Source organism: Lagenorhynchus albirostris, chromosome 11 (assembly GCF_949774975.1).
Source record: "Lagenorhynchus albirostris chromosome 11, mLagAlb1.1, whole genome shotgun sequence".
NCBI lineage: Eukaryota > Metazoa > Chordata > Mammalia > Artiodactyla > Delphinidae > Lagenorhynchus > Lagenorhynchus albirostris.
The window spans coordinates 49,611,972-50,765,404 of record NC_083105.1 but is presented as its reverse complement, the minus strand read 5'-3'; the positions used below and the strand labels follow the sequence as shown (position 1 = coordinate 50,765,404).

Below are 1,153,433 nucleotides of genomic sequence, written 5' to 3'. Positions count from 1 at the left end.
GGCAACTAAGCCCGTGTGTCACAACTTCTGAGCCTGCGCCCTAGAGCCCGCACACCAGAACTACTGAGCCTGCGAGCCACAGCTACTGAGCCCACAAGCCACAAATACTGAGTCCTCATATCACAACTACTGAAGCCCACGTGTCTAGACCCCATGCTCCGCAACAAGAGAAGCCACTGCAATGAGAAGCCCCGTGCACCTCAATGAAGAGTAGTCCCCGCTCGCCGCAACTAGAGAAAGCCCGCGCGCAGCAACAAAGATCCAACGCAGACAAAAATAACTAAAAAAAAAAAGTGTCTAAATCAGGAGCTTGGAGGGCTTTGCTATCTGTTCAATAGAACAGTCGTTGTGAAACCCATGCCTTTAAAAGGGATGTCCTCAGACACTCCACAGCAGGTAATAAAGGCAGAATCTCCAAGCGGGGAGGGGGAACAGCTGGACCTTGCAGGCCTGCCTCTTGCCCCCCAGGGTTCACTCTCCATCAGCAGCCTAGGAGAATCAGAGCTAGCCCTGCTGACAAAACCATGAGGCTTCCTGGCTGTGGTAGGAGTGGGGTGGGGAGGGGAACCCTGAGACATCCCAAGGAGAAGACTGAATTTGGAGGTGGAAACCAAGGCTGTGAAGTATAGCTTATCCTCCTGGGTTGAATTGGATTTGACTGTTTTTAAAAGGTTGAGAATGGGTTTCCTCAGAGCATTATATGGGAGATTAAGAGAATGAGGAGACCCTGGTTGTTTCAGCTTTAGAAAATGATCTCATGGAAGTTACTTAAATTCCCTCTGCCTTAGTTTCCCTGTGAGCAAATGAAAATAACAAGACCTGGGTCCTTCCAGTCACAAAGGGGCAGATGTTGAAAACAGAAAAGATTTTAGCTTCTATATGGGAGATGCATGTGTAAACTATTACTCATTTATTAAGGCACAGGCAAATATACAGCTAACCACACTCAAGATTAATATGCACAGTTGATATTATCCGTTTTTTCTTAGAAAAATGTAGTGGTCGACCATGCTTCTAATGACAAGAACCCTGGGGGGCAACTGGTTTCTAGGTATCTAAGCTAGCAGATGCCCCAAGGAAGATAAGAGATTTGCAGTTTGTTTGGTGTCCCCCAAAATTTCCAGACAGCAGTTTGTTTCGTTTCCCATTTTATGAATGGCAGTAGTATTGTGCTTCCATCTGCATTTTCTACCAAAGCCATTCATAAGAATAAAAGCAACACAAAAGAACAACAACAGAAAACGTTCTCGGCACAGTCTGGAGCCATTGGGTGCCAGGGGCTGGGAAAACATCCTGGCAGCCAGAACCCCAACCAGCATTGAAAGTCCTCAAGGGTCTGTTTGTTTGGTGGTCGGAAAAGTATGAAGTGCTGTGTGGAAGGGCAGCTGGTAGAAGTTCTGTGACACGAACTAGGCCGGGAGCCAGGGCTGGCAGGGTTTCAGACATTGTCTTGCCCCTCATTGAAGTGTCAGGACCTAATTCATGGAAAATTGGGTGAGCTGGCAGCCCTTTCAGAGGATTTCATTGAGACCCGCAGTGTGCAGGAGTCACGTGAATGTGGGCTCCTAGGCCAAAAAGGGAGGGGGACTTCTGAGCAGTAGGAACCAGTCAGCCTGCAAGAATGTGTGAGGATTTGAAATGGTTTGGGAGTAAACATGTGTACAGGTGTAATCAGCAGGAAAAAAGAGAGGGGAGAAGAGTGGTCTGTTCTTACAAATGACTCTTTTGAAATGAATACTCTCTTAGCACACACATTTGAATCCTAAGAGGCAAGGAGTCCTAATCATCCTTGGTTGGCTTCCACCTGGAGAAAACATCATCTCAAAACCTGGGCTTTTATGATGTCATCTCTACTGTGGTTTAAACTCAAACTTTTTTCTTTCAGTAAACAAAAGTATTTTGCCATTTCTTTTATTTTTATCTTGTTCATTTAAAAAAAAAAAAGCTCTGATGATTTTTATAAAACACGTTTACTATAGTGGCAATAAGACATCACACCATCACTGAAATTCTGAAAGAAAATGAATAGAAGCTCTACCCCTTCACAATATAGTGAATTTACCTTAACTTCTGTAGCAATTTTATTTCTTTCATTTGTACCACAGAAGCATGTCACTGCCCACATCAAAGTGGTTCAGTTGTATTTGCAAATCTCAGGGATGTGTAGATAGAATAAATAAGGCTTATATTCAGACATGAGAGTGAGTACTGGAAGTAATCCATTAAAAAACTTGGGCTTCAGATCCACCTTTTACAACACCAAAGAATAACTTAAATATTTTTCTAATACTCTAAATATTGGACAGTTAATTTAGGCTGAGTAGAAAAAAGTTTCCTCAGGTATTTTACTCAAAAGAAGGGAGTTGCACTACATCCAGAATTAAATACATATAGATGATAAAGATACACAGATATAGGTGTAAAAAAATATTCTGCAAATGATAACATCAAGAAAGTGAACAAACCCACAGAATGGAAAAAAATACTTGCAAATCATATTCTGATAAGGGATATGTATCCAGAACATATAAAGAACTCTTATAACTCAATAATGAAAAGCCAAATACATTTTGAAAAGATTTGAATAGACATTTCTCTAAAGAAGATATACCAATGGCCAGAAAGTACATGAAAAGATATTCAACATCACTAGCCATTAGAAATATTCAAATTGGAACCACAATGACATTCACCTTCACACCCAGTAGGATGTCTATCATTAAAAAGACAGACAATAACAAGTGTTGGCACATATGGGGAGAAATTGGAATCCTCATACATTGCTGGTGGGAATGTAAAATGGTGAGGCTGCTTTGAAAAACTGTCTGGCAGCTCCTCAAAAAGTTTAACGTACAGTTACCTTTGTGACCCAGAAATGCCACTCCTAGCTATGTACCTAAGGGAAATGAAAACATGTACACACTAAAACTTATACATGAAGTTTTCTTATACAGAAGGTTCATAACAGCATTATTCATGATAGCCAAAAGTTGGAAACAACCCAGACGTTCATGAACTGATGGATGGGTAAACAAAATGTAGCATATCCGTACAATGGAATATTATTTGGCCGTAAAAAGGAATGAATTACTGATGCATGCTATAACAGAATGATCCTAGAAAACATTATGCTAAGTGAAAGAAGCCCATATATTGTATGATTACAAAAGATACAAAAGACCATATATTTACATGACATGTCCAGAATAGGCAAATTTATAGAGAAAGAAAGTAGATTAGTGATTGGTTAGGGATGGGAGGTTGGCTAGGGAAGCAGGAAGGAATGGAGAGTGGGTGATAATGGATACAGGGTCTTTCACAAGAGGTGAAATTATTCTAAAATTAGATTGTGGTGATGTTTGTACTACCCTCTGAATATACTAAAATACTTTGATGTTTACACTTCATATGGGTGAATTTTATGGAATATAAATTATATCTCAGTAAAGCTGGTTTTTTTAAAAACCAAAATATTAATAAATTAGGCCCTTTCACTTCCTAAGTTTTGTGATATACAGGCTAAAACAAAGTGAACAGAAGAGCAAGTTTATTTTGATGTAATTGGTATGTATTGCAGAACCTTAGTTGGGAATTGTTTTAATGGAGATAACCTGCATTGTATTTCTTCAACATGTGAAGATAATGAATAAACACCCTTTAACCTGAAATAAACCATCTGAACCTTGAAATTTTTGTCTTTGCAGACAAGTGTCTATGTTTAAAACATGTATACTTGATTATTTTCATTATGTGTGTTTCCTTTTAAATTATAATGATTCTTTTCTTTCTTTCTTAGCCTCAACAAGTTGTTCAGAAGAAGCCTGCTCAGGTAAGAGATGGTCATTATGCTTTTTTTCCCCAGTTAATATAAATAGTGAAAAAAATATGACCCCAAATTAAATCTTTAATTAGTATCTTTCTAGTCTTGTGTCAGCATTGTAGTATTCTTGAAAATTGGTTGTATCCTTCAGACAAAGTCAAGAATACATAGACTGAGATTTTTAAAAATTCTAAAAGATCAAGGCCTGAAGTATACAGAACAAATAAAAATACTTAAAAAAATAAAACCTTTTAGTGCCTCATATAAAACAAATACTTAATCTTATCATGTGTTTTGCCAACTCTTAAACATCAAGTTTTGTCCTTTCCATCTCACTATCCATATTCCGTTGACCTGATACAGGACTTATTAGCCACAAAATATATCATGTTCCATGACTGGAAACATATCTGTTCATTGAATTATTCCATAACATTTGGTGATCCCAAAACACTCCCAAAGAAGACTGGGAAATTGGGAAATGGTTATACTAATTTTGCTATTGACGAACTCTCAGGTCTCACTTCAGTTAGGCTGAATCACAGTTTCTGACATCTTTGGCAACATCAAAATTAGGAACCAGCTTTACTTCTCTTGTTCCGTATGCCTGGAGTTCCTTGTCCCAACTATAATCTGTACATAGAAGCGTAAGAATCATGCTTATTGAGGAAGTATATCTTGAAGAATAAATTAACCATGATTGCTAAGTATGTGATCTTTATTAAAATGTGAAAATATCTTGCTGTTCTCCCTTTCTGGGTTGAAAGAGATGCCCGGGAGATCTAGGTGCGTCATGCAGAACCTGCCGAAGTTATTAAGCAGTGTCATGGGTTACCAAGTTCTTTGTAGATTTTTCATATAATTTATCCCTGGGATCGTTTCCTTAGTGGTCTCTAAAACTGTACCTTGCACCCTGTTCTCTTGGGACAATGTTGCCTTGCCTGGGAAAGACCATTCAGACAATCTCCTGTGTCTACTATTCTTTACAAATGCAGCTTGAAAGAGAAATGAAGCTTCTAAACAGATATAAAAGCACACAGGGGAAATGCATCTGAATAATTACACATGTGCTTTAAATAGAATAAAAACAGAGTTTCCATGAAAAAAAATCATCTCATAGCTGTTCCCTTTCCCAAAAGCCAAGAGTGTTGGGGGCACTAAAAATAAGTACACTGTGTTCAAGTGTTTCTATGCAATATTAAACAAAACAAAATATAAACCAAACTTGACATTTTTAAGTAGGAGATCCCAAATATATTTAGCCTCTCATGCTTCATCAGTAAGGAAATCAGTAAGGAATTTTTTTTAAAAAAGAGCAAATGAATTTATAAATCTGTGCATTGGGGTCAAAGGAGACTGCAGTGTTCGCTGTTGCATCATGGGCTGTGAACAGTAGATTAATAACCTTATGTGGTCTGTTAACAACTTTGATTCAGTCTCTGTTCTTGGGGTTTAGGGAAGATAAGGCGAACGAAAACTTAGTCACATGCATCTGAAAAATGTGTAGTCTGGTTCAGAGGTTCTTACCGTTGGCTGCATATGAGAATCACCTACAGATAATATAAATATAATTATATATATATACACACATATACATATATATATATATATATATACAGTTGTATATTATATGCCATATACAGTTGACCCTTGAACAACATGGGTTTGAACTGTGATGGTCAACTTATACGTGGATTTTTTCAATAAATACTACAGTACTACACAATCAATCCATAGTTGGTTGAATTGGTGAATGCAAAATCACAGTTACGGAGTAAAGGCCAACTGTGAGACTTGAGCGTCTGAAGAGTTTGGTATCTGAGGAAGGTCCTGGAACCAATGCCCCTCAGATACTGAAGGGCAGACAACTCTGTGTGTGTGTGTGTGTGTGTGTGTGTGTGTGTGTGTGTCTGTGCCCATGCGTGTGTATGGACCCTACCCAGTGATGATTTTGGTATCTGTGGTGGGTCCAGGAACCAATCCCCCACAGATGCTGAATTGACTGACAGCTCTGTGCGTGTGTGTGTGTGTGCATGTGTGTGTGTGTGTGTGTGTGTGTGTGTGTGTGTGTGTACATCCTGAACCCTACCCAGTGGTATGTGCTGGAACCAGCCCTTGTAAGGCAGCTGTGAGTATCTCTTCCAAATTTTATATTTACTGATGGCAAGTAGGTAACTTGAAATCCACTATGGTAGGAGTATTTACACCATGGAACTTGGAAAATACTACAAATCAGGACTTTTTTTTTTACTGGAGAGCAAGTTGTTGAACATTTACCTACACACCACTAGCCCCACCCTTCAGTGATTCTGATTATTTGGTCTGGAAACCCAAGCATTAGTATTTTTTTATGAACTCCTCAAGTGAGTGTAATGTAGAGCCAGGGATGAAGATACTCAGTGAACACACATGAGAAGACATTTGAACATTTGTTGAGCAAATGAGCACAGAATATCAATCTATATGACGCACAATGGGATACAGATGAATGAGTGGAATGCCATGTGTTGCTTAAAGGGATGATCCCCAGAAGAGTTTCAATTTTGTTGTTGTTGTTTAGCTACAGAAGAAAAAATAAAGACATAGATTAGGGAAAGAGGGGAAGATGTTACAGATGAGATGAATGGCATATTCAAAAGTAAAGAGCCAGAGACAGATAAATCATTGGTGGAGATTATGAATGTGGCTGAAACTGACTGCAAATTGGGCAGTAATATACCAAGAAATGATGTGACATCATAAATTTTTGTCCTAAGAGAATCAATCATATCAAAGAAACCACAGATGGATTGGGTTGGTTCTCGCTGATCAATCTGGCTGTGTTACAGACCTACAGACCCTGCTCCAGATTTGCCCTTGAAAGGAGAGTTCAGACTCAGAAAAAAGAACATGAGCTCATTGGGCTTCCTAATCTATATTGTCTAAGGACACAGTGATGAATTATATAAACATGGGGACTACACAGAAGTTCATGGAGGATAATGTAAATTTTACATCACATTCAAAAGAATCTCTTCCTTTTCCATCTGTTTCTTTCAAAATACCCTCCCAGATGGCTTTTCCATGTAGCAGTCTGGATTAACTCAGGCTCATATCCTTTCTTCATCAACACCACTTTGAAGGGTTACATTCAGGTCCTGTTTTGAGGTGGTGAAAATTTTAGCACGATTAAATATTTTACATCCCAAGAAAAGGACTCAGCAGTGTCTAAGCAGACCTAGGTTTTGCTTTCTGGCCCCATCAATGGGTGACTTAATCTCTCTGTTCCCTATGTATCCATCTATGAACTGGGATAAAAACAATGCATCTTACCTTACTCCCAAGAACATTTTGAAGAGACTTGTATACATTCCAGGGAGTATTATTACATTCTGACTTATTTTTGTATGCTAGGTTTTTTATTTCCAGAGATTTGTATTCTCAAAAACGTTAGAATTCTAATTAGTTCAAAACTACTATCTTTTTGACCTCAAGTGTTTTTCACTGCACGTTTTTAAAATAAGGATTTTTTTAACTTAGGGGTAATTTTACGGTGATCGCTACATCCTATCATTAGGACTAAAGCAGTTAGAATCACTTGGCTTGTATGTAATTCCATATGTGTGGAAGTACAAAGACTCTCTTCTGAAGTATCCTCATGCCATCAAATTCTGAAAGCTCAGAACTTCAAGGATGCCACTTCTCGAAACTGGGTTACAGAAAGTCACAGGTCATTCTAAGGAGACAAATTCAGGATTATGATAAATCTTATTCATGTGCATTTGTGTATATAAGTACATGCATCTTGTGAGGAATAAAAATTTAAGGAAAACCCTACCACAGGGGTTTGTGCTTGGGAAGTCCACCAGGTACCATCAGCTGCAAACCTTAATAATCTTAAAAATCTAAAGGGGAAAATCTCTAATATTTATGTTAACTGTTTTTTTTAAATTCCCAAACCAGTGAAAACAAAGCTTACTGGAGAACTCTACTATATTTTCATTTAAAGTGATAAAGTAAGAAATTAGCTAATTTCCTAGTTTTTTAGCAATTTGAAAGTTGATTTCTCAGCCACATGGATTACATTCTCAACTTGAGTAGGCAACAGTGGTAGGTTTTGTTTCTGCTACTGTTGTTTTTATAAGAGAAATCCCATAGTGTATCAGGTTATTATTATTGGTAGAGGGGGCTTTGTTTCTCAAGTTTTCATTTTGATAAGAAAAAAATCTCACTCCATCTCAGACTTCTGAAAAGATCTTGCTGGTTTATTAGATATCTTATTGTCTCTTGATTTCCCCCTTTTAAGGCTTTAAACTGAGATTAGAAGTGAGTCCTTATATATAATTCAGACATATTTTCTCACCTGAGCCCTACCCAAAGGGTAAAAACAGCTTTTAAAAATCCTAAGTTCTCCTTCCTTTCAACCCAATTTCCTCATTGTTGTACAGCCCTGGCAAGCTACACCTCTAGCAATTAAGACAGGTAGAAACCTGCTCCTTTTCAACTTCCCAGTGAGAGAACTGGAAAGTTTTCAGTTTCTAAAAGACTGGAAACAAAGCTTTCTGTTTCGAAATAGAGCTTTTACCTGGGAGTAACATCTTCTGTGGGTGGTGTGTATCGGAGCAAAGAAATTTCAGTAAGCCTTGGTTATCATGGGATTTTCCCCCCTTAAAAAAAAAAAAAAAAAAAAAAAGCTGAATGTTTTTACAGAGACTTCAAGGGCAGTTTTAAGGATGTTTATATTTCAGACAACCTAAACATTGTTTAGAGCAAAATGAGAGATTTCATTTTGGGACAAGCAGGTTGATGAATTGCAGTCAACATCTTGTTCTCAAAGAAGGCATTTTTCCTGGGGGCTTTCAGTCTAGACGTACAAGGGAGGAAGGAGGAAGAAGGGAGAGTTCTCACTCTCACACTCATCCTTTACGTGGTATCTTGGCCAGTACAGTCAATAGTTCATCATAAATCAGACTTGAAGAAAAGAGGCACTCTCTACTCACTCAGGGAGAATAGTGATTTATACCGCTTAAGTCATAAAGAGTACTGATTTAGTTATTTTCCAACTTACGCCCTTTCAAGCTGGTAAAACATTTTGTGGGCCAGTAAATGTTTGGTACCAACTGGCAAAACATGAAGAATTGTATCAAAGCCTGCCCTGAGTGGGACTGTTTTGTTGTATAGGAAATACTTTTTGATTTAACCTCTGACCTCTGACATTGCAAAGGTCAAGGGAGGAGGAGAGCCAAGTAGAAAGCAACATTTAACCCCTGTAATAAAGTAGCTCAAGGATCTAGCAGCACGGGGGGAGGGCAGAGGAAGCATATCAAAATGATTATTAACCGTAAACATATGAAGTCATTAGCTTAGTTGTAATAAAGGAATATTGGCAAGATGAAGTCAGCTGTTTCTTGGCAGGGAATGTCTTACAGAGATGACATAAACTTCTAACGGAAGTGAAAGGACATCACTCAATTTGGGGCAAGATATAAAACTCCAAAAGGCAAAATATAGTATTTCTGGACTTGACGGATTTCCTATAGGAGTTTTTTGTTGTTTTTTTTTTTAAGTGTGATTGTTTTTAACCGTGTGGTAAAGCCTGTGGATTAGGCTAAAAATAAAATGGTCATGTCTGCCTGCTTTTCTAGGCATGTTGCAGAATGCTTTTCCTGTGCATTTTGATGTGAATTGGATAAAAAAAACGATTATTTATTCAATATGTAAGCTTTCTTCTTATTATCCAAACTTGCTGACCAAAATTAATATGAATAAATAGTAACGGATTTTAACGGATTTAAAACATGGCCTTTCTAAGAAATTCCTTAATGTTTGAATAGAAATATGTTGCTTTATCCAAGAAACTTTCTGTACCTTCAGAGAATGTTTGCTGGACACTGAAATGTCTTATTGAAGAATTATTTGTTAGCTTAGTATTATTACTGATATTTTCATAATCTTATTCAAAAGTCCTATCTCAAGATAATGAAAAATGTTTGGTGCAATAATGATTAAAATCCAGAAATGTTCTGTTCCCTGGCAACAAATACAAGTTAGGAAAAATTTTTTACACATGGAAAACAAAGAGAAAAGGTTCTCCTAATCTGTGCCATTCATAAACATATCCAGAATATAACCACTAAGCAGCCTTTAATCTAGCCACTTTTATTTAAAACTACTCTGCATAAAAGGAGGGACATTCCTCAACAATTTGGGAAATGTTGAAATGAATTTCCTTCTTCTGAGTGCTTCCTTCATGCGAAAATCTTTAGCTATTTTTTAAACATGAGACTTCTCAGCACGAATTAGATCTGGCATGGAAAATTGATCAAGCTTGTGATCCTCAGAAATCATGACTTCCAGGATCCTGAGACTTGCAGTTAGTTTATACAGAAAACGAATTCCCTATTTGAAAACTGAGACTCCCTCCTGAAGATATTTTTAAATAGCCTTTCATCCAGGAAAGAAATTCGTAGTATCCCAGGGATAAATATTACCTCTGTTTACAATATTTTCAGTAATGGAACTCTGACCAGAGGCATGAATAAGACCAACAGGAGTGTATTTTACAAATCTAAGATGTCTTATTTTGTTTTATTGAGGAGGCATTGTTTAATAATAGGGTTTTTTTTTTTCCTTTCTTTCTCAACAATCTATCATTGAATCACAGGTAAAGAAAGAAACACAGAATGAGTAGCTATAATTAATCATCATAGCTCCACACCGTAGCCTTACAGGATTTTTACTCTTTTTTTCAAAGTTTTCCCATTTGGTTGTCACATTTTTTCTCACACCCTGCTGGGCAGCGAGATGAGTATTCTCATTACCGGTCTGACACAGTGAGAATAAGGCACAAGTTATACACCCATTAATGCCAGGGTTGGTGCCTGTGGTCAATGACATCTAGGATCAACCTTCTTTACTTCAAATATCCCCCAATAAGACCTTATACTGGCTTTATTACATTGATGGTAGCACATGCAAGGTAGATGCTTGTATATTTGCATACATTGGGTTGGCCAAAAAGTTTGTTCGGGTTTTTTCCGTTAACATCTTACAAAAAACCTGGGCGAACTTTTTGGCCAATCCAATACATAAAACTAAAATTAAAAAAAAAAACAAAAAAAAGATCAGGTACAAATACCGTAAATATCCCAACTTCTAAAGTCTCCTTTTGAAAAACATATTTCCCCCCTACCGTTTCTACCAGAATCCCTTGCACTTGCCTGCTCATAGGGTTTAAGTAGGTTCCAGTGGATATGTTTTTTAAAATGCAATATAAAGTTTTCCTAGTTGGAGGAAATAATCACTTTCCATTAAGTTAAACAGCCCCAGTCCATTTAAAATTAAAATATCTGACCCAGAAATAGAAAGAGTCCGCTTTGTGGTCTTGAGGGTCACTTAGCTGCAGATGGAACTTGAAAACTCGTTTCTGGTCACTGCTGCTGAGGAGAGCCCATAATTTCTGTTCCGGCGGGATTGGCTCGAGATAGTCACGACGAACATGAAACACTTGTGAGTGTGGCATTCCAAGTGCTTAAGGAACTGGACATACTAAGATGACAAAAAGAATGTCATTAAACCATAACTATGCTTTCTAAATTACCAGGTATTGGTAGGTTTACTGGCAAGACAGCTTAAATTACAGATGTATTTGTAGCCTGCAGCATTTTATGATAAGAGAGTTACAGAATTCTTTGCAACCAAGGGGAAAAAATAAGGATTTATTAAAGCTGGCGTGGACGTCTATGACTTTGCACTCCTTATACACACAAAGAGGGGCATCATGGTGACAGCACTCCTAAAGTTTGAGGGGAGAGTATTTCCACTTCTCGGTTCCATTTAAAATTCACTGGCCTCCTTTCCACTGCAGATCTGCTGTTTAGTCTGCATCTGAAAATTAAACCCAGAGCTTCAGCTGTCACATTAAACACTGAACCTTCCTCCAGCGCACACCCTCACCCGTGCCTGTGTGGTAACATCTATGGTTAAACGCCTAAGACATTGAAAAATTCCATCCAACATTAGGGGATCAGGGTGGCTATTGGGATGTCTTCTTCCTCCTTTTGAATAAGTTAGCAGAAGTGTACCCAGGGGTATACGCCACATGCATTGTACTGAACCAAATTAAAAGGATGGAGATAGGTGCAAACTATATATCTAGGTTTCAGTGGGGGTTTTCTTCCACAAGCGTAATGAAAGCAATGAAAGAGTTACACTTATTAAATTCCTTTTGGGGGGCAACAAAAGAAAGACTAAGGCAAAATGAGTGCAGTTTTTCCAGTAGTAGTAATAAAAATATAGTTCTCCAACTCTGCCCATTCTCTTTTCCTTCTCTTCAGTTTTCTGCCCAAAAAATCCATGTTTCACCCCAGTGTGGTACAGCCTCAGTGTTCTTTGTAAGGTAACTGAGTGGATGGCTGGGGGCTGTTCTGTGTTTAGAGGCCTTAGTGGCTGGTACTCATAAAAATGTCACTATGCACTTTCACTTTGAAAAGTCCTTTTATCCTACATTCGTGAAGCCCCATTCCAACGGTAAGCCTCCTTACCAGACTGGCTTCTTGGCCTTCCCATCTCACCAGCCAGCGCCTAATGAGATGTGGAGGATGCTTGGCTATGGTCTCTCCACCTCCTTAGTGCCTCAGAGCTGCTCTTGGGGGGCTACCCAAGGTCAAAGATCCTTTGGGCGTATGTTGCGAACATGAAGCAATTTAAATAAATATCTCAAGTTGCAAGCTATCACCTGCAGTAATGGCAGTGTCTTCTAAGTTAACTGCGGAGGATTGAATCTCAAGGGTCCCTACCAACTACTCTGCTATGAAAGTAAGATCCCTGGGGGACGTCAGAACCTGCCGCTTATTCCCTTCGTCACCGGGTCCTGTCCACTCTTTGCACCGCAGAAGGGCCCTGTGAAGTCTGGTCAGCCGTGACAGGGCAGCTGAAGGTGGATTTCCCGACTCCATCTTCATGCATCCGTGACCCACATGGCTCCTGGGAGGGAAAGCAAAAACTCTTCTCTCCCAGCCTTATCTCGCAATCTGCTGTCAAATCACCTGCCCCAGTTCAGTAAATGAATCGTGGAACCAAAACAAAACAACGAAGAGGGTTTTTCTTCTCTTAATTACATGCACACTTTTGTCACAGCAACCATACGTGTAGCAAAAGGCCAAGTCACTGGGAAGGTGAGAACTGGGTCTTGCAGAGGTGAGAGGTGCCACGTGCCCCGCCAACACCATCCACTTGGCAGCCATGCCGTCCTTTGGAGGATGGCCAGTCAGGGCTATGCCAGGAAGAGAGAGATCTCCAAGAACCAAACACTGAGAAAACCATCGTTCTGAGCGTGTGAGAGCTGCATGACCTCCAGAAGTTTGACGGAGTGAGGCTCCCACCCTCCGACATCCTAGTTATGTACCCAGTACTGACAGCTACTAGTAGAAGCATTTCAGTGTCAGTGGAAATAAAACAACTCTCCATGTTGTGTTAAGAACCGTTAAATAAAGGAAACAATATGAGGATGAGGGACCATCATTTTCAGCTGAGTTGTGTCTAAGGGATTTGAATAAACCACTTACATATCAGGAGTTTCAAGAGCTCAAATCAAGCAGAGTTTCTGGGAAGGTTTTGAAAAGCTGATCACATTCCATCTACTACAAGGTCTTTGTAAGTTCATGGCCTGAAAATTGGACTTCCTTCCGGATTTGGAAGTACTTTGGTTTCCAGATAGTCTAGAAAAATCGAGCAGTTAGAAATGGAATAATTACAGTTCCATCCAGGGGGGTTTCCAGCTTGACTGCGTTCTATTAATTTGTTAACCAGGAGAAGAAGGAATCACATATATCTGCCGGCGTGTAATCTGTGGTCTGTTTCAGGGTAGTTACCTAAGTCCACACCTCCTGTCATAATGAGAAGTGAGTCATTTGGGGACGGTGACGAGCGTATCTGCCGAACAGCTTAATGACTTTCTGGAATTTAAATATTAAGTGAAAAAACAAGGTCAGAGGGCAGCTGAACCTTGGCTTGTCTCTCTCACGTCCGTCCGTGGCTTTGATCCTGCTACATCCTCCTTTGTGGCCGGGACTCCATAGAGAATCTCAGGGTCATGGCCTGTTGCCTGTCAAGAGGTATAAACGTGCTGCTTAAATATGTGAAGCCTGCCGTTTGGGGGTTGGGAGCAGATGCGAGGTAGCTTCAAACGTTCCACGTTTCCCACATAACCCAAAGCAGACTAAACAAAACCGGTGTGAAATCTCATGACTTGATGCTGCGGTGGTTATATTTTTTAAGCTGTAATCCATTCATTTGTGTGTGTGTTTATTCCCAGGATTTACAGCTCCTTCAGTCTTGGGGGAAGAGAACGTTTGAAACCTTTTGCAAAGGGTTTGCAGTAAGCAGTGGCCTGTGGTTAAAGCCCAGGATAGAGAGAGAGAGAGAGAGAGAGAGAGAGAGAGAGAGAGAGAGAGAGAGAGAGAGAGAGAGAGAGTGAGTGTGTGTGTGTGTGTGTGTGTGTGTCCGCGTGTGCGCATTCATGTGAGCATGTGAGTACCCGTTCATGTGGGTTTTTTTCCCTCCCGTTTGCTGCTTTTACGCAAAGGCGCCACACATGGTAGCATTTAGGAGTTCCTTCACAGCTGAAGTGTTTCAAACACTAATGAATGGAAGTTTGGTCATATAATGCAGACAAGCTTTAAGGCATGCTTTACTGAATGGTGTACTGTAGTGACCTGGGAAAGGAAGAGAGGTATAAATTGTGTCAGTTAGCCACCCAGACAAAATGAAGCCATGTGGAAAATCAAATCTATTAAAGTATGAAGACTGTTATAAGCTGTTTTAAGCTGGCCATTCTTAAAGTTTGCTGCAGGAGTGAATGTTTACCTCTTCTCCCAGATCTTTTTCACATGCCGTCTTATGAGACAATGTACAGCATTTGATAAAAATCATCCTCTCACTAAGGACGCTTTTATCAGAAATGTTTATTGTCTCCGCTTTACCACCCATGTCCTGAAAGGTACTGCACGTTTGTTAAACAAGCAGAAGGAAGGAGAACTTTGCAGCTCAAGCCGGCTTGCAGAAATTCCAACAAATTCCAGAGCCATACGGAATCAGAAAAAGGAAAAGAGAAGGAGAAATTAGATTTATAGGAAGAGGAGGCCCTGCAAAAACATATATATTAGATTTTCTCTGCTTGGCCAAACTACCATTAAATGTTTGGTCAGTGTGGATTCAGTATTGAGATTGAGCAGTTAATGCCAAGCTTTGGTCATTGTCTTAAAATGCGCTTTAATAAATACAAGAAGAAGGAAATCCATTTGGAAAGGAAGTGAGTCGTCAGCTCTTGCAGCCCTTTCTCAGGCTCGAGTCTGCCCTCACGCTGCCTCTGGTACATGGCAGTGGCATCGTGGTTACACACAGCTGCCAACACCCGTCTGACTCTGCCCAAAGCCTGGCTCGACTTGCTCTGCGACTTCGGGTATACGACTTACTGTGCCTTGATTTTCTCACCTGTAAAATGGGAATAATAACAGCCAGTCCCTAAGAGCATCAGCTATGATGACCAGCGTCTGCAGGACGCATTTTCTTTGTCCATTAAGAACAGATCCCCTTCACTTGATTTGCTGGTTTTTAAAACTGATGACGGGGATGCTGTCGGGAAAAATTTATCCATTTCTTTTTCCCTCTGATTGGTGAGTAAGCTCACACGGGCCTGACATTCTCTGGACGGCAGACAATTGAATTTGCTGAGCAGCCGCCATGATGTCAAGCCTTAAGTCAACAGTGGCTAATGACTGCTCTGGGAAAAAACAACACCTTGATTCCTCAATTACTGTTTAAGAAGCCCTGGGAACGAGGGGGCTTGCCAATCATCCGCATCCTCTTTTGAAGCCAGCATAATGTGCTGTGGAAACAGGTCACCTCTGAACTGTTTGTCTGAACAGCCCACACAGTGTAATGGTTGTGCCCTTTGTGTGTTCCAGGAGGAGACTGAAGAGACATCCTCACAAGAGTCTGCGGAAGAGGATTAGGGGGCGCCAGCATTCAATTTCTACCTCAGCAGCAGTTGGATCTTTTGAAGGGAGAAGACACTGCAGTGACCACTTACTCTCTGTCGCCATGGTCTTTCCACTTTCATCTGGGGTTAGGGGGCGGGGCGGGGCGGGGGAGGGGCGGGGGTGGGGGGAGAAGTCACGTAACCTTAAAAAGGACTATATTAATCACCTTCTTTGTAATCCCTTCACGGTCCCAGGTTTAGTGAAAAACTGCTGTAAACACAGGGGACACAGTTTAACAATGCAACTTTTAATTACTGTTCTCTTTTTCCTTAACCTACTAATAGTTTGTGGATCTGATAAGCAGGAGTGGGTGGGTGAGAAGAACCTCTGAATCGGGTTTAGTCAATCACTGCACTGCATCCAAACCAGAAACGTGTCACCCGCGTGACGCTGGGCATTCCGAACGCTAGGAGAGGCGCGGTGGGAAACACTGACTGCCTCAGACACCACCCAACCCGCTCGCAGTAGTGAAGCTTCTGTTTAGAACACCAAAGATAGGACTAGATACTACTTCTCTCTTTTTCATATAACCTTGTAGACACTTACTTGATGATTTTTTTTTTAATTTTTACTTTTATTTCTAAATGAGACGAAATGCTGATGTATCCTTTCATCCAGCTTAACAAACCAGAAAAGGTGATGGTCACTTTTCAAAAAGGGAAGTAAGCAAACTCAGATTGCCAACTCCTTTATTTATGGATGCCACACATATCAGCAGGAGTAATAAATTTACTCACGGCCCTCATTTTTTTTTTCAGGAACCCTCATCCGGGTAGAATCTACTTCCTACAGAGCCAAACGCCATTTAGCAATAAATCACACTTGTCAGCCTCAAAGCATTTTAAGGAACCTAGACAAGTAAAATTATCCTCTTTGTAATTTAATGAAAAGGTACAACAGAATAATGCATGATGAGCTCACCTGGATTATGAGGTGAGAGGGGCGAAATCCAAATTTCTTTTGCTATAGTTGATACTACAATTTAAAGAACAACGGCAACAAAAAAGCAGGCTCTCTCTCTCTCTCTCTCCATTGTGTATCAGTTTCTGTGAAAGACCTAAATACCACTTACCTCAAATGAAGCTTATGTGTTACTTCAAGTAACACGTTTTGACATAGGATGGTTGGCTGAGGTGCTTTACTTTGATTTCAGCTCACCATCTCTTCACTCAAACTGCACTTTTAGCCAGAGATGCAATACAACCCCACTGCTCAATACTACCTCTGAATATTACAGTTAATTTACAGTTTAGTACTTACTACATGCTGCTATACACAAGCAATGCAAGAAAAAGAAAAGTAATGGGTAGGTGATGCTAATCGCCTACAGTTCTTTGTGTACACTTAATTACAGTTGAAGAAGCAGTCTCCTTACTGTGTTTCAGCATGGCTATGTATTTTTCTATGGGATTTTTTTTTAATTAAGATTTTACAAATACTTGTTTCAGCTTCTCTGCTAGATTCTCCACATTAACTTGAATATTTTTTAACCAAGTCGCTCCTAGGTTCTTAAGGATATTTTTCCTCCTTACACTACACGTCACACAAAATCTGACTGTAATGTTTAAATATCACCCTCCAAGTTTGTACCTCACATGAATTGTTTAAGGAAATGGACTCATTGACTTGCAAAGACCTACCTCCAGACTTCAAAAGGAATGAACTTGTTACTTGCAGCATTCATTTTTGTCAATGTTTGAAATAGTTCAGACTGCAGCTAACCCTCCTCAAAACTATTTTTGTAAAAGGCTTTTGATAGAAAGGAACATGTTTTTACATACTTTTTGCAAATAAATAAAATAAAGCCAACCTTCAAAGAAACTTGAAGCTTTGTAGGTGAGATGCAACAAGCTCAGCTTTTGCATGATGCAATCAAAAATATGTGTTTTGAAGATTAGTTGAATATGAGAAAATGCTTGACAGATATTTTCATGTATTTTACACAAATGTGATTTTTGTAATATGTCTCAACCAGATTTATTTTGAACGCTTCTTATGTAGAGTTTTTATTCCTTTCTCTCCTAGTGAGTGTGCTGACTTTTTAACATGGTATTATCAACTGGGCCAAGAGGTAGCTTCTCATGACGGCTTGGGTCAGTCTGGCTTTTAGTACTGATGCCAAATGAAACTCAAAACCATCTCTCTTCCAGCCGCTTCAGGGAGGTAGTTTCAAAGGCCACATACCTCTCTGAGACTGGCAGATTGCTCACTGTTGTGAATCACCAAAGGAGCTATGGAGAGAATTAAAACTCAACATTACTGTTAACTGTGCATTAAATAAGCAACTAAACAGTGGCTCATAAGAAGCCCCGTTCCGTATCTTGGGTTGGGCCTTTTGAAACCTCACTGGCCAGCTCAAAACTAAAGCAGTTGCTCGTGTTGGCCAAACTCGGAGCACCTGGCAGTTTCCATCTCTGATGAAATTACTCTCTTATTTCCTATACGTTGTACAATCAAAACACACTACTACCTCTTAAGCCCCAGTATACCTCATTTTTCATACTGAAAAAAGCTTGTGGCCGATGGAACAGTAAGAACATCATAAAATTTTTATATATATAGTTTATTTTTGTGGGAGATAAATTTTATAGGACTGTTCTTTGCTGTTGTTGGTCTCAGGCTAAGTAAGACTGGACATTTAACTTTTCTACCATTTCTGCAAGTTAGGTATGTGTGCAGGAGAAAAGTATCAAGACGTTGAACTGCAGTTGACTTTCTCCCTGTTTCTTTGAGCGTCTTCTAACTTTGTTCTTCATGTAGAGTTGCTGTCTATGATTGTACTTTGAATCGCTTGCTTGTTGAAAGTATTTCTCTAGTGGATTATCACTGTCTGTTCTGCACAATAAACATAACAGCCTCTGTGATCCCCATGTGTTTTGATTCCTACTCTTTGTCATGACTCCATTAAATGAGTAATAAAGTTTGGTCAAAACAGGTCAAGGAGAGAGACATTCACAAGTCGTTTTGTTGTGTGCACCCACACCTCTACACACACGAACATGAAGTTTTAAAGTACAGAAGGCCCTCTGCGGGTTCCGAATCCGTGGATTCGACCAACCACGGATTCCCTAGAGCCGACTGTACTGAGTCATTTCATATAAGGGACTTGAGCATCCTTGGGTTTTTGTATTGGCAGGGGCTCCTGGAACCAATGCCCCGTGGATTCTGAGCGAAGGCTGTATCATACTTCTTAAATCAACTGCCCTAAATTCACCTTTCGTAGCCTGACATTTAACGCTACAAAGATGACCTTAAAGAAATGTAAAGGAAGAATGGTCTACAGTTTAAAACTAGAGAATTTCCATTGAAGGCCTGCATCTACAAAGTTTGTAATGGGAGTAACTGATATGTCAGTTATCTTTGACTTAATATCTGTAGAGGTCCAACCGTTTGGTGAAAAGAATAAGAAATGAAAGTCACAAAGTGTCTACTGAATAGGAATCTTTTTACTCTGTAAAACCTATAAGCAGAGTCAGAATCATTCCACCAAGTTCAAGATCATCTTTATAACGCTGCTGGTGGTTAGGAGTAGATCCAGGATTTTTTAAAGCCAAATCCTCTGGGTTGTGCTGCCACCACTGTCACTAAAACTCTCTGTGTTTAGTTCTTAGGAAGCGCTTGTTCATTTTAAGAAATCTCCTGTCAGGAAATTTATTGTCAAATTTACTACTTCATTCCTTCATTTATTTATTTTCACAGCCTATATTTTGTGAGTGCCTACTTTATGCTTTAAGTCCCAGACCAAGAGGGCTTTCAAAATATTATCTCCTTGGAAAAAAAGTATGCAGGTGCAAAAATACAGGCAGCATGCAAAAAGAACCGAGTAAACTGTTGAGGCAACAAGTTCTAAGAATTTAGAGGAGGGAAATCTGTTTCCTGCTGGGGTGGATCATTAGTTCAGTCTAATAACAGACAGGCCAAATGTATTTAATGTAACCCATATTTAGTCTCTTCATTTTCATTAATATAGAAAAGCACATGAGAAGAAATTACTTCTTGAAAACAAAGAAACCAAGAGAGAATCTTTGGCTTGAAAAAGAAAGACTGAGAAAGGACATACTATGTCCAGAATAGGATAAGTAGATAAATGGGATAAAAGGACTTCCCGTATTTTAGAGTTAATGCTCATTAAATGATCTCTGAGTAAGCTTTTCTTTCCTTTTCTTCTTAGAAAAGTTAAAGTATTGCTTTCAAACAATAAGTAGTACACTTGTGAAAGTTATTAAGAAATCTCTTAAGTTTACACCTAAGTTCAAGGAGGGTGTCCAAATGCATTCAAATATCAGAGGAGCCTCTAATATGTACTGGATATCATTTGGGGCAATAAAGGTAAATGAGATTTCCTACCTACAGAGAGTCAAAACTTCTCCTGAGGGAGCTGAACTCAAGAGAGAGCTCTGTAAATAGAACCTTATTGAGTTACCCTGAAAGTGGCTCGACGCATCTTGAACTCTCTGCCAATATCAGAGGCAAATCGCAGATCCTCTCACACAAGGGCTGTAGCGCCGTCATCAGAGAAGGATCCTGGGGCTGCAGGGACACCGAGTCTCAGCCAGTGTAGCATTTCATAAGCGGGGGCCGGCGGTGGAGGGGAATGTTCTAACAGGGCTAGGGGTGCTCGACTCTGGTGAATTCATGGATGGTAAGTGGTTTAGGTGTCTGGGCAGCAATAAAAACAGTACTACAGAATGAATAACAATCTAGTCAGTGGGATGTGATGCAAGCTGAGATTAGAGACCAGTGAATGAAACTTCAGAAAAGGGAAACAAGAAGCCCAAGAGAGGGGACCAGGGCAGCATGGATGCACTTCTTATCAAGTTTTATTTACATAAGATTAATGTTTTATTGAACAAGTAATTCTTCAAGTTAGGCAAGGTCATCCTTGAGCAATTGCTCTTCAGCTCTAAGAAATCTGGCCTAAAAGAGGAAGAGAAGTTGAAAAGAATAAAAATTACTTGTGAAATAGGGAATGCAGATAGATAACGACCAGAGTCAGAAGGCAACAACAGAGGTCTACACCCACAGTCTGAGCTTAGCCATCTGTAAAACTTGGCCATCTGGTCTCTTCCTCAAGGAGGTGTGAAGTAGCTGCAGAACGACCCTCTGCCCCCCGCTTCCTCCTCTGCGTTCGGGACTCCATCCATGCTGAGACAGCCATGCCTCTGTCCTACTCTCATACCCAGTCCCGGTAGAGCCTATGGGAAAGGCCTCATGTCAGTGAGCAGCACCCCACTTTGTGTCCACTTTATAATACTTGGGTTCTTGTCTCCCGCCTCTGAGCCTGATTCACAACCTTAATACCCGCCTCTACCCTCATTCATCCAGGGGTCGTCCCTGCCTCACTCCTACCAGCCTTCCAGGACCCTAATCCTACTCCTGTACTTGATCCAACCCCTTGTGATCTGTCAGTCCCATCTCCCCTTCTCTCATCTGATTATTTTCTCACTTGCGATTCCACCTGTTTTGCGGCTGCCCTAATCCTAGATTAAGCAGACATTCTTGGAAACATGGAGTAACAACATTTGAAAATGCTTCACTGCCAGTACCTAGATGTGGAGGGCGGGTGGTGGAGGGAGGGCGGGGTACCTACCTAGGAAGAAACTTGCTGCAGGAGAAAAAATAGAAGATGCAGATCTAGCCCTAGTGGTCTGCTTCCTCTGAGAAGCCAGAGAGGCAGGAGGAAAGAGGAGTCCTGTAACTCCCGGCCACAACTTCTCCCTGAATATTTGAGATCCCAGGAGCTCTAGTGACCTCCCAAGCCATGTCACTGACTGGCGTTTGCTGGTTCTGCAGGCCATGTCAGCTATGTCACAGAGGAATCTAAGGAAGAGAGTTGCCATTTAAGTGGCATCACTCCAAAAGATGCAGGTCGTTCAACCCCCTTGCAAAGGTGGTGATGACCAGGGACACAGGACAAGACATCCCGTTGCCCCATATGGTGCAAAAGGTGTGGACTCTGGAACTAGACTGCCTGGGTTTGAATCCTGGCTCTCCCACTAACTCGCAAGTCACATAACTATTCTGGGATCGTTTTTTTTTTCATCTTTAAATAGAAATAATAACAGCATCTATCTACAATCGTTGTTGCGGGAGTTCCCTGGCAGTCCGGTGGTTAGGACTGCTGTGGCCCCGGGGTTCAATCCCTGGCCGGGGAACTGAGATCCTGCTACAAGGTGCATAGCGCGGCCAAAAAAAAAAAGGCGTTGTTGTGAGGATTAAAGAAATCAATATAGGTGAAATGCTGAAAAGCACTCAGCATATAGAAGGTGCTATACAGGGTTGGTTATTTCTGTTATCTGGACTCCGGCTGCAGGGTGGGCTTAAAGCTAGCATGTTTTCCTCTAGTTTCTACCATTATTTGATCTTTGCACACAGGGATATCCACAGACGTGGTCCAAAAGGTATCAAGGTTTTCAAACCCGAGTTTGGTTGTACATTCCATGCATGGAAATCATTAATATAGGTACAGACTCCTTTTTCCCACTGTGGTTTGCATTGTGTTTGATCTCAATGGATTTGGTTACTAAAAGGAATCACCCCTGAAAAATCAGCAAAATGCACATCACCTCCATTACAGCAATGGTCTTAGGGGTCCCTGATGCCCTGCAGCTTCATTTGCTTGTGGGGTCTCTTCCTTTCTGCCATTCAGTCCAGCCCTCAGCCCCGGCCGCTCCAGGCTCCTGACTTTGTTCTTGGTTCAATGTATCACAGTGTTGGAGGAGGGGGGTTTCTCGGGGGTCTTCCTCCTCCCAGATCCTAGCACCTAACTCCAGTTCTCCCTCCAAATTCCAGCCTCCAGCTCTAGCCCCCCGGCCTAACGAGGCTAAGCTAAATGCACTTCTATAGCCAGTCTTTGCCCCTCACCTTCTCATTAGCATTCTTCAGGCCACCTGATAGTTCTCTTCTGCCCAGTCCTCTTCCACTGAACTCTGCACCCCCTTTAGATTTCCCTTTGGTCACCTAAGGATACTAGTCTCCTTGGACCAGTCAGGAATAAGTGACTGCTTATTCCAGAAGAGAAAAAGAGAGGAAACAAGGAGATTCTCCTGTGTGCAATTTCCCCTGGTGACTGAACTGGTGGTGTGGAGAAGAGCCAGCCCCGTGTAAAACATGAAATGGGGGCTTCCCTGGTGGCGCAGTGGTTGAGAGTCCGCCTGCCGATGCAGGGGACGCGGGTTCGTGTCCCGGTCCAGGAAGATCCCACGTGCCGCGGAGCGGCTGGGCCCGTGGGCCATGGCCGCTGAGCCTGCGCGTCCGGAGCCTGCGCTCCGCAGCGGGAGAGGCCACAACAGTGAGAGGCCCGCGTACCGCAAACAAACAAACAAACAAGAAAAAAAAAGAAAGCATGAAATGGCTGATGGCCCAAAGTAAAATCCAAACGCACTTGCAGAAGGGAAAACAAACCCAGGAGAGGGGGAGAAACAGCAGCTGCTTTTTACAGTGGTCCAGCCAGTGGGGCCCACTGCATAACCAGAAAGTGAGGTGAGGTCAATGTGAGCAAGGGTCCCTAAAAACATGAATGGAAGAGTGATACCCTAAGAGTTGCCAAGCGGGCAGTGGACTTTGCCGGAAGGAGCAAGAAAGAGACCTTGTTTTAAGGCAAGATGTTGCTATTTCTGACCATGGTACAATTTGGCCTATCTTGACTGGAACAAATAATGACAATTCTTTTAGCATCTTCATTTTTCGCTTACAAAGCACTTTCACAAATTTCGTTTCTTTTCATCTTCATTTCGTCATCTTCATCTTCAGCACCATGCTGGGTGACATAGCAGGTATTATTATCATCATTATATTTACTTTAAAAATAGGTTAACTGAGGCTCGGAAAGCGTAAGTGACTGGCTTGGGAGACAGAGCTGGTAAATGGCGGAGCCACAAGTCCCTGACTCTGGTTCCACACTCTGTTCTCTAGACTATTGTACAACCGTAGGCTATCCTATGAGTCACTGCTCAGGATACACTTTCTTTCGGGTGCACATCCCTAACATATTTAATTCTAGCTTCCCAGGCTCAAATTCATTTTGGCAAAGCTGGTTTTCCAGAAGATCACCATCATTACGGCACACCCAGTCTTGGAGTCTTTGCCCCACATCAACTGGAATTCTTCCATGGCACTGCAGAGCATCTGAACCTGGCTATTCATCCCATTCATCAATCCAAGAATATAGTTCCAGAGTCTACATATATGAACTCTTACAGATTTCAGGGATTATCTAAACTGTAGCAAGCAAGACCGTTAAGACCCAGGACATTCTGCGGGGCTGCCAGAGTCTAAGGTCCCATTCCTTTATCTTTAGTCAGCAAATCTGTAGACTCAGAGAAGTTCCCTGTGGCCTTGTACTCTTAAATCAGGCACTTGGCAGGCTGATATATGGTCACTATTACAATGGGATCCATTTGGCCATAAAACAATTACATTCAGCCTAATCCCCAGCCAATTTAATACTGTCATGGAAAATAAAACCTGCTCTTCAACCAGCTAACGAAAATGTGAAACTTTCACAAACCCATGGGTATATTGCACTGCCTGTCCAACTATTGCTGAAGTCACCTTTCCAATACTAAGAAATTCAAAGACCTCTTTTTGTTTTGTTTTGTTTCAGATGTTTTTCTATTTTATTATTTTGTTCTAATAGATCTTTATTGGGTATAATTGCTTCACAGTACTGTTAGTTTCTGTTGCACAACAAAGCGAATCAGCATATGCATACACACGTCCCCATATCCGTTCCCTCTTGCGTCTCCCTCCCACCTTCCCTATCCCACCCCTCTAGGTCATCACACAGCACCGAGCTGATCTCCTTGTGCTATGCGGCTGCTTCCCACCAGCCAGCTATTTTACATTCAGTAGTGCATATATGGCAATGCTACTCTCACTTCGCCCCAGCTTCACCCTCACACCCCATGTCCTCAAGTCACCTCTTGACTGTGATTGCTTTCTCTCCAACTCTGTTGCCACTTCTACACTATCCCCTCTTTAAGCCCTGGCTGTGTAGTCTCACCCGCCCCCCTCAATTCTTTCTCCACCCTCAGCAAGTGGGATCTTTCTAAAAACACAAATCTGATCACAGGCCGAATGTCTGCAAATAAATTTCAAAGTCTTTCCAGTGGCCCGAAGTGAGTGGCATGGTCTGGCTCTTATTCCTCTTCCAGCCTGAGCAGTCACTGGCCTTCCCCACTGTTCCCCAACAACGTTGAACCCCTTTGCACAGGCTGCAGTACCCTCTGCCTGGAATTCCTTCTCTTCTCCTGGTCTCTCTTCCGCCCTAGCAAGCCTCCTCCAGTTCTTCAGTATTACTCTAGGGGACCTTCTCTGCCTTTCTCCCTGCCCACATCCTGCACACAGTCAGGTCCTCTGTATATTCTCTTGGAACGCTCTGGACTTCTCCCTGGTAGCAATTCCTGCAGTTGTCACAAAGCTTTGTGTAACATGCCCCCGGGGGATGATGAGGGAAGATCCGTCTTACCACCTCTGCCTCCCTAGCACCTGGCACAGCAGCTGGCCACAGAAGGCCTTCCCAAAATGCGTGCGCAAATGAATGAATCAACCGCACCGCATCTCCACGGGGTTATCTGCTCAGGGAGCAGAGCTGAGACCGAGCAGATAGCCCAGTGGAGACCGGCAGCCTCTCATAGGCCTTTTCCAAGGTCTCTCCTGTACTCTGGACCCCCGCTGACCTTCATTCAGACCTCACTTTTCCTCCCCTGTGCAGGATTCTGCACCCCAAACCTCTCCCCTTTGTCTCTCCATCACCCCCTCAACACATCCAATGTAATCTCTCCTTGACTCCATTACTGTCAGTTCAGCTTTCGGCCAGCATGTTCATTTTTAAAAAAAAACAACCGGTAGGCAAATGAACGAACAACAGATGCTACCCAGACAAACACGTAGCACGGTGTCTGAGATACAGTATGGACTTGAAGCTGATAGTGGTTGCTTTAAACGGCTTGGTCTCTATTTTACTTTCCTCTGCCACAGCACTCCGATTTTTATTTGCTTTTTAATTTTTTGGAGGAAGTTCCTCTCCCTCACTCTCAGCCTATGAGATTCCCCTGGTGGCAGGGGAGAGCATGTGACTTAAGCTAGGCCAGTTGATCTATTCTGACCCCCTGATAGGTTCAGGCACATGACCCAAGGCAAACCCGTGAGATTTCATGTCACCACTTTTCCGGGACTAACTAGGAGAATGAGCCTTTCTCACTCTGGTGGAATGAAAGCTGGTAGGATGCATGCCTGCAACTTCTGAGGGGAGGGTGGTGAAGAGGAAGGCGTGTTGCCACAGCAACGAGATGAGCTTGCCTGAGGATGAAGCCCACACAGACAGGAGGCAAGATTTGGAGACAGTCCAAGTGTGGAAGACATTATTTGAGCCTATCGTGCCCAGAGGCTAATAACGTTTCTTCTTTCCTTGAAGTATGTCAGATTTGGGTTTTTCTCACTTTCACCCGGAAGAATCCTGACTATGCCGTAAATTAAAGAGCGAAGAAATGAATGAACACAGTGAGAGTCAGCAGAAGTGACCTTCAGAAGGCCTTGATTCTAGTGGTTCTACCACCCTCAGAGTGTAAAACCTTGGACAAAATTCTGAATTTCAGTTTCCTTATCTACAGGCTTAGGAAGGTGGTTGGATCAGAGCTTTAATATTCCTTCTAGGTTTAAAATTCTAGGATTCTGTGATACCAAGATGCCCACAAAACCTAAACACAAAGGAATCAGTTCCAAGTGATGAGAATTTAGAATAAGGAAAGAGTAACGGATGGGGGGAACCCTTCCTGGCTCTCCCATAGCTCACGTGTACATGGCTTCCTATTATATTTCCAGGTTAGAGAAACAAGGAACTTCCTGGACTGATAACAGAAGCTACTGGAGTCTGAAACCAACAGATGGCAAAATAGCAACCTCATAGTCAGCAGTGGAGTTTCACAAAAGAGCTTGTCTATTTCACAACCACTGCAGTTATATGTGTATATATATATGTAACACATATACATACATGTATGTATGTATAAAATATATATATATTTATATATTTAACTTAATATAATTTAAGTTAAATAAATTTAACTTAATTTAATATTTATATTTTAATTTATATATTAATATATTTATATATATATACTTAACTTTAAATATGTGTGGGAGATATGTCCTTCCTCAAATTTAAGATAACAAAAAGTAATTCATAATTAAGCATAAATAATAATAATAACAATATACAATGGCAACTAGGGTCTAGTAAACAAAGTAGAGCTAGTGAAGAAAGTAACTGAAACATCACATATTATCACCCATAGATGAATGAGAGATAATGTGACTATTATTCTGGTAATAGATTTGGGACCAACACTGTTTCAACTTGTAACTAAATATGTCTCTGGAACACCATTCAGGTCAATGATACACTCTGTTTAACCAAAGTACTCTTCTTACAAAAGAAAAAACTGCCGAATGAAAAGAGACAATGGGCCAGAGTCTGATCTCACATAAATCAATGAAAAATTTCCCACAATTATTATTAATAGCATCCTGATGTATCCATTTTCCCTCAGAGTTACATAAACTGAAAATCTAGCATCACAGATAAAACACATAAGCCATCAAAGTAGAATAATTTTGTTCTTCTATTTTTCTCTTTGATTTGCTATTTCTTCGCCTGTCACATACTTGAACTAAAAAATGAAATCTTGCCCAATTTCCCAATAATCACAGAACGACCTTAAACAATCATCTTTCAACTAGCCTTAGATTAAAATTTTAAAATCACCTTTAAAGTTCTCTTTCAACTTTTTCCTGTCATTTGGAAGGGCATTCAGCGCATATTAGCTCTGGTCAAATGAAGAGCAGCAGTAGAAAAGGCATGAAGTAACTACGATGCTTCTCTCATGCCAGCTGAGGGGATGGAGGGATTGGTGGCGGAGGGGACTGTATTGGAAACTTTTTTGCTTCACATAATTCAGAAGCTGATCTCATGAGTGATAAGTTCAATTTTCAGTGTGGTCTTTGTTAACTATTATTCAAAGGCTCTGAAGAAATAGGAATATATAACAACTTTCCCTCACCTATTTTTCAAGCCATAAATAAGAGGCTAGGTTACAGCATGTGGCACAAACCATTTTGAAAGCATTTTACTTTCTTCTTTCATGGGGCTATAAAATTATATGGTGCATTCTCAACTTCGGAAATTGCTGGAGGAAAAGAGCTTAGGAAATATTTATTTCCTACAGAACACAGGAAGTATGCACAGCCTTCTCGTTATCTCTTTTTCCCTTAACTTCTGGATTTAGGCCAAGATTATTTAACTCATTAGCCTTTCACTCAGAAATTGTTAAGCACAGCTGTCCAGTTGTTTTGGTTGTTATTTTTCATACATACTCAGTATGTGAAACTAAAGTGGAACTGTACACAGTGACAGTGGCTTTCATTCATTCATTCATTCATTCATTCAAATGGTTACTGAGCACCTACTACATACCAGGGCACCACACCGTGTGCTGGAGGTAGCAAGGCGAAGAGTTCAGTCTCTGTGCCCAGGGATCATGAGGTCCAGCACAGGAGACTGAAAATAAATGGCAGCAACAAGTCAGTCTATGAAGTCAATGTCAGAGGGATACTCCGGGAGCTGCAGGATCCACATTCAGGTGGGGTCATTGTCGAGAAAGGCTTCTCCAGGGGCACATCTCAGCTGAAGCCTGAGAAATGAGGAGGAGTTTAGTCAAGCAAAAAGGAAAGGGAAGAAGGGGCTGCTCCCAACAGATCCAGAGCACAGTCTAAACCCCAGAAGCGTCCAAACGACAGAACTGTGCTAAAAGGATTTTTGTTAACAGCTATCAATGTTTCAATTTCACCTCTGCAATGATGGAAGAATGATTTGCCGCGGTGACGGCACCATGTGTTCCTGAACCAGTGATGGATGGCGTCACAGCAGAATATCCGGGCACAGACAGGAGGAAGCAGATCAGAGCTGAGGCCCAAAAATGACTCTGTCAGAAGCCATTTCATGTTGTGAAAATCCCATAAATTTCCTGAAACAAAGGTCAATTACACTTCAGATGAACCGATTGAAAGAGAAATGTGGAAAGAAGGGTGGTGGGAAAGCAAGCAGATGACACAGACAGATGTCTCCAAAAGAGCTTACGCACAATTTTTCCTTCAGTTTCTATAGTTCCTGTTGACAGGTGCTTTTGCAGTTCTATGAGGATTTCCTAATAAATAAAAACTTTAAAAAATATGGCATGATGCTTTGTTTCTTGCATTTTAAGGAGAGGAAGAGGCATATCAAATTCATATCTTTGTTATGAAGATTGAGAAGCAGAATTTATTCGATTGAGTTTAAGCTTACAAATATTTACATTTGGGGATTGAGCGAGTTTTTTTTTTCTATTTTTAAGTTAAATCCAGATGTTTTCAATCCATGTAAAATGACAACAGATATGTAATACATTCCTCAAGAATCCATATAAAGCTTAGCACAATGCCTAGCATGTAATAAGTGCTCAATAAATGTTAGCTATTATTATTGTTGATATATATTTACAGAAAATAAATACAAAATGTTTTCTAAGACATATACACTCTTAAAAAAAACAGTGCACGGCTTCCCTGGTAGCGCAGTGGTTGAGAGTCCGCCTGCCGATGCAGGGGACACAGGTTCGTGTCCCGGTCCGGGAAGATCCCACATGCTGCGGAGCGGCTGGGCCCGTGAGCCATGACCGCTGAGCCCGCGCGTCCAGAGCCTGTGCTCCGCAATGGGAGAGGCCACAACAGTGATAGGCCCGCGTATGGCAAAAAAAACCCAAAAAACAAAACAAACAAACAAAAAAGTACAGTCACATGGTGAAAAAAGCAAATAGTTTGCAATAACTTACGATGAAAATCAACAGCGACTTGCCCCCTCCCACTCCTACTCTCCCATCTTATTCCTCAGATGCAGTTAAGTGCCTTTGACTGTTTTAGTAATTGCTTCAGGGGGTTGTCTCATATTTCTAAATTATAGGCCTATATATCATTTTATTGAGAAACCAGTTTGAGGCGTTATCAACTGAATTCTTTCCACAGCAGATGAGGGTTTAGATCTCTTGAGTCATTCTATTATTCATTCAGTCAACAAATAATTATTGAACACCGACTGTACCAAGCACTGAGTAGGCGCTGAGGATGCCGCAGTGAATAAAACTGACCGAATGCCTTACCTGCAGGGAGCTTACATTCTAATGGGAAGAGAGACATTAAACAAACAAGTAAAATACATTGTATGCCAGGTGGTTATAAGTTGAAAAGAGAACAATTAAGTAAGGAGGGGCTAGGTGGAGGGACTACAGTTTTAATGGGCTAGTCTGGGAATGCTTCACTGAGAAGTTGATTATTTGACTCTAATCTTGGGAAATTTTCTTATGTTGTTCCTTTGATAATTTATTCACCTTTGTTTTCTCTATTCTATCTTTTGGATGCCCTGTTGATCAGATAGGGCTGGTTTAATCCTCTACACTGCTTGGATATTTTAAATATATATTTTTAAATTTCTCTCTGTTTTGTTTTCTGGGGATTTTCTTGATTTTATCTTTTCAACTCTTCATACCACAGGTATATGGAGGTCTTCTTTTTTTCTTTCTTTTTTTTTTTAAAGACACTTGAGGTCTCCTGGGAAGTCACCTCTGACTTCTAGGCTCAGGAGAGAAAGCAAATTGATGACATTTTATGCCCAGAGAAATGGATGGCAGTCCACTGACCCATGTAATCACCCGGATTTCAGCCCTAAGCCTAAATACCACCCACTACTCTACTTGGACTTCCAGAATCCTAAGTCTTTCTGGGATTCCTCTGGGCAAATCTGATTTCTCTTGTCTCTGTCTTCCTCTGTGTGCAGTGGAAGAGGCAGCTTCTTCTGCTCTGCAAAATTTGCTGAATCTGTATTCCAGAAATATGTGGAAATCTCTTATTTTTTAATGATTCCAATCACATTCTTTGTGTACTCATGGATTTATCGCTTTTACATGCCTTTACTATGATTCTGATGGAATCTAGGGAAGAAGAGAAAATTAATGTATTGTGTAACCTGCTGTCTATAACTGAATATCCATGTACAATTTTTAAAAGCATTTATTGATTGCTAATTTCCATCATATATGCATACACTTATGTACATTTTCCATATATTTATCCAAAATATATATTAATATATGTGTCTATATACACAAATGTATGTATATATCTGTATGTATTTGTGTGTGTGCGTGTGTGTGTGTTAATCTTTTTTCCATCATTCCACTCTTTTGGAGTTAAGATGTGTAAACTCAAGAAAGATCATCAATCTCAAAGACATAAAGTCCTATACATTATGTTTCAAGGTGAACAAGCATAGCATATTTTAGGGCCTGTAAGAATGGCTAGAGTGTAGGTTTGTTTTAGGAAGAGGGAAATGATCACACAAGACTCTGGAGAGAAATTTTTTAAAACAGAGCCAGATCCTGAAGGACCGTGTAAACAAAGTTAAGAAGTTTGAAGTTTATTCTATGATCTATAGGGAACCACTGAATGAGTTGAGCAGAGAATGATGTAATCAGATTTATACGTTAGAAAAATCACTGGCTACAGCAGAAAGAATTAAGTAGGGTGCAAAGTGGAGATGGGGATCTGCTCTCAGGTGATTGCAATGATGGAAGCAAGCAATAAAGGTGGTCTGAACAGAGGCAGCAGCAGCAGAGATGGAAAGAACTGAAGCAATTTGAGACATATTTGGGAAGTAGAGTTGATGACTCTCGGTGTTTGTTAGAAATAGGAGTGGAAATGGGAAGAGGAGTCCGGGAAAATTGCCAGTTCTGACCTAGGCAGTGGGTGCTGGTGCCATTCACTAAGATAGGAAGCTTAGACACACAGAGCAGCAGCTTAAGAAGAAGCCGATGGGGGAGAGAGAAGAGGCTAGGATCCAGAAGCCAGCCGTATCCCCCGAGGAAGCCCACAGTCATCCACATGCAGGGAGGTACCATCTCACCTGAATGCAGACTGAAGCACTGATTGATATATCCCGCCAGACACTCACCAGAGATGGTGATTTGGGGACCAAAGTGAGAACAGGACTGTTTATTACTTCAGAGTCCGCAGAAAAGACACCACAATTTCCAGAATTTATCCCCAGGGACAGAGGAAGTCTACTCCCACTGAAAAATTTTTAAATTGTGTTTTTGTGGCAGGCCATGCATCGTGGATTCAACATGCTAATTACAGCTACATGAAAGTGTACTCTCCAAATCGAAGATACACGTTCTATTCAAGCACACATACAACACTTATCCAAATCGATCCCATACCAGTCACAAAGACAGCACGAAATTTTTCAAAAATCTGATGTCATAGAATACATTTTAACCACATTATCACTAGGTTAGACAACAACAGCAATATAGAAAAGGAGGAATACCACATTTTGATTAAAAGCACCTCCAAACAATTCATGAGTTAAAAAGGAAATGATAACGGAAATTACGAAATATCTAGACCTGAACAACCATCAAAGTATTACATATCAGAACGTATGGGGAACAGTTAAAGTGGTTCTTAGGTATAAGTTTGTAGCCTCAAATACTTCTTTAAAAGAGAATTGAAATGAATAAGCATTCACTTCAAGAAAGTGCATTAACTCACTCAAAAAAATTTAGACACCAAAGTCTCATCTTTTTTAATACAAGACATTATTGGGTATATTTTACCATAATAAAAAACGGGGGGAAGGGGAACATTATTGGGTAAATAAACAAACACCTATTGGTCCAAGTAAAATTTATATCAGCCAAGTAATAAAAATGCTGATTTCATTCAATCTGCCTTATTTGCTTTTTTACATCTATATTGATCAAAAACTTCAATGGGTTAGTAGGCATTTGGCTTTTTCATATGTATTAGTATATATAATATCTATATGTACATGCAATATGATTCTCCATATGTATATATCATAGTCCAACTCGGACATTTTGCCTCTAAATAGAAAACAGCTCTGAGAGAAGTAAGATGAAGGAATAAATAAGGACACGGGCCCAGGGTCAGAGAGCACTGAATTCTGTCTCCACCTTAATCTTGCATCATCTGGGTGACTTTGGCACATCTACGTAACCTCCGAAAACTTCAATTTCCTTCTGTGTAGATTAGAGTTGCTGTGACACCGGTACCAGTCACAAATGATTGTTACAGGTTACTGAATACACAGTGCCGGTATCGTCAGGGCAGGGGGGTGGGGAGGCACTTGTGGGTGTTTTTGTTTGTTTGTTTGTTTACCATTCTAACAACTATTAAGTGACATTATGTTTTACTAAGAGACTGCTATAAACTGAAGGTTTGTATCCTGCAAAATTCATCTGTTGAAAATACTAACTCACAATGTGATGATATTTGGAGTTGGGGCCCTTGGGGGTGATTATGAAGGTGTAGCCCTCGTGAATGGACTAGTGCCGTTATAAAACAGACCTTAGATGGGAATGTAAATTGATACAGCCACTGTGGAGAACAGTATGGAGGTTCCTTAAAAAGCTACAAATAGAACTACCATATGACCCAGCAATCCCACTACTGGGCATATACCCTGAGAAAACCATAATTCAAAAAGAGTCATGTACCAAAATGTTCATTGCAGCTCTATTTACAATAGCCCAGAGATGGAAACAACCTAAGTGTCCATCATCGGATGAATGGATAAAGAAGATGTGGCACATATATACAATGGAATATTACTCAGCCATAAAAAGAGACGAAATTGAGCTATTTGTAATGAGATGGATAGACCTAGAGTCTGTCATACAGAGTGAAGTAAGTCAGAAAGAGAGAGACAAATACCGTATGCTAACACATATATATGGAATTTAAAAAAAAAATGTCATGAAAAACCTAGGAGTGAAACAGGAATAAAGACACAGACTTACTAGAGAATGGACTTGAGGCTATGGGGAGGGGGAAGGGTAAACGGTGACAAAGCGATAAAGAGGCATGGACATATATACACTACCAAAAGTAAGGTAGTTAGCTAGTGGGAAGCAGCCGCATAGCACAGGGAGATCAGCTCGGTGCTTTGTGACCGCCTGGAGGGGTGGGATAGGGAGGGTGGGAGGGAGGGAGACGCAAGTGGGAAGAGATATGGGAATATATGTATATATATAACTGATTCATTTTGTTGTGAAGCTGAAACTAACATACCATTGTAAAGCAATTATACTCCAATAAAGATGTTAAAAAAAATAAATAAATAAATAAAACAGACCTTAGAGAGACACTTCACCTCTTCCTGGAAGTTCATAGCAAGATGGCCGTTTATGAACCAGGAAGCGAGTTCTCGTCAGACACTACGAATCTGCCAGCACCTTGATCTTGGATTTCCCGACCTCCATAATTGTAAGAAATACATTCCTGTTGTTTACAAGCTACCCAGTCTATGGTATTATGTTATAGCAGCCCAAATGCGCTAAGACAGAGACATTCGTTATGATAACAGCCCAAGGACCCCTATTCTAGTTGACAAGGGAATAAATATAAACAAGTCCCTAATCAATGACTTCACTAGTTGTTTTTCTTTCTTATCCAACTGGGTGAATTGCTGAAATATAGGTATGGGTGCACAAATATACACAGACACACAAGCAAGTCTCGCCACTTTTGTCAAGCGCACCCTTTTGGACTATCACGGGAGACTTTCTTCTAGGACTTGAGGAGTAGCGTGTACCCTTTTACACTTTTCCAAAGAGGAATAAGCAAGACTTGTAAGGTTTGGTCGGCAGAATAATGACTCCCAAAGATGCCCATGTCCTAATCTACTGAACCTGTGAATTTGTGACAATACATTTCATGGCAAGGGGGATTTAATGCTGCAGATGGAAGTAAAGCGGCTGATCAGCAGGTCCTGAGATGAGGACGGTATCCTTGGTTATCCCAGTGAGCCCAATGGAATCGCAAGGCATCTTTAGAAATAAAAGAGGGAGAGAGGAGACTCAGAGTCAGAGGGACGCAGCAAGAGAAAAACTCCACCTGTCATTTGCTGGCTTTGAAGATGGAAGCAGGTCACATACCAAGGAATGTGGGCAGACTCTAGAAGCCAGAAAAAAGCCAGGGAACAGATTTTCCCCTAAGCCTTCAGAAGGAACGCAGCCTTGCCAATGCCTTAATTTTAGTGAGACCAATTTTGGACTTCTGACCTCCAGAAGCTGAAGAGAATAAATCTGTATTGTTTTAAGCCACTGAGTTTGAGATAATTTGTTACAGTGGTAGCAGGAAACTAATACATAAGAGTTCCTTACAAGGAAAGAAAGATGAGGTGGCCCCTCACTGGATACATTTCTGAAAGGACTTTCTTCCCATAAATCCACAAAATCAGACTATGTTTGTGATCCCTGCCTTGGTTACAGTTTCTCAGAATTCAGTCCTGGGACATCTCATCCCTCTGTGTTCTCCCTGACTCTGTAACTTCATCCACATTCATGGTTTTAGATGCCTTTTTTTTGTTTGTTTGTTTTTTTGCGATACGCGGGCCTCTCACTGTTGTGGCCTCTCCCGTTGCGGAGCACAGGCTCCGGACGCGCAGGCTCAGCGGCCATGGCTCACGGGCCCAGCCGCTCCGTGGCATGTGGGATCCTCCCGGACCGGGGCACGAACCCGTGTCCCCTGCATTGGCAGGTGGACTCTCAACCACTGCGCCACCAGGGAAGCCCCTAGATGCCATTTTTATATAGGGCTGATCCACAAGTTTGAATCTCTCACTCAGCCCTCCTTTCAGAGCTCCAGGCCAGAATATCTTCACTTGGGTATCTCACAGGGATCTCAAGCTACAGGGATCCAACACTGAACTTTTCATTTTCTACTCTCCACTCTCCATCCTCATACCCTCAGCCTGCCTTTCCCTAGACTTCCCCAATTGCTCATGATAGAAAGTAGTCAGAAAACATTTGACACCTTTTCTCAACCTCCGATTACCGAGTCTTGCCAAGTCTGTCCTCAAATATGTTTCTAATTCACTCAGTTCTTGCCACATTTTGTCACCACCCTAGTCCAAGCTATCATCGTCTTTTCCCTGAACTACTGTAACAGCCTCCTAACACCCCTGCTTCCCCCAATAGCCCTCCAGTTCATTCTCCACACTGCAGCCAGAGTGATTTTTTTTTTTTTTTGGCCCGCCTCGCGGCTTGTGGGATCTTAGTTCCCTGACCAGGGATCGAACCTGGGCCCTCAGCAGTGAAAGTGCAGAGTCCTAACCACTGGACCACCAGGGAACTCCCAGAGTGATCTTCCAAAATATGAATAAGATGATCCATGCCTCTGCTTAAGACCCTTTCAGGGCTTCCCGTTGCTTGTACAGGAATATCCAAACCTGCTCTTTTCTGGCTGGAATCATGGAGGGTGCAGAAGAGGAAAAAAAGAAGTTCCTGCTGTACCAGAAACCATTAAGAAAAAGCAAAGAAATTTCACAGAGCTGAAGATCAAGCTCCTGAGAAGTTATCCAAAAGATGCTTTGAAAGGCAAGGAGGAAGTTTATCAATGAAAAGGCTAAGCACTGTTACAAGGAGTACAGGCAGATGTACAGAAGCAATATTCGAATGGCTAGGAGGGCAAGAAAAGCTGGCCACTTCTGTGTGCCTGAGGAATCCAGATTGGCACTTGTCATCAGGATCAGAGGTAGCAATGGTGTGAGCTCAAAGGTCCGAAAGGTGCTGCAGCTTCTTCGCCTCCTCCAGGTCTTCAGTGACACCTTTGTGAAGCTCAACGAGGCTTCAGTCAACATGCTGAAGATTGTGGAACCATGTATTGCATTGGGGGTACCCAAACCTGAAGTCAGAGAAGGAACTGATCTACAAGTTTGGCTACGGCAAAATCAACAAGAAGTGAATTGCCCTGACAGATAACACATGGATTGCTCCATCACTTAGTAAATGTGGCGTCATCTGCATGGAGGATCTGATTCATGAGATCTGTTCTGTTGGAAAACGTCTCAGAGAAGCAAACAACTTCCCGTGACCCTTCAAATTGTCTTCTCCACTAGGTGTAATGAAGAAAAAGGCCACCCATCTTCTAGAAGGTGGAGACGCTGACACCAGATCAATAGGCTTATTAGAAGGATGAACTAAGGCATCTACCTTGATTATTTCTGTAATCTGGTCAGTTAATAAACAGTGACTGCTTTCAAATTGAAAGAAAAAGACAATCCAAACCTTGAGCATGGCTTAAAAGGCCCCGCATGATCCTCATTCACCTCTCCAAACCTACCTCATGCCACTACCCCTGTGCAGCCGCTACCCCTGTGCAGCCGCACTGACCTGCTTTTAATTCCTCGAAGATTCCCACCCCCCTCCAACCTCAGGGCCTTCATACAAGCTATTCCTTCTGCCTGGAACACGTGTCTCCGAACTTTCCACATGACTCTTCAACCATCAGGTTTCATCAGAGAGATCTCCTCCAACTTAAAGCAGTTCTCATAACATCCTGTTATTTTCTTCCATAGCTCTTATCAAAATCATTAATTACACACACACTTAATTGTTTAATGCCTGTAACCCTTACTGGTCTGTACACTCCCCAGACCATGTCCGCTGTGTTCATCTCTGCATTGCTCACCCCAGGCACAGAGTCTGACACATAGTAAGTGCTCAGCAATGTTTGATAAAGGAATAAATTAATAAATGAATGATGAATTTGGATGGAGTAAGCAGAATTTTTAAAATCTTATGTCACCTTTTAGAAATTATTTCTTCCTCTGTCTCCCACCAGATTCTCTTTGCCACTTACTCTTCCCTTCCCTAGCCAGTGCCTATGCTCCAAAACCTTTCTGCAGTATCAAAATACATCTATCCTGCCACATTCCCACAGGGACTCTGCCCTCTTCTGGCCAATATGGGAACTGATTCCACTTTACTGGAGCTTAAGGATTTATTTTCCTTCTCGGATATTTTTATCTTAATCAGCAACTTCTGGAAAACCAAGAGCTTGGCCCAAAATAAAGTCTTCAAATCCATTTGTTTAGTAATGTGTATAAATAAAGTCCATTAACATATTCACGAGTGATGAATCCTAAATATAACCATGGCAGATGTCACTCGTTAACCCAGCACCTGTTTATTAACTATCTACTCTGGCTGTGAAACTTAGAACTTTTCAAGGAGCCCCAGACCCAACAGGGGAGAAAGATATTGTAACTAAGTTAATGAAACTGTCCCCTCTGTAGACCACTTCCCATCTCACTTGCCCCAGACCAGGACACTGGGGAGGAAGATGATCCCTGGGCTAAAAATTTAATCAGCTCCTATACACTATGGCACATGTAAGACCTTCTCATGCTCCCATCATGACTGAGAGAGTATCATTTCTAATAAAGGTTAGAGGTAGGATCAAGAAAAAGAACTGACACAACTCTGCAAGACTCCAGGAGGGTGCTTAGAAAATCGTTGCTTTCTAGACGACATTGCCTTTGAGAATTGTTAGTGCTTGTGTGTGTGTGATCCAACAGTTAATTGTGGGACCAGAGGAAATACTTGTTGGACAAAATGTCTGCCACTCCCCCTAGCAGGGAGACCTGAAAAGCAGTCTGGATTTGGGACACCCACGGCCGCCCTGGGCTACTCTGAGGTACTTGAAATTCCAGAGGCCACCTTGGATTGGCCTGCAGGCGCCACCCCTTCCCACCACTCTCCCTCATTCCACTCCCAGCCCTGGGCATTATTATAGGCTGAAAAACTCAGACTTCGGGAAATGCAATGCTAGGGAAGAGGGATGGACCCAGGAATAAAACCAAATCCTGTGTATAAGGGTAGGAGTTCCCAAAAGGTGGGTGGAGTTTCTCCCATGGGAGTTTAGAAACAAGAGGCATTTTTTTTAAGAAAGGCACATATATGAGGACAGAGGTGTAAGGCTGGGTATGGAACACTGATGAGAAAACACCCTGTGACTTGTTCAACTTCTTGGGTTGTTTTCTCTTAGACTATGGGAAATGCTGTATTTAGTGTATAACATTTAGGGTATTTATTTTTATATTATAGATTATTTATAATTATATTAGATTATTATTAGATTAGATTATTATTATTATATAACTGGTATGTTATATTAAGATAATAATATTAATATACTATATCATATTATTATTACAACCCTCCATGTGGTAATTCTTTTTAGATACACCAACCCTTCAATAAAATCTGATTTACCCAGAAATCATTGTATGAGAATGTTGAGGTAAATATAGGTATAATGCGGTGTAATTATATTTGTCAGAATCTTTTGGTGGCTGCAAATCAAATTGGCTTAAGTGAAAAGATGAATTCATTGGATCATTGAACTGAAAATCCAGGTGCTCAAACTAAATATTCAAGAATCTCTCTTTCCTTCTCTTAAGCGTAATTTCCTCTGTGTTGTCTTTATTTTCAAGTGGTTACTCCCATAGATGGGTGGAATGGCTACTAGTAGCTCCAATTTAGCAACTCCAACAAAATCAGAGCTTCTATTTCCAAAATGTTTCAGAAACTGTATTAGGCAGATACCTATTTGCTCCACTTGTCCAATCTCAAACCAATCACTGTGGACAGGAATGGCCAAACCTGGGTAAAATGTCCATCTCCAGAGCAAGGGGATTAAGTCAGGTCCTTGAACCACATAAACCAAATCTAAAATGACACATCCGGATGAAAGATACATAACATTTTAAAATAGATATGTTATATCAGGTACTGATAAGTCTTCTAAATAAAAATTTATATTTTTACTTAGTTTCAATATAAAAATATAGCAAAGTAAAAGAATAGAGGAGTGATCCAGCAATCCCACTCCTGGGCATATACCCAGACAAAACTATAATTCAAACAAATACATGCACCTAAATTCACAGCAGCACTATTCACAATAGCCAAGACATGGAAACAACCTAAATGTCCATTGACAGATGAATGGATAAAGAAGATGTGGTACATATATACAATGGAATACTACTCAGCCATAAAAAAGAATGAAATAATGCCACTTGCAGCAACATGGATGCAACTAGAGATTATCATACTAAGTGTAAGTCAGAAAGAGAAAGACAAATACCATAAGTGAACCTATCTACAAAACAGAAACATGGACATGGAGAACAGACTGGTGGTCGCCGAGGAGAAAGGGGTTGGGAGAGGGATGGAGTGGAAGGTTGGGTTAGCAGATGTAAGCTTTTATATATAGAATGGATAAACAACAAGATCCTACTGTATAGCACAGAGAACTATATTCAGTATGCTACGATAAACCATAATGGAAAAGGATATTAAAAAACATATACATGTATAACTGAATCATTTTGCTGTACAGCAGTAATTAACACCATATTGTAAATCAACTATACTTTAATTTAAAAAATTGCTAAAGAAAAAAAAGTAATAGAGGAGGACAAAGTTTGCTTTTTAGAAAGGGTCAGCAGGGAATGAGGTCAGGACTAGTGGTTGACTTTGGCATAGAGGGTTTCAGTTATGGGCAATGAGAGGGACAAAATCTCCGAGGGTGACATGTGCTGGGAATATCTGACAGTGGAAGGCCCCTGTGGCTGAAATACAGCAAGCAAAGAGTAAACGGCAGGCAATGAAGAAAGAGAGGGGGAGAGGGGGCAAATGAGGGACCGCCTTGTAGACCATGGCAAAGACCGTAACCTTTATTCTAAATGGAGCAGGAAGGCATTGAAGTAATTTGAGCTCAGGATCAACATGTTGCTACTTATGTTTTAAGAGGATGACTGCCTACTGTTATAGACTTTAGGAGGCATCAGGGGAGGGAAGAGTGGAACCAGATGACTGAGGAGGCACAGAGCACCAACAAAAGATGAAAGATAACAGTGGCTTTGGTTACGATAGTGGTGGTAGAAGCTGGATACATGGTCAAATTCAAGAATTATCTTTGAAGTCAATGCCAATAGGATTAGGAGATGGATTTGATAGAGGATGTGAAAGAAAGGGGTCCAGGATGATTTCAAGGATTCTTGCTGGAGGAAGCAAGGGCTCCATGGAGGTAACACTATGTAAAGAATACTGGCAGCATGTCACACCACCACACACACACATTTTATTGAAGAGCTCATGAACTCTATTACTTACGATCTGGCACTCAAGGCCTGCACGTGTCTGGTAATCCCAAACACTGCTCTCAAGACTAACATCCTTCAGGCCTGCAGGGAATCACCTCTTGCCTCATATCCTTGAACTATACGCATATGACTGTCCTGAAGGTATACAGGTTATGCTATTCCCAGTGCTGGAGGTGAAACACTGCTTTGAGCGAGAAGAGGATTGGAGCAGTGGAAGTTCTCAGGTAAGAGAGACAAACAGCCTTGTCATACCTTTCCTCTTACATAAATAGCATCATTTCCCAGCAGTACTGAGCATCAATTTTCTTGCTTCTCTTGATGCTCCAATTTGTGGCCTGGAAGATACCCACCAACTATCTCATTATTCAAAACTGTTGCATATGGTTTCTGAAAAAACAACTGGCAATATTTTAAACATTGTCATTACTCTTAAACTTACAGATATAGACCTAGATCTAACTAATGCATGAACTATGATACTGATTATTTACATTGGTAATTAGATGAACATTGAACTCTAGATTTGCAAATGGTTTTACTTTTATGAAAATACCTAGTAAGATTTAATTAACTTTTCCAAAACATTTAAATTTAAATATATGTAAATTAGGCACAGAGCCCTGCAGAGGTAAGCCTTGAACTTTAGCTCTGTGAAGGGATCAGCTGCATTTCTTTATCCCACGGTCAAACTGCCATGGGTATCCCAGCACCAGTCCACTGGTATGAACATTTTTTGGAGATGGACTAGTTTTAGTTTAATAATTTTGATTTAAAATTTTCATATGCATTAATTATCATATGTATTTTTGCCTTTAAATTTTGTAGACAATTTAAACTATTTAGAAGAAATAACTTTCGTGAAAAGACAGAAATAATTTTAACTTTTTGACTTTATATTTACTCTAATATGCACTCATGAATAGATCCAATTTTGTATCCACTGAATACACCCACATTTTATTGTTTAATCCTTTAGAGCCTAACTGCCAATATGACACAAATTAAATGAAAACTTTTATTACAACATGATAAATGACTTTGCTAAAGGCAAGAAAAATCTGTTTTATGGAATAACTATATAAAAATATACACAATAATATGTACTGATAATAACGTGTGAATTATGCATATCTTTTATTTATTTATTTTTATAAGCAAGTTCTTATTAGTTATCCATTTTATACATATTAGTTATATATGTCAATCCCAATCTCCCAGTTCATCCCATCACCACCACCACCACCACCACCGCTTTCCCCCCTTGGTGTCCATACATTTGTTCTCTACATCTGTGTCTCTATTTCTGCCTTGCAAACCAGTTCATCTGTACCATTTTTCTAGATTCCACATATATGTGTTAATATATGACATTTGTTTTTCTCTTTCTGACTAACTTCACTCTGTATGACAGTCTCTAGGCCCAGCCACATCTCTACAAATGACCCAATTTCTTTCCTTTTTATGGCTGAGTAATATTCCATTGTATATATGTACCACACCTTCTTTATCCATTCATCTGTCGATGGGCATTTAGGTTGCTTCCATGCCCTGGCTATTGTAAATAGCATTACAATGAACATTGGGGTACATGTGTCTCTTTGAATTACGGTTTTCTGTGGGTATATGCCCAATAATGGGATTGATGGGTCATATGGTAATTCTATTTTTAGTATTTCAAGGAACATCCATACTGTTCTCCATAGTGGCTGTATCAATTTACATTCCCACCAACAGTGCAAGAGGGTTCCCTTTTCTCCACACCCTCTCCAGCATTTGTTGTTTGTAGATTTTCTGATGATGTCCATTCTAACTGGTGTGAGGTGATACCTCATTGTAGTTTTGATTTGTATTTCTCTAATAATTAGTGATGTTGAGCAGCTTTTCATGTGCATCTTGGCCATCTGTATGCCTTCTTTGGAGAAATGTCTATTTAGGTCTTCTGCCCATTTTTTGACTGGGTTATTTGTCTTTTTAATATTGAGCTGCATGAGCTGTTTATATATTTTGGAGATTAATCCTTTGTCCGTTGATTCGTTTGCAAATATTTTCTCCCATTCTGAGGGTTGTCTTTTCGTCTTATTTATAGTTTCCTTTTCTGTGCAAAAGCTTTTAAGTTTCATTAGGTCTCATTTGTTTATTTTTGTTTTTATTTCCATTACCCTAGGAGGTGGGTCAAAAAGGATCTTGCTGTGATTTACATCAAAGAGTGTTCTTCCTATATTTTCCTCTAGAATTTTATAGTGTCTGGTCTTACATTTAGGTCTTTAATCCATTTTGAGTTTATTTTTGTGTATGGTGTGAGGGAGTGTTCCAATTTCATTCTTTTACATGTAGCTGACCAGTTTTCCCAGCACCACTTATTGAAGAGACTGTCTTTTCTCCATTGTGTACCCTTGCTTCCTTTGTCATAGATTAGTTGACCACAGGTGCAACGGTTTATCTCTGCATTTTCTATCCTGTTCCATTGATCTATATTTCTGTTTTTGTGCCAGTACCATATTGTCTTGATTACTGTAGCTTTGTAGTATACTCTGAAGGCAGGGAGTCTGATTCCTCCAGCTCCGTTTTTTTCCCTCAAGACTGCTTTTGTTATTCGGGGTCTTTTGTGTCGTCATACAAATTTTAAGATTTTTTGTTCTAGCTCTGTAAAAAATGCCATTGGTAATTTGATAGGGATTGCAATGAATCTGTAGATTGCTTTGGGTAGTATCATCATTTTCACAATATTGATTCTTCCAATCCAAGAACATGGCATATCTCTCCATCTGTTTATGTCATCTTTGATTTCTTTCATCAGTGTCTTATAGTTTTATGAGTACAGGTCTTTTACCTCCTTAGGTAGGTTTATTCCTAGGTATTTTATTCTTTCTGATGCAATGGTGAATGGGATTGTTTCCTTAATTTTTCTTTCTGATCTTTTGTTGTTAGAATATAGGAATACAAGAGATTTCTGTGCATTAATTTTGTATCCTGCAACTTTACCAAATTCATTGATTAGTTCTAGTAGTTTTCTGGTGGCTTCTTTAGGAATCTCTATGTATAGTATAATGCCATCTGAAAACAGTGACAGTTTTACTTCTTCTTTTCCAACTTGTATTCCTTTTATTTCTTTTTCTTCTCTGATTGCCATGGCTAGTACTTCCAAAACTATGTTGAATAATAGTGGCAAGAGTGGACATCCTTGTCTTGTTCCTGATCTTAGAGGAGATGCTTTCAGTTTTTCACCACTGAGAATGATGTTTGCTGTGGGTTTGTCGTACATGGGCTTTATTATGTTGAGGTAGGTTCCTCAACATAATATGCCCACTTTCTGGAGAGTTTTTATCATAAATGGGTGCTGAATTTTGTCAAAAGCTTTTTCTGCATCTACTGAGATGATCATATAGTTTTTATTCTTCAATTTGTTAATATGGTGTATCACACTGATTGATTTGCAAATATTGAAGAATCCTTGCATCCTTGTGATAAATCCCACTTGATCATGGTGTATGATCCTTTTAATGTGTTGTTGGATTCTGTTTGCTACTATTTTTTTGAGGGGTTTTGCATCTATATTCATCAGTGATATTGGTCTGTGATTTTCTTTTTTTGTAGTATCTTTGTCTGGTTTTGGTGTCAGGGTGATGGTGGCTTCATAGAATGAATGTGGGAGTGTTCCTTCCTCTGCAATTTTTTGGAAGAGTTTGAGAGAGATGTGTGTTAGCTCTTCTCTAGATGTTTGATAGAATTCACCTGTGAAGCCATATGGTCCTGGATTTTGTTTGTTGGAAGATTTTTAACCACAGTTTCAACTGCATTACTTGTGATTGGTCTGTTCATATTTTCTATTTCTTCCTGGTTCAGTCTTGGAAGGTTATACCTTTCTAAGTATTTGTCCATTTCTTCCAGATTGTCCATTTTATTGGCATAGAGTTTCTTGTAATAGTCTCTTAAGATGCTTTGCATTTTTGTGATGTCCATTGTAACTTCTCCTTTTTCATTTCTAATTTTATTGATTTGAGTCCTCTCCATCTTTTTCTTGATGAGTCTTTAGGTTTATTAATTTTGTTTATCTTCTCCAAGAACCAGCTTTTAGTTTTATTGACCATTGCTATTGTGTTCTTTGTTTCTATCTCATTTATTTCTGCTCTGATTTTAAGATATCTTTCCTTCTACTAACTTTGGGTTTTGTTTGCTCTTCTTTCTCTAGTTCCCTCAGGTATAAGGTTAGATTGTTTATTTGAGATTTTTTTCTTGTTTCTTGAGGTAGGATTGTATTGTTTTTGCTGCATCCCATGGGTTTTGGATCACCGTGTTTTTGTTGTCATTTGTCTCTAGGTTTGCTTTTATTTCCTCTTTGATTTCTTCAGTGATCTCTTGGTTGTTAAGTAGTGTATTGTTTAGCCTCCATGTGTTTGTGCTTTATACGTTTTTTTCCCTGTAATTTATTTCTAATCTCATAGCATTGTGGTTGGAAAAGATGCTTGATATGATTTCAATTTTCTTAAATTTACCAAGGTTTGATTTGTGACCCAAGATATGATCTATCCTGGAGAATGTTCCATGTGTACGTGAGAAGAAAGTGTAATCTGCTGTTTTTGGATGGAATGTCCTATAAATATCAATTAAATCTATCTCGTCTATGGTGTCATTTAAAGCTTGTGTTTCCTTATTAATTTTCTGTCTGGATGATCTGTCAATTGGTGTAAGTGAGGTGTTAAAAATCCCCCACTATTATTGTATTACTGTCGATTTCATCTTTTATAGCTGTTAGCATTTGCCTTATGTATTGTGGTGCTCCTATGTTGGGTGCATATATATTTATAATTGTTATATCTTCTTCTTGGATTTATCCCTTGATCATTATGTAGTGTCCTTCCTTGTCTCTTGTAACATTCTTTATTTTAAAGTCTATTTTATCTGATATGAGTATTGCTACTCCAGCTTTCTTTTGATTTCCATTTGCATGGAATATCTTTTTCCATTCCCTCACTCTCAGTCTGTATGTGTCTCTAGGTCTGAAGTGGGTCTCTTGTAAACAGCATATATACAGGTCTTGGTTTTTTTTTTTTTTTTTTTCGGTACGCGGGCCTCTCACTGCTGGGGCCCCTCCCGTTGCGGAGCACAAGCTCCGGACACACAGGCTCAGTGGCCATGGCTCACGGGCCCAGCAGCTCCGCGGCATGTGGGATCTTCCCGGACCAGGGCACGAACCCGCGTCCCCTGCATCGGCAGGCGGACTCTCAACCACTGCGCCACTAGGGAAGCCCCTAGGTCTTGTTTCTGTATCCATTCAGTGAGCCTGTGTCTTTTGGTTGGATCATTTAATCCATTCACATTTAAGGTAATTATCAATATGTATGTTTCTATTACCATTTTCTTAATTATTTTGGGTTTGCTTATGTAGGTACATTTCTTCTCTTGTGTTTCCCACTTAGAGAAGTTCCCTTAGCATTTGTTGTAGAGCTGGTTTGGTGGTGCTGAATTCTCTTAGCTTTTGCTTGTCTGTAAAGCTTTTGATTTCTCTGTCGAATCTGAAAGAGATCCTTTCCAGGTAGAGTAATCTTGGTTGTAGGTTCTTCCCTTTCATCACTTTAAATATATTGTGCCACTCTCTTCTGGTTTGTAGAGTTTATGCTGAGAAATCAGCTGTTAACCATATGGGAGTTCCCTTGTATGTCATTTTTCCCTTGTTGTTTTTAATAATTTTTCTTTGCTTTTAATTTTGTCAATTTCATTATTATTTGTCTCAGCGTGTTTCTCCTTGGGTTTCTCCTGCCTGGGACTCTCTGCACTTCCTGGACTTGGGTGGCTATTTCCTTTCCCATCTTAGGGAAGTTTTTGACTATAATCTCTTCAAATATTTTCTAGGGTCCTTTCTCTCTCTCTTCTCCTTCTGGGACTCCTATAATGTGAATGTTGGTGTATTTAATGTTGTCCCAGAAGTCTCTTAGGCTGTCTTCATTTCTTTTCATTCTTTTTTCTTTATTCTGTTGTGCGGCAGTGAATTCCACCATTCTGTCTTTCAGGTCACTTATCTATTCTTCTGTCTCAGTTATTCTGCTATTGATTCCTTCTAGTGTATTTTTCATTTCAGTTATTGTATTATTCATCTCTGTTTGTTTGTTCTTTAATTCTTCTAGGTGCTTGTTCTTTAATTCTTCTAGGTCTTTGTTAAACATTTCTTGCATCTTCTCGATCTTTGCATCCATTCTTTTTTTTTTTCTTTTAACATCTTTATTGAAGTATAATTGCTTTACAATGGTGTGTTAGTTTCTGCCTTATAACAAAGTGAATCGGCTATACATATACATATATCTCCATATCTCCTCCCTCTTGCGTCTCCCTCCAGGTGGTCGCACCTCTAGGTGGTCACAAATTACTGAGCTGATCTCCCTGTGCTATGTGGCTGCTTCCCACTAGCTATCTATTTTACATTTGGTAGTATATATATGTCCATGCCAGTCTCTCACTGCATCCCAGCTTATCCTTCCCACTCCCCGTGTCCTCAAGTACATTCTTTGTCTGCATCTTTATTCCTATCCTGCCCCTAGGTTCTTCAGAACCTTTTTTTTTTTTTTTTAGATTCCATATATATGTGTTAGCATATGGTATTTGTTTTTCTCTTTCTGACTTACTTCACTCTGTATGACAGACTCTAGGTCCATCCTTTGCCTCCATTCTTTTTCCGAGGTCCTGGATCATCTTCACTATCATTATTCTGAATTCTTTTTCTGGAAAGTTATCTATCTGCAGTTCATTTAGTTGTTTTCCTGGGGTTTTATCTTGTTCCTTCATCTGGTACATTTTCTTCTGCCTTTTCATTTTGTCTAACTTTCTGTGAATGTGGTTTTTGTTCCACAGGCTGCAGGATTGTAGCTCTTCTTGCTTCTGCTGTCTGCCCTCTGGTGGATGAGGCTTTCTAAGAGGCTTGTGCAAGCTTCCTGATGGGAGGGACTGGTGGTGGGTAGAGCTGGGTGTTGCTCTGGTGGGCTGAGCTCAGTAAAACTTTAATCTGCTTGTCTGCTGATAGGTGGGGCTGAGTTCCCTCCCTGTTGGTTCTTTGGCCTGAGGAGACCCAGCACTGGAACCTACAGGCTCTTTGGTGGGGCTAATGGTGGACTCCAGGAGGGCTCATGCCAAGGAGTACTTCCCAGAACTTCTGCTGACAGTGTCCTTGTCCCCATGGTGAGCCACAGCCACCCCCCACCTCTGCAGAAGACCCTCCAACACTAGCAGGTAGTGTTGGTCTGGTTCAGTCTTCTATGGGGTCACTGCTCCTTCCCCCGGGTCCTGGTGCACACACTACTTAGTGTGTGCCCTCCAAGAGTGGAGTCTCTCTTTCCCCCAGTCCTGTCAAAGTCCTGCGATCAAATCCTGCTAGCCTTCAAAGTCTGATTCTCTGGGAATTCCTCCTCCCGTTGCTGGACCCCCATGTTTGGAAGCCTGACGTGGGGCTCAGAACATTCACTCCAGTGGGTGGACTTCTGTGGTATAATTGTTCTCCAATTTGTGAATCACCCACCCTGCGGTTATGAGATTTGATTTCATTGTGATTTTGTCCCTTGTACCATGTCATTGCAGCTTCTCCTTTGTCTTTGGATGTGGGGTATCTTTTTTGGTGAGTTCCAGTGTCCTCCTGTCAATGACTGTTCAGCAGTTAGTTGTGATTCCGGTGCTCTCACAGGAGAAAGTGAGCTCATGTCCTTCTACTCCGCCATCTTGAACCAATCTTTCTGCATATCTTTTTTTACTACTCATCTAAATATTTCCAGCCTATAAATTAAATGGTGCTTAGTAATGATGGTTAAATTAAATTCAGCCATCTTCAATATTTTGCCAAATTTCAGTCTTATAAAACTAATGTCTCATATTTTTTATTCTGTTACTTTATACCTTTGACAAGAGAAGAAGATAGAACATATTTTATTCAACCATTGATTGGTTTGATTTATAACTTAAACATTTGGACATGTGGTATGTGGATGTCCATTTGTGCTCTTGCCTGAGCCCTACAAATGATAGGGGCAGCCTCGTTCAAAATATCAAGAGAGTACCAAGAAGAGTGTGATTAACTCTGGAAGGTCAAGGAAGGTTCCACTGAGGAGCTGGTGTTTGACTGGATCATCAAGGATGGTTAGAAGCTCAACAGGCAGAGGAAGGAAGGGCATTCAGAGAGTAGGAACAGCACGTGCAAAGCTGAGTGATCATGCACTGTGAAATGCAGTATGTGTGACACATTTGGGCATAAAGTTGTGTGGAGATAAGAGAACGGTTGGGCATGGAGCTAGAGATAAGACTTGGAGAAAGACATCTAGAGCAGATATACGTCATCTACTGCTTTTATTCATTCAGAAATATCTGTTTTGAGTACTTGCCACTTGCCAGGCACTAGGCTAGACGCTGGAGGTACAACCACAAACCAGGCAGCAATTTTGCTCTCTAGGAGTTTATGTGGAGAGTGTAGTGGAGAAAGATGTTGTGTCACAGTCACTGTACATGCCTTAGGAAGTACCTGGAGGAAGGGATCCTGGGACAAACATCTTTGCAGTTCTAACCAGCCCAGCATCTTAAACCAAGAAAGTACTCCAAAAATTCAATTGCTGAATTAAAGTGAAAAAATTACTACTGGCATATTTGAATTTATCCTTAAGGCTATATGGCAGGAAGCACAATTGTGAACTATTCCCGAAGGTCTCAAGTCTGAGGAATGCAGGGAATCCATTAGCTCAGTGTTAGAAATGCTTTGAGGGAGTTGAAGCCTTGCAAACAATAAACTATTAATGAAAATTAAAATAATAACAAATTATTATTACCACAAGGGGGGAAAGCAGGCGGTGGGATGAACCAGGAGATTGGGATGGACATATATACACTAATATGTATAAAATAGATAACTAATAAGAACCCGCTGTATAGCACAGGGAACTCCACTTCACTTCGCTGTACAGTAAAAATTAACATTGTAAAAATACTATACCCCAATTTAAAAAATATTGTGAATATACAACCCAAGGGTGTTTAATTCCTATTTGAAAAAATATTATTACCAATAATAACAGCTGCCATTTATCAGTCATTTAATATGTGCTGATCACTATGTTAAGTGCTCTTCATGAATGGTCTCTACAATCTCTTGCTTCTCACACCAACTCTTTGACATAGATGGAGATACTGAAGGACAGCAACATGAATTAACCAGCCCTGATACAGCTAATAAGCAATAGATCAGAAGTTCAAATCCAGGTCTGCCTGGATCTAGAGAGACCTGGAAGGTGTCCTTTACACACACACACACACACACACACACACACACACACACACACGGAACAGACAGAGCTTTTAAAATAGTCCAAAGAACTGTGATCACCCTCAAAATGCACCGCCTTGTGATTTTTTTTCTCTCCTGGCAATTCTACAAGATTTGGACAGTGGCCACATCTATATAATAAACAGATGGAATCTGGACTCTTTCCATCTGGCCCATCTCTAAAACATGCTCATCTCAATGGATTGGTGCTGGGGTTTCTGTGGTGGTTTAAGGGAATCTCCGGCCAACAAGGAAACACAGTTACTCAACTGACAGAGCTAAGAGATAAGGGTTTCCTTTTGTAGAGTTCTTAAGTACTGTTACTGTGAGTCTACTTGCCCCACCAAGAAATCAGTTGAGAGACACACTTTTCTTTTCAAATTAGAAGCATTTGCTTCTATTAGAAATGTTTAAAAGAATGGAAATATTCAGAGAAGGGAAAGAATTACTTCTCAGGATACAAAAGCTTGACGAAGAAATTTCCCTACAGATGAATCTTAGTCACTAAGAGCCAGAAGATGATGGGAGAGTTTGCTGAAGAAAGTTGAAGCAGCCAGGCTGCCACGTATGGCTGTACAGGTTGCTCACCGCGGAAAGGTACCAAGCTGAAGTGGCAAGTAAGACTAAAATCTAGCAAGCACTCTGCTTGCCAAATCATGAACACTGGTACAGGCCTGTGTCTGCTCAGGAGGGGAACTTTACTTGAATCTGTATATATTCACCAACTGTACGAGTGAAAGCCCTGCCCTAGGCTCCCTCCACTTTAAGGGTGATAGTGGTGACACTGGGTGTTCATCTCCACTCTTCCGATCTCTCCCGCATTCTGGAGCGTTTGAGAGGCAGGTGGGTATCCCAGCGTTCCAAAGCACAGGTAGAAGTTGGTGCCAGATTGAGTCACAGCCTCTAGCCAGAGAAAAAGACCTGGCAAAGGATATTGCCTTTGAGCATCATCTTCATTTTTCTGAAATCCTGCCTTTGTTTCCAAGAAGCCTGCTAACACTAAGGAACCATTCTTGCTGGAGATGTCTGGTGCCACCTCCCTGCATCACACTCCAGCGAGGGTGCCACGATGATAAGGTCCTCAGGCCAAGATGCAGACCAATTCCCTCCCCCAGGGTCTCCTTCGGTGCTCACTTGTAGGGTATGTGTTACTATCAACACTATTTTTCGTACCACCAACATACTGCTCTTTTCCTCTTTGGGGAGACTAGAAACAAACAAGCAAAACCCAGCTCTTCTGCAACCACAGCACTCACTTCTATGCTTGTATCCAGCTTTTTCTCTGGCAGGTGAAGGTAGGAGGGAACATTCATACTTTCCATTTTTGAAAAGGCCTCCAAGAGCTTTCTGTCTTGGTCCAGACATGTTTCCCTGTGTGTATGTTTACCATGTTTTTACTCATAAGTTAGAAAGCTAGGACAGATGTGTTCTATGAACCTCAGCTTCTGAATGAGACTGAATGTTCGTCCGTCTACTCACTCCACGTTTCTGAGGGGTTGACACCCAATATCCAGGAGCCAACAAGTGGAAACTTGAGTCAATCGCCTGTGTTACAAACTGCATTTTTCTCTCAGCCACAACCTCGGGTGCCTCACGGTGGCTAGTTTAGTTCACTTTCCCACTAAGGCTTGTCCCTGGAAGGCCACAACTGCAGAGTTTCCCACTATAAAGAAGTCTGACTAATTGGTAAACTCAAAACCAACGATAAAGAGGACAGCAATTTTTTAATAAGTCAGTGTCTGCTGATTGGATCTGTACTCAGAGAGCCATGTGGCTTTCTAAGTTGTAAAATTTTCTAACCCAAATCAGAGAGAATTGTGTTAAACTATGTGCTTTGCGGGGAGAGGGGGGAGAAGGTGGATTCAAATAAAAAGCAGGTAGCAAATATAATTTATTTTAAGAAATCTGGACTCAGTTGATACCCCCTACCCCCAATCTTTGAGAGTTCCGGAATTACCTAACACAGGGCCTAGCGCATCATACTTAGTCAAAAGGTTTTTGCCTCGCTCCTATTTTCTCTCTCTCCCTTCATTCTCCCAATCTGTTTCCAGTATTCTCTCGGCTAAAAAATACTTTATTTTTGAGTTCTGATAAAACAGGGTGGCAGGGACTTAAGCCATAGGTTGTTTTTCCCTAAGAAAATGTTTAATAAATGTTTAATAGGTCCAAGACATTGTCCAGAAATCAAAGGAGATACAAAGATAGAGGAACCTTGAATGTGCCCTCAGGGAGTTTCAGCCAAGAGGGAGACCTTGGATGGGTGTTAATCATTGAACAAACATTTTTTAAGTGCTTACTATATGCCAAGCATGTTCTCAACATTGGGGAAACCACAGGGAACAAAGTAAAGACGTGGCTATCATGCTCGTATTCTGGAGAAGAGATTGATGAGAAAGAAATAACTCTTTAATGTGTCTGCTATTATAGTACCAAATAGTGAGTACTGTTCCCCAAATATTGCTGGTTGTCTGCCTGCTGTGCACATGGTGACAGCACGCTTCCCTTCCTCTTTTGGATTTAGGTATAGTCGTATGACTTGTTAGTGCCGGTGACACAGGAGCAGAAATTACTTGTGTCACTTGCCGGCAGAAGCTTCAGGAGCCTGGGCACAGACTACTACATTCCCTTACCACTGCTGTGGTCGTTGTGGAAGCAACATGTTACATGAAGCCTCATCACTCTGAGACCCTGAGGGATTACCACAAGTGGAGCCCCCTGCTGGTCTGAAGTGGACATGTTGCACGAATCAGACATTTTTGTTGTGTTTAGCCACTAATGTTTGGTGATGATCATTACCACAGAATAATCAGAACTTTTCAGGAAAAAGGGAATGGCTAAGTATTCTGTGGAAAAATCAAGCACAATTAAGGGTATTTTTTAAGTGATATGGGCGGAAGCTGTTTCTATTTCAAATAGAGTATAGTTACAGGGGTCCTCTCTGATCAGTTGATATTTGGTCAGACACCTGAAAGAAATCAGAGTGCCAGCCATGAGGATATTTGGGTGAAGAGCATTACAGGCAGATGGAACAGGTAAGTGCAAAGGTCCTGAGACAGGAGCATGCTTGGAGTATCTGATGTGACCAGTGTGGCCAAAGCACAATGAGCAAGGGTAGGAAGTGAATTTGGAAAGGTTAGTGGAGGTTGCAGGTAAGGAGGGCTTTGTGGTCCACATGAACTATATGTAAAGGTCAAGTGCAAAGGAAAGTTAGAGGCATGGGAGATGACAGCAGATGGATGAATGGCACTTGAGCTGGTCATCTTTGACCCTTATCTCTACCTCACCTCTTATATCTGAACTCATGATCAAGTCTTAATTATATATTGGATCTGTTCCCCATGCCCTGCCCCAATCCCACTGCCACTACTTTTGTTCTAGCCTTCTTAGCCTTGACATGAACCACTGCAGTAGCTTTCTAAATGGCCAAGTCCTTTCACTCCTGTAGCCAAAATGAATATTCTATGCTTCAGACTCCAGAAATTTATCCTTCAAAAACTCAAAAGTGATGAAGTCACACAGCCTGGTTATAACCCAGCAGAGGCAACTCCTTAGCATGGAATTTGAGGCCCTCCATCATTATGCCAGCCCACAGGTCCTCCTTTCCAGTCTTGACTCTCACACTTGCCCTCTCTTCCTCCCCTCCAGAATGACCTCACTCCTTATGGCTCCCCACACGCCATGTTGTTTCATACCTGGGTATCTTCACACAGCCATTCTCTTGCCTTTCCCACATTTATCTGCCAGCATCACGTTAAACCCTCTTAATTGTGACCTCCTCTGCAAAACCTTCCACAACACTGCCCCCAAAATGGACCCAGTCAGGTTCTTCTCTCTTTTACCTTAGCATTTGGGAGGTTATATGCACGATTGCAGCTGGGATGAAGTGTAGGTTTATCTGTTTACGTGACTATCTCGTCTTCTGGTGTGGTTCCTTCTTTGAGGATGAGACCTTGTGATTCCCTTCTCTGATCAGGGCTGGGCTGCTCTCTCCGCACCATGGGGTCTCCCTCCTGGGATTTTTCCAGGCCTTGCATTCTATACCTGTTCTGGGCCCAGTTGCTCACTGTGCTTCCAACTCCTGGGTTTTATTCTTTGTGATCAGCTTTGGGCTTAATAGTTTATTGCAATCCCTGTTTCCAGCCCCAGACTTTGCTTTGAATACCAAAACTTACAATCGTAGGCCTGTTTGGATCAGTCCTGGTACCTGGACAACCACTAAAGCCAGGGTCCTGTCCCCTAGTTCAGCTAGCATGTGGGCATTGCTTACCTCTGTACACAACAGCTGTTCCACGCAGGATGGCAGAATGAGCTGACCTCCCCTTGCCGAAGGGGATACTCCTTCCTTCTTCTTCACCGTGTACCCTCACCCCCGCCAACCTCTACCTCAGTAGGAGCAAAGTTTCAAAACGTTTGTAAGGTGAGTGGCAGCAGCTTCGCTCAGTAGTTTGGGTGGCCCCGCTGGAGCCCACCAGGCTTATTTAACCCACTCCCCCTCTCCCACTCCCTCCCTACCTCCTTTCTCCCTCGAGTTGCTGGAAATGCTTCTGGAGCCATCACTTAGCAATAGAATTAGTAGAATTTGTCCAAGCCTGTCTGAAATAATGGTACAAAAACCACAAGAATGAAGTTGTGTGCTTTTTTAATTTAGTATTTGGCAATTCTTCTCAAACATGCATCCTGATATGGGTGAGGGGCCAGAATGAGCTGTACTCCTTGTCAGACTTTGTTATGTTAGCGTGAATCTCCTCCTGGGGCCATTTTGCCTCAAAGAGTGTGTTTTGAATCTTTTCAGTCTTGGAAAACCCCACAGGAGCTGTGAGTAAGGATGGCGGCGTGCAAGGGCCTGGGTGTGGGCTGGGATGGCTCTTGCCTGCCAGCTCCAGAGTTTCTGGGAAAGCATAATTGTGGCAGGAAGAATTTCTAGGCAATACTGATTTCAGGGAATAAAGGTGGAAGTGAGGAGAAAATAAAGCTCGGAAATGAGAATGAAGGATCAAGAGACCCTCCTTTTCAATGACCCGATTAAGGCCATTACTTACCATTTGAGGCAAAGAAGATCCAGCATAGGGATTTTGAGCTGTGCTGTCCATGGTGGCTTCATACCTAGATGGTAGAAGGAGTTCTCAGGTCCCTAGTTGGAAGGAAGGGCACCTAAAGAGATCAGAGATGACACATTTAGGTCTAGATCTCACAAAAGCAAGGGAAGGCCTGACCGTGTCTGTGCAGGCCTCTTCTATTAGATGCCTTATGGTGCCCTAAAAAAATCAACAAGGAGCCTTCAAATGGTAGATGACCAAGCACTTGACACCTTCTCTACTTTCTTATTTTGGCATGGATTAATGGTTCATGATATTGTTTGACAGTGCTTTATTAAAACCAGAACTAACTTCCATTGAATTTTTGCCATGGGTGAGGTTTATTCAGAGACCACTGGGAAGATTCAGTTGGAAAGGTGTACAAGCTTGTTTTCACGTAGAATTGTGTTACTCTCAATGTTCGAAATAAGATCCTCACCCCACCGTAAGGTGATTTCCAGGTCACCCCAGTGAGCAATGGAGAGACAGGAGACACCAAGGAGACAGTCCCTCTGAGAACTGGTCAGAAGGCTAGGCCTGTTTTCTCAACACACTGAGATCACGTGGAAGTTTTTAAGTTCCCAGAGAAGGAAGATAAGCTCAAAAGGTGCCCAAATGGAAATTAGAGCAATTACCAGAGTAGCTGTAATACAGCTGCTACCTCAACTGTGAGGTAAAGGGAAAATACTAAATACCAAACTTTAATTTACATTCATTTAATATAAGAAATATAGTCAATTAATAAGTTATATTTTAATATATCATTATTAATACATTGTCTTAATAATTACACTAAATCATTATTTTATATTAATATGCTATATTAACATAATTGTTGTATTAAGTATGCATTAATTTAATTATTATTAATATTCAATTTAGTAGATGTATGTTTAATCTAGTATACATTAAAGGTACTGGATCAGATATCACCAAACCTTCAAAGACCATATAACAACAGTTCTAACAACTAAAAAAAGGGAGATGATCCCCAGTTCCTTTTATGAAACTAGCAAACTTTTGATATTAAAACTCCACATAGACAGTACAGCTTGAGAAAAATTATATGCTAAGCATAGCTATGAACATAATTGCACAAACATTTGGTAAAACTTAACATTTGTTCATTAATTTTTTACAAAGGAAAGTAAGGAAGAGGAAGAGAGAGGGAAGGAAGAGAAAAAGAAAAAAGAGAGGGAAGGGAGGGAAGGAAAAAGCAAGCAAGAAAGAAACATTATAAATTTGGAGTAAAAAGAAATGTTCTTAACCTGATATAGCTACCTGCCAACAATCTAAAGCAAACATCATTCTAAATGTGAAACATTAGAGGCATGACTTTTTAAAAATTGAGATACAATTGACATATAACATTATATTAGTTTCAGGTGTACAACATCACAGGAGCATTACCTTTAAAGTCAGGGACAGAGGAAGGATGCTCACTATCACTGCTTCTATTCAGGACAGAAATCCATAACAGGAAAAAAAGAGAGAGAGAGAGAAAGAACTGGAAAAGTGAAACAGGGTGGTCAATAGTAGCCAATGATATGGTATTGACATATAAAATTGAAGATAATCCATAACTGGTTTAATAAAATTAATGAGAGTTCATCAAAGTTGCTGGAAAGAGAAACAATATATAAAAATAGTAGCTTCATTATACCTAATAAACAACTATTTAGAAAATGTAACTAAAGATCCCATTCACAGTGGCAGCAAAAATATATAAGGCAGATGATGAATTTAACCAAAGATGTGCAATTCTTAGTGGAAAATATTCAAATGTATTTAAGGACATAAAACCAATAAATGGAAATGTATAGAATTTGTTTGTTTTTATAAATTTATTTATCTATTTTTGGCTGCTTTGGGTCTTTGTTGTCACGCACAGGCTCTCTTTAGTTGCAGTGAGCGGGGGCTACTCTTCGTTGTGGTGCGCGGGCTTCTCATTTTGGTGGCTTCTCTTGTTGAGAAGCATGGGCTCCAAGCACACAGGCTTCAGTAGTTGTGGCACACAGGCTCAGTAGTTGTGGCCCGCAGGCTCTAGAGCGCAGGCTTCGTGCTCTGTGGCACGTGGGATCTTCCCAGACCAGGGCTCGAAACCGTGTCGCCTGCGTTGGGAGGTGGGTTCTTAACCACTGCACCACCAGGGAAGTCCCTGGAATGTTAACAGATGGAAAGACTCCATGCTGTAAGAATGTTAATTTTTTCCCAAATTAATCCATAAATGTATCGCCCTTCTAATCCCACTCTTAACAGGGTTTTTGACTAAATCTGACAAGCTAATCCTAAAATACATATGGAAGAATAAAGGACCAAGAGTAATCAAGAAAATTTTGAAAAATAAAAATAAGGAGGGGGACATCTTGCCCTCAAGATTTATTATAAAGCTTTGGTCCTTAGAACAGTGTGATATTAGGACAAATAGATGGACTAATGCAACAGGATAGAAAACCCCAAAACAGACATTCACATATTTCCCAATATGTACTTCTGGTATATGTACTTCTGGTGTCAGGGGGCCCCTGAAAGTGGCATAATAAATAGCGGGGAAAGAATGGGCTATCTAATAAATGAGGCTGAGAAAACTGACTACCCTTATGTTTAACAAATGAATTCCACATATAAAAATGAATTCCAGGTTTATTCAAAGTCTAACTATGAAATTCAAAACTTTAAAATTATGAGAAGACAATGTGGAGAGTATCAATATATATAGGAATGTCTCTATAACCTTGTAATGCTAGGGAATTTCTTAAATAAAACACAAAATTTACCTCATGAAAGCAACTGAAATTTTCCATATGGCAAAGCTCATCTAAAAATGCAAAGACACACTATTGGAGGAAGATGTTGACGATACAATCAAGAAAATATTATTATACAGAATGTACATGTTTAAAAATCTATAAATTAATCAGGAAAAGACCATCAAATAGAAACCTGGAGGACTTCCCTGGTGGCACAGTGGTTATGAATCCACCTACCAACACAGGGGGCACGGGTTCGATCCCTGGTCCGGGAAGATCCCACGTGCCACAGAGCAATTAAGCCCATGCGCCACAACTACTGAGCCTGCGCTCTAGAGCCTGCGAGCCACAACTACTGAGACCGCGTGCCACAGCTACTGAAGCCTGTGCGTCTAGAGCCCGCACTCCGAAACAAGAGAAGCCACCACAACGAGAACCCTGCGAACCGCAACGAAGAGTAGCCCCCGCTCGCCGCAACTAGAGAAAGCCCATGTGCAGCAACAAAGACCCAACATAGCCAAAAATTAATTAATTAAGAAAAAAAAAGAAAGAAAGAAAGCTGGGTAAATGATCTGAACAAGCAGTTCACAACAAAAGGAAACCAAATGGCAAATAATCACACAGAAAGATTTTCAACTTCCCTGGTAATTACGAAAATGAACATTAAACGAAAGTGGAATAGCACATTATGCTAAGTAATTTGGCAAAAATTAAGAAGTCTCCTGGTAATTACGAAAATGAACATTAAACGAAAGTGGAATAGCACATTATGCTAAGTAATTTGGCAAAAATTAAGAAGTCTGACAACACATGTTATATAAGCTCTGATCAGGCATGAGTTATAATGCTGTTGCTGTGAGTTCAGTGTTAGTGAATCAACAATATACATTAAATAAGATGTCTTTAAACAGAAACATATAAGACAGGTTATGCGTTGATCGGCAGAAATTTAACCCTATATTTCTCCTAGTACTAATGGTCTGATATTCACTAACTCAGTGTTCCCTGGAACTTTATGGAGCCTAACTACCGTGAACAATGAAAATTGACTCTGTGTGTGTGTGTGTGTGTGTGTGTGTGTGTGTGTGTGTGTATATATATATGTATATATATATATATATAAAATATATTTATTAAATATATATATTTTTTGGCCGTGACGCTGGGCTCACGGGATCTTAGTTCCCGACCAGGGATTGAACCCCAGGCCCCAGCAGTGAAAGCACCAAGTCCTAACCACTGGATCGCCAGGGAATCCCCAACTGTATATTTTAAATCTAAGTTATGGGTATGTGAACATATTTTTAAAAATAGTTTCTTAATGGGCTTCCCTGGTGGCGCAGTGGTTGACAGTCCGCCTGTCGATTCAGAGGACGCGGGTTCGTGCCCCGGTCTGGGAAGATCCCACATGCCACGGAGCGGCTGGGCCCGTGAGCCATGGCCGCTGAGCCTGCGCGTCCGGAGCCTGTGCTCCGCAACGGGAGAGGCCACAACAGTGAGAGGCCCGCGTACCGCAAACAAAAAAAAAGTTTCTTAAAAGCACATGACTTTTTGTGTGTGTAAGAAATAGTTCACAATTGTAAAGCATTAAAAAAAATAAAAGGCCAGTGGGGCTGATGCTTAGTGAATGACAGGGAGGAGGCAGGCAGGAGCTTGGTCACGAAGGAGCCATAGGCAAATGTAATCTGTCTGAAGTTCATTGAGAACTAGAATAAGTAACTAATACTAGCAAAAGATTTTGCAAGGTTATTTGTTCTTTTCTTCTCCATCCTCTCTTTATCGTGCTTCCTGCAACTTTCCCACCCAGCTCTCAAGAGGCCCAAATAGCTGGAATATCATCTTCAATAGGACTTCACACGGATATCTTATTTTAATGAGGATTCTGACTCCATTTTTTGCCTTAACTGCTGACAGCTTGTAAGCCTCACCTCTCTCTTTCCCTTTTCCCCACATCTGGGCAAACTGATAAAATCTGGGTGTTCCCTCTTTTGGCACTGGTGGGAGTTAAAACCACACAAATCTCCACTCATGCACAGGAACCCTCAGCCTGGACCCACCCTTAAACACCATTAAAACCCCAAGTTCATCTCCTTTCCTTGCTCTCTCAAGCCATTTTCAGACCCACTTGGGGTTTCTGCCCTGCCTTCCCCAGAAAATCCTCAGTTAGGTGAATAATAAACCTTTTCATACCCTCTTGGTGTGTCTCTATATTGGAACCAAATTGTGGATGGGGGTCCATCTTATTTTTCAGAATGGCTATAGCACTTTCAATTTAGAAAAATTATTCCAGGATTAAGAAGGAATTAATATGATTGAGGGCCTTGGAGAAATAAATACATTGAAAGACTACTAAGACTAAGCATAAATTTTAGAATAACTAAAGTATAATTGATGTGCAAACAGAAAGACTCATTTGTTTTTTGGTCCTATATTAAATGCATTGCACTTTAACCTGAGCAGTGTCTTATTCTTATGTTATGGCTGAAGATAAATAGGAGGTTATTTCTTGTTCAGTGCTATTACTTTTCTTATTCATTGCAGAGTCCCACAGCTGTGGATGGAAAGACAAACACCAGTCCCTGAAGAGCTCTGTTAACTTCCCTTGCACCTCTTTGGCCCTCCATCCTCTACAGCTGTGGCTCACCTCAATCAGAGAGGAATATAGGACCCTCCTCTCTAATGGGAGAGGCTTAAATTGCCATTTCTGCCATACGACCCTGGCTTTTGCTATCACATAAGAGGTGCTCAGCTAAAGGCCTGTCACTCTACATTTCAGCAAGAAAACACTTCCCTATCTTCCCTCAAAAATGGAAAGTGCAGTTGTAATAAAGGGCCTGTCATTAGAAAAAGCCATTAGCTAAATATATTATAAGAATATATTTGTGGGCTAACAATAGCTACATATTCTGAGCATCTACCAAATCCAAAATCATCTCCTCTATCTTCCTCAGGTGGCATTCTCCATGCCCCTTTCCTGGGCTTCAGTAACAAAATAATGAATGTCAAGGAATATGATTTTAACACGGGAGGGAGATAAATATCAATATTTACAAAATATTATCCCCTTTGTACTTTCCAAAGTTCAGGATAGATATGTCTGACTGCAAAGCTTGTCCTCTTTACACCTTATCACTCTACCAGGCACAATTAGTCAACCACTTAACAGCTATTTCTTACATTTTTATTTGCTAGTAATAGAATCCTGATTTTGCACAGCTACCAGGTGGCTATCTGCTTCAGAGGAATTTGTTACCCTCCCAGACCAGAGGTGAATCTTGATGTTACATCAAACATGGTAGTTCCATTCCTATTTAGCAACTGGGCATGTGATCCAATCCTGCTAAATAAGACATGTAGGAAGTCTTAATGGGAAGCTTCTTGGGATATTTTTCTTTCTCTGAGCAAGTAATAATACAAAAAGGCCATTAATTTTATTTATATTTTTATGTGCTTTTCTCTTCTTTGGTAACTTCAGTAACCATCTTAGAACATTGGAGGAAGTTACCATAAAAGGACACAACAATATCCTGAGAATAACAGAGTAGAAAAGAGAAGGAACCTAGAACCCTAATAAAATTGTTGATGTGATTTAACCTTTTACCTCTATTTTTCTCTTCAAATGAGATGATAAATAACTTTTGGTTTCAATATTTGAAGTTGGATTTTCTGTTACTTGAGGTTCTAGATGAACTAACTGATATTTGGTCTATAAAATAAGATTTACCTATAGATGGTTTGAACACCTAGAAATGAATTTTCTTATGTCAATAAATAGGTTTCTGGCTTCACTATGGGATGTAGAAAATAGGAAAGAACATCACCCCACACTCACAACCAGAAAAAAAAGGTAGATAACTTACAAAATTACAACTTTTCTTGAATCTATCACAGAGATGTGGTCACAGGTCAGAAAATTAACTTAAGAAGGACAGATGCCTCCAAGGAGAGCACTTGCTGAGCTGCAGCAAATACCAAATGCTATACAAGCTAGTAAGAAAAATTTGGCTAAAATATTTAACAAACCCTTAAAGGGCAAGTGTAAGAGTATAGGGTATAGAGTTTAGAACTACTGAGAGTCACAGATGTAGAGGAATTCACACCCATTTACAGGCTCTTCTCCACAGACTTTACTGAGTGTGAATAAGAAAACTGGAGACAGGATGGGAGTCTGGAGAAGCATCCCTTGTGGTGCAGACCTGGGGAAAGGAAGAGCAGGCACTGAGGTGAAGGCATGAAGATCTGCCCATTCCTTCTCTCCTATATTTCCTACAGAATAAAAGCCTTATCCCACTGGGTAAAAGACATTAAACCCTGCCACCATCAGAGTACAGATGAAGATATATTGCAGCTGGGGAGAGGAACAAAAATACCCTCTGAGAAAGATCAGGAATACTTCCAAAGCTCAGAACATTAGAGATACCTAACTGCTGGGTGAGCAGAAGGATCACTCTGAGGGCTCCACCTGTAAGACCCAGGGATGCAGTATCTATTTAAACTGGGACTGAAGCAGAACAATAGAAAACAACTCCATTCCACTCCCGAACACCAAGCTAGCAAACTCAAAAAACAAGTAATAGCAGTCTTTGAAAGTATGGGGAGAGAACTTTCTGAAGCATAGGCATAAGGGGAAGATCTAAATCTGAAAGTGAAGTAGACATTGAGAAAAACCTTCTAGCAAACCACTCCCCACCCTAAACACAAGGTAATGCTAGAAGTTGAAGCTTGTGGTACAATGAGGGCAACCATAGCAAGAAAATAACCCCAAACCCAGCCCTACCATCTAGGATGATAATCTCACACACTAGCAAAAATAGGAAGCATGCCCATTTTCAGGCATAAATACAGTTTACCTTAGTCTATACTGCTCTATATAAGATGTCCAGCTTTCAACCAAAAATTGCAAGACACACAAAGCAGCAAATAAAAATACTACACTATTTTAAGAGACAAAGCAATCAACAGAATCACATTCAAATAATAGAAAGATGTTGGAACTATCAGACAGAGACTTTAAGCTCCTTCAAGAAGATATAGTTAAACTGACTAGTCCCATATTTTTTAAAGAAATTGAATTTCTAATTAAAAACCTTCCATAAAAGAAACTTCCAGGTCCAGATGACTTCATGGCAAATTCTACCAAATGCTTAAGAAAGAAATAAGAACAGCTTTGTACAAACTCTTCCAGAATATAGAAGAGATGGGAAAAATTCCCAACTTGTTTAATGAGGCAGGCATTTTTCTGATATCAAAACCAAAGATGTTGTAAGAAAAGTGCAGACAAATATCCTTCTTGAACAAAGATGAAAAAAATCCTCAACAAAAACCGAAAACTAGGAATAACAAGAAACATCTACAATCTGACACAGGGCATCTATCAAAAACTTACAGCTTATATCATAACCAATGGTAAGAAACTGAATGTTTTCCCCATAAGACTGGAAACAAGGCAAGGATGTCCTCTTCTACCACTCCTTTTCAACATCATATTAGAAATTCTAGCCAATGCAATAAGGCAAAAAAGGAAAAAAGATGCGTATGGATTGGAAAGGAGGAGATAAACTGGTCTAAACCCATATAAATGGTCTGAAATTTTACCCTACTTGCAAATTAACAGGTTAGCCTGCCCCAGTTTATGGATGCTGGCAGAGGGCACAAGATTCCTGGGTCAGAGAAAAGGACTTTATTACTTACAACAATAGCACTCATCAAAATATCAGTATTTTCTTGTGCTAGTAACTCTAACCCCAGTTCCCACAGAGCAGCCTGAAGAGGGCCGGATGATATCTGCAAATGGTTAGGGAACCCAAATATTTTATACTGGTTGTCACTGATTTCCAGAAACTGAGGTTAAAGGGATAATTTGACTACAAGGAAGCACAGAAAATTTTCTGGTGTGATGAAACTGTTCTATGATTTTAATGTGGTTGTAGGTATATGACTCATAGGACATTATACTAAAAATGGTAAATTTTGTTGTATCTAAACTACACTAATTTTTTAATGAAAAAAAATTATGGAGAGGGATACAGACAAAAGTGTTATCTAAAAAAATATGGATCCCAGTTCCAGAAGTTGTTCAATTATTTCACCTTCATGGTCATCTCTTTCTACATTTGCTTCAGTTTTGATTCTCCATTCTGGGTTTCATAATTATTTGATTTTGTATGTGAAGATTGTTTTTGTGGTTATACCTATATAATTATATTTAAATATAACAACATAAATTTAATAAAAAATATTACTATACTACCTGGAATTCATGAGCATTTTTCTATCAATGACTTTATAAGCACCATTACAGCTGTCCACTCAGCTCCATGAAGAAGAAAGGAAAATGTAATCATGAGACACAAAAGTTAAATAACTTTCCTACCCTCATGCTAAATTGACCAGTTCAGATCAGTTCAACTGTAATTCAAAGGCCTTGAGTTTTGTGTGCTGCACTCCTATGGTTGGATTAACTGGGTCTGGCTACTGTTCAAGGTCAAAACTACACAACCCCAAACTGCCAGGCTGGGGGAGAAATCAGGAGTTGGAGTAAGATTACCAGGCCAGAGCTAGACATACGAAGATGAAAATCTGAGACAAGGCAGACACAGCCGAAAGGAAGCAAGGAAGGCCAAAAGCTTTGGGAGTCTGACCAGGCTTCAAGCCATAGGGGAACAAACCAGAGGTCAAAGGGGATTCCCAGAGAAAATTCAACCCTTTAGACTTTCTAGCCGAAAAATGATGGGGTTAGGGAGGCCAATTGCCAGGTGAGAGGAGAGAGCCTGAGGCTGAAAACCCAGTTTAACTCAGGGTATCTCATATACCCTTTCTGGTCCAGGTTCACAGATTAACTCTTGCATGCTTACTTCACCCACCTTGCCCCCCTGCAAGATCCAGAACTGATCAGTCAATTCAGCCGAACAGCTAATTTTGTGAAATAAGAATGCCAAGCCAGTTGGTTGAACCGATAATACCATCAATTGTTCAGGTGTTTTGGTGCCTTTTGGACAGAGCCTATACACCAGTAACATTGTTGGTATTTCAGCGTAGTCTTATGCTACAGGAGTCACAGACCCACATGCCAACTGAGGTCCACCAGTGAGATGAGCAGCCCAGTGACATGGTTAAAGAGTGGGGAAAATTATAAAAATTGAAACTGTCTCTATAAAATGCTCAGCCACTACTATTTCCACTTGATGCTGCTGGAGAAAATGCCAACGTAGTCAGATCTGATTTTTCAAGAGAAGCTGAAATCTGAATTTTTACATGAAATTAAGTGATTTTCCAAATAAAATTCCTCAACGGTACTGGTTCTGCCCAGGAAACATCATTTTGCAACTCCTGTAGAGCTTTAGGAGACTCCATTTTTAAAAAGCAGTAGCAGAAACGATCTTTAATTGTCTCTCACTTTCTATACTGAAGATACTTTGAGAAATGCAAAATGCCACATGGCAAAGATTTCGAACTTTGTTCGTTTGCTCGTTTTTTCTGAAGCTACAGCTGTTATCCCACATCTAAGAGTGTAGAGCTCAGCTGGTGGATCCCATAATTCATGGAGAAGCTACAATAAGGCTGGAGTAAGGATGGATTACAGGGAATAGGGTTCGTTCACCCTGACGGCTTCTAGCCTATCTCACCGGAGCACTACCGCACGCGGGGACTCGTTGGAAGACGCAGCTTTTGTCTTCTCTCTCGACGCGGCTGCAGTGAGAGAGCACATCTGTGAAGTGTTTGCCACCATGTCAAGAGTAACAGGACTCTTGAAGCCATTTCAAACGTCATGCCAATCCTTGTGCATAACATCTTTAAAAAGATTGTTGCTTTAGAGATCTTAATATTTTTTTTTAAAAAAATGAAATGCAATACTTTCAGCCACTTAAAAGTGGAGTTCTTTTTCACTAAGCAAAGTTGAACTTTTTTAACTTCTTTTTACCAAACAAGCTCTTTTTTTTTTTTTCTGCTAGGGAGCAAATAAGTTAGCATGGGGGTCCTAAGTGCTCTTAAAATCATTTTGCTATAGATCTGTGCACTGTTTATAACTCTTGAATAAAGCTAAAAGTAAAGAAAGCCTTTCTCTGAAGGTTTATGAGCATTTTTCCGTGAAGCAGAAGTCAAACAGATCAAAGAGATCTAACAAAATGCTTCAAACTTGGGATAGGGTGGGCTGAAGGCCTGTGAATAGAAACCAACCTCTCCAGATAGTTTGGAAGATATCTCTTGTTATTTCAAAATAAAAACAAAACTAAAACATGATAGTCTGAGTGTATCAAACTGACATTTTCTGAACACTTGTTAAAAGCATCAGTCTTTGATATTTAACCCACAGTATCAAAGACATTTTAAAAGTGGTTAGACAACTGTTTTACCAAGTGGCAAAAATGAACAAAATCAGGTGAATTTCCTAACTCTCTTTTCCTCATAGCCATTCTTCTCTGGGCTTCTCTGAGTCTTTCTACAAAAGGCATACTTTTCCAGGTTCATGAAGAATTACTGTACACTCTCGGGCCTCCCTGGTGGTGCTGTGGTTAAGAATCCGCCTGCCAATGCAGGGGACACGGGTTCAAGCCCTGGTCTGGGAAGATCCCACATGCTGCGGAGCAACTAAGCCCGTGCGCCACAACTACTGAGCCTGCGCTCTAGAGCCTGCGAGCCACAACTACTGAAGACCGTGCGCCTAGAGCCCGTGAGCCACAACAAGAGAAGCCACCACAATGAGAGGTCCGCGCACTGCAATGAAGGGCAGCCCCCGCTCCCTGCAACTAGAGAAAGCCTGCGCGCTGCAACAAGACTCAACGCAGCCAAAAATAAAATAAAAAATTTTTTTAAAAGCCCCTTTCGTTCCACTTAAAAAAAAAAAAAAGAATTAAGGTACAGTCTTGAATTGTCTCAAGCAGTAAAATGTATTCTGTATATTTTGAATGCTAATTAACTGAAGCTTTTGCTTTCGATACACTACCAATTTAAATGCATACTAGCCATTTACTTTAAAATAGAAAAATAAAACAAAAGAAATAAAATGAATGTATTTATTTGCTGGAAAGTCATGAATCTGTCCAGCCATGATTAAACCCTCAATAAATCTGCTTCTAATCATCCATTGGTATTTAAATATATAGTAACTACTCTATTAAATTTAATTCTCTCTATTTAATGACAGTTATTCTAAATTTAATGGCAGTTATTTGAAATATATACCCACAGATTATTAACAACATTTTAACAAGATTTTTAAACCGAGGAACGTGAGTGTGAATCCATCAAATGTCAATAAATCAATTACTGTTTAATGTAGAATGCCTGAATTGTTAAATCGAAGCATACCCGCCAAGTGAGGATGCTTTGAAAACATTTCAATGAAAAATAATTTGCCGGCGGGGGTGGGGAAATCCATCTGTGAACTGCTAGTACTATTTCAGCATAAAATTAAGACTATATAACTTTAAAATACATTTATTTTGTATGAAAATATGCATTTGGTGAAGCACATTAAATTTTCTTGATTGGGAGTTAATTTTAACCAGAGTACCATTTTAACGTTATAAGTCAAGTGGTTTTGATTTTTCTGTTGCCAATTAAATATGTGCTAAAAATATTACATACTATTTTATCCCGGGGATTCACAACCAGGTTTTTACAAAACATGCCTTTATATTGAGTATAAGAAAACGCTTTTTCAAGTTATGGTGCCCACCAAATCTCCATCCCTCAAACGAAACAAAGTCCTTAATCCAAATAAGTCTGTTTCTGCCTGCTGGCAGGGTGTGCTCCCTATCAGAAGGACTCCGGCTGCCATACCTTCCTGATGAGTATGAATGACCCATGCCATTCTTGCATGGCCCTGCCTTTCCAGCCATCCTCTTCCACATCACTGGGGCACTTATTGGGATCAGAAACATAGACTGGCAAGTTTGTGTGACGTAAGAATTCCAGCCTATAAAGCACATCAGTAGACACTTTGTAGCATGTGCCGTTTGTTAGGGTTTCCATTAAAAGTATTAGGTTTCCATACTTTACAACCACAAAAGAGTAAATAATTTCAAAGGACTGCTTGATAGGAGATTTCTGTTTTAAATGGAACTTGGAAATATCTGGGAAATCACTGGAATAAATGTACTTAATAGACCCAGTGCTGTGAAGTTCTTTTTAACTGTTTTCTTAGGCACATAAAAAGATATACCATTTCCTCCAACATTTTTTGAAATAGGTTTTGGTTTAGGGTTTTTCTCTGTAACATTTGACTTATAAATATTTCTTACAATGCTTCCATTGTTTTCTTTCTTTCTTCCTTTCTTTCTTTTTCTTTCTTCCTTTCTTTCTTCTAGTGCTGAGGCTGACTTCTTAACACCAAAAGATTATGCCCCCCTTCACTGCTCTAACCTACAGGATAAGTTAGAACTTTAAACCAGAAAGTAACATTACATACCACTCAGGAAAACCTGCTGGACCACTTGATAAGTTGGAAAACGTATAACAAATGCCCCTATTGAGATATCTCCTTTTTTAGAGGAAACAAATTCCATCCATGGGACTAAGCAAATATTTCATCAATCTGGGCTGTGTGGGAAGCCAATACACCATTCATTGCATGGAAGAGATTAGATCAGGTCAGTTTCAGAATAAAATCATTTTTTAAAATATTGCTCATATCAAACATTTTAAGAAAAGTTAAGTAGCCTATAAAATATTAATATGTTATAATCCAAGTGGAATCATCCAGTTTGGCTGTCTCTACAATCCTAGTCTCCAGAAATCACATGAACTTCTGCTGGATTTTGTCTGTGTAGACATGGCATTAGATAGAACACTTCCTTCTTTCAGGGTTTTTACTTAAAGGATGAAGTGAAACATTTCTGAGCCCCAGCAACACGAGCCATCAGCTGATGAATAGATAATGTCGAGAGTGAAAATCATTTGATTATCTAACTGTACAAATGAGGTCTCAAAAAGGTGGAGATCAACTTTTTTAAACCCAAAATGTAAACCTTCAATAACAACCTTGAGAACTAAGAAAAAGAGGGAGCATAACATTTTCAGGTGGGTTCCCTAGACTTGGTAAAGAGGGCTCCAGTCATTGAGAACAGCAACTTCTAGACTCGCATGCCAGGCTCTACACTGAATTCTTGGCCCATATTACATCTTTTAATTCTTATCACCCCTCCTCATCTTCATTTGACAGATGAGAAAATTGAGGCTCAGAGAGGTTGAGTAACTTGCCCAAGCTCACAGAGCTAGTTGTGTAGCTGGGATTTTAACCCAGGTCTGGCTGAGTCCAAAGCTTATTCCCTTTACTGCCGTGTCCAATGGCTCTCCTGCTTCTGAGCTAGGTAGGGCCAGAGGACAGAAGGCAGAGCCATATCTAGAGGAAAGCTTGATTCTTAGGAGGTAAGAATGCCCTGAAGTGAAGATGGAATTCACTCAATGGCTGTTCACAGGGTCAAGGCCTCCTGCTGCAGAGCAGGTCTGGTTGGCAGGGAAGAATAAATGGGTGATGGATGCGTGAACAGCCTCTTGAATCTGGGCACAAGACAATTTCTGCACTCAGTCACGTGGGAGATGAATCAAAGCTACCAGCCTCCCTCTGGTACTAAGCCTGGGTGGTGGAGAGCTGGTGGATCCATCTAGCCAGGGGAGGCCAGTAAAGAGGAATGAAGTCTGGGAATGACAACCCAAGGCAGTTTTAAGGTGACCAAGGCCTTGTTTTTCCCATCAAAGCCACGCAGCCTCACTGGATGAGGACATATTTGGGAGAGGCTGGGAAAGGGAACAGCAGAAGAGGAATCCGGAGCAATTAATCACCTTGCCTGCCGAGGTGGGGCAACTCAGAAACTAAAGGGAAAAACAGGGCTCGCTTCCACAAAGCACTCAATCTCCTGAAAGAAACAGCACAAATAGAGTCATATTTGCCAATGAAGGTTTCTAAATGTTTAAACTAGCCAGTAACGCCACCCAGATGGAGAAACTAATGCTGGCGGAAGTTCATGATTTGTACCGTAGTCACTCAGCAACTTGGAGATAGAGCAGATGTGAACCCCCAATCTCTTGACTCCCAGATCTGCACATAAACCATCAAAAATACAAACCTAGCCCTGAAATCTGCCCAGCCCTTTGTCTGCTGTGTGGTCCTCTGTCAACCACCAACATTGCACTACACAGAAGGGATTTCTTTCCCCTTACATAGTCTGTAAGTCTTGGTGAGCTGCATAACTGGGTCTTCATGTTTTTCTTTTATCCTTTCACTCATTTGACAAATATTTATTGAGTGCTTACTATGCATCAGGCAATGCTCTAGATGCAGGGATACAGTGGTGAACAAGACAAAGAGCTTGTTTTTCGGAGTGCAGATCTTATGAGGGGCAGGCAGACAGTGAATAACAAACAAGAAAATATCAGAGAGTGAAAGTACCATATAGAAAATAAAGCAGCATGATGGGATGGAAAGTGACAACAGTAAATACCTTAGATTGAGTAGTCAGGGAAGGCCTCCTAGGCAAGAAGACTTTTGAGCTGAGACATGAATGATACGAAAAAGCCAGCCATGTGAAGACTGGAGGAACGCAGATTTTTCAGCCAAAACTTGCTCCTATAGACTTCCCCAGTTTTGCTTTTCTTTAACCTGTTTGTTTCTTCTACCCAAGATAACTTATTAAAGTGCAAGTGAGGGCCTCCCTGGTGGCACAGTGGTTAAGAATCCACCTGCCAGTGCAGGGGACAAGGGTTCAAGCCCTGGTCCAGGAAGATCCCACATGCCACAGAGCAACTAAGCCCGTGCACCACAACTACTGAGCCTGCACTCTAGAGCCCATGAGCCACAACTACTGAAGCCCACGTGCCTAGAGCCCGTGCTCTGCAACAAGAAAAGCCACTGCAATGAGAAGCCCATGCACCGCAACGAAGAGTAGCCCCCGCTCACCACAACTAGAGAAAAGCCCACACACAGCAACAAAGACCCAAAGAAGCCAAAAATAAACAAATAAAAATAAATAAAATTTATTTTAAAAAATTGCCAGTGAGTGCAAGTGTCATCCTACTAAGAGTAAAGCAAAGTATTTTATTCTGAAGTTTAAAGTTTCATTAGTAAGATTTGACATTTTAACTATTATTATTAATTTTGATCAAAATGAAATTCCCTACACATTTCACAACAGACTAAGACACAGCAGAGACTTATATCAGAGAGGTTGATGCACAAAGGAATTGAGAGGTTGACAGAAGAGCTCAATGGAAGGACAAATGTCACATCCAGATTATTCTCAAATTCACCTGTACAGTAGATCCAACACGTGGTTCACCACTGTCACCGTCTCTCCACATTTTATGTGGCAGCCTTCTAACTGGACTCCCAGCTTCTCAGCAACCAAGGTGATCCTTTCAAAAGGAAAGTCTGATCACGTCTTTCTACTGCTCACCTCACTCTGACAACTGTCTGTGATTGTTATGGACTGAATTGTGTCCCACCCAAATTCATGTATTGAAGCCCTAACCCCCAATGTGACTGTAGTTGGTGATAGGTCCTTTAAGGAGATAATTAAGGTTAAATGACGTTACTAGTTCACGTACAAAAGACACTATACTTTCATCTTTAGGACTAAGAAAACTCAGTATCTTATGTGGTAAGATAGGAAGACATTACCACAAAATGTAGTAATAGCAGTTCACAATATGCAGTGGACAAGTTGTACAAGACATACAAAGTACATCTACCAAAACTTTGTTCTAAAACTTAACTTTTTAAGTGAAAATTTTTTGAAATTAAAATTTAGCTTATTTTTTTGTTTTTCTTTTTTTCCAGTTTTATTAAGTGAATTATTTTTTTTTTGAATTATTTTTTAATACAATAGAAAAGATTACTGAGTTTAACAACAACAAAGAAAAAAGATTGAGAAGGAGCCTGGGATAAAACAAAAACTCTATCTGCAAATAACCCTCCCTTAAAGGTTGGGACTGGGGAACATTTCTTTTGTTGACTTATTTTGTTTTTATTGTTGTTTTATGTAAGTGATTTTTTAATTGAGATATACATATAACATTGTATTAGTTTTAGGTGTGCAACATAATGATTTGACATATGTAAATATTGCAAAATGATCACCACAATAAGTTTACTTAACAGCCATCACCATACATAGTTATAAATTTGTGTGCATGTAATGAGAACTTTTAAGATCTACTTTCTTAGCAATCAAATATAAAATACAGTTTTGTTACCTGAAACTAACACAATACTATAAGTCAACTGTGCTTCAATTAAAAAAAAAAACTACTATGAGCAAAGAGAAAACAATTAAAATTCAGCTTAATGTAAATAATAATAATAATAAAATATAGTGTTGTTAACTATAGTCATCAAGCTGTACACCCTGGGACTTATTTATCTTATAACTGGAAGTTTGTACCCTTTGACAACCTTCGTCCATTTTGCCCACCCCCAATCCTCCACCTCTGACAACCACCAATCTGTTTTCTGTATCTATGAGTTCGGTTTGGTTTTTTTTTTTTTTTTAAGATTCCACATATAATTTTTTTTAAGACTACACACAGTATTCGTCTTTTTCTGTCTGACTTATTTCACTAAGTATAATGCCCTCAAGGACCATCCATATTGTCACAAATGTCAGGATATCTTTCCTTTTTGTGGCTTAGTAATATTCCATTCCACATTTTCTTTATCCATTCATCTACTGATGGATAGTTAGGTTGTTTCCCCTGTCTCATTTTTGTAAATAATGCTGCAATGAACATGGGAGTGCAGATATCTTTTCGAGTTAGTAATTTCTTTTCCTTCAAATAAATACCCAGAAGTTGAGTTGCTGGATCACATGGTAGTTCTATTTTGAATTTTTTGAGGAAAACCTCCATAGCAGTTTCCATAGTGGCTGCACTAATTTACATTCCCAACAGTGTACAAGTGTTTCCTTTTCTCCACATCCTTACCTACACTTGTTATCTCTTGCCTCTTTGATAATAACCATTCTAACAGGTGTGAAATATATCTTAAGTGGTTTTTCTTAGAGCAGAAAGTTTAACATTGGAGTCACCTTTGTTGCATACATCATAGTCAGTTTTCAGATAACCGCCTGTCTCTTGGTTTAGGGGTTTTTGTTCTCTCCACAACTATCTGCCAACCCTACCCACTGCCAACTTCTGAGTATATTCCTAAGCATCCCCACTGGAGAGCAATGCAACAAGTCAACCCAAGTCCAGGTTAGTAAAAAGTATAGGGGTTGGCAGTCAAAACTGCTGACCAGAAATGTCATGCTCTGATATTTCTCTGTGGATTCCCATGAGCCTGGGGCTGTAACCCACTGACCTGGATAATTGAGTCATATTGTTATACACATCTTTGCAGAGGGTAGAATGGTTTCTCAGTAAATCTAGTAGTATTACTGAATCCTCAGTACAACGAATATAACAATTTTATATTTTTTTACTTTGAGAAACTACAGGTTTAGATATTAATGTGTTTCCTGTTTTGTTCGTGGTTTAAGCAAAATCAATAAACTGATTTTATCAATATAATATTTGTTGGACTTTTTATTTGCCCCAGAAACATTTATTCAGTGGTGTGTTAGTATTAAAACATTAAAAAACCAAAATAAAAATATATAAACACTCATCCTTGAGACATTGGTTTCAAGTGATAGAAAAAGCCAACTTCCACACCTAAAAGCAGTGAAATGAAGAGAGGAAGTAACAGAAAAGTGAGTGTGGGCTGAGACCTCTTTAGGGCACCTATACATTTTATGCTAGGGAAGTGGTGGAAGTTAAAGAATGGGCCTGTCTTTTTTTTTTTTTTTTTTAATCTGAGAAAGTCTTTATTTATCCACTTTTTTTAAAAAAGATCTCTATTGGCATATAATTGCTTCACAGTACTGTTAGTTTCTGTTGCACAACAAAGCGAATCAGCCATATGCATACACATGTCCCCATATCCCCTCCCTCTTGAGCCTCCCTCCCACCCTCCCTATCCCACCCCTCTAGGTCATCACAAAGCACCAAGCTGCTCTCCCTGTGCTATGAGGCTGCTTCCCACCAGCCAACTATTTTACATTCGGCAGTGTATGTATGTCGCTGCTACACTCACTTCGCCCCAGCTTCCCCCTCCACCCATGTCCTCAAGTCCATTCTCTATGTCTACCTCTTTATTCCTGCCCTGCCACTAGGTTCATCAGTACCTTTTTTTTTTTTTTTAGATTCCATATATATGTGTTAGCATATGGTATTTGTTTTTCTCTTTCTGACTTACTTCACTCTGTATGACAGACTCTAGGTCCATCCACCTCACTACAAATAACTCAGTTTCATTCCTTTTTATGGCTGAGTAATATTCCATTGTATATATGTGCCACATCTTCTTTATCCATTCATCTGTTGATGGACATTTAGGTTGGTTCTATGTCCTGGCTATTGTAAAGAGTACTGCAATGAACATTGTGGTACATGTCTCTTTTTGAATGATGGTTTTCTCTGGGTATATTCCCAGTAGTGGGATTGCTGGGTCATATGGTAGTTCTATTTTTAGTTTTTTAAGGAACCTCCATACTGTTTTCCATAGTGGTTGTATCAATTTACATTCCCATCAACAGTGCAGGAGGGTTCCCTTTTCATCACACCCTTTCTAGCATTTGTTGTTTGCAGATTTTCTGATGATGCCCATTCTAACTAGTGTGAGGTGATACCTCATTGTAGTTTTGATTTGTATTTCTCTAATAATTAGTGATGTTGAGCATTTTTCTTGTGCCTCTTGGCCATCTGTATGTCTTCCTTGATGAAATGTCTATTTAGGTCTTCTGCCCATTTTTTTAACTGGATTGTTTGTTTTTTTGATATTGAGCTCCATGAGCTGTTTGTATATTTTGGAGATTAATCCTTTGTCTGTTGTTTCATTTGCAAATACTTTCTCCAATTCTGAGGGCTGCCTTTTGTCTTGTTTATGGTTTCCTTTGATGTGCAAAAGCTTTTAAGTCCCATTTGTTTATTTTTGTTTTTATTTCCATTACTCTGGGAGGTGGGTCAAAAAAGATCTTGCTGTGATTTATGTCAAAGGGTGTTTTTCCTATGTTTTCCTCTAAGAGTTTTATAGCGTCTGGTCTTACATTTAAGTCTTTAATCCATTTGGAGTTTATTTTTGTGTCTGGTGTTAGGTAGTATTCTAATTTCATTCTTTTACATGGAGCTGTCCAGTTTTCCCAGCACCACTTATTGAAGAGGCTGTCTTTTCTCCATTGTATGTTCTTGCTTCCTTTGTTGTAAATTAGGTGCCCATATGTGTGTGGGTTTATCTCTGGGCATTCTACCCTGTATCATTGAGCTATATTTCTGTTTTTGTGCTAGTACCATACTGTCTTGATTACTGTAGCTTTGTGGTATAGTTTGAAGTCTAGGAGCCTGATTGCTCCAACTCTGGTTTTCTTTCTCAAGATTGCTCTGACTATTCAGAGTCTTTTGTGTTTCCATATGAATTGTAAAGTTTTTTGTTCTAATTCTGTGAGAAATGCCATTGGTAGCTTGATAGGGATTGCATTGAATCTGTAGATTGCTTTGGGTAGTATAGTCATTTTCACGATATTGATTCTTTCAATCCAAGAACACGGTATATTTCTCCATCTGTTTATGTCATCTTTGATTTCTTTCATCAGTGTTTTATGGTTTTCTGAGTATACCTCTTTCACCTCCTTAAGCAGGTTTATTCCTAGGTATTTTATTCTTTTTGTTGCACTGGTGAATGGGATTGTTTCCTTAATTTCTCTTTCAGATTTTTCATCGTTAGTGTATAGCAATGCAAGGGATTTCTGTGCATTAACTTCGTGTCCTGCAACCTTTCCAAATTCGTTGATTAGTTCTAGTAGTTTTCTGGTGGAATCTTTAGGATTTAACATGTGTAGTATCATGTCGTTGGCAGTGACAGTTTTACTTCTTCTTTTCCAATTTGTATTCCTTTTATTTATTTTTCTTCTCTGATTGCTGTGGCTAGGACTCCCAAAACTATGTTGAATAACAGTGGTGAGAGTGGGCAACCTTGTCTTGTTCCTGATCTTAGTGGAAATGCTTTCGGTTTTTCACCATTGAGTATGATGCTTGCTGTGCGTTTGTCATATATGGCCTTTATTTTGTTGAGGTTTTATTTATTATGCCCACTTTCTGGAGAGTTTTTATCATAAATGGGTGTTGGATTTTGTCAAAAGCTTTTTTCTGCATCTACTGAGATGATCATATGGTTTTTATTCCTTAATTTGTTAATGTGGTGTATCACATTGACTGATTTGAGTATTTTGAAGAATCGTTGCATTCCTGGGATAAATACCACTTAATCATGGTGTATGACACTTTTTTTTTCCAACATCTTTATTGGAGTATAATTGCTCTACAATGGTGCATTAGCTTCTGCTGTATAACGAAGTGAATCAGTCAGTGGTGTATGATCCTTTTAATGTGCTGTTGGATTCTGTTTCCTAGTATTTTGTTCAGGATTTTTACATCTATGTTAATCAGTGATATTGGTCTATAATTTTCTTTTTTTCTGATATCTTTTCTGGGTTTTGGTATCAGGGTGATGGTGGCTTCGTACAATGAATTTGGGAGTGTTCCTCTCTCTGCAATTTTTTGTAAGAGTTTGAGAGGATAGGTGTTAGCTCTTCTCTAAATGTTTTATAGAATTCACCTGTGAAGCCATCTGGTCCTAGACTTTTGTTTTTTGGAAGATTTTAAATTACAGTTTCAATTTCATTACTTGTGATAGGTCTGTTTATATTTTCTAATTCTTCCTGTTCAGTCTTGGAAAATTGTACCTTTCCAAGAATTTGTCCATGTCTTCGTGGTTGTCCATTTTATTGGCATATAGTTTCTTGTAGTAATCTCTCATGATCCTTTGTATTTCTGCAGTGTCAGTTGTGAGTTCCCCTTTTTCATTTCTAATTTTATTGATTTGCATCCTCTCCCTTTTTTTCTTGATGAGTCTGACTAAAGGTTTATCAATTTTGTTTATCTTCTCAAAGAACCAGCTTTTAGTTTTATTTATCTTTGCTACTGTATTCTTCATTTCTATTTCACTTATTTCTGCTCTGATCTTTATGATTTCTTTCCTTCTACTGAGTTTGGGTTTTCTTTGTTCCTCTTTCTCTAGTTGTTTTAAGTGTAGGGTTAGATTGTTTATTTGAGATTTTTCTTGTTTCTTGAGGTGAGATTGAATTGATATAAACTTCCCTCTTAGAACTGCTTTTGCTGCATCCCAAAGGTTTTGGGTTGTTGTGTTTTCGTTATCATTTGTTTCTATGTATTTTTTAATTTCTTCTTTGATTTCTTCAGTGATCTCTTGGTTATTTTGTAGCGCACTGTTTATCCTCCATGTATTTCTGTTTTTTACCGTTTTTTTCCTGTAATTGATTTCCAATCTCATAGCATTGTAGTCAGAAGAGATGCTTGATATGACTTCAGTTTTCTTAAATTTTCTGAGGCTTGATTTGTGAGCCAAGATGTGATCTATCCTGGAGAATGTTCCGTGTGCACTTGAGAAGAAAGTGTATTCTGCCACTTTTGGGTGGAATGTTCTATAAATATCAATTAAATCTATCTGGTCTATTGTGTCATTTAAAGCTGTGTTCCCTTCTTTATTTTCTGTTCGGATGACCTGTCCATTGGTGTAAATGGGGTGTTAAAGTCCCCTACTATTATTGTGTTACTGTCAATTTCTCCTTTCATGGTTGTTAGCATTTGCCTTATGTATTGAGGTGCTCTTATGTTGGATGCATACACATTTATAATTGTTATATCTTCTTCTTGGATTGATCCTTTGATCATTATGGAATGTCCCTCCTTATCTCCTGTAACAGTCTTTATTTTAAAGTCTATTTTATCTGATACAAGTATTGCTACTCCAGCTTTCTTTTGCTTTCCATTTGCATTGAATATCTTTTTCCATCCCTTCACTTTCAGTCTGTATGTGTCCCTAGGTCTGAAGTGGGTCCCTTGTATACAGCATATATATGGGTCTTATTTTTGTATCCATTCAGCCAGTCTGTGTCTTTTGGTTGGGGCATTTAATTCATTTACATTTAAGGTTATTATTGATATGTATGTTCCTATTACCATTTTCTTAATTGTTTTGGGTTTGTTTTTTGTAGGTCTTTTTCTTCTCATGTTTCCCACCTAGAGACGTTTCTTTAGCATTTGTTGTAAAGCTGCTTTGGTGGTGCCGAATTCTCTTAGCTTTTGCTTGCCTGAAAAGCTTTTGACTTCTCCATTGAATGTGAATGAGATCCTTGCTGGGTAGAGTAATCTTGGTTGTAGGTTTTTCTCTTTCATCACTTTAAGTATATCCTGCCACTCCCTCTGGCCTGCAGAGTTTCCACTGAAGAATTAGCTGGATAGGAGAGCAAACATCCTCCTCTCCTCTCCTGCCTCTTGCCTGCCTCTCCTGATCTCCCCAGCCTCAGGGGCGCTGATCCTGTCTGGCCTCCACTTCTCCTCCCCTCTCAATCCCCCCACATCCTACTGGTTCACTTTGGGGTTCCTCCCATCTCCTTGGGCGTCAGAGTCCCACACCAGCGTACAGCAGGCACCCTAGTTGTGGGGAGACACTAACTCCGCAGTCTTCCCACACTGCCATCTGACTCCTCCTCCTGGCCTGTCTTTGAAGACCAGAAAACCATATGAATAGAGGGGGCACCTTTTATATCTGTCAGAGTTCATTTTGGAATTTTTTTACATTCTTCTGATAACAGTTTAGAAAGAGATCAAAATTGAAACTATTAAGTAAATAATTAATTAAGCCAGGAAGTTATTAAATATCACATCCAAATTATTAAAATTTAAAATACAGAATTTAAAAGGAAAAGAGATACCATATACAATGGGATTATATGAATCCCCAGACCCCTGTGTCTGCAAATATCTCTCCAAATATTCATGAATCTAAGTAACTTCCTAGCAGGACATCTCCCAAACAAAGTGTGACTGAAAACAGAAAGCTGAACTACATTAAAAAAAACAGGCTTGGGTATTTGCCTTGTCTGGAATTTATTAAGAATCAGAAATGCCACCAAAATGGAAATTGCACACGGGGGAAAAAATCCCACCATGCTTTTATCCAGATAGGTTGGAAGTGATGTAATAAAGGCACCATAATTTGCGTACATAAATGTGTGGGCAACTCGTTCAGGGAGTGACAGATGCAGAATTCTAGCGGAAAAAAAAAATAGTGGACATCAAAGAAATTTGACGAGCTGCCAACAACCATTAATCTCTTCATGACCCTTTTAATATAGAGATGCCAAATAGAGCTTGTCATTTTATTCAAGCCTCAAAGCAATACATTCTTATTTATGAAGTTATGAGCGAGTATAACATTAAACTTCATCTGATACATCCACAAAGTGTACAGCAACCTTGAGAAGATTTCATTCTTAAAAATGAGGACATTGATTAACAAACAGCCATACAACTCAAGGAAAATGGTTTAAGTCTGACCAGAGTCCTCAACTTGATGTGACTGTGATCTTCATTCATCTTTCCGTGGTCAGCAAATCACATCACAGAAACCACTGTATGTGATACATCACTAACAGTCAGCCCGATGACCAGGAGAGACTTCAAATAAATACAGCATTGAATTGTTTCAGATGCAGAGGCATGAGAAAAACCTTCAGAATTACGATAGAAGATGTTAAATATCACACTAAGAGAAAACATTTGTGTAGTTGTCCAGAAAACCTAGGAGGTGTTGGCTGCAGTTACCACAGAATTACAGCATTCCATGCGCGAACACTGTTAAGTGATAAACGTCTCCAATGATGTGGCTTTACCAGAAACCACTTAGCACTCTTCAAATTCAGAGCTTGATAGGTTTCCATGGAGGGCTTCCCTTAAAGACACTTCCTTCTTTGGACTTCTATAATTCTATGTCTTACACACCTCAGCAATAAAACATAACGTGTTACTTATTACTTCTTCCGAAATGAGTAACCAATATTTTCCACCTTGAAACATTGCTTCAACAAAGTCTAGATCAAATTATTTCTGCTTCTCTGGACATGAATGAAAGAGGCCTCTCAAATAATCATTTTAAATTCACTCAAGTAATGGTATAGCTATATTACTGTTCCTCCCACTGCAACCTTGATAAATATTTAGAAGGAGAAGTGTGTATGGGTGGGAGTGTGTGAGAGAGAAAACAGAGAGAGACAGAGAGACAGAGGCAGTAAATCATTAGATCAAGATTTTGCCCACTGGGGGAAGTTCTACTGAGTGCTTTGATCAAGTTCCCTAGATGTTGACTTATAAATGCTAATAAAATAAAATAACAAAAATGACTTTAAAGAGTTCACAAAGCAATGAAAATATACTACTCCCCAGCACCTGGCAGAGGGCCTTTCACAAAGTAAAGGTTCAATAAAAACTTTATGAAGTGATCGGTCACTGTTACTATAACCATCTTCATAATCTAGTGACCCCCTCATCCTTCAACTACTATCCTCTGATTATGGAAAAGTTTTTCATCATCTGGAAACTTCACAGGTTGAGGAGAGCAGGGTGTGTGTGATGATTTTATAAATTTTATAAATTTATTTTATAAATTTTATTTTTATAAATTTTATAAATTTATTTTATAAATTTTATTTTATAAATCATCAGTCTGCTCATAGCAACCAGCCCTGCTGGCCTTGAAAAATGAATTTCCCCATCTTCAGAATGGTCCCCAAACGATGTTACTTAGTACCTTGTAAGAAAGTTAGGAAGACAAATAATGTCCATTCTCACCTTGTGTTTCCATTTGGAGAATAGACCAGAGTCAGAGTATAGAATCTGAATCAAGCCTCCTAAAACACTCTAATATTGGGTCCATAGAGAACAGACGAGGTGACGGAACTCAAAGTCATACTTCTGGGTTTGACGATGCTGGAGTCTCAACCCATTCTCAGTGGTCACTTTGTAGGACTGTATTTCCCAGGAGGCAAGAGGAAAATGAAACTGGCAAAACCAGGGTCGCCTACCAATTACTCATGCCTAGTCCTTGCTCTCTTTCTCTTAGTTAGTGGCTATTTCTGACAGTTCCTAAAACTGAAGCAGCCAATGTCATCACTGTGGAAACATGGATCATAACTGACACTCAAAAAGCAACCAGATGGATGGACCTAGAGATTATCATACTAAGCGAAGTTAAGTCAGAAAGAGAGAGACAAATACCATATGATATCACTTATATGTGGAATCTAAAATACGACACAAATGAACATATCTACAAAACAGAAACAGACTCACAGACATAGAGAATAGACTTGTGGTTGCCAAGGGGTGGGGGGATGGAAGGATTGGGAGTTTGGGATTAGCAGATGCAAACTAGTATATATAGGTTGGATAAACAACAAGGTCCTACTGTACAGCACAGGGAACTATATTCAGTAGCCTGTGATAAACCAGAATGGAAAAGAATATGAAAAAGAATATATATACATACATATATGTATAACTGAGTTACTTTGTTGTACATCAGAAATTAACACAACATTGTAAATCAACTATACTTAAATAAAATTTAAAAATAAATAAATAAAAATATTCACCACACACACAAAAAAGCAACAAGCTGGGGGCTATATATTAGCAAGCACAAGGGACGGAAGACAGAGACCCAGAATAGGCCAAATGATGGCAGATCATGCCCTGGGGTCAAACATGGATCTAACCAAGGGACAGAGAGAATGATGATCTTCTCCTGGATGCATCCTCTCTCAGAACACAGAGCCCCTCAGATTTATGCATGTGTTTTGACAAAACTGGATGGTTCCTGCTGTCCAGGGCACTGGAAGGGTCCCCTATGGGAGGCAAACAACTTACATTGGGCAAATTGTAAGAGGTTTCAGCAGCCTGAGGTGTCCAAAGTGCAGAGTCAACAGTCACACTCCAAGCACACTTAGTGCACCTGGACCCACAAAGACCCCCATACAAGCTCTGACGTTCTGTCCCCACCTCTAATTCAGCCTTGGGAGAGCCAGCTCCTCTCACTGGCCACAACAAAGCCTGTTGATGTCACTTTGTTGTCTCTCTGTGGTTTTAGTTCCATGTTTAAATTACATATTTATGTGAACTCTGTTCATGCTCACCACCCAAAATTTACTTACTCAGTAATTTCTTAAGACCCGAGACTTAGAGACCATTGAATTCACATGGTTCAATTACTGAGTAATTCTTAAAATCTCATTACTAGAGTGCAACATTTATCTAAAATTAAATCTACAAAGGAAAAAAAAAAGATGTGATGGTAATAATCTACTATTGAAACAGAATCGTAGAGCTGAATGTCAAACAATAGGGTATTGTAAATGACACTCTCCCAAAAAAGGTTCTCTCTGATAGCCACAGTTAAGGAAAACATATGATAACAATAAATATGATTTCCACAATGCCACAGTCCTTTCACCACTTGGTCCATGTGGGGATGATAATCAATAGTTCTGCTCTGCATCTTTTGTTAAAAAAGAAATTCTTCCTCTCAAATAATAAATTTATAGCAAGAGAATGTCTTTGTGACTCAAGCTTCCATTTCTTTAACTTACTGCTTTTATAGACATAAATTCTATTAGCCTATGTGTGGAAAGTTCATTAGGGCAACTCAGGATCGGTGGGAATTGGTAAATGTCTTACAGTTTAAGAGGAAAACATACAATTCACTTTACAATCTTTTCAGCTCTCCACAATATTCCTAGCATTTCAACCCAATATGTGAATTAATACTACTTCAGTCAACACTGGATTAGGCAATGGTCCACATTAATTGATTATATTTGGGTAAAGAATGATCAATTGAAAAAAACAACATGGCATACATGAATGTGTATATCATGTCAGCTGTATATGCATTTCAGAATACCATGCCCTTATTTACATTTTAGAAACTGTTTCATTCTTAAAACAATTTCAGTGTTAAAACAGATTCATTCTTCCAGTGTCTGAGTACAAACAGGACCCATATGATACCAGAGATACTCCATGTATATAGTTTATTTTACTTAAGCAAACACTTCAGTGATTTTTATAAATCAACAGTGCTCAGGCAATTAAATATTTACTTTCAAAAGAAAAGAATACATAATTATACGAGCCCAAATTATTTGAAAAATACCAGAATTGATCTCCCTGTCTGTATTTCAAGAGTACGTTAATGGCTCTGAAGTTTAACAAACTAAACTATTATCCTTTTCCTTTCGTACTTCAGCATAGAAACCATCTAAACTGGTGCTACTTGATGAACAGTGCCCGCCCCTGAGCTGACTGTCACCATACGACAAGTTAAGCACAGAAACTGAGAGGAAGCATTTAGATACTTTTAGAGTAATTTCACAGGTAATTTTTTTGCCTGCTAAATCTAACATTGGAGGCTTGCATTGTGCATGATTTGAGGGGTTTTCTTAAATTTAATTTTTCTTGTAATTCATTTTTGTTATATTTTACAAAAATATCAGTCATGACTGATTGGAAATTCTCACACTGGACCTTTGTCACAGGTAGTTTGAGAAGCATCGTTTTAAACTACAAAGTGATCTGGATAGTCAGGTAACTGCCTTGTGAATTAAATGTACAGCTTTCACGTATATATATATATATTTAAAATATGTATGTACACAGGCCTTATCTATATGACAGAAAAATCAACTCAATAAATACAAAGCTCAAAACTCTGTGAACTCATTTCCTCAGTCTTTCCAGATGTGCCACAGCTGAGGAGATTGTTCAGAAATAGGATGGTTTGATTAGATGATGAAAACAAATGGACTTGTTATGCTTTGATTCTTTTCCTTCCCTTCTTTCCTTCCTTCCTTCCTTCCTTCCTCCCTTCCTCCCTCCCTCCCTTCTTTCTTTTCTATGTAGAGACAGTGTCATAATCTTCTCTCTCTTTAAAGAGTGAAACCAAGAGCCCGTGTTCACACACATCAATAAAGTACGTCAATAAAATTCACTGAGGTGGAAGAAGGAGGAAAAGACTGTAGGAAAATACGAAGAAACAAAACTATGGATGGGAAACATGGGTACATTAGGATCCAGAGGAGCGTCCACAACAAACAAAAGAAGCATTCCTCCATGAACCCCTTTTTTTCTGAATTAAGTCACCTTTTACTAACATGTTTTAATTGTCTAGAGAAGGAATTTTCGATTTGAATTTGGAAGAACTGTTCTTGGCCGTTCACCCATGAAAATCCAGAGATATTTCTTCTAAGTCATTAATAGAGATTCCTTTAGACTATTCTGCAAAGAAAATTGGTGAAGCCATTCCCTCTGCCGCTCCCGCCTCCCACCCCGCCCGCAGCTGAGCTGTTCAGACCACAGAACTTTCATTGGACCCAAGTCATTTCTCCTAGTTTCTGAAATACTGAAGGTTAAAACTAGGACGCCAAAAACAACCATACTTCCTCCCACCAGGCCGCTCCTTTATTTGTACTCAAAACGATGCAGATTTGCTCTGCCTCACCTGTGTCTAACGTCAGACACGTGCCCAAGAATCTCTGACAACTTTTGGGCTTCATGTCACAGTCAAGGAAGTGTACTGCCCAGGCTTGCAAGAAAACACAGAGAAATGAATCTAGGTCCCTTAAGCTTTCCAATTCGTTTTTCTTCTTTGCCTGTTCTGAAAACTGAATTCCCTGGGTTGGAGTTTCAAGCTACAATTTTGTCTTCTGCCCTTTCCTCTACTTCCCCTCCCCCACAGCGGGGTCCTTGGCTCCAAATCAAAACAGCTTTCAAGTGGCCAGGACCAAGTTCCAAAGCTCCTACGCTTCCTAGAGATTTTCCTTCTTTCCCAGATTTTCCTAAGCCCCAATCTTTGTAGGAGGGCATAACTCCAGGTGGGGCTCTGACTGTACGTATTGTGCCTGGGCCCCCATCCTGACTGCAGAAGTTTATTTGAAGTATGTTACTCTTTGCCTGCTTCTTAACTTGAGGCCTGATAGTCTTACAATGTCATTTTTTTTCCCCTACTGTAATTCAAGAGACAGCTGTCTTTGGAATAAATTCCAAATAGTTGGTCTGGAAATGAACTTCGCAGTGGGTCCCTCCTCCATTCTGGCTGACATTTCCCCATTAATTTCTTTTTATCTTTCATCCATTCATTGGCTGATGAGTCTATAAATACACCTCATCTGCTTTTACTTTGCTTTTTAAGAATAAACTGATACCAAACACACTGTCTTAATTACATCCACAAGCAAAAGCATAACAAGTTTAAATGTTGTCACAATATAGTTTAAAAACTTGACATTGTTAATTATGCCAGCTGTGATAAAACTGGCAAATGAAAATTCTAATTTGAATGTGTAAATGAGTAATTCATCTGAAAAGGTATTTTTAACATGAATAAATGAAAATATCCAAAAACCTACTAAGCAAAAGAAGAGAAGTGGACAGGAAACTGGTAAGTGGATTGGTAAGGAAGCAGGAAGACATGGCCTCCAGGTCTCCGGGTCACCACACTTCTGAAACTAGGCAAATCAGTCCTCCCAAGTTCAAATCATACCCGAGAAAACAAGGTCTCTGTTCCCTTAAGTGTCCACATTATGAGGTAGCTCCTCATTCCTGAGGATCTGAATCCTAGGGGCACATCAGAAGGCAGGCCCAGGACAGACCTGATTCATTCCCAGAAGATAGTAAGTTTTCAGATGCAGAGAAAACTAAACAAAAGGATAAGGTGAAAATCTTGGGAAGGTATTTCCAAAGGATCTGCCCTATTCCCAAGCCAGTGTCCCAAGCCATCTTCTTTGTGTGATTATATTTCTTTTCTATTCTTTCTTAAAGTGCCTTCTATAAATTCACCTATGAAGTCATTGTCTCTTCCTTTTCTCTCCACCAGATGCAGAAAGGGGAGATCTCACCACCAGTCCAGAAGAAAAACTACTAACCTTCGATATGGTTAAATAATTGCGGTTTATTGTATGACCTATTTTTCACTCAAGTCAAATACCTTTCAAGTTATTGAACTCATCAGGATTTACTTCTTTTTAAAATGTTCTGATATAAATAATGATCATAATAGCAAGTATCGCTCATTTGTTCTTGATAGAAAATATCGTTATGCTGGTATGGCTGACAATTTTCAGATAACAGTAGCCCACTGCAATAAATTAACATTCTGAATTTTCTAAAGAAATCTTTGTCTTCCTGATGTGTTCTCATATGATATACAGTCTTATTTGATAAAGAGCTTTGAAGAAATGAACATCCATTTTTGAATGGGAAATAAAAGTCAATGGAAATGTTCTCAGGTATGAAATTATTATAATGCTCCATATTTCACACCCCAAAAGCCACAAGAAAATAGCAGTTAATACACTTTGAGTCATAATACACTTGTGAGTCATAAAAGTTTTAAGCGAACCTAAAGAAGAAAAGACTTACAGCTGGCCAAACGGTCTTGACATTGATGGAGAAGTACAGGAATAGTGATGATCAGATGTTTTACTCTTTCTCTGAGGACAATTCAAAATGAATATGATGAAATGTAGAAGAATCAAGTTTGGCAACCTATAAGAAATTTCAGAGTAGCTGGAACCCATTCATCACTAGAAAAGTTTACTAAAGGAGATTGTGAAAGAATCTATTTTCTTCGAAAAGAATATTTCCCTTCCTTGAAAAAAAAAAGAAAACCGATGTCTCAGCTGGTAGTTCTCAAACTTCATTGCATTAGAATCACCTGGAAGGATTTGTAAACACACAGACTGTCGGCCCCACCCCCAGAGTTTCTGATTCAGTAGGTCTGGGGTGAAACCCAATCACTTATTTCTGCCAAGTTCCAAGGTGATGCCAATGATGCCGATCTGGGTGCTGCACCATGAGAACCGCTGGTCAGTGCTAACTCGGTGTCAGGCACTGTCACTTAACTCTCTCCCTCCCTGACTCTTTGCAACAACTCAGAAGTAGATGTAACTCTGAGAGAGAGACATACAGACAATTCTACAACGTTCATACGTTCAGCTCTCATATACCATGTGTGGATGGCTATAAACTGCCTACTATACAACCAAACCACCGTTTTGTACATCAGTTGATGAATAAACTTTTTGAGAGATCACCTGCTGGCTGCCTGAAGCTATGATTCAGTGTGGTCAGCAGTGCCGTCAGGCAGAGGCACTGTGAGGGGTTCACCAAAACCATTTTGCTTCCCTCTTGGAAAACAAAGACGAAAACAACATCTCTCACTCCTCTTGCATCTAGATGGGATCTTTTGACAATTTATGACAAATGGAATATGAGCAGATATTATATACCTACTTACAGGCCCTTAGAAAGATCCACGAGATTCTCCTCATTCTTTCTCTTTGCACACCAGCTGGCTGAATAGAACAGATTCAGCAGAGGCCTCCCAAGGAGGCCCTAATGGGTGACAGAGCCACCCAGGGAAGATGCCAGGAACCCTGAGTCCCATCTTGGAGAAGAACTGCTCAAGCAAGATCAGCTCCATTGGACTCTATGTGAGCAAAAAAATAAACCAAGCCACTGAGGTTTGGAAGTTCTTTGTAGCAACAGCTACCAGCTACCAACTACCCCAATAAGTAACTTCTGTGAATAGAGCAATCCAAACGAAGTTCAATATTTCTGCAGTTATTTGAATATTTTATTTCAATTTATCATTATTTTCTATTAAAAGGGTGAAAAATAGAAAAATAAAAGATACTAGTAAGTAATAGGAGTATCACAAACTTAATACCATCCAGAAGAGGACGAAAAGTTACTCAGCATGTTAAAAATGATAAATCTCTAACCGCACCAGATTCTCACTTAACCAGGCTTACTACTTGTTCAGCTGTGAAGAGAAACAAAATTAAAGAACACAGGTGAGATGCTAGAATTTAAATCATTAAAATACTGTGTCTAAAAAGCAAAACTTATATGGAAACAGGATCCCTCACCCGTTAAATCCATTGTTTCGCTGCCTTACAATCGAAAGTACAAAAGCACCTATTTCCTCATTTTTGAATATGAGAAAATTAAAAATCAGAGAGCGTGGACAACTCCCTCAACGTCATGTTAATAAATAATATGACTAAAATTCATTCCAATATTTGGAACAGCCTACAGCCTAGCTTGTTTTCATTATACCTCACTGCCTCTCATTTCTGTAAAAATTTGGATGTTTGCCTATCTTTGAAGAGAATACATAAAATGATCTTACAGCGCCTCCTTGGAGCACTTTGATTCTATGGTAAAGATATTCCCATAACTTCCTAGTCTTGCTAATGCAAGAACCCTGTGAACATGTCCCTTTGCTACCCAGGTGGATAAGTGTCCAGAGGCAGGGCTCTGGTTGGCTATGCCATGCTATCTGTACAAAATGACATTATTTCTATGAAGTGTTTATGCTCACTTAATGTGGAAAACAAAGTTACAACAACATCAATGAGTATCCTACGGTTTCATGCTCTACACTGTTGGCAAGAAACTTGGCCCCTGTCCCAGCATTCTGCCTCAACCACATCTCAGGAGGAAAGAATTCCTCCCATCACTCCACAGCAGCCCCTTCTGCTTAACTCAGACCCCTACAGATGGCTGGTGATGAAGACAAAAGGCTTCCTAAGACAGAACTGGCAAACAAAAAGCTTGGGGAAAAGAAAAAAAAAAGAGGAAAAAAAAAAAAAGGTTGGAGACACCCTCGCTCTTGAAAAGAAGAAAATTAATTATTTATTTATTAACATCATAATGGCTTAGAAGAATGTCATAAAAAGCATTCTTTGTCACCAGTGCCATATCAAAGCAAACGTGTATGAAACACCTTAACTGGAAAAACCATTTTTCATTGACCACCCAACAACTTTGATTCACATAGTATTTTGAGAGCCCACTTTTACAATAAGTCAGTTCCACACTGTTTTGGACCCAATAACATGTGTATGTAATGGTTAGACTTTTGCTTGTGAGTGGTACTGATGTAAAAATAAGCTTTAATAAAGTTATCGGCATCCATGTACCTTTGTACCCATAACCGCTTCTATACCTCTAGTTCTGCCAAGTTTCTTGTTTGAGGGGTGTTTCCTGTGAGGGTTCCCCTGCCCTCCCATGCATAACACTTCCCTATGACCTGCACAGGGACAGAAGCAGCCACTGGGAGAAATTATTAGTTAGGTGGCCCTCCAGAGTCACTCAGAAGTTGGGGCCATACATTGTTTAGGGCATCAGTGCCACAAGCAAGCCCAGTGGCCCACCCACTTCTCTGCAAGCCTCCTGGCCCTCCCTGTTCACATCTTTGAGCTAAGTCCAAAAGTGGAAAATGAAACATGATGATGGATGGGAGGAAAGGAGAGTTCTTGGGGTGAGTATTCATATCAACACAATGGGATTCTACAAGCAACAATCTTGCTGCTCAAATCACTCCTGAAGAGAAAGTTGGGCACACCAAGAAGTATGTTGGAGCTTTCAGCCACAGAGATCATGGACCCTATCAGGAAGTGTGTACCCAGCAGGAAGCAGTGCCGTGTAGATCAGTGTTTCTCAAACTTTACCGTACATACGAGTCACCTGGGATCATACTAAAATGCAGATTCTGACTCAGTGGGTCTTGAGTGAGACCCAAGATGCTACCTTTCTAACAGACATGAAGGTGATGATGCTTTGAGGAGCAAGTGAGGACACAAAATCCAATATCAGAACATATGAGCTGTGAAACCTTGGGCTTCAGCCTTCTTATCTGTGAAACAGAGATTATTGTGAGCATTAAACGACATGATATCATCTACTTGGCACATAATAAGGACTCAATGCGTTGATTACTATTAATATTTTATTTTTACTGCTCTGAGTGTTGGGACAACTTCCAAAAAATGACGCTCATTGTCAATTTGGTTTTTTAATGGTGAGACCAAGGTGTGCAGGATGAGGTGAAATGTGTATGTGTAGAGAGGCTGGGTGGGTGGGTAGAGGAGGTGGGCTAAAAAGAAAACCTGGGGTGGAATAAAATGAGAGATTCCCACCCATACCTCCATTCATGCTTAGATAGAAACCAGCCCAGTAACAAATGCACCTCTGTGCAATTACTTTAGGAGAGGTGTTTCCTGGAGAAGGTGAGGGACAAGCTTTGTGGTTTCTGTTTTTTAGTCCAAAAATAAAGGCACTGAAGTAAGACTGCAGCTACCAAAATGCCAGATTGCTTTAATCCTCGTATTTGTGCTTGTCACAGAACATTTCCACAATAAGGGCAGCATAGAATTATCAACTGAATGGAAGAAAGTAAACCAAATTATTTTGATGCATTCCCAGAGTACTGCACCAAACTTTTAGTCAAGTGCTTAACTCCTAAACTTTCCTCAGTTCTCTGAGATGCAGACAGTATGAGCTTATCTGTGAAAAAAATACATCTAAATGATCTCCACTTTAATAAGCATTTCTGAAGTGCTTCCTGTACCAGGCTGTGTGCTAATCACTTGGAATATAAAACAAGTAAGACATGGCTCTTTCCCACGAACAGTTCTAATCTAGTTGGGAAGACATATATATATATCAACAAAACATTATAATACATTTTAGTAAGTGTAACAGAGATACCCACCGAGTACTCTGAGAGTACACGTGAAGAATAGCTAACATACTAGTTGTATCCTGGTGGTCCAAAGGCTAAATATAGCCCATGAGTATAATATGGAGAGACAGGGCTTTTCAGTTTGGGTTGAGTTTGATTAGTTGACTACATTAAAATAAAGGAAGAGTTGTGCTCAATTTCCTCCCAACAAAAATGAGCCAAAGCTGAGTAACAGATGTTCCCTTTAGATGAGGCATACGTTCTTGAGTTTATCACTGTCCCCACTATTTCCTGTCATCATTCACAGGCTTCCCTCATTTACCTAAACAATCTGGCTCATCTAGGGTGTTGAGTTTGACCTAAGGAGAGTTGCTAAAGAAGTATAGGGTTTCTCCCCAGAAGGATGGATAGGTGTGAAAGAGATGAAAATGAGGAAAAAAACATGTTTTTTTATATCTACCCACATATTTATCATTTGGGTTGCTCTTTACCTCTTTCTATAGATCCAAATTCCCATCTGATATTATTTTCCTTCTGCTGAAAGGACTTATTTTGGCATTTCTTGGGCTTCCCTGGTGGCTCAGTGGTTAAGAATCTGCCTGCCAACGCAGGGGACATGGGTTCGAGCCCTGGTCCAGAAAGATCCCACATGCTGTGGAGCAACTAAGTCCGTGTGCCACTACTACTGAGCCTGCGCTCTAGAGCCCGTGAGCCACAACTATTGAGCCCACGTGCCACAACTGCTGAAGCCTGCGTGCCTAGAGCCCATGCTCTGTAACTAGAGAAGCCACTGCAATGAGAAGCCAGCGCACCGCAATGAAGAGTAACCCCTGCTCTCTGCAACTAGAGAAAGCCCACGCACAACAACGAGGACCCAATGCAGCCAAAAATGAATAAATAAAATAAATAAATTTATTTAAAAAAAAATACATTTCTTACAGTGAAAGTCTCTTACCTTTTATTGCCCTGAAAAGGTTTTTATTTTGCCTTTATTTTTAAAAGACATCTTCCATGGGTATAGAATTCTAGGTTGGGAATTTTTTCTTTCAGCACTTAAAAGATAACAGTCTATTGCCTTTAGGCCTGCATGGCTTATGATGAGAAGTCTGCTGTGATTATTATTTTTGTTCCTCTATAGCAGGTATCTTTTTTACCTGCTACTTGCTATTTAGATTTTCTTTTTGGCATTGTTTTCAGAAATTTAACTACGATGTGCCTGGGTGTGGCTTTCTTTATGTTCCTTCTGTTTTGAGTTTGTTGAGGTTCTTGGATCAGTGGGTTTATATTTTTCATAAAATTTGGATAATTTTTAGCCATTACTTCTTTTTTTTTTTTTTTTGCCATGCGCGGGCCTCTCACTGCTGTGGCCTCTCCCATTGCAGAGCACAGGCTCCGGACGCGCAGGCTCAGCGGCCACGGCTCACGGGCCCAGCAGCTCCGTGGCATGTGGGATCTTCCCAGACCGGGGCACGAACCCACGTCCCCTGCATCGGCAGGCGGACTCTCAACCACTGCGCCACCAGGGAAGCCCCTAGCCATTACTTCTTCAAATAGTCGTTCTGTTTCCCCAACACCACATTTCTAGGACTCCAATCACACATATATTGCATGGCTTGATATGGTCCCAGAGCTCACTGAGGCTCTGTTGTGTGTGTACTTGTTTTTGGTTCTGTTTTCGGTCTCTTTTTAAACTGTGCTTCTTTTTGGATAGTTTCTGTTACTATGTCTTCAGGTTTGGTGATCTTTTCTTCTGTATCATATAATATGCTGCTAATCCTAACCAGTCTTTTTAATTTCAAATATTTTCATCTCTACAGGTTACATTTGGGTCATTTTGATATCTTTCTCCTTTTATCATGTTATGTTTTCTTTTTTACATCCTTCAGCATAAGAATAAGCTTTGTACAGTATTCTCAAGGTCCTTATCTACTAATTCCTTTATCTTTGTGAATTTTATTTTGTTAGATGCTGGATTTTATTGTCTTCCTTTAAAGAATATTGGATTTTATAGCAGCTCAGTTTGATCCATGAGAGACTAGCTTTCAAGCTTTTTATGGTGGGCCCACAGCAGCTTTTATTCTAGGACTAATGTAACCCCACTTCTAAGGCTTGACACTTCTGAGAATTCCACCCAAGGCCCTGTGGATGTTGAAGTTTCTTCACATGAGCTAGGGAGACAGAAACTCTTCCCAATTCTGTGTGAGCTCCAGGTATGGTTCAGCTCAGTGCATTCTTTCCCTAGTCTTGGTAGTTTCTTCACATGCATGTGCAGATAATATTCAGCCAAACACTTTGAGTAAGCTTTGCAGCTCTCCAGAGTCGCCTTTGCATTTAGTGCCCTCCTTTCTGGCGGTATGACTTGCAAATTCTTGCCTCCTTGGTCTTCCCAGATTTTGATGTCTGCCTCCTCAACTCAGTGAGATCACTGGGCTCTGCTTTCGTTCCCCCACCCTGAGAAGTGGCTTGGAAACTTTCTCCAAGCCCTAAGCTCTGGCAATCATAGAGCTCACCTTATTTGCTTTCTCATTGACAAGAATAAAGTCTGGGTGTCCAATAGCTGACATTTTGTCTGATTCCTAAATGTTTACGGTGGTATGGCAATTGCTGTAGTAGCTAATCAACAGCAGAAGCAGGAGCTAGTGCAGTTGGTAGAAAATAAAGACAAGGAGAGCATTTCAGGCAAGAATGATCGCATAAGCCAAGGAAAACAGGTGAGAAACAACAAGTACACGTTTCAGGAAGTAACAATTTGGTGCTGATGCACCATAAAGCCAAATGCAGGAAGGGACTGTCGAAACGTGAAGCTGAAACTGGGGTCTAGGGCCAGAATGTGGGGCCTCAGAGATATGTGATTGAAAACTGTGGAACAGGAAGGAAAACCATGAACAAAGATTTAGGAGACCTGGGTTCAAGTTCTAGCGTATTATTAGCTGTGTAACCTGGAGCAATTTTTTGTGTTTTCGTTGTCTCATTTGTAAAATAAGAGGCCCTCTTAACCAGTTCTTAACCATTTTCACGGCAAAGTTTCTATAATTTAGCTTAGTGGAGGTGGAGGACACTTCAGGCTGAGCTCTTTAGAGAAAACAGGTTATTAACTAATTGTATTTATTGATAAACTACCACATGCCAAGATTCATGCTCAGAGTTTTAAACACATTATCTTTAACCCTTACGACAGCCCCATCTCACAGATGAGAAAAAAAAGAGGTTAATAGCCTGTCAAATGTTATATATCTAAAGATAGTGGAGACAGAATCTGAACCCAAGTCCGGGCGACTACATTTTTTTTTTTTTTTTTGCGGTACGTGGGCCTCTCACTGCTGTGGCCTCTCCCGTTGCGGAGCACAGGCTCCGGACGCGCAGGCTCAGCAGAAATGGCTCACGGGCCCAGCCGTTCCGCGGCATGTGGGATCTTCCCAGACCGGGGCACGGACCCGTGTCCCCTGCATCGGCTGGCAGACTCTCAACCACTGCGCCACCAGGGAAGCCCAAGTGACTACATTTTGCTTGGCCCAATGTCTTTAAAGCTCTTTGGGTGATTCTAATGTGCATCCAGGTCTAAAGCCACCTATTAGAAAGGTTAAAAGCAGGTCCGAGATATCCACCGTAATAACAAGTAACGCCTTCCATAATGTTTCTCCTCCCCTGTTACTGTTACACCAGTCCGGACACATTATACCTATACTACACCCCAACCCTATAAAGGGCTGGGAGGTGGGCAGATGAGTAAAGCTTTAATTTTCTGGAAGAGGATGCATTCAAGAGGTGACCTTTGCATGGACCTTCACAGTACAGTAATAGTTGTAGTATCTAGTCTTCTTGGTGATTTTTGAAACAGCACAGATTGACTGAAAGTATATTATTTATTAACGTTGGAGTAAACTGACCCCATATTTTATGCGATTTAATTTTTGGAGCATATTGATGGCATCAAGGCAAGATTTTTACTGGACTCACAGCAAACAGTTGAAACCTTCCTCGGGTTTAGGTACCACGCTGAGCACTCCACTTGTATTATCTTGGTTAATTCTCCCAACAATCTCATGAGGTAGGTACAGTGATTATTCCTGTTTCACAGGAAACTGAGGCCCATAGTTAAACAGTGGATCACTCAGAAATGAGGCCAAGTAGTCTGGCTCCAGAGCCACAGATCTTAGCCCTGCATCAGGTTACTCCTCTCCTCGCAAAGGTTACTGGTGGGAGGGAGATGTTCTTTATTTCTTTTTCAGCTGTAAATAGCGCGACTAGGACAATCGAAAGGGCTAAAAAATGTTGTCCTACTGTCCTTTTAAAAAAAAGACTAGAACAGAAAAGGAAACTCTTGATACCCTGAACCCAAACTCTTACATTCTTCTGGTCTCTTGTAGGTGAAACCTCATTTCTGATACACGGGTCGCTGCTCAAAAGCAATGCGTGCCTTTATCTTTGAGATCTGTGTGTGGTCTCAGTAACGTATGTGTGTTATGGGCCATGCCACAAATCTGGCTCTCCCTTCACTGGCAAGGATTTTACTACGCAGACCACGTTAACATAGAAAACCTGGAACAAAGAGGAACTTTGACTAGCAGCAGTGTGTTCATGGCTAAATGGGCGAATGATGTATCACCCATTGATAAGAAAAACAATTTTAAAACATTTTCTTTCAGTATGGGAATCACCAACATCTACCTCAGAGATGAGTGCCTAAAAGATCTAGGAAGGTAGGAAGCCAATGAGCACAAGTGTGTGTCCATAGGTAGGTCTTTAATATGAAGCAAAATGTTTTCTAGAAAGCAATTTTACCTGAGACAAGTCTTGATCACTCAGCAGGGAACAGGCGTCTCCGAGCTTACCCACTTTTCACCACGTAAAGTGACTTTTCATACGTCTAGAAGAAAAAACAGGGGAAGGAGCTGCATTCCGAGTACCCACCAATCATAGCTTTCCCCCCTCCCCGGCAAGATTGGCAGTGAAGATACTAAGCATAAGAAAAATGCATAGATGACGCTCTTGTTTAATTTAGGTATTAGTTTCAACTTCCCTCAAACAAACAAAACTCTTTGATCAAGCTTATTACAAAATAGGAAAATTCACGTAATCATTCCACACAGACACCAGCTCCATATGGAGGAGCTAACAAAACCATCAGAAAGGGAAGCCAGCGCCACCATAATGACAAATCAGATATTAGTCCAGGATATTAGCTGGTCAATCTTACATTTCTATCATTTTCTGTTTAAGAAGCCTCTGACCCAGTGTAAAGATGATTTCTTCCATCAAACCCTGAAAGTAGTGCCTGCCCTGTCCCAGGGCATATTCAGTGTCAGGAGTGTAGAAGGATTTCCCCAATGGGCAGGAGTGTGGACTCAGTGTTTCCAGATGTTGAATAGCACATGCTGTTCATTTGCTAATGAACAGACCCATCCAAGGACAGAGGGAAGCCCGCCCCCGAGAGAGAGCTGCTGAAATACTCTGACATGGTCTCCCCGTGGCCACTGGAGATAGCCTAGTTCCTTCTGAAGTGGAAATATAACACAGCCCCTGGGTACGTGCCAGAGAACATTTGCTTTATGCAGGGGGTGGGGGGGTGGCAGATGGGGAAATGGGGTTTAAACACCTCCAGAGACTGTGCTGTAGCTTCTTCTAGTGCTCTCTGTGCTCACTGGCAAAGGCCAAGTTCCTGGACTCCACTGACGCATCAATCCCTTCAGTAACTCAAACCTTTAAGTCCTGGTTTCCCACCCAACAAGTGGGAGGTCTTCTCTGGGTCTCTAACCTATGGAGTCTGAGGCAAAGCAGTGGCCACTTGCAGGAGAACGCTGTGATGCTGCAGGCCCCAGAGAAGATGTCCCCACGCTGCTAGGCAGCGCCCTACCTGCCTGCACCATTTTAACAGGGGGGACTTCCATGGCGCTGCTTCCCACCCACTACTGGACATCAGAAAAGCCTGCCAGCAGGACCAAATCAATTCAGATTTCCCGGGTTAAAACTTGCAAACCCCCTGAATACAGCCATGTGAGTACTTCGTTTTGGTCCTAAGTTTTTAAAAACTTAACATCATTATTAAAATTAAAAGCCTAATAACTGCTTTATTCCTCTAAACTGCTAGCTTGAGTTTTACAATTTACTCTGTTACAGATTCAGGCTCTTCAAATCCTACTTGAAATCTAACTATGACCTGCAGAGAGCCTAGGACCTTGCTGCCACCAGAGCACGGCTGGCAGCTGCAAGCATAAGAGGACACAATACATTCTCCTTTCCCTGTGCAGACAACATGCAGGGCTGTGAGGAAAGCAGTATGTGTCCAAGCCGATGATGAGAGCTTTCCTGTGTGTTTCATCCAAACTGAAGCCAAGTCCAAAGGGTTGTGTGAAGGAAATCACGTTAGACAGTCCCCTTTCAACATCTAAATGCCTGTGCCTTTAAAACACTGAATAGAGACAAAATTGAGACAGCACAAAAGTAAATATGTTGTGCTACTCTTATTTTTGGCTGTCAGTGGGAGCAATTGGAAATAATAAAAATAAAATAAATACAGTTGGTGGTGGTGAGAGTGGCTGAGGGTGGAGTGTGGAAGGAATTGTCTTTCTGATGCTTCACTATTGCTAAACAGCTAGAAACTGCTCCAGAGCATTGCTTCTGCCTTTCCTGGCTACGTCCTCTCTTCTTCTATAGGCAATAGAGTGAGATGGTTAAGGGAAAAGCCACTTCAGGCTTCAGAGAGACCTGAGTTCTAGGCGCTGTTCTGCTATCACAGCTGTTCATAGTTGTGCTTAAAACCTTGGGCAGTAATAAAAATAAGGCTATTCCCTGGTGGTCCAGTGGTTAGGACTCCGCCGTTTTCACTGCTGGGGCCCAGGTTTGATTCCTGGTTTCGGAACTAAGATCCTGCAAACTGCATGGCGTGGCCGAAAAAAAAAAAGTAACGTTTACATAGTACCTACTATGTGCTGGGTACTCTTCTCAATGTTTTGTGTCTATTAATTTAGTTAATCATCATAATGGTAGTAAGTACTATTTTCACACTACTTTATAGATGAGACAGTAATTAAGTCACTTGCCCAATGTCAGGCAGCTCAGAAGTAGGGGACCACAAGCTCTTAACACCTGCACTGTCTCACCTATCTAAGCCCCTGTTTTCTCTTCTTAAAAAATGTAGACCATAAACTTCACAGATATATTGTGTTAGTCAAATGAGATACTGTATGCTCACCACAGGCCTGGAGTATAATAAGCAATCAAAAATGCCAGCTATTATTTTTTGCTTTTCTTTCCTCCTCCTTTTAGCCCAGATCCAAAGAGGTGGGACCAGCAGGAAGGAGTTGAAGAAATCATGCCAGTTTCTAGAAAAGAAACTCCCTATCCAGGGAGTCCTGTGTCCATATACTATTGTGCTACATCAACCAGTACTCACAGGCATAATAACGAGGTCACTGGGTACCACGAAGATGTGAGGCATTACACAAAACCCGTCATTCTACAAAACCTGCTTGCTTCCAAGCCTGCCCAGTCTCTGCCTAGCAGGTTTAAGATTACTAACAATATATCCATTGCAAACCCTTTTAGTCAAGAGGGTCTGCTGCTTTGTCTTTAAGGCTTTGTCTCTGCAAGAATACAAGACTCTTTTGTTTCAGCTGCAAGGGTGTTTGGGTAGCAGCCAGAGTCTGTAACATTTGGGGTCCTTAAGCCTTTATGTATCTGTTGTTTGGCCATCACAACTGACTGCATTGACTTGGTTGGAATTACAACTCAATTTACACCCTATATTTCCCCCTTATTCTGCATCATAAAGGTCTCAAGATTTAACAGCATTTCTTTGCCTTTCTGGCCTCCTCTAAAGACTTTATTTGATTTCTACATAATGGGGTTCTCGGCAGCCAGTAATAAGTCTTCAGCTGGACACTGTAACCAGGCTGTTTTCCTTGGCAAGAAGCTCTAGCAGCCTCCTCTTCTGTCCTGCAGGCGAAGAGAGACAGCTCCATTTCTAGAGCAAGGCAAAAGCTAGCTCAACAGGTGAAAGAAAGCCGACTTCTATCAAAGCGGGAAGGGCAGTTCCTCCAAGAGAAAACTCTACCCCTGTAGGAACTTGATTCCTTAGGAAGCGATAAGGCCAAAATAACCGCTTGTAATCCAGGGCACCGAGTGCAGTTCCTGATGCTCACTTGTCACATGATTTAAGGCAAGCCTGTTTGTTTCTGTGGGACTCAGTTTTCACATCTGTAGAATAATATTCTCTGGCATCCTTACCACAGAGCTTAAAGCATTTCACCATATGTTACCTCTTTACTTCTCACACTGCCGTAGTCAGGCACCAGATACTTTGAGTTAGGACCTAAAAGGAAACAGAGGAGCAAAGAAATGTGGGGACCTGCCCACACTGCAATGTAGCTGGGATAGGAATTCACATTGTTTGTCTTGATGCTAAGTGTTATTGTTTCTAGAAATGTCTTTGCCACAAAATGGAATCCTTAACATAGAAATAAATCACCTTGCTTACATATCACTTGAGTTGAGTATTTAAACGAACTTAGGAGATTTGAAAACCCAATCTAATAGAAAACAATACTGCTCAGCCATGAAAAAGAAATAGGTCCAACAGAGTTTCACATTATAGAAATATTTCAATACTCAGAGTCTACCACCTTGAAACACTGACCACTTAGTCTTCACACTTATCTTGTGAAATACATTATTAGTCATTATCAGTTCCATTTTACAGCTGGAGGAACTAAGGAAGAGTAATCAAATGGCTTCTCTGGGGCCTCAGAGGAAGTCAGTCCTACAAGGGAGAAATTCTTGTATTTGCTCTCTCTCTCTTCCTCAGGCAGATAGAGAAAACAGGTTGTCTGGAGAAGTCCTCACAGCTGAATTCATTCCTGCAACTAGAGGCACATTCACATCACACCAGCTTTTGGGTTACAGTAGCAGCTATAGGATTTCACAAATACAGAATAAAAACAAGCCTAAGTTCCATACTGGGAAAATACCCTTTAAGTTTTTTTCTTTAATTGGAGTCACTGGGCTGCCAGGAATTTGGGGGGGACTCTCAATCATTCACTGACTAAGACACGTATTCTCTTATTCATGAATTAACTATATATTTGTTAATTCAATTAAAAGCTGATAACTTCTTATACGTTTCTTAACCAAAAATAGTGCCAGGCTTCCCACTGGGTTTCAAAAGGTGGGGTATTTGTGTGTGGTGGTGAAGAGTGTGTGTGTGTGTGTGTGTGTGTGTAATGTCAACTAGGCATTTACTGAGCATTAACTACACATCAAGCAGAGTGCCTACTTGTTGGAAAAGAGAAATAAAAATACTCTCTAAGGAATTTAAAATTTAGGCAAGGAAACAAAACACAATAAACTAGGCTCTGGTAAAACCTGGAGTTTAAAGATATGTTATTTTTAATTTTGCTGAACCCCATATTTCTTTAACTTTTTGAATCCTGAGAAAACTTTTTTTTTCAAGAAGCACCTAATAATGCCACTCTAAGTCATTCCTTTACATTTGAAAATTAATTTTTTAATCTCCCAATCAATGTTCAGGTTTAGAATTTCCTACAGGGTTATTCACTGTACTTGAGCTCTCTTATAAAGCCATTATATAACTAAAATGCAAGTAAAAATGGCTTCATTTACATTTATATTCCATTATTTTAGATTACATTGGGGCCTTCTATCTGCCAGGTGCTATGCTGTGGGTTGAACGTAAAGGAATCCAACACGAGCCAGACTTGAGAGTACAGTGGGAGAGAGGTGAGTAAACCACTGATCATAGCACAGTGAGGTATCTGGTTGACAATATACAATATACGACCAGTGCCTGTAGATCAGCCACACTACCACGTGGGGTGCATGTGGGTGTGCCCGGGGGAGGGGAGGCTTTATGGAGGAAGTGATGTTTGAGCGGCTCTGAAAGAACAGAAGGTCCCCAATGGAGGATGAGGACTTTTCCAGGCAAAAGGCGAAGCAAGCTCAAAGACGAAATGGCATGATTTGGGAGTCTCCCGGGGGTCTACCGATCAAGAGAAAACTTCCTGAAAAAGGTTGAGAAGTGGGGCAGTGTTTGTAGGGGGCTTTGCACGGAGAGCTGAGTCAGACACCAGACCGCTTCAGCTCATGACATCTGCTGCCAGCATCTTCTCCCCCCGGCCCCCAGCCTGCAGTCTCCCAGACACCCCTAACTGCTCTCCCGTCTCCCCTTCTTTTTCTGTCAAATAATGGTAGCGTCTGCTCCTAAATTCTCAAGCATGTGATAGAAGACCTGAAAAACACCAGTGGGAAGACCAGATAAACAGCAATAAGTCGCGTCCTCGTTTTTGTCAGTCTCACAAAAAAAGCTTCTTCAAACAACCATTTGTAGTCTAAATTCCAGAGCCTGGTTGCTTAATATGTGTATTAGCTGTGCTTTCAATAACTCTTTCTCTGTTGTTTACCATTTGGCTATTTTCACTGTTTGTTGACTTTTATGCCCACAATTGGTTGTGTGATTCCACTCTTTCAGCTACTGTTATTTCTCCCCCCCACCCCGTTAGTGAATTTATAAGATCCTATCAGCGTAGCTTCAAAATGTATTATTCAAAAACCAATAAAACTACAGGGAGAAATTGACAAACACCCAATTATAGTAGGAGATATTAACACATTTCTTTTGGACTAATAAAATAATCAATGGGTTAATACAAGTAAAAAGGCTATGACAAGTAACAAGCCTAACCTAAAACTCTAAACTTCATACAGAGAATGTTCAGTATTTTGACCCCAAAGGATGCCTCAACAAATTCTGGAACAATAATATTATACAAATAATTTTCATGGACCACAATGCAATAAAATAAGAAATCAATCCATCCAAAAAAAGTAGCCAAACCTTCTATTACCCCTCCTCATAGTAGTAAAGATTTATTTTATAAACACTAACATAGCACTTATTATATGCCGTCAGCTACTGTTACATCTTAGACCGATAAAAGTTCAAATTGAGGAGTGCAATAAAATTGGAGAATAATTTGTGGACTTTCTGTTTTTGGTTTATTTCACAGAAAATCAAGATACTTGTGTTATTTTATGAAAAAATTATGAAACTGTCAAAATGTTCTTTTTGGTGAAAAACGTTTTTCGCTAGTCTCCAAAATTGTTGTACGACTATAATTCTGCTGAATTTCTTGAGCACTAGGAAAAGTCCGTATAGCAAGTGTAGGGGTTTGACGTTATTAGCAAGGGAGTGCACTGTATAAAGATAATTATGTTGTGACTAAAGACCTGTCTTAGGCTAAAGTCCTTGAACAGAGAACAGTTATAAGTATATTTGTTTGAAGTTTTGTGGTGAACTAATCATTGGAAACTTATGTAGCTATGCCTTGATTGATAGCTGTCTTACAAAAATATTTTTAAAAGGCTAATCATTTGCTAGATAATGCAAAGTACATTTTAAAAATTCCATATTGGTTAAGGTTATATATATTCACTCAGCAAATGTTTACTGAGTTATTTCATTTGTATAGATACTATCAGCTACAAATCCTTGACATGTCACTTTTTTTAAGAGTAATGATTATAATTACTCAAGGAGAACTTACAGTGACTACCGTGGGCAAAGACAAAATCGTAAAATTATATTACTACGTACTGAGCAATTACAAGTGCCAGGCACTATACTAAATGTTCAATGGAAATATTACCAAATTTAATCCTCTTGGTAACCCCTTGGGGTAAGTTTATTATCCCCTTTTTAATAGGTGAGAAATCTGAGTCTGAGGGATCAAGAAGATTTGTCAAAGTTTATTAGAGCTAACAACACACAGAGCCAAGTTTTGAACGCAGGAATGTCTAATTCCAAAGACTTGTCTCTTAACCACTATCTCCCCATTGTCTTAGGTAATAAACATGCTAATTGGAGAGCTACTTATAGCAGATACTCATCCCTGGTTGGTAACGTGGTTATATATCACCTTACAGTTTACAAAATGTTTTTACATATGTTAGAATTTGTCATCTCTAACAACAATCCTTGAGGTAGGTGTTATTAATTCCTCTTTTTTAGAGCTGAGTACATTGAGGCTCAAAGAAATTAAGGGACTTTCCTAAAGTCATCCAACCAGCAAAAGGCAGAATGAAGACTGGAAAGCAGGCCTTCTTCTGGTTTCAAATCCTCTGCTATAATTGCTCTGCCATAATAGGCAGAAAGAGAAGTGATGGAAAGTTTGCTCTACACAAACATATATGCACATACACTCAACAAATAAGGAGATATTACTATATCTCTTTATGCTGCTAAAATGATCATTTGAATTAAAACACGTCAATTTTAATTTTTTTACAAAAACTTAGTAGCAATTGTAACTGTTAACAAGATTAATAATAAAGTCCAAAAGGATCAAATATTTATCAGTTCTCATGAAACGTTGAGACTTTACTGATTATAAGATGTACTTTTCTTAGTCTACTTAATAACCTTTCGAAGACTGGAGATTTCTTTAAATTATAGATAATGATTTTAAATCTTTTTCATTGTAGGCAAAAAACAACATCAACAAAAAAGGAGTAACTCATTATCTACCTGTTTTAATCTGAAAAAGGGGAAATTTTTCTAAAATGAATTGTTAATGAAAACTCTGAACAGATAATGAACCAGGAGACCTTTGGATCTTGTTAGCTCTTGAAGTTGAAATTTTTACATTTAAAATGGAGAGGAAAGAGTAAAAATTTAGCCCTCTGAAGGATGCTTAGAGGATAATATCATTCAAAAAGTCGGTGCCAACAACAATTTATACACAGCATGAAGAGCAACAAATTCCACTTCTGTGGTTTGTATCTGGAAAGGAAAACAAGTCAAAAGGAAAAATTCCAAAGAAGGTTCAAATTTATTCTCCAACCTCAGAGCCTAGTTCAGGTTTGCCTGTGTGGTTTTATTGCTTAGTTCACACACACAAATTAGCACTAGAGATCCTAAAAGCCAGCTTAAAAAAAAAAAAAAGAAAGAAAGAAGGAAAGAAAGAGAGAAAGAAAGGAAGAAAGAAAGAAAATCTTTTGCTCCTGGTGTTGATGAAAGAAAACACTCTTTCTCAAAAATGTGATTATTTGGTTCCTCACAAGTTCAAGATGTGTAAAAAGAGAGAGGGGAGTTTCTTTAAAAGAACTTCCTTCTACCACATTTTAAAATGTTGCTCTTTCGTCAATGATGGGCGATCAGGGGCTTCCAAAAGCAAAGAAACATAATGGTATCTTTCAAATTAGTCAATAGGGAACCTAGTGTCAAATTATGTATATAACTAGAATACCTTGGGGCTGCTTTCTGTAGCTATCCCTTTATAGGGAAAAAAATAATACAATAATTTACATTTTAAATCATTGGAATTTAACAGTGACCTTTACTACAGTAAACTCGCATTGAAAAAAAAGTCTTACTACAACATTCCCTCAAGAATAACTTTTTATAATTATAGCCAGATAAAATATGATTTGCCTGTAAGATGAAAGCTACTACTATGCTCTACCATCTGCATTATATATTACTGTGAGCTTATATTGATGTTATATTGAAATAAGTATTAGAATAAGACCAACTGTCTAACCAAAGAAAACATTCACAAATCTAACAGTTTAAAAAAGGATATGAAAAATGTAAGTTACAAAATGTGTATTTTGCTAAAGTCATATAATACACTGATCAGGGAAGAGTGTGCAAATTGCCTAGAAGTCCGGGAGTTCACCATGTGCCTCAGTATTTGAACTTTATCAAATACCTTTCAACACTTCAGAGGTCACTGCCAATCAAACTCGTTTTTAAAAATACTGATTGGCTCTTTTTCTCTCCGTCAACCTAGTAAAGTTATTTTTTTGTTTGTTTGTTTGTTTTGTAATTTTTCACTTGGTGACATCCACAGTGTAGCCTGGGTTTGAGATAAGAAAATTTTAGAATTCATTTGTTTACTCCTTAAAAGAGTTATTTCCCATTATTTTACCTTAGCCTCTTTTTACATTTTGTAGATGAAAATATTCTTCTTTATTTAACATTGTCAAAAGATAGAACTTCTGTTATACATGAGGATTTCAAAACTCCCTCCTAAATTAAAAAGTATGATTTACATCCCTAAGAATGTACTTTCTAAATGTTTTTTAAAAACTAAAAAGCTCAAAAATATCCCAAGATGCACCAATATGCCCACTTTAAATATTTTGAATAAATCTAATTTTTACATGATTAAAATACCAAACTAAGTCCCTTTGGCTGAACCTCATATGACCACCTACTCTGGGTAGATGTAATGAAGTTGAGGTATTGGGGTACGACATCTGGCGAGGACTTGTGAATTACAATTTTCTTTTACAACTGAAAACCATATCCTGGTCAGGTCTCAGTGGGGTTTAATGCTGTCAGAGCATACAAGGTTTGTTTTGATCTGTTATGGAGTAACACACATAGCTTTCAGTTCACACTAATAACATCCCCGTGTCTGGTATACACCAATCCAGAGGCTACTAATTAAAGGTTGGAATTAACCAAACACAGTTTCAGTACAAAACATGTGAAACTTATTAAAACTTAAAAGTAACTGCTGATTCTCAATACAGACAGAACTAAAGAATGTGGGAGTCTTGTGAGGTTACTTCAGCAAAAATTTTAAAGCACATTCAAGATGCTTTGAGTCTGCCTAGTCAGTACACAATGTGTTAACATAATAGAAAAATATGCTAAACATTTAAGATTATTGAAACCAAGACATGAAAAGGATTCAACAAGGAAACAGACCATTTCCCTCACCGGGGTGAACTCCTACTCTGAGTCTTTGGTCTAACAAACAATTCTATATGCAGTTGTTGGAAATAATTACCTTACCATTTTCTCACTAGAGAACTGTTTGTTGATTTGGAAATGAAAGGGGGAGTGGGAACGAGAGGAAGATGGCAGAGAGGAGACAAGTTTCAGCAGCTAAGTTACAAGACTACAGCTTTATTTTTTTATTTTTTTTGTGGTACGCGGGCCTCTCTGTTGTGGCCTCTCCCGTTGCAGAGCACAGGCTCCGGACGCACAGGCTCAGCGGCCACGGCTCACGGGCCTAGCCGCTTCGCGGCATGTGGGATCCTCCCAGACCGGGGCACGAACCCACGTCCCCTGCATCGGCAGGCAGACTCTCAACCACTGCGCCACCAGGGAAGCCCCAGCTTTATTTTTTTAACTCAGTATAAGACTACAGCTTTATTTTTCTTAAACTATATGTAATAGACATAAAGAAAAGTGCATATTTCATGAGTGTACAGTTTGCTGAATTTTCACAAACTGGATTTATCCATGTAGCAAGTACTCGGATCAAGAAACAGAACATTCTCAGCAGCCTTACAGATTTTTTTAAACTTAGCAATGTATCTTCACCCACAATGGGCACTTAGATCTTTCTCTATATCATGATTTGAAAGAATAGTGAATCCCTGGAGCTGGAAAGCAATAGGGAATGACAACAGCCAGAGCTGAATTCTCTCTGCTTGTGGTTTTAACAGGGCTTCTGGGTCCCACCATGGTAGGTGTGACACCAACTGCTCAAGCTGGATCCAAGGTAAGTATGGAAGAGGGGGGGAAGACACTTCAATTAAAGCTCTTTCCCTGTGAGGTGCCCTCAAAACTGAGATTTAGAAAAGTTGTGAAAGCACTGTGATTTGGGGGCTGAGGTCCCAGATTCTGAAAGCAGAGATACCATCTCCTCAATTTACTAGAAGGAAGACCCAGTCCAAGCTATTTAATCTCTCTGAGCCTCAGGGGCCCCATCAATAAAATAAAGATGTGCCTATGTCACTGAATTATTGAGAGGATCAAATGAGATCCCTTACAGTTGCATGTGGAAAGTGCTGAATGCAAAGAAGTAATCAAAGGATGGCATTTATTATTATCGTTATTACAATGCCTGAAAAACTGATTAATCCATTGGAGAAGAAACCTCCTGATTTTCTCCTCTGTTGAACATCAGTTCACTCTCAGCATGTGGATTTTGTTATCTCTTAGCCTGTTGGAACCAAATTCAAGACTAAAGAGTGAATGACCCCTACTGGTAGAAGAACCAGTGTATTCCATTCCATCGCTTCCCATCTGGACTTGCCTAAATCTTTAAACAAATACCTCCTAATATTTACCCTACACCGGGGTTTCAAACTCTGGTATGCATAAACGTCACCTGGATTTCTGGGGCGCCATACCTAAATATTCTCTTTCAGTAGATCTGGGGTGAGGCCCAGGAATCTGCATGTTAATCAGTGCCCAGGTGATTCTGACATAGGTGGTCTTTGGGCCAACCTTTCAGAAACACAGACCCTCTGAGTCTCAGGATCTCAGAGATTATAAAGAGCATCTGTTGAAGCAGAGGGAACATTCACTGATTCTATTTTCTATGCTGAGTAGACAGTATCCACAGTTGACACCTTCTAAACATTAAAGGAATTTTCCAAGGAATAAAAAAAAAAATCTCCAAGTGTGTGTGTTTCCGGCCTTCATTTCAGATAGATCATTTGCATATCATTAAATTCTAAGTGAAATGGGATGCTAATGAAATTTGTTGAGTCAAATCAATGCAACTTTAAAATTCATGGAAGCAAAAATAAGATTCCTGCTAATGTATAAACGTAACATTTTTCTCATTATGGTTTTTTATTCCTTGAACATATTTCTTGGCATCTGACATTCTCTGTTTTATGGCACTTTCAATTCCTCTTCTTTTTTCTAAAAATAAGCCTACCGGTGCCACAGCCAAGACATTTTTGTAAAAAATTTCATTTGTACATATACACTTAGAGACGTGTGTGTGTGTGTGTGTACATATACATATATATGTGTGTGTATATATATATATATTCATTGAGATAAGCATAATGCTTTATTAAATGAATAATTCTTCCTGGCCTTCACGTTTTCCTCCTTTTCCACTGTCATCGTCTTCATCATCACCTCATCCAGTGCATATTAAGTCATATCCACATTCACTTAAAAGATATATCCCTTAACTAAGTTCAATTATCGTTCTTTCATGAAAACAATTCGATATTCTTTAAGTGACATTGCAGTCCAGATTATAAATTTGGTTTTCTTTAGTTGCACTCAATACGCATTTATATAGGCCCTACCATGTGCCCAATTCTATTAGGCGGGGCTGGTTATTTTCACAAGGCGATAGGGGAATGAAAATCACCTTGTGGTGGAGGATGAGTTGGAATAAGGTGAAGGTACCACTTCTCTCCACCAAAGAAGCCCTGGAGTCCTGGTCCGGGAAGATCCCACATGCCGCGGAGCGGCTGGGCCCGTGAGCCATGGCCGCTGAGCCTGCGCGTCCGGAGCCTGTGCTCCGCAGCGGGAGAGGCCACAACAGTGAAAGGCCCGCATACCCCCCCAAAAAAATAAATAAATAAAAGGGAAAGAAGCCCTGGAGCAAATCTGAGCTACAGACAGACAGGTCATTCGACCTCCAATACATTTGAATTCACTTTTATGGATCAGATCATATTTGTTTCCCTTCCCAGGCACCCCACACACAAATTTCTGCCCAGAGAGCACAGTGGTTGGAAACTCTCCCCTTACACCGTTCTAGTCTACACAACCCTGGCCCAGGTTGTCTAACATTGTTAAATTTGCCTGCCTTACTGAGCCAATCCATTTCTAAGAAAGCACCTGCTGATGTGAGAAAAAAAGATTAGGGGCTAGAGGAATATATACCAACATCAGTGCTTGTCTTCAGGAGAAGTAGGGATCATTAAGAGTGATTTTTTTTTTTAATGTTCTCCAAATTTTCCATAATTAAGGTGTTACTTTCACAATTGGAAAAAGTAATTTAGAAAAAGAATAAGGAAAGTGTATCTTAAGCTGAGCTGCCCAGCCATTAGAAAATAGGGTGTAGAGCCATTGTTATTGGTTCTACTATCAGATATTGTCATTCGTATTTTAAATTCAAGTGCATATTCAGTTCAAAATATAGTCGCTTTGAAAAAGGACCCTCAACAGAACACACAATTGGTTTTTTCTTGGATGTCAAGATTTCAGGCATGAGTGAGATCGAAGATGGTTCTATTTTCTTCTTTATTCCCCTCAAGTTTTCTAAAATAAGCATGAACAACTTTTGTAATTAGAAACATACCAATAAATGTTATTTGGAAAGAAGATTTTAGACTTGCTGAAGCCCATAGATATTTGGGCTTGCCCAAATTTATTTCTACACTGCAGGAATTTGCTTAACTGCTTCCAGTGTGGTGGACAATTTCTTAAAATAACATTCAATGAATTCATTTGCTTTAATGATTTTATAATTAGATATCTTGTAAATATTCTTAATTTTTCAGTCTATCTGGTGTGCGTATGAATTAAATCCAGGAAACTGCACAATTAACAAAATTCAGTCTCCTTTTGATATGGCCTTTTAAATAAGCAAGCATCAGATTTACAATGTGAGACTTGTGAAAATGTCTCATTACCTGGGATTATCATAATCCTGGAAATGACAGATTTTAAGATTTGTAGATTCATTTTAAGACCACAGAGAAGGCTGAAAGAAGGAGCCTATATTTATTGTGACCAGGTGTTCCTGGCCCACTATCTTTAATAGCCGAGACCACATTGCTCTATCCCCAGAGCTCTGTTCAGGAAGGCATAAAAGATATGAACGTTTAAGAGGGCCTGGTAAACTCTTCACCCTAACTTTTCAAAGTGTATCTCGTTCTTGGGGTAGAACTTAGCAGCTTCCAACTAAAGGTGAGAAGTGCTGAGATTTCTGAAAACAGATGTTGCAGTCAGTAAACTCAGTTTATGTCTAAACCATCATCCTACTGGACCAAACAGGAGTATAAGAAATGGAATTCATTCAAACAAACAAATGTGAGAAGACAAACAGACATGAAAAGACATGAAAAGACAATTAGAATTGGCTAATTCTAGCCTCAGCCTGAGTGGACTCATCATATAAATCATTTTTATTCTTATGTTTCCTCTTAGAAGCAATATTTAATATTGAAAACAAAACGTAAGACATCTAATACTTTAAAATAATACCAATCAGAGAAAGGAGAAAGATGCACACATCTGTCTGGTTTCGTTTACAAGGTCCATATTTGAAAGCCAAAAAAGAGATTTTATGTTTTAACTATAACTAAGGATGATTTTCTTCAATGGAACCACCACTGAAAAGAAAGGTTTCTTATTATTTTATCCCGGAACAACTTGTTTTTCATGAAGATTGAATTGATCTCCAAAGGTTATTACTTTAAGCAGCAAAGCAATCAATGTCCTCTAGTGAAGGGCAAGTGGGCAGACTGCTCTCCAACACCGAGACCCAAAGGCCACTGGTTGCCTTGCAAGGATCTCCAATAACTACAGTCCTTTGAGCTATGCAGGTCCTCTCTGTGGTTCACTTTGCACAGACTAGGACCTGAATGGCAGTGGAACATAGCAGTTAAGGGCTCTGGAGCCAGACTGCTTGGGTTCAGATCCCAGCTCCCCTGTCCACTCTCTCGTAACCTTGGGTGGCTTACTTATTTTAGTTCTTTCTGCCTCTGATTCCTTGTCTGTAGATAAGGATAATAATACTGCTACTCTATCACAAAGCTGTTGTAAGGTGTCAATAAAGTTATTCCATTAAAGTTCTTAGAGCAATGCCTAGAACATAATAAATTAGAAGTATTAACTGTATTCACAAATACAGTCAGTGTGAAAATATAAATAAAAGAGAAGTCAAGAAGGAAGAAAGAAGAATTGCCAAACAGTATTGTGAACACTGTTTTTGAAAAATTAGAAATTATATGCAGATGCTTTAATGGTTCTGAGTTATGCAGTTGGGGAGTTTTCTCTTACATCTGGGTGAAAGTCTCTAGGAAATATGAGGGGAGACTTCTATACTATCACCCAAACTTTGCCACAAACAAAAATGAACCTCCCACAAGGCTGAGATTACGTTTTTAATGAAACAGCAGTCACCTGTGAGACATTTTCACCTATAAAAGTAATGGCCAAAACTTGTTCTCAATTTCACTTAGAACCCACTATGTTAAGAAGTGAATCTCTTGGGGAGCAAACATCAATTGCACGCCTGTAGAAAAAGTATTTTTTAATCGCACGCAGTCAGTGGAAAATGGTACAGAAGAATGAGGAGGTTATCTAATGAACGGGAAGCACAATGACGAATCCAATTCAACAGATTTCTCAAAGGCCTTTCCAACAGCTCTTACAGCAGCCAAATGAAGGGGAAGGTAACAGTGGATTATTACCTTTCACTCAACGCTTCTCCCTCTGCCAAGAATTTTTTAAATGTCACAGGAATATAATTCACATGCTTCACAGATTGTGAATAATTTTCGCTAAACCTTCCACCACGTATGTGTCCAGCAGCACCCAAGCTCCACATAATCTGAGCGCAACAGCAAATGGCCAACATCTGCCCTGCCACTCAAATGCCCTGGGGTATAGAGAGGAGGACTTCAGGTGGCTCTTGCCCACAGAATAAGAAAAACCAATTCTTCTGGGGATGAGGCACGCTGAACATAACGGCAGCTCCTGCCAAAATATTGGAAAAGCTGGGAGCCATCACGCAGAGTGAGCGCAATGAGAAACTCCCACTGGTGCTCATTTTATGAACTTGGCAGGTTGTAGATAAGGAAAGGCACTCTTGAGCATCACAGTGCCAATCACTCACAAGCCATGAACTCAAGAGGGCGAGGACCACCTCTTTTTTTTTTTTTTTTTTTTTTTTGCGGTACGCGGGCCTCTCACTGCTGTGGCCTCTCCCGTTGCGGCACACAGGCTCCGGACGCGCAGGCTCAGCGGCCATGGCTCACGGGCTCAGCCACTCCGCGGCATGTGGGACCTTCCTGGACCGGGGCGCGAACCCGTGTCCCCTGCATCAGCAGGCGGACTCTCAACCACTGCGCCACCAGGGAAGCCCGACCACCTCTTTTTAATCTTTGGATGGCCAGAGTTTGACATGGCTCCTGACACATCGAAAGAAAGGTAATCGCTAACATGGCTGAAGGCTTACTGTATGCCAAGCACTGTGCTAAAAGCTTCACTCCAAGTATTACTCCATTTAATCCTTAGAACCCTATTTTACATTTAAGGAAACTGAGGCACACAGAGGTTAATTGTTTTACCCAGTGTCACCCATTAGCAATTGTGACTTATGTTATGAATACTCAACATGTATTTAAATGAATAAGTGAAGTGAATGCATTTCAAGGTAGGCATCTAGTTTCCTAACATGCAAATTCACTAAGTATGCATGTATTATTCGAACTGAAGGGAAAGGACACCGAAAAAAAGGATGAGGAACTCTGAAAATTCCTAGGATTGCTTAACAGGATTGGGAAGACGCATTATCGCAAAAATACAGTGATCATTACACACTCTCCTCCTGGTTATCTTTTATTTTTAATTGAATGTCCCATGATTATACTTAAGTTGGCTTTTAACTGTTCTGCATAACCATGATCATTACTGCTGTTTCGTTTGGAGCTAACAGTTTATCGGTCTCCAATACACGGTAGCAATCACCTCCCGCTCCAGCAGCACCCATCTAGTGGTCATCCAAGCACTCACTGGTCCTTCACTCATCCTACAAATTTTCACAAAGCATCTGCGTCAGGCTCTGGGGATATGGTGGTGAACCAGACACAGTCCTGCGCTCAGGATCTTGCAGTCCAGCAGGGAATCCTAGCGATAAACAAGTAATTGCCCAAACAGTTAACAAATTACAATCAAGATGCATGCTCTCAAGGAGAGAGACGTCACATGTGAGGGGTGTCAAGGTGGTACTTGCCCAGCCTAGAGGAATCAAGGAAGACTTCACTGAGAGGATATTTAAGCTGAGACTTGAATAGAAAATACGGAAGATGAATGGAAATTTCCCCGGGGAAGGGGATTGGGGAGATAATAGGTGAAAAAGTTCCAAGCAGAGGGAACAGCACGTGACAGCATGCCTAAACGCCACGAGGCAGGAAAGAGCTGGATGCAGTGTGGGTATTTGTTTTCATTATTAAATAATTAACACGTCACGGCTTGGCAATAGAGTATCTTTCTAGAAACCACCATGTAAGCTGAGCACTAGAAAACGGGATACTGCAAGACAGACCAAGGAAAGTAGTCAAACAATCACACCATTGGCCATGCTGCTGGCAAGTCTTTGGAACTATTCGGTCTGGGAGCAACCTCTGCAGTGTTGGTGAGTCTACCAGGAAGATCCTGTTGCCTCTCTCAGGCCCTGCCTGCCTCATCTCCCACCACAGAGAATGAGAAGAGAGGGAGAGAGAGAGGGTCCTACAGAATAGCCTCTTCCAAAACATTCATCTGATGCTTATTCAGGTCTTCTAGCAAAACAAAACAGGGTGGCAGCTGGCCTCGCCGCATTCCCATTTTCTCCCTCCACACGCTTCCTTCCCTGAATGCCTCCACCCACCTTTCACTTAGACTTATACAACTGCCAAAGCAAACAGAGATGCCTTAGAAAGAAAGAAAGAAAAAAAAAAGAATAAGAATAAAAAGAGGAAAAAAGGAGAAAGGGGAAAATAAATCCCTTCAGGACTTTTTGCACTTTGGGATTCACACAGCAAAACTATCTGAATGCCAACCAGACTCCTGTAGCTTTTCAAAGCACACAACAACCCAGTCCCCCAGCTTAAGTGGCATGAAAAGCAGACCCACCAACTGATTGCATTCACGGTGTGTGGTCCAGAAAACCAATCCATTTGGAGGACAAAGCCCACACCTCTTCTTTGCAAGTTCATTCGGTTTCCTCACTTATTGTTTTCTCCAGGTAATGCCTGCAACCTAAGTAGGATCAGTAAAGTTAGTAGCCCTTGATAAAGTACAGGAAACATGGGTGGGAGGGAGAAGATGGAGGGAGATGCAGGCGGGAACAGGAGAGCCTCCTTTATCCTGGGACCCAAGGGAAAGTCTGATCAGTCTTCAGATGCCCGAGTCCTCTCAAGGTATGGGTAGCAGAGCATAGAGCTAAAAATGGCTAAATTTTTACATAAAAATTAATAGAAAGCTCAATCACAGGTTACTCAGCACTCTCCTAATTTTGAATCCGTAGAGACCTCTCTGACTAAAACACTCCCAATCTGGCATGGAAATGGGGTAAGTGCCACCCAGCACGCGTGGGCTTTCCAATAATCTCAATCCTTTTTCAAGAGGCTGGGTGGGGATTTCATCTTGCCTCCCTCCCTACACACAGTCACTCATCATTTATGACTGGCTTTTAAAGGGGACTTCTGAACAAACTATGCACTGTTTAAGCTTAGCCTTAGTTCTGTTTTGAGTTTTAAAGCAATCTCATTGTTCTAACCAAACAAAAAAAGTTTTGACTTGGGTGAAATAAATAAATGTTACCTGAAAGGAAAAAGAGATATAAGCTATAGATCGAATTTTCTCCAGAAGATGTTCTCTCTGTCCATAGTTCTTAAAGCAGGAAAAGGCAGAGCCTGCCAGGTAATGGTCTCATTTTCGTTTTGTCCTCCCCTTAGTTTCCACAGGAGATAGAGCCAAGCTGCTAGGTTGCCCAACTTCAGAGAGCACCGAGCTTTTGTCAACTGCAGTGTGGATGGTGCAATGCGGGAGAACTGTCCCAGAGGTCTACCAAGGTTAGGGGCTGCAGACCATCCCAGAACATTAGCTGGATGTGCGTCAGCTACATTTACCCAGCGCTTCTCCTAACCACTCTCCAAAATGATCCTTCTTTTTGTCACAAACGTCCCGCACGGGGGAGGAAAGAAGGGGACTAGGGGAAGCAGAGCCAAGTGAGAAACAGGTTTATTAGAAACACACATTTAGCCATCCTGCTGAGCCACGATGGCCCTGAAGAAGCCTTAAATCTGTTCCTTCTTTGCCTCTTCTTCAAATGAAGTATTTCCCACTGAGTGCCATTTCAGCCACCCTCCCTGTGAACATTCCACAAAGATTCATACGACTCTCAGAGCATGTAACCATAGTTCATTTCACAGTTGAGACCTTGAGTTTCTTGCATCACTTAGTTTCCTGTCTCCCCTAAGCTTCTGCTCTTCAAAGAGGGACATCTCTAGGCAGCACCACCACTTCTACTGATGAAGTTAAAGTGACCCTAGCGATACAGGGCAATTTGAACTTAACAAAGGATTCAAACTAAGTAGGATAAGGTAAGGTGCTTGGAAACTTAATGGCTTGGCTTTTGAATGCTCAGTTCTCAGGCTGTACTCCTGGGAGTATCAAACTTCCAGGACACTTAATATGCTAGTGAAGATCCACTGCCTCAGCAATGGGCTGTTTACTGTACAGGGAACCAGAGAAAAACAATTTTCCCTGGAAGCATTGGGGAATGCAAAGATACATTTAATACACGATATTTGATGGGGGTGGAGAAAGAACTTTTTTTTTCCCTAGGAGAACTTTCTTTGGCACCACAAAATTAAAGGATTTTCTAACCCTGTCTTCTTTTTGTCTTTCCCAGAGGAGGAAATTGTAAAGGCCGGCCCTTGAAAAATAATATAGTAAAATCTAACTTTATTCCCCTAATCTCTTAATAATGCTGCAGCTGGCCATGATCTATTTAGCATAACACAAAAATAATGTATTTGTACCAAGCAGATTTGAAATGCTTTAAAATAGTGAAAGCTATTTACTTGATTGATTAAGTTAAAGTGTTTACATAAAAGTGTCGTATTTTGACATCAGTCATACAACACCACATCTGGTACTTCTAATTAAACTGTGTGAAAAAAGACGACATTTTTTATTCAGTCACAACAACATGGCTAACGGAAAGTACAACCGTATTCGTCATGCCCAGGGCCTGGGATCTGCAGTGTGGCATGTGGCTGCGAAAATCCCCAGATTTGGATCTTGCAAAGCTTTCCTAGCCTCCAACACATGTTTTGCCTGAACAAAGACTAAGAAACTGGGTCCCAGCTCGGTTATTATTTTTTCCTCTTTTGATTTAAACTTCTCCAAGCGCCATCAGTGAACTAAAATGTAATGAGAATTAGAATAAAGTTATCTCAAGAAACTTGTGCTCAGAGCCCAGGTAAGGCACTTTGTTTTGTTAAGCTTTATTCCTTCAAATTAGGAAATAAGCTCAAGAAACTTGAATGGGGGTACAGGGCAATGCAGCCTTATTATTCATTCAGAGCAGGAGTTCATTTGTATCTTCGCTGAAGTGTGGAACTCATACCTACCTTAAAAATGGCCTGCTCCTTCCTGAAGCACTTGATTTAAACCACTGCTATTTTTTTTCCCTTCCAAAATTAAGATGAAATATTTTAAATATAACAAATAAAAGACAAAATGGCTTGGCTTGTTAAAGCATGCTTGCTTTACTTTTAATATACAAATAATACTTCAAAATCCTCCTTTTTATTTTTTTAAGTTAAATTATGTCCACCCCATGTGCAGATTCGATTTACTGACTAAGTACACAACCAAATCTAGCCTCCCTGGGAACCATCCATTTGCTTAAGAAGGTGGAGGAGACACTGCTGTATTTTCTTAAAGAGATTCCTGGCATTTTTTTCCTCCTTCGTTTCACCTTAAAGACTACCTTGAGAAATGTTGCCCAGCAGTAAAAGGAAAATGAGTTCAAGCTTCAAAATCAGGAAATTTGGATAGTAAAAATGTAAGTTATAAAGTCAATGTCGATGTTGATCGGAAAATAAATTGAGCTCTTTTAAATGGGTTAAGTGTCAGCCCTGAGAAGTAAAGACCATCCGACTTCCTATAGAATTATTCATCCTTGCTCAGGCAAATGTCGCCTCCAAAAGGCTCTTAAACTGCAAAAGGATACGTTGGGCCAAAATGGTAAAGTATTTGAACACACATATGGGGTATGCACTTATTTACCATGTACTATGTTCAATTTAAAGAAAATAAACGTGAAGGCAGGAACCATGAACAAATAGAAGGCACAGTTTCCTATAATTGCAAGGAGGCTTAGGTAATGCTCTATGTGGTGTTTGATTTAAAATGTTAAAATATTAACAGAAGTTTTCTATAGTGGAGTGTTCCTATCACAGTGAAATGACTCATAAGAATGCTAAATTCAAACCAGATGGGCACAAACATTAACTAAAAAAAAAAAAAAAAAAATCAGATTTTTTAGGGGTCAGCATGGGTCTTCATAAAAATGAAGACCTTGTCTGGGTTAGTGAAAAATGAACTTTCAGTGATAAAAAAGAAAACAAGAGAAAATATTAGTGACTTTGTTTTAATTATACAAGCCACTGTCAATTAGAAGAACTAACATTCACAAAACTTTACATTGCCATTTTAATTTGAAAAAGATGACTATGGTAATCCTGAGCCTTCAGATAAACAGGTACTTTAATGTCTCCTGTACAGCCGAAGTCAGGGACACATGAATTCAGCTGTGTACCATGCTAATATTGTACCAGAATCTCTTTGCTTCCCACCAAGAAGTCATCCTCATTGAAGATTAGTGTGGTATAGAAACCTCTAACCGTCCACCCACGGCATGATGCCAGCCTCTGCTCTTCTTTCAACAGACCACAGAGGAAAATTCTCATTGCTGGGTCAGACACCCCACCAAATCTCTTCTGCTCTCTTGTTGAAAAATATGTTCCCTTGCTCTTCTTCCTTTTTGTTTCTTTCCTCCAGAGCTTTTTACCATTTGCAGATTGTCTGCAACATGTGCTGTGTTTAACTGTGTACATTCCCTACGAGAAGAAAAATATGTGGGCTCAGAATTAATATTGTTTTTGACTTATAGGGAAATTCCAGTTGTGTTTAACTTGGACTGTGGGATCCAGGAACTTTACTGAGAGGAGAAACGAATGTATTTTGAGCAAAAATGTGTACGGGGAGTTCCCTACTGTTTTGTTGCTGGAATCTTGGACAACACAGGGAAAAATGACAAGCACATAATTTAGTCTGGCAGCCATACCACTCTGTGCTGGGAGCCTGTCAGTTCTCACTAGCTAAGTAAGGGCTGGGCTGCTTTGGTGCAAGGATGAGAGACCTCCCAGGAACAAGTAGGTACTTGAGGAAATGGTGTTTCTCATTCAGTAGGTGGCCTCTCCTCTGCAGGGCTGTGTGAAGCGATGTCCCGCGTGGTGTTCAGGGCACTGTGCTACACTGAGCTGTTTACCTTTCGGATGAAACCTAAAACCACAGACCTAACCATTTGTGGTCACCAGAGATCTTATGGCAGACTTTCTAAGAGCAGTTGTGTTAACTCCGGAATCCTGGCTCCAGTCCAACTAAAGTAATTACATTCTGCCTCCCTAAAATTCCCCCTGCAGTTTCAACTGAATATGATAGTCTCAACCCTCCACCTCACAGCGTTGCTGGGCACGGCGGTTAGCATTCCGTGGAGGCGCAGTCTGTAATTCCCTGTGGGAAGAAGTGATTCCCAGGTCCTCACCAAGGTGCAGTGATGCTTAATTAATTAGTGCTCATAAAAGCATGTGGAGAACCTCAATTTAAAAGTGCTCCTAGTATACAAAGGGGCAGGAGTGTCCACGTGTTCATTTGTCCGGAAGAGCGAGCGGTCAATGTGCTATTGGACAGCTTTAATGGAAGTACAAATTCAGGACAGCAGAGGGACAGTCCCACTGCCCTCCAACCTAAAAATATCATATCTGGGCCAGTGTATTCAACTCTGGAGATGCATGTAAGAGAAATACCTTATCTAAGAGCAGCATGTCTTCAGAGGCCACCAGAATGAGGAAGGATCTACAAATGATATTGTGACATGCCCAAAGGAATAGGGAATGTTTAACCAAAAAAGAAACGAAGGAAGGAAGGGGAGGAGGGAAAGAGAGAGGGAGGAAGGGTGGAAGGGAAGGAGGGAGGAAGGAAGAACTGACGTTTGAAGAGCAAACATACTTTGTCACCCCATAGAACAGAACCAGGACCAGTGGGTAGAAATCACAGAGAGGCAGAGAAAAGCCCTTCCTCCCAGCCCCAGCCTAGAATATCTTTTCCCACTATCTCTGGGCATCAATTCAGCTCTCACCCATTCACTAAGTTCAGGTCTATCACCAGACGAAATTCATTCCACCAAAAACTCATCTAACACCAAACTCACTCAGTACTTACAATCTGTAGCACTGATTTGGCCTTATCATAGGCTTTCAATGGAGATCTCATTAATTCTAAATATCTTTTTTCATCAATATGTCTCTAAGATTTATCAGAGCAGGACCATGCATTATATTTCTCCATATCTGCAGTAGTGGTAAGCAAAGTACATTCAACCAAGTTCTTCACAAAAGCTATTTATTCAGAGACTATGACATGTGTGCTGAGTATACAAAGATGAATAAGAGAAACCTACCATCAAGGGTGAACTCCCACTGTATGGCATGAATTATTTTTTAAATAAAGAAAGAAAAGAAGGAAAAAAAAATCACATTGGAAGGATCAGGAAAGATTCTCAGAAAGAGGTCTTTGAGGTGGCCCTTGACAAAAAGATGTGCTTTTAATAGGCCAAAGTGTCAGGGGGGACATTTTAACAGGGAAGGAACCTTAAAAGCAAAGGCCTAGAAATGGGAAAACATGGGTTAGTTTCTTGGAACTAAGTAAAGATGTTTCTTGAAATAGGATATAAGTGAGGGGAGAAGCAGGAGACAAAAGGAAAGGCTAGTTGGAAATATATTTTGGAAGACCCTAAGAAATTAATCAGCTCAGTAAATAACAACGTGCTATAGAGGAATTTATCTTTATTTTCAACTGGGGAAATATTAAGATGAGACTTATGCTTTAAGACGTTGACACGATAGGGCTGTGTTAGGTGGATTCCAGCGCTGAAGGCTGGAGTCTAGGTCAAGGTAATTACAAATCTAACCAGGGAATGGAGTATGGTGCTCAAGAGGTGGGGGAGGGGAGGATCAAAGGAAATGGAGAAAATTGATTTCACAGAACTTTAACAAGTTTGCTATGGGGATATGAAAGGAGATCTCTAGGTTGGAAATTAGATTTAAAAAGAAAAACAGAAATAAAGAAATCAGGAGAAGGACCCAGTTTCCATGGGAAAATGATTAATTTAGTTTTTCACATATTAAGTTCAAGAATTTGTGCTGAATCCAGTGAAGATTCCTAGCATGTAGTTGGAAATGCAATACTGGGCCCAAAGAAAAAGGGCACAGTGATTTTATATATATATATATATATATATATATATATATATATATATATATATAGCCTCTATCCACATAGGGGAGGTGCCAAGGCACAGAATATATAGAAAAGAAGAACCCTCAAAAAGGAGGGACGGCCAGCCAGGCCATCACTGAGGTCAGACATGAAAAAATGACATAAGACTTGATGATTAGAAGGTCACTGGTGACCTTCAAGAGTAGATTTCAGTAGCCAATTGAAGGCATAACATCTCAGGAGAAAGTAGAAATGGGAATTAATGTAAATATAGGGTTCTAGGAGATTTAGAAAAGCTGTCATAAAGCATATGATAAAAACAGAATCAACAAGAGATGGATTTTTAAAGTGCTGAGTAATAGTGAGTGATCTTTGGAAGCCACCCTAAAGATACTGTACACACCAAAAACAAAACACAAATGTAAAATACTGGCTAATGGTTTTTCTTAGTAGTGCACTGCATCCTGACAGTTCACTGAGAAGGCAATAATAAGGGTTGATCTGGGTGGGGATTTGGTTATGCGGGAACCAGGAAGTGTAGGTTGATAGAAGGGGCAACAGGAAATTGACTCTCAAGGATGGAATCTAATGAGGCTGGTGAGCTTGGCCACATGATCACGTTAAGCAGAAATAGGAAGGAGGAAGCAGAAGACACATTCGCAGACACCTGCCCAGCACCCTGGGAAGTGCTAGGGGTATAGAGATGGAGATGCATGTATCTCTGAGGGAGTGTTCAAAGTGGAAGGGCAGGAAACACTTGCACTGATGATGATGTACAGGAATGATGATCAAACTCAGACTCCACCACTTAACTAGCTATGTCATCCTAAGTAAGCAACTCATTTACTAGCTATATCATTCTAAGCAAGTAACTTAACCTCTACGCCTCGGTTTCCTAGTCTGTAAAGTGGGGGTGGCAACCCACCTCACAGGGTTGTTATGAGAATTAAATTAAATAATCCATGTGCTTGGCTCTAAGTAAGCACCGAATGAATGAATTTCACCAACTTGCCATGTTCTCTTTAACCTGCTCCAGTCTGCAGCTGTCTAATCTATCCCTTCCCTCCTGTCTACCAGCCTCACCCTCTGTGAAATCCACTCCCATCCCTAACAGGTTAATGGTGTGGTGCACCCAGGGGAGTAAGTTAAAGATTATGAGCCTCAGCCCTACCAAGTCTTGGTGAATTTTCCAGCCCTTTATCTCTGTCCCTCCAACCCACAGCGGAAGCTCAGATTAATAGCTAAGGGACTGTACCTAAGTTGGGATGGGGGAAGTAGATTCTCTCTTTAGTTGCTGGGCTTGGCTCCAAGATTTCTCTTTCCTCAGTGGAACACCTTAGCTATGAGTCATTGCTCAGAACCATTTCCTCAGGGAAGTTGGTAAGGAAAGAACATGAGTAGCAAGCCCCTTAGAGCTAGCTATTGCCTAAGAACAGAGGACGAAGAAGAGATCCATGCATGGGGGGGATCCCAGTCTCTTTGTGCTTCTCTTGGGCCCAGAGACTTTTCCTTTGCAAACAGTGCCATCTATACATCGGACGGGTAAGAATTTAGTTCTTTACTTCACTTTGAGGAGACCATGGTGTATTTTGCCTTAAAAATAAGTCCCCCATTTTACCAACTTCACAATCTTTCTATTCCACTTTCAACACCAAGGTTAAAAATGAAAAAAAAATACTTTTTTTTAATTGCATGAAATCAAGTTTTTCTCCTTTTTGGCATGAATCATGACTTGTTCCAATGATTCGGCAAATTACTATCTGTAAATTCTAGGAAGGTGTTTTTGCAGCTCTTCTTTTTCTTCTGGAGATCATAGATAGTCCAAAGATACAAAATGACTAAATGTTTTATCAAGAGACAAGAGGGTGGGTGACATAGAATAAGGGTCCTTCAAAGAGGGTTCAAGACCAGGAAGAAAAATAACCCGAAGTTGTAATCTGTCTTGTACCAGCACTTAAACAAGACCAGCAGTAAACTTCCTCTTGGAGAGCCACAGGCAGGCTGGAAAGTCCGCTTATGCCAACACCTTCACTTTACAGGTGAGAAGCATTAAAACTGAAAGAAATTTTCTTAAGCTCCATTAGAAAAAATAGATTTGTAGGGGGAGATTAGATACACCCTGTATAGTCCTAAGGGGTTAGTTCATTGAACCTATGTTTTGTTGATCTACTAACTACAAATACAAATACAAGAGGGATCAGTACATACTGGGTCCTTGAACATGCAAAAGTATTTAATGATAATGAAGGGAGAAGAGGTCAAGATTTATCCATTGCAAACTGTGTGGCATATCTCATTTCAGTCTCTTAGTATCCCTCTGAGAATGGCATGATCACCTTGTTGTAAAGATGGGAAAACCTATTTGCCTAACGTCACACAACTTGTAAAATGTGAAGTGAAATCTATCTGGCTTCCAAGCCCAATGTCTGTTTGTTTGCTTGTGTTACAACACACACATTTTTTTTTCGGTGTTGCTTTCCCATCAATCCTGGCTTTACATGTTAAAATCCCATTTATAATTCCATTTTAGGAATAGCTCACAGCTTGAACCATGTAAGGTCTTCATATGGCTTACCATCAAGTAGCCATTACTTTTAATTTTTCTCATCACTTCCCATCTCGGTACCAACTAATCATTCCCCAAAGTGATCTGCAAATCAGATCCAGGAATGAGGGAAAGGTGGACAAAGGGGAATCCATCCAATCCCACCTTCCACTACCAGATCAAGGCTCTACCTTCACCTATTTGGCCAAGGCAAAGATAATTTATCCTGCTCGAAAATGCAAGTGAAACTTTTCATTCAAAAAACAGCTAGTGTATCTTCTGGTATTCTTGAAAAAAGAAGTTCAACCCAGAAATCCTATAAGGTTTTCAGCCTCGTGGGAGGCTGTCTTTCTTTCACAAAGGCAATGACAAAGAATATTTTCTTCAAGGCGGCACAAATTATTTTTAATGAAAATAAATGTCACAATACCCTCTGTAATTAATACATTCATTCATTCTTTCAACAAATACTTCTTGAGTACCAATTATGGATTAGGCACTATCAGACTTGCAATTTAGCCTCAGAATTGAGATCCTAAATAAGCCAAGGTCTAGGAACACTTACCTCCCTAACTAGAAATGTGATCCTAGCATTAAGGTACATGTTTCCATCTAGTTAGGCAAATCGTTAGTTAGCCTTTTCATAAAAAAGAAAAAAAGGACAGATTTTATTATGGAAGCTATATGTGTTGATACTAGTTGTAAAGAAGAGCATAAAACTTCTAAACTTGATAATAAAGTTTCAAGCATTTCTTGCTTCCCACACAAATATATATCCAGCCAATATACAAACACGATCCTCCCACAGAGTTCTGGCATTTCAGAGAGAAGGAGGCATGAAGCAAGAAGTTCTCACCTCATGGTCTCTTTGTTTCCCAGCTAACATATGGTAATGGGATCCTTTCTGACTTATTTTATTGAAAGCCCAATCAACTACCTTCAAATGATATATATATTTTTTAAATATAAAATACAAAAAATATTTTCATAATGTGTCTAATTTGGTCCTCTAGAAAGAAAGTGGATTTCAATATCTGTGCTCTCACTTTCATTACTCCCTTGGGTATAAAGAACATCTTTCTTAGAAAAAGTCAGGGGTTTTTGACAGAGAAAATGAAACTCAGATTATTTAATTAATTCACCCAATCACACGTATGGTTTCTAAAAGGCAAAAGTAAAAATCAGACACTGTTCTTGGAACTGCTACAACTATTTTGGCACACAACAATTTCGCTTCCAGGACTTTATCCCATAGATATGCTCACACAAGTGTGCAAAGTACAAATACAAGGATGTTCATTGGTGTTAGAGGAAAACTAGAAATGAGAAACTAAGTGTCTTTCAACCAGGGGTTGGTTAAGTGAATTAGGATACAACTACAAAATGGAAAATCAAGAGTTGCTTTAAAAAGAATGATTTAGGGGGCTTCCCTGGTGGCGCAGTGGTTGAGAGTCCACCTGCCGATGCAGGGGACACAGGTTCGTGCCCCGGTCCGGGAAGATCCCACATGCCGCGGAGCGGCTGGGCCCGTGAGCCATGGCCGCTGAGCCTGCGCGTCCGGAGCCTGTGCTCCGCAACGGGAGAGGCCACAACATTGAGAGGCCCGCGTACCGCCAAAAAAAAAAAAAAAAAAAAAAGAATGATTTAGGTCAATGTGGGCTGTTATGGAATGACCATAATATACAAGATCTTTCCACTCCCAGTTTAGTGTTCAGTATACCATGTTGCCAATTTCAGTCAGGGTTTGAGCAGGACAGCAGAAGCCGCTCTATGTATTTTAAGCAGGAAGGGCTTTCACAGAGGGAAATAGAGGCTTACACAACTATTGGAAGGGCTGGGGAAAAATGGTCAGGGAGGCTATCACCGAAGATCTCAGTCTGCAGCACTATGTGGGTGGCTCTCCAGAGCTCTTCCAGAAGCCTTTCTGATGGTCTCAGCCTGCACTAAAGCAAATGAGTTTCCAAAAGCCACCTCCAACTGCATCAACCTCTGAGAGTACCAAAGCAGGCAATAAGCAGGCGCTCACCCAGTAGCAGCTGTGAACCATTCTTGTGTCATCTGCCCACGGGTTTGCCTGAAAATACCTCTGGAGAGAAATGACCTCTCCTTCTCAACTTCCTTCCAGACCTCACCCTTGGGTCTCACACTGGCAGACTCAAGTCTAGAACAAATGAAGAAGGAGATTCTGGGAAATGTGATGCAGAGGAGACCAGGGAGGGGACAGCAACAATATGGGTTTGACTACAGACAGTCCCTCACTCTGCCTTTTACAAGAGAAGGTGGCATAACAATCCTTTGACTGGTGGCCACAGGCATATGTAAAATAGAACTTTACAACAAAAAAATTAATTTATATCCAGTTTCTCTAAAATAATATCTTTAGAACATGCACCCAGTTTTCTCATGAAGGTAGATGTCGTATCTTATAGTCAGAACTGAGAAGTCCAGAAAAACTTCTGAGCTTCATAAAATTTCATATCCTTTTTTACAGTCCTTACAGTACATAGAAGAATCTACAGAAAAGTTTGATCTTTTCTTTTATGTGACAATAACATTAGTTAATATTCAAATCTGTCTAGTGTTCATTTGGGTAAAGTGCTTTATGAATGATGTTTTCCTGTGATTGTGTAGTCCCTGAGGTAAGTGGCACTAGCCTTATTTCACAGGTAGGGAAAATCGAGGGTAAGAAATTCCTCTAGATCACACTGGGGTTATTTTACAGAGCCTAGACCTGAACTCTGACACACTCTAAAACCCAGGTTTTAAACCACTCTTTGTGAGGGGAAACCACTAACCACTCTTTGTGAGGGGAAAAATGATGTGAATTCTAAACCACTCTTTGTGAGGGGAAAAATGATGTGAATCAAAAACTCTAAAAATTATGTTCTTTATGAAATACTAATTGGGGAGCTGGGGCAGAGGGAGAGAAATGACTTATACTTGAGGCAAATATTTAATAAATCTTGGGTTTAAGCTAAAATGTTGAATGCTTCTTAAAATCTTCTAAGATATTTGAGCTATTGTTATTCAGGAGTCTGTTTTGTCAGTGGTACCCAGTCACCGCATCCGAAAAAGAGAGAATTCATTCATAGTGCAGAAGAATTAAACTAATTTTTTTCCTTAGAGAAGAAGAAACTGAATTTCTCTAAATGTTTAAGCAATTATAAAACAATTATAAACGTGGGCTCTAAAATTTCAAAAACAATCACAAACATGGACATTGAAGTCACTCAATTAAATATGGTCATGCTGATAAGATTCAACTGTATAACAGAATGTTCCCTAGATGAGAAAAGGCTTTCACTTACTGTAGAGACTCGACTTACCTGTTGAAAAGGTGACTTTATCTCTTCCCCGAGGCAGTAAATTAAAAAAACCCAGTGAAATGAGCAAGAAGTGGGAGAAGAGAAGCCCTTGGAAAGAGGGAGGTAGAGGGCTTCCAAGCAGAGTATAACAGTGAGAATTATTAAGAAAAAATACATAGTGTTAACATCTTTTTGCCCATCACCATCCCAGAAACAGAAACCTGTACTGCATTTCTAAGCTAATCAACTGGCCTTATAATACTGACTCCCCAGCACTGCTACCCCCAGCCCTCACTCAGGTGGGGGAATAAGTAGTAGTCCCATAGATTATACACACTGAAGGTTAAAGTGGGTAAGCCCTTGAGGGCAAAGTGATGGAGTTGAGGTCATAGGGGAGTTTGAGTTTCTCTGAGACTGGGGAAGAGATGAAGGACAAAGTGGCAAAGGTAGCATCCTTTACACAGAGGAATGGCCATGAGATGCTGAGTCTGTGGTCAGGGGAGGATTCCTGGGAGAAGTATCTCTAAGCCTGGCCAGAGCATCATGGCCGAAGAGACAGAAGGCAGAGCCCAGTACAAGACAACTGCACTGGGCAGCAAACAGAGTGACAGTAAAGATGAAGTGCTCCCAGACTGCTGTCTGTCCCCACTTTTAGTTATTACTTAAAACCAGGGTTCCCACCTGATACTATAGCGTAAAGAAAGATGCTTCCTAAATGACTGAGGACAAATTTATGGCCAGACATGTTATGGGTTGAAGCAGAATAAACTTCATATAGAAAAGTAAAGTGGGCTTCTGGTTAAAGATAGCAATAGCCATCTAAGGTCCAAGATGGTGGCACAGGGAGAACCTGAACTCACCACCTCCCGTGGACACACCAAGTCTACAGCTACATATGGATCATTTCCCTCTGAAAAAGATCTGAAAACTAGGTGACCTGCTTCTCCACAACAAAGGATACAAGGACCACAATGATATGGGTAGACAAGGCAGAGACACAGTCTTGGCAAAAATTGCATTCCCAGCATGGCATGGCAACACTCATAGGGAGGAACCTCACCAGTCGGGTGCTTCCCCCCAAAGAGAGAGGAGTTGTCGCCCCATCAAGCACCCCAACCCCTGAGATCCGCATCAAAGAGACAAGCCCCAAAACGTGTGGCTTAGAGGGTCAATGGGGCTGATGTCCAGGGACCCAGAGTGATACAAGAAACTGAGATTCCCCTTCTACAGGGCTCATGTACAGTCTCTCTTGTCCCAAGATGCATTAAAAAAAACAGCAGTGTGAAAAGTGTCCATTACATGAAGGATAGTCATTTGCTAATCTAAAAGCATCTGCTGGAGGAGCAGGGGACAGGTGAAACTCCCCCTAGAGATGGAGCCACTGGTGGACAACATTACTGCGCTTTCCTCCTACCCTGCTAGCACAGGAGTGGCTGTGAAAAAGCTCTTTAGAGCTCTTATGTCCCATTACCATCAGTAATGGCTTTAAGAAAACTGACAGAAATAAGTTCATTGAATTTGAGTACTTGAAAGCATGGTTTCGTATCACCAAATCTGTACCAAAAACTGGTTAATTTGTAATCACCGCTACCTCATAGCTTCTGGTAGTTAACTGGAATATCTACTTATGGTAGATTAGAATATTTTTCAGATTCTCTCCCCACTCCACAAGTGATGTTGGGCTTGTACCCATGACTTGCTTTGGTCAGTAGAATGTGGGGTGAATGACAACGCAGCAGTTCGTAGCTTAGGCCTTATAAGGCATCACTCGTTTCCACTCACCCCTCTGGGAGCTTCTGACTTCTGCCATGGGAAGAACATGTCTCAGTTGACCGCTGTTCCTCCAAGTTGGGTCCTGGAATAAGACATGATGAGCAGACCTGAATTCCACCTGAACGCTAACCAACACATAGACCCATGCAAGAGTCACACGCTTACCATTGTAAACCACTGATGTACTGTGGCCGGTTATTACACGGCAAAAGTAACACTTGCAAATTTTTTTTAAAGGGTGCTTCCAAATTCTGTTTGAAAAAATTCCCTAAAATTCCATCCTGTTGAGAAGCTTTATACAGGAGAAGAAGAATCAGGCTTCATGCTTCCCTCTGCAGCAATACTCACATTACTCTTCATTTATATTTAGTTTTCATTTTACAGATATCTCAAGTAATTAATTCTTTCTGTTGCCTAGAGTAGAAAGTCCAGTCCACACCACTGACCTGTTCTGACTGAAGGCAGTGGCTGGCAAATGTGGAACCCCCAAATACGCTGGCAGCTCAAGGAGCAGTTCCCTCATAGGGTGTTGGGCCAAAGTCCCTGCTAAGTACCTGTGTCTATAAGGCATTTTATTTTAGAATGTAGTGGAAGTGAGTCTAGAAGAAACTTAGAAGGAATAACAATGAAAATATACAAGGGAAATCCAACAATATACCTTTCCTTTCTTTCTCTTTAAAATAATAATAACGATCCTTTACCATGTTTTTGCTGAAGGGAGACTAAGCTCTGTGTTCAGCAGACCTTGAAGATTAGCTCCTGCACATTGCCTTCCTCAGTCTTTGGGAAAAACAGCTTCTCCCCCATGACACAAAGTCCTGAACTAGCACCTACGACATAAATAATTAGGGAGAAACTTTAAACTGATGAGCTATACTTAGAATATAGTAGGCATTCGATATATATTTATTAATATGAACGATAGTATTTCTACATTCATTACTAACATACTTTCATTTAATCCTTGAGGTAGATATGACTGTCAGACTAAGGCTTGGAGAAGTGAAGCAACTTATTGAAAATCACACAGTCAGTATTTGTTGGAGCATCAACTCAAAACGAGATCTGATACCAAAGCTAGAACTACACAATGATAATTCTTTGTTGAATGAACTGAATAAACTCCCAGACTTTCCAACATCTCTAGCTCCCTTGTGAAGTGGAAGAATCAGACTTAGCTTGTTTTAGCCATTTAGAAGCAATTAGGTACGTTTTCTCTCTGCACTTTCTCTCCTCAAAAGTCTTGAACATTCCTGTGGACACTAAAGCAATATTGCTCTCATTATTAACTGTTTGCCTGGTCCCTTCTTGTGTGTTTCAGGCAATTCCTCAATAGTCTTCATATTACTTTTTATCGTCTGCCATTTGAAATATCTTGGAAGACTGAAAATAAAACTTCTTTTCCCACAGACTAGTTTCTGTTTCCATTTGGTAAACTCTAATACTTCTTTCTCCTCATATTTCGAATTCGACTGAAGATAACATGGCTTTGCTCTTTGCCTCTAACTATTTTAATCCTTGTGCATCAAGATCAATGAGCTGATGAAAATGTGCCCACCTCAGGGAAGGGTGATACAAAGACCCCTAAAGCCAACTACATTTGAATCTGCTTCCAAATGTCACATGCAAAAGTATTTTCCCCCAATATATCCTGGTGACACTTGAAAGCTCTGTCACTGCAAACATCAGGCCTTGGGCATGATGCCTTTGACTAGGATTTCTCTTCTCCTGCAGTTCCTGCCTGTCCTTCTCTCCCACTCAACTTCCTGAAGGCTTTCCCCAAACCAACTTGCAACCCAAATGATAGAAATTCCTGTAGAAACCCAACAGCAGCTCACCCTCTCTGGACATCCCCAGTACTCCTCCACCCCTTCTATCCAGGGTACCTCAAAGAATGATTATTTTATTTTCTGCAAGATATAACTCTGTGTCAAAGTTAGAAATTAAGTAAGCTCTGAATTAATGATTGAAGTCAATATTTGTGATTAAGAAGAAGTCAATGTCTGTCAGATACTGCATGCAAAAAAAAAAAAAAAAAAAGAGTGCCATTTAAGAAGGACAAAGAGGCATCCTTGAAGGCAAATCTTGCATCTTCAAATAGAACAAAATTACAGGCAAACAATATTCATCCCAGAAGCTAATCTTGTACCCCTGCTCATAAGTCCTAGTCACCACGTGTGTGCACCTTTCACCTTGAGTCTTGAATGTTCCCAGTTTCTCTTTTTACATGTGCCTCTGGAATTTTGGTGTCTCTCATAGATACCCTTCTGATAATTGACCCCAACTTTGCTTCTGTTCCAAATACAGTTTGGGCATTTGACTTTGGTCTTAGACCCTCTAGTCTGCCCTATAGTCTTTGTCCGTGTCCACCACGTTTTGTCTGACTGCTTACCCAGCAAGTAGAATATCCACGAAGAGATAGTCGAAGGTTTTGTTCAGACTTCCACCCAAGGCAACGGCTTGTTCAGTTAGGGGATAACGTCCCTTCCAAATGTTATACTTACAGCTGAATTCTAAGAATCATTTCCTACTCTGAAACCTTCAGGTTTGGGGGTAGAGCAGAGTCTGAGATGGAGGCGACATTCCTATTCTAAACCATATCCATCTATTTCTTTTTTAAATTTCTTTTTATTGTAGTTGATTTACAATATTGTGCCAATCTCTGCTGTACAGCAAAGTGACTCGGTTATACACACATAGACATTCTTTTATTTCTTAATCTTGATCAAGAGCTGTATGTGTTCATATCTTTATTATAGATGCATTCATTGGAATAAAAACGTTTATTTATGTTGTTCTTTTAAAAGACACACAATGTGTCCCACTGCATTTCTACGAACGAGTTTCTTTTATGGGGTATTAGAGCGTGAAAAATATTCTCCTGAGTTTTCCTGAGCAATGGTATGACACATAACCACTAAACCTCATACTAAGAAAAGGTTAGTTAAATAAGAAATCAAAAAACCTGCCTGCAAATAATACTGTAAAAGTTTACAGTCCATCCTAACCATCAAGGATACTTTCCAGAACTTCAGGGTTTGATAGTAAAATGTATACACACAGTACACACACATATGTATGTTTCTAATAACAAAGGACTAAAGTAAAATAAACCTGCTTGTCCAAATATGGTTGCGTTACAGTCAAAGTTTTGCTTAATATTTCGAGAAGAGCTTTGAGAAGATAAATATTCTCAGCCTTGGATCTGATATCAGATGCTCATGGTGCCATCTACCGGCCGTTTGACCGAGAGACCTGGATTTGGAAAGTTGTGTTTTCGGTACAAAGCAGCCTCCACGTTGCCAAACGTCCACAGCTCCACTGTGGGGGCCCGATTCTACTTAAAATACCCAGCTGTGCTGATTTCCTTTTTCACAAAAAAGACATCCAAATTGTTGAGTGTCACCAGAATGATCAGGCATCTCATTTTGAACAGCAATGCTTCTAATAAAACAAAGTTTAAGCTACATTCTGCACTAGAAGCATAGATGGTCATCTATCTGCTCTGTCTGAGCATCAATGTGAGGAAGGGGAGTAGTCCTGGCCAAATGTGTCTTCATGGAAACATCCTCTCAGGAGCACATAGTGTTCCCAGTAGAATGAAGCTGGCGATAAAGAGGGGAGGTGGTATGTGTAGGTGCTAAAATGATTATCCCTCTGTAAAGAGCAGTGGACAGATCTCGGTCCTCCCTTCAGAAGTCATGAGGTTACTACAGGCTGCAGGAGATGGCTCACCTTTGCCAGTGACTTTCTGAGCAAGTTCTCTCATAAGGTCCATTCCTGGAGAGCAGGTCCAATGTCATCTCCCCACTGAGTGTATGCTCTTTTCATGGCATCTTTCTACTTTTCAGAAGCTAAGCTTGTTCTCCTCTTTAATGCTTTCTGTGTCTCAGGTGCAGAAGGCCCTTGTGGATAATCCACACGTCACTAATGAGCCCATTTATCATCCTGCCCGGCCCCTTGTTGAGGTGCTCTGAGTTGGGAGCTCCTGGGGGCCTGGACGTTTTCGAATGTAAGCCCATGTCAGCCACAGCCGGCGGGCTTCAGAGCTGCCCCAGCTGTTGGTTAAGCCCAGGACTAAGCAGCCATGGTCCTTTCACACAAATCAGGAAGTGTCCCGTAGGTCTCTACATGGAGACCACCTGATCAGAGACTTCTGAAATCTCTTTTTTATTAAAGAATCTATGAAGAAAGTATTTTCCAAGAATTAAATTAAATTCCAAACCTGATGTATATTTTGAGGATAAAATCCAAAATTCTGAGAGGAGGGTAGGGTCCCTCTTGAACCAAATATCAACCTGACCCTTTCAAAAGCTATGGTTATCTGAGATCTCTAAAAATAAGATGGTGTGGAAAATTTGGTAGATATTAGGACTCAAAGACAATTTCTTCATCCCTTCACATCAAACATGGGTCTATCTGTATGTCCTTAAAAATACTGGTATGAGTTAACACAACAATATTGGAAGCATACTGATGATTTTAGCGATCGGCCCCTCCTGAGAAACAAGAATGGAAATTTGAATGGATCTAAGTGTTTACAAGAGCACACAGTATTAAGTCCCAGACCACAACAAGAATTTAAAACAACAGGTTCTACAAGCATGAGTGATTTTTAAAATAAAGGTTGTATCCAAACATTGTTTTATTTTCAAAGGCTGGTCTCACTTCAACTGGCGCAGAAAAGGGGCCTAGAAAAAAATGGTTGTTTTTTGAAAGAAAATCTAAAAACACTCTGCTAAAATCCAACTAACGCCTGTGTGTCAGAAGATAAATGGACGGTTCATTACTCGAAACAAAACAGTTGTTTTTCTACTTAAGATATCTGGGATATATATACAAGAAGCCTTTTAGAAAAGGATAAGTCTTCAATAATTTAACTAAAAATGGAGGGATACAAAATAGATTTGTGATGCACAGAGAAAGAATACAAGATAAAATAGCGACATCATTTACTGTGTTCATTTAGAGCCCAAATCCAGCTGATATAATTTGCGAATTTTCAATTTGATATACTCACAGAGGTATAAGTTTTGGTCTGGGTCTTTTGATGATCATTCTCTTGTTTCAAGTTTTCTAAATAAAACTACCAACTTGTAAGTGCTATTTTTACTACAAATAGGAACCTAGATTATTCTAGGAGGGCACCCAAAACATGGCACACCCAAGAAAAATAGCTTCTATTGAATAAGAACCACAATCATATTTGCAAGGGCAGTGAAGAGATTATCTTTCATCACAGAGAAACTGAGATAATATATTTTCAGCTCCCAAACTCCCAGCTATCCCAAATGTTCACGCCTCTTTTGTGAAAGAAATGTACCACACATTCTGATTTTCCTTTGATCAATCCTATTATTTTCCAAGGATCTACATGTATCTAAACAGTGCAGCAAAAGGAAAATATGATGTGTTGAATTCAATGAAAGAAAGAAAAAGAAAACGGTGAGGAAGAGAAGGAGAGAACATTCAGAGAAAAGAGAGATACAGAAAAGAGAGAGGGGAATGGAGCAGGTGAGAGAAGACAAGACAGTAAGGGGGCAGAGACAGGAAATCTAAGGAGGGAGGAAGGAAAGGTGGGGAGAGGAAGCAGGAGGGAATACAGCACAAGAAAGGTGAGAAAGGAAAAAGGAAAGAAAGCAAGAGAGAAAGGATAGAAAAAGAGGAAAAGGGAGGACAAAATTATGAGGCGGTGGGGGGAATGAAAGAGTCAACGAAGGGTAGTGGGCGATGGATCCCTGGAGAGGCTGAGGAACACAGATAATAACCTAGTTACTCAGCCGTTTAGAAACTCATCAGGTCCGAGATGGAAGGAATATTATAGAACATCTCATCCAACACTTCAGAGTACAGATTCCAAAATAGAGGGCTGGGGAGGTTAAATAACTAAGCGGAAGTCACATAGCTAGATATCACTGTTGGAGAAAAGTCACAGAAACAAAACAAATAGGTACTTGGCCGCAGCTTTTTGATCATGAAATAAACGCTTGGGCAGCCTCCCTGCGCTTCAGGCTGCTGTTGGGCTAGTCTGAGAAACGGGACCGAGCATCCAGCGGCAAGAGGCAGTCTGCGTGCAGAGAGGATGCAGAAGCAATCATGATCCAGCATCCTCTGAGGTCATTACTCGGCTCGAAGTGAATTCCTAGCGCAACCAACAGCTTCATAATCAAATAGAAGTATCAAAAACGAAAGAGCAGTAATAACAAAACTCTAATCCCGCTGGTATTTAGAGGAGGATAAGAGCTTGAACTCCAGGGTCAGACTGCCTCCGTGTGAATCCTCACTGAGCCGCTGTCCTGCGACCTTAGCTAAGCAGTTTCTTTAACTCAGATCCCTTGTCCAAAAATTGAGATAATAATAGTATTTGCCACCCAATATCGCTGTGAGGATTAATTGAAACAATCCGTGTAGCGTGTTGACTGACAGTATCTGGCACACCAAACCAAATGGTTTGGGACTCTTGTTGGACTATTTCAGCTTCAGCGCCACCCAGCTGTGTTTAAAGCCTGGAACTGACTCTCCTTCATTTTTGTAAAATACTTGATTATGAAACGCCTTTGGCATTTATTTTGAATGAATGAGGAGGGATAGTGCTAGGCTGGCATCAAGCCACTTTCAACCTCTCTCTGAGACGACCACTTGGCGAGGTTTTCCAAGCACTAGTTACCTGTTTTTTGAGACTTCAATGTCCGATGTTATCGGTCTTAGTTATGAAGGATAAACCTAATTTGGCATTTGACTTGATTGGCTGCAGACCTGCTGAATGCGATTTGTTTTGAAATGAAAATGGAAAATGGAAACGAAGGCAGAACTTATTAATTTACAAACATTAATGCTGATCTGTTGATTTTATGCTTAAAAATAGCCTTGTATCCATTTCAGCTGAGGTGCTGATCCCTCAGTGACTGCCTCCACATCTTTAATGTCACTTCTGAGTGCTCGTTTATTACAGGAAGTGAAGTAAATCAGTGGGGAGGCCGATTAGAATCCCTGTTAGAGGAAAGTGGATAAAAATGAGATTAGGGAATGTGAGTGCATCTCTAAACCACTGCACTTGACCAAACCAATTACATTTAAGTATGCCTTCTGCTCCAGCCCAAAGGAGCAAGCAGTGATTCAGGAAAAAAAGAGACTCGAACTCTGAGTGGTAAGCTATAGTCATTGGATTCACACACACACAATACACACACACACACACATACATACACACACACCACAACACACATACATACACAACACACACATACACAACACACACACAGATATGCAACACACACGCATACACAGACACACAACACACAGACAACACACACAACACACACACACAACACAACACACACATACACACACAACACAGACAACACACACATACATACACAACACACATACACAACACATACACACACAGACAACACACACATACATACACAACACACACAACACAACACACACAACTCACATACACAGCACAACACACAGACAACACACACATACATACACAACACACACAATACATAGCACACATACACAACACACAACATACACACAACAGACAACATACACAACACACACATACATACACACACATATACACAGACAACACACACATACATACACAACACACACATACACACAAGACAACACACACAGACACAACACAACACACAGCACACACACATACACAACACACAGACCACACACATACACAACACACACAATAAAACACACACAACATACACAACACACACAATAAAACACACACAACATACACAACACACACATACACAACACACACAACACATACACAACACACACAACACATACACAACACAGACAACACACACACATACACAACACACACAGATACACACACGTACACAACACACATACACAACACAACACACAGATAACACACATACATACACAGCACACATACAACACACACAACACACAGCACACAACACGCACAACACACACAACACACACATACACAACACACAGATACGCAACACACACAACACACATACACAACACACATACAACACATACACAACACACACAGAGCATGCATGATTTTCCTCAGGTGAAGTGGTATTTTCCCATTGTAACTTCTCCAGATGTTCTTAAACCTGCTTTCCGACAACAATACTTCCTATTTACGGTGCACATTCTAAGTCCTGGGCACTGGGCTGGGAGTTTTACGTATGTAATTTCATTTAATCTTCACAACAAATCTGTGACATGGATAGTGTTGCCCCTTTAAAGATGAGGAAATGAAAGCTCAGAGAATAATAATATTAATAATAATGCTTACTTTTAAAAATACTTACATGTGCTAGATGGTTTTACACACACTGCTCATCTAATCTTTCATGATTCTGTGAGATATGTTTTTGTCCCCATTTTAAAGATGAAGAGAATGTGGCTCATAATTATTTATAGTAGCTACCACCTATTATATACTAATTGCGTACCAGGCACTGCATCACATTTTTTTAATATACAACGCATTATGTTTTTAATTCTTACAACCTAGTAACATAAATCTTATCATCTCCACTTTATAAATGAGTAAATGAGGGCACAGCAAGGCAGACAACTTGCCCAATAGCATTCAACTAAGGCAAGATGAAGCCAGGATTTTAACCAATAATAGGTAATTTCAAAGCCTGAATACTTAACCTATGCCATGCACTATCCCTACTTCACTGTCTTTCTAATTTTGCATTTATTTTTTCCTTTATTTCTAGTTAATGTAATGTAAATGTTATCTGGAGAAACTTCAGATCTGGAAGACATGGATTCAAAACCAGTTTGAAGTGGCTCTCACTGTCCAAATCTGGGACAATTTGAGCCTCAAAATAAATAATGACAGTAATGGATTATGATCCATTTGGTAAGTAGGAATTCATGAGTCCGCACTGATATGAATGAATAAATGAAGAGAATAGAAAGCTTTTCCTTAAAGTAGAAAGCCAGCCAATAAATACAGAAGGAATGATGGATCTAGAAAACCACCACAGTGGCAATCACCATAGTAATAATTAACTCTTGCAAGAAACATCAATGGATGCCAAAACTAGTGGGTGGAAGTGGAGTGAGGAATATAGTCTCAAAGCATCTCCCCACAAAGTACTTATTAATACCAGGGGGAAAATAATTTTACAACAGAGAGACAAGGCAGACACTACAATCTTAATCAAGAAGTCAAAGTTGGGGCTTCCCTGGTGGCGCAGTGGTTGAGAATCTGCCTGTTAATGCAGGGGACACGGGTTCGAGCCCTGGTCTGGGAGGATCCCACATGCTGTGGAGCAACTAGGCCCGTGAGCCACAACTACTGAGCCTGTGCGTCTGGAGCCTGTGCTCCGCAACAAGAGAGGCCGCGATAGTGAGAGGCCCGCGCACCGCGATGAAGAGTGGCCCCCGCTTGCCACAACTAGAGAAAGCCCTCGCACAGAAACGAAGACCCAACACAGCAAAAATTAATTAATTAATAAACTCCTACCCCCAACATCTTCTAAAAAAAAAAAGTCAAAGTTAATACCACCACTCACAGGACAGACACCACATGCCAGATACAATAAAGGAAACACAGCATCCATGATATCATAGCCAAAAATGCATCCTGGGGTCTAATCATGAGAAAACATCAGAAAAACACAAATAGAGGGACAGTCTACAGAATGACAAGTGTATAATTTTCAAAAATGTCAATGTCATGAAAAGACTGAAGACATGTTCCAGAATAAAGAGACTGATGAAAACACAACTGAGTGCAACATGTGACCTTGGATTAGAGTCTTTAAGGTGCCACTGGAAAAACTGGCAAAATTTAAATGGGGTCTCTGGGTGAAGAATATATATTTCTTTTAACCTTTCTTGCAACTTTAAGTTTGAAGTCTGTCAAATAAAAAATATTAAAAAAAAAATTCAACCGGGGAGCTTCCGGGAAGATGGCAGAGGAGTAAGACGCTGAGATCACCTTCCTCCTCACAGATACACCAGAGATACATCTACACGTGGAACAACTCCTACAGAACACCTACTGAACGCTGGCAGAAGACCTCAGACCTCCCAAAAGGCAAGAAACCCCCACGTACCTGGGTAGGGCAAAAGAAAAAAGAATAAACAGAGACAAAAGGATAGGGACGGGACCGGCACCAGTGGGAGAGCGCTGTGAAGGAGGAAACGTTTCCACACACTAGCCCTCCGGCCCTTCGTGGCCGGAGACTGCGGGTGGCGGAGGGTGGAAGCTTCAGAGCCCCGGAGGAGAGCACAGCCACAGAGGTGCGGAGGGCAAAGCGGGGAGAGATTCGCGCACAGAGGATCAGGGTCGACCGGCACTCACCAGCCCGAGAGGCTTGTCTGCTCACCCGCCGGGGCGGGCGGGGCTGGGAGTTGAGGCTCGGGCTTCAGTCGGAGCGCCTGGAGAGGCCTGGGGTTGGCGGCGTGAACACAGCATGAGGGGGTTAGTGCACCACAGCTGGCCGGGAGGGAGTCCGGAGAAAGTCTGGACCTGCCGAAGAGGCAAGAGACTTTTTCTTCCCTCTTTGTTTCCTGGCGCGGGAGGAGAGGGGATTAACACTGCTGCTTAAAGGAGCTCCAGAGACGGAAGCAAGCCGCGGCTAAAAGCGCGGACCCCAGAGACAGGCATGAGACGCCTAAGGCTGCTGCTGCTGCCGCCACCAAGAAGCCTGTGTGCGAGCACAGGTCACTATCCACACCCGCCTTCCGGGGAGGCTCTGCAGCCCGCCACTGCCAGGGTCCCAGGATCCAGGGACAACTTCCCCGTGAGAACGCACGGCACGCCTCAGGCTGGTGCAACGTCACGCCGGCCTCTGCCGCCGGAGGCTCGCCCCGCACTCCGTGCCCCTCCCTGCCCGCGGCCTGAGTGAGACAGAGCCCCAACATCAGCGGCTCCTTTAACCCTGTCCTGTCTGAGCGAAGAACAGACGCCCTCAGGCGACCTACACGCAGAGGCGGGGCCAAATCCAAAGCTGAGCCCCTGGGAGCTGTGAGAACAGAGAAAGGGAAATATCTCCCAGCAGCCTCAGAAGCAGCGGATTAAAGCTCCACAATCAACTTGATGTACCCTGCATCTGTGGAATACCTGAATAGACAACGAACCATCCCAAACTGAGGAGGTGGACTTTGAGAGCGAGATTTATGATTTTTCCCCTTTTCCTCTTTTTGTGAGTGTGTATGTGTATGCTTCTGTGTGAGATTTTGTCTGTATAGCTTTGCTTCCACCATTTGTCCTAGGGTTCTATCCGTCCGTTTTTTTTTTTGTTTTTTAAATTTTTTTTCTTAATAATTATTTTTTTATTTTAATAACTTTATTAAATTTTATCTTACTTTATTTTATTTTACTTTATCTTCTTTCTTTCTTTTTTCCTTCTTTCCCTCCTTCCTTCCTTCCTCCCTTCCTCCCTCCTTTCTTTTTTTCTTTCTTTCTTCTTCTACTAATTCTTTCTTTCTACTTTTTCTCCCTTTTATTCTGAGCCATGTGGATGAAAGGCTCTTGGTGCTGCAGCCAGGAGTCAGTGCTGTGCCTCTGAGGTGGGAGCGCCAACTTCAGGACACTGGTCCACAAGAGACCTCCCAGGTCCACATAATATCAAATGGTGAAAATCTCCCAGAGATCTCCATCTCAACACCAGCACCCAGCTTCACCCAACGACCAGCAATCTACAGTGCTGGACATCCTATACCAAACAACTAGCAAGACAGGAACACAACCCCACCCATTAGCAGAGAGGCACCTAAAATCATAATAAGTCCACAGACACCCCAAAACACATCACCAAACGTGGAACTGCCCACCAGAAACACAAGATCCAGCCTCATCCACCAGAACACAGGCACTAGTCACCTCCACCAGGAAGCCTACACAACCCACCGAACCAACCTTAGCCACTGGGGACAGACACCAAAAACAACGGGAACTACAAACCTGCAGCCTGCAAAAAGAAGACCCCAAACACAGTAAGATAAGCAAAATGAGAACACAGAAAAACACACAGCAGATGAAGGAGCAAGGTAAAACTCCACCAGACCTAACAAATGAAGAGGAAATAGGCAGTCTACCTGAAAAAGAATTCAGAATAATGATAGTACAGATGATCCAAAATCTTGGAAATAGAAGAGACAAAATGCAAGAAACATTTAACAAGGACCTAGAAGAACTAAAGATGAAACAAACAACGATGAACAACACAATAAATGAAATTAAAAATACTCTAGATGGCAATAGCAGAATAACTGAGGCAGAAGAACGGATAAGTGACCTGGAAGATAAAAGAGGGGCAATAACTACTGCAGAGCAGAATAAAGAAAAAAGAATGAAAAGAACTGAGGACAGTCTCAGAGACCTCTGGGACAACATTAAATGTACCAACATTCGAATTATAGGGGTTCCAGAAGAAGAAGAGAAAAAGAAAGGGACTGAGAAAATATTTGAAGAGATTATAGTTAAAAACTTCCCTAATATGGGAAAGGAACTAGTTAATCAAGTCCAGGAAGCACAGAGAGTCCCATACAGGATAAATCCAAGGAGAAACACGCCAAGACACATATTAATCAAACTGTCAAAAATTAAATACAAAGAAAACATATTAAAAGCAGCAAGGGAAAAACAACAAATAACACACAAGGGAATCCCCATAAGGTTAACAGCTGATCTTTCAGCAGAAACTCTGCAAGCCAGAAGGAACTGGCAGGACATACTTAAAGTGATGAAGGAGAAAAACCTGCAACCAAAATTACTCTACCCAGCAAGGATCTCATTCAGATTTGATAGAGAAATTAAAATCTTTACAGACAAGCAAAAGCTGAGAGAGTTCAGCACCACCAAACCAGCTTTAAAACAAATGCTAAAGGAACTTCTCTAGGCAGGAAACACAAGAGAAGGAAAAGACCTACAATAATGAACCAAAAACAATTAAGAAAATGGGAATAGGAACATACATATCGATAATTACTTTAAATGTAAATGGACTAAATGCTCCCACCAAAAGACACAGATTAGCTGAATGGTTACAAAAACAAGACCTGTATATATGCTGCTTACAAGAGACCCACTTCAGACCTAGAGACACATACAGACTGAAAGTAAGGGGGTGGAAAAAGGTATTTCATGTAAATGGAAACCAAAAGAAAGCTGGAGTAGCAATTCTCATATCAGACAAAATAGACTTTAAAATAAAGAATATTAGAAGGGACAAAGAAGGACACTACATAATGAACAGGGATTGACCCAAGAAGAAGATATAACAATTGTAAATATTTATGCACCCAACATAGGAGCACTTCAATACATAAGACAAATACTAACAGCCATAAAAGGGGAAATCGACAGTAACACATTCATAGTAGGGGACTTTAACACCCCACTTTCACCAATGGACTGATCATCCAAAATGAAAATAAATAAGGAAACGTGAGCTTTAAATGATACATTAAACAAGATGGACTTAATTGATATTTATAGGACATTCCATCCATAAACAACAGAATACACATTTTTCTCAAGTGCTCATGGAACATTCTCCAGGATAGATCGTACCTTGGGTCACAAAAATCAAGCCTTGGTAAATTTTAAAAAATTGGTATTGTATCAAGTATCTTTTCCGACCACAACACTATGAGACTAGATATCAATTACAGGAAAAGATCTGTAAAAAATACAAACACATGGAGGCTAAACAATACACTACTTAATAACGAAGTGATCACTGAAGAAATCAAAGGGGAAATAAAAAAATACCTAGAAACAAATGACAATGGAGACACGACGACCCAAAATCTATGGGATGCAGCAAAAGCAGTTCTAAGAGGGAAGTTTATAGCAACACAATCCTACCTTAAGAAACAGGAAACATCTCCAATAAACAACCTAAACTTGCACCTAAAACAATGAGAGAAAGAAGAACAAAAAACCCCCAAAGTTACCAGAAAGAAAGAAATCATAAAGATCAGATCAGAAATAAATGAAAAAGAAATGAAGGAAATGAGAGCAAAGATCAATAAAACTAAAAGCTGGTTCTTTGAGAAGATAAACAAAATTGATAAACCATTAGCCATACTCATCAAGAAAAAAACAGAGAAGACTCAATAGAATTAGAAATGAAAAAGGAGAAGTAACAACTGACACTGCAGAAATACAAAAAATCATGAGAGATTACTACAAGCAACTCTATGCCAATAAAATGGACAACCTGGAAGAAACAGACAAATTCTTAGAAATGTACAACCTGCCAAGACTGAATCAGGAAGAAATAGAAAATATGAACAGACCAATCACAAGCACTGAAATTGAGACTGTGATTAAAAATCTTCCAACAAACAAAAGCCCAGGACCAGATGGCTTCACAGGCGAATTCTATCAAACATTTAGAGAAGAGCTAACACCTATCCTTCTCAAACTCATCCAAAATATAGCAGAGGGAGGAACACTCCCAAACTCATTCTACGAGGCCACCATCACCTTGATACCAAAACCAGACAAGGATGTCACAAAGAAAGAAAACTAGAGGCCAATATCACTGATGAACATAGATGCAAAAATCCTCAACAAAATACTAGCAAACAGAATCCAACAGCACATTAAAAGGATCATACACCATGATCAAGTGGGGTTTATCCCAGGAATGCAAGGATTCTTCAATATATGCAAATCAGTCAACGTGATACACCATATTTACAAATTGAAGGAGAAAAACCATATGATCATCTCAATAGATGCAGCCAAAGCTTTTGACAAAATTCAACACCCATTTATGATAAAAACTCTCCAGAAAGCAGGCATAGAGGGAACCTTCCTCAACATAATAAAGGCCATGTATGACAAACTTACAGCCAAAATCGTCCTCAATGGTGAAAAACTGAAACCATTTCCACTAAGATCAGGAACAAGGCAAGGTTGCCCACTCTCACCACTATTATTCAACATAGTTTTGGAAGTTTTAGCCACAGAAATCAGAGAAGTAAAGAAATAAAAGTAATTCAAATTGGAAAAGAAGAAGTATAGCTGTCACTGTTGGCAGATGACATGATACTATACATAGAGAATCCTAAGGATGCTACCAGGAAACTACTAGAGCTAATCAATGATTTTGGTAAAGTTGCAGGATACAAAATTAATGCACAGAAATCTCTGGCATTCCTATACACTAATGATGAAAAATCTGAAAGTGAAATTAAGAAAACACTCCTATTTACCATTGAAACAAAAAGAATAAAATATCTAGGAATAGACCTACCTAAAGAGACAAAAGACCTATATGCAGAAAATTATAATACACTGATGAAAGAAATTAAAGATGACACATATAGATGGAGAGATATACCATGTTCTTGGATTGGAAGAATAAACATTGTGAAAATGACTCCACTACCCAAAGCAATCTACAGATTCAATGCAATCCCTATCAAACTACCACTGGCATTTTTCACAGAACTAGAACAAAAAATTTCACAATTTGTATGGAAACACAAAAGACCCCAAATAGCCAAAGCAATCTTGAGAAAGAAAAATGGAGGTGGAGGAATCAGGCTCCCTGACTTCAGACTATACTACAAAGCTACAGTAATCAAGACAGTGTGATACTGGCACAGAAACAGAAATATAGATCAATGGAACAGGATAGAAAGCCCAGAGATAAACCCACGCACATATGGTCACCTTATCTTTGATAAAGGAGGCAAGAATATACAGTGGAGAAAAGACAGCCTCTTCAATAAGTGGTGCTGGGAAGACTGGACAGCTACATGTAAAAGAATGAAATTAGAACACTCCCTAACACCATACACAAAAATAAACTCAAAATGGATTAAAGACCTAAATGTAAGGCCAGACACCATCAAACTCTTAGAGGAAAACATAGGCAGAACACTCTATGACATAAATCACAGCAAGATCCTTTTTGACCCACCTCCTAGAGAAATGGAAATAAAACTAAACAAATGGGACCTAATGAAACTTCAAAGCTTTTGCACAGCAAAGGAAACCATAAACAAGACCAAAAGACAACCCTCAGAATGGGAGAAAGTATTTGCAAATGAAGCAACTGACAAAGGATTAATCTTCAAAATTTACAAGCAGCTCATGCAGCTCAATATCAAAAAAACAAACAACCCAATCCAAAAATGGGCAGAAGACCTAAATAGGCATTTCTCCAAAGAAGGTATACAGATTGCCAACAAACACATGAAAGGATGCTCAACATCACTAATCATTAGAGACATGCAAATCAAAACTACAATGAGGTATCACCTCATACCGGTCAGAATGGCCATCATCAAAAAATCTACAAACAATAAATGCTGGAGAGGGTGTGGAGAAAAGGGAACCCTCTTGCACTGTTGGTGGGAATGTAAATTGATACAGCCACTATAGAGAACAGTATGGAGGTTCCTTAAAAAACTAAAAATAGAACTACCCTGCGACCCAGCAATCCCACTACTGGGCATATACCCTGAGAAAACCATCATTCAAAAAGAGTCATGTACCAAAATGTTCATTGCAGCTCTATTTACAATAGCCAGGACATGAAAGCAACCAAAGTGTCCATCAACAGATGAATGGATAAAGAAGATGTGGCACATATATACAATGGAATATTACTCAGCCATAAAAAGGAAGGAAACTGAGTTATTTGTAGTGAGGTGGATGGACCTAGAGTCTGTCATACAGAGTTAAGTAAGTCAGGAAGAGAAAAGCAAATACCGTATGCTAACACATATATATGGAATCTAAAAAAAAAAAAAAAAAGTGGTCATGAAGAACCTAGGGGCAAGATGGTAATAAAAATGCAGACCTACTAGAGAATGGACTTGAGGATACGGGGAGGGGGAAGGGTAAGCTGGGACAAAGTAAGAGAGTGGCGTGGACATATATATACTACCAAACGTAAAATAGATCGCTAGTGGGAAGCAGCCGCATAGCTTAGGGGGATCAGCTCGGTGCTTTGTGACTACCTAGAGGGGTGGGATAGGGAGGGTGGTAGGTAGGGAGACGCAGGAGGGAAGAGATATGGGGACACATGTATATGTATAACTGATTCACTTTGTTATAAAGCAGAAACTAACACACCACTGTAAAGCAATTATACTCCAATAAAGATGTTAAAAAAAAAAAGAAACAGGTGTGTCTGGACATAGGGCAAAATTTGATTAATAGCACAAATGTGGAAATCAAAGTACCATACTGGAAATATTGGATAAATATTAATACTCAATAGATAACTTGGTTGATTTGTCATTTGAATAGAAAAACTAAGATAGAGGAAAAATGAAACTACGTAGACTATTTGAAAGTCTCATCATCACAGATATTTCACTGATATACTGGAAATCCCTAGACAGGACCTGACCTTAAATATAGATGGATATGGGAAAAATAACTGCTGTGTTATCTCTCTTTGAAACAAGCTCCCTGTAACTTCTGGGGAGCACACAAAGTTAACGAGAGATAAATTCCACCTTTTGGGGAACTCTTAAGCACTTTTAAAGTTGTAGTTCGGGCTTCCCTTGTGGCGCAGTGGTTGAGAGTCTGCCTGCCGATGCAGGGGACACGGGTTTGAGCCCTGGCCTGGGAGGATTCCACATGCCGCGGAGCAACTGGGCCCATGAGCCACAACTACTGAGCCTGCGCGCCTGGAGCCTGTGCTCCGCAACGAGAGGCCGCGATAGTGAGAGGCCCGCGCACCGCGATGAAGAGTGGCCCCTGCTCGCTGCAACTGGAGAAAGCCCTCGCACAGAAAGGAAGACCCAACACAGCCAAAAATAAATAATAAATAAATTAATTAAAAAAAAAATAAAGTTGTAGTTCATCTTAATAAAGTGTCAACACAGAAAGCCAACCAGTATTCACCTCAGCCCAGAAAGAATTCTTCCTATCCAAAGAGACTGAAGTTAGATTGGATTAGAAAGGAATTTCCCTCTTTATCTTCAGAAATTTTAGAATTCCTTCTTTTATTATTACTCCTTCTCTTTCTCTCCTGGAAGGCTGATCTGTTCCTACTTTTTTCTTACTGATGCGTCTCATCCTACTCCAAAGAAAGAGAGTTGAGGTTTAGACAGATCACAGACTACGTTTCATTGTTCAATTACTGTAAAAGGAGCATAAGGATCCTGTAAACACTGCTAACTTTTCTTAAACATCCTTAGTATCTTTCTTAGGTAACTTTTCATTCTAGTTCAGGTGGTGTCTGTGTATGTGTATGTGTGTGTGTGTGTGTGTGTACATGTGTGTAGGCACATGTTAGAAATGATAATATATTTTTAAAACACAAAATAACTTTCTTCAAAAATGTACCTACTATTAAGTGACTCTGGGAGGCCGTATGCTTATTCCAGTTTTTTTTTTTTTTAAGTCTTTATTGAATTTGTTACAATATTGCTTCTCTTTTATGTTTTGGTTTTTTGGCCGCAAGGTATGTGGGATCCTAGCTCCCCCACCAGAGATTGAACCCGCAGCCCGTCCATTGGAAGGCAAAGTTTTAACCACTGGACCACCAGGGAAGTCCCTGCTTATTCCAGTTTTGAGGCATTTGTTCATGAAGATATTTCTAAAGCCTGGCTACATTGACAGGAATATAGTCATTCGACAATATAATCTCTGTTGGGTTCATCAATCTCAGTTAAATAAATATTGAATACATCAGTTAAATAAATCAATTTAAGCTAAATAAAACTACGGCACAAACATACAATGGAAAGTATTCCCAACTCAGCCGCTGTTAAAAAGAATTATTTAGCTCACCTCCAGGACACATTAAGTGAAAAAAGACAGATGCAACACTGTGTGTAGTGTGCTACCATTTACATGAGGGGAAAGAAGAATATATATGTATATGTTTATAAAAGCACAAACTTTTTCTGAAAGGACACATAGGAAACCTTGCCTGTGGTGGGTAAAGGGAGTGTGGCCAGAGGAGGAGGAATGGAAGGACAGAAACCTATTGGTTCCTGTGTCTGAATTTATCATGCATATGTTTTACCCATTCAACAAAAAGGCAAAAAGAATCACAAAGAAGTCTCCCTCAGTCCCCTTTTTAGTAGTCATGTGGTAGAGTGCTCTACGGACACAAGGTTGAGCTTTGGGGTAAGCCAGGTTAAGATTTGAATACACATGCTAACTGAGAGACTTCCTGTGGGTCCCTTAACTTCCCTGAAGTTCTCTTCTCTGTGACATGGGGGAGATGATAACTACTTTAGCGTTGCCTCGGGATTAACGAAAACAAGGAATGGAAAAACGCAGCAGGCACTCAGAAAACCCTAAGCCCGAATTCCTCCCTGCATGTAGGAAGGGACTTGCTTTGGTTATATGACGTCCTTAATCATTTTTAAAGAGTTAATTGATTGCAGCCTGTTCTTTTCCATCTCTGCCACATCCAAAGGTTGTAAACAAGACTTTAAGGAGAAACGCCTCACTATGCCACAGGGAGCAAATCTTGGTGCCTCAAAATCAAGATCCCAGTTGAGGCATTACCATGAGGGAAAGGTGGATTTGAAGAAAAAAGAGGGAAAGGAACTTTTACTACTTGTCTTGGTACATGAAATTTCACCATTAAATTTATCTTTTATATCCCAGTGTCTAGTAAATCCCTAGCAGCCTTGGCATAGATGATTCTGAAACCTCATCTGCTAACACTTTGCAGGGAATTAGTTTAAGCAATTAAAATCTTTCCCTTACCCAAACACCACCATCCATAAAACAGAGGACTGGTGAAAGGGAAGGTCGAGCAGCCTCTGGTCCAGTTCAAGCTGCTAGTTGATACAATTTTAAAAGTCATTTTCTCCTTAAGACCTTTTACTGGGGGCTTCCCTGGTGGCGCAGTGGTTAAGAATCCGCCTGCCAATGCAGGGGACACAGGTTCAAGCCCTGGTCCGGGAAGATCTCACGTGCTGCGGAGCAACTAAGCCCGTGCGCCACAACTACTGAGCCTGCGCTCTAGAGCCTGTGAGCTACAACTACTGAAGCCCGCGCCTAGAGCCTGTGCTCTGCAACAAGATAAGCCACCGCAACGAGACGCCCGCGCCACCGCCGCGAAGAGTAGTCCCTGCTCCCTGCAACTAGAGAAAGCCGTGCACAGCACCGAAGAACCAAAGCAGCCAAAAAAATAAATAAATAAAATTAAAAATTAAAAAAGACCCTTTACTGCCATCTGCTGGACAACTGTAGGTATCAACTGTCCAGATTCTCCCACTGACTACAAGACAATGGCACCCCCTGGAATTGTGAGACACAAAGCCCACACAACTGTGAGCAACAGCTCAAAACAAGCTTCATAGTTTTGCCAAGGCACTACTCATGCAGCACAGGCACCATTGATAAGTGGCTGTCACCTTTAGGTGTGGGTTCGCATGAATTCTTCCCTGCAAAGACTTTTCTTGCTCATCCATGATACTGGACTGAATGTTGCTCCCTTTTTCCAGAACCTCTAGACTGGGAATATCTGCACGGCCCCTTCAGATCATTTTAAAGACCTTCAGGGGTCCATGACCTCCCCAGGTGAAAAAGCTTTTAAGGAGTGTGAATTCATCTTTCCATCATTGCTTGAGGCAGCACCATAAATTGTGACAGTCATCGAGAGCCAATGGAATACAGCATCGTATGCAAGCTCTGTGGATGCAAAACAGATCTGACTAGGTGCCATCAAAACAAGGAACTGGCCACTAGTAACTGCTGAGGTCTCGGGTGCTGGGGAGCAGGGCGAGGAGAGGAGGGGAAAGAAGTCCTGTGGGGCTCACGCAGCTGGCCAGCTCCGCATCGCAAAGACAGAAATGAGGTTTGGCTTCATTTCAGCCCACTGATTGCTTTACTTCAAATTACCCTAACTACTTAGCATGGTAAATTAAGTTGAAACCCCCAAAAGTTTGCAGAGGATGTCATCTAATCTGATTAAAAGGAATATTCCCGTCACAAGCAAGGGAGGAAATGGAAATTACTCTGAGTGCACTGCTATTAAATAATTTGCATAGACTTGCATATGCTATGCATCAGAAAAGCATATGCTATTTAGATTTAATGAAATAATTTTCCCTCTCTAAAGACTGCTGCAGCCTCTGTCCTTCCCTATCTGTCTTTTTCTTTTCTCATCTACCTCTTTTTGAATGTTAAAATTATTTCATGGGAAGAGTATATGGTTGTGCACAAATTACGTGAAATATGCTAATAATCTCCCTGCTGGCAGGGCTGGGAGGTACTAAAACTGCATTGCCAAACTTCCCCTGTGCCCTCCCCCGTGTCCCCCTCACATAATTAAAGGCTCCCTTAATAGCCTTTAAAAGGTTCAACTTGATTCATTTGGGGCTTCCATTGATGGAGGAGGGTGGTTAAAACCAATCCTTTGGCTCTACTTTCCAAGTGATGTTTTCCTAACAGTAAGGAAAGGAATTGCATCTAAATCAAAATGAAAATGAAAGGAAAAAATCACCAACAAGCTCATGTCATCCCCGTCTGTTGAGTCTATGATGCTGCCATTGTGGTTGCACATGTACAATAATCACCCTTGAAAGATTTTTGTGCTTGCTCTGCTTTTCAAGGTTCAAAACCCTTGATGAATGTTGGCTGCTGTTAAAGCATCACCCCCATTTTTATCAATGGAGACAAGGAAGCCCCGCTAGATGATCATGATGCCTTAGTGGCAGGGGGGTTGGATGGGAGATGAAATCTATCTATATTTATATTCTCTGTAGATATACACTAGTTTGGGGTAATATTTTAGCAGATCTCATGTTCAGTTGTAATGTAGCCAACAGAGGAATTCTAGTGAATTCCCCAACAAAATTACATTAGGATCAAATGTGATCGTTATAAACACTATCCAGATGTTGGGGATGGACTGGATATAACTCTTTAAGCCCCAAATTACAGTATAATAAATGCAAGCATGGGGATCTGCCAATACATCTGAACTTCATGTCGGAAACCAGGTCTGACCTTAATTTAACTCTATAAGGAACTAAGAGTTTCCCCACTTGTATAGTTAGGATGCATCCAAAGATCTCCAAGTGCTACACTGTCACGAGTTTTATCACTTACTTGAAGAATGACCATATTGAATTCTGGCATCAAGCCAATCCTAGTGCAAGCATTTTATTAACACATTTAGAAAGGAAACAGAGTTGCAAATAGAAATAACTATTGAGGTTATGAAACAAACCTGTGAAATGAAATACAATACAATATTAAGATCACATTTGTCCTTGGTAAATCTCAGGGAGTTAAGATGCTATAATAAGCACTAAAATATTTTACTATATAAACCAGGGATGCAAACTAGCACAGCTCACAGAGAAAGCAAGGAAAAACTTCATCCTCTGCCCCTGAAATTTTTTTTCTATACTCAGTGCTGATATAAATGGATAACTTTGTATTATAGCTCAAGATCAGTATTGAATGTATTCTAATTAGAATGTTTGTGGTTATGAGGGAAGATGAATATTTCAAATATTCTAGTGTCAATTTTTATTTAAAAAAGCAGGCACTCTGGAAAGCTAGACTCCATAGATGAATCAAGCTATGGAGTAAATAGTCAACTACAACATGCCTACTAGCTGCATGATATTGTGTTGATGTTGCTAAAAGAAACAGAAAGTAAAAGGAAACGATTTAAGGAGTGCCAAGTATGCATCAAGTTCTTTAAGAAATATAAGCTTTTTTATCTGGATACACCAAACCATAGAATGGTCTCTTCCCTGGAGAAACTTAATATACTGTGCCAAAGACATGAGATATGCAACCCTCCCAAATTCAGAAGTTAAATCCCAAACAAAATAATAGGTGTCACAAGCCAGCATAAGTACAGCTTTGAGGGGCTCTGGGTATCTCCTACCACCAACTTTCCAAACAACAACAACAAAAGCTATCTGTAGCAGTCAAAACGCATTGAAAAACACAAGAAATCAGCTACCAAAAAAAAAAAAAAACATGTGAAACCTACAGCATTATAATTGTTAACTAAGAGTATTTTTTAAAATCATACATTTGTTTGCAAAAAGAAATTAAATATCTATCACCATCACATTTACATGGTCTGGGACCTCTTCCTCTGCTCCTTCCCGACCTCCTTCCCCAATATTTTCATCACTCAGTATATGACTTTGAGGCAGACAAAGAGTACAAAGGAGTTTCAAGAAGGGAAGTTTGTCTGAGATTGAAGAACTTGGATGAGAAAGCACCGTGAGCTTCAAGATATTCTCAGCAGAACAACCTAAATGTCCATCAATAGATGAATGGATAAACAATATGTGGTATATCCATACAATAGAATATTATTCAGCCATTAAAATAAATGAAATCCTGACGCATGCCACAACCTTGAAAAGATTATGCTAAGTGAAAGAAGCCAGACACAGAAGGATGAACACTGTATAATTCCACTTGTATGAGGTATACTTAGAATAGGCAAATTCATAGAGACAGAAAGTCAAACAGTGGTTACTGGAGGCTGAGAGGAGGGTGGAATGGGGAGTTATTGTTTAACTGGGACAGAGTTTCTGTTTCAGATAATGGAAATTTTCTGGAAATGGATAATGGTGATGGTTGCACCACATTGTGGATGTACTTAATACCAATGAATTGTACACTTCAAAACAGATTAAATGGTAAATTTTATACTATGTATATTTTATCATAAGAAAAGATGTTCTCAGGGGAAAAGCCAGTGGAAGCCAGGGTGCCTGGCAGTGATAGGCCTGGAGTACATAAGGAAAAGATGAGTGAGTGTAGGTAGAGCAGGCTTGCGGAAAGCTGATTTCCTCCCAGGGTCAGTCAGGTAACTGTGTAGAAAACGACAGGGTGTAGGGATTACTGTGAGAACTTAGAAGTGCCTGACCCACCTAAAGGCAATATTCAATTTTAAAAAAGGAGCTCTTCGCCACATCTGCTGCAAGAATGAAGACCATTCTCAACAATCAGAATGTCGACATTCCAAAAAATGTCCACGTTACTCCAAAGGGACACACGGTTATTGTGAAGGGCCCCAGAGGCACCCTGCAATGGGGCTTCAATCACATCAGTGTAGAACTCAGTCTCCTTGGAAAGAAAAAGAAGAGGCTCCAAGCTGACAAATGGTAGGGAAATAGAAAGGAACTGGCAACTGTTTACACTATCTGTAGTCATGTATAGAACATGATCAAGGGTGTTACAATGGGCTTCCATTACACATGAGGTCTGTGTATGCTCACTTCCCCATCAATGTTGTTATTCAGGAGAATGGTTCTCTTGTTGAAATCTGAAATTTTGGGGGTGAAAAATACATCTGCAGGGCTCAGATGAGGCCAGGCGTTGCTTGTTCAGTATCTCAAGCCCAGAAAGATGAGTTGATTCTTGAAGGAAATGATATTGAACTTGTGTCAAATTCAGCTGCTTGCTGCATCGCATGGGGAGATCAGCTCAGTGTTTTGTGACCACCTAGAGGGGTGGGGTAGGGAGGGTGGGAGGGAGATGCAAGTGGGAGGGGATATGGGGATATATGTATACATATAGCTGATTCACTTTGTTATACGGCAGAAACTAAAACAACATTGTAAAGCAATTATCCTCCAATAAAGATGTTTAAAAAAAAATTCAGCTGCTTTGATTTAGCAAGCCACAACAGTTAAAAACAAGGACATCAGAAAATTTTTGGATGGTATCTATGTTTCTGAAAAAGGAACAGTTCAGTAGGCTGATGAACAAGATCCGAGTGGTCTGGCTACAGAAACAGAAAGATACCAGATGATTCTTCAGACTCATTTGTGATATATTAAAAGATTCAATAAAAGCTCTTTTGATTTGGGACTTTTTCTTAAAAAAAAAAAGTAAACACTGCACAAAGCATCTTCAGGGCAAGGGTACCAATTTTTCACTCCTATTATCAGCCATCAATGTGATGTTAGAACTAAAACAAACACTTCTTATGGGTCTTCTACTTCTAAGCATATCTTACCAGAAACTGGAGATAGAACTTGGGGAGTGAAGGAGAGAAAAGAAGATGTGTAACAGCCAAACCACCACCACCATTTATAGTAAACTTACTGTGTCCTAGGTAGGCAGGAAGTGTTTTACATATATTTTCTTATTTAATCCTCACAACCACCTGTGAAGTAGGAACTACAATTAACCCCATGTTACAGATGCAGAAACAGAGGCATAGAGAGGTTAGGTCTCTGGCAGGTAGACAAATGGAAGAGCCAGCTGGCCATCTGATTCCAGTTTAGGGTCCCTGCCCTCAAGGCATAAGAAAAAGGGTAGACCAGTAATCCTCAAACTGGAAACCTTTTTCAAACATACAGGGCTAAGGAAGACATAATATTTAAAGCTGTCAGAGTAAACTAAGTTGACGAAGGTAAGCATATAACGAAAGGAGAGGAAGTCAGATACTCATGTGCATATTTGAGTGGAAAAGGAAGAGAATACAATGGAGACTGAGGATTTGTTAGAGATGGAGGAAAATACCAAGAGTGTGAGTGGCACCAAGTCAAAGGAAAAGAGGGTTTCAAAAATTTCAGTCATACCAAGGACTACACAGAAAGACACACCAAGAGTAGGCTTGTACCCCTAGGTGAGAGTGCAGTAACAAACCACCCCAAACCTTAGGCTTTAGAAAACAAAGTCTTGCTCAAGATACATGCCCATCACTGGGTGGCAGGGAATTCCTCTCCACACTGATGCTCTTCCTTCAGGACCTGGGCAGCAACCACCTGCAGCATTGCCCTTAGCACAGGAGAGAGAATGGGAGAGTAGCTGACTAAGGCCTAGCTCGTAAAAGATTTTGCATGCAAATGCATGTGTCACTTCCACTCCTATCTCATTGGCAGAAGTCAGTCATGTGGCCACATTCCAATGCAAGGGGTGGAAAGTAAAATTCTCCCACAAGCCTAAGAAGATCAGAAATATTTGGTGGATACCACACTACCCCAAGAGCAGTCTTAATACACCCCCTAACGTTGACAGTGTCCCACAGATTAAAAATATTTCTTACCTCTATTATCTCACAGGAGCCCCCAAAATCAAGGTCTGTTTTTTTATTTCCATTTTAAAGCCTGAGGAAACAGGCTTAAAGAAATTAAGTTACTTGCCCAAGGTCACATACTACTAAGTGGCAGGGCTGGGATTTGAACCCTAGTTTCCTGACACTTAGTCTAGTCTAGGGCAGTTTCCTTGATGCCTCCAGGCAGATGGGGGCAGATGCCAGATTGCGGTGGTTGAGAAATTAGCTGGAAGTGAAGAAATGGAAGAGCGTACACACTAAGAAGCTTTGATCTGATCTTGCAGCCATGGGAAGTTTCCTAGCTGGAGAGTGACATATTGAAAGGAATGTTTTAAAAGCTTAATTTACAGCCCCTCCAGTGTGCCCCAGACAGGCAGTCACATGCTCCAGGGAAGGATTATTAATTGTTTCAGCCTTTCAGGAAAGTGAGTTGGCAATATGGATCAGGAGTCTTTTTAAGAAAAGTTCATTCTCTTCTAAAACTCTTCTACAAGAATATATCAGATAAGGATTAGTAAGGCCATTAATATTACAGGGAAGTATTTTAATCACACACACAAAAATATTTTGTAAAAAATTTAAATGTCCAAACACAGGCAAACAAGAAAATGTAGTTTACCCACGAGACAGAATATGAGGGAATGTTTCAAAAGATTTTCAGTGGCATGGGGAAAATCCTCAAGATGTAAAGTTAAGAAAACAGAATATAAAACTGTACAGTGTTGAGACAGTTATGAAAATAGAGACACACATACATATTCTCTGGGTGGCTGGATTATGAATGATTGTATTTCATTTAGACTTTCCTAGGTTTTCTACAACATTACACGTATTACTTTTATGAGAAAAAATAATAAAATATAAAAAGAAATCGATAACTACACAGGGTGAATTAGAAGAGAGTAGAAACAAACAAACAAAAATCTAGCCTTTCATGGGGGCACAGGGCAAGAGGAGAAGTTTGTTACTGTGTTGTTTCATTTTAACTAAAAGATAGTACACTGCCTGTGAGGTAAAGAGGCACAGCCACCAATGGGAAAGGTTTGGTTATTAACCACAGCAGGAATAGAGCTGCAGAAAAGACTAATCACATACCATCATTTCATTTAGCAGCCCCTCTTTTTATAGAAAGGAAAAGAATAGCATTAATCTTGACATTAGTCAGAATGTTACATTTGTGTGGCCAGTTGTCACTGCCTTATGGTTTAGAAAAAGATTGGTCTGAGAGTAAAGAGACATGGGCTCTGAACTGGGTCATGAACTCCTAATATCTCGGCAAAGTTGGGACGTCAACAGTTTCCTCATCTGTTGAAAAGCACAGGGTTAAAACAGGTCACCTCTAAAACATTTTTCAGCCTTAAGTCTTATGATTATTTTAGTTCATATTAATTTCATGTTAATAAAACCAATCTGTAAGGGTATTTGTGTGAAACATCTTCAAATAGACCACCCACCAAATAAAACTACATTGAAATGCTTTTATGTGTCAGTATTCTAGGTGCCATATTAAATTAAGAGTCCTTTCTCCAGCATTTAACATTTCCAAAAATGGTTCATAGACTTAAAGGAAAAGTTGGCTGTGAGATTTTTGAAGAGCTTTACAATGGAATTATCTTTTTTTCCCCCCCAAAGACTAAAAAGAGCCCAGTAGGAGGTGGAAGGTGGGGAAGACATCTAAACACACAGACACACACACCACAAACGACCACCATTACCCACTTAGCTTTGATAGTCAGGACAGTAAGCTTGTCTTTTTTCTTTTGGATACCACTGCCTTTAAGTGAGAAATTTGGGGGAAATTTGCAAATATAAAATGCAACTCAATTTCACTAAGTAGGGAGACATAAAACAGATCCAACTCACCTGAATTTCCAGATAAGGAACAAAAAGCCTTCATTAATAAATACAGAAAATATTTTAAAGCAGGATTCAGCAAACTCTTTCTTAAAAGGCCAAAAAAAATTTTTTTTAAATATATAAAAAGGCCAGATAGTAAATATTTTGGGATTTTCAGGCCAGAGGAGGGTCTCATTCATAAGTATTCAACTCTGCCTCTGTTGCACAAAAGCAGTCATAGAAAACACATGAATGAGTGGGCCTGGCTACGTTCCAATAAAACTTTATTTGCAAAACCAGATGACCAGCCAATTGGCCTGCCCCTGTTGTAAAGCATATCTTCTATTTATGCATCTGGTTAGAAGATGAGGGTGAAAAGGAAGAGGAAGAAAAACATAGTAAGTGGAAAAACTGAGATGAGAGGGGAGAGAGAGAATGCAAGAAGGGTAGTGATTTGAGCCTAAGGAGGAAATTGAAGTAATATCCACACAGAAAAAGAGGCCAGTGCAGAAAATTTTTTTTTTAAAAGAGGAAAATGCAGGACTTCCCTGGTGGCGAAGTGGTTAAGAATCTGCCTGCCAATGCATGGGTCACAGGTTCCGTCCCTGGTCTGGGAAGATCCCACATGCCTCGGAGCAATTAAGCACGTGCGCCACAGCTACTGAGCCTGCACTCTAGAGCCTGCAAACCACAACTACTGAGCCCATGTGCCACAACTACTGAAGCCCGCGGGCCTAGAGCCTGTGTTCCGCAACAAGAGAAGCCCATGCGCTGCGACGAAGAGTAGCCCCTGTTCACCGCAACTAGAGGAAGCCCTTGAGCAGCAACAAAGACCCCACACAGACAAAAATAAATTAAAAAAAAAATTTTTAAATAATAAAAAAAATAATAGACAAAACAAAAGTATGGTATTTAGGGATTCATGCATAGGTGGTAAAACTATTAAGGACAACAAGAGGGACTTCCTTGGTGGTGCAGTGGTTAAGAATCCACCTGCCAATGCAGGGGACACAGGTTCGAGCCCTGGACCAGGAAGATCCCACATGCTGCGGAGCAACTAAGCCCATGCGCCACAACTACTGAGCCTGCGCTCCAGAACCCGTGCTCCACAACTAGAGAAGACACCGCAGTGAGAAGCCCGTGAACCGCAACGGAGAGTAGCTCCCGCTCACAGCAACTAGAGAAAGCCCGCGTGCAGCAATGAAGACCCAATGCAGCCAAAAAATAAATAAATAAAATAAGTAAAAGGTTAAAAAAAAAAAAAAAGAGGAAAATGCAGAGGAAGAGAGAAAGACAAACTGGTGAGGAAAAACAGCACAGAAGTGGGAAATCTATTTGAGCTATTGTCACTGGACCACAAAGAAAAATGCCAGGGGTCATTTATAAACAAAAGCACTTACAACTAAACTGGGTGGGAAGTAAATAATGTTTAACTCGCAGCTTTAAGTTTTTATTTAAAAAAATTTTTTTTTCTTTCAGTTATATGCAAGAAAAACAGACTGAAGGAAAGCAAAGAAGAGGGAGGTGCAAAAGAGTACCAAATGGGGACAGGACAGGGTGGTGACAGCCAGAAAAAAAAAAAAAGGAAAGGGTAAACTTACCCTGTCCTCTCAGTCTCTGCTCTCTGGAATTTAAAGCGCCAAGTTTGATCTGCAACCCTCTGGTCCTGCTGGAGTATTCCTGGAAAAAATATTTAGTAGGCACATGCCCAAGCAGCAATGTGGCAACTGCACCCTTCCCCCAGCCCTCTAAGCCATCCCAAGCCTAAGTGGTCACAGCCTACCAACCACTTGCCTTCCAGAAATTGCTCAATGTCAAGTTCCTCTCTGGCACTGTGAGCTCAGTGTGTACACTGGTCTTTAATGACAAGGGTGGAAAATCAACCCTGAGTCAATTTTCTCATCCACTGGTCACAACTTAGCATTTCATTTCAATTAAGAATTACACCAAAAGAACCTCCAGACCTAGGGGTCCTCTGGCACTTTAGTTCTAATGACTAAAGTATACTCTTTAGGTCTGACCTTTTAAACCTCAAAACCTGAGATGTGAGTGTGAGAAAAGAGAATAAAGGACTCATAACCATTGGGCAGAATTACATTTAAATCATCTCAAGTGGGGGTCTCCCACTCTCCGCCCCCTTTCATTTCTTTCTCTAGCGCTCTCTCTCTCTTCCAGAGACAATTCAACAGCCTCTTCTCAACCCATACCTGGCTTCAAATAACACTCACATTCAGGAAGTTCTTTACATTTAACTCAAATCCCTTCTTCTACAGTTAAAACCCATTTCGTCAGTGGAGATTCGGAACAGCCGATTCCCATTCTCTTTATGGCAACTCTTCTTAAAGATTCACAGGCTTATAAAGGACAACCATACCAATTTCACCCATGGCATACAGCTTCCTTAAGCATTTTCCATGAATATTTTACTATACAGTTATCAATAGCCCATTGCCTAGTCTGTGGAGAGCTTACGCACTGAGCAAATTTCTACAGCTGGAGAAAGACAATAGCCCCTATCCAATTACTCAAGGGACTGCCTGCGTTAGTAAATACCTATGCTTTTGCGAAGACAATATTAGTTTGAAGTTTGGGACAGAACAAAGACTAAACCTAGAGCAGAATGCTTATGTCTGAGTAGGAAAGCACGTAGGAATGACCAATCTTTGGCCAACTACCTACCACTCTGCTCAGAATATCACCCTTTTGTGTGAGCAAGATGAAGCTTTTTAGAATTTTGAAAAACAGCACCCAATGTGGGTCTCCACTGAAATTTGTAATCCTATCTCCCCGTGGCCCCATCGCATATCTCAAACTGTTTCTTCTCTAAAGCATTAAAAAAATAAATAAAACAAACAAACAAACAAAAAACCTGGAGCAATACAAAAGATCTTCAGTTGACTTTTAGGAGCAAACAACATACTTTCTTGAACATCTGTGATCTTCCCAAGCTATTTTTTTTCCCCATTATTGTCAAGAGAAAAGAAGTTTAGTGGAATGTTTCTCCACAGAGGCACAAGTCTATAATACTCCCCGTTGATTACATATAAAAGACACAAAATATTAGTTTATTAGAAGCAGCTTGAACCACTGCTGTACAAAGCAGTTCTCTGATGGAACAGATTTATGAAGTAACAGCTGAAAGGTATGTAGATCACAAGATACATGACAAATGTACTTTATTACACGGATCAGAAATACCATATGTACTAGCAGTTACTGTACAGTGATACACAACACCCAACTAAGACTATTTAAAGGCTTTGCTGATATTGAAAACTATAAAGACAATGTGAGAATGAGAAAGTGTTTCGTAAGACAGCATAATGCCAAGACAAGTCATCGCTTTAGGAAATTAAACACACTCTGCATATTATAAACTTAATGTATTATAAAACTATGCCGTTTTTAAATTAAAATGCAAAGGACTTCACCCCATTCATTGTTTAAAGCAGATGTTCATAACGTTTTTCCATACTTTAAAGTGGAACTTCGTGGAATGAATACCAGACTTAACGACATTAACAAATTTAAGATTTCAGATTTTGTTACTTCCACCAAAAAGATACTTAAGTCTGCAATCGTGGGGTGCCAAAAAACTATCTAAGGGCAAAGTAAGCACAACACATTTCAAAGTGACAACTTTCTGCAAGGCCCTTCTAAGCTGGAAAGTACTTCACCAGCTTTCTACTGAAATTCCAAGTACAATATTTGAGTCCATTCTGCCACATTCCAAACAAGTGGCTCGCCAGTCTTAGCTTGACAGGATAGTCCTCCGAAGCTGCTTGTTCCACCTCCCAACAAACATCTTAGTTAGAAGTTTCTTCCTGAGATTCAGTCAAAACCTGTCTCTGAAGCTTCCCATCAGAGACACTACTCTGGGAGATTCTATGCTCTGGGACAGCCTTGCCCACTACTTAATAATTGCACAGCTTTAGGCAACTTTACTTACCTCTTCAAAGCTGTTTCCTCCTCTGCAAATAGAGATAATAAGAGTACTGGCCCCACAGTATTGTTTTAGGGATTAAATGAAATAATACAGGTAAAGCATTTAACACAGTAAGCATTCTCTAAATGTTGGCTGTTATTACTAGTATTCTAGCAAATGAGTCCTATTTGACACCGCGTCCTATTCTTCTCCTATTCTAAAATAGGTGCGAAAGACTCTTGGCATTCAACTGGGTAAAGTTTAAGGGTTTTTGTAAGCAGGCACAAACCTCGCCCTGGCCCTCCTGCTGCCTGATGGGGTCCTGGGAACAACAGAGTGGCCTTCACCTGGCATGAGTATTTAACAGTTCCCTATTGCCCCTGAACATTTCCTTGTTAAACTGGAAATGCACGTGCCTGCTGCAATGGTGTTTTTACATTCCAGCAAATACAGGGGAAAAGCTTTGCATTTTTTGACTATAGCATAAATGTGAATCACTCTGCCAGGTGGCATCAGAAGTTAGTTGCTTAGCTAGTAAGCTCAGTCAACAGCCCACCATCTGCATCTCAACTGCAGTATTTATAAATTCGGGAATTCCCTGAGGTCTCTTTAGATTTCTCCTATTTATTCTATTTTGTGGCTAGCACTTCACTACTCCTGCACACCACTACCCTCACCATCAACACCAGTCCATTTCAGATATTTAAATCAAGTCATTTATAGCCAGTTACTTTTTTTTCTCCAGCTCCTAAAAATCATATCCCAGATATATTGATCCAAATTTTGAAAATATTCAGATTTCCTCATAAGCAAATATATTCTGCTGCATACTTATGCAGCATGTGAACTAGTAAGGGGGAAATGTATCTAAAACGTGACATTAGAAAAAAACATGTAGTCAAAACCACTTGATTCTACTTTAGAGTGTCAATGGCAGTTCACATTCCTTCTCTGATTAGTAGCTTGGGTACCACTGAATCTGGGCTATACCTTTAGGATGGGATCAGCCCATTCTAAGGGCATGCTACCAAAGGAACTCCAGTCTGGTTTAGGCCTAGAGATTTGAGAAGGGGTCAATAAATCATTTCTCTACTGAGAATCAGCTCTTCACCTGATCCTGAGCCCCCCGAACAGATTGAACCAAAAATAAGCATTCTACCCTAAAACTACCTTTTTTACTTAGCAAGAGTTTGCACACCCTTGAGAGGCAGAATGGCACTGCAAGAACATAGGCTCTGGAGCTTGACTGTCTGACTTTGAATCCCAGCTATATGGCCTGTGTGCCTCAGTTTCTCCTGGTGTATAGAGAGATAATATCAATACCAAACTCAAAGGATTGCTGGGAGGATTTAATGAGTTAATACTTCGATTGAAGAGTTTAGGATTAAATAATTTAGAACAAAGCCTGATATGCAAAGCAACCAATAAATGAAAGCAGTTTTGATTATCCTTAGATGATATTTTAATTTTAAATTTAATTTCTTAAAAAACAAAAATGTCACATTCAATCCCTAATGTGATTCAGCCCACTCAATATAATTCCAAAAAATGATTTGGTGCTTAGCTTGAGCTCCATCTGGTGGTTTTACAGAATTCTCTGGAAAACATCAGTCAAATAAAGAGATGACAAATTTTATGAAGTTAATCATTTAAGAGATTAAAGGACTATGCTATACTTTTCAATTTATAACCTCCAGGAAAAAAGCAACAAAGAAGTGATCGTACATTGCACTCATTCTGGAATGCTAGTCTAATTTCCTGCTAAAATTTGGAGATAGGAAGAATCCTGCTGGCCACACAATTCAGGAACTCAGTGACCGTAGAGGTCCCCATCACAAGCTATGCAAGACAATTTCTCTTTCACAGCCAACTTGCCAGAGTACATAGGACACTTGAGAACATGTTTCTCAAATACGTTTTTTGATAGTGATACTTTGATTTTGTTAACTTTTAAGTTAAATCCTAACTGTACAAACTTCATGACTAGACAACCTTAAGTGACCAGCCTAACATCACTGAAAGGCCCTGGATGAAAGCTCAAAGCTACTATCTACCGTTGGAGTCAAATTGGAGGTTATCAGCTTCAGAAAACATGATATCCCTGGTACTGGCTTCTGACCTCAAAAATCCAGAAAAAACATACGTAACAATGCTGCCAAATTTTAAATAAGCACTAAGTGTGTAACATCACTGATGTAGACAATTCCTATGATGGGAAAAAAAAGGAAACAGCTGGTATATTTAGGCTGATATTATCATGGCTTAATTAGATGTTAGCAAATTTTTATTTCATGAATAAACATTTATGTATTTGCCTTTTCCTCACAAACTCTGTTCAAAATTATACCAAAAGGCAAAAAAAGGCCATGAACTTTTTTGAACTTTCCAACTCACATCTTCTGCTAGCTTCCTTTTTAAAAATAATCCACTAACTTTTCGGTGAACTAACCACTGAATAGATTGACAAAAGCCTATTATATAAAATAATCCTAAGATTTTACTAGCATTAAATTTCAGCTTCAAATCTCCTAAAAGATTTGGGTCCTGTCCTATTTATCTCTATACTGTGTCCCAGTGTAGCTGTGTGCCCAGTACAAAATTTGTGACCTGATGCCTAAGTAACCTTATTCCACAAGGTCTCATTTTTTTTTTTTTAGGTAAGAAGTGCATTTATTTAGAGAGAAACACACCACAGAGTGTGGGCCATCTCAGAAGGTGAGAAAGGCCTAGGTCTCATTTTTAACTTGGTTTTCTCTGAAGCTAACAGCTTCTTCTGAGTACATAACCGTGAGGGCAGACACCTCGTCTTGTTCCCTGGGTCCCTAGCACCTGGAAAAGTCTGCTAGATCTCTATATGACTATATAGGCATACTTCGTTTTATTGCGCTTTGCACATACTGCATTTTTTTTTTTTTTACAAATTGAAGGTTTGTGGCAACATTCTGTCAAATAAGTCTATCAGCGCCATTTTTCCAACAGCATTATTTTTTAATTAAGGTATGTATATCGTTTTTTTTACATGCAATGCTATTGTAAAACAGACTACAGTATAGTGTAAATGTAATTTTTATATGCACTAGGAAACCAAAAACTCACGTGGTCCACTTTATTGCAGTGGTCTGGAACTCAATGTGCAGTATCTCCAAGATATGCCTGTATTAAGCTAATATTGTTTTTCAATCTTCAAGTATGTAGCATTTCCCAAACTTAATGACCATGTAATATATTTTTTTCACCACACATCCAGAAAAGCTAATTCTGAGAATCATACTCTGAGAATAATATAAAAACTGAAGCACATTAAACTAGTTCCCAGGATGTTCTAATCTCCTAAAAAGATGGAGCATAATAATTTTCACATGTCAATATTCCACCTAAAAATTTAAAATTTAAAAAAAATTTAACTGAAGAATCTGGTCTTCTCTATTACTAGGAAACCTTAAGGATATATGAAAGAACAGATCTTCACGATCTAGACAGAGTATCTTTTATTCTGAATTATACAAAATCACAACTCCAAACAAGTACTGCTTATAAAATCCACTGACATATTTTCACATGATATATAATTTACTTTAAATCTGAGTTAGCTCAAATTTGTCAGTATAATATTATGTTTCATCCTTCCTAAGACTCAATGATTACAACCACATTAATACTCGAGAGAATTCTGATGTCTGATAATCCCTGCATATTGGATAGCATTCAATTAAAATATCAGCGTAGCTTTCATTCATCAAAGAAAATATTTTATTCAAGTTACCAAGACAATTTTGAGGAGTTACAGTTGGGCTTGAATTGAAGAAAAAGGCCAAGTTAAAAAATGGAAACAAAGTTTCCATTTGGTGGAAGCTGAAATCAATGTATACATTCTAATCAAAGACCTGTTCCATGCGGCATTTTTCAAGTTTTTAAGGGTCTACCAAGCCAAACCCTTCGCTGCCTTGATGGCTTTTGCTTTGCTTTTTCCTTTCTTTTTCTCTCGCTTTGCTTTCAGCCTTTTTCTTTGCCTCTGGTTCATCCATACGGGGTACTGCCCATGCTGGTCTAGAAGAGTCTTTTTGTTTCTCTTAATATCAGTCTCCATTTTCATGTCATCTGAATTAAAAAATGGAAAAACTATTAATACTCATGAATGCAACCCCATGAAAAAGCAAATTAATGAAATGAGGACACTGAACTTAAAAGTGGCATGAAACTACAAAAGCAAAAAAAAAAAAATTCCTTTGTGCAATGATCTTTGACTAACACTCAAAAAACTCCTTACAACACATTCAGTAGAATCATACACATGATGCCATGTGTTCCCACAACCATGAAAGACATAAAAAGTATCTGCGAGGAAGTAGGGACATCATCTATTTAGTCACTAAGAAACTTTCTAAAGAATGTTGTTATGCAACCCAGTCAAAAAATGGGCAGAAGACCTAAAGAGACATTTCTCCAAAGAAGAAATACAGATGGCCAATAGGCACATGCAAAGATGCTCAACGTCGCTAATTATTAGAGAAATGCAAATCAAAACTACAATGAGGTATCACCTCACACCAGTCAGAATGGCCATCATTAAAAAGTCTACAAATAACAAATGCTGGAGAGGGTATAAAGAAAAGGGAACCCTCCTACACTGCTGCTGGGAATGTAAGTTGGTGCGGCCACTGTGGAAAACAGTATGGAGGTTCCTCAGAAAACTAAAAATAAAATTACCATTTGATCCAGCAATCCCACTCCTGGGCATATATCCAGACAAAACTATAACTCAAAAAGATACATGCACCACTATGTTTGCAGCAGCACTATTCACAATAGCCAAGACATGGAAACAACGTAAATGTCCATCGACAGATGAATGGATAAAGAAGATGTGGTACATATATAGAATACTACTCAGAATGAAATAATGCCATTTGTGGCAACACGGATGCAACTATAGATTATCATATTAAGTGAAGTACGTCAGAAAGAGAAAGACAAATACCATATGATATCACTTATATATGGAATCTAAAATATGACACAAATGAACCTATCTATGAAACAGAAACAGAATCAGGGACAAAGACTGGTGGTTGCCAATGAGGAGGGGAGTGGGAGAGGGTAGGAGTCAGTTTAGGATTAGCAGATGCAAACTGGTATATACAGAATGGATAAACAACAAGGTCCTACTGTATAGCACAGGGAACTTTATTCAGTATCCTGTGATAAACAACAATGGAAAAGAATATGAAAAAGAATGTATATATATGTATAACTGAGTCACTCTGCTGCACAGCAGTAATTAACACAACACTGTAATTCAACTACACTTCAATAAGAAATAAATTTTTTAAAAAAGAGAACATTGTTATGATTGTCCTTTGCAACAGTGAAAGTTAAATAGGAAACATTTAGGATATATGGGTTTGAATTACTGCATTAGGGGTAAGTTTATGGTTCTGAAAACACGCGAGTTATGAGAACACTCCTCGGATTAGGTGCTTTCTTGAGCTAAATAAAATTGTTGTGTCAATAAAAAGTGCACCCACGCTTCTAATGGACAGGCCTTAGAAGAAAATAAACTATTAGGAATGACTGGCCACTTCCAATGAAGAGTACTTGGAAGAGGAACAGCAGTAAGCAGCAAGCTTCACGACAGAACAGACCTGGAAATCCTGGGGCTGCCACACTTTTTTATCCAGGTCACACGCAGGTATCCAGCTCTTCTAACAGAAGACTTAGCAGGAAGCTCAGCACAGCCATGCTGTGGTCCATCTATCACCAACCTTATCTATTGTGAAGGACATGTCCATAATGTCCCTCTCTGGGAACTTACCAGGGTATACAGGTTTTCTGTGGACTCTGCTACCTGACATTATATTGTATTAGTTCATTTATCTGGTTTACTTTCTGTCTCCTCCAATGTGATGTAAATCCCACTAGGATGGAGGCCATTTCTGTTATTCACCATTGTTGCCTCAGTTCCTAGAACAGTGCCTGATATACATTAGCCCTTCAATAACTGGTCACTGAATGATTATTTTAGGTGCTGTTCTAGGTTCTGGGGATACTGTGGTCCAAATAAGCTCCTTGCTCTCATGGAGTTCTCAATGTTCTGTTGAGGGGAGAAGGACAAAGCAAACTTCAGCTTGTGGTTACAGCCTTTTTAAAGAGAAGTACTGGAACGAGATTAAGTAGGACCAGGCAGGCTGTGGTAAGCACATGGAAATATAATGAGGTGATTTAAGCATGGGAAAGACATAATTGATTTATATCCTAAAAGATCATACTGGGTGATATGTCAAAAATGAATCAGAAATGAGCAAAAGCTGAAGAGAGAGGTAAAATGGCTACTACTGTGGTTCGGGCAAGAGATAACTGTCATTAAAGTGAAAGCATGAAAGTAGGAGAAAAATGGATAGATTCCTAATGTATTTTGGAGATAGTCAAGATGATGTGCTAATGGTTTACAGGTGGGGGATAAAGGGAAGAGGGATTGAGGATAATGACTATTATACACATTATATACAGCTTCCAACTTTAGACTATATTAAAACAGACATAACTAGAATCTGTCAAAATCAAATACAGGGAAACTAATCTTTAGGATAATAATATAAGGGCAGAGGACTCTTAGAATGGAACCTAGATCTTGCAAAGGGTAAAATGAAGAAAGACCTCCTTCTATCCTGCCTAGTTCTTGACTCCTGTGTACCCTTCCAACGAGAGTGTGTCTAGGTTTGTCTACCCCTGTAGTACTGTCTATTTCTGAGACACTTAGGCTACTGTATAAGCACAAAAGGCTCACTCTGAATAATCCAAAACATACCTACTCACATGAGGTGGCTTTAAAATAGCTTAGCATAGAATCTCTAGTAGCACCTCCAAAGAATTATGTGGGCATGGCAGGACGTTTGTTGGGAAGCAAGTGTGAGAAAGAATGGAAGACAGTGAAAAAGGGAAAAAGTCACAAAAGGAAGTTGATATAACTTTTTTTTAAATGAAACACATAAACTCACCTGTTTCATCTTTCACCACACATTGCATTTTCTCTTGACAATGTTTGGGTTCTACCACAGTTGCTATCTCTTGAACGTCTTTCATTAAAACATCACCATCTACTTTAAGAATACTTTTAAGTCTGCTGAGCTCCTTTGGGGCATTCTTTTTTCTCTTTTCAGCACGCATCTTCCTTTTCCACTTACTCCGTAAACTTTTAGCCATATTTAGCTGGAAAGCTAAAAAATTACATTTTCAAAAGCAACTATTTACCATCAAACAAAAAAACAAATCCTTGGAAAACCAGGTCAAAAGGCATCTCTGCAGAACATGAACAACTGGAAAGTAAACTCTTCACTCTGTTCATGATTTATGATGGCATAATGTGCAAATTATGTGAGGATCAACGTGGCATATACAGCCACTAAATAACAATTAAGAACACCAAACCAAACTCCCCGTGGCCACTGGCACACTGAGTCAAGCCAATTCTGAAAGCTCCTGTAGTTTTCATACAAGATGCAGAAATTTAATTTCCCCCAAAATGCAGAGTGCCATCACCTTACATTTATGCAACAACTTAAAAATCACAAAATATTTTATCTTTTAACTGAATCCTGATTTCCCCCAAACCTACAGGCGACTCCACCCACCCCAATTTTCCTCATTATCCACCCCCTCAAATCAATCTAGCTATTTTACACTTGTCTATTTCTACTCTTGCTTTCCCTCAACCCCTCAGTCCCAGCCCATCCCCTAGAAGGTGGTCAACCTGAGCTTTTAAAAACTTAAAGAGCAAAAAAAAAAAAAAAAAAAAAAAAAAAAAAACTTAAAGAGCAGACACTGTCTTTCTTGGAATTAATGATTTTCCAACTCATATATTCAAGATCTACAAGGGTATTTGTGACCCAGCCCCTGCCTCCTTTAACTCTTATCTCATGCTCCACTCCATCCTCAAGCACCAATTACATCTGAAGAAAGTCCAATCAATGACAACCGAGGGAGAGTGTGGGGATGTGATGAGGGCTGGGAAGGGATTATAGGGATTACAAAAAGTTTAGAGGGAAGCTCGTGGGAATGACTTATAACATCATCTTGACTGTGCTGACAGATTTATGTTTGTGTGTGAGTATACATGGATATATCTTACACACTTTAAATATGTGCAGTTTGTTGTGTTAATTACACATCAATAGGCAGTTAATCACTAAGACATTATTTTGAAAAAAAAAAAGAAAAAGAAAAATGTCCAAATGACGTTGACTTCAGTATCTTTACATTTGCCGTCCCTTTGCCTGGGAATTGATCCTTCACTTCAGTACCTCAGAGACAGCTTTTCTGACTCCTGTAAGCTCACCTTTTATTCTCTACCACCTCATCCTTTTCTTTCCTGTTTAATACGTGTTACAATCTAAAATTCTTAAGTTTATTTTCTGTCATTCCCGGTGGCCCGTGGGCTCCACGAAGGCAAGGGATAAATAGGTCTTGTTCGCTACTGGATCCCCCAGTGCGTAGCACTGTGCACACAGTAAAGTTTAAGCAAACATTTGTTAAACGGACGACTGGTGGAGTAACATTTCTGGACGGCAGCAATCACAAACTCACTCTGTCCCGTGTGTACAACAACGCAAGCCCTGCGAGGGGCTGGGAGAGAAGGGTTGCGGTACACAGCCCTCAGCGGGGCTGAACCACTAAGGAGGACTCCACTTCCCACAGAGCACCGGGAAGCCCCACGACAACGGGAGACCCTCGTTCTAGCGGAGGCCTGCGTCTCTGGCCCGGGCTCAAGCTTGCCAGAGAGGGACGAGGCTTGAGATCTTTCCACGGGCAGCGGACTCGAGTCCCAAGTCCCACGCCCCACTGGAGCCGGTTGGTAAAAAGAACTCACCTGAGAAAACCCAGGAACTCACACACCGCACGCTGCTCACGCCGACCGGAAGCCCCCGCACTTCCGCCTTCCCGGCAACCCGCTCTACTGACCCCGCCCCCCGGGCGGCGGCTGCTCGCTGCTCGCCAAAACGCCCCGGACGGCCTCGAGAGGCGGGGTCCTCTGGAGTCCCGGGCTGACGCACTTGGTGCGAGTGCTGACCTGGGAGCTGGGCTCCTCCCAGATAGGTTCTGAAGTCGGATTAGGGAAATGCGGGGGAGAAGCCGGGTCGAGGGTCGTACACCAGCTAGGCCTGCGTCCCGAGCGTGAGCGGGGTAGCCCCGAGACTAACCCAAGGAGGGAGAACCGCCAGGTGACCCTGCCGTCAGGTAGTGAGCTCAGAGCCGACCTCTAGATTCACGTCAGACCTCCCCATTCGCACACATTCACCACGTCGCGTGTTCCTCTAGAAGCCGAATTAAGATCTTTATTTGCAGCCCTTAAATTTCCCCATCCCCGGTGGTGGTCTCACGGTTGTACACATATATCAAAACTTGTCAAATTGTATCCTTTAAGTATGTGCAATTCATTGTATATCCGTTATACCTCAAAGCTGTTACCCAAAACAAAAACCCCTTTCTCATCCGAAGACAAGTTCAAAGGGTAAAATGATCAAACTAATTCAGTTCAATCAGTGTTTACTGGCTAATCACTAATGTATACCAGACACAATACTTAGCCTAGGACACTCGGCTTCGGTGACGGTCACGCTGATCACAAACAACACCAGTTCTTTTTGTTATTATTTTACATATGCTCCTAATATCACTGCCTTTGGAACCGTACAGGTCTGTGGTATTTATGGTTCTAACACTTCCTTGTGAGTGATATGAGTACTATCTCAGAGCCTGGATTTCCTTATCTATAGAATGAAGCTAATACAACCTAATAATCCTAGGTAGGGGATATAAGAGCTCAACAAATGGCCGCTCACATCATTTTCACATAATAAATTCAAGATGCACGGGACTATTTGTAAGCAGTATTTTCTAGAGATTTACAACATACACCAAAAACCAGTAAATGAATTGTCTTTAATCATGGCCTAGTAAACTCCTGTCTGGTTACTAGTAAAAGTTCATTCTGAGACAATTTATGGGTCCCTTTTTTCTTTAAATTTGTGTCCTTGAAGAAACCATGCATCATGTGGAAATTAATAAACTCAGACTACAGCAAGTTGTTTTTGTTTTTTGTTTTTTTAAACAGAGGCTGGAAAAAGCTCATAACATGCAGTATATTTAAAAAAAAAACATGGTTGAAAAGCCTGCTTTCTTTAGACATTAAGAAGTTCCTATACAGCAAGTGAATTTCTATTTTAAAGTTAACTATATGTTAGATCTGGCCACTTTTCCCAAAAATACATGTTTACATTGCATTTTAAATCAGAGAAAGCTCACTTTCAGATAGTCCAAATTGACTGCATCTTGCTTAACATACCAGGCCAAGACTTTTGAATAGATACTTGCCACCGAAAAAGAGAAAAAAGTTTATCTATTATGAAAATGTCATAGTGTTAAATATAGGCCATAATTCTGCATTACTGATGTTTTAAAAGGCTGAATCCTAGATTGCATTATTGAGAAAAAAACCTTTTTGAACATGTTCCTCACCAGTTTATATAAAAGCAGTTCTAACAGAATAGTTAAATGGCCTTGCTATATTTAAATATCCTTAATTCATTCCCTCATTCACACACTTGAGTATGCATTCTGTGATAGGCACTATGCTGGGTATACAAAGATGATGGGAATTAAACTACTGTCTTTAACCCCTGATGGTAGGATAAAGCTTAAGGGTCAAACTGGACATTGCTTCAGCTCCATCACAGAGCTAGGAGGAGCCTGTGGGACAGGAGGCACAGTGGGTCGCACTGAATACCTGATAGGAAGCAGAATGGTTTCCCATCTCAAAGCCATGCTACACTACTGGCACCAGCTAATGGGGCCTCTACAGTCAGGTCTCGCCCATGGAATTCCTGATTTGAATAATCCCTTAGTAAGGACTAGGAAGATGAATGGGATTCAGATGGTGACTCCAAGCTGCCCAGGCACTAGGTGACAGGGACTTCAAAACAAAGCTTTAAAGATGAACAAACAACAAGAACTTCCCAGCTGCTCCAAAAAGGCCCACAACTGGCTGCTGACACCACTAATCCCCAGAAGTGGATCAAGTGGATAAAAGCCAGGTGTGAGGTCTGCAGAAAAGAAATGAAGGCAGGCAGACAGGGCCCACTGCACTTCTTTCCCCAAATTATATTCAATAAAAACAGTTCTCAGATACTGCTCTTCCCTGTTTTCCTCCTACCTCCCTGGCTGCACTTGGTACATTTTACAGTTACCTGTCACTCTGTCCAAGCCCTGCTAATTCCCCTTTTTTATTATTTGTGGAGTCTAGGTATTTTCACCTTTACTTGCTGTAAAAAATTGAGGTTGCATATGCCCTTGTGTTCAGCAATTCTGCTCCTAGGTATATTCCCTACCTATGCAAACTCTCATATCTATGCACACTGGGACACACACAGGGATGTACACATGGCAGTACTGATTGTGACAGTAAAAAAGGAGGAACCATATAAAATTCATTAACAGAAGAATGTATGAATAACTATGGTCGATTTACAAAACATAATAAATACACCAGTGGTTGTCAAACTTCTTGGTCTTGTGATCTCTTTACACTCTTAGAAATTACAACATTTGTCATATCAGGAAGATAAATTTTTAAAAGTTTACCTGTCATTAAAAAAATTAATTACATGTCTATACGATTTTTATTAAAGAAACTACATTTCGCAAACCAAACAATAATTTACTGGATGAAAAATGGTATTGTTTTATATTTTTTAAATGTCAAATCTCCATTTGCTTATTTATGGTCTCTAGTCACAATTCAGTACATTCTCCCTTTGGACCAACAATAACATTAATTAACAACAGCAGCTGACATTAATAAGCACTTAGTTTATATGATATATCCATCTCATTTAATCCTTATAACAGCCAATAAAGTAGGTGTTATTATTCCCATTATAAAGATAAGGTAAAAGACGTAAGTAAGGAAGAGTAAGTAACTTGCCAAAGGTCACATCACCAGTAAGTTGCCTAGTGAGGATTCCAATTTAAATTCTCTTACCTATGATGCTATGTTAAACTTGAGTATAGCATTATGCAACTGGGTATTCAAAAATTAATTGATAGTGATGGAGTCAATTTTACATCTGAAACTCACCAAAGGCTAAAGCTATATACTACTAATTTATTTCAGTTAAATAGTTTAATGCTTAGTGTTATGTGCTGAGTTGCATCCCCTGAAAATTCATATGATGAAGTCTGTCTCAGTCTATTCGGGCAGCCAAAACAAAACACTAGAGACTGGGTGGTTTATAAACAACAGAAATTTATTTCTCACAGTTCTAGAGGCTGGGAAGTTTAGCAGGCATATTCAGTGTCTAGTTTAAAGGCCCTCTTCCTGGTTCATAGACTGTGTCTTTTCGCCGTCACCTCATGTGGCAGAAAGAGTAAGGGATCTCTGTGGGGTCTCTTTTATAAGAGTACTAATCCCATTCATGAAAACTCCACCCTCATGACCTAATAAGCACATCCCAAAAGCCCTACCTCCTCATACCATCACAAGTGGGCATCAGGTTTCAACAAATTATTTCGGGGGACACAAACATTAGGAGCACTGCAAAGTCCTAACTCCTAGTACCTCAGAATGTGACTGTATTTGGAGACAGAATCTTTATAAAGAGGTAGTTAAAGTAAACTGAGGTCATTAGGATGGGCCCTAATCCAATATGACTGGTGTCCTTATAAGAAGAGGAAATTTGGACACAGACAAGTACAGAGAGAAGTCCACGGGAAGACGGAGATGACCATCTACCGGCCAAGAGAGAGGCCTCAGAAGAAACCAACCCTGCTGACAACCTTGACCTCAGACTTCTAACCTCCAAAACTGTAATAAAATAAATTTCTGTTTAAGCCACGCACTCTTTGGTGCTTTGGTACTTTGTTATGACACCCTAGCAAACTAATGCAGTCAAGAATTTGCCGAAGTTTCATTGGTCACTGGTATACTGCTATAAGTTTTAAATGAAACCTATACTTTAAAAAACTAATAATATTTTATGTCAAAATATCTGACTGTCAAGCAGAATTTTAATTTTTAATATATCATTTAATAATGAAATGTCATTAACATTTTAATATAATTTTAATACTGAATAATTCTCTGGAATTTATCTTTTATACTTTTTCCTTTCTAAATAAGATTAAAATCTCCTAGTAAAAGGAGATTTATACTTTATAATATAGTACATGGCATACAAATAAAATCTTAAAAGTATTTAATAGTTAGTTATATCTCAAACTTTATTACTTAATGAATCAGTTTCTATACACTGCTTTCAATCACTTTTTATTAACTGCTTCCAAAACCCGCAACAGGTGCAAGAATAGATTGATGATATCCAAGTAGAGGCTGATGGCAGCTAATACATACTCTTCAGGTGACAGCCTATGCATCAAGGAGTGTGTGTCATAGATGATGAATCCACAGAAAAGAAGGGCTCCTACAGCAGCCAAGACCAACTCCACTGTCTCACTGTAAAAAAATACCTATAGGCAAGAGATTAAAATAATAATTTTATATTTAAAAACAGCATTAAGAATACTTAAGTTACTTGCTCTTAAGTTATATATTCTACCTATGTATTTAATAATTCTGTACAACTTTGAATACAAATGTTAAAAGTAGAAAAAGGCAAGGCAGGTCCACTACTGTTGTATGAAAGGGTGAATGGATGAACCAATGGATATCCTCCTTTTATTAAATTACCCACCTGACTTTGAACAGTAGCATTCCAAATATAAATAATTTAAAATATATTTCTTATTCAGAATTACATGTGCCACTTGAAGGTTAGCAATTACAAGTGAGGGCCTCTTTCTATGTAATTTAACTCATTTTGTTCATTCATCTTCCTTTCCATCAATAATATTGGCATAAGACCTTGATTTTTTAAAATATCATTTTAAATTCATTCTACATACAAATGTTCCCAGATAATTATAACCAAGCGTCTGACCATAAGATGCTTCTTATAGCTTTTTGAGATTATTTATATTTCAAGTTACCATCCTAAAACAACTTACCTTCAAGATTCCTGACAAGCACAAAATCCACAAAGTAGCAAATAGTCTATAAAAACAAAATATTAGTAATTTAGAATATTGTTCCTAACCAAAAAACTTTGTAAACCCATTCAACATTTTCTGAAGAAATAAATCCATCCTGATATTTGCCTGATAAGTGAAATGTAAGAATTCTTTACTGTACAATGAATACTGTAGAACACCCAGAAATGGAAAGAACAGCTATCTATTCAACATTTGTTTTTATGGTGTACAAAACTAGTTAAGAGTATCATTTTTAAAGTTTTCAATTGGAACATAAATATTGACATAAGCTAAAAATCATTAGAAGTATTTTAATTCTTCTAGAAATTAAAAATCTATAAATGAACAGAGAAAATCTATAAATGAACAAATGAAACAAAATTGCATTTTTTAACCAAATAACAATAACAAATTTTTCTGTGAACATGCATATCCATTAGAGTGATTGGGATTAACAACAGTTTAGACACTGAAGAAGATTATTGAACTTGAAAACAGCAACAGACACTAACCAGAATGAATCAGAGAAAAAAAGCCTAGAAAAAAAAAATGAACAGAGCACCAGTGAACTGTGGGACAACATCAAGAAGGTTAGCAAATATGTAGTTGGAGTCTCAACAGAGAGGAGAAAGAAGGGGAACTTAAAAATGTTTGAAGAAATAATGGCCAAAAATGTTCCAAATTTGATTAAAACTTTACACTGACAGATCCAAGAAGCAGAAGAAATGTGAGAAAAACACACCAAGGAATATCATAATCAGATTACTGAAAATGTTAATCATATTACTGAAAATTACGAAGGAAATGTTAAAGGTAGCTAGGGGATAAAAGACATATTATGTAGAGACACAAAGATAAAAAAGCAGACTTCTTGTCAGAACTACCCAAGCCAGCATACAGTGGAGTGACATCTTTAGAGTACTGAAAGCAAGAAAAAGCCCAAACCTAGAATTCTGCACCAGCAAAAATTACTCTCAAAAACAAAAGTAAAATGAAGATTTTTCTGCAGACACACAAAAGCTGACACTAACAGACCAGCACTATAAGAAATGTTAAAAGGAAATCCCTCAGACAGAAAAATATTAGACGGAAATTTGGATCTACACAAAGAAATGGAGAACAACAGAAACAGTAAATATGTGGGTGAACATAAAAGGCTTTGTCTATATTTTAAATCTCTTAAAGAGTTAAAAATAAAAGAGCAAAAATAATAATAATGTATCATGAGGTTTATAACATATGTGGAACAAAGTTATGGCAACAATAGCACAAAGGTAGAAGAGAAGCAACCTAAGTATACTGCGCATGAAATGGTATATTCTTGAAGGCAGACTATGATAATTTAAAGATGTATACTGTAAAACCTAAAGCAACCTCTATTTAAAAGAACTACAGCTAATAACTAATAAAGGAGATGAATGGAATTAAATAATCCAAAAGAAAAAGAGGAGAAAAGAAACAAAGTAACAAAGAATAGATAGGACAAACAGAAAGAAAACAAGTGGCAACAGAGTAGGCTTAAGTCCAACCATATCAAAAATCACATTAAATATAAATGGTCTAAACAAGCCAATTAATAGCAGAGATGATCAGATTGGACAAAAAGTAAGATCCAACCATATGCTGCCTGCGAGAAAACGATTTTAACTCTAAAGACACAAATAAGCTATATATAAAAGGATGGAAAAAGATATACCATGCTAACACAATCAATAGAAAGCTGGGGTGGCTATGTTAACAAAGTAGATTTTAGGGCAAGAACATTACCAGAGATAACCCCTTCATGATGATAAGGGGATCATCAAGAGGACATACAATCCTGAATATTTATGCATATAAAAACAGAGCTTCAAATAACATGAAGCAAAACTTACAGAATTAATAGGAGAAACAAACCAAGCCATACTTGTAGTTGGAGATTTCAACACCACTTTTGCATTAACTGATAGAATAAGCAGGCAGAAAATTAGTAAGCCTGCAGAAGACTTGAATAATGCTATCAAGCAACTTGACCTAATTGACATTTATTAAACACTCATCTAACAACAGCAAAATATACATTCTCCTCTAGTACGCAAAGAACATTTACCAAGATATCATAAAATGAATCTCAATAAATGCCAAAAGACTGAAATCATATAAAATATGTTCTTTAGCAACAGAATTAAATCAGAAATTAAACATACACAGTATTATAATCCACTTTGGTGAATCAAGGGCATGGTGAGATTCCAGCTCTCAGTTTTCTTGCTGGAATGGCCACAGAATTTCTTGGATACATCTGGTATACTTAAGTTAGACTGATGTATCTTGCCACCTCACCATATAGATCCTTCAGGATTGAAAAGGACTCAGGACCTGCTTTTTCATACTTAAACCCTAGGGAAACTCCAAAGCTTCTGCACCAAGGAGTATGGGGAAGGTGGTATTAAGAACTGTGAAGCAACTGGAATCTTACCTACTTGTAAGCTAGTAAGTTAGTCTGGCAGAATTTCATGGATGTTAAGTAGAAGACATGCGACTCTTAGGTCTGAGATGAAGAGTGGTTTATAACAGCAATAGCAGTAGCTGAAGAACAGGCACGGGAGACAGGTGTTGTGGGAGTAAAGAAATGAAAGAAATAGAGGACAGAAGGTGAAGAAAGAAAATGAGACACTGATATTTAAGATTTCAGCAATGAAACAACCCCTAGTGATGACAATCACTATGATGTGACATCTACGATGTGGACACGGCAGGAAGATGAAAGCTGCCAAAGTAGATAGAGGTCCAGAGATATCAAGAAGCTAAGGTAATGGATGGGCCTAAAATGCAGTTTGATGCTAACATCTTTAAAGCATGAGGGAGGCTTGACCAAAAAGGGAATGAGTAACAGTAATGAGCAAGAGTATGAAGCATATAGCCAGACAGCATAAACCTTAAAGCAATGAATGTCCAGCATGCTGAGGAACAATGAAAGGAGCATTAGGGGACTGAAGCAGTTTTCAATACTAACCCCCCATCCCAAACAACATAGGGTGTGGGGGAATGAGCAGCTAGAGAACAGTGTTCTCAGGGAGGAATCGAGTTTCAGCTGAGATAAGGAAGAAGAAAGAATTTATTCTGAAGAGGCTAAAATATAAGGAAGATATATAAGGAGTTCTAGAGTCTATAGTAGAGTGGATGGGAGGAAGGGGTACATATGGAGATTGGGATGGGAAGAAGCAGAGAGAGAAACCACATATACATCATAAATCATACATAACATACAAATATATAAAAAACACCCCCCCAACATACATATAAGACAGGAAAGGAAGAAAAACATGTTGCCTCTCCCTAAATCAAACTCCATTCTAATAGAACTATAAGCATCCTGCACAATTGTCAGTGTTGGCTGACCAACTATATTTTACCCCCAAGAGACTTCTGGTAATCTGGATTACCAGAAAAAAAGGGGGAGGAAAGAAAGTTTTGTAAAACTAGACCACTTGTAAATTTTTAGTGTTGTAACTGGAAAAAGAACAGAAAATGTTTGAGTGATTATGTGCCAACAGAAGGCCATTGTGAACTTAGGAAAGAGTCTATGCATTCTTACCAAGGTGAGGGCGATACAGTACCATTATCCTAGTATAAAAAGGATCATTCCCTATATTAATTAGTTTGAAGAATGATACAGGTTTATTTAGATGGATCAAAAAGATTTTAAAGTTCATGCAGACTCCTGGATCACAATTACCTTGCTTTTGCCACAAAGATGTAGAGGTAACATTTGGTAACAGTTATGCTAAGACAAAGATCTAAGTAATTTAGGTAAATTTCATACCATTTATAAAGCATGCAAGCCTAGCCTCTCTAGAAGGCTTAAATTTTTTCGCATTCACTTCCCTTTCAATACGGGGGAAGCAAAAGACTCAAAGCCACTTTCCATCTCCTAGCATGCTCTGGGAGAGTACTCAAAGGGATGACCTCTCATTACCCTCCATTTTTAAAGTATCCAAAGCTAACAATATAGAACTTCTCTCAAAACTAGGTAATACTAAATATACTTATCTATCATAACCATGATATAGATAACTTACCCTGCTCCAAATTTGCTGAAATCTCTCTTAGATTGTAGAGTACATACAGTCAAGCCAAGAAATACTGCAGTAGTCAGTATAAAAGCTTGCAGAACAATATACACATCATAGAAAGTAACTGTAAAATTACAAAACACTGATTTAAAATACATACAAACATACTCAATATAAAAGTTTTTTTCTAGTGGGAAGCAGCCACATAGCACAGGGAGATCAGCTCGTGCTTCGTGACCACCCAGAGGGGTGGAATAGGGAAGGTGGGAGGGAGACAGAAGAGGGAGGAGATATGGGGATATATGTATATGTATAGCTGATTCACTCTGTTATAAAGCAGAAACTAACGCACCATTGTAAAGCAATTATACCCCAATAAAGATGTTAAAAAAAAAGTATTGGTTTCTTTGTACACTTGAAACTAATAAAATATTATAAATCAACTATACTTCAATTTTTTTAAAAAAGAAATGTTAGTGTATGGGAGGATGTAAAAAAAAAAGTTTTTTTTCCGTCATATAACAGAAATGCCTTATTTTGTCGTGTACTACTCCTAATAAAAACAATTATGGAAAGATTCCTTATTCAGTCTTCAATACTGGTACAGTAAAACCACACCCATAGTGCAATAAACAGGCTCCAAAATATACAACATAAGGGGTCATGTTATTATGAAGTTAAAGAAATGACTAGAGAGATATTACACAGCTAGTTGGTTTAGGAGTTTGGGGGATATGGTGAAATGATTCTCATCCATTTCTGTCCCCACTGCAGTTTATCACCATAGTTGACAGTGGTGACTGTCAACTCTGGCTTAAATATCAATAGGATATTCTATAACAACCTAACTGGGAAAAGAATTTAAAAAAGAATAGATACATGTATATGTATAATTGAATCACTTTGTTGTACACCTGAAACTAACACAACATTGTTAATCAACTATACTCCAATATAAAATAAAAAGTTAAAAAAATATATATATATCAGTAGGGATGGTTCTGGGTCCTGTGGCTGGCTGGGAATTCCTAGGCAAGAAAAATATTGGGGCTGTCTGGGGCTGTCTGCCGTTTACCAATACCACAGGGAACAGAAACCAACCACTAATTGCTTTATATCCAAATCTGCATTATCTTGGAGTACATTATTGGGGGTTTACTGAATATATAACGAATTCCCTTCTGAAGTTTTAGAATGACCATCTGGATTGACTATGGCTACTGTAATACAACTGCTTAACATTTTAACAGAATACTAAATTATAACCTCTTTAAAGGAAATTACATACTTTGAACCCAAAACCATTTAAGTAATTTTTAATTTGAGGGGGATTAATTATTCAGTTCTTTCTATTCCTAAATGCTAACTAATTGGACTTTCTCTACTTATGCCATTACAGGGTTAGGAAGATGAACAAAGAAAAGGTAAACCATGAAATCACTTTTGCTTCTCATTAGAAATTTCAGTGTAAGATTAGGTGGATTCCAATAACCCTGAAATAAATCTCTCTCCTACATCCCTTACAAATGGTGGGAGCCAGAGAAGACAGAGATGGACTTGATAATAACATTAATAGTAACATTAATAGATAATAACACTAATAATAAGTAAATATTAATAATACTTCCTTTCTATGCTGAGAAATTTCAACCCTATTTTTTTTAGTTGTTATTATTATTTATTTATATTCTGATTCTTTTATAAAAGGAAGAGATGAATTACCAAAAAAATAGATCCAATAAAACTGGCATAAAAAAGTTAAAAATAGTAATGACAAAATAGGAAGAGATAAATATATTAACAATAAGGATCAACAATTTACTGTTATTGAGAGTAATAGTCAATTCTGATCTTTTTAGTATGCCAGATTAATCATTCTGAGTTAATAAGAATTTTTATTGTTAATAAATCACAAAACTTTTTACTTGAGGCATTACATAGAGTACATCAAGTAACTATAACAGATACTTCCTTTTAAATATATATTTAACACAAAATACAAAACAGAAATGAACACTGTTTCTTGTAGTGCCATTTGATGAAATATGAGGATATAATAATAAAGTACAGTTCAATGCAGACAATTTGAGATACTGAGCTTATGTGATGAAAGTACATGGCTCCAAACATGTTATCAATTCTTCTAAGCTCCCTTTAAATAAGGGAAAAGATTAGCTATGGTTGTCTTATTTTCACAAATGGATAAACAAAATGAATACTGTTCTTATTCCTATTGTCTTCCTAATTCTTTTCCACTTCCTCTAAACTCAGTTAACTACATAAACATTTAATTTTTGCTTATATTTTAGGAATTCTTCATCCTATGCCATATTTTTTAATATGACATTTCATGATGGTAAGCTTTAGCCCCAAACACGTTTTTATCCAAAACATTTACCAACATTAAAAAGTTACTGTTACATATGGAAGCATAATTATGGCTTACCAACGAAGGCCACAGTCAGAGCTTCCAACAGTGTCTAAGAAAAAGAAATTGAAATTACATAGATGCATGTAAAATTTATACTATGTTATGTACATGTTCTAATTTCCAGGAGTTCAATGTGATTCCATATGCATGATCTCATTTTAGCTTCAGAGCAGCCTTGTGAAGTATATGGGACAGATAATAAGCCCACTATAATGAAAATGAGACCTCAATGTATTAAATGAGAATATTCAGAATTCCTTTTGTTTTTGGCTGTGCAGCACAACTTGCAGGATCTTAGTTCCCTGACCAGCGACTGAACCCAGGCCACAGCAGTGAAAGCGCCACATCCTAACGACTGGATCGCCAGGGAACTCCTGTGAGAATATTTAGATTCTAACTGTGATCCCATTACTCCTTGAACTCAACTAGATTTTTCATATCTGTAACAGGAAGATTCTAAAAGTAATATGGAAAATTCTATTTTTCTCACTCACTATAATGTAAATAAAAATGAAACTGCAAATCACATGCACATTTATAAAAACCTCACTACCTCACACAAATAAACACAGGAAGAATAAAATATTTAAGTAGTACTTTGGTGTGGCAGAGTCTTAAACTGTCTCTGAATATTCTTTTTTCTTTCTTCCTTAGTAACAGAATTTTTGCCTCAACACACAACTGTTCAGATTAATCATTACATTTTTCAGCCTCCCTTGCAGCTAGATCTGGTCACAAGACTATATTCTAGTCAACAGAATGTGAGCAGAGAGGCATACAACTTCAAAAAGCAAAAAGGCTTGCTCTCTCCTTTCTCTTTTCATTTTTTTAAATAAATGGATAGAATGTAGATATGGTGGTGAGCTATCTTATACCATGCAACACTTTAGAGATGTCTGAACCACAGCAGATGAATGGGCCCCTGAGAACTTCCCTAAACAGTCACTCAGATTTTTATATGAAAGAGAAGTAAACCATCTTGTTTAAGCCATTGTTATTTTGTCATTGTTTAAGCCATGTCAAAAGTAGCTAAACTCATATCCTAAATAAGAGTTAGGGATATTGAGCTTCATCCTCTAGCTTCTCTTTCCCCTTAATTACATATCTTTGTTTTATATGCTTACTCTAGTTAGATTTTATCTGATAGAAGATTATCATAAAGGTAAAGCCTTGAATTTTTTTTAAAAACTCATTAATTTTGTTCTGTTACTGTAACACATGTATACACATTCAATTAAATAAATAAATTTAAAACTCAGGAATAAATGTTAAAGGAACAGATATTGTCAAAGTACTCACAAATCCAAAAAGCAGGTACAGGTTAAGGGGATGCTTATGTCTGTTTAAAGTCAAGGCTAAAATCAAACCCAAAGATCCAAGGGCACACACCAAAATTAAGGCAGGACTGAAAGACAAAAAATTAAATCATTCTCAAGTTTAAAAATACTATAGTTTTATCCAATTTAATAAAATTTGTCTATGTATTTGTGAAAGTACAGGAAAAAAAAATCTGAAAGGATCTACACCAAACTGTCAAAAGAAATTATTTTTCCATGGGGAAAATTTGAGGACTGTGAGATGGGGAGGAGCAGGAAGACAAAGAATCTTCCCCACAGGGACTTCCCTGGTGGCGCAGTGGTTAAGAATCTGCCTTTCAATGCAGGGGACACAGGTTAGAGCCCTAGTCCGGAAAGATCCCACATGCCTCAGAGCAATAAGCCCATGTACCACAACTACTGAGCCTGCGCTCTAGAGCCTGTGAGCCACAACTACTGAGCCCACGTGCCACAATTACTGAATCCTGCAGGCTCCGCAAGAGAAGCCACTGCAATGAGAAGTCCACACACTGCAACAAAGAGTAGCCCCCATCTGTCGCAACTAGAGAAAGTCCGTGAGCAGGAACAAAGACCCAACGCAGCCAAAAATAAATAAATAAAAATAAATTAATTAAAAAAAAAAAGAAGAATCTTCCCCACAATGAATGGGAAAGACTTAGCCTTTTTACTTCATGAACTTCTAACATACTTGAATAATTTTTGCAATTAGCATACTGCTTTTTTAAACTAAAATACAATACATAAAAACTATTAAATAATAAACCAATTTTATACCTAACTACTTTTTTTGGGTATTTACTATATAGCTGTAATTTAAATTAAAGAACTTTACTCCAAATAGCAAACTAATAGTTCAAGATTCCCCTTTCGTAAAGCGAGAATAGAAATTATCTACTTCTAAGAAAATATTCATTCTCTACTTTTCCTTTCCTTTAATATAAAGAACGTACATTACTTTTAGCCGTGGAAATAATTATTTTGGAGGTCAGATCTTAAACAAATTAGGGATGAATCATACGGAACTCCTTTGAAAACTTTTCAGTGAAATTTTCCTAATTGTGAACCAACACTAAGGTAAGTTAAACGTTTTTTAAGTACCTTTACTTTTCAAGCACTGTCTTGGGCTTTGGGGACAGGGCATAAGTCTAATAAACACACAAAAAACTAAGACTTAGAAAAACTGCATACACAGTTAAAAATTCTTAACACTATTCCAGGAAATGAGGACTTAACCCTATGAAATTAAGCTAAAAAGTTTCGAGGTAAATACCATATCGTAGAACATTTTCCTTATCAAAACTTATTTACAAGAGCTAATAATGAACCTTTTTTACGTTCTAACCTTAAAAGTTAATAGAAAAAAAAAAACTAACTTTGCTCATATTATGCCCTTTCAGTGATATGCAATGGCTGAAAATGATTCAGAACCATGTCATTACCTTACCTTTCATGAACAAATGTCCGTATAGAATCAAAGTATAAAAAAAACGTGGATGTCACTGTAGTTAAGAGAACTTGCAGAGAAAGGATGCTGTAGACTTTTCTTAGAAAGCCTGAAAGAGAAAAAAGTTACACATGACTATTTTCTTAAGCATTTATCAAAGAACAGCAAGATCAAATTTCTTCTTAGAAACATTAACTTGTTATATGAATTCTTTTTAAAATCTTAATCCAAATAATGCAATCTGTAACTAAAACTAAAAACAAAAAAACGCCTCCCCAAAAAATCGAAAATTTTAAGTGATAACTATCCTCCAGGAAGCATGAGCTTAAAAAAAATTAAGTTAATGGGCCAGAATACAAATGTTTTCATCAAAATAAAAAGAAAACATTAAATGCATATTTGTAAAACATACAACAAAGCAAAAGATTAAAAACAGAACATTTTAAAGAACGAAGCTATGTTGAAACTGAAAAGCAGGAATAGAAAGCATATGGTTAGATATAAAATTAAAAAAGAAATCTTAATTTCCAAGCAATACAAATGTTTCCCCAAAATGAACTTCTCCATAAAAGGCAAACAATATTTAAACCTATTTTCACTCACCTATTTTTATTTCTCACTTCTAGTACCTTTACCTCTAGTTTCTATATAAGAAATTCTTACTTTCAAAATATTACCGACATCCATATATCAACTCCAAATATCAACTCCAAGGCCTAATGATCTAAAAATACTTACTAACGTCTTCTGAGCTACAGATGACATAAATGATACAGTGAACACCCAACTCACCACCAGCTTCAGAAATAAAACATTAACAACAGTTCTCACCTCTCCTTAACAAACTGCTAATCATCTTTCAAGATTCACCCTTTCTCGGGACTTCCCTAGTGGTCCACTGGTTAAGACTCGGCACTCCCACTGCAGGGGGCCTGTGTTCGATCCCTGGTCAGGGAACTAGATCTGGCATGCCACAATTAAGAGCCTGCATGCCGCAACTAAAAGATGCCGCAGGCCGCAACTAAGACCCGATGCAGCCAAACAAATAAAGAATGTTAAAAAAAAAAAAAATTCAGCCTTTCTCAGTTCCCCAGTCTGAATTAAATGTTCCTCATGTTCCCAAGGGACCCTAAATATACTTCTAGTCACTTTATTTTATAGTGATACGTCTAATTGTCTTTCACTATTAGACTGTAAAGACTAAAAAGCTCCCTAATAATAGGATAATAATATTAATTTTTATACTCCTAGCACCCAGCCAAGGAATTGGCACAGAATAAATACTCATTAAATTTTATATGCTTTTAAATAAACTTATATTGAATTAATGAAAAGTAAATCTTGCCAGTCAGGGAAAAGGTCTTATTCTGAAACAATAATGGAGCCACATAACTTCCAGAGAGCATTGTTCTTAGGCAAGAAAAACACTATTGAATGACTTTTACCCAACAAAAGATGTGATATTGTCTCTTGACTCTCATGACAAGGCGAATATGATAAATGTTCTCTTTGAAAAAAATTCCTACCAAAGACCTGGTTCCTCAAGGAATGATGAAGTGCTTTGACGGCGTGTCTGCCAAATATCGAATAATAAAATAAATATTTCATAAGAATAAGGGAATTTTCATAAATACTAAAGATTTAACTCTTAAAGACCCCGCAATTAAATCTTTTTTTTTTTTTTTTTTTTCCCAATACGCAGGCCTCTCACTGTTGCGGCCTCTCCCGTTGCGGAGCACAGGCTCCAGACGCGCAGGCTCAGCGGCCATGGCTCACAGGCCCAACCGCTCTGCGGCATGCGAGATCTTCCCGGACCAGGGCACGAACCTGTGTCCCCTGCATCAGCAGGCGGACTCTCAACCACTGCGCCACCAGGGAAGACCCCGCAATTAAATCTTAAATCTTAATCAGTGTTTCCTTCTGGCACCCTTTCCAAAACATAGTGAGTTTTTCCTCATGTCTTAAACAGGTTTTAATGAACGTATATCGTAACCAGTGACTCATAATCACAGTGAGAATCAGTCCTACTTTGGCCTAGGCAGAGGTAATCTTGAACAAAAAGGAGATAAATAGTGTTCATCTCCACAACCGATCTACAACTTACTTTCTTAAAAAGGCCCTGATGTCTGCAAGCTTTGGGAAGTCGTTTCTGCCTTTTTCAAAAAAGCAAAGAATCTGCCACAGACAATGTTATTTGGGCTATGTTTCCACAAATTTAATTCTAAACCAAAGGTCAAACCATTACTCCCCCAAGGGATTTTCTGGACTGTAAAAAGATCATATTCTTTACTTCTGATACCCTACAATGTACCTTATGTAACTCAAACCCATTGCACATAATATATATTCTCAGTTAAGCAGTGAAAGTCAATGTTAATCCTTAACATTTTATGGACCTGTTCTACAGTCAAAACAGTGTGTTTAATGTTTATTTGTATATGTGCGTGTGCACAAGTGCATATGTGATCAAAGACTGGAAGAATACAAGTGAAGGTGTTAATAATGGTTTTCTTTGGGCAGTATGACTGAGGGTGATTTCCATGTTCAGTTCTTTCCTAATCTGTTTTTTTAATATATCACCAATAAATATTTATTACTTTTGTAATAGAAAAACATTTTAAAGAAACCTATGCAGGGGGCTTCGCTGGTGGCACAGTGGTTAAGAATCCGCCTGCCAATGCAGGGGACACGGGTTCAAGCCCTGGTCCGGGAAGATCCCACATGCCGCGGAGCAACTAAGCCCGTGTGCCAAAACTAGTGAGCTCACGCTCTAGGGCCCGGGAGCCACAACCACTGAGCCTGCGCTCTAGGGCCCGCAAGCCACAACTACTGAATCCCGTGCACCAGAGCCCGTGCTCCGCAACAAGAGATGCCACCGCAACGAGAAGCCCGCGCACCGCAACGAAGAGTAGCCCCCACTCGCCGCAACTAGAGAAAGCCCACACGCAGCAACAAAGACCCAACGCAGCCAAAAATAAAATCAAAAAAAAAAAAGGAAACCTATGCTAAGCCAATAAATTCATCATAAAAATAATCCTTATGCAGATACTCTAAATCACAGCTTTTCTATACTCTTTAAAAATGAGAACTTAAATAAAATCTCACAAAAAGTAACACCTGATACCCATTTTGAATAACTAACATAAAAAGTGGCAAAAGATATACATATGCAGCTCACAGGGAAAAATAAAAGATCTGATATGAAAAGAAAACAAGCCAAACAACAATCTTTCAACTTCTTTTTTTTTTTTTTGAGTCCTAATTTCTCCCCTTCTACTTCTCCCCTTTCTACTCAAACTTAACAGGCTAAACCAGGAACTCTTCATTTCTACCCAATCTGTAACCAGCACCAACATCCCCCAAGCCAAAAATGTAGGAGTCATCTCTCATTCCCCTCCCTTTTCCCAATCCATCAACAACTACCATAGCTTCCACCTGCAAAGTCGACCACCTCTGGTCTCCTCTGCAGCCTCTCCAGTCAGTCTTATGATCTCTCACCTGGACTATAAAAGCAGCCTTCTAATTGGTCTCTGTGCTTTCACTGTTCCCACCTGTAGGCCCAACCCATTCTCCACAGCTGTCAGCAATCTTTTTGTAAAGTAATCCATATCACGTGACTCCCTGCTTAACTACTTTTAATGGCTTCCCTTAAATTTAGAATAAAACTTTGAAGATTTTATGGGGCCTACAGGCCCTACATGATATGGAACCTCTCTAAACTCATCTCATATACTACTCTTCCTCTTCCTCACCATGCATTACCCTCACTAGCCACCTTTCTGCTCCCCAAACATGCCAAATCCTTCCTGCTTCTGGGCCTTTGCCCTTGCTGTTTCCTCTGCCTGAAATGCCCTTATCATTCTTTACATGAAATGATGGTTTAACTTTTGACACTCCCTTCAAGTGACTCACTTCTAACAAAAAGAATAAGGCAGAAGTGGCAGTGTGTATTATTTCTAAGTCATAAAAGGCAACACCTGTCAACTATACCTCAATAAAAAAATTTTTTAAGGCAATATGGCTACCTACTTGCTCTTTCTTAGATCACCTGCTCTAGAGCAGTGTTTATCAACCTTTTTTTTTAATTGCCCATCTAAGAAGCCTTCTGAACGTTTTTATCCTAATAGCCCTCCAATAAAATTTTAATGCCACAGGGACTTCCCTGGCAGTCCAGTGGTGAGGACTCCACACTTTCACTGCTGAGGGCCCAGGTTCAATCCCTGGTCGGGGAACTAGGATCCCAAAAGCCACGTACCATGGCCAAATTAAAAAAAAAATTTTAATGCCACAAATATACTGTACATATGTTTATGTATTACAACTCTTTGGAAGGCTACAAACCATTGAAATACCTGAGATTTTTTGCTCTCCACCTCAGGAACCAATTTTCATCCTCTTGGAGGCTGTCCCCACTGAGAATGAACACTGTAGGAGAAGCCAGCTGCCAATGCTTTGAGAAACCTCAAGCAGCCCTCTGGAAAGATCCATGAGAAAGTGAGGTCTCCTGCCAACAGCCAGTGAGAAACTGAAGCCTTCTGCTAATAGTGATGTGAGTGTGCCTTCCTGCAAGCGTATCCTTCACCACCAGTCAGGACTTCAGATGACTGCAGCCTCAGCCAGCATCCTGACTACACCTATGACAAATCCTGAGCTAGAATCCCTCAGCTGCCTGGCTCTTAAAAACTGATAATAAACATTTACTCAAGCCAGTAAGTTTTGTGGTAATTTGTTACACAGCAATAAAGACTAATACAGATTTTGGTACCTGGAAGTGGGATGCTGCTGTACCAAAAACCTAAAATATGGAAGAGGCTTTGGAACCAGGTAGTGGGTAGAAGTGGGTAGGTCTTTGAGGTAAAAGCTCAAAGAGCCTTGAAGAAACTATAGAAGGATGATGCCTTTACAGAGGCTGTGGGTAAGGACGTAAAGAGAGGAGAATCTTATGGAAACTGGAGGAAACAGAATCCTTGTTAGGTACCGGCAAAAAATTTAGCAACACTGTCACCTGTGGGAACATGGAAAGTAGAAGATGTGCCTAATGAAGTGGTGATCAAAGTAAGGAGATTTCCAGACAGAGCATGCACTTGCTGCCTTCTTGCTGCTCATACTAAAATGCAAGAGATGACACAGCATGTGATGATAAAATCCTTTGTTAGAACGTCACAAAGGGACTTACCTGGCGGTCCAGTGGTTAAGACTCTGCACTTCCACTGCAGGGGGCATGAGTTCCAGCCCTGGTCAGGGAACTAAGATCCCGCACGCCGCGTGGTGCGGCCAAAAAGAAAACAAAACAAAACGAACCTCACAAATATCCAACATTGTACCTCAGAAAAAATCATTCAAACAATAGGGCTTCTGAGAGGCTTGAGGAAACAGTCACTCATCATCTCAGCCAAAACTCAAAGACATTTGGGTGTGGCTTTTATCTAATGGAGTGAACCTCAGTAAGAATCATAGGAGACCCACAAAGTTTTCTGAAGAATTTTATTGGCAAAAATACCACCAAATTATGCTTGTCTTACCTTTGGATGTTGGGTGTGTGGATACAGGTAATTAAAAAATTCTTTAGTTCCACAGAGTCTGAGAGGAAATGTACTCATACGAGCTATACTTAAGGAACCATAGGCAAGGAGCCTCATCCATACCTTTAGATAACATGATTCTGAACTTTGAGCTGATGTTATAATAGGATAAGACTTTTAGAGGGGCTTAGCTTGCATGTGGAAGAAAGAAAAATAATTTGTAGCCAGAGGGAAATAAGTATGCCTGTAAGTTCTTTGACACATCTTCAAAAGGTGGAGCCTAAATACCCTCCCCTTGAATGTGGACTGGACTTAGGAACTTGCTTCTAATAAATACAATAAGGAAGATGTGATGGTGTGTGGGACTGCCCTGACTAGGTCATAAAAGACACTGTAGCTTCCTCGATGGTCTCTCACGGATTGCTTGCTCATGAGGAAGCCAGCCACCATGCCCATGACACTCATGCAGCCTATGGAAATGTCATGTGGCAAAGAACTAAGGCCTCTGTCAACATCTGCATGAATGAGGTTTCCAGGAAGCGGATCCTCCAGACTAGTCAAGCCTTAGCTGATTGCAGTCCCAGCCCACACCTTGAGTGGACTCTCATGAGACACCCTGCGCCACAGCCACCTACCTAAACCTCTCCCAGATTCCTGACTCTCAAAAACTGTGTGAGGTAATAACTATGTGTTGTTTTAAGCGGCTAAAATTTGGGGTAATTTTTAATAAAGCAATAGATAACTAATACACCTGGCTAGCTCCTTCCAGTACAACACAACTGCCATCTCCTTTACGAGTTCTTTTCCTGGCCATTCCTGAACTAAAACTGCTGCTATTCTAGACCCTAGAGTCTACTCCATCACTGTTTCTTTTCTTCAGAGAACTTATCACTGTTAGTAGTCTATTTGTTTGCTTGACTCTTTAGGGTCTATCTCCCCTACTCCTCCACCCAAATAACAGCTCTAGAGAACTGAAATATTATCTGGTTACTGCTATATCCCTAATATTGGTAGGGAGCCCAAGAAAGTTGCGTAAACAAAGAAAAACGCTCACCTGCACTCACCTAGCTAAAGAAATGTAGATTAAAACAAGATAACAAGAGTCAGTAAACTACAGAGTCAGTAACACAACAAGAGTCAGTAAACTACAGCTAAGGGCGAAACCCAGCACATCACCTGACTTTGTAGGCGTTACTGGGCAGTCACACTGTCATGTGTGTGTCCTCTATGGCTGCTCTTGCACCACGATGGCAGAGCTGTGCCAGTGTCCTTAGAACCCACAAAGCTGAAAATATTTACCATTTGGCCCTTTGTAGAAAATGTTTGCCAACCCCTGATCTACCAGATTGCCAGATACTAAAAAGTTTGATGAGCTCAGTGTTGGTGAGGGTGCAATAATAGAAGTAATACAATGGAAAACTGTATTTTCCTGATATACAAATAATACAATGGAAAATTATTCAGCCTTAAAAAGGAAACTCTGACGCATGCTATAAAATGAACACACCCTGAAAATATGCTAATTGAAATATACTAGTCACAAAAAGACGAATACTGATGATTCCACTTATATGAAGTTATCTAGAGTGGTCAAATTCATAAAACAAAAAAGTAGAGTGGTGAGGCTTGGGAGAGGGGAAAGTGGCAAGTTGTTTGATGGGTACAGAGTTTCAGTTTTGCAAGATGAAAAAGTTCTGGTGATTAGTTGCATAACAATGTGAATATATTTAACACTACACACTGAACTGTACACTTAAAAATGGTTAAGATGATAAATTTTTAATGTACTATGTATTTTACCACAATTAAAAAAATTTTATTAAAAAAACTGAGTTCTATTGCCAAAATAGATCCAAAATTCACTTCCAGAAATACAGATCAAGATTCTTAGCGCATGAGCGCTTCATAAGTCCTCTCGCAGAACAAGTTCCAGCTGCCGGATAGGATGAAAATCTGCTGCAGCTTCTGTGATCAATTGGCTGAACTAGAGCGGACAATGAATTCCACTTACATGAAGTTGAGCATTTTAAAGTCAAAATAATTTCTACCCGCGGGATATTACATAATAACTTATAACTAACATGGCATTTTGATTGACCTAGGAAACTTCCATTTCCAGCAAATGCCTCAATAATCCTCTCATCTATGTTGAGTTTTAGGTCCTGCAGAGAGAAAACAGTAAACGAGATAGATATGGTCCCTGCCCTCACAGTTCTTATAATCCAGCAAAGAAGACAAGAACGTTGGAACCTGGAAACAAGTTCACACCCCCTAAACCAAAAACATCCAAGCAGATAACTCCATTCACGTATATGTCACGATGATAACATAATCAACTTATTTTAACCGAAAAAATAACCCTAGGTTTCTCTTAACTGAAAGATGCCAAATTCAGGCCTACTGAGGTTTTCAACTGTCCCCTTCCCCACCGAACACAGGGTTTAAGGCACGATGGGTTCCGGTTTCTGAGCGCACAGCTGGGGAACCACCTCCTCTCCCGCTGAGCCCCTGCGGAGGGAGAACGCTCTTCCTCCGAGCCGGCGGGGCTGGCAGGAGAAGGGAAGGCTGCCCTCTGAACCCCAGGACACCCGCGCTCTCCCCCGAGCCCGGCCGGTGAGGATGCTCGCCTCCGAGGCCGGCGGCGCGGCGGGACCGACTAGGCGCGGCCGAGACGGGCCCGGCGACGTACCCATTCGGATGTGCACGCTGGCGGAGGCCACGCAGCTGCCATAGTTGAAGTCGTCCTCGATGGAGGAGCAGGGGTAGCAGGGTTTAGGGTCCGCCATGTCAGAACGGCACACCCAAGTACCTTTCCGAAGGCAGACAACACCAGCACAACAGCCTCCAAGCCACTTCCGGAGGAGGCGGTCCAGCCCCAACTAGCCGAGCGGCTGCGGCCGAGCCAAGCCCCAACTAATCGATGATCTCGCCTCAAAACTTCAGTTAGGCTGAGGAAAAGGAGATGGCTTCAGATGAGGGTGGGAGAGAAAACGAGTTACATTCTCGGCGTCATCTGAAGTGAAGGTTTTCTCAGATTTTCCTCCACAAGCTTCTTCAATCTTCTGACCTGGTGAGTTGCTAAAAGTGATAAAAGCGAAGTCCCATTCATCCTTCCTTTCAACAAATACCCGTCTCATTCATATACTCTGTCAATAATCACATTAGAGAGACACTTTTAATTACATTATTTTTATTGAAGTATAGTTGATTTTATTTGCACTATTTTTAATAATAACAATCCCTAAAATTATTGAGCACTTTCTATAAACCAGGCTTTCTTAATGAGATAATGTTTAATCCTGGAAGACAAGTCAGAGCCAACCAGGAAAGCGTGGAGTGATGTAGGTAGGTTCTCAAGGGACCAACATCTGCAAGGCGGCGGGGAGCAGAGAGCAAAGCTCAGTATGAGTAGGGCACAGATGGCAAAGTATGAGGCTGAATAGATAAAGGCCAGATCACTGTCTGCCAAATGTAGAATACATTGTAGAGTCATGACCACAGCCAGGGAAGAAGGGATGTTGCTGTACTAATAAAAGAAATGATGGTGGCAAACACGATGGATCAGAGTGAATATTCATGGTATTACTGTCATTTCAGTACAAAGATGAGGTGTAGATATACACAGAGTAATATCATCCCAGGATCCCTTGGAATTTTTATGACGCATTTACTTTGATACACCCACATTTGCCATCCTCACTTTAACCATAACACTCAAAAGACTTAGCAAGTAAAACTCTGAATAGCTGTGGAACGGTCTATTCTGAAACCAAATCCTTAAACTTGATGTTATTGGAAGCTTTTGTCTAAAGAACTAAACTCAGGGCTTCCCCAGGGCTTCCCTGGTGGTGCAGTGGTTAAGAATCTGCCTGCCAATGCAGGGGACACAGGTTCGAGCCCTGCTCCGGGAAGATCCCACATGCCGTAGAGCAACTAAGCCCGTGCGCCACAACTACTGAGCCCGTGTGCCACAACTACTGAGCCCGCGTCCCACAACTACTGAAGCCCCCGTGCCTAGAGCCCGTGCTCCACAAGAGAAGCCACTGCAATGAGAAGCCCGCGCACCTCAGAGAAGAGTAGCCCCCACTCACCGCAACTAGAAGAAAGCCCACGCACAGCAATGCAGCCAAAAATAAATAAATTAAATAAAATAAAACAACGAAAAAAAAGAACTAACCTCATTTCCATAAAGACAAGCAAAAAAACTTACCTTTTATGATTTTACAGGCATTTCAAAAACACATTACTCATTTTAATATAAAGTCATAATAGGATTTATTATATAGAACTAACCAGAGTTGTTCTGGGAACCCACCATCTTTTTTTTTTTTAATGTCATACTCTTTTGCTTTTTTAAAAAAAATTTATATATTTTATTTTTTTTTTATTTTTGGCTGTGTTGGGTCTTTGTCGCTGTGCTCCGGCTTTTCTCTAGTTGCGGCGAGCGGGGGCTACTTTTCATTGCGGTGCACAGGCTTATTGCGGTGGCTTCTCCTGTTGCGGAGCATGGGTTCTAGGCACGCGGGCTTCAGTAGTTGTAGCTTGTGGGCTCCATAATTGTGGCTCACGGGCTCTAGAGCGCAGGCTCAGTAGTTGTGGCAGACAAGCTTAGCTGCTCTGCAGCATGTGGGTTCTTCCTGGACCAGGGCTCAAACCCGTGTCCCCTGAATTGGCAGGCGGATTCTTAACCACTGTGCCACCAGGAAAGTCCAAACCCATTGTCTTATTGACTAAAAGCACCATCAGCAAAGTTTGATCTCCTACCTCTTACCATTTACAAAAAGTAAATTTCAGATGGATTGTGGATATAAATGTGAAAGACAAAACAATAAAACTTTGAGAAGATGATATATAGGAAAATTTGATTTGGAGGAAAGAAAAGATTTCTGAAACCAGATACAAACTAGCAGTTAACCCCAAAGGAGAAGATTGACAAACTAAACTATATTAAAATGAGGAACTTCTAGTAATCAAAATACACTATAAGAGAGTAAAAGCAAGTCACAGAACAGAGGAAGATATTTGCTACCCATGTAATGTACACAATGCTTCTTTCCAGAATATAAAAACAATTGTTACAAATCAAGAAAAACAGAGACAGGCAGCCAACAGAAAAAAAGGCAAACAGGCATCACACACACACACACACACACACACACACACACACACACACACTAAATTACTAATAAACATATAAAAAGATGCTTACCCTCAAATGTTCAGAGAAATGCAAATCAGTGCCACAATGAGATATCTCTACACATTCACCAAATGACTAAAGTTAAGAGGTTGACAACACCAAGTGTTGAAAAGGTTGTGGATCAACTGGAACTGTTAAACTAGAACTGGCTTCATAGGCATGTAACCTGTACAATTGCATAGGGCCCTGCTTTCAGAAGGACCTTGCATTTGACTTAATGTTCAACTGTCGCCATTTTGCAATTCTTCATAATTTTTCCTTTGAACTTGTGTTTTATAAGTGAAAGCACAACGGAGCATGAGCAGAAGAGTTACACACAATATATAAGCGTGTATACTCTTCCATGCCAACCATTTGCATTTAGCATTCAGGCAGCCCCATTAGTGCAGAATTCTATTAGACCTGTAATGCGTAGGAGTTAGGCTAGATTGAAACCAGTACAAGATGAAATTCCCTGGCGGTCTAGTGGTTAGGACTCTGTGCTCTCACTGCCGATGTCTCGGTTCAATCCCTGGTAGGGGAACTAAGACCCCACAAGCCTCACGGCATGGCCAAAAAAAAAAAAGCAAAAGCAAAACAAAACAGTACAAGATAAATGTGTTACATCTGCAGCTTAGTAAAGAGAAAGGGAGGGAGGGTGCAGACAGCTGAAAGAGGCCAAGCTTTCCTTACCAACCAGAACTTACTTTGCAGAAAGAATGGTGTTCTAAGAAACATGAATGACCAAGGAATCCTATCATAACTTTTAAAATTTGTGTTACTTCCCAGCATTAGCCAACCACTTACACTATAAACGAAGATATAGAAGGAAAGAGAGATAGCACAACTATAGTTTGTTTTACCTTTAGTCCATCCTTATCCGGAAGCTGAAGGTAGAGAGTGTTGGTAGATTGTGCACATATCAGGAAATGAAATAAAAACATTTTGAGTTAATTTCATGCAGCTTTTCCATAGTTGAAGTAAGAATGAAATACATAAGCATGTACAAGCTATGAAATACAAATTATGTAATTTTGATGATTCCACACATGAGTTTGCATTTAAAACTGGCATTGCACAATATAAAGATCAATGGTAAAATCTGTGCTAATAACTTTAAATGATATTTTTTTCTTTACTTAAAATGACATTAAATAGCAAGTTAAAAAATCATGGCAGGCTTCCCTGGTGGCACAGTGGTTGAGAATCCACCTGCCAATGCAGGGGACACGGGTTCGATCCCTGGTCAGGGAAGATCCCACATGCCGCGGAGCAACTAAGCCCATGCGCCACAACTACTGAGCCCACGCGCCTAGAGGCCGTGCACCGCAGCAAGAGAAGCCACCGCAGTGAGAAGCCCGCATGCAGCAATGAAGACCCAACACAGCCAAAAATAAATAAATAAATTTATAAGAAAAAAAAAATCGTGGCAAGTCAAGAGACTGCAAAAGAGACAAAAAAGCTTTCTGTTTTAGTACATTTAATGGGACTTCTCCCTGCCTTTTAAACAAGGGGCCCTGCATGTTTATTTTGCACCGGGTTCCACACATCATGTAGCTGGCTCTGCTACTGCGACTGTATATGGAGAAAGCCCTTTGGAAAATTGTTTGCCAATATCCACCAAAGCTGAACATACACAACAAGGCCTATGACTCAGCAATTCCACTCCTACATGGAGTATACGCTCAACAGAAATGCATGCATATATTTGTAAAAGATGACCAAGAATACACATAGCAGCCTTATTCATAATAGCCAAAAACTAGAAACAACCCAACTGACCACTGTTGGTAAAATGGATTAAAAAATTGTGGTATATACTTGCATAGTTTCTACAATGAAAATGAACAAATTACTACTATATACAACATGAATGAACTTCACAAACCTTATGTTAAGCAAAAGAAACCAAATACAAAGAATATGCACTATGAGATTCTATGTAAAGTTAAAAAGCAAGCAAAAGGGGACTTCCCTGGTGGTGCAGTGGTTAAGAATCCACCTGTCAATGCAGGGGACACAGGTTCGAGCTCTGGTCCGGGAAGATCCCACATGCCATGGAGCAACTAGGCCTGTGCACCACAACTAGTGAGCCTGAGCTCTAGAGCCCACGAGCCACAACTGCTGAGCCCGCACGCCTAGAGCCTGTGCTCCGCAACAAGAGAAGCCACCACAGTGAGAAGCCCGCACGCAGCAACAAAGACCCAATGCAGCCAAACATTAATTAATTAATTTCTAAAAAGCAAGCAAAATTAACCTGTGGTCTTAGACATCAGGAAATTATCTTTGGGGAGTAAGAAGGGATAAGAACTGGGAGAAGGCACTTAGAAGGACTTCTGGGATGGCTGATTACGTATGTTTACTTGTGATAATGTAGCAAGCTGTTTATACTGAGGGTTTGTGTACTGTTTTGTGTATTGTACTAAAATTTTTAAAGTGTGTTTTTAAAAGTGACAAAAGTTATTTGCTCCCTCTCAGTTTAGATAAGAAAGTTACCTTATGACAATAAAGCACTTAATTGCAGATATGGAATCCAATAACTCAGTATCCTCTATTTTTTTTAAGCTTATATTTTCAAGAACAAGTTTATTTGTTGTCATTGCATTTTGTTTTGTTTTGTTTTTGTTTTTGTTTTTTTTTTGGCCACACGGCTTGTGGGATCTAGTTCCCCGACCAGGATTGAACACCAGCCTTCAGCAGTGAGAGCACAGAGCTCTAACCACTGTATCACCAGGGAATTCCCTCCTCTATTCCTTTAAAGCTGAAATTTCATACAGAGTGCTTTGTAAATAGTCACTAATCTAAACAAATTTCAGTGGTTTTAAAGACCTATCTGCATCTCTCCTCTTCCTGCATCTTTCCTCTTCTTTCTTACTGTCTCTTCTTCTTTCTCCCCTCCTTTTCATTTAATATGTTTGTTCTACCAACTACAGGCTAAAATCTCTTCTAGATTATTCCCAGACTATAATAATTCTATCCTATTCCTAGATTGACTTGAAAACCTTTTTTTTTTTTTTTGGCTTTTAGATAATAATCTGCGTTCAACATTGAAGGAAGTAGAGACTTAAGCTGCTACTATCTTAAAATTTTTTTTTATCTTTAGAGTTTTATCTACAACTCAAGTTTAGGGACCAGAGCAGTAGAGGTTTACAAATCTCATGAATTACCGAAAAAGAGCTAAATAAATTTGAGTCTGAATCCTAGCTCAATCACTCACTAACTTTCAAGCACCCAAGCTTATATCTCCAGGCCTGGATTTTTTCTACTGTAAACTAAGAATCAGAACACCTAAACTGTGGGTTTGCTGGAGTATTAACATATGTAACGTTGGAGACAACATGTGTAAAGCACTTAACTCTGTGATAGCAGGTGCTCTACTATCTCACCCTCACTGAATCTAAATAGGTAGGATTTGAGAGTTATTAAGGAATGGGGAGAATGTTAGAAGGAGGGAGGAAAAGCAGGCATTAAGCATGGCCAGAGGTAGAAATGAACACAACCACCATGAAACAGACTTTAGAGAAACTTGAACAGTAGGCCTTTATTATGTAATAGAGAGTCACTAAGGAAGTAATGTGATGAAATCTCTGTTTAATGTAGCTTAATTTGGAAATAAAATGGATTGGGAGAAAGCTAGGCTAGAGAGGCAACACAGTTTTGAGGTTAAGCCTCAATTTCCTTGTCTGTAAGATGCAGATGGCACAGATACCTACTTCAGGAGCCCTCATGTGAATACATATGTGTGGTATAATAAAAAATTATTTTGTTTTTGTTCTCGGTTCCTGGCACAGAGCTTCAAAAAACCTTGGAATTTCTGGAGTGATCAGAGTATCTTTTGTTATTCACAAAGAACCCCTTTCCTCCATATCTGAATTTATGCTAATTCATGAGGTGACTTAGGTGGGCCTTGAGATAGTTACAAGGAAGGGACTGGCCAAGCCAGAAAGACCAAGCTTGTGATTAGGGTTGGAACTTTCAGCCATACCCTCCTAGATCTTGAACTCAATCAAGTGGTCGATGATTTAATCAATCATGCTTGTGTAACAAAATCCTAGATAAAATCTCTGAAACAGTGAGGCTCTGGGAGCTTGTTGGTTGATGAAAGCATCCGTGTCCTGGGAGGATGGTACACCTGGAGGGGACAAGGAAGCTCAGGACCCTTCTAGACCTTGTTGTGCTGTTTACCTCTTCATCTTGCTATTCATTTGTGTCCTTCATAATAAAATGGTCATCATAAGGATAGTGTTTTCCTGAGTTCTGTGAGTTGTTCTAGTGAATTATCAAATTGGTGGGGGCTGGATTCCGGGAACTCTCAAATGTGTAGTCAAATAGGCAGAAATACAGGTAGATTTGGGATACCTAAGACTTGCAGCTGGCATCTGAAGTGGGGTTAGTCATGTGGGACTGAGCCCTTAACTTGAAGGACCTGTATTAACTCTGGGTAGTTAGCATCAGAAATGAAAGCCTTTGACCTTAACTTGTGGGGTCCATGCTAACTCCAGTAGTGAGTATTAGAATTAGATTCACCTGTAATACACTCAGTTGGTATCAGCATATTGTAGTTGGAACACAGTATGTAAAATACTGACACAGCGCCCAGTACAGTGGAAGTGCTCAGTAAATGATAGCTGTAATTATTATTGGCTAGAGGCAAAATCATCACTTTTTTCATTTGTTAGACATTTGTTGAGTAATTACCCTGTGCCAAGCAGTATGCAAGGTACCCAAAGATGACTAGGGCTGTCCCACTACACTCCAACCCTCAACAAGCCCACGGGGAAATAAAAACAACAACAAAAAGTGATGATGGAAATAAGTACTGAGTGTTATAGAACCAAAAAAGGAATGATTAACTTTGGGGAGGTTATAAATGGCCTCACAGAGTGTTTTAGTTTGCTAGGGCTGCTGTAACAAATTACCACAAACTGGGGTTTAAAACTATAGATGTTTCTTTTCTCACAGCTCTGGAGGCCACAAGTCAGAAATCCAGGTGTCAGCGGGGTCAGTTCCTTCTAGAAGCTCTTAGAATCTGTTCAATGTCTCTCCAGTGGCACTAGGCCTTCTACCTTCTGTGTCTCTATGTCTAAATCTCCCTCTTCTTATAAGGGCACCAGTCACTGGATTAAGGCTCACCCTCATCCAGTATGACCCCATCTTAATTGGATTGCATCTGCAAAGAATTTGTTTCCAATTATGGTCACATTTAGAGGTACCAAGGGTTAGGATTTAAGCACATATTTTGGTATTACACAAGTCAATTTACAACACAGAGGTGGTGACTTCTCAACTAGTCTCAGTGTTTAAGTATGGGTTCACCAGGCAAGACATACTCAAAAAACACAAACATTGGCCTCCCTGGTGGCGCAGTGGTTGAGAGTCTGCCTGCTGATTCAGGGGACACGGGTTCGTGCCCCGGTCTGGGAAGATCCCACATGCCGCGGAGCGGCTGGGCCCGTGAGCCATGGCCGCTGAGCCTGTGCGTCCGGAGCCTGTGCTTCGCAACGGGAGAGGCCACAACAGTGAGGGGCCCACACACCGCAAAACAACAACAACAAAAAAAAACACAAACATGAAATAACTAGTAAAGACAAATTGGAAAAGACTCAGACACTTATGAGAGACATTACAGAAGAAAAAATTTTGTGACTTATCGAATATAGCACCTAGCACAATGTCTGACACAGCAGTTGCTCAGAAATTCTTTTGAATATATCAATCAATTAATGAAAATTACTAAGAGTTCCCTTGCCATGTCACCGGAAACAAGGAGTTGATTTTTCAGAAAATGATCAGTTTGGGGCATGTTGATTTGAGATGAAAGCAAAAAACTTAAATGAAATAAATAAAGACTGGAGACAGGAGTGAGAAGGGAGTCTGCAGGGCAGGCTAGGGCTGAAGACACAAATATTAGTGTGCAGTTTGCGGGGCAGAAATTGAGACACAGATGTAGAGAACAAACATATGGACACCAAGGGGGGAAAGCAGCGGGGGTGGTGGTGTGATGAATTGGGAGATTGGAATTGACATATATACACTAATATGTATAAAATGGATAACTAATAAGAACCTGCTGTATAAAAAATAAAAAAAATTTTAAAAAAGACACATGCAAAATATATATATATATATGAGTGTAGTCTACATAGAGATAATAGATGAAAATGAGATTATATGAAATCTCCAACATCTGGAATAAAAAGATCCAAGAATTCAGCCTGTGGGTGCATAGTACAGGCCAGAGGAAGAGTCAGTTAGGAAAACAGAAGAAACAATCACAAATATAGGAAGAAAATACCAAGCATCATCATAGAGGAAAAAAAGGCAAAAATTCAAGAAAGATGATGTGATGAGAAACTAATGCTCAGAATAAGCCCTGAGGCCATTTGATCTGAAAAATTACTAGTATCTTTAGACCCAAATATGCTGGAAATTTTCATATACAGACTTGTTATTGCTTTCATTATCAAGACACCAGATTAAAATCTTAAAAAGTTAAGAACAATGAAATAAATTCAGTACAAGAACAAGAGGAACTATGACCACTATGAAAGGCTACATGATATAGATAACTAATTACCAAGTGTTGTTAGGATGTGTACTCTGAAACCTGATGATGTGGCATTGTTTCTTGAATTTACGTGCAGAGGGTTTCCTATGAACTGAAATCTGTGTCATTCCCCCCACCCCAATTCATATATTGAAGCCCTAACCCCCAGTATGGGTGAATTCAGAGAAAGGGCTTCTAAGGAGGCAATTAAGGTTAATGAGGTCACAGGGTGTGCTGGAGAACGGAAGGGACAAAACGTATCCACTGAACTAAGAATGCATTTTAAGACTGAAAAATGAGGCAGGGTGCTCCATACACTCGATGGATCAGTTTATTATAGGGTTACTCACAGGGGGTGATTAGTTGGACAACAATCTGGAAGCATTCAAAGCTGCACTCCACACAGCTGAGGGGCCATTGGGACAATTTTATAGGGTTATGGGGGTAGGTGCTTGGAAACAGGATGTGTACTCCTAGATTTATGAAGGGGTTACTAGTCTCGAGGGCACAGGGAATACGTCAGCAACATTTTTCATCGTTTGGGGACTAACAGAGCATAGAGGCTACCTGGACCTAATGATCACTAAACACTATCTAATAACTACAAAGCCCTTGATGACAGAAAAGAGATTCACTACACAGTACAGCCCTAGGTAGGGTCAGTGGAAGGACAGGAGGAACTGAACAGGCCCAAGATGGCCCAGTTATGCTAACAGCCATGCAAGGTGGGGCCCTGATCAGATAGGATTAGTGTCTTTCTAAGAAGAGACACCAGAGTGTTGCCTCCCTCCCTCTCTCTCTCTCCCTCTCCCTCTCTCTGTTTGTGTGCATGCAAGTTAGGCAAAAGTTATTCTAGAAATACATTCTGGGATGAAAAATACTGTGAAAATAATTTGAAAAGGAAATAGTGAAATGGGATGAACCATAAAAGTGCTGGAAAAAATTATTTTCTATAGTTGAAGGTTTTCTAATCATAGAGATAATACGTTAACTTTAGTAAGTTTAGAAAACACAAAGTAAGAAAATAAAATCCCCCAAATCCTTTCTATCAACCCTAAAAGGATAATTGTTAAAATTTTAGTATTTATTATGTTGTGAAATAATAGATTTTTAGAAAAATGTTTTGATACCTTAAATGGGAAAAGGCTGAGTTACAAGACAATGCAACCCTAATGTTCTTTAAAAGTACAGAGAGAGACCGAGAGAGGAAGAGAGGGAGAAAGAGAGAAGGAACTGGGGGAATAATTATTGCATGTTATTTTTGTGAGGTCATTTTGATGAAAGCCCAAGAAACCATTGAACTTTCACTTTTTAAAATTACCAAGTAATGCACACTACAAATGTTCTCACCCCATTATTGATCTTTACCCTATTCCTGAACCCCAGGGCACCTATGACCCTCTAGAATAAGGCTCAAGGATGAGATGAAACTCAAAGACGATATAGGTTAGTGATCTTTGTTTCAAAAATTATTTCTGAAACCAGAAAATTCCCTACGACCCACAAGCCTGTGTGTCCTTTGAACATTCATCCTTAGGGATACTGGGTAGATAGCTGCCACCAACATAGCTGACTCATACATATTAAGAGCTGTTACCTGCCTCACCTGCTTTCTCTCACCTGTTTCTAGATTTCTGAGACTTTGATGCCCATGCTTAGCTGGAGCTTCACCACTGATAATACCATGTATCTGTGCCATTGTCACTTTGGCCTTCAGGGTTTCCTCAGCATCTCCGTTTGTAATCTTGGCAGTTCATTACTCTCTTACCTCCAGCTGGGGTGGAAACACTTTCTTCTTCTAGTGTCCAAACCTTGAGGGGGAGGGGTGGCTCTAGAGAGCATTCCGTGGCAAAGGGCTAGGTCATAGTGTGAAGCAGTTTTGCGGTTTCACCACAGCCCTCTCTTCACTAGAAAGCATGTGTGCTGGCAGGGGGTCTGAGTCTTCATGGATTCTGGTGCAGTCTCATGCACGTCTAGTGCAGTCTCAGGCACGTCTCATGAACTTCACATTGCTTCCACCCACACTGCCAGAGTCATTCTCTACTAACATTCATTTTCTCTCAGGGACCCAGTTGTCTCTCTCTGCAATCCAGTTTCCATGCCTATCTCACATCCCACAGATATAGCTGCAAATGTACATTTGAACTCCAGTTTTGGACAGGGGTTAGTTTCCCTCCCATAGGTTTCAGGCCCTCAGCAAAATCAAGGAGTAATACCAAATGTCTGTTCAGTGAATCAGGATGCATTTAGCTGCAAATGACAAGATCCTTGGTTTAAAAACTGATTTAATAAGGGAATTTATGTCATATAATTATAAGTCCACAAGCAGGACATTCTCCAGGCATAAAACAAATGAGCAACTTAATGACCTTATCAAGCATCTGGTTCTTTCTCTCACTAGACCACCCTAAGACTTACTTCATTCTAATATGATCTCTGTGTGGTTGCAAAGTGGTTCCAGAGATGGCCAGAGCTCCCGCCTGTTCTTATTCAGATCAAGAAAGAGAGAAATCTGAATGAGATTTGGTTCCTGCGGCCATGAATTATTGCCAATTCCAGTCACATGCCAGCGTGAATCTGAGTACATGGACCATAGCAATTTTAAATATGGAGGTCAAGGTAGACCTTAGCCACATGGGAAGAGCATACCAGGCAAGGGAATAGCAAGTACAAAGGCTCTAATGAGGGATTCTGCCTGCTGTGTTCAAGGACCAGCAAGGAGTCAGTGTGGCTACGCAGAATGAACCAGGAATCATGATCAGAGGGTAACAGAGTGGAGGGGGAGTGGGAGAGAGAATGCAGCACATATGAAGAATCGGATTTTTCTTCTGACTGAAATTAGAAGCCATTCTTGGTTTCTGAACAGAGGAAAGGCCTAATCAGATTTGATTTAAAAAGATCAATCTGGCTGCAGTGTTGAGAAAAGCCTGTAGGAAGCAATAGTGAAAGCTACTTTTAGTTAAGGGACAACTACAGTGATCTGGACAAGACATAGTGATGACTCAAACCAGGATGGCGGCTGTGGAGGTGGAGAAAAGTGTCAGGTTCTAAATATATTCTGAATAGAGTCAGCGGGATTTGCTGGTGGATTGAACATGGTCTGTGAAGAAAAGGAGGAGCCAAGGATGACTCTATAGTTTTGGGTTCAAGCTACTGGAAGGATTCAGTAACCTAGATAAGGAAGAATGTCGAAGGGCAGGTTCAGGAGGCATGATCAAGCGTTCAGTTTTGGACATGAGTCTGAAGTTCAAGAGAGAGGTCTGGGCTAAACATGTGCACTTGGCAGTGCTGGGTAGATAGCTGGTATTTAAAGCCTCGAAACCACCTGAGATCACCAAGGGAGTAGGTGTCAATGGAGAGGACTATGGACTGAGCCCTGTGGCACTCTGACATTGAGTTAAGGGAGAAGTGGAGGAACAGCAAGGGAAGCTGAAGGGTGACCAATGAAGTCAGGGAAAATGTAAGAGAATGTGGAAGATAAATGAAGAAAGTGTACAAGAAGGAGGGGGTGATCAACCGCGTCAAAAACTACTAGTCGGTCAAGAAAGATGGGGACTGAAACTTGTCTATTATCTTCAGCAGTGATATGGACATAGGTGACCCTGAAGAGAGCAGTTTTAATGGAGTAAGGTGGGACAGATGGCCCTAGTTACAGTGGATTTAAGAGAAAATAAAAGGAGAAAAATTAGAGATGAAATAGTCAACTCTTTACTACAAAACGGAGCAAGGTAATGGGATGATTGTGGCATCAAAGGGAACAATGGGGGCTTCCCTGGTGGCGCAGTGGTTGAGAGTCCGCCTGCCGATGCAGGGGACACGGGTTCGTGCCCGGGTCCAGGAAGATCCCACGTGCTGCGGAGCGGCTGGGTCCGTGAGCCATGGCCACTGAGCCTGCGCATCCGGAGCCTGTGCTCCACGACAGGAGAGGGCACAACAGTGAGAGGCCCGTGTACCGCAAAAAAAAAAGGGGACAATGGTATCAAAAAAGTTTTTTGGTTTGTTTTAAGATGGAAGAAATAACTTCATATTTGTATGCTGATAGAACCGATCCAGTAAACAGTGAGAAATTGTTGATCTTGCAGAGCGTGCGAACAGCTGCCCTTAATGTCTTTGAGTAGGGGACAGGAGATGGGATCTAGTGCCCAAGTGAAGAGATTAGATTTAGGAGCCTAGATAATTGATCCATGGGAAAGGTGGTGGGAGGGGGAGTGCATCTTAGTACAAATGCAGGTAGGTACCGTCGATGTGGTAACGAGATCCTGTGGAAGTTTTCTCCTGGTGCATCAGTACTCTCAAGATCATCAGCTGAGCATGAGGATGGGGGAGAATGTGATGGGACTGAGGAGAAAAGAGACGCCATATACTAGTTGTCAAGGAGATCAGCAGAGTAAATGGACTAAAGGCACAAGTGTGACTGCCTGGCAGCATAAAGGACCCACTTGAGAGCCATGACTTTGATTTTAAACTGAGTCCAATTAACAGGGTTTTTATTCCCCCTCCCCCTTCCAGCTACATTCAGGTGTATGGGTGGAGCTCAAAATTGGAAAACTGGATTTCATCAGTATGGTAGACTTGCCAAGGGAGTTAACAAAGTGAGAGAGGAGGAAGAGAATGGACAGCATGTGCAAGGGAGGGATTATAATAATTGAGTGTGGACTTTATGGATAAAGAGAAAAGTAAGAACGTCAAGAGGTTGGGGCCAGAGAGGAGGTGGCAAGATTTTGGACTTGGTATCCAGACAGAGGTAGGGGTTGTTGGGGTCAGAGTACTAGAGGATAGGGGATGTACTATTAATGAATCTTGAGCAGATTAATGAAATAGAATTTACGGACGGGGGTGCAGTTATTGATAATGAGAAGTTCTAGGGGATGAGTAAGTGGCTGAAATAGTGGGGAGGAGAAAATCACTGGAGAAGACATATCGAGGAACTGAGAGTCCAGGGTATGAGAAAGATCATCATCTATTCTACATATATTCTAAATCACCAAGGATTAAGAAGAAATTAGCACTGGAAAGAATTACAGTAAGCAGGAGCTACATAGCCTAAAAATGAGGAGGAGAAATTGAGGTGGGGGAGAGCAGTGGATGATGGCAACAGTGAAGAGTAGTGAGTGATACAACCTGATGATATAAAGTTCAAAGGTCAAAGACAGTTTTAGGGAACAGGGAAGAAGCATGGTCTGATACTGCCAACATTGAAAATGCAAGAAATTTCACATAATCTATACATAGATTTCGCATAGTCTGGCTTTCACATAAAATTCTTCCTTCTCTGTAAATCAGAAGATCTGGCAAAGCAATCCGTGCTGACTGCTTCACTCAGCAACAGTGATTTCCTGGCTCCCTGGCGTATTTGAGTTTGGCTCCCCTGTTCCAGCAATTCAAGAGCTACTAGATTAGCTTCCGTTACTCAGCTTATTCAGGTAGTCCCTTTGAGGGGTATAGGGCTTCTAAAGCGTGTACAGATTGGCTGTAAAATTTTAGGCATTTGAACAAAGCCATGTGAACATTGAAAACAGGGATACAGAAACTCTTGCCCAAACGATGTTGGTTTTACCAATTTTCAAGTACATTTTGTGGAATATTTTACCTGGAAATTCAGGTAGCTACGAAATGACGGTGCATCATCACTGTTGATCTCTAGAGGGCGTCATTCCCCAAAAGTACAAATCGGAAAGGTTGCAAACAGGTGTTGATATTTTTCAGCGGAAAGCCATCGTCCACTCTTCAGTCCTTCAGGCTGGGATTTTTCTCACCACTTTCGAAGCATCCCCTCTTTTTTGGCAGTGGCATTCGTATCATGCCTGCGGTGGGATATTACAGCATAAACGGTAGAAGATTTCAAAACAATAGCCAATTTTACTTAAACTCCCTGTTGAAAGCAAGAGGAAGATTCTGTGAAGCACTTTGAGGAAGGAAAAAGTGGTCGAAAAATGCTTCATCAGGAAAGCCCATGGACAAGAGAAGGTAGTAAAACCAAATAGCAGTTTGGACAAAGGACAGCCTCTAGAAGAAAACGACCACACTCTTATTTCACTTCGTTCTCTCTTATGTTTTTCTGTTCTTGGTATCTAGGTTCATCTTTTTCCAATTATTATTTCAGACATACACATTTACCTGTTTAACTTCGGTAAAAGTTGGGAGGAAAATGTGCCAAACGTTTAGAGTGGCTGTCTTCAGCTGGGGAGGGGGGGGGCTATGAGTGATTATTTTCTTCTTTCAGGTTTTCTGGGTTTTCCAAGTGCTCCTCAAGAAACAGGACAAAACGAAATAACTTTGTAAAAAGAAGTCATGACAGGTCATCTCATATCCATCCAGGCCAGGTCGAGGGGGTGGCGGACTCTCCATCAGTTCTGAGCTTCTGGTCTTTCTCCACCTCTCACTCTTTGCTTGGTCTCATCACTCACGTCCCAAAGCCGGAGGAGCGAAAGGACTGTTTAAAACTGAAAGCCAACCTGCAGGGGGAAGCCGGGGCCGGGCGAGCCAGCGCCGGGCCGGGCCGGGCGAGCCCAGGGGCCTCTCCGGGGAGCGGCGCTGTGTGTCACGTGGGGCCCGCCCAGGCGCGGCCCGGACTCCGCGCGTGCGGCCGTCTTAGCAGCCGTCGTGGAAGCAGGATTTCCGCGGTTGTGCAACGGCATCGCGCTTCTGCGGAGAGCCTGGGCTCCGCGTTCCTCCCTGGCCCGGCCCCTCCTCTCCGGCAGCCCAGCCATGGCCTGGACCGTGGCGGCGGCGGGGAGCCGCGGGGCCCGCGGCGCGCTCTCGGCGCACACGCTCCTGTTCGACATGCCGCCCGCGCTGCTGGGCGAGTTCTGCGCTGTGCTGGACAGCTGCGACGGCGCGCTCGGCTGGCGCGGCCTCGGTGAGTGTGGCCCGGGCGGCGGGGGCCGTGAGGGGCGGCGGGGGCCGTGAGGGGCGGCGGGGGCCGTGAGGGGCGGCGGGGGCCGTGAGGGGCGGCGGGGTAGCGGCGCCCACGCTCCGTCCGACGTGCGGCCCGCAAGGTCCTCTGCGCGGCCTCCGGGGGTCCTTGCTGCGAACCCGCGCTTTCCTCTCTCGCACTGGCAGCGACTCCCCAGGCCCACCCCCGAGCTCCCCCTTCGTCACTGAAACTTCGGGTGAGATTTAAGTGACCGGAGCCTTGGGGAAACCAGCTCCCCCCGTGAAACCATCTAACGTTTCTCCACGATTCCTGCCTTGCTTGGTTCGGAATATTTTCAATAAGAAACGCCTGTGGGATGTCTTCCTGTCCTTTCAAAATGACCCCCAGAATATAATTTTCGTATGAAGACATGTTTATACCTTTAAAATATTTATCCTGTGGTGTTTTCAATGCACTCCCCTTAATTACACTTCAGGTGAAATGCTAAAGTAAAACATTATTTGTAATTAACGTGGCTCCCAGTTTGCTTAATTAAATACACCTTGCTTATTTACCCAATCTGGTGGAATGAAGTTTTAGGCTAGAGAGTGGCTTTTTAATTTAGTCTAGCAAGTTGGCTCCAAGACTTCATTTTCTGCAGGCTTTGGAAAGTTGAGCAACGGCCTGTTGGAAGTGTTGAGTGTGATCAGAAATAATTCAGGCAAAAATCTGTAAGTATGTGCGTTCATGGTTAGATTTGATACCCCATGATGTCGCAATTAATGTTAGTGGAAAATAAACACAAATATGTCAAAGCAGCTTAGCCTTAATTCTCTGAAATAGCTATTATTCTTACCCAAAATAGCAGAAGACCAAGGAGGAAGAAAGTTTAATTTGCTGTTGGTGAACAGTATGGTCACACTTTATGGAATGTGGCATTGGGTTTCTAGTTGTATAAAGATTGTTCATTATAGGCTCTGTAATTTTATATTGTAGCCCTTCAGTAAAAATCAGGAAACTGATTTCTGGAAAGCATGGACATTTCTAGTATGCATTTGAGACATATCCTTCCCACACTAGATCTTTTTGAAATGGTTGACGGCATGGCAGTTTTTGCACCCGTTGGTTTCCTAGAGGCACTGAATTTGTAAGTGAAAAATGTTTTTAGTCCAGTTCATGGTTAGTGAATGGACTGAGTAGATATCATAAATGCGTGAAGTAGGTTGTTGTAGACTGTGAAAATATAAGAACATATGTCTCATCTGAAACAGTGAGTACTCAGCCCCAGGTCACTGCTCCTTTTCAGGAAGTTCAGCTCAGTGTTGCTGAATCTTTTCTCTCCGACCCCCCTCTCTCCCTCCCTCCCTCCCCCCTCTTACTCAGCATTGAAATTCAGATATTCATTCATTACCTACGTTGTTTCATAAACCCTTCCAATGCCCCTGTCAGGCAGGCGCTGTTACCATCATCAGTGTTTGAACAGGTGAGAAAACTGTGGTGCACATTGGTTTAGTAACTGGCCCAAGTCAACAGCTGGGAAGTGCGAAGGGAGGACTTGAAGCACATTATACAGGAAGGATGAAGCATATGAGGACTCTTTGGACTATATTCTAAATTTTTCTGTATATTTAAATCTGTTCTGGGACTTCCCTGGTGGTGCAGTGGATAAGAATCCGCCTGCCAATGCGGGGAACACGGGTTCAAGCCCTGATCTGGGAAGATCCCACACGCCACGGAGCAACTAAGCCCGTGCGCCACAACTACTGAGCCTGCGCTCTAGAGCCCGAGAGCCACAACTACTGAGCCCACGGGCCACAACTACTGAAGCCCGCGCACCTAGAGCCCGTGCTCTGCAACAAGAGAAGCCACCGAAATGAGAAGCCCGTGTACCACAACAAAGAGTAGCCCCCTCTCGCCGCAACTAGAGAAAGCCTGCATGCAGCAATGAAGACCCAATGCAGCCAAAAAAATTAAAAATTAAATCTTAAAAAAAAAAACCTGTTCTAAACAATAAAGTCTATTTAAAATTAAAACAGAAAACACATAGACTCTGGAGTCTGTCTACATTTCCCTCTGTGACTTCCTCAGGGTGACAAGTACTGCTGTGTTCTTCAGCTGCATCTCACAGACTCCCTAGAGTACAGCCACTTCTGCCATGAAAGAACCATTCAGTGAACCATTTCAAACATGCAGCCCCATTTTCCTAGTAGTGGAAATAACTGAAGATCACCAAAATGAGAACAAGCAAAGGCTTGTCAGGAGTCAGCTCCCATGGCTTGCATTTGACTGAGATGCAAAGGCAAGCAGAGGATTGGAAAAGCTTTATAGCTGAAAAAGAAGCTTCAGGTATGCCCTGATTGGAGGCTGTTGGCATGGGGAAGATGTATGCAGGCCAACTAGGAGTGGGGAATTCTATTTAATTAAGAGTACATATTTGGCTTTCTCCAGTTGGCCCTAAATTGGAATTGGGGCAAAAATTAGGAAAGCTATCAGCTATTAATGAAGCCTTGGTTATTTGGGACCAATTGCTATAAGGGTTATTGTTTGGCTTTCTGGACTAGTTGCTACAGATAGTAGTTTGACTTCCCAGACTGGCTACTCTAGATAGAACATTGGCTTCCTGGGCTGGTTGATGCATGTTGTGGGTGAGAGTTCTGTTTGTATATCTATCTGGCCATTGTTCCTTTGTATATTTGTTCTCTTATAGGGGAAGAATCTAAACTGTTTACTCCTTCATACTCCAGCTATAATTCATTGTGTAGGGGGCTGTGTCCCTGCTGTCTGGACCAGAGACCTGGAAAGGACCAGCTGCTTCATGAATTGTTGGCTCAGCAGAAAGGGAAGGCTGGCTCCGTTCCAGGTGGTTGAGGGCAACTGCCTGTGGTTAAATAGGCTGAGTTTCTCCGTTGGCACAGTGAAAGGAAAAAGGGGGGAAAGAGGTGCTGGGAGGGAAAACTTGACCTTAGAGGGCAGAAGGGGGAATATTGGAGGACTGAATCAAGAAGACAGTTTCTTTTATGCTCAGAACAGCTGAAAGCCTGAGGGTACAGAGGGTCCAAAATTCGATATAGAAAGCAACTGTCATAGTAATGGGCAAGAGAAGAGAAAAGCAGTGGAAGAGATTAACCAAACTAAGTGTTGGTTCTCGAGCTTATCATGATTCTTGATGATGGTGAATAACAAGCTATGTTTGCAAAGGCAGTTCAGACAAAGGCAGATCATATGGTGGCCTATATGGTATAATCAGTGTATACAGGATAAGGTAGACAGGATGTTAACAAACAGGAATCACCTGTGCAGTCTTTAAAAGCTACAAATGCCCAGGCCCCACCCCTGGAGCTGTTGATTCAGTAGGTCTGGGTCAAGGGTCCAGCATCTTTCTGTTTTTTGCCAAGCCCCATGGTTGAATCTGATGCACAGCCTGGTTTGGGAGCCATTTGCTTAGGCCAAATTCTCTTCTTTAATAACATCTTATTGTAACAGTTACTTAACTGTAGTGACTGTACTTAATTCTATCTTTAAACACATTCTACCTATTAATCATTAAATCACTTATATTTTATTGTTATTGAAAATGGTGTAATCACAAGGTAATATATTCTCTGGTTGATGTTGATGATTTTATGGCTTTATAATGAAAGTAGGACCACTGTAGAAAATGCCATTATCTTATACTACCTCAAAGACATAACGTATATGCAGAGCCTCTGGTGACAACTGATTTCATTACATTACCTTAAACTAGTGTTTAAATCGTTTGGAGCAGCTCACACTGTAAAACCTCTCAACACTTCAATGAGATAGGAACCCTGCTTACAGATACTATGTAATAGGTTGTATTCAATTTTCTTCCTCTCAAAAAGGGAAAGAAAATTATCATAGAAATTATTATTAATCACTTTAAAACAAATTAGATGTAAAATCACATTAAATATGCATTTGAATATTTAGTAAAGATTTAAAACAATAATAATTACCACCATCTTTTGAGTGCACACTATTTGCTAGACACTCTGTGCTAAGCACTTTACATGGATTATCTCATTATTTATCACAAAAACTCTGAGACAGGTACTCTACCTATTTCCATTTTATAGATAGGAAAACTGACTCTCAGAGAATTTAGGTAACCTACCTCAAATCATAGTCTAGTATGTTGCAGACTAGGATTCTAACCAGATTGTCAGACTCCAGAGTCTATGTTGTTGTCTTTCTTTAATTTTAAATAGACTTTATTGCTTAGAACAGTTTTAAAGTGACAGAAAAATTTAGAAGATTGTACAAAGCGTCCTCATATATTCTGTCCTTCCCATATACTCTGTACCCAGTTTCCCATTATTAACATCTTACATTAGTATGGTACATTTGTTACAATATTGATACATTATTATTAAATACAGTTCATACTTTATTCAGATTTCCTTCATTTTTACCTCAAGTCCCTTTTGTCTTCCAGGATCCCATCTAGGATATCACATTTCACACATTTCATTTAGTTATCATGTATCCTTTGGCTGCCTTTGGCTGTGATAATTTCTCAGACTTTTCTAGTTTTTGATGACCTTTACAGTTTTGAGGGGTACTGGTCACTACTGATCAGTGCTGATCTACTGTTGTGTAGAATGTCCCTCAATTGAGATTTGTCTGATGTTTTTCTCATGACTAGACTGAGGTTGTGGATTTGGGGAAGGCAGACCACAAGAGGTAGAGTGCCATTTTCGTTACATCCTAGAAGGGGAACACACTGTTTACATGACTGATCACTGTTGACGTTAACCATGGCTGGAGTAGTGTCTGTCAGGTTTCCACACTGTAAAAGCGGTCTTTCTCTGCGCCCCCTCCCACCCCTTTCCATATTATGCTCTTTGGAGGGAAGTCACTATGTGTGGCCCACACTTAAGGAATAGAGAGTTATGCCTCCCCTCCCTGAAAGTGGAGTAGAACCCATGTTCTTCTGACCACCATGTCATTTTTCACATCTTACAATGTTCTATCTAGATCAAACTTCTACTCTTCAGTTACCACCCCTTTTTCTGTTCCGCTTTATGGTAAAATTCCTCAAAAGGGCTGTTTACTCTCCATTTTCTCCATTCTCCCTTGAACCTGCTCCAATCAGGCCTTCACCCCCCACTGCACTGCTCCATTGAAATTCCTCTTGTCCAGAGTCACCATGGCTAAATCCGACAGTCAGTTCTCAGTCTTCATCTTATTTGACACAGCTGATCACTCCTTTCTCCTGAAAGCTTTACTTCCCTTCTAGAACATTACACTCTTTATTCTATTCTGTTCTTACAGGTTCCTCGTTCTCTCTCTCATCTCTTAGAATGCCCCTGGGATTAGTCCATGGACCTCTTCTCTTCTGTTTATCTACTGTACCCACTAATCCTGTCATTGCCATCTGTGTGCTAATAACTCCCAGATTTCTTGCCAGGGTCTCTCTCTTGAACATCAGCACCATCTACCTAGTCCATCTATTGGCCTACTTGACAGACATCTCCAACTTAACAGTCCAGAAGTACTGCCCTCCCCCAGAGTTTTTCCCCATCTTAGTTAATGGCAACCCCATCCTTCATTTTTTCAGGCCAAAATTATTAGTCTTCTGTGACTTCTTGCTTTCTCTCACAAACCACATCCTGTGTCTCAGCAAATGCTGTTCACTCTGCCTTCAGGATCTATTTAACAATCTGACCACTTCTTATCACTGTCACCACAGCCATCCTTGTCCAAACCACCATCAGATTCCACCTGGTTAATTTCAGCAGTGTTCTAACTGGGGTCCTTGCTACTGCATCTGCCCACCTCAAGTTTCTTTTCAACACTGCAGCCAGTGAGCCTGTTTAACATATGAAGCACCTTATACCATTATCCTATTCAGAACCATCCAGTAGCTTCCCATCTCACAGTAAACACCAAAGCCCTACATTGCTTTTCTCACTTCTTTCTTCTTCTTTGTTCAACTCCAGATAAATTGGCTTCCGTGGACATTCAAGGAATGTTTTTCCTGTAGGTAACCTTGAGGCTTACTTCTTCACATCATTCCTGATTTTGATTAACTATTACACACCCTAACTATGCTTTTAAAATTGATACCTCTGTGCTCCCTTATGCTCTTTCACTGCTTTATTTTTCTCTGTGTCACTTATCATTCCTCATATACTTTATATATATACATACGTCTATATTTCTTTGTTTATTGTCCATCTAGAAATAAGCTTCATGAGGGCAAGGATTTTTGTTTGCTTGTTTTCTGCTTATTCCTCTAGGATCTAATATGGTACCTGGTACAGAGAAGGTATGCACTAAATATCTGTTGACTGAATGAATTAATGAATGAACAGATGTCTGTTAAACATTCTTTTTGGGCAGAATCTTAGACAAAGTTTATACTAGATACAATGTCATGGCCCCTGCGTGCAAGAATTTTCCAATTTAACATAGGCAACAGAACAATAGAGATGCTATAAAGTTTAACAAGGGAAGGAAGTATGGGAAAATAGTACTGATGACTCCCTGAGTGTGGAATTGTACAGCTTCTGAGTTCCAGACTGAAAGACTGGTGTTGAGGGTGGACTGTTCTTCACTTGTCTCCCAGAAGTCATTAAAGTTTGATCCTTCCCTGGGTCTGGGATTGAGAGAGCAGGACAGATGGAAAGATCCCTGAAAAATCATGCGCAGGCCTTCCTGTTTATCAAATAGGAGTCCTACTCATGTAGGGGGTAAAAAGTACACATAAGCTTAAGTATGGACAAATATTATTTCTTGTAAAATGTATGACCTAGTGGGTGTTAATGCTATGGTCTGTAAGAGGAGTTGAGCTAAATTATGCTTTTGAGTTTTGTTTTACTTTTTTAGGAATTAAAAATATCTTTTAAATCCTCAAGTTTTTTTTTTTTTTTTTTTTTAATTGCCTAATTTGTTTGTGTGCTTTGTGGGGGAAAAAAAAAAGCCATCTTTTCCTCTTCCCATTTTGTTATCTCAAAACAAACTTTGCAAGAGCGCAGACAGTTTCCTAGGGGTTTTGGCATGTGGTTATATGCAAATACAAAGATTCCAAATAGGGTATGTTGCGTTATTCTAAAAAACCCCTTCATAGACATATTTGCATGTGGAGAGTGATTTCTACAGCTGAATTCCCCAGCGTTAGCACTCCTAGATAGTCCTGCCCTCTCAAAACAGAGCCCTGAGAACCTTTGAGCATTGAATGATTATTAAGCTGTCACTATTTTCAGATCAATTTATTTCTGGACTTCTCAGGTCAACTTTTTTGGCTTATATTATGCCAAGATGTCTTTCACACAAAAAAATTGCCTTCCAAAAAATGATTTTAAACTGTGTTTAAGTACAGCATATTTTTCCTGATTTATCTTTTCATGTAGAAGGCTCTTCACTTTTACAACACAACAGTCATTGGGAAGTTCACTCTTTGTTTAGGACTATTAATAAATAAAGATCTACATTCCGGCAGGAACAAGTAAGGAAGGACTAGAGAAAACTTTGCACGTTGAAGAATATAACAGGAATTAAGGGTTTGCATTCCTGTCGCATCATATGGAAGCTATTGTTTTACAGAATTTGATCTAAATGAATTATACATTTTATGGATGCTAAGAATACTCTTTTAGTGGTGTTTCTATTCCCGATGCATCATCATTGGAGAAAAGCTATTAAGATTGTACGGTGAATCACCAGTTAGGGAAAGAGAAAACATCTCATTTCCAGTCCTGGAAGCAACCCATGCTTTCAGGATCCATTTTCACTGAGCTGGGTCAGTTTCAGCACTGTCAACTATGTACTCTTGGAAAACGCCTTTGTCTAATCTAGCTTTCCTTAGACTTAGTGCAAACTCAGAAACCTTTGCCCCGGGGGTCAGTGTTAGGGAACTGTAAAAACCTCAGCTCATTTGGCATCTGTTCATTCACCCTGCAGCTAAATCTTAGAGATGTGCTCAAGGGAATCATGGCCTGTTGCAATTTTTTTGTTTTTCAACATACGTAGTGGATTTATTTTTATTTTTTTTATTTGTTTATTTTTTACATCTTTATTGGAGTATAATTGCTTTACAATGGTGTGTTAGTTTCTGCTTTATAACAAAGTAAATCAGTTATACATATACATGTGTCCCCATATCTCTTCCCTCCTGCATCTCCCTACCTACCACCCTCCCTATCCCACCCCTCTAGGTGGTCACAAAGCACCGAGCTGATCTCCCTGTGCTATGCGGCTGCTTCCCACTAGCTATCTACCTTACTTTTGGTAGTGTATATATGTCCATGCCTCTCTCTCGCCTTGTCACAGCTTACCCTTCCCCCTCCCCATATCCTCAAGTCCATTCTCTAGTAGGTCTGTGTCTTTATTCCTGTCTTACCCCTAGGTTCTTCATGACATTTTTTTTTCTTAAATTCCATATATATGTGTTAGCATACGGTATTTGTCTTTCTCTTTCTGACTTACTTCACTCTGTAAGACAGACTCTAGGTCTATCCACCCCATTACAAATAGCTCAATTTCTTTCTTTTTATGGCTGAATAATATTCCATTGTATATATGTGCCACATCTTCTTTATCCATTCATCCGATGATGGACACTTAGGTTGTTTCCATCTCTGGGCTATTGTAAATAGAGCTGCAATGAACATTGTGGTACATGACTCTTTTTGAATTATGGTTCTCTCAGGGTATATGCCCAGGAGTGGGATTGCTGGGTCATATGGTAGTTCTATTTTTAGTTTTTTAAGGAACCTCCATACTGTTCTCCACAGTGGCTGTATCAATTTACATTCCCACCAGTGGTGCAAGAGGGTTCCCTTTTCTCCACACCCTCTCCAGCATTTATTGTTTCTAGATTTTTTGATGATGCCCATTCTGACCGGTGTGAGATGATATCTCATTGTAGTTTTGATTTGCATTTCTCTAATGATTAATGATGTTGAGCATTCTTTCATGTGTTTGTTGGCAGTCTGCATATTTTCTTTGGAGAAATGTCTATTTAGATCTTCTGCCCATTTTTGGATTGGGTTGTTTGTTTTTTTGTTATTGAGCTGCATGAGCTGCTTATACATTTTGGAGATTAATCCTTTGTCTGTTGCTTCATTTGCAAATACTTTCTCTCATTCTGAGGGTTGTCTTTTGGTCTTGTTTATGGTTTCCTTTGCTGTGCAAAAGCTTTGAAGTTTCATTAGGTCCCATTTGTTTAGTTTTATTTCCATTTCTCTAGGAGGTGGGTCAAAAAGGATCTTGCTGTGATTTATGTCATAGAGTGTTCTGCCTATGTTTTCCTCTAGGAGTTTGATAATTTCTGGCCTTACATTTAGGTCTTTAATCCATTTTGAGCTTATTTTTGTGTATGGTGTTAGGGAGTGATCTAATCTCATACTTTTACATGTACCTGTCCAGTTTTCCCAGCACCACTTATTGAAGAGGCTGTCCTTTCTCCACTGTACATTCCTGCCTCCTTTATCAAAGATAAGGTGACCATATGTGCGTGGGTTTATCTCTGGGCTTTCTATTCTGTTTCATTGAACTATCTTTCTGTTTTTGTGCCAGTACCATACTGTCTTGATTACTGTAGCTTTGTAGTATAGTCTGAAGTCAGGGAGCCCGATTCCTCCAGCTCCATTTTTCATTCTCAAGATTGCTTTGGCTATTCGGGGTCTTTTGTGTTTCCATACAAATTGTGAAATTTTTTGTTCTAGTTCTGTGAAAAATGCCAGTGGCAGTTTGATAGGGATTGCATTGAACCTGTAGATTGCTTTGGGTAGTATAGTCATTTTCACAATGTTGATTCTTTCAATCCAAGAACATGGTATATCTCTCCATGTATTTGCATCATCTTTAATTTCTTTCATCAGTGTCTTATAATTTTCTGCATACAGGTCTTTTGTCTCCTTAGGTAGGTTTATTCCTAGATATTTTATTCTTTTTGTTGCAGTGGTAAATGGGAGTGTTTTCTTGATTTCACTTTCAGATTTTTCATCATTAGTGTATAGGAATGCCAGAGATTTCTGTGCATTAATTTTGTATCCTGCTACTTTACCAAATTCATTGATTAGCTCTAGTAGTTTTCTGGTAGCATCTTTAGGATTCTCTATGTATAGTATCATGTCATCTGCAAACAGTGACAGCTTTACTTCTTCTTTTCCAATTTGGATTCCTTTTATTTCCTTTTCTTCTCTGATTGCTGTGGCTAAAACTTCCAAATTGTTGAATAAGAGCGGTGAGAGTGGGCAACCTTGTCTTGTTCCTGATCTTAGTGGAAATGCTTTCAGTTTTTCACCATTGAGGATGATGTTGGCTGTGGGTTTGTCATATATGGCCTTTATTATGTTGAGGAAAGTTCCCTCTATGCCTACATTCTGCAGGGTTTTTATCATAAATGGGTGTTGGATTTGTCGAAAGCTTTCTCTGCATTTATTGAGATGATCATATGGTTCTTCTCCTTCAATTTGTTAATATGGTGTATCACATTGATTGATTTGCATATATTGAAGAATCCTTGCATTCCTGGAATGAACCCCACTTGGTCATGGTGTATGATCCGTTTAATGTGCTGTTGGATTCTGTTTGCTAGTATTTTGTTGAGGCTGTTGCACTTTTAAAAAGGAAATTCAGAAATTAATAAAAAGAAAAATGGGGAATAGAATTATGTCGGAAAGCTGACATCCCCTGGAACTTGAAAGGTTAACTCCAGATTTCCTTAATAGTTATAAACTGTTCCTTTCCTACTATGAGAATTGTGAGCCATGAAATGTTTATACCTTTTTATGTGCAAATACTGTATATGACACTCCTGCTGCTATTGCCGCCAGATGGATCTTCCAAAAACTAAAGCTTCCATCTTTGCATCACCTCCTCAGAAATCTTAGATTGGCCCCGTTTACTTTCAGGGAAAAATTTTAAGTTACACTGACACTCAGGGCCTCTGTCTGTCATTCAGCAGATACATATGGAACGTCTGCTATGTGCTGAGCACATTCCTATGCAGGTAACACGGAGACTTCATGGAGCTTGTTCACCTTTTCTTTAAGTTGAACCCTCTGCTCTAAGCATAGTGGTCTCTTCTTTGACCCCTCATGCCCTTTTCTTCATTTCTGGAGCAACTCTCCATCTGACAGGCTCTTCCCTCTTCCTTCATCTGACTGAAACCTTGCCCCAGCCCCCTGCTGTTGCAGAGTCAGCTGATGTCCCACTACCTCATGCTCCTTCCCGGGCTGTGGTAGCCCACACGGACTTCTTCTTTCTTCACCCCTGTTAAATTACATGCATGTCTTATCTCACAGAGTCAAAGTGGAAAGAAAACTGTTTTAATAAGGGGAAAAAAAAGTCCTGCTGTGTGTTACATAAATTGTTAATTTATATGGTACATTATGCCTCTATAAATGTTAGCCAGTTGATTTACTAACAAAGTAGAAATCCAAATTTTCCCTTTGCTGAAATTTGATATTTAGCATTCCCTTATTGGGACGTTCATTTGGAGACTGGGAAGTGTTTTAAAGACTGGAGGTGTTTTAAAGTCAGTGCTTATGTAATCAGCAGGCCAGCAAAGGGCAACTAAATTTAGTGTCTGTTTTAGGAGGGACTGTTTGTCGAAGGACATTAACTGATGAGAAGCTTGAGATTGCTCAGTGAGGCTGTGACTTGTCTGGAGTTGTTCTATAGGTTGGTGATAGATCCGCCACTAAACCCCCGTGTTCCTGCATATATCCAGGGGGCCACGGTGATGTCTGGACTGGTGACTTTTCTCATTAGAAGTCAGCATAGTCTGTGGGGCTCAGAGTTCATTCTTTTGTCTTGTTTTCTAATCGTAACTCGAGTGATTTTTTTTTCTCCCCAGGGTAGTATACCCTATCCAGTTATTTCTTAAGAATTGGCCTCTCTTTAGAAATACTCATAGTTTTAAACTTGGCTCAGGCTCCAGAAACCACCCCTCTAGGAAGCCTTCCATGATGCCCCATCTTTAGTTAGGGACCCTTCTTCGTGCTCCACTCACACGTGCTATGTGCAGTTACTGCACTGTTGCACACGGTAGATGCTCAACAAACGTTTGAATTACACTGATATACAGTATTTCCTCCAAGAGCTTTTAGAAAGAGTTAAAGGGTTCATAAAAATGTGCCTCAACCAAATAGGCAGATGACATCATCCAAAAATACTTTAAAATAGAGTTAGCGTGTTGTGCCAGCTATATTTGCTTTGAAGGTTCCCTTCTGTTTTTTTTTCAGTGCTACTCTATCTAAAACATATTGGCATTTGGACAGTCCTTGCCTCTTCATGAGACATCATCTCTACAAAGAGATGTAAAAGGAAGGTATTCTTGCCAGAACTTAAAATATGGAAGAAGGGCAAAAACGTTCCAACTTAATGAATGATATCATATATTTTGTAGTAACTGTTTTCCCCCTACAGCCTAAGCAGGCATTCAGATTGAATGTTTCAACTTTATCTTCCCTTGTTTCACATGTACTTACCAGAGCAGCCACTTCCTTTCACTCTTTTCGGGTATAAGATGTGACTGAAATAACAAAATACTCTGACTTCCCTGGTGGCGCAGTGGTTAAGAATCCACCTGCCAATGCAGGGGACACGGGTTCAAGCCCTGGTCCAGGAAGATCCCACATGCCACGGAGCAACTAAGCCCGTGCGCCACGACTACTGAGCCTGCACTCTAGAGCCCACGAGCCACAACTACTGAGCCCGCGTGTCACAACCGCTGAAGCCTGTGCTCTAGAGCCTGTGCTCCCTAACAAGAGAAGCTACCGCAATAAGAATCCTGCGCACCGCAACGAAGAGTAGCCCCCGCTCGCTGCAGCTATAGAAAGCCCACGCACAGCAGTGAAGACCCAACACGGCCCAAAATAAATAAATAAATAAATAAATATTTTAAAAATAAAACATTCAAGATAAAAAACTTTGTATGTATTAGGTTAGACTAAGTTATACTGCAGTAAAAAACAAAACGAAAAAAAAACCCACCACTAAATCTCAGTGGTTAGCATAACAGAAACTTACTTTTGACTCATGGGAAGAGCACTGAGAGTCCAGGGCAGCTGATCTCCATGTGGTGGTCCAGCATCTTGGGGCACCTCCATCTTGACATGTGCTTCTACCATTGCTGTGACAGGGATGGGAGCCTGGTGAACTGCACCCTAGCTCTTCAGCGTTTCTGGCTGGAAGAGACACGTAGGTGTAACCAACCTAGAGCAAGAAAATATCATCCTCTCTGATGGGGTAGAGGACTAGAAATATTGGTGGGTACTAACAATGTCTACCAAGTCCAGTTTTTTGCTCCGAAATAGGGGCAATAATGGTATCATATTGTGATCCCTTTCAGCTTTTAGGATTTACTTACAGTCTCAGCAGGAACATAAAACTGAAGGAAATTGAATAGTCCAGCAAACCCTTGTAGGACTGAAAATATGGGGGCAAGGGCTGCCATATTAAACAGAAGACATTTGCCTTTCTGATATCTTTGTTCAAAGACTGTAACTGGTGTAGTAGTTCCTTAAGAAATTTTTAAAACCTGTGGAGTCTGAAACAGACTGAACAAAAGATAGTTCCCTAGGGCTTATTGCTCTTCTCAGAGCTGAGAACCTGTTTGTCTTATAAAAGGACATCAGCCTTTGGAGAACATCATTGTTGGCAAAGTGAGCCCTTCCATGAGGTTACCTTGATTCCTCTTGGAGGTCAGCTTCCATATTTGTGTGTGGTAGAGGGAGAGGGGCCGATTCCCACAACCAGTGACAGTGATGTGTTGCAGGTCCCCACAACCACTCTCAGGTGACAGTTGGATTTTATCTATAGATCTGTATCTGGCTGCCTGAAATTTTAAGACTCTGGAGGATAAAGGTATGAGGGGATGCTGCCATCACCATCACCAGCCCTAAAACACATTGCTAATTTCAGTACTCAGGATGGCTGGCCTAATCCGGGAGTACTGTCCCAGGGACAAGAAAGCTATTCTTTCCATCTGTCATCTGCTTGCTTTCTTCCTCCTTTGCCTTAAAATACACTTTAAAATTTGGGAGTTATGCAGAAAGGCCGTGTAATATCTTACCTGAAGAATCCTATTATCTCAGGGTGCCAAATCAACTATACTCCAATAAAAATTGTTTAAAAAGTCATATACTTCCAGTACAGCTTTAAGGTATTTAAAGGACCCTAAATAAGTCATATACACTGTTTTCGAGTAATTAAAATCCTGTTATCCCAGTAGAACATTTCCCTGACCCTACCCAGATAATAACTTTTAATTGCTCAAAAATGTTCAGCAAAGACAGTCTAGAACAAAAAAAAATTTTTTTAACATCCTTATTGTAGTATAATTGCTTTACAATGGTGTGTTAGTTTCTGCTTTATAACAAAGTGAATCAGTTATACATATACGTATGTCCCCATATCTCTTGCATCTCCCTCCTTCCCACCCTCCCTATCCCACCCCTCTAGGTGGTCACAAAGCACTGAGCTGATCTCCCTGTGCTATGCGGCTGCTTCCCACTAGCTATCTATTTTACGTAGAACAAAAATTTTAAACAGCGTTTCATATAAGCTTCAACAAATGAACCTAACTATATTATCAGTGAGTAACCACACTGAAGAGAATGAGAGAGAAAAGAACTAACCTAAGTAACCTTGGAAAACAGGCTCTTCCCAGAATATCCTTAGCCTGAGGACAAAGACAAGTGTGCACAAATGCTGTAATTTGATTAGTTAATGTGTTCCTCACAGGGCTACAGGTTAGCCATTCTGAAAGTACTTTATGTACGTAGTAGAACTGAACAAACAAGCAAATATATTGTGGATAATGAGAGCAAAGTTTCTCACTGTGTGAGAATGAAGTTATATAAGTGAGAAAGGTCTAAAATGTGCCACATGTTAAAAATCATGGTTTTTAACTTGTGTACAGACAGAAATACAGATGCATGGGTGAGAGCACATACATATATTTCCCACCTCTGTCTGCTTGAAAGACCTGGCAGCAGTGAGCACATCTAACATCTAAGTTCTTGCTTTTTAAACACCATTATCCAATAAAAGGAATCAGGACTCCTTGGAAAAGTAATTATATCAAGGGCTGGGGCAGGGGGAATACAAAATGAGCCTAGAGCATCTTGTAAAGCCAGAACAATAAGAAAGTGTTCCCAAAATGGTAGGGCTTGTCAAAAGAATGCAGGAGCAGCCTGAATGGACAAAGCTGGAGCAATTTTAGCAACAAAATAAATAATGATACTATTGGATTTTAACCTGTAGAGTAAAATAAATATCCATGAGTCCACACTGATATAAATAAATTAATTACCTAAATAAATGGGGAAGAAGAGATAATACTTTTTTACAGAAGAATTGGAGTTAACGAACATAGAAGGAAAAAGGGAAAATTGAAAAATACCATTAAGCAAACCCCACAGTAATAATTATGATAAACAAGAACCATAGATAGATGCAGATATTTTTAGGCAAAATCTGAGAAGAAGGTTGCTTCCATAGTCTCAGAGTATCTCCCCCAACATAGTTATTAGTTAAAAATAATTAATAATAATTTTATAGTGGAGAAACCTGCAGACATCACCTTAACCAAGGGATCAAGGTTAACATCACCAGTGATAAGACATGGACATCATGAACCTCTTGATATTATGCACCGAGAAGGATACAACAGCATTTCACTGTCCTTAAAGATAAGGAAAAACTGAGGAACATTAGATTAGTGGAGATTAAGGAGAAGGAACAAGTAATTGCAATGTGAGAAACTGGATAGGCTCTTAGAACAGAAAAAAGACATCAGTAGAAAAACAGGTGAAATTAGAATAAGGTCTTCAGTTTAGTAATCTCTGGGTCTGATCTTTGTACCATGGTTACGTAAGATGTTAACATTAGGGGAAGTTGGGTGAGAAATACATGCTAAAATTAGTTCAAAATAAAAATATAAATAAAATGCAACAGAACATATAAGGTACACACAAAGAAACAGGGATTCCAATAGAAGTAAACTATTCTTTGGTTCTTCCTATTACAATTTCCACAGCGGAGCGACTTTCAAGCAGCTGGCTGGATGTTCGTCACATTGAAAAATATGTAGACCAGGGTAAAAGTGGAACAAGAGAATTACTTTGGTCCTGGGCACAGAAAAACAAGACTATTGGTGACCTTTTACAGATTCTCCAGGAGATGGGGCATCATCGAGCTATCCATTTAATTGCAACTTATGGTAAGCATTGATTCTAACGATACGGCTCTTACTCAATTTTATATGAATTGTAACTTGTAAATATTGTATTTTATCTAAGACATTGACTGGTCATGCTGTGTGTCAGTGATTCCTTACCTGTGACTTTTATCTGAAGCGGGGTTTGCAGCTTCACACTTTTGTGTCTGACACTTTCTTTTCTTATTGCCTAACTTATACAACACATTCCCTTCTACCACTTTATAGTTTGGTTTTTAAAAAATATTTATTTACAAGCTACGCTTCTTAAAATGTTTCATTCTCACTTAGTTAAGAGAATCAGCTCTCTGTCCAAAACTCTGACTCTCTGAGTCATAAACATGACCAGAACCACAATATGAGTAAAATACAAATAATGCTATAATTTGTTTTACCGTGTGATTAGAAGTTAAAAATAATTGGGTTTCCCCCCCGTATTTTAGTGCAGATGATACCTCCAAAATAACCCTGGGATTTCTCTATTGTCTTCACTGCTGTTTTCATGCCATGGCTTTCTAACTTCTAACCTGTTTACTGTCCGTTTCACAGTGGCTTGATTCTTCCCTCTCTTTGTCTTCTCTTTCTGATGCTGTGTCATGCGTTACATTTATAGTAACCTGATAAATAAAGCTCATGAAGTTTTCTCTGTTCACTCTTTGTCAGTAAAATAATCTCCCAATGTCACCTGTTCTGTTTATTCCACTTTAGATTCATTGACTTCAACAAGAATGATCTTGAGTGATCTTGGGTCTTATGTTATAGATTCAGGGCTCTTAGGTTGGAAACTCCTTTAAATCAGCAGGCTTATTCTTTGGCTATTTCATCCAGGCATATTTTTAGTTCTGTGTATTTACACACATGCTCTTTGATAATATATTTTGTCCACTCAAGCCACTGCCTCATCACCTAAAGAAGCTTTGCACACACAAGAAGAAATCCCAAGAGGTTTGTACCAGAAAACTGTAGCTTCAGAATGACTTATTTTATAGGTTTTTCACATTAATAAGGTATTAGACAGTTCCCAATAGGCTTCCACCATGATATTATCTGTATAACTTGGCTAATCCCTTTTTTCTGTTGCACACTATTTCTTCACTTAGGTTTTTTTTTCTTAATGTTTATTTATTTATTTATTTTGGCCACTCCGGGTCTTAGTTGCAGCACGTGAGTTCTTCACGGCAGCATGTGGCTCTTTAGTTGTAGCATGTGGACTTCTTAGTTGCAGCATTCGGACTCTTAGTTGTGGCATGTGAACTCTTACTTGCGGCATGCGAGCTCATAGTTGCAGCATGTATGCAGGATCTAGTTCCCCAACCAGGGATCGAACCCCGGCCCCCTGCATTGGGAGTGCAGAGTCTTACCCACTAGACCACCAGGGAAGTCCCTTCACTTAGTTTTATACAGCAGAATGTTTCACTCTGAAGCTGACTGATCAGGTGAAATGCAGTGAGTCTCTGGGAGCTGTAAATGTAATGCCTTTTCATTATCTGAGCCTTTTCCAGCTACTGAAACCACCCACGTGACTTGTTGTTCACAGTATAAACTCACACCAATTTGATAGGGCACGGGTATATTTTATACTTCAGTGTTCTGGAATAGATTTCAGGGTGTCTTTTCACACTCTATGTTGTTTATTTATGCAGCAGGGAATTATATGGACAAAAATTCCACATCCTTGGTTGACTCCTAGTCTGTTGCACATGGGAAATTAATTTAATTTTTACAATGTGGGATTAGTTGATTTGTGGAAAGGCAATCAATTACTGCCCTAATACCAGGAGATAGATACATCTGAGATGAAAAGGAGGTTAGTGCTTTGTTCTGAATCCTTTGCTAAGGAAAATAGCATTATTTATTTGCAGTTTGTTGAATTAATGCTTTGAATTATGATCTTAAAAACATTAATTGTATAGCTCGTTGAAAGCAGCCACACGATGATTCATTGGAAACATTTAAATGTAACCTGCTGCACAGGTGTTTTCTATGAGAGCAGCTCACTGAAGTCAGGAGTTGGAGCTCCTAATTGAAATGCATAAAGATTTAGTCTTTCTTTGTTGCTACCATGAACAGAGTTATCACTTATCTAAATAATCTGTTTTTGCCTAGCTTTCCTTAAAATTGTTCCATTTGGTGGGATGGTTTCACCTTAATCACCTTAGCCAAGCCATTCTGAATCTCCCATTTTATATGACAGTGAAGTATTGTCTCTCTTTTTATGTGCAGCAAAAGGACAATGGCTTTTAGTGCCCTTGCAGCCCCCAAACTTCAAATTTTGTTCTACACAACAATACCTTATTCAGGATGTTTGCTATTTCTTGCCTAATTGCCCTCGCTGGAACCTCTAGTATAATGTTGAATAGAAGTGGCAAGACCAACACATTCTTTTCTTGTTCCTGATCTAAGGAGAAAACATTCAGTCTTTCACCATTATGTATGATGTTCACTGTAAGTTTTTCACAGATGCCCTTTACCAAATTAAGGCATTTTTTTTCTCTCCCTAGAGCTTCATCATGATAGATTATTGGATTTTATGAGTTTGTTCATTTTATTAATGTGGTATATATTCAGATATTAAGCTAACCTTGGATTCCTGGGATGAATCCCACTTGGTCATGGTACCTCATCTTTGTTATATGTTTCTGGATTTAGTATTTTGGTGAGGATTTTTGCATCTATATTCATAAGGGATATAGGTCTGTAGTTTTCTTGTGCTATTTTGTGTGGCATTGATATTAGGACAATATTGGCCTCAAAGAAAGATTTGGGAGTTGTTTCCTCCTCTTCTATTTTGGAAGAATGTGTGAAGAACTGGTCTTAAATCTTCTTTAAATGTTTGGTAAAATTTACCTGTGAAGCCACTTGGGCCTGGGCTTTTCTTTATGGGAAGTCTTAAAATATTAATTAAATCTCTTCCCTTGTTACAGACCCATTCAGGGTGTTTATTTCTTCTTGAATTAGTTTTGGTAGTTTGTGTCTTTCTAGGAATCTGTCCATGTCATTTATCTAGTTTTTTGACAAATAGTTGTTCACAGTATTCCCTTATAATTCTTTTTATTTCTGTAAGGTCAGTAGTTATGTCTTTTGTTCTTAATTTTAGTAATTTTGAGTCTTCTTTCTTTCTTGGTCAGTCTAACTAAAAGATTGTCAACTTTGTTTATATTTTCAAAGAACCAGCTTCAGTTTCATTGATATTTCTCTTCTGTTTTTCTATTCTGTTCTTCTATTTCATTTATTTCCACTCCAGTCTTAATTCTTCCTTCCTTCTGCTTCCTGTGGTTTAGTTGTTTCTTCTTTTTTAGTTCCTCAAGGCAAAAGTTTAGGCTATTTATTTGATATTTTTCTTCTTTTTAAAGGTGGACATTAACAGCAATAAATTTCTCTTTAAGCGCTGCTTTTGCTGCATGCCATACGTTTTGGCATGTTGTGTTTTTGTTTTCATCCATCACAAAGTATTTTCTAATTTCCCTTGTGATTTCTTCTTTGACTCATTGGTTATTTATGAGTTTGGTGTTTAATTTTCATGTATTTGTCAATTTCCAAAAAAAAATTTCCTTTTGTTATTGATTTCTACTTTTTTTTTTGCACTTTTAAAAAATGTATTTATTTTTATTTATTTTTGGCTGCATTGGGTCTTCATTGCTGCACACGGGCTTTCTGTAGTTGCAGTGAGTGGGGGCTACTCTTCATTGCGGTGCGCAGGCTTCTCACTGCAGTGGCTTCTCTTGTTGCAAAGCAGGGGCTCTAGGTGCGTGGGCTCAGTAGTTGTGGCACGTGGGCTCAATAGTTGTGGCTCACGGGCTCTAGAGCACAGGCTCAGTAGTTGTGGCACACGGGCTTAGTTGCTCCATGGCATGTGGGATCCTCCCAGACGAGGGCTTGAACCCGTGTCACCTGCATTGGCAGGCAGATTCTTAACCACTGTGCCACCAGGGAAGCCCTTGATTTCTACTTTAATTCCATGTAGTCAGAGAATATGCTTTGTATGATTTCATCCTTCCAAATTTATTGAGGCTCATTTTATTACCTAACATGTGATCTGTTCCAGAGAATGTTCAACGTACACTTGCAAAGTATGAGTATATTCTTCTGTTTTGGATGGAATGTTCTATAGATGTCTGTTTGGTCTAATTGATTTATAGTTTTGTTCAAGGAGGCTTATTATTAATTGATTGTATTTTGTTGCTAGTCTTCTAAGCAAAATAATCTAGGAAACATTAGAATACAATTTAAGAAAAACTAGAAGATGAAATAAAACTTCTGAAGTCTGAATCAAAATGTCAGAAGTAACAGCAAAATATTGCAGAGTTTTAATTTTTTGTAGGAAGCTACATAGACTTCCTTAGTTCAGACAGAAGTAATAGTCTTCAATTGGGCAGCATTTGTGGGCATTTGTGATTGATTGTGCACGTGCGCACACGCGCGCACACACACACACACACACACTCTCACACTCACTCACCCCTCTAATACCTTATGGCACAAGATGGGATAAAAAGTGAACTAACCGAGAGAGGTATAATCCCATAATCGTAAAAAATTTAAATACATATACCAAAAACTGATAACAACATTGCTTTTTTCCTGTCAGTTCTCTCCTTCATACTTCAATATTTTTAATGATGTCTAACAATAATTTAAGATAGGTGCTCATGGACTTCCCTAGCGGTCCAGTGGTTAAGACTCCGAGCTTCCACTGCAGGGGGCACGGGTTTGATCCCTGGTCAGGCAACTAAGATCCCACGTGCCGCGACTCACAGCCAAAAATTAAAAAAACAAAAATACAAACGAACAAACAAGAAAAAAAGATAGGTGCTCATGTTTTAAGTGAACAAAGGTATGTTTGTATATTTGATCATTAGAAAGCTCTTTCACATATGGAAATTTGAAACCATTCAATGGGAATGAAACTGAGCTTTAGAAATGAACCTTACTAGCAAGGTATTTATTTTCACAGTGTAAAAAAGAAAAAAAAGTTTGTTAAGAACATAACATTTTTTGTATCTATATTCCCTTATTTCTCTTTCAGGGGCAGCCTTGAATCCTTCAGAGCAGAGTCATCAGGGAAAAGGATTTCCGATCATGTTATCCAAGGTACAGTGTGTGCGCATGGGGAATGACCCTTGAACCCTGTTGCATATATAATTGAGTGTAAGGAATGAAGTTATCAGGCAGAAAAATGCTGTATTTGCAGGTACTTTTTAAATTCTGGAGAGCTTTAGCTCTCATTCTTGTTCATTTATTTGGGGATTCAGGAAATTGGAGATTTGTAAATGTTTGAAGAGTTAAGAGCTTTGTCCTCTCAGTGATCTGTCAGAGATGAGTCTTAGAACTTTTAAGAGTACTGTAAGTTACGCATTTGTCTTAACTCAGCTTTTAGTTTTCCTGTTCTAGTGTTTTGCATGTTACTGTTAGTTTTTATTAAAGCAAATTAGCGGTGATCATTTTTACAGCAATAGAAGTCATTTAAAATTGACTATAGGGCTTCCCTGGTGGTGCGGTGGTTGGGAGTCCGCCTGCCGATGCAGGGGACGCGGGTTTGTGGCCTGGTCCGGGAAGATCCCACATGCCGCGGAGCGGCTGGGCCTGTGAGCCATGGCCGCTGAGCCTGCGTGTCCGGAGCCTGTGCTCCACAGCGGGAGAGGCCACAACAGTGAGAGGCCCGTGTACCGCAAAAAAAAAAAAAAAAAATTGACTATAATTATGACTTTGATACTTGAGTTTTTACCGTTGGTATGGAATATATATAACAGTGAATACTACTGAATAAAATAGAATAACTTTGCATTCTACTAGCTTTCTTCTAAATTAGATTCCACCCCGTTGCACTGTACAGTCCCAGGGGGAGCTTTGGATTTCTGTTGGGGTTCTGTTCTTTCTAGACTTTATGAAATTGAATTATACTTTAATATGTATTTCTTCTCCTAGGAAACAGCTAGTGTCACAGCGGATAATGTTCTTATTCCTGAACATAATGAAAAAGGTAAGAAAAACAAAACAACTTTTCTTTAAATCATGTTTTCCTTTAAGTGAATTCATGAATTCTTTTAAGTGAAATTTAGAAAGATCCAATAAACATAATAACTATTCATTAATATGCAGATTCAGGATAAATTTTTCATAGATATCAAAATATTCTCAATTTTGACTGACACATAGTTCTGATAGGTGGTACATTATTGTTATATTAAAAATTCATTGGCCAGTAAAGAGCATAATTGTGGTCTCAGGAGAATTTCATGACATTTGCTATTTTTATGTGTCATAGGAAGACATTTAAAAATTATGTTGGGTTTTATACAGTTTTAGAAATTTTCATAGCACTTATAGAGAAATCTTTAGAGGTGGTTGTAGAGCAGTGCTGAAGGTCACTATGAAAATCAGTTATTTTCCACACCAACTTTCCTACTTTATCAGCAGGGCGAATAATTTACTTCTATCTGGGAATCATTCTGATAAACTTTAGTGGCTATTTAAGGCTGCCTAGCCTAATCTTTGCCACTAGATCCGATGCTTCTTTGGTTCAAAAGAGAATTAGAATAGTTAGATAAGGTTGTGGTCCTTTAATGTTTAGCAAAAAAGGTTTAAATCAAACAGACTAAGTGTGTAAATATAGCCAAAATTGGTCTCTGAAGCATTTAGCCAGGCTTTTCCCTTTGTATTTGATTACCTTTGAAATGTTTCCTCCCAATCTCTGCTTTACTCTGAGCAAGTTAGTTAGCCATTTAGAGGATTTGGCTTATGAAAAACGTTTCTCCCAGTCATGCTTAGAGAATATTATTTAGTCATATCAAAATTTCTACTTCTATAATTTTTTTTTTTTACTGGTTTTAGGTTCATAGTGGGTCAACAGCAATCTGTTGATTTAATGACAGGGAAACAGTCTTGGAAAAGTTTCCCCAACTAAGTTGTCTGGCTGATCTCTTTGGAAAGGTGATAGAATCACAGTGCTTTTGTTTGAATATCTAAAAAGCCATTGGCTCTGTGGGATGGTGGGAGCCAGGCCCAAGTAAATGTACAGAGAGCACATGGTGGGCTTCAGTTTTTGCTCCTGGGCCTTTCTCTGTTGACTTTTCACTGGGCCCTGATTTGTTTCTAGTAGGGAAGTCTTGGTTCTTTATAATGATGGTTGATTCTTAAAAAGAGAAAAAGTAACTTATCTTCTCCCTACTTTCCTTCCTAAGGAATATTGTTTAAATCCTCCATCAGCTTTCACAACGTCATAGAAGGAACCAGAAATTTCCACAAAGACTTTTTAATCGGAGAAGGGGAAATTTTTGAGGTATACAGAGTGGAAATCCAAAACCGAACATATGCCATTAAATTATTTAAACAGGTATGGAAAGAATTACTATCACAGGATATCCATTCCATTTACTGGCTCATATTTCACATTAAAATGTGTCATTTTTCATCAACATTGAAAGGAGGTATACTTGAAAATAAAATTTCATAAATGGAAATAAGATATATGACCTCTGGTGACTGGAGAAATGACTGAGAAATGAATGCCTGTCTTGCAGGAATGTGGAAGTTAAATCCTTCCCCTCCCCAGAGGTATGGCCTGAGAAAGACTTCTGAAAAGCGTAGTTAGGACCATTGGGACTTTGCTTAAGATGGTCGGATTGTGCTGGTCTGCTCCAGGTTTCCTGGCTTTCTAGGATGGGCAGCGCCCTCTCCATGCAGCTTCACGGGCTAAGCCACAGACTGATATTCGGTGCTACTTTATGAATCGTCTTCAATCGCAGTTCAGGAGCGGGGGAAAGCGGGGGCTTTGGTAGGAGCAGCACGGCAATGATCGGAGCAGGAGGTTAGAATACAGCTGAGTAGAGCCAGGGAAGCAGAAAGGCTATTGGGGTCCGACGCAGGAGTCAGGAGGAGGTAGGTCTGCACACGCATACCCAGAGAGCTGTTCTTCATTGTTGGTCCACAGCCAATAAACATTTACTAAACTTCTTTTACGGGCTGCGTGTTGGGTGGAGATGAATAAAGCATAGTTACATTCTCCAAGAGTTCCCAGCCTTATGGGGAAAACAGGTAAAGAACAGATTAAATTGCAGTGTGATAAGCACTTTAGCAGAGATTTGCCCCAAAGGTCATGGGAGCACATAGAAGATAGGCAGGGGAGGGGCTGGCACAGAGTAAGCACGCAGTAAACATTTCTTCAGTAAACAAATGGAAAAGTGGGTGAAAGGCAGTGACCTTTCAAGTGGATTTTGAAGGATAAGGAGAATTTACCAGGCAGCGAGGGAAGTACTTTCTAGATGGAAGAGATAGCAGGTGCCCAGGCCTAGAGGCACATGCATGAAAGCCTGTGTCTTACTCACAAAGACCAGTTCGTTTGGTGGAGTAGAGTTTAGTGTGAGAGGGTGGGAACGTAGTGGCATCAGGTGATACTGGAAAGATAGGTGAAGTCCATGGATGGTTTCTAAGTAGGAGAGTGAAAGGACGAGATTTGTGTTTTGAAGTATCACTTTGATTACCGGCCAGATGATGGACTGGAAGTTGGCAGGGGCACTGGAGGAAAGATGGCAGGAATTAGACTAGAGGTAGAAAGACCTGGCAGAGGGATATTTCAGATGTGTAAACTGAAGTGGATAGGGCTGAAACCTGTATTCTCCAGTTTAATATTAGAATCACCCAGGAAGCGTTTTCAAAACTGAGCTCTGCAGCATCTGGTTGGGTCAGAGTAGTGGTGGTGGTAGGCGTCCCCCGGTGGTTCAGATGTGTGACCTGTGTTGGTAACCACTCTAAGCCAGGGCAGAGGCAGTGGGGATGGCAAGGGAGGGTACTATGTCTGAAAGATGAGGTGAAATGGAGCAAATCTGGTGATCTGTTAGGGCTGGGGAAATAGGGGAGAAGGAGGGATCTGAGGTGGTTCCAGTTTTGCAGCTTAGATTACAGGGCCTCTTTAAAAAAATTATGAACCCAATTTGTCCATTTCCTCAAACTGCATTTGCCCCACTAATTCTGTATAGACATCTCAAGATTCCTGAGAAGATGAATGTCTAATGAAGAAATGAAACAATCTATTGTTATAACCATTCACCAAGAAGAATGTGGTTACTCTAGAGGTGTCCTAACTGAAGGCTGCTTCTTGGGGCCCGTGTGTCCCTGGCCCCATTTGTACATTCTCTTCTGGTTGAGCCCCAGGGCCACCTCCCCAAAGACTCCATGCGTCTACTTTCCTCTTCTCTCCGCAGCTGCCACCAACTCACACTCCCTCTTGGGAGTATTCTTTCCAGGGGTCTGGCTTCAGAATGGGATGTCTTTGCCCTTTTTGTCCCGAAGACAATGATCATTTCCTTGACTGCTTCCGACCCCTCCAGGATGGTTTTGGTGACCCTCCTCTGTACAGTCGCAGGAAAATACCACTGTCTCATAGTATTGATTTCTGCATCTGCCTCTCCCAGTGGACTGGATGGTTTTCTTTAAGGAGCTTTTATTTATCTTTGTATCCCAGTGCTGTATTACAGAGCCTGGCCTATAGTAGTTGCTCAATAAATGTTTGTTAGGTGAATTGAATGAAGCACATAGGCTGTTTTCATGAATTTAGTTGCTATTCAGTATTAGTAAAAAGGCAGGAGGTACCAAAGTTACCCAAGACCTAGAGATTGTACAAACTCCTACACACACATACATATCAGGAAAAATGAGATAATTTAATGAAGCCTTAGCCACAGAACATTTTTTACTAGAAATGTAGTTTTGTAACATTGAGACCTTAATTTCGGTAACCTTTCTTAGAGGGACTGAGGCTGGGAACTGTACTTAGGTGTGTTAGATTAGTGCATCCAGCTCACCTGGGGATCTTACAGTGCAGATTCTGATTCAGCACATTTGGGTAGGGACCTGAGACTCAGCATTTCCCACCAGCTCCCAGAGAAGCACAGAACAGACTTTGAGCAGCAAGAGTGCTAGGGTAGCATGAACACAAAAACTAACCCCTTCACTTTTTCAGATTAAGAAAACGAGGACCCCAGGGAGGTTTGGTGACAATAAGTCACAAATAATGAGTGTTAGAGGTGGGCCTGACACCCAGTCCACTCGCTCCCAGGGCAGTGGTTTTTTAAAATGTAAATTCTCATAATGTGGTCCTTGCAAATGATTTGTTAGACTAGTTTATTGTTTCTGACTTCTTGGGTTAACTTGGAAAATAGTTTCCAGGATTCCTGTTGGATTTCTCTCCCTTTGTTCCTGAGGACAGAGAGCTCTAAAAACTCTGCCATGGGACTTCCCTGGTGGTGCAGTGGTTAAGAATCCACCTGCCAATGCAGGGGACACGGGTTCGACCGCTGGTCCAGGAAGATCCCACACGCCGTGGAGCAGCTAAGCCCGTGCACTACAACTACTGAGCCTGCGCTCTAGAGCCCGTGCTCCGCAACAAGAGAAGCCACTGCAATGAGAAGCCCGCGCACCACAACGGAGAGTAGCCCCTGCTCGCAGCAACTAGAGAAAGCCCATGCACAGCAACGAAGACCCAGTGCAGCCAAAAAATAAATAAATATTAAGAAAGAAAACAAAAAAGAACTCTGCCCTGTCTAGCAATTTGCAGACGATAACTGGAGCACACTTACTTTAACCCTTTCATGGTAGAAGTTAGGAATTTGCGATTCAGAGACACGCAACGATGTCAGGTGTATGAAGCCATCGAGAACAGTGGAGGTGCTCCATACCATATTATTGAATTCATTAATTTATTATGAATAATTATGTCAGGCACTCTGCTAGCTTCTGAATCTTCTTTGAAGTAAGGAGTTATATGTTTCATTTTCCTAGTGGGCCCATTTTTTCAAAATTAGTACAAAGGTAAACTTGAACCAACAGCCAAATGACCCAAGTCATAAATGCCAAATTATTGAAATCAATTCTAATCAGAATACAACTATCACAACCAGGATTCTTTGAGATCAAGCGGGGAGTTTCTGTTATGGGATTTTCTTTGAATACATATTTTTGAATTCATATAAATGTGTACAAAATATGGTGAAAGGATTTGAATATAAAATAGAGCAGTATGATACATTTCATGAAAAACTTCTAATTCAAAAGCAGTGGTTCTCAATCTGTTTTGGGGTTAATGGATTTTTGAAAGTCTGATGCAAGCTAAGGATCCTCTCCCCAGAAAAATGTTCATATGCATTTATGCCATAAAGTATCTAATTTCAGGGAGACTATAGACCCTAGGTAAGAATCCCAGAAATAGAGAGATCCTTTCCTTATTTTTTTTCTTGTGTTTCTGTATGATATTTAGGGGAAAACAATGCAATGTAAGAAACAATGGAAGAGCTTTTTATCTGAGCTTGAAGTTTTACTGCTGTGAGTATATTGCTTTGGATTTCTCCACTTGTGCCTGGTTTTCATCTCTGTTCATCTTTGATTCTACAGCACAGAGCTTGGCATGGTTGGCATTTAATAAATGTGGGTTGGATGTTAGAACATCGGGTAAAATTTTGACATCTGCTTTAGTATATTCCTTGGAATACATTTTAAAATAGACCATTTACATAATTCACTTGAACATATTTTAACAAGCAACCGTCACAAGGAAATGGGTTAAATCATGTGTGACTAACATGACTGAATGTAAACTAATTCTTAGAACTTTAGAATTGTATATATTTTACCATTTCCCCCCTTTCTTAGAGACATTCCAGTCAAGAAACTGTTTCATCAATATAGACCTCTTCTGGAAGAGAGTTTTAGGCAAAGAAATCAAGTGCTTTCGATGTGCACATTATTTTCTGGGAATTCATTCATGAACTTGAAAATCCTTGGAGACAAACTAAAATGACTTCATTTTCATATATATTCATATCTGCAGCTGTGCAACCTGTCTCACTGAAGGCCCCTAACCCTATAGAGTTCAGTCATCACCCTTTACAAACAGAAAATGTTCTTTTCAGATGTTTTCTAAACCAATACATGAATTGGGGGGAGAGAGGTATTATCCTAAATCCTTCTCCGTTTATACCCAGGACCAGAAATCAAAATGTTAGAGGCTAAGTATAAACACTTAATATATCATTTAGTCAACAAAAAACTAAAACCAAAGTTGTAATAAGGTTTTTATATTTAAACTTTATTTCTTTGCTTATGAATAAATAATAAGTTCAGACACTTCAAAATGCCAAAAGGGCAAAATTCCAAAATTCCAAAAGGGCAAAATTCCAAAAAAGCCAAGAGATTTTCTTCCACTATTCTCATCCAGCCACCCAGCTGATTTTCCCAAAGGCAACAGCGTTGTCAGTTTCCTGTATATCTTTTCAGAGATATTTTATGTGCAAGCATATATGTATTTTGTTTTCTTACTTTCCTCTTCTCACACAAGAGGTAGCATGCATACGTTGTTCACTTTGCTTATTTTAGTATTCCACTGTGTGCCGTGCTGTAATGTAGTCAACCGTTTTCCTACTGATGGATGTTTAGATTTCTCCTAATCTTTCACTTAAAAAAAAATGCTACAACAAGAAACCTTTTATATATGTTATTTCAGACCTGTTAGAAAACTTATCTAAGTTTTAATATCGCTTAGAAAACTAAGAAAGCTTCACATAAATAAAATTATAGGGTCAAATGGTTGTATGTGTTACATGTTACCACATTGTCCTCCAGTAGAAGCTGTTCGAATTTACACTTATACCAGTCATATGTTAGAGTGCCTGGTTCCCCATATTCTTGATAACATAGTGTTTATTCTTTTAGTTTTTTCTGATGTGCTAAGTGGAAATGGTTTCTCAGTGTAGTTTAAATTTCTTTTTCTATGATGAATGAATCTTTTCATATATTGAGATGTATTTCCTTTTCCATGAAATATCTGTTAATGTTTTTTGCCCTTTTTTTTTATTAGGCTGTTGGGTTTTTTCTTAATGGTTTGTAAGAGCATTTTATATATTAGAGAAAATTAGCCCTATTTTTATGTTACAAGATACAAATAATTTTTTACCACATTTTCATTTGTCTTTGCTTATTCTAGTTTGGGCCATGTGGAAACAGTTTTCATGTAGTTGAATTTAATCTATACTTTCTCTTATGGAGTCTGGGTTTTATATTATAGTTTAAAAGGCCTTCCCCACTGAGAGGTTATAAAAGAATTATGCCATTTTTTCCAAGTACTTTTATATTTTCATTTTTTACATTTGTATATCTGATCCATTTGGATTTATTCTGCTGAGGCATTTATGTATTACTTTAGGGAGAATTAACAACTATGACATTGAATATTCCTGGTGTGCCATCATTATCATTTATATTGCTAATATTTCTTTAGTTTTAGGCCTTATACCAAGTACTTCACATGTATTAATTCTTTAATCCTCACAACAGTCCTGTGAGGTGAGTCCTACTACTATGCCCATTTTGCAGATGAGGAAACTGAGGCAGAGCGTACTTTTTTTTTTTTTTTTAACAAGATCCAGTTTATTTCCTGAATCATACTCAATCTCCCTCTTCTCAGACATTTGCTAGTAAATAGGTCAGAGGCAGGCTTCTCCTCTTAGAACATACTGTCTGGAGTGGGTTTAGGGGAGAAGTGCACAGGCAAACAGGCAATTTCAGTAAGTTAAATAATAAGACAAGCAAGTACAGAGCACTGAGGGAGGAGGAAATGCTAATTTGGGGAGGCGGGTGGGCGGCAGAGTAGGTGTCTTGGAAAAAGTAACGTCTAAGCTGAGACCTGAGGATGAGGTTTTTTTGTTTAATATTAAGGGAACTACTTAAGGGATTGTATTATGTGTTTATGTATGTATACTTACACACACCCACACATTGCCTTTCTTGAGGAAGAAGGAATAGAGGGACTCAGAAGGGAGGTATATATATATATATATATATATATATATATATACACACACACACACACAGACACACATGCACACACACACGTGTGTTTTATAGGTAAGTTTTGCTACTGAAGAAATGTGTAATAGGATTTTTTTTTTTTTTTTTTTTTTGCGGTACGTGGGCCTCTCACTGCTGTGGCCTCTCCCATTGCGGAGCACAGGCTCCAGACGCTCAGGCTCAGCGGCCATGGCTCACGGGCCCAGCCGCTCCACGGCATGTGGGATCCTCCCGGAACCCGTGTCCCCTGCATCGGCAGGCATACTCTCAACCACTGCACCACCAGGGAAGCCCTATAATAGGATTTTATATATAACACCATTTATGGAAAAACAGCTTTATTTATTTTAATATCACCAGGCATGCCTAAGACATAGAAGGTGTTCCATAAATAATTGTTGAATTGAGCTGAGTTCACAGTATGTGTGGTGAATTTCACATGTTTTATATTTCATAGCTGTTACTGGGTTCCATTGGTTTTCACAGTGATGACACATGCCCTCAAGAAATAGAGTTTTTTTTAAAAAGAACCTGAAAAATGTATACAATACTGACACAGAATTCTGGGATTTAAAAATCAGTGATGTGTTTTTCAACATCAAACTTTACTAGTCACATGGGTTTCAGGTAACACTACAAGCTTTCTGAAGGCACTGGATGTCTCTTAACTGTGTGACTGGGGCCTAGTACAGCACTTGACATGGTAGCATTCAGTAAATGGATGAATGAAAACAGTCTTCCGAACTCTTCTATTTTGGTGATTTTAGTTACACATGTATACCTGAAGCAATGAAATGGATAATTTCACTTGTATTATCTTTAATAAATAAGTTATATTGGGTTTCATGTTGATAAAAATAAGTTAATATCAAATATTGTTTTCTATTTGTTGTAAAGTTCCCCAAACCCCAAATCTTAAGAACTCTTTACTTTCTTAAGATGTCTGTCTTATATTTGGATATTGGCTAATATCTGTCAGAACGCTTTAGACCAATTTGGAAGGCAAATCTGTATCATGTGTCCATTGAAATTCCTTCTCTCTTGGCCAAATTTATATTCTGCTTTATACCTATTCCCCAACCCACCCTACCATCCCCCTAACAGTGTTATTCATTTCCTATTTGAATAAACAGTTTGATGGATTTAAAAAATCTTTTGTTTCAAGGTTCCAACATCCAAACATATTGGAGTTGGCTGCATATTTTACAGAGAGTGAGAAGTTTTGCCTGGTTTATCCGTATATGAGAAATGGATCACTTTTTGACAGATTACAGTGTGTAGTAAGTTATATCTATTACTCTGCCTGATACTCTGACCCTCTAAAGCCCTGAGGCAGCTGCTGAAATACTTGAGCTATTGTGTGTTGTGCAACCTGGTGGCCAGAAGAGTTGCTGGGTCCTTACTCCTCATTGATACCACGTCTCAAATGAGTTTACATCAACTACCCTTATTTCTCAGATAATTTTTATTTGCATAACTTTACGCAAAGTACGATTCAGTACAAAGGATAGACATAAAAGTGATAGACACCTTAAAGAGAAGGAACGAGGTTGAATAAATGCCATGGTTTCTCTTTTGTGATGTTTCTGAAAGATAAGTTTTAAAAACTGATTCCAAATTGGTTAAATTTCAATTAAGATGAGAATAAAAACGGACTATTTTCAGTTACCCACACTATTGTGCCACAATAATTTTAAAATCTTGTTTAATGAACTCTTAAACATCTTATTAGCCATACTTCAATTAAGATAACATTGAAATTATTGAGTATTTCCATTGCCTATAAAGGGGCCTAGAACCAGCGTTGGTAGTAGAGGAAAACCTATTTTGAATTAAAAATCGGTTATGGTAAACTACAGTGTTCATTTACCCCCTCTCGCCACCTCCTCATTAGCGTTTATTGGTTTTTAACTCAGAAAATACAACCAAACCAACTACTGTTGTCTTTTCAGGGTGACACAGCCCCACTCTCTTGGCACATTCGAATCAGTATATTAATAGGAACAACCAAAGCCGTTCAGTACTTGCACAACACGGAACCGTGCTCCGTCATCTGTGGCAGTATATCAAGGTAAATTATCCCAGAGCTGTAGGTTACAGCTGAAGCCCCCTTTCATCATCATGGATGAGTCGGACTTCACCCTATTTTCTGTCTATAGTTTCCCTGGTGTGTGTGTGTATGTGTTAAGAAATCTCATTGAAGTATTTAAAATCTTACCTTTTAATGAAAACATGTCTACCCACTTTTAAAGGCTGCACTTATATTGCCAATCGGAGAGTTTGTATTATCTTTGGGAATTATTAATGAACAGTGTAGGATAGACAGTTTTGTGTATTTTATTAATTATACCGCACAGCACACTGTGAAATGAACCTGTATTCATCTCACTTTTTTAAAAAAAGAAACTGAGGTCTCAGGAAAGGTTAAGTGGCTTATACAGGGACTCCTCACAAGATAACAGTAGTGATCGGCAATTTAAATTCTTCCTCCTTGAGTCTCCAGCCTCCTGCCATGCCACTGAGCCCGCTGCCTCCTAGCTGTAGGTACTCACCTGTGACAAGCTGAGCGGCAATCCCAGTGTTCATTTTTGAGACACGTGAGAAAATTAGAAGCGACATCTTCCGTCTTCTTTCTTCTTCAGCAGACGTAAAGAATCATTCAGACAGAGTATATCCTGTAGCAACCCCCCCCACCGCACCCCCACCCCGCTGTGCATTTTTCCTGTGTGCCCTTCATCATGAACCTGTCTCAAAGTAGGTAAATACACCTTTGCTGAATAGCAGAGGAGACTGAATTTAAAAGGCTCTGCCTCTTGTGAACCATCACCTAGTATCTTGGGAAAAGCTTTAAGTGCGCCTTCAAGTTGAACCCAAGAGGAACTGATTGCTTACTTTGTTTTTCTGGTGAAGTGAATTTCGTATAAAAGGACTCTAGATTTTGTTTCGTCCTGGGGGAGTGGTGGGGGTAGGGTGGAGGGGACACAACCCCTAGGCAATCTGCTCCTGTCGCAGTGTGGCAGTTCATCAACTGCCCGTGGAATCAGTGTAAAATTTGTGCGCCCTCATGGGGCCTGGGACAGAGATGGACAGTGAAAGTTTCAGCGGTCCGTGGAACCAACCCCTAGGTTCCACCTAGTGGAACCTCCCTCTTCCACTCAGCTCTCAGCCAGCTCAGCACTGTAGGTGCTTAAATATATGTTCTAACTGGGTAGATAGATAAATAAATACCTGGAATTTTGCTATACATATTCTTTCTTTGGTTTAAAGTGGCTTGAACTTTTTTTTTTTTTTTTTTTTGGTACGCGGGCCTCTCACTGTTGCGGCCTCTCCCATTGCGGAGCACAGGCTCCGGACGCGCATGCTCAGTGGCCATGGCTCATGGGCCCAGCCGCTCCGCGGCATGTGGGATCTTCCCGGACCGGGGCACGAACCCGTGTCCCCTGCATCGGCAGGCGGACTCTCAACCACTGCGCCACCAGGGAAGCCCTGAACTTATTTTTACTCCCATGAAGTAATCCATTAATTTTAAACATTTTCCTTTTGTGTGACTGATTCATTACCTCCTTTCCTGAAAGCAGAGCTTGATAGGAAAGAGGGATGAGAAGGGAGACAGTGTGGAGGTCCTCGTACTTGATGGGAGAGGGGGACAGGGAAGGCCACCGACCAGAGCAAAGGGAACATCAGGATCCCGGCTCTGCCTGAGTCACAAGGCTTTCCCACAGCTGACACTGGGCAGGGAGATTTGCATGTGCCCCTCCAGCACGGCTCTCCTGCTTTTAGGTCAGAGCACAGGCTGTGACCCTCATTTCTGCTTCCTCGTGATTGGCAAGTGTCTTCAGGCAAGTTCCCAGGAAGTAGGCTCAGAGGCAGAGATTTGCCTGCAGGGGAATTTTTTGAGAATGCTCTCCGGAATAACAAAAGTAAGGGAAGGAGGAGGAAGACAGAATCGGGCGGTTGGAGAAGCTGAGCTGGGATATGGAAGTAGAGGCCTCGGCAGATGCCACGGGGACTGCTGAAGTTGGGGTGGCCCTTAGAAACTATCCCCAGATGAGGCAAGGTGCTTGGGTTTTGGCATCCCTGCATCCAGCCATCCCTGAGTGGGGCTGTATTGGGGTGAGGCAGCTCCCTTCTCCCACTAGCAATTCCCAGGTTGGGGCTCAGCTGGGAGCCCTCAGCAGCCACGCCTCCCTGTTGGGGACCGAGTGCCTCCCTGGATCGGGAAGGAAGGATGGGGCCACACCACTGCAGCCGCCACAGTTAGGGAGGAAGTCGGCTGCATGGCGCGCTGCAAAATGTGACCAAATGATTTTCTTTTTCTTGTACTTTCCTCTCCACCTTCTTGCCATCCTGTCCTCTTAGTTCAGTATCCACAATTGTTTAAATCAGAGAGCTCTGGTTTAAGAAGCTGGCTTTAAAATGCGATTCTGAGCCAACTGCTTGACTCCTCTACGCCTCAGGTTTTTTCCTCTGCAAAGTGCTAATAAGAGAATAATAGCTTCTACCCCTTAGGGTTAAATGGCAGAAAGTCTATCTGCTGCTTGGCAAAGAGGATGCACTCACTAAATGGTGGCTCCTGTTACAATGGTCAAGAAGCGGTAGGAGTAGCAGAGGCGGAGGCTAAGAGATATTCTGGCCGGTCAGCCTTTTTACTTATCACCCTTTTACTTATTGTCTTGGTCCGTTTGGGCTGCTCTAACAGAAATACTGTAACTTGAGTGGCTTATACACAGTACACGTTTATTTCTCATAGTTCTGGAGGCTGGGAAATCCAAGATCATGGCCCTGGCCGACTGTGTGTCCCGTGAGAGCTCACAGATGGCCGTCTTTTCTCTGGTGGAAGGTGTGAGGGGTCTCTCTGGGGTCTCTTTTATGAGGGCACTAATCCCATTCATGAGGGGAGCCGTTATGACCTAATCACCTCCCAAAGGCCCCACCTCCTAATACCGTCACATTGAGGGTTAGGATTTCAACATAGGAATTTAGGGGGGACACAAATATTCAGTCCATAGCCCTTACCTCTGTCATCAATTTATTGCGTTTGAAAAGTGGACCTACAAACTAAGTTCTCTTTTAATAAAAATCTTTTCTGTGTTAGCACATGTTTATTGAACATTTTGCAAATCACATTCATTTTAGTTCACAAATATTTATGGGACATCTGCTGTGTGCAGAGCATTGTCTTAGACCACAGTGGGGGGAAGACATTGACGATCATAGTCTTGACCTGGAAGCTTCAACCTGGTGATCAGATCGATAGTGAAAACACAGAAAATATGTAGTGTGACACTATATATGCCTAGTGTGTGGTTGGTCTGAGAAGGCTAATTCTAATTAGGTAGTTCCAAGCCAAATCTTTGAGGAGATGGTCATTGTCAGTGGATTGGTTGAAAGAAGAGAAGAGAATATTCCTGGTGGAGGCATAATTTATTCAAGGGAACAGAGTAAAGAAATGCTGGGTGTATAATTAAATCAAGACAAGTTAGTTGAGGGACTTCCCTGGTGGTCCAGTGGCCAAGACTCCGCACTCCCAATGCAGGGGACCTGGGTTTGATCCCTGGTCAGGGAACTAGATCCCACGTGCCACAACTAAAGATCCCGCATGCCGCAACTAAGACCCGGCACAGCCAAATAAATAAATAAATAAACACTTAAAAAAAAAAAAAGACAAGTTGGTTGATTGGAGAGGAAAGGATGAAATTGGAGAATAATGAAAGATAAGACTGGAGAAAAATAAGGAAAATTGTGGGGAGAGGGTTGGATGGAGCTTTGAACACTTCCTAGGCTGAGGACCTGGGTTTGATAAGCTAAGCTCTTACAAGGGGCTCTGAGGCTTCTTCTCTCTGGGGTATAGGTGGGAACAGAAAGGTTCTGAAGTCTCTTAGGTGGTCTCACAATTTAAAAGGAGGCTATATCTTTCCAGCCAGTATCCCAGGTGTTTGTCTGGATGTGCTGAGCTATAAAATCAATTAAATAACACAGAGTGCTCAGCAGGTAATATTGATACGAGTAGCAAAAGAGATCTGATCAGAGAAAGGTAGAATTTCATGGAAGAGGCAGGATTGAGCTGGAAGTGAAGCTAGCAGTGTATTTTATTTTATTTTTTGTTGGTGAAGGGGCTGCTGCGGATTGTTGCCTTTCTGGGTTTTCCAGAGGGTTCAAGGGCTCAAACATAACCATCTATAGATTACACCCACCCAGTCATGTGTCAAGGTGTGGAATTCTGGGGCTCTGGGCATTGATTTGAGAATTGTGGTTTCACAAGGGTTCATCAGTGTGTCCCCGTCTGTTCCAGAGCAATTCAGCCCCCTCCACAGTCACTGCACTCTTGGCCTTTCTGCTGAGCCTGCCGGCAAAGGTGTTAATTAGTGCCAACTATAACAGTAGCCTTTCCCCCTTCCTTTGGTGATGTGCACACCTGTTCTCTAGAAACTGGAATGAGAACAGCTCATTTCATTCAGGGCACTGAACATCTGTCAGATGGTAATGACATTCAGTCCCCTGCAGTCTTGACCAAACGTGAATTGGCTGACCTAGATCACCCTCCTGAATCTCTTTTATTTTTATATTTTTAACATCTTTATTGGGTTATAATTGCTTTACAACGGTGTGTTAGTTTCTGCTTTATAACAAAGTGAATCAGTTATACATATACATATGTTCCCATATCTCTTCCCTCTTGCTGAATCTCTTTTAAATGAATCCTTTACTCCATTCTAAACTTGGGCCTCCCCGATTCTTGGTCCCACTGTGTACAGCCTTGTGCTTTCAGGGACGTCTGAAATCCCTACTATTCGGCCTTTGTCATATTAATTTTCTAATTCTTTGCGAGGAAAGGCAGCTTCTTGAAGAGATGTCATTTTATGGCACAGCCCTGATAATTGGCTCCAAAAAGGGCATCTCAGTATGTGTTAAAACAGTGACCTTTTCTGTGAGTAAGTCAGGGCCCTGTTTTTGTTGAAGTGAGAAATGGAAAACCTTTCTTTTCTTTTCTGCACTTGGGCCTCAGACTGATGAATCACCGAAGAGTTATCATGCATCATTTGACATTATTAAATATTGTTTTTAATAGTATGAAATAACATACAGTGTACGTAAAGTGACAGTGCAAAAAGCCAAATTGAAATAGTAAGCAGTACACAATTGTAGAACTACAACTTCAGGAATTAAAAAAAAAAGATTAAAAGTGGAGCATACCAAAATATCAATAAGGCTTTAATTAGATGGAGAGACTATGGCTTTTCATTTAATGGCTTATTTTTTACTTCTACTTGATATTAAATTCTTATTTAAGGATTATGTCTACTCTTATAATAAAAATAAAATTTATTAGAAAAATAATAACTCAGCATCAGACCTTTCTGTCTCAAACCAGGGAATCAGAAATTTCAAGAAGGAGTCTCTAGTTGCTGAATGATATCCCAAAGTTTCTTTTCATTCTCTGTAATTAATTCTGTCTGCAAAGAAGCTTGATAATCTCACACCTTCGTCGTTTTAAAAATAGTTTAAAAAATGAAGATTGTAAGGTCATCCTTCAGCAGCCTGGCGCCCAAAGTGTGAGCAGCACCTTCTGTCTGGGCAACACGAAATGCTGTCACGGGGGTGACGTGGAAAGAGCACAGGAAGTCTCGGTTCGAGTCCAGGCCCTGGCCCCCACTCTCAGGCCACAGTTTTCTCACTTGTACATCAGAGCCAAGTGGGATAATCTCGAGTTGGACCTCTTCTTGCTTTCAAATTCTGTGCCATTTCACCTGCTTGTTTTTGTACTGTGCTCTGTACTCACAAATCTAGGGGTTGTGGCTGGAGAATGACATGACATCACATTTTCTTAGATCTTGGCCAAGCTTTCCCCTGATCAGCTCCCGAGTGAGGATGAGCTCAGATATGTTTCAGGAGGCACCTCCAGACACCTGCTCACCCTAGAGCAGGTTAGGGAGAGTTCTGACTTGCCTGTTTTCCAGAAACACCCCTCCCCAGTCTTTTCCCTGTCCTTCCCCCTTTCCAGCACCCACCCCAGTGTTCTCATTGCTGCCCCTGTCTCTTGTCACTGCCTAAGGGTGTGGCCTTTGGGGTCTCAGTACAAACGCCAGCTTTACTACTTTCCAGCAGCGTGATCGTGGGTAAATTACTCAATTCCTTGAGGCTCAGTCTCCTTATATGGAACTAGAAGCACTGTACTTCTTCCCAGGGTTGTGAGGATGAAATAAGATTATCTCTGTGAAGCACAGGGTTTGGCAGTGAGTTTAGTTCCTCCCACCTAATGGAGACTCAGGTATCTCATCTGACCTGTCCTTGGACCCCTGCACAGCACATTGTTAGACCTCTCTTTGGGCGCAGCTCTAATGATTGGAACTTCCTCTGCGCTGCACCAAAATGTGACTCGTCCATTAGCCGTTATCTTGGCACCGGAATGATCTATATACAACTAAAGAGAAGAAGGGATGAAATTCATTTCCTTTCTGCCTTGTAATCAACAATTTCTTGATCTTTTACGAATAGCTGAATCAAAAGATGTTTCTTTCAGTTAACTATAGTAAATCGAGAGAACACTGAACAGGGAAGTAGGAGGGCTAGGCTTTAGTGTAAGCTATTTTGCATAGAATGAGTCATTTCAACCAGCTGGGCCTCATTTACCTCATCTGAAAACAAGTGGTTATACTTTTAGCAGCGCTGACAAATCTGTTTCGTCTCACATTCCATCTTTGATTGGTTGGTAATGACTTCCCGTGTGCCTTGTCGAAAGGGAATCTGGGGTGGGTGGCTCTGAACTCAGTTAGTGATGTCTGCCAAGAATGTGGGAGGATGTTTTGGCCACATTTGGGCCACATACCTGCCCTATGCCCAGTGGTCTAAGGCTGCTTACGGTTTCAAATTCTCTTAATTTACAAACTGATTATATGATCAGATGTTTACGTGGTATCTTCTATAGATTCAGCATTATGCTTCTGTAAACAGCAGAAGCTGGTCTCGGAGGGAGTGCCAAATCGAAGAGGGCAGGATGTACAGTAGGAACTTGGAGAAAGGAGGGCCGCTGGAGTTCAGAGCAGTCGAGTGGAATCTCCATGGAGGAGGTGAATCAAGCCGCATAGTGGATTTGGATGACAATAAGTGGGAGGGAGTACTTTGCAGGTAAGGGGAGCAGCATAAAGAAGGCCCCCAGACAGCAGTAAGCCCAGTCTATCCTGACTGCGCTGCTAAGCGTCAGTACCTTCAGCGTGGCTGATAGGCTGCAGACGTATTAGGGAACTCAGTGAAAGCCAGGGGACTGAGTTTACGCATCATTTGGTCTTATCAAGTTCGTTGGTGTGACAGAGGAGAAAGCTGAGACTTCCAGAGGTTAGTAACCTGCCTCAATCACATATCTGTAGATGGGTTGAGGAGGTGGGTTCCACGCTTGTGTGGGTCCAACAGTCATGCTCTTATTAGGTAATTAAGCCTTTCTAGCCGGGACCCCTGGGAGCATGTCGGCTTCATCAGCAGAGGCAGGGAAATGGGACAGGAGAGGAGAACATAATTAGTATGTGCAAATTTGGAAATGTTGACCTTGGACTCCTAGTGAAGACGGCAGCAGGCAGCCGACTTTGCGGGGGAGATTAGGCCTGGTGGTCTGCATTCGGAATCTTCGCCTTGTGCAAGCAGAGAGGGAGAGTAAATGGTCTTTGAAGGAAGACACTGTCAAGGACACAGCTGCAGAACACCAAGGATGAAGCCGAGACCACATTTCAAAGGTATTTTCAAGAAGTCTGCTGGTTTAGTTACCCCCAAAATGTCTTAGTAATTTGAACTCTGCAAAGAGAATGTTATAAAAACAAAATCCATTTCCAGATGGTGGAATTTGAGGAGGAAAAGGATTGAAAGAAAAGAATCCTAAAGAGGTGAAGTCTCTGTTCTTGGCGAAAGACCCTCACATTTTTATTGGGGAAAACGAAGAAGTTTTTGAATTACGGGATCACATAAAAGCATCTGAAGGCAGTAAACCTTCTTGTTATTTCCATCTTATTCCTTAGCGAGCTTAACTGTTTTCACATTTATGAATGATTTTAAATTGAAATGTATTTTACCCCCGGCATTTTTCATCCCAGACATTCATTCTTGTTAATGTTGCCAAAGTGAGGAGATAATCTTGGGGAACATTTCTAATGTTTCCTACAATATCATGTTCTCTTATGGTATGGCCGTGTGTCTCCTGCCAAGTGAAACAGTCTTTCATACAAGGGAGGTGGTCTAGGAAAGAAAGGAAGGAAGAAGCCATCTGCTTAAAAATGAATTTTTTAAAAACGGACATTGATCAAATATATATGGCCTAGTAAGTGCGTAGGGAATTTCCTTTGTGAGGGACTAGAAAGACTGAGTAGTTGGGAAGGAGGGTGGGCAGCCACACACGGGCTCCTTCATTGTGACTGTGTCACCCTTGCCCATGGGCCCGAGCTCCTCCTGCCTTTACCGCAAGACCTGATGTGAGTGGCGAGGCCACTGGGCTCCAGCTCAGCGTTCAGCAGGGACCGAAAATGCAGGGAATGCAAATGTTTGTTTGATTGATGGTTTAATTAACCAGTCTCCTCCCTGTCTGACGTCACCCCCCTCCCCCACCAAGAAAAACCTACTTTTGTTTTTCAGAGACATTTTAGATATAGCAATTCTTTTTCTTCAGATTTTTCCTATTTCCCCCCTGGTGCCTGCCTTCTTCTAAAATATCCAAATATGTTCATTTTTTCTAAGGAATGCCAAAACAAATATTACGTAAATTAAAATTGTCCCTATTAATTTTACTTACCACTATTGTCTCTAAACCCCAGTGTTCATTTATTTATATACAGGAATACATACATGCTTGCCACATACATACCAAACAATATGTATATTTTTCTCTCCATGGTCTTAAACTATCTGGGAATATTAGTTTAGTCAGGTTCTTCCAGAAGTTCTCTGGAACTATTTTGAAACACAACTGATGCGTGGAAACTGATTAACCCAAGGGTGTTCAGATCTCCAGTGTTATCCTGCAACCCTCTGTACCTCTGTTACATCAAATTGGTGTCCTTGAACTTCTAGAGACACCTAACCAAGTTCTGTAGGATTTTAAGGTAAGGTGGTGGGTATAGGCTGGACAGTGGCCAGACTACATCCTTGAAAGCATGTTTCGAGGCTCTCCCTGTGCATCAGGCACTCTGCTTATGTTTTCTCATTTAGGCCTTGTAACAATCCTGTGAGGTAAGCATCATCAGATCTTTTTACCTACAAGGAAGTTGAGGCTTAGGGAAGTTGCGCTAGTTTGGTCAGAGACGAAATTTCACATTTAAAGGAGGAAGACCCCTTATCGTCTGGGCCTAGGACTCACAAGACACCAATAAAGCAAGAACAAGCCATAATACTGTCTCTGAGTGCTGCCTAGGTCAATGGGAAAGAAAGGGAAAGCTGTATAATCCAAGAGGGGCATTAAGGGTTTCAGCTTCGCATCATTTGAGGCCAGATACACTGCATGCTGAAGTGGGAGAGGGTGTGTATGCCTTTTTCCAGTAATCTGCAGGTTGTCGGAGAAACTGGGTCTTCCCTCATCTGGTGAGGGATGTCTTAGTGTTGCAACAGCAGTGACACAGACAGCAAGCTGTCCCGTTGCCTCAGGCTGTCATGGAGAGCCAGTTGGGTGCTCTTTATCTCTGGGGCCAATTAAGTGAAGTCTAGACTTTTCCTGAGAGTTGCCAGGTATTCAGGGACTGGGCTACTGAGCACAGACAACTCCCCCTAAAATCAAAATATAGATACAGATTTTTAAAAACCAGTCATGCGCTTACATGTCAAACATATTTGCACTTAAATTCAGATCCTGCGTTACAGTCTAGGTGTATCATCTTGCTTTATATTTAAGGCCCAAGGGCTTCAGCTTTAAATTAGGAGACAACGTGAGCCGAAGGTACCCAAAAAGAGTTGTCCTAGAGACCCCTAGCAATAGAGAGATGAAGTAACATCCCCAGAATCAGAATACAAATTCACCACTTTGTGTGGGATTTTCCCCATCACCTTAATGTACCACTACTAGTCCTTCTTCTAGAAGAGTTATCTAGAGAGGTGGTGGTCTCTCTGCTACAGTAAGTAGCCTTGTGGGAGAGAAGAGAAGAAATAGGTGGTAGAAGCACTAAATTGAAGGCGTGGGCCATTGGATGTTTCTCATCTGTTTGTTGCATTCTGTTGTTACATGATTTTAGTTATTTTATGTTGTCTTCGTTTTGTTAGTCTGTTTTTACTCCTGTAGGGTGAATGCATTCAGTTGACCTGCAAGGTAGCTGAAGGCACCTTATGTTTGAACATTCTATTTGAGGTTGAAGGAGGGGAAAGAATTCAGGTACAATTGATTGTTGAAGGGCCTTTTGCAGTTCCCACTTTCCTAAAAGAGAACATCCTTCTTCTTCAGCTACCATTAATCTTTATTTAGAACAGAGTAAATCACTGGACTCAAAATTTATGTTGTACACTAAAGTCTGCTGGTAAACAATTTGTCTTTACACTTTCATTATTCAAAGTGTAAATGCAGTGCCCTGGAACAATTTCACATTCTTACTGATGGCTTCTCACTGACCCAAAGTCCTCTGTGTAACCCAAAGTCCTTTATTGTGTAACGCTGTGTAACGCTGTGGTTACTCAGCTCACCTCTGCCTCTTACAGAAGCATGAGTCACCAGTTGCTGAAAACTTCCCCAGTTTTTCTGAGGATCAAATAATGGATTAGATTATGAGTGGTGGTGTTTCTTTTTTTTTCCTTTTGTACTTAGAAAAGGCCTATTCTTCAGGGATTCCGTTTCACCAGTTCAGCTTTTTGCATTCTCTTTTAAGTTATGGTTTTATACCATTCTTAAGGCTAGGGTGAAGGAAGAAGAGGATGAGATGTTTGACCTTGAAGATCTGGCATTCAGATCTTTGCTGTCCTCCTCTTATGCTGAAATAAAGCGGGGTGGGGGGCAGTGGTAGGGCAGGGGGGCAGAAGAGAGCCAGGCTCTCAGGGGGGCAGAAGCTTGGGTCCTGGTAATGAGAGTTAATGAAACTCTCTGCCCACCTCACCTCCTGGCACACCTGGCAAACTCCTGCATTAAATACCCTGGGACTCTGAAATGATCAGGGCATCTCTGGAAGCCCCAGCCTTGATCTGAGCAAGTGAAGAGTACACCTATGGAAGAAGTCATTAAGAGCTAAATGTCTGTTCTTATCTAGAGCTGGGTTGAAGGTAGGATCTGGCTCTAATGTATTCCCCATATTCAGAGGTTCAGGATAGCTACCACTGTTCTCCAACTGAGAAAGTGGAAGACCAGGTAAGGAGTAACATAGATGGTGCTGTGTGAGACCCCATCTGGCCTCAGAAACTGCCAGGTTTGAAATATCTGGGGAGAAAAGACCAGGCAAGGAGAATAATGAGGACTGTGCTTACTGATACAAGTCTAGAGAGCCAGGCCTTCTCTGACCTTCTCCTTGTAGGTACAAGGATCACGCAACAGGTAAAGGCCCTCAGCTTATGGACAAGGTGGGCTCTTTGGACCTTGAAACTCTCCTGCCACCTTTAGAGGAGGGAGAGTGAAATAAAGTTTAGAGCACATCTTTCTCTATCCTTAAAGGGCCTTGGGGAGTCCCATCATTTTGTCTGTTGTCAACTCAGTCCTAGACAAATTCTGGACTAGAATTCTCAAGACATTAGCATCAAGTCCTCTAAATAGAACTAGGACTCAATACTCTGAGTCATAATAAGACCTGTAGTTTAGAACTAGGGTCTGCCTGTGGGCCTACTTGTATAGGGACAGCAAGAATTTCTTTCATAAGATCCAATATTTGTTCTAGACTAAGAATTTCTTCTTCTTATCCTATAGCTATTACCACTTTTACTACAAATATCCCATGTGGCATTTTGGATGGGCAGGCCTACTGTTGGAAGCTTTGGTTTCAGGGGACGAAAAGCAAGCTCTAGATAGCCCTAAGTAAAGTGGAAAAGTAGATGGCTTTCTCACGATCCACCCACTTCTTTTATCAATATCCATCTGCTGTCTTATGAGGGGTTGCTAATCTTCATCTCAGCTACCAGTATTGAGCATTACTGTATGCCAGTATTTATATGCCCCATATCAGTTCTGTGAGTTCTATTTTTTTCCTCATTTCACATGTGAGGAAAGATGACATTGAGGCTTACAGGGTGATGTAACCCACCGGCAGTCACAGAGCCAGGAAGAGGCAGAGCGGGGACTTGCTCCCAGGTGTGTGCCCTGTGAAAAGCTTATCATTTCCCACCCCTGCTAAGACCACCCTTCAAAGATAAAAGAATCTGCTGCTTATTCTCAGCTAAGATGTTAAGTGACTATTGAGGTGTTTATGTGCCAAGCAGCTAAAACTGACTCTGAGCACTTTGCCTCTGCAGATATTTCTATTTTAAAAAAGACTCAAAGACAAAAAATCCATAGAGGTGGAACAACGGAATAGTGTTTTTAGGAAGGCAGGGGCTACCGAAGATTCCTCAAATCACTGCAGAGCAGCAGCTCTAAGCTGGGCATTCCACAACACAGCCCTGTGCACATCAGACACTTAATTATAATCTGATTAAAACTCAGTTAATGTTCTCATTACATGCGTGTAAGAAGAACACAAGGAAAGCTGCTTTGGTTAACTTTAGTTTCTCCTGTTGACAAAGCATCAGCTTTAGCCACCAACTCCATATATGTGCCTGTAAATTTGAAACGCTTGCTGTTCCTAGGTCAGGATTTTGGTTTAGGTTTTATACAACACTTGGATTTATACTTTAAGGAAAATGAGAACATGTCCTTTAAAAAGTTCATGGAAAATAACATATGGCTTTACTTGGAATTGATCAGATATAATGGTGAGCTTGTCCTGTTTTCGAAATAACCTTTATGATGTTTTTGTCTTGTTTGCCCTTGATCACAATTTCAGTGCAAACATACTTCTGGATGATCAGTTTCAACCCAAACTAACTGATTTTGCCATGGCACACATCCGACCCCACCTAGAACCTCAGAGCTCTGTCCTAAGCATGACCAGCAGCAGCAGTAAGCATTTGTGGTACTTGCCAGAAGAGTATATCAGACAGGGCAAACTTTCTGTTAAAACAGACGTCTACAGCTTTGGAATTGTAAGTACCAACTACCAGTTAACAAAGTAGAAGGGTTTGTTGCCAAGAATACACTAAATTCCAAGAATTATTTTAAAGGCTTTAGCTTTTAGACCTATTGATTTTCTGTTCCTCATTGTCTTATACATTAATTTTGTATAATCAATCAAGTAATGAAATGTAAAGTCATTAATTAGAATGAACTGTATTCAGCATTGAGGTTAATAGTCATGACTAATTATGTGTATATATTTAATATTTGTAATATTTTAATAATATTTATAATAATTTAGTAATTATTACTATGTATATAATATTAATATTATGTAGTTGACTTTCTATATGTTCCTTGTAGGTAATAATGGAAGTTCTGACAGGTTGTAAAGTGGTGTTAGATGAGCCAAAGCATATCCAGCTGGTAAGAATTGTCTTCATCTCTGCCTATTTCTTGGTCACTTTTTGGATAGATTCTGAGTTCTCAGTGATGAGTTTGTCTCCTTTTCTTCCTAGAGGGATCTCCTTATAGAATTGCTGGAGAAGAGAGGCCTCGATTCATGTATCTCATTTCTAGATAAGAAAGTACATCCCTGTCCTCGGAATTTTTCCGCCAAGCTGTTCTCTTTGGCAGGCCAGTGTGCTGCAACACGGGCAAAATTAAGACCCTCGATGGATGAAGTACGTATACCCACGGTTTTATTAAAAACTGAGTCCATGGAACCATGGAAAATCTAAATTGGATAAATTGTGTATCTATGTGAATATCAATGAGACAAATGCAGCTCTCAACAGAGAATTCTCACCTAATAGATAGCTTTTCCAGCTCAGAAAGTCACATCGTTTGGTACTCAGAAAGAGGGTATTACTGGGTGGGACCAGGGCAACCACAAAAAATTTAATGAAAAGACATGTGACTAATTTGGAGAGAATATTTTATTCAACGTTCGTGAAGAGATCTGGTCCATTAAGAATGAAGCATACGGGCATTCCCTGGTGGTCCAGTGGTTAGGACTCAGCGCTTTCACTGCCAGGGCCTGAGTTCAAACCCTGGTTGGGGAACTAAGATTCCACGTGCTGCGTGGTGTGGCCAAATTTTTTAAAAAATGCATCATGTATTTCCCTTATTGATTTTTTAATTTACTCATCTGTCCATCAATTTAATCATCTAGACATTTATTTGTTTACAATAAACAAATATTTAGTACCTGCTTTGCACGTACCAGACTTTGGACTAGGTGCTGGTGATACAACAGTGATCAAGATACTGAATTGCTGCCCTTCAGCTCACAGTTCAAAGGGAGAGTCAGATCTATAAACATGAAGTTTCGGTACCAGAAGATAAGCATGATGATAGATGGGAGCGTAGAGTCAGAATACGTCCCAGCCTATGAAGTCAAGGAAGCTTCTTGATGGAGGTGATAGCTGAGCTATGATCTGAAGAACAGGTTGGATTTAGGTATTAAAGATGGAAGGAGAATCTACAAAGGCTCAGAGGTGCAGTGGAATCTGCAAAGGCTCAGAGGTGCAGTGGATTCCTTGGCACCAAGACTGCAGATTGTCTAGCACCATGGAAGTGGGATGGTGGAGAGCAAAAGCTGGACGTGTTTAAAATAATAGGAGGTTCCAGGTGATCGAGGGACGTGAATTCCATTCTAGGAATTTGGATTCCATCCTAAGTCTATTGTAGAGCCATGGAAGGGTTTTAAACAAGGAGTTGACATAATCAGAATATAAAGACCATTGGCCTGGGAGTCAGGAGAGCTGTGTTCTAGGCCTGACACCACAAGTAAGAGCTGTGTGGCCTGCAATCTTGGGCCCGGAAAGGAGCTTTGAGATATATAGTGGAGGGAACGTGAAATTGGGAGCCGGAAGACGTGGGGTCAGGCAACAGGTCTGCTCCTTACTGGCCAGCGATAGCGATTCCCTTTTCTGAGCCTCAGCCTTTTCATCTATAAAGTGAGGATATTAACGTTTGTGCAGGTTAAATGAGGTGATGTGTGTGAAAACACTTTGTAAATTATAAAGCTCTCTATAGGTATTTTTTAAATTACGTGTATGTGTAAATGTATGTTATTTTATATCAGGTTAATGGTTCTCAATTCAGCTGCATATCCAATTCAGCTGCATATCCAAATCAACTGCAAAGCTTGTAAAATACAGATCCCTGGGCCCCCATGTCCATATTTTTTGAATGACCATCTTTAGGTTGGGGCTAAGGGATCTGTTTTTTAAGAAAGCTTCCCTAGGTAGTCTGGCATTTGAGAACTATAGATTGGGTTCACCATCCCCTGACCCCTTCCAATCCTCCACATATTAAGGCTGAAGTAAAAAATGATAAGAGATTCATCCAAGGTCACAAAGTAGTTGGTGGCAAATCTAGGCATAAAGTCAGGTCTCTTGATAATCAATTTCTTTTCTACTTTGCTTCAAGTCACTTAATTTATTAACATGAAGGAGTTTAGCTAATCTTTAATTCCTTCGCATTTCAAATTCTATAGTTGAATTTATTTCATGAAAATAAGAAAATATTCCTTAATAGGTAGACAGAAAAAAAAGGTAAAAGGAGAGGTTATTCAGACTTCACCCAATGTGTGTTGGCTTCTTGGTTAATCAGGTCCTAACTGTTCTTGAAAGTACTCAAGCCAGCTTGTATTTTGCGGAAGATCCTCCCACATCCTTGAAGTCCTTCAGGAGTCCTTCTCCTCTGTTCTTCCATAATGTACCAAGTATTCCAGTGGAAGATGATGAAAACCAGAATAATCCATCGCTGCCTCATGATAAAGGTTGGAGAAAAGGGAGAACGACTCAGAAAACTCCCTTTGAATGCAGCCAGTCTGAGGTTACATTCCTGGGCTTTGACAGAAAGACAGGGAGTGGGAGGAATGAGGACACTAGCAATGTGCCCAGTTCTGCTTGTGAAGAAAGTTGGTCTCCAAAGCCTGCAGCTCCATCCCAGGATGTGAGGGCCTCTGGTGTGAATAGGGACCCTTCTGCGGAAGTTCCAGGGCATTCCTACAGGAGCATGCCAGTGGAGGCCAGCTGTTCCTCTGAATTTTCCTGGAATGAATGTGAACAGTGCAAAAAGGCATCAGTTTCACCAGAAGATAAAGAAGAAAGCAAGTATTGCTGAGGCACCTGAGTACAGGTCTCATCTTGGGAAGACATTGTCTTTATTGGTAGCGCCAAGAGGATGATTGATGGTGAATTTGGGTAATGCAGATCAATGATCGGAACAATTCTATTTCATTCCTTCCAACTTGTAGAACAGAGTGGCTTAAAGTTTTGTTTTAGCACGATCATTGCCTCATGATCAAACCTGGACTAAATTAGAACCATTCAGAATTACTTAAGATTGTAGACTGTGACTTCAGACAAACAAAAGAATCAAAACCTACCAAAATGGAAGTGGATTCCAGTGTCTTCTCCCTCAGCATCCACGTGACTCCTCAGAGCCTCCAGTCTGCCAGGTACATTCAGTTCAGTTGGATTCCATTGTTTTGGTTTAGCTTGCTTGCGAAGGTCGTCAGAAACGTCTAACTTGTAAATGTTAATAGATACCATACCTTTTTAAAGAATTGCCTTTTTGCTTATTTCAATCAACTCTTAGTATATTTCTGTTCATCCCTGTCAAGTCTGCCTATCTGAACATGAGCCATGACATGCCCAAGATCTGTATTTCTGTATTTAAACTCTTAAGATAGTTTATCTCCTATAATATTGACAATTATTACAATTTTTTTTACATAGAGACTATTATATCCTGAATAGAATGTATGAAATTTTAATCAAGCCATTTTTGTTCCAAGAAAATGGCTGGTCATAAAGGCCTAGGTCAGTTTTTTCTTTGATTCCAACTCTGTGCCTTTACTGCTGGTGTTTACTAGATCTCCCCCGTCTGAAATCCTACCCAATCTTTCAGGGCCCACCATAACTGCCATCCTCCAGGAAGCTTTCCTAATCTTTCCAGCCAATAGTAATCACTTTATCAGCACTTCCATAGCAATTTCTTTTTTTTTTCCATTTTTAAAGATTTTTAATTGAAGTACAGTTGATTTACAGTGTTGTGTTAGTTTCTGGTGTACAGCAAAATGATTCAGTTAGACGCATATATACATATTCTTTTTCATGTTCTTTTCCATTATGGTTTATTACAGAAAATTGAATATAGTTCCCTGTGCTATTCAGTAGGACCTTGTTGTTTATTTTATATATAGTAGTTCGTATCGGCTAATCCCAAACTCCTAATTGACCCCCTCTTTCCCCTTTGATAACAGTGTTTGTTTTCTGTGTCTGTGAATCTGTTTATGTTTTGTAAGTAAGTTCATTTGTATCATCTGTAGCAATGTCTCTGTATTTGTTTTATATTTGTCACTTTCTGAATTATATCCAAGTTGCCTGTGCTATCATATCTCTCTTCCTAGATGGTAAACTCCTGTATTAGTTTCCTACTGTCGCTGTAACAAATTATCACAAGCTTAGTGGCTTAAAACAACATAAAGTAATTATTTTACAGTTCTAGAGGTCAGAAGTCCTTGGCATTCCTTCTGAAGGCTCTAGGGGAGAAATCGTTCCCTTGCCTTTTCTAGCTTCTAGACACTGTATGCATTCTTTGGTTCATGGCTTCTTCCTCTATCCTCAAAGCCAGCAACATGACATCTTTAAATCTAGATCTCTCTCTGAACTCTTTTTCATCACCACTTCCTCTTTCTTTGGCCCTCCAAAGGATCCTTGTGATTGCATGGGGCCCACTCAGATAATACAGGAAAACCTCTGCATCTTAAGAGCCTTAATTTAATCACACCTGCAATGTCCCTTTTCTCCTCTAAAGTCATATATTCACAGGTTTCTGGAATTAGGACATGGACATCTGTGGGGCCATTACTCTGTCTGTCACATTCCCTGACTGTGTAGGGTCCATCTCTTCAGGGCCTAGCATGTTACCCTATACAGAGCAGGTGTTTCCTTATAAGTTAAATTGAGTTACATTATCTCTGTGAACCCACATAATCAAAAATTCAGCTATAATAAACATTCCGGAGTAAATGAACAAAGTGGGGATAATGACTGTCTTTATGATGATGGACAGAAGCACTCCACAAAAACCGTTTCCAGAGGATTTACAGAATTTCCCTCTCCAGGATGTTTATAATAAAAGGGCAGACCTCTAGTTTTCTCTGCATCAAAGGAATAGGCCTATGATTGTTTTTTGTAGGTTTTTTTTTTTTTTGATAAGTCAGTACGGTTGAGTTAATCATAGTCAGATTGGAGTCCAGATTCAAGAACAATTAATCAAAGAAGAAGTCGTCAGAAATCAGGGTCAGGTTAACAGACCAAGGTCAGAAACATGGAGCTACAATTCTGGGAAAAAGGATCTCATGGCAGGAAGTGAGGTTCAAAACACAATAAGCCTTAGCCTGATTGACAAGCCAAATAAAAGCCCCAGGCAAGCAGTTGGGAGAGGCCATCCCTGAGGGCTGGTCTGGGGGGACCTGGCTGCCCAGTGATGTCTTCCCCATCTGAGCATGAAGGATGCGTTCACGGTGCTCCCAAACTGCCCATATGCTAAGACTATCAGGGGAAAGGGTTGCCCTAGACTCATGTGATTTTTACCTCTTGTGACCTGTCCAGTTTGAAAACTCTTGATTATACACGTTAATCAAGGAATCAGTAAAAGTCTTCAACATTTGGCCTTATATATCGCCGACCATTCTGAGGCCGATTCAGCTTGTCTTATGTAGTCTGAAAGTATTTTGGCTGCATCGGGCAAATAAGCCTAGAATTGTGTGAAGTTGCCACTAATAATTCAAACGAGGTAATCAAGATAATCAAGAACTGACTCTGTGTTAAACTGCTCTTCACTTTGAATCCGAATCCCCCAGTACCTTCAAAGAGAGATAATTAAGGAAGCTCTGATTGACAGCAGGCCCACACCATTATTCATCACATGTGTAATCCGTTGGTATGATGTTGATTTGAACTTGCTTAGTTGACTTAAAGCAGTGTTTCTCAAAAAAAAAAAAGTGTTTCTCAAACTTTAACATGCAGCAAAATGACATGGAAGGCTTTTTAAAAACACAGATTGCTAGCTCCCAACCTATTACATGGGACTTTGCTTAGCACTGAGTAGAAGCTCTAGAAATACTATTAGTCAATGATCTTTTTAACTAGATCACCTTGCTAGGGTGTAACTATTTTAGACATCTTAAAGACCAAGTCAGATTAGCTGGCAATAACCTAATTAATGATACGGTAAGCAGATACCACTGTGGCTAGAAATTACCAGAATTTTCTATTGAGTGATGCAGTCCTTACTAGATTTGCCTTCTAGTGGGTGCGTTAATAAATGTTAACTGTTAGGAATTAAATCTTGCATCCTGCTACAGGCAATAAGAGGATACCTTTGTGGCTTCATGATGTAAAGACTAAGACACATGAAGAAACCAATAGTGAGCCCCCAAGTGTTTCCTCTGATCAGCAAACGTGAATTAGTAAAGAATTTCACTCGTCTTCATCCTTATAACGCACCATGGGCAATCCTCCAGGCAGATCCTATTTACTTGATAGGTTTTTGTGCCATTTTACAATCCCCAAAACATGAAGAAAGTATTTTGTTGTTTTTGAAATTAGGCATGGGATTTCTGACATAGTCAATTTTATTGGCTTCCGGAGAATTGTTATAACGATCTGTGACCCACTGCATAATTGTGAAGTTTCATAAGGTGGTACATCCTCTTGTGTAAAACAGCTTTTATGACCTGAGGTATGATGAGTCTAGGAAGTGAGGGTTATGTGAGTAGCATTTATGAAGAATCAAGGCACTGTGTTAGCTACTAGGGTACCAAGTAAGGAGCAAACATTTTAGAAAGGACGAAAAGGCATCTACCCAAGTTAACTGTTCAGTGACATCTGTTATTTGAACCATAAACTATTGGAACCGAAAGTAAGGGCTGAAAGGGTGAGGAAGAGGTCTTACCCTTTTTACTGTGCACTTTCGAGAGGGCGAGGAAGGTGTCTTGGAGAAGCTTCCTGGAAAGAGAGAAGGGGTTAAGAGAAATAGAAAAGAACACCCAAGAAGCACTCCAGGATGGATATGCAGGGAACCAGGGGTCCACAGCTCTACCAGACCTCTGCACAGCCCCATCTCTGGGCCTGGAAGGGTGGGGTGAGGACAAAGGGAACCGGGTCCAGAGCTGTGGGTGTTTTTTTCCATTTAACCTTTACAGCCACCGTGAAGGTATGAATCCCATTTTATAGATGAGGAAACTGACTCCGGGTGGGTATGTAACTTGCCTAAGGTCGTCCCAGATCTGGAGGAGCCAGGATTTGAACCCAGCTCTGTCAGACTTCTTTCTTGGTCTTTCTTGTACTCGACATGACACAAAGAAGCCACTGCAGATTCAAGCCCCTATGCAAAGGTCATTTGTGGATTCTAAAACTTTTCAGTAGGGACACAAGCCTCACCATGTTTCCTGCCTTTTTCATTATTCTGTTCCTCTGCTTCAGGCACCCACCTCTGCAGTCATTTGATACGAGTTCAGTGGATTCATTCATTCATTGAATAAATATTTACCGATGGCCTCCTTTGTGTCAGACACTGTTCTAAGAGCTGGGGATACAGTGAAGACCAAAACCAACAAAAATCCCTGCCTTCATGGAACTTACATTTGAGTGAAAAATGAGTGAGTGGATGAACAGGAAATACTGTGGGAGAGTTGTAATCTCAGTTCTATCACTAACCAGCAGATCTCCGTGGGACCAGCCAAACTGAGTCGTCTCAAAAAAGAGTATTCTCCAGACATAGACCCTGGCTTCTCTGCCAGCTCTTCTGTCAGGATTCAGAGAGGTTTTCTCCTTGTCCTGTGGTATAGCTCATGTCTCCACGCTAGCCTGTGGCTTCGCTGTTAGTGTCTATGGCATACTTTGTGGCAATCATGACAGCACTTCTTCCACTGACCTATGACTTCTTCAGGGCATTCATTGGGCTACTGATGCCATCTTCAGCAGGCTTCTGCTAAGAAATTTGAAGCATCTACACATGCCTCACTGCACCATCACCCCAAGCTGGAACTGCCTGTTGACTTCTCTCTCCTCCATAAAACTGAAACTTCCGTGAGGGCAGAGGCTATATCTTGCTCCTTTGGTATCCCTAACAGCTAGCACAGTACCTGGCACATACTACGGCCCAACGAATATTTGTAAAATGAATGAATTGAATAATCCTTCAAAACCTCTTCAGAATCGTTGGTATCTAGTGTCTCAACACGGTCATCTAGATTGCACCCAAAGTCTGTCTTTCTAATATCCAGACTGTCACCAATCATTTGCTTAAATGGTTCCATTTCACCATTCGTGGATGAAAGTTATGAATTTCAAATATTAATATCTGTGATATCTTGGAAAAGAGGAATTAGAAATTGTATATGTTGCTTATAAATTTGCTTCACGGTGAAAAACATTCCCAAACCGTGTCTACGCAATGATAAGCCAACATTTTGACAGGGAATAAACTGATGTTTGTTGTATTTTGCTTCCATCTTTCTGTCCCAAATTATTTATGTGTATTTGATGGTCCATTAGATTTTATTGCAGGTATTTCCTTGGGAGGCATTTTTATTCCAAAGATGCCTACCAAACCTGCATTACCCACCAAACTTTCACTTAAGAGCCTTCTTACTGATGTCACCTGCCTAATTGCAAAATTTTATGGTCATCTGTATAAGTAGCAAGAGAGTATTTCCAATGTTATTCAGTGGCTCCTTAGTTTTAAAACTTTCTTATAGACAAATGTTAGTTGGGATAGAGGGTAGGAAGGTAGGAAGAGTGTACTTGCAGGAGATTCAGACTCAGTTAATATTGGTGTATTTAGTGCTATGCTAGCTGCATTCACATATCATCTAAGCTATTGAGCTGGGTTCTGTTACTATAAGATCAAGGAAAATGAGGTTCCAAGAAGTTGACTCTCATTCTGAGTCACACTGATGGGGATGCAAACTGAAAATTCTTTATTTAAGCCCAGGAAATACCTGCTCTGAAAAGGAGTAAACTAAAAAATTAAAAGTATCCCCTATTTGAAAATGAAAACAGCTAATAAATATGTTTTTATTATTTTTAATTATTATTAATTTTGTCCTCACAGATGGGCAAAGATTAAAACAATTGACAGGAGTATGGGCAAATGGGTATTCTTATTCACTATCGGCAGGAGTGGAGATTAGTACAGCCTTTCTAGAAGGTAGTATGTCAAAATTTTAAATGGTGAGACACTTTTACACAGCAATTTGTTTAGGAATTTATCCTAATGAATAAAAGTTTCACAAGTGTGTAAACATGAGGGCAAAGATGTACTTTTTAGTGTTTGCATATTAAAATATTGGAAACAGCCTAAATATCCTTCCATAGAAGATGGGTTAAATAAATTACAGCACAAATATACAATTGAGTTGTATGCAACTAATTAAAAATTGTTTAGATCTGTGTTTATTGCTATAGAAAATTTGTCCCTGAAATATTACTGAATGAGAAAGCAGACTACTGAATAGTATGTTTAATATGGGCCCATTTATAACATTAGGTATTTTTAAATAATATGTGTTTCATAGAGAAATCTTCGCTAAAAAGTTAATGATGGTTTCTTTCTGGGCTGTGGCGTTTGGGTGCTCTTTACTTTCTTTAGACTTTCATGTATTTGAAGTTTTTATAATGAGTATGTATCACTTTTATTATCAGAAAACAATAAAGCTATTTTTATTTTGGAAAAAAATGTTCTCTAGATTTCTACATTTGCCTGACTCTTCGCTCAGCTGTGCCCTCGATAACAACTGGCAACTGGCAATAATGCTTTTATTCCAATGCCCTTTATTATTTCTGTCTTCCAACCTTAGTGACTGACGCTCCCACATAGATTTGTCTGGTATCCCCTGAGTAACAAGTTTTGAGAGGGCTTATAAAAGAAAAGTCCACGAGGCAAAAACCAGACAAGCTGAAATACAGAAGAATGGAGAAGAGATCACAGTACACAACTAAGAATATCTGTAATTAAATATTAGTTGATTTTGGTAAAATCTTTAAAAGTTACCCTTAAGATCTATACTTGCTTCAAGTACTTCAAGAAGCAACCTACAGTTAAATTAGGGCTTCCCTGGTGGCGCAGTGGTTGACAGTCCGCCTGCCGATGCAGGGGACACGGGTTCGTGCCCTGGTCCAGGAGGCCCACGTACTGCGAAAAAAAAAAAAAAAACCCCAAACAAAAAAAAAAAAACACAAAAAAAGAAGCAACCTACAGTTAAATTAAAGATCTTTCCAAAATGTTCATTGCAGCTCTATTTACAATAGCCCGGAGATGGAAACAACCTAAGTGTCCATCATCGGATGAATGGATAAAGAAGATGTGGCACATATATACAATGGAATATTACTCAGCCATAAAAAGAGACGAAATTGAACTATTTGTAATGAGGTGGATAGACCTAGAGTCTGTCATACAGAGTGAAGTAAGTCAGAAAGAGAGAGACAAATACCGTATGCTAACACATATATATGGAATTTAAAAAAAAATGTCATGAAAAACCTAGGGGTGAAACAGGAATAAAGACACAGACTTACTAGAGAATGGACTTGAGGTTATGGGGAGGGGGAAGGGTAAACGGTGACAAAGCGATAAAGAGGCATGGACATATATACACTACCAAACGTAAGGTAAATAGCTAGTGGGAAGCAGCCGCATAGCACAGGGAGATCAGCTCGGTGCTTTGTGACCGCCTGGAGGGGTGGGATAGGGAGGGTGGGAGGGAGGGAGACGCAAGCGGGAAGAGATATGGGAATATATGTATGTATATAACTGATTCATTTTGTTGTGAAGCTGAAGCTAACATACCATTGTAAAGCAATTATACTCCAATAAAGATGTTAAAAAAAAAAAAAAAGATCTTTGAGGAGATAAATTTTTCACCCTTAAGTATCCATACCCCAGACTTGTGCCCCACTAGCCTTTTCTAGCCTACACAAAAATTTTAACTTGCTGAATTTAGTAGACTCTGGTTATCATTATCAACTGAAAATAAAACTTGCAACAGTGCAGAGAAAGAATGGCTGACTACCGTGCTTTTCTCCAGCAGGTAGAGGTGGAGGCTATATAACAATGCTAACGGGATCCACAATAACACATGAATTATAAAGGGAAAAAGCAAAGTATACGCTAGGGTAAAATACCAATTCTGATGAGCTCTATCTGGGACTGTTGTGGACATAACGAAGTTATGGAGTGTGTAAATATAAAAACACCTCCTAGGCAAATCCAACTAAAAGATAAATGAATGTTGGCTTCTTAAGAGCATAACATAGCCACAAATTTTGTTCTTTTATACTAAATTAATGTGTTGGTGCTATTCTTGTGTTTCCTAGAAGGGAAATGCCAGGTAATCCCAATGGTACCATCATTACAAAGATTTCAACAAAAGAGAAGTTAAGGAATCCAATACATAAATACAGTGTAAAATGGAATCATTCTGAACAGCACGTTGGAGTGAGGTAGAAATAACTTCTGGTGGTCTTCCTAGTCCCATTATTCACTAATGATAATTTCATGTCCTTCTGAAAGTGTACAGGCAAATTATGGTGTACTTGCAGGACCATTAAACACTGGATCTTGTGATGTTTTTAAATGTTTGTAACAGGATTTTTAAATAAGGGCTGCAGTGACTTCAGCCAAGGGCAAATATTAATCAATGACCTTTTATTGTTTTTATTTTATATACCTGGAGGAAAGGGTGTGCTTACCTCCCAGTATGCGTACAAAGCCAAATATGCACGTTTACGTTAACTCGCTGCCTGCAGCTCTAAGGCCATTTGCTTTGTGATGGGAGGCAGAGCGATCTCTGACATTTTCATTATGCATCTGTCTGGCAGTTTGAAGCAGGAGAAATAATTCATGTGATTGCTAGTATCCTGTCTTGGCCATTAAAATGTATTTCCCTAATAAAAAAATTATCACCATATTTTATAAGGCATAGTCTGACATGTCTTCTTCTTTCTCCCCATCTCGTATCCTGGCATCATCGCTCCTGATTTCAATAGTCATGTGAGTGAACCAAGTAGCATTACTGCATCACAGTTAAAAGATCTCATTGATTACAGTGAAGCCACACTTAAACTTCCCTTCAGCCACTGTTCCCATGGCCACACTGGACCCTATGGCCACCTGAAGCTGCTGCACATCAGAAATCACAGTATGTTGTCCTTGACTTTATAAAGACCTCCCATTACCTGATCTCTCCTTTTTTTTTTTTTTTTAAAGAAGATGTTGGAGGTAGGAGTTTATTTATTTATTTATTTTTGCCGTGTTGGGTCTTCCTTTCTGTGCGAGGGCTTTCTCTAGTTGTGGCGAGCGGGGGCCACTCTTCATCGCGGTGCGCGGGCCTCTCACTGTCGCGGCCTCTCCCGTTGCGGAGCACAGGCTCCGGACGCGCAGGCCCAGCGGCCACGGCTCACAGGCCCAGCTGCTCTGCGGCATGTGGGATCCTCCCGGACTGGGGCACTAACCCGCGTCCCCTGCATCGGCAGGCGGACTCTCAACCACTGCGCCACCAGGGAAGCCCCTGATCTCTCCATTTTGTCCGGGCCTATCAGTGATCCTCTCCCATCTGCTCCATGTTTTTTCCTTTGCATAAGCTGGGCCATGCGTTCATCTGTATCAGTGATTGTGCTTATGGAGAAACAGAACCCCTACTAGGTGTTTCAAACAGATGAAATTTAATATTGGGAATCGGCTATCAAAGGGTTGGAAAGCCTAGAAGAGCGAAAAGAGGAAAATGTGAAGTTATCCAGAGATTAATAACTACAGGAAGCCATTCTCACTCTTATGGATGAAAGAGAAAAAAGGGAAAATGTATAACTAAGAGCCCACGACCCCTGTACTGCTGAGGCTGCTGCTAACTTGCTGCCGATGCTTCTGGAATAGTGTTGCCAAGGGGAAAAGCAGGAATGGACGGAACCACCACCTGTGCTGCTGCCACTGTCACTGCCAGGGGCCCAGTAAGAAGCAGGGAAAGAAAAACCTCTATTTCTTCCACATCCCGTTATGAGAAGTTAGCTGCCAAGGGCATCTAGGAAATACAGGGGGGTTTTTTGTTTTTCTTTTGGCTGCCTTGGGTCTTCGTTGCTGCGCGCGGGCTTTCTCTAGTTGCGGCGCGCGGGGGCTACTCCTCGTTGCGGTGCGCGGGCTTCTCATTGCGGTGGCTTCTCTTGTTGCAGAGCACAGGCCCTAGAGCGTGCAGGCTTCAGTAGTTGCAGCACGTGGGCTCAGTAGTTGTGGCTCATGGGCTCTAGAGCGCAGGTTCAGTGGTTGTGATGCATGGGCTTAGTTGCTCCACGGCATGGGGGATCTTCCCAGACCAGGGATCGAACCTGTGCCCCTTGAGTCGGCAGGAGGATTCTTAGCCACTGCGCCACCAGGGAAGTCCTGGAAATACAGTTTTGTGTGAACTATAGTGGAAAGCACAGACAGACAAGCATGGCGCTAAAAGCCAAAAGACAAATCCTACTCTTCAGCTGTTCAGCATTTATCCTCACCCTTGTACCCTTTATTTAACCTTGCAGTAACAATAATAGTATCATACAAATAACCCTAAAATAATTCAAGATGCTGTCACTCTCCCAAAAGAGGAGACACAAGGTCTCATCAGTCATCATTTCTGTCTCTAGGTGATCTTAATTTATCTTCCATCTGGATTTTCTAAGAATAAAGGTAATCATCACCAACATTTCTTGTACAGAAGAAATGAGAGGGAAAAATAAAAATTGGTTAATATACACAAATACAAAACAAAGGAAATATGCATGGCTGCTGTGGTCTTTGTTTCTATAATTTGTCATGAGGCTTTAATTTGTATTTACAATGTGCTTTTTTTTAGTCTCCTTCCATGTTCCCTTTGCCCTCAGCCAGCACCCTGGTTGTCTATGTTTCCTTCCCTGATGGCATGCACCGAACCTTCATTCCTGAAGGCTTATTCCTCAGTGACCCTGCCTTTATTAGTGTGTAACCACTGCACATTAACTTTTACCCCTGGATATGGAACTATTAGCAAAGCAGAATTCCCTGGATTCCCAACCTAGTCCTTCCTGCCCTCGCTGTGCTCGCCAATCTGGTCTCCCCTTGAAAACTGCAATCAATCCCCAGAGCCAGTATAATAACCTACTTCTTTCTTCTTGGTTCAGTGGCACAAAGAGCCCCGAAAGACAGTCCCTCAACTTCCAGTTCAGTGAAACCATGGTTGTGTCCACAGGGATCATTTCTCATTGAGATCCAGGACCTTTAAGTTAGCAGAGTTCTGAGTCTGGGACAAAGAGATGGGAAGCAAAAAAGAAAAAACATGTGAGCAGGTATTTTTATTTTTCACAGCATCCTGGTCATTGAAAACTGGGGAAAAATTTAAATCATCAATAACTCTCTTAAAATATATAGTCAAATCAAATGTAATACTTTCAATAGGGTAGGTAAAAAGAATATTAGTTATTCTGTCATTTAATTTGGGTATGTTACTGTTAATTTAGTCTAAGGTTGTGCTGGGTGGAGATACATGCATGCACATATGCATGCGTGTATGTGCTTGTCTGTGGTGTATGTGTGTGTGTGTCTCTCGAATTCATCACTTTATACGAGCTCTTACTGAGCTTGTGGCTCTACCAAGGTCTTGAGGTCTTTTTCACATAACCTGCTGATAGCACACCTCTCCTTCATCCTTTCCTTGTGTAATTGATTTTTATGAAATAAAACCCAGAGTATATTACATTTGCATTTTTATAACACTATCCAACCATTTTTAAATGACTTAATGTGCCTCGTGCTTCAGTGTCATCTTGTTTGTTTTGATTTATTGATCCCACCTTTTGAGCTTATCACGCTGCCTTTCAGCAGTCAGCTCCAGCCTCGCTAGCCTTCTTGCACGCCAAGCTCATCCCCATGCAGGACTTTCACACTCGCTGTTCCTCTGCCTGGAACTCTCTTCCCCAATAATTTCTCCCTCTGCTATTACTCTCTATCACCTTTTACACTGTATCCTTCAATTTATTTGTCAGTGCATGATATTATATATTTATTTGTTTATCATCAATCTTCTCTAGAATATAAAATCCATGAGGTCAAGGACTTTCACTTGTTCACCGATGGATCCCTGCCACACTTAGAAAATTTCCTGAAACATAACAGATGCTCCATAAACATTTTTTGAACACATGAACTAGCTAGTCTTTAAAGAAATTTTTAATTGAATTATGGTTGATTTACAATGTTGTGTTAGTTTCAGGTGTACAGCAAAGTGATTCGGTTATATATATATTTTTTCAGGTTCTTTTCCATTATAGTTTATTACAAGATATTGAATAGAGTTCCCTGTGCTATACAGTAGGACCTTGTTGTTTATCCTATATACAGTAGTCTATATCTGCTAATCCCATACCCCTAATTTATCCCTCTCCCCTTTCCCCTTTGGTAATCATAAGTTTGTTTTCTATGTCTGTGAGTCTGTTTTTGTTTTGTAAATAAATTCATTTGTATTATTTTTTAGATTCCACATATAAGTGATATCATAATATTTTCTTAAAATTTTTAATTTTATTATCCAACCTTTAAGTTCTGTTCAGACTTGTATCATTGGCCGGTTTGATGAGATTGCTTTCTCTATCCACAAAATTGTTGATAAAAAGTGCTCTACAGGATAAGGCCAGTTTCAGAACCATGTGGCACTCCACAGAGTACTTTCTTTGAGGTTAATGTCTTTCCAATAATTTTTAAAAATTAGGAATAAATTCAACGAACTCTGATTTCATCTCATTTTCCAAATACTTCTCTATCTTGAATGCAAGATATGATCCAAGTTCTTTAAGTAGTGCAAGAGGGACTTCACAAACTGGTCCCAAACAATTTTTCCGTCATTTATATCCCATCACTACCTGCTTCCTGCCTCCTGTCCATAGACTTTGTATCTTTCATTCTAGTCCCACTAAACTTGTTATGATTCCTGAAGCATACCACGTCCCTTCTCATCTCCATGCCTTAGCACATGCAGTTCCAGCTATCTGGAATACCCTCCTCTCCCATCCCCACCTTCAGCTAGGTCCATCCTTATACACTATCCACGACCTAGCATAAATATCACTTTCTCCATGAATCCTTCCCAAACTTCCCTGGGTGATTAATCACCCACTCCTCTGTTCTCCCTCAGTAATTTAGATGTTTGTCCACTGCTGCATTTTGCTTATTGTTTGTAATCTTTACCATATTATTTATGTCTCTTTTCAGTGTTAAGATGCTGACCTCCTCCAGGTATGAAGTTAGATACTGATGGATATCTACTGAATAAATGAAAAACATAATGAAATATTTAGTTCATTTCTTGTTACAGCTTTAAAAAAGCAGGTCGTGCCCAGTAGGACTGGCTTCCATCAAGGATGGCATTGACATTGGTGAGTTTTTGGGATCCATCTTAGCCTTGCCATCTCAGAGACCTGAATTCCTCAGTCTGTTTGGAATGGACTTACTCTCAGTGGCAGAGCTGCATTGATCAGGTTCATGGAGGTTTATAAAAATCAGCATACTAATTCTCTACTTTCTAATGAAAAAATATAGCTGTCCAGAGAACTGAAATCCTCAAGTCAACCTGTTAGTGCATTGTCCCCCTGGAGGCAAGTTATATTTGAAGCAGTATGATATGGCCCAGGGGAATTCGTTGATCTTAAGTATTCCTCAATGAAGGAAGCTTGAGACTGTCTCATGCCCTAGAGACGTAGTCTCTCCAAGGAAACTTGGTGCTTAACCAAGACTGCCACGCCTGGGCAGGGCCTGGGTGATCACCTTCAACATGTCTGCTAACTCTCCATTTCCTGTGCAGCTTTGGTCAACCAACATCTCTTGGCCCAGACAGGACTTAAAGAAATTTCACTAAATGTCTGGTGACAAAGTTATGTTTGTATCTGAGTTCCCATTCTTCCCATTTATATAATCGTGGACGCTCTCCTGGTTTGTTCCTGTTCATATTTACTGTGTATTGATTTAACTAACTTAACTCCAAGGACAACTATATTTCCACCTCATTGCCAACCCTGTTTGATGACAAGAAGACCGAAAAGGGTTGAGTGGCTAATCAAGGTCTTAGAACTTCTCAGTGGAAGAGGCAGAAATTCATCCCTGGTCTTGTTGCTCTAATCTGGTATGCTTTCTATTATTATTTTCATGTGGAAATGCCTAATAATTATTCAAGAAGGACTTTTTTACCTGATTAAACACATGTTTTTTCAAAAGGCTTAAAAACTTTGACACATTGTTGGCACATGTATGAATCTATCCTATGGAAATCATATCCTATGGAGGTACAAAAATTATAGCTAGAAGGATGTTCATTGCTACATGGTTTACAATAGTAAATAGCTGAAAAGAACCTAAATGTTCAACAACAGGAAATTTGTGAAATTATAACTATAGTTATTAACATAATGTTATAAAGAATGTTCGCCTTACATTGTTAAGTTGGAAAAGGCAGATTACTAAACACTATGTAAAATAGGATCCTACTTTTTGCAAAAAGAAAGTATATGGATACATAAATATAGAAAAAGAACTAGAAGAAAATAAAAATAAAGAAAGTGGTTAGGATTATAACGATGTTTTTCCTTTTTTGGCTTATTTGTTTTTTTAAAATTTTCTACAATGAACATGTATTCAATTTTAAAAATGATTGCCATTATTAGAATAGTTGAAAATTAATTTCATAATCTTATTTGATGGGATTTGAATAGAAAATAAAAACCGTATGCAACAGTATATCAGTATTTTCATTATGTAGCTTTCTGTGTAAGAAAGCTGCTTTTATCTTTCTACTTCACATGTTATTAATTTCCTGTAGTGATATTCCACTAGAGGAGCTCTTTAAACTTATTAATCGCCTGTATTTCTATCCACATAAATGCAGACAAGTCTTTTTTGTTGTTGTTCTCTGGGAGAGACTATTAAAAGATAGAGAGGGTAATGACCCCCAAGCAAATATTCAAGGGACGCAGCTAAATTTGTTAGAATACTACAGTGATGTGATACCAATTACGCTTCTGTTTCCAGTGTGGGAGGGTAAAGTGTATATGAAAGCTGCAGAATGCACTTCTTCATAGTCTGTCCCCCGCAAATGTTGCTCTATTGGAATGGAGACTGCAGGAGAACACCGGTAGACCAGCATGAAATATCCTTCCACTGGTCAGTCATACCATGTTTGTAGGTGAAGTGCAGCAGCAGTTGGATCAAGGAATGTTAATATTTCATTATAACTCAATTGAAATTTAATTCAGTTTCTGAATTCAGAGGATTTAAAACCAGCATAATTGAAAGTCATAAAATGTAAAGTCCTCTGATTGTGTTCTCTCATCCTCATACACTCGTCTTCCCTCCAGGGTTTCTTTGCTCACTGCCCACCTCCCTCCCAGACAGCTCTGCTCAGTCCGGTGGAATGGTCACTTGCTTGCACAGAAATGTCTCTTCATTCTCAACCTGCTCAAGATATTGTGTTAACAAAGACCATATCTTCCCATTATCTTAACAAAACCTGGCTCTCACCAAGAACACTGCTTTGCTTCCTTTACAATTCGGTCCTGGGAAGGGTGCTCGTTCTTCCATGAACCTGACACCTCTAGGGCTGGGAGGAGGAGGTCCAATCCTTCCAGCTGCACACCGCTGCTCCTATGCCATTCACCTCCCAGTCCAGGGAGGCTTCACGGTCATGTGTCCAGTGCAGTCACACGGGACCCCATGCACAGAATTGTCCCAGGCTTGGGGGTTAATGCTTTGCAGTGGTCATCTTGAAACTCTTAACAATTGTTATGGGCTGAATTGTTTTGTCCCCCCAAAATTCATATTTTGAAGTCCTAACCCTCAGTACCTCACAATGTGACTGTATTTGAAAATAGGGTCCTTTAAAGACCCTTTACTTAAGGTTAACTGAGGTCATTGGGATCGGCCCTAATCCAATATGACTGGGAAGAAAAGGAGATTCCTAATCTTATAAGATTCATTATAAGAAGAGGAGATAAGGACACAGACAGGAAAGACTACATAAAGACACAGGGAGAAAATGGCCACCTCCAAGCCAAGCAAAGAGGCCACAAGATAAACTAAACCTGCCATTATCTTGATCTCAAACTTCTAGCCTCCAGAAATATGATGATATAAATGTCTGCTGTTGAAGCCATTCAGTTGTAGTTCTTTGTTACAGCAGGCTTAGCAAACTAACATAACAGTTTCATGTTTTAATTTGTACTTTGTAACTGAAGTCTGATGGAACAATGGAGCCTGCACCAGGGGCCTGGAGCATTGGCTCCCATGGGGCTCCATCTTCCACTGCCTCCCCACCTTCCCTGGTCAGCTTCTTGCGTCTCACTCTCCCCTTCCCTGACCCCAGCACCCTGGGTCCCATCCAGCCTTCCCCTTTCCGCGCCCTCCCCAGGACAGTGATTGGGTCATGTCATCAGAACAAGCCTACTGGTGCTTGTTCCTGCTGTTGCCCTCCACCCCTGGTGAGGGACTGGATGCAGGCACAGGTAGGGTTTGAAGTTGGGGCAACACTGCCCTGTGCCATCTTCAGGGAGAGCATGGAAGCACCATCTCCTCTCCAGGCTGGCAGGGTCACAGTGTGTGTGCTTGAATCTCTTGCCCGACCAAATCCAGGCACCAGGCATGGGGTTGTCCTTCTGCTCTGGGGTGGCGTGGTGGGTTGAGGGAAGGGGAGACTGATTTCTTTGCCTTCAGCCAGGGTGCAGCATCTCAGGGAAGGTAGAACTGCTGAGCCGGTGGACCATGCCCTGAGTCATGGGCCAGAGCCGCCACTGGGCACCTGTGAGAGTCCGCACTCACTCTGCAGGGATTCCCCTTGTCCAAGGGACCAAGGCATGAAATAGTAAGTAAAAACACCATGACAGGTCAAGAGAGAGTGACTGCAGAAAAAAGAGAGTTTTTACTATTTCGGTACCTTTAACAGCACTATATTTGAACAAAGGCCCGCACATTTTCATTTTGTACTGGGCCCTACAAACTACATAGCTAGCCCTGCTGAGCCCCATGCAAAAAGGTCAGCACTTTCAGGGCTCATACAATCTGGCTTTTTCACCCTCTCTCCTCAATACTCTTGCTTCTATACATACAATTTGCTTCCTTGGCTAGCATCTTTTTCCACACTCCTAGCTATTACGGTGTGGTAATCCGTTACTAATGTGACGGACCCATCTACACCTAGCTCTCTACTTCACTGACCTTCAAATCCAGTCTAGGAGAGGAATTCGCTCCTGGAGCCCATCCTCCTGCTTTGCATTATGTAACTGCTCCACCTCTCAACCTCAGGGCCCAATTTAATCCATCAACTCTGGGGAAGGTCAACCAGCTGTGTGACATTGAACAAGTTAGCTGCTGCCTTTGAGACTCCGTGGCCTCACCTGTAAAATGAGGAGAGTAATTATTAACTTCACAGGTTTGCCGTAAGGTTAAATAAAATGATATACAAGCTGCGCTTAGCATGGCGCCTGGGACATAGGTGTTCTCGCGAAATGGCTAGCGTTTTCCCCACGGATCACATCTTCCTATCCCTCCGGCTCTCACCGGCGTACTCCCAGTGCCTCTCCAGTTCCCTGTGATGTGCATTCTCTGCGTCTGTACCAGGTGAGTCGAGGGGGAGTCCACTGCAGCACCCCGCAGACGCGGGCCTGCACACACGCGGCCCTGCCGGCCTCAGCTGGTCTCAGGTGGGCCGTCACCTCCAGACCCAACAGCCCTTGTTAGAAGGCTTCCCTCCAAGCCTCCTTTCCTTTCTCTCCTCTGACTCTGAGCCATCCTCCCCTGCTTCAGAGGGAAAAAACCGGCAGCGGGCTTGCCTCTGCCCCCCCTCTTCTGCTGGTGGACAGATCTGCCTATCCTGCACTCTTCTCTCCTTCCCTGTCTTTCTCCATCGGTCTTCTTGGCCTTTTCCGTCTATGCTCTAGACCTCCTTTCTCTCCTGTATTCGGTCATTTAGCCTTTGTACTTTACCGTCAACCTCTTATTTTCCATGTCTGCTTCTCCTCAACATAGATACATGATTATATATATATTTTCAATGTTTAGGGGGAAACCCCTTCTTTGATCACATCTTATCTAACTTCTTATTCTCAGCCAGACTCTTTTTTTTTTTTTTTTTTTTTTTTTGCGGTACGCGGGCCTCTCACTGTTGTGGCCTCTCCCGTTGTGGAGCACAGGCTCCGGACGCGCAGGCTCAGCGGCCATGGCTCACGGGCCCAGCCGCTCCATGGCATGTGGGATCTTCCCGGACCGGGGCACGAACCCGCGTCCCCCGCATCAGCAGGAGGACCCCCAACCACCGCGCCACCAGGGAAGCCCCTCAGCCAGACTCTTTGATAGAGCAGTTGGCACTGGCTCGCTCCCTTCCTTTACTTCCTGTTTGTTCCTCAGTTCCTTGAAGGAAGGCTTTGCCCTCCATGCCAGAAAGATTTGTCTTTCTGAGACAATCAGTGGCCTCCTAAGGGCCGATTCTGGTAATCAACATTCAGACTTCACCACCCCTGATTCCTCTGCAGCATCAGACATTGTTGAATTCTACTTCCTTCCGGAAGGGCTCGCTCTCTCGCTCTCCTGTCTCTGTCTCTCTCTCTCCCCTTCCAAGAAATGACTCTCTTTCGGTTATATTACTACCATTTTGATTCCTCCCTCTCTTCTTTCTTCTCCTGTTTCTCCCCCTCCCCCCTCCTTTCCCTCAGGTGTTGCCATTCTCTGAGATTCCACCTCCACCCCTCTTTTTTTCTCCCTCTCACAGCCTCTCTTGATGAATTCATTTAGTCTCCTGGCTTTAACCGCCCTCGATTTTCTGAGGAGCCCACAGTGCCGGGCTCCAGGCCCACTGGACCAGAGTAGCACAGTGGATTCAGCATTGATTAGCCACTCCGCGGCCAGCTGAACGGATTGGGAGCAAATCGGTTAACCCGTGTAAGTGTCAGCTTCCTCATTTGTACAATGAGACGAGTAATATATATATGTATCTTAAGGGCTTATTGTGAGGATTCAAATAATGCAGAAACAGCACCGTTCCTGGCACATATAAATGATCCCATAAATGGTGGTGATGCTGCCACTGCTGCTGCTGCTAATGGTGGTGCTGTTTACGGGTAGCTGCTCTTCAACCCTTGCTGGGTATTTGGAAGACTCACCCATGCTCCCTCCCATCGGTTAGTAGTATTAACTGCGGACACTCTTTTGACCCATTGGCACCTCTTTCTATCCAGAATCACAACATCTGGAGCTGCTGCATGTTCTCTGCTTCCTCTCACGTCTAACCCACTCTCCTGTCTAACCCACAAAGAGCGGGGGGATGCTCTATCTTGCCTTCCTGACTTAAATAATCTTCTATCTGACTCAATCTTTCTGAGGGCTGCAAACTTAAAGAAGCCCATTTTTGAACAGTCTCCCATACTATGTAAAGCCTAGTTAATACTGACATTCTCAGCATATTTTTGTGCAGTATTTGTTACAACTCTGTTTATAGCCTTCGAACAGAGTGTGGGAGACACTATCCAACAGGATAAAGGCCTGTCTCCACTTCTCCCCTCCTCTGTGCCTCTCCCCAGCCCCTTGCCAAATTAGCTATTTCCACTTTATCTGTACCACAGCTCTGATCAGTCTTTTCTATAAATGTTTGCCTCTCAGCCACACTGAACTTCACTTTCAGTCATGTTTTGTCCCCAGAGCCTAACATGATGCCTGGCACACAACAGACCTTTAGCATCTATACAGGGATTAAAGAGATCAATGAAAAATACTGGAGAAATGCTTCCTCAAAATTCCACTAGGGGTCACTTTCTGTACGTTTTAGGAAGAAATAGTGCAGGCACGTAGTAAATCAATTCTTTATGAAAAATTCAGCTTGTGTTTAAATTTTTAAAGTCATCTGTTGTTTATTTAATGGAAACTGAAATGCTGTCATGTCGTACAAGCCTTGAAGCACGGTACGATGGCCAGCTCTTTCTGGTTGTACGGATAATGTCAATACTCATGTTTGTGTAAAAAACAAAATTGAACATAGCGTTTAATTTTGCATTTTAAGAATTCAGATCACTGAATTTATATGAAAGTTTCTTCCATATTTTTAGGTTAATATCCTTGGATAAGGTTAATATTTAGTTAATTTCAAATATGTTTATTTATAGATTATCCCAAAGGCCTGTTCTTCTAAACCTTTATTTCTTTACCACACTTATTCTCATTTGACCTCAGTGGCAAAATTAATGGTATATTCCTACTGATTATCTTGATCTGCCTCATACCACAGAGATTTTTAATAAGGGGAGTGAAAGGGGGAGAAACTGACTTTACTAGCAATTAATAGCCACTTAAAAACAGTGCAAATACACTTACCATCGATATAATGCTTTACTATTTTGGTTACTCTCTCAAATATAAGACCGGCCTCCAGAAGAGCCGTGGTATCAAGATTCTGTTCTTAAGGGAAAATATTGTTCTTAGCAACACTGCAAATGTAGTAGCACAGCTATTGGTCAAACATTGAGTTTATACTGGCTGTCAACCTTCTAGGACACAGAAACATCAACAAATGATTAAATACAATGAGGTGAGCGCATTGACAACAAACGCTATGGGAACACGGGGTGGGGGGGGCGGAATTAGCTAAAGGACAGTTGCTTGATCAAAAGGGCTGCAAGGAGCATTTCCCATCAACTTGGGGAAAGTTCATGAAATGTCTCCATCCCATAACGGAAGTTTCCCTCTCTAATGACTGCAGGTGGATGTGGGTCATTTATCCACAGTATGTCAGGGAAAGCACATTAGGTAAATTTAGGTGTGTAAGCATATTTCATAGGGGTTTTGGTATCAGGAATGGTCACACCACTGTGGAAAACCCTCGACATTCACTGAGCTGGAGGAAGGTCTTGCTTCTTCAGCTTGGCTTTTTGCTCATCCCTGAGTTGATTCTGGGAAGAATTCTTGGAGTATCCTGGCCTGCATGAGCTCTTCTGACCAGCTCTACTCTGACTCCCCAGTGCGTGTATTTTCTCACATAATGGGAAGCTATTTCTGTGTCCTCTGCCTGGAACACCCTACCTGCCCACAATGGAATGAACCCTTCTTCTTCCTCCGGAATTTAACAGAATGGTCAACTTGAGGTTTTGGCTCAGTCTTTTCCTCAGAGAAAACCTTCCCTAACCTCTTAGATTAGGTCCAACTTCTGTTTTTTTTTTGTTGTTGTTGTTGTTTTGCGGTACGCGGGCCTCTCACTGTTGTGGTCTCTCCCGTTGCGGAGCACAGGCTCCGGACACGCAGGCTCAGCGGCCATGGCTCACGGGCCTAGCTGCTCCACGGCATGTGGGATCTTCCCGGACTGGGGCACGAACCCGTGTCCCCTGCATCGGCAGGCGAACTCTCAACCACTGCGCCACCAGGGAAGCCCCCAACTTCTGTTTTGAGTTGTCTCTTAGCTCTAAATGCTTCTCTTTTGCAGCCCTTATCATTATTGCAATTTTGCATTGCTTTTCTGGTGTTCAAAGATAAAGTGAGGCATATTAAAACTTTCAACAGTTTATTCAAGGAAAAATCGGTTGGAGTCAGGCAGTCATAAACCGGAAGTGGTTAGGAGCCCTCCACCCACAGGAGGTGGAGGAGAGATTTTTATAGAGAAAAGGTGGAAGCAAAGTAAGGAAATTATTGATTGGTTATAGCTTACAGCCTAGTTGGCTGTTTGTGACTGGTCGTCCTTATGTTTCACTTTTGTAATGTTGAGGCATTTCCAGCTTAGATTTTGGTTTTCTTATGCAGGCCGCCATGGCATCAGAGCCCTCTCAGTCTAATGGCCTCCTTGTTTAATTAAACACTGGTAATTATTTGATTAATTACTGACTCTCAGACTCAGCTGAAGCAGGAGAGCTCCAGGTATAACTTTGCTTACCGTTACCTAACAGTGTCTGGTGCAAAGTAAGCATTCAGTAAATATTTGTTGAATAAGCAAATGCACTTCATTTTAATTTGGCTGCACAGCCCCAGACTTTTATTTCTAAGACCCTATAAGCCTAGTATTGTTCTCTATAACTTCCTTTATAAAAGGTTGGAAAGGGCTTCCCTGGTGGCGCAGTGGTTAAGAATCCACCTGCCAGTGCAGAGAACTAGGGGTTCGAGCCCTGATCCGGGAAGATCCCACATGCCGCGGAGCAACTAAGCCCGTGTGCCACAACTACTGAGCCTGCGCTCTAGAGTCCACGAGCCACAACTACTGAGCCCCTGTGCCACAACTACTGAAGCCCTCGTACCACAACGAAGAGTAGCCCCCGCTCGCCGCAACTAGAGAAAGCCCGCGTGCCTGGGTGCCCAATGCAGCCAAAAATACATAAATTAAATAAATAAAAATAAATAAATAAAAGGCTGGAAGGAAATAAAGCAGATTTACTAAGCGAAGTAAGAAAATTTAGACTCAGATATCAGATGTTCCCTTCCTCCCACTGGCCTTCCAGGCCCGCCCCCTGGGCCTTGGCAGCCGCCATGTTGCTAGCTGTGCTCTCATTTACAATGCATCTCTTACCTCACTTCTCTCTTCCCCATTCTTTAAGACCCCAACCCTCTGTCCCCAGCCCCTTCCCAAAACACTTATCATCCAAAAAATTCCTCCAAGGACAATGCCCTTTTCCATTTGATTGACAACAGTTTTATCTACTTATGTTTAATATTTCTCATTCTTGCTAGTCTCTGCGTCTTGGCTTTGCATAGCCAAGAATTTCTCCAAAGCTGTTCTATCTCCCAGATGAACTCTGCTGCACTTTTCAAACAGTACATTTTTTCCTTCCTGCTCTCTATACGCTATTTTGATTAGAAAACAGAGCCTCCAAATCCTCAGTGACTTCAAAGTTGCGCAGCTTGTCAGTGATAGATCTTAGATGAGAATTTTTTTTTTTTTTGGAGACTTCTGACATTGAATCCAGTGTACTTTCTGTACAGATCTCTCTCGTCTTCTAGCCTGGGAGTTGAGGGTGTGGAATTGTTAGCGAGCTCAGCACAGTGCCTGGAACATAGTAAGATTACGCTCCATGACTCTGCTGAATGAACAAGCTTGATCCTCTGTCCCTCAACATTCTTTTAGACGCAAGCTGCCCGGCCTGTCCCTCTGGCGCCAGTGACCAACTGTGACCATTAGAGGGCAGCAGAGGTGTGAAAAGCACTGGGGAGGGGATAGTTGAAGTGTCGCAATGAAATCAAAGTCAGAAACATCAGACCCAGAAATGTTATGGAATACAAAGTGCAGGGTTTGTCAGATTTAGCAAATAAAAAGACATGACACTCTGGGAATACGTATATTTAAAAAATATTCATTGTTCATGTGAAATTCAAATTATCTGGGTGTCCTGTGTTTCACCTGGCCACGCTAACAAGTGCCGTTGCATGTGAACCAGATAGGTGCTCCAGAAGTGGCATTGGTCCTTAGAAGGGACCTGTTAGGAGGAATTGGATGGGGAAGTTGTTGGTGAGCTTACAGAAGTCGAATACAGGTGCTCATCATATAGGGGATTGGCTAATTCAAGGTCAGCCAATATTAAAAGTCTGCTCTGGAGGAGAAGACTCTGTAATGTTACCTGGATTGATCTGGGTGACAGGCCCTTCCTCTGTCCCTTCCTGCACTGTGATGGCATCAGATGGTAACAGTTGAAAGAGGATGTGCAACTTCTCCACCTGTGGCCACAGATGGATTGGGTAATGATTGTTTAACCCCACACACTGTGACTGTTGTGACTTGTATCCACCTTCCCTTCTTAATCTTGTGGTCTCTCACCTTGCGTAACAATCCAATTCTCTTATTTCAGAATCTGCCATTTTCCACATATTTTTTCCTATGACATTCCCTCTCCTCTAAGGCTCATTTTCTTTTTGGGGCCCTCCTGAAATTTCACTTCTTAAGTGTTCCTTTCTCTAATTAAGTGGAGACATCCATTCTCAATCCAATTGTTAAACATGAACAATGAATAATTTAAGACACATTCATTTCCATACACATTTATTGAGGGCTTACTATGTAGGAGAAAAAGCTTCACCATTAAGAAACTTGTAATCTAGTTAATGAATTATAACATTAGAAACCAAAGGGGAGATCCTCCCTCTGAGAAGTGATTGATACAGGTTGCCAGAGAACAACTGGTCCCTTTGTAAATCACTGTTCTCATATTCCTATGAATTTACTTTGGGAAGTAACTTCAGAGTAAGAGAATTCATGAACATGTTACAAGTGATCTGTGAAATTGGGAATTATCAGTAGGGTCTTCTTTAAGTTCCTTTGTTTCTCAGAGAGCAGTTGTTTGCTTCTTCTTTTGAGGTAGGTAGAACTGACAAAATCTAGACTGACTTATTATATTTAAAAATGTAAAAGTGATTGAAACACACCCCCGCACACATACACTTACTGCTGCATGGCTTCAGGAAGAACGGGTAGTGATAACCGGCTGGAGGCGGAGGCTTTTAAGAATCCTAGGATGTTAGTATTCGATACTTCAAAGAACTTTAGGGATCAATCACGTGGTCCAACCTTCTTACTTACAGATATGATACGCAAGGCCCAGAATTTAAAGGCTGGTATAAGATCGCACACTAAGCTTGTGCTAGGGCTGGGATGCGAGCCCAAGACTTCTAGGTGTGTCCAAGATTAGGTTCTGAAGGACTAGGTAACAATATAACGATGCTCTGTGTTGCGTGGCTCGTAACCACTTTTTTCCCGGGAAACTCTTGTAGGTGCTTGGCTTCTATGAGCACCTTCCCCCTGGGCTGTCTCCTCCCCCTTCTGATGCCCCTCCTCTGTCTGCTTTGCTAGTGCCTTCCTCTGCTCTCCTCTAAAGAGCAATGTTCCTGAGAGTTCACACCCGCACCCTCCCTCCCTGAACAGTCTATCAACTACCAATGTTTTGGTTACCTTACAAAGCACCTCTTTGATTCACAGATATTTATCTTTAGTTCTGATCGTTTTCCTAGGATCTATATTTTCAACTGTTATCTGCATATCTTTTCCCAGATGGTCTACAGATGCCTCAAACAGTCCAAAACTGAAACCTCGTCTTTTCCATCGTTCCCCCACAAACTGGGTTCTCTCCCTGTGTTCTATGTCTTAGATAGTGACGTCATCAGCCATCCCAGTCTCCAGGTCCCTATCCCCCACACTAATTGGTCACCAAGCCCTCTCACGTCATGTCCCCTCATGAGGAGGGATGTCCCCTCATCCCACTGTACTCACTGTGATGAGTACAGTGATGTCCCCATCTCTGTACTCATCACTTCCTCTGCATCCACACAGCCCCAGCCTTATTAGTCTAGGCCAGGAGTCACAGGTTCAAATGCCTACAGGAGATTAACAAGTGAGATAGGGCACATGCCAGTAATAAAGCACAGTGAGGGCTATGACCAGCTGGAGACAACAAGCTTCATTTAAAGGGGGCACAAAATACTTAGTTTAAGCAGATTCTTACCATCAGGGAATGTGGGCCTAGTATTGACAGATATTCTCAATTTAAGAGACGTCTACATTTTTAAAATGTGAAACATTCTGATTTTTTAATTGGAACAAATCATTTTTTTAAAACCCCAACTATTGGATGGAAAACAAGCACACCCTCTCCCCTGCCCCCATCCTTTATCCTTCCCGTAGCTCTGCATCCAGCAAAGTGCCTGACATACAACAGGTGATCAGCGATTACTTAAGTGAGTGAAAATGGACATTGAGGTCGTAGCAAGCAAGCTATCACTAAGTTGTTTGCAGTTTAAATTTTTTTAGTTGTAATTACTGAATTATTATGTGCCCATTTTATTGAATGAAACACTTTGAAAATACCTCAAGAAAAGATCAGTTGTTTTCCTGCTCTCTTCCATATGCTTTAGGAAACTGGTGTTAACAGCTTAGTGTGTATCCAGCTACGCTTTTCCCATGGTCTTAAAACAGTCATATAGATTTTTCCTCCTGTGTTTCAGAAATGTAATAACACTTTACACATTACTCTGCAACGTGTGTTGCTTTCGCTTAATTATGCAGCATCGTCATCCTTCAGCTTAGTAACTATATATCTAACTTCATTCTTTTTAATAGCTACCTAATGTTCTTTAATAGGATTTACCATAATTAAGTCAACCATTTTTCTATTGATGAGCAATCAGCTTGTTTCCAGCTGCTTTTTAGCCTATGAAAAATGGTGCAATAACTATCCTTATAAGTGGATACTTACACAGTGGTGCTTCTGTGCTTTCTCTTTCTGTGGGAGAGATTCCCTCAAATGGAATGGCTGTATGAAAGGATGTGGCTAAATATTTTAAAAGACACTCTGCAATTACTTTCAAAAAGTTCTAGCAATTCACATTCCCCCGAAAGGCCTTTGGCAGGGTGGACAGGGAAAGTCCCACTGAGAAGATGATATATGAGCAAAGTTCAAAGATGGTGAAGGAATTTGCCACACAGATCCCTGGGAAAGACAATTCCAGACAGAAGGAAGAGACAGTTCAAGGACCCTAAGGCAGAAGCACATGTGATATGTTCAAGGAACAAAAAATAGGCCAGTGTAGCTGAAGCAGAATGAGCAAAGGGGAGCCCAGGGGGGAGAGAATGTCAGCGAGATTGATGGGCAGAGAATGATACTGGCTTTTGCTTTCATCATGAGGGTGATGTGGAGCCATTGCAGGGTTTTAAGCAAAGGAGTGACACACCAAGGCCTGTTTTAAAAGGATCGCTATGGCTGCTATGTTGAGAAAAGGCTACAGGGAGCAAAATCGGAAGCAGGAGACCAGTTAGGAGGCATTAGCAATAAGTTCACACAGAAAGGAGGGCAGAAATGAGAGTAGCATGAAAACAGTGGAGATGGCAAGAAGTGCCGATTCTAGGTATATGTTGAAAATAGAGTCACTGGGATTTGCTGATGGATGGTGGATGGGATATTAGGAGATAGAGAGGAGTTGGGGATGAATCCAAAAAGTTTGGCTAGAACAATCAAAGGATGCAGTTGCCAACAACCGAGATGGGGAAGATCGAAGGTGGACCAAATTTAAGGAGGGAGAAAGATCAGGAATTCATATTTGGCCATGTTAAGTTGTAAATGCCTGTTAGAGACCTAAATGGAGGTGCTGAGATTTAAGAATGACAGCCTATAGATGACATTTAAAGACATGGGACTGAATGAAGGGAGTCTAGACAAAGAAGAGAAGACCAAAGACCAGGTCAGAGAGAATAAGGGAGACCAGCAAGGGAGACTACTCAGAAGCAGCAGCTACAAGAGAGGGAGACACCCAAGAGATTGCAGTGTCCCCAAAAGCAAGAAACAAAAATTTATCAAGGCAGGAGAGATCAAGTGCATCAAATACTGCTGGTAGGTCAGGGAGATACATGTCTACACACAGCTGATTCACTTTGTTATACAGCAGAAACAAACAACATTGTAAAGCAATTATACTCCAATAAAGATGTTAAAAAAAAAAAGGCAACTGAGAACTAACTGTGGTAGACTGAGTAATAAACACCACCACCCATGCCCCGCCAAAGATGTTCATATCCTCATCTCAGAACCTTGAACATGTTCCCTTACATGGCAAAAAAGACTTCGTCAAAGTGATTTTGTTAAGGACCTTGAAACGGGAAGGTTATTCTGGGTTGTCCAGGTGGGTTCAATGTAATCACAGGTGTCCTTATAAGAGGAGGCAAGAGGGTCAGAGGAAGAGAAGGGCATGTGACAATGGAGGCAGAGGTTGGAGTGATGTGGCAAGAGATGAATTATCCTCTAGAATCTCCAGAAGAAAATCAGTCCCGATGACCCATTTTGAACTTCAGACCTCCAGAACCGTGTGAGAATGAATTGTGTTGTTTTTAAGCCATTATATTTGTGGTGATTTGTTGCAGCAGCAGTAGGGAATGAATACCCTAACCACTGGATACAGCTATGTGGAGGTCACTGGTGACTTCGGACCAGAGGAATTTCAGGGGAATGATAGGGGGAAAAGGCTGAGTGAAGTGCATTAACAAAGCACAGGAGAACAGGGCTATCGTAAGCATATACAGGACCTTTGTGCAAATTAGGAAAAGAAGTCTGCCTCAGGCTGGCCAGCTGGAAATGGTGGTGCCCTGGGTAGATCAGTTTCAAATGTTGTTCCTTCCTCAAGGATGACAAAGTCCTGTGCCAGGCTTTCTGCTTGGCAGGCAAAGAATGGACTGGATTTCAGCTTCTACCCACCTTCTCTACCAAATGCCTCAGTGCAGAGCAGAGCCTGAACTAAAGCCCAGGTCAGCACTGGAAGAGAGGAGCAGGGGATACATAAATATAGACAAGCTTCAGGATAGCAAAGAAATGGAATGGTCTCTGGTGGGGCAAGTGAGAACAAAGAAAGGATTTTAAAGATGGCATATTTGTATGCTGATGGAAATACTTCGAGAGAGAGACAGAGAGAGAAATGAGTGATATAGGAGGGAGAAGAGAATTTCTGGAGTGATGTTCCTGAGGAGATGAGAGGGAATGAATTCCTCACTTCATGAGGACTGCAGTGGAGAAATTCATATTTAATAAAATCAGTAAGAAGGAACAGGAGTAAAATATTATAGTATGTTTGTACTATGAGAGCAATGGACACAAAAGGAAAGAAAGTGGAGGTCTGGAGGCTAAGCAGGAGAAAGGTGTAATATGTTATGTGAAAATGGTACAGAATAAGGTGTTGGTGTGACTCAGACTTGGTCAAGCAGGGCTCCTAACAAGGGCCCGAGGCATCTAAAAGGTCTCTCTCTTTGAGGGACATCCTCAATTTTTTAGAGCCTTTCTGGCACTTAGGAGCAGCTGAGATTGCATTGGCATCTATCTGGACGGGGCGCTCCAAGCTAGAACCGGGCCCCATGTGAGTTCAGTCCCAGTGTCTCCCTTTTGGGATGCTCTCCCATCTGCTGTCCAATGAGTGGGTTGACCAGCTGTCCCAAGTTACTGCATAATTCATGTCTGTGCAGTCATCCTGGGGTTCTGTGGCCAGGTCCTAATTCTGGGAGGGTGACCTGGCAATCTAATCATGCCCATTGGACAACAAAGTATTTTCTTTTTTAAAGGATTGTGTGGGATTGGGCTGCCAGAATGGCACTGACGTGCTGATTTAGGGTGGCTTCAATTGTTTACATAGATAGGAGTCCTATAAAAAATATTTGTGTAGGGGCACACACACCCTAGGGATGACCCTGCCATAGTAATGAAGGGGCAATCAAAGAGATATTTCAGAGAAAGAGGAAGAATAGATACAACTTAGGGATTAATTAGATGTACCGATATCTGAGTGTCTATCTTAGTGTCATCTTTTTAGGTGAATTTCCCCACTACAGAAATGCCTCAGACCTTGTGCTTACCCCCATCATTTGGCAATCATATGATTTAGGAAAGAAATAATAGATGGAGATTTTTGAAAAGCATTGTGAGAGATGTAAGGAAGTAGTTTTTCTCAAAATGTGAAGTCATGGTCAAATATTATGGGGAAGGTGTCAGCCAACAATAATGTCTCCAAAACAGAGCCAGCCAAGAAAGAGGTAAAGAAAAAAAAAAAAAAAAGAAAGAGGTAAAGAGCATTCATTTCTCCCACACGTACAATGAACCTCAGACCCCTGAGTATAGAGTTCTTATAACTTGATCCAGTAGCTATGTGAAAAATAAGTAACCTCCTTGCAATTTGAGTTATTTATCACTAATCTATGACATCAGGTTGTAGGTATCTTTATAGTAGTTTTAAATCTACTCTAAGATCTCAGAGAAGTATGTGTATGTTTTACAAATCTCAAACAAACAAGAGAGAGGCAACAAATCAAGAATGAGTTTTAATCTGCTGCAATATGAGTCTGCACACAACCCCAGAGAGTTCTGGGTGCATCCACAGAAGCTGAGAACGTGTAGCAGGAGAGAGCATGGGCACTGGAGCCAGAGTCCCTGGGTTCAAATCCTGGCTCGGCCATTTCCAACCTTAATCAAGTCATTTTACCTCTCAGTAGCAGTTTCCTCATAATTAAAATGGACATCTTATTATTATTGAAATATTTGAAAATTTTAATGTAAGATTTTAAATCTTAATTTAACTACAAAATAAAATGGGCATTTTAATGTTACCGCTTCATGGGGCTGTTGTGAAGAGTAAATGAATTAATTCACAAAAAGCACTTTGTGGTTGGCACCTCATAAACACTCAAAATTAGCCATTATTATTGTTTATCACCATCATAAATAATAATAAAGGATGAAGATAAAAGTACAGAAACATTCTGTTTTCTGAGTGTGGAACATTTTCTTTGCACTCTCCACATTGTCTGTTTTTTTTCCATCAAAAATGGAATTTTGGAGATTTTATATTAATGAAATCTGCCATTGGGTAAAATGAGGTGGTATTACAGCTTTATGACTTTTTTTTTTTTTTCTTGTTTTTTTTTTGCGGTACGTAGGCCTCTCACTGTTGTGGCCTCTCCCGTTGCGGAGCGCGGGCTCCGGACGCGCATGTTCAGTGGCCATGGCTCATGGGCCCAGCCGCTCCGAGGCATGTGGGACCAGGGCACGAACCTGCGTCCCCCTGCATCGGCAGGCGGACTCTCAACCACTGCGCCACCAGGGAAGCCCATGACTTGTTTTTAAAGCAGAGTGTTCAAATTCTTTTCTCTACTGCCATGCACCTACCTCCTTTATCCTTAGTGTAATTCTCTTTCTGCATTGTACTCCTTGTCTCTCTTTCAGACATTCCTTCACTTTTTTGCTCTTCTTTATATCTTACTTTTCTCCAGTGCTTCATAAGCTGGATGGGTTATTTTTTGTCCTTGGCCAGAAGTAGATGTCATATGCGGAATCTTCTCACAAAGAGAGGAAATTTTCCAGCCATTTAAAATAAACCCAGGGAAACATATCTGCTAATCTGAAGGCAGTTTGATTTCTCAAACAGAGTGGACCCTATGGAATGCTCAAATATATTTCTGTCCCATGAAGTCAGTCTTCTATTGCTGATTATGAATTGCATGGGCATAGCACTTTTTACTTGGTCCCTGATTTGCTGTCCTTCTGTTCTATAAGTCATCCCATAGCCAATGTGACACACTATCTTATCAATGTCAGTTTAATATTTCTGCCTCTGTTTCTATCGATCCATATCTGAAATAACTAACTTCCACTCTAGATATTCTCTCTCCCCTTACTCCTCATTCTCATCATCACTTGATATTTGTATTTACTTCCTTTTGACTATCTCCTCTCACTAGAATATACCGGGACTTGGTCTGTTTTGTTCACTGTTCTTCTCCAGCACCCAGAACAATAACTGTCCTGAAATCTATATTTACTGAATAAATGAGTTGTAATCTTTTTATGAATACTTCCCAAACTTGTTCTGTTTTTGATTTCTATTTTTTATTTCACTTATTGTATAAGATTAGATCAATAATTTTCATAAAATGCCTCACAAATAAAGACCAATATGACTGAGTAGGGATCTACCCCCAGCACGACCTCCCTGTGGTAACAGAGCTGAATGCTTTTGCTTTGGTGCTTACCTCACTCATGGTATGTTTCTTAGGAAAGGAGCTTCTAGAAAATATACTTAAGGAGGCAATAATTTTTTATCAATATATTCTCCTACAACTTAAAAACTCATATACTGAAACAGAAATAGAAGGGCATAGATTTAGCCCTACCAATATTTTAGCTTGAGCAAAAACTTATGTAATAAAGCAAACTAAATTGAATTGCAATTGAGGTGACTTGGGGCCATTTCTTTGTTTGTAACATTTAGAGACAAGGGCTTAACATCAAAGTCAGTTAATTTCATCAGCATTTCCACTGAAATGCCATATGGCAAAGAAGAGGGCTTGCATGCCTCATGGGGTCTTGAGGTACTAGCCAGTCTGTCTTCGCAAAGGTGAAATTACTGTTAAGTTTTATCTTTTACCTTAAAAATTCTTGCCAACTTTTCATTCTATATAATGCATCCTTATTTTTTAAAATATTAGAACAGGGTAGTAGATAACATTATGAGACAACTGGACACTTCAAAAAGCCTTTTATCTTGAGACTTTTTGTCCCTTTCTGGTGTATCACCACTTACCTACCAGGAGTCTAGAGTCCTGATTAGAGAATTATGGAACTAGATGTCAGCTCTTTGTGAGTAAGTCTTTTTGTTTCTTCTTTTCTTATTGAAGTATAGTTGATTTACAATGTTGTGTTAGCTTCAGGGATACAACAAAGTGATTCAGTCATATATATGTGTGTATATATATATATATTCTTTTTCAGATTCTTTTCCCCTATAGGTTATTATAAAATATTGAGTATAATTCGCCTTTTTGCTTCTTTAAATCCATTTTGGGACTGCAGAATACTATCACAGTGTTTTAGCTTTCAAAGGTCCTCTGAATCAGGCCCCCAGTGCAGTTTTCCAGCCCTGTGTCCCATTAATCCCAAATCTACATACCTTAATTAAATTATAGAAACTTTTGGCAAGGGCCACTATTATTTACTTATGTCTTTCAACTATACTCACTAAACACAAGCATCTGGTATGTGGTCAGTATTGTGTCAGGAAGGATAGGCTAGGTTCTGCTGACTTAAGAAACAAGTCCAATGCTTCCCTGGTGGCGCAGTGGTTAAGAATTCGCCTGCCAATGCAGGGGACACGGGTTCGAGCCCTGGTCCAGGAAGATCCCACATGCCACAGAGCAACTAAGACCGTTCGCCACAACTACTGAGCCTGTGCTCTAGAGCCTGCGAGCCACAACTACTGAAGCCCATGCGCCTAGAGCCCGTGCTCCGCAACAAGAGAAGCCACCTCAATGAGAAGCTCGCGCGCCGCAACGAAGAGTAGCTCCCACTCGCCGCAGCTAGAGAAAGCCCGCGCACAGCAACAAAGACCCAACACAGCCAAAAATAAATAAATCAATTTATTTTTAAAAAAGAAAGAAACAAGTCTACTGCCTTAGTGGATTAACACAAAAAGATTTCTCCTCATTTATTCAGACCCTACTGCGGGTCCGTGTCACTCTCCAGGGCAGTAGTCCATTAGGTGATGGCTCATCGTTGCACCTCACACTCCTACAATCACCAAGGCAAGGAGAGTTGAGCGCCCAAAATTAAATGCCTCCACCCTGAAATGATGCTTCGCTATGATTTTTATCGGCCAAAGCAGGTCAGATGGCCATGACTAACTCCAAATAGGTGGAGAAGTACAGCCCTACTGTGTGCCTAGAAAGAGAGGGGAACGAGATACCAGTAGACAGGGGTAATATGTGCCGCACACATGCAATCTCTTGACTGAACAAAATCTAACACATTTTTAATTAGGATTTCTGCCCTGTATGTAATTGTCAGTCTCTTTGGTAATCCTATTATTTAATTCATTTTTTAATTCTACTGTTCTCCTTTGGACCCCAGTTTAATAAACAAAACAGACAAAATGCTAATTTAAACATTCACCTGGATAAATTAATTCAGAGTGCTTTCCCATAACTGTGAAACCATCATTATCATGACTACATCTTAATTGCATGCTTTACCTAGTCATTAATTAAACAGGTCACTAAATCTTATTCCCTCCGTACTCTCCCAATAAAACGTTTAGGTTTTACCAATGATAGCTTCACAGTGTGTTAGCTGCCTTGATACCATCCAGGCACACTAAAACAAAGGTATTTCCAGTGTAACCAGAAAATACATTCTGTGTAATTTAGGGGAAAAAACTCTATGTGAGAAGCAATATGAATGAGATACTGAAATTCTTTGCTTCATGATTCGGGTTGATTGATTTATTTAACAAACATTGCCTGGATTTCAAGGGGATATTGAAATGAGAGCTTGGTTTGTGTGACATGAATAGCCACGTTTTCAGAAGGATATGGTTAAGCTTCTGTTTACGACCTTCACTGGCTTCTCCCTGTGGCCTCCCAAAGTACTGCAAGTTCTGGCTCTAGCCCGGCTCTCTGTCCAGCCTCATCTCCTACCCACTCCTTCTACTCTTGACTTCAGCTACTGGCCTCTGTCAATCCTGGAATCCCTCTTGCTCTTTCCTGCCTTTTTTCCCATGACATTGACTTTCTGGAACATCCAGGTCAGTTGTCTTGTAAAATATCCCATGTGCCAGGTCGAGTAGGCACATATTATGGCCTTTTGTTGAACAGCCCTAGAGCTAAGAATAGTTTTTACATTTTAAGAGGGTTTTAGAAGGAAAAAAAAAAAAAAGAAAAGGTGAAGGAAAAAGGGTGGGGGGAGAGGAATTATGTGATGGAGATCATTTGTGGCCTGAAAAGCCTAAAGTATTTACTTTCTGACCTTTATTCTAGATCTTTTTGTTTCCACATGGTATTAGTCACTTTGTACCTCAGTTCCTTGGATTTTGGGCAAATTGCAAAGTAGGTCTAGAACTGTGCTGTCCAATATTATAGTCACCAGCCACATGTGGCTATGGAGCACATGAAATGTGGCTCATTCAAACTGAGGTGTGCTATAAGGGTAAAATACACATCAGATTTCAAAGATTTAGGATAAAGAGTGTGAAATCTTTCATTAATGATTTTATATTGATTATCATGTTGAAATAATATTTTGGATATATTGGATTCAATAAAATGCATCATTAAAATTAATATCACCTGTTTCTTTTTTCCATGTGGCTACCAGAAACTTTTATATTGCGTATGTGCTTCACATTATATTTCCATTGGACAGTGCTTGTCTAGAACCTTGATTAAAATCAGGTTAAATATTTTTGGCAAGAATACTTCATAGCTGATCTTATGCAATCATAGTGTATCACAGCATGAGACACGCATCAGTTTGTCCCATTATTAACGGCACTAAGTTTGATAACTTGATTAAGAGGAGACTGACAAGTGTCTCCACTGTAAAGGTCCACTTTCCCCTTCACAATTTATCATTTCTTATAGCCATGGGACTATCAGCTTCCCAGTGACTTTTCACTTAGTGGTTTTAGTATCCTTTGGTGATCCTCGCTTGAATTAGTTATTATACTGGGGATTGCAAAATGGTGTTTTGTATTTTAGAATTTCTTCTTAAATTTCTTTTATTTTTTATTTATTTTTTACTTTTTCAAAACAAACAACTTTTTATTGACGTGTACTTGATTTACAATGTTGTGTTAGTTTTTGGTGTACAGCAAAGAGATTCAGTTATATACATATTCTTTTCCAAAGTCTTTTCCATTATAGGTTATTACAAGATATTGAATATAGTTCCCTGTGCCACACAGTAGGTCCTTGTTGTTTATCTATTTTATATATAGTAGTGTGTATATGTTAATCCCAAACTCTTAGTTTATTCCTTCCCCTCCCCTTTCCCCTTTGGTAACCATAAGTTTGTTTTCTATATCTGTGAGTCTATTTCTATTTTGTAAATAAGTTCATTTGTATCATTTTTTTAAGATTCCATATATAAGTGATATATGAAATTTGTCTTTCTCTATATGACTTATTTCACTTAGAATGATAATATCTAGGTCCATCCATGTTGCTGCAAATGACATTATTCCATTCTTTTTATTATATATTCTTTAATATTCCATTGTATATATGTGCCACATCTTCATTATCCATTCACCTGTCGATGGACATTTAGTTTGCTTCCATGTCTTGGCTATTGTAAGTAGTGCTGCTACGAACATTGGGGTGCATGTATCCTTTCAAATTAGAATTTTTGTGTTTTCCGAATATATGCCCAGGAGTGGGATTGCTGGATCATATGGTAACTCTATTTTTAGTTTTTTAAGGAACCTCTATACTACTCTCCATACTCTTATTTAATGTCAGTTAAATTCCTTAACTGACATTCTTTTCTTCTTTTCCTTAAAAAAATATTTTTAGTGAGTATCACAATGGACACATCAGTTTTCATATGCTCAGTGTGTTACAATCAAGTGCAGTCATTATTCTTTTTGTTACTCAAACGTCTCTAAATTTGGCTAGCGGGATGCCCTTCAAGCTGGCTCCTGAATCCTTTTTATCATAACCCTATTAGCTTTTGAGTGCTTCCTTGCCTTCTGGTACAGGAAATCCTAGGGCCACCTTGTACTTTCCTGTCCCAGAGGTGGAATCAGCCCTTCTTTTTTTTTTAAAGTTAATTAATTAATTAATTTTTGGCTGCGTTGGGTCTTAGTTGCTGGGCGCGGGCTTCCTCTAGTTGCGGCAAGCAGGGGCTACTCTTCGTTGTGGTGCGCGGGGTTCTCATTGTGGTGGCTTTTCTTGTTGTGGAGCACGGGCTCTAGGCACGCAGGCTTCAGTAGTTGTGGCACATGGGCTTCAGTAGTTGTGGCACTTGGGCTTCGGTAGTTGTGGCTCGTGGGCTCTAGGGCGCAGGCTCAGTAGTTGTGGTGCACAGGCTTCGTTGCTCCGTGGCATGTGGGAACTTCCCGGACCAGGGCTTGAACCCATGTCTCCTGCATTGGCAGGCGGATTCTTAACCACTACGCCACCAGGGAAGCCCCAGCCATTTCTTAAGAAGCCTCCATTTCTTTTAATAAGAAATGGTATTCCAAAACCAAGATGAAGGTGGTAGATGTGATCAGAGTTACTGGGGTGACGTTACTTTCAGGCCCTTTCAGTAGACAGAGCTAGGATATATATTTTAAGAAATCACAAGCTCATACTGATATTTCCAGCTCAGGTATAATGCTATAGGAGTTTTTCTTAACTTCTTTTATTCTATGATTGTATTTCTCTTCATGTACATTAAAAACCTTCCTTTGATAAAACACAAAGACATTTACTTGTTTGCTTTATCCTACGATACACATTGTATTCAAATTACAATATTACAACTAACATTAACCATAGTGTGTGGTAAATTTTTTTTTTTTTTTTTTTTTTTAGCGGTACGCGGGCCTCTCACTGCTGTGGCCTCTCCCGTTGCGGAACACAGGCTCCGGACGCGCAGGCTCAGCGGCCATGGCTCACGGGCCCAGCCGCTCCGCGGCATGTGGGATCCTCCCGGACCGGGGCACGAAACCGTGTCCCCTGCATCGGCAGACGGACTCTCAACCACTGCGCCACCAGGGAAGCCCAGTGTGTGGTAAATTTTAAGATTATTTTGTAGATCTTTTGTCCTCAGAATATAACCTACTAAGGGTATATAGTCAGAGTAACTTAAAATATTTATTCAAAGTATTCAGAAGTAACTTGAAGTAATTTTTTTGCCTGAGAGGTTATGTTATCCATTTGATAGATAGTATCCTTTGTTTCTGTTTGTGTTCAATTTTAGGTTTTGATTTTGTTTCTTTATTTTTGAATATGTGAAACATTTTTATGGCTCAGAAGTCAAAACCATTATAAAAAGTTACTCAGAGATCTTGTTCCCATCTTTTCCTCCATTATCCTGTTTCCACTCTATCTGTAGGTAACTATTTTCATAAAATTCTGGTTTATGTTCCCTGTGTTTGTTTGCTTGTTTTGTTTTTGCAGAAAGAAGCATATGCAAACACATAAAACTATTTTCATTGTTTTATGTCTTTTTTCTTATTTAACGTAATATCCTGGAAGTTCAAAAAGGTATTCCTCATTCTTTCTTTTATAAAATTGCTGAAGAATACTCCATGGTGTGGATGTACAATAGTTTATTCAATAGGTCTCTTACTGGTACACATTTCTACTGTTTCCAGTCCTTTGCTACTACAAAAGTTATACAGTGAATAACCTTATGCCTATGTTGTCTTACATTTGTGGAAATGTAGCTTCAAGAATCATATTTTTAGAAACATCCCAAGTGATTCTGATGCACAGCCAGGTTTGAGTATTGTTGCTTACTGTGTACTGTAAAGATGGTATCCAGGAACCTAGAATTGTTAACATTTTAAAAAATGAGGAATCAACGGGTAAAGAAGCAAAGTCCTCACCATCCTGAATCCTAACCTATACTACCTAGTAGAATGCAACTGAGTTATATAAACAGAAGCTTAACATCTGGAGTCTTGTGCCTAAATCATTCTGTTGGTAACAAGGTTATCTTACGTATAAACGCGTAAGTGGACCACATTTGGGCAGCAGAGCTTTCAGTTTGGATGCGTTGAGTCAGAGGGCGCCAAGGGGCATCCAGTCCTGGCATCTAATAGGCAGGTGTTTGCACAGGTTTGGAGATTAGATTGGGGTCATTAGCATGTAGGTGACAGAGTAGGTGAAAGATGATTGAGGGAAGGATTACAGAGTGAGGAGGTGCTTAGGATGGAACCCTGGGGAACACAAGTACTTAAGAGGCCAGTAGAAGAACCCGAAGAAACTATAAATGGCCAGAGAGGTTGGAGGAAAACCTAAGAAGACAAGTCACAAAAGCCTAGGAAGCAGAGTGTTACAAGAAGAAAATAGTTATCTGTGTCAAATACTGTTGAGAGGTGAGGCAAGACAAAGGCAGAAAGGTATCCACTGCATTTAGTAACAAAGAGACCAGTGGTGAGACATGTGTCAGATCAGATTCCATGTTGTGGTGGAAACAGCAGCCATCCTGAGTGTTAAGGAAGGCGTTCCACCTCATATAGACGATCCTTGGAAACACTGATGCAACAGAGGGTGTTTCTAAAAGCAACAACAGTCAACATTTGTACCCAAAGGAAAAAAAAATCAATTTTAGTAATTTCCCCCGTAAGTTTTTAAAAAAAGAACAAAAGAACTTTATTTTTTATTGAAGTATAGTTGATTTACAAAGTTGTGTTTGTTTCAGGTCTATGGTCCCATAAATTAAACAAACAAACAAAAAAACTTTGGTGGTGGTTGTTATTTATATTAGAATAAGATGCTTTTGGATTTAGCAAACAGTGTATGCTTAGTTATTTTGTTTATTATTGAGTAATTTCATAATAAATAGTATCAAAATAGTAATGTAGTAATATATTTTATGGTGTTCCTCAAGAAGTGCCATGACTTTCAAACACTGTCCCCATCAAGTATGGGAACCCTGGCTCCAGAATAACTTTTAAACCACTGTTCTCTTCTACTTGCTTTCCCTCACTCCTGTCTATACCCTGGGCCGTAACTAGACTTTTTTGCCCCACTGCGAGCAGGCAGCAGCCCAGCTTAAAGAAGTTTGGGAGGCCTGGGTGTACTCACAGAGGAAATGATAAAGAGGACTTTGAAAGTCATCTAATGTAGTGCTTTCCAAACCTGGCTGAGCATCAAAATCTACAACTTGGGACGTGGGTTGAAAAGAAGCCTGGGTCTCTGCCCTAGATCCCGATACAATGGGTATTGAATGGGGCCTAGAGGTCTGTACCTTGAGTAAAGTGCCTTTGATCATATAAATTCAACACCTGACGAAAACAGAGGCCCAAAGGAGTCACGACTAGGCGGCTCTCCCGATTGGAGATTCGCGGTTCTGCGCTTTGGGTGCTGGCCGAAGGGCATCTGGGTTTTCGTTTTGGAGGCATCGGGGAAGGGCTTGCTTTTCCAGGTTCTCTGGGGTCACTAGACTGCCGTTCCCTCGCGTTTCTCTCTATGCAGGAGTCACAGTGGGTTAGCTGCTCTGCAAGTGCCCGTATGCCGCTGCCCAATCAGCTGGTTTCCTCCGGGCACCTGGCGAAGCCTCAAGTCTGGCTGCGGGGCGGAGGCGGGAGAGATCACCCCGCCCCCGCATCCGCTCTGCCCCTTGCCCGACCCCGCTGAGCCTCGACCCTCCCCACCCAATCCCGGTCCTCCGCTGGGAGCTTGGGGCGGAGCTTCGCCGCCGCTCCGCCCCTCCGCGCAAGCTTTTAGCCTGGGGAGTGGGAGCGTTTGCGAAAGCTGATGGTGTTTTTTTTAGAAAATAAGTTTCAGATGTACAGCATTGGGCTTCCCTGGTGGCGCGGTGGTTGAGAGTCCGCCTGCCGATGCAGGGGACACGGGTTCGTGCCCCCATCCGGGAAGATCCCGCGTGCCGCGGAGCGGCTGGGCCCGTGAGCCATGGCCGCTGGGCCTGCGCGTCCGGACCCTGTGCTCCGCAACGGGAGAGGCCCGCGTACCGCAAAAAAAACCCCCACAAAAAAACAGATGTTCAGCATTATAGTTCAACATCTGTATATACTAGAGCGTGATCACCACTACAGTCTAGTTGCGATCCGTCACCATACAATTAACCCACTTCACGCATTTCGCCCAACCCCCTGGAAGCTGACGGTCCTACAGTCGCGGAGCTGATTGGCTGTTCTTGGGCGTTACGTAGCCCGGGTTTTCCGGAATTTGGGTTGAGCTGGGGAGAGTGGAGTATGGCTTCTCTGAGTCAGCCCTTGCGCGAGCTACAGGGACCTTTGCTCCCCTCCAAGGACCTGGTGGAGGAGGAAGATGATCATCTGAAGGAGGATGCGGAGGAGGAGGAAGACACGGTGTTTGTCGATGCCGAGGAGCTCTGCAGTGGGGGTGTAAAAGCGGGCAGCCTCCCTGGTCGGCTCCGTGGTGAGGAAGCAACTCGCCCCTGGGAATGGGTTTGGAGGATTAATGAACTGTTTCCCATTATGGCCTCGTCCCAAGTAAGGCGCCCCATCGCTGCTAATAGACTTCCTTTGGGATGGCCTAGCTGTTTCGTCCTGTTTAGGATAAAATAAAAACAGCAACAACCACAAGAATAGCAGAGACTTGAGCAAATACTATGTGTTAAGCTTGGGCTCCACGTGTATCTCATTTACTGATGACAACTTTTTCAGGTAGTTTCTTAGTCGAGGAAACAATGGGTCTCCAACCAGTATTCACACCCCGAATCAGGGCTTTTAACTATTTTCCTGTCTTTCCTGGAGGCGAGTATGTGGTTACTTTTCAGCTACTTAGACACACACGCACATAAGAAACACCCCAAGGCACTGTTGATTCATTAACCTTGTGTTAATAACCTTGTGATCTGTGTTTACCTTGTATAGTTTCCTGTCCTAAGAATTATACCTATTATGTGTACCTGGTGACTGATGTTTGAGAATGTTTGAATGTTCAGACCACTGCTGTACTGTAGAATGTTTCTGGTGATGGCATTGCTCTATATTTGCTCTGTCCAATACAACAGCTGTTACCCACTTGTGGCTATTGAGCACTTGAAATGCAGCTAGTGCACCTGAGTTGAATTTTAAATTTTAATTAATCTAAATTTAAATAGTCACAGGTGAGTGGCCAATACAGGTTTAGACAGAAACTTTTAAGTATTTGTGGAGGGTTTAGTCATTTATCCTGAAAGTGTTAGTGATTGGCTACCATCTTCCAAGCGAGGTGTTTGTTTTGTTGGGCTACCTTGGAGAGATTAGATGATGAGGTTGCTGTCTTAATGGAGCTTACCCTCTAATGAATTAAACAGACATTCTATAAATAATCACAGAAGTAACTATAATATCACTCAGTGCTTAGAAGGAATAGTAAGAAGTGCTCTGAGAGGTTATATTCATGAGATTCAGGGCTTTCCTGAGGAAGTGACAATTAAGCTGAGGTCTGTAGTAAATGGGGTAAACAGTAAGGAAGAAATTATTTAAGGCAAGTGGAACAGCTTTTGCAAAGGCCCTGGGTAGGAGGAACCATGACATTTTTTAGAAACTGCTTGAAGGTCAGTATTGACTGAGATCAGAGTAGCAGAGAGAGGACTGCTTTTAGAAGAGGAACAACAAACTTTTGCCATGTACCATGCCTCCCTCCTGGAATACAAAAACAGATGAAACAGTGTCATGTTCTAGAGAGCTTACAGTGTAGTAGAGGGAGACAGATAAACAGGTAAGTGGAATATAGACACTGTAATAGACATCTGTAGAGGGTACTGTCCAGGGATTAAAGAGAGTAGTGGATTTGACAAAACATTGGGAAGAGATTTTAAATTTATCCTAAATTACCTTTTTTTTTTTAAAGTTTCAATTTTTGATGAAAATACTCAGCAGCAATGTGAAGTGTTTGGACGTTTTCCGTTAATGGGTGCTTGGTGGCGAGTGAAGGTACAGGTGAAGCCGGTAGGATCAAGGAGCTTTCAAGTTCAAGGATTTCCTTCTTACTTTTTACAATCAGATATGGCAGCACCGAATCAGTTACACATCTGTTCGCTCTTTCTGAAAGACTGTAATGTCTCCAGTGAAAAGAGAAAAAATTTTTTAGCATGGGTAAATGCTGAATCAAGTTATAAAGACCTCAACTTTGAAAATCTTAGGGAAAAATTAAGAACTTACCAAAAGAACATTGGAAGGAATACTCAAAAACAATCTACACAGAAAACACAAGAAGAGTCACCACCAGATGACGAGATACTGCGTTCTCTGGAAAACACAAGTAAGTGATTTTATCATTGAGTTTTAGTGTAACTGAGATACTGGATGACTGGTGTGTTTAAAATATTACCAGTACAGTATTGATATCTTGGTATAGTATTCTTTTTTTAAATTGGTTTGATGAAATGTGTTTGTATTGCTTTTGGAGTATGTCATTGACATTGCAGGTTCCTCATCTGTAATGTGAAGAGATTGGGTGAGATGATCTTTAAACACCTTTTAGTTCCTTTCCTGCTCTAAAAGTGTGATTCTAGGTCTCTCTCTAATTTTGTGTCCTAGGATTACCTTGAGTCATTAAGAAGAAGTTCAGTTATCGATTATTCTGTTTCAGAAGGGAGAGAAGAAAGGCAAGAATATGAGCAATCCATTTTGGAAAGATTTCAGTTCAAAGTAGTTTAAAATAACTTCTAAATATGGTTTGTTATCTGGACATTCACATATATGGAATATTTCATTTCTTAATTTTATCAAATAAATTTGGCAGTACATCATTGAATGATTTCAATGATGAAAACATCATGATTACAGTAAGAAAAATGACTATAAAGATTAATATGTAAATGATTTTTAATGCTTAGCTTTAAATTTATATATTATTGAGTCAGAAATTTTATTCTGATTCTACTGCAAGCAGAAGGAAACAAAAGGCTAAGAAGTAGCTATCTAAGCATTTGAAGAACATAAATTTTGGTGTTAAACACAATGAAAACCATCTTGATACAAAAGCAAGTGTTATAATACAATCACTTTTCTTGCTGGTCACAGTAAATTTATTACTCTGTCTTTGATTTGGATTTCTTAAACTGGTTGTGCTAAATGAGAAAGTCCATCAAATCAGTTGTTCTATGAGCTCATTTGTATGTTTCTATTTGTTCTTTTCTGATATCCTGTAGTTCCGTTTATAACTGTGATGAGAGCTCTGCAGTTCCCCAAAATAATGGAATTCCTTCCAGTTCTTCTGCCCCGACACTTTAAACGGCTCATAAGCTCAGATTCTACACAGGTGTTGGAAGCGATAGAAGAGATTTTAGGTACACAGCCATGGAAACTCGGATTTCGTAAAGTAAGAAAGATATTTGCTTAGCATTTTGTAATCTTATACAAGGGAGGATGTCTCAAGCTTGACAGTTTTTTGTATCTCTTTCAAGGGAAAGAAATTTGTATGACTTCAGTGTTGATTTATTTTCCTTGCAGTGTTGCAACTAAATAGAAACTTCTTCCACCTGTAGCTCTTATGCAATAAATTTACAAAGGAAAACAAAATAAATGACATTCAAATTATCAATACTTCAGTTACATAATTTAATTTCATATGACATTTTTTGTAACTGAATTGCCGTAGCACCTTGAATATAGATCTCATCGAAGACAAGTTCTTGTGTGTTTGGCAAGTCCATTCTGCTATGCTACGCAGTTCCTCACTTTCCTATTTGAACTTTCGAAGACCTTCATTATTCATATGGTATATGATGATGCCACTTGATTCTTTTTCTTTGGCACAATAATGTTATTTACGATTTCTTTGGCACTTCTGTTTTTCTTATTAGAGACCAGGAGTAGTAAAGTGGCACCGCGAAGCTCCAGAGTTGTTGAAAACCAAATGTGGCACTTAAATCTTGGCAGTACTTGGTTATAGATGGTTTTCCAAATGAAAATGCAATTTAAAAATTCTGAGATAATTGGTGGGATCCCCAAGAATGTTTACAGATCCCACCCCCCTGCCCCCATTTGAGAAATACTGGAATAATGAATTTGTTCCCTCTATAAAATGACTGATTTCAATATGCTTGGAAAAATGAGATTCTGGAACGTTAGATTATTATATATGTTTATTCAGTAGGAAAGAGAAGCAGAGCAATGAGCCTTCTGGGACTCAAGTGGGACTCAAGTCCCCTTTTCAGCATGTAAACCACCACCCAGAATAAAGACTTTTACTGAGGTTTTGAATTCATTTGCTAGGGCTGCTGTAACAAACAGCATAGACTGGGTGTCTTAAACCACAGACATTTATTTTCTCACACTTCCGGAGGCTATAAATCCAAAGCCAAGGTGCCAGCAGGGTTGGTTTCTTCTGAGGCCTCTCTCCTTAGCTTATGGGTGGCTGTCTTCTTCCTGTGTCTTTACATGGTCTTCCCTCTGTGCTTGTCTGGGTCCGAAAATCTTATGACATCAGTCATATTGGATTAGGGCCCACCCCAGTAATCTCATGTTAACTTAATTACCTCCTTAAAGACCCTATCTCCAAATATGGTCACATTCTGGGGTACTGGGTGTTAGGATTTCAACATACGAATTTTGGGGGGGACACATTTCAGCCCATAAAATGTATGGAGGGCTCCAGGGGTGATGTCTCCATGGGAAAAAAAAAAATGGAGCTGGTAGACGACCTACTTAGTGGATCATGGTGAAGGAAGTTCTGTACCTTTTCAGTGGAGTTTGGGCAGAATTTTGATAGGCACATGGAAAACTAAACAAGCCAAGAAAATGAGGCAGTCAGTAACTTCACAATATACAGGAGAGTTCAACACAAAGTTAATGTAATCACAGCATATCATGTCACTCAGCCGTGAATCCTGTTCACACTGATTTAACAAAAATCAGTTTTCAAAATGTATACTATTAACTTTTCTCAAAGATGGGAGAAAGAGGGCTTCCCTGGTGGCGCAGTGGTTGAGAGTCCGCCTGCCGATGCAGGGGACACGGGTTCGTGCCCCAGTCCGGGAGGATCCCACATGCCGCGGAGCGGCTGGGCCCGTGAGCCATGGCCGCTGAGCCTGCGCGTCCGGAGCCTGTGCTCCGCAACGGGAGAGGCCACAACAGCGAGAGGCCCGCGTACCGCAAAAAAAAAAAAAAAAAAAAAAAAAAAGATGGGAGGAAGAGAAGCATGTGTGACAGTGACAGTACAAACGGAGCAAACTTGCATGAAGAAAGACTTTCCATAGTAAGGAGCTAACTAATTACCTAAATTTTTTTTAAAGAAATTAAGGAATAGTATAAACAATACATAGAAATGTGGACATAAATTCTGGAAGAAATAACTGAAAATGTTGAGGGTGTTGCCTTTAGAAGGCATGGAAAGGGTAAGTCAGAGGTTTCCAATTTTTTGTGAAAAGTCTCATAGTCTTATTTGACTCTTAAAACTGTATGTGTATTGCTTTGAAAAAACAATTTTAATTATGAAATTATAGAGATCTCTAATCACAGTACAGTTAATTAAAAAAAATTAGTGATGTATTAGGTACATAGTTTTTTTCCCCCAAATTTTGTTGAAACACGTGTCTTCTGGAACTTAAAAAATTATTATTAAACACCATAGTTTTCACTGTAATTCTCATAATAGTCATCTAATAGTCAATTATAAAAATATTTATAATTTTTATAAAGCAAACTTGAATTTACTTTTCTTAAAGATAACCTACAGACAGTTGAAGCTTCTGCAATGTGAGGCAAGTTGGACATCGTTCTGTCAGTGCAGGTCTCTTCTCCAGTTGATGACTGATTTGGAGAAGAATGCATTAGTAATATATTCTGAACTGAAGCGGATGTGTAGAGAGCAAGGGCACACGTGTGTTGAAGAAGCTGACTTAACTTCTGAATTGTCAGACCGCATGTCTTTTCATGATGCTTGGCAGTCTCTGAAGTTCTTGAAGGATATCGGTGTGGTGACGTATGAGAAGGGCTGTGTCTTTCTTTACGACCTTTACCAGGCTGAAAGAGGCATTGCCTCTTCAATCTGTGACCTGATGACAAGGTCGCCATGGCGATTACATGTTGATGTCAAAAAGGTGCTTGCGTCTATTCACACCACAAGACCTGAGAATTCAGAAAGTGATGATACGCTAAATAAAAGTGAACCTGACGAAACAAGATTAGAAGATCCTGTGGATATTTGGGACACGCAGGACAGCGGTGACCATATTTGGGATAATGGTGAAAGTGAAGTTAAGGCAGAAATACGTGAAGTCCAACTGGATCAGGATCAGGTGGCTGCTTTGGACATGATTTGCTCCAATGCTGTGACAGTCATAAGTGGGAAAGGTGGTAGTGGGAAGACCACAATTGTTAGCCAGCTTTTTAAGCATATAGAGCTGTTGGAAGAAAGAGAAGTGAAAAAAGCTTGTGAAGATTTTGAACAAGACCAGAATGTACCAGAAGAATGGATTACCTTCACCGAGCAAAGTCAGCCGAAGCCAGGCAAGGCTATAGAAGTTTTACTTACAGCACCTACAGGGAAAGCAGCTGGCTTACTGAGACAGAAAACTGGTTTCAGCGCTTATACACTATGTCAGGTAAAGCCTTTTACATTTTTTCTGTACATAAAACATTTGCCTTAAACACGGGCTTAATGTAATGAGTTTATTTTTCATTTCTTCCTGACAGAAATCAGTAGGCATTTATTTTATTTTATTTTTTTAACATCTTTATTGGGGTATAATTGCTTTACAATGGTGTGTTAGTTTCTGCTTTATAACAAAGTGAATCAGTTATACATATACATATGTTCCCATATCTCTTGCCTCTTGCGTCTCCCTCCCTCCCACCCTCCCCACCCCACCCCTCCAGGCGGTCACAAAGCACTGAGCTGATATCCCTGTGCTATGCTGCTGCTTCCCACTAGCTATCTACCTTACGTTTGGTAGTGAATATATGTCCATGCCTCTCTTGCTTTGTCACAGCTCACCCTTCCCACTCCCCATATCCTCAAGTCCGTTCTCCAGTAGGTCTGTGTCTTTATTCCTGTCTTACCCCTAGGTTCTTCATGACATTTTTTTCCTTAAATTCCATATATATGTGTTAGCATACAGTATTTGTCTTTCTCTTTCTGACTTACTTCACTCTGTATGACAGACTCTAGGTCTATCCACCTCATTACAAATAGCTCAATTTCGTTTCTTTTTATGGCTGAGTAATATTCCATTGTATATATGTGCCACATCTTCTTTATCCATTCATCCGATGATGGACACTTAGGTTGTTTCCATCTCCGGGCTATTGTAAATAGAGCTGCAATGAACATTTTGGTACATGACTCTTTTTGAATTATGGTTCTCTCAGGGTATATGCCCAGGAGTGGGATTGCTGGGTCATATGGTAGTTCTATTTGTAGTTTTTTAAGGAACCTCCATACTGTTCTCCATAGTGGCTGTACCAATTCACATTCCCACGAGCAGTGCAGGAGTGTACCCTTTTCTCCACACCCTCTCCAGCATTTATTGTTTCTAGATTTTTTGATGATGGCCATTCTGACTGGTGTGAGATGATATCTCATTGTAGTTTTGATTTGCATTTCTCTAATGATTAATGATGTTGAGCATTCTTTCATGTGTTTGTTGGCAGTCTGTATATCTTCTTTGGAGAAATGTCTATTTAGGTCTTCTGCCCATTTTTGGATAGGGTTGTTCTTTTTTTGTTATTGAGCTGCATGAGCTGCTTATAAATTTTGGAAATTAATCCTTTGTCAGTTGCTTCATTTGCAAATACTTTCTCCCATTCTGAGGGTTGTCTTTTGGTCTTGTTTATGGTTTCCTTTGCTGTGCAAAAGCTTTGAAGTTTCATTAGGTCCCATTTGTTTATTTTTGTTTTTATTTCCATTTCTCTAGGAGGCGGGTCAAAAAGGATCTTGCTGTGATTTATGTCATAGAGTGTTCTGCCTATATTTTCCTCTAAGAGTTTGATAGTTTCTGGCCTTACATTTAGGTCTTGAATCCATTTTGAGCTTATTTTTGTGTATGGTGTTAGGGAGTGATCTAATCTCATACTTTTACATGTACCTGTCCAGTTTTCCCAGCACCACTTATTGAAGAGGCTGTCCTTTTTCCATTGTACATTTCTGCCTCCTTTATCAAAGATAAGGTGACCATATGTGCGTGGGTTTATCTCTGGGCTTTCTATCCTGCTCCATTGATCTATCTTTCTGATTTTGTGCCAGTACCATACTGTCTTGATTATTGTAGCTTTGTAGTATAGTCTGAAGTCAGGGAGCCTGATTCCTCCAGCTCCGTTTTTTGTTCTCAAGATTGCTTTGGCTATTCGGGGTCTTTTGTGTTTCCCTACAAATTGTGAAATTTTTTGTTCTAGTTCTGTGAAAAATGCCAGTGGTAGTTTGATAGGGATTGCATTGAATCTGTAGATTTCTTTGGGTAGTAGAGTCATTTTCATAATGTTCATTCTTCCAATCCAAGAACATAGTGTATCTCTCCATCTATTTGTATCATCTTTAATTTCTTTCATCAGTGTCTTATAGTTTTCTGCATACAGGTCTTTTGTTTCCTTAGATAGGTTTATTCCTAGATATTTTATTCTTTTTGTTGCAGTGGTAAATGGGAGTGTTTTCTTGATTTCACTTTCAGATTTTTCATCATTAGTGTATAGGAATGCCAGAGATTTCTGTGCGTTAATTTTGTATCCTGCAACTTTACCAAATTAATTTATTAGCTCTAGTAGTTTTCTGGTAGCATCTTTAGGATTCTCTATGTATAGTATCATGTCATCTGCAAACAGTGACAGCTTTACTTCTTCTTTTCCAATTTGGATTCCTTTTATTTCCTTTTCTTCTCTGATTGCTGTGGCTAAAACTTCCCAAACTATGTTGAATAAGAGTGGTGAGAGTGGGCAACCTTGTCTTGTTCCTGATCTTAGTGGAAATGCTTTCAGTTTTTCACCATTGAGGATGATGTTGGCTGTGGGTTTGTCATATATGGCCTTTATTATGTTGAGGAAAGTTCCCTCTATGCCTACTTTCTGCAGGGTTTTTATCATAAATGGGTGTTGGATTTGTTGAAAGCTTTCTCTGCATCTATTGAGATGATCATATGGTTCTTCTCCTTCAATTTGTTAATATGGTTTATAACATTGATTGATTTGCGTATATTGAAGAATCCTTGCATTCCTGGAATGAACCCCACTTGATCATGGTGTATGATCCTTTTAATGTGCTGTTGGATTCTGTTTGCTAGTATTTTGTTGAGGATTTTTGCATCTATGTTCATCAGTGATATTGGCCTGTAGTTTTCTTTCTTTGCGACATCCTTGTCAGGTTTTGGTATCAAGGTGATGGTGGCCTCGTAGAATGAATTTGGGAGTGTTCCTCCCTCTGCTATATTTTGGAAGAGTTTGAGAAGGATAGGTGTTAGCTCTTCTCTAAATGTTTGATAGAATTCGCCTGTGAAGCCATCTGGTCCTGGGCTTCTGTTTGTTGGAAGATTTTTAATCACAGTTTCAATTTCAGTGTTTGTGATTGGTCTGTTCATATTTTCTATTTCTTCCTGATTCAGTCTTGGCAGGTTGTGCATTTCTAAGAACTTGTCCATTTCTTGCAGGTTGTCCATTTTATTGGCATAGAGTTGCTTGTAGTAATCTCTCATGATCTTTTGTATTTCTGCAGTGTCAGTTGTTACTTCTCCTTTTTCATTTCTAATTCTATTGATTTGAGTCTTCTCTGTTTTTTTCTTGATGAGTCTGGCTAATGGTTTATCTATTTTGTTTATCTTCTTAAAGAACCAGCTTTTAGTTTTATTGATCTTTGCTATCATTTCCTTCATTTCTTTTTCATTTATTTCTGATCTGATTTTTATGATTTCTTCCCTTCTGCTAACTTTGGGGTTTTTTTGTTCTTTCTCTAATTGCTTTAGGTGCAAGTTTAGGTTGTTTATTCTAGATGTTTCCTGTTTCTTAAGGTGGGCTTGTATTGCTATAAACTTCCCTCTTAGAACTGCTTTTGTTGCATCCCATAGGTTTTGAGTCATCGTGTCTCCATTGTCATTTGTTTCTAGGTATTTTTTGATTTCCTCTTAGATTTCTTCAGTGATCACTTCGTTATTCAGTAGTGTATTGTTTAGCCTCCATGTGTTTGTATTTTTTACAGATCTTTTCCTGTAATTGATATGTAGTCTCATGGCGTTGTGGTCGGAAAAGATACTTGATACAATTTCAGTTTTCTTAAATTTACCCAGGCTTGCTTTGTGACCCAAGATATGATCTATCCTGGAGAATGTTCCATGAGCACTTGAGAAAAATGTGTATTCTGTTGTTTTTGGATGTAGTGTCCTATAAATATCAATTAAGTCCATCTTGTTTAATGTATCATTTAAAGCTTGTGTTTCCTTATTTATTTTCATTTTGGATGATCTGTCCACTGGTGAAAGTGGGGTGTTAAAGTCCCCTACTATGAATGTGTTACTGTCGATTTCCCCTTTTATGGCTGTTAGTATTTGCCTTATGTATTGAGGTGCTCCTATGTTGGGTGCATAAATATTTACAATTGTTATATCTTCTTCTTGGATCGATCCCTTGATCATTATGTAGTGTCCCTCTTTGTCTCTTCTAATAGTCTTTATTTTAAAGTCTATTTTGTCTGATATGAGAATTGCTACTCCAGCTTTCTTTTGGTTTCCATTTGCATGGAATATCTTTTTCCATCCCCTTGCTTTCAGTCTGTATGTGTCTCTAGGTCTGAAGTGGGTCTCTTGTAGACAGCATATATATGGGTCTTGTTTATCCATTCAGCCAATCTGTGTCTTTTGGTGGGAGCATTTAGTCCATTTACATTTAAGGTAATTATTGATATGTATGTTCCTATTCCCATTTTCTAAATTGTTTTGGGTTTCTTATTGTAGGTCTTTTCCTTCTCTTGTGTTTCTTGTCTAGAGAAGTTCCTTTAGCATTTGTTTTAAAGCTGGTTTGGTGGTGCTGAACTCTCTCAGCTTTTGCTTGTCTGTAAAGGTTTTAATTTCTCCATCAAATCTGAATGAGATCCTTGCTGGGTAGAGTAATTTTGGTTGCAGGTTTTTCTCCTTCATCACTTTCAATGTGTCCTGCCACTCCCTTCTGGCTTGCAGAGTTTCTGCTGAGAGATCAGCTGTTAACCTTATGGGGATTCCCTTGTGTGTTATTTGTTGTTTTTCCCTTGACTGCTTTTAATATGCTTTCTTTGTATTTAATTTTTGACAGTTTGATTAATATGTGTCTTGGCGTGTTTCTCCTTGTATTTATCCTGTATAGGACTCTCTGTGCTTCCTGGACTTGATTAACTATTTCCTTTCCCATATTAGGGAAGTTTTCAACTATAATCTCTTCAAATATTTTCTCAGTCCCTTTCTTTTTCTCTTCTTCTTCTGGAACCCCTATAATTCGAATGTTGGTGCGTTAAATGTTGTCCTAGAGGTCTCTGAGACTGTCCTCAGTTCTTTTCATTCTCTTTTCTTTATTCTGGTCTGCAGCAGTTATTTCCACTATTTTATCTTCCAGGTCACTTATCCGTTCTTCTGCCTCAGTTATTCTGCTATTGATCCCATCTGGAGTATTTTTCATTTCATTTATTGTGTTGTTCATTATTGTTTGTTTCATCTTTAGTTCTTCTAGGTCCTTGTTAAATGTTTCTTGCATTTTGTCTATTCTATTTCCAAGATTTTGGATCATCTTTACTATCATTATTCTGAATTCTTTTTCAGGTAGACTGCCTGTTTCCTCTTCATTTGTTAGGTCTGGTGGGTTTTTATCTTGCTCCTTCATCTGCGGTGTGTTTTTTTGTCTTCTCATTTTGGTTATCTTACTGTGTTTGGGGTCTCGTTTTTGCAGGCTGCAGGTTTGTAGTTCCCGTTGTTTTTGGTGTCTGTCCCCAGTGGCTAAGGTTGGTTCAGTGGGTTGTGTAGGATTCCTGGTGGAGGGGACTAGTGCCTGTGTTTTGGTGGATGAGGCTGGATCTTGTCTTTCTGGTGGGCAGGTCCACGTCTGGTGGTGTGTTTTGGGGTGTCTGTGGACTTATTATGATTTTAGGCGCCTCTCTGCTAATGGGTGGGGTTGTGTTCCTGTTTTGCTAGTTGTTTGGCACAGGGTGTCCAGCACTGTAGCTTGCTGGTCGTTGAGTGAAGCTGGGTGCTGGTGTTGAGATGGAGATCTCTGGGAGATTTTCGCTGTTTGATATTATGTGGAGCTGGGAGGTCTCTTTTTGACCAGTGTCCTGAAGTTGGCTCTCCCACCTCAGAGGCACAGCACTGACTCCTGACTGCAGCACCAAGAGCCTTTCATCCACACGGCTCAGAATGAAAGGGAGAAAAGGCAGAGAGAAAGAATTAGTAGAAGTAGGAAGAAAGAAAGAAAGAAAGAAAGAAAGAAAGGAGGGAAGGAAGGAAGAAGGAAAGAAGGAAAGAAAGAAAGAAAGGGAGGGAGGGAGGGATGGTGGGAGGGAGGGAGGGACGGTGGGAGGAAGGAAGGAAGGAGGGAAGGAAGGAAAAAAGAAAGAAAAGATAAAGTAAAATAAAGTAAAATATAATATAGTTATTAAATTAAAAAATAATTATTAAGAAAAAAAAAAAAAACGGACGGATAGAACCCTAGGAGAAATGGTGGAAGCAAAGCTATACAGACAAAATCTCACACAGAAGCATGCACATACACACTCACAAAAAGAGGAAAAGGGGGAAAAATCATAAATCTTGCTCTCAAAGTCCACCTCCTCAATTTGGGATGACTCGTCTATTCAGGTATTCCACAGATGCAGGGTACATCAAGTTGATTGTGGAGCTTTAATCCGCTGCTTCTGAGGCTGCTGGGAGAGATTTCCCTTTCTCTCCTTTGTTCTCACAGCTCCCAGGGTTTCAGCTTTGGATTTGGCCCCCGCCTCTGCGTGTAGGTCGCCAGAGGGCGTCTGTTCTTCGCTCAGACTGGACGGGGTTAAAGGAGCCGCTGATTCGGGGGCTCTGGCTCACTCAGGCCGGGGGGGAGGGAGGGGCACGGAGTGCGGGGCGAGCCTACGGCGGCCGAGGCCGGCGTGACGTTGCACCAGCCTGAGGCGCGCCGTGCGTTCTCCCGGGGGGGTTGTCCCTGGATCCTGGGACCCTGGCAGCGGCGGGCTGCACAGGCTCCCCAGAAGGGGGGTGTGGATAGTGACCTGTGCTCGCACACAGGCTTCTTGGTGGCGGCAGCAGCAGCCTTAGCGTCTCCCGCCCGTCTCTGGGGTCCGCGCTTTTAACCGCGGCTCACGCCGTCTCTGGAGCTCCTTTAAGCAGCGCTCTTAATCCCCTCTCCTCGAGCACCAAGAAACAAAGAGGGAGCAAAAAGTCTCTTGCCTCTTTGGCAGCTCCAGACCTTTTACCGGACTCCCTCCCGGCCAGCCGTGGTGCACTAACCCCCTTCAGGCTATGTTCACGCTGCCAACCCCAGTCCTCTCCAGGCGCTCGACCGAAGCCCGAGTCTGAGCTCCCAACCCCTCCCGCCCCGGCGGGTGAGCAGACAAGCCTCTCGGGCTGGTGAGTGCTGGTCGGCCCTGATCCTCTGTGCGGGAATCTCTGCGCTTTGCCCTCTGCACCCCTGTTGCTGTGCTCTCCTCCGCGGCTCTGAAGCTTTCCCCCTGTGCCATCCGCAGTCTCCGGCCACGAAGGGGCTTCCTAGTGTCTGGAAACCTTTCCTCCTTCACAGCTCCCTCCCACTGGTGCCTGTCCCGTCCCTATCCTTTTGTCTCTGTTTTTTCGTTTTTTCTTTTGCCCTACCCAGGTACATGGTGGGGTTTCTTGCCTTTTGGGAGGTCTGAGGTCTTCTGCCAGCATTCAGTAGGTGTTCTGTAGGAGTTGTTCCACGTGTAGATGTATTTCTGGTGTATCTGTGGGGAGGAAGATGATCTCCGCATCTTACTCTTCCGCCATCTTCCCCTCGTCCCTGGACAAGTTCTTAGAAAGTACACTCCCCCAAGACTATATTGTTGGTGAGAACGTAAGTTGGTGCAGCCACTGTGGAAAAGAGTATGCTGGTTTCTCAAAAACCTAAAAATAGAACTTGGCTGAATACTGTCTCCATCCTTGCTGGTTGTTTCATATTCAACAAGTTATTTAACTTCTCTGTGCCCAAATTTCTTGCTAGTTCTGAAAGCTAGCAGTCCAAAACAGAGGTCACAGTGTGTCAAGGTGTCCTCGGGGCCGAGCTCCTTCCCGGAGGATGCCGACATTTCTTGGATCGTGGCTTCCTTCCTTCATTTCCAAAGCCAGGAGCTGCCACGCTCTCACACCTCCTCACTCTGACACTGACTCTTCCAGTAGGCATTTATTGAATGTCTTCTAGATCCTTGCCTTGTGGTAGCTAATCACTTAGATCAGTGCCACTCAAAACAGCCAGTGTATATAAACTGTTTGCAGTGAGTTAGGAGCTTGTACCAGAAAGTAGATCAGTGTACCGCTTCCTTCATTGAGAACGTCTTATTATGAAAAAAAAAAGTCAGGTAAACTAACGTGTATGCTTAATGCTGTAGTTAGTTTAGATTCTGGCAATGCCCTGTTTCTCAGTGGGACTGGTTTCAAACATGAGTCCACCTTTTGTAGAATGAAAGCTCCGTCGAAGTGAGGACTTGGATCATCTGGTTTAGTGCTTTATCTCCTTTGCCTACAACAGTGCCTGGCAAATAGTAGTTGCATAATAAAAATTTCAAATGAATTAAGATGCTTGAAAAAAATAGCTTTGGCTATAGTTAAGAGTCATGAAGTTTTAAACTTGTAAAGAGTTGGAGAGTTTCCTTTAGCCCTGATCTGCCATTTTATAGATCAAGGAAGTTAGTCGTTGGAAGATTTCTGAAGGAAATAATAATTGAATTGGAGTCTAATGGACAAGGAAGCTCAGGTAAGGAGAAGAACATTTTATTTAAGGGAAAGGCCTTCCCAGAGGCATTGAGGTGAATGATCAAGTGCATATAGAGGGTTTTGAGGGGACTGCGTTGATTGGAATGAAGTCTGTGTGTTGTAAGATAATGGAAATTACACTTGGTTTAGACCGGGAATTTGAACTTTAAAGTTTGTAAAGTATTTTGCCGTTTCATTAAATCCTTGACAAACGAGTGAAGTGGGTAAGTGATGTTATCTGCATTTTACAGGAGAGCCACTTAAAATTTGGGTGTGTTAAACAATTGGCCCCAAACCTTAGCTGAGTGCAGAGCTAGTGCTGGGATTCACATTTCTGACCTCCCACCTTGCTTCTCTTACCAAGGTGCCATGATCCCCTCATTTACTACAGACCTTATATACCTCACAAAGAAGCTTGGACTTGATTTACTGGGGAGCCATTTAGGTTCCTAAGCAAGAGAGTGAAATGAAGAAAGCAGTTCTAAGGAAGGCTACCGGAATCATAGACCCACGAGCCACCTCAGAAATTGCTTTTGCATTGCTTTTATTTGTCACATGAGTGGGCATGGTCCTAGAGCAGTTCAGTGTAGCTCATTGGTGGAAGAGTCTTCTGATCAGTTTATGATTTTTTCCATTACGCCTTCACTTCTGTTTAGTCTGAAGGATTGAATTAGAAAAGGAGAGGCCAGAGAGGGATCATTACTAAATTTCATCTTAAGTTCCAACTCTGATCAATTGGTAGTATCCTAATATCAGGTTGGGATGCTGGGAGGACATTTCTGAAGCCATGTTTAGGCTCAGGAAAGAGTGTAAGGGCACAGGAGAGGCATTGAGGTGGCACTTAGGCCACTTATTTATCATCCTTGGGCTAGGGATACCGGGTTTAGCAGAAAAAAATGCAAATAATTTTTTAGTGTAAGTGAGCATATATAGATATATGCATACAACATAGAAACATTTGTGGAATGGTATACAACAAAATATTTAACATTCTCTGGTTGTAATTTTACAAAAAAATGTTTCCCTCTTCTGTGTTTTTTTAAATAGTAAATATTATTACCCCTGTAATAAATAGTTTTCTTAGTTGTCTTGGTGGTGGTTTTTTCAATGTTGGGGAAGTAAGGGAGTTTAGAATACTAGGAGAAAAAGTAGTATTTTCATAGTTAGTTTGGGCAGGCACCCCCTAATTTCCAGAATGGAGTATTACAGTTGGGAGAAGAGAGGGGCTTAAGTGTTTGGGCCATCTCAGAAGGCCAAGAGAAGGTTTATTTGGGGGGTAGAAAACAATAGGGAGTTCTGTCTGGTCAAGAGTGATAAGAGGACAGTTGGGATTCTTGCAGTGGAATGGTGCTTTGTGAGAAGCTTGTTAAACACACCAAGTACTCCCTAGGAAGCAATGTTTTGAACTATTTCATCTGTCTTTTCTGGGATTCATCCTATAACTTTTGTGTTCTCTATTTCTTTAGTCTGTTTCCCTATGTTACTCTATGTACATCCTCCCTGTCCCTTCCCCATTTAAGAGTTTTGTTTTAAAAGAATATGTTGTTAAAAAAAATTTTTTTTTTTTTGGTAAATTTTATAACCCGAATTTAAAAATGCCATACTTCGCTTGTAGGTCAATTATAGCTTCTACTTATGGGAGACAAAAACAATGACCAAGGACATGCCATGGAAATTTTCTTCGGTTAGAGTTCTGGTTGTGGATGAAGGGAGTTTGGTATCTGTCGGAATCTTTAAATCAGTTTTAAATTTACTGTGTGAGCGCTCCCAACTTTCTAAGCTTATTATCCTTGGTAAGTTAAAATATTGTTGGTATCCTAATTGTTTGGTTCAAATTATTGTGGTTAGTACGTTCTTTATACCATTGCACTGTTTTAATATCCATATCCTACAGACGGGAAGCCATTTCTCAGACCCCACTCTGAAGCCACTCTGAGTTCAGTCTGACCAGTCTCTCTATCAGCTTGGGTGACTCTTTGTTTTGGCCAGGATATCAGCAAGCTAGGTTGTGAATGAAATAGAGTTGTGAGGAGTTACTGTAATTACCTAAATGGTGACTATTAAAATAGTAAAATTCTCACAGACTCAGAGTAAATCAGGATGTAGATCATTTGGAAGTAATAGAAAGTCTGAATTATAGACCACTTAAAAGTAATTTTATGATTTTAAGCTTGTGATTCACATTAGACCTCCTCAGCCTCACAAGTCCTTTCCAATTCCGGTGAGATTCAGTTTGATGCTATTAGGTAGTACCGATGTGTAGACCATGTTTTTTAATGGAGGAAAAAATAGAATTGCAATGAGAGAATCAATATATTTATAAATAACTGTTTTAGGTATTTGAGGATATTGTGTAAGCAGTTGATTTTATTAATAGCTTAAGCATGCTTTCAGTTTCCACCCAGAAAATAGTTTCTCTTTTCTCTAAGGTTTGCTTGTTTGTCTAAAGTAAAAAGATTTTTAATAGAGCAAAATATTATCATTACATTACTGGAATTTATTATCAAATGCACTGGGTTTGTTTATTTTGCATTTTGTACGTTAAGTTTATTTGAGGCCATAGATTTTTCCATGTTTAGTAAGACATTGAGCAAGATTGAATAAGTGACTAACTTCTAGATATCTAAGGCCTGTTTTTTTCTTTACCTGTTGGTGAAAATATATGCCCCAACAGTTTGCCTGTGTTTATAGATATGAAAAAAGTTCAATTCATGTTTTACCTTACTGTGTTATCACTATTTTTTCTATCTTATATTGTTTAATTGGAATGGGTTTTTTGTTTGTTTGTTTGTTTGTTTTTTTTGCGGTACGCGGGCCTCTCACTGTTGTGGCCTCTCCCGTTGCGGAGCACAGGCTCCAGACGCGCGGGCTCAGCGGCCATGGCTCACGGGCCCAGCCGCTCCGTGGCATGTGGGATCCTCCCGGACCGGGGCACGAACCTGTGTCCCCTGCATCGGCAGGCGGACTCTCAACCACTGCGCCACCAGGGAAGCCCAATTGGAATGGTTTTTGTTGCTATTGTTGTTGTTGAATATTTTTGAAGACTTAATGTTCTTAAGTAATTTTAAACGAAGATTTTTTTCTTTTTTCCTCAGAGTAAGTGTTTATGATTATAGCATATATCAGTAGGGAGAAATAAAAATAATTTCTAAATTTCCAGATCCCAGTTACATAAAACCTACTCTATGTATTTTTCCCCCTTTTAGGTGATATTAGACAGTTACCCAGTATTGAACCTGGTAACTTGCTGAAAGATCTTTTTGAGACTCTCAAGTCAAGAAATTGTGCTATTGAACTAAAGACAAACCACAGAGCAGAATCTGAACTAATTGTGGACAATGCTACAAGGTATAATATAACTAAAATTTTGCATTTTCTCTCTGTCGTATTAGAAATAAAGGTAAAAAAGAATATTAGCTTTTGAATTAGGGTGATTCAGTGCAGTATGTTCACTATGCTCTTTTAGCAAACCTTTTCTGTCCTTCAGGTATATGTATACCTTTTGTCCCACAGTTAGAAAAGCAAAGTATTTTTCATTATTGATCCAAGGTAAATTAGTGTTGAAATTTAAGTATAAATGTGTTTTCCTGATTTTAAAAGTATATATGTGAAGTAAAGTTGCATCAGGCTTAGAGACCAGAATAAACCCAAGGGGAACAAAGACTTGGAAATGAATTAATTAGAGTTCAAGGGTGACTTGGGGAAGACATTTCGTGTAATTTTTATAAGGGGAGCCCAAAGCAGAAAAAAAAAAAAAAGAAAGAAAAAGATAAAGAAAAAGGTATTTTACTCCTTGATGAATCCTGGTGGCACCTGTGGCATATTACTCTCCTTAAAGTAGGAAAGAATCCTTCTCTTTCCTTAATCTTTGCATAAGCCTTTAGAGTAATCCTCTGTAATAGATGTGATGGGACCACAGAATATTAAGGGACTTTTTATTCATTGGGCCAAAATTTATCTTTGTTTTTGACTCTCTTTTACAAGGTGCTGTTTTTGTTTCTTGGTTGGTTTTAGGTTTCATTTTCCCTTTATTGGCTGTAGTGCATGCTTTATTTCTGTATCAGCATGGAATTATTTTGGTTCTACCTTATCACTGTCCGTTATTTTGGGAATTATAGGGATCATGGGGCAGTCAGCTGAGTGGCAGAGGATTATAGTTGATTTGAATAAAAATTTAGCACAGGTCCTGAACTATTGCTAAGATCACGAATTTAGCCTGAAACTTCATTGCGTTAGGTCTTCTTTGTACAACATTCTGTGTGTGTCTGTCCTCCTGCCCTTGGACCTGCTGTGTATCCATCTGGGGCTTAGGACCAGGAACTAAATTTCTGACTATACTTGAGGACAAAAAATGACTCACTAGATAACGTAGAATTAAATTGGAAGGTAGATTTTGCTCAAAGAAGTGCTTTCTTTATGATGATTTGTTTTCTGTCAGAAGAGTTCTTATTTCTTTAATGATGGATGAAAAACTTATTAGCTTATGTGGAGGTCTTTGCAGTAGCTATTGGGTTCAGATATTCAGCAGGACAGGGTATTGTATTAGACTACAAGATGCAGTTTTTGTTGCTTAAACATTTTCTTGGTTGGATGTCAGCAGAAACTAGAATATTCAAAGCCTACTATCTCCCTGCCCCATCTACCCTGGAAAAGATAGTGGGTGTAGAGGCAGAATGGACAGGAATAGGGTAGATGATATAGGTTCGTACTGGGACGTTAAGAAAAATAATGCAGTTGAAAGTGTAACTATAACTCTTCTATAGCTCTTATCTATAACTCTTCTGCTCCTACCTAAAGTCCACCTGAGTTTTGGAATGTTGGTGAATGATGGGTCATTTTAAAGTCTAGAAATCTTGGAAGAATCTAAAGCACATTAGGTTTCTTAGAACTCAATTTTATCTGCAATTTAGGAATTCCTTTTAGTAACCCTTTCGATATCTTTTGGGCTGAGCTGTGTTCCTTTCATTATTCTTGGTCATTCTTGGTCATCATCACCAAGTGTTTAATGACAGAAGGATCCCAGTGATACCACGGAAAAGCTTCTAGAGATAGAAGTATGTTACATGTCCTGGGTCAGAAGCAAAATGGAAATCCATGGTGTTTCTCAGTACCCCAAATTAAATCTGGGTTAGTTCCAGCAGGGACAGCGTTCTTCCCTCTTTCTCCTTTCCTCCCTTCCAGCCCTGTTGGGAAGGATTGAAAGATGACACAGTAGGGTACTATTCCTTTGATAGCTAGGCTGCTGTTAGGTCTTTACAGGGTGTCAGTTTTCTTCAAAATAACCAAGGAGGGACTCTAGTATGACAAGGCCCCCGGCCTTTACTGTGCTTTCTGATATGACTTGCTAGTCTTGGGGAATACAAGAACAAAAGAATGTTGATGAGGGAACAGAAACAAAGAGAAGATGTGGATACTTGGTTCAGCTGGGAACATGAGACCATATACATGATATATACAGAAGAAAGGAGAAAAGAAAGAGTATGATGTAAATGTATGGAAAAGGCCCCAAAGAGTTCAAATTAATTTAAATAGAAAGGAATATGGAGCCCAGTGGGCCCAAATTTCCCTCCTAGCTACCCCGCTTTTTACCTCTGTGATCTTGGACGACCCCACTGTAGTTAACTAAGCCTCATGTTGCTCATCTGTGAAATGAGGATGATACCTACCTGGTACGGTTCTTTAGTGGTCTGGAGAAAAGCAGGTCAAGTTCTCAGAATGTTGCTTAGTAAATTCCATGACAATTTTTTCTAATGCTTTTAATGTGCTAGGGGTAGGGGACTGATGGATAAAAGTAACATTATGGTCTAGTTAAGTGTATTTTGAAACTCATTTACTATTTATAATGCATATATGGGTAGCCCTTTTACGCTATTTATGACCTATTCACAGTTATTAATTCTTTTAATGACATTATCTCTGCTTATATGTGAAGATACATTTTTGGATGCTAATGCTGTTAGTGTATTATTTTACCTTTATTTAAGAATCTCGAGACGCCAGTTTCCAACATTTGATGCAGAGCTGAATATCTCTGATGATCCAACATTCCCTGTCTCAATACAAGATAAATCATTTATTTTTGTTAGACTCCCAGAAGAAGATGCCAGTTCTCAGTTCTCAAAAAGTAATCATCACTCTTGTAAGTATAAACTTTTATGTTATATAGGGTTAAATATTTCAGTTTTGTAATATAGTTATTAAATGACTAGTTATAATTTTATTTGATGGTAAAGATAAATATTGCTAGCAAAACGTTAGGCACTGAAAATAAATAAACTAATTTATTAATCATCAAAAGCAGATGACTTTAGAATTTTGTAAAGAAGTAAGCTCTTGACACATGCATACTAAGGGCTTAGTAAATATTTGTTGAGTAAATAGGTGGATGTAGATGATTAGTTTAAAATAAAGCGAAGCCCTAAGTAATCCAGGTTCATTCAGGAGAAAGCATGTCTTAATGAATGAAGCTTTTCTTTTCCAGCAAATACTGTAAAGGTACAGTATTTGCTGGAAAAGTACAACATTTACTGGAAAAGTAAATACCACATTTGTTGTTTTGAGTACATCTGTGAAACAAAGTAATGGCTGTCAAACTCTTGCCAAGCTGAGTTCCTAACAGTTCTGCTTCTAGTAAAGTGGACAAGCATCACTTCTAATTGTGGGTGTTAGGATGACAGCGTGGCAGGGCTGAGGAAGTGCACGGGATAGGGAATCTTCTGCCTTATGTGTACGACCCATGTCACATCACTCTACTATTTGTAAAATGGGAGTCATAGTGACAGTGCGTGGGGGACAGTTGTGAAGGTTGAGGGCGTTCATAGGTTTTGAGGAACTATATGAATGTTAGTTTTTTGTGAATAATAGGTATTAAATTATCTGCTCCAAATGAATTTATTTAAATTGAATTTATTTATTTATTTAAACAATTTGATCTTTATATTATAAACTTAACTTAGCAAGCTTTTTTAAATTGTATAGTGGTTTACTCAGAATTGAATTAGTGAAAATTTAAATGATATTTATTGAGGATTTATTGTAGTTGCCACAGTTCTTCAAGGTATATCCTTCCTCCTTAGCAGCTTTCACTCTGCATGTGAAATTGACATTCAACTTTATCTGTAAGCCTGTCCTCCTTTGTGTGTCCCCATCTCAGTTCCTATGGGTTAGTGTTCATTCACATGTTACATTATTCTTTTTTTAAATGAGCTCATGTAATAATAGGATTCTATAAATGCCTTTTTGGCTTTTTTTTTTATTATTATAGAAATCGTTTATATTCCTTAACAAAAGTCAAGTGATACGGAAGTGTTTGAAGTAAAAATTATTTCCTTTAATCATCCCCTGTCCTCTTCCCCTGAATCAACCCCATAAAGGTCACGTCTATAGGAAGAGCTTGGAGTTTCTCTTTTTAAACCGTATTATATCCATACACAGACATATATTAGTTTTACATAATTTGGTTTATAAGCTGTGTATTGTTTTTTGACTTGTTTTTTTTTTTTTTTTTCCTGCGGTACGCGGGCCTCTCACTGTTGTGGCCTCTCCCGTTGCGGAGCACAGGCTCCGGACGTGCAGGCTCAGCGGCCGTGGCTCACGGACCCAGCCGCTCCGTGGCATGTGGGATCTTCCCGGACCGGGGCACGAACCCGCGTCGCCTGCATTGGCAGGCGGACTCTCAACCACTGCGCCACCAGGGAAGCCCTGACTTGTTTTTTATTACACATGTTGTGAGTAATTTATAGATAATGTTTATTCTCTCCATAGCTTACTTAGTTCATAGTAGGTATTAGTACAGATGAAGAAAATGAGACTAAGATGGTTAAGAAACTGGCTTTCTTTGCCACTCCATTTAGATCTACCTAAAATATGTTTAGTTTTATTTCTGGTACCCATTCTTTACATTAACGAGAATGTACTTAAAAAAAAAAGTTGTTTCAGAATGGTAGTGGAGCTTAGCTGGAGCTGTTTTCTATCTTAATTGCAAACTTCAGCTGGAAAATGAGGCTCTTCTTTAAGAGAACTGAATAAATTACTCCTTAGAGAGGCATATAGTATTTTTTCGTTAATAATTAAGTGTTATTCCTTAATACTTAAGTAATAAGTATTTCTTAATAAATTACTCAGTTATTCCCATTATTGAAAGGTACAAAGGCCTAAGACAGGCTTCGTAGCTGGGCTAGAATTCCAGAGATGTTAAAATATGAGAAGAAAATGCGTATCTTAGAAACAATGAAGTACAGCGTATGTATTGATCTGGGAGATGTAGAGAGAGTGAACAAAGCAAGGAGCAGCACAGCGTGATCCTGTACGTGTGAAAGAAACCAGTGTTTTGTGAGACCTTTGGCAAGCGGGGCTTGGCTGGCGGGGAGCTGAGTCTTGGACATTTTTTAATGATAATCCTTCCTTCATCTGAAAAATGAAGGGCTCAGCGAGCAACTGATTCAGTCTTCCTAGAGCAGGGATCAGGGCTTTTTCATTCCCTTGTGATTTATCTGCTACGAGGGACCCAAAAGCCTGGAATGTTTTTACCCCAATTTTTATTTCTTCTGCCTCTCCTGAGAAATGTTCCCCAATTTGTAACATTGCTGAGAGAGGTTAGAGGAAGCCTGCTTCTCAGTGCTCTGCAAAGGACAAGCTGTAAGTGGACATTATCACTGTCAACAATCTGAGCTCTAAAAGAGGGAGGCTGGTCACACTACCCCACTGGAAAATTTCTTTTACTTCCAAGAGCCTCAGTTTCAGGTTGTAACAAGGATGTAATCAGTGGTGCTAATTAAACTACTTAATAGCTGGTAGGGTCTGGTCACTCTTGGAATGGATGCCCTTCCTGTGTCAGGGTTAACCTTTTAGTTGCTGAATCATGGGGACATCTGGGGGCTCTGGAGGAAGGAAAGACATGGCTGGGGTGGGAGGGAGGGCACTGTGGTGTTTGGGGAGTAGCTATTTTCTAGTTAAAACAGAAATATCTCCATATGTTATGCTGGTATGTAAAAGCTAAATGTCGGCCCTGTATGTAATAATACATACATCATGTGAGTATTGTGAAGATTAAAGATGAAATCACATACGCAAAGCATATAGATTCTCAAATTATAACTCATGACCACTAGTACCACCAGAACTTAAGACAGAAAGAAGTTTTACATTAGTAGTTATGTTACATGTTTTGTCCTCTTGCTCATACTTTAAATTCAGCATTCACAAACCATCAGTAAATATGCAGTGGTGATATTACAAATTAGGAGCTGTCCTGGCTAGTGACTAAGGATACAGCGTCTGGAACCGTCACCTTCATTCTCTTTTCTCTTGCTCCTGGCTGATGAAACAAATGAGGTTGATGCTCCCATGGTGAACTTGTATCCCATTTGGTGAGATGTTTTCCTGGACCCCTTAGCAGGAATTCTGAAGTAGTTTCTCCATTGAAACAATGTTATAATTTAGTGCTTTGCTGTGTTAACTTTTTTCTCTTGAATTATCAGATTTATATTCTGCAGTTAGTACTTTACTCAAAGAAAAGGACCTAGAAGATGCAAAGACATCACAATTTATTGCATTTAGAAGGTAAAGCATTTACAAAATTTTGGTGTTTTTAATGAAGCTTTTAAATCTCATACTTTATGAATCTAGGTGCTGTTGGAATGGGAGACTGGTAGTCCATCACTGTGAATTCTCTCTCTTATTTTGAGGTATTTCTTGGGTACGTCCAGCAGAAGGCAGTTTCTAAAGAGGGCTCTTTCTTTTTATTGGCCACGCCTTGCAGCTTGTGGGATCTTAGTTCCCTGACTAGGGATTGAACCCAGGCCCTTGGCAGTGAGAATGCTGAGTCCTAACAACTGGACTGCCAGGGAATTCCCTAAAGAGGTGCTCTTTCTACCAAATATTATATTTGGTAACTCATAGGAAATCTGAGTGGAAGAAAGGGTTAAGATCAAAATTACAAAATACTTTTCCTGGAGAAAGTCCTAGAAACTTTTTTTTTTTAAAGATTTATTTATTTATTTATTTTTATTTTATTTTTGGCTGTGTCGGGTCTTAGTTGCGGCGTGCGGGCTCTTCGTTGTGGTGCGCGGTCTTCTCTCCAGTTGTGGCGTGTGGGTTTCCTCTCTCTAGTTGTGGTGCGCAGGCTCCGGAGCGCGTGGGCTCTGTAGTTTATGGTACGTGGGCTCTAGTTGAGGCAAGTGAGCTCAGTAGTTGTGGCACGTGGCCTTAGTTGCCCCGTGGCATGTGGGATCTTAGTTTCCCTACCAGGGTTTGAACCTATGTCCTCTGCATTGCAAGGCAGATTCTTTACCACTGGACCACCAGGGAAGTCCCAGTCCTGGAAACTTTTGATAAAATCCAGTATCTCATAATTGTTGGTAACAGAAATCCACACAAAAGAGGTTCCATTAAGGTGACCCTTGTATTTTTCTGTGTTCCAGGCAGGACTGTGACGTGATCAACACCTGCTGTTGCAAGCACTACACGGGCCGTCTAATCAAGTAAGGACAGTGCTTCCTGGATTCGCCATACTTTTGTTTGTTTTGACATTTATCACTGTAGCCGCATATTTTAAAATCTTTTTTCTCCTTTGTGAAGTCAAATGATATCTTCAATTAAATATAATATATATCCTTAGGAATTGACTATTTGGTAATCAGGGTAATAAGAAAAATAAAGAATAAAATTGTCCCTGTGGTTTCCTACCTCTAGCTTCTCCAAGATGAGTGTGGAGAATTCAGGGCAATTTTTCAAATTAGAATGTGTGTGGAATGTGTACAAGAACCTTAGCAATAGGGTGCCTACAGAGAGCACCTTAGGTGGACTTTTATCAGGGAAAAAGGAGCATAGAAAAGCCACTCTATTCACACGTAGGACAGACTAACTCACTTCTCTGGCATTTATCAATACCTACTTTTTATTAAGTGCAGAGAACCCAGAGACGTGTAAATTACAAGAGGAGCTCCCTGTTTATTGAGGAAAGACAAAAAAAACCATGATAGGTAGCCCAACAAAGGGTTGAAAAGCATAAGTTTGGGGCCATCCAGTCTGGGTGACAGTAACTGTGATCTTGGGCAGGTAATTTCACCTTTCTATGTATGTAAAAGAGGACACTTACCCAGAATTTCCCTCATAAAGTTGTAGTAAGGATGTAATGAAATAATATACCTAAAGCACTTACCACGGTAACTGGTATTATCACCAGCACTTATTTGATTTGCTGCTATTATTCTGATAATATAATTATTACAATAGCAATATGTGTAAGTGCTGTAAGACTTGAATTGGGGTAGTGATTAGAGAGATTGGAGAGGAGAGGATGAATTTAAAAGGTAGAGTCAATAAGATTTTTGGTAACTTTTGTAATATAAAGGCAAAGAGAGACATCAGCCTTTATGCCAAGATTTCTAACTTTGAAAAAATTCGACTGGGAAATGTCACTGAGTTTGAGGTGCTGCAGAAAGTGTAGATAGACCACAACTGAGGGAGCCTGATTTCTTGTTGACCTTTGGAGAACAAAAGTGACGTAAAGAGACTGTGGAAATAATTTTGAGAACTGGATCAGATCTGAGTAAGAGTCAATGCTTAAAGAAAATGAAATTGAGGTTTTCCCAACTCTGATGCTGTATTATTATTTTCTAACCCAGAAACCATCAGAATAGACTTGAATTTGGAGTTGGTGATAAAATTTGTTGTACCAGGAACGCGTATCTCTCAGACTTACTCCCTGAAAATACCTTCAACAGCCAACAAAATAATGAACTAAAGGCTGGTGGCGAAGACTTTAATGGTACTCCTCATGGTTTTACTAAAAATAAGCATGACTTTGAAAGTGGTATTCGACTCTGCAATGGAGAAGTATTTTTCATAACAGAGGTAAATGATAACAGAAAAATAGTACCTTTTTACCTATGAGGGATAGATTTAGTTTTCTTTTATTGCCCGAGGATTGATTCAGAATTTAATCATATCAGAGCTGGCATTCTTCTTCTATAATTTTTTGTTAAGGATTTTTGCATCTGTGTCCATGAGGGATCTTGGTTTGTAGTTTTCTAGTGATAATCTTGTCTGGTTTTGGTGTCTGACTAATGCTGGCCTCATAAAGTGAGTTGGGAAGTGTTCCTTTCTCTTACATGTTCTGGAAGACCTTGTGAAGAAACATTTTTAATAAGTTTGAAGTGCTTGAGTAACAAAAACAAGGGACAAGTGACACACTTATTATATTTTACAAAGCATCACTTGCTTGGTTGCTGTGTAAATGTAGGAACTATAGAAGTGGTCACCTTGAATTTGTCCTCATTGTATAAATACACTTTTAAACTTACAAGTTTATTCTTTAAAATCTGTGAGGAAAAGTAAACTCTTTGCAAAAAATACATGCAGACTTACATAGTCAGTGCAAGAAGTGAAATGTATAGTCTTCAAAATAAGAAAGACAACACAGACTGTTCTCCAAAGAGTCAAATTAAGGTTAAATTTCAAGGACCAAAAACTTCCATTTGTGGTTATTAAAATATTTGGGTGTGTCTGTATTCAGTTGATGCTCAGGCATAGATTTTAAGCTTTTTGAAATTCTTAACAATTATACATGCTATTTTATTTATAAGGTGCTTGCATTTTATGTTCAACCCCAAAACAGACCTTTACAGTGTACATATTTGAAAACATACAAAACAGTTATTTGTTTTGATGACAGGATAAAACTGATATAACTTTTGGAAAGAAAAGATTTTTGACCATTAATAATATGGCTGGCTTCGAAGTAACTGTGGATTTTGGGAAACTAATGCAATATTGTAACATAAAACATGCATGGGCAAGAACTATTCACACTTTTCAGGTAAGAATGGACTTTTATAAAGCAATTTAAATAGCTTGCCAAGATAGAGTATCTTGCATTATTTTCTTCCTAAGTTTTGTTGCTTTTATTATTTTTTTAATTAGGAAACAAAATACACAAAAGTACAGAAACTACTGTACAGACACTAATGTTTTGCACTCTCTGCTTCAGAGCTGTCTTTGTTTTCTGGATCTAAGACATAGTTAAAGCCTCATCCTGCAGGCCTTCCCGTGTCTCCCAGGAAAAGAGCGGTCAGGACCAGAATAACTGAATTTCCCTCTTGCTTCCGTCTCCAGTGTCACTTGGCATGGCACTCTTACTGATCTTGCCTTTATTTAAAATTTTGATATTTTGTTCATTGTGGATCTTTTTTGCTCTAAATTTTAACTTTTAAATTATTTTCTTAAACTGAAATATAGTTGACTTACAATGATTCAGGTGTACACAAAAGTGATTCAGTTATACGTGTAAATATATTTTCAGATTCTTTTCCATTATTGGTTATTACAAGATATTGAATATATCAGTAGTGCCCTGTGCGATATAGAAGGTCCTTGTTGTTTATTTTATATATAGTAGAGTGTATCTGTTAATTCAAAATCCCTAATTTATCCCTCCCCACCCCTTCCTTTCCCCCTTTGGTAACCATAAGTTTGTTTTCTATGTCTGTGAGACTGTTTCTGTTTTGTAAATAAGTTCATTTGTATCATTTTTTTTAGATTCCACATATAAGTGATATCATATACTTGTCTTTCTCTGACTCACTTCACTTAGTATGGTAATTTCTAGGTCCATCCATGTTGCTGCAAATGGCATTATTTCATTCCTTTTTCTTTTTTTTTTTTTGGCCGCATCGTGCAGCTTGTGGGATCTTAGTTACCTGACTAAGGATTGAACCCAGGCCCGACAGTGAAAGCATCGAGTCCTAACCACTGGACCGCCAGGGAATTCCCTATTTCATTCTTTTTTATGGCTGAGTAGTATTCCGTTTGTATGTGTGTGTGTGTGTGTGTGTGTGTGTGTATTTTATATATATATATATATATACACACACACACACATGCACATACATACCACGTCTTCTTTATCCATTCATCTGTTGATGCACACTTAGGTTGCTTCCATGTCTTGGCTATTGTAAGTAGTGCTGCTGTGAACATTGGGGTGCATGTATCTTTTCAAATTAGAGTTTTCTCTGGATAGATGCCCAGGAGTGGGATTGCTGGATCATATGGTAATTCTATTTTTAGTTTTAGGTTTTTTTTTTTATTTTTTATTTATTTATTTATTTTTTTGTGGTACGCGGGCCTCTCACTGTTGTGGCCTCTCCCGTTGCGGAGCACAGGCTCCGGACGCGCAGGCCGAGCGGCCATGGCTCACGGGCCTAGCCGCTCCGCGGCATGTGGGATCCTCCCAGACCGGGGCACGAACCCGCGTCCCCTGCATTGGCAGGCGGACCCTCAACCACTGCGCCACCAGGGAAGCCCTTTTTTTTTAATTTTTAAAAAATGCAAGTAACTTTATTTTTTGTCCATGCTGTGTGGCTTATGGGATCTCAGTTCCCTGACCAGGGATTGAACCCACACCCTCAGCAGTGAACGTGCAGGTCCTAACCACTGAACCGCCAGGGAATTCCCTATTTTTAGTTTTTTGAGGAACTTCCATACTGTTCTCTATAGTGGCTGCACCAATTTACATTCCCACCAACAGTGTAGGAGGGTTCCCTTTTCTCCACACCCTCTCCAGCATTTATTGTTTGTAGACTTTTTGATGATGGCCGTTCTGACTGGTGTGAGGTGATACCTCATTGTAGTTCTGATTTGCATTTCTCTAATAATTAGTAATGTTGAGCATCTTTTCATGCGCCTGTTGGCCATCTGTATGTCTTTGGAGAAATGTCTGTTTAGGTTTTCTGCTCATTTTTTGATTGGGTTGTTTGTTTTTTTGATATTGAGCTGTATGAGCTGTTTGTATATTTTGGAAATTAATCCCTTGTCAGTTGCATTGTTTGCAAATATTTTTTCCCAGTCCATAGGTTGTCTTTTCATTTTGTTTATGCTTTCCTTTGCTGTGCAAAAGCTTTTAAGTTTAATGAGGTCCCATTTGCTTATTTTTGCTTTTTTTTCCCATTGCTCTAGGAGATGGATCCCCAAAAATATTGCTGTGATTTATGTCAAAGAGTGTTCTGCCTATGTTTTCCTCCAGGAGTTTTAAAATATCTGGTCTTACATTTAGCTCTTTAATCTGTTTTGAGTTTATTTTTGTATATGGTGTTAGAGAATGTTCTAATTTCGTTCTTTTACATGTAGCTGTCCAGTTTTCCCAGCACCACTTATTGAAGAGACTGTCTTTTCTCCATTGTATATTCTTGCCTCTGTTGTCATAGATTAATTGACCATAAGTGCATGGGTTTATTTCTGGGCTTTCTATCCTATTGGATTGATCTGTGTCTTTTTTTGTGCCAGTACCATACTGTTTTGATGACTGTAGCTTTGTAGTATAGTCTGAAGTCAGGGAGCATGATTCCTTCAGCTCCATTCTTCTTTCTTAAACTTGTTTTGGCTATTTTGGGTTTTTGTGTTTCTATACGAATTTAAAAATTTTTTGTTCCAGTTCTGTGAAAAATGTCACAAATGTCAAATTACCAAATGCTGGTAATTTGATAGGGATTACATTGACTCTGTAGATTGCCTTGGGTAATATGGTCATTTTAACAATATTGATTCAATCCAAGAACATGGCATATTTTTCCATCTGTTTGTGTCGTCTTCAATTTCTCTCATCAGTGTGTTACAGTTTTTGGAGTACAGGTATTCTGCCTCCTTTTTAGTCCTAGGTATTTTATTCTTTCTGAAGTGGTTATAAATGGAATTGTTTCCTAATTTCTCTTTCTGATAGTTTACTGTTAGTGTATAGAAATGTAACAGATTTCCATATATTAATTTTGTGTCCTGCAGCTTTACTAAATTCATTGATGAGTTCTAGTAGCTTTCTGGTGGCATCTTTAGGATTTTCTATGTATACTATCATGTCATTTGCAAATAATAACAGTCTTACTTTTTCCTTTTCAATTTGGATTGCTTTTATTTGTTTTTCTTCTCTGATGCTGTGGCTAGGACTTCCAAAACTATGTTTAATAAAAGTGGCGAGGGTGGGTATCCTTGTCTTGTTCCTGATCTTAGAGGGAATGCTTTCAGCTTTTCACCGTTGAGTATGATGTTAGCTTTGGGTTTGTCATATATGGCCTTTATTATGTTGAGTTATGTTCCCTTTGTGCCCACTTTCTGGAGAGTTTTTTATTTTTTTTAATTTATTTATCTTGATTGCTGAGTTTCTTGGTATCCTCTTAAGTTTTGTACCCAAAGCAACTGGCTCATTTGCCCTCCCCTCATCCCAGGCCTTCCCACCCTCCTCAGAGGTGATTTCTGACTTGAATTTGTCTGTTCATATAGAAACAAGGTAACCAAGTTTTACATAAATGGTATTGTATTGATTATATATATTTTTACAACTTCTTTTTTATTTATTTAACCAACTTTATTGGGGTATAATTTACAAACACATTTTAATTACAAAGTGGGATGGGTTTTGATAAATGTATCCCCTTCCTCTACCCTTGTGAGGTAATTACTTTTGATTTGGGAATAATTTTAGATTTATGGAAGAGTTGGGAAGTTAGTACAGAGAGTTCCTGTGTACCCTTCACCCAGCCCTCCCTAATATTAGCATCTTATATAACTATGGTATATTTGTCAAAACTAAGAAACTACTATTGGTACAGTACTGTTAACTAAAAAATACACTTTATTTTGATTTCACCAGTTTGTCCATTAATGTCCTTTTTCTGTTCTAGAATCTTATTCTGGACACCACATTGCATTTGCTGCAACTTGCTTTTCAACTTTATTTTAATATTTTTTAATTCTCACAAGTTATTTGTGGCTCTGTTATTTATCTCATTGTTTTGAACTCCTCTCTCTGCCATTGTGTTGTTTTGGTGACAAGGCTGCATCCACTTTCTTTCTTTTTTAATATAAATTTATTTTATTTATTTATTTTTGGCTGCGTTGGGTCTTTGTTGCTGTGTGTGGGCTTTCTCTAGTTGCGATGAGCGGGGGCTACTCTTCATTGCAGTGTGTGGGCTTCTCATTGTGGTGGCTTCTCTTGTTGCGGAGCACAGGCTCTAGGAGTGCAGGCTTCAGTAGTTGTGGTTCACAGGCTCACTAGTTGTGGCGCATGGGCTTAGTTGCTCCGCGGCATGTGGGAACCTCCCAGACCAGGGCTTGAACCTGTGTCCCCTGCATTGGCAGGTGGATTCTTAACCACTGCACCACCAGGGAAGCCCCCACTTTCATTTTTATGTAGAAAATTTTATAGGTTAGACTATATCCTCTAATAGTAGATAAACATTAATTAGCATAGGGTTTTTTTTTCCAAAGTGGATGGTGTTTTATTTATTAACTTATCCCACCTCAGTTCCAGAAAGAATTTGAAATGGCTTACAAAAAGTGCCCACAGTTGAGCATGATTTTTTAAAATATAAAGAAATGCATGTCAGGGACTTCCCTGGTGGTGCAGTGGTTAAGAATCCGCCTGCTAATGCAGGGGACACTGGTTTGAGCCCTGGTCTGGGAAGATCCCACATGTCGCAGAGCAACTAAGCCCGTGCGCCACAGCTACTGAGCCTGTGCTCTAGGCGCCGCAAGCCACAACTACTGAGCCCACCTGGCACAACTACTGAAGACTGCACGCCTAGAGCCCATGCCCCGTAACAAGAGAAGCCACCACAATGAGAAGCCCGCGCACCACAATGAAAAGTAGCCCCCACTCACTGCAACTAGGGAAAGCCCTTGTGCAGCAATGAAGACCCAACGCAGCCAAAAATAAATAAATTTATTTAAAAAGAAATGCATGTCAAGTGGAAAATAAAGTTAAACATGATAAAAGGATTACTGCCAAGAGTGGATTGAATGCTGATGTGCATAGTGTCCTATTTGCGTGTTAATGTAGACTGCAGATTCAGCTTTTAAGTTCCCTTAAGGCCAAAGTTCCCAAAGCGAAGAGAGAAGCAGTCAGTTGACTCTGTCTACTAGGTTAAAGTAAATGAACAAACAAACAGTTGTTGAGAAGGGCAAATATTCCTAGCTGTGAGATCTGGGAGAAATTTCTCCCATGGATTTTTATGATGGGGACTCTGGAATTCTGGAAACTCATATTCTTCAATTTTGGGAAATTTTCTTAAATAATTTCATTATCTCATCCTCAGATTTCTCTGTTTTTTCTTTCTAGAACTTCTACTGTATGGATATTGGACTTCCAGAACTGGTTACCTGAATTTCTTATCAGCTCTCCTATTTTCCAACTCATTAATGTTTTGCTCTATTGATTTCTTCAGATTTATAATCCAGTTTTTCTGTTGCATTTCTAGACAAATAAGTAGTAAAGGGTTTTTATTACTACTAGGTGGAGATTGGAGTAGATATCTTGGAATGTTCTTTTCATTGAATCTGGCTCTTATTTCATGGTTGAAATAATGTCTCTTACCTCTGAGAACATTTGTGATTATTGTCTTCTATCAGTATAGTTTGTTCTTCAAGTTCAGTTGAGCTCAACAAAAATGTATTGAGTCAGACTCTCTTCTCTGTGCTTGGTAATAGGTCAGTCCATGAAATAGTCAATGATACTTGACATTATAAGGATTATATTTGGTAAGGAAGAGGATAGAGACAGATGTAATTGAAAAAAATAAGTAAACTATGTATTATGTGAGAAGGTGGTAAATGCTATGGAAAAGGGGTGGGGGTGAGGTGCAGTTGTAATTTTAAATAAGTGGTCAGGGTAGGCCTCACTGACAAGGTGGCATCTGAGCAAAGATTTAAAGGAGGTCATGAAGTTAAACCATGTGAATATCTGGGACAAGAGCATTCTAGGTAGAGAGAATAGCCAAGGCCAAAGTTCTAAGGTGGGAGAGGCTGTCCAGCAGGTTTGAGAAACAGGAACAGCAAGGAGGCCAGTGTGGGAGAGTGACAGGAGATGAGGTTAGAGGAGTGATGTGGGCCAGGTCACCTCCTGGGGCCTTCTAGGACTGTGTTATCCAATATGGTAGGCAAATCTGGTCCACCACCTCCTTTGGTAGATAAATTTTTATTGGAACCCAGTCCCACATTCATTTACATACTGGTTATGGCTTCCCTTGCACTACAAAGGAAGAACAGAGTGGTTGCCATAGAGACCATCCGGCCTACAAAGCTTAAAATACTGATGCTTTGACCCTTCACAGAAAAAGTTTTTTGACCCCCACTCTAAGGTCCATATAGACTTTCAGATTCTAGGTCCACAAACTCATGAAGGGCATTAATGGTTTGTGTCTATTCGTACCAGTTGTTGAGTTTTAGAACAAATTTACAGAAGTAAATAAATAAAACTTGCCTCCTTTAAGAAGTTGGACAGTTCTTAATGATTTGAGGAAGATTTAAGGACATGGGCAAATGATTAATAGCAGGTTGTGAGGTGAAGGTAGGTGCCCACATCCCACTTTCGGAGGACAGCTTTGGCTGACAGTCTAATTTTCATCCTCATTCACTCAATGAGACACCTGATAAAGAACAGTGAGCAAGACAGATGTGGTCCTGCCTTCACAGAGCTTACAGTCCAGTGAGGAGTACAGTTAAGAAGGCAGTTGGTGACAGTCCAGTCAAGTAAAAATACTGTGATAGAGGAAGTACAGGGCGCTGGAAAGTACATGGATCAGGCAGCTAATCCGGAAGCAGGCCAGATGGAGGCCAGGGACTGGGGAGCACAGGCAGGATCACAAGCAAGTTCTTTGTGCTTGAGGGAGCCTGGCTCATGGGAAGGAAGGGGGAAAGGAAGGAGGGGAAAGGCCAAGGCTGGCTCTTGAAGGGCTGTAGGAGCCATATTAAGGAGTTAGGACTTTTTTTTTTTTGAGAGCCTGGGAGCCATTAATGGGTTTTAAGCAGAATCTGATGTGACTAGATTTGCATTTGACAAATAGCACTGTGGCTGCTATCTGTGAGGACAGTGTATTGCAGTAAATGTGGGTACAGGGAGACTGATTATGAGGCTATTAGATTTTTCTCAGTGATATTTAATTGATGATTAAGAACTCAGTTAAGTTTAGGTAGACGTTTACCTGTTTACAAAAATACAGTGTAAAGTATGAAGTCCATGGGGGCATGGGGGGATGGTGCTGTATATCTAGCTAATGTGTTTAACATTTGTAGAATTAAGTATCATTTACATTCATTTCTGAGATTCGGCAGCATTGGAAGGAAGTATTTATCAAACTTTTATAATCTGAAGAGTTGGTTTAAAGTCTCTGCGTCCAGCAAGGTAGCAGTGCTTGTTATGTACCAGGTTTTGTTTTTAGTGCAGATGTGTATTTTCTACGTGCCTCATCTTGTTGTTTGTCTCCCCACAATTCCTCTTTCAGGCAGAGGAATGTGGGAGCGTTGGGAGAGAGAATGGCTCCAACCCCTTCTTAGTTTATATTGGCACTGAAAATACAGGGACTAAGAATAACCACAATTTGTTATTGTTTTCTTGAAATTGTTTTCTCACAGTTACATTGTGACATTGGGCATTTTTCTTGCCTATAGTATAGTTCTTGGTTTGTTACACCCAAGAAACAAAGGTTCGTCATTCTCTTTTGTCTTATCTTGATAAGAGTAATACATGGTTCAACATTGGAAAAATATGGAAAGTAGGAAAAGAAAATCATCCATAGGCCCTCTGTTTGGAAACAGACTGGTTAAATTTTCGGTAGGATTCCCTTCTTGCTTTGTGATCTACTTTGTTTTTGTTACATCTTTATGTGCACTTCGTATTTTTGATCAGAGTAATTTTATTTTGTGTTACATGGTTGTGATCTTTTTTTATATATATGTATCAAGTTTTTAAAATTTTGTTATATTTTAAAGCGTATCTGATGTTTGTAACATATATAGATACATGATATAGAAAAATAAATATATACATATATATGTATCTATTTCCTATTATTAGATATTTCAGGTGTCTGTTTTTTGTTATGTAAGTAACAGTGGAGTAAGACATCTATACATAAAGCCCATACAGCCGTTTCAAATTCTTTTATTAAGGGAGATTTAGCACTGCGTGCAGTTTAAAGTTTATTGCTGGGTTTCTACATGCCAGTTTTGGATCTGTGACACCCAAACTTAGCAGCGTAATGAGAAAATGGGAATTCCAGGATAATGAATAAAATGGAACCCATCCGATGCATTCATTTGAATACTCTGGCCAGGTAGAATGCTCTTGAGAGCACTTTGAGGACTTGTCTCCTTTCTGCCTTTGTAGACTCTCCAGAGACATGAACCCATTATGCAGTATTAAATCTCCTTCGTGCATTATTTCCCCTCAGGGGTCGGAGGAGAAGACAGTCGTGTATGTGGTTGGGAAGGCGGGCCGCCAGCACTGGCAGCACGTGTACACAGCGGTGACCCGGGGCCGCTGCAGAGTGTACGTCATTGCAGAAGAGTCTCAGCTTCGGAGCGCAATTATGAAAAACAGTGTTCCCAGAAAAACTCGTTTAAAACATTTTTTGCAAAACAAGCTCTCCGAGAGCTGTGCATCTCCAGCAGAGTTTGCATCCCCATCAAAGAGCTCTGAAGACAGCAGGAGACCCAGCACACGTCCATCAGCATCCCCACTCCCTACAGCCACAGATGACAGGGTGACAGATTACGTCCCCAGAAGGAGGGCCTCTGTGGCTGATGACACGCTGTTTGCCTTTGCTGAAGGATGGAAATTATCTTCACCTGATGAAGTGCATACGATTGAGGATCCATCACAATCGAGAGGGTCCAAGAGAACATGTTGCATGAATGCCACTGCAAGTCCAAACAAAATTCTTATGGTAGGACTGATGTTCAGGTTTTATTTAAATATTGCTGGCCTCAGTGTGCTTATAAATGACTGTGTATTTTTGTTAATGCCACATAGTGCTGCAGGACTTAAAAAACAAGTGTTCCCGTCACCTCTGTCCCATTTCCTCTCTATTTCTATATATCCTGGTGGATCTTAGCTTGATCTTGGCTGGATGTTTCTCCCTCTGCTTGAGGCTAGCACTCTGGACAGCGTCAGTGGACTGGTGGAGGCGGCATGCCAGGAGAAACTTCCTAGTCTTTCTGCATCTTCTTTCCTCATCTTCCTCATCACCTTCCCCTTCCTTTCGCAGGCCATGGTCCCATTTTTATCCCCACAGCTCCATTGAAGTGGCTGGTGCCAGTCATCTTCTTATCAACTTCAGAGGCCTTTTCTTAGGTCTCATTCTGGACTTTTCCCCCCTGACAGTTAACGTTTTTTTTTTTTTTTTTTTTTGCCGTACGCAGACCTCTCACTGTTGTGGCCTCTCCCGTTGCAGAGCACAGGCTCTGGACGCGCAGGCTCAGTGGCCATGGCTCACAGGCCCAGCCTCTCCACAGCATGAGGGATCTTCCCGGACCGGGGCACAAACCCGTGTCCCCTGCATCGGCGGGCGGACTCTCAACCACTGCACCACCAGGGAAGCCCCAGTTAACATTTTTAACTGCAGTTGCTGTTGCCACGTTTCCTTCCCTTGGTTTCAGTGTTCCCTTTCCCTCTGATACTTCCCCTCCATCTCTGGCTCGTCTCCCCTTCATGTCTTCCCTCCTTTTCTTCCCTTCCTCTGACTGGAGACATCTCCCCCAGGCTCAGGACTTCCTTCCCTTGAGAACTGATCCCATTCTCTCAGTTTTAGCTGTCACCTTTGCACTGGTGATCTGGTCAACAAATAGTTTTCAGCTGTCCATTGCATTCCAGGCACTGGGCATTCAGAAGTTCAGTGGCTTCAGTGGCTCCCTAGCTCCTACTGCATAAATTCCAGGCAATCTGGCTTGGCATTTGAGACCTTTCTCTGTTTGATTCCATCTTTCCCAGCATCATTTCATTTATTTCCCACTATTCCTTTTTTTTTTTTCTTCTTCTTTAGTCAATCTAGTCTTCATTCATTCACTACAACTGAACCAAACTTATTCTCATCTCTTCCTTTTGGTTTTTCTTGGATTCCTCCTTTTCTCTGCCTCCTCTCTTTCAGCATTTGAAAAAAAAACCCCAAAAAACATAGCTCCTCTGCTAGTCACTGATCTAAATGTTGGAGGGAGAGAAACAGACAGGTCCCTGGCTTCATGGCCATTACATTGTACCGGTGGGTCATAGGCAATCCATACCACAGAAAAGTTTTCAGGTCAAGAAAGATTCTATGAAGAAAATACAGGTAATGAGGTAGGGCATGGTCGGTAGGAATAGGGGGGCAGGAGGTGCTATTCTGCCATGGTGGTCTGGTAAGTCCTTGCTGAGGAGGTTACGTGTGAGCTGAGCACTAAATGATGCAAAGAAGCCAGCCGGTTGAGGCCCTGAGGAAGAGCATCCCAGGCAGAGGGTGCAGAACATGCAAAGCTGAGAAGGAATGACCTTATTGGAAGGGGAAGGGAGACCAGTGTGCCTAGCGAATGAGAAAGAGAGAAAATGTGATGATCTCAGAGAGATAGGCAGAACTACAGGAGGCAGCTGGGACTTTATCCTACTTGCCACAGGAATCCATTGGAGACCTTTAAGCAAAGGTGCGATATCATATGATGTGTGCTTGACAACCATCTCTCTGCTGTGGAGAGTGACCTGTGGAAAGGAAGGTGGGAAGCAAGAAGACCAGTCAGGGTTGTCCCAGGGAGAGCAGTGAAAGAGCAGCGAGGGTGATGAGAAGTGGTTGGATTCTTGATGCCTGTTGGAGATGGAGTCTGTTTGACTTGCTGATGGGATGTGAGGGGATAAAACAAACAGTGACCCAGGACGATTCCTGGATTTCTGCCTGAAGCAAGTTGGTGAATTGTAGTGCCGTTTCTTGAGATGGGAAAGATAATAGGAGAGCTGGGTTTGGGGAAGTGGAGAGTTCTCTTTCGGCATGTTATGTTTAAGTTATTAATTAGATGTATATGTGGACTTGCTGAGAAAGGCAGTGGTTGGTAGAGAAGTTTAGAGCCTCAGGGTAGGTTAGGGAGGGAAATGTCCATTTAGGAGTCATTAGCATATGGTGGTGGGTTAATTTCAGGAGATGCCACAGATAGAGGAGGAGGCCCTAAGACTGAGTTCTGGGGGTACTCCTAACTTTCAGAGGTCTGGCAGAGGAGGAACTGGCAAAGGTGACTGAAAAGAAGTATGAGTGAGAGAAAAGGAAGACTAGGGTGGTGGGAGGGGACAAAAGTCTATCTAGGGTGGACTGGTCAGAGACTAGGGGGTGAGAGAGTGGAGGAAGCAGTAGAGGCAGGGTTCTTGAAGGTTGCTATGAAAAGGAGCAGAGAGATAGGGCTGTATCTGGATGGAGGACTCATGGTCAAGGAAGGATTTATTGATTGATTTATTTTGGATGGGTACATTAAAGCATCCTAGGGTATTGATGGAATGGTCCAATGGAAAACAAGAAATTCATGATTCAGAGAGAGGGGATAATTGTAGGAATGGAGTCCTGAAGTGGGTGAGATGGGAAACTCCAGAGCATAAGTAGAGGAGTTTCCCTTAGATAGGATTGGGGACATTGTGGGGTGTGTGTGTGTGTGTGTGTGTGTGTGTGTATACACGCATATATGTATACACATGCATACAATGGAATATTACTCAGCCATAAAAAAGAAAGTGATAAAAGTGGACATAGCAGAAAAAAAAGTTTTCCCTTTTTTTCTTCTTCAAAATAGTGGGATCACTGCTGATTCTAAGTTTCATTCAGTACTCGAGATCAACTCTGCTGAGATGGAATTTCCATCTCAACAAAGCATCTTTTTTTTTTTTTTAATTAACTATGTTACCTCTTACAAAGACCCTGGGATTAAATAAAGCTTTTGACCTGGAGCAGAAAACAGAAGCAGTTCCAAGGAAAGAGTCTTTTTCTAAAAGTTTCTTGCTTTTTATTTCTTAGCACCAACATGGGGTGGGGGAATCATGGTTTATAGGATGGTACGAAGAGAAATTGGCAGCACTATTCATCATCGGTTTTGAGCTTGCCAAAGCTTTTAAGCTCCGGGGGAGGCTAATGTCCCTGAAGGTCTGGAGCGCAGAGTGACACTGGGGGGCTGCCCAGTGTGGGTTGTTCCCACTGCACGATGGCAGCAGTATAAGCAAAGTCCTCTAACTGAAGAGGATGAGTTTTCTCACAAGGTTTGCCACAAGTATGTGGCATTTACAGGAATCCCTAGAAATGAGGAAACTAGAATTCAAAGCTTCAGGACTTCTATAAATTAGGGACCTCTTTGCTCATAATTCTAGACTTTCAGATGCATTGAGATGTGTCATTTGTGAAAGATCAAATTCGATGACAAGGGCTGCCCACATATCCATCCTTCACATTTGTATTGCTACATAAGGGCTAAACCAGTATTGAGATTCTACAAATACCAATGACTAAAATACCTGAGCCCCTCCCTCCTAGAAGAAAGCTTTTGCTTTTCTGTCAATTAATAGCTTTGGGTTTGGAGAAAAGTCCTCAAAGAAAATGTTGACCTGATTATTTTTTTTCCTTTTGCCTAGTCTCCCACCATCAAAGAAAAAAAGGGATGGGTGACAAAAATGACCCTTAAAATAAAAACATATGTGTAAAATATTGCTAAAATTTATCATGTTTAAAGCAGGATTTCCAGAATTTTTTGAAAGAAAATGACATTTTTACTTAACAATAAAAAAAGCTAGGAAAGACATAATTACATAGTCCCTGAATAAAGAAAGTCCTTGTCTTACTCAGAGTTCCCTAGAGAAACAGAACCAACAGGGTGTGTCTCTATCTATCTATCTATCTAGGGTATTTAATTTAACCTATCTATCTGAATTTATTTTAAGGAGTTGGCTTATGCCATTGTGAAGGCTGGTATTAGTAGAGTCCAAAATCTGCAGGTGAGCTGGCAGATAGGAGACTCAGAGAAGAGTTGATGTTGCATTTCAAGTTCCGAAGGTAGTCTGCTGGCAGAATTCCTTCTTCCTGGGGGGAGGTCAGTCTTTTTTCTGTTAAGGCTTTCAGCTGATTGGATGAAGCCCACCTACATTATGGAGAGTAATCCACTTTACTCAGTTGGCTGATTTAAACATTGATCTCATCTAAAAAATACCTTCAAAGAAACGTCTAGAACAGTATTATTCAACCAAATATCGGGGTACTGTGGCTTAGCCAAGTTAACACATGAAATTAACCATCACCGTCCCCTAAATGGAACAGATTTAGCATGATGAATGATGAGTTGAATTTTGCTAATTTTTCTCTTTCCCTGTGGTGGTGAATCCTCTTCATGACTGTACTGGTCCATTGACTGGTGCTTGGGAATCACTAACAGTACCAAGAGTATACTTGAGGTGTACTTGCAGTGTATCGTCTTAACCACACCTACAGCCTGCGTCGTGGACGTGCAGGCTGGGCAGTCAGTCATACAGGGCTTCGTGCTTAGAAGGAACCCATGCTTGTTTTAATGTTCTCTGCTTGTCATCTTGAAATTCTTAATTTTTGAACAAGGGGCCCACATTTTAATTTTGCACTGCCAAATTATGTAGTGGACCCTGTCCGCACTTTTAGAAATTAAATGTATGTACTCAGTTAGCAAACAGTCACTTCTACATGCCAGTCCTGGAAGTGGGTAGTGGCGTTACCACAGTGAGCAAAAGCAGGATGACAGCTGATGGCTCTGGTCTGCTCCAGGCTTCCACGGGGTGGGAAAATGTATGATGTCTTCTGAGAAGCAGTCAGAGGGAATAGAATTACACAGGGTAGACTGACTATATTTTTATAAAATTAACTTTATTTTTATTGTTGTTCCAACAGGTGGAAGAATCATCTCCACAAGTGTCTTCTAAACTTCAGAATTTGAGACTAAGTAGTTTAACCCCCAGGCAACTTTTCAAACCTACAAATAATCAGGAAACTTAGTTTTATTTCAGATTGCTCAAAGTAATTGTCTATTTTTTTCCATTCAACACAAAATGAATATCATAGCTTCAAAGGATCAAGACAAAAGAGGATGTCTATTAACTGGAGTTTTATTTTAAGGCATTTGTGTTAGCAGATGTTTTAAGATCATTTCATCAAAGAAAACCTTAGTGATTTTGACATCTGTCATCAGGAGAACTGACAGCACTGGTCATATATGAGGGAAAAATATGTTATATATTTTTTTTAAAAAACCTCTGTATTTTTAAAAGTGTTTTATTTTTAGAATAATGCCTTATTAATTTCCATCATCGTTGTGGGTGATCTTTGCCATTGGGTTGAAGCAGTGGTAAAGATAAACTGTAATTATATCTCTTAAATTATTGACACGTATTCTAGGACATTGTGTCTTCTGCAAAGTGGTCATCTCGCAAGGCTGCTACTTGCTCCATCACTGCTGCCTGGGCCTACCTGGTACATTTTCCTGGAAATTCCTGCTGAGCTGGAAGCACATTGGGTTTTGTTTTTGTTTTCTTAATTTGAGATATAATTGACATAGGACATTGGGTAAGTTTAAGGTGTGCATCATGTTGATTCACTACTTCTGTATTGCAATATAATTACCACTGTAGCATTAGCTAATATGTCTATCATGTCACAGTTATCATTTCTTCTGAGAGTATATTGTTAGATATTCCACTTTGAAAAATTTTTTTTCCTCAGTGATTTGATTTTTTTTTTTTTTTTTTTTTGCGGTACGCGGGCCTCTCACTGCTGTGGCCTCTCCCGCCGCGGAGCACAGGCTGCGGACGCGCAGGCTCAGCGGCCATGGCCCACGGGCCCAGCCGCTCCGCGGCATGTGGGATCCTCCCAGACCGGGGCACGAACCCGTGTCCCCTGCATCGGCAGGCGGACTCCCAACCACTGCGCCACCAGGGAAGCCCAGTGATTTGATTTTTTTGAGTTTAATTTATTATTAAATGGTAAAAGAAAAAGTTAGGAAAAATTTACCTGTTATCCCAGTGTTTTAAAAATAGCCTTCCTGAGCTATAATTCACATACAGTTCACCCGTTTACATAGTTGAGTGGCTTTTAGTAAATTCACAGAATTGTGCAACCAACACCACAATTGATTTTAGGACATTTTTATCATCCCCCAAAGAAACCCTGTACCTCTTAGCTCTAATCCCTTTTCCGCTTCAGCCCTAGAACTGCTAATCTATTTTGTCTCTATTGACTTGCCTATTTCAGACATTTCATATAAATGGAATCATACAATATATGATCCCTTGTTACTGACTTCTTTGACTTAGAATAATGTTTTCAGACTTCATCCACATTGTAACATGTAATAGTGCTTCATCCCTCTCCCTTTTTCAAAGTTTAAAAAATTATGTACAAAGAACTAGCATTATTTCTTTTATTGGGTGTATGTCTTGGATAATCCATTCAAGGAGTGTCGTTTTATCCAGCTTGATGAAGCCTATATCTTTCGTGTACTGATGGAAAAACTGGCGGCATATATTGAGGTAATATTTCCAGATCAGACCATGCTGGTTTGAGCTGATGTGGCGAGATCAGGAACCTTGGCTGAATTTTTGCAGGTAGCTCTAGTAGAGTTGCTCATGACCCATCCTGCTTTCAGTAGTGCAGTGAGGCAGAAGGCCTTCATTTCTTTTTATTACGAAATATTCCATTGTATGGATATGGTATGTTGAATTTATCCATTCATTAGTTGATGGACATGTGGGTTGTTTCCTCTTTTTGGCTATCATAACTAATGTTGCTATGAACATCTGTGTACAAGTTTTTGTGTGGGTATATATTTTCATTTCTTCTAAGTATATACCTAGGAATGGAATTGCTGGTCGTATGGTAACTCTATATTTAACCTTTTGAGGAACTGCTAAACTGTTTTCCAAAGCAGCTGTACCATTTTATATTTACACCAGCAGTGTGTGAGGGTTCCAGTTTCTCCATTGTCTCTAGCATTTGTTATTATCTGACTTTTTAATTATAGCCATCTTAGTGGATATGAAGTGACATAATGGTTTTGATTTGCTTTTCCCTTATGACTAATGATGTTGATCACCTTTTCATGTGCTTAGTGGCCATTTGTGTGTCTTCAGAGAAATGTCTATTCAGATCCTTTGTCCACTTAAAAATTGGGTTATTTTCCTTTTTATTATTGAGTATGCGTTCTTAATATATTCTACTTACCAGTCTCATGAGAAACATTTACAAAATTTTTTAATTGTGATGATGTCCAGTGTGTGTATTTTTGTTGTTGTTATTGCTTGTGCTATTGGTGCTACATCTGATAATCCAATGCTGATCTAAAGTCATGAAGGCTTACTCCTATTTTTTCTTACAAGAGTTAAATAGTGCTAGGTGTTACATTTAGCTCGTGGATTCATTTTGAGTTAATTTTTTTATATGGTGGGGTAGGAGCCCAACTTTATTCTTTTGCATGTGGCTCTCCAGTTGTTCCAGTTCCATTTCTTGAAGTGACTATTTCTCCATTGAATTGTGTTGGCATCCTTGTCAAAAAATCAGTTGATTATAAATGTGAGGGTTTATTTCTGGATTCTCTATCTATTCCATTGATCCAAACATCTGTCCTTATGCCAGCATCATGAGTCTTCATTAGTTTTGCAGGTTTGAAATCAACAGATGTGGGGACTTACCTGGTGGTCCAGTGGTTAGGACTCCACGCTTCCACTGCAGTGGGTGCAGGTTCAATCCCTGGTCAGGGAACTAAGATAAGATTCCTGCATGCTGTGCGGCGCAGCCAAAAAAAAAAAGGAAATCAAGAAATGTGGGTCCTTCAATTTACTCCTCTCTTTCAAGATTTTTTGGCTCTTCTGGGTCCCTTGCTTTTTGTATGAATTTTGGGATCAGCTTGTCAATTTTATTGACAAAAAAGCCAACTGGGATTTTGATTGGGATTGTGTTGAATCTATGTATCTGGGGAGTATTGCCATCTTAACAATATTAAGTCTTCTGGTCTATAAACATGGGATGTCTTTCTATTTATGTCTTCTTTCATTTCTTTCAACAATGTTTTATAGCTTCAGAGTATAGTTTTGTGCTGTTATTTAATTGAAGTATAGCTGATTTACAATGTGTTAGATTCAGGTGTAAAGCAAAGTGATTGAGTTATCTATATTTATAGATACATAGTATATTCTTTTTTCTTTTTTTTGGTACGTGGGCCTCTCACTGTTGTGGCCTCTCCCGTTGCGGAGCACAGGCTCCGAATGCACAGGCTCAGCGGCCATGGCTCACGGGCCCAGCCACTCCGCAGCATGTGGGATCCTCCCGGACTGGGGCATGAACCTGTGTCCCCTGCACTGGCAGGCGGACTCTCAACCACTGCGCCACCATGGAAGCCCTTCAGATTCTTTTTTATTGCAGGTTATTAAAAGATATTGAATATAGTTCCCTGTGCTATACAATAGATCCTTGTTGCTTATCTGTTTTATGTATAGTAGTGTGTATGTGCTAATCTCAAACTCCTAATTTATCCATCCCCACCCCTTTCCCATTTGGTAACCGTAAGTTTGTTTTCTTTGTGAGTCTGTTTGTGTTTTGTAAATCAGTTCATTTCTATTATTTTTTAAGATTCCACATGTAAGTGATATCGTATAATATTTATTGTTGTCTGACCTCATTTAGTATGATAATCTCTAAGTCCATCCATGTTGCTGCAAATGGCATTATTTCATTCTTTTTTATGGCTGAATAATCTTCCATTATATGTATGTGTGTGTGTGTGTGTGTTTGTATACATATATGTGTATATATATATACATACCACATCTTCTTTATCCATTCGTCTATCCATGGACGTTTAGGTTGCTTCCATGTCTTGACTACTGTAAATAGTGCTGGTATGAACATAGGGATGTATGTATCTTTTTGAATTAGAGTTTTCTCTGGATATATGCCCAGGTGTGGAATTGTTCGACCATATGGTAACTCCATTTTTAGTTTTTTAACAAACTTCCATACTGTTCTCCATAGTGCCTTCACCAATTTACATTCCCGCCAACAGTGCAGGTGAGTTTCCTTTTCTCCACACCCTCTCCAGCATTTATTATTTGGAGACTTCTGGGTGATGCCATTCTGACCGGTGTGAAGTGATTACTTCATTGTAGTTTTGATTTGCATTTCTCTAATAATTAGCGATGTTGAACATCTTTTCATGTGCCCGTTGGCCATCTGTATGTCTTCTTCAGAGAAATATCTATTTAGGTTTTCTGCCCATTTTTTGATTGGGTTCTTTTTTTTTTTTCATATTGAGCTCTATAACCTGTCTGCATATTATGGAAATTAATACCATGTCAGTGACATCATTTGCAAATATTTTCTCCCATTCTATAGGTTGTCTTTTCATTTTGATGTGCAAAAGCTTTTAGTTTATTGAGGTCCCATTTGTATATTTTTGCTTTTGTTTCCACTACCCGAGGGGACAGATCCAAAAAAATTATTGCTGCTATTTATGTTAGACAGTGTTTTGCCTATGTTTTCCTCCAAGAGTTTTAAAATATGGTCTTACATTTAGGTCTTTAATCCATTTTGAGTTTATTTTTGTATATGGTGTTAGAGAATGTTCTAATTTCATTCTTTTACATGTAGCTGTCCAGTTTTCCCAGCACCACTTATTGAAGAGACTGTCTTTTCTCCACTGTATATTCTTGCCTCCTTCGTCGTAGATTGACTGTAAGTGTGTGGGTTTATTTCTGGGCATTGTATCCCGTTTCATTGATCTATGTGTTTGTTTTTGTGCCAGTACCATACTGTTTTGATGACTGTAGCTTTGTAGTATACTCTGAAGCCAGGGAGCATGATTCCTCCAACTTTGTTCTTCTTTTTCAAGCTTGTTTTGGCTGTTTTGGTCTTTTGTGTTTCTATACAAATTAAAATTTTTTTGTTCTAGTTCTGTAATTTGATAGAGATTGCATTAAATCTGTAGATTGCCTTTTGTAGTATGGCCATTTTAACAATATTGATACTTTCAATCCAAGAATGTGGTATATCTTTACATTTGTGTCATCTTCAGTTTCTTTTGTCAGTGTCTTATAGTTTTCAGAGTACAGGTCTTTTGCTTCCTTAGATAGGTTTATTCCTAGGTATTTTATTCTGTTTGATGTGATGGTAAATGGGAATGTTTCCTTAATATCTCTTTCTGGTAGTTCATTGTTAGTGTATAGAAATACAACAGATTTCTGTATGCTAATTTTGAATCCTGCAACTTTACTAAATTCATTGATGAGCTCTAGTAGTTTTCTACTGGCATCTTTAGGATTTACTCTCTATATTATCATGTCATCTGCAAACAGTGACAGTTCTACTTCTTCCTAATTTGGACTCCTTTGTTTTTCTTTTCTGATTGCTGTGGCTAGCACTTCCAAAACTATGTTGAATAAAAGTGGTGAGAGTGGGCATCCTTGTCTTGTTCCTAATCTTACAGGGGAAGTTTTCAGCTTTTCACTGTTGAATATGATGTTAGCTGTGGGTCTGTCATATGTTGCCTTTATTATGTTGAGGTAGGTTCCCTCTTTGCCCAGTTTCTGGAGTTTTTATCATAAATTGGTGTTGAACTTTGTCAAAAGCATTTTCTGCACCTATTGAGATGATCATATGCTTTTTATTCTTCAGTTTGTTAACATTGATTGATTTGCAGATATTGAAAAATCCTTGCACCCCTGGGATAAATCCCACTTGGTCATGGTGTATGATCCTTTTAAGGTATTGTTGGAGTCAGTTTGCTAGTATTTTGTTGAGGATTTCTGCATCTATGTTCATCAGTGATATTGGCCTGTAATTTCTTTTTTGTGATATCTTTGTCTGAGACCACTGTCTCAGGAAGTATTTGGAAGTGTTCCTTCCTCTGCAAATTTTTGGAATAGTTTGAGGATAGGTGTTAACTATTCTCTAAATGTTTGGTAGAATTCACGCATGAAACCGTCAGGTCCCAGACTTTTGTTGGGAGTTTTTAAATTACTGATTGAATTTCAGTACTGGTAATTGGTCTGTTCATATTTTCTATTTCTTCCTAGTTCAGTCTTGGGAGATTGTACCTTTCTAAGAATTTGTCCATTTCTTTTAGGTTGTCCATTTTATTTCCATATAGTTGCTCATAGCTGTCTTCGATGATCCTTTGCATCTCTGTGGTATCAGTTGTAACTTCTTTTTCATTTCTGGTTTTATTGATTTGGGCTCTCCATCTCTTTTTCTTGATGAGTCTGGCTAAAGGTTTATCAATTCTGTTTGTCTTTTCAAAGAACAAGCTTTTAGTTTCATTGATTTTTTTTTTGTCTCTATTTTATTCTGCTCTGATTTTTTATGCTTTCTTTCCTTCTACAAACTTTGGATTTTGTTTGTTCTTTCTCTGGTTGCTTTAAGCATAATGGTAGATTGTTTATTTGAGATTTTTCTTGTTTCCTGAGGTAAGCTTGTATCACTATAAACTTTCTTCCTAAAACTGCTTTTGCTGCATCCCATAGGTTTTGGATCATCAGGTTTTCATTTTCATTTTTCTCTAGGTATTTTTTTATTTTTCTTTTATTTCTTCAGTGATCCATTTGTTGTTAAGTAGCATATTGTTTAGCCTCCACGTGTTTGTTTTTTGCAGTTTTTTTCCTTATAGTTGATTTCTGGTCTCATAGTGTTGTGGTTGGAAAAGATGCTTGATATGATTTCAGTTTTATTAAATTTATCAAGGCTTGTTTTGTGGCCTAGCATATGATCTATTCTCGAGAATGTTCCATGTGCACTCGAAAAGAATGTGTATTTTGCTGCTTTTGAATGGAATGCTGTAAAAGTATGGGTTAAGTCCATTTGTTCTAATGTGTTATTTAAGGGCTGTGGTTCGTTATTGATTTTCTGTCTGGATGATCTGTCCATTGATGTAAGTGGAGTGTTAAAGTCCCCCACTATTATTGTGTTACTGTTGATTTCTCGTTTATGTCTGTTAATATTGCCTTATACATTGATGTGTTCCTATGTTGGGTGCATATATATTTATAATTGTTATATCCTCTTCTTGGATGGATCCCTTGATCACTATGTAGTGTCCTTCTTTGTCTCTTGTAACAGTCTTTATTTTAAAGTCTATTTTGTCTGATGTAAGTATTGCTACCCCAGTTTTCTTTTGATTTCCATTTTTGTGGAATACCTTCTTCCATCCCCCCACTTTGTCTGTATGTGTCTTTAGATTTAAAGTGAGTCTCTTGTAGGCAGCATATATACGGGTCTTGTTTTTGTATACATTCAGGCAGTCTGTGTCTTCTGGTTGGAGGATTTAGTCTGTTTACATTTAAGGTAAGTATTGCTATGTATGTTCTTGTTGCCTTTTGTTGTTTCGGATTTGTTTTTGTGGGTCTTTTTCTTCCCCTTTCTTCTTTTGTTCTCTTCTCTTGTGCTTTGATGACTACTTTTGGTGTTATTTTGGATTCTTTTTTCTTTTTTGTGTGTTTATCTATTATAGATTCTTGGTTTGTGGTTACCATGAAGTTTTTGTATAGCAGTCTGTATACATACCTGATTGTTTCAAGTTGCTGTTCTCTTAATTTCAAATGCATTTTAAATACCCTGCATTTGTACTCTCCTCCCCTCACTATTACTGTTTTGATATATTTTACATCTAATTGTTTTAGGTATCCTTTAACTGCTTATTGTGGATACAGGTGATATTACTACTTTTATCTTTCAACCTCCTTACTAGCTTTGTGTGTGGATGATTTCCTACCTTTACTGTATGTTTGCCTTTACTGGTGGACTTTTTCCTTCCATAATTCTTTTTTCTAGTTGTGGCCTTTTCTTTTTTGCCTAGAGAAGTTCCTTTAACATTTGTTGTGAAGCTGGTTTGGTGGTGCTGAATTCTTTTAGCTTTCACTTGTCTGTAAAGCTTGATTTCTCCATCAAATCTAAATGAGAGTCTTCCTGGGTAGAGTATTCTTGGTTGTCAGTTTTTCCCTTTCATCACTTTAAATATATTGTGTCACTCCCTTCTGGCCTGCAGAGTTTCCGCTGAAAAATCAGCTGATAGGCTTATGGGAGTTCCCTTGTATGTTATTTGTTGCTTTTCCCTTGCTGCTTTTAGGATTCTCTCTTGAATTTTTGTCCTTTTGATTATAGTGTGTCTTGGTGTGCTCCTCTTCGGGTTAATCCTCCATGGGACTCTGTGCTTCCTGAACTTGGGTGACTGTTTCCTTTCCTAGGTTAGGATGGTTTTCAGCTATTATCTCTTCAAATATTTCAAAAAGAAAGGCCCTTTCTCTCTTTTCTCCTTCTGGCAACCCTATAATGCAAATATTAATGTGCTTCATGTTTTCCCAGAGGCGTCTTAAACTGTCTTCATTTCTTTTCACTCTTTTTTCTGTTCAGCAGCAGTGATTTCTACTATGCTGTCTTCCAGTCACTGATCCACTCTTCTGTATCATGTAGTCTATTATTATTATTATTTTTTGATGTTGGGGGTAGGAGTTTATTAATTAATTTATTTACTTTTGCTGTGTTGGGTCCTCACTTCTGTGCGAGGGCCTTCTCTAGTGTGGCAAGTGGGGGCCGCTCTTCATCGCAGTGCGCAGGCCTCTCACTACCACGGCCTCTCTTGTTGTGGAGCACAGGCTCCAGACGTGCAGGCTCAGCAGCCGTGTCTCACGGGCCTAGTTGCTCCGCGGCATGTGGAATCCTCCCAGACCAGGGCTCGATCCCGTGTCCCCTGCATTAGCAGGCAGATTCTCAACCACTGCGCCACCAGGGAAGCCCCTCATGTAGTCTATTATTGATTCCTTCTAGTGTATTTTTCATTTCAGTTATTGTACTCTTCGTCTCAGTTTTGTTGTTCTTTATATTTTCTCATTCTTTGTTAAAAAAATTCTAACTTCTTGCTCTGCACATCCATTCTCCTCCTGAGTTCTTTGATCACCTTTATGATCATTACTCTGAACTGTTTCTTGGGTAGATTGCCTATTCACTTAACTCCGCTTCTGGAGTTTTATCTTGTTTCTTGGTCTGGAACATAGTCCTCTGCCATCTCATTTTGTCTATTGCTGTTTATATTTTTACGTACGTGGTAAGTTAGTTACGTTTCTCATCCTTGGAGAAGTGGCCCTCTGTAGGTGTCCTGTGCGTCCCAGCAGTGCACTCCACCCGTCACCCAAGCTGTATGCTCTAGAGGTGCCCCCTAAGAGGGCTGCATGGCTCTTTCTGTGTTGGCTGCCTATGTGGGCTGTCTTGTAGGCTTGGCTGGTGCCTAGCCTGGTGGTTTGCACAGCCCTGCCTTGCGTGGACGCTGCTGGCTGCTCTTTAGAGGGGCCTGGTCGTGAGGTGGCTGGTTGTGGAAACCTAATGGGCCCTGAGGCTAGTGCTGGCAGAATCAGGGTCCCAAAGACTCTGGGGCTGTTGCCCGCCCACTGAGAGGTGAAGCCGGACCCTGGGAGGAGTACCAGACTACTAGCAGTTAGAGGTGTTTCTTGGAGTTTGCCTGCAGGGCCCAGGGATCTCAGAGCTCATTTCAGATTGTTGGTGTTGTCAGGGGCCAGTCCTGACAGTCGGTCATGGGTCCAGAGTGTCTGGAAGGTTGTATTAGCCTGCTAGTGGGCAGGGCAGGGGGCCAACGAGTCCTAGGGTGGCGTCTGGCCTGTGTTGCAGGATCGTAGCTTTCTTCTTTCTGGAGTCTGCCCCCTGGTGGGTAAGGCTGGTCTAGAGGCTTGGGCTGGCTTCCTGGTGGGAGGGGCTGGTGCCTTCCCACTGGTGTGTGGAGCTGGATATTGGCCCTCAGGTGGGCAGGGCCATGTCTAGGGGCATGTCTAGAGGCGGCTGTGGGCTCAGGAAGCCCTTAGGCAGCCTCTCTGCTGGTGGGTGGGGATGTGTCCCCACCCAGTTAGTTGTTTGGCCTGTGGCATCCCAGCATTGGAGCCTTCAGGCTGTTGGATGGGGCCAGATCTTGGTGCTAATGAACCAGCATGTCAGCCACCTGGAATGTTCACACAATTGAATGCTCCTCAATGTCTGACACCAGTGTCTGTGTCCCCCTGGGTGAGCTGCTGCCATCCCTCTGCCTCTCCAGGACAGTCTACAAGACCAGCAGGCAGGTCTGGCCCAGGCTCCTATCAAATTACTGATTTTGCCCTGGGTCCTGGTGTGTGTGAGATTTTGTGTGTGCCCTTTGAAAAGTGAAGTCTCTGTTTCCCCCAGTCCTGTGGGGCTCCTGCAGTGAAGGCCTCTTGGCCTTCAAAGCCAAATGCTCTGAGGATTTGTCTTCCCAGTGCCAGACCCCCAGGCTGGGGAACCTGATGTGGGGCTCAGAGCTGTCACTCCTGTGGGAGATCCTCTACAGTATATTTATTCTCCAGTTTGTGGGTCACCCACGTGTGGGGTATGGGATTTGATTATACTTCAAGTCCTCCCCTCCTGTCTGTCTTGTTGTGGTACCTTCTTTATATCTTTAGTTGTAGAAGATCTTTTCTGGTAGGTTCCAGTCTTCTTCACAGATGGTTGTTCTGCAGCTAGCTGTTACTTTGGTGTGCTCATGAGAGGAGGTGAGCTCAGGGTCTTTTACTCTGCTGTCTTCCACACCTACTCTGTACTTTTATTGAATTTATTCCTAAGTATTTTATTGTTGATCCTATGAGAATATAATTTTTTTATTGGAGTACAGTTGCTTTACAATGTTGTGTTAGTTTCAGCTGTACAATGAAGTGAATCAGCTATATGTATACCTACATCCCCTCCCTCTTGGACCTCCCTCCCACCCCACCCCCATCCCACCCAACTAGGTCATCATAGAGCACCAAGCTGAGCTTCCTGTGCTTTATAGAATATAATTGTTTTATTTTTGGTTTGTTCATTGCTACAGTATAGAGATTCAATTGATTTTTGTATCTTGTAATCTTGCTAAACTCATATTAGTTTTAATAGTTTTTTTAGTGGATTCCTTAAGGTTTTTGTATACACAAGATTGTATCATCTGCAAGTAGAGTTTTACTTCTTCCTTTCCAATCTAGTTGCCTTTTATTTCACTTCCTTGTCATACTGTTAAATGGAAGTGGCAAGAATGGACACCCTGCCTTGTTCCTGTGAATTTACAAAGCCTGCTAGGCAATCTGCAAAAATGAAAACGTTGGGACTATAAGGTAATAGTTTTTTTCTTTTTTAAGATAGCATGATGAAAATTTATACATTTTAATAGTTTTTGAAAATGTATTTTATAGAATACATATAATGTTCTCAGGCTAGATGTGATCCTTAAGATCAAGCTTTGTCACCTAAAGTAAATGTACCATTAGTCTTGGAGGTGTTCCTGTTTTAGCATTTTCACATATATGTCACATCTCTTCTCATGAAAGTACCGGAATGTAGATATGACCTTCAGTATTATAGGTGGGGAAACTGACTCACAGTAATTAAATTTTATGCCACCACTGAGTGAGTACCAGAGCTGGACTTCAAGTCCAGATCAAATTTCAAAACCTAAGGTCTTCCATGTTGCTTTTCAAGTTTATGGCAAAATCTTCCCCCGTAGAAAATTATGTAACTATAGGTATTGTGTAGGGCTCAATCTAGAACACTAAAATATATTCAAAGCACCAAAAAAAAAAAAAAATAGTTTTTCTTTTGGCTTTTTAAAATCACTGTTTATTCCATTTGGTAGAGGGTTTTTTTTTCCATACAAATATTTGCAACAATTTTTAATTCCCCAAAACCATACATAGACGATAAATACCATGCTATTAAAGTATTAAATTTGTACAAAAATACTTTACAGTTTAATACTTGTTTGTTACAAATAAAAATACATATTTAAGTGACTCCCCTCATGATCTTTTTTTTTCCTTAACATGATTCTGCTTTATACTTTCTTGCCCTGGCAGTTCTGAACTATGATTGAAATAATATATTTCTTTGCACAAAAAAGAAAGGTGAACTTCTTCCTTAAACAAAGGACACAGTGTTCAAATGCTTTACCTAAGCAGTTGTTTGAATTATTGACCAAAATAAAAATGTTTGGAAAATAATTGTTTCAGTATGGAGATTCTACAATTAATATACAGATTTTTTTTTTATATTCACCAAATAACAGTTATTAGTGTAACTATTCAAAATATCTGAACAGATGAAAACAGTTGCTGACGAACATTAAAAGCAACTGTCACAATTTATTGCTTTGAGGGATGGTAATAATTGGCAATGCATTTTGTAAAAAATGTATTTACAATTTCAGTAAGTGGCATGGCTCAGAACAAAAGACAGTCCAGTGTCATTTTTAAGTACATGTGCTGTACACCCCTCAATATAATCAGTTTTCAAAACATGTCTGTCAAGCAGTATGAGTTTGATTTGCCTATCAGTCAAGATAAACTTCATTTTAATAGACTCTTCATTCTCAAATTCTTAGTCTTGAATTTTAAAAATAAGATAACTAATTCTCAGTGTTGCTAAACACCCTAATTCATTATCAGATTTTTCAGCTATTAACAATGTGTCCTTAAAAAAAAAAACAGGTCACAAGACATATCCTGTTTGATAATCTGTTGCATAGGGAATAGCATACATCTTAGTTAAAATCATTCCTAAACTTGGGCAAAACATTTACCACCACCTATTATGGTTGCCTACGTGCATCATTGCTGAAACGTTGTAAGATGATTTTATACCTGTACCCCTCCCATAGCAGCAGTCCCAGCAGTTCACCAAACTAGCTCTCCTAGTACAGCCAGCTTTATGAAAAGCCTTGTTGGGTAAATTCTTGCATGAATGACTTTGTGGTAAGAAACTGATTTCAAAGTGAATTAAGGAAATTATCATAGAGAACATTTTCAAACAGATATTTCTCTTTTTAAAAAGGAATAGGAAGATGGACCTGTAAAAAATTTCCTCTGATGTTAACTGTAGAGAGGGGTGGCCTACTTGTTTTTCTTTTTCGCTACCCTGGGTATTGGCAGGGGGTTGCCTGTCATATACCATAGTGATCACCAACAAAGAAACCTCTTCAACTTGAAAGGGTAAGTGAACATGAGCCATGAGATTTAAAAGACCCCTGTGCTTGCAGTTAATGCCACATGATTATCTGTGCTTCAAATGTCACAGAAATCTTAAAGGGATTTTTTTTTTTTTAGCACCATGTAGATATTGTCTTTTGTCCTGCTTTGTAGAAAGCATCGCTATAATGTATTAGTGGGCTCTCGTATCTCCAAATTACCACCGTGGCTCGACTGCTGGAAAAAAGCACTGTTCTGTTCACTCCATTCTCCTCCTGGTAGAGTCTGTTCTATGGACTTCTGTGAAGCCAGGGGGTTTCTACTAATAACCAGGTCCAGCTTATTACCAGATTCTGCTATGAGGGGCACAACAAGGCAGCAGTCAAAGTCTCTCGTTCGGACATGATTAACCTGAAAGGTCAAGAAGCGCCACTTTGAATTACTGTTATAGACATAAGATGATTCCCAAAACCCAGAGTAACATTTCAGACACAACAGGTTGATTGATTAAAGTCTTGAAAGTGCTTAAATGAGCACTCTGTACAGAGAGGTCTATCCTGGCCCTGACCACACTATAACATGGGTATTGGCTTACTTTATTTACTCTCTGCTACTAAATTGTAAGGCCCTTGAGAGCAGGGAACAGGGACACATCCCAATGTCCCTATGCTGAGCATATCGCCTTATTCATGGCAGGTGCTCCAAGTGCCAAATATTACCCGATTTACAGATGAGGAAAGTAAGGCACAGAGTGGTTAAGAGATTTGCCTGAGATCAGAACTTGGCAAGTGGTCCAGCGAGGATGTAATCTCAGGCAGTCTGGATGATTCCAAAGCTCGTGCTCTTGACCATGATACTGAACTACCTCTCTCGGTCATGAGCCCACCCCCTCCTCAGCTTACATATGCGTTCATCGTCTTTCATGTTTCCTTATTCTTTTTTTTTTTAACATCTTTATTGGAGTATAATTGCTTTACATCGTTGTGTTAGTTTCTGCTGTGTAACAAAGTGAATCAGCTATACGTATACTTATATCCCCATATCCCCTCCCTCTTGTGTCTCCCTCCCACCCTCCCTATCCCTCCCCTCTAGGTGGTAACAAAGCACCGAGCTGATCTCCCTGTGCTGTGTGGCTGCTTCCCACTAGCTATCTGTTTTACATTTGGTAGTGTATATATGTCCATGCCACTCTCACTTCATCCCAGCTTCCCCTTCCCCTTCCCTGTGTCCTTAAGTCCATTCTCTATGTCTGCATCTTATTCCTGTCTGCCCCTAGGTTCTTCAGAACCATTTGTTTTTTTTAGATTCCATATATATGTTAGCATACAGTATTTGTTTTTCTCTTTCTTCACTCTGTATGAGATTATGTTTCCTTATTCTTTTCCCCCTAAAAGTTTAAAGAATCCTCTACATGCTGCTTCCATTCCTTGACTTTTCACTCTCTCCCCAATCTTCTCCGTCTGGGACCTGACCCTTATATATTATATAAATGACCCCAACTGTCCAACACAGGAATGGTGTCTTGAGTTCTCATCCCCTTTGGCCTTTACCTGCTCATCCTTAAAACTCCTTCCTTGGCTCTTATGACACCACTTTGTTTTGACCTTTGTACCATTTTAACTGCTCACTTTCAGTCCTTTCCTGCCTTTACTTCTTCCTGTCCTTTAAATTTTGTTTTTCTTAGAATTCTATCTTTAGTTCTCTTCTCTTCCTTACTAGAAATCCACCATAGGCAACTTTATCCAAATCCATGCCTTCAGTAGCCCAGATCTTTACTTTTGGCTGTAACATCTCTCCTGAGCAACAAATGCAAGCTGCCGGCTGCCTCACAGACTGCTCTGCCAGGATGCACTGAAGGCATTGAAGACTCAGGTCTGGTACACGTGTCTTACCCTTACCTACCTGATCGTCTTTCCTGGGAGCCTCCCCTTCACCCTACACCAATCCACCTATGATATAATTGTATCGTCTTTCTAAATTATAAAATATGTCATTATTCTGCTTAGAAAATTAATATACCTCCAGAATACAGTCCAAGAGCTTTATCTTGGCTTTCAAGGCCCTTCACAAGGTGAGTCCAGTCTACTTTTATAGCCTCATCTTCCATAAAAGTAAGTATAGCTCTAATTTATAGATTAGGAAGACAGGTCAAATAACTTGTCCATAGTTATTTATTCAGCAAATACTAGAGTATCTATGGAAAATAAACGTGTTCCTTACTCTTAGGACAAGAGTAATTGTTATATTGCCATGGTAAAAAGATCACCAGAATTGGTTTTAAAACTATCTAATCAATCAGTGACAACTTGCTCAGTGAACACGTGTCTGAAAGCCAACCAGTCAGTGCAACCTCATGCTTTGAAAGGCAACTGTTTAGGGACAGACTCATTCACTTGAATGTACTTTCAAGACTGATGGCAACCCCCTCCTCTTCCTGCAAAATGCTCTTTCTAAAAACTACGTAAGATCAGGAATTTGCTTTGCTCAATGAAACTATACCTGACAACCATAGTACTCCTAGTACTTAATAGTAAACAAGGTTCAGCTTTTGGGTTTATATTGGGTTATATTGTGTGAGATACTGGTATCGATCACTGTATAATGGGAAATGGGAGAATAAGGTACTAGTCCTGTTCTCAAGAAGTTTGGAATCTGCTGGGGAATATATATAGGGAAACAGGCCGTTTCAGTAACTGGTAAATTCTACCAAAGGAAAAAGTGCCTATCCTCTATAGGAGGGGCCTCTAATCTCGTCTTGAGGCAAAGGAGGATGGGTGGACACTGATCAAATACGACTTCCAAATTAATTTCCAAATAAAATTCCATCTGAGGTCTTACCTGTAAGAGCCTATCGTAGGGCTTTAGGCCACCAAGATCTCCTGGCCCAGCTGGGCGAATATTTTTGACATATACTCCTTTCTCCAGCAAGCCATCTGCTACACTGAACCCAAAGTCCTCCATGTCAGAGCCCTTGTACAAGGTCACCTGGAAAATGAGAAAATGTGAAGGGGATATTTAGGTAGGTTGAGGACTTTTGCTTATGAAATTTCTTGATGAACCATCTTTTCAAACTAATTTCAATATAATAGATTTGTAATAGATTAGGCAGCTCCCCCCAATCTTGAAGCTTTTTCCATTCTCTAGGAACATCCTCGGAATTTGCCAAGTCCCACCCAGACCTGGAAAAGGAGGAGAAATGCTGGAGAGTTCTGGTCTCTCTCTTTTTTTTCTTACTTGCAGTCATCAGGTGTATATAGGTGAGAAGTTCCCAGGGGCAGGTTCACTTCTCCTGGGGCAACCCCTAGGTGTTGGGAGAAGCCAGGGTTAGCCCCTTGTAGCTGGATATCAGGATTAGGCCAAAGGCCTTTCCTTCCTGTTCACTGTGCCCGGTGCTGTGTTCAGTGCTCAGCATATCCTCTGCCTTTGAGCAAGAGCCAGGAAGTCCACCATTTTATTTTCTCTAGTATCCCAGTCAGTGCTTCAGTACTGTGGGCAAGAAATGTCTTAAAAGGGAGAGCAGCCAAGATGGCAGAGTAGAAAGGTCCTGAGCTCACCTCCTCTTACAAGCAAATCACACCTACCTGCAGAACAACCATAGATGAAAAAGACTGGAACCTACCAGGAAACATCTTCTACAACAAAAGGCAAAGAGGGAACCACAAGATGGAACCACCAGTAGACTCGTGATGTAATCAAATCCCATACATCCCGGGTGGGCGATCCACAAACTGGAGAATAATTATACTGCAGAGGTTCTCCTCCAGGAGTGAGAGTTCTGAGCCCCACAGTCAGGCTCCCCAGCCCAGGGCTCCTGCACCAGGGAAATGAGCCCCCACAGCATTGGCTTTGAAGGCCAGTGGAGCTTAAGTGCAGGAGCCCCATGGGACTGGGGGAAACAGAGACTTCGCTCTTAAAGGGCACACAAAATCTCACGCACACCAGGACCCAGGGCAAAAGAAGCAATTTGATAGGAGCCTGGGCCAGACCTGCCTGCTGGTCTTGGAAAGTCTCCTGGAGAGGTGGGAGGTGGCTGTGGCTCACCCTGGGGACACAGACACTGGTGGCAGACATATTGGGGAACATTCAGCCACATGAACACTACTGGTGGCTGACACACTGGATCATTAGCACCAAGACCTGGCTCCACCCTGCAGCCTGCAGGCTCCAGTGCTGCAAAGCCTCAGGCCCAACAACTAACTGGGCAGGGACACAGCCCCACCCATCAGCAGACAGGCTGTCTAACAGCCCACAGCCACCTCTGGACTCACACCAAGCCAGGGCCCTGCCCACCAGAGGGCCAAGACCCAGCTCCGCCCACCAGTGGGTAGGCTTGAGCCCTTCCCTCCAGGAAGCCTGCACTAGCCTCATGATCAGCCTCACCCACCAGGGGACAGACACCAGAAGCTACAATCCCACAATGCAGGCTGGACGCTACCCCAGGGCCAGCTGAGGCCTGGCCCGCCCTACTAGCAGGCCAATGCAAACTTCTGGACACCAGAGACCCCATACCCAGCTCTATTAGGAAACCACCACCCCCACCAACCAATGATCTGAAACGAGCTCTGGGATCCCTGGGCCACGCAAACAGACTCCAGGAACCATCTCTGCCTGCCAGTAGTCCAGCACTAACCCCAGGATCCGGCTTCACTTGCCAGTGGGTGGGCAACAGCCCCAGAGTCTTTGGGACCCTGGTTCTGCCCACCAGTAAGCCAGCACTACCCCTGAGACCTACTAGGGTTGCACAACCTTGTCACCTTGCGTGGTGACAAGGCCCCACTAAACAGTACCAGCAGCATCTGCACAAGGTAGGGTCTAGCAACCAACCAAGCCTACCAGACTGCCCACACACTCAGCCTACCACAAAGAAGGACCCATGCAGCCCTCTTAGGGGGAACCCCTAGAGCATATAGCTTGGGTGATGAAAGGGGAGTACACTGCTGGGATGCATAGGATACCTCCTACAAAGGGCCACTTCTCCGAGGTTGAGAAATGTAATTAAGCTACCACAGACATAAAAACACAAACAGTAACTTAGACAAAATAAAGTGGCAGAGGACTATGTTCCAGACCAAGGAACAAGATAAAACTCCAGAAGAACTAAATGAAATGGAGATAGGCGATCTACCCGAGAAAGAGTTCAGAGTAATAGTCATAAAGATGATCAAAGAACTCAGGAGAAGAATAGATGCACAGAGTGAGAAATTAAAAGTTTTAAACAAAGAATTAGAAAATATAAAGAATGACCAAACAGAGGTTAAGTATACAATAACTAAAATGAAAAATTCACTAGAAGGAATTAATAATAGACTAAATGATTCAGAAGAACAGATCAGTGAGCTGGAAGACAAGAGTAGTAGAAATCAGTGCTGCTGAATAGAAAAAAGATAAAGAATGAAAAGAAATGGGGACAGTTTAAGACACCTCTGGGACAATATCAAGCATATTAATATTTGCATTATAGGGGGTCCCAGAAGGAGAAGAGAGAAAGGGCCCAAGAAAATATTTGAAGAGATAATAGCTGAAAACTTCTCTAACCTGGCAAAGGAAACAGGTACCCAAGTCTATGAAGCACAGAGAGTCCCATACAGGATTAATCCAAAGAGGAACAATACCAAGATACACCGTAATCAAAATGACAAAAATTAAAGAGAATACTAAAAGCAGCAAGGGAAAAGCAACAAATAACATACAAGGGAACTCCCATAAGCCTATCAGCTGATTTTTCAGCAGAAACTGAAGGACAGAAGGGAGTGGCACAATATATTTAAAGTGATGAAAGGGAAAAAACCTACAACCAAGAATACTTAACGCATAAAGGCTCTCATTTAGATTTGATAGAGAAATAAAAAGCTTTACAGACAAGCAAAAGCTAAAACAATTCAGCACCACCAAACCAGCTTTAAAACAAATGTTAAAGGAACTTCTCTAGGCAGAAAAAATAAAGGGTCACAACTAGAAACAAAATTACAGGAGGAAAAAGCTCACCAGTAAAGGCAAACATACAGCAAAGGTAGGAAATCATCCACACACAAAGTCAGTAGAGAGGTTAAAAGACAAAAATAGTACTGTCACCTGTATGCACAATAAGCAGTTAAGGGATACATAAAACAATTTGATGTAAAATACAATATCGAAAACAGAAATCATGAGGGGAGGAGAATACAAATGCAGGGTATTTAAAATGCTTTTGAAATAAAGAGATCAGCAACATGAAACAATCAGGTATGTATACAGACTGTTATATAGAAACATGGTAACCACAAACCAAAAATCTATAATAGATATACACACAAAAAAGAAAAAGGAACCCAAAATAACACTAACAATAGTCATCAAATCATAAGAGAAAAGGAGGAGGGAAGACCTATGAAAACAAATCCGAAACAATTAACAAAATGGCAATAAGAACATACATAGTGATAATTAACTTAAATGTAAATGGACTAAATGCTCCAACCAGAAGAAGCAGACTGCCTGAAATGGATACAAAAAAACTAGACCTGTATATATGCTGCCTACAAGAGACTCGCTTTAGATCTAAAGACACATACAGACCGGAAGTGAGAGGATGGAAAAAGGCATTCCATGCAAACAAAAAATCAGAAGCAAGCTGGAGTAGCATACTTAGATAAAATAAACTTTAAAGACTGTTACAAGAGACAAGGACACTACATGATGATCAAGGAATAAATCCAAGAATAAGATATAACAATTGTAAATATATATGCATGCAACATAGGAGCACCTCAATATATAAGGGCAATATTAACAGACATAAAAGGAGAAATTGACAGTAACAATAATAGTAGGAGACTTTAACACCCCACTTTCATCAATGGACAGATCATCCAGACAGAAAATCAATAAGGAAACACAGGCCTTAAATAACACATTAGACCACATGGACTTAATTGATATATATACAGCATTCCATCCGAAAGCAGCAAAATACACATTCTTTTCAAGTGTGCATGGAATATTCTCCAGGACAGATCACATGCTAGGCCACAGAACGAGTCTCCATAAATTTAAGAAAGCTGAAATCACATCAAGCATCTTTTCCAACCACAATGCCATGAGACTAGAAATCACCTACAAGAAAAAAGAACTGCAAAAACTGCAAACACATGGAGGCTAAACAATATGCTACTAAACCAATGGATCACTGAAAGAGGAAATCAAAAAATACCTAGAGACAAATGAAAATGAAAACATGATGATCCAAAACCTATGGGATACAGCAAAAGCTTATAGTGATACAAGCTCAGGAAACAAGAAAAATCTCAAATAAACAACCTAACCTTACACCTAAAGCAATTACAAAAAGAAGAACAAACAAAACCTGTAGTAGAAGGAAAGAAAGCATAAAGAGCAGAACAGAAATAAATGAAAAAGACTAAAAAAAATAGAAAAGATCAATGAAACTAAAAGCTGGTTCTTTGAAAAAATAAAATTGATAAGCCTTTTGCCAGACTCATCAAGAAAGAAAGGGAGGGACTTCCCTCGTGGCACAGTGGTTAAGACTCCGCGCTCCCAACGCAGGGGGTCTGGGTTTGATCCCTGGTCTGGGAACTAGAGCCCACATACATGCCACAACTAAGAGTTTGCATGCCACAACCAAGAAGCAGGTGAGCCGCAACTAAGGAACCCACCTGCTGAAACTAAGGAGCCAGCGAGCCACAACTAAGGAGCCCTTGAGCTGCAACTAAGGAACCCACCTGCAGTAACTAGGGAGCCCACCTGCTGCAACTAGGGAGCCTGCCTGCTGCAACTAACACCCAACACAACCAAATAAATATAAAATAAAAAAATAAATATTAAAAAAATACACAGCACCAAAAATAAAAATAAAGAAAGGGAGAAGGCTCAAATCAAAACAAGAATGAAAAAGAAGTTACAACTGACACCAAAGAAATACAAAGGATATTAAGAGATTACAATGAGAAACTATACAGCAATAAAATGGACAACCTAGGAGCAATGGACAAATTCTTAGAAAGGTACAATCTCCCAAAACTGAACCAGGAAGAAATAGCAAATATGAACAGACCAATTACCAGTACTGAAATTGAATCAGTAATTTAAAAACTCCCAAAACAAACAAAAGTCCAAGACCAGATGGTTTCACTGGTGAATTCTACCAAACATTTAGAGAATAGTTAACACTTATCCTCCTGAAACTATTCCAAAAAATTGCAGAGGAAGGAACACTTCAAACACATTCCATGAGGCCACCATCACCCTGATATCAAAGATACCACACACAAAAAAAATTACAGGCCAATACCACTGATGAACATAGATGCAAAGATCCTCAACAAAATACTAGCAAACCAATTCCAAATAGTAGCAATGCCTTAAAAGGATCATACACCATGGTCAAGTGGAATTTATCCCAGGGGTGCAAGGATTTTTCAATATCTGCAAATCAATGTTAAAAAGTTGAAGAATAAAAAGCATATGATCATCTCAATAGGTACAGAAAACACTTTTGATAAAGTTCAACACCCATTTATGATAAAAACTCTCCAGAAATTGGGCATAGAGGGAACCTACCTCAACAAAATGAAGGCCATATATGACAAACCCACAGCTAATATCATATTCAATGGTGAAAAGCTGAAAGCATTCCCTCTAAGACTAGGAACAAGACAAGGATGCCCACTCTCACCACTTTTATTCAACATAGTTTTGGAAGTGCTAGCCACATCAATCAGAGAAGAAAAACAAAGGAGCCCAAATTAGAAAGGAAAAAGTAGAACTGTCACTGTTTGCAAATGACATGATAATATAGAGAGAAAATCCTAAAGATGCCAGTAGAAAACTACTAGAGCTCATCAATGAATTTGGTAAAGTTGCAGGATTCAAAATTAGCATACAGAAATCTGTTGTATTTCTATACACTAACAATGAACTATCAGAAAGATATTAAGGAAAAAATTCCATTTACTACTTCACCAAAAAGAATTAAATACGTAGGAATAAACCTACCTAAGGAGGCAAAAGACCTGTACTCTGAAAACTATAAGACACTCTTCAAAGAAATTGAAGATGACAGATATACCATGTATATCTGTATATACCATTTTCAAACAGATGAAAAGATATACCATGTTCTTGTATTGGAAGAATCAATATTATTAAAATGATCATACTACACAAGGCAATCTACAGATTCAATGCAATCCCTATCAAATTACCAATAGCATTTTTCACAGAACTAGAACAAAAAATGTTTAAATTTGTATGGAGGGAATTCCCTGGTGGTCCAGTGGTTAGGACTCAGTGCTTTCACTGCTGTAGCCTGGGTTCAATCCCTGATCGGGGAACTAAGGTCCCACAAGCTGCGCAGTGTGGCCAAAAAAAGAAAAAAAAGAAAAGAAAATTTGTATGGAAACACAAAAGACCCCGAATAGCCAAAACAAGCTTGAGAAAGAAGAATGGTATAATGGAATCACTCTGACTCCAGACTATTGTACAAAGCTACCGTATTGAAACAGTATGGTACCGGCACTAAGACAGGCACATAGATCAATGGAACAGAATAGAAAGACCAGAAATAAACCCACACAATTATGGTTAATTAATCTATGATAACAGGGAAGAATATACAATGGAGAAAAGACAGTCTCTTCAATAAGTGGTGCTGGGAAAAGAATGAAATTAGAACATTTTCTAACACCATATACAAAAATAAACTCAAAATGGATGAAAGGCCTACATGTAAGACTGGATACTATAAAACTTCTAGAGGAAAACATAGGCAGAACACTCTTTGAGATAAGTCACAGCAATATTCGTTTGGATGTGTCTCCTAGAGTAATAGAAACCAAAGCAATAATAAACAAATAGGACCTAATTAAACCTAAAAGCTTTTGCAAAGCAAGGGAAGCCATAAACAAAATGAAAAGACAACCTACGGAATGGGGGAAAATATTTGCAAGCGACACAACTGACAAGGGATTAATTTCCAAAATATTCAAACAGCTCATAGAGCTTGATATCAAAAAGACGAATAACCCAATCAAAAAACAGGCAGAAAACCTAAATAGACATTTCTCCAAAAACATACAGATGGTCTACAGGAACATGAAAAGATGCTCAATATTGCTAATTATTAGAGAAATGCAAATCAAAGCTACAATGAGGTATCACCTCACACTGGTCAGGATGGCCATCATCAAAAAGTCTACAAATAACAAATGCTGGAGAGGGTGTGGAGTAAAGGGAACACTTCTACACTGTTGGTGGGAATGTAAGTTGCTGCAGCCACTATGGAAAACAATATGGATATTCCTTAGAAAACTAAAAATAGATTTACCATATGATCCAGCAATCCCACGTCTGGGCATATATCCAGACAAACCTATAATTCGAAAAGACACTGGGTTGGCCAAAAAGTCTGGTTAATGAATACGTTGTTCAATAAAGTTCTTGGTGAAAATGAAAAATGTGTCTTTTATTTATTACTTAAAACCAAAAGAACTTTTTGGCCAACCCAATATGTGCACCCCAATGTTCACAGCAGCACTATTTACAATAGCTAAGACATGGGAACAACCTAAATGTCCATCAACAGATGAATGGATAAAGAAGATGCGGTATACATACAGTGGAATATTACTCAGCCATTAAAAAGAAGGAAAAATGCCAATTGCAGCAACATGGATGGACCTAGAGATTATCATACTAAGTGAAGTAAACCAGACAAAGATAAATACCATATGATATCACTTATATGTAGAATCTAAAAAACTGATACAAATGAACTTATTTACAAATAGAAATAGACTCATAGACATAGAAAACAAACTTATAGTTACAAAAGGGAAAGGCGGGGTGTGTGGGATAAATTGGAAATTTGGGATTATCAGATACACACTACTATAATATAAAATAGATCAACAACAAGGACCTACTGTATAGCACAGGGAACTATATTCAATATCTTGTAATAACCTATAATGGAAAAGAATCTGAAAATGTATATATATATATATAACTGAATCGCTTTGCTGTACACCTGAAACATTGTAAATGAACTATAGTTCAATTTTTTGAAAAGTCTTAAAAGACCTGAAAGTGCTCCTGTAAGGAACACCCTGAGTAGCTCCCTCAGTCCTTGTCCTGGGTTTGGTTTAGCAATTCCAGGCATTCCTGGAAATGCCAGGATTTGCAAATCCACCCTTCTCAGCTGTGGGCCTCAGCTTGTTCCCTCTGCATTAAGGCAGTACCACCAGCTAAAGTTTCCCCCAACCCCCAGTCCTCCTCTGACCACCTGCAAGAGTTAGTCTGAGGTTTACACATTCATCAAATGGGTACTGAGTCCCTCCACGTGCTAAGCCTGGTTCCGGGTGCTGGGAAACAGCAGTGAATGAGAGAGAAGAGGCTGCCTTCTAGAGGCAAACACATTAATGTGTAATGTTCACTGAAACCCACTGTCCTGGACACGCCAGACAACATACTCAGCACATCACACTCATTTAACATTTAATGTGACCGCTATTTTTAGTAAGGTTTGCTGCATGCCCTCCATAAAAACTGATGCACACATCAAGCAATAATTTGGGCTTAGTTTTTAACTCTAATTATTTAAAAATGTATGTTTTGGGACTTCCCTGGTGGTCCAGTGGCTAAGACTCTGTGCTCCCAAAGCAGGGGGACCGGGTTCGATCCCTGGTCAGGGAACTAGAGCCTACATGCTGCAACTAAGAGTTTGCATGCCACAACTAAAGATTCCGCATGCTGCAACTAAAGATTCCATGCCGCAACTAAAAAGATCTCACATGCTGCAACGAAGATACCGCGTGCCGCAACTAAGACCCAGCACAGCCAAATCAATGTTTTGAAAAAATGTATGTCTTATTTATTTTAACACACATAATACCTAAATACATTCTTGTAGAAGAGTCAAAAAATTCAGAGCTATACAGGGCAAAACGTGAAGATTAATACTCTTATAGCAGGTTTATACCAAGTTATTTTACTTCAGAGAAATATGGAATATTGAAGGAATACAAAAGTGGTCAATTGTGGATTTTCATCTCACTGGACAGACAGCTAAAATATCAAGCTGGCTGCGTCAATTCTAATCACCAGGCAGCCCTAGTGGTTACTGCCATATTAGGGGTTAGGAAATTCAATTCAAGTTAAATAACTCGCCCAAGATCACAAAAGTATTGAATGGTGGGGCCATCTCTGTCTGACTCCAGTCACTTAACCGTTATATTCTATTGCCGCTCAAGTGCCTTATTTCATAGATTCTAAGATGTACTTTTTTTTTTCATACTTTAAATTCTCTGAAATTAGGCTGTGTTTTATAGGCCTGATTTTATAGGTTTTCTTAGGACCTATAGGTTTTCTTAGGACCTATGAAATAGGGTATATCAACGTCTCACCCCTACCTGCCTCTTTCCAACAATACACTAGAAGGAAAGGGGCCAGAATATTGTTACATATTTAAGAGAAAAAAAGCTGTGCTTTGCCAATTACAGGTTGTCCTGATCAGAAGCATCAACATCACTCAGGAGTGTGTTAAAATGCAGAATCTCAGACCCTGCTCTGAATTGCCATCTGCCAATTTCTGTGCACAATGAAGTTTGCTCTGTGTGGTACTTCACACACCAGAGGGGCTATTACATGTTCTGAAAAGGAAGAGAGGGAACTAACAATGACACTCTTGGCAGGCTCATTCCATCACTGTGCATATATGAATGTGCGTATGTGTGGGTACACACGTGTGCACTGGACCCTATGATGTGCTAGGCACTGTTTGAAGGACTGAGTGAAATGAAAGATACAGCAATAAACACAGCACAGCCATCATGAGTATACAGTCCAGTGACCATATCTGACTTAATCCTCCTAACAATCCTGGAAGAGGGGCAAGAATCACAGTTTTCAATGAGGTAGTGTGTATGAAGTTTCAAAACCTGAAATGACCTGATCTCTGTGGAAGGATCATTTTGTGGCACTCATTTATACAAGCATAGAGTAGAAAGTCCTACTTTACTATAGAAGAGATGTGTGTGTTTTAGCAAACTCCAGCCCCCTGCATCTGACATGTACCTTGGCATGAATGAGAGCACCCTTTCCCCTCAAAGAAAAACTCATCAGGAGGAGAGGAGATGTCTTTGTTGGTAACCTGGGCTCAGATAAAAGGCTGAGGAGAGTATGTGGGAGATGTCCTGCCAAGCTCCTCGAGGAGGGCAAAGATCTTTGTTGTTTTCACTGATAATATCCCAAACTCCTCTAATGGTACCTGCCACACAGTAGGGCTTGTAGTTTGTCGAATAAATGAAACGACTGGTTCTGACATACCATGTGGTTGCGCTTGGAAGCTAGTCAGAACTGACCATCACGTGCTGTGTGAATGGAGTGGGATTTAGTTCTGAGGGTCAAGCCATGCCCCGCCTCCCGGCCCCAGGGCGGCCCATGCTGGAAATGAGCAAGGCAAAAAGCTGCAGGGTGGCTGGCGTGGATGGGGCCCGGAAGGACAAAGCTCCATAGTGACACCGTGTGGCCACGAGAAGTGAGAGCACCACTGACGTTAGAGCCAGGCCTGCCCTGCCTTGAGCTGAGGAAGCCCCATTCCTGCACGGAGAGTAGGGTGGGATGGAGGGTCCTCCAGCTCAAGATTCTGGACTTCTTGCTAATAAGGCTGTGGGACTTGATTGATTAGCTTAAAAAGCAACCCAGGGCTTCCCTGGTGGCGCAGTGGTTGAGAGTCCGCCTGCCGATGCATGGGACACGGGTTCGTGCCCCGGTCCGGGAGGATCCCGCAGGCCGCGGAGCAGCTAGGCCCATGTGCCATGGCCAATGAGCCTGTGCTCCGCAACGGGAGAGGCCACAGCAGTGAGAGGCCCGCGTGTAAGGCCAACTGGCCCGAGGCAGGGGAACACAATCAGATTCACAGGTTGCATCAGACCGAAATTCTCCGGACCACCCAGTTCCAGAAACTGACCTGGAGACATTCCAGACCACCCAGTTCCAGGAACTGACCTGGGGACTTTGCACCCGGCCCAGCCTTCCCGCCTTTCGAGGGGCGGGACTAACGGTCCCCCAGAATACCCGAAAAGACCACCAAATAAGGAATACCCTGCGCCCTCCCAGATTCACCACACCCCTTTCCCTTCTTCCCCTATAAAATCTTGCCCAACCCTCGCCCGGGCGCGACTTCTCTGGCCCCTTTCTCTCGGACCAGTGAACCTCGCCCGGGAGCACTCCCTAATAAAGCTCACTTGAAGCTTTCCTCTGTTTCGCGGTGCCGTTTGTTAAGATCCGACCTTACATTTGGTGCCGAAACCCGGGAGGGGTACCAAGCCCCGCGGGTTACCGCGCGGGCCGCTCCTCCCCTCCTCCAGGAGACAACCAGGGAACCTCTACTCATCCACCCGATCCGGCAGAAAACGGGGTAAGTCCCCCTCTCTTGTTCCCTCCGACCCCCAGAGTCCCTGCCCACCGGACTCCCTGTCCTTAATCGCAGCCGCGTCAGGGATTCCTCCGTCCTTTCTCCGGGCCTCGGCCAACTGTGGAGACGTCCCAATTGCCTGACCGCTCTCCGACCCGCCGGGCCTCGGGTGACTGTGGAGACGTCCCAATCGCCTGACCACCCTCCGACCTGCCGTGAATTGGAGACTGAGACCAGGGACGCCTCTCTCCCTCTCCATTCACTCAGGGACAGACTGGGGGTCATGGGAACCTCACCATCGAAACCAGATCCTAAGACGCCCCTGGGGTGTCTCCTAGCCAATTTTACAGCCCTTGGCTTCTCCCAAGATCTCCGTTGCCGACAGCTTATTTTCTATTCCACCGTGGCCTGGCCACAATATCCTCTAGACAATCAATCCAAATGGCCTCCTGAAGGGACTTTCGATTTTAACATCCTCTGTGATCTAGATAATTACTGCCGCAGGACGGGCAAATGGTCCGAGGTCCCCTATGTTCAGGCCTTCTGGTATTTACGCTCCCGCCCTTCCCTCTGCATCGATTGTTCCACTTCCCAGATCCTTCTTGCCAAACAGACATCTCCTACATTCAAGCCCCTAATATCCTTTGACGATGACCCCTCTCCACTAGCCGACCCACCCGAATCTCTCGCCTCTCCCCCCTCCAGAGCTCCTCTCCAACCTCCACCCTACCCTGAGGAGGTCCCTCCTCCTCCCGAACCCGTTCTGGCCCCTCCAACCGTCCCCCCGCCTCCCTCGACAGTTTCTCCTCCCACGCCCCTTGCTTCGCCAATTAGTGCACATACACGCTCTCACGACTCCCAAGATTCAAATCTCCTCTGCCCTCGGAGGGAGGTAGCAGGAGCACAAGGATTAGTTAGAGTGCATGTTCCCTTTTCTCTCCAAGATCTCTCTCAAATAGAAAAGCGATTAGGCTCCTTTTCTGCCGACTCTTCCCGCTACATCAAAGAATTTCGCTCTCTCTCTCAAGCTTACAATCTAACCTGGCACGATATCTTTGTGATCCTATCTTCTACTCTGACCCCTGACGAAAGGAAAAGAACTCAAACTGCTGCCCGAAACCATGCAGATCAGGTTCACCTTACCGACAACTCCATGCCTGTCGGAGCAACTGCCGTACCTGGCACCGATCCAGGCTGGACTTATCAGGATGGCCCAGATGGCCGTCGTAAACGCGACCTCATGATCCAATGCCTCCTGGCTGGCATGCAGGCTGCCGCTCATAAGGTAGTCAATTTTGAAAAACTAAAAGAGATAACCCAAGAACCTAACGAAAATCCAGCTATCTTTCTTAATCGCTTTACAGAGGCCTTAACTCTCTACACCCGGCTGGATCCTGACACCCCGGCAGGGGCTGCGGTCCTAGCCACCCATTTTATCACCCAATCAGCCCCAGACATCCGAAAGAAATTATAATGGGCAGAGGACGGCCCTCAAACCCCTATTCGAGATCTGGTAAAAATGGCCTTTAAAGTCTATAACGCCCGTGAGGACTTGGCAGAATCCAGCCGACAGGCTCGGAGGCACCAGAAGGTCGCCCTCCAAACCCAAGCTCTTGTAGCTGCCCTAAGGCCAGCCATCTCCCATGGATCACAGCATCCACGGGGTCTGCAAAAGGCAACCCTGCTGGGGGCCTGCTTCAAATGCGGAAAAGAAGGCCACTGGGCTTGCCAATGTCCCAATCCCCGACCTCCTTCTAAGCCCTGTCCCAGCTGCAGGCTAACGGGCCACTGGAAGAGTGACTGCCCTACGACTGGCCCTCCCTCAGCGTCTCCACGTGGGGGGCAGGCTGACCCAACGGCATTACCACTCGAACTGCTGGGATTGGCTGACGACTGACGGCGCCCGGACTCGAAGACCCCCATCACCCTCGCCGAGCCCAGCGTAACGCTACAGGTAGCAGGTAAGTCCATCTCATTTCTGGTGGACACAGGGGCTACCTATTCGGTCCTGCCTACTTATTCCGGGCCAGTTTCTCCTTCCCAGATCTCGGTCATGTGTATTGATGGCAAACCATCCTTCCCACTCCAGACCGGTCCACTCCCATGTCATATCGAAGGACCCCTCCAAATTTCCATCAAGGCCCCAATTTCCCATCTCTGAGACTCACTTTAGGGGCCTACAACCTATTATCACCAGACTCCTAAACCAGGGACTCCTTATCCCCAGACTCTCCCTGCAACACCCCCATCCTGCCTGTCTGCCAGGCCTCTGGGGATTATTGCCTGGTCCAGGACCTCCGAATAATCAATGAGGCCATAATTCCTCTCCACCCAGTAGTACCAAACCCATACACCTTGCTCTCCCATGTCCCCCCCATCCACAACCCACTTTACGGTTCTGGATCTCTAAGATGCCTTTTTCACTATCCCCCTACATCCCGACTCCTATTTCCTCTTCGCCTTTACCTGGACGGAGCCGGATACTCATACTTCCAGTCGGCTCACCGGGACAGTCCTCCCCAGGGCTTCCGCGACAGTCCTCGCCTCCTCGGTCAGGCGTTGGCACGGGACCTCACCTCCCGCTCCCTCACCCCCAGCACAGTCCTTCAGTATGCAGATGACCTCCGCCTTTGTAGCCCGTCTCTCAGCCTCTCAAGACAACACACTGCAGATCTCCTCAATTACCTTGGCGCTCGCGGTTATCGGGTCTCCCCAGCCAAGGCTCAGTTATCTGTATCTTCTGTAACCTACCTGGGGCTCCACCTTACCCCTACCACAAAAGGTCTAACAGCCGACCGCACCCGGATTATCCGTGAACTCCAGCCTCCGGAAACAGCGGAACAAATTCTCTCCTTTTTGGGCCTTATAGGATTTTTCTGACACTGGATCCCTAACTTTGCTCTCCTCGCTAAACCCTTATATCTAGCCGCTAAAGAAACCCCTCAAGGGCCCCTCACCTCTCCTTCCGCCATTCCACAGGCCTTTCTCACCCTCCGTAACGCTCTGATATCTTCTCCTCCCCTTTCTCTGCCCAACCCAAACCGACCTTTTCACCTTTTTGTGGATGAACGGGCCGGAAAAGCCACGGGACTCCTTGCCCAGCCTGTAGGGCCTTCCTACCGCCCCGTGGCTTACCTCTCCAAACAGCTAGATCCAGCCATTCGGGGATGGCAACCATGCCTTCGGGCCCTAGCAGCGCAGCCGAACTGACCAAACACTCAAACTGACTCTGGCCCACCCACTAACCGTGTTTTCCTCCCACCGGCTGGTCGACCTCCTAGGCCACAAGTCTCTCTCCCTCCTGGGCCCCTCCCGCATCCAGGAGTTCCACCTACTATTCATTGAAAACCCAGCTATTTCTCTTGATCTCTCCCCTCGCCTGAACCCGGCTTCCCTCCTGCCTATCTCTGGCACCGGGGGGTTTCCATCCCATTCCTGCCCTCATGTCATAGAAGCCTTCAGACCACCAAGAGAGGGACTCTGACACCCCTCTTTCAAATCCGGACCGCACTCTTCTTTGTGGACACTAGTTCGATACGCGGTCCTGACGGACGCCGACGGGCAGCCTACGCGGTGGTAACTATCTCAACTATTATCGAGGCTAACAGCCTCCCAGAAGGAACGACCTCCCAAAAGGCTGAACTAATCGCACTTACACGAGCCCTCAACCTTTCCAAAGACCAAAGGGTTAACATCTACACAGACTCTAAATATGCCTTTCTCATTGCACACAGCCACTCAGCACTACGGAGGGAACGCGGATGTCTGACCACTAAGGGATCCCTAGTGGTCAACGCTTCCCTCATTGCAAAACTCCTGGAGGCCCTCCAGCTTCCTAAAGAAGTAGCAGTTATCCATTGCAGGGGTCATCAACTCCCATCCAACCCGATAGCACGAGGTAACTCGAAGGCCGATTCCGTGGCCCGAGAGCTTACAAAAGGGGATCCTCCAGCTCCACTCCTATTTTTTACCAGTCCTACCCAACCCACATATACCCCACACGAGGAAGCTGCCTTACTATCAAAAGGGGGACACAAAGACAACAAAGGATGGATTTTTATAGACAACAAAATTGTCCTACCTCTGGCCCAAGCAGCCGGCCTCCTATCAGACATCCATAAATCCTTACACATTGGTCCAAAAGCAATGTTCCGTTTTTTGGACCCCCTCTTTCATCTGCCAGGACTTAGAGAGGCCATTTCAAAGACTCTCATGGCCTGCCAAACCTGCGCATCCGTCTCTCCACAAGGAGGCCTACGGCCCCGAATTCCTACACACCAGATGCGTGGACATCAGCCTGGTGAAGACTGGCAGATCAACTTTACCCATATGCCACGCTGCAAATGCTTCCGATATCTGCTCACTCTTGTTGACACCTTTTCAGGTTGGATCAAGGCCTATCCAACAACTCGAGAAACGGCAGACACAGTCGCCACCATCCTGCTTCAACACATCATCCCCTGATTTGGTCTGCCGGTCTCCATTCAGTTGGATAATGGACCCGCCTTTGTCTCTCAGGTGGTTCAACAGGTATCAGAGGCTCCCCAGATCACCTGGAAACTCCACATCCCCTACCACCCCAAATCATCCGGTAAGGTTGAACGCGCCAATGGGATCTTAAAAGACCACCTGACCAAACTGTCCCTTGAGGTCCGTGTCTCATGGTCCGACCTGCTTCCTCTAGCCCTTACCCGAATCCGAGCCTCACCTCGGACTCCTACTGGCCTCAGTCCATTTGAACTACTTTACGGCCGCCCTTTCCTCCTTCACGACCTACCAACCCAGAGTCCACCCCTAGCCTCCTACCTTCCCTACCTCTCCCTGCTTCGCCATCTTCTCCGCGAACACGCTGACCGTCATCTACCGAGAGTGACTGTCTCTGAAACTTCCTCTCTCCCTCTACAACCCGACAATAGCGTCTTCCTCAAAGAATTACACCCTCAATCTCTCAAGCCACGGTGGACAGGCCCCCATACGGTGATCCTCACCACTCCCACGGCAGCTTGGGACACCCCTCCTGGTACCATGTTTCCTGCCTTAAAATGGCCCCAACTCCAGAGACTTGGACGGCCCTACCGCTGGGTCCCACGAGACTACGGCTTGTCCATCACCCTGTCTCTCCTCCTGCTGCTCCTCCTGCTACCCAGGACTCACCAGATGTCCCTATGGTGCTTCCATGTCCACGGGACATGGCAAGCTAAAGGTTGGACCCACACCCGAGTCCTGGGCACGGGAGACTGCCAACCAGATGGGTGCCAGGCCTTGGTAACAGTCCAAATCCCCATCTCTAACACAGAAGGTGTTCCCTTGGGATGGCCCACCCCCGCTGTCTGCTTCACTTACGATCAGACCCGAGACTACTGTCAATGGTGGAATGAGACCTATGGGGGGTGCCCCTATCACTCATGTAACATCCATGTGGCAAAACTAGATACCAGGAGCTCACTCCGACAATCCCACCTGCTCACCACAAATGGCAAGGGTCAATTATTCATCAACATCAAAGATCCCTGGGAAACAAGATGGGTAAAAGGGGTACAAGGAAAAAATCTACCGATGGGCAACTGATGCCTACCCCGTGGGCTCTATCAGGGTCTTTCGCTCATATATCAGTTTGATTCCCAAAGTTATCCAACAGTTGAGCGAACAAGCCACTGCCATCCAGGAAACAGAACAAGCCCTAAGACACCAACTACCTCACCCCGAACACAAAGAGGATCCTTCTTCTTGGTTGACCCTCGTCCGTCAAGCAGTACAGATACTCAACCACACAGGAATAGGTAACATCTCCTACTGCTTTCTATGTGCCTCGCCTGGCCGGCCACCCTTGGCTGCTGTCCCGCTCGACCAGCCCTTCAATTCTACTTCCCACACCTCCCAAAACCCACCTTTTTCCCCGTTAAAAGACCCCATATTCCTTGATTCAAAAAAATCTCACCATCTGTTACGGCAGCCGCCCAAATCTAGCTGATACTGGGTTTCTTTGTAACTCATCCCTCACGGTAAGCACATCAATTGAAGCACCACCAGGCACGTTTTTGTGGTGCAATGGTTCCCTCACAAAAGAGATCAATTCTTCCTCCCCCTTCCCATGTATCCCCGTTACTCTCGTCCCACAACTCACACTGTATAGCCAAGCCGAATTTTCCTCGCTAATCATGCCGCCCTTTACCCGACGGAAAAGAGCTATCTTTCTTCCTCTGGTCGCAGGCATCTCTCTCGCCTCCTCCCTGGTCGCTGCAGGCCTCGGGGATGGTGGGGGTGGGGGAGCTCTAACACATAGTGTTTCAACATCCCGCGACTTAGAACATAAGCTCCAGCTAGCCATTGAAGCCTCCGCCGGCTCCATCTCCTCTCTCCAGCGCCAAATCACCTCCATAGCCCAAGTCGCTCTCCAGAATCGACGAGCCCTGGATCTCCTGACGGCCGACAAAGGAGGTACCTGCCTCTTCCTACAGGAGGAATGCTGCTATTACATCAATGAAACAGGACTCATCGAAGACAACGTAAAAGCCCTCCATCGCTTAAGAGAAGAACTCCAACGCAAACACCAACAGTCCGCCTCCCCAATTCCCGATTGGTGGCGGTCCACCCTCTATACCTGGCTAACACCAATCTTAGGCCCCTTAATTCTCATCTGTATCTTGTTCATGCTTGCTCCCTGTTTTCTTAGGTTCCTTCGCAGGCGCAAGGAGGAAGTCTCCCGGGTGGCCACAAACCAAATGCTCCTCGGTCCTTACACCTTGCTTCCTACAGGACACCCCACTGGTCTCCCCTAAGCCTCGGACCTCTGGTCGCCTGACTCCCCTTTCGACGCCCCCATTCAGCATGAAGTAGCCAGAGATCAGAACGCCGCCCCATTACACCAAAGATGTCGGGATGTAAGGCCAACCGGCCCGAGGCAGGGGAACACAATCAGATTCACAGGTTGCATCAGACCGAAATTCTCCGGACCACCCAGTTCCAGAAACCGACCTGGAGACATTCCGGACCACCCAGTTCCAGGAACTGACCTGGGGACTTTGCACACGGCCCAGCCTTCCCGCCTTTCGAGGGGCGGGACTAACGGTCCCCCAGGATACCCGAAAAGACCACCAAATAAGGAATACCCTGCGCCCTCCCAGATTCACCACACCCCTTTCCCTTCTTCCCCTATAAAATCTTGCCCAATCCCCGCCCGGGTGCGACTTCTCTGGCCCCTTTCTCTCGGACCAGTGAACCTCGCCCGGGAGCGCTCCCTAATAAAGCTCACTTGAAGCTTTCCTCTGTTTCGCGGTGCCGTTTGTTAAGATCCGACCTTACACCGCGTACCGCAAAAAAAAAAAAAAAAAAAAAACCAGATGCTACTGTCTCCACCTAGTTAGCGGAGCAGATCACACAGACGGGGAAATGAAAGCTCAGAGAGGGTTAGAAACTTGCCCAAGGTAAACAGACAGTAAGCAACAGAGAAGTGGTTCAAACCCAAGTGGTTCTGACTGCAAAGCATGAATCTTTGCATGGCTTACTACCTCTTTACCTAGCACGCGGTTGCTTAATAAATATTCATTGCAGAGAAGATATTTTAAGCCCTTCTAGAATTATGATTTTACCTTAGGCCATAGGACAGGAGTTTTATGTGAGGTGGGAATGTTACTGAGATATAATTGACATACAGCTCTGTAGAAGTTTAAGGTGTTATCACATAATGACTTGACATACATATACTGTGAAATGATTACCACAATAAGTTTGGTTAGGAGAAAGTTTTTTTTGGCTATGCAGCAAGGCATGTGGGGGTCTTAGTTCCCCTACCAGGGGAACCTGTGCCCCCTGCAGTGGAAGTGTGGAGTCCTAACCACTAGACCGCCAGGTAAATCCTGAGAAATCTATTTTTTAAGGAAAGATTTCAAACATATTCAAGAGCAGAGATGCTAGGACAATGAATCCTCATATACTCATCGCTCAGATCCAACAAGAGCTCACTTCATCCCCCCGTCTTTCATCTTCTTTGGGGGAGTATTTTAAAGCAAATGCCAGTCCTCATGTCATTTCACCCTTACATAACTCAGTATGAATCTCTTAAAAAATATAATCACTTTTTTATACAACCTCAGTGCCATTAATTCATTCACAAAATCAGCACTTATTCCTTGATATATTCTAATATCTAGTCAATAATAAAATTTCCCTGATTGTCTCAAAGTGATTTTTAGAGTTAGTTTGTTCCAGCAAGGCCCACGCATTGGTGTTAGGTCTCTTAAATGTCCTCTTACCTAGAGCATGCCCCCATCCTTTTTCCCTGTGCTACTGACTTACTGTTGAAACCATGTCATTCGCTCTGTAGCATGCCCTTCTGTGCCCCATTTTCCTTTAAAATGAAATTAGCTCTGGTTGCTTGAGTTGAGTCAGAATCAGCTTTGGGGGGAGGGGTAGATCACAGGTAGGACAATGTGATTCCTATAACAACACATCACTCAGCATCTAGTTGTCCCACTTTCGGTGGGTTCGGGTGATGACAGTTTAATTCTTCCATCATAAGGTTCCCCATTAAACTTCAATTTAATAGTTTCATCCATTGATGACCATTGTCTGAATCAATAATTTTATTAGGGGTTGCAAAATGATAATCTTTTTATGATCTCTTACTATCTTCTATATGAGCTAGAATTCTTTTGTAAAGAATTCTCATTTCTTCAATTAGTGCTGTTTGGTTACTCTGAAGTAGTTTGTACAAGAAAGGCAAAATGAATGTTAATTCTTTCATTTTTAAAATAGGGAATTAGTGCACTAAATATTTCCAATGGTGTCCCAATGAGGTTTTTTTTTTGAGGTGAGGGGTAAGGGAATGACCTTTTTAAAGTACATTATCAATATGAACCTATGGGTTTTTATATATATGATATGTTACGATCAATTGCATCATTCTTTTGGGTGCTCAAGTTTCCTCATCTTTGGCCAAGGGAAGTCCTTCATATTGACTTCATGTTGTCCTTTTGATACGACCCGTTTGCTGATAAGTTATTTACTTTCTGGCACAAGATATCATAGACTCACCATGAACTTCCTGCCTTGATTGGAGGAAACACTTCCGGTTTACATTCTAGTCCCTTTCTTCCCAAACTCATGTTCCTTTCTCAAAGGGAGGAAGGGGAGGAACAGGGAGAGATGGGTACAAAGGAGGAGGGAGTGGCAGTGACAAATAGCTAATACGGTTGGTGATAGTCTGCTATTCTTGGGACTCTATTTACTAGTGGATGAAATTACTCCAAGGTCCCTGCTTATATGCCTCTCTTTGGCTTTGTCTGTGGCATCTCCTGTCCTTATGCCCCCTTTCCATCTTTGTTCCCAGTCAGGTTCTCTCTATGTGACAAGCAGCACCAATGGGGCGGAAGGTGGTGCATTCTCGTTATCTCTGTTCCACGAGGTCTAGGTTTGGAGAGCAGTCCCATGGACCCTCTGCATATGGCTGGTCAGTAAGAGGACTGGCATCTGCTCTGCAAGCCAAGCAATACTCTTCAGTCACATCTGAGTCTGAGTCACAAAGCCTATGCTTGCAATAGACATTAGGAAGCCCAACTCTGTTTCAGCTCTGAGATATGTTTCTCAATACAGTGAACCTGAACCCTTGCATGTGGGGTACATTTGGTGTGGGCCTCAAGTAATAGTGAAGTTCTTCATTGCTCAACTGGCCTGTGCTGCTTGGGTGTTTGCTCCACAGGCCAGAACCCAGAAGGGGCAGAAGGATGAGTGTCACCAAATACTGCCAACACCAGGCAGTAGTAATCCGTTAACCACAACAGTAGAGAATGGATGTCAACCAGAGCAGGTTAGCAGATTAGCCCATTAACTGTAAAGTCACAGTTGTTGGCTAAGAGGCTTAGCTCTCCTGAGCCTTAGACTTGATGATATAGCTTTGTGGCAAACTCTTCAGGATGAGAGGCTAATAAAAGGTTTAAAGTTGAAAGTAATCTGTTTCTCTAGAAAGATTTCCTAAGGTTAGAGGAGAGTGAATTTTAATAGCCAGCCCTATGGTTCTCCTGGAAATAGCTTGGAAATAGCAAATAACACAATGAAATTTTAAAATGATACAGAGGTAAGATTCCAGGAATCAATAATTCACAAATATAGGACACATAGCTGGTCTCAAAAGCAGCAACAATAAATTGTGCCATGTAGCTGCTGCCCTCCTGTTTAGCTGGAGATGGGTAGTGGTTACTTCTGATTTATTTCCTATCCAAAAGTAATTCTAAGGATTCCAAAGTTTAAGTCTCAATTTTCCCCCGCAGATGAATCCCTTCACCAGGAACTTTCCTATATATGACTGCTTTTGACCTCCCAACAACTCTGTGCAGCAGAATCATGCCCTTCCTACGAACGAGGACACCGCCCCTTGAACTTGGTGAATGGACTTGTCCAGTTAGAATACATAAGCCTGGGGATTTCAGTATTAGAATATCTGACCTCATGTGCTGTGTTCCTTCCACCAAATCATGACTTTTTTTTCCCCTCGACATACAAATCTACTAGCTGGTCAGTTTTTATCCATTTCCAACTGCCCAACCAACTAAAGATGAATAATTTATCACATCTGCTGTAGTTCTTCCCATCGGAGCCCTCTGTGGCTTTCCCCAAGCATCCGGCCAAACTGCTCCCAGCTGCTGAGAGTTCTCTGTGTTCCACCCTAACCCAAGTAAATCAAGATTTTTCTTGCCAGGTCTCCATTCTGTGCTGACCAGAGGATGCCTCCGGGGAACGGACTGTGAACACAGCGATAGATTTTCTGTTCTAAAAGGGCCAAAGAGTCTCTTGGAAGGTAACTCTATGGGCGAGGATACCCTTCTACGAAACCCAGTTCAACTTTTAACCATTCATCACAGCGCAGGCTGCAATGGCCTCTAACCCTCCTGGGAACAGAAGCTTTAACAGGAGGTGTCGGGCTTCACGTGATTCAAGTTGAGCCTTGTTTTGTATTTCTAAGCAAGTCTATCTGCAGGTCTGAACAATGCCCTCGAGGCAAAGATCAGAAACCTAATGCCTGTGTTTTCAATTTTTTTTTTTTTTTTTTTTTGGTGGTACGAGGGCCTCTCGCTGCCCTGGCCTCTCCCGTTGTGGAGCACAGGCTCCCGGATGTGCAGGCTCAGCGGCCGTGGCTCAAGGGCCCAGCCGCTCTGCGGCATGTGGGATCCTCCCGGACCGGGGCACGAACCTGTGTCCCCTGCATCGGCAGGCGGACTCTCAACCACTGCGCCACCAGGGAAGCCCCTGTGTTTTCAGTTTTGACAGAAGTGAAAAGCCTCAGCAGCAGAGCCAACTCCCCCCACCTGGATTTTAATGGCAACCGTGTCTACTCTCTTGAGCACGTCAAGGCAAGTGGCAGCCATCCCCAGAAGCAGTTCCTAAGCCCTGGCTGCCTGTGTGGCTCAGCCCCTCGCCCGATGGCCTTATCAGAGATGGTTCTAGTACTTCCACAAATTACCGGGCACTTGGGTTTATTCTTGCAGACACCACTGGGGGGGCCCTGTTCCTTTAAACCTGACAATTCAAGTAATGTTGGTTTTGAGCACAATCCTATACTACCTGTGGGGCCGGAAGAAAAAACTAAAGTACGGCTTTTCCAGCTGCATTCTTCCAGCCCAGAGGAAGCCATCTTGGATTCTGCCACTCAAGTGTGGGTTCCAAGATGAACAGGGTCAGGAAAAGCAGCTGCTGCCTTCCTGTCCAGGAGTCTCGTTGGCAGAGGAGAGAACTGGACAGACAGCAGCGTCAGACGCTGCCTCTTGTTTTCTGGCAAGCATGTGGCCCCATGAGCTTGACAAACGGGGGCTCAACAATGGGAGAGTCAGAGCTTGGATGGTGGCCCTAAGTCTGTGCGTGTCAGGGCTGACTTGGCCCTCGGAGAACTAAGTCCCAACCAAGGAAGTTCACAGTTTTTAAGATCCATGGTGGATTGAGGGCTGCTTTCCCAATTCATGTCAGAGGACCTTTGCAGCTTTCATTTCACATCATACCAAAGAGGAAAGAACCAGATCATTCTCCAATCCTCCAGGAGATCAAGCCACGCCACGGGCAGCTGATGGACACCGTTAGCTCTGCCCCTGGCCCTTTCACCTTGCCCAACCAGCACCAAGTCAGCCAGCCTGGCAGAGACCGTTCCAGCACCTCAGCTCAGGACTGCCTGCCGGCCCCTCTCCACACCTGCCTCTGCTCTCCAGCCCCCAGGGCTGTTCTGGCCTGGCTCTCCTCCAGCTCCTGTCTCTTCCTGAGTCCCCCTGGCAACTTACTGACCTCCATAGCCCTCAGGCCCGTGTGGGCAAGATGTCCTGATCACAGTTCGAATATGTGTGTGTGTGTTGGGGGTAGGTGGGTTCCCTACATCACCAAGCAGTCCTGCAACACCAGCTGAGTGTCCTACAATTCAAGTCAGTTCTGACATTATCTCCCTGGTGATAGCGTCAGACTCCACAGGTTAAGGGCTCAGTCTTACAATATCACCTCACCTCCACCCCAGCATTTTAGACAATCGTCTTCAGACACGGGTTGTCACCCGTGCCTTTGACCAACCGGCTATGTCTCAGAGGTTCCAGCAGCCCTCTCCTTGGGTTTGACTAATTTGCCAAAGCAGCTCACAGAACTTACCATATCACCGGTTTATCATAAAATGGTACAACTCAGGAACAGCCAGCTGGAAGCGTTGCTCCGGGGCAAGGTATCTGGGAAGGGCGCAGAGCCTCCGTGCCCTCTGAGCGCACCACTCTCCCCGCATCCCCTCCAACCTGAAAGTTCCTGGAGACCCATCCTTCCGGGTATTTATAGAGGCTTCATTACACGGGCACTAAGTCATTGGCCTTTAGTGATTGATTTCACCTGCAAATCCCCTCCCCTCCCTGGAGGTTGGGGGTGGGACTGAAAGTTCCAACCCTCTAATCACAGGATCGGCTCCACCGGCAAGCAACCCCATCCTTAACTGCATCTAAAGGGAGCCTCATTAACATAACAAAAGATACCTTTCTCACTCTCAACACTTAAGAAATTCCAAGGGTTTTAGGAGCTCTGTGCCAGCAACTGGGACCAGATCAAATGTATACTTACTATAAACCACGGCATCACAGGTGGCCTCCTTGATTGAGGGGCCACCTGCACCTCTGGGTGAGAGGCATCCCCTTCACCCATCCTCTGGGAATTTGGGGGCAGGAACTTGTCATTCGGGAAGTATGACAAATTACAGCGGACCAAACTCCCACTGCACTGAGCACTAAGAAAGTTGATTTTATTTCCTCATTCCAGGTAATGCTGTGGTTTGACACTACAAAGATTCTCAAACAAGAAAGAGCTCTGTGCTCCATCTAAGGGGAAGAAAGAGGGCAGCCCTGGGCTAGACTGTTATCAATGTCATCCTCACCACAGCCCGGCCAGACACGCAACAGACACACAATAGAGCAGAACGATGGTGGAGGAAGAGGTCCAACAGGCTACTCTCCAAGGACCTGGACATTAGGGAAACAGAGTGACCCTCAGGGAGCCACCTCGTTTGTAAAGTGAATATCCCGTAGGTAACAATATTTTACAACCTATTCATAAACACATTTGATCACAACAGAGACAAGAAAAAACATCAGAAAAAGATGAATGATTCCCTAGGCCAGGGCTAGACTTAAGGGAAGCTATTAACATTTCTGGACAGAAGTGAGAGATCAAAAACTGAGATATCAGGCACACTAGACCACTGCCTAACAAGCCCGCCTAAGGGTCATCTGAGTCTAGGGGACTGCACTCTGTTTGACTTAGCATTTCTATGGCTGGCTCAGGGCTCAGACTCTGTAAAAGTGGATGGCAACTTACAGGGAAGAGATACGATGCAAATTGAGTTCTGTCCCTCAGAAAAGATAAGTTCAAAGGCCTTGCTTTTATTTCCCTGTAAGTCATTGAGCAGCTTTCATTTTAACTAGGAAATCTTATTTGGCATTCCTTTTTTTTCCCTCCATGGACTGAGATATATATATATATATGGTATAGTTTCTTTATCTTCCCTTTGAACAAGCTTTTTCATCCTGCTGTCATTCCTCATTAATGAGTTAAAAGACACTTTTCTTTTGCACGAGCCAATCATTTGTTTAAGAATTTTGTTTTTTACATTTTTGAAAAGTAAGTCTTAACAGAATCACAGACAAGGGAAGCTGATTGAAACAATCTATTTTGAGGACTGTCGGGGCTGGAGGTCATTACTCATATAAAACATACAACCTAAACTCCAACCCTTGTCCTATAATTCCACACTGATTGTCAGCTGCCCCTGGTTTTACAAGGAGAGAATATGCTTGTCAGACTGATGCAGTGACTAGTAACTAGACACACGTCCATTTCTCTCTGTAAAGGGATTCTCATTATGGTGTACACCTCCATCTCTGGAGGCTCTAAGGCAGCTGCCTGAATCGTGTTTAAGGCTGGGCTCCTGAGGAGATCTCATTTTCTGGGTTTCTGACACTGTAGGGCTGAGGGAAGACTGAATGGTGACTTCACCTGGGAAATGCTATTTGTGAAGTCTCCTCTCCTGTTAACAGGTGATCCCTCCTCTTTTCTGCTAAGTGAGTAAACTGAAGTTCAGAGAAATGACGTAGCCAATGACTGTCAGATTGTGACCAAACCTCTGTCTGCCTGACAATTTACTGGATCTTGAGTACCAACTGCAAATATTCGGTGAAGAAAGATGCCTGTGCCGGAATAAGATGTGTGTTTCCAGTTCATATTTCCTCTTAAGGCCGAGCCTGTTCCTGAACTGGGGAGAATATTGCAAAAGAAGTGGGCTTTAAACACCAAAAATGACACTCCTTCCAAGAAGTGAAACAACTTGATCATATCAAGAAGAACAAAGATCCAGTCTCAAAACACTCAAATATATTGAAATTGCAAAGTGAACTTGGCTGAGAGAAAAGTTGATGGTAGCAAAAGCAGCTACAAGAAATACGAGACTCAAATGTTCACGGGTCATGCCATCAGCAGCCAGAAATAAGAGATGATGCTGGAAAATAATTTTAAAAAACCTTTCTGTAAAAAAATAAATAAGAACAGCTGCATACAATTAAGGAATATAATTTTATTGAAAAACACAAATGACATGGACTTCCCTGGCAGTCCAGTGGTTAAGACTACATGCTTCCTCTACAGGGGCCGCAGATTCGATTCCTGGTCCAGGAACTAAGATCCTGCATGCCACGCGGTACAGCCAAAAATAAAACATCAAAAGGAAATGATTTTCTAAGAAGTCCAAATGCTCTGAATATGAAGAATTTTCTACTCTACTGAAAAAAAAGTTTTTTGCCTTAAAGTATGCAAAGAGAAGTGAGGCTAGAATTCATCTCAGAAATAGATTAAGTGGACACCAAAGAATATTTAAGCTTCAGAAGGAAAAGAGGGGTTATCAATGAACTGTAGCTAAGATCACAGGCTCCTTAACTGCAAAGAGAAAAAAAAATCTGTGATAAGCTATAGTACAAACCAGAATTCATTTTAAAGGTAAAACTTCAGAAGCTCCAGGGCCAAAGATGCAACCTCATTTCCCCTTTACTCAGCCACTGTGTGTCAGTGACTCTGATTTCACTGACACAAAACAATCACCTCCCGTTAGCAAAACCTAAGGGAGTGATTCTCAATCCTTAGGGAGCAAAAGAATCCATTAAGGGGTTGTTAAAATGTAGATTCTTGGCCCCCACTCCCAGAAAGTGCTGACCAGGTGAGTCTAGGTTGGGCTTAGGAACCCGCGTTGTAACAAGCAGTCACGTGATGATGGCAGAGCTCATCAGAGGTCCATATGCCAAACTATTCTCTAAGGCTATGGTGCCCAAGCTTTTGGTGGAGACCCATTAATAAGTCTTGAAATCAGCTTAATGGGACAGCATTTGAAAACAAACAAAGATGTTAAAATAAACAAACAAACAAATAAATAAAAGAAAACAAACAAAACAGAAAATGTTAGCATACAGTCAATTTTTGGATGCATTTAGATATATGAACGTGGGTGTACGTGTGTCCTGAATTGTGAGGCAAAATGTATTTTGGGCTGTGTCTTAGCCAAGAAAGTTTGAGAGGCAATGGCCTCTGGAGACACGAGTATCACTTCCCTGTGACTCCCTCACTGTCTACCTGCCATGCCCCCATCTAAGTACCGAACCGTCACTCCAGCGCCAACTTCTTCCTCCAACCACAAAGGCCCAAAAGGGAAGTGAGGCTGTGGTGCTTTGTTCTCAAGCATCAGGAAGGATAACTAGCTTTTCAGGTTCAGGAATGCACGGGGTCGACCTGATGGAAGACCTGCCAGGACACGGCAGAGCCTCAGACGCAATAGATAGTGTGAAATAAACAAAAACCATGTAGCCTGTCACCTGAGCTCTGCATTTTCAGAAGGTCTGAAGGAAGAAAAGGTATTGGTGAGGAGGACTGGGTGGAAAAGGAGGGGCAGATAATGGAGAGGAAGTTCCAACTCAAGAAACTGGAAGTTAAGGCCACGCTCTCTTCTTTCTGTATCAGGAGATGGAGTGGTTTTTGCTTTTTGTTTGTGTTCCCCAGGAAGGGGGGTGGATACCGGCCCATTCATTCCTATCCTCTTGAGGCAGCTTCTAGTGTTAGTAAGAGTTTGTAGGTACTGGCTTGGATACGGACAGATCCACAACTTGTCCTCATTGCCAGCTTTCACCAAGTGGCACACAGCCACGAGAAAGACGGCAACTAAATAACACCAAGTGTGTTCAGAATGGTGTGCTATTAACCCTACCCAGCCCTTCCACTCTGGTCTTTGCAGCCCCTTGGGAATTCCTCCACTAGGTCTATGCAGAAAAGTCCACCCAAGGGGCTCAGGGAACTGAAAACCAGCCTTCATTCCACTTGCCAAGCTGTGCAGTCTTAACTTGGGGTTATTTTTAACTTGAGGAAGTGATGTTTTTCTATTTCCCTGGTCCCCTCTCCACCCCCCCCAAAAGAGTATCTTTTCCTCACTTCTGTGAAGGTTTAGTACAGGCTAATAGCACCCCAAGGGGAAGATAACTCAATTGCATCAACAAGGCACTGTGCCTTTTCATGGTGTCAGGTAATCCTCCAGTGTTCAAGGGATGCCCATAATCGAGACACAAGCGCAATTACCAGTCTCTGCTCTGAGTAAAGTGACTCTTCTAATAACTATTTCTCCTCTCAAGCATTTCAAAATTGGAGAATGTGTTTAACAACAAACATGTGGACGGCCTATCAGGGTAATTGAATTCACTTAAAAAAGAAAAGATACCCGAGATGTGAGCATAAACCACCCCCAGAATTCCATATTGTCAGGCGGCAGGCTCCTCTGTTACATTTTCACTTAACAAGATCATTTTGGGTGTCTTACAATGCCCAGGACACCACCTACTTCTGAGCATCTTATTTTGTTTGGTATCAATCTGGAAGAAGAGTGAAGCCACATGGGAAATTCACTTACTGCTACCATTGAGGGGAAATGACTGAAGTGAAGGAAGAAAGAAGTAACCCATTTATTAGGTCAAGTGGGTCCAGCGGAGTCTGTGATCTGTGGCCTCTCAATTCACACCCCCCGACACAAATTTTCCAACCAGTCCATCCTCTGCCACTCATTGTGCTGTTAAATGCATGACGCCTTTTTTTTTTTAAAAAAAAAACAAGATCTATTTTCAGCACATTTTTTAAAACCTCAGCTATAACAACTTGCACAGCCAATTGACTGTCGTTATCTTTGCTAACTGCTTTCAGTACAGGAGGGATGGGGAGACAAGCCTTTTGTATTGCTGGGCTATCAGGAATCTCCCTTTGAGGAGACTGCTTCACTCCAGAAGGAAAAATGGCTCTATTTTATACTTGCTATTTCCCTATCCTGCAGCTGGAGGTAATAAATATCTGCTAAGAAGCACTGTTGTGGGAGGCTAAAAATAGAAAGAATATAGCACACAGTAGGCACTCACTGGTATCCTTTTCCTTTGGTGCTGAAGGAAGGTGGGTTACCCCGCATGCTCCCCTCTGCCTGGGCAGTAGACTTTTAGAGAAGAGGGGAAGGCAGGGTTCCTAAATAACCGAGGGAATCAGGAAGGGCCAGCCCTTTTCTTGGTACAGCAGAATTAGCAGTGACTATGCAGCTTCTGCAATTTAATCACCAATGGAGTCCTTACAGCCTCCTAATGGTGTCTGTCAATTAGCAGATTAGGATATGTGACAGGTGGTGAAGGCTGGTGTTTACCAGACAGACATCAATTCACAGTAACTGGATAAACTAACTTGTGATATGGGGCTAGAGCTGGGTCCCCACCCTAAAGTGTCAGAAACTTCTTTGCTTTTCTGTAAAGTCTGTAATGCCTCTTAATGCACAAGGCTCTCGTTGGCAGATCTGCACTCCCTCAGTATACTGCTATCTGTGACATCCTTTTGTACATGTTTTTTTTTTTTTTTTTTTCCGATACGTGGGCCTCTCACTGTTGTGGCCTCTCCCGTTGCGGAGCATAGGCTCCGGACTCGCAGGCTCAGCGGCCATGGCTCACGGGCCCAGCCGCTCCGCGGCATGTGGGATCTTCCCGGACCGGGGCACGAACCCGTGTCCCCTGCATCGGCAGGCGGACTCTCAACCACTGCGCCACCAGGGAAGCCCTTGTACATGTTTCTTTCTGTGCTTTGGAATGCCTTCCCACCCTCCACCTTCCTGCGGAGTCAACACCTGCATCTAGGAAGGCTTTATCTTCCTCTGTAGTGGGTTCAGGTTCCTCCCCAACCCTGCCCGCCAGCCCCCTACCTCGTGCCGTCCCTCAGGGCAGCCTAGTGTAGCGTCTATTGTACTTATCCCACCGTCTTCCCACTGTTTCCTGGACTGTCTCGCCATTAGACCATGTGCTCCCTGGGGATTTATAATACATTCTTTAAGTAAATGAATGCACAGTCTATGCATTGAATGAATGAACGAATGAATGAGTGATGAAAGAACGAACCCAGGATTGGAACACAGAATTCAGAACCCAACTTCCTATACAATCCTTTCTTTGACTATATCCGTTGTCAGCTGCAAAACGGCTACTTTTAATAGTTAGGGAGACTGAAGTCGTTAGAGGAAAAAGGGAGTAGTTGGCCTTTACCTCCTCTCAACCTTACATTTATATGCTCTTCTGGGTAAGACCGATAACTTATCTCTAGTTAACAGATTATTAACTACAGAGAGGGTCTTGGCTCTCAAGAAAAGTAGGGTGAGATTGTTACCAACTATACATCCTTATGTATTAGCAACAAAACAACAAAAAGCATCAGAGCTCTACAAAAGAAAACCAGAGAAAGCTCCCTCCCACTGCTTTCCTTGGCCTGGGCTCCACAGACGCTGTCACCTACACATGCCTTGTTCAAACTCTGCCAGCAACTCAGATTCAGCTGTTTGCAATCATAGGTTTTCTTCCATGAAGCAAAGTGAGGCAACTATCATAACAGAGATGGAATATAACCAGGGCTTACCCTGTCCTGACCCAAGACATCTAAATGACATCTCAAAGAGAACTTCATGTCCCCTGAATAATATAACTGTCTACTGAGAAGTCTGTAACTGATGATTAAGCCTTCCAGCGTCACCCCTGAAACCCCTTTTCAGTGAAGTGGGAGTGTACGACATTTAGAAAATCCTTCCCCCTTCCAATGAAGTTGGAATAACAGACCAACTCATTCAACCTCCACGTGACACTAGAACCTCAAACTTCGGTGAGAAGATTTTGGCCATAAATACATTTCTGATAAATTCACTGCTTGAAAGCCGGTGTTCCCCGTTTTATGAGATCACCTCTCAGAGCTCACGTTTTGAGAACAATCGGTCTCTGATGACCTGCCTTTAAGCTCTAGCTTCTCTCCTTGGTTGAGCCCACAGTAGAATGTCATGATCATGCTTGCCTCGGGGTGGCCACGCTGAACAGAATGTGACCCTAAGGGAAGGAAAGAGAGTTTCCTGACCTTGTGCAGCTCCACAGGAGTCGGGGACATGATCTCCTTCATTTCCTGCTTCATTTTTCTCAGGGTGACAGACTTCCTGCCCACGTCCGAGGGCAGAGTGTTGCTCCGAGTGGTCTGGCTATAGTGTGGCCGCGAACTGCTCCGTTCCTGGAAGCTGGCCTGTCGCCCCAGCTGACTGCGAGGTGTAGGGGCCTCGTGATTCAAACTCATCGTGCTCCCCGACATGATTGTTGCCTGTGGCATTGACAATTTTCAGAAACAATTAAGCCACGGACTAAGAAAAGCGTTTGGTTGCTCAACATGAAGCACATTTCTCCTTCTGCCCAGTCAAAATACGGTCTCTTCAGGGCATAACCAAAGGCTGGAGAATGGATGTACTAATTGCACCATGAAAGTCTGGGAATATGCTTCACACATGACATTTATAATGCACAACTCAAATCCAATTTAAGTACTTAAGCCATTGAGTTTATTTAATCAAATACCACCCCTGGCAGTTTGGAGGCAAACTGAAAAGCTCTAACATCTGCTCACTGCAAACTACATTTTAAGCATTAACTTTCCACTGAGTGGGATCTAAAGATGGGATTCACGAGGCAACCTTCAGTATATCTTACAGAAATGAACTAAGAACTCCTCAGTGGGGACCAGGCTGACCCCATTTGCAATGGTGCCTCTAGCCCCACCTGGAGGTAACAATGGGCTGAAATGAGGCTACTGATACAAAGGCGAGGGCTTCTACCGAACGCTGGCTGCCTAGCTCTGGCATATTGCCTTTCCTTTGGCCACGTGGCCGGCCGGAGAAGTTTGTAGATCAGCTAGGTCTCCACATCATTTGGCGAAGGTCAGTGTTTCTTAGAAATGACCTTTGTGTAAGGTCCTCAGAGAGGTTAAGGAATAATCATTTATCACGCTACCGTATTCAACCCTTTGCTCAAAAGTGATGACACCTGGGTTGGATTTTACCAGTGAATTGAGAAGTTTGTTCACTTTCAAATATGTTCCCTGCATAATACACAAGGAATGCTAAGATTAGATCTCAAAAATGACTCAAAAATGACTGAGTCTCAGAAGTGGAACAAAAAGAGCATTTGAAACCAATATCATGCTGGGAATGTTCATTTCTCATGGTTAGAGGATGCTAAAATTCTGAAAATATGCCTGTAGCCAGCTGTGTTCCTCCGTATGATGGTTATATAATGGTGTACCAGCATCAGTGAATCTGCATGAAATCATGGATACAGAAAACAAATTCCACGTGCCACGCTACTAGTGGTGTTAATACCGATGCTAAAAGTAACGGAAGTGTAATTTGTTGAGTCCTTTGAATGTATTCACGCATTTAAGCTTCACAACAACTTTATGAGGTAAGTGCTGTTATTCCTCCTAATTTACATGTGAGGAAACTGAGGCACAAAAAGGCTGACCTACCCAAGGTCCCATAGGTAGTAAATAAGCCAAGTGCACTATCTAAAATTACTGATCAGGAGGGAATACTGCCAAGTGAGTAGAGTTTTCACTTGTTATCTTGCTAAGGTTTATAATTCCAAGCTTCACCTGGTGTTCAGCTATACACATGCCACTCACAAGATCTTTGAATGACAGCCAAGTATTAGCACACAGGTAAGTATATCTACAACTCTGTTAAAAAAGAAACAAAACAAGTGAACTTATCAATATCCTGACTAGATCAGTTATCTTACTGATAATTTTTTTTTTTTTTTTTTTTTTTGGTACGCGGGCCTCTCACTGTTGTGGCCTCTCCCGTTGTGGAGCACAGGCTCCGGAAGCGCAGGCTCAGCACTCCGCGGCATGTGGGATCTTCCCGGACCGGGGCACGAACCTGCGTCCCCTGCATCGGCAGGCGGACTCTCAACCACTGTGCCACCAGGGAAGCCCCTTACTGATAATTTTTAAAAAAACAATTGTAAAAAAACCCTCATGGGTCATTGAGCATTTACAAATGCTAAGTACCACATTGTGAGTGCATGTAGCATACCATTAAATACTTATAATAACTCTATATGGTAAAGTATTATAATTATTATACCTCCTCATTTCACTTAAGGAAGGGGATGCCTGGATAAGTGAAGCAACTTGCCCAAGAGTCTGGGATTACTACTTCAGCCATGTCTCCAAAACTCTTATTCTTGACTATGAGGCTATATTGGTTCTCAGTCAAGTATGAGGTTGAAACATATAAAACTGACTTTTTTTAGTAAATGAAAAAAAACCCTTAACATTTATCCAGTGTGGATTATCCCTATAATGGTTTATTTCAGATAAATCCCCTTTAAATTGAAACCTTTCTATTACTCGCTTTGTTGGTAACATGGGACATCCTTTTATTTTATGGCATTTAACTCACACATATCATTTCCTTGGTTAATCTACTGTTACTGATAGCATCTGATGATTGTTTTCTTGCTGTGGTGACCATCCACCTATTGTTTTTACCTATTTAGACTAGCTATTTGCTTTGTGAACATTTATTTTTAATACTCATTTTTCATTAGACCAACAGGAAACACATTGGAAGTCAAATAATCACTACAGCCGGGAGACAACACTTCTGCTTTGATGAGCCTTAGCCACAACAGAAGTTACAATCTGATCTAGAAAGGGTTCTAATGGAAGCGATGACAGACTATCAAAAGGTCTTCAGGTCGAGTTTTCAAAGGATAGATTGTTTTGTTTAAAGTGAATGTAAATTGAATTAGTGATATTGCTGAAGGAATATTAAAATTAAAACACAAATACAAAAACTAAAATAAAAAGTAATTATTTAAAGTTTTCTAGGATTTGTTTCTGCTTCAAGAGTATGTATTGCCTGTTTTCATTTTGCACAATTCATAATTTATGTTATACTTTTTCAAAATTATTAGTGAGATAACTGGTATACATACAACTTAGGAGGAATATATTTAAGAGTTCTCTATCTGACATTCAGTTAAACCTTCTTCCTATCTTATACTAAGCAAAAGATAGTTAAGGCAGTATTCAATACTCAAAAAAGTGGCAAAAATAATTTCTATCAAACATTTATTGTGTCATGTTCTATGTTAAGTGCCGTATAAACATTAGTCATTATAATCCCCATATTTTAAAGCAGAAATACCTGATAAGGAAATTAAGTAACTTGTCCAAAGTCTTAGTTTGAATTTTTCTCTTTTGTTAAAACTATTTATTTTTCAGCGCTAAAGCTGAACCTAAATTATTGCTAGCAATGGGGAAAATGACTAGTATAATTTTCATTTTCATTTCAATTGTAATCATTTTTCATCTTAGCTAATCTTCTGCATTTGTTACAGTGATAGTATGCTTTAACTTTTAATGCTGGATATACATTTCTTATGCAGGAACCTAGCTCCAGTAATATCTTTTGCATAGTAGCTTTTGCAATCAAGGGAGCAGAGTTCATCCAAACTGATAAATGAATTCCCTTTGTGCTAAAAGTGTGAATGAGATTCTAATTTATGGATTTGTCAATCATTCTTCCTAGTTGAAAACTTTAATTTCTATTTGGCTTATTAATTCAACCCATTTTTTTTCCTGGATGTATAATTTCGAGGGCCACACCTGCCAGAAACAATGTTACAGAAAACCTATTGGCTCCTGCGAGATGACTTCTATGCTGACGTATGTTGTTTCCATTGGATAACTCAATGTCTGAGTGAAAACGCAACTTCATTGTACTACTTTTTACATCATCTTCATTTTACCTAATGTAGAAGCTATTAGAAGAATAGCTGCTTCTTCAAAAGAGAAGTATTTCAAAATGCAAAGTGAAAAAGGCATATGAGCCAAAACACGCTTTGAAAAGCAGGAATATGTTCAAAAATTGTGAACTGAGATCTTTACTCAGTTTGGGAGAATGCTGACCCTTCTCTATATGGGAAGTGGTAGAAGTTTAAATAAGCCACCTGATACTTAAGCACTCTACTTTTTTTGAAAGTCTCATAGAAGGGAACCAATTGCTAACATCTTAATTGATTTAAATTTTATAGGATTATCCATCTCCAGGTCCTTTAACTTGTGCTCTGAAGCTGCAATTCATGCCAGGTAATAATCATGATGTTTACAAATTCAAACTAGTATTTTTCTTTATAATTCTCTTTGCAGATTCACAGACATTAGAATCACAGAAAATATCCACACATGCATTTGAGAAGCAAAATAATATAAAGATGAGTCATCATTTTAGAATTGCAAGAGTTCCACCCCATTAGGCCATTCACATTCCTTATGGTGACTTGGGGACCTCATATGACATCAAAATAAAAATGCAACTTCTGCCACTTTATTTTTTACAGCTCCGAAAATTTAAAAGAACATAAAAGGAAACAGTCCAGGACTTCCCAGACCAAAGTGTGAATACCGTCAGCAAATTTATGGCTTTGATTAAAGAACTCCCCAGGAGTTCAGCTATTATACTCCGTCTCTCTGCAACTCCTTGAATTCACACTAAATTAACAAAGAATCAGGATTTGCAATTAACAGCAATGTAGTCTGTAATATGTTGGCTGGCTGCTTCTCAAACAGACTGGCTTTTTTCACCAGAGGCACTGTCATCTACGTTAAGGGCAAAATGAAGTAAAGTAAAATTTCCTCTTATGTTCCTCTTCACGATCAAATTAATGTCTCTACCAGGTACAAATGAAAACATGCCAAAGAAACCTTTCTAAAGCAAATAAGAGAATGAGAGATGCCACTGCTGGGAGACTCAGCTCGCCCCAAACGATCCAGTGGCAAACAGGTACAGTCAGGGTTAGCAGGGAGCAAATGGCAGAAGCCACAGGTCAGTAAGCTCGGCGGGGTGGGGGGGAGGGGTGGAAATGGGGAAAGAAATACTTTTAACTGCATTGGATAAAATCAAATCACTGTCCAGACGGCAAGGGGGCAGGGAAGGCAGCTTCACAAGCAAAAATATAAACATAAAGGGTAGCTACCAAGAGATTCATGTTTCTCAAAGACACACGCCTGTCAGCTTTCTCCTGTGGAAAGGGTTAAAGCTTTTAAATGAACTGGTGTGATCAATGCCAACTCAAAAGGACCAAGAAAACAATGAATGTAGAAACAATAAAAGTAGCAGGACCGAGGCTACCTCGAGTTCTCTGAGAATTCCTGATTGTCCACAGGTTTCCAAATCCTCTAGCGCTTGGGACCAGAAGTTCTCCTCTTGTTCAGCCTCTGCACTGTCCGGAGCCCCTGTAAAACTGTTGTGAAATACAGTCTGGGTTAAGAACTTGCTGGACATTTTTTTTTTTTTTGGTCTCCAGAATCTCTCTCTCCTTCATCTCACACACAAAATAGAGATTCGTTTTGGGTCTGGCTTTCTTCCCACTGTGGCCTCCAAGTCAAGCCAGCTCCAGTAAGAAGGATGCTTTAGGAAACTCAAAGTGTCTCAAAGACCAGAAGGACCATGGTCTTACTAATTGAATTTCAGAGTGTTCATGGCTGCGTCAACATGGCACCTGTGGCAATATCTGTCAGCTGCTCTGTCCACAGGGAAAGGGAAATCAAACTTTTAGAGAGAAAAATATGTTTTCCCCACTCATTACAAACATCAGTATAGAGCCGTTAAGTGCTATCGCTTTTTATGAATTTCCTTAAAATATTTTGGTAAGGGAGCAAACTGCTAAAACAGACCTCTCAGTTGAAAATAGGGAACCCTCGGTTAAAAAAAGTTTTTTTTTCTAATGTAAGTTAATGTGAAACTACCTTCTAAACAAAAGGAGAGGGAACTAGTCATAGAGTGAGGACACGGTTTACAGAAGTAGAATTTCCTCATGTGCTACTGCTGTTTACATTCAGGGAAACTTAGCTCTTGCCCTGTTGTGTGGTGGAGCCCTGCCTCCCACTGGGCAGGCCCAAGTCTTCGAATCTGGACATGGGGCCAGCATGGATGGCGACAGTGGCTTCACACAATGCTTCCAACGCTAGCAGTAGGTGCCACTGGAAGTAGAGAAGTTCACATCTGGCCCAAATGACCCGGAAGCAGTTGGGACAGGGCAGCAGTTGGTGAAAACCTTACCCACTGACTGTGGACTGGTCCCAGTCCTCGTTACTAAGCCCCACATCTGGGTAAGTCTGGCTTCGAGGCTTAGTGACTGGGGACAAACTGCCTCTCTGTTTGGGACTCCTCCAGTCATAGGTGTTGAAGTTGTAGCCTGAGGCCTGAAAGCCAGTGCCTGAAACAAAAACAAGGCATCATATTCTATTTTAGTAACTTGTCTTTTTCTGTAGCTTCCGTTAGTTTGTTCAAGGGGGCTGACTGTAACAGAATTTGGGATCAGGGAGGCCATCAAGACAATACTTCAATCTTACATTAAAGACACATTCACACCTATTATCCCAAATGAGTCTAGCAACAACCCTGAGGTAAGACCCTTAGACCCAAGCAGGAGGATCCACAGTGCTGGACCTGTGCTTTCTCTGGCTCCTGCCCTCCTCTGTCTGGGTGAGAAATCTGCTGGGGCCTGGGGGCGGTGGTGGTGGAGTATGCCCAGACCTGTATCTAACCCTTTCCAGCGCAAGATCCAGAAGGCGAGAACCCTGACTTTCCTGCCCAGACACCCTGCGTCCACTTCCAGGTGGAAGTCTGTCCTTCTGAGAGTGGAATTTGCCACCAGATGTGGATTCCCGGCCCAAGGAGTGGCCAAGGGGCGCTGGTTGCAGGGGTGTGGACTAACCGTGGCTAAACCGGCTGGCGCCCACCAATGTTAGGGATGAGCCCGAGGATTATTTCATCCACCAAGCAATGACATTGCTAGCGAGTAGGGGGATCAAATAACTACAACACCAGCAATAACGGCAAACACAAGGTGGGCATTTACTATGCAACCAGAACTTCATTAAGTGCTTTATTTATTTATTTTTGCGGTACGCGGGCCTCTCACTGCTGTGGCCTCTCCCGTTGCGGAGCACAGGCTCTGGGCGCGCAGGCTCAGCGGTCATGGCTCATGGGCCCAGCCGCTCCGCGGCACGTGAGATCTTCCCGGACCGGGGCACGAACCCGTGTCCCCTGCATCGGCAGGCGGACTCTCAACCACTGTGCCACCAGGGAAGCCCAAGTGCTTTATTTGTAAGACCTTATTTATTCTTCATAATTATCTTTGAAGGTAGATACTGTTCTTATTTGCATTCAAGGACCTAGGGGTACTTGCACACTTTCCTGGGGGTTCCAGTCCTAACTTTAGGAGAATAAGTTTTCAGATCCTCAAATTCCACAGGCAGGTCTTCCCCAAACCGGCCTCGCTGAGAAAGTTCCGGGAGGATCTGAGATCTGTCAAGCCTCCCTTCTTACTTCCCCATTCACAATTGTTTTCCTGCCCCTTTACAAATGAAAGACATACTTCTCATCCATATCAAACCTTTGAATGAGCTTGGCCCCCGATATAAAAACTCCTAGGCATCAAATCAAGGGATAATTCGGGAAAGCCTCATTCCTGAGGGCAGGTCTTGGAGTGGAGCCTTATTTCAATCAGGCACAGATCTAGCGCAAGGCTTTTACCCCCTCTCATCCATCTATCTCCCTGCATCTCAGCATCAGAATTCAGAAGGACAGCTGTCGGGGTGAGGAGGTGGGCACATTAGGATGTTTATTTGAGCTGCAAAACAAAGACTGACTTCCTTTCCGACAGGGAATTAAGTCTGATTGGCTTGATGGGTGACAGTGAGGAATGGCTTTGACGATGAGGTTGTATGATGGACAATTTTCCACACATTTGAGCTAAGTCTGGGGCTCTGTATTTTGACAAACATATATTGAAGCATATTTACCGCAAACTGGAAATGACAGTTTTTGCAAGTATTATAATTTGAGGAGAAAAATGTTAGGATGACAACTTTAAGTGTGTTGCGGGGTCTCAGTTTTTCAAAATTCTTCATGAGGTGCCTTCAGCTGGGAGAGCAGGGGCTGACTGGTAGGTCTGACTTTATGGTTCGTGCCGTAACCACCACACACGGCTTCATCTACTACTTCAGGCTGTGACCCGTTACGTGTGTGTTTACGTGTGTGTACAGGGTTGCAATATTACATGCATTTCTTACTATGCTTAAAACACATAATCTAGCAAACAGGCCTAGGGCTCCAATTTCACATACAATTCAATGACTCAACCACATAAGATGACTGTCTCCATGCCAACCCTTTGTTTGTCTTCCCCATTCACTTTCCCTCTACTCATTTGGTCCTATAACGCCATCCTCACTATCAGTTAGAGCCCAGAGAAAGCAGGATGGCCAAGGGTAACGTTCTCTGATCAAAAGGATTTAATCTCCAGAATGCAGGGGAAAGCACACAGCCGCATGATGGAAATACTCTACGAATCTCCTGTTTTAGGAAACCAAGGATAAGAAGTCCTTGGCACAGAGGAACTATTTACAGTTCAAAATCTCATTTTCTTTCTTGGGTAACTGCAGAGTGTGGCTAGACATTTGGGGAGAAGTCTTGTGTGATGAATGTGCAGTTTTCTGTCAGAAGTGTTGAATTAAGGGAACATGAGTCTCCTCTTGACGGTGGGGGGGAGGGGGCGGTGACTGGGCAACACTGCATTTCTCCTGGCTCCGTCTGACAGGCTATGCATCTTCTCCTTCTGAACCAAATAAACTAACCCCCAAATATTCACATGAAGTCTCTTAAAAAGAGTTAGGGGAAGCCCGCGCCTCACTTCCCTTACCCAGCTTTAAACTTGCTAAAAGCCAAATGCTAAATGGTTGTGTCCTCCGGGGGAGGATCCTTTTCTGACAGGCATTAACCCATAGGACCGTTCAGTTCCCAGGGGAAATTCCAACATGTTTTAAACTGAGCAGATCAACTTTCTGATTTTCCTTCCAACTGTTGTTAAGTAGTTCCTGGTGACTTGGGCAAGAGTGTAAGGATGGCCTTGAGCAGATATGAAGCATCAGTACTAGGAAAATGTCCCCTCGCTGCCGAAAGGCGTGTCTATCTATACCAAGGATGCCTTGTCTTAATAAGCGTTATTAAATGATTATTGCATTACAACAAAGCAGGGCACGAAAAGGGGATAAAATTCAAATATTTTTGCGTTAGGCATGAACTTAGAAGACCTGGGTCTGGTCCATGCTATGCTAGCACAGGGACTGAAGTAAGAGAAGACCTAGGTTCAAATCCCAGGTTTGCCACTTCCTTGCTCTGCAGTCTTGGCCAATTCACCTCCATGTAAAATAGGGATAATGACACATGCTTCACCAGGTTGATGTGAGAATTAAGGAGAATAATACACACAAACACTCATGAACATGCCTGGAACACAATGAGGTGTTAATGAAAGCCTCATTTAATGTTCATTACTTTTATTATTTACTAAGTCACTCAACTTGTCAAGATCTCAGTCTCCTTATTATAAAACAGGGAAAGTAGGAAATCAGCATTGCTAATTCAGGAGATGTTCCAGCACCTCTAAGACTTGTCAGGCACTGCTGGAGGAGCTGAAATGTAAAGATAATAAAACTACGTTCCTGTCCTCCCAAACTGCACAGTTTAGTATAGGTTTTGGAGAAAGAGAAGGAGAAACAGGCATAGATAGAAAATGAGAATTCTAATAGCATGTGAGAAGTGTTATCCTTTCAGTCTGTACACACTGAGAGAAAAGAATAGAGATCTGTCTGGGGGTCAGAATACAGGTCATGAAAGGTGTCAACGGAAAAGCAACATACAAGCTGGGACTTAGAGGATAAGCTGGCATTTACTAGTGGAAGTACCGCGGAAGCAGCGCAGGCCTAGCAAGAGGGGCTGGAAAGGTGCACTCGTGATAAGCGCCGCACCCTGGCCTCATGTTCCGTCAGTGGGTTCCTGCTTCACTCTCATGGAGGGAGCAGTAGTCCAGGGATTTTCTGGTCCCCCTTACCATCTGTACTTAATCCTCCCCAGAGGAAGAGCAGTGTTTTACCCAATGGTCCAGTTCTGGAAAAGAGCACTGGGAATGTACCCTTGGGCCCTTCTTGGCTCTCTCCAGACCCATTCTCTCCCACTGCTGCTGCACCACGAGGCAAGCAAACCTGGGTCCCACTCCTGGGGCTCACTGAACTCAAAGGAGGCAGGAGGCCAAGACTGCACAGTTAGCTGACCGTGGCAGACTACTAATTGCCTATCATAACATCCATTCTTATCTTCATCTTTTTACTAGAATACCAGTTTTGAGGGTGGACATATTACTGCTCAGGATAAGACTATATTTCCTAGCCTCCCTTGAAGTTGTGTTAATTTAATTATGTAGAAAGTTCTGGCCAATGACATGTAAACAAAACTTCCGGAAAGTCTCCTTACAACTCTCTTTCCTGCTGCCCGGAATGTAGATGAAATGGCTGGAGCCCCAATAAGTATCTTGGACGATGTGATAAACCCAAGGATGGAAGGCAAGTGCTAAGCATAATAGAGAAGAAACACTTAAGAGCATGGGTCCTTGATGACACTGTTGAATTATATACTAGTTCTGAAATGCCTGCTCCTTTTTGAGTTAAGTCACTGCAATATTAGGGTTTTTAGTTCTATTCAGCTAAGTCAAATCCAACTGATATGCTGGGTTTAGAGTTTTCTTTGTAGATCTGACTTTCCCCTTACTTAAGTGCCAACATCAGACCTGGGTTGGGGTAGGGAAATAACAATCCTGATCTGGGTGTACATTCAATCCAGATATTCTGACAACCCCCCGACTCTGTCAAAAAAAAAATTAAGATGTTGATATTTTAATCCATTGCTGACGCCAATTTCTATTTCCCAACAGACTTAGAATTGATAAAGGCAGGGACTGATTAACATCAAAACACCTAGCGCTATCAAGGTACCAAAGACCAAAGCTTGCTTAGAGAAGAGTGAGAAGCTCAGGATGAGGAGTAAAAGGTACTGTGGGGAAGTGTCGGGAGATGAGATCGATAAAGCAGTTGGGGACTGGGGCTTCCCTGGTGGCGCAGTGGTTGAGAGTCCACCTGCCGATGCAGGGGACACGGGTTCGTGCCCCAGTCCGGGAAGATCTCACGTGCTGAGGAGCGGCTGGGCGCGTGAGCCATGGTCGCTGAGCCTGCGCGTCCGGAGCCTGTGCTCCGCAACGGGAGAGGCCACAACAGTGAGAGGCCCGCGTACCGCAAAAAAAAAAAAAAAAAAAAGAAGTTGGGGACTGGATTACAAAGAACTCTGTGTTTTAAACTAAGGACCTTTGGCGTCATCCAACAGCAAGAGAGAACCATCAAAAGAGTTGTTTTTTTTTTTTTAAGGGAGTGGCATTGTTTGATTTAGGTTTTCTAAAGGTCATTGATAGTAACGTGGAATGGTAAGATGCTCAAAGTAAGATGAATGAGGAAGTAAATATTTCAGACCTGATGAAGGATTTGTAACAAAGGCAATGGCAATGAATGGAGAGACATGAGATGTGAAGCTAGTAGAAAGTAGGAGGATACCTGGGTCCTGATAATACAGTGGGGCTACCTGCCCCCTCAGGCTCTTCCCTGCAGCGGGAGAAAAATAAGCCTCTATCTTGTTTAAACACCATCCTCTGTATTTTCTTTTATACGTAGGTGAATCCAATCCCTAACTGATGCAGGTGGATGATGACAGCACAATTTAAAATAGGGAATATCTGAGGGAAATTAGGTTTGGGTAAAGGCAAGTTGGTTGCCACAGTTGAGAAGATGTTGCCAGGCCCTGAGGAATATCCCTTTACACTAGGAGTCAAACTTAAAAGCCATGGAAAGAATAAAATAAATGAGGCAGCCCAGGTGCCAGAAATATAATTAGACTTTGTTTTTACTGAGTGATGATGTAAATAAGCACATAAAATTAACAGGTATGATACTATAAACTAGATTTAGAATTCTAAATTGACTAAAACATTGAAAGATAGAAGTAATTAAAAAATGTATTTCCTAAGTAGTTACCTTTCTTGTTTAGAACTGGAAACCTTTTCATGTTTCTTTTTTTCTCCCTCCTTTCCCTTTCTCCCTTTCTCCCTCCCTCCCTCCCTTCTTTCTTTCTTTCACGTCTCAGTTTCAGTATCTGGTCTTATATTTTGTATAATAATGTGAGGGATGTTATGGATTGACTTGTGTCACCCCCCAACTCATAAGTTGATACCCTAACCCCCAATGTGACTCTATTTGGAAATAGGGCTTTTAAAGAGGTAATTAAAGTTAAATGAGGTCATAAGGGTGGGGCTATGGTCCCATCAGATGGGTGTCCTTATAAGAAGAGGAAATGTGGATACACACAAAACACCAGGGATGCGGGTACACAGAAGAAAGGCCATGTGAGGACACAGTGAGAAGGTGGCCACCTGCAGACCAAGGAGAGAGGGGCTTCAGAAGAAATGAAATCTGCCAACACCTGATCAAGGACTTCTAGCCTCCCAAACAGTGAGAAAATGAATTTCTGTTGTTGAAGCCACTAGTCTGTGGTATTTTGTTACAGCAGCCCAAGAAAACTAACACAAGATATAAAATTCAGCCTAGATTCCTTTCACTGAGAGTAATGTTTAACTTTTATTCAGTTGCATGATGAAAAAATAGGTCTTCACAAATGTAGTTACTTCTGAAAGTTGATGGACACTTGGTATAATAATTTTTACTTTTAGGGTAACTACACCTCAGATATTTGTAAAATTTGGATGCTCAATATTGTTTTTAGTACCACAATATGGTGCAGATAAATATCTTCCATGTGTAGCTCTTAATTCACATTCACTATTAATTTAGAAAAGTGATGCTGGTTCTTATTCATAAAGTTTAGAATCAGAGAACGGTTTTGAAAATCAATCTTCAACTCTACAATTTTGGGATTATAGCTCCTGCCGTTACTTTTATTTTTGAAAGCCAATTTTAGCACAGGAGAGCGAGCCAGATAATTTCCTGCCAAATTTATTTCCTAAAGCCCCAATTTTGCTAAAAATGAGAAAATCAAATCATACATTTGTGTAACTATTTGTAATTGTTGTTGCCAAGAAATATTCAATGCATTTAGAGGAGACTGTGGTTTCAAAATGGCAGAGCAAAGATAGATCTGCTTTCTCTTAGAAATCACCTCAAAACAAAGAACAGAATGTAGAGTCCATCTTCAGCAAAACTAGAATATTGAACCATAATACACAGGAAAGTTACCAAATCCCGTGAAAGACAAACGGGGTGTGGTGCTAAGACGCCAAGAGGAGACACCTCTGACCAGAGATGATGGAGAAGGCCCAGTCCTCCAAAGCAGGGGCCATGGCATAGGCAAAACAATAACGTTTTGTTTGGAACACTAGAATGGATTGCATTGACTGGTGGCAGGAAGCGCCCTAGAGCCAGTTTGGCACCAGGGAAAAGCCAGAGAGGTGGGCTGAGAGATACCTCCAGACATGCCACAGACTGCATGAAGCAGTCTCCCAGTGAGCCAGGCTGGCAGAGAGGAATTCTACATTGGTGGCAGCCTGCAGTTGCTGCCCTCTGCTGGCTGAGGAAGAATGCACTCATCACAGGTGCCGTGAACTGGGGGTAAATTTTGCGCCCTTCCAATTTAGGAAAAAGTCATCTCATTTAAACGTAAGCAGTAATTTAAAAGTAACTGGCATAAGACATATACCAAGTTAATATTTAAACAAAGGAGAGAAGGCACAGAGAAACAAAGCCATAACAGATGAAGGATACTCATGAGAAAAAGACTGCCATGGAGCAAATGATGAATATGACCAAATATATCACATCAAAATTTAAAAAATACACATCTCTATAAAACAAGAGATCAGAGCTATGAGAGCTCAAGGAAAACTGGGCAAGGCAAAATCAAAGAAGGAGACAAAACATGAGCTTGTAGAGATCAGAAAAGAAATGGAAGAGAAAAATAACCCTCCCCCAATGGAGAAAGTCCTGCTGAGTCTCCTGCTCTGTGCTACTCTTTGTACGTACTATGTTGTGTTACCTAACTACGTTCAAGGAAAGCTGGACTCTGTACATGTTGGTGTCTCTTTGATCAATCACCATCACCTTTTATGAAAACTATAAGGAAGAATGGAAATAAATGAATTATGCATTCAAGTCATAAACAGAACAAAATCTAAGAAGAACAAAGTTAATCAAATTAAAAGCAAAAATTTATTTTAAAAAATCAGAATGGAATTAAATAAATGCAAGAGTCGGTTCTTTATAAAAAAAAAAGGGCAAATACATTAAATATAGAACCATACTTGGGATATAATTATAGAAACCAAGAAAATCACAAGAATCAAATAAGCGATTATTATATGCAAATTATATGCAAATATATTTGAAAACCTGGATGAAATGGAGTTGTTTTCTTTTTTCTGAGAGAATACCCATGATCATAATGACCTCAAAAAGGATCCGAAGGAAATAAAATCTGTATTGAAGAGATGGCTTTACTCCTTTGTCACTGGATCATTATTCACGATAGCCAAGATATGGAAACAACCTAAGTGTCTGCCAATGGATGAATGTATAAAGTGTGGGATATATGTATACATACAAGGGAAATGCTTTAGCCATAAAAATGGAGGAAATCCTGTCATTTGCAACAACATGGATGAACCTGGAGGACATAATGCTAAAATAAGCCAGAGAGAAAAAGACAAATACTATGTGAGCTCACTTATCTGTGGAACCTAAAAATAAAGTCAGACTCATAGAAACAGAGAGTAGTATGTGATTGCCAGGGGCTGGGGAGCAGGAGGTGAGAGATGTGGGTCTAAGGGTGCAAACTTTCATTTATAAGATGAATAAGTTCTGGGGATGTAATGCACAGCCTGGTGATGATAGTTACCAGTACTGTATTGTATACATGATGCTAAGAAAGGAGACATTAAGCCTTCTCACCAAACACACACACACATAAATGGTAACTATGCGAGGTGAGAGATGTGGTAATCAACTTGGTGGTAATCATTTCACAATATATATGTATACCAAATCTTATTATATTGTATACTTTAACTACACATAATTTTGTCAGTTACACCTCAATAAAGTAGAAAAAATAAACGCAAAAGAGAGAACTATCTAAAGAATACACATGACAGGATCAGACTGCCTGACTTAAGAGTCAAGAGTTACAGACGTCACAAGAGCCTCACTGTCCACGAGTATGACAGTCCAGGTACCATCAATTTGTCAGTCTCCTCTTGTACTGATTGACCTTTGCAAACTCTAAGGAAAGCAATCATAGGGTTTTCTGAGAGTCTGAAGGAGGAATAAGAAAGACAAGGGGGCCAAAAGCATAAGCTCTTGATAAGGCAGAGAGGCATGAATAGTATAAGAGTCAAGAGAATGGGGAGTGGAAGAAGCTGGCCCAGAAGCAGACTAGAAAAGGTGTGCATCAAGAGAACTGAGCGTCATCCCCCTGTAAGACTTCTTGAAACACAGTCCTTCTTTCTCCACCAGCTTTGATTACTCCATCCTTTTTCCCTTTTCATTAACTAAGTAAAAATTCACTCTGTTGGCACTTGTTAATTGTCTGGCCCTTCAGCTGGGTAACCTCCTCCACAAGAATAAGGACGATACCTCTTTTGTCCAACATTGTATACCCATCATATATTGGCTTTTATTGTGCCAGTCATTACATATTTACTTAATGAATGAATGGGGCAAGCTTGACATTTTGGACTAGAAGCAGAGAACGATAAGGAACATGGCTGCAGAGACATGAATTCCTAGCCCAAGGAGGAAGATGTGCATGACGGAGGTACAACATCCTACTGGGAATGGAGCAACTATTATAGATTTAAAGGTAAAAGTCTTCTTGAGATATGGTAGAGAGAGTGTGCTGAGAGACTATGCTGACAAGGCGGAAAGATAATCTACATCTCACAACATGATACATCACAGGGGAAAAAAGGTACGGTTCTAGGCCTTCCTTTAAAAAGTCAACTTCATGGGGTTCCCTGGTGGCGCAGTGGGTAAGAATCCACCTGCCAATGCAGGGGACATGGGTTCGAGTGCTGGTCCAGGAAGATCCCACATGCCACCGAGCAACTAAGCCTGTGCGCCACAACTACTGAGCCTGCGCTCTAGAGCCCGCGAGCCACAACTACTGAAGCCCACACGCCTCTAGAGCCCGTGCTCTGCAACAAGAGAAGCCATCGCAATGAGAAGCCCGTGCACCGCAATGAAGAGTAGCCCCTGCTCGCTGCAACTACAGAAAGCCTGCATGCCGCAACGAAGACCCAACACAGCCAAAAATAAATAAATAAAATTAAATAAATTTATAAAAAAAAAAAGTCAACTTCACAAGCACTATCTGGAGAGAGCTGGTTTAACCCAATATCACAAGTAAAGGGGAAAAAGACAGACTTTGAGATCTTGGTAAACAATAAGATCACAATGAGTGACTGGGACGTGCCCACCAAAATTCTTTTTTTTTTCCCCACCAAAATTCTTATGGTGAGGTAGGCTGCACTGATGGGCTCTACAATTTCCAGTGATGAAGGTGGCAGGCTTGAGTTGCTCCGGGCTGCCATACTATAGTATGACTTTCCTTTCTGAGTGCTACACTTGTATAGAGTTAAACTTGAACGTATTCAGAGGAGAGGCCCCCAGGATGACAAAAACACTCAAAGGTAAGTTATGTGAGGAACAGTGAAAGGAACTGGGGCTACTTTGCTTAGAGAAGGAAAGACTCAAGAGAGGCATGAGAGCTGTCTTTGAGCAGCTGAAGGGTTGTCAAGTGTCGAGGAGGCTTTACTTCGGAATGACCTTGAGGGTAGAACTAGAATAGGCAGAAGCTACAGGCTGACAGATCTCAGCTCAGTACAAGGGAGAACTCTGAGCCGTCAGAACTAAGTACGGGGAGCGGGGAGAGCTGCCTTAGCAGTTAGGCAGCAACTTGTCACTCCGGGCGCTCTAGGCCGTGCAGCACGACGGCGGGCAGCCAGGCTGGACAGGACATCAAGGGCTGCACTGGACGCCGGACTAGCTGACTTCAAACTCTCTCCCAATACTGAAATCCTGTGATTTCAGCTTCGGTGTTCCTTATGGGAATCACTTGAGATGAGTTACGTAAAAGTGCTTTGTAAACTCTAGTTTTACAAATACAAGGTATTATTACCAATTTTTCATCACCTTGGAGGATGTCAATTCTATCCCAGTTGCCATTTTCTCTATATCTCTCTAATCTCTCTTCAAACTCATAACGATTTTAAATTTATAAATGCCAAATTTATCATACCCATAATTATGACTACTATTCCCTGTTTAGGATTTCAAATTTTCAAAATCCTTCATAAATAATAAATGTTTCTTCATCTTTTATAAACGAGGGATAGGCCTTATATTCAGTGTGCTAATCATGGGCCTGATCTTACTGCGTAAGAGGATAGAGTAGCTAAGTTCTCACATATCACTTAGGGGCAGAACTCATTATAATCAATAGCTCACCAAAATCTGTGTAACAAAAAAGTTCCCACATTAGTAAATAAACAAACACATGAAGAAATAAACCTCAGTCTACGCTCATAGAATTTGACTTGGGTCCTTTATCCAGAGTGTCGTCTGGGAGTTTCTCAGTTCCCTGGCAATGAAAATAGCTGTTATTTGGTGGCATAGCTAACTTGTCACAAGGTATTTAGACTTGAAAAAATTACTTGCCAGGTAAATTGAAAGTCCCAATCCTCTTTTGGGTGTTCAAAATATTTTCTCCACCTGTTTATTCATACAAAGGAATATTACTGAGCCATAAAAATAAACGACGTACTGATACATGCTGCAACATGGATGAACTTAAAAATATTACGCTAAGTGAAAGAAGCCAGTCACAAAAGGCCACATATTATACGATTCCACTTATATGAAATGTCCAGAATAGGCAAATCTATAGAGACAGAAAGTAGATTAGTGGCTACCTAGGGTTTGGGTGGAGAGGGTGGGTGTGTGCTAATGTGTATGGTGTTTCTTTTTGGGGTCACTAAATGTTCTATAATAGATTATGGTAATGGTTGTGCAACTCTGTACATATACTAAGAAAACACTGAATTGTGCATTTAAAACAGTGAACTTTATGTTATGTAAATTATATCTCAAAAAAGCTGTTAAAATATATAGTGTCTTGAATAAGAATAAACCAGTAAAATCGAATTTTCTTTAAAAATTAAATAAAATTTTCTTGTTTTTTTAAAAAACAAAACAACCAAAAGAAAACTAAAATATTTTCTCCACCAAACTCCAATACCATCTCTAACAAGTAATGACTTCATAACTTTGAAATATCATTTCTTTTCATTTTTGTCCATCCTTCCTGGGATTTAACAGGAAGTGACATAGGCAGAGGCAGGCTGAGAGAAAAAAACTAGAACCAGGAAGAGGGCAAACTGGATACAGACCCTCCTCAAAAGTGGTTACCTAAGTTATTACAAAGCAACCCTCCTGCCCGAACACATGTTCTCCAAACTGTTTATGTATTTTATTCTCTGACTTAAACCAACAGCAGAAAAGGGATTCGGAGGCTGGAATTTATACAGGATGTTAGAGAGAAGGTAAGGGCTCAGATAAGGAGAAATAGAGAGAATTTTTGACACACTTCATCTTAACGATACTAAGTATCGTTAAGAAGGAAACATATTTTTAAAAGAAACATTTAGTTTATACTCTGTCTTCAGTCTAATACTTTTTGTGTGTTTATATTGTGTTAGTGAGGTTTACCTTTTCATATAGGTTATACTTCGTCCCATGAAGATGATGTTTGTGAAGAAAGAACTACAATATACTTTAATATACTACGATTACAACTCTCTAATGATGCACATTGGGGGAAACCCCTACACGTTTCCATGAAAAGTCGGGAAGAGGCAGGAATAAATGGGGTCACAAATCTTTGGGCTCATCTCTTTGCACATCCCCTGTCCCTCATTCCATCTTTGTGGAAAGCTTGCTAAAAAAGTAAGACAATGGGGCTGGTCTTCAGTGACCCAATTTATTGTGTGGTTTGCCTCATATTAAACTGTGCTCGAAGGACAAGCTCTGGATCCAACACTTGGACGGCAGTAGGTCTAACGGGGCCCTGCTAGTGTTGGATAGATGTTCACAACTTATTAGCATTAAGGAGGAGGAGATGAAAGCCCACCATATTCAATGTGTTCACTATGGTTACACTGATGCAGACACAAGTCAAATAAAGATACTCTTTTCACGGAGCAGAAGGTGGATCTTTGAGAAACCTGAGTTTCACCAATGACAAATTTCCTGTACCCCACGGCTAGGACATACCTTGATTCCCGTAGCTGCCTTCTATTCCTGAACCATCCCACGAGTCCACGGCACTGTCCACGCTGGGCACAGTGGAGGGGTACGTATCGGTGAGTTTGCCTGGCTTCTGTGCTGGAGACGGGTCCTCCACATCTCCCAGGTCACTCAGGTGGCTGGCAATGGGGAACTTCTTGGGACTTGATGCTGACTGGGCTTTAAAGACAGAAAAGGAGCTTAAGTACTACAGAAAATTTAAATACAAAGATATGCCAACACTCCCTGGCTGTGTATTTCCCGAGAAACAAACACGTAGACATTTGCACATTCTTTAAGGGAAGGAAATGCACTGCAAATCCTTAATTGTGGCTTTCAACCCACTCACCATCTGTCTGCTTCTTAATTTTCAAGGTGACAGTCTCTCCTGCCATCTGTAACAAATGGATGGCTTCACTCAGAGGCTTCCCTTTCAAGCTGCTGCTATTGATGGCTAGGATTCGGTCTCCTATGTGGATCGCGCCAGTTCTGAAACACCAAATAATTATAGGAAAGGTAGAAATAATCCCTGAATGCTACTGAATAGAAATTCCCTGATATACTTTGTTTATTCGTAATAATAAAGACTTGAGGGCTTCCCTGGTGGCGCAGTGGTTGAGAGTCTGCCTGCCAATGCAGGGGACACGGGTTCGTGCCCTGGTCCAGGAAGATCCCACATGCCGCAGAGCGGCTGGGCCTATGAGCCATGGCCGCTGAGCCTGTGCTCCGCAACGGGAGAGGCCACAGCAGTGAGAGGCTCGCGTACTGCAAAAAAAAAAAGAGTTGGCAAGGGTCTCTAGAAGTCACTACTTGCCTTCTCCTGAGCAATGTTACAAGATAACTGCGTCTGTTGTGAATTACTTTTTAGTTTCAAATAAAATCAGAAAAAATGTTTTAATTACTATTTAAAATGGACTTGTGGGCTGTTTAAATTCCAGGAAAGCTGAGTCATTTGACAACCCTCTTAAAAATCCCAAGGAAACGAGCAAAGTGGGACAATCACTGTAGTGATGTTTAGCATGGAGCAGTCCTTTCTACAGACTTAGAAGTGTTGAACACAATCAGTCAGCATCCCAGCTTACCAGAAGCAAGGTTTAGACACGAGACCCTGGTGTGGCAGGCCCCCCGCCACCCCCCAGTGGTGATTCCAAGAACTGAAAAAGGCTGAACTCAGGAATCAGTTTTGTTTTTTTTTTTGCCGCACTGCGTGACTTGCAGGAGCTCAGTTCCCCGACCAGGGATCGAGCCTGTGTCCCCTGCAGTGGAAGCGTGGAGTCCTAGCTACTGGACCGCCAGGGAAGTCCCAGGAATCAATTTGAATCCAACTCTGTCACCTACCAGCTGTGTGACCTGGGTACCTTATTTTCACCTCTCTAGGTGTCAGTTTCCTCATCACTAGAATGGGGATAGTCATCTCACAGGGAAGCTCTGAGGGCTAAATAGGAAAACACATGTAAAAGGGCTTAACATCCTGCTTGAAATGTGGAAAAAGAAAATTAATGTATTGAGCAATAGATAAACCTTTGATCTTTTCCCTTCTCGTCCCATTCTCACCCGATTCTGAACCAGCAGACTGGAATTTACGATTCTGATGTGCACCATATCTATCTTTGTTTGAAAGCACAGGATGGGGGAGGAGCAGACTCACAGCAGTCAAACTCAGGAAAGGTTTAAACACTCAGATCTCTCCACCTGGGTTGAAGGATGTGGAGTGGGAATCCCATATGCTAGCCTCTAGGGTGCCGGCTCACTTGAAATATCCTGAGTGAAGGAAGCCCAGCTCACAGCCTGCTTCTGACTGAGTGGTCCGACCCCAGGTTGCTTTGGGGTCGGTGGGCAGCGGTGCTGGGCAGCAGCAAGTGGGGCCACGGAGGTGAAACTGGGTCACACAGATTATGAGGGGCTGCCTAACAAGTCTACCGATGCATCTACTCTCAAGGAATTTTTTTTCCTTTAAAAAAAAAAAAAGAGAGAGAGATCAATTCATTCTTCCATGAAGAGTCTCCAAGGAGTGCCCTGGAGGTCCAGTGGTTAGGACTCGGTGCTTTCACTAACGTGGCCTGGGTTCAATCCCTGGTCGGGGAACTAAGATCCCACAACTGTGTGACGGCACGGCCAAAAAAACCAACAGTCTCCAGTTTATGAAAGAGCCATGCTGTAAGCCATCGAACACTTGACCAGGAGGTTGCTGAATCAGATCAATAGTATCCTTTTCCTCATTGTCTAACAGAGAAACCTAGGACAGGGGGACACCTGAAGCATACCGTATCATAGGTGTCTCTGTTAATATCAGAATACGAAACTCCAACAGGGCAGCCTTTTTTGAGCTGCCTCGCTGCCCTCACCTGACAGATGAGGGTGTTGGATGAGCTGATTTCTAAGGTACCTTGCAGCTCCAAAATTCTGTGATGCTATATCTCTGTTTTGCAAACCAGTGTCTTCAAGTGTCAGCATGAACAGTGTGTGTGCACTCCTGAGCTAGGTTACTGGAGGACAGATCAGGTTATGGGGTTTGGAATATGTCCTACAACGTGTCTTGGAAAGAAATACAGTAAAATGGGGGTGGGGTGCATGCCAATGGAGACAAATTGCCGAAGCAACAAACGGGCATTCCAAATTTCAAGATGTTATTAAGTCACTGCACTGTTTCCTGAAATCTTTGAAGACGAAGCTTCTGTCACCCTCTCAGCCGCTAAGCCCGGTACCTGTCAGGTAACAGAGGCTCAGGAAATGTTTGCTGAATTGAATTGGACGAGCCTTTTAACCTCCTTGAACTTTTAGTCTCCTCTTCTCAAAATGGACACAATATAAATTTACCTCTAGTCAATTGTGGTCGGTTTACACATTTCTGGAGACTAATATCAATGCTAAGCCCAGGACACTTTTAACTGCCTATAACATGCCCCTCAAAATCAAGTCAGAGCTCTGCCTGAGAGTTTTCAAGCTCTAAAATCAATCCTTTGTGCAGAGTTGAAAAAGTCAACAGATAACCAAGCAGGAGAGGGGAGCATGTTTTTACGTGGCTGTGAGGAAGGAAACCCATTTCAGACAGGTGATTGTAGAAGTTGCTTCGAATGTTACCTTTCAGCTAACCCTCCTTTGGTGAGGCTTGAAATGATAATAGGATCAAAAGGCTCTTCAGTTCCTGAAATCGTGATGCCAAGGGGCCCCCCGTAGCGCTTCAGCTCCACGGTGTAAATAATTGCTCCGGAACTTTCTTGCTCATCTGCAATAAATGCCAACGAGTCGTAATTGGTTTCTTGGGAAGAAGCAGAGTAAAAAGACACATATATTCACACATAAAACAAGAAATTCAAAACATCATCATCAAAGCACTGTGTCTCAGAAAATAATTATTTTGGGAAGTAGCATTTCCTCAGTAGGATATACCATTCTAATACAGGGATGTAGTTGTTATCAGTGTCAGGGAAAGGGTTCTCTGCCTGCTGACTTATGTTTTAAATCTGTGAGCGAGCTTCCCAGCCGGCACTGCGGGCCCTTTAGACAATGTCCCTGCCTAGCACAGTGCTTGCCCAGCATTTTGTGAGTGTGCCACGAATATCCGTGGACTGAACACACCGCTGAGGAGGCGATATGGGTGGAGAGAGTCACGCAGTAAACAGAGACTGGGCTCCGCAATTCCTATTTTCAGGCTTTACAGGCAAGCTAACTCTCAATATAGAAAAGTTGATTTAACTCACGGTTGGAGCAAACTTTAACATATGCATGGTTAAGTGGGGCTTGGAAATCTGGATCCCTTACCTATTGTTCCTCTGTGTCTTAAAATGTGAATCTTATTCACAAAATCTGTGAATCTTATTCACAAATACACAGATAGTAAAACAGACGTTTGAATGATTATCTGTCCGCTGTTCTTGAGACTAGGAGCCACGTAAGTTACACTTCAGTAGCACATGCTAGGTTGCCACACTCTCGTGAGCTAAGTTTCACCATTTAATGTTCCTATGAAGGAAAACATTTGTGAGTGTGGTCTGCCTAAAGCATTGGCTTGAAAGATGTCATGGGACACCTTTCGCATGGCTGGGTATTTTGACTGCATCAAAGTTGCAAATATGCAGTCTCAGAATTCAAAGGTTTTTATTTGCTTATGACATGCTGAAAGTTCTTGAGCATTTCTTGCTTTATTCCTTGGGCCTGGGAGCTGTGAGTGGTTAAGGAGTTGTTCATTGCTGTACCTAAGGATACAATGAAATGGTCCAGTAGATACTTGAACAAAACAGTCAGTTTTTATAGTCAGGCTGTATCCCGGAGAAGCATTAATACAGTCACATTTCTGCAATGAGCAGCTGTTCATTTATGATATGAGACCCTAAACTAAGGAGGAATAGAAAAGCTTGAATTAACAATTCAATGATCTGTGTGTGCGGTGAAGAATTATAATGAATATAAAATGAAATGTCTATAGAGAAATGTAGGAAGCGATGTGTCCTTTCCTGTCAGCACTTACTTCACTTCTGGCCACAGATTGGGAGCTCTGGGACGTACCCATTGCCTCCACTCCCTCAGTGGAGGAAGAAGAAGCTCCGTACATAGAGAACAAAGACCATCTACCACACACTGGAATGTTTAAATCAACATCCTAGGGTATAAACGTCTTCAACATTAGACTCAAATTTATACTGGCAGCTGAGAATCCTCCACATCAAGGCTTCGATGGCTCTGTTTCACGGTTTACACACTTCTTCCAGGGTTCTACTTTAGTTGTGGTCAACAGGCTGGTGATGGGCTGCCAAGCAGCTGCTGAGAGAAGCGCCAGGATGCAGAGTAACCAAAAATGGAGGGACAGTCAAAAGTCTAACTTTTTCTACACTGTGATAGATCATCACCTGTCAGAACTGGCGTTGACATAAATGAATAGGGTATTACAGGACAGATGACAAGTATTTTGCAGTCTGTGCCACCAACTATATTCTGCATAAAATTCTAGGTGAGTCATTTGATTAGTAAACCTTGATATAGTTAAGCGTTAGTTACCGCTGGGCACTCTACTGGCCATTCAGCGTGGGTGTGTGCGCCAGTGGGAAGACCCTGCCCTTTTATTGCCCTAAGTGTGAGCACTGCCTTGTCAACGGGCACCAAGCATTCTGGATGTGGCCATCAGCTCTTTATGGGAGTTGTGGGAAATGGCAGTTCCCAAGTACATGGAACCCAGCTGCCCAGAACCCAGGAACCTGTGGGAAGCTTCAGCGGAAACTTTAGTCTAGATGAAAACAACCATTGGCCCATAGGAAGGTGAGCTGGGGGTGCAGTCCCATTCACCAGGAGAAGGGGGAGAAATTGGTTCCAGCTAGCTCATTCTTCAGGTAACCCAGAGTGAGTGCCCTGTGTTATTTCTGGACAGTTTTGCAACTTGCACCTAAGATGACAAAATAACGCCAGAATGGAGTAAACTGGTTTAGGATGGTTTCAGGCCACTTTATGTAGGAACATTTTAAATTAGGCAGCTGAGGCGTCCCAATAACAAAAGGCAATTGTTAGGGACTCAATGAGTTTAAATAGTGGTGAGATGCAAACCAAGAAAATGGCTGTATATTAATGAAGAAGTGATGCTATATTTAGATTATGACAAAAATGTAGTTGATTTCTGATTCCTTCAACAAATAAAGAACTTGGAAACAAAAATGAGAATGGGTAAATTTAAGAGACGTTACAACCAAAAGCAATGAATACTTCTTTTTGGATCCTAATTCAAACCAACTGTGTTTTAAAAACCTGTCTACCCATGTATATGAAAACCAGGGAGATGGGAACACTGAGTACATATTTGAGGAGATTAAGAATTATTGCTAATATTTTGGGGCTTCCCTGGTGGCACAGTTAAGAATCCGCCTGCCAATGCAGGGGACACGGATTTGAGCCCTGGTCCAGGAAGATCCCACATGCCGCAGAGCAACTAAGCCTGTGCGCCACAACTACTAAGCCTGTGCTCTAGAGCCCGAGAGCCACAACTACTGAAGCCCACGCACCTAGAGCCCATGCTCCGCAACAAGAGAAGCCACCGCAATGAGAAGCCTGTGCACTGCAGCGAGGAGTAGCCCCGGCTCGCCGCAACTAGAGAAAGCCCATGTGCGGCAACAAAGACCCAATGCAGCCAAAAATAAATAAATAAACAAATAAATAAATAAGTAAATAAATTTTAAAAAAGAATTATTGCTAATATTTAAAATTGTGATGATATTTAGTTATGTATTTTAGAAGTCTTTTATAAGAGTATTGTTTAGGGATACATTAATAATATTTGCAAGATGCAATGATATGATGTCTGGAATTTCTTCAGAATAATTCAGTGTGTGGGTGGGGTGCGGAAATTAGGGTGGGAGTAGATCTGAAGCAAGACTGATTCTAAGTTGCTAACTGTTGATGCTAGGTGATGTGGGCTGGTTCATTACACCATCTTTCTCTATTTTTAAATATATTTTCATAGTAATTTTTTAAAAAGAAAAAATATTAATTCCCTTAGAAAACCCTATGTGGATGCCTTGAGTAAAGACACATTTAATTAGTTTGGCTTCCGTACTCTCTTAGCTGATGATGGCTGCCTGTACACTGTCTTGTCCAGACCCCACGACCCATCTGCCCACCAGGCAGGGTTCCCAAAGCATCCTACTGCCATGTGCTCTTGAGGAGGCCCCATGTCAGCTCTGCCCAGTTGTTCACAGCAATGGTCTCTTCCTAAATGTTTTCCTACTTCGGATCCAGACTTTGTCCCTCTCTCCCACATCTATTTTCACCAGTCTTGCCAACATTGAATTCCATCTCTTTTCTTCCCAGAATATTCTGAAAGCATAAATCTGAACATGTCACTCTCTTCCTTGAAGCTTTCCGTCAGGTCCCAGATTTCTGAAGAATAAAGGGCAACCCCTTGGCATGAACAGGGCTGGAGCCTCTGTCTTCCACTATCCTTTCCCATCCCAATCCAATCTAATTCTCTCCTCACTGAACGACCTGTGGTCCATTTAAAGACACTTTGTTCACATCTTTAACCTTGCACATGTTACTCCCTGGAAGCAGACGTCTTTCCTCTGCCGGAGAATCTCTACTCTTCCTTTAAAACTTGGCTCAGATGTCTTATATCTCTGGAAGCCTTCCTGGCTCCTCAGCTGAGACTAGAGACCTTTCCTATGAGATCCTACAGCTCCTGTGTATTTTTCTAGTGTTTCTCAACTTCTTTAAAAAAAAATTATTGCCTCCTCTCCTCCCATCAAGGAGAAAAATTAAATTTAAATTCTCCCTAATGAGAGAAATTAAATACGAGGGAATAAGAGTCAGTCGGGTGGGTTGAGCTTTGGAGGGTCACAAACTATTGTAACGTAATATCTAAGATTCTTTGCTCCCTGAGAACCAAATTTTATTTTTTTTAATTGAAGTGGAGTTGATTTACAATGTTGTGTTAGTTTCAGGTGTACAGCCAAGTGATTCAGTTATGCATACATATGTATCTATTTTTTTCAGGTTCTTTTCCCTTATACCTGAGAACCAATTTTTGCCCCCATCTGGAATGCATGGTCTAGTTTATATGCTTTTCGCTCTATGTGTCTCCTTAACTAGAACAGGATCACCTTGAAAATTACGATTTTTTATATTCACATGCCCAGAGCCTAGAACTATGCCTGGCACCAAGGAGACTCCAGTAAATGCCTAAACAAATGAGCGAAAGGATAAATGCCTGTCAGCAGGCAGTCACTGGGTCCTAGCTTTGTGAGTCACCCCTCCGGCTACTCCAAGGTCTAGATTCCTTTTCCAAGGTGATGCAGACCCAATCAGCCTCATTCAAAGAGTGAGAATAAAGCCTGGGCTGCCTGAGTTAGCTGCAGGCTGCACTTCCAAATCCATCTGCCTTCTCGGGCGTCGGCCCAACTGGCAGCTGTAAGGCCCTGCAGCTTGGGAGGAAGGTGATAACTGTCATTTACGCTCAGACCATTTTGGAGGTGGAAGCACTCCAAGACGCTGTCTCCTTGAGGCTGGTCCAGCTTAGAAAGGAGCAACTGGAGTGTTGAACCAGAAAAGAAACTTTCTGAGAAGGAAGAATGCAGGGTCACCAGGAAGTTGCAAAGTGAGCCTAAACAGATCTTAATGATATTACAAACAGCTTCTATATCACAACAGAAGGTTTATCACTATTAGCAAAAGAGGTGAAAGGAGCCAGACAATTTGTTTGTTCTGCTCAGCTCTAGTTAAGGAAATTAATGGGATCACGGAACAGATGCAAAATTGCAGCATTACTCATCTGCAATGTTATTTTCAAGCTTTTTTTTTTTTTCCGGTATGTGGGCCTCTCACCGTCGTGGCCTCTCCCATTGCAGAGCACAGGCTCCAAACGTGCAGGCTCAGCAGCCATGGCTCATGGGCCCAGCCGCTCCGCGGCATGGGGGATCTTCCCGGACCGGGGCACGAACCCGTGTCCCCCGCATCGGCAGGCGGACTCTCAACTACTGCGCCACCAGCGAAGCCCGTTTTCAGGCTTCTTGAGTGCCGCCTATTTAACAAAACGAACGCTATCTGGCTTGAATCCATAACGGCAGCTGGATTTGGGAGGCTTGGATTTGGGAGAGGGTCTTTGGAATGCATAAATGTACAGGTCAATCAAAGTTCACTTCAACTAAAAGTGATGGAATTCATTTCACAGAGTATGGCTACATTTCTTGGAGGTGGACAGACCTGAGAAAATGAACCATTTAGAACAATACTCTCTACAACTGCCTTACTGTTGTGCCAATAAGGCCAACCTTACTGGCCTTACCAAAGTCATGTTCCAAGGAGCTGCTGAGTGTTTAAGAGTAGAATTTGAATTTCCTTATGTAAGTGATCATTTATAAGTCTCCAAATTAGGTTGCCTTGTGACAGTGTTTCTTCAAGTGTAGTTCTGGGATGAGAAATTTTAGCAGTATCTGAGAACTTGTTAGAAATACCAATTCTCAGCTCTATCCCAGACCCGTAGGAATCTGAAACTCTGGAGGAAGAGCCCAGTCACCAGTGTTTTAACAAGCCCTCTGGGTGACTGTGATGCTGACTTGAGTTTGAAAATCATTACTACTTTGAGACAAAGCAGAAAAAAGGGAAGAGTACTTTAAAAAAAAAAATCTATCAGAGTTTCTTCTTGCAGCCAGCCTCTTGCCAAAACAACCCCTATCACTGTTCTTCGCACAGCCAGGATCATTCCTGGTTGCTTCGATGGGGCACTTCTGCTACTTCAACCTAGATTTGAGGGGGAAAAAGCTGCTGCAAATTACTTAGCCGGCTTAACACTGATGAAGTGAAAAAAAAAAAAAAAAAGATGAAAGCCCAAATCTTTGAAGGGCAGATGATTTAACTGGTACTAATAAGGCTATATTTGCATAAGACTCTATTTGAAATTGTGAAAAGGTAATTTGCTTCCGATGGGACAAGTTGCCGCCTGGAAATGTTTCTCAACGCAGATCAGAGCCGGTGAAGGGAAAATACTGAATTTTTAGTCTCTACAAACATGCTACGTATTAGAAGTGAGGGGCTCTAAATCAAGAGAGAGGCCATTAGCGTCCGCATATTTGACTGGCACAAAGGCAGTGATACAAAGCGGACCCTTAGAAATTATTTGGGACAGATTTGGAAGCTTCCATGTATTTCTTCCCACAATTCCCCCAAATTCTCTCCTTTGCTTCAGGGTTCTTTCTCAGATCTCCAAACCCTCCCCTCTTCAGCTACGTTGGATCTAGATGCAGTCAAGATCTTATTTCAAGCAATAGATCTTACTTGCATCTCTGAGGGCCTGGGGATTAGGTAACAGCCATGGTTCTAGAGGCTTGGACCCAGACAAGCACCGACTGGCTGTACTCGATTTATGTTCCCGTGGTAACGAAAGATGACAGATGTACAAGCTCCTCTAGAGAGAATGGCCACTGAATATGGGGGGTGGGGGCTTCCCTACAATCCCAGGTGTTCCAAAAGATTTGGCCATAGTAAAATAAAGCTAAAATTAATTTTATTTTTTTTTTGCGGTACGCGGGCCTCTCACTGCTGTGGCCTCTCCTGTTGCAGAGCACAGGCTCTGGACGCGCAGGCTCAGCGGCCATGGCTCATGGGCCCAACCGCTCCGCGGCATGTGGGATCTTCCCGAACCGGGGCACGAACCCGTGTCCCCTGCATCGGCAAGCGGACTCTCAACCACTGCGCCACCAGGGAAGCCCTAAAATTAATTTTAAAAGCATCCTAATAATGGCTGTTGATAGTCTGCATTCACTGGGCCTTACTTGGTGCCATTCATTGTCGCTGAGCGCTAAAATATCAATATATTGCCTCCTTTGATCCTTAAAACTGCCGCGTTCAGGACGCATTCAATGGACATTGCGGATGAGGGCACTGGTGCCCAGAGAAGTTAATTTTCCGAAGTTTCCCAGCTTGTCAGTTGTGAAGTCAGCCTAGTGTTCTTAGTCATTTTATTTTACTGCTTCCCCCAGCCAGTGCTAGAAACAGAGTTAATGCAGACTCTCTTGAATGCCTCTTCATTACTTCAGTAAGTGACCGCAACCAGTGGTCACAGACCAAATACCCTGGCCTCGTTCCCCTGCTTTTTGTCTTTTAATGGCTCCTCATTGGCTTCTGGGGTAAAGTTCACATTTTTTAACATAGTTAGAAGGACCATAATGATCTGGCTTCAGTGTATCCATCTATTCACCCACTACTGAGTCCTTACACAAACTTTTTGCTTCAGCTATACCTGCTAGTAGGATGTGCTGCTCTCTCTGACTTCCTTTGGCTCATACTTTTCCTCTGGTTAATTTTAACACCTCCCAAATACTTTCAAGACCAAGGTTGTTAGAAGCATTTCCTTGAGCTCCCCAGTCTCAAATGGGTGCCTTCCCGTTCTCTTAACGTTTTGTGCACACACCTAGAACATTCATAATACTGTTGATTATTTTCTTCCGTTTCTCCTATAACATGGTGACTGATTTAAGGGCAGAGATGGTGTGTCCTTTTTAATCTAAGAACTGGCAGTCCCTAGTACCTTGCAGACACTAAATAAATGCTGATGGCGTGACTGAATGAAAAATAAAGACTTTAACAACGTTTGAGAATAGTTCTACCATCTCCTTTAAAGTACAAGGCAGAGCAATAAAATTATTGTAGCTGGAAGACAGGCTTACATTTTGAAGCAACATCTGTTAAACCCAATTCCAGTATTACTAGCTTAGGAAACCAAGTTATATCAAGTATGGTTATAAACTTTCTGTAACTGATCAGAGAACCAAGGATCGAGAGGAGCAGACACTTAAGAACTGGAAGCCTCCTGAAGTCTACTGGTACAGAAAGTCCAATATTAGTATAAGCAATATTTTAGGGAGTGAAGCATATATACCGAGTATTACCAGTCTAAAATACAGAGACAAAGGATGGCAACAATTTAAATCACCAGCTTAATTTCAGATTAAGCAAGGTATCAAACTTCCAAAATCAGTGACTGTTGTCATGAATAATGCTATTTTCCACTCATTTATATCTTGACCAAGGATCAGAACTAATGTGGGGAAAGGCATGTCAGGATGCAATAATAATAAAAATAGTTCCCAGTTACTGAATATTGATTGTGCCAGGAAATCTCTCTCTCAACAAGCTACAACAGCTCCCCAAGGTGGGTATTATTTTGTGCACATTACTGAAAATGGTACTGAATCTCAGGCAGGTTAAGTAACATGCCCAAACTGACACAGCTCAAATGTGGTAGAGCTGGATTTAAAAGTGTGTGCTCTGGGCTTCCCTGGTGGCGCAGCGGTTGAGAGTCCGCCTGCCGATGCAGGGGACACGGGTTCGTGCCCCGGTCCGGGAGGGTCCCACATGCCGCGGAGCGGCTGGGCCCGTGAGCCATGGCCGCTGGGCCTGCGCGTCCAGAGCCTGTGCTCCGCAGCGGGAGAGGCCACAGCAGTGAGAGGCCCGCGTACCATTAAAAAAAAAAAAAAAAAATTGTGTGCTCTTTATGTCTACATAGTTGGCCTTGAACTAGTCTATATCCAGGTTTTACATTTTGAATAATCCCTCCCCTTGCTTCGCTCTGAATAAAAAAGGATTCAGTTACTCAAATTACACTTATATTCTCATGGGGGAAGAGGATACAGAAACACTCAAATTCTTCCAAATTGATGATCAGATGATAATTTTCAAATAATGGTCTGTTATAAAAATGTGTCTAAGTGGGTGTATATTTTAATATGACAACTTGAGAAAATCTGGTTTGGGTAAGTATGTCTCTTGCACCTATATTTACAATCTTATTTTGGGGAGGTGCATGGTTTTCAATGGAAGGATTTAGGATTTTAAAAACTGGACCTCTTAAAATTAGAAAAAAGAACCCTAACAAGCATGATCATTACCATAGTATTAGGCATAGGGATTGTAGGGGGAAGGGTCTAAAGGGGAAAAATGAGCCAAAGGAAAGAAGCAACTGAAAGTAAGATCTGGCTCTCCAAGTGCTCAGCTGTTGTTTCTGAAACTCCCCCCAGTGTGTCTGCACAGCCTGGCTTTGGAACTGGGAACATCGCCAACCACAAGCACCATACATATTCATCTCTGGCTTGGCTTCTTCACTCTGCAAGGAAGATAGCTGAGATCTGCTTAGCTTGGCAAATCATGCAAAATGGGTTTCTCCACAGGGCTTTGCCTCTTTACTAGGACAGAACCCCGTCTGACGCTGGAGGCTTTATCCTTCTTTTAAAATAAATCCCCCCCCAAAAATGCATGCTTTTTAGGAGAGAAATGCAAGTGTTGGTGTGGAAAATCAGTTGCTTGGGAAATAACTAGTAGAAATCTATGCATATTTTTAAACGTTCATTATAAAGTATACTCGGATATAATCATCTTTACCAGCTGTACTGATGGATGTAACTACCAACTTGTTTTGACTTTGAATAGGAATCATAAACACAAGGCTTGACATGACCACGAACTCTGGATCTAGAGGATTAGATTCCAGGAGATACCAGGACATTGACAACTGCTCATTATTGGTTGGGATGAAACTATATTCAGTAGAAACTCTCTTAATCAATCTCCCTTTAACCAATTTACTGGATTAATTGTGACTCTCCATCCTCTTTGTAAAATATACTGACCAATGCCACTGAATGTTCCAGAATAATAGGTTTCCCTCTGCAGTACCCCGTGTACCTCTGTTCCTGCTACCAATTGAGTCAAAAGCTTAAAAGTTTAGAGTCAATTATGATTATTTCCAATCCTGTTTATGCCAGTTGTACTTGTTATTGTAACGACATAATTTAATGAATCTTACATAACCTATGAAATATGAGTATATTGGATCTATGAAAAAATCAAATGCTTTGGAAAGATTCAATAAGGGGGATTATTAGGCAAGAAATCAACAGTTAATTACACAGAGGAAAAACTTGAAAACATTGGGGAAATAAAAATCTAGATGGAGTAAGCATTCAGATTGCTTTAAATTATTTAAATTCTCACTGCATTAAAGCAAAACAACACACAAAAACCAAACCTGGAAATCATAAACTGTATATTATGGGTATGACTTAGGCAAACAAGTCAAAAGGCTTGTAACTACGATCAGCAGAAAGTGTTGGCTTCACCCATAAGATCGGTACATTTTTAAGTTAAATGTTTATGTTATAGATATATGTTACTTTCTATAAATCCCCACATTAGTTGACTCTTTCAATTCATGAACTTTTTTCAGTTAGCTTGGGTTCTTATCAAAATCAGATAAAAGGGCGTCTGCTGCGGGGCTACTCAGATTGCTGGGTCTTGGCCCACAGCAGCATCATGATGAAGTTTGTTAGAAATGACAGTCTCAGGCCCCACCTAGGGTGAGCGCTCAGGAATTGTGTTTTAACTGAGCTCTTCCGGTGATTCTGAGGCCTTCTCAAGTTTGAGAGGCACCGCTCTCCTGTATTCGCACATAACTGGAAGCACTAACAATGGATACAGCCCTTTTAGAAAGCAACATGGTACAAGACTCATCCGAAATCATAAAAATTCCCTTTTTATTTTGACTCAGTCACCCTACTTTTAGGAATATTTCCTAAGGAAATAATTCAAAAGAAAAAAAGTTGAATAAAGATATCCACGCATAAAAATATCGGTTATTGTGCCACCTACAGTAATAAAACAACTGGGAGCAATCTAAGTAAGAAGAAAAGAATGGTAAATACATTACGGGCAGTAAATTCAAATGATAGCTATTAAGGGTTTGTAAAATGGTAACATGTTTATAAAGCTAAGGAAAAAAGAGAACACGCACTGTGGTTATAATTACGTAACATAATATCAACTAGAAAATGACCAGTTCTATTGTATTAGGGTGGTATCAGGTGATGATTAAGTTTTCATCTTTAAAGTTATTTTAATGTAGCTATAATGTTTATATAATGAAAATATCTTAATTATACCATTTAAAAGCACCATTATTTAAAATTCATACTACACTCTCAACGCCCAATTTAAAGACCCTCTTAACTACAAAAAACACTGCTGCCATGTCACTAGCCAGCTGTTGTATGTAAAACACCAAGATCTAATATCTTTGGTGACAGACGGGCAGTTAGAGAAATCAGTCTTCACTAAGGAGGTTATCAATACCTGAATTATCTTCATCTTTGCGGATTTTCAGCTTCACCAAGTCTTCACACTGCTGAAGGATCTGAACTGCATCTTCCATGGAACAGTTGTCCAGCCTGATGTTATCTATGGCAAGTAATTTATCCCCAAGTTCCAGGGTTCCCGTTCTGATAGTAAAGGCATAGCAAATGCATGATTAATGATGAGCACTTAACCAGGCCATTTAAGAGGCACTTAGCACAAAGCAGCATTATGGTAGCCTTTAGAAGAAATAAGATTCTTCAACTTTTAAAACTGCATTTTATTGACAAATCCTCTTTCTCCAGTCTTAATTTGGATGGCTGCCGTGACATTAAATTGCAGAGTATTAAAAAATATTTTTCTTCTGCTTTCTTCAATTAGACCAGGACAACCATATAAGCGTCACTCAGGAATTCTAAGGTTTCCAGGAAGGGGGGTAATGGGCCCAGGTTTACACAGCCCGGGTGTCCTTATGCTTCTCCAGATTGTTGCACCACTTTTGGTCCTTGGCAGTCCAGATACTAGGAGAGGATACAGGGAGTGAGGCGAGTCAAGGTGGGATGGCCTTAGGGGAGGTCTGAGTCCTGGTGTCTCTGCTATTTCCACCTGCACTGGGGAACTCACTATGGCTGCAGTAGGGAGAAAAGGGGAATTGGATGCTATCTGAAAGGTGGCCATTGAGAGTCTAATACTGGTTACGGACTGCTTCAGGTCTTGAAAGTTTTTAAAGGTCCTTCACGAAATGAGAAAAACAATGAGAAGGTATATGTTTTTGCAGGTGCTTCTGTATGTATATGCACACATATCTGTAAGGAAGGTTATGTTTTGGTAAGAACCATCCTTTATGCATTATGTCTGTGACCAAGATTGCTAATTGCTTCCCAGAATCCATTCTCCCTTCCTTCTTCTGGGTCATCCCCTAAAGATACACACCCCAGACTCTTTCTGCACCACCCCACCTCCCTTCTATGGCTGGAAAATCACAATGACTGGAGAAGCTGGAGAGGACGGCAGAGCTGCTTCTCCAGCCCTGCGTTGCCTGTCTACCTCCCAACTGCTGTATGAGAGACAAACTTCTGTCTTGTTGGATCCACTCCGTTTATGTCTCCTTGTCACAGTATCTGAGCCTATACCTATATACCTAAGTTCATACAATGTCCTTCCTACTTTTTGAGTGTTAAAATATTTCTTTAATAAAATGACTGTGATAACAGATGCGATTTTTTAAGTCCTTAACTGGAAAATAAAAAGAAAGTTAACAGTCTTACATCAATATTCCTAATCACTTAAAAATATTTTTGATCTGTGAAATTGAACGTTTGAGGCTCCCTGATTTTTGTGGTCTATGAACCAAATAGGATACATAAACACTGTTTAAGGCTCAAGGACCTGGCTTGACTAGGGAGGACATCCTGGCATCTAGCAAAACTCTCCCCTAAGCTATTATCTCCATGTGGGGTGACTCTCATCATTGGGGCCACTTTCAGTTTTTTAGCGGGAAAAATGAAGGATGGAAGATGATCAGTGAAGGAGAGGCTATGTTGGACTCATGAATGACCCTAAAAAACATTTTCATGTGATTGTTGTCTGTACTGGGTGCAGAAATAAACTGACACCGGGGGAGAGCTCTACATAGTCATTGACATTAGGGATGTCAAAAATATAATCGATTAATCATGGTTGCCTGGAAAATATTGAGAATACCATGACCTATTAGCAAGGTTGTCTTGGGTGTGGAAGAGGTCATTTCTGCTGTAATTAAGAAATACCTTGGGATGAATCAGTAAATCCATCTTTCTTACCTGTGTGCCACACTGCCTTTCTTGATATCTGATATGACCAGGGGGTCTCCTGGTTTTCTACTGGATGGTGCTGTAATAATGAAGATAGAATAGTCACATCTTTATATCCACGATTCACCCACTACTGTACAGGTCTCACTGTATAGCAGCCATTAATGCAAGTACAGTTTGTATGCAAAGCAAAGAGAATCAGCAAATGAATTTAAAAATGCACATATTACCCCTTCTTGATATAAAAATGTTTGTGTTAAAGTACTCATAAACTTGAAAACTAAAGCAAAGTTATTTTAAATCTGCAATTGAAGAAAGCAATTGAAAAGCTGCCCATCTGGATTAAATCTATTTCAATCTGTGATTCTCAAGAGACGGAGGTGAAGAGTGAATAGTCCAACAGAAAAGTGTATTAAAAGCAATCAGGGGCTCCCCTTAGTGGTACTTACATGTGATCCCTTCTCCTACCCATTCTTTCACTCCTTACCAGTGAGGAGACACCACTCTTCATGGGATCCTGCCATATTACTCAAGTGTACTGGGTGGGAAAGTGGATGAGAATCACTAATGTAAGTTTTTTTTTTTCCCCAGAAGGATATCTTTTGCTAGATAGACTGCAAATATTAAAATTTTGCTCACAAATTCATACCTAGAATGCTCTGAAATATTCAGAAATCTGACTGATGCTATTTATTTATACTTACATATATATTCATATTTAAACAAGTACATGTAACTTTTATTGAGTTTATAGATAAATCTATTATCCTGCACAGTGGTCAGTTTTGGGCTTTATAAATTTTCTTAGGAATATTTCCCTTTGGTGGTAATGGAATAATAATAATGAAAAGCCATTAGGAATGAGTCTACTTAGACTTAATCCTCAAAATGAACTATAGTCCATATTTAAGTACAAAAATATCATCTTGACCTAGAAAGTTTACATTTAATTTAGGAGTTCAATAATTAAAATGAACATACCAACATTTATAAACAACAATTTGCCTCCAATAGGAGACGTTTTACCAACCTGAAGCCTGGAGTGATTTCTTTTTAAGGATCATTAAAAGGCGCCTAATGTAAGATTTTATTATAAACAGTCTGATCACCCCATAATAATCACAGAACCATATCATATCCCATAATCCCATTTGAATCCCAGGAAAATGTTTATGCACAAGAACAGATGGTTTAATATCGCAACACATCATTGAAAGAAAAAGCAAACACATATACCAATACCTTACCCACCGAGTTAGTCCACAGTAAATGTTAATGGGACTTCATCCAATCACTATTCTTAGCTTCTAGCAAAGAATGCAAAACATTCTGTTCACTACAATTAATTCATAATTTAAACCTCCACTCAGTGATTTGATATAATTCCACTACAGAAATATAAACATCCAGCGGTTTTACTCATATTACATTTCAGAACAGCAAATCGTTCTGGGCACAGGGCACAAAAACAAAAACTTTGTTATAATCAGCAAATACAACTTTCCTAGCATCTGCCAATAACTTTACACGATATTTTCCCAAGCTTTAGTAACCATCACAGAGCACTCAATGTTTCCCTTGGTTTTTTAAAAAATTCATTTTCCATTGAAATGGACTAAAACAAAACAGTATAGGCAACGAAATACATCAAACCCATCTCTGTCACCCTTCTAACAGAGGAAAATAACACTGTGACCTCTGGACAAACCCACACAGCTTTGCAGAGGGGTGTGAAACTTCTAAAGGTCTACAGACATGTATGGTGCCCATTTCATGTTTACTACATTCTTCTCTTTCTCCTTTAATCAAGTCCATACTTGAGGTTTGAAAGGTTCATCAGGGTGGATGCCCACTGGAGGGATGAAGTTGAGCCCAGAAGTTGAGCTCCTGACACTATCACTACCATGCTTACCAGGCACATTAAATGTGGTCATGCCTTTGGGGCTTTGAGGGCTCAGTCATGGTTTGCACACCCTGGCACCATGTTTTATTTTATTTTTCTTTTAAAAAAATTTTAATTGAAATATAGTTGAGTTACAATGTTATGTTAATTTCTGCTGTACAGCAAAGTGACTCAGTTATACATATATATATACATTCTTTCTTTATATTCTTTTCCATTATGGATTATCATAGGATATTGAATATAGTTCTCTGTGCTATACAGTAGGAACTTGGGGTTGTTTATCCATTCTATATACAATAGTTTACATCTGCTAACCCCAACTTCCCAATCCATCCCTCCCCCACTCCCCTTCCCCTTGACAACCACAAGTCTGTTCTCTATATCTGAGTCGTTTCTGTTTCATAAATAAGTGCATTTGTGTCATATTTTAGATTCCACACATAAGTGATATTATATGTTATTTGTCTTTCTCTTTCTGACTTACTTCATTTAGTATGATAATCTCCAGGTCCATCCATGTTGCTGCAAATGGCATTATTTCATTCTTTTTTATGGCCAAGTAGTATTTCATTGTATATATGTACCACATCTTCTTTATTCATTCATTTGTCGATGGACATTTAGATTGTTTCCATGTCTTAGCTATTGTGAATAGACCTAACACCATGGTTTTTTTAGCCTATATTATTTATTTATTTATTAACATATTTATTGGAGTATAATTGCTTTACAATAGTGTGTTAGTTTCTGCTTTATAACAAAGTGAATCAGCTATACATATACATATATCCCCATATCTCCTCCCTCTTGCGTTTCCCTCCTACCCTCCCTATCCCACCCCTCTAGGTGGTCACAAAGCACCGAGCTGATCTCCCTGTGCTATGCGCCTGCTTCCCACTAGCTATCTGTTTTACATTTGGTAGTGTGTATATGTCCATGCCACTCTCTCACTTTGTCCCAGTTTACCCTTCCCCCTCCCTGTGTCCTCAAGTCCATTCTCTACGTTCACGTCTTTATTCTCGTCCTGCCCCTAGGCTCTTGAGAACCTTTTTTTTTTTTTAGATTCCATATATATGTGTTGGCATACGGTATTTATTTTTCTCTTTCTGACTTACTTCACTCTGTATGACAGGCTCTAGGTCCATCCACCTCACTACAAATAACTCAATTTCGTTTCTTTTTATGGCTGAGTAATATTCCACTGTATATATGTGCCACATCTTTATCCATTCATTTGTCGATGGACACTTAGGTTAGCACCATGTTTTGATTCTTCTCTGAGGAAGGTACAAACCAAGCATGCTTTGCTTGACTTGTAGTGCTTTAAAAAATTAGTTGCCAACATTTAAAAAGTAGTAGATTTCATACAGATGTACAGCTTCTTTTAAAAAATTAGAGAGGCAATATGGTATAGTGATGAAGAGGCAGCCAGAATGCTTGGGTTCCAAATCCTGCCTCTTCCACATATAAGCCGTGTATGCCTGAGCACATAGTGTTCAGACACCTTAGTTTCTTGGTTTGTGAAACGGTGATAAAAAACAACAGTGCTGATCTCATACAGTTTTTGTTGTAAGGATTGAATTCTTCTATGTAAAGTGACTGGAGCAGTGCGCATACAATACAGTACATAAGTGTTTATTATGATGATTATCCAGCAACATTGGACTCACTTTCCCACTCTCTCCTTCAGATGGAGCCTTCCGTCTCTAATTTGCCACTGTCCTCATTGGAAGGATCTCACTTCCAGACTTGCCTCACCTCCGAGGGCTTTGTGACCCTTTGAGCGAGAATACATTAGCACTCGCTCAGTGCTTTGAATTTGCTTGGAGTTCTCCATTGAACAATTCTGTGAAATCCACTGAATTGAAGTTCACAGAGCCATCCATCGAACACATACTCATTGAACATCAACTATGAGCTAGGCACGTCTGCTCTGGGCACTGGCCATGAAATCCTGGAGAAAAGCTGGATAAAAAGGGGAGATGGGGGGACTTCCCTGGTGGTCCAGTGGCTAAGACTCCACACCCCCAGTGCAGGGGGCCCGGGTTCGATCCCTGGTCAGGGAAGTAGATCCCACATGCCGCAACTAAGAGTTTGCATGCCGCAACTGAAAAAAGAAAAAATCTCGCATGCTGCCTCTTTCTGTTACGAAAGATGAGAAGTCAGTTCTCTTCCACCTCTACATCACCACCATATTCAGACACAGTTCTTGTTCCCCCATTCTTCCAAAACAGTTTTGTCATTTTTTGTAAAATCAATATTTAGCATTTACTTTAGTATGACGGCAAACAGTATTAGAAGACAAGCCATGTTGCATGGCATGATTACCTGCCTTTTCTACAGGATATATTTTCTGTTGTCTTGATGTCTTTGTTGGCTTAATTTTCTTGTGTTTACCATGAATTCAACTCCTCAGACCTGTAATCTCTCAACATGTTATATCATATCAAGAATTCTATTAGAGGTTTCCAACCCATCTGGAACGTTTGCTTTCTAGGGTTACTACACAGACCTTGGGAATTTCCTTCCCACAGACCCTGGGAACCCAGAGTTTCTTTTCATTCCTGTTAACTTAATTAAAGAAGGAGGCCATCAGACTGAGGTGGCTCTAATGCTGTGGTAGCCCAAGGAAGCCAACCAAAATCTAAGCTTTTACAAGGTTATGAAATCAAAATACTAAGGACAACCAGTCACAAACAGACAACTAGGCTTTAAGTTACAGCGAGTTAAATAATTTCCTTTCTTTTCCTCTGCTCTTCCTATATCTGTCTCTCCCCAGACTCCTGTTGGGGGCGCATTCCTAACTACTTCTGGTTTGGTGCTGCCAGATGTGAATCCATTTTTTTGCTCAAATAAACTCTTAAAATGTTTACTATGCCTCAGTTTACCTTTTAACACTCTCTCTTGCATCCCTGGAGCCCTTGCATCCTGAATCCAATTCTCCCTCTTCCTGGCTTTACTCTCTTTTGGTGGTTGGTACACGTTCTCTGACAGCTTCCCAAGGAAGAGTGCATGCGAGGAGAGTATTCTGAATTCTTGCATAGTTGTCTTTTTTTTACTTCCACCTTTGCTAGATGGAGAATTCTAGGCTGGAAATTTCTTTTCCCTCAGAATTTTGAAGGCACTCTTCCATTGGTTTCTAGACTCCAGAACTGCTATTTGTTGAGAAGCCTGACGCCATTCTGATTACTTGGTTATTATTTATTATCTGATACACTGTGTGAAAACTGCCCACCCCCACTGGAAGCCTGTAGGATTGTCTTTTTCTCCCAGTTTTCAAATCTCATGATGACGTGCCTTGGTGTGGGTCTGTTTTCATCCACAGCTCATGGACCCATACATCTGGAAACTTATATCCATCAATTCTAGGAAATTTATGAAAATATATCCTTGATGCTTTTCTCTCCTCTTTGTTTTTGTAATGTCTATTATTTGGATATTGTGTTATTTGGACTCGTATAATTTTCCTATGTAGTCTAGATTCTTCATTTATTTATTTGTTGTTTTGTCCTAATTTCTAGAAATCTTCCTCAACGTTTTTTCCAGTATTTCTGTTGAACTCCTTCATTTCTGCCATATTCTTCCTTTTCAAGAGCTCTTTGTTCCCCACTGGAGGCTACTGTGTAATAGTATTCAGGGCCTCCCACCCAGGGATACAAATGATGTTAATGATCTTTTTTTTTTTCTTTTTAAAGTTTTCTTCTTCCTGCATGTGCTGTTTCTGTTTTTTTCTTTGTTTTTGGTGATAGTCTTGCATCTTAGATTCTTTCCTCCAAGTGCCTGTGTTTTTCTTAGCTGTCTGTTCACATCAAAGATGGCTCTCCAAAGTAGTAGCTGTTTGAAAGCTTGGTGCCCCTGAGTGGGGCTCCTGGATTACGGTCGTCACTGTATAGTTCAGGCCAGACTGCTTCTGTATAGTTCAGTGCCAGATGGCACTGATTCTTCCTCCAGCTCGGAGGGGATTAAGCCTGGATACCTGGCTTCTTTGAGCTTCTGTGAAAAGACCAGCAGCCTCCTCATTCAGTGTCTCACTGAATCTCTGCTTTCAGAGCTGGACTGGTACACTCAGCTGTGCCCTCCCAATCCAGAGACCCTCCCTTTCACGTTTTCCAGAGGATAAAACGAGGCTCTGCCAGGAAGGGGAGGGGTGCTTGGCGGTTCTGAGTTGGGGAAGGCATCTGAGGGACTCATTCATTCTTAACAGACTTTCAACCAATCCCCCTGTGTTCGTACTCTCCCATCACTTTTTTTTTTTTTTTGTGGTACGCCGGCCTCTCACTGTTGTGGCCTCTCCCGTTGCGGAGCACAGGCTCCGGACGCGCAGGCTCAGCGGCCATGGCTCACGGGCCCAGCCGCTCCGCGGCATGTGGGATCTTCCTGGACCAGGGCACGAACCCGTGTCCTCTGCATCGGCGGGCGGACTCTCAACCACTGTGCCACCAGGGAAGCCCTCTCCCATCACTCTTGCTTCCAGAAGTTCCTGATTCCACCTCTCTGACTTGCTGGGAGTTTAGGATGCACATCAGGCTGTCAGCTTTCCACTCTGCTTCTTTAAATTAACCTTTCTCCATCTTCTTTGCCACTTCCAAATTTGGTTGTTGTTATCTATTTTTCTTTTCCTCTTCTCCTTATGAGTTTCTGCCTCCTGAAAAATCTTATACTGTCATTTTAAAATGGGGGTTTGGGGTAGGAGCAGGGCTAAAGGCGTGTTTTCAAGCTAGCATCTTTTGACTCACGAAGCTTTAAAATCACTGGTCGTCTGTCACTGTCAGAAACTGGTTCTCACAGTGAATTTGGATTCTTTTCTTCTCAAACAGTTGTTGGAAGAGGTAGAAAATGACAGTCCCTATCTTTTGTTTAAAACACTTTTTCTGTATCTGAAGACGGGTGAAATCTTCTGCAGTGTGAAGCTAATTAAATGTGAATCATTCCAAGAACATTCTATAATGTCTAGCCGTTCACGGAACTTACTCTGCTAGTCAAGGTACTTTGCTCAAAGGGCCTGATAAACTGTCCAAACTACACTGGAGAAGCACACACACACACACACACACACACACACACACTCACGCAATCATTCAGTTTTACTTTCATTGTAACCATATAAATATGTGCGTGTGTGTATATATATATATATACACACACACACACACACACACACACACACACACATATATATATATACTACCTGGCAAGTAAAACTGGTTATTTGATTTGAAATGGACCAGTGAGCAGAGTTTTTATTGCAAAGTTGGCAAAAAACCATGAACACATTTCTCTTCTAAATACATTTAAGACTTAAGGCGAAAATGACAGATTTGTTGTTCTTGTTATAAAGAATGCTTTATGATTTTACAAAAAATAAAGCAGGCCTTTGTTCCTGAAGACAATTCAGTCACAACTAAAAAGGAAAGCCAATAAATTAACTGCACTCACAAAATGCTGTCTCTTGCTTTTCTAATATAGGATCTGGGAAGATTCATCAATCAGATGGTGACAGGGATGAGTGTTAACACGAACACAGCCAGTGTTAAGTCAGACAGAAAGGGTTTGAATCCCTGCATGGCCTTTTATTAGCTCTGGGTCTTTGGGCAGCTTATCCAGCTGTGTAAAATGGGCACAGATGTTATAGGGCCACTTTCAGGATTAAATGAGAAAACACATATAAACTGCTTAGTGCCATGCACGGTACAAAGTAGATAAAACTCCCTTGGAATAAAACCTCCAAAGAAAACTTCGATACCAAAAGATCTTTACTGACAACTACACATTGCAGAGACAAGCACAGTTCTCTGACTTGAAAGGCAGGTGAGCTGCATTGGAGGGTATGGGCTCTGGTTTCTGATTGGCTGAGGTGTCAGAGCTTCAGGATGCTGCTTCTTGTCCCAAACTGCATCCTTCTGCTAGGCTGTTCTACTTTATTTGCTATAATAAATTACTCTATATCATAGCAATAAAATCTATAAAAGTAATGCCTGATGCTAATGTGCTATGAATGTCTCATCAGGAACTTATGAAAATTAGTCTAAAACTGCTCACCACATCCAAAATCAGAGGGACTCATTTCTCAGTCAATTAGGTATGAAGAGTGAGCCTTAAGCCAAGTGTGAAGGCTCTGATGGTACACTTCCCGAGATGGAGCCTATTTCTCACTACTCAGAGCTTTCACAAGATGAAGATACAGAAAGAGGACTTTGTATAAAGACAGTGAGATCATTAGAGAAATGCAAATCAAAACTGCAATGAGATATCATCTCACACCGGTCAGAATGGCCATCATCAAAAAATCTACAAACAATAAATGCTGGAGGGGGTGTGGAGAAAAGGGAACCCTCTTGCACTGCTGGTGGGAATGTGAATTGGTACAGCCACTATGGAGAACAGTATGGAGGTTCCTTAAAAAACTACAAATAGAACTACCATATGACCCAGCAATCCCACTACTGGGCATATACCCTGAGAAAACCATAATTCTAAAAGAGTCATGTACCATAATGTTCATTGCAGCTCTATTTACAATAGCCCGGAGATGGAAACAACCTAAGTGTCCATCATCGGATGAATAGATAAAGAAGATGTGGCACATATATACAATGGAATACTACTCAGCCATAAAAAGAAACAAAATTGAGTTATTTGTAGTGAGGTGGATGGACCTAGAGTCTGTCATACAGAGTGAAGTAAGTCAGAAAGAGAAAGACAAATACCGTATGCTAACACATACATATGGAATCTAAGAAAAAAAAATGTCATGAAGAACCTAGGGGTAAGATGGGAATAAAGACACAGACCTACTAGAGAATGGACTTGAGGATATGGGGAGGGAGAAGGGTAAGCTGTGACAAAGTGAGAGAGTGGCATGGACATATATACACTACCAAACGTAAGGTAGATAGCTAGTGGGAAGCAGCCACATAGCACAGGGAGATCAGCTCGGTGCTTTGTGACCACTTAGAGGGGTGGGATAGGGAGGGTGGGAGGGAGGGAGACGCAAGAGGGAAGAGATATGGGAACATATGTATATGTATAACTGATTCACTTTGTTATAAAGCAGAAACTAACACACCATTGTAAAGCAATTATACTCCAATAAAGATGTACAAGAAAAAAAGATAGAAACATTCATAAACCCCTGTAGTGCCTCAGTTTCCCTAACAGTACCTGTGTGTGTATGAGTGAGAAGAGGGTCCTTTGATTTCCTACTTAGGTAGGATAATTACGATTGGCACTAAATTTTGTGGGGTAGAGCCTTGCTTAAAATATTTCATGAGGCTCTATGTGGAAAATAAATATCGATCATTATAATAATTAATATTCATTACGGTTCACAAGGTGTTCTGGGCACCTTACATACACTAACTCATCTAATTTTCTCAACAATGCTACAAAGAAGGTAATGAGCACGCCATTTTATAGACAAGGAAACTCAGTACAGAGAGCTCAAGAGAGTTGGGAAGTGGGGCAGCCTGGGCTCTGAGTCCTTGCTCTTCCTCATTTTCCAAGTTCATGCTTCTTCAGTTCATGCAATAGACTTTGCACAAGCATCTATATTCCTCATCGCCCTCAGAGGCTCATTTCCTGGAGGGCACACTGGTTAGAAGAACGTTGTTTACAGACTCCTCATTCACTCCTTCAACAAAGACAGGGATTAAACAAGCATCTTGTATGTGCCAGGAACTGTGCTAGACCTCAGGAATTTACTATTCTGTAACAATGAAAATGGACTCTGTTTTTTTTTTTTTCTTTAGCAAATTCTGCTTTCTCAACTGGCAACATATGAGTATTTTCCACGAGGAGACACAAACTCAGGATGGTGAGGATTAGTTGTGTAAATGGAGCTGGAGCTCTAGAAGGACTGACAGGCATGTTTGATGAGCTTACGTATCATTTCTCCATCCGGGTATGGCACAAAACTTTTAGCTTCCATGAAAAGCTTTAGTTTACAGCTGGCTAAAATTCAAGCAGTTTTGTGGGGTTTTGGGATAGTTTCCATGATTGGTATTAAAATCAGTTTTAGTACATATGTAACATCATCATAAAGCATAATTTTATATGATTCTTTATGTGAATAAAATATTTTGCAGTTGTGTATACATGGCCACACTTGAAACAAACTGAACATATAAATACTGACTTTGAAAAAGGAATCTATCACAGGATTAGTTTTTAAAGGGATACTCTCCTTTATAGTTAAATTACATTTTTATGTATATTAATCTTTAAGAATAAATCTATTGCAAGTTGCCATTTGATCCTGCAATCCCACTCCTGAGCATATATCTGGACAAAGCTATAATTCACAAAGATACATGCACCCCTAGGTTCATAGCAGCACTATTTACAATAACCAAGGTGTGGAAACAACCTAAATGTCCATGGACTGATGAATGGATAAAGAAGATATGGTGTATATATATATATATATATATATACACACACACACACACATACAATGGAATATTACTCAGCCATAAAAAAGAATGAAATAATGCCATTTGCAGCTATGTACATGGACAGACCTAGAGATGATCATACTAAGTGCAGTAAGTCAGAAAGAGAAAGACACATACCATATGATATCGCTTATATGTGGAATCTAAAATATGACACAAATGAACTTATCTATGAAACAGAAAGAGACTCACAGACATAGAGAACAGACTTGTGGTTGCCAAGGGGGAGGGGAATGGGGAAGGGAAGGATTGGGAGTTTGGGATTAGCAGATGCAAACTATTATCTATAGAATGGATAAACAAGTAGGTCCTACTGTATAGCACAGGCAACTATATTCAATATCCTGTGATAAACCATAATGGAAAATAAAATAAATAAAACTGCTTTTCAAATAAAAAAGAATAAATCTATTGCATTAAAAAAGACCATCCTCTTAAGTAAAATTTGAGAGTAAAATTACAGTGTGGCAAACTGTGTGGTAAGAGAAGCTTCCGAGGAATAGGGGTCTTCTGTAGATGCACCAGTAGTAAGCATTTCTAAGGACTCAAAACTTAGTATTGGGCCATGGCACTCAGAGTGTCTTTACTGAATGGAGGCAGGAGGAAGAAAGAATGGGGTGGAAGCAGGGTCTCTGCGTGCAGCCAGCAAGCAGGCTCTACACTGCGCAACTCCAAGAGGTACCCCGTTCACGGCCAATTCTGATGGAATAAATGAATGGAATGGAATAGACAGGATAAATGAGAGCAGGGTTAAAGTTACATGCGGGTTGCAGAAGCCACGTAGAGTCCCAAATACTTTTAGAATAGTAAGTTCTGATGAGCTCTCCCTTAATCTCAGCAAGCACAGCTGGTGACAGAACAGTGGCATACCATCTTTGCCTCGTAATGAACAAACCGAAAGGGGAAGCGACCCAGTTAAAGGCGTAAATGACTGTAGTAGCAACTAGAATAGGTCTGGAGTCTCCAAAGTCCCATTTCATCTTTCTACTTACTCTACAGAGGAACGTCAGATCCATCAGTCCTACTTTTCTCCCAGCACTGGGGGTTGGGGGAGATACAGGCTCTCATACATATGGCTTCTTGTTCTTTTTTTTTTTTGCAGTACGCAGGCCTCTCATTGCTGTGGCCTCTCCCGTTGCGGCGCACAGGCTCCGGACGCATTGGCTCAGCAGCCATGGCTCACGGGCCTAGCCGCTCCGTGGCATGTGGGATCCTCCTGGACCGGGGCACGAACCCGTGTCCCCTGCATCAGCAGGCGGACTCTCAACCACTGAGCCACCAGGGAAGCCCTGGCTTCTTGTTCTTAACATTTATTCCATATTGTAGTACCACTATTTTTGGTGTTACATTAGATATATGTGATTTATTGGTTATTAATAAAACTTCATCTTCGATGTTAAATGTATATTGTCAAAGTTGAATTGAACAGCTCCCATTTCATACACCCACTTGAGAACTCTTGGTTTTTGCCTTAGCCACTGATGTAAATGCTATCCGACAGAGTGTAGTGAGGCACCTTTACGTAGCCTCATCACTCTCTGGAAGGGACCACACCTTGGTCACAGATGTCGCTTCTAGGTCTCCTTTGGTCTTCATGCATTAATCATTTGCTTCATTTTCTTGAAGCATTTATGGATGAACTTAGTTTATGGATATTAAAAGCATAGAGACCTCAATTTCCATTCTACAAATTTCCACTGGGGCTCAAATTTTCAAAGCTGTTTTACCAAAGCAGTTATAAATCTAGAGCCTGAGGAAAAGAGGGAATTAAACACATTTATATGTCCTCCTTTTCTTTTTGGCTTGGTTACCCAGGCACCTTGTACCATGGAGGAATTCAGGAAGTTACTAAAGAAAAAGACATTATTTCATTCTTGCAAAATGAATTATAGATGCATAGTGGACAGATGGGAAGATAGTCTCAATAGATTATTGTGAAAACTTAATCTATAGTATGTTAAAATGTAGAGAACCTCTATTCCTTCATATGCCATCTAATTATTCATGGGGGGTGTGTGAGACGTATTTATTGAGTACTTACTCATTATTTGCCAGGGATTATACTAGGTATATAAATATGTTATTTTATTTAATACTCTGAATAACCTACAAAATGAGGATATTTTGCAGATACGCTTATTTCCATTTTATAGGTGAAGAAACCTGAGACTGAAGAGAGTTACAGTAACTTGCTCCATTCACACAGCTATTCAGTGCTGGAGGGTAACCGGCTCCACATTTTTGTACCATTAGGTAGAAACTTGGCAATGAAACTTAAAACATTTGCCATGCCTGTAAACCATTTGAGAATACACTTTTCTAATGTCTTCCTAAAACTCTGCATTTTAAAAGATATCACTTGTACTTACAACTTATGGTTATTCCAAGTTCCACACTGTGTTTCTTAGGGAGCTTTACATGAAATGTTCCACTACTCGGGATGACAGACTCTGTAATTTCAAAACAAAAAAGAATGTGTTTAGAGAAGACTAGGAAGATTGGAGCACCAATCAATGAAAATGCATCAGGAATACTTGTATCATCGTCATCATCTGTAGTTAAAGCTGTAGGAACTGACATCAAATCCTGATAAACTAAGCTCCTTGTGAAGAACAGACGTCCTACCCACAGGCCACAGCGCATAATTCACAGCAACAGTCGAGTTCCACGTTTTTAAAGTGTGATTCAGACAGCATCTCCATCAAATGTACCTAGGATGCAAGTTAAAAAGATAGATTCCCGAATCATCCCAGATCTGCGGAATCCGAATCTCTGAAGACAAGGCCTAGAAATCTGCATTTTAAACATATTCTCCAGGTGATTCTTAGGTATACTAAAGTTGAAGAACCAAAAGTAGTTATATTCTTTTCTCCCCCAGCCATATTGTTTGCAGAGTTTATTATTCAGCAGTGCTTTCTTTTTTTCATTCATAGCTGGGGGAGATCGATTTCGGAAAAGATTTCAGTTAGCTGTGACGGTTGTTGATTTGCAGGAGGAGAGGTGTGCCTGAATTTGTAAGGTAAACGTGGAAAAGTACACTTAAAGATGTAGAAGCAGCAGTGATAGTCAAAATATCTCACAACCAGAATGGTCCTGACCACAACCAACGAGACTGAGTGCCGAGCAGAGTTGGAACAAAGGGACCCAGGAGGTCCCACTGCACCAAGGATGACCCTCTAGTTTCTGGATCACGGGGACGTTTCAGGGAGGAGCACGAGGGCAGGGGTCACTGGAACAGAGCGAAGTTGGGCTCAAATGTTGGCCAACCAGTAGAGAAGTAAGCTAATGTAGGAACAGAGAGGGAAGCGGTGTGTACTGCTCGACTCTCAACCTTGGATAGATCTACTGTGATGTTACCAGGGCGTGACTAGTATCTGAGAAAGAAAGAATTGCTACATATTCTTAAATATATTCTTAAAATTCCTCTAACAGTCTGGGAGGCCTTCAATTGGAGACAAGGTTAAAATGGAAATATCCTCTTAAGAGATAACATCTATTCACACTAAGTAGCTAATGACTATAATCCTTTCTTGAAGGTTTTAGAAAGGGGTGGGAAGGGTTGGCAAGAAACAAAGGAAACATTAGCATAAGGGGAGGCTTGTGGGATGTCGGAATGAAACCACTTTTTCTGCTTCATTTTGCGCCAAGCTAGCTCCCAAACCGCCACAAAGAATTAACTACAGCTGCTGTGATGTGGGTAGAACTATTCGGTCCTCAGGCCCCTAGTCCAATTTGTTAATCACATTTTTAACATGTTTTGAGTCTCTGCAAAGCAGAGGTGAAAGGTGGGGTGGCCTCATGGAAGCAGAGTACTTCCTTCCTTCATCTGTCTTAACCTGCTCTTCCTGGCCTTTTCTACTTGCCCATGAAGAATTTAGGCAGTAAACCTTTTGTAAGACCAGAACCTGGGCTTCCCTGGTGGTGCAGTGGTTGAGAGTCCGCCTACTGATGCAGGGGACACGGGTTTGTGCCCCGGTCCGGGAAGATCCCACATGCTGCGGAGAGGCTGGGCCCGTGAGCCATGGCCGCTGAGCCTGCGCGTCCGGAGCCTGTGCTCCGCAACGGGAGAGGCCACAACAGTGAGAGGCCCGCGTACCGCAAAAAAAAAAAAAAAAAAAAAAAAAAAAAGTAATAATAATAATAAGACCAGAACCTGATCTTCCAACTCAGAGTAACTGCCATAGACAAACAGGAGCACACAGTAAAATTTTGATTTTCCTGGGCCCTCCAGGCTTCTAGAAAGTCATCTGTAAAGAAGGTTCCCCAAACTGCCCTGGTAAGTTTCAGCCGGGGCTGCTGGGTAAAGGCAAGTCTGCCCCCCTCTGGCTTCTTCCTTCTTCCCAGTTCTTTCCTCATTTCGCTGGGGCGTGAGGGAATCTGTCGCCTTCTCCCACTTCCTCCCTCTCTTCTTAATTCTCCTGTCCTGTCAGGTGTGGCCCCTTGAGTGTCACAGATGTTGTCCTCAACTAAGACTAATCTAAGATGTGCCAGGAAGTAACAACATATATTTATTTGTTTATTTATTCATGAAGAATTTGTATCCTTCCCATTTCCCAATCGGAACTTGAGATAGATAAAATTAGTTATTTCCCCCAGTAGATTTCAAAAAGACTGGCTAATTTTAATATATTGGGGCAGAAAAAGAGAAATGAGGTTAAGTAATAACCACCTCGGTATGCTTTACTTCCTTACTTCAGGTGCTCCAAGTATCACAAATATTTACTTCTAAAAGATCTCTCAAATCCTTCCTTTCATCTCTTCTCTGAATCTTTGTGAAGGCTAATTACTACCTGCTTCCCACCACCAAAAGAGAAAGTTTAGGAATTTGGAATTAGCATGCAGACTGGGGGCAGACAGGGTATTTGGAAGAGGCTAGTTTGGCCCATCCGCACCAATAGCCAGGCTGCAGAGAGAAGGCAGAAAGAAACAAGTGTACTTGAGGAGACAATGTGAGGTCTTGCAGAGAGCCAGTGGTTAGCCTTGACAGCCCCTGGGTCTAGCTCTTCCAGGGGCTGCCTATTCCCTGTCCTCAAAGGCTGTGAAACACCAGTGTGCTTCCAGGAAATGCCTCTCCTGTCTAAATTAGCTTGAGTGCATTTCTGTGGCTTGCAACTAAATAGCTTTGCTATTTAGAGAACTCATTTCATGTATGTTTGTTTTAGTGTTATCGGTTTTACGAAAACGTTCTCTGTGAAAGGGGAGGGGAGCATAATGTATGTATATGTGTATCCACATATGTATATGACACCTTGCCCAAGATGCTATACAAGTGAGTCTTTGATTCATAAGGGCCTGGAAAACACAGATCTAAAATAGTTACTATAGAAACATTTTGCTTTACATTTAAAAAAAATTATTTGTTATTTTTGGCTGTGTTGGGTCTTCTTTGCTGCGTGTGGGCTTTCTCTAGTTGCGGCGAGCCGGGCTACTCTTCGTTGCAGTGCGCGGGCTTCTCATTGCAGTGGCTTCTCTTGTTGCGGAGCACAGGCTCTAGGCGCGCAGGCTTCAGTAGTTGTGGCACACAAGCTCAGTAGTTGTGGCTCGCGGGCTCTAGAGCGCAGGCTCGGTAGTTGTGGCGCACGGGCTTAGTTGCTCTGCGGCACGTGGGATCTTCCCTGACCAGGGCTCGAACCCGTGTCCCCTGCATTGGCAGGCGGATTCTTAACCACTGTGCCACCAGGGAAGCCCTTGCTTTACATTTTTAATGTAGGGAATCTTGACCAAGATTAACATTGTTAATGACACTGAAGGAGACATTATCACTTCCTGGAAAACAGTAATAGATCACTTTTGACTACATAAGATTTGAAATATTTATAATGAATAAATATCAACATATGAATCTCTTTGATCAAGCTGTGGCTTCATTTTAATCTTAAATGTCAACATGATTTATTTTCTATCTGGTAATTTTCCCCCCCATACAATTACTTGGTTGTTAAAGCCAAGGCACGTTTAATTTGGGGTTTCTTAAGGAAATAATAATGAAGAGGAAAAAGATCCAATATTTGGAGAAACATCAGGTTTAGAGTAAGTAAACAGAACATTTATTTTCTTAGACTCCCCTGTGATTATTTTGTGCTTCCCTGGTTTTGCTTTATCTTTGTTAATACTGTAATTAAAAACACATTTGGGTAAACAAAGTCCTCTTTCTTTCCAACTGGTCTGCTTTTTCTGCCCAAAGCATTCATTGTTGGCACAGTAAGATAACCACCACATCACAATTCATCAACCTGGACACCCTTGTGAGATTTGAAAAAATTAAGGAATTATAACGGGGGCAAATGTTAATGTTTAACTCCCACTCACACAGAGAAAAACACTGGGGATTCTAGTAATGATGGCAAACAACATTTGATAGGATTTTTCACGGAGGCTTCTTGCCAGGAGAAAGCTGTATTTTTTCCAACAAAGTAACTTCAGCATTAAAGTAGAAACTTTAAGCATTCATGATATTGTACACTGGTATTTAAAAGACAGTATTGAAAAAGGCAGAATGTAAACTGTGCATATGTTATGATTATAGCTTTATAAAATTATATGTATGGTAAAGGACTTTGGTAAAGAAATATAAAAAAAATAAACTTTTGTTTATTAGAATGATGGGGTTATAAGTAACTTCAGCATAAGAAAAATCCCTTCAACATTACTACAATTTGTTTGGACAGTGGTACCCATGTAAAAAGAGATAGATTTAGGCAAAAGTGTACTCACTGTCAAGCTTTTTAACCACTGTCTGTGTCACTTAGAATGTTTATGAAATAGAGATAGGTAATCTCTAAGATCCAATAGTTTGAGAATCAGTGTCTGGGTATAATATATTTCTGAGGAAGAATTGGAAATGAATGGTAGTTCATATCCAGACAATTAGGAGTGATACACATAAAATAAAAATGCATGTATAGCACAAGTAAATACTTAGTAGACACTGCTATGGAGAAGGTCAATCGTGCTGGCCATTCCACTACCGGGATGTAGTGAGTAGATGCTCCTCGAGATCCTACAGTGCACAGGAGAGACACCTCCCCTCAACAAACAATGTCAGTAGGGCAGAAGCTCAGAAATCCTGCTGTTTCACACTGGGAACCCTAATATCGTCTTGAAGAGGGAGTGTAATACGATATGGAAAAGACAGGTGCAAGTCAACAGACCCGGGATCTACCGTTCACTTTGCTGTATGACCTTGAGTTTCCCCACCTGAACCTCAGTTTTCCCATTCATAAATAAATGAAGGTATTGGATTATAACAGTCCTCCCGCCACGAATGTTCTACAATTATAATAAGTACATTCTGGGGCCATAGGACAGCCTTCTTTGAAAGGTATAGTCTCAGTGCCATCTGACTGATCCTTACGAGGTCTTTTACTGGCTTCTGCTTGGCCACAGCTGATGGGAAAGGGAAAATGCTACACCTAAGCTGGGCCACTTAGGTGCTTTTTCTTGGGAATTAGAAGTTAAAAATGGCTGGTCCTGGCTGGGCATGTTAGCAAGGATGGGGCGATCATGTACAGTCAGAAGTCACAGAAAACTTGTACAGGGACAAAGGGAGCAGATGTGAAGAAACAAGCAGCACCAAGAGACGAGGAACCTCAGAGAAGCAATGGGTATGAAATCAATTCGTGGTGCAGACTGAACTTCCTGATCCTAGTCTCTCAGGAGTGCCCATTGTACTTCATTCATTCATTCATTCATTCACCAAGTATTGGCTGAGGGCCTCCTGTATTCCAAGCACTATTCTGGGTGCTGGGGTACATTCTTGAACAAAAGGCACAAAGTCCCTGACATCATAGATTTTCCTACTGGAGAAGACAAGACAAGGAACAAATAAATATACCCCATAACATCATGGCATAAGAAGGGAGAAGAAGAGCTATAAATCTGGGCAAGGGGACAGACAGTGATAGATGTCGTGGAAGGCTTCTTGGAGCAATCTGAGCAAAGATCTGAATGAAGTGAGCAAACCACCCAGACATGCTGGGGAAGAGCTGCCCAGGCAGAGGGAACAGCAACTGCAGAGAGACTTTGATGGGAGTGTGCATGGCAGGAGCAGCTAGTTCATACTCCCTCCTCATTCCAAGTCCCGCCCTCCTCATTCCAAGTCCCGCCCTCCTCCTGAGAGACTTCACCACGTAGATCCTCCGCCCATCACTCTGCATCCCCCACTTCCAGACCTCTGGTTGAATACTTGCCTCCACTCCGCTTCACTTCGGCAGCTCACTACCCTGAGCCTTACTTGACCTCTGAAATCTTAAACTCTAATATGCCACTTTGACCTCAGTCTCCTGGCTGTTAGCCTTCTCATTCCCTTCCTCTCACTCCCCCCATTTTCCTTCCTGAAGACTCCTAATTCCTGAAGTGCTCCCTTTCCTTTTGGTCTCTCATGCTGATCCTTTATTGATTTCCGTCCCTCTCTAAGCTAGATTCTTTCACGCACAGGCAGTATGCGTAGTGCTTAGAGTGTGGCCTTTGGAGCCGCACTGTCTGTGTTGAAATCCCAGACCTACCATTAATGGGAATCTCCGTTTTCTGGGGACATAATAATAGTAACTTTCTCCATTGCTGTTTTAAGGACTAAATGAGCTAATGTACAGGCAGGGCTTAGAAAAGTAACATGCCATAGAGTAAGCATTTGATAAATATCATGATAATTTTGATGCTATTATCATAATCATTCCTCTGCTCTTCCTGCAACGATTTGAACCTCTATGACTTACGTGCTCCTTCTTTGAAACTTCTCTGGAAATCTCAGTCTCTGGATCAATCTAATCATCTACTGTCTTTGCTTTTATTCTTCGGCAGTTGAGGTCTCCTGACAAAAAACTACTTGACCATGCGGTTTGATGTTGCTATAGACTTAGAGCTTCTGGACTCTGCTTGGTCTACCAGCCAGCTTGAAAATCCCTTTACATGAGTCTGGCTGGTTATCTCATTCATTTCCCCATTAGCTATTCTAAACCTTCACCATTCTTTTCAACTCCCCAAGGTGCTGACCCTTTCACCCTTGCTTGACAGTTCTTACATGATCTTCCTAAACACAGCTAAAAATGTAATTACATTCTCACATCTTTCTCTTCAAACTCCTAGGGAGAGGTCTTCTAGTTTCTGTCTTAGACGAGTTATCTACCTATGTTCTAGATAACTTCCCTTCTCATCCCTTTGGAAACCCGTATCTACCAATTATCTCTTTTCTCTTTCATTTATTTCGGGCCCCAAACATGCTCAAATCTCTCCAGTCTTAATCAAACAAAATAACACCTCTCTGAATGTGGAATCCCCTTCTATCTGTTGTCCCATCTCCTTTCATCTACAGCTAAATGTCTTGACACTGCCAAATGTCCTCTGGGGCAAAACTGACCTTGGTTGAGAACCACCGATTAGAAGATAGGGTAGTACAGGACTTCCCTGGCGGCGCAGTGGTTAAGAATCTGCCTGCCAATGCAGGGGACACGGGTTGGAGCCCTGATCCGGGAAGATCCCACATGTCTCGGAGCAACTAAGCCCATGAGCCACAACTACTGAGCCTGCGCTCTAGAGCCCATGAGCCACAACTACTGAGCCCGCCCGCCTAGAGCCCATGCTCCGCAACAAGAGAAGCCACCACGATGAGAAGCCCGCGCACAGCAAAGAAGAGTAGCCCCCGCTTGCCGCAACTAGAGAAAGCCTGTGCGCAGCAACAAAGACCCAACGCAGCCAAAAATAAATAAATAAAATAAATAAATTTTTTAAAAAAGAAGATAGGACAGTATAAAACAGAGCACCGAGTATGTAACTAAATGTTGCAGAAGTTCTCAAAAGAGGAGCCCATGGTGGCCTCCAGTCCTTTTCATCTACTCCCTGCATTTTTCCTGCCAAACTGTCTTCCAAGACCCCTTGGCAGACAGACAACAAGCACAGCTTGTCTGTACTTCTCCACACTTTCTTCCCTCACCCCTCAGCCCCCTGCAATCTGACTTCTGTCCGCCAGTTGCTTGAAACTTCTCTACAATGTCTTTCTTCCTAATTGCTGAACCCAGTGGACATTTCCTTTCCTGCCTTTCTTACTTGAATTCTCCACAGCACTTTTATGCTATTGATGGCGACTTTTGCCTTGAAACTCTTGCTTTGGCTTCCAAAGAGTTTTGGTTCTCCTCCCACTTCTCCTATAGCATCTTCATCGTCTCCTTTACTAGCGTCCTTTCCCTTTAAATCTTAGTATTCCTCAGGCAAAGTCCCCTCCTCAGTCCCCTTCTTAACACTACTCTTTCCCTAGTGGTGTCCTTTATTCCATGACTTTAACCATCACCACCATGTTGGTCACTCCTCAGTCCTGCTCTCCAGCAGAGACCCCAATTCCAGGCTCCAGGAGGTAGCCTGCAGTCTCCTGGGCACTTCCTTCTGCATTCCAGTGGCAACACACTTTCAGCAAGTCTATTCTTATCTTTCAGCAGTTCTTTCTTGTGTCTAACTGGATACAAAGTCCTTGAAGATGTCGATCCTTTCTATTCTTTCTTTCAATGATCTGAACATAGCGCAGCACCTAGCCCTTAGTAACTGGTACTTGGGAAGAGTCTTTTGAGTAAGGAATGGATGTACTTGTCCTTTGTTCCCTAGTATCGACAGTGGATTTGCCTACTCATGTTTAAAACAGAACTCTTTTTGTTATCCCCAAATTTCTACACTTCAGGTCTTCTTCTCAGTTAAAGACACTGCTATCTGCTCAACCACTCACCTTCATAACTCAGGAGATCATTATGATCTCCCCTTTCTCTCATCTTCCATATCCGACCCATAAGCAAGTTATGTTAGATCTGCTTCAAGCCGCATCCTAAACTTCACTCTCTGTCACCATCTCTAGCACTACCGCCTTGTCCAAGCCACCAATCTTCTGCTACAATCTTCTGTTTTTTTCTAAGTTCGCTACTGTCCCCCCTACACTTCATAAGGATCTCTCCAAAACATCCATCAGGTTATCTCACTCCCCTCCATAACAGGCTCCATGACTTCGTTACACTTATAAAATTGTACCAAGGCACTGCACTGGCCTGTTCCAACCTCTCCCACACCTCCAAATCCAAACCTGACTCCTATCCCCAGCTCCCTTCTATGCTCCAGCAAGAGCCCTTTTTGCTGTTCCTCAAATCCACCAAGCTTATTACACTGGCTGCTCCCTCTGCCTGGAATGCTCTCCTCCAAGATTCTGACATGGCTGGCTCCTTCTCAACCTTTAAATCTCTGTTGAAATGTCTCTTCCTTAGAGAGTTATCCTATGGAAAAAAAAAAACCCTACAGTCATTCTCTAACCCCCATTCGGCTTTATTTTCCTCAGAGCACTATTACTGCCTAAATTTATATTTCCTAATTTTTAAATTAACTTTCTGTACTGCTATAATATAAGCTTCATGAAGACAGGGATTTTTTTTTTTTCCCCTCTCCTGTCCACTGTTGCATCTCCACTGTATAGAATAGTAACTGGCCCACAGTAAACATTCAGCAAATATTTGTTGGGATAATGTGATCCCTATGTCCAAAGGCATATCTTGATTGATTGGTAAAGGTTATTGGGTCTGTGAGATAGTGTTTCATTAAGAGAACACAACTTTCTTAAATGGGAACTAGCACAGACCTCTAAAACCTGTACACCTATTAGCTACTGACAAGGACTCCTTCCATGGCCAAACTTAAGTCACACAAATGCACTTGCTGACTGACGCTGAGTTCAATCTCTTTCCTATTGCAAGTCTTGATCGCTACTGAAATAGTCTTGAATAAAGTCTCCCTTGTCCTTTTTAACAAGTGTCTGGTGCGATTTCTCTTTAACGCTAGAGACCAAATATTCACCTACTGGGCTTGAATAAATCCACCCAATGAATTCTCATTGTTCCCCACAGAACTTTCATATTTTTTTCTGCAGTGGGAAGAGTCAAAGAGAGGCATTTCTTGCCCCTGTGACTGAAGAATATGGTTTCTCTAGCATATAGGGGAAAAGTCAGGAAGAATAAAGGCTACATGATTTTTTAAATCACTTTTATAGCAGCTATTACTTATTCATTTTGTCACATTTATTTTCAATTGTTCTTGTGGTGACATTTTAATGAATAATACAAAAGCAATGCTCAGTGCAAAATGACACCTTGAACCTCCGAAAAAAGAACACGTTCGTTACATAAAAACAATTTGTTGTTCCTCCCCCGTCCCCTGCCACATAACCCACATGATTCACATGCAGTCCACTCCTGACTACGCAGCTGACTGGAGATTATATGATCATACCTGCAACATCGAACTCAATTTCCAGTGTGACCTTGCTTGTGATTGAAGAGTCTCGGAGGAGCTGGCTGGCTTCCTCGAAAGTGCTGTCTTCAGTTGGAATTCCATTAATGGCCAGCACTCTGTCTCCAATCTGTAGCACCCCACATCTGAATTTAGAACCACACGTTACAGGTCACAGATGGAGTAAATAATTATCCACTTGAAGTTGCCAAGATCCTGGCAAATAGCATTTGGTCTCATTTATTTAATGTTGTGGGCATCCTATTAGGTCAACTGCAATATCCCACATTCCTTTTTTTTTTAATAAAAGTGTAGTTGATTTACAATATTGTGTTAGTTTCCGGTGTACAGCAAAGTGATTCGGTTATATGCAATGTCCTACATTCTTGCATTTCTTGGCTACAAATGTGAGCAAGGGAATCTTGAAGTATCCCAGAAAAGTAATTAATAATTCAGCACCATGGTATTGTTATAACCTGATCTGAACCAATATATAGTAATGATGAATGTGCATTCCCCCATGGCACAGAAATTATTATGAAGTCTGGACTTCAGAGATTTTTTTAATGGATTTTTTCCCCCTTTTTAATTAATTTAGCCTCTAGTCGCCAATGGACAAAAATCTGCTAAAGGCACTCATGCTCGCTATTCTGTCTCAAACCTGGTCAAGAACGTAAAATTTTATTGTCAGAACAGAGTTCATCACATCTTGCATTTCCTGCGTTGAGCACTGTTCCATGATTTATTAGCTAGTCAAAGATAGCCAGCGAGAAATGCAGGGCAGACAACGATGCCGTGAAAGAAAATGTCTCACCTCTCTGCCGGGCTGTCAGCTTCAATATAGGAAATCAGAGGTGGAGAGGAGAGGGTCTCTGTGGCAAACACACTGCCCTGCAGTTGAATCCCAAATCCTGTGACAGGATCTGCTGTGAGCACAACCTCTGTGGTTTCTGTGTGAACAACCTGCCCAGCCAAGCCCACCGTACTGGAGGCTAATGACACTAGAGGAACAAACACACATACAAGAAATGACTTTAGATTGGAACAGGCACCAGGAGTGCCAGCATTTCTGAAACAGATCATGTCTCCGGAGCAAAAGCTCATTGGCAATGGTGGGATGTGAGGTTTTGGTCTTTTAGCATAAAAAGTTTCACCAGAGCTGAACAGGATAGACGAATCTCCCAATATTTGTCACATCTAAGTCACAGCATCAGTGTAGCCCCCTCCTCAGGCCCACCCCTAATAGCAAGGACAGTTGTGGGAGCTGTAGGAAGAGGATGGTCTTGGGGTCAGGGTACCTGAGGTCTAGTCCTGGCTCGACCACTAAGCAACCAGTGGGTGACCTTGGGGTAAGTCATCTATCTCCTTCCTATCTAGGAAAATAGGGGTTGGGCTTAACTGGTCTAATGTGTTCCCCCCGCCTCCCACTTTAGCCATTTGCACCTAAGGTTCCAGCTTTTACAAACAACTTGACCTTCACTTTTGAAGAAACGACTGATCCAAGTCTGGCTCCTGGGGTGATGAGGATGTTCTGGTCATCAGCCTTAACGTGGCGTTGGGTTGCCACAATGGAGTCCTTTAAACCCTACATTCCTCCTACCCGCAAATTTGGTCTCTTCAGCTCTTGTTCTTTCCCACTGGCTCGCCAGCCTGTTTTGTCATCTCTTATTTCATTCATTTCTCTGATATTCATCCAAGCCCCCAGGCACACAGCTGTCTAGTTCCCATTCCCGACCCAGGTGGTGAAGAAGCATCCTCCAGGAATGCCTTCCTCTCAGCGCTGCTCACTGGCACCCATGCCTCCTTTGCTCTCCATGAGCAAGCTCTCTGCCTGTAGGGTCCTGCGTTTGACTGCCACTTCCTCCAATAAAGGTCTCTGGCCTCCTTCCTCCAACTGAAACCTGATGACACCATACACCTCAGGACACTCTCCAACCACAAGCTATTTCCCCTCACGCTCCCTGCCTGGGGCAAGGAGAGAGAAGGGTTTAGAATACTCCTTGCTGCCCGTATGCAGTGCTGTTTATCTCAAATCACTCCTATTTCAAGTTCCATATTCTGTATTCATTTCTGCTTGGTCTCATCTTCAAACCCATAGTTTTCTGTTTTTGTGAAGTCCCTCCATTTCCTCACTGACTTCAGGACTTGGCTGTGAACCTACCTCCTCTAACCCTTCGTTGTCCTCGGCACCTTTGACATCATGGCCGTAATCTCCTAACATGCTGGCTTGACGGTTCTTCATCTCTCTCAATGCCAGTTACTAGCAGTTCCATCCTCCTCCAGTCCTCTGCCAGCAGAGCCCTATGCTGGACCCCATCTTCCTTCAAAGTGGATAGAGCTCCAGGATCTCAATATCTGAATCCTCCTTATTGATCACACGTCCTTATGAGCCATCTTCCCGAGTCCCTACGATCTGACTTTCTCCTCTTTATGACGTCTAGTCCCATTTTCTCTCACTTGTCTCCTAGTCTAATGGCTTTCAAACAATATTTTTAGCAACGGATATTTCCCCCCCTTCATATGAAAGCACGTAAGAGATGCCCTTGTATTCCAGATAAGAACACAGCTACTGCAGGTAGTGAGGTAGGAGCAGAACACTCCAGAAGCTTCTGCCTCCCTCACGTGAGAATCTGGTTTGCAAGCCATCATCTTTCCTCGTTGCCTTTTCTAACATCATTTTCCTCCACACTCCACCTGGACCTCCGGTGACTATTTCAATGATGCCTCTGCTAGTATTCTTACACCTCATGTGATTTTGTCTACTCTCATACACCGTACTCTTTGGTAATAGCCAGACACTCCACTGCTGTTACTGAGTTGCTGAAGTGTCCTACAGAAAGTCATGACGAATTCACATTATTCTCTATGGGGCCCTGGAATCTTCTGTGGTGTAATATTTTGTCACCTTATTTGATTCCTCATGGGATTTTTCACAAATATTTCTACTCTTTTAAGGGTCAAACTTTACTTCCTTTCCTACAAGACTGAAAAGATCCAGCCATTTGACAAGAATTCCTTAAACAACATGCTTGTCAACCTCAGCTTCTCAGTATCATCATTTGCTCTCCCCCTCCACCCCCATTTCAGGAGGATGTACAAGGCTAATTCTTCCTTTCATTATTTTTGATACTATCCCTCCCTTTCCACTCCCTCTGTGATTTTGTGCCACAAAAACTTCTCTCTTGACATTTTTCCTAACTTTCCTACTCACTCCCCTAGCTTTCTGACCTTTCTCTATAGATTTGTACTGATTCCCAAACTGCTTAAAATTGACTTGTCCCTTCACTCTTTACTGTAACTACTCTCGTGAGGATGACTTCCTGATTGCCAAAATCAATGGCCTCGTCCTCTCTAACCACTCTGCAGCAACTGGCTTTGGGAACTATCCCTTTCTTCCTGAAGTGCCTCTCTTACTTTTGATGAAGCTTTGTTCTTAGTTTCTTACTTTTCCAGCCCTTACCACTTCCTTTGCCTTCTGCACTCCAAACATAGAGCTGACCACGGTTCTGTCCTAAGTGTTTTCTACTCTCATTCTTTCCCCCATTCACTTCCAGCGCACCTGTAATATGACCTCTCATGTATCTTCTCGTGTCTCCCTCTCTAGACTCTCTCAAGCTCCAGTGATGCATTTCCTTGATGTCCCATCCACAAGGATGTCTCATTGACTCCTCAAACTCAACATCTTCAAATTGAGTTAATCATCTTCTCTTTCTCTTTGCCACCACTATTTCTATGAATGGGACCATCATGTTGATGGTCCTTCAGGCTTGAAATCTCAAAGTAAGCTTTGACTCACAACAACTCATTGTCTTAAATCCAATCAGTTGCTAAGTTCTCCCAGGATGATGACTAAAATATATCTTGTATAAATCCTCTTTTCCCTTCTTATCGCCAATGCGTTAATTCAGGCTCTCATTACTTTCAGTACATTCAATTCATATTCCAATTATTCTAATATACCTGTTTCTGGGTCCCCTCATGTCCAGTGCTTTCCGCATATTATTGCCAGATTAACTTTGTTTAAGATGAGGCCCCAACTTCTCTACTCTCCTAGAGTAGAGCCTCATCACTGCTAGTAGAGATTACTATATAGGCTTCCAACCAGTGTCCTTGCCCCTTATCTTTTGCTAACAGCTCCAAATTGCTCCCAAGGGGCTTTTCTACTATGCAAAGGTCACCCCCCAGTTTAGAATCTTTTAATGGCTCCCGATTTCCTAGAGAACAGAATCTCTAATTCTAGCAGACTACGCAGGATCCTTCATAAGTTCATTTTCTCCTGCCCATCCAGTCTCATGTTCCCTTATGCTCTGTTCCTGAGTCTTTCCTACAAGACTGAAAAGATCCAGTCATTTGAAAAGAATTCCTTAAACAACATTCTTCTCAACCTCAGCTTCTCAGTATCATCATTTGCTCTCCCCCTCCACCCCCATTTCACCTGCTGCAACTAAGGAACCCATGTGCTGCAACCAAGAAGCCCACCTGCTGCAACTAAGATCCAGTGCAACCAAATAAATAAATATCAAAAAAAAAAAACAAGGGAAGGGGGCTTCCCTGGTGGCGCAGTGGTTGAGAGTCCGCCTGCCGATGCAGGGGACGCGGGTTTGTGCTCCGGTCCGGGAAGATCCCACATGCCACGGAGCGGCTGGGCCCGTGAGCCATGGCCGCGGAGCCTGCGCATCTGGAGCCTGTGCTCCGCAACGGGAGAGGCCACAACAGTGAGGGGCCCGTGTATCGTAAAAAGAACAAAAAAACAAGGGAAGGGCTAAAGTGGCAGAGGGCACGGCACATACAGAGGTGCAGAGGCATGAGAGCAAGCCTGGAGAACATGACTCAGGAGCAACTAAGCCCGTGCGCCACAATTACTGAGACTGAGCTCTAAAGCCCGCGAGCCACAACTACTGAGCCCACGTGCCACAACTACTGAAGCCCGTGTGCCTAGAGCCCATGCTCCACAACAGAGAGAAGCCATCGCAATGAGAAGCCCACACACCGCAACGAAGAGTAGCCCCTGCTTGCTGCAACTAGAGAAAGCCTGTGTGCAGCAACAAAGACCCAACACAGCCAAAAAAAAAAAAAAACCCCAAAACCAAAAAACTTTAAAATGTGTAAACATCACCTGAGATAGCCAAATAGATTATCATTTATTTGTAGTCACTAATATCCTTAATCAAGACAGCAGTCTTACCTCACACAAACAAATGTTTGGCCATTAAAGCAGAAGTATGAACATGAATGCATCTGTTTTAATTGCTCTTCCCTGCTGAGGGCTGTTAGCCTGTTTTCTCTCAGTAAGCAGTGTTGCACAAGAAGGCATTTTATGTAAAAAATCTCATATAAAAATATCCACCACAAATCCTGAGGCATTAAATGGAAGACTCAACCTATGTATTATGTCAAAGTGGAACCATGTGAAAAACGCCTAAGTTTGAAAGCAGTGTTAACATCTCAGATATAGGCATCATAATAGCAAACACTAGTGCTTACTTCAATAGTGCTTACTATTTAATAAGTATTGTTCTAGCATATATATATTATATATAGAGAGTATATTTATAATTATAGTTCTTATTTCATTGGGTAATTGTGAAGATTATATGAGAATATATCATCGTTCATACATATATATGAACATATCATATATATATATATATGAATATATAGTCTAGAATGTATTTCTTGTCCTGCATGTTCCTTTCAGTGATGAGAATATATACATACATACACACACACACACACACACACACACACATATTTTCATATAATCTTCACAATTACCCAATAAGGTAAATACTATAATTAGCCCCACTTTGTAGCTAAGAAGGCCAAGGTACAGAGAGCTTAGAAAATCTGCTCAAGGTCCTAGAGCTAGAAATTAATGACACTGGGATGAGAACCCACACAACCTGGTTCCAGAGGCTATGCTCATAACCAGTTCACTCCGTTGCCTTCAACTCATTTCTTCCATGAGTAAATAATTTGCTCTCTCGAGTCAGCTAAGAAACATATGAGGCTCTAGGAGTTCCTTGTTCTCAGTCTTCCTTCTATTTACCTATACTAAAGATGACAAATCTTCTATTTGAAGGGATATGCACGTCAATATCATGAATACACCACAGTGGAGGTTTGCGATGGTTTTCCTTGTAAGGAAACCTCAGGTTCTTATAACATGAAGAGACCATGTCCCAGTATGGGTGATGGCTGGTCTCCTACACTGATGGTGGCATTGGTAGGCCTGGCCACAGACCCACCTCTGAAGACGAATCTCTGGCAAACCAGCTGAAGAGCCAATAGATCCAACCACCCTTCCTCACAAGAACATTTTCTCTTTAACACCAGTCTTGAAGTACGTGGGTTTGGTTTTGTTTAGGTAACTTAAGAGTGGTCCTTTCTTTATCCCCATGGTAAGCACAGGAAGAGATCCCATCTTCTTTGAGCTTCTTTACAGGAATCATAATCGTGGCCACCAAAAACAACAAGAAATACTCACACCTCTCTAGACTATGATTAGATCTGGTTGGAGAGATGGGTGTTCTCTTCCTTTAAAACTTATGTGATTATGATGAGAGATTATATTCTGCCCTCCCATCACCACAAAAGAAAAATTTAGGAGTGATGTGTTTCTTCCCTAAGGCATTCAACCACCCTTTTCTTGTTTACACGTACAACCAGCTATCCAGAAACAAGCAGCCAACCACATTTTCCTAGTCTTGCCTAATCTATAATGTGCTTGGCTGTCCCAGAAGGTCATATTTCTAAGAATCACGGTCGAAATTCCTGGACCTTAGGATGCTTCTTGTAAAGACGAGCATCCTTCAATCTTCCTGACGCTGGAGTGAGTAACAGATATATGTTAGGGCAGAGATTTTCAGTGGGGCACGTTCCTGGGGAAAGTATTAGAATCTTGGGGAGTGAAATACAGTTTGAAAAGGCACATTCAAGGGGAATGAGATATAGTTTGAAAACGGTGTTTAAACCTATCATTGCCTTTCTTGCAGGGGGAGGTTCATGAAATATAATTTAGTATGAAATTTATAATAATATTAAACAACTGCATGGAACTCTTATATTTATCAAAAGGGGGACCTAGTTTTCAAAGAATTGCTTTAGAGTGAATAAGAAACTAAGAACAAAGATTTCATGTCCAAAACCACCCAGAATATAAGGAAGGAGTCTTAAAGAAAAAAAATCACATCTTTGGTTATTTTATCAGATCAAAAGAGCAAGAAAAAGATCTCAAAAAAAAAAGTTGTAGGCAAAGGTAGAATGAACTAACAAATTCAGTCTGAAACCGTATTTGGTGCAATCATTACCTTGTCGATAAGAGAGATCATTTCAACGGTCTTTGGCGCACGGCTGCGAGCTGCTTAGCGTCTACCTGTGAAACACTCTTCCCGCAGGTTTCCTTATATCCAAGACTCCAACAGACCCACCCGTTTCCTCCAGGCCAAAAGTCACTGGCTAACATTTCACTTACGTGAGCTTTTGAAGTCTTTCTTTTTCAACCTCCTCCTCATCATGGTTCCACGTGGGCTAGTGGAGTAGAGGCTTCGAGGCAAAGTCCCCATGTTCAGGGAACTCAGGCTGTATGCACTCGTGGAGGTAGGAGAGAAGGATGAAGACAAAGCTGCTGTAAAAGAGTGAGGACTTGGCACAGAGCATTCTCAGGTGGGGTGTGAGCCTGCCACACCTGCCAACCAGCAACAATATAGAAAGACACACAAGAGGCACAGCAATGGCTAGTAGGTACCCCAACCAATAAGAGACCAGATCTCAGGAGCCATGGAGACAGCGCTTTAGAATCTGAGTTACAAGGGCCCGGAAGTGCCTGAGGAGCAGCGCTGATCTTCATAAGTATAATGCAACACGGAGAGGCTCTATGAATTTTGCTTTAGACAAAAAAGTAAACATTAAAACAAGTTTCTCCATAAACAACAACTCAATGCATCAAATACATAACCTCATTTTCATAGATATTTTCTGACATGAATTTCACAAGTGGTTCCATATACACAAATAAGGTCTGAGAATACTGTACTGTATATACTATTCTGCATTGGTATTTCCTGGCCACACATAAAGCATTCGGAACCTTTACGTCCTTTCCTAACAGCAAATGCTTTCTGATGGAAAAGAAGGACTTAAGAGGTGACAGAAATGATAAGTTGCTACTACATAAAGAAAAGCACACCACACCCATGAAACCAAAAATGGTATGAATCAGATGAGGAAGGGGTGAGGAGAATATAATTTAAGTAAAAGACCAGGAGGCGAAAGCCTGGAACATTACGAGGGCTGTTTGGAGGAGGTGCTTTCGTGAATGTCAGGGCTGGCGCTCTGCAATGGTCTGGGTGGTACGTATTATAATGATGGTAGGTGTGAAGACTGCAGTGGTCGCTGGCCCAGGAATCCCAGGGAGGTTGCCTGTCGCTCCTCTGAATTTTCACTGCCCATATGAAGTGATGATGAGAAATAAAAACAAAGAACCAAAAAAAAAAAAAAGAGGAAAAAGTAACTTGAATTGCACAAATAAAAAGTGTAACAAAAAAATGAAAGCTGCTTGCAAAAAAAAAAAATATTGACTTTGCCCTTTTCTTAGTGGTCAGCAAAACTGATGATTAACATCAGGGATGGTAACTTTTCATCTTCGCAAGAATAATGCATGTCTTTCCCCAGCCCGTTTTTTCTCCTTTTAAGATGACTATTGAATCCATTTCTAATCTCCCCCTGTGCTTCACAGCAGAGATTAAAAACATTTTCTTTTAACTTAAAAGTCAACCCCACAAAGATCTATGGCACAAGATTAGTGATTAAAGATTTGCAAATCTTGGCCAGTTAGTAGCACTTGTTTTCAGAAAAAGGAAAGAAGGAACAATAAATCACACTGGCTCCTGATTCAAGGGGTTTACTAGTCACACATCACAATTTACTGCTCTGACATTTAAATTACACTACTATTCATCACTTGAACTTGATTTTTCTCAACAATAAACCACTCTAATCATCTATCATTATCAGTATCTTATTTATACTCTAATCAGAAGATAAAAGTCTCAATATATTTTATAATTTTGGGGGTATTTTTAAAAGATGTACTTACATTTGAAAGAGATATTTAATTATTAAAGTATTTCAAATACTTTATATTTCCTTAAGATGCCATGAAATTTTAATAAAGTCAATTTCAAAATTCTGGTGTCCCCCTTTATTTTCAAAAAATTGTATATCATATTTCCATTCTAATTTCAATATTGTTTAGATTTGATTTTCTACCCAGTGTTCTGAAATACAAGCACTTTTATGTTACTATATTGACATGAAAATTTTCATTTAAGTATCTTAAAAAATGAAAAATAAAATATGAACTTTTATCTCCTACTGTTATGATTCTAAGGTTAGATGCCTTACATGTGAATGACTTTGCAGTATCTATTCATGTAGTGAGGTCAAACACTCTGTAAGTATTTAAAGGAGGGTTATTTACATAAGAGTTTAGATTATACCATCCGTGATATCAGCCTCACTGGCCACTTCACAGCCTTTCTGGAATGAGACAGTACATGGAACAAAAGCACTAGTGTGGACAGATCACCATGGGCTGAGGCCAAGCTGAGTGTCTGTTCCGGCTCCAGCCCATCTTCTGTGTATGACCCTGGCCAGTTACTCAACCTCTCTAGGCCTCAGTTTCCTCATATGTCAAGTGGAGATCATGAAAGCATCTATTGCACAGGCCAACTGTGAGAACTAGGTACCTAAGGTGCTTAGCACGATGCTCGTACTCAGAATAAAATCCAATGACCCTTTATTAATAGCATTGATTCTGTCTACTTTCTATCTACTTGCCAATGAATCATTTTTAAAGGAAATAGATGTATCTATCACTCAACAAATTTCACTCATGGGGCACTTAAGTTTAGAGAATATTTCAGGAATCTGCAGCACACTTTTCTGGCCACCATAATTTTGTAACCCTAAACCATCTGGCCCTTTCCTTCTATCCACTGCTGTTTCTAGTTTGGGTTCCATCTCCCTCTCCACTATTCTACTTTCAAGCCACCATCTCCTTCACCTAGATCACTTCCTCATCTTCAGACTTGGCTCCCTGGTTCATCTCTGTATCCACAATACGGAATGATCTTTCAAATATATAAGTTAGATCATGTGACTCCCATTTAAGGTACTTCAATGGGTTACAATTACAAACAGAATGAAAAGTGAGTCCTGGGCTTCCCTGGTGGCGCAGTGGTTGAGAGTCCGCCTGCCGATGCAGGGGACACGGGTTCGTGCCCCGGTCCGGGAAGATCCCACATGCCGTGGAGCGGCTGGGCCCGTGAGCCGTGGCCGCTGAGCCTGCGCATCCAGAGCCTGTGCTCCACAACGGAAGAGGCCACACAGTGAGAGGCCCGCGTACCGCAAAAAAAAAAAAAAAAAAAAAAAAAAAAAAAGTGAGTCCTACTTATCTCTCCAGCTTCATCCCCTAGCACTTTCCTCATCACTGCCTGTTTCAGCCATGTTGGTCTTTTGTCTTGTCTTAGAACAAGCCAGGCTGCTTCCTGCCTCAGGGCATTTGCACTTCCTATTCTTCCTACCTCTAATATTCTTCTCCCCCTTGTTTTCATGGCTGGCTTCTTACTATCATTCAGGTCTCAGCTCAGGTACCACCACCTCAGAGTTGTTCTGACCTCCTTGGAGGTAGTAGCTGCCCTCTCCCACCCATGCTATCCCACTGGTGCTTTATGTTCTTCATACCACTTATTACTGTCTGAAATGGCTTTATTTATTTAATATACTTTTAATGTTTCTCCCTCTATACTGGAATGTAAATTCCATTAGACTAGGAATCACTTTGCTTGTCTCGCTCACTAGAGGTATCATGGCAACTAGAACAGTGTCTGGTATATAATGACTGATGAATGAGTGAATGAATGAGTGAATGGATGCATGCATGAATGAACAGGAATATCGGCCAGAGGGTCCACGTCCACACTGTCCACACTGCAGCAGTAGTTTCCTTGGGATAAAGAGCACTGCCCAGGAAGTCCCTGACGGATTCTCTTTAACCATCCGCATTCTACTTTAGGGTGTACCAGAAGACTTTTTAGCAAGATGCAGTCATTGCTGGGTCTGGCTCATCTACCCACAGCCATTCTATTGAGCTCTGTAAAATACTGTCAAATGAGGTACAGTGAGTGAACTTCAGAATTCTACACTCACTTTTCGACCCAGTTCTTTATGGAGTGCTTTGAAAATTACTGGGCATTTTTGATTACTGTCAAGTCCAATTGATAACACAATAAGAAAGCTATTGAGCACCTACTGTATGCCTGGCACTGTGCCATTTGTGGCAGGCAGGTTAAATGTAGGTCATAACATTTACTTTGACTTTGAACTACTACTGGGGACTAAATATTCATACACATCAAATAATTGAGACAAAAATTATATTCGATAATGCAAAAAACTGCATGCCGTGGATAATGAATGCAAAAGGCGTTCAACAAACAACGTAGGCCAGAGAAGACAGCTATAGCCTATTTTGAACGTGCACTGTAAATCTCTTCTGTTTTATGGTGGTGTACTTAATACTCATATGTTAGGCAAGTATTTTAGTTTAAAAATTAGATGGTACTTTTTTTTTTTTTTTTTTTTTTTGGTGGTACGCGGGCCTCTCACCGTCGTGGCCTCTCCCGTTGCAGAGCACAGGCTCCAGACGCGCAGGCTCAGCGGCCATGGCTCACAGGCCCAGCCGCTCCGCGGCACGTGGGATCTTCCCGGACCGGGGCACGAACCCGTGTCCCCTGCATCGGCAGGCAGACTCTCAACCACTGCGCCACCAGGGAAGCCCTAGATGGTACATTTTTGGCATGCTCTTTCATTTTGCAAAAAACATTCATTTATATTCTCCCATTTAATGGTCCCCATAATAACAGTCGGCCTTCACTGAGTACTTGCTATATACCAGGCACTGTGCTAAGTGCTTTTACATGGATTATCTCAGGTAATACTCACGGTATACCTATGAGGTAGGTATTATTATAATACCCATTTTACAGATGAAGAAACTGAGGTATAGAAAAGTTGGGTAACTTGCTAAGTTCCCAAGTGGTGGAGCCAGAATTAAAGTGCTGAAAGTCTGACTCTGAGTTGCTGCCCTCAGCCACCGTACTCCACTGCCTCTTCCTATGTGTGTTCCTAAGTCCTTTGTTACAGATAAACAGCAAGGAAAATATAATGTTTTTCCTATCATTCCATGGTGACATCGCTGTTGAAATCTTGAGGTATCTGATATGGAAGGTACTTCTGTTTGTTCTCTTCTCTAACTGTACCCTCTTGTCCTGTCCAGGAGTCCAAGGGTGTAGGCAACAGCTACTCTGGTGGTTGCTCCTGGGGCTCAGAAATGGAAGTCCTCCTGGTACTGAATGTATAGAACCTCATGACTCTGCTCACATTTTCTTTTCCAAACTCTTTTACAAAGTTTCCTCCAGTCATGACTATGTCTCCCAAAGACCCTCAGTGGGAACAATTTCTGAGCTCTTTAAAAACTCATTCTTGTTGGCTTTTTGAATGTTGCTACTTCCCAGCAAAAGGCACAGTTAATCTATTCCTGGTTGATGTGCTCATTTCTATATTTCCCTGAATGCTATATTTTCCTGAATGCTTTGTTGCTAAGCAAAATCTGGGAAATGTTATATCTCCATCCACCTATGGGATGAGAGACATGCTGTTTAGGGATCAGAGATTTTGAAAACATAACCAGAATTTTCTTGTAGTAAAAGGGTAAAACTATGCAAAACAACATCACTACATACCAAAACAGAAGTTTGAGAATTATAAACACAATCACATTTTTGAGGATTAACGGGGATTTAATTATGTTTAAGAGCCAATATTTATTTCTTCTTGGAAATACAAGTCTGATTTTAATGTAAAATGTAGGGAGATGTCTGTATGTTAGATAAAGAAGATGGTGAACAATTTTCCACAAAAGTGGATGACAGGGTCAAAAACAGAAGCTAGAATTACTAAAATGACCAGCCCTTTACCCCCCTGCAAAATCACAAATGATGTCAGGTTTTCCACAGTGAAGAAAAGAAAAATTAATTTTTGGTCTCCATCCATTTTAGTATATAAATTCATCTTCTCGGACTGTCTTGGCAGGTAAAAATATTTAATATTTCATGAGTGGAAACGATTTGAACTATTTATGATTTGTATACAGGGCAAATAAAAGGTGGGAAAAACGAGGTTGCTGAAGACAATGACATTTTTATAGGGTCTGTTCACTTTCCTGATTCACTGATACCAGAATTTACCAAGTGAAATCTCATGCTGAAAAAGCACTGGGCAGTGTGCACTATTGTGCCCACTGTGCTCCAAATCCAGTGGCGACTTCAGATTAATTTAGAAGAAACCTAATGCTTTTAGAAATCTCCCTTCTCAGCCAGTGAGCGGGAAAGGCCCACATGGCCCCTTGACGGGAAGGGAACGTTCCCATGAACTGCACCCCCTTATCATTTCCATTCAAATGAGGCAGCATTTCATAAACTGCCTCGGCTGCCTCATGTCTCCAACTCCAATGTGTAAAATTAAAATCTGATAAAGGGAATGCTGTACTGGAGATTTTCATTAGCTCCAGGGCTGTCTAAGCTCCATTTAATTAAAAAAGGTTGTATCCAGCGGACTCATTCAGTATGAAAATTATCTGGTACCTCTTTTTTTTCTAAACTGTGGAAAAGTGCAGTGTGTTTTAGAAGGTTGGTGACATAGGATACAAATGACCTCCTCATACGCAAAATTGCGGTTCCAGAGAAAATTCTTCTCTTGCTAACTAAACATACAGAAATGTGTCCTTCGCCTTTAGGGACCCCTGATAGTATTAGTGAGGCTTCGAGGCATTGGTTTCAAAGAATAAAAATGGAGGGTGCTTGGTTTAAGGAAAAGGAGGGAGGAGGGTTGGAACAAAGACCTCACTGGAGAGTCTTTCTTCATCTGATTTTGGGCTCAAAGTCCTTTTTCTTGCACTGGGTTTTATTTAAAGATGCCTAGGTGGGATGGTATATAAATGCTCAGCGAACAGATCTGTGAGCTTCAAGACAGTGAAAATGCAGATTCCCTCAGTTGACACTTGTTACTGCATAACTGTAGTGAAATATTCTGATACTCCCAGGAGAAATATTTGGTCAGAAAGGTTGTTCTCCATCCTAAGAAAAAAACTACTCTGGCGAACAGACAAAATCTAGAGAAAGTCATCCCTCATGCAACTCTTCCCACCCACCTCCCCCAATATTTGAAGGGTCTGGCATGATACCCACTTTAGTTTTGAAAACTGGGAGTTTTACTATTTGCCTTCACTGTCCTTTAAGCAGAGTGGAAATTCAATATGAATAACAAGAAGTCAAATTATTTCCCTTCTCTCCACACTCAATTTGCACCAAAGGCTTTAAAAAAAAAAATCAAATAGTAAAAGCCTGAAAATTCTATTTCAAACAACGTTTCTTTCCTCAATTTGGGGGTTTCAAGTAAAATACCTGTGGCTTAGGAAAAGGGATTTGGAAGATGAAGAGTAAACAAAGATCACCTGTTGTTTTGAAAAGAAATGACAGAGGCAGAATTAAACTCAGCATCTCCCTGCTTTCTAACTGCTGGAGAAGCAATCATTGCAAGGGGAGGATAACAGATTTATCCGGATGGATCCTCTCACCATGGTCAGGTCCCTTCAGGGCCAGGCGGGTCTGATGATGGGGAAGAATCTCAAGCTTGACCTGGTCGGTGGCGTTGGCCAGGAACTGGGTTGCTTCTGCGAGCGTACAGTACTCCATGCTGGTCCCGTCGATGGACAGGATGTGATCGCCCACATGCAGAGCACCACATCTACAGAAGGGAGAAAGTCTCACTACAATGGCGTGCCGTCCTCCCTGGATTCCAACTTTCATGTCCTCATAGTCAAAACTTCACACAGTTTTCACTTACTTAAGAAAAAAAAGGAATCGTTTGGATGTTATAGGAAACACCGCCTCTCAGATGTTAAGTTCCTTGGATAAGAAGAGGAATGTAAAACCTTGTAGAATATAGAGAAAAACTCAAGGAGATGTTTTTCTTTTGTCCTTCATAAAAAATATATTATTTGGGGGGTGGTGATGCTGCAAGTTGAGGGGAAGTGAGCAGGAAGGAGGGAAGAACAGGAAAATGTTTCCCCTTGACTTTTTTCTTTGATTTTTCCTCATAGGTTTTTATATCTGTGAGCTGGTAAACATTCAGAATGTTAAGATGTGACTCACAGAATGGGAATAGGGTCATTTACAACTATTTTCTGTGTTAGTGGCAATAACTTGGGGAAAGATTCAGCCAGTGCTTGCTCAGAATTGTCTCACTCAAGCTCCCAGATCACCAGTGCTTGATTACTCTGTTTTATTTTGTTTTTCTGGAGTCAAACAATTATTAGTACAAAAGCTCTTGATGATGATGGAAATTATGCAGAAGTCAAAGAGTCGTCAGAGGAGGCCTTCGTGGGGAGTGGAGCGCGGGGGTAGCTGGGATGGGGAGGGGCTGGCTGCTACATCTTGCTGAACTCAAGAGACTGGCTACTGGATGAGTTGAGAACAGCAAACACAGCAGTCAGCATCCCGAGGTACCAGTCAAGTGGACAGCTGCTTAAACTGCTTACCTGCTGCGAAATGGGAAAGAAACAGGGAGAAAATGAAAGCATCCTGCACCGTTGAATGGGAGAGTACCCGTGGGTCAGTGGCCATTACTGTTAAAGGGCTGAATGTAGGTAACAGCACAGTGGAGCTGTAGACTGACCACTACAGGGGTGGCCACAGGTGCATCGGAGTCAGAGGTCCCCCAGGCAGGGCCAGGGCCTGGGCAGAAGAGGGCTGGAAACATGAAGGGAGATTGGGTGGTCAAGTATTGGGTTGGCCAAAAAGTCCGTTCAGGTTTTTTTGTAAGATCTTATGGAAAAACCCAGATGAACTTTTCGGCCAACCCAATAGATTTAAACATTTCCAAGGTGACCAGAGTCTACTTCTCAAGACAAAAGCATTTCAATCATCTAAAAAGAAAATTCCATGTGGAGGCACTTGGAGTGCTTCAGCTATGAGCTGGGGGTTTTCCTACCAGAAGCCGTAAAATAATTTTTTAGGTGGTAAGGTAGTCTTTTTTTCCCCTTCTTGTAAGTCTAAAATACTAATTAGGAAGAAGAGTCCAGGATAAAAATCTTGCGTTTTTACTGTCATGGGAATGAATGATGTTTTCGGGGACCCTTGAAAATGGTGAAACGCTAAGACTAACATACGATGACGGTAGAGGGCCTTTCTTTCAAGATTGTATCATTTTTAAAATGTTGTTTTATTTATTTCAGAAAAAAGGAATAAGATTGTATGGTGGCAGGATTAATTGTTCACATAATAAAGATCTGCTTAGCTACCCTAAACCAAAAACGGGCTATTACCCTAGGACACAGTAGGTAATGTGCTGAGTTGCTTGACTTTTTTTCCTATTTCTAAAGGCCACACCAAACATTTGGGTGAAGCAACATTACATGATGGGGTGGCTGAAAAGGTAGGTGAATTTTTAAGCGCTAGAACAGTAACTTGTTTTGTATATGAAGCTTGCATAAACTGGTAGAAGAGCTCTTTCTTTACTGTGTGTGTATATGTGTAGGTATTACATATGTGCACGTATATACACATATAAATATATCTCTACATATTTTAACACACATGCAGTTTCGAAGAGCAGACACTTTCTACGACACTCACCTGTCTGCGATACTTGCAGATTTGATTTTGTCTATGACAATGACCTGTTTGTTACAGCACATCGAGGTAGTCAGGGCCACACCAAGGCTGGCACCAGGAGTTTTGGCAACTTCAACCAGTAGTGGTCCGGATGCTGTCGCCACAGAATCTATGGAAGAACAAATTTCAGAAAATAAAACAAAACAGAATAAATAATCAAACAGACACATGAAAAAGGTGGAGAATGTTGAGTCTGATGTTGATCTGTTAACGTTATCACCGAAACTTAGATTTCCCTCCGTGTACTATCCCCACGTCCAGTGCGTGGTAACTTCTTAGGGCATCTTTTAGGACACCCGTTCTATCGAGCTTGTATTATGGTAATATGTGCACGGGTTTATCTCTTCAATTAACACTTAAGCTTCACGTCAGCTGGGATGATGTCTTGTGTACCTTTATGCCCTCTCCATCACTAGGCACAGTGCCTGGCACACACTGGGTGTCTTGAGAAAAGTTTAAAAAATTAATTAACTCAATAAACATCTTAGCATCTACTATGGATGGATGGCATTTAAAGCTTAGAAGAGGCAGAGGTCACACGGGAAAGAGGCCTGGACATGGATTTATAACACCTGTACTTATTTCTTCTTTTCTCAATATTTTGTGTAAAAGAAGATATCATGGTATCATAGACTAGTTACTAAAATTTTCTAAGTCTGCTTGCTTACCTAGAAAATGGTACCTTTTCCTCAGCATTTACTACAATGGAAATCAAGGTATAGTTAAAGCATTTTTTAATTTATAAAGTGCTATACGCATAGAATATTATTATTATTATTATTGATATATTATGACCTCAAGCCTTTGAGTCATCTCACTTTTCAACACTGTATATTTTTGGTAGTTATTTTTTTTAACATCTTTATTGTAGTATAATTGCTTTACAATGTTTTGTTAGTTTCTGCTGTATAACAAAGTGAATCAGCTATATGTATACATATCCCCATATCCTCTTCTTCTTGCGTCTCCCTTCCACCCTCCCTATCCCACCCCTCTAGGTGGTCACAAAGCACCGAGCTGACCTCCCTGTGCTATGCGGCTGCTTCCCACTAGCCATCTATTTTACATTTGGTAGTGTATATATGTCCATGCCACTCTCTCACTTCGTCCCAGTCTACCCTTCCCCCTTCCTGTGTCCTCAAGTCCATTCTCTACGTCTGCGTCTTTATTCCTGTCCTGCCCCTAGGTTCTTCAGAACCATTTTTTTTTTTTTAGATTTTAGATTCCATATATATGTTTTAGCATACGGTATTTGTTTTTCTCTTGCTGACTTACTTCACTCTGTATGACTGACTCTAGGTCCATGCACCTCACTACAAATAACTCAATTTCGTTTCTTTTTATGGCTGAGTAAATATTCCATTGTATATATGCGTCACATCTTCTGTATCCATTCATCTGTCGATGGACACTAAGGTTGCTTCTATGTCCTGGCTATTGTAAATAGAGCTGCAATGAACACTGTGGTGCATGACTCTTTTTGAATTACGGTTTCTCAGGGTACATGCCCAGTAGTGGGATTGCTGGGTCATATTGGCAGTTCTATTTGCAGTTTTTTAAGGAACCTCCATACTGTTCTCCATAGTGACTGTATCAATTTACACTCCCACCAACAGTGCAAGAGGGTTCCCTTCTCTCCCCACCCTCTCCAGCATTTATTGTCTGTAGATTTTTTTGATGATGGCCATTCTGACCGGTGTGAGGTGATACCTCATTGTAGTTTTGATTTGCATGTCTCTAATGATTAGTGATGTTGAGCAGCTTTTCATGTGCTTGTTGGCCATCTGTATATCTTCTTTGGAGAAATGTCAATTTAGGTCTTCTGCCCATTTTTGGATTGGGTTGTTTGTTTTTTTGATATTGAGCTGCATGAGCTACTTGTATATTTTGGAGATTAATCCTTTGTCCGTTGCTTCATTTGCAAATATTTTCTCCCACTCTGAGTGTTGTCTTTTCATCTTGTTTATGGGTTCCTTTTCTGTGCAAAAGCTTTGAAGCTTCATTAGGTCCCATTTGTTTACTTTTGTTTTTATTTCCATTTCTCTAGGAGGTGGGTCAAAAAGGATATTGCTGTGATTAATGTCATACAGTTTTCTGCCTATGTTTTCCTCTAAGAGTTTTATAGTATCTGGCCTTACATTTAGGTCTTTAATCCATTTTTAGTTTATTTTTGTGTATGGTGTTAGGGAGTGTTCCAATTTCATTCTTTCACATGTAGCTGTCCAGTTTTCCCAGCACCACTTATTGAAGAGGCTGCCTTTTCTCCATTGTATATTCTTGCATCCTTTATCAAAGATAAGGTGACCATATGTGCGTGGGTTTATCTCTGGGCTTTCTATTCTGTTCCATTGATCTATATTTCTGTTTCTGTGCCAGTACCATACTGTCTTGATTACTGTAGCTTTGTAGTATAGTCCCAAGTTAGGGAGCCTGATTCCTCCAGCTCCGTTTCTCTTTCTCAAGATTGTTTGGATATTCGGGCTCTTTTGTGTTTCCATACAAATTGTGCAATTTTTTGTTCTAGTTCTGTGAAAAATGCCATTGGTAGTTTGATAGGGATTGCACTGAATCTGTAGATTGCTTTGGGTAGTATAGGCATTTTCACAACGTTGATTCTTCCGATTCAAGAACATGGTATATCTCTCCATCTGTTTGTATCACCTTTAATTTCTTTCATCAGTGTCTTATAGTTTTCTGCATACAGGTCTTTTGTCTCCTTAGATAGGTTTATTCCTAGGTATTTTATTCTTTTTTTTGCAATGGTAAATGCGACTGTTTCCTTAATTTCTCTTTCAGATTTGTCATCATTAGTGTATAGGAATGCAAGAGATTTCTGTGCATTAATTTTATATCCTGCTACTTCACCAAATTCATCGATTAGCTCTAGTAGTTTTCTGGTAGCATCTTTAGGATTCTCTATGTATAGTATCACATCACCTGCAAAAGGTGACAGTTTTACTTCTTCTTCTACGATTTAGATTCCTTTTATTTATTTTTAGTCTCTGATTGCTGTGGCCAAAATTTCCAAAACTATGTTGAATAATAGCGGTGAGAGTGGGCAACCTTGTCTTGTTCCTGATCATAGTGAAAATGGTTTCAGTTTTTCACCATTGAGAACGATGTTGGCTGTAGGTTTGTCATATATGGCCTTTATTATTTTGAGGTAGGTTCCATCTATGCCTACTTTCTGGAGGCTTTTTATCATAAATGGATGTTGAATTTTGTCAAAAGCTTTTCTGCATGTACTGAGATGATCATATGGCTTTTCTCCTTCAATTTGTTAATACAGTGTATCACACTGATTGATTTGCGTATATTGAAGAATCATTACATTCCTGGGATAAACCCCACTTGATCATGGTGTGTGATCCTTTTAATGTGCTGTTGGATACTGTTTGCTAGTATTTTGTTGAGGATTTTTGCATCTATGTTCATCAGTGATATTGGCCTGTTGTTTTCTTTTTTTGTGTGACATCTTTCTCTGGTTTTGGTATCAGGGTGATGGTGGCCTTGTAGAATGAGTTTGGGAGTGTTCCTCCCTCTGCTATATTTTGGAAGATTTTGAGAAGGATAGGTGTTAGTTCTTTTCTAAATATTTAATAGAATTTGCCTGTGAAGCCATCTGGTGCTGGGCTTTAGTTTGTTGGAAGATTTTTAATCACAGTTTCAATTTCAGTGCTTGTGACTGGTCTGTTTATATTTTCTATTTCTTTCTGGTTCAGTCTCAGAAGGTTGTTCTTTTCTAAGAATTTGTCCATTTCTTCCAGGTTGTCCATTTTATGGGCATAGAGTTGCTTGTAGTAATCTCTCATGATCCTTTGTATTTCTGCAGTGTCAGTTGTTACTTCCCCTTATTCATTTCTAACTCTATTGATTTGAGTCTTTTCCCTTTTTTCTTGATGAGTCTGGCTAATGGTTTATAAGTTTTGTTTATATTCTCAAAGAACCAGCTTTTAGTTTTATTGAACTTTGCTATCATTTCCTTCATTTCTTTTACATTTATTTCTGATCTGAGCTTTACGATTTCTTTCCTTCTGCTAACTTCGGATTTTTTTTGTTCTTTCTCTAATTGCTTTAGGTATAAGGTTGGGTTGTTTATTTGAGATGTTTCTTGTTTCTTGAGGTAGGATTGTATTGCTATAAACTTCCCTCTTAGAACTGCTTTCGCTGCATCCCATTGGTTTTTGGTCGTTGTGTTTTCATTGTCATTTGTTTCTAGGTATTTTTTGATTTCTAGTCTTAAAACGCTGTGGTCAGAAAAGACACTTGATACGATTTCAATTTTATTAAATTCACCAAGGCTTGATTTGTGACCCAAGATATGGTCTCTCCTGGAAAATGTTCCATGAGCACTTGAGAAGAAAGTGTATTCTGTTGTTTTTGGATGGAATGTCCTATAAACATCAATTAAGTCCATGTTTAATGTGTCTTTTTAGGCTTGTGTTTCTTTGTTTTTTTTCATTTTGGATTATCTGTCCATTGGTGAAAATGTGGTGTTAAGGTCCCCTACTATTATTGTGTTACTGTCGATTTCCCCTTTTATGGATGTTAGCATTTGCCTTATGTATTGAGGTGATCCTGTGTTGGGTGCATAAATATTTACAATTGTTATATCTTGTTCTTGGACTGATCCCTTGATCATTATGTAGTGTCCTTCTTTGTCTCTTGTAATAGTCTGTATTTTAAAGTCATTTTTTCTGATAGGAGAATTGCTACTGCAGCTTTCTTTTGATTTCCATTTGCATGGAATATCTTTTTCCATCCCCTCACTTTCAGTCTGTATTTGTCTCTAGGTCTGAAGTGGGTTTCTTGTAGACAGCATATATATGGGTCTTGCTTTTGTATCCATGCAGCCAGTCTATGTCATTTGGTTGGAGCATTTAATCCATTTACATTGAAGGTAATTACTAATATGTATGTTCCTATTAGCATTTTCTTAATTGTTTTGGGTTTGTTATTGTAGGTTTTTTCCTTCTCTTGTGATTCCTGCCTAGAGAAGTTCCTTTAGCATTTGTTGTAAAGCTGGTTTGGTGGTGCTGAATTCTCTTAGCTTTTGCTTGTCTGTAAAGGTTTTAATTTCTCCATCAAATCTGAATGAGATCCTTGCTGGGTAGAGTAATCTTGGTTGTAGGTTTTTCCCTTTCATCACTTTAAATATGTCCTGCTTACAGTTTCTGCTGAAAGGTCAGTTGTTAACCTTATGAGGATTCCGTTGTATGTTATTTGTTGCTTTTCCCTTGCTGCTTTTACTATTTTTCCTTTGTATTTAATTTTTGATAGTTTGATTAATATGTGTCTTGGCCTGTTTCTCCTTGGATTTATGCTATATGGGACTCTCTCTGCTTCCCAAACTTGACTATTTCCTTTCCTTTATTAAGGAAGTTTTCAACTATAACCTCTTCAAATATTTTCTCAGTCCCTTTTTTTTTCTCTTCTTCTTCTGGGACCTCTATAATTTGAATGTTGGTGCATTTAATGTTGTCCCAGAGGTCTCTGAGACTGTCCTCAATTCTTTTCATTCTTTTTTCTTTATTCTGCTCTGCGGTAGTTATATCCACTATTTTATCTTCCAGGTCACTTATCTGTCCTTCTGCCTCAGTTATTCTGCTCTTGATTCCTTCTAAAGAATTTTTAATTTCATTTATTTTGTTGTTCATCATTCTTTGTTTGCTCTTTAGTTTTTCTAGGTCCTTGTTAAACGTTTCTTGTATTTTCTCCATTCTATTTCAAAGATTTTGGATTATCTCCACTATCATTACTCTGAATTCTTTTTCAGGTAGACTGCCTATTTCCACTTCATTTGTTCAGTCTGGTGGGTTTTTATCTTGCTCCTTCATCTGCTGTGTGTTTCTCTGTTTTCTCATTTTGCTTAACTTACTGTGTTTAGGGTGTCCTTTTCACAGGCTGCAGGTTCGTACTTCCTGTTGTTTTTGGTCTCTTCTCCCAGTGGCTAAGGTTGGTTCAGTGGGTTGTGTAGGCTTCCTGGTGGAGGGGATTGGCGTGTCCAGTGGTGTGTTTTGTGGTGTCTGTGAACTTAGTATGATTTTAGACAGCCTCTCTGCTAATGGGTGGTGTTGTGTTCCTGTCTTGCTAGTTGTCTGGCATGGGGCGCCCAGCACTGGAGCTTGCTGGTCGTTGAGTGGAACTGGGTCTTAGCATTGAGACGGAGATCTCTGGGAGAGCTCTCACCGATTGATATTACGAGAGGCCGTGAGGTCCCTGGTGGACCAATGTCCTGATCTCGGCTCTCCCACCTCAGAGGCTCAGGCCTGACACCCGGCTGGAGCATCAAGACCCTGTCAGCCACACAGCTCAGAAGAAAGGGAGAAATGAAAAAAAAAAAGAAAGAAAAAAATACATAAAAAATTATTAAAATAAAAAAATTAAAAAGTAATGCAAAAAAATAAAAAGGAAAAGAGTAACCAAACCAATAAACAAATCCATGAATGATAACAAGTGCTAAAAACTACACTAAAAAAAAAAGGTCAGATAGAGCCCTAGTACAAATGGTAAAAGCAAACCTGTACAGACAAAATCACAGAAAGAAGCATACACATACACACTCACAAAAAGAGAAAAAGGAGAAATAAAATATAAATAAAAAGGAAGAGAGCAACCAATCAAGAAACAAATCTACCAATGATAATAAGCTCTAAATACTAAACTAAGATAAACATAAAGCTAGATTCAAATTAGACGCAGAAAGCAAACCCCAAGTCTACAGTTGTTCCCAAAGACCACTGCCTCAGTTTTGGGATGATTCGTTGTCTATTCAGGTATTCCAGAGATGCAGGGTACATCAAGTTGATTGTGGAGATTTAATCTGACGCTCCTGAGGCTGCTGGGAGAGATGTCCCTTTCTCTTCTTTGTTCTCACAGCTCCCGGGGCTCAGCTTTGGATTTGGCCCCGTCTCTGCATGCAGGTTGCCTGAGGGCATCTGTTCCTGCCCAGACAAGACGGGGTTAAAGAGCAGCTGATTATGGGGCTCTGGCTCACTCAGGCCGGGGGGAGGGAGGGGTACGGATGCAGGGTGAGCCTGCGGCCGCAGAGGCCGGCGTGACATTGCACCAGCCTGAGGCGCACTGTGTGTTCTCCTGGGGAAGTTGTCCCTGGATCACCGGACCCTGGCAGTGGCGGGCTGCACAGGTTCCTGGGAGGGGGGTGTGGACAGTGACCTGTGCTCGCACACAGGCTTCTTGGTGGCGGCAGCAGCAGTCTTAGTGTCTCATGCCCGTCTCTGGGGTCCGCGCTGATAGCCGCGCCTCGTGCCTGTCTCTGGAGCTCGTTTAGGCGGTGCTCTGAATCTCCTCTCTTCAGGCACCTCGAAACAATGGTCTTTTGCCTCTTAGGCAAGTCCAGACTTTTTCCCAGACTCCCTCCCGGCTAGCTGTGGTGCACTTAGCCCCCTTCAGGCTGCATTTATGCAGCCAACCCCAGTCCTCTCCCTGGGGTCTGACCTCCAAAGCCCGAGCCTCATCTCCCAGCCCCGACCCGCCCTGGCGGGTGAGCAGACAAGCCTTTCGGGCTGGTGACTGCCAGTCGGCTCTGATCCTCTTTGTGGGAATCTCTCTGCTTTGCCCTCTGAACTCCTGTTGCTGCGCTCTCCTCCGTGGCTCTGAAGCTTCCCCCCCGGCCCAACCCCTGTTTCCACCAGTGAAGGGGCTTCCTAGTGTGTGGAAACTTTCACTCCTTCACAGCTGCCTCCCAGAGGTGCAGGTTCTGTCCCTATTCTTTTGTCTCTGTTTATTCTTTTTTCTTTTGCCCGACGCAGGTACATGGGGAGTTTCTTGCCTTTTGGGAGGTCTGAGGTCTTCTGCCAGCATTCAGTGGGTGTTCTGTAGGAGTTGTTCCACATGTAGATGTATTTCTGATGTATTTGTGGAGAGGAAGGTGATCTCCACGTCTTACTCCTCCACCATCGTGAAGGTCCTCTAGGTAGTATTTTTATGACTTTCTACTGCTCTGGTGTTTGAGACTTCATTAATACCACTTTGTCTTCCTGCAAGTACATCTTTATCACCAAGCCACCACTCACATATGGTGAACTAGGAAATCTGTATTCCTATCGCTGAAGCTCAGGCAATATGCACTGACTCCTGAAGCTAAAAGTCCCCTGGGAGAGAGCCATTTCAGTCCCAGATGAAGCAAGATTCTTCTTAAATAAGGTAAAGATGAGCACAGTCATGCCAACCGCATTCATATTCCAGGGCTAAGGATTATTGTATGCACTATGTTTCTTAAATGATTGGTAATATTTAGTCCTAAAAAAGGTTAAAAGGCCTGTACCTCTTCCTGTCAATTTCAGGGCAGGGTCCCATTAATAAAAGCTGGGAGGAGCCAAAGGTCTTAGTCCACTAAGAGGATTTTTTGATTCTCGGGTGTTATGGCTACAATTTTCCCATAAACCTAACTCCCTGGTCCTGCTCACCCTGCTGTGTTAACACCCTGATCTCAGGCCATTGACATCATCTGGCTTCTCTTCTTTCTCCCTCGTTTCCTGCTTCGTTTCTCTCCAGTGCTTCCCTTGGTCATGTGCTGCCCAGGGTCCTGCCTTATTCTTACCTTGGAGTTTATAGTGAGTGGTCCCAGGCCAACTGCAACAGTGGTTTGCACGTCATCTGTCTCACTGGGACCTCCTAGTAAAGAATTCTGGTCAGTCCTGTAGTCCCTGTGTGAGCTGTCTTTCCAGGCCCTGCGTAAGCTGTCCTTCCATCATGAGGGTAGCTGATTCTTTCCCCCTTTCAACTCTAACAGTCAAAGTTCTGCTAAGCCAAGTGCACATAATCTGATGCCTATAGCTCCATCCCCAGAAGTCTGTTGTCCTCCTCTTGCTGGTGTTTGCTCCCTTGCAATGTCTTTTCCTGTTCAGGTTGAACCTCATGTGAGCTCTGGCCTAGTGGAGCCTTTTCTCACATTATTTTTATAGAACTTTAGTACTAATTTTAGAAGGACTAATTTCCCAAATCATTTCTCATAGACTTGTTGGAGTTTTAACAGACAGGTTTGTGAGGTGACAATCACATGTATTCTTCCACATGGTTTTCTGTCTAAATTTATTGGGCTTAACAGATGAAAGTAATAAAGTTTTTTGTTTCTTATAACTTAACCTCTTACAAATGACAAAAATAGAGTTGTTCCTTGGCATCCCATCTTTCCTTCTTTCTTAGTAATAAGCTTTCTAAGTTTTAGCTGAGCGAATGGCTGCCCAGCTAAGGACAACATTTCCCAGCGTCCTCTGCAGTGAGGTGTAGCCATGTGACTAAGTTCCAGCCAATGGGGAGTGAGTAGAAGTGAGATGTGACACATTCTTAAAAAGAATGGCTGTGTGCTCCCCTACCTCATTTTCCCTTTTCTTGATGTTGCACTGTGGGCCCAGAACTGGTGAGCCATCTCCCACCACACAGACAAGGGCATGGCACTCCCAGATAGGGGATGCTTAGATTCCTGAAACTGTATCTCCAGAGACTGCTTGCTCTCCCAAGAAATAAACTTCTACCACATTTAAGCTAGTAGTGTAAGTTTGAGATTTGTTGCCACTTGAATCTGTACTGTGACAGGCCTTTTCACTTGAGTTTATGCCTCCAACATAACTTTCTTGAACTTTTATTCTAAGAAGCAGCTATTTATAGTTATTTGCAGATGTAAATTTTATAAAGCCACTATCAACCATCACCCAGTACACACACTAGGTTTTCATGTTTCTTAAAAGCATTACATCAGGATTAAAGATCAGAGTTTATAAAGAGGTTATCGGCATATGTGAAAGTTGTTTAAATATAAACTCTTATATTGCTATGCTTTTTTTTCCTGGCCTATATATTTGTCAAGGTATTAAAAATTATATCCTTTTTTAAAAAATTAATTAATTTATTTTTGGCTGTGTTGGGTCTTCGTTTCTGTGCGAGGGCTTTCTCCAGTTATAGCAAGCGGGGGCCACTCTTCATCGTGGTGAGCGGGCCTCTCACTATCGCGGCCTCTCCTGTTGCGGAGCACAGTCTCCAGACGCGCAGGCTCAGTAGTTGTGGCTCACGGGCCCAGCTGCTCCGCAGCATGTGGGATCTTCCCAGACCAGGGCTCGAACCCATGTCCCCCACACTGGCAGGCAGATTCTCAACCACTGTGCCACCAGGGAAGCCCTAAACATTATATTCTTAGGTTTGGTTCTAATGTTCCAGTTATAGTGAAGAATTAATATTAAATTTTTTCTTGTAGAAAGAAATGATAGGAACAGGAACACTAAGAAGCATAGAAAAAGGGTATCATATTTTCTGCCACCATTAATTTAGAGGGAGAGAGAGAGTATACTCATAGCTGCGCTGGTGCACCTCTGGAACGGAAAACTAGAGTAACAGTCTCTCTTTAAGCAGTACTTTCCCCATGAAAGCTTTGAAGGAACAACAAAACGCAACATTTACATTTGGGGGAGCCTAATGTGCAATTAATGAGTTTCTTTTAAAATTTAAAGTGGAAAGCTTCAGAACTCTGGAAAGCTTCAGAACTCTGAAAAGAGAAAGGTAAACTCATGGTTAAGAGAAGACACAGTGTGATTCTAAGCTGGGCTCAGATCTGGAGATCTGGAGGGTGGTCCTAGCTATGCCACCAACTTACCATGTGGCCCAGGCCATCATTTCCCCTGGACCTCATTTTCTTAATCTGTAAAATTAGGGGACTTCAATAAAAGAGCTCTAACTCTGATAATCTATGACGCTGCAAAGAGCTAGCAATGTCAGTAAGGAAGAGCCTAGTGGGAATTGGAAAATTAGAGAAGGTGAACAAACTTTATGAAAATACACAACAGCTGAATTTAAATTCCAGTATCCTACTAATGGGTAGAAGAGGGGAGCTGCTAGATATAAAAGTGATTCTAGACAATTACTGTTTATCAAAATGGGATGCAGGGTCTTCCCTGGTGGTGCAGTGGTTGAGAATCCACCTGCTAATGCAGGGGACACAGGTTCGAGCCCTGGTCCGGGAAGATGCCATATGCCGTGGAGCAACTAAGCCCGTGCACCACAACTATTGAGCCTGTGCTCTAGAGCCCGCGAGCCACAACGACTGAGCCCATGCACCACAACTACTGAAGCCTGTGTGCCTAGAGCCTGTGCCCCACAACAAAGAAGAAGCCACTGCAGTGAGAAGCCCGTGAACTGCAACGAAGAGTAGCCCCCGCTCGCTGCAACTAGAGAAAGCCTGAGCTCAGCAACGAAGACCCAACACAGCCAAAAATAAATAAATAAATTTATATATATATAAAAAGATGGGATGAAAACCCTCAGACCTTTAAATATTTTGATGTCAACACTAATATCCTTTAAAGGCTGAGTTTGAGGGATGGTCCCCCACCGTCGTACATTCATCCCATAACATGAAGCATTCACATTAAGAACTTTCTAGGGCACAACTTTAACTTTCTAACAAGACTGTGTCATAATGAGGTCCTAACTTATGCAGAAAAAAATGATGAGGAAAAGAAGACGCTTATCTCATGTAAAGCTGATCAGGGATTGTTGACAATAGCTTACAGCATATGAGCTCAGTCCTCTGTTCTCTCTCCTTAGCAGCCAAGAGTTTCACCTCACCATGTGCACTCTCAAATGCATGTGTCCAGCACACATCCTTCACTGCTGCCTTGCACAATTCCTGAATATCTCATAAGCCCATCAAACACAACATGCCCAAAGCGAATGGTGAGGCCACCCCACTCCACTGATTCTTCTCCATGTCTCCTCCTAGTGAATGGCTCACGTTTTATTCTGTCAGGCAACCCAGAAACCCAGGAGTCATCCCCAACTCCATCTTCTCCCTCACTTTCACAAATTCCTCTTGATTCTAATTTCTAAAGAGTTCTCAATTTCATTCAATTTCCAAATCCATCATCACCATTTTAGTCCAAGCTTCCATCAACTGATATATCCCTCATCTTCTCACGGCTCCCAACTTCCCCAATCCAGATCGAATTTTTTAAAAGTGCAGATCTCATGATGTTAACCCCACGCTTAAAACCTTTCAACAGCTCTTCCTGTAACAGGGTAAAATGTATTATTGGAGTCTTCAAGGACCTACATGATCTGGTTCCTGCTTACCTCACCAGTTTCCTTTACCACCATTCTGCCCTTGTTCTCTCTGCCCCAGCTTCCTATTCCTCTTTCAATTCTTCAAAAACACTGTGTGCCTTCCTGCCTCTGGCCCCTTATATATACTGTTCTGTCTACCTGGAATGTTCTAACTCTCCCCTGGTCCCTCCTTCACCGCTGCTCTCTGCTCAAATGTCACTTCTGCAGGGATTCCTGCCCTGCCCTGCAAACCACGTCAACCTGTCTGCTATACGCTTTAACAGAACCCTATGCTTTCCCTTCACAGCACTTCTAATAAACGTAATTCAACAATTAGTTGTTCAATTACCTCTTTAATTAATTGTTCTTTGATTAATAATGTAAGCTCCGGGGCTTCCCTGGTGGCGCAGTGGTTGAGAGTCTGCCTGCCGATGCAGGGGACATGGGTTCGTGCCCCGGTCCGGGAAGATCCCACATGCCGCAGAGCGGCTGGGCCTGTGAGCCATGGCCGCTGAGCCTGCGCGTCCGGAGCCTGTGCTCTGCAGCGGGAGAGGCCGCAACAGTGAGAGGCCCGCGTACCGCAAAAAAAAAAAAAAAACTAATAAACTCCATGCTGCAGGGACTGTGTACGTCCTGCTTATGACTGTGACTCTCCGTATTGTCTACACAGCATCTGTGTACACACTAGGTGCTCAGTGTTATTTGTTGATGGAATGAATGAAAACCTATTATTTTATTCAAGGTTATGCTAACAGTAGTGATGATGCAGACATTTAAGTCATATTGTTATGCTTAAGAGTTCCTAGTGTAGTTGAAATCATGGTAACCCCATGTTTAGATCCTTTGAATGGCTGTTCTTATAACAGGGTGCATATGCATACCCAGGTGATGTTGATGATGAGGGATATTTTTCCTTTGTCTAAATTCTAAGCCTGCATAAGGAATTCTATTCAATGCCTCATAATACCAGACTGAGAAGTGTTTGAGTTTATCTGATGGCAAAATCATTAGGGCACAATCCATTCCACGAAAGGTAACCCACCTTCCAGATGGAACTTGAACTCATTGGTCACTTCCCTTCTATAAGTGGGTATTCTAATAGCTGGAAATGGTGAAGTAAATCAGCTACTTCCAGGATTATGAGCTCTTGAAAAGACTGGCATCACTCAGAGACTGAACAAAGGTTCTGTACCCTAACAGCATGCAGAGATGTGAATGCCCTGGATGCCGGGGAAAGGACACTGTCTGGCCATTGGAGAATCTGCCAGACCAGATGGTCTGCAGAGGACTCTGAGCGAATCACGTTGACTGACAGCTGAACAGAAACATGGAGTAGCAGAAGCTTACTAAGTCAAGGTCCTAGCAAAAAACATTAGGATAATTTGAAGAGATTTTAATGAAGGAAGTACAGTAAGTCCCTTACATATGAACCTTCAAGTTGTGAACTTTCAAAGTTGCAAACATGCATTCACATGTCCAGTCACATACATTAGTTCATGTGTCTGGCGTACATTGTCACATGCGTGCATCCTCTACAAGTGGTTGTGCTTTTGTGTACTTTACTGTACAGTACTGTATAGAGTACAGTAGGACAGTATCTTTATTTCAGGCCCAGGATGTCTGGAAGCAAGCGTAAAAGCAGCGGTATACAGCTGATTGTGCTAGTTGGGTACCTAGGCTAACTTTGTTGGATTTATGAACAAATTGGACTAATGAACGCGTTCTTGGAATGGAATTCGCTCGTATGTAGGGGACTTACTTATTTAGAAATGTGTGGGCAGGTTATAGGGAAACCACAAGGGATAATGCAATACTCTGGGGTTAGAAGCAACAGGGCACCATACTCCACTAGGCCCAAAAAGGCAAAGGATAGAGCTGTTAGCGAAATCAGGATTCAGAAAGGACTGTATGGACAGGCCTAGCTGACAGGAGCTGGGACCTTTAGTCAAAGGATGCAGCCATCCCCAGTGAATCCACAGGGTGAAGCCAGGGAATAACACCGGACCTCACTGTCCTCCCTCCCTCTGATCTCTGGCCATGATTCCCTGTTAGCTAAACCCAACTGGAGCCAGAGGACATGGGAGCCCATAAGGCAGGCCACATAGGTCACAGTGCAGAGTAGCATGGAGAAGGGTCATGAGTAGTTCTGGAGGTAAGAAGGAGGATATCCTTACTTGTACATATCTCCACTCAACTTCTTTCCACAAAAGTCTGGAGGCTGCTTGCTTTAAACAAAATATGTAATATAAAGAAGCAATCAGGAAGAATAAAAAGACCTACGAATGCTTGCCTACAAGGGTTAACAGAGACGCTTTGACTGAATTGCAAAAATGACTCTAAATTATAGGTAAATCCACAGAGACAGCAAGTAGATTAGTAGTTGCCAGGGGTTGGGGGCAGAGGGGAAGAAAGAGTGACTGCTTCAGTTTTAGAACCAGGCAGAGGTGATGGTAGCACAACACTGTGAATGTACTAAATGCTACTGAATTTTATACTTTAAAGTGGTTAATTATATGTTATGTGAATTCTGTTACAATTAAAAAAATGATGATACTTCCTGGAAACTACACCGGTTACAGGAACATTGTCAATTATGCAGTTCTCACTGTTGGAGAAGAGGAAGTCTTCTCATCCCTACAGTGGAAATTTTCTTGTAGCAGGGAGTTCTAAGAGCTATCTCTCCCATGGAGTTTTGTATATAGATGGTGCAAACTGATATAATGGGTAATGGCCTCAGTGCATTTTCATAATGACTACTCCTTGATCAAAGTTGAGGCATAAGATTAAAAAGCAAATCAATGCTGGTGTCTCTAAATGTGACAAGCTAATGTGATGGTCAACTTGATCTAAAGACAGATCCCTGGGTAGACAGACTGGATGTCTCTCTGGGGATCTTCCTAGATAGCAATCTTTTCCCTTACTTAGGTTTCCAGCAGAAGCTGGATGTTAGATAATTCAATAAGGTCCTCTGTGAGGAGACCCTGCTCTGTTAGCATTTTATACATATGACTAAGACCAAATCCAAATGCTTTGGCCAGAAGGCTGGAGAAGCCTAACTAGATTCTTGCCAGGATAGAAGATCACCCATCTCACATTCCTGCACACTGGGCTTTCTAAGTCTGCAGGCTAAGTCATCATTCCTGCAACAACATGAATTTGTTTCTTATAAATTTATTTATTTATTTATGGCTGCGTTGGGTCTTTGTTGCTGCATGCGGGCTTTCTCTACCTGCGGCGAGCTTCTCATTGCGGTGGCACTACCACTGTTCATTGCGGTGTGCAGGCTTCTCAGTGCGGTGGCTTCTCTTGTTGCAGAGCATGGGCTCTAGGCACATGGGCTTCAGGAGTTGTGGCACTCAGGCTTCAGAAGTTGTGGCTCACAGGCTCTAGAGCACGGGCTCAGTAGTTGTGGCGCACGGGCTTAGTTCCCCCGTGGCGTGTGGGATCTTCCCAGACCAGGGCTCGAACCCGTGTCCCCTGCATTGGCAGGCAAATTCTTAGCCACTGCACCACCAGGGAAGTCCCAACGACATGAATTTTAAAATACATTTATTGAGTGCTAACCATATTCCAGGAACCTCAGAAGGTACTGGGGACTCAAAGATGAAAATGTATTATCCCTTCTTTCTCATAACCCCTTGGAATCCCTTGCCAAAGAAGCAGGGGGATGGGATAGAACTCTTGGATTCCACTATGGAAATTTATTCTGTTGAACCTCATGAAGTGTCTAGTTACTTTAAAAAAAAACACTGCAGGACACGTAATGTTTGCAATCCCCCCACCCCCTATGAAATCTTTAACACAGTAGTGTCAAAGTGCTTATAAAAATATTGGGTTATCTAATGGGACATGATTTCCAGCTTTCTAGGAAGATTACTCAAGTATGTCAAAAAGTATGTCAAATATGTCATCATCCACAGAAGGTGACTCAAGCTCCCTGTCCATAGGGCTGTCTAGGGAAAGGCAATTTTTTTTTTTTTTCCGCGGGCTTCTCACTGTTGTGGCCTCTCCCATTGCGGAGCACAGGCTCCGGACGCGCAGGCTCAGCGGCCATGGCTCACGGGCCCAGCCGCTTCGCGGCACGTGGGATCTTCCTGGACCGGGGCACGAACCCATGTCCCCTGCATCAGCAGGCAGACTCTCAACAACTGCGCCACCAGGGAAGCCCAGGGCAATTATTTTATTTTGTTTTGTTTTTTTGGCCGTGCCACTCAGCATGTGGGAATCTTAGTTCCTCGACCGGAGATCGAACCCGTGTCCCCTGCAGTGGAAGCGCGGAGTCTTAACCACTGGACCACCAGCGCAATTATTATTACCAAGTATCTATGGCACATGTCAAGGGAATGGCAGTGATGTGAGACCTATGGGGGTCAGAGGAGGCTGAGCATGGTGAGCTGGGATGCTCGGGATGAGCTTCTTAGATGAGAGAATTTAAACTGAATGCTTCTCAGCTGCCTTTATTTTAATGCGCTCTAGGAAAACAAACAATTTTAGCAAGTACTGCGTTCCAGCATTACCATGTGGCAGTTACTCTCCGCATCACAGAAGGGGATCTACAAATGCTCACGTTTAATTGATCATTAGACTTTTCTGGCAATTGGTTTCCATAATAAATGTTTCCACACAGCAACATCAGGAAGTTCATACTGCCTTGTGGTATTAAGCCTATTTCCCTAGCTGCCAACCAATTCCATCCACAGAGGGCCTTATGAAAAGCCGGAGTCCAAAAGCTCTGGCTTAATTCCAAAATGTCTAATAAGATGCGTAGGAAAAATAAAAGCAAGCAGACAGGGTGGATGAATGCGGAGCCCTTATTTAAGAAAGTGCAAGAGAATAAAATGGACCGTGTCAAAATGAGAAAAACAAACAGAAGAAAAATCAGGAAGAAATAATGCAGAGCCCACCCGCTGACAGAAGATTAGTTTATTCTGCTGAAGTGAAGTATGGCTGAGAGAAATGGATCATGCAGATATAAATTATTCATGGTTAAAGATGTCTCAGTCATTAAGATATTTACACTCTGACTGAAGTCCTTGCACGCTGTGTTGATTTATGGGCTACATAATTACATAAGATACGCTGATGACTGTTTGCATGGGAAACACTTTAGGTTTTTAATTTTGTTAATCAGTTTTCCCACTTTGAGCCCTGCATTTCAATCAGAGCAGGAGGCTTGATTAGAACCTCCCAAGGGAGGCAAAAGACTGTGCTTGGTCACAGCAGCTTTGCCTGCTCTACCTTCCTGCAGATAAAAAGTACCTTTGGGGGCTTTTCAACTTACCCATTAGTTAAAAGTATTTTTATCAGTGACATCCTATTCAAATAATGCTACTAATGATTTCAACCCTTTTCAGATGAGTTAAACTCTAATAAAATTTTTTTTAACTTAAAAAAATTGCTGACTTATTTTTGTCTATTGCAATACACTACTTGGAAAATATTCCCATACAACAAAAAATGTACCTTCCATATTCCAATGAGCTTTATCTGAAATCCTAAGTTTTTCTTGGGGAGTTAAAGGGGTCAAGTTGAACAGTTACTATATCAGAAGAAGAGTTCAAACAATGCAAGTGAAATTAAACAACACACCCCATGTTACCTTGAATTTAGCTAAAGCATGACTGGTGACTAACTTTCATTCTCTGCAGCAACCTCCACCTAGTAATTTTATTAATTTTGGAATATTTTGACATTGCCACCTCCATTTTACAGGACTGATTTTTCTTTTGTACCCTGAGTATTCGCTTAAGTGTCGTTAAAATTTTTACTGAAGTATAACAAACGTATGGCGCAATGCATAAATCCTAAGGTTGGAGCTTGATAGGTTTTCATAAACTGATCTGTGTAACCATACCCAGACCCAGAAATAGAACAATACCAGCATCAAAGAATTCCCACACCACATGCTCCTTTAAATCACTCCCCTGACACACAGGTAACCACCATCTTAACATCTAGCAGCCTAGCTTAGTACTGCCTACCTTTGTACTTTTAGAAAAGACTCTGCCTGTACTCTTCTGTCTCTGGCTTCTTTTGCTTAATATTACGTTTCTGAGACTCATGCGTATTGTTGGGGATCATTTTTAGATCATTCCTTCTCATTGCTAAACAATATTCCATTGTATAAATAAGCCATAATTTATTCATTTTACCATTTAGCTTTTTTTCTGGTTTGGAGCCAATACAAATATTGCTCCTAGGAACATTCTAGTATGTCTTTTGGTGAACACAGGTATGCATTCCTATGGGAGTCATAACTAGAAGTGGAATTGTTGGGCTGTAGGGTATGAATATGTTCAGTTTAAGGAGATCCTGTCAAAGAGTTTTTCCAAAGAGTTGTATAAATTTACCATCTCAGCAACAGGGAATGAGAGTTCCAGTTGCTCCACAAGTTTGTCAGCTCTTGCTGTGGTCAGTCTTTTCCATCATAACCATTTAGGTGGGTGTGTAGTAGTATTGCATTGTGGTTTCAATGTGCATTTCCCTGGCAACTAAGGTGTTGAGCATCTTTCATGGCTCATTGGCTACTTGGATATCTTTTTTTACAAAACTGTCTGTTCACATCTCCCTGCCCACAACTTTCTATTAGGCTATCTGGCTTATTGTTTTCTGGGAATTGAAAAAAAAAAAACATATTCTGATATGAGTCCTTTATTGGATATGTGGTGTGGAAATATATTTTCCCCCTCTATGGCTTACTATTTCAGACTGTTAAAGGTGTCTTTTGATAAAGACAAGTTCTTAATTATTCTTTTTTTTAATGGTTACACTTTGTGTTCTCTTTAAGAAATCTTTGTTTACCGTGAAGTCATGATGATGTTCTCCTATGCTTTTTCTGCAGGATTTACTATTTAATTTTCACATTTAGATCAGTAGTCCATCTGGAATTGATTTCTATGTATGGTGTGGGATAAGGAGGGTCACCATATATTTTCTCCACATGGAAATAGCTGACCCATCGCCATTTTTTGAAAAGATCATTTTTCCTCAGTGCATTGCAATGTCACTTGTGTCATAAATTAGATGACCATATATGTACAGTTCTGTTTCTAGACTCCCTTCTCTGTTCCACTGCTCAATCGGTCTGTGCTTCTTACGATGCTGTCTTAATTACTGTAGCTTGTTAATAGATCTGGGTACCTTGTAGTATAAGTTCTCTGGTTTTGTTATTATTCTTTAAGCCTGCCTTGGTTTTTCTTGGCCCTTTGTAGAGTGATGTTTTATTGTGTATTTACTTCAGGGGAAACTGGAACCCATTAACTAAATCAGTGAGGGAGTTGAGGCTCCTGACTAAGGGAATAACAACATATGAAATAATCATTAGGATTATTAATAATCCTAATTATTAATAATTATAATTAATCCTAATGATTAATAATTGTTAGGATCTACATGGTGGGTTTCAGTATTAAATTCGATAGACTGACAGTTTTTATAGATATTTAAATGTGTTTTTTAGAATGCTAATAAAAATCTTGCAATTAAAATTTCTAGGGCTCTAGTCTTGTCCCCCGTAGAAAAATGATAAAGAGCTTTTAAACTTTTAAAAGAGCGAGTGAGAAAAGTCAGGTCACACAATTCCTTACAGAGATTTCTGAGCTCAGGCAGAGTGACCTGGGCACACTCCGTAGATAAGGCTGTGTGTGTCCCTTACCGTACAAGCTCCGGAAGCTTGCGTTTCCATTGTCAGTACCAATGTAAGGACTTGACAAAAAGGGCATAATTCTGTCTACTAGCAGCAAGCTTTCAGGAAACTCACAAGGTTCATGTCCTACTTGCTGTAATAAGTGTAAATGAATCTGGCATTTAAGTGACCGATACCAATGAGAAAGTAGAACTATTAGCCACAAAGGGAGAAATGCTTTAGCCTGGTTATTAAAAAGATTTGGCATATACATGACTACTGCACAATCATCATATTCCATATCATTATTTTCCAGAAAGCCTGATTCCTCCTCCATCTAAAAATAGTCAGTGTCAGGTTTTTCTGAGTTGGATAAGTGATCCACACAGAAGATGGAATGAGTCTCCGTCAGCTTCTGCTGAGGCAGAGAAACTACTTAAGTAGGAGTAAGTGTCTGCCAGACAGAAAAAGAATTCTTACTACTTAGGGTTCTTAACATCCCCAACCTGGAAGGGAACGTTCAGTCAGGAAGAGTTAATGGCTTAATGGCAAGACACAGATTCTGGCATCTTGCGCTAGGTTTAGCTTTATGGTTACATTAAAAGAAAGTACCCTAGTTCTCTAGGAACAGATCTGAAATAAGACAAATGAATACCAACCACGCAGACATCCTAAAAGCCAATTTACTTATAAGGTGCCAAAAATATACTTAGAAATACTTAAAGCATCTATATTTCTGACTGACCTTGGGCTTTTACAGGGGGTAAATGCAATATTAAAAAAAAAGCAACATGGGGCAAATGTACAGGTCTAAAGACATGGTTAGATAAAAAAAAGAGAAACTATTTGACTACTATATTTTAAAACCACCAATCCCTTGTCAATGAAAAAGCAAAGAAAGCCTGACCAAGGCATCCACAGAACAAGGGCACTAAGAGGGCTCCCACTTGGGCCAATGTGACCAGTGGCTAGGAATACTAGGCACACTGTCCAGTGTCTTGAATTTTGTAGGTCCTCAATAATACTCATTTATGAATATGACAAATGAAATTTTAAATAGAAAAGTTTGACATATAGCTGGAAGGGATAGAAAATAAGTTGGGTGTCAGGATCTAAAAACGTTTAGATAGGTTGGAATGATGGGTGAATACTTAGAAATTATTTTTAACAGGATGCATGACGATGTGCCTTACATTTTTACTGTAAGTTACAGTTTACAAAGTGCTTTCACATATTTCATCTTGCTTTTTTTCTCACAACAACCCTCTGGGATGGGCCTGGGCATTTTAAACAGCCTCCAGGTGATTCCATCATGCAGTGAAGGTGCAGGGCTGTTGCTTTGGGCTGTAGGCTTGGTCGGCAGGAAGATGTCAGTTATTACAGGTGTTCAAATAGAGCTTGGTAAGAAAAGTTCTGAAGAAATTCCAGCATTAGATAGTGGTTCAAGCAAATGATGCTGAGATTCAATTACTGTGGTGTTATCAACTTTAAAGAACATTGTCTCCCAGGACCCTTACACGTCTTCAGAAACATGTTTTGAACATCATCTTTTCACCTGTTGGATTAGATAGGATCTTCTGTAGGCAACTGCTTCTTGACAAGGGCATTGGAAAGTGATAAACAGCACTTCACGCCACTGTAAGATATACTCCCACTAACAGAAATTGAAACAGCTCCTGAAATACTTCAAAATATGAAAGTAGAAAACTTCTCTAAACCAGTAGAAACAGCAGAAAGTAGAGCCAACTCTTTTCGGTGGGAAATTGAGGATTTAAGGGAGCCCAAGGACATTCTGGACACGTCTGTAGAATTAAAAAAGGTGACAGTTTTTGCCAAAGGGTAAGAGCTAACAGACTGTTCCATTTTAAACCCTTCATCATGGAACCCCGACTTTGATGATGGTGCTGTATCATTCATGGTATCTTTATTACATTAAGAAGTGAACATAGACCCTGCTTTGGGAGTACACCTGTGGCCTTTTCCTGGGCTATCTATTCCTCCCCTCACTTGGAAGACAAGCTAGATCCTAACACTTCTGTCTCACTATGGAAATCTGGGCTGCAGATGTAGTGCCCAGGAATCTGTGAAGATGTCTCTGAGTATACTTGAGATATTAAGAGAGAAAAGAAAAAAGAAGTAGGAGCGGAATCTAAACACTGGTACAAATGAACTTATTTACAAAACAGAAACAGAGTCACAGATGTAGAAAACAAACCTATGGTTACCAGGAGGGATGGAAGGGAGGGATAAATTGGGAGATTGGGATTGACATATATACACTACTATATGTAAGACACATAACTAATAAGGACCTACTGTATAGAACAGGGAACTCTACTCAATACTCTGTAATGACCTATATGGGAAATGAATATAAAAAAAAGTGGCTATATGTATAACTGATTCACTTTGCTGTACACCTGAAACTAACACTATATATATAATCAACTATATCCAAAAACAAAACAAAACAAAAAAATAAACACTATATGTCTCAAATGAAAAAAAAGAAGTAGGAGCATTCCTGGAAAATTATGCCACACTCCCTTAGTCTGAGTAACTTTTCCATAATTTGAATCAATAAAAACGCCTGAATGATTAAACACCAGTACATAATTAATTCATTGTCTCACTTTCTTCCTTCATACTGAGAACACTCTTAGGTACTTAATGTTAAATATTTGATGTTCTGCGATTTTTTAATGGGGTGTTCAATAATGAACTTTTATTCAATAACGAACCTAAACAATTATATTTTAAATAATAAGATTTCACTCTTATTTTTAAATAGTCCCTGCAAAACTTTTATTTTTGAAAGAATATAAACTGAAATTTACATTTCAATTTCAGAATCTTATGTTTAGAACAAAACAAAGCCATATTCCATTAGTTTTTCTGCTGCTTTCAAAACTTTCATCCATACTTAAAACATTTATTGCTTCATAGACTGGCTATAATTACACTCAATCTTCTGTGGGCACAATATCAGATCTGTGAGGTTGAGCCTAGGTTTAACATGATATTATCTGTGTTATTTGGTGCAATTACTGTAATGTCTTTGAGACATTACTTCATTTATGAAAAATAAGGATAATAATGTATTAACTATTGAGTTGCTATGACAGAGTTAATGAAATGTATAAAGTACCTTGTACAACTCTTGGCAGAAATGAACCACACCAATTGTTAGTTCTCTCCTTCTCTACTATTTCTTGGGTTAAACCCAGGACATGCTGACATTATCTATGGTGCTTAATTAATTTCCTAGTTGATGGTGAAAAAGTTACTGTCTTTACTTGGCCAGAGAAAGCTAGAGAAAGGACTATTAAATCAAAAAATTAAATTATAAGGGAACCCTCCTACACTGTTGGTGGGAATGTAAATTGGTACAGCCACTACGGAGAACAGTATGGAGGTTCCCTAAAAAACTAAAAATAGAACTACCATACAACCCAGCAATTCCACTACTGGGCATATACCCTGAGAAAACCATAATTCTAAAAGATACATGTACCCTAATGTTCATCGCAGCACTATTTACAGTAGCCAGGACATGGAAGCAACCTAAGTGTCCATCAACAGAGCAATAGATAAAGAAGATGTGGTACATATATGCAATATTACTCAGCCATAAAAAAGAACAAAATAATGCCATTTGCAGCAATATGGATGCACCTGAGATTATCATACTGAGTGAAGTCAGTCAGACACAGAAAGACAAATATCATATGATATTGCTTATATGTGGAATCTAAAAAAGGGTTCAAATGAACTTATTTACAAAACAGGAGTAGAGTCACGGATGTAGAAAACAAACTTATGGTTACCAGGGGTAAGGGGAGTAGGGATAAACTGGGAGATTGGGATTGACATATACACACCACTATATATAAAACAGATAACTAATAAGGACCTACTGTATAGCACAGGGAACTCTACTCAATACTCTGTAATGGCCTATATGAGAAAAGAATCTTAAAGGAAGAGTGAATATATGTAATATATGTATAACCGATTCACTTTGCTGTGAAGAAGAAACTAACACAACACTGTAAATCAACTATACTCCAATAAAAAATTTTAAAAATTAAATTATTATTTATATACCTCCAAAACTTGTAGTGTTTGCATCTACATAACATGCAGTGATGTTGTCATCAAGAGAACTTCTAACAGAGAAGGAGGGCAGGATTAGGGAGCCAGAGAGCTTTGAGTGTATCGCTAGTTAGATTTTCATGCGTTGTTCCACTTACTTAGTTTTAAGTGTTGTAAATGATTTCAATATTATTCTCTCTGCAATTTCAGATTAGCTACACTGCTATGGATTGAGTTTTATAATCTATAGCTAATGAATCCATATCTTGGACAAGTTCCTAAAAAAAAAATCTACACATGGAGGCTCTCAACTACAAATTATGAAAATTAAGCTAATTTTCATTTTTTCACAGGTGGGATGTTTAATATTCCTGCCAAATGATATCTTCAGCTTGACTGACCCCCCTCAAACCTGTTTTAGACACCCCATATGCCTTCCCCAGTGTGAGAATTCTGCTGGAAGGTCTGCCGAGCTTGTACTATAATTCTGTTTGGATAGTAAGGCTTCAGTGAAGCCGATTCCACTGGTGCATGTACCACTCAGCACAAAATTGTCTTTTAAGGAATTCAAAAGATGTGTTCAAGTTACGGAAATCATCTCTGAGAAGTAGGGAGTCCCAGAGTCGCCCACAGCAGGTCTCCACAACATGAGACATCTCAGATAATCTAAGTCTGGAACAAAACGTCAGAGGGTCCTAAGAAGCAGGCAACCAACAGTGATGAACCAAAGTATATAAGGCAAAAAGCCTGGTGGGACTTTACATGGGTGCAGCTGAAATATTACTTGAGTTCTTACGAATTAATGATAACTACTCCTTCCTACTCTCTGAGACAGAGTGTGTGACTTAGTAGTTTGTTTTTTGTTTTAACCTCTTGAGAGGCACAAAATTAAGCCAGAATGAAAGTCTCCAGTGGGCTAAAAATGTCAGGTCTCAGTACTCTGCTGGTGCAAATTTATGATGCTTACCTGAAACCACACCTGAGTGTCTAAGAGAATCTTACTTGTACCAGTGCCTACACGGCTGAGGCCTCTGTGGATGGCCTGGAACATGACGGGTTGGACAATACAATTGATTTACACTCCCAATTAGCAGCAACAGCTGTAACTAAAGAGAAACGGGGGTCCTCAAATGACCTACAGAACACCAAGGTTTCAAACAGCCATGATACCACAGCAGGGCACCTTTCAAAAGCCATATATTAGGGGTTTCTATCATGAAGACTCCTATTTGCTACTTGGTGAAAACAAGGGTCTTCTAAAATAGAAGGGCTGGACACAGGGTGATACAGGCCACTTTGTACTCGGATCCCAGTACTTCCCGATCTTCAAAGAACTGGAGAGAAATAATTTATTGCTTGTATACCAGTGCACCTTCTTTGGGGGAGTCTGGTCTGGTATATTCCCTAAAAGTCTGGATCTCCAGACGAATGTTTACTGTTAGACTCTGGAGCTATGGTGTTCTGGAATCACTGAAAATAACTAATGAAAATTTGGGCGAGAAATTAACTGTGGGTATGGGCCAATGATTCACAGAAAGCCCTTCCATGTAGCTCTGTGGGATTCAGGTACCCTGATGTTTTCACTGATAACCTAGAGGAAATGCTTCTTGAAGGGAAGGGAAAGGAAGGGAAGGGGGTGGTGAGGGGAGGGGAGAGGAGGGAGAAGAGAGGGGAGGAAAGAATGGATAAGATTAACAGAATAGCAATACAAATTGGTTACTTAAAGCTTTATTGCATCTTTTACTACTACTTTTGGACTCCTTCAGAGAAGAGTAAATATTTACTCTCAACTTAGTGAAATAAGTGGATGTGCTGGTTTTAAGCTGTCTGCATTTCATTCCATCAACAAATATTTAATGTGCACCTCTTCTGTGCTTCAGGCATACACTGTGCATACAGTGGTTAAAAAATATATAATGTCCCTGCCCCTGCCCTTATGGTGCTTATAGTTTAGTGAAGGAGACGGCAGATTAGCTCACCAACGAATTAGCATTTTAATGGTGATAATTACTGTGAAGGAAAAGTAAGAGTTCCCTGGGTAAATAAACCAGGGAGACCTAATTTAGACAGGGTGTCAGGGAAGTTTTCTCTGAGGCAGTGACATGAAAGGATATGTACAAAATAGCCGGGTAAAGAATGTGAGTTTGTTCACGTGCAGCGTGGGGAGGTGTTGGCAGAGGGAACTGAGCTTGCAAAGTCCCTGAGGATAGGAGCCTGGTATGTGGGAAGAGCTAAAAAAAAGAGTCTTGGGAATCAGAGAAGAGAGCTTCTGGGAAACCATGGAGAGTTGAGATTGGGGAGAGCATGCAGGGATTCAAAGGCACGGCATAGAGTTTAATTTTATCTGAAATTTAGTAGATGACGATTGAATGAGAGTGACACGATTCCATGCATGAGATGTAAAGGTTTCCCGGGCTTCTGTATGAGCATGGATTTGAATGAAGAGGGAGTAAAGAGTGGAGATGGGCACAAGCTGGGAGATGGCTGGGAGAGAGAGGGTGGTGTATGTGGGTGAGCGGCGAGGATAAGTGCGAGGAAAGTGAAGATGGAGACAAGGAGGGTGGCTGGAAGGAGGAGAGTTGGACCCTGTGGAAGAGCTAGGTATAAATGGAGTGGGGGAAAATGAAGGATGACCCAGACTGTTGATTTGAGAGCTGCTCAGATGGAGGCACTAATGCCTGAGATGGGGAAGATGGGAGGGGAACAGGCTAAGGGGAGAAGTCAAGTTCAGTTCTAAACATTTAGCTTTAAGAATTACCATATAAATGTTGCATTAAGACTGCTCTGATGGAACAGACTGTGGTTGCCAAGGAGGAGGAGGGGTAAGGATGGACTGGGAGTTTGGGATTAGCAGATGCAAACTATTATATATAGAAAGGATAAACAACAAGGTCCTACTGTACAGCACAGGGAACTGTATTCAATATCCTGTGATAATCCATAATGGAAAAGAATATGAAAAAAGAACGTGTGTGTGTGTGTGTGTGTGTGTGTGTGTGTGTGTGTGTGCACGCGTGTATAACTGAATCACTTTGCCGTACTGCAGAAATTAACACAACACTGTAAATCAACTATACTTCAATAAAATAAATTTAAAAAGAGACTGCTCTGATGGTTCATTTGCTTTAAGCAAAGGTTCTAGAATCAGACATAATAGTTTGAATTCTGACTCTCTTCTTTTCTACCTGGGCAAGTTCTTTTACTTCCTCTGATTCCTGAAATAGGGATACCTATGCCTATCTCTTATGGTAAGAATACAATGAGATAATGTTTATAAAATTGCCTTGCACATAATAGGTACTTAGTAAACTGCAGTTACTATTACTGTAATTTGCTAATAGCAGCATATTATGTTAGCGAGAAGGATGAATTTTGACTTTGACATTTATAAACTGTGTCATCCAGGCAAATAAGGAACCTTAAATTTCTAATTTTTTTTTTTTTGCAGTATGCGGGCCTCTCACTGTTGTGGTCTCTCCTGTTGCGGAGCACAGGCTCCGGATGCGCAGGCTTAGCGGCCATGGCTCACGGGCCTAGCCGCTCCACGGCATGTGGGACCTTCCCAGACCGGGGTACAAACCCGTGTCCCCTGCATCAGCAGGCGGACTCTCAACCACTGTGCCACCAGGGAAGCCCAAATTTCTAATTTTTAAAACAGCCTAATACCCTCCTTTCCTACATCACAAGGTATATACAAACAATAATTTCTACTCTAACATCTTTGATTTAGTCTTGATCGCATAGGTCCCACTGACAGGTCACGAGAAGCCTTGGAATGAAAGATTCTTTTCTCGTACCATAAGGAAGAGAAGATCAGGAATATTAACAGTCTGTGACTACAGGAGCTCTGTGAAAAAACAGCACTGTGAAGAGAAGAGTGAACTGGGGGAAAAGTCTTATTGAAGGTCAGTCTCATGTATGTTCACTGAGAAGGAACAAAAAGTTCCCTAAGATGTTCAAATGTTAACAACAAAGGTCTTATCTAATATTTCTGAACTGTAACCTTCAACATTAAACATTGAATGTGTGATGACCATGAAGCCTATAAAGCCATCTATGTTTTTCAAGAATGTATTTTGATGTGCTCAATTAAAACGTGAATGAATTCACTAGCTTTGTGTGAACTGACCTATCGTAGAAGTCTTGTGGATCCTTATACTCATCAGAAAGTGCCAGACTCCTGTGGTCAACACAATCCTTTCAGGTTTTCTCAAAAAAAAACAACACAAGAGGAAGCTTGGTTTCCTTAACAGGTAATAGAAGGATAAAATAGGATTGCAGTTGTGAAGTACACTATAAGCTAAAAGAGTTCTAAATACATGAGGAATTATGTTGAACATTATTAAATTTAGGGGAATGATAGTCTCAACATCAAATACTCTTCATTTACTTGTTCATTCATTTCTTCAATCAACCAAGAAATAAGTGTCTTCCATGTATAGGGCACTACAAAGGATACAGTATGGGTATGAAATAGTCCCTGTTTCCAAGGAGTTTATAACATCATAGAGGAGTGATAGTCACATACACAAATAACTAGACTACCACACTGATGGGGTAAAGACTATGAGGTGTATAAACAAGATATTATGGGAGTTATGGGGAGAGAGAGATTGCTGCTAGCTAGGTTTCCCAGGGCTCCTTGGTGTGAGCCCTCCCAGAGTCCACCATTAGCCGCACCAAAGAGCTGGGTAGACTCCAGTGCTGGGTCGCCTTAGGGCAAACAACCAACAGGGAGGGAACCCAGCCCCACCCATCATCAGACAAGCAGATTGAAGTTTTACTGAGCTCTGCCCATCAGAGCAATAGCCAGCTCTACCTACCACCAGTCCCTCCCATCAGGAAGCTTGCACAAGCCTCTTAGATAGCTTCATCCACCAGAGGGCAGACAGCAGAAGCAAGAAGAACAATTCTGCAGTCTGTGGAATGAAACCCACATTCACAGAAAGATAGACAAAATGAAAAGGCAGAGGGCTATGTACCAGAGGAAGGAACAAGATAAAACCCAGAAAAACAACTACATGAAGTGGAGACAGGCAACCTTCCAGAAAAAGAATTCAGAATAATGATAGTGAAGATGATCCAGGACCTTGGAAAAAGAATGGAGGCAAAGATTGAGAAGATGGAAGAAATGTTTAACAAAAACCTAGAAGAATTAAAGAACAAACAGAGATGAAAAATAAAATAACTGAAATGAAAAATACACTAGAAGGACTCAATAGCAGAATAACTGAGGCAGAAGAACAGATAAGTGACCTGGAAGACAGAATGGTGGAATTCACTGCCGCACAACAGAAAAAAGAAAAATGAATGAAAAGAAATGAAGACAGTCTAAGAGACTTCTGGGACAACATTAAACACACCAACATTCGCATTATAGGGGTCCCAGAAGGAGAAGAGAGAGAGAAAGGAGTCGAGAAAATATTTGAAGAGATAATAGTTGAAAACTTCCCTAACATGGGAAAGGAAATAAACACCCAAGTCCAGGAAGCACAGAGAGACCCAGGCAGGATAAACCCAAGGAGAAACATGCCGAGACACATAGTAATCAAATTGACAAAAATTAAAGACAAAGAAAAATTATTAAAAGCAACAAGGGAAAAATGACAAATAACATACAAGGGAACTCCCATAACGTTAAGAGCTTATATCTAAGCAGAAACTCTACAGGTTAGGAGGGAGTGGCACGATATATATGAAGTGATGAAAGGGAAGAATCTACAACCAAGATTACTCTAGCCAGCAAGGATCTCATTCAGATTCTATGGAGATATCAAAAGCTTCACAGACAAGCAAAAGCTAAAAGAATTCAGCACCACCAAACCAGCTCTATAACAAATGCTAAAGGAACTTCTCTAAGTGGGAAACACAAGAGAAGAAAAGGACCTACAAAAACAAACCCAAAACAATTAAGATAATGGTAATAGGAATATACACGTTGATAATTACCTTAAATGTGAATGGATTAAATGCTCCAACTAAAAGACACAGACTGGCTGAATGGATACAAAAACAAGACCCATATACATGTTGTCTACAAGAGACCCACTTCAGACCTAGGGACACATACAGACTGAAAGTGAGGGGATGGAAAAAAGATATTCCATGCAAATAGAAATCAAACAAAGCTGGAGTAGCAATACTTGTATCAGATGAAATATACTTTAAAATAAAGAATGTTACAGAGACAAGGAAGGACACTACATAATGGAAGGACACTACATAATGAAGAAGGGATCAATCCAAGAAGAAGATATAACAATTATAAATAAATATGCACCCAACAAAGGAGCACCTCAATACATAAGGCAAATGCTAACAGCTATAAAAGAGGAAATTGACAGTAACACAGTGATAGTGGGGGACTTTAACACCTCACTTACACCAAAAGACAGATCATCCAGACAAAAAATTTATAAGGAAACACAAGCTTTAAATGACACAAGAGACCAGATAGATCTAATTGATATTTATAGGACATTCCATACAAAACCAGCAGATTACACTTTCTTCTCAAGTGCACACGGAACATTCTCCAGGATAGATCATATCTTGGGTCACAGATCAAGCCTCGGTAAATATAAGAAAATTGAAATCATATCAATCATCTTTTCCGACCACAATACTATGAGATTAGAAATCCATTACAGGGAAAAAAGTGTAAAAAACACAAACACATGGAGGCTAAACAATACATTACTAAATAACCAAGAGATCACTGAAGAAATCAATGAGGAAATCAAATAATACCTAGAGACAAATGAAGGTGAAAACATGATGATCCAAAACCTATGGGATGCGGCAAAAGCAGTACTAAGAGGGAATTTTATAGCAATACAATCCTACCTCAAGAAACAAGAAAAATCTCAAATAAACAAGCTAATCTTACACCTAAAGCAATTAGAGAAAGAAGAACAAAACACCCCCAAAGTTAGCAGAGGGAAAGAAATCATAAAGATCAGATCAGAAATAAAGAAAAAGAAATGAAGGAAATGATAGCAAAGATCAATAAAACTAAAAGCTGGTCCTTTGAAAGATAAACAAAATTGAAAAACCATTAGCCAGACTCATTAAGAAAAAGAGGGAGAGGGCTCAAATCAATAAAATTAGAAATGAAAAAGGAGAAGTTACAATGGACACTGCAGAAATACAAAGCATCATAAGAGACTACTACAAGCAACTGTATGCCAATAAAATGGACCACATGGGTGAAATGGACAAATTTATAGAAAGGCATAAACTTCCAAGACTCAACCAGGAAGAAACAGAAAATATGAACAGACCAAACAAAAGTAATGAAATTGGAACGGTGATTAAAAATCTTCCAATAAACAAAAGCCCAGGACCAGATGGCTTCACAGGCGAATTCTATCAAACATTTAGAAAAGAGCTAACACCTATCCTTCTCAAACTCTTCCAAAATATAGCAGAGGGAGGAGTACTCCCAAACTCATTCTACGAAGCCACCATCATCCTGATACCAAAACCAGACAGAGATACTACAAAAAAAAGAAAATTACAGACCAATATCACTGATGCATATAGATGTAAAAATCCTCAACAAAACACCAGCAAACCAAATCCAACAACACAAAAAAAGGATCATACACCATGATCAAATGGGATTTATCCCAGGGATGCAAGGATTCTTTAATATACACAAATCAATCAATGTGATACAGCATATTAACAAATTGAAGAAAAAAACCATATGATCATTTCAACATTTGCAGAAAAAGCTTTTGACAAAATTCAACACCCATTTATGATAAAAACCCACCAGAAAGTAGGCATAGAGGGAACTTACCTCAACATAATAAAAGCCTTATGTGACAAACCCACAGCCAACATCGTTCTCAATGGTGAAAAACTGAAACCATTTCCACTAAGATCAGGAACAAGCCAAGGTTGCCCACTCTCACCACTGTTATTCAACATAGTTTTGGAAGTTTTAGCCACAGCAATCAGAGGAGGAAAAGAAATAAATGGAATCCAAATCAGAAAAGAAGTAAAGCTGTCACTGTTTGCAGATGACATGATACTATACATAGAGAATCCTAAAGATGCTATCAGAAAACTACTAGAGTTAGTCAATAAATTTGGTAAAGTAGCAGGATACATAATTAATGCACAGAAATCTCTTGCATTCCTTTACATTAACGATGAAAACTCTGAAAGTGAAATTCAGGAAACACTCCCATTTACCACTGCAACAAAAAGAATAAAATACCTAGGCATAAACCTACCTAAGGAGACAAAAGACCTGTATGCAGAAAACTATAAGGCACTGATGAAAGAAAGTAAAGATGATACAAACAGATGGAGAGATATACCATGTACTTGGATTGGAAGAATGAACATTATGAAAATGACTCTAGTACCCAAAGCAATCTACAGATTCAATGCAATCCCTATCAAACTACCAATGGCATTTTTCACAGAACTAGAACAAAAAATTGCACAATTTGTATGGAAACACAAAAGACCCTAAATAGCCAATGCAATCTTGAGAAAGAAAAACAGAGCTGGAAGAATCAGGCTCCCTGACTTCAGACTATACTACAAAGCTACAGTAATCAAGACAGTATGGTACTGGCACAAAAACAGAAATATAGATCAATGGAACAGGATAGAAAGCCCAGAGATAAACCCATGCACATATGGTCACCTTATCTTTGATAAAGGAGGCAAGAGTATACAATGGAGAAAAGACAGCCTCTTCAATAAGTGGTGCTGGGAAAACTGGACAGCTACATGTAAAAGAACGAAATTAGAACGCTCTCTAACACCATACACAAAAATCAACTCAAAATGGATTAAAGACCTAAATGTAAGGCCAGACACTAGAAAACTCTTAGAGGGAAACATAGGAAGAATACTCTTTGACATAATCACAGCAATATCCTTTTTGACCTACCTCTTAGGGTAATGGAAAAAAAACAAAAATAAACAAATGGGACCTAATGAAACTTAAAAGCTTTTGCACGGCAAAGGAACCCATAAACAAGACGAAAAGACAACCCTCAGTATGGGAGAAAATAATTGCAAATGAAGCAACTGACAAAGGATTAATCTCCAAAATATACAAGCAGCTCATGCAGCTCAATATCAAAAAAACAAACAACCCAATCCAAAAATGGGCAGAAGACCTAAATAGACATTTCTCCAAAGAAGACAGATTGCTAACAAACACATGAAAGGATGCTCAACATCACTAATCATTAGAGAAATGCAAATCAAAACTAAAATAAGGTATCACCTCACACCAGTCAGAATGGCCATCATCAAAAAATCTACAGACAATAAATGCTGGAGAGGGTGTGGAGAAAAGGGAACCCTCTTGCACTGCTGGTGGGAATGTAAATTGATACAGCCACTATGGAGAACAGTATGGAGGTTCCTAAAAAACTAAAAATAGAACTGCCATATGACCCAGCAATCCCACTACTGGGCATATACCCTGAGAAAATCATAATTCAAAGAGTCATGTACCACAATGTTCATTGCAGCTCTATTTACTATAGCCAGGACATGGAAGCAAGCTAAGTGTCCATCAACAGATGAATGGATAAAGAAGATGTGGCACATATATACAATGGAATATTTACTCAGCCATAAAAAGAAACGAAATTGAGTTATTTGTAGTGAGGTGGATGGACCTAGAATCTATCATACAGAGTGAAGTAGTCAGAAAGAGAAAAACAAATACCGTATGCTAACATATATATGGAATCTAAAAAAAAAAAAGTTTCTGAAGAACCTAGGGGCAGGACAGGAATAAAGACACAGACGTAGAGAATGGACTTGAGGATATGGGGAGGGCGAAGGGTAAGCTGGGACGAAGTGAGAGAGTGGCATGGACATATACACACTACCAAATGTAAAATAGATAGCTAGTGGGAAGCAGCCGCATAGCACAGGGAGATCAGCTCCGTGCTTTGTGTCCACCTAGAGGGGTGTGATAGGGAAGGTGGGAGGGAGACGCAAGAGGGAGGAGATATGGGGATATATGTGTATGTATAGCTGATTTACTTTGTTATAAAGCAGTAACTAACACACCATTGTAAAGCAATTATACTCCAATAAGGATGTTAAAAAGATAAAGGGTACAAACTTTCAGCTAGAAGATGAATAAAGTCTGAGGATCTAATGTAAAAATTGTGACTATAGTTGATAACACTGTATTGTATGATATGCTAAGAATGTAGCATCTTTACACCATGTATGTGTATATCAAATTATCACCATGCACACTTTAAATATCTTACAGATCTGTCAATTACACCTTAATAAAGCTGAAATAAAAACAAAACAAAAAATGACACTACAGTCATTCTTGTTTAATACGGCCAACAAGAAATCCGTAGTAACCAAAAGCCCTCCCCCGCTCTTCCTATGGAAGGAAAAGTCATAAAATAAATAATTATTAGAGAATTGTGTAAGTTTTAAAAATCTTGAGTAAATTATGTCAGCACAGATTTGGTACCATCTGTACCCCTTGACTCTGTAACACAGGCCTAAGGACTAATATTCAGAATGATGTCCTTGATAGCTGTATGGGCCTCTACCAAAGACCCAAGTATCTTTAATATATATTCTCAAAAACATTATTTAGAAATATTTTCAGCTAACATTTAAGCAAAATAAGTATTCTGATGAATTTTAGAAAATAAAGCCATCCAGAACACATCATTTTTCAAACATTCTTTCTACTGAGGACTCAATGTTGTCACGGAATAAAGCCTCAGCTGCTGCTTAATCCAGGGTAGTGGGAGACCTGAGGTTCATTTTAGGGAAGTGGAGCATGGAAACCGTGAACTTTAATTCCCTGGTAGTCAACAAAAGTTTAGTTTAGTTATGATAAACACTTTACATGTATTCACTCGCTTAATCTTTTCATCAACCCTTTGAAGAAGTACTGTTATCATCCTTATATTAGAGATGAGAAAGTTGAAGCTTGGAGAGGCTAAGTAACTTGTTCAAGGTCAACAGACAGCCAAGATTCAAAACCAAGTTTGTCTGACTTCAAAAGGCACTACATTTTACTAAAGTTATTGTTTTCAGAACTTTTGCCCCGAGATGTTCAAGCTTTCCTTATATTTTATGTTATTTGGCTTCTAACATCAGGGCTCTGAGACCCAATCATTTGGTAGTACATTTCGACAATAATGAAGTGGAGGGTTTTTTCCCTATAAACATTTAAAATAATTAGTTCATATTTATTGAGCACATATTATGGGCCAAACACCACATATGCATTAACTGTTTTTCTCCTCACAGCAACTTGTGAGTGTGGTAGTATAATTACCACAGTTTTACAAAGGAAAAATCTGGCCTCCAGGACTCCACACTCTGCCTTGGTTCTCTGTCTCCATCACTTGATGTTCCTTCTCAATTTATTTCAAAGGTTCCTCGTCACCTTTCTGATTTGTCACTACTGGAGAGACCCAGAGCTCCATCCTTGGGCCTTGCTTTTCTCTGTCCACGGTCACTTCCCTAAGGTGCCTCGTGGTTTTAAGGTCCATCTCAAAAATTTATACCTCCTGCCCTAACCTCTGCACCAAATTCCAGGCTTAATGACCCATCTGTATACTCCATACCTCCACTTGGATGATGGATAGACACCTCAAACATAACATATCCAAAACTGAACTCTTACTTTTCCCCCAGACCTATTCCTACCAGTCTTATCTCAATACATTTTCTTTAAAATTTTAACAAAGACTAAATTCAACTTTAGTTAATAAAATTGATAGTTTCAATAGCTTTCCCAGACTACTGAATTTGCTAAAATTTGTGATCTGAGATTTACTAGAAAATATATCTCATTCCAGTGATGAGATATCAATATCTCTGCACAGGCACACACGTGTTTCCTACAAAATAATTTGTGTACTTTTAATAGCATATAAAGAAACTCAATATTTATATTTATGATTATAGATACACACATACTTCCTAAGATATAATGTGACATAATTTTAATAGTATGTAAATAAATGAAGGTATTAAAAGTAAAATAATGCAACAGGGATGTCCAAGTGGCAAATGAAAAGGTGCTTCACATCATTATTCATCCTGGAAATATACATTCAATTTGCCATGGGATATCACTACATACCCATAAGAATAGATAACATGAAACAGACTGAGAATACCAAGTGCTGGTGAGGACGTGAAGTAAGGAAAATTCTCGTATGTGTGGCATCTATTACTTTCATCACCTGCTTTGGGAAAGTGCCATTCTTTGTCTTGTTCTGTTCAACACACATTCCTTCCTTCCCTGCCAAAGAGCAGAGGCTACACTATATCCCTGGACATAGTGATTACTGCAGTGGTCAGCATTTGCTCCAAGCTAAGTCACTCAGCATCTTTTAGGGGAGATTCAGTTTCATTTCTTTTTCTGGCATTATGAACTCACAACATAATATAGACCAGTGGCTGCCTGGAACCATCTGGTCATGACACAAGGAGAGTCTTTCCCAGGCAAAGAGACCTGAGAGACAGAACACCTGTGATATTACTGAACTGCTTCTGAAGTCAGGATATATCTTGACTCCCCACTTTTACAAGCTAATCAATTCCCTCTTTAAATTATTCTAAATTGGTTTCTGCCATTTGTACCTGATGGCAACTTCATATACCAATGATCTATTGCTCCTCATTTTCCTAATTTAAGATCTTAAGCTTTCTATTGCAATTTTTCACCTATTTAGCTTTATCTAGGAGTGACAGAAAGGTGTCTCAATGGAGGTCCATGAACTTTAAGTTTTCTACATTCTTTCATAATTTTATTTCCTTTGTACTTCTAAATATCTCCTGGCTTCCTTTAAAGATAAATAGCTTTTTACTCTAGAAGTTTAATTATTGAGGATTTTTATATCACAATGAGCTCGACAGGGTAAATAGCATTATTCTTATTTTATAGAAGTAAAAGATGATACGAAGAAATGAAATCATTGAGTCTAATATCTAGGGAGATTGGTAAAAGGAAAGGTTAGTTAATATTTTATGAACAATAATTCTAATTGAAAGTATCCTATATTCTGATTTTCTAAGGTACCATTTTTACTTCTTTCCACAAATTGTCATTCTCAATTATCTGACCTTATCTATACCTAATCCCATTTTAACCCTGTTTTAGAAAAACAGGATTGAAAAAAGCAAGGGCAAAACAGAGAAAGGATAATAATTACAGGGGAATACTGAAAACAATCCAAGTAAGACGATTAGAGTATAGAAGGGTATTAACAAGTGAGAAACCGAGAATAGAGTATAAAAAAAATAATTGGGGGGCTACCCTGGTGGCGCATTGGTTGAGAGTCCGCCTGCCGCTGCAGGGGACATGTGTTCGTGCCCTGGTCCGGGAAGATCCCACATGCCGCGGAGCGGCTGGACCCGTGAGCCATGGCCGCTGAGCCTGCGCATCCGGAGCCTGTGCTCCGCAACGGGAGAGGCCACAACAGTGAGAGGCCCACGTACCACACACACACACACACACACACACACACAAATAATAATAATTGGGAGGCTAGAAAGGGAAGGAGAAAGAAAGGAAGACAGAGCATGAGCAACACAGTGGGAGAGAAAAGGCTGAGAGCAAGCAACCAAGTGCAAGAGAGTTGAATGGAAGAGAAGAGAGAAAAAGGAATTTAAAAAGACATAAAAAACCCCAATCAAAGTTTGCTCATTTGCTGTATAAAGTTAGCAAAACTTAAATAATACAATAAATGTAGTATGCAGATAAATAATTTTCCAAAAATGCGTCTTTTTATGATAATAAGAGCTCTTATACTAAGACTTTAAATTCAAAAGTCCTATCCTGGAAAAGGGAACACTCTTGCACTGCTGGTGGGAATGTGAATTGGTACAGCCACTATGGAGAACAGTATGGAGGTTCCTTAAAAAACTACAAATAGAACTACCATATGACCCAGCAATCCCACTACTGGGCATATACCCTGAGAAAACCATAATTCAAAAAGAGTCATGTACCAAAATGTTCATTGCAGCTCTATTTACAATAGCCCGGAGATGGAAACAACCTAAGTGCCCATCTTCGGATGAATGGATAAAGAAGATGTGGCACATATATACAATGGAATATTACTCAGCCATAAAAAGAAACGAAATTGAGCTATTTGTAATGAGGTGGCTAGACCTAGAGTCTGTCATACAGAGTGAAGTAAGTCAGAAAGAGAAAGACAAATACCGTATGCTAACACATACATATGGAATTTAAGAAAAAAAAATGTCATGAAGAACCTAGGGGTAAGACAGAAATAAAGACACAGACCTACTAGAGAATGGACTTGAGGATATGGGGAGGGGGAAGGGTGAGCTGTGACAAAGCGAGAGAGAGGCATGGACATATATACACTACCAAATGTAAGGGAGATAGCTAGTGGGAAGCAGCCTCATAGCACAGGGAGATCAGATCGGTGCTTTGTGACTGCCTGGAGGGTTGGGATAGAGAGGGTGGGAGGGAGGGAGACGCAAGAGGGAAGAGATATGGGAACATGTGTATATGTATAACTGATTCACTTTGTTATAAAGCAGAAACTAACACACCATTGTAAAGCAATTATACCCCAATAAAGATGTTAAAAACACAAAACAAAACAAAACAAAAACAAAAGTCCTATCCTGAAATCTGGTGTGAAACTAGATACAATCAGACTAGCTAGCCCAGATGTCGAGTCCAGTATATTTAACAATTTAAGGTATGATTTAAAAAATCAGTAGGCATGTGATAGATTCTTTATTAAATCTATTAAATTATATTAGGTAACTTTAGAAAAAAATAATATTTATATCCGAAGAGAAATACTAGTTCCAGGGCTTCCCTGGTGGCGCAGTGGTTGAGAGTCCGCCTGCTGATGCAGAGGACGCAGGTTCGTTACTCGGTCCGGGAAGATCCCACATGCCGCAGAGCAGCTGGGCCCGGGAGCCATGACCGCTGAGCCTGTGCGTCCGGAGCCTGTGCTCCGCAATGGCGGAGGCCACAACGGTGAGAGGCCCGCGTACCGCAAAAAAAAAAAAAAAAAAAGATACTAGTTCCAAATTAAAAAAAAATACAAGGAACTTTGATACATCAGAAAGGACAAATAAACTACTAAGAAGACTTTTTACAAAAAACTGATAAGAACTAATATCCCTAAAATACAAATAGTTACACAAATCAATAGAAAAATTAATACAGGGCATAATAGGAGATGAAAATGGCTAGTGTTCATACAAAAAAGCATTTAGTTGCACTAGAAATTTTTTTAAAAAGTAAACTAAAATATAAATGCAATTTTTACTTAAATCAGAAAGATTAAAACCAATACTATTTAGTGTTGTATCTGGTGCTCTGTTGAGACAGGTACACTTAAAACATTGCTGGTGGTAATATATTATAAAGTAGGATAACCTTTCTGGAGGACAATTGGAATTATGTACCAAATATTTAAAAAAGAAATATGCCCTTCGACTTAATGAAGTCAGATACACAGACAAAGATTTGGGTTAAAAGGATATTCATTCCAGTTATCTATAATAGCAGTCTGTTGGGAAATGGTTATGTAAATACAGAATTTATTTTTGGGTGTGGTATAAAGTAGGAGATTAATTGAATTTTTCCCCATGTGGCTAACTAATTGACCCAGTATCATTTACTGACTAGCTCAACCATTCCCCACTGATGTAAGACTACACCTCTGCTTACATATCTGTAGTGGTCTGTGGCATTCAATTCTCTTCCACTGGGTTCTTTATTACCTCATGTAAATATTACATAGACTTAATGGCACAATTTTAGACTGAGTCTTGATATGGGATAGAACAAGTTTCTCTGCTTCCATATTGTTTCAAAAACATTTTGGCTGTTTTCCCCCTCCCACTTTTCTTACATTTTAGAAACAGCTTATTAAAGTCCTCCAAAGATCCTTCTGGGATTCTGAATAGAATTTATGGGTGCATTTGAAAGAAAGGATATATTTTAGATATCAAGACTTCCCACCCAAGTTCATGATGTAGGTCTTCATTTGTTTAAGTATTCTTTACGTATATGCATATCTGTATCTATATCAATATCTATATCTAATGGGAAGATACAACTTTTGTTGTATTTATTCCTTATAGGAACCTTATTATTTTATTGTTGTTATAAATGGTATATTAAAAATTAACTTCCTGGTTTTGGCTGGTATATAGAAATGTAACTGATCTTTGTATACTGATCTTATATCTAGCAACTTAGAGAAACTTTTAATGAGTTTCCTTCCTGATGGCACTTTCCCCTATATTAGGGGGATATCTGAGAACTCTGAGGTATGAAAATTGTCAGGCATGATTCAGAATGTGAATGTGAGTAGGGAAGAAGGAAGACAGGTGAGTCATCCTCTCCCCTCCTGACTCTGGTAATAATGAGATATGGAGGGCTCTGCTCTGAAATGGTGCCCATCCCCAGAGGGGGAGCCCTTCTCTCTCTGAGGTGGGCTGCTCAGAACTTACAAACTGTTGCTGTATTTAGTTTGGGAACTGATTCCTTCTCATCCTTCAGGTTTTTGCCTACCTGTCACCTCTTCACTGACTCCTGATTGGCATCTGTCAGCCCTCACCTGTGCCTGCCCTTACTCCCTATTACAGAATCCAGTTCATGCCTTTCATGGTAGGTAATGATCACTTTCTGAGTGTTTATTTGTTTGGTCATGTTCCTGTTTACTGTCTCTCCTCCTTGTCAATTGCAAACTTCATAAGAGCAGAGACCAGGTCTGTTTTGTTTATTTCTGTACTCTTGGTACCTGTCACTTAGCTTAAATATTAAAAAAATATATATTTGTAGACTGAATGAGTTAAATATGTCAAACACCTGTTTCAATTTTTAATGTGAATAATAAATTGGATCATCAGTTAAAATATATCTTACTTGTATAATTTTATTTTGTCTTCCTAACTGCCTTTTAAAATAGGCACTGCTGGTTTCCATGTGACAAATGAGGTAACTAAGGCACAGTGAAATAAGTAACAGGGTGCAAACTAATAGCTAGAAATCAGTAGAATTGAAAACAGAACACAAATCATCTAACTCAAAAGCCATACAAAACAATAAAAAGAGAAAGAAAAAAGGGAGAAAGAGAAGACAAGAGAAAGGAAGAATAGAGGGAGGAAAGTTCATTCATTCCTGACCTTTCCATCTTAAGGGCATATCATACCACTTATTCTGCTAAGAACTCCTTAACTCACACTTTAAGTCTTTTAGGAAGCCTCATACCTCTCAAAGACATTTCAGGCCAGTAGACAGATTAAGAATACGTTCAAGCAACACTGTTCTACGTGAATCATATAGAGCAGGAAATAAAAGGAGTTTACAGTTACAGAATAAGTGTTTTTTTCTTGGCTACATTTTACCAGGACAAAACTTGCTGGTAAAGTCAGGCACACAATCAAGTCTGATAATTGTAAGAAGTATTTACAACATGATTTAGGTTTCAGTTTCACGTTCCAGTTCATTCTATCATAATTTATCTGCCTTAGTCAACTATACACAAAACTTTGGCTCTCTCTTCACACTGAAAAGCCACGTGAGAATATCTTTCCAGTTGTACTACAGTTGAGAGGGTAGAAATAGAATTACTTTCTATTGGAATCATTATTTCAAGAAAGAATATTGTACTCAACTTTCATTTTAATCAATGATACTATTTGTCCCCTTTCCTTTCTTTGTCCCTAAGTCTGATGATAAAATGGTAATTTCCATTAATTCTGATCAGCTGGCTTCACTCTGTGACGTAAAAAGAAGGAAAGGAATCCCCTACTGTTTCCAGTCTCCATGTAGTAAAGGAAAAAGTACTAGCCCCTAAGTTAATAATACCACTTTTGTGACTTGGAGGGGGAAAACACTTTCCTGCCAAAGGGTAATCCACGCATGAGAGCTGATTGCTAGGTGAAACACACTGACAGAATGAGATGTTATCATAGATTCTATCAACACAAGAATTCAAAATCGCTGAGAAGTCCTTCTCACCTCTTTCTGAACTCAAACAGAATAATATGGTATTGATGAAATTCTGTCTGCTACAGGTGGACATAACAGTTCCTTCTTAATCCAAAGTGGTTTATCAGGGATGGACAGTGACATGATGTAGAGCTTAGTTAGAGATCCCAACCTCAGGATCCGACATACCCATGACCGAGACATCATATTCGATCAGCAGCGTCGCTTCTTGTCCACACTGTTTGAGAATACTCATGGCCTCAGCATGTGTGGTTCCAAGAAGCCGAATTCCATCCACACTGAGCAACCTATCACCAGGTTTGATTGTGCCCTCTCTGAAGGGAGAATAAAGAAATAGTCATTAATTTAGCACCACGGGGCTTAGCATTAACAGTCACTCAGCCAAAGAGGCTCTTTCACACACATTCTACCATCTATCCCATTTGCATTTCCTTTTAAGCATCAAGTGTGACATTAAGAGAGTAAAGAGGTAACCCTGACCAGAAAGTTGCTGCAATATGAAAATCAGTAATAAGAAAATAACTACACATTAGCAAATAACCAGGTCACCCACGATGAACTCTTGGGGTGTAAAAGTAATAAAGGCACATTTTCTCTTTTCTAGGGTTTTGCCAAAATGTCTAAAATTGATTTATTAGAGCCCAAGAAATAGCACTCACCTATTTTCCCAAAGCCAGGTGAGCAGAAAAGTCTGCTGGTTTCAATTTATCACCACTGAACCCAAGCTATAGGGAATGCTGGTGAAAAATTTCCCTAGTCTGTAAATTTTCCTACTGATTTATAAGGCCATTTGACGATCATTAAATTGATTCAGTCTCACATTCAATGGAAAAGGCAGGCAAATACTATTCACTCTTCTGTGGCCATAGACACTCAAGGCACTGGGAGAAGATGCCTCAGGACAGTCATGACACCACTAAAATGTAGCCAGAGAGGCTACCAGATTATAACCCTCCTGCCTCAGGGAGGGTCAATGAAGATAAGAAAATCAGATGCGGGGATTACAAGTTTAGGATTTGGAAAGAATAAAAATGCTGTCTTAAATATCTTTCACCCAGCAACTCTCTATGTATTTTGACTCTAAATTTTTATCTTAAATTCTTAGATTTCCTTTCGTCCTCCATTAATTTGGTAAGACGTTGCTCACAAACTAGTAGCCTGCTCCTGACATTTCTGTCAACTCAAACTCTAGAATGTTATTAAGAAATAGAAATATTCTCATTTGCTTCAGGAAGAATCATTCACAAGAAAAGGCAGGAGAAGGGAAAAAAACGGCAAAATTTCCTTGGAAATTTTGACTTTGTATTATCCTCTGCAAAGGCAAATACACTTTAGTGCAGAGGAGAACCCAGTGTCTCCATATTTTCTCATTTTATATTAAACATTGACTTAAAAAACAAACTGAGCTAACAGTATGAGCTTTGAAGGAAAACAAATCTGAATTTCTATCCTAGCTGGCAAGTCATTTAACGATACTGGGCCTCAGTTTTGTCACCTGGAAATCTGGATAAAAATACCTGATTTAGTGGGTGGTTGTGAAGATAAAATAAGATAATGTCTGCCAAGTACTGAGCACAGTTCCTGGCCCATGGTGGTCACTCATCAAGCAGTATTTATTATTATTATTACTATTTCGAGTGCTTAAGAAAGGTTTTTAAAAATCCATCCTAGGCTGAAACATAGTGCAGAGTCAGGGGTAATCAGTGCGTTTTTCCTCCTCTCCTTCAACTATATCTAGTGGCAGGCATCGTGTTCCCTACCATTATGGAGCAGACTTTTCCTGTGGGAAATTAGTACAAAGATAAGCATCTCTTGAGACATCTAAGTTGTGAGTTTACTTGGGACCCCCAAGGTTTATTGTAGGAAAGCTGAAGGAGCTTCTATCAGATATTCAAATTAGCCAGGAAGAGAATGCTCTAAACACTAACACTGACAATACTCCTTCCCTTTTACTAAAAGTCGCTTCTATTCTGACACACATAATCATCATCAAAGGGTGATAATCATGATAAGGACGTTGGCAATAGTAAGAGTCAGAGAACACTACCACCTGTCTTTTCAGGTTAGGATATTACCAATTGGAGAGGATGCATTTCAAGGACCTGCTGTTAAAGGGCCAGCTGCCTTTTTTTTTTTATAATTAATTTTTATTGGAGTAGAGTTGCTTTACAATGTTGTGTTAGTTTCTACTGTACAGCAAAGTGAATCAGCTATACATATACATATATCCCCTCTTTTTTGGATTTCCTTCCAGGATGAAAGGCCTCCTGCAAGGCACCATAAATCTCTAATCTTTGATAAAACAAAAAACCTTGAAAGGTACGCATTATCATCTACATTTTACAGTTGGAGGGAACTGAGCTTAGAACTGTTAAGTCATTTGCCAAAAACACAGGGTAGCAAGCATTGAATCTGGAGTCAAACTTTCTTCTGATTCTGCAGCCTGAACTCTTTTGTTTTCACATTCCAACATATTTACTTAAGACCTATCTGTTACTATGAAATTTCTAATTCATCAACTTCTATACCAAAGTCCCCAGCTTTATTGAATCTATTTGGATAGTGACACAGAAAGATGAAGTTTACCTGTCAGCAGGCCCTCCAGGACGAACACATGTTATTACAACCGGACGAGATTTATTTCTATCATCATGTGCTCCCCCTAGCAAAGAAAAGGAATACGGCTCAAAAAATGCTCTCATTGCTGCCATTAAAAAATTCACTTACAAAATGCCAGCTGAGAAACTGAAACAAATGTTATTGTTGTATATGGAGGAATACTTATAATGTTTCCTTCTGGTACATAACAGACTTAAAAACCTTATTCATTTTATACAGAATACATTGTTGAAGTCAACATTTCTCCTCCTCTCAATAAATATATGGCTGTAATCGGGGTGAGATATAAAATGTTTAACAACTACTGTGATAAGAGCATCAAATAATTATAAATACTAGCCCAATTAGAACAGCTGCTGGCTATAAACAAAGTGTAGGTGGGTATATTTGGTGTCAATCAACCTGGGCTGTTATACTGGTGAGTCAACAACGTGACATGAAGCAAAAACTAAAGGAAAAAAAAATCCAAATATTAAAAAAAAGAAAAATTCGAGTGGCTGAAGTGGCCTCCATTAAAAACGGGGTGTTCAAAATATTAGTGCATTCTAAAAGCACTACATTTTTAGTGCCCACCACATTTCTTTTTTAACATTTTTATTGGAGTATAATTGCTTTACAGTGGTGTGTTAGTTTCTGCTTTATAACAGTGTGAATCAGTTATACGTATATATATATCCCCGTATCTCTTCCCTCTTGCGTTTCCCTCCCACCCTCCCTATCCCACCCCTCTAGGTGGTCACAAAGCACTAAGCTGATCTCCCTGGGCTATGCGGCTGCTTCCTACTAGCTATCTTTTTTACATTTGGTAGTGTACATCTGTCCATATATACACTACCACTCTCTCACTTTGTCCCAGCTTACCCTTCCCCCTCCCCATATCCTCAAGTCCATTCTCTAGTAGGTCTGCGTCTTTACTCCCATCTTGCCCCAAGGTTCTTCATGACCGTTTTTTGTTTTTTAGATTCCATATATATGTGTTAGCATACGGTGTTTGTTTTTCTCTTTCTGACTTACTTCACTCTGTATGACAGACTCTAGGTCCATCCACCTCACTATAAATAACTCAATAATTAAATAATATAAATAATTCTTCTTTTTATGGCTGAGTAATATTCCATTGTGTATACGTGTCCATTCATCTGTCAATGGACACTTAGGTTGCTTCCATGTCCTGGCTATTGTAAGCAGAGCTGCAATGAACATTGTAGCATCCCCCACATTTGATGTGGGCTTTTTTCAAAAATTAATTAATTTATTTTTAGCTGTGTTGGGTCTTCATTGCTGTGTGCGGGCTTTTTCTAGTTGAGGTGAGCTGGGGCGACTCTTGGTTGTGGTGCACGGTCTTCTCATTGCAGTGGCTTCTCTTGTTGTGGAGCATGGGCTCTAGGCGTGCGGGCTTCAGTAGTTGTGGCATGTGGGCTCAGTAGTTGTGGCTCGCGGGCTCTGGAGCGCAGGCTCAGTAGTTGTGGCGCATGGGCTTAGTTGCTCCACGGCATGTGGGATCTTCTCAGGCTAGGGCTCGAACCCGTGTCCCCTGCATTGGCAGGTGGATTCTTAACTACTGTGCCACCAGGGAAATTCCTGATGTGTTTTGATGTTACATTTTACATCTTTTTATTTTGTATCGCTTAACAAATTTTTGTAGTTACAGCTAATTTTGCTACTTCTGTCTTTTAACCTTCATACTAACTTTATAAGTGGTTGATCCACTACCTTTACCATATATTTGACTTTACCAGTGAGATTTTTTTTCATATATTTTCTCATTTATATTTAGGGCCATTTCTTCTCAGCTTAAAGTTGTCCCTAAAGGGACATTTCTTGTAAGGCCAGTTTAGTGGTAATGAACTACTTTTGCTTTTCCTTGTCTGGAAAACTCTTTATCTCTCCTTCAATTCTGAAAGTTAACCTTGCCAGGTAGAGTATTCTTGGAAGTTTTTTCCTTTTAGCACCTTGAATATATCACGTCACTCCCTCTGGCCTGCAAATTTTCTGCTGAAAAATCAGTTGATAGTCTTACGGGAGTTCCCTTGTATATAACGAGTTGGCTTTCTCTTTCTGCTTTGAGTCTCTCTTTATCTTTAACTTTTGACGGTTTAATTATAATGTGTCTTGGTATGGATCTCTTTGGGCTCATCTTGTTTGGGATTCTCTGTGCTTCCCAAACCTGGATGTCTATTTCCTTCCACAGGTTAGAAATGTTTTCAGCCATTATTTCTTCAAATAACTTTTCTGCCCCTTTCTCTCTCTCTCTTCTCTTTCTGGGACCGTTATAAAGTGAATGCTAGTATGCTACATGTTGTCCCACAGTCCCTTAAGTTATTCTCATTTTTAAAAATTCTTTTTTCTTTTTGCCATTCTGTTTGGATGATTTCTACTACCTTGTCTTCCAGGTCACTGATCTGTTCTTTTGTTTCAACTGGTTTGCTATTGAATCCCACGAGTGTATTTTTCAGTTCAGTTATTGAATTCTTCAGCTTTATGACTTCTGTTTGGTTCTTTCTTATGTGTTCTTTCTCTTTGTTGAGGTCCTCACTGTGTTCTTCATTCTTCTCCTGAGCTGGGTGAGCATCTTTATGACCACTACTTTGAACTCTTTATCAGGTAAATTACTTATCTCCATTTCATTAGGTTTTTTTTTTTCCTGAAGTTTTATCTTGTTCCTTTATTTGGAACATTTTCTTCTGTTTCCTCATTTTGCTTGACTCTCTGTGTTTGTTTTGATGTATCATGCAAAACAGCCATCTCTCAGTCTTCAAAGATTGTCCCAGTCTCGATGTGGCCCTTTCATAATTTCTTGGGGAGTAGGAATTCAGCTGTTTCTGGGGTTCTTTTCAGAGTAAACTGTTTTATGTGTAGCTGTATGTTTGTTGTGTCTGTGGGAGGAACTGAGTTCAGGATTTTCCTACCAACCATCTTGAACCACCCTCTATCCACTTCCACTTTCTTAACTAGTGTTTGCGTGACCTGATTTCCTCATACATCACCATCCTGGCTGCCCATCTGGATGGTCTCTAGTTTGCCAGTATTTGATAAATATGAATGTTACCATCATACGACATATTTTGGTTGTTTTTCTAATTTTATATTTTATACAGCATGTTCTTATTAGTTATCTTTTTTTTTTTTTTTTTTTTGCGGTACACAGGCCTCTCACTGTGGTGGCCTCTCCCATTGCAGAGCACAGGCTCCGGACGCGCAGGCTCAGCGGCCATGGCTCATGGGCTTAGCCACTCCGTGGCACGTGGGATCTTCCTGGACTGGGGCATGAACCCGTGTCCCCCGCATCGGCAGGCAGACTCTCAACCACTGTGCCATCAGGGAAGCCCTAGTTATCTATTTTATACATATTAGTGTGTATATGTCAATCCCAATCTCCCAATTCACCCCACCACCCACCCCCCCGCTTTTCCCCTTTGGTGTCCATACGTTCGTTCTCTACATCTGTGTCTCTATTTCCGCCTTGCAAACCGGTTCCTCTGTACCATTTCTCTAGATTCCACATATATGCAGTAATATACAATATTTTTCTCTTTCTGACTTACTTCACTCAGTATGACAGTCTCTAGGTCCATCCACGTCCCTACAAATGACCCAATTTCGTTCCTTTTTATGGCTGAGTAATATTCCATTGTATATATGTACCACATCACCTTTATCTATTCATCTGTCGATGGGCATTTAGGTTGCTTCCATGACCTGGCTATTGTAAATAGTGCTGCAATGAACATTGGGGTGCATGTGTCTTTTTGAATTATTGTTTTCTCTGGGTATATGCCCAGTAATGGGATTGCTGTGTCATATGGTAGTTCTATCTTTAGTTTTTTAAGGAACCTCCATACTGTCCTCCATAGTGGCTGTATCAATTTACATTCCCACCAACAGTGCAAGAGACTTCCCTTTTCTCCACACCCTCTCCAGCATTTATTGTTTGTAGATTTTCTGACGATGCCCATTCTAACTAGTGTGAGGTGATACCTCATTGTAGTTTTGATTTGCATTTCTCTAATAATTGGTGATGTTGAGCAGCTTTTCATGTGCCTCTTGGCCATCTGCATGTCTTCTTTGGAGAAATGTCTATTTAGGTCTTCTGCCCATTTTTTGATTGGGTTGTTTTTTTTTAATATTGAGCTGCATGAGCTGTTTATATATTTTGGAGATTAATCCTTTCTCCGTTGATTCATTTGCAAATATTTTCTCCCATTGTGAGGGGTGTCTTTTCATCTTATTTATGGTTTCCTTTGCTGTGCATAAGCTTTTAAGTTTCATTAGGTCCCATTTGTTTATTTTTGGTTTTATTTCCATTATTCTAGGAGGTGGGTCAAACAATATCTTGCTGTGATTTATGTCAATAGGAGGTTCTTCCTATGTTTTCCTCTAAGAGTTTTATAGTGTTCAGTCTTACATTTAGGTCTTTAATTCATTTTGATTTTATATTTGTGTATGGTGTTAGGGAGTGTTCTAATTTCATTCCTTTACATGTAGCTGTCCAGTTTTCCCAGCATCACTTATTGAAGAGACTGTCTTTTCTCCATTGTATATCCTTGCCTCCTTTGTCATAGATTAGTTCACCATAGGTGTGTGGGTTTATCTCTGGACTTTGTATGCTGTTCCATTGATCTATATTTCTGTTTTTGTCCCAGTACCATATTGTCGTGATTACTGTAGCTTTGTAGTATAGTCTGAAGTCAGGGCATCTGATTCCTCCAGCTCCATTTTTTTCCCTCAAGATTGCTTTGGATATTTGGGGTCTTTTGTGTCTCCATACAAATTTTAAGATTTTTTGTTCTAGTTCTATAAAAAATGCCATTGGTAATTTGACAGAGATTGCATTGAATCTGTAGATTGCTTTGGGTACTATAGTTATTTTCACAATGTTGATTCTTCCAGTCTAAAAACATGGTATATCTCCCCATCTGTTTGTGTCATCTTTGATTTCTTTCATCAGCATCTTAGAGTTTTCTGAGTACAGGTCTTTTACCTCCTTAGGTAGATTTATTCCTAGGTATTTTATTCTTTTTGTTGCAATGGTGAATGAGATTTTTCCTTAATTTCTCTTTCTGATGTTTCATTGTTAGTATATAGGAATGCAAGAGATTTCTGTGCGTTAACTTTGTGTCCTGCAACTTTACCAAATTCATTGATTAGCTCTAGTAGCTTTCTGGTGTCATCTTTAGGATTATCTATGTATAGTATCATGTCATCTGAAAACAGTGACAGTTTTACTTCTTCTTTTCCAAATCTGTATTCCTTTTATTTCCTTTTCTTCTCTGAGTGCCATGGCTAGGACTTCCAAAACTATGTTGAATAATAGTGGTGAGAGTGGACATCCTTGTCTTGTTTCTGATCTTAGTGGTAATGGTTTCAGTTTTTCATCGAGAATGATGTTTGCTGTGGGTTTGTTGTATATGGTCTTTATTATGTTGAGGTAGGTTCCCTCTGTGCCCATTTTCTGGAGACTTTTTATAATAAATGGGTGTTGAATTTTGTCAAAAGCTTTTCCTGCATCTATTGAGATGATCATGTGGTTTTTATTCTTCAATTTGTTAATATGATATTTCACATTGATTGATTTGTGTATATTGAAGAATCCTTGCATCCCACCTGATCATGGTGTATGATCCTTTTAATGTGTTGTTGGATTCTGTTTGCTGGTATTTTGTTAAGGATTTTTGCATCTATATTCATCAGTGATATTGGTCTGATATTTTCTTTTTTTTTGTAGTATCTTTGTATGGTTTTGGAATCTGGGTAATGGTGGCATGGTAGAATGACTTTGGGAGTGTTTCTTCCTCTGCAATTTTTTGGAAGAGTTTGCAAACGATGGGTGTTAGCTCTTTTCTAAATGTTTGATAGAATTCACCTGTGAAGGCATCTGGTAGTGGACTTTTGTTTGTTGGAAGATTTTTTTAAAAAAATTTGTTCATTTAATTAAGTAATTAATTGATTTTTGGCTGCATTGGGTCTTTGTTGCTGTGTGCAGGCTTTCTCTAGTTGCAATGAGTGGGGGCTACTCTTCGTAGTGGTGCGCAGGCTTCTCATTGCGGTGGCATCTCTTGTTGCAGAGCACAGGCTCTAGGCACATGGGCTTCAGTAGTTGTGGCACGTGGGCTCAGTAGTTGTGGCTCGTGGGCTTCAGAATGCAGGCTCCGTAGTTGTGGCATATGGGTTTAGTTGCTCTGTGGCATGTGGGATCTTCCCAAACTAGGGCTCGAACCCCTGTCGCCTTCATTGGCAGGCTGACTCTTAATCACTGCACCACCAGGGAAGCAGTTGGAAGATTTTAAATTACACTTTCAATTTAATTACTTGTGATTGGTCTGTTCATATTTTCTATTTCTTCCTGGTTCAGTCTAGGAAGGTTATACCTTTCTAAGAATTTGTCCATTTCTTCCAGGTTGTCCATCTTATTGGCATAGAGTTGCTCGTAGTCTTCTCATGATGCTTTGTATTTCTGCAGTGTCCATTGTAACATCTCCTTTTTCATTTCTAATTTTATTGATTGGAGTCCTCTCCCTCTTTTTCTTGATGAGCCTGGCTAAAGGTTTATCAATTTTATTTATCTTCTCAAAGAACCAGCTTTTAGTTTTATTGATCTTTGCTTCTATTTCATTTATTTCTGCTCTGATCTTTATGATTTCTTTCCTTCTACTAACTTTAGGTTTTGTTTGTTCTTCTTTCTCTAGTTCCTTTAAATGTAAGGTTACATTGTTTATTTGAGATGTTTCTTGTTTCTTGAGGTAGGATTGTATTGCTACAAACTTCCCTCTTAGTACTGCTTTTGCTGCATACCACAGGTTTTGGATCATCGTGTTTTCATATTCAACTCTAGGTATTTTTAAATTTCCTCTTTGATTTCTTCAGTGATCTCTTGGTTATTCAGTAACATATTGTTTAGCCTCCATGTGTTTGTGATTTTTACGTGTTTTTCCCTGTAATTTATTTCTAATCTCATAGCGTTGTGGTCAGAAAAGATGCTTGGTACGATTTCAATTTTCTTAAATTTACCGAGGCTTGATTTGTGACCCAAGATGTGACCTATCCTGGAGAATGTTCTGTGTGCACTTGAGAAGAAAGTGTAATCTGCTGTTTTCAGATTGAATGTCCTATAAATATCAATTAGATCTATCTGATCTGTTGTGTCATTTAAAGCTTGTGTTTCCTTATAAATTTTCTGTCTGGATGATCTGTCTTTTGGTGTAAGTGAGGTGTTAAAGTCCCCCACTATCACTGTGTTACTGTCAATTTCCTCTTTTATAGCTGTTAGCATTTGCCTTATGTATTGAGGTGCTCCTTTGTTGGGTGCATATTTATTTATAATTGTTATATCTTCTTCCTGGATTGATCCCTTGATCATTATGTAGTGTCCTTCATTGTCCCTTGTAACATTCTTTATTTTAAAGTCTATTTCATCTGATATGAGTACTGATACTCCAGCTTTGTTTGATTTCAATTTGTATGAAATATCTTTTTCCATCCCCTCACTTTCAGTCTGTATGTGTCCCTAGGTCTGAAGTGGGTCTCTTGTAGACAACATGTATATGAGTCTTGTTTTTGTATCCATTCAGTGAGCCTGTGTCTTTTGGTTGGAGCATTTAATCCATTCACTTTTTTTTTTTTTTTTTTTTTTTTTTTGCGGTACACGGGCCCCTCACTGCTGTGGCCCCTTCCGTTGCGGAGCACAGGCTCCGGACGCGCAGGCCCAGTGGCCACGGCCCACGGGCCCAGCTGCTCCGCGGCACGCGGGATTCTCCCGGACCGGGGCACGAACCCGCATCCCCTGCATCGGCAGGCGGACTCTCAACCACTGCGCCACCAGGGAAGCCCAATCCATTCACTTTTAAGGTAATTATCGATATGTATGTTCCTAAAACCATTTTCCTAATTGTTTTGGGTTTGTTTTTGTAGGTCCTTTTCTTCTCTTGTGTTTCCCACTTAGAGAAGTTCCTTTAGCATTTGTTGTAGAGCTGGTTTGGTGGTGCTGAATTCTCTTAGCTTTTGCTTGTCTGTAAAGCATTTGATTTCTCCATAGAATCTGAATGAGATCCTTGCCGGCTAGAGTAATCTTGGTTGTAGCTTCTTCCCTTTCATCACTTTAAATGTATCGTGCCACTCCCTCCTAGCTTGTAGAGTTTCTGCTGAGAAATCAGCTGTTAACCTTATGGGAGTTCCCTTGTATGTTATTTGTCGTTTTTCTCTTGTTGATTTTAATAATTTTTGTTTGTCTTTAATTTTTGCCAATTTGATTACTATGTGTCTCGGCGTGTTTCTCCTTGGGTTTATCCTGTATGGGACTCTCTCTGCGCTTCCTGGACTTGAGTGGCTATATCCTTTCCCATGTTAGGGAAGTTTTCAACTATAATCTCTTCAAATATTTTCTCAGGTCCTTTCTCTCTCTCTTCTCCTTCTGGGACCCCTATAATGTGAATGTTGGTGCATTTAATGTTGTCCCAGAGGTCTCTTAGCCTGTCTTCACTTCTTTTCATTCTTTTTTTCTTTATTCTGTTGCATGGCAGTGAATTCCACCATTCTGTCTTCCAGGTCACTTATCCATTCTTCTGCATCAGTTATTCTGCTATTGATTCCTTCTAGTGTACTTTTCATTTCAGTTATTGTATTATTCATCTGTTTGTTTGTTCTTTAATTCTTCTAGGTTTTTGTTAAACATTTCTTGCATCTTCTTGATCTCTGTCTGCATTCTTTTTCCGAGGTCCTGGATCTCCTCACTATCATAGTTCTGAATTCTTTTTCTGGTAGGTTGCCTATCTCCACTTCATTTCATTGTTTTTCTGGGGTTTTATCTTGTTCCTTCATCTGGTACATAGCCCTCTGCCTTTTCATTTTGTCTATCTTTCTGTGAATGTGGTTTTCATTCCACAGGCTGCAGGATTGTAGTTCTTCTTGCTTCTGCTGTCTACCCTCTCACCATCATGTAACATTTAATGTTTGTCTGGTAGAACAGAGTGCCATTTCCCAAATTTGGCACTGGTAAAGAGGTCAGCTTAAAGAACCTAAGAGAAAATTTAAAAGGCATTCACTGTTCTTGATGAAAGCAAATGCTTCCTATATGTTCATTGCTATTACAAGAGATTTATTCAGTCTGGTTGGTAAAATCTCTATTTCAGTATTTTCTTTCAATCAATTTGATGGATTCTTTTAAAATTCTTCCTTAATTAAAAAAGAAAATTCAGAATTTTTTCAGAAAAAAATTTTTTTAATGAAAATCATGATGATAAGTTATAGCACATGTTTAACCATATTTATATAAATACCATTATGTAACTTCTTTTTTGCAAGGTGATCATAAAAAGATAGGTGTACTTTCCCCTGAGGGGTATTGATTTAGAAGAGGAAAGAGGCTGAAGACAGCAAGAACCCTTTCCACTATATTGATTTGGAGGTCCAAATACAAGTATGTAACAGTGAATACATGTTAAACTGTGAGACAGATAACTCTAAATTTATTGGTATGTGACATTTTGCCATTATTTGAAATAATGAGCCAAGTTTAGTTTGTGCTTCACTTACGTTCTAGATGTTTGGAGCTGTAAAGCATAATAAAGACCACTCAGAGACCAGTGGTATTTTCAATCCTGGTTGCCCATTAACATGACCCACCTGGCATGCTATTAGAAAAATATCAATGCCAGGGACACCATGCAGACCAAATCTGAATATTGGGGTCCATATGTTAAATGAGTACACATACCTACAATTTTATAGTTGAGAATGATTAGAGAAATTTCCTCATCCAAAGTGAAAAGCAAATTAGTGGCAGAGTGATTTTTCCTTTCTTTAAAAAAAATTTATCATCATTTTTTTCATCTATTTAAAAATTTTTTTTATTGGAGTACAGGTGATTTACAATGTTGTGTTAGTTTCTACTCTACAGCAAAGTATCTCCACTCCTTTTTAGATACTCTTTCCAAATAGGTCATTACAGAGTATTAATTAGAGCTCCCTGTGCTCTACAGTAGGTCCTTATTAGTTATCCATTTTATATATAGTAGTGTGTATACCCAATCTCTCAATTTATCCCTCCCTCCCTTCCCCCCCCCAGTAACTATAAGTTTGTTTTCTACATCCGTGACTCTCTTTCTGTTTTATAAATAAGTTCATTGAGTTTTCCTGTTAACCTAAACCATCTTCTGGCTTGATGGCAAAAGAATTAACAGAAATTTAACTCTCCATGATATAGGCCAGAACATCATTTTTCATTTTATGGGGGCAAGTTTCTATCATTTCGGCAGTGAAGGTGTTTGGATCTGTGACATATAGCATTAGAAACGTAATTCCATTCATCAGCTAAAAGCCTGGTTTTTTTAAAAAGATCCATCCTAATTGGGTAAGAAGAAATTCTCCAGCATTAAATGAATATGCTTCATCTGCAATATCTTCTCCTCCCTCTTCCCTGAATGTCCTGGTATTCCCCATTGATCTAAGTTAAGCTCAAAGCCCATCTATGCCATAATGTTTTACCTGCCATGATAGCATTTATCCACAGTACTTTCTCATTCTGCAACTCAGTTTGCGATTAACCAATAACTCTTAGGGGATGGGCAATGGCCACCTTTTGAGCAAGAAGACCCTCCAGATGGGCCTCAAATTGATTTGAAAATATAAGTTCTTTATTTATTCTCATTAAAAATTATGTAAGGGGCTTCCCTGGTGGCGCAGTGGTTGAGAGTCCGCCTGCCGATGCAGGGGACACGGGTTCGTGCCCCGGTCCGGGAAGATCCCACATGCCACGGAGCGGCTGGGCCCATGAGCCATGGCCACTGAGCCTGCGCGTCCGGAGCCTGTGCTCCATAATGGGAAAGGCCGCAACAGTGAGAGGCCCGCGTACCGCAAAAAAAAAAAAAAAAAAAATTATGTAAAATTTGACACATTTTTATGTTCAACTGACATACTAAGGGAGTTATTAAAACCTACAAAAATTTGGTACTCATAAACTAAAATTGGCTTATTATTACTAAGGTTTTAAAACCAGTATAATACCAAGAAGTCTGATGTCCACACAAACCTAGGCCTCATTCATTCATTCTTCCATTTATTAAGTGCCTACCATGTACTAGGTAGGAGTCTAGGCTCATATTAAAATATTCTTACTACGCATGCACACATGGCTATTTGAAATTCCTGCCAATTGTGGGAAGGACATTTGTTAGCATCATATCATCAGTTGTCTTGAGGTGGTTGTAGATTGCAATTGCTTCTATTCTTTTTAGTTCTTAAGTGATAAATTACTGTTGGTTTAGCTCTTTCATTAGCAATTTGATTTTTTATTGATTAACCATACAGCAGCTAGTGATGAATATCTGCACCAGCAGTATTTTTTACTGAAGCATTTCAATAATCAGGCTTGTAGGAATGCGAGTCAAGCGTGCCTCTCTTTCATATTTATATTTCAACACCAGATTTGTATATACCACCCTCCAAGCTAAAATTACTTGTACACTGACTTTTCATTATATTCATCTAGTTTTTTTGCACAGAAATTTGAAAATGGTTAAGGTAAATGATCTTGGGGTCTGTCGCTCCACCTAAATGTAGGACTTGGTTAGAAAAGTGTAATAACTACTGGTCTAAACCATTCCATGGGTTCCTAGTTGCCTGTTTTCTCTAATATTCATTTGGGCACTTTATCAACTTACATCTTAAATTCACTGGACTGTAATCTCCTGTAGATAGGGGTCCTGTCTCATGACTCCACAGTACTCTGCCTGATGCTGACATGTTGACATGTCCTTAATGAATATTTGATTGACTGATTTTCTTAATGATGCACACAGAATTGAACCTAATGCCCAAAGCTCAGTCATTAAGGCAAGTCTGTATAAGTGAACACATCTGTTTTATTCCTTGATGCATGTACATTTATTAAGATGCTTAGTTAATTTTAATTAATGTCTTAATAATTTTGATAGAATTTTGACTCTGGTGAAGTAGAAAATGTAATAGGTAAAAACAAATTTTAAAAATCAAGAAATGTTAAAAATTCCTGATGCTTACCTAGCTCCCTATTGAACCTCATTGTCATACTAGGAATTATGAGTTATTAATGTATGTGTAGTCTTTTTTTAATAAATTTATTTATTTATTTTTGGCAGTGTTGGGTCTTCGTTGCTATGCGTGGGCTTTCTCTAGTTGTGGCGAGTGGGGGCTACTCTTCGTTGCAGTGCACGGGCTTCTCATTGGGGTGGCTTCTCTTGTTGCAGAGCATGGGCTCTAGAGTGCGCGGGCTTCAGTAGTTGTGGCACACAGGCTCAGTAGTTGTGGCTCGCGGGCTTAGCTGCTCTGCGGCATGTGGGATCTTCCTGGACCAGGGCTCGAATCCATGTCCCCTGCATTGGCAGGTGGATTCTTAACCACTGCGCCACCAGGGAAGTCCCTTGTATGTGTAATCTTTAAGGGATGAAATTACTAATAAGAAAACTAAAATAATAAAAGCCAGAATTACAGCTCAGAATTAATGGTTTTATAGACAAGTTGGAGTCACCTGACATTTTTGTTATTCATATCATTCCAAAATAAGATGAACTGAGCTGATGCACGTCAGGTGGAAGCTACAGTAACGAGATGTATTTTAGGAGAAAACAATTTAAACAAAGTTACTTAATCCTAGTGCATTAAATCAAATCATCCACATTCGTCAACATTTTTGACTCAGTGATACAGAAAAGTATAAAAGGGAAGACAAAAGACACGTTGACAAGTGGCAAATCAGTAGGATGACTGTGAGTTCACAAGGTTTACAAATAATGGCTTCTTGTTCTGTATTAACAAACTGGAATAAATTAGCTACATCATTTGGATTCCAATTTGATTCCCAATTACTGCTTTATTTCTTGAAAGAAAAATGGGTGCAAATATTATAATGTGACTTTAGGCACTGAAAACATCAGTTTTTTTTAGGATGACTTTCTAGTTCACTCCCAGTATTTCAATGACAAATTCTCCAAGAATATCTGTTAGTTCTATTTTCTAACCGCCACCTACCTCGTATTACAAAACCAAAGGTATTGCCTTCTTTATGTAACGTGACCTCCACCGTTCGGAAAATAACACTCGATCCTTGAACGGCTGAATGCAGGAAAGAGAGAGGAAATGTAAGTCTTACATCATAATAACATCTCTGGATTTTTTGATAGGCATAAAATACTACAGATCCCCTGTCGCAAATAATTCTTGTTGAGTAATAAAACAGCAAAAGAGTCTGTTTTTAAAGAAAATGTTACAAAAAGTAATTGGAATGACATACAAATACCATAAAATAGTCATGTGCATAAATGACTTATATAGGTCCAGGTGGAATCAAAATCAGAGATACTTCCTTTCCTCCCGTGTAGCCAGTTTTTAGACAGAGCATAATATTCACATTGTTAAAATTCTATATAACGAGAGAGACAATCTTCATATGATAAATAGAATTGTTTTCCCTTTGTATAATGCAAAAATAATATGATTTTTATAAAACATATGAAATAATTATTGTCTTTATATTTATTTTTGCAGCTAGAACAAGAAGGAAAAGTAATACTCTCAGATTACCATTAACAGGTTAAGCTGATGCAAACTGATTTTCTGACATGATGCATAGCAATTAAACAAAGACAACAGCAACCTGAATGAAACTTGGAGAGAAAAAGAAATTCGAAGTACATTCAAAATATTATTACTGACTAATAAAATAAAGATCTACTTAATTTTACTTGATACTGTCATGCTTAGGTTGTGTTTGCCTCATTATTGATCTCATTTCACAAAATAAAATTCCATTGCCAAGTTGCTATCTCTAATTACATTATACACGAGGGGATAAGTTATATGAAGTTATATGAACAGTAACTAAACTACCCTTTAAGACTGTTTTTTCAAGAAACTAGTGAGTAATTCTGATTATACAGTATACTCTTGCTAGATTTAAAAACATATTTTATCATTATGGATACAAGGATATTTTTATTCATGGAGACAAGGGTTGGCAATCTATAGAATTTGATGGTCTTAGCTCCTTGTCTTGAATTTGTACAGTGATGTTCAATTGTCTAAGGCTGTGTTCATTATCAATGACACATTTTTTACGTTGTTACTAGATCCTGAAGGGCTTAATACATCAAGCTGTCAACGAGAAACATACAGACAGAATTTAAAGGTATCTTTGAAAAGAACGTTTCTTGCCATTGACAGAAATAGGAAGTAATTTTAATTAAGCATTAATTATAATTATTTTTTAATTATCAGAAATTCTGAATCCTCAAAGGAATGGACATGATTATGAAAAGTACACAGTTAAATTCACAAAACTGCACACAGCCAGCTGAGACATAAAGTACAATAAGAACTTGGATCTGCTAAAAAAACAACATAAACCTACAGCTGAACAAAATGTTTTGGTACGCTGCTGATTTAATTAAATATCATATTCTTGCTATCAGGGGAATTTCAGTTTATTCTAATCAGCTAGGAACAGTGCATACAAATAGCTGAAAGTGTTGAGGTACGGTATTAATTAAATGTAAAAAACTGAGTTCAAACCAAATGTTTTCTTATTTCCATGACCCAACAAGCCACTTGAAGAAACTGGTTAAGAACATGATCTTTCCGTTCTATTAAGGAAAAGATATGGAGAGAAATAATTAATGAGCATCTACTGTATGCAAGGAACTCTGCAAAGTGGTTTACAAATTTTATTTCATTTAATCATTAAATCAACTTTCAATTATATACAACCAAATTCTAATTCTGGGCCACCTGTCCTTGTTGGCTGAGTGTCTGTTCTGGGGATGCAAAGCACTGTAATTTCAATTTTGCTTGAACTAAATCTTGCTGACCATAAAATCTTACAAACAAATCTAAAGTCAATATAAAGACTTCGGGGATTATCTACAGCTTTAGATTATCCACACTCTTGCTGTTCATCATTTACAAAGATAAATGGGAATGTTGACTACATTTTAATATATTTAATGAAATAGATTTGGTCTTTATAATTTATATTTGCATGAATGGCTCTTGGTGACTAGGTTTTCATATTCAGCACCAGACATCCTGTTTGGCCACATGAATTTTACTCATTACTTCACATGTGTGTATGTGGACATAGAGATCCAATTAAGGGGCTTACCTAAAAAATCAAACTGGGCACATAGGAAGGCTAGAGAAACCAATCTTAGAATGCAAAAATACTCCTCCCTAGTATTTTAGTTGTACTGTTGTCCCTTGTTTCTATATGTGCATATGCATATACTTCTATAACATGAAGTGACATTCTCTATTTTATTATGGTGGATTTGGTTTTTCTAAATTATCAATATATACTATTTCCCATAGGAGAACAGGAGTTCTGCACTTTCCCACCTCATTACATTGGGTTTGCACAGCTGACTTGCTTTAGCCAATGGGGTGTTAAGACACGTGAGCAGAGTCTGGAAATGTGCTCCTGTGGTTGGGCTTGTCTTGTTTTCCCTCTGCCACTGTCACAGGAAGAGCTTCCCCTGGGTAGCTGATGCTTCTTCAGACTACATTCCAGAATGAACCATGGGGAGGAGACCTGGGACGCCCACCACGCCACACCTCCCCACCATATCATCATCATCATCATCATCATCACCATCATCATCTATCATCTGTCTATCTTTCTTAGAATTAGAAATGAGAAGTAATAAGGCTGTCACAGGGACATGCTTTAACACACTTATTTGAATTAAGGAAGCATTCCTTCCAATAAAAAGCTAGTCTGATTTAGCTGATGGTTTAACGGTGAGGACCGCCTTTGACAATAAGACTCTGTGGCAGATGTTTTCCATAAAACAAACGAGGTAAATCTGTAGCTCCAAGGTTTGAATGGAAATGGTATACAAAGATGTATAAAATAAACATCATGCTAAAAATTATATCCTATCCAACTACTGAAGTTTATCATAAAGAATTTTAGGTGTTAAAAATTGGATGAGAATTATGTAATATTTCAAAATTCTTTAGGGGTTATGCGACCCGAAAATTTGAAGGCACTCCTCTAGACCAACTTTGAACACACTAATACTCAAGATACAGCCTGGTAACATTCTCTCTAAATACGGTCTCAAAACACCACATAATTTTATAAAGTCAGAAAGAACTTTAGAGCTCATGAAGATCGACTATTTCATGTTCACTAAGAAACTGAATCTCAGAAAAGGTAAGTGGCTCGCCCAAGGTCAAAGTTCCATTTTTCTTCTATCAGATCTCTGTCTCTGTACCATTCTCTCTTTCTCTCTCTCTCTCTCTCTCTCTCTCTCTCTCTCTCTCACACACACACACACACACACACACACACACACACACACACACACACACCTTCCTCCAATTCTTTCTGGATTCTGGGATTGGCTGAGCCTCAGATTGCTGTGAGAGTTGCAGTCTCGGTCTCGGGTGGCCTACCTTTCATCAGGCAGCTCTCCTCCCGGGCCCTCACTGCTGCTGGCTCGCTCCTGTTCTGGCTGTCTAAACTCAGTGAAAGGGAGGCTTATTAATCCCTTCAACCTCCCTGAACTCACAGATCTTATCAATTTATCTAACATAATAGAAGGAGACAGAGATAATCCTTGGCGAATAGACCTCTTCTATCTGATTTCTACCACAGAATTCACACTTCTGTGTTTAAAAATATTTTCTCTTTTTCCATCAGCTTTACTGTGTGAGGGAGGAAAAGCTGGTATAATCACCAACCCCTGAATATTTCTGATGCCCACCCTCTCCTCTTTAACCCTACTAATGCTATAGTTATTCAGGATATTACCTCTCTTTTGGGAAATTATAACAGCCTTGGGGCTTATAGCCTCTGATCTGTTCTCCATTTGACCTCTTAAAATAAGTCTAAAAACCCTGATCTGATGATGCTGTTCCTTGGCCTTAAAACCTTTAAAGGCTCCTTATTGCCCACTCGACACCATCCACACTCTACCCACATGGCTTAGAAGGCCCTCCTTCTCTTGGTTTCTGTTTACCTCACTGGCCTCATCCCTCTCTAGGCCCGCTCTTTCCCTTTGTGTTCCAGCAACTCCAAACCGTTTGCAGTTCAACCTACGTACTGGACTATCTTCTTACCTCCTTGCCGTATCCTGTGCCTGGAATGTTCGTTTTCCTACTGGACCTACATAAACTCTTTCAAATCTACCCCGAAATGCCCAGCTCTGGATTATCTGGGTTTGCTGGATAATACTCAGCATATCTCCACTACTGGCCTCACCCTGAGAGCTATACTAAGAGTTCCTCTTAGGAAGAGGTTGTGTTTTGTGGATATTCATCTACCCACTAGAATACAAATGCTTAATCAAAGAGCATTAGCTCTAGATATTTGACTCCTCTTAACTCCTTAGCAGTGGTTTAAGACAGTGATTTCAAAGCAAACTGACTTTCAGTTCAAGAAAACACAGTACTTTCAGTGTAGTAGCAGTAGTAGTAGTAATAATGATAATGGTAACAGTGGCTAAGATGCACTATCGCTTAGTGAGTATGTGCTTATGATCTAAATACTTTACAGGATTATAGCCTTGAATTCTTACAAAAATTCTACATCCATTATAGTTGTTTTATAGCTGAGAAACCTACGGCTCAGAGAACTTAAATAAAATGCTCAAAGTCACAAAGCTAGAAAGGGACAAAACTGACATTTAACTAGTGACACAGCCAAAGCTCTCAACACTGTTTTACTGCCTGCTCTTAATGAAAATGAAAAACATTGTAGCAAGGTTTCAGAACACAGATACCAATGGATTTTGTTGTAAAATCACCATTAGATTTTCAGTGTTAGATTTTAGGTTAAGAATAAGAACTTATGATTGGTATGTACACTCACTCTCTAAGTGCTGTCATCTGGTCCCAAAGCTTCAAACACCATCTATAGTCCCATTCCTCTTAAATTTACATTTCTAGTCCAGATCTTTCTCCCGAACGCCAAACCGTATCTCCAGCTCTCGTCTTAACATTTTCTCTCAGCGTGGCAAATAGGCCCCTTAACTGTAGCATTTCAAACAACAAACTACTGATCTTCTCCTCGCAAGTCAGCTCTGCCTGCATTCTTACCCACCCCCGTTGACGGCAACTCCATCCTTCCAGTTACTCAGACTCAAAACCCGCTGTGGGCCTTCACTCCTCTCTTTCTGCACAACCCACATTAAATTCATCAGAGCCAAATCCTGTTGGCTCTATCTTCAAACTAGACGAGGGATATGAGGGCTCGTCACCATCTCCACCACCATCTTTTATCTGAATCACTGCAATAGTCCTCCAAACTTCTACCCTCGTCCCTGCAGTCTATTCTCCACACAGCAGCTAGAGGAGCCTTTGAAAACATACATCAGATCATGTCACTCCTCTGTCCCAAATCATACAATGCCTTCCTGCATCATTCAGAGCAGAACTTAAGGCCCCTCCAACGGCCTACACAGACGCTCCTATCCTTTACACTTCAGACCACCTCCCCCCACTTCTCTGCATGCTTGCTCTGCTCCAGCACACCGCCCTTCTTAATGTTTCTAGAACAATGCCAGATGTGTTCCTGCTTTTGATCTTAGCACCGGCTTTTCCTTCTTTCTGGACCTCTTTTCCCCCAGAAATCCATACAGCTAACTTCCTCACCTCCTTCAAGTCGCTGAGTAATGTCACTTTCTCCATGAAGCTGTCCCTAACCACTCTATTTAAATTGCAATCCCATCCCCAGCCCAGCACTCCCAACCCCGTTCCTTGCTTATTTTCTTTTTCCCACAGCATTCATGACCCATAACATTCGTACGACACACAGCTGACCCTTGAACAACATGTGTTTGACCTGCATGGGTCCATGTATATGTGGATTTTTTTCCATAGTAAACACCACAGTACTGCCCTATACCTGGTTGGTTGAATCTGCAGATATGGAAGAAGCTTGGTTTTGGAGGAACCACATATATGGAGGGCCAACTATAAGTTATGCATTGATTTTCAACTGCGCAGAGGGCTGGCACCCCTAACCACCTTGTTGTTTAAGCGTCAATTTTAATTAACTTATTTACTGTGGTTTTATTTTAATACCTGTCTTCGCCTGCTAGAATATAAATTCCACCGATGTACTTTGTGGGGACTGGAACATAGTAATGCCAATAAGTCATTGCTAAACAAATGAATTATTATCGGTTAGTAATAATCAGTCTGAGTTCTCAGTAGTACAGAAAAGCAAAGAGCTGACTTTGATGCCTACTAATTTGGGAAAGATATCTAACTTAAGTCTCTGTAAAATGAGAATAATAATGAAAATAATGCCTATCTTACAGTTTTGATTGATTTATGTATTTATTATTTAACAAAAACTTTTATAGTGTCGGGCACTGTCCTAAATGCTATACAAAACCTAACTCATTTAATCCTCATAACAGATCTGTGAGTAATACCATAGATTCCTAATATCATCCCCAGTTTTCAGATGTGCAAACTGAAACACAAGAAGCTTAAGTAACTTTCTCAAAGGCATGTAGCTAGTAAAGTTGGAGCTGGGATTTAACTGGTTATTATTATTAGTTATTTTGCGGTACGCAGGCCTCTCACTGCTGTGGCCTCTCCCGTTGCAGAGCACAGGCTCCGGACGCACAGGCTCAGCGGCCACGCCTCACGGGCCCAGCCGCTCCGCGGCACATGGGATCCTCCCGGACCGGGGCACGAACCCGTGTCCCCTGCATCGGCAGGCGGACTCTCAACCACTGCGCCACCAGGGAAGCCCTTAACTGGCTATTTGACATCAAAGTTCAGCTCTGCTATGCTTTCTTTGTGGTGAGGATTTAAGTGAACCAATAAAAGGGGCTCCTTATAATGCTGGACATTTAGTAAGCTCTCAAAATATGTTGGCTGCGCTTTTATTATGTCTATTATTATTACTTAACAATGTATTCTGATTCTATTTTCATGCTTCAGAAATGAACATAACTATACAAGAATCAATAGAAATCACGTTAAACATGCTTTTCCTAAACTTAGTCACTAAGTACAAAGCCTGGATGGAACCTAATGCACAGAATTTATAAATATGTGGACAGTTCATTAAAATAGCTTAAGTACAATTATGGTGTTCACAGATGGCCTTAATGAAATGAGTCCTAGATAATTTCATCATTATTTATGCTCTTTTACATTCTTCCTGAGTAGGCTATAGCAATTCAAATAAGTTTTAAATATGAAGAAACTATACTCTACCATTCCTGTAATAAGACAATGATGGCAAAAGAGAAAAAGATAGGAAACAATAGTTTTAGGCCCAAACGTGGTGCAGCTGTTCTGCCCCTGGCTTGTGATGACTTACAGACTGGCGGCAGCTCATACTCAACTTCAAGAACCACTCTTTCCCCGACATTCTTCAGCAAGCTGATGATCTCATCGTGGCGGAATTTGGCCAGGTTGATGCCATTCACTGCTTTGATATAGTCACCCACATCCAGCTGATCACTTCTGCAGAACAGAGAATGTCGCCTCAGTGGACCCCTCCTTTCCGCAGGCCAGTCTGACCACACTTCCCTCTTCCCCATCATGGATAAGCATGCAAGCCCAGGATGCCGACGCAGCTGGAGTCCCGGCTCCTAGGATGTGGCTGGTTCCTAAGAGCGGGTGAGCAGCGGAGGGTGGATGAGAGGGACTCAGTGGATCCCTCTTCTCACGCTGACTGCACACTTCGGAAGTCCTGTACTGGGTCTGCTGCTGTCTCCAATTTCTTCCTAACCCTCTACCTCTTTTACTTTTAAGGAGCACCGTAAAACAAAATAAAGAGAAAGTTATCTTTAGTTGCTCTGCCCATAAAGAGGTGGTGCTCTTGGGGCAGATTATCCAGATCCTGGACCCACTAGAATTTTCCCTTTCTTCTCATTCCCTCTCATTTTTGCTGCCTGCCTTTTGGACATTTCACCACTTTGGGTATCTTCACTGGGAGTGTGTCCAGGGCCAACCAGAGGGTGAGCTTATTTTGCTATTTACTGCTTATAGCAGGACTAATAAAAAAAAGTATTGGTGAAGAAGAAAGTGCAACGAAAGTACTGGCTTTCAGTAACATTCTCCTCTCTTCACCATCGTAATAGAACCTTGGCTACTCTGGGGCTTTTAGTCAAACTCTACTTTTAAACCAAGAGCAGGCAGCAAGAACTATGACAGGACTTAATTCAATAATATTTTCTCCCCAGAGAAAAATACCAAGTTCATTTGTTTTACATAAACCCAGCTCCAATCGTTCTTCCTTCGAAGCCTCCGTCATCCGTTCTAGCCAGCAGTACGTGTTGTCACTCTTACCTCAGGTTTACTGACTGACACTTATTTGGCAACTTAATTGCCTAATGCTCTGTGACAACCCTTAAGTTGTTGCTTTTTACTATTATGCAATGCGATTATTGCTCCCAAACTTTTCATGTTTTTTATACCTTATTTCCCCCAATAGATTATAAACCCTCCTAAGGCAGGGATCTTATCTTTACTTATTTTGGTTTACTACCTGTTAAATGGTAGTGGCTTAAAGAATAAATATTTGGTGATCGATAATACTCAACATAGCTGGCACAGCACTACATTTAATTATAGCATCAATACATGTGAAAACCACATTCTTACCCTCTCCCCTGCCAATCACACTTGCTCGAGGGGCTGCATATGCAGAAGCCCTGGAGACAGAGGAAGTCCTAGCATCATGGATTGGCCACGACTGTTAAAAGTTAAAGGAGGCTATGATGTGGAAAGAAATCTCTTAAAAATCATACAGGAAAAGAACATAAGAAAGAATTTATATATGTATCACTGAATCTGTGGTACAGCAGACGTTAACACAACATTGTAAATCAACTGTCCTTCAATCACAAAAAAAATAAAAATGCAAAAAAAAAAAAGAAAAAAAACCCGAAGGAAGGAGACTAAGGTGCTTGTGTTGACATCAGCCTGTTTTACAAACAATTCCCCAGATCATGGAGCAATCAACTGGATTGAGCTTATAAACTGTACCAACAGGTTGATCATGGAAAGTAATCACTATTTCAGGTGACACTTTATAAGTTAAGAACTCTAAAACTTAATTTGTGCTTATGTGGACACAAATATTGGTGTCCAGGATTTAAGGGACATTAACCTCACTTTGAATGAAACCTGGGCATTCCACCCCCTCTTTCTGAGGTAGATTTAGAATTTGTCTGCCAAGCACACCTACCGCTGGCCAGCACCCAAGACGTTCTGCTGTCAGCAAGACGCAGTGCAATCTGCAGTTCATCAGAACAAGGACAAAATGAGACCTCCTCACCCAAGCCTTCTGTCCTTTCGGAAACCACCTCTTTGTCTTAACGAAAGGAAAATCTCACAAGTAGAAAAGTTGAGAATATGCAGGAGAAGCAAAATTGGTACTTAGAAACCTGGAGTTGGGCCTCCCTCATTTTCTAGGCTTGTCCTATCCCTCTGTGGCAGCTTCCCCTTATCCACAGCATATGCGTCATCTGTTCCCCATTAGATGATCGGACCATCTCACTCCCACTGCAGCCTGTCTGCTGTTCAGTGGCAATCTGAGGACTAGATCCATACAGACACTTTAAAATTAAAATCTCAGGAGAGCCTGGCTGCTCCTGAGAAGACATGAGAGCTCCCTGGTGATTCCGACACAGGCCAGAAAAGCCATGCTTCTGAAACGTGCCCCCCTATGCTTCTGCCCCGCAGATAGCAGTGTCGTTTGCTTACTAGTGACCTTTTCTGATGGAGCTTTAACGTTTGAATTAATTACATCATGCATTCCTTTTTCTACGTTTCCACACAATGCAGTTACCTAGCAGCAATTCCTCCCTGCCGCAGATTAGATACTCTTGGCTTGCCGTCCTTGTCAATTCCACCCGAGACCGTCAGCCCGAGGGTAGTGCCTTCCTTCTTCATCAGTTCAACCACGGTGGAGCCCTTGAATTCCTCTGTTAAAAGAAAAGCATCTGGTTTAGTAAATGACAGTAGAAGCGCAAGGGGTTGTTTTTGTGGGGGGTGAAGTGACTCCTCTGCATAAACTCTTTGCACTTTTTCTTTTGTGGGAAAAGATCTGCGGTCTCTTTTCCATTGCAACTTGCAGAGTATCTCATAAAGATGAACATACAGGTAAAGTGGAGCAGATATTCCATTACAGGTTATTAAAATGGGTACCAGAGGGGTAGTTCGCTCTAGATTCACAATAGTCTGACATGGCTTATGTACAAGGATAATATTCGCCCTTTGTTTTCTGTCATTCTGAAGTGACTTTCTCTGGTGTCTCTCCTTGTAATTCCAAAGGGAACAATTGAGAGTCGTAAGCCAAGGGGCTAGAACGGAATTTTAAACAATGATACAAAAGCATATAGTGCAGACTCCAAGTTCCCGATACATTTTTGCTGAGGAAACCAGGTGACACAAGAGGAGAGCTTTCTACATGATCAAGAAAAATATTATTGACTTTTTTTTTTGTCTTTCAGAAAACAAAGTACAATAGCTTCATGTTATGACTTACGTCATTTCTTACAAAATGTGTCACAGTATGTTAAAGCAGGGTTGGTCCTCAGAATCCCCAGGGAACTTCTGTTAACCCCCCATTCTCTACTTTCGAAATTTTAAAATCTCACTGATCTTGTGGGGATAATGTCTACGCACCAAGAGAGAATTGATTTTAGGCACTACAGAAAGAAAACTTTAAGACTATCCTTGCTTTCAGAAATAAAAATGCGTCAGTATTTATCTATCCAGAGGCTAACTATGATAAACATTGTTTTACAATTCTCTGTTATGTTATCCCCCTCACTGCATACACTTTCTGGGTAGGGATGGGGAAACTGGACAGTTTTCCAACTCCTCTTGAATCAGGTTATGAATTTCAGGGGTTATGAACTTCTAGGACATCAGAGACACTCATTAAAATTCAAGAACAGACTTCCTTTTTCAAAGTCTAGGACATCAGAGACACTCATATTAAAACTGAAGAACAGACTTTCTTTTTCAAAGTCAAAAAACCGAAAAGATTACTTACACACTTCTGCCCTTTATTACACATGACAGAGTTAATTATAATCTCAAAATTTATGAATGCTTATCATAAAGGTTTTTAAATTGTGGCTGCTGGTCTACTATCCCATTTGTTGATAAAAAAATCAAATCATGTTAGGGAAAGAAATAATCTCTCATCTGATCTCGTGAGAACAGAGTACTTGGGGAAAGAAGGCAAGAGGGAAAGAAGGCAAGATTTCGATGTAATAATCAGTCTAGGCAGGACTTTCAAGATTGCCGGATCCTGTGACCTAAGCAGCCCTGCATACTTCCTTTCTCATGGCAGTTTCATGACACTGTATACATGAGTTGTTACTGCTCTTTAAAATAGAAGCCAAGGAAGAGTCAGTGAGTGTGAGTGATGTCAGCTTCATTTACTACATTTTGAATGAGAGACCAAATAAAGATAGACATTCAAGAAGCAAAATTCTTGTCAAGCCCATAAAAGCACAGGGCCCTTTACATGATTTACCAGGAGCATTTGTAACAAAAGTCCACCACAGTGTGCATTTTACCTAAGCTCTCTTAACACAGAACAGAACAACCCTCTATATATCCCATAAAGACATACATAGGCCCAACTGATGGTTGAAGAGGTCAATTTAACAAACAACCCCTATCAGTCCTCCTTGGCAGAAGGCTAGGCATAAATTATTTTAAAAATAATGTTAATAACTAAAGGAATGAAAATTTCATAATGGATGATGACTTTCCATATTACAGAGACATAATGTATACAACAATTTTACCCAACAAATTATTTGTATTTTCTTTAAATATGTAGATTGACCCTGTATGTTTAAGCACTTGATTATAGAGTTTTACTTAAGGAGTTGGGAGCATGGGTTTTTAAGGGCCTGTCTTAAAGGTCAATCAGAAATGCACAAAGAAGCAACTATCAAATAGTAGTAACAGACAAGTGAGAAATAAGTTTCAATTAGGACGAATTTCATTTGTACTCTGGTTTTCAGGAGTGTGCTTCCTGAAGAGAATGGGATACCAGGACATAAGTGCAGCCTTATGGGACGTGGACAATGCAGTTTCCTCCAGAAGGAAACAGGTCCTTCCCAGGTCCCTGGCTGAATCCTGAAAAGCTAGAAAGGCTAAATTCAATTAGTTTGATTTGATCTCTGTTAAAATACAAATCCATCTGGGCTACTTTTTAAACTGGTAATAGTCAATTACCCTCTTGTTTAAAAATATTTCAAATCTTTCCCCAAGAACTAGTTTAAAAACACAAAAGAAAGAAAATATTAATGTACCAGTTAACTGAGTAACTTGTGTATTCATTGATTCAAGCATTTATTGAGTGCTTACTATGAGTCAGACACTGAAACTCAAAGACGGAAAAAGTCAGAGATGCTTAAAGCCCAGTCACAGAGGCAAGTGAGTCAGAGCACCATGCCACAGTGTTGGTGGTGGGGAAGGCGGCCACAGAGGAGATGGTCCTGGCAACAATGTAAAATGAAAACTTGCTGTTCCAAATGCAACATCTATTTCACAATTTTATCTTCTGTCTAATCTGTCTGTACTTATCAATCAGGATTAGTGGAGAAGAACAGACCTATGGCAGAATCTAAATTAGGCAAAACTCAGGAGTAAAGATAGAATATTGTTGCAAGAAAATGTGCCGAATCACAAGAATGTTAACTGCCAATAAGCATCTCTAGTCCCTAAAGGACTGACTAAATCATTTATGGGCGTTTCCGAAGAAAGGAGAAAAGAAGCAGTTTGGAGAGGGAAGAACGTGTTTCTGGCGTTGGCTTTCTGCTAACCTGCGCTCTCCACTAGACTAATCACTCATTTTATGTCTTTTCTGGTGTTTAATGCTTGCATAATGATCTAATGGCAAGGAGAAATGAAGACAGATGCATTCATTTGCATAAGTTCGCTTGTATATCAAGGCTTACTGAAAAAAGCTCGCAGTTAAACAGTGGAACTTGGGAAAATCAATATATATTGACAGTTTCTTTCTTTGTGATTTAAATTACAAATATCCCTCCCCAAATTAAGAGGATTCTGTAGTAAAGACTGCAGTCTCTCCAAATTAGCAAGCAACACAGGGAACAGATGATACCCAACTGGCAAGGAATGAGACGGTTCTGGATTTGACGGTTTCCTTAATCATCATATTTAATTATCTTCGAAAAGAAATTGCAGGTTTACATCTGTACCAGCACACACTCAACCAACAAGAATCTCACCGATAGAATGAGATTTAGTTGTCTGCTGTTTTAATTTGGGCTTGAAATTCAATCCTCTTAATTACTGAACTCCAGAAAGTTTTAAGAAAAGTAACAATGATACCTGGCAAAAACAAGAGAAGTATGAAAAATTCTTGCAAACAAATAAGAAAATTCCATAACATAGATGGTTAAAAAATTAATATGAAGAAAACCATAGCCTTTTATAAACAAACAACAACTAGTTAGAAGTTAATCACAGAAGAAAAAAAAAACCATTTACAATAGCCAAAAACTAAAATCTCTAAGAAAAAAAATTAATGAAAAATATATAAGATCTCTATGAAGAAAACTTCTGAGGGATATAAAACCAGAACAAATGAAAGGGCATCCCATTCATTCATTCAATAAAAACTTAGCACTTACTATGTGCCAGGCACTGTTCTAGACTTCGGAGGTAGAACTCAACCAAACAGAGAAAATCCCTGTCATCTAGGAACTGATATTCCAGTGGGCTCATAGCCCAGTGTAAAAATATGACAATTCTCCCTAAATTAATCTATAAAGTTCACAATATCAGTAAAAAATGCCACTAGGATTTGGAGGGCACAGCTATATTTTCTATTATTGCAAAAATGGAACATGTATCCTTGCAAAGATTCTGCGAAAAATTATATTCCTAAAGTCTACCAGCTGACAGTTTAATGTTGCTATGAAAGAACAGGAAGAGACTGCCTAGGAAGCCTCCCTGAACGAGGTGATGAACTACGACTGGATGCTACACCACCCTGAGAGAGATAAAAAAATTAACCAGACACCCCGGAAGCAGGGGCCTAGAGTGGGGAGGCTGGCAAAGCCTCTGTGTCTGCCTCCCAAACATTGGTCAGAGTCCGGATCTATTTAGATGTACAAAAGCAAGAAAGAATGAAAAGAAAACACGTATCATAGGCATAGGGTATTCAGAACCCATATTAGAACACCTTAGTGCTTTGTAATACTAAGATTGTAATGTTTTGCATAGAATCAAGGTACAGCATAATAACCTTATTTTGTTCTGTGAAACTTTTGGTATCTAGAAGTTCCTGCCTCATTGATTATTTAAAAAGTATAATTAGGCTTAGAGCAGGAAAGGGGAGTTACCTATAATTTTTGGAAGGTCCCGAAAATTCAGGGGCTAAATGATCAGGGAATTACAAAGTGAACAATTGTAACAACAGCTGCTGAAAGCGGGGAGGCAGACAAAAAGTGATGATTACAACAAAGAGGGATAAGAGCTATGACTAGAGTAAAGAAAGGGCCACCATGGTGCAACCTGGGAGGATCCATCATCAGACTGGGCAAGTCGTGCTCTGGACAGTTCCTCAGAGTTATTCCTGAGCTAGGTCATAAAGAAGGCCTCAGCTCAGCAAATAGAGCGGGGAGGTATTAAAGGCAGAGGAACAAGAAATGGTAGATGATTACATAGGTTCTGGGGAGTGCAAGTCCATCAGTTCAATTTGCACTTTCTCAGTTCTGGCTGCATTTTAGAATCACCTGGGGAGCTTTGAAAATTTTCAATGTGTGAGCCCACCCCAGACCAAGTCGATCAGAATACCACCCCCAATCGATGGGCAATTTTTTTTTTTTTTTTTTTTTTTTGTGGTACGCGGGCTTCTCACTGTTGTGGCCTCTCCCGTTGCGGAGCACAGGCTCCAGACGCACAGGCTCAGCGGCCACGCCTCACAGGCCCAGCCGCTCCGCAGCACATGGGATCCTCCCGGACCGGGGCACGAACCCGTGTCCCCTGCATCGGCAGGTGGACTCCCAACCACTGCGCCACCAGGGAAGCCCGATGGGCAATTTTTTTTAATGCAACTTTTACTTGTGAGATAACTTAATTGAATATTAATTGTAAGATTCCCATGCAGTTGTAAGAGATAATACAGAGAGACCCCCTAGTTCCCTTTACCTTGTCTTTCCCCTATGGTAACCTTTTGCAGAACTGTAATACAATAGTACAGGTAGGATATTGACCTTGATGCAGTCAAGATACAGAACATTTCCATCACCACAAGGATCCCTCGTGTTATCCTTTATAAATCACCCACTACCCTCCTGCCCCAACCCCTTCTTTAAACTCCAGGCAACCCTTACCCCATTCTCTATGTTTATAACTTTGTCATTTTAAGAATGTTAAATAAATGCAATCACACAGTGTGAACGCTTTATGGTTGACTCTTTACACTCAGGATAATTTTCTGGTGATTTATCCAAGTTGTGTGGGGCAAGAATTCCTTTTCCTTGCTGAGTGGTATTCCATGGTATAGATATACAAAAGTTTGTGTCGCCATTTACCTGTTGAAGGACATTTTGGTTGTTTTCAGTTTGGGGCTACTACGAATAAAGTTGCGATAAACATTCATGAATAAGTTTTTGTGTGAACATAAGTATTCATTTATCAGGGATAAATGCCCAGAAGTACAAGTGCTAGGTCATACAGTAGTTGCATATTTAGTTTTCTAATAAACTGTCAAATTGTTTTCCAAGGTAGCGGTACCATTTTACATTCCCACCAGCGGGTGAACGATCCAGTTTCTCTGCATCCTTGCCAGTACTTGACTGTCATTGTTTTTATTTTAGCCATACTGATATGTGTGTTAGTGATATCTAATTATGGTTTTAATTCTTGGGTACTTTGAGCCATTTCTCTAATGGGAAATGTTTAACATTTTTTTGTGTGCACTTATTTGTCATTTTCAAACCCTCTTTGGTGAAATGTCTTTTCATGTCTTCTGCCCATTTTCTAATTAGATTGTTTGCTTTTTTACTGTTGAGTTTTGAGTTCCTCATATATTCTAGATACTAGTCCCCTGTTTGAATATGTGGTTTGCAAATATTTTCTCCAAGTCTGTAGATTTTCTTTTCATCCTCCTAACAAGGTCTTCTGCAGAGCAAACATTTAAGTCCAATTGATCGATCTCTTTTTTTTATGGATTACGCTGTTGTCAAGTCTAAGAACTCTTTGCTGAGACTTAGATCCTGGAAAATTTCTCCCATGTTTCTTCTACAGTTTCGAAAAGTTCTATAATATTATGGTTTACATTTAAGTCTTGTTATCCATTTTAAGTTCATTTTTTACATAAGATGTGAGACTTAGTCAAGTTTCACATAATTTTGCGGGGGGGGAAGAGGGGGATGGGTGTCTAACTGCTCCAGCACTATTTTTTGAATAGTCTGTCTTTTCTCCACTGAATTGCTTTTGCACCTTGTCAAAAATCAGTCTGTTTCTGGGTTCTCTATTCTGTTCTACTGATGTATCTGTCTCTTCACAGATACCATGCAGTCTTCATTACTATATCTATATAAGTCTTGAAATTGGGTAGGCCAATTACTCCTATTTCATTGTTTTTTTTTTTTAAATTGTTTCAGCTCTTTTGGTTCCTTTGCCTTTCCATATAAATATTAGAATAATCTTGTCTATATCTATAGAAACTTTTGTGGGTATTTTGATAGGATTTGGATTAAGGCTGTACGTCAATTTGGAAATAATAGACATCTTTACTATGTTGAGTCTTCCAATCCATAAACATAATATATCTCTTCAAATTATGTAGAAACTTCTTCGATTTCTTTCATCAGCATTTTGTAGTTTTCAGCATACAAGCCCTATACATGTTTTGCTGGTTTTACACCAAAGTATTTCATTTTGGGAAGAACAACTGCAAATGGTACTGTATTATTAATTTCGATGTACACGTGTCCATTGCTACTATACAGAGATACAATTGATTTCTGTATATTTGTCTCATATATTGTGGCCTCACTGAACTCACTTAACAGTTCTAGGAAGTTTTTTTTTTTGTAGATTCCTTAGGGTTTTCTATGTAGACAATCATGCCACCTGCAAGAAAGGACAGTTTTTATTTGTTTCCAATCTATATGCCTTTTATTTCCCTTTTTTGCCTAAAGCACAGGCTAGAACTTCCAGTACTATGTTGAATAAGAGTGGTGAGAATGGATATCCTTGCTTTCTTCCCTATCTTAGGGGAAAAGCATTCAGTGTTTCATCAGGTATTACGTTACCTGTAGGTTTTTTGTAGATTATCAATTTGAGGAAATTCCCCTCTATTCTTATTTTTCTGAGTTTTTATCATGAGTTTGAAATTTGCCTATGATGATGTGATTTTTCTTCTTTAGTCTGAAAATGTAGTGGATTACATTGATTGATCTAATATCGATCCAATCTTGCATTCCTAAAATAAACTCCACTTGCTTATGGTATATAATTCTTTTTATACATTGCTGAATTTTATTTGCAAATATTTTGTTAAGGAATTTTTTTGCATCTATATGCATGAGGGATATCATCTGTAGATTTCTTTTTTTCCTTCTTCGGTTTGGGTATCAGGGTAATAATACTAGCTTCATAAAATGAACTGAGAAACACATCCTTTCCTCTTCTATTTTCTGGAAGAGACTGTGTAGAGTTGGTGTTTATTCTTTTTAAAATATTTGTGTAATTTTCAATGAAGCCATCTGGGTCTGGACATTTCTTCTTTTTGGAGTTTTTAAATTACAAATTCATTTCCCTTAATAGTTACAGGGCTATTCAAATGATCTATTTCAGGTTCAGTGAGTTGTGGTAGTTTGTGCTCTTCAAGGAACTGGTCCATTTCAATCAGATGATAATCCTTGCAGGTGGGGAACTGGGCATTGTTTTTTTTTTTTTTTGCGGTACACAGGCCTCTCACTGTTGTGGCCTCTCCTGTTGCGGAGCACAGGCTCCGGACGCACAGGCTCAGCGGCCATGGCTCACGCACCCAGCCGCTCCGCAGCATGTGGGATCCTCCCGGACCGGGGCATGAACCCGTGTTCCCTGCATCGGGAGGCGGACTCCCAACCACTGCGCCACCAGGGAAGCCCGGCATTGGTATTTTTTAAACCTCTCCAGGTGATTCTTAAATGTAGTCAAGATTGAGAGACACTGATTTTGGGCTTAGTGCATGAGGAAAGATTGGTGGTGGAAATCAGGCTGGGAAGCAAACAAAGGAAGTGCTCAGCTTTGAGTTTTAGAAAAGTTTTAGCCTGTTATTAGCATAAAGCAGTAGATTTGGTAATGATGACATGAACTGTTGGGGAGGAAGGCATTAGATTTGGATCAAGGAGAACCATTAGAAGGTCACTGCAGTACTATAAGGTATTAATTAAGTTAGGCTAGGTTGTGTCAACAAATTCAAAAACGAACAATGGCTCAACCACAACAGAAGCTTATTCCACTCATATATTTACAAGCCTGCAGTGGGTGTTCCCAATCAGCAGTCTGCTCCCCTTCACACAGAGATTCAGGGATCTCTGCTCTTTTCCATTTTGTGACTCTGTCATCCCCCAGGGATCTGGTTCCCAAAGTGTGCACAAGGTGCCTCAAGGTTTCAAAGTGAACTCATGGGAGCAAGGTGGAGTATCTTAAAAATGTGAAGGAATTACAGCCATGTGTGATATCAGTTGGGCACCCCACCACCTACTAGCAGTTTTGTTCAACATTAGAACACACAACCCTGCTTTTGGTGATGGCTTATCTTTCCAAAGCTGGGTTTTTTGGTGGTTTCTATGACAAAAAGGAAGTTCTGTGTGAAAGTCAATGAGGAACAGGAAATGAGTTGGTCAGTATTTCATTTGATTTGAAGGTTTGAGAAACTGTGCAGTGCCTAACAAGCACACACATGCCATTACTAAGTATTTGTGATTCTTTAAATTTATACGTCTTATATTTCTTCAAATGGCTACGAAATGGTTAGGAGATAATATGTATTATGTTGTTTGGACCTAACTACTTAATAAGTGGAACTACTGACATTTCACTTGACTTAGAGGTGCTGTGAAAAAATTACTGAGACCTCAAGGGCTCTGTGAACCGAGAAAGTTTGAGAACTTCTGCCTTAGGACTTTATCTTGTCTGCATTTCCCTGGGGGAAGGGGAGAAAGCTCTCAAAAGCCACCACTGGCCTGCTTCTGTTCACATCCCCAGGGCAAGAACTTGTTCCATGTCCACACCTAACTGCAAGGGAGGCTAAGAATTGGAGTGTGGACAGATGCCAAGGCAATGAGGGAAGCGTAGACTTGGGGAGGCAGGTAGGCAACACACGAAAAACTGAAATCCATCGGTAGCTATGTGGATGGCATGAACTCCAGGTACACCGAGGAAGAACTTCCCTGAGTTAGAGACAAATTAGTGTGTGGGGAGTGAGGAACTAGGACAGACAAGAGGATCTCAAGATTTCCACCTTGTTTGACTAGGAATCTAGAAAACAGAGGAAGGGAATCCAGAAAAGAGAGGAAGTTTGTGTTGTTGAGACTGATTGGAGAGGGCAAAGTCATGTGATATAATGCCAGTTAGAGAGAAACCAAATGAGATTTAAGTACTAGGGAAAAACCTAGTCTTAGAATAGTTTTTGTCACACCCCAAAGGGTCTGTAAGACCCTCACCTTAGAGCCATATCACAAAAAGAAAAAGACGCATTTTAAAAGCAACCACCAGGACTTCCCTGGTGGCGCAGTGGTTAAGAATCTGCCTGCCAATTCAGGGAACACGGGTTCGATCCCTGGGCCAGGAAGATCCCACATGCTGTGGAGCAACTAAGCCCGTGCGCCACAACTACTGAGCCTGTGCTCTAGAGCTCACGCACCACAACTACTGAGCCTGTGTGCCACAAGTACTGAGGCCGTGTGCCACAACTACTGAAGCTTGCACCCTAGAGCCCGTGTGCTCTGCAACAAGAGAAGCCACCGCAATGAGAAGCCCACACACCGCAACGAAGAGTAGCCCCTGCTCGCCACAACTAGAGAAAGCCTGCACGCAGCAACGAAGAGCCAACGTGGCCAAAAAAAAAAAAAAAAAGCCATGTAACAGCAACCACCATTGGCACATTCAGCAAAATAGACCCTGGGAGCTCTTTACTTATTGAAGTTCCATTCACTAGATTTTTAAAAGTATATCATAAACAGTAAAATAGAAATACTATTGATAAAAATAGTATTTTTTATTGAATAAAAAATAAATAGTATATTTTATTAAATAAATATAATACCAAGAGTATTAAAAATACTATTCATATATTTATTGTATAAATACTTTATACAGTAAGTCACAGATTTTTAAATGCTAGTGACAGAGATAGTGTTCTGTTCCCTCCTGTATCTCCAGCGCCTAGAATGGCACCTGGCACTGTGGTAGGTGCTTCCTGGGAGCTACTGAACGAATGGGCATGTCAGTCCCAACACAGGGAATTATGAGCTGGAGATGAGCATCGGCTTGTGGCAAACAGAATTCTTGCTGGATGGTGCCAAAGCAAAATGATAAAGCAGCAGAATTTGAACAGAAGCAGACAGAGTTATTTCTCTAAGCTTCTTTGGTTGATTATTTTTTACCATTGCCTTCATAAGGGCGACTGAGGCTCATACCAGAATACTATAGCTATTCCTGTGTATTACTTTTGAAGAGAATATTATTGCTCACAATGCAGTCTTATCTGTATATTACTTTTAGTGGTGCCACCAGGATGTTTATCCCCCTCAGGAAATAAACAGATGCTTTTTCCAATACTCATTTCAAGTTCCTTCTAACATCCCCTGCTTCAGCAAAGCTGTCGGGCTCAAAGCTGGGTTTCTGTGATGAATGGCTGCATTTTCTGTCTCAGTTCTTGCCACCCAGACTAGCAGGGAAAGGTCTTCTGGCGCTTTCCACCTTTGTATAGCGACATGAAGGATGTACCATAGTTTTTCTCATCCCCTGGGAATCTGAACATAAGTTAGATTCGTGGCAGGGATGTACAGCACATAAATATTACCTCCCACAAATATTCATGTGAAACAAAATCATGATAGGTATTTATCTCCCACAGTGATGGGAGGGCTGGATTAATATCTGTAAGTTTCTCAGATCACCTCAAGAGAAAGAGGATACACAAATATGCGGTACCAGCCACAAAAATCTGACACTCCTGAAAGTACGCGACGTCTAGATCAGCATTTAAAAGAACAGATAAAGCAGAAATGTGGACTCTTGGTGCAATTGACTCAGATATAGTACGTCTTTTGAGTCATTTAGAAGAAATATCAGTGCTTTTAAATTATGGCAATACTAGGATTCTTTCAGTTTTCCACTGTTCCAAAATCAATAATTTAATTGTCCAAATTTTCTATTAAGCTTCCCAGTGTAACAACTTATAAGTTATTTAATTTTTTTTCAATCTTAATTTCCTTATCTGAAACAGGGATAATAAAAGTACCTACCCTTATGTGAAGAAAAGGGAACCCTCCTACACTGTTGGTGGGAATGTAAATTGGTGCAGCCGCTATGGAGAACACTATGGAGGTTCCTTAAAAAACTAAAAATAGAGTTACCATATGACCCAGCAATCCTACTCCTGGGCATATATTCATAAAAAGCTCTAATTCAAAAAGATATATGCATCCCAATGTTTACAGCAGCACTATTTACAAGAGCTTAGACATGGCAACAATCTAAATGTCCACTGGCAGATGAATGGATAAAGAAGATGTGTGTGTGTGTGTGTATATATATATATATATATATATATATATATACACACACACACACACACAATGGAATATTACTCAGCCCTAAAAAGAATGCAGTAATGACTCTTGCAGCAAAATGGATGAATCTAGAGATTATGATATTAAGTAAAGTAAGCCAAAGACAAATATCATATGATATCATTTATATGTGGAATCTAAAATAACAGTAGAAATGAACTTATTTACAAAACAGCAATAGAGTCACAGATGTAGAAAACAAACCTATGGTTACCAGGGGGGATGGGGGGGAGGGATAAATTAGGAGGATAGCATTAACATATACACACTACTATATATAAAATAGATAACCGACAAGGACCCACTGCATAGCACAGGGAACTATACTCAATATTTTGTAATAACCTATAAGAGAAAAGAATCTGAAAATGAATGTGTGTGTGTGTGTGTGTATATAAATATAAATATATATATACATAAAAAACTGAATCACTTTGCTGTACACCTGAAACTAACACATTGTAAATCAACTGTACTTCAATAAAAATACATATCTTCAAATAAAGTTGTATAATTTTTGCTATAAAATATTTACTGCTTCTCATACACCACTCTCTGCTCTTGCTTTTAGATCAAGCATAAGAATTTGTTTTTAGAATATAAGTCAAGGGTATGGTTCCTAGAGAACCATGTGGTGGCGTCTGGAATCACTGAGATATGTACATTCCTGTGCACACGCGTGCGTGTGGGCACACACACACCTGGCCCAGATAAGCACACACACCACACCACCACATTCATGATGAGGAGGCCCTGGAAACAACACAACATTGTAAATTAACTATACTTCAATTTTTAAAAATGGTTTCAAAAAAGTACCTACCTTTAGGGTGTTGTGAAGATTAAGTGATAAAATTCTCATAAGGGACTTACTATAGTACCTGCCACATAGTAAGTGTTCAATATATATGTTAGTCACGGTATTACGGTTGTCAGCATTATTATTATTTGGATATAGGAAAATTCTAGATATGTAGTTGCCAATCTTCTGCTGTATTTTGATTGTTATGAATAGAAGACAAAACAATTAGCAGCAGTATTCAACCACTTGTGGAATCACAGATTCCTTTGCGAATCTAAAGAAAGCCTCTTCCCAGAAAAATTTTGTCTACAGTTTCAGGGGAATTCATGGATACCCTGAACTCTATCCATGTACTCTACACAGAAATCCTGAAGATCTTAAGTCAGATCAGATTTGAGCAATGTGAAAATCAAAGTATATCCTCTGCTAGGCTGACATAAACTGTGCGCATGTCAGGTAGGGAGTCATGAAACAGCAAATAATGTCAAACCTATCAGTGACATGTTCCTACATAGTCATCTAAAAATCAAGATGAAACCATATTCAAGACATCAGAAACAGGAAGTGACTCACCTCGGTGAAACTCCCCTGATTCCTGAGCAGGACCGCCCAAGGGGTGGACATTTATATCTGAGAATCCGTAAGGACCAGCAAAAGGCACTGGCCAGGAGATCCAATGATTGCACTTGTCTTAAGAGCTCCAGGCAATTTTGCTTTGGGAAGGCTCCCAATCTGCAGCTTTTTACTTGCAGGTGGTTGTACTCACATTTTTAAAGTTGTTGACATGATTGAAACCTGGATTCTACAAGTGAAACTAAGCAACTAGCACAGCTAACTTTGAAATGACTCTGATCTTCAATGTTCTCCTAGAGAAGCTAACTGCATCCTTACAGCTACTTGTGGATCATTTTGGTCCAAAAACATTTTGTGAGCATCTGTTATTGTCAGACTCTGTGCTAGGGGCTAGCATTTCCAAGACCCATAATCACAGCCTCTACCTTTCTGCATTCTAAATGTCTAAGCGACAAATGTCTATACTTTCAATGAAATGTGGTTGGTGCACAGCATGGCCTGGGAGCCTGAAGAATAACAAACAGTTCAATCCGGGGTCCTGGGGAAGCCCCTGTAGGCTATGGATGTGTATTTGGAGGTTTAAATACTTTCTTTAGGGGAGAGTAGGAAATTTACTTGCAATATTACTATCATTTCCATCCAATAGTCGGAGAAATTCGAGGTATCAAGATTTGCTTAGCAAATTAATGAGATATTGCTGGGGGAGGCTCTTTTATTTTTGCATGACTTTTAGGATATCCTTTTGGCTAGTATCTTATATTAAATAACTATTTAGATATGAAAACGCAGAGCTCCCATGCTAGGGTTAGAGTGATCAGATGGTCTGGTCTGGGAGCTCAGCTGAACAAGGGATGAGAAATATGTCTTGTTCAGCTGGGTGAGTGAGAAGAAAAAAAACACTCTGTAAGCAAAGGAAAACCCTGAAATTCGAAAAGATTCATGCACCCGCATGTTCATAGCAGCACTATTACAGTAGCCAAGACATGGAAGTAACCTAAATGTCCATCGACAGATAAATGGATAAAGAAGATGTGGTATATATGTACAGTGGAATATTAGCTGTAAAAAGAATGAAATAATGCCATTTGCAGCAACATGGATGGACCTAGAGATTATCATTCTAAGTGAAGTAAGTCAGATAGAGAAAGACAAATACCACATGATATCACTTATACGTGGAACCTAAAATATGATACAAATCAACATATCTATGAAACAAAAACAGACCCACAGACATAGAGAACAGACTTGGTGGTGGCCAAGGGGGAGGGGGAGGTAAGGGAGGGAAGGAATGGGAGTTTGGGATTAGCAGATGCAAACTATTACACGTAGAATGGATAAACAACACGGTCCTACTGTATAGCACAGGGAACTAGATTCAATATCCTGTGACAAACCATAATGGAAAAGAATAAGAAAAAGAATATATATGTATAACTGAGTCACTTTGCTGTACAGCAGAAATTAACACAACGTTGTAAATCTACTATATGTCAACAAAATTTAAAAACAAAAATTCAAAAAAAAAAAGAAAAAGGAAAACCCTGAGACAGACAGACATTAGGTAGGGCTGCACTGGAAGCTAGTGAGAGTAAGTCATCAAGGAGTTAGGAGCTTAGCTAGTGCCCAAGACAGGGAGCTAAACACTGTTGAGGGACCGTTGTGTCTTCAAAGACAATTAAAAGAACAATGCTTGGGGGGAACATTCTTTCTGCCTGAAAAGGAAATGAAGGGAGGATAAACTTCAACAGGAAATCAGACTTCTTGAATAATCAGGACAAAATGGGACTTAGAGCTACACCTGCTTGGCCTCCTCCTTCCATGGAGACCAAAGTACCCATGAGTCTACCATGAGTGAGATAACTGGATTGAAGAGAAAAATTAAAAGGAAGAAATCCCTGACACCGTTTAAGATTATCCATCCTTTTAAGGCAGTTAATAACGCTCAAAATGGTTCACATCTGTCATCTAATTTAACCTTCAGCATAACCCTGCGAAGAGGATAACACTTCCATTTTATAAATCAGGAAACTTGAGACTTGAAAATTGGTTTGTGAGGCAGAAATCTGTATCTGTTTTAGGTGCATGGGATTGCCTTCTCATATAACTGAATGCTATAAATGTTCAGACCATCATAAAGTAATTGCTAAACAATGGATGCAAAAACATGTAGATGAAATACTACTGAGAAAGGAGCTGAAAAATAAGGCCAGCCTTAGGCCAACTCCAAGCCACCAGGGCAACAGCAAATCAGTAAATCCATCCCTGTCATTTTGTTACAGATGTCACAGGCATTTATTTGACTCTCTTGTTTTATGAGGCTTGATCCATTTCAAAGGAACAGATGGAAAACTGCAGTCACTGCAGATAACTAAGAGGCAAGGCATCAAGGGAGCCCTGTGGACTCTCCATGGAGAAGGCAAGCAGCCTGTTGCAGTGAGTTTCCGTTTTATTAGAGCCCTACTGAGACCCCGCTGGAATCCAGAACTGGAGGAGGCCGCCCACGTCAAGGACAGCTCCCCCATCCTACACCTACATCCTCCCTGTCAGCTTCCTCCACCCTGACAAGGAGGGTAGCCTTCTTTCCTGGTCCCTCTCCTGGTCCAGTTCTTTTTTCCTGCTCTACTTGAGAGACAACATATTCTTGTCTCAAGGGAAAGGCTCCCCCTTAGGGTGAGCAGCAAGGAAGTGAGCAGACCCACCAGAGTCATTATTATTTCCTTCGCTCAGTCCATACTTGTATTAGTACATCAACTGTCATATATAACACCACCTTATCCAACTATCTTGTAGCCTCAATCTGAGTATGAAATGTTTCAGTCCTTTCCATCCATCCATCTATCCCTCTCTTCATCTACCCCTCCTTCATCCATCCATCCATCCATCCATCCATCCATCCGTCCATCCTTCCGCTGGAAAAATCTAACGATCATTTGCTGAATGGTAGGCACCTTGCTACCTTGCAGTAAACAAGACAGACTTCATCGTTGCCCTCAGGAGTTTATATTCTAGTAGGAAATGCAGATCCCAAGCAATTAAAAAATAATAACAAACCTGATTAGTGATGATTAGTGAAATAAAGAGTGAGGGTTCTAGTCTGGGGCTAACTAGGGAACAACTGCTTGAAAAATATTTGCAGCTAGTTCCTTATGCCCTGGAAAGATCAGCCATATTGCCTTGGGCAAGTCACTAAACACTCTCTGGGTATTAATCTCTGAACTACAAAATGAGAGAATAGAACTAAATGGTTTAAAAAGTACCACATTTCATTGACTCCAAGACACCAGCACTTTTAAGGAACGCTATTGTTTTATTTACCACTAAGAAATGCTGCCAATTAAATTACAACATAATGCTTTCTTACCACTAAGTTTAAAATTGTTTTGTACTTACAAATGAACTCCAAGTGCATACATAAGAAGGAAGATGTAAGTTAAAGTCAGTTAAGGGACTTCTGTATCTTCTTCACATTCACTTTCTGAACCAGTGTCACTGATGTCTTTATTTGTCATATGACGTTGTCCTCTGGACCTCAAGGACACTGATGATGCCAATTTCTGAGAGAGGGCTATGTTCCTGTCTCTTGGTCTTTCTTCCAAGCTGCTGAGACCCCTTTTGGCAAGTTGTGATGCTTATGCTTCCTTGATCTTCCCCCAAAGTGTCAACAGAATGTTTTAGACAACAGTGCATGTTCCTGACTCAAATGGTCCTTAAATGATTTATTGCCTGAAACTTCAAGGGGTTGCATTTATCCAATCATATTACCAGGAATTACAACCAAGTTAAGAGCGTGCACAGGTGATAACGATGACATCACAACCACTGCAGGTTCAAGAACAACTGTAAGGTGCATCCTGGTTTCATGGTAGTTAAAATGGGGGGGGGGCGGTCTTCAAATAAATGAAATACAGTGTTTCTCCAAATTCCCCTTTCAACTGAAGTTCTTAGGTACCCAAGGAAGGAGGAGGCCACATGGACACAGTTCTAACTAAATCCCTTGTCCTAACTTCAGCTCCTCCTATCTGTTTTCTCTTCTGTTTCTCCATATAAGATTTTGTTTCCAAAGAAGTTTCTACTGGGAAAAAACAGGTGTGAACCCACTCTCAGCTCTGGCATTCTGTAAGTCTGTAATAATAATGCACAGCTAAAGCTACTGACTCAAGCTTCTAGGACCTTCACTGCCACAGGCTTCTTCTAAAGCCTTGGTAGAGGTCCTAGCAAGGTGTTCACATGGTCACATGGTTTTGTAAAATCTTAAAAAGACATTTTTGTATTTTTTTCCTTAAAAAGCTGCCTACCCTCAAATTGTATAAGCTTTGGGTACCACAAAAACCTATATTTTCCTTTGATCACACCATTTTACATCTCTATACCACTTGAAGAGGCGTCTAGCAGTGTCACATTTTCTCATTTGATTCTCACAGAAACCCAGCATCTTAAAGATGAAAACACAGAAGCTTTTCAAGGTTAGATGATTTGCCTAAGGACACCGTATCAGGCAACGCATTTTGCTAGAACTTAAAGCCAGGTGCTCTCAACTCTGAATTCAGTCTTCTTTTCACAACATCACTTTGGTTAACATGGGTTGCCTTGGCTTGGTAGGTTGCCAAAGTGACTCTCGCCAAAAAAAAAAAAGTTCCAAATTCTAACAAAAAATTCTAAGACTGTTTTTCTTTTTCTTCTTGAATATAAGTATGAAACACAAAACCACGTGTGGTTCAAGCAGATTGTGAAAGTCACTCTCACGCAACGGGTAAAAGAATATTTACTGATTTGTATTGAGTTAGTGACCTGCCACACCATCATTTGGAAAGCCACACCAGTCCCAGAAAATAACAACTTTGTGTTGAAGTTCATGAGAAATATGCTCAGCTGAATGTTGAAAGAAAAGTCTTACTCTTTCTTTTTGTTGTTTTGTCTAATCTTTGTTCCACTCAGTGATATACACACACAGGAACATTTTTTTCTCATATCTGAAATCTTGATATATATTTCTTGAAAAAATATTACTCCTGTCTTTTTTTCCTCCATTGCATATTTCTCTTTAACAGATTCATCATGTGGTCTGAATACAATATCCAACCATGTTATCAAGTATGAACAGGGCAGAGAACAGTTTCTTTTTAAAAGCACTCTGCCCTACCAATACCTTTAAAATCTATTAAAGAATATCTCACCAAGCCCAGGAGAGCATTACAGTAATTGCTTCTCTTAGCCAGGTGAGAAAGAACATATCTGTCAACACAGAAGTGCAGAAGCAATTAACACCTCAACTACTGGGAAATTGCTCTACTGGGAAATTGCTTAAATTAAAGAAATAACAGGGATGCATCATGGTTATTGTATTTCTAGTATTTAGTCACTCGCATGGCTGTAGAGTGCCTCAGTCATCCCCCTCCCCCCTCCCCAGCACAACAGGGCCAGGTGCTAGTGTGTGCATGACTCAGGGGGTATTGGGGTGTTGGCATGTGTGGTGCATGTGGTTGTTTGGTCACATTTCTCAGAGGCTGAATGCAGAAATAGGGCTGGTGTGTGCACTGATGCAATTCACATGCAAGGCTATGTATGTCTTAAATCAATAATTTCTCAGGCATAAAAAACAGCTTTCTGGATTCTGTGCTGCCACAATGGAGCTGCCTTGTTCGTCCTCTTCCGTGCCTGGGCTACTAAACAGAAAGTTTATGTTTACCAAGCCTTCAGTGCAAACAGCGGAGGCTGAGCTGGTGAGTGAATCAGAAGGGTAAAAAGCCTCATTAGTCACCAGCAAGATTTAGAGAGAGTCTAGAAGTCCAATCCATCATCTCGCCCTCTTCCCAGTAATGTTACATGACCTTTATTGAGTGCAGTCTAGGTACACAAACCTGATTAGGGTTTTGAGAGGCCCAGAAGCTGAAAAGAGGGCTTGCAGCTCTGCAAATCTTAGTCAAGGTAAAATGCATTTCTTTCCTTCCTCCCCACCCCACCCCTAAAGCTCGGCTGTTTTAAGAGGGACCAAAGTCACTCTCAGAATTCTCAGAGAAAATCATATAGGCTGCTCTAGTTCCCATTTACACAGGGGAAGTCAGGTAAAAATGAAAAAAATACCATGCAAAACACCTATCCTTCTGAAACCATTTCAAAAAATTACAGAGGAAGGAACACCTCCAAACTCATTCTATGAGGCCACCATCACCTTGATATCAAAACCAGACAGAGATAGCCCCCACAAAAGAAACTTACAGGTCAATCTCACTGATGAACAGAGATGCAAAAATCCTCAATGAAATACTCACAAACCGGATCCGACAATACACTAAAAGTATCATACACCACGATCAAGTGGGATGTAACCCAGGGAGGTAAGGATTCGCCAATAACCGCAAATCAATCAATGTGATATGCCACATTAACAAAGTGAAGAATAAAAACCATATGATCGTCTCAATCGATGCAGAAAAAGCTTCTGATAAAATTCAACCCCTATTTATGATAAGATACCACGCAAGAAGAATAGCAGCAACAAACGCATAAAGATGCTGCAGGAGACTTTGGAGGAGGGCAGTTTTTCACCTTGTCTGGTGGCTGAATTAAATCACAGATGATCTTAAAGGTCATCTGGTTCAAGACCTACCTCCATTTGATTTTATTTACAGTCACCATCCAGTCCTGTCTGAGTACCCCCAGTGTGAGAAACTAATCTTCTCAGAAAGCTACCTATGTCTTTTTCAGACAGTTTAAATGAACACTAACTACATATATTAGGTACCTTAAAGGTACTGGGCCTGAGTTAGTATGCTGTGGCAGACAGATGCTAAGGTGGTCATTCATGAGGCCTAACTTCTGACTATGAGGCCTTGTATTACCCCCTTTTTTTGAGTGTGGGTGTCACCTGTGACTTGTCTCTAACCAGGAGACTATGGCAAAGGTGATGGGATATATGCGATGACATGTAAGTGATTATGCACGTAAGACTGTAGCACCCGTCTTGCTGGAGCCTTTCCTGCCCTTGTGCGTTTTGGAAAAGCAGGCAACTGGGTTAGGGCTGAAGGCCTCTGGCTGACAGCCTGACTGACCTTTGTGAGACCCTAAAAAAGAGAACCAGAGAAGCAAGCTATGCCTCGATAACTGACCCATAGAGACTGTGAGATCATGAATGTGTGTTGGTTTTAAGCTGTGAAATTTGCAGTAGTATTGACACACAGCAATAGATAGCTAATACAGATGCTTTATAGGCACTAACTTATTACTCTCTCATTTCACACAACAGGAAAACCGATACATGAAGCATGAAACTTCAACAACCAGCCAAAGTTCACATAGCAGTAGGTGGCAGGACCAGAATTCAAATAAGGGGCAGGCTAACTCCAGAGTCTGTGTTCCCAGCCAGTAAGGTAGGTTGCCTTTCTGTACTTCTTAGAAAGTGCCACTTTTAAGTTGCTTCCAGATCTGATTTCGTATAACTTACCCTCATAGCATGGGTGAAAAATCCAAATGCATGTACGAATCTGATACATTAAATGAATGAAGCAGGCCGTGTGTGACCTGATCAGTAGGGTGCGGACATGAAACAGAGTGAAGAGCGATGGGGACCGCCTCACGGTATTTGCTGGCCAAGTGCATCTAGGCTGCCCTCAGTCAGCGGGATGATGTTGGCTGGTGACCTCTGACATACAAGTTCTTGTTATGCTTCTGAGATCATGGGGAACACATGGACCCCTTTTCCATATGACTGAAAATATTACATACCAGTAATCATTTTTGTTTCCAATCTTCTATTTTCTTCTACTTAAATGAATGGCGATACCCTCACGTTTTTGTTGTTCTCTCTTGCAGATGAGCTTCTTGACACATGGATAAATATTTACAAGTTTGTTGGCTCTGTGTAGTATCAGCTGGCAGGCATACCTCCTCCTCTTCTTCTCCATCTGCAGGGTTGGGTCTGGTATGTCCTCCAAGATGTGGTTATGCCAGGCGGCTCCAATCCACTAATATTCCTTGTTGTCATTATAGTGTTTTTAAAAAACCACCCAGGTATTACACAAATACACTTTAGTGGAAGATTCAAATGATATAGAAGTATATGGATCAAAGCCTGAGGGAGCCCTTCCACACTCTCCCTCTTCTCCTCCTCTCATCTCAGAGGAAACCACTGTCAACGTTTGTGCCCAACTTCCATTCTCTTTCCAGGCACTGAAACATTTAACCAAAATTGGGTTAAACCAAGCAATGCTAACTTGCTGTTTTCTTTTCTTTCCTTTCTTTTTTTAAAAAATAAATAAATTTATTTATTTTTGGCTGCGTTGGGTCTTCGTTGCTGCATGCGGGCTTTCTCTAGTTGCAGAGCGCAGGGGCTCTTCATTGCGGTGCGTGGGCTTCTCATTGCAGTGGCTTCTCCTGTTGCAGAGCATGGGCTCTAGGCACGCGGGCTTCAGTAGTTGTGGCTTGCAGGCTCTAGAGCGCAGGCTCAGTAGCTGTGGTACACGGGCTTAGCCGCTCCATGGCATGTGGGATCTTCCCGGACCAGGGCTCGAACCCGTGTCCCTGGCACTGGCAGGCGGACTCTCAACCACTGCACCACCAGGGAAGCTCCTAACTTGCTGCTTTCAACATGGCAATATGTCGTGGAGATCTTTTCATGATGTGCTCTATAGGTTTACCTCATACTTTTTAACAGTTTTATAATCTCTCTTAGAATGGCTGCACCCTAGTTTGTTTCACCATTCCTCAACTGATGGATACTTTAGGTTGTTTCCAATACTTCAATAATAAGCAAAGCTCCAATGAACATCTCTGTATATACCAATTTGTTGGCACACTTTATTCCCAGACCCGCCCACTTTCACAGTCAAACACACTTCGCCTGTCCGACTCCTGGACGACTAAAGGGATTCTCAGTCCCCACTTTTCAACAGTGAGGCACCAGAGTTGGGAGATGTCCCTTTCTACCCCTGGAGTCACCCTCCTTCAAAGTCAGTGATGCTCTCCCTCAGAGGCAGTGAGTGATGGTGACAGTGGTTGTTGGGGGCTACCTGCACTTTTTCAAAGCATTTCTTTACCAGATTGGGATGATTCTCAAAAATTACCACATCTTATAAGTAGGCAAGTATGGTTACATCTTTGTGCACAAGTGTGAGGATTACTGTAGAATACATTCTCACAAATGTTGGGAAAAGTGCATATATTTTTAAACACTCTGATTGATGCTACCAATGTGTCTTCCAAAAATTTTATATTCCTGCCAACAATATATGTTTCTATTTTCCTGTATCCTTGATAGCACTTGATATAATCAGCATTTTAAATATCTGTCATTTCATTTTTTTGCAAATTTCTATTATTTTCTTCCCTTTATTCCTTGTGCCTGGAGAGAAGAGGAGTCCTTGCCACCATAATGACTACCACCTTCATCTGGCCTCCTGGAAAGAATAGTTCTTGAATATGCTTTATTGAAATATGGACAACTTTTATCACGTGAGAACTATAGCTAACAGGAGATGATAAGGTCAACTAGAATAATTTTTCCACGTTCTCTAGGCCAGAAGAAGAAGAACCTGGGGAAGAAGTCTACCTCTGAGAGAAGCTGGTGTCAAGTTACTTTTAGCATGGTGAAATGCTGAGTTACTCTATTCCAATGGCGCATCTCCAGTAGCTTCCAAGGAGAATAACCTTAAACTAGAAAGGATAGAATTTAAGATTAAAGTAAGAGGAAACTTATGCCAAAGGTTAATAAGTAAAGTGATATTAAAATAATCCCTTAGTTGTTTAAAATATATTCGAGTTTCCAGAGTCAGGTAAATTACCTCCCAGAGAATTAAAAGAATATGCAGATGTAATAATGAAACAAACATAAAAATGAAAGATATGGCTAAAGTCTGGGAATAAGTGAGCAACTAAATTTCTACAATCAGGGGCTCTGGAAATCCTAGATCTCTGGGATTGATGCCATGTACTGGCAAAATTTTAGAAAGGATTATTAGACCACTGAAGAATAAGGCATGCAAACCAACGTTATACAGGTATACCCCATTTTGTTGTGGCTTGCTTTACGCTTTTTTACAAACTGAAGGTTTGTGGCAACCCTGCATCAAGTTTATCAACACCATTTTCCCAGTAGCTTTTGCTCACTTTGTGTCTCTGTGTCACATTTTGGTAATTCTCGAAATATTTCAAACTTTTTCATTATTATTATGTTTGTTGTGGTGATCTGTGATTAGTGATCTTTGATGTTACTATTGTCATTGTTTTGGGGCACCACGAACTGCACCCATATAAGATGGTGAACTTGACCGCTAAATGTTTCATGTGCTCTGCTTCACTGACTGGCCCTTCCCCCATCTTTCTCCCTCTGTTTGGGCTTCCCTATTTCCTAAACACACAATAATACTGAAATTAGGCCAATTAATAACCCTACAATGGCCTCCAAGTGTTCAAGTGAAAGGAGTCACACATCTCTCACTTTAAATCAAAAGCTAGACATGATTAAGCTTAGTGAGGAAGACATCAAAAGCTGAGATAGGCCGAACGTTAGACCTCTTGTGCCAAACAAGAATGCAAAGGAAAAGTTCTTGAAGGAAATTAAAGGTGCTACTCCAGTGGACACACGAATGTGGTCTTCATAGAAGATCAAATCAACCACAACATTTCCTTAAGCCAAAGCCTAATCCAGAGCAAGGCCATAACTCTCTTCAATTACATGAAGATGAGAGAGGTGAGGAAGCTGCAGAAGAAAAGTCTGAAGCTAGTAGACATTGGTTCATGAGGTTTAAGGAAAGAAGCCATTTCCATAACATAAAAGTTCAAGGTGAAGAAGCAAGTGCTGATGTAGAAGCTGCTGCAAGTTATCCAGAAGATCCAGCTAAGATAATTCATGAAGGTGGCTACACTAAACAACAGATTTTCAATGCAGATGAAACAGCCTTGTATTGGAAGAAGATGCCATCTAGGACTTTCATAGCTGGAGAGGAGAAGTCAATGCCTGGCTTCAGAGAGTCAAAGGACAGGCTGATTCTCTTGTCAGTCAGGAGCTAATGCAATTGGTAACTTTAAGTTGAAACCAATTCTCATTTGCTACTCCAAAAATCCTAGGGCCCTTAAGAATTAGGCTAAATCTACTCCACCTATGCTCTATAAATGGAACAACAAAGCCTGGATGACAGCACATTTGTTGACCACATGGTTACTGAATATTTTAAGCCCACTGTTGAGACCTACTGCTCAGAAAAAAATATTTCTTTTAAAATATGAGCACCTGGTCACCCAAGAGCTCTGATGGAGACCTACAATGAGATTAATGTTGTTTTCATGCCTGCTAACACAGCATCCATTCTGTAGCCCACGGATCAAGGGGTAATTTTGACTTTCAAGTCTTATTATTTAAGAAATACATTTTGTAAGGCTATAGCTGCCACAGAGAGTGATTTCTTTGATGCATCTGGGCAAAGTAACTTGAAAACCTTCTGGAAAGAATTCACCATTCTTAGATGCCATGAAGAACATTCCTGATTCATGGGAAGAAGTCAAAATATCAACATTATTAGGAGTTTGGAAGACGTTGATTCCAACCCTCCTGGATGACTTTGAGGGGTTCAAGACTTTAGTGGAGGAAGTGACTACAGATGTGGCAGAAATAGCAAGAAAAATACAATTAGAAGTGGAGACTGAAGATGTGACTGAGTTGTTATAATCTCTGATACAACTTTCATGGATGAGGAGTGGTTTCTTGCGGATGAGCAAAGGAAGTGGTTTCTTGAGATGGATCTTTTCCTGACGAAGACACTGTGAAGACTGTTGAAATGATAACAAAAGATTTAGAATATTACATAAACTTAGTTGATAAAGCAGTGGCGGGGTATGAGAGGATTGACTCCAATTTTGAAAGAAGTTCTACAGTGGGTAAAATGTTATCAAACATCATTTCACACTACAGAGAAATTGTTCATGAAGGGAAGAGCCAATCGATGCGGCAAACGTCATGGTTGTCTTATGTTAAGAAGGTGCCACAGCCACCCCACCCTTCAGCAGCCACCACCCTGATCAGTCAGCCGCCATCAGCACTGAGGCAAGACCCTCCACCAGCAAAAACATTACAACTCACTGAAGGTGTAGATGATGGTTAGCATTTTTAGCAATAAAGTATTTCTAAATTAAGATATGTACATTGGTTTTTTTAGACATAATGATATTGCACACTTAATAGACTACAGTATAGTGTAAACATAACTTTTATATACAATGGGAAACCAAAAAGTTTGTGTGACTTGCTTTATTGTGATATTCGCTTCATTGTGGTGGTCTGGAACTGAACCTGTAGTATCTCCAAGGGATACCTATATATAAAGACAATATAATGTAAATGCATATTTGAATATTTCAGTGGGATTTGAGAAAGATCTCTCATGATAACTTGTGGGCAGAACAGAGTACCATGAACTAAAAGCTGGTGGCTTTGAAGCTCACTGAGGATGATACCCAAAAGGCCGAAAGTCATTGTTGATGGGGGAGGATCAAGGTTTCTGGTGGTGGTGGTGGTGGTGGTGGTGGTGGTGGTGGTGGTGGTGGTGCCGCCGCAGAGCTCTGTCCTTGGTACTGACTGCTATGCTCAAGATTCTTTTATTTTCTTATCATTCTTTGTCTTTTTTTTTTTTTTTTTTTGTGGTACGCGGGCCTCTCACTGTTGTGGCCTCTCCCTGGAGCACAGGCTCCGGACGTGCAGGCTCAGCGGCCATGGCTCACGGGCCCAGCCGCTCTGCGGCATGTGGGATCTTCCCAGACTGGGGCACGAACCCGTGCCCCCTGCATCAGCAGGCGGACTCTCAACCACTGCGCCACCAGGGAAGCCCTCTTTTCTTATTATTTTTTAACATCTTTATTGGAGTATAATTGCTTTACAATGGTGTTAGTTTCTGCTGCATAACAAAGTGAATCAGCTATACGTATACATATATCTTCATACCCCCTCCCTCTTGTGTCTCGCTCCCACCCTCCCTATCCCACCCCCCTAGGTGGTCACAAAGCATGGTACACTCAAAATTCTTAACATTGTTAGATGCTTGTCAAATTTATGGCTAATTCACTGCTAAGACAGTGGCAAATATATGTGATGTGCAGGAATAGAGACTATTTCCACTATGTTGGAAAGATGAGCTGAATCATTTGAGAGCTGGGAACAAGAGCTGAAAGATGAGGGGCTTTGGATTAAACTAATCTAAACTCAAATATCAGCTTTGTTGCTGGATGAACTTGCACAAGTTACTTAAGCCTCAGTGAGCCTTAATTTCTTCCTCCATAAAATTGAGATCATTAAATACCTCTTTTGAATAAATAAGACTGGTACACAATTGATGCTCAACAATTGTTAGTACCCCTCCTCCTCTCCTCTTCTCAAATCTTCCTAGCGGAATATAACAGAAATACATGTGTAGAACAAAGGGTACAGTGTTGGCCAGCATTATACGAAGTGCTACTGTTCAAGGCAGGAAGCCTAGCTCTTGAGGGATATTCATGAGAATAAGGCCTATTGACTAAAAGTTCAGTGTAAACAAACATCATTATTTCATTCAAAAATACAATCTTAATCTGCACTAATTGAGTAGAACACCCAGATCAGGGAAGGTACTGGTTTTCTTATACTCTGCGCTCTTTAGCTGGAGGAAGGATTCGGTTTTGGCTGCCACATGCAAGAGAGCATTGACAAAATGGAGAAAGGCTACCAGGGTGTGAAAAACATGTCACAGAAGGCCAGGCTGAAGGAAGGAACATGCTTTATCTGGTTAAACAACAATGACGGCTCAGGGAGGAGCTGATAGGTGCATTAAAGTACTCGAAAGACTTCGGGGAAGTTCAGAAGAATTAGAAGAGCCAATGGGTAGAGGTATAAGGTGGGAATCCTCAGCCTGTTGGCATAAGGAATACTTCCTAACACACACAGATTTTAAAAAGCAGGGGTTACCTTGTAAGATAGTAAGTTTCCTGTCTCTAAAAATATTGAAGCAGAAGAGGTTAGATGTGAAGTTTCCTATACTGAAAGAGGAAAACAGAAGGAAAGATGTGTGTGTGTGTGTGTGTGTGTGTGTGTGTGCGCGCGCGCGTGCGGACAGTGTTTGGAAGAGAAAGACCAGTAAGTGTACTACAAGCCATGCTTCATCATTCCATCTCAGTGTCTCGTAAGGTTTGGTGCATAACAGTGATCAGATCCTAAAGCAGGTGATGAGAGAAGTCTTTAATACAACAACCATGGACCGCACCCAGTTATGAACCCTGCTGGGCAAAGCTTGGTGGGAGAACTTTAAATAAAGAAACATTTTCTTGACTATAAAGGGACTGTAACCTTAAATTAGAGGGAAGTCTAGAACCCAGGAAAACAATTGCAGAGCGACTTGAAACTGGATGAGCTAACCTGCCAGAAGGTTTAATAAAAACACATGATATTGTGGGTGTTCATAAAAAGAAATGCTTATGAAAGTCAGAAGCTGTAGGAGAGCTCCACGTGGAGATGGAATATGATATGTGGGGACGACATGGGGTATCAGCATCAGATGTGTAAATTCATTTCATCCCTTTTTGATCTGAAGAAGTCAGGTTTTTAAGAGGGAAGAGGCCTCTATTTAGTTAGGGATCTACAAGGCTGCAGGGTAATCCTTGGACGTTGCCCAAGGCAATCCACTCTCCCAGCCTTTGAAATGACACCTCCTCCTCACTCTACAACCCTTCCCCTCCTTCCTCTCTGTGATGACCTCACCTATTATTTCAAGAAGAAAACAGAGCAGTCAGAAGAGGACTCACGTATCTGCTTAGCGGGAAACCTACCATAATCTTCCTGCCTCTGTGCCTCTGGATTCATCTGCCCGACCTCCTGCTGACACCTCCACTGCATGCTGGATGCCCCCTCTGGAGCCTCTTCAAAGGTTTTGCTTTCGCTTTCATTTCCTTTCCCTCCTGCGTCAATTTCTCCCACTCCACTAGATCAACCACGCCAGCACACAAACACGCTGTATCCTCTCCTGTATTTAAAAAGGGAGTCTCCCCGAGACCACATGCCCCCTCCGGCTACTGTCCCATTTTTCTGCTCCTCTTGATAGAGCCTTTTGAAAAAACATTTTTTAAAAAATTAATTTATTTATTTTTGGCTGCGTTGGGTCTTCGCTGCTGCGCGCGGGGGCTACTCTTCGTTGCAGTGTGCGGGCCTCTCATTGCGGTGGTTTCTCTTGTTGCGGAGCACGGGCTCTAGGCACACGGGCTTCAGCAGTTATGGCTCACGGGTTCAGTAGTTGTGGCTCGCGGGCTCTGCAGTGTGGGCTTCAGTAGTTGTGGCGCATGGGTTTAGTTGCTCCGCAGCACGTGGGATCTTCCCGGACCGGGGCTTGAACCCGTGTCCCCTGCACTGGCAGGCAGATTCTTAGCCACTGCACCACCAGGGAAGTCCAAGTGTTTTGAAATTCTGAAAGAGTTGTGCACATTCTCTGACTCTGTTTACTTAGGTCCTATTCTCACCTCAGCCCACTCAAAGCAGGCTTTTGCTCCCAACACTTGACTGACACTTCTCTAGTTAGGGTCCACTACAAACTCTCTTCTTACACAATCCTTTAGCCAATTCTCAGTCCTCGTCTTATTCACCTTACCATCAATACTTGGTTCAGTTTTTCTCTCCCTCCTTGGTCCCATGTGGTTCTTAACTTGGATTCCAGGGCACCACATTCTCCTGCTTCTCCTCCTACTGCCTCCGTTTCTTCAAGTCTTTTGCTGAAACTTCCTTCATGGCTGACCTCGGAAGGCTGGAAGCCCCAGGCTCAGACCTTGGACCCCATCTCCATCTATCTGCACTACGAAGATGGTACCCCTCATCCCCAAGGGTGTAAATACAAACTGATTGCTCCAAAATTTATATCTCCACTGACCTTTCCTCTGAGTTCCCTACTTCCCCCTTCCACTGATCCATTTCTTCCCCAGGGTCTGTCTCAGTAAATGGCATCACTACTTACCCAGTTAAGAGCAAAACCCTTGGACTCATCCCAGACTCCTCTCTTCCTCTCACATTCCACATCTAATTTGACCATTTTTACTACCTCTACCTCCATCATCCTAGTCCAAGACACCATCATTTCTTGAGTGAAATAGTACAATGGCAACTGATCTCCCTGTCTCTGCTCCTGTTTCCTTAAAGTCTATTTTCCATATAGACGCTAGAGAGATTTAAAAAGAAATGCATCAGTACCTCAACTGTTCAATCCTTGCAATGGTTTCTTGTCACACCAAGAATAAAACTTAAGCTCTTACCTTGGCTACAAGTTCTACAGAACCTACCTTTGTCTCTCCCTCTCTCCAACCTCATCTGTTGCCACTCTCAGCATTGCTTCATCCTTTCTGGCCATGCTGGCCTTCTCTCAGTTTCTTTAACAAGCCAAGCTTGTTCTGACCTCAGGGCCTTTGTACTGGCTGTTATTTTTGGCCTAGAATCCTCTTTCCCCAGACCCTTATGGGTTCACCCCTCATTTTAGGCTCACTCAGTTGTTACTGCCTGACTGAGGCTATCCTTGACTTTCTTTTCAAACACAGAGTCCAGGGCTTTCTGCCCACCACTCTCTACACCTTATACTAGTTTATTTCACTTTACTGCACTTAGCACAGCCTGACCTTATGTTAGGCAGTCAGTGCTTGTTGAATGGCAGTCTCCCCACTAGCATGCCAACTCCAGGAGGACAGAGGCTTGTAGGATACTGCTAGCTTCTGGAACACTACTAGGCACATATAAAAAATGAGTGAGGATCATTTTAGTTATAATGGACTTCGGGAGCAAGTAAGGGATTGGCTGGAGGAAAAATAAAGGCCGTGTGGTGAAATATGCAAGGGTGAAATGCATGGAATCAATGTGTAAGCAGTTTACATTTACATGCAGAAGGCAGGACGGCACCAGGGGAGTAATCAAACTCCTAAAGAGAAAAAGACTTTCCAGGTGCTATAAAGTTTCCCCCCCACCCCGGTTCTGAAGCAGAAATCTTCCTAACATCAGTTTACCATCTAGCTCAGTAAGAGTCCTTAGAAATGTACAAGAATGTTTACTATTAAGAGAATTGAAAATGTATAGACTGAACACATGGCCCAGAGTCAGTCTTTACTCATTGAATCGGATATTGGGAGATCTATGTGAACTGATTTTAGAAATCTATTTGCCAGGTGAAATGCTCTGCCACAGAGCAAAGTGACTCATTTTACTCATTCAGTGTTACCTTAAAACTCTGTATTATTCTAATGTTTCAGAAGCGAAACACAAAGCAGAGAGTTATGGTGTTACCTGTTCAAGAACAAGTATTTAAAAGCCTGCTTCGGCAATTTCAGGTTTTTTCCTTGAAAATTACAAATGTATAGAATAGATGACAGCACAGCCTAAAGCAAACTAGCAGCCTGCTTCCTCAGTTTCTGCTAGCCCTCAGTTACTTAAATAATGGCATGACCCCTATGAGCGCAGCCTCTACTCACTGACCCACCTGTAATCAAGGGCACAGTCAGTGATGACTGAGATAGATTCTGCAACTTGGACAGACAGAGGCCACCCACACAGGCTCCTGCCCACCTTACATTTTCTTACATTACTTGAGAGCAGAGGCTCCATTGGCCACTAGGAGGCAGTCTTTACACCTCACTCTCATTAAGAATTCTCACCACCTTCTTTCACTCACTGCTCAGGACTCTGGTAGAAATTCATTGTTACCTAAATGCATTTCAGATAAAATTTTATTTTGTCCACTACTTTCTAGCCCTATGACCTTGGCATGTTACTTTAGCTCTCCGAACTTGTTCCCTCGACTGTTAGAGGGAAATGAACAAAACTTAGTTCCTGCAGGTGTTGTGGAAGAAACGCAACATTATTTATCAAAATGGTTAGGCCAATACTTGGAACACAGCATGAAATGAATGACAACTAGTATTTTTATAATTTATCTATGGCTTCCCTCACTCTCTCTTTCTAGATTAGGTTACTCTTGTGATCACTGCATTCTTGTTATTTCTTAGGCTTTGGGTTAATATTGTTCTCTCTCCTTGCTATCAGCATTTCTTTCCATTTTATAGCAAAAGCTCCAAATGCCTTCCACTCCCGTCCAAACGCCCTATTTCTGCACTATAAATCAACGACTACTCATCAATATACTGACAAACTGAAGTTCTCAAAGGCATTTCTTTGGAGAAGAATCTCACCCCAAGCCAGTGTTTCCCAAAGTATAGTGTATGTAAACATTGATGGATATATTTGAGGGAACACATAAAACTTAAAAAAAAATTTTTCAGTTATAATTTTTAAAAACTTATATTAGAAAAATATAATTAGCATATCAAATTCAAGATAATAAAGCTTAGGAGAAAGATAAGGAAAAAAGTGAATCAATTTAAATTTACTTAAAATCATATTAATTATAGTCAAGGTGGAACAAACATATATAACAAACATTATGAAGATGACACGACTGAAATTGGGGGGCTGTTCTATCATGTCAGCCCTAATAAGAAAGGAGTATTAATGAGCTCAACTGCTCTATTCTACATTAAACTGTGTAGGATGGTTCTTTTCTTTCCCTAGTGCCAATCAATCCATACAACTCTTTTATTTTTTATTTTTTTTACAGAGCAACTATTTTAAAAAAATTTTACTGGAGTATAGTTGATTTACAATGTTGTGTTAGTTTCAGGTGTATAGCATAGTGATTCAGTTATACCTATACATATATTCATTGTTTTTCAGATTCTTTTCCCATATAGGTTATTACAGAATATTGAGTAGAGTTCCCTGTGCTACACAGAAGGTCCTTGTTGGTTATCTATTTTATCCATACAGCTTGCACCCAGCCAAATTCTCTAAAGTCACTTAATTAAAACACCCTGAACTGAAGGTCTCCCTAACCTGGGGAGCGGGAGAATTCATTTATCTTCAGTGCCAAAGTAGCAGACAGAAAAGACTTTCTCCTGTGGCTCTTGTGCACATCTCCTTGAGCCTCCTTGTGAAATGTTTCCAGACACTGGGAAGCTGTGCTGGCCGTCGTCAGAGTCATTCTTATGACTTCGTGTACCCAGAGCACGACACTGACCAAATGCCACCACTCCTGTAACACAGCGGGGCTCAGGGAATATCCAAGCACAGAACTAATTCATTACAAATAATTTCCCCTAAACTGCATGCTGAAAGAACCATTGTTTAAAAATCATTTGCTGCCTATGTACCACTTCATTATATCTCACCCATGTCTACGAAGGCAGGAGAGAGGTTCAAACATAATAGACTGTCATTTGTCTGAATCGCTAATGAAAGCTGCAGCACCGAACACACAAATCAAGCTGCTCGTTTTGCCCAGCGCTATTTGAGAACTCAGGGTGTACCACAGAGCAAAGTGGATCAGCTCTCCGGGGGAAATCCTTCATGCATACCTGCCATAAGAAGTAATAAGTTCTGCTTTGCATCACTCTATTTACAGACTCCAGCTATTGTTGCATATTTTTTGTGGCCTTTTTTCTATAGCAGCACACGTTCTCGAATGAATCACTCTCATCCTGTCGATTTTATTGTTAAATTGTGCTCAGACTTTCTCTTTAGGTGTTAGAGGATCGCACAGACATTTTCTGTTCAAACAGGAACAAATGAGACTTGGGGGAGAGACCTCTGGCCTTTGAAATTCTCTACGTAACTGACAGAATTGTAAGACATTTAAAGTGTACAGTGTGACGATTTGATACACGTAGGCATTGTGCGGCACTGTGCTTTGTATGACATGACATACTTGCTTGAGTCAACTGAGTTTGGTTTCCCACCTGTGAGACTCGCCCATTTCTTGGAGCAGCTCGATGGTGAAACTAAACAGAGGAAGGAGAACCAGGCCCGAAAATCAGAGGAAATGCCCTTCATCCACCTGAAGAGTGTTAGAGCTATAAAATCCTATTGTAAATGTCACACTATATATCTACTATAATCATGAAAATTTAGACCAATGAAGTGTCAAATTGTGTGTTAACAAAGAGGAAAATGCTGAACAGGGAGGGCAGAACCTTCAAAATTCCTGTCCTTCCCCCTTAATTCAAGGTTGCCAGCTTCTCTGTGATACCAAGGGCACTGTATTATTTTCCACACTTTGACTTTTCAGTAGGTGCCAATGCTTCCTCGATGTATTCTAAACAGCGTGAGTGTATACATCTTGGGCTAATGGGCATTTCAGACTCTCAGCTCCATATCTGTACACCCTCTGCAAATACTCAAATGTGAGAAGCAAGAAAGACATATCATCTTCATTTCATTATGACCAAATTGATAAATGTCTTTTCTCATATTCTAGGAGGAAAAAAAATTCCCACACAAACTTCTGAGGGCTCATTTTGGCTACAGAGTTAAGATAATTTTCCTGGGGCACCAAAGTTTGGAAATGACAATGGGTGTGAACACTTGACATCTTCCTGCTTTTGTGAATTGCCCAGAATTCTTTGTCAAAACTAGCATAAACAAAGAAAGCTATCCTACCTGGAAAAAGTATGTGAATCAAATAAATAATACACTAACTCTAGGCCTTCAGGTCTAGTATAGTATCCTGTCTTTTCCGTTCATGAACATTAGACAGACATGATTAAATGCCTCATCTCTAAGTGGCTAAAGCCACAAATTATTGTAAAATATGCTAATCCAAGAATCATACAGATATCCTGTAATAATCTGGACAAACCCTCACGTGGTCAAACTCTGATTCACCAGTAATCTCTCAAATAAAGGAAAATCAGACCAACAGATTCTTTTTAATAATCATAGATGTGTAGTAGAATCTGTTAGTTCAAAATAGCTTTGTACTTGGAATTCATCAAAAATGAGCTCAAAAAATGAGCGGAAGTGAGACTGAAATATGCCTCCTTAATAGTTTTAAACAGAATGTTAAGTCTTTAAATTTAAACTTCAGTGTCATAGATAGTCATGTCATTTCTTTTTTACTAGCATGGTTATTAAAAATTTTACAAAACCTTATGAAAGACTAAAAAACCTTTTTTTTACACATTATGCCATAAGAGACACGATTAAAATGACGTTTCCAAATAACAAGAAAAATGCATTTCCCCTTTATCCAAATCAAATGCATTTGGCTCCTAAGAGATGTTTAATCCATTCCCTTTTTTGAGAAGAGACAGGAGTGGGCTGAAAGGATTTACAGTTAGAATTGTCATTTCATGAAGGACACATATTTGACTTGTGATTATAAAATAACTGCTATAGCAATCTTGAGTTTAGACAGTGGTAGTAGATTTTGATATGAATGAAAAGCAAATTATATTTTTGTTAACATTCAGGGTCACTTCTCTGGGTCAGAATTATTAAAAGTTACGCTTTGTTATGCCATGGAAATAGTGGAACCCATGTTAAGAAACCTTATTTATGTATATGTGTACAAATATTTATTCCAGGAAGCATCAGGTCTCTATAGAATTAGTTTCAAAGAACAGCTTACGCTTTCATAAAAACGTGTATAGAGAGCTTTAAAATGCCTTCCACTACCTTATACTCTTCCTCCCTTACACCTCCCCCCCCTTCCATCAGAGAAAGTGTTCACATGAACGATCAAATCCAATCACCATCATTGGATCGGTGGGGAGAGATGTGAGGAAAAGCCATAGCTCCTTTAAAATTCCAGCTTCTGGGTGTTTGCTTACTGCCCAGGAATTGGGGCACCAAAATCTGCCCTGAGAAGTGCCTTTGCACTGAGAAGATCCAGGGGCCAGTAGAGGAGCCATGCTTTCCTTTACGCCTTTTTCAGTTCCTTGGTGCCTTTTTTCTTTAGACACATCTTTCCTTGCTACCAGGGTGGTGATAATACTTTTGAGGGAAGTGAGGTTGGGAGGTAAGCACAGGAGAAAGAAAAACAGGCTGTAAACTTTGATTTTGCTCTTTTAGCTCCCCGGGGTCCACCTTCATTCCTCGGGAGGACGCTTTGGGATTTTTCAGCCGAAGCTCCAGCAAATAATAAAGAGTGTGCATTTTCCAGGTCTCTGCGCATTTCCCTCTCTCTCTTTCTGACTTCACAGGGATAAAGGTTGCCATGGTAGGTGACTGGTTAAGATTTCTGGATGCTGGATTTAGATCTCCCTTTGACTTAAGTATTTGGCCAAAGATCAGGGGAGAGTCCCTTTTTTTTTTGCCAGAACAAGAATTAATGGGGATTTTTAGGTAAGACAGTAAAGGTTCAGTACTCCAAGTGTCAGAACTCAGTCAGGACGCAGTTTCCAAGAAGTTCCCTAATTTACTGTTATTTCTTAAGATATAACAGTAAGTCCTCATCAGTTATTAATCGCTTTGGTTTCTTAGCCTTCCGGCTGGTGAACTCTTTTTTTCTCTTGGGCTGTTCTAAATAATTAAGAAGATTTTGAGGATGCCCAACCCTTCTGGCTGCTGCCTTCTAAGAGAGAACAAAAGGGTGTTTGTTCATGTTCAAACTCCAGGAAAATAACCCCTGAAGCCTACAGAAAAGGTTCCTGATTCCAGTGACTTAAAAACTGACCTGAGGAAGAACAAAAGGAAAAAGTCTATTACGAAGAATCACTGTATGTCACGAACTAAGGATTATAATTAACAACTTCTCTGTACCTAATATGTAATGTTAAAAACTACTTATTGACTTTAAGGAAAAGCCTGGCCCATAAACCCGTGTTATAATTTAGTATGTAACACTAGAAAACCCATGAAAGGAAAACATGAGGCTAGTCGGTGCTTTTCTTTAGTACCACATAAAGTGGTAAGGACAGTGGGAAGTCTCTTCAACGCTTCCCAGCAGAGTACTGAGCACCAGCTAATTAGAGAGGCCAAGAAGGAACTGATGGATAACTGGCATTCTCGAGCTTCAAACTGTGGGTACTTCCTTATTGCTGACAAGGAGAAAGCAGAGAACACAGCACAGAGCTGATTGCAGTAGTTTTTCTAAACGTGATCGGCACTAAGAATGATGTTTTATAGGATGGAATAGAAGAAATCTCAGCACTGGGTGATGCCATCTAATTACAAATTGCAAGTTACTTTAGAATCTTCAAAGCACACAAACAAGGATAGGTAACATTCACAATCTGCCTCTTTCTAAGCCAGGTACTTTCACTATGAGTCCAAGCCTTCAGAATAAGAATAAAAATAACCACATGTAGTTCTTATAAAAATAAATAATAATCACAAACAGGGCAGAAACTGGACTCATCTCGCTCTTTACGCAAATGGAAAATTCCCCTTTCACTGACAGATTTGCCAAACCATTCAATTTAACATTGGAAACACTGCTTTGTTCTCCTGGATTGTTAAACTACTGTACTCTAGAATCCTGTCACTAAGCTTTAGCTGTACTCAATTTACTTGTATATAATATAGAAAGACGTTAACTTTGATAAATTTCTAAATGTATTAATGCTTTTAATCCTTCTCTTAAGTATAGCTGCTACCATAAGAGGTTTTCCACAAATTACCGAGTTCAGATAAAGTTTGAATAATATTTTGAATCTCCTTCCTCCTTTAATTTTAGAATGTTTATGTCATTCTCAAATTCAAAGTTTCAAAACATGGAAGCTTGGTATAAAGACATTTTAAGATATTTCTGAAAAATCTTTTGTTGAAAAAAGTAGGTATCGTTTATTGTACTACAAGGAACCTAATCACAGCTTCCTAAGGAAACAAAAGTCCCAGAATTCTACAAGAGTTGTTCGATGGAAGTAAATCCAAGTTCAACGAGACAAGAAGAAAAGAGTAATTTGTTATTCAGCGTATATATGATCTGCCACAGCAATTCTGAACCACTTTGTTATGCCCGGTTTGTCTCAGTAAAGGGATAGATGCTGCTGTGAGAATCATACCCTGAAATCAGAGGTGAAAGTAAGTCAATGAGTGAGAGCTGATATAAATTCAAGTCATTTTACAAAGGATTTGCACACAAGATGAATTTTCACAAGTTTGCAACTTTTCCAGAGTCTAGCTTTCATGAACGTTGTTTGAACAAGTTGTGCAGAATGCAGTCTCCACCCTATGAAATAGCATTTTTTTTTTTTACCAAGTTGGAACTATTTAGGATCACCAAATAACAGGGTTCAAAAGGAAAACAGCTGAAAAATCCAGCAGTCTGGTCTAACCTGGGATGCTCTGTCTCCTCACAGCCAATGCTCCATCAGGCGGTTTTGTCTGGCTGGCGGATTTAGTGTAGGGACTCTCATCTGCAAAGGTACAATGAAGGGTTTGGTTAATTTCCATCCAGTTTCTAATGTAGTGAAGATTTTCCAATGGACTGCAATCCTTCTGCCAGAGAGAGGTGATAGGATACAACAGAAAGAGTCTGTAGACCTGGGTCCTAACCTTGGGTTGGCCATAGGACAAGGTCAAGTCATTTAAAATGCTCTGAACATCAGTTTCCTCTCCTATGAAAGAGGGATATACTTTTTCATCCACCTCTTAGGATTGTCAGGATCAAGCTATAATGCACATGAAGGCATAGAATGGTAAGAAGTTTGTAAATCCAGTACACAGATTATTCGCCTGTCACCTATATTCATTGATAAATAAGCATCAGTGACTATCAGTAATCAGAAGACAAAGAAGGAATAAAACGGCTCAATGGGCACTAAGAATAAACAGGTAGAAGAACAAAGGAAATGAAATGGTATATTTCAGAGAAGCAGATGACAGAGTATTAGTATTGCAGGGGAATAAAGACACAGAATTAGTGGGTTCCTTTTGGAAGCAGGAACTGGCATCCAGTGGAAAATAAAGGGACAGGGACATTCAGAGTTAGACCAGAGAAGCTAGGTTAAGAACAGGGAAGGAAGGATGGTTTGGGGAAAGAAGACATATATTGCAATGAGCTGATGTGCCCTCTTTTAGAAAGAGATGGAAATAACTTGCAGAACCAGAAAAAGAGCAACTGAAGAGACAGGAGGACTAAAGCCTAGTATACCTGTGACAGGCAAGAAGCTGAATGAGCAAAACACCAGGTGACAAAATCATACAAGTGATGGATCCATCAAATTCTAAGTAAAGTGATTTTTTTTTTTAATCTAGGAAAGGATTTAGTCTGTCTTGGAATATAGGAATAATGATCTAGGATGGCAAATATCTTCTTTCTAGTTTGCATGGGACATTTGTATAAAGTAAAAGAGATGTCTGAGTGACAACCTTAAACATTTTCAAGAATAGGATGTATCTGGCCTGAGCAGACATAATGTAAAATAATGACCTAGCAGATCTACTCAAGCTGGATGACCCAAAGGTTACTTCTGGCCACACTATCAGGTCAGTTTGTGGTTGTTGTTGTCATTGTCGTGATAGGAAATCATTAAAGGATTAAAAAGCATTATATTGTGCATGGCAAACTATTAAATATAACAAGGATTTAATTCAGCAACAAGACTTAGTCATCTGAGAACATAATTCTCCCAACTAAGTAGTCTGTGTTGCAAAACTGAGGAACTTCATTCCTCTTTAGGATGTTCTTCTGGTTGAAATGATTCACGATTTCTTCATAAAACTAACAAGGTCTTTGTAAGCAATGACAAAAACGAAAGAGTAACACTGCTGTAAGCTGCAATTAAAAAATGGCAGTCATGCTGTTTCATGTTTCTATTCCATTTGTCACACGATTCTTTAAATTCTTCCAACCATAAAGATAAACTACCAACTTTCAGATACCAATACACTTAACAGCGTCACTTTTGCTTAGGAAGCAGTATCCTAGATCTCTGACTCTTCTCTTTGCAAATGTGATTTTGAGTAGAATCACAAACCACAACACAAAATGCAAGCATTATACTACAAAAGTCTTCATTTTGCTATACCATGCCCACCTGAGTATTTGAACTCTTTTCTCACAGTGTTGATTTAATAACCAGGCAATATGCTTTATATAGCACCCATTAAAACAAACTTACCATATGTTAAAATCTGGATTCTTTATAAAACCAGTTTAAAAATGTATTTCCTTTTATTATCTAAAACTTTGAAACTGTATATTTATGAGTACAGAGCACTGAGCCAGGAGATACCAATCACGACAACCAGTTTCAGGGGACAGCATCTTGGAAGCCTAAGGGCTTTCCTCAGTTTTCAATTTGTCTAGAGTCCAGCCAATTAAAGTCTTGGGTTGAATTCAGTGTTGGATTTTCTTAAAGGGCAATAAGAGATTTGACCAGGAGACTCTGGGGTGTTTTGCATTTGATGCTCTATTTTAAGGAGGCATGTCTTTAGAAATTTACCCAGTTTGCATTACAGAAGCAGTCAACCCTGGTAAAACTATTTTCTCATTTATATTTGAAAACGTCCTTGACTTAGAGCTGAGAAGTCTAGTTATACACATCCTTAAAAGGTTGAAACTGAATTATAGATGGCCACCTGGCCAGCCTCTGCTTATCCACTCCCCAGCGCCCAGCCTCACTCCCAGTATCAAGAGTGTCCTTGCTGAACACAGGCAGAAGTAAACAATTACCTAGAAGTCAAAATTTGCATTGGTCAAAGGACCAGAGTGAAATAAGTTTGATATTATCTGAGAATAGCTTACCAAAGTTAAGGTGGAAGCAATAATTCTTAATGGAAGTGAGGCAGAATCTCGGCAACATTCATCATGAGTTAAGGAGAGCATAGCAACAGAGTAGCATGGCGCCTTTTAACATTTGCTTTTAAAGAAACTTTTTCCTAACAATATATCTTTAATTTAAACCTCCAGGAGGCATCGTAGGCCTTTTGTAAAAACCTACCCATCAGAGAATACGCATCAATTCTCTTGATGTGATTTACGCAAAGTCAATTCTTGATTCAAACTTTGAAGATAGAAACAGAGGGAAGACATTGAATGAATCAGTGGCTGATGGCTCCATAATAGGATATTCAAGGGCAAGAATGTCTGGGGAGCAGACAGTCACGGAGAGCTGTGGAGTCTTCCATGGTAGTTTTCTCTTAAGTCCTTTAATGGCCATTTGTAGATATATCACTAGAATCTCATGATTATAAGGGATGCTCTAGACCACTCTTTCATTTTAGAGTCAGGACTTGAGGCCCAGAGATGAAAATTTATAGAAGGACCTGCATCTAGAATGAGTCTAGACTGAATTTCTTTTATTCCTATTTCTGTGCTCTGTCCTCCTTATGTTATTTCCTTTTGGATAGACAACAAGATTTGATAGGTTATCAGGTATCACACATTTCGGCATCACACAGGCCACACTGGACACACCACTCCAGCAGACACCTGGCATCACGTAAGTCAATTACTTTGGAGAAGTCTACAAAAATGAGCAATCTTAGCCAGTTCCTTTTGTGTGTATAGATAAATCTCACTTCCCTCTCTTCCATATACTTATTTGCCTAAAATAAGTAAATTTAAATTGTACTGCAGAACCAAGTTATACCTTTAAGGTCACTTATTTGAAGACGAAAATTTTAAATAAATGCCAGTACACATGAAAAGATGCTCCACATCACTAATTATTAGAGAAATGCAAATCAGAAGTACGACGAGGTTACCACTTCACACCGGTCAGAATGGCCATCATTAAAAAGTCTACAGATAACAAATGGTGGAGAAGGTGTGGAGAGAAGGGACCCCTCCTACACTGTTGGTATAGCCACTATGGAGAACAGTATGGAGGTTCCTTAAAAAAAACTAAAAATAGAGCTACCATGTGATCCAGCAATCCCACTCCTGGGAATATATCTGGAGAAAACCATAATTTGAAAAGATACATGTATCCCAATGTTCAATGCAGCACTATTTACAATAGCCAGGATATGGAAGCAACCTAAACGTCCATCAATGGAGGAATGGATAAAGAAGATGTGGCACATATATACAATGGAATATTACTCAGCCATAAAAAAGAATGAAATAATGCCATTTGCAGCAACATGGATGGACCTAGAGATTGTCATACTGAGTGAAGTCAGAGAGGGAAAGACAAATATCATATGATATCACTTATATGTGGAATCTAAAATATGGCACAAATGAATCTATCTACAAAATAGAAACAGACTCACAGACATAGAGAACAGACTTGTGGTTGCCAGGGGGTGGGGGGAGGGAGAGGGATGGACTGGGAATTTTGGGGTTAGTAGATGCAAACTATTACATTTAGAATGGATAAACAAGGTCCTAATGTATAGCACCAGGAGCTATATCCAAATCTCCTGGGATAAACCATAATGGAAAAGAATATAAAATAAGAATGTATATATGTGTATAACTGAGTCACTTTGCTGTACAGCAGAAATTAGCACATTGTAAATCAACTATACTTCAATTAAAAAAATAAAATAAATGCCAATACAGTTCACTGTTCCTCAGTAAAGGCCTCAAAAGTTTCAGTGAATTATAAGATCTATGGTAATACTTCTTTGATTTATCAGGAAGACACTAAATAGACGTTCCAGTTCCATCTAATTATGTAAGTGAATTAAAAAATAGCTCAAATAACAAAGGAAGGAATCAATCTATAGATAATATCTCTAGAACAGTGCCTGATTCATAGTAAGCATTCATTAAATATTTGCTGATAGATGATTAGACTGCATTTAACTTTTCAAACTAGAGCATTTATTGTAAGTAAGCAAACTGAAGAAAGTCAAACATTAGTTACGAGCTATCCTGCCTCCTCCTTCTGATTTCATTTTCTAGGTTTACACCCTATTGCTTTTAAAGCCACATCACCACCTAACAGCTATTAAGTATTGCCCTATTGTATGTTCAAAATCTGTGACTCTTTATAAAAATAATATTAAAATATATTTCCTTTAATTTTCGTTCAGACTACAGAAAGGTTTATCGCACAACCTTTAACATAATGCCTTTAAACAAAAGAATTCTGATTTTCATACCAGATGCCCAACCTTGACTTTGATGGTGGATCATGTTAACAAGGGATCCTTATGGAAAGTCACTATAGGGGCAAAGGAGGCATTGAGCTAGTGAGTCACTGCTCACTGAAGTGAATGCTGCAAGTAATCATCAAGGGCACATCAGGGTATCAGAACTGTCAGCCTTTTCACATGACATCTTAGCAGCTAGATAATCACTGTCACATATGATGGCCGCCCACTGCCGTTGGTCGTAACAAGAAAGAGCACGGGTCCCCTTTACGGTGACATCCCATAAGGCTAGGGAAAATGCCCTCCATTAAATGGAGAATCAACACTGTGACAGAGACACAGAAAGGGCTTAGTCAAGCATGTACTTAAAACAGAAGTGGAACAATGGCAGAGACCCATCTATCCCTCTTATTTTCCCTAATTTGGCCACTCTCCTTATGTGCCAAACACAGGAGCGGCAAACACAGATCATTTGTTTTGATTACATGTTCCGAGTGAAGCTGGTATTTACAAACTTGGAAAGCAAATGGCAGGCACCTAAGAAGCAAGGTTTCATTCTGCATCACAACCAAAGCCCAGGCTGCAGTTGGGAGAAACCCATCTTGAGGAATGGACTCATGTCTCCTCATGTTCTCGTAACCTTGAATGGTTGCCTGGCATCAAATAGCATCCATGTGTAATCAGACGGGTCCTTGTCTCCATCTTCTACTTCTCCCATTCCCAGAGTCTGGGCTTCCCAGAGAAACCGGATATGACTATGGTTTCAAGAATCTCTAGCTGTTTTCAGGGCTTTATTTTTTATTTTATTTTATTATTTTTTTTGCAGTACGCGGGCCTCTCACTGCTGTGGCCTCTCCCGTTGCGGAGCACAGGCTCCGGATGCGCAGGCTCAGCGGCCATGGCTCACGGGACCAGCCGCTCCGCGGCATGTGGGATCTTCCCGGACCGGGGCACGAACCCGTGTGCCCTGCATCAGCAGGCGGACTCTCAACTACTGCGCCACCAGGGAAGCCCAGGGCTTTATTGAAAAAAAAAATTTAATTTCCTTTGGCTGTGACTAATCAGTCTATGCTAAACAATTCCTAGCAACTAATTATGCACAATTGAGGCGCCTGCTAATCCAGAAAATCCCTCAACTTCTTGATTAGGGAAATAAAGGCATTTTGTGCAATTCAACATTATGACCATTTCCTAGCAGCAGGGAGGGAGACAGCCAGCTCATGCCACAACGTTCATGCACATCATTACGAACGCAGAAGAAAACTGTTTCTCGTGAATGAACAAAATGAAATCCATTGTGAAGGAAATAATCGGTCCCTAGAATTCAATTACATTCCACAAATTTTAGTGCCTACTATGTGCAAACTAAGAAAGTGGATATAAGATAATAAGACTCATATATTGTATCCAATTTTATATTCACCATTAATGAATGGTGATGGAGGAATCCTTATTACATCATAGGTTGGAGACTGGAGCATGTGGTTCATTAGCTGAGGGGCAAAATGAGCATAGGCTTAGGGTACTGGTGGAGGTGGGACCCCGTAGGAGAAAGGTAGCTCCACTGTGATGAATTAATGCAGAATTTTGCAATCAGAAAAATCAAGAAACAGGCAATGTTAATTTTCAGCTAGCCTGGAAGTTTTGTGTGGTATGGGACCATAATCTTTCCAGTACTTGGGTCTTGTGAACATTTTATCCCAGCCCAGCAGGAACATACTACAGATTGAATGTTTCTCTCTCTCTCTCTCTTTTTTTGTTTTTGGAAGTTTGAGCAACATGGTCTTGGTAGAAAAGTAAGACAAAAATATTACAAGGAAGAAAAATTACAGCACAGTGCATCTAAAACAGAACAAAAAATAAGAAAAACTGACAATATATTTAAAAAACTAAATCTTTAAAAATTTTTTTAAAAAGACAAATAATTCATCACATTCAATTGGGTTATACTCCAGGCATACATTTTATTTTTAATAAATTTACAAAAGCCATAGTGAGAATTTATTTTTTTATTTTTATAAACTTTTTATTTTATATTAAAGTATAGTTAACAATGTTGTAATAGTTTCATGTGTACAGCAAAGTGATTCAGTTATACATATATCTATTCTTTTTCAAATTCTTGTTAACATTTGAAAATCAGTTGCTGCAATTTAGAAAATTCCCAGAACAAAGGAGATAAAGAGAACTATTATCACAGACAATTCAGAAAAAAGCATTTAATAAATTCAATATATACTAATGATATAAAACTCAGAAATTGGGACACAAAGGAGCATCTTGACTCTTGAAAACAGCTGACAAACCACAAACCACGGCCCTAAGACAATGCAACTCGTCCTTGTTAGAAAACAGGAGTACATATGCACAGAGCTACAGCTATTAATTTGCGTATTATCTCTTCCTGCTTGTTTGCTCCACTGTCAGTTTTGTAGTAGTGACAGAGATTGACAATGGAGCAAAAAAGCAGCCAGAGATAATATGTTTCTCTCGTTTTGACATTAGACCTCCAGTTCAGTTTGCTACCTTGCTGGTTTGATGGCATACTCTAAAATTTAAGCAAGATTTCCTGAAGGCTAGCTGTCACATGGTTTTGATCATAGATCTTAATTCTGTCTTTCTCTACTTATTAAGACAAGGTATATCTACAAGCACAAGGCCCAGCATAATTTAAAGAAATGCAAACTCAATGATATGGCCAAATATTCCTCTGCAATCCAAAACAGTTCTTAATTCCTGATTAAAATGACCCTGTTTCTCTAGGGCAAATGAAAAGTACACCCTTAATCTCTCCTAGAGTCACAGGCTTCTGGGTGCTACATAGACTTTAGCTCTATTGCTTTGGCATGACTTTTTGAGAATAAATTAATTTCATCTCCTTCCCTACTGGGGTAAAGTGGGCCACACAACTAGGTTTAAATCAGAAGGGAGCAAGAAAGATCTGAGCTTGAAGGCAGGAGGCAGAGGCAGTGAGCTGCTCCATTACAGTCCCTCTCCTATGAAGAGATGATTCCCCCTACTCCAAGCTATTTCTCTCCTCTTTGTTATTTGTTTTGCATCTGCATGGCATCATTGCCTATCCTTTACTCTGCAGGTTTCCTTACAGTTTTCTCATTCTGACACTGATGTGCTCTATATTCTTAAAGGGGACCAGGTCTTTTGATTCTGAACACTAAAAAACATCCAAACAGAGCAAAACTTCATTTTAAAAACGAATGTATGGTGGTTTCTTCACACTGACAGAATGTCCTCTAAAATTATATTAATCACAATCACATCACCATTTCAGGGATTAAATATTACAGCTGAAATGAATGCTAACTGAGGAAAACAGCTGAACAATCATAGACAGGAAGACACTGGAACTCACCAAAAAAGATATCCAAAGACAAAGGAGAAGCCACATGAGACGGCAGGAGGGGCGCAATCACAATAAAATCAAATCCCATAACCGCTGGGTGAGTGAACACAAAGTGGAGAACACTTATACCACAGAAGTCCACCCACTGGAGTGAAGGTTCTGAGCCCCACATCAGGCTTCCCAACCTGGGGGTCCTGCAAGGGGAGGAGGAACTCCTACAGAATCAGACTTCGAAGGCTAGTGAGATTTGATGGCAGGACTTCAACAGGACTGGGGAAACAGAGGCTCCACTCTTGAAGGGCACACAAAAGTAGTGTGTACGTTGGGACCCAGGGGAAGGACCAGTGACCCCATAGAAGACTGAACCAGGCCAAGCTGCTAGTGTTGGAGGGTCTCCTGCAGAGGCGGGGGGTGGCTGTGTCTCACCGTGAGGACAAGGACACTGGCAGCAGAAGTTCTGGGAAGTACTCCTTGGTATGAGCCCTCCCAGAGTCCCTCATTAGCCCCAACAAAGAGCCGGGGTAGGCTCCAGTGTTGGGTTGCCTCAGGCCAAACAACCAACACGGAGGGAACCCAGCCCCAGCCATCAGCAGACAAGCGGATTAAAGTTTTACTGAGCTCTGCCCACCAGAGCAACAGCCAGTTCTACCCACCACCAGTCTGTCCCATCAGGAAACTTGCACAAGCCTCTAAGGTAGCCTCATCTACCAGAGGGCAGACAGCAGAAGCAAGAAGAACTACAATCCAGCAGCCTGTGGAATGAAAACCACATTCACAGAAAGACAGACAAGATGAAAAGGCAGAGGGCTATGTACCAGATGAAGGAACAAGATAAAACCCCAGAAAAACAACTACATGAAGTGGAGATAGGCAACCTTCCAGAAAAAGAATTCAGAATAATGAGAGTGAAGATGATCCAGGACCTCGGAAAAAGAATGGACGCAAAGATTGAGAAGATGCAAGACCTAGAAGACCTAGAAGACCTAGAAGAGCTAACAAAGACCTAGAAGAATTAAAGAACAAACAAACAGAGATGAACAATACAAAAACTGAAATGAAAAATACACTAGAAGGAATCAATAGCAGAATAACTGAGGCAGAAGAATGAATAACTGACCTGGAAGACAGAATGGTGGAATTCACTGCTGCAGAACAGAATAAAGGAAAAAGAATGAAAAGCAATGAAGACAGCCTAAGAGACCTCTGGGACAACATTAATCGCACAAACATTTGCATTATAGGGGTTCCAGAAGGCGAAGAGAGAGAGAAAGGACCTGAGAAAATATTTGAAGGGATCACAGTGGAAAACTTCCCTAACATGGGAAAGGAAATAGTCACCCAAGTCCAGGAAGCACAGAGAGTCCCATACAGGATAAACCCAAGGAGAAACACGCTGAGACACGTAGCAGTCAAATTGGCAAAAATTAAAGACAAAGAAAAATTACTGAAAGCAGCAAGGGAAAAATAACAAATAAAATACAAGGGAACTCCCATAAGGTTAATAGCTGATTTCTCAGCAGAAACTCTACAAGCCAGAGGCATGACATACTTAAAGTGATGAAAGAGAAGAACCTACAACCAAGATTACTCTATGCAGCAAGGATCTCATTCACAATCGACGGAGAAATCAAAAGCTTCACAGACAAGCAAAAGCTAAGAGAATTCAGCACCACCAAACCAGCTCTACAACAAATGCTAAAGGAACTTCTCTAAGTGGGACACATAAGAGAAGAAAAGGAGGTACAAAAACAAACCCAAAACAATTAAGAAAATGGTAACAGGAACATACATATCAATAATTACCTTAAACGTGAATGAATTAAATGCTCCAACCAAAAGACACAGGTTTACTGAATGGATACAAAAGCAAGACCCATATATATGCTGTCTACAAGAGACCCATTTCAGACCTAGGGACACATACAGACTGAAAGTGAGGGGATGGAAAAAGATATTCCACGCAAATGGAAATCAAAAGAAAGCTGGAGTAACAATCCTCATATCAAATAAAATAGACTTAAAAATAAAGAATGTCACAAGAGACAAGGAAGGACACTATATAATGATCAAGGGATCAACCCAAGAAGAAGATATAACAATTACAAATAAATATGCACCCAACATCAGAGCACCTCAAAACATAAGGCAACTGCTAACAGCTATAAAAGAGGAAATCGACAGTAACACAATAATAGCGGGGGACTTTAACACCTCACTTACACCAATGGACAGATCATCCAAACAGAAAATTAATAAGGAATCACAAGCTTTAAATGACACAATAGAGCAGATAGATCTAATTGATATTTATAGGACATTCCATCCAAAAAGAGCAGATTACCCTTTCTTCTCAAGTGCACACGGAACATTCTCCAGGATAGATCAAATCTTGGATCACAAATGAAGCCTCGGTAAATTTAAGAAAATTGAAATCATATCAAGCATCTTTTCTGACCACAACTCTAGGAGATTAGAAATGAATTACAGGGAAAAAACCGTAAAAAAACACAAACATATGGAGGCTAAACAATATGTTACCAAATAATGAAGAGATCACTGAAGAAATCAAAGAAAACATCAAAAAATATGTAGAGACAAATGACCATGAAAAGATGACGATCCAAAACCTATGGGATGCAGCAATAGCAGTTCTAAGAGGGAAGTTTATAGCAATATAAGCCTACCTCAAGAAACAAGAAAAATCTGAAATAAACAATCTATCCTTACACCTAAAGGAGCTAGAGAAAGAAGAACAAAAAAAACTCCAGAGTTAGCAGAAAAAGAAATCATAAAGATCAGAGCAGAAATAAATGATATAGAAACAAAGAAAACAATAGCAAAGATCAATAAAACTAAAAGCTGGTTCTTTGAGAAGATAAACAAAATTGATAAACCGTTAGCCACACTCATCAAGAGGGAGAGGACTCAAATCAATAAAATTAGAAATGAAAAAGGAGAAGTCACAACAGACACTGCAGAAATACAAGCATCCTAAGAGACTACTGCATGCAACTCTATGCCAATAAAATGGACAACCTGGAAGAAACGGACAAATTCTTAGAAAGGTATAACCTTCCAAGACTGAACCAGCAAGAAATAGAAAATATGAACAGACAAATCACAAGTAATGAAATTGAAATTGTATTTAAAAATCTTCCAACAAACAAAAGTCCAGGACCAGATGGCTTCACAGGTGAATTCTATCAAACATTTAGAGAAGAGCTAACACCCATCCTTCTCGACTCTTCCAAAAAACTGCAGAGGAAGGAACACTCCCAAACTCATTCTATGAGGCCACCATCACCCTGAAACCAAAACCAGACAAAGATACTAAAAAGAAAGAAAATTACAGACTAATACCATTGATGAATATAGATGCAAAAATCCTCAACAAAATACTAGCAAACAGAATTCAACAGCACATTAAAAGGATCATACACCATGATCAAGTGAGATTTATCCCAGGGATGCAAAGATTCTTCAGTATATGCAAATCAATCAATGTGATACACCATATTAACAAATTGAAGAAAATCCATATGATCATCTCAATAGATACAGAAAAAGTTTCTGACAAAATTCAACACCGATTTATGATAAAAACTCTCCAGAAAGCAGACATAGAGGGAACCTACCTCAACATAATAAAGGCCATATATGACAAACCTACAGCAAACATCATTCTCAATGGTGAAAAACTGAAAGCATTTCCTCTAAGACCAGGAACAAGACAAGGATGTCCACTCTCACCACTATTATTCAACATAGTTTTGGAAGTCCTAGCCACGGCAGCCAGAGCAGAAAAAGAAATAAAAGGAATACATATTGGAAAAGAAGAAGTAAAACTGTCAGTGTTTGCAGGTGACATGATACTATATGTAGAGAATCCTAAAGATGCTACTAGAAAACTACTAGAGCTAATCAATGAATTTGGTAAAGTTGCAGGATACAAAATTAATGCACAGAAATCTCTTGCATTCCTATACACTAATGATGAAAAATCTGCAAGAGAAATTAAGGAAACACTCCCATTTACTACTGCAACAAAAAGAATAAAATACCTAGGAATAAATCTACCTAGGGAGACGAAAGACCTGTAGGCAGAAAACTATAAGACACTGATGAAAGAAATTAAAGATGATACAAACAGATGGAGAGATATACCATGTTCTTGGATTGGAAGAATCAATATTGTGAAAATGACTCTACTACCCAAAGCAATCTACAGATTCAATGCAATTCCTATCAAATTACCAATGGCATTTTTTACAGAACTAGAAAAAAAATGTTTAAATTTGTAGGTAGACACAAGAGACCCCGAAGAGCCAAAGCAGTCTTGAGGGAAAAAAACAGAACTGGAGGAATCTGACTCCCTGAGTTCAGACTATACTACAAAGCTACAGTAATCAAGACAATACGGTACTGGCACAAAAACAGAAATATAGATCAATGAAACAGGATAGAAAGACCAGAGATAAACGCATGCACCTATGGTCAACTAATCATGACAAAGGAGGGAAGGATATACAATAGAGGAAAGACAGTCTCTTCAATAAGTGGTGCTGGGAAAACTGGACAGCTACATGTAAATGAATGAAATTAGAACACTCCCTAACACCATACACAAAAATAAATTCAAAATGGATTAGAGATCTAAATGTAAGACCGGATACTATAAAACTCTTAGAGGAAAACATAGGAAGAACACTCTTTGACATAAATCACAGCAAGATCTTTTTTGATCCATCTCCTAGGGTAATGGAAATAAAACAAAAAGAAACAAATTGGACCTAATGAAACTTAAAAGCTTTTGCAAAGCAAAGGAAACCATAAACAAGATGAAAAGACTACCCTCAGAATGGAAGAAAGTATTTGCAAACAAATCAACGGACAAAGAAGTAATCTCCAAAATACATAAACAGCTCATGCAGCTCAATATTAAAAAAACAAACAACCCAATCCAAAAATGGGCAGAAGACCTAAATAGACATTTCTCCAAAGAAGACATACAGATGGCCAAGAAGCACATGAAAAGCTGCTCAACATCACTAAGTATTAGAGAAATGCAAATCAAAACTACAATGAGGTATCACCTCACACCAGTCAGAGTGGGCATTATCAGAATATCTACAAACAACAAATGCTGGAGAGGGTGTGGAGAAAAGGGAACCCTCTGCACTATTGGTGGGAATGTCAACTGATACAGCCACTATGGAAAACAGTATGGAGGTTCCTTAAACAACTAAAAATAGAATTACCATATGACCCAGCAATCCCACTACTGGGCATATACCCAGAGAAAACCATAATTCAAAAAGACACATGCACCCCAATGTTCACTGCAGCGCTATTTACAATAGCCAGGTCATGGAAGCAACCTAAATGCCCATCGACAGACGAATGCATAAAGAAGATGTGGCACATATATACAATGGAATATTACTCAGGTACAAAAAGGAATGAAATTGGGTCATTTGTAAAGACATGGATGAATGTAGAGACTGTCATACAGAGTGAAGTAAGTCAGAAAGAGAAAAAGAAATATCGTATATTAACGCATATATGTGGAACCTAGAAAAATGGTACAGATGAACTGGTTTGCAGGGCAGAAATTGAGACACAGATGTAGAGAGCAAACGTATAGACACCAAGGGGGGAAAACAGCAGGGGTGGTGGTGTTGGGATGAATTGGGAGATTGGGATTTACATATATACACTAATATGTATAAAATGGATAACTAATAAGAACCTGCTGTATAAAAAAATAAATAAAATAAAATTCAAAAAAAAAAAGAAAAGGAAAACAAAAAAGTAAAAAGAATGCCAACCATACAGATCATATTGCTGCAGGCCTGTCTTATAAGACCATCTTATAAAATAAAGAAGATATAGTATACACACACACACACACACACACACACACACACAATGGAAAACTACTCAGCCATAAAAATGAATGAAATAATGCCATTTTCAGCAACATGGATGGACCTAGAGATTATCATACTAAGTGAAGTAAGTCAGAGAAAGATAAATATCATATGATATGACTTATGTGGAATCTGAAAAAATAATACAAATGAACTTATTTACAAAACAGAAACAGACTCACAGACTTAGCAAACAAACTTATGGTTACCAAAAGGGAAAGGTAGGGGGGAGGAATAAATTAGCAGTTTGGGATTAACATATACACACTACTATATATACAATAGATAATCAACAAGGACCTACTGTATAGCACAGGGAACGCTACTCAGTACTCTGTAATAACCTATATGGGAAAGGAATCTGAAAAAGAATGGATATATGTATGTGTATAACTGAATCACTCTCCTGTACACCTGAAACTAACAACACTGTAAATCAACTACACTCCAATATAAAATAACAATTTAAAAAAATGTTTACAGATTAAAAAACCCCCAAACGTACAGTGGTTTATTCATAATGATAGAATGTCCTGTAAAATTACATTAATTGCAATCACATCACCATTTCAGGGATTAAATATTACAGCTAAAAAGAATGCCAACCATACAGCCCATATTGCTGCTGGCCTGTCCTGTAAGACCATCTTTCTCCCTCACTGCTCCATTATCTAACGCCTTGCTACTCAAAATGAGGTCCACAGATGAGCAGCACGGGCACCACCTAGGAGCTTGTCAGAAATGGCGAATCTCAGGCCCCACTCCAGACCTATGCAACAGAGCCTACATTTAACAAAATCTCCAGGTGATCTGCACACACATTGAAGAAAGACCTGCTCTAATTGATTTGGCCAACAGCAAAGGCAAAACTAGTGAGGATCCACCTGTCCTGATTGTCACCTGATTGTGTCAGTGGCAGCCCATAAAGAAGCTGGCAGAATGGCTTCAATACTATCCCCAGACCTCAAATACTAGAATTATCAACTTGCTTATGGAATGAATTCCTCAAATGGAAATGAAACTGTTGCAATGTATGGTTTTGAGTAAATTTCATCTTCTCTTGATCCACTTTAAACCCTTTAACAGTCCTAACATGGCTGATTTATGGGGGTACCTGGATACGTCTAAGGTCAGATTACCTACAGCACTTGATTGACTGTATTAATAATCTATTAGTCAACTTACACTTTAAAGTGGAGAGAGAAAATAGCATTGAGTTACTACCACCTAGCTAGTAAAGAACAACTGAAAATGAAAACTTATGTTCTACCTCGTAGAAGGGACATGGGGGAAGCATCCTCATGGTACTATCTCTTTTGTTTCAGACACAAAGTCGCTTCCTTGCATGTGCAAGGAAGGTCTCCAGCACAGAACTTGACCTATAATCTTCACGTGGGAATAAATAGGACCACTGTGGCCCCCAAGCATCTGGTCAACCTTGTGGACGTGGTCTGTGGTAACTGTACTGCTCCATGATGCCTGCAGGCCTTTTGGAAGAGTAATATCTCGAGCCAGGTTAATTTGTAAATCCTCTCTGAAATTAATGAGCATGAAATTGCACATCTTCTGCCTCTGGCATTCCTATTGCTTGTGTGTCTGAATCACAAATGATAACTCCGATGTTTCTTCCTAGTGTTGTTTCCAGCGAGGACAGATGAACAAGAGTCATAGTCATAGGCTCATCACCAAAAATTTCTAGAGGGATGGACTCTGTGCCATAAAACTCACTTTCATTACCATATCAGACCCCAATTAAAAACTTTAAAATCTTATTTTCAGTACAGCTTCTACATTTTCTATATGTAGGGAGGCCTATCTGCTGTAAACCTTTGGTTTGACCATCAGATTATGCCAGCTGGCATTCTCTGTACCTCAACACTGTGAAATATGCCTAGGTTCAATAAGTTCTAAGCATTAGAATAATAATCTGATAAAAAATATGAATTACTTCAGCATAGTGAGTATTGACTGTTTAAAACCACACCTGTTAATTCCTATTTTAAAAGTGTACCATTCTTCAGGAGAAAGTATTCATGTGGGCATAAACAGGTTATACCATATCTGAGTATTCTTGGACGGTCACATGAATCAATGATTTTATGTAACAGCAACTAGACCTGTATGGTAGGATCAATAGAAATAAATAAGACATTTGGAGAAATTAGGGTTCCCCCCAATTTTTTGACCAATGAATAATAGAAAATTAAGTTACTTGAATACATATTGATCACAATTTAGACTGAAGGAAATTTTGTGGAAAATAATTAAAACAGTACATAGATTTTCTTGAGATAACTAATGAAAAATGTTAAAAATATTTTCATTAAAAAGACTGAGAGTGAAAAAATAATAAATAAAATAAAATAAGATTGAGAGTGGTTGTTTTTTTTTTTAACATTCCAATAACAATGGTCACAGCTTCAAAACTTGATCATTTAAATGATCATATCTCTTGATTACTTAAATCACTTTTTTTTTTTGCTCCTTGTCTGGGAACTTTTTGGCATTTCTAATGTAAACCGTAGAGAGAAAGATGGAGCTTTCGGTAAAATCAGGGCTCTCCAAGAACTCTTCTTTTAATGATATTACTGCAAAGATTTCTACATTTAGAAAATTTCAGTATGGTAGTTTCTAGAATGGGGTCAAGATTGACGGGAAAATGAGAGGAAACAAAATGCAATCAGGATGACTTTATTTTAAGAGGTCTGAATCTTGTGCCAGGGTGTGAATCAATGCTGGGTGTCATTAGAAGAAAAGAACGATTCGCATTGAGCTGTGGAGAGGAGCGTTCTTGTCTAGGTTTGATTACCATGAAAATAGCCTTTAAACCCTCACCTGTTGCTCTGACAATCAGTGACATGATGAAATCTTATAACTAAGGTAACTTTCCAACCTGGTTCAGTGGCTCAATATTTTTTCTTTCTTTCTTTTTCCTGTTAACCAAGTGTCGTGTAAACGGAAACAAATGTCAACTGCTGAAAAATTACTTTATACAAATAAATGATCAGATAGTCCCTACTGCTGACAAATTCCTCATGAAATTGGAAAAATAAATATTGTCCAGACTCAATTTCCAAAATACAAGCTGAAAATCGGTCTCTGTATCTAGCACCCTGGCGTAATAGAAAAGGCAAAATGAATAGTGTACATTTATAATCTTGAGCAACATTTTGGAGCTAGGAGCACAGACTCTTCTCCCCAGGGTCATTGATCTGACTGCAGAACAAGGGCCATATATGTGTCCAAACCCACTCTGTGACCCCCAACTCCTTCCTTCATGGCTGAAGTGTGCAGTGCTCTTAGAAAATATACTCCAAAGAATGTTTCCACTATGCTGAGGAAAAGCAACGCTGAGAGTCTATTTTCATTACTAATCAAAACACTGAAACAAGAGATGAGACTTAGTGGTAATGGAGAAAATGGATTAAGCCAGAAGTTATCAGAACGCAAAGTAGATGGAAGGAAAAGTAAACCTCAGGTTGAAGCCCTGGGTTGTATGTAAGGGATATAAGTTACATGAAAAAAAAAAAAAGCACACTTGAGTCAACTAGAAGATTTTTTATGCCAGTAGTACTAATACTCCTATGCACAATGATAGCTAACAGTGAGCACTCACTGTGTGTCAGCCCGAGTCCAAATCCTCTATATGTATAATCTTTTTTCTTCTCAACAACTCAATAATATTTAAAATTGTAAAAAATGATAACTTCATTTTACAAAAGGAGTCCTGGTTTTCAGGAAGAATTGGCCATTGCTCATGCTAAATAGATTCCATGGTGAATTCTAAATGGTATTACTACTATATTGCTGCTGGGAGCAGTGTGGGTGTACATACGTGCCTGTGCTTAGTACTTCACATACATTATCAATACTTAGGAGGATGTAATTGCACAGGTTGCAGGTACAATAACACTTCTGAAAATTTGAGGATACAGAGGCTTATAGAGATGAAATAAGGTGCCTAAATGTTCTCAGGAAGCAAAGTGTAGAAATAAAGCTTTAACTTACATGCTCTTTACCACTATGATATACTACTTGCCCAAATTTGATTGACATCCTTTATTATAGTGTGTGTGTGTGTGTGTGTGTGTGTGTAAAGAAAGGCACATTTGCATATAGTAGTCACTACTGGATGTATTCTGGGTGACTATCTATCACTGATACAAAATAGGGACTTGAGGCTGCATTTGAAGATTCCCTGAAATTTCAGCTGAGAAAAGAACATATCGTTTCTCCAAGTTTTCACATCTCACTTCCTCATCATGAGTTCTTGGTTTATTTTCTAAGATTCAAGTTTTTTTTTTTCCAGCACATAAACAAATCACTTGGAAGAATGCCTTTTAGCCAAGACACTCCAAGCATTTTAGGAGATGAAAGTTGGCTGAATTTATCTCTCAACTCCTCCTCTATGCCCACCATTGTCCCCCAGAGAGCATTTATGAACTGGTTCCTACAAATGGTTTATCATCTTAAAATGAATAAATAGTGGGACGCTCTCTTTTCTCCTTTCGTATTCCAGACAACAAGTTCAGAGCCTGCTGCCTACAGTATGTCAAACTTTTCATTAGTGTTCACGCAGCTAGAGGGGTAAAATAAATCTTAGACCAGGTGACATGGAGCAATGCAACGAAGAAAATGGTGGAATGACTTGTGCAGTTAGCAAAGATCATTGAATCTGTCTTTCCTCTCCCTCTGGCTCTCCCAGCCACCCCTACAAATAGCCAGGCTCCAGTGTAGGGAGGCTGCAATCTCTGTTCTCAGACTCAGGAGAGGCTCTGTGCAGCAGGGTTACTGGGCAGACAGGGGCAGACTCTTTGCTGAACTTTAGAATTTCACAGAGAGCTTTTGGAAACCAGGTGGTGAGCACTCATCAGCCATTCTTTCCAATACTGTCATCTCTTTTGGCCTTGGCTCATTTCAGGACCTATCTCTTAACTCCTTTTAGTTTCGAAAATTCCCACATTTAAGCTCAATTTCTAAGTGTGAGCTGGTGTTGTTATATACTATTTTAGAACCAACACCTTTTTGCACCCAGGATTGGGTGTGAGAATCACGTTTGGATGCCTTGGGAATAACATATTTCATACATATGCCTTGAGTTGTCACATATTTTGCTTCATTAATTCATTGCTAGGTCAAGCAATAGCAGAATGACTGCTTATCAAACAGATGACATGTTTTTAATGCTTGATTAAAGCAGGATTTATCACGGCTGTCAGAAGGCTGGAAGTCTGTGATTTTCACTATTTAAAGCTGTACTTTGGAGACTCTCTGGTGTTACAGTGAGAGGCAGTGATTATACAGACAAAACCTTACCAGGGTCTCAGAACAGAGATAACTTTTGTATGGAAAACACAAACCCATTTTTTTTTTTTTTGCGGTACGCAGGCCTCTCCCGCTGCGAAGCACAGGCTCCGGACACACAGGATCAGCGGCCATGGCTCACGGGCCCAGCCGCCCCGCGGCACGTGGGATCCTCCCGGACCGGGGCACGAACCCGTGTCCCCCGCATCGGCAGGCGGACTCCCAACCACTGCGCCACCAGGGAAGCCCAACCCATTTTTAATACACTAGATTTTACTGTAATGCAATTTTCATAGTTCATACTGCACTGCCATTTATTAGCTGTGTGACCTTGGACGAGTCCCTTCTTCTCCCTGAGCTTCAGTTTCGTCACCTATAAAATGGAAATAGTACCTACCGCATAGAATTGCTGTGAGGATTGAATAAAATAGTGCAAATAAAGCACCAGGACTGGCTGAGTTCAAGAGGTGGTGGCTGCATCCCTTTATCTTGTGGGCGAGGAAGCTGAGTGACAGACCAGAGTTAACAGGGACCCACAGCAACAAACACATGTTCCCATGACAGCACTTACCGAACCGCCTTGTAAACATCAACCTGCTTATCTTTAAGGTATGAACGCCTTTGAGCAGGAATTTACTTCTACAGTCACAAATATTACTATCTCCATTTTTACAGGTGAGAAAACGGAATCTCGGGGAAGTTAAAAATCTAAGACTAAATAGCTAATAAGTGGCAGAGACATGATTCCAACCGAAGTCTGTCTGACAGCAAAGACCATTCTTTTCCCGATACGGACCCACTGCCTCAGTAAAGAGAGTCTGCAGGACAAACAACGCTTAGTGGAGAGGAAAGTCTTATTTGGCCATTGCAGACCAATCTGAGTGTTGCCCAAACCTGTCCTTCCACTTTCTATCATAATAAAGATGCAGACACTTGACACATCTTTTTTTTTCAAGGCCCATTATGGGCTACGATTTGCTGAATTTCTAGTTAGAGAAATTCATTGACATTAAATGGTCTATTATGACTCAATTTGTCAGTGGCAAAATAAAAATTAAAACCCAGGAACCTAGATTTAATAGTCCAAAGATTATCAAATTATCTTCATTTGCTTCTGAGACACATTATTCAGATGTACAATTTCCTCACGAATTACTTGCTTGTCTAACTCTCTTTGGGTTATGTCTACTTCATCAACTTCACTACTTTTCCCCATAAACCTTGCCTGAGCAAAGATTCAGCTTTTATAGTTGATTAGGACAAACAAGGAAAATGCAGTTTAACTCCACAAAATGTGAATGTTTAATTTTAAACTGATTTTGTAGCATTATATTCAGTAGGACTCTTGCAGTTTTCCAGTTAAGGAGTTACTGACATTTACGAACATCTAGAATAAAAGAAACCTTTCCTTCCATCACTGTTTGTCAGCTCCATTATTGAATTTTAGGTCTGCTTTGGGATACTTCAATCATGAAAGTAATCATGTAAAACTATATTGGGTTCTGTTAGCAATAATACCATAGAGAAGGTTCATTTATGAAAACTGAAACTTTCTCTGACTCTCTCTCTTCTGCCATGTAATTCACCTTAAGGTATTTTAAGGTGAAAATTTGAAAATTACATTGTCAAAGCTTTAGAAGGACACTCCTAATAAGCATTTAACACTGAGCCACAGTATATTTTGAAACACAGATATTTTATGAAATCCAATATTGACACGCAAATCACTCAGCATTTTTCAATATAAACATTGTTTAAATTTTCCAGATCAGTTTATCAATGCTGTATGAGAAAAACACAAAGATATATACACACATACACACATATGCACATACATACATCCATATATATTTCACAGATATATTCATCCATATATATGTATCTATTTATGAGCACTACTAGGAATAAGTACACATATGAACAAGAGATCTAAAAGGACCCCTCAGCCCCAAGTCATCCTCTCCTATTCTGCAGGGCAAAATATGATGAGGAAAAGTTGGAGACTACCATCTTTAACCCAGCCTTGTAGTAGAATAACAAGAAGCTTAGAGCTAATGGCAAGGCCCAAGACGGAAAAGCTTTCATAATATTCCAGAAACTTCAACTTTTAGAAAATATATGCAAACTTGTACCTCAATTTATATAATTCATAGACTTTGGAATTCTACACCTAGGATTGCCACATTCTAGCAAAAGACGTTTTCAGAGAAATTGTAATTTCTCTTGGAGACAGCCTATAAATATGTAATGACACAGCTTGTAGAAGCACAAAAGAGTTATGTGAGAAATGAGTTGATCTCAGTGGTCCAAAGTGAATAATTCAGGCACAGCAAAGCAGACATTGTAGAGGTGGGCATGGTGACCATTTGACATGCACTATCCACACATCCACTGCATAGAGAAGTAGCTTAGAAAGGTTATGCACGTGTGTGTAGATCTATTGAACAATTTGGGTTCTGACTTCAAGAGTAGCCTGCCTTCACATTTCTTCACCGTATATCAGCAGCCTTTATTGGCTTCGATTTCGCTTAAGACAAGCTTAACAAAACATTTGATATTTATTGCGATAGAAAGAGTAAACAACACATAATAGCTATTCTGGGTACCATAAAGCTCAGATCATTTGCTTCTTTGACAATTAGGGATGTACTGCAAGCATTTGTGCATTATCTGAAAAACACCCCACTTATGTAAACAGACTTAATAAAACTGATATATGTAAGCACTGCTGGTGCTACTCCTGTCAGCATCTTTCCTGTAGGAAACAATTTCAAAGGACACTTTTTTTTTTTTTTTTTGCGGTATGCGGGTTTCTCACTGTTGTGGCCTCTCCCATTGCGGAGCACAGGCTCCGGACGCGCAGGCTCAGCGGCCACGGCTCACGGGCCCAGCCGCCATGGCTCACGGGCCCAGCCGCTCCGCGGCATGTGGGATCCTCCCGGACCGGGGCACGAACCCGCGTTCCCCGTATCGGCAGGCGGACTCTCAACCACTGCGCCACCAGGGAAGCCCCAAAGGACACTTTTATAAATTCCAATTATTAGAGATTTTAGCTAAAAATCTATTAGGTCAAAAAATTCTTTGTTAAACCAAGTAGAAAGCTTTGCCGCCTCTGTTAAATACCTACAAACTTAATTGAAAAAAAAATTGACATTAAACTAGTTGGAGAAATACCAGAAAGTCTCGAGCAATTCGCATAATTAAACCATCTTCTTTTCCATTTCCTTCATGTTTTATCCTTCTGACCCCAGAATTTCCTTCTTGTATTGCATATTTTTGCATAATTGAGATGAAGCATGAAGCAAAGGCTGAACTCATCCTAGGAGCCCTCAGAATCATTTGAGGGCAAGCTCTTCTGTGAGTAACAAACTTCAGGATTGGATGCACATCCACTAAACGATCTCTTCTCATCTAGACTGTGAGTCACGTGGGCCTATTAGAAATTTTATAAATAGAAGGAGGCATGCATTGACCACATTTGTTTTTTCTGCCATCGGCAAAGATAAGCCAATTAGAAATAGGTGTTCAGAGAAGCAATTCTTTATTTTCTTCTAAAGGTTTTCTTCTTAAAGTTTACAGCAACAGAGCATGTGTGTACTGTCTTTATAGTACACACATGCAGTGTTTAATGTTTCTTGGCTAATATAACTGCAAACAATTCGAGCAGAGGAATGGGGGTTCTTTTGTAGAGAGTTAACTCAGTAATGTGGAAAGCACACAGGTTTTACGTTCATAAAATATTTGAAACTCGGTTTCTCCATTGACTTTGGACAAGTTATATAAGCTGTGATTTTCTTATCTCTTAAATGTGGATAACAATATCTATTTTTCAAACTTATGAGAATTGGGAGAATGCATGTAAACACCTTGGTATATAGCCCAGCATCAATTATACCAGCTTCTCATGCCACTTTGGCCTGGTATGATTTCATGGACCTCCTGGGCATTTGATACATGTTAATTGATCATATTTGGTAGAAATAAAAATCATGCAAATAGAGTATTTTTTAAAGCCTAGAATTTTTTTTCAAATGTTTTAATTTTTTGATGAGGGAAAGACAGAATCCAACAACAGGAAACAAAACCACTGCTCTTCACACATAATTGAATTGATTAGAGATGAGTTCTGAGAGGGCTAAAAATGGCTCCTTAAAAGCTTAGTTAAATAATCCAAAAAATACACAAGAAACCTATTAAGTATAAAACATATCTTTAAAATGTTATGGGGTAAATCCTCCCAGAGGCATAACTTAGTCCCCTAAACCAGACATATCAGGTGGGCAAATGCCAATTCTTTCATGGTACTAGGATATCATTTATTAAATTACCACTTTCATAGCACCCTGGTGGCCCTAGAACTAATGCTCCTTGTAAAGGTTTAAGTTAGAATGAGGGAGATGATTTGCTCACCTGATCCTTTATGCATAATTATCACTAACTGCACAAATCTGGTTTGTATTTGTTCCATTATGTACCTCCAATGACATCGTTTTGTATACAGACCAACTCTGGGACGCACACTCTGTCTACATGTAGGAAGTTTCCTACATGTTACAATTCAGTTCAAATTTTTATTAAATAAATGAGAAACAATCCAATAACAAGGCATCCACAGCTTTTAAATAATGAATATGCACTAGACTCCTTGCTTCACGTGATAAATAATGACAAAGGACAGAATGGAATCCTTATCCAGTTTGGCAACAGCTAAGAAAAAAAAAGAACTTTCAAATTTCTTTCCATGAAATTTTACTTTCAAAAGTGAAATACGGCAAAAAGCGAGTACTCTTGGGTATTATAAATCATTTATCTCCCAGCTAGAAACATCTGCTGGAAGGCTGCCCAGGGCACAATGATTTGTTCTTTTTCCTGAATCACTATTAGAGGGCAATTACTTTTCATTGGATTTAGGTTTATTCTGTGCAAGCATTAAAGAAAAATGCTTCTGCATCCTGGAGTTTAAAACTATAGAAACAGCACACATTTAAAGTTCAGTACAGGTAGCACTCATTTGTGGTCCGAAGGTTCTCTAGAAATCATGTCTTAAGACATATTAGCATTAATATTATTTTTAAAATATTCCCTGATCTCTTCATTCTTGGCATTTTGGCAGCATTACTGGAATCAATCTCTCTGTCCTCTTGGCTTTGGATATAGTAGTTGGTCTTGGCTTCCCCCATGCCTTGATGACCACACCTTCTCAGTCTCTATTGGTGCCTCCCTCTCTTTCACTCCTCCGTCTCTCAGACCTGGAAATACATATATGACCCTCCTTCACTTATCTACACCTCTCTCTCCTTCTCTCATCCACTTCTAAGATGCTAAAGACTCCCACATTTCTCTCTGCTGCCATGACCTCCCCCTGAGCTCCAGACTCACAACATACAACTGTCTATCTGGCATCCCTGCCTGAACATCAAAAAGGCATTTTAGGGCTTCCCTGGTGGCGCAGTGGTTGAGAATCTGCCTGCCAATGCAGGGGACACGGGTTCGAGCCCTGGTTTGGGAAGATCCCACATGCCGCGGAGCAACTAGGCCCGTGAGCCACAGTTACTGAGCCTGCGCGTCTGGAGCCTGTAAGCTCCGCAACAAGAGAGGCCGCGATAGTGAGAGGCCCACGCACCGCGATGAAGAGTGGCCCCTGCCTGCCGCAACTAGAGAAAGTCCTTGCACAGAAACGAAGACCCAACACAGCCATAAATAAATAAATAAATAATTTTTTAAAAAATGGCATTTTAATCTTAAGATGTCCAACACAGAATGATTGATTCCCCCCCATGCCAACCCCATGACATGCCCATCCAACCAGTTACTCAGGCTAGAAATCTCTGAGTTTTCTTGGATTCTTTCTTGCCCTTACATTCTACCTTGAATCCCTAAGCAAATTCTGCTGGTTCTTCCTTAGACTATTTCCCCAATTCATTTACTTCTCACCACCGACTGTGATACCAACCTGGTCTAAGCCACCATCACCTCTCTGCACTATGAAAACAGACCCTGAAATTTGCCTATCTACTGCCCACTTGACTGCCAGAATTATCATTTAACTCGCTCCCCCAGCAAAATCACATTATTCTTTGGCTTAAAGTTATCCAGAGGCTTCCCACTATACTGAGAGAACTATCCAGACACCGGACCACAATGTCAGGTGTAATCTGCCCTCTACCCAACTTCCTCACCTTGTCTTGTATATTTCTCCCTCCACTCTGGCCACATGGGCATTTCTCCTGCTCCTCGACCACGCTAAGGTCATTCTCGCCTTAGAGCTTTTACTTTTGCTATTCCCTCTACCCGGAACATTATTCCTCCAGGCCTTTGCACAACCAGCCTCTTCTTATTCTGATCTTGCTAAAATGCCATCTCTTTCTCCCTGAGCATCCTTTCCCAGGTCCTCTCTTCTCAAGTCACTCTCTATCCATTAACTTATTTTCACTTTCTTCCCAATACCTGTAACTACCTGAAATGTCTATTTATTTGCTTTTCTAATGTCTGTCTTCTCCACTAGAATATCAACTCCGAGAGAGGAGGGTCCTTGTATATATAGTCTATGTGTCTTGGCACATAGTGGATGCTCAATAAATATTTGCTGAATATATATTTTGAATGCATTCCTGACCATCATACATGTGTAATGTAGTATAGATATACCATATACTAGAGTCAAACCTAACAACTAAAATTCTTTATAATAATTTAAAATAATGGAATCATGCTCCTGGTCATAGAGTTCAAGGACTGGGAAGGGTCCTAGAAATTATAATGAACCCTCTTATTTTACAATGTCATGCGGCTTAGAGGGGGGCAGTGAGCCAAAAACAGCTCACAAAGTGAAAGAGAGGCAGAGTCAGGCCTGGCCAGGTCCCCACTACAGCATCAAATACAGCTGGTTGCCCGTTATTATACAACACACATAAGTGCTTTTATTAGACCTCATTGACTATACAAAGAAACCCAAATCCAGCACCAAAATGCAATTCATTATGCACAGCAAGTAAAAATATTATTTTGAGTCATAAATTTGATTTATCTTAAATGAATATGCTAGTGTTCATAATAAATGGCAACCTTTTAATTAACCGTATGCTTGCGTTAGAACTTAGAAAGCTTTTGAGGGACAACCGAATGGCACATGTCTCTTAAAAATATAACCAGGAAAGTTTTAACTGACTTTTATAGTTTCTCTCCAAAAATGTCCATAAACATCACTTCCAAAAACCTGTATAACTGCATTTCATTATCTGGGTGACTTAAGTTAAGAGACATAATGATGTATATAATATAGCCCTCTTGAGTGCCCAGGAATTTCCTGGACACTGAGAGAGGTCTGGGCCACTTTAAATATTTGAGACAATAGGCATTTTTTTAAATAAAGAAATATTTAGATGAAGTTAACAAAGTTATGAAATATTTCAAATATTTACATTATACATATTGACCCCTGAAAGAGTGCCTTATTATTATAGGATTTTTTTTTAAAGCTTATTCGTCATGCACTGGAGGCTCTATGATCTACTGCAGGGACAATATTTTAAAAATTTAAGAGGAACACCTACTCCTTGCAATGCTGTCCGTGAATCTCTAGGATGAACACATGAAAATAATGTAAAAATCCAAGATTGCAGTTCTTTATGATGGTAGAACCTGGGCCAAGTGATCATCCTAGGACAGACCTTGTGTATCTGATTTTCTTTCTGCCTTCACGCCAACTGCAAGCAAGTCATGTGGGGAGAGGATGGCAGGCGATGGGGGAGATCTTAGCCACTAAAAGGCAGCTGAAATCCAGTGTACAAAAAGTGAGGAGGGACAGACTCTTTCTGGTCTCAGAACTTGAAAACCAACCGACCAAATAAGTGAAAATAACTGATGTGACTCTTTTTATCTCTCTCAATCCACTGCCTCTCTGATACTCTGGGGGGAAAGTGAGTAGCTGTTTGGAATTAGCAGTTACTGTGGCCTAATCCTGAATGAGGACAACCTTCTCTGGCCATGGCCATATCCTGACTTGCACTTGCATTCCAGGCATAAATTGCAATTAAAGCAAAATATCTATTTATTAGGATGAATCCCAAAGGGCTTTATTGGTATTGCAGAAGTGTGTTCTGAAAGGTCTGTTGGGTCCTGAGAGGCAAGTTATAGGAGAAAGGAAACCAAATTCATTTCCTCAAGAGTTAGGGAGCAATTTGACAAGCTTTAGGTACAAATGTGTGTGCATGTGCGTGTGCGTGTGTGTGCGTGTGCGTGTGCGTGTGTGTGTGTGTGTGTCTGTCTGTCTGTCTGTCTGCCTGCCTGTCTTTCTGGAGAAGGTGAAGAGATGTATATAGCCTGAGGTCTGTTTCAACTTCAGAAAATCAGCGCTATGGTGAGGCTGGGGATAACTCAGTTCTATCTATCCGAAGAGACCCCACTTCAGGTCTGGCTCTTTCCCCCACATAGCCAAAGGAAAAAAAAAGATGCTGGTAAACTACTGTGTGGGTGGTCCTATTCATCTTTCTTTAGTGACATTACCATCTAATAAGCTTTAGTTCTTAATTGGTTTTACAAGAACGATGTTTAATTGAAGCTAATGATATCGGGGTACTTGAATCACCATGTGATTTAATTTAGCAATATGAATGCTTCATCACATTCTCTCTTTTTCTCAGTATTAATTAGAATCATTTCCCAAAGAATGTAAAAATCTCAGGGATGACCTAGATATTCCACTTTTCATCCCAAAGTGGGCATATTCCAAGAGTCTGACAGGATAAAGAAAGACAGGTTTTGGTTAGAAAACAGTTTCTAACATTTGCCCAAATCTGAGATATTTACACATACTTGATTTTAATACACTATAACCAAAACCCAGTAGAAAAATGGGCCTGTGATATTAACAAAAATTCACAGAAAAAGAAATACAAATGGCTCTTAAAAGAAAGAAAAGATGTTCAATCTTACTCATAAGAAATGCAAATTAAAGCCACACAAAATATCATTTTTTTTCACTTCTAAGATTAGCAAATTCTACAAGTTGGATAACATACATCTTGGCAAGGCTATGGGGAAACAGGTACTGTCACACATTGTAGGTGGGAATATGAACCAGTATAACCTTTAAAGAGGGCAATCTGGCAATATTTATCAACAATATAAATTCATACTATAATCTTTGACCCAGATTTCCATTACTGTGATTTATCTTACAAATATACTTACACATGTATAAAATAATACATGTAAAAGGATATTAATTACAGCAATTTCATAATAGCAAGATATTGGAAACAACTCAAATGTTCATAAGACTGGAAACAACTCACATGTTCACAAATGAGGGATTGGTTAAATAAATTAGAATGTACTCATACAATAGAGCATCATGCAGCTATAAACAAAGAATGATGAACCACTTTTTGTGCCAATATGGAACGATTTTCAAGATTTACTTTTTCAGTGAAAAAAGCAATATAGAAGAGTGTGCATAGAATGCTGTATTTTGTTTTTAAAAGGAAAGTTCTGAATATGAATTTATATTTGCTTATATTTGCATAAAGAGCATCTGGAGGAATTCTAAGAAATGAATAAATGTGATTTCCATTTTGTGTACATAGTGGTGGGAACTGGCTGGCTGGGGGATGTGGAAGAGAATTAATCGTTTTATTTTATACCTTTTTATATGTTCTGTGTTTTGAACCATCTGATTGTACCAGAATCTACCTCATTTGAATCTACCTCTTCAAAAAAGTAAAGTAAAAATAAATAAAGCATTATTGATTAGGAGGTCACAATTTCCGAAACCGTACTGATAGATACATATCTAAAACTGAACATACTTAAAATTTTTCTGACAGCTTTCTTTGCCAAGGAAGTCTAATAAGTATCAAAAGATAAACAGTGAAAGGCATTACATGAATGCATGTGCATAATGAAACATAAAGAGCCACTGATGCATGTAGTGAATGAAGTTTCTTGAGAATGAGCATTGATTAAATGTCATATTTGTAAAACAATTAGGATCTGAAGCTTATTAGATGGAGAATGCTGAAAAAAGACAAGCACCACTATCACCTACAGTAAAAGAGAAAAAAATGAAACATTCAGTAGCTATCACTATCACGTATCTTAGTAAGACAAATATAGTATCTGTTTATTTTATTTTTACAGGTTTCTAATATGAGGAAGTTACAAACCCTCTTACTCTATTATGCTTAAAAATGATGTTCAGGCAGAGGTGAACAAAGGGTATTTAAAACACTCAGATAAAAGTATAAACGGCATTTCCTCCAAATCTGTTGTTGTTGCAGTTATTTGAAGTCTTGCCTGGATAGTTAAGAAGGTATCCCGATGAAGACATAGACAAAATAAGATAAACTAAAATGTACACGTTAAAATCAAAGGAAACACTGTGATGAGAGAAATAGCTCAGGGGCCACAGGGCAAGAAGTACTACAATGTAAGAGTTATATTTCTCTTTTAAAAGGCAACCAAAAACTCACATAAGGTATTTTTAGATGGGCACCTAATGTTCACAGTCCCCAACTTTAAAATGACACACTGAGAACTGGGTACTAGATCATCAAGCCTAACGCGCAAGTGGAGTAGGAAAAAGTGGACGTAAGTAGCGGCAGCCATCAGGGATGGTTTTTCTTGGCCTCCCTGAATCAACAGAACACATTAGGGAATTTTTGCTTTCTCCCTGGTGGCATCTTTGACAAAAGTAGCAGCTCACAGTATTTGTACTCAAGGCCCACTTCGGAAAGAATGGAGCAGTAAGTTTCTAGTATTTGCCATGTATTGGGTAAAATAAAGAATAATAAATGAACACGGAAGGTGAAATCAGTGAAGACAATAAAATGGCCAAAACATTAAACTTTTCATTTTTATCTGCCTTGTACAAGAAACCAAAAGGAGAGAGAAAAAAACATTTGAGGATAGTTCTGTAGGAACAACTTTCTCAAAATGGTTACAAAAAGCATGACTGCATATTGTCCACCTAATTTTCTTCTCCAGCAAGAAAGCAAACATCCAAAGAGAATTCTACATGTACAGAGGATTAAAAAAGAATGAGATTTAAAAAATACTGGTTTACTCTTACATGGTTTTGATTATCAAAGAAGAGTTGAAAGTAATTCATTGTTTGGGGATGAAATTATTGCCTCTTACAAACCTCTAATAGAAAAAATTCTTATTTAGAATGTATTTACAATTTCAGTGCAATTTTAGGTTCATTTTTTCATTTGATGAGCTGATATTATCATCCCTGTAATACAGATAATATATAGACACCAAAACTCAGAGGCATTAAACTACCTGCTCAAGGTAGCACAGGTAGAAAATAATGGAGCAGAGATTCAAATCCTGTTCATGACTCCACAAATTCTGTGCCCTGTTCTCCATAGATCCTTAAGAATATGTGCAAGTAATCTTAAAAAAAAAAAATAAGGTATTCAGTTTTTCCTCTAGAGTAACCAGCCAGGGACTAAAGGTATTTTGACAGTCTGCGCCAATGGTGTGCTGAGAGAGTTCTCAAAAATCGGCTCAATGATAGTTACAGAGATGCACTGATACACTGCCACCATCCAGGACCCTCAAATTCCCTTCACCCAAAAGGCCAATATAATTTTGAGCCATGAATTGAACAAGAAATTGATTTTCCTTTGGTTCAAATTCCTGAGTAGGCGGCTCTGAAATCCTCGGAAAGCTCTGCTCTCACCTTCTGGACATCCCACTTCAACATCAGACAGATGTTAACAATTAGACATGTTCAAAGAACAGTACACAATTAAGGAGCCGGCAGGACTGATCCTATACGCCAGGTATATTGTGCCTTTCATGAGAGCAAGAACAAAAATTAGACCTTCACAAAGCTGCAGACCAGAGCTTTTAAAAAAATATTCATATTCAGGATTAAAAATAAAACTTTTTACTTGGTTTCTGATACCTCTTTACTTTAAATTTGATCTATGTATTTAAATAACTACCTAAAATAACCCTTAGGTCCTTTTCTCAATTTTAGCTGGTAGTACCTCAGTTTATTACCCTAAGGGATATTTGAATTCTTTTCTTTTCTTTTCTTTTTTTTTTTTTGCGGTACGCGGGCCTCTCACTGTTGTGGCCTCTCCCGTTGCGGAGCACAGGCTCCGGACGCGCAGGCTCAGCGGCCATGGCTCACGGGCCCAGCCGCTCCGCGGCATGTGGGATCTTCCTGAACTGGGGTACGAACCCGTGTCCCCTGCATCGGCAGGTGGACTCTCAATCACTGCGCCACCAGGGAAGCTCGAATTATTTTCTTTTAAAATTATTATTTATCAGTTAGTTGCCTTCAATAAAAGTAATCTTCAGCCACATTATTATTGTTACATAGCATGGTGTCTCTTTAAACACAGTTCCTTCCTTCTCTCCTTCCTTCCTTCCTTCCTCCCTTCTTTCTTCATTCATTCTTTCAATCATTTATTTAAATATTTATTCACTATTTTCAAGGTGCCAGGCACTATGCTAGATGATGGAAATACAACTTTTATTCTCAGTATCTTCCCATTTAAAATGGTTTGTCCAATACTGTGGAAATTAAACCATTCTATGATTTGAGATATTAAAAAAATCGTAAGAAAATAAATTATTTCAATTGGTTCCTCTTCTTCCATACTCATATTTGACCTCTCAAAGGGTTAGAATACGGTGGCATAGAGGTTGATGTCATTACTTTGGTTTAAATAATTAAACAAAACATCTCATTTCAGGAAGTACAAAAATATGTAACAAAATGATTTACAGCTTTAAGTCAAAGTATATAACAGGTACTATAGTTGTGAATTATCCTCTTAAGGAGAGAAAAAAATTATAAGTGAAGTAACATTTTAAGGCAAGATGGATGCATTAGAAATTTATCATTAGATAGACTGCAAAATGTCTCTTGCATCTGAATAATAAATATAATTTATTGCTTCTCTCTGAATGTATTAGAGAAATAAAGCCTATAAAATAATCATTTATACTAAGGACATACAGTAAAAGAATCAAAATTATTCTCTGCATTAAGCACTAGGCTGACGGTCAACAGCACATACATTCATTTTCATACCTCTTGCCCTTTTAAATATATCTCTAAGGAAAGACAGTGGTTATTATTTGGTTTTCTCCATGTGCAGTTTCTCATATTACACAGTAAATCTTTAAAAGTTATATGAAAAGTACATTTTTCTTTCCTGAATTCTCATTCATGGTGGAGAATGCTTGTGGGTATATTTCATTTAGCATGGACAACATTTCCAATTTAACTTGTTGCAGAGAATGTAACATTTGCAGTTAATTTCCAACATAACATTTAGAAACAGCTCAAAGTGAAAACCCATTATTGGTTTTTGCCATGTTTAAAAGCCACATGCAAATAAAAACCAAAGCAAGGCTATATTTTACTTTTAGATCATGTATTTCAGTTCCTTGTCCAGAAAAATAGGTTTGGTGTAGGTGGTAAGCTTGTAATGTTATTCTTTGTTGAAAACACATGGCAGAAAGGTCTCAGGGAAGAGAAGACACATGTTCACATCTGTCATGACCCTATAGTTATAAATCTGCCATTTGAAGACAGGCCTTCAAAGGGCCAGATGAGCGGCCATGTTCACGTATATTATACTAGCTTCATTTTTTGTTAACCAATATAGCTCAGATGTTGTCTTTTATATTTCTATAATCCGTTCATTACGGATAGCTTACATTATGTTTTGCCCAAACTGAACTGACTCCTTAATCTGGCTCATGCGTCAGACTTGCAAATGGACAGATTTTCACATATGTACTTTCCCATATGAACTGATGACCAGTAGGTCTTATAACATTCTTTTCTGAGTATTTATAATATTACAAATTACCTACACTAATTTTCAAAGAGACTCAATAAAGTGATAAAATATTTACAAACTTAGATTGAAATATAGTCATTTGTACTGTTATATAAGGAAAACCATCGTTGGTATTAGTGATTTTTTAATATAATTACTCTCTGACAATATGCATAAAATGAAGAAATTCAAAATGATGCAATTAATCTTAAAGTTTGAGCCCATGTAAGTAGTTTTTTAAATGTTAGAGTTTAATGAAAAATGTTACTGAGGTAGAATAATTTTGCAAACATAAATTTTAAATGGAGCTTCTAGAAAGGAATAACTTTAAGTTAACCTATCAAATTTGAGGAGTCAGGCATTATTTAGATAAGAATTCTGCCAAAAATATAAATAGCATAAAGAGTATACAGAGACATTTGCAAGTATCTTCCAAACAGGATTCAACAAATATCTGTCTCATGTCTACTAAGAATTTCAGATACCGAGAGTTCCTGAGTAGGAGGGAGGATGCACCATTAGGTAGGAACTGCTGAGACCCAAAGAAAGACATGGACCGTCCCACCTCTGGGGAGGACGGTCCCAGGCAGAGGCCAGAGCAAGAACATCAGTCTCAAACGCACATTAAAAGTATACTTATTTTCTGGGCTTCCCTGGTGGCGCAGTGGTTGAGAATCCGCCTGCTGATGCAGGAGACACGGGTTCGTGTCCCGGTCCGGGAAGATCCCACATGCCGCGGAGCGCCTGGGCCCGTGAGTCATGGCCGCTGAGCCTGCGCGTCCGTAGCTGTGCTCCGCAACGGGAGAGGCCACAACAGTGAGAGGCCCGCGTACCACACACACACACAAAAAAGGTATACTTATTTTTAAACCAAATGGTAAAAGAGTTAAACAGAAATTCAATTACAGATTAATATATCTATAAGTAAGGTGCATATATATTGTGTTCTGACAATATACATGCACACATATATATGTATACATATATATTTATACATATATATACACACATGTATATACTGAATGGATGTATATAAATAAATAGTATTTCTATAAAGAAAACTGAGGATATAGTTCTTAAATGTTTTGAATGTAAGCCAGCAGAAGCTAGGAGTAGCTGGATAACCCATATCCTGAAAACATTTGCTTATGGTTTGTCCTAATACATCTGCCTTGTCCTTACTTCTCTTGGCCTCTCTTTCTGCCAGTGTCTCATATTGTGTCCCTCCCTCCTGTGAGCTAGGGAAGGTGAAAAGGCCTTCGTGTCTCAATTCAAAACAGGTAGAGTCAGCACCACAACTCCACGTTCCACTGTGCTGAAATGAGCATGGAATCCTGATGAGAGAGAGGTCTGCTTCTTTCTACAGAGGTGACTCTGCAGGTGGTAAAAAGAAAGGGCACTGAGCGGGGACACCCAGGGACTTGGCACAGATGCTATTTTGCCAGAATTTGTGCTCTTATGCTCTCTGACCATCTCTGCTTGATCCAAGTAATTCATTTGCATGGACATTAAACTCCAAGTGTCACTGCACACTGTGCCTTCCCATTTTCTGACCACAGATCAGGCCCTTGCTCAATCTGCCACTGGTTGTTGAGCCATTATCCATCCTACAGACATGAGGACAGCTGTACTCTTTCCTTTGATGAAGAATACTTAGGTGTTCTTGTTCATCTCTCAAGGCAGGTCAACACCCACCTTAGGAAGACCATATTACTATTGTCTCTTCATCAGATGGTTTCTCCGTGGCAGAGATCAGTATCTAACCTTAGGATGTTATGTACTGAGCTAGGAAGGAAACTGCAACCTGAAATTCAACACAATGCCCAAAGTCTACCAAATCTCTATCTTGGACTACCAGGCTCCTAACTGGTTTTCCTGACTCTTCTTCAATCATTGGAGCTCTACATGTAAAACAAAATGAAACTACCAGACTACTTGTTTATTCACTCATTAATTCAATAACAATTCACAATATTTACTGAAAAGCTTCCAGGTGTCAAGCACATGTCTTACAAGTGTCAATGTCACGGTAGCAGGGCTCACAGTGTGGTCAGGAAGGGGTGAATCAGGTAGGTGACTGTAGTGAACAAGCGATGTTTTTGTCTAATTAGCAACCATTTCTCCCTTTATCAGCACCTCTTTATATAGATAGATAGATTTGGATATATAGAGATATAAATAGATATGTCTATATCTATCTATCTATCTATCTAATTAGCTGCTAATTCCAACATTTGAGTGTTTAGATCTCTTTGTGCTCCAAAGTTTTAAGGGCAATGATAGAAGCTCTGATAAACCACTACATGAGTGTCAAGTGGTAAGTAACCAACTCTGGAGCAGCTGGGGAAATGCACAGCCACCTGGCACCTGCCTCCTCTTCACTGTTCTTCAAATGTCACCTCTTCAGGGGAGACTTTCCTTCCTCCCAGAAGGATTACTTGCTACCCTCACTTTGTTCTTAAGAGATCATGAGCTCACAGACACCAGAGAACATGGCTTGGTCATATATATATCTCCTAGCGCACAGCACTGTGCCTGTTAGATCGGATACACAGTATGCCTTCAAGGAAAATTCCTGGAGTGCCTCTATGTTCCCAGCCCTATACTGAAGGCAGGGGGTTCAAACAGGAGCAGAATGCTGGCCCCGCCCTTGCGGAATTTGCCAGGGTAACTATCATGTTTGGAGAACCGCCTTCAGAAAGAAACCTAAGCTAACTTATTCTTTTTCTCATTTTCCCCTCCCCCGCCATGTCCTTTTCCCCCTCTCCCCCAGCATTCTGGTCTAGCTAACCTTCTATCAGAGCTTAACACAAGTATCTCCCTGTCACTTATCGGAAAGCTTTGCCAATTTAGGTCCAGGTTCCCTGTTACAGGTTCTCAAAATGCTTTGTATTTCTCTTTTATAGAAATCAGTGTTCTCAACGAGGGGTGATTTTGCTTCCCCTTCCCAAGGACATCTGACCACATCTGGAGACATTTTTGATTGTTACTACTGAGACAGGTGGCCTGTGGCATACAGTGAGTAAGGATAAGGATGCTACAGAAGAAGACAGCTCCCCACGACAAAGAACTATCTGGCCCAAATGTCAGTAGTGCTGAGGCTGAGAAACTGTTATACAAATCTTCACAGTTTAGAACTACTGATCTATTTTTGTCATTATCTGATTGATGTATTTTCCTCCACCGAATCGTAAGTTCCAAAAAAGCAGGGACTAAGTCTGTTTTGCACCATTATATTCCCAAAGACTTACAAGTAGTAGGCGCTCAACAATCATTTATTGAATGCTGTCTTTAAAGAAATGTTAACTCTCTCTGAAACAGACTACAATATTCAAGCAATTTCTCCTTTACTGTAAGTATGTATGCTAGCAAGACAAATGTAATTCTCTGTACTCAATTATCATTTTCTAGAAAAAAATAGTTGTCGGTTGCATGGTTGTGATTTAGTTTAATTGAAGAGGTTCCATTCCAAAATGAAAATATCCCATATGAAAATATTTGTTTTAATGTATTCGGAAATTCTTGGGAGGTTGACAAGACCTACGGAATGCATGGCCCCAGCTGCAGTAATAATCGCTCATGCTTGGCAGCACATACAGAACTGACAAGCCCCCATGACACAAAGAGCAGGAAACCTAACGTGATGACTGGCATGTCACGGAGTGTGCACAGTGATGTCATCAAAATATCCCTTAAGTAAATGCTATACGGCCTCCTATACTTCCCATCTGCTCCCTAAGAACCGGAAGCTTGCATTCTACTGAGCCGAGTCCTCAGTGCCTCTTCCAAAGCCTCTAATTACAATCTTGAGTCCTAATATTTGCTTTAGAGCTTTACCTCAAGTGAACATTCAAATGTGATTTTTATATAGAAGTCAGTTTCTGGAAGACCTACAATGTAAAGACATTGGGGAAAGGAGCCGGTTAATTATTAAAGCAAATCTAAAACAATGTACTAAAATACACTACTATATAAAAAGGAACTAGTTGCTTTACAATGGTGTGTTAGTTTCTGCTTTATAACAAGGTGAATCAGCTATACATATACATATATCCCCATATCTCCTCCCTCTTGCATCTCCCTCCCACCACCCCCCCCATCCCACCCCTCTAGGTGGTCACAAAGCACCGAGCTGATCTCCCTGTGCTATGCGGCTGCTTCCCTCTAGCTATCTATTTTACGTTTGGTAGTGTATATATGTCCATGCCACTCTTTGTCCCAGCTTACCCTTCCCCCTCCCCGTGTCCTCAAGTCCATTCTCTAGTAGGTCTGAATCTTTATTCCTGTCTTGCCCCTATGTTTTTCCTGACCATTTTTTTTCTTTTTTATAGATTCCATATATATGTGTTAGCATACGGTATTTGTTTTTCTCTTTCTGACTTACTTCACTCTGTATGATAGACTCTAGGTCCATCCACCTCACTACAAATAACTCAATTTCGTTTCTTTTTATGGCTGAGTAATATTCCATTGTATATATGTGCCACATCTCTATCCATTCATCTGTCAATGGACACTTAGGTTGTTTCAATGTCCTGGCTATTGTAAACAGAGCTGCAATGAACACTGTGGCACATGACGCTTTTTGAATTATGGTTTTCTCAGGGTATATGCCCTGTAGTGGGATGGCTGGGTCATATGGTAGTTCTATCTGTAGTTTTTTAAGGAACCTCCATACTGTTCTCCATAGAGGCTATATCAATTTACATTCCCACCAACAGTGCAAGAGAGTTCCCTTTTCTCCACACCCTCTCCAGCATTTATTGTTTGTAGATTTTTTGATGATGGCCATTCTGACTGGTGTGAGGTGATACCTCATTGTAGTTTTGATTTGCATTTCTCTAATGATTAATGATGTTGAGCATTCTTTCATGTGTTTTTTGGCAGTCTGTATATCTTCTTTGGAGAAGTGTCTATTTAGGTCTTCTGCCCATTTTTGGATTGGGTTATTTGTTTTTCTGATATTGAGCTGCATGAGCTGTTTGCATATTTTGGAGATTAATCCTTTGTCAGTTGCTTCATTTGCAAATATTTTCTCCCATTCTGAGGGTTGTCTTTTCATCTTGTTTATGGGTTCCTCTAGTGTGCAAAAACTTTTAAGTTTCATTAGGTCCCATTTGTTTATTTTTGTTTTTATTTCCATTTCTCTAGAAGGTAGGTCAAAAAGGATCTTGCTGTGATTTATGTCAAAGAGTGTTCTGCCTATGTTTTCCTCTAAGAGTTTTATAGTGTCTGGCTTTAGATTTAGGTCTTTAATCCATTTTGAGTTTAGTTTTGTATGGTGTTAGGGAGTGTTCTAATTTCATTCTTTTACATGTAGCTGTCCAGTTTTCCTAGCACCACTTATTGAAGAGACTGTCTTTTCTCCATTGTATATTCTTGCCTCCTTTATCAAAAATAAGGTGACCATAAGTGCATGGGTTTATGTCTGGGATTTCTATCCTGTTCCATTGATCTATATTTCTGTTTCTGTGGCAGCACCATACTGTCTTGATTACTGTAGCTTTGTAGTACAGTCTGAAGTCAGGGAGCCTGATTCCTCCAGCTCTGTTTTCTTTCTCAAGATTGCTTTGGCTATTCAGGGTATTTTGTGTTTCCATACAAATTGTGAAATTTTTTGTTCTAGTTCTGTGAAAAATGCCATTGGTAGTTTCATAGGGATTGCACTGAATCTGTAGATTGCTTTGGGTAGTTGAGTCATTTACATAATGCTGATTCTTCCAATCCAAGAACATGGTATATCTCTCCATCTATTTGTATCAACTTTAATTTCTTTCATCAGTGTCTTATAGTTTTCTGCATACAGGTCTTTTGTCTCCTTAGGTAGGTTTATGCCGAGGTATTTTATTCTTTTTTTTGCAATGTCAAATGGGAGTGTTTCCTTAATTTCACTTTCAGAGTTTTCATCGTTAATATATAGGAATGCAAGAGATTTCTGTGCATTAATTTTGTATCCTGCTACTTTACCAGATTCATTGATTAGCTCTAGTAGTTTTCTGGTAGCATCTTTAGGATTCTCTATGTATAGTATCATGTCATCTGCAAACAGTGACAGTTTTACTTCTTCTTTTCCAATTTGGATTCCTTTTATTTCTTTTTCTTCTCTGATTGCTGTGGACAAAACTTCCAAAACTATGTTGAATAATATTGGTGAGAGTGGGCAATCTTGTCTTGTTCATAATCTTAGTGAAATTGGTTTCAGTTTTTCACCATTGAGAACGATGTTGGCCGTGGGTTTGCCACACATGGCTTTTATTACGTTGAGGTAAGTTCCCTCTATGCCTACTTTCTGGAGGCTTTTTATCATAAATGGGTGTTGAATTTTGTCAAAATCTATTTCTGCATTTATTGAGATGCTCATATGGTTTTTATCCTTCAATTTGTTAATATGGTTTATCACATGGATTGATTTGCATATATTGAAGAATCCTTGCATTCCTGGGATAAATCCCACTTGATCATGGTGTATGATCCTTTTAATGTGCTGTTGGATTCTGTTTGCTAGTATTTTGTTGAGGATTTTTGCATCTATGTTCATAAGTAGTTTTCTTTCTTTGTGACATCTTTGTCTGGTTTTGGTAACAGGGTGATAATGGTGGTCTTGTAGAATGAGTTTGGGAGTGTTCCTCCCTCTACTATATTTTGGAAGAGTTTGAAAAGGATGGGTGTTAGCTCTTCTCTAAATGTTTGACAGAATTGGCCTGTGAAGCCATCTGGTCCTGGGCTTTTGTTTGTTGGAAGATTTTTAATCACAGTCTCAATTTCAGTGCTTGTGATTAGACTGTTTGTATTTTCTACTTCTTCCTGGTTCAGTCTCAGAAGGTTGTGCTTTTCTAAGAATTTGTCCATTTCTTCCAGGTTGTCCATTTTATTGGCATAGAGTTGCTTGCAGTAATCTCTCATGATCCTTTGTATTTCTGCAGTGTCAGTTGTTACTTCTCCTTTTTCATTTCTAATTCTATTGAGTCTTCACCCTTTTTTGCTTCATGAGTCTGGCTAATGGTTTATCTATTTTGTTTATCTTCTCAAAGAACAACCTTTTAGTTTTATTTATCTTTGCTATTGTTTTCATCATTTCTTTTCATTTATTTCTGATCTGATCTTTACGATTTCTTTCCTTCTGCTAACTTTGGGGGTTTTTTGGTTCTCCTTTCTCTAATTGCTTTAGGTGTAAGGTTAGGTTGTTTATTTGAAATGTTTCTTGTTTCTTGAGGTAGCATTGTATTACTATAAACTTCCCTCTTAGAACTGCTTTTGCTGCCTCCCATAGGTTTTGGGTCATTGTGTTTTCATTGTCATCTGTTTCTAGGTATTATTTGATTTCCTCTTTGATTTCTTCAGTGATCTCTTGGTTATTTAGTAGAGTATTGTTTTGCCTCCATGTGTTTGTATTTTTTACAGATTTTTTCCTGTAATTGGTATCTAGTCTCATAGTGCTGTGGTTGGAAAAGATACTTGATATGATTTCAATTTTCTTAAATATAGTGAGGCTTGATTTGTGACCCAAGATATGATCTATTCTGGAGAAAGTTCCATGAGCACTTGAGAAGAAAGTGTATTCTGTTGTTTTTGGATGGAATGTTCTATAAATATCAATTAAGTCCATCTTGTTTAATGTATCATGTGAAGACTGTGTTTCCTTATTTATTTTCATTTTGGATGATCTCTCCATTGGTGAAAGTGGGGTGTTAAAGTCCCCTACTATGATTGTGTTACTGTTGATTTCCCCTTTTATGGCTGTTAGCATTTGCCTTATGTATTGAGGTGCTCCTATGTTGGGTCCATAAATATTTACAATTGTTATATCTTCTTCTTGGATTGATCCCTCGATCACTATGTAGTGTACTTCTTTGTCTCATGTAATAGTCTTTATTTTAAAGCCTATTTTGTCTGATATGAGAATTACTACTCCAGCTTTCTTCTGATTTCAATTTGCATGGAATATCTTTTTCCAACCCCTCACTTTCAGTCTATATGTGTCCCCAGGTCTAAAGTGGGTCTGTTGTATGAGTCTTGTTTTTGTATCCATTCAGCCAGTCTATGTCTTTTGGTTGGAGCATTTAATCCATTTAAATTGAAGGTAATTATAGATATGTATGTTCCTATTACCATTTTCTTAATTGTTTTGGGTTTGTTATTGTAGGTCTTTTCCTTCTCTTGCGTTTCCTGCCTAGAGAAGTTCCTTTAGCATTTGTTGTAAAGCTGGTTTGGTGGTGGCTGAATTCTCTTAGCGTTTGCTTGTCTGTAAAGTTTTAGTTTCTCCGTCAAATCTTAATGCGATACTTGCTGGGTAGAGTACTGTTGGTTGTAGGTTTTTCCCTTTTATCAGTTTAAATATGTCCTGCCACTCCCTTGCAGCTTGCAGAATTTCTGCTGAAAGATCAGCTGTTAACCTTATGGGGATTCCCTTGTATGTTAATTGTCGTTTTTCCCTTGCTTCTTTTAATATTTTTTCTTTGTATTTAATTTTTGATAGTTTGATTAATATGTGTCTTGGCATGTTTCTCCTTGGATTTATCCTGTGTGGGACACTCTGCACTTCCTGGAGTTGACTGACTATTTCCTTTCTCATATTAGGGAAGTTTTCAACTATAATGTCTTCAAATATTTTCTCAGTCCCTTTATTTTTCTCTTCTTCTTCTGGGACCCCTATAATTCGAATGTTGGTACATTTGATGTTGTCCCAGAGGTCTCTGAGACTGTCCTCAATTCTTTTCATTCTTTTTTCTTTATTCTGCTCTGTGGTAGTTATTTACAGTATTTTATCTTTGAGGTCACTTATCCGTTCTCCTGCCTCAGTTATTCTGCTACTGACTCCTTCTAGAGAATTTTTAATTTCATTTATTGTGTTGCTCATCATTGTTTGTTCACTCTTTAGTTCTCCTAGGCCATTGTTAAATGTTTCTTTTATTTTCTCCATTCTATTTCCAAGATTTTGGATCAGCTTTACTGTCATGACTCTGAATTCTTTTTCAGATAGACTGCCTATTTCATCTTCATTTGTTTGTTCTGGTGGGTTTTTACCTTGCTCCTTCATCTGCTGTGTGTTTCTTTGTCTTCTCATTTTGCTTATCTTACTGTGTTTGGGGTCTCCTTTTTGCAGGCTGCAGATTCGTAGTTCCCGTTGTTTTTGGTGTCTGCCCCCCGTGGCTAAGGTTGGTTCAGTGGGTTGTGTAGGCTTCCTGGTGGAGGGGACTAGTGCCTGTGTTCTGGTGGATGAGGCTGGACCTTGTCTTTCTGGTGGGCAGGACTGCATCCAGTGGTGTGTTTTGTGGTGTCTGTGAACTTATTATAATTTTAAGCAGCCTCTCTGCTGATGGGTGGGGTTGTGTTCCTGTCTTGCTAGTTGTTTGGCATAGGGTGTCCAGCGCGGCAGCTTGCTGGTCGTTGAGTGGAGCAGGGTCTTAGCGTTGAGATGGTGATCTCTGGGAGAGCTTTCACCATTTGATATTACATGAAGCCGGGAGGTCTCTGGTGGACCAATGTTCTGAACTCCACTCTCCCACCTCAGAGGCATAGGCCTGACACCCAGCTGGAGCACCAAGACCCTGTCAGCCACATGGCCAGATATGTGGGGAGTGTCTTGCCTTTTGGGAAGTCTGAGACCTTCTGCCAGCATTCAGTAAGTGTTCTGTAGTAGTTGTTCCACATGTAGATGTATTTCTGATGTATTTGTGGGGAGGAAGTTGATCTCCACGTTTTACTCCACTGCCATCTTGAAGGTCTCCTGTACTATCAACTCTTTCCCATGTTTCTTCATCAAGGGCTCATTCAGGAGACTGGAGGCAGGGCAGGTGAACTGAGAGACAGCTTCCAAAGCAGGAGCTAGAGGTTGCCTTTACAGCGGGGTGCAGGACTGAGGTGGGGGGGACAGTGGGGGAGGGGAAGAGGAGCAGTGGTGCTGAGAGGGAACCCTTTAAATCACCTTGGGCCTGTGGAAAGCTGGGGGCAGAGCAGGAGCTAAGAGAATCCCTTCAGGTGTCTCTGACTCTTCGGAGTGACTCTGGGACCATTTTCAAATTCATTTTTGTTCCCCACAAAATATCTTGTACATTTTAGGTGCTTAATAAGTATTTGTTTATTGACTTTTGCTTACTGCTCAGATACAAGAGATATTACAGGTAGTATTCAAATAGAACATGAAAACGTATTAATGAGAAAAAGAAACAGTACCTGTAACCCAACCGTTTTATGACTACACCAGCAATACTAAAGACATATATAGTGTAGCACTGTTTTTTGTTGTTGTCTTCCTTCATTTAGTAAGCATTAGAAAGAGGCAAGATTTTTCTCTCTCTTTCCTATTACAATGCCATCTACTGCGGCCACCTGATTTCTACATAATACAAGAAAAGGGACAAATGATACTATCTTTGTCATTATTCTGGGAGACTGGTGACAAATCGTAGCATGGTGGTCCCACCTTGTGAACTGGTTGAATCAGAAATTTCCATCAAAGCAGAGGATTGTCACAGGTGAGTTTTTTAAGGTGATAGAAGTAGAGGAAAAGTGGAATGAGCAGGGATTAACACTGAATATGTGCCCAGGGCTGGTTAGTATTTTACATGTATTATTTTATTTCATTCTTGTATAACCTTATGAGGTAGGTATTCTTTTCTGGAGAAGTTCAACATAGAAAATGACATGTGAAGTACTGCACAGGGGTAGTAAGTAGACTGAGGTCCCAGTCTCCCGTCTCCTATGAGGCCCTCCAAGGTGGCACTCAACGCCTTGGCGATTTTACCCTGGTTCTCCTTCAAGCCGTCTGCCTTGCAGGTCTAGAAACTTGCTTTGTTGGCTCACCCAGCATGGCCCCATTTCTCAGAGGTAAGAAACGTGTTATCAAACTGAGGAGACTGATGTATATTGAGATAGATGTATAATGAGATAGTTGTCATGGGTACAAGAATATTTGCTGTAAGCAAAACTACATGGGAGGAAAGATATATTCTGAAGGTTGCTGGGTGAGAAGGGAATGAAAACGAAAGGAACTATATCTAAATGGATGGCAACGCTATTGAAGTAGGAACACTTGCAACAAGAAGAGCTTGCCAATACTCCTCTCTATACGTTAGGAATCATCTAGGTATTCGGGTTGGACCACTTGAAACCATTAGCTAAGATTTCCTCTCCTCCCTGGATGGTGCCAGTACTTACTTCTGTGATCCTCCTTTCTACTATGCTTCCAATGAGCACCAAATCCTGTTCTTATTTTCCTTGTATAGATATATATTTATACATCCTTATATATTAATACATTTGGTCAGGTTACAGAAAAGTCTTGCTTTTTAAGCAGTTATTCGGTCTCATGTTGAGGAAGTGGTTTTTAACCTTTATGGAGTCATAAACTCCTTTAAGAATGTTTTGAAAGATAAGGAGTTTCTCTCCAGAAAAAGCCATGTACACAAATACAAATATATATTATTTCCAGAACTCTAGAAACTCATACTTGGATCCAAGATTTAAAATCATTGCTTAAGATAAATGTGCGTATTCTTGCTCTGATCCATTACATATTGATAAAGGGTAATACTCAGAGTCCATGACACCTATGATCCTTATGAATTGGTATCAATTCCATTTCATAAATAAGAAAACAGAAGCTCAGGAAGGTTCAGTGACTTGCTCCAAGGCCAGCCAGTAAAGGACAGAATAAGAAATTTATCAGTGTCTACAGTAGGTATAAGACTACCTTCAATTTTAAAAATTACTCTTTATAAATGAAAATTTCATCTCCAGTTCAAAAAAAAAATCAAAAAGGAGTGAGTTGAGAAATAGGGAAATGGGTATAACTTTTGAGCCTTTAAAGATGGCCAAAACTTTCTTTTAATTAGTAAAGACATGGATTAATTTACCACTATCCCCATTTTACTGAAGGGTAGAAATTACCTGAGGTTACACAACTTGCTCAAGTTTTCTTAGCTACAAGTGATGGAACTAAATTTGAACAGGAAGCTGTGTTCCAGAGGCTTTGCTATTATCTACCCTATGTAACATCTGGCCACAGCCTCAGCAACCACTGGCTTCATCCATCTCTATTGGCAACATCTCAAAGTAAAGTTGCCAATGGCAGTCAAATAACATACTTTAAGCACACTTGAGGATTATTATCTTGAAGGAACTCTGAACCTTCAAGTTCAAGAGGGTCAGAGTCCAGGGTAACCTTCAGATGATGGGAAGCATGAGATGCATATGCTTTCCCTCAGTATTTCAAAAACATGTGAAATGGTTTATATTTTACTTCAAAAATGGTCCATCTCTGCATTTTCCTTTTGTGTTGTGTTATATTTCATTAGGCAACAAAGGTTTCTCTTTTTCCTCTCCTGGTAATAAGTAGTGATTAATCACAATCACCTGTTACACTTAATTTAGCATTCATTCCATGAAAAGATTTTCCACATGCTCCAAGGTGAAATCTACAATTTTTTTTTTTTTTTTTTTTTTTTTTTGCGGTACGCGGGCCTCTCATTGTTGCCGGCCTCTCCCGTTGCGGAACCCAGGCTCCGGACGCGCAGGCTCAGCGGCCATGGCTCACGGGCCCAGCCGCTCCGCGGCATGTGGGATCTTTCCGGACCGGGGCACAAACCCGTGTCCCCTGCATCGGCAGGTGGACTCTCAACCACTGCGCCACCAGGGAAGCCCTGAAATCTACATTTAATTACATTTAATGTAATGCAGTATGCATTACATTTTTTTTTCCCAATATGAAAACCATTTTCGAGCATTTAGACTGCTAAATAATCATTCCTTTTATGAGACTAGCTCTAAAGGTACATATAAATTTTGAAATCTATAGTATTACTTAGCAATTTTAGTGCTTTGCTTTTTGCAGCCAATCATGGAAGACATACTTTTATAGCTTTCTCTGCAGAGTCATCTTAATTATAGGGAAATTCCTTTATAAATGGCTATCCATTTACAGTGCTTCAGCTGGAATCTAACGTTGGTTTTATTGGAAATGATGAAAAATCAGTCTTCCCGGGACACAGACTTAAGAATTACGACTGGAAGTGAACCATGTTCTTTTAGCTTTATGAATATTTTAAATACCCTATTATTTCCTTCTAAACAGTTTATCCCAAGGAGGTTTAGTAAAGCAAAAACCTTTTAGATTCTAGAAAATTTTTCAAGGGGAAAGGAGTCATACCAGTTATGTGATTCAAACCACACATTTAACTAATAAATAAGATGAGTTTCACCCAACTCACAGAAATAGGGAGCAAGCCTGGATTAGAAGTCCTACCTATGGGCTGCCATTGTACCCTTCCAGCCTCACTCTGCTTTGAATGTTATACCCTTCTTCTTTTGTTTTGCAAATAGCTCACATGGCTGGGAGTGTGTTCTGGCCCTGATGACAGGAACTTCTTTGAGGCTCTCATCATAGCATTCCTGACAACCTGGCGCCATGTTGTATATTCACTTGGCTATTGTCTTTCTCCTAGAAAGAATGTAAGTTCCATGAGGACAAAGAATCTGTGGCCTCTAATGGTGTCTGGTATATAGTAGGATTCAATAAATACCTGATAAAGGAAGTTGTGAATATAGCCTTAAATTTCTCCCATAATTTATATTGTATTCCCTAAAATATCTGTTTGCTTTACCTAGAAATAAAAAAAAAATCTTAATATCCTCAAGGTACAATACTTCTTAAATAAGAAGTCATAGAAGCAAACAATGATAAATTGTGCTACACTAAAAGTAAGGGCTTCTATTCAACAAAAAACTACCACAAAGGGATTGTCAATACAAGTCTACAAACAAGGAGAAGAAAATTGCCACACATATAAGCAACAAAGAATTAGTACCCTAGAATACACAAATACTTCTCCAATTCAATAAGGAAAATAAATACAAGTTATGCATTAGAAAAATAAAATGCTGAAAGATACGAGCATACATTTTAAAGAAAAGAAAACACACATGGCTAATAATGGCCAATAATGACCAATAAAAATAAGATCAATATTCAACCTCTTTAGTAATCAGGGAAATGAAAATTAAAAACCTCAATAATATATACTCAAAAAAAACCCCTGAAAGCAGAGACTCAAACAATACGCCCATTTTTGTACATTTATTTGTATATCAATGTCCATAGCAGTGTTACTCACAACAGCCAAAAGGTGGCAGCAATCTGTGTCCATGGACAGATGAGTGGATAAACAAATTGTATTTTGATGACAAATGGAATACTAACAATGGAATATTATTTGGCCTTTAAAAAGAAGGAAATTTTGACACATGCTACAACATAGATGAACCCTGAAGATATTGTGCTAAGTGAAAATAGGTCAAGCACAAAAAGACAAATATTGTACGATTTTACTATGTGAGGTACATAGTCAAATCCAGAGAAACAGAAATAGAATGAAGACAGCCAGGGGTTGGCAGAAGTGGGGGATGGGAAATTATTGTTCAATGGGTATGAAGTTTCAGTTTGAGAAGATGAAAATAGTTCTGGAAATGAACTGCGGTAATGGTTGAACAACAATATGAATGTACTTAATGCTACTGAACTGTACCCTTAAAAATGATTAAAGTGGTAAACTTTATGTTATATATGTTTTACCACAAAAAAAGAAACCACAATGAGATATCAATTTATTACACTAGACTGACAAAAAAGATAAAAACCAAAACTTCTGACAATAGCAAGTGTTTATAATTGCTATAGACTAAAATGCATACCCCTATAAATTCAAATGTTGAAGCCCTGAGCCCCCCCAGCCCCCCATCATGTGACTGTATTGGAGACAGGCCTGTAAGGAGGAGATTAAAGTTAAATGAACTCATAAGTGTAGAGTCCTGATCCAAAAGAACTGGTGTCCTTATTAAAGAGGAAGAGACATCAGAAAGCTTGCTCTCTCTCTCCACCCTTAAGGATACAGTGAGAAGGCTGCAGTCTGCAAGTCAGAAAGAGAGGCCTCTCCAGAACCTGAACCCTGCTGGAACCTTGATCTTGGTCTTTCCAGTCTCCAGAACAGTGAGAAAATAAATTTCGGTTGTTTAAGCCAGCCGGCCTATGATATTTTGTTATGGCAGCCCAAGCAGACTAAGACAGTAATAATGGAGCAGTGGGAGCTCATATGCTACTGATAAGAGCAGACACAGGGACGGTCTGGCCAGGTCTAGGTGTACACTCATAACCCGGTGACTCCATTGCCTGGGGTGCACTCCAGAGAAATTCCAGCATGTGTGCAAGATAAGATAAAAACATGGAAGTTAACTGGGATAGCTTTTGTATTAGGAAAATCTGGAAATAACCAAAATGGACACTGAAAGGAGGATAGAAACTATACATAAAATAGGTGAATAATAATTATTATTAATAATAATAATTAATAATAACACAGGATAATATTACATCTAGGAAGACAAAGAACAATACATCCTTCAGGGGAGTATAGGGGCTTCACATGGCCACTAATATTCTATATTTTAAGCTGGGTGGTGGGCATGTGGGTGTCCTATTATTATTATTCTTTAAAACATAAATATCCTCTCTGCATACTCATACTTTACATATATAGACTATTTAATAACAATTAAATAAATGAAATTAATGACAATATGCAATACCCAAAGCATAGAGCTTAACTATCTTTCATCCATTTTGGTCCAAAATTTTTGTTAAAAATTTTTATGTCTCTCCCTTTGCTATGTTCTTATACTGTTTGGTTTTTTTTTTTTTCAATTTACAAAAAATGGTACAGAGCTTAAAAAAGTAATTTTACTCAATTTAAAGATCTCAACTTTTTATTTTCTCCATTAAAATACCGAGTCCCCTGGGAACCAATTTGTCATGAAGAAAGTGAAATCCTCCACTGATCTCAAATTGTTATACAATTTCCCAGCATGTCTACAATATGATAACGCAGGCGAGAAATGGAAGATCATAAATAAATACAGTATAAAACTGCAAGTTTCAGGGCATAACTGGGACAGATAAGTAAGCAAGCACAACTCTGATATAATAAATTACTTGAACTGGTTAAAAGAGTGGGCTACATACGTGACAATTTTACCAGAGGTGCTGCAAAATCCAAGTGCACTGTGAACAGTATAAAAATCGCCTGTATGCTGCTAACCAAGACTCCACGTCACATATGTAAAGCCCGAGGGCCATTCAGATACATGCCACAGGCCTACATACACAAACAACAAGAGTAACCTCTTCCCCTTGGTGTGAGAATGTCATTGCCCATGTAAAAACAGAGTTATTTTTGTTATGGCTGGAGCTGGGAGTGACGTTAAGATGTTAGAAAGTGAGAACCAAGAGTTAAAAAAACAACATCAAAATCACTAAGAAACGTCATATTTTACATTTTCTTCCACCAGGGTAAACAAATTATACTGGGTACACTGAAAACGTGACACATGACTATTTAGTTCACATTTATCATTTTAATCCTCAATACATCACCCTTGATAGGTATTACTTTTCCTATTTTATATATGGAGGGAGGGAGGGAAGGAGGGAGGAAGGGCTGTGGGAGGGAGAGAGAAGGAGAGAGAGAGACAGAGAGAGAGAGACAGAGACAGAGAGAGAAAGAGAGAGAGAGACAGAGAGGGAGAGAACCTTCCCAGAGAGTGCGCAATGGAATCCAAACCTAGTTCGTCTCACTCAAAGTTCAGTACTTTTGGCCATTATACTGTTTCCTTATGACTGCCTTAAAATATAATTTTTTTAAATGACAGCAGAAATAATTAACAAGTCAAGAGTTAATTAGCCAGGTTCTTAGCTTTTCCCTCAACTTTACGGCTTTTCCTATCTTCTGGGCTATTCCTGCTCATCAATTAGTTCTTTCTAAGATGAACCAAGGAAATAAAGTATGAAAACTGTCTATCAATTTAGGCCCTTCTTAAAGAGGATCACCCACATTTCTGTGCCATACCTGAGATGTGCTAGAGTGGGCTGAGGATAAGTGCATCTAGTAGATACAGTCACATTTTCCCCCTCCTTTTAGACGAATACAGCTTTATCTGACACATTCAGGGAGGAATCCTTTAGGGTTGTCTGTCAGTTTAGTTCGGTTCACTTAACTATGCCAGACTCTGTGGAAACAGTAATAACTGAGACAGTGTTGATGCCTCACAGAACTAACTCAGAAACAGACACATGAAGGCAGACATGGTAAGAAGATCTGCACAGGTGTTACCACCACTCAGGAGCACCAGCTGGTGGCGGCTGAGAAAACTGCGAAACATGTGAGGTGAGTCTTACATGTTAACATGTGAGGTGAGTCTTACATGCGAAACATGTGAGGTGACTCTTACATGTGAAACATCTGAGGTGAGTCTTACATGTTAACATGTGAGGTGAGTCTTACATGTGAAACATGTGAGGTGAGTCTTACATGTTAACATGTGAGGTGAGTCTTACATGTTAACATGTGAGGTGAGTCTTACATGTGAAACATGTGAGGTGAGTCTTACATGAGAAACATGTGAGGTGAGTCTTACAAGATGAGCCTAAATGAGTCCCACTGAGTGAACAGGTGGTGGGCGAAGGTCTCTGACAGGTTGGCCCAAAGAAATCATCAGTTGACTAAAAACAGAACTACCATACGACCCAGCAATCCCACTACTGGGCATATACCCTGAGAAAACCATAATTCAAAAAGAGTCATGTACCACAGTGTTCACTACAGCTCTATTTACAATAGCCAGGACATGGAAGCAACCTAAGTGTCTACGGACAGATGAATGGATAAAGAAGACGTGGCACATATATACAGTGGAATATTATTCAGCCATACAAAGGAACGAAACTGAGTTATTGGAGTGAGGTGGATGGACCTAGAGTCTGTCATACAGAGTGAAGTAAGTCGGAAAGAGAAAAACAAATACCATATGCTAACATATATATATGGAATCTAAAAAAAAAATGGTTCTGAAGAACTTAGGGACAGGACAGGAATAAAGATGCAGACGTAGAGAATGGACTTGAGGACACGGGGAGGGGGAAGGGTAAGCTGGGATGAAGTGAGAGAGTGGCATGGACATATATACACTACCAAATGTAAAATAGATAGCTAGTGGGAAGCAGCTGCATAGCACAGGGAGATCAGCTAGGAGCTTTTTGACCACCAAAAGGGGTGGGATAGGGAGGGTGGGAGGAAGACGCAAGAGGGAGGGGATCTGGGGATATATGTATACATATAGCTAATTCACTTAGTTATACAGCAAAAACGAACACACCATTGTAAAGCAATTATACTCCATAAAGATGTTTAAAAAAAAGACAAAAGTAACCAAAAAAAAAAAAAAAAGGAATCATCAGTTGAGAATTTCGTAAAGACCTGAAAGGATTCCCAAAGGTGTTAATGTCATGGGCCAACTCTCTCTCTTACTTCGGACATAACTTAGAAGGTTCGCAGTGTACCAGTCCCTGGCACTGTGCAGATCATGCTCAGGTTGATCTAATGAAGAGGAAATAAGTGGTACCACTCTCTATTCTGAATAAGAAAATCATAAATTAGATTAATGACAGCAACATAAAGATGCAGAAGGGGAGGGCAATAGTTTCTATAATGGCCATATTGTCAGTAGAATGGGTATAGCCTAAAATTGAAGAAAAAAGCTCATGGAGTCACAGTCACAGTCACGATATGACCATAGCAGCAATGCTTCATCCACCGCTTCATTCTTCAACCAGAGGTGACCGTGCACCCTCAGTGCCAGGTTACAAGGGGGGATATGACAATGGTAGACGAGACTTCGAGCTTAGAGGGCCTCATCAATCTAGTGGGGGAGACCAGGCAGCGAACAGGGTCTGACAAACAGCGTTCAACACCGCCCTGGGGACACTGCAGGTGCTAAGGGGAAACACAACAGGAGCAACTAAACTGGACTTTAGGGGGAGAGGGAGAAAAGTGACATCTAAACTGAGAGTAGAAAGAAGAGTTTACCACAAGAAGGGGAGGAGGAGGGCGAGGAGAGAACTCCAGTGAGAGGAAACAGCATGCGAAAGAAGAAGGGGAGGAGGAGGGCGAGGAGAGAACTCCAGTGAGAGGAAACAGCATGCGAAAGAAGAAGAGGAGGAGGAGGGCGAGGAGAGAACTCCAGTGAGAGGAAACAGCATGCGAAAGAAGAAGGGGAGGAGGAGGGCGAGGAGAGAACTCCAGTGAGAGGAAACAGCATGCGAAAGGCCCAGAGGCAAGACGTAGCGAGGCAGATCAGAATGGAGCGAGCAGCGCAGTGGGAGGGCAAGTGTGCGCGAGTGCGTGTGTGTGGTATGTGTGTAGTGTGTGTATGGCGTGTGGTGTGTATATGTAGGGTGGGGTGTGTGTGTGTATGGTGTGGTGGTGGTGTGTGTGGTGTGTATATGTTCAGTGGGGTGTGTGTGTATATGGTGTGATGGGGTGTGTGTGTGTGTATATGTTGTGTGGTATGTGTGTGTACATGCTGTGGTGGTGTGTATATGGTGTGGTGGTGTGTATGTGTATATGGTGTGGTGGTGGTGGTGGTGTGTGTGTGTGTGTGTGTGTGTGTATACGTTGTGTGGTATGCGTGTGTACACGGTGTGGTGGTGTGTATGTGTATATGGTGTGGTGGTGGTATGTGTGTGTGTGTGTGTGTTGTGTGGTATGTGTGTGTACATGGTGTGGTGGTGTGTATGTGTATATGGTGTGGTGGTGGTGGTGTGTGTGTGTGTGTGGTGTGTGTGTGTATACGTTGTGTGGTATGCGTGTGTACACGGTGTGGTGGTGTGTATGTGTATATGGTGTGGTGGTGGTGGTGTGTGTGTGTGTGTGTGTTGTGTGGTATGTGTGTGTACATAGTGTGGTGGTGTGTATGTGTATATGGTGTGGTGGTGGTGGTGGTGGTGGTGTGTGTGTGTGTGTGTGTGTGTGTGTGTGTGTGTGTGTGTGTGTGTATGGAGTGTGGTGGCATCAGAGATGAGAAACTGAAGCTAGATTGTTAAGCAGGAGACAGATCACAAAAGGCCTTGAGACCACATTAGGGGGTTGAGCCTTATTTCCAGGCCAGGGAGGAGCGGTTACAGCACCTGCAGCACACACATGACAGAAGCAGATCTGTGATTTAGAAGATCCCTCTAGATGCAGAGTGGAGAACAGCCTGGGGGGGACCAGGCAAGGCCCGGCGGGGCGGTTAGGAATCTAATCCAAGTAATCCAAAAACCAGCATTTGGAAATTGTGAAGGATGATTTTGAAGTCCACTTGGAAGAATGAATGAATGAGAACAGGCATGGCTCCTTCTAAGCCCTCCACCCTCTGTCCTAGTCAAGACACAATCCATTTTAAAACTACTGTAATTAAAATAGAGTGATAACAGTGTAGAAGTGGTATAGACAGATGAGTGGGACAAAAAGTCAAGAAATAAGCCCAAGTATTTATGGAAATTTAGGTTATGATAAAGGTGGCAAGTGGAACTGTTTTAAAAAATAATTAGGCTTTCACCATACCTAACAACAAAATAGATTCTAGGTAAAGTAAAGATTTAAATGTACAGAATAGAAAACAGGTAAAAACATTACTAGGCAATTCACAAAAGAAGAAAAGCAAATGCTAAAAAAACATAGATACCAATTTTTACCCAGCAGATTGGCAATGATTTAAAAAGTTCATAATATCCATGGGCAGAGAGATTACAGGGGAATAAGGATGCTTCTACTCCACTGGTGAGAATGTATAAAATTGGTATGTCCTTTCCGGAAGACAATTTAACAATATAAAACAAATCCTTGAAAATGTTATGCCATTTGACCAAGAAACTATTCTATTCCTAAGAATTTATCCTGAGGAAATAACTGAATATCCACCCAAACATATATGAACAATGGTGGCAATTGGGACATTTTGAATAGTAAAGATATTAATGATAACTAAAGTGTCATGAGACAGTGAAGTACTGTAGAGCCATTTAATGTAAAGATAAAGAATTATTTTAATGACATGAAAAGATATCCACAATACATTGGCAAGTGAATAAACAAGGTTGTGGTACAGTGTGGATTATTACAACTCTATTATATATTTGTATATAAAAGGTGAAATTTACATAGAACAATTAACAGCAGTCTTCTCTGGTGTTGCGATTATGGTTGGTTTTTGTTTTCTTCTTAGGTGTTCTATGAAATTTTCTTGCCAAAAGTATATATTACTTTTATAATCGTAAAAAAGTACAAACTCTATTTGCCTTTACAAAGAAGTGTCAAGAATAGCACTGGGGCTTCCCTGGTGGCGCAGTGGTTGAGAGTCCGCCTGCCAATTGCAGGGGACACGGGTTGGTGCCCCGGTCCGGGAAGATCCCACATGCCGCGGAGCGGCTGGGCCCGTGGGCCGTGGGCGCTGAGCCTGCGCGTCCGGAGCCTGTGCTCCGCAACGGGAGGGGCCACAACAGTGAGAGGCCCGCGTACCGCAAAAAAAAAAAAAAAAGAATAGCACTGATAGTGGAGTTAATAACTCAGAAGGAAAGAGCAAGTGCCTGCGTCACATTCCAAGCCACTGACAAGTGACAGCTAGAAAGTCTCTTCTCTCTGGATTCAAGGAGAAAAACTGACACAGAAAAACTTTCTACCACCGAACCTCAAAAGAATGAAAATCCCTGCCATGAAAACCAGCAGCATTACGGAACAAATTACAACATATTTTGCTCTTCAATTGCATAGATAATGCAGACACTCAAACCACACTTTCAGATGCAATCCCCATATCATGCCTGCCCATTTATCAAACTGTGTCAAATACCACAAACAGTGCAACTTAGCTTTGAGGAACATGCTTTTCTCTTGTGTGGGACTGTGTCATATGCGTACGAATCCTCATGTTTCTCTGTTTTTTCACTTAGGAAACAATAAGAAGTTGTTTCATGTACTCTAACTTTGCCTATCAAGCACTAATACGGTAAATGTCTTTTTCATAATAATCTAAGACCAAAACCAATAAATACCACGTTTTGTAAAGCAGTTTTCCAATATTCTTTTCTGCACACAACCTGTAGTCTCAAAAAGACCATGTTTAGTGGAGGAGCAGGCATTTTTAATATTATTATCATTATTATTATCCCTATTTCTATAGAAAAGAGAAGTTACGATTAGAGTTTATTTTCCCAAGGTTTCGCAGTCAATCAGCCACACCCAGTACTGCTTTCATGGTGGTATTTTTTTCAGCTTCTAATATGAATGATGCTTTTTCAATGAGTAATACTGGAGTTGACCAATTTTATTTTTCTGCCATCGACATAATATAATAATTTAATAATTATGGAGATGTCAAGTTTGGTCTCCTCATCTTATTGACAAAGAAAACTAAAGCACAGGGAGAGTAAGCGACTCTCCTCACATCTTAAGCGTCATTAGCGGGATGGGAACCAGACCTCAGTCCCCCTCCTCTATTACAAGTGCTCACTGTGCTAGAGAGAGAGCCTGAGCAACCCCCCAGCCATAGCAATTTACAGACTGTGCTCCCACACACTTAGTTCTCACAATCACTGTGTGAGGTATGATTATATGATGATGATGATGAACATTATTCTCATTTTATAAAGGGGTAACTGGAGAATTTAAGTGACTCGGTAACACTTTCAGTCACAAAGCCCAAGGCTTTATACCAGGACCAGAACTTTTTCACTCTGAAATCAAGACTGGGATGTGTTTTCTCTAACTCTCAATTCGAAGGAATCCACTGCTGAAAAAGTCTTGGAAACTTAAAATTAAATAGCAATCTGATAAAAAGATTCACGAACTGTTAAGACAATTATTTCCCAAGGAAAAAACTCTTTTATCTCATATATCTTTTCAAAGCAACGGTTTCCTACAGATAATTAAAAACTGAACTCAGAGAATAATGAAAGCTTACCCTTGTTTAGTTTAGCAAGAAATTCAAGAGGGCTCTGATCCAGGTTAACCTTTGTATCATTAATTTCAGGAAGCTCACAGCTTAAACGAAAATCGTCAGTGTAAGCTTCTAGGGCTTTGGAGGCAAAGGAATATGGCTTTTCTTTGTATTGGATGGAACCATCAATATTAAAGGAGATGCTGTTGAGGATTAAAGATGCTGGAACAGAAGGTTCAGAAGTGCTAAAGTGACGTTTCTTAACTGACTTTGCCATGGCTTTCTCAAAATGGGCTGCAAGGTCCATTCATTGTCCAAAAAACTCTAAACATGTAAAGGTACACATGATTTCAGTTAATATAGGTAACGGATGATAATACTCACAAAATCCTTACTAATCTTCATATCCTATGCATTTGCTTTTTTACAAATGAAATTACTTTTTATTCCCCTTTGTGTTTTATGTATTGCACTCTCAAGCAATGTTTGTTGACTGACAGTTTCACTGCTATGGCCACAACTGTAAACTGTGCTTTAGAAACATATTAGGGAACTAAGAATAGAAGCCTTGTCGGGTAAAGCAGAAAACTGAGGGGCTGCTTTCCTTTGTCTTTAGGTTTCCTCAATTGAATAAGTAGTTCTGGAATCTCGAGATATTTTTATTTGCTGCGTGAAGATAGGATAAGCCTTCAGAATCATGTCAGTTTTCATTCCCTACGCCTGCTCCCACCTCACTGATGGGGCAGGGAAAGCCCCACGTGAAGACAAGAAGACAGCAACAGGCGACCCCAGCACAACAGTGATGGCAAACTCTCCACACTAACTACTAAAAACAGGCAATACAGTGTCTTCCTTTTCAAAATGAGAATATGGTGACGCATGGAGATCAAGTAACTTGTCCAAAGCTATAGAGCAGGGAAACAACAGCCAAGGTTGAACCTCAGTGGTCGGATTCCAAGCTTGAACTTAACCACCGCACTAGCCCATCACCTCACATGTGCTGGAACGGCCCATGTAACTGGTGATTTCTTTAATGTCAGCCACATCTAACGGGCCAGCAAGGTCTACCAAGGTCGGGGGCCTAAATTCTGGGGTCTCTTATTTCTCTAAAATGCTTAGAGTATTTACTGTGTGCAATGGAAAATGCCAGTTATTGGATAATAATATATGTGCAAGTGTCAAAAAGAGAGTACTCACGTTTTTGGTCTTTGAAATCCAAGTGGATATGCTGAATTTTCAGAATGTTACGTTATGTGACATCATAATACCTGCAGTTTTCATCGGTGTAATGTTTTTTAGTTTCCTCTAATGTAATGGAGTTATACAGAAGCCTTTGACAACCAGAAGAAAACTATGGACCATCTTCCCACAAAAATGTATGTTAGCAGACACAAATGCAATGGGTTCTAAGATTCCTGAAGCTCATGCATGGCCCCCCGTGAACCCTAAATTAAGAGCTTTCATCTAAAGAAAGTGATAGGTGAGGGAAGAAAGGAAGGGAAAGAAGGATAGCTAGGAAAAGAATGATTAGAAGATCCTTACTAGGGATGGAACAAACACCTGGTATCACACATTCTTGGAGATATGACGATAATATATCTTTTGAATTTAAAGGTACAGCTCAGAAGGGACTTTCTTTGTAAACCACAGCCATGATCAACTTCCTCTTCTCCTCTGGATCTCCTCCTCAGTATGAATTAGTTACCATTACAGACAATGGGCTTTAGAATAAGGGAGATGTGTGTTAATCTCAGTTCTGCCCTTTACTAGCTGTATGCCTCCATCCCCTCCCTCAACGGTGATTTCCCCATTTTAAATTCTGCTTAATAATACTTAGCTCCTGGGGTGGCTGTGTTTGATCTTCTGCTGTTTTGCACTGGGACGGCCCTATCAGGGGTAACATGTTGAAATACTTTGAAAACAGCTGGAAAAAGCTGCTGCCCTTGACTTTCACCCATACCTCTCAACACACACCACAGCGCCTTCTAGCTACTCCAGCTCTAGCCCTCTTCACCCAGAAGCCCTCAGACCGTCCCATGATCCGGCAATGTAAGAGCTACTGCCTGGCTCTGCAGGACTCTGCTCCATGCTATGGTCGATGCCCAATCTATTTGGTTAGTGTCTGGACATACAGATTTTTTTTTTAATTTTATTTATTTATTTTTGGCTGCATCAGGTCTTCATTGCTACACGCGGTCTTTCTTTAGTTGCGGTGAGCGGGGTCCACTCTTCGTTGTGGTGCATGGGCTTCTCATTGCAATGGCTTCTCTTGTTGAGGAGCACGGGCTCTAGGTGCGCAGGCTTCAGTAGTTGTGGCTCACAGGCTCAGTAGTTGTGGCTCGCGGGCTCTAGAGCACAGGCTCAGTAGTTGCTCTGCGGCATGTGGGATCTTCCCGTACCAGGGCTCAAACCCATGTCCGCTGCATTAGCAGGAAGATTCTTAACCACTGAGCCACCAGGGAAGCCCTGGGCATACAGATTGTTAAATGTTTTGAATAGATCCCTGAGAAGCTGTGGTATGCAGCAAGTGTGCGTGTTTTTCCTTTCCTCATCCTTGGTGCTTTGCCTCATCATGGTTTGACCTATATGATGAGTATGTGTCTTTTTCCCTCTCTAAGTTCAAGCAAAATAAGGAATGGTATTTCTGGTCTTCCAGCCCATGGCAGCTGCCCGATAGATGTTTGTTGAATTGAATTGCAGCCAAAATGTCTCTTTCACTGTAGAGCATTCCTGGGTGATTACTGCAGTCGTTAAAATGCTCTGAAAGATGGAGCCCTTTGGGTTTATTAGTAGCTGCTGAGATGCAATAAAACAGGTGAATAGAATAATGTAAAGTCAAGGATTTAATGAGAGAAGGGCTGAATGCATGGAGAGCAAGAAGTTGATGAGAAAGTTGGTGAGATTATCTCCCATGTTGGTTATATTTTGGAGGTTCACTTATGGCAAATCTTTAGCACCAGACTGTCCAATGTGCATCCACAGTTCAAAGTCCAGTTTCAACTGGACATTTAAAGGCATTTTCTGTATCACCTAAGTGCATGAATAACACTGTAGAGGAAGCTTGATAACTAAATATTGCTAAAACAATATAGAGGAAAAAAATCAATGTGTAAAATATGTTGATGATCCTAATAAGTGAACACTATAAGTTTGAGTTTATTTTGTAAATTCCATTTTATCAAATACATGGCAACGTGCAAATTCATTCTCTTGGTTTCTCATCATTATAGACTCATGGGGGCTAAGAAGCAAAGAAAGGGATGATCACTCTTGCAGTTTAAAAAGCAAGAATACCATATGCAATAACTAAGAAAAGAAAAAAGAACCAATACATTTCCTAACCATAAATCAAATAAAATGCAGACTGTTTGGATATTTCCCCTGGCAATTTCATGTTTGAAGTTGGTCTGGCTTGATTCTCTTCGATAGTATTTAAAAAATGTATTCAATCTATAAAATCCATCTACCAGCAGGCACCAATACTTGAAGAACAGAGAAGATTATACAGGTAAGAGGAGTAGAGAGAGTCATCAGCTCTGTCTCCCTTATCACCTTAGGTTAAAGCAGACTCAGTCAAAGTAGCTGAGTCCCTCAAGCCTGGACAGAGAGAAAGGTCCAGAGATTTGCACAAAGTTCAGTTTCCCTCTCTCATTCAACTCAATTAAACACACAATTATTGACCACCGATGTGCAAGGAGCCACGCTTAGCACTGGATAGGGATACAGTGATGGGCTAGACATTATCTCCCTCACAAGGAGCTTGAAGTCCAGCAGGAAAGATAAAAGCAGCATATAAATGAGTATAATCCAAGGCAGGGCGTGCTAAACGTCATCGAGTGCCCCCAAGGGTGGCTGGAACACAGAGAAGAGAGAAATTACTTCTGTTTCATAGAATTGGGGAAAGTTTCATTTTCAGACAGAGTATTTAAAACCAGGACTTGCAGAAGAAGTAGGTTTCAGGCCCATGCAAATGAGGAAAATGGATATGCCAGGAAGAAGGAACGACATAATCAAAGACATTGAAATAGAAAATCTGCATACATAATTTAGACGGAGGAATATATCCGAATTTCTTGCATTGTCAGGTAGTGACAGAAAAGGCTGGAAATACTCTATTCCACACCGTATAGAGCAAAATTGTGACTTTTAGGGCTAAGTATTATATCTAGTTTAAAGAAAAGGAAAACTGAGCCTTAGAAAGCTTTTAGAGTGCTCTAAGGGAATACATGTAGTGAGTGATAGATGTGAGACTTAAAGCTTCAGAGCTCATATTCTTTCCATCACATCCCAGTGTCCTTTCCCTGCCTGTCTTTCCCCAACATCTGAATGAACACGCACAGACCTTCCTGGCCACTCCTTTCCTGCACCCCATGGTGTTCAGCTCCACATCCAAGTGAGAATACCCTGCTCCACCCACCCATGCAGCAACTAGAAATCTGTACCCCAGTTTAAGTCATTCATAGACTAATGCTTTTACAAGTCTGCTTGGGTCATGTGGCCAATGGGATACCTCACTGGCCAAGGTCCAAATATGTGTCTCAAGATGATGAGGGAGACAAGAAGCAACAGGACAGAAATATGCCTTAATCTCGCAGGTTTCCTCCAAGAAATTTAGTAATCAAAGCATATTTTACTAGAGAGATATTATCATATCCATTGTCAGTTTGCTTCAGAGGAAACTTTGAGCCCTCAAAGTTCAAGTGATGAACATGCTATGTTTTAGAATATGAATTTTAGTAAAAGACAGTCAGAGAGATGCAACTTAAGTTTTCTCAGTAGAAAGAAGCTAATGGAAATACTTCAAACGTTATCTCGGTTGCCAGGCACTGTGACAAGTAATACCTTCTTTGAAGGATAGTTTATACATACGGGTCACTATTATTACCTATTCAGAGTTTAGACCACAGACTGATTTTAATTATTAAGGAAGAATTCGACAAGAAACCAATGTTTGAAACACATAGGACATTACAGATCAAAGATACTCTGAGATTTGTCTGCTAGCAATTTGGTACATGGATGGTATGTAATGAACACCAACATATACTGGTGTGCCTCTTGGGACTTATAGTTTTGGGTAGATAATATTTTAGAGTAACAGATTACTGCAGTTTGTGTAACATTCTTTTACAAACCCAACTGGCAAGCCCCTATACACTTGAGGATTAAATGCCTTCCGCAAACTCCTCCTTCACGTTGATTCAACAAGTATTTAATGTAAATGTAGGAAGGTGGTACAGAGTGGAGGTCAGGAGTCAGGCTCTGGTACCACCCAGACCAATTTCAAATCTAGCTGCATGACTTTGGGCAAAATACTTAACTTCTCCGTCCCTAAACTTCCTCATCTCTAAAATATGGTAATAATACCCGATTCACAGCACTGTTATAGGGATTAAAGTGGATAATATGGGTAATGCTTAGAACGATACCTAATTCCATGGAAAGTGCTCGGGAAACATAGTTAGCAGTTATTTTTATTATTGCCTAGTATGTGTTAGTATATATTACCTACATGTGTTAGGTGCTCCTGCTACTGCTAGAACTTTCATTTCCCATCGGGATGCATATACTTTGTGGCTTTATCGGATTCCACTTTGCCCAGATAAGCAGTGGCGTAGCAACTCTGGAATATTAAGCACCAAAATAAGAAACCTAGAATTTCACTCAATGTATCCATTAATCTCCTTAAATTCACAATCCATAGATGTAAGGATTATCCTAAAGCAGGACGGGTACTTAACTCATTTCACATCCTACAATCTTCTGTAGAGCCCAGGAAAGTCAGAGGCTGGAGGAGAGGCATCAGCAAAATTTAAATTATTTCCTAAACCTTAAGCTTTAAGAGCTATTGTGTTCTGCTCTAGGGACTGTTTTCCTCCCTACGTCACTTAGCTCCCCCCCACCCCATTTTCAAATTCTCTTTATTTCCGAATCAGAATGCTCACAATTACTGTTCTTCTTAAAAAGCACGGATATGAGTGCTTCAGCAAAAATAGTTGCCAGTATACTTTAAAAGATGTTATTCCATGACTAATTGGGGGAAACAGGAAACAAGCACATTAGGATTACATCTGCCGGCCTGTGACCCTTCACTGGCACTCTGGCAACACATTAAGCAGAATCTCACAGTATTGGGTAATAAGCAAAAAAATTCCTTTGCTTGGTGGCAATCTCTATGGACATAATTTTAAGCAGGAGGGAGGGGAGCTTTTCCTCAGTCACTCTAAACTAAATAATACCATCCATCACTTCCGAATACATTGTTTTTATTAAAGAAAAAGTATTAGAATCAGGACAGAAGCACATGGGGCTGCCAGATCCATTTCCCACTATAATGTGCATCGTATTTTAAGAGTTTTCTTAGCAGAGGTGGCATCTGGGAATTATTGTGGGAAAAACTAAAATACTAGGAAGCAAAAGGGGTACTGGGTAGTATGTTCAAACTGAATGATAGAGAAGTACTCTGCTTTCTGGGAAAGGTGAAAAATTTTCTTAATGCAAAGTCAAATAATATGAAACAAATCTTTATTCTACTACTCCAATACGCAAGTCCTATAGTGGAAGCTATGGAGGAAATCAAGGAAATACAGTTCTTTGCCTTCATGGATATTCTAATATAGCGGGAGAGAGAAAACATGAGTTTGAAAGTTAATTGACGTTGGGCAGTTAGTGTTGAGTTGTCCATGAGTAGAGTTAACAAGTGGAGCCTTTGCATAGTGGATGCCGGGAAAGCATCTCACCTGGGAGCTGGTGTCCATGCCCATGTGCTCTCCACACATATGCTTTCCCTTCTGGGACCAAAGCTGATTTTACTCACCAGAAGTTTGGCTTTTCTTCTTAGAATGTGATGAAAGATTTCCACCCCAGAGATGCTTACTTGGGATTTTCTTTAGGGCCTATGTGTACCTTGCAAATAGTGGAAAGGAGCACATGAGGATTACGAAACAGGCTATAGAGTTTTCACCTCTAGTTTGCTTGATCTATAAAATACGAATGTCAGTTGTTTTACTTGAAAGATTCCAGAGGTAAATAAGGCTATCTTTAAAACATCCCACACTCATGTATTTTAATTTGGTTGTTCTGTGATAAATCCTATTGTGCTTACAATTCTATCATGCCAGAAAAGTTGTGGCTGACGGAGGCGCAATGGTAAGAGCTGAGTCTTTGGATTCCTTGACATTGATTTCTAGATCTCAGGCTCTCAGTTTCCACATACAATTTTCACAGGGTTTCTAAATTTAAAATGGCATAATAATTTAAAAAAATCTCTTTCCCATAAGTATGAATATATAATTGATCTAATTACTACCCTATTATAACTTTCCAAGCACCTGTTTGCCAAACACCAAATAGCTTAAACCAGACACTTTATGAACGTGAGGTACCCCTGTAAGCTGAACAGTGCACGTTCTCACAGAATATTTAGCCGTTTTATACTAGCCCACCTGTCTCCTGAAAGTATCACCTCGAATGAGTACTGATACCAATTTGGGAAATAAAATCAATGAATAATAACATCTCTGGATTAGCAATTCCTCCATTTATTAATCTAACGTAGTAGAACAGAAGCTTCATCCCAGTATTCCCTTTCTTCAGTTTCTTACACACAATTTAGCAGCTCAGCATTTATGTCACTGAGAGGATACAGAACTCAAGAAATTGTTGATCCACGCTAGACCTAAAGGAAGAAACTATTTGCTATAAGAACGTGGCAGATCTACCATAAACCCTATCCAAGAGAAGCATTCCTCTGGCTCATGCTGGACACATAGCAATGAAAATTTAAAGCAAAATTAAGGGGGCACAGCCACACTTAAAAACAAGGTAAGTTTCTCCGTGGACTGAATTTTGAGCTGAAATGTACACCACTGGGTAGAGACTGGAGTGGCCTACTGGCCTGAGGACTAGATACAGACTACAGTGATCTGATATACACAGGCTCAGAGAGAACAGGAACTAAAAGCCCTTCACTTGCACAAGTCAATGGATGCAGGATCACTACATGAAAGAGCAGCTGGGACGGCCAACCCTGTTAGCAAGCAGAGGCTGAAAATGCTGTGACCGCCGCCCAGGACTATAATCACTGCTTGATGGGGAAAGGGGGACAAAGCACCCAACCTAGTTCTAGATTTAAACTCTCAGACTTAGGAAGAGAATTCCTAGCAGTCATAAGAAGACCTACTTCTCAATGGTTGACCCCAGAAGGACAGAAGGAGATAACTACAAACATTTGTGGCAAGGAGAGGTGATCTTAAGGAAATGGAAAAAAAAAAAACCCCAAATAACAACAAAAACCCAACAAAAAAAACCAAACCAAAACTTCCACCTAAGATAAACTTGCAAAGAAAAGGCATAATAAAGTACCAAAGTGAACGTGATCAGTGCCCCAAATATAATAACAACAACAAATATAGGTCAAGTTCTACAGAAGAGGTAGAACGTGAACCAGACTTACAGGAATAAGTTCTGGAACAGTAGAAGAGGAAAGGGCATTTTGGAAAGGAGAAACAACATATGCAAAATCATGGAAGTTGAACATGGAATGGTGCTTGGTTTCTGGGAAGCACTGGAGGGTTGATGAGAAAAGAGGGACTGTGGGAGAGGGAGACATGCTTTATAAATTAAGATGGAGCCAAGCCATGGTGACGCCTAAGTTCCAGGAAGAGGAGCTGAATTTGCTTTGTGAACAATGGGAGCAGGATGACAATGTGATGAACAAAAAGTAACAGCAGGGCTTCCCTGGTGGCGCAGTGGTTGAGAGTCCGCCTGACGATGCAGGGGACACAGGTTCGTGCCCCGGTCTGGGAGGATCCCACATGTCGCGGAGCGGCTGGGCCCGTGAGCCATGGCCGCTGAGCCTGCGCGTCCGGAGCCTGTGCTCCACAACGGGAGAGGCCACAGCAGTGAGAGGCCCGCGTACCGCAAAAAAAAAAAAAAAAAAAGTAACAGCATTACACAGATGGAGAAGACGGGGAATGTGGAGGTCATCAGACATTTGGGGAGGTGACGAGAGTGTTAAATGATGTGTGTGATATAATGATACAATGAAAATGGAAAGAGATTTTGTTTTTAATTTTTATTTTATATTGGAGTATAGTTGATTAACAATGTTGTGTTAGTTTCAGGTGTATGCAAAGTGATTCAGTTTTTTTCAAAATGTTTTCCCATTTAGGTTATTACAGAATATTGAGCAGAGTTCCCTGTGCTATACAGTAGGTCCTTGCTGATTATCTATTTTAAATATAGCAGTGTGTATTATACATGTCAATCCCAAACTGCCAATCTCTCCCTACCCCCTTCCCTCCTGGTAACCATAGGTTCATTTGGAAAGATGTTTCATAGGTAGATTTTGTAAGTAACAGACTGCATTAGCCCCCAGGGATAAACAAGAGGGAAATTTTAAATATTTTAAGTCTGGGAGGCTGGTGCCACTAAAGCAATAGTGAAAATTAGAAAAGGCATTCTCTCAGGAATAAAAAAAAAAATCTAATTTAGTCACGTTGTGTTTTACATTCTTATTTTATTTTTATTACCTATTTAAAATATTCTAAGCAGGATGATGGGGAAAACATGGGATGCCTAAGTCCCCCATCATCAAGACTTAACAAATGTTTACATTTGTTAGATAATTTTTAAGAAACAAAGTGTTGCAAATACAACTACAGACCAACATCTCCATCACATTTCCCTCCCTCTTCCCCCAGAGGCAACCACTGTCCTTAAGTGGGTGTTGTTATCCTTCAGCTGTGGAGGTTTTTATACTTTTCCTACAGCTGAATGTTCCTATAATATATAGTATTGTTTTGTGTGCCTTAAAATCACATAAAATCATTCTGCATATTTCTTTGCAACTTAAACTTTTTTTCTCACTATTATGCTTTGAACATGTATTCATGCTGATACAAGTAGTCTTGGTTTTCTGATATATCACAGTCGAAGGAAAACAGATATACTGCAGGTCAAGTGAGAGGTTGGAAGCGTAGGTGTTGATTTGAAGCCTATAAAACTATAGGGAATAATTGAATGATGAGTACGGTTTTCCAGGCTAGGGGGGAGGCATCCACTAGACTCAGTTCTTTGGTGCAAAGACCCCATATTTCATTTATCTTTGAAAGCCCCATAGCACTAATCATGATGCAATACTCAGTACATGTTTGTTGAATGAATAAAGGAATGGACAGATGAATAAACAACTTCTGTTTTTGCTACAGAACATACAAATGCACAGCTTGGAAACTGGCAACCACGTGCAAAATCTGAGTTAGAAGTGAATTTCGTTTGCCAACACAGTATTTTTTAAACAGAAGCAACATTTTAAAATTGGGAGGTTTCCTATTACAAAACCAGATTCCTGGCTTTTATCACAAAAATCTAAATATCTGACAATACCAGGCTTGTACTTCTGCCTGGCAGCGATCAAGGTGAGGAGCTGCAGCCACCGTTAAACAGGCCGTATGTTCCCAAGGTGACACCACCACTGCCTTCCCATTGCCCCTGTGACACCAAGGCCAACTGTCAGTTAACATGGATTACTGCTGGAACTGTTGTTTGCAAATTTTTCATTGTATCCTAGCCTCCAAGAAAGGGAAAAATACAGATGGACGGAGAGGGCCCAGTGTTTCATGCAGATTGGAGAGAACATATTTCTTTGCAAACGTAAAGACTGTGCCCTTAGGTGTTTAACACGCCAACAGTGTGTCCAGGTCAGTCTGGGTCATGCAGGATGGCACTTATATATTTATTTATTTATTTATTATTTATTTACTTAGCTGTACGCGGGCCTCTCACTGTTACCCGTGTCCCCTGCATCGGCAGGCGGACTCGCAACCACTGTGCCACCAGGGAAGTCCTATTTATTTATTAAATAGCTATGAAACGCCTGGCTCTTGTCAGCATTTCAGTTTGCAACCCAGTTCTCTCCTCTCAGATTCTTTTAGGAATGCAATATTTACAAAAGACACGTTCTCTTCAGCTTTTTAGTGTTTAGTCTCATGGGGTTTTCAACCCAATAGAAAATCCTAATAATCTGGAAATCTTCCTATTCTCTCTTTTCTCTACTAGAATGACCCAGGAGCACCAATCATGACTCTGGCAGCACATACAATATTTCTAAAAGTTGAAACTATAGTTTGATTTTGATTTAAATAAGAAAATATGGGAGTTGTTCCTTTCAACTCTAGTCTAGCATTGCCAGTTGTAGGGAATTAATCAAAAGGTTAGATTTGCCTCGTCAAGTTGTCATTTTTAATGATGTGAGACAACTCTCTAATGACCATTTCTCCATCAAAGATGCATTACCAGCAAGGGTCCTGAGAGGAGAAACATGATGAACTGTCAGCATGTGGTGTGATCCCCCGGAGAAGTCCCTCTCAGACTTCAAGAGGACCCCACACAAAGTTGAACATTTCTGTCTTTGGGGGTTGCTTTGGTGCCTAATCCTCATAGCTGGACAGAAAACAGCATCAGGGAAGGTGGTGGGGACATGCAGGCTATGTCTTCAAGTGAGGTGTCTTTGTCGCTGAAAATCCAAGCTTTACTCCAACCTTCTGCTCAAATGAAGTAAAGTCCTTTTAGGTCCTTCCCATCAATAGAAGATTATTTTTATTGAGCTAATGATCTTTGATTAGAAGATAATTTTTCCCAGGCTTAAAAATAGAGGACATCTGACTCTAGTTAGAGAAGCAGATTCTAAAAGCTGCACCATCCCCACTCCTCTGTTTAGATGGGTTTGAGCTGGTTTATTTCCAGCTACAACAGGTTTCCTTTTCACTGCATTTAAAGATCCCCCAACCCCACATGTACCAAACTGCCATGACAATTAATAAAACCTTCTTAGCTGGATAAGAGAAAGACAATACACAAAGCATGATAGCCATACTGTCTTCCAGACAACAGGAGGGACTTTATCTTACGTGATTTTAAAGTTTACTCTTAAATACTTGAAAAAGTGGGCTTCCCTGGTGGCGCAGTGGTTGAGAGTCCGCCTGCCGATGCAGGGGACGCGGGTTCGTGCCCCGGTCCGGGAAGATCCCACATACCGCGGAGCGGCTGGGCCCATGAGGCGTGGCCGCTGAGCCTGCGCGTCCGGAGCCTGTGCTCCACAACGGGAGAGGCCCGCGTACCGGGGGGAAAAAAAAAAAGAATGGCATGTGAAATACTTGAAAAAGTTATTTGTTTGGGGGATTTAACTTAAATTTTGGTTCTTACAGAACCAAAGATATTTTAAATTTTGTAAGTGAATAGTTTACTGTCTTCTCTCACCCTTAGAAGGTAATTCCTTCCTCATAAACCCTTAGGAAGGCAAATTCTCAAGTTTAAAATGTACTTATTAGTGAAATTAATGGTACACGATGATTTCAATAGTTAACAAACAACAAACATGATGAAGAATGTTTATTCGATTGACATGTTAATGCCAGAAAAACCCCAGAGAGGTAGCGACAAAAGGAATCAATAAGGTAAGTCAGAAAGAGAAAAACAAATATCGTATATTAACGCATATATGTGGAACCTAGAAAAATGGTACAGATGAACCGGTTTGCAGGGCAGAAATAGAGACACAAATGTAGAGAACAAGCGTATGGACACCAAGGGGGGAAAGTGGAGGGGGTGGTGGTGGTGGGATGAATTGGGCGATTGGGACTGACATGTATACACTGATGTGTATAAAACTGATGACTAATAAGAACCTGCTGTATAAAAAAAAAGTTGTTAAACCACAGCTCATCCTAATTAAAAAAAAAAGGAATCAATAAGAACAATGCACAGGATTATTGCTACTATTAATTAGCAAATTACTTTGAGAACTTAATGCAGTCTATGCTGACCGTGGATCTAGATGAGGGCTGTCTTTGCAGCTAGGAACAGTCCTAATAAACATGAAGAAATGCCTAGAAAGTAAAGTATGGTACTAAATAAGCTTGAATCCTGGAATTCTTGTCATCTGTACCTTTTTAGAGATCTCAGGGGTGTGACTGCATATGGAGATGATAAGCAATCAACTTAAAATCCCTATTTGAAAAGTAGCTCCTCAACTCTTTGCTTTGCTTACTTTACTCAACTCTTACTCTGCTCTAACAGTATTGTCCTCTTGGTGAGCCTCACATGCCAAGCTCATTCCTACCTCAGGGCCTTTGCACTTGCTGTTCCCTCTGTGCAGAACATTCTTCCCCCAGATAATCACATGGCTCTCAGGTCTTGGCCCAGATATTATCTCATCAGAGGCCATCCCTGATGAGATGACATCCCCCATCTCACTTAGTGCCTTGCCCCTTACTCTCTACCCCTATGTCCTCCTTTCACTTCTGCATAACACTGAGAGTGTGCATTTATCCGTGTATTAGTTTATTGTCTGACTTTACCATTAAAAGTAGCCTCCATAGTTTAAGAGCAACACTTGTTTTGTGCACTGTGGTGTGAACACCCACCACTCACAGCTTTATCTGACATTTGGGTGCTCAATAAATATTTGTGAAGGAATGAATGAAGCTGTCACTGTACATTCCTTTTTGAAAACAACTTTATTTCCTTCAAAACAAAACATTTCAAAGCTACACTTCCACATGCATGTAATATAGTGTCACACAATCCTTGAGGATGTGACTATTAATGTACTACTTTTATTTTATAGGTTACTGAAAAAGGACACGTCTCAGTATAGATTCTAATTTAACATAAACTGTATATATACACTGAACTCAATCTAAGAGAACAATTCTTTTCCCTTTCAAATGGTTGTTCATTCTGACAGTGTATCTAGTATGTCCTCTAAAAATGGACATTTAAAAGATACATTTCTTGAAGGACCCAGTTGTACCATGTACCCACTAGAGGCTCAATAACTATTAACTCCTGGTGAATTGTTGCTATGTAATGTAAACTCTCTCCAGTGGAAGATAAAAAGAAGTTCTACCTGGATTTTAGACCATAAAAATGGTATCTCACAGTACAAACTCCACAAATATATCTCAAGTTAACACATAGGTTCTACACACAAAATAAACAAAGGATTGTTTTTCTATTAAAAGATTCTGTTTGCTGTACAAAGATAGCCATCGAAATAAATCAATGCTCATGCTTCTCTAGAGAGAAAACTAAACTATCTATTGTTTCCCATGATTCTCATGTTGGTGTCTACACTGCATACAATTCAACAGCCTCAGCCCAACTCTTCTCTGTTGGCCATCGTTGAGGATAAGGAATCAATAATGTGTCCTTATTAGAATTTTCTTCATATATCTTAAAACCTTAGTTAATGCTGTTAAAAAAATCTCCATAGAAAGCAAACTTATGGCTACCAAAATGGAAAGCAAGGGGGAGGGATACATTAGGAGTTTGGGATTAGCAGATACAAACTACTATATATAAAAGAGATAAACAACAAGGATAACAAGGACCTACTGTATAGCACAGGGAATTATATTCAGTATCCTGTAATAAACCGTAATGGAAAAGAATATGAAAAAAGTATACACACACACACGCACACACACACACACACACCTGAATCACTTTGCTGTACACCAGAAATTAATACAAAATTGTAAATCAACTATATGTCAATTAAAAACAAATTAAAAAAACCAATCTCTAGCACTCATACCCTAAAATAAAAGCTAAATAGTAAATAATGAAATCAATATCGTAACATACCACCCATTAAAATGATGTGCCTACACAGTCAAATGATTAGCAGCATCTTAATATTAGAAGAGCTATCAAATTGTTTCTATGTCACAGAACAACGTTTAATGTTATTTGAGGCTAGGAAGAAAAATGATTACACCCGAGAATTATCCTCTCATTGATATTTGAAGTCAAGGACCTATTCCTCAGCTAATGACCTAGTCTCAATTGACTATTAGTAATCCAGGGTCTATTATTAAAACTACGTATATTGTACAGTTATAACATTTCAAATGTTAATATTTCACGGGAACATAACACTACACCATATTTATATAAAATTTTACATAGCACTTTTACATACATTTCTCGTAAGTCATTTTCAGCCCACTATTTCATTTCACTAACACATTTCTGTTTTGGGGGGAGAGGTGTGAACAGAAAATAAGTCACTAATTTAATATCAATTTCATCTCATTTATTTATATATTTATAGTTATTGATTGCCTGATATGTTCTAGGCATTTTGCCTGGTGCTGGAGATACTGAGAGGAGTAAGATACGGGCTGTGCCCATTACAGTATTGACGGCTTAAGTATGGAAAAAATAAATGTATTTTTGCACAGCATCAAATAAATTTGTGTGTGCATGTTTGTATGTGTATATATGCGTATCCATGTATATATGTTATATGTATACAAATTATACATGTGTATTACATATATACAAATATATATTACAGATAACACATGCATATATCTTCTGATCTATGTAAGTCACTAGTTATACTCTGAAAACACATAAATACTGAAGTTGGAAGGGATGCTATAATTTTTAGGAAAATACAAGTTAAAATATGCAGATATATGGTGGCTTTCCTAGAAACACAGAAATATGCTCAGTGCCCAGCTGTGATGAAGGATCCATGACCTTATAGAAATTAAGAATATTTGGGGAAAAATGCCTTCTATAGAGTAATCTGAAAGCAGAATTATTTTTATGAATAGGGATCAATCTATGTAGCTGATTTGAACTTCCTATGCTAAAATGCTAAATAGCAGCCCACCAGAGAGTTCAAAGTTCTGTCCCTAGAGATCTGAGTCTTAAGGAGATTTTGCTCATCTAGAATTTCCAATGAAAAAGGTCAAGTGTTGGAGCGTTCAAACCACCAAAGTCCCTTGGAGTTAATCTCTCAAAGCAGAGACGACTTCTCTCTAAAACAAACAAACAAACAAACAAACTAGCTCTGAAAGCTAGGTCCTGTGAAAATAAAACCCTGGTTAGATTCTGGAAAAATAGGGGAGGTGGCAAAGAAACCAAAACAAACCATACCTACTACGATTTTTCAATTTGACTTGGGGACAGACAGTCCAGTCTAGGAAATTCATCAGAGTCTTCATTAAAATCTCAGATGGACTTCATTTGAATATCAGACACCATATAATATACATTTTACACTCTGGATTGTCTAGAATTTCACCAAAGTAATGAAAAAGATAACTGAAACATTTTCTTTTCCCCAAACTAATATTTTTGAGTCCTCATTTAGTTTTTTTTTAAATTAATTAATTAATTAATTAATTAATATTTGGCTGTGTTGGGTCTTCCTTTCTGTGTGAGGGCTTTCTCCAGTTGTGGCGAGCAGAGGGCCATTCTTCATCACGGTGCGCGGGCCTCTCACTGTCGCGGCCTCTCTTGTTGCGGAGCACAGGCTCCTGACACGCAGGCTCAGTAGTTGTGGCTCACGGGCCTAGTTGCCCCGTGGCATGTGGGATCTTCCCAGACCAGGGTTCGAACCCGTGTCCCCTGCATTGGCAGGCAGATTCTCAACCACTGTGCCACCAGGGAAGCCCCCTCATTTAGTTTTATTTTAAGCATCACTAAAAAGCACCCTCTCAAGGCTTTACAATGACCAATGTCCTATTTATACAATTACCAATCCACTTTTTTCCATCTCTGCCCTTAAGAGATTTTAAATAAAATGATTAATTCATCCTCAAATTAATCTTTAGCACTTAATATAACTATTTTAAGATTTCACCATATGTATCAGTTGAACAGTGAAATTTGGGGCATGTAAGGTTTAGGTAAAGCAAAATCTTTTCTTCCCCATCAGTAACACTGTAGCATTTCCCACTCCGGGTTCAGTGAGAGAATTAAGCCCTAATATTCTAAGGTGTCCATACCCCTGCACATGTAGAATGACAGTAATTGTGTATCATCCTAGTAAGGATTAAGAAAATAACCACTTAAAATATTTTCTGTCTTCTGCGTTTCAAATGAGGAGCTAGGCTGAGAAGATCCAGATTCACTCCATGCAAAATGTCCTTCTGGAGAGGTTTCCCTTCTAACCATGGCTGATCAATATCTACTCATCTTGATGGCCCCTTTGTTATTTGTCAGTTCACTGTCTGCTGAAGTCAGGAATCCTGCTTCCTCCCTCTCCCTCTTCTTTACCAGGTTCCCTGCCCATTTCCCCACTCTACCCTCCCACCGAAAGTCTGTACAATATGGAGGAAATCATGCATAAACTGTTTAACTTCAAAATCTTTTCAGTGCAGCATATTCCTTTGGGGGCAGGAGAAGGGTCCTAGTAAGTTTCTGTGAACAATTGTGGCTGACAAGAGTTGAGGGTCTTGTGCATTGTCATCTGAGTTATAATGTCCCCAGGAGGAAGAGTAGAAGCACATGTTTCTTTAGATGGCTGGGTGAATTATTTCATGATGCTTTTCCCACATTTTATAGTTTACAGGCCTGTCTCTTCCTAAAATTTGGTTAAAACAAACCAAAAAACAAACAAACCCAAACCTTTTTTATTAATTTTTTATTGAGGGAACATTGGTTTATAACAACCTATGTTTTATGTGCATAACATTATATTTCGACTTCTATATACACTACAGCACGCTTACTACCAAAAGTTAGTTTCCTCTCATCACCATACAGTTGACCCCCCTTTACCCATTTCACCCTCCCCCATTCCCCTCTGATAACTACAGCTGTGTTCTCTCTATCTACATGTTTGTTTTGGTTTGGTTTGGTTTGTTCATCTGTTTTTTTGTTGTTGTTGTTTGTTTTTTATATTCCACATAAGAGTGAAATAATATGGTATTTGTCTTTCTCCATCAGACTTACTTCACTTAGCATAATACCTTTAAGGTCCATTTCTGTTGCTGCAAATGGCAAGATTTTATTTTTTTATAACTGAGTAATATTCCATTGTGTATATATATTCCACATCTTCTTTATCCATTCATCCACTGATGGCCACTTAGGTTGTTACCGTATCTTGGCTATTATAAATAATGCTGTGGTGAACATAGGGATGCATATATCTTTTCGAATTAGTGTTTTCATATTCTTTGGATAAATACCCAGAAATGGGATACCTGGATCATATGGTAGTTCTATGCTTAATTTTTTGAGGAACTGCCATACTGTTTTCCATAGTGGCTGCACCAACTAACATTCTCACCAAGAGTGTATGAAGGATCCCTTTTCTCCACATCCTTGCCAATGCCTGTTATTTCTTTCTCCAAAAACCTCTTTTAAAAATTTCTATCACTTGCCTAAATGTTGAAAAAGATCTCAGAAAAATACCTTTTCCTCCAAGAATTATTACAGTTCTGTCCCATGTGCCTGTGTCTTTTCTATCAGGCCACTTACTGTAATGACTTTCTTGGCACATAATTCCTTCCTGGTGGGCTCTCCTTTCAAAGTAGGAAACCATCTTATATTTCATTCAAAGTGCAAAACTAGGGCTTCCCTGGTGGCGCAGTGGTTGGGAATCTGCCTGCCAATGCAGGGGACACGGGTTCGAGCTCTGGTCCGGGAAGATCCCACATGCCTCGGAGCAACTAAGCCCGTGCGCCACAGCTACTGAGCCTGCGAGCCACAACTACTGAAGCCCGCATGCCTAGAGCCCGTGCTCCACAACAAGAGAAGCCACTGCAATGAGAAGCCCGCGCACCGCAACAAAGAGTAGCCCCCACTCGCCACAACTAGAGAAAGCCCGCATGCAGCAACGAAGACCCAACGCAGCCAAAAATAAATAAATGGATAAATTTATTTAAAAAAAAAAAGAAACAAAGTGCAAAACTATGACTCATTTTCTTCATAAAAACAAAGAAAAATGGTAAGTCTGTGTTCCTCAATCTTCTACCTTGCATTAAGGAGTCACTCTTCCGTTGCTGATTACTGTTCTCCCCTTGCTTTACCACACTGAGACGAGGTAAGACTTTTTGTCGTGTTCATTGATCTTTTTTGCCTTTGATTCCATAAACAGAACTATCTGTGAGTCAAGCTGTACACTCTTGGATTAAAGTCCAAGCTATTAATGCTTTTTCAAAGGGTATACCATAATACCACCGTCAGAATCAGCACGGATAAGAACGCTTGTCTGACAGATCAAATTCTAGTTCTAAATGGTGTGGCATCTTCCTTCCTGTTAACCTTTATCAAGGTAACTTGATAACATCTGAGCTCCATTAGAATTATGCCCACAGATTCTATCATACTGAAAGCTGACCATATGCCATTGTTATCAGGATATACTGATTAATTCTGCTATAAAGAATTTGGCAGACATTCTCTAATATATAAATGAAAAATTGAAACTCCACCCCAAAGTTTACTCATTCAACTCTCTGGGTGGAGGGCATACTTTGTAGAGAATTCAGTTTACCAGGTTCCTTAGGAAGTAGCTGCAGTAAAAACTAGACAGTGTCTGGGGGTCATCTGCCTCTTTCATTGGGTGGCCAGTTTGTAACAGTGCCTTTTAAATGTTATGAATTGAATCATTTCTTTTGTGCTTCATGGCACAGATCTTAGAGGTTTCCTAGAATTGAGTTGAAATGATTTGACAGATTCAAAATGCAGACAGCTCTGCACTTTGGAGGAATGGGGGGTGGGTGTGTGCATCATCTAGCTGCAGACAACCCTGCAGTTTATTTCCGTGTAAAAATAGAGGAGTATGTCTAGGAAAGACTTTGTCAGGGTCCTAAGTTTCTGTTAACAGAACACAAACTTTGTTTTCTGTACTTTTGAACTCTGTATCCTATGGGTCTAATTTTATACATGATACCAGAGAATACTGGCACTTGAGGCAATTCTCAGAAAATTCATCCTCCAGTACTTGCCAAAAGTGTATCTGAAACAACTAATTTTGACAGCTCTCATCACTGGTGCTTGTATGCTTGCTGCCTTCCAACCTGTTCTAGGTAAACTCATGTCTCCCAAACTCTGGTATCTGCAGTATCAGTGTTACTTGAAGAAAGGTCCTGTCATTAAATCAACTGGGGGAGAAACTGGGTTAAACGCAAGTAATTAGCTTTACTTTCTATTGAACTTCTAAGGGTCTTTAATATGCTAGGATAGTTTTGAGTCTACGAAAGGGAGATTACAGTTTGCTGCATTTTCGAAGACAATTTAACCCATTTTTTGGTGAAGTAACTATTAACATCGAGCATAATTAGTTTTCTAAAGAACACAGGTTGGGAAACTCTCCAGAAATCAATATGTCCCGACTCTACTACCTGCATTTCCTAAAGAAATTACTTCCCTGCATTATGATATAATATGATGCTCTTGGCTTTTATAGTGAGTCAATAAGAGAGTTTTTCAAATAACTTTTCTATCTTTTTGCCATAACATAATTATAGCATCTATCACACCTTAGACAAACATTCATAGTGTACGTTCCTTCCAGAATTTGTTGCCAGGTACCGATTATCTCTCCAGGTTTTTAAATGGGTAATGAGACTTACAACCACAATAAGAGCTTCCCCTGCCCCCAACTGCTAGGGAGCTCAAACTCAAATATATGTACCTTAATCTTATAACAAATATATTCTGGGTTGCTGAGAATTTTTCTTTCTAAATAATGTTTTATGTCTTTCATATTATAATTGGGTATCTTGATGCTTAGGTTATATCATCATAACTGGTTTAATAAATTCCACCCTAATAAATGCAGTGAAGAATATCAAGTGTGAAGATTTAACTGAGATAAATTATACAGAATATCTAGTTCAGTATCTCAATAATGGTAAACATGAAATAAATGGCAGCTATGATTATTATTGTGAATATTACTTTTGTTTTGTCTTTCTTTTTAATGTTATGGTAGAGAAAAGATAAAAAGTAAAAATTTCCTTCCTCATTATTTCTCATTCTCATTCCCATTCCTCAATGGGAAACATTTTTTTTAATTGTTTCAGTTTCCAAACTTCTGAAACTACCAAAATAAATGTTACCATTTCTTCATTTATCATTTTAAAACAGTGTTTGTAAATGTTGTCTGTGAAAGAGGGAAATGTGCACCGTCCACTCCTCCCTCTTCCTCTCATATTGGTAGTTCTAGTAGATATATTTATGAAGTATAAATAGTGTACTCTTCAACTTCGGGATTTTTTAAATAAACTTTTTATCGTACACACAAAGTGCATGAAGTAAAAGTGAACAGCCACATGAGTTTTCACAAAGTAAACACACCCATGTAACCACAGCCCAGATGAAGATACAGACCTCTACCAGTGTCCGATCAATTTCCTTCCTGTCTCCACCATTATCTTGATTTCTAACCTCACAGTTTGATTTTGAGTGTTTTTCAACCTTTTAGTAAATGAATCGTATACTTTTTCATGTTTAGCCTCTTTCACTCAAAATTATGCTAGTGAGATTCATGAATTTTATTGAATGGAGCAGTAGTGTCTTCTTTTTAATTACATACAGTATGCCATTGAATACCATAATATATGTAGCCATTCTATTGTTAAAGGATATCTGGGTTGTTTCTAGCCTTATACTAATACTAATGCAACAGCCATTCTTGTGCAAGTCTTGAATCATATATTGATGCATTTTTGTTGGGTGTAAAACTAGGAGTGGACTTGCTGGCCTAGATAATATGTAGCAGTTACACTTCAGTAGACATCACCAGTTTTCCAAAAGTGATTGTACTAAATTTTACTTCCCTGAGAAGTGCATGAAATGTTCAGTTGCCTCATATCCACGTCAACATTTCACAGCGCCAGACTTTCTGTGGTCTTTTTGTTTCCTTAACATGTTAACTTCACATAATACCTTAAGATATATTCCACATAAATTGAGGAAATTAGCAGCCCTATATTTCCTTCCATTTCTCTCTTCTCCATAAACCTCCAAGCTTATTAGGTATATAATTATCTTTTCTTTTTTTGCGCTACGCGGGCCTCCCACCGCTGCGGCCCCTCCCGCCGCCGAGCACAGGCTCCGGTTGCGCAGGCCCGGCGGCCACGGCCCACGGGCCCAGCCTCCCGGACCGGGGCACGAACCCGCGCCCCCCGCATCGGCGGAAGGACCCCTAACCACTGCGCCACCAGGGAAGCCCCTATAATTATCTTTATATTACAAATCTTTATAGCATTTACATTCTCTTCCCTAATTGTAATTTAGTTTTGTGTTTGTACAGCTAGACTATAAAAATTAAAAATCCAATAAATGACAATTATAAAATTACGATTATATAAATATTCATTGCCAAATAAAATAATGTGATGGACTCCCTAAAGCAGGGGATGCAGGTTTTTTTGTTTTGGTTTCGGGGACATGGTGGGGGCGTTGTCTGGCGGTAGCCGTGGTGTTTCGTGTGGTGGCCGCCGGGGCCCCGCGTCACGGCCGGTAGCGCCGAGGCCCGCGGGCTGCAGGCGGCCGCGGGCTGAGAGCGTGTTGGTCGGTGTCAGGGCGTCGGCGAGCGTGGGGCGCTCCTCCCCCCCCCCACCTCGCCCGCCTCCCCCTCTCCAGGTACCTAGCACGTCCCGGCGCGGAGGTTTAAAGACCCATGGGGCGTCGCCCGTCTGCCTTGGGGTCTGGGAGCTCAGGCCCGCGGGGAGTCGGGAGTCCCCTCCCTTCTCCCCCCAGACTCCGCTTCCCCCCGCCCCCCACCACGGGGCCGAAGCGGCGCGCCGCGCGCCACTGGTCCTCCCCGCCGCCGACGTCGAGAGGGGGACTCCCCAGCGGTCATGGTGCGGGCCGGGGCCGTGTGCCGCGAGCGTGCGCGCCCCGCGTCCCTGGTGGGGCGGGGAGGAGAGAAGAACATCAGCATATTTTTTTATGAGGGTACAATTCAAGCCACAGTAGGCTCCAATCAGCAAAAGCATCAGTCACTGAAATTCAAAGAGCTAGGGTTGCAGTCCCCAGAGGTAGAAGCAACTTTTCTACCGCAACTCCTAGGAGAACCCCCCTGACACTATTGGGATGGGAAGTACATGCCTGTAATATACCAATTCCTACTAAACATGAGATGTAGAAGCAGCCAAACAAAGTACATTGAGTTGGTCCAAACTTCTCTCACCTACTGTGACCCCATGAACCCTAGCCTAACTGCGTTAGCTGTATTTGGACACCTCCTCTCCCATGGAAGCAAGAAGGTTGGCACTTTGGGTGCCGGAACCAATAGAGTTATAAAAGTTTAAAACCCTCTCTCCATGCCGTAGTTCAGAGTGTATATGGCCTTTGATCCTCCTTGGGACCAGAGAGACCACGAATCCTCCTTATCCTTCAAGCAGATGAAATTGGAATAGAAGGGGAGTGAGAGTCCAGTGGGTGAAGAGGGACAACACAGCTTCACATTGGTAAGCATGGCACATTTGTTTTCAGTTTCAGCTGTCAATCACTCAGGGTTCAACCAAATGAACTTTTCTTTTTTTTTTTTTACAGCAGGTTCTTATTAGACATCAATTTTATACACATCAGTGTATACATGTCAATCCCAATCGCCCAATTCATCCCAACACCACCCCCCACCACCCCCGCCGCTTTCCCCCCTTGGTGTCCATATGTTTGTTCTCTACATCTGTGTCTCAGTTTCTGCCCTGCAAACCAGTTCATCTGTACCATTTTTCTAGGTTCCACATATATGCGTTAGTATACGATATTTCTTTTTCTCTTTCTGACTTCTTCACTCTGTATGACGGTCTCTAGGTCCGTCCACGTCTCTACATATGACCCAATTTCGTTCCTTTTTATGGCTGAATAATACTCCATTGTACATATGTACCACATCTTCTTTATCCATTCATCTGTCGATGGGCATTTAGGCTGCTTCAATGATCTGGTTATTGTAAATAGTGCTGCAATGAACATTGGGGTGCATGTCTCTTTTTGAATTATGGTTTTCTCTGGGTATATGCCCAGTAGTGGGATTGCTGGGTCATATGGTAATTCCATTTTTAGTTGTTTAAGGAACCTCCATACTGTTCTCCATAGTGGCTGTATCAATTGACATTCCCACCAACAGTGCGAGAGGGTTCCCTTTTCTCCACACCTTCTCCAGCATTTATTGTTTGTAGATTTTCTGATGATGCCCATTCTAACTGGTGTGAGGTGATACCTCATTGTAGTTTTGATTTGCATTTCTCTAATACTTAGTGATGTTGAGTAGCTTTTCATGTGCTTCTTGGCCATCTGTATGTCTTCTTTGGAGAAGTGTCTATTTAGGTCTTCTTCCCATTTTTGGATTGGGCTCTTTGTGTTTTTGATATTGAGCTGCATGAGCCGTTTATATATCTTGGAGATTAATCCTTTGTCCGTTGATTCGTTTGCAAATATTTTCTCCCATTCTGAGGGTTGTCTTTTCGTCTTGTTTATAGTTGCCTTTGCTGTGCAAAAGCTTTTAAGTTTCATTAGGTACCATTTGTTTATTTTTGTTTTTATTTCCATTACTCTAGAGGTGGATAAAAAAGATCTTGCTGTGATTTATGTCAAAGAGTGCTCTTCCTATGCTTTCCTCTAAGAGTTTTATAGTGTCCGGTCTTACATTTAGGTCTCTAATCTATTTTGAGTTTATCTTTGTGTATGGTGTTAGGGAGTGTTCTAATTTCATTCATTTACATGTAGCTGTCCAGTTTTCCCAGCATCACTTATTGAAGAGACTGTCTTTTCTCCATTGTATATCCTTGCCTCCTTTGTCATACATTAGTTGACCATAGCTGTGTGGGTTTATCTCTGGGCTTTCTATCTTGTTCCATTGATCTATGTTTCTGTTTTTGTGCCAGTACCATACTGTCTTGATTACTGTAGCTTTGTAGTATAGTCTGAAGTCAGGGAGTCTGATTCCTCCAGCTCTGTTTTTTTCACTCAAGACTCTTTGGCTATTCGGGGTCTTTTGTGTCGCCATACAAATTTTAAGATATTTTGTTCTAGCTCCGTAAAAAGTGCCACTTGTAATTTCACAGGGATTGCATTGAATCAATAGATTGCTTTGGGTAGTATAGTCATTTTCACAGTATTGATTCTTCCAATCCAAGAACATGGTATATCTCTCCATCTGTTTGTATCATCTTTTACATATACCTATTTTTTCTTTGCTTAAGTATCTCAGCAGTTTTTTCTAAAAGTGCTCAGTGGCTTTTTTCTAAAAGTGCATGTTGGATATAAATCATCTGAATCATTGCATGCCTACATATATCTTTATTTTATGCTCACCCTTGATTGACAGTTCTAGTTTTAAAAGCACACCTCCTCAAAACGTTGAAAGCATTGAGAAAATCTTCTAGAATCTAGTGTTAATAAAAACTCTGATACCAAGTTGACTCTCATTCCTTTATAGGAAGTCTATATTTATTTCTCTTGAGAAACTCTTAGGATCTTCTCTTTTTCATAATGTCCTAGGATTTCAAGAGAATTTGTCTAGGTCTTTCTTCAGTCTTCTTGCTTAGGGCTCAGTGGGCCTTTTCAATCTGAAAACTTTCTTTTGTTCCAGGAACTTATATCAATCATATCCATTATAACTTCTTTTTCTCTCTGCTCTCCCAATGTCTTTTTTTTTTTGGCTGTACTGTGCAGCATGTGGGATCCTAGTTCCCCAACCAGGATCGAACCCATGCCCCCTGCAGTGGACGTGTGAAGTCTTAACCACTGGACTGCCTGGGAAGTCCCTGTAGTCGTATTTTTATATTCTAACAATTCTGCATATATTTTTCCCCCTTATCATTATAGCTGGTCTTGTTTTATGTATGTAATATTATACCTTCTTGAATGTTTCTGAGGTTAATAATTAGAATGTTTAAAAGTGTATCTTTTGTTCTTGAATCACCTCTCCTTTCCTCAAGTTAGTGGTTAGCCCTCAAATGTCAGTCATTATCAGTTTACACTTATTAATAGAAAACTAAGTTGCTAATAGAAGTAGCTAGTGCAAATTATATAGATATATTTCTTCAATCAACCTTTCCTCAGAATGACAGGATGTGAAAACTGGCAGGCTTTACCTGAAGGTCTCGGGCTGGGAACAGACAGTAAGGTAAACAGGCATGTTATACCTGCCTATTCCTCACTAACTTCATGCCAGAATGAAGAGGGTTTTACTCTGAGGGTCATCATCACTACATATCCAGGAACATCTTAAAAGTCTGGTTTTCTAGTTTTAGATTAGGGGACAATACTATAATGGAAGGTGATTAAAGGGGAGTGGGGTTGACTTTCCCAAGTGTTTCATCCTTCAAAAAAAAATCACATTATTTTCTACCCCCTTCTTCTTCCTGATCTCCCAAATTTTGTCCTGGACTGTAATGTCTGCTTTGGTTTATCTACTTTCCATCTTTCAGAAATTTCTGAAAATCTCTGGTCTCTTGATATCCATCCATTACTTCCATTTTTAGAACTGCCCTTTTGGCTTTCATGTTGACGTTTGGGATGTAGCTGAGGGAAAGTTTTTTGGTCAGTGTGATTTGAGCCCCTAATCCTTATACAGATTTTAGCATTCGGGAGGCATACATCTAAAACAAATAAATATCGTCAACATAAAAATATCATTAGGAATTAATACTCTTGGAAACTCTTTTGATTCTGAGACTTTATAACTGAAATTTCACAGTTTATGAACCAAACTTACCAACAAAGCATTTAGAAAACAAAGGCAATAAATGAACTTCACTTTGATCTATATGAGGTCCCCTAGCTTTATAGAATGGGAAAAATTCAATTCAATCAGAAACTCTGTGGGGTCCTAAATATTCCCCAGATGGAATTCAGTTGGGAATTTGGTCATGCAGAATTCAACAACAGTTTGTCCTTCAGCCTCCAGCCCCTAGGTGCTGTTCCTGGCCTCCTGCCAGAATCGTCCTCTAGACTGCCCAGAGCAGGCTTCCAGAGAAGGAGGGAAAGGAGGAGGATGTTGAACACCCCTCCTGTTAGGAGGGCAACTGGGAAATCAGCAGGTGTTAGAGGATGCTGGTGCTTACTTCCTCATGTGATGTGAAAACCTCAGAGAGTATTTTCAAAAATCAAGAGCTCTGGAGAAAAGGAAGGAGCTAACTGAAACATTCCAAATCCAAAATGAACACGTGAGATTGGTTAATCCAAGAGACCTTTAGAAATTAACACTATCCCTTCAACAGGGCATTTTCTTTGCGCCAAATACTGTGTATTTGCTGGGGATATAATGATAAGTAAAGCATGCATATTAATTTCAAGGAATTCATAGTCTGATGGTTGTATACAGATAAACGGACAATCACAATTCCACTTGGAAAGCACAAGGAAAGACATCTACACATGTTTTATGAATACGTAGAGCACAGGTACCTATTCAGTGGTATGTTGGTAAATGTTTAACAACTGGCTTTCTGGGGCTTATGGGGAAGCCTTGATTTATTGCGTGTGCCAACTTCCATGGTGTAAACACACAATAGCCAATTTCAAGCTATTAATGTGATGTCACTGACTGTGGAATTGGGGAGAAATGTACAGTAGCACACCATTATATAGTATTTCCACCATACTGATACACTAGACCTTAGGAGTACAGAGAATAAAATGTTGTAAAATAATAATTAGGCAATGATTGGGAAGTGATGAAGTTTGAGCATGTATTACCTTTGTTTTTAATATAATTTATTTAACCATAAGTTTATATAAAATGATGTTTAATAACATATATGTTTAACAACTGGCGCACAAAACTCTTGAAAATTTAACCACTGGCTCTTTCAAGCTAGTATAAGCTGGCTTCAGCATGCAACTACCCCTATCTGGGGGCTGGGGTGACAAATGAGGGTGGAATCCTTTACTGTAAGTAGGTCTACGTCAGAATTCATTAAACAATCACCTTCTGCTTAGTGGGGAGGGGAGGGGAGAAATTAGCTCCTGGGATAGTAAAGACAGAAAAACCACATGGAAATAAAACATTCCTTTCCATCCCTATCTGGACATTCCTTCTAGTTTATGCTGATGTGGACCACCCAGTGGGGGGAGGGGTGCACGTGATCAATGGTCCACTAAACAAAATGATCCAAAGGAAATCCTAAAGGAGCAGTGGTGCTAATAACTCGGCACGGAGCTGGGGGACCAAGGTTTGTTAAGGCTGTACTGGTATTCTGGGGAACGTGAGCGATTCTGGTTATCAAAATGTGTACGCTCAACTGTTACCACCCATATATCAGGCTGCTTTTGATCGCAAGTGACTGAAAAAAACCTGGCTGTAATTAGCTTAGGTGTTGGGGAAAATTATTGGCTAATATAACGGAAGAAGTCTAGGGCAGAGATCAGAGCTCACTTAAGGTAGTTCTTGACCAGAGGCTCAGGTGATGATACTGGGACCTGATGTCTCTTTCTTTTGGCTCCATTTCCATTTTCAGATGTTCTCTGCCTGCAAGGTCACAGGAAGTTGAATCTGCTCAATTTCTCCCTCCCAGCAGTTGAACAAAATCCCGGGCTTGTCTCTGGCGGAAACATGTCTGATTCCCAAGGACCAGTGTGATGTCCCCATGGGGCTCCCTAAATGGTTAGGTTGGTGGCTCCCAAATGCACCTGCAAAGCAGAATCACCTGGGAAATTTTAAAAAATTCCCAAGCATAGACCACAGCCCCAGTCAATTAAATCGTAGGCTCTGGGGTTGACACAGGTGATTTTTTAAGCTCCCAGGTGATTCCAATGCATAGACAAATTTAGAAACCCCTACATTAGGAGCTCATAAGAATATGAGTTATTAGAATCTCCTTCTAGTTCATTAAGAAAGTTGAGTTAGGTTAACTTTCTTAGTGTCTACCTCAAAAGCTTTCTTCCTGTGCTGTACCATCTCCATGACGAAGGCATTCCTCTTGCTGGCCCAGGCTGGTCTCCATCTGCATCTGGCTCTCACTCCCTCTCACCCTGCCTTGCTCTGGAATCATCTCTCCTCTGAGTTGCATCTTAAAGTTTCACCTCTCTACAAGCTCTTTCCTCTAAACCTAAAAAACTGCCTACATCTCTATCTCATAATATCCTTCCCTATTCCCTGTGATCCCACCCTCCACCCCTAGAAGTTACTCCCAGGCCATAGCCTCACCTTCAGTGTCCACCTTGGAAGAGAGGTGTGTACTCACGACCTTCAGGTGTGCGTGAAGCCCTTATAATCTGGTTGTGGACATCACTACTCTGCTGAAACTGTTCTCTCAAAGGTCAATGATGACCCACTTAAAAAGCTGAACGGCTGTTCATTTTTCACTCTCCTTCTCACTGAAGGCTGCTCTCTCTCTCTCCTGTATGAAATATTATCCTTGCTTCACTTTTTGGATATTATGGCATCCAAATGCTGCCTCCCTCACTGTTTGTCTTTCTGCCTTTGAGAACACATATGGGCTATGTATTCCAAACACATTTCTGCCACCTTTGTTAGCTTTAAAAAGCCTTTGAGAACACATGTGAGGTACATATCCCGAACACATTTCTCAGGAGATGTGTGTCAGGAGATTTTAAAGTGAAAATATACTGAGGCAAGGCAACAATTTAGAACACAAAGGATTCTTTTCCCTTATAGGTTATTATGAAATATTGAGTATAGTTCCCTGTGTTACACAGTAGGTCCTTGTTGGTTATCTATTTTATATATTATAGTGTGTATATGTTACTCCCAAACTCCTAATTTATCTCTCTCTCCCTTCCCTTTGGTAACCATAAGTTTATTTTCTATGTTTGTGGGCCTATTTCTGTTTTATATATAATTTCATTCGTATCATATGATCCTGCAATCCCACTCCTGGGCATATGTCTGGAGAAAACCATAATTCAAGAAGATATATACACCCCAATGTTCACTACAGCACTATTTACAATAGCCAAGACATGGAAGCAACCTAAACGTCCATCGACAGATGAATGAATAAAGAAGATGTGGTACCTATATACAATGGAATATTACTCAGCCATAAAAAAGAATGAAACAGTGCCATTTGCAGCAACATGGATGGACCTAGAGATTATCACACTGAGGTAAGCCAGACAGAGAAAGACAGGTATCATATGATATTGCTTATATGTGGAATCTAAAAGAAAATGATACAAAGCAATTCTTTAAAGATACTCAACACCATCATTTATTTGAGTGAAAATGTGGAAACAAACTAGGGTGATATGTTAAGTACGGTAATCCACATAATGGAATACTACAGAGTCAGTAACATCTTATGACAACAGTGTGCTAACACACACAAGTGGGTAGAATTTTAAGAAGAAAATGTAGGGCAAAGATATGTGTTCACATATAGTATAACTTCAACTCTTACTAAAAAGCACATAGAGGGCTTCTCAACCACTGGCACAGTGGTTGAGAATCCACCTGCCAATGCAGGGGACACGGGTTCAAGCCCTGGTCCAGGAAGATCCCACATGCCACGGAGCAACTAAGCCCGTGCGCCACAACTGCTGAGCCCGCGTGCTGTAGCTTCCAAAGCCCACGTGCCTAGAGCCCGTGTTCCGCAACAAGGGAAGCCACTGCAGTGAGAAGCCCGCGCACCGCAACGAAGAGTAGCCCCCGCTCACCACAACTAGAGAAAGCCCGCGCACAGCAACGAAGACCCAATGCAGCCAAAACTAAAAAAATAAAGTAAAAAAATTTTTTAAAAAAGAAAAAGAAGAAAAAAGCACATAGAATAGGATAAATTGCAAATCACCTTGCCCCCCACACCAGGTTCCAGGTTTCCATTATAACACCGGCAATGTATTTTTAGTGACATGACGTTAGATATTACCTTTTCTCCTAATTCATCTTTGCTTTGAAAACTGGGTAGAAAATTTACTCAGTACAAATTTTAATTACTGTGCTTTCTTCATATGTTCAGCTGTTTAATAATCTAGTTTGAATTATTAATAAGAATTAATAACAGCAGTTCTTACTATTGTAATAACAAATTAATACTTTTTCTCATTTTCTAATAGCCTGAGAAGGTTTGTCTGAATTTAGGTGGTTACCACTGACTTGAGAAATATGAGACCATTTTGTTTCAATTGCTTTTTTAATGGCAAGGTCAAAGTTTCTCTTTGCATTTGAAAGGTGAAGTAACATCCTTCAAGAAGCTAAGCGTGCATGGCTTTTCTTTGAGATACATGTGGTACTGAAACTTTAAAGTAATTACCAAACAAATTTTGCAACAATATATCTTCTTCTGTAGATGTAGAAGGCACAGATGATTAATTTTTAGGTGAACATATAATTCTCATGCATATGGGCAGAATAATGCCAAGAGACTGAATAAAAGAGAGCAAAAGGAGAAGGATCTAATCATTGACTGCTCCCTTATATTCCTAGAAATTTTCAGAATACATATTTTGCCTTCTCTCGAATTACCAAAAATATGTTTTCTGTCAGAATAAAGTAAATTGACTAAGGTAGAAATTCAAATCAATTGCAGTAGAAAATTAGAATGAAACAATTTTCTTATAGCTAACATGAGCATAAAGCCATATAAAAGCTTTTGCATATGATTTTTAATTTATAGATGAGGAAACTGAGGTTTAATGGGGAGGTTCAGTTCTTTTTTATGGCCACACAGGTAAAAACAGAAGAGCTGGGACAAGATCACACGTCATCTCACTTCTAAGTCAATTCTGTTGCCCCTATACCATGTAGAACACTGAGGGATTAGTGATGTATTACCTTGGTTGATTTCCCTTTAATATTCTGGGTGAGCAGGTATCAATATATAGTTCTCATCCCCTTTTCCTACTCTAGAAAAAGTGGGGCAAAAATGAAACATTGGGTCTCATTTTCCCAAAGTGAGAATGCCTATCCTGAATTGGAATTCCTTTTCTCAGTAACGAACCAGCTTTTCCTCTCTGAACAGCCACAAGCGTATCAGAGAGTCTGGACTCCTGTTCATAGGAGGTTGTATGAAGGATAGCCAGTTACTCCATCAGAAGGATGCGTGGCTTCTGGAAGGAGGAAAAGCATTTCCAGCATGCAATTCCCATCCAAGAAGATGGGGGAGAAATAAACCCGCAACTATGACAAGCCTAGCCAGTTTTACAAAAGGAAAGCTTCAGACCACTAGGAGTAATGTGGTCCAAGCTGCTGTTCCACGTAAACTCCCTCAGAGCACTGGACAAGGAACACAGCAAGAAATCCATCACCGTCCCCTCAGGTAGCAGCACTTGTGGGGAAACAGCAAGACTTGCCTGAGATCCAGTTGCAGAATTCTCCTATTCAAGTGGGGTCTCTCCATTTGTGAGACAAATATGCTCGTGTCCTAGCAACAGATGACACTTCAACAAAATAAGACAATCTTATTTTGTGCAACAACTTTTAAGGGCATGGAATTTTAAAAAGTTTATAGGCTGGAATGATGAATGAGTAAACTAGCTTCGAGGGGATGAAATTAAGAGGTAGAGGCAAAGGAGAAAGGATATGTTTTTAGGTGAGATGTGAAAAGGGATGGAAAGTTAATGAGGTAGAGAGATACAGTCAAGCTCTTCCAGATGGCAGGATCTGACAGAGGAGGACAGCGTGGGTTAGCAGGAGAAATGGGGATGGGGAAATGCAAGTAATGAGGTCCAGCAGGGAGAAAGATCATTCTTAACCCAGATGATAATCAATTCTGAATCATATCACGGAGTGGATGAGGACTCATCAGAGGAGAATGCCAGAGGATCTGGGAGACTAGACACAGACAGATGGCGAAGTGCAGAGGGACCTGAGCAGAAAATTCGAAGCCATCAAAAGCGGAGCAATCGCATTCAGAACAATGACACTGACCTCAATGGCTGATATAGAATTCCTTGGATTAAAAGAATATTGCAGAAGGGAAGACATAGGAAATATTTTTCCTCTTCCATCAAGACCAAAAAAAAAAAAATTAAATGTACTGTTGAAATTGATGGAGATTACACACAGAAGATGAATTTCTGAATAGAAAAAGTTTTAAACATTGGATGAGTGTCGAAGAGTTTAAAAAGACTCAGAGGTCACTTAAATAGTCCTTTGAAAGGTTATCAGACACATCGTGAGATTGTTCTTATGGAAGAGAATTAAGAATAAGATTGCTGGCTGCTTAAAATGGTTGAGTTGCAGTTCCATTAGGAGACAAGTCCTAGATTAATGTCTGACCTTCCCTTTCAAGCACGATGATTCCATGTTGGTGGGGGGGGGCGTGAAAGGAGCAGAGACCGAGAGGAAGTGCCTTTTAACCCTGCTCAGCGCCAGTGGATAAAGTGAGGCCCAGGAATGCCCAGGCAGCAGGAGAGGAGAGAGGATACCCAGGCTGGGAGGGGTAATCAGGAAGGAGAAAGAAAGAGTGCAGAGCAGGGGGCAGTGGGATGCCAGCCACAAGCTCAGATGCCCCACTGAGACTCAGGTCAACAGGGCTGCCTGTAGTAAGCTAATGGGAAAGGGACAGGGAACGTTCATTCTATTCTAGGCCATATGTGTGTCTGGGAAGAGAGAGGAAGACAAGGCAAGTAGAAAATAAAATGAGGGAATTCTGGTGGTGCAGTGGTTGAGAATCTGCCTGCCAATGCAGGGGACATGGGTTCGAGCCCTGGTCAGGGAAGATCCCGCAGAGCAACTAAGCCCATGCGCCACAACTACTGCGCCTGCGCTCTAGAGCCCGCGAGCCACAACTACTGAGCTTGTGCGCTGCAACTACTGAAGCCCGTGTACCTAGAGCCTGTGCTCTGCAACAAGAGAAGCCACCTCAACAAGAAGCCCACGCGTCGCAACAAAGAGTAGCCCCCAATCTCCTGCAACTAGAGAAAGCCTGTGTGAAGCAACTGAGACCCAATGCAACCAAAAATAAATAAAATTTTTTAAAAAAAAGGAAAATAAAATGACACTTAGGCCAGCTATGATAAATGATTTTGAAATCTACACTAAAGTGAAGGCAGAGATTTTTGGACATGAGTCCTGAGCCAGTAAAGAGAAGATGGGGAGATAAAATGAATGGAGACCAAAAACAAGAGGTGACCAGAGCCGCATGCTCCCTGTGGAGTGTCAGTAAATATTAGCTGGCTGATGTTGACTTTGGTAGACAGAGGAGAGCTTGAGAAAGAAGAATGCCATTACCAGTGGAGCATGGAAGTTCCGATCCCCCAACTAAAAACAGTGCCACCGGGCTTCCCTGGTGGCGCAGTGGCTGAGGGTCCGCCTGCCGATGCAGGGGACACGGGTTCGTGTCCCAGTCCGGAAGATCCCACGTGCCGCGAAGCGGCTGGGCCCGTGAGCCACGGCCGCTGAGCCTGTGCGTCCGGAGCCTGTGCTCCACAACGGGAGAGGCCACAACAGTGAGAGGCCCGCGTACCGAAAAAAAAGAAAAAAAAAACAAAAAACAGTGGCACCTGAGAAAGAAGTGGGGTCACACCGGTTATCACACAGAAGATGATTCTTTGCAGAGGACGCCAACCAATTTCAAGGAGAATAAAATGACACAAACATGACGTGAGAAAAAGAACCATGGCTGTAGAAGCTGTGAAAATATATTCCCTTCCCCAGGAACACATTCACTTCTCTTAAGGTCCTGTAACTCCTGGCAAAGAAAGCAGGCTCTCAGAGGTAAGCAGTTGTGAAGGTAGGTGCCAAGAAGCCTAGCTTGAATTGCTCAAGACAATTCCTTTGTTCGATGTGCCTGGAAAGCTGAGAAAATATTATTTTTGGATTTGGCTCCAACGCTAGGTAATCAGTAGACAGTCTCATTGTGGCGTTAGCACAGAGGCAGAAGACAGCATCTCTTCTCTAGATTTCATTATTAGATGTAAAAGAAGACTTTTGACAATTTTGGTCTCTTAGTGGCCCAAAGTTCCTATCTTAACTGTAGGACCAGGCCTTTTAAGAAAAGGTTATTTTCTTGTTCTTGATCTACCTTGGTAGGAGGTCCATAAGGCAAACAAATTGAAACAGTCACTGGAAGCCTTAAGAAGAAAACAGACTCAATTCCCAAGTCTGAAAAGTACTAAGGCCACGTAAAATACGTTCTGCCATAAACCTGCGGGTCAGGCTTCTATGCAGGGTGACCAAAGGATTTGTCTGTAAAGTGTATATTTTATAGATCTTTAAAAATCATTTCACAAATAAAGAACAATTTATTTGTTGTTAAAAATATATTGATTTTAAAATGCTTGATACCCTTACAAAGTGTCCCAGGCCAGGATTTCAGTACAAAAATGGCAGTGTCCGGCACACACAGTAGATGCTCAACAGATATTTGTTAAATGGACAATAGATGAATGAATGAAGAAACCTAAAACACAAGTAAACTACTAAGAATTGTGTGTGTGTGTGTGTGTGTGTGTGTGTGTGTGTGTGTGTAGAAAATAGTTTACCTTTAATTGCATCCTTTTCTCTTTAAGAGAATCAAAAAATATTATAATTGCCATATTGTTTTTTCTTGTGGGTGACGTCAACCACAAATAGCAAAGTAGTCTCAGAAACACAAAGCAAATCTTCCCTGCCCCTCCTAAGGTGGGCAAGGTTCTAGCCACAAGGGGTCCAATAAGGAACTTGAAGCATTTGCTAAAAACTCACAGAAACTTCAAAAGTCCTACCACTTTCAACTAGGCAAATCTAATGCCTTTTAATAGACAAGTTGCAGGGCACTGGGGTAGATATCTGGAGGAGGTGTATTAGGTGAAGCCTTCAATGGGTATAAAGAAATATGTGCCTTTGGGGGTTGAGAGTGAGGGTGTGGGAGCTGTGTGAGGAGGGGGACAAGGCAGGAAAGAAACTTCATCCAAGTGCGTATCTGCACATTACTCCTCACCCCCCAGAAAAAAAAAAACCCAAAGAAGGGTAATTTAAGATTGTCATTACATATAGTTCTTGGTTTCACTACTACAGCCTAAGAAAAAGAGCACAACAGGTAGGGGTGGGGTGCTGGAACTCAATGTATCCAGTCTGGAACAACAGGTAGCGTTGGTGGGACTTGAACTTTGTTTGACAGGACGGTAAGGAGATGACAAGGTAGGTGGAGCATTACTCAGACACATTCCTGGCCAACATCTGAACATCCAGTCAAATGCACAGAGGAACCGAATGATGGCAAATTGATTCCACATAGAGATTTTACCGCAGTCATCAATTGGCAGTCTTCAGCCAGATGCCAAAAAGAAAAGAGGCAGATATAAAGATTTGGGGGGAAAAAAGTGAAATAGCAATGACAAAGAAGGTATCAATACTTTCCTCATTTATCTAGATTTCTAAAACTATCTTAGTAAACATTTAAATCTCCTTTCACTAACGGACAGCAATGCTTCCGTAAGACACAGAAAACTGGACAAAGTTTAAAAATATTTGTAAAAACTAAAAATTGCTTAGGTTCACTCTCATCCTACTATGTAGGATTTGTAAAAGAATCTCTGATACACATGAATAGAAAATATCAATTGTTTTATGGTTATAATCTAATAAGAGCATCAACTTCTTAACATCAAGATGAGTAAATGCTAAAATCAGCTAAGAACTTTTTAGAATAAGAGACCTTCTAAGTCTTAGCCCAAACCATCACATAAAAGATAGTCTGTTAATAGTGATTCATGAACAGAAATGGTACATTTGTACCAAGTGCAGAGGATAAAGTCCAAACAGAATTTACTACCCCATGCTAACAGCCTAATTTAAAATGGATAGTCTTTCCTATATTTTCCCCAAAGTACCTTTTCAAAGGACTTGCTCTGCTATCCAAACAACTTGCAAATGCATTCGGTAAGTTTGGCTGTAGTATTTATTCTCTTTCCTGTTATTGACTCAAGATCTATTCCTCACTATTTGCTTTGTGCTCATTCTTCTGCCAAATAAAATATTAATTGCATTTTTAGCTGTACTGCTGGTGATAAAAGAACTCTGATACGTCAAGCTGAACTGATAGAAACAGCAGCCATTAACATATTTATAGGTTCAGAGCTTCTGGAGCATAATTACATCCATTAATTACTTGACAGGACTCATGTTACAGGCTGAAAGAGAAAGGCATTTGCAGCTACACACTTTTACTCAGAGTGAAGTTTTTTTAAATAATACATTCTCTCTAAAGAAGATTCTATCTAAAGGAAATAAGGCAAAAGAGCTCACACATCTATCCGCACCTAAGGTAAGAGTTTTAAAAACAATATTCACGGGGCTTCCCCGGTGGCGTACTGATTGAGAGTCCGCCTGCCGATGCAGGGGACACAGGTTCGTGCCCGGTCTGGGAAGATCCCACAAGCCGCGGAGGGGCTGGGCCCGTGAGCCGCGGCCGCTGAGCCTGCGCGTCCGGAGCCTGTGCTCCGCAATGGGAGAGGCCACAGCAGTGAGAGGCCCGCGTACCGCAAAAAAACAAACACATTCACTAACTTTGCAAAAGAATGCTCACGAAGTAAATGGGATGGCATACGGAGAGTGATTTCAAAGAAAAGCATATTTAAAATATTACGGAGAGATTTAATGAATATTTCAGAGTTCTAAGAGAGACAATCTCAAGCCAGGAATTCTTGAAGGGAGGATACAAAGCAATGGTTCTTTACTTTCAAATAAACTTCTTCAAACAGCACATAAGACCAAAGCATTTCAAATTACCTACATTTCTGAACATGCAATTCTAAAAAAACCCCCCAAAACTAACGCTGTCCTGGGAAAAAGCTCACGAGATGTCAGAAATTAACAGAATAAACAATGATTCTGTGCATTCGTCAGCTGTGCGGGTCCTGAAGCTGCCAGCTGCATTTAGCACGTGTGTCATGGAAAGGACAGCAACACACACATGAATTTTCTTGCCCAGTTAATCAGCATGCAAAATGACAGGTTCCCAGGATAACTTCAGCACCGGACGCAAACGCATTTTCTTTTCAGCAATGAATGAAGTTGCTAAGAAAAAACAGACATACACACACACACACACACACACACACAGACACACAGACACACACACACAAACCGGGTTCATGATTTCAGCATGAATACAATCAGGATGTAAGGACAGCAAGCAAAGCCCAGTCTACCAGCCCATATCTCTCTGTCTATCTACACCTATCTCAGAGTTCTTTGTTGCCTGACAATAAATTGTAAAGGCAGTCATATCTGAAAGTAAAAACCATTAAACTGTGTTTATAGGCTACTGCAACAGACTCGCGGAGTGAATGACAAGGAAATTACGGTACCTTTAGTAAGTCGCCGCAGAATTTGACAACGGCATTTAAAAGAGACAGCTATCATTCTTGCTCACTGCTTGCCGTGGCCAAGAGCACTCCGGGCTCTGCTCTGGTGGCTGCAGCAGCAGCACATGAATTCCTTGCGCACCTACCAGGAGAAAGGTGGTCCCAGCGGGGGGTGACAAAGCTTCATTCCTCTTCGCTGATGCAGAGGTCCGCTACTTGTCATCTGGCAAACCTGTGTCATTCACAACTCCTAGCACCCCTGCCCGCCACAGCCTCCTCCCGCTGCACAATCACAACGGCTTAGAAAGTGAGGCTGTTTCGATAGCAACAAAGCACCAAATTGTAGAAAGCAGGGACAACGCCGGGAGAGGAGCCATTCCATAAATCTAATACTGAACACTGAGCAATACCTACAGTTTTAGGCAAAGGGCTATGTTTTCCAGTCAGTTCAGCCCTCCACCCCCTTCCCTTTCCAGCTCAGCATCAGGTCAGTGTGCTTCAGGGCTTCTTATTTAACTGGAAATGCAAGTGAAATGCTTGCACTCTTCCTTTAGGGGGAAACGTATGTATCATATACTATGTTCTTTGAACAACAAAAAAGAAAGGCAGGGGCTTCCCTGGTGGCGCAGTGGTTGAGAGTCCGCCTGCCGAGGCAGGGGACACGGGTTCGTTCCCCGGTCCAGGAAGATCCCACGTGCCGCGGAGCGGCTGGGCCCGTGAGCCATGGCCGCTGAGCCTGCGCGTCCGGAGCCTGTGCTCCGCAACGGGAGAGGCCACAACAGTGAGAGGCCCGCATACCGCAAAAAAAACAAAAAAAGAAAGGTAAAGGAGGGAGGCAGTCTATCTCTGGGATGCAGTAGAGAATAGTATTTTTGCCTACAGAAGAGATGCAGCCCTATGACAGTCAGAAAGACAGCACTATGTGGCACTTTACAAATCTATGAGGGTCAAGCCAGTCTAGATGGAGAGAGGAAATGCAAGAAGGGCTCAGGGAAAGGGTGCAGGCAAGGCGATCATCAGGCAGACGGAGTCCCAGTCCCTTTAATCACCCTTTGCAAAAACGGACTTGGCTGGGAAGCAACACAGTCAAGACAGTTTCTAAAGATACCAGGAATAAAAAACAAACAAGGCCAAGTATTTCTATTTTTAAAGTACCTTATTATCCTATTTCCCAAACAACCCTCCCCCAAACCATTCTTCTCATTATGCAAATAAAACAGTCTTGCAACATAGATATTTGGGAGTATCTGCTTCAGTGGAGTGAAGAGCAAATGAACAAACTCTTCACAATCCATTCACGAAATTACAAGAAGGCGGAGCAAGTTCTTCATCCGCCAGCACCAGCCTACTCACTATACAGTCAATACAAACTAACATTTGGTATGGAATTTTAATTCAAGAACCTCGATGAACATGCCAAAAACTAAAGGAAAAAAAATCACAGTTGGCCAGGAACTCAGTGAATTAGTCAAAACAGAAAGATATATCACTGTCCAAACTATTTGATTAACATTTCTAGGACTATATAAATTATTCATACAGTCTTATTCTCTACTCTAAAGCTGTAAAAAAAAAAAAATCTTTCAAGCTGGTTTCTAAAATAACTCCCAATATTCCAAATTTAATGATAGAGCTTTTTCCTCTCCATTCATAATTGCCATAGTAAGTCCGTTTCAATCCACTGATGCTGAAATGTATATGCTTCCTACTTGGAGTCCAACAGAAAAATAATTTCTGGGGGAAAAATAGTTTAATATCGTAAGGATCTACGTTAAAGGTCTTTGAAAAGAATGAAATTCCCTTACCAAGGACGGTCTAGCTAGAGCTGTCAGCCATCACTCATCAATAGGAAAGTATATTAAATGGATTGTACGGCAGAATCAAATTTTTATAACTGTTTCAATTAGCATAAATCTTTTTGAATTTTAACCCATCTCATTTTCATTTCTATTAGGTCATCCCCTAGTAATATTTTAGCCTCCTTGATTTTTTCTTTTTTTTTTTTTGCTTTAAATGAGATGTACTTTACTGGTAGAGAATTGGGTTATGCGTGAAAATGAGATAAATATTTATAGTTAGCTCTTTAAAAGAGCTTTCCCTAGATTTGTCTTTCTGTAAATCCAGGCACTCAGAATACGCAGCTGTCAAATAGCATTAGTAAAGTCTTGCCAGTGGAATATCACCACTGTAGCCCATTTTTTAATGTCTATTCAAATAAAACTCAAGATCATACAGAAATCTCTTGCCTCCTGCTATTATGCCTGCTCAGATCTAATTTGCTTCTTCCTTAAGGCTAAAATAATCAAATATTTCCTCTTTTACTAGAACACTTTTTTTTTTTTAAGGCTCTGTCCTCTGGTCCTAGAAAGATCTTCAGAACTGCCCAAACATCCTGTTTTTCTGGAAGGAGAAATAACCCATCCTAGAGCCCTTTTTAAAGGTTCCCGGGGGCTCAAATTAGGGGATTTTTTTTTTTTTTCTCTTTGTATATCGTGGTTAATCCAGATAAGCCAGCTGAGCTCATGCTCAAAGCTCCAGGAATCTTACAGAACTGGAGCCATCCTGGAGTAACCCTTTTCCAGGAAATGAAGGAGTCTGCCATGTGTTCCCACCTTCTTCCACGTGTGGCCTCTCTAGTCCTCAGAGATTTCCCTGGGAGTCATTCCCAACTCAGCCTTCTTACTGTAAGCCCCTCCTTCTTCTGTCACCTAATCGGAGCCCAGCCTCAGATCTGAATTCGAATGCTGACAAAATGCCTTCCAGTAGCGTGAATTTTTTAATCTCAAAATTTACTGACATGCAGGACAAAGGTCCCAAGCAGCTACAGGCAACTTGTGGAACTGGACCACAGTCTCCTACCATAGCCACCACTGGGGCAGAGGAACCTCCATTTCTCAGCCACCAGACTAATGCAAGCGTGTGTCTTTGGAACCATCAACCACATTCTTTATGGCTGCTCAAACTTAACAATGTGCTCTTTGAGGTCAGCAGGTGAGGGCTATGGAGATAGAAAAGCAGGCAGAATTACACAAAATATATATATCTGATTAAGTTCCAAGGTGATCTGGAGAAGAGCTGGTTCATGAAGTTTACTCCTCTTTTTTTTTTTTTTTCCAAACTCAATATATGAAAATACGGGCTTACTGGATTTAGGGTTGGTTATTCCCTTTAAACGATAATTATTTCAGGGTTTTAAAAAATTATTAATTTTGCTAAGGATAATACAAGTATACTGTGTCTACGTGTGTGTATTCTGTGTGTGTGTGTGTATGTAAAATTTTTTAAACCATTATTACAAAGCACATCTATACACAGTGTCTCATTGGAGGGACTCTGTTATGGGTTTTTGTTCCAGATAAGGAAACTGTTTCTCAGAGAGAGCACTTTTCATCACAGTCATTCAGCTAGTAAGTGGTAAACAAAAGGAAAGAATCCAAGGTTTCTCACCCTGGCTGAATATTCTTTCTACTCTTTGCTTTTTCACTGTGTCTCTTTTTCATTGATAGAAAACGTGATCCCTATTACGGGGGAAAAAAGTCCAATTAACAAAGAACCTTTACGTGTAGTTACATTTTATAATAGGAGGCAAATCTAGAGTCAGTTACTTCTTCAACATCCCCTTCTTCCCAACCTGTGCCCATGCCCCTCTGAAGCACAGGTGATGTGCCCAGAACCACAGTGACTAGAAGGAACCAGAAACCGAAGGCAGTTAAGACAGGCACTTCCAGGCTCCAGACCACTAATTACATACCAAGTGTTTCCCACAGGAGTCCATTCTGACTAGATAGCTTGTCCGCTCTGACTAGTTGGCGTCTTTGTCATGCTTGTTTTTAAATATTCTGAATATCACTGCCAATGACAGTATGGTACTAATTCTAGGATGCGGGAGGGGAGTGAGGACAAAAAAAACCTTTCATACTGGCTCAAGGACTCCAGTATCTTCTCAAAACCATTCCACAGCACCATCAGTAGTAGGTGGGAATACACACGCACGCACGCACGCACGCACACACACACACACACACACATTCTTACTCTAATTTTTCTCATCTCTTTGATTCTCCTCCATTGTATACATTCTTCTATATAATATCTCCACTCCCAAAATAAACACTGCTGTTTGCAGATCCTCCTGATTCTTAGCAAGAGTCATCGTGAACCATAAATTTCCTGCCATCTACCTACACCTGGGGAATTCACTGAAAAACTAAAAAACATAAAAATGTGGTTAACTCCACACACACCGCACTATTTTATATCATTAGAAACAATTTGATTAAATTACTAAAATAATTTGTACCTTCTTCCTTGTTTCAACTGATTTTGTAATTCTGTTACAAAACACACTTGACAGACCCCATTTGATTGTTTATTTAAATATTACCTCTTTTCCTTCGAATGCAGTTGATTCAAAATGCTAAACACGTTTCAGTCATTATTTAAACACCACAGGACATCCTGAATTGGCGAGTATTGAGTATACTGATGTTTTTCCCTCACAGTTAATAACTTTAAGGCATTTCCTAAGTCTTGAGGGTGTTTTAGAACACAGCAGTGTTCATGGAGGTCTTAAAATGGGACCAGAACCCCCTTTTCGGTTTCTTATGGACACTCTCACTGACTCATCGTTAGCTTATTATAATCTGCTGCTTGTAGTTTCCTTTTCAAAGATGTTAAAAGCAGCCATGAGCCTCAAACAGGTTAGAACCCTTGTGGCCACTGTCTGCCACTTAATTTATGGAGTGTGTCAAAGTGAGGCCAAATATTCGGATCGGGCTGCAAACAGAGCGTGCCACTGCCCAACTGGAGCTGCGGGCAACTATGAGAAAGAGGAAGAACAAGACCTAATTTACTGACAGCAGTGTGAAGGGTGAGGGTGGAATTGCCCAAGACAGGATTTATTAGGCATTTTTAACAAATATTTCATGAGAAAACAGTTTTGCAGAAGTAATGATGCCCTTTAGGGAGTGTCATTAGGACATACTCTTGCAAATCTGGGGTGATTAAAAAAGCACTTAGTGGCTCTGAGCCTCTGCTGTGTTGTGATATAAAAGGGAGGGTATAACGCACACTCCGTGCTTCTGTCGTCCAGGCCCTAATGCCCTTCACAGTGCCAGGGGAGGAAGGCTGCTTCCACTTAACATGAGAAGGCCACGAAAGCTCCCACCAAGGTAAGGACCTTAGAAATTTGTCAGCTAAAAGCATCTGGTGGAGAAACATTAAAGCACGGAATATGTAGAAAATGAGAAATGCAGTACAAGAGGAAACCTGCCACAAATCATCCTCCTGAGCCCAGGTTAAATCCAACTATTTACTGAGGCATTAGGTAGAGAGAAGACGGTATAGTGGCCAAAAGCCCAGGTGTTAGAATCAAATTGCGTGGCTTTGAATCCTGCTTTTACCACTAAGTGGCTGTGTGACCTTGAGCAAGTTTCTTACCCTTCCTGTTCTTCATTTGTAAAATGGTGGACATCATTTCTAGGCTTGTTTTAATGATTAAGTGTGTTATTTGTATACAGTGGCTTGAACACAGAATAGCAAAAGGTTTTATTAGTCACTAGGTATTTGGTAGAGGATACAGTCTTACAACCTGGCAGTTGTTTACAGAGCCCAGATTCTCGAGATGGGCATTGGGACTCACAACTAAAATGATCCCTTTTCCATGAAGCCTTGCATGATTGCAATGGCACAAAGCCATCTCTTCGGATGCACATGTGCCTTCCTTTTCAGAGCATACGTCAGATTTATTTCTGGTACTTCTGGCAAGGTGACTCATGAGGACCCTGTCCTTTTCCAAATATGAAGAAACACACAACACAACTGGTTTTTCACTGAAGTCAGACGCAGCAAGAGCAACAAAGAAAAAGGCAAAGTAAAAGTAATGCTAAAATTAAAAAGAATCCTGTCTTTGGCTTGCTCTGTGAATAAAGAAAGTAGCAAATACAAACTCATCCTGATAGTAGATTGTGGTGTGACAAGCATAATTATCGCCTGTCAAGGATGGAATTTCAAAGTTTTTTAGCCATGTGTCACTAGACATAGAAACTTTTAGACAGACACATACTGTTACTTTAGAGATATATTATCTGTCTAAAAGTTTCTATATCTAGTGACACATGGCTAAAAAACTTTGCAATTCCATATTCAACAGGCCTTTGTACTATAACAATTAACCTCTAAACTGACCTTGTTGCTGTTTTAGCTGCTATTTTAATTTCTTCCTTTTATTGAAGTATAGCTGATATACAATTTTGAGTTTCAGGTGTACAGCAAAGTGATACAGTTATATATATATATATATATATATATATATCTTCAGATTATTTTCCATTATAGGTTATTATTATAAGATATTGAATATAGTTCCCTGTGTTATACAGTAAATCCTTTTTGCTTATTTATTTTACAGTAGTTTGTATGTTCATAGTAGCACTATTTACAGTAGCCAAGACATGGAAACAACCCAAGTGCCTTTCAACAGCTGACTGATTTAAGAATATGTGGTATAGGACTTCCCTGGAGGTGCAGTGGTTAAGAATCCACCTGCCAATGCAGGGGACACAGGTTCGATCCCTGGTCCAGGAAGATCCCACATGCCACAGAGCAACTAAGCCTGTGCGCCACAATTACTGAGCCCACGTGCCACGACTACTGAAGCCCGTGCACCTAGAGCCTGTGCTCCACAACAAGAGAAGCCACCACAGTGAGAAGCCCATGCACCGCAACAAAGAGTAGCCCCCACTCGCCACAACTAGAGAAAGCCCACTCCCAGCAATGGAGACCCAATGCAGCCAAAAATAAATAAATAATTTTTTAAAAAAAGGAATACACGGTATATATATACAACGGAATATTATTCAGCCATAAAAAAGAATGAAATTTTTGCAGCAACATGAATGAACCTGGAGAATATCATACTAAGTCAGAGAAAGACAAATATTATATGATATCCCTTACATGTGGAATCTAAAAAATTATACAAATGAATCCATATACAAAAGAAGAACAGGCTCACAGACATAGAAAATAAACTATGGTTACCAAAGGGGAAAGGGAAAGGATAAATTAGGAGTATGGAATTATTCTGACAGCTTTCATTTTGTGAATACAGGAGTAAAACCTTCCGTAGTGAGAATGTATACTTTGAAAACAAACTACAACAAAAGCCTCAATTCTAAGACACTTGACTCATTCAAATAAAACTGAACTGAATATTTTAAGGAATACTATAGATATATAAAAATCTAAATAATTTTAATAAAATGAGGGTAAAATAAGTCTGGATATAATTATCATATATGATACAGTGAAATGGACAAATGTTTCACACCTTCAAGTAATGTGTATTGTGGGTCATTAAAACACATACAATTAATTGGGTGACCAAGGCCACCACCCACTAGAATATTTTAATCAAAAAACAGGGAAATGATGGCGGAAAGTATGAAAAAACCCCCACAGGAAATAGGATGGCAGAACTGAGAGATGCCTTAAGGAGTCAGAAGGCTAAGGTTGAAGTTCTGGTGCAGTTACAGATTGGGCATTTCTGGGATAAAAGTTGCTGCGCACCTCCTTCATGCTGGCCACCGTGATGTGCCCTGTAAGTGCAAAGGTGAAAAATACACAATCTCCTTGCTGCAAACGTACATTCGCGGGGATAAATTCCAACTTAGGATACACAGTCCAGAATTCCAACCAAAAGACTATGGAACCACTTTATACAAATTGCCTTATAAACTGCTCAGGCCTATGCAGCATCAAGGTCCCCCTCCCCCTTTAAAGAAGGTTAACACCTTGATTTTCTTTTGAGGACCCTCTCTCAGACCATGTGATGCGAGTGCAGCACGCACTCCCTCCAACTGCCTTTCCAGGGCTGACCACACAAACAGGTCCAGAAACAGGCAGTCATACAAGCCAAGCTGATGAGATACAATCCCAGGATTTTTGCTAGAACTACAAAAAAGAAGATAACTCGCATTCCACCAAGAATGGTAAGGTTATATGCCCAGAGCTGCCATCTTATCACGAGTTCAGGAGAAGCTGCCTTTGAACTATGCCAAGACAGAGGAAACAGATGGAGAGTGACAGGTTCCTGGAGATGTTGTGGGAGCATCTGGATCCATCCCCTCCTAAAACCATAAGCCCTGGACTCTTTGGTTATATGTGTCAATAGTGTCTCCTTTTTGCTAAATCAGTTTGGCTTGGGTTACAGTCACTTGGGATCAAAAAGATCTTGACTAACTAAACATCTTTCTGAACTTCAGATTCTTGACCTGTAGCATAAGGGGGTTGTGTCTCTAAAATCCCTTACAGCTCTGCCATTCTATTACAATACTGCATTCACCTATCTTACAGTGTTGCTGTGGTGATCAAATGAGATAGTGCATAGGAAAGTATTTTGTCAAAGTGCTCTATAAAGAGCATGAGAGTTTCTGAAAATATTCAAATGTGTGTGTGCGTACGTGTTTGTGTGTGTGTGTCTGTGTGCGTGCATGCATGCACACATGTGTGTGTTGGAAAAAACATTAGGAGACTCCGGAATCTACCATCTGTAATACAGTTACATAAGGAGTACAGACTCAGAAAGCAAGGGGGAGAAAGGTCTCCTCTCATAGGAAATCCACACTTTATCGAATTCAAAGGTTTATACGAACTATATCCTGTCTTCCTAAGCTCATTACCACACCTCTCTCACTTAAAAAAAAAATGGTGCCCGTTATTTTTCACTTTTTTTTCCTTATAAAAATAACGTTAAAGGGCTCCTTGGGGATGTTTTGCAAACACTCTCAATCACTGACTCTGAGAAAAAAGTCAAGGTGTTTCTTTAAGAGGAACAGCCCTCTAATAATTCCTAAAGGGAAAAAAGGGACTCCATAAAGATGGAAGGAGCATAGAAATTAAGAAAAAGAGAAAAGAAGTCAGTATGGAGGGTCATTCTTTCTCTCATCAGGCATCTTAATATCCATTAGGACATGAATAAAAAATAATAGAATTAACATAAAATTAAAAAAATAAAAAGATCCAGTTCCGTGAGCCCCCTGCCATCCAGCAAAAGCGGGGGTCGGCTTTATGTTCTGGCTGCTCAATTGGGTGCATAGCTACTAGAGGGCAGCAAAGGATCAGAAATGGGCCTGCACGGCCTGTCTGGAACTGACCAGGTGACCACACTGAGGCCAGCAGCCTAGAGAAAACCTCAGCCCAGCTTCCCATCATAAGGCAGGGAGCATTAACCTGCAGGGGCCCCTCAAATTTCTCTATGGCTCGTGACGAAGCCTGTGTTGCCAGTAATGCAAGGACTTACCTGAGCATCCAGTGACAGGAGCATAGGTAGAGAGTCACAAAGAAACCAGGGGTGTAGGGAGAAGCCCTGGGGGAGGCAAAGTCAAGGAAAGGTGGGGAGGAGGTTGGGGCACCTGGGTTCTGGCTTAGAATTCAGGGAACCCATTATGTCAACTGTTGTCATCTTTTGCATCATCATTGCCATTACCATTGGCAACAGCAGCAAGGCCAGCACTTACATGGAGCTCCCTGTGTGCTGGGCACGGTCCAAGCCTCGACTTACATGTCCTCATTGAATCCTCACAAAAAGCCAATGCAGGGGGAACTATGATTACCCCATTTTGAAGTTGAGGGACTTCCAAATAGTTCCTCTATTTGCCCACTACACTTAGGAGCAATGCTGGTGAATTTGGTCCAATTTCCAGGGTACTGAAAGCTTTGGAGGACAGAGGCCGTCTTTTCATTTTGAGGATCTCAAGGCCCAGGACTTGAAGAACAGTAGATTCTTGATACTTTTTTCCTTGAAAGAAAGAATGAATGAATGAAGAGGGCATGAGAGGAAAGGACTGGGAGACCCAGAAAGTCCTATTTCAAAGTGTAGAGCCAATATACATTGGGATGTAAGAGGCCGAGGACTAAGCACAAAACAGCTGCAGCTCTCAGACTTGTGTGCCCAGAGAGCAGCTCTCATGGAGCACCTCAGTCCAGGAAGTGGGGTCTTGAGAGCAGATTTCATTTTCCTTGCTACCGCTGGACCTTTCTTTCTTTCTTAGGGCCTTTCCTGTACTAGAGAAGCTGAAACAACAGACATTTCAGGGAGCATCACACTAACCAGGAGCTGGGGGCAGGCACTGCAAGTATCTGGCATGAAGCACTCTGAATGGTCTGGGGCTTTCAGATGTCAGGTCACCTGAAGGGTCGGGATGCTTCTGCAGCATCTGGGGGGCCTTGGCTAAGACGGGTCTAGGAAGCAGGGCCAAGTCTAGGGCCCCGCTCCCCATTTCTCAGTCTTCTTTGCGCTCCCAAAGGCTTGCTATATCTCTGTCTCTCCTCCAAGGAGACTTCTTGGACGTATAATCCCAGTCTCTTGGGAGTTTTCTTGGAAAGTTTTAGAAACTTTCTAAACACCCTGGCTTCAGAATACACAGCAAAAGTACTTTAAGGGGCGGAAGATTCCAAATACACCCATCCACTCTGGCCAGAAAGAGCTCTTAAAATTATCCTAAGGGGGGCACCGCTGGGAAACTCTGAGGAAGTGGAAGTGGCTGATGCGTGGTGGCTAGAGGACCGGACGATGAGGGCCAAAAAGAGACTGCCGTGTGACTGACAGGGTCTTGGTGCTCTGGCCGCGTGTCAGGCCTCTGAGGTGGGAGAGCTGAGTTCAGGACATTGGTCCCAGATCCCCATAAAATCAAATGGCGAATGCTCTCCCAGAGATCTCCATCTCAACAACAGGACACAGAATCACTCAACGACCAGCAAGCTACAGTGCTGGACACCCTATGGCAAACGACTAGCAAGACAGGAACACAGGCCCACCCATGAGCAGAGAGGCTGCCTAAAATCATAATAAGGTCACAGACGACCCAAAACACACCACCGGACGCAGTCCAGCAGATGACGCCGGATCAGAAAGAAAAGATCCAGCCTCATCCACCAGAACACAGGCACCAGTCCCCTCCACCAGGAAGTCTACACAACCCACTGAACCAACATTAGCCACTGGGGGCAAACACCAAAAACAATGGGAAGTATGAACCTGCAGCCTGAGAAACAGAGACCTCAAACACAGGAAGCTAAGCAAAATGAGAAGACAGAAACACAGAGCAGATGAAGGAGCAAGGTAAAAACCCACCAGACCTAACAAATGAAGAGGAAATACGCAGTCTACCTGAAAAAGAATTCAGAGTATTGATAGTAAAGATGATCCAAAATCTGGGAAATAGAATGCAGAAAATACAAGAAACATTTAACAAGGACCTAGAAGAACTAAAGAGCAAACAAACAATGATGAATAACACAATAAATGAAATAAAAAATTCTCTAGAAGGAATCAAGAGCAGAATAACTGAGGCAGAAGAACAGATAAGTGACCTGGAAGATAAAATAGTGGAAATAACTACCACAGAGCAGAAAAAAGAATGAAAAGAATTGAGGACAGTCTCAGAGACCTCTGGGAAAACATTAAATACACCAACATTCGAATTATAGGGGTCCCAGAGGAAGAAGAGGAAAAAAAAGTGACTGAGAAAATATTTGAAGAGATTATAGTTGAAAACTTCCCTAATATGGGAAAGGAAATAGTCAATAAAGTCCAGGAAGCACAGAGAGTCCCACACAGAATAAATCCAAGGAGAAACACACCAAGAAACATATTAATCAAACTATCAAAAATTAAATACAAAGAAAAAATATTAAAAGCAGCAAGGAAAAACAACAAATAACATACAAGGGAATCCCCATAAGGGTAACAGCTGATCTTTCAGCAGAAACGCTGCAAGCCAGAAGGGAGTGGCAGGACATATTTAAAGTGATGAAAGGGAAAACTGCAACCAATATTACTCTACCCAGCAAGGATCTCATTCAGATTCGATGGAGAAATTAGAACCTTTAAAGACAAGCAAAAGCTAAGAGAATTCAGCACCACCAAACCAGCTTTACAACAAATGTTAACGGAACTTTAGCAAAAGACCTACAATTACAAACCCAAAACAGCTAAGAAAATGGTAAAAGGAACATACATATCGATAATTACCTTAAATGTAAATGGATTAAATGCTTCAACCAAAAGACATATATAATTTATATATACTTATGTATAAAACATGAGTGTGTGTGTGTGTGTGTGTGTGTGTGTGTATCTCCATCTCCAGGCAAATCTCTCAAGCCATTCCCCTTCTCCCTCTTGTTCCAAAAAAAGGCTAAGGTTTGTCAAAAACAAGTTAATCAACACCCATTATAAGAAGCATTAACCATCTGGAACACTTATCTGTTACAGACAATTCTCTTCGGGTCAAGAGAGTTCCCAATATAATTCTCAGCTGTAAACTGTGAATTACAAGTCAGTAAGAAGTTTTCAGATACAGAATGTAGTCTACGTGAAAAATATTAATTGAAGCAGGCGAGGGGCATAGCCTTAAATACATGCCAAAAACTGAAGAAGTTTAGTATTGAGCCTTTGTAAAATCGTTCATTCAATGACACACATTGTCCTGTGATAAGCATGTTCTAGATACCATTCGAGATATAAATGAGACAGAAGACAGGGGTATCTGCCTTGAAGAGCTTAAGCTCATGACCCAGATAAATGAATCATGAAATAGTTCTCAGCAGTATATGTGCTGTACTTATCCGAAGTGAAGAAAACATGACTGGGGTTCCAGGTCGTTTAGGCAGGCTTCATGGAAGAAGCAAGCTTTGGAAGAGAGCATGCAGTTTGGATTTGTGGTAAGAAAAAGAAAAAATCACTACATGCTGCATCAAAAATGCAATATACACAAAAATTAATTCAAAATGGATTAAAGGCTTGAATGTGATGCCTGAAACCATAAAATTCCTAGAAGAAAACATAGGCAGTAACCTCACTGACATCGGTTTTAGTGATCTTTTGTGATCTGAATCCCAGACAAGGGAAACAAAAGCAAAAATAAACAGATGTGACCACATCAGACTAAAAAGCTTCTATGCAGCAAAGGAAACCATTTTTCAAAATGAAAAAGACAACCTACTGAATGGGAGAAGATATTTGCAAATGACATATCCCAAAAGGGGTTAATTCCCAAAATATATAAAGAACTCATACAACTCAACAACAACAAAAACCCAATTAAAACATGAGCAGAGGATCTGAATAGACATTTTTCCAAAGAAGATATACTGATAGTCAAAAGGCACATGAAAGGATGTTCAACATCGCAATCATCAGGGAAATTCAAATCAAAACCACAATGAGATATCACCTCACACCTGTTAAAATGGCTATTATTGAAAAGACAAGGAATAAATGTTGCAGAGGATCTGGAGAAAAGATCTGTGCACTGTTGGTGGGAACATGTTGGAACATGGTGGAACATGTCCACTGTTGGTGGGAACATAAATTGGTCCTGCCACCATGGAAAAGAGTATGGTGATCCCTCAAAAAATTAAGAAGAGAATTACCATATGGCCCAGCTGTTCCACCTCTGAGTATTTATCTAAAAACACGAAAACACTAATTTGAAAAATTATGCACCCTGTACACCCCTATGCTCATTGCAGCATTATTTACAATAGCCAAGATATGAAAATAACCTTAGTGCCCATGGATGGATGAATGAATAAAGAGGATATGGTATATATACAAAACAGAATACTACTCAGCCATAAAAAAAGAATGAAATCCTGTCATTTGCAACAGCATGGATGGGCCTTGAGGGTACTATGCTAAGTGAAATAAGTCAGATGAAGAACAAGTACCATAGGATTTCACTCATATGAAGAACCTAAAAAAATAAAACAAAAACGATAACAAATGAACACACAAAATAAAACAAAACAAACCCATAGATACAGAGATCAGATTAGTGGCTACCAGAGGGAAAGGGGGCAGGGGGTGGGCAAAATGGGTGAAGGGAGTCAACTGTATGGTGAGGGATGGTAACTAGGCTTATGCTGGTCATCACTTTGGAGTGTATACAGATTTCAAATTAGAATTCTGTACACCTGAACCTTCTATAATTAAAAAAATGCAATATGGTGGAGCCGATGTATACAGATTTAACTTACATGATTTCAGCAACTTTGAGTTCCCGCTCTCTCTCTCTCCCCCTCCCTCCCTCTCTCTCATTCCATAGAGTTCTCAGTTCTTGCTCGATCCTCATCGGGTGAGCATTTTGCCACACTGAAGATGATTCTGTATTTGAACATAACCCAGCCCCTATATTTTGGCCAGCTATTCTATCTGCACAACCAAGAAATACAAGGATCGCTCATAGGTAGTTTTGACTTTATGAGATTTTTGCCTCACTTTCTAACTTTATTTTTTTTTTAATTTAAAAATTTTTTGCCTTATAAGGAAAATAATCTATTTTTACTTAGTGGGATTTGCCTATTTTCTTTCTTTTTTTTTAAATTAATTTTTATGGGAGTATAGCTGATTTACAATCTTGTGTTAGTTTTTGCTGTACAGCAAAGTGAATCAGGTATATGTATACATATAGCCACTCTTTTTTAGATTCTATTCCCATATAGGTCATTACAGAGTATTGAGTAGAGTTCCCTGTGCTATACAGGGGGTTCTTACTAGTTACCTATTGTATGTATAGTAGTGTGTATATGTCAATCCCAATCTCCCAATTTTATCTCTCCCCCCCCCCTTTCCCCCTTGGTAACCTTTTAGAACTACCTCCACATGCTCAACTGCAGGGCAATTGCTACTAAATTTGCACTTTCTAAACCAACTCTGATAATGTCATTCCTCACAGCAAGGGGTCTCTTTAAGCAACATGCTTTCCGTTGTTTGTATCTGTGGTCCTAGATGACAGACAAGGGCACAACCTAGTAGAAACATCAGGTTTGTGCAAATCCTGTGATTTATGTTTAGGCCCAATAGGAGAAAGCAACAAATGGACACACCAGATTTTTCTTTCATAAAAAAAGAAAACGTAGTCCAAATATTTAATCAAAAATAAAATAGGGGAAAGTTTACTCTCAAGTTCTTACAGAATTTAAAAGAATATATACACTTTTCAAAAGGTAGTTAGATCCATCAACTTCTGCCTTTCCCAACATACAGATCTCTGAATGGTTTTTAACGATCGGCTATATGATTAAGCCTGGAATTCTACTATGCCCCCAGAATGCCCTTGCTCACTCACTCTTCCATATTTTTGGTGGTGAGTTCCAGCGGTCAGCAAGAGTTCTCTTTACTGGCATCTTTTAAAACCCTCCTTTTGGCTTCATATCTCATGTTTTATTTCAGAACTGATGGTAAAACTAGTCCCCAGTACGAAAGGTCTTCTGCAGATCCTCCCCTGAACTTGAGGAGGGAATCACAGGAGCTTAACTGATGAAAAGAGAGTCATAAGGTGAGGAAATATTTCGCATAAGCATAAGCTAAAGGAAGTGCACCAACCCGTAAGACCCACTGCTTACCGGAAGCATCACAAACCAGTGAGCTGATGAAAATGCAAAGCTGTAAGGCAACAGTCAAATCTAAGGGGCATCTTCTGAGCAGGAAATTAGAGACCATTGATATAATTCATGGCATATCACCGCTCTGGAGTAAATTCACACCCTGTCCTTTGTCTCCCTCCCTCCCTCTGTTTTCCATTATCAGTCTCTCAGCAGGGTTTGGACAGAACTGGAAACAAGTGTGTGTCACAAATCAGCACATGCTCCCATGTCATAATCCCATCCTTGTACATCAGACACAGAGTCCACGTTGCTGCTGCACTTAAAGTCAATTCCCTGTCATTACAGCTGTAATTTCTCACCTATTTCGGGAGTTTATTTTGTGCAAACCTTTAGAAAGCCTCACTCATCTGAGGAGGTTCAGATGAAACAAGAATGTGAGTAGACAGCTAAGTGGGCGCTTTCTGCTCCGGCACCGCAGTCTCACTCTCATTCCACCCCTTCCACTGCTCAGATGATGTCAGCGGGGGCTAAACTTGTTGAGAGACAAAAGACAAGACCATCTCTCACCATTATTTGGAAATCTCATCTAGCAAAGGATTTACGATCTGCTCATTTCAGAGGAGATTAAAAACTCCAAAGATTGAATAAAACATGTCTGGTGATGCATGAAAATGAGATGAGTTTCAAAGAAGACCCAGGGCTGAGACAGTCAGAAATGCCATATGGCCATGCTAATGTGGACAGGGTTTTTCTGGGACCACGAGGCACCACAGCTGAGAGGTATTTGAAGAGTGGCCAGTGCCCAGAGCACCACAGAGGCAGTCAGAACAGCATAGTGGTTAAGAGTTGCAGGCTCTGGAACCAGTCTGCCTGGGTTTGAATAAGAGCTTGGGCTAGGGCCAGTTATTGAATAGCCCCCCCCATGCCTCAGTGCCCCTAGTTACTCACAGGATTGTTATAAGGGTTAAACGAGTTAAGGCTTGTACCTAGAAGTCCCTAGGACAGTGACATACAGTAAATGCTATATAAGTGTCTACAAAACCAGTAGTAGCCTAACTCGCAAGGTTTCAGAGATGGTAAAAGGAGTGACTGTGAATCAAGTCTTCAGGGTAGTGCCTGGTACATCATAGGTGCTGGAGTGTTAGCCACCGCTACTATGAATGTTGTTATTAGAATGATGACAGTAATTAGTAGAAGCACTAGTATTCCCTAACATGGTAACATCCCAAGAGAATCAGGTCTTCAGCTTATCAGTCAAAGGCTGATGTCTCAACTCAGGTTATCAAACTGGCAACTCAAGGGTCACACATGAACTATAGGTACATCCATTTTGCCTGAACCATGCTTACGAATGTTCTGACTGAGCTGTACACTTCAGAAATTTCTGAAGTTCAATGAAAATTATGGATTTGTGGCTTCTCTCGGAAAATCTAGAGGCCATCCCACATGGGGTCTGCATTCCGGGTGACTGTCACCAGGGGCTGAGCAGTGGCCGCCTCCTTAGGTATTTGGGGTGCACGTTATGCAGTTCACCCCAGTCCCCCCCAGGTTGCCTTCACTCACCGTGTTATCTGGCTGGCCCTTGTTTGCACTGGTGTCTGCTGCCTCTGCCACTCCCGAGTCTGTTCTAGGTCTCCTTGGGTGACATGCCCTCAGACAGAATGTGGGCCTTTACCCCATCTGAGAATCTAATGGAAGTTAGGGAAACTCTCCCCAATAAAATACTCATAAATTCACATGCTCACAGCATATGATAATTCCAGGGGGTTCATGGACCCCCTAAAGTCCATTCATGGGAAAACTCCCAGCTTTAAGGGTTTACTCATGGACAAGAAAATTCCATTAACCCTCACGCTTCCTTAGATGACTACTGTGTGTTGCAAGAGGAAAAAATGATTAAAATAAGGTAAGTTATGCAATGCATAGATGGGAGGGCTACGCTTAGGAAGACTAAATGCTTTGAATCGATGATAAATTCAGTGGTTGATTTGGTTTCAGTCAAATTTGACATCTTTAAAATAAAATCATCCTATGAGCTTGCTATCCCATTTCACCTCCTAAACACTTCTCAATTCCATCATCTTTTCTCGGTGTCTCGTCTCCTCACTGCCAGGGTCACTGCCAGTCCAAAGGGTACAGTGACAAGCATTATAAAAAGGCTCAAGACATTTGACTGCCATCTGCTGGGGGAAAAGCGCCATATTAACTATGTACATATATTCACCATGTCTAAGATGAGAACGGCACTCCCTAGACATGGAGTCCTGGAGTTCCGTACAGCTGCGTACAGAGTTCCGTACAGAGTTTCCAGCATGATCTGAGTTGTAAGCCTCCCTGACTTGGGCTGACTATTACTACAGAAGGCTGTTTGTTACCCAGGTGGGGCAGCAAAGAGCAGTGCTGATGAGCTGTGTTCTGAGGTTTTGCTCTTTTCTTCTTTCTCTCTCTCTTTTTTTTTGGCGGGGGGCAGAGCTGTGCAGCATGTGGGATCTTAGTTCCCCGACCAGGGATGGAACCCACACCCCCAGTATTGGAAGTGCAGAGTCTTAACCACTGGACTGCCAGGGAAGTCCTGTTCTGAGTTTTTAAAAAAACATTATTTCGAACTACTCTTGGACTTCCTGAAAAGATGCAAAAATAGAACAGAGAGTTTCCACAAATGAATCCCCTACCCAGACTCCCCCAAAGAGTTTCGGTCTTACAGCCATACAAATCAGGGCGTCAGTTATGACTCTGACAAGATTTGGGCAGATGGGCTTAGTGCCAGTGCAGAGTAAATGCCCAACATGTAAACTGTTTAGCACAGTGCTTGACATACAGAAACATTAATGGTTGATATTGGTGGTGATATTACCTGTTATTATTTCCGTGGTCTAATGTTCCCCCCCACCCACAGTTTTCTAGCATACTGTCATTCCAGTTTTCTAGGTGTAAAATCATAAGTAATCACTACTCATGAGATGCTTCCATATCCCAGGAGGTAGATGACGGTGACCAATTCCTGGATGACCACACTCGGCATCCCAGTGACCAGGAAACACCCAGAAGCTAAGGGCAGATCCAGCTCCAGGCTGAGGGTAAGACTAACAGGGACCTTCTCCTTTTCTATCTTATCTGAGAGCTGACACCTCTCCAGAGCATGTAGTCTTACTGGTTGTTACTGTCGTCATTGTTGTTTTAATTTCGTAAAAGAAATGGCAACTCTTTTAAAAATAAGACAGAGACACTTTTCAGTCCCACCTCTAAACCATCTGTACCTATCCAAGTCATAAGGACCACTGGGCTCCCAGTACAGTGAGGGGTGTTAGGTTCTCAACAGGAGGAATGAGCAGCATAGAAGACCTTGGTTTCTAGAAAAGGCTCTGACACCTGGGGGTGAAGGAGGGGGCAGGCACATGCAAAGAGGAGCCTTGCTCTTAGAAGGGAGGACACTCCTCAAGTCACTCCCAAACTGCTTTCACAGCAGGCAATCGAAGCTTTTCCTTTATAGCATCTGTTTACACAAATGCTGACCAGGCGGCCAACTCTTCCCCTCTGCTCTCAGCAACAGTATGCAGGACAAAGAACACCTGTTCTAGAAACGGACTGATTAACCGGAGGCTGGCATACACAGCACAGGCTTGGGGCCACATGTGGGGAGCAGATCCTGCCGCCTTGTCAGCGTTTGGATCCAACTCCTTCTCTTGGCTCTAGTCCACGTTCACCACTAATGGGATTGATCCATGGGCATAAATCTGAAAGATCTTGCCAGGCACGTGGGAGGTTATTCTATCCAAAACTGCTCCTGTGTGCTGTTACTAGTCTAAAAGCAAATGTTTCGAGGGCTGGGTAAGATACTGGGGGTACAAAATGCACCTGATGATCCTTGTCTTTAGGGAGTTTCTTAGGAGTTACTGAAAATGACAGAATGGAATGGAAATACTGTTTAATGAACATCTTTTCTGCAATGTAATTTACATTTGCAGGATCACTTTAAACAAGTAACAATAATTCGACAGGATACATGTTACATTGGTATTATCAACAGAGGGCTGCAGAAGCAAAAAGGAGGGAACAAGTTAGTGAGGTGAATGGATAAGTGAGGGAGTAAGACAACTGGGGGAAAGTTTCCCAGAGGAGGTGGAATTGGAGCTGGATCTTGAAGGATAAGTAGGAGTTCGTCCATGTAGGAGGCAGGTAGAAGAAGCAGTATGCAACCTGGAGCAGATGGGAACTAAGTTTGAAAGAAATTAAAGAACTAAGTGAAGGGGTGAAGACAAATCCAAATTACAATCCAGCTAATAAATATAGGGGAAGCTAATGATAAGCTGAGTTACTGTTATCTCAAAACCCCATTTTATTAACAGGGCAGCACACCACAATACCTCCCACTGTGGGGCTCCTTACAAATTTAGGTTACTTCCATGCCTCCAGAATGGTCCCTTGCCCCAGGGGGTATACAGAAATACAAGTCAATCCATTCAACTTTCTAAATACACAGAAGACTCTAACTCTGCATGCTCCTTGTCATTTTCAAAAATTTGTTTTCTGAGTAAAGCACAATACTAATCTAAACACTATTATGGGTGGGGCAACAGAAAAGAAATTCTACAAGTTCTTGATTCTCAATAGTCAAAGATCAGATGCCAAAAGAACATAAGTTAGAAAAAGGCAGAATATACATGAAAAAGAAATTTTAAAAAATGATTATAGAAATGTAGATCTAAGAGGGATGTTAGACAGCCTACCCTAAAAGAACATGGCAGATGCTAAAAAAAACTTGTCAAATGAATGATTAAATGAGTGATTATTCCACTTCAGTGGTTTACAGACTGTGCCTTTTGGAGGTGGCTTGGGTTCTGTAAACCCCAAAGTCATTGCTGTACAACAGTGAAGGTTTACACCGCGTTGTAGACATGTTTGACCTGGCGCCTGACGTACCACAGGTGCTTCATAAATATTTGATAGTGAATGAAGGAAGGAAGAAGCAAATTTAATGAACGCAAGGATGGAACTGTTTGAATGCTACCAATCAGGAAGTAAGAGAGCAAACTCTAAAGGGAAGATAAAGACTGCCTTTCATTCTCTACTCACCTACCTCAAACTTCACCTTTGCTGTATCTTACTTTCCTTGGATCAAGAGAAGCATAAACATGACCCTTTTCTCACTTCAGAGGGAGGTGGGAAGGGTGAATATGCTAATATGTGCAAAGCTTCTGGAGTTTGTCGAAGGGGGGCCACTACAGGTACTTATTTCATTATTGTAAAGCTTCTTGTGAAAATACAACTGTCACAGCCTTAAACAAACCATTTTTGATGATGTCTCAAATATCTTCAAGTAGAACAGGGAATGAGCTATGTGGCAATGGGGAAAACTGTCAACAAAACAAACCCACCTGGAAACAAAACAAAACAAAACAAACCCACCTGGTCCTCAGCCTTGGACTCACTCAGGGCTCCCTTTTGGGGCAATCACAAATTGAAGACCTTACTTTAGGTTGTGCGGTTGCACTATCAGCCTGTACTGAACTAAGTCGGCAGGGCGGGGTGGGGGATGAAAGGACTGCATCTTTCTCTGTCCACTGAGAGCCCTGATTTTGAACTAAATTCCAGGAGAGGAGGTGTAGAGAAGATGAAAAGCAATGGGTTGGAAGGTATTTTAAGTGGGTTATTCTCTTTGTAGCAAGTACTGACCCTTTTAAAACTACATGTCTCATGTCAACACTGCAGACAAACTGCTTTAATCAGCAAATGCAAATTAAGACCCCTTCAGTATAGGGAAGCGGAATGAGAATAATAGCTTATTGATCTTCTCATTATTGATCGGCACCAAACATCTAGATTCGTCTGGATCCTAGAACTAGAGAAAGATCTTCAATGTATAGCATTAAACAGAGAAAAGATCACAAGCAGTAGTTCCTACAATATTTAAAATAACCAGAGATTAGGAGCTTGAAAAAGAATGAAACACATCGATAATGGGACTTGTGCCATCAGATATGCAGGTTATGTCACATCTGTGTCAAAATTCTTCTGTTAATCATCATAGCGTCAATATGCACCTGGACTTGAATATGCACTGGAAGGAATCCACACATCAAAAATACAACCAGGAGGGAGAAAGGGTAATTAAGATCACAATTATTGCAAATGATTTAGAAGGGAAATTTTATTTGTCTACAACATCATGTTCTTTATATATGAGGCTGTCTGATGTTTTTAAAACATAAATATTTATTGAATAGTCAAGGTTGTACTTGTACCTGTGCCATATTTTCAATTGCGTATTGATGCTTTTCCATTGAGTAGCTCCTTGAGCTACCATGTTTAATTATACAACACACATTTTATTTTGTGAATAGTAAACATATACACAAGGTAAGAAAGCCAAACAATCTAATTGAGAATACAGTAAAAAAGTAGGTCCTTCCCCAGGTCCTTTCTCCAGAAGCAGCTACTGTTGAAAGCAGCTCTTTTGCCACTTTCCTGTTTGCCCATTTTTAGTCCCCTCTAACCTTGAAAGAACCTAATTATAGGAATGAGATCACGAGGCAATTTAAACTAACTCCTGATTTATGCTCTCCTGAATGCACACCATGCCTTGCCTAATCTATTCTCTTCTTAGATGAACAGAAGAATGAAGAATTAAGTAGTTAAAAAATAACTAGCTCTTTACCCCCAGCAGCCCCTTTAGCAATGCAGGCAAGATAACATATGAAGAGAGAGTCAGCCAGCCTGCACACAATGGAGAATGATGCAGAACCTATCCTCCTGCCCCGATGATTCACTGAGACTCTCCCTGCCTGCCCCATCACCTCCATTTTTTTTCCTTTAAAAAATGTCATGGCTGAGCAGAATCTTTGGAGTTGGTCTCAGGACACGAGTCCACCTTCTCCCCAGATTGCCGCCTTTCCTGATTAAAGCGACTTTCCTTTCTGCTGACACTTGCCTCTCAAATTATTGTCTTTTGAGTGGTGGCAGCCAAACCTGAGTTTGGTAACACTGTTACCAGTTTATGGAATACTTCTGGAAAGACATACAGGGCATGTATAAACATAAATAGATACATGTGCTTTAGGCTGCCCATAAGAAGGCTTCTCCAACTCCTGCCTTCACTGCTTTCTTCCTCCTCTGGATTCCTCCTATTATCCATAATGCAGTGCCCCAGAGTTTAGCACACAATTAACCTCAAATTGTTTCATAAGTTATTAACCTTGTCTCCTTGAGGGCAATGGCTGTTACACACATCAGTGTTAGACACACAGTAGGTGTTCAATAAATACCTGCTGATTAATTAAACCTTAAATTAACTTCATGCTAGCTTAAACGGTGTATCTCCTGTAAACCTTTAAGAGAACTCATTCACACAGCTGCTACATGGTTACTTTTGCAATAGCTACCGACTTAATTGGTAATCAATCTCTTTTTAGAACCCCATCTGTACAAGTACTTGAAAAAATTATTACTACGGATGCTGACATTATAGTGAATGCAGTCATTCAAAATCTAAATCTCAAGACATTCAAGTGTCACAGAGCTGGTCCTGCAACACAAATTCCAACTCCACTTTGAGAAGTCTGGGTCGTAAATGATGGGGAAAAGGGAGTACAGATTCCTCCAGCAGTACCCCAACAAGGGTATTATTTCTGCCATTTCTACCTATTTACACCAGGCTATATATACTCAGTCAGGCTACATTTTAAATGCTGGCTCTATTATATTCATGATATTCCATTAAAAGGAGACCACCAGGCTCATTTAGTTTACTCTTTATGAATCTCAGATCGTCTTCCAGGGAAAGACTAAATGCTTCTTTTCACTGTGATTCAATGTTTTCACCTAATAATGCTCTAGAATTACGCTTCCTCCCCTAATTTGGGATCTCTTAGGCTAAATTCACTTCTTTTGTTCTCTTGACAGTTTCGAATCCCAGTTTAAATACCTAGAGTTCTGCTTTCAGGGTAGTAATTTTTGATCCTATTTTTAATGACAGCAAAAGTTACATGAAGGGGTTTATGTATATGGCTTGCTCTTTGCATTTTACAAGCCCAAAGAAAATTACATTTCAGAGAAGGTACATATGCAATTACTAGGAAATGAGTTACAACAAAGTGGCCATAAGAGGCAGCGTAACAAAGACAAACTCAATTAAAAGTCACCGTAACATAGCAAAAAATAGACATAATACAATGCACATTAACAGCTTATTCAGAAGTTAAATTCTGAGTGGGCGGTAGAAAAAGGAAGTTTCTTTCAGTAGAAGCTAATGAATCATTCTATTTAACAAGAGGTGGACTAAGAAAGGGTGAGGGTCTCTTTTGTGATCAATAGGAAGTGGCAGTTAGAATCCAAGGAGGAAAACAACTCCCAGTAACCTTGTGAAAAATTATTTCAGACAAATCTTGTTAACTTCAGGGGGTTTTTTTGTTTGTTTTTTTTTTTGCGGTACGCGGGCCTCTCACTGCTGTGGCCTCTCCCGTTGCGGAGCACAGGCTCCGGACGCGCAGGCTCAGCGGCCATGGCTCACGGGCCCAGCTGCTCCGCGGTATGTGGGATCTTCCCGGACCGGGGCACAAACCCGTGTCCCCTGCATCGGCAGGCGGACTCTCAACCACTGCGCCACCAGGGAAGCCCTCAATCAGTTTTAAAGAAACATTATGAGATGAATGAAGTGTAAGTGAGCATAGGCATACACTTATACCCTCACTCTAGTTACATAAATATTTATTGTGCTGTAAACTGAGCTCGTGAGATGGAGGTCCTAACTGGAACCTCTAGGAAGTAGACAATTACATAGCAGTGTGGTGACTTCCAGGGGGAAGGAGGCAGAAGGACCTGAAGCTCAGGGGCAGGAGACCTAATAGACTGGAGCCAGTGGTGGGGACGGAGAGGGGACGAGGAAGGGAGAAAGAGAGTAACAGGCGAGGTTTCTGGACTTGAGCAAAGATATGGAACCTAAACAGAGGTTGGCCTTCCTGGAGTGTGAATGCAATTCATTTAGGCTTAAGCTGGCTGGCTGTGTGTGTGTGTGTGTGTGTAGTGGGGAGAGTGGAGCGGAGGTGAAAGAGGTGTAGTGGATTTCTAAAGCCTTCCCAAAGAATCTTAACTTGATCCTGAAAGTCATGAACTTCAGGAAGATTTTAAGCCAGAGCTGTAGCATGATCATATTTGTATTAAAAATACCATCAGGTGGAATGGCTTCCCTGGTGGCACAGTGGTTGAGAGTCCGCCTGCCAATGTAGGGGACGCGGGTTCGAGCCCTGGTCCGGGAAGATCCCACATGCCACAGAGCAACTAAGCCCGTGTGCCACAACTACTGAGCCTGTGCTCTAGAGCCTGCAAGCCACAACTACTGAGCCTGTGCTCTAGATCCTGCGAGCTACAACTACTGAGTCTGTGCGCCACAACTACTGAGGCTGTGCTCTAGAGCCTACGAGCCACAACTACTGAAGCCCACGCACCTAGAGCCAGTGCTCTGCAACAAGAGAAGCCACTGCAGTGAGAAGCCCGTGCACCACAACGAAGAGTGGCACCTGCTCGCCGCAACTAGAGAAAGCCCGTGCGCAGCAACGAAGACCCAACTCAATCAAAATTAAAAAAAAAAAAAAAAAAAAGACCATCAGGCGGCACCAGTGTGAAGGATGGCTGGGAGGAGGCAAAGGAAGCGGAGGCTGAGGCATTAATCCCTGTGGCAGGTGATGAGAACCTGAAGAACAGCAGGGCCCATGTGGGGTAGAAACGAAGTGGAGACTAAAGGAGTATCAGTGGTAGGGGATCAAAAGGACACTAATGGATGTGAGGAGAGAGGAAGAAAGAAGAGCCTGGGATGACACCCAGATTTCTGGCCCAAATGATCGTTGGAGGGTGGAGCCACTCATGGGATAGGAGATAAACCAGGAGAAGCATCTCAAACATCACTACACATATGTAAATGAAGAGCATCAACGTCAAAGAAAAGCCATGCACTGGGTGATATTCTGCCTATCAGATATTAAAAATGATTACAAATCTATGATAAAATCATGTTGGGGGAGAAGGGAAGGAGGAGTTATTGTTTAGTAAGCACAGAGTTACTGTTTGGGATGATGAAAAAGTTCTGCAAATGGATAGTAGTGATGGTTGCACAACACTGTGAATGCACTTAATGCCAATGAATGGTACACTTCAAATGAGTTAAATAGTTAAAAAAAAACCCCAAACCATGTGACAAAGGTAAGAGAAGTATGCAAGTGACAATGAAAGGAAATAGATCTAAAGCAGTACATAGAAGAAGGCAGTAGATGACAAATAATACATCAATAGCAAAGAAATAGAGGGTAAAACTGGCTCGCTCCTCCAAAACAGTCAATTTAGATCCATGCACAAATATCAAAATACACTACAGTTTCATAAGCATAATATGTAAACAAAGAACATAAACTATCCAGAGACACATTTCAGTTAATATTTGATCTATGGATAGGGAAGGATTTTCAAAGCATAAAAACAATGGAAGAAAAAAATCAACAAACTGTCATATTTTAAAAATATTAATATTAAAAGAAATAAAAGGTAAATCAGAATGGTAAAGAATTTGACACAATACATGAGGATCAATAAAAAGGCCACTAAGATCTAAACAGAAAAATGAACAAGAGATGTGAAGAAACAGTACGTTAAAGGACAAATACAAATATCCAGGTAAATTAATGAAAAGCTCTTCAGCATCACGAATAATCACAGAGCTGCCAAACAGAAATATGAGACATGTTTTTCACCTATGAACTTGAGTTCTCCAATGCTCTCAAGCACTCTGCAGAATATGTAAGCCTATGTGCCACAGATAGGAGGTCAACTGGGTACCACTTCTGCAGGGAGCTCCCTCATGACTTGTATCAAGAGCCTTAAAAATGTTCCCATCAACTGATTCACTTTGTTATAAAGCAGAAACTAACATACCATTGTAAAGCAATTATACTCCAATAAAAATGTTCCCATGCCCTGACGAAGTAACTGCATTGTCGGGATGTATCCCGAATAAACATTCAGAAATATAGCCAAGAGTTTTGCATATCATCACAGTTTCTTTTTTTCTACTTAAAAATAAAGGATTTATTGATTCCTTTGCCTGGAACATTTTGTCCCATAATTTCTCCAGATAATTTCTTCTTTTCCTTCAAGTTGCAGCCAGTCCACATTGCTATCCCTGCTATACATTGCGAGAGCATCCTGTGATCCCTCAAAGGCAGCTCATCATGTTGATATTGTCTTTCTCTGCCTAGAATTCTCATCTAAATGATAAGCTCCATGAAAGTCTCCTCTGTTATGTATCATTCACCTAATAGAGTCCTTAACAAAGTCCCTGTTGAATGACTGTATGAATGAATCAATGTATGATTGCTGAGAAACAGGACTGCAATCATTTTTACTTTTATTTTTTTCCTTAAGATTTAAAATAGCTCTTATGTGATTTTTCTATTCAGAATAACTACAAAAAAAGATATAAAAACCAGCATCCTTTTATACAGTTAGCCTACTGCACTAAAAGTTAATACTCTACAAATAAACTGTGAAATACTACACAGAATTTAAAACTAATAAAAACATTTGTTTCACATTTGTTTTAAATTCTTCAGCTTGCAAGCTGGTTCCCATATATGAAGCTGTTCATGCTCTGTCCACTCTGGAACCTTCACTCTGCCCCCAAATCCACATGTTCTTGGAAATGACGAACATTAGAGCCTTTGTGCCATAGTTTCTAAGCTGTAGCTGCTGCTCTGAGACTTTCCCAGATTTGCCGATCTCACGATTTATTACTTCTGCAAATTTACACACTTATTTCGACAAGTTAAAACATACCATGTAAAGAAGCAATGTGGAGAAAACTCACTTATACTCAGTCTCTAAAGTCTGATTAAAAAGACTAAACACAATCTTTCTTCTCTGAGTAGCAGCTTTCTGTGATTTTACTGCCGAGCCAATCACTGATTTCTTTTAAAAAGTGTGAAAACTTGTACTGGCCTATTTAGACGCATAGAAAATGTCTTTAATGACCCTCTTGGGCACTTCAAGTAATAGTTCTTTTAAAAAGAGGTTGGTTTTTTTGTGTGGGTTAAAGTCCTTCTTGTTTATTTCTCCTTTACAAAGTTGGAACACTGTGAATGTGCCCATAATTCAACCACTCGTAAAATTCCTTTCAGTGCCCTGTAATGAAAGCTATGTATTGAAAACCCATGCATTTTTTTAAAACATCTTTACTGGAGTATAACTGCTTTATAATGGTGTGTTAGTTTCTGCTTTATACTTCCCACTAGCTGTCTGTTTTACATTTGGTAGTGTATATACGTCAATGCTACTCTCTCACTTTGTCCCAGCTTACCCTTCCCCCTCCCCATGTCCTCAGGTCCATTCTCTACACATCCATCTTTATTCCTGTCCTGCCCATAGGTTCATCAGAAACATTTTTTCTTTTTTTAGATTCCATAGGTATGTGTTAGCATATGGTATTTGTTTTTCTCTTTCAGACGTACTTCACTCTGTATGACAGACTCTAGATCCATCCACCTCACTACAAATAGTTCAATTTCATTTCTTTTTATGGCTGAGTAATATTCCATATGTGCCACATCTTCTTTATCCATTCATCTGTCGATGGACACTTAGGTTGCTTCCATGTCCTGGGTATTGTAAATAGTGCTGCAATGAACATTGTGGTACATGACTCTTTTTGATTTATGGTCTTCTCAGGGTGTATGCCCAGCAGTGGGATTGTTGGGTCATATGGTAGTTCTATTTTTAGTTTTTTAAGGAACCTCCATACTGTTCTCCATAGTGGCTGCATCAATTTACATTCCCACCAGCAGTGCAAGAGTGTTCCCTTTTCTCCACACCCTCTCCAGCATTTATTGTTTGTAGATTTTTTGATGATGGCCATTCTGACTGGTGTGAGGTGATACCTCACTGCAGTTTTCCTTTGCATTTCTCTAATGATTAGTAATGTTGAGCATCCTTTCATGTGTTCGTTGGCAATCTTTATATCTTCTTTGGAGAAATGTCTACTTAAATCTTCTGCCCATTTTTTATAGGGTTGTTTGTTCTTTTAATATTGAGCTGCATGAGCTGCTTGTAAATTTTGGAGATTAATCCTTTGTCAGTTGCTTCATTTGCAAATATTTTCTCCCATTCTGAGGGTTGTCTTTTCGCTTTGTTTATGGTTTCCTTTTCTGTGCAAAAGCTTTTAAGTTTCATTAGGTCCCATTTGTTTATTTTTGTTTTTATTTCCATTTCTCTAGGAGGGGGGTTAAAAAGGATCTTGCTGTGATTTATATCAAAGAGTGTTCTTCCTATTGTTTTCTCTAAGAGTTTTATAGTGTCTGGCCTTACATTTAGGTCTTTAATCCATTTTGAGTTTATTTTTGTGTATGGTGTTAGGAAGTGTTCTAATTTCATTCTTTTACATGTAGCGGTCCAGTTTTCCCAGCACCACTTACTGAAGACGCTGTCTTTTCTCCACTGTATATTCTTGCCTCCTTTATCAAAGATAAGGTGACCATACGTGCATGGGTTTCTCTAGGCTTTCTATCCTGTTCCGTTGATCTATATTTCTGTTTTTGTGCCAGTACCATACTGTCTTGACTACTGTAGCTTTGTAGTATAGTCTGAAGTCAGGGAGTCTGATTTCTCCAGCTCGTTTTTCTTTCTCAAGATTGCTCTGGTTATTTGGGGTCTTTTGAGTTTCCATAAAAATTGTGAATTTTTTTTGTTCTAGGTCTGTGAAAAATGTCATTGGTAGTTTCATAGGGATTGCACTGAATCTGTAGATTGCTTTCGGTAGTATAGTCATTTTCACAATGCTGATTTTCCCAATCCAAGAATATGGTATATCACTCCATCTGTTTGTATCGTCTTTAATTTCTTTCATCACTGTCTTACAGTTTTCTGCATACAGGCCTTTTGTATCCTTAGGTAGGTTTATTCCTAAGTATTTTATTCTTTTTGTTGCAATGGTAAATGGGAGTGTTTCCTTAATTTCTCTTTCAGATTTTTCATCGTTAATATATAGGAATGCAAGAGATTTCTGTGCATTAATTTTGTATCCTGCTACTTTACCAAATTCATTGATTAGCTCTAGTAGTTTTCTGGTAGCATCTTTAGGATTCTCTATGTATAGTATCATGTCATCTGCAAACAGTGACAGTTTTACTTCTTTTCCAATTTGGATTCCTTTTATTTCTTTTTCTTCTCTGACTGCTGTAGCTAAAACTTCCAAAACTATGTTGAATAATAGTGGTGAGAGTGGGCCCCATGCATTTTTGCTAAAACAGTCTTCCATCAGTTTTAACATGTCCCACATCAATGTTATACTACAGTGTTTGTCTTTCTAAGTCTGGCTTATTCACTTAGCATAATGCCCTCCAGGTTCATCCGTGTTGTCACAAATGAGAGGATTTCCTTCTTCCTCACGGCTGAATAATATTCTATTGTGTATATGTGTATATATACATATATATATGTATATATACATATATATATATATAAAATATGTCTTCTGTATCCATTCATCCATTGATAGACATTTAGGTTGTTTCCACACCTTGGTGCTTGGGAATAGTAATGCTGCAATGAACATAGGAGTACAGGTATCTCTTTAAGACAATGTTTTTGTTTCCTTTAGATATGTACCCAGAAGTGGGATTGCTGGACTGTATGCTAGTTTTATTTTTAATTTCTCGAGAAAACTTCATTCCGTTTTCCATAGTGGCTGCACCAGCTTACATTCTCACCAACAGTGTCCAACACTGCATGATGTCACTTATACATGAAGTCTTAAAAAAAAAAAGTCAGGGCTTCCCTGGTGGCGCAGTGGTTGAGAGTCCGCCTGCCGATGCAGGGGACACGGGTTCGTGCCCCGGTCTGGGAGGATCCCACATTCCGCGGAGCGGCTGGGCCTGTGAGCCATGGGCGCTGAGCCTGCGCTTCTGAAGCCTGTGCTCCGCAACAGGAGAGGCCACAGCAGTGAGAGGCCCGCGTACCGCAAAAAAAAAAAAGAAAAGAAAAAGTAAAAAAAAAAAAGTCAAACTCATAGAACCAGGGAGTACAAAAGTGATTGCCAGGGACTGGAGTGGGGGAAACAGGGAGAGGTTGGTAAAGGGGTACAAACTTTCAGTTTTAAGATAAATAACGTCTGAGGATCTAATGTTTAATATGGTGACTGCAGTTGATAACACTGTATTGTATAATTGAAATTTGCTGAGAGGGTAGAATTTAAATGTTCTTACCCCTAAAAGGGGAGATATAAATATTCAAGGTGATAGACGTGTTAATTAACTTGATGGAGGGATCCCTTCACAATATACATGGATATCAAATCATCATGTCGTACAATTTAAATATCTTACTGTTTTATTTGTTGGTTACACTTCAATAAAACTGAAAAGAACAAAGAAACAGAGAGAAGCAATGGCTATTTGTATAACAGTCTCTAAGAAAGTTGCTAATAGTTTAAAAGGGCATATTTTCAGGATCCCCTGTTACTGCTTTTTGATTAAAGTGAACTGGTCCATAAAATCTCTGAAGCCCCCAGTAGCACTGGGGTGTGTCTTGGGACACAGAACACACACAGCACATGCACCCAGTGGGAGGAATGTAACAATGGCATCCAGAATGCTCTTTTACATGGTACTTGATAAACAGAATTAAAAATAGCTCCCCATAGAACTGAATGGGGCAAATTAACGGTAATTTAAAAAAAAACAAAAAGAAAGGAAAATCAGTCTAATATTTTATTTGTTTAAATCTTAGGTATCTATAATGAAAAGAGTATCTTTTAAGACTATTCATTCAAGGCAATGCTAAAGATTTACAGCACCATATTTATGTTTTGTTAGTTTACTTTTAAATTCTATCAGGAAGTTTTAATTTGTAATGCTTATTTTCTCAGTTCAGGCTCAGGTAGATGTTAATTCAGTGTTTCCAAGTGATGATCAAATAAATTATTTTAAAGATAGAGTGACATGTATACTCTGATGTGTATAATGGATGACTAATAAGAAAATAAATAAATAAAAAAAGAAAGAAAAATAAAAAGAGAGAGTAAAAAAGAAAATCAACCTCTCATAAGTAAGTCAGACAGAGAAAGACAAATATTATACGATATCACTTATATGGGGAATCTAAAAAAATGATACATAGAGAAATGGAAATAAAAACAAAAATAAACAAATGGGACCTAATGAAACTTAAAAGCTTTTGCACAGCAAAGGAAATCATAAACAAGACCAAAAGACAACCCTCAGAATGGGAGAAAATATTTGCAAATGAAGCAACTGACAAAGGATTAATCTCCAAAATTTACAAGCAGATCATGCAGCTCAATAACAAAAAAACAAACAACCCAATCCAAAAATGGGCAGAAGACCTAAATAGACATTTCTCCAAAGAAGATATACAGGCTGCCAACAAACACATGAAAGAATGCTCAACATCATTAATCATTAGAGAAATGCAAATCAAAACTACAATGAGATATCATCTCACACCGGTCAGAATGGCCATCATCAAAAAATCTACAAACAATAAATGCTGGAGAGGGTGTGGAGAAAAGGGAACACTCTTGCACTGCTGGTGGGAATGTGAATTGGTACAGCCACTATGGAGAACAGTATGGAGGTTCCTTAAAAAACTACAAATAGAACTACCATATGACCCAGCAATCCCACTACTGGGCATATACCCTGAGAAAACCATAATTCAAAAAGAGTCATGTACCAAAATGTTCACTGAAGCTCTATTTACAATAGCCAGGAGATGGAAACAAGCTAAGTGTCCATCATCGGATGAATGGATAAAGAAGATGTGGCACATATATACAATGGAATATTACTCAGCCATAAAAAGAAACGAAATTGTAATGAGGTGGATGGACCTAGAGTCTGCCATACAGAGTGAAGTAAGTCAGAAAGAGAAAGACAAATACCGTATGCTAACACATATATATGGAATTTAAGAAAAAAAAATGTCATGAAGAACCTAGGGGAAAGACAGGAATAAAGACACAGACCTACTAGATAATGGACTTGAAGATAAGGGGAGGGGGAAGGGTAAGCTGTGACAAAGTGAGAGAGTGGCATGGACATATATACACTACCAAATGTAAAATAGATAGCTAGTGGGAAGCAGCCGCATAGCACAGGGAGATCAGTTTGGTGCTTTGTGACCACCTAGAGGGGTGGGATAGGGAGGGTGGGAGGGAGGGAGACGCAAGAGGGAAGAGATATGGGAACATATGTATATGTATAACTGATTCACTTTGTTATAAAGCAGAAACTAACACACCATTGTAAAGCAATTACACTCCAAGAAAGATGTAAAGAAAAAAAAAAGTATGAGAAAGGATAAGCCAGGTACACAATAACCAGAAAAGGTTGATGTAGTTATATTAGTATCTGAAAAATTAAAAGCAAAAATAAAGATTTAATAAAAATAATGACAACAAAAAGGAAATTGAGAACAACATAAAAGTCAAAAAAGAAAAATGATACAAATGAAGTTATTTACAAAACAGAAACAGACTCACAGGCTTAGAAAACAAACTTATGGTTACCAAATGGGAAAGGTGGGGAGGGATACATTAGGAGTTTGGGATTAACAGATACACACATTTTTTTTTTAATTTTAGAATTTTATTTATTTTTTTATACAGCAGGTTCTTATTAGTTATCCATTTTATACATATTAGTGTATATATGTCAATCCCAATCCATATACACACTTAAAATAGATAATCAACAGGGACCTACTGGTATAGCACAGGGAACTCTACTCGATACTCTGTAATAACTTATATGGGAAAAAAACCTGAAAGAGAATAGGTATGTGTATAACTGAATCATTTTGCTGTACATCTGAAACTAACACAACATTGTGAATCAACTACACTCCAATATAAAATAAAAATTAAAAAATATAAAACCAACCCCTCAGTGATTCTCTCACTGAGTAAATTTCTCACTCTCCTTTTTCTTCTCAAAACTGAACAAACAAAAGCAACCACAATGAAAACAGTATGTCAGATAGAAGTATGTCTGGTGCGGTGCGCCCAACCACACTGAAGGATTAGGAGATGGAGACAGTGGGCACCGGAGCACACAGTTAATGGTGCTCCCTTTGTACAAGCCTCTGGAGTGGATAGATTTTTTTTTTTTTTTTGCGGTACGCAGGCCTCTCACTGTTGTGGCCTCTCCCGTTGCGGAGCACAGGCTCCGGACGCGCAGGCTCAGCGGCCATGGCTCACGGGCCTAGCCGCTCCGCGGCATGTGGGATCTTCCCAGACTGGGGCACGAACCCGTGTCCCCTGCATCGGCTGGCGGACTCTCAACCACTGTGCCATCAGGGAAGCCCGGGAGTGGATAGATTTTTGACATGGAATCAGGGATGTGTCCCTACACCTTCCTGATCACTAGATTTGCTGGTGAAACTGCTGTGTATACTCCCCCATCAATGCAGCAAAGTAAAACAAACTAACCCCGAAGAGGGCTGTGATATAATAAAAGAGGTACAAAGGAGAGTAGCAGAGGGGCAGCGAGAAGATGCCTCAGAATTGCTGGCTTTTCTCACTGATGCGGAAGCAGGCAGGCGCTCCTGGTTTAGCCTGGGGTCACCACACACGGTCTATGCAGGACCTGCGATTAGTTTTTAAGGGAAACTGACAGTAATATACTGTTTCATCTTAAGATTTTGTAACAGTTTTAAAAGTTCCTTTGATAACAATAAGCCAGAGGTACAAAGATACAATTTGATACCATTAGGGCTATAATATTATCACTTCTTTGAAATATTAAGAGAAATTAGTTTTTATACAGCTCTCAAATATAAACACGTTTTATATGTTCATTTAACATTCATACCTTTTTTATACTTTGTTTTAAAATAAAATTAAAACAGAATGTTAGGCAGAAGAACAAAAGAATATAGATAAATATGTTTATGGAAATAGAAAGACAAACTTTAGTCTGTCCACGATGAAAATACATGAAATTAGGTTATATTTATGCTTAGATTACATGTATATACTTAAAAATGTATGCGATTATACATTTTAAAAATCCACAAATTAAAATTTATACTTTTACTTTGAATGTCATAAACTACATTTAGCTGTAGTTGACTCCCTCTATTGGCTGAAAATGATATTTTTGGTGAAAATGCATTTTTTTTTGAAAATGCATTTTTTGCCAAGATTTTGACAGATGAAATATATAAATATAATTTGTAAAATCTGACAAATTAATACCATTACCTTGGAACATGATTTTTATAAGCAGAGGGAAGTTAATATAAAAGATAATATACCACCACGAATTAGAACACAAAGAAAAATAAGGAAAAAGCCCCTGGGGGTATTAAGTACACAAAGAAAAGGAAATATTCAAAACAAAGCATTTTGAAACAAATTTTAGAGTCTATCCAAGTATTTGTAATTATATTCAAGGACAAATAACTTGTTTTTTTTCTGCTTTGACTCCAGTATTTTTTTTTAACATCTTTATTGGAGTATAATTGCTTTACAATGTTGTGTTAGTTTCTGCTTTATAACAAAGTAAATCAGCTATACATATACATATACCCCCATATCTCCTCCCTCATGCGTCTCCCTCCCACCCTCCCTATCCCACCCCTCTAGGTGGTCACAAAGCACCGAGCTGATCTCCCTGTGCTATGCGGCTGCTTCCCACTAGCTATCTGTTTTACATTTGGTAGTGTATATATGTCCATGCCACTCTCTCACTTTGTCCTAGCTTACTCTCCCCCCCCCACCGTGTCCTCAAGTCCATTCTCTATGTCTGCAAAGGCCAAATAACTTTTTAAAAAATTGAAGTATAGTTGATTTACAATGTTGTGTTAGTTTCAGGTGTACAGCACAGTGATTCAGTTACACACATATATATACTTACGTACATACCTATATATACACATATACATATATTCTTTTTCAGATTCTTTTCCCTTATAGGTTATTAAAAAATATTGAGTATAATTCCCTGTGCTATACAGTAGGTCCTTGTTGGTTATCTATTTCATATATAGTAGTGCGTATATGTTTAATCCCATCCTCCTAATTTATCCCTCCCCGCCTTCCCCTTTGGTAACCATAAGTTTGTTTTCTATGTCTGTGGGTCTATTTCTGTTAAGGACAAACAAGTTTCTTAAATGAATGAAAAGTAAAACGCCTCAGGATCTGGTCAGATCTACAAGAAAAGAGGTTTCTGCTCACTTTGTTTTTTATCATAGTGAGTTGAAAATTTTTTAAAGTATATTTATAAAATTGTTGATGACTCAGAAGGAGGAGGGAACACTCGTATACTGTTGATGACAGACTCAGGACTCAAAGTGATCTTCAAGGGTGGCCTCATGGATTGACTGAAGTTAATCTCTTGTCTATGGTCCCCAAACCAAAAGCACCCAACGCTGAGAGTTGTTTTTAACCCTTTTGATGGCAGAATCTGACCTGAGCTAACCAGAGGCTATATAAATCTTTATTAGTACCACTAAATGTGAAGATCCACATTTTTCACTGCAGAAGTTTTAATATACTTGATTACAGGCAGCTGTTAGGATAATCCTGGGCAGAGGGCATATTTGGTAACATACGGGTAATACAGGGGCCACTGTGTTACCTTCTAAAGGCTGGTAGTTCAAAAAACATCTTCCTTATGGGTTTCTGATGAAGGATTGTGAATGTATAACAAAACTAAACTAAAAGGGGTAAATAAGAGTATGCACAAAGGACCAAAAATGCCACAGCACAAGTGCAGAAGAGAGACTTCGCATAACAAGGAGCATAACAATTTCCTTAATAAAAGGAGATCAGCCAGCTTATAGTGAGTTGCTATCTTTTAAAATGCCTGCTATTTGCCCAGCCCTTTGCTGCACATTTTATATAAATTATCTTATTTTACAATAACTGTGTAAAGTAAAAATTTTACTCTCATTTTATAGATAAGAAAACTGAGGCTCAGTGTGGTCAAATAATGGATGCAAAGATAACAGCTATTATGTGGCGGAACCAGGATCTGACCCCAATTCATCCTGACTTTTAAGGTTGCACCTTTATAACTACACTGCCATCAAAAAAAGGATAGAAGAGAGACTTAAATCTAGATCATGTTGAGAATATTTAAAGGGACTGATCATACTTAAGGAGTCGGGAGTTTATGTTCCACCTCTGCGAAGTGTTTTTAAAAGTAGAAGAGGGTAGAATTATGTCTTAAGAGAGAAGAGAAATAGTTCGATAAAATAAACAAAATATACTCTGCTCTTTGGAAGACCATAAACTAGCCCTGGGAACTCTTAGAATAATAAATAGTCTCTTAAGGAAATAAGTAGAGCTTCCCTAAGACACTTCCACCTGAGAGGTGCTCTACGGTTTTCCTTTTTGTTGGAAACAAGCAAGTCAGCCATGACGTTTTTTCCATCTTTTGTAAATCTATCTTATTCTTGAAGGAAGTTAATATTTATTTGTTAAAACATATGAACGTGGTAGATGAGTATTTCCAAGCCTGATCAATTTGTTCCCAAACCTTTACGTGAACTTTCGCACCTCTATAAACAAGATGCATAGAAACAAAAGCACTTACCCTGAGAATTTACTATTGCCATAACCCCTGAGTTAATGACCCCAAATACAAAGAAGAAATTCACCCCATTCCCCCGTCATACACTTTGCAAGTTCTTATGATTAAAGAGAATCTTAACATAAATAATGCATGCTCAATAACACAGTACACCAAACTGCATTTTAAATATTCATGCAATTCTCTTAAAAAATAAAACCACAAATTGCAATTCAAACTGAGGCTTCTGAAGAGGAAGCGATACAATATGTCAGTGAGTCTCAACAGCTCTGAAATGAATTTATAGAAGAATCTTCCAAAGGTTTCTGCCCTTCTGGATCACTTCAGCACAGTTTACATCAGTAGTACAGAGCACATGAGTTTCTGAAAACCCTAAATAATATGGTGTGTTTGGCACAGATATGGTAGATTTGTCTCCAAGATATCTGTTGTGACTTTATAGAGGATATCTTTTCCTTCATTCTTTAAACATAGTGATTTAATTTACTGGACCAGTATAGATATAGCTTTGGGTATTGCTTTAGAGCTCAGATGGATCTAAATCATCTGGATAACCTGCTTTGGAGCTTGTTTGCTCTGATTCCTGTTTTAAGAACAAGTATTTTCAAAATGTTTGGTTAAAAATGTATTTAGCAGGAAAATATGAATACAGGATCTTAATGAAGGGTATTCCTAAAAGCTTCCATTTACAAATGAAAAGCAAACTCCCTAAAAGTGGATTCAAAATTGATACATCTCAGTTGTTATTAGTAAATATATGTCCTTGAGAAACAGAATTTTATAAATGTTTACACAAAAAATCTAGAGATTTCTAAGAATTTGTGAGCATAATTAAATGATCAAGAAATTTTCCTGAGCATGGTAAATTTTATCTCACCATAGCTCAACAAAGGGTTTTGATATCAAGAAAATTAAATTTTGCCTAAGTCTTGAAATATATGAATAAAACAAAATTCACTGTGCTCTTAGATATTAAATGTCTAAAATATGATAGGTAAAACACATATTTGTATTCAATGTTGGAATTTTTCTTACATTAATTGAGTTCACACTGCTGCGAACCTTGGTAAATTTAAATGTCTTATAAACTGACTGTAAATCCAAGGGCATTACACAAGTAATGGATAAAATAAAAATCCACCTACCAAAAATGCCCTTTTGGAACACAGAATTGGCCTATTTGGGTCTGCCTCAATGGGTTATACATGAGAAAGTATGACTAATAACATTACTGCTTTATAGAATGAGTTTGAGAACACCCAAAAAAGTTATTTGCCAACCTATACAGAACATGGAGTCACAGATCCTAAATGGGTAGATCAAAACCGGACCATCAGTTGGTATGAACAGAAAGAATCCCAAGTGATTTAGGACTTGCATAATTAAAAAAAATAAATATTCATGTAAAACTATCACATCAGTGAAAAATCAACTGAATTGAGTTATCCAAGAACTGTAGTTTACTTTTTATCTTAGTGCCAGGTTAAAGTAACTATTTAAAAAATATATATGGGTGCTTTCAAACCTTGAAATTCAATACAATCCGATACATCCCTTACTTCACACGCAATGAAATGTACTGTGTCTAAGCAGTCTGATTTCTGACCATAATTTATGCTTTTGCATTTTAAGTTAACCTTGGTACTTACCAACTGGAAAATTATTTTATATTAATAACATCATCATGCAGCAAGTGGTACTTTTGGTCAAAGGAAATGGACATAATTTATGGCTAAAACCTACTAAAATCATTAAGATCCCATAGGAGTTGGGAAAATGGCAAAACCTTAATTCTCAGCATAAAACAAGTTCAGACGTTGACTATAGGGACACTGAATGAATGATTGATGTCAGACAGCATATTGAGCATATTGATATGACATAGGGATTCTGTTTCCTCTGGGATAGCTTTCCATTTTGAACTTGAATTTTGAGGAAAGTTAAGACGCCAGTGAATTTTATACAGCTCCATTATGTTTCCTGATTATTTCGGCGTGAACAGATAAAGCCAAACATAAGCAAAAGGAGAGTATCGTGATGGAGAAATGCAGTGAGTAATAACAACATGTTTTTTCAGACACTGAATTCAAATTTCAGCCCTTGCTATTACGTGAGCTGGGGTGAATCACTTAATTCCTAAGTCACAGTTTCATCATCTGAAAAATATTTGTCTTATAAGATTCGTAGATTAAATGAGATGATAGCGTATGGAAAGCCCTCAGCCCAGTGCTCGGCACTTACTCTGCAGTCCTAGCATGTATCACCAGGTAGGGCAGTGGAGTTTTGCTTCTTTGTCTTCACCTCTAGGTTGAGTGCTTGCTGAGGGTGGTCTTTTTCATCTCTATAGTCCTAGGACTTTATCAGCAGATTACTAAGTCCAAAAAATGGCTAATGGGTGCTGAATGAACACTGCACATTCAGGAAGTTGAAAGTACTTTCATAGACCACTTCTTTTCTTTTTATTTTAAGCCTTTGAGGCAGAAAAGACAGAAAATAAACCAGTAGCCTCTTTTTTCTTCCACTAAAATAACCTAATACCCATCCATCAAACATTTCCTTCCTTAAGTTTTGTCTTTATGATAGTCAACCCTCTTACTTTCTCCAAGTGGGATGGGCAGTGATACACTCATCTACTCACAGCCAAAACAGAAAACAGCTAAGAAACTGAGTCGGAATTATTTCTTAAGATGCAAATGTTTAGCAACCAGTCTTGTTCCTCAAAATACATTTGTTAATTACCTACTATGTGCCAGATAGTGTGCTAGGTACTGTGGATTCAGTGATAAGTAAAGCAATCCCACTCACGGAATTTAAAATTTAAGGATGCACTAAGGTAGACTGTAGTCTGCCTAAGAGTCACTTGGGGTACTTGTCAAAAACGTAGATTCTTGGGTTCCCTCTCAGAACAATGGAACCAGAAATTAGCAAGCTTGTCTCCTGGATCCCCACTCTCAGTGCCGTTGCCCACGCTGGAAGGCTCGTCCAAAATATCTTCCACTTTTATCACCCACCTACTCACCCTTCCCTTCATTGTTCTACTCCAATGCTCCTGCCTCTAGGAACCTTTCCTAATTATCCCTGTCCCCCAGAGAATTAATTATAGAGTTAACTTCTTCTTTCTCTGACCCTTTGCTTACCTTGGAGCCGTTCTATCAATCACAAGCTTACCATGCTGCTATGTAATTTATTACTCTACACATCTGCTTCCCTTACTGATTTGGGGCTCTGTCAACAAAAACTAAGCCCCATTCATCTCTGCTTCCTGGGACCTAGCACAGAGCCTGTATGCAGTGGATGGTCAGGAAACATTTACTGAATTATAAATGGAAAAACTGAAAAAGCTCCCTGACAGATAAACTTGGGAATGTCCTTAGTCAGAGATTGGCATGGGTAAAAACATTCATTGAAATTCATCCTACTGCCAGCTCAGGGACCCAGCACAGTCAAATTCCCCAAACTGCAAGATTGTTTCGACAAGACACAGAGTTTTATTATTATTTTAAAATTTCCTACAAGATGTCTTCAGTTGTAATTTCTAAGTTTAGGACTTAGTATTCTAAACCAATGTGAAAATATATCTTTGTTTCACTCTCTAAATCTACCCAACAGATCAGTTTGGTCTGATTTAAATCTAATGACTTTTTAGAAAAGAAAACTAGAATCCAACTCATAACTGAAGGATTTTGTATATTTAGGATGTGAAATATTTGAAGTAAACGTTTTCTATTCACACTATATTCATTGAAAATGATAATTTAACTCTCTGAAATACTATGAGCGCAAGAAGCTGTAAGAATTAAGGGAAATACATAAGCAGAGAAGATCAGTAAATAATATGAAGTGGCTTAATTATCAACTTGACTACCGTGTCCTCTAAATCTTTCATTTTCTATTCTGTTACTATAAAAGTTTGTGTCAGACTCTATCTAAAATAAATATATCACATAATCTTAATTTGTTTGTAATTGTACCTAATAACCTCTTCAAAGGAGATCAGCATAAAATGTTTACCCATTTTATAGTTATAGTAATTATTATTATTATTATTATTATTATTATTTTGCGGTACGCGGGCCTCTCACTGTTGTGGCCTCTCCCGTTACGGAGCACAGGCTCCGGACGCGCAGGCCCAGCGGCCGTGGCTCACGGGCCCAGCCGTTCCGCGGCATGTGGGATCTTCCCAGACCGGGGCACGAACCCGCATCCCCTGCATCGGCAGGCGGACTCTCAACCACTGCGCCAACAGGGAAGCCCCCAAATTATGGTAATTATTAAATAATCGCTGAATTTTTCATGCATGGTTTACAATGAACATTGCCTTATTCAGTATACTATGAGAAAACTGCGTGTCATTAAGTTTTATTTGGTGAACATTTATTTATATGACTTCTTCAAAAGTGACTTCTATATTCACTTGGTGAATGGTGCTCCCAATCTTCCAGGTGATCAAGCCAGAAAACAGGGAGTGAGCCTAGATTCTTCCCTCATCATCCACCCAATCCATCCATCCCACCAATCCACCTGTTAGTCACAGCAAGGTCCCACAGATCGTACTCCATAAATATCTCGTGTAACTCCCGACTCTTTCCTATGCCCACTTCTGTTGCTCCAGTGCAGGTCTTCCTGCCTGCTTGTTCTCCTCCCTCCTCAGCTGGGGCCAGTGATCTTTCCAATTTCCCAGCTAAAAAGCCTTCAATTATTTTCAGTTGCCAAGGGCATAAAAACCTGAACTCTTCAGCAAGGTACACAGGGTCTTTTATGATCTGTCTCCTGGGCCATATTTATACTTGGCTCTAGCCCCTCAGACAATGCTCGCTGCACTCCTCGTACTTTCTTGAACTTGTCATGTGGTCTTGCTCCTCCTTAGACAATGCACGTGATCCCTGTTCCTAGAACCTTCTTATTGGACCGACAAACTCTTATTTTATCCATTACATCTGAGCTTAAGCATAATTCCGCCACAGCAACCTTCTAATTGTAGTTTTTGTTTTTGTGTCTGTCTCCCTTCTAGATTAAACACCTCATGGTCGTGAGTATTTCTTTTCATCTTTGTTGCCCTCATGTCAAGAGGAGTGCCTGGCCAGTAAATGCGGGTTGAATAAATGAAGAGTTGTCTACTTCACCTATGCCTGATTGGTCATGCTCAGAGCTGCGCTAGAAACTACAAAAACATTAAAGCAAGTAATACGTGGGAATACAGGCAGAATTATAAAGAGCTTAATTCACCCCACCTCTAGTCATCTCTCTCCTCCTCGCCTGTCCTCACCGATTCTGCTGTGGGAGCTTTGATGAAGACACTGTAGATCTAGAAGCTTCAGAAGGGAAGAAACTGTGATAATCTGGAATAACTTAAGAGGGTTTTCCCACAGAGGAACACTCAATCAGGCCCCGTCAGTATCTGGGTACCCCTGTGACCAAAAGATACACTGCTCAGCTGGCATGAAGATCTCACTCACCCATCTAGAATTCCTCTCATTTATGATGCTTTCGAGATTGACTGATACTCATTTTGCGCTAAGGAAGATTTGCTATGGCTGCTTTATAAGGTTAGTTTCCTTACCTAAAAAATAATAACCTCCCTTTTTTCTCTGCTATAAAGTTCAAATGTGATGACGTGAAACTACTTTGAGGAGCATTAAAAGTATCAAACACATTTAATTTATTATTTTTATTCCCAGCTTATGTGAGTTCATTTACTTTGTACTTTGGGGGACTTCCCTGGCATTCCAGTGGTTAAGACTCTGCGCTTCCACTTCAGGGGTGTGGGTTTGATCCCTGGTCAGGGAATTAAGATCCCATATGATGTGCAGTGCAGCCAAAAAAAAACAGAAAAAAGAGAAAAACTAATTTGTATTTTTTTCCTTACTCTAGTTTAACTGATTTGAAGAAACAGGATTTTTGATCAGGAGGGAAGGGATTCAGATGTTTTGATTATTGGTTCCCTGACCTGGCTGCTCATTAGAGGCTCCTGGGGACATACAGATGCCCATGCCCATTTCTGATCTGGGAAGTCAGGGGCTATAAAGGGAGAAGCCCAGGAATCTGCAGGTTGCTAAAAGCTCCTGGTGTACTCCAATAACCAACTAGGTGGAAAAATCTATGTTTCAGGATCACATCCTTTGAGAAGGCGCTCCTCAAAGTGGACACATGTATTGATATTAAGAACACAGGTATTTGGACCCCAGACAGACAAATAAGCCCTGTGTGCTAAATGTGCCTCCCCGACTCTTCATGACTCTGCAATCCTGGGAGCTTGAGTGGTAGCGATGTGGGCGTGAGGGGCACTTAGGAGTGGAAGAAAAGTGACAGTCTCATAAACTCCACAGTCCCAGTTCTCAGGACAGGAAACTCAGGCTTGTCCTAAGTATTCTAATTCAGCTATTTCAGACTATTTTATAGTCTCCCTCCTTAACCCTTCTTACAACCAAACACACAGCCTAGACAAGAAACTGGTAAACTTCCTGAGAGCCCATTTACTATTTACATAGCTCTGTTTTTAAGACAGAATATGTTCCAAGTTCCAAAAACCTTAGTCACAGTGACCTTTATAGAAACACAACTTATACTTAGATCAGAAACAGTCTCTGTTACCCTACAAAGACAAGTCCAGCAAGTTACAGGACACACATACTTGTAATAGCCTGTTCTTACTAGACAACTTAGGATAGAAATTTATTTTTCTTGAATTTTGTAGACAGAGGGCAGCATGCACAGTCCAACTGTACAAGCAAAAGCCTGTGTGTCAACTTTACAGAAAATGCTCTAAGACGTCTTTCTGTAATGGTCCTTTTCAACCTCTGAATATTGTTTATTTATAGTGGACTGGTACTTTTGCTCACCGTTAAAAAAAAAAATCACTACATGGCCCAGGGAAGTGTTCATTTCCTTGGTTCAGAAAATGTATGCAAGTGATATCACCATGGCCTTGGAAAGGGAATACACACAGATGTGATGACAAGCATCATGCCAGAAAACCCAGTAGTTAAAAATGATAACTAATCTTGTCGTGCTCTGTCATTATGCAAATCCAAGAAATGTATTGCCAAAGTGATTTACGTCAGTGCAGTTGAAAGACAATTAAAAACTGTAATCTTCAGCAGATCATTTTAAAATTGACTCTCTATGGCTGCCTCTGCCTTATAATGGTGATGCATATTGAATAGTAATTGTGTTGGTCTTTTCTTTAATTATAAATGGTATTGCACTTAAATCCAAAGTACCCAATTGACAAAATTAAATTAGCGAACTTTAAAAGGTATTGATTTTAAAATCAAATAAGATGTTCTAGAAGAAGTCTATTTCCCATTTTTGTTTTGGTTAATAGATATTCTTGGACTAGACAATAACAAATCTGTGGTTCTCTTATGTAGGAGATGACAGGTCGGTGGTACCCTGTGTCCTGGGGAAGATGCGTTCCTGGAGATGGAATCACCGCCCGAATCAGTGCTAATGGGGTCATTGCAACACGGTTTCCATGGAGATCTGCCTCTGACAACACACTTGGGTAACTGCTCTTCAATTTTCTTCAAATCCCCTGACTAGTTTCCAGCTACCATTCACACAGTGGTCAGTCCTCCCAGGCTGCAATGATGCCCTTCAATAATGCCAGTGGATTGCCACCACCCCCAATGTCCTGCTGATTCTGCGTTACCATGAGCTACCAACACTGGAGAAATAAGATGAGGGAGGTTCTTCCATGATGGTTGCCAAAGTTTTTCCAACTTGCTGAGCCTCAGAGCCTACTCTAATTCCCTCATTTTACAGCTAGAAAACAAAGAGCCAGTGTGGTTAATATTCCGGGAAAAAGTTGCTTAACAATTTGGAAAAGAATCTTAAAATAACAGGAATTAAAATTCAAAATTCCCTTAAGCTCTTTTTCCAAAAGAGAGAATTTCAAGCTGTTTTCCTTGGAACACTGGGTATTTCCATGATTTTAAAAGTTTGAAAAACGGTAGGATAAGCAAAATGAAACAGATCTCCTTCCTGCAGAAATTCTCATTGATGTTCTTTGTGAACATATAGGAAGAGTGATGGTACATACAAATGTTTCTGAAATATTTTTTTCCTCTTTTCTCATAGAGCACTCTTGAGATCTAGAAATTTGCAGAATAATTTTGGTAGACACTATTATAGAGGCATGGAGTGACTATATGATTTATTGCCCTATTAGGAAAATTTTTGAGAGTGAAAGGAGATGCCATTAATATTTATGCTGGGAAAATAGTGTAAAGTGGGACTATCCTGAATGGGATGTCTGGTCCTAGAGGCATAAAACAAAACACAACAAAACATTCTGAGGGCTAAAGATAACAGAAAGGCAGTCATACTGTTTCCCATCTTGAAGGCTATAATTTATAGGAAAGACAAGTATTACTCTGTTTTGCTCCAGAAGACAATGATAATAATAACAACAATAATAATGGTAATAGTAATCATGACAACAGCAACAACAATAATAGGAGGAGGGGGAAATTAGATGGAAAAAGGTTTTTACACAATGTAAAAAGGAAATTTTTAGAAATCAGATCCGTCCAAAGAGGGAATAAATTCTGTTGGGAAGATATGCCTCCTGCTCCCCTCCCTAGAGGCGTTCAAACAGGGGCTGGACGTTGATGAGCGACGGACGCTATTTGAGTATGGAGTATATGACTTCTAAGAACCAACTAATGTTTTATAATCCTATGATTTCACTAATGGAATCTTACTGCAAAGTCCTGAGACATCACCACAATTCAATCTAAGTAAACATGATTGTTTCAAGAGAGGACTCAAAATGTCTTATAATCCAACTTTTTCCACTTAACCATTTGCCCAAAGGCATACAAAGAATACAGTACTGAACAAAAGAAACATCATCAAACTTGAGTAACTGAGTTTCACACAAGTTAAACCACACTGGACACTTTGCCATGAAGCCTTGGTCTTGAAGAAGCCACTGCATTTATGTAAAAATGAAGGCTCTGAAAATTCCCAGGGGCAGTGATGATAAAGAATTGGGAGGTGCAGACTTAGGTACAACTTACAGATGAACAAAATTGTGGAGCGGAAGGAAAGTTGCAGGTCATCCTAATTCAGTTTGCTTGTTTCCTCAAAAGGACACAAGCCTAGGGATATATAATGCATCTTACCCAATATCAAACAGTAAATTAGGAGCATAATTGAAATCATAATCTAGGTATGGATCTGAGTAAGACATGTACAGAAAGTTAAAATTATTTTACCTATCTTCACATAAGAAAACAGCATATATTAACAAATTAAGATGAATTTTCAGGCACTGCAAGGTGCTGAATTCTCTCATTTTATGAAAACAGGTAGTGATTTATATGGTTTCTGGAACAAATTTCTAATCCTTCTAGTCCCTAGAAAAAGGAATTCAAAATAAAGGTAATACAGAAGTAATTAATCATTTCAACTTTAATACTCTTTACTAGTGATAAATAGTAATATAGGATCAAAAGCTCCCATTTTACAGGTGGGAAGGTAAATGATAGGACTAAGGTCAAACTGCTAAAATGGGAAGAACCAGAATTCTAACCCCAGTCATGACACCTGAAGACAAGTACAGTAGTATTTCCATTCTGTCTGCCTGTTCCCGTAATTTTTGTGTTTGCCAATGCTGGCTTTGATATTTCATTGTTTTGAAGTACTTCCATCAAATCAATAAAGAAAAACAAAACAGAAAACCCTACATTTTTAAGACCCATTTGCCCTTAGGCCTTCATGGACCCTAAATCAAGTCACAGGAGCCACAGGTTCCTGGGCAGCATAGCTTTTGGAAAACAAATGAGCAAATGGAAGAACATAATCCACTGAATTTCTACACATGGGAATCCTCCATCAAATAAGAGGTTCTCGTTTTCTTTTTGGTTTGAGAATGCAAAGAAGAGTTTTTGCACACACACCCACTTCACCATGGAGTTTTGTGAGGCACTAGAAAGCCACACAATAGCAAGGGATCTATGGGCAAAACAACTGGAGATGCTTCATGCCGAGAAAAAGTAGGAGAAACAGAGAATTAGCAACTTTCTAGGACAGCTTCAGCACAAAGAATTAAGCACAGTTACCCATTTTAAGGGTCATTTTGCAAATACACACCTGATGAAGAAAACAGTGGTTCAGCAAAATGAGCATTTCTTTTTTTTTTTTTTTTTTTTTTGCGGTATGCGGGCCTCTCACTGTTGTGGCCTCTCCCGTTGCGGAGCACAGGCTCCGGATGCGCAGGCTCAGCGGCCATGGCTCACGGGACCAGCCGCTCCGCGGCATGTGGGATCCTCCCGGACCGGGGGCATGAACCCATGTCCCCTGCATCGGCAGGCGGACTCTCAACCACTGCGCCACCAGGGAAGCCCTGAGCATTTCTTTTATTAGGTCAGTGGGTTATAGATTAAGCTGTGATGTGGCAGGGAGAAGATGGGTTAGGACACAGAAACAAGATAAAGCAGGGAAATGGTGCTTTGTAGAAGTGATAGGGTAGGAGAGCATCAAGACCATATGTCATAACACCTTGACACTCCTCCAGTCCAAAATCAGAGTCTCAGAGTCGAATTAGTGCACAGTTACTTTTTTTAAAAAAATACATTTATTTATTTATTTACTTTTGGCTGCCTTGGGTCTTCGTTGCAGTGCGCGGGCTTCTCATTGCAGTGGCTTCTCTTTTTGCGGAGCATGGGCTCTGGGCGCATGGGCTTCAATAGTTGTGGTGTGTGGGCTTAGTAGTTGTGGCTCGCAGGCTCTAGAGTGCAGGCTCAGTAGTTGTGGTGCACAGGCTTAGTTACTCCGCGGCATGTGGGCTCTTCCTGGACCTGCGCTCGAACCCGTGTCCTGTGCATTGGCAGGCGGATTCTTAACCACTGTGCCACCAGGGAAGTCCCGTCGTGCACAGTTACTTTTAGGAGACTCTGGGAATTCACACTTGAGTAATGAGAGAAGATGCTTGTACAGAGCTCTGTTAGGTTGGAAACGAGCTTCTTTGGAAAGCTTGCTCTGCTTCTCCCACAGTGAGAAGTTTCTGGCGCATCTGAACAGCATGCTGGCAGTCCTCTCTTTACACATAACAGCACTTTTTAGCAAATTGCCCCATGATGGTTTCAAGAAAGAGGAGCAGACGGGGTGCCACTAATACCCATGGAACAGGCCACTAGGGTGACCTTTTCTCAGCCGGAGCCTCGGCAGAAGGCTCACAGGTGCTGAGCTGCACTGAGCGTTATGCTGTGTGTTTCGGGCAACTGAGGGAGAGAGGAATTCACTGCATCCCAGCTCCTAATTTCTTTCTTGTCCTACATCACGCTTGTCACTTAAGCACAGAACATTTCAGTGAAAAGTTAGCTGGCAGCCTTCAGCTGTTTACCTTAAAAACTGATCTCTTTATCACCCACTCAGGGGGCTTTGGTCACCTGATGTCCAAAATGGACTCCGGGGACAATCGTAACAACAGGTAGCTTCACTATCTGAGACTGGTGACCATGTGGTGTTCTGTACCCTAGAACTTCCCTTTAGAAGTTACTTCTTCTTTCAATGTCCATTTGTAATAGACAGATAAATAAAGCTACTGCCACCCTGGGTTTCCCACATCACCATTTACTGTGCCAAGAAAAATTCTGGGGAGTTCAGAGAACTTTGGCCTGCAGAAGTGGAAGGGACCTTGTCAAAGCAGAGTCCCGCCATGACCCTACGTCAGCCACTGGGAGGACAGCAGGCACGTCCAGGCCCCGACTGCAAGACGCTCTTCCCCATACTGCCCACCTCTTTCTCTCTACTTCGTCACCAAAATGGAAGCTCGCCAATTAAGGATTCCTTTTCAGAACAAGAGAATCTTTTAAAAGTACATTTAAAAAAATAGAAGTAATACATGAATATTATATAATGTAAAGGCAAAGAAACTAATAAAAATTTTTAAAAACATCTTCTGGAGCTAATCTTGGTATTAACTTTGCAGTTTTTTTCCGTTATACACATACATTTTTTTTTACTATACACACACACATAAAATATATATATATATATATTGCTTTTAAAAAATGAGTTTTTTCACTTAGTATATTATGAATATCTTTTAAAATCACTCAATTGTGTGTGTGTGCGCATATGTACGCATGTGAAAATTCACAGAATCAAGAAAGGTTAGATTTGGAAAAGATGTAAGAGATCATCTATTTCAAACGGTGACTACACAACATTAAAAATACGTTTTACATTGCAACTCAGTACACACATTCATATGTTATACACACACACACACACACCAGAAACAAAAGTTTTATGTAATAACATTTACCCTTACTAAGCACTCTAATCATTTCTATTTTACTTTTATAATAATAAAAATGTATTACTGACAACACCAAATGCTGATGAGGATGTGGAGCAACAGGAACTCTCATTCATTGCTGGTGGGAATGCAAAATATTACAGCCACTTTGGGAGTTAGTTTGACGTTTTCTTACAAAACTAAACTCTCCCCATATGTTCCAGCAATGTAGCTGAATCCAGCAATCCTTGGTATTTACCGAAAGGAGTTGAAAACTTACGTCCACACAAAAATCTGCACGCAGATGTTATAGCAGCTTTATTCATAATTGCCAAAACTTGGAAGCAACTAAGATGTCCTCTGTAGGTAAATGGATAAATAAACTGTGGTCCATTCAAAGAGTGGAATTTTTTTTTTTTTTTTTTGCGGTTCGCGGGCCTCTCACCGTTGTGGCCTCTCCCGTTGCGGAGCACAGGCTCCGGACGCGCAGGCTCAGCGGCCATGGCTCATGGGCCTAGCCTCTCCACGGCATGTGGGATCTTCCCGGACCTAGGTACGAACCCATGTCGCCTGCATTGGCAGGCGGACTCTCAACCACTGCGCCACCAGGGAAGCCCAGAGAGTGGAATATTAATCATCACTAAAAAGAAAGGAGCTATCAAGCCATAAAGAGACATGGAGGAAACTTAAATGCATATTACTAAGTGAAAGAAAACAGTCTGAAAGGCTACATACTGTATGATTCCAACTCTAACATCCTAAAAAAACTATGGAGATCGTTAAAAGACAGTAAAAACTTGTTAGGGGTTGTGTGCAGGGGGGCTGAAAAGGCAGAGCACAGAGGATTTTTAGGGCAGTGAAAGTACTCAGTAGGATATTCTAATGATGGGTACATGGAATCACACATTTGTCCAAACCCATAAAATGTGCACAACCAAGAGTGAACCTTAATGTAAACTATGGACTTTGATTATGATGTGTCAGTGTGGGTTCCTCAATTTTAACAAATGCACCACTCTAGTGGGGGAGGTTGACAATGGGGGAGGCTGTGCATGTGGTGGGAAGGGGAGTATATGAGAACTCTCTGTAACTTTTAATTTTGCCGTGAAAAGCCTTAAAAAATTCTAGCAGAGATCTTTTGCAGATTTATAACTCACTACTTGGTTGGGACTCACAGTTTGGAAAAAAAAAACCTTATCTAATTAAACCCCTTCTTCTAAGAAGAAAACTGAGGCTCAGAAATTAAGTGTTTTCCTAAGATCACACAGTGAATACACGGCACTGGCAAGGATCAGATCTTCTTGTTTCTGTCCCACGTCATCTCTGTATCTCCTGGACACTGTGAATCACTAACCACTGACAGACAGAGATGTATATGTGTGGGTGTTGTGTGTGTGTGTGTGTGTGTGTGTGTGTTGGAGGTGATGACGGGGGAGCACACAGCACCCTGAAATATATAGAAAAACGCTCAACATTTTCCATAAGAAAAATTATTATAATAGCTAACATGATTTATGAGTAAATTTTCTCACACAGCTTTATAATTTTCTAAGGCAACAGGTCCAGTAAGTTTCTACAGCTGACTAAAAATGAAGCTATCACAGATACAAGTCAGTGGTTAGGTTAACTGTAAACCACCATGCTGTAGAAAACGTCAAGATTATCACTCTGTGGGTTGGCAAAATATATTGACCTTACGAACTTCAGTCACTTTCTTTATTTGTAAAATGGAAATGACTGCCTTGCACACCTGAGAGAATGGAAGCCATAACTCCAACAACCTTCATTTCTTGTTTGCCTTGTTTGTAGCTCAGGCTGACTGAGCATCCAAGGTAACTGTGCTCCCTGTGGTAACCCCGTGACCCAGGCTGCTTCCATCTTGTGGTACCATCATCTCCACATGTGGCTTCCAGGTCAATACAGTAAGAGAAAAAGACAGCTAGAGGGTGGCATGCTGGCTCTTACCACTGGCCCAGCAGATCACAATAACACCTACTCACAGATCATTGTCTAGATCCAGTAAACAGTCCTACCCAACTACAAGGGAGCCAGAAAACATGGGGCCACAGAAGGACACACCCATAGCAGTAAAGGTCTCTCCTCTCCCAGCCAACGATACCAGAATTGTTAGAAACCAACTAACTACTCGGACCTACGTTATAATTTTTAGAAACCAACTAACTATATTGAGTGATATTATAATTGTTAGAAACCAACTAAGTATATTGAGCTGTATTTGTGCATATTCCTCAGCCTAACTAGTATAAAACTGTAGTACCCGACATATCATCATGATTAGTGTTTCTGTTTTTCAGACTGTGATCCGGGGGCATGAACAATAAATTTTTAAAAGCTTGAGCACCTATTTATAATTGGCCTGACCTCTAACAGCCAGTAAAGCAGGCTGTCATGGAGCTATAATATTTTATGTCCACAGAGGCCCCAAAGTATATTGCAATCATATATAGAAACTACACTCTGTTGAGCAAGGTATTTTTAGCACAGTTCTCAAAGCATCACTGAGCTGGAAGAATTTAAGGCAGTAAAGTTAGCCACTAGCTTCACTTTGTCCATTAAGTAAAATCAGCTGGATCCTAAAATGAAGCGACACCAGTTATCAGAAGCAAAAGCAAATTTCCTCAAGAGACCCAATGTGCCCTTCAGGATACTGGCTGATAATAGCCTTGGCCTTTAGAATTTGTTAAACATACACTATATGTAGTTTGGTTAGCTGACCAACCCATTTATATTTTAACCATTTATATTTTAATACTAAAAACTAAAATCTCTCTTTCTAAAGACAATAAAAATCAAGAATACTCTAAAATACAGCTCAAACCTCCCAAAGTACATTTATTCCTTTTTGGACTTTTCTCCATCTAGATCTTTTTTTTTTTTTTGTGGTACGCGGGCCTCTCATTGTTGTGGCCTCTCCCATTGTGGAGCACAGGCTCCGGACGCGCAGGCCCAGTGGCCATGGCTCACGGGCCCAGCCGCTCCGCGGCATGTGGGATCTTCCCGGACCGGGGCACGAACCCGCATCCCCTGCATTGGGAGGCGGACTCTCAACCACTGCGCCACCAGGGAAGCCCTCCATCTAGATCTTAAAGTCAGAATTAGATGATTCTGTGCTCATGTGTGGGGGGTGTGTGTGTGTGTGTGTGTGTATGTGAGTGTGCGCGCACACACACACACACACGTGCATATGGTGGGTATCAAGAGCAAGCGTACGTTCACTCACAGTGGTATGGTAGAATAAAGTATTGTTTCAAATTTTCAGTTTTCTGTAATAGGATTGTAGATCTGCGCCCTTCACCGTGTAACTGCAACGTACATCCGTGGAACAGGCGGGATAGACAGCCCTGCCTCACTGACTTTGTCCAGCTGAATCTGGCAGAAGTGATAGGATGACAGTTCAGAGGTGAGGCCTTAAGAGGCTCAGTCCTCTTGCTCTTCCCCCAGCAGCCAATGGACGAATATGACCCAGGTAGCTGCCAGTTGCAAAATGAGAGACACGTGGAGCAAATCTGACCGAATCTGCCTCAAAAGTAAAGCTTCCCCCCATCTCATAGACCCAGGAGGCAGAAAAATAAATGGAGATTAGATTGTTGTAAGCACTGAAACATCGGGGTTGTCTATCATGCTGTGTTGGTGGAGAAAAACCTAACTGGTACAAATGAGGAAAACACAGAGACACAATCTTTTTAAAGAACTTCCAAAACTCCTACAAATTCTCCACTCTTTAAACATAGAAGACTCTTGAAAGAAAGCAGAGAAAGAATAGAAATGCCAGGGAAATTAAGAATGGTTGTCTTGTGACGATCTATAAGGTAACATGTAGAAGCTGAAACAGACAAAATGGGTACAGATATATGCCTGTAAATTCTGAGGAACTGCTGATATACTCAAAGAAACCAGGGAAAATTCTGTATAAACAGAAGGGAAAGAAAAATTCTAATTTTTTAAACAGCACTGTTCTTGATGATACTAAATCTTGACCTAAGTTAAATCCACAAAGAGGTTGACTAATACTCACAGATGCTAGGAATTTGTAGGAGAGACTAGGCACTTGAAAGATTAAAACACCACAACAGACACATTGCCAAGACAAAAGATCCAACTTGAGGGCTGACTTGTTACAAAAATGAAATGGAGGAAGAGAATTCAGATTTTAATACAGTTCATATTCACAATTTATAAAAATTTCCTTATGTTACTTGTAGTTTTTAGGATGATGTTTGGTTATGAGTGACAGATAATCTAAATTAATGGTGGCTTGAACACAGCAGGATTTCTTCTGTCTTGTAAGAAACAGTTCAGAGGCAGTGAAGCAAGGCTGAAATCGTTCATCACAATGCCCCGGGCCCAGGGTCTTTCGATTTTGCCCCAGAATTCTCAGTGTGCAGATCCCCCTTTAAGCTCTAAGATGGCTTCCTACTCTCCAGCCATCACATCCGTATTCAGGAAGCAGAAGAGAGGAAGAGATAAAGAAGATAATACCCTTCCTTTGCAGGGCACTTCCGAGATGCGCCATGTTGCATTTTAGCTTATGTCAAACTAACCGGAGCTTAGATTCACAGGTAGCTTTAAAGAAATGCACCCAGGTTAAAAACAAACAACAACAGGGAGTTCTGCTAGTAATGAAGAAGGAAAGAATGGATTTAGGGGACCAGTAGCCTCTGCTACAGTTTTTATTGTGTCGAGCATACAACATACAGGCAAGAAACATGCAGTCCTTCAACATCCTGCCCTAAGTCACTAGGCAAACCGAGACCAGAAATTTACAGAAATGAATAAAACAACAGCATTTCATTTTGAGACCTAAACAAAACACTAACAACTCTAACTTACAGAATCCCGACATACATAGAACTCAAGTGACATCTGTCAACTTTCTTCCCTTCCTTCCTTCCTTCCACCCTCCCTCCCTTCTTTGGTGCTGATTAAAATCCAAAATCCAGTAATCTTTAACATTATCCAAAACATCTTACCAGTCAGATCAAAAAGGGTTGGTGGATTAACTGATTAAGAAAAAGCTTTCTTCATGAGGATTAAGTGTAAAACATGGTGACTATAGTTGATAACACTGAATTGTATAATTGAAATGTGCTGAGAGTAGAACTTACATGTTTTCACCACACACACACACAAAGATGATGATGGACTTATTAATTAACTGGAAGGGAAGAATCTTTTTACAATGTATAAGTACAGCAAATTTCCTTGATGTATACTTTAAATATCTTACAATTTTACATGTCAATTATACCTCAATTAAGGTGGAAAAAAAAAGGAAAGAAGGGTTTCTTCAGACAAAACATGTTCATGTTGATCACTAGCATTAATGGCCTAAATTTGATGAAAAAGAGGCACATATTATTACCTTTTGCCTTCTGATATTGCTTATCCGGAAGGTTTTTGGTTAACATTAAGATAAACCATATTGACGTTAATCTTTTTCTGCATATAAAATACTTATTTTGAATGTGCACAATTATTTATGCATAGTATATGGAGCTTTTTCCAATAAATAGTCTATGGCTTCTCTGTAGTAACAATATAAAGTGAGCATGTAGTGAATACTTGCTATGTGCCAGGTACCATGCTCTGTGCCTGACATTACTTACTTCACTTCATTCCTTTTTCAAAAATAAACCTAGGGCTTCCTTGGTGGCGCAGTGGTTGAGAATCTGCCTGCCAATGCAGGGGACATGGGTTCGAGCCCTGGTCTGGGAAGATCCCACATGCCGCAGAGCAACTAAGCCCGTGTGCTACAACTACTGAAGTCCGCGCGCCTAGAGCCCGTGCTCCGCAACAAGAGAAGCCACTGCAGTGAGAAGCCCGCACACCGCAACTAAGACACAACACAGCCAAAAATAAATCAATACATTTATAAAAAATAAATAAACCTAGAAGGAGAGACTACTGTATCTTCCAAATTACAGAATAGAAATTTGAAATAGGTAACTAGCTTATAGTCACAGGTTTACTCAATGATGAAGGTGAATCCAGGATACACATTTAAGTCTCTGATTATAAGACTCAAGCTTAACCACTGTTTTATTGCAGCACTTATCTTAAGGAAAATGGTACACAATTTAGAGATAACTAGATAATTGCATATATGCCTTTATTTTTATACTTCCTTTTTGTCTTATCATCTTATAGCTAAATGAATATTCAGAAAATTGTCTCTAATTCATCACAAAACCAGCTTCCAGGAGAGTAACTCATATATAGTAGCCACAGGTTAGTTGTGGAATGACTGAATTAAATGTGAAATTATTACACTTAACAGTAGTTCTGTTTTTCATCTGCTTTCCAATACATATATACCATACTAGTGGTTTTTGTTTTACGGTAATAACACTTAAAAATCACAAACATTTCCCAAGATCATATCCAATTTCACCACTCTGAATTTCTATTATAAAATATCATCTATCATTAATGGCTAGTAGCCGTTTTAGAATACCGCAAAGAATTTCATAAGTAGCTGTAATTGCAAATGTCTTAATATTTGAACTATGTGTACATAGTTTGCCGTAACATTTTAGGAGAAGAAAGGATGATTGGAACACGCATTGTTTACTGCTTATGATTATATTTACAATTCCTGTTATTAAAGATCAGCAGCAATCTCCCGATATTACAACATTTATAATCATTTGTCCTAAAAAAAAAGCTCATTACTTTCAAAAATACATGTAAATTACACATCATTTTGCCAAAAGTAGGTTATCTAAAGAAGACACAAATCGTTAACCTAAAATATGCTTGACCTTAACAATGAGGCTCAGACCCTAACTGGATGCTAGCCCAGGAATAAGATGCCAGAAGGATCATCAACAAAGAAGAGGCATATGCAGTATTTCCCGTGCCCATTTCCCATGCCCAGAGCACAGCACTGAGCTGATATGCACAGAAAGTGGCTTCTTATTTCAAATTTGCAAAAATCGTGTACATAACTTCTATTTCTCCATGTGTCTTTGGTTGCCTTACCTGTCATTGAAAATTTATGTCAAAATACAATATTCTGTACTCTTGGGAAGAAAAGGCATTACATAAGTGTGGAAAGCATGATTATTAATGTCAAAATTAAAGTCATTATATATATATTCTAATATAGATATTATTTTTTAAGATATCAGTTTTCTGTCTGTACTGTTGTGCTAATGCAATAAACCACACCAATTTGTTCTAGTAAAATAGAAAAATTGAAGTCGTTTTTATCCTTGGTTAAATAGCAAAAGGAGACTATAAGCCCACTCTTTTAGCTCTGGGGTCATAAAGAGCCCATGAGGTTTTCATTTTTTTTTTCCTCAGGGAGATCTCATTAGATATTTTCTCTGCTGGTGGATTTCATTATTTGAAGGAGAACCATTGGGTTGCCAATGAAGAAAAGAACAGATTCAGCTAAAAGCAAGACAGAATGAAACAATATAAAAAGAAAAGAGGTCTTTGTTATAATTGCCATTAAAAAAGATTAAAAGTGAGAAACATTTTTGGACTATCATTAAGTTAGTATTGTACTGCACTGGACTCAGAAGAGACTTTAAATTATTCTTGTCATAAAGATGATCTTAGCCATGTGGAGTTTCACATGTCTTAAATTCAGTTTCAGAGATCATGGGAATGAAGGTGCTTGCTGTAACTGCATAAAATTACTTATGCACTATTTTGGATAGAAAATTCTCTGTTAAGTAATACATTGTCCATTTAGACCTGTTTATGGTCATTTACAAAATATCTGCTTTATTTAATCACTGGAATTCCAAATAAATAGGGTGGGAACATGTTACCTAAAAATTCATCTGCATGAACAAACATCGATAGTGCATTATTTTGTGCCAGATACTATGGGAGACAAGAAAATAATCAGGCCATAATAGAGACATAAAAACACAAATGGACTATGGTGAGTTAACAATAGAGGCAGGACTTGTATTAATGCATGAAATGTGTTGACTTCTAAATTTTTAAACATCTGTGTACTGGACTTCAGTTTTATAAGAAACTTGCTTTAATTCAAAGGATTGCGAAATGTAATGTGGATGAGAATTAAACATTCTTTTTAACAGGTACTCAAAGTGTCATATCCAAATGGCCCACTATTAAATAATGTAAAACACGAAGGTAACATGAAAATTATACTTTAAAAATATTTGACTTGGGCTTCCCTGGTGGCGCAGTGGTTGGGGGTCCGCCTGCCAATGCGGGGGGCGCGGGTTCGTGCCCCGGTCCGGGAGGATCCCGCGTGCTGCAGAGCGGCTGGGCCCGTGAGCCATGGCCGCTGGGCCTGCGCGTCCGGAGCCTGTGCTCCACGGTAGGAGGGGCCGCGGCAGTGGGAGGCCCGCGTACCACCAAAAAAAAAAAAAATTGACGATTCTGAAGTCATTAAGGATTGTGTTGGGGCTAAATTTTACCATGATGAAGAGTAATTTTTCTATCAACAGAAAAGAATTATAGCTTTCTGATTATTTACATGCTGAATAAATAAGTATTTGCTGTGGAAAACAGCACAACATGAAGAGAGAGGAATCTGCTGTTTACATTTGTTTTCATACATTGCCAATTGTGGCAAAGACTGCTAACTGCCAAAGCAATATCAATTCTCTCCTACCTCCTTAATACAGAACACTGATTTTTTTGGAGAGATGGTAATACATTCGGCTGATAAACTATGTATTTTCCATGTGACTAAGTTCGGGCTAATAAGATAAGAGTGATAGTGTTTGGATGGGACTTCTGGTGAAAACTCCTTAAAAAAGAGGGCTGGCTTAGCTGGGATGTGACCCTTTCTCTTACTCTGAAACTTGGATGAGATGGATGAAGCTCTGGTAGCTGTTTTGGGGCCCCAGGCAAAAGTCACTTGGTAAAGATGTCCAAGCAGAAAAAATGGAAGTTGCCTGGATCCCACTGTGGGCTGTGGCATTTTCATATGCGAATTGCCAACGTCTAAAAAACTGTCAGCATGGGAGAATAAGAATCAATTAATTTTTTAAAGCCACTCTCTTTGGGTCTTTATAACTAGCAGCTGTACACAATTTCTAACTAACCTATCAGGTAAAATAGGAATAAAGTGGATACGACATCCCGGGGAAAGAAGAGAGCCCTCTTCAAATTGTAACCAAAATATCCTTTAGCGTTTTAACCTCATGGAGCAATATATAAACATTTTATTCTAGGGGAAATCAAAGGAGAAAGGGTAGCTCCTCTTGTGATACTGCAGAGTTTAGTGTGTTGAAAGCCATGGCACTGTCACCACAGGGCATCGTTCTGCACACAGATGCTTCTTGCTATTTGCAAGGTTTTCTATTCAAGCTGCAACTCGGAGAGGCACAAAGGAAACGTGTGGCCCACACAGCAAAACAGCAAGAATCAAAGTTGCTTGCTTTGTAAATCCTGAGATCTGAATGGTATATATGCTAGTCTCTCAGAGGTCTAGGATAATAAAATGCCTATTTTAATTACAGGATACTTAAACTGCTGTCATTAAGGTTATGTCAGCAATTACTTTTTTACAACCTTATTTTCCAGAGAATAATAAAAACATGTTTGGGACTGATACCTTGGCCTGAAACGTGGCCATCTCCATGCCTTTTCTTGCTTTTGACAAATTGGGAGAGAGACTGAGCTGTGTTTCCTTGAAACTGTGAAAGAGAAAATTCTAAAGGAACAGACCTCCAAATTACTCTGCTTTTGATTGTCTGAAATTCAGGTCCGTGAGCTGTCAGGGGTGTTCAGTGCTATCATGTTTCAGGATAACAACTGTGGTTGCTATGGTAACAAAGGCTCAAAATGATTAGTGTTTTGAAATTAAAATCACCTCTCTGAACTGTACTTTAAAGAGGGAAACCAGAGTCATGATATAGAAGTGTTAATTTTCTTGGTCCACAGGTCTATGATGGAATGATTTGTGAGGAACAAAATAAGCAAGAGATTTAAAGAAGGGATCAACTCAGATCAGTGTGAGAAGAAAATGACTTTACAAATGGAACTCTCCCTAGATGGGTAGGAATTAACACATAAGTTTTGTGAATGGTGAAAGAGAGTTATAAAAACGCAGCAAGGGGCTTCCCTGGTGGCGCAGTGGTTGGGAGTCCACCTGCCAATGCAGGGGATGCGGGTTCGTGCCCCGGTCCGGGAAGATCCCACATGCCGCGGAGCGGCTGGGCCCGTGAGCCATGGCCGCTGAGCCTGCGCGTCTGGAGCCTGTGCTCCGCAACGGGAGAGGCCACAACAGTGAGAGGCCCGCGTACCGCAAAAGAAAAAAAAACAAAAAACAACGCAGCAAAAAGGCAATATTAGGAGATCCTTTATTAGAAAGAAGCATCCCCAGAAGAACTGACGCTTAAAGAAGTGTGAAATCTCTTTATAAGATTGATAGTATGTTAAAGGCTGCATTTTATGTCAAGTTTCAATAATAATAATAAGCTTAAGTATAATATAATAACTAAAATGTATTGAGCATTAACTATGGACAGGTCTTTTGATAGCATTTTTACATTATGAACTCATTTAACACTCATGACAATCCTAGGAAGTAGGTACTTATTATTCCCATTTCACAGATATGGAAACTGGAGTGAGAAAATATGCAAATACTTGTCTTTGGAGCAACGATGGGCAAGAAGAGGTGGACCCACCTGGGTTCTTCCTGATTCTATTTAAGAGAACATGATTTCCCCAGGTTGTGCACAAATCTACTGAATAGTAAGCTTTCTTCTACCAGATTTCCATGGTTTTATGAAAGAAGGATAAGCAGGTTTTAAGATACTCTACAGATATTAAAAGCCATATGTTCGTAATGTTGAAATGATAATAAGAATTTTCTGAGGCATAGAAAAAGGACTGGGAAGGAAGAAGAATTCTGGACTAAAGATAAGTTAAAGGAACAAAGTCACTTGAAGGGACTGTGGAGTCAATAATAAAAGCTCTCAGTAGCCCAGCGGCAGTGGTGACAGGGGACCCTGGCGGGATAACAAGCCCGGAGTCCGAATATAAATTTCTGACTTGCACCATATTTCCTGGAGTCATTCTAAGACTCCTTTATGACAAAGGGGAAAATCTGATCAAACCTGGTAGGAAGATAAAAAGTTTAAGTGGCAGCAGGAGGGGAAGAAAACAAGTGAGGTGACAAGAGAGGAGAAAACCTGAGAACAAAAGTGGCAGGAAGAGGGAAAGTGAGGTGTCAGGGGAAAGAAACCATCAAGAAGGGGTTTGAGAAAATAGGCCACATAAGGAAAGCTCCAGGAAGACAGAGGCAATCGATCATAAGTGGCGGGACTTCCAGAGAGACAAATCTTTTCATAATCCCATTTCTTATCAATTTCAGCATGAATCCATCCCCCAGAGAATACGCTTCGGCATTAAACAGTAACTCCAGGCTCTCCCCTTCACTCCCCTCTTGCCAGCAAGCACACATGCCCCTTAGGATATGACACAGTTAAAGAAGAAGAGGACTCTTGAGACAGACCTGCGATGTGGCACCCAGGAAAAGGACAGAGAAGGTGAACTGTATTCTAAGTATCTGAACTGATATTTATCTGCTGCTAAAAATACCTGGAAAAAAAAGTTACATGGAAAATTTAAGGAGATACCAGGAAAGAGTTTTGCTAGGTAGATGAATTGGTGTCGTAAAGATTCATCAAAGTTGGCCGAGGTCCATTATGGCATTTTCTGGGAAAGAAGTCTTCAAATTGAATATATATCAGTGCTTGCTTTGGCTTTCCCTTGCTTCTCAAGTCTTTGGATGCTGCGGTGAAACACTTAATACGCTAACCTCCACAGAGCTTTGCAGACTGACTATTCATTAGGAATTTTCAGGTACAGCTGCAAAGCAGCAAGGAAGACTAAGGTCTGAAGAATTGGCCACAATCATGTGTACATCTCGGTGGGTTAAATTAAGCACAGAGCTAAACAAGGGTCAGTGTCCTTCCCTTTGGTACCAGAAGGTCCCTAAGTCATTACCCTAAGCTGTGCGAGATGCTTATCTGTCTAGGTTGCAGTCCACTGTGACTGACTGCCTCTTTCCTTTCTAGGTTCTTCAGATCGTCCCCTATTTCACCTCTAGTGATTCCCAGGATACTCTCTGTCTCTATTACACACTCTCACCTCATAAAATCACCTCATTACTCATTATCTCTCTAGCTTTTCCAGCATAACTTCTCTCTCTCTCTTCCTCTCCCTTCACCCTAGTACCCCTTTGAGATTATTTTTAAAAGCAAACAATATTGCCACATCTCTTTGCTCTGTCTTGGACCTATTTCTTTACTCTTTTGTCCCTCCTTTAATAAATATTTAATCATCACGCACCCTGTGCCAGGTGCCATGTTAGGCATTCTGGATACCACAGGGAACAAGGCAGACCAACTGTATATCCTCATAAAATCTAAATTTTAGATTTTAAATTCTAATTTTAAAAATTTAATTTTAAATTCCAGTTGAGAAGGCAGACACCAAACATGTGATTATTTGAGACATTTGTGATGATTTACTGCAAAGAAGACAGGCCAAGTGCAAAGAGAGCAGCTAACAACCAGCTCAAAGAAATCAAGGAACGTTTCACTTGGGAAGAAGGACAGGAGAAGGGAAGGGATGGGTGAGGGGAATCCACTTCTGGTGCCCAGGACCCCTTGGCTGGCGGGTCTCAAGGCAGCGAGAAGCACAGATGTTTGAAGACTGGAAAGAAATGCAGAGATGGACTGGAGGAGAGGGAGCAGAGCAGGAGAAGAGCTGGTGAGGCAGGCAGGGGATGGAGCACGAGAGCCTTGTAAGTTAAAGATTTGACATGCTTTATCCCAAGAGCAATGTGAAGCCATTGGAGGATTTTAAGCAGGAAGAAGAGGCACGGTCCATTGCATGTTTTGAGAGACAGCATTCTTGTGACATGGAGAACATGGATCAGGAGAAGCAAAAGGGGACACAAAGAGACTAAGCGAGCTAGGAGGCCACCAAGGCACTCCCGGGAAGAGACGATGCTGCCAGCAGTGAGAATGAACGGAAATGGGTGGGAGTAAGAAATCTGAATTACGGAGAATACAGGCAACTAATAAATGCCCTTGATGTTTCTACTATTGCAATAACATGAAGGTGTTAAACTCTTGTCTGTATGGGAGTTTACCTTCCCACGTTGCCTCTCACTCCTGCTAGACAGCCATCCTGCCCGCTTCCTCCTTTACATATTCAGTGTTCTGTCTTTTCTTTTGCTCAGAAGTTCCTCAAGCGTTTAATCCTTGACCAGGAGAGCCTTAGATATTTGTTCACAGATTGGCATGAGTAGTAAGTCAGTGTATTTTCCAGTGACTGCAAACACTGGGTCTACACTTTGCTTGGGTCACGATAAAGCTCTGGGCTAAAGGGATCATGATATTGAAGTCATCAAAGAAGTACACTGTCTACTGTAATACCTGCCAACAGGAAAACTAAGATTAGAAAGTAGATAATAATAATTGTTATTAACATCTACTGAGTACCTACCAATATGCCAGGTGTTCTAGGTTGATTGTCTAATTTAAACCTCACAGAACTCCTATAAAGCGGGTCCTGTAATTTACCTCCATTTTACAGATGCATAGACTGAGGCTTAGACAGGTAAAATAATTTGTACAAAGGCACACAGAGTGAATGGTGGAGCCATCAGTCTGACTCTGCGACTAACTTATCTGTCTGCTAAGGTACTACACATCTCACAAGAAGAGGTTCTCTCTTCTAAAGGAATCTTTGGCTCCAAGTCCCGTAGACCAGTTAAAGGTATTACTGGGATTTCCCACAGTCTTGGGGATACCCCTATTTGTCAAACTTGACTATTGGGATTATCATAACTTGATCACTTCTCTGTATTCTCTTCCTGGGGAGGGAGTCATTTAATAGTCCCCTATCCAATCCCCCCCCGCCCCGCTTTCTAGTTGGTAAACTCAGCCTCACGTCCAGTTCTGCAACTCAGGCAAGAAAGATTTAAGGGACAACATTGGATCAATTTTGCTCTTTAAGGGGAAAAAATCAACATCAAGCTAATCTTGTTACAAGTTCGTTGAGGCTCAGTCCTCTGAACTAGCTTCTATCTGTTATTGGGGTAGCCATCTTCTTCGCACATGAGTGTGAATAAACGGATTCCTTCCTGAGCCTCTTCCCCAGCAGCAAGCCCAGTATCCCTAGGACGGTGTTCCTGTCTCTTCCAGCTCTCCTCTGCAGTACTGAGTCCTGGCATTTTATCTAGGCTCTTCTAATAGATGACCCTGATGTGAATGAAAAGACTTCAAATTCTGCCAGTGTCCAGAAGCCTGGTGATTGGGCATGGTTTGGTGGAGAGAGGTCCTTGTTATAATGCCACGTTATGTTGGACCTTGAATGATGAATATAAGTCTGTTTGTTGCCATACCCTCTGATGTGTGTTCTGCCTGCCTTTCCTATCCCCACCTCCGCTCTACCGTGGGAAAGATCTTATCCCAGGTCATGTTCTTCTCAGTTCGCTCTAGCCTTCTAAGTTTAACTGGGTCATCCCCAGCCCTGTCAGTGCCTATGAGGCGTAAGTGATACAAATGACAGTAAGGTCAGTATCCATGTAAGGTCCTGACTTCAACACAGGGATGTTAGGACTGTAGTCATGCCAGCTTCTCTCCTAGAATCTGAACTGTGGCCAGCAATAATTTCTGGCTGCTGGCCCAAGGCATAGAAGAGTTTAAATTTGAGTTATAATGCCAGGAGTGCTTTTAACTCATTAAGGTTGTTGGAAAAAATCACTTCGCCTTCTGTTGATTCACCCCATTAGAAGAATACAGGGCCAAAATATGGGGAGGTAAATGAAGATGGTGTTTCCACAAAGTTAGAAGACCAGTTAAGATTTATTGAGCACTCGTGTGCCGGACACTGTAACTAAATACTTTGAACAGTTATCTCATTTAACTCTCACAACCCAATGAGTAGTTATTTTAATTATCTTGACATTATATTTGAGAAAAATTAGGCTTGGAGAGAGAACTTGTCTAAGATCACAGAACCAGGACATGAGTTACAAGCCAGCCAAAGCCCTCATTCTCAACCCTGGATGGAAAGGTCATACTTTCAGCATAGCCCCATGTACTGAAGACATGCCTATGGACACATATGTTTTTAAATGTATGCAAATTTAAATTTCAAAGTTAGAAATGTAATTAAAGAAAAAACATCCAATTTGACCAAGCCTTCTCGAATCTTTGAGAAAGGGGCATGGTGGTGAAGAATGATGCTCGGAAAAACAGCTCCCCACTCTTTAACAAACCATTCACAGCTCTCTTTTTCAAGAAAGATGCAACATCTCCTCCTACTAGTAGGAATAAGACAGAAGTATTCTAAATCAATCTATTCTTTGGGATTGACATATATACACTAATATGTATAAAACTGATAACTAATAAGAACCTGCTGGGGCTTCCATGGTGGTGCAGTGGTTAAGAATCTGCCTGCCAATGCAGAGGACGTGGGTTCGATCCCTGGTCCGGGAAGATTCAACATGCTACGGAGCAACTAAGCCCATGTGCCACAACTACTGACCCTGCGCTCTAGAAACTGCAAGCCACAACTACTGAAGCCCACATGCCACAACTACTGAAGCCTGCGTGCCTAGAGGCCGTGCTCATGAGAAGCCTGCACACCACAAAGAAGAGTAGCCCTTGCTCGCCACAACTAGAGAAAGCCCGCGTGCAGCAATAAAGACCCAACACAGCCAAAAATAAATAAATAAATCTATATAAAAAAAGAACCTGCTGTATAAAAATAAATAAATAAAATAAAATTTTTTAAAATGTATTCTCCTAGGTGCTTCTGTGTGGTGTATCTATCAATAATGAAAATCTGACAGGATTTTTTACTTAAGAAGAACTTAAATGTCCTTTATTTTAGAGAACTGTCTCCAGGGCCTGCCCATAAAAATAATTCTCCAATCATGCTGTTCATTCTCTTTACTCATATCTACCTATTTGAAAACTATAATTTCTAAACCAAATAAAACAACTACTTTTAAAAAAATGAACACATTCCCTGGGAAAATGTGAGGAGGAAGCAAAATTCATCACATAAGAAAGTGAAACTGTGGTTAAAATACCAGAGATACAACAGTCCTACTAACGTGGTATAGGGCCGGACCAGCCCTGTCCAATAGAGACATGATATGAGCCACATATGTAAATTTTCTGTAGTCATATTTAAAAATAATAAAACTAGTGAAGCTAATTTTAATAACGTTTTACTTAACTCAATGTATCAAAAGTTATCACTTAAACATGTAATCAATCTAAAACTTAAGAAGATAGCTCACATCTTATTAAAGATTATTAAAATATATATACATTTGATGCTAAGAATTGGAATCTGGTATGTATTTTTCACTTACAGCACATCTCCATTTGGACTAACCACATTTCAAGTATGCTGTAGTCACAAGCAGTGAGTAGCTACGGTATTGGACAGCACAGAGTTGCACTGCGGTAAATCTGAATATTCTTTGAGTTTCAGAGCATCATAGCTTCCCAGCTTCAGAAAATAGCTAGTTCCCTCCTCATCCATTTCTTTCCTGGAACTTTTCCCTTTCATTGTTCCCCATCACCTCTACCAATTCTTTACTCGACTCACACTAAACAATTTTCTGTCAATGGATCACAATACAAAAGTATAAAATTATATGCCATTGTACCTTTTCTTCCCTCTGTTTTACACAGTACCTAGGTTATTTCCCTACTCTTGTATTATTTAACTTTCATATATCTTCCCTTTGATGTGTAACGGCTGCCAGCTTTTCCAAGGTTTACTGTAAAAACTCCATAAAGCGTTTCCTCTATGAGAGGGCTGGTCTTACTTTCTGATGGTAACTATCCTGTTCCATTTGCATTTTTACGGGAAGCCTCCTCTATTCATTGTTTTCCCCCAAAAAAGTTGGGGTATTTGTTACAAGTGAAATGCTAATAAAATGGTTTCCTTAGGAAAAACTGAGAAGGGGGAGAAGAGAGGGACAGAGAACAGAATCCAAGTAAAATACAAATACCAGATGGAAATGTTTGCTTGAAATCATCAAGGAACTGGTATGAAGTTGCCTAAAGTGGATATGCTGCCCAGAAGGGTCTCCTGACAAAACCACCAAACCCTTCGGAAGTAGAATATATTATTACAGGAAGATAGTTAGAAAGTCAAGAAAAAAACAACCATAGCACTTCAAAGATCATCCTGAAGAAAGACGAACTGGAAATGAGGTGATAAACAGATTAACACTGATTAGATAAAGGGATCTGTGGCCATGTCTGGTGTATCACGCCATACACTTTTTACCCAGAAAAATACAAAAGCGTTGCACTGTAAAGTTGTTTCAAGTGAGAGACGGAACGGAAGGACAAATAATAACATTTGAGGGAATGGCTGCAGTTTCCCCAGATGATAATATAAGACGGCAAGCTGAGAGAAGAAAAGGGCAAATGAAACGTGATGAGGCAATAAAAGGCAAAGAGAGAATGTCAGTCCGATTTATTACCTGTATTTTGATAATTAAAAATAAGAGTTAATTCAAGGCGGTTAATGACTAGCAAAATGAGGAGGTAAAATCATCAACTTAAGAATTAAATGCATATTAAAAAAAGAGCAGGATATACCTCCCTGTGAACAGAACAGTTAATGTCTAGCTGTGAAGAACCTTTTCAACATACCACAGTGTCAGCAGCCTTTCCCGATCAGTGTGCAAATCAACAGGCCAATAAGAGGTGTTTATTTCTCAAGGCAAACAAACAGCCCCTGAAAACCCACTGCCAGTAGACATGAAAAAGAGAACGGGTCTGAAGCTAGAACGCAGAGATTGCATTTTATTCCCCCGATATTCACCCCAGAGCTTAGTGTAACGCCTGGCACAAAGCAGGTACTCATTAAATATTTGTTGAAAGTATTCTCAGGCAATGGCTATAGCTGTGGGTTACTGGGAGGTACATTTCTACCCCCAAATATGCTGGGGTAGAAGAAGTGTTGAATGCTACTGGGTTAGGGGAAACCTCTCCCAAAGTGGAAGGGTTAAGACTGAGTGGCAACAGGGGTCCTGCTATTATCTGAGGTGGTGCAGAGATCAAAAGGAACTTTATTATGAATCCCAATCAGAATACGGGTCATGAGGAAGAACCCTATGGGAAGCCAAGGTCTGACTGATTAGACTAGATCCCACGGATCAGGACCCAGGGACCTGGGAGAAGTGAATAAATACATCAGCTAGTACAGAACAGTGGCCATGCTCTCCATGGAGCAAGTTGAGTACATGATATACATAATGTATGTAGACTTTTTTGTAACCAGGCACTTGACCTTTACCAGGACATAAAAGGAGTCTGTCCTGGAGTGTCTAGGATGTTGTACAAGCCCACCAAAGTATGGGATAACAAAGAGGAGAAGGAAAGTTAACATTCTATAAAACCAGACAAAGTTCATGGTAGTAAGGTTAGTGTGCCAACAAATTAACCTACCTTCTATTCAAAACCATCAGTTCCCCATGGATTACCACAAGGGCCACACGTATGCAAAGACTGCAATCTCTGGAGGACCTTTTCTTCATTTGTATGTTTCTGTGTAAGGAGGCAAATTCTCATTACCAGTAGCGTCCTTACCTTCCAGTCACCAATACAGACACTCTAGCTGTGCGGACTTCCTTGCTGTTACTTATGGCAATAGTTATCTCTTTCTCACAATGTGCCTTCAGTGTTTTTCCATTGCTTCCTATGTAATAATTAAAATATTCATCTTCATTCCATGAGCGTGTTCCCTAGAGATCCACCTAGCTTTTATTTTTCCAGATGGTGGCAGTGAAAAGTTACTGAAGTAAGCAGCGTAGTCAATTAATACACAAATACATAAAAACATTAAAAATGAGAGAAATTAAACATTGCTTAACTCTAATCTTACTTCATGTCCCTCTTTCCCCTTCATTCTTCACACCAATGCATTTACCAGGATGGTCCTCTATTCCTGAAAAAAATGGTCCATTTCTATAAGAATAGCCTTCCCCTTCCCTCCTTCTCTAGTCACTCCATTCTTCGGGGACTGGTGCCCGGGAGGTCATAAAGCATGGTGCCCATCGCTCCTATAGAGAGTTTTTGCTGAGTTTCTGATTCCCCTTGCTCCTAGACTGCTCAGGAGGGTCCCTGCAGGATCCTCAGGAAAATGCCTTGTTTGTCTTCCTGGGCTTGGATCCTACTGTGTACCGTGACCGCCAAGACCTGTCTGAACGAGCATCCCCGACTGTGAAGCAATCTGCTCTGGACTGTTAAACTCACGGCAGACCTCGATACTGACCCTGCGTCCCGAGACCCTCCTGAGGCCTGGCTCCCCACCCTCTTCATCTCCTGTCTGCACTGCAGCCCAGCCCCTGGTGTCTCAGTCTGAGACATTCTGTATAGACAACCCTGTACCACCCAGGCTCTGATACAATCTAAAGGTGATTTTTCCTCATCCTTTGAGTAACTCATTCATCATAACTTAGTTCCATACACAGCAATCCTATCCAATTATGTTGCAAACAGTTCTATTAGCACTGTTAACAATGACTAAATTCATAGTACTGTATGGTTATGTTATCTATTATCAGCAGGAAATTAATGAATTGGACTCCCAGTTCTAACAAAGTCACTTTGGTCCTATAAAAGGCAAAAGTAGGAGGCATTGCATTGCAGGGGCCTCCTGAATGTCAGGGACAAAGCATTTCATGCAGCACCTGACAACTATAACTGAAAGCACTGCCCCATCACATGAGGTCTGTAGATGGTGAGTAACATCAAAAGCTTCTATTGTTCCCAGGTGGCAAAGCTGACAAGGTGCCTCTACAGGAAGTCTGACAATAACATATATAAACTAGTCAGTGAAAAGGACTGCGGTTTTACAGAATCAGTATTCAGGAACAGTCAGTAAAACCTAGCAGAAAATAAACAAATGATTTACAGATAATTTATATTATTGGTTTGGCCAAGATTGTAGACAAATCAAAGCTGATAAAAGGCAAGTCATGTGAGGTAAATGATAAATGGGGAATCAGACAGAGAAAATGATAAGAAAAAGAGGCTGATCAATAAATGTATTCTGCTTATCATACTAAGTAAGCCAGACAGAGAAAGACACATATCATATGATATTGCTTATATGGGGAATCTAAAAAAAATTATACAAGTGAACTTACATACAAACCAGAAATAAACCCATAGACATAGAAAACAAACTTACGGTTACCAAAGGGGAAAGGGGGTGGGAGGGATAAATTAGGAGTTTGGGATTAACATAAACACACTACTATATATAAAATAGATAACCAATAAGGACCTAATTGGAATTATACTCAATATTTTGTAATGATCTCTAACGTAAAAGAATCTGGAAAAGAATATATATATATAACTGAATCACTTTGTTGTACACCTGAAACTAACACAACATTGTAAATCAACTATACTTCAATAAAAAATCAATACATTAAAAGTAATAAATGTATTCATTCATTCAACATTTATTCTGTGCCCAGTAGGTCCTACAGAAATAAAAACGAATAAGATAGTGCTTTTGTTCTTGAGAACCTCACATTCCAGTGCTGAGACAAACACATAAATAAAACATTGTAATAGCTGGTAAGGGTTCTAGTAGAATTATGCAAATCCCTTTACAGAGCAGAGAGACACGTAATTAACTGCATGGAACAGGTAGCAGTAACCCTTGAACCCTATCTTAAAAAGAGAGAGGTACAGGGACATTTCGAAGTGTAAGGAAAGGTTGGAGACACCAAAGGAAGAAGGTCAAGATAATAAAGTGCCCTGAAAAGGACCATTTAGGAGCAGGACCCAGAGGCGCCCCAGAAGCCAGGAGAGGACAGATGTTCAGTGACCACAGTGTGGGCAGCAGAGTCAGAGGTGGCAAAGCTGGTGAGTGCTGGTGGCCTCCAGCACTCAGCCACACCCAAGCATGTGGTACTTTGTCTGCTGTAGGTTGTATGGAAAGCTTACAATTTAAGAAGAGTAAATTTATTCACTTGAAGTTAGTTCTCACACGGATGAGCTTAGAATAGTTCACAAAATGAACATCATATGAAGGGCCAGTCTAGCCATAAGAAAAGATAAATTCTGCACTAGCAGGATTTGCTGGCTGTCACATCAATTGAATTTTTAAAACAAAGAGAGAGAGAAAAAGGAAGGAAACATCAGAAATCTTGTTGCTTGAGAAAACAAAATAATGCTGCTGAGAGAACTTAGAAGAGAAATGAATGTCTGTAAGAGGAGCTCAAAAGAATTTAGAAATGAAAGAACATCCAAAAAGTCACTTATTTTCAAAACTTTTCTTGCACACCTTTTACAGCCTTGTGACTCAAAATGTGGCACTCAAGACCAGCAGCAGCAGCATTGACTGAAAACTTGTTAGAAATGCAGAATCTTGGGCTGTACCTGAGAGCTGCTGAATCAGAATCTGCGGTTATTACGATCCCTAAATGAATCACATGCACAATGAAGTTTGAAAAGAATTGTTTTCTAGAACTAGGGAAACTGTCCATGCTATAAAGGGACAGGGAAACTATTGCTAAGACACTAAATAGGGACATGCCCTTCTCCACCTCTGCTCCTCAGCGCCCCCTTGTTGATGTCTCAATTGAAATCCTGCAGATCTATCAGAGGTTTCCCTGGAAGCCTCGGAATACCTACATCACCCATATGTCTATGGCATTGAGACTGAGCTCAATTAGGTACTAATGGAAAAAGAACACGATTATCTCATTAAAGTAATGTATCATGCACTAAGGTGTAAAAGGCTGATTGGATTAACATTCTCAGCAAGCATTGACATTTTAAGGGTACGTGTTAATCCAAATGGATTTCTAATTCATAATCAATGGGAAAGAGTTCTTTTTGAGCTGAGAATCCTTCAGGTATGTATTGTTCCTACCTATCCCAGACCACCACTAGCAGAACAATAAATTTTTAGAATCCACTTATGGGTCAAATACTGTTATAATAAATTAAACCATATTCTTCTGAGTTATGGAAACAATGGTAATGACAGCTAAGCAGACTAGCTAAAATTAAATTACATATTATGATAAATAAGAGAGCATGGATAGATAGAACAGTAAATTGGGTTTAGGATTAGAAAAACTGAAAAAATATATTTAGGTAGAAGTGAAAGGAAGTGAACTGAGAAGGAAATTAACAAATTATATACTCTATCCAAACAAATAAAATTTAAGGTTATCTCTAGAAAAAATATAAGGGATAAAAAAGGTGAGTAAATAAAAGTTATGTCCAGGTTGTTTGGCTGTATAAATTATTTAAAAATCGAAACTAGAAAAAAGGGGGAGAGATATCAAACGGAGCCATTTCTAATTTGAATAATAACCATAGCATTACTGCCTACACAATCCAAGAGGCAGTTGTGTACATGAAAAGAATGTACTTCAGTAGATGCTTCCAAAATCAGGCAAGCTATATGTTCTTGACGGGGGTCCAAAATTTACATTATCTACAATAAATATGAAGCAAAAGAAGCATCTCTTTCTGTGCTTTCTCATTGGGTGACTAAACAGGTAGGTAAGGTTCAAGAGAAAAATAAAATCATTTCAAAAGGAATTTATTTTTGGACAATAGAGAACAGAATATTGCACGGGATCACAAACAAAATAAGAAAAGCTATACAGGTACAATTCTATCTCGAATTGAGCAAAAGCTTATACACGGCAAGAGCCAAGTTACTTAAACTTTCTGACACTTAATCTCTTAATTTGAAAAATGAGTTTAACGACACCTACCTTTTTTTAGGGTTGTCTCCAGGACACAGTGAAAACTGTAGATTGTCTCACTCAGAAATAGTCAATAAATGTTTGAGCTTTTGTTTAACTTCACAGAGAATGAAATATGAGTTACAATAATATTTTGAGTTTAATAAGCTGTAATTCATATTCAATAAAAGTTCAAAAATTATAAAGAGAGTAAGGGAAATTTATACATATTAATATTTACATGTAAGTATATATATGTATATATCTGCTTCTTGGCTATATATATTTTCTTTCTTCTTTTGACCTTGCATTCTTTTTTTTATTTTTTTAATTTTTTTTTACTTTTTTTTTACTTTTTAAATTTTTTTTATTTTTTTTACTTTTTAAAATTTTTTTTTAACCTTGCATTCTTATTCTACAACTTCTCCACTATGCTAAGCCATCATTATAAATTACTTGTACCAAGACTATAAGCAGTAGAGCCACACTGCCTGGATGCAAATCCTCACATCACCATTTTAAAATGTGGGATCCTAGAAGATATATTTAATTCTCTGTGCTCAGTTTCCTCATCTGTAAAATAAGGCTAACAGTAATCCCTATATCTTACGTTTCCCGTGGTATTTGTTCTTGGTTGCCTTGTAACTCTCCCTACTCAACTGGCAGCAGCACATTCCCTTTACCTCCCAGTTGTTGATGGCATGCACCCCAAAGTCCTATCAGCAACCAACCAAAAGTTCTGTCAAGAATACCATGTGCCTAGCTGCCTTAGGATCCACAGAGACTTAAGGTCCAGTTCCACCTCTGTTGTGTAGGAAATTTTAATTTCTTTGCCTCCCAATGTCCAGTGATGAGCCCTGAGCCCACAAATGGTCTGCTGTTTCTTGGCTATGTGGACTTTCCGTGTGTTTTCTCCTATCCAGATGTTCCTGGGTATTTTGATAGTCTATGCTCGTTTGTTTGCTACTACCATTTTAAAGTAATTTTTTAAATTATATGGACAAAACATACACTCTATAAAATTTACACTGTATAGAAGTGTATCCACCCCCAGAGGTGATCACTCTTGTAGACTTAGTATGTGTATAAACCCCAGACTTTTCACTGTGCATACATTATAGATAATAGGACGACAGATAGATAGATAGATAGATCATTACTGTAACCCTAACACCTAGAGCAGGGCTAACACTTAGTAGACAATTAATAAACATCTGTTGGATAAATTAATTACCATACCAACTGTATCAGAGACTGCTAGTTGCTCACCAGTATCCCTTCTTTCCATTCTCCCCTTCTTTTACAGAATCCCTGATTTTATCTCGGTATATCCATTATAATATTTTAATTATTGATACATGCTTGTCTCTCTCATTAGAATATGAGCTCCTCAAGAACAAAAACTATGTCTCCTTCCATCTCATTGTCATAATTCCTAACACAGTATCTGGCACCTACGAGGCACAGAGCAAATGTTGAATGAATGACACCATTTGGGGTCCACTTGTTTTTCCATATTGTTTAGTCAGCAGGCTTTATGAAAGAAACAAGCTCAGTTCTCAACAGTCCTAACCTTGTCATTCACCCGAGAATACTAGCCTTTTTCCAGCCATACATTAGGCAATGTATTAGGCTCGTCGATGAGAAAACTGATGGGGCTATTTCTGTTCTCTAATTGAACGTTCCATTTGCTCATTGTGTGCTGTGTTTTAGATGCCAACTTTGTAAAACTATAATCCTCTTTACTGACTAGTATATAGTAGAGGCAGACTTCCTGTGGAGGAAAATTTGGCAGTTTTGCCACCTGAGGTCAGTGGGGATGACTTCATCTCCCAGTCTCCCCTGCAGCAGAATCTATATGCGCATCTTCTAAATGCCCCTCCCCGCCTCCTTCGCACTTCCTGTTGGCTGAAATGGAGATATAGTGGTGGCTGAAATGGAGATATAGTGGTGGTGAGACATCTTGGATAAAGACAATGCCCTGGGGATGAGAGGGCAGCAGGGTAGAAGGAGCCTGGGTCCCTATTGCCATGGACTGTTTCTGCCCAGATGGGTACATGAGAGAGAAATAAATTGCTACCTTAGTTAATGTCTTAAAACTAATATAAAAGCAGATTATCTCATTGGGTTACCCCTCCATACTCCTCTCACTTCTCTGGCAGACAACCAAGTACCAGTTGAGGTATCCTTTACGGATTCCACCACTGCCACAGAGTCAGCTCCAACAAACCAGGGATAATGCATGGCAAGTTATATGCCCATTGTCTATACCACAGAGAATGCTCATGCCTTTTTCTTCCCTCCTAATGGGTAGAGATTATATCATCTTACTTTCTTTTGCCCAGTACCATCAGACAAGGTGAATCGCACCTGTCAAGGACCAGAAATGGGGAGAACTGCACAACACTACATGGCATGAGTTAAACAGGCTTTATAAGGAAAGTATTTGTAAGCCAAAGGTTCCTTGATGCTTTCATCATCCCACAGAGAAGCGTGCTGGGCGGGGTGCTGCTGTTGCCACAGCGGGAGTCTGAGTTCCGACGGAGGAATCTAGCTCCCCTGAGAGCCTCCACTTTCTAGGGCAAGCATGGGAATCAGCCTCGTCAGTGCTCACTGTTAGGCAGCTGCAGTGTAGGGTGCTAGCCGCTTACATGAATGGCCAGAGAAAGCCAAGCATCCAGATGCTACGGTGGACCTGTCTAGGGGAGGGAGTCGCAGGTCCTGTAGGAAGCTGAACTTGAGCTTGGTATAATCTCACCCATCAGGAAAAGGAAGCAGCCCTTCTTCCTCCGCCTTGTCCCAGCTGCCTGTTGTCCAGGCAACCCAGAATCAACAGGGTCAAGCCAGGGCTGCCACTCCCTGTACATCTCTAAGGACACAGTGTTGCTTTTGTGGTTTTTGTTTTCATAATTATTTTTAAAATAAATTATTTATTTATTATTTGGCTGCAATGGGTCTTTGTTGCTGCGCATGGCTTTCACTAGTTGAGGCAAGTGGGCGCCACTCTTCGTTGTGGTGCACAGGCTTCTCATTGCAGTGGCTTCTCTTTTTGCGGAGCACGGGCTCTAGGTATGCGGGCTTCAGTAGTTGTGGCTCACCGGCCCTAGAGCACAGGCTCAGTAGTTGTGGCGCATGGGCTTAGTTGCTCCGCAGCATGTGGGATCTTCCTGAACCAGGGCTCGAACCCGTGTCCCCTGCATTGGCAGGCAGATTCTTAACCACTGCACCACCAGGGAAGCCCCATAGAGTTGCTTTTCAATAACGACTCTGAATAAATCTGTTAGATCAGATCAGAGTGCCAAAAATACCTACAGAGTATTAAAGTAAGAGTAGTAAAGGGAACACAATTCCAAAATCACTCCTAAATGACACATATGAACAGCAATAGAATTTCACAGAATCAGCAGAAGACTTGTGAAATAGGGGTTAAGTCACCAAACCACGGATATCTAACATAAATTCTTTACATGCGATCATTAAAACAGCATAGGCAATGAACTGTAATGCATCTCCTAAAGTAATAGGAAGATTGACTTAAACTAATAAAGACTGAAATATTCTAAGGTTGCTGTAACTTCATTCTCTTTCATCTTCAGATATTTATTGTAGTAGTCTGCTTTACGGGGCATAGCACGGATTTTAAGAAAGGTTTTAGATTTTAAAAAATACTTTTTAAGTGAGAAATTCAGAAAGAATTATAGATGCAGCTTGTGGAATGCTTCAGAGGTCTCATTATGAGACTTTAAGGTGGGATGCTGGAGTGGCTGTCCTCATCAATATTCCATCATGAAACAATTTTACCTCTCTCACTTCTAACTGTAATGGAGAAGAAAAGAACAGAAAAATAAAAAAAGATTAAGAAAACTAAAGCACATAGAGGAGTCAGGGGAGCAGGGAGACTAGGAGAGATGTGCCTGCTGACAGATGCACAAACGTATGGACAGAAGAGAAATAAACAGCATAACTGGGAAACTATTCTCTCTTCCCATGTTTTGCATTTAGGTAGTTTGTAGCTACCTGAACCCCCAACCTAGTGCGTACACTTTGGAAATTAAAGGTAAAGAAATACTCGTGATTGCTTCTTCCAGAAGGGCAGGGTGGAGTCCACAGAAGAACTACTGATTGCTTGGTTTGGTATATTGCAATTCTAACCTGGCTCGAAAGTCACCTCCTCCCTGAGGCCCTCTCTCCCCACTGGGTGAGCGCCTCAAGGGCAGGACTTCGAGGACTTCTCCTTGGGATTCACGACTGGCCCTCAGGCAGACGCTCCCTGAAGGAGTATTGAATTAAATAAGAAGATAGATATAGTGTAGTGCCTTCATTAACTGCAGTGGGAAACAATTCACAGTTTGTTTAGTTAAAATGAATAGATTTAGATTTTGTACCAAATCTGCCTCACTCATAAACTTGGCGAATTTGCTTTTACGTTCCCCATGTAATCTGAACGTGCTAACGTGTGTCACCAGCATAAAGTCTCCATTAGGCTCCAATGGTGGGAAGTGAAATTTAAAGTGACTTCAATTACCCTGCTGCAATTTCATATAAAAGCAAAGCACAGAGCCATCACGAGGAACTGTCAGTAAGTAATATCACAAATGCAAGAGGCCGACGCGATAGGCATGGAGAGAGCATACACTGGACTGTCATTCTCACTGGCAGGCCCTCAATTTCTCAACAAGTCACTAATGAAAATGCTTCTTGTATAGAGAAAATATTCATCCATATTACAAACCATAACGAAGTTTGACATAACAATTTATTATGGTTAGAAGCTTTCATTTAAGCAACTGAGACTATGGTTCTAAGGGCCTTGGCATGGAATGAACAAAGTAAACTGGTTGGAGTGTTAAGTATTTTTATAAACACCTGCATAATCCTCCATCTGAGAGTCCCACTAATCTACTATTTTCAGGGAAACTGAATTCACATGTCTATTTTAAATGTTTTCTAGTTTGAAACAAAATATAGTAAATTAGACCAATGTTCTGATATAGGACTTAAAAAAATATGGTAGGGCTTCCCTGGTGGCGCAGTGGTTGAGAGTCCGCCTGCCGATGCAGGGGACACGGGTTTGTGCCCCGGTCCGGGAGGGTCCCACATGCCGCGGAGCGGCTGGGCCCGTGAGCCGTGGCTGCTGAGCCTGCGCGTCCGGAGCCTGTGCTCCGCAACGGGAGAGGCCACAACAGTGAGAGGCACGCGTACCGCAAAAAAAAAAAAAAAGAAAATATGGTAAAGATTTTCCAAGGACGGTATACAATTTGTTATTTCAAAATCTAAAATATCTAGAGAATAAGAATTGTTCTCATTATTCTGTCCCAACTCAAAGCCTTGGACCTATGGGCAAGTGACATGTTTCATCTCATGATTCAATACAGATGCCCCTTTGTTGCTAGTCCGTATGAACTGAATTATTTAGAAACAGTATCATGGGCCATTGACACTGCTTTCTTATACCTATTTAAATAAAAACCATTTCTGTGAAGCTGTTATTAAACTGTCAGCTAGTTAAACACTGACTGAGTACTTCTGTACCTCAGTGGCCTAGGGAAACTATAGGGAAATATATGGAGTATAAATGTGGCCCTTAACTGCAAGATTATAATCCTATGGAAAAAACAAAGCTTGAATTTTTAAAAATTGCATTATGAAAATATAATGCCTCCAATCACAAGTAATAAATATAAAGTCTACTTCAAAGAAATTCAGCCCAGCAAATCAGTCAACTAATACTTATAATACTAAAACAACAATGAAGAGCTATAATTCTAAGGCGAGTGGAAACTTTTTAGTAAGGTATTTATGAACTTTTATGATCTAGCCCTCAAACACCTTCCTAGTATTATTTCTCATTGATCCCCGTCTGACTACTAGGCTGTGCACGGAGAAAAAGTAGAAAACTTCCTCTTTCCCAAACTCAGATCACTGTGTGTTTCTCATGCACTTCTCTCCTGTTTATATCCCTATCCAAACTCACTTTTTTTTCATCTTTTATATTAAAAAATGATTTGTAAATGTTGATGTTAGTTTCAGGGGTACAGCAAAGTGATTCAGTTATATATACATATATGTATGTGTATGAATATATATATATGTATAATATATATATAAAACTTCTTCAGATTCTTTTCCATTATAGGTTATTACAAGATACTGAATATAGGTCTCTGTGCTATACAGTAGGTCCTTGCTGTATATCTCTTTTATATATATACGATAGTAGTGTGTATCTCAAACTTACTTTTAATCTAAAAAAACTCACTGCAGTAAGATTACTAGCATTTACTAATATCTGTGTTCCCTTCTATTTGGGCATGTGGCTAAAATACATTTTTCATCTCCCTTGCACTTTGATGTGACCATATGTCTGAGTCCCAGAAAACAGAATGTGAGTGGGAGTGATAAGGACCCCTTCCTGGTCTAGCCCATAAAAACTTCCATCTGCAGACCTCTGATTCTAAGGATCTGGAAGGAAGTAAAGCAACAACTGGAAAGGATCCAGGGTCCCAAAATCACTGTGTCAGGCAGAGACACCTTTCATCACCGCTTTGGATTGTTGGTCTATGACATGAGTGATAAATAAATCTCCTATCGTGTTAAGCCACTAATATGTGGGAGTTGATCTGTTATACAGCTAGCATTATTTACCACAACAAATACACCACAGATGAAATCATTCATAGATGAACGATTCCTCCTCTGCAAAGTCTTTTCCACCCCCTCAGGTGGAATTAATCACCTTCTTCCTTGTGTTCCCAGAGTATTTATGATGTATATTTATTATTTATTGTTGTCTAATTCATCAACTAGCTTGTGAGCGCCCTGAAGGTAGATCCTGTTTTATTCATCTGGGAATCTTGTAACACCTAGTTCATAGTGAGTACTCAATGAATGTTTATTGAAAGTTCTTGAACAATGGATGGTATCTGAGAGTTGTATTAACTTACTGAATGTTTATACCTGTATTTGACTTAGAACGCAAAAGAAAACACTTTCTTTTATAGTTAATGAGAAAATACTACTGTTGGATCCAACAATGTATTCAACTTGCACTTCAACTCCATGCTTAAACAGTAACATTTCTTTGGATAAACATGATATATCATTTACTCTTCTCCTTTATGATGCTTGGCAATTTGAACCACCAAATACAACTATCATAGATGTGTTTGTCTTACTCTGACTCTTAATAGGCACCTAAGGTTTAAGGGACAACCTGCTGGTAAATAATAATGATCTGTTGCAACTTTTAGAATAGTTTTACGTTTCTTTTTGACAAAGGAAGAACAGATCATTGGAAGGATACCTTTAGTATTCCTTCAAGAAAAATCTAGCCAGAAATGTTGGGTTCGCCAAAAAGTCCATTCGGGTTTTTCTGTAACATGGAAAAACCTGCATGAACTTTTTGGCCAAGCCAATAATTTTAGAGGGCCTGCAAAACGAATGTTAATGTAAAACTGAAAATAAGTAAAGGTTCAATTTATAGTCTATAAAATCGAAAGTTAAAACAAAACCCATCCATTTCTGAGTTCCTAAGTATTACGTGCCTGCCTCTCTCCCCAAGCTGCATTCCCATACTGCAGGATTTCTTGGAGCTATAAAACGGGATGAAGCAAATGCACATGCACGCTCACACATATGCACACAGACAATATGACTGGATTCAATCCCCTGTTTAATTAATGAAAGAGATGAAACGCTACATCTCAGTGCAGATTCTGTTGGCCCTCAGGATGCTGAGCAAGGGCAGACAGCCCACGCAGGGTAGGGTCTCAAAGGACCCAAGAGCACAATTCTTCCTAAACCGCTGCGCTTTACAACTCAGGTATATATCATTATTCCAGAAAAAGTAAGCCTAACACGAGGTTCTCTCGACTCTCAAACCAACATCAGCCTGAGGGCGGCCCCATCTGAGGGCGGAAGTGGAGGCCAGAAAGTAGTGAAGGGAGGAAAGCCCAGATGCTCCTCTAAGTAACTCTACACTCCAGCATTTTGGGAAGCCCATCTTCCAGAGTCTGTCTGCCTCATTTTAATATCATTTTATCTAGTTGGTTGTCATATGAGTTTGGTCTGAGGGTTATGATCAAAACTCCATTTCCCTACACACAAAACTATGCCACCATTTATCAAGAGGTAAATAAGCATGATTTCCACATTTTTTAACTGTGAATTTTTTTAAAAATATGTGAAGTACTTTCATATTTTCTAAAATGCCATTACATTTAATTTTTTTTTTCCTTAGGGAATACAGACTGATCTGTCTTCCCAAACATAGTGATGATTCTAGTAAAGCAAAAGAAAGTTGGGCCAAAAGAAAACACTGAGGGAACCTGTGATATTTACCCGGAAATTTTCCTATGAGAAAAAGTCCAGAGCAGGAATTGAGAACACAATTGCTACAGTGACGCTTGCTAATATTTAGAACATTAAAAAGGCCATGAAAAATCAAGACTTTCATATTTTTTTAGAAATATGAACTATCTTGAAACTGCTATCTCTCATTGCATTATGTGATAAATAAGTAACTAGGATAAGTAATTAGGACTCACTTTATTTCCAAAGGTAAAGAGGGCAAAGAACAAGAGGAACAACCACGTTCTGCATCCAGCCAAGTAATAATGATATATTGGCTTCTAATATGAGGCACACTGACTCACAGCAATGCTTTTGTCATTAAAAAAGAAAATCATAAAGAAAGAAAGGTAGAGCGCAGTAGCAATTATTTCATTAACACAAAAAGGGAGACCACGGCCATCTTCAGACTCCCTTGGCCATGCTTCCTCCTACCTGGGGAGCTCAGTTTACATCACCAGCATCACTTGTCCTGGGAGTGCTGAATGTTCCCTTAATATGGCTGACGCTGGGCAGCTGGGCCCATCAGTCACCCACTTGGAGCTTCTGGCTTCTCCTTCTACTTACTGATGTGGAAGCTGGCATCCCACACAACCACTGGAGAGGCCCAATGCAACCTGCACATGTGGGGAGTTAACTTCCCAAGGGGTAAACTGTGACCTATGGGAGATGGGAGGGAGGTGGGCGGGTAACTGTCTTCCCCCTTTCCTTTTTCAAAATTGTGGTAAAAAACACGACATAAAATTTACCATCGTCACCATATTCACAGGTGCAGTTCAGCAACGTCAAGTATAATCACACTGTCATGCAACAGATCTCTAGAACTTTTTCATCTAGCAAAACCAAAACTCTGCACCCACTGCACAACTCCCCATTTCCCCTCCCCCAGGCTCCTGGCAACCACCATTCTACTTTCTGTTTCTGAGTCTGACTGCTTTGGGTAGCTCACTTGTCTTTTTGTGACATCCTCCCCTGTTTCTTCTCCTCACTGGCCTGGATTTGTATATCCCAAATAAAGTCCTAGTACTTCAATCCCTGCCTCAGGTGAGTCTCTAGAAAATTCTGGCTAGAACACAGTGTTCTGATACCTGAGAGTTAACTCACTGAAGCAGTAAACCTGTCTCTTGGGGACAGATCCTTGACTTGGATATCAGAACTAGTCTAAAAAGTTATATCATACAATAACATTTCACTTCATAAGTACCCTTTTTTGTAAGCACCTGGTTTTTATATTAACTTTTTATTGTAGTTATTAAACCGGCCGTAAAAGCCCCAATAATGGTGGTAGTTGGGCTTTAGTGATGGCAGAGGTGGTAGTGGTATGGTGGTAGTAGAGATAGTTAACCATTACTGAGTTCCTTGGGCCAGGCATTATGCATCATCTCATTTAATCCCATCTGTGGTGAAGTAGGTCTCATCATCACCATAGGACAGAGGAAGAACTGAGGTTATCAAGGTGAACTGAGAACTCGTCTTGGGCCATGGAGCCAAGAAGTGGCAGAACTGGAGTTTGAAATGAAGCCTTTCTGCCCTCAGAGCCTGGCTTTTAACCATGTGTGTGAGAGATACTGCCTCGCTTTCAGTCAAATCAATGAGTCCTCCTTTGTGCCAACGCTTTACACGCATCTTTTCGTTGTTGTTAAATCCCCAAAACGATTCTTTGCAATGAAAAAGCCTCACAGATGCATTAAATTCTATCATTTTTCCCCAAACAAATCTAGGAAGAAAATAAACTTTTCTTGTATATTTTATTATAGGAATGAAACAGAAAATTTATGGAATCTGTGAAAAATAATACATACTTACAAAATGCAGTTAGTTTAGGAAAAAAAAAGTTAGAAGTATTTCTGGAAACAGGAATATTGTGAAATTAATTTGGGAGACAAATCCATACACAATGAAGATTACACACTATCAATATTTTGTACGTCCTTAATTTGATCTGGAACTTGTTTCAATGTTAGTGCCTCATCCTGTTAGTATTCTTTATTGCTCCCCCCCAGATAGCCTGGGGCATCTTTGTCTGTTCCCATGATTCTGGCCAGGATGCCAGACAGGTAGCACACTTCAATGAGAGCTCTGAGCTCTACAGAACCCCCCAAATTACCACCCTACTCAACTGAAAGCTTCTGGCTTTTCCTTTGGAGTCTAGCACACAGCAAGGCTCATTAAATATGTTTTTAATGGAAAGAGGAGCTTGAAGACATCAATCTCAAGGGTTTCTGGTGTTTATAAGCTGAGTTTTAAAGGACTCCTAGAGCTAAAAGAGCCAAACCTCAGCTGCCTCAAGTCTTTGTGTTTCATTAAACAACTGAACAAAAGAGACGCAACCCAGCACAGCAGCAGAGTCCAGATTCTGCAGCTATGCAGCCTGAGGGTGAGTCCCAGTTCTGCCACATACTAGCCATGATGTAACCTTGAGCAGGTTTTATTTCTTTAGCCTTTATTTCCCACTGCCTCAGTTTCCTCATCTATAATATAAGGGTAATTATATTGCCTACCCTAGAGGGTTATTAAGAAAAATAAATGAGTTAATATTTGTATAGCACTTAGCTCTGTGCCTACACGTAATAAAATAATATTAAAACTGGGTCTCCATGCTTTTTGCTCTTTCTGTGATAGTCACCTTCTGTTTTGAAAGCATGGTTCTACGAACTTGGACAAAACTTTCTGACCCTTTATATTTACTTAGTATGAGTTTTACTTAATGTTAAATGTGAAGGCATAATTGTCAACTAGGAGATTCTAGACTGCAGGCAATTCAGCTGGACTGGAGGAAGCTTCCTGCTTTACAGCTATGTTGAGAGTTTCATCTCCCCCTGGTCAGAGTAGGCTGACAGGAAAAGGGGCTGCGGGCTGGAAGCATGTCTCCTGTCTTCCGTTCCAGTCTCATTTTCCTATTACCTGTTGTTAATATCCTTCCTAGTTTGCCCTTATTTTTATTTCACAGTGTGCTCTGTACAACTTAAAATTTGTAGCTAAACATCTGCTTAAATCTTTCAGCAGACAGATGCAATATTTGGTTCAATTCAATTCCCCAAACACCACCAGCCGCATTCTGTGCTGGGCATTATGCTGTGGAATCCAAGAGAAATGAGGCCACGTTCTGAAAGAGACAGACATGGAACACACAACTGTAAGGTACTGTGTTAAGTGCCTCAACAGGAGATTAGACAATGTACAGTGGTTACGCAGATTGATTCTGCCCCGGGGACTGTCTTCATTAAAACATCTAACAAATTAGTAAACAATACTGGTCGATTTCATTTCATCATTCCTTGTATTTCATGTGTTTTGTATATGAGGCTGGGACCAGGGGCTATTGAGCTGAAGTACAGAGAATAGTAACTGATCATCATATTCTTGAATATTCTGTTTACAGAAGCCATGCCCACACTGTTTGTTCTGCTACTGCAAAATGCAAAGGAAAGTCATATGAGATACTTTTTAAAAAACTGTAGCTTTAAAATGGGATCATTAGGTTTCTACTACTAAACTAATCCTTGCTATCCTCAGAACAGGATCTGCTGCATTTGTTCCCCTTGGTGCTTCCATCATCAGATACAGAACTTGACCCTCGAACTACAAAGGCCACTGACTGCAACTTGGTGGTCTCTCCAAATCAGTCACCCTAGTGATCTCTTCTGTGCCAAGCTTCCCTCAAATTAGCTAGTTATTTGGAGGCTTGGACGGATGTTCCCTCTAGCCCACCCCTGTGCAAGCTACCTAGGTCTTTAGAAACAAGCTCCACCTCAGAAATGTGTTCTGACATAAAATCACAAACAACTGTTGGGCTGACCACAGTCAATGATAATTCCCCAGGACTCAGCTTGACAAGGAAAAAAGAATGAAGTGGAAGAAAACTAGATGCTTGCCAGCATGACTGTTAAATGTCAGCTACTTTGGAGTTTATCCCCACATGAGATATTTCTTTTGTGCTGCGAGGACGATCACTGAGAAAACATGACAACATAATAAAGCCACAGAAGACAACTCCATCATTACTGCTGCAGGAAATAAAACACAGATTAATGTCACCAAAGCCCATGTCAGGAGGGATAATGATGATGTATACAAATGAATCTTCTCATCCTGGACAAAGGGCTTAAGTACCACTTAAAACTGAGTAATAATTATATACAGATCACGCATGAGAGTCTGCTAAGCATGTATTATGTTCTCACATTTTCAAGGAGATTGTTTTATACTTTTCTCTGAAAATTCTCTAAAAGTCTTCCCACTTGTATCCAAGTGACACAAATGACAAAGTGGTGCAGCAAAGCACTAACATTGCCTAACAAGGCAAATGCACCTTGCCATGGACAGCTATGGGACATCACGCTTCCCCAACCTATTCGATGAGCAGCTGTGAACAAGAAAGGCAACAGTGATGTGGACCATGCAGAGAGGCCATTTGGCTGTCCAAATGAAAACTGCATAGAAACAATCATTTGGAAAATAGGTTCCATTTGTGTTTCTGGCCACAGAAATACTGGGCGGAGAGTGAAAACTAAATGGAAAAGAATCAGAGGCCAATAGCTCACCAATATAAGGAATGTAAGATTTAGTGTGAATATTAAAGATGAAAGGAGCTAGAATTCCTGATCTTGGCTTTAGGCTACAGCCATTTTACTATTAATTAGCAGTCTTAATGTGGCTTGGCTAGAGCATCTTCATACTCACATCAGCCTGCTGCAACCTCAAGGTACGCCTTAGGAAAACCAATAAATAACAAAATAACTTTGATAATAGTTATAACTTAAATTATACTGAGATCTTTGACCAAAATTTAATGTAAGCTAAACCTTTCAGGGATGTGTTTTATTTTATAACAAGAAGTTCACCTACAGCTCACAGCAAATGAATGGGTTATAATTACCGAAACCCCATCTAGTCATGGATATATTTTAGAAGGCTTATACACTTTTTAAAGCCTGTTATTCATAGTTCTTTGAAAGAATGAGGGGTGGAAAAAGGACAACGTGCTGTCTTTCTCCTTTCTTTATATTTTTCTTTGTTGGAATAAAATGTAATCAGACACAAAGAAAGTCACTTGAATTTGAGCAAAGCCTACCATCTCTTGCCTGTACAGAGTCACTACCATGTTCCCCTACCTATGAAAAGGAGGACAGCTTATGCAGACTGCAAAATATAACAACAGTATGACTGGTAGCAGCTAATACTTTACTGCTTCCTATGTCCCGAGCACTGTTCTAAGTGCTTTATGTGAATTAACTCATCTAATCCTTATAACACGTTATGAAGTAGACTGTATTAAGTAACATCCTTATTTGATAGAGAAGGAAACAAGTGCACGTATTCATATTTTTTCTCATGAAGAAGGTTACTTTCTTGAAACTTCAATAGAGTACATGATTAGAAAGGAGGTGGAGTTCCTTATCTCACTAAATACATACCCATCACTGACAGCACATTTGGTCTTACTCCCTGATGGGACAGGCCCTTGGTCACAGTCTATTCATCCTATCTGGTGACGATACTTCATAGACTCAAACGCTCTTAAAGTTGAAAAAGGTGCTGGAGTCATTTAGGGCAATGTTCAAGCCGCTGCAGAACCATCCATTTGGAATGCATTTCCCGCTATCCTCTGAGCACCTCCAGCCTATCTTGTGGATGAAGAGCTCCAGGGGTCAAGGTTCCGCTGTTGATTCACACCACCGACAGTCTTTGAAATGGCTTTTCTTCAGTCAGTCAAGAACTTCTTCCTTTGAAGTGCTACTCTATGCGAGTGAAATAGTATGGAGCAATGTCCTAGTTTGTTTTTTTAAATAGATCTTAGCTGAAGTCAAGGGCGTAATATTACAGAATTCCATGTGACGAAATGAAGGAGGCTGGTCGCCATGTGTGGGCTGGGAGATGTGATCCTCATTCCTGGTGGTCACACCCTCCTTGCTTCCTCTGGCTTCTCCACTGGTGAACGTGCTAAGACTCCTTCACATTGCCGTAGTGAAAACACACTAAGATTTATGCTGAGTAGGAAGCTCTTGATAAGTGAAGCCAAAGCAGTATTTTTTTTTTCCTTTAATAAATGGTGTGAAGACTCACTACTCCATGCTATTTGAGAGAAAGAACTGAACAGTGGGTTTGAGGAAAGAGGCAGGAGGAGAAGATGCGGGAGGCAGGAGGAAGTGGGCAGGGAGAATGTACAGGAGGAGGTGATGACTGCAGGCATAGGACCTGCTTAGGGAAAGGGTGTGAAGGCGTACTTATCTTCAGAACTTCCAGACCATTCATTTGTATACAAATGAATCTTCTCATCCTGGACAAAGGGCTTAAGTACCACTTAAAGTCTATCTTTAAGTGGGGCTATCCTTCTGGGGCTACCAGCCAGCTTTCTGAGCCTCATTATCCACTCTTCTCCAGGACTTACTCTCCTGTGGCTCTGGTTTTTTTTCCTTATACTCTGAAAACATGCTCAGAAAAAACACCTCAAGCTCATCCACACTAAGATGTAAATGACTGATGACAACGTTAAGTCTTAGCGCCATCAAAAGAGTGTTTTCAAAAGGAAGGAAAACCTTATATTAGAGAGCTGAAGTGCCAGGTCTTGAATTTAGTGTATCCGTCAGCAAGTGGCAGAGATACTGTGGAGGTCGGTGGTCCTTTCCAGGACTGGCTTCAATTCCTGGGGCTCCCCTTGGACTCTCTGTACATGGCATCGCTTTTCAGAAGGTGGCTGGCATTCTAGGCAGAGTTGTCACTTGTTTCTTTGAGCCTTTCCTAGCATACAGCACACACACCTCCATGAAAACATCTACCCTATCGTACTTGGAGTTCATGTGTCTGTCTCCACCCACTAGACTGTGAGCACCCTGCGGGCAGAGACTGTGTGTTGGTCAACTTTAGATTTTCAGCACTTCGTATCAGGTCTGCCTGATCACCCCTCCCTCCCACATGGCTGCCCTGCAAGGAATCAGACACACGAGAAACAGCTATACATGGGCAGTCTTACATTTAGGGAGCCTCTCCAGGTATCGACAAGACCTTGACTTAAAGATCAACAATCAAGGCCAAGACTGGTTAATCTTTTCATCAAAATATAAACTTGCTAACGGTATACTTGTGATTTTTATTTAACGGAGTTCCAACTTGTTCTTTCTAATTCAGTGTTCACACAAGCATATTCTCAACAAGTGAAGTTTTGAGTAATACCTACTGAAGAATCCACCCACCACTGAGCAAGCATTGACTATGAATGAGACAGAGAATGAATATGTGGATAAGGGAATCACTCTGGCTTCCCCATTCTACTGCAATTTGTTACCCATTGAAAATAGGTTGGGTTTGATCATAAGTTACAGGAGACTCAAAATTCTATGGTTCAAGGGTTTAGTTTCAAGGCATTTAAATAAAAACTGAAATGACTTCGAAGTGAACAAGACATCATTAAAGGAAGGTAAGCCTGATGATTGAGCAGTAGATCAGGTGACCTAACTGCTTTGATAATTACCAAAAAAAATGAGTAGAAGCATAAATACTAAAGACTGGAAGTCAACTTAGCATGCCTAGGCTTAGTTAACCGACCATGGAGAAATGCAGCATCTTTTTACTACTGGCCCCCAATTTGACAAAAATAAAATCAATTATTTTAAATGAAAATCATGCTTGAAATCCATACGTTTTTCTAATAAAAAAAACAAGGTTTTTATAATTAATCAGAGGTATAATACACTAATTGTGGCAAACACACTTCCCATATCAACAGGAATGCTGACTTGTTTTTAGTTGAATTACATTATGAAAAGCGCACATATAAAAGCAAAGCTAACAAGTCAGTTTCAAAATCCTCATGTTCCTCAAGGCGTGAAGAAACTCCAAATAAAACCATAGCCTAGAGGTCACTGGCTCAAAGGCAGGTCATAACACATCTTTGCCTCAGTTTCTTCATCCATGAAATCGGAAACACTTTGACAGAACGTGAAGTGACGTAGAATTTAGCAAGCAACTGCCTGACGTGCGCTTGCATCACACACTAAACCTTTTCTGTGCTTCCAGGTAATAGTCATTAAACAAAGCAGAGGATTAAAGAATGGTCCACAATTTTGGATTAATTTCTTTGATTTTGCTACCAATCTAATCATCTTCAAATCTCAGAAAAGTCTTTGTACAGCTTTTGAATATAAATGCTTTAATTTGATGTGCTTTTAAAATTCAGTGTAAGCTAGTCTTATTGTTACAAGGAGATACTTGCAAATTCCAGATTGCACTTACATCAAAAGTACTTCACATTAACAAGGCATCTCCAGACACATGCCAAATCAGAAGAAGCCAACCAGCTCTGGGGGATGAGCAGTGAGGAGGAGGGAAGAAATTCTCAGAAGATGCATCTAAGGACAAGGGACTTAGGAAAAAATAAACAAACAAAATGACTTTCATTATTCATATCATCTGCGCTTAGATGTTTAAAGAGTTATTTCAATGGAAAGGTCTGGGACAGGATTAAAGGCACTAGAGTTTTCTGATATATCTAATTAAGCAGTAGAAGCTGAAGGAGAATGCTATTCATCATCGTTTTTGCCTTCGGAGCAAGTGGGTCTCTATGTTAAAAAATAGCTTTAATCAGTATAACTGACCTTTGACGGGATTAATAGCCTACCAGGCATGATTTCTCACAGTAGGCTGAAAAATTGCAACTAACATGAGAGAAAATTACATAATCACTGAAGCAGAAGACAAGCAAATAATTTATACATGAGTCAATTGAGATGGAGCGGCCCTGCCAGGATGTCGGCTTGCCTCTCCTCAGCTTTATCCACCAGAGACATAACATGCATACGTGTTTTGGTGCCGTATGAGGTAATGTCTTATAACAAGATAGTAGCCTTGGGTTGCTCCCCTTTGGAACAATGCTGAGGTGCAATGACTCATTTGTGATGTGCCTTGTTAAAACAACCACAGACCGCGTAACAGGAAGAAGAGAGGGTTGAGAATCAACACAATTCCTGTCGAATGTCTGTAACCTGTAGGCTTATAAAACGCAGAATCAATTTGCTTCACCAATGCGTAATAACCTCTATGCCCTTGAAGAAGCACTTTGAGAAATGCTAGAGTCACAACTATACATCCAGTGACACTGATTAAATCCTGTTTGCTATATATGGTATTGAAGGTGGAGGCGGGGCAGCACATTAGTATTGCTTGCCTGGGCTTCGAGGATAAAGCCAGGTAAGGGTGTCTTCCCTCAGGGAATGCCATTTGCACACCACTGGCACTTTCTGAGGAACTTGACTGACATTAATATTTTATATAATCTCGGTTTAGCAGGCACCCGCTTCCCCAAATGACATGTTTTACCATCACCAATCACGGAAGTCTTTGTCTAAAAATGCACTCACATACGGCCACATGCAGCTGGGGAGGCTACAGATTTGGCTGGTTGGGACTTGCAACCTCGCCAATTGCTTCCATGGGAATAAAGATGCCAGCACAGGGGATGATACACCTGCGGGAACTGAGGAAGTCAGTGATGTGAGAGTTTACGTGGCCTGGTGGACTGGACAGCGGGCTAAGGTAGTGAAGGCGGGAGCACTGTGTGCTTATTTCAGTCTCGGCTCTGATTTTCCCAATGGCTTCAAGGAAGTTCTGTGCCTTCTCCATGCTCCGTGTAAGCGTGAATTGTGGAAAACAAACAAGTCAGCTAGACACTGTTTATATATAACAACGTTTATCCTTTTCTTGATGCAGTGGCATTTCATTATGGGTGACTAGGGACAAAGGCAATGCTTACATTAAAGAGTTTTCACATTACAGGGTGACAAAAAAAACCTCAGGTAATCAGAGCTATAGGACAGTGGTTCTCAAATTCTGCTGCATATTATAGAGTAGCCTGGGGACCTTTGGAAAAATCCCAATACCCAGCCTACATCCCAGACCAACTCAATCAGAATCTCTGGCAATGTGACATAGTTTCTAAACCTCCCCAGGTGACTCTGATGTGCAGCTGCATCTGAGAACCAATGGTACAGGATTCTACAATAGCGCTTTTCTCCCCTTCAGCCAGTGGCTCTCGCTCAGAATCCCCTGGAGTCGTTAAAACACAGATCGCTGGGCCCTACCCCCAGATTTTCTGGCTTAGGAGGTCTGAATTGCCATTCCTAACAAGCTCCCAGGTGATGCTGGGCTGTCTGGGGACCACACTTCGAGGATCACTGCCTCCATTAAATGGACCCAGTTGCATAAATGATTCTCGGGCTAGAAATGTTCTTTTACATCAGCCTTTCTGTAAGTGTGGTCCTCAGACCACTGTCATCAAATTTCCCTGGTGTGCCCGGTGAAATGCAGATTCTCAGGCCCCGCTCCAGGTGTCCTAGGTCAGAAGCACTCTGGATGAGGCCCCAGAAACTTCATTTTACTACCCCTCCCTTGTGACTGTGCTCAACAAAGTTTGAGAACCACTTCTCTACTCCCTCTTCCTGTATGAATATGAAATAGTTCTCCCCTAATAACCAAAATGACTCAAGAATAGAAAGGCCACTGGGTCCCAACCTAAAAGTGGGAAAGAGTGAATCCCCTGAAATTTGGTTTCTTCATTACATTATTCACAGGTAACATTTTCAGAACACAGTGTCTGAGAAATTGACTCCGTCATAAAGTCTCCAGCGTACTGAGCATCTCTTCATTATCTTTTTTAAAAAGATTTTATTTTATATTGGAGTATAGTTGATTAACAATGCTGTGTTAGTTTCAGGTGTACAGCAAAGTGATTCAGTAATACATATACACGTATCTATTCTTTTTCAACAGAAACAGATTCATTATCTTATTGCTGCAAACCTTCTGAATTTAAGAGGGAAGAAATCCTCCTTTCCAGCAAGTGCACCATAACAACCAATAACTTTTTTGTAGTATCTCCTTATGTCTTCCTGGCTGCATGCGTCACTTTCTCTGCATCCTCTCCTGAGCTCACAAAAAATAACAGAGTATTCGGAAAGGAGTTGTTTCCTTCCTAAGCCCACCATGCTGACACTCTCAGGTTTAATTAGTGAGGAATAAGAGGACTGGATAATAAAACAGTTTAACTGCTTATAATTTAAAACTACTCTGGTAACTTGGTTGAAGGCTGGGTGTTAGAGCCATTCAAATGAGACTCACCCCATCAACAGACGAATGGAAAAAGAAGATGTGGTACATACACACTGTGGAATACTACTCAGCCATAAAAAGAATGAAATAGTGCCATTTGCAGCAACATGAATTATTGCATGCAACCTACATTGCAGCAACCTAGAGATTATCATACTAAGTGAAGTAAGTCAGACACAGAAAGACAAATATCATACGATATCACTTATATGTGGAATCTAAAACAATGATACAAATGAACTTATTTACAAGACAGAAACAGACTCACAGACATAGAAAACAAACTTATGGTTACCAAAGGGGAAAGGTGGGGAGGGATAAATTAGGAGTTTGGGATTAACAGATACACACCACTATATATAAAATAAACAACAAGGTCGTACTGTATAGCACAGGGAACTATATTCAATATCTTATAATAACCTATAATGGGAAAGAATCTGAAAAAGAATATATATGTGTATAACTGAATCACTTTGCTGTACACCTAAAACTAACACAATGTTGTAAATCAACTATACGCCAATAAAAAAAATATGGGACTCACCAGCTGGTGACCTTGGGGGGAAATTAGTTAACCCCCTATGCCTCCATTTCCTCACCTGTACAATGGAGGTAATAATAATGCCTAATTCATGGGATTACTGACATGAACTAAAGCACATAGAGTACTTAGCACAACGCCTAACACATAAGTGTCCAAAAAATGTGAGCTTTGTTTTAATTATGACATAGCGGATGCTCAGCAAATGCTGAACAAAGGATAGAATAAATGAATAAACACATGACGAACCAAATAACAGGAAAGGCAGTCTCTTAGGTCAATCAAGCTTCAAATTCAGACTAAGTTATTGCTCAGGGGACCTAAAATTTAAGAGTGCCTGGATGGAGAGTTTGATTCAGGATGAAGTGCATTCACAGATGTCTATGACATTTATTTTTTATAACTAGGTCAGGCCCAAGTTTATTCTGTGAAAGTAACTTTTGCCAAGAAAAAGAAAAGAAGAGGGACTCAGGTCTTTTCATTCCATGGAGCAGAGAGTTAACCAGAACAGAATGGCAAAGAGCAGGGTGGGAAGTGACGTCCTGAGGCTGACCCACTGGTTCAGCCTGGGGGGAAACTGAGGCAGGGCACTTGGAAGAGGGCCATCAGATGGACTGAGGAATAAACATATGGGCAATGAAGCTCGAAAAGATGAGCTGGATGGATCAGGGGTCTGCTTTAACCTTACTGTGCATTATGGATTTTCTCCCCTTGATGTTGATAAATATAACACCTTATACTCCCTATCTCATGGTACCAGCATCCCTGATTTAACTTATCAGTCCATGCCACAGTACAAAACTCAGTAGCTGGCCTATGTGCTGTGGTTTATTATTCAGAGACGTGTCGAAGACTCAACACCACAGGCCATTTCATCTTTGAGAGTCCTAATCTCCCACTTGAATTCAGAAAATGCTCATTTAACGGAAATTCATTTTAATAATGATACTTTTATTTTCATTATGACATTTTTTCCAACCCGATACTCAAATCTAATATAGCAACACAACGCACCATTAAGTTTCAACTGTACTGAAATGTGTATATTGGGCCATAAGCATACAAGACCTTGCACACACACACACACACACACACACAACACACAAAGATGCATGCACTCCTATCCAAGCAAATAATTAAACCATAGAGTACATCATAAAATAAGGCCCACTCACTGTCTGTTGCTTTGTATTTATGGAGTAGATGTTAAGGCTGAATTAAATTAGGGGCTCATTTTGGTCTAAAGAGTTTTGGATACAATCTGCTTTCAGCCAATTCCAGGCCAGAGTCTCCACCAAAGAACAGGTGGATACTAAGACTCATTCAAATTTGCTTAGAGGGTTACACAACCGACCTGGCTTTTGGAGGGGCTCTTGTGAACAAAGGCTACCTTAAAGCTAGAGAGTCTCCTTCTAAATGATTTTGAAAAAAAGTAATTCCCTTAACCCTGAAGTAAATAAGAAAAGTTAGCTCGCTAGCTCTGGAAACAGACCTAGTCCTTAGGATTTGGGCCACCTACAGCCAAGCCTAGTACCTACTATGGAGGGTAAGTCCATGGAGGCACATTGCACGTGCCAAAACGGATGGAAGAGTCTTCAACTTATTCAAACAGGACCTACACATATGAATGACACCTAAAAATGCTTGAATGGCAAAGGAAAAATTATAATAAAAATGATAATAATAGTGGTGATAACCAAGTAGCCAAGACTTACTGAGAGCTTAATATATTCTAGGTACTGTGCAGATATTCTACAGGGTTATCTCACATTATGCCCCTACAGCCCCATGAGATGGGTACTGCATCATCATCTCCATTTTATAGTTTAGGGAACTGTGGCTTAGTAACATTGAGTGAGTTGCCTGAAGTCATATACAGAGCCAGAATGTAACCCTGGGCCTGGGATGTCCAGAGCTGGAACCCTCAACCCTACCCTAGTTTGCCTCAGTAAAGAGCGATTGAGCAGGGAACCCCTCAGTGGTTTTAGATCTTAGATGAGAAATTATACAACATGGAAGAATTGGCACATAATCCAGAAAGAATATTAGAGTGTGATCCTAAAGGACAGTATGGGGACCTAAGACCCCAAATAAGTTGGATTCTTTGGAATATTACTGAAAATGACGCAAAGGACATTTTATTGATGGGATTCAAGATTGAGAGCATAAATCCTGCAAGTGCCAAGCTTCAGCCACAGCTGAGCAGTCTGAAGGGCTAATGGGGTATGTCTTTAACAGAGGGATGAGAAACCACCAAGGGAATAATATATCCTAAGAGAGAAGCCTGCTGCCACACAAAGGCTTGGTCTAAAAGGATAATGGCGTCAGGTTAGAGGGACGCCTGATTCTGAGTCATTAGTGTGTGTTTCCCCCAGCCCTTAGGTTTGTACCAGAACTCTGGAGACTGGAGATAGAAAACCACTGCTTCTTTAAAGCCCCTTAGGCTTTGAAGAGCACAGAGCAGCCCACCCTAAGGTCCATGTTAGAAAGCATAGCACAAGTGGGAAGGAAAGAGCTTTTCTCATTTGGGTTGACCCTTGAAGCCCACTGGAGATTCGAACAGGGGTTGAACACAGGCGGACAGCCATGCCTGGGAGCATTAGCAGTGGGAGGAGACCCATAGAGCCACAAAAGAGGCTCCCCAACTCATGGCAGCTAGGAAAACAGAACTTTCTGGGCCAAGTAAACAAAAGACTTCCAAAACAAGTTGGAGAGCTGGTATGTGGAGGAGATTTAAGAGGAGAAGGAATTCCTGCAATTCTGTTAGTGGTGGTGGACACACAATGGAATCATGACAGGAGGCAGAGCCTAGAAATGACAATTTAATAGTTCCTGAGGCCCTTATGTATCCTCAGATTGGCAGTACCTTTGGAAGCTGAGGTTGGTTATATAAGCTCTGGTCTTGGAAAGAAGAAAGAAAGGGACCAACTCATTGTTGGCCATTGTTCTCGTTTTTGCTGGGCGGTGTTTTTGTTGCTATAATGTTAAGAAAATATCAAAATCAAAAATAAGTGCTGAGCTCCTTTCTTGCATTCATAATACATTCCAGTTTCCCACAGCTCTGCAGAGATGAACCACAGTAGTTCCTGAATCCAAGAACTACTGGGTCAGTGATCCAAGAATGACTGTGGTTAATCTGTGCAGTCACGGTAAACTTAAATGGTGCTAGAAGATGGGAGTAAAAAAAAATATATATATATATATATATGTGTGTGTGTGTGTGTGTGTGTTCAAAAAATAGAGAACAGTACATTTGAGAATACATTCAGTGATTTATTGTCATGTAGTAGAAAAAGGACAAAACTAAATGCTTAGAGTATGGTTCAGAGTCATCATTTATTGATAACCTTGTTGCCTCTATTTTGCCGTCCATAGACATGAAGATCATTAAGATCACTAGCTCCATCCTCACAGTTTGAGGGATGCTCAACTGAGCTATGTTTTCTTGTGAAAATGCTCTGAAAACTGAAGCTCTCGAAGCTGCCATGTCCCACATTTCTATCCACAGCTTTGTATGAAAGCACAGAAATAAAACTAACCCAATACGAAAGTGACACAACTGAGTTAAAGCTAATGTGTTGAATAATGATTAGAAGAAGATTAATAAAGCACTCCACTTGCGTGAACAAAACCAGATGAGATGGAATGTAACAAGGATATATTTTTCATTAATATGAAACATTTTAACTGCACAGGTACAAGAAAGCAGGCGGCGGTGCAGCTCTAACCTTAGTTCATTTGATGCAGGAAAAACCCTGGAGGTTTCATCTTACCACGAGCTGGATAGGAGTCACCAATAAGATCTGGATGCTGAAAGGAAATGCAGCCATAAGCTGCACTAATGGAGCCATCACTCCAGTAGAAGACAGTAGGACTGTTCCTTGTCTTCAACTGGAAATAAACTTGTAGCTAATGTAGCTTCCATGAATTACATGGGATTTAGATACAGTAGGGGTTAATGGGTTTTTAAGGGCTGGTCTAGAATCATAATAATCATGAACAACATTTTTCAGTAGGAAGGGAAAAAAAAGTGCTCGAAGTCCCAAACAGTCAATTTACAAACATACTGTGGAACAGAACTCATTCACAAAGCAGAGCGGGGTGGGAGAGTGCAAGTACTTGGGGCTGTGTCTCAGACACAGAGCCACGCCTCGCCGGTCTGAGCCTCTCATTTCGCAGGAGGTGCTTCTCTCTCTCAAAGATGATTTGAAAAGATGGAGGTAAATTCACATATTGATTTCCCAGCACTCTGAAGGCCAGAAGCAGCACACCCTCAGTCATGTTTTGAATGATGGAATGTGAAATTAAAGGCTGCATCTGTGCTCAGCCTGTAATTGCCAACCTAGTGGATGTTTTTAAGGAGTACAGAGAGGGAAGCATGAGAAATGAGAAGAAGAGGGAGAAGCAAGTTGAGTGCATTAGAGAGCCTGAAAAACACGAAAAATGTAACAAAAGGAGGGGAGGGCCATTTAAGAATTTCTATGCACAGATTAAAGTTCTCAGTGCCTGTTAAGTAAATCTCCACAATTAAAACACAGCAAGAGCGGTCATCAGTTGGCTTCTTTGACAATACAGACAGAAGTTTTAGAAGCATTCTACTGACAACATTTCAGGTATGTGAAGATGTTTTATAGTTAGGAGAAATTAATATCTAGGTTTAACTTTTTAAAATCAGCACTTTCTTCATATGTCCATTTTCAGTCTCATACCTGTTCCTAAGCTCTCAGGTTAACGTTAAAGTTTCTAATTAGTCCTAGGATGTAGTCTATTTACAAAAACAGATTACTAAATTAAAATGTTCAGTTCATCGGCAGACTATTTCTGTGGTCAATGGCTACAAACCAGCCCATACGAGACAGCAACTCTTCATTTGATGAATACATGCTAGGAACTGAAAATAGACATATTTAGTGATAATTATTTATAAATTTATATAATCATCTTTATTGGTACAAAATGAAAAACAGGAAAAAAAAATTTCTCTTATTTTTTCTCCAGCTCTGTTCTGTGGAAAACTGATATCCTGTGATATACTGACAGGTGTTACTAGGAAAAAAAATAATTTCCTGTGGTCAAATTAATTTGAGAAACACTGGGATAAAGAGTTGTCTTTACTGCTGGGCTTCTCGGAACCCTTCATATGCTTCTGTGCACGGAGGAGAGAGATTCGGTACAACACTTCCAAAATGGAACATTTGCTATTCTCTCCAGGGACCCAAGTGTACAGGGAAAGCCAGCCCAGGAAACACGGCTCATCTCCCTCGGCCCACACAATCCTCTGCCCAAATCCATTTTCAAATCACATTTTCAAGGTTCTCAAAACTAAGCGACAGTATAGCCATTAACTTCATGACCTCAGCAGCCAGATGCCCCAGGCTGCAGACCAGAAATTGCTGCTCAGCTTCAAGATGACAAACCAGACAGAAGCAGACAAAGCTACTGAAATCTGATTGAACTGTGTGAACTGTCACCTGCACAGGATCCAGTCCCACTCAGGTTTCTGTATATTTAAAGAAATGCTTACTTTGGGGATTAGAAAAACGCATTGACTATCTCCATCCTGAACACTACAGGTGGAATACATAATTGTTCTCAGCTAGCAGTTAGAAACATGTAATCCAATAAATCAGTGTTTCAGTGACAGCTGTTGCTGTCATTTTAATTGTCAAATTCACAACACAAGTATAAGATTATATAGCATAATTCAAACAGAATTACATCATTCACTCATTAATCAACAAAGATATGATAACTGTTCATTGTGCATTAAGCAAAGTTCTAGGCACAGAGGGGAGGGTACAAAAAATAAGAGGTTAGCCTGGCTCTTGAGAAGCTTATAATAAAAAAATGGAACACAAGGACATAAACAATTAAAATACAAGCAATAAACGCTATGAAGAGATGTAAAGTGCAAAGCAGTTGGGAGCCCTGAGAAAAGGAAGAGGAGCCGCATAGAAACCACATTATTATATGATTTAGAGTGGAGGAGGGATCACTCCAAAATCATACCCGTAAGGGAACACTTTTACTCACAGAATTGGCAAAAATAAAATTGTTGGTTAATGGCTACAGTGTTAATAGGAAAACAGCACTCTCCTACATTGTGGGTGAGAATATAAATTTGTACAACCTCTCTAGAGGGCAAATTGGCAATATCTAGGAAAATTAAAAATTAGCATTCCTCTGGGGCTTCCCTGGTGGCGCAGTGGTTGAGAGTCTGCCTGCTAATGCAGGGGACACGGGTTCGAGCCCTGGTCTAGGAAGATCCCACATGCCGCGGAGCAACCGGGCCCGTGAGCCACAACTGCTGAGCCTACGCGTCTGGAGCCTATGCTCCGCAATAGGAGAGGCCGCAGTAGTGAGAGGCCCGCGCACCGCGATGAAGAGTGGCCCCCGCTTGCCACAACTAGAGAAAGCCCTCGCACAGAAACGAACACGCAACACAGCAAAAAAAATTAATTAATAAACTCCTACCCCCAACATCTAAAAAAAAAACAAAAAAAAAATGGTTGAAAAAAATAAATGCTTTGGTACAGACATGGGAAAAAAAATTAGCATTCCTCAATGAGTTATTCTACTACTAGGAATTTATTCTACATGAAAGTTCACACGCATGAGCAAAAACATGTAGATTCAAGGATATATACTATGTCATTGTTTAGAATATCAAACAGGACAGAAACAACCTAAGTGTCCCTCTCAACAGGAGACTGGTACATGGTACCTCCAAACACTGGAATGTTTTGTGGCTGCCAGTGAGACCTGGCAGACCTCCTTACTCTCACAGCAAGAGTTCCAGGGGTTATAGGAGCCTCTCAAGTAGACAAGACCCACTGCCCTCTCCAATCACTTCACTCCACTCCACTGGCCATCTCACTGCTCCTCACTAAAAGGAACATACATCCCAATGTTCACTACAGCACTATTTACAACAGCCAAGGCATGGAAGCAACCTAAACGTCCATCGACACATGAACGGATAAAGAAGATGTGGTACATATATACAATGGAATACTACTCAGCCGTAAAAGAATGAAATAATGCCATTTGCAGCAGCATGGATGGACCTAGAGACTATCATACTAAGTGAAGTAAATCAGACAAAGACAAATATCACATGATACTGCTTGTATATGGAATCTTTAAAAAAAATGATACAAATGAACTTATTTACAAAACAGAAATAGACCCACAGACTTAGAGAACAAACTTATGGTTGTCAAAGGGGAAAGGGGGAGGATAAATTAGGAGTTTGGGATTGACATATACACTAAATATAAAATAGATAACCAATAGGGATCTACTATATAGCACAGGGAACTATATTCCATATCTTACAATAACCCATAATGGAAAAGAATCTGAAAAAGAATATATATATATACATATATATAACTGAATCACTCTGCTGTACACCTGAAACTAACACAACATTGTAAATCAACTACACTTCAATGAAAAAAATTAAAAATAAAAAACGTGCCAGGAACCCTCCCACTTTGGGCCTTTGCACTGCTCTCCCCTGCTGGGAACACCCTCCCCCCTAGATTTACCCACAGATAACCCCTCACCTCCTTCAAGACACTGAGCAAATCTCTCCTTCTTAATGAGGTCTCTCCCGAGCACCCCATTTGAAATGGAAATTCCTGACCCACTACAACTTTTCCTTTTCTTTTTTTTAATAGTATTTATTGCCTTCTAAAATACTAAAGAGTTTACTTAATTAGGTGTTTACTGTCTATCTCGTTCTTCTAAAATGTAACATCCAAAGGCGGAGGTGTTTATCAGTTTCGCTCACTGATAGAACCCAAGTGCCTAGCAAAGCATGCAGCACATAGCAGCTTGTCCATAAATATGTGTTGAATTTATTTGAATATGCACAGATACACACACACATGCATATCTGCATATACACATAAACACACACACCCATACTACTAAGGAATAACTTCCAAGTTATGGTGTTAAGTGAAAAAACAAAAAGCACTAAAATAGAAACGTGTGTATAGTATGCCTTTGTGTTAAAAAAACGAGGAAAAATATACTTGACGTATAGAATAACTTTGAAAACTACATGAAAAGTTGTGTTTGCCTTTGAGGAGAAAGATGGAGGAACTGAGGATTAACGGGGTAGAGAGTCTCATTTCGTACTGTACAACCTCTTATACATTATTACTTTCTCCCTCCCGCCCTTCCTCTCTCTGTACAATACAATATGGCAGCCACTAGCCACTCATAACTAATGAACACTTGAAATGTGGTTAGTCCTCTTTGAAACATACTGTGAGTGTAAAACACATACCAAATTTTGAAGAATCGTACAGAAAAATAGAACGTAACATAGCTCATTAACAATTTTTATACTGACTGCATGTTGAAATGACACTAATTTGGATATACCGGTTTAATAAAATATATCATTAAAGTTAATTTCACCTGTTCCGGCTTTTAAAAATATGGCTATACTAAAATATAAAATTGTATATGTGAGTTGCATTTGTGGATCATATTATATTTCTCTTGGACAGTGCTACTCTCTCTCCAAAAACATATAGGTAATATAGATAGATATCCATACATAAAAATACACATGTACCCACACACTAACGAGAATGGTAAAGAGACTTTTGGTAGGACCTGTCATAAAAACGAGTTTTGCTTTTACTTAACTTCCCTGAGCCTTAGTTTCCTTTATCAGTAAAATGGGGATACGATCATTTACCCTGCAGGATTACAGTGGAAATGAAAGGAGATAAATGTATGTAAAGTACTTGGTACACAAAGGTGTACCATAAAATGGTATAGTGCTGGGATTTCCTTCTCCAGAGGAGAAGTTCCTAAGGCGTGTATGAAGCCATGAGCCCCACCATCAAGCAGTAAGGGATAGCATGTTTCTGCATCGTTGTGCAGATTGTACTTCCTCGGGGAAAGGAAAATTAAAGACACAATAAAGATTTGCATCTGACACAGAAAAACAGAAGTAGGCAATGAATGAGGAATGAAGGGCTGAATTTTCAGTACAGGGTTGGTACCATATTTCTATATGCAAATAGTTTCATAGTATTCAGGAGGTGCCCAATCCTTCAACAGTGCAAACTGCAAGGATAGGAAAGGGAGATGAGACTTGATGGGCAGCCGAGGAGCATGTACCAACGCCATCCCAGACATGAGGGCGAGGTCTGAACTGGCCTCACCTCCGAGTGAGAGGTGATTTGGAAATGAGGGGAAGCACTCTGTGGAATGAGAGGTTTGGGGGAGAACACAACAGCTGACCGCATCACTGTGGAAGCCTGTCTCCCAAAAGAGGAATTCATAAAGGACCAGAGGGAGAAACCAGAACACCAGCTCAAGAGTGATGAAGTGCTGTACTTGAAGAAGATGCCTTTTTTAAAAAGTGATATCAGATTTCAGGTGCCCAAGGACAGTTTGTCTTTTCTATTCCAGGTCAATATGGCAGATTTTCAAATTAAGCTGGACTTCACTACCTGCCAAACCATAGGGCACTGAGGGGACTAGTAAGCACCTCTTGAAAGTAGCAATAAAAAGCTTGTTTAATGTAGTATAGCATTTACGTTAGTGGCTGGATTTATTTTAAAGGCTTTAGGACTGATTTTAGTTCTGTATTCAAAGAAACATTAGGAGGTCACTTAAATTTTTCAGTTATACTTTACTTCATTTTATGGAGGAAATTGTACAGTATTTGTTAATCTGTGGAAAGAAGAAAGGGCCCTCGGGCTTCCCTGGTGGCGCAGTGGTTGAGAGTCCGCCTGCCGATGCAGGGAACACGGGTTCGTGCCCCGGTTCGGGAAGATCACACATGCCACGGAGCGGCTGGGCCCATGAGCCATGGCCGCTGAGCTTGTGCGTCCAGGGCCTGTGCTCCGCAATGGGAGAGGCTACGGCAGTGAGAGTCCCACGTACAGCAGAAAAAAAAAAAGAAAGGTCCCTTAGGCATATTCCCCATGAATGCCACAGGTCTACTGCATCAGAGATGGGAAGGAGATTCAGTAAACGGAGGTCCTCAAGACAAAGCAGCTGAGAGATCATAATGATAGCTATCACAGAATCAGGGAACCTTGCAATGGGATGTTGCCGGAAAGTTTTAAATAGCACTGGCATGATCTGATTCACAGTTTTAAAAGATCACTTTGGGTGAATTATGGTAAAATGATGGTAGTAGTGGAAGCACAATTTTGGATTTTCCCAGATCCCCACATAAAAACAGAGTAACTAGATAGCCAACTCAAAACCCTAGGGACAACATTCAGACAAAACTAGGAGATGATGTATTGATTGTTCACAGACTCCAAATTCCAAGCTAGTGAGGACAAACTACCAAGAGGAACAACGTCAGCATCTGTGCAGGAGAAAGCAGAGAAGCAAAGAGGTCTCTGGTGGATGTGAGAACAGGAGGACCTCCAAACAGCCAACAGGTATTCACTAGAGAGTGTTGCAGACCAGTTCGATCATAGAGGCTGAAACTGCCCAATCCAAAAGCCAGTGAGGGCCAAGACATGGTCTGGCAGGCTACCCACCGTGAACTTTTGAATCTGATCCAGCCAGGGATCCCTTCAGGACAGGATTCCACACTGAGGAGAAACTACTGGGAGTGGAATCAAAACTGAGCAGGACACAAACAATAGTGGTGAAGGAAAGAGAAGATCCAGGGAAGTGGGGGGCATATTTTCCAAGGCTGTACCCCACAATAACTCCCATTCTACATGTTCTTATTACATGGTACCCTTGACACCCCCTCCCATCAAAGGATTAGGTCTACATCCCTTCCCCCTAAATCTGGGCAGAATCTTGTGACAAACTTAACCAATAGAGCGTGGCAAAAGCGACTGCAGGCGACTTTTGAGACGAGATCATAACAATGCCATGCACTTCTACCTTGCGCTCTGGGGATGCTCCCTCTTGGAACCCACCTGCCATAATGTGAGGAAGCCCAAACTAGGCCACCTGTAGGTAGTTTAGTTGACAGCTGAGCTGAGGTCCCCGCCAACAACAGGCTGGGGCCTCAGAAAGTGTCGAGTGGACAGGCCACCTCTCCTGTGCTCTATCTGAATCCCTGACCCACAGAATCCAAGAGCATGATGAAATGGTTATTTTCACTATTGAGTTTTAGGGTAGTAAGTTTCCTAGAAATTGTAACAGAGCATAGTTTTAATTAAAAATTTTAATCTCACAGCCAAACTTTAAGGCAGGTTTATTTTAGAAGTCTTCTTTATTTTTGGTAAATTATAAAATAAAGTCAATGCCAGTGGAAGCATTCCCCTTTCAAAAGAGTAGCTTAATGGATTGGTGCAGCATAATCAATTTTTCTTTGCTCTGGATGGCATCTCGTTAACAAATCCTTCAAAAACCATGCCAGGGACTTCTCTGGTGGTCCAGTGGTTAAGACTCCATGCTTCCACTGCAGGGGGCACGGGTTCAATCCCTGGACAGGGAACTAAGATCCCACATGCCATGTGGCATGGCCAAAAATAAAAAAAAATTAAAAAATAAACTTTAAAAAAGGACTTCCCTGGTGGCGCAGTGGTTGAGAGTCCGCCTGCCGATGCAGAGGACAGGGGTTCGTGCCCCGGTCCGGGAAGATCCCACATGCCGCAGAGCGGCTGGGCCCGTGAGCCATGGCCGCTGAGCCTGCGCGTCCGGAGCCTGTGCTCCACAACGCGAGAGGCCACAGCAGTGAGAGACCCGCGTACCGCAAAAAACAAAAACAAAACAACCATGCCAGGGAGAACCTGCTTCTTTTTCCAAAAGAAACTGCCAGACACATTAAGTTTCTTCCTTTTTTTTCTTTCTCTCTCTTTTAAAATGGTAGAAAAGGGGTCAAGCAGGATGACCACATGATTTATCATCTAAACTAGAACAATTTTTCAAAACATCTTTATTGAGATATAATTCACACACCAGAAAATTTGCCCACATAAAGTACAAGTCAATGTTTTTTAGAATTATAGTCACAGGGTTCTGCGACCATTACTAAAATCTAATTTTAGAACATTTTCATCCCCTCAATCTAAGACAATTTAAAAGTGAAGGGAGCACTAATAAAAATTATACAAGGACAATAGGTATAAACTTGGTATATCCAGGGTCTGTCCAGGGCAAATCAGAGTACACCATCACCCGAAGTAGAGGGTACTGGTATTAGGAAGAAATCTGTATAACCTAATTCAAAACAGTAGCTTGCTTTAAGAAACATGATTTTAAAGTAGATAAATAATTTAAAATGGAATTCTCATTCCCTACTGAGGCTGGGGGTGGCTGGGGGAGGAGAGTGTATAAATTGGCAGAACCATTTTCAAAAACTCTCTGGCAGCGTCTATTAAAGCTGCACATACGCACCTACACTATGAGCACAGAAACAACTACTTGCTCTGCGATTTCACTTACGTAAACTTCAAAAACACGCAAAAGCAATCTACAATAGCACAGATCAGGACAGTGGTTAACCTTGGACAGGAGTCAGTGACTGGAAGGGAGTGTGAGGGAGAGTTTGAGATGCTGAGAAGGTTCTGTTTCTTGATCTGGGTGCTAATTATATGAGTGTGTTCGCTTTGCGAAGATTCCGCAAGTTGTATGCTTATAATCCGTGCACTTTTCTATACGGTTGCAGACTTCAATAAAAAGCTGACTCAGAAATGGATAGGTTTGGGTTTGACAAAGGAATATTAAGAATATTCTTCTATAACTGAAACAGAAATTCCAAGCTCATGAACAGAGAGCCACCTTAAAGAGAGCAGTTACGAGCAGTTAGTGTTCACACACTAAAAACAAGGTGTTAATTTTCTCCTTAACACCTTTCCCTTGAACTAGTGGCACTGAAACTCCTAGGGAAACAGTGGTGGGAAAAAGCAAAAGGTCTTCCCCTCACATAAAGGAATGTTTAAGTAAAGACTGAAAATAATTAACTACCACTTAGAAAGAATGGAGGGTTTTTGTTTTAGAGTTTTTAGATGCTTCTGCTAACGGGGATAATATTTTAGGTTGGAAGCAATTTTCAAGGTCATTTGATCAATTTCTTTCACTTTACAGTTAAGGAAACTAAGGTCCAGGGAATTGATAGGGTTCGCCCCAAATTACACAGCTAGTCAGTGACAAAGCTGGGTTCATAACTCTTGACTCGTAAACCATTTTTCCCAGTAATAATGTTTGTTACTCTATGGCTTACCAGCAAACTGTGACAAGAGCATTCCTTTTGATCTAATTTAATCTCCACAACAGACAACAGTATCACAGTTATCCCCATTTTACAGAGGGTAAAACTGGAGATGCTCAGAAAAGTTCGTATACCTTAACAAGGTTAAAAATCAATAAAATAGAGGAGCCAGGATTTCACTTCGTTCTCATTCTAGCATCTGAGATTTAGCCAAGGGTCAATACTGCTTCTTTGAATGAATAGTACATCACCATATTTCTAAGCTGATGGGTAAATGAGTAAATAGATGTGTTGTTCCTTAATCATTGTGTCATGGAAAAAAACAAGGGAGTATGCAATTTATTTCTATGTTAAAATCTAGTTGCTCTCACTTATTCATATCTAAGGAAAATACATCCATTGGATCAAGGCTGTCTTCAGTAAGCAATCCCATTTTCCTCTCAGCAGCCATTTCTAAGTGAAGTGGCTCTGTACTTAGTGTTCTAGAAGTTATTCAACACCCAAATAGATGACCATGCAACATCACCTCTTTTAATGACACATCTTTACGTCCTTAGCAACGTTCTTGACAACATACAACAGGCAGCGTTAAAGATTCATGGCCAACACATCAATTTTACAGTTTTCTTCTTAAGTGTCCATGGATACTTAAGATAAGGTACTCCAAGTAGAGTCTAAGTAACTATCCATACCCTAAAGTGCTGAAAATACACCATTTTGAGTTCAATACAAATATAAGAAAAGTATAGCCAGATAAGACATATCTGATTTGTCAAAAAGATAGCTTGCTTTCCCATCTGAGTTCCCTCACGTTCTCTCCCAATAGCTAATCTGTAGTAGAACTAAGACATTTAAGAAGCACAGGCTCATTCATTATGCATTGTAAAATGTCCTTCCTTCCAATTCATTCATGTGGGAAGACTAGCAAGGCTAACAGGAGAACAAAAATTGTATTTTATTTCCATGTAACCGTCATCATTTTAAACTTAGGAAATACAAATAAAGATGGAGAGAACAAAAGGAAATATACATGAGAGAAGGTCCCTAATTTAAGCCAATGCTCCCTCTAATTGATTTGTTAAGATGTAAGCAGACAACTATGTAACATAAAAATACAATACGACTGAGTATAAATGATCGTTTCATTCTAACTATATCCCAAAGATGATAAATACATGGCGTACTTTCTCTCACTCCCATGGCAACTGAGCAGGGTTTGCTCTCTCACCTACCATGATCTCATAATCTTTCTTTCTCTGACCCCACAATCTTTTTCAATACTAACGTGCATCACTTATAGTACGTGTAAGGCACTGTACTAACTGCTTTACATGCACCATCCCCTTTAATAGCATCACAATATTCCTAGTGAGATAAGTACTACTACTATTCCCTTTTTAGAGGTGTGGCCACTGAGAGTCTGATGTTAAGTCACACAGGTGGAAGGGGCTGAGCTGGCATTCAAAGCCAAGTTCATTGTACTCCTATGTCCAGGGCCAGGCTGCTTATACTACTACAGCCAGCTCCCACCAACTGAGTGGAGTTAGCACATAATATATAAGCTAAATGTCATCTTGGTTGTCTGCGCATACCTTCCTTCACTGCACTGCTAACAGTGGTCACAGAAAAGATGCCATTTTGTTTTCTGAAAAAAGAATCTTTCCTCAAAGCTACACACTGGTTTTAGCCTTGTTTTTAAAGGTCACACAGAGCAAATTCTGGGGTTGCACATGGCAGCACTGCTGTACCTCCAACCTCCTCTCTGCTATTTTTCTGCGAAGTCTTCTCTCAAGTAAGGTGAACACCTTCTGTTCTTTCAGCCAGCCCATATATGCCGTTCCTGCATCTGGTCATTCTTCTCTGGCACTGCTTCAGTTTGCCCACATCTCCCCAAAGCTAACAGAATGTTTCTAGAGAGGTCTGACCAGCCCAAGTGCAGCAGGGCCATCCCTCCCTTCCACGTTCCGGCTCTCTTGATTCTTACACCCGAGGACTGATTTTTAAACCAATTTCACAGCTCTATAGGCTTATGCTATTTAATATTCTACTAAGTCAGCATAGGCCTCAAACACCAAAGATGAAGCTGGATACGAGAAAAGGAAAGTAGAAGAAAGTACTGGCCAAAGAAAGAAGGCTGCGGAGATGAAACTGTTTCCAGGAGAGTCTGAGGATTCCTCACATCAAGGTGTCCTCGTATGTAAATAGAATACGCTTAGAAGCAAAATTTAGTAAAAGCAATCCAGTCCAAACGCTCTCTCCTATGTTGCCTGAAATCTCAACACCTGAAGATGTATTGGGGTTAATAAGCAAAAAAACAAAAACAAAAGCAAAATAAACCATAAAACTCATCCATAATAACATGGGTTACCAGACAATCACACACCCTGTGAGTTTGCAAAAAAGAAAGTAATTTGGTTTAGCAAATGACAGTACGTTTTGGTGTTGAGATGATAACTTTTTGACTGGGATAAGTGTTAGGGAGAAGGTAAAGGAGACTGGGAATTGGGGGATGGGTGGTGGAGGGGTAGAGAAAACCAAAATCCACTCTGAGGGATGGATATGATGACCCTGTTTTGCAAAATAAAAATCAGTATTCATGGACGAACAGAGGACAGAGGATTGTTGAAGTGGCACAGGAACCAAACACCTGAGACACATGGAGGCCATAAGTACTTTGTTGGTTGAGCAGATCTGGAAGGAACGTCACCATGGGCACCAAGCGGCAACCACTGGGCAGCAGGAGGGCTGTGGACGGCGGTTTCAGGAAGCGGTTCACCTTCATGGCCATTTAATCCAGGGCCAGTTAAGCAGCTGCTTTCCTCTCTCCTGAACCCAAGTGCAGATGTGATTTATTTCTTATCACACAGAGACAGGACCACTGTTTTTCTCAGCATCCCCAGTGCCTTACCCAATGTCTAGTAATAGGCACTCAAGAATGAAGGTTGGGTCTTCCCTGGTGGCGCAGTGGTTGAGAGTCCGCCTGCCGATTCAGGGGACACGGGTTCGTGCCCCGGTCCGGAAAGATCCCACACGCCGCGGAGCGGCTAGGCCCGTGAGCCATGGCCGCTGAGCCTGCGCGTCCGGAGCCTGTGCTCCACAACGGGAGAGGCCACAACAGTGAGAGGCCCGCGTACCGCAAAAAAAAAAAAAAAAAAAGTGAAGGTTGCTGGACAGTCTCTCCATCAAATGTCCAGCCTGCAAGTGCTGCTGCTTGAAGTACTGTGGTGAGAGCCTTGGCTGGCTGGCCGTCCAGGACATTCTGACTCCCAGGGATCCTCACGGGACTAGAGGAGGAGCCCACAGGCATGCTTATGCCGGCTAGAGTCCCATTTAAATGGATCCACAGGGTTCCAAGATGTGACAAATGATCACTGGCTTTGCTATCAACCTCATACAGTTTACCTGAATCACAGTGGCAGTCTAATACTTCCACTTTCTTTCTAAAAAAGAGCACGGCTGATCCCTCAGGTCTCATCTTTCATATCTGTAAAAGTAGGAGGGGAAAAAAGCCCCAAACAAAACAACAACAAGCTGCTATAAAGCCATAGCTACAGCTTATTACGTTTAATTTTACACACCAGTGACCCTGGATACCTAGTATTCGATCCCCCAGTGGCCCCAGCTGACCCCAATTAATATCCGGGCGCACACACACCTGTGCTCTCTGTGAGTCAGCATATTAATAAGGCTTTGCACTCATGCTGAACTCCAGATAGATAAACTGGATTCAGTCCTAGGGATGAGCTCTGGTAATGATTAAAGGTTACACAAGAAAGTTTAGGAAACATTTTGCTTCCATAGGACACGCACTGCAAAACTACGGATTGCCGTCTGTCGTTAGCTTTAAACAATTATTTAGCATGAACTCTTTTGTTCAGGAGGGTAGTTCTTATTCCTGCCACCAAAGTAAGATTTGCCCTCCTTTCCTATGTTAGGTCCTCCACAAACATAGTAAATTGCATGAATGAGAACAAGCAGGGCCGTAACGAGGATGGAGGAACGCAAATACTGGTTTGCTTGCCCGTTAGCCAAAACACTTATTGTGAGAACAGCGCCTCAATCCTTCTTTCCCCCACTCTCGGTTCATATGGTTTGGATTTCTGCTCCTGTCACTTTCCCCCAGGTTCCAGGCCTGGTAGATAACCCAGAACTGGTCAGTTGGGGAATTCCATTCCCAATAACGACAGGGATGGGCCCGAAGCACAAGACAGGCCAACAGAATCCCTTCAGGACCATTTAAGAAAGCAGAGCGTTGGGAGAACGAAACAGAATCCTGCTGGTCCTAGAGTCAGGACAACCCCACGACTATTGTGTTAAATAAACAAATAAACTGATTTTGAGGGTGGAGGTCTAAAGCCAGTGTGAGCTGGGTTTCTTTAACTTTTTCCTTAAAACGTCTGAACAAGGTGAAGGTTAGTCTACTGGAATTTTACTTCTGATTTAGTCTATCTGAACAAGAGCATTTCATATGAATGGGCTACACAGCCTTAAGATGTCTCCAATGATTCTGCCTCTTAGCAGTCACAGTCTGGTGTAATCCCATCCTCTTCAGTGTGGGCTGAGCTGGTGACTATCCTCTAATGAACAGAAGGCAAGAGTGACGGGTTGTCAGTTCCAAGATTAAGTTACAGAGACTGTGGCTTTTGTCTGGCATGCCCTTTCATGCTCTCTCTCAGCTCACTTGCTCTAAGGGAAACCAGCTGCCATTTTTGAGCCACCTAATAGATGGCCCACTTGGGAAAAAACTAATGTCTCCAATCAAAAGCCAGCAGGGACCTGAGACGACAGCCCCGTGAATGAGCTTGGAAGGGGATCCTTACCCAGTCCAGCCTATGCCTTGACTGCAGCTTTATGAGACACAGTGCGCCCAAGGACCCAGCTGATGCACAAGATTTCCAACCCACCTGAACTATGATATAATAAATGTCTGTTGTTTTAAGCTGCTATATTTGGGGATAATCTGTCACGCAGCCATAGAGAACTAATAGAATGGAATTAACCCCAAATAGATTAACAATAAAGTACTCATCCTTTTCCTCTTTGTTATGTTTCCTGTGACAAGTCTCGATTTATAAAAAGTACTTCATTTAGAAGACTTTAAAAATGCAGTTTCAATGATTTCAAGTGCACAGCATAATTCTATTAGGTTGATAAAATATCGTATTTGAGCACTAAGATTCTTTAAGAGACTGACAATTGAAATTCCATTCTAGCGTACAGTAATCTGTTCAACAAATACACTTCATGCATCTGTTATGTTGCAGGCACAGGAGGATAAACAGGGCAGGGTAGGCTGTTTCAATAGATCTCTAAGTCCATTCAGGAAAGGAGAAAAGCCCAGAAGAATCAAGAGGAGTGCCACTACTCACTAACTGTGTGACACTGTACAGCCATTTAATTTTCCAGTATTTTCTTTTCCCTCATCTATAAAGTAGGGAATAACATAACAACAGCTAATTTATCGACTCATAAGATTGCTAGAAGGACCACAAAGTAAAATGTACGTAAAATTACTGTAAAATTCTGAAATAAAATAAAAGTATAATTACTGCAGTGCTTACTATCAAAACTACAATATTCAGGCTTTACTACAAAATAGACAAGAATGATTCATAATTAATTTTTTGTTTACTAGCATGCAAAATTTCTTTTCTATTAACTATTTAAACATGTCTTTAAATTTGAAATTTGCACTCGAAAGTTGCTTGGTCTTGATCATTCTTTCCAAAACCATGCAATGTGAATTACTTTTCCCTTGAATTTAAATTTCTCATACTTTCATTTATATTTATTCTCTGTGAGAAAACAGTTATTGTAATTGTTTTAAAAACTGAGTGAAAATCACAAAGAACATGAAAATTCTAGACATTTTGGTCAGTTAATGATTCTTATAAGCAAAAAAGTTCCATTCTATAAAAAAAGAGACAAAATTTTCTTTGATTTTAAATTTAAACAATATCTAGAGCTACCATTTAGAATCAATTACATGTTCTCATTACTTCTATTGCCTTTCTTCACTAAACCTCCTCTGATATACTCTGATTTATTAGATCAACATTTTGAGGTCACTGAAAAACACTTTTTCAAATTTTCAATATGCGCTTGCACTTCATTATTTTAGTCCAAATAGCCAGTCCGTTAATAAAAATGCATTGGTAAGAACAATTGACTCCATTTTAGGGAAAAGATATCAATAATAAACTGCTTTGAACTGAGGCAATCAATGGTTATTGAATTCTCGACTCCAAACTAATATTTCCAGCTACACAGGTCCTTGAGACTCAAGTTGGCCACTTTGCTTTTAATGAACAAGGTCAAAATCATGAATTGAAATACTACGACATTAACAGAATACATTACCTCAGAAAAATTTTAGCCTCGAGCCATCATAAACTACTACGTATCTTTCCAGTAGGCCTAAATATTAAGATATACATCAAAGTTGTAGACAAGTCCCTTGGAATCCACTATTCTTGTTGTCTACATTTTGGTGTGAAAAAAAAATTGAACATTTATTAAGCTCTAACTATGGGCTAGCCCAGGTGCAGAGGGAATACAAAGATAAAGTATGAAGTAGATGAAGTAGATAAAATATAATTGAAAAATGTAGAGAAGGTAGGGTGAGGAAAGATTTTGAGCTTCTTATTTTGGACGAATTTTTAGAGGACTGTGCCTTTAAAAGAAAGAAGGAAGGTGGAACAAACGTGTGGGGTGGGAGATAAGGTACAGGTTTCAGTTTAGGAAATGCTGAAATCTGAGGTGATGGAGTATCCAGATGACAGTTGGCAGTGTGATCTCATTCGTGCCATCTAAACTACAAAGAAGAGGGAGACAGAGATTGCCCAGGAAGAGTTTACAAGAGGGGGGAAAGCAAAAAAGCCAGGAAAAGGGGGAGCAGAAATAGGTGATGACCAACTGTCAAATGCTACAGAGATCAACAACATTAAGGAGTTTTAAAGGCTGCTAAATATACATTCAGGAGGTCACTCAGGATCTCTGCTGGATCACTTTCAGAGCAGTGGCAGGTGTGGAATGCAGAGGACCCTGAGGCATCCGTCAGTCTAATATTAACTGAGCACCTTCTGTGTGCTTTGGGGATGACAAAGTCCAAGCTATATATGTGGAACATTTTGTTGTTGTAAAAGATATTTGGGAGGTAGGGGGAGGTGGGGAAGCAGAGTCAAGAAAACTGAGAAGTAGTCTGTGTCTTTGGTTGAGAGTGTGTTTAGGGAGGGGAAGCGCAGATTGGGGCTTCAGAAGAGAGGTACAGGGCTTCCCTGGTGGCGCAGTGGTTGAGAGTCCTCCTGCCGATACAGGGGACACGGGTTCGTGCCCCGGTCTGGGAAGATGCCACATGCCGCAGAGCGGCTGGGCCCGTGAGCCATGGCCGCTGAGCCTGCGCGTCCGGAGCCTGTGCTCCCCAACGGGAGAGCGGGAGAGGCCACAACAGTGAGAGGCCCTAACTGCTTGCGGAAAGGGTAAGAGAGTGGCTAGAGATAAAGAAAGACTGATGACTAGTGTTGAAAGCCCAGCTAAGGTTGGAACTCATCAAGTTGTAATGCAGCCAACCTCCATGGCTGTACAGTCTTTTTCCTCCAACAATGTCAGTGACCTGAGAGCAGGAGTAAAGACCACAGATGGTTTGCTGTCACTAAGACCAAGCACTGTCAGGCACGTGAGGCTGTAGTCCAGGGGAGACAGATACTAAAGGGGAACTGGACCCCTAATGAAAGAATGAGAAGTCAGTGACATTCTGACAGGTGGAGGGGACAGGTAGGGACTGAAGGGCCTGGTGAGTTTAACATTCAGGTTTGATGGTGAGGGAGAGGTTGAAAAGGGGGATTTAATGAGATTTCTGAAGAGGATATAAAAATAGAGAGAAAACGTGATACTATTAAAAGTTACCCAGTGTCTTAACAATTCAAAATAACTGATCACCTTAAAAAATGATACACTTCCCTATAACTTTTCACTATATAACTTAAAATTTATACTTTGCTTTTAACATTACATAATTCTAAGTAATATCAGGTCATTTCTGAGGTTTGCTGCTATATTTCAAACTAAGAGATTCCTGTCAAGTTAATAAAGTATTTTAATTTCTGATGACTTGGGAAACTTGCAACTTAAAGGAAAAAAAAAATTAAGTAAAAAACAGAAAACTTCCAAGTGAAAAAAAAAGAATAAACAGCTAATTATTACAAAACCCCAAGGGTAATACTTTGATAAAGTCAAGCTCAGGGCTTCCCTGGTGGCGCAGTGGTTGGGGGTCCACCTGCCAATGCGGGGGGCGCGGGTTCGTGCCCCAGTCCGGGAGGATCCCACATGCTGTGGAGCGGCTGGGACCGTGAGCCATGGCCACTGGGCCTGAGTGTCTGGAGCCTGTGCTCCACAGCGGCGGAGGCCACAGCGGTGAGAGGCCCTCATACCAAAAAAAAAAAAGGCAAGCTCAAACTGGATGATATAAATGATGTAACCTGGCACTGAGAGTTCCTTGATCACCATTGTCAAGTATCAGAATATTACCCATTCCTAAAATTTATACCTTATAGTAAATAACTTCACTCTACTTGATTAATATTTCCCATCAGCAAACTTCACAGTTAAGTATTTTATCTGGGTGGGATATGATTCATGTGTGACTTAGTAATAGAGAAGATAAATAAAGAAAACTAGTTCCTATATCATTTTCTAACTCTCATAAATCCCAGGATTTATTTGGAACCCCTAAGAGAACTCTTTGTTTTTATGACAGATTTATACCCATATTCACATTTTTGTTCATACAGATACACTGGTTTTGGACAGTTTAACTTTTTTTTTTTTTTTTTTTGCGGTACGCGGGCCTCTCACTGTTGTGGTCTCTCCCATTGCGGAGCACAGGCTCCAGACGCGCAGGCTCAGCGGCCATGGCTCACGGGCCCAGCCGCTCCGAGACATGTGGGATCCTCCCAGACCGGGGCACAAACCCATGTCCCCTGCATCGGCAGGCGGACTCTCAACCACTGCGCCACCAGGGAAGCCCAGTTTAACTTTTAATAATCTGCATTTTAGGTAGCATAGACACAACATGCATTCATATTCAGATGACCAAACGTGTCCCAGTCCTCCTGCTGTCACTTCTATGTTTCTGTGGGATTATGAACAAGGTTTAGTCAAGGACCCCAGCCTAGATTGGATGTGTTTGCTCACTTTGGTGATTTTAAGTTTTCGTCTAATCCAAATATGCTGTGAATTATATACATCATTTCCTAATTTTAGATTCAGTGGGGAAGAATACACACACACACACACACACACACACACACACACCCCTCACAAAGTTACACCAGAATGTAATACGGCAAATTAACCTGTTCAAAGCACGACTGATTTCAAAATGATTGAATGAACAGGATTGAGGGGAAAATTTACCTTGTTATAAAAACAGTCACAACAGCAGTTGCTTTTGCTGTCTTTTTACCTTTGGAGACTTGGAATTATGTCCAAGATGACCCAGGAGTTCATCAACCTATCAAAAGGGTAGAGGTTCCTATCACAACAGCATCCTCAAACAGCACCACGGGGGAGGTAGGCACACAGCATAGCAGTTGGGAGATGGGATGCACTTGGCTCTGCTCTCAGCACACAGTAACTGCTTAATGAATATTCGCTAATAACATCCAACAGCTCAGATAATTAAGCTCATTTGGCCCTAGTTTTATGGAAAATAAGGATGATAATATCTGTCTCACAGATAATATCTTCTTCAATTTGTGAAAATGAATAACTCATGTAAGTGCTTAGCAGAGGCCCAGCATGCATTAACCCCAGAAGACCAAGCCTCAAGAAGTGTGTAACAAGTGTATGTTGAAAAAAAAGAAGGTAAGTCTATAAAATATTATAAAATACAAACATTTCTTTTCCCCTTATATTTTCTTCGCATTTAGATTCTCTTAAAAATTTGTTGTAAGAGCTGTGCTATCTTATGCTACGTGGAGTTATAGAGGGGCAGTATCAGAATTACAGATAGGGCAAATGCAAATTCTTCCCACCAAAGAGTATTATTTTCTAAACTTCCTAATCATTATGGATATATGAATAAGTTACTATAAAATAATACGATGGGTGTCTGTGGGTGGCTCATGGGAATTAGTCTCCAGATTTTTAAGCAAGAAACATCTACTGATGGCCCAGAATGTGGCAGGCAGCCGGGCACTGTCCTAGGTGCTGGAATATAAAGAGTGGTACTCACAGGAGAGACATATAGACATATACAAAGTGACAGACTAAGTAAGGCATCATTTGTATATACAGGTGCCCCCAGATCTAACCCTTGGGATTGGGGTGGGGTGGAGACTCACTTGAAGACAATCTTTGACTCAATGGGAAAGGTTTGGAGAAAGATAAGATTAAAAATACACCAAGCTAAGAGACTTAAATACTTAACGTCAGTCCTATTCTTAGCAGACTATGTGCCCCCGAGTTAAATATTTTCTCTCTTTAAGCCTTAAAAAACAATTACTGAGCAAATTCCTATGCTGTTAAGAATATTCATCATATGTAGCATCAGAGAGCTGGATTAGAAGATCCCAATAGTTTTTCTTTCCTCTAAGTTTCCTTTTATGCCTGATCATCTTCCAAATGGTTCTAAATACACCACTACACAAACAGTTTGAGGTTTTAAAGAATGAAAGAGGTGTCCGTCCCTGTAAGTCATGAAAACTTGGTATTGGTAGAAAAACTGAGCCATAAACAGTAGTTCTCAGGTGCCTGGAATTCCCCAACTCTACTCCAATACTGAAAGGCCACTGTAAATCCATAAAGTGGAAATTTATAACCAGCAGCTGAGCACCTGTATTTCTCACCATAAATTTTGACAGCTGCTCCCTTAAAAGTGATCATGATTCTAGGCAGGGTGAAACTCACTGAGCAAAGTAAGTTCATATTCATGTCTTTAAAATACTTGAAGAAATTAATTTTTTCCACACGTTAATGTTTTTTGCCCATCACAGTTTATAAAAACAATGTTGCAGGGAGACCTTCAAGATGGCGGAGAAGTAAGATGTGGAGATCACCTTCCTCCCCACTGGTACATCAAAAATACATCTACGTGTGCAACAACTCCTACAGAACACCTACTGAACGCTGGCAGAAGACCTCAGACCTCCCAAAAGGCAAGAAACTCCCCACATACCTGGGTAGGGCAAAAGAAAAACAGAGACAAAGAATAGGGACAGGACCTGCACCAGTGGGAGGGAGCCGTGAAGGAGAGGTTTCCACACACTAGGAAGCCCCTTCACGGGCGGAGACTGCGGGGGGTGGAGGGGGGAAGCTTTGGAGCCACGGAGGAGAGCGCAGCAACAGGGGTGTGGAGGGTAAAGCGGAGAGATTCCCGCAAGGAGGATCGGTACCGACCAGCACTCACCAGCCCGAGAGGCTTGTCTGCCCACCTGCCGGGGCGGGCGGGGCTGGGAGCTGAGGCTCCGGCTTCGGTCGGATCGCAGGTAGAGGACTGGGGTTGACGGCGTGAACACAGCCTTAAAGGGGCTAGTGCGCCACGGCTAGCTGGGACGGAATCCGGGAAAAAGTCTAGAGCTGCAGAAGAGGCAAGAGACTTTTTCTTCTCTCTTTGTTTCCTGGTGCGCAACAAGAGGGGATTCAGAGCACTGCCTAAATGAGCTCCAGAGACGGGCACCAGCTGTGGCTATCAGCGCGGACCCCAGAGACGGGCATGAGATGCTAAGGCTGCTGCTGCCGCCACCAAGAAGCCTGTGTGCGAGCACAGGTCACTATCCACACCCCCCTTCCGGGAAGCCTGTGCAGCCCGCCACTGCCAGGGTCCCGGGATCCAGGGACAACTTCCCCGGGAGAACGCACGGCGCGCCTCAGGCTGGTGCAACGTCACGCCGGCCTCTGCCGCCGCAGGCTCGCCCAGCACTCCGTGCCCCTCCCTACCCCCCGGCCTGAGTGAGCCAGAGCCCCCGAATCAGTGGGTCCTTTAACCCCGTCCTGTCTGAGCGAAGAACAGACGCCCTCAGGCGACCTACATGCAGAGGCGGGGCCAAATCCAAAGCTGAGCCCCGGGAGCTGTGAGAACAAAGAAGAGAAAGGGAAATCTCTCCCAGCAACCTCAGAAGCAGCGGATTAAACCTCCACATCAACTTGATGTACCCTGCATCTGTGGAATACCTGAATACACAACGAATCATCTCAAATTGAGAAGGTGGACTTTGGGAGCAACAGTAGACTTGGGGTTTGCTTTCTGCATCTAATTTGTTTCTGGTTTTATGTTTATCTTAGTTTAGTATTTAGAGCTTATTATCACCGGTAGATTTGTTTATTCATTTGGTTGTTCTCTTCCTTTTATATATATATTTTTTTTTCCTTTTTCTCTTTTTGTGAGTGTTTACATGTATGCTTATTTGTGTGATTTTGTCTGTATAGCTTTCCTTTTACCATTTGTCCTAGGGTTCTGTCTGTCCATTTTCTTTATTTTTTGGTACAGTTTTTAGCACTTGTTATCATTGGTGGATTTGCTTTTGGTTTGGTTGCTCTCTTCTTTCTTTTCTTTTTTTATTACTTTTTAAATTTTTAATAATTTTATTTATTTTTTATTTTATTAACATTGTTTATTTTACTATATTTTATTTTTCTTTCTTTTTTTTTCTTTCTCTCTTTTCTTCTGAGCCGTGTGGCTGACAGGGTCTTGATGCTCCAGCCAGGCGTCAGACCTGAGCCTCTGAGGTGGGACAGAGCCGAGTTCAGGACATCGTTCCACCACAGACCTCCCAGCTCCACGTAATATCAAACGGCGAAAGCTCTCTCAGCGATCTCCATCTCAATGCTAAGATAGAGCTCCACTCAACAACCATCAAGCTACAGTACTGAACACCCTATGCCAAACAGCTAGCAAGACAGGAACACAACTCAACCCATTAGCAGAGAGGCTGCCTAAAATCATAGTAAGTTCACAGACACCCCAGAACACACCACTGGATGCAGTCCTGCCCACCAGAAAGACCAGATCCAGCTTCATCCACCAGAACACAGGCACCAGTCCCCTCCACCAGGAAGCCTACACAACCCACTGAACCAACCTTAGCCACTGGGGACAGACACCAAAAACAACGGGAACTACGAACCGGCAGCCTGCAAAAAGCAGACCCCAAACACAGTAAGTTAAGCAAAATGAGAAGACAGAGAAATACACATCAGATAAAGCAGCAAGGTAAAAACCCACCAGACCAAACAAATGAGGAGGAAATAGGCAGTCTACCTGAAAAAGAATTCAGAGTAATGATAGTAGAGATGATCCCAAATCTTGGAAATAGAATGCAGAAAATACAAGAAACCTTTAACAAGGACCTAGACGAACTAAAGAGCAAACAGTGATGAACAACACAATAAATGAAATTAAAAATTCTCTAGAAGGAATCAATAGCAGAATAACTGAGGCAGAAGAACGCATAAGTGACCTGGAAGATAAAACAGTGGAAATAACCACTGCAGAGAAAAATAAGGAAAAAAGAATGAAAAGAATTGAGGGCAGTCTCAGAGACCTCAGGGACAACATTCAACGCACCAACATTCAAAGTTTAGGGGTCCCAGAAGAAGAAGAGAAAAAAAACGGACTGAGAAAATATTTGAAGAGATTATAGTTGAAAACTTCCCTAATAAGGGAAAGGAAATAGTCAATCAAGCCCAGGAAGTGCAGAGAGTCCCATACAGGATAAATCCAAGGAGAAATACACCGACACATATATTAATCAAACTATCAAAAATTAAATACAAAGAAAAAATATTAAAAGCAGCAAGGGAAATGCAACAATTAACATACAAGGGAACCCCATAAGGTTAACAGCTGATCTTTCAGCAGAAACTCTGCAAGCCAGAAGGGAGTGGCAGGACATATTTAAAGTGATGAAAGGGGAAAACCTAAAACCAAGATTACTCTACCCAGCAAGAATCTCATTCAGATTTGATGGAGAAATTAAAACCTTTACAGACAAGCAAAAGCTAAGAGAATTCAGCACCACCAAACCAGCTTTACAACAAATGCTAAAGGAACATCTCTAGGCAGGAAACAAAAGAGAAGGAAAAGACCTACAATAATAAACCCAAAACATTTAAGAAAATGGGAATAGGAACATACATATAGATCACTACCTTAAATGTAAATGGATTAAATGCTCCAACCAAAAGACATAGGTTGGCTGAATGGATACAAAAACAAGACCCGTATATATGCTGTTTATACAAGACACCCGCTTCAGACCTAGGGACACATACAGACTGAAAGTGAGGGGATGGTAAAAGATATTCCACACAAATGGAAATCAAAAGAAAATGGAGTAGCAATTCTCATATCAGACAAAATAGACTTTAAAATAAAGACTGTTACAAGAGACAAAGAAGGACACTACATAATGATCAAGGCATCAATACAAGAAGAAGATATAACAATTGTAAATATTTATGCACCCAGCATAGGAGCATCTCAATACATAAGGCAAATGCTAACGGCCATAAAAGGGGAAATCAACAGTAACACAGTCATACTAGGGGACTTTAACACCCCACTTTCACCAAGGGACAGATCATCCAGAATGAAAATAAATAAGGAAAAGCTTTAAATGATACATTAAACAAGATGGACTTAATTGATATTTATAGGACATTCCATCCAAAAACAACAGAATATACTTTCTTCTCGAGTGCTCATGGAACATTCTCCAGGACAGATCATATCCTGGGTCACAAATCAAGCCCTGGTAAATTTTTAAAAACTGAAATCGCACCAAGTGTATTTTGCGACCACAAGGCTATGAGACTAGATATCAATTACAGGAAAAAATCTGTAAAAAATCCAAACACATGGAGGCTAAACAATACACTACTAAATAACCAAGAGATCACTAAAGAAATCAGAGGAAATCAAAAAATACCTAGAAACAAATGACAATGAAACCACAATGACCCAAAACCTATGGGATGCAGCAACAGCAGTTCTAAGAGGGAAGTTTAGAGCAATACAATCCTACCTCAAGAAACAAGAAACAGCTCAAATAAGCAACCTAACCTTACACCTAAAGCAATTAGAGAAAGGAGAACCAAAAAACCCCAAGGTTAGCAGAAGGAAATAAATCATAAAGATCAGATCAGAAATAAATGAAAAAGAAATGAGAGCAAAGATCAATAAAACTAAAAGCTGGTTCTTTGAGAAGAGAAACAAAATTGATAAACCATTAGCCAGACTCATCAAGACAAAAAGGGAGAAGACTCAAATCAACAGAATTGGAAATGAATATGGAGAAGTAACAACTGACACTGCAGAAATACAAATAATCATGAGAGATTACTACAAGTAACTATATGCCAATAAAATGGACAACCTGGAAGAAATGGACAAATTCTTAGAAAAGCACAACCTTCTGAGACTGAACCAGGAAGAAATAGAAAATATAAACAGACCAATCGCAAGCACTGAAATTGAAACTGTGATTAAAAATGTTCCAACAAACGAAAGCCCAGGACCAGATAGCTTCACAGGCGAATTCTATCAAACATTTAGAGAAGAGCTAACACCTATCCTTCTCAAACTCCTCCAAAATATAGCAGAGGGAGGAACACTCCCAACCTCATTCTACGAGGCCACCATCACCCTGATACCAAAACCAGACAAAGATGTGACAAAGAAAGAAAGCAAGAGACCAATATCACTGATGAACATAGATGCAAAAATCCTCAACAAAATAGTAGCAAACAGAATCCAACAGCATATTAAAAGGATCATACACCATGATCAATTGGCGTTTATCCCAGGAATGCAAGGATTCTTCAATATATGCAAATCAATCAATGTGATACACCATATTAACATATTGAAGGAGAAAAACCATATGATCACCTCAATAGATGCAGAGAAAGCTTTTGACAAAATTAAACATCCATTTATGATAAAAACCCTCCAGGGCTTCCCTGCTGGTGCAGTGGTTGAGAGTCCGCCTGCCAATGCAGGGGACACGGGTTTGTGCCCTAGTCCGGGAGGATCCCACATGCCACGGGGCGGCTGGGCCCGTAAGCCATGGCTGCTGAGCCTGCGCGTCCGGAGCCTGTGCTCCGCAACGGGAGAGGGCACAGCACTGAGAGGCCCTCGTACTGCAAAAAAAAAAAAAAAAAAAAAAAAAAAAGTAGGCATAGAGGGAACTTACCTCAACATAATAAAGGCCATATATGACAAACCCACAGCCAACATCATTCTCAATGGTGAAAAACTGAAAACATTTCCACTAAGATCAGGAACAAGACAAGGTTGCCCACCCTTCCCACTATTATTCAACATAGTTTTGGAAGTTTTAGCCACAGCAATCAGAGAAGAAAAAGAAATAAGAGGAATCCAAATCGGTAAAGAAGAAGTAAAACTGTCACTGTTTGCAGATGACATGATACTATACAGTGAGAATCCTAAAGATGCTACCAGAAAACTACTAGAGCTAATCAATGAAGTTGGTAAAGTTGCAGGATACAAAATTAATGCACAGAAATCTCTTGCATTCCTATAGACTAGTGATGAAAAATCTGAAAGAGAAGTTAAGGAAACACTCCAAGTTACGATTGCCACAAAGAGTAAAATACCTAGGAATAAACCTACCTAAGGAGACATAAGACCTGTATGTAGAAAACTATAAGGAAATGATGAAAGAAATTAAAGATGATACAAACAGATGGAGAGATATACCATGTTCTTGGATTGGAAAGGGAGGGGGAGGGGTAAGCTGGAACAAAGTGAGAGAGTGGCACTGACATATATACACTACCAAATGTAAAATAGATACCTAGTGGGAAGCAGCCGCATAGCACAGGGAGATCAGCTCGGTGCTTTGTGTCCACCTAGAGGGGTGGGATAGGGAGGGTGGGAGGGAGACGCAAGAGGGAGGGGATATGGGGATATATGTCTACATATAGCTTATTCACTCTGTTATAAAACAGAAACTAACACAGCATTGTAAAGCAATTATACTCCTATAAAGATGTTAAAAAAAAAATGTTAGCCACAACTGTGACTGCAAAACTCTCCACTGTGCTATTTGTTAACCTACATTCAATTTTTAGAATCAGCAAGATGCCACTGTTGGCTTCACATTCTATGCTGGTTACTTGTGACATTTAACCAGTGCATATGACATGTGCCTAGTTTTATCTCAAAAATGGGGCTTCACAAATCAAATATTTTCCACACCTGCAAATTCATGATTCACATACCACCACCAGCAGAAGAGCATCATGAAAACGTAAGACCAGCTCTGCAGTGATCAGAAGCACCTCTTTTCACAAAGCGCTCATCACAGCATCGAAATCAGGCATAAGTTTTAAGTTTGCTGGTTTGACACATCTCCAGAAAAGCAATTCAGACAATCGCCAGAAAACAGCAAGATATTTTAAATCTTACACTGAATTTATTTCTAAATATAAAAAATACAAATAGTAACTGATCTGGAAAACAACAATATTCCGAGAAGCAATATAAAATTCCCTGGCTGTCTACTGCTAGTAAAATAATAAACAACAGAAATGTAAAGGGTCCAATTCTCCATAAAGCACAGAGACTGGCAATGCTATGGGCTGTAACCCAAAGACCGTGTACAACTCTGCTCACTCTCTGGAAAAAAATTCTTTGACGTATAATCTTTCCTATAAAATGCACAAGCCATTGAGTATCTATACCGCGGTGATTTTCAAAGACCAGGGAGAAGTGGGATATGTTTTTGAACAAGAAACTATAAAACAAGCATACATTTTAGTATCCTCTGATTACATGGCAAGTACACTTTTAGGTTAAGAAATGTGCTCAATGGATGTTTAGAATCAAGTGACACTAATCTAAAGGTAAAGCGAACTATTTTCTCATTCCTCCAAAACACTGCTGCCACTTTAGGCATCCCTTAACTGGGCAGAAGTCTTCTAACAGAAGACTCCTATACATGAAAGGCAACTGCAGCCCTACCTTTTCCAGCAAAATTAAGGTTTTCTCCACTACCTACCCCTCCTTTGGCCACAGCCATACTTTACCTGTTAGTGAAATATTGCAAAGGCCTTCAGGGTCAGGCGTAGCTTGAAATCTAGGGGAAAATGCGTTCGCAATTCCAAACAACTGATTTTACAAATGAAGGCTAAGGAAACAGCTCATTCAGAAGATGCCACTGCAAGCGCTCTATGAAAATGAATAAACACATTTCTAATACTGGAGGGTTTTATGCCCTGGCTCCTATGCAGATTATCACAAGGTGGCTCTGTCTCTTCTATCAGAGTCAGCCCAAACATCTAGTTCTCAAAGAGAGATCACCTTAGCTAAGACACGCACCCCCTTTACTACCTCTAAAACTCTAGCCTGTAAAACTGTGATTTTCTCCACTGTACCCAACACACTTGCTTTATTTTCTGTTCCCCTGTTAGATTTCTGGTTCCAGTAAAGCAAGGACCTTCTCTGTCTTCTGTACCACCCAATCACTGGCACCTAGAATGACGCCTGGCATGTGAAGAATCTCATCAAGTATTTGCTGAATGAATAAAAATGATGGGGTGCTTACCATAAATTGTCTTCCTATTCTTGGTAGGGTAGGAAAGTAAAGGAGAAAATTCAAGCATTACACTCTACCTTAAATATTACTTAATTTAAACAAATAAATTTAAAATGACTTAATTATGATAATCTGTTTAGCCATAATATTTTGGACTCGGTTCAGGCAGTTTCTAGAACAGAGATCTGCAAAGGTATATTAGTATATTAAGTAATACACTTCAAAGGTATATTAGTGTGTTAACTGAAGTCCAACTCAATTTCTACAAAACTATAGTCCTAAGTGCTGATATTTAGTTCAAATCTACTGACCCAAAGGGCTCAGTTCTATGGTTCAATGTTTCAGAAAAGCTTCTTGGCTCTAAGCTTATGTAATAGTTGATGAGATATCGGAGTGGAATTCTAACACTTCAAATAAAAAAGGCACATAATCAATTCTGCTATATATTCTAAAATACCACTGGGAGTGTTTCCCTCTGCCCTCATGGTGAATCATTCTGTATTCCATATTTGATTTGCTTGTTTTCTGAGTTGGGACTTAACAAACACTTCTTGATTGAGCTAATGCCTAGGACATTCCATAGTGGAAAATAAACTCTGATTGCTCATTTGGGAACTGCTAAAACAAAAACAAAAATCTTACAATATATTCATTTGAGTGCCTACCACTCTATCTTTTTAAAAATCAATTTAGTGATTTCTAAGTAAGTTTACAGAACTGTGCAACCATTATCACAGTCTAATTTTTAAAACATTTCTATCACCCCATCAGGAAACCTTGTGCCCGTCTGCATCAGTACATGGTCTTTTGAGTCTAGCTTTTTCATTTAGCATGTTTTGAGGTTCTTCCATGTTACAGCACATACTAGCCCCCCCTCTTTCTAAACTCATTTAGAAGTTGCTTTCTCTCCAGGACACCACAACCGAATGTACAACACTAATAAAAATCCAACTTTTGAATCCTAACACCTATTTTGAGTTGCATTGCCCTTTGCATAATCAACTTGCAATTAATCTTTTATATCAGCATTATAAGAAATTAATCAAATGGGCAATCCATTCAGTACTCATTACGAATTCCCTTATTAAGGTATCCACAGCATTGCTTCCTCTATCTGTTGACACTCTCTTACATCATTAGAATTGTATGTTTAATCCGTTTTCCTCATTTGGTCCCAAGAATAGTCAGCATAAGACAGAGTCAAAAGACCACTCTTTCTTACCAAGGTCATCTAGTCCCATGATTCATCCATCAAATGTACATACACATCTTCCAAATCTCTTGAATCCTACCCCCTTTCCACAATTCCAACTTCCATATTTCAAGCTGCCTCCTTACAGTTCTCCTTGGACATCTTCCTGGCAACACAGTGTGTCGAATATACTTTTTTCGGTTCATACCTATGTTTTCCCACAACTGCCGTATCTGCCCTTTTATTTATGTCTCTACCTCTAATCCCTTTTATACACTAATACCATACTAATCTCCCCAAAGTACAGCTCTTTGCTGGCTCTACCTCTCCTTGAAAACCTACAATAGTGCCCCAGTGCCTACACAATGCATGTAAGCTCCTTAGCCTGCCATTCATAACGATCCATTGTGCTTTACTTAATACCTTTATGAATAAGGCTTTCTTCTACTAACATTTACTAAGTGCTCACTATGTGTCAAGCTCTTAGTGCTGTATTATGTCATTCAATTCACCATAACCCACACTAAGAGATGGGTAGTTATTGACCCAATTTCATAGATGAGGAAACTGAGGCACAGACAGATTTACTTGCCAAGTTCACTTATCAATGATTCCAACTCAGGTAGTCTCACCCAGGTCCCACATCCTTAACCAGCAGGACACAGCCTGCCTGGACAAATAGGTATTGCCTTAGGGTTAAGAAAGGGTGTTGTTTTTGACCTCACAAATATCTACATAAGTCCCGTGTGTGAGTTGGGGGTTGTGCGCTCTCTCTCATGCACACACACATGCACATGCACACACGCACGCGCACATGCACACACACGCATGTCCTCTCGGGGGACTCACTGTCCTGTACTTGGTATTCTATAGCACCTAGTTTTAGGGCATATACTGATGAGAAAGAATTGTCTCGTGTGTATCCAAACCCTCTTTTATGCATCTATAGATACTGGCGGCAGAACTCCAGTGAGATGTCGACAGGGAAGTTGTGTGGCCCCCTCTCAAACAAGATTTAACTCTGAACAGAACGTGAGGGCAGAGAATGTTAAATGCACAGCAGTATGCTGCTAGGTGAAGTCATGTCTTCTGCTCAAATCTGTCTACTGGCCATCTCCCTCCTCCAGCTGCTTTGGCTGCGTGATGCCCTGAGAGACACAGCTCTAAATACTGTATCTAGACCTGTCAATGGATCCTCTCTGAGGTCTCTGGTCCTCTGCACTGGGATGGAGTACCCTCACTTTACAAAGAAGAAACTGAAGAAGCATAGAGATCCACATGATTCCTCTAAAGTCACAGAGTTCCTTAATCCCATTAAGAAAATTACTCTTTTGGAGGGTAGGAAGTTTAATTGAAAGAATCTAGTTTCTACCTCTGGCACTTATCTCTATCGATGAGACTACCAAACAGTAATATTTTCCAAATTTAAAAAACTACCCACACGATCAAACTAGAAACGAGCTGATCTGAGCTCCAGTTTTGGTTCTGGTCCTTTCTAGCTAGATGAAATTCAATGTGGGCAGCCCTAGAGACCCCAACGTCTGGACTGGTGACTACAAAGCTGTGAGAGGGGGACTTCCCCGGTGGCACAGAGGTTAAGACTCCGCACTCCCAATGCAGAGGGCCCGGGTTCGATCCTTGGTCAGGGAACTACATCCCACATGCTGCAGCTAAGAGTTTGCATGCCACAACTAAAAAGATCCCACATGCCACAACGAAGATCCCACAGTCTGCAACTAAGGAGCCCGCCTGCCGCAACTAAGACCCGGCATCAATCAATAAAATATTAAAAAAAAAAAAAAAAGCTAACCTTTAAAAAAAACAAAACTGTGAGAGGTCTCTTGATCTTTTATTCTCATCTCTTTTACATATTGACTTGATTCTCTCCTATTCCAGACTGTTTTTTTCCATGTGATAAAGGGCACTGAGTTGAATTTGCAAGCTCCCAGAGGAGCGCTCTCATTGACCCAGCTTGGTTTATGCGTCCATTGCCAGACCAATCACCATAGCTGAGGCAATGGTATAATTTAATTATGTCGGTTTTGATTAATCAATAATGACCAAATTGGAATAGAAACAGGAATATTTTAAATATGAGAATTGTTCCTCGCAGGGGGGAAAAAGATTTTCAAGGCAGACAAATAGATGTCCACTACATCATGCAAACACAAAGCACAGTATGTATTTCTCATGAAGTAAATGGGAGATTTGGTGACCTTTAAGAAATTTTAAAAAGAAAAATTACCAAATGGATGTAGGTACAATGCAGAGCTCTTCTGGGTTTGTGTAGTTAAAACAAAAATAGCATTGAAGGAATTACTCACCTCCACATACCATATGTTATGTCGGTAAAAGAATAATGTGAAGAGAGGGGAGGCGTGAAATCTTATTGCACATTAAATATAACAGAGTCTATGTTTATCTGGGTCAAGATAAAATTTTGAGCACATTACTGTATTTGTTGGAATATGCAAACAACTTAACATAAAATTTAGAGCTTGTTTAAAAGAGACTTAGGCTTATTCAATGACTTGCCTGGTCTGGAAATGAATGTGTTCATACTGGAAGGATATAAATAAAAGCTGGAGGTCCATATAGCACGGATGCTGAGAAAGAACTTCCTAGATGAAACAGCAGCGTTCCCTAACTGAACTCCAAGGATCCTCCTAATTCTAATATTCCTGATAGACTTATGCCACTTTAAGTCTCTTGAAGGGATATTCATTGGCAGAAGTGGCTGTATATGCAAACCACAGAGCAAATGGGAGGTGATACAAAAAATATTGTTGGCTGGTTTTTGAGTCAGTGACAATCACTGTTACTAGCATCATCTATAAATAAGACACCAAGTTAATTTCACCTTCAATATTATATTAGGAGTTAGTTTTTGTTCAAGAGTTTAGTTTAAGATAAGAAGAGCCACTGCTCAAAAGAATAAAGCCACCAACAAGGGAAATTAAAATTCTAATTCATTTGTAGATGGATCCGAGCCCTTAAATATCGGAAGAGTCATCGGAGAACTAAAAGATGAGTGTGGAATAAAGGATGGAGGACCAGACTCTATCAGGTCCGCCTTGAGGATCAGTGGGGGCTTGCATAAGCCACTTACCTTGTTTGTATCCTACTTTATTCATCTAAAAAAAGACTCAGATTGGACAAACGGATTCTAAGGTCCCTTTCAACTTTAATATTCCTTTACACTATTCCATGTGGGGAAAAAGTACAGTTTGAGATAATGAAGTTGATGACACAAAACACCCAGGCAAATGTAACATGGTAGCCAATCAATTTTCAACCAAACCATTATACTAGAGATGGAAAGCAATTCTTAGGAAAGAAAAATAAGCCGTGTAGTCATAAAACAAGCGAGTTTGCCCTATTTCTATATAACCGATGTTTCTCATTTGGGATTTTGTGAATCAAACTAAGTACAGCTAAGGTTTGAATCATTCTGTATCTCACATCCAAGACCTGCCACTTCGATGATCACTGTTTTTAACATAGAAATAAATGGCTTTTATGCTCGGAAACCTCAGATAGGTAAGGATGACCTATGAAATGTGCTGCCCTCTCTTCTTCCCTTCCTCCCCTCCTCTGCCTCACTCCCCCACCCTGTGATGGCTGTGTTCAGCTTTTGCACACAGAGGAGCAGGGACCAGCCATCTTTCCAAAGTGTAGGTGGAAGTTCTCACTCTATCCTTATGGCACGCTTATCAAGAGACAGAATCCAAATTTGATGTCAATTCCAGGAAGCAGAGAGGATGTGGTTACATGAATTTACAAACAAACAAACTTGTAAAGGAAACTAGTGAGAGGAAATTACTTGAACTAATTACCCACAACAATTCCTAAAAACTCTCAAACTGCAAACACCCACTACCAAAATTGTTTTTCCTCTGAGAACAGTGTAGGACACCTTTCAATGAAATAAAAGAAAGTGAGCAGCCTTCTTAAAATGCATTTTGAACATCTCAGGCAATTTAAAGCCTGAATTGGCTAACTAGGGACTTTAGATGCAGACATTGTTTAATAAAGTGACTTAGCTAACAATGATTGTATGCACACACATCACAATTGTTGCTCAATACCTATTAGAATAGGCAAAGAACAACAACAAAAGAACAAAAAAAAATTGTAAATACAAATGCCCTATTTTCAAAAGACCTAAACCATATTCCTGTTCCCCCCTTTCTCTGGTTTTCCTGAAAGGACCTCAGTGGGAAAGGTGAATGGGTCGCTGAGGACTGCCCTGAGTAGCTTCACCACACAGCTCACACCTGCCTAAGTGAGTCAGGATGAAAGCAGAAAAGAGTGGCTACCTTGGAGGAACTCCATGCCTAATTCAAAGCCATTACACATGTGCAAAAAGGCGCCAGGGCCATAGGTGAAAGTGGCTCACATACTTTCACATTAGTAAGATAAACTCCTTTTCAAGTCATTCAATAACCATACCCTGCCTGGACTCAGGCAGGTCAGGATTTCTATCATGGATACGAACAGAGCTAAGAGAATACTTATAAAATGCACATTATCTGTCTTAGAACTTGAATATTATCCTATGTGATTAAATAAAAATATACATTGAAAACAGGATCAGAGGGCTTCCCTGGTGGCGCAGTGGTTGAGAGTCCGCCTGCCGATGCAGGGGACACGGGTTCGTGCCCCGGTCTGGGAGGATCCCACATGCCGCGGAGCGGCTGGGCCCGTGAGCCATGGCCGCTGAGCCTGCGCGTCCGGAGCCTGTGCTCCACAACGGGAAAGGTCACAACAGTGAGAGGCCCGCGTACCGCCAAAAAAAAAAGGCATTTTTATAACCCAGTATTTAAGGAACAACAAATAAAAGCAACAAATACCATAAAACTGAATTTCAGTACCCTTTTTTTTTAGCTTTTTGTTGCAGTAAGGTTTATAAATCAGTTCTGTAATCAGTGCCAGGTTTTCTTAAGTAAAAATACCAAATGAATCATCCATGTGAGAATTTCAGAGTAAATGGTGATTTGGGGCAGATAACATTACATAAAAGATGAGGTATAGGACATAGCAACATGTTCAGAATTTCATAGGTTTATAAACATTCTCCAAAACTCCTGCATATTCAATGATAGATTACTAACTTAAAGGAACAGGAATCGTCCTACTAATGATTCCTGCCAGAAAAACCAATTCCCCATAACACAGGTGAATTTTTTAGTTTAAATCCCGGTTAAATTCCTTCAGCCAATACCTTTACCTGAATTGCTTTAGAAAGTAAAACAAAGTTTAAAATCGTAGAGTCTTAGAACCTGAAAAATCTGAAGAAACAAATATCCCTCCTATCACATTTTAGGAAACAAAACCCCAGAAAAGTGTGGTGATTTTCCCAAAACAATTGTTTAGTTTATTGAAACTCTAACTCTAGAATTATGAAAGGATAGATGAATGACGAAAGGAGATTTTAAAAAACCAAAGACAGTCATCCCATGCACAGTGACATTCATTAAGTCAACATAAAATCAGGGAATATTTAAAATCAGTCTATCACCATGATCACTACTCAAAGTCAGTTTTGATGGAGTTACAGAAAAATTATCCATTTTTAGGATAACTTCTCCTTCATACTATCAGACCCTACTGATATTTTCATTCAGGTTTTGGCATTTCATGAAATTATAAGCTGTGCTGTATTTCAGATGAAGGAAAAGATGGTAAAATTTGAAACCAGAACCCTTACAATAGAAGAGACGTTATCTAGGATAAAATTAAATATCAACAAACACTTGAGAATGTACTAAAGGAGGGGCAGACTTATTGGGAACCTTTCTGGGAAGGTCTTTCTCAGCTCAGTCGTTCATTTTTTATTTTTTATTTATTTTTCTTTTTTTCGGTACTTGGGCCTCTCACTGTTGTGGCCTCTCCCGTCTCAGAGCACAGGCTCCGGACGCACAGGCTCAGCAGCCATAGCTCACGGGCGCAGCCGCTCCGCGGCATGTGGGATCCTCCCAGACCAGGGCACGAACCCGTGTCCCCTGCATAGGCAGGCGGACTCCCAACCACTGCGCCACCAGGGAAGCCCAGTCGTTCATTATTATACGTATAACGTCCTTGTGGTAATCTGAACCATCAGATAAACTGACAAAACAGAGAGGTAAGTTTCTTTCAAGAAAGAAACACCACAGGGAGAAAAATAATAATGACACTTTTGGTTTATCAATAGCACCATTAACTAAGATGTGAACGTCATCAGTAAATTTCACCAAGGTTTAAGTCTCAATGTAAATAATTTTTCTAAGCCATCTAGGGAAATGCAGGGCATAAAACTTTCAAGTCATGCCAAAGACTAATTAGAATAGATACGTTGTAGATGTAATTAAATTCAACCATGTTCACTCTTTGAGGATTGGTCTTAAGGATGAGTCTCACCCTTACTATTTTTCAGCTATAAAATACAGCTATTTTACACCTGTAAATTATAAGGGGATGTCTCTCCTACCCCATTCAGACAGGACCTGAAACGGAAGCCAAAAGATGCACTGGGAGGTCATTATGTTGTATGACGTGGCTTCTTTAAAAGCCCTGGCAATTTGACATTTGATGAAATGTCAAATCCCAAGTGTCAGAGCCCATTGCGACACCTTCTGTTTATTATGTAGCAGTTTGAAGTTGGAGATTCGATATGCATCTAACTCCAAAAGTTATATGTTACATAACGGGTACTTTCTGATAAATCATCGGGGAAAACATGTCCATTCTGCATCTAAAGCAAATGACTTTTGATGTTCAGTATCTTATCCTTAGCATGATCTTGACAAATCAGATAAAACATGATTCTCTTTAAGTTACTGCATTTAATGTATGAAGACTACTGTCTTTGATATGTAATTCTCCTAACTCTAGTTTAGGGCCACTTCTTAGATATCTCCATACATATTTCTCCTTGTGGGCACATTTTGTAAACTTATAAAGTACTTTTGTTGTTTTTAAATTCTTACCAAAACTAGTAGGATGCAGGACTTTGAGATTGTTTGATTCTATCTGCACAAACACATCACAATACAAACCCAAGAAGGTGTGAATTTGACTCAGTATATATTGGTTGTAAGAAATATGTACAATGAACACCAAAGTAACTAAAAGTTCCTAAGCTCCTTTTTTCTTTTCAGTCTCCGAGTTTTCAGAATTATGCGTGCAAACTGACAGTATTTTTTGATGTGACACAAATCTTAATTAAATTCAATGGAAACTAAGTTCAGGAAACATAGATCGTCACTACAGTAGAACAGATTATTCATGTAAAAGCATGATTCATGTAAAAGCATGATGAAAGAGAAACATCTCTAAAACTCAGGAATTACTCTGTAAAAGCAACACAGCCATATTATTCAAGCAAATGTCAAAGAATTATAATCTTTCATTATTTTGTTATTGCCACCACGTGAATTTTCAACCCTCAACTTTCATCAATCCCAACAGAATTTCTGGCATTTAGAACTAATTCTCATGGATTCCAATACCACGGAAATGGAATCTAAATTATTTATCAGTCAACACTCACAAGTTGTAAATGGTACATATTCATGGTTAAACATCAAAAGACCAGGATATATTAGAACCGAAATATAAGTTTATAAAGATCCTTATTCAAGAAGATAAAAATAATTTTGTAAATGTAGAGCATGCATAACTGCCAGTATCCCCCACTTAGGACACCTCATATAAACTACGTAGCTGCTTCTCTCTGCACCCTTGGGTGTTTCTAGGCATTTTAAATCTATTAGGACAAGTCTAAACCTCACCAGGAACTTAAAGCAATGATAAGCACAAGAAAAATTCTAGTTCTCTGCTATTTAGAAGCTCATTTACAAATATCTTGATATAGATATATTCTTTTTTTCTTAAGGTATCACTGCTTCTAGTTGACAGCAAATAAGAGTTCCCTTAACTTAGTAATAAAATTATGAACATGCATCAGAGAAAAGCATTTGAACTTCCTTGTACAAACAACACCTCGGATTAATCATAGGTAACTGTCTAGAAGTCTGCATAAGGAACAGTAATTATCAGCATCTGCTTGAACAATTATTTCTTCCAAATAAACTACTCTCCTAATCAAAAAGAAAAAACAGTTATCTAAGAGCAACAATTAAAACCAAACGTGTTCTAACCACCTACTACATGGGCTTGCAAGACACTTTTTTGAGTGGCTCATTAAAATGCTAACATAATCAATTAATTGCACTGAAAATATTAACCATGTGTATAGATCCGGACAGTTTATACTGTCTAGATGCTATCTGATAGCTATTCTTGCAACAAATCAAGCAAAATGTAGCACTTCAGTACTTACAGACAGCTCCCAGAGAACACCATCTGGAAAACCTTTTGCATTTAAGATTAAAGCTCCACACAAGGTTTATTGTTAGCCCCAGCATGCGAGAAGGAGGGTGGAGGGTAGCGCTTACTTCGAAAATGCTCTGAGGCGTAATAACAGACATCCTCATAGCCCTCGTGGTAATCCTCTTCTGGTCGGTACTTTTTTCCCTTTCTTCTCCTAGATCTTCTTATCTGCTTGACAAAACCCAGGAAGCGGTCCATCTCTCGCTCACCGCACAGCCTGGCTCAGCCAGCACCAGAGTGTACCACCAGCCCAGCTGCCTGGGGAGCCAGCGGAGCATGAATGAAACCTTGGGCTGGGGGACGCGCTACCCTTCCATCTGCCTCCGTGCTACCACCAACGCAGAGATTTTAGCCAGGGGACAGGAAAAAATAACGATTAGGTTTACAAGATTTCTTACTTTGCTCAGTAAAATGTCAAGTGTGCAATTTAGAAAGAATTTTTTTTAAAAAGGAAGAGAGGAAGTAAAATGATACTGAAAGACTAAGAGAAAAAATCAACAGCAAAGCTTTGTACTTCAAATTGCTTTGAAACAAAACAAAAAAAAGTTCAACGACAGATTCCACTGAGAGGCGAGGAGTCCCAGCACTAGAATTCCACTATCCACTGTCTCCATCATCAGGGGCGGGGGATGAAGGAGAAGAGAGGGGCGGGGAAACTTGTTAGTCAATGGACTGAACCAAAGCTAGAGACCCAAGGGACGTTTTCTTACCTGCTAATCCCACCCCCTAGAGCCTAGCACCCTTTAGGGCAAAGCAAGTACTTGGGAAGGGTCTTGGCAAGGTATTGTTTGCAATGGGCAGATTGATTAATCCTTTGCTCACTCCTGCATATCATATTAATGAGCTGCAAAGTGGTTTCATCCATATGCACTGCCTCTTGCTGACAAAAGTGTGCAGTATGTGTTAATTGGAGCAGCAGGGAGAAGGCTCAGCAGCTGCTTTCAAATGACACATTTACCCACTGGGCATTAATGTATTCCAATTGCTGTTTGATCTAAATATTAAAATGCACTTCACAGAGAGGTTTCTCATAGGCTTAGTTATGGCATACCATAATCAGCAAATAAAGGAAACTGCACGGTTTGGGGGAAAGAAATATTAAAAAATCCAATTTCTGCTTACACTGAACTCAAATATCAATCTAGCTGAGTTGTTATACTTTTTTAAAAAATATGAAAACAAATGGGCTAAATAGTATATAAAATTTAGTTCTTGATGAAGATGTAAGGAGGGAGAGAAGTTTTGAAAAATGCTCACACCCAGTTCGTCCTTTGTCTCTATAATCACAACCTTTTTTTTTAAAGTATGACAATCAGAAACACTTCAGACTAGACGAAAGAGGTACACTAAAGTCTAGACGGGTCAGCGTTAATCATGGATAATCTTTTTCTCTCCAGTTTCTTTTTCAGATCTTCCAATGAATGCAAACTTTTAACACCAGGAAAAACTCGATTTGTTTACAATATAATGAATCAAACATGTTAGCATATTACCTACTAAACTAATAATATTCTGCAGAAGCTCCATATTCCCAGAAATGTAACTTTTAAAAAAGCTTCTTACTATATAAAGGTTGTTCAATATCTATGCAATATCAAGTTTGTAGGAACATCCCAGAGGGAAGTGATTGCACTTTGCCTTATCTGTTCTTAGATTCACAGGCAATCTGTCTCTCCTCTAGCTTCTGACAGTTCTCTATCTTCAGATATTAACTGCTAATGATGGAGTAGGGAGACATTTACTCGAAGAGGTAAAAGTTCATCAATCAAGAACATTTCATCTCTGAAATATGTAAAGTTAGATTTACAGTTATGCTCAATGATTACATGAATTTCCCTTTTCCTAGAGATTTCCCTTCTTTATGCCTTATGAGTGAGCCCATGAAGAGAAACACAAACTTAATGATGCTGACAAAAAGACACTGTAAAATGTTTTACGAACATCTTTAAACAAAAAAATCACTTGTCTGTAGGTTTTAAATCATTTATTATTCTCAAAAAATAAACTAGAACAGTTTAAAAACAGTGAACTAAATATGTGAAGATCTGGAGTCCGGATCTTGAATAAGTCACTAAATAAATGATAATAATAATACATAACCTTTTATTTCATTTAATCCTAACAACGACCTTTATAATGAGGTGATATCCCTATGGATGAGGAAAGAAGGTTCAAAGGTGTTTTACTGGTTTATCCAAGATCATGAAGGTAACACTGCCAAGTATTACCTAGTACCAGGTATTTTTTCATACAAATTCAGAGATTATCTCTTATTTGCATTCAGTGAATCAATTTTTTCTATGTACGTCGTTTGCTATTGAAATGGAGTTTGAAAATAGTAGCAGACTTTCATTTTCAACTGGGCTAAACACATATCCTGGGTCACATGATTAATCTGTCAACTACACTTGTCCCCCAGAAATTATGCAGGCAACAAATTTTACCCAACTATCCCTGACTTCTTATAACTCCTACATTTGTGGAGTCCACATTATTTAAGTTTTATAGTTATTAGTTCCCAGTTCAACCTGAAAGGGCTGACTGTACAGAACAGATGATGCTTTTTTTTTTTTTTTTTTTTTTTTGCAGTACGCGGGCCTCTCACTGCTGTGGCCTCTCCCGTTGCGGAGCACAGGCTCCGGACGCGCAGCCACAGCGGCCATGGTTCCCGGGCCCAGCCGCTCCGCGGCATGTGGGATCTTCCCGGACCGGGGCACAAACCGTGTCCCCTGCATCGGCAGGCGGACTCTGAACCACTGTGCCACTAGGGAAGCCCCAGATGATGCTTTAACAGAAGATCCTTTTCCCAGAGACCAACCTTAAAACATTTCATTACAGTTTACTGATTTTTAATTTTAGTGTTTCAAGAGGCTGAGAGTTTCCCAAGCGGTGATAAGCAACTATTTTTAAACAAGAAACAATGCAAAGTAAAAGTATCTACATATGAAACTGTTCTCATAAATACACAGAAATTATGCTTAGGCACCTTCCTGTTATTTTCCTAGTTTCGTAGGATTTTATTCAAAAGGTTAACATTTTGGTATGTCATTATAATGACATGATTATTACACAAGATGAGATTTGGTGGCGCTAGGGAAAAGTTTTGAGTTCAGCCATATATTTGGAGAGGTATGGGAGAGGAGGTGACAGCCCTAATGAAAAATCATAGATGCTTGGGAAGCAGGAATAGGGAATCGGGTATTTAGAGGAGTCTACCTGGGTCACAGAGAATGAAGAAAGGTGGCAGTGTATGATGCGAGGAGAAAGGAGCACTGTGTATGTGTCACAATCCAAAAGACAGAAGGCAAGACACTTGCTACCCTGCCTGAGGGGTGTGCATGAGGACAGGATTCTTTAACCCATCATCCTGGGCTCTTAATTCTGGGCCCAGAATTTTTCCCATGTTCTATCCTGAATACTCCATATTTAGCAACCTAAAATCTATAAGAACTGAGGCACTGCAATAATTAACTAATACACCACAAGAGTTGATAAATTAGTGGAGTGAAGTTCAAGTCCATTCAAGTTAAGTACACTACGGTTTCTGTAGAGTCACCCTTTCACCCCATAACGCAAACACTGGTTAAGTGGTGCTATTCCCCAGTGACTGTACCCTACAGTCTAAACAGATGGGATGGTTTAGAGGCTGCAAATGGCAGTTGACAGAACAAGTAACTCCCACAATTGTGTTTCGTTTGGCTCACATTAGAGTTTTTTTTTTTTTTTTAACTGGGCCAATATCTAAAAGTCAGGAATTTCACAAATAAATCAGACATTAGCATTTTTTTTCCTTGTGAAGTCAAAGATCTGGCAACTCTGGGCCAAGTTCCAACATGGCAACTATGGATTAGAACTGAGTGGTGGCTGTCAACCATAAATACACATGTGCTTTCCACTTAGCCACAGTCCCCTCTCCTGGGCCCAATTCTCTCATCCAGTTACCACCTGGCCCCTGTAGGCTTTTATGCTTGTGAACCTTGGTTGAGGTATTATCCTGCCAATTCCAAAACACTAAATTTAAGAGAAATTTCAGCTCCCTTATATTTTCATGTAAAGAAAGAAGATTACTATGACAAATTGGTTTCAGTTGAACTAAATGTTCACTAAACTATAAAATTAACTTTCTTAGAAAAAAATTTGTTCACATGGGAAAATGGGGAGATAAAGCAGGTTGAATTAGTCAACAAAATGTGCTTCAACCAAGAATAGCAAACACATGCCAGCAATTTTTTTTTTTTAAAACAGCGAAATCTTTTCTTTCTGGAAAGTAGATAATTGCCTGAAGAGCATTTTCATGGTTTCCATACTCTTCTGAATTAGATTCTCTATTGCCTTTTAGGAAAAGAGGAACAGATCAACTATTGAGATTAAATCTTCGATTTACGATCTTCCCTAGATCTCTTGATTAGTAGGGCCCTTCTGTGTTGATTTAGATTGAGTAGTTGTTAGAGTATTTTCTGAGTAGTAGTATGGGACATCGAATCTGTTAGAGAAATCTTTGAGACATTACATCAATCTGGCCCTTTTAGATGCCATGGTGTTTACATGTGATGCCCAAAACTGCAGCAGACTCCCTGGGACCTGAGGGGAGACACTCGGACATACTGAAGACGGCAGAGCAGGCAGGGAAAACGCTCTGGGCCCTGGAAATGACCCTGTCAGACCCAACACCACTTTACTGCAGCAAAGATTTTTAATATGCCCTATTATTAGTCTAAATGAAATTTATAGATCATGCAACCCATATATAAATAATTTCAACATAAAGTGTCTTAATAATAATCTATATTTAGGTATATATTTAACAATAGATATTTCAATTAGTCATCTGAGGACACTCACCACACCAGAAGATGAAGCTGGATCCTTGCACCTACTTCTAATAAACAATTTCAAATTTGAGAGATGATCAAAAGCCATTCCATACAATTTACAGAAACTAAAAGGGTAGAGTCACAGATAGCACAGTAAACATTAGTATGTTCACCATATACTAAAACTGAAAAATATCTCATGTCAAAAGAGTGAAAAGACAAATCACAGACTGGGAGAAACTATTTGCAAAAGACACATTACATAAGTGACGATTATCCAAAATATACAAAGAACCCTTAAAACTCAACAAGAAGAAACCAAACTGCCCAATTGAAAAGTGGGGCTATGACTTTAATAGACACCTCAGCAAGATTTACAGACAGCAAACAAGCAGATGAAAAAATGTTCCACATCATACGGCATCAAGGAAATGCAAATGAAAGCAATAATGAGATACCCGTTACACCTATTAGAATGGCCAAAATCTGGAACACTGACACCACCAAATGCCTACGAGGATGTGGAGCAACAGGAACTCTCAGTCATTGCTGGTGGGAATGCAAAATGGTACAGCCATTTTGGAAGACAGTTTGGCAGTTTCTTACAAAACTGAACATACTCTTACCATACAATTCATCAATCACACTCCTTGGTATTTACCTCAAAGAATTTAAAACTTATGTCCACACAAAGATCTGCACTCGGATGTTTATGACAGCTTTATTCAGAATTGCCAAAACTTGGAAGCAACCCAGTTGTCCTTCCATAGGTGAGTGAATAAATAAGCTCTGATACATCAGATAATGGAATATTATTCAGCACCAAAGAAAAATGAGCCATCAAGCCAGGATGAGACATAAGGGAACTTTAAATGCGTATTACTAAGGGAAAGAAGTCAACGTGAAAAGGCTACATTCCGTATGATTCCAATCATAGGACATACTGGAAAAGGCAAAACTATGGAGACAGTAAAAAGATCAGCGGTTGCTAGAAGTCAGCTGGGAGGGAGGGAGGGATGAATAGGCAGAGCACATAGGGTCTTTAGCGCAGTGAAACTACTCTGTATGGTACTACAATACTAGGTACATGTTATTATGCATTTGTCCAAACTCATAGAATGTACAACAACAAGAAGGAAACCTAATGGGCTCTGGGTGATAGTGATGTGTCAGCGTAGGTTCATGGATTGTAACACATGGAGCGCTCTGGTGGGGGACACTGATAAGAGGGGCTTCTATGCGTGCGAGGGGGTAGGAGGGTAGATGGGAACTCTCTGTACCTTCTGCTCAATTTTGCTGTGAACCTAAAACTGCTCTAAAAAGTAAAGTCTGTTTAAAAAACAGATGTATCCCTCTCTATATAACAGTACGTATGCCTCTGCATATAACAGTATTAGTTTCTAGGCTCAAAGAATTATAAATAAGCTTTCACCTATAGGAATATTTATTCATATAGATATTTGAATGTTATAAAGATGCAGGACGGTCTGTCAGCAGTTCTCCCTCATTTCAATACTTCTAGCACCCCAAGCCTCCATCCACAAAATGCTGGCTACCCTCCCCTTCCCTCCAACCTTACTCAGCGCTGTGACAATCCAAAATGTCCCTCTACATTTTCAATAGGTTTTTGGAAGGAACAATGGTTTGTTCCTTCTGACAACCACTGAGCTAAATTATAAATTAACCAAGCAAATGCTGCTCTACCCCTGGGATTCTTCTTCCTATGTGTGTAATACCTACCCCCTGCCCCACCTTTGTTCTCCCTGTTTAAGATACTTGGAAGTGTGAAGGCTAATTTTAACACTTAGCTATTTCAGCAGTTGATATTCGAAGACAGGTAATATCCTAAGAAATATGAGTGGTATAATACTAATCCTTCCTGTCTTCTTGCTCTTCATGAATTTGTGTAAAATTTAAGAGAAACTAAGTTCCAAAATGAAGTCTTCAGATTAAAAATAAGTTCTTCACACCACATGCAAGGCATTTAAATTATTATTCTGCCAGTAACTACGCTTAGGTTTACTAGAAGGAAAACACCGTCTGTTGGTATACGAGAATTAAGTCATTCTAGATAAAGTCACCAAAGCCCTGCAGCAGCTCAACCAACACCCCAGTTCGTACATTTATCTCAGTAATGAAAACACTTGTTTTCACTGTTAAAAAAAATAAACAGCAAAACAATAGCTCATGGTCCAAACAGGGCACATCAGAGCCTAAAGTAAAATGCTTTCAGTGTACAAGTAAATGTTTTCTATACTCTCCTCAGGCATACTTATCTGTGGGTAAGGAGACACATCCACACAGAGATAGGCACTTATTGCTCCTGGCAGATAGTAGATGCTCAATAAATCTTTTTTTTTGCATTAATATGATAAAAATGCCAAGATACCTTAGTTAACAAAAGATAGGTAATCTAATTAAATTTTTTTTAGGAATTTAGATTCACAAAATATTGATGTTAGAAAAGATTTCAGACATCATTCTCAGCCTCTCTAATCCCCACCGACATTCAGCCCCAACGCTTGCACCAGATTCGAGAAATCCTACAAGGCCCAGCCTTAGACCTATGTCTTCTTGATGCACCGCGGACCCTCGCCTGGAGCAGAATAAAGGACGTTTCCTCCGCACTCTGACGGCTCTTTGCTTCTGCCTCCGTTAACGTAACTTTTACCTCCTCACAACATCCTTTGACTCAAAAGTCTAGTCAGTTAATGCATGGTAGTCATTACTACTCATTTGAGATACATAAAATGGCATGCATATTTTTATTATTTGATGTGCTACCATTGTTTTATTTCAGGGAAAATTATAAGTATATATTTCATTTACTTACGAAAAACTGCCTTTGCTCCCGTTTCCTACAAGGCTGTTTTCAGTCAATTAACCTTTATCATAATAACAACAACAACAAATTTAAATATCTATTGCTCTGAACCTGTCTCCAAGAACTTCGTGTATTCATTTCATCCTGCCGACAATTTTATGAAGGTGGCACAGTCCTTTACCCTTATTTGTAGGTGAGGAAAGCAGATACAGAATACTTAAATAACTTGCTCTCCGCCGCACAGCTGAGGGTGGCATATTTACTACTGCGAAATGAAATTCGTACATCATATAACCATTACTTAGATAATTTAATAGATATAAACCTCCTAATAATAAACCAGGCAGTTTAGAGTTTATGCTCTTCACTATCATGCTATGCTGCCTCTCAAGAGTTCTTCTACTTGAACAGTACAGTATCTTTTAAAAGATGATTATAACAAATTGCTATAGTAATTTTGATGTCACTGTATACATTCAAATGAATGATCTTACAGATTTATCTAAAATGTATAATGCGCTAGAAATGATCTATTTCATAAACATATAAATGAGGAAAAAGTATGATGAAAAACTTCAGATGTGAAGTTAAAAATCTGCAAGGGGAATGCATTTGTGTTTCAAATTCTTTTAGTGCAAAAAAGTTTGAGAAAACTGCCTAAATGTCGTGGTGATTTTTTCACCTTTGTATCTTCAGTTGCGAGAACATGCTCTATGTCTGATGAGCAGATGAAAGATGCAATGAAGAGTGAATAAATGGATGAATGAATACTTGACTGAAGGACGGCTGAAGAGACTAGATTTGCATAGCCCTGCTCACCAAGAGTGGGAAAGCTGTTGTATAGTGGAAATAAAACCATGTCCGGTCCCACTGGGCTAACAGTGCATGAAGAAGACAGGGATGTGAGTGGAGGCATTAAAGCACAGATTTAGGCTTGCTGCCTTGACCTCCCTGAGATGCTGCAAGGGAACACAGCCAGTAAGTCACTGTCACTTAAAGGGGAGACAGACCTGAATGAGAGACACGGAGCGGACCTAAGCCCACTGCTGCTTAGCAGTCTGAAGCAGAGCTGCCAGGTTGGGCCCAGCCATAGTTAACCCAATTGCAACCCACTCCGGGCACACCCGTGGGGGGAGAATGGGAATGATTATTGTTGGAAGCCACTGGATTTGGGAGGGGCTCCTGATGCAGCCATATTAGTGCATGCTGACTAGGATACCACTGCCGACTCATCTAGTGCAGTTCACGCTGTATTACAAAGGCCCCTTTTAAAAAATCTGTCTTTCTTTCTTGACAGGGAGGTACACAGAACAAGAGCCATATCTTATTGATGTTTGGATCTCTGGTCTCTGGCAGAGCACTGGGCACAGAGTAGATGTTCAATACATGTTTAAAGATGGAATGAATGGATGAAGTCTTAGGTAAGTTCTGAGGTTTCTTTCAGTTCTGACTGCAACCACTGGAGCACCCAGTCCCAGGCACTGAGTTGGCCCAAATACACATTGGGGGAGCCTAAGAAATAGACCAGTGACCACCTAGGAAATGTCAAGGAAATTGTCCCAGATCGTGACTGACACTGATCATTGTTCCCGTTGATCCAAGAATGCGCATCTTGACACACAATGCACCCATGAGGAGAATCCTATTCGGGTCCTCCAGAAATTAAGGACGTCAGGATGTGAAAGATTCTCTTGAGTTTGAGGATCAGCAATGGCTACTTGTTAGAAAAACTAAATTAGGCTTTTGACACTATGGCTTAAGAAAAAAACAACACACACTCCTTACTTACTTTGGACATTGAAAATAAACCCATTGCTGCCTTTCTCTATGTTATTTATTTTTAACCTCTGGTAGATGTTTTTGGAATTGGATGTTTCTGGAATTACGGATTATGAGAGAATAATTTCATAATCCATGTAGCTCAAAGGCCAACCCAAGGAAAGAAATTCTGGTCTACCTATTTAAGTTTCACTGATTCTAACTAAGTATTTCATATCAGGAAGTTTAGCTTCCTGGTGAAAACAAAATGTAAAATCTTATCAGGAAAGGCTGGAATCTCTGTTTTGTATAAAATATACCTGAAAAAAGAATATCACCTATTCGATCATTGTTTTCAAGAAGAATGATGTGTAGAGTTTGTTGCTAAGTCTTTCAAAATAACCAAATTACTTTTGCAAGTGTGCATAATATCTAGTATATGCCTAAATTAATTTTTTTCTGCACTGATTTTACCAAATGGAGGTACGGTATACCAAACAGGTATGTAGAACATTATGCCTTTTAAGTATTTCATTGCTGGATGCTGATGGAAACAAGGCTAAATAAACACAGAAAGTATCTTAGTACAATTTATTATTGGCACTGTGGTATTAAATAAAAGGAGAATGCTTTTATGCTCTCACCCATATGCTATGCCCCCACTAAGCTCCAGATTCACTTAACCGTACCCAACTCTATACTAAGATGCATGATAGGCATGTCCAAGATAACAAGGTCAGAAACTCTAGGCACAGCCCTCAATCCTGTACCTCTCATCATAGTTCCCTTCTTAGTAAAGAGTATTATCCTTCTAGCTGTTCAAACCAGGAACCAGAGTCATCCTCGATTCCTCTCCTTTAGACTACCCGTATCAAATTTATCAGCTATACCTTCAAAATATATCCCAAACCTATTAGCAGATGCAAACTATTATATATAAGATGGATGAACAAGAAGGTCCTACCGTACAGCACAGGGAACTATATTCAATATCCTGTGATAAACTATAATGGAAAAGAGTATGAAAAAGAATATATATATGTATATATGTCTGTAAGTGAGTCACTTTGCTGTACAGCAGAAATTAATACAACATTGTAAATCAACTACACTTCAATTAAATATATAGAGAGATAGATAGATATCTCCCAAGCCTACCTATCTATGCTCCACTGCCACCCCTAAAGCCAGCCAGCATCCTTTCTAACTAGGCACCCTACTTCTACTCTTGCTCTATTTTCCATACAACAATCAGAATGACCATCTTAAACATACATCAGATAATGTCACTACCCTTCTTCAAACTCTGCAATGAATTCTAGATGCTCCTAATACACGTAAAGTAAAACTCAACAATTCTTATCAGGGCATTTAAAACCCAAGTTGAGCGGGCCCCTGCCTACCTCTTTAGCATCTACTCATATTACCTTCCACAGTGATCTTTTCCTGTCCCTGGCAAAATGTGAAGCCCAGGGTCTTTGTCCTTCCTGTTCACTCTGCACCAGATGTACTGCCCCCAGATGTTTGCACGGATGGATCTTTTTGTATTATTTAGGCTTCAGCTCAACATTTGTCTCTTCCTGGTGAGGCCACCCCAGATTCCCCCATTGTGATATAGCCCCACAGTCACTTTCCATCGTACCACCCTGTCACTTCTCCCTGTCAGAAATTACTTTGTTTCACAATGTGATTACTCGTATGTTCTCTGTTTTTTTCTCTTCTAGAATATGATCTCTGTGAGAAGAGGGACATTTACCGTCATGTACACTGCTCTGTTTCCCAGCTGTGAACAGTGCCTGGCAATATACACAAACCATAAGCATTAGTCGAATGAATGAATCAGATTTAGTGTGAGATGAGCACATACTCTTCATGGTTCAAGGAAACATACTATTTAAATTATACAAGGGCCTTTAAAGTATCCTTCCTGAAACTGTATTAAACACCAAAATCGGCCAGCAAGAATATGAAATAAGGCCAGTTCTAAAGATTGGTTAGAGCTGGCATGCATTAAGTATCTAGCATGTCACAGGTGCTAAATACATTTTATAGAGTGAATAAATAAGTCTTTAAAGCTATAGACACTCCAAAAGCCCTTTTAAGCTAATGGTTTCAAACTCTTCACTAAACTTATAACTAAAGCTAATATCAAGTAGAAAGATGGCTTGGAATTTCCTCTGCCTCCTGCTGCATACCCACTACTTAATAAATACTGAGTGCATAATACATATGTGGGAAATAATTGAGCAAATAAATGCATAAACAAAGGAATGAACCAGCCAAAGATTTAATAATAAAAGTAAAGAAGAGAGGTAAGAACACAGGTTAATCCAAGTTGGATAAACAACTCCTTAAAAAATCAACAATGTGTAAGTACTTTGATAGCAAACCAGACAAGTGTGCCTATAAATGACAGCTAGAATTAGGGGTCTAAGAAATGAGTTTAAGAGGAAAAGGTCAAGAAGCTAAGATGAATCATACGGCAAAGCACTTACAGGAAAGAAAGGAAGAGAAATTTAAATTAGATGAGTCATCATAATTCAAAAAAGAAGTGAGACTACAGGAAACTATTTTAGAGACCAAGAGAATGTTCCTATAGCCAAATGAATTGATTAAAAAAAAACAAACAAACAAACCTAAGCTTTTTGAAATGCAATGCTCTGGAAAAAGGAATCAACCAACCAAGAAAAATAAATAAACAAATAAGTGTATGGCATTTAAAAATAGACTTTTCTTGATAGCCTCATCCATCAGAGGGCAGACAGCAGAAGCAAGAAGAACTACAATCCTGCAGCCTGTGGAACAAAAACCACATTCACAAAAAGATAGACAAAATGAAAAGGCAGAGGGCTATGTACCAGATGAAGGAACAAGATAAAACCTCAGAAAAACAACTAAATGAAATGGAGATAGGCAACCTTCCAGAAAAAGAATTCAGAATAATGATAGTGAAGATGATCCAGGACCTCGGATAAAGAATGGAGGCAGAGATCAAGAAGATGCAAGAAATGTTTAACAAAGATCTAGAAGAATTAAAGAACAAACACAGATGAACAACACAATAACTGAAATGAAAACTACACTAGAAGGAATCAATAGCAGAATAACTGAGGCAGAACAGATAAGTGACCTGGAAGACAGAATAGTGGAATTCACTGCTGCAGAACAGAATAAAGAAAAAAACAATGAAAAGAAATGAAGACAGCCTAAGAGACCACTGGGACAACATTAAATGCCACAACATTCACATTATAGGGGTCCCAGAAGGAGAAGACAGAGAGAAAGGACCTGAGAAAATATCTGAAGAGATTATAGTCGAAAACTTCCCTAACATGGGAAAGGATATAGCCACCCAAGTCCAGGAAGCGCAATGAGTCCCATACAGGATAAACCCAAGGAGAAACACACCAAGATACATAGTAATCAAATTGGCAAAAATTAAAGACAAAGAAAAATTATTGAAAGCAGCAAGGGAAAAATGACAAATAACATGCAAGGGAACTTCCATAAGGTTAACAGCTGATTTCTCAGCAGAAACTCTACAAGCCAGAAGGGAGTGGCATGATATAGTTAAAGTGATGAAAGGGAAGAACCTACAACCAAGATTACTCTACCCAGCAAGGATCTCATTCAGATTCAATGGAGAAATCAAAAGCTTTACAGACAAGCAAAAGCTAAGAGAATTCAGCACCACCAAACCAGCTCTACAACAAATGCTAAAGGAACTCCTCTAAGTGGGAAACACAAGAGAGGAAAAGGACTTAAAAAAACAAACCCAAAACAATTGAGAAAATGGTCATAGGAACATTCATATCAATAATTACCTTAAACGTGAACGGATTAAATGCTCCAACCAAAAGACACAGGCTTGCTGAATGGATACAGAAACAAGACCCATATATATGCTGTCTACAAGAGACCCACTTCAGACCTAGGGACACAAACAGACTGAAAGTAAGGGGATGGAAAAAGATATTCCATGCAAATGGAAATCAAAAGAAAGCTGGAGTAGCAATGCTTTAAAATTTAGACTTTAAAATAAAGAATGTTACAAGAGACAAGGAAGAATACTAGGTAATGATCAAGGGATCAATCCAGGAAGAAGATATAACAACTATAAATATATATGCACCCAACACAGGAGCACCTCAATACATAAGGTAACTGATAACAGCTCTAAAAGAGGAAATCGACAGTAACACAATAATAGTGGGGGACTTTAACACCTCACTTACACCAATGGACAGATCATCCAAACAGAAAATTAATAAGGAAACAGAAGCATTAAATGACACAATAGACAAGATAGATTTAATTGATATTTATAGGACATTCCATCCAAAAACAGCACATTACACTTTCTTCTCAAGTGCATATGGAACATTCTCCAGGAGAGATCACATCTTGGGTCACAAATCAAGCCTCACTAAATTTAAGAAAACTGAAATCATATCAAGCATCTTTTCTGAACACAACGGTATGAGATTAGAAATCAATTACAGGGAAAAAAACTTAAAAAACACAAACACATGGAGGCTAAACAATACATTACTAAATAACCAAGAGATCACTGAAGAAATCAAAGAGGAAATCAAAAAAAACCTAGAGACAAATGACGATGAAAACACGATGATCCAAAACCTATGGGATGCAGCAAAACCAGTTCTAAGAGGGATTATTTATAGCAGTACAAGCCTACCTCAAGACACAAGAAAAATCTCAAATAAACAATCTAACCTAACACCTAAAGGAACTAGAGAAAAACGAACAAACAAAACCCAAAGTTAGCAGAGGGAAAGAAATCATAAAGATCACAGCAGAAATAAAAGAAATAGAAACAAAGAAAACAATAGCAAAAATCAATAAAACTAAAAGCTAGTTCTTTGAGAAGATAAACAAAATTGATAAACCATTAGCTAGACTCATCAAGCAAAAGAGGGAGAGGACTCAAATCAATAAAATTAGAAATGAAAAAGGAGAAGTTACAACAGACACCGCAGAAATACAAAGCATCCTAAAAGAGTACTACAAGCAACTCTATGCCAATAAAATGGACAACCTGGAAGAAACGGACAAAATTTTAGAAAGGTATAACCTTCCAAGACTGCACCAGGAAGAAATAGAAAATATGAACAGACCAATCACAAGTAATGAAATTGAAACTGTGATTTAAAATCTTCCAAGAAACAGAAGTCCAGGATCAGGTGGCTTCACAGGTGAATTTTATCAAACATTTAGAGAAGAGCTAACACCCATCCTTTTCAAACTCTTCCAAAAAATTGTAGAGGAAGGAAAACTCCCAAACTCATTCTATGAGGCCGCCATCACCCTGATACCAAAACCAGACAAAGATACTACAAAAAAAGAAAATTAGAGACCAATATCACTGACAAATATAGATGCAAAAATCCTCAACAAAATACTAGCAAACAGAATCCAACAACACATTAAAAGGATCACATACCATGATCAAGTGGGATTTATCCCAGAGATGCAAGGATTCTTCAATATATGCAAATCAATCAATGTGATACACCATATTAACAAACTGAAGAATAAAAACCGTATCATCATCTCAATAGATGCATCATCTCAATAGATGCATAAAAAACCGTATCATCATCTCAATAGATGCATATTCATGCATCTCAATAGATGCATAAATAGATGCATTTCATTTGACAAAATTCAACACCCATTTATGATAAAAACTCTCCAGAGAGTGGGCATAGAGGGAACCGACTTCAACATAATAAAGGCTATATACAACAAACCCACAGCAAACATCATTCTCAATGGTGAAAAACTGAAAGCATTTCCTCTAAGATCAGGAACAAGACAAGGATGTCCACTCTCACCACTATTATTCAACACAGTTTTGGAAGTCCTAACCACAACAATCAGAGAAGAAAAATAAATAAAAGGAATACAAACTGGAAAAGAAGAAGTAAAACTGTCAGTGTTTGCAGATGACACACTATACATAGAGAATCCTAAAGATGCTGCCAGAAAACTACTAGAGCTAATCAACGAATTTGGTAAAGTTGCAGGATACAAAATTAATGCACAGAAATCTCTTGCATTCCTATACACTAATGATGAAAAATCTGAAAGAGAAATTAAGGAAACACTCCCACTTACCACTGCAACAAAAAGAATATAATACCTAGGAATCAACCTTCCTAAGGAGACAAAAGGCCTGTATGCAGGAAACTGTAAGACACTGATGAAAGAAATTAAAGATGATACCAAAAGATGGTGAGATGCTCTTGGATTGGAAGAATCAACATTGTGAAAATGACTATACTACCCAAAGCAATCTACAGATTCAATGCAATCCCTATCAAATTACCAATGGTATTTTTTACAGAACTAGAACAAAAAATCTTAAAACTTGTATGGAGACACAAAAGACCCCGAATAGCCAAAGCAGTCTTGAGTGAAAAAAACAGAGCTGGAGGAATCAGACTCCCTGATTTCAGACTATACTACAAAGCTACCGTAATCAAGACAATATGGTACTGGCACAAAAACAGAAATATAGATCAATGGAACAGGATAAAAAGCCCAGAGATAAACCCATGCACCTATGGTAAACTAATCTATGACAAAGGAGGCAAGGATATAAAATGGAGAAAAGACAGTCTCTTCAATAAGTGATGCTGGGAAAACTGGACAGCTACATGTAAAAGAATGAAATTAGAACACTCCCTAACACCATACACAAAAATAAACTCAAAATGGATTAGAGACCTAAATGTAAGACCGGACACTATAAAACTCTTAGAGGAAAACATAGGAAGAACACTCTTTGACATAAATCACCGCAACATATTTTTTGATCCACCTCCTAGAGTAATGGAAACAAAAATAAAGAAATGGGACCTAATGAAACTTAAAAGCTTTTGCACAGCAAAGGAAACCATAAGTAAGATGAAAAGACACCCCTCACAATGGGAGAAAATATTTGCAAATGAATCAACGGACAAAGGATTAATCTCCAAAATATATAAACAGCTCATGCAGCTCAATATTAAAAAACAAACAACCCAATCAAAAACTGGGCAGAAGACCTAAATAGACACTTCTCTAAAGAAGACATCCAGATGGCCAAGAAGCACATGAAAGAATGCGAGAAGGAGAAAGAAAGGAGAAGAGGGGGGGGGGGCAGCGGAGGAGGGGGAGGGAGGTTGGGGGAGGAAGGGAGTAGGGGACAGAGGGATGGCGGAAGGAAGTGTGAATGAATTCCCAGGCAATAGAAGCCATTTGGTAATATATTGTTCAGAACCATCAATATGGAGCTTAAATAGATCACATGAATTCTCACTATTACCTAAAAGGACTTCATAATCAGCACTAGTTTTTTTCCATCACTTGAAAGCACCTAGCTGTATAAAAATAATAACATCTTGCAGCTAGAAGAGACTTCCTAGTCTAAATCTTTCTATCTACAATCCATCTTCAGGGAACATATGAATTCTGATACTTTGCAAATTTCTGAAACCCCTTTAATATTCACATGGCACATTCAGAATTTCCAATTTGGAAATTATTTTTAAGTTTTAATTTTTAACTCTCCTACGCTTATCCCACAGTAGTTATTGATTGAATATATTAATTTTACATGATGGAAAAAATAGAAAAAAATCTTTTAAAACTGAAAGAATAATCTCATTCACTCAAGCCCTTTGAAGCCTAATATATTTGGAACCTCAGAATGACTGCCTGACATTTCATTTTGCAAGAAGCCTAAACAACCACAATAAATTTACAAATGCAGACATGCCACAGTTAAATTTCATTTCACGCTCAGTAAGCAGACATTATCAAACTGTAAGCACTGTCCTCCACTGTCTTTTTAACTCAAAATCTTTTAGCCAATGGATGGTCGACCTTGAAATATTCCACAGATGGATGAACTGGCTTAGTTTATTCGTCAGTTTGCAGACTAGCAAACTTAGGCTATATGTACTACTGTTTAGGCAGGTGGCTCTATGCTTTATTTAATAAACAACACAAATAATTAGTGATTAGAGGGAATCAAATTAGAGACCCAATTAGGAGTTATTCAAGAAAAGTCTTCTAAAGATAAGGAGTATTTTTTTTGTGCGTTCGAATTTTTTGAGAAACTTGATTCTGCTTTCATTTGTTAATGGAAAATTTCCTTAAACAGTTTGCATCAATTTCAATGAAACCAAGGAAATACTTTGAAGAAATCATCAGATTATACAGGGGTTTGGGAAATCAAATGAGTACTGAGTGCTACAGAGTGCTAGGTAACTACTGTATTTATCAGCATTTACCTTCATTTTTAGATTATATGTAAAGAGGAAGCTTTCTTTATTTAAACGTATTTGGTTTCGTAATACTGTCATTTCATTTGTCATATGCATTTATCAGTTACTCAGTAAATGTAATAAAGATACAACATGAAAACATACAGAAAAAAACACTCATAACATACTTTATAATTTCGATGCCAAAATCCCGCGTAGTATGTGAAAACTTTGTGTTGAATATTTATTTAAGTTTTAAAATTGTTACACAATAACACTTTTCAATTACAAATTATTGAAAAGGCAAATTATTGATACAGATTTTACATCCAGGAAAAAATTTTCCTTTGACTAATCAAACATTAAAATTGACAGATATGAACTAAAGAAATATTCTTTAACGTTGGAATACACACTACTCCCCAGCATGGAAGCTTTATCCTGTAGGGCCCAAGGTGTTAGTCTTAGTCATGACTTGCATCTGATCCTTGGGGGCACTGCAAGTCAGTTATCCATATCCATGTCACTGGTACATCACTGAGTACATTTCTTTCCCTAAGCGGTACCCTACTGACTTCAAACTCTCAAGAAGTGATGTAGCTATTTTAGTGATATAGTTAAAGTTGAACTGTTCAGAGCCCACTTAAGGACAAGGATATCTAAGCATGAGCTCATTTTGTAATACATTATTAAAGAAATAAAATTCAATTATTTTGTACAGTAACGACTGTCCGAGTTTCAAAGGTAGAACATCTTCATCGACGCTATCATAGCTGCTCTTTACACAAACTTGTAATCATCTGCTTAGTTAACTGTGAGTTCAAGGGCAAAACTGTCCTATTTATTGCGGTGGGCTGAATGTCTAAGCATAGATTATTCCTTTTATTCATCTTTATTCATTGGCTCTTTCAATAAAGAATTTACTGAATGTTAACTATGTGAACAATGGCATTGTGTACAACTGATTGTTGTACAAAAAAAATTAACAAACAAAGAGCACATCTTAATGAAGCTTATATGGGGGAGGGAGGGTGACAAGTTTGTAGAAAAAGTAAATAAACAAAGAAAATCGGTAAGAAGGTTCTACATTGGATATTTATATTCTTTATTTATGTGTATATAGTAAGTGCTCCATACACATTGGTTTCAAGAATGAAGCAACTCCTATTTCATGCAATCTTCCACTGGAATCATACTAAAGTCTCACTATACGGCATCGTATCAGTGATTCTCATGGCGGAGGGGTTCCTAAGAGGGGGGGTCAGACCACCTGGGGAGGAGTGTTTTCCAACTCAAAACAACCCTTCAAAACCCAGGTCAGGGAGCCCTTCCTCCAGGAAGGCTTGTCTTGGGCTCACCCTCCCCCATCTCTTCCAAGTGGTCCAGGTCTAGGAGTTACAGTGTCCTGAGCTTACTCTATTAATTAGGACACTAGCAAATTGGTTAAGAGTGCTGAAACACGATGGAGGTATTCTTTTTCATATTAGGGTCCGTGCTGGTGGATGGTGGCTGGGATTGGGGAAAGCAGGTGGCAGGTAGCGCTGCTATGTAAGTCACCCAGGGATCTGGGTTCCTTCTATCTGAAATGGTATAGCTTGGCGTGCTCTCCTTATAGCCCTGAGTTTGGCTCACCACTGCCATGGCCAAGTCTCAGCCCAAAGAAGGAGAAAAATGGTAAAGTTTCCTTTTAAACACAGAATGTGTAAATCGCACATACTACTTCTGCCCGCTGCCATCGTTATATGGCCACACTGTACTGAAATCAAGGAAGGGAAATGGGGTTTCTCCAGCTGAGTACCCATGTGTGTAGCTAAAATGTGAGAGTTCACCAAAGAGTGGGTGAATAAGTATTGGAGGATACCTAATTTATCTCCCCTCACTTACTTTATTACAGCATTATTATTCTCTGTTGTGACTGAGACCGTATTTGGTCTTGCCTGGAGCTGATTTCAAAGTCTGTTCAGCAAAGAACCAGTATTCTATTCATCTTTGTTACCCTGGTACTGAGCACGGAGCCTGGCCTCTGAGGAGCACTCAATTCCTGTGTATTGACTATACTACAGGCTCTATCGAAATTTCATTTTCTTTTTACAATAACCTAGTCAGCTAGGTAAAATAAGCCCGTTTTATAGGTGCCAATATTCATAAACATGCCCATTTAAAGACTCAATACATTATGGATTCAGTATTTGAAACCAAACTTGTATGACTCTTCAAATCCCTTGCTGTTACAAAAAACCATGCTGGCATGTTTTAAGTAAACACCAAAACTTGAGGCTATTATTTTAAAATCTAGCCTCAAAACCTTTCATTGGCAACATCTTAGAATTTTCAAGTGATTATTCTAACATTAACAGCCTTATTTTTATGTTATACCAATGCAAATAGGACAACAAATAAGAATTCTGATGCTGAAAGACTGAACTTCTTACAGAATCTTGAAAACATTTGAAATTTTAAAAAAACTAGATCCTCAGCCACTTATGTTCATTACATATTGCTATATCACTTGTCTCATGATTAAGCTTACCACCCTTTTATTCTATTCTAGAGAACTGTGGGGCTTAAAATAAATTTTTTTAATTTTTATTTTACTGTGGTAAAAACACTTAACATGTGATCTAGCCCCCTAACAGATTTATTTTATTTTATTTTATTTCATTTCATTTTAATTTTTTTGGCCACACCACGCGACATGTGGGAATCTTACTTCCCCGACCAGGGACCGAACCTGTGTCCCCCGCATTGGAAGCTCAGAGTCTTAACCACTGGACCACCAGGGAAGTGCCCCCTTAACAGATTTTTAATCTATAGGCACAATGTTATACAGCAGATCTCTACAACTTACTCATCTTACATAACCGAAACTTGTTGGTAGGAATGCAAAACAGTGCTGCTGCTACAGAATAGAGAGGATCCCCAGAAAATTAAAAATAAAACTACCATATGATCCAGCAATCCAACTTATGGATCTTTATTCAAAAGAACTGAAATCAGGATCTCAAAGAGATTAATTGCACTCCCATGTTCACTAGTCACCAGAGCCAAGATGTGGAAATAACCCAAATACTCATTGATGCGTGAGTGGAAAAAGAAAATTTAGTAGATTAGTATTTACTATATAGTATATACATACTATACATTATAGTACATAGTATTTAGTATGCAGTATATACATATATACATTATTCAGCCTTTAAAAGGAATGAAATTCTGCAATACAGTAACATCTTAACCTAGGCAAGGCACTAGATCTTTGAAGCAAGATGTGAATGAAGCAATATTTGCACAATAGTGCTCCTCACAAACACTTCTTCCTGAGAAAACAAATAGGATTTTATTCAGGAGTTTGAGCACTGCCAAGTTAAACAAAATTAAGCATGTTTTTCAACTGAAGGACCTAGAGCTTCTATGCCACTGTGCATTGTGACTCTCTGATAGGGAGTAAAAATTTCACCACAGTATACGTTTTTTTTTTTTCCCATGGGCTACCTCACTTTAAGTGGTTCTTAAACTATCTGGTCTCAAGAACTCTTTACCCTCTTAAATATTATTGAGGACATCAAAGAGCATATCAGTTATATCTATTGATATTTACCATAATAAAACTGAGAATTTGAAAGTATATTTATTACTAGTTTATTTTCAAGTGACATGTTAATATAAGTAACATATTTTATGAATAATAACTACATTTCTCAAAACAAAAAAATTCAGTAAGAAGATTGGCACTGTTATATATTTTTACAAATCAAATTTATAGCTTAATAAGAAATAGCTGCATTTTCATGTCAGATTCTGCATTTAATCTGTTGCAATATGTTGTCTGATCAAAGCATACAAAGAAAATCCAACCTCACACAGACATGTAGTTGGAAGAGGACGTAGTATTTTAATAGCCTTTTCAGATAGTTGTGAATATTCTTCGAGACTACACCAGAAATCAACAAGGGGTAGTTTCTTAAAGATTAGTCTCAGTGTGGAATCTGAAACTTTGTCAATGAACATTTTATACTCTGTTACATTAAAATCCATTGGTCTATCATACATTTGAATGGACTTTTATGATTTTATAGCACCATGTATTGGTCACTTGGAAAATAATGGTTCAGTGAATTATGTAGGTCTTGCAAATGTTGATATATTTCATTATACCATATCAATACATCACATTAATTGTCACCACTCATCTCAGAAAAGTCATTAAGTATTACAGTATTGGGAAACTGGCAAGCTCACGATGGTAGATACAAGTGTCCCAAACTTCCAATTTTCACTTGAAAGCTCGAACTTTATCCCTGGCAACAAATATTATCTGTTGCTATCCTTGAAGTGACAGGATCATTTTGTTCATTTTCAAAAAAATACCTGCCAAATACCCAAGTCCGAATAACCAGAGTTAGCTTGTCAGTTCTTTCAGTAAAATGTTATTCCATGGTAAAGTGGCTAGTTCAGTTCACAACTCAGTCTGGCAGGCGCTTTTTCTCAAGACAGCCTTAGTACATTGGTATGCAACAGAAGTGTTCTAAGAGTGCTTCCCATTTTGTAACACAGAATATTAAAACATGTTTATTGTTTCACCAAAGACACTCTTACGTGAAACCCACTTTTAATTTTTATTTTATTAATTTTTTTTTTTTTTGCAGTACGCGGGCCTCTCACTGCTGTGGCCTCTCCCGTTGCGGAGCACAGACCCCGGACGCACAGGCCCAGCGGCCATGGCTCACGGGCCCAGCCGCTCCGCGGCATGTGGGATCCTCCCAGACCGGGGCACGAACCCGTGTCCCCTGCATCGGCAGGCGGATTCTCAACCACTGCGCCACCAGGGAAGCCCTTGGCTTTTTCTTAATAGAGGAGAGTGAAATTCAGTAAGAAATTTAACTTGACATTGTTTTAAAATTTATCATCAGATAAGTACTATAAACTTTGCGTTTCAGCCAAAATATAGAGAGTTACAGGTGAATAAAGGTCAACTGTTGTGGCCTCTCCCGTTGCAGAGCACAGGCTCCGGATGCGCAGGCTCAGCGGCCATGGCTCACAGGCCCAGCCGCTCCGCAGCATGTGGGATCTTCCCGGACCAGGGCACGAACCCGTGTCCCCTGCATCGGCAGGCGGACTCTCAACCACTGCACCACCGGGGAAGCCCTTGGCTTTTTCTTAATAGATGCCATGAGTACTCAATTCAGGAGCACCATGATATGAATAATTGTGACTGTCTCTGACTTTTTGCTTTTTGCCATAAGAAATAAAATATATTCCTATAGATTATGTTTGTAATTTTATAACTTGGGTTGGAAAAAGTTTAAACAAATGTCAGCCTACAGAAATAAAAACATTATCTTTGTCAATACAATTTAGCCAGTGTTATACTTTAATTTTTGGTGCTGCTAACTAGTCTCCCTAGGGAAATTGAGCCAATAGTAATTTAAAAATCTCTCTAATACATATTCACTCTTCTGGGTTTTAGAAACAAACCATTGAGATCATCAGAAACTCCCCTCTTCTGAAAAAGTCTTGTGAAAGTAGGTGGTCTTTGATGGAAAGAAAGGGGACTGAATATGGGATCTGGACCCCCCCACCCGAATGAGGGGGGCATCTGTATGTTTCATCAAGCAACAAAAAGTGGAGGCTCTGCCGCAATCAGTTCATGATCTAAGGTGGGCTGTGAGAGTCACCTTAGATCATGCGTGAGATTAAAATTCCTTGAGGATGGTGATCTCTAGATTTCTATGTGGTTAATTACTCAATAATGTCTAGTCTAGTAAAGTACTTTGCACATTAACATTTTCATGATAAAAATGATCAATTAAAGCTTCTCTTGCTCAAGTATTGGTTTATAAGAAAATTATACCTTCATTAAGATTCACTTTTCTCCTTCTTCAGTATTTAGTACATACTCTGGCATCTAACAACCACACATATCAACCTCTTTGGGAGATGAATTAAGATTTTCTTCTTTGACCGAAAAAATTAGAGACATTTAATAGAAGCAACACTGGAAATCAAGTATTTACTCAGTAGACACCACCTGTGATACTTGGGAATCATTTCTCTATACAATGCTTTCCAGACCTGAGAATCCCGGCACTAACTTACAGCAACTATGCAAACTGGACTCATGGGAAAAGAGTTCTGAAAGAATTTGGGGGAGAGAGCATAAGCCTCCCTCTTCTGGGTCCCAAACACCAACACATATCCACGCGCTTCTTATTGCCATGCCTGGACTAAACTTCTTATCCACTGGACAACATGTAGGAGAGAAAATGCAACACCATCCTCAACTCTGAAACAGAGAGTCTGGTGATTCCCAAGTGTAACCAGTTCTAATTCTGCTAACAGCTCTGTCCTTTTCAGGAGAGTACGTAGAAATGGGCTCCAGCTGTCCCAAGGACCTAATGTTTCATTCTTTGTACAAGCCTGACAAGTTTTCAAATGTTAATAGCATTAGCAGTGATTTCCATAGTGTAACCATGGCAGAGGTGCCCTGAGTCTGCCCGGATTTTAAAAAGGTGGGTGAGGCACAATCCCCAAACACAAAGAGGTTCAAGGATAAGGCGTTTTGATCGTCAACTGGAAAATCACACACACACAGATGGGAAGTAAAGAAGCAAGAGTTACCGGTTGAACGGCACTCTCAGAGAGGTTGTTTGGGGCCGCTAAAAGGTAACGCTCCATAGAGAAAAGAAAGGTGAATAAAGACACAACGTGAGCTACTGAAGCCCCAGGCCCGGGTAAAGCCTCTACGCCAGGGCTGCCTCACAGGATCAGCCTCTCCTTGAATGGCACGGGCAGTTACTGCTCGCCTCAAGGCTCTGACTGGGTCTTTTTGCTTTGACATATCTCAGGGGATTTCATAGGACTCTGGCATTGCAAGTGGCTAGCCTTGAAGGTCATAAGTCCAACACCACCTTCTCCCCATCAAGTTAGATGCCCTCCCCATAATCGGGACAAGTGGTTGCCCAGTCTCTCCTTCACTTTATCCACTGGAGTTAAATAACTGTGCTTTGCCTACAGGAAGCATGGGGGGCTTACCGTTCAGGGATAGTTGGTACCGAGAAAAGGCCACTCAAAGTGAATCCACTTAAAACAGAAGCTAAATTTCATAGTACTGAGCAGAAATAAGAAGGCTGGAAAACTGAACCCCCAAAGATGAATCAACTACTGACTTTTATTGTTTTTAGAGCGGGCATAATTTTTAAAATTTGGGGTAAATTTATATGATAGCACAAAATTATATGATAGAAGAATTTAACATCCTTTACTTTGTAGTGGACTTTGACAGTTCAGTCTAAAAAAGGTCATTTTTGTAAGTTTTCAAGGGCTTTATTAATTTTCCCAAAGGCTTCATTAAATCCCTCGACACACAAATCATCCTCTTTTGAAGTGCCCATATTACCACTATTCTTGTCTATTTTTCATCTTCAATTTTTAACTAGTTCAATTCTATTTTTAGGTTTGAGCAGTTTGTCCACATCTCCTTATCCATCTCATGAAACTCTGAAACTTTGGTGAGATTTTTCAATGTACACTGTTCTTCATTGTAAAGAAGAGTAATCAGCGACAGCATACATTTATGGATCTCTTAAAAAGGAAGAGAGAATGACTGAAAAAACTGGCAAGGCAAAGGCAGACAGTAAATACAGGAGAGATGGTTTCACAAGGACAAATATTAAAGTAGTTCCTAAGTAAATTTTTTCATGTTATAACAATTTTTGCTTTGTAATTCAAAACAGGGACTTTTCAATAGCATTATTGTTATTACTTTTCTCCGTGTGATTTTACACACAAAGCATGAGAAGTTAAACACAGAGTCTGTTTATATTAGGCATGATCATATTATTTAGTACAAATGGCATTAATGCCTTTTCTCCTGGGGAAGCTAGTTTATTATAAAAATGCCTCCAGCCTTATTTTCACGGATTAGTTCTGGAGTCAGCTTGGTTACCATCTTACTCTGCCAATTACTACATTTGAGACATTAGATAAGGCACTTGCTCTCTTTATCCCACAGTTTCCTCATCTGTAAAATGGGCATAATGACAGTACCTACTCACCATATGTTTGTGAGGAAAATTGCAAGTAATCAGCACCCATAAATGTCTCTGACATTTAATACAATTCTTCTGCTGCTGCTGTTGTAATAAAATGATGGGGATGCCCTTTGGATGACTAATAGCCAATTTCTTTCTTCCTTTTTTAAGGAACAAAACTATATTTTAAAATGTTAAAAAGTACCCTATGTCTCTGAAATAAAATTTTTGATTAAGAATTAAGGAACTGGGGCTTCCCTGGTGGCGCAGTGGTTGAGAGTACGCCTGCCGATGCAGGGGACATGGGTTCGTGCCCCAGTCTGGGAGGATCCCACATGCCGCGCGGAGCGGCTGGGCCTGTGAGCCATGGCCGCTGGGCCTGCGCGTCCGGAGCCTGTGCTCCGCAACGGGAGAGGCCGCGACGGTGAGAGGCCCACGTACCGCAAAAAAAAAAAAAAAAAAAAAAAAAACAAAACAGAACAAAAAAAAAAGAATTAAGGAACTAAACCTTTGACTAATATTCAGAGTTTCTATGATTCCAAAGTACTTATAAAGAATTAGGCAAACTGAAATGAAAAGTCAGCAAAATGTTATTTTACGGTAATTGAATCTAAGTCCTCAGCAGTATTCCTACTTCAAACGCTACTAGAGATTTAAAGTGTCAACTAGAGAAATCTCTGTACTATATATATTAGGTGAAAATGAAGTCACAGAAAAGAAAAAAAAAACAACATATTACATTCTATCCAATGAAAAAATAACTTAAAAAGTGAGGAAGGAATGATTTTCCTCTAAAGCTCAAACTTTTAAATGCCACTGAATTAAATAAAAATTGGGGTGAAGGTGGGAATAATTCTCATATTCTGAATATATCATAAGTTCAATTCCTCTTTTCAAAATATTCACCTGGTATAGTCTGTGTTTCGTCTTTGAAAATGCATAAAAGAGAGTCTGGGTATAGGGAAATCAATATAGAAACAATATACATCCTAAATATATTTTAAAATTTCCAAAATGATTAGCATCTTGTTTAATACCTATGGCCTGCATTTCTCTCTCTTCTTGATGCAAGCTTTTGGATGTAGAGAGAAAAATCAATCACATTCATTGTACTAACATTTCTTGTTACATAGCAAAACAACAGTCCCCAAACATAGTGGCTCAAAACAACACACACTATCTCACAGTTTCTGTGGGTCAGAGTCTGAGCAAGGCTTAGCTGGGTCCTCTGCAATCAACACGTTACCCTGGCTAAGTTCTCATCTGAAACTCAACTGGGAAAGAGTCTACTTCCCAGCCTACTCGGGTTGTTGGCGGAATTAAGTTCCTTACAGCTGTAAGACTAAGAGCTTCAGGGTCCTGCTGGTGGTCAGCAGGTGGCTGCCCTCAGTTTGTAGAAGCTGCTTGTAGTTCCTTGCTACCCAGGGTTCCCCAACATGCCTGCTTGCCTTCTCAAAACCAGCAAAGGAGGGAGAGAGAGAGAGAGAGAGAGAGAGAGAGAGAGAGAGAGAGAGAGACCCCAGCCTGACACACTACAATTTTATGTAACACAATTACATAATCACATATACATAATCACATATATCCTGTCGCTTTTGTCCTGTTCTATTGATTGGAAGCAAGTCACCATCCATTGTCAAGGGGAGGGATCACACAAGGGCATGAGTACCATCAGGCAGGGGGATGAAGGTCGCTTTAAGAGTCTGTCCGCTACACTCATGTATTTTAATACTTATTAGTAGATTCATTTTTAGTGGACGAGAAGGATGACAATATTGATTTTAGAAGACTAAAAGTCTACATTACGCATGTTCCCTTTTGTCCCCTCAATAATTGAGTACTGGCTCTTTTAATATATTATTTTGAAGTGACTGTGAACACTAGCTAAATATTTGCCTATAATTCAAATTTTAAAACAGATTCCTTTTAGTAAAAACGTATCTTATTTGGAATGTTTTTGGAGCTTAGAGTTCTAGTTTTTTCAGCACTTGCTCAGTGGCTGGAGGCTGATGACAAGAAGAGTATCACAGTCTTATTTTCATGGATCTTTCACTGGGAAACCCTTCAGCCTGTACCAAAAAGCAGAGACATCGCTGTCAATCACTGGACTTGCCCTGCATCTGGCATTCCTATGCCTCAAGATCAAGATGGACCAGATATTTGTCCCAGGATGACATAATTTACCAGCATTACGGTGAGACGGTGATTTTATCTTAGTTCAACATTCATGCGACACATTCTTTCTACAGGCTTAAATAAATTCAAGACAGTCCTTGTGAACTGTAGACAATATGATCACAATTACGGATGATGCTGTACGTGATAGTATAAGGTTAAAGAGATTGCCAAAGGCTATATGGAAAAGAACTCGTAGGTAGGCAAGATACACAGAATTCTATTTTTTTTTTTTTTTTTTTTTTTTTTTGCAGTACATGGGCCTCTCACTGCCACAGCCTCTCCTGTTGCGGAGCACAGGCTCCGGACGCGCAGGCTCAGCGGCCATGGCTCACGGGCCCAGCCGCTCCGCGGCATGTGGGATCTTCCTGGACCGGGGCACGAACCCATGTCCCCTGCATCGGCAGGCGGACTCTCAACCACTGTGTCACCAGGGAAGCCCGATACACAGAATTCTCATTGAGTTAACCCTTTAATATGTAAGCCCACGCCATCTGTTTTCTAACCTACTCATGTGCAGTACTCATATAATATGATGTGGAGATTACCAGCATTATTAATAACCAACACCTCACATCCCCATAGCTTTCACATTTTCAAAACACATTCGTAACTATTATCTCATTTTAGATAAGTAAAAATGGAATCAAGGATGATTTACCCCTACCACTTTTTAGTCTTTTATTTTATGTAGTGAGTTTTACCTCTCTTTTGCAGTGGAAATTATATTACCATCACTTCTTTAAATATCAGCTCCAACTATTCCTTGGGTGAGGAAGCGTTCTGTGAGAGACTTCTGCCCTCTGCTAGTGCATACTTCTGTCTTTGCTTCTCTGCACGGAAGAGCTTTATGTTACTTTTTCTTTTACTCTGAACTTTCAGTTGTTTTCACGGGTGTTTTATATTTCATTTGCTGGATGGGAACTTCATCAAGGGAAGGGATTTCACTTGTTTTTTATTTTTGGTCGGGGTTGTGTCCCGTAACGCCTCAAAAAAGTGCTCTTGTTCACAGAAGCATTCATCACAGGGTACCAATGATCCCTCACTTAGCTGCTGAGTGAAGGCTCTTCACCATTTCGGAAAACATTTCCCCTACTTTTCCTTCTGTCCCTGTGGTAGGTTGAAACAAATGACCATCTTTTTTCCACCACCGGTTACTAATACTCATTTTGCAAAACTATTTGAAGTACTTTATTAATATTTTAAAGCAATATAGGCCAGCATATTTCTAAAAGGTGATTTTCAAACTTTTTTAAAAAACAGAATTGTTTTTTTCAAAATCGTACGTGGAAATCTTAATATATAAACAGGATCAAAGCAATTTTGCTCTGATGGAAGGTGACGGGGAGTGGTGGGTGGGAGCAGGTCTAGGCTGCCTGCCACTCCCCCAGCCCAGGGCCCCCTAAGAGGCCGCAGGAAGCATCTGAAACTCTCTCTCCAAGGCGGTAACTTCGGAGTCTCATTCCCACCAACGACTTGGGAGCTGGCCATGTAGCCAGGTTCAGATGTCCACAGAAAGTTGCTATTTTATTTCTACAAGGTGACACTTGGCTCTGTTTTTCCAGGAAGGCTGATTAATTCATGTTGATGTATTCGCATTAGCATTATGTTAATGTTATTGATATTGTCAAGGATTTTGAGATATCTTACATTAGCAATTTCCCTCAAGAATGACAAGAGAAAGAATGAGTTGGCTCGGTCACCCCCAAGTTTAAAGGTAGGACTAATCATACTCCTTTCAAAATGTCATGTTGACCCAACCAACTTCCCTGGACATGCTTCAAAATTATAACAGCAAACAGTTTATGTGTGTCCCCACAAACAACACTTCAAAGCAAGTATTTCGTCCTCCCTTTACAGTTTTAAAAACTGAGACTTAGAGAAGTAACTCTGTTGAGGTCACACAGCCTGAAAATGGCAATGCTGGGATCCCAAGTCAGTCTAGCTCCAAGGCATATGCTCTTTCTAGATTTCACACCAAGGAGGGACGTGTTGCCCTTTTGGAGGAGCATGTTATAAAACCCAGATTTACCTCTTACGTGCCAAGTTACTTAACCTCTGGAAGCCTCAGTTTCCTTACCTGTAAAACCGGGACAACAAAAGACCCTATCATGTGGGCCACAGTGAAAACTAAATGAGTTAACACGTACATAGTGCTTAGAAAAGTCCCTGGAATAATGTAAGGTGTGCAGTACATATTTTTAACCAGGATTACTATTTATTAATAAATTTGAATTATAAGCCCGGCTTTCCACGGTAGTTCTGCACTACTCCTCATTTTATCCAGAGTCATATTTGGAGAAATCTTAGCTTCTGCAAAAGATCAGGACACGTTGTGAACTGAGACAAGTTACCTCTGAGACTCTCTCTGTGTACACTTAAGACCTGTGCATTCCTACCGAGTTAGTTTCATGCTTAGAAAATACCAAGAGGTCACTTAGCTCATCTTCAAGCTGTGGCCAGGTCCCTTCTGAAATTATCTACCTCAGTTGGAAATACCTCCAGAGAAAAAGGTTTTATAGCTTCCCGTGGTAACTGATTTAAATCTCAGACGTGGACAGACCCAAAGCCATGAGCACCATGCCTCATGCTTCACTTGGGGCTCAAGGTCAGGGATACCTAAAATCTTCCTACAGAGACCCGGGCCATGTTACAAAGGGGCTTCTTGAACTTCAGCTGGTACCCTTCCTTCTAAATCAACGCCTAATCCAGGTTTCCTTCCATCTGTCCTTGGAATTAATGAATATTTCAATTTAAAAACCGTATCATCTGTTTATGGAACACCTGTTATGTTCCTTTCAGAACTGCAGAGCTTGGTAAGGAAGTGATTTACTGCACGCTGAGCCCTGTTAATGGAGCAAACTGGGGGTTGGGAGGTGAGCATTTAACTGGTAAGAGTGAGGTGTTAAGAAAACCTTCCGACTGAAAATAAAGAGAAACAAATTCTACATAAGGCTTCTCCACTGACTATTTATCTGGCCTTAGGCAGACCCATAAAAAGGGGATGATGATAACTACCCTGTTTATTTTACGGGCATGTTGTGACATTCAAGTGAGATCATGTTAAGTAGAGCGTATCAGTGATTACAGGATACTGTGTAACAGGTGGTCCCCCGGGGGAAGCTCTTGGCTATCACCGGGCAAAGTCTCCGACCCTCAATCCCAATGGCATGACTACAAGCATCCCGATTTTCTGAGCTCTTTTCACCTTTGCAGAAGGGGGTTTGCTCTGAGATGTGCTCCTTCTGGTGTCCCTTGAACTGAGTGCCCAGCTTACAGAGACAGAGGGATGGAACGGAGCCAAGTAAGGGCAGAACCTGATCCAGGAATTCCCAATTGCACACAGCCTATTTCCTCCTTAAACCTGGGGCCGTAGCTGCACGACGCAGCCAGCTTTCCTGGCTGCTTCCACAAGCACTGGCCCTAAGGAAGGTGTGTGAGTGGGTCTAGGGTGGAGCAAGGCTGTCTATTTTACAGGCGCCCCTGGCCAGGGCTCTGAGGCAGGGTGTGCGCTCCACAGCGGTCCTTCTGGAATATTCGACTCCTGCCACCCTCTTTATTCTGGCACGAGAGCAGCGCTGCTCTTCCTTCTCTTCAGAAGCATCACCATGTTGTCAACCGTTCTTTGCTGGGTCCCAGGCGAGACCCATAAAACCCCCATCTTGCATCCCCTTCACATCTCGTGGAGATCCAGGGTGTCTTCACATCACCCTGGGACTCTGCCATGCGGCCTCCCTTTCTCCAGGGGAAGCAGGCCTCTCTCCTGTGTCACTGGGCCCAAGCTTCTCCCCCTTTCTCCCAGCTCCTCTCCCATCCTCCTTCCCCCTCACACCCTCCCCTAGTTCACTGTAACCTACAGACCTGCACCCCTCCCCCACCCCAATTCAGGACCCTCACCATCAACCCTAAACTTAGGATTCCTGTCATCATGATCACTGTCATTTAAAAATCATCCTGAAGTCAGATACTGTGTGCAACTACGTAAAACAAGTAACAGTATTATTTTCCTTTAAAAAAATAAGGAAGCTCAAGAATTGAGAGTAGAGAGAAAAGCCTTAATAGATAATAACAGACAAAGTATATCAAAGGCTTACTATGTGCCCAGCATCAAGTAACAGTTTAAAAGGATTATATCCTTTAATCCTCCATGCAGACCAATGAGTTAAGTGTTACTCTTATTAGCTCCAGTTAACAAATGATGACACTGAAGCTTTGGGGACATTCTATCACTCTATGTCACACACTTAATAAGTGGTAGAACCAGGATATAAATAGTATATTGCACTGCCTCTGTGAAATGATTAAGCAATGGCCTTCTACTCCTCACTGGCCGTTTAGTATATGCATGAGAAAACAGTGACTCTGAATTAGTACAGATGTAGGATAAAGCAAGATAAAGGGCTTATAATCCCAAAGGGAAAATGAAATTAAAGCTTTTCCTTCGGATCAAGGAAAAACTAAGGTTTCGTTAAATAGCAATTAATAATAGTCAAATTAGCGGCCAGTATGTTAGCATTTCTTTATATCTTGTTCTCCACTGTATTTGCCTCAAATAAGCTTTAAAATATTTAAGGTTTGCTGATGATTTATGTCATTTTAGTAGAAGCATGCAATAGGCTGGACCATATGTATAGGTAATAAAAAGAGCTCTTTTATACAAGCCTGCTACTGCTCTTGGTGAAGAGTCAAAGCTCTAAGGAAATAACAAATATGACATGATGGCTTTGCCATCCCGATGTGTCTAAGATCTCTGCACCCATCTAAGATACACTGAGTAAGTATTCCTTATGGATAACAACGTCACACATTTCTAAATGCTTGGAGGAGCCCAGGCCTGGGAGTGCCAGGACCTTATCTCCTCCAGAAGATGCCTGCCTCCCCCATGCCTTCTCTGGCTTCCAGACTTCCTGGGACTTTATCCACAACCCTATTCTATAAGCCTGCCCCTAGTTAATGGGTGCTTTCAGGCGGTGACATAGTGGCAATTACATTAGCATGCTTTTCAATACATCTTTTAAAACAGGCCATAGCTCTTGGAGTAGAAATGTCTTTACAAGAATCCCCACAACCACCCTCTCGGAAATTGGTTTCACTAAATTTGGAGAGAAAATACAAGTGTAATATTTTTTTAATGTCTATTTTTATTTATTTATTTATTTATTTTTTTGCGGTACGCAGGCCTCTCACTGCTGTGGCCTCTCCCGTTGCAGAGCACAGGCTCCGGACGCGCAGGCTCAGCGGCCATGGCTCACGGGCCCAGCCGCTCCGCGGCACGTGGGATCCTCCCGGACCGGGGCACGAACCCGCGTCCCCTGCATCGGCAGGCGGACTCTCAACCACTGTGCCACCAGGGAAGCCCTAATGTCTATTTTTAAACACACATACCTTTTAACTGTAAACAATGAAATGATGAGAATTCCTTCATTAGAAACATGAGAGACTGGCATTGATAAAAATGCTTCCATTAATATCATGGATTAACGGCCAGCAGGAGTCCTTAGGGTCCTCCTTCCCTTGTGTTCACCCTTACAGACTGGAAATGAACAATATCATTAATAGGCCTCATTTGCAGGCTGGCAGCCGGGTGCCCCACCAAAAGGATGAGTGCTGATTAGTTCATTTGAAGGGGAGGATGTTTATTGCTCACAGTTGGGAAGCTTGACCATCAAAGCAGTCCACTGCTCTTTCAAAGAAAGGAAGGGTACATTCATGTTGCTTTTCTCTTCAAAGCCCATCCTTCAAATGAGGGCTGTAGAGGAGGAAATGCATGCTTTTATCCAAATGATAATTGCCATCAAACAACCTAGTATGAAATCAGTTCCACTGTACATGGAAACATCAGACTCTGTCACTTTATTTCCCTAGACTCACTACTCACGGCTTTCCTTTTCTCCAAGGAAAAGTTAGTAATGCCTTTATTCTCATTCAAATTAATTTAACACATATTTACTGAGTGCCTTCTATGGGCCATAGCAGGCCAGCAGGATACAAAGGTAAATAAGGCATTGTTCCAATCTTCAAAATCTCACACTAGAGTGAGAGATTTAGAGAAGAGTTGCCTTAACAAAGGTAGCTAAAACATACAGAGAAAGGACAAAGAAGCAAGTGACTAACGCTACTTGGGTGAGTCAAGGAAGGCTTCAGAGCAGAGAAGATGTCTCAGCCAATCACTGATGGGCACTCTGTATAGTTTCCAAAAAGAAGGGCATTCCTGCAGTAGTGGCTACAGGCACCAATGCCCAGAGAGGTCCACTGTAACTAGTCCAGTGTGCAATGTGTGCAGGAAAAGTAGAAAGAGGATGGAGAGGTTGGCAAGGCAAAGTAATGAAAGGGCATAGTAAGGAGTTAATATTCGATCTTTCAAGCAATGATCAGCCACAAACCGATTTGAGTTTTAGAAAAATCAGTGATGAGCAATATGGAGACTAGACTGGAGAAGGATGGTAGAAAGCCAGTTAGAAACCTACTAGAAACCTGTAGCAGAAACCTACTACAGTAGTCCAGTCACATGGGGCTGAGGGTGGGAACCAGGGCAGGAGTGAAGGGGTGGAGAAGAAAGGTCAAATATTCTTAAGGCAGAATAAAGAGGAGAGCATCAGGGGTGAGGATCCAGTTTTAAGCTTGGGTTCTTTGAGAAAGAGGATCTAGAACCCAGCAGGAGAACAGTTTTAGGGAAAAGGCAATGAGTTCAGCCTTTCCCAGAACATCAATAGGTGAGGTAGAAGAAATACTCTTCATTCATTAAACTATCACCAGGTACTATTTATGCTTCTATGTGTTTTACAGCACTAATTTTAAAACCTTAAAAAATACTTCCGGGCTTCCCTGGTGGCGCAGTGGTTGAGAGTCCGCCTGCCGATGCAGGGGACACAGGTTCGTGCCCCGGTCCGGGAGGATCCCACATGCCGCGGAGCGGCTGGGTCCGTGAGCCATGGCCGCTGAGCCTGCGCGTCGGGAGCCTGTGCTCTGCAACGGGAGAGGCCACAACAGCGAGAGGCCCGCGTACCGCAAAAATAAAAAACAAAAACAAAAAAACAAAACAAAAAATACTTCCAGTGTTTCAAACTGAGAAAGCTTGGTGGGTAATGGGTAAAATCGTTAGCAGATAGAGAGATGAGGTTAGAACATCAGGATTACATTAACGAGACAGGACTCTACTTGCCCAGAGCAAATGCAGGAGATGCAAGCTCTGATCAGACAAGACTCCTGCCAGGAGCAAAGGTGTGACACACTCACTCATGCATGGGGACAAATCAACTTAGACATAATAAAGCCAAAGGATTTGATTAGGAATGTTTGGGATCAGTGACTGGGTTACAATAACAGGAAAGGAAAGCACAAGGACAGAACACTGCCTGATAAAGGGGGCAGTGTATACTTTGGTTTGAATTGATAAAAATAGGTGAGTGAGTCAGGTGATTCTTTCTGGTTTGGTAATAGCGGTAATCGGGCAAGTGAGAAAATAGAAGAGGTTAAATAAAGAGAAGCCAAATAAATAAGAAAGGATGACAGAAGAGGCATAAGGATAACAAAATTGTCAGAGTGAAATATTGGGGTCGTAGATAAGGGCAGCCTCCTATGTATAAAGGCCAATTTTAAACTTAGCAGTGAAAAAGACATTTTAAAGGGCAAGTCAGAGCAGAGGCAGAAATGATGAGCTGCCTGGGTCACAAATACAACAAGAACTCCGGCACAGGCTTGAGAGTTTTCTAGCCCAGGAATGAAATCAAGACACTAAGTGCTGTCTGCTGCAGTAATGAGCATTACTGTAATAGGACCATTGCTGTGAAAGAACGCTAGACTACTTTGGATTTAATTCCCAACAGGCTCATATTCGAGGTAAAAATACAAAAGGAAACGGAGAAAAATGGAAAAACTTGCATTTACTGAACAAAAAGAATTGTTTCCTTCACTGCTGGTAAATAACGGACAGGGGGAATAATTTAGTAGGCAAAATTGCCACATCAGTGATTCTAGAATCCCTAATGTACCTATTATAGAGACCACTGTGGGCAGGTAATTCAAGTATACAGGCCCAGCTGTCTCTCTCCTATGTTACCAGTTTATGAGGTCAAATTGTAATAGACACAATTCTATGGAATGAGAATTTTCCAAAGGATTTAATTCTGCAAGTTAATTGCATGTAGTATTCACCTATGAGTTTATTTTAAACATGTCTTTGCATATATACACTAATGCCTCAGTCCATGAATATATGTATGAGACTACATGGAGACTCACAGTCATACAAGAAACAACATAAAGCAATGGAGGTTATTCTTATCAAGGAACAATAATGAGCTACAAGTTTGGGTGGTGGCTTTTAATTGCTAAGGAAATTATGAAAGCTCAACATTTTCCTAATGTTAATCTGCTGGGAAATGACTAGAAAACAATGTAGGAAGAAAATCTGTCCTAGACAAGAGCAGGAAAGGAACAGGATCATTAGACATTGACAGGGAGGGCTGCCCTGTTAATGAGGCGGATGTAAAATTTTTCCTAGCTGACTGGCCGGCATTTTTCTTGCCAGTGATGTTATCATTCACCTTGTAAAGTGAAGTCATTTTACAACATCAGGGCGTAGTATCAACTCTGAAAGACCTTAAGATTTTTCATATATTACTGAGAAATCTGTTTAAATTGAAACCTACTGAACTCCTAACTATGCGCCAGACAAGAGTCCCCAAGCCCTAACTGGTCATTTGGGCTGCCAGAGGCGCGTTCAAGGGTAGAAGTCATGTCAGCCTCTGGTCTTCCAGTACCTGACCAACAACAGTACTGTTAACTGTGCACAGACAAGCCCAGTGAATCTTTTTTAATTGGCTGGTCATTCGTCTACTTTTTTCTAACTATCTAAAATATTTTAAAAACCATTTTAAAATTTAAGAGAATTACCAGGTAAAATACCAACTGCCAGGTAAAAGACCCATTTAAATTTGAAATTCAGAGAGCAATGAATAATTTTTTAATATAAGTATATCCCAAACACTGCATGGGCTATACTTCCGCTAACAAAAAAGCATTTGCTGCCTTTCTGAAATTCAAGTTTAACTGAGCACCCTGTATTTTATTTGCAAAATTTATTTTGCATTTATTAATGTATTTATTTGCAAAATCTGGCATAGCTGAGCTCCCCAGGATATGAGAGAAATGCTCAGAGTCGGGGTGGGAGGCAAAAAGGAACCCAAACTGAAGATCTATCTGAGTGATTGGCATATAGTACACGCTTCCCATGTGTTTGTTCCTTCTTTTCTTGCCCCTCTGCTAGGCCTTAAAGAAATACCAAGACGATTATGTTCCTGTCCTCAGTGTGCATACTACTAATAAAACAAATACAGTCATATAATGAAATATGACATGTGGTAGGGCCAAAGAGGAGGCTGGGAGCAACCTCCTATACAAAGGAAGAGATCAAGTCTAGTTAAACATGCATCCTTATCTAATAAGCAAACATCGCTTAAAATACTTCTAACACAAAGACATTTGGCAAAATACCAAAACACCTGGGGTGTTTTCAGTATCCTCCACATTCCTCAATATACATTTTGAGGCTTACCCTTCATTCCCTAAATTATTTTCTACAGGTATTAGCTCAGCTTCATGCCTTTGGACTCAGTTATGTTGGGCTCAAATCTCAAGTCTCAACTAGGATTTCAGGAAATACGTCCATATAGGTGGCCACAGTTAACTGGCATACAAAGGAACCAGACCACAGAAACTGGGGCGCCATTCCAGCAGCGCAAAGACACCTTCATTACTTCTGGGGAGCATCTTGGGGTAAACATCCTCCTTTCACAAATGCCAAGTTCAAGGCTTATATTTCCCAATTCTGCAAATCACATTTACAAAGGCTAAGTAGGCAAAATAATTAAACACACACATGTTCAAAACACAGATTTTATTTTTTAAGTATGTACAGGACTGAAGTTTTCTATAATCTTCACAGGCCTAGTTATTTTTGTCAAAATAAGATCATCAGTGATTCCTCTACTCTTGCCCCTATGCCACTTCCAACATGGAGATTAATTTCAAGTGCTTTGTTATTAGTCCCCTCATTGAGATGAGGCATATTTTTTTTTATTTATTTATTTTTATTTTATTTTTTTTATCTTTTTTTGCGGTACGCGGGCTTCTCACTGCTGTGGCCTCTCCCGTTGCGGAGCAACAGGCTCCGGATGCGCAGGCCCAGCAGACATGGCTCACAGGCGCAGGCACTCCGTGGCATGTGGGATCCTCCTGGACCGGGGCACGAACCCGTGTCCCCTGCACCGGCAGGCGGACTCCCAACCACTGCGCCACCAGGGAAGCCCAGCATGGGCTTTTAAAAAGTAGCTTTAGCCACGTTGTTTTAAACTTTTTTTTTCTAAAAATAAAAATGATGCCCACTATAGAAAAAGGTTTTAAATGAATAAATGAATTACCCAGAGAAAAACCCAAACATCTAGAATGTTTGCTGATAACATCTTCATATTTCTTATTAGTTTTTATATATATACAACTTACATAATATATAATTACTTATAATCTTATTCTATATAAAATTTTGTACATGCGCTACTGAACATACGTTAGACATATGATTTTATACTGAAAGGATGTTCCATGATTCATCACTTGTCTATATTTTAGTAAGTGTTTCTGATCAAGACTTCCTGTGTTGGATCCCAACACCTCCAATTAACCTTGTGTGGCCATCAGCACTCCCTGCCTTGGTTTCCTCTGGTTGTTGTTATGAGACATAAACGAGTTAATAATAAGTATAGCACTTATATACTGCCTGACACATTATGACTTCTAAATAATGTTAGCTATTAGTATTTTTGTAATTATGATAAAATTATTTTGTATGTCTTTTGAAGGCGAGAAGCTAGAAAAATCAGAACAGAAGAGTGTAGATAAAAGAGAAAAATTCCAGTAAGACTGAGAGGAATTTCTTTGATACTACCAGAAATGAAATTTTGTATAGATCTCCAATGCTTGGCACATAATGGATACCCAACTGATACTGCTGAATGAGTTAATCAATAAATCATGGACCAATGGCTTTTCGCTTAGGGGCACAGGTCATATTTTCATTTGTTTCCATGTATAAGATGTGTCTCTGGAAACTAAAAAGTAAAATATAGAAAGTCACCAGCTTCTTACGTCCTTGAAATCAAAGATTCAGTCTGTAGAACCACTTGATATTTATAATAGAATAAAGGTTGTTAAGGTTGTTGAAATATTACATAACTTTGTATTTGGGAAGAGATTCATTCATCAGACTGAAAAAGCTTTTAATTGAAATTGTCCAAAAAATTCCTTATAAAACCCTTACAAGTAATAGTGGAGAGAGGGGCAAAATACCAAGTAATAGTGGAGAAAGGGGCAAAATCTCCTAAACCAATTTCTGAAATGTGAGCTACTATTTCTGAAGAATTAATAACAAAACATTTAAATATAAAAAAAGATTCCATTTACAATAGTATCAAAAAGAATAAAATACTTAGGAATAAACCTAATCAAGGAGGCAAAAGACTTGTACACTAACAACTAAGAAACGTTGCTGAAACAAATTAAAGACATAAAGAAGTAGAAAAATATCCCATTTAATGCATTAGAACACTTAATATTGTTAAGATGACAATGCTACCTGAAGTAATCTTCAGATTTAATGTAATTCCTATCAAAATCCCAGTGGTATTTTTTGCAGAAATAGGAAAATCCATCTGAAAATTTGTATGGAATTTCAAGTGACTCCAAATAGTGAAAACAATCTTGAAAAAGAAGAATAAAATTGTAGGTCTCATATTTTCTAATTTTCTAATTTCGAAATACAAAACTATAGTAACCAAAATAGTGTGGTACTGGTATAATGACAGACATGGAAACTAATGGTATAGAAATAGCCCAGAGTGAAAGGCAACTTACAAAACAGGAGAAAATATTTGCAAAGCATATTTCTGATAAAGGGCTAGTATCCATAATATATAAAGAACTCCTACAACTCAGCAACAACATAAAAACAACCTATTTTAAAAATGGGCAAAGGACTTGAATAGACATTTCTACAAAGAAGGTAAACAAATGGTCAATAAGCACATGAAAAGATACTCCATATCACTAATCATTAAGCAAGTGTGAATCAAAACCACAATGAAACACTACCTCATGTCCATTAGGATGGCTACTATCAAAAACGCCCCAAAATACCAAGTGTTAAGGATGTAGAGAAACTGGAACTCTTATACACTGTTGGAAATATAAAATGGTATAGCCTCTATGGAAAACAGTACGGTGGTTCCTCAAAAAATTAAAAATAGAATTATCATATAATCCAGCAATTCCACTTCTGGGTATATGTCCAAAAGAATTGAAAGTTAGATCTTGAAGAGATATGTGTACACTCATGTTCATAGCAGCTTTATTTACAATAGCCAAAAGATGGAAGTAACCCACGTATCTATCAATAGATGAATGAAAAAACAAAATGTGGTATATACACAGAATGGATATTATTGAGTCTTAAAGAAAGAAGGAAATTCTGACACAAACTAGGACACGGATGAACCCTGAAGACATTATGCTAAATGAAATAAGCCCGTCACGAATTCCCTGGTAATCCAGTGGTTAGGACTCCATGCTTCCACTGCCGGGGGCCCTGGGTCGATCCCTGGTCAGGGAACTAAGATCCCATAAGCCGCACGGCGCGGCCAAAAAAAAAAAAAAAAGAAAGAAACCAGTCACAAAAAGACAAATAATGTATGATTTAACTTAAATGAAAGGACTGGAAAGGGAGAAGGGAATGGGGAGTCATTGTTTAATTTAACTGTTTCAGTTCTGCAAGATGAAAACAGTTCTGAACACTGGCTGCAGAACAATGTTAATGTACTTAACACTACCAAACTGTACACTAAAAAAAGGTTCAGACGACAAAATTTATGTTATATTGTGGTATATTTTACCACAGTTGAAAAGAAATACACGATAAAAATGTTTAAGGATAAATACAGAAATATTTCATGATATATTCTTTCTGGCTTTAAAATTTAGGTTACACTTCTCTCTTTTAAATCATTGGGTAAGTATTAAGTTCTGTCTTCCCAACAAAACCATAATTTCCGTGGGATCGTGGGCTGGGTCCCATGATTTGGGCCCACAGTAGACTAACAATAAATCTTTGATAGTTGGTGCTAAAAAAAATTAACATAATAATGTTTGGTTAATCTTCTGTTGAGCCTCAAACATTAATAGCCACTACGCTAGCTGAGAGTAATCAGCAGACAAAGGAGAATCTCCATCCTGCAGGAACATCTATTTTAAAAGACAAAAGCCTGAACCAGAGGAACTCTATTTAATTCTCTTAAGGAAGTGCCCAGAGGACTGCTGGCACTTTAAATAAACTCCTTACCTTCCAGGTCTTCAAGGGGGGAATGACTGGTATTAAGGTACTCTACTCCTCCCCCATACAAACTGTCTGCTTTCATCACTGTTGTCCAAATCTGCAACACACATTTTGCTTCTGAACCTTTGTTCACACTGTTTACTTCTCCTGCTTAGTGTCCTCTTGCCTCAACCCAGCAATGCTCACGTCTCACTCCCTGCAGGAGGGACTCCCCATGATAAGCAGTTTGGAGTCTGCTATCTTTGGTGATTGCTGCCATCTGTAATTCTCACTTGCTAGGATTTTTAAAAGTCTATTATTTATACAATCCTCTTTTCTCAACGAGATCTAGTCACCAGTTCTTGAACTGTCTGTCTGACTGTCTCCTTGACATTTCCACTTGAGTATCTCAAAGTTACCCCCATATCAATACACCCCAAATTGAACTCAAGACCTTATCCCACACCCAGGGCCTCTTCCAGTTTTCTTGGTCTTGATGAATGGCCCCTGTGACACAAGCCAGAAATCTACAAGTCATCTTCATCATCTACTTTTCTCTCATCTTCAATATGGACCTATCTTGGAATAACGTTGTTGTTATCTCATACCTACCTTTGCATTTACCAGGTTTTTGCTGTCTCCACCACCAACCTAGGCCTGCATTGTTTTAATAGGTTTTATTATTATTTAGGTATGGTAAAGCCAACACATTGGGAGATGACGGACATTGAAGAGCCTAGACGGTTTCTTCTACTCAAAGTTCCCAAGAGAGGGAGTAGGTGTCACACCACAGGGGGCAGAGGACGGGGGCGGGGGGGGCACACAGGGAATCATGGGGCTCAGCCCTGAGGCAGAAGGAGAGGGAGGAACTGTGGGCAAGAGCCTTTACTCTGGTTTCCATAGGAAGGAACAGATGAGGCGGGATCGGCTAGTTTAGGATTGGCTCGTAACTTCAGCAGGTTCTGGGGCACTGGGGCTGTGCCTGGGTGTCTGGCATCTGGCCTTGGGGTGATTAGGACAGGCGGACAGTGGGCCACAGAGTGAGAGCCCAAGGAAGGAGGTGGTTGGTGTGTGGAATTAATCAGCTGCTCCCGAAGGGGAACTGACCAAGTCTCCAGCCAAGGCCTCCAAACAGGGTCAAGACAGCACTTAGACTACATTACAAGCGCATCACCCTGGACCCTTCACTGCAACAGCCTTGTAAAGGCCTCCCATCACTCTCTCATCTCTAAGTTCCTCTCCACCCTCCCCTAAAACCCTTCGGAGATTTCCTATTGCCTCAGAATAAAGACAAGTCTCTAACACGGTTTATGAACCCCTGAATACTCTGGTATTCTCACTTCCCCAGGCACAGTTTCACCTTGCTTCCCCTCACTATATACTTAGTTCTTATCTACCTGTATATATACCTTGTCATTTGCTCCACAAAAAGGTGCTTTCCTGCTGAGAAGACATCAGTTGTGAGAATTTTAATGAACATCTTAAATCAATTCCAGTTCTATGATTTATTTTTACTTGGCAAATCAAATAATGTTATTTAACAGTAATTAATCAGATGCTGCTATCCATTATACATACTTATCTGCATCACTATACAAACCCCAAAGGCAAAATGGCTGGGTTTATTTCCATAGAACGAGTAGGTTTCACGTAAACATCTTAAATTTGATTACTGAATCTTGCAATGAAAATGTCTGTTCAGAAAATCCTTGTTTCTAGGAACTTACGAGCTAACACAGGCACAAATTTTGCTTGAGGACGTGTCTGACAATTCCATCAGACTCCTAAGCAGCCTCAGGATCCAATGGCAGCATGTTAAAAACTCACTTCAAGATGAAGTTTCTCCTACAGCATTTAAACTGCGGGAAGAGGATCTGAGAATGTGCTTTAATTTCTTTTTTATTGATGCACTATCATCATTTTAAATAAAACATTTATTGAAGAGGCAGCAAGTAAGTTTATTGGATCCTTGGGTTTGTCATAATTTCCCTCACTAACTTGAACATTTTGATTCATTTTACCAGGAGACAGAACCAGTCGATAAGTGATATGATTCACTTCATACGTGACTTTCAAAGGCCATGATGCTAACATCGTACTAAATCAGTATGAATAGGCTTTGTGGAAAGGCACATGAAGCCTAGTTGAAAACAAAGTGCTTCTGTAAAAAAACGAAGTTCTTTGTAATAACCCTAAATTAGTTTTCTTTGTCTCTGAATCTTTGTTTCTCCTTTTCCTTCCTTCCGTTCTTTCTCTCTCTGTCTCTCCCTCTCTCTCCCCACTCCCCTCCACCCTCTTGTCTCTCCTCCTCTTTCAGCTGGTCTGTCACTCAGTTATTCAATAAGAATTTAGTGAGCATTATCTCTATGCAGACACTATACCAGGCCCTGGGGATAAAACAGTGAACAAGACAGAAACGAGTCCTGTGGTTGGGAAGCTCACAGTCCAGAGGTGTGGCCAACCATTAGACAATTACAACCTAGCATGGGAGAGGCTATGGCAGGAGAAGTGCAGGGTGCTACGAGAGCGCATAGGAAGGAAAAATAACCTCAACCCAGGGGTCACAGAAGGCTTTCTGAAAGAAGTGACATCTAAACTAGAACATCAAAGAATCAGCCAGATGGACATTCTAAATAAATTTCAATTTAAGTAGAAAGAATGCTGATGTAGCTTCTAATTATAAGGATTCTAGAGTCCATTAGCTCTTGCCGTTTGCCCGCCTAGTTTTTCCCAACTCCCATCCAACCTGCACACGTCACATCTCTCCTCCAGGATATCTAGCGGCCCTCAAGATAGCATCTCATCTCACCCTGTGTCACCAGTCCCATCTCATCTCCCTGAGATAAGCCTCCCACCTTTTACAGGCTCCAGTGCACGCTCAGTGCTGGGAACACTGATACCTGCTCCTTCCTGCTAAGGAGGCCTGAGCCTCTTCTTCTATCTGGTCATTTCTTATATGTACAGACAGCTCATCTCGCATTCCAACCTCCTCTGTGAAGCCTTTGCAGGTCACTCCAGCCGGTGTTGCTTCCCCTTTTCCTGAACAACTTATTTTCTGTGCCACTTATTTTGAAAACTCTTTTTTTTTTACCCAACACCACAATTTGTGTTATTTTCATTTCCCTAATTATATTACAAATTCTTTTAGATCTTAAAAATCCTTTTATTACCTCTCCTCCTTACCACCCTCTCTGTAATCGTGTTAAACCCAGACTACCTCCTTAATTGAAGGTAAATGAAGACATACCTAGTTCCTAAAAGACATGTGAGCTTGCTCTAGAACAAACAGAATTACAAGAAACAAAATAGCCCTATTGGGCTTCCCTGGTGGCGCAGTGGTTGAGAGTCCGCCTGCCGATGCAGGGGACACGGGTTCGTGCCCCGGTCCGGGAGGATCCCACATGCCACGGAGCGGCTGGGCCCGTGAGCCATGGCCGCTGAGCCTGTGCGTCCGGAGCCTGTGCTCCGCAACGGGAGAGGCCACAACAGTGAGAGGCCCGCGTACCACAAAAAAAGAAATAAATAAAATAGCCCTATTTACAATCCCTGTGCCAACATTCACCAGGTGCTCTTTGCCTTCAAATGGTGGAGGATGGTGCTCTGGACCCATCTTAGCGCTGCCAGCCCTGCCCCAGCATGAATGGGCCACTATCACCACTCAACAGTGTCTGATTCTTGCCCTGCTCGGGGGCCCAGAGAGTCAGGGCACCAGACCCCTTCCTCACCCTCATCTCTGTCCCTCAGTGTTCAGGGGGGTGGCAATGCTGATAGCTTGAGCCCCTTAGAAAAGGATGGAAAACGGTTCAGCTAAGAAGTTACCAAATGTCCATTAAAGCTCTAGCTGTTCTGACTGCAAACAACAACAACAATCTCTCTCTCTTCTTTATTTCCAAGGATCAGTTACCTCTTGGCGAGCAGACGTAGTCTAGTGCAGAAAGCACTGGACTAAAAGCCCCGCATTCCAAGCTCAATTCGCGCTCTGCTGGCTCTGCCAGTCTCCAGCTTAATAACTCTGACCTAGCCTCCTAACACCTCTGTGTCACAATTTTCTCATCCACAAAATGAAGGAGTTGCGTCCAGATAATATTTAAAGTCCCTTTTCAGTCTCTCCTTTACGGATATACATTCTATAACCCCGGGCACGTCTAGACAAGCAGAGCGGTAACTGGTTAAAGAAGGAAGCCCTAGTCAGTGTAAGGGGGATATGAGACTAAAGAGGAGATGAATTGTATTACAAATCCCACAGATGAAAATGAATCTGGAAAACTACTGTGACCGGAGGTATCAGCTCATCCTTTGGACACATTATCTCTCTAGGACGTTAGCTGACAACTCTGGCCAATCAGCAAGCAGTTTAAACTGTAGTTCTGTCATCCAGCCCTCCCTGTGAACACAGATCTGGGTTCCTGAGAGGTGACTGCACAGTTTTCAAGATCTTGGAACAGTTGTGGATTCACAGTCAGGACAGCCCTCTGTCAGGCGATGAAACTGTGTTGTAAGACTCAGTAAAATATCACCCTATTGGATTTGCAGGTGGCAAAGTTTTTATGTTGTTTCTTGTTGTTGTTTGTTTGATTTCTTTTTTATTGAGGTATAATGGACATATAACATTATATTAATGTCAGGTGTACGATATTTGCATATGTTGTGAAATGATCACCATGATAAATCAAGTTCACACCTATCACCCTACATGCTGTTTTTGTTTCAACACTTCATAAGAATAGATTTCAACTTTGTATCTTGAAATCACAGGTCTTGATGCAATCTTAGCCTGAGATGGGAAAGGGGTGCAACAGAAACAAAACATTTTCAGTGACACCAAAGGGTATTCTCAGGAATACCTAGAGGTGCCTCTTGGATGCCTAGGACATCAGGAACATTGCCGCAAGAGTTACTGAATAGAGTTAACAAAGAAATGCAGAGCACGTTTTCTTAAAAGCACATCTTTCTGAAATAAAAATATGTAAATATATTTATTTACTATTTTCAGATAGGACCAGCCAGCAAATAATGTCCCTCCCTCCCTCTCTCCTTCCTTCCTTCATTCCTCCCTCCCTTCTTTCCTTTTTTTCTTTCTTCTCTTTTTAATTAATGAGAAAAGGAAAATGTGACCTCTTTCCTAATGCTGTCTCTCCTTTCGGGCTTCTCTGCTCTTTCATTTCTCTCCCTGACTTCTTTAACATCTCTGAGCCTTGACTTATTCAGCCATTAACAATGTAGGTAAGGTATCTAGCATGATACCTGGAATCTTTTAATGATTTATTTATTCATATTGACCTCATGCCAATTGCGATTTGAGGGAATACTTGGCCGATAGTAAGTGCTGAAGAAATGTTAGTTTCCTTCCCCTCCTTCCTCTATTTAAATTACCCCTAGTTTTCTTGAGAGGGAAGGATAAACTGAAAAGCAAGAGGAGTTTGGGAATAAAGGGTATGGAGATAAACTACTAGTAAGTGATACAGCTGTTCCTTTTTAAAAGCTTCCCCATCTGAAAGAACTACACCCTTTCACAAGACACAGGACATCTGGAAACAGGAGGCTGCACATTAAAGGAGGAACATTGGCAAATGCCTCTGTCTCTGACAAAAGAGGAAGTTATGGGTAGGGGGATGTTTTCACAGCTAGAACAGCTGTCCATCCAAGAGCTCAGCTGCCCAAAGCCAAAATATAGAGTTTTATTATAATTACAATTGAAATTTATATAGCCTTCTTATACTGCAAACAGCTAACCAAATCTTCATATTGCAGGGCTTCACAGCCATCCTGGAGATTTGTCCAGCTGGGCCATTCTAGACGTGACTCTGATGCAATGGAAATCAGAAGATGCAGCTAAAGTGTGCTTGGGCACACCAGTTTCACCTCTCTGGATTCAGTTTCTCTATATGTAATATGGGCTAGTTTAAGTTCCCTTTTAGCTCTAAAATCCCTGCCATGGAAAGTGGGCAACGTCACCAAGTGCTCACTAGTACCTGGCTGAGCAGGATCTTGCATCCTCTTTCTTCTCTGAATTGCAGTCTCTTCATACATATTTTCTTTCTCGTATTAAGCAAATTATGAAAAGACTGAGCATTCTTCCTTTAATCACAAACCATTTGCATTTTTTAGGTTGAATGTGTCTTTATATAATCATAATTGTAAACCTTATAAAAAACCAACCTATCTGCAGCCACTATGGAAAACAGTATGGAAGTTCCTTTAAAAACTAAAAATAGGGCTTCCCTGGTGGCGCAGTGGTTGAGAATCTGCCTGCTAATGCAGGGGACGCGGGTTCGAGCCCTGGTCCGGGAGGATCCCACATGCCGCGGAGCAGCTAGGCCCGTGAGCCACAACTACTGAGCCTGCGCGTCTGGAGCCTGTGCTCTGCAACAAGAGAGGCTGCGATAGTGAGAGGCCCGCACACTGCGATGATGTGTGGCCCCCGCTTGCCACAACTAGAGAAAGCCCTCGCACAGAAACGAAGACCCAACACAGCAAAAATAAATTAATTAATTAATAAAACTCCTACCCCCAACATCTTCTAAAAAAAAAAAAAACTAAAAATAGAGTTACCATACGATCCTGCAATCCCACTCCTGGGTACATATCTGGAAAAGATGAAAACTCTAATTCAAAAAGATACATGCACCCCAGTATTCATAGCAGCACTATTCACAATAGCCAAGACATGGAAGCAACCTAAATGTCCATTGGCAGATGAATGGATAAAGAAGATGTGGTATATATACATAATGGAATACTACTCAGCCATAAAAAAGAATGAAATAGTGCCATTTGCAGCAACATGGATGGACCTAGAGATTATCATACTAAGTGAAGTATTTTAAGTCAGAAACAGAAAGACAAATATCATATGATACCACTTATACGTGGAATCTAAAATATGATACAAATGAACTTATTTACAGACAGACATAGAAAACAAAGTTATGGTTACCAAAGGGGAAGACAGTGGGGGCAAAGGGGATAAATGAGGAGTTTGGGATTAACATACACACGACTATATATAAAATAGATAAACAACAAGGACCTACTGTATAACACAGGGAGCTATATTCAATATCACGTGATAAACCATAATGGAAAAGAATATGAAAAAGAATATTTATGTAACTGAATCACTTTGCTGCATACCAGAAACTAACACAACATTGTAAATCAACTATACTTCTATTAAAAAAAACCAAAAAACCCTGTCATGACAGGTCACCTCATTCACAATTCTTACTTCTTCATGACTAACACTCCCTTTCCTCATCACATCATCATGCATTAGAGTCATAATCTCTAAATAGAGGGGATACAATTTCAAATAAAAAATTTAATTGCAATTTAGGGGTATTTAAAGCCTTCCATAAATAGAGCCAGCAACTTTAGCTGAGAAGGGCTGGGTCAAGACTCTGAAAAGGGCTGTCTGTGGAAACACAAGTTCATTCTTCCATTTTTGGACACTTTTTTGTACCTACTTTAGTCACGAAAATTATATCTCCCATTAGCTGTGCCAGGGAATTTTTTTTTCAGAAGTAAATTTGATGCCTTTCCAAAATTGCATATGATTAGCTTTAAATCAGGAAAGAGGCCAAGACTGACTTACTGTGCTGAGTTAGCAGCCCTCCCAAGAAGTTAAACTTGAGGTCAAAGAAAAAGAAATGTCATTTAGAATGAGACCACAGTAGGAAACAACCCTTAATACCTCCTGAGTTTGGGCAGAATTTTTAATCATCCCAAACAATAAGCAAATAAAAACTGCTTATGCACACAAATAAACATAACATACCACTGTATACATTAAAATTAATTTGGATATTTTTTCCAACCCATGTAAATTTATATAAATTTATATAAAAGTATAGTGTGATAAAACATATTTTTCTAAATATCAATTATTGATATCAATTTTGAAATATTTCTATTTCAAAATAGAAATAGATTTTGAAATACTTAATGATTTTGAAATATTTACTCGATACATTATTAATGGGAAATCTGGGACAATTCCCATGTATTTCAACTAATGACAAAAGATATAAAATGATTCCATTTATAATTCAAAGCCTGGAGTCACCGCAAGTAAAACAGTTTTGCTGTTAGATACTGCAAATCATTAGTGCTATCAGCATATATGTCTTTGGAGAGTAGACTCACATCCTAACACAAACCAACCTCCATTTACTGCAAACATAAGAGTAAGTAAAACATGGCAGCCTGGCAGAATGCATCTTAACCCTCCCAGGCAACTGCTCTCCTTGTTAAAGTTCCCCTTGATAAATATGAAAAGTAACAGGTGATTAACATGCTATTAGCTCAGAGTTTGTGTCTCATGGGTCAAACGCTGGGGGCTTTTTCTTCTGATTGGCAGCATTTTAGAGTAACCATGAGAGAACTCCTTACGTGAATAAGAGAAAAGGGAGATTTTTAAATCTTCCAGTTGCTGTAGAGCTCATATACTTTGAAGATGCTCAAATACTTCTGTAAATACCCCCAAATCTTTCTTACAAGAGGCAAGGTGGTTTTTCTTCTTAAGACATTATCATTACCTGTCAGCCGCCAAGGACACATTTGATATTTGGCTTCAATATCATTTTCAATGAAAATGAGATTTCATTTTTGAAATTTATCTTTTTTTTCTCCTTACATAATCAAAAGCTCAAGTATCTGAGGGAGCCATTTTAACAATTCTTCTCTTAAGTAATAATTAAAGCCGCTGCTACACAGGAGTGTTATGTCTTTATAAATGTCAGCTCAATTCTAATGAATCAGAGCTTCTCGGAAGTTCTAACACCACATGCATGAATATATACAATTTTGAAATGTCTTTTTGCCATTTATACACTTATAAATCATGAGCCAAAGTTAAAACCCCAATCGAGTGTGTATCTTTCACGAATTTTTGAGCCAACAAATACTGGCATGCATTCTAACACCAGAATTCTTCCCCAGTTACTGACAGTAAACATGACACTGAGGTTGCAGAAAGACTTCAATATCTGAAGTTCAATTACACTTAATTCTATAAGAATATAATTTGAGAATTCATGAATATGATTGGTTGCTGTCACTGGAGTTTTTTTTTTAACATACATACAAGTCTATCTTTTTTTGTTGTTCTAAATAGATATTTAAAACAGAGCGTTATTTTTCTGATTCACAAAATTACTGAAACATGTCTGATCCTATTAGGATTAATAAATAATGACAAATCTTTTCACACTCATTGGATTGACAGGGATAAGGAAGAAAATAAAGTGAGAGATGCTGTATGCTAGATATTATACACTGGGAATATAAATATAAATAAGGTACTTGGACCCTTGATGTGCAATCTTGTAAGAACAGACAGATAAACAGATTGTATTAAAATGGAAACGTGCAACGACATAGAAAGCACAGATTAATATTTTATATTAGTTACTCCAGGGGTAACTAATGAAGGAGGGCTTTGTAGGAACTAGCATTTAGCAAGCAGCGATTAGACACCAGGTTCTTTACTTATATCATCTCATGGAATCCTCACAACAATCCTATACATCACCGTCTCCATTTCATGGCTAAGGAAAGGAGACTAAGAAAAATTAAATAGTTTGGCAAGAGCACATCATTGATAAGTGGTAAGACTGGAATTTAAATCTTGTCTGGGTTGCAATCTCCAAATTTTCCAACTGCATGAACGTGTTGCAACAAAATGCAAAATGAAACCTGAACAACCTATGTGCAGCCTAAGCTTCATGACCAATACATGGATGCTGCTACCAATTTAAAACAAAAGTCATGGCACTGATGCAAGAGAGGCATGTATGAGATGGGGCCAAGGACAGGAACATTACTACCCACACTACCCAGGCAGGCAGGTAACATGGAGAAACCCCAACCTGTTTTCCTATGGACTTCATTCCCATGGCACTTTGTTAAAAGAAATTACTTATTTTTAAATTACAGTGTCCATCTTCATCAACATCGTCACTGTTTGAAGAGATGTTTTCAGGCTATTCCTCCCTTCCCATCTGCTTTTTTGGGGCATGTGTGAAGACAGAAAGTGGCTGGAAGGCTGTGAAGAAATCACATTGGTTATCAAATGTCTCAAACTATGTTACTAAGTCATTAAGACTGACTTAGAAATATTAGGCTTTACCAGCTGCTCCTGTACACAAGGCACCTTATATAACTGGTCAGATGCTGTTAGTCACTTTCAAGGACATCCCTATCTTCTGGAAATGAAACTACTCTCTAAGCAAGTTGGTTTAAAAAATAGCTTCAAGAGTGTTACATCTGGAATGAAGCAGAGAGAAAATACATCTTTGCACTGTTTGTTCTGAGCCTGTATTCTCATGTCAGAGTCAATATCCCCACTTCATAGGTGAGAAAACTAAGGGCATGAAGAGAAATGACAAGTACGCTTTCAGAGTTTGGGAATGTCAGGTTTGGTTCTTGAATCCAAGCTTGTTGACACACACCACTTAATGCTTTATCTTTATGCTTCAGAAAGATTTTTTTTTCAATTAATAGTATATTTTTGAAGGTTAAAGCATTTACAAATCAACTAGAGGAAGTCAACATTTCACCATTTTTCTACAAGAATATCGTAGATTATGTCATTCTAAGATAGCAAAAGAAAAGCCTGGGGTTCTCATTATCCCGATTACTGAGTACTGATTACTACATACAAACACAGAATAACACAGTCTGCTGATGACATGAACAGAACCAGCTAGAATCTGCTACAGCAGTGTTCCCCAAAGTAGGTTCTGAGGAATGCTAGTTCCATCAAACATTCCCTCATTGTTCCAATAAGTTTGTGAAACTGGAAATATTTTATTCTCTTCATGCAGATTCCTAGTGCACTCTGGCATATAAAGGTTTGATAAGTCTTACAATGTAAAAGAACCTGTTTAATGTTATTTAATTCAGAGTGCTTCAAAATAATGAAAGCAAAACAACAGAAGTGGTTGAATATCAGTGACTGAGATCCCAGAAAGTTTTAGAACATTTCTAGATTCAACTCCAACAGATTAGTTATATCAAAAGTCAAATCAAACATGAATTTTATAAGGTTTCTATTTAGTATCATTTTTCACATAAAAATAATGCCTACTCTGAGCCAGGTGTTCTCCTAGGCCAGGGGTAGCAAGAAAGCTGAAACCAGTGTGTCAATCACAATGAATTTGTAGTAAGCGGCTGACCAAAGCATGGTGTTCAAAAATACCACGCGGCTATGCCTAGATTCCGAGAGAAAAAGTACCATGATTGACTTGTACTGTCTGCCACAGATGCAGAATTGAAGCGTGGAGGCATGTGGCCATATATTTTCCATCCATGAACTAGGCAGACATAAATGAATAAAATGTGGCTCCTGACTTCAAGCAGCTCATTTGGGGTGGGGAGAGGTGAGGCATATCATCATCTAATTTCAACACAGTGAGACAAGAATAAGAATAGGAGACTGTGACAGAAAGAGGAGCGCAGGCGTGATTGGCTAGCTTCAAAGATTAAAGGCTGGACTTCCCTGGTGGCGCAGTGGTTGGGAGTCCACCTGCCGATGCAGGGGACGCGGGTTCGTGCCCCGGTCCGGGAAGATCCCACATGCCGTGGAGCGGCTGGGCCCGTGAGCCATGGCCGCTGGGCCTGCGCGTCCGGAGCCTGTGCTCCGCAACGGGAGAGGCCACAACAGTGAGAGGCCCGCGTACCGAAAAAAAAAAAAAAAACATTAAAGGCTACCTGATCTGAGTCTTGAAGGATGCATGCAAGTTCATCAAGCGTGCAGAGAGGATGGAGCGTCAAAGCTGACGCTGCAGGTAGAGGCAATAAGAATGCAGAGCATGGAAGTGTGGAATCGCGCGGCACATTCACGGGGCTCTCGGTAACTCAGCTTGGCTGGAGCACAGGGATTAGGGAAGGTACACTTTACACCTTTCTTTTGATCGTATTTTCCAGGGCAACCCTAGCATGGGCAACACATTTCTCATGTGTTTTTGTTTGTTTGGGGTTTTTTAAAATGTATTTTTCCACTGTCAGTACTGTGAAGTTATTCAGCCTAGTAAAGGAAAGAATGTTCTGTTTAATTAACCAATATGGTTAGGAGAGGATTACTATATATACAAGAGATATTTTTTATTCTAATTTTCAAGGTGGTCCACATGCTCTTAACTACAACAAAGCTCCACAGATTTTAGAATACCTACGGCACCCTTACTGCTGCTTTGTGATAATTTACCCTCACTGCCATGGTAAGTTTTATGACTCTGAGTTTTGTATGTTTAAGAAGTTAAGATGGGGCTTCCCTGGTGGCGCAGTGGTTGAGAGTCCGCCTGCCGATGCAGGGGATTCGGGTTCGTGCCCCGGTCCGGGAAGATCCCACATGCCGCGGAGCGGCTGGGCCCGTGAGCCATGGCCGCTGAGCCTGCGCGTCCAGAGCCTGTGCTCCGCAACGGGAGAGGCCACAACAGTGAGAGGCCCGCGTACCGCAAAAAAAAAAAAAAAAGTTAAGATGAATATGAATCGACTTTATATTATGTCCCAGAACCACTCTTAAAAATCTAAATCACTCAAATTGACTTTTTCTCCTTGGCATTTTCGTCTCTTCTTCAGATTGCAACCATTACCGGCTTTCCCATGGACGGAATACGAGATAACAAAGTCTATTGTTCTCTTCGGAAACATTTCATTTTCTTACAGAGAAAGGTGAAGGTAAAATGAAACGGTCAAGAGCCCGATTTTGAAAGTGTCTTGAGACTATCACCAGAAACGATTCACAATAAATTTCTTTCATAGTTGAGGTCATCTCTCTACATTTAAAATACAATCCTTGACTCTAAGGACATGTGGAGTTGAAGCAAATTTAAATATGAACTAGTAGCATTTAGGGGTATATGAGGGAAGTAGTAACTGAAAGGGAGGAAAATCTCATCCCTGGCAAAAAAAGATCTAGTACTTTCGTGTTAATTCGGTATCTTTTTTCTTCGTGTTGGTTATAGAGAGATTTAGTGTATCAGAGCTATTCCTTCAAAGAATGAGATAAAGGTGCTCGTTGACAAATTATCACCATACCCATCATGACTGACCCTTTCTACCTCGTTTTCCTATCTGTTACCCAATCCCTGTGAATTTGGGCAGGCATACATTTTTCCCTAACAATTTCTACTACACCCTACACCACTTTGTCTGTTTGGGAATATGAGGTATATTTGGAATGTGCATTCATCGCTGAAATCAGATAAATAAGCCAGAAGCAGAACAATTTTTGACTGGAGGACAGGAAATGCAACAAGTTACCTGGAAGTAACAAAATGAGGCTGAAAAGACTAAGATAAATATTCCCTGCATTTTCTGAAAAATACCAACGTTAGCCATCAAAGATGGCAACAGGCCAGTTAGTTCCTTTAGCCTCCTCTTATGACCCATGGTTTCCTCTCAGGAAGCAAGTTTCATTGTTGCCAAATACGTATGAGTCTGCTGTAAACCATTATTCAGATTTAACATTCATCTCTGCTTATAGATATGTTCAATACATGATTTAATAAAAGATGATACAAGAAGAAAAAAGGCTCTGAAACAATCTTCTCAGACTGAGCAACAATCCTCCTACATACAGTAACAAAAAAATAGATGGAACTTCCTTATCTTACTGAGATATCTAATTCTGTTCTCTGTGGGAGACTCATCAGCACATTTAGCTAACACAACCAGGCTCCTGTCCGTGTAGGTAATTACAACTATATGAACCCCTGAAAATGGTTTTGAAAAGATCAATGCCAACCTGGGCAATTCCTAAAACCAGTGTTCTGTGGGCAATGCAGGGCTCGCTCAGTCAGTGTCCTGAAAATGCTGATTTGCAAGTGGCACCTGGTTGGATTTGGGAGAGAATACTTGGTTCTTAGATCTCCTGAGCTCAGCATTAATATAATCCCACTCTATAACAAATCTTCCAGCTAAAGGTCCCCAATCGCCACCCATCTGCAGTCAGTCTCGACTTCCTCAGGATGGCAAGGCTGTATTAGATGGAGGAATTCACATGACCCACACACAAGGTATAAGTGATCACCACCCCCATTTAGGAAGTCACTCTTCAGTGCTTAATTTACAAACTTTCCAAAATTGCTATTTCAGTGTAAGGTCCTCAGATCCTTGGTCTGGAAATCAACCCTTTCCTTTGCTCTCTATAACAGAGGTGATGAGGACAGATAACTTACTGGAAGAGCCTGGGCTCCTAGGATGCAGCTTATTCAAAACCATGGGCTTTGGAGCTTGGCAGAGCCCAGCTGGGCTTATGCTTTTGCTCATCACTGACTGGCTGTGTGAGTGACTCTGCATGGTCTCCTCTTCTGGGACAGTAATTTCTCTCTCTCAGAGCTGTCACAAAGATTAAATGTGAATCTCAGCCCAGTGCCTACCAAACACATGCTTGCTCTTAGTACATACCTCTCTTAGCACCTACATGGCTGAATTTCTTCTTTTTTAAACACCGTCTCCATCCCCTGACTCTAAGCTCCCTGCTGGCTGGTATCCTGACTTGGCCATAGCTGCACCCAGGCCCAGGTGCACTGCCTGACTTCCAGCAGGCTCTCAACATCTGCTTTACATTACGGAAGAGGAGGCACTTAATAGTGCTTCTCCAACTTTAACATGCACATGAATTATCCGGGAATCTTGTTAAAAAGCATATTCTGATGCATTACATCTGGGGTGAGCCCCAAGACACTGCATTTCTGACAAGCACCCAGGAACACCCATGCTGCTGGGGTCAAAGGACCACACTTTGAGTAACTACATACTAGTTTCCTTTCCTTTCCTTCCTTTTTGGCCACCACAATATTCCATGAAGCGGCAACAGTGAGCTATTTGTGAGCAGCTCTTTGAGGGCTGTTACCCTCAGCCCAACCTCATCCTTTGCTCGACACAAACACAGAGGATGGGGACACCCAGGATAATACTCTATGGGGATTATTTACTGATATATCTCTACCCTATTAGGACAAGCTATTAAGTGAACTCCAGTGTTAATCATCAGAAAATAAAAAGCTCCTTAAGGAACCATGAACAGTTTCACTATAGCGCTATAGGGCAACACTATATAATAATGTGCTGGAATAAGGCACAAATTTACAAATCTCTGACATTTAATACCTTGTATTTCAAAAAAGTGTCATTCGCTCCACCACAGTAATGTTAACAGAATGAGTATTTGTAAATATATAGGCCAGAAATGCACACAGTCACATTTGCAAAAGGAAGCTGTCATTCAGTTACCACACAGTACCATCTGCTGGACGACTGCTGACATGCAGCGGAAAAAATATGAAATAACCCCCTGGGAATAATAATATAAAGATTTCTGCGGCTTTTCAATGAGATTTATGCAAATTAAAGCAACTTCCTACTGTTCTGCACTTGTTTCTTGGAGAGAATATTGTACAGCATCTATGCTCTTTTGCTTAGAGAAGTAGAACAGTTTTATAGAGATATGTATATTGACGCAGGACTAAAGGCTGAACCCAGAAATCCCATAAGGCCATGGAGAAGAAAGAATGGCTTCCTTCTTCCAAAGAAAACCTGGTTTTCTGGGTACCACTGGAGTTTACATGACTTAATCAACAAAATATTAGCGCACACTATCTTGCAGCACCCCAAGCAAGAAACAGATATAACAGCAGAAAATATAAATCCCCAACAGAGTTCACTCTGCACACAAGTACCTCTTGAGCCTTACAACTGGTCAAATTGTTTAGCACAAACGGTAAGAAAAGAATAAATGGGAAAGATGGGAGGCTTAGGTAAGACTTGCCTACTGACATCTTTCAAGAAGAGCGCAACTTGCTCTATCAGAGTAGTAATATAATTTTGAAGTTATTTAACAATTTCCTACCTGATATGAACTCAGTCTAGTTGCAAGAGCTGATCACATAGGTCTTAGGCAGTCTTCCATTTTAAAGAATTAAGAAGATGGGTTTAACCGCACATATTAAAGAATAATGATTAGTGCTGTGAAATATCTACTTTGGGATGTTAGAAAAAATATATGTAACCGGGCCCTTTTAAGCAAATTTCTATAAAGGATCTCGAAGGGCATTATTGGCTTTCATTCATTGACCCTGAGAATGGCTCTACTGAGGTTTTCCAAAGATTTAGAAGTGGCAAGTATGAATAAAATATGGAACAATAAAGTATCTTATAGGTATTTTGGGGAACATTAAGTGAATTGCCTGAGGTCACAAAGTCCTAACAGTGAGAGGAAAAAAAGAACCTAGGACTCCCAGATCCTAGCTGAAAACATCTAAAGCACTTCCTCCTGTAGGATACTTCTTGGGGGACAATCCCATAATTAAACAGCTTTCGGGGCACATTAATCATGTATGCTATTTGTATACCAGGCCACTCCAAGAGGAGAAAATGGCTTCCTTGTCACTCATAAAGGGGACTGCTTTCTTCTGAGTGACACCAAATGGCTCCTGGAATGAAACAGCAGCAATGCCACGAGTGCTGGGAGCTCACGTGGGGGGCAGATTTTTCATCCAGCTGTCTTGTCTCATCTTTTAGGATCTCCTCAGTAGCCGGGGAAAGTTGACCTTTCTTTCCAACTGTCAAGGCTCACCCCACCCCAGGCCTTCATCACCCTTAGCGGGATGATTCCCAACTGTACATTTTCATGAACTAAGCATCGCCTGAGGCCCCAGCTGTACTGGAAGGGAAACCGCACCCTGCATTCCATCTTTCCCAGTGGTTAAGACAGCATTACTCTTCTCTGCCTGCATCCATACAGATTTCCAATATGCGGCAGTTTCGGGAATGTTGAACCAGAGTTTTGGGAGCAAACTCTTACAGGGTAAAGATGATGAAAATTAAGACATGGAATACTATGGCACTGAGACTGAAATTCCAAAACAAAAGAAGCACATCTCAAGCTGGTCAGGAAAAGGATCCCTGATGGTAATATGGCATCTGGTAAAGCTCAGAAAAAGGAGAATGTTCTTTTAAGTGTTGAAGTCTAGACCCAAAATATGACTCTACCCACTTGAACTGAAACTAGAGCTGACTAAAACTTTCTCTTCTCCTTCGTACTAGCCAAGTTAAATTATTTCCTGTTCCCTAGAGTGTATCTGCGTTTTCTAGCCCCACTGCAACTGTTCTGCCATTCATTCCCTCACTCACTTCTTCCTGCCCTCATGCACTGAACAAGTATTAAGGCCAGCTATGAGTCAGGCACTGTTCCAGGTGCTAAGTCTACAGCAGTGTCCAAGATAAACAAGTCCCTGGACTCGTGGAGCTGACTTCTAGTAGTGTGGGGCAGATAATAAGTAACAGCCCAATAAATATGTACCAGGGATGAATTACTTAGGGAAGAAACAGAAAGGAAAGGAAAGAGACAGTAATGAGGCTGGCGTGTTTCAGTCACCAGGGCAAGCGGTTCTGGTACGGTAACATCTGAACAGAGCTCTGGATGAAGCTAGGGAGAGAAAGGTGTAGTCACGTGAAGGAAGTGCATCCCAAGCAGAGGGAAAAGCACAAGACGAAGGGTTCCCTTGGCAAGTTCAAGTATTAGCTAGGAGGCCGCTGGTGCATGGCGGGAAGAAGATGGAGAATGAAGGGAAAGGGCAGAAGATGCAGCAGGAAGGTTGTACAGGCAAGTGCTCCTCAAACATTCTGTGGTAAAGAACCACTGGTGTGTTTTTCACAGTCCACTGCAGATCAGTTCTTTTATAAAGTACAATTAAAATGTCACAGTAATATCTACTCTGAATCTGTCTCCTCACAGACCCACAGCTATTCTCAGATCAGCAGTGCGGGGGGAGGAGAACACTGCACAGCACTGAGGGGGGTTGGGAGGCCAGGGTCAGTGCTTTAAATTATATTCTGAGCAGTTGCACCACCACTCGAAGGTTCTGATCTGAGAGACCTCTGTTCCTTCCCATAGTGCCAAGTGGCAGGAGCGCACTCAGTTACAGGAAACATATCCACCACTTACAGAGAATACCTTCAGCCAGGAGCCCTCTCAGCACATGACGTTCATTTACTGACCTCATCTCATGGCTTCTCCTTCACCCCCACCAAAAGTAATCGCTTTCAATGAAAATTCTTCTCTTTTTTTTGGTCTACTCTTCACGGCATTCATCTACACGATATTATGATGTTTTGAATACATGCCACATTTCTCCAAGTAGTCTAAACTCTTAAATATCAGAGACTGTTTCATAAACCTTGTACTTATTATGTTAACCTGACACTCAATACATGCTCTTGAATTGAGCTCTAAACTAGACCTATGAAGATCAGTCATCAATAATATGATGTGACTATATAAAACAATCTTTTAAAGACCTGTTGACAGCATTTTGGAAAGTACTGACATTTTTCAAGCTCCTTGTAACTCTACAGATCAAATCCAGAAAATCGTTACTGGTTCAAAACTTTTGTAGTTCTAATCTCTGGTCTATGGCATATTTCTTGAAATACATGGCTCACTGGCTGGAACTTGTTACTATCTTAGTCCTATATAGATTCCTTTTCTAATGAAATGTGGTATAATGCAGTTTGACCTGTAGGGCTGAAGAATTTCAATGCTCCCTTAAAAAGCCAGTGACCAAGAAACAACATTGCTTGTATATGTCCCAGACCTACAGTTACTTTTCAAATTAGAAGTAATGATCTGCTATGTTAAATGTGTAAAGAAATTGAAAATTTAGCTTTCAATATTTTAGCTCAAAGAAGCATAGCAAGAAGATTATTGCTCTAAAATCCAATATGAAAAACTTTGTGGTGATTCTAACTTTATTTTTACTATGCAGAAACAGAGTCATCTGTACATTCTTGAGTGTTTGTGTCTTTGGAATGAGTCACAATTTGTGATGAAATTCCCGATTAAAAAAAGAAAACACCATTCCTAATCAGAGAATGTTATTATTTTTCTCAAAATTATAACTTTCTCCCTTACAAAAGATGAAAATCTTTTAAGAGTAGGAGGGCAGTTAAGAAGGATTGCCTAAACAGAGCAGCAGATCTTTGCCGTAGCTTTTCTGCATGGACAGAAATATCCTCATTTCTAGCTGCAAAGGGATCTTCTTAATTTGGTACATAGAGCTTTAAAAGGTCTTAGTCCTCTCGGGCTGCTATAACAAAATACCACAGACTGGATGGCTTATAAATAATATACATTTATTTCTCACTGTTGTGGAGGCTGCAAAGTCCAAGATCAAGGCACAGGCAGATCTGGTGTCTAATGAGAGCCTACTTCCTGGCTTACAGATGGCACCCTTATGCTGTGTCCTCACAAGGCAGAAGGGGTGAAGGATCTCTCTGGGGCCTCATTTATAAGGGCCCCAATCCCATTCATGAGGGTTCCGCCCTCATGACATAATAACCTCCCAAAGTCCCCATCTCTCAACACCACCATCTTGGGGGTTAAGGATTTCGACACATGAATTTTGGGAAGATACATTCAATCTACAGTAGTCAGCAACACAGTCTATTCTCTCCTATATCTGTCCATCCACCCATCCACTCACCCATCCACCCATCCACTCACCCATCCATCCATCCATCCATCCATCCACCCACCCATCCATCCATCCATCCATCCACCCATCCACCCATCCATCCATCCATCCATCCATCCATCCACCCACCCACCCATCCATTTGCCAACCCATCCACTCACCCACATCTCTCTCTGTCAGTTGATCACTTGATCTCTCTTTCCTTTTTCTAACCTTCAGAGTGAAACAAATAATATTTTCTTCCCTATGATTCCAAGATTTAAAACAAAACCCTAGGCATATCTTTATGCTCATCTTTCTGTATTCCTGAAAAATCAACTTTCTTCAGCAATTTTCCTACTGCCTTTTCCCCAACCCACTTTTCTCCTTTACCTAAATCTAATGTTTCTCTTCTATATGTAACTCTCCATTTCTTTCTGTCAACCCGCAGAAGCAAATTCAAATGAACACCATAGCTTTTGCGCAGGGGTCTTTGCAAAGCAAGAAAAGAACAAGGACCCAAGGCCTTCCTTTGCTGGGTCTTTTATCTGGAGCCCCTCCCCTCCTGGGGTTGTGACTTTACCGGCTGCCACCAACAGACTTCTCACTTGGTGGCTTTTGTGCCGGCACTTCACCCGGAGAAAACATATAAAATAACTTACAACCATATGAAAAAATCTATAAGAAATAAGGGGGAAACCTGCTCATAAATTATTTTAAAAAGAAAGGGCAGTTATTTCATATTGTGCATTAAAAACCGATGACCAAAATTTGACCTTCCGAGACAGACACTGGTGCCCCTTGACTGCAATGACTCAATACCAGAAAAGCTTGAAACGCTGAATTAGCATCATTGTTTTCATTATAAATTTAAACATACAAAGTTTAAGCATTTAGAGGTTATCTTTGGGCGGGGCTAGAGTAGGCAAAGGACACACAGGAGCTTTTAAATACACTTGTTACATAAAAAGTTGCTCAACATTGCTAACTATTAGAGAAATGCAAATCAAAACTACAATGAGGTATCACCTCACACCAGTCAGAATGGCCATCATCAAAAAGTTTACAAATAATAAATGCTGGAGAGGGTGTGGAGAAAAGGGAACCCTCTTGCACTGTTGGTGGGAATGTAAATTGGTGCAGCCACTATGGAGAAGAGTATAGAGGTTCCTCAAAAAACTAGAAATAGAACTACCATATGATCCTGCAATCCCACTCCTGGGCATATACCATGGAAAACCATAATTCAAAAAGATACATGTATCCCAATGTTCACAGCAGCACTATTTACAATAGCCAAGACATGGAAGCAACCTAAGTGTCCATCAACAGATGAAAGGATAAAGAAGATGTGGCATATATAATATATATACATATATATAGATAATGGATTACTACTCAGCCATAAAAAAGAATGAAATAATGCCATTTGCAGCAACGTGGATCGACCTAGACATTATCATATGAAGCGAAGTTAGATAGACAAAGACAAATATCATATATGGAATCTAAAAAACTGATACAAATAAACTTATTTGCAACAGAGAAATAGACTCACAGACATAGAAAACAAACTCACGATTACCAAAGGGGAAAGGGGGGAGGGATAAATTAGGAGTTTGGGATTAACAGATACACACCACTATGTATAAAATAGATAACCAACAAGGACCTACTTTATAGCACAGGGAACTATATTCAATATCTTGTAATAACCTATAATGGAAGAGAATGTACAAAAAGAATATATATGTGTATATATATCAATATGAATCACTTTGCTGTACATCCGAAATTATCACAACATTGTAAATCAACTATATTTCTATAAAGTTTTTTTTAAAAAATACTTGTGTTTGTTTCTTAAACTGGTTGGTGGATATGCAATGTTATTTTGTTTTTATACCTTATATATATATATTATCTTGTCTATGTTCAATATATAATAAAAACAAAATTATTAAAGTCCATTCTTTGAAAAGAATTGATTTATAATGGTATCTCTTTAGAAAATGGCAGAAGAACATCTATTATCTGTAGATACTTTTAAATAAAAATAAATCTACCAGAATACCACATGTGGTGCTAAAGAACTTTATTCATGACAGAGATACTTCACAACTTTTTGTGGAGCTGTGAGATAAGGAATTTAAGGCACCTAGTACATTGCTTTGTATATACAAGGTACTCAAATGAACCACCTTGAAGTCAAAAACAGACTGCTAAACAGGAAACAAAAATCTTCTGTAGGAAGACATGCAGAAAAGTTTGGTATTAAACTACACTAAGTTTTCAATTCCATAGGAAAAGAAAAATAGGATTCTTTATTTTAATACAAATATAGGAATCGTAAATAGGAAGTAGTGATTGGTAAAGGATGGGATAACAAAAAGTACCACAAAATTAATCTCGACATGTGGGCTATAGAAGGAAAACTGCTTAAAGATACATCACACGGTTCACTTAACTTAACCGAAGGAAAGCATATTTGTCTTGGTCTTTTCTGCCACCATAACAAAATACCACAGACTGGGTAGCTTATAAACAACAGAAATTTATTTCTCACAGTTCTGGAGACTAGACATCCAAGACCAGGGTGGCAGCATGGTCAGGGTCTGGTGAAGACCCTCTTCCAGGTTGCAGACTGCCAACTTCTCGGTGTGTCATCACATAGCGGAAGGGGCAAGGGAGCTCTCTAGGACTACTTGCGTAAGGGCACTAATCTCATTCATGAAAGTTACACCTTTCCTTACTTAAAGTCCCCACCTACTAATACCATCACCTTTGTGGGTTAGAATTTCAACATGTGAATTTGGAAGGATCACAAACATTCAAATGATAGCAATGGTAAATTATGGAATTAGTTAAAATTTTACATTAAACCTAACTTTTTAGAAGACAAGTGGGAAAATGTATGCTGTCAATCAGAATGACCAGGAAGGGACGGGGTGGGAGTCAGGGGGGGCGGAATCTGGGCTGGTAAACAGTGAAGCAACAGAAGCCACAGAAGCTGAGACAGAGGAGGAGAGAGTTCCCTAAGAAATATAACCTAAGTGAGGAAGATGAACAGGTGGGGAGAGGACTCCCTGAAGCATTTTTTGGCAAGTATTTTATATGTCATCTTAATGAATCTTCTCAAAACTATGAAAAGCAGGTGTTATTATCCTGTCTGTACAGGTGAAGAAATCATACTTCTGTGAATTTAGAAAAATTACCCTAAAACACACAAAGTTACAGCAGGGATTTAAATCCAGATATATTTGACTCCAAATCTTATAATTTTATACCAGGCCACCTCAAGAAGAGAAAAGACTATAGAATATAAGTTGGGGTGGAGGGAAGAGAGGGCAATCATCTACCCCCAAAATGGTGAAATTAGAGAACACAGAAATTAAACAAAAATTTCATTTGAGTCCTTCCTTCAGCAGTTATTATGAGTATCCTGCCTAGGTGTTCAGCAGTTATTACGGAGATCTGAAAGCTAAAATCATCTTTTGAAGCAGAGAGGTCAAATTAATGTTCAGAATGTGTGATGTTCTGAGTCTAATTGACACACCAGACATAAATAAGTCACCGGGAGTGGTTGTAATACACTTTAGAGGTCTAAGGAACTTCAGGATGAAACAGTGACACACTGGGCCAAAATGTACAACTTGGCATTTACAAAATTATCCTTATGCGAGAAGTCTGGAAGCCTGTCAGCACGGTTCTAACACAGAATATGGGTTTCAGAGGTCTAGATCAGTAACTTGAACTTTCATGCATTACTGGCAGGCAAGTTCTACCAGCAAGATGCTTCTGACACACCATGGAAACTGCATCTCTCGTATACGTACATCTATTTCAACAGTATATTACAGTTATTTATGTACATATCTTACCACCCTTGACTAGGCTTTAAGCTGTTTAGCAAAGGTTGTCTTATTCAGGTTGTATGCCCTGACAGCCTGGCATACTGACCTGTACATAATAGATACTCAATATTTAATTAAATCAACCCCTCACCGCATCAGGAAGCACAACTGCTGGGTGGAAAGGCAACTGTGGTTTCTGTCAGGGGAGATACCATTTAGAATTATATTTAGAATTTAGATCTAGAATTCTTTAAGAGTTTGACATCAGTTTGTGGCCAAGGAGAACTCATTAGGCATACTTTTCCAACTAAATTGCATGGTAATTGGGAAAATGTTTTGCCAAGGGAAGAAAACTGGTTCAAAACTACAAACAAGAAGGAGGGAGAAATGTATAATTTCTCTAAACGAAAAGGAGTCAAAACAAAGAGTCTGTTGCAGCTGACCTTCATTAACCTTTTGTAAGATATAAGTCATCTAGCTGATAAGCCATGATGTGTTCCAGATAAGAAGTCAAGCTGACGAACATAAATGGCAAAGAAAATAAATGGCAGAGTTGAGCGGAATGAAGAGCGACAGACATGCATTGAAGACAAGTGCAAACTGAGGATTAAAATACAAAAGTATCATATAGGATGCTGGACCTGGAGATTCAGAGTCATTGGTAACAATTCTGGAAAGGCCCTAAGCTCAGGCGTTTTCTAAACATATAGACCAAAAACTTCCAAGTATTGTCAGGTAGAGTTTGGAAAAAACAAAGGGTGTTTTTTTCCCGTTGCATTAAATCCAGATTCTGGGATTGTGCCTGAAGAGAGACAGACACACCAAGTAAGAAAGGATCCATAGAGAGACACCTAGGCGGGATACTCGACCTACGCACTATTGACATTGTAGGTGGATCATTCTTTGTTGTTGGGAGGTGGGGTGCGGTCCACCATCCCTGACCTCTACCCACTGGATGCCAGCAGCACAGTACCAGTTGTGACCACCAAAAATATCTCCAGAAATGGCCAGATCCTCCCTGGGGAGCAAAACTATCTGATATAAGAACCACTGCTCTAAAGTGATCAACAGAGTCCCCAACGGGAGATGAAATCTGCTAAGTATGAGACAGAAATAAACATCCCATGAGAGAGTTGATGCAAATAGGCATATGGCTTGCTAAATTTCAGAACTACAGGTATAGCTGAAGGGAGGCACTTTTAAGTGCCTTTTAAATCACAGCAGTATTACTAAATAGGATGCAAACTCGTAAATTTATTTGCACCTGAGGAAATGGACCAGGATTGACAAAAACAGGTTGGAGAAATGTTTGGCAAAGTCATGTGTGGACAGACCCCAAAGCTCTTCTTTTCATCTTAATCTCTTAGAGGGCAATGCTATTCCTCCACAAAACATTTCTTGGTGCAAAGAAAGAGAATATCAGTTTAGTCTAACATAAATGTTAGGCTGAAATTAGCTGATTTCTCCAGTTCTGATTTTTAAGTGTTCTATTTTGTTCATTCTGGGTCTCACCAAATGCATTTGGTCTAACTGCAGAAGTTATTTCTCATGTAAGGTTAGCCAATCTTGGGCATAGATATGGAGATGGAAAAGGGACAGTGAAAGGGTTCATGCTTCTCATAGGATCATTGACAAGTGCTTTCAGACTGGAAAGATGGGTACTTGACCAACAGGATGTAAACTTTTCATAAATGCTAGGATTTATAGTCATGGCCTCATATGTTGCCATTTCATGAAGAGCCACTCCACTTCCAAAGACTACACACCAATCTGGTGCCCTTGCCATTGTTGCTTTTTGATCGTGTTTACTGCGCTTAACTATTGCATTTCACTGAGATCCTTAACAGTAGAGCTTACACAACAGTGGAGAATGTAGGGTTTGTATTCAAAGCCTGGTTATTATCATTTATGGTCTGTCTGATCTTGACCATAACACTTAACCTTCTGAGACTCATTTTTTCATGTGTAAAATAGAGGCATAATGACCAATCTCTCAGCACCGGTGTGATGATTAAACAAGGCAAAAGGTTGGAAAGCTACAACTGGAATCACTGCAGGAGGAGGAAGAAGGGTTTTCTGGGCAGCAGGGTCTGGAAGGCAGACTGTTCAAGGATGAGACAATGTTGCAGTTCTGTGCTCTTTTCTCCTTTTTCAAACAGGCCCACCTTATGAAAACCTGTGTTTTAGAACACTTTCTACTTTCCCCCCTAGTTAATATATAAACATTACATATTCCTGGCATCCACTCTGACAAGGGGGGAAAGAACCACCACCAAGATACCTTGTAAAATCCCTATTTATCAGTGCTTAAGAAAGCAGATCTAGAGTCAGACTACCTGGGTCCACATGCCAGCACTACCATTTACTAGCTACGTGGCCTCTTTCTGCCTCAGTTTTTTCATCTGTAAAATCGGATAATAACATTTCCTACCTCAGAGGGTTGTTATAAGGTTTTAAAAGAATTAATAACTATAAAGTACTTAAAAGAGTGCCTGGCATGTGGTAAAGACTCAGTAAGTGCTGGCACCATCACCATCGTCATCATTTGTTCTCAGGACCACACGCTGCCAAGAGATAGGAGATGATGGGCAGGGAACCCCGTCCCCACCCTACAGTGTAAAGACTACAGCTTATTTACTTACTTTACTTAAGTAAGACTTAAGCTTATTTACTTCATTGCTTCTGATCATATTTCCCCCTATCTCCACATCATGCCAGGTAGGGGTTTTGCTAAAAGAGACTTGAAAGTAAAATAAGATTGAGCGATGTGCTGGGGCAAGGGGTTTTTCTATGTACACTGGTATAAAATTTAAGCCTGCGGGTAGACCTGAACGCTCCATCAGCTGTCTCTAGTTTTGCTTTTTGGCACCATTGGAATAATGCAATCTTCTGAGCTGTGGGCAGCAAGACTTCTGTTTGTCTTCTTCTAATGCATCCCGTCTCATACATAACGGCCATGTTTTCAAGCTGTCCAGCACCTTCCAAACACTCTCACTACGTTTGGGGAATTTGCAGCCTTATGGATCTGGCTTCATCAGGGCAGAATCCAGAAAAGTCAAGTTCCCAGACTCCCTTGCAGCTAGGAAACAGGCACTTGGACAAGGTTTTGCCAGCCAGTCTGTGCTCCTGACTCTTTGGTTTGGAAACAAGCAACTTGAGGGGACAAGCTTTGGGAGGAGGTCATTTTGCTGGCTTTGGTGGCAGCAGAGGCATCCAACAATCATGGGCAGCCAGCCCAGAGGTTCCCCCTGGTGCTCAGTGGGCAGCAGAAGCACCTGCAGTTTATTCATCAGACCAGTTCTGATGCATGGTTTTACGATAGTTCCTGTAAGTTTAAACTCAACTGTTCTTATATGTTTAGACTCCAGCACTCCCTACAGTTCTGTGAGCTACCTAATAGCCTTGTCCTTTTCTGGTTAACCAGCCCAAGTTGGTTTGTGTTGCTTCCCATTAAAAATCTTGACTGAAAGAGCTACATCTACTATGAAAGGGAATATAGGCATCAACCCATACCAGGAATATATATAAAACACCTAGTGTTTTAAAATGGTGGTTGATATAATTATGCCTACCATAAATGTGCAAATTTCTTCTCCAACTTTTTCAACAAATACTTCTACAGAGAAGGAAAGACTTTGTCCAGGCCTTCGCAGTTGACTATAATGCTTGGTCATTATGATGTTGAGTTTACCTTATCAATGATTTTTCTAGTTGGAATTATCTGGAGACCCCGTTTCATTGTTCATCTCTGCTGCCTGGGCTGATATGACTCAAAGACTAGGACCACTGTTTGGAGCACCTAGAGATGCCTGGGCTTCCTCACAATATGGCTGCCTCAGGGTAATCAGACTTGTTACTTGTCAGCTCAAGTATTCCAATGAACGAGGGGGAAGGTGTACTGACTTTTATGACCCATCTTGGAAGCCACACAGTGTTAACTCCAGCATACCCTGTTGGCCAAAGCAGTCACAAGCCTGCCCAGAATCAAGAGGAGGGAAATTAGATTCATAAGGAAATGGCAAAATCATGTTGTGCAAGAGTGTGTGGAATGAGAGGTGTTTTGCATCCATCTTTGGAAAATGAAATCTGACACAGTGATGCTGGCAAAATGGATTTAGAACCCAAATGTTAATTCTAAAGATGTCTAGGAGTCGTAGTCAGACATTTAGACTGCTGGGGTACTTCAAGGCTTGATATTATCGTAATACTTTATATCTGGTACAGCTCCTAAAAAGATAAGCTGACTTTCTCAATTTTGCTTTCTATTTTTCATCCATCAGTACATAATTTGACTATGGAATACCCTTCTAGAAGAAATCTAGTGACTACTTACATTCTGAATACTAACATCTCTCAGTAATAGTCAAATTAATATATAGTCTGTGTTTCTTCCAGCTTAGCATAAGCTCCTAGTACTATGATTCCTCTGCAAAACCGTTAAAGATCTCTTGAAAAATCTTGTTTGCTTTCAGAGCAATGTCATGAATATAAAATTCTTTTGATGGTAAAAGGGTTTTTGTGATGCTCGTGTATTTCCCCTAGCTTTACAGATGGAAGATGGTGTTGATAACAGCATGATAATTTATATCATACTCATTGAGCAGATCATTGCAGGTGAGTTTCCCACTGAACAATTCAATTACATTTCTCTACATTCTAACGCCACTGCTAAAAGATGCCCTTAAGTCTTTCCTGACTCCCTTCGAGGCAAAAACGGATTCTGCTAGGAAAAGTCGCTTAAGATTCTTGAAGGACATTTCTTCTCATGGGCATGTGATCTGGGGGAGATATAGGCTATTTCAAGATATACGCTCATCAGTTATTTTCTTGGCAAATTTAAAGGTTTTGACTGTTAACTAGCACAAATTATTTGCAAAGGTAACAACTAGCAAACAGGTTAACTAGCAAACAGGTTAACTAGCACAAATTATTTGCAAAGGTAACAACTGAGGGCTATTACTCTTAAGGTACCAAACCTCTCCTGAAGAAAATATACCCAGCATCTTTTTCAATGGAATATGCATTTGTTCCTCAAGGCCAGGGCTTGGGTCTTAGCCACAGATACCCAGTTCATTTACATAGTGTTTGTTCAACTAATGTCTGTTGACAAGAATTTTATGATTACACATTGCTTTCATGAATATACGGTTCATGTACTACAATGCTAGCTCTTTTATATTTGGCGAGGAATCTAAATTTTTAAACTCTTGATGGCTGACATTCCATGAGATGGTCATTAGATTTACATTCTAAGATATATTACACTTCCTGCATACATACCTTGTCTGTACGCTAAAGTCAAATCCATCAGAATTGGTAATAAGACGCATGAGGACAGGAACCATGTCTATCTTACATATTCCCTGCACCTTGCATAGTAGTGCTTCATACAGAGTAGGTGTTCAATAAACATTTGTAAAATGATGCAATTATTGATTGAATAAATGAAAGAAAAAGGCATACTTGGGTCTTAGGTCACCTTGTCTTATTCATTCATTATCCCATGAACCCACCTCAAAATAAAGTTGGTAATATCCACATAGTTATAAAATGGGGCCTCAGCTTCTTAAGAAAATAACTGGCTCACATCCTGGACTGGCATCACAAGAAAGGATTAAATTTCCACAAGCAAACTATGTAAATTGAGCTAGATTTCCAAGAATGATTCTTGATTGGACCGAACAATTGGAAGTGTGCATGTATGTGCCCCTGTTAAGTGAACAGGAAGTGATCAGGATATAGTTAGCTAGCTGCAAAATTCCATTTCCATGCAAGCTCCTCTGTGAGTGCCAGGGCTCACCCACTCCACAGGCTGCTTTACAAACATTACACATAAACCATAAAAATAAAACCCTGGCATCGGTGCTATTTAGTCAGTAATCAAATTCCACACACACCCAGAATTTTGCTAGTATGTACATTTTGATAATGAGGTTGTCTTAAAGGCTGTTGAGAGGTAGTGGAAGACTTCATTGCTTAACCAAAGTCTGCCAATTACCCCTTAACCTTGCTATTTTCCTAGGATCAATCATCCATCATATTGTGGGTGTTTTAACTGGTTACAAATTAAACAGGAAAAGTAATAAGAAAAGAAAACTAATTTTCCTAGACTACCCTAATCCTGCCAAGCATAAAAATGCACTTAACTGAGAAAACTGCTGAGAGATTAATATAGAATTTGTGTGCTACTGAAGAAATCATTATAGCAGCTAAGTTCTGGGAATACAGCCTCTACAAAAGTGAAGGGAAATACCTTTTTCAAAAATAGTGGTGTGATAAAATTTAGATATTTATTCTCTACCAATGTAAACAGGATTTTATTACTACAACTTCATTTAAAGTCATGTATTCAAATCTCCAGTGTGTCAGTGAAGAAAAAATTTCAAGGGCTAGGCAATTTAAATTACAGTATTAGCTAAAAGGAAAAGGATGAGCATTTAACTTAAAGAAATCTGTAAGACTGATAAGGATCCAACTGAAATAAAAACTAGGCTCGGCGATCTAGCTGCTTAAAGAAAAAAATGTCTAGTTAAGTTAGAAAAAAATCAAGGATAAAAATTTTTTTTTATCTCAAGTACAATTCTTTTTCATTGTCACCGTTGTCGTCGTCATCATCATCATCATCATCACCATCATCATGGCCATCCTTTACCAAATGTTTACTCGATAGCAAGCATTTATACACACTTTCTACCAATCCTCAAAACAACTCTATGAGTTAGGTTCTATTATTACCTATGGTTTACTATTTAAGAAACTGAGGCTCAAACAGGTTAACTAGCACAAATTATTTGCCTAAAACCTGTAAGTGGCAAGTTAAAATTCTAGGCAGTCCAATTTCAAATTTTCTCGTAATTATCATCTGTCTAGATATTTCTGACGATAGGTCTGATGGGCAGAGTAGCTACAGACAGAGCAAAGCTGTCAAGCAGCTCATGAGCCTCACAGAACTTAACTAGTTATGTGACTAGTCTCAGGTAACTGAAAGTTTCTTGTTCTCAAAGTCCTTTAGAAGGTGGTAGAACTAGACTAGAGATTTGAAACTGGGTGGCACGAGCTGATAGGGAGCAATCTGGACATTTACAGGGAGGTGGCATCACAATGACTGTGGACCAGTCTTGTGGGCATGTGGGGGGCAAGGGTCAGTCACAGAAATTGTAAAGAGTGGAACAATTCCACTAGAGGAAAACTGTCCTGTGTTCTGAACGATTTTCCAAATGTTCTACCAGACATTCAGCTATTCAATAAACCCTTTTTATAACTATCTAAGCCTACACAGTAACTCCTTTTCCACATGCAAACACAAAGTATTTTTTGTTTCGTGTTATTTTAATACACCCTGATTTCTCCAGGCATGCAGCTGTAGTCTATATGTACGTGTGGGTGACTGTGTATGGATGAGTAAAGGTGCTTCACTTTGAATAGTTTTTAAATTATAGTTCACTATTTGGGAAAATCATACCACTGACATAAAACATACAGTGTTTGAGTTGCCAATACAACACACCTTTATCCAAAGGCATTTATGGCTGTTGCATTCATGATAATTCTATGTACAGGTGCATCTGACTACTTCATATGTTTCCAGAAGAGTCATGCTCAAACATTTATATATCGATACTGATGCATGTATATGTACCTGTATAATTTTTATTATAAACATACTTTTATATATATATTCTAAATTTTGATTTTATTTATATGTAAATTATATACACATACAATTTTATATACATATATTTAATTTTATTATATATTATTTTATTTTTCCTGGCTATTTCAGTCAGGCTGTTATATTGATTTTTAAAAATATGTGTTTGTTGATTAAATTGTTGGGGAAATTTATTTTAAGCCAGTAAGGCACTGTTACTAAATATTTGTCAAAAAAGAGTGCACTGGGCTTCCCTGGTGGCGCAGTGGTTGAGAGTCCGCCTGCCCATGCAGGGGAAACGGGTTCGTGCCCCGGTCTGGGAAGATCCCACATGCCGCGGAACGGCTGGGCCCGTGAGCCATGGCCGCTGAGCCTGCGCGTCCAGAGCCTGTGCTCCTCAATGGGAGAGGCCACGTCAGTGAGAGGCCTGCGTACCGCAAAAAAAAAAAAAAAGAGTGCACTAGTTCTGAGAAGATAAAGAAATTCTGGACTAGGAGTATCTAAGGTCTCACCCAGCTTTAACATTCTACTCCATCCTATTAAATAAAGCCATAGCCAGCGATTTTTCTCTACAAAAGTAGCTACAGCGAAAATCAAAGGTAAATTACACACTCCCTCTTTACTTAGCATAACTGCTCTCAGAATACAGACATATTTCTGGAAATTCCCTAATTTGCACATTTTTTATGATGGGAAGTGCCTTTCCTAGTCTGTGAAGCAGAAAATGACATTCTACATACACCCGCACTTGTTCATTCTTCCCTTTTAACCCACACATAAAACTTAGCTGGCAGAAAGTCAGCTGGATTAGAAAAGTGAGACTATGCTGACAAATTAATTTTAAATGAAAAAATATAACAAATTAAGTGAAAGGAATAGCAATAGGAACAATGTACGGCAAATGAGAGAAACGATGTGGACTTAAAGTAATTTGATTACTCTGCACCGTGGGCCGACATCATGGAAATATTCAGGGAATTACAACAAAGTATCATCATTTTAACTAAAGAAGAGCTTAAAGTTTCCTCAGTGCTTTGCCATCTAAAAGGGTCATTTGTCAAACAATCGTTAAGCAAGAGTTCAGAACTCTTTTCTGAGGGGTATGATGGCCTTTCTGAAGGCCCTCCTCACACGCAGGTTCATTGATTAAACAAGATAGGCTGAGCCCTCACTGAGAAGAGCAGCAGAGCACTGTGCTGGGTGCTATGCAGCGTGACAGGAATGCAGGGATTCCTACCCTCCACACTCCTGCAGGACACACACAGATAAATAAATCTGAAACAAGGAAGACCATGAAACAAGTTGTAAGAGAGCAACAAAGCGCTGAAGTAGCCTCGGAGAAGGGGAGATTCATTTCAACTGGGGGAATCTGAGAAGGCTTCTTGGAGGAGGCAGGATTTGAACTGAGCTTGAGGAAGAAGAAAAGCTCTGGTAAGCAGACATGATAGGAGAGGGAGGTAGCCCAGACACAGGCAACAGCTTGAACCGAGGCCTGGGAGAGAAGAAGATGCAGAGCAAATTGGAATGATGGTGTTAGGGTGGGAAGCAACACTGCAGAGGGCCAAAATAAATACAAATTTGAAATCCAGGTTGAGGAGTTGGGGCAGTATTCTGTATATTCACCACACATTAAACAAATATTACAGAGCAGCTACTATGTTTTAGGCAGTAGGGATATAGCAGGAAACAAGGCAGACAAAATTCCTGACTTCATGGAGCTTACTTAATTAACTGTAGAAATACACAAAAAGATAAATAAGAACAAATACATAGTATGTCACAGGGTAAAAAGTATTGTGGAGAAAAAGGAAGAAAGGAAAATGAATGGGGGTGTTGCCATTTTAGAATGCCCTGGGAAGGCTTCACTGAGATAGTGGCATTTGAATAACGGCTTACAGGAGATGAGAATATATGTAATAGGGATTCAACAGTAGATTGTGACCACTACACACCTATGGGAATGGCCAAAATCCAGAACACTGACACCACCAAATGCTGATGAGGCTGTGGAGCAACAGGAACTCTCATTGCTGGAGGGAATGCAAAATAATACAGTCACTTTGGAAGACAGTTTGATAGTTTCTTACAAAACTAAACATATTCTTAACCATCCAATCCAGCAATTGCACTCCTTGGTATTTACCCAAAGGAAAACTTATCTGTGTCCACACAAACACCTGCACATGGATGTTTACAGAGCAGCATTACTCATAATTGCCCAAACTTGGAAGTGACCAAGATGTCCTTTAGTAAGTGAGTGAATAAACTGTGATACATTAGATAAGGGCATATTACTCAGCGCTAAAAGAAAATGAGCTATTAATCTATAAAAAGGCATGGAGAGACCTCAAATGCATATTACTAAGTGAAAGAAGTCAATTGGGAAATGCTACATATTGTAGCCTTTGATTCCAACCATATGACATTTTGGAAAAGGCAAAACAATGGAGACAATAAAAAGATCAGTGGTTTCTGATGGGCACAGGGGAAGAGAGGTGAATAGCAAGAGTACAAACGATTTCCAGGGCAGTGAAAATACTCTATATGATATTATAATGATGAACATATGCCATTATACATTTGTCTAAACCTACAGAATGTAAAACAGCAAGAGTGAACTCTAAGGTAAACTATCTATGGACTTTGAGAGATTGTGATGTTCAATGGAGGTTCATCCTTGGTTAAAAAAAAAAAAGGATCATTTTGGTGAGTAATGTTAATAATGGGAGAAGCTCTACTTGGGAACAGGGGGCATATGGGAAATCTTTCTACTTCCCTCTCAATTCTGTTGTAAATTAAAACTGCCCTGAAAACACCAAGTCTAGAAAGAGATAGAGGAAGGAGGGAAGGAAAGAAGGAAGGAAGAAAGCTGAATGATTTACAGAAACAGATTTGTGTTTTGGGATGATAACTCTAGAAATAATATGAATTACTGATTTGAGGGATGCATTGGGGGGCAGGTAACTAGAGGACAATGCATTGCATACCATACTGCATTCATAATTCTTAGCTACACAGTCAATGTGTAAATATATATACAAATGACAAACACCAAATTTGGGTCAGTAGTTATCTCTCGGATGGAGGAAGGGAGAAGAAAACGAAAGGAGGGAAAAGTTGATATAGGAAAGGGTTCTGAGGTAGCTTTTATCGTCTTTGTTGATTTCTTTCTTAAGCTGGTAGCTGCTGCATGGGTGTGTGTTATATCAGCCTCTATTCCTACTTGCATGTTTGAAATAGTTCACAAAAATTGAAAAGAAAATTGTAAAAGTAGAAGCTAGAAGTCATTAAAATAACTCATATATAATTACCATTTACTATGTACTAGGCAGTAAGGGCTACACAGGAACGACCTCAATTGATTCACAGAACAGTCTTATGGAAGGGCTGTGATTATTATCTTTCATTTAAAGGGAACAAGACATAAATGAGACACAGAGACTAGGAAATTTGGACACAGCTAGCAAACTAAGACACAGGGGCTCTAAAGCGAGGTAGCAAAAAGACAATACATGAAACCACTGAACCAAACTGCCTCCCCCAAAATAAATAAAAGCTTGAGCTGAAGAAAACTTGTCAGTGAAGGAGGGTTGACAAAGATAGCAATAGAGTTAAGAGTCCCTCTCAAAGCAGAATGGACTGATTGGCAATTGGTTACAACATTCACTCATTCATTCCTTTTTTTCATTGCTCAATTTTCAATGCCCATTTGTTGACGCTTATGTACCAGGCACTACTCTAGATGCAGCAATATAAGACTAGATAACACAGTTTACAGGCAGTTGGAATATGGTGTGATTAGTGCTATGATAAAGATACGCGCAGAGGTTCTGGGAACCTGTGGGAGGCGTATCTAAAACCCAGACCTCAGAGCTGCATTCAGATGAGCAAGAGTGAAACCAATTCAGCAAAGGTTGAGGTGTCTGTTCACAGTAGGTGGAGGTGTTTACAGCAAGGTTTACTTGAAGAAATGCAGATGGTAAATACTGTAGTGGACACAAAAGGGAGTGTGAGTATTTGGAAAAGATGCAGCTGGAGCAGTAAGCAGAAGCCAGCTCGTGAAGAGCAAAGAGGAGGTGGTTAGCCATGCAAAGTTAGGAAGGAGTGAAGGATGGATGTAATTAAGAGCAAACGAGGGTGCAAGGGAGGCAGCAGATGAAGCCTGAGAACCTCACACTTTCTAGAGCTGTGACCGGTAAGATCATCCGCTAAGAGGAAGGGAGGTGGGGGTGGGTAAAAGCTTTGTCTTACAGAAGGTCAGAAATAGCCATGTTAATTACACTGACGGGAAATTAAACAGGGGACCCAAAATAAATGCGTCATGACAAAACTGAGGACGCAGTGAAGGTAAAGTGCCTTGATGCTGAGTTCATCGGTCAGCACACACATCGATCATCACCACCGTCGGGAGATCCTGATCCATTCTCAACCACTTGGGAATGGAAACCAGAGAGCCTGCAGCGATAACCCGGGATAAAGAAAGACACTCAGCGTGGGCATGATGGATTCCTGAGCTAATTTTTAAATTATTTATAAGGATGCAATGGTTAGCAGCAATAAGGAACGTAGACTCTATCGCTTCCAAATCCCAGTTTATAATGTAATTGGAATAGAGCAAAAGCAACCAGTTGATAGTAGCCAAGGATTAGCCAAACGAATCCCCAAAGAATGCTGAACTGATTAACTGACCTGTACCACTCCATAGGCAAACTCTTAAAAATTAAGTAGACTTTTGTTAATGTTTCTCAAGGTTCATTTCATATGTGTTCCCTACAGACAGCATATCCAAGTAAGTGGTGAGATGAATGGGGAAATCTCTAGATCTTGCCTGTGGCCCAACATTAGTAAAAGTCAGGTTTTCAAGCAGAATTTGTTACTCTTCTGTGCTTTTCCTTTCCTGAAAATTACAGGGGTCTCAACTGAGTGGGAAAAGGAGGACTAAAGGGAGTTTTCACTTCTTTTCCCTTCCCTTATTAACTCCTCAGATATTGTTACAAATGGGCTCTCTAATGAATAGTACATAGAGTTAAAGAAAAAGGCCCCGATGGACAGAAAAAAGAGAGAAAGAGGAGAAGCAGCTTCTGGGTATGGCGGGCAGGGGGCGACAGTGTAGAACTTCCTTTTTTTTGGACACTAACACCAGAGGTGAGTTTTAAGCCTTAGTCTGTGAAGATGTGATCTGGGGTTCACCAGGGAAGTAAAGGGTAAAAGACTTAAAGCGTGGCTGCAGAAGCTGAAGCTGCTAATTGGCTCTAATGATCTGAATGCAAATTAATAAATCTCTGTGCTAAAAATTACACGCATCTATAACTGTGACTTTAATAACTTAAGAGCTCTATTTAACCCGTTATGCACACTCTTTCCTTCGTGGGACCCGGTAGGGATGGAGAACTTTCGTTTTACTCCCTTCCCTGCACGGTGCATCACAGCACCATTGAGCTTTACAGCTTTGGAAGCTCTTGTTGAAAGGATCTAAGGATTGCAGGCATGAAACCCCAGGATATTTTTACAAATGAGGGGGAAACGGTCAAGCACAAAGCTGTGGAAGGCTGAACAGCTTGAAAATTCCCAGCCAAGTTGTCTACTCGAGAACCCTTGGGCCCAGCCAGAAAAAACTTTGACATTGCAGTGTGTGGCCACGGGCTGTTAGAAATAAAACGGTCGTACTGCATTTTCTTCCACAAAGGGTGGAGTCGTTGATGAACTGAGATAATTGATAGGAAAAGGCCTGAGCAGGGCTGGTTCATAGCAGGCACTTAAAATCTTGTCCTTTCATCCGTTCATCCACTCAGTCGGTCAGAGAGGCAGCATCTAATTCCTACTTCTAGTTCCTATTATTTCCCTTTTCCTTGTCCTCCCCTCTGTCGTTTTCTCTTTCCTGTGCACTTGCTCCGTTTCTTCCTCCCCTCGTCCCTCCCTCCTCGTCTTACACCCTCCATCTCATGCAGAGGCACCATTTTGCTCTGCTGGGGGCACATGGAAAGAACAGGTATTGAAACTCATCGTGAAACACTCACCAGAGACCTAAGCCTTGGGCCCTATTCTGCTGCACCACCACCCACCCCCCCCACCCCGTGTAAATACAGTCCGCCATCACTGAAGGGACCACAACTTTATCAACGTAGATGTTCGAGCACCTGAGTCAACACAAGGCTAATATGAAATGAGAATGGGAACTACGTCTGGAAAGCTGGCAAGAGTGTACACGGGAGGGAAATCTCCAAGATCGCCAGATAAAAACTGGGTGCAAACTATATTGTACCTGGGATCTGACAAGGGTGGTACAGGAGAAAAAAGCAAGTACTGTAAGAGGAGCCAGTAGACCTGAACCAAAACCCATTTTAGGCCATCAAAATTTAGGCTGCCCAACTTCTCTGTGCCTCAGTTTCCTTCTCTGTAAAATCGGGGTATTGTAAGAATGAAATTGGTCAATACATCTCAAGCCTTGAGAATAGTGTCAGGAATGTATTACATGCCAAATAAGGTATTAACTACTGTGACCACCATCATCATCATTTTATCTCAGGATAAGTCCAGAATGAACATTATAATCATTAATATTACTTGTAATAATAATAGGATTCTGCTTATTTCATATTTTGCTTTTTACTTTCAAAAGTACCTTCCTCACATTCCCATTTTGTGGACTGGGAAGGTTATTATCTCTACTTCACAGACAAGGAATCTGAGCTGCTTTGAATACTCGCTCTCCTCTGCCATTTTCTGCAGAGTTCATACCTATAGAACTCCTGGATTCTGGCTCCAGAAATGGGGGAGACAAACACACGAGCATGGTAAGAAACCAAAACTGGGAGGAAGGAAGGGTCTTTCCCTCTCACCCCTCACGTCCCATTAAACACCAAGTTATGTGTATTCTACCCCCTCTGTTTCATTCATTTCTACTCACTCCACTGCATCCTCATGCCCCAGCCTCTATCATCTCTCACTGGGATAACTGAAACTACCACTTGATGTTCATCCTGTCTCTCTGGTCTCTGCCCCTCCCAGCCATTCTCCACAGAAAACTCCATCAAGTCCCTCTCCTTCAGGGGCTTCCCTTATTGCCCCTGACAGACTCCTCCAGTCATGGTCCCAGTGCATCAGTGCATCCCCTCCTCCCCTTCAGAGCTCTTTGCACCCTACTCTGTTTCATTGTTGGCTTTCGTCTTCACATTAGATTAGAAATTCCTTGAGGGGCATGGACCGTGTCTTTTCATCTTCATTTTCCCACGACCCATCAAAATACCCAACCCATGGTAAATGTTCAGCAAATGTATGTTCAGCAAACAAACTGAAACTCTATAATACAAATAAGGGGGTACGGGGGTACAGCCCTGACCATGTTTACATAGTATTGCATCAGTGGACACATTCATGGAAAACTGCCTCCTTTGAGTAAAACCTGAATCTGATTAGAAGCTAGGGACTTTCCAATCTTGGGGAAAGGACCTTGGAAAGGACCCCAAAGTCTTCCTTTACTGTCTCAGTGATTGAAAGCTCCCCACCAAGAGGGCTTATAGTCAGGGTAAACATATGTCCTAGTCTGCACAGAAAAGCTCTGATTTATAACTGTTATCCCAGTAAAAATAGCAACAGTGTCCCATTTCACTCTCAAAGATGTCCCCATACAGACACTATATAACAGGATGGGGAAAAGGGCAGACCTGGTTTGGGCTCTGTTACCTTCCAGATGTATGACTTTGGTCAACTTCTCTAAATGTCTGTTTTTCCATCTGCAAAATGGGTATCTATTTCAAGGGACTGTGGAGATTAAATGAGATGATGCCTGCAAAGTGGTTAGCGTAATGCCTGGCACACAGCTCAAAGGTGTTAGCTACCATTATTATCACCCATTTAGAGAAGTGGATCGTGCCTGCATGTATGAACAGAAAAACTGCAATTACCAAATGTTAGCTCTCCAACACATTCCAACAAATTGAGTCAGGTTCTTAGAGCATGTACGAGTGCCTTTTGGGCAACACTACAATAGTGCTTTTAAGAGCAGAGAAATGGGGAAAAGCAGGGCAAAAGGCTGCATGCTTGACCTGTGTGTTTTGTTAATAATTTAAGTGAGACCACTTAGTGCTTTTGCTTACTACAAAGAGCAGAGATCTGCACCTCCCCCAGCTGTATTAGAACTCTTGTCAGCCGCAAGGGAACAGAAAGCTGTTTGAAAAATTGCCTCTCTCCAGCCTCTAATAGTTATATAAAGCATATCATTGAGGATCTATAATTGGTAGAGAAGGCTAAGACTAGAAAATGAGACTATTGCCCTCTGGAATCATCTTATGATAAATGATACATTTATTTTAGAGAAATAAGAATCAAAATACACAGGAATAGGAAGGAAAGTTATGCAGCTTAAAATACTACTATTCAGCAGAGTTGACATCAATTGGAAATGAATAACCATGAAATGTAGAAGTTATAAGAAATGAAAGCTTTAAGAGACAAAAATTGTAAATGGATTATAAAAAGAGAAGTCGCAGGTTTCTCGGAGATAAAGCTTAGTCTTGAATACAAGAGCTGCACAATGAATCTCTGATGTGCAATTTCTTAGACTGAAAGGCAAAGCAAAAAACTAAATGCCAAACAGAAAATAAAAGAATAAAAATATTACTTTTCAGGTAACAGAATATTTTGAAGTACCATCCTAAATATGCATCATCCTCGCAGTTCTCATTACTTCAAAGTCCTTTACTCAGCTGAGCCATCCATTGCTTAAAGGAGATGGCAGGGCCACGGCCCATCTTGGATTTTAAGTGGGCTTGTTTTAAAACAGGTCATGGAAATGCTGATTTTTCCCTTGTAAGAGCTGGGTACTTAAAAGAGGTTTGTTTCCCCTGGACTCCGAAGATGTGCTTTCAATAACAAAACTAGCTTGAAGAACTGGGAATAAAATTCTACAATGAGCCTGGTGGATTTTGCCCACTGACATCAAAACTCCAGGAGGGTAGACAGGAACTCTTCAGAGAGACTCAGCACCCAAAAGCAGAGGACACTCCTGGTCTCTCTGTTCGATTGAAACTCTCAGCGGTGCCAATGCCAACTCAAGAAGGCTGCAACAGAGAACAAATGCCAGCGGGCAGATTTAGACAAGACAGAACCAGCCACTCCCACTTCTCTCCACACCATTTCCCGTGGGCACCAGCAGGGCATGGAGGAGCGCTGAGAATTCCCACAGGCCCTTGAGAGGGTCATAGAGGGCGGCTGTGAGCTGCGGCGAAACGTGCTATCCTACCCCGGGGAGCCAGAGACAAAGAGAATCTGGAACAAAAGCTGTGGGTAGACCAAAGCCAGGATTTCACACAGGTGTCGCTTAATCTCAGAGAGAAAACAGCACGGGAAGAAAGCCAAAGTGATGGCGAAGTCAGAAAAAGAGCTCCAGGCACTGACTGTGCTAAGATCAGATGAGGGACACGTCAGTAGCAGATGGAGCGAGGGCAGGGGCTGGTGCCCAAAGAACAGGCAGGATGGGCCATCTCAGAGGAGGCAGGGAGAACCAGGGCCCAGCTGATGAGCCAGCCGCGGCCCCTCCACCAAGGTCTGGAGGCTGCATAGCCCACACCGCACTCTGCTTTCCAGATGTTGCCTGAGAGAAATGGAGAACTCTGAAAGACTAAGACTTTACGTGAAGAAGAAGAGTTAACCTAGAACTGACCTTCTTACCTTGAATGGGCAAAATTATGAGGAAATGGGGAAATGGAGACTTAAGTGCTACAGTAGGAGGAAAATAAAGTTATGGTATGTGACTCTCCATGTAAAATCCCATACGTTTAATGTCCAACTTATGGGAAATTAAACTTAGAGCATCTTTGTGTTCAAAGTTAACCCTGGAAAGATCCAACGCAGAGCAAAAGTTAGTTCCTCCTGCCTCCCTAGGAAAACTCTCCATTTTAAAGGAAGAAATGATAGGAAAAACTGTAGAAAAAGCATTGTGGAGTGGCGGGTAAAGGGCAGTATAGGTAAAATGTACTGAAGGCCTTCTACAACCTGGTATTATAACACACTCACTCTTTACTCAATCCTCACAACAACCTCATGACGTGACATGGGCAACAGTATCTCTCTCCATTTTGTGGAGGAGTCCAAGGTTCACATAAGTGAATGAACTTGTACCAGGTCACACGGCTGATATGTGGCAAAACTGGGATTCAAACCCAGGTGTTCCTAACCCCCTAAAGTCCAAACTCTTTTCCTTGAAAGCAGAATCAAACTTAATGACGTCAGCACCTGAAAATTAGAGAAGAAAAGGCTGAGGAATGGAATTCCAGTGTGTGTTTTGCAATATGTGCTATGAACATGCCTACCACTAATTTAGATCGCATAGTACCTAAAAACTGAACTTTGCCAAATCATAATGAAGCTTATATTGGAAATGAGATTATATTTATTTGCAGGGGTTAGAGCTGTCTGCTACCTCCTCTAATTAAATAGTGAGCTTGTATCAGTGCACCACAATGTTTTATTAATATTTTAGCTTGGATTCCTTCAAGTGAAAAGTAAATAAATAAGCTGAGAATTAACTCTATAACTGGATATCAGTCTTAATATAGTATAATTTTTAAAGAAAAAGGAGATTATCTTTAAGTCATATATAACAGAGGCTTTCAAGCTAAAAATGCTCGTAACAAATAGAACAAAATGACTAGTTTTCAAAATGAAAAACTGTGCATTTGGATGGATAAATTCACAATGATCTATATCCCAGGTGGCTTCTATTTTCATCTTCTGTTTACTCCTCAGGCCCATTTACAACCCCGCCCCCCCCATATCTTCTCCCTCTGCAGTCAAAATTCTCTTTTTTGAAAGCAAATCTAAGAGATTTTCCAATTAAAATTACTTTCATGTTCCAAAGCTTAAAATCTCCCAATAGGGCTTCCCTGGTGGCGCAGTGGTAGAGAGTCCGCCTGCCGATGCAGAGGACATGGGTTCGTGCCCCGGTCCGGGAGGATCCCACATGCCGCGGAGCGGCTGGGCGCATGAGCCATGGCCGCTGAGCCTGCGCGTCCGGAGCCTGTGCTCTGCAATGGGAGAGGCCACAACAGTGAGAGGCCTGCGTACTGCAAAAAAAAAAAAAAAATCTCCCAATGATCTTAAACAAGGGTAGACTCCTGAGCTTGGCTCCCATCTCAAGCACCCATTCATCCTACCTTCCATCTACTCTGGAAAGGTGGGACCACTTTTAGTTGGTGGTAAACATAAGCAAAAATAATAATAGTAACAATAATGACAAGGTAATAGTAATAAAGAAAAACTAGTATCTGAATAGCATCATATAGCCACAAGCACTCTCCAACAAATATCTCATTTGATCGTGCCAACCGTACTGTGAAGAGGCTCTGGCAGACGCTGCTGTTCTTGTTAATTACTGCTCTTACCACTCCGCTCCCTCTACTGGATAGCACAACAAGACATTTCAACAGGTTCAAGTTTTTTGCAAGATCACAGCCCTAAGTGAGAGCAGGAACGAGGTTTCTGTCTCCCTGGGTTCTTTCTCCCAGTGCTCACTGTCTCCAAGCATCCCTGCTTAGACGTTAAATGAATTTCAAATCTTGAAAGTTGGGGAACTGAGAAAGCAAAGCAATTAGAACTGCGGAGTATGAACCACTTGATCTTACCCTTTGTTTTTCAGGCTTTGTTAACCATGTCAGCCTAGGAGATTCAAGTGCTTTGAAGACTTTGCCTTCTGGCTTTGCCTTAGGAGCAAAACATACTTTAATAAAGGTTGGCATTTCAAATACCAGCAGAACTTAGAAATCATAAGGACTACTAAGGTACAGAAATTTTTGAGAAGGCTTAGAATTCAAACTGTAATTACTAATGACAATATTTAAATAATATTTATAGGTGTAAAGTTACTCACTGTATCTCCATGTTCTCATGGGTAAAATGGGGTAATAAGGTATCTGCCTCGTGGATTGTTGTGAGGACAGAATGAAATCCCGACCTAAAGTGCTTAGAATACTGTCTGGAATACCGGGATCCTATTAATGTTAGCTGATAGCATTATCATTTCTAATGATACAATAATAAACTATAGGTATCTTCATCCAGGTCTTTTTTTTTTTTTTCTAGAGGTCAAGGATACTTACTTCTGATATTTAGTTGCCTTTTAACTAATTTGAAAATTCTATATATGTTGCTATAGACTGAATGTCTGTATTCCCCCCCCAAAATTCATGTTGAAATCCTAACTCCAAAGGTGATAGTATTAGAAGGCAAGCCTTTGAAAGGTGATTAGGTCATGAGGATGGAGCCCTCATAAATGGTTCTAGGGCTTTTCTAAAAGAGACCCCAGAGAGCTCCCTTGCCCCTTCCACCACACAGGGACACAGTGAGAAGACAGCCAGCTATGAAAAATGGGCTCTCATCAGACACCAAATCTGCCGGCACCTTGACCTTGGACTTCCCAGCCTCCAGAGCTGCGAGAGATAAATTTCTGTTATTTATAAGCCACTCAGACTGTGGTATTTTTGTTACAGCAGCCCAAACAGGCTAAGACGTATGTTTTGACAGTGTGTTTGGATTATCATGTTTTATGTATTGCTGTTCTAAGATAAAAATCTCTAGAGGAGGGACTTCCCTGGCGGTCCAGTGGTTAAGACTTCACCTTCCAATGCAGCGGGTGCAGGTTTGCTCCCTGGTTGGGTAGCTAAGATCCCAAAAACCAAAACAGAAGCAATATTGTAACAAATTCAGTAAAGACTTTAAAAATGGTCCACATCGGGCTTCCCTGGTGGCACAGTGGTTGAGAGTCCACCGGCCGATGCAGGGGACACGGGTTCGTGCCCCAGTCCGGGAAGATCCCACATGCCGCGGAACGGCTGGGCCCGTGAGCCATGGCTGCTGAGCCTACATGTCCGGAGCCTGTGCTCCACAACGGGAGAGGCCACAACAGTGAGAGGCCTGCGTACCACAAAAAAAAAAAAAAAAAAAAAAAAGGTCCACGTCAAAAAATCTTTACAAAAAATCTGAAGAACTGACCAGCAAGATATGATTATGATGATTTTTAAAGATTCTTCATAAATTTTAAAGTTTATTTTACTAAAAGCAGCAGAGAGGTGCCTCCCATGTTAAAGTACTTCTCCTTAACCAAAGAAGATTTTTACCAATAAAAGTATATGAAGATATTTATTCCCAGACGGCCCCCTATCAGAAGAAAAATGCTGCTTTAATTAAAAGGAAATTTAATTTAGATAAGGATAAGCCTACATCAGCAGTTCTCTGTCCTCTGCGTGCATCCGAATCATCTAGATTCTGGGGAGCTTCTAACAAAGTCTCGCCCCTGGTGATTCTAATCCAACTGGTCAGGGGTGGGGCCCAAGAACTAAAACATTCTGAAGCCTATTCAAGTTACAAGCATGTGCAGCCAGGGTTGAGAACTATGGGCCAAAATTCAATTTCCAAGATCCTATTTTGCTAATAGAAACAAAATTTTTTTGAGGCTATGATGTTATACTACTAAAAAATAGAGTTGTTATCTTCACACTTCAGAAGACACATTTAAATAAATGAAGCCACATTTTTACCTGAAGAATATAGTGTCTGACAAAGTTTAAAGATATCTGAAAAAAACAATCTGGTCCTCTATAACCACAATGCGGTGTTAACGAAGAGGTAATGCTAGAAAACACAGCTGATCTAGAGAAGTGAAGCTCGAAGAAGGTGTATGATTTGTCCAAAGGAACAAAGTCAAGAGCAGACTCTGTATCAAACCTTTCTTCCTACCCTGCTACAGTTCCTCTATTGTAAGTCTTGTCGTTTGTCTGTACATACACAAGCATTCTATTTTTATTTTTTAGTTTCACAGATTTTGAAGAACTGTGATCCAATACCGAACATAATCTATTACATATGTTGCATATTAAAAATACGTTTATAAACTGTGCTAAATGGTCAGTGACATAAGCTAAAATATATCCTTAGCTTCTGATCAGAATAGATATGTTTAGTTGGCTTCCAAATTTTAATAAACGTTAGATAATACTAATTTTATTAAGTTTAATTTTACACTATCTGTATAATAGTTAAAGCAAAAATGTGTGGCCCCTGAGCTGTGTTCCTGGATGGAGAATGATGGCAGGTGCCATCACATGTCATAATGTGCTGACCTTTCACATTTCACATCGAGTTTGAGACTGCATTTGTAACAATGATAACTATATTATAACAACATTATTATAGCAATGATAATAACTACTATTTATTGAGTACCTACTATATGCCATACATGGTACTCGGTGTTTTACATATGTGGCCTTTAAGGTTATTATATAAATTTCATAGATGGATAAACCAAGGCTTAGAAAATTTAAAGTGCTCACAAGTATAGCCATTTGGTGGCAAACCAATCCAAATCAGTTTTGTTTTAGAGCTAATATTTTATCCACAAATTTATACTGCTGTAATAATTGATTTGAGAACATTCAAAGTTCAATTTTGTTGAATATAAAGTTAGACTAAAATCTTTTTATAAAATTGAATTTAAGTATAATGTAGGTTGAGAAAACCCCAATTGGCCGAGAAAACACCGATGATGAAGATTAACACTGATAAATCCCGAATGTAAGACTGCTGAAGAAGCTCCTTATTAATCTGAGTGACAGAAAAATGACACAGGGTTCAGAAATGATACACCTGTAACTAACTATCACTCTCCGCTCTGTACCCGAGAGTGAGCTCCAGGGAATATAAAGTTAGAAAAACAGGCAGGGAGAAAAAAATTTTAAATGCAAATAATTCAGATGATTATAACTGGAATACAAATGAGTTTATTATACATGTTAATGGGTTAACCATCTTTAGATCCGAAAAGTAAATTATCTGACTAAAGATAAATCTTAGCAGGAGGGCAGGGAATGTAACAGGGTAACAGAAGTGCTATGTCTAGAAAGAACTGCATCAATGTGGGAATTGAAACTAAGGCTTTGGATCTTGCATCTTACAAGATTGTCAGTGGTTGTTCAATGACTTTATGATGTGTTTCTTAGAGACTTAAATAACATCACAGAAAACGTATGGATTTTGGGGGGAAATGAGTAAACAAGTAAAAGTGTTGCTATATTTTAATGTTGATCTAAAAACTATATAGTTGGTTTTCTAGTAGCAATTTTATGATGGTTATAAGCTGCTTAGAAGTCATGTACACTTTAATAAAAAGTCTGTTTTAATGCAATAAAGGTGGGAGGATCTCAAAGCAAGCTAAAGCTATTATATTTCTCCAAAACGGTTGAGTTCTACATTTGGAAGCAACTGGCAAAAGCCCCAACTTTTTTTTTTTTTGAGATCATGCCATATTGATTCAAAATTCATACAGGGATTCTTGCAACCTTACTAAGAAATAGGTTGCAGTTATGACTCAACGGTCCAGAACCACTCAAGGACTTAATGTAAATGTTGTGTATCAAGGACCCGGCAGGGCTATCAGCCCTGGAATAGTGTTCATATCTGAGTGATCACAAAGCCATCAGTATATGTTTCCAGGAGGATGGGATGGTGGAGGGCCTGGCTGTGACCTGGAATCAATGAGGGGAGATTTACCTTCCCACCAGAAGGATGCACTGGAAGGGTGTGGGCCAGTGTGCTGATGTGAGGATGATGCCTGAAGGGTTGGTTGCCAAAAACAGAAGTAGGGCAGCTGCATCCTCCACATCATAGGGGGTGGAAAATTGGAATGACTGTGACTTTGGTACTTCCCCAGAGATCACTGAGCTAGCCATGCTCCTAAGAGAGGGTGAGAATACGTATCATAAATCTGAATCAGTAGGCCGGAAAACACTTCGGCACAGAGATTTTTCCTTCCTTCTCTCAGATGGGAATGTGTCTTAAGAGCTAAGAGGTGAGGAGACCCTTTTGGAAAATATGCCTAAACTGAGCTCTTCCCCATGGATGTGGAAAAGGAATTAAAAGCTTCCCAAGAGGATTGCACCAAGTTTCCTGAGAAAGAAGCAGTGGGAAGCCCAGAATGTGATACACCTCCAGTGGGAAAAGTAGGAAAGTCCAGTTCAAACCACACAGGGCAGGTGGTGGTCTTCTTCCTAATGGGTGGGCAGAGGAAATGCAGCTCAGACAGCAGAAGTCAAGGACTTGTGAAGATCTGGGCAATTCTGGCACAAGTAAGCAGGAATCCATGGCGACATCAGGGGCAGCAGCACCTACCAGTGGCTGTGAACCTCAAATGGCAGCCACGATGGCAGAAAGCAGCATGAGTAATGGGCAACAGACTAGATCCAGAGATGACAGCAGAGATGGTGACAGGTAGTGACAGGCTGGGAGTCTGGCACTTCTGAAAGTTGCTCTATTGCATGGCCCAGAAGGGACAGATAGGAGCTCTATCACCCTGGCCCCGCCCTGGTGCCAACCACCATCACCTCTCACCTGGATGAGGCAGTAGCCGCCTAAGTGGTCTCCTGTCTCCCCTTCTTCCCCCATCAGTGTTGACTCAACAGAACTGCCAGGCAGCTCCTTTTTAAACTGCATTTAGAAGTAGTTTTAGACTCACAAGAAAGTTTCAAAAATAATACAGAGAGATTCTGTGCACCCTTCACCCAGCTCCTCCAATAAATAACACCTTACATACCCATAGTATATTTCCAAGCAAGGAAAACTGACATTGGTTCAATACCATTAACTCAACCACAGACTTTATCAGGATCGTCACCACATTTTTTCATGCATTCTTTTTTTTCACGGTTTGATTCTATGAAACATTATCACACAGATTTGTGCAACCACATCACAATCAGAATACAGAACTCTTCCTTCAAAACAAAGAAATGCCTATGCCGCTCCTTTACAATCACACCCTCCCTAACCCTCACCCTCACAACCACCGACCTGTTCTCCATCACTATCGTTTTGCCATTTTGAACACGTTACATAAATGGAATCACAGACTATAACACCTTTTGAGATTAGCTTTTTTTCTCAGTCAGCATAACGTCCTTAGGCTCCATCCAAGTTGTGTGTATTTAATAGTTCTTTCTTTTTGCTCTTGAGTAGTATTTCAGTGTCTGGATGCACCAAAGTTTGTTTTTCCATTCACCCATTGAGCACTAAGGGACATTTGGGTTGTTTCCAGTTTGGGGTTTTACAAATAAAGCTGCTATGAACATTTAATGCTGTGAAAATTTAGCTGCTATGAAACTGTACAAGATTCTGTGCAAACATTAAGTTCCCATTTCTCCAGGATAAATACCCAGAAGTGTGATTGCGGGGTTAGATGGTATGTGTATGTCCAACTTTATTGGGAATCGCCAAACTATTTTCAGGATCACTTTAAACCAAACGTCATGTTATATCACTTCTTGCTCAAAACCCTCCCGGGGCTTCTCCAATTAAAAACCAAAGTCCGTCAGTCTTCTAAAACACCTTACAGAATCTGGTCCTCATTACCTCTCTAACCTCATTTCTTGTTACTTGCTCATTCTGCTCTGGCCACACTGGCCTCATTTCTACTCTGCTCATCAACCAAGCTCCTCCCAACTTGAGCCTTTATGCCTGCTGTTCCCTTGGCCTGGACTGCTCCTCCCTCAAAAGTCCATGTGCCTTGCTTCCTCATCCTCAAAGCCCAGCCTTTAGAATTAGAGCACTTCCTTTTCCTGCTTTATTTTACCCAGAGAGTACACTTTGTTTTCTTTCCTTTTTTTTTTTTTTTTTTTTTTTTTGCGGTACGCAGGCCTCTCACTGTTGTGGCCTCTCCCGTTGCGGAGCACAGGCTCCGGACGTGCAGGCTCAGCGGCCATGGTTCACGGGCCCAGCTGTTACGTGGCATGTGGGATCTTCCCGGACCGGGGCGCGAACCCGCGTCCCCGGCATCGGCAGGCGGACTCTCAACCACTGCGCCACCAGGGAAGCCCTCCTTTTTTTTTTTTTTTTTTTTTTAATTGAACTATAGTTGATTTGCAATGTTGTGTCAGTTTCTGGTGTACAGCAAAGTGATTTTTTCAGATTCTTTTCCATTAGAGGCTATTACAAGGTACTATATATGGTTCCCCATGCTATACAGTAGGACCTTGTTGTTGATCTATTTTATATATAGTAGTCTGTATTTGCAAATCCCAAACTCCTAATTTATCCCTCCCCCACCCCCTTTCCCCTTTGGTAACCATGAGTTTGTTTTTATGTCTGCGAATCTGTTTCTCTTTTGCAAATAAGTTCATTTGTATCATTTTTTTAGATTCCACTTAGGAGTGATATCACAGGGCATTTGTCTTTCTCTAACTTGCCTCACTTAGTATGATAGGTCTGTCCAGAGAGAACACTTTGAAGTCTTTCTCCAATCTTTCCTATGAGTGCCCACTGGGACTCATGGAGAAAAACCCTTAAGGGAGTGTATATTCCCACCACTGCCACCCCGAAGGTCTCCACATCCTCTCATTCCTCCACAGTCAGTTTACCATCCAGCATCGCGCTGTCTACCGCAGGTAAGCCAGTGTTTGCATCTTGTCTCTTCTGCCAGCCACCTGTCTCCTTAGGTTTGGGGTCAGCTGGCTGTCCCGCAACCAGGCTCTCCAATGAGTTTGAGAAAATACATGAACTTGGGGTGTGAAGTGCTTTTTAATTTTTTTCATTGTGAGGACAGGAAGATGCTCCTTCCAGCTGTCCAGCCCCAGGAGGAAGGCCGGGGTCTTCTGTACCCACAGTGTGCACAGAATGGGGCTCTGGGATCCCTGTTCCTGCCACATTCCCCTGCCTTTGTCTTCCCAGTTCCTCATGGGCCCAGGCCTGCCCTGATTCCTGGGCTAATCATGAAAATGGCAAGAGGCTGATTAGAAGACACAGACTGCCTTCCAGACACAGACCTGAGAATTCAACGCTGCTGACGATCTGCCCCGACAGGGGATGAGCAGGGGGCATGTGTGAGGCCTCCCAGTGGCAATTCTTCTAGTCACTGTGTTGAGACAACTTTTTTCTATAATCTTCCTGGACATACTGACCAATAACCTAGGCTCCCTCTGGGACTGGAACCCTAGCTGCTGGGCTTGTACCCCACCTAGCCCTCCCCTGGGGTCTTGCTGTTCTCCTCCAGTTGGTGGCTGTGATTCTGCTGTGAAGGAACTAGGTTCTCTGACGTGGCTCAGCCGTGCCTGACTTTGCCCTCTATGCTCCATGAGGAGCCGCAGTGCACTTCACCTGCCAGACTGTCAACCTGTGGGACCACGGACTGCCAAGCACACCCATTCTTTTTGTTATGACCTTAGACCACTTAAAAAAAAATCTTATTGAGGTATACTTGATGTACACTATTATATAAGTTTCAGGTGTACAACCCAGTGATTCACAATTTGTAAAGCTTATACTCCATTCATAGTTAGGATAAAATACTGGCTATATTCCCCTGATGTATAGTACATTCTTGAAGCTTATTTATTTTATACATAGCAGTTTGTACCTCTTAATGCCCTACCCCTATCTTGCCCCTTCCCCCTTCCCCCTCCCCACTGGTAACCACTAGTTTGTTCTCTAGATCTGTGAGTCTGTTTCTGTTTTGTTATATTCACGAGTTTGTTTCATTTTTTAGATTCCACATATAAGTGATAACATACAGTATTTGTCTTCTCTGTCTGTCTCACTAAGCATAATGCCGTCCAGATCCATGCATGTTCAGCACACCCATTCTTTAGACACATCTTTGGGTTACTCAGGTGCCCTGCCAGCACAGTCAATTGTAATAGCCTCACCTGGTCTGAATTCTCTCTGCTTCTTTCTGCCTGAGCGCTGTACGTCTCAAGCTCACTGCATGCTCCACTGAGCACCACTGATAAGCAAAAACGATTACCAATCATTGCCTTATTCAAGGATTTGTCTTCAAAGGTAAAGGTAGCCTCAGACCTGCCCCTACTTCCTATGGTTAATGTCTGTGCGCTACTGGCTTAATTTCATATTAATGTTCATTTATCGGAAGGAAAGGAGGTTGTACACACCTTGTAGTCTGTGGTTCCTATTATGTGTCTTAATTATAATGTTACTATTCCTTTGTTACTAGTTTAGCCCAAAGACTAAATGTATTTAAAATTCAAACGGACTGTAGCTACTCTGGCATCTAACAGGAAAGCCAAAATTCGTATCATTGAGAAAAAAACATGTGTTCTCCTCTGATCTTTTGCACTTTGAGAACTTGAGCAGAGGTGAGGAGGTGGGACAGAGAAGGGAGAGGAAAGGCTGAAATTCCAAAGTCACCGCCAGTTCTGCTGTGCTGGTAAAGAGTGGATGGCCATTTTGCTTGGCGAGATAGTAACGAATCCTTAGACAGATAGAGGCAGGCATGGGGCCAAAGAGTGGGTCGTGCTAGACCACTCTGCATAAAAAGTGAGAAAAACTGAATTTGAAGCATAGTGAGAACTGGAGCAGCGTGAGGCTGAGCAAGGATGACTTGAGACAATTCTCTGTGATGGAGTGGCTGAGGGACATTTAAGAAAAGGAATGTCTAAATTCAATTCTAGTTTACTCAGCCATAAAAAAGAATGAAAATAATGCCATCTGCAGCAACATGGATGGATCTAGAGATTATTATGCTAAGTGAAGTAAGTCAGACAAAGACAAATATAATATGATATCACTTATATGTGGAATCTAAAAAAAATGATACACATGAACTTATTTACAAAACAGAAACAGACTCACAGATGTAGAAAACAAACTTATGGTTACCGGGGGGAATGGCGGGGGGGATAAATTAGCAGTTTGGTATTAACACATACACACTACTATACATAGAACAGATAATCAACAAGGATGTACTGTATAGCACAGGGAACTCTACTCAATATTCTGCAATAACATATATGGGAAAAAAATCTGAAAAAAAAGAATATATGTATATGTATAACTGAATCACTTTGCTATATACCTGAAACTAACACAACATTGTAAATCAACTATACGTCAATATAAAATAAAAATAAATAAAAATAAATAAATAAATTCAATTCCAGGTTATCTGTGTTGTGGTAATGTAACTGCTGTCTCCTGTTGCCCCAAACTTTCAGTAAAGTCTGTTATACCTAAAAATGTCTTGTCTGAGTAATTGGCAGGGAAATCTAGAGGTAAAAAGCCCTGGATAGGTTAAAATGGAGAAGAGGGAAGAAAAGAGCAAGGGCGATCAAGACTTCCATGAGAACTCAAACTCAAACTCAAAGCTAGAAGTGACTGTGAGAATTTGCCAAAAAAACACAAAAAACAGAAACCGTCTTTGGTGGGCCGGGATTCCCCATGGGATGTACAAGAGAGGATTTAAGTGTTCTAGAATCTTAACGTAGAGACTTCTAAGCTGTCACCTGTGATGTGTTTCTGTAGGTGAATGGACACCCCCTTCTTCAAGGGGCCGTAGTATAAGATCAGGCCCAGGTGATGGGAAGGAAGACGTAAGGGGTTAAAAGGCTGCCACAAGAACTGCTCTGGCTGACTGGAGAGAAAGTCGGGAAGCTGTTTTTAGAACCAGGAGAGTTCCAAGTTAACCAGCCATAACAAATTCTGTATTCTAAGTTAAGTGTCACGAAACAAGGATTAGGAAGATGGCTTGGCAGGTTTCTGGTTCCACAATTTCAAAAAACATGTCCGCGGCAAGGAAACAATAATTAGGATGTGTCAAGGCATTTTCCAGACCCTTCCCAAATCCTGCTTCCACAGCAGAAGGAAGCTGCTCAAACTGAGAGGCAGTGCAGCACGGTGATTAGCACGCAAGCTCGAGCTGGCTTGCCTGAAAGCAAATACTGGCTCAGTTGTTTGCCAGCTGCTAGATCCTCCTAGTCTACTACTCATAGTTTCTGTCTCCATTTTATTCCCTATAAAATGTGAACGATGGGGCTTCCCTGGTTGAGAATCCCCCTGCCAGTGCAGGGGACAAGGGTTCGAGCCCTGGTCTGGGAAGATCCCACATGCAGCAGAGCAACTAAGCCCGTGCGCCACAACTACTGAGCCTGCGCTCTAGAGCCCACGAGCCACAACTACTGAGCCCACGCACTGCAAAAGCTGAAGCCCACACGCCTAGAGCCCGTGCTCTGCAACAAGAGAAGCCACCGCAATGAGAAGCCCGCGCACCGCAACGAGGAGTAGCCCCCGCTCGCCACAACTAGAGAAAGCCTGCGCACAGCAACGAAGACCCAATGCAGCCAAAAAATAAAAAAATAAATTTTTTTAAAAATGTGAATGATAATAAATAGTACTAAATTCATGACGCAGTTGGGAGGATGACCTGAATTAATACATGTAAAGCATTTAGATTGGCACCAGGTACCCAGAAGGCCCTCAATATGTTTTGCTCCCTTTATTACAGGAAGGAAACAGCTCACCAAAAGCACTGGAAAGCCCTGTCCTGAGAGCTAGAAACCATGTTCCCCCCACTTAGCAAGAAAAGTTAAGATCACAGCCTAGGACTCTTGGAGCCTTCTATGAAAGTGAAGGTCAAAGCAGAATAACTTGTAGAGTTTCCGCCTCTTCTTGATTAGCCTCTGGCAATACAGAAAACTGACCCTAGTTTAAACACCTGCACATGCTTAAATACCATTTAGGTAAGAAAAATACATTCTGTTCCATTTGATTAAGACACTGATGTTATAGCCAAGGCGGGCAAGAAGCAGCTTCAGAACGCTTGCCTCAAAGACCAGCTACACACGAATGGAAGGGAGCGAATGATGGTGGCCTTTGAGATCAAACAGTGCAGTGTTCCCTCTATACAGAGATTTTCACAAAGCGTGGACAAAGTGACAATAAGCCCAGTAATGTGAACAGATCCAGTTACAGCAAAACAGGGGAAATTAATACTTGCCTCAGGCATACAGTATTAGACCAGTGTTTTCTTTTTGTGACTTTTAGCACCTAATTTTTCTTGACTTTGATCTTGAAATACCTTTTTTATATTGTTTTGTTTTTGGTGTCAGTGTGAATCCAAACACATACACACACGTAAGTTAAGGCTGTGTAAATCCCAGTAATAATAATCACCTGCCACAAAATGCTAGGATCCATTTTTTTATAAAAGCCAAATCCTTTGCAAAACAAAGGAAAACAATCAATACTGACAAGAATATACTGCCTAACCCTTGTGCTGTAAAATCTCAAACAAATAATAATTTGGAAGCTAAGAGGGAAAAATCATGTTTATCTATCACCTTTATCACCTAAATGCTTGTCCAAATACTATGTTCCATAATCCCTGAAAATCCTACAGAGTGGAGGAATTTTAAAGATAATTTTATTCATATTAACTAAGGCAAGAACTAAGGTTCAAAACCAGTTCTGAGTTCACAGTCTGCACTGTGCCCACGACACTAATATCCTGAGACACAGATTCCCCAACCTTCCTCAATAACTGGTTATAGTTTGTGACATTTTTTTCTTTAATGATGCTCACTTTCAAGAAATGCTTCCCAATATTTAATCTAAATCCCTTTCTTCTCCTTGAGTTTAAACAATTCCTTTTATACATGTCTTCTATGGGGAGAGAGAACGTTGGCCAATGTCCTCCTTAATAACAGCTCTTTAATAATGATTACATTGCCTCTACTCCAGACTAAATGCATCCAACTCCTTTAACCTTTTGTTAAAGGCCCGATTTTCCAACCTATTGATAACTGCATTTGCTCTTCTCTGGACCCATTCCAAGCTCTTGATGTTGCCCTCAAAATGCATATGTTTTATATATGTGGGTGTATATATATATACACACATATATATATATCACACATACACACACACACTTTTCCTAAAATGAAGAACCTATGCTAAGTAAACCTGATAAAATCCTTCCCAGTTTTTTTTATGTGAGACAGAGACAGAGAGAGAGAATGAGATTTGATTGGTAATTTTAATAAAAGCTTTATCTTGTTAGCACATTATCAACTTACAAACCATTATTATCACAGATTTCTTTTTACGACCCATTTTCCTAATCCAGCTTGTACCCAATGTAGTGTGTTTATTATGGACAATTATAACCTACCTTGAAATTACTCTCTACACACATGACAAGCGCTTCGGTGCCGAGAGGGGAAACAGAGTGTGCTGGTAGGGGTTGAGCTGCTGAGCAGGGAGGTTTATGTAACACCTCAACACCCACCATCCTGACAGTGGCTGAGGGTGACAGCTATATGACACAGCATGCACGTGATGGCATCGTCCCTTCCAACAGTGGGATGTGGCAGAGAAAGGGATCAGGTGGTCTTGTTTCTCTATGTTGCATTCCTGCCCCTCTCTTTGGATGTATGCCTGAGTAACTCACTCCACCTTCCCAATTTATGTCCGTAATGTTCCTTCAAGGTTTTATTTTCTTCTCACTGGATCACTCCTTTAATTTACCCTTGGCTGAATGTGACCTCTATCTTCTTTGACATTAGCAAAGCCACAGAAAGTTGCAGGAAGGCAGGTAAGAGGCCCCTGCCTCTTAGTAAAGGCCTGAAGGGAGCTCTCTTCTTCACTGGTCCATGAAACACTCACCCAGTGAAGTGCTCCTGGCAGGAAAGAATCTATTTCCCGTAGACATCATGTGAAAGAAGCTATGTTCCTGCCCCATGTGAGACTCTAACCCTGTCCAACTCATCCTGTCCTACAGGCTAGACTCTAGACTTCAGTGGTTCGTGCCTGCCAAACAGTTACCCTGCACACCCCACCCCACATCTACTGTGAGAGCTGCTGTGGAAAGTCCCCTTGCCTCTGAAAATGCTGTGTTCAAAGGAGAACAAAGGAAGAAGCAGCAGAAATAGCTGCGAATACATTCTCCAGCCAGACCAGTCTGCATATGCGATTTTCAGGCAGGCTCTTCCTGTCTGAGAATGTCCTCTTGAATGCTAGTAATAAGTAGAGAAGAGGGAGTTAGAGTTAGGAGAAGAGACGAGTGAAGTAGGAATACATGCTTCTGTATTACAGTCATGGGGAAGTTATACCTATCAGGTATGATTAGGTTTGTCTGCATATAACAGGAAGCTCAAACGTGTAGTTTAAACAAGTCAGAAATTTACTTCCAATTCAGACAGAGGATGTAGAGTCAGCCCCCTTCGTATCCACAGGTTCTGTATCTTCTGTATCTTCGTATTCAACTGACTGAGGATCGACTTTGATCAATTGTCCCTCCGGCCCTCCGTATGCATGGATGCCATTCTATATCCCGGACTTGAGCAACCACAGATTTTGGTATCTGTCAGGTCCTGGCACCAACGACCCACGGATACCAAGGGACAATCGCATAGATGTAGGCGGTACACACTGCCATGTCAGCTCCAAAATCATCAAGAACCCTGAATCTTATCTTTCTAAGTGGCTTTCATCCTGGAGGTCCAAGGTTGCTATGAGGCTCCAGATACTACATTTCAAAGAGAAAGAGGACCAAGAAGGAAAGGGCCAAAATTCATGCCTCTCAGCTGGGTCAGTCTGCCTAACAGAGCCTTCCTGAAAGCCCATCCAATCACTTCAGCTTCATTTCACCGACCACCTCAGGGGTTCTGGGAAACAAAGGTGTTTATCCAGGCACACTGCCGGTTGGGGGAAAAAAAACTAGGTTTCTTGTGAGTGAAGGCAGAATGGATACTGGGTAGATAACTATCAGTTACTAACAAGATAAACTAGGCGGAATACTTCTGGTCTTGACTTTTAAGCCCTACGTATTCTTTAGAAGTATTTCCCTTAACTCCACATTTCTCCCAGGGCAGTGGAAACCCGGGGATGAAAACAGACCGGGATATTTAAACCAGTTGCATGGAAATGTATCACTCACGTTGCTTACAGTATTTTTAACTGGGAAATGAAATGAAATCTTGATTATATAAGTAAACTAACAGAAGTCGATCATGTCAGAGGGAGCTATTCAAACTGGAACGTAAAGCTTTGTTTTGAAAACTAAAAACGTCCATTAGAGGGGGAGTTAATTCAACAAAAGAATGAAACCAGTAAACATCTGCAATTTCACATGATGAGGGAAAAGAATATAAAGCTCAGTTATTTTAAGCAATAGACCAAAGACGACATGAAAGCAGAATGTAGCCCTAAGATTTGTCACTCTTGCTTACACAAGGGATGGCTTCACTCAACCATATCTGGGACACATCTGGTGGAGAGGAAGGCTCTAAATATTTCACTAGGTTATCCTTACGGTTCCTGGTACCCTGTGGCTATAGTCAACATTATCTCTGAATGGAAAATCAGATTATATGGTTTGACAGAAGATTTTTGTCTTTTGTACCAATGTATGGAATAGTCTCACATAGGTAAGATGGTACACATTTAAGAGATTGCTTTTATGGCAAAGAATAAAAGCACTTGAACACAGGGCTATCTCAAGAAAGTTGGGATGTATGCTAGACTTAATAAACCTGGACTGACCTTTATAATCAGCCACTGAGACTCTTTACCTGGAGTATTTATTGCCCTGCAAGTAATATCTCAACCACAGGTCCAAGTCTAAGTGCTGGCCCAAAGAGAACCTGGTATCAGACAAGAGAAAGGAAGGAACAGGAAAAGGAGGGCGAAGACTTGCTCTGCGTAATTCCTTGCAACCTGGTCACTGCAAATAATGAACTGAACGTCTGTGTAATGTTGCACAAGTGCATCATACTGTGTGAAGAGCAATGCCATACATTAAAGCCACGGTGCTTTCAACAACAAAAGTGAGTATTTCTACCTGAGAAAATCCTCTTGAGCATGTGTATATGTGGGGAAAACATGAGCTCTGGAGCCAAAAATACCTGGCTGGCAATCCAAGATCCATGATTCATTGGGCAAGGGTAACACTGGAAAAGCAATTAATATTTTTCATAAGCAATACTGGGAAACCAGTTCCTTACTTCCTTATAATGGTGTTGCGACGGTTCAGTGAGATCAAACACATCAAGCACCTGACACTTAGTAGGTATTCAACAAGTGTTCAAATCTCTCCTCTCCTACCTCACTACCCCACCCCTTTGCCCACTCTCATTAATTCCTTGTTTTGGATTTAGGTTCACATGTTTAGCACCATTAGATCATATTAATACACCATGAGGTTAAATGAGGATGCCATTATTAGCAGAGCCATGGATAAAAACTTCCGCTCCTTCACAATGTGACATTAGGTGCCGACCTGGAAGAAATAGCTGACCTGAGGGATGCTTTAGGCGACAATTCTGGGAAGGTTCAGGGATATGGGAAGAGCATCAGCTTCAGAGCTCAGGTCACCTGAGCAGGCTCCCAACAGTCATTCATCTGAAGCCCAAAAAAATCCCTTTTTTTAATCTCTAAAGAAAATATATATTGTGGACCTCGTTTAATGAAATTCTTGGGGTTTTTTAGTTTTTCAAGATTTCCCCTAGAAGGCGAGGTGGGGAAGAGAACCACAGAGAACTAGTAATCAAAGAAAGCTTCTAGGAAATACTAAATTTTCTCCTTAAAGTCTACTTTTGGGGGGCTTCCCTGGTGGCGCAGAGGTTGAGAGTCCGCCTGCCGATGCAGGCGACATGGGTTCGTGTCCCGGTCCGGGAGGATCCCACATGCCGCAGAGCGGCTGGGCCCGTGAGCCATGGCCGCTGAGCCTGCGCGTCCGGAGCCTGTGCTCTGCAATGGGAGAGGCCACAGCAGTGAGAGGCCCGCGTACCACAAAAAAAAAAAAAAAAAAAAGCCTACTTTTTGAACTTAAATCAACATAGACAGGAAGGCTTAAATCTATAGATTTTTTTTTCTTTCCCAAAATGTTATGAAGGGAGAGAATGTGGGTAACACAATAATGAGTTCAGGATCACTGATAATTAGACAACACCAAGGATGCCTGCCTTGGTCACGTTCAAGGATAGTTTATGGATTGCTGGCTTTCAGTGGGGGGAAGGGAGGAAAGGTGGGAAGTGGAGCTCTTCTCTAAGTTGACTCAATAAAAGAGAGAGTCTCCAGACACAGTGGTGCTGTTTGTGCACCTGTCAGCACTTTAGGATACTGGATATTTCTTCTGCAAGAGTCTCTGGCTCTTCAAGAAAGTGATTTGATAATGTCTGCTATAAGAAAAAGTATTGTAGGGAGTATTCAACAGGTGGTTAGTGCCCTTCATATAACAAATATATTGAGCCTGCCCATAGCTAAAAGGCTGCTGCTAAATAATGTACCTCCAGAAATGAACAGCAGGGAGGGGAACCATTTTTCTTCCTGTTATACAGGCTAGAGGGCAGTGTGGTATCATCTTTGTAGATATGTCTTCAACCTTTGTCTAACCCAGACTACTGCCCATCAGTTATTGAACAAATGTTTCAAACCACTGCATGTGGTCCTGCCTACTGGCCAACACGTAAGTTTGAACAGTGACACCATCTTTCAGTGAACAGCAGTGCTTACTTGAGTATTTCAGTATATTTTCTTATTTTGTTGTATAAAATGGCATGGAAAAATGGAAGTCATGAAATAGTATTAGTCCTAATGATAAGAAGCAAGGCTCTCAGAAAACTAGTTGATGTGAGAGCTGGTTGATGTTACGAATTAAACAGTAAAAGGAAGGCAACTGTACGAAATGCTGGAAATTTACACTCTAAGATTGTGCCTTAAAATATAACTAACTAGGGATATCATCATATATTTAGTTCTTTGTGTACGGAAGACCCACGCCCTTAAATTTAGAAAGTTCGTTAAAATGTAAGGTTGGTAATTTTTAAATCTTTTTAATGGAAAAGCAAAAGGGAGTTTAGAAGCTAGGCCATTTGTACAGTGTACTCAAGAAATGTAATTTCCCCCTTACAGTCCTCAGATACAGTAAATGTTGCTAAGTCTCCACACATGTTGACCGTGCGGAAGTGTTTGTGATACCTCACAAAGTGGGTAGCATCTGGGTATTCAAAGTGGGTAGCATCTGGGTATTCAGTAAATGTTTTCAAAATGGCCTTATCTATGAAAACTGGGGTCTCTCTTTTTCCTCTTTTCTTTCAAATTCTAGATGTAATAGCCCCATTCAGGTTTTGGTGGGTTTTTTTAATATATTTATTTATTTTATTCATTTATTTTTGGCTGTGTTGGCCCTCCGTTGCTGCACGCAGGCTTTCTCTAGTTGTGGCGAGCTGGGGCTACTCTTCGTTGCGGTGCACCGGCTTCTCATTGTGGTGGCTTCTCTTGTTGCGGAGTACGGGCTCTAGGCACGCGGGCTTCGGTAGTTGTGGCACATGGGCTCAGTAGCTGTGGCTTGTGGGCTCTAAAGCGCAGGCTCAGTAGTTGTGGCGCACGGGCTTAGTTGCTCTGCTGCATGTGAGACCATCTTCCCGGACCAGGGTTCGAAACTGTTTCCCCTGCATTGGCAGGCGGATTCTTAACCACTGAGCCACCAGGGAAGCCCCCCAGTTCAGTTTTATGCTAAAGAAACAACAGTGTGGCAAGCTGCTTTGTTGAACTGTAAAAACGTTCTCTGTAGGAATCCTCTGCTCCAAGCTCCACACTTTCCATCTGTGGATGTTTGTGTTTGTGAGGTGTGAATGCCTAGATACAGAGATGATAGATGCCACAGAAATACCCAGGTAGGTAGCTGTGCAAAGCAAGAAGTCCCTAGGGAGGATGCCAAGAAACAGACAAGAGGGACTTTTCTTTGCTAAGACAACCTTAACCCTGTTGTTAGCAGTGCACGGTTTATGTGAGCAAATGACAGTGAAGTTATGGCTGAAATGGAGTACCATGTGTTTTCAAAAGGAAATAATTGCAAGTCAAAAGTTTTATGAGCAAGAGGAAAATAACCACACACTGACCCTAAATGTTTATCAAGGGTTCAACCTTTAGGAGGCTTTTCTTAAATTTCCACCTGACTAGAAGGTCTTATTATAGCTCTTATTAATTATATGTGCTATTATATAGTCATTCTACAGTGATGGACTAAGTTTAGAATGCTCTTAGATGGACTTCCCTGGTGGCGCAGTGGTTACGAATCTGCCTGCCAACGCAGGGGAAACGGGTTCGAGCTCTGGCCCGCGAAGATCCCACATGCCATGGAGCAACTAAGCCCGTGCACCACAACTACTGAGCCTGCACTCCAGAGCTCGTGAGCCACAACTACTGCAGCCCACGTGCCTAGAGCCCGTGCTCTGCAACAAGAGAAGCCACCACAATGAGAAGGCTGCGCACTGCAACAAAGAGTAGCCCTCGCTCGCCGCAACTAGAGAAAAGCCCGCGCACAGCAATGAAGACCCAACGCAGCCAATACATAAATAAATAAATTTATTTCTTAAAAGAATGCTCTTAGAAATGCTCAGGGATGTTTTTACAAGGATTTCTGAGGTTTTAAACTTATTTTTTCAACCTTTACAAGTTATCTTAAAAGTTATAGTGTTCTGGATTTCTACCATAATATATTAAGATGAAGATGTTCTTTTATATGTTTAAGACATTTTAGAGGGACATTTTCTACACAAAATTTGAGATTAGCTATTAGTAAAAGGGTGGTCAGTCCACAACATATAAAATAAAGTTAACATGTATTGAATCATTAAAAAAAAAAAAAAAAGATGCTCAGTTGGGAATCTGGCCAGAATATCTTGGTATTCAAAGAGAAACACAAATTTTCAATTCAAAGGTAAAATACAAACAATTTAAAAATCAAGGTATAAGGAGACCAGATTCCCCATTTTTATTTTCTTTTTCTCTACTACAACTCTTCTTTATTACCTTCAGTCCTGATGGAAGCAAACTGCCAATACACAGTGTGTAGGCAGTACAGTATCACTGCCACCAAAAGGCAGGATGCTGGCCTCAAGCACAGGCACTCCGGGACCAGGTCCTCCCTAAAGGCACCAAGTTGTTGCCAGGTAAGACAGGTAGGCCAAAGAGAAAACACAGACTGCAAATAACCAAAGTGGGAGCAAGCAAGGGTAAATTCATTCAGTGTTTATTGAGCACCTACTAGGCTGGGCACTGTTAGTGGCTGAGAATCTAACTATTAAGGCATAATTTCTGTCTATGGAAAGCTCCTGGTTGACTTTAACTTATTATTTTGAAATAATTTTGGACTTTGAGAAAAGTCTTAAAGATTGTACAAAAGGTTCCCACATCCCTTTCACCCAGCTTGCCCTAATGTTAATATCTTGTAAAATCTTCATACCAATTATCAAAACTAAAAAAACTGAGTTTAGTACAATACTATTAATTAACCTGCACACTTTTTTTTTTTTTTTTTTTATGCAGTACGCGGGCCTCTCACTGCTGTGGCCCCTCCCGTTGCGGAGCACAGGCTCCGGACGCGCAGGCTCAGCGGCCATGGCTCACGGGCCCAGCCGCTCTGCGGCGTGTGGGATCTTCCCGGACTGAGGCACAAACCCGTGTCCCCTGCATCGGCAGGCGGACTCTCAACCACTGCGCCACCAGGGAAGCCCTAACCTGCACACTTTATTTGTATTTCACCAGCATTTCCACTGATGTTCTTCTTCTGTGCCAGGATCCCATGTTATATTTTCATCATCACGTCTCTTTAGTCTCCTCCATTCTGTGACATTTCCTCAGTCTTTCCTTGCCTTTCATGACCTTGACAGTTTTGCTAGTTGACTTCTGAACAGCCATAATGGAATGTGTAAACTCTCTGAGGGAACTATATTGTGCCTGGGGATGGAGGGGCTTCATAGAAAGATGACATTTGAACTAGGTCTGGAAAAATAAAGTAGGACTTGGCCAATGTATTATTTATATCTCATCTGTTCAATTCAACATCTATTTATAGTAATGGGAAGAGCATTAGGCATTGCAAATATAGCCTTGAACAAGGTAGAAATGGTCTCTGTTGTTATGCATTTTGTGAGGTATTAAACAAATCATGACACATGCACTGAAAATTACAAAGAGGAGGGAAGGAGGATGGGTAACATTCAGCAAATGGATTTTACATCATCTAAGGGGCGAGGGGAGATTCCCTGGAGGAAATGGCAGGCAGTAAGCTGAGATCTATCCAGGGGTTTGTCAGCTGAGGGAAGACAACAGTGTTCCAGAAAGGGGGAACAGCCTCTGCAAATGCCTAGAGTCAGGAGTACTTGTCGTTTTCCAGTAACTTCAAATGCTGCATCACTGACACATGATGGAAGGCAGTAGTGTGAAGAAGAGGGGCTAAAGGAGATTGGGAACAGCTAACTGTTGGTTACATATGAGAAACTTCAAATAAGAACAAAGAAATAAGAGAAGACCTAGGTGGAAAAGTGAAGGAGAATGAGATTCCTACATCAAATGCATAACAAGTTCCATTAGTTGTTTGTTTTCTGAGCTATTTAGGAAGAGGATGGCTGGAGCAAAGGGAAGGGAGAGAGGCCAAGCCAATGTAAGACCAGCAGATACAAATTATCAAGAGACACCGGAGCGGGGGTGGGGGGGTTCAGGAACAATATTGGACTACCCTGCAAGATGACAAAGACTAGGGCATCAGCAAAATTAGAGTACCAAAAGTAAGACAAAAATTTTGGAAAAATAGAGAGACCTATTATTTTCCCAAAAAGGCATCAACATCATGGAAATTGTAAGAACTCTGTTAAACTGCCTTCAACTTATTTTAATGGCTCAGCAGTGTTATTATTTTAAACTGCATCACCTAGGAAACATAATGTCAGGGTTTCTGGCTTCTAAATGTCCTGGTCTTGGCTGAAAATATAGATTCTGTAGACAGCCAGTACCCAAACCCACAAGAACAAGAGATGGATAAAAGAGGGTCGAACACAGCTCAGCAAGAAGGCAGTCGAAGACTGATATGCCGGGAGTGAGTGGTAGACGAGAAGCCAGTGAAGATCAGAGGCAGGCCCACCTTACCAGAGAAAAGGGAAACGTCCATGAAAAACTCAGTCACCAAAATCAGGGAAGGAGAGAGCTTCAAGGAGGCACGCCTTCCCACAGAGAGTCGTGAAGAAGGAAGAGCACTAAAATGATTCATGTCACCTCGTCCTTAGCAGGCTGGCTGCCACGGGTGACCTCTGCTAGAATGGTTTCAGAACAGTCCCAGACAGGCGTAGATACTGTATTAAAACAAGTTGAGGGGTGAATGTGATCTGAAGAAACAGTGCTATGTCTTGAAGACTCTCTTCCAGAGCTTTTGTCTATGAGGCAAAGGCGTGAGATAAGAGAGCACTGAATGTTGGGCTTCCCTGGTGGCGCAGTGGTTGAGAGTCCACCTGTCGATGCAGGGGACACGGGTTCGTGCCCCGGTGCAGGAGGATCCCACATGCCGCGGAGTGGCTGGGCCCGTGAGTCATGGCCGCTGAGCCTGTGCATCCGGAGTCTGTGCTCCGCAACGGGAGAGGCCGCAACAGTGAGAGGTCCATGTACCGCAGAAAAGAAAAAGAGCACTGAATGCACGGTGGACGAGTCATTTTTCTGCAGGACACTATGTTCATTGACCAAAGAGAAGGAGTGAGCCAGAGAGGGGTTTGGTTGAAAGACGTCTGCACATCTGCAGGGGTCCTCTGGTGAAAACAGCTGCAGTAACATTCAGCCATGAAGATGTCTTTCTTGCAGGTCTAAGAGAAGTAGACACAAGATGTCTGCCTGGACACTGACCCTCTCCAACTTCCACCCTGAACACAAACCCCAGATTTAAGAGGACCCAAGGGAAGCCTGCTGCACCCCCAAGACTGCCTCAAAACTCTGCCCCTCAACGGAGGTGATAACTTTAAACGTCATACATCACAGGTGCTTACTTAGAGCCTAGCATCAAATACCCTTCTTCCTTTTTAGCACATTCCTTGATATTTCTGCTATTTCCCTTTCTTTTATTTGTTTGCTAGTCCACAGACTTCTATTAAATTTTTTTCTTGCTAACTTAATGTTTTTAATCTGCTTTCTCTCATTCCTTCTCTCTGTCCGTGTCAGCATTCCTTTCTCTGTTTCACTAGTTTGCCCTATCGGTACATTATGATGCCTTAGCTTGTAGCACTTCCCTCACCTCCACCTCAAACGGCCTCTCTCACACCAGCCACCACACCCTTCCAGTGTCCTCTGTGAAGTCAGAGAGGAGGTCACCTGCTGGGGGACAGGGAGATGAGGCTGTCATGACAGGCTGTGGTGAATGCTAAATCCAGGATGCTTCAGACAAACAGGATATTCACCTGTTCGGTACTGATAATGATTTTGAAAACTGTTCCATATGCAAAACTAGTTTTAACCTAAAACCTGTTTACAGAACATCTCAACGGGGACATTTCGGCATCAGCTCACATGGTCAATTTAACGTTTCTTATCATCCCCAACCTTGTTGCCAGCCGTCCATTCTGTCTCCACACTCTACTCTTTGACTCCGTTCCTACTTAAAGCCAATGAGGATGTGTTGAGCACCTACTGAGTACATTCTTTGGGTCATGCAAGTAATCATTTGTGAGAGCTGCTATAATGGAGGCGGCTACAGGGTGCGTGGGAACAAGGTTTACAATGTTCTTCCAAACATCTTTTGGCCCTCTTTGTTTCTCTTTATCCCCTCCCCTACCTTCCCCTTCTCTTTACTCCAGACTAGTTCTGTTCTAATATATCTAAAAATACCATCTCTAGTTAGCTGACCAAACACAATAAAATGGTTCCAAGTTATTTCCATAATAGTGTCAAATCTCCTGAAAATGGGATCAAAGACTTTCCACAAACTGATAGCATCCAGGGACTTCCCTGGTGGTCCAATGGTGAAGAGTCCGCCTTCCAAAGCAGGGGACATGGGTCTGATCCCTGGTCGGGGAACTAAGATCCCACATGCCGCGGGGCAACTAAGCCCGTGCACCACAACTACTGAGTTCACGTGCATCAACGAGACAGCACGTGTGCCGCAAACTACAGAGCCCACGTGCCACAACTGGAGAGAGAAAACCTGCACGCCACAACTAGAGAGAAGCCCACGCGCCACAACGAAGAGCCTGTGTGCCGCACGGAAGATCCCACATGCTGCAACTAAGACCTGACGCAGCCAAAAAAGAAAAAGAAAAAAAAAAAACTGATAGCATCCAAAATATCTCATCCCCACCACTTCAACTTCTCACCTCATCTAAGCAAATCATAATCTCCGGTCAGTGCGTTTAATCAAAGTCTTCTTTTAACGGACTCTCAAGGTTGAAGAGCACTATTACTAGGACGACTAGCACAGGTAGAACATGGAATTCCAGACATAAAGGAAGCACGTGAATTATGAATATCCCTTGCATGGAAGCAATACCCAGGCCAGGGACTCATCTCTCCCCTGTCTTCTTGCCATTCATGAGTCCCCTTTCCTCTGTCTTTTTGGTCAGTTTGCTGACAGATTCACCACTAGCACTAATCCCCAGTTCTCACTCTCTCTCTGCCCAAGTGCAAAAGAGGAAGCAGGGCTGAGGGCCATTCAGACACCTAGTTCCATCTTCAGGGTTGGGCCTCCCCTTTCCTTTCTTCTCCTGGCTTCTGTAAAACATAATTTCACATCTTGGTAATGACCTCGGGCCTACAAAGCGTCCAGTTCAACCACAATCAGAGCCAGGAACCAGAACAGTGAGGACCCAAAATGTATTGAAACTAAAAGCCCATGGCAACAGTGTTCAAGCAAGAACTGAGGAACGTGTCATACAGCCTTTCTAGCCTAAGAACCTAAGAAATTGGGTCTGGGGGTAAATACTAGCACAGGCCTCTCCTATCTAGCACCTGGCTCTTAACCTCAGGAAACATTCTGAGGAAAAGAAAAAGTCTGAAAATGAAAGACAGGAAACTTGAAATTAAGAGACCTAAGGTTGGGGATCAAAAAGTAAACCAAAGGGCTTCCCTGGTGGCGCAGTGGTTGAGAGTCCACCTGCCGATGCAGGGGACACGGGTTCATGCCCCGGTCCAGGAAGATCCCACATGCCGCGGAGTGGCTGCGCCCGTGAGCCATGGCCGCTGAGCCTGCGCATCCGGAGCCTGTGCTCTGCAGCGGGAGAGGCCACCAACAGTGAGAGGCCCATGTACCGCAAAAAAAAAAAAAGTAAACCAAAGAAGTCTTCTAAGTTCAACTCTGAAGATCAGAGATTCTTAAACTGTTCTTCAAAGGTGCTTCAAGGACTAAGTGGGTAGGTCTCCAGGCTCTAGAACTCCACTTCACCAGAGCAGCAACATTTTTACCTCTTTTACATACTAGACCTCCATGTCAGACTTCAACTTGAAGGACTGGTTCTGCAGCTTGAAAAACATAAGTTTAAAAAAAACTTATTTCGAACTGCATCCATTCATGCATTCATCCATTCAACCAATATTTATTGAGCATCTCTGTGACAAGCATTGTGCTAAGGGATGGAGATACCAAAATAAGTAACACATGGTTGCTGTCCTCCAGGGGTTCTTCCTGGAGATGGGGAGATAGACAAATAATGCAAAATTCAGAGCAGAATGTGATTGGGTGCTATGACGGGGAAAAACAGGGAGCTTTGAGATTCCACAAAACAGATGCTTTAACATCTGGAAACTAGCTTTGAAATTGGCTTTGAAACTCTGCTTAAATATATCCAATGGTGGGTAATTCTACAAGGTAGCCAATTCTATTTTTAACACCTGTAATTATTCGCAATTTTTCTTTTTAGGGCTAAAATCTATGTTCTTGTGGCTTCAATCCATCAGCTCTAGTTTGGTCAAGTCTACACAGACCAGGTCTGTTAACCTTTTCCACAAAATTGCCTTTGAAGATTTGAGTTCAGTCATCATTCCCTTCCCTGGACTTTCCACTCTCTAAGTATACAGCCTTTATTTACACCAATTATATTATGGTTTTATGTAACCAAGACAAAAAGGGAGAGAATTTGGGGAGAACAGGGACTTGATGACATCATTCCTTCTATGTGAGAACTTTGTTTTATTTGGGATAATTTTAAGAGCAGTCCTGGTGCTATCATGGAATCAAGAAAAAATGTGTAAATGAAACTAGACATTATCTTGAAACTAGACTACAGATCTTGAAAGCTCATTTTTCTTCAATATTAACATTCAAAACGAATGGAAATCTAGAACATACATTAAAATGGTTTATTGATGTTGTTACAACACATGCTATGTTCAGTGTGTTGTCTGTCCATCATTAAAATGCATAGTTCAACATGCTGTTTAAAACTGGAATGAACATGGTGACTAATAGTTCCCACTACTGCCTGCACCAGCATCTGAGATTTGTTACCTAAGATAACTATGTCTCCGATTTTCACTGAATAAACCTACTCCGAGAAGTAATCAAGGAAGGTCAATCTATAACAAACAAGAAAGCAATGTTACCTACATTTGCAAATTTCATGGCCAGCATCTTTTTTTTTTTTTTTTTTTTGCGGTAGGAGGGCCTCTCGCTGCCCTGGCCTCTCCCGTTGTGGAGCACAGGCTCCCGGACGCGCAGGCTCAGCGGCCGTGGCTCACGGGCCCAGCCGCTCCGCGGCATGTGGGATCCTCCCGGACCGGGGCACGAACCCGTGTCCCCTGCATCGGCAGGCCGACTCTCAACCACTGCGCCACCAGGGAAGCCCGGCCAGCATCTATTTTTCATTAAAATTTTACTGTTTCATTTTTAATTGCTTTTTAATTATTGAAAGCTTTAGAAAATTATCATGCTTAAGAAAAATTCCAAACTGTTTTACCTATGTAATGTTATAAAGCATTTTGGTATTTCTTTTTCTTTTTAACCTCAATTTCTAGGCACAGGACTTTTGCTATCTAAAAATTAAGAAGCTTTGAAGGCCAGTGTGAAACACATATAACTAACACACATATAACTTTATCTTTATGAAAAAATTTATCAGTTAAAATGGTTTGAAGATAAATTTTCTGAACACACGCTTTGCATAAGAAGTATCTTTCACTATTAACATAAAATTTAAGTACCACCTGCTTGCAAGGGAATTGAAGTAGTATATAAGCCTGTTTAAATTTTAAAAAGCATGTGTAGATAGTACTATGGTGTGTATTAAATTTGACTTTGATCTTTCTGACAGCCTAGGCAAAAAGGAAAACATGAAAGAATACTTAATTATACTTGATACATCTGATAAGATGAAATATCCAGGGTTTTTTTTAGGAAAGAACAAACATTTTTACTACTAACTTCCAAACAGAGTTTATCAAGACATACTAATCAAGGGAATTTAAACAAGGAACACTTAACAATACCATGTCTTCAACAAAAACATGCAATAAAAGGTTGGAAAACAATCCTAATAATGTTGAGTATGACATAGATCTGTAAAATTTGAGGGCACAGTATTAATACCATTTAGTGAGGATGTTTTAATGGAGAATTATACTGAAGAAGTCAAGAAATATAGTTCTTTTCTGAATTGTGATCATCAACTCCTGGGTGGAATTTGAATTCACAGAAAAAGATGACTATTATTTTCTTTATTTCTCTTCCTCTACTGGAGCTGTTACAGGATATAGATGGAAGTTACCTCAAGTTTAAACTCTAAGGAAAAAAAACATAGCACAGGTACCCGGTATCCACGCTAGGAAGAAGAACGTAGGGTACCAAACATGAGGGTGCAAAGTTAACATTCCGTTAAAGAAGCCGAAAAACTGTCTAAAATCCCTGCCTGGGTAAGGGGTCACCTCATCATCTCCACACAAGTCAGCTGCAGCAGCATCTCAGGCCAAAACCCGCATCAAGATGCAGCTTTGGATCTGCTCAAGTACATGAAAAGGTGCCTGTTTGAAACTCCAAAATACTGTACCAAAGAATACTGTTTCTCCCAGTATTTTTTTTACTCCAAGACTTCTCAGAACTTCTAACTAGCTAACATGCAATGCGGACCTTCCAAAATGGACCCAGAATGGGCAGTAAACTTGTCTGACCAAAATGCTCTCATTTCTTGGAACATCTTACAAAACTAATGTCCCAAGGAACATAGTTCGGAAAATACGACCAGAAATGCCACAAGCTGAATATTTTAGGAACAGGTATTACCACCTCAAAAAAAAAAAAGAAAAAAGACTCTCATTGTTGGAGAATTATTAACAAAGCAACAATAGCTTTGGCATTGTTTGTATACAGTGACTCCTTAGGACAATAATGTGACAAGAACAGCTGCTTTCTGGAGCTGGAGATGGAAATTCAACGTCTTCAGCCCAAATAGGAATGTTTTCTATTCAATTATGTTAGGAGGTCATTCAAGTGATAAATCTGAAAGTTGTAATAGTAAGATAAATTAAGCTGAAAAAAGGACATTTAAATATTATACTGTTTATACCATTTGATATTGAAATCTATTCTACTAGTAGATAATTCCTTTTCATTCCTGTCATCAAAAAAGCATTTAAGGGACTTCCCTCGTGGTCCAGTGGTTAGGACTCTGCACTTCCACTGCAGGCGGCACCGGTCCCCTGGTCAGGGAACTAAGATCTCACAAGCCGCATGGTGCGGCCAAAAAAAAAAAGGGCATTTAAACGCTGGTTTTGAAGCAGAAACAGACATACAGATTTGTGGTTGCCAAGGGCGGAAGTAAGTTGGGATTAGCAAATGCAAACTATTATACATAGAAAGGATAAACAACAAGGTCCTACTGTACAGCACAGGGAACTATATTCAGTATCCTGTGATAAACCACAGTGAAAAAGAATATGAAAAATACATATGAAAATGTGGATAACTGAACCACTTTGCTGTACAGCAGAAATTAACACATCATTGTAAATCAACTATACTTAAATGAAAAAAAGAAAGAAAGATAAACACTGGTTTTGAAGAATCATCACCAGCCTGGGCTCAATAATGATACTAGCCGGTACTTACTGTACTGTAGTATGTCATGGTACACTCCTGTTAAGTCATTAAATTCTTATAACAATCCTAAGAGATTGGTATTATTATTGCCATCCCTGTTTAACCAGTGAGGAATGGTCTATGGACTACAGAAGGATACTATTGGAAATAGGAGATCTTTTCTTTACCTCTAAATTTTAACCACTTTTCTCACTGTACAAATAGCAAATTCTGGGATCGTAAGTGATTTTTAATTTTATCTATGATATCCATCTCAAAGATTGTGGGAATCAAGTAATCAATAATGCTGGCTCCAGTAATGATAAGAGAAATCCTTCTGGGCTACCTAATTCTTTGGGGTTGGTCTGTTTGTTTTTCACAATATTGGTAAGGTTATAAATACTCTTGAACAGGTGTTTTCCTTTTGATTCATTCAGTTTATTATCTCTAGAAGCGTAGTTCTTGACCTTTATTTTCTTCACAACACATATGACAGATGAGGTTCACATATGACATACTCCCAAAACCTGGCCTTGTTTTTCCTTTTTTAATTTTTGGCTGTGTTGGATCTTTGTTGCTGCACGTGGGCTTTCTCTAGCTGCGGCGAGCGGGGGCTACTCTTCGTTGCGGTGCACGGGCTTCTCATTGCGGTGGCTTCTCTTGCTACAGAGCATGGGCTCCAGGCACATGGGCTTCAGCTGTTGCAGCACGCGGGCTCAGTAGTTGTGGCTCGCGGGCTCTAGAGCACAGGCTCAGTAATTGTGGCGCACGGACTTAGTTGCTCCGCGCGGCACGTGGCATCTTCCCAGAGCAGGGCTCGAACCCGTGTCCCCTGCATTGGCAGGCAAATTTTTAACCACTGTGCCACCAGGGAATTCACCCAACCTATTCTTGACAAAACAAAATTTGATAGAATTTTTGCTATGATATTTATTAAAGTATTTTATAGGCATATGGGTCAAGAAACCGAAATTTAAAAGACCTCAAAATTTTGTCATTTTATGTGGGAAAAATGAATACATATAGTTACTTTTAGTTCAAATAATTTTTTTAAAATGTGAGTCTCTTTCCCCAAAGCTATTCTACTGGTAAAATTAATTAAGTAAAAGAGATGCATTATTGAAGAACAAGCATAAGAATATATTATATATTTTGTTGTTTTGAATTACACAGAATTTATAGATTTTTTTAATTGTAATGAATATGAATCATGTTATTGCGAATAGTACTTGCATAACCTTTTCTGCTGTTACGCTAATAACCATGATGTAGACATTAATGTAACTGGAAATTGTCAAAATTTTACTGGCACATCAGCAATAATCACCGAGGACTGTCACCTCATGGTGTGTTGGTTTCAATTCTAACCCTTCCTCCTCCACCTGAGAAAGAATATCATAAACCAATGAGCAGTATCACCGGCTTAAATCAGAATCTACTTTAGACTAAATTAAAAAGGAAATCATTAGAAAATCTTGGAATGTGTTAATGCATCATTGATCAGGATTGAGCAATTAGTATATCATGTCACAGTGTGTAAGAAATGCCAATATTAAAAACTGCCCTTGAGAAGCAGCCGCATAGCACAGGGAGATCAGCTCGGTGCTTTGTGACCGCCTGGAGGGGTGGGATAGGCAGGGTGGGAGGGAGGGAGACGCAGGCGGGAAGAGATATGGGAATATATGTATATATATAACTGATTCATTTTGTTGTGAAGCTGAAACTAACATACCATTGTAAAGCAATTATACTCCAATAAAGATGTTAAAAATAAATAAATAAATAAATAAATAAATAAATAAATAAATAAATAAAATAAAAAAAAAAACTGCCCTTGAGAAGCAGCCGCATAGCACAGGGAGATCAGCTCGGTGCTTTGTGACCACCTAGAGGGGTAGGATAGGGAGGGTGGGAGGGAGACACAAGAGGGAGGAGATATGGGGATATATGTATACATATAGCTGATTCCCTCTGTTATACAGCAGAAACTAACACACCATTGTAAAGCAATTATACTCCAATAAAGACGTTAAAAAAATAAAATAGTAACTAGAGAAGAATTTATTGCTTTAAAAATGTTTATAAGGAAAGAATAAAGGCTGAAAATTAATGAGCCAAGCATCTACATTTTGAACTTAGAAAAGAAGACAGAATGAGGCAAAGTAAAGTGAGAAGGACTGTGTGTATGCATATGCGTGTGTAAATCACAAAAAGATTCATGAGAATGATAAATACCAAATTAATGGTGTTGGTTACCTGCGTGTAGAAGAGATGAAAAATGTTTTGGCAAGGTATATACAGTTTCACCCGTACTGGTTATGTTTTCTTTAAGATGGGTAGTGCATATGTATGCACTTGTATTAGTCTATTCTTTTTATATATCTGAAATGTTTTATAATAACATTTTAAAAATGTACCTAACAATCTCCCTGGCTAGTAACTCATTCATTACTAATTTACCTTCAGCAAATATTTTTTGAATTTTAAAATGTCATTTATCCAAATTAGTATTCTGAGTATTTTCTCCTTGTTATCATTGACTTTCAAAGGGCATCGATTTTGTTAACACCAAATCTAGAAAATGTATGAGAGGAAATGTTATAATTTTAAGAAATAAAAAACCAGTTCAAGGTCTTAAAGTTACCTTATTCTTTTAGTCTTTTGACCTATTTGTTCTTTCTCTATTGTATCTGCCCTGGATCACTTCTTCTGTTCTTTAACAATAAAAAATAAAATAAAATGTAGCTTTTAAAGGGAATGGTTTGTAATAAGTGTAAAGACAAATCAAGTACAAGTAAGTGCATATAACTGGCACTGAATGATTGTAATAAGTGGCTATATAAAATTTTAAAAATAAATAAATAAATAAATACTGCCCTTGGGAGAGGGCTGCCCAGTCCAACTTTTCCTTGATGAGAAGTTTGGTGGGTCACAGAGCACATAAAGATCATGACACTAAGACCTGGAAACCAAAGAATCTGCATGCACCTTGGCTCGCGAAAAACAAATATGGAGACACTGCAGGCAGGTCCCATCAGAAAGCTGAATTAAAATCAAATTAAATCTGAGAAAGAAAACAAGCTTTCCTATTTTGTGAGACACAGACCATGCCTCTGGATGGCCCAGTTTCTATCTCCCAATTTACCTGATCTTAAAGGAAATTCATTTCCTAATATCCAGGCCCTCTACAGGCGAATGACATGAAGTCCCACAGCGACCTCAGCAGACTAGAGCCTTGCTTTTGAGATGCCCGTCCTGACATGTTCCAAGTAAAAGGTCTTAACCATTGAAAGACATAAACATCCCAGTGAAATTCACTAACTGAGGAAAATAATGCTGTGATTTTCTTTTTGGCAAAATCTTAACTTATTTGGCAAACGCTTACTAACTGGAGTAACACCACGAGAGTCAGACTAGCTTAACTGCCTGTGCGTCCTGGGGAAGGAGTTTTAGTGAGAAAGCGTATGGGTTTCCCAGACAAAGCCATCTGGAGATGGAAGCGGGGGTTGTCTAGACAAGGAGACAGCTAGCTTTAGAAAAGAAAAAGAGTGCATTGTGACAAAGGAGAGCGAGACAGAAAATGGGTGAGATCACACAGAGCCCGCGTTCTCAGCAGGCATCAGATGCGGGTGGGCATCAAACAGGACGGCAGCCTGGACACAGTGCTCGCCTTCAATCACTGTGCGCGCCAGCCAGGCAGGTTCCGGAGATGGCACAGATCTCCCAACTGTGAAGCTTCTCCGTGTGGGGTTTTCAGTGAATGAGAAAGATATTAAACAGGGTGAATTAGGGTGGGGTCGACATCTTGTATGCTGGGTAATGAGCGAGCCAGGCTGCAAGGCTGACGTTTCCTCAGGATTGTTTCCTGCTGCTCAATAAACAAAAGTAATGAGCTAAGACTGTGGGCCAGACACTGCGCTAGGCACCGGGAATGAGACGAAGAATCTAACCCAGTCTACCTTCAGGTGGTCCTGCACCTATTAACACTCAATCAAAACTGGAAGCAAAGTGAGAAGAAGGGTTCACAACACTCTTCCCACAGGAGCCCTTTGCGAGGAACTGATTATGCCCGAAGGCACCTGGCAAGCCTGGAGGGGACAAGGCTGGGTGGTTAGGGACCTACTGAGCTTTGGCTGAACACCATGGCACGCCAGGCATGTGCACGCACGTGTGTGCGTGCTCAGCGCAGTGCACAGTGTGGCCCCTCTGAGCCCTAAGTATGCCCACCCCTGCCCTACATGTTAAACGATGCTATAAGAAAGCCTAGTAAAAAGGAAAATGGTAAATGAAATGATCTCTGAAATTCACAATTAAAAGACAAGGTGTCCTACGTGATAGTTTAGGTTGTGACCCCTACGAATGACAGGGGAATATCTATACAGCTGCCCTCTCAGGCTGGAGTCCACAACGAGGGGGCTCTCAGGGGCTGGGACATTCCTATTTGGAGAACCTGCGAGAGCATCCGTGTGTTCATGCTCCCCTCCACCCACAGACAGTTTAGGCCTAATCAGGTTGAGGCATGTAGAGCTCAACTCCCCTGGGAGGTCCTGACTGTGTACAGACAACAGTCTCAGCACTTTGCCTTCCAGCCAAGCTTCCAAGCTGCTTCGGAAGCTGCCCCTGTACTACAAAGTACCTTTCGTGTTCAAAGAAATCCCACCTTCAAACAAAAAGTATTAGAAGCATTACGTTTTTTAAAAGGTAAAATGCACATACTTCAAAACCTCAGATTCCAACAAGTTTCTTAGGTGATTAAAAAAAAAAAGAGTATTTAAATCTTTATTTTTTGTCTTTTTGCAAAAATGTTAAGAGAGCCACCATCAGAAAAAAAGTCAGGAAAATCTAGGAACTGAAGGTTTGGGTAAAGGAAAAAAATCTTAACATTAAATAATTATACTTTCTTCTATTATGCCCTTTGGCCTAGGATCAAAAGACTTTTACTTTACCTGGAGGCCTGATATTCTGAAGAGATCATTTATATTTCCTTCGCTGTGTTAAAACTAACTTTGTTCAGCACAAGGTAGATACCACATAGCACTAGGAATATATCTTTATAAAATACATCAGAATGGATTTTTGTTTGTTTGTTAAAGCTAGAAAGTATTTTTTACTTACAAACGTTCCAAGTTTCAAGATCTATTTTCAAGTGATATGAAACATGTCTAGAGGATTTACAAAATTTAATATGGAGAGCGTTTTCTGAAAGTCTACCATAATCTTCAAATTGCATCCCATGTGTTTAAAGAATACTTTCAAGTTCTTCATCTCTTGTTTTACTTATGCTTATTTTTAAGCTTTCTATACTTTATCAGCATAGCCCTAATTTAGGACACAGTCACACGTTGCCACTCTGATCAGTAACAAAAACACAACAAAGGTCAGTAATCAATAATATCTATGCTTTCCTAATACATGATTTCAAATACAGCACCTCCTGCAAAGCAAAGAGTTTTCCAACATTGTGAAGGCACTTTCCTTAATCTAGGAATGAACTGTTGAGTAACAGGAGAACCAGAAAGGAAAAAAATCTTGTTAAATAGGATCTATTCTTAATTGTTTATGGTAAAACTATGCCATGGTGCCTATCAAGCGTAAATCAGGGTTTATAAGTGTATATTTTCATGATAATATAATTAAAGTATGACAGTAATTGATAAATGGAAAGTAAAGACATGATTTCCTTTATCACATGCCAAGTGTAGGGCTTCACTTTAATCATTATTTACCCAACACCTAAAATCTGCCAGAGGGGAAATTTACTGCATTAATTTCAATCACTAGACATTTTAAAGAATGTTCTGAACCACATTTAATACACTGTTTGAATTTCCCCTGTTTTCTCAGAATAATTCTTTTTAAATCAGACATTCTAGGAAACATTAAACTGGACAAATTAAGTCGTTTTATATAATGTTCCCTCTGGCATTATAATTTTCAAAATAATTACTCATCTCTCTCTTTATATCTCCGAATCAAAACAACTTAGTTCAACTGCATTAGTCAGGGTTCTCCAGAGAAACAAAACGACTAGGATGTGGAAAGACAGATAGACACCTATATAGAGAGAAAAAAATTTATTATAAGGAATTGGCTAACACAAATATACAGGCTGATTAGTCACGAGATCTGCAGGGTGAGTCATCAAGCTGCAGACCTAGGAGAGCTGATAGTGTAGTTCCAGTCTGAGTCCGAAGGCCTGAGAGCCAGAAGGACCAAGGGTACAACTCCAGTCCAAAGGCCCGTAGGCTTAAGATGCAGGAAGAGCCAAAGTTTCCACCCTCAGTTTCAGTCTGAGTCTGAAGTCAGGAAAAAAACCCCTGTGTTCCACTCCAAGGGCAGACAAGCAGGATGAATTCTCTCTTAACTCATACTCAGGGGACGAGCCGCCTTTTTTTCTGTTCAGGCCCTCAGTTGACTTGATGGGGCCTACCCACAGGAGGCAGGACAATCTGCTTTACTCAGTCTACCGACTGAAATGTTAATCTCAGCCAAAACACCCTCACAGGACCATGCAGACTCATGCTTGCCCAGATATCTGGGCACCCTGGTGACCCACACAAACTGACACATAAGATTAACCACCAAACCAACCAATGATATTCCCACGTGTACTTCCCTTTATTCTGTACTTTCCTCTAATTCTCCCAAATTTCAGAGTTTTAGAGGATTAAAATGTTTCCAAACAACAGTTATTCTAAATTATTCAGAAAAACCTTATCAGCACCAAAAAGTTTTCTTCTCAAGCAGAAAAATGATCCTTTCTTTCTCACATTTATAAAGTTCCATATTATTTATGTTAGCTCTCACAATAAAGCAGTGATATCCTCAAGATAAACTAAAAGAAAATGTTAAGCCTAAATTTAAATACCAATCTCCATTTGGAAACTTGTTTCCAAACTCCCAGGTTATCATTAATGCTACACGGTAAAGATATTTTATAAAAATGTAACATGGGGCTTCCCTGGTGGCGCAGGCGTTGAGAGACCGCCGGCCGATGCAGGGGACACGGGTTCGTGCCCCGGTCTGGGAAGATCCCACATGCCGCGGAGCGGCTGCGCCCGTGAGCCATGGCCGCTAAGCCTGCGCATCCGGAGCCTGTTGCTCTGCGATGGGAGAGGCCACAACAGGGAGAGGCCCACGTACCACACACACACAAAAAAATGTAACATGAAGAGTAAGAATACATGAATAAATTAACACAAATGTCACAGAATCTTATCATTTAAGTTTTCTTTAGAGCCTTGTAATAACTTTAAAGTGTATGTGAAAAAATAATCCACAAATACTGAACATACTTCATGAACAGTTCATAAATGAGTGAGGCCAGATGGTCATTTGAGCTTCAGGCTCACAAGGGGCTGGACCTCTGTCATCACCATGATTCATGATCTGACTTTTTACAGTTTCAGAAAAGCAGTTTTGTTTGGTTCCCCCATGCTGTAATGGGTATAATGGAATGGATTCACAGGAATCTAATGAGAAAGAAACCTATTTAAATCCAAAATCATCAATTATTTAAACGTAAGCTTTTGTTTGACCCCAAAACTAGGGACGTATCTATATGGAACACATCCTTCCTGGGGGTTGGGGGAGGGGGAGGGTGTTCACTTGGAAGCAAAGTTAGCAACTGGCAGCTGGCTTGGTGAGAACAGAAAAAGCACAGATTATGATACTCCTTAGGGAAGCTGAGCCATGGAGCCCCATGAACTACCCTTCTTTCTCTACCCTGGGGATATTTTTGTGGAAACAGCAGGATGACTCATTAATAATCAGAACACCTGCCCTCTAGGCAGTGCTGGTGAAAAATCACAAATTCTTTCTCTGCAACTCCCTTTGCTTTTCTAGACTACACAGGAACTTGCTTGCACTTAGCATTATCTCATTCTCCTTACGTAATAGATTGCTGGCTGTCTCCTAATGATATAAAGGGGAGGTACCTCAATGACACCAGTGAAATGAAGCAAGAATTTGGTTTGGGGCTTGATTCTGCCCCCAGAGGACTATCTCAATTATCCATTCCAATGAGAGGGATAAGGAAGTGAAGTAAGCCAGAAAAATGTGTCACCATGTATAACGTTGACATACCTCTCCATCAAAGTAGGACAGAGGAGGCAGTGGACATTCAAATAAAGAAAAGGGCTGTGGATGTGTTAAGAAAATATGAACAGATTTTTTTTTAAGTCTTATATACAAAAACACCTTAAGGAAATTTTTACCTTGGTAAAACTAAAGTATTTCTGAGTGGAAATATTTATTTGTACATTGGAGGTATTACATAAAGTTATTTAAATAATGCAAATGAACCAGATATTAGACGAACAATTATCAATAATATAAATCTAATGGAGATATTTTATAGGTATATAAAGAAATTTTATATAAATAGGTTATTTGCTGATGCATTTAATTTTGGCAATTATAAATCAGTTTGAATCCTAAAGCCCATAAGGATTATCAATAATTGGGATGAAACAAGCAAACAAGCTGCCCAAAATGCCAAATTTTGATTGACCTGGATTAAATATTAACATTTCAGCTGTCCTGCATTGTCAAGCGACGTTCTCCTCCACCTACATTAATGCAGGATGTCAGCGATTTACTTTCACCTCTCCTCGTGTCCTCAGTCCCCTGCTTACCCAGCTTCATGTCTCCTGGCCCTGTCATCACTCCTTTGCATTCATCCCTGTTCCTGCTCCCTCAACAGCATGATCACTTGATTTTACCCAAACCTATGCTTTCTCTCTATCTCCCCCAAGCAGCTGAATTGGCTAGAGAAAACCCCACAATCACGATGACAAGGCACATGTTACGTTCATGTCCCAAAAGCTCAAAAGGCGCTCAGCAGCAGCCGGTGACTCTCAGAGACACCCAGAAATCTGTCCAGAGTGAAAAGTCCCATCAGGGAAATGATGGAAGAAACCCAAGGACTAAGGAGACCTACTGGTGTCTGGTTCAGAACTGTCTATCGCTGATCACTCTTAGTCAATATTTTCATGGTTCCAGGGCAAAAAAAAAGTATGCTAATTCATACATATTTCACTTACTGGTGGACATGAACAGCCTTAATCAGGCCCAGACCCCAAAAGACTTTCTTTAAAATTTCATAGCCTTGGGAGCATCTCTATTCAGCTTTTTCCTCATCTTTTCTCTACCTGAGCATCACACTTCCTGGGCATTCTGATCCTATCAATTGCTTTTCACACCTTATCGGCATCCATGAGGACTCTACTGCCCTGCTGAGAATCCACTTATTCTGAGTGTAACAGTCTCTACCTCCCCAACACCCCTATCCCATCACCAGATAATGGGAATGCAACAGTGGGCTCCATTCACTGGAGTAAGGCGTAAGAGGACTCCTCTGAATACTTTGTGGCAAACTGTAACTTGAGGCAAGGATGCTTCCTGTCACTCCCTTTCATTCGGGATGGCATAACCCAGCCTCTGAACACCGACATCCAGAGGACAGGACATTAAGGTCACACTACGGGGAAACGAGACGCCCTGATGTTACTTTTAAAGGCAGGTGACATGTGAGCCTTCGTTTCCAAACAGGAGACATCACTTCTCACCCTGAGGGAAATAACAGATGAGTTTGGAAGCCTTTCGGCTCAGAGAACTGTTTATAACAGCAAAGAAAATGCTACAGTAGCTTCCCACCTGATAGGTCATCCTGAAAGACAGACGAAATATCCAGGAAAACTGTTTTCCATAAACCCAAGATGCGTCAGCTGCCTAAAGCCCCAAGCGAGATTCCACACACAACACTGAGGAAGGGGACCACTCCTGGCTCCTGGCCCCTGAGTATTGACATATTGATACATAAGAACAAAAAATTCCCATGAATATCATCTGAAGGAATCTGGGCTGCCTTCCACCCAGGCTCCTGAGCAATTCCTTCCCGTGTTCATTTCTAATTCCCACCTGAACCCACCTTCCCACCCCACGGCCCTCTGCACTGCTGTCTCCCAGGGCTGCTGAATCCTGCCACTGCGCCCACATGCAGCGGACCCCATGGGCGTCTCCCACCACTGACCATACGCCAAATTTTCCCACTTGCCTGCCGTGTGAAAGAAAAGAGAATTAGAAAAAAGGACCACTGCTTCCAAGAGCAGAAGTACAGAAAATGATTAATATGAAACAAACTTTTTGTTTCAAAAGTGCTTATTTTACCCTATCTTTTTAGAAAGGATGTAGCTGGTTTACATTTCATTTGGAAACCAACTGTTTATAAGAAGAACCAAGGACTGTGAAATTCTCTTTGGGAAAGAATGAAGAAAACCAATTAACAAATACACAGTACAATCAGCAGTAAACACTTTTTTAATATGCCCAGCTTCCCTTCCTCTAGAATACATCAGTAACCCCGGAACAATTTACAGAGCGCAAGGATTGTCCTGGGGAAGAAAAGAAAATGAGGAAGCATCATTGTTTTGCCCTTTTTTTTCCTCTATAAAATCATGACTCCGTGGTCTCGTGTCATCTTAAAGTGAAAAACAACAGCAGCTATTTACATTCCAACCTTGTGAGAGAATTTCACAACGCACCTTTCTGATGTCTAATTTTCATCTGAAGTTTCCAAATGTTGGGTGTACAACAGAAGGTTTGGGAACAGTAAAGTGTTGCAGAGACTGCAGTTGTTCTCAACATCCCCCTTTCTTTGTTTTTCTTTAAAAGCAGGTCCCTATATTGTTGTAGGCGGCAATGTGCCTGAATTAAAAAAAAAAAAACCCTCTATAATTCCCAAACTCCCTTGTATGAAAGAGTATTTAAAGATTTAAGCAGAAGTCATTGACAGGCTTCTGGAAAATGCTATTCAAAGAGAACTGACTCAGCTGACAGCCTTCGCCTTTCCTCCTTTCTCCCTCCTGTTCTCTGGAATGTGGGCATGATGGCCAGAGCTCCAGCAGTTATCTTGTGAATAGAGGTGACCATGAAGATGGAAAGCCTGGCCTAAGAAGAGCGGAGCAAAAAGATAAAAACAGTTGAGCCACTGATGACTGTATACGTATCATAGAAGCCCTTGACTACCTACCTTAAGATTTCTTTTGCATATGAGAAAAATGAACCTCTATCTTAAGTTACTAGTATCTCAGGTCTCTACTACTGGCAACTGAAACTATCTCAATTAATACAAACAGTTATTAGAGGCTGTTTGACATTCTTTTAAAGAAATTTTTATTGCAGCACTGTACATTATTTGGCCAATTGAGACCACCACTGGTTCATGGTCCACAGCATCGACTGACTCCTTGGAAATGCCTGACACTCTACTCAGTCTCCACCATCATCTCACCTTCCTACTGAAAAAAGAGTTCTTCCAAATCTCTTCAACTTTCCACAAAACTTCTATCCTCTTTTTAACCCCACTCAACTCTCAACAGACAATCTCATCTTCCACTTCAGAAAAAAAAAAGCAGAAACTATCAGATAAGGGCCAGCAGAGCTCCCTCTGCCAAATTCACAAACCCCCTTGTACTTTTGAGTCAGTATGGGTTAAGAGCCCAGACTCTGGGCGCAGAAAGACCAGGTTGGAATCTCATCCACTTGCTGAGAAATCTTTGGAAGATCCCTTACCCTAAGTTCCAACTCATCTATAAAATGGAAATAACTGTATCTGCACTTAATGAGCTTTTGAAAGGATTAAAGGAGATAAATTTTTAGCACATCAATGCATGGAACCCTGGAAGCATTGTTAGTTCGTATTGTAATTAAGTACTGTAATTCTACACCGTATCTGTCACAATCACCACAGTGCAGAGAGCCTTACGTACTGGAGGCACATAGTAAACATCTGCTGAATGAACTATACATTAAAACAAATTCCATTTAAAATCTAGGGAAAATCCCTGGAAAATAAACTAAGCCCATACTGTAGGTAGAGTGATATAGGTATGTTTATCTAACTCAACCAGAGTTGCACCATCAGCCCACAGAGGTGATCACATTCTCTGACCTCCTTTTGTCTTTTCTAGGCAACAAACTTCGTATGGAGATGTACTTGGCTGATTTGAACAGTGGTCTTGTACTGGACTGACTAACTGAAAGAACGCTGAGAGGTATCACAAAGCAAATGATGCCTAGCTCAGAAGAGAAGCTGGATAAAAGTTAATACAGCAAGATAAGAATTTTCTCCTTCAAAATATAAGTAAGTCAGATTATGAGTGATGTTATTTTAAAAGAAATGATGAGACTCTCCTTTTCTAACAGATTTGGGGCACCTGGGAAGATAAGTAAATAAATCCACAGGACTCTACGAATTCAAGAAACCATGCCAAAAGAATTTTTAAATCACCATCCCATATACAAAGTCAGAGTGTTTTTTTTAATAGCTAATAAAGATCTATACATACACACTGATGCCTACAAGTGACACAGAATGTGACAGTACCAATGAAATGGGTTTAGGGCAGATCACCAAGCCACATGCAAAGTACCGACACTTGCCATGAGTTGGGCCAGGAATGACATTCCAGAAAATGATTATTTTGAAAAAGGAAGCAGAAACACATTCTCACGTATGTATGACCTATGGAAAGTAGAATGCAATATCCCTCTTACATCATACAGAAGAGTGAATGAACATACATTGAGTTTTCATTTGTCTGGGTCATTTAGAGGGAGTAAAGAATGACAGGGATACCTGGAAGATGTGCTAAAACCATATGGATTATAGTTAAACTTGTCTGAGAAAATTTCTGAACAATAATAATAAACAGCATGAAGGCAGGAATTACAAATGAATAAACTGACTAAAGGTATTAGACATTTTAATATAGGAACAATGATAATAAATATTCCAAGAGGTAAACAGACTCTTCTTAACACAGTAAACTAAAGCAGCATCTCAAAGGAATGCTTCCTTCCTCAATGTCAGCAGCCATTACCCCACCATGTACTTCAGAAGGAGTCGCCCCGGAGTTTATGTTTAAAATTCTCGGTGTTATACAATCAATGGTACCAGTTCCTCTGACAATAACTTCAGTCTTTTACACATGATAATGTTCTCCACCACCTAAAGAGGCTGTTACTTTCATGTTTTTTTTCCCTTATTCCAAATGGTCCATTAGTGAAATAAAGGTCTATTCAGCACTTGCAAGACTCCCATGGTTCGAAGCTAAGCTACTGCCTAAAATCAGAGTTTTACCATAAGGCTGCTGCTCGCAATTCTCCTTTATTTCCTCACATGGTTGAAGTTCTGCAGTTCAGCTGAAAAACCTGAGTTTGAGTTCTGTCTCTCCCACTTCCCAGCACTGAAGTAGCATGCCATCACCCTGCATGTCTGATCCCATGTTTTCCATCTACAAGATGGGAGGATTTGATTAAATGGTCTTTCAAGTCCTTCCCAAATACACTGTCAAGCTATTCTATATGATTTTAGACATCAATTTGCATATTTGGTTAGTAGACCCTGAGATTATCTGCTTTCAGACATTAAGAAGGCGATTCTTTTAGATGCGAAGTCTATGCGCGTGTGCTCCAAATAACAGACTTTCGTTTGACATTGGAATCCTGCGTGAAAGCATATTTCACTAGGTTACATTTTTCCATTAGAAATATAGTTCGCCATTAAAATCACAAAGCACTAATATTATCACAAATCACACCACTAAAAGCAAAGAAAAAAATAAATTCACGAAGGCGCAGTTAGATATGAACTATTTAATCTAATCACGATATTCTTGTAAATCTGTTTAGAAAGCTCACCATCTATTCACTCATTCATTCATTCACTCTTTCATTATTGAATATGTACTATGTGTTAGGTGCTGTGCTAAATTTTATATTTATAATAACTTTATATTCAGCACAGCACCTAACACGTAGTACACATTCAATAAATTTTTAAAAAGTCTTTTAGGGCATAGATACCTCCTAACTTGTTACATTATGTCAAAGTCTCAGAGCTTTCCCAACATCAGAAGTCCTTCATTACATGCTAACATCCTCCAAGTGAGAAGGAATTGATTTATCTCCTCAGACTTCTTACCTCACAGAACCCTCCAACTACTCAAGCCTATCTATAACTGAGCTGTTGTACATGCCTCTATTATTCCATTATCCATTCAGAAATCATTAATGATTCTGGCTCCAATAAATGTTATTTCAATAAATACATGTGGCGTGCTCAATATGTGTCAGGCAGTGTGTCAGGTGTTAGACATACACAGTGAACAAAGCAGTGGAAAAGTCCCCACTCCCATAGACCTTATCATTGAGCAAATATTGATAAAAGGTGACTAGATCAATAAGACATGTCCCTATGCTCTTGGTCATTCCCATCACTATTCTGATTATTTGTTTATGTGACTACCCTGTGGGTTTCAGTTCTTAAAACACAGTAAAGACTCAGTAAATGTTTTCTAAATGAAAATGTCAGTCCCTCTCTGTTTCTGTTCACAAGGACACTGCTACTCCATAGAGCGTGGCTGCCAACAACAAATTAGAACTCATTATTAAAACATCTTTAGTCATTTCTATAGACTCCTACCTTATAGGAGTGATTGCCACCTAGTACCCATCCTCTCCTACCTCTTTCCTAATGGAGCCATGATTTGGTTCAGGTCTCCCCCTCTCAGTTGAGCCCATGGTTCTCAGGGGAAGTAGGTCTTATCCCCAGATCCAAGGCTGAGTCTAGACAGCACACTCTTACCATGACCATCTCATTCACCCTGGTGTTGATAATTCAGAAGTAAGCACATAACTTAAGTCAACCAATCAGACCAGAGAAAAGGATTTTTAGTCTATGGCTGGAGAAGAAGCCCTTTCTTCCACTGTAATTAGGGACAACTGCTGCTAGTGGTGGCAATTATCTTGTGACCACGGTGGAAGCCAGCCTGAGAAAAAAGGTGACATGGAGACGAGAGTAGATCTGAGATACTAGAAAAATGGAGGTGGAACTGCCCAACTTCTGGCTTCCAGTTATGTGTGATAATATAACTGTTTATTGTTTATGCCATTTTAAGTGGGGTTTTCTGTTACCCATAGTTAAAAGTATCCTCATATAATCCTCTGGAAGCTATTGGCTGAACTCCAGATTAGGAGAGAAGAATGTGCTTTTAGGATCCATGGATGCATTTAAATGTAAACTCTGACCAGAAGGGCAGCATATCTCCTCCAAGACCCTGCTGGAGAGTGAGGCATCTGTGATTATTGTTGTAAAGTCCAAACAACATTTACCACAAATAATTTATAAGGTTCTTTTCTCTCTCTCAAAACTTGATGTTTAATACCCTTGATGCTTGGTTTTAAAGTTCTTTTGTGAATTGAAAAGGAATTCCCTTAAAAGCAACATAAAACAGTATTCATTGGATAATTCATTCATTAATAGAGGCAAAAAGTTAACAATAAATAACTCAAAGATGAAGAACTTTTAAAAGAATCATGGTCACAGAATCACAGCAGGAAAAAAAACTTACAGAGTGTGTAGATTAATGCTTTTCAAACTTTTCCATTGAAATCCATGAGGGAAATGTTTTTATGAGGATAGAAATCATGCCTGAAGTAGCTTGTCAAAAGCATGAAATATCTTTGATATTTGACTTTCTAATCTTTAAAATGCAAGGGTTTTGTGTTCTAATGCAGAATATTATTCACATATAATATTTCCCAAATCTTTAGTGAAATTAATAACCCAGGAAGATGAGTAGTGTCTATATTCAGTCTGTGGGTTGTCCTCACTGACATACCACTGTGTATCCCCAGGGGCAGATGGTATGTTTATCCAACCATTACCCTCATGTCACAGATCAAAGAACTGAGGCCAAGAGAGGTTAAATAACTTGACCAAGGTTCTTAAGATATTACTAGCAGAGCTGAAAAGAGAATCAAGCTCATTGTAACTCCAAGACCAGTACTCTCTCCAAATGCTTCTTTTGATCTTTGTAAGAAAATAAGAGCAATGCAAATTAGAGGTTCAGCAACAGCTCCAACCGAATTCATGAGGCTGTGGGTCACATCCTGAACGTGCCCAGCCTCAGTGCCTCTGCACTTGCTATGCCTTTTCTCTAGAAGGCTCGTCTGACTCCCTTCATGGCTGGTTGTATCCCAGCATTCCTGTCTCAACTCAGACATTACCACTTTACAAAAGAAGCCTTCTCTGACCATCCTATCAAAAGTGGTCCTCCCACCCCCAGTTATGCTCTACCATGTCATTCTGATTTGGTTCTTTCACAGAATATATCACAATATGAAATTACGTATGTATTTGTGCCCTTTCTGGTTCCCTTCCTCTTGAACAGAAGCTCCACGAAGAACAGACCTTTTCTGCATTGCTCACACCAGAGCTGGGGGTTTGCACATAGAAGAAATGAGTACCCTATGCTGTCCTATCTCTCTTTTTCCAAGCTGCCACTCTGCTTGAACACCATTCCTCCTTTATCTTTCCTGCTCAAGTATTACCCATTCTAAGGACAACTCAAATCTTACTTCTTTCAGGAAGGCTCCCCTAGATCTATTTACCCAACTAGCTTGTGAGGTCACGGAGAACTGGAAACTTGCCTTGTTCACATTTATATGCGCACACGTTTATGTGCCCAGACCCTAACATAGGGAGCACCTTTGATCCCAGCCCTTCCCTCCCGTCACCTGTTTGCCCTTCTCATCTCAGTGCACTTTTTCTGTGTGTTCTAGAAGACCATTTTAAGGTTGTCCTACATGAGATTGACTATATTTTCCATTATGTCAATTCTGTTCCTTAAACACTCCAATGCAATTTTTTTTTTTTTTTTTTTTTTTTTTTTTTTGCGGTATGCGGGCCTCTCACTGTTGTGGCCTCTCCCGTTGCGGAGCACAGGCTCCGGACACGCAGGCTCAGCGGCCATGGCTTACAGGCCCAGCCACTCCACGGCATGTGGGATCTTCCCGGACCGGGGCACGAACCCGTGTCCTCTGCATCGGAAGGCGGACTCTCAACCACTGCGCCACCAGGGAAGCCCCCAATGCAAATTTTAATTCTGTCATTTCATTTGGTTATTTCCCCCTTGCCTTCTTTTCCTCCTGTCATCCAGGTTCTCTTTTTTACCTCAAAGCATCATTTCCTTTGGACTTTCTGTGCTATTAGTGAGCTTCTGTTTCTTTGTAGTTGATGTAGGATGCCTATTTAAAATAGCATGCTATTTCCTGTAACGAATTATACTCAGAAATACTCTCTTCTTCTGATCCTTCAGCTTCTCCTTCTTCCCCTTAACCTGCACTGCTATTTTGTGGGCCCCAAACTTAGGGGTTCCTCTGTTTTCATCCTTAGAAGGAGGGGAGGTCTATCCAGGCTCATATATTGACCAAACAGGTGATTCACAGAGCTCTTAGCCCTACTCACTGTCTGCTACGGAGCAGGTCTAATCCTGGATGTAAAGCAAAGGGGGATTGGTGTGCCACATCTCCCCTGGCTCCCAGAATCTAGCCTAACTTAGAGCAGCTCTAATGGACCTAGGTGGGATCTTCTAATGGACCTAGGTGGGATCTTCTCCTGACTCTATCAAATGATGGATTTCAGAAGTTCTGGAAAAACCACAACCAGCAATGTGCACGGGGTGAAATATTTCCTAAGACACAATGAACTCTCCCCTCAGCCCCCTCTACACTGTGTTCTGCACTGTTGTTTTCTAAATGGATTGCCTTCAAATGGACACTGAAAGCCGAGGGAACAGAATTTACGCCTCTTCACAGGAAATTGAGTAAAGCAAAAAAGCAAGAGGCCAAGAAATGAACCTTACAATTTGCTAAAATTAAGGACTGGAGGAAGAAACAGAAGCAGCAGTCCAAGAGCTAAATGATAGCCATGTCGTGTCACAGAGATCACCTGAGGCAGAGGGAAGGTTGAAATACTGCAAAGAGGTGACCATCAGTGTCACTGATTGCATCAAGGGAAAAGAATGAATACTGCATGATTAGGAGGCCCCTGACATCCTTGGACTTTTCAGAAGGATAACGAAGGAGATCACTCTGGCAGGTGATTAAGCAATGAATACAAGAATGAAGAAAGGGAAACCAGGCCATGCTTGTTGAGAAAGACTGACAATGGAATTCAGGGAAGAAATAGGGAGTAGTTGTCTATTTCAATATTGTAGGAGAGATGCTAAAATCTGCAAGCACTATTTAAATCTCTAAGTAAAAGTAATTGGCATGACTGCCATTTTTTGCATTTGGGAAGACTATGTCGGGTTTAGAAAACAGTAAGAGTAACCATATGTACATCCTTTGTTAAAATAAAGGGGCACAAGTGGGATGACGGGAGAGAATTCAACCCCAGAAATTAGCAATCTGAGCATAGTGATAAAATACCAGTAAGGAAAGGTTCCATAATTTTTTGAAACTGCATCCAATAATTTCTTCCTTAACTCTGCTAAATACCATGGAATTTTTAGACCTCTCTTTTTAGTATTTTGTAATATCGCTTCATGGCCCCCAATATCAACAACAGGTTATATGCCAAATTCTGAAGGCTTCTTACAACTAAATAGAACAATGAACTTGTATGATTTGATGGCTAGACATTATCATACTCATTGAATGAAAAGATTATAACAGAAGAAAAGTGAAATTCTTTTGAATGGTGTTTAAAATACATGCATTTTTATAGGCAGGGAAAAGTCATTAAATATTACTTTTCATATCTTACAGGCTGAGAGCATCAAAGATCTACTCTTTTCAACCACAATCCAGCAAGACTAAGTGATACCATAAAGGATCCTGGTTACCAGCAAATTTGGTAAAGGCACTGGAACCCAAGGATCAGAGGCACCGTGCATCTCGGCTCTGATCTACCACCGCGAAGAGCGCATCATGAAGATTCCATCCGTCTGGAGCAACAAAAGCACAAACCAGCAGACATCCACCCACTAGTCTAACCATCTGTTAGTACTTAATTGTTGTTAATTCATTAGTCATTTGAGAAAGGTGACAAATTGGAAACTCTGATGCTCTAAGAACAAATTCCTGTCCTGGGAAGGAATCCTCAGGATCATCCACCAACTGCTCAAATATTTTAACTTCTAAAAAGGGATTCAGGGCTTCCCTGGTGGCGCAGTGGTTGAGAGCCCGCCTGCCAATACAGGGACGTGCATTCGTGCCCCGGTCCGGGAAGATCCCACATGCCGCAGAGCGGCTGGGCCCGTGAGCCATGGCTGCTGAGCCTGCGCGCCGGAGCCTGTGCTCCACAATGGGAGAGGCCACAACAGTGAGAGGCCCACGTACTGCAAAAAAAAAAAAAAAAAAAAAAAAGGGATTCATTCAAGTAAGCCAGACAGAGAAAGACAAACATCATATGATAATGCTTATATGTGGAATCTAAAAAAAATGATGCAAATGAAATTATACACGAAAACAGAAATAGACCTACAGACACAGAAAACAAACTGATGGTTACCGAAGGGGAAAGTGGGGAGGGATAAGTTACGAGTTTGGGATTAACAGATACACACCACTATGTATAAAATAGATAACCAACAAGGACCGACTGTATAGCACAGGGAATGAACTATATTCCATATTTTGTAATAACCTATAAGGGAAAAGAATCTAAAAAGTATATACATATATGTATAACTGAATCACTTTGCTGTACGTCTTAAACTAACACAACATTGTAAATCAAATATACTTCAATTTTAAAAAAACAGTAAAATAAAATAAAGCAAAATGGGATTCACTCAAACAAGTATTTTTTGAGGACTCCTACGTGCCAGCTCTAAGCCTGAAGCAAACAGGTCACTTGTTTGGACACCAACACTGAACTGAGCCTCTCAGTCAAGTGAGGAGAAGGATAAAGATTGTATATACTAAGAAACAATATCCAAGCCATTAGGCTCAAGGGACTAAAATCAGAGGGGGAAAAAAGACTCACAGATTATCAATGTGCTTTAATGACAGAAAACTTACCAAGGGATGATATTATTCTTGTAGGTGGCAACTATTTTTATTAAGACTCTTTCCTATGTGTGACATCTTTTAGCCTCTGCCCTAATTTTTCTCCCGGATACTGGGCTTGTTAGCTGAGCGTAAGTTTCCAAAGCAAATTACCTTTTGATGATCTGACCTAACCTTTTTCTTAAGTACAGTCAACATAAATGGAGGCTGGTACCACTTTCCCAAGTCTTATACCAATACAAAGGCATGACTAAGAGTGTACCTCTTCCCAGAGGAGCTGCACAGGAGTTTGGGATCATCATGTTAATTCTCCAGAGAAATCTACAATATGAGATGAGATCACTTGTGCGTAATTAAGCTAAAAATAAATTCTGTCTTATATTATATGGAATGAGTGCTGACATTTTCCCCACACATAACTCTAGTCTGAGGATAAAATCAGCTTAGCATTTTGTTGATTTTGAAATTCATTTATCCTACTAAATGCATAATAGCTATTATTTAACTTCTTCCTCTACACATTTTAACCAGGGTAAAATGTGTAGTTTCTGCATATTCAGTTCTTTCAACAAATATTAATTGAAAAATTAATTGGCCTACTATGTGCTGGCTGCTGTTAATAGGCTCTGAGGACATCATAAGGACATGTAATGAAGAAAACAGCATCTCCGCCCTCATAGAACTTACATGGAGCTTACATTTTAGTGAATGGATATATAAATGTACCACCTACAAACATAGTGCAGCAATGTTTTCCATCAAAGTGAAATCTGCTTCCCTGCTTATATTTGGAAATATCTGAATACTGTAGTGTCAGGGATCTAAACAAGTCACTAAGCAACTTTTATTCTGCATAGCATTAAACCATAGCCCAGATCTAAATTTTATCAGATTCACATGATATTCAGTGGGCTTTTTTTCCTACAGCAGGTTGTTCTTCCTTGCATAAGTTACCGTTAATAGAGGTATTTTTTTCCCAGTCTTAACCCCACTAACCTCCCCCAGCAGCATTACTCATTCTCCCAAGTGTACTAAAAATGTTCTCTTGCAGATTGTATTCTCAGATGAGAGCACCTTGTCTTTTTTTTGTTTTCTGGTTTTTGCGGTACGCGGGCCTCTCACTGTTGTGGCCTCTCCCACTGCGAAGCACAGGCTCTGGACACGCAGGCTCAGCGGCCATGGTTCACGGGCCCAGCCGCTCCGCAGCATGTGGGATCTTCCCAGACCAGGGCATGAACCCATGTCCCCTGCGTCAGCAGGCGGACTCTCAACCACTGCGCCACCAGGGAAGCCCGAGAGCACCTTGTTTTGAATGGTACTTTCTTGTCCTTGAGGTCGTCTTTTAAAAGATCTCCAAACTCTCCTTTGTGATCACTTCTTATCTTTTCAGGTCACTTCTTACAACTCACTTTATAGTCCACAGAATGGCTTTTGTTTCTCAGACACGCGTGCTCCATCTTACCCCCAAGCGTTTGCTCGTGCTTTACGTCTGCCTGGAATAGGCTTTGGCTACACTCTCTCCCAGGCAAAACACCTTTTCATCCTTGAATACTTAGTTCAGACACTACCTCCTCCAAGAAACTTTCTCTGACCCTTGTATCTCGGCTCCCTGGGGGTTCTTTAAGTTCTCCTCTGTGCTTGCACAGTACACAAGAAAGAACCATATTAACTGAACTTGCTACACTATATATAATCATCCGGTAGCACACCTAAAAGGGGAGATGAAGTCTTGGTCATGTTTGTGGACCAGTGTCTTGCACACAGCCCTCCATATGCCAGATACCAAAAAAACATGTTTGCCCAATAAACACTTTAATGAATTTTAAAAACATGCTTCAATAAATTTTTAACAGTAAAAACAGCAAGTGACAAAGACCCGTGACATTATCAAGTTCCCTAAACCAAAGAATGTTTCTTAACTCGGTCCAATGTTTTTCTTCTTTTCAACACAAGCTGTCTACTTATTTAGCTTTTTGTTTTATCTAGATATTAAACACATGTAAATGCTTGTTTAAACTTGAAAAATCCTACAGGGATTGTGGAAGTTGATGGAGGAAACACAGTAATAAGCAACTGAACAAATATCTGTTATGAGATTTACCCTCTGCCCAGGAGACACCAGAAAGAACTTCATTAGCAAAGACCTTCCTTCACCTATGAGGTAATGAAAGGGGAACTGCCAAAGCCCTCAAGCCAAAGAGCAGGTGACATCAACTTCATCCCGAGTAATTTCAATCTATCTGCAATGCCATGTCCTCCAGAAGGGGCCTGGATGAAAAGTAGGAGTTAACCATGTTTTCATTCATGGTTCTTTTCTACCCTTAGCAGCTGCCCCTCTGACAAAAAGATGAACTTGAGCTTTGGCTATGAGATTCCCTTCCTAGCCAGGATTTTTTTGTTTGTTTGGTTGGGTTTTTTTGCCTCTTTGAGTTGCTACTTTCTTATCTCTGGGCCAGCTGTGTCTTCAGTAAAATTCCTAATCCAAATAGGTTTTGAATTTCTGTCTGCTGTGTAATAAAGAATGTAATATAATAAAACCATGCTTTTGTGCTGGGTTCCTGGAAGGGAGCTTCCAAACTTAGAACTGCCCAAGTGACAGGAGTACCTTTGGTATTCATGGTAGATCCTCAGACCACACTTGAATTTATGCTAACCAAGCAACTCAAGGTGGGCCCCTAGATAGTTTCAGGCTGGGGACCAGCAGTGCTAGAAAGACTGACCACGAGATTTAGACAGGTGGGACTTTGAGCCTTGTGATATCAGCCTGACCCCTGGGGAGGGAAGTGGGGGCTAAGGATTGAGTTCAGTCATATGGCCAATGATTCAATAAAATGTGTCTATGCAATGAAACCCCAATAAAAACTCTGGACACCAAGGCTCTGGTGAGATTCCTGGTAGATGAACAAACTGATGTGTCTGGGGGGCAATGTCTCCTGATTCTAGGGAGAGAATACTTGAAAGCTCTGTGTTCAAAACACTTCTAGACCTTGCCCTATATGTCTCTTCATTGGGCTGGTTCTGATTTGTAGCCTTTATAATAAAACTATAACTGTAAACGTAAGTGCTTTCCTCAGTTCTATGGGTCATTCTAGTGAATTATCAAACCTGAGGGAGTTGTAGCAACCCCTGAACTTGTAGTCAGTTGGTCAGAAGTGCAAGTGGCCTGGAAACCCCCCAAACCTGCAGCTGGCATCTGAAGGGAAGGCAGTCTTGCTGGGAACTCTGCTCTTAACCTGTGGAATCTCCAGGAGGTAGTCGTGGTATTATACTGTTCTACCATGGGAACTACACAATTACCATATTTATTCAGCATGAATTTAAAAAGTCAGGCCCGGAGTCAGGGTACCTGGGTCCGGGGTCAAACTTGCCATTTAATAGCTCTGTGATCTTGGACAAGAAACAAAACTATTCTGAGTATCAGTTTTCTCCTCAGTAAAATGAAAGGGCTGGACTCAGTAGTGGCTTCTGCCATTTCCCATCTTGCCACAGTTCCCATTAGGCTCAGTTTGGAGGAGAAGCCAATGACTGCTTTTTCCTCTGGATGATTTTCTTCTACAGGCTCCTCTTATTAGCAACAGCGCACAAATAGGTTTGAGGCCTTTGTATTTGCTGGTAATTCACAGGCTCATACTTGAGGTGACCGTAAAAATGATTTCCCCACAGTTCAAAAAGGAGGCAAAGTGCGATGACAGGGAACAACAGAATGCCAGGAACCATACTCAGAGAAAGGAACTGTGGAGATTAAGAGATTTGGGGGTGATGATGGTGATGAGTGAGGTGGGGATGAGCTAAGACACTGAGAGACGGTAAGACGGTAGAATCTTCAAAGGTGATGACAGGGGAAGGCATACGGGGAAACTGCATGGCAGCTGATGCCACTGTAATTCCAAAAAGTGCTTATTGGTCACAGCAAAGATAATGAAAATCAGGTGGTATAAGAGAAAGGCTCTGAAATGTTGAGAAACTGCAGGGGAACAATAGTTGAAACCAGACGTCGGGTACAGTAGCTGTTAGACACAAGAGGCTGTTAAGCACTAGAACTGTGGCTACTCTGGACTGAGATGTGCTGGGGAAGTGTGAAATGAACACCAGATTTCAAAGATTTAGTATGAATTTTAAAATGGAACACACATCGTTAGAAACTTTTTATGTTAAGTACACGTTAAAATAATTTTTGGATATATTAGACTAAATAAAATTAATTTCACCTACTTTTCACTTTTTTAATGTGGCTAAAGGAACATTTTAAATGACATCTGAGGGCTAGCACTGTACTTCTATTGGGAGCACCTGTCTAGGAGTGTCCGAGGGGTATATGAAGAATTCTGCAGGTTTGATTATCAGCCCCCACGAACCTGGAGAAATGAGAGAAGGCATGGCCTTCATTAGAGAAGTCTGCTAAAGAAGCAGTATCTTCAAGGGAAAGCTGATTTTCAACATCAGGGAGGAAGTAAAAAGGTCATTTGAAAAAAAAGGATGTGATAGAGGTGTTAGTTGATAGAGGTGTTAGCTGATGCCAAGGTGGTAATCATACTGCAATACATAAATGTATCAAATCAACACGCTGTACATCTTACCCTTACACAGTGCTTTATGTCAGTTATATCTCAATTAAAAAAATAGGTATAGTTCATGTGTCAGAGGCAGGTTGGTAGATTAAATCACAAGAGAGGTAGGGACTTTGAAGTTCACCTACTCCGGGTTGATTCCAAAGCTGAGAGCATTTCCTTTTGTCAAGACCAACTTCTTCGTGGGAGGCAAGGTGGATGAATAAGTCATCCAACTACAATATAGTCAATCAGCAAACATTTATTAAGGATTTTACATATCTTAGGCTCTAGGGATCTAAAAATGAGTAAGTTCCTATCCACAAATTGTTCTCAGGCTAGTAGGAGAGACAAGTACTTAAAAATAGATAAATGCCAATATAAATCCTGACAAAAACAGTAACTGTGTGTAAACTAGGCCCTGAGGTCAGAGCTGACAGTGATATACACACAGTTTAAGGCCTGTGTGCTGTTTCCACGGAGGCATGGGCTGTAGAAATAGTCCGTTCAGCACAATTTCAATTCTAGCTACAAAAGGGTCATGCCTTCTTTTACTTAAAAAGATTAAATCTTCTCATTGGGAAAAAAATGTATTTTCCATTCTACTTTTACAGATATAAAGGAAAATAACTGACAGTTTACAAATGTACTCCACTGTCTCTCATTTAAACCATAATTATCCTTCATTCAAAAATTTTAAAAATACCAGCTTATATCCTACAATATTATTTTTAGAAGTCTTTCTATAAAACAAAATATGCACATAACTGCTATGTGCTTTCACTATCTTAAGATGCCAGATGGTTACAAAAGAGAGTATTTCTTTCATTTTCCTGACTTCTTTCAAAAAATAAAATACAGTTGGTTTGGTATAGTTAGTTTCTAAAAGGTATAACGGGAAACACCAAAATCTCCTTAGTAGAAACAAATCAGCCTGTGTAGACCTTTTTGGTTCTTCTCTTCATTCTTCAAAGGTAACACAGTCAAGGTGAAGATAACTTCTGATGACAACTGGTGTGTCTGTGTGTGTGTTGGGGGGCAAGAACTGACCATCTCTGGGGCTCATTCTGGTTAAAACAGGCCCAGGGCAGAAAGAGAGGCAATGGACATTAGAGTCAGAAGAAACTGGATCCAAATTCCACCTCTACGGCTTATTAAATTTAGAATGTTGGGAACATGAACAACTTCTCAGAACTTCAATTTCGTCGCCAATTTTTTCACACACCTCGAGCAGTGTGAAAATTAAATGAACCATCTGGCAGACAGTAGGTGCTCAGTGTTAGTTCTCCAGTCCTTTTCCTTCTCTACAAACCCCACCACCCTTTCCGATCTGGTCGTGGCCACCTACCCCCAAAAGAATGACAAAAGTATATCAATCAGCATAGTAGCTATTCTGCTCCTAACGGTATCAAGTGTATCAGTGAAAGCAGTCAACCATTCCCTGTGTATTAAAATGAAAGCACATGGTTCCAAAATAAAAATGTCATTAATTTCTATAAAAATTAACTGCTTGAGCATTTTCTAGCAAAATGAAACCAAGCTAACTGAATAGTCCTTGAAGAGCGGGAAAATCAGCAGGGCCATCACAGACTCTTGATTCAGTCTCTACAAAGTTGAAAAGCAAATTATAGAAAGTTGTGATAAGCATCTCCTTATCAGCATGAATAAGGGCTCATAAACTTCACCCACTGAATTCCAACAATCTAAAATTCAACAGAAGAACGATGTCTTAAAATAAGAAGAGGGTGTGTTTTTATCAGAAAAATAACCTATTTTAAGTCCTCTGTAAAAAGAAATAAGATATAAATTCATTTTTTATTGAGTAAAGATTTCCATTTTTTGATATCAAAGTCTCCTTTCTTATTTGAATAAGTATAGTTTCCACAAAAAAGTTCCTAGGGAAAATAATAATGCATTTAATTTAAAATAAATCACACCACTGAGCATAGTCTCCAGTGACTAGAACACTTAATGAATGTGCAGGAAATGACAAATAAGCAGAAAAAGAAAGTATGCCTTAACAACATGCTATAAGACCATACATCACTTCATGTAATTTTTTAAAAATTCATTCAGAACAGGTAGATATTTTTATACCAACTAAGTGGGTGAGAAAGCTCAGAGAGGGTAAGTGACTTGCCCAAGGTCACACTGCCTAAGTGTACCAGAACCCAAATCAACTGATTCATTTGGCCACCTTTAAAATCTTAGTGTTGGAACCCCATGGAGGTTATTCAGTCTCAGTCTCCCAGGCCACATAAGAATCCTATCAATAACATTCTTGACATGTGGTTATTTGGTCTCTATTAACAGTTCCAACGACTCACTCCTTTTACAAGGTCACTATTGCCATTTCTGAAATGTCTTCTCTACAATGAATCTAAATCTTCTCCCCAGTAATTTTTAGACTTTGGTCCTGAGCTACACAACATAAATCTAATCCCCCCTCCACAAAGAAGCTGGTCCTCTAGAGCTCTCTCTACTTCAAAGCTAAACATTCCTTCCACCCATCGGGTTTTACCATGAGGTGCTGCTAGGGCGTCATCAAGGTATCATGTCTGAAAATCCTTGCTCATTTCTACATTCCCATTTCCTGTTACCTTTCAATTTTCATTTCATTACATCCCTGACGTGTTTTAAACGGAATCATAAATAGACTGATAAATAAAACACCGTACAATTAAAAGACAATCAGTAACGTAACCATGATCATCCTGAATTATTGATATTCCTGAAATATCTGGCCTTCCTCAGTGGAGGATTATTTGCAATCTCTATCTGTAAGGATCACTAGAGTTATCAAATCTCTTCATCTTTTTCATTCAAAGAGGGACAGTTAGGGAGTTTGGGATTGACATGTACACACTGCTCTATTTAAAATGGATAACCAACAAGGACCTACTGTATATAGTACAGGGAACTCTGCTCCATATTATGTAACAACCTAAATGGGAAAAGAATTTGAAAAAGAACAGATACAAGTATATGTATAAAAATATATTTATAAGCCCACAACTTTTGAATCAGAAAATAAAAAAAAGACAGAAATCATTCCATCACTTACACAATAAACATTTATTGAACATCAGCTACATGCCATGTCCTGTGCTAGGCTCTGTGGTATGCACTACCCATAGAAGAACTGATAAGACAGTTACTAACCTAAAAAGGGCTAATAGTAGTATTATTATCAAATAGCTTTCATTGAGCATTTATTGGGTGTTGAGCACAGTTCTAAGTGAACTGCATGCGTTAACTCACTTAATCCTCACAATGACCATAGGAAGGTGCTATTATGATCATCATTTTCTCATGAGGAAACTGAGTCCCAGGAGAGGTAGAGGAATTTATGCAAGGCCTCCTAGCCAGTAGTGGCTGCCACCAGGGCCTCGGGGAGGAATTCCAAAGTAAACAGTTTGGGGCTCCCCTGGTGGCGCAGTGGTTGAGTCCGCCTGCCAATGCAGGGGACACGGGTTCGTGCCCCGGTCCGGGAAGATCCCACATGCCGTGAAGCGGCTGGGCCCGTGAGCCATGGCCGCTGAGCCTGCACGTCAGGAGCCTGTGCTCCGCAACAGGAGAGGCCACAAGAGTGAGAGGCCAGCGTACCGCAAAAAAAAAAAAAAAAGTCCAAAGTAAATAGTTTGTCTTTCTTTTCCCAGCCTTTTTTTTTCCTTTCAGTTTTTCTGTTATTTCTCAGCTGTCCAAAGTCTTTCCTAATGCTAAGTAATGTGAAGCTTTCTTCATTCACAAATTTACATTAGTGTGTAGATTACCACCAGGCATCGCACTACCACTCTAGATCTTCCTACTTCCTTTGACCTGCACTTCCTCACCCCTGTATACAAATGACCCCAACTCTGACTTAACAATTGAGCTGAACAAGGAGGTATATGTTAAATAGTCTGTGGGAAGGAGATATATTTCAGAGCAATTGTTACTAATCATGCCTGACAGCTTTCATTCCATGCACATACCTGTAGTTAGTAAGAAAGGTAGTAAGAAGGGCAGTCGGTTTGCAAACTTCATTTTTGGTGGTGCTTTATGAGCATGTGGATTGGAAACATGTAAATTTGAGGATTCTTTTGTTGATAATTTTGTCTTCTACTCTTATGAAGAATCTTTCCATCATTTTTTTTTATTATTATTTTTTTTTTTTTTGCGGTACGCGGGCCTCTCACTGCTGTGGCCTCTCCCGTTTGCGGCGCACAGGCTCCGGACACGCAGGCTCAGCGGCCATGGCTCAGCGGCCCAGCCACTCCGTGGACCAGGCGCATGGGCTAGTGGCTCTGCGGCATGTGGCATCTTCCCGGACCGGGGCACGAACCCGCGTCCCCTGCATCGGCAGGCGGACTCTCAACCACTGCGCCACCAGGGAAGCCCTCTCCATCATTCTTGTTGGCACATCTAAAACGAACTAATCCTGGATTTCTCTGGGTAATGCCTCATCTGAAGATCAAACACGGGTTATCCCAGAGAGGGAATGGGGCAGAGAACAGGTGGTTTGGGCCTTCACAGCAGGAGGTCCAGCAGTTGCAAAGGCCCCAAGCTGGGGAGACTTGGGGATTCCAGGAACAAGTACCAGGCTGAGGGAGAAGGGGAGGGACACTGCCAAGGAAGAATTTTCTGATGAGAGGATCTTTGAATGACATGAGGAACCACAATGTATTTAACAACTTAACTGATATTCATAAACTGATTTGCTCTATTTAAGTATTATAAGCATTAAAGACACCTTTATAAAAAAGATAGTATTACAAATATTTAGAATTTAATGTTATCTATACTCCTCTTTTCTGTGAAATTGCTTCGGTTCATAATAAATGCAAAAGGAAAGAAAGGCAGTAAGCACGTCCCTGATTAAATTTTTAAAAGGGAAGCAGCATTACAGTAAATGCATTTACAGATTATTCCACTTGTGAAATTTCATTTGATAGATACCACATAATCATCTTCTTAATCTTTGGACCATAGAACATTTACAAGGTTTTTTGGTTCGTATATTTTGTTTCTTGAATTTAAAAAGATCTTCAGTGGTCCCTAAAAATGCAATGTAACTAAAACTCTACTAAATCAGTAGGAGAATTTAATTATATATATATATATATTATATATATAACATTTATATATATAATATGTATATTAGTCTTTAAGTTCCCTTTGTATCCATTTGAAGCAGGAAGTTGGGTCCTATCTAATATCCTCATAGGTTCAGTATTTTTAAAAGATTCACTTTGACCCAGGTAATCTGGAAGAAAAAACCGATACTGTTAAAAAACTATCATCACTAATATTTCTCTGATTCCCTGAGATGATCAATAATTCCAACTCCCAGGCTTTGCAGGGGTTAATGTTATACAGTACTATAGATTCTTCCAAGCCGACTGCCAGTGGCAGGGCCATCTGATGCCTTTCTCTATGTTGTTGACAGAAAGGACCCTGAGAGGCTTTTGTGCTGTGAAAGGCGCTCACTCTTTAGCTGGGGCAACTCATTTACCCCAACCCTTCAGGCTTTCGATCTGTTAGAGGAAGAGGTTAGGCAATACGATCTCTAAGGTCCTTACGTGAGATAATTGCGTGAACTGTGGGCAACTTGGTTTCCTCCTTTACAAACGTGAAGCATGACAGAGAGCTTGACCCCAAGGCTACTATAAAAAGTCTATCTTTCCCATGTAAACGGCTATGTCCTTTTAAGTAAATGTGCAATACAGGCTGGAAATTCACATTGATTAAGTGGAGTACTGATTCATTCGAGTCACAAGAGTCCATTTTTGATGGGCCACTTTGTTGAAGAGAGGCCAGTCTATTCATTGTAAGCAATGAAGAAAAAAGGAGGAGCATGGTTCTGAGAGTTAGCGTGCAGTTGGAGAACTCTGAGCTGTGTGAGAAAGTCTTCTGTGTGGCCTGAGGAGCTGATGGGAGAGGGGGCAAAAGACAGGACAGTAACACAGAGGGTCAGAAAGGGAAAGGTCAACTGCTTTCTCCAGCACTGCAGGGCCCAAGATGTCACACCAAAATCCACCACTGAGCCATTTTGTACTCTTTCCCCATCAACAGTTTAAAAGTCAAAATATGCAAGACGTTTTTAACATGGAATTGCCATTCTCTTTCACAGGATAACAAGACTCACTACAAAAACTTTCATCTAACTGTTGCGATAAAAATGGAGCCCAAATGTCATCTTTGACCACCACACCCTGTAAAATTCAAAAACGTTTGGCTCGGGACTTCCCTGGTGGCACAGTGGATAAGAATCCGCCTGCCAATGCAGGGGACACGGGTTCGAGCCCTGGTCCGGGAAGATGCCACATGCCGCAGAGCCACTAGCCCATGCGCCACAACTACTGAGCCTGTGCTCTAGAGCCTGCGAGCCACAACTACTAAGCCCATGCGCCACAACTACTGAAGCCCCTGCGCCTAGAGCCTGTGCTCTGCAACAGGAGAAGCCACTGCAATGAGAAGCCCACACACCGCAACGAAGAGTAGCCCCTGCTTGCCGCAACTAGAGAAAGCTGGCGCACAGCAACGAAGACCCAACGCAGCCAAAAAAATAAAAATAAAAACGTTCGGCTCACACATTCATCCAATTAATCCATCAGATTATTTCTGACTATTCTATAAGTGATCCAATGTACTCCTCCATATTTTAGCAAGCTTTGCAGGCTTCTGTGCTCTGGCTCTGATTTTCCACTTCTGCAGAATTCTCATTCATTGCTTGATACCCTGCAGCTACTCTTTTCCTCAACCTTAGCACAGACCCAAACATGGAACCCCCCAAGAGCCCACCCTGCTTCCTGCTGGGCAATTATTCACAGCTCTTGCACTTAGGAGAACATTTAGAGAAAGCTGGTGGGTCATGGGAAGGGGTTACAACACAGCACTGCCTGGTCAACAATCTAACCTCTTCCTAAAAGATCTTTCTACTTCTCCCCCTCCAAGACTTCTCATAGGGCCATTCTATCTAGATTCCCCACTCTTTGCTTGCTCTTCTCTCTCCTTCTACTTCCCACCTTGTCCAAGAAAATTCTACATAATCTCCCTTTATTATTTAGAGCAATTCAATTCTCTCCACACTCATAAACTCAATTCCGGGTCCAGTTTTGAATAATGCAAACCCAGTAGAGAGCCTGAGATTACAGTCTTTCCTTAAAAGTAATTGACAATTCTTAGGTAGTGCTGTGGTTTTAAATGATGACATTTTCCCATTATAAGTATCTTCAAATATATGCCCTAGATGATGGACATCAACTCTAAATAAGAGCTAGCCTAAAGTTTATTACCATGACTTCCAAAAGTGACATTAAGAGTATATTATTCATTAGATACTTTACTACAGTTCTTCTCAAACTTGACCATGTATCAGAATCAACTAGAAGGCCTGGCAAAACACAGACTGCTGTGCCTCATCTCCAGAGTTTTGGTTTCAGACCGTTTGGAAATTTGCATTTCAAACATGTTCTGGGCTTTGCTAATACTGTCCCTTTAAAAATCCCTGCTTTAACATAAGTTCTCATCCCCACGCCTGAGAAGGGCAGAAGTGCTTCAGAGTGCTTTTAGGAACATAATGGCTAGAGCTTTCTCCTCTAGGTGTAGGTAGCAAACAAATAGTTTCACCTGTCCCCTTTCAGCCCACACATAGTGATGAATCTTGATATTCCCACAGATTCTAGTCTATTTCCGGTAAGATCTACTGATAGTGGGCTGGTGTGGTCTGCATATTAATCATCCCTCCCAGACCCCTGTCATCACAGCAGCCATAAGGATATGCTCAAGCCTTACATTATAAATGTGAAACCGTTTAGAAGATGATGCTCTGTTTCCATCTCCATAGTTTCCCCTTAATCACCATGATTGTTACTGATTACTCCTGAATGCTGGCAGGGGAGAACATGTAAAGAATGAGAATTTTGGAGGAGGTTAAAATAGTTGACATGGTACATGATGCTTCATGTGTGTAGCTTGTAGATGTGACAATAATTTTTGTACTCTTCTGAGCAGGTGACAGATGGGTGACTTCTGGCATAGAAAGGGTTGATGCTCTCATTTGACGGCTCCTCCCACGACATCACTGACAAGGCATTGTGAACAAGAATCGCAACCAAAATTTTAGCCACTGTTCAGCATCAGCTACTCAGCATCTTCTTACCAGTGAGACTTCTCCTGAGACAGGCTGTTTCTGCAGGATTCCTTAAATTTACCAACCTAATCAATAACCAAGTATAAGACACAAAACCATACAACACAGTGACAGGCTCTGTAAGCAACATCTGTGGCTGAAATTAAAGAGCCACCTTCATAGTTCAGTGTAGAAAGGGAGCTGCTCCTACACTATTTTCTTTCCTGCCTCCTCTGTCATTCAGGACCTCATTGTTTATATAAGAATGGCCAGTAAAACCCCTTTATAAAGTGGGTTCACCTCAGAGTGTCAGATCACATCATGATATACAAGCCCCTCCCATCGTAGCAAAAAAAGCTTAAAACTAAAAATCAGATGATGTGCTTATTCTCAAGGCCAGCGTTTAAAGATTTACATTCAATGTGTTTTTTTGGATGGAGAAGGCCCATTTTTTATTCTTGCCAACCTGTTCTTAGAGTTGCTAGAAATTCAGCTGTCATGAGAATTAAATACATCAATTTTTTATTTAGTTAGTTTTTAAATAACAGATGTGTCCTTTTAGTCACAGATAAACTTTGCATGGGTTACACCTTGAAATCTCCATTTGGTTAATTGGGGAAGGAGGAAGAGAGGGGCTAAACTAGCATCACGAGGTGGTTTTTCATGAAAATGGAAAACCTAAGTGGAGCAACGGATGAGCATGTAGAGTGGATTAATGATAGTTATCTGCAATATGTTAAAAGATTGGTTTATAAAATTGGTGTTTCTCAGATATTAGAAATATTTTAATACTTTATATTGCCATTATATATCCTTCTGGGGGAGGGTGGACTTTTAGATCTGTCCCTAAATAGTATTTAGTTAGTTTCTCTGACACTGAGTTTGTTAGATACCTATTTGTTCTTTCTTCTCTTCCTTCTTCTCTACTTCATTTAGCTAAATGATGTAGGGCATGACTATGCTTAAGAACTCGTGACATGGAAATTTGGTGTTGAACCATCAAATCTTACTGGGCAGATACTGTCTTAAGGACAGTGTCATACAAAAGGGTACCTAAGATGAATAAGTGATGGTACCTGTCCTAAAGAAGCATATAGTCCAGGGGGAGAGGCAGACATATGACTAGATGAACTACTGTAAAACAGATGAATAATGAACAAATACTGTATACTGGGAACACTAGGTAAGGAGAGACTCACTTCCTAGAGATACGAAGATGGCTTCAAACGGAGGTTTTGTCTGAGCTGGGTTTCCGAGGATGGAGGATGTATCCGTAAATGTAAGAGGAGAAAGGGAGAGAAAGGAGAGATATTGATACAAGTTCTATCTTTCCTTCAATTTGCATCAAGGACAAATTCCTCACTTCCTACCACAGAAAGTTAGTACTGTAGAATTTCACTTTATGTACATCTACTTTCACTTCTATTTTTAGCCAATGTTAGGGAATCTCTCATAAATTACTAAAGATGTGTTGCAGCTAAAAGCATAAACTAGAAGCACATAGCTGACCTGAAAGGGAGAGAAAATTAAGAGCAAAAGATCTGTCCTTCTAATTCAGCATTATTTCCCTTTTTTTTAACCAAATTAATCTAATTAAACTAGCTTAAACTACTCAGAAAGCAATTGCTTAAATTTTGTTGGAAATGTTTTGCATGGGGGTTTTGACTCTTTAGGAACAGATTTGAAGACATAATTACAAGCAACCTAGACAATATTTTCAATTATTGATTATAAAAAAGGCATTAGAAAAAAAGTATGTATATTAACCTAGTTGCACCAGTTCCTACAGAAAAATTCTTGAGACTTTTCTATGAAGAAAAAAGAAAACAAAAAGACGAGTAGAATATCCTTCTGACTGGGGGAAAGAATCATAAAGCCATTTTCCTCCAGTTTTACTCTGAGCAACTAAAAGTCAAATGAGAGGTCTATGTACAATCAACTCAGAAAGAGCCTACGTACGTGATGTGAGTGCAAATCTATGGCTAAAATGGGACTTCATGAGCCCAGTAGCTAATGGTCACAGCGAAGTAGACAGGAAAGTGCATTAACGCTAATCATCCTCACTTCTCTGATTGGCTGTGGCATCCCACCAACCTGGTGTTTTAAGCTTTACTTCTCAAAAATTGTCTGTACAAATCCAACATCATGAACTAAACAGACAAGAGTTTCTATTTCCTTTAAATTTTCCTTCTCTCGTGTTTGTCTTTCTCCACCCAAATCTTCATCAAAACAGTCAAAACATTTCTGGTCCTTCTGATGGATGGATTCAAAACCAAATTTAATGTCCATATTGTACTACATAGTTTTAGGTACAAAAAAAGGGAATTCCAAAACAGCTAATAGTTCTCAAAGCTAATATTTCAAAGTGCTAGCTGGAAAACAATTTTGATATATTAACTCTCCTACAGAGAGTTAATATACTTTCAATAAGATTGTGTCCTAGACCCTCAAAAACATTTTCCTTTCTTTAATCAAAATAATTTTATTGACTTAGAAGTAAAATGTATATCTAATCTTAATCAATTATTACTTGATTTTAACATTTATATCTATGAAAAGCCACAGCTTCCAAAATAAAATATTTTCTTAAAAAAAAAACCTTTTTCTAACTGAGAAATCAATTGTTAGTTCTAACCCATGTTAATCAATAAATAAGATAGAATAGCATAAAATAGAAAAGAACAAACAAGAACAGAATAGAAATTTATAGAATATACTGCATGCAGCAATGGAAAATATTGGTTTCTTAAGCTTTACTTCAGTTGTGTGTGTGTGCCTGTGTGTCTATATAAATCATAAGGTAAACTGGGTCATGGCCCAAAATACTGGAAAAATAAACACGCTGATATTTAATTGCATTACATTCATTAAGAAGAAGTATTGAATATGGATGAATATATGGTCATTTAGTCTACATCTCAGAGACAGTGGGCAGTATGTAGGTCAGCCACTGAGCTCATCCTGCAAGGTGAAAGAAACTGCTTCTAAAGAAACTGCTGATAATATGTTGAAGCTAAAGACTGACAACATCTGACATCTAGAAGAACAATTTGCAAATATTTTAGTATCTTTGGCTTTCATTCAACCATGTAACCTGCATTTATGAAGACTCATTTATATAGGCCCCATGACAGGCCCAGGGAGGAAAATGATGAACAAAAGAGTTGTGATCACTGCTGTCATGGAACCTACAGTCTAAGCAAATATTAATCAAATAAACACACAAATAAGGTATACCTGTTAAATACTATGAAGTGTGATAAAAAAAAGATAATGAGGAAGCCTCACCTGGTTGCAGAAATGATACCAATTGTTAATATCATGATATAAATAATAATATATCTTGTAATAATATAATAATGTTGTTACAAATGGCCAATAGGCACATGAAAAGACGCTCAACATCACTAATTATCAGAGAAATGCAAATCTAAACTACAATGCGGTACCACCTCACACCAGTCAGAATGGCCATTATTAAAAAGTCTACAAATAACAAATGCTAGAGAGGGTGTGGAGAAAAGGGAACCCTCCTACACTATTGGTGGGAATGTAAGTCAGGATACTTCCTAGGTCTCTCACCTAGACCTGGGTGGGCAGTGGTGATATGGAAAAGGGTTTTACACTGAGCCACGGACATGCCCTAGAGGCAAAGGGTAAATGTTTGGATAGGCAGGTCTGGTGTGCAGAAGAAAGGTATGGGCTGAAGATTTTGATTTTGGAATCAATAGCATAGTGCAGGTAACTGACAATAGATAGGGTCACAGATGAGATTATTTAGAGAAAAGTGTAAAGTGAGAAGAGATGAGAGGGAAAGGGAGGGCAGGGAGGGGAAAAGAGGAAGACTGAGGCTGACTGAGCCTTGAGGATGAGCAGCTGGGCAGAGCAGAGAAGGAGCACACAGAAAGTGTTGGGGCTTCCCTGGTGGCGCAGTGGTTGAGAGTCCACCTGCTGATGCAGGGGACATGGGTTCGTGCCCCGGTCCGGGAAGATCCCACATGCCGTGGAGCGGCTGGGCCCGTGAGCCATGGCCGCTGAGCCTGGTAGAGGCCACAACAGTGAGAGGCCCGCGTACCGCAAAAAAAAAAAAAAAAAAAGTGTCAAGGAAAATCATGTGCCAAAGCCAAAGGAAGAGACAGTTTCAAGGAGGGAGTGGACATCGGGTAGAACGCTGATGACAGATTCAACAAGATGAAGGCTGAAATAGTCCTTTAGATCTTGGACAGTGAGGGCATCAGAGAACCTAGTGACCAAGACAGATTATATTTTAAAGCACTGACTTGCTCTTGTATAAATGTAGAGAGTTTCAAAGCTCGAGATTATGAATGAAAATCACATATAGTATTATTTATCAATGGCCTATTAATGCGACCCAATAAAAGGGTGAACAACAATCTGCTTTTATAACTGAAGTATAAACAGCAACACCAGAATCCATTCTTTTTTTTTCCATTATTGATCACATCCTCTTGCTCTTTGCTATGGTAAAACGGGACTTAAAAGCAAAATACGAATGGCAGATAAACATTTGCTTTTTCATTTCAATACAAAGCATAATGTTTCATCTCAATGGAGTTCAAATTCCTCTGACTCAATATACTCAACATCTTTCATGACCACAATTCAATCTGATTTGACATCTCCTCAAAGACGTTCTCTATTTGCTGCTGGATGAATGATTTCATAAATTGCATACATGATCCAGGCCCTGGAAGACTGAAAGGAACATGATTCTGATGAGTAAACATATGCCATTTTTAGTTCATTTGTGTTACGCATCCTTGCAAAGTGATTCAAGTTTATGATTAGAGTTACATGAGGACTTTTATAAATATTCTGTACAGCTCCACTCTGTGGCACACAGAAGTTTAAATTCCGAAGTTGGTTGAGCATAGCTGCAACCCAAATCAGAAGAGAAAATGTTATACTGGGGTACACCTGCAAAGCACAGAACGTACACCACATCCCCAAAGAAATCTTTCAGCCTGCAACAAATGGAGAATGACATTTTTTGAGAATATCTTTTAATCTAAAAAATATCTAAAATAATCATGTATTCATGGATTCGTTTTGTCAGTATTTATCAAGTGTCTTCCATGTGTTGAACGTTAAACCACAGTGTGAACAAACAGACAGGCTCCATGTGAGCCAAGGCTCTGAGGGAAAGAACAAGAAGGTAGGTGGGGTTATCTAACTCAGTCTCGGGGGCTGGAGGATGGTGACGGTGACACTGGCAGCCGTCATTCACTCAGGACTCAGAACTGTGCCAGGCCCTGAGGAAGCCCCATAAAGATTATCTCATTCGATCCTCGAAGCAACTCTCTGAATTGGGTAATAATGTCCTTATTCCCATTTTTAAACAAGAAAACTAACAGAGAGGTAGTTTGGGTTTGTTTGTTCTTAGCATAAGTCATAATGCTCACAATGGTTAGCCTGAGACATCAAGAAAACAAATTCTGGGCTTCCCTGGTGGCGCAGTGGTTAAGAATCCGCTGCCAATGTAGGGGACACGGGTTCGATCCCTGGTCTGGGAAGATCCCACATGCCGTGGAGCAACTAAGCCCGTGCGCCAAAACTACTGAGCCTGCGCTCTAGAGCCCGCGAGCCACAACTACTGAGCCTGCTCACCTAGAGCCCATGCTCTGCAACAAGAGAAGCTACAGCAACAAGAAGCCCACGCACCGCGACGAAGAGTAGCCCCCTCTCGCTGCAACTAGAGAAAGCCCACGTGCAGCAACGAAGACCCAACACAGCCAAAAATAAATAAATAAAATAAATAAATTTATTTTTTAAAAAAGAAAACAAACTCTGTTCAGCAAAACAAGAGAGGAAGCAGGCTTTTAGAAGTGCTATCAGGCTTCCCTGGTGGTGCAGCGGTTGGGAGTCTGCCTGCCGATGCGGGGGACGCGGGTTCGTGCCCAGGTCCGGGGGATCCCACATGCCGCGGAGCGACTGGGCCTGTGAGCCATGGCCACTGAGCCTGCGCGTCCGGAGCCTGTGCTCCGCGGCGGAAGAGGCCGCTGCAGTGGGAGGACCGCGTACCGCAAAAATAAATAAATAAATAGAAGTGCTATCACTAAAGCACGGTCATGATTTTGTCACTGCCTCAGTGCTCACAGGTATCAGTGGTTTCTTAGGAAGACTCTTCTTTCTCCCCAAGAATGACAGATTAAAGAGGCAGTACTATAAAAGATTAGAAAAAAAAAAAAGTAAAAAGGAAACAGAGAGGCCAGAATAAGAATAAACAAAACTGAGTTACCACTGGGTGATCCTGGACTAGCTACTAAACGACAGACCAAAGAGAGTGTGACACATACACACACACATATACACACACCAATATACACACACAAACACACACAAACATCCACACACATACAAAAACATACACAAATACACACATCCACACACAAACATCCATACACAAGTACACCCACACACACACACACACACACACACATGTGCATGTCATCTCCCACCTAGATAACGAGGCTCCTCTAATAAAACTTCACACTCAGAATCTGGTTTCTGGCTCAGTAGATTTTTGCCATCCCCAAATCTGTTAAAAAAATATTGTCAAAACCCATCTCGTCTGCAGCTGTCACAACACCTCTCTCAGAATCCTCTGCTGATTCCCTGCACAGAGTTCACATTTCTCTTCCTGGGTTTCCAGGCCTTCTCCTCACGTGGGCTTTTGCCTTTATCGCCTCTCCTCCTTCATTCACCGCAATCTGCGCTTCTGCCTGGTCCATCTAAACCCCCTCTGTCTCATCTCTTCTGTCTCCTAATTCTTTCCTCATGACATCTCTACTCAGTTCCTTCTGCCGGCAACAAATCCGCACCTCTTAACTGCCACTCTCACCAAGAAGAAATGGCTGCAGACTTCAGCAGTATTTGGGAAAACAAACTCATTTCAGCTTAACGGTACAGAGAAGTGAGTTTCAAACCCTCTTAGCTACACAGTCCTTCTGCCAGTGAAATTTCTCCGAGAATCCAGCCACTTGGCACTAGAGCCCTGAGGAAGGGTGGATGTCTGGGGCCGCTGACTGGACTGGAAGCCCACCCCTGCCTCAACCCCCAGCAGCTCTCCAGATGGCTTTGGGGTGCAGGGACCATTAACCAGTGCCCAAAGCACAGCCTAATTATAGAAGCATTTCACAAGTCAAATCAAACATTCAGAGCACCTAAAGCACTTGCAGAGCACTTGGAAGCCTGCTTTCATAAAGCGATTTTATCAATCATTCATTGTGGAAACAAATATTAAAGTGCCTACCATGTGTCAGGCGCTGATTTTAGCACCTGGGCTCCATCAGTGAGAACAAAGATCCCCTGCCCTTGAGGAGTTACGATCTAGCAGGGGGAGACAGACATTTAGGAACGTACATAACGAATGTGTAAGTTAGATAATTTATGAGATGGTGATAAGCACTATGAGAGGTGGGGGGACACACCAGGAAGAAAAGGAGACTGGGAGTTCCAGACAGCGGGGCAAGAGGAAGAGGCATGCTGCAATTATAAAGAGGGCAGTCAAAGAAGGCCTTCTTGATCAAGTGCCATTCAAGCAAAGTCCCAAAGGCAGTAGGGGAGTTAGCCCTGAAGATATTCGAGGGAAGAGGCGGCAGTATGTGGCTCTTACTGGTACTTTTACTGAACCACTTACAATATGCCAGGCAATTGCTAAATTGGTTTGCATTGCACACTCATACGTAAAACCATCAGAGGCCTGTAGTACTATTCTTTGCATTTTACAGCTAAGGAGACTGGGATTTGGAGCAGTAGAATCACATAGAGGACTTGTTAAAACACAGATGGCTGAACCTGATCACCAGAGTTTCCAATTTAACAAAAGCGGGGTTCAGCCTGAGAATTTTGCCTTTCTAACAAGTTCTCATTAATGCTGCTGGTTCCTGGGAGCACACTTCAAGAACCACTGATTTAAAGGAACGAGGTAATCTCTGCAAGACCTATTTCCAAATCTCCATATTCTGGTCCAAATTATACACTTTCAAACAACAGTGCCTTCACCCAAATGTTTACTTCTATCATCCAATTAAACCTTAAAAGCAAAATGCATATTACAGTATACATTACATACTTACAAATACAGTTTTTTTAAAAAAAAAGATCAATTGGTAATAAAATGAAAGCTCTATCAGGGCAAGAATAATATCTGTTTTATTCATTGCAGGGTTCTCAGCACACAGAAGAATATCTGGCACATATCAAGCACTTAATAAATAGCTCTTGAGTGAATCCATGCTATTACGTATGCTACATTTTCCAACATTTTATTTTATAATAATTTTAGGTTTTTAGTAGAGTTGTGAAGGTAGTATAAAGAATTCCCATATACCCTTCAAGCAGCTTCTCCTAATGATAACATTTTTTTTTTTTTTTTTTTTTTTGCAGTACGCGGGCCTCTCACTGTTGTGGCCTCTCCCGTTGCGGAGCACAGGCTCCGGACGTGCAGGCTCAGCGGCCATGGCTCACGGACGCAGCCGCTCCGCGGCATGTGGGATCTTCCCGGACCGGGGCACGAACCCGTGTCCCCTGCATCGGCGGGCGGACTCTGAACCACTGCGCCACCAGGGAAGCCCAGATAACATCTTAAATAACATTTATCAAAATTAAGAAATTAACACTGATACAGTACTAATAACTAATCTTCAGACTTTTGGATTTCACCAGTTTTCCCACTAATGTTCTTTTCCAGTCCAGGATAACATGTGGCAATCAATCATTATGTTTAGTTTTCTCTAGTCTGTGGCAGTTTCTCAGTCTTTCCTTGTTTTTCATGACCTTGACACTTTTGAAGCAAAGTAATCAAACAAGCTGTAGAATGTCCCTTAATCTGAGAGTTTTCTTTTTTTTTTTTTTTCCATGAATAGACCAGGGTTATGGATTTGGGGGAAGAACATGACAGAGGTAAAATGCTGTTCCCACTTCATCCTACCAGTGGTACGTGGTACCAACAGGACTTACCACTGGTGATGCTGAACTTGATTACTTGGTTAAGGTGGTGTCTGACAGGTTTCTCCACTGAAAAGTTCCTATTTTTCTTTCTATAACTTTAGAAGGTGAGTCATTAAGTCCATGCTTAAAGGAAAGAGAACTGAGCTCCACCTCTTGGAGGGAGGCATATAAAAGTGTTTGTGGACATATGTAAAAACCACCACAGTAATTAATAAATATTTGGGGTGGGTGAGATAATTTGAGACTATGTACATATCCTTTTGCTCCTTTAATTTTCTCCCAGACTAATCATATTTTTCTTGTCTCAGTCCTAGAATCAGCCATTTCTCCTCTGCTTAGAGAATGGTAGTTAGAAACCAACTGCCAGTAGGTATGTTTGTTGCTACTGGAATGTCACTGCTTCTAGGACCTCTCAGCAGATGAGCTATGTAATATGTACACATATACTAACCATGTGTACACACATAACTATATTTATTTCTGCATCTATATGCATATATATTAAAGTAAACATGAGTCCCACTAGTATCTCCAATCCTAATCTATCACCACAGGGTTGTTCTAGCCTTTCTCTGTTGCTTATCTGTAACTTCTTTCTCTGACAGTGAGAAATATGGTGTCATGGGCTGAAATGTGCTCCCCCCCCCACCCTGGCAAAAAATTCTTATCCTGAAGTCTTAACTCCCAGTAGCTCAGATTGTAACCATATTTGGAGATAGGAGCTGTAAAGACATAAAACTTAAATGAGGTCATTAGGGTGGGCCCCAATCCAATACAATTGGCATCCTCATAAGAAGAGGAAATTTAATCACAGATATGCACAGAAGGAAGACAATGTAAAGACAAAGAGAGAAGACAGGCATCTACAAGCCAGTGAGCGAGACCTGGAACAGATCCTTCCCTCGTGGTCCCTGGAAGAAACTAACTCTCCAACACCTTGATCTCAGTCTTCTACTGATTACAATTAAATAATCAATACCGATGCATCATTTAAGTAAAGTCCATACTTTATTAAGATTTCCTTAGTTTTGACCTAATGTCCTTTTCTGTTCCAGAATTCTATCCAGTTTAACACACTGCACTGAGTCATGATTTCTCCTTGGGCCACCCTTGGCTATAACAGTTTCTTGGATGTCCCTTATTTTTGATGACCTTGACACTTTTGAGGATTCCTGGTCAGGTATGTTGTAGAATTTCCCTAAATTGGGATTTGTCTGCTGTTCTTCTCATGATTAGACTGGGGTTGGGGTTTGGAGAAAGAAGACCCCAGGGTAAGATGCCATTTTCACCACATTACATCAAGGGTGCATACAATCAACGTAACTTATCCCTATTGATATTTACTTTGATCACATGGCTGAGGTAATGTTCTCATGTTCCTCCACTGTAAAGCTATCCTTTTGCTCCCCCTACCCTTCCATGATGTGTTCTTTGGAAGAAGTCCCTCTGTGTAGGCCACCTTCACAAATGGAGAACTGCATTCCACCTCCTTGAGGGTGGAGTATCTATGTAAATTACTTGGCATTTCTCTGCATGGACCATATTTCTCTTGCTCTCCATTTATTTATGCAATCATTTATTTAGATTAGTATACATTCATGAATATTAACTTCATACTTTGAACTATAATCCAACACTTTATTCTGTTGCTCAAATTGTACCAGCTTTGGTCCCTGTGACCCTCTGAAATACTCTATCACTGTGGGTTTTATTTTTGTTTTAACACTTCCTTACTTTGTGGCACGATAAGATGCTCCAAGTTCATTTTGATTTCCTGAAACAGCCTTAAAATCAGTTATTTCTCCAGTGATTCCTGATTTCTTTTATTGGAGAATGGCATTAAGAACCAAGATCTGGGTGCTAGGTGTTACCTACATTTTTGACCTAACAATTCATCATAAGTATTTTTTCCATGTAAATACACATTTTAAATTATCATTTTCTGAAAAGCATCATATTCTATTTTATGGATAAATCATAATGTATTATCATCTACTGATGCATATCTACACTGTTTCTAGGTGTTTTGATATTATAAATAATGTTGGGATAAACTTTCTGGTATCAAAATCATCATACTCATGACTAATTATTTCTTTAGGATAAATTCCTAGAATTAGAAATTGTGACTTTAGGGCTCTTGAGGCATATTACGAAGTAGCCTTCCAGAGTCTGATCTGCAAAGAATGACTGCTCACTGCTCCATATTTTCCAACACCAGGTATCTTTTTTTTTTTCATTTTCTATTTAATGGACAAAACTTTCTTTGTAGTTATGAATGATTCCTATCTAGGATGAACAATATTTTAAACATTTGTCATTTGAATTTCCTTTAAACTTTTTTATGTTCAAGTACTTTGCCCACTTTTCTATTGGTATACATTTTTTTAAATTGACATGTAACAGTGCTCGTATATTAAGGAAATTAACTCTTTGCCTGTTATATGTATATATATACATATATATATTTTTTTTTTTTAACCATCTTTCACCAGTTTGTCACTTGTCTTCTAATTTGGTTTATGGCCTATTTCTTTTTAAACAATAACTTTCCATATTCTGTATTCTACAATTTAAGCTAATTTATAGATTTTTTTTTTGGCCTAAGCCACATTTACTTTTTTGTAAATTTTTTTCTGTAAAATACATTTTACAATTTTGCTCGTGGACTAAAAAATGTGTTTGCTTTCACATCTTTGCATTATGTGAGCCAATGTGATAAAGAGCTGATTATGTATTATTGATTCTGACACAGTCATGAAAGCAAAGATTATGTTTCTATTAAAACTTGTATTTTATGACAAGTTTGTCAGGTTTAATTTATGACTCATATACATTTCCGGCTCAGTAGCCACAAATGATCTCTTCTTGAATCTTTATAATATAGTACATTTTCTTGCCAGAGCATTTGTTCAAATATTTCGATACATTCTAACAACAACAATAAAAATCAGAAAACACACACCAAAAATTGATACGTAGGAAATACCATTTTCAAAGACAATTTTAAATATATATGTATATATGTATATAATTCCATCTCCTCTTCATTTCTCATGCTAGTTTCATATTTTTATAAATATATTTTTCTCACTTTAAGAAAATGATATAACATAGATATCCAGGCTATCACAATTCTCTAACTTTCTGAATACAGCAAACATGCACACAAAAAAATGGAGCTGATGAACCATCTTCTTTATAGCAGCATTAGTGAAATTTCAAATGAGAAGAGAAAAAATATATAAATATATGTCCCTAATACTAGGAATTAGCTAGGATGATGGGGCTGAGGAGGGGCTGGCTAAGAATATTCTAATCACGTGCAGAGACATGGCGGTGGGAAGACATATGGTACGTTCAGGAAATGAAGGTAAGGTAGGCAAGGCCAGATCACACAGGCCATCTGGTCTTGTTAAGGATTTGCGTCCTTAACCTAAAAGCAGATGGAAGCACATGTTAAGTGACTTGTTCCAATTTATTGTTTTGCAAGATCCTCTGAGTGATATAGAGAATGGATTGAAGGAAAGCAGAAATTCCTGAAGTCCAGGGTTGAGGGTCATCAGTGGTCCAGGAACAGATGACGGTGGCTTGACCTGCAGTGGCTGGGGGTCGGGTAGGGAGGAGGATAAATATGAAGAGAAGGGTATGGATCTGGGGCAGAGCTGGAGTACAAAATCACCCAGCACTTAGTGATTAACTAGAAACAGGGAATGAGGGAGGTGGGTAGATGATAGAGCCTTATTACCAGATAGGAAACACCAAGAGAGGAAGTACGGTAAGAAGATCAGCATTTTGACTTTTAGCTTTGCAGTCTCTCTGAAATATCCAGGAAGATATGTTATCACTGGAGCTCAAAAACAAGGTCTGAACTGAGATTACACGATGAGCATGATGAACATGTAGACCGTAATTGAATCCAAGAGTGTGGACAGAGTTGCTTGGGAAAAGAGTATAAAGCAGTGGTTCTCAACCAGGGGTAGGGGAATTATTTTGACCCTCAGGGGATATCTGAAAATGTCTGAAGACATTATTGGTTGTCACCAACGGGGGCACTTAGTGAAGAGAGGCCAGGGATGCCGCTAAACACCCTACAATGAATGCACAAGGCAGGCCTTCACAGCAAAGACTACCCGAATCAAAACCTCAATAGTGCCGAGGCCTAAGAAACCTGACATGAAGTGTGATGAAATGAGGGCTTCAGGAACTCCACCTGAAGACTGTGATGGGTCAGGAACAGAGGAGGGGCAACCACAGAACCAAAAGGAACACCAGGAGTATCTGGTGCCACGAACACCAACAGTGCTAAATGCTGCTACTGCAAAACGAACTATTGTATATACTGGTTCAGAGTCTTATTCATACAGAGAATATTTTTTATAATCTCCCCTACATTATTTTCAAACCTCTGTTATAATTCAACAAGCCTCAACACAGGCATACATTTATAAACAGAGAGATGAAATTCTGCCACACTTCTCATTAATCCCCAACCTTGGTCACCTTCCTAAATGTCTCTTTCTCAGATGCTTACCACACAAGCGAAAAGATAACTACTATTTCAGAAGGAATAAGAACAGGGAGGGGTAGAGGACACAGGGAATTTGGGTAGGAGAAAGGATGAACAACTTGACATGGAAAAAAGCAAGCCTTCCTTACAAGTATGAAGCATTCCAAGTGATTATGTTTAGAGTTTGTTACATGGCATTCGGTATGCATCTTCAATGTTAAGACAGACAATGTTATGAGAAATAGTTAAGTTTGAGGAAAAACCACAAAAGCCTGTTTTGCCTGTGGTATCTTTTGATATTGATGACAGCCCAAGTTGTAGAAGGTTCAGGAGGTTTGGGGGGGGGTTGCTAAAAAATCAGCTGGCTTCCCCTTTCTTGGGATCACCTTCAATCCCAATATTTTTAAGCTCATTTGTTCATCGAAGATTTCTTGAATACTTAAATAGGATTTGTCTAGTGTCTGTGTTCCCCACTGAATGATAAGCTCCATGAGGGCCAGCCCCACATCTACTCTGTTCACTACTAAACGCTTAGAAACTACCATTACTGCCCAGCATCCAAACAATAATCACTGATTGGGAAGTGAGTGATGAACAAATGAATGAATACATTTCAATTTTTTAAAATGACATTTACTCTAATGTATTTCAAAAGGGTAGGCTTTCATGCAGAATTACCATACAAAATTTTTAGAAAATAGCCTCACAGCATGAAGAATGATGTTCTGAGGCAGAGAGGTCACCCATAAGTAGGCCAGTCCTGCCTGAGAGCCTGCCCTTGGGGTCAGCCACATTCAAATGGTATATATATTTATAGTTATAGTTTTCTTCCTCCCTCTTAGATATTAAAACATGTATTTTTGCCATGGATGTGGTAGTAGTGATATAAGTGTAGCCCAAACTAACAGTTTCAACATTTAGGGAGAAAACAGTCTGTTTTTAAAAATAAAAGGAAATCTTCAGGAAAGGTGACTTTTTGAAACATATAGAAACCTACTAACAGGATTAATGTATTATTGTAAACAGTTTTATGCAAAGAAACTTCCACATTGGACTTTAAAGGGGAATGGAATTAAGATGGGAAAAGTGGGTCAGGTGGGGAGGACTTTTCTGATGAGGAAAATATAGTCAGAGGGGAGTGTTTTGCAGTGAACTCAAGCATGAGTCCTTCGTAATGAGCCTTTCTTATAGCTAAACGGTGCTATAAAGACCAAAGCATGATATTAGAGAATGAAAGCAGCTTCTCTACAGAAAATATGCAGGAAGCAGTAAGAACTGGACACCCCGTAGGTAGCCTTGCTAGCAAGATGTCAGTTAAAGACAACAGATAAAAAAAACTGCAAATACACACTTTAATGAGCCAATAATTGTGTAGGAGTCCAGGACATTTTAGATATTTAAGGTACTAATACAAAGGTCCATCTGAAAACAGAATGAGATAACCATGAGAGTCTGATTAACAGTAACAAATAAGGTTTAGTCAATGGCACACTTAATTTATTCTGGAGTTTGTATTTTATTCAGTGTTGCTTGGAGTTTAATATCATTTCGTTTACAATTTGTAATTAGTAATTGGTAGGTATACTGTGTGATTATTCACACACATACTCATGCACAAACATAATAGAAAGGAGTGGTCCACCCCACTCAGCAAAAATCCACATCTAGAGAAATCTTCTGTGGTTGATCTTGGAAGCCATAAGCACTAATGTTCCAAACTGGAGACATAATATAATTAAAAATAATAATGATAAGATCTAACAATTATTGGGTGCATATTATGTTCTCAAGCTTTATACCTATCTCATCTAGTCCTCACAACAAGCCTAGAGGTAGGTATTATCCTTGGACCCATTTTACAGATGCAGAACGATGTATAAAGTGGTTAAGCAACTTACCAAGATTATAGCTTCAGAGCTACAATTTAAAGTACACATTCTTCTTAAAGTTCTATAAAGTAATGACAGGGCTTCCCTGGTGGCACAGTGGTTGAGAGTCCGCCTGCCGATGCAGGGGACACGGGTTCGTGCCCCGGTCCGGGAAGATCCCACATGCCGTGGAGCGGCTGGGCCCGTGAGCCATGGCCACTGAGCCTGCGCGTCCGGAGCCTGTGCTCCGCAACGGGAGAGGACACAACAGTGAGAGGCCCGCGTACCGCAGAAAAAAAAAAAAAAGTAATGACAAACATAGCAATGAGGAATTCACAGAACTTTGGGGAAGAGCACTAACCTTCTCACTGCTTGTTTTGATTTTCTGTTGCCATTTCACTCTCAGTACTCCTTGTTCTTATCTTCTGTGTCTACATACTTTGCTCGAATAACTGCATCATTTCCCTGGCTTTCGTTTCACCTTGAAGTTGAAGGTTCCTAACTCTAGGTCCAGCCCAGGAAACCCTCCTATACAGTCACAGCCAAGCAGACATCTCCATGTGGACATCATCCTGCTGCCTAAAGCTTAACATGACAAACACTGAACTCAGTACCTCCAACCTACCCCCAAATCTACTGTTCTTAGTACACTTCTTGCCTCGGGAAATGACCTTTCTCTCAGTGCCTAAGGCTGGAACTTGGGAGTGATCCTGGACTCCCCTCTTCTGCCTCAAACCCTAAATCCAGTCAAAGTACAAGTTCTCTTGATTCTACCTCCCGACTGAACTCTTCCATCAGTCTAGTCTTTCTGTCCACACCTCCCCCATCAACTTTAGCAGCTCTAATACCACAGCCTCCTAACCTATCCCTGCTTGGGGCCACATTCCAAATATTTTCCACAGTGATTACTTAAAAGAACAAATCATGATTTCCATTCATTCATTTATTTAGCAAATTTTTTGTTGAACATTTTCTATGTGCCAAGCACCATTCTAGCTAATGAAAACAGAATAGTGAACAAAAGCCACAAAGGCACAGCAGAGGTTTCATTCCAGTGGGGAGAGACCAACTGATATTTAACAAAATGAGTGTGTGTGTGTGTGTGTGTGTGTGTGTGTGTGTGGCACGAGTGGGGAGGGGAGGTGATAAAAGCTTATTACTCTTATGCCAAATCTCCCCATTCCCTCATTCACAACACACCCTGGACTTCATCCCTATTGAGCTGTTTTTGATTTCCCGAACATGCCATGCTCCCATGTCCAGGTCTCTGTACACACTGCTCCTTCTACTTAAAGTTCTCTTCCCCTGCCCTTTTCACCAGGTTAAGTCCCACCTACTTTCAGCAAGTCTTCCCTGATTCCCCCAGTTCCGATTTTGTTGTCCATCATTAGGTTCCCAGGGCAACTTAAACGTCCCCTTTAACACTTACCATACTATACTGTTACTGCCAGATTACTCGTCTGTTTTCCCTTCTGATCTGTAAGTACCCAGAGAGCAGAGGACATGTGCTCTGATGATGTGCTAGGTATCTGTGTCAGTTTGGCAGGTCTGCCATAGCAAAATACCACAGATTGGGTGGCATACACAACAGGAAGTTATTTTCTCACAGTTCTGGAAGCTGAAAGTTCAAGATCAAGGTGGCAGCTGATTTGGTTTCTTCTGAGGCTCTCTCTTTGGCTGATAGATGGGGTGCCTTCTCCCTGTGTCCTCACGTGGTCTTTCCTCTATGCACCTGCTTCCCTTATGTCTCTGTGTGTCCAAATTACCTCTTCTTACAAGAACACCAGTCAAATTAGGTTAGGAGCCACCGACCGCCAGGGCCTCATTTTAACGTAATCACTTCTTCAGAGGCCCTATCTCTAAATAGTGTTACTGTGAGGAACTGAGGGTTAGTGCTTCAACATATGAATGGGGTCGGGCGGACACAATTCAGCCCCTAACAGCGCTCTGTAATCAACTCACAGCCAGCCTTGTGTCGCCTACAGACCTAACCACCTCCCCAACTCCCATATTATTTTGAGGCAAATGCAAGATATCATATCCTTTAATCAGTAAATATTCTTTCAATGTCTTTGGATAAAGACAACATATTTTTCTCTCTGGGACAAAAGAGGTAAGTCCTACTTAGCTCTCTGATAATTCCCTAACCTCTTTTCAGGTTTTGAGGAGCAATAATCCTTTAACAAAAGATTTTCTCTTTTTGGAAAAGTTTTCTCTTTATAATAACCATTTACAAAACAATTTTTTAAAATCTTCAGTATGGTAGATATTCAGCCTACATTCTAAAGATGGAAGGAGGGCTCTATGGATGGTTTTAGTTGAGGTTTAATTTTTCTACTTGCTGCTTAGGCTATTGAAAACTAAACAGCGTGTGTATGTTTACGTGTGTGTCTATAAAGTATGATGCGTCAAATGAAGCTAACAGATTTTTAAGGTGCATTCTGGGAATCCATGCATGCTATTCCATGCATCTTCAGTGAGATCCAAGAAGTCAGGCTATTTTCTCTCTTCATTATGGCTGCTCTTTACCACATCTGCACTCTCCTAACAGCTGTCATGGCAACGTTCTCCTCTGTCAGGAGGAGGAAACGGAAAGGCTCATACTCTTAATGCATGAATGAACAGGGGAAGACTTCTAAATAACAGAACTCCCCAGAGTTTGGATGACACCCTTGCAAAATGCAGCTTCTGCCGGGCAGTCTGCTTCCAAAGTGACACCTTCTCCATACTGGCGCTTCATAACGTGATAATAAAATAAAGGGTAGATGAAAGAGGTGGACTTTTTCATTTGTGACTCAACATGTATTGTCCTTAAATAGCAAGTTGTAAAATGACAATGAATTAACACAAGCACTGAAAAATATATGGAAGACACAGGATCTTAACAACTAACAGACAATTTTGCCCTTGCAAATGTTTGTAGGGGAAAAGAAAAGACCTGCTATATTCCAGAAATAAACGGAATATCATTAATACCAAAAGTTCTACTCAGCAGAAATTCTTGAAACTGGAACCAATGGCCTTGGGTATGAGTTCTACAAATGAAATGTGTAGATATATTAAAGTGATTTTTTAAAAATAAAATGTAGTTTTAGAACAGTTCTGGACTTACAGGAAAATTGTGACTATAGTACAGTGAATTCCTATAACCCCAGAGTTTCCCATATTATTAACATCCGACATGCGCATTTGCTACAATTACTGAAAATATTGATACATTATTATTAACTAAAATCCCTACTTTATTCAGATTTTCTTCATTTTTAACTAATACCCTTTTCTGTTCCAGGATTCCATGCAAGATAACACATTTCATTTAGTTGTCATGTTTCCTTAGGCTCCTCTTGGCTCTAACAATTTCTTAGACTTCCCTTGTTTTGAAGAGTATTCATTTTTGTAGACTGCCCCTCAATTAAGACTTGTCTGATGGTTAGACTAGATTCGTAGGGGGGTGGGCATGAAGACTACAGAGGTAAAATGCCACTTTCACCATACCCTATAAAGAGCATTAAAGTACTAATATCAACACCATTTATCACTGCCACTGTCAATCGTGATCACCTGGCTGAGGTATATCTGTAACTAATATAACCACTGTAAAGTTACCTTTTTCCTCCTTTCCACACTGTCCTTTTTAGAACAAAGTCACTACGCACAGCCCACACTTAAGGAGTGAAGAGCTATGCTCCACCTTCTCAGGGTGAAGTAGCGACATCGATATTTGTAATTCTGCAGATGAGATCGTCTCTTCTCCCCCATTTACTTATTTTTTATACGGCTGTGCCACAGTTTTGTTTATCCATCTATCATTAAAAGACATCTTGGGGGGCTTCCCTGGTGGCGCAGTGATTGAGAGTCCGCCTGCCAATGCAGGGGACACGGGTTCGTACCCTGGTCTGGGAAGATCCCACATGCCGCGGAGCAGCTGGGCCCGTGGGCCCGTGGGCCATGGCCGCTGAGCCTGCGCGTCCGGAGCCTGTGCTCCGCAACGCAAGAGGCCACAATAGCGGCAGGCCACAACAGTGAGAGGCCCGCGTACCGCAAAAAAAAAAAAAGACATTTTGGTTGCTTTGTTGTTTCTCCTTTTCTAATATATGCACTTAATGCTTTGAATTTTCCTTTAAACACTGCTTTTGATGCATCTTACAATTTTTGATAAGTTGTATTTTCAATTTCATTTTGTTGAAAAATTTTTACATTTATGTTGTGACTTCTTCAACCCATGTGTTACTTATGAGTGTTGTTTAATCTCCAAATACATTGGGATTTTCCAATTATCTTACTGTTACTGATTCCTAGTTTAACTCTCATTACATACTTTGTATGGTTTCTACTCTTTTAAATTGGTTAAGATGTGTTTTATGGCTTAAAATGTGATCTATCTTGGTGAATGTTCCATTCAAGCTTGAGAAGAATGTGAATTCCGTTCTTGTTGGATGGAGTATTCCGTAAGTGACAATTAGATTAAGCTGATTGCTAGTGCTACTTAAGTCAACTATATCCTTACTAATTTTTGCTTCCTTGATCTATCTATTACTAAAGGAGGGCTACTGAAGTCTATAGATACAATAGGGCACTATCTATTTCTCTTTGCAGTTCCATCAGTTTTTGTCTCATGTATTTGATGCTCTGTTATTAGGTGCATACATGTTTAGGACTGTTATGTCTTCCTGGAGAATTAACCCCTTTATTATTCTTGAATGTCTTTCTTTACCCTATATAATTCTCCTTGTACTGACGTCTTCTCTGTCTGAAATTAAGACAGTAATTCCATCTTTCTTTTGATTAGTATTAACATGGTATATCTTTCTCCATCCTTTTACTTTAACCTGAGGCTTTATATTAAAAGTGGGTTCCTTATAGACAACATAGAGCAAGGTCTATTTTTGTAATCTACTCTGATAATCTCTTAATTAGTTACTAGATATACTTAGACCATTCACATTTAAATGTATTTGTATACAGTTGGATTAATATCTACTATATTTGTAACTGTTTTCTATTAGTTTTCATCTCTTTTTTCTTCTTATTCTGACTTCTACTATCTTAATTAAGCACTTTATATGATATTTTAACTCCTCGCTGAGCGTATCAATTATGCTTCTTAAAAATTTTTTAGTGGTTGCCTAGAATTTGCAATATGCACTTTAAGCTAACCCAAGTCCACTTTCAAGTAACACTATGCCACTTCATGTGTAGCGCCTGTACCTTACAAAAGAGTACAGTCATCCCTTGGTGTCTGTGGGGGATCAGTTCCAGGACCCCTGTGGATACCACAATCCATGGATACTCAAGTCCCTTACATAAAATAGCGTAGCACAGTTGGCCCTCCAAGCCTTTGGGTTCTGCATCCACAGATACAAAGGGGCAACAATACTGCCATTTCCTCCCTCCCATCTCTTATGGTACTGTTGTCATTCATTTCACTTATCCACATGCTGTAATCATCAAACACATCATTACCAGTATTACTTTAAACAAATAGTTTTCTTTTAGATCAATTAAAAAACAAGAGATTTTATTTTACCTTCATTTATTTCTTCTCTGACACACTTCCTTTAAGTAGATCTAAGTTTCTGAAATTTATTTTCTTTTCCTCTGAAGAACTTCTTTAAACAGTTCATGAAGAGCTGGTCTGCTGGTAATAAATTCCCTCAGTTTTGTTGTCTGAGAAAGTCTTTATTTATTCTTTACTTCTGAAGGACAATTTCTCTGGATATAGGATTTAAAGCTGGTGGGGTTTTTCTTCCAATACTTTAAATATTTCACTCCACTGGCATGGTTTCTGATGAGAAGTCCTCTGTAATTCTTATTCTTCTATAGGTAAGGTTCCCCCTGACTCCACCCAACCCCATGATTTCTTTCAAGATTTCCTCTTTGTCTTTGGTTTCCTGCAGTTTGAATATCATATACCTAAGTATAGATTGGGGGGGTGTTTTGGGGGGTTTTCTTGGCCACAACACAAGCATGCGGGATCTTAGTTCCCCTACCAGGGATCGAACCCATGCCTCCTGCAGTGGAAGCGCTAAGTCTTACCATGAACCGCCGGGGAAGTCCCATAGATTTTTGGTATTTATATTGCTTGAGGATTGCTGAGCTTCCTCTATCTGAGGTTAGGTGCCTGTCCTTAATTTTAGAAAGTTATCAGTCTTTATTACTTCAAATGTTGCTTTTGTTCCATTCTTTTTTCTCCTTCTGAAACTCCAATTACATAAATGTTTCACTTTCTGAAATTGTTGTTGAATGTTCTGTTTTTTTCATGATCTTTTCTCTTTGCATTTCAGTTTGGAAAGCTTCTCCTGACTTATCTCCAAGCTCACTGAGACTTAGCCCAGTCATGTCCAGTCTACTGATGAGCCCATCATAGGTATTCTCCATTTCTGTCACTGCATTTCTGATTTCTAGGGTTTCCACTTGATTCTTTCTTATATTTTCCATTTGTTAACAAACATTACCCACTTGTTCCTAGATGCTGTCTACTTTTTCTATTAGAGTCCTTAATGTATGAATCATAGTTATTTTAAATTCCCTCTCATCATTCCAAACTCTGTGTCATACCCGAGTCTGGCTCTGATGCTTGTCAGACTCTGTTTTCCCTTGCCTTTTAGCATATCTTGTAATTTTTTGTTGAAAGCCAGGCATCACATACGGGATCATAGGAACTAAGGTAAACAGGACTTTAGTGTGAGGTATTCTATTAAGCTGGCTAGGAGCTGGGCTGTGTTTAATGCCTGCTATAGACGTAGGTGCCAGAAGCTTCAAAGTTCTCCTGTGTCCTTGTTTTGTCTCCTCCATTATCTTTAGGCTTTCCTAAGAACCCGCCTTGGATAGAGTCTGCATCCTGCAGCTCTTTCAGCTGTAATCTACTGTTATTATAGGGGAGCCTAGTTGGTGCGGTGGTAAGGAGTGCAGAAGGGGAAGCATTCTAGAATCGCATGATGAAATCTAACTCGTTGGGTAGGCTTGTGTTGCTATGCTGTGACCTCTACTAGTGTTTCTTAGCTTTTTTCCTCCTGGCCTTAGGTGATACAGAAAAGCTAAGGAGGGCTTAAGTCAGAGAAATGCCCTTTCCCCAGGTGGTGTAGGACTTTGCTTAAGTCATTTCCCCTGGAGAGTAGACCCTCATTACAGAGAATGCTCCGTATTTTACAGGGGTTACATTTCTCCTCCTCTTGCCAGAGTCAGCAAAGTATCTTTCTTGACTCTTCCCTGTGAGACCCTGATGGAGTTCTAGAGACAAAATCCACGTAAGTATGAGACCCCCTCTAAAACTGTTGTGCCTAAGAGTTTCTCAGTCTCAAGCTGAACTACACTGAGCCTCCTGCAATTCAGCAAAATTATTATTTAAGTAGTTCCTCCAGTTTATGGCTCCCCTGCTTCAGTGGCAGGCAAGCAAATCTGAGTGGTAACTGCCTAGATTTACCTGCTTCTCCCAATTTCGGGGTAGTATTTGCCCCACAACTACTGATGGGGCTAAGAAAAAAAATCACTGATTTTCAGTTTGTTCAGCTTTTTCTTACTGTAAGGATAGAAGCAATGACTTCCAAGCTCCTTATGTTGTCTTTTCATACTCATATTGTTAATATTATTTTAATAGAGAACAGAAAGTATTTATTGAGAACTCATGACAAGCTTAGCATAGTACCAGGTACTTTGAAAGATAAACATTCATTCATTCAATGAATATTCATTAAGCACCTATTACGATGCCAGGCCACGTGCTGGACAGTAGGGATACAGTGAGGAAGACGACAGCTATGGTCCCTGCCTTCACAGAACTTATATTCTAGCGAGTAGAACATAGAACTTATATTCTAGTGAAAAAGGATATACACATGAAAACACTAACCTCAGCCTTTAAGAAGCTAATCAGACTGACAAAACAAAATGTAATCATCACAAAGAGTGTGTATGTTGGAGGATATTGTAATAACGTAGTTCAGCAAAGAAAAGGAACTGTGTGAGTTGAAGCATTCTGGGGCTTGAACACAAGTTAGAAAATAAGTAGAATTAAGGTTTTGAAGAAATGTCACTTTGATAAAGGGCACAGCTATGGGAAAGACTTGCAGCAGTAATGAGAATATTATGTTCCAATGCAGCCAATACAACATAATAACATGTTCCAATACAGCTGGGCTGCAGAGTAGTATGAAAGAACAGCAGAAAAGCTGGCTGACACCAGAATCGGAAATGTGTTGTTCAACAGCAACCATGAGAGCCTTGTTATTAAGACGTTAGACAGGGAGTGGAATGGAAAAAAAAAACACTGTCTAGGATTCATAAGGACACGTAGCCTCTGCCACTAACCAGTCACGAGTCCTTGGGCAAAATCACTTGGCTCTGAGTCTGTCTTCATCCTTAGTTTAAAAAAAAAAAAAAAAAGGTTGAATCACTGAGTCCTCTTCCCACTTAAATACCCTAAGGTTCTGTGTGGGAATCTCTTCCCCATCAATCCAAAGAGGGAGAAATCCAGTCTCTGGATGAGTGCATCAATGGCAGGAGGCTCACGGTTCTCTGAGGCAGCCAACTCAACAGAACAGGCACTGGACAGTTCAATTGACAGCATGCTTTTGTTCATAATAAGATGAAATCTGCCTTTGCATAATCCACCCTGTTTAAAGTTTAAAACTCTAGAGCAGCTCTGTCCCATAGATCTTTCTGCAATGATAAAATATTCTATACCTGCACTGCTCAATTTAGTAGCCATGGGGCCCTTGAAATGTGGCCACTATCACTGGAGAACTGAATTTATTTTATTTATTTTTATTTTACTTTACTTTTATTATTTATTTTATTTTATTTTATTTATTTTATTTTATTTTATTTTATATAGCCACATGTGGCCAGTGGCTACAGTACTGGATCACCCAAATCTGAGGCAACCCAGAATAAACTTACTCCTTCCACATGCCAACTCCTCAAATATGTGTGATAGTTCATTAATGGCCTGTGTCCCGAGATTTTCTTTTTACAGCTAATCAGGCTGAGGTGCTCTAACCTTTGCTCACATGGCATCTCTTGTAGCCCCCAGGTTCTTACTGACACATTCTAATTCACTCACACTCAGCTAAGGTATACAGATGGTTTCCAGAAACCATGAAACACCCCTGAATTTACATATGAATTTCTTATGTGTACATGTGCATTCTTTTTTTTTTTTTTTTTTTTTTTTGCGGTACGCGGGCCTCTCACCGTTGTGGCCTCTCCAGCCGCAGAGCACAGGCTCCGGACGCACAGGCTCAGCGGCCATGGCTCACGGGCCCAGCTGCTCCATGGCATGTGGGATCTTCCCGGATCAGGGCACGAACCCGCGTCCCCTGCATCGGCAGGCGGACTCTCAACCACTGCGCCACAAGGGAAGTCCCATGTGCATTCTTGATGAGACAGCTTCCATGCTGCCTTCAGATTCTTCAAGGAATCTCTAACCCCCAGATGGGGGCTGGAGTAAGAGAGAAAGATAAAAGAAAATGGGACACAGTGATACTATTAAAGTTAGCTCTGACACATCACAAAACTATTAAGAGACTAAGATAAAAGCCGACCTCAGGACCCCTGAGCACCTATTCCTAGTTCTATTTCAATACCACCTAGGAATCTTCACACAAAAGTTGCTTCAATTTCTTCCTGAAACACAGCCCATCATTCTTCTTCTATAAACATGGTAATACACAATTTTTACAAATGCATGTGTCATGTAAAACTATGTTCTTTTCAGGAGAACTATGGTTAAAAGTACTTTTTTTGTAAAAGCATTCTTTAACACCACACACACACACACACACACACACACTATCTAGCTTATTCAGAGTCTTGGAATACTTTCTAAATTTTCTGACTGACACGACAACTTTTTAAAAAAGGAAAATGCACTTCGAAAACCTTCTTGCAGTCTGTTAAAGACATCTGTAATTCCCTTGCTTCAGATCCTGCTGCCTCCATACAGTAAGGTGTATTTTGAAACGATTTTTGAATTCTGAATGAATTCACCTGACTAAATCAAAGGACCTATGGTCTGTCAAAGTAATCTGACCTCTACTGGCCTAAATCAAAACATCACAGCTATGCCAGTGTTTATCCTATTTTTAAAGAACTCCAGGAAAGATAAACTGTTACCTTAAATAGCAATTCCACTCCAATGCCATAAAAGATGAAATGTAATACGACACTGAAATAATTGTGTAGGTAGATATTGCTTCTTACCAAAGGTATATATCAAATAAAAGTACATCATCTACTTGAACAGTTGTGGCTTCTCTTTACTAGCCTTCCAATTTAATCCAGGCATTACAATTATATAAGAAGACCCTTTGGCATACTGAATATTTAAGTCTACAGTTTTCCTAGATTCTGGGCTTTGAGGGCATTCTTTCTTCTTCCTTTCTTTTCATTTCTTTTTCTCTCTTTTTAAGATATTAAGCAGGTGATTGTAGGGGCTACAATATAAAAATTCTACATGAACAAACAAAAAAGGATACCCCACCCTGACATTACCTCTAAGTTACTTTTTAATAACAATTGGCTAGAAGACAGAGCAGGAAAGATTTAAATCTATCTCCTTGCAATTAGATCTTGCTACACAAACTCCAGAATATTTATTTTTGTCTTTCCGGTCCTGAAGAAAGACATCATCATGAGACATGAACAAAAGTCCCCGTGAATCATGTTGAGTGGCAGGACCTGGAGTCTCGAGTAGGCTCTTAAGAACTCTGCTGTGTCGGCCTTAGAATCCCCCACTCTGATATCTATGTAACTATTAAAGACCAAACACAGAACCCGGCCCCTTCTCACCACCTAAAACACTGCTTCCCCGGGCCACAGACAGCCCCATGACTCCCCAGTCAGATCACTAGAATTCCCACTAGTCCATCTCCCTATCCCACCCTTGACCTCTCTTATTCTCCACCCAGCAGCCAGAGAGATACTTCTAAAACTTAAGTCAGATCGTGTTATTCTTCAACATATGCCAAATGCTTTGCATAACAACACTCAAAAGAAAAGCTAGGGGCTTCCCTGGTGGCGTAGTGGTTGAGAGTCCACCTGCCGATGCAGGGGACATGGGTTCGTGCCCCGGTCCGGGAAGATCACATATGCCGTGGAGCGGCTGGGCCTGTGAGTCGTGGCCGCTGAGCCTGCGCGTCCGGAGCCTGTGCTCCGCAACAGGAGAGGCCACAACAGTGAGAGGCCTGCGTACCGCAAAAAAAAAATTTTTTTAATTAAAAAAATAAAAAATTTTAAAAAATAAAAATAAAGTCTTAGCGGGGTGTCTGGCACATGGTAAGCACTCAACAAATGTTTGCTCTTATTGATTTTTATTACACACTTTCCTTGGGATAAATTCTTGGAAGTACAATTACTGGTCATAAAGAGAGGCATGTATATTAAGTGCCTAATAAAACTTAATCATCAGGCCCCTCATTTGCTAGAGCCTCTTCCAAGACATGAGAAGGGTCATCAAAATATGTTCACATGGCCATATATTTTTGTAAAATTTGTAAAAATAAGATAGTTTAACTGCATCTGTTATGACTGCTGTTGCCTTCCACTCCAGTTTCCCTTTCACCGAGTCGTCCCTTATATTGAGTGGCTATCTAGTAGCCATGGGCATTTTCAGAACCCAATAAGGGCAAACTGAGTTGGGAATTGTATTTTAGTTTAGTGGCTTTTATATACGGACTTTGAGGTCACTTCCAAAGATAGTTAGTGATAGCTATTCCAAATGAGAAATGGCAAGGAATATTCCTACTGCCCATCATTCCACCTCACTCTCCAGGGCCAGAGGTCACACATCACAATGAGAATGCCTCTTGCCAAGCCTAGAATTAGAAGTATGTGGGTAACAGAGGAGAAACAAGATTTGAAATGTATAGAGCTAGGAGCTAGTCGGTAGAAAATTCTTCCAATCATCAGGCATCTAAAATCATACGCAAAGTACTGAATTCCATTTTCACTGCCTAGACTAAATGGAAGTAATTTCCTGACGAGAATTGTACTCAGTGATGGAGTATATTCAATTATAAATACAACAAACCTATAGCAGTACTACAAACAGCAAGCATGTGTGCATGTGAACTTTCACATTCTATGCATCCTATTAATAAAAAGAAATTTCCATCCACCATGCTAGAAGACTTAATTATGTTTCCTGTGCCTTTGTAGAAAATACAAAACCACTGTCATCTGAAAAGACAAAGAGTAACCAACATAATACAGAAATAAATTATTATAGAGGAACGTCAGGAAGCTCATTACTAAAAATGTTAATAAACATAACATGTAAATTCCATTCAAGGATGAAACACAGAGACCAGTTAGGAAGCTATTACAATAGTCCAGGAGAGACAAGACAGAGGTTTAGACCAGGGCACCAGCATTAGAGGTGGTGAGAAGCTGCAAATACTTTTTGGTCTTCAGTAGTCAACAGACATACACGGTGATAAGTTCTGAGGCTGTCAGAAAAAAGCTGTCGTGAGCCAAGCCTTAGAGTCAGACTCACTCAAGTGTGCCAGTTAGAGATGAATTTTGTGACATTTGTGGTATTTACCAACTTTATAAAAATTTGTTATGATTTTTTTCTCATTAAAACTAAATATTTACTTTCATACCGAATTCTTTTTTTTTTTTTTTTTTTGCGGTACGAGGGCCTCTCACTGTTGGGGCCTCCCCCGTTGCGGAGCACAGGCTCCGGACGCGCAGGCTCAGCGGCCATGGCTCACGGGCCCAGCCGCTCCGCGGCATCTGGGATCCTCCCGGACCGGGGCACGAACCCGTGTCCCCTGCATCGGCAGGCGGACTCCCAACCACTGCGCCACCAGGGAAGCCCCATACCCAATTCTGTATGCATAACTTCAGAATCCTTTTTTTTTTAAAAAAAAGAACCCTCCCTTTCCCCTCGCCCCATGTATAAGCCTCAGGCTCCACAAACCCACGATCTGCCCCTGGTCACAGAGTATGTACATTGTAAATATTGATAGAAACTGGTTAATTTCCCACTGGAAAGATTATACCAATCGACAGTCTTGGTTTCCTTAAAATTTCGTTAATATTAGCTATTATCATTCTTTATAAATTTGGCCAATCTGACAGATGAAATTTTGAGATTCTCTGATTACTAGGGATGCTGAACTTATTTCTATATATGTATTGCCCATTTGTAAATCTTTCCTTATACGTTACCTGGCTTAGTCCTTTGCCATTTTTCTATTAGAAAGTTGGTCTTCGTCACCTAACTGGCAAACCAATAAACAATAAGTCAAACATTGTTACTGTGTATGTATTTATACCATTTACCTTACACATATATTTCATGTAAACATTTTAGCTCTAAATGCCTTGTTTCTCCAACTAGAGAATATGTTTTTAACAGGCAGGAGACATTCTTAATGGGCAGACATATTATACTGTATTATGTATTATATTTTCTATTTTACATTCCTCACCTAGCATTGATCAAAGTATTTTGAATGAGCAATATTTAAAACAAAATCTGGGACTTGGGCTTCCCTGGTGGCGCAGTGGCTGAGAGTCCGCCTGCCGATGCAGGGGACACGAGTTCGTGCCCCGGTCCGGGAAGAGCCTGTGCTCCGCAATGGGAGAGGCCACAACGGTGAGAGGCCCACGTACTGCAAAAAAAAAAAAAAAAAAATCTGGGACTTCCCTGGTGGCACACTGGTTAAGAATCCACCTGTCAATGCAGGGGACACGGGTTCGAGCCCTGGTCTGGGAAGATTCCACATGCCACGGAGCAACTAAGCCCCTGAGCCACAACTACCGAGCCTGTGTGCTGCAACTACTGAAGCCCGCGCACCTAACGCCCATGCTCCACAACATGAGAAGACACCACAACGAGAAGCCCAAGTAGCCCCTGCCCACCACAACTAGAGAAAGCCCGCATGCAGCAACGAAGACTCAACGCAGCCAAAAAAATAATAATAAGTAATAAATCTATTTAAAAAAAATCTAAACTCCTTCCACCACCACCACTACCACTTCTTCCTCAGTTCAAACAGCTCAGTCTATTCAAAACCAATAGGAGTTAAACACAAATAACTCACTGGATGTGTCACATGTCTGGCCAAAAAAATATTTCATTTTCTTACTTTTAAACGAACATCTGAAGATTTGTGTCTTCATTATTTCCACTTACCCTCACTTTTCTTCAACTCTTCTATACCTCCTCCATATTCTTAGTTTCTCTCTTTTGTCCTATCCTTAGATTTTTAAAACTCACATACACACATACATACATCCAAGTTTATGAACTTCAGAGCTAATGAGAAATTTGAGAAACAAATTCTATGTTCTGAACTGAATATAAATTGTAGCTAATTCTGACCCCCACTGAATATAAATCGTAGCTAATTTTAAACACACTTATATGATTGAAAGTACAATTTGAGAAACAGAAGCAGATTGCTAATTACCAGGAATATCAATGGGCAGCTACCAGAGAAAGATTCCTCAATTTTGGTGCAATTATGAAAAACAATATATATATAAACATTAGCACTCCCAAATCTGCCATGTTTAAGATTGGGGCAAATTTTCATCAAGATATATCAGCCAGTCCACGAAATTTTATTTTTTTCAGGATAAAATTATCTTAAGAGTTCTGAATGTCCATTAAGTTCTATAACGTATCTTTCTAAATTTTTTAAATGTAAAATAAATGTAGCAGAAAAGAACACAAGTGATTAAGTATATAGCTTGATGAACTTTCACAGGATGAATCCTTCAAGCCATCAACTCCCAGGTTATGAAACAGAGCACTACCGGAGCTGAGACGCCCTCACTGTGCTCACTCCAAGTCACTACTTCTCCCCAAAATACATCTCTACTCTGACTTTTAACACCATTAGTTTTGTCTATGTTTAAGCATAGTAAGAAGCATCCAATAAATACTTTTTTGCACCTGGCTTCTTTTTCTCATAATTATGTTGTTGCATGTAACAATAATAGTCCAAACACTCCAGTTTTGTAACGTATCATTAAAGAATGCCTTCCTCAGTTACTATAGTTAGTTCCAGAGTTGGGGCTCTCCTTTTAATAAAGTCTTCCATTTTAGACTTTAACTCCAAATCCAGAAACTACCTCAACAGGAGTTAATAAACAGATTCAACCCAAGAGGGGGATGGTGTAAGGATGATTTTTTGATTGGGTAAAGTACATATTCACACATACAAGAAAGGAACTTCCTTTTATTACACTGAAAAACAGTAATGAAAAAATGTAATGACAACGTACTAAAATTTTTGAAAATTTGATTTAAAAGCACTTCTATAGAAATAAACTGTTTTGATTGTAGATGAAGTCGATGCATGTATGTGAAAATCATGTAATTTTGATTTACCTATTCTTGACTGCATAATTGGAAACTGACCACTCTGTCCCCGCTTCAGTCTCTGTCTTTGGGTAATTATGTCAACACCTCCAAACCGGTCATATTTTTCCCAAGGAGGCAATGCTACTATATGAGGGATAGTGTCCCCATGCACACGTCAGCATTTTTTTCATGTCTCAGACCAGCTGTTTTCTATTTTTCCCCCAAACATTAAATGCTACTCAGTTAAAGCCAAAAAGAGAAGTATCTGCCTCAAAAGTAAAGATAAAAAGTAAACAAAAACCACTAAAGAAAAAACAAAAACGCTTTTAAAAATACTGCATTTCGGGCTTCCCTGGTGGCGCAGTGGTTGAGAGTCCACCTGCCGATGTAGGGGACACGGGTTCGTGCCCCGGTCTGGGAAGATCCCACATGCCGCGGAGCGGCTGGGCCCGTGAGCCATGGCCGCTGAGCCTGCGCGTCTGGAGCCTGTGCTCCACAATGGGAGAGGCCACAACAGTGAGAGGCCTGCATACCACAAAAAAACAAAACAAAAAAAAACTGCATTTCCACCAGATTGTTCGTTTTTCTCTTGTGCAATGACATTTTCACTTTCTCTTACTTGATCTGACTTCTAACCAAGTTCATTTTTTTTTAATTTATTTTTGGCTGCATTGGGTCTTCGTTGCTGTGCACGGATTTTTCTCTAGCTGCGGCGAGCGGGGGCTACTCTTCGTTGCGGTGTGTGGGCTTCTCACTGCAGTGGCTTCTCTTGTTGTGGAGCACGGGCTCGAGGCACACGGGCTCAGTAGTTGTGGTGCTCGGGCTTAGTTGCTCCACAGCATATGGGATCTTCCCAGACCAGGGCTCAAACTCGTGTCCCCTGCACTGGCAGGCGGATTCTCAACCACTGCGCCACCAGGGAAGCCCCCAAGTTCATTCTTAAATTACAGGCAGCCAAGCGTTTGAAAATTTTATCTGCAGCTTTCAGGATCCACGGGGACAAATATCAAAGTGGTAGACCGTGACACGGCCACAGCTCGAGCCCGTGGAGGCCGGCCAGGCTTGATGCCTTCAGGAGCATGCCTCCACCCTCTGTGCTAGGTCAGTAGCTTTAACCATCTGGGTCGCTGCCCCAGGATGTATGATTTACTAAACCTGCTGTGATCCCATGTGTGACTCTTCCCAAGGAATTAAAGAGAAAATACACTGCTCTCCCTAAACAGCAATAAATCTCAAACAATTTGATCCTCATGAGCCCACCTGATTCACACAACATCCCCAAAGCCACAAAGCCTCTCTTCTATTAAAAAGAAAAAGAGCAAAACAAAATAACATCCTGTCACCTTGCAGGTACCACCACCACTAGATAATTCTGGAATTACCTTTGCTTTTCTATGAATTCGTACATTTGGGGAAGGTGGAAGCAAACTCAGTGAGTGGACTCAAGAGTGAAAGTGACTTGCTAACCTAGTTTACGTGGCAACAGCCGGTACTAGCCAGCAATGAACGTTATCAACCAGAGCTCTACAGCTCTTGTCTTCGTGAACTCATCAAAACATCTCCCCATGCCTCCCAAGGTTCCAAATCTCAATCCTGAGAGAGACTGTGTGGGGACTGTGGCTGGATTATATCTCCCCAAAGGTTATGTTCCTATACCTATGAATGCGAACGTGATCTTATTTAAAATGTGACCTGTGAATGTGACCTTATTTGGAAATAGGGTCTTTGCAGATGTAATCAAATTAAGGTGAATTCATTAGGGCCTAACCCACTATGACAGGAATCCTTGTAAGAAGAGAAAGCCCTGTGAAAACAGAGACACACAGGGGAGATCTCCACTTGATAACAGAGGCAGAGACTGGAGGGATGCAGAGGTAAGCCAAGGACCACAAAGACCAAAGGCCAACAGCGGAAGGTAGGAAGAGGCAAGAGGGGATTCCACCCAGAATCTCAGAGGGGGATGGCCCTGCTGTCGTCTTGATTCTGGACTTTTAGCGCCCCCGAACTCTGAGGATACATGTCTGTTTAGCGCCCCCGAACTCTGAGGATACATGTATGTTGTTTTAAGCCACCCAGCTTACAGTACATTGTTGTGGCAGCTGGAGGAAACTAATCAGGCTATGATGAGTATATTAAGTGGAGTGCCAGCAAGGCTTCTATGATACCCCTTCTTCTACAACACAGCAGACGGCCAAATCAGAATGGTCACAATCTAGTATCATTCACTAGGTTTGCTCAATTCTCAGTTCTCTCTGATGAGATGAAATACTAAAAACAGTTAATCCAATGGCTTTTTGTTGTTGTTGTTGTTGTTATAAATTTATTTATTTATGGCTACGTTGGGTCTTTGTTGCTGCGCTCGGGGTTTCTCTAATTGAGGCGAGCAGGGGCTACTCTTCGTTGAGGTGCACGGACGGCCTCTCTTGTTGCAGAGCACGGGCTCTAGGCAAGCAGGCTCCAGTAGTTGCAGCACGTGGGCTCAGTAGTTGTGGCTCACGGGCTCTAGAGCACAGGCTCAGTAGTTGTGGCACACAGGCTTAGCTGCTCCGTAGCATATGGGATCTTCCCGGACCAGGGCTTGAACCCTTGTCCCCTGCATTGGCAGGCAGATTCTCAACCACTGCGCTAACCAGGGAGGCCCCAATCCATTGGCTTTTGAAAAATTACTTTGTACTTCTATTGAATGGGAGTGACGGGCATTCTAGAAATTCACCACACTTCAAACAATCATAACTAACACACACTGCGTGCTTACTGTGGGCCAGACCCTCTTCTAAGAATTCATACGTACTACCTCATTTAATTAGTACAACAAACCTATGAAATTAAAATATTATTATCCATATTATATAAATGAGGGAACTAAGACAAGAAGGAATTCACTTGCCCAAGGTCGCATAATTAGAAAGCAGCAGAACCACAGTTTGACACCCCAAGCAGTCCGACTGCAGCGCGTTTCTTCACCAGCACGCGTGAGGGTCTCTGCCACTGGACGAAGTTAAGACTATTCATCTTATCCAGGCTACTGTTTCTACTCAGTGCCTTTCATCTTCCTCCATTCTTCCTGCTTTGTTCTCCATTACCCCGTTTTGGACATGGGCCAAATCCCCACTAGGCGACGTAAAGGACCCATACACAGCAGAGCTGAATCCTTCCTCAAATGTGCTGTTTCCTACTTTTTCTAGGGCAGAGAGGTTAAGTATTTTTTATTTAAAAGGCCTTCTATTCCAACTGAATTATAGCAAACAAAGCTCCTATTTACATCAACCCAGCACTTAAGCAGAGAAGGTGACAATGTCAGCAAGTCTTCCTTTCACACGCTTAATGTGCATAATCTCTAACCAGTGGTTGGCCATGACTAGGGTGGCTTTCCCAATGATCCACAGCGGGAAGTACTCCCTTCCTCTCTCTAAATCCCCTTAACATTTAGTGCTTCTTATGATGTTCATCAGAAACTGCCCTCTATTACAATTATTTGTGTTCATGTGTTACTTCCCTTTTTGCATTATAAATTCCTTGATGTCGAAACCACATTTTAGGGCTTCCCTGGTGGCGCGGTGGTTGAGAGTCCGCCTGCCTATGCAGGGGACACAGGTTCGTGCCCCGGTCCGGGAAGATCCCACATGCCGCAGAGCGGCTGGGCCCGTGAGCCATGGCCGCTGAGCCTGCGCGTCCAGAGCCTGTGCTCCGCAACGGGAGAGGCCACAGCAGTGAGAGGCCCGCGTACAGCAAAAAAGGAAAAAAAAAAACAAAAAACCACATTTTAGGTCTGTCTTCCCCACAGCAGCTTCCTTGGTGCTTTGCATAAAGCAGGCCCTCAAAACATATTTGTTGAATGAATAACTGGATAAATATATAATGACCATAGTAGTAGACTAGTGATTCTGCTGTAATAATACACTGAATTCTAGACACAGATTGATTAGTCAATCCACTCAAAGTGACATAAAAGGATTTCCCCTTGAGAATCAGTTCCTATCTATGACAAAACCTGGATCTTAGATTTCAGGTTAAAAAGCAGAAAAGAAAAAAATGTAGCTTTGCTGCAAGGTCCTAAGATAACCTATCTTTGGTTAGATAAAGGTAAGAAGATAAAGACACTATTTAAGAGGATAAACAAAAAACTATTATTTTCCAAAGGTAAAGGAAGCACATACTTCGATGGGTAAAGGTATTCTAACAGCATATTTGCAGAAAGGACTCAGCTCTGCCATACACAGGTCCTTTACATACGCCTAGATGGTGAGATGGCCTACTCAAAAAGATGGTAATTTCTAAATAAGGAAGTAAAGGGCCCAGATTTCAGGCTTCCTGACTCTCAGTCTTAGAATCGTATGTCTGGGCTACACTGTGTTATTTTGGGGGAAGGTGCTCCTTTTACCTTTGGGAAAAATTCATTAAGAATTTACAAAGCACACTTTTATGCTACATTATCTTATTTAATTAGGACAATAAGCCTGTGACTTTGTTGAGGAAATAGGTCAAAGATGTTATTTTACAGGTGGCAGAGGTTCATTTAATAGGTGGCATTTCAAGGACTCAAGTCCAGGTCCTTCTAACTCCAAACTCTGTACTCTTTATCCACTCTACATGGTAGCGATAGCTAACTGCCTACCCGACAGCCCTTCTCCACTTCTTCCTGATTTTGTGTGTGATGGTAACATCGCAGCTAAAAGTATTCAGCCTCTGAGGTGGCACCCAATGATTCCCACCTTGGAGTGCCTGTCTAGTCCCCTCCTGTTGAGCGTGGGTTGGACCTAATGAAACTTCTAGTAAGTAGAACAGGGCAAAAATGATGTGATGTCACTTCCAAAATTAGGTTAAAAAAGACTGGGACTTCCATTTTGGGCTACCCTCTCTCCTCCCTTGTTCTCTCTGAGGGAGGCCAACTGCCATGTTGTGACCTGACCTGTGGAGAGGATCTCATGGCAGGAAACAAAGCAACTGTGACCAACAGCCAGTGAGGAACTGAGGCCATCAGTCCCACAACTCATTAGGCATTGAATCCTGCCAACAATCATGTGAGTGAGCTTAGAGGTAGATTCTCCCCCAGTCAAGTCTTCATATGAAACCACAGCCCCAAATGATGCCTTATGAGAGACTGAGACAGAGGCACCCAACTAAGCTTCTGTTCTGACCGACAGAAACTATGAGATAATAAATGTTTGTGGTTTCAGCTTTTAAGGCAGGATAATTTGTTACACAATGGCAGATAACTAACACCATTCCTTGGAAGTTGGCAGGGGCTATATGACCTACAATATGTAAGCAGAAGTCTAGGGAATGGGATTACTGGGAAAGCTACTATTTTCTTGATAAAAAGGGATAAACTCAGCTGTCATGTGCTTTTGACACTTGACCTTCCCCCTTCTGTCTTCCTGGAATATAGATATGATACCTGAAGTTGGAGCCATCATCTTGTAACCATGAGTACAAAACCCACACATTAAGAAAGGTAGAGACAAAAGAGGGAAAAATCCAGGCCCCTTATGGCATCATGGAGCTGTCATCCCAACACTGGAATGCTTTCCCCTTGACATTTTGTTGCAAAAGAAAAAGAAACCGTTTTTGAGTCTTGCTATTTAGGGTGAAATGCAATTCTAACTAATTTAATCATTTTTCAGCTTTGGCTAAATGTTCAATTTTCTCTATAAAATTGGAGGTTAATAACAGCCTCCCTTTCTACACGGACAGGTGTGTTGAAGTACTTTATTCTCACAAAACAAAAACAAAGCATTATGGTTATTTTTATTTTAAAAATCTAAAATATTATTAACATTTAATGTCAAGACCAGAAATAAATTACTGACGATAAATAGATGTTTAAATAATTAACTCTTAGCAATATTTTTAGCTTACTAATAAGTTTTTGAAAATAAATTTGTAGGTAATTACTTTAATAGTTGCATCAAAAAAATTTACTGTAACTCAACAATAAAGCCAATAAAAAGTGTTAAATACATTATGCCATATATGGATTTGATGAAGTTGTTTCTATGTTTCCAAAATAATTCACAAGAAAATCAGAAATATAAGCCCAATAAGTAGCCAATTAAATTCCATACCTATATGTCATCAGCCAGTATCATCAATGTAAAGGACAGCATATTGTGCATGAAGTGGTTAAATAGTATTGCCCAGGACTGCTGCTATCCAAGGTATACTTAATGGCGTTACCGAGGAAGTATCCTGGTGTCTTTGTTTTTGCACAATGGGGTATCTATTTCCAAATCAGACTCCAAGCAGGACGCACTTCTTCCCACCAAGCGAGATTTAAAACCCGCCGCCTATCTTTGCAGCACACAGAAGACATCGATTCCAGCAAAGAAAACACAGATGGGGATATTCAGGCTGGGGATACAGTATTACATGACCACAGCCAGCAATTTACAGAACAAATCCACAAGAAGCAAAGCCACACTTAGAAATCCACAGATAAATCAAGACTATACTTAAAGACAGATATTTCGAGAGCATAAGCAAAGAGGAAGAAAACACAGTTATAATGAGCCTACAGCAAAAAGCAGACATCTCAGCAGATGCAAAAGCACAGGGAAGATCCAGTCTGGGGCCAAATTATGCTCATGTCCCCACTCATTAAAGACTCTCACCTGGGCTCCTTACTGAGGAGAAACCTGGGACTAATATCAAAAGCCATTATGTGGCATATAAAATTTATCATATGTAAGAACATGTAGAAAGCTATAAAATAGTCATAATACGTTGAATTCAACTGCTCTCAACAAACCCTCCAATTGTGTTCATAAAGCACCAGGATTAAAATGATGCTAACAGTATCTAACATTTATTGAGTGCTTACTATGTACCAAGTGTTGTTCTAAGTGCTTTACATGGACTAACTCATTGAATCCTCACAACTCTATGAGTTAAGTGGTTTAGCATCATCCCCAATTTACAGATGGAGAAACTAAGTAACTTTTCCATAAACTAGGAGGTGATAGAGCTACGTAGATAATCTCACTCTCAATTATACTAAAAATACATCCAGATATTATTATCTGTTGACTAGATCACATGGACTCTGTCTGGCTACTGAAGAGACTATTCTCTAGTGTGGGCAAACTAAGTATCTCAAACTATCCCAAGCTTACTGGTTTAAAACTGCAACAACTATTTTATTTTGCTCATGAGTCCACAATCTGGGCAGGATGTGTCTCTGTTCCACACAGTGTCAACCAGGGTGCCTGAAAGGCTGTTGGGGCAGAGGGTGACTCTATGCCTGCAGACTGGAATCATCTGAAAAGCCACTCACTCATTTAGTAGATCACTGGCATCAGAGAGGACCTCAGCTTGGGCAGTCAGCCAATATACCTACACACTTCCTTACTGCAGGGTGGCTGAATTCCAAGAGTAAACATCCCAAAAGAATAAGGTGGAAGTCCATGGCATTTTTATGACTTAGCTTCATAAGTCACATGGTATCACTTCCAACTATTGGTCAAGGCACTTGTAAAGGCGGCTCAAGTTCAAAGAGAGGAGACATAGATCCCACCACTTGACAGAAAGGGTGTCAGTGTCATACCGTAAGAACAGCTGGCGGTAGGAGATATATTGTGGCAGCCATCTTTGGAAAATATAACCTGTCACAACAAAGCAATTACACCTTTTCAAAAGCTAAATATAATGTACCTACACAATAAATAAATGAATTAAATAAGTAATGTCAACAACATCCTAATTAAATATCTCATGAGTTACTTTTTAAATAAATTTTTCACTGCCTAAATTGCCTATTATAAAGCTCTAAGACATTTCCATTTATAATTTAATTGTATGTGATCCAATTTCAACTTCCTGAAGACCAAATTTGAGGTTAAATCACCCTTCTAACGGGAAAGGTTAGGGAGACAGGACTGATACCGTGAAAGATTAGAATTTTTCTACCATGTTAAACTGGACAAAATGAACACTGCCACTCAGGCTTCAAAGATGAAAATGTCATTTTCAAGTAACACCTAAACTTCCTCTGAAACATTTCATCCTGCCCTAAAAAACACTGTAAATCAAAATCTCAGTTCACTTTACCAAAATGGCATGCCACTTGTAGATCCTTCACTAAGGACACCAGAAAACAACTCCAACACTGTAGTTCCTGTGCCTCTGGTCAATGGTCAGCAGCAGTTACTGATTTCATTCTGATTACAAGTGCTCAGTAATTTCTGTGTCTAAAATTCAGGGTCATCCTATTAAATCTGCTGCTCACTTTTTCTCTTCATCATCACTTTCACCCTTGAGATATACTGTCCTCCAGCCTGAGATGCCTTTCCCCCACCTGACCTAAATCTGATACATTACTTAATCACAAATCTTGATTTCTGCCCTCCCTCTGAATCCACATCCACAATCCATGCAAGAGATACACTTGTGTTAACAAAATTCTGATCTGAAAATGATGTGGAGACATACGGAAATCTCAAGAAGCTCAGAGACATTCTGTAAATGTAAAAAAAACATACAAGAGCTTTCCCTATTTAGGGTCTGCTAGGCAAATAAAGGGCTCAGCAGGAGTATTTGAGCCTTCTGGCTTAACAGGATAAAGCTCACCAGAGGTCAGAAGAAGGTGAAATAAACTGGAATAGTGCTGAACTCCTGGTTGTTTCTTGGAAAGAACGAGGAATAAGAACCTGGAAGGCAGGATATCAAAGTGAGCAGGTAGGAGAGGAGAGAAATAGGATTTATTGTCTCTTCCTACCAGGATCTAAGTTCTGTGAAGACATGGGTAGTTGCTGGTTAGTTCACAGCGATACCTCCAGCACCTAAAACAGTACCTGACAGGTAACAGATACTCAACCAGTATTTGTTGAATGAATGAATGATACTGATAGATGGTAGTAATCTTGGAGATACGTTGCAATGAGAGATGGGAATCCAGGCTTTTCTCTTTTGATAGCCGACCCTGCCCTTTAGACCTCTGCCCTCTTAACAACCTACTCATTCTCTCTCCCTCCTCACAAGCCTCATCCGTTGTAGGACGCTAACCTCCTCCCCTGTCTAGAGAGCTAGAGTGCAGAGCTGTGTATCCCAATTACCCATGTATAGGTATATCTGCCAAGAGAGAAAATCTACCCACGTGAACTCAATAGGTCGTCTCTGCAGTCCAACTCCAAGAATCCCCACCTTCTGGAAAGGAGCTCTACCTGGAGCAGGTTAAGCTGACCTTCCGTTTACAGGGTTGAAAGGCCACAGAGTGGACACCAAAGCATGATACTCACACTCTTGCTGGTCCCACCAAAAATAAGCAAGGAAGAGGTTTTTCCTTCATTCAAAGTCTTCTTTTTAGAAGACTGCTGCTTTCAGCTCCTCTTTTCTCTGCCAGTCTTGACGACCGCCGTTGACCGCCGTTGCTTTTCGGAATGCCAGTTGATAGCCCTACAGGTGCACAAGGCCACAAGATGGGCTTTTTCTCTTCTTTCATGCCCTCAGTAAATCTACCCTGATTTCCAAGCCTGCCTCAGTCACTAAGTAGCTACCTATAGCCAAGTCATTTCACCCCCAGGGCCTCTGTCTCTTCATTTATAAAACCAGAGGTCGGAAATAGATAAATTTAACAGTCTCCTCTAGTCACAGATTCTTCAAATCAATAAGTAATTAAGAAAGGACTCCACATAATAATCTTTCTGATAGTGTAAAATAATGGTGCTAAGTAATTCTTTCTTGTAATCTAATGGTGCCACTTATTTCTTTGCCCAAGAAATAACCATATGTTATTTGCATGGTGCTACCTCTCTGATGTTCCAGAACTTGTATTTATGAATGATAACTACTTGAGTTTTGATCCACGTTTTGGGAATTTTAGGTTGCTGTCCCAAATTCTAATAAATTGTATGGTTTTTTCACTTATCTAGTTATTCAGGAGACAGTTAAGAAGCTAAGTGCTTATTGATTAACTCAATAAAGGATTGATTTGACAACTTTACAAGGGAAGATGCTTACTTTTTGAGATTTTCTTAACTTTATGAACTAGAATAATGGATAGGCAAGCTAACTGGTGATCAGAACCTTCATTTATAAATATTTCCAGAAACTAAATGTCATCATAACTACCACCTGCTGAGCACTTACGCTGAATCAGTGCTTTTAGATGCCACCATCAAAACAGCCCTCTAAAAAAAGGTATCACTAGTCCCATCGAGCAAACTGCAAACAAGACAAGAGGCTGAAGAAGACTGTCCTGTGAATCACAAATTCCTGACTCTCAAGCCGTCATTCCTAAGGGTCACAGGCAATTTCCAACCAGTGTTCTAACATTTCTAAATTTCTGTGTGATTCACATTTTAATGTGATTCTCTTGTATGTAAACTTGCCACAGCTTCACAATTAAAAGGTAGACTTATTCACTGGAGGGTCTTTTCTCTGTTGTTCCTCTGAGTGACTAATTGCAGCACAGTAGGGGAAGTTTTTACCAAATGAATGCAGTGAGGGTTTCTGCCTTGCTGAAATGTATCAGATTTGAGATTTGTCACAGTGAAGATCAGTGTGTCCTTGGGAAGGAGCCATGGCCATAGGAATCTTCTTCCCCAAGCAATTAAAGGGTGTCTGATCTGTTTGCCATCAGTGTTCAGAGTAAGACCCATCTGCTTGTGCCCTAATACAAATGGCCTGATGGCAAAATTATCCTCAGTTCCTCTGACGAATACTTCTAAATAGGTTATTAATCATCACTAAACGGAAAACCTTTGTCTCACGCTTAAGAGACTTCTGAATTTTTTAAGTTTAATATGGTCAGATTAAAATACAGCGTTTCTACAGCTAAGCTGTAAATTGGCTTTGGAACAACAATAAACACTGTCATTACACAGGAAAGAAAATAAGGGAAGCTATTAGTTTGTTAGTGGGAAATGGAATCCCCGGCTCCAGCATGATCTGGCTGGCAGCACCAAAGCCTTTCATGGAATTTTAGTTACAAACTGGACAGGTGAATACAATCAGCTTTAATGATTGTGGCAATGTGAGAGGCAAGGAAGAAAAGTGTAAATGATGTTCAAGGAATTGCAATTCCCAGGGAAAAGGATAAAACGTGCATATACACAGTTAGATGTTGTTTGGTAAGACTTCATAGAATTAAAATAAATGAAAGTATTACTGCTAGTTCCTAGCTCATTATATTATGCCTATTTCTGACTAGCAATATGCTGAATATCAATATATTTCATTCAAAGGCATGGTCCACAGCAAGGATGAGGGAAACACTGACTCAAATTCTGGAAAGTTAGAAACCTAGGGAGATGGGATTTGCTTTTGAAGTTCCGGGGAGAGGTGGTTAAAGCTGTAAACGTAATGTATGTAACACTTACTAGGTTCCAGCTCTGGGCCAGGTTTGAAAAATACAGAGTAAGATAAACCGATCAACACGAAAGAGCTTATCTATCACTGGAAAGAAGAGACAGGAAGGAAAAGGAAGCTAACAACTGTAGATTATTCTGTACACCAAGTGCTGTACTAGGCGCTTTGCAGTCAAGAACCCATTTAACCCTTGCAACACCCTGGACAATTATTCCCATGTCACATTCTTTTCCCAGCGTCATTCCCATTTCACATAGGGCTCACCAAAGCTCATAAATTTGGGGTATCTTGCCCTGGACAATTATATCCACGTCACATTCTTTTCCCAGCGTCATTCCCATTTCACATAGGGCTCACCAAAGCTCATAAGTTTAGGGTATCTTGTCCAGGATCACATAGTAATGCGGTCAAGCTGGGATCTGAAACCCTTATTATCAGTTCTCTCCACTACACACACAAATATGTGGAATACAATACAGAACAGGCTGGGGGCAAGGGTTGTTTAAAAGATAAACTGTGCTCATAAATAATCAGCTCTGCACTTACGTGAACTCTACCAAAAAATGTGCAATAGAAAATATGTTTAGTCAATATGTTTAGAGATGTGGCTTCATTTCCAAATTAGAGTAAGGCATTGTCACAGCAGGCAAGGGATGAAAAAAATATTTCTTCCATATAGCCAAGTGACAAGAAAGCAAGACGTTGTATATAACATCAAGGGTCAAAGTAAAAAATGGAATTATTAGTCAAAATACTTTCTTTCCTGCAAATTATTATTTCTGAGTGAAAGAGTACAGAGAAAAATGAAGTCAGCTTGGGTACAACCAACTTTTTCAATAAGGGGCAACACAGTCGCGGATTCATATTGTGAGAGTCAAATGATTTATTAATAGCAATGTTGAAATAGAGCCAGTTAGATATTTAATGGTGATATAAATGCTGTGCAAGAACAACTTATTCTACCTAAAATGCTACTTAATGATAGTAAGTATACTTTAATCAATATTAACTACATCAATGAAAACACTGGAATTTGTCAAAGTAAATAGTTTTTTTTTTAACTCTCTAGGGTATATTCAGCCAGAGCCCATCTCAATTTGGATTCCAGATTAACAGCACTAATGGGAGCTCTTGGCCTCAATTTCAGCAGTTTCATGAAAGAGAAACTGCTTTCACAGAACAGGACACATTCAAACACCACCCAAAATATGCTTTAAACAGAAATTTCACAGTAATACTGAGATGCTTTTAGCCATGTTCAAATTCCCAAGAATACTGTGGGTATGTTTTCTTACTAGCATTGACTGCACTCAGTTGAAATCTTGATCCCATCCACACTACGGGCTGTGGTCTGCTAATGCAGACACCCAGGGCCAACTGCAGAGACGTAAGGCAGGATTCATGTTCATCACAACCTGCGAATCTTCTCTAAAACTGAATTTTTGGTCAGTGTGCTGCACAATTCTTAGAGAAGCAATAATTCTATTGCTTTTAAGATAATTCAGAAACTGAATAAGCAAACACGCTGCTTTTGGAAACGGATGAGTCTGCTGGTAACCATTCTGAAGGTCTGATCAGAACGAATAACAGGTATTCTTAAAGTAGAAACCAAAGCAAACGAATTGAGCAGAGCAGGGAAAAGGAACATACGCTGTATTTTAACCTGACTTTTCTCCTGGAGGAAAATAATTCTGGCTTTCTGCCTTTACTCAAGAAGGGTTTCTGTTTGTTTTTTTACGGAAAAAAACAAACTTTGAAAAAAATCAACAGCACAAGAGTGACATTTCCTAAGAATTTAATGCAAAATCCTCCTCTTTATTTTTACAAAAAGGGCATGTAATACATAGAGCACAAGTGCTTACTGCTCACACTAAGACTCAAGAAGATGTTGCCCCTATTAAACAAGAACAGGCAGAAAAAGAAAAGTGGGTAGTAAAATAAAAAGCACAGAAGAAATTTAATTCACATAAGAAGCAATATAAAACAGACTTTACACAACAGAAAATGGAATGAAGATGAAGAACAAACTTGAGAAAGGACCCAAAAGAAGAAACTGAAACGGATGAGTCTGCAGGTAACCATTCTGAAATAACTCTGAATAAATAATTCTGAAAGGTTAAAGCATTTTCCAGAGGCCACACAACCTGTAATTTGTGCAGCTGGGATACAAACGCAGGTCTATACGGTCTCTAAATGTATGGGTTTTGTCAATCACAGCATCCAAAAGATATGCTAAAAGAAAACTTTCAAAACCTGGGAAAGGACTAGCAATTGCCATGTGCTCAGCAAGTTAATTTTAAGAATCCAGAAGTCATATCCATCATTTACAAAATTTCAATTTTTCTAAAAGCAAGACAGACAGAGTTTGGATTCTCTTCTGCAGGAATAAATGCCGGAAGGCAATAGAATAATGTCTACAACTGTGCTGTCTAGCATGGTAATTTAAATTAATGGAAAGCAAAACAAAAAATTTTTTTTAGTTACTCAGTGGCACTAGCCACATTTCAAGTGTTCAATAGCCACATATGGCTACAGGCTACTATATTGGATAGGACAGATACAGACGACGTCTATAGCTGCAGAAAGTTCAATTGGACAAGCTAGACCAGAGAGTTTTAAATAAAAGTTCTTAATCAAATAATCACATGAGGAAGTTAGAATTTCTGCTTGAAGGTTAGAGAAGACACTTTTTAGCTCTGTAGAAATCTCAGAAAATATACAACCCCTGTACCTTTCTGAGAAAAATGCTTGTTTGTGCATGCAACCCTGCTGACTAGTCTCATTTTCAATTCATGACCACGAATCCCAAATGGGCATTAAGAACTGCCTGGATTTCCACTACCTATCCCCGATAACTTCATTTCACACATTCTTCTTTCAAACTTGGCTTCTCCATCCTTTTCTCTGTCCATCTTTCCCCTTCCGGTCCCCACAGCTCCTTCCTGACCAAAGACCTCACCTCACTCGTCAAAGAGAAAATAAAGCAGCTAAACAGGAACCCACCTGTATCAGGTTCATGTGCATTTGTAAAGGAAGAGGAGCCCCAGCTTCTAACAAAGACCAGCCCCTTTGACTGTACCTTGGTCTGCCCGTTTCAGAGACCACACGTCGGCCATTATTCCTCTCCACCCAGCAGCATGCAGTCTCCCTCTCTAGTGGGTCATGCTCACCAGCATAAAAACATGCTCCAAAGCTTTTTTTAAAAAGGGTGTTTGCACCCTAAGTGCCTCCAGCTATATTCCCATTTTTCTGCTCCCCTCATTCCAATCTTAGCTCAGATGACATCTCCTCAAGGTGCCTCTCACTGACCACCCTTTCCAAAGCTGCCCACACCCCATACCCACAGTTTCTATCACATTAGGATGTTTTCTTCATAACATTTCTATCAGTAGGAAAAAGAGTTCCAAGACTGCAGACCTTGTCTGCCTTGTTCATACCCCACATCTCCAATGGAGCAAAAAATAATAAAGTAACGGTAATTAGTGTGCCATGGTCTGAATATGAGTCATTTTATTTAATTTTCACAGCTTTGAGAAACATCCTATTAATATCTTATTTTACAGCTCAGAAAATGAAGATCCAGGAAAGTGGTGTAAGTTGCCCAAGGCCACACAGCTGGTAAGTGCTAAAGCCAGGCTGAAACCCAAGCAAACTACCCCTACAGCCTATACTCTCAACCACTACATTTCACTGCCTCTTTACAACAGGTACTCCAAATACACTTTGTTTGTTCACTGAATGAACATTTTAGCTGTCATCAAGAAACAAAGCAAAACTATCATCCAAGAATGAGGATTAAGGAAGTGAACACTGAAATCAGCTGAAGGTCATAAAGATAATGATGAATGGCATCGACCACCAATAAGGAAAAGAATAATATAGAACTATCTATGTAATTAACACACAAATGGGAGCAAGAAGAGAAGGCTAAAAGGAAAAATGCAAAAAAGGATTCATAGTGAAAATAGCAAAAATAAAAATACCGAGAGAATCAAGATGTAATTATAGATGATGGCTCCATCTACTCACAATAGTTGTTAATGTTTGGTTGTAATGTGAGATGTTTTGATAATAACAGACGATCACGTGCTACACTGGACACTCGCTCGCCTGAATATTTGTCCTATACCTTCCTGCACTCGTAACTTTTCTCATGACATTTTTATTTCGAAGCCCCCAACCTTTCTTCCTCCCTCCCATTAAGTTTTTCCAGATCGAGGAGCTCAAAGATTTCTCTCCTTGATTTCAAAATCTTTGCTACAACACACAGGGTAACTAGCTACATGACAGCACACATTTATATCATGTATTACTGTATCTTTACCCAAGTTTATTGTCCCCTCAAACTTATCTGGGACCTTTTGGGGAAGGCAACTCTGTCTTGTACTTCTCTTTTTCTCCCCAGGGACTATCACAGTATTTTATAAATAAATTAGGTAAATATGAGACGGCAAGAAGAATACCACATGTTTTCAATTATCTAATACTTAACGACAGTTTCATATAAAAATAAAAGAATACCACGTTTCTATGGAACATGTAATGTGCAGGAATTAGCAATATTTCCCCCAAGTCGTTATTTCTTTGCTAGCCAAATAAGAGGAATTAGATATTAGCCATTACTAATATCTAATCACTTTCCATTATTGTGTAGCTGCTAATATACCTAACCAATCATTTCTATAGATCTCCAAAGCATCCCTAAAACTGTCATTCCTTTGGAGAGCCTTCAATCAATTATGGACAAATAGCTGAATTGTATTCTCCTATAAACTTCCATGATAGCTCTGCACACACATAGATCAGTCTATCTCCTTGCCTGCAGCAATTCTAGTAAAGGTTATTTTAAAATTCAGCAAGTTCATGAGGACAATTCAACATCAGACAATCAATCCAAATACTATTGAAAGAATTTGTGGGAATTCTTTACTTCTTCTGGCTTATAAATTTCAGGTATTCTGCCCTAGACTCTGAATTTTGCCCAGGCTCATAATATAGGGTTGCCAGAGTTAACAAATACAAACAACACAAAAACAAGATGCCAAGTTCGATTTGAATTTTATATAAACAACAAAAAATGTTTTAGGACAACTGTGACCCTTGCAGTATTTGGGGCATACTTATATTTTTTAAAATATTGCAGAGGACGTATTTATACTAAAACATTATTTGTTGTTTATCTGAAATTCAAATTTAACTGGGTGTTCTGCAAACTCTACCCTACAGGACAGAAATCAGACTTCCCATATTTCTGGAACCATCTTCATTTAGCACTGATGTCACATTGCCTGAACATGTATCTCTGTAAAAATGCTTCCTGGCTAATCCAGTCTCTCTCCTTCTTACTTTACTTGCTTATCCTAGCTGTTCCTACCGGAGATTTTTGAAATGAGTTCTGATTACCTCTTCAGATTTTGCTCTAGCTCAGCTCTTTGCTTTAAAAGAGCCAACTCTCCACCACTATTTCCCAACATAAATTATACTGAGGGCTGGTGAGCTATTTAAATTCTCTTGCACAGGCTCCAGGAGTGAAAAGAGAGGAAAAAAATAATCACGATACATCTGCAGTCATGGAGGAGAGAGAGGCAGCAGATGCGAGGCAATAAATATTTTCTGTAAGACTCTGGGGTTGGAGAACTCCGATCAGTCAATCAGTGTTGACCAGAGGTCACAGGCTCACAGACCCAGGCATGCTTTATTTGGCCCACACGGCATAATCCTCGGGTTTGTTTGTTTGTTGAAGAATTTTCAATTAATTACTCAAACTGAATAATCAGGATATTACCCAAAAACCCCATCTGTGGTCTCTCTTGAGAGAGAAGTCCTAGCAATTCTGGCCTTGCATTCCTAAATGATAACCAGAGACCAGAGCTGCCAGGTCCCCCAGGAATCCCGGAAGACCCCACTCGTTATTACCTCACCTGCCTGGGGGTTTGTGACCCTCTCAGACCAACCCTGCACTTTTCACAAGTCCACACAACCAACCATTCTGGCTCCTACTTCCCATCACAGAGACTCTATGAGCTAATCAGGCATCTCACACTAGCAGGTCCCCTGTCCCTGCCAGCCGTTTGTACAATATCCTACCTGGGTAGAAGAGTATGTTTGCCCAGATGTAAAGTAAAGCTGAATTCAACCCAAGATAGAGAGTTTTGCACATGAGATCAGGGGAAAATACCCTGAGGAAAATATGTAGCAAGTTACAAATCAAGACAGAAATGTGAGGTTTAGAATCACCTAAGTCCTGCATATTAAATGAACAGTATCGGAGTCAAACTCAATTGAACCATATGTAGTACTTTCACTATTATTAAGGCAATGATAAATGCAACCAGCGCTCCTTATTCAAAACAACTGCAGCACAATTGTTTTTTTCCTACTCAAAACGGTGTTTGTAAATTGTACGATCTGTCAACACTTGAAGACAACCTGAAGCAAAGCATTTATATCAGGAAACCTTCATGTTGAAATTCACTGACCTAAATATTACAAAGAATGTAAATGAAAAACTGCCACAGATTATACCAGTAGAATAACTGGTAAATGCTGCACACCAGTAACAGAACAGACTGGAACAGAGAAGCCTGGTGTAGTGCATTATCCCACGTTTGTTTAGCAAACCTCCTGAACTTGCAACCTCACAAAGGTTCTGTCATCCAAGGTGCTAAATAAACAGGAGATGATACTGGCCTTTTTCACAAGTCAATTCATACAACAAAGTAAATTAAAATTCTCTACCTGGTTTAAAGAAACAACTATTTTCTTTTATTATTACAGCCATCTATGAATAATTGGGTTCATGACTCAGGACATAGTAATGTGTACCTAGTTTCTGTTCTCATTTTTAGGTAGTCATGCAAACCTTTTTAAGAGAACCCAGACAGACCCTTTTCCTGTGGAACTGTACCAGAATCATGGTTTTCTACTTCGCTTTTTTTTAATTAGTTTCTTTTGCCTTTCCTTTCTTTCCTTTTCCTTTAATATTTAACTACAGAGACATCTCTAAAACAAGAAGTCCTTTGTCCTGATCAGGGTTAAATCAGAGCTACAGTTGCCTTTCTGCCATCAGGGAAGGATGTTTGGGGAAGAGAGAGCCAGCCATCACTGACGCCTCCACCCTGCCCATCAGCACCTTGGTTTCTCCTTACCATTTGCTTTCTACTCTCCCTAGCTAAGTACCAGCAGATGACAGGTCCCTCTGTGTACTATGTCCTAGGAGGACATGGCAGCCGTGGTCTGGAAAGGCAGCACCTGCCTTATTTCCCCCTTAAGGAACTGTGCTACACTCCTAAATGCACAACTTAAAGAAAAGCAAAATGCAAGTGGAAGCACCACCATTCAGTAATTTAGGTATCATCTCACCCTCTTTTCCTCCTCTTGCCCCTGCTTTCTGCCCCAAACGGGACAATACCAACATGCTTGAACAGTTTCACATTCTAAGTGGCAATCCAATGCTAAAGACAGAAAAATAGGCTGTACTTTGATTATTATGTTGTGTTATTTACAGCAGTATGAGTCTAATTAACTTCCTGAGTATGTAGTTCCCTACCACTAATTCTGTAATAAAGACCGACATCTCAAAAATGATCATCCCTATCATTTTTCCTCTCTTTCCCTCATCTATTTGGGAATGAACATATTGAGAGAAGACTAGATGGACATTAGATTCCTGAAGCTGCTGTAACAAGTCACCACAAAATTGCCCTCTTAAAACAACAGAAAGTTTTCCTCTCACAGTTCTGCAGGCCGGAAGGCTGAAATCCAGCAGGGCCACGCCCCCTCCAGAGGCTCCAGGGGAGAGTCTTTCCGTGCCTCTGCCAGCTCCAAGTGGCTGTCCTGGCATTTCCAGGCTTGGGGCTGCATCATTCTAACCTCTGCCTCCACCTTCCTATCACCTTTTCTCTGTGACTGCCCTCTACCCTCTGTCATAAGGACACTTGTGATGGCAAACAGCGTTCACCTGGATAATCCAGGATACTCTCCCCATCTCAAAATCCTTAACGTAATTACACCTACAGGCGCTTTATCTAAAGAGAGTAACATTTACAAAGTACAGAAAGTAGGACTTGATATCTTCAGGTGGCCATTATCCAACCTACTGTAAGAGGAGTACAGTGCTACATGGAAAAGGTCTTAATTGGCTGAGAACCATTAGCCAGCTACATGCTGTCTTTCAGTTACAGTATACTGTGGATACTACATTCTTACTAAACAAGCCCCAGTTGTAAAAGTCATCCTTAGCACTTAGCAGCTGCAAGAGTCAAGATTCTTGATCTGGAAAATCACCTGGATGGCAAAGTGAGTTGGACTAAATTAAGAAATTGTTCAGTGGGCAAAACTATACCTCTCAGAACTTGATGAGGACCCAGTTTAGAAGGCAGTCCATGAATAGGATAAAGGTCTACTGTTACAAAACCAACAAGCCTGGCTATGCAGAGAATATAATATGTTGAAATGTGATCTACCCAGGACACTCTCGTTGGATGGAAATGAAAGAAAGAGAGAGACAAGAAAATATCCTTTCTAGGACACCGCATGAAAACACACGAGATAAATGTTGAGCACTGCCTGACAGCAGAACCTACTACAAATAATTTTTAAGCTTAAAGGGGAGGAATAAAAATATTATAGAACTGGGAATGAAACTCAGCTTTGAGAAAACTGAATGAATGTAGAATATATGACTAATTTGGTCAAGCTTTATCTAAGATAGGACACAGTCATGTACAAACATTTGAAATGTGCACATACCGGAAAGAGATGAATTTAATATATTATCAAAGGATTAAAAGCAATGGGGAAAAGCTGTCTTCAAATGAAACCATGGGAGCATTTTTTAAAGGTCATAAGCTAGCCTTGTTGCATTAACTTCAAAAGAAGACAAATAAAATATCAATTTATTTTCATCACTGTGGGCAGGAAGTATGAAAGTAAGAATTTTTTACTTTCTTATAAACATCTGACCAAAGCAGTCTTTTCCTAAGTAGGATGTGGGGAAATATTCTTAACCACTTGCTGCTCTCTTCGCTTTATAAAGTCAAACGGTACCTCAGAAAACAAACTCAGGTATTCCAGAAACCAAGTTTCCATCCCTTCTTCTACATCTAATCTGAATTTGCAGGGTAGAGAGGAAGCAGCCTGGTGATAACATCTTTGGCCATCATAAACATAATGTTGACAACTCAAACACTGTGAGTTGAAAAGTCCTGAAATCTAAAGACAGTCAGGGAATTATCAGAAATTCACTACAATGATAATATTACTTGACTTTATTGAGCGCTTACTATCAACGAGGCACTGTGCTATAAGCACTTCACTTGGATGATTTCTTGAAGTCAGTCCTCACAAAAATCTTATGAGGGAAGCATCATGTACATGGAAATTTTGCAGCCAAGGAACACAAAGCCACGATCCCAAGACTAGAAATAGCAGAGCCAGGATTCAAATGCGGAGCCTAACTCCAGAGTGGAACTCCATCTTTTGCTGTTGCTGTATGATGGCACTAATCACTTCCTGAACGCTCACTGTGTGCCTGGCAGTGTCCAAGACAACCAGATGAAGATGCTCCTCCTGACCTCCCTGGGAGTTAGGTACTTATTATTAAACCCAGCTACGGAAGCTGCCACACAAAGACTATGCAACTTGTCCATGGTCACACAGTTAGTGAATGTTTTGATCTAACCGCAGGTAGATCAACATTTAAACACAGCAAGGGAAATTCTAAAGGCAGCATCCTTGACAAGTGCGCCAACAATAAAGACCAGTGATTTATGTCACATTTCTCAGACCAAGTACAGAAAGGGAACCCAGGTATCTAATCTGCCTGGTGAGGCAGGACTACCTTAAACCTCCATTTCCCCTGACCTTTAAGCCTCATGCCAGTTCCATGGCTTTCCAAAGGTGAGGATTAGGGAGCACAGTCACTTTTAATACATTTTGGAGGGGAAAATGGTGCCAGGTTTTCTAATGACCTGATACGCTAAGGATAAGCATATATGAAAAAAAAGAATAGAAAGAGGCATCCATAAACAAGTCAGAAAAAAATACAAGGACCAAAAGCAAGTCACAAGTCACTTCCCCACCACTGCCTGTGTCCAGTCATGTAGGCACTGACATTAAAAAAAAAAAAGCTACAGGGCTTCCCTGGCGGCGCAGTGGTTGAGAGTCTGCCTGCCGATGCAGGGGACACGGGTTCGTGCCGCGGTCCGGGAAGATCCCACATGCCGTGGAGCGGCTGGGCCCGTGAGCCATGGCCGCTGAGCCTGCGCGTCCGGAGCCTGTGCTCCGCAACGGGAGAGGCCACAACAGTGAGAGGCCCGCGTACCGCAAAAAAAAAAAAAAAAAAAAAAAAAAAGCTACACTGCCAGCCTGCATCTGAGGAGACTTTCAGGTGCATCTAAGAGGATGCTGGCTGGTACAACCTAAAGACAGACAGGAGCAAGCTCCAAAGAGAGGAAGAGAGGAAATAATCTGGTCCAAAGCAGAGCTAAGTAGCAAGTAAACCAAAACGGGCTTTTGTCTGTTTGTGTGTGTGTTGTTTTCCCATTTACCATGAGAAACTTCATAAAGACAAACTGCTGCCTTGGTTTGTAGAGCCAAGAACATGCGAGGAGAATGTTTCCTCTAGTTCCTAGGAACCCCGAGCTAGGATCAGGCTAGGGCAACCAGTGCTGCCCTTTACGATTTCCTTTTAACGTCCATAATGGGAAACAAAGCCCAAGTAGGGAAAACATGGTTGTGATAGGCCAGCGGAGGGGTCAAAAAACACCACACATTACTAACTAGGTAATTATGATTTTCCTCCTGTTGTCACACACAAAGGACAACAGATGATTGGTTTAAGAATATGTGGTCTAAGACTTCCCTGGGTGCGCAGTGGTTAAGAACCCACCTGCCAACACAGGGGACATGGGTTTGATCCCTGGTCTGGGAATATCCCACATGTCGCGGAGCAACTAAGCCCGTGTGCTGCAACTACTGAGCCCAGGAGCCACAACTACTGAGCCCACGAGCCACAACTATTGAAGCCCGCACGCCTAGAGCCCGTGCTCCGCAACAAGAGAAGCCACTGCAATGAGAAGCCCGCACACTGCAGCAAAGAGTAGCCCCTGATTGCCACAACTAGAGAAAGCCGCACACAGCAACGAAGACCCAGTGCAGCCAAAAATAAATAAATAAATTTTATATATTTTTAAAATTGTCACAGCCACCCCAACCTTCAGCAACCACCACCCTGATCAGTCAGCAGCCATGAACATGGAGGCAAAAAGATTATGACTCTCCAAAGGCTCAGATGATGGTTAGCATTTTTTAGCAATAAAGTAGTTTTAAATTAAGGTATATACACTGTTTTTTTAGACATAATGTTATTGCACACTTAAGAAAATACAGTAATAGTGTAACTTTTATATGGACTGTGAAACAAAAAATCCACGTGACTAGCTTTACTGCAGTATTCACTTTGCTCTGGTGGTCTAGAACTGAACATGTAATAGCTCTGAGGGATGCCTGTATCTTCCAAAATTCAGAGCAACAAGATTTATATGGGAGAGGAAATCTATTCAGCATTTATTCAGAAAAGTAATATCCAAAATATGTGTGACTGGTAGAAACAACCTATCTTCCTCTTTTATACTTTTTAATAACCCACTGCATTTCTTGTATCAGCAGACAGCAATGCAAAGATGTACCCCTCCCCCCGAAAAAAACAATGTGAGGCAAATGAGAGAAGAGCGATGAGCAAAGATGGTATCGGTGTCTAGACTTAGGCATGTAATTATTTTCATAAATATACAGTGATTAAAAGCTTATTAGATGCATTCACTCCACGGGGACCCCTTGTTCCTCTTGTTACTATTACTAGTCACATATTTTCTTTTCAATGTCTTCCCCACCAACACCCCTGTCACCACAGGAAAATTAAGGTCATGGTATAATAGCAGTTTTGCCACATAAATCAAAGATAGAATTTTCTTGCACAATCAATGCCTTTGAAATCTATACTATAAACTCGGGGATTTAACTTCAGTCAACATCATTAAGTTTTACAAACAGCTGTGTTCCAGTGCTACGATGTGCATTAACATCTCAGAAATAACACTGCCTATATAAGGATACGTGTAAACAAAAAACCAAATCATGGCATATTCAGCCAAGTAAAATGAAACAGGAACCCACCGAGTCTTTGCAGAAATAACAATTCATGAATAAAACATCTGCACTGTATACAGCTTCAGAAGGAATCAATCATATTAAAGGATTCTGTGACATAGGATAACACGCATGTATTTTAACTTTTCTTTTTGAAAAATGACAGAATATCATCAAATCCTTCCATATTCTTTGAAAAGATACCACCAGTCTAAATGCTGACAACATCCACTGCCTCTTCATATGTGTGGTAGAGAAAGGGGAGGATAAGGGATATGGCTTCATTAATGTTCAGAGTAGAGCTTTACACACATAAAAAATGAAATTTTTAAAAAGTAAAAGAAAATCTGCAGAAATAGCCAAATCTTTGGGGGGGAAATGTGGAGTTCGGATAAGCAAGTCTCAAGTTTATTCACCATATTGCATATAAATATTTATATTAGAGTTCCTAAATCATGCATCGTAAGTCCACCCCTTCCCATCCAGCGGTGATCCTCACCTCGCCCTCGGAGTCCATGGAGGTCCCCCCCACTATGCCCTAGGGCAGACGAGCCGAGTCCCCACTTCTGGACTGTCCACCCTCAGCCGCTTAAGGGTTGGGGAGGATGACACGGATTTGGGGACGATCTCCAACCTTAAGTTCTTCTACTGAGAATGCTCCTGGAAGCTCACCTCCAGCGCCACACTTTACTGCCTTGAACCTGAAGCTCACCCTATTCCAGAAGTTATCAGTGCAAAAAATAGGTACTGAGGTGTTAAAAGTTCAAATATTAAGGAGTCAAGATGGCATACTAAGAAGATGAGGAATTTGCGTCTCCTCACAACTAGGGCAACTACCAGGCACTGGTGGGGGACCACAGACAACTAAGGGGATGGCAGGAACCCCCAGCAACGGGCTTGCAGGATCTTGGTTCCCTGGCCGGAGGTTGGGCCCAAGCTCCTGCGGTGGGAGCTCTGAGTCCAAACCGCTGGACTAACAGAGAACCTCAGACCCCAGGAAATATCAATCGGAGTGAGGCCTCGCAGAGGTCTTCATCTCAGCACCAAGACCCAGCTCTATCCAACTGCCTGCAAACTCCAGTGCTGGACGTCTCAGGCCAAACAAATAGTAAGACAGGAATACAGCACCACCCATCAAAAACAAAAAAATCAAACGACAAAAAACTGTGTTACAGACGAAGGAGCAAGGTAAAAACCTACAAGACAAATAAATGAAGACGAAATAGGCAACCTACCTGAAAAAGAATTCAGAGCAATGATAGTCAAAAAGATCCAAAATCTCAGAAACAGCATGGAGAAGATACAAGAAACATTCACAAGGATCTAGTAGAACTAAAGAGCAAACCATCAGTGATGAACAATACAATTACTGAAATTAAAAATACTCTAGAAGGAATCAATAACAGAAAAACTGAGGCAGAAGAACAGATAAGTGAGCTGGAAGATAAAATGGTGGAAATAACTGCCAGGGAGCAGAATAAAGAAAAAAGAATGAAAGGAATTGAGGACAGTCTCAGACTCTGGGACAAAAATAAACGCACCAACATTCAAATTATAGGGGTCCCAGAAGAAGAGGAAAAGAAAGGGTCTCAGAAAATATTGGAAGACATTAGAGTGGAAAACTTCCCTAAGATGGGAAAGGAAATAATTAAGTCCAGGAAGCACAGAGAGTACCATACAGGATAAACCCAAAGAGTAACACACCAAGTCACATATGAATCAAACTATCAAAAATTAAACACAAAGAAAAAAAAATTGAAAGCACCAAGGGAAAAGCAACAAATAACATACAAGGGAATCCCCATAAGGTTAAAAGCTGATCTTTCAGTAGAAACTCTGCAAGCCAGAAGGGAGTGGCAGGACGTATTTAAAGTGATGAAAGGGAAAAACCTACAACCAATATTACTCTACCCAGAAAGGATCTCATTCAGATACAACAGAGAAATTAAAACCTTTACAGACAAGCAAAAGATAAGAGAATTCAGCACCACCAAACCAGCTCTACAACAAATGCCAAAGGAACCTTTCTAGGCAGGAAACACAGAGAAGGAAAAGACCTACAGTAACAAACCCAAAACAATTAAGAAAATGGTGATAGGAACATACATATCAATAATTACCTTAAATGTAAATGGATTAAATGCTCCAACCAAAAGACACAGCCTTGCTGAATGGATACAAAAACAAGACCTGTACATATGCTGGCTACAAGAGATGCACTTCAGACCTAGTGACACACACAGACTGAAAGTGAAGGGATGGAAAAAGATATTCCATGCAAATGGAAATCAAAAGAAAGCTGGAGTTGCAATTTTCTTATCAGACAAAATAGACTTTAAAATAAACACTATTATAAGAGACAAAGAAGGACACTACATAATGACCAAGGGATCAATCCAAGAAGAAGATATAACAACTGTAAATATTTATGCACCCAACATAGGAGCACTTCAATACACAAGGCAAATGCTAACAGCCATAAAATGGGAAATCGACAGTAACATAATCATAGTAGGGGACTTTAACACCCCACTTTCACCAATGGACAAATCATTCAAAATGAAGATAAATAAGGAAACACAAGCTTTAAATGACACATTAAACAAGATGGACTTAATTGATATTTATAGACATTCCATCCAAAAACAACAGAATACAGTTTCTTCTCAAGTGCTCAGGGAACATTCTCCAGGATACACCATATCTTGGGTCACAAATCAAGCCTTGGTAAATTTAAGAAAACTGAAATCACATCAAGTATCTTTTCCAACCACAAAGTTATGAGACTAGATATCAATTACAGGAAAAAAACTGTAAAAAATACAAACACATGGAGGCTAAACAATACACTACTAAATAACCAAGAGATCACTGAAGAAATCAAAGAGGAAATCAAAAAGTACCTAGAAACAAATGACAGTGAAAACACAACCACCCAAAACCTATGGGATGCAGCTAAAGCAGTTCTAAGAGGGAAGTTTATAGCAATACAATCATAACTCAAGAAACAAGAAACATCTCAAATAAAAAACCCAACTTTACATCTAAAACAATTAGAGGAAAAAGAACAAAAAAAACCCAAAGTTAGCAGAAGGAAAGAAATCATAAAGACCAGATCAAAGGTAAATGAAAAAGAAATGACAGAAACAATAGCACAGATCAATTAAACTAAAAGCTGGTTCTTCGAGAAGATAAACAAAATTGATAAACCATTAGCCAGACTCATCAAGAAAAAAAGGGAGACGACTCAAATCAACATAATTAGAAATGAAAAAAGAGAAGTAACAATTGACACTGCAGAAATACAAAGGATCATGAGAGACTACTACAAGCAACTATATGCCAATAAAATGGACAACCTGGAAGAAATGGACAAATTCTTAGAAAAGAACAACCTTCCAAGACTGAACCAGGAAGAAACAGAAAATATAAACAGACTACTCATAAGCACTGAAATTGAAACTGTGATTAAAAATCTTCCAACAAACAAAAGCCCAGGACCAGATGGCTTCACAGGGGAATTCTATCAAACATTTAGAGAAGAGCTAACACCTATCCTCCTCAAACTCTTCCAAAATACAGCAGAGGGAGGAACACTCCCAAACTCATTCTACGAGGCCACCATCACCCTGATACCAAAACCAGACAAAGATGTCACAAAAAAAGAAAACTACAGACCTATATCTCTGATGAACATAGATGCAAAAATCCTCAACAAAATACTAGCAAACAGAATCCAACAGCACATTAAACGGATCATACACCATGATCAAGTGGGGTTTACCCCAAGAATGCAAGGATTCTTCAATATACGCAAATCAATCAATGTGATACACCATATTAACAAACTGAAGGATAAAAACCATATGATAATCTCCATAGATGCAGAAAAAGCTTTCGACAAATTTCAACACCCATTTATGATAAAAACTCTCCAGAAAATAGGCATAGAGGGAACCTAGCTCAACATAATAAAGGCCATATATGACAAACCTACAGGCAACATCATTCTCAATGGCGAAAAACTGAAACCATTTCCTCTAAGATCAGGAACAAGGCAAGGTTGCCCACTCTCCCCACTATTATTTAACACAGCTTTGGAAGTTTTAGAGACAGCAATCAGAGAAGCAAAAGAAATAAAAGGAATCCAAACTGGAAAAGAAGAAGTAGAACTGTCACTGTTTGCAGATGACATGATACTATACATAGGGAATACTAAAGATGCTACCAGAAAACTACTAGAGCTAATCAATGAATTTGGTAGAGTAGCAGGATACAAAAGTAATGCACAGAAATCTCTTGCATTCTTATACACTAATGATGAAAAATCTGAAACAGAAATTAAGGAAACACCCCCATTTACCACTGCAACAAAAAGAATAAAATACCTAGGAGTAAACCTACCTAAGGAGACAAAAGACCTGTATACAGAAAACTGTAAGACACTGATGAAAGAAATTAAAGATGATACAAACAGATGGAGAGATATATCATGTTCTTGGTTTGGAAGAATCAACTTTGTGAAAATGACTATACTACCCAAAGCAATCTGCAGATTCAATGCAATCCCTATCAAACTACCAATGGCATTTTTCACAGAACTAGAACCAAAAATTTCAAAATGTGTATGGAAACACAAAAGACCCCGAATAGCAAAAACAATCTTCAGAAAGAAAAATTGAACTAAAGGAATCAGGTTCCCGGACTTCAGATTATACTACAAACCTACAGTAATCAAGACAGTATGGTACTGGCACAAAAACAGAAATATAGATCAATGGAACAGGACAGAAAGCCCAGAGATAAACCCACACACATATGGTCACCTTATCTTTGATAAAGGTGGCAAGAGTATACAAAGGAGAAAAGACAGCCTCTTCAATAAGTGGTGTTGGGAAAACTGGACAGCTACATGTAAAAGAATGAAATTAGAACACACCCTAACACCATACACAAAAATAAACTAAAAATGGATTAAAGACCTAAATGTAAGGCCAGACACTATAAAACTCTTAGAGGAAAACATAGGCAGAACACTCTATGACATAAATCACAGTAAGATCCTCTGTGACCCACTTCCTAGAGAAATGGAAATAAAAACAAAAATAAACAAATGGTACCTAATGAAACTTAAAAGCTTTTGCACAGCAAAGGAAATCATAGAAAAGACGAAAAGGCAACCTTCAGAATGGGAGAAACTATTTGCAAACGAAGCAGCTGACAAAGGATTCATCTCCAAAATATACAAGCAGCTCATGCAGCTCAATATCAAAGAAACAAATAAACCAATCCAAAAATGGGCAGAAGACCTAAATAGACATTTCTTCAAAGAAGATATACAGATTACCAACAAACACATGAAAAGATGCTCAACATCACTAATCATTAGAGAAATGCAAATCAAAACCAGAATGAGGTATCACCTCGCACCAGTCAGAATGGCCATCAACAAAAAAATCTACAAACAGTAAATGCTGGAGAGGGTGTGGAGAAAAGGGAACCCTCTTGCACTGTTGGTGGGAATGTAAATTGGTACGGCCACTATGGAGAACAGTATGGAGGTTCCTTAAAAAACTAAAAATAGGACTACCATACAACCCGGCAGTCCCACTACTGGGCATATACCCTGAGAAAACCATAAGTCAAAAAGGGTCATGTAACACAATGTTCACTGCAGCACTATTTACAATAGCCTGGACATGGATGTAACCTAAGTGTCCATTGACAGATGAATGGATAAAGAAGATGTGGCACATATATACAATGGAATGTTACTCAGCCATAAAAAGAAACGAAATTGAGTTATTTGTAGTGAGGTGGATGGACCTAGAGTCTGTCATACAGAGTGAAGTAAGTCAGAAAGAGAAAAACAAATACCATATGCTAACACATATATATGGAATCCAAAATAAAAAATGGTTCTGATGAACCTAGGGGCAGGACAGGAATAAAGACACAGACGTACAGAATGGACTTGAGGACATGGGGAGGGGGAAGGGTAAGCTGGGACAAAGTGAGAGAGTGGCATGGACATATATACACTACCAAATGTAAAACAGATAGCTAGTGGGAAGCAGCTGCATGGCACAGGGAGATCAGCTTGGTGCTTTGTGACCACCTAGAGGGGTGGGATAAGGACGGTGGGAGGGAGATGCAAAAGGGAGGGGACATGGGGATATATGTATACATATAGCTGATTCACTTTGTTGTACAGCAGAAAGTAACACAACACTCTAAAGCAATTATACTCCAATAAAGATGTTAATAAATAAGTAAATTTATATTAAAAACTGCCAAAAATAAGACTAGGAATTCATTCTAACAGAAGGCCACTCAATACATTATTACTTACATTCTGCTTACTTTCAAAAAAGGAATTTGATTTAATTGTACAAAAGACACATCCAATCAGAACAGATAAAATAGCAGTTTGCCACAGTGGTTATGAGCTCAGACTCTAGAGGCACAGAGGATGGGATCCTAACTCCAGCACTACAACCTACTAGCTCTGTGACCTTGAACAAGTTACTTCATATCCCTAAGCCTCAATTCTCCTGCCTGTAAAGCACCAATGATAACACCAACCTCTTATGGGGCTATGTGTGAAATAACACACATAGCATACATAAAGTTCTAGCACCAAGCTAGCGTTCGAATAGTAAGTGCTCAAGAAACTACAGATGCTGTCAATTTTGTAATTAATAATAACAAAAGATTCTAGAAGAGTACTCTCCGAGTTGCCAGGCTGTCCTTATTAACTATTTAAAAAAGAAAAAATCTATATGCTTTCACGAAAAAATATGTGCATGCCATATAGTTATAAAAATTAAAGAACCTGACCCCTTCCCGCCTCCAAGAAAAAAAGTCATTTCACCTTGACACAAAGGTGGCCTAGAAGACAACCTGCAAACCGGAGATAAAATGTGGTTCAGGAATTCATTGTGCACGTGTTTCAAGGGCCTAAGCAGCTGAGACACTAGAGTTTTTTTTTAATCATAAAACAGATAGCAATGACTTTGGTCTGAAATATTTTAAGAGCAGGAACTACCAGCTGGCTACTTTAATCAAGATTTCTATTTTTAAAAACTGCATCCTGTTGTGTCCCTCCACTGAATTAGCTACAAACTGTTTCCCATGAGAATCAAGCAAAAAAGTAATTTATTTGATATTGTAACTCTAATTGCCGAAGACTTTGACAAAGGGAATTACTTAGATTTCTTTTTGAGAGTAGTCAGCCCCTGGATTCACCTGCCTTGCTAACAGCATGGAGGAAGATGCTTATCTTTCACTTAACTTTGACAGGAGGGCGCATACACAGCTCATCTAAAAGCTATGTGGGACATATCTGGTGCTGTTAAAAGTCAAAATAGCTAGAACACACTACTTTTGTTTTATATAATTGAGGATTGGAATTTAACCCACAAAGAGCATATTCTTACCTACCATCATTCTCAGAATGGTTTTATATGCACAGACTCTTTAGAAACATTAACAGCTTGTGATTCATGCTGCATTATAGTTGGCCCAAAATGTTTCCGCTTGTGAATTAAAGACTGACCACAGATGGATGGATCAATGGTGTGAAAGTCCTTCATGGCTCCTCAACATCTGACTGAAACAGACTACAATCTGTATCCTCACCCAAGACAGATACAGGACTCAAGGAAGGCTTCTGAGAAGGCTGTACATCCCGGATGTGCACCTAAAGGACAGATCTGGAATTGGGGAAAACCGAATGCTACCTTTTTAAAAAGACTTTAGACTAAACTTTGAGTCCATCCTAGAGAAATTCTAGTTGAACCAATATCAAGATCTATCACTAAGAAGAGAATTTCAAAAGTGCTCATCATACCCCTCTCATGATACTTCTCTTTCGACTTTCAAATAACCTCCCCACTGAGCTTTTACTAAAGGGAGAGGAGTAACAAACGCGAGGAGGCACACTGAACCACCACCTCAAAGGGTGTTTTTCAGTTGTCTGATGTCAACCTAGACAAAGTTTCCATGGGTACACCACAGCACTGTCTCCGAACCTTCCTTCCGCATAGTTTTCATCAGTGATTCCGATGAGGATAAAAAAATATAGATATATGTACTTAAACTCGTGCATAATGCAAAGCTAAGAGTACAGGTAATATAAAAGGGCAAAAAAAAAAAAAAAGGATTCAAAATGGTGACCACAGATTAGATGAATGAGCCAAAACACAGCCAATTAAATTTAATCCTCCACTCCTAGGTTCAAAACATTGACTGCACAAACATAAGATTTGACCTAATAGCCATTTGTGTTAAGAAAAAAAGACGACAACAACGACAGTGATATAGGTGTTTCAGTTGCCTTCAAGCAAAATATAAGTCAGTGTTACAGTTTCCCCCAAAAGCCAAAGCAATCTGAAATTTACACTTTAAAAGAAAAGTGCCTAAAGCAAGAAAACATGACAGTCCTTTTCTATGGTGAAAGCTATAACAATACCAGGAATTGACGAATTCAGTTATGGGTACCATATTTAAGAAAGCCATTGACAAGCTAGAATATACCTGGGGAAGGTGCTAAGAATGTTAAGGAGTTTCAAAACCAGAGGCGAAAAAGGACTGAAGGAATTAAGACATTAGCCAGAAGAAAAACCTTTGGTAGCACAGGCTAGTGGTGGTGTGTTCACCTCATTGTAACTAACCTGTCAGCAAGAGCTGAGCGCAGAAACAGGGAATGTAGGCTCCATACCGCAACTCCTGAGCCTGTGGTCCAGGCCACAGCTGAATCGTGTTAATAAGTCCTACTTCTGGGGGAGAATCAAAACCAAATCCACTAGGATGCCTTACATTCTCTGCTTTCCTTGGTTACCTCCTAAACGCAGGCCTCTGCACTCAAACACCACTTCAGTTATCTGCTGCTGCTAACAAACCAGCCCAAAACTTAGGGACTAAAATAATCTTTTTTTTTTTCTCATTACTGTGCAGTTTAGGCTAAGCTTAGCTGGACAGTTCTTCTGTTGACCTTGCTAGTAGTCACCAGGTGGCTGCATTCAGCTGGCAGACTGGCCAAGGGCTGGGCTCAGCTAAGATGAGCTGGGCCTCTCCTCTCCTCCCTCCCCTCTCCCCTTCTCTCCCCATGTAGGATTAAGGGTTCTCCCTCTCCACGTGGCCTTTCCATATGGTCTCTCCAGCAGGGAAGCCAGATTCCTTTAATGGCGTCTGAGGGCTTTCAGGAGAGCAGAAGCTTAGTCCTAGAACTGGCACTGCCTCACTAATGCCACGTTCTGTTGGTTAAAGCAAGTCACAGACTCAGACTCCCCAAATTCAAGGGAAGGGGATTGTGTAAGGACCTGACACAGGGAGGCATGGTTCACTGGAGCCTCTAGTGCTGCAGACCACCACAGCTATCATCTCCCCAGTGACTCAACAGACGCTCTCTGCCCTGCCAGTGACCACTCATCCCACCCTCCTACATCCTCAAATGTGGCCTCTGGAACTCCAGAGACCACTGAACCGCCACATCCTCAGCCTCTTTTCTGAACAGCCATTTTCACTTCCTTGCCTTCACCTCCTTACCTGAACTGAAACCTGGCTATCTCCAAAGGATTCAGGTCTGCCACACCTGCCTAGGCTCTCAGACCTTACCTAGGGCCAGTATTGGGAGTCTGGTCTTCCTAGGTCACTGTTCCTCTAAGGTGCAGATCGACGTTCCGCTCTTTCTTTTTTCTATCAACTCACCTCCATCACTGAAGCTTTAAGGACTCCTTTAAGGTCTTGTCTCACCCCAAATCTTTCTATCATCCTGTGTGACCTAATACACTGGTATCTCGATTCCTTGACCTCTTCAACTTCACTAACCACCTCCTGGGCACCAAAATTGAAGTCACTAATCCAGATATCTTATTCACTGCCCACAGTCTACTATACTTCCAGGTTGGTAGCTCAAGACAGAAGCCACTCATGGACATTCCTGCAACTTCCTGCCAGCACATGGGCAAACCTACCTGCACCTGCATCCCTCCTGTCCACTCTCCTTCCTGTTACGATGGAGAGAGTGTCCTTCCTCCTATGGAAAGCCAGCCCTCCCCTGGGGGCTCAGGTTCCCTCTCCTCTAGGAATATCAGAGGCTTCATCTGGTACCCTTTACTCTGCTGTCTCTTCACCCTCCCCACCCTACTCTTTCCTTCCCATTGAGGCTCAACGTCTTAGAAACAAATACAACTTCTTGTCTGCATCTCCTCTCCCTCTCTAGCAGCTGCCTTCTCTCTCCTTTCCTTCATAGCTTAACAACTTGGAAAAATGTCTCTTTATCCTCCCTTCCTACTCATGTACCTCTCAGCCTATCCTAATCTGGCTTCTGCCCTCACCACTTAGCTGAGCCTGCTCTTGCTAAGGTCACCAGTGTTCATCATGTCTGCAACCTGAAGGATGCACAGTCTCCGCCTAACAATCAGCAACAGTGCTACGGGGCATAGAAACCTGCCCACCTTCTTTTTTTTTTTTTTTTTTTTTTTTGCGGTACGCGGGCCTCTCACTGTTGCGGCCTCTCCCGTTGCGGAGCACAGGCTCCGGACACGCAGGCTCAGCGGCCATGGCTCACGGGCCCAGCCGCTTCACGGCATGTGGGATCTTCCCGGACCGGGGCACGAACCTGTGTCCCCTGCATCGGCAGGCGGACTCTCAACCACTGCGCCACCAGGGAAGCCCCTTGCCCACCTTCTTGAAACACTCTCTCTGCTTAGCAGAAGGATGCCAATTCTCCTAGGTCATTCCTACTCCCCGGCTCCTCCTCTTCATTGGAGGTTCCCTCTCCTTCTCCACCCAAATAATCAATGTCAGAGCCCCTGGGACTTGAGCCTAGCCCTCTCCCCACCCCCCACCCCGTACTCACATCCCCAGGCAATCTCACCCACCAACACGACTTCAAAGAACCTCAAATGCTGACGGCATCCAAACTATAATAACTACCCATATCTTTCCTCTAGGCTCCACATTAGTGCATCCAACTGTCTTCTTGACATTTCTACTTAGATATCTCACTGGCATCTCAAACTAAACTTCTCCAAAACTCAAATCACTACCAGTTCGCACCAAACCTGCTTCCCCTCCAGAATTCCCCATCTCATAAATGGCAACTTCATTCACCCAGTTGCTTACATCAGATGACTGGGAATCATCCCAGATTCCTTACTCCCCTTTACTCACCCACCAAAGCAACTGGTCCACCAAAGAGCTAATCCAACCACTTCTCTTCATCTCCATGTAATTGCTTTAAAATGCAAATCGATTTAAAACCTTTCAGTAATGTCCCAGTGCCCTTAGGGAAAGAACAGGATTCTCAGAAGGCCCTGCCCGATCTGGCCCCTGCCTAGCTGAACCGCAAACCACCTACCTTCACTCACTTGGTTCCAGCCACAATCGCCTTTTAGTTCCTTATTTATGCCAAGCCCTCTTCCTTCTGCAGGACTTCCTGTGAGTTGTCCCTCTGCCTATCTGTTCCTCACACCCTCACAATCTTCTGGCTCTTTTTTTGTCCTTCAGGGCTTAAGTGTATTCTCTCAGGGAGGAGTTACTGCCCAACCTAAATTAGGTTCTCCCTGTTATCTCTTTCCTAGCGCTCTGCACTACAGAAATGTGCAATGACGTATTTAGTGATGAGTTCAAGAATTTAATATCTACCTTACCCACCAGACCAGGGGTCAGCAAAATTTTTCTGTAAAGGGCCAGAAAGTAAAATAGTTTATGTTATAAACACCATAGGGTCTGTTGCAATTACTCAACTGTGCTGTTGTAGCACAAAAGCAGTCATAAACTGTATGTAAAGAATGGGTGTGGGGCTTCCCTGGTGGTGCAGTGGTTGAGAGTCCGCCTGCCGATGCAGGGGACATGGGTTCGTGCCCCAGTCCGGGAGGATCCCGCATGCCGCGGAGCGGCTGGGCCCGTGGGCCATGGCCGCTGGGCCTGCGCGTCCGGAGCCTGTGCTCCGCAACGGGAGAGGCCGCGGCGGTGAGAGGCCCGCGTACCATAAAAAAAAAAGAAGAAGAAAAGAATTAGAGCTGACCAAAAACGTATGTAGGTTACCTTCCGAAGCAGTGGGGGCCCCCTGGCTTATTTAATAAGAGCCTGAAGACCCATCAATCAGACGTGCTCCAGGACAGATTTTTGCACTGGCGGGAGGTTGGACCAGAAGACCTCCAAAATGCCTTCCAACTTCTCACTTGGGACCTGCCCATGAAGAGCAATTAACATATTTACCACGTCCCTAATGTGGGGCAACAGCTTTATACGCCATGTTCTATCTAATTCTTGAAACAACGCTTTAAGTGTAAATGGCATTATCCTCATTTTGCAGAGAGGAAGCTGAGACTCAGGGATGGTAAGGTGAAGGGGTAGAAGCAGGACCTGGAGCCCATGTACGGCAAAAAAATTTAAAAAAAAGAAATGTGCATCAAATTCCTTATGGGGCTCTGACGGAATGCTGAAGAAATGTGTGTCTCGAAACAATCATTTTGGAAAACAATCTTCCTTTGAGGTATGCTGAATAAATATAACAGCTTTGTAAATAGAAAATAATTTATGTCTAAGAGAAACATTTTTTCACCTTTGTGAGAAAATCTATTATTTTTCAACCTACATTTCATAGAAGGGAAAACACATAGCTAAAGCATTAGTCAGGTAACATCATAAATTACCACATAATGTAATTTGGGTAACATTTGTTGGGGAAAGAAAATATCAGGTGCAGCGCAGAATAATTATTGCTTTTTCTGATTTTCAAAGACACAGGAGACCTTCCATTTCCATACACAAAAGTTTACATAAAAATAGGCATATTTGTTTCAGAAGGAGGTCAAAAATTATTCTTGTTTTTAAGTCAGAGCAATGGGATTCCAAATGCTTTTTATGATCTTCAAGTTGCTTATCTATCTTTGTTATATTTTTAATGATGAAAATATATTACATGTGAATAAAATGGTCAAAAACAATCTGATTAGGGGATGTACTCTTAATATTTTCTCAGTAATTTACTGACCAAATCCTTCCTAATTACTCCATCTACCTACCTGGAAAACAACTGAGAATTACGAAGAAAGCAAAAAAAGCCTCTGAACAGCCCAAATACACGTGACAAATCCAGTACTCATGCACATTCATTACAGGAGGGCCTTTTGGGCCCATCTTATTATTTTACAGAAAATTCTAATAAACTTAGATATCTGGTAATGAAATCTCTTACAGAATTGGAGAAACAAATAAGGAGGGACATATAGTAGAAACATCTCCCCAACATCCATTCTATCCAGCCTCCAATGTGTACCAGCCATTCTATCTAGGTGGGATTCAGTCCTCCCTCCAGGGATATTCTCTGATAACCATGGTAATATCAGAATTTCCCATCTCCCTTCCACACTAATTGCTGCATCATATCCAAACCAATAAGCACTTAGAATTGCTTGGGGATTGGTTCAGGAGTTTGTCCAATCAGCACAAAGCTCAGGATTTCTACTAATAATTCTGGGCGAAGATGCTCTTCTTTTCTGATGGCAAACTATGCAACACAGACGGCCAGAAGTAAAACCTGAAAAAACTGCAGTTATTTTGCACCATGATGCAGGCCAGTGCAAGGATAAACCATATACTTAGAGCCAGGAAAATGAAGCCAGATCTCTGACCAAGCCACAACAGACGCCAACTCAGCCTCTGAGATTTTTCAGTTACATGAGCCAGTAAAACCTCTCTATTGTTTAATTAGGTTAGTTTGTCTTAATTTTGTGTTAGTCATAACAATCTTGGTTTGCCCTGGAGAGTCAGTTTACAGCTACTGTCCCTGTATAACTATTAAGAGTTCCCTTTCACTTCCAAAAGTATTCCGGTTTGAATAACCAATGATATGGGTGCCCCAATCATAACTGATGGGAGGGGAGAGGCAGGGATCCGGCATTTAGGAGAGGTCAGAACACTCACAGTGACAACTGAAAATGGTAAAAACCAAGAATGTACAGAAAATGTAATTTAAAAGCAGACATAAAAATCCAGCAGCAGGCTTCCCTGGTGGTGCAGTGGTTGAGAGTCCGCCTGCCGATGCAGGGGACGCGGGTTCGTGCCCCGGTCCGGGAAGATCCCACACGCCGCGGAGCAGCTGGGCCCGTGAGCCATGGCCGCTGAGCCTGTGCGTCCGGAGCCTGTGCTCCGCAACGGGAGAGGCCACAGCAGTGAGAGGCCCGCGTACCGCAAAAAAAAAAAAACAAAACAGTAGTGACTTTACAAGGGACTTGAGAAATTGCAACCTTCACTAGATAAATTCTTAGCACGCTTAGGGGGCTCTTTCATGCTGAAATATAAACGTGCTTAGGAGAAATGTGCCAGGGCATATTTCACTGTCCTCATGAGACATTCTCTTGACTCTGAGTAGAATAAAACAAAAAGCTTCAGAGATGCCCTAAAATCAATCCTGCTCACAGCAGACAGACTGGCATCTTCACTACAGCTTGAGCCTGGTGAATCCTTATAATTCAGAACATCCTCGGAGCTTTGGAGAACCACTCTGAAAAGACTTCTGACAGGAATTCCACGTTGGGTATCTGAAATTGAGAGAGTATGGGGGGAAGGAGAATGCATGTCTTGACTACAGCATTGAATACCCAAAGCCTTGCAAGGAAGGAAACAAATAATCCTCGTTGGATGCCAAGTGCAAACAATCTGGCTTCGGGGCTGCAACTGTGTTGTGACGGCAAGAAGGCGATTTCCCTTCAATTTCTGGAGGAGGAAGGATACATGGCACATGGTTCAGGAGGAGTCTTGGCAGCTGACAACAGAACAGTTGGCATAAAATCAGAAAATGCTGCCGGGCCTCAGAAACAACATCATCCCCACACAAGATGCAAAAACAATGTGGCATTAGCAAAAAGCATGGCTGATTATGATGAGTTCTGGTTACCAGGACTCCCAGCTGTGGTTTATGGCTGGCCCCACGGGCAGCACCATCACTGCTGTTATCTGCTTCTCCGGGGCTGGAGTAAGGATTTAAGGGCACAATAACATCCTAAGTCCAGAGTCATGGAACTCTGGGTTACTGGGAGGTCAGAGGTCCTTCACGCCATTTGTAGCACAGTAGTTTCAATTGTCTATGTATTTAAGATGCACATGATACCATCCCTTGAAAGAGAAACATCACTTTGCTTCACAGCTTGTGTCTAAGTATAAGAAATTAGGTTGAAATGGTTTCTTTCTCTAAAGATGATAGAAGACAGAACACTTGAGAAACACTTGAAAAGCTTGCACACCACACTCAGAAATAAGACTTTAAAATGCAAATACATCAAAGGAAAGTTGGCTTAAACTCACATTAAATGGAGCTGATAAGAGGGCTTGGTTTTTTGTTTTTTTTTTCCTAAGAGCAGGTTTTAATAAGGAGAACAAAGCACAAAAACTGTGAACCTGAAAAGGGGTAAAAAAGGGGTCCTGAGTTGGGGACAGAGAAAGGATTTCAAAAATGAGGTTTCACAGCTGCACAGCACAGGGAGATCAGCTCGGTGCTCTGTGACCACCTAGAGGGGTGGGGTAGGGAGGGTGGGAGGGAGACGCAAGAGGGAGGAGATATGCGGATATATGTGTATGTATAGCTGATCCACTTTGTTATACAGCAGAAACTAACACAGCATTGTAAAGCAGTTATACTCCAATAAAGACGTTAAAAAAAAAATGAGGCTTCAGACACAACAGGCCAACTGCCTTCTAGAAATTCTGCCCACAGCTGGTACACACACGTATACCATCTATGGGACAAGCGGGCCGTCCAGAAATCTGCTGAGCAGCTGCACAACACAAGCAAGCACAGGTGGCACCTCAGGGGGCCCTGAGCGATAGCAAGATGTAAATACAGACGCTTCCTTCTCACCCAGTTGGCCTGGGAGCCAGAGACAGGCACCCGGCGGCTCCTCTGGCCCTGACTACGCAGAGCTGTAATACTCAAGGATGAAATACGACGGAAGGAAGGTAAATATGTTAACGACATATACCATGAAAAATGGTCACTGTAAAGCCACTCCAAATAAGAGCAGGAGAAAAGGTAAGTGCTTCTCCAGAACGTACCTTCAGTTTCCAAGTGTCCCATGAATCATAAGGAAAATCTTCACAGCTGGAGAGGTAACGTCTAGAAAAAATGGTAATAGTTCTGAATGTTGCTGCTATCATTTCAAGAGAGGGTGACGAGGCCAGCAACGGCATTAGTGATTTATCAAGTCAGGTCTCGGGTAGATATGTTAAAAAGGAGGATTAACGCACAAGAAATTCCCCTATAATCCTTAGATGTAATTACTAAAATAGAGAGAGGTGGTTCGTGATAAAATGTGTGCACGTGAAAGATTAATGTAAAGACATGAAACGTGAGAAAATGCCATTATCTTCTGCAGAAGTTTGGAGCTCTCAATGAATACCTGAAAAGGTAAGTATTACAGGAAACAAACTTCAAGCACCGTACTCTTGGTCTCAATTAATGGCTTTCTTAAATTGCTACTAATTTATGTATATTAATCTCATCTTCTCAACTAAAACATGAACCCCTCTGGCAGTCAGTTCTTTTTTTGTGACTTCTTTTTTTTTCTCTTTATGTATCCAGTAAACAAAAGGGACTTAATACAGAACTACTTGAGGAACAAATGAATAAATGTGGAAGTCTTCAACCCTAGTACAAAGCATGATATTACATTGTACTTTCTACAATGTCATGTGGAGAAAGTTTTGATTTAATAATTAATCTTGCTTTATTTCACAGTATTTCTCATGAAATTTTGGTTCTCCAATGGTGTCGTTTTAAGCCTCTGCATAACATTTAATGTCTAAAAACATTCAAATATGAAAAACACTTAATCATCAACTTAAACTATCAGAAAGTGTTAACCAGATACTCTTCAAAAGCACATTTAGGGTTTCCCTGGTGGTGCAGAGGTTGAGAGTCCGCCTGCCAATTCAGGGGATACGGGTTCGAGCCCTGGTCCGGGAAGATTTCACATGTCATGGAGCAACTGAGCCTGTGCACCACAGCTACTGAGCCTGCGCTCTAGAGACCGCTAGCCACAACTACTGAAGCCCCTGCGCCTAGAGCCCGTGCTCTGCAACAAGAGAAGCCACTGCAATGAGAAGCCCGTGCATCGCAACAACGAGCAGCTCCTGCTCTCCACAACTAGAGAAAGCCCGCATGCAGCAACGAAGACCCAACGCAGCCATGAATAAATAAATAAATAACTTTTTTAAAAAAGCACGTTTAAACCAGTGAGAGTAAATACATATTAGTGGGTTAAACTTAATATTTTTTTATCAACTGTATTAAAGTATAATTGACATACAAAAAATGGCATATATTTACAATATATAATTTGATAAGTTTTTACTTCTGCATACACCCAAGGAATTATCACCACCATCATGATAATAAATATGTCACCCCCAAAAGTTTACTCACAACTTTTTCATTAATCCCTTCCACCCACCGCACTCTATCTTCCAGTCCCTAGGCGAACAACAATCTGCTTGCTTATTTTTCACATTTAATGTAAATGAGAACACAGAGTATGCACTCTTTTGTGAGGATCAGGGGTAATTATTTTGAGATTCATCCATGTTGTAGCATGTATAAATAGTTCATTTCCTTTTATTGCTGAGTAGTGTTTGTTGTATGGATACAGTGTATCCATTTACTGTTTTTTTTTTTTTTTCCATTTACTGTTGATAGACATTTAGGTTGTTTGCTTTTTTGACTATTACAAATAAAGCTGATATGAGTATTCATGTATTCAAGTATCTGAATACACACATGCTTTTATTTCTCTTGCACAAACACCTTGGAGTGGAATGGCTTGATGATATGGCAGGTAAAATTGTACCCTCTTAAGAAACTGCCCAAATGTTTTGCACAGCGGTTGTGCCATCTTGCATTGCCATCAGTAGTGTAGTAGAGCTCCGGTTCCTCCACTTCCTCGCCAATACTTGGTATGGTTCGTCTTTTCATTTTACACCTATCAGACAGATGTGCCTGGGCATGGCATGGTGGCTTTAATTTGCTGAGCATCTTCGTATGTGCTTAACTGCCATCCATGTATCTTCTTTGCCTAAGTGTCTGTTCAAATCTTTTGCCCATTTTTTAAAAATTGGGTTGTTTACTTATTAATTGAGTTTTGAAAGTTCTTTATATTCTGGATACAAAATCAGATATATGCCTTACAAATATAGTATTTCCTCCCAGTCTGTGGCTTGTCTTTTCACTTACTAACAGTATCTTTTGAAGAGCAGATTTTTTTTTTCTAAAGAAGTCCAATTTATCAATTTGTTTGTCTTTAGATTATGCTTTTGGTGATGTATCTAAGAAATGTCTACCTAACCCGAAGTCACAAAGGATTTCTTCTATGTTTTCTTAAGTTTTATATTTAGGCCTCTGACACACTTTGTGTTAATTTTTTATGATGTAAGATGTAGACCGAAGCACATATTTTAAATATGGATATTCAATTTTTTCAGCACCATTTGTTGAAGACTATCCTTTCTCTACTGAATTGCCTTTGCATCTTCATCAAAAAGAAGCTGTCCATGTATGTGTGGATCTATTTCTGGATTCTCCATTCTGTTCCACTGACGTATTCATCTGTCTTGATACCAGTACCACACTGCCTTGATTAATGTAGCTTTATAATAAATGCTGAAATCAGTTATCTAGTCACACAACTTTGTTCTTTTTCATTTCTAGTGGTTTTTGGCTACTCTAAGTCCTTTGCATATCCATAGGAACTTTAGAATCAGTTTGTCAATTTCCACAAAAAAATGTCTGCTGGAATTTTGATTGAGATTACACTGACTCTATAAATCGGTTTGGGGAGAAGTAATCTAAGGCAGTGGAATCCAGAACTTCTACTCCCATCCTTTCCTCCTTCCCTCCCTGTCAGCCTCACACCAGTAGTGGACTAGGGGCTAGAAGGTAAGAGTCTGAGATTAAACCAGACAGAGGGTAAGGTGTCTCTGGCCAGTATGTCCCAATGAGGACCCAAGGTTATCTCCCTCTTTCACTTTTTCTCTCCTTTTTCTTTATTTTCCTTCCCTTAACTTTTCCTCTTTTCTCCTTCCTTCTTACTTTCATGAGGACATTACAGATTAGCTCCCCCACTTCCTTTTCCACTGTTACCCCCAGTACCTTTCAGCCAGGGTTGGAAACTGAAGTTTCACAGCCGTTTCTCAACTCTCAGGTCCCCGAAGCAAACAAAAAGCCTTTCTGAGAAGGTCCACATTTGGGGAACATTAGGTCCTTTCTCAACAAGTAGTTAAAATTTATTATCAAATTTATTATCAAAAATTTATTTATTATATCAATAATAATTTATTATTATTAATAAACATTTTATATATGTTTATATAATAAACATTTTATTATTAATAAACATTATTATATTAATTATTATTAATAAACATTAATAAACATTATTATCAAAAATAATAATGTTTTCCTCCCATCACTCATCATCCTCCCTTTCTTTACTTTCCGTCATTCTAGAGAAAGATAAAATACAAACGATCATAACCATGATGGCCCTAAAGACTGAGGATTCATGGGAAGATTCCTGCTGAGGAGCAAAGTGTCTGAAGAGTTCTGGCTGGGGCTACATTGGGATCAGCAGGAGGAAGAGTAGAAAGAAGAAGGACGGACCTGCAGCCATAAAAAGTGGGGTGGGGTGGATAACAAAAACCGCTGGGGAAGGAAAGGGAGAGTGGTTTAAACCAGAGCAATGAAAGGGACATGAAGGAGAAAGGAGGGGCAATCCTGGCAGAGGCTGCACATCTGAAATAAAACTGACTGGCTCACTGTTTCTAAAGGCCTTTGGCCATTCACAGACCTATTTGTAAGTCAGGGGCTGCCTCTGTAATAAAAGAGCCATTTAAAAAAAATCTTACCATTTTATTTGCGTCCTAAGTACAAAGTCTAAATTATAAATTGTAGAGAGGAAAAGTATTATGACCTTCATCGCTTCACATATGGAATCTTTTAGATCTCTTTATGTCCTAGAAACTTAAAAAAGATCAGAAATACAAATGGCTACTCTTCCATATTTAATTTTACTTAATTCCTGGTACAATCAAAGAAAGAGAAGGACTGACACACATGTATTTTTAAGCAGAGGATCATTACAATAATATGTTTGTCATGATTATTCCTAGTCAGTGGTTCTCCTACCAACAGTATTCAAAAACTTATTTCCATTCAAAGAAATTACAACAGTTTTCTCACTGCCATTTTTTCCACTAATTTAATACAGAGGATTCCTCCAAGAGATGTGGTTGAGAACCTAGGCCAATTTCTGAATGAGACCTTCTCTACGCAACTATGAGAAAGCATAAAATTCCCTCTATAAGAATAAGCAAAGAGAACAATCACACAGCCTGTGAAAAAAAATTCTGCAATTCAAAATACAGAACACTATGTTTAGAAACTAAGAAAATAAGGAATTTTAAATTCCATATCCATTTAATTTATAATTATATTTTTCTTTTGGGCAAGCTTACACTTTAGCCTTTTATTTCTATAGAAATATAAGCTAAAAGAAATAAATGTGCATTACAGAGACAGCCTTAGCACTTTTCAATGTTCATTGCCTTTAGTATCACCTCATGGACTTGAATATCTAAGGCGGGACTAGCTCAGATTTATTTCTTCCCAGCGTTTTAACTTGCAATTTCTACACCTGCCACCAGGTGGTATCTTGGGTCATGATGGCAAGGGTCGGTCAGCTAGGTTTATTATACCCCAGGTGTGGATAAATGAAAGAACACATGACCCAGGCAATTATGCACATTGTATTAAAATAAATAAATTATTGAAATTACAAGCATACATTATTAACTAGTTTCTAATTATTGTGTACAGCAGTGCTTTCTCAGCACTCTAATCTGAATTCTCAAAATGCTCCTAACTAGCCAGTGCTGTTCTTTTTCCCTTCCCCCCCCCCCCCAGTTGGAAGAGTGAAAGTGCATAGTCACCATCTTTCAGCAGCATGAATCTCTGGTCTGTTTTCCCAATTAGGAGGTTTACTTCCTACCTGGGCTGCTTCACTCTTTGCCTAACTCCCGAAACACTGTCTCTAGTGCAATTTAATTTTCATTGAATTATTAAGATCATTTATTGAAAACCTTAGATGCTTTCTGCCAGCTATGCTTTTTGTTCAAAGAACAGTGTCTTTTTAAACGTTCCTGCTAAAAAATTGAAAAGTATAAAGAAGAAAGTAAAAACCATCCCTAATCTCACCACCCAAGTATAAAACCTTTCAAAGCTACTACGGTTTCCCCAGATTTTCGCACGTTCCACATTTTCATCCCTTTTCCTTTATGTTTGAACTTTTTTCCTCAAGTTTGTTTTCTACTTTACTTTTTTTGTGACTATTTCTCAGTGTGCCACTGTCTACTGACTCCTCGACAAAGGTTTTCTAAATGGAGTTAATAACTGCATATCCCTCATGGGGTGTTATGAAGATTAAATGAGTTAAAACACATAGGGCCTTAGAAAAATGCCTAGCCCTTGATATGTGCTCAATAAACATTAGCTCTTGTCACTATTTCTATGAGGCTGGCTCCCACGTCTTTCAGCACTGTGTAATCCTTCCTCTCCTTCCTTCACCTAATGGCCTGTTTAGACTGCTATAGTTCCATACGTGCAACAAACTCTCAAGTGCTGCTGAAAGCAGAAAAACATATTTTCTAGGATCGTCTCATCTCATGGTCAATCTATCACAGAGGAAACAATTCCTCTGAAGCTTTAGAGAAAACAGTGATTCTTTTCTTTTGAATAACAGAAATCTCTTAATAGAACCCATGAGGAAGCCTTATTTTTCTGATAAAATAATCTCCTAATAGGAGTTGAGCTGCTTTTTGGCAGAATTTGTTGTGGATTCCCATCCAAATCTTTCTTAGAAACACATCCTTATCTAGATTGAAGAGAAGATGATCCGGAGCAGAAGACGACTGTTTTATCAGTTAAGGACATCCAGCAGCCCGTGGGGACAGAGAAGGAACCAGAATGCAAGTCCCTGGGCCTCCAACGTGGAACCTATTCTTTGGGAAATGCCCCGTTTTCCAAAACCTCTGCCTGATATGGCAGCCACACCACATCCTATCACCATGCCTGGTCCTTTGCTTGTGGCAGTTGTCTGTGTAGGGAGAAAAGGTCAAAAGGGTATCCTAGGTAGCTGCTGAAATCCTAATGCTACCATCCCTCAATCCATCCATCAATCCATCCATTTCATAAATATTTATTGAATATCTAATATATGCCAAGTGCTATGCTAAATGCTAGGGATACAATGGTGCACACAGCCAGATACCACTCATAAGTGGAGCTCATAGTCTAACAGGGGAGACAGATCCTAAGTAAATAATCATGAAAATGACTGTACAATTCGAATCACAGCATGCCATGACAGCACAGATCTCCGATGATCCCTAAGGAAGGAACAATGCAGCCAAGATCTGAAGGATGATGAGGAATTAACTAGGAAAGAGGGGCAAGAAGATGTCCAAGGGGTAGAACTGGTTCGGGGCCAGTGCGAAAAGCCAGAGCCAGTGGTGCCCATGAAGTCAAGGTGGCTGCAGCATGGAAGACATAATGGACCCGGAACTGGAAGGCAAGAAAGGTCCATGTTTTGGATGTCTGCCTCGATCCTAAAAACAGTCGAAACCCCTGGAGGCACTTAAGCAAAGGCATCACGTAAAAGACCTACCTCTTAAAAGGATCATGGAGTCTAGTGAGGAGAAGGAATTGGAAGAGGGTAAGAATGATGTGGGGAGACACGCAGAGGCGGTTTCAGTCTCAAGATGCTGTGGTCACGTGCTAACCAACCGGCCCTCGACCTGCCCTCACCTCCAAACACCGCATCACTCCCTCACTTGCTTATTTTCTGGATCCAGTGAGGGGAAAAGGCTCTGGGACATCCTTCAATCCAGACCCACCACGGAACTGCTCACAAAAATTCCCCTCACTTTCTGCCACAGGGACTGTATCCTTCCTTGTTTCTGCATTCTCTTGTTAATGCAGATTTCCCCCCTATTTCTATACCCTTCCAGCCATTCTGCTAGAAATTTGGGGAGAACTGGGGTCTGTGCTTACACCAATCACCAAATCCAGAGATTTCAAACACTGCCTTTGGGAAACTGAACATTCCAATTAAAGAACCATATTTAGGGGCTTCCCTGGTGGCGCAGTGGTTGAGAGTCCGCCTGCCGATGCAGGGGACACAGGTTCGTGCCCCGGTCCGGGAGGATCCCACGTGCCGCGGAGTGGCTGGGCCCGTGAGCCATGGCCGCTGAGCCTGCGTGTCCGGAGCCTGTGCTCCGCAACGGGAGAGGCCACAACAGTGAGAGGCCTGCGTACCGCAAAAAAAAAAAATTAATAAAAAATAAAAGAACCGTATTTGAACAGAGGCACATTTAAATAAATGATATTTTTAGTAGTCTCTTCACAAGCATATTTTGGATCAAGTGGATACTTGTAATTATGTCAGCAATTTTCAGTATTCATATAAGTAGAAAGTGTTGTGAAAAGACTGCTGGGAAAGGAAACATCACCCATACCCCTATTATCTACTCTTACGCAGAACATAGCTAGCTTGGTGGATAGGAATTTATGAATAATTTTTAAGAAGTCTCTTTATTCACCAGTTTCCACCTCTTTAATATCTTTGACTAAAAAGATTAAGTGCTGTGACTCCTTTGCCTTTTTCTCCATACTGTGTTTTTAATGTCAATAATTTAAGAAGTAATATTTCCCGCAGCCGCATAGCACAGGGAGATCAGCTCGGTGCTTTGTGACCGCCTGGAGGGGTGGGATAGGGAGGGTGGGAGGGAGGGAGACGCAAGAGGGAAGAGATATGGGATCATATGTACATGTATAACTGATTCACTTTGTTATAAAACAGAAACTAACACAATTATATATATAAAGCAATTATCCCCCAATAAAGATGTTAAAAAAAGGTAATATTTCCCAAAAGCAGAGATCAGGAATACTCTTACTGTTTACTACACTCCTAGTGAATGTACTTTTTACAGTTTACATTACTAACACTTTATAAGTCAATTTTTAAAGTAATCAGGCAATACCACTTGTGGGGAACACTGGCTATAGAATTTCTCAAGTTTTTATAATTTTTATTTATTGCAGCACCTAAGATAGCCCTGTAGACTTAATCGCTGGGAAGATGATAATGAGATTCACTGGTATTCTCATTTTATAAACATGAAGCCTTGGGCTTAAATATTAAATAGGTTTACGTAAAACTTAACCAAGGTCAAATAATGAACCTTTCGCAAATTCAGAGGTAAAGCTGATATACTTTGATTACCAAACCAAAATTCTGGCAACCACACAACACTGCTTTGACTTTTGCATCTTTTTTTTTTTTTTTTTTTTTTGCGGTACGCGGGCCTCTCACTGCTGTGGCCTCTCCCGTTGCGGAGCACAGGCTCCGGACGTGTAGGCTCAGTGGCCATGGCTCACGGGCCCAGCCGCTCCACGGTATGTGGGATCTTCCCGGACCAGGGCACGAACCCGCGTCCCCTGCATCGGCAGGCGGACTCTCAACCACTGCGCCACCAGGGAAGCCCTTTCCATCTATTTTTAAAATCAAAGTTCCACAAAAGCAGTAATGACGTCTGCCAGTCATACTGACTGAAACCTTGACTATTTATACTGCAGGCAATTTTTAGCAACCGTGTTTCTATTTTTGTATTTTTCTGAACTTTTGTCTTTTAAAATGTTTAAGTTCTTCAAATGTGAACTGCTTACATGTTTTTATTAACTTATTTCCAATAACACTAATATAGAAAATTCTTATCCAGAGTCTTACTACAAACTTTCCTTAGGACATCAAAAGATCATTGCTGTAGGGAAGTAAAAGTTATCATCCACGACATGCACAGGGATGGGTTAAAATATAAATACATCCCCCACCCAGCCCAGATTGAGAAACACCACCTCTTTGTGGTACCATAACTCTAGCAATGAGGTACGTGTAGAAAAGACCAAGAATAACCATTTAACATGTTTTTTTAATATTCAAATGGCAAAAGTTTCCAATTTGGAACTGTTATTTTCTCTCTTTAATCCATTAAAAACCTGTTCAGCTATTTCCCAAGTCCCCCTCAGGAATAAATATTAAAATGAAGCAGTCAGACCTCCAGTTTCGCCAAATATTTTAAAAACAGTAGATAAAATTTAAAATTCAAATTACTTCTAACTATGAAAAGGTGATCAGTGCTAGGAAGAGTTTTACTTATGCATTTTAACACCTCCCCCCATCATTTTCATTTTATTTATTTTACCAGAAACACTCTCTTTAGCCCAAATGCATAAGGGCAAGTAGAATTAGACATGATCCCTTATTTAGGACATCAACTCAAGACTGTCAGAGCTTGGCTAGAGAAGGAATATGGACAAGGACACAGTTTTAGGATTTAGGAGCCTAATTACTAAAAATTTCCTTCTGTCATTTTTTTCAAGCAGTGGCCCTGTTGGCTCCGTTTTCCTGAGCCCAGAGGTGGAGGAGGCAGTAGAGATTACACCTTAGTTGTCTCCGTACACACCTCATCACTCACCCCATGGTAGATAAAATAAACAGATACATGTTCAATGAGTACCTGCTGGAGGAATGAATGACCCCACAGAAAGAATGTCACGAAGTCAGCATGTGCTTGTTCTCCCAACAGAAGCAGTCTGCCCATTCCTTCGCTCCTTACCATGTGCTTCCCACCCGGTACCAGAAGGCTACCAACATCCTTCGGGTGGTGAAATTCAACTCCCTTGACGTCACTCCAGTTTCAGCCTCCACGCTCTGTTAGCACTGCTGACCGCTGTGGAACACCCCCAATGCAAACTCCTCCTAGCTTCTATGATTACTTCTGTATGCTAAATTACACAGAATCCTCTTTCTGTGTCTTTTGCCTCATCTTTTACTTCCTTCCCTGACTTCTCCTCATTTCATCACCTAAAGACAGTCACACCTAAGGGTGTATCCTAGCCTTCTCACTGGGTACCACCTTCCTCAAGTAATCTTCTCCATTCTCAAAACTTCAGTGACCACTTTACCTGAGATGATCGCCCAAATCTCTATTTCTTGTCCTTGTTACTCTCTGGGCCTCAGATCTGATTCGCAGGGGCTTCCTCAACCTCTCCACCACCTGGATACTTATTATTACCTCAAACTCAACACGGCAATCCTGAATTCATCATCTTTCCATTCTTGCCAAACCAACCCATCCTCCTGCCCTCTCCCTATGAATGTCCCCAGACACCCAAGCTTAAAACCCCAGGATCACCTTTGATTCCTTCCTTTCCTTTATCTACTGACCTCCAGTCAATTGCCTCGTCCTAGACACTTTGTCTCTATGTGTCTCTCATCTCTCTTTTCATCTTGCCAATCTGTTATAAATGACCTCAGTCTTGTTGTTTGTTCACTTCTTTTGTTTGGGGTTTTCATTTTTTAACTGCTCCACACTGGGATTCTAAAGTCAACTTGACTATTGAATATTCCCCAAACACACTCCCCTTTGCCTTAGGCCATGCTGTGCCCTCTGCTGTGTATGCCTTTCCGTCATCTCCATGGGTCGTTATCCTGTCCACTGCAGGGTACATTTCAAACAGAAAAGTCTTATGAAGACTTTACCTGATTTCCCCAACCAACACTGGAATATTTTCCTTTGAAATTCATAGTTCTTTTGGTTGTCGTTGTTTTTGCCACATCTCTCTTCTGACATCATATGCTGCTTACAAGAGAGTGAATTTCTCATGCCATCCTCTACCAGCCTGCAGGCTTTTTGAAGGCAGAAGTTGTATTTTATTTATCTCTATTTTCCCTGTAGAAGCTTTGCATATACTCAGATTTCAGTATGTGTGTATGTTTATATATATATATGTGTGTTTATTCTTCCCTCATCTTGTTCTAAATAAGATTTGCAGTCACTCAATAAATATTTGTTGAAATAACTAACAAAGCCTGTTGCTTTAACCCTAACCATCTCCAATTCCTTACTCTTACCTACAATAAGAGTCATTCTTTAATGCTGCTAAATACTTATGCAGTCTAATATCTCAAATCAAATTAACCTATAAGCAGTTTTAGCTCCCAGCCTTTTTCCCCTACTTCTCCTTTCTGAACCACCTGTACAGGAGTTCTCAGCCTCAGCACTCTTGACACTTTGGACCAGATAATTCTTGTTGTGGGGTGTGGGTATCTGTCCTATGCATTGTAGGACGTTTAGCAGCATCTCCAGCCACAACCCACTAGATGCAGTAGTATGCCCAGTGTGATGATCAGACAACGACCCTAGACATTGCCAAATATACCTTGGAGGATGCAAGAGGTAGTGAGAGGAGGGAGTTGCCTGTGGCTGAGAAGAATCTCAACCAGCACTATGATACAGACATAGAATGAAAGTTACAAACGTAAGGTACTTGTATAATTTTAAGTATCTCAGAAGCTACATTAAAAAAATAAAGAGAAACAGATTAAGTTAGTTTTATATTTTATTTTACCCAACATATTCAAAATATTACCATTTAAACATGTAATCAATTTTTTTAATTATTAATGAAATATTTGATGTTCTTTTTTCTTACTAGTCTTCAAAATCCAGCACATATTAGTTAAGACTAGTCACATTTCAGTTACTTGGTAGCCGTTTGTGGCTAGTAGCCACCGTGTTGGACAGCTCAGACCTGGACAGTTTTCCCTAGGCTGAGAACTCATTTTTTTCAAGAAGAATAAAGAAACCTTTTCTTTTCTTGCCTCCTAATTATTCATAGCTATAATCAAATATAGCAAGTTTCAGGATCAGAAAATTTTAAAGGAGATGGATGATAGGGGATCTGGGATAGCAAGTAGATGTGGTAAAAGATAAGGAAAATCAAGAAATGTCTGTAAGAGAATGCCGTTCCTCCAGTGGCTCAGTGCATTTCACTAGCAGGTCATGTAGAGATGTCAGTTTTTATCTGCGTTCCACACCCAAAATCCCCAGCCCAGGAATAATACTCTATTATTTTCAAACACGTATCTCAGTACTCTACAGAAGATGCTCTCACACCGTTTACGAAAACCTGTTCATTAAGTACTGACCTCTCTCAAGTTCCCCCTGGGTCACGCATGTGTTACAGAGGTTTGGGATAGAAACTTAATCCAAATCTTCACATTCTAAACCCTTTAATCTACAAATGAAGAAACCAGAGTCTAGTCAGGACCAGAAACCAGCCTGAGACCTTAGCGCTCATTACTGGCAGCATCCAGGTCCAGAGCCATGGTTCCAAGCCCTCTCCCCACCCCTTCCTAGCTGTGCCGTTTTCAATGAACAACTTCACTCACCTACTGGACCCTCGGTTTCTTCATACGGACAACAGAAACAATGTTATCTCCTTTGCTTCTGTGAGAATTACCTCAAATAAATTAACACATTTGAAAATATCAGGCTCAGTGGTCCTGTGATCCTAAATGTTTGTTGAATCTGAAAAGGCAGCACATAAGAGAATCAGAAGGTAAGAAGCAACCTGGAGATTTGTTTTAACCCATTCTTTCCCCCTCAGGAGTATTATAGCTAATCTATCAAGGCCGATGAAACTATAAATTTTTATGTAAAAGCTTTAAAGGAAGGATTGTAAGACCTCTCTCAACAGTACATTCCAATAAGGGACAACTCTTATAATCTAAGACACAGATAACGGACATATGGACTCGGGGGTGGGGGGAATGAACTGGGAGACTGAGATTGACGTATGTGCACTACCATGTGTAAAACTGATAGCTAGTGGGAACCTGCTGTGTAGCGCAGGAAGCTCAGCTCCGTGCTCTGTAGTGACCTAGATGGGTGGGATGGCGGGGGTCCAAGAGGGAGGGGATACATGTATACATATAGCTGATTCACTTCGTTGTACGGCAGAAACTAACACAACATTGTAAAGCAACTACACCTGCCCCCCACCAAAAAAAAAAGTTTTCCCAAAGGTCTACATTTTTCCGTGGATGTTTCAGGAACAAAAAAAGAGCTTAATTATTAGCTTCAATCCACGTGGGCAAACGCAACCTGCCAGAGGACACAGATCAATCCTGGAGGAAGAACTCCCTACTCCCCTTAGGATCACAGCCTGCCTCCTGCACTGAAACTTCCCATGGAAGGAGGATTAACTTGTTTCCTAAATATCCCACTTCACTGGTTTGGCTAGTAGGAAGGCTTACTGTGTGCGAGTAAGATAAAACCAATTTTACCAAATTTTCTCTCTCTTAATAAACGCACCAACGGAATCACTTGTGGAAAATAGAGCCTGCCATTGTTTCCAAGTGATAACAGCATGACTCCTTCAAATATCGAGAAAGCATGATTGTTATTCCTAGCCTTCTTTCCTCAGAAATTTTAGATATTAACTTTCTGGGTTCTGTAGAATGGTCAGGCACTTTAATAACACCTTGTACCAATATTCTGTTGTCTTCCGGCCCAGTGTGAATTTAGTCGCAGCCTTCCTCTGGATAAAATGAAAGAAAACCATTTTTTTCCTCCACGCAGTTCCATAAAGCTCCGGTTTCATGCAAGCTTTTTCATCTCCCGACATCTCTTTGAATTAGATCCTTCCTGCCTAAGCCTCCCCTCGGTAGGGTGTTCATGGCGCGGTTTGGAATTCAGGCCCTGGAGTCAGGGAACAAAGTCTGAATCTGCCTGTCCTACAGGACACAATGGAACAGCCAGCTGTTTGCTTAGACATTTTTCTGAGTCGTATGTTATCGGGCTATTAATAGTTTTAATGTTGTAATTAGATGTGCAAATGTACCCTGAGGTAAGTTTGGATGGGAACATCATACAAATCAGAATTGACAATGATGAACACAGCTGCACTGCTGCCAGTGATGAGGCATTTAAATAAGTGCTCGCGGTGTATTTGCTGGAAAATGGGATCCTGTGGAGTGGAGAGGTTAGCAAGGACGTGAGGCTGCCAAGGGGACATCAAAAATATCAGGAAAACAGGAGAGAGGGAATAAATTGGATTCCACTTGGAAACTGGAAACTCTCTCTCCTAACCACCCTATGGAAAATAGCTCACTTCTCCCTGACATGTTATATATACAAACAGATCTTTTTTTAACATGTGTGCATTGTGTCTCCCTTCCCAACAGAACATAAGTTGTAAGGGAGCAGGGACAACGCTATATCCTCAACACTAGAACACTGCCCAAGTCCTCCACATACCAGGTTTTCAAAACATATTTGCTAACGAAATAAATGGATAAAAATAAATGTATTACAATATATATTGAAGAGAGTTGGTGTAAATATGACTTCTCTCTGTTTTTGTTTGTTTGTTTGTTTTTTGTTTTTTGTTTTGTGGTACGCGGGCCTCTCACTGCTGTGGCCTCTCCCGCTGCGGAGCACAGGCTCCGGACGCACAGGCTCAGCGGCCATGGCTCACGGGCCCAGCCACTCCGCGGCATGTGGGATCTTCCCGGACCGGGGCATGAACCCGTGTCCCCTGCATCGGCAGGTGAACTCTCAACCACTGCGCCACCAGGGAAGCCCCAATATGGCTTCTCTCCAACTAAAATTTTCATAAAAATCATTCAGCATTTACAGCTGGATGACATCAAGTTCAACCCCATCTTTTCACCACCAGAACTGGAAGCTTGAGCTGGTTAAGTGACTTGTACAAAGTCTTATAATTAATTAGCCTGGACACAGAGGAAAAACTTAGAAGCCAACTTTGCACTACATTATATTTTTTTGCTTCTGTCAAGAGTCACTAACACAAGAATAGATTAGCGTCCCCTCCTACTTGCCTAATGTTCTACTCAATGAGTATAGTCACAGTAACAGAGAATAAAGATGGCAGCACTTTTGTACCTACACAGCACTCTCAGCTGTAATAGCTTCGTAATTAAATCTCTTTCACAAATTGCTGGCCTCTAAAATCCTCCCTTCTTCTTGTAGCTCCAAATTACTAAACCTTCCAATCCAATGCTTCTAAGACCCTTTCTACTTAGAAGCTCTGAAACTTAGAAACTTTGACTGCTCTCCACAAGTTGTCCAAGTTGTCTCCCGATCACCTCCTGCCCCTATTCTCCTTCCAAATTTCACAAAAATATGAATCCAAAGACATAAACACACTAAATAAACATTATCCCTATTTCTGGAGGCATGAAAACCCCACAGAGTCTACAAGTGTGTAAACCGGGATGGCTTGGGGGCTATGAGCACATGGTTAAACACTGTACCAATGTTGTATGAATAAGAATATAATATTCTAACGCTGATGCTATACCAACATAATGTAAACTTCCTTTGGAGATTCAGAAGTCAATTCTTGCAGTGCCTGAATGGCATTATTCTGTACATCGATTTTCCCTATACATTGCTGTAGAAAGAAAATGATTATTTAAGCTCTTGGATTCCAAATAAATGGAACTTTATAGCATTGTGACAAAGAGGAATTACAATGTTCTTCATATGAAGCAAAAGCAGGCATAAAGAAAATGAGCTATATTTCAAGCAAAAGAGTTAAATTCGATATTTATCATTTCCTTACGTGTGAAAGACTAAATCTAGGTCCTAAACCATTGAAGTAGGATTGCATTTAGCATGGGTGATGACCAGAAAAGTTTACTCACCCTTTTGTCCTTAAGCAAATGTTAAGGTTATGAATTTTATTTCATTTTATATTTCAGTCTATCAGGACATTAACCTAGACTGTAGAAAGTTTCACCTGATTGCTAAATATTAGGTCAACTACAACTCCACACAGGTTTTTCTTTAAGTTTTCAACAGGGGGGTTTAGTATGACTAAAGCTACTTTAAGCTACACAGTAAACTAAATATACTGAAATTGACAAAAGCTATTTATCAACTTTAAATATTCAAGTTGATGACAAACATATACTCATCAATACAATTCGCACTGGCCATCTGACATCTGTAACTGTTGTCTGACCACCCAGTACTAATCCAGCTAATGAAGGACTAACCAATGACTTTTTAAGAGCTTTCTTCACTGTTATTAAAAGAAGAAGGACTTCCAAGGAGACTCACTACATAAGGCTAACGATGGAGAAAGGGAAGAAACTGAGCAGAGGCACTGAGAAAAACAGAAATAAGGACGTGAGGAGAGGATGCTAAAAGTTTCCCAGCCCATTCTGGTGACCCAAGCTCCATCCCCACCATCATATTCATGAGACATCTCTAAATCCTTTTAATAAATTCTCTCTCTTTTCAATTTAATTCCAATCGGTGTCTGTGGCTTGGAATAAACATCTTTAACTATTAAAAGAGTAGAACTCTATCCTTAGTTTCACAATGCACATTAATATAAAAGCATCAGAAAACTCTCATAGTATGTTTGAAACTAAGTGCACCAGTAGAGCTTTTTTTCACATCTACTAACAGCCTTTGAGCTACTGCTCCACAGAGCCTATTCTGAAAAACAATGATGTATACGTTAGTATAAACATATACAATGTGTTTTCTCAACCAAGGCATTTCAAATTTAGCTTCAGAATATGGTGGTGAGGGGGAAGAGTGGAGGAAAAAGTCCCAGAAATATCCATCACACAAGCATCTGCCCATTCCTTCTTAGCAAAGGCTGATTCTATACAAATCAGCGGGGCATTTTTCCCCTTGGAATTAGTTTGATGGCCACGAATACCCATTTTACTTTAAATGATCCACGATTGACTAAGAATATGATCAATCAATGCCTTAATGTAGCAAAACTATATGCACTCACTACAAATTCATACTCCACACAGATCCTGAAGTCCTAGGCAAGGCCTTGATATGCTCCACAGCAATATGACCAAACTCATCCCCAAATCTCTATACACACGTAACAAGAAAAAGCCACAAACCACAGACACATACATACACTCTTAGCACATTCCCGAAACTTTTTTTTTTTTTTTTGCGGTACGCGGGCCTCTCACTGTTGCGGCCTCTCCCGTTGCGGACCACAGGCTCCAGACGCACAGGCCCAGCGGCCATGGCTCACGGGCCCAGCCTCTCCGCGGCATGTGGGATCTTCCCGGACTGGGGCACGAACCCGCGTCCCCTGCATCAGCAGGCGGACTCTCAACCACTGCGCCACCAGGGAAGCCCCCGAAACATTTTTAAAATGAAAAATAGAGGTCTCGAAAACTTAAAGTTATAAACAACCTTACTGAAAATCAAGAGTTAGACAAGATTTATGTTTGGGTCAGGTAGAATGTTACATTTTTAACTGTTTGGCAATTCCCCAAAGCACAACTGGTAAATACACCATTCGAATTCAATTACTGCTTAAATACCAGGCTTATTCTCACATGTTTAGATAAAAGAAAACAGGTCCTGGGTCTTTTTTACATGCCACATTCTACCAGACGTGGGCACAAAGAAATAAATTCTAAATAGTGACTCTTCCATTATGAGAATATCAAATGAAAACAAATTTGTTTCATGCAGGATAAAAGGCAGTCAGGCTGGCTGCACAGGCAGTACGAATTTGAGTTTTAACACTGGAAATGAATTCAGCACAGCTGGGCTCTCTAACTCTAAACTACAGCCAACATGGGTGCTAGTCAAAAGTCAATTAAGGCTGACAGCTCCATTTCCAAAAAAGCACTGCAACACTGGGTCTGTACCAATAGGAGGCATTCAAAAGAGTCTCATAATAATGATTATCGTTTCATAAAGACATCTATATCCAGAACCTAGAAGTGTGAAACATTATGGAGAAATCTCTTTCTAGATAAATGAAGGCTAAGCATTAAAACATTTTACTGATTTTCCAGGGGATGCTTCTAGAATGTACTGTATACTTCTAGGCCTTTTTTTTTTTAACTTTTTTTTTTCGGGGGGGGACCTTCTTAATTAAGTGCTCAAAATCTGATTTGAACTCCTGGCAACTTATTATGAATGACAATTACTATATGGTGTCAAATGGTCTTTGGTGCGAAAGGGTGTTTTAATATGTGCATGGCCCCTGCTTGTGGTATGTTTTAGGTTTATGTTTGCTTTTATTAAGCTTTTCCCTTCCACCCAGTTTCGTCAACCAGCTATTATTTCTTACTTCTCTCCAGCTGTCTGCCCACTGCAAGGTTTCTCCTCCCTCCCCACTTTCTAACTGACAGCCTCTCACACTGTCCTAACCTTAGAAACCAGTGTTTCCAGTAAGAGCAAACAGGCTGACTCAAGGCCTGGGTTACCATCCATGATTTTTATGGCATCTGTGGGCCTTTTTCACATACTCTCTGTTTATTAGCCAAGTTCCAGATAATTGCAGGGTAATTACAGCCCATGTAGATTCCATCCCACACCCCATCCTTCTCCAGCAAGTAATGCATGAGCTCCAATAGTAATCGCCAGCCCCTACTACAGCAAGTTGATTCCACATAACTAGAGAAAGCCTCTGCCTCAACCTCAGACACAAAATACGCCATTTTTAAATTATACTTCTTAGTCTGTCAGTAACACTTTCAAGGGATCTTTTTGAGCCCTGCCCTAGGATCCTTCCCATAAAGATATAAATCCCTATTTTGATCACAATCTCAGGAAGTGAATAAACTATTTGCTCCCACAAATAGTGCTTTGGAACTCATTTTAGGTGTCCCTTCACAGGACCCCAACAGTTACTACCCATCTGTTCTTTTCATGTTTAAGGAGAGGGGTAAGAAACACGAATTCCACATTCCACATTGGTGGGAATGTAAATCGGTACAGCCACTGTGGAGAACAGTATGGAGGTTCCTTAAAAAACTAAAAATAGAACTACCATATGATCCTGCAATCCCACTCCTGGGTATGTATCTGGAGAAAAACATGATCCGAAAGGATGCATGCACCCCTATGTTCATTGCAGCATTGTTTACAATAGCTAAGACATGGAAGCAACCTAAATGTCCAACTACAAATGTATGGATAAAGAAGATATGGTACATATATACAATGGAATATTACTCAGCCATTAAAAGGAATGAAATAATGCCATTTGCAGCAACATGGATGGACCTAGAGATTATCATACTAAGTGAAGTCAGTCAGACAGAGAAAGAGAAATACTGTATGATATGGCTTATATGTGGAATCTAAAAAAATGACACAAATGAACTTATTTACAAAACAGAAACAGACCCACAGACTTAGAGAATGAACTTATTCATCCCTTACTGGGGCAGGGGGGACGGGTAGTGGGGAGGGATAGTTACGGAGTTTGAGATTGATATGTACACACTGCTATATTTAAAAGAGATAACCAACAAGGACCTACTGTATAGCACAGGGAACTCTGCTCCATATTATGTAACAACCTAGATGGGAAAAGAATTTGAAAAAGAACAGACACATGTATAACCATCACTTTGCTGTACACCTGAAACTAACACAATATTGTTAATCAACTATATTCCAATATAAAATAAAAAGTTTTTAAAAATTTAAAAAAAGAAACATGAATTCCAGCTCAACCACTTACTGTCTGTGCACCCTTGAGCAGGTAACTTATCCACTTCATCCCTAAGGTATCTTCCACTTTGGAATTAAGATGCCCAACAATGGAGTTAATAAGAGACTTGAATGAGATAATGCTCAGAAAGAACTGGCTCTCAAAATATGTTCAGTGAAGGTTGGCTACTGTGATGGTTAATTTTATGTGTCAACTTGGCTTGGCCACGTTGCCCAGATATTTGGTCAAACATTCTGGATGCTTCTATGATGATGGTTTTTGGCTGAGAAAACACTGAAATTGGTGGACTTTGAGTAAAGCACCTTCCCCTCCATAATGTGCATGGGCTTCATTCAAACAGCTGAAGGCCTTAATAGAACAAAGAGTGACCTCCCCCAGCAAGAGGGAATTCTGCCAGCAGACTCCCTCTGGACTCAAACTGCAGCTCTTCCCTGAGCCTCCAGACTGCCAGCCTTCCCCACCAGATTCTGGACGTGCAAAGTCTCCAAAATCATATGACCCAATTCCTTAAAATATATCAATATCTCTTTCTCTCTCCCCCCAAAACCCCCAGGTCTCCCTCTCCTCTCTGCCATCATACATATATGGAGAACCCCGACTGATACAATTACTATCAGAATTATTTATAATCATCATCACTATTATACCATTCAACCAAATACACTGGTCATCCTGTAATTTCAACTCCAAAGGAGATAGAGAGGAAGAAAAGCTTAATTACCTCAAACTTCTTCAAATCAAAAAAGGACTGGATTAAAAAAAAAAAAAAAAAAGGACTGGATAATCCTCAGCAAAACCAGATATTCAAGTAAATGTCCCAAAGTAGTTCACCTAGCATCCAAGGATGACTTGGTATAAAGATATCAGTGTGGACCCATTCCTGAGCATTGCAAATACAGTTAAAAACTTTAATATGTCTGTCTCTTTTTTGTAAGAAACTTTAAGGAAGAAAAGCAATGGCAAAAGAAGACTTGCAATTAGTAAATTAATTGATTTATGTGTTTTACTGTTGAATTTATGTTACACTGTAAGCTCCTTCAGAGCATATCCAATGCCTGCATCTTTCTAGCAAAACCACAGTGATGTTACCAACATGATTATTCATTTATTGCCTACTGATTTTGTAGGCATATGCTTCTGTGATCTGGGCTTTGCTCATAAAACTATCATAAAATGAAACCCCTTTTTCTATGAAAGGTAATAAAATAAATCAGCTTCATGTCTTTGAAGTATGGAATTTTTCACCATCTCTTTCCATATTTTTGTTTAGCAGAGGGTCAAAGGATATCTCAAAACCCTGTAATTTCATTCCATTTCAATTCACAGGATATAAATGTCTTTATTTCTCTGCCAGGCATTTTATTGATGTCTTTCGTTGTCTCATGTCTCATGGATTGTGTGTCCTAACTTTCCAGTCTCCTACCTAGCATTTGGCTTTAAATGTCTTTATTTCTTTAATTATCAGAAACGTAAATCTATGAGAGGGCCAGGCTGCAAGTGGTCGGGAGGCCAGGAATGAGGACAATTCAGTGGTGAGAACAATTAGGGTGGCACCAGATTGTAAGACTAAAGTTTTGATGGGCAGGGGGTGTATCATGACTGTGAGTTGCAAGAATCTGAGTGAAGTCAGAGCAAGGGAACGGGGACAGAGTGAAGCACAAAGGGTTAAACTCTTAAGTATGAGTGAGAAGGAAAGGGTCAGTGTCCAGAGGAACGATCTGGACAGGAACAGAACACATCTTTCAGGCAAGTTGCAAGGAAACAGGCAGAGAAGAGCGTCCCGTGGGACAAATGGACTTGTCCACATGACAGCCCAATTTGGAATGACAAAGGATCCCAGGGCAGGGCCATCTGCCCACTGTCTTGGTTTTAAATGGCCTCACTAGTGTGGGGAGATAAAGGCTAGCAGGTGTGTGCTGTTCCCTGACAGAGGCCAAGGATGGCTCTGCAGGTGCCGGGGACTGCAGCCGAGAGGACGGTCCTCTGGGAGCCCTTGCAGGTCTATTGCCATCGTTGGAACTGATACAGCATAGACTCTTCCTTTGGTTTTCAGTCTCTTAAGAGCCATGGATTAAATATTCATTTTTATTACATTATCTCCTGGAGCCTGCTGATGGAAGGAATGGATAAACAGTGGAAAAAAGTCCTAAAGTCAGCTAGGAAAACTTGGGAAGATCTGAAAATCTTTTCACTTTCACTAAAACTGTAAGTGTCCAGTTCCCAAATATCTTCTTTGTTCTCAGAGGACAAGAGAGGGTGATCCTAAATTCTCAGTCAACAGCAAAATATATCAGCCCCTCTTAAAAGAGATACAATGAAAAGTATGGAGGCATAATGTTAGAGGGTTTTGGTTTTTTTTCGCTTGTTTACTCGAAGATCAAAAAAGAAGGCCTATCCCAGAGCAAAGGAACGAAGCAGAGGACATGTGGCTTCTAGCCACCCGCTTTTATGTAACCACCACCGTCACAGTCAGGGTAATCCCTTCTCCCAACAACCAAGAATCACGGTGCGCCCTCCCTACGCAGTACTGTTTAAGGCCAAACAAAAACTCCATAATCCGGAAAAGAGTTTATAAACTCACTAACACATTGCTGTGAGGCTGGACGTATTATTTAGTCATGCCTGCAACATTTGCATTTGTAGAAGGTAACAAAACTTGAAGTTTAAAAACAGGGAGAATCTAATGTGGAATTTCAAACAGCCAATAGATAAAGAAACTATCTGGAAGGAATTCAAAGGCATTTCACAGCCACTGAATTGAAACAACTTATTCAGAGCCCACTCCACCCACGAGTAAGACTGACCCTGAGAGCACCTTTTATAATAGAGCCATGAGTTTTAATCTTAAAACACTTGCCTATTAATTCTGAATATTCAACTCTAAAAGAACTAGAAAAACACACTAATGCTTAGACAAAAGCTTATGATGCTTCCAATTTCTCCCCAGAGCTATTTCCATCAGTTTGTTCCTAGGGCAAGTAGCTTGTAAGGGGGGTGGGTAGTAGGGGCATTTCTTCGACCAGTTAAATATTTTTGCAGAAGGAAACCATGTTACATTCTCCTAAGGGATTTAATCCAAAGACTTTTTCTCCTAAATTTCACATGTAAATTGCTCCCATCTTGAGAGAACAAGGACTTGTAGATACTAAAGAAGTAAATCAGAAATTAAGCTGCTTGGAGTGACCACTGATTGATCTGGTATTATTAAACCTTTCTACCATTTTCTTACTCACATTTATCTTCTATAGAAAACTAAAGTGATTACAGTTTTTTTATACAGCTTTTTCTAAGTGACTGTACATTTCCCTTCAAAATCTTTGAAATAAAAAGCTCCTGTGAAAACCTAGTACAACTGTGGTCATAATTACTGTAAAATTCCCATTGATTCCCAGGACGTTATGTATCGCAATTGCTCTTTATCTCATTCTTCTGTGTTCAAGCTGACACCAGCTACTTCCAATTCTCCTCTAGTGACTGTCATAATGTTTCTGTTTCAGAATTTAAACAGATTCTAATCTAGAGTCATGTACTATACTAGTCTACATTTCTTTAAAAACCCTCAAAGAATTCTACAACACAATCCATGCCCTGAAGACATTATTTTAAAATGCTTTTTGCATCTACTAATCCAGAAGGAAAGTCTGAGTTGGCCAACACCATAATTTTTACTGAGTACTTCCTATGTACTAAGAGTTTTACATATGTTAGTTCATTTAATCCTCACAACAACCAGATGAGGATGGTATTGTAATTATCTCCATTTCAACCACTAGCAAACTGAGACACAGAGGCACTAAAGACTTGCCTGGGATCATAGAACCAATAAATGGCAAAGCCAGAATTTGAATGGAAGCAGGCCATCTCTAGGGCCTGTGCTGTCAACCCTACCTTAGCTCTGCCCATGGAGAAAATCAAACAGCACAGAGGAGATGGGATTTGATTCACTTTGTTGTATAGCAGAAGCTAACACAACACTGTAAATCAACTCTACTCCAACAACAATTAATGTAAAAAACATTTTTTATAAATAAATAATTAGCACCTAAAAATTAAAAATAAATTTTAAAGCTTTTATAAATAACAAAAGCTATTATAAAATTAATTAAATAACATTGTTTAGGAAAAAAATCAAGACATCTACACTGCGAAGAATGGGCCATTTTATTCTCAGATTTTTTTTTTCCTTTAAGTTAATTAGCAAGCAAAATACTGTTGATCCTGTGTCAGGGGAGTGAGAAGGGGATACGGAAAGGGATGGGGAGGGAGACATAGACAGTGACAGAGGAAGAAAGAGGTCCAACATCAACTTTTGCTGAGTTTTGAGGAAGCAGGAAAACCCAGATCACGCTACTGCTTAGAGCCCTGTTAATAAGTTAACAGGAAACACTGTATTACTTGAGAAAAATGTTCTTTCTGCTGTGTTACTCTTCCAACCCCACAGCATGTCTGTTACAGGATGCAGCTTTCCTGTAAGGGCCATCATGAAGGCTGTGACCTTTTGTTTTAGTTTCCTGAGGGGAAAGGGAGTCCCTTGCCCACAGTCTGGGTCTGGGGAGGCCAAACTCTACAGAGAGGAGAGGGCTGTGGAAGCCAGTGTGAGACCTAATGGAATTCCCAGGTCATTAAGGAATTAGCCTCAAGTTTCAACTTAGGTGCAGCTCCATTAGATAGAAGACTGAGAGGAAGATGCCCATGCTGGCTGTAGGCGGGTCCAGACCACTCTGTTTGGAGGCTGCGCTCGCACATGGGACACTTCACACCGACTGAGAGCTTTGTCCACAATCACCGACACCGGTCAAATGCTGGTGATGACACCAGGGATGCCAGCACCGCCAGCACTGCCACCGTAGCCACCAGACCTGCACCAAGTACAGGGATGACTGGACACACTGGCCAGGCCTGAATAGTGGACTCCTTAGAGGGGAACATGAACCTGAAACACACACGATTAACTTCCCCAATTCCGGGATACACATTTTGGCGTCTGAAGCACACCCCAGCGGTGAGGCTGTCTTTACTCAGCTCTCTGGAGAGAAGAGCACTCCACAGAGAAAAGATGGAGACAGAGGGGCAGCAGCCACTTTATCATCTGACGAATCTGGAAAGAAAGCAACCTGAGCTCTCTTCACTGACCTCTGCTTCCCAACTGAGTTCAGCCTCCAAGTCAAAGCCAACGAGTCTTCACCTCCTGGCCCCCTGGAAGGGGCAGGAACGTGTACAGTATGGTGCTGAGAGCAATGACTGTGGAGACAGAGGACCTCCGTCCTCAGCGCTCCCCTCCATGATGCAATCTCACGTGAAAGGGCAAGTATGCAATCCACCTGGGTTCCCGTCTACCCAAGACTCCTGACACTGCTTCAGTTCTCTAACCAGGCTTTTTGCTCTATGACTAGCTCTAACACGACTGAATTTCAGGCTGATTTTAATAATTTTGAGCCCTGAGTTTTCTATTTTATGGTGCATTTACATAGGTCATAATAAATTCTCGTACAAGCAAAATACAGAATGTCCTGACCTCTGCTCAACATTTTAAGCCATTCTTGAACTCTTTTATAACTTTAAATTTAAAATATCTTTATTTTTAATTCAAACCCAGTTTTCAAACACAAAGCATAAAAACAATGCCTAAACTTAAGGGACTATCTAAAACATTTCAAAACACAAACCAATTACACAAAATAAATTTATGCATAAGTATAGAACATAATTAAAGTTTATTTAGGATCACAGTAGTGGGATCCTTCACTATAGGAAATAATGCTTGAGTGGAAATTTAAATTCCCTCATCTTACTTTAAAAGAGGAAAAGGAAAAAACACACCATTATCCTAAACAGCCGTTTTCATAATTTTAATTATATTATTGCACTCTTTATGGCATGCAAAATAAGAAGACTAAAGAATTACTAGGCTGTTAAACTTGCATTTACCTAATCAAATTGACATCGTGTTGGACTTTTTGATCTGTTGAATGTAAGTTTTTATCTATTTGATATACAATTACCATTTACTACAGAAGTGTTTTAACGAAAGCAGCATCTTAAAGGCTTTTAAACATATCAGTAAAACCAAAGATGTTTTAGGAGCTCAATAAAATCATGAATTCTGGTAGCTTTAATTAAATCTATTAAATTCCCTTCATAGCTTGGACATAAGTTCCTATTTTCCTATTTAAAGAGAGTATTGCAAACATATAATAAATAACAGCAATTAAGTTTTGTGTTTATTTTTCTAACTTAAAAAGCAATATATTTTTATTGTAGAAAATTTGGGACATAGTGAAAACTATATAGGAAAACAATCCACAATCCAATTGCAAGATAACTGTTAATATTTTCATGCACTTCCTTTTAAGCTTTTTTCTGTTTTGCTGGGTTTTTTTTTTTTTTTACACAATTGAGGTGAATACATTTACAATTTAATATCTTACTTTTTATACCCAACATTTAAGAAGTCTGCATTTCCCATGGTATGGAAATCCTCTTTTTAAAAATCATTTGGAGCAAAGGTTTTGTTCACTGCTGTGTCCTCAGCACTGAAGCAGTGGCTGGATATTTGTAAGATAAATTAATCATCAGATGACTTATCCTATCATTTATTACCCCATGACCACCGTTCTGCACATACAGGCTGTTCTCAATTTTTCACTATTATGGGTAATGGCATGTATCTTTTTGCATAAAGACTTTTCAGGGTTTAGGATTATTTACTTGGGATCAAATTCCAGAAGTTGAATTACTGGGCCAAGTCTTGTATAAACAATTTTAAGACTTCTGATACCAATCATCAGATTGCTTTCTCCAAAGTAGTACCTTTGGAGTATCTATTTCAGCACTCTTTTTGAAAAAGCTTTCCTGCTCTAACAGATAAAAAGTTATCTCGTGGTAGTTTTACTTGTAGGTCTTTAATTACCTATATTGACTATTTCTCCAAATATGTATTAAACATTTGTATTTCCTGTTCTCTGAGCTGTCTAGCCATATCATGTAGCAATTTACTCAGTGACTCTGAATTCCTTGCACCAGTAGCCATATTCTTCTATTCCCTGGGTGTTTCCTCTTTCACCTCCTTTTCGGCAAAAGTTGGTTCTGTTAAATCTCTATATAAACTTCAAAACATTGTCATGTTCACACAGGGACACACACACCCAAATTTGATAAAAATTTTTAAAACATTGTTGCTTTTAACACAATATATATACATTGTAGAAAAATTAGAAAGTATAGGTAAACAAAAAGAAAATAAAAGTCACAGATAAGCACTGTTTACACTTTAGTATGTATCTTCCCAAATTTTGCTCTATGCTATACCATTTTTAAAAGAACATATGTGGGATCATGTGTGCATACTGTTTTGCAATTGTTTTTTTACTTAACTCTATTTCATAAACAGCTTGCCATATCATCAAATGCCCTTCATGGTATTTTTAATGCTAACAGAACACTACGGTAGATAATAGCATGGACTTTAAAGGCATACAGCTATGAGTTCAAATGTTGCCTCCAAAATCCAAATTAAAAGACTTAGTTTCTTGGGATCCCTGGCGGCACAGTGGTTAAGAATCCGCCTGCCAATGCAGGGGACACAGGTTCGAGCCCTGGGTCAGGAAGATCCCACATGCCGCAGAGCAACTAAGCCCGTGCACCACAACTACTGAGCCTGTGCTCTAGAGCCCGCGAGCCACAACTACTGAGCCCATGTGTCACAACTACTGAGCCAACGTGCCACAACTACTGAAGCCCATGCACCTAGAGCCTGTGCTCCGCAACAAGAGAAGCCACTGCAATGAGAAGCCCACGCACCGCAACGAAAAATAGCCCCCGCTCGCCACAACCAGAGAAAGCCCGCATGCAGCAATGAAGACCCAACGCAGCCAAAAATTTTTTTTAAATAAATTTTTTTAAAAAAAGACAGTTTCTTTAAGCCCTTTGCTCATCAGTGAAATGAGGATAACAATACTTATTTTATACTGATTGTTGTTTAAATAAAATAATACAATTTATAAAGCAACTTAACAACATGGTGATAACAGGTGTTTAATAAGCATTTATCAAATTAAGGAAGATTTGATTAAAAGTTATTTTGTTTTAATTTCCATCTCTTTGCTTTTCTTGTATATTTGGATTTGTACTTCTGTGTGCACACACACATGTGACTTGTGCTATGCCACTCTTCATATCTTTTTCATATTTCTTTTTTTTTATAAATTTATTTTATTTATTTTTGGCTGCGTTGGGTCTTCGTTGCTGCGCGCAGGCTTTCTCTAGTTGTGGCGAGCGGGGGCTACTCTTCGTTGCGGTGCCCAGGCTTCTCATTGTGGTGGCTTCTCTTGTTGCAGAGCACGGGATCTAGAGCACAGGCTCAGTAGTTGTGGCACATGGGCTTAGTTGCTCCACAGCATGTGGGATCTTCCCGGACCAGGGCTCAAACCCGTGTCCCCTGCATTGGCAAGCAGATTCTTAACCACTGCTCCACAGGGAAGTCCCAATCTTTCTCATATTTCTACTGGGGTGCTTTTTGTCCTTGTTGCTTTGAATTCATTTATTCATTCACTCATTCATCCAACAATGACTTATTAAAAGCTACTGTGTGCTTATTTTATCAAGGATAGTAAACTTTTATCTTTTATGTTGCAAATGTTCTTTCTAGTTTATAGTTTGCATTTTAATTTTGTTTATGGTAGGTTTTGGTGTACAGAAATATTAAATTTTCATGCACATATTCTATTTCTTATTTTTTGTAACATGCTCAGAAATTTCTTCTCTACCCTAAGGGGATCCTTTATTATTTGGAGTGAAAAACCCTGTTTTTTAAAAAAAAGTCTGAGGCCTGAAATGAAGAAAAACAAAATAATTGGTTTGATATAGAACCACCTTTATAAAATATCTGTTTTGCACTCTAATTTGTTTTTCAAGAGCAGGCCTAGCGTATTCATTATTTGTGTTTCCGGCAACTAGCACAGCATATGACACATAGTAGGTTCTCGACAAATGCTGACTTTCCTCAGAGAGAATAGAGCAGTCAGAAAAGGCAAACTCAGTAACCAAACATCAGAATTGAGAGGAAAGATCTTAATTAGGCTGACACTACAACACTACAGAGAAAACATCAAGAAAGTTCAAAATCAAACATTCTACAGCACTGTCGTTCTTCTGTTGTTGAGGAGATAACACCTGCTCTTAACATTTTCTCAAGCCCCAAATAGCACTACTAGTCTATGGGGCAACATTTCTCTAAGTGTGGTCTGAACTACATTACCCTTCAAGATGCTCCAACAGCAAGAATCCTATGATCAAATAAATTTGGCAACCACTTCACATTGCTTTACCCCTTCTCGTCAACTCACCCGCATACCAGAGGCACGATGAACTTCTGCATAAATAAACCTCTGAGAAACTCTGCAGGTACTCATTTTCAAAGGAGACAGAGAAGAAACTGAGTTCAGAGTTTATATCTGGGGTACCCAGACAGAAAGGAGGGAACCAGGGAAATGATGGGTCCTAGCAAAAACTGAAATCAGTATTCTGGGATTCAGGAAGATCCTGGACAAAGCACATACTTAGGACACAGAAAAAGACCAACGACTGGAGGAGACACAGACCAGGCAGGAGGCATTCAAGGATGTCGGCAGGACTTAGGTTACACGGTAGACTGGGCAAGAAGCAAGCACCAGCATCCTGGAAGATCATGCGGCAGGAACCAGGAACAGGAAGCAGGGACCCAGGCGTGGCTGAAGATGGAACAGAGAGATGTGGCAGCCACATCACCCCAACCAAGAGCTGGGCTGGACTACAACATGCAGTGGGATCCCTATGGCTACCAATCATTTGCTTCCGAGCCAGGCTAATTATTCAACACTCATTTACTAGGGGCAGGGCAATGCACTCTGTGCAGGGATTTTTTAAAATTTTCCACTTGACGATCTGTCCACTACGGTAAAAGGCGTTATGTGTGAGAGCTTGGATTATAACCAGCCCCGTGTTCCTGATTTATTGCAGTGATGCGTAGCATGCATTTAGACTGGTACCCTGGCAGTACGTTCTTTAAATCCACTGTGATGGGACAGAGTACCAAGTGGAAAGGGCCATCAGCGCTGACGTCAACAACAAATCAAGTTCTCCCAGGCAGCGTTCCCCTGGGAGACTCAGAACCGGGTTAGACAGTGAACAGAGTGGGGTCAAAGAGGTAACATCTAGGCATCGGTGGAATGAGAAGCCAGGCAGCTCCGCTGGCTGTAAATAATGCAGGGTTCCAGGGGCAGAAGGGGTCTGGGCTGGCAAAAGAATCCTCTCTGGATCCCAGGTTAGCTTGGTCACAACCCTGTCAGAGTGGCTCTGCTGTTTTTGCTCTGTATTGCTTTGCATTTGCCTGTAAGCATTTAACTGTAGTGTTGACACAAAATCTTCATAAATCATCACGTCTTTGCAGGTTTTCTACACTGAAGGATAATAGTTTACTTGGTGTGTTTAGTTTATTGTCTTGGTTTAACATATCTTGAAAGCCTTGCAGTGAACAAAGCTATTCTTCAAATGCAGCCACTGACAGGAAAAGGACTGGAAATTCTGATTCACGAGCTTGATGTCAAACCGAACCACATGTCAGCAGTGAAATAAATGGAGGCATATGGTTTTAAAATCAGTCCTTTTATCCTGAAACAACGAGTTTCAGGCCCTTAAGTCTGATGCAAATTAGCCTAGATGAATTTCTAGGTTATGTTCATAATCACTTTTTCAAGTACTTTTAACCAGTTGTTACTATTACCAAATATTTATATTAGCGGCAGAAATTTGTGAATGACCCCCCTTACTCCTCACAGGATACAGCGATCTCCAAACATCCTGGCACCCACCTTGAAAAACAATCCTCAGGTAACTGCATCACCCACAATTACACAAAAACCTGGACTTATCTTGATATCATCTTGTAATTAGCATACTCCTCTAGATTTTACTCACAGGTACCTTTAGAGCTACTCTTAAAAGCTACTACAACCCTGCAGAGTACGTGTTGTTATGTTCTTTTTACAAAGGAAACAAAGGAGAAGCCAAATAATTTGTCGAAGGCCGAAGAGCCAGTTAGGGTAGGAGTTAGTATTCAAATTCCATTCTGACCCTACAAGCCGAAATCTCTCAATTATCTTGCAGTATAGTCAAGTTGCCTAAATTGTTTTCCCATAATAGAAAGTAAACTTTTGATCACTGAATATCTTTCCTCATCCACTGCATACATCCCAAATCTAGATGACATGACAAGGAACCCAGGAGGGGCCTTCGATTCATTTGGGAGTCTTCCTTAAGTTAAACAGTCTACAGGAGGTGAAGGGGTTTAGATCAATCAATCAACAAGTGATTACTGAACGCCTCAGACTTTTTTGTGCCAGGCATGACAAAAAAAAACATAGGGAAGTAATAGAGTTGATCATTATTCTGATAGTCTAATGTTGGGGGATAAGGGGGGAAACCGAGCAAATACCTTGGGAACTTAGAAAGAGATAAAGTAGGGATCTTGTGAGAATAAAGAATCACTGATACACAAGCAAATGACAGTTCACATGTAATAGGAGCCTAGGAAAATTAGTTGTTAAAAAGGTGCTTTGTGGGGAGGAACAATTGCATTAAATCGGTTTCCTTAATCTAGGTATGATTCATGGTTATGCTGAAATTTGAGGTTATGTACCATGCAATCAACCATATCTAAAGAAAAAATATTGTACTAGTTAAGACTGCATGTACATATGAAACACTGCCTTAGAACCAAGAACGAGGCTATACAGGGACTTCCCTAATGGTGCGGTGGTTAAGAGTCTGTACTTCCACTGCAGGAGGCATGGGTTCAATCCCTGGTCAGGGAACTAAGACCCTGCATGCTGAGCGGTACGGCCAAAAAAAAAAAAAAAAAGGAATGATGCTATATAATAACATTATAAATGTTTTCCTAAGAGTACATATAAACATTCCCTAATAGGTCTGCCATGTAACTATTCAGCCCTTTGGTTTCAGTAATAAGAAAGGAAATTAAGTACTGCTTCCTGTATTTCATATCAAGAAAAAAACAAATGACATAATAAATTATTCAGTTAAAGGCCTTTTTTATTTCACTCCATTAGAGTATAATGAATTGGCTTAGAAAAATTAGGGTAAAATATACTAATCTTCATTTTACTGGCATGTTATTACACACTTGGTAAAAACAACTGGACTTATCTAGGGCCAGAAGGAGGCTGTTAGAAAGATACTGCTTTCAGTTCTCTTCTAAGAATCAACAATGAAAAAACAATATAAAGAAATATGTAAACTATTCAGGTTTGCTTTTTAAAAACACCTTGTCCTTGGTACAGCTTCTTCAAATGCCACATATAACAAGAACAAAAATGATTTTTTCACTTAAAGCAATTGCATGATGTAATCCAATCATGTGTCCTGGTACCAGGTAGTAATATACTCTACTCTTGACTTGTACATAGTTTTTGCCTCTAGATAGAGGGGAGCAGATAGGCTTATTTCTTTCTTACCATGATTTTTCATAATGCAAACTCATTTTGTCTCATTTATTCATTCATTTCACAAATATTAAATATCTACACAGTGCCTTGCACCATGGTAGGCGGCGTGGACATAAATAAGGCCACGACACAGCTGCTGACACAACAATCATATCTCAGAACATCAAGAAAAAGATTTTCACTGTAAAATACTCCTCGGTCATTTTTCTGCTTTACAACACCAACTGTGTCATCAACAGAGGTATATTCTAGCAGAAAATATTTATAGTTTTAAGACATTAAAGAGCACTTTTCAAGGGGCAGTCCACAGATTGCCAGTACTGGAAGGGAAACTCTCTACTCATCTTCCTCCTTTCTTCTTCAACCCCAAAGGGGAGACCAGGAACAATACGGGAGTAGTACTAAAATTGTTCCTGCTTCCTCTTCCCCTGGAATCAAGATGGCGTAAAGCTCAAACGCAAACTCCGTCATCTGAAAACCATTTCTCTTGCTTTGTTAGTACCACTGCCTTGGCCCCTCAATTCACTCAACAGAGATTTACTGAGCGCCTACGGCAAGCCCAATACTTCTGTGTGCTGGGGATGGAGCAGTTAACAAAACAGATAAAATCCCTGCCCTCGTGGAGCTTCCATTAACAAAAAGCAATAGGCTATACAACATACGCATAAAAAAGTAAAAGAAATAGCACGTCCTAGGGTGCCATGGGAAAAACGAAAGCAAGGAAGAGAGAGGAGGGGTGTTGGGGAGGTTACTATTTCAAGTACAGCTGGGAAGGGAGGCCTCACTAAGGAAGTGACATTTACACCAAGCCTTGAAGAAGGTGAGAGAGGGTGTCACACAGGCAAAGGGGGGGGGAGGGCGAAGAAAGACCCTGAGACAGAAGCCAACTGGGTGTTTCTAAGGCCAGGGTGCCTACGGTAGACACAACGGGAAACCACTAAAGTGTTTTGAGCAGACCTCAGATATTTTAAAAGGATCACTATGCCTGTACCGCGTAAAATATTTGTCAGAACAGAAGACAAGGGGACAAACAGAAAACCCAGCTTGGAGGAGAATGCAATAAGCCACATAAATATAGATGATAGTGGCTTGAACTGCGTTGGATGTGGCAGAGGTAGATGACAATGGTCAGATTCGAGATATATAATATTTTGAAGGTAGAGTCAACGGGATTTTCTGACAGACTGGATGTGCAGTGTGAGAGAAACAGAGGGTCCCAGGAAGATACCAAGGGCTCTGACATGAACAAGCGGTAAGATGGATGTGCCATTTACAACGACGGGGAACACTAGAGAGGAGCGGGTTTGAGGGAGCGAACGAGGAGCTTGAGTTTGGATATGTTCGGTAAGTTGCTTGCCTGTTCGACCTGCAGATGAAGATGCTGGAAGTCCTGTGAACAGGGAAGCCTAGAGCTCAGGAAAAGGACCAAGCTGGAGACACAAATTTCGAAAGCATCATGTATTGATGACCAGATGACAGCACAAAAGAAGAGGAAGCACAAAGACCAAACCCTGGTGCACTCCAATATTTAGATATCAGGGACCTAAGGAATAAACCAAAAGAGACCAAGTAGGAATGAGAAGGGAAGGAGGACAGTGTGACAGTCTAGAGGCCAAGTGAATAAAGGCTTCCAGGGGGGGAGTAGTTAATTATCTCAAATGCTTCTGACTGGTCAGGTAATACGGGACTGAGAATTAGCTAGCAGGCTTAACAATGTGGAGGTCACTGGTCACCTTGGTAGAAGGAGACACAATAGGGCACAAACACTGGATTGGACTAGGTTCAAGAGAGAATAAGTGGAGAACTATTCAATATTAAAGAGTGAATACAGACAAATTTCTCAAGGGATTTTGCTTTTAAGAGAAGCAGAAAAGTGGAGTGGTAACTGGGCAGAGTAAGCGTCAAGAGAGGGTTGTTTTTTAAAGTGGCTGAAATAGCATCATGGTTGAATGGCAATAATTCAGTAGAGAGGGAAACTAATGATGCCGGAGAGACAGAGAATATGCTGGAGCCGCGTCCCGGAGGGGCACAAGGGCATGGGATCTGATGCACAAGTGGAAGGCTGGCACTGAATAAAAGCACACAGTTCAACCGTAGTAGCAGGAGTGAAGACAGAATATACGGGCACAGATGCAAACAGAAGTTCTCTTCTAATGGCTTCTACTTCCTAAGTGAAATAGGAAGCAAAGTCTTTAACAAAGGGTGAGAATGGAAGCAGAGGCAGTGAAGATCTGAGGAGAGAGGAGAGAGCAGGAGTATGGGTCAGCTAGGAGAGCAGAGGCATGAATGAAGACCAAGCAAACGTAGCTTGGTAACCCAGCAGCACTAGAAGTGCGCTTGAGAGTGGCAATCTTGAAATTAAAGTGAAACCAGTCAGCTTGGCCGAGTGTTTTTCTCCAACCATATTAAACGGCAGAGGCAAAAATTAGGGTGGTAGAAAGTTGAGTTTAACCAGGTTTTCTAGATGAGACCTATGACATGGAAGAGGGAAGAGGAAATTAAGAGTACACCCAAGAGACTGATTATATGAGATATGAAGGAATTGAGGCTGGAAAGAAGGGAAATGAGGACGTGAGAGGGGTGTGGAATAGTAAAAAGGGGGTGAGATCAATGGGTTTTAGGTCCTCGTGGGATTGAGGATTATTGGAGTCAGGATCACAGAGACTGAGTTAGAAAGACAGGTGCTGACTGGAGAGCAAGACACCCGAAGATGAGCCAGAGGGGAGCAGTCACTGGCAGTGACAAGGTTGAGGGCAGCAGTTCTCAAACAGGGTGGCTTTACCACATTCCTATAAGTAAGTGGGCGTTCCAAAAAGTTTTTGGTAATGTGGGTGAGGTCTATTCATATTTACCATATTAAAATTAAAACAGAAAATTTGTAAACATAAGGATATACAAGTACACATTTCACTAGCTGCCAGAATGAAGATGTTCATCACATGTCATGTAACCTCTGAAAACTGCTGTGCACTCATAAATGCATGACAGTTCCAATGGCAATTCATGTCTGAGTATCGTTATGGAAATAACAGACCCTCGGAAAGGTCTTAAGAACACTCACTTTGAGAACTGCTGGTCTAAGGTGTGGCCATGAGGCAGACATAACAACGGAAAGAGAGAAGATGCAGGGCTGAGAAACGAAGAAACTAGAGGGACAGTTTATGTGAAGACTGAAATCACAAGAATTATGACAGAAGTAGGGCTGGAACAATAGTGAGCCAGGAGTGAAAGCGGTCAAAGACTGCAGGAAGTGACTGCAACAAGGAGAAACCATGGTTTGTGTGGTCTGATGGCATGAGATTCAAAATTCAGGATTTTTAGGAAGGAGAGAAGAACAGTCTGGAAGTAGCAAAGAAGGACAAAGAGGACCTTCTACTCCTCCTCCAAGGGTATGTGAGAGAAAACTGCCACCACTTGAGAGAGCACAGGGGAAGCAATGAGTATGTCACCTTCTGTTCAAAAGGAGCCGTTTCCAGACACTTAAAGATGAAATTTATAGGAACATTACCTAAACCATTGATTAATCTTCTGTTCCTGCCCGTTCTGGACTGAATGTTTGTGTCTCCCCCACTCCCAACCCTGCCAAATTCCTATGTTGAAACCCCTGACCCACAGTGTGACTGTATTTGGAGACAGGGCTCCCAAGGAAGCAATTAATGTTAAATGAGGTCGTAAGAGTGGGGCCCTGATCCCACAGGATTAGTGTCCTTAAAAGAAGAAAGAGTAGAGAACTCTCTCCACCCCCACCCCCAACCTCGTGCATGCTCCAAGGGAAGGCCGTGTGAGCACACACAGACAGGAGACAGCCACTGGCAACCCAAGAAGAGCACTTTCACCAGAAACTGGCCTTGCTGACACACTAATCAAGGACTTCTAGCCACCAGAACTGTAAGAAAATATATTTCTGTTGTTTAAGACTCCCAGCCTGGGGTATTTTGTTATGGCAGCACAAGCAGACTAATACACTGCCCTCCCTGCTTCTTCAGCATGAGCAGCAGAGGCTGAGAGGGTAGGATTCTGAGTCAATGCAGTCATGGAATGCAAAGCCCAGATCACACTTGATAATTTTAGATGACTGCTGGCGTGAAAACTAGGGCTACTCTTTGGTGGTAGGGTAAACATATATGTATGTATGTATGTATGTATGTATGTATGTGTGTGTGTGTGTGTGTGTGTGTGTGTGTGTATCTGCATTCAAATTCACTAGAAAGCCAGATGAGGTGCTTTCTTATTTCTTAGTAGATGCAGCACTACGGGTATCTGATTCTAGCCTGGCAAACTGTCATTCTCTTAACTAAAATTATAGGGGGGGAAGTGAAATAGTAATAGAGAAACTAAATTTATATTCCCTTGTTCAAGGTTCACATTTAACAAAAATGTGCTCTGCACATACTAGAAAATTACATATTTAAAAAGAAACACTTGAATTCATCTGAAAAATCTAATTTTAAATGCCACTCTCTTTTTTTTTTTTTTTTTCAGTACACGGGCCTCTCACTGCCGTGGCCTCTCCCGCTGCGGAGCACAGGCCCTGGACGCACAGGCTCAGCGGCCATGGCTCACGGGCCCAGCCGCTCCACGGCATGTGGGATCTTCCCGGACCGGGGCACGAACCCGCGTCCCCTGCATCAGCAGGCAAACTCTCAACCACTGCGCCACCAGGGAAGCCCCCGCCACTCTCTTTTAATCAACAATCCTGACACTTCAGAAGAGGGCAAGGTAGAAATCCTTATGACTAAGTTGAGGATATTAGTGCACTTTTTCAATGGAAATTCTGAATATTGATAACAGTAGAAATACTTGACATCAGAAGGTATCAAGAAGGAAAGCTATTCTCAGATTATATATCAGAATACATGAACAAATAAATATCTACTACATTATTACCTGAATGTTCACCTACATTATTTTCCACTGTTTTGCTGTTATTTTTAATGTGCTAACAGGTAAAAGCTACATTCATTAACTTTTCCTCAAATGATGAACTGTACCTAAAAAAGATATAAACTCTAGTAACTTATGCTGTCAAACTATCAAATTTTCATATTGTCTGCTATATTCAACAACTGTGAAAGCAAAAGAAATGAACACTTCACCAGTAAAAAATATATTTATTAATTCTAACATCAATTCATACAAAAAGTCTTGATCTCTTCTAAAGATCTTTATTCTAAATACAAAGTAAACCTTTAAAATACATGAATAACAGAAAATGCACATTGCAATTACACGACCATGAAAAGAAATATGTCAGTTCTCAAGTTCACACGTTTGCTGATGAAACACAAAGGGCAGATTTCTAATAAAACTATTAAGTGAGAAAGGTGTGTGTACAAGGTAGGCTGATAGAAGGTATTGGTCAAAATTACTTGCCAGCCTCAAGCTACATTATCTCTGGGCTGTTAGACAGTTCTTCTCTATATCTTTTTTCCCTGACATTCAGATCTTAGGGACAGGTGTCCACCTAATGATGGCCTATTGGACTCTTCTCCCTTATTATTTATTCCCCCTGCTGACTCCTGTTCCTTCCGGTTTTAAGTTTTCAAGTCATTTAAGCCACTCCAGATATCTGGGACAGCAGAGAAAAAAGAAAAAAAAAAGAAGGGAGGGACAAAAGATCAGATGTAAGTATCCAATACCCTGCAAGGATTCAAGACTCATGACAAGTACAAAAGGAGAGGAAAACTAACACCTGTTTGGTTTTCAGGACATTAGTAAACATTCTGACCAATGATCTGTCTTGCTAGCATAAAGGTCCCTTACTGGGCATAGGCAGAATTCAAGGTAGCACTGGAACAGTGGCAATATATGCAGAAGGTAGCATAAGACAGGTAGGGATGTTGGCACCTCCCAAGATCCCACAAACTCCATAATGATTCAGGGGAAACTGTTGTATTCTCTGGCTCCCAGGAGGGATATAGACATGTTGACAGGACTGGAACCTAGATAAGGCCTGGGGTTTGACAAAAAGGTCACAGGCTGGATGCTACAACCAGACTCAATGGCAAGATCCAGGAAGCCCAAATCAGCTGCCAGGATGACACTCAAAGACCAAATGGGAACAGTCGCGTTTCAGTGGATACCAGCCACCAAGCATGCCAATTCCAAAGCAGTGGACGCAGTGAGGGTCACACAATGAATAAAATGCCCTTCACCCAGGGCCACGAGGATACAGAGCTTTCCCGTTCACCCGAATGCCGTCTTGGGAATGAGGGAAGGGAAAACCCTTGAGAAATGAAACAACCGAAGAGTCTTTAAACAGGAAACTAATGTGCTCTTAATGGACAAGATCAGGTGTTTTCAGTGGGAATGGGATCTTGAAGGCAAAGTGAAAGCAGCTATAGAAAATAAGTTACATTTCATTTGTATATTTTAATAGTAGTGTGTCCATTTTCACACACACATACACCCATCCTTCTGAACTCTGCTTCCCAGCACTAGCTACATAAACATATTCTAAACCAGTACTATCCAAAGTGTGGTCTACGGACAGTGCCAGTTAGAAAACTGCTTATTACCCATCCATGGTTAGATGAATACTGAAAATGAGGGTAGGTGTTTAGAAATTCCTGCAGCAGTCTGGCATTGCCCCAACATCTAAGTCCGTGATGAATGGTCTCATCTCACTGAACACGACATAGACAGTGCAGGTGTGGTCAGACTCACGTGGGGAGTTTCACGTGGTGCAGTCACTATAGGACCACATATCAGACTGGGGGATAAACAGCCCTTCACCACAAGTAGTCTTAGAAGTACTAATGTAGATCAGCCTAATACTACCACCAACTGCATTACCAATACTGGGGTTTGTATTTAGGATCACAATGGTGCAAAACAAACCAATGAGAAAAGAGAACTTCACAAGCAAATGACATGTTCATGCCCCAGAAAGACCAGGTGACATCAGACTGTTGAGACCAACGTTCCACGGGAGTTCAACTAGGGAAAAAGTGAAAGTAGTTCAACTACTTTCCACAGCAGCAAGTACCATATTCATACTACAAAAGGGAATTTTGTTTCAGGCAAACAATATCAAGTCGCATGAAGTAGATGCTGTTCACTTGGAAGCTATTGATTTTTTTGGTAGTTTTGTTTACATTTCATTTGTAAAATCTGTTTTGGTTCTGTGGTTGTATGAGACCTGTAAGCATCAGGAGTTTACACCTAGTTTTACGTTAGTACATATTTAAGTAACATAACAGAAATAAAGTCAGCAGTGGAGGTCTGCAAGAATTTTTGCTTCCTTAAAAAGGTTCCATACATGATTTCAATTTGAGAAGTAATGGTGTCTTGGGGTTTGCGTTGAGGTCAGAAGCCTAGGCTGGAGAGCAGCAGAAACTGAAGAGGGAGAGGTAGCAAGGTACACTCAGCATCTGAGCGGGATGCTTCCAAGCCCAGTGGGGAAAGAGGCTGCTTCCAAGAATTGTGCAGCCTGTGTGTATATGTTGTAATTTAGTTACATCACTTGAGTTATTTTGTTATCAATGGGAGCCTAAGGGGGGGACTCTCATATTTGAACTTCATTTTGGAAAACTAAGAATTAAGATTCTTTAATGAAAGCTTCCAGTTTATGAAACAGAAGTTATGCAATAACGCCTCCATCCAGAAATGGTCAGCTAATAGATGTGCTTTAAGAATCTCAGTCTTGGGCTTCCCTGGTGGCGCAGTGGTTGAGAGTCCGCCTGCCACTGCAGGGGATGCGGGTTCGTGCCCCGGTCTGGGAGGATCCCACATGCCGCGGAGAGGCTGGGCCCGTGAGCCATGGCCGCTGAGTCTGCGCATCGGAGCCTGTGTTCCGCAACGGGAGAGGCCACAACAGTGAGAGGCCCGCGTACCACCAAAAAAAAAAAAAAAAATCTCAGTCTTTCAACAACTTCTTCCCTTCGTAATGTAACCACGTAGCAATAATAGCTTTCACCCGATAACAACTTTAGGAGGTCTGTATGACAAGAATCATCTCTACTTTCAGATGAGCAAATGGAGGTTCAGACGGGCAGGCTGTGCCTAGACCAGCTAATCAAGAACATGGCCAAGGGAGGACTTTAACCCACTTTTTGAATTTTGAGTCCAATGTAAGAATTATTTTTAAACTTTATTCATAGAGAATTTAGTTGTTTTCAGAAAATAATAATTTTTTAAAACCCCACCCAATTCTGTTAGTAGGGGAAGACATTTCTCTAAGATAATAACTACCACTTTTCTCTTTTTCCATTAAAAAAAAATCACTTTAAATTCCAGATTAGTATTCGGATATAAGTGTACAGGATAATAATTATTTTTCCTTTAAGATTAGATAGTATATGAATTTTATATAATTAGAAGAAAAAACTAGTGCATACTAAGCTATCATGACCCAGCCTGGTACCCAATCACTTTGGTGGTTGTCTATTTTTACATTATTCTACCAGACTATGTTTACATTTTTCCCCTACATAGATTGGGGAGGGGGGAGTAAAGAAAGGCAACATGTAGTGGAAAGAATACCAGGCTTTGTATCAAGGTACTGGGTCTCAAGCCACAACTGTAAATCTAATCAGTATCTTCACCAGAGACTTACGCCCTCCACATTTCCTACGTTCACCTGCTCACCAAGTCCTCCTCCGGTACATCTCTGCATGGCCTGCAACAGGGCAGTAGATTCCTACCTGATTCCCACCTCTCCAGTCCCTCCTTTTTCTTTTTCTTTTTTTTTTTTTTTTTGCGGTACACAGGCCTCTCACTGCTGTGGCCTCTCCCGTTGCGGAGCACAGGCTCCGGACGCGCAGGCTCAGCGGCCATGGCTCACGGGCCCAGCCGCTCTGCGGCATGTGGGATCTTCCCGGACCGGGGCACGAACCCGTGTCCCCTGCATCGGCAGGTGGACTCTCAACCACTGCGCCACCAGGGAAGCCCAGTCCCTTCTTTTTCTAATCTTCCCTCCTTGCTACCGAGATGACCTTTCTAAGACATAAATCTGATCCCTTCACTCCTCTGTTGGAAATCCTTCAATTAACTCCTCATCACCTGCTGGATACAATCTGAACTCTGCCACCTGGCATACAAAGTCCTTCCAAAGGTGGTCTCATCTTCTCCCACCCAGTCTCCCCACCGCTTGGGGAAAGACGTATTCTTATTCGACAGTCCATATGCATATTCATACTCTATGCTTCAGCCCCTTAAGAAACCAGTAGTGGTTCTTAAAATATTTTATTCCATAATGCTTTGGAACACACCATGCCCCCTGCCTGAAATATCTGTCCTCACATCCCCTCCCAACCTTCTGAACTCCTCCCCTTCCTTCAAGTCCTTTAACACTTCCTCTGTGCCACCTCCTTTGAGAGCGTCCTCAGAAGCTTCCCTCTTCCCACCTGCCCTCGGCACATTCAACCCCTCTTCTCTGCTCCCCCAGAGCTAATCTGTACAGGAGGAGAGAGGCTATCATATCCATGACTCTGTAACTATGCATAATAATCTCCTTGACAATGGGAATGATGATTTGCTCATCCCCAGCACCCAAATGTCAGTTAGTTGTCAATAACTGTTTACTAAATGTATGAAATGTGGCCTTGGGCACATTTCCCCCTATACTGGAGTTTCTTCTTCTTCATGAGAGGGTCAGACCAGAATATATCAAAGACCTTGGCCTCATAAGGCTCTGTGTTTCAACACAGCTTTTCACAAAACACTGGACTTTCTTTTTTACTGGTTTATGACATTTTTAAAGGATAAAAACTTATTTAAAGAATAAAAACTTATCATTTCATCATCAGGACGCCTTGAGGTGTCAAGTTTACAGATCTATATCAAGACAGCGTAAAAATTATACTGGTTGCCATTACTGAGCCTTGAACTATATACAAGGTACTGACAGAAATTCCCCCACACTTTTTAATTTCATTTACTCCTCCCATGAGGTAGATGTTACTTGTCCTCATTTTAAAGAAGAAAACACAAGGACTTTGAAAAGTTAAAAGATCACAGAGCTAAGAGGTGCTGAAGTGGCTTTAAACCCACAGCTGTTTGACTTCGAATACCTTGTCCTCCATCACTCTGCTGGGTGAGGCAAAGGAATCTATCCAGGACACTAGCCTCGTCTTCACATTCTACACAACACCTGATTTAGTACTTAAAGTTTAATCACTGTTGAAATAAAAGGCGGTAAGAAATTCAATCAGGCGCATTTTAATCAGCAGATGTACTTAAAGAACGCTGACTTTCCCACGAAACTGACAACACCCTTTGGCCACTGACCTGTCTAAATAAATAGATGTCTTGAATATGGCATTTTGTTCCAATAGATTTTTATATTTATATTCAGGACACCTTCGAATTTAAGGAGAAATAAACTTTCCTAAAAGATAAAACAATAGCTTCAAACCCAGGTTTTGCTCTTGTGTTTGAATAGCATTCTCTGTTAGATGTGTTCCTTTGTATTACTACTATTCTTGTATTTTTTATTACTGAACTACGATTGTAATTTAACTGAAAATAAACTGATCAAATCCTAAATGCCTTAAACCACCAGCCTTCACACAGCATTTAATGTAACCATTTTAAAACCCATGATAATCAATTCTCAATATCCTTTACCAATTTAAGTTGATCCTTCTTTTTTCTTCATGAAAAACCAATAAAGCTGCCGCAGAAAAAAACATTATCTGATGCCCCTTTGGCCACTGGGCCTTCTGATAGATAGCCAGGCCGAGAGCTCAGATGGATGGCTTTAATTAAATAAAAAGTTGGCAAAAGAGCAAATGTACAGTGGCTATTAACAATATAGTAGTTTCCTAGTTCATCGCAGTGAGGGAAAATACCTAATTCTTGTTCATTCTTGCCTTCATGGCAAATACTCTGAAAAAAAGGAAAACTATGTAATATTTCAAGTCCTTGGGGGAAAAGCCATTCATTTACATGAGTCTCTTTAAGTATAATCAAATAACTCCACTTAGAAATATGCTGACATGCCAATCCTTACAGTTAGGGTTAATAAATCTACCTAGCAAAGACAGTTTTTCAAAAGCCCAAAATATACTTTGGAAGCTTTTCCGCAGGATATGTAACTACAAAACTCTCCTCGTGAATTCTTAATGAAATATTTGGTGGAAGTTTATTAAAATTCTGTCCAAAAGAAAAACCGTAAGACATTATAATGTTAATACAATGCTAAAAACCTCATCTTAGGAAAAGTAACAATTTCTTTTTCGAATTATGTCTAGAAACGGGTGCCCTCAGTCTTGGCTTTGTAACTTGAGGCAAATTTTTTCATTCTCTGAGCATCACTTTCTTCCACTGTCAGGGGAAATAATAATACCTACCTTACTGGCACGTGGTAAGGACTATACCAAATAATGCTCGGGAAATGTCAAACATAGTGCCCAACGCACAGCCAACTCTTGTGCATTTTGATCTCTTCTCTTTTCCCCACAGCATTCCCCAGTCAAGACTCAAATTTCAAATTGGACTTTTTATTAAGCAGGTTACGTGGGGTAGGGTCACCAGATCTCCTTGTGATGTGGAAAATGAAACAAACCAAAGATGTAATAAAAGCACACTACTTAAGCCCCCTGTGCCTTCTCATACATATTTTATAAACACTAATTCTTTACATCTAATCAGATCCAAATACTCTCATCTGACAAAACAGAAGCAAAACCCCAGACACAGTAATTCCTACAGGGGTCCAAAAGGAAGTCCTCAAGTTCACTTGTAGACCTCCAAAACTTATGAGAAGAACAGAAAGGCAAGAGGGAGGGGAGATATACAAAATGCATACATTTTCCCACGGAGAATGTGTATACACCACACACACAAACATTTACTAACCAAGTCCACACAAATCAGAAGGGAAGCTACAAGGCAAAAGAAAGGCATCATTAATTACTGAGGCACCTATCCCTTTACACTAAGATTTTCCTTAACAACTATATTCTTATTACACACGATCAGCTAATAAGCAGATTAAAACAACAAATGAATTGCTTAATTTAATTTGCTTGGAAGGGATATTAAACAGAACAGTTTTCAGAATCATTTATCTTCTTCTAAAACATTTACCCAAAAGTGTATTAGGCAGTTTCTAAATGGATTGGGTTTATCAGCTCAGGCAGAAAATCGGGGGGAAGACAGAGAAATGTGCCCTGAATTTTAATAGCACGTGGGTGAATTTTTACCGTACATGGGTGAATCTTAACATGTCATTTTGGAAATGACGGCATTTCCTGCAGCAACTCTTATGTTACAGTTTCTCTGCTCAGCACTGCATGCAGTAGCAATAGTTCACTCAATATCATCTTGACAGAGGCATTCAAGGTGAACCCAAGTTATGAATGGTGTGTAGGTATGGCATGAAGTCATATGGATTGGCCAGACCTCTCTTTGTATGTGACAATACCAAGAAGGCAGGTTCCCTAAATCTTTGAATTGAGATTAGCGTTTTTTTTTTCAAGAATAACGCCTAGAAATACTGTTCAAATACATGGTCCTTAAAGAAGCTAGCAGCCTGTATTAATTTGCATTGTTTCAGAAAGAGATTTAGCTAAATAAAATCTACATGAAAAAATGGTATGCTAGAGTAGTCTCCATAATGGGTTTTAGAATGTTTAAATGTAAACTGGGGCTGGGGGAATGTGGAAAGAACAATGGTTCTATGAGCACAACCAACCTTAGAATTTAATGGTAAGATATTATAAATGGGCTTTTTGGTCAATGTTATGCCCAGACAAAATTTAAAATGTATTTGTTCCCTTTATGTTCCTTATTTTCCTAACCAACCTGATAGTTTAATATTTCTGTTTATATTTGACAAGAACCTAATTCAACACTATTTGAATCACTTAAAAGGAAAAATGCTAAATACAATCTGATTTCGAATGCAAATAGAAAACCGCTCATTATTTTACAATAAAATTCTTCCAAAACAGTAAGACAATCTCAAGTAGTATCCTCTGACACATGCGTTAAAAATCAGTTCATTCAAATATATGTATATATGTATACATATATATGTATACACACACACACACAATTGAAACACAAACACCAGGTAGGAGATTTTAAAAGGAACAAAACACACATTTGTGCATTCCCAATGAAGCAGGACCTCAAAAAGAAATGCCACAACCAAACAAAAACAATACTAATTAGAAAAGCATCACTTAATATAAGCAAGAAGTAAGAAACTTTTTAGTGAAAAAAGACACCAAGTAACAAACGTTCCCTGTTTTCTCCTACTGGAGAAGTTAAGGCAGAATACCCAATTTCTGACTCAGATTTTTATGTTCTGGAGGAAATTCAGTCTTATCTCCAACAAGCAGATTAGGCGATCATCTTTCAAAGTTACCATATATTTCTAAAAGACATAAAAGTACATTTTGTCACGCTCCAAAAATCTACCCATTTCAGCATTCTGATAAAACTTGTAGGCAGCACTGCAACGGTTTTTTAGCAAATGGATACATTTAACACCAAGTCCACTGTGACGCTGAGTTGACAGGACAGACACTCCACGCTTGACAGAAGGCTTTCATTTAGTGCTTTTACCTGGTTATAAATTATTGGTACTACTATTTGCACCTTTTAAGATATGACCTACTAAAGGGAAAAGCATAAGTTTTTCTAAAGCAGGGGTGGCATTTTGAGTGGGTGAACGTAAGTTCGGTCACCAGAACGTGTGCTGCGAAATGAATGCACATCTCTAATAAGGAAGTGGTTAAAAAGGGATGAATTCCCTGAGTCATTAAACAGGATATAAACCAAAGACAGGTTGTGCCACCTAGAGAAAAACTGAAAATCGTACATTCGTTCTTCAGTAGTAGGCATTATTTCCAAAACCTGAAACTTCGGGCGTGCCTAATAAGCAAGCCACCTTCCATACCAACTCATCATTCTGCTGGATTCAGCTCCCCTGACAACTCTGCCTACTCCACTCACCAGACTGGCCTCCTCACCCCGCCAGCCACGCAGCACCCTTCATCCTCGGACCTGGCGGTTGCACAGCCCATGCGGACCCAGCGTCCTGAAACCCTTCCAACTCTAAAGCATTTTCCTCGAAGCAGGGCAGGCCGGGGTGGGAGGAGCCGAGGAATAAACCCTGGTGGACCTTGCCAGCCAGGGGCCCTCTGGACGCTAGCAGAGCCACGGCGCACACCCCCCTGGCCCCGTGCGGCCCGTAGAGGAAATTCTGGCACACTCAGTACATCATCTCCAGGTTACCGAGATGAACTCCCCGGCCAACCTCCGCACAATCCAAACACCATGAAATGACCTCAATAGAACCGAGCCTTGGAGGTGCAAAAAAGGCCTTCAACTTTCCTCGCCGCAAGTCACTTAAAGCCAACGTGCCCAGTACACTTGTCAGGCTGAAGCACAAAAGGTCTACAAGCCACCTGGCACCGAGAGCCGCCTTTTACAAAGGAAACAGACAGCAATTACGAAAAGCCCGCAGTCCTGCGGTATTAACTTGACAGCGGGGACTGCACTGGGGCATAACTCATCTCCGAGGCACTCTCAGCCCCAGACCCTCAGTCTAGGGACAGCTTTCCCCCTCCTCCCCTCCCCCTCCGGAGACCTGCGGCAGCGCCCACTTGCCTTCCCCCACGCTCTTCCTCCGCCTCCTTCTTGCTGATTCTCCAGCAACTTTGGGTGGCAGCACCCTCAAAGCCCAGCCCGAGGCGGGGACACCGCGAAAGCGACCACGGGAGGGAGGAGGAAAGTTTGAAAAGTCACATAAAACACTGCAGGACTACCCCCGCCCCACCCCGGCGCCCGGTCACCCCAGCACCCACCCCGCAGAAGGCCGCCCGGGGCTCCACGTGCAAGTGGGCCCTGGAGAAGCTAGAGTTCCCCCCACGTCCTCTCCAGAAAAAAATCTCTGCCCGACTTAAAAGTTCCCTACTGCAGCACCCTCCTTCTCCCCCACCCCCACCCCCCCCAAAAAAAAGAAAGAAATCTGGAGTTCGCACGCCGCCGCCGCCCGGACTCCCCCGCGACCCCGGAGGGCGCGGCGCCCCTCCCCCGTCGGCCGCGGACAGGTCGGGAGGGAGCCCGGGGAGAGGGAGGCTCCGGGGCGGCCCCCGGCCCGGACCCCCTCCCCGGCCCTCCCCGCCCGGTCGCCCCGCTCACCTCTCTCCTGCTCTTCCGCCTGCAAGCAGATGGGGATATTCTTCTTCCAGCCCGGCATGGTGTCTGCTCCCTGCGCTCGCTCTCGGGCTCGCTCCTCCTCGCCCGCTGGCTCTCCGTCTCCCGGGGCTGGCCGCGCCTCCCCACTCGCCCTCCCGAGCCGGCCGCGGCGCTCTCGGGGCTGTTCAGCTGGGCTGGGGCGCCGAGGCGTCTCCCGGGCGCATCGAGGCGGCGCCGCGCGCCCCGCGCTCGCCTCAAACTCGCCGGCGGCTCCGGGTGGCTGTGGCCGGGCCGGGCTGGCCGGGCCGGGCAGAAGGGGCTGCAGCCGCGGCGGCGGCCGTGTGGCCGGGAGGCCTGGCCGGGCCGGGGGCGGGGGGCGCGTACAGGCCTAGAGCAGGGGCTGCGGAGCCCCCGGGAGGTGGGCGCGGACGGCTGGAGTGGTCTCGCGCCGCCGCCTCTGTCCCCTCCTCCTCCTCCTCCTTCTTCCCCTTCCTTGTCTCTCCGCCGCCAGCAGGTGGGACTCGGAGCCGCCGCCGCCGCACAAAGCTCCGCCGGCGGCAGGACTGAGGCTGCGGGTTCCCCAGGCGCCTGGTGGCGGAGCCTCCCCCGAGACGCGCGCGAGGCTGAGCGGGCACGAAGGGGGCGCGCGCGCTCACACCCTCCGCGCCCCGGGCGGCCGGCCTGCCAGGTACAGATCCTGGCGCCGAGCCGCGGCTGCCGCTCCTCCCTCCCAAAACCTAAACCGGCGGCTGCACCGGCTTGGACGACGACCTTGCTGAAGTAGGGGGCAGTGTCTCTCCCTCTAGTCCCTCCTCCCGCCGCTCTCCCCCCGGCCCGGGCTGTCGCCCCCTCCCCCTAGCTGAGACTTTGCAGCTGCGGAGTCGCTAACTTTGCCCTCAGTTGAGAGAAATCGCAACTTTCGCCCGGTCCTCGCCAGCCGGGGCCGGGAATACGTTTTCTGCTCGGGTGGGAAGGGCGTGAGTAGAGAACCTCTTTTGTTTTCAGTGAAGCCGGGAGACCTTGGCTCAGTGAATATTTAATCGTTGTCTTCAAGTATAAGAAGGGTTTTATGATCATGTTTTATGATTAGTTTCTTCCCCTTGTCATAGGTTCATAGAATATCGGTGGAAGGGTGAATTGAGGGGAGAGGGCAGCTTTACGGTAGAGTCTGGAAGATTCCGCCCAGACTTGGGGGCGCTTGCTTGTGATTTCAAAAGGATAATGTTAGGAGGGGCTACTGAGTCTTCCACTTGGCAACTAACTGCCTGTCCTGCGGGGTCACCTCGCTGGGGGCCCAGCTAGATAATGCCTAAGTCTTCACCTCCTGAGTGTCTGATGGGGACTGAGGAATTTGGGGCCCTGAGGCTATAACTACTGGTTTGTAGTTGTCAGGGACCAACCACTTATGACTCTCTCTGCCCTGCAGTTTATTTTGGCCTCTGAAGGAACTGCAGTTTGCTCTCCCAGACTGAGGACATTGGCCCTTGCCAGGCTTCTCTCTCTCTCTTCCCTTGGAAACGTAATAATACAGCCAGAGGAATGTAATAACTACAAAAGACAGGAAGATAGAATCTTTTTTTCCCTGCCACTGCATAAGCAGTCTTATCAGGCTGGGATGTTTGCTTCTGCTGCTGCCCCTTGGCTGGGTGGCTGTCTGTCATTACAGAACTGCGGAGCTGCCAAATACAAGTGGCTGCCTCTCCTAAACAAAGGAGAGGCCGGGCCCAGGAACCTCAATGAGTAAAGGAATTGAAGGGCTAAAGGAAGGGCAGAGTCAAACCATCCCGGGGGTTATCAGTAGAAATCCCATCTGAGCTGCTCAAATCTTCTTTCCAGACTCTTTGAGAAGTAAAATCCAGAAAATCAATATGAATGTCGCACCTGTCACCTTTAAATGACCCACTCTCCATCCTAAAATTAACAAGACTCCTTGGGTACTTTCCTCTTGTCCTGCTCTTGTTTCAAGATGTAGTCCCACCAGCCTTATGTGGAGAACAGCATTTGTCATAGATTCTCCCAAAGGGACAGGGTGAACCCAGCCATAACCAGGACAGCCGGTGCCTGTACACCGCAAAGACTTAGGTTTTGACAACATAGAAATGACTGCAGCATTAGCGTGCTTGCTTTTTGTTTTAATAGCATCTTATATAGCATATTATGTATGTGGTTGTTCTAACAAGCCTAATTCTAGAAGACCTACACACTAAGGTAGGGACAAAACCATACTCTTATAGTTACATTGCAATCAGTGGTGCAGTTATCCTGCCAAGATGAGTGACAGATTACAGTTGCTAGGGAGTTGCAGCTCACAACTGTTAAAATAATAGTATTTTAGCTAGGGTAGACAGAATTCCTACTATGTGTTAGACTCTGGGCTAAAAGTTAGAGATACAAGAAAGAAGTTGATGTTTAGTAGTAGAAGATTAAATTAATATATTCTGCTGTGTGTTACGGTCAAATATTATTTTACAGATTATACAACTGAGACTGGTAAAGAAACACTTAAGAAGGGATTCATATCTTCCCCAACCTCAAAGTACTTACTGTCTAAACCCTTGTTCAACAATATCCAATGCCTTGTTTCATCTTTGTATGTACATCTAAGTCATCAGTTGGGCTCTAAGCTCTGTCAGGGGGAAATAGGGTTTATCTCTTTCCATCTCCGGAGCCAGGGACAGTAAGCTCTCAGTCAGTGATGGTTGATGATGATGGTATTTAACCTCACTAGAGCTACCCCTAGCATATTATCTAAGGGAAATAGGCCCTAACACTGTGAGATCACCACTTGATAATATCAAACCAAAAAAAGAACTAAATCATTTAAAATTCAGTCTCATACATTTGGTTCCATTGTCCAAAGCCATCTCATATTCAAAGCATTGTATCTAAAAACCTATTCCAAGGAAATTATAGTGCTATTGGGGTAGGATATAAGACATATTATTTTTTCCTTTACTAAATTTGAAAATCAATATTCTTTAAAGATTACAACTGCAACTACAATTGCAATGTCTGTTTCTAAACATCTGCTCACTTAAGAATTTATGCTCCTTTTCTGAACACAAATTCTTTCAAGGTATTTGTGCACTTTGAGTGGCTTTGCAGTCTGCATTTACAGAATTCAAAGCTTAATTTAAATCAATTGTTTTACTTTGACAGGTACACAGTTGACTGCACAGGGCACAGGACACTCCTAAACGTGGCCTCACTTGATCTACTTTTCTATTTACAATTTTCAAAATACAGTGGAGAAGAGACATGTTTTCTTACTAGTGCCTCTCTCACCTGGTAGAAAAGGGGAAAAAAAACTTGTAAATCGGGCTTCCCTGTTGGCGCTAGTGGTTGAGAGTCCGCCTGCCAATGCAGGGGACTCGGGTTCGTGCCCCAGTGCCAGAAGATCTCACATGCCACGCAGCGGCTGGGCCCGTGAGCCATGGCCGCTGAGCCTGCGCGTCCGGAGCCTGTGCTCCACAACGGGAGAGGCCACAACAGTGAGAGGCCCGTGTACCGCAAGGAAAAAAAAAAAAAACAACCTGTGAAACCAAAGGCTTTAATGTGACTGCTTGATCACCTTTTCAAGTTTATGTGGATGCACTCAGTTCATTAAAGAATTTGGAAATGTGTGTGATAGAGAGAGTCCATAGCTGCCCTTCCATTTCCTCTGTGCCAACAATTAAGCTTCCAGTCTCCTGCTCACAGGGCCTTTCACTCTAACAGAGTGTTATGACTGCTTGGGACTGAATTTCATAAGTTTGAGGAGTTCCCCAGGAGATGTAAGATCCCAGCTGTTATTTTGGATTGGCTCCAGGGCCTGAAAACATCCACAATATATGTTTTTAATCGTGCATTGACTTTTACGAGCACCCACACTGCATACTGAACAGCCACCTGGAAGTTTCAATACTGCTACCAAAACCCAGCACTTCTTTTCTATTGCATGCAGTGAATTTGAAAACTCTTTTAACACCTAATATGCACTCCTAGTGGGTACCCAAGGATTCTTTTAGATGTTGTTAACTCACTTTTAGCTGCAAAACCCTCTTTGAAAATTTAAAATGCAAGAGGAAGCTTCCTTGGATAGTTTATCTTCTTAAGGAAAAAATAAAGGGAGCAGAAAGCAAACAGAATGAATCCACGTGGGTTTTATTTTAAAATCTTCAGTTAGAAGAACATTACTGGGGAAAGGGGAAACATGGGAGAAGCAGCAGCTCTAACATGAGTAATTTAAGTAAGGCATGTGTGAAAGCCAAATGAAAGTTCATCTAAGAAAAATATTAGAGTGTATTTATTTATTTATTGGCTATGCCACACAGCTTGTGGGATCTTAATTCCCTGACCAGGGATTGAACCTGGGGGCTTGGCAGTGAAAGTGCCAAGTCCCTAACCACTGGACCACCAGGGAATTCCCTAGAGTGTATTTTTAAATGACAGTACAGGGCACAGTGGTTGGGACAACTAGTAGTTAATCTTATGTGTCACCTTGACTAGGCTATGGGATGCCCAGATATTTGGTCAAACATCATTCTGGGTGTGTCTGTGAGGGTGTTTTGGATGAGATTAATGTTTAAACTCGTTAATTGAGTAAAGCAGATTGCCCTCCCTAACGTAGATGGCCCTCATCTAATCAGTTGAAGGCCTGAATAAGACAAAAAGACTGACCCTCCCCAGAGTAAGAGAGAATTCCTGTTGCCTGACACTCTTTGAAGTAGGACATCAGATTATTCCTGTCCTTGGACTCAAACTGAAATTTCACCTCTTCCTGGGTCTCAAGCCTCCCAGCCTTTGGAGGGGAGCTACACCATCAGTTCTCCTGGTTCTCAGGTCTTGGGACTCAGACTGGAACTACAGCCTCAGCTCTCCTGGTCACCAGCTTGCTGGCTGCACATCTTGGGACTCATGACCTTCTATAATTACATGACCCACTTCCTTAGAATAAATCTCTTTACACACACACACACACACACACACACACACACACACACACACGCACATCCTGCTGGTTCTGTTTCTAGGGAGAAACCTAATATGGAGACCTATGTTCAAATCTTGCCTCTACCACATAATAACTCTGGGCAATTTATTTAACCTATGTGTTCCTCCACATAGGTAATACCTATATGGCAATGTAATGGCGAGGATTAAATGAGCTGGCACTTAGGCACTTAGCACAGGACCTAAAATGTAGTTTTAGTTTTATAGCTGGAAAATATATTAATGCATTGGTTAAAAAAGAAGTTATGCAGAGCAGACTCTTGAGACTCATGGCTGGGTTTCAAAAAGTACAAGAACTCCCTAAAATTGTGTGCAAATGTTTGTATGAATGTTTATGATTCCATCGCCCCTCACCTCCCTGCCACACAGGCACTTGGGGATGCAAGAAAGTCTATAGTTCTCATCAAGTTCTCACAGGAATTCCAAATCCAAAAAGAGAATAAAGGTCCCTGATAAGAATGAGAAGAAGACTCCATAATAGAATTAACTTTTGGTTTTGCTAAAGAAAAGAATTAATCCAAAAGAGATTTATCTTCGTAAATTAGCTTTAGAATTACTGACACTCAAACGCTCCATCCTCTCTTTCCCGTTAAATTCAAACTTTTCACAAAGTCATCCATACTGCTGACACCCAAGTTTTCAGTTCTGATTCACTCCTAAACTAACTGCAATTTCTCTCCGCAAAAAGGCATGGTCATCATTTCAGGACCCTGGGGCTAAAACCAGAGGAACATTTTGACTCAGTCCCAAGTCCCCAGTTGGTTACCAAGTTCTTTTCAAATCTACCTTTGAAATTATTCTTGACTCTCTCTCCTTCCTTTCCATGAACATTGTCCTGACTCCTGCCTTTATTATCTTTCACCTGGACAATCCCAGTAGTCTCCTGCGGATTCACTTCTTCAGCCCCTCCTTACTCCAAACCACACCGCCGCCAACCTTGTTGTTTCCCTTTGAGTAAAATGACACGCTCTCTTTCTGCCTTCTCAAGTCTTCCAGCAAGTCCTCATACCTATTTCATTTTGCCTTCAGCCGCAAATGCTCTCCACATATGCCTGCCCTTCCTTCCTTCCTTTCTCCTTTCCTTCCCTCCTCCCTGTCTCCCTTCCTTCCTCCCTTCCCTCCCTCCCTCCCTTCCTCCCATCCTTCATTCTCTCCTTGAACTGCCCCCAATAGCCCCTTAACCCCCCTTTACTTTGCATCACTTCCATTCCCTAAACAAATCATCTGCCTCCAAACTCTTATATCTTTGCTCGTTACAACTGAAATAGGTTGAGTTCCTGAGGCTAAGCGAATTTGCCTTACAATTAGTATGTGTTGGGGTCATAATTTGAACCCAGAGGTACTGGGCTCTAGAGTTTATCTTTCCACCCCACATAGAACTATCCACTTTCATTTCTACTCAAAACAATATTGTTTCTATCTTTCAAGGCCCATTAATATTCTACCTCTTCTTTGGATCTTGATTTCTCTAATTTCCCAACCCCCTGTACTACCATATTTTCCTAGTGATAGTATATTATTGCAAGTTATGTAGTGTAAGTCTATCTTACTGTACTCAAGTTTTTCTAGGGAAGTATACATTAAGCAAGCTGATTCTGGACTAAAATAGTCCAGGTTCAAATCCATCTGTGTGGTCCTGGATAATTACTTGCTTCTCCCTGCCTTTGTTTCCAATCTCATACTGTTGTTGGGTGGATTAAATGAGTTAGTACATGTCAAGCATTTAGACCTGTACTTGGCATACAGGGAGAATCCAATAAATTTCTATGATTATCATCATCATCATCATAGGGTGAGGAATGTGGCATTTGCTTCTTAGCATTGCTGCAGACATCAAGTATTGCACCTTGTAGTGCGTGCCCAATGGATGCTTGCTGAAAGGATGAATATTAAAAATAATTTTCATTTCCTAAATGAATCTCCAGTGATCATGAAGACTGGCCCATAAATGTGCTAGTAATGGAAATTTCACTTATTTCAACAAAGCTTGACAATATTTCTAGAAGAAACCTTTTAGGTTAGAATGGAGAGCAATGAATTTTTATTATTTTTACTATTATTATGAAAAGAGCAAAAATATGTAGTTGAATGGAGGACTAGACAGAAATAAGCATTTCATCAAGAAAATTAAATAGATGCTTCCTACCTTCATGACAAAAAGCATCTAATAATATATTCAGGTTTAGCCCCTTGTGTATCTAAAAAATTAGAATAGTGAAGTGATTAAGGAAACTGACTTCAGAGGGAAAATTAAGGTAGCCAGCCACATCTAGTATAACTTGGCTGAGCAATAACTAAGAGCTTTCTTGGTTGAAATTCATGGACTCAGTAAAGGAGTAAATACCAAAAAGGGAAAGGAATTATTTATCATGTTGGCAGGTGATAAATAAAAATAAAGGAAGAAATGAAAGGAGAGGGTAGGTTGCCCAAGAGGCAAGATTTAAAAAAAAAAATGTATTTATTTATTTTTTGGCTGCATTGGGTCTTCGTTGCTGTGCACGGGCTTTCTCTAGTTGCAGCGAGCCGGGGCTACTCCTCGTTGTGGTGCACGGGCTTCTCATTGTGGTGGCTTCTCTTGTTGCGGAGCACGGGCTCTAGGTACGCGAGCTTCAGTAGTTGTGGCACCCGGGCTTCAGTAGTTGTGGCTCACGGGCTCTAGAGCGCAAGCTCAGTAGTTGTAGCACACAGGCTTAGTTGCTCTTTGGCATGTGGGATCTTCCTGGACCGAGGCTCGAACCCGTGTCCCCTACATTGGCAGACGGATTCTTAACCACTGCGCCACAAGGGAAGCCCAAGAATCAAGATTTAACTTGTACATGCTGTTGATGAATAGTGAAAAGCACTGGTTAGAAAACACCGTGTGCCTGCATATTCTACCAGTTAACATACAGATTGAACCAATCATTTTGGAAAGCAACTTGGCAGTGTATAGGAAGTGCAAACTGCGTATCATTTTATCTAGCTAGGCTAACTTGGAACTCTCTCTTAAGGAAATTATCAAAGATGTGGACAAAGGTTTACTCTCAAAGATGTTTATCACATTTTAGTTTACGATGGCAAAAACTTGGAAAGGTCCTAAATGTGCAATAATAGGGAATTGTTTACATAAATTATATTGAATGTTGTACAGCCCTTAAATATCATTAACTTAAAAGATAGCAGTAAGTTCTTTTTTTTATTTAATTTATTTTTTTTTTATTTTTGGCTGTGTTGGGTCTTCGTTTCTGTGCAAGGGCTTTCTCCAGTTGCGGCGAGCAGGGTCCACTCTTCATCGCGGTGCGCGGGCCTCTCACTGTCGCGTCCTCTCCCCTTGAGGAGCACAGGCTCCAGACGCGCAGGCTCTGTAGTGGTGGCTCACGGGCCTAGTTGCTCCGCGGCATGTGGGATCCTCCCAGACCAGGGCTCGAACCCGCGTCCCCCACATTGGCAGACAGACTCCCAACCACTGCACCACCGGAGAAGCCTAGTAAGTTCTCTTGATATAAAGTTCAGCCAAAAGAAGGTTGCATATACCATATCTCATAGATTCTAAGGTGCATACTTTTTCATATTTTTACATATCTAAAATCATCGTCTTTCTTAGAGTTTAATTGCCTGTGCATGTATATTAAAACTTGCACATAGGGGACATCAGCTTAAAGGCAAATTCTGGAGACAATAGCAGAACACTTTCAAAAAATGCCCTATCACCAATCCCCTAGCAGGGAAAGAAGATAATTGTGTAAAGAAACACAAACATTGAAAAGTCTGAATCACAGAGTGAATCATAAGAGTTGAAGTTTGAATATGAAAAAGTTTTAGGAATACCTACCGAATTAATTTCACTTATGTTTTATTCATGTAAGCTCAAGATATCTGATAAAAACCTATGTCTAGAGGATTTTTTTCAACAAGTATAAAATAATAATTCTAAGTAGTTAAGCATTGTTTCAAATTATCAGCAATTTTTTCTTGTTTCTTAGTAGTACATAAAATAGGTATTTATATAATATTAATATAATAGATGACCTACTAGATTAATGAAAAGCGATATGTATATATAGTATAAATCTAACTTTTTTTAGAGGGGAAGAGATATGTCAAAATATATTATCTCTGGGTATTAGCATTATCTGTGAATTTTATTCTTTTTATACTTTTCAATTTTTCTAAAGGGCAATATTACATTTTAAATAGGAAAATCTTAGTAAATATTGTCTTTAAAAACAATAGTGAAAGCAAATTGTTGAAGACGAGATTTTTTTCCCAGGTACTCTGGAATTGGAATATCTATCAGCAATTCTGTAGTAAATAGGCTAAGGATTGAATTTGAGAAGTTTGGGTTTCATTTTCTCTTCTGCCAGCCTAGCCATTTACAAAAAGTTGGAGCTTTCTAGAATTTTCCTATTCCTATGTGTAAGAAATACACAATAATGCTCACTTGCCTACTTCAAAGTAGCAGGGAGTGAACATCTGGAAAGAAACAAATAGATATCATAATTGCAGGGAGTCTGAGCAAAGAGAAGGAACAAGGCATTTTGTGAAGACAAATCTGTCTCCCCTTTAACTTATCACTGAGCAGCATTCGTTTCTACACTAGCTGTGGGGTCCAGACCAGCCAATCTATTGAAATCCCCAGGAACGCCAACCTCAGATCAGTTTCTGTCTGATGTACCAAAAGACTTAGAAAAAAAAAAAAGATGCCCCTTAGGGATTTGTAAGCTTATTTATTTTTATAACCTGAAAATTCCAGCCTCAGGGTTGAATGCAAAGCGCTTGACACATGTGTATTATGCATGTATGAGCATTTGTTTATATTCTCTTTGACTTTTAAAAATCTGTTCAATGAGCCTTTTTATTCCATACTTATTATATATGATGTTTCATTAAGATCCATGGATAGAGTCGCTCCTAGTTTACATTTACATTATTTAAGCCCTGCAAGTGATATTTGCTATTGGTTATGTAAATGGAAAATAACTTCTGAGATTTATGACATGATTTTCCTTCTTGTGCTTGGTGACTGGGTTGCCTCCTGATTTTTATTTATGCCCTGAATGATAATCAGCCCCTTCCTTTTGCCCACCCACACTGTAGCCTAAGCTTAAAGAAACAGCTTTAAGACTGGAAATGAAGACTGGGGGAGGTATAACTGCCCTTAGCTCAGAATGACACTAGCTAGCTCCTCCTTGAAACCATGAGGCAATTCAGTTTCCAAGAAGAAATACCAACCTGATTTCCAGAAGTGAAGAAGCAGGAAGTCCCAGAGCTTGACCAAGAAGCTTCCCACCCTGCGCTTTGCAGTCAGCCCCAAGGGACATCAAAAAAAGATCTATACTCTGGAAATGCCTATAGATGATTAGAGGGTAGACAAAGGAAGTACTTAAAAATTTGAAGGAACAATAGACTAGATGAGCACCAAGAAATGGGACTGTCTACAGCCACCCTGAAATCTAACAGGAAGCAGCAATTTGCAAATTGGTCTGTTTAACGGATGAAACGCCATGATGGCATCCTCTCAGTTGATCTTCTCAGGACCCCAAACAAAGTGAATTTTATCAAGCCAGCAACATCACTGAACTTGTATTTCAACAAAGAACGGTCCACATGCTACTAGTGAAACTTCGACAATAGTATCCTTTTCCATGTAATTTAGTTCTATTTTAAACTCACTTCACAATTCCAATTACTATTCTAGTGTTTTATTCTTCTTAGTCATATTCCGAGCAGCCTGAAAGAAATTTTACTTTGAGGCTACCCCTAGCTTTTTCAAATTCTGACCCTTCTCAGCATCCTCTTTTCCATCACTGCTGTTTGTTCTCTTTCTCCCTGGAACCTTCCATGTTGTCACTTCAAGATACAGACCTTCTCATCTCCTGTCTACCATCCCCAAACAGCATCTGTCCCAACTGTGATCTCTGCTTTCTAAGTGACAGTTAACTAATCTGATGAACTAATCCATGCTAATGTGCTAATGTACTATAGGTCACTACTGTGCAAATGAGACCATGCTGGTTTCCTAACCTCTTTTCCCTTCCAGGAATTTTTACCAGGGCCTTTTAAAGAATGTCTTATTTCAGCAACATGGATAGACCTAGAGATTATCATACTGAGTGAAGTAGGTCAGATAGAGAAAGACAAATATTATATGATATCACTTATATGTGGAATCTTAAAAAAATGATAGAAATGGACTTATTTACAAAACAGAAACAGACTCACAACCATAGAAAACAAGCATGGTTACCAAAGGGAAGGGGGGGAGGGATAAATTGGGAGTATGGGATTAACAGATGCACACTACTATATATAAAATAGGTAAACAACAAGGATTTACTGTATAGCACGGGGAACTACTTTCAACATCTTGTAATAATGGAAAAGAATAAAAAATGTATAGACATATACATATATGTATATGTATTACCAAATCATTTTGCTGTATACCTGAAACTAACAAAATATTGTAAATCAACTATACTTCAATAAAAAAAGAAAAAAAAGAATGCCTTATTTCAAAGAGGTAGTATTAGCAGTGGGAATTTTAGGTAAGATATGAGACGTATGGGGGGAAACGGGACAGCCCTTTTGGTTATTCTTCAATCACAACACAGAGGAATGGTGTCACAAGGGTTGTAGCTGATTTGACTATTACATTATGGATGACTGCAACAGTTCTGTCTGGAGCTGCTGTGGATTCAGCATTAGGTTAAACCCTAGAAACATGCCATGTAAAGCGACTTGCATTTTCATGTCTATGACAAACGTTAACATTTGAACTCTCTATTTAATTGGTATATATTTAAACTTTATTTGCAATGGTAAGAGAAAGGCTTTTGGCATTAAGCTGCTGCTGTGTAGATCCTAAATGTCTGAAAAATTCATTAAAATAGCACTTTAATTTTGACAGAGTTGAACTACTGGGAAAATTAATTGATTGTTTCTCACTTGAGCTTTGGAAAAGTCATTAAGGTTTTTATGGTTTATGGAAAATGGAGAATTGAAGTACACTGAAATCAATATGTTATCTGATGTACAGAGAAAATGGCACTTTAGATAAAAGAGAGCATGAACAGCTCCTTGGAGCTTTTTCTTCCTTTCTCCTGATTCGACAAGCATATTTACATAGAGCTTCTATATTTACTTGTATTCAAAGTCCTTAGTCAGTCATTTCATTGTGCTACACATTGTGAGGACAGAATAATGAGGTCTGAGAGATGAATCACTGCATTTTAGAATCTATTCTTTCCTGGCTATTTCCAAAAAATATTAAGGATGTAATACAAAGCACCAGAGATATTCGTATAGGTCTCTGCATTTTGTGATGAATTTTTACAAGAAATTTTTAATTGGGCTTACATGGTAAGGGCAATGGAAAATACTTCAAGTGTTCTACATTGTGCTTACGTGCATTTTGGAGAAAATCATCATGCTTTGTAGAAATAATGGGCAATGAATTGGATATTGGCTGATGCTACCAGCAAGACTTAGGAGCTCATTCTGTGAGATTAAACTAGACTTAGAACAGGGGGAAAAAAAGAACTGGTAAGACAAAAGATCATCATGTAATTTTTCTTTAGTTTATTTCCTCTTCTCAATATGTTTCTCTGATATACATACCTATGATCCTGGAGGGAGGAGGGGGACAGTTGGCCTTATTCCATTTTTGAAAACACTGAATGGGTCGGGGATTATAAGAACAGCCACTTCTGCATTTATCCATTTCCACCATCTCTATTCCAGAAAGAAAATGATACTTTTCTTTTTGATTATTCATTACTGCTTCCAAACTCCTTCAGCCTGACCGACCCTTTCCTTCCTAAAATCACTCCCAATTCATCATCCTTCTACACAGTTCTATCCACAGTAGACCATGGCAGCATGTGATATGGAGGGGATCCCGTAAGAGCGTTAGTGATAAATTATTTGCTAGCATCTCAGAAGCATTCAGCAAATAGAGTAGCCCTATAGGTAGCAATTGGTTTTGTTGGTTATCACGGGATACTTGAAAACCAGGATGTTGTCTAGTAAGAATTTACCCTAGACCAGGTATTTTGAGGTAATCAAGCAATTGCATAACACGAGTGTTCTCATTACGTTAGCATTTGATACTTGACATGTTAAGTATTCATTTATTTATAGTTTCACACTTTATCCAACTGGTTAACCATTGTTTTCACTCTTAGGAAATCAGTAATCCCTAGGGAATATAACATGAATAGAGAAACTCTTTAAATACCCTTTATTAAATTGTATTCTAACCTTCTTTCTTTTTCAGTTTTATTAATAAAGTCTGTGGAAAACTCATTAATTCATTAAGAAATAAGCGAGCACCCAAACCAAACCAGGGTATCCGTTCATCTCATGGTTGTCAGTCTGGCGTACAGCCCTTTACCTGGTCTTTATGCTTTCAACTTGTGAGTGACTAATCCCTGCCTTCTCCCACAGTCAATTGATCTTCGTATATGTTCCCATGTTAGGCATCTCTGAACATGTTTGACCAACTTGCTCAGACAAAGGCTTTCAGTTGGAGTAGAAGACTAGCAATTTTTACTGCTTCAATGGTCGCTCGTAAGAATGTAATTTATTAAACAGTCTCTATTAAACCAAGAATAAGAATTTCTTGTTCATGATTATACTACAACTATAGATTTATTAAGACACCAAAAGGAAAAAAATCTTTTCAAAAGATTCACTATAGCACGTATTCTCTAAAGGGGGAAAACTGTTAACCAAAGTATAGGTTGGGGTCAAGAGCTTTGTGTTATTACCGTTCTCCCACCTGATCTGTTCAGTGATCCCAATCATTTGACATAAGCACCAACCAGTGCTCTTTTCTGAGCAGTAATTCTTTTTTCTGCCTCTAAGTTTAATCCTACAGATTCTGAGACCACCATGATGTTATTCTTTCTTCTGTTACTGAGATTGCACTTCCCACTCCTAGAAGGAGAGTCTTTGGGTCAAGGTGACATGGTCTCCGTGAAGTTCACATTAAAACATACCTGAGGTATGTAAAACATTAACTTATTAGCACCAGTCATGACATAATCAGATTGATTTATCACATTTTAACCAACTAGCAACCAGCTCGGCAGGTAGAAATTGCCAGGAGATCAGGGAGACGGATGAAAACAGACGGGGAGTTGTTCTCAGGAAAACAGACTTACAATGAAGAGATGGAAAAATCCCTGGACAGGCAGCAGGAAGGCACTGCCCAACCAGGAAATGGGGAATTAGCTAATGCTGAAGGGTCCCTCCAGAGACTAACCCCACGCCTCGCCTCGCAATTCTGCTGAGGCAACTGTTTCCAAGCAGTTCTTTAAATAAAATATCCAGTCTGAAGCTAAAAGGACAAAATATATCAGCTACAACGTCACAACATTCTTGGGGGTTTTCCCCTGCCAGCTCTGGAGGTTTTTTTTGCAGCTTTGGAGTTGCATTTAATTCTGATAGCAATATCAGTAGACTGCCTGACTTCTAATTGGATAAAAATCATTCACACTGAAAATAAGTAACCTGCTCTTCCTTGGTCCACTCTGAAGGCCCTGATGAGTAAGTAGCCTTTATATTCTTGGGGTCTTTCAAAGTGCAGACAGTAACAAAGATGGAAAACACGTCAACCCTCGTGGGTGGGCAGATAAACTTAAGGGATCAAGGACAAATGACAGCTACCTCACACCATCCCCATGTGAAATTTTTTCCCACAATAGCTCATCCTTTTTTTTTAATTGGAAAAACTTAAAGTTGAAACATAAAAATTCAAGTACAGACGGCTCACATGAAATGTGTAAATATAGGAGAAAGAGTAACACAGTGGCTGACAGCATAGACTCCAACAGAACTGCATTGGAATCCCAGTTCCATCACTTACTATCTATGTAAACTTGAGCAATCTTACGGAGACTTTGTTTTTCTGTCTGTAAAATGGAGATAATAATAGTACTTATTTTTTTTGTGGAATATACTAAGTATCCCATAAGTGAGCTGTTACTAATTTTTTAAATTAGATGTTATTCTACTAGAATTTACTTCTGTGATTTAAAGGTTTTAGACATTGTAATTATAGAGAGAGTTACCATGGAATAGTTTAAACAAATTATAATCGAGGATCCATATGTCTACAGGGTATTCAGTGCTAGGACAGTTGCTTCATGAATACAAAAGAAATATAATCCCTAATTTTTTCCCTTATGTGATATACCTCATGGTTAGGGAGACAAGACTACCTTGTAAATTTTTGTAGTGTTGACTTAAAAGATTGGTTTTGGTACAGATGATTATGAAATCACATGTAAAATGATCATGTAACATAGTCCTTTGTCTTCCAAAGCTTCAAAACGATTATAGGTAGTGATCAAATAGTGCAACCAATGAAATAAAGGCAGAAGTTGCAGTGAAATAGTAGCCTATTCAATTTTGCATTCCCTAATTTTAATTTCTTCATTGTACAAGCTGATAAGGCACCATTTTAACCTTTGCAATGGGTCATATGCAGACCTGTCCCACTGATGCAATGAATCCAGACTGAAAGGGATGGACTCATTTCCATGTTTTGTGTATCAGCTAAATCCTTACTGCTGGACAGAGACCCAATTAGCATAGATAGGTTGGGAGAGGTGATGCTGCCAACCAGTCGGGGCTCGAATGTGCAACTGGACCAAACCTCATGCTCTACCCCATCAGGTAGGCAGCAGAAACGCATTTCCTCTGCACCTCTTCCTTACATATCCCTCAAACTAAACATTGCCACGTGACAGTATGCAGTATCTATTTACAAGTGATTTATGACTACATTAAAACAATGACAGGGACTTCCCTGGTGGCGCAGTGGCTAAGAATCCGCCTGCCAATCCAGGGGACACAGGTTCAAGCCCTGGTCCGGGAAGGTCCCACATCCTGCAAAGCAACTAAGCCCATGTGCTTTACAGCCCATGAGCCACAACTACTGAGCCCGCATGCCTAGAGCCTGTGCTCATCAATCAGAGAAGCCGCTGCAATGAAAACCCTGTGCACCGCAACGAAGAGTAGCCCCTGCTCACCGCAACTAGAGAAAGCCTGAGCGCAGCAACGAAGACCGAATGCAGCCAAAATAAATAAATAAAATAAATTTATTAAAAACAAACAAACAAACAAAAAAAACGACGACAAACATTGGGAAAGGGGTCTTCCAGGCTTTACCTTGGACATCACACTAAGATGAAGAGGGAGAGGGGTTATAGAACTGAGTTGCTGACCCAGGCTTGCTTCTATGGAGACATTTTCTGTTTTCCATAATGAAGGCTAGAATTGCCTGACTCTAGGAGGTACCACCCGGGAGTTATTTGTTTCATGGTTCAAAAGTTTGTTTACTGAGCTTTTGTTCTGATAATGATCTGAAAGTCAGTTTTACTTTGGAATGAATGGCAAGTCTAACTTGAATTTTTTATTATTTGAGTTGTGCAGCAAGAGGTCAAAAATGACCATATCACTGATCCATGGAGAGACACAGAGCTATCTTCCGTAAAATAGCTAAACTTATGTCTGATTTAAAGTAATCTTTCTGGAACACAACACACACACACACAACTTACTCTGTCTTTGTCTACCTATTTTGTTTCACTCCACAAAAGTAGAGGGGGTGGGCAGTTTGAAAGAATCAATATTGTTTTTCTAAGTCAGGTCAATTTTTCCACACCATTTTTACTTTGACAAATAATGTTAACAGTCATTCCCATGAGTAAACAGTTTCGAAGAATACTACCTCCTTTGGTTAGGACAGTGTTGGGAGATGGGTAATGGTTACAGAGTAACTCAGGTCTTCAGAAAGAGTGTGACTACAACAATAAGACATGTTTTCAAGCCTGGCTGATGGAATTCATGTAACTATTTTGTTATCATATCTTTTATAGATATGTCATATCTGATTTAAGGTATTTCATATCTAAATAAGTCATATCTTATTTAGATGGGAAAACTACTTCAAAATTATTGGTTCTTGAGGTTTTAATATCCCTATGAAATATTCAGAATATCATGATTTCTGTTAAAATAAGAATAACGGGGGCTTCCCTGGTGGCGCAGTGGTTGAGAGTCCGCCTGCCGATGCAGGGGACATGGGTTCGTGCCCCGGTCTGGGAAGATCCCACATGCCGCGGAGCGGCTGGGCCCGTGAGCCATGGCCACTGAGCCTGCGCGTCCGGAGCCTGTGCTCCGCAACGGGAGAGGCCACAACAGTGAGAGGCCTGCGTATCGAAAAAAAAAAAAAAGAATAACGAGGCATTCAGAATTTGTCTTATTACTGTTTAGATAGAACATTGGGTATTTGTGGCTTAGTCTTCTGACACACAATGCAAGGACAACATTTGGTTCATTTAAGCTCGTAAGTGTCTGCACAGCATAATTAAAATTATATTTTAAAACTATTGTAGGGGAGAAGAGGGTAACACCAAATTTTGTAGAGACTAGTTATGGAATCTTCATTTACATCCTCAAAATAATACTCATAATACTGTAATGGTTATTCTGGTATCATCTGGACACACACACACACACATACACACACACACAAACACAATTTGAAGGGGTAATGTTGCCATTGCCTTAGGAGATCTCCATTAAAATAGTTTTCCAAATACATTCCTTTAATTAATGTGTGTTATGTTTAAACATTTATTTTCAGATTTATGTACACATGTATTGATGTTCATCTAGCATTTCCTTAAAAAACAATAGATTGCATATTGAGGGAGGAATGTTGGGGAAGAGTGAGCTCCAACTTCATGTGTGAACTTGCCCTAAAATACTCAATGTTAATAATGAGGATTTACCTTGCTAAGAAAGTGAAAATACTTTCAAAAGTCAAGTTATGCTTTTAACCATTAAATGTGACATTTTTGTAGGCAATTTTGGAAAGGGTGCTTCCTTTAGCAGCTAAAAAATAGGAAAAACAGACTGAAGTTAAGGCTATGACCATTCTGTCATAAGACATGTTACAAATGGTCACAATATTTTAAGTGAAAATATACTATGTCTGGTAAACTTTCTGTTTTTCAGAGGCCTTCATATTGTATTTCAAACAAAAGGAAGGATAAAAGAAGGCCAAGAGATAAAGATCTTTTAAAAACATAAAATTTCTCTCTTCTATTTAAGGGTAGATAAATGAAGCTATGTTCAACAAAAAGAAAAATGTCAATGAAATATAATTTTACCCAAATCCACATGTTTGATTTTATATTTCAGTTCAAAATATTTCCATATTTATTCTAAATTCTGGTCTCAAGGTTAATCTTTTGCACGTGGCTTGAAACTACTAATTCTAAAAGGAAAATTGAATAGGCAATCCAAAATTTCAAAAATATGAGAATACTTCTTGTAAGAAAAATTTACAATGATTGTGAGTTATGTTTGTTTTGCTTGTTACTTTTTATTATTAAAACTCTTTCATAAAGCTGTTATTTCTTCCATGCCCAGGAGGCAAGAGCTTAGCCCTCTGCTGAATTAGTTCATCTAAATGTCAGCTTTTTCTAATGGAATAAGAATTGTCTTATTCTCGTTTAGGACTACAACTATATGACCTTTAAGAGCCTTTCCTACACTGTGATCTCTGAAGATTTTATTATACCTTTCCTTAAAATTCATGGTAAAAATCTTCATCAAAATTGTTGTGACATTCATTTTTATATTAGCTTAAGGCAGCATATAAAAATATTTGTGTCAGCTATGGCTTTCTGTTGGGATAACACGGATCCTCGACAACCTCCGTAGAATTTTCCTAGTGTCTTTGGGTTACTGCATGAGAAGAGGGAAGAACTGAAAGATTTCTGCTCCGAAGATTATATTCTTGAACGTAAGGCTTTTCTCTTTCTTCCTTTCCTCTGTTTGTGCTGCTTTCCTCCTGTTATTATCTCTGAGCTGTAATACATGCCCAGCAGGACTGCACAACGACAGAAGTGAGTGCATCTTAGCTCACATGCGGTTAGTCAATGTACAGATGCACAGTTGCTTCAACTTAAATTAGGTTGTTGTAGTTTAACTCCTTACGCTAATTCAAAAGCTGTCTCTGGAGGTTCCCTGCTGGGTTTGCTGGCTCCCATTCCTCCCTTTGATCCCGGGTTTACTCACACCTTCCTCTCTGCCTCCCAGCTCTACCTCTTTAGTTCAGATTCAAAGTCTGATTCTCACTGCAGCTGCCTCAGGGCTGACTCACTGGCTCTGCCAGCTCCTTAGTCTGCCCATCACTCCTGGACCTTCCACTGCTCCCTGTCTCCTTGCTTGCTGGAGAAAAAGCTTCGAGGATTTTTTTGTGGTTGATTGCTTTTCGTAGCTTGATCGAATTTCTGCCAACTGTCCTTTATATACCTTCAGAATTTCCTGATTTAGATTAGCATATAGTCCTTGCCTTTCCGTTATCTATAATTGCATATCCATACTTACAGTCTAAAGAATGTTATCTATAGACAACTGTATTAAATATGTTTAAAAATACACAAGTTTAGGGCTTCCCTGGTGGTGCAGTGGTTGAGAGTCTGCCTGCCACTGCAGGGGACGCGAGTTCGTGCCCCGGTCCAGGAAGACACCCCCTTGCCGCGGAGCGGCTGGGCCCGTGAGCCATGGCCGCTGAGCCTGCGCGTTCGGAGCCTGTGCTCCGCAACGGCAGAGGGCACAACAGTGAGAGGCCCGCGTACCGCAAAAAAAAACCCAAAAAAACACAAATTTATAATGATACTTAAAAATACTCATTAGTCATCTTTGGAAACCGGTAGCCAGAAGGAGGAGGAGAGACAGAATCAAGAATTTATCTTTTTTTTTTTTTTTTTTTGCGTTACGTGGGGCTCTCACTGTTGTGGCCTCTCCCACCGCGGAGCACAGGCTCCGGACGTGCAGGCTCAGCGGCCATGGCTCACGGGCCCAGCCGCTCCGCGGCATGTGGGATCTTCGCGGATCGGGGCACGAACCCGCGTCCCTTGCAGGGACAGGCGGACTCTCAACCACTACGCCACCAGGGAACTCCGAGCGTTTATCACTTTTTTACCATGCTTTTACTATAAGAACCATGGTTATCTCAGAGTAACCAAAGAGTTGATGAAGTCAAGTTCATTTGTTTGTGTTAATGAATTGCAGTTTATAAATGCACAAGGGATACTAGAATTTAAATATCACCACTTAATGATCCCTAATGAAATAAAGAATCTGGGCAATGATAGTCAATGGCTTCTAAACCCATAGGTGAAAAATGAATGGAGAACTTTATAAAAAATGATCGAGCTGACAATATCAGAACCCACTGATCAAGTTTAACAGTACAGAAAGGAATCAACTCTACACTCTGTGCCTCCCCATATGATGCAAAAGAAAATATACAACCCTAACTGTAAAATACTCATAAAAACCGAACGAGATTCTTATCTCGTGTAGAGGCTGCTACATCTGTCAATTTTATAGGAAATACAGGAGACAGAGGATATCACAGGAAGGCGATCAGCAAAATCCAGAATGTGGGAAATTCTATAGGACAAAATATCTTTCTTCTACAAACAGCAAGAAAGACAAAAAAGGAAAAGATACATGTATTCCAAGAACTTTAGAGACATATTAGTGTGTAACATATGCTCTTGTACACATTAATATAATTATGTATAATTTTGGCTCCTGATTTGAACAAAGCAATTGTAAACAAATGATCTCTTAGGTCAAATGATCAGAGTAATCTGAAGACTGGGTATTTGATAATATTAGGGAATTATTATTAACATTTAGGTGTAATAAAGGTATTGTGATTATTATTTTTTTTTAATTAATTTATTTATTTATTTTTGGCTGTGTTGTGTCTTCGTTTCTGTGCGAGGGCTTTCGCTAATTGCGGCAAGTGGGGGCCACTCTTCATCGCGGTGCGCGGGCCTCTCACTATCGTGGCCTCTCTTGTTGCGGAGCACAGGCTCCAGATGCGCAGGCTCAGTAATTGTGGCTCACGGGCCTAGTTGCTCCGCGGCATGTGGGATCTTCCCAGACCAGGGCTCGAACCTGTGTCCCCTGCATTGGCAGGCAGATTCTCAACCACTGCGCCACCAGAGAAGCCCCTGTGATTATTTTTTAAAGAAAGAAGCCCTATATTTAAAAGACGTATTATAAAATATTCATGGATAAAGTGATATAAACTTTTGGATTTGTATAAAATAATCTAGGAGATAGGAGATGTGGAATAGAGTATAAATGAAAGAAGATTGGCCATGAATTGACAATTATTGAAGCCTGTGATGGCTATATGGTAGTTCATTGTACTATTCTATACACTTCTGAATGTGTTTAAAATTTATCATAATACAAAGTGGTGAAAGATTCAGTAACTAATACATTTCTCTGAAAATGCAATAAGAACTCTAATGTCAAGAGAGAAGCTTATTCTAGAAATTATACCTTATCAAATGGAATCTATTCTGTAGTAGGATAGTGATATTCTCAACCCACTTTCTTCTCACCTCCCCAAAAATCTTCAGAAAATATGGTGCTGTCTGTGAAAATGTAGACACTGAATGACAGGAGGCGGGGAAGAAAGGTGTTCACCAGGAAAGTGGCAGATTTATCCTTTATTTCTGGAGAATCTCTGCTTTGTCCTCACCACTCTGGAGAGGGATCAAGAGATCCAGCCTGGAGGTGATTTGTGCAAATCCAAGTGAGCACAAATCCCCTTAGATGCCCAGTGCAGCCCAGCAAGTGTTCCAAGGCTACCTCTGAGATGATCTGGGGAGCCAGAGCCATGAGGCATGCTGGCAGCTCCATGCTGGGACTTGGAGGAGGGAGTACGATACTGCTAAAGGAGCAGGGTTAGAGGAAACTGAGAACAGGGGGCTGGAAGATTCCTAGGGAGGAATCTACCTTCCACATCAAGAAGTTCAAACCATGACAAGTTCAATTCTATTTCTAACTAAACATTAGAGATTGAAAACTAGGTAGGTTGGGAATAAGATGTCAACACAAAGACTTCTCAGGCCTGGCAGGACTGGGAAAGAGGGCTCAGAGGCCCCTGGTATACACTCTAACGTGCAGGCGGGGCTTGGGAGTCAGGAACACACACTTTGCAAGGAGGGAGGGTAGATGCAGTGGATTTAGATGCAGTGGATTTAGATGCAATGTGGTGCATTGACTATGTGTCTCCTAGGAATCTAATGTCACATCTAGCCACACTAATTGCAGGCAGCAGACACCATTCAGTAACCGTGGAGATGGAATTTGAACCCTGCTCTGAGTTCAAGATCTGTTTTTTTTCCATTGCACTCGCTGCCTCCCGGCTCATTGAACTGCCTGGGCATATGGAAGGGTCCTCTAACAAGCAGCTCTGTTCTATACACTTGGTGCTGTTCTTATCTTGGCATCCCACCCAACCCCTTGTTAAGTGCCAATCCCTTACTTAGGTGGGAGTGGAAGAGAACCGACATGGCACAGAAGGAAGAAAAGGGAAGAGTCGGTGGGAAAGCTTGGGACTCTAGAGGGAAACTCACCTGCGTTAAATCCTGCTTTATTTCTTCCCAACTCACTAGCTTCTGGCAAGTTTCCTGTCCTTTTGGAGTGTTTTATCATCTGTAAAATGAGCAGAGTATTACCTAACTTGAAGGTTTGTTGTGAAAATGAAATTTTAAATAGACCATGAAATATACTATTAAAGTAACCAGGAACCCCACTCTTCCTTTTAAAACTTGTTTTGGCCACTTGGGATCCTGGGATAAATGGAAACAAGATACACTGAGAGGTAGCAGAATCTACCTCAGAATCTACCTCTCATGTGGTTCTATTAGCACATGGCATTCCCACACCAGGAAAGTCAGGTACACGACCTGTCCAAACCTGACGGGGAAAGAGTTGCTTTTGTGAAAATGTTATGAGTCAAAATATTACAATACCTTGCCCAGTCTCTTCCTAGTAGTTGCCATCCCACCATTACAGAAGTAAGGGAGCTTCCTACTGATGCCATCTGGTCCAAAAGACATTTTTTTGTCCAGTTCATTCTCAACATTGACAATGGATTGGGCATCAGACTTGCAAGAAGCGAGTAGCCTAAGTGATACATATTTAAAAAATGAATTCCTTTGGGCTGGGGCAAGGTTGTCATTCTAAAGCGATTAGCCAGAGCACTGTGTCAAGTAAAGTCTAAGATGCTTTTTCAAAGAGATCCTAAATTATGGAGGATTAGAGAATAATGTAATGTTTGAGGAGTTTATTTCCCTCACACATTGTAATCCTTAAGTAAGCAGTCCAGGTTGAGGAATGGCTCTACTCTGGGTGTGCTATGGGATGTGGAGATACTGGCAGACAATAGATTGTAAAAATTTTTGCTTATCTATCATAAGGATCTTTATGCTTTTTAATATTATTCCTCAATATATAGCTCTGGATCACTAAATGTTAACTCCTTTCTTCTTTCCATGTCATCTATACCAAGTATGTTGGAGATGGCCAACTCCTTTGCTGATACATTTATGAAATATTAAAAAAAATTTTGCAAATAATGCTTAACTTTGCCATCGTTAAAAATAGCCTTACTTTCTACTAAAACAATCTCTAGAATTGTTATCAACTTTGAGTAATGGGTTTTATGCTTATTGTTTAAAAGAATCACTTGGTTCTTTTAAATAGAATAGAACTTTGTTATTGAATTTAATTTTAAATAAAATTAAAATTAAATTAGGTTAGCTGCTGACAACTCTAAATTTTGGCTGATTTTTTAAAAAGTCACCGATAGTAAATAGCAGAATTTAAGGAACAGGGAAAATAAATGTTCAACCCCGTAGCCCCTTTATCACTTTTTCAAGACCGTTTTTGATCAATAGCCATCCTATCAAGGACGAGTCCCCAGGAGAATGCTATAATTTTGTTTATTTCAAGCTAAGTCTCTGAAGACATTTCTACTGCATTTGTTGTCTCCACTTTATAAATACGTTTGAGTTGTCAAAAGACTGTCATAGACCCTTCCCTAATGTTTATCTTTTAAAGCCATTCTCTGGCACAAATAATTAGAACTTTTCTTTTTCCTAGTCTCATTGGACTTATTTTAGATCTACTGAACAGATTTTATTATGATTAAATTGGGGGGGTTAATACTACTATTCTTTCATTAGTGATAAATTCCTTATAGAGCACATTTTTCCAATGTATACATGATTCCAGAATGTCCAGGTGAATAAATAAACTCATCAATTATCTGGACTTTTTGTTTCCCAACACAAAACACCAGGTAAAGGCTATCATCTAGAACAGGGATCCCCACCCCCTGGGCCTTAGACCGGTTCCCATCTGTGGCCTGTTAGGAACTGGGCCGCACAGCAGGAGGTCAGCTGCAGGCAAGTGAGCAAAGCTTCATCTGCCGCCCCCCATCACTCACATTACCGCCTGAATCATCTCCCTCCCCCGCCTCGTGGAAAAATTGTCTTTCATGAAACTGGTCTCTGGTGCCAAAATGTTGGGGACCGCTGCTCTAGAACGCTGTTTTTTCCCCACCTCTTTACCTAGTAGTTTGTGCCTGTAGACAGAGCTTTTGACAATAAAGGAAATGAAAAGCCAGACTGAAAGGATCATCTAGTTTTCTTGAATTCTGGGCAATGTCCCAGGATTGAAATGAATTGTTCTCTGAGCTGTGGGGAGTAGATGTCTGAAATCACTCCTTCACAAGCTGCAGGAGGCTTGAGACTATGACACGGTAAAATGTCAACTTGAAGGAATTTAAAGTTTTCAAATCCTGAACTTGACCTGAGAGGAAAGGTTCATTCCCGAGTAACCACAGTGAAGGAAACCACAGCCGCAGTGGATCTAGGCGAGAAGATTATCTAGAGCATAAAGCATCAGAGGCCCCCAAACCAGCAGAATGGTGAAATAAAAAAAAAGCAACAGGACAAATAGGTCTTAGTTCCAATGCTACTTGTTACTGGTCACTTATGTTCTAAACGCCGTTGAGCCAACAAAGTGTAGTGGTTTAGCACCTGAGCCTTGGAGCCAGGTTCTCAGGGCTGATTCTGTCACATATCACTGGGTGAACTTGGGAATCTCAACCTCTCTAAGCCTCATCTGTAAAATGGGGCTAATAATAGAACCTAAGTCTCAGGATTGTGTGAAGATTCAGTGAGTGAGCATGTGTACACTTGGCACACAGCATGTCCACAATTGTCCAATGATAGAGCTCCTATGATTATTATTCCCATGAGCTGCTGCAAGCAAAATCCGAGATAAAAGATGTGAAACGCTGGGAAGACTACAAATGGCCAAGCAAATTCAAGATATTGTTAGTTTGTTTAATGGTTAATTAGACCGACCTCAGTAGCTCATTAGAGGTCTGGAAAAAATCTCAAACCATAATGGGAATGAATACTCCTTCTGTACAGGTACCTAGAGCTTGTGTTCTCAGAAATGTAGAGGAGAAAGTTATTTCTTCTTTGTACCTACCTGATCAGGTAGAGACCTAACACTGCTGGCAGCCATCGTCCTCACCTGCATGCTTGCCTATTATTTTAATAAAGCACAGGTCCATCCCTTGTCCTTGGAATTGAGAAATGTTGGGAAAGAGACAGCAGTAAGAGAGTCACATTCCTTACTTCTTCCTTTTCCTGCCTTAGATCCCATCTTGCTGAGGTTGTCTGGTCAGTATATTAACCATACTTTGAGCCATTCCAGAGGGTCATGATCTCTCTTCTTACATAAGACTGCCCTAGCCAGGAGTTACAAAGACAGCTTTCCGCCTCTGCAGAGATTGAATTTAGTGTATGGAGAATTTGTTGAGATGGAAATAAAATGGATTCTGCTACTTAAGAAATACTCTTTGGGGAATTCCCTGGCAGTCGAGTGGTTAGGACTCTGCACTCTCACTGCTGAGGGCCTGGGTTCAATCCCTGGTTGGGGCAATAAGATCCCACAAGCCAGGCAGTGTGACAAAAAAAACCCCACACAAATATTCTTAGGAGGAAAAAAATAACTAAATATTGCTAATAACTAAGTGTCCTATTTGCTGTGAGAGTGTAGACCAGAATAATAGAAGGGGCTTATCATTTGGGGAGGTGCTTTGAGTTCCTTTATAAAAGATGTTATTAGAATCTGAGAGCTTTTGATACTTGATAGCAATTCTATTGGCAGACTGACTTTTTCTCAAGGCCTGGTGGTATCATCAACTTACAGCCCAGAGAAAAGAGCATTAGAAAAAGGTCTTGTGGATGAAATAAAACATGGAGTTATATACAGTTGGCAAAATACATGATATTTTGAAAAATATCCTTGACCCTGGGTTCTAACTTTAGAGGAAAGGAAATAAACAATCCATAAGCTTCTGTGACAGGAGTTCTGAAAATTTGTGGAAAATGTTCCCTTTTCCCTTAAAATGGATAAGGGAAATGACAATTCATTCAACAAAATAAGATTTGTTCTCTCCATATCCCTGCAAAACACCCATCCGCAGTCCCTGGGGGGGTCTCAGCAGAGGGGTGTTTTGATCAGCCTAATCCCCAAAGAAAATGGGAAGCTGCCCTCACGACTTTTCTTGCCACGAGTACCATGCTGCCCAGCAATGCACAGCTCTCTTAGCCCATTGACTAAGTACCAGGAAAATGGGCCCTAACCTGTACCAGGCCTCTTCCTAAAATCCTCCAGAGGGGGCAAGATGAAGGGTAGGGAAATGCCAGGCTGTGTGTAGGGAGGGCTCTGCCTCCTGCCTTCTGTAGCATTCCCCTCCTTCCCGCCAGGTCACAGATGAGGATGGGTAGGTGGATAAAACCACTGACTAGAACATATTCATACCTGTTCACAAAGCACTAAGAAGATTATACTTGATTATGAATTGCAATAATTAGCGGCAAGCAGTATGGTGGATGTGAATGTAACTGCTATTCCAGGCAGAGGTCAACATTGCCTCATGAATGAATGACTCAGCAAAACAAAATTGTGAGGTGTCTCTGCTGCAGTTCAATGGGGCCCTCTCTGAAGTAATCAAAACAAAGCGCTCAGCAGGAAAGCAAGGCTGGAGAGTAATTTGGTGGTATAGCACAGTGATTATTATCATTTTATAATATTTGTGGTACAAACTGCTCACTGTTAACCAAAATCCGTTCTCCTCTCCTGGGCATATCCCCAGCCCGCCCCAAGATTGCATTTCCCTTTCTCCTTTGAGACTAGGTGTGGTCACAGGACTCAATTCTCAAAAATAGAACGTGAATGGAAGTGATGAGTACGACTCCTGCATCATTTGCTTAAAATGAAATTGATGCTCTGGGCCTGATCTCTCTCACTCTTCCCAGTCTGCCCAGGACCCATTTTTGACCATGCAGGTGAAGACAAGGCTCTTTCTGAGGGGGGGTTGCCAGGGTAACAAAATGGGAGAAACATGAGCACCTGAGTGCCTATGCAGAGGAAAGCCAACCTGGATCCGCACTGCCCACTTCAGGACCTCAGTGTGTAAGGGAAATGAATGCCAATATTTTCTAATCCATTTTATTTTTGAATCTCTTTGAAAAAGCATCTTAGACTTTAACCTGATGCAGTATATAATGCAATATATCTTTCCACAAAATATAATATGATATATAATATTCATTTTTTATAGCTGCATAACAAATTACCATAAACTTAGTACCATGAAACAAGAGAAATTTATGATTTCACAGGTCTGTAGGTCATGCTTAGGTGAGTTCTCTGCTCAGGGTCTCTCCAGGCTGAAATCAAGGCATTGGCTGGGGCCCCCATCTCACCTAAGGCTCACGGTCTCTTCTTCCAAGCTCATATGTTGTTTACAGAATGCATTTCCTTGCTGCTGTAGAGCAACGTTCCTATTTTCTTGCTGGCTGTAGGGCAGGCCCATTCTCAGTTCCTGGAGGCTGTCTGCAGCTCCTTGTCATGTGGCCGTAGTTCACAGCATGGTCGGTGCTCCTTTCAGACCAACAGGAGTACATCTCTCTGACTTCTTTCTCAGATTCTTACAATCTGGAGAAAACTCTGCTTTTAAAGAGCTTGCCTGATTAGGGCAGGCCCACCTCTATAACCTCCTTTTCACCATATTAGGTGATATAATCACAGGAGTGGTATATCATCAAATTCAAGTACTTTTTAAAAATTTTGTGTATCAGAATACACAATGGATCTATTTTCAGGAAACCTATTTACTCCCTCAACAATAAAAGAAACATTATACTATTTAATTAGCACATACTATTTACATATGTAGATAAAATGAACTTAAATATCTGAAATGTAAAGAATTTCATTTCATTAGCATATTTAGGTAAACAGTGTGATGTAGCAGAAAGCGCATAAGCTTCAATGCCCAAGAGGAGAATAGAATCCCAGATCTGCCAACTTCGTGTCCTAGAGCATAGTTTGAATTTCAAGTTTTAACTGTATCTTGGACTTCTAATCTCTCAGTAGTCATGTTTAATATGTTTGTATCTGTTGTAATAACTGTTATGTTTGGTCTTATATCATCTTGTTTTATACTGTCGTTTTTAATGCTTTCTCGCTTTTCATACTGTTTTGTTTTCCTTCGGCAATATAAAGAAATTTTTGCCCACTTTTTTTGTGATTTAGAATGTGGACATCTTGTTATTCATTCTCCTAAGGATATGTTTAAAATTTTAAAACCCTCTAAAATATATTTCTCTTATTTTTGTACTCAAAAATGAATCAACATTTAAAATCACTCCTACGTATGATAAAAAATTTTACTAAATTTACTCCTTATTCATTGCTTACCTTTGTCAATATAGTTTACTACCCAGAATCTATATTATTATATAAAAAGTTCTATCCACACTCAGGGGAGGGGATTATACAGGGTTTGTATACCAGAGAGTGAGGGGGGGGGTCTTTAGAATTCTGCCTACTGTAAGAATACTTAATATATATATGTGCTATTAACATATGTGTGATACATAATATAATACCACAATATAATAATGCTTACTTATAATAATAATTAGGCTTACTATATGCCAGGAACTTACAAACCATTTTACGTGTATTTTATCACTTAATCCTCACAGCAAGCCTATGAGAGATAATATTATATTCCCCATTTCACAGATTACAGAAGTAATTGAGGCTTAGAAGCGTTAAGTAATTTGCTCAAAGTTATGCAACTAGTTAAGTGGCAGAATTTGGCTTATCCCCAGCTCTGTTCTCAGAGAGCTTAGACTTGGAATTGGACACACCCATTATGCATGCTCCTAGTGCCCTATAATTCTCCTTTATAGCACTTGTCACAATGCCAATTAAATCATTTTTGTGAAATAAATTGGTTATGTCTGTCTCCCCAGATAGACTACAAATGTCATCAAAGCAACTGTATCCATTCAGCTACAACTAACAGAAAACCTGATTAACTGTGGGTTAAACAAATAGAGATCCAGTTTCCTCATCAAAAAAAGTACAGACATAGTGGCTGCTGGTAATGTTTCAGAGGCTCAACAATATCACGATGTCCCTTTGGCTCTTTTGGGCTTTACTTCATGTTCAAGATGGCTGCTGCAGCTCCAGCCGTCACATCCAAAACAAAACCAGAAGAAAGGAAAAGAGATGAAGATAGGCATATTTGTCTCATTTTAGTGGGAAAGCAAACTTTTCATTCTTGAGCTTGGCCATAATTAGGTTGCTTGCAACTCCAAGCTGCAAGGGAGGCTGGGAGAGTGAGATTTTGCACAGTCTAAATTGGGAAAGAAAGTTGTAGTGGATATTTGATAAGCAAAAAATACTTTCTGCCATAAGTAACAACAGTATCTGTCCTAGTCATCATCTTATCTCCTGCACCCTCTTCAATGGTTTCCTCATTGTAGGCTCTTAATCGTAGTTGAATGAATGTTTGCTAAATAATGCAAGCAAAATGCTTAGCACAGTGCTTGGCATAAACGAGGTAGTTGATAAACTTTGACTACTAGTGACTACATCGTTTAGAGACCCCAAATGTGTGTGTGGGGGGGTCCTGATGGATGCTTTCCAACACTACACTGGTTGATTCAGGATAAGCACCAACAGCTGATAGCTCTGCTGGGCGCATTAGTTGCAGGTGGGCTGGATAAGGTCTGCTTTGGGGTGGGGAAGTGGGAAGTGATGAATCTCCTTTTAGCCCCATGATGCTTTGCAGGCTAAGACTGGTAATTGCCCAGCTGCTGCTGCTGCAGCTCACTTTAGGAAGCTAGGGGAAAGGTGAACGCTTAAAGCTTTCTTTCTTTGGATAAAAAGAAAAAAATCCCCGCCCTGATAGTGGCAAGATTTCTCTGCCTGAACCTGAGGCGGGGAAAGAATGTTAAGACCTCTGTATCAGCACCATCTTTTGGCAACACTTCAGCAAGCTTGCGTGTCTTCAACTTACTTCTCTCCCTTTTCAGCCGACGGCCAGGCAACAAGGTATGTTTAGATTGCCAGGTGAAATATACACCCTAGACCCTGCTCACCTTCTCAGAACTAGAAGTGGAGCATGCTGATGTTGCAGCAATGCTGGGAATTGCAAATACACCGCTTCCCTCTTCCCTCAACAGTCGCTGGGTTACTTTGCTAGAGCTGCCATAAACAAGTACCACAAACTGGTGGCTTAAACAACAGAAATTTAGTATCCAGAATCCAAGAAAGGTGTCAGTGGGTTGGTTCTTTCCGAGTGCCCTGAGGAAGGGACCTGTTCCAGAACTCTCTCCTAGCTTCTGGCATTTTGCTGGCAATATTTGGTGTTCCTTTGTTTTGTGTTCCTCGGCTTGTAGAAGCATCGCCCCGATCTCTGCCTTCATCTTCACATGGTGTTCACCCTGTGTGCCTCTGTCTCTGTGTTCAAATTTCCCCTTTTTATAAGGACACAGTCATATTGAATGAGGCCTAGCCTAATTACCTCAACCTGATGATCTGCAAAGTTGCTATTTCCAAATAAAATCACATTCACAAGTACTGGGGGTTAGAATTCGACGTCTTTTTGTAGGGGACACAATTCAACCCAAAACAATGAGAAATATGTATATATGTCCCTTTGCTTAAACAAAGACCACTAGTGATCTTTGGGCCTCCTAAAATGTTAAAATGACTTCCAGTTTCTTGGGCAAGAATCAAGATCTATAAAGAATGATTCTATGACCTGGATTTTTAGGATAACATTGACTCCATGTAATGTTTTTCTATAAAAGCAATTGATTAAACATAAGAGATTTATGTTTTGTGCCTGTATGATATTTCTCAGATAAATTAAGGATCTGGTCAGAAAAATGAATGATTATGATTACAGTTACAACTTATGGCTTATAATAGCCTCTAGGTGCCAGACACCGTATTGAGAGTTTAACCACAGTAATACTGCCAACCGGGTGTTAATAGGCTCGTTTTCTGGATGAAGAAACTGAGTCTCAGGATAGTTAGAGAACATGCCTAAGGTCAGGCTCAGCCCGGGAGGGGTGCCTGCAGAATGCTAATCAACGCATGTTTGAATTTCAAAACCATCACAGCATGCTGCCTGTTTTGGTTTCAGAAAATATGGTCTACCATACATTTGCAGCTCAAATCAGCTGTACAAATTACAATGGCTGAACATGAAAAAATGAGACTCTGGACAAACTAGACTCTCCATAGACAGAGAAAAATGTGACCCACATTGCTGAAATGGCACTTCATTGATTTGCTAATATCAGTTCCATCAGATACATCATGGTGCACCTGAAGCGAGCAGGCAGCGTTCTGTTTCTAACGTTATTAAGAAAAATGTGGATTGGTGTTTTAAATAATTCTTCAAACTTTAAACAATATTATTTTTACCCTTGAGGGCACTTGCAGGTGAAAATTAAAGAGGTAAAAGTTCAAGACTTGCCTACGAAAAACACTTCGGAAAGAGACAGCCATTATTGAGAGTTTGATAAGAGCAGAGTTTAGGCAAGTGTCATTTGTTTTACTCTTGTGGTCTAGAAAATGTAGATTCCTCATCAAACTATCTAATTGAAGTCTCCTTAATACTTAATGTTAAGTTACATTAAAGAAAGGTTGAAGAATCTCTTTAAATCACTTTACAGTAATAGGATTTTGTGGTTAAGAACCTAATTTAAAATAAATGGACCATTGGCTAGATTTAGATATTTCTGTCATACAAATTTCTGCTCCAAATCTATTTGCAGTAATGGATTTTCATCTATTATAAAAATGGTCAATCATTTTGGACATTGTACCTTCATGTGCGTTTAGTAACTGATGAGCAATTTTGAAAATTTTTGCTAATTAGCAATGGCCTGTTTTTATGATGATAAAGTGAAAGCATGTAGCACTGATGTAAGAATTATAAGCCAGTGACTACCCCTGAAACTATTTCTCCCCAGGAAATTCAGATGCAGAAGCCTCACATATTCATTCAGCATATATGTATTAAACACCTGTCGCAGGCCAGACACAGTTCTAGGTGACTGAGATGCATCAGTGGACAGACTGATACAGATCCCTGCCCTGTGGCATTTACTTCTAGTATGGGGGGACAGGCAACAAACAATAAAATGATAAGAAAGTTGGAAGTGTCCGAAGAAAAGTCAGAATAAAATAGCCAAAATAAAAAAGTGATATAGTGATAAAGCCATGAGAAAAAGAAAAAAGACACCAAGGCACGAGGCACTGGGAATGTTGATAAGTGATATCACTGTTTTAAATAGCTTGATGGGGGCAGACCTCACTGTGAAGGTGACACCAGAGTCTCAGACTGGAGAAGTTGGAATCAGGGTTTCCACTAGTTGAAAGTGAGCAGAAATTGATGAGGGATACAGTGGTGTATGTTGTCAACAATGGCCCAGGTTTGGATGGCATTGCTGAGCTCCTCCTGGCTGAAGAGTGATCTGGAGACAAATCACTTAGTCCCGTATTTTAACAAGTGTATATGGAACAGAGAAGAGAAATCATATGTTTTTCCCTGAGAGGTGATGGGAATGGGGATGGAGGTAAACAGTTATAAGATGGCTGTATGTCGGAGTAGCAAATTACTCAGAGGTGGCATTCTCAAATCAGATCAAGACGAAGTGGAGATGTTGAAAATTACCCTTGAAACTTCTGTGGAAAGCCCCCTTTGGAGATGAGACCATCTATCATGAACTGCTAGTTTTTCTTTTGGCATTGGAGTAGATTTGTTTCTTTGGTTGAGCAGCAGATAACATAATTGACTTGTATTGAAGGACCACACTGAATATTCAAATATGGTAAGAAGTTCACAAGGGAACTGAGACTCGGGTCACAGCAGACTCATGTCTCTTGTATGACTCACTCTGGGAAGGATGATCGTTGAGGGGCATGGCAAGCAGGTGCTATTTTAATGTCTCTCTCTCTCTCTCTCTCTCCCTCTCTCTCCCTCCCAAGCAAGCATAGTTGAATTCGCACAGATTATTTGAAATAATTATTTAATGTGATGACACTCTCTACCTTCACCCTCCGGTCTTGTGTTTATCAGCTGCTGTCAGTGTACCTCCACTTCTCTCTTTCTGCCTCTCAGAGACTGACCTGCACTTGCCTGTTTTCTACTGCTTTACAAAGCCACTGAAGTTTAGGACCACGGGGCATTTGCCCTTTGTTTACTATGCAATAGAGCTATCTCTACTAAGCTATTCAAACAAGTATATCCCCTGTATATTTTTCTCTTGGTCTGATTCATTTAGTTCAATAAAAATGAGTCCAGTGAATCCAGGAAAAAACTCATGCAAAACATCACAATTCACTTCTACGCACTTCGTACAGACAAGATCCAAATTAAAACAACTGCTGGAGAGAGTGAAAAAATTTAGGACAAGTTCACAATATCATGAAGCTGGAAGACCCTTAGTTTAATTATTAGTCAGGATTATTCTGATTACATATGCATAAACTTCTCCTTGGGGACAAGAAATAAGAAGATTAAGTTGTCTTTTTCTAAGCAACACATTATAAGCTTAACCAAGATTAGCCACATTATAACAGCTAAGATAATACATTCAAAATTCCACTTACTTAATTTAAATATTGCAAAAATTGAAGCTAACTCCTCAGCATGCCCAAACTAGAAAAAAAAAAAAAAAAAGTGTTTTTTGGTGTTTGTTGTGATTGTTCTGTGTGCTGTGATTGTGTTTAATTAAATTCTATATAAGCTTTCTCTTTTTCTTTCTTTTTCTCTGTTTTTGGTGGGAGGGGTATTAAAAGTTATAGGAGAAGCAACTGAAATTTAGCTTTTCTCTCAATAGAGTTCCTAAAGTCGAGACCTTTTAAAAAATTCTCAAAGATAATTAGCTGCCCCAAATTTTCATCTTGTCCTCAGTGGGAATACCATTAAACCTCCTTCAGTAGATGTCTGAGAAATTTTCAGTTTAGAGATGGGTAGCTTGGACTTTATTCCAAAAGAAAAAATAAAAGGTTTAAAATATATATTGCTTTGTCCTGACTGACTGCCAAGTTTCCAATTTTCTACAATATTTTCATAAATAAGATAACCTTTACTAATAACTAATTTCACATATATTTAGGATAAAATAGGCCATTCCAGTGGATTTAATGTCAAGGACTAGTTGTTAAATAATTTAAAGAGTACTTTTTAAAATGAAAATTTGGGAATGAAACAGCTTTCTAAATAGGAGTCTTATGATATAACCAGAAAAAATTCCAAACCCAGTTGTAACTCTGATGTGGGTACAGGGAGTGAGTGGGGAGTGGTCCTTCAGAGAGAAGCACTTATGGCACAGAAATTCTTTAGAATCCACTGTTCAAAATAACCAAGGGGAACCGATGTCTAGTAAAGTTCTAGAGTGAGACCTGGGTCTGGGAAACCAGTGATATTCCACTACCATGTCTGGAGGATCTGCCAGGAAGTCCTGCCTGCCTGGGAGTTATTCGCAAGAGGAACCGTGGAAGGCTGTGGGAAGGAATTCACTCAAAGAAGGTTGAGGTGTGCAAGCTTGGACCAAGGACAATGGGTCATTGTCAGAGGGGAAGGGCGGCCTGAGGTTAGCAAGGTTTATGTTGCTCAGATTCCCTCTGGCCCTGCTGTATCCAGAGACCAGAGTCCAGGGAGGAAGAGTGTCCGATAAGAAGCTAATCATCAGCGTCTTGTGAGATACAGGCTGGGCAGCGCAGCTCTGTGGCCTGTAACAGAATACAACCCAAATGGGGGAGCGGAGTAAATTCCTCAGTTCAGCTGGAAGGTGGTTGGCACGGGCCGCAGTGGTTACAAGCCAGAAATGCTCTTCAGGTCAGCCACCTGGGATCTCCTGGGCCATGCAACCTGAGTCAAAAGCAAGGACCACGGCCATCTGGTTGCTGGGTATGACCACAACCTGACACGCGAGCAAGTACCACTGGGGAAGAGGGGGCAAATTCTTCCATGCTGCAGGATTAAATCCAGTGTGAGGTGACACACCCTCTGAGGATTTCTTTAGCTATCCCAGGAAGCCTGGAAGGGGGCTGGAGCTTCCCATGATTCATCTGGAAGGACCAGACCAGACAGACACTCTTTTGTTAAAAGTCCCTTGATTTTTTTTTTTTTTTTTTTTTGCAGTACGCGGGCCTCTCACTGTTGCGGCCTCTCCCGTTGCAGAACACAGGCTCCAGATGCGCAGGCCCAGCGGCCATGGCTCACGGGCCCAGCCGCTCCACGGCATGTGGGATCTTCCCGGACCGGGGCACGAACCCGTGTCCCCTGCATCAGCAGGCGGACTCTCAACCACTGCGCCACAAGGGAAGCCCAAAGTCCCTTGATTTTTTAAAAAAAATCTCCCCATGGCTGCTGTGGCTGGGGAAATACAGGTTACACGTGCAAGTGCCTTTTATTCAAAAAGCCCAGCTTGGAATTTCCCTGGCGGTCCAGTGGTTAAGACTCTGCCCTTCCAACGCAGGGGCCACGGTTTCCGTCCCTTATCAGGGAACTAAGATCCTACATGCCGCGGCACCGGAGCGGGGGAAAGCCCAGCTCCTCTCACAGCTCTCTCCCCTCCATTCCCCACCCCCAACATAATCACAGTGCTTTCAAAGTGATAATACTTCCTGAGCACCTACACTACTCAGTATGGATATCAATGAAACAGAGAAAAGGCTTTTACGTTAGGATTGAGATAAATCATTCTATATAGCCACGTGTGAGAATGAACAACCTGGTAGATTCATTCAGGAGAGGTTTCTTGGGAGAAGTGAGGTGATATAAACACTAGACAGAAATATTGCTCTGTTCCTACTGCTGACTGTGAGACCGCAGTCCCCTCTGTGCAATGTTAGTTCAGTCAGTAACTGTGTGTGTGCATGCACACACACACACACACACACACACGGAGTCATCTGAAGTGGAGGAAGGTCCTTGAACAGCACTTCCAACAATTCCCCGGGGTACAATCCGCTGTTCCATTGCCCTCAGGAGATGACAAAGTAAGTAATAGCCATGAAAACTGTAAGTGCCCATATTTGAATCTCTTGGGCATTGTGAAGAGGGAAGCAGGCCCATGATTCACTCAATATTCAAGCCATAAAAGCAGAGCACCTACAAAGTGGGAGCTGGAAGCAGCCTGGTTGTGTGAATCAGTCACCCAAGGTTGAAATCCAATTTCTTCCCTGTGTGATCATGGAAAAGATACTTTTCTTCTCTTCCTCATCTGTGAAATGGGAATAACACTCCTATGAAGCTGTGAAGGTGAAATAGATACATACAATCTAGTAAGGTGTCTGGCATACAGAAAGTACTCAATGCACTAGGATTGCAGTTCTGATCACGTAGCGGGTGTCTCCCAAGCAGGAAACTGGAAAGAAAGTGGTATGTAGTTACAGGAAATACAAGAATTCAGTGAAAACAACAGTTCCTGCCTGTCCCCGGAAGAATCATTCTGGACTCAACTCTCTACCCTCTGTGTCCCAACCCTGGACCCTTTTGTTTCCTTCTGCATGAAGGGATAGTCATTGGCTTCTCCCGCAGCAGCTAAAAGCTGCTGTCAAGGTCATATTCATTGTACTAAGTGCCTGGAAGTTGGGAATCCGAGGGATATGGCTCTCTCTCTTTGGAATCTTCACTTCTTGGGTGCTCTCACCCTTGTTGCTGCTCTGGGGCTGGGGGCAGCTGTCACAGCTTCTTTCTCTTTGATGCTTCTTCCAGTCAGTGTCACTATCAAGTGCTAGCCACTACTGCTGCCAGCTCTGGGCCTGGGGCCTGATGCTGGAAAGGCTTAGGAAGGAACAAGGGCATGGTTCCCTCCGCCTTATGTTGGGCTGCCCTCTCCTTGGGCTGGGTTTTGGCACTGAGACCACTTCTCTGGTCTTTGGTGCTGTTTGGTAGCCCCAGCCTTTTCACTTTCTCGAAGGAGAAAAGGTGTGTTTATAATTAAAATAGAGAAAACTTTGGGATGCTTACATACCCTTCCCTAATCTACCATTTAATGATGATTTGAAAATTATCGCTATATCATTTAATCCAAACAACAACACTAGAACATGAATATTATTTTCCCCATTTTACATATAACAAAGCTGAAGACCTGACAGGTAAACCCTTTCACGGTTAGTAGGAGGCAGAGCCAGGGCACAAACCCAAATATTCTGGTTCCAAAAGTCCTCTCCTTTCCCTAACTCTATAATTACGCGCAAAACTCTTGGTGGGCAAAGACGCAGTCCTATGAATTATACTCCCAATACCTTAATATGGTGGCATATCATGTGTTTTATTTCCTCTTTCTTGATGTTAGTTAATTTGTATCAAATCAGCAAGAAATTTAATATTTTTTTTGCACTATATTCACATGCTTCACTCCACTTCAGTTACTTAGATTATCAAACAGTATCCATGAGCCTTTGTATTACTTTTATTCCTAATCCACACGAAGTACTCAGTTATAGTTTGTTAAATAAACGAATGCATAAATGAATATAAAGTGTAAGCACAAGGCAATAATCAGACTGCTCAGTGATAATAGGGCTGCCTGCATCTCAATAAACAATGTTCAGATATAGAACACGGGGAGCATGTTGTTTATAAATGATGGAGGCCCCAGTTAACTTTGCAGTGCACAGCAGGACAGTCAAGTCCTGGGCATGGCGGGACATCCAGTCTAGGACACCGTATACATTAAAGACTTGAGCAAAGACAGGTATGGCTTTGTGCAAGTCGGCTTGGACTTGAACCAATGGTGAGAACAAACAGGAATAACAGTAGCAGGCAGGCCTGACAAGTGACTTCTGCAGTTAAGCGCATTGATATTAAGCAGTGCACAAGAGCTGACACAGAGAAAGAGCTAATGTGTTCAGTTTTAGGGAGGAAATGAAATATACCATGGAGGAAGGAGGAACAAAAGCAGAAAAAAGCTCAGCGTGTATAAGCATAGACTGCTGTATGAATCAGGAAATGAAAAGAAATTCTTTCCAAAGGCTCCTGTTCCTCTGTCCACACTACAAAGAAATGACAAATCCCCCCTGAAATTGTGGACTCAGCTTTCTCTTTTTCTTCCTTTTTATCTTGCCTAATGAATTACTTGTTTGTAAAGGATACCTTAACAACTTTAGAAAATGAGAAGTGTTTTTCTACCAACAGAAGACCTGCTGTAAGAGTTGGGTTACAGGCACAGAAGCACTCAGGCAAAGACCCAGAAATCTAAGTAACATGATAAAAAAGAAAGGACCATACTATCTCTGGTTATTGGCAACTGTAAGTCTTAATATTTTACTCTATTGTGTGATATTACAACTCATTCATAAATTCATCAGTCACCCAGTATTTACTAAATCTTCCTAACAGCTACAAGGCTGGGGACAGTGTGGCACTGTCCTGGCTTCAAGGAGCTCATGCCTATTAGCGGATATAATTATATATCTTATTACAATACGATATATACACACTGCTCTGAAAGCACTCTGCCTGGGAGATGGGTGAGAGCTGTAAGGTTTCTCCTTACAGGGATAGGAGGCTACCTGAGTTACATCTTGATTAATAAGTAACAAAAGAAGGGTGTGTGGCAGCTCCAGGCACAGGGAACAGCATCTGTGAAGGTTTGACAGCCTGCTTGAATTGTATAAATTCTATAAGGGTAGATTCAGACCATGTTGGGCCTGGAGATTATATACTTGGGGGACCCTCTTTAATGAAAATGGTAAAAATTTATAATATACAATTAAATATTAAAGTGAAGATTTATTTAGAATGAGACAGTAGATGACAAATTATGACTGTAAAAACTGACAAATATCACAAAGCTCACAAAATCCAGAAAAACAAAATAATATTGAATAATATTCAATAATACTGAATGAATAATATTGAATGAGCTAGCTACCCAACATAACTCTATAATACTTTTCCCTATCATTTTGGAGGGGCTTAAACTCTTTGATACCCTCTGCATATGGCAACAATTTTGCAACGTGGTATATATATTGAAAAAAGAAATATAATTCATTGATTTTCCTTGAATGGTTGATAACATTTGATTTTTCTTATTATCAGTTTAGAAAAAGTGTTTCAATTTTACAACTCTTTGTTGTTAATGCCATGTTAAATTTTTAGGAGTGTTTTCAAATTTGGGGAAACACCGTCAAGGTACTTTTTGCATAAGCTGTAAGATTTCAGGGTGTTTGAAATTCTTTTTGGCAGTGACTCATCTTTAGTTCTCTTTGAATTAATGACAGTATCATCCTGTTGTCATTAATGTTTTCATTCTGGTGGCATATCATGTGTTTTATTTCCTCTTTCTCAATGTCAGTTATTTTGTGTCAAATCGGCAAGAAATTTAATAGTTTTTGCACTATATTCACATGCTTCACCCCAATTAATTAGATTATCAAACAATATCCATGAGCCTTTTTATAACTTTTATTCAAAATTTATCTCTTCCTATGAATGACTTTTCAGTGTCACAATAATTTCTATAGAGTTTACCACTCATCGTGTTTCATATTTAATTAATTTCATCTGAATATTTTATATTTCTTTAATAAATAAATTTAATTATGATAAAAGGAGGTCCCCTTCGTATACATCCAAATCAGGAATATGTAATTTCTCCCTAGTTCTATTGAAATGTTTATAAAATGACTGCCAAATTACAGCTAAATTGCATTTTTGAGTTTTATTAACTTTTAAGCAAACTTTCTGCCTCTTATGTTCATGTTGCAAATCCTGAAAAGCTTCATAATGGGTAGATCACACTGTTATATCCAGACTGAAAAAAAATCCAGATTGGTTTTGTGGGTTTAGATACCCTATTTAGGAGATGAACCAGAAAACATACAGCTTTTCCAGAATATCAAGGTAATCAACAACCTCAGGAACTGTGGGCCAGTTTCTTCTCCAGCAAGATTAAGGAATGAGCTGCACATGACACATATTCTGCAAACTTATTCATGATCAATAATAAGATCTTCACAATGTTTAATTGTAAATGTTGCCTAGTGGCATGTTAGAACTGAACAGATGTTTTACTCTGTTCAATAAAGTCACACATAAATGCTTTTCAGGTGGCAAAATAAAGTTAAATATAAATACATAGTATTTATTCCACGTAAATATACTCCTCTATATCCAGACTAAATATAATTCCAGGTCAACTTCTCCTTAGCTGGATCCCCAAAATGCTGATGACCACTCCAGTACCAGTCAAAACAAGGGATTGTTGATGGAAATAACTGACCAGCCAGTCCGTAATAAGAATAGAGAAGAGTTTTATCTGAGCCAAACCGAGGACTATAGCTGGGGAGACACGGATTCAAGAAGTACTTGAATTGTGTTCTGCCAGACTACAAAATGGGGAGGTTTGTAGAGGCAGAAACTGCAAAATGACTAAGCTCCTTGCCGAGAATTAGGGTTAGAGATGGCAAGAAGTAAGGGTGCTTGTTAAGTAAGGATTGGTTGGGGTCTAACTTGGTTGCATAGTTACGAGGGGAGAACTTGAGACCATAAGGTTGCAGCTGGAAGCTGCTTACAGGTACTGTTTTGAGAATGGCTGGTAGTGTACTTGAGTCTGATACAGTTCAGAAAACTCAAGCTCTCAGTGATGCAGAAATGTGTCTGAAACCACATTCACAATGGTCACTTGGCTCCATTTTGGATGCCTGAACCACAGTTACTCCATTTTGATTTTTAAATGGATTCTTTTCTCTAATGGTTAAAGCAGATATACAATGCATGTTTGACAGGCTGTAGGACAGGCTGTCCTAGGTAGCATCAAGTTTAAGTTAAATCATGTGTAAGCCAGAATGACTTGCCCATACCTCAATATGTGAGAATTTCTTCCATCAGGATCATATAACAGAGGGGAACCTGCAGTGGGAAGAGATAGTGTTCTTAACTGATTGTGGTTAAAGAATATCTATCTCCAAACTTATGAAAGCATAAGTATCCTTATTTTATAAAAACATAAAAATCCTTCCTCCCTCCCACTCTAATTTTCTGAATAATTTGGTCCAAACAGCATTACTTGGGACCGAGCAAAGTAGGTGTCTGTCAGGAGTGGCAGTTGCAGTGGTGGCAGCATGAGGTATCAAAGCCATGGGGTGAAGGTAAAGGGTATCTGTGTGAGAAGGAAGAGGAAATGGGTAGATGTGGGCTTTCAGAGCTCAGGAAGACTGACCAGAGTGCCCATGAGGCCCCACGCAGGACACTGGAGTCCAACGGTGGTAAAGAGGAAATCTGAGCTCGGGGTAAGGTAGGAATGAGTGGATTGAGCTGGTGGCCATGGCAGCCCAGAGCAGGGTGTCAGAACCCGAGCTGGGTGAGGAGAAAACCAATGCACAGTCAGTCAGGTGGTCTCTGACACAAGGTGAGGGGGGCAACCATGTGGCAGGGGTGGGGGAGAAGACTGATTACATAAAGGGGGAATTGACTCAAAAGATAAATAAATTGAGGTTTGGGAACCAGGTTTCTCACTGTCAAAGAGCAGAGTTATGAATATGCTAAACTAAATGAACTAAAATGAACCTTGCGATGTTGGATTGCAACAGAAGGTATTGGTTGAACTCATGTATGGAAAGATATAAAAATAAATATAGATGTAAATGTGTGTATATGAGTATGTTCATTAGCTTCTCCGCTGAGAAGGCTTGGGAATAGCAATACCCCCAAAGGAATGAGCACTCCAAGTGCCCAGATCTTGGTTTGTCAATACCTTTGCAGGTTTAGAGCAGTGAAATTACAAGACAAGCTTGGAAATATTGTTCTTTTAGAAAGCAAGAGATTCTGGCGACATGTCAAGATTCACAGAAACCAGCTTGAAGGGGTGCCCACTGGCCAAATCTGGGACAACTTGAGATCAAAATAAAGTATGATAATAACAGATTATTGCTCATTGAATAAAATAACAATCATGAATTCACACCAATATTAGTTAATTAATGAATGATAAATAGGGAGAAGAGAAAACTCTTCCAGTAGAATACCAACTAATACATGTAGAAAGAATGAGCAAATCAGACGATCATCTTTCGACAACCAGTATAATAATAATTCAAGTCCTTAATGAATGCTAAAACTAGTGGGTGAAAGAATAGGAAATTCACATAGTATTAAAACACTTCTCCACAAGACATTAATTGCAAAAGGAAAAAGAGTAATTTTAGACTAGAGAAACCCAATAGACACCACTCAATCATGATCATAGTTAACATCAGCAGTGGTAGGACAAATGGAAATCATGTACTACTCAAGAAGATGCAATGAGAGCACAGCATTACTTCTGTGATGTTCCTGCTACAAAGGCAAAAGCTGACTCCAGTCCTGAGGAAACATCAGATGAACCTGAGCTGAGGGAAATTTTACAAAATAACTGGTCTGTCATTTTCAAAGCACCAAGGTCATAAAAGTCAAGGAAAGAGTAAGGAACAGTTTCAGACTGAAAGAGACTAAAGAGACTTAAAAGTAAATGCAATACAATAGTGCAACCAACAAGGTGTCAATCTCCAAAATAGACAGCTCATACAATTCAATATCAAAAAAACAAACAACCCAATCAGAGAATGAGCAGAAGATCTAAATAGACATTTCTCCAAAGAAGACAGATGGCCAAGAGGCACATGAAAATATGCTTAACATCGCTAATTATTAGAGAAATGCAAATCAAAACTACGGTGAGGTATCAGCTCACACCAATCAGAATGGCCAGCATTAAAATGTCTACAGATGACAAATGCTGGAGAGGGTGTGCAGAAAAGGGAACCCTCCTACACTGCTGGTGGGAACGTAGATTGGTGCAGCCACTATGGAAAACAGTATGGAGGTTCCTCAAAAAACTAAAAATAGAGTTACCATATGATCCAGCAATCCCACTCTTGGGCATATATCCTGAAAAGACAAAAAGTCTAATTCAAAAAGATACATGCACCCCAATGCTCACAGCACCACTATTTACAATAGCCAAGATATGGAAGCAACCTAAATGTCCATTGGCAGATGAATGGATAAAGAAGATGTGGTACATATATACAATAGAATATTACTCAGCCATAAAAAGGAATGAAATAATGCCATTTACAGCAACATGGGTGGACCTAGAGAATATCATACACAAGTGAAGTAAGTCAGAGAAAGACAAATATCATAGAGTTTTGTCCAGATATACGCCCAGGAGTGGGATTGCTGGATCATATGGTAGCCCTATTTTCAGTTATTTAAGGAACCTCCATACCGTTCTCAGCAATTATCCCTTCTTAAAGTTCTAGCCCCTTGTTTTCTGAAGTCACCAACTTTTGGTGATTTTTCTCCTTACTTTTGACTCCCCTTTCTCTGTTCTTTTCTCTGACTCTTCACTTGCTCATACTTCAAATGAAATTGCTTTCCAGGTGCTCATCCATGACCTTTTTCTCAAACTACATGTGTTCCCTGTGCAGTTCTCCTAAACAATGGCTCCAATTCCCATCTATATATCTTTGATCCCCAATATCCATGATCTGCTCTAACTCTATTACAAGCTTCCTACTGTTCATATCAAATTATCAAAGTCAACATTTAAAAAATAGGGTCCTCTCCCTAGTCCCTCCTCCTCCAACCTGTTTCTCCATTTTTGAGTTAATAAGATATCAGTGAGGATGCTTTTAACATAAGTAACAGAAAACCCAGGCCTAATTAGTTTGAACAAAAAGGAAAATGTATTATTTCATATAATGAGAATTATGGAGATAGGTCAGTCCCTTGATTGGTCAACTCAGGGGCTAAATGACATGAAGCAAGACCCAACGTCTTCTGTTTTTACTTCCTGCCATTTTCAGTCCATTGGCTTATCCTCAGGCTGGCCTCCCTTGAGATCACTGCTGCTATTCCAGACATCATATCAAGACAGGGAAGTGTCCACTGAAAGAAGGTAGGAGCTCTTCCTTTTTCTGTTTGTCTTTATATCAGAAACAAAACAAAACAAAATCTTTCACTAGCCCTCTAGAAGACTTCTCCTCACATCCCACTGGCCAGAATTCTAACACATGCGCTTGTCAAAATCACCTACTTTATTCAGACACCCACCATCCTCAAGGCAACCGCATGGTGTGAGAGGGGCAAGCCTACCACAGTGGTCCCTTTCTTTCCATTTTAAAGTAGGATGTGAATTTCTCATTTCGGGAGATTTCAAGCAGAAGCTGGAAAATATTCTGACAAATATTGTAGGCACAATTGATGCACTGGCTAGACGTTTGAACCAGACAAGCTTGTATTCTTCTCCAACTCTGAGATTCTAGGATTTTGGTAATATTGGACTAGAAGAACTTCATAGGGGGAGAGAAAAGCATAAGCGGGGAATAGAGCTGGGAAGAACTTGGGAACTATGGACAGCATAAGGATACTGGGGTAAAATAAAAATAGAAGGTAGGAGGACGGCATTCAAAGTAGATTTTACCTTCTATACGATTTTTGCCTTAGATTGGCTCAATATTGCCTTAACCCCCAGCTAAGTGATGGTGCCAACGTTTGATGTAAATTCCAAGTCAAAACTTCAGACTGCCTCAGGCTATGTCTATGCTTCAGTCTTGCAATGAAGAGAATTTTCAGTCCCTCACTGAGGCCAATCCTAATGTTTCCAAGGTGAACGAATTATTGCATAAGGCATGAAAAAGGTGATCAAATGCTGTTGACTTTCAGACTCTCAGCTTTTTATAGGTAGAAATGGCAGGAAAAAATATTAACAGCCACTGTATTAAATCTTGGCAGAGAGTAGAGATTATTTGGGGGAGGAGGTATTTTTTTTTCTCAAAAATAAAAGAATTTATTAAATGACTCATAGTGATTAATGTGTTGTTTTTTCCATGAGTCAAGTATGTATGGTTGATTACTGCTAAGTGAAAGGCTAAATGCAAATAAGAGAAAAAACAAAAGAATAAGGACAAAAGAGGTGTTATGCTCATTGTGAAAGACAAAGTTGAGTACTAGTAATTATATTAATTAATTGACATGAATAATGTGTCAGAAAAAACGGCTGATTGATATCAGTAGTGATGAACTTGAATTATGTCAATCTCTTCAAAGCATTCCACGAATTTCACAGATACTCTTTTAGGCACATACCTCCCCAGAGCCGTCAATTTCTAGTTCCGAATGGAAAAATAGGTGTGGGAGGGCTGGTGTCTTGTGATAGACATGCAGGGAATGAGTGGCAGAATCCAAGCTCAGAACAGAGTTCAGCCACTGTCGTGTCTAATCCTTCAAATGTCAATTTGTATCTTAAACTCCTTTCAGAAAGGATTGTACTATTGGAAGCACAGCAAGCATTTGGCTGAAATGGGAGTGATGGAAATACTTGAAATGACTTCACAGTGCCTGATGGACTGAAGGCAATGATTTCCTGGTGGAATGGCTTGTTGAGATAGCGCTGAAAATACTTGATTTGATTTCTCGCCCATCATTAAGGGTGTGAAGCACAAGTACATAATGGGCACAGTTAGACTCAATCTATTTTATGCACCCATGCCTGACGTTACAACAAGGGACACAGGTGCTATTTTAGAACATGTTTCAAAGCCTCCAGCATACTTCTCTAACTTGATGGATTTCAAACATCCCCAGAATCCTTGAGGGGACCATTGATGAACTTCTCTGGAGCAAATGATTGTACTTTAGTGCAACAAGTCCAGTAAGTTACTTTGTGCATTATAGACTGCTATGCAGTGGTGGCTGAACAGCAGAGTTTGAAGTAAGTGTAAAGGAGACAAACTAGTTATAAAATCAGCCCAGAAAAACATGCCCCTAAAACTTTGCTGCTAGGCTAGAATGAAAATCTCCCCAACATCTAAAATACTGCTTGGAAATATCTATGGCTTAGCAATAGGCAGGAGAGAGAGGTTCCAGGATATATATCTTTCTAATCGAGAAGAAGACAGTGGTCTTATATCAGTGTAGAGGACACCCAGCACAGAATGCATTCTTCATTTGATTGGAGAGTAGGGTATGCAAGGGAGAGTAGCAAACACACAGTAAAAAAAAAAAAAAAAAAATGTAGGTGGGATTAGAAGATGGAAAGTTTGGAAGAAAAGAGGGTTGGACTTTATTTCTTTTGGTAATTTTTCTCTGATCTCCCCAGATGAGGTTAAATGCTCCAATTAAATGCCCACACGATATCTTTTACCAAACACATATCACATTTTATTGCTACTGCTTCTTAAATTGTGTGATTTCCCCGCTAAACTCAAATGCTCTGAGGACACCTTCCTCTCACTAAACACCCGGAAAAGATTTGGCACATGTTAAATGCTCAGTACATATTTGTTGAGTTAATGAATGGATAGGAATACGAAGCCGCTGATGGTCTCTAAGTTGGGGAGGCATGTGATTTAGAAGTGTTATAGGACAGTGAAATTGTAGGGTACATTGGCAGTAAGATTGGGGAGTGTCCTACCCCTTTATCAGTGGCGGTGCTAGGGGTATATCTCACCTGAATTTAAGCCACTGATAATTGTGTTGTCACTTTGGAGATTATGGGATCTAAAGGAGTAGGGAAAGCTGTAAGGCATGCTACTTCTATCTCTTCCACCATTGGAGAACTTTGTTGTGCTCCTACTGTAACTTGGTCTTAAAATCACAGAGGAGGAAATTAAAAAAAAAATGTTATTGAAGCATACTTGATTTACAATGTTGTGTTAATTTCTGCTGTACAGCAAAGTGATTCAGTTATACAAAAATGTATATCTATTCTTTTTCATATTCTTTTCTATTGTGGCTTATCACAGGGTATTGGCTATAGTTCCTGAGCTATAGAGCAGGACCTTGCTATTTATCCATCCTATATATGATAGTTTGCATCTGCTAACCTCAAACTCCCGCTCCATCCCTCCCCCACCCCCTCTCCCTCACAGAGGAGGAAATTGAGTCTTAAAGGAGTTTGTGGTTTTCATGCGGTCACACTGTTTGAAGGAGCAAAGCTGAGCTTAGATCCCAAGCTCCCAAATTCCTAACCATGAGGTCTTTTGGCAGCTCTTTAGGAAGATCTCTCTTATAAGATCCTTTAGGATGAATTTAAGAAAGAGATACTGTAATTAAGAAGGGGATTATCTCTAGATATATGTTGAGGGTTGTATAAAGGTGATTATTATGTGAGTGAAAGGAAAGTAATGGCTCTGAGAGATTTGAAAAAGAAAGAGCCTATTGTTTTGACATGAGGTGAAATCTAGAAGAGAGGTTTAGGGAGTAGAATGAGTGAAACTGCTAATTCCTGAGCATTCTGATAAATGTGAGTTGAGAAGATGGTGTTTTGCACCCAAACAATAATAACAGAAAGCATAACAGCAGTACTTATTTAACAATAATAAATATGGAATTCTCTGTTGAGCAAAGGGTTTAGAATGCAGACTCTAGGAGGACAGTGGAGACAGGGGCTTTTGTAGGAAGGGCAGCAAACGCAGGGATATTTATTACAAAAGGGAGAAAAAAATGTCAATAATTGCTCTTGTCAAGGATGCTCTGAATAACACAGCCCACTGACAAAGTTAAATGTGGGTCCCCAAGTTAAGTTAAATGGGTCCCCAAAGCTAAATATGGGTCTCCTAGGCAAAAACTTTATAAAAGTCTGCTGTCCAAAAATAGTGAAATACACACCTCTGAAATTTATTGACAATTTAGTAAGTTTAATATGAACGTTTTATACACACAGTGCCTGATACCAGTTTCAGTTCTATTTTATTCAATATTAAACAAATATTTGTTGATCATATATTATGTACTTGGCACTTAAAATATTATCATTTTATTATTATCATCATTATTAACCTTATTCTATATTTGTTGTTTAGTCAACATAGAATAGTTAATACACAAAGGTGCAAATAGATGCCGTGTTGGCTTTCTTTCTAACAAAGGAAAAAAATTTCTGCTGAATATTGGCAATCAACAATAGACTATTATACCTATACTCTTAATCATATCAGGGTCCAAAGGAAAAAAATCAAGCCACCACTTCAAAAGTGACACTGGCATTAAATCAACTATTACCAGGAAAATACATTCTTGACATGCCTTCCTGATAATTCTATCTGCCAAAAGGCAAGAAAAGCAGTGAAGGGAAAAAAATGTTTCTTTGGATCTAATCATAGCCTCCGTGAAAGAATTTGCTGATTAAGTGCTAGAACCTTGGAAAAATAAAATGATGTGGTATAATATTTTGTGATAGTCAAGGAGAGGAAAACTAGACATGTATCAGATTACATTTTTATTCATGACAATCATTTTTTATTACAAAATAGGTGTTCATTGCAGAGGAATGCAAAAAATGTAGAAATTACAAGGGAGAAAATAGAATAGTAACCTAGAGAAAGCACTGTTAACATTTTGATGTACATTCCTGGCTTTTTAATACCTGGGTTAGGTTTCTCTTGTTATACAATTTGCATTATACTTTATAAAAAATTTTATACCCTGCTTTCTTCCATTAACAGTACATCATAAACATTTTCCCACTTTATTACATGGTCTACTGAGACATTATTTTAATGTCTACATGATATTTATTAAAAGAAAATACTGAGTTAATTTTCGTCAGCCCTATGTACCAGACACTACATAATGAGTGCATTATTGGATTATCTCAGTTAATGCTCATGTCAGTCGTCATGTTAAGCACTTTTAGGATCTCCATTTATACTGAGATTTAGCAAAAATAAATAACTTGGCCAAGGCTCTGAAGGTAAGAATTATAAGAATCAGATTTGAATCTAGCTAATTTAAAACTAGAGTCAGTGCTTTTAACAACTGCTTTATGGTATTTCTCTTATTGTAGAAATGTATCAAAGTTGATTTAACCCAATCCCCTATTGCTGAACTTCTAAAGGGTTTCCATTTTTAGGCAATTACAACTAATGCTATCATTTACAAATTTGGCCATACTCTTTTGTAAATATCCATTGTTATTGTCTTACGATAAAGTTATAGAAATAAAATTATTGGATGAAAGAATATGAATAATTCAAAGCTGTTTGATATAGTTAAAATATATTTGCCAATTTGATAGAAAAATGTATTTTTCTTTAAATTTATGTTTCTTAGACTAATAATGAGGTAAGATATTTATTGGCTTTAGATTACTTTAAAAATACCTGGTAATGTTTTTGGCATAATTTCTGCTGACTTTTACATTTTCCTTTTTGATTTACTAGAACTCTTTACATATTAATAATTAAAATTTTTCATAAATTTTTAAAGTTTTTCTTCTAAAAATTGGCCTTAAAATTGTACTTATGATATCTTTTCATGTTTGAGATTTAAAGCTTTAGGTAATATATCAATATTTTCCATAATTGTTTTTTCATTTGCTGTTGCGTTCAGAAAGACTTTGTGTTCCCTGAGTTCAAACAAATATTTAAGCCTATTTTTGAGCAAATTTAGAAGGCTTTCTTTTAAAAATTGAATACAGGGGCTTCCCTGGTGGCGCAGTGGTTGAGAGTCCGCCTGCCGATGCAGGGGACACGGGTTCGTGCCCCGGTCCGGGAGGATCCCACGTGCCGCGGAGCGGCTGGGCCCGTGAGCCATGGCCGCTGAGCCTGCGTGTCCGGAGCCTGTGCTCCGCAACGGGAGAGGCCACAACGGTGAGAGGCCCGTGTACCGCAAAAAAAATATTAAAAAAAAATTTAAAAAAACTTGAATACAGTTTTTAGCTATGTAAATCTCATATATTTTTAAGTATATGACCTGCAAATTAAATAGTACTCTAGGCTAGAAGAGAACTGGTTTATTTGTTATGACCTCCTTGTACTTTTGACTTTTTATTAGTGGCTGGAAAAACTTAATTAGGGTTATATTGTTGTTTAGAGACAGATCATTTTCACATCTTTCATCTGTCTCTGAGAATCAATGTGTTATATCCCTGGAAGGACTGCCTGTAAAGCAACTCTAAATTTATGCAGTTTAGAGTGGGTGTCTCAATGGATGACAGACCGTTCTCTTTAGTAAAATCTCTTGCTTCATCTACGGGGACTGCCTTAAGAGGAAGTAAATAATTCCTGCTCCTCACAAGCATTATGATGTTTCTATTGGCATAACCTTTTCAATCTTTCAACTACCATTCTACATTTTCACACGTGATATACTTAGCATTATTATAAATGCTAAGGTACCTATTTCTCTGTGGTGGTATGCAAATATCATAGCTCAGCATTGCTGTTATCCTACAGCATCCTCTATTTGAACCTTTATTTTTTTCCTATCAGCCTGGATGTGTCTTACTGAAACTCTTCCAGCTGAGCTCTTGATTTCCAGATTAATCTCCTTCAAGTAAATTGAAAGAGGACTGCTTTCTCTATCAGAGTCCTACTTGTTGTCAGGGATGCCAGCAAGTGGAGTGGTGTTGGAAGTTGTGCTGCATTGGTGGGGCCAGGGTCAGTTGATGCAGTAATAATTAAGGGATCAAGGTTTCTGGAATTTAATATTTTAGTACATCTGAAATTTCTCTGGTGTATGGTGTGGAATAGAAATCTAATCTTATGCTAAGTTTCTTAACGAATAATGACTTATTTTCTCAATGATTCAAAATGCTGCCTCTTTCATATATTAAATTTATATATTTATGTATACACAATATGTACTTATGTATACATACATAATAATGCTAAGTATATCACATATGAATATATATATATATATGTATTGGCTTCTGAGCTTTTTATTCTCTTATTCTTTTCCATTAGTTTCTTTAGTCTTGTGTCACTCTCATATTGTTTTCATCATTACAGTTTTAAAGTATATTTTAACATCAGGTAGTGGTAATCCAAATCACCTTCTGTTCCAGTAATCAATGTATTGACTCTCAGCTCCAAATTTACCCTTCATCGAATGCTCTGGGAAAATGGAGCTGGGTCTTTTAAATATTTTCCTTGGCCAGCTGGCATGATAGAATCATTGTCAGTAGAGGGCGCTAAAGAGACACGGCAAGAGAAGATGCCTTCCGTCTCAGTTTTGGAGTGCTGCTCTCTTGGCAGTCTGCAGCAGGCATGGATTATCTAGTGCCCAGCTCTTGCGGTACACAGTAGTCTGGAGTAACCAGCAGCCAACAGATTCCCCAGCACTCCTTTTGGACAGTTTTGTGATAAAAGGCTTTTAGTGAGATATCTTCCAGTGAACAGCTTTCCCAGCATCTAGAATGCAAATTTCAAGCAAGTTCCACTGGTGCAGTACAACAGTGACTTCTTTGCCATTCAGTGAGCCACAGCTGTGCCTTCAACAAGGTCTAGATCTCAGCCCTGGGGGAGGTTATTCCTTCTAGTAGCCCTAGAATTCATGGCTGCTTAGTATAGACGCTATTTTTATATTCTTTAGCTCTCTTTACTTCTGACTAACCCTTCATTATTCCAATCCTTTATTACAGTTAATAATTCTTATTATTAAACTTTCCCTGTTTGAATTATTGTTTTGTTTCTGTCTCCTCCTGATTGGACTCTGAATGATACCATTGTTTTTCCAAAATTTCATATGTCCTCTTTCTATTTTTCCAGATGAATTTTAGAATATATAAAATTCAAGAAAAATCCTGTCAGATTTTCCATTATAATTACATTAACACTATACATTAATTTGTGAAAATTAACATTTTATTTATTTATTTATTTTATTTTTGGCTGTGTTGGCTCTTTGTTGCTGCGCGGGCTTTTCTCTGGTTGCAGCGAGAGGGGGCTACTTTTGGTTGCGGTGCGCGGGCTTCTCATTGTGGTGGCTTCTCTTGTTGCAGAGCATAGGCTCTAGGCGCGCAGGCTTCAGTAGTTGTGGCTCGCGGGCTCTAGAGCGCAGGCTCAGTAGTTGTGGTGCAGGGGCTTAGTTGCTCCGCAGAATGTGGGATCTTCCCAGACCAGGGCTCAAACCCTGGTCCCCTGCATTGGCAGGCGGATTCCTAACCACTGAGTCACCAGGGAAGCCCAACATATATATATATATTTTTTTTGCGGTACGCGGGCCTCTCACTTTTGTGGCCTCTCCTGTTGCGGAGCACAGGCTCCAGACACGCAGGCTCAGCAGCCACGGCTCACGGGCCCAGCTGCTCCGCGGCATGTGGGATCCTCCCAGACCGGAGCACGAACCCGTGTCCCCTGCATCAGCAGGTGGACTCTCAACCACTGCACCACCAGGGAAGCCCCCAACATATTTTTAATATTGAATGTTTTCTTCTAGATAAACCAGTCCTCCTCTATGTTCTTTAGGAAGAAAAATCAGTTTCTTTATTTAGGCCCTACAGATTTCTTGTTAATTTCTAGATGTTTTGTTGGCTGTTATTATGAATGTGATCTTTTCCCCTTATATTTTCTATTTGGTTCAGAGGTAATGGTTAACATGATTGAGCCCCTGAAACTGGCTCTCAGAGAATTGGCCTTCTGCAGAACTTCATGGAACTTGGATAAAGCCAAGTGTTAAAACAATCAATTTTGGCATAATATTGAGGTGGTAGATCCGGCCACTGGTCCTATAATCTCCAAATGCAAGCCTTAAACTCTTGTCACTCTTCTAGTTACTGTGGTTGCATAACAAATTACCCAACATTTAGTGGCATAAGACAACCATTTGTTACACTTATAGATCAAGAATTTGGGCAGGACAGAGTGTGAACAGCTCCTCTCTGCCCCTTACTGTCTGGGGCTCAGCTAGAAGACTTGAGGTTGGAGGCTGAAATCATCTGAAGTCTTGTTAACTCACATGTTGCTTGCTGTTGGATGGGGGAGCCTCAGCTCCTTTCCACACAGGGCTCTCCATCTGGTCTCTCCAGGTTGGCTGGTTTGGGCTTCCTCACAGCATAGAGGCTGGTTTCCCCAATGCCAGCCTCCCAGAAAGAAAGCACCAGTTGAAGCTGTGTCCTATTGCTGCGCTAGCCTTGAAAGTCACATAGTGTTCCTTCCTCTGTGTTCTATTGGTCAGAGAAGTCACGCACACATTCTGGTTCAAGGAGAGGCCAGATAGACCCTACTCTTGATGGAGTGTGGCAAGGTTCTAGAAGAGCACGTGGTATCAGAAATATTGCTGTGGCCATTTTTGGATAATAGAATCTGCCACAGTCCCCTAATAATATCAAAAGAAGGACTGGTGCTTCCCAAACCGTGAATGCTAAGGTGGCAGTGCAGTAATGAAGAATAAGCTTCTCTTGTTCTCTTGACCATGCTTGGGGAGAGTCTGGTGTTTCCCCAACTGAGCAGTTTATAAGTCCTGTATCCCTGGGCCAGGATCTTCTTCTGGTATCTGACATCTGGCCCTGCTAGATCTCTATGTGCTTTTTCAGAATGTGAAGGGCAATATTAAACTCACAGGCCATGCTACTGCTTCAATCTCTATAAGTTTCCTTAAGAAATGCTGTCGCAGAGGCCTGCTTGTGTGCTTTCTGGCATTTTGCCGTCATTTGTTCAAAGTCGGATTTTGCTGGTATATAAAAACCTAATTTTTATTTATTTATAGTCACATTGCTAAACATTTTTATTGCTTCTAAAATCTTCTCATTTGATTCCCTTGAGTTTTCTAGGTAACAGATTATTCAAATAATGACAGCTCTACTTTCTTGCTTTTTATTTTCTTACAATGGCCAAAATTTGTGGGAAAATGGTAAATAAGAGGGCTGATAGAGTCTATCTTTTTATTACTTCTAAACAAGGAATCTCAATGTTTAGTCATTAAGCATGATACTGATAGTTGGTTTGAGACAGGTTTTTCATTATAGTTTTAAAGAATCACCTTCCTAGTCCGCATTGACTAAGGGTTTATTATTTATATTTTTAATCTGAGTGAAAGATTTCTGTGCAGCATCTTTGGAGATTATTTTTCTTCTTTAACCATTTCGTATGGATGCTTTATATTAGTAGATTTCCTAACATCAAATCGTGCTTGGAAAAAGCTTATTTGGTCATGTGCATTTTCTAGTATTAAATTCAATCAGCTATCAATAATTCTTTACAAATAGATTTGCAGCAATTCATATATTTTTATGAAGTGTCCTCATTGTCATTATTTCTTAAATAGCTTGTAATCACATTTTTTGGCTCCAAAATTATTTTTTAAACAAATTTTTTAGTTAATTAATTAATTAATTAATTTATGGCTGTGCTGGGTCTTTGTTTCTGTGCGTTGCAGCGAGCGGGGGCTACTCTTCATTGCAGTGTGCGGGCTTCTCCTTGTGGTGGCTTCTTTTGCTGGGGAGCATGGGCTCTAGGTGCACGGGCTTCAGTAGTTGTGGCTCCTGGGCTCTAGAGCACAGGCTCAGTAGTTGTGGCACATAGGCTTAGTTGCTCTGTGGCATGTGGGGTCTTCCTGGATCAGGGCTCGAACTCATGTCCCCTGTATTGGCAGACGTATTCTTAACTACTGAGCCACCAGGGAAGTCTGCTCTAAAATTATTTTAGAGAGGTTTTTTTTTTAAAAAAAAATTATTTATTTATTTATTTATGGCTGCATTGGGTCTTCGTTGTTGCACACAGGCCTTCTCTAGTTGCGGAGAGCGGGGCTACTCTTCATTGCGGTGCACGGGCTTCTCATTGTGGTGGCTTCTCTTGTTGCGGAGCACGGGGTCTAGGTGTGAGGGCTTCAGCAGTTGTGGCACGCAGGCTCAGTAGTTGTGGCTTGCAGGCTCTAGAGCACAGGCTCTGTAGCTGTGGCACACTAGCTTAGTTGTTCCACAGCATGTGGGATCTTCCTGGACCAGGGTTCGAACCTGTGTCCCCTGCATTGGTAGGTGGATTCTTAACCACTGCTCCACCAGGGAAGCCCCTTAGAGAAGCTTTAAAAAGGTTATTATTGCTATTTCCAAGAAGTTGAGATTTGTTTGAAATTCTGTTACTACAACTTAGATATTAAGAAAACATATTTGTTTGTAGAAAAGATGTATATTATTTTAGAGTGTGTCAGTCAGATTAGGCCATGTTTACTGCATTAACAAATTAACTCCCAGATCCCAGTGTTTTACACAACAGTTGTTTATTCTGGTCACGCTACATATTGAATGGCAGGTTGTTAGGGAGCCACAACTCAGACTGATGGAATGTCCACCATCCCCTGGTGCTGCCATCTCCAACTGGGGTTTCAACCTTCCCCGTAACAGTGAAGAGAGTGAATGGAGAGCTCACTCTTTCTTTTAAAATCTTTGACCTTAAACAGCACATGTCACTTTCACTCACAGGGCATTCATTAGAACTAGTCTCATGGCCCTGACTAACTACAAGGATATGGGATGAAGCAAATGGAAATTCAGAGGACTGTAAACGTTTACCAAAATAGCCATGAATCTAAATGGAAGATAGTCTCAGGATATTATACTGAGATTATAATGTTATATTAAATGTTAGAATGAGTATAGCCCTACCATTGCCCTGGATGGCTGCCTTGAGAGCATTTCCAGGCTGTAGTTCAGGAAAAGAGAACCCAGGTCAAGTCTGAAAAGAGCAGATAGAGGTGAGAATTTTGGAGATTTCAGGTGGTTAGAATTCCGATGACAGAGTAACAGATTGGAGAAATCTGTGCAGAGATTGAACTCTGGAGGTCTGCAGAGTTACCCTATAGTATTCAGCAGAGTACTGATCAGTACACACATGTGAGGAAACTACCTGAGGCTGAGGAAAGCACCACTCAAAGGATTAGCGGTAATGGTGCTCAGTACTAACACAGAGCCGGGAATAGTGCCTAGTCCCATCAGCCAGACTGGAAAGCCTCATCCTTCATGGGACATTGGTAGACTACTCAGAAGAGTTTGCTTCCATAGTGAGAAATAATTAGCCCTAGTCTAAATGCTGTTCTGATGCTGCCTAACAAATCTTAAAAACAAGGCCCAAAGGATCAAACTCTTTCCCAGTAACTTAACGGCATCCTAAAACAAGGCTCAAGTATAATTATAGGGCTACAAAAATATCCAGCACCCACAAAGATAAAATTCACGATGTCTGGTATCCAATAAATAATTACCAGGCATGGAAAAGCAAGAATCTATGAACCATGGTGAGGAGAAAAATCAATAAATTGAAACTGATCCAGTACTGATGCAGATGTTAGAATTACCAGACGGGACATAAAAAGAGTTATTATAACTGTATTCCATGAGTTCAGAAAGTTAAGTAGAGACAGGGTAGGTATAAACAAAAGACACAAATAAAATTTCTAGTTATAAAAACTACAATGTCTGAGATGAAAAATTCACTGGTTGGAATTAAGGGTAGATCAGACACTGCAGAAGAAAATTTTAGTGACTTTTAAAACACAAGGCAAGGGCTTCCCTGGTGGCGCAGTGGTTGAGAGTCCACCTGCCGATGCAGGGGACACAGGTTCATGCCCCAGTCCGGGAAGATCCCACATGCCGCAGAGTGGCTGGTCCCGTGAGCCATGGCCGCTGAGCCTGCGCATCCGGAGCCTGTGCTCCGCAACGGGAGAGGCCACAGCAGTGTCATTAGTGTCTCCATAGGAGAGGAGAGAGATAGGGAAACAGAAAAAAATTTGAAAAAATAAGGGTCAAAAATTTTCCAAATTGATGAAAACTATAAGCTCACAGATCCAAGAAGCTAAATGGACCCCAGGCACAAGAAAGACGAAGATAACCACACCCTGGAACATCATAATTAATGTGCTCCAAACCAGTGGCAAAGAGAAAATCTTAAAAGTAACCTGAGAAAAAAGACACTATGTATAGACATAAAGATAAGGATGGCAGCAGATTTATTGTTGGAGACAATGTATGTGAGAAGACAGTGGAGAAAAATCTTTAAAGCAGACAGAAAAACTTTCAGCCTAGAATTCTATAGCAAGAAGAATATGTTTCAGTAATGAAGATGAGATAAAGATTTTTTCAAACATGTAAAAAGCTGGACAATTTCATCTCTAGCACACCCACACTGCAAGAAATTGTAAAGTACTCCAGGCAGAAAATAAAATGAACAGAAACGTGGATTTACACAAAGGAATGAAGAGTGTTGGAAATTGTTACTTATTCTCATGGACACAAATGGCCGGAACAGTTCCTTGCATCATATTCAGAAAAGATAAAATCCAGCCAAAGTAACTGATTTTACTTCTTTTCATCTTTTGCAGTGTGACTCTTTAAAAGCAGGAATCCTTTCCCATAAGCAACCCTCATACATACCCACAGACTTCTCCTTAAGCCACTGGCCACAACTGCAAGAAGAGAACTGCCGTGTTTGGCTTAAATTTAGGATTTACTCAAGTCAAGTTGGAGAGGAATGGAGGAATGGACAGCTGAACTAAATTGGGAGTCTACCATAATAAAAAGAGGAAAATGGTTGTCAGATAGGCAAACTGCATTGTCTGCTATTGAACATTTATAGAGAAATGTCATTAAATAGTTTTGTACAACAACAGTTTAAATTTAATAGATTTAGAATTCCATAGAAAGGATGTACAATAATCCACTTACCCGGTCATAATCCCAGCTGTTAGCCATGTATATTGCTTTGAATTACTAATGGTCCTATGGTAAATATCTTTCTAGACATAACTTTGTGCACATAACTGATTATTTCCTTAAGAAAAATTATTTGAAAGAGAAGAGCCAGATCAAAGGTGCACATCAAATGGTACCTTATGGCAAGATTATACAAGTTTTTTTTTCCAACCATCAAAATAGGATAGGTTCTATATCCCCCCACCTTTACCTATACTATCTATTAAACTTCTCCAATTTCATAGGTAAAATGTGTCTTTTCATTACTTTAATTTGTATTACTTTGATTACTAGTGAGATAAACCATGTATTCCCATGTTTTGTCTACATTTATATTTCCCCTTTTGTTAACTGCCTATCCAATATCCTTTGCCCCATAAATAAAATGGCATTTTAATGCAAATGAGCAAACAAAATATGAAAAGAAGAACATACAATTTAAGACATATTAAGGAATGGCATGGGGACTTCCCTGGTGGTCCAGTGGTAAAGAATCTGCCTTCTAATGTGGAGGACGTGGGTTCGATCCCTGGTCGGGGAACTAAGATCCCACACGCCACGGGGCACCTAAGCCTGGGCGCCACAACTAGTGACCTTGCGCTCCTCAACGAGAGAGTCTGTGTGGCACAAACTACAGAGCCCACACGTTGTGGACCCTGCACACCACAACTACAGAGCCCATACGCTGTGGAGCCCACCTGCCACAACTAGAGAGACAAAACCCACATACCACAACTAGAGAGACAAAACCCACACACCAAAACTAGATAGAAGCCCGTGTGCCACAACGAAAGATCCCTCATGCCTCAACAAAGAAGATTCTGTGTGCCGCAACTAAGACCCACCACAGCCAAAAAAATAAAATAAAATAAAATAATAAAATAAATAAATATTTTAAAAAAATAAAGAAAGAATGGCATGGACCAAACTATAATATTATCAGAAAGATAAATGGCCAGGAAGAATTAAAACTTATAAAAAATAACAAAGGACATTCTTATTGGGTCTAGATTGAAGAGAAGCATAAGAATATATTGATTTTACTTTATATTCTCTGTAATGGAAATTGATGGCCACACCGGAAATGTAGATTAGACAATGGTAGAAAAGAATTGAAATCCTACCTATGTTAAGAGTTATCAGAGAGGATTTACTTTCAAATGAGTTTAACCTTCCAGGAGGTTAATGAATTAAATTAAGTGTCAAGTACTAGTTCTATGGATTAGTTTGCTGTTCTTTAAGGAAGCTTGCAGAGTAGGAGAGTTTCTGGATACCGGGAAACTGGTAAATGTTGCCTTGAGTTTTACAAAAGTTAAAAAAAAAAACGTAGAATTTGTATGATATACTAGTGATAAAGGAGGTATGTAGATTCTCACCTGATTAAATGAGCAACCCCAAGTTTTCATGATATAATAGGGATAAAGGAAATATGCGGATTCCTATGTGATTAGATGAGTGACCCCAGATGATGGTCTCTGGTGGAGTGCTACAGGACGCAGTCTTCAATTTATCCTGTTCAAAATACGGAGGACAAGCTAACATCATGAAATTTAATGAGAACATAGGTGCTAATGGAAATAAATAATCTGAATAACATAAATTACTTATGTACAGGATTGAGGATAGAAGTGTAAACTACAATCTGCTTTAGAAAAATTTATGTTTCTTATTCAATTTTGTTTTAAGTCTAATATGGCAGAGACCGTTTAAATAGCAAGAAAACCTTTTCTAAAAAGCTATTTTAGAGTTACAAGTAAACAATTCCACTATAGCATGGAAAAGGGATTTCAAGATTATCTTGTCTAAGCCTTCAGTTTATAGTTGTCAAAACAGACATCAAGAGAGGTAAATTGCCTTTCCCAGCCTCCCAGCAAGTTAGTTTTGTGATTTAATGCTGCATCATCTGTCACTGGTGTTCTCTCTCTCTCTCTCTCTCTCTCTCTCTCTCTCTCTCTCTCTCTCTCTCTCTCTCTTCTCAATTGCTGTCTCTCATGATCCACTTTTCAGGGAAAGGCTGAGGTTTCCTCTGCTGAACATAATGGGCCTTTTCAGAGGAAAAATATGGTAAATGCTGTAGACTGAGATGTGGATTTCCACCCTTAGGTTTCCAATTGGATTTAGGATTTCTGTAAAAGAGACCTAGATCAATGATTGGCCCAGTTGGTCTGATAGTCGATGTTACTTGATCCCACACCTGTGACACACTTCGCTCTTCCCAAGGAGAAAGAACCCTGTCCTGCAAGCATCATTCCTGCCACATGCATAAAGGTTGTTCTCCTGTCAGTATGGACTCCTCACCTGCCCTGCTCACCTCTCTGACCTCAGGTCCGATAACTCCCCATCATTCATCACGCTGCAGTCACTCTGGCTTTCATTCTCTTCCTCCAACACACAAAGCCATCTTGGAAAAACTTTCTTTTGACGTGCTGCTCCCTTTGCTTGAAAGTTCTGTGGCCAGATCTTTGTATGACTGGCCAGAGGGCTCAGTTTAGCTGTGACCTCCCCAGAGAAGCCTTTCTTTTCTTTTCTTTTTTTTAAACATTTTTGAAGAATTATATTTTTTAAGATTTTTTTAATGTGGACCATTTTTAAAGTCTTTGTTGAATTTGTTACAATATTGCTTCCGTTTTATGTTTTGGTTTTTTGGCTGCGAGGCATGTGAGATCTTAGCTCCCCGATCAGGGATCGAACCCGCACCTCCTGTGTTGGAAGGTGAAGTCTTAACAACTGGACTGCCAGGGAAGTCCCAGAGAAGTCTTTCTTGATGATTTATTCTGAACTACCTGCTCACCTTCCTGGCTCCTTTCCATTCCATTTTTCTATTTTATTTTTTTTCATATTATTTATCACTATTTGAAATTGTGTCTTTAAAAAATATTTTTATATATTTATTCTTTTTCTCTCCACACATCTAACATGGAAGCTTCATCACATCAGGGTCCTTGAGCAGTCTTGTTCATTGCTGTATCTGCAATGTCTAGAAGAGTAGCTAGCTTACAGAAAGATCTCAATAAATACTTGATAGGTGAATGAATAAAGTTCCCACTTAGAGTCTCTGTCCCACTCCCTAAGTGAGAATCATAATATTCAGTTTTATTTAGGCCCCATATTTATGTGCATACAGGCACATATCAGAATCAAGCAGAGTGGAGGGATTCCTCTTATTAAACTAGTTACTGTTAAACTAGTATATACCTTTCTACTTGAAACAGAAGCCAGAATTTCAGAGCTTGAAGAACTTCAAGGATGCTAATGATGGTAGTGGTGGTGGATAACTGAAACCAAGAGAAGTAAAGTGATCAGGTCAAAGTGACACAGATATTTCTGGGTAAGGTGGAGACATAATCCAGTCTTCCTGACTCCCAATACTGTGCTTTTCCTACTGAACTATGCTCCCTCTATAAACTATGAGAGTAAATATGAATGAACAACGGAGGAGAGAGGGGTTTGGAAAGGATGATGAATGGTTGGAGAAAGACAGAAAAAAGTGGGACTTCCCTCAGTGGTTGAGAATCTGCCTGCCAATACAGGGGACACGGGTTTGAACCCTGGTCTGGGAAGATCCCACATGCCACAGAGCAACTAAGCCCACACGCCACAACTACTGAGCCTGCGCTGAAGAGCCTGTGCACCGCAACTACTGAGCCCATGTGCTGCCACTACTGAAGCCCACGCTCCTAGAGCCCGTGCTCTGCAACAAGAGAAGCCACCACACCAAGAAGCCCATGCACAGCAACGAAGAGTAGCCCCCCGCTAGCCGCAACTAGAGAAAGCCTGAGTGCAGCAACAAAGACCCAAAGCAGCCAAAAATAAATAAATTTGTATAAAAAGAAAAAAGACAAAAAAAACCGTTAACTAACAATGTCTCCCAGAGAATCAGGAAGTGATGATATATACTACCTATAGTCTAAATGGGGGGAAGAATAACCAACAGCCCATAATATCAGGGAACCCTAACAGAACACAGCTATTTCAACTATAAAAGGTATGAGGTGTTTTTTCCCCTCAAAGGAGAGCATTAAGCCTCCTGTAAGCAAAGCTACTCAAAGCAAAGCAAAAAGGCTCTGAGGGGTTTTGTGGTTGCCCCATTATTTAGGTGAATCAAATCAATTTTCTGTGCTCATGGAAGATCTCCTCCTAGGAGAAATGTAATGCAAATGTAAGACGTCATGATCTTTCACAATTGTCACATAAAATTCTATCTTTTGTATACATGTCAGGGTTATAAAGCTAGAGATAAACATGGATATAGGACTGAATTCATTCAACATGACTTCTGTAGAGAGAATGGTATTAGAAACCATACATACTCTGTATAATAACGCAATGCTCTAAAATTATTATTTCCAAATATCTGGGACTCTTCTCAAAAGTAACATTCTCATAACTTGCATTTTTGGCAGAGATTCCTTAAGTTCATAAATGATTAAACATGGAATCTTTCTGATAAGATTTTGTAAAGATGCAGACTGCTTTTCCACTTACGCCATACTTTCATTAGTCGTAGAGTGCTTTGTCTTCAAAATGATGGATTTCAGTGTGTTAGTTGTTTACCACATTATTTTGGACAGAAACTAAGGAGGAGAAACTATATTATTCAACATAAGGTTAGAAATAAAACAGCTCAGTTCTCTTACCCATCACATGTGTAGGTATGGGTTAAGCTGGGGATTGAGTAGTCACGTAGATGGGAAGGGACCTCCTAACTTCCCTGTGTGTTACCTGGACTCACAGAAGTGTCCAGCCAAGTTCGAGGGCCAATGAGCTTTCGCTTGTGGAAGGTGAGGTGTAATGTAACAACTCCAGACTTGGGATTTTAGGCCCTTGTTAGCAATGTGACCCTGAACTTGTCACTTACTTTTAGGAGTTTTAGTTTCCTCTTCTAGAAATTGATGAGAATGATACTGCCCTGGCTCTATCAGAGTGTTGTTATGAGGATTAAAGGAGACAATGTCCGCGAAAGTGCCTCATAAACTACAAAGTACTGTGTAATTGCATTTATGTAGGTGGGAAGAACGGGCTGGGTGATACTAGAGGAAAGGTTAGGAACTCAGAAGAGGCAATAAAACCGACAGAAGGCCCTGCTTGTTTAGTACCATTTGTCTCAGGGCCCAGCCATAAGGCAAGGTAAGAATCAGGGGGTTAGAGATGCTGTATGATGCTGTACAAAACGTAGCCAACTTTCAATTCAGGAATCACTCGGTTTATTGCACACAGTGGGCACACAACACAGGTCAGTCAAAGTAGGGAAAAGGGAGTAAGGAACCATGCCAAGGAGAAGTCTGGGAAGGAGGCGTCCCAGCGCGAGCAGCGGTCTCTGACCCACTACTGGGTCACACGACGAGCGTGAGTGGGAAGTTGCCCTCTGCTCCGACAGGGCCTCCAGTAGCTCTCATCTGGATCAGTTCTCATCAGCATGGAATCAGGTCCCCAGAGAAGAGCATTCATTCAAGTTGCTGGGTCTCTTTGTAAGGAGTCTGTTGGTAGAGTGTAACAGTTATTCCCAGGGCGTCTTTTCTCTATCAGTTGCTCCTTCTGTTCCAGTGGTCAAACAAATTCCTTATCTAAAGTAACTCTCCTAGTTTCTCAGTCTAAGACACCTGCAGTCCTACCACAGGCGTTTCAAAACGACTAATATGGAAGTTCACGTTGACCACTGTGACGCCATTTTGAGCTACTTAACATAGCTTAAATCCTGTACATTTCGTACAAGATAAGTAGGAATCAACACAAAAGAAATCACATCATAACAGTTATGCTAAAAAAAACCCCAACAATTATGCTCTCTTACCTACAGGTGTCTTTGGGGTATATATGTATCTGTGTATCTTCATATATGTCTCTCAAGAGGGCTAGAAGTAAGGGACACCAGTAACAATGACCACACCTGGGACCTAAATTTTGGTATTTAATATCATTTTCCACTAAAAGCAAACAGAGTACCTTAGAGAAAGGCTAACTTCAGGGCTGGGGCAGGGAAAATAAAATGTAAGCCTAGTACATCTTCTGTGAGAAGATAAGGAAGTGCTCAAAAATTATGGAACTTAGCAAAAGGATACAGAGACAGTTTGAAGGGACCTCCATAGGGACCTTAATTTCTGGGGAAACTGAGCATCAAAATAATTAACACTAACAATGAATTATATTAACCATTGAAAACCCATGAGTTCATACTGACAATAGATTAAATAGGGAAGAAGGAAGGAAAAATGCTAGAAAACTCATTACTGAGAAAACTGATAAAATTACTGTGACTAAATAAAGTTATTGTATTCATGTTAATTTTCCAGAAATTGATAACTGTATTGTGGTTTATATAAGAATATATTTTCTTAGAAAAAACACACTGGAGTATTGAGGGATAAAAGGGCATGCTGTATAAAACCTACATCCTAATAATTCAGAAATGTATATATAAAAGAGCCTGGGGACTTCCCTGGTGGCGCAGTGGTTAAGAATCCGCTTGCCAGTGCAGCGGACACAGGTTCAATCCCACATGCCGAGGAGCAACTAAGCCCATATGCCAGAACTACTGAGCCTGTGCTCTAGAGCCTGCGCTCTAGAGCCCGCAAGCCACAACTACTGAGTCTTGTGCCAAAACTACTGAGGCCGCGTGCTGCAACTACTGAAGCCCACTCCCCTAGAGCCCACGCTCCGCAACAGGAGAAGCCACAGCAATAAGAAGCCCGTGCACCGCAATAAAGAGTAGCCTCCGCTTGCCGCAACTGGAGAAAGCCCGTGCAGCAACGAAGACCCAACACAGCCAAAATAAATAAATAAGTAAAAAAAAAAAAAAAAAGCCTGAAGTCTTTTTATTAGACAAACATGTGACGTGGGTTTGTTTCCTGGCTTTACCACTTATTAACAGTTTTAATATTTCTCTTTTTCTTCTTTTGAACCCAAAGTACAAACGGACAGGTGAATTGGAGGCATAAAAGGTTTAGAGAGGCTGTACAGAGGAAATATTGTTATCTTTAGGTCAACCTTTTAGTTAAAGTATAACATTCTTACAGAAAATTCACACATAGTGAGTGTATAAGTCAATGAATTATCACAAAGTGAAAACACTCATGTGTCACAGCATCCGTATCAAGAAATAGAACATTACCAGCCTGCAGAAGCCCCCTCACTATTCCCACCAGAATAAGCACCATCCTGACTTCTAATGGCACAGTTTAGTGTTGCTTGTTCTCGAATTTAATATAAATTACCAGCTTTTCTTTCCACATTATGTTTGTAAGTTCCATGTTGTATGTATGTGTAGTTCACTTATTTTCGTTGCTGTATAGCATTCTATTTAGGAATAAGCCACAACTTATTCTTTCATTTGCCTGATGTTAAGTATTTGGGTTGTTTCCAGTTTGGGACTATTATAATGTGACTAAGGACATTATTGGACATGTATTTTGGTACACATGTGTGCATTTATTTCAGTCATGTGTCTAGAAGTGAAATTGCTGAATCATAATATGCACATATATTCCATTTTAGGAGATGCTTGCGAACAGTTTTCTGAAGGAGTTGAACTAATTTACACTCTTTCCAGTAGTGTATGAGAATTCCAGTTGTTCCAAATCTTTGCCAACACTTGGTACTCTCTGCATTACTTTCTTGCCATTTTGGTAGGTGTCTTAGTTTTCTAGATACGTAACAAATTATCACAAATTTAGTAGCTTAAAACAGTGCAAATTTATTATACCACAGTTTCCGTGTACTGAGTACAATTTAACTGAGTCCTCTGCTCAGAGTCTCATAAGGTTGCAATGAAGATATCGGCTGGGTTACATTCTCATCTGTAGGCTTGACTGGGCCAGAATCTGCTTCCAAGCTCCTGCAGGTTGTTGGCAGAATCTGTTTTCTTCCCACTGTATGATTGACAGCCCAAGATTTTTGCTGGCTGTTGGCTGGAAGTTCTCTCTGGTCCTAGAAGTTGTCCACAGTCCCTAGATGCCACCTTCGGTTCCTTGCTACATAGATTTCCCTAACTTAGCTACTTACTGCCCCACACTCACAACATTATCTCCAGTATGTTAATACAGTATGTTAATATAACAAGATGTAATAACAGGAGTGACAGCTCACCATCTTTGCCATATTTTATCAGTTAGAAGCACATCACGTGTCCTACCTGCAGTCAAGAGGAAGGGGTTGCACAAAGGTGTAAAGACCAGAGGTGGGGATCATCAAGGATCATCTTAGAGTCTATCCACCATAGTGAGTATATCATGATATTACACTGTAATTTCAGTTTACATTGGAAGACTATGTTCTCTCAGAACTAAGAGAATAAGGATACACTATTTACTTGGAAAATTTGTCTTGAAATATCTAAATTATTTTTTCTCTCCATCTTATGAATTAAATTTTCCATCTTGCTTTGCCAGTCTGGGTATGGGCTCAAAGTACAGACTTCAGCTTTCATGTCCTAGATAAAGCCTAGCTCATATATAGGTTTGATGTTCTGCCAGCTCAGTTATCTATGCAATTTCAGTTGGACACAGAGGACAGAGACCTGAGTTATAGCCCATGGTACTCCAGAGATCTTTGAATACGTTGATGAAATATAAGGAATTCCTATTGCCTGGAAATGTGACTTGGCCTCTTCTTTCTTGCTTACTTCCTCTAAACAGCGTGAAACATAACTCTGCACTCTTAAGCAGTGGCAATTTCACCCTAGGGGAGATAACATTTCAGGAGTGAATGCTGTAATATTTGAGATTTGTTTATCACTTCTCTTAACTCTATAGAATGGTTGGAACCTTCCCTAGGAGGAAAGTATGGAGTAACTCTCAAACAGCGTTATTATGGTTAATGTATTTGCTGAATCACATATAATAATGAAATTGTCAACCTTGACCACAAAGAAAAGAGTAATCATTACTCCTTCAAAATAAGGAATTTATAAAATCACCCAGCTAGATAAGAACTGCATTTTTAAATGTTTTATTCACTGTAGAGAACATTGTCACAGATTAAATAATACAACCAATTGCAATAATACACAGTAGAGTGAGAGTTTTTAAATTATACCAAGGAGATTTGAGAAAAATAATTGTGAGTGAGCTTAAGGACTCAATGCTTTCCTAAATCCAGAAAGCATAAAACCCCTCTAATTTTTTTTTTTTTTACCCCTAATGATCTTTTAATCTTTGGGAACTTTATTAACAGAGATGTATAGAATGAAATGGATATCATTGGAAATAAATTCCCCAAATATAGCAGTATATTCATAAGAGAGTGATTGCATCTCACACAGAAAATGTTACAGGGATAATTCCACCTGAGTCTATCTTTGAGTCATCTTTATAATAAGGCTTAGAAAAATGCATTCAGATTTGAATTCCTTTGCAAAGAAGTGGGAAATGTATGACAAAATATTCAGAATTCTGGAAGAAACACCTGAAAATTATTTATAATGAATAAAGTTTAACTCTGATGAGCAGTGAATTTGAATGTATGCTGAACAGGGAAATTTTTATTCCTTAAATTTAATTTTATAAGTAAAAGTCACAGGTAACCGTTTATCCCTATAACAAATTGGAGGGGTGGCATGAATGATGATTGAGTTCTATTACATTTACTTTAAAACTCAGGTAGCCAATCCATTCTAGATCACATCTTTTTAGCATTTTACTTTCCTTTTTGCAAAAGGTCCTTGGAAATAACTTTTCAAAATGCATTTATTCGCTTCTATTGGATATACCAAAAGCTAAAAATTTCCTTTGAAATAATACTCTTAAGCAAGATGATAGTGGTAGAGCAAACAATTTTGAATTAACTGGAAAAAAGTCATGTCTCTGGGGAATAAGATGAATATCAAATAACCAAGTAGAAATCTCTCTTTTAAAATAAAAGTAATTTTTAGTAATCTTGCCACAGTGTACCAAGAGCTCTGCCACCATGATGTGGTATCAGAAAATGGGGCCTGGGAATTTGAACCCTCTCATTTTCTAGTTGAAGGTAAATGAATATTGTAGACAACCCAATATGCCAGGATTATGTATATTCTTATCTATTTTATACATTTATATTTATATTTTCATCTAACCTCAAGGATTTTTCCAAGATAAATACTATCTCCATTCCTTAGAGATCAAAAGCTTGTGGAGTCCCAGAGTCACATGACCAGTCAGTGCTACAGCTAGAATTCAAACACAGCTGTGTGTGGTTCTAAGGCATTTTGCATTCCTTTGCTCGGGAAGCTCTTTATTTTATTGATGTGTATCAGGTGAGGTCCCTGTGGAGTTAATCCTCCCTGCCCCCACCGCCACCCCCTGCCCCCGGCACCCCTACCCTGTGGTCCATCATCGTGACTAGAAGCCTCTGTGATCGGTTTACATCAACGAGTATAAATTCCAACATTGTTACCAAAGTGCACTCAGGGCAAGCTTATGTTCACCAGATCCCTGAGGCTAGACATGTGCCAACCCAGCTTTGAGAGTGTTCTTCCATTCAGCTCCAATTTCTATTACCCTTATTTAACCATGGTGGATACCAGGTGTGAGATAATAGAAAATATATGGGTTGGTCTCTGCCCCTGCTTCCCGCACAGAACTCCTGAGACCCCCGTAATTTCCTAAGCGGCAAGAGTACTAGGAGTATCTTTTGTTCTACTATTTTGTCTTTGACCCCAGTTCCTGACACAGCGTTCCTGAAACCCTTGCAATTTCCTGGGTGATAGGAGTGTCTTTTGTTCTAATGAGGCAACTCTGCATGGGCTCCTGGATGATGGCTGGTCACTGGAAAGACCAAGCCATGATTAGAAGCTTGGAATTTTCAGCCTCGCCCCTCCCCCATTCTCTTGAAAAGGGAGAAGGGCCGCAAACGGAGTTAATGATCTATCATGCCTACATAGGGAAGTCCCCATAAAATCCCCAAAGTACAGAGTTCAGAGAGCTTCCAGTTGGGTGAACACATGCACACCGGGATGATGACACACCCCAACGCCCCAGGGACAGAAAGAAGCTTCTGCGGTCAGGACCCTCCCTGCGTATCTCTTCATCCTTTACCATATCCTTTAATAAACTGGCAAATGTATTTCCCTGAGTTCTGTGAGCCACTCTAGCAAATTAGTTGAACCTGAGGAGGGCGTTCTTGGAACCTTTGATGTAGAGCCAGCCGGTTGGAAGCACAGGTGATAACCTAAGCTTTTTACTGGCGTCTGAAATGGGCGTGGGGATGAGTTGTGGAACTGAGGCCTCACTGGGGGTCTGACTCTCTCCGGGTAAACAGTGTCAGAATGGAGTTACCTTGTGGGACATCCAGCTGGTGTCAGAGACTTGCTTGTTGCTGTGGGGAAAACCCTCGTGCTTTTGGTGACTAGAAGTGGCAGATGTGAAGTGCTCTGTGTGAGTAGTAAAGGAGCTGCACAGAATAAGAAACAGTAGGAAGAACTGGCTTTTTTCCTACATAGGAAGTGGATAACAAGCCCATCACCAGTTGTGAGAAGGTCATCACTTGGTCCAGACTCTCCCAACACTTTTTCTTCTCCCGTCTGTTCCTTCTAGAACCAATGTGCAAAATCCAGGTAAGAGAGATTCTAGTACTTTTAAGTATTTTTTTAATATTTGGCTTTAAAATATATATATTTATTTATTTGGCTGTGCCAGGTCTCAGTTGCCACACGCAGGATCTTCGTTGCTGTGTGCGGGATCGTTGTTGTGCCGTGCGGGGTCTTTTAGTTGTGGAGTGCGGGATCTAGTTCCCTGACTAGGAATTGAACCTGGGCGCCCTGCATTGGGAGCACAGAGTCCTAACCACTGGACCATCAGGGAAATCCCTTATCTTTAGCTTTTAGCAGTTTGATTATGATGTGCCAAGATGTAGTTTGCTTTGTTATTTATTATTGCTTTGGATTCTCTGAGGTTCTTGAGTCTGTAGATTATTTTTACCAGTTTCAGAAATTGCACAATTATTTCTTCAAATGTTGCTACTGCCACATTCTCTTTTCTCCTTGTAGGACACCAATCACATGTGTGTTAGATCTTCTGGTGTAGTCCCACATATCTCTTATACTCTCTTTGTCAACCCCCCCCTTTTTTTTAAATGTTCTTTGTGCTTCATTTTGGATATGCTCTCTTGACCCATCTTTTTTTTTTTTTTTTTTTTTTTGGCGGTACGCGGGCCTCTCTCTGCTGTGGGCTCTCCCGTTGCGGAGCACAGGCTCCGGACGCGCAGGCTCAGCGGCCGTGGCTCACGGGTGCAGCCGCTCCGCGGCATGTGGGATCTTCCCAGACCGGGGCACGAACCCGCGTCCCCTGCATCGGCAGGCGGACTCTCAACCACTGCGCCACCAGAGAAGCCCCCACCTTTTTTTTTTCTTAAAGATTTTTTTTTTAAATGTGGACCATTTTCGAAGTCTTCATTGAATTTGCTACAACATTGTTCCTGTTCCATGTTTTGGCCTTCTGGCCCCAATGCATGTGGGACCCTAGCTCCCCTACCAGGGAATGAACCCGCACCCCCTGCATTGGAAGGCGAAGTCGCAACCACTGGACCGCCAAGGAAGTCCCTGACCCATCTTTTTGAATTCCCTAACTTTGTCTTTTGCGGAATACAATGTGCTTTAAAAAAAACCAGACTTTATTGAGATATAATTTACATATTATAAAATTGGCCCATTTAAAGTGAGATCAGCTAGGGAGAGAATGTAGCTTGAGAAGAGGGTGCAGGACAAGGCCACGTTCATAGGCAGAGCTGGAAAGCCTGGATCAGCTAGTGAGGCATGCCCTGTGACCCATCCCTGCTCCCGTGTGCAGAGTCCACAAGTTTCTTGTGCCTTTCCTGGTACCTTGACCTTTCTGATGCACCCAAACTTCTTCTTTCCAGATCCCTCTGTGCCAAGGATTTTCAATGACTAGCAAAACTGGTCATTGATTCACATGAATGTATCATGTATTACCCTGCTCTGGGATGTTTAGAGCTCAACAGAAGGTCCCTAGAGATGAAATAACATAACCTATATTTTCTCGAAGACATTCATGGACCATCTTTATTAGGCATGCATGTAAAAAGGCAGATGCCTGGCCCTCATTCTGGACCTATTGAACCAGAACCTTTACTCTCATAAGCTCTCCAGCTGTTTTTAATGGACCCTAGAGTTTGAAAACAAATGCCTTAACCCATCCATATACATCTCAAGTATCTATTGGTAGTACTTCAAGCCCAGGGTAGACTGGCGCAATGTAACTGCGGAGGTCTCGGCTGGGCCCTTCCCACTACACTACAGGAGCCCCGCTGATTTCAACTTCAAGCAAAACTAACCGAGTTTTAAGTGAATGAATATTTATATTTTATGTACACAAAATTCAGCTTCCTATGAACTCCTGGGTGAGAGGTGTGGCCGCAAATGAAGACAGTCATTTTTATTCGAGTGGTGGAAAGATTCTGCAACACCAGACTTCTATTCTGGGCCAAAATAGATATGGAAAGAAATTTGAAAATGATTAATTTAAAATGACACAATCCATTTTAAGTCTCAGCTGAGAGCACTGATGCAGAGGCTAGAGGACATCGTGCTGAGCACGAGCAGGGCTAGGGCAAGGCTGTCGGCAGCCTTAAGCTCAAAAAGGTTTTCCCAGGCTGCTCTTTCATTCTGTTCTTAACCCTTTCAGCCTAGAATTCCCTTAGGGGAAGTGAAAACTCATCTTAGTCTGACTTAAGCACTATCTCCTTAATTGCTGACCTCTGGTTAATCAGGTAGATATATTTAAAACGTGTGAGGAGTATCTGCATGTGATTGGAAGGGCTTTAAAAAGACAAGATAATGTATTGAGGTTTACTTGATACTTTAGTAAGGCCCTAAAAAACTAGACCCTCGTCAGCTTGTATTATCAGTCTTTCCTGAGGGTCAGCCTGTTCACTTCCTGTGTCTTAGTAAAATGGCTCTACAATTTCTGAACAAACAATTCTGCTGTACTCCTTGTTGGTAAGCTAGCAGCCGAGAAATAATAGAAAGTTACTATTGCTATAACTTTTTCATAACTTATTTTAAAAAATCATGGTCCATAGATAAACACTGAAAAGTTAAAAAAAAAATGCTTTCAACCTCTTAGAAGAAAAAATAGGATAATGTATTTATGACCTCAGGATAGGAAAGAACTTCAATGAGGCACAAAAAGCCTAACTGATAAAAAGAAAAGTGTAATAAATTAGATCACATCACATCAAAATTTAAAACTTCAGCATGATAAAAGACACTATAAACAAAGTTAAAGGTAAGGGACAGACTGGGCGAAGCTATTTGCAACACATAAAGCAAAGGTATAGTATCCAGAATATATAAAGACAGCAGACAATTCAATAAGAAAAAGAAAGATAACCCCGTAGCAAATGCACAAAGGCTACTAACAAGAGATTCACAGAAGATGAAATTCAAATGACCAATAAACATGAAAAAAAAAGCCTTAGACTCACTAGCATTGAGGAAAATGCAATAAAATTCATAAGCTGTGATTTCTCATCCATCGAGTTAGAAAAAATAAAAACATCTGAATAGATCAGACACGGTTCTGTAGTTGCAAACTACAGAAACCAATCACAGTTAGTTTAAACAGGAAAAGAATGTATTAAATCATACAAGCTAACACTTGCCCATCGCTCACTGTGTGCGGGTATAGTTCTAAGTGCTTTATATGTATTTGCTCATTTAATCCTCACAACAAATCTATAAAATAGGTACAATTATTTCCTACATGTTGTAGAAGAGAAAGTGGAGACTGGTGGTTTAGTTTGCCTGAGGTTACACAGCTAGTCTGTCAAAAAACAATGGTTTCAACACAGCCACCTGTTTCCTGGGTCCACCCTGTTTATTTATTTTTAAATTTTTGTTGGAGTATAGTTGATTTACTATAATGTTGGGTTACTTTCTGCTGTACAACAAAGTGAATCAGTTATACATATATCCACTCTTTTTTAGATTCTTTTCCCATATAGATCATTACAGAGTATTGAGTAGAGGTCCCTGTGCTAAAGAGTAGGTTCTTATTAGTTATCTATTTTATATATAGTAGTGTGTATATGTCCATCACAGTCTCCCAATTTATCCCTCCTCCCCCTTTCCCCCCTGGTAACCATAAGATTGTTTTCTACATCTGTAACTCTATTTCTGTTTTGTAAATAAGTTCACTTGTACCATTTTTTTTAGAATCCACATATAAGCGATATCATACGGTCTTTGTCTTTCTCTGTCTGACTTACTTCACTCAGTATGACAATCTCTAGGTCCATCCATGTTGCTGCAAATGGCATTACTTCATTCGTTTTACGGCTGAGTAATATTCCACTGTATATATGTGCCACATCTTCTTGATCCATTCCTCTGTTGATGGATGTTTAGGTTGCTTCCATGACCTGGCTATTGTAAATAGTGCTGCAATGAACATTCGGGTGCATGTGTCTTTTTGAATTATAGTTTTCTCTGGGTATATGCCCAGGAGTGGGATTGCTGGATCATATGGTAGCTCTAGTTTTAGTTTTTTAAGGAACGTCCGGGTCCACCCTGTTTAGAGGTGCATTCAGTTATCTATTAGAAGACACACCACTGCAGGCCACTGAAACCCCACAACCCTTCGGAAATCCTAAATACCAACCACTGTTCCTGTCACCAATACCAATGTGGCTTTCGGAACCTCTGAAAAACGAATGTAGCTGTTGCCAATAAGAGTGGATTCTAAGGAGTGCCTGTTTCCTGTTAAGTCACTGGGTTTCCGTTCATGATCTGGTGTGAGTGAGTCTGATTGGCAGTCTAGGGAGGGTGGGAAGGAGAGAGTTGATGTCTATAGTGGGAAGTGGAGACTCATAATTGGAGATTCTCCAAACGTAGGAGGATGTTCAGGGTGCTGGGTAGCCAAAAAGAATGACAAATGTTCCCTGCGCTGACACTCCATATCCTGGAGAGGATGCAGAAGAACAGGAACACTGGGGTGGAGCTGTAGTCGGTACAACTGATGTGGAGAGTGTTTTGGTAATAGCACCCACATAACACTATGTATTTCTGGAGAAACTCCAGCACACATGCACAAGAAGGCATGTAAAAGATGTCAACAGCAGCATGTTTAAACTAGCAAACTATTAGAAACGACCAAACTTTCCATTAGTGAAAAAGTAAATTGTGTTATGATATGAAATGTAGACAGCAATTCAAGTGAAGGACCTAGATCTATACTAATCAACGTTGATGGTTCTGAATAACAGGATGGTGAAGAAAAAGTCTCAGAAATGATAGATACCATATGAAAGCATTTATGTAAATTAAAAACAAATAAAAAGAACACATAGATGTAGTGAGTATTGTAGACAAAGAATGTCACCTGCCATATAAGTAAACAAAGGATGTTGTGGCCCTCAAGCCAACAGCCACTGCACCCTCCTCCCCCAACTATGCACCATGAGGGGTTCAGGATAAAAAACAAAAACAGGCTACTGGCCTTAGATAGTTAAGGTGCATCTCAAAGGAATGATTTCAGTGAGCTCAGACTCTTGCATCTTCCCATACATAGAAAAGCGCTAAATTCATTAACTTGAGATGTCTGGTTTTTCTTTAATAAACAGTAATCTTTTGATCAGTTTTTGTTGCAAAAACTCCTTTATATCCTGGCTTCTCCCTTACCTCTCCAGAATAGGTCCCTCAGAGCTGAGAGGCTGCCTGCCAGACGTGAGTCCTCAGTATGTCCACCAAACAAAATGTAAGTCTCAACTTTTAGGTTGTGCATTTTTTTTCAGTCGACAGTATAAAAGCATGAACTAAAGGATACACATCACATTCATGATCAGTGAAGTAGAAATTGCCTCTGAGAAGGAAAAGAGGAGATTAGAACCGAGGTGGGGGAGACAAAGGGAATTTTACATTTGAAATATTTTATTTCCTTTATTAAATTTTAAAAATTGAAGCAAAAATTTTAAAGTGTTAGCAGCACTTGTTAATTTTTGGTGATGAATAATATATAGGAATTGGTTAATTATTTCCTCTATTTTAATAATTTTCGGAAAAAGAGGGAAATCACGGTTATTCAACTATATTATTTGCATTTTGTGGTTCTGCTAATTTAATCCATTATTTCCAGAGATTGGTTATTCTGTTTCATAGGCTTCTCTTTTGGACAAATAAAGGGTAAACTTTGTTACTAATACTGAAGCTATATAATTCATTTGATTAGCATTCTACTCTGATGACTACAGAGGTTTGTACATTTTCCAGGTTATTTAATATTAAAGGTTCAGATACAGTCTTTCTCACAGGTATAAACTATATTTAATGCCTTTCTCTTTGCATAAAATCTGCCAGAAGTGATTTGTCTTTGCCTTCTGGCTAATGAAGATAGAATCCATTTGGTAACAGAGACTAAAACCATTTTTCTTTAATATGGAAAAAACACTTTCAGAATTAGTTTTATTTCAATTGCAACAGCATCTAAATCAAACATCATTTCACTGAAGGGTCTATTTAAAACAGCTGAAAATTGAAAATATTCTGAAATATATATTCATAATATTCTTGAAGTTACAGTGTTAAAAATAGATCTTAAGCTGCCTATCACCTCCCTGTGTATTCTATTTTATTGATCAAGTCCTTTTGAAGAATTTGAGATTTCAGCAGAATCAACAGTCCCTAAGTATGGCAAAATGTAGTCAATTCCTACTAACTTTGGAGCAGAAAATATGTTAGATGTGAAATCACTTAAGGCTCTTCAGGAAAGCTCACATAGATATCTGTTAGATCCAGCTTGAAGATTAACCTATTAATAGACTTCCAGGACCACAGAGATATGGAGGAAAATTTAATCTTCCTGAGAGAGGCTCACAAAACCAAACTAATATCACTTCTGATAATGGGAAGAGATTACAGTTTTCAAGGCTCAAACTTCCTGAAAAGAAAACACGAAGTGATCATCTTAGTACCTAGATTGGTGAAGAAATATTTGCATAAAAAATTTAAAACATGCCTTCAAATTACACGAAAGGATTACATCAGAAGATGGGAAACCAGTGTCCTCTTCTTCACTGTCGTCAATTCTAGATTTAATTGTCTTAATTAATACAGTAAGAATTTAAGTTAAACATTTAAAAAAATCATTGAGAGGAATGATAATGAAAAGCTGGAAACAAAGATTAAGAGCTATTACTTACACTAACTCTCTTCCGGAAGGTTTATAAAAACAAGATCGATAGTTATCGGCTTGAGATGGCATGGACAGCATATAAGATAATGTAAAATGTTCTTTGGCGGCATAAAAAATATACATTGGAATAGAAAACAGTGATTATCATTCTGTTTGTTATGATATCCTCCAGTGATTACCTCTGGAGGATAAGAAGAGGAGGCTGAAGGGGAGGATATTTAGGAGTTTTCATCTGTTTGATATTATTCTGTTTAAGCTTGGTGATAGGTAAATAGATGTTATTTATAATATTCTTTATGTTGTTTGTCTGGAATATTTCATAATCGCTTTTAAAAGGAAGATGCGTTTTGAAGTCCTAGAAGTTCGTGTGCTATTCTAGATGTCGTACTTAGGAGAAATTTAGACTAATGAGAGCATTTAGAAGATGACTCTGATATAAGGATGAGACTGAAGACCCTGGTATGAGAAAAGTTGAATGGACTGTGGAGGTTTAGCCAGATAGAGGAGACATGGGGGTTGGAGGGGTGTGACTTGGCATAGCAAGGAGCATGGCAGCTGATAAAAATATTTGACTAAGTGCTATGCAGAAAGGAATAGATTTGTTCTACATGACCGCAAAAGTTTAGACAACACAAAACAAAACACAGGACAGATTTAGTAGAATCAGTATAATTAAGAGTTTTCCAGAGATGGAATAGGCCACAATTCCGCATATGTAAAAGTTTGTCTTGGAGGATGATTTAATATGATTGTGATCATGTAAATTCAAACAAAGTTGAACTATTCCAGAGTTTTCCAGTACAATTAGGTTTTTTTAAATGTTTTATTAATTTTAATGATTTTTAAAATTATATAATTTTTAATCTGATCAGTGCTTTCCCTGGTGGGGAGGTTGATCAAAGTGTTGGCCAGACTAGTCATTCCCACAATACTAAGGGTCTGGAAATGTGACTTAGTCACTGGCAAGATGCTAAGTGCCTGAGGACAAATGCTAAGACCTGGGGGAAAATTCTGGTCTAGCCAAGTTAGGTTATTCAAAGGTGTTGTCATGGAATGAAACAGAAGCTGGAGAACAAAATTAGTTGAGTTGTTGATCCAAACAGATGACATAAGACTAAGTCTAAAAAATTCCATCCATATAAGCCAATGGGCTCTTCTCGCTCAAATAATGCTTGGTTACACAGCTAACTTCAACTCATCTAAAGGGCTCATGGTAGGATGGAGTCACTATTTTGGAGAGAAGGGGAATGAATTGTCACTAAGAAGTAGAATGGTTTTGTAAGAGCAGCCAACACAGTATTTTATGACATTCCTGAGTGTTGACCTCAGTTTGAATCCAAAGCCTTCCAATTACCGGCTATATGACCTTGGTCAAATTACTTATCTGACCCTTAATTGCCTTATTTGTAAAATAAAGATATTAATTTTACATGCTTCATATGTTAAAGAAAGAAATGTATGTGCATCTGACCCTTGAATAATGCAGGGGTTAGGGGGCCAACCCTCCGCATGCTTGAAAATCCAGGTATAACTTAGAGTCAGCCCTCCGTATCCTCGGTTCCTCCTATCCATCATTTGGCATCTGAAGATTCAACCAGCCGTGGCTTGTGTACTGTAGTATTTATTATTGAAAAAAATTCTGGTTTAAGTGGATCCATGTAGCTCAAACCCAAGTTATTCAAAGGTCAACTTTACACGTATATAAATGTATCATCCTAGTGCCTGGCACAAAATAAGTGCTCAGTCAATAGGCTCAAAACTAGGGTGGAGGGCTTCCCTGGTGGCAGAGTGGTTGAGAGTCCGCCTGCCGATGCAGGGGACACGAGTTCGTGCCCCGGTTCGGGAAGATCCCACATGCCGCGGAGCGGCTGGGCCCGTGAGCCATGGCCGCTGAGCCTGCGCGTCCAGAGCCTGTGCCCCGCAACGGGAGAGGCCACAACAGTGAGAGGCCCGCGTACCGCAAAAAAAAAAAAAAAAAAAACTAGAGTGGGGCAGGAAGAAAGCATAATTACCTTTATTTATTTCTGTATTCTCAATGCTGGGGGTATACTAGGTGTTCAACCAATATTTGTAAAATAAATTAGCACTGAGAAGACAGACAAAGGACCACAAATGTGACCCGTATAACTGAGCACCAAGAGATAGAAAATGAACAAAATAGCAATAGTGCTGTGCAGGGCCAGGGGTATTGGGGTGGGAGGGTATGTAGAAAAGGAAGTGTGTCATTTTCACAGAGAAGGCGCCCCACCTATAGGATGGAGTTGTGGCTAGGGAAAAAAAGTGAGGTTGGAAGTGAAGGTGATGATATTGCAGGGATATTTGAGTTTGTGAGCAAGTCCAATAGTCCCTTGACTCATGATAGATACGGCAGGGAAGGATGAATAGAGAGTTTCAAATCAAGTTAGGGACCACCAAAAATCCTGGTGGATTGCATTATACATTTAAAATGGTTTCTATGCATTAGACATATTTGGTGTGGTAGAGGTTCACCAGTCCTCCATGGCTGAAGGCCATCTGAGTGTAGAACTGGATTTCAGCCTGGCACTGCTGCCCGGACATATTATCTTCACTAACTACTCTGGTGTCAGAGGATTTCCTGGGTTTGAGTCTTCTGTCCCCTGTTATTCTGGCTTTCCTAGTAAAATCAGGCAGATCTGTTTGCCTAGCATGCGATGCAGATATCACACGAATGGGTCCACTTCAGGTAACATAAACTGAGTGTATGTTTGCCTCTGTTTTTCATGGTTGTCTAGGAGCATCATTCAGGGTCCCTTAGGGGAATGCCCACACATTTCAAAGGTGGCTGTGGCCCCTAATACTACTTGTCCCCAGATAGAGTAATCAGCCTAGGCTGAGATCAACTTCTAGGAGGATCACAGAGCAGAGGCCACCAGAGTTTAGATCTGCTTCTGAAACAATATGCTTTCCTCTAATGATGTATCATCAAGGCTAATGAAGGACCAGAGTAGGTAAGGTATAGAGAGGAGAGGATGAGATTTTCAATGTCTGTGAGGCCACAGTCATATCTAATACCAAGAAAACCCTTTTCCCCATGTAAAGAATTCCAAAGTATAGTCAGGTTAGTTGTTCTCAAACTTAAGCAAGTATCAGAATTATCTGGAGGGCTTGTTAAACACAGATTGCTGGGCCCCGCCCACCAGAGTTTCAGATTAAGTAGGACTGTGATGGGGTCTGAGATTGTGAATTTCTAACAGGTTCCAAAATGATGGTGCCAGTGTGGGAAATACAGCTGGAGAACCATTGGATTAGAGACAGGAGAGCGAAATTACCAGAAAACCCTAGAAACCTATCGCAACCACACAAACTTGCAGTAACCTGGAATTCTTGATTCTGTAGAACACCCCTCTATTAAAATAGCAGTCACTTTTTTTTTTTTTTTTTCTGGTACGCGGGCCTCTCACTGTTGCGGAGCACAGGCTCCGGACGCGCAGGCTCAGCGGCCATGGCTCACAGGCGCAGCCGCTCCGCGGCATGTGGGATCTGCCCGGATCGGGGCACGAACCTGTGTCCCCTGCATCGGCAGGTGGACTCTCAACCACTGCGCCACCAGGGAAGCCCAGCAGTCATTTTTTATGATATCATTGGATCATCTATTTTAGACAGAATAGAATGACCCAGCTATAACACTGAACCAAGAATTCATTAAAATTCATCCATGTGCATAAAGAAATCTTCCATTCCAGAAAGTCACAGAGTATCCCCTTTGGGGACACTTCCCCATTGGAAGGCAGGGATGTTGGACCAGCTGAACAGTGTCATCATATACCTGAATTGGTTGAGATGTTTCTGCAAAGCTGTCATCACGTATTATTCTCTGTTTTGCCCAAAACTGTAGACACCATGAAAGTCTTACTTTGTCAAGCCCAAGTTTTCATAGAGCTGGTCCATAATAGGGATTAGTAAGAATAATTGTCTCAAATGGTGTTGTTAAGCATTAGTAATCCTAACAGGACCCCAACGTGCTTGTGAGAGTTGGCCTGAGGGACCACCACCAAAATTAGTGCCTTTGAACTTGCAGAAAGCCTTGGCTTTGAGCAATGAAAGTAAATATGTCTGCTTTGCTGGAACCAGTTACTAGATCGAATGTTTAGTTGCGTATTCGAACTAACTATACAAGCATAGGTCCCCTGCCTCTTCGTTTGTTGCCAACTTAAATAACTTTTAGTGAATGGGGAGGAAGTGAAGTGGAGACTTAATGAAGTTATAAGTAGTGCTGGTGACCGAATTTCCAGGAGAAGAAAAGGATATGGGGTGCAAGGGTCTGTAGCCACTTACTTAACAAATGTTTATGTGCTAAGTGCTTTTCTGGGACTGAGAATACATCAACAAACAAGCCAAAGTCCCTGCCTTCAAGTGGCTAACATTTTTAAGCTGGAGAGGGTGGAGTTAAAGGGGAATTTTGGTAATGGATAAAGGACCCCATTTGTTTTTCGATATCTAGATAGGCTTTCCAATATGCAGCTCATGAGGGGGGTGGGGTGAAAGTTACTTGTTTACACAGTAAAGGCATTTAGTCAAGTTTCTTAGTTTCCTGGATAAGGGCATGAACCACGAAGCTACACAATGTCCTTGAATCTATTGGACCTATCAGTCTTCTACTAAACGTAGGAGGGAGCCACTTTTAAATCCATGGAGCACAAAAATCTTTTTTTCCGGAGTGGTTCTGGATATGGATATGAGGAGTGGGAATGGAGTGGTGGACAGAGCCCAGAAGTGGAGGTGCACAGTGCAGGAGGACAAATATCATCACTGTGTTGAGCAGGCGTAATGCATATTCAGTATGAAAGATCAGAATTGGAAGTAAAAGTCGGGAGCAGGGCAGTGGAGGGCCCAGTGGAGGTTTTCAAGTGATGGAAGATGACAATAAAGATTTACGCATGGGGGGACTTCCCTGGTGGCGCAGTGGTTAAGAATCTGCCTGCCAATGCAGGGGACACAGGTTCGAGCCCTGCTCTGGGAAGATCCCACATGCCACAGAGCAACTAAGCCTTGTGCCACAACTACTGAGCCTGTGCTCTAGAGCCTGCAAGCCAAAACTACTGAGCCCGTGTGCCACACCTACTGAAGCCTGCACGCCTAGAGCCCATGCTCTGCAACGACAGAAGCCACCTCAATAAGAAGACTGTGCACTGCAACAAAGAGTAGCCCCCACTCGCCGCAACTAGAGAAAGCCCACATGCAGTAATGAAGACCCAACTCAACAAAAAATAAATAACTAAAATTGATTCTTAAAAAAAAGAGAGATTTATGCATGGGAATGAATACACCAGAATATGTTCTGGATGAATTACAGAGACCAGAGCTAATATCCAAGGCCAGCTTTTAGTATAAGCTTTTAGTGCATTCTTACCTGGGCAAGGAAGATCCCTTTAAGGAGGCCAGAATAAAGCAAATATTCTCTGCTACATAAACTAGGAATAAAAGCAGGCAGAAGTGCAGTGGTGGAAAAGAAAATAGGATTTAATTGCTGTACTGAGAAATAGAATGAATATATATTCATTAAACAATTAATACATGTGTATTAGTCAAGGTTCTCTGGAGAAACAGAACAACAGGATATATATGTATAGAAAGAGATTTATTGCAAGGAATTGGCTCATATGATTATGGAGACTGAGAAGTCTCAAGATCGAAAGTCAGCAAGCTGGACATCCAAAAGAGCCAATGGCATAGTTCCAGTCTGAGCCTGAGGGCCTGAGACAAGGAGAGCTGGTGGTATAAATTCCAGTCTGAAAGCTGGCAGGATTGAGATCCAAGAAACTTAGTGTTTTAGTTTAAGTCCAAAGGCAGGAAAAAAACCAATGTCCCAGCTTATGCAGTCAGGCAGGAGGTGTTCCCTGTTACTCATGAGACAGTCCGCCTTTTTCTTCTATTCAGGCCTTCAACTGATTTGATGAGGCCCACCCCCATTAGCAAGGGCAATCTGCTTTACTCAGCCTACTGATTCAAACGTGAATTGCATCCAAGAACACCCTCATAGACCTAATGAAACATAAAAGCTTTTGCACGGCAAAGGAAACCATAAACAAAATGAAAAGACAACTGTCAGAATGGGAGAAAATATTTGCAAATGAAGCAACTGACAAAGGATTAATCTCCAAAATATACAAGCAGCTCATGCAGCTCAATATCAAAAAAAAAACCCAATCCAAAAATGGGCAGAAGACCTAAACAGACATTTCTCCAAAGAAGGTATACAGATTGCCAACAAATACATGAAAGAATGCTCAACATCACTAATTATTAGAGAAATGCAAATCAAAACTACAATGAAGTATCACCTCACACCAGTCAGAATAGCCATCATCAAAAAATCTACAAACAATAAATGCTGGAGAGGGTGTGGAGAAAAGCGTGCCCTCTTGCACTGTTGGTGGGAATGTGAATTGGTACAGCCACTATGGAGAACAGTATGGATGTTCCTTAAAAAACTACAAATAGAACTCCCATATGACCCAGCAATCCCACTACTGGGCATATACCCTGAGAAAACCATAATTCAAAAAGAGTCATGTACCACAATGTTCATTGCAGCACTATTTACAATAGCCAGGACATGGAAGCAACCTAAGTGTCCATTGACAGATGAATGGATAAAGAAGATGTGGCACATATATACAATGGAATATTACTCAGCCATAAAAAGAAACGAAATTGAGTTATTTTCAGTGAGGTAGATGGACCTAGAGTCTGTCATACAGAGTGAAGTAAGTCAGCAAGAGAAAAACAAATACTGTATGCTAACACATATATATGGAATCTAAAAAAAAAAAAAGGTTCTGAAGAACCTAAGGCCAGGACAGGAATAAAGACACAGACATAGAGAATGGACTTGAGGACACGGGGAGGGGGAAGGGTAAGCTGGGACGAAGTGAGCGAGTGGCATGGACTTATATACACTACCAAATGTAAAATAGATAGCTAGTGGGAAGCAGCTGCATAGCACAAGGAGATCAGCTTGGTGCTTTGTGACCACCTAGAGGGGTGGGATAGGGAGGGTGGGAGGGAGACGCAAGAGGGAGGGGATATGGGGATATATGTATACATATAGCTGATTCGCTTCATTATACAGCAGAAACTAACGCACCATTGTAAAGCAATTATACTCCAATAAAGATGTTAAAAAAAAAAGACTTTCCAAACCTTATAAACGCCCTCACAGACTCACCCAGAATAACATTTGACCAAATATCTATGCACTCTATGGCCCAGTCAAGTTGACACATAAGATTAACCATCGCAATATGCCAGGACAGTATTAAACACTTTACCTCCTTTAATCCTCCCAGTACTAAAGAATCTAAGAATTATTATTATCTCTGTATTAGTTAAAGTAACACCAGATACCATAAGAAAAAGACTTAAAAATTAAAAATGGCTTAAATACCATAAAAGTTAATTTTTCACTCACGTATCAATGCAAGGCAGGGTTCCTGATCAGAGGCAGCTCTTCTATCCTGTGGTCCCATCGTTCTCTAAATCCTCATTGTTATTATCTGCATCTAGCCAACAGAGGGGAAAATAAGGCACATCTACTTCTTAACAAACCCTGGCCCAGAAATGACACACATCATTTTCACAAACATTCCTTTGATAAGAAGTAGTCACCTACCCACACTATCGTGTAAGAGCAACAGGGAAATTTTGTCCCTTCCTAGGGACAACTCCATGCCCTGAGAGGGGAACTCAAACTTGTGTTTATCTAGTTCTCTGCACAGTCTGCCCCTGTAGCGTGAAGTATCTGTGCTCACCCTTCTTCACACCCACGGGACATGCTGACTCCTCCCCAAGAAAATTAAGCCTCAGTACCATCCACTTTCTGAAACCAAGAACTCCGTGATCTCTTGGTGATACGTATTCCTCTTCACCAGGTCTTATGGCCTTTTTTTTTGGTGTGGCAACCTATAAACTGAAAAAGAAAATGTTCAGTGGTAGAGCAGGGCAAGGATATATGCCACTGAAGCTGTCATTTGGATAAAGAAAGAATGGGAAACACACATCACTCATAGGCTCATAGATACGATGGAATCCTACTGGGGAGGCATTGTGAAGAACCCCTGTCTTGGGAATGGGGCAAGTTCTTTAACTAAACCTTGTATCTGCTTTCCAGGAGGAACCTTCTTGTTCACTTTTGACTCTCTCAGAGGTTCTTCCCTGTGTGTCATCCTCCCTGGCCACATCTGAAGTAAATGGTGGAGAGTGTGCCATTCTTGGTGGTTGTCCAGATTTCATAGCCATCTTCCTTTCCATGTGATTTTGGGACCTGGCGTTCTCTTTTAAGCTCAAATGGTCACAGGTTTTGGTCCAAGGTTATCATTTTTTACATAATAGTCAGATATTGCTGAGTTTTGTTTTGGTAATAACAGTAGCTTACAACAATAAAGACTTATGTTTTGCTCACGTTAAACATCACCTGTAGTTTGGCAAAAATTTTTTCTATGTGACTTCTTTATTCTAAGATCCAGACTGAAGGATCAGCTTCTATCTGGAATTAGCAAAAGTCATGGAATGGCTCATAAGGTATATGATAGGACATGATGGCATTCATTACTTTTCACATTCCAGTGGCCAAAGTCTGATATCCATGAGGTAGGGAAGTATATTCCTTCCTCAGGGAGGCATTGCAGGTCTTAAGGCAGTGGACAGAGCTGTATAATCTTTTAAGAAGGAGGGGACAATAACACTGTCTACCAGGTCCCTCAGAAACTTAGTAGGCTTCAATCTATTTGTTCCTAGTCAGTTCCATTTGTAACCACTTCCAAATGTAACCACATTCAGTAGTTGTGGCACATGGGCTCAGTAGTTGTGGCACATGGGCTCTGTAGTTGTGGCTCACGGGCTCTAGAGTGCAAGCTCAGTAGTTGTGGCACATGGACTTAGTTGCTCCGTGGCATGTGGAATCTTCCCGGACCAGGGATTGAACCCGAAAGTCACTGATTCTAAATGATACATGCCCCCTATGTTCATTGCAGCATTATTTACAGTAGCCAAGATATGGAAACAACCTAAATGTCCATTGATACATAAATGGATAAAGAAGATTTGGTGTGTATGTCTACACACACACACACACACACACACAATGGAATAATACTCAGCTGTTGAAACAAAATGAAATCCTGTCATTTGTGATGGACCTTGGATGGACCTTGAGGGTATTATGCTAAGTGTAATAAGTCAGATGGAGAAAGACACATACAATATGATTTCACTCATATGTGGAATCTTAAAGAACCCAATGAACAAGCAAAATAAAACATAATCAAACTCATAAATACAGAGAACAGACTAGTGGTTACCAGAGGAGAAGGGGGTTGAGGGTGAGGGAAATGAGTGAAGGGGGTCAACTATATGGTGGTGGATGGTAACTAGACTTGTGGTGGTGATCATTGCAGTATATACAGATGTTGAACTATAATGCTGTATGCCTGAAACTTAAATAACAGAAAGAAAGAAAGGAAGGAAGGGAGGGAGGGAGAAAGGAGAAAAGGAAGAAAGATTTTCGTGCTAAGTAAAAGATAAAAGACGCTTTTCAGTTCTTATTTCCTTTTGTTTAAGGTCCAGAAACATTCTTTAACACTGGAAAGCCTCACATTTCATCCCTTTTACTTTCTGCTCTCTAATCAATCTTCGCCTGAGCTAATAACTTTCTTGCAATATCTTACCAAAGGCAGCAGTCGAGCAACTAATGTCACAGCCAATGCATATTAAGATTCTGGCTTTTTGCAATCCTCTCCTCTCCCCACCACCTTCATATACATTGAGAGCTTTAGAGTCAGTAGGCACTTGGTTTTCTTTCCAAGCTATGCGGGTGATGTTTTTACCAAATGTGCCATTGCATATCTCTGTTATTCTAGCATTAGGCCTGTTTCCTCAGTGCCTACCACCAGCCCTCTAAGCTGGTACCACATAATTTTAGGTTTATTTGTTATAGTAACATTGTACTTCAATTTACCAATTTTGTTCTATAGGGTGACACTAGGGGTTGCTATAAATAGATTCCCCTAAAATCATGTATTAACTCAAACTAAATAGAAATTTATTTCTCACTCAAGTAGCTATCCAAAATGTATTTCCTGTTAGTCAGGAGACTCTCATCCATGCAGTAATGCAGGGATTAAATTCTTTCAGTATTGTGTTTCCACCATACTCTAGGGCGGGAGTTAGCAAACTCTAGCCAGTGGGCCAAATCCGGACAACTGCCTGGTTTTGTAAATGTCCAGTCATTTACATATTGTCTGTGGCTACTTTCACGTTACAATGGTGGAGCTGAATGGTTGTAACAGAGATATTATGCCCTGCAAAGCCTATATTACTAACTAACTGGACTTTAACAGAAAATTGTTTGCTGACCGCTGCCCTAGGATCTAACAATTGTCACCTGAATCCAGCTGCAAGAAGGGGAAAGAGTGTGGAGAAGGTACAATACTTAAGGCCCTGGCCTAGAATTGCCACGCAGAACTTTCATTCACATTCCATCTTTACCTGGCCTTGTCTAGATGTAGGTGGGATGGAGAAATGTAGTCTGTGGCTGGGCAGCCGCTTTGCCACTTTCCAACAACTCTATATTATACAAAGGAGAGTAAGAATGTTGGTGGACAGCTGGTCAATCCCACCATAATGCCCATCTTGTGGTTTTTTTTTAAAAAAATTAGGCTTTTAAAAGTTAGTAACTTGACTAATGACTTCAAACCTGTTTGGAGGTATTATATCAAAATGGTTAACAATTCAGTCTCTAGAATCAGAAGGACCTGGGTTTGAAGAATAAATGCTCAATAAATGTTATCAATAGAATCTTGCCTTCATGAAACAGTAGAAGCTCTTGCTAGAGGTTAAAATTTACCTCCTAATCTGTAGCTTGGAATTTGTGAAACCTTGGTCTAGAGGGTCTTTAAGTTTCCTTCCAGTGCAGAAATTCTTTCATTCCATATATTTTACTTGAGCTCTACTCTGTACCTGAGACTGTGTGAGGTGGTGGAGGGACAGAGATGAACAAGGCAATGCTCCAGCTCTTGAGAAGTTTACAGTCTAAAGAGGAAAACTAACATGGTATCAGTGCCTATTCTTAATACCTGGGGGTAGAAACACTGAACAAGAAATGTCCGCAGAAAGCTGAGAGCCATGTGATTCCTCCCTGTCTGACAACATTCGGGCTGAACTCCTAGGCACCTAGGCCTTGCTGGGCTTACCTGTCAAATTCCCCCATCAGTTGGGTCTTTCCTTTGGAATACATTCTTTTATTTTTTTAAGAAGATGTTGGGGGTAGGAGTTTATAAATTAATTAATTTATTTTTGCTGTGTTGGGTCTTTGTTTCTGTGCAAGAACTTTCTCTAGTTGTGGCAAGCGGGGGCCACTCTTCATCACGGTGTGCGGGCCTCTCACTATCGTGGCCTCTCCTGTTGCGGAGCACAGGCTCCAGACGCGCAGGCTCAGTAGTTGTGGCTCACGGGCCCAGTTGCTCTGCGGCATGTGGGATCCTCCCAGACCAGGGCTCGAACTCGTGTCCGCTGCATTAGCAAGCAGATTCTCAACCACTGCGCCACCAGGGAAGCCCTGGAATACATTCTTGGTCTTTAGCTCTTGACTTCCTCTTTGTTTGTAGTATTTGCCCCAGGAACCTGTCTTTCCCCTTATGTTTATTTTCCGTGCTTATCACCCCAACTTTGTTCTTTTGTTTTTAAATTCGAAAGTGATTGACACTTCATGCTTTATTCTAGAAAGCTGGTGAATACCCCCAATCCTTTTTATTTCATTGGTCTTCTTCCCTTCACTATGCCTTGAACCAGAATTTTAAAAACAAGTCTTTGTGCCATTTATATGAAATTTTATAAAAGGCAAAATTATAGTGATAGAAAGCAGATCAGTTGTTACCAGGGTCCAGCGAGTGGGAATTGCAAAGAGGCAGAGGGTAACTTTTTGGAGATAATGCAAATATCCTATGCCCTGATGTGGTATTATATTTACTTGGCTGCATGTGTTTCTCAAAAGTTATCTGATTATACATTTTAAATTGGTGAATTTTACTGTATGTAATTATACCTCAGTGCAGCTAACCAAAAAATAAAAATAGGAGAGATCACAAAAGAGAGAAAAATTAAAACCAAATATTATTTAAAAAAACAAAACAAAACTAGTCTTTGGAAACCTGAGAGGGCCATAAGTTCTGAGGAATCTCTCAAAAACACTCTCAGTTTTTGGCAAAAGCTGTTTAACTTTATGTTTTTATTTCACTGTTAAATTTAAAATTAATGTAAGCATATTCTTTTTTTTTAGCTTTAACCTAGACTATCTCTTTGCCTATTATATTATTATTATTCAGTGTCTAGTTCTACCCTGTTGATATTCCTATAATTAGTCATTATTACTATTGCTATTTTATTCAATCAATGCTTGTCTTACAGATATACCAATTTATTTTCTTAACATTCCTTCTTGCAATTTAATCCTTCTTTTAGGGATTTTATTTTCTTCTTCTTCTTCATTTTTTAATTTTTTTTTACATCTTTATTGGAGTACAACTGCTCCACAATAGTGTGTCAGCCTCTGCCCTACAACAAAGTGAATCAGCTACACACACACATACGCCCCCACATCTCCTCCCTCCCACGTCTCCCTCCCTCCCACGCCCCCCATCCCACCCCTCTAGGTGGTCACAAAGCACCAAGTTGATCTCCCTGTGCTATGCGGCTGCTTCCCACTAGCTATCTACCTTACGTTTGGTAGTGTATATATGTCCATGCCACTCTCTCACTTTGTCACAGCTTACCCTTCCCACTCCCCATATCCTCAAGTCCATTCTCTAGTAGGTCTGTGTCTTTATTCCCGTCTTACCCCTAGGTTCTTCATGACATTTTTTTTCTTAAATTCCATATATATGTGTTAGCATACGGTATTTGTCTTTCTCTTTCTGACTTACTTCACTCTGTATGACAGACTCTAGGTCCATCCACCTCATTACAAATAGCTCAATTTCGTTTCTTTTTATGGCTGAGTAATATTCCATTGTATATATGTGCCACATCTTCTTTATCCATTCATCCGATGATGGACACTTAGGTTGTTTCCACCTCCTGTAAGCATATTCTGATTTATCAAAATGATGACATTCTAACTGAATAATGCTTTGTAATCCAAGTGCCTGAGTTTATGTTTGTATTTATGATTGTGTTTGTATCAATGGCATCATGGAGTGCTGCCTGGCTGAAGGTATCAAAGTCATAAGAATAGAGGAAAGTGGTGGCAGAATTGGGTCACATGGGATATGAGAGAATAGATGTAGAGAATTTAAACAGAAGAAAACCTGTACTGTAGCATCTGGTATCATGTTTATTTTATAAGTGGATATATTGTTCAGATACTAACTAGGAAAAATTCATTAACAATAAATATGCTATGAAGTATTCATTATTTCAATAATTGGATTAAATACCCATACAGAGATCCATTTTTAGTGACACAATGTTAAAATTATCTTAAACAATTTACAAAGCTGACACTCCATGAAAAGTATTCTTGGACCATTATTCACTGGAAGAGTTTTGATTCTACAGGAAGACTGTTTATCCTGAATTAGGAAACAAAATCATACTAAGAGAAAACATGTTTTTTCTTGCATTAGTATGGTTGAAGTCAAAATATAAAAGTTGATTATATATAGAACTTGACCTGAGGCTGCATCCTTATATATTAAAGGCTACATCAGCAATGTAGTTCCAGAAAAACAGCATCATGTATCATATTAAATTAGGGCTCTTAATTTGACTTTTAACGATTTTATGGTTTTGTTAGTTATTTAATTTGTAAACTTGCTTTTGTTTTTTAGTTGGATGGGAGGTATGAGCATGTATTTCTTTTATATTCACATAAAATATATGCATTTTTTAATATTATAATAAAATAATGTATGGCAACATGGGGAGGGGAGTGTCTGTGGACATGCCTTTTCATTTAAAATGAGAATACACATTTTTCAAGTTTAGAAACATTGCATTAACCAACCAACACTCTCAGGAGCTCAAAAGTTCCAGTCTTTGAATCAGCACAGATGGTAAATGAAGGTTTTGACGTAGTCGAGGCAAAATGGGCAAAATAAGGACAATGTCATAAGTTTTGAGTCATACTAAATAATATTACATTTAAAGGAATGTCCATTAGCTGATGTTCTTACTCTTGGAGGATTAAACTTGTCCTATAAAATATTGGTGATAATGCATGGTAGGTTTATTTAATACTTTTACTTGACAAAATGTTACTGTAAAATTGTACCAGTTCAAGATGTTCCAATGTTATGAACCCCTCCTTGTTTTGGTCCTTTGCAGCCCACTGGAATCTCTGATCTTGTCGTCAGTGCTCTGGCTCTGGGACCACTCACTCAATTCAGAACTTTTGACCTTAGGTGGCTGCCTCAACCACACAGGAGCTTGTAAACCAATCATTATAGGATAGTAGATTCCCTATTTGTAATTGGGACTAGTAGTTGGTCAGTTAATAGAAACAAAATAGATTAAAACAGGGATACTTCGAGTATGATACATATTATAATGATTTTTTGTCACTTAATACAAATGAATGTATGTTAATTCACCAATATTTGGGGTTCTTTCTTTTTTTTAATTGAAGTATAGCTAGTTTGCAATATTGTGTTAGTTTTTGGTGTACAGCAATGTGATTCAGCTATATATATATTCTTTTCAATTATAGGTTATTACATGATATCGAATACACTTTCCTGTGCAATAGAGTAGGACCTTGTTGTTTATCTATTTTATACATAGTAGTGCATATCTGTTAATCCCATGCTCCTAATTTATCACTCCCTCCCCTCTTTCCCCTTTGGTAACCATCAGTTTGTTTTCTATGTCTGTGAATCTATTTCTGTTTTGTAAATAAGTTCATTTGTATCATTTTTTCTTTTTTTTAAATTGAAGTACAGTTGATTTATGTTGTGTTAGTTTCCGGTATACAGCAAAATGATTCAGTTCTATATATATGTATGTGTATATCTATATATATACACACACACATATATATATATTCTTTTTCAGATTCTTTTCCCTTATAGGTTATTACAAAACATTGAGTATAGTTCACTGTGGTCCTTGTTGTTTATCTATTTTATATATAGTGTATCATATTTTGGATTCCACATATAAGTGATATTGTATGATATTTGTCTTTCTCTGTCAGACTTAATTCATCTAGTATGATAATCTCTAGGTCCATCCATGTTGCTGCAAAGGGCATTAATTCACCAATATTTTGATGTTGAGTCCCCAAAGTATGGGCCCATCACTTGGTATATAAATTACATCCAATTTCAAATTCTTTAAAGTGGAGCAGGAATTTAAAGCCATTTGCCATCAAACTGAGTGCAGAATAATGTCTGATTCCTTTACCCAGTTTATTTTTTTTTTAATAATTGTGTCACATCTATTTCAACAGGGTTTTTTAGTGGCTTGGCTTTATTAATAGTTTCTAAATCATTCATTTTCCCCCCCATAGAAATGGCTCTTTTGTGTCTATATTTTTATTAATGTGCACAATATGCACAAATAATAAATTTAAAATATATTATTGGGATAAAAAGTACAGTTGGACTTGTTAACCTAAAACAATAAAACAGCAAGTTATTTTTACCAGCAAAAGAGGTTTATTCAAAAACAGCAATTTCAGAATTTCAATTAGAGACATGCAACTATGGTGAACCATAAGCAAGTCCAGTAAAACGAAAGAGAGGAAACTCCATTTTATAGAGGAGAAGGGGAAGTTGGGAGGGGCTGTTCTAAACAGCCCGTTGGAGGAAACTGGGAGTTGGAAGTATAGTGGCTTTTCATTGGCTGAGCTGTTGCCAGGCAAGGAGAAAAATTTTTTCTTCCTCCAGCTGGGTCCTCCGGGGTATGCAAAGTATGTCTCTTCCTGTTGGAATCCGTATTGGTATTGAGTGGTCCCCCTTCTGGCCTTCCAACTCCATTTTAGTGAGGTTTCCCTTTATTAATTTTCACATATGAAAGGGCTTTGTGAATTAGCCCAGCTGACTCTTGATAAGCAAACAGCTCAACTGATGTATTATGAAGGCAAATTGAAGAGTAGAATCTTTAAGCAGTAAGTGTCATAAGCATCAGTCATCATGTTTCACAGACAGAATAGAGAGCATCATCTACTTCGGGAACCCGGTTAAATGGAAGTCAGTTTAAAACATACAAACAATATAATTAGTGTGAAGAAAGATTTAAGTACAAAATGCTATGGAGACCCAAAGGAGGGAGCAACTAAGTACCTGTGATTCTAGATCTTTTCAACCCCTTATAAAACAATAGCAGAAATTTAAAAAATAACTTTTAAAAACTTTATTTCGATATCTTCACTAATTCAAATATTAGTGAGTTATTCTAACACAAAAGGTTAATCTGGATTTATATTTTTTTCTTAAATTTGGGGGACACTGCATACTATATTGTTTTGAATGATCAATAATTAATACATCAGTTGTTGTTTTAAATTATCTGATGTCCTGTGTAGCGAAGAGTTAGAATTCCCAGCAAAGGTTTTTCATCCTGGCAGAAAGGGCAAATTCTGTGCTCTAACCACATAGATCTCATTGTGAATGGTTTCTTCTGCTGGAGTATCCAGCTACCTCTCCTCCTTTTACCCATCCCTGGCACTGATCAAGTCTGTTCATCTTATTCTCCCCTCCTGGCTCCTGTCAGGACTGATGTCTCCCTTATCAGAACTCCTAGAGCCCTGCACCATTTAACGATGCCCTGTCTTGGATCATTCACTGCCCATTCCATGTGTTTATGTATTTTTACATCATCTTTACAGCATCTTTACATCACAGGTACAAATAATTCCTTGTTGAGTCGAATGGAAACAACCAGCAGGCTGCCAAAGGAAGAGTACAGTTATATTTAATAAAGTGACTAGACTTTTCTGAGCAATTATTAAATCTTTATTCTGTAGCAAATGCTGTGAAGGGTAGGTCAGAAGCACAGGTAACAACTGGCATCCGATGTGGGCGTAGGGGGCGGTGTCATAGGACTGAACCCTCACCCTGTGGAATCTGATGTTATCTCCAAGTAGATGGTGTCAGAATTGAGACCAATTCTCAGACACTCTGCTGGTGTCTGAGAATTGCTTGGTGTTGTGTGGGAGACCCTCCACTTCCACCCCACACACGTTGGAATTGGTGTCAGAACTTATTTACTCACTCCTTTCCATCTGGTCATCTAGTTTTGAGACTGTATTTCCACCTCCTCTAAAGTTCTCTAAGACCGTCATCCCTCCTCACCCTCAACACACCCAAGCACCCACCATACCCTCCTCTCTTTCCCTGCCGTAGAAACTCTCATTTGAGCTTTTCAGAGACAGTGTCATCTACCTCTCACTCCTCTCTATTTTCTTTCGGTTTTATCATGGCTGCAGGTTGGGTACTGAAACTGAGACAGTGTTTATTAAGTGTGTCCTTTTGGGCTCCATACTTGTGGCAAGGAGGGAGGGAGGTAGGATTTGGCTAGAAAGTGAAGGAGAGCTTCTCTGTAACCTGACAGCCTTGCTTCTTGCCATGGGGTTGGGGGGTGGGGTGAACCTAAAATGGCTGGTCTAGCTGTCTTGCGTAGGGACAAGAGGGCCAGGCCTTCTTACTCCCGTCTTTATCAGCCATTGGATGTGGGCTGTCTCACAAAGGTTGTGACCTAAGGTGAGGCAGGTTTCTGCAGGTGGGCAATTCCTGAAGGAGTCGAAAGCTGAAGGCTTTCTGCCCACAGCACTCCCAGCTGCAAGGGCAACAAGTCCTTCCTTGGAGGAAGATCTAAGGCACATCCCATGTCCACTGCAGTGGTTAATGTTTAAATGCTATGTCCTTAGGAATTTCTCTTTTGATTCTCAAAGGTCTTTTTAAAAAAATTTTATTGGAGTATAGTCGATTTACAGTGTTTCAGGTGCACAGTAAGGTGATTCAGTTATACATACACATATATTCATTCTTTTTCAGATTCTTTTCTCATACAGGTTATCATAGAATATTGAGTGGAGTTTTGGTTATCTGTCTTATATATAGTAGTGTGTGTGTGTATGTTCATCCCAAGCTCCTGATTTATCCCTCTCCTCCACGTTTCCGCTTGGGTAACCATAAGTTTGTTGTCCATATCTGTAAGTCTGTTTCTGTTTTGTAAATAAGTTCACTTGTATCATTTTTAAAAATTAGATTCCATATATCAAAGGTCTTTTTTTTTAGTTAACAAAGAAAAGCTAAACATTTGTAATTCCTTTCTCTTTATATCCATGCCATAAAATTTTTTTGTCAAGGCAGTATGAACATCTCTTAATGACCAGAAGAAAGGTCTATATAAGGAAGTGCTTAAAAAGGCAAAAATTTTCCTGAGAACAGTATTTCAAGATAATGTGGAGAAACATTCTCTTTTCTAGTCAAAATAATTTAACTTGAGTCCAAGTTTCTTCTATTCTGTTTACTTGCTGGTTTGCTATTCCCAAGGCTTTGCTTTGGCTTAATTTTCATTCTAACCTATGATAGAGTCCAGGGTTTTGTGAATTTGCCCTACAGTTTATGACAGAGCTGAGAGTCTTGTTAAAATGGTCTCCATCCTAGATAAAAATCGAATCTCCTCAAATAAGAACTTCATATCTTCAATTTAAAAGAGTCACCTAATCCCAATGCCAGATCTGACCTGATTCGTGAGCAGACTCAATGTAGGTTTCAATTCCAGATGTCTTGCTCGGTAGCAAAAAGAAGATCTCAGCCAGTTAAATTACATTTTAATGTTTTCTATTCATATGGAATACTTTGGGTTTAATAGCAGAGCATAAAAGCCCAACTCAGCTGAAATATGAACTACAATTTGTTATTATCAATGCCGTGTATCATCATTACCAGCCTCATATTTCAAGAGGACAGCTGGTACTTGCAAGGTCAATGACAGTTTTACATAAAAACCCCAAATGAAAGTACTACAGAGATCAAAGATTTGGGACAATCATATAGAGAAAAATTGCCATATGATAACTCATCCATTCCAAAAAATGGGTTTTTATTTTTAGTATCTATGATGGAGAGATGGGAGGGGATTGAAAAGGAGGATTCAGTAAAAGCTATTAACACGAGATAAGTCAAACATTCCATAAGAGAAGTTGCTAGGGAGAAATACACCCAGATAATTGTTACTACTGAAGGTCCACTCCCTGTTGGTAAATGCATTTTGAGAAAGCTTGATGCTAATACATAATGATTCAATTATACAGCAGGATAGTAATGATCTCACAGACTGATGAAAACAAATCAAAATCAGCTCAGTGGTACCAAGGAATAGATGTGGGGATGCTGTTGTAGGTTTTCAATGACCTTGGTGTATTTACATTAATGGAAGAGGGATACCAAAGCTTTTTGATTTTTCAGAACTAAACAGCAATCGGAATTATCATAGCTGTGACTCATAAACCTCACTTTTTCTTGCTTTAGGGGAATAGTGGAGTTATTATGAGAAATTAGCCAAATCTAGGATATTCAACCCAGATGATGCCAGCATGTACTCCAAAGACCTTGATTCTGTCCATGAATGAAGTCAAAAGATGCAGGCATTTGGGAGCAGTGGAAGGAGACACTGGATGTTCCCAATTATTTCAAATCTCCATGCTGCCCACCCTACACATTTACCTTCATTTTGAAGTCATGAGTTGAAGCTGTTTGGAGAATATTATGGAAGGGAAAGACTAGGCTAGCAAAATGCAGAACGTTGCCAGGACCTAGGAAAAATATGTAGTAAGCAAATCTTTAAGCCCCCAAATTTTCTCTACTAGACATTTTCTTGCCTTGATAATATCTGATCCCTCCTTTCAGGCTTCATGGGTATTTGTGCTCATTCTTTGGACCTCTCCTTCATTTTCTTGTCAAACTGTATGTTCTGGTTTGCTAGGAACTTGGAGGGACACACATACACACATAAAACAGGGTCTGTTTTATGGATGAAAAAGTTATTTTGCTCAAAAAATGGAATAAAAGGGTTGAAGGTTGAGTTTTACCAACTCATGTCAGAGATTCAGCAGTCCCAACCCCGCTGAGCCTGCTCTGGGTTACAGCTACTTTATCATTAAGGTTATGATTAACCTGGTCCCAAATCATCACACCTAGGATATGGGAGCTCATGATGGAAGGTAGTCAGGATTTCTCAGTTATGCACTAATGGGCAGAATACCTCAGTTACTGCAGATGACTCCTCCCACCCTGAAATTTCTTCCCCGCAGCTCCTTCTTACACCCTCATTTCGAATTAATTTAGAATAAACTTGGACGCCCCCCTTCAGCATCCAACTCAACCCCAGCCCCATCATGTACACCATACATTCCCAACAACGGGTTACACGCTTATTTGCTGAGTATCCAGGAACTGTAAGATACATTGCATGATCATTGTTTTCTACAGCCCACCTAGTCATCCCCCTCCACTGCTGATGTCAACACAAGAAATTAGTTCTCCCTTGTCTCTCTCTATATGTTCTCAGGGAAAATAGTCTAAGATGGTTAATTTGAAATTAAATACAAATTCAATACAGAGTTACCTCTCTGAGATATCTTTGCATTTTAAAAGTAAAAGCTTTGTTTCTTATTAAGGAGTTGCATATAACCACAAGCAGAGGAGTGAAATATGTGTGTGTATGCACAGGTGAGTGTGTGGAGAGGGAAAAGGGGTGCAGATGGACTACTTCCCCAAGCCTACATAAATCTTAGGGCCGGCCCAACTTACCCCAGACTCAGAACATTCACCTGTGAATGAGAGACAATATACGTGTATATTTATTGACAACAAAGATGATGCCCTTTGCTTTTTTCTCCTTGGCATTAATCACTGTTTAACATACTACATACATTTTATCTATGTATCTACTTTATTGTCTCTGTTCCTACTGGAATATATTACCACTGCCTAGACCAGTGCCTAGTGTATTGAAGATACTCAATTTAAACTTTTGAGTAAATTATTTATATGAATACTACACTTTTGTATATACTTTTATCAGTTATATGTGTTGTAATAATATTTTCCTACTACGTGCTCATCTTTTCACTGATTCTATGGTGGTTTTGGTGAATAGAAGTTCTTAATTTTAATGTACAGTTGGCTCTTGGACAACATGGGTTTGAACTGCATGGGTCCACTTACACATGGATGTTCTTCAATAAATATGTACTACAGTACTACACGGTCTGTGTTTGCTTGAATACTTCCTCCTTGGATGGAAGAACTCTAGATTCAAAGGGCTGACTGTAAAATTGTATGTGGATTTTTGACTGCATGGGTGTTGGTACCCTTAACCCCTTAGTTGTTCAAGGGTCAACTGTAGTTGCATTTAATTATTTTCCTTTAGGGTTATTAATATTTGTGTATAGTTAGATAATTCCTTCCCTCTTCCGAAGCCATGAAGGTACTTTCTATGTTAACATTTTAAAGTGTGACTGGGCATAGAGAATGGACTTGAGGACACGGGAAGGGGGAAGGGTAAGCTGGAATGAAGTGAGAGTGGCATGGAAATATATACACTACCAAATGTAAAATAGCTAGCTAGTGGGAAGCAGCTGCATAGCACAGGGAGATCAGCTCGGTGCTTTGTGACCACGTGGAGGGGTGGGATAGGGAGGGTGGAAGGGAGATGCAAGAGGGAGGAGATATGGGGATATATGTATATGTATAGCTGATTCACTTTGTTATAAAGCAGAAACTAACCCACCATTGTAAAGCAATTATACTCCAATAAAGATGTTAAAAAAATTAAAAAAAATAAAATGTTACTGGATTTTCCCCCAACTATAGATCTTTAATTTTGTGTGTGATGTAAAGTAGGGGATTAACTTTCTTTTTTGTTTGCATGGATAACAGTTGTTTAACATCAAGTATTGAATATTCCAACCATTCCCACTGATAAGCAGTGCTTCTTACTGTACATCAAGCATCCATATATACTTGCAGCTATTTTAAAAAATGTTAGTGAAGTATAGTTGATTTACAATGTTGTGTTAATTTCTGCTGTACAGCAAAGTGACTCAGTTATACATATATATTCTTTTTCATATATTTTCCATTATGTTTTAACATAGGATATTGAATATAGTTCCCTGCGTTGTGCAGTAGAACCTTGTTGTTTATCCATCCCATATATTATAGTTTGCATCTTTTTAAAATATATACTGACAGCTATTTTTTGGACTCTATTTTGTTCTATTGGTCTAAGTATCTTTTTCCCACCCTTTTATATTAAGTATTGCTGTCTGATATAGCAATTCCTCCTACTTTCTTTTTCTTTTTCAAGAGGTCATGGCAGTTTTAGCTCTTTGGGTTTTCATATAAATATAATTTTAGCCTATACATTTTCCCACATATAGACATCTATTGAGATTTTTACTAGAATTACATTGAATCCATAAATCAATTAAGGGAGGATTGAAATCTTAATAATATTGAGTCCTTTCAGTCTATGACCATGGCAGAGTTTTCATTTTATTTAGGTCTTTAATGTCCTTCATTCAAACTTTATAATATTCCATTTAGAGGTATGTACACCTTTTAGTTGAGTTTATTCCTAGGTAATTAATATTTTTGATGTTTTGAAAATTTTATTTTTGCTCTTAATGTCAATTATAATTGCTTATTTGTAAAACTACAATTTAGTTTTGTGTGTAGTGTATTAGCAGTGTTAGTAGTGTTAAACTGTAGTATTAATCCTAATAATTTATGAGTAGACTATTTGGTATTTTCTATGTAAACATTCATAACTGTGAAAATGACCATTTTGTATTTTCTTTCCTGATCTCTTCACCATTTGTATAATTTTCTTCTTTACTCTGATATTAAAGACTTGCATTACAATGTGGGGTAGAAGCAGTGATAGCAAGCTTCTCTACGACTCATTTAAGCTCTACTCTGCTAGTAACTTCAAAGGGTATATTACAGTATCATTAACTAGAGTCATTCTGCTGTACAGTAGATCTTCAAAATTTATTCATCTTATAACTGAAAGTTTGCTCCTTTTGACCAACATCTCCCCAATTTCCCTACCTCCAGCCCCTAACATCACCAATAATTCTGTTTTTATGAGTTCAACGTTTTTAGATTCCACATATAAGCGAGATCATACAGTATTTGTTTTTCTCTGACTTATTTCACTTAGCATCATACCGTAAAAGTCCATCTATGTTGTCACAAATGATTGGATTTCCTTCTTTTTCATGGCAGAATAATATTCTATTGTGTTTGTTTATATGTATGTATATGTACATATATACATATGTATATATTTGTATATATATACACATATAAAACACATACAGTATTTTCTTTATTCATCTGTTGATGGGCACTTAGGTTATTTCCACGTTGTGGCCCTTGTGAATAATCCTGCAATGAACATGGGAGTGCAGATATCTCTTCAAGATCCTCTTTTTATTGCGTTTGGTTATATACCTAGAAGAGGGATTGCTGGATTGTATGGCAGGTCTATTTTTAATTTTTTGAGGAACCCCCTGCACTGTTTTCCATAGTGACTGTACAATATACATACCCACCAACAGTGTATAAGGGTTCTCTTTTCTCCACATTCTTGCCAACGCTCATTATCTCCTGTCTTTTTTGTTTTAAACTGATTCTTTGTTTTCGGCCTCACCATGCGGCTGTGGGGTCTTAGTTCCCCGGCCAGGAACCGAACCCCGGCCCATGGCAGTGAAAGCGGGGAGTGCTGACCACTGGACCACCAGGGAATTTCCTCGCCTATCTTTTTTCCTTTTATTTTAAAGAGGTTCTTTTTTAAAAAATTAATTAATTAATTATTTTGGGGGGGGCTGCATTGGGTCTTTATTGCCGTGTGCAGGCTTTCTCTAGTAGTGGCGAGCGGGGGCTACTCTTCGTTGCGGTGCACCAGTTTTGCATTGCGGTGGCTTCTCTTGTTGCGGAGCACGGGCTCTAGACACGCGGGCTTCAGTAGTTGTGGCACACAGGCTCAGTAGTTGTGGCTCGCAGGCTCTAGAGCACAGGCTCAGTAGTTGTGGCACACGGGCTTAGTTGCTCCACAGCATGTGGGATCTTCCTGGACCAGGGATCGAATCTGTGTCCCCTGCATTGGCAGGTGAATTCTTAACAACTGCACCACGAGGGAAGCCCCTTGCCTGGCTTTTTGATGTTAGACATTCTAATAGGTGTGAGGTGATAGCTCATTGTGGTTTTGATTTGCATTTCCCTGATGACTTGTGATGTTGAGCACCTTTTCATGTACCTATTGACCATTTGTATGTTTTATTTGGGAAAATACCTATTTAGGTCCTCTGCCCATTTTAAAATCAGATGATTTGTTTTCTTGCTATTGAGTTGAATGAGTTTCAGATATATTTTGAATATTAATCCCATATCAGATAGAAGATTTGCAAATATATTCTCCCATTTAGTAGGTTGCCTTTTCATTTTGTTGATGGTTTCCTATTATGTGCAGAAACTTTTTGGTTTGATGTAGTCCCCGCTTGTTTATTTTTGGTTTTGTTGCTTTGGTTGTCACATCAAAACAAATCATCACCAAGGCCAATCTCAAGGAGCTTTTTACCTATTTTCTTCTAAAAGTTTTATGGTTTCAGGTTTTACATTTAAGTCTTCAGTCCATTTTGAGTTCATTTTTGTGAGTGGTGTAAGATAAGAGTCCAATTTCTTTTTTTTTTTTTTGCTTATGAATATCCAGTTTTCTTAATACCATTTATTGAAGAGATCATCCTTTCCCCATTGAGTAGTATTGGCTCCCTTGTGAAATATTAGTTGACCAAACGTGTGTGTTTATTTCTGGACTCTTGATTCTGTTCCATTGATCTATGTTTGTATGGCAGTACCAAACTCTTTTTTATTACTATAGCCTTGTAATATAATTTGAAATTGGGAAGTGTGATGTATCCAGATTTTTTCTTCTTACTTAGAATTTTTTGGCTATTCAGTGTGTTTTGTGGTTCCATATGAACTTTAAGATTGTTTTTTCTATTTCTGTGAAAGATGTCTTTGGAATTTTGATAGAGATTGCATTGAATCTATACATGACTTTGTGTTGCATGAGCATTTTTTTTTTTTTTTTTTTGCGGTAGGTACGCGGGCCTCTCACTGCTGTGGCCTCTCCCGTTGAGGAGCACAGGCTCCGTACGCGCAGGCTCAGCGGCCATGGCTCACGGGCCCAGCTGCTCCGCGGCATGTGGGATCTTCCCGGACCGGGGCACGAACCCATGTCCCCTGCATCGGCAGGCGGACTCTCAACCACTGCGCCACCAGGGAAGCCCTGCATGAGCATTTTAACAATATTAAATCCTCTGATCTATGAACACCAGCTATTTTTCCATTTATTTGTGTTTTTTAAAAAATTACTCTCAGCAGTGTCTTATAATTTTCAGGGTGCAGATCTTTCACCTCCTTCATTAAATTTATTCCTAAACATTTTATTACCTTTTGACGTTATTGTAAATGGGATTTTCTTTATTTCTTTTTCAGGTAGTTCATTATTAATGTATAGAATTGCAACTGATTATCTATGTCTTCTTGAATGATTCCTATGACATCTATGTCTTCTTTAATCTGTTTTGATAAGTTCTATTTTTATCTGGAAATTTATCAATTTTGTTATAAAATTATTTGTTAAATCAGATTTGTTATCTTTTTATTTTACTTTATTATTATTTTTTAGATTCTTTTCCCATGTAGGCCATTACAGAGTATTGAGTAGAGTTTCCTGTTCTATACAGCAGGTTCTTAT

General features: G+C 40.4%; 5 protein-coding genes, 1 non-coding gene and 3 pseudogenes across 7 annotated transcripts; 4 read left to right on the top strand and 5 right to left on the bottom strand.

The window, feature by feature from the left end:
- Positions 1 to 36,013: 36,013 nt before the first annotated feature.
- TRNAE-UUC (transfer RNA glutamic acid (anticodon UUC)) lies at positions 36,014 to 36,086 on the bottom strand. Its single transcript has one exon. It is a non-coding gene; the product is annotated as a tRNA-Glu (tRNA).
- Positions 36,087 to 36,206: 120 nt separating this feature from the next.
- On the top strand, positions 36,207 to 36,938 carry LOC132529191 (large ribosomal subunit protein uL30-like; annotated as a pseudogene).
- Positions 36,939 to 151,101: 114,163 nt separating this feature from the next.
- Positions 151,102 to 151,875, top strand: LOC132528994 (large ribosomal subunit protein uL6-like; annotated as a pseudogene).
- Positions 151,876 to 162,669: 10,794 nt separating this feature from the next.
- On the bottom strand, positions 162,670 to 167,884 carry LLPH (LLP homolog, long-term synaptic facilitation factor). The gene is made up of 3 exons (XM_060165508.1): positions 167,806 to 167,884; positions 165,938 to 166,156; positions 162,670 to 163,040 (listed from the first exon to the last, which is right to left on the bottom strand). Exons 2-3 carry the CDS (start codon positions 166,140 to 166,142, stop codon positions 162,862 to 162,864), a joined length of 384 nt encoding a protein of 127 aa, XP_060021491.1. The 5' UTR covers positions 166,143 to 166,156; positions 167,806 to 167,884; the 3' UTR covers positions 162,670 to 162,861.
- Positions 167,885 to 171,220: 3,336 nt separating this feature from the next.
- On the bottom strand, positions 171,221 to 190,690 carry TMBIM4 (transmembrane BAX inhibitor motif containing 4). 2 transcript variants are annotated; one of them, XM_060165498.1, is made up of 7 exons: positions 190,500 to 190,686; positions 182,289 to 182,397; positions 180,807 to 180,912; positions 179,523 to 179,556; positions 177,083 to 177,200; positions 172,998 to 173,043; positions 171,221 to 172,460 (listed from the first exon to the last, which is right to left on the bottom strand). In XM_060165498.1, the coding sequence occupies exons 1-7, from the start codon at positions 190,594 to 190,596 to the stop codon at positions 172,254 to 172,256; spliced, it is 717 nt and encodes a 238-aa protein (XP_060021481.1). In that variant the 5' UTR covers positions 190,597 to 190,686; the 3' UTR covers positions 171,221 to 172,253. The 2 variants fall into 2 exon arrangements, with proteins under 2 accessions (XP_060021481.1, XP_060021482.1); XM_060165499.1 differs by lacking the exon at positions 172,998 to 173,043 and having other exon boundaries at positions 172,247 to 172,438; positions 190,500 to 190,690.
- Positions 190,691 to 206,244: 15,554 nt separating this feature from the next.
- Positions 206,245 to 256,616, top strand: IRAK3 (interleukin 1 receptor associated kinase 3). The gene is made up of 12 exons (XM_060165497.1): positions 206,245 to 206,395; positions 222,411 to 222,593; positions 227,617 to 227,681; positions 228,516 to 228,570; positions 229,772 to 229,923; positions 233,842 to 233,906; positions 237,592 to 237,706; positions 238,379 to 238,497; positions 251,345 to 251,543; positions 251,878 to 251,940; positions 252,033 to 252,197; positions 254,134 to 256,616. The coding sequence occupies exons 1-12, from the start codon at positions 206,245 to 206,247 to the stop codon at positions 254,647 to 254,649; spliced, it is 1,848 nt and encodes a 615-aa protein (XP_060021480.1). The 3' UTR covers positions 254,650 to 256,616.
- Positions 256,617 to 294,762: 38,146 nt separating this feature from the next.
- HELB (DNA helicase B) lies at positions 294,763 to 336,829 on the top strand. Its single transcript, XM_060164964.1, has 13 exons — positions 294,763 to 294,949; positions 296,372 to 296,782; positions 297,675 to 297,844; positions 300,192 to 301,070; positions 310,999 to 311,176; positions 312,590 to 312,731; positions 315,368 to 315,522; positions 318,863 to 318,944; positions 319,805 to 319,864; positions 321,011 to 321,239; positions 322,060 to 322,203; positions 330,602 to 331,096; positions 336,053 to 336,829. The coding sequence occupies exons 1-13, from the start codon at positions 294,763 to 294,765 to the stop codon at positions 336,155 to 336,157; spliced, it is 3,237 nt and encodes a 1,078-aa protein (XP_060020947.1). The 3' UTR covers positions 336,158 to 336,829.
- Positions 336,830 to 337,548: 719 nt separating this feature from the next.
- On the bottom strand, positions 337,549 to 337,791 carry LOC132529937 (small ribosomal subunit protein uS14-like; annotated as a pseudogene).
- A 10,569-nt stretch (positions 337,792 to 348,360) lies between these two features.
- On the bottom strand, positions 348,361 to 1,051,842 carry GRIP1 (glutamate receptor interacting protein 1). Its single transcript, XM_060164614.1, has 25 exons — positions 1,051,829 to 1,051,842; positions 563,159 to 563,239; positions 525,687 to 525,822; positions 523,209 to 523,354; positions 515,897 to 515,980; positions 502,865 to 502,940; positions 500,447 to 500,592; positions 458,466 to 458,613; positions 456,407 to 456,576; positions 449,996 to 450,151; positions 449,183 to 449,335; positions 442,523 to 442,709; positions 441,709 to 441,854; positions 431,829 to 431,909; positions 419,110 to 419,179; positions 417,308 to 417,453; positions 405,791 to 405,935; positions 403,059 to 403,198; positions 402,698 to 402,889; positions 389,535 to 389,691; positions 388,605 to 388,716; positions 388,450 to 388,494; positions 383,501 to 383,734; positions 351,988 to 352,134; positions 348,361 to 349,560 (listed from the first exon to the last, which is right to left on the bottom strand). Exons 3-25 carry the CDS (start codon positions 525,788 to 525,790, stop codon positions 349,333 to 349,335), a joined length of 3,213 nt encoding a protein of 1,070 aa, XP_060020597.1. The 5' UTR covers positions 525,791 to 525,822; positions 563,159 to 563,239; positions 1,051,829 to 1,051,842; the 3' UTR covers positions 348,361 to 349,332.
- Positions 1,051,843 to 1,153,433: the final 101,591 nt, after the last annotated feature.

Excerpts from the sequence above, each read along its gene's own strand:
- LLPH (XM_060165508.1), bottom strand. The coding sequence starts at position 166,142 with ATGGCTAAAAGTTTACGGAGTAAGTGGAAAAGGAAGATGCGTGCTGAA. Across the intron at positions 163,041-165,937 it reads TGTGGTGAAAGATGAAACAG|ATGACATGAAAATGGAGACT; the intron begins GTGAGTTTATGT and ends TTTTTAATTCAG.
- TMBIM4 (XM_060165498.1), bottom strand. The coding sequence starts at position 190,596 with ATGGCGGACCCTAAACCCTGCTACCCCTGCTCCTCCATCGAGGACGAC. Across the intron at positions 180,913-182,288 it reads CGGACATTTGTTCATGAAAG|TCCTGCCTTAATTTTGGTGT; the intron begins GTAAGGTAATGA and ends TTTGTCTTTCAG. Across the intron at positions 179,557-180,806 it reads TGTACCTGCTTTTTGGATTT|ACACTGTTGGAAGCTCTGAC; the intron begins GTGAGTACTTTG and ends TCTTTTTCTTAG.
- IRAK3 (XM_060165497.1), top strand. The coding sequence starts at position 206,245 with ATGGCCTGGACCGTGGCGGCGGCGGGGAGCCGCGGGGCCCGCGGCGCG. Across the intron at positions 206,396-222,410 it reads GCTCGGCTGGCGCGGCCTCG|CGGAGCGACTTTCAAGCAGC; the intron begins GTGAGTGTGGCC and ends CAATTTCCACAG. Across the intron at positions 233,907-237,591 it reads GAGCTTGAAGTTTTACTGCT|GTTCCAACATCCAAACATAT; the intron begins GTGAGTATATTG and ends TTTTGTTTCAAG.
- HELB (XM_060164964.1), top strand. The coding sequence starts at position 294,763 with ATGGCTTCTCTGAGTCAGCCCTTGCGCGAGCTACAGGGACCTTTGCTC. Across the intron at positions 297,845-300,191 it reads GGAAACTCGGATTTCGTAAA|ATAACCTACAGACAGTTGAA; the intron begins GTAAGAAAGATA and ends CTTTTCTTAAAG. Across the intron at positions 319,865-321,010 it reads TACACGGGCCGTCTAATCAA|AAACCATCAGAATAGACTTG; the intron begins GTAAGGACAGTG and ends TTTCTAACCCAG.
- GRIP1 (XM_060164614.1), bottom strand. The coding sequence starts at position 525,790 with ATGAAGAAGGAAGGCACTACCCTCGGGCTGACGGTCTCGGGTGGAATT. Across the intron at positions 523,355-525,686 it reads CAGGGAGGAATTGCTGCTAG|AAGTGATCAGCTGGATGTGG; the intron begins GTAACTGCATTG and ends TCTGTTCTGCAG. Across the intron at positions 389,692-402,697 it reads AGGCAGCTACGGGAATCAAG|GCACTGGCTTTCAGGCCTCA; the intron begins GTATGTCCTAGC and ends TTTTTGTTTCAG.